A 982027-nucleotide genomic window follows, 5' to 3' on the forward strand; every position below is an offset into this window, starting at 1 on the left:
ATCCAGCGACGGCCACAGCAAGGGCAACAGCGACGGCCACGGCGAGGGCGACCGCGAGGGTATTCAGGGGTATCCAGCGACGGCGACAGCGCGGGTATGAGGGTATTCAACGCCTAGGGATATCGAAAGTTAGTAGATTGTATGAATAGCTTCACCTTACCACCTGCGATTAGCGGTGAGAAATAGCGGTCAAGATGGGGGTCGGCAGAAAATAGTGAATCTCCTTTTGTATGGGAAAGACAGTGTAAAGAACGATTCCTGCGTTACAGAGCGGTCCCTAGGGCGGTCTAGAATATGCATAATTGTGCACTTGCCCAGTGATCACTATTGTCCGCCGTACACGTGGGGCAGCGACCCAATCGGAGCGGGGCAGCGCATCTAAAATTTGTCCAGAGATGCGCTGGGCCGCGGGGCTTCGTCAACTTTCCTCCATCTCCAAGCCCTTCATAAGAATTGAGTCTGCGAAACAATTGGCGCGCAGAATGACTGCTCTTCCCACCACCTACGATGGTTCGTTTCTCCCGTGAGCCGGTGCTCAACACTCTCTTCTCACTTCTCCCTTGACCCCACTTTCGGGCAAAGCTGACAGTCGCAAACCGTACAGGGCCCGTCCCAATTGCTGTCATCGGTGGCACTGGCCTTCGTGAGCTCCCTGGTTTCACCCAGGTTGCTTCGCTGAACGTCTCGACCCCTTGGGGCGAGCCTTCCTCCCCGATCACTATCCTGCACCACCAATGCAAGCACAACAACAAGACCGTCGCCGTTGCCTTCCTCAGCCGACACGGCCTGCATCACCAGATCGCGCCACATGAGGTGCCGGCCCGTGCCAATATCGCTGCTCTGCGCTCCATTGGTGTCCGCAGCATCATTGCTTTCTCCGCCGTCGGCAGTCTCCAGGAGGCCATCAAGCCGCGTGACTTCGTTGTCCCCGATCAGATCATTGACCGCACCAAGGGTGTGCGCCCATGGACCTACTTCGAGGGTGGTGTTGTTGCCCACGTTCCCTTCGGCGATCCCTTCGACGAGGGTATCGCCAAGGTCGTTCGGGAATGCGGACACAGCCTCGAGGGTGATGGTGTCGTCCTGCACGACCGAGGCACCATTATCTGCATGGGTACGTGACTGATCCCGCGAAACGAATCATCATCGAAGACCAATTTTCCGCTAACGCCTTTCTTTGATCTGTATTAGAGGGCCCTCAGTTCTCCACTCGCGCCGAGAGCAACATGTACCGCTCCTGGGGCGGTAGTGTGATCAATATGTCCGTCCTCCCCGAGGCCAAGCTGGCCCGCGAGGCCGAGATCGCCTACCAGATGATCTGTATGTCCACCGACTACGACTGCTGGCACAACTCCGCCGATGTCACCGTCGAGCTGGTTATGGCCAACATGAAGTCCAACGCCGACAACGCCCGCCGCTTCGTGACTGCCGTCCTCGACGCGCTGGCCGCCGATGAACACGCTGACCTCGTCTCGGCTAAGCACCTGGCGGGCTCCGTCAAGTTTGGTGTCAGCACTCCCCAGACACAGTGGAGCCCAGAGGCCAAGAAGAAGCTGGACTGGCTGTTCCCTGGCTACTTTTAAGACTTGAACTGGGTTTGACGCACATACATTACATGACGCATTTTGATATATAGATATATAGGGAATAGATAAGACGACCTGACGAATGTCAATATCATCATGACCTTTCTGCGGCATACTATGCACTGTTAATTAAAATGGGCACCACTGTAGTATCAGGAAGGGGTTGTGGTCCCCAGAGGGTTCCAACACCACATCGGAGAACGAGCATAGAAAGTCGTAGAAACAGAGACGTTGGGTCGCTCTTAAATATCAAGATGAAAATTTGGACCAGGACGTATGGACCAATACATGGTAAATGTTGTTTGGCCATGTCTTGGAACACGATGTTTGCGGTATGCCATGTTCCGGCAAGGCAATCATCGTCTCATCCGCGGTAAAGTTGCTCTCTGTGCCCGCTCCCGCCTTCGCTGTTGTTTCGCTGGGCTTCATGAAGCAGTATGCTCTATCTTTGAACATGACAAGACGACTGCATGACAATTTCGAGGGCAGGGCCTTCCCACGCTGTTCTTAAGTTCACGCGCAGTGGAAAGCGCATACAAAATGTCGCGTTTCATAATTCTCCATACTATGCAAAGTGGGTACCACCTGAGAATGCGGAACCCAGTCATCCGGGCGTTATTGCTACCTGAACTTGTCTCAATGGACTACTATGAGGGATCGACAGATGGGCAGGTGCATGGCTGCTTCGCCTTTCTCAACAAAAGAAATGACCCTGCCGCAGCGCTTTCAACCTGGATCACTCAGTGTAACTTACCCAACTGTCTGCAACTACTCTCTAGCTTGAACACGGATAATGGGAACAGCGTTTAAAGACTCTTATGCCATCCTCTGTGATACAGAAATACATTCACCTGCTTCTATTGGCTTAGATTCTTTCCGGTATCTACAGCAACAGCCTCGTCAATCTTAGTCAACATGAAGTCATTGTTGTCATACCTGCGCTTCTACAATCAAAAAACGTCATCCTTCACATATAAGCGCCATGGCTGACAGAACCAATGTGTTCATTCCGGGATCTTGACTTCTTCACCCTACTCATCATCACCGACGAAGACCCGAATGGGCATCCAGGAGTCCCCCACGACTTTAGTTCGAGTTCTGATCCCGTTTAGATCCTCCATTTGCTCATCCGTCAAACACCATCCATCCAATTGATAGTTTGAGTCGATTCGAGCTGGTGTCACACTCTTAGGAATCACGCTGGTACCACGTTGTAGTCCCCACATCAAGCTAAATCCAGTTAGCATATATGAGGCAGATACAACCGGGATCCTAGCACTTACACTATTTGTGCCGGTGTCTTTCCCTCTTTTTTTGCTATCTGTAGGACGGTCGGGTCCTCCATTAAACTGGTGTGAGCGTTGATGGCCGATGCTGTATGCCCACCCAGGCAGGAGTATGCGGTGCAATGGATTCCTTTGGACTTGCAGTACTCCAGCAGTTTGGGTCTATATTTTGATCAGAAGTGATGTTTTCGCATTTCTGGAAACTCACTTACGATGGATTGTGAGGATGGAGCTGCGAACGGAAGTCTTTGTTAGCGAAATTCGAAGGTAGGGGAAGGCCCTAGAATATGTACCTCGATTTGATTAACCGCTGGGACAACCTTGCAAGATGGGTCACTGAGAAGCTTCTCGAGGTGGGAAACCTGGAAATTTGAGACACCGATAGTCTTGACCTTGCCAGTTTCAAGGAGGCTCTGCATGTCTTGCCTACAGCGTGTTAGCGATTGGAATAAGAGTTAACATCGCCCCATGTGTACCATGTCTTGACAAAGTCCCAGTCTTTGAGATGCTTAGTTCTATCTTCTGGGTCTGTCGAGCAAGGGAAATGAACCAAGAATAGATCAATGTAATCCACGCCCAGGTCTTTGAGGGATGATTCAAGCCCCTCGCGCGCTCGGTGGTGCCAATGGTTATCCAACTTGGTCGTGAGCCAAATCTGCTCTCTCGGCACTCCAGAGGCCCGAATACCCTCTCCGACCTGTCTCTCGTTGCCATAATTCAACGCCGTGTCAATGTGCCGGTAACCGTGCTGCAAAGCGTACTTCACCGCTTCTCGGGTGTTATTGTCGGTTGACTGCCATGTCCCAAGCCCAATGGCCGGGATATGGGCGCCGTTATTCAGCTGGTACGTATACGACGTGAAATTGAGATTGCCCATGGTAAAATAATGTGTTGTACAACAGGCCAGGGGCTGTTCCTTGGCTGATAAGGGCGTGTATTTGTGTGGCAAAAGTATCGTGAGATCGGCAATTCCGAGAATGTGAACCCAATTACTGCTCGTAGTTGGCCGATCGTGACATGAGGGGGTCATGCAAGTTCCTCGGCCAAATTGCTTTCTTCAATTCCATTGCTAATCATGCGAGTGTCTACCCCCACACCCCAGTCACAGTGGAGGTGATCGATACGCGATCCGGGTTAGTGCGTCGGACCAAGTTGTGGGGCTGATAGGCGAACGTCTTTGTGATCGGTTAACTCAATAATAGAAAGCATGAGAGCCCGAGCCCGTGAGGGGGACAACAACATCAATGATCCCCGCCCTGGAGCAACAGGCAATGATAAGCCGCAGAATATGTAAGACGAGGTTGCACCCCGCGGTCTCTCGCGCCCCATAGCTCTCCGCCGAACATTACCACATCTTAGCACTACACAATGGGTTGGTCCTGGCCTGAGATCAAGGAGAAGCTTCAATGGTGCGTGTCTAGCGGGACTGCATGACTTACTCCCATCCCGAGCGTTCTAATATGTTTATAGCCCAAAGGACGAGGACGCTCAGTATGAGAACACCACCTGGTGTAATCGTGATTTGATTCCGATTCCCCCAGACCGACGAACTTATGGAGTCTTGTCCTATTTTGGTAACAAGATGCTCGTGTCCGATCGCCGCAGTGACCCACTAATCCATTTTTTAGGGTACTGGACTGTGTCGGGGTCCTGCATCTCCGCGTGGTCGACGGGCAGCACGCTGCTCGCCTTCGGGCTAAGCCCCCAACAGGCGATTGCGGTCGTCGTAGGTACACATATGCTCCTTTCTTTTGGTTTATGCTGAACCATTGGTTAGGTAGTTGGTGGTGTTCTTGCCGGCCTCCTCGCCGTCGCGTGTGGGTGGATGGGGGAGAATCACCATATCGGGTTTACTGTGGCGAGTCGGTTTTCTTGGGGGATGCGAGGATCATATTGTCAGTCTGATGCGCGTTGGGGGGTCTGCGTGGGGGAGTGACTATTGCTAACCCCGAGATTTCCAGTTCCGGTCGTGTTACGCGTCTTCGTTGCTTGTATGTGGTTTGGAATGCAGGCGTTCTGGGGCGGCCAGGCGACCAGCGTCATGATCGGAGCTATCATTCCAGGTAAGCCTCAAGCCTGCGGACGGTCTTGATACCTTACTAACTGCGAAAGGGTTTGCCCATATGCCTAATTACTTCGCCGCTGGTTCTCATCTCCAAACAAAAGACTTTATTGGCCTCGTGATCTGGATGTGTGCGTTCATTCCTGGTCTACTGATTCGTCCCGAAAAGCTACAGATCCCGTTTGTGATTTGCTTTACCTTTTTCTGTGGCTCCTGCTTTGGGATACTCATTTGGTATGTCTTGAGATAATTAGAGCTTACAATTCGCATTGCTAACGAGAGGCTAAAATCAGGGCGGTCTCTCAGGCACATGGACCAGGAAAGATGTTCCACGAGCCTGCCACAGCTCCTAATGTCGGATGGGCATTTATGTTTGGCATTACGGCTATTCTTGGATCATGGGGCTCTGGCACTCTCGGTCAGTCAGATTGGACTCGTTATGCGAAACGGAGGTTTGCGCCGACACTCTCCCAGCTCGTCGCTTCTCCATTAACTATTGGGGCAACGGCCACCATTGGCATCGTCGTGACTAGCGCAGCGCGTGATGTGATGGGTGGTGAAATTGAATGGAACCCCATTTACCTACTAGCCGAAATTCAAGAATATTACCATTCGAGTCCCGGCGTCCGCGCTGGGGTATTCTTTGCCAGTATTGGCATGGTCTTCTCTCAATTCTCGGTATGTCTAGCGAGAGACTAGAACCACGTGGCTGACAAGACTGACGAAGGGATAGATCTCGGTTGTATTAAACTCCGTATCCTGTGGCATGGACATGGCCGGGTTGTGGCCCAGATACATTAATATCAGACGTGGGGCATACATCATGGCTTGCATTGGCATTGCAACACAGTATGTCTCATGGCAATGGCATTGTTGAGGCAGTATATTAACTTGCATTCGTTAGACCATGGCAGCTACTATCCACTGCAGAGAAATTCCTTTCCGTCCTGAGTGGATTCGGCGTCTTTATGGCACCAGCAACGTGAGTGTACCCGCAATCAGCCTTTTGGGGGTTATCTAATAGGACGAAAAACAGGGGCATTTTGCTCGCAGACTACCACATTGTGCGGCATTATAAGCTGAGACTCGGTGATTTGTACACTGGGGACAGTTCGTCCATTTACTGGTTCTCAAATGGCGTGAACTGGAGGGCATTCGTTGCGTTCTTAGCAGGGATGTGGCCACTTCTTCGTACGGAACCCCCTCCTGCTCCCATATCTCATAATGTCAACTAATGCCTTTATACTTTATATAGCGGGGATGGTTGCAACAGTCAACTCTTACTCTGGAGGCCCATGGACTGGTTGGGTCCGTCTATACAACTTAACCTTCCTAGTTGGCCTTGCCTTGAGCTTTTCTGTGTTCTGGGCACTGAGTCGCTGTTTCCCACCGACTGGCCTCGGGCTAGAGTCTTCTTTCACTGGGGAGGAGGTCATCTATGGGGTTCCAAAGTCCGATGTTGACAATGAGAATGAGACCCAGCGTACGGACAAGAAGACTATAGCTGCTAGTCTCGTCTGAAGCTTTAACATTTGTCTCATAGGCAGATGATACCGTATTCTTGTTTCTCTTTAAATGAAGGTTTACTACAACGGGGACCCATTAATTATTGTCCGGATACTATGCTTTGGATTGCTACCTTGTATGAGCAAGTTTGATTCCGATCAGCATTTTTGTACCTGTTTCGCTAGAATGCGTAAGTGTAAATCGCATACATATGGCCAATTTCAAAATAGACGATCTTCTTGTTTTGACCGATGTTGAGGCGGGCCCCGCGACAGCGGCGCCTTGACTCTGGTTGCTTTCGTAGTGTACTTGGCAGGGATCTTCCCTTCATCCTCTCCTCTTATCTCACCATTGCCGAGCCGTGGTCTCGCTTCTCCACATGCAACGTCTGCTTCACTGCATTTCGGCCTGATAAATCATATGTCCCCTGACAATATGGAACGCCTGTCTCAAAGGAAACGAACGTTTAAGATACGAACCAAGTTTGGCAGTGCCCGGCCGTGGAGAAGCCGCAAGAGCCGACCGTGTGATACGTGTCGCCGGAGGAAGACAGCGTGCATTATAGAATCCACCCCACCGTGTAGGTCCCTGCTCGACTCACAGAACGATGTCAATTCAGTAGAATGCTCATATCTCCAAAGGCAGGTTTTGCCGAACCAAAGGGCTGATCTGTAGATCGGCCGAGGATGACACAGAGCCAGTGCAACCCGATGCGACAGCTGGCAGCAGCCGCCAGGGACAGCAGTCCGCACGGAACTTGTCCTCCACGGCCGACGGGACGAGTAGCTCCTCTTTAAATCTGGGGGCTACAAGTTCCCCGGCAAATTCATCTTCCTCATGGGCGAGGCCGCTTTCGGGCGAGTTGCTGTCACCCCTGAACCACTCCACTGAGGCTGAGCGGTGGCTAACACAGGGAACATCGCCAACCGCACCTTCAGCAGGGCCACTTGGCTCCACGGATGAAGAGCCGTTACTCTTATATACCCTAGAAGATAACAAGAATCGCACCGCCCACAGCATGGGCCTTTGCGCTGAGCAGGACACAGACTTGCTTGCTTCTTTTCGGTCCGTGATCATGAACGAGACCGATGGAGTCAGTGCCGATGTCATTCAGATAAGTGCCGGGAATCCTGCCTATAAGATACCTCCAGTACACTTTAATGTGCTGCATGATGAGTTCCAACCCGCCGACGATGTCGCCAAAACCCGGGCCTCGGAGAACATTGAAGCAATGGTATCCCCGCATGGCCCAATCCTTGTTCGGCTCTTTTTCAAACATGTCCATCCGGTATACTGTGTTGTGTCAAAAGCTAGGTTCCTGCAAGCTTATGCGACTGAAAAACTTCAAATTCCTGCCTCGTTGCGCGGGGCTATCTACGGGCTGGGGTCAATGTTCTGGCAGCAGCACCCTGATGCACCACGGCCCTTGCAGTTTGATCTGCACGATCTATTTGAAGAGGCACATTCATCTCTACAGAGGGAATTCCATGCTCCAAATCTTTGGAAGTTGCAAGCCTGTCTACTACTTCTGTATGAAAGACCAGCGGACAACGCTACCATTGAAACACCACGAACGTGGATTTTCTCTTCTCATGCCGTTGCATGCGCCCAGATGATTGGACTGCACCGAGACCCAGGATCCTGGCAGATATGTCCCTGGGAGAAGAAAGTTAGGAAGAAATTATGGTGGGCAACTTACATGGCGGACATCTGGTCCTCCGTCTGTCATGGCAATCCACCTCTAATCTACCCAGCCTCATTTACGACATCTAAACCAAGTATCGAAGATTTGGCATTTGATGAAGATATCCCGAAAGAGTTAGCTCATATGGTGGACGATTCCAGCACATCTGTTGATATTTCCACCACTGCACGCTTTCTCCAAATGGTCGAACTGAGTCAGATCTTACATGATCTAATTGATTCTTACTAGTAAGTTGGCTCAACCTTGTAGAAGAACTGGCGACTGACGATCATTGTTAGCCTGGATGCTGGCTATGAGAAAAGCATGGCGGATCCGGCGGACCGGGAATCTAGATTATTGGAAGTCAAAAAGAGGCTGGAGAACTGGGCCGCCATGGCTCCCCAATGCGTGACCATGCGCTGCGCCGAGGAATCCCTGGCCTTCAGAAATAATGGTACCGTGCCAATCCGCCCTCCGAAATGCTGATTCCTAACAACTGAATACTTTCCAGCGCCATTGCAGCTGGCATTCTTCGCCACACAGGCTTTACTCTTCCGGGCGTTAATGAGCCCTGCCAAGCCGACCTCTAAAAATGACCCTGATTCCTCGCTTCGCCGCTATTTTGCACAGGCTGTTGGTGAATTCCAAAGGTTTACTCTCTTCATGGACGAGATAACTCTCGCATGTTTGCATTCTTTCTGGGGTGGACGTAAGTCACTTCTGGTCATGATCTGAAGCAGAGCACTGACTCAAGCCTCACTAGATGCCCGTTCTCAATTTACCCTATGTGGTAACTTTTTGATATACCTATTCCTGCTCGCTTCCACGCCTGAGCAAGTTCACGCAACCTTCCAACTATTAGAAAAATTCCATGGATCACTCCAGCGGCTGAGAGAGTGGGCTTACGATGATGCCTCCCTGGCTCTTGTCCGGCCTGTTGCATTACGAATTGATTCCTTCTTCATTCACGCAGCGCGTAGAATGAGAACTGGGATGGGCCCACGATCACTTCCAGGACCACTATGATACCGTTATTTTGAAGCCGTTTCTCACTCTATTTGGGCATCCTATGGTCTATCTACTCTACCTTAAGTGAAGAAAACTCTGTAGCACCCCTACCACCACTTCCACCAAACACCTCAATCACACTCCGAGGTTTGGTGTATCTTCCGATCGGGGTATACTTAACCTCGTCAAAGCCCATCGACCCTGGTCCTCCCAGCTCCATTCCTCTCTTGGTATCTGTCCAGCGTGGGGAGGCAGCAATCGCGATGATGACCACCTTGAGACCGTATTTGTACTCGGGAGTCCCCAGTCCAGACCCCGTCTCCGCATCGATCACAGCAATAAGATCCGGCACTGATGCCACTATCCTAGACTCTCCGTTGACTACCGCTTCCACAAGGGCATTCTCATTCTTGAACGGAACCTTCATCACTGCCTTGGTTCCGTCATGCAGTGTTCCATCCACGTCAAGAACCCCATACGTATGACCCGTCTTGAGAACTCGCTCCACACTGGTGATTTTGCCCTGGCCGAGAATCGCCGCAGTGTCGGAACCACCAACCGCATCGATGATGCGCTGAGCCTTATCGGCCATATTCTTCTCCAACGCCACGGCTCGGCCAATCCACCAAGCTAACGAGACCGTATTCGTGACTGCTTGTTCCCGCACTGTCGACGCGAGCTTCGGCGGTCCAGCACTTCCCGCGCGGCAGCCCATCTCCACACAGGAGGCTCGCAGGATTTTATCAACCAGTCTATCCGTACGAGATGCTGTCATGGTGATAAACGATCCATCTCCACTTGCAATTGTTGTCGGTACGAGCGCATCACCGTTGGGTGACCCATACACGTTGGGCGTAACCTGCCATATTGTCGGGTAGGCGCGGCCCATGTAGTCGGCATCCACGCAGAGGGCTCCCAAATACGCCGAGACGCTCAGGTTGACGACGCCGTTGCCACCTCCGATTTCCAAAGCAACGAACCCAGATACCGGTGGGCTGCGTGTCACTCGCATCAGTTCTTCGTGTGCCTTGAGACACTCATTATTTTCCAGGCGTTCCATGCTGACTTCGGGGCTGCCCATGCAGCCGGTCCAGCCCACCAATGCCTCATCCGGCAGATATTCGGGTGCGACAACCCTGACGATACCGGGGTTGTCCCGAATCATGGCCATTGTCTTGAGATACTCCTGGTAAGGATCTCCACCGCCTCCACAGCCCAGGATCTTACACCCTTCGGCGATAAATGCCAGATCGGTGGGCGAGATGATCCATTGATGGTCTTTTATCTCCGGACGGTAGGCCTGGAGATCCAATTTCTCGGGTTCCGCTTGGCTCCCACGCAGGTTCGGACTCGGAGTGGTCTCTTGTCCGTGATTTTCGAGGTCATATAAAGCAACCCCCTCGCTTGCTGATCGGGTTGGAGTCGCTGCTTGCTGGGCGACGATGTCTAATTGCCCCACCGCTTTAATGATGATTCGAGCTTTGGCGTCGACATATTGGATCGGCAGCATAGTAATCTCGGCAATTTCAATTGTGTCTGGCTTTGCTCCGCTCTCAATCGCCTTGTTGATGGCTAGCTTTGACACTGCATCCTGGGCTTGTTTGAGGCTTTGATTGGACGTATCCACGACGGTGTCAATGACCCCCGATACTCGTGAGATCGCAGCCCCGACGGCGTTGGCGACTTCACCTCCCTTGACAGTCCTCACCATGCGCACACCGGCCAGAGGCTGGTCTGTTTTGATGATGGGTGCACCACCCCCGACGATCAAGACGTCGATATCGCCTTTCTGAATCTTAGTTCGGTCGACGAGCTCTTCGATTTTCTTTCTCATGACCGCTTGAGCCTTTGCCACCACTCCAGGTGTGATATCTGCCAGGTTTCCGGGATTGCCCATGCCTTTGAAAGGGCCGTGCTCGGTCGGCGAATAGATTTCCGATGCCGCAACAATGTCGGTAGAAGTGAGATACTCGCCTCCAAATAGCCTTGCTTTCTCAAGGAGCTCGAGCGCCACACTGTCTGGGCCGACAGACATATGGCCATCTTCCTGTTGACGGATGATCGAACCACCACCCAATCCAATGCTCTCCACGGCCGGAAGAGCAAAGTTTGTGCGAACGCCGCCAACAAGACTCATGACGGAGCTCATCTGCGGCATGCCATTTGGTAGTAGCAATCCACTATCCGAGGTTGTTCCTCCGATATCGATCACTGCGAGGGCCTCCGTTCTCTGGCCATGTTGGCGACCATCTGCTTCGGCGGCAGCACGCCAGAGAAGCTCTCCACCGCGGATTGAGTTTGTCGGGCCGGAATTGAAGGTGCGGATCGGAAGTTCAACTGCTTCGGACGCACTGAGGACACTACCGTCGTTTTGCGTCAGGTAAAGTGTATAATTATTTCCCTGGAAGATGTCCTCCATCGCCTTTTGAAACCCAAATATAGTTCTCTCTGCCAGCGGTCGCAAGGTCGCATTGAGAATCGCAGCATTCTCACGAGCAAGAAACCCCAGCCCCGAGATCTCGTGTGACATGGTGATGCGTGCCTTGAGCTCCGATCCAGCATGTTTCGCCATGCTGGACAAGATAATATCCTTGGCCTGACTTTCTTGGAGGTGGGATAGGGGCGCATACATCCCCGAAATCACCACGTTGAGAATGTTGTTCTTCACCAACTCTTCCGCCACCCGCTCAATCTCCTGCCGGTCCAATGCGCTGATCTCCCCTCCAGAGATCTGATATCCCCCATGACAGAAGTAGTTCTGCGACGATTCGACGCACGCCCGTAGGTCTGCAGGGAAGTCGACAAAGGGCGGGATTCCTCGGCCGAAGCCTTCCTCGGGGCCTCCACACAGCCGTACCACCGCGACGCGTCGCAGCAACGGCGAGCGCTGCACGACAGCATTCACGAAATGAGTCGTGCCGACGATTACACAGCTAATGGAAGCCAAGGAAACATTTGATGTGCCGATGACAGCTTTGATGGCATTGGTGATGCCGGTAGTGACATCGGGCGTGGTTGGTGCTTTGTGTGACGCAACAATAGAGACAGGGTCGAGGGAGATGAGAACCGCGTCGGTGTTCGTTCCTATCAGCTCATCCTCTTAGCTTCCGCTGTTCTACTATTTTTCGTCTTCAAACTTACCTCCCACATCGACTCCAATGCGATATGTTGGGTTGATGCTGGCCATGATTGTATGCGGTTAGGTATCCCGAAACTTCTATATCTTAGCTACATCATCGACAAGCCTTGACAACGGTTATATTCGAAATGTCTCAATGTCTCCAAGGTCTGACCAAAGCGGGGTACAAGCTAGTTGAGAGTAATAGAAAGTTCCCCGATCGCGATAGGCGATCGGCAAAGTAGCGGCACAACGCCTATCCCGTTTGAGAAGGTCGCAACGAAAGCCCTCGGGGCGCCCTTGCTGGAACATAAAAGACTTGACAACAACCTTCTCGTAATCACCGAGATCATCTTTTCCTTGATATTAGCCTTGGCTCATACACCATGGTGGCACTTGCTATCGACAACCTCAGCATCCCAATTATTGACTTGGAGCCAGCACGAACCGGGACTCCCGAACAGGCTGCCCAGGTCGCGCAAGACGTTTATCAGGCTTTCAAAAAGGTTGGCTTCGTCTATATTAAGAACCATGGGGTTCCGCAGGACCTTTTAGACCAAGCTTTTGCATGGGTACGTGTCTGCATAGTGAATATGGGAGTACTGCGATGAATGCCCTAACCCTAGAGATGTAGAGCGCCAAATTCTTCGCTCTACCTCAGAGTGAGAAGAACAAAGCTCCCCATCCGCCCGAGGGCTGGTACCACCGGGGCTATTCGGGGGTGGGCCGCGAGAAAGTCATTCAAATGGTCTTTGATAAAGATGGCATCGCCGAGAAGCGCAAGACACCGGATGTCAAAGAGTCCTTTGAATTGGGCAACGAGAATGACGAGCGAATGCCGAATATCTGGATTCCCGATGAGACGCTCCCCGGCTTCCGCCAATTCTTTACCATGTTCTTCGAGACTTGCTATAGTGTTGAGCAATTGCTCTTGCGAATAATTGCCGTGGGCATGGGTCTGGATGAAGACTACTTCGTGAAGTATCACCAGAACAAAACCAATCAATGCCGATTGCTGCATTACCCGGCCGTAGAAGAGGAACTGCTCCGACTAGGAAAAGCCGAGCGCATTGCCGCGCACTCTGACTTTGGAACCATGACAATTCTGATCCAAGACGAAGTCGGGGGTCTTGAAGTCGAGGATATCCACGAGAAGGGAAAATTCAACCCAGCGCCTTATATCCCGGGGACGGCTGTGGTGAATATTGGAGATCTCCTTATGCGTTGGAGCAACGATGAGCTCAGGTCGACCCTGCATCGGGTGCGTGCTCCACCACTGGTCGATTCCGATGATGCCTCGAAGGGCCGTATGACGCGCCCGCGATACTCAATTCCGTACTTTATCACCCCCGATCGAGAGCAAATCATTGACTGTCTGCCGGGTTGCTATGGACCGGATCGGCCCAAGAAGTATGAACCGGTCAAAAGTCGGGATTATATTGCTATGCGCATGAATGCCACATATTGACAGCGGAATGACGAGAGGCTCTAAGAAAAGGGCGCGGCACTTCTATTCATTCAATGGAAACTTCGATTCATTCAAAGGAAAACATGACTGCCCGGTGAACACTGGAGGTGCTGTCGGGTAAACAAGCCACGAATAATATCCCAAATAACTGACCGGCTACCTAGTTTCGACAACATCCACGACCATAATATAAGTTGTCATGAACAATCAATATGCCTTTTCATTTTGCCAAGTCATGAAGCTTCCCAAACTCAGCAGAGAGATGTATATTAAAACTGAGTCCTAGGTACTTTGTGTCCTATGAACAAAGTACACCCGAATCAATGCTACTGACCTCGCTACCGAACGAGCCTACAAACTAGAATGTTAGTTGAACGTAATATATGTGTAGGGAACCAAGCTTCTGGTAGAAAGGAGGGCCGTGGATACTCTGAAACCCGGCAATGATCATGGGATTGGCTTACAGAAGAGGCAGACTCAAACTCGGCCGCGTCCTGAGGCCGTGCGTCGCTAAAATTACGCTACTTGAGGAAGTTTTTCCTTCAATAGGGGTATATCGGTCGTAAGGCATTGATCTCTAGGTCATTATGAAGGGTCGAGAGGGGCCACGAAGACCGTAGAAACATGCTTTGATATTAAGTATACAATGCTCCAACACGAACCCTCCAGTGAGATCACCAAATCTTCTTCGCCACCATCTCGTACCGATGGACATGATCTATCTTCAAATCTTTGTCTTTGTTCTTGTCCTTCTCCTCCTTCTCCTTCACACGCCGCAGACCCTCCGGGTCATCGCCATAGATCCACCTGCGTTTTTCATCACCAACCTCGACCATACCCCACCCGCCGGCGCGTCGGCTCCCTTCAACACTGAAGTCGTTTTTTCGAGCCGAGCTTTCATTGGGAGGGGGGTGAGAGGATGATGGCTTGCGCGTTTCAGTCTCCAGACCCTGCATTTTCTTGTAGCGGGAGCGGGCGAAGGCTAGCAGGCTCATTCCCAGAAGAAGTTTGAGAATCAAAAGAACAATGTATCCGGTCAATAACAGAATGACTGTGAAGATCTGTACAGACTGCGCAGGTGATGGCATCGTATTGTCCACGAGGGTACTGAGAAAGGCACTGACATGGGCGACGGACGCGGGAATGATAGTACGCAAGGTCAAAGGGGGCATCGATGGGAGTGGTGCGGGGGCGTAATGATTGTGGATCGATGACAAGGATGTTGACTGCATTGCCGTGGAAGACGGATGCTGAGGAAGCAGGGAGGCCAGGAACATCTGATACGTCTGCACGGAGACACGAATGAAAAGACAGGACAGTGGGATGACCGGAAGACCCAAGCGACGAGTGAGGTTTTGCTCCCCAAAGGCGTTGGTATAGTAATCCTTGGCCAGTACATCGAGATACCGGCCGTACAAAGCAGGCCGGTAGTTGTTGAACTTGTTGATATACGCGTGCTTCAGCCAGTCCACAAGCATCTCAGATCCCAGGACAACCAGAAACGGCCCCAGTACCTGGCCAAGGGTCGGGAGGAAGGAGTTGACACTGCTGACGGAGGATAGAAGTGATGAAGGGAAGAAGGTAAAAGACTGGGGTAGGATCGATGATGCGGTCCGCGGGGGAGTGGACAAGGGCGTGCTATTGGTGATGGTAGAAGACTGGCCAGAAAAGCCAGACCCTAGCCCGAGGTCACCGATGAAGCTGAATGCGCCCGTTTCGACAATATTGCGCGAGGCGATTATGGTGAGCATGAGCCACAGTTGAAACCTCTCCACGACATCCGCGCATGTGAGTTGGAATAAGTTTTCTTTCTCGAATTTGCGGAAGACGGTAGATTTGATCTCAACGAACTGATTGGATAGTAAAAGTGTCATAAGGGCATTGGAATACGAGTTCACAGCCACGTTGAGTGTCATGACCTGGGAGAAGAGTGAGGTTGCATGCGCCACAGTGTAGACAAGTGCCGCCAAGAACAGTCCAAATGGACGTAAAATTTTGCTCCTTCCATCTGGGCGGCGCTCGAGAGCTTCCCGTGAGAAAAGGCACTCGAGAACATCCTGCCCAATAGCAGCCAAAAGTCGATCAAGCACTTCAAGCACGTTGTAAATGACATACAACTTAATAGCAGCCTGTCCACGAATCCAATGGTACATTCGGCTGGCATCGATGTACATCAAAGCCCAGCAAGTCGCAACCATGAGTAGGCCCGTCAAAATGTCTGCTTTATCGTTTGGAAGCAACGTCGATGGTATCGACTTCTTCCTGCGGTGATGCCGGCGAGATTCCGACGCACGGTGTCTCCTTTTTGATGGCTCAGAGCTCCGATGTCTGGGTTCTCGTTCTATTGGCGTCGCATCTTGCCCAGTAGAAGATCCATTGGGCAAGCGAGGTGTCGCATCAGGCTCACTTTCGCGTCTTTCACCATGATTCCTCCTCCTCTGCCATACTCGCCCAACGCCAGTGACAACGAATTTCCAAAGAGACCAGAACTCAGCATTCAAGTTCTTCGCCCAAGATTCGAAGAGGATATAAACCGCTTTCACGAAGCGTAGGGGAAGAATGGTGAAGGAGTAGAGCCATGAGTCGAGACAGGCAAGAGAGCCAAAGCCTAGCACCTGTTCGAGTGCGCCAGGGAGTATCAGAAAATTCATCAACCTTTCAATCTTCGCGCTCGATGATTCATACGGAAAATCGTTGGTCGATGGCCGATGAATATACAGCGGTGATGGGCGGCCAGACGCAAGCTCAAGCTGGAGATAAGTAGGTATCGAGACTGGGGGAATGGGAATAGAAGGCGGCATTGGGGATGACATTGGGGATTCGATGATTGGAGGAGACGCTGCCAGATGGCTTTTCAGATCACGATCCGGGGCGTTTCTATCGTGCTTTGAGCGTGAAGCCCACGTTTGCGCCAACCGTTCATCATTCGGCGGAGCGACGGATTGCCGAGAAAGACCAGGGGTCGAAAAGGTTCGAGACGTGTGCGGTCGATTGCGAACTGGGCCATTGTTACCGGATCGTGGAAGAGCCAGGCTTGCAGGCAAAGACGATTCATCCAGAGTAAAGTCCTTAGCAGGCCTCTTTAACGGATCATCTAGCGGAGATGCCTCGCTAAGCGATTGTATAATAGACTCTCGGATCTCTGGGCGAAGTGTTCTAGTCGAATGGGGGATATCCGATACTACCCTTCGCTCGGATTTTGTATCTTGTGCCACTGCGCGGTAGGGAATCGACTCGGGTGAGGATGTAAGCTTCTGAATTTTCTCAGGTGACAACTTCAGGATCCGCTCCTTCTCGTCGGCGGGTCTTTGAGACACGTCTCCAGCAAGTTCGGCCAGAGCGGCTTTCACTTTGGGTCCTTCTAGAACAGACGCTCGGCCGTTCTTGTTTGCATCGTCTGCCGAAAGTTCGACCAAGATACCAAGGCCATGCCCATTGGTGACGTCTCCATTCGTAGCCCGTTCCTCAGAGCCACCGTTCAGACTCTCCTCGCCATGTTCGGTTGTTCGGTCATGAGCGACGGCTGGGCTCTCACTGACGTCCGTATCAGAGGGCGTCAATATCCCAGAGACGTTGTGATCTTCCTCGTTGAAATGAGACGCTCCACCACTTCCAGTATCCTCCATTTTCTCATGTCCATTGAGCTTCCACTCCTCGCTTGGAGTAGCTCCGCTACTCTCCGCCGCAGGGCTCATCTTCGCCGCTTCTTCAAGAGCCGCCGGTGACAAGCAAATATCCTTTCGGGTCTGTTGGCACTCAGGCCGTCGTTCATATTACCGCGTCAAGGACTGCTATTGTTTGCATTCTTGGATTTGACTCCGGCGTCAAAGACCGCTGAAGGTGGTCACGGTATGTTGCTAGCCGAAGGGGCGGTGAGATGAGAACGCCGACAATGGTACCTATGTATCGATGCAAAGGTTTCGCGCTCATCCAACGTACGTTTTTAGCTGGAGAAGACGTTCAAGGTCAGGGACATGGCAATCGTGTAACCGGGGAAATTGAGCTGCAGCTGGGGAAGATAAGGGAGATTATCTGGCAAGTCGGTGAGGTAGTCGTTATTAATGCCTCAGGCATTTATGCTTATCATCACATGACAGCCGCAGAAGGAGTATAAGATTCTGGAGATATTGATTGGCAAGAACTCATAAAATCAAGCGTAGACTCGCAAAACAACTCTTTACATTCACAGTCTACGAGCTCTATCAGACTACACTACGGCTCAACATATATAAATCAAAAACATTTCATTCAGATCCAAAGAAATCGATACTAGCTCAGACAGCCGGATTCAACAGAAGGGGTATGATAGGGAGATATGATAAGGGTATGTACAACATCACATTATTCAATACAGAGATTGGCTCGCCGATCGCTGTTTATGAGGGGTTGGATATTGACAACCCGAGCATGAATTGAAAAAGCCGGTCATCATTGGATTGCAGAAGAAAGGGCCAGCTATCCTGCAGTCTGTCATAACAAGGTTTGAAGCAACCCTCGTAAGGGGGGAAAATTGAATCGCGAATCAATCCAACGGTCTCCGCGTAGGAAGCACCTTAGTATTGATCTGTATTTGCACGATTGAAGCCGTAACCCGCAGGTGGACCGGGGCGGTTCATTGCTGAGGGGGACGCCGTATTGGCGCGTGTGAAGGGCTGGTAGCCAGATGGACCAGGGGGTCTTTGCATGCGAGGTTGTGATGTTTGGGAGGACATTGGAGGATGGTTGGGGTTGAATGGCGCGTACCCGCTCTGGGAGCCAGCTGGACTGTCGGGGGTGAAGGGTGTGTAGTTTCGCGGTGGGGGTCCCATTTGTCCGTCTGGTTCGCGGCCCGCCATACTGCGATAGCTCGCTGGAGTCATTGACCGACCTGGTGGAGGACGGGGTGTCGCACCGGTGCTGGCTGGTGTATATGACCTGTCCTGTGGAGGGCGGGGTGTCGCACCGGTGCTGGCTGGTGTATATGACCTATCCTGTGGAGAATGGGGTGTCGCACCGGTGCTGGCTGGAGTCATTGACCGACCTGGTGGAGGACCGGCTCTCGCACCGGTGCTGGCTGGTGTATATGATCTATCCTGGTATCCGTCTTGGGGCGGATAGCCTGGCTGTGGGTAAGACGGTGCCACCCTCTGGTTGTAGGGGGTCTCAGAACCCATCTCGTATTCATCATCTTCCGGTGCACCATAGTAACCCGCAGGAGGTCCATAAGGATCATAGGGAGCGGTCGGGGCGGCGGGCGCGGCGGGGGTATGTGAACGACCGATGTAGTCGCTGGAAGGCGCCATGCTGGGCGTATTCGATCGAGCATAGGGATCAACTGCAGGGCTGAACGGGCGGTATGGCTGAGCACCGGAATCGGTCAGGCTGCGCATTCCAGGTCCCGGGCTGTTGCGACCAGCTTCATTGGCGAACGGCGGCGGCCCAGGCGTACGGCGCGAGTGGGCTGTGTCTGTCCTCGAGGGAGGCATAGTTGCAGGAAGAGGCGGAACAGGAGGCATCGGTGAGGTTTGGCGATCCAGAGGGCTATATCCCATCATAGCCGCATTACCAGTCAACGAGGCCGACTCAGACATGGCAGATGACTGGGTGGTCGTTCGAGTGAGTGACGGTTTGCTGTCAAAATCAAGATTCGGCAGGGTCGGGTTTTTCTCCATCGCAGTGGAGTTTGATCGCGTATAAGGAGGTAAAGTAGTTTCGGTGGTACTGCGCGACAAAGTAGTCACTACAGGGCTCTTGTCCATGTCGACAGAAGGTAGGGAGGGCAAGGTTGGTTTTGCGTCCGCACCTCCCAGGCTAGGCTGTGTCGGTGCGCGATCCTGTAATTTGAAGCCTGATGCGAGAGCCTTGTTGACCTTCTTCCGGACAATGAGCGTCAGTCGGCTGCTAATCTTACGACGGCAGTACACCTTGAGTGTGCCATCCTCAGAAGGAATATGATGGTAAAGGAATATGAGGTAGAGGATGACTGCTGACGCCAGTTTCAAAACTGACAGGACCCAGATAACTAGGGTAAACAGCATACCGAACAAGACCACGGCCTGCAGGTTGTTATCCTCTGCGAGAATCTTGACGTTGTTGAAAAATTGCAGAATATCTGAGCTGCCATCGTCCTTAGCCGCATTTTTACCTCCTGGGAGAAGGTCGGCCTGCATGACAGAATACAGCGTAATGGCATTGAGGACTTGACGTGGTCCATCGGCGAAGATCGTGTTCATCCAGGACTGAAAGGAGAAATATGCGTATAAAGCCACATACTCAGCCCCCTTCTTACTCTTTGTCAATTCAGCAAAGACCAAGAACCGCCTCCAGCCGTGCCCTTCCTTGGTGAAAACACGGAAACACTGAACGCGAACCGCCAGAGGGTCCAAATAGCTCCGGGCGATGCTACCGGAGCGCATCGCGCGAATTGCAAGCATCCACCGATAGATGAGAAGGGTGAAAGAGACAAGGATACAGACAGCGAAGATCCAACGAGAAATCTTGAACGGAATGGCGGGTTCGACGCGGCCGGCCCAGCGAGAGAAAGCCAGCAAATTGACGGCGGTGAAGGTGTCGACGCTATAGACAGAAATTGAAACAAGTAAGAACACCCAGAGGAAGAAGTAGGAGACAGGCGTCCAGCAGGAGTCGGACTTGAAGTCATGGAGATTCTAAAACAAGATTAGTTAGTATGAGAAGCCACCCTTTCCGGGGTTACCAGCATCCGTATTATATACGCACCACATAGTCCCATTTCTCCTCCATTCGAACCGCTCCTTTTTCACGATCACCACTGCACCCCATTATGCTGCTGGTTCTGGGCCTGCCAGGTAGCGATGGAGTGCAATTGAACGAGTGTACGGATTTAGCGACGAGTGTGGACTTCCACGGACCAGCCGAGGGAAGTCACGATCAGGTTAAACGAGTCAGGTGCAGAGTCTGAGGGATAGACTGGACGACACAGCAGGTGTCAAGAGTGGCCGAGGGTCGGTTGTTTTAATCGCGTGACTGGCGCATAACTATGAGCGGCGGGGGGTGTTAGGGGGCTGGCGAGAAGTCGAGGGGCCGAATTGAAAGATCGCCCAGGCAGGCCACAACAGGACAACGAAGCACAGCGATCGTGTTTCAGAAAAGCATTCAGCGTGTTTCTCAACCGAGACAATGTACGAATACGCAAGCAGACCGTGGGCGATCTGAATGCCAAGCGCGTGAGGGTTGGATCGCCTTGTTATCCGAGCGCCAAGAAAGGGGGTGGATGGAACAAGACCCAAGGATCGGATTGCGGAGAATGAACGCGTCGTGCGTCACTGAGGTTGGGAGTGAATGAGTGAATGAGTGCACTCGCAACAGGCGAGGGCAAGAATGAAAGAGTGAATAGTGGGTGGGTTGAGGGCGTGAGTGGAGGGAGAGTTAAAGATTGAAAGGGGGAGGAGGAAGATGAAACGCGATCCCGCCAAGTTCGAGTGGAGTGCCAACGCGGGAACCTACAACGAACCCTTTTAGGGCTGATGGCCAGGCACGCTTTGTTTCCCTTTCCATTCTCCCTTTTTGATTGGCACTGCTATTCTTGTCATGAAACTATCACCTCCTGCAGACTCAGGCGCCTATGGCTGCCCGCGTTTCTACAACGTCGCGCAACGAGGCCTTCACCCAACACAAGTCCCCTGCGTTCCATACGGAACCCTGCGACATCGGCCTCGTTTCTCCACTGTCCCGCTTTTTGAACCTCTGAGACACATACAATGGGGCATCCCTCAGGCGCTTTCAGACAGCAGCCAGTCAGTGCGTGTTTTCGCGATTTGGGGTCCCTGGCCCTAAGCGCCGATTGTCTTCGGCGCTTCCGCGCTGCAGCCTGGCAGCTATGAGGCAGGCAGGGAGGTCTTCTAACCGCCCGCCCAGTTGTGTGACAATCTGCCCACGCAGCCGGATTCTCATAGCTATCCTATTTGTGGCTGAAGGGCGCATTAGATCTATTGGGGAATTACGTGGCCGGTCTATCTCTACTTGCCGGTATGTATACAACGCTGCGGTCGCAACAAAAGTGGGGTTATATACGGATAGATATCGGGACCCAACCCCGACATCACACCCAATGGACTGTCTCGAGGCAAGAATGGGTGATGAGAGCGGAGGACCGCCCAATTGACTTCTCAGGTCAATCCGATGCTGTGTGTAGTCTTGCGACCACAGTAAAACCTCCATATAATGACCCTCTTTTTGGCAAATTCCCCCTTGCAACGAACTCACAGCTGGTTAAAAGTCAATTTCTCACCTACATAACGAATATCCTCCGTAGTACATAATTTGTTCCTTTTCCCCCTAAGGTTTGCCAGATCCAGGGGATTATTCGGCGATGACCCCACCATGCCTACCAAGAAGAGATTAGTGTGACCGAGATGGAGCTATCGATTACATCATCCGAAGCTGCTTATCTCCCTCCTACCGTGAACAGCAAAATACACCTGATTTAGCCTATATTAGGCGTCATCGACAAGATCAAATGAATATTAAGGGTGGAGGTTCGGAATTGCCAGCAGGGCGATATTCGGGGTATTGTACGGGAGAAAGTAGGGAAAAGTCATACAGCGAATTTCTGGGCATACAGTACGTCCCGAAACTGGTGCATCAACCTACACTCTTCGAGAGATTCTTTTGCGGAATATCAAGATTCCCGTATCAGTCTCAGTACTATGACTTACCCTTATTAAAATACGTGATTTGTCTCGTAACTGTATTGGCAATGCCAACAAGCCAAGCACCAGGGCTGTAATCTACCTCGAGAATCTGGCGAGCTGTCACTTTCCACTGCCACTCCCATCCAAGAGACAGTCTGGGGGCTTACTCGGCACCTGACAGCAAATACTGACTTGCACTACTTGCGTCCCTGCAGATTACTCATGAACCTGCCTAGCATAATACTCAGCCTGTCTACCACGTCTTTCTCTACTTGACGTTCTGTAGCATCATTGGAGGAAGCTAACACACACCATGTTATCAGACTCCTCAGCGGCATCTTCTGCCTTGGGGGGATGACTTACACTCCTTTCAACGATGATGATACATACTTACCGACCCAAACTGCGTGATGTCTGGGAACGGACTCCCTCGTATGCCCCCACCCCGGTTACCCAGCCGCGAATGGACACCATCAGTAATCTGCCCTTCCGACCCCGAGGACATAGTTGGTGAATGTGCACCTTCCTTGCATCAATATCCTTCCGACCGGCTGAGTTTTGATCCTGTGGTTGAACGTACAGATAGAAGTGCTTGGGGTAAACAATCTCTAGGCCGTGCCCACTACAGTACCATATCCTTTAAATCGCGGCGCTTCGGGTGGGTGTTTCCTCTTGCGTCTTTAGGTGGCTCTCCCTCTCCTGATGAGGTTCATCTCTAAGCATTCTGATTTTCTCTTGTAGCGGTTGGAATTTATGGCTAACGGCTTTCCGGGGCTCTTCAAAAGCGTTATCCTGATTATTCGTGAGACAGAAGGTTTTGTGAGGAACTGGCACAGTACCAAAGCAGCCGGCTCTTCGCTTCGGTCCTTTGGCGTTCGCGCGATGGCGTCGAATCCGCCTCATCATCGACTGTTACGGTGTGGGTGGGCAGAAAGGCGCAGATACTTCTGCACTGATTGAGCGGCTATTGCAGGCTTGTCGTTGGCTGGGTTCAGTTGATTGTATTTCTTGCTTATGCCCCGTCACCCACATTCCCCGTGCTCCTAGGACAACCCTACGGCAGCCATATCGAACGACAGAACCTGCTTCAGACTGCGGAAAGACAAATTAAAACAGGGCCATCGAGCTTTATCTGTCGTTTGCGCTGACGCCGATTCTCTACGAAACCTTGCGACGCGCTGGGCTGTCCAAAAATACGCCCTAGAACTCGTGATGAATTTGAGATAGCGATCATCTGCGCTCTTCCTCTGGAAGCCGATGCAGTGGAAGCTCTATTTAATGAACACTACGATACACTGGGCTAAATATATCGCAAGCAACCTGGGGATGCTAACAGTTACATAACAGGAAGGATCAGTCAGCACAATATCGTCCTGTGCTATATACTAGGAATAGGAAAAGGGAGCGGTGCAAGTGTCACTTTAAGTTTGCGAGTTAGCTACACCGGAATCAGTCTCGCTCTAGTTGTCGGAATCTGTTAGGGGGTCCCCTTCCTATCTAGAGGTTCCACAATCGTTCTAGGAGACGTTATTATCAGCGACAGCGTTATTGAATATAATTTCGGCAGATAATATCCTGATGGATTTTGACGCAAGAGTGATCTAAAAAATACGCTTAGACGACCTAATCGAGAGATTCGAACCTTTCTCGCCGGCCTTAAGATACGCAAAATACGAAATAAAGTATAAGAGCAAATCTCTCAATATCTTGAAGAGCTTTAAAAGCACGCACAGAGCGAGTAGCATTATCTAGGTATCATGGAAGATGTGCTATTCGAAACCTCTTACCGCTATAAGCATCATCAGCGACCCCCGACTATTAATTGCCTTTGTACCCACTTCACGCCCAGCGTAGATAAGGTTTGTAACAAGGCATTGACGAGCGATTACCGGGAACTTAGATGCGGAGGAAAGCCAATCCGTCGCGACCGGTTGAGTGTAGATAACCCAAGCCCTATTGTGTATATTGGCACAATTGCATCTGCTGATACTATAATGAAATCCGGTGAGCATCGCGACAAACTAGCCGAAAAGGAAGGGATTATCGGACTTGAGATGGAAGGAGCTGGGATCTGGGACAACATACCCTGCGTTATTATCAAAGGAGTTTGCGACTACGCGGATAGCCATAAGAACAAGATATGGCAAGATTATGCTGCTGCAACGGCTGCTTCTTGTACCAAAACCTTTCTGGACTATTGGCTACCTATAAATAAAGAAAGCCGGTGAGTTCGGCTACAATGATACCACTTTAATCAAAGTTATGAAGATAATGATAACTAATCATATTTCCGTAGCTAGATCTAACTGGCTTCTGCCTGAGCAAAGTACAGACCTAAAAGACCTTAAAGTCTCTATCGATGATCTTAGTGCGCGGTCTCGTGCCGCTGCTTTATTAATTCTGTATGATTCTAGGATGTTAAAGAGAGATCTACATGCTAATATCTTTACGTAGATTCACTTTTCTCTATTGTCGAGAAGTGCTCCTAACAATTAATACTCGATTAGCCAAGGCTATAAGCCCCTAGTCTGAACGACTAGCATTTCTTGAAGATGCCCATTTAAGACGCTTTACAATTCCTCTTGACACCATCAATTCTTGGAAGGTATGAAATATCCCGCAAACCTTCTACTTATGCAAAGCGTGGTTATCTAACAAAAAGGTTCATAGATTTTCGATCTCATACTTGAGCACAACTTTGACAATATGCCAGGCTACCAAAAGGTGAAAAGGGGAAGCTACCTACTTGAGGACTGGATCACGCGCAAAGAACTCAAGCGCACCAGTCCATTCAATGTGTGCTTCAGACCGGGGAGACAAGTTCTTATGAGCATGCGCTTTTATCATACTCGGCATGAAAAATCTAGTTGTCCCTCTTGTCACGCGGTCAATCCAGAATGGGGACGCTCCGATGTGTGCTGGTACGACCTTCGGAAATAATATTCCTTGCATTCAGATCTGTCTAACTGGTGCGACAGTTCCATTTGTGGCATGCAGTATCGCAGGATAATAGAAGTACTTGAAGAGGACGAAGAGCCACCTTCAGTTCGTTCTAGCACCGGGCCTAAGATTCCTGCCGAAGCTGTTCCTGCAGATGAGGATATTACCGAGTTTAAAAGGATTCAAATAGTGGCCCCACGCGATTTCACGCGGCCTTTTGATAAGAAGCGCAGTTCGAGGATTTCGAACCTTGCCAGGCACTTTGAACAATTAAGCCGCAAGTTTGAAAAGGACCGACAACGTGAAAGACGAGCACGAGCTGCACGGGGCTCTTATTCACGCGCATTCCCCCTTCCATCCTCAAAGCCAATTGTTGAGGTCTACCGGAACGTGAAAGAGGCTGTTGAAGAACGCTAACCACCTGTAGACGGGGATAACTCTCTTCCGGCACCTCCAAAGCGTACTTCAGAGGAAGCCGGACGAAAAGAGTGACGATCCCATGAGCCAAAGAGAGCACGAGGATCTGCAAAAAAGTCTCCATCGCAGGTTGCTCCCTCTTGCGAACTTGTCATACAAAGGTGCAAATAGCGTTACGTCTCCTGGCACACTCACTGGAACAGAAGCAAGCGAATACATGTTTGTAATTAATGTGTAATCTATGTAAGAAGCAATACTCCTCTAATTGACAGGGGTTACTCCGGAAAACTCCTAAACTAGACTAGCATATTTTAGCGCTGGGTCAAGAGAATCTCTCGAAGAGTGTAGGAGGGTGCGCCGGTTTCGAGACGCTTTGTAATTTAATTGTTGACTATGCTCATAGTTAGCTTGGTATCCTTAGTCAGGCGCTTGGTCAAATAGCCCGCGTCCCTTCCTAGTTTGCGACGGGTAGATCTCAAAGCATGATCATTCATCTATCTCTCAGTTTCTTCGGATATTGCGAATAAAAAGAATTAACGAAGTAACCTCTTGTAAATAATAGTTTGTTGTAGAAAGGATTTACTGTACTTTTAACAAAGTGATGCGATGACTTCAACCCCGTTGTTCCCCAGAGAAACCCCCGCGGGGTTTCCCAGTAAGTAACCGGTGACAGAGAACAGCTCGCATTTGGCGTAATTAGCCTCCTCGCGGACTTTTTTGCAACCGAAACAAACCGCGGTTGAGAGATATCCAGACATGCTCGATGTCTCCGAAGAATTTAGAGTCGCCATTGGCCCTTCCTGACCCTAATGGTGACGTCGACTAGTGGCAAGTCGGGAATGAGAAGCCGTACTAAAGCTGCGTGCATTTATAAGCCGGTGGAGTTCCCCAAAAGTATGCGGTAAGTAGTTGGAGTCCAACGGCACTTAGAAATCAAGTCTCATCATACTGCAACCCGCATCCGTGGAAGCATTGCCCACTTTCCTCGTCGGGGTTTGCTCACTGCGTACAGTTCGACTATTTAAGTGGGCGAGGTAGCATTCGCCGCCGAATTTCTTTATCTTTTTTCTCTCATTGCTATTCCCACCCTTTCTAGTCAACCTTCTCTCGTAACTATGGCCCAAACGAACGGCCCAGATATCGAAAACAAACCCGCAGAGGGCATCTCCTACTTCACCCCCGCTCAAGTCCCTCCTGCGGGGTCTGCCGCAATCCCGCAATCCGACGGGTCGCAGCCCCCAAAGCTCTTCCAGCCATTTAAAGTGCGGGGAGTGACGTTCCACAACCGCATCGGAGTGAGTTTGAGTCACTGACAGATATCTGGACTATGGGACATTTTTGCTAATTAAATTTAATACGGCAAACAGCTTTCTCCGCTCTGCCAATACAGCGCCGACGATGGACACATGACCGACTGGCACATGGCCCATTTGGGCGGCATTGCCCAGCGTGGGCCTGGTTTCCTGATGGTCGAGGCGACTGCAGTGCAACCCGAGGGTCGCATTACACCCCAGGACCACGGGCTCTGGAAAGACTCGCAGATCGAGCCCCTCCGCCGGGTGGTCGAGTTCGTGCACAGCCAGAACCAGGTTATTGGTGTCCAGCTGGCACATGCAGGCCGCAAAGCGAGCACCGTGGCGCCCTGGCTGAGCATGGGCGATACGGCGACTGAGCGGGTCGGTGGATGGCCGGACAATGTCAAGGGACCCTCGAATATTCCATTCAGTGACAAATTTCCCACCCCAAAAGCTATGACGACGGCCGATATCGAGGCGTTCAAGAAAGCCTGGGTGTCCGCTCTGAAGCGCGCTCTCAAGGCAGGCGTGGACTTTGTGGAGATTCACAATGCCCACGGCTACCTGCTTATGAGCTTCCTGTCCCCTGCGACGAACAAGCGCACCGACGAGTACGGCGGCAGCTTCGAGAACCGCATCCGCTTGTCTCTGGAAATCGCCCAGTTGACTCGTGAGAACGTGCCCAAGGATATGCCCGTATTCTTGCGCGTCTCAGCCACTGACTGGCTCGAGGAAGTCATGCCTGACGAGCCCAGCTGGCGGGTTGAAGATACAGTCCGTTTCGCAAAGGCCCTCGCCGAGAGCGGCAACGTCGATGTGCTGGACATCAGTAGCGGAGGCAACCACCAGAAGCAGCATATTCACGCGAAGGCAGGATTCCAGGCGCAGTTCGCCATCGAGGTCAAGAAGGCGGTTGGAGATCAGCTGATGGTTGGCTCGGTTGGCATGATCAACGATGGCCACTTGGCCAACTGTCTCTTGGAGAACAGTAATTTGGACTTTGTCCTTGTCGGTCGCGGGTTCCAGAAGAACCCGGGCCTTGTGTGGACTTGGGCAGAGGAGCTCGATGTGGAAATTTCCATGGCGAACCAGATTCGCTGGGGCTTCAGCAGCCGGGGTGGTGGTGTTTACCTGAAGAAGAGGCAGGACAAGATGTAAAGACGTCACTCGTTGGCGTCTAGATTTAGATCGTAAGAGATGACTGCGAATGATAATGCATGACGGTACGAGCAAAAACACGGGAGAACTCACCCTTCCGTCTTTGACCACCTAAACTTTCGTCGAAAAATGAGAGTTGAATGTATGGCAATCATCGGTTTTCGGCGCATCTATCTAACCGAGTGTATACGAGGTTTTAAAGCGTCCAAGCGAGCCCGGAGTTGAACCAACCCGCGTCCCTAACGCCGAAATTCCTCCTACCCCAAAGAACGGAGTATAGGAATGCGGGTGAACAGAATGACAGGCCATAAATACATTGGCGCTCCCTTCATATTTCTGGAAATTCCTCGTGTTGGCTCGATTCAATCAACATGGTCAACCTAACCGACGTCCAGTCGTCTAATGCGCAAATCCCCACAGCCCTCCCACCAGGCCTCGTCGCAGTCTTCGTCGGTGCGACGAATGGCATCGGGGAGATATCTCTCAAGGAGTTCGCGCGACATGCGCGCCAGCCCCGCGCCTACTTTGTCGGTCGTTCACAGGAAGCCGGCGACCGGATTGCAGCCGAGTGTCACAAGTTGAACTCGGAGGGCCAGTTCGTGTTTATCAAGGCAGATGTCAGTCTGCTTAAATCCGTCGACGATGTCTGTCGCGAGATTCAAAGCAAAGAGAAAACGATCAACCTCCTGTTTTTGACCTGTGGGTCGGCGCTAGCACATTTTGGTCCGTATATACCTCCCTGCGCAGGGGAGCCGGGCACCTCTACGCTTGTGATATTAACATCGGGCCCATTTCAGACACGAGTGAAGGCCTCCATATTTTCATGGCACTGGCATACTACGCCCGTACCCGCTTCATCCTCAATCTTCTGCCACTGCTCCGCCAGGCCCCTAACCTCCGACGGGTCGTCACTGTCCTGGCAGCCGGCCACGAGGGCCCGATCTATGCAGACGACTTCCAGAGTCGCAATGTCCCTCTCCACGGCATACGGGGACACAGCGTCTCCATGACGGACCTGATGCTCGAGCACATCGCCGAGCAAGCCCCCGGAGTCAGCTTTGTACACGACTACCCAGGCGCCGTGAAATCAGGCTTCGGTCGGGAAACCAACGGCTTGTTGATGAAGGTCGCCGTCACGATCTTCAAGATTATCGGCCCCCTGGTCTACATCCCGACTCGGGAATCTGGGGAAAGGCATCTATTCTTTGCGACTAGCGCGCGGTATCCCCCGCGGTCGGGTGCCGGGGCGGAGGGCGTGGCTGTGGGGGGCGATGTCGCTGTGTCTGGTGGGACAGATGGGAAGATTGGAAGTGGTGTTTACGCGGTCAATTGGACTGGTGAGAGCGCTGGGCCGAAATCCCTGAAGGTGTTGGTGAAAATGCGCGATGAGGGTATGGTTCAGCGATTGTGGGAGCACACGCTAACGGAGTTCAAGCGGGTCACGGGGTCAGAGAGCTTCAATAGTTGAGGATGGGCGATGAATTGTATGATTGTTTGATTGCAGGATTGTACTTCGTACTAACAAGAGTGATGCTGCCTATACAATAGGTCATGGCTCAGAGTATGGCGTGGGATCTACTTAGTTACTTGCAACGTGTTCCACCCAAGGCCCGTGCAAAGAGCACGGTCGGTGTTCGGAAATCCATCTTGTGGTGGGCATGCCCCCTAATGCGGTAGTAGCATAGCGAGGCTAAGCTCCTTAGTAATCATAATAATAATCATAACAATAATGCAAGGATGGGAGTGGCGCTACGACGCGACAAGCCGACGGTTGGACCCGCCCGGTCGAATCGGGTATCCGTTGCGAGGTGGAGGAATTCCGTTTGATGGCGCATTGAAATATGGGTGCCTCCACATGTCACTGAATGTGGGAAAGTATTTCATATATTTACTTTCGCGTGGCGCTGGCAGATCCAATCTAATTAAAGGACGTCAGATCGAGCCTGACGCCAGTGTTCGTGTTGGTAAGATCGCAATCGCTGCCTGTCAGACACTCGAGGTCCCGCCGAGGCGCAGTCAACCTGAGAGCGCATTCCATTTGAACCAGGTGTCCTTCCATGTACACTTCCCCAACTCCTGGGACTCAATTTATTTCTCACCCTTTACATATCTCAAGGGTATTTGAATTCCTGTATTTCGGTTGGTCTCTAGGGATCTGTTTCTGACGACTACGACGTCAATACGTCAATATTTTCGCCCTCAAGCGTTGTTGAGATTTTGTGATACTAAGAGGGGCCCGTATTGACATCTGCCAGGAGTGGGCCTTTGCATATCGTGAACCAGGCTCCTGCAGCAACCTGGTTCGCCCAACCGTCACCATGGGGGTTCTAAACGACAATCTCAGTGTACTCTATGTGTGCGTGGCTGCGGCGACGTTCCTGAAGCCTGAATTTGCCATCTATGGTTCAAGGATCGCAACGATGGTGATTTCATTTGTGATCATCGCCGCATGGAAGGTGATCTATCAGCTAGTGCTGTATCCTGCAGTTTTCACCCCGCTCAAGCACATCCAGACCCCATCGGTAAGCTAGGATTTCTCCTATTGGACTAATCTCGGGCTAATATCACCCAGGGGCGACACTGGTTAACTGGTAACACCGAGTCATTCTTTCTCGAAACCCCCTATACACAGATGCGGGAATGGACCGCAAAAATGCCAAATGAAGGCCTTGTGCGATACTACATTGTCGGGAACCTGGAGCGAGTTCTTTTGACCAACCCCAAAGCATTGAGCGAATTGCTGGTCACCAAGGTCTATGACTTCGAAAAGCCTAAGACCGTGCGGCAGAGCTTGCGCCGTATTGTTGGAGATGGTATCTTGCTTGCGGAGGGAGATGATCACAAGGTAAGTTTCATGTGCAATCCATGCCATATCGTGTGCCTACTAAGATAAACAACTCAGCTGCAACGGAAGAATCTGATGCCTGCCTTTGCCTATCGCCACATCAAGGACCTCTATCCGATCTTCTGGTCCAAGAGTGTGGAGATGGTCAAGCTGATCCAGCAGGATCTGGAACAGAGACAGGCTAGCGGAGATGAAGGCAATATCATCACAGTCCGTACCTGGGCTAGTCGGGCTACGCTGGACATTATTGGCGTGGCGGGCATGGACCACGACTTTGACTCGCTGCGCGACCCCTCCAATCGACTCAACCAATCTTACCAACAGATTTTCACGTCACCAAGCGTTGCTACTAAAATGCTGTTTATCCTGGGAATGATGATGGGAGACCTGACTCTCCTACAGAAGATGCCCACGCAACGCAACAAAGACATTGAAGAGGGCGGCGGTGTCATTCGGGATGTTGCCCGACAAATGATTCGGCTGAAAAAGGACAAAATGAAGGATCCTAACACACAAACCGGTGTCGACATTATCTCCGTCGCCATGTGCAGTGGTGTTCTGGACGAAGAGAACTTGGTTGATCAATTGATGACCTTCCTGGGCGCCGGCCACGAAACCACCGCCACGGCGATGCAATGGGCCGTCTACGCACTCTGCAAAAACCCCGAGGTCCAGACCAAACTGCGCGAAGAGATCCGCGCGAATCTTCCACCCATTTCATCTGAGAACCAAGGTCCAATCGAGGCCACCACGATCGACAACCTGCCCTATCTCCACGCCGTCTGCAATGAAATCCTCCGCTTCCACCCGTCGGTCCCAGGCACCGTTCGTACGGCCGTCAAGGATACGTCACTTGTAGGCAAACCCATTCCTAAAGGCACGACTCTTATCATCTCTCCTGAAGTCTTGAATCACATGGAGGAGCTGTGGGGTCCGGACGCAGACAAGTTCAACCCGGAGCGATTCATGGGCCCCGGCATGGCAAATACTGGCGGCGCTAATAGCAACTACGCGTTCTTAACTTTCATCCACGGCCCGCGCAGCTGTATTGGTCAAGGCTTTGCGAAAGCAGAGCTTGCCTGTTTGCTTGCTGCGACTGTTGGCCGTTTTCATATGGAGTTACAATATCCCGATCGCAAGTTGGAACTTCGAGAGGGCGCGACGGTTGCGCCGAAGGATGGTGTTCTGGCTAAGTTTACGCCATTGGAGGGATGGTAGAGAACCTATGGTCTTTGATCATTCTCTTTATTTGTCTTATCAAGATGTAAGTATCTTATTGCTGGTGGCATCCGTCTCGTTCGAACATGGATCTTTTGCTCTTCGAGCGAAGGACTTTTCGTGTACTATACATGGCTTTCCCCTTCTCTCATCAGTCAATTATGACACATACATAACTCGATGGTACCTTTTCTACGTCGTAGCTCATGAAACGTTGATTGCTTGATTGATTGCTCCAAAGACAGATTATTTCCAGCGGTTTTATTCTACATTCGAAGGTCTAATTTCTAAGATTTCTGCACCACTGGGGATTCTTCAATTAGAATTGCAATCAAATTTCGGCTGAGAATAATGCTGGATTATGAAACAAAAAACAAAAATCAGGCTTGATAGTGTAATTTGGGGAAGCAGTCCTAATCAGCCGAGATGGTATAAACAGAGGTGACGGTGGAATAGCCACGATTTAGCGTTGTCTTAAGTCGACAGAATTGTGGTCTTTTTACCTGGTCGTAGCGAACGGAATCTAGCGCTTCCCCACTTTATGCTCTGACCGCCGTCTTAGACCGCCTTTTATATCAGTATGTGTGCTATATATGTCAACGCGTTTTGGATCAATTTTCGCGATTTTCTTATTCAATATTGCCTCCTATGCGTGGGAAAAGGGTTCTAAAGCTTGACTACCTTACCAGATCTAGAACCTGTAAACTACAAAGTGCCAATGTTTTCGCTCGGAGGTTTCTGCAGGCAGTATTAAAAAGTGGGTCCTGGGCCGAAGTACCCAAGGTCAAATACTCATGCAACCACTGTATATTGTATACTTAATTTTTCACTATCTTTATTTCTTATTTTTTTTTTCATGCCGATAGCTATTGATAAGACTTGCCAATACTATATATTATTTTAAGAGAAATCCAAAGGCAATATTGTTACGGTATCGAAAAGTACAGTCGCTGAACTGTATATATATTGCAAATGGTTAAGTTTACAATTGTGCGCTACTATATGTATCGGTCCTGAGGATGTCAACCTTGAAGGTTGACATAGTGGTCTTTTTGGCTAATGGGAACAATCATGTGACTCAGGAATGATCTGTTACATATATATATATCCCAATCTCTCGTTAAATGATTAAATTTCTTAAAACTCCTTAAATTGGTGTTAGCACCATAGTACTAAGCAGGTCTGATAACAAATATCTCGTAGATTGGGATGATCTAGGAGACTAGGCCACGCAACCCGTGCGGGGTTACGATCTATAATAGTGGACGATGTGTCTTATCGCATTGCCTCGCTTAACTAGCCATATGATCCTATAAGTAGGAGGTTTAGGCTGGAAGGATTATAGTTAGATAGAGGGCATACCGGACTCTTGGTCAGCCATGGAATAAATGACAATCGATGCAATCTACGAGCAGATCACACAAGCTGGCTTAGGTTGCACAATTATCAAGAGGGATATTAAGGACGCTTTCCGAATAGTCCCTGTTGCCGAGGACAACCAGCATCTCCTTACCTTCTAGTGGAACAATTCCACTTACGTCGAATGCTGCCTCCCCTTTGGCCTCGCTAGGGCCCTATTTCTCTTTAACCTCTTCGCGAGGCTCTCTATTTGATACTCTAATGCCTCCTTCTGGTATTCTATCAATCATTACCTAGAAGACTTCATCGCAATTACTCGGTCTCCCTCAGTGTCCGCCCCTACGGGTCCCTTTGACGAGGTTTATAACGGAGTCACCGACTACTTACGTATCCCCCGCAATACTATCAAGGACCAGTAAGGGACTTGCGTTACAATCTTGGGTATCTAGATCGACTCTATTGCAATAGAAGCTCGCCTATCACCAGACAAGTTGTGCCGCGCTATATTAGACGCCGCAGCTGCCCTGAACGTAGCGAGTCTCTCCCTAAAGCAAACAGAGCGTCTTATAGGCTCATTAGCCTTCTATTCAAGAGTTGTCCGGCTTGGGAGAACAAGGCTACAGTCTCTATATACGTTCCAAGCCGCCTTCCTACGTGGGAGGAGCGCGCGCCGCCGTATCTCCTACGAGGTACGTAACGATTTGGAATAGTAGAGGGACTCCTTATCTCTCTTCAACGGCGTACTCCTAATTAACCCCTGCCGCCGCTCTATTACGTATCTCTACACAGATGCCTCCAACACAGGCCAGGGGCTTTTCTTCTTCTCATCTAAGTCTATATCAGGCTGCTGGCTGGCCCATTATCACTAGCTTCATCTAAGCAATGCTGCATCACTGGCCCTTGCCCAAGTCGCACAAGATTCAACCCCTTCACGAAAGTACAAGTCAGAAAACCGATCTCGCGTATTATTATCACAAAACTATCCGTAGGCCTAGCTTCACTCCCGTTATAGCCCCTAGAGATAACTACGAACCTTCTAGACGACTTGAATTCGCAACCGCCTACTAGGTAGCATTTACTAGGTTCCTCTACCTCGGAGAATTTACCCAGAAGACAGAAGACCTCAACACACGCTCTATCTTCTCAGCTATAAAGCTTACGCGCTCCGACGTTAGATTCTCGTCCTTACTGGATTATAAGCAACTCACACTCAAACAGAGTAAGACGTACCACCGCCACGAAGGAATATAGATTATTCTCGCAAAAACAGGAGATAAAGCGTGCCTAGTAGACGCGCTTTAGAAGCTACTACTACTCGACCCTAAAGAGCCCGATACCCCGTTATTCTCCTTCTACCAAAAACTATTTAGCCGCAACCATTTCCTCTCTACCTTGTCCACTAAGCTAAGAGCACTTGGTATTTAGACAGACGGCTACTAGGGCCATAGATTTCGGAAGGGTACGGCTCAACATACGCACAACAATAGGGTCCTCAACGACCAGATCCAGGTGCTCGGTAGATAGACCTCGGAGGCATTCAGGGTGTATTTCACCACGAACACGTCAGTTCTATACAAGCTCAATCACCAGTATCAGACGGGCTCGCCCGCTCCGCTATCCCTACTGCTTCCTCCACTGTCCCCTCTACCATCCTAGTTTAGCCTAGGTCATTTGGGCCTTCTCTGACGCTACAGTCTAATGTGTTTACGCATAAGACCGCAGCGACAGGTGACCAATTACGGCCAAACTGTACACGTTCCTGTTCCCATCTTGACTGCGAGAGGTCACCAATAAATGTTTTTTTTCTGCTATTTTTCTCTTCTCCTGCCGTTGAAAATAACATTCAGATCTTTATTTAGTTAAAAGGGCAAGTACATACCATACTCGGGGCTAGCGAATCTCATAAATTAAATCCCTATGGCTTCCATGCTAAACACAAAGAAAAATACACTCGATGGCAACAAATTAGCTGTTTGTGGGGAGTGACGACTCTATGGGTTGGATCCTACGAAGTATTTCACGCTGAATGAAACCTCCCTACCAATCCCCAAAATCTCTGCTAGCACAATCATGAACAATCGAAATCCTCCCTTGTGATGCCAGATCGATCACACATCCCCCGAAAGATACCCCCGTCGCACTCCCACAGCCGCAATGGCGGATCCGCCTCCGCAATCTGGCCCTGGTCCATCACGACAATCCGATCACACGAAAGGACGGTGTGCAGCCGATGCGCAATGCAAATCAGAGTCCTTCCCTGGAACCACATAGCGATATTTTGTTGAATACGACGATCCGTAGCCAGATCCACTGACGACGTAGCCTCGTCCAAGACGGTAATGCGCGAGTTTCGTACCAGAGCCCGTGCAAACGCTAGCAGTTGTCGCTGTCCGATTGAGAAATTCCGGCCGTCATCTTCAACGACCGTGTCTAGCTTTAGGGCTGCTGGTTTGCTGTGTGGGCCGTCTTTTTCTTCCCCCTCTACTTCTTCGTTTCCTTCATCCCCTGCTAGGTAGACTTTTCTCAATGCAGACCATAATTCCAGATCCGTGTGTTCATTAAACGGATCGATATTCGACCGCACCGTGCCCCGGAAAAGCGTTGGATCCTGGGGAATGATCGCAAGGCGAGAACGGAGGGAATCTAGCGGGACGGTCGTGATGTCAACGTCGTCTATCTTGATCGTACCCACTGCCAATTCGGTAATGCGGAACAGTGCCGATAAGATGCTTGATTTCCCCGCGCCGGTGCGACCAACAATCCCAATGCGCTCTCCACTACGGACCTCGAGGTTCAGGCCACGTAGTGCGAGCGGAAGACCTGGGCGATATCGCATGTGCACGTTTGAGAACGTGATAGTCCCATTTTGCGGCCAGGTGGGAGAAAGCTGGCTGAGTGTGCCCTGCTGGCCGCACGCGTCTTCCTTTTCCTCCGTCTCCAACTGAGTAGCGTACGAATGTAGTCTCTCGGTAGCGTTCATGTGATTCTCTACCTCTGCAAGCTGGCGAACGGTAAACTGCAGGGTCTGCACAATCATCAATATGTATGCGAGGACCAAACCCGCGATGCTGGGCGAGACACTGAATCGAGAGGTTACGACCAGGATGCCCGTCACGAATACCATCGCAGTTCCCACGGCATTGAGTCGGACACTGAGCCAGCGCTGGTTGGCCATGGTGAGGAAGTACGTGCCGTCCATTTCGTCGATAGCTGTGTTGATACGAAGGCTAAATTGCTTCTGCAGCCCGTATGCTCTGATACAGGCTGCACCGGAGATGGCTTCAATGAATTGGGCGAAAACGTGTGATCGGAGGATGGAATCATGTCGCTTGATATCACGGGCCGAGGCGCGGTAGTAGTTTGCGGCAAGGAGGAAGAGAATGAGCAGCGGGAAGAGGGCGATGGCGAACTGTGAAGTGGTTAGAAGAACAGACTCCTACGCCCTGGCTCCAGGGAAGGGAAACGTACATAGTGGTAAAATAAAATGATGAGTATAATGACTGAGATGATGGTCGTGATCGTCACAGCGAACGTCCGCAGGCCTTCTGTCAACTCATTGTCCATGACCTGGATATCCTTCGACAGACGATTCATAATACGTCCGATAGGGGTCGTATCGAAGAAGGTTATTGGCGCCCTGATGACTCTATCCACGGCACGCTGGAGGATCAGCTTACTTGCATCTGTGCCCGCCTTAGCCAGCATCAAGGCGAATGTGTACATGAACAAGACCTGGGCCCCGCCGAGGCCTGCGTAGATGCCGATATACTGCCCATTGGAAAGATCCCACTTGCTGGAGGTCCAATAAGCCAGCCATAGATTCGTCGTGATTGTCGCGCCGCCCGTGGCCAGAAGGCTGAGGGTTAAGATCAGCATGTATATGAAACTGGAGCGGGGCCCGGAGGCTAAGATATAGGCTTTCCAGACGCTCCAGCTAACCGAGTTGATCTCCCGTCCTTCCTTTTGCATGATTGCCTTTCCAGTCCGAGGGGTCTTCTTCGAAGTCTTTTCCGTATACCCCTCGCCCATTGTGTCACTTTGCTTTGTCTCCTCTCTCTCCTGCGCCATCCCGGACATGAGCTGGTGGAAGATGTAATTATCCCGGATCAAATTGTCGAAAGTATCAAAAGCCTGAATACGCCCGTCATCGAGCAGGACAATCCTATCGCAGCGACTTGCAACTTGTAGTTGATGTGTCGCTAGAATCCTGCATTTCCCCCGCAACAGGCCGCAGATTACACGATCCATAATATGACGACCAACATGGGCATCAACAGCGGAAAGCGGATCATCCAGCAGGATTATGTCTGTGTTCGAGTAGACCGCACGCGCAATGTCTAGGCGCTGCTTCTGGCCGCCTGACAAGGTGATGCCTCGTTCCCCGACCTCCGTTTCGTCACCTGCGGGCAGCATCTCGAAATCTGTTTTCAAAGCACACGCGTCCACGACGTCGTTATACCACTTTTCATCGTACGCCTTGCCGAACAAGATGTTGTTTTTGATAGAGGTACTCTGAATCCAGGCCTGCTGTGGGCAGAATGCTGTGCTGGACCTGATTCGGGCCTCGCCTGTTGTTAACCGCATCTCCCCGGCCAGGGCTGATAGAAGGGATGACTTGCCGGATCCTACCGAGCCGATGACTGCTATCAGCTCGTTCGGCTTGATGGAGAGGGTGAGTTTTGCCAGCTTATAGGGCTCCGGCTCGCCTTTCTCATCCCTAGCTTGACTCTTTTGCGATTTTGACCACGGATGCTGTGTATTTCCACCTTGCTCTTCAGACGACACCTTTTCCCAGGTAAAGGACACATTCTCCAAACGGATAGCCTGGTCCATCCCTTCGTCAAACTTCACATCCTCCCTCCGCTCTTCCGCCTGCAGGAAATCCTGAATGCGATGAATCGCTGTCCATGCATCTGTCACCTGGCTAATGACCTGTGGCAAGAGATTTAGTGGATTCCTCAGCCCATTGAACAGCGCCACAGAGGAGAAAATACGAGATGGTGTAAGCGCATGCCCGGACAGCGAATACGTGATAAATGACAGCATCGACGCGAACACGGGCAGCGAGAGCGAGACACAGAGAATGGCGTTCCGAATTGCCAGAAGTAGCCGGATCTCCTTAATCTCACGACCACGGATTTCCGTTAGACGGGACAGGAAACTGGATTCCCAGCCAAGAAATTTGACAATACGGATGTTTTCCAGGAGTTCCTGGGAGAGGGATACGCGCTGGTCGGCGAGCTTGTTGATAGTTTTGCGGCGCTTTACGAGAGAGCGGATGGAGTAGGCCAAGAGGGGGGTGCCGATGACGAGCAGGGCGTAACCGGACAGAGCGCTGTACCCGATATTGATCGCGAGAATGACCAACGTGAGAATTATGGTAAGTGGGGCAGTCCATAGAATATGAAGCATGCCCGACGCGATATTGATGCGGTCGATGTCGACACTGAGCAGCGTCAGAATCCTGCCATTGGTCCACCTGCTCTTCGCACGCCCAGATAGCTTCAGTGCCTTGTTGAAGATCACGCTCGTCAACACAGCCTTCGCTTGCCCACCAACAATCATCCCCTTATACATGAAATGGTTATTCCCCAGGCTCTGGAGAACCTGCATGCAGGTTATTCCGATGACGATGCCGATGCCCCGCCCGATGCCCGGGCCTGGCAGGCCACTATGTTTGGCATTGTAGACATCCGAAGCAAAGGAGATCAGATACCGTGTGGCCAGGGGAGTGAGAACGGAGATGATGGCACTGATGAGCTGGCAGATGCCGCCGACCCAAATTTCGTATTTAAAGGTCTCGTACAGGGAGATGAGGAGGAGGTTCCGATGCTCATTCTGGTTTCTCTCTCCCTGTTCCAATTGTCGGCGGTACGCGTCTTGGAAACGTTCGACGAGCCGGGCAGTGGCTCGATCTGGATTAACCTTCCAGATATCTTGCTGCTCGATAGGACGTAAGTATCCGACCTTCATGTCAGCCCGTGTCAGCTTGCTCTTTCTTTCCAAGAACTCAGATTGTCATTGTAGGTGGTGAAAACTGACATGCATCAAAGAAGCAATCCACTGGAAGCTAATGATACTAAAAATCCCCGCGCCATATTCAGGGCAGACAGACCGCTCCTCGGGAATGGGAGGGATCTTCTGCAGCCGGAGGGGGTTCAGCCACCAGGACCATTTGCGTTGGAGCCGCGAGTCGATGAGGTCGCCGATTTTTTTCTGGGGCTTGCTTTTTGAATACACCGCGCTAGAATCCAAGGGTGAGATTAAGTTACTAGGTGGCTTTTCCTCCGGGTGTGGGCTGGTCGCTGCCGCGACGCGCGTGGGCGAGTGCGTCGCCATCTCTCACTGGGAGTGAAACTGGGAAACGAGGTAATCTGAGGTATATTAAACGAGGGGGCAGGCCATGAGGGATTATGTGTGTGTGTATGAAAAGACGCTGCACAATCTGTACAGTGCGTTTCTGGAGTCGAGCGGAGGAAGATGAAATGGCCATGACACAAAATTTGTGAAAGGGGTTACCTTTTAGCTGGTTAACCTTCCGTGGCAGGGACCGAAACTCCGCTCGGGCGTGAACGCCACGGAACGGGTGGATGGGGCCTGAATTATAGAAAACGTAAGGTACGTATAGGCACGTAGCATGTAAAAAATAACGAAGGTACGTAGGATTGATTCGCCTGTAATAACAGACCCTCCACCTCCCCATCCGTTTAGTCTCAACTATGGCACCAATCTGCATGCTAGCCTTGACCATGCGATGGTTCTGCTCCGAGCCGTCCGGGTGGGGAGGATCTTGGACCAAAACATAAGGTGGATAACCATTTGCATGTGGATGTAATGGGATTTGATGGTTCTAAAGACGCCCAAATACCAGACCGTGCCTAACTCTTACATCTACAGTTGATCGCAGGGCTCTGATGCTTCCTAGCATGCACAACCGGAATCGGTTATAGAAGTAATTATAGACATAAAAGCAATAATGTGTTAGATGGGAAGGACGTCCAAGGTATGCAAAAGCTCATTTCAGTGATGCCCTTACATGGCAGCTGCCCTTCCACAGTGCCTACTCCCTCTCGCGAATATTAATCATCAACGGAGGCTTCTCCCAGACCAAATACGTTTTCTGTGTCGTAGACCAGGTGTCTGACTTATCCACAAGCTCAAGGTCAAACTTCCAGAGGATATGAGCTAGAATCAGTCTCATCTCGGCGTACGCCATACTATCGAGCCAGGCAAGAGTTACTATACTGACATCAATAGGGGGAAGGAGCGATAACCCCTTGCACTCACCTTTTCCCGATGCAATTCCGGGGGCCGTACGAGAAAGGCTGAATGGAGGTCCTGTTATCATTGGCGAATGGCGAATCCGCAGAAACATCTAGCCAACGCTCAGGAATGAACGACTTCGCCTGCTGAAAGTTCCATTCCATGGAGCCTGCCGAGAGCTGGTGGACGCCGACAGCGATCTAAATCGTATGGAGCAATCAGCCAAGGGAAGTTTAATCAAATCAAGACTTAATACACCACCTACCCCTCCTGGAACCCATTTACCATCAATCTCCTCGCCCTTGCCAGGCACGAACCGCGGCAGGGAAGACGGCGAAGGAGGGTACAATCGTAGCCCTTCCTCGATTACAGCGCCTAGGTATCGCAGCTGGCCCGTCGCCACCATGGTCATGTCCTCTTCCTTCTGAAAGGCGGACCGGATCTCGTCAACGAGACGACGGTAGACCGGAGGGTTGCGAAGCAGGAGGAACGTCATACCCGACAGCGCTGCAGCGGAGGTCCGACTGCCCGCAACGATAAACGCGGATGCCATGATGACGAGCTCCAGGTTCGACAGTTTCTCCGATTTGTTGTCTAAGATGTAGCTCATGAAGTCCTTGCGGTCCTCCTTGAGCTGGAGTCTTCTCCGGATTTTCTCCCCGCACAGTTCGATGTGCTTCTGCCGCGCCTGGAGCATGTATTTCGGCGCGATCCACGCGATCCAGTGGTAGAGCCCGTAGTAGACGGTGAATTGGAGCCAGACGATAGACTTTGCGCGTAACCCCAGGACTGCCAGCCAGGGGCTGTCGGCATTATCTGAGCCATTGCCCGAATGTATTAGCCTTCGCGCCAAGGCATCACCTACAGACAGACATACCGAGAGAGAGAGGGAAGGAGCGATGGATGGACCTACCCAGACAGCCCGCCGCCTCTCCAAAGGCCAGATCACTCACGATATCGAATGTCGTAAAACTGTACCATCGCACCATGTCCTGCGGTCCACTTTTACACACTCTGCTCAACTGGGCCGTCAACTTCCCCGCATACAGCTGGAAGAAGCTCTCCTGCTCGCGGAGTGCTCTCTCCGAGAATGCCGGCAAAATCGCCCTTCGCAGCTGCGCGTGCTTTTCTTGATGTGCAGTCACGATGCCTCTCACCCCCATTCTCGATGGCGGAACGATGCCCCGTCCATCAAGGCACTTGACAAACTCTGGGCTGCGCTGCCCGTAGATTTTCTTCCCGGCGGTACCGGTCGTGTAGGAGAGTTCATCGGGCGCGATGCGAATCACTGGCCCGTACTGCTCGTGGAAATCGCGGATAGTCCAGGCGATGTCGCCGCGAAGACTGGTCCAGATCCACGGAAGGCGAGTGAGAGCCCAGAGTTTGGGGCCAGGGTATGCGGAAAGTGGGTGGAAAAAGAGACTGTAGAGTGTCCATATAATCCAATACAGACAGACCTGCAAAGGGGAGTTAGAATGTATACGGACATAAACATGTTGGGGGGGGGAGACGCCATCGCGGCGAAGAGAACTTGACCTACAGAGCAGAGCAACCCCAGAGCAATGCTCGCTGGTGTCAGGACAGCATATGATAGCGGCGGAATATTCGCCATCTCGCGAAGGCACGGTGGCAAGAGGATTGAAAGGAGCAAGGGCTTCGGGATCCGGGATCAATGCATGAGTTATGGGCATAATTTGGTTTATGAGAACCTTCTCGCAGGCCTGAAAGGGCCACTTGTCAGGGCTCGATCAACCATCTGACATTCCTGTGGAAACGTACTACGGCTTGTTTTCAGGTGGCCTGTAACACATACGGGAAAACGCTAGCGTGGAGGTAATTTTCAATTTGCAATTCACTCAATAAGGTACCTCTCCTGCGGGTCTACTTCGGGTGGAACTCTCGGATAGTTTCTCCGAAGCTTATTCTCTAAAGCTTATCCACCCACGTGGAGGAGGCGCATGGTGCCACTGGGCGAAACAAGGGTGCTGTGCCTTGCGGGGCGTAGGGGTAAATCCAGCGATCAGGACTGCATACACTATACCTTGTTTGGGTCAGCGGCACAGAGCCTCGCTGGGAGATAATTGGGGCGGTGAATATGATTGATCAACTGATCACTAAACGCTACTGTTACTCGTGTGACCATATTGTCCATCTGCCTGTTCCATTTTATTTTGTCAAAGTGTGAAGGATCAATCCAAGCCCAGAAAAAAAAAAAAAAACCGGATACCGCTGCCTGGAAAATGAGGTCTAGGATATTCTCAGAAAACAATCCCCTTTCAAAGGTCCACGTGCGCATACAACCACCAAGCTCCAATCCCCACAGCCACCCCCGCCGCAGGCCAAAATATCTTCCCTATCACCCACTTCACCAACCGGATTTTCCCTCCCAGCAACAGCCGATCCGAGACATCATTCCCCTTGTTCGCATAAGGAAACGGCTGATTCGGGACTGGCCTCCCCAGGAACTTGCAGAGAGGCTCCCATCCATCTTTTGGCTCCCACTCTAGTAGGTTATCGTTGGGGACGATTTCCCGGATGTGCGCGTAGTGCTTCGTATAGCCTTCTCGTAGCTTGTCACGACTACGCCAGTCGCCGCCACTCCAGTCGTGGAGTACAAGGTAAAAGAGTTCCGAGAGGGCGTTTAGGGCCTGTGAGATCAATCCGATATTCAGCCCAAGAACTACCATGTCAAGCAATCCACGATGCCTCTTCACGTGAGGGAGGGCATTACCGGATCAAATACCGCTGCAACCCTGAACCCCTTATTCTCCAACACACGGTGATACGTCCGGAAGATCGAATCGAGCCATTTCTCTGGATCCCGGTTTGTGAGAATAACCTTGGCTTCTGGATATGTTGCCAACAGCTCATTGGAGAAGTTGACACAAGGGGCATCTGTCACGGCGTTGTACCGCCGGAGAAGTGTGCGAAATTCCGCTGCGTCGTAGCGCTTCCCGCTGTTGTAGAGCTTCGCGATGAGGGCTTCACGCCAGCACCAGAGGTGTCGTTCCGAAACGTTTTGTGGACAGCCACCGATTTCTTTGAAGTGGTAGGTGTTGTATCCGAGGATCTTCAGGGCCGCCCACATGGCTGGAAGATGTTAGATACCGAGCGAAACGGAGCATAGGAGGCCAACCAGACACATAGTCGCAGTGCGGGACAGTCCTAAACAGAGGACTTTCATTTCTTGTGGCGCAGTGTCCTCTGCTGGGATCTTGTCGATCCATCGCGCTGAGGCGGACAAGGCGGTGGGCTCTATGACTGACATCTCTGTTCGTGTCGTAGAGTTTTTTTTTTTCTGCTAATGATTTGCAGTGTGTCTCTCCAAGTCTACATATATGTGAATGGTCTCAAAAAAGTACTAGAAACAAGAACACATATGGGAGAATGCAGGTCGCAAACCTGAGACTTCCAATCACATCCAAAGGAATAACTTTAGGTCCAGGAGACAGGGAGGAAGCGATAAGAGAGTCAGGCCAGGCCCAACAGCGCCGAATCAGAAAGAAAGTTGAGACTAATGCGCAAGATCCACTTAACTGGCTGCTCCGCTCAGTGGCGGAGGTGACGGAATTCGAGGACGGGGCGTGTACTGTATGCAGATTCAGTGTAATACTGCAGTGATACTGGTACACAATAACGAGTGTATCTGTAGATCTCACACGCCAGGGATATCCGTTCAGACCTGCAAACATCTGGGAAGTCGAAACATGGCCAATACGCTTTCCTAAACGAGGCACGCAGCGTTGCTCGGTGCCCCATTGTTCTTAGTCGTTGTGCGAGTATATGGTGTATTCTGCGCAGACGTTTGATTACTTCGAAGAGGAGATTGAGGCATTCCCCTTCTCTCTCAGACTGATTCTACCATGTTTTCCAGCAGCTTGACGTATATACTCGTCACTCGAGTGCTTCCGTTGCTATTGCTTGTTCGCATCAGTCACGGCTTCCTACGACGATGGCGGCAGCAGCACAAGGCTGGACAACTCGGATGCAAGCCCATACCACTTGAACCAACACGATGGCCGTTCGGAATTGACGTTCTGCTACGCCTGCTGGAGGCAGATCGCCAGGAGCGGACACCAGATTTCATCGTTGAGCGATACAACGCAATGGGCCCTCGGTATACCTGGCGAACGCGGATGCTGGGCAGCGAGCACTACACCACAGCCGACCCCAAAAACATCCAGGCGATCTTAGCAACACAATTCAACGATTTTGGGATGGGACAAGCTCGCAGTCGGGGGCTGAAGACCGTCCTTGGCCGCAGTATTTTCGCCGTCGATGGACCGGAGTGGCATAGCGCGCGCGAGGTCGTCCGACCAATCTTTTCGCGTGAGCAGGTCTCCGATCTCTCTTTGTTGGAACGACATCTGCAGCGCATGCTGCTATGCATGCCTGGCGAACCGGATGGCTGGACAAGACCCGTCAGCCTGGCGTCCCTCATTCCGTGCCTGACCATCGATTCGGCCACGGAACTCTTCCTGGGGAAAAGTTCAGATTCACTCCTGGTCCGTCTGCGAGAGGAGCAGCACCATCAGCAGAAAGACTTCCACTGGGCCTTCGAGCGGGTGCAGGAATTGCTCAGTAAACGCCTGCGGCTCCGGAATTTGTACTGGCTCTATGGGACCCGGGAGATCAAAGAATGCGTCAACATCCTCCACGAATTCTGCGACCAGGCAATCGCAGATGCAGGACAAGCCGACCAAGGAAACAAGAAGCGTTACGACCTCCTCGAGGCCCTGATCTCGCGATCTCCAAACCCAAGCGAAGTCCGCGACCATGTTCTGGGCCTCCTCGCCGCGGGCCGAGACACGACAGCCTCCCTTCTCAGCTGGGTCTTCTACTGTCTTATCCGCCATCCGGCCATCTTCGACAAACTCCGTCGGGTCATCCTCGACACCTTTGGCCCCTACCATGAGAACCAGGTTACCATCACCTTTGAGCGTCTCAAGAGCTGCACCTACCTCCAGCACGTCCTGTGTGAGACCCTCCGCCTCCACTCCGTTGTCCCGTTCAACAGCCGCCGTGCACTACGCGATACGACTCTCCCCAGTGGTGGTGGACCAGACGGTACAGCTCCGGTTTTCATCCCCGCTGGACAGGAAGTGAACTTCAGCACTCATGTCCTGCATCGCCGTCACGATATATGGGGGCCCGACGCGGACGACTTCATCCCGGAGCGGTGGGAGGGCAAGCGACCGGGCTGGACGTACGTCCCGTTCAACGGAGGGCCCAGGATATGCATTGGACAGCAGTTCGCGCTGACGGAGGCAGGGTATGTGATCTCACGGATGCTCCAGCGGTTTGACAGGATCCAGGGGCTGGATGTTGATCCCACGAGGGATTGGCATCATTTCACGATTATCTGCAGTCCGGGCCCCGGCCACGAGAGCGTCAAGGCGAGATTGCGGATTGCGCGGGATGATTGATCGGAGCCCTGGGACCAGCCGCCCGACAAATAGCCCAACCTGGGCAGGACCGAATGGAATATTTCAAAGATCTTCCTCTGCGCGGCCTACAGTGTACTCCGTACATGGCATCGAGATTGTTCAGGTCGGAGACAGCATGGTCAGTCTTCGAGGTAGCGTAACCTCGAAAACAAACCAGTTTTGTTTTCTTTCTTTTTTCCTCCTACATATTAAAATAGTTTCTGGTGTCTGCTGCGGTAGGTAGGTAGACGCTTAACGGCCTGGTTACAGAATGTCTGCAATAACGGGATAGTGCAGGTGTCCGAATACTAGACCAAGACCGAGGAACAGATTGTCGGCGGCAAGGTTGTACCTACGAAAGAAAACAAGTGACCTAGTCAGCCTCGAGCCCTGAACATATATCATGTAGATAAAGCTACAGATTCCACACAAAAATGCTCGCATACAAGTCGGCACGAATTAAAGCCATAGCTGCATTCCCGAGGTCGCTATCAGGAACTCATAAGTTTGATACGTGGTGGAAATATATATTGAATTTTCCTTGAATGTTGGATGATACTGTAGAAAGCCCCGGGTGTGGTCAATAATCTATAGGTCCCTGGATTATCTACTCCGTACCTACAAACCATCTTATCGTGACAAAGTTGTGGTCCCAGGACCTCTTACGGCCTCAGGCAGGCCACCGGCGGTGATACAATGATCCGGACGGCCCCCTGGCCGTCCGGCTAACTAGTTACAGGCATCGTGTTACACAAGCATCGTCTGAAGTAACGTAATCCACGACCGGGCCGGACACACGGTCGGGCCCGACACTATCTTCAAAAACGCGTCTTTCTCACTGCCTATCTTCTTCAACAACCAACCATGCCACCAAAACGCGCTGAATCTCGTTCAAAATTGATTGAACAGGAGGGCAGGATACTATTGGCCCTCTAGGCTATTCAAAAAGGCCAATTTCGATCGATTCGCGCAGCAGCTAGGCAATTCGATATACCCAATTTAACGCTAGCCGACCGCGCTAAGGGTGTGTTACCCAGCGTGGATATACGCGCCAACGGACATAAACTAACCCAATTGGAAGAGGATTCGTTTACTGAATAGATACTCTCTATAGATTCACGTGGAGCAGCGCCTAGACCCTCTACTATGCGAGAAATGGCTAATATTCTATTAGCTACGCGTAGAATAGACTGTCCGCCTACCGTCGGCCTAAATTGGTCATCAAGCTTTATGAAACGACGCGATAAGCTTCGTACACGCTTCTTAAGACGCTACGACTACCAACGCGCCCTAAACGAAGACCCAAAATCGATATAAGCTTGGTTTACGACTGTCTAACGTATTGTTGATGAGAACGGAATCTAACCGGAGGATATCTACAACTTTAATAAGACTAGCTTCGCTATAGGTCTTATATCTATACAAAAGGTGGTTATAAGGGCTGAGTATTATAGTCGGCGATCAATTTTATAACCGGGGAACCGCGAATAGGTAATAGTAATCGAAGCAATCTACGCTAATAGCTATTCGCTTCCGCTATGCGTTATATTTAAAGGCAAAATCTTTATCGCCTCTTAGTTTGATAATCTTCTAAACGACTAGCGATTCGAGGTCTCGCTAAATAGGTAGACTACCGATAAGATTGGCCTTCGCTAGCTATAAAAGCTTTTTATTCTAGCGATAACGATATATACGAAAGGGAAATATCGATTATTGATTCTTAATAGCTATAGTAGCTATCTTATACCTTAATTCGATCGAATCTGCGAAGAAAATAATATTATACTACTTTATATATCTCCGTATTTATTATATCTTTTACAACCACTTGATATTAGGTGTTTTGCTATACTAAAACGCGTATATAGCCGCTTCGTAAGCGATCTAGCTCGCGTTATATATAACTATATCGGTAAACTCGACTTTCTTGCAGATTACCCTCGGGTGCGTACAGAGGCCTTTTAACCACATGTTCTTTAAAATGCCTTCATAGCTATTAGTCTTTATCTAATTGACGCCGATTGGGTACTTTCGAAGCTTAATATCTTACTCCGAACGCTATTACTACCGAATAGCCGGCTAATTAGTAGATCTAGCCAATTTACCCTAAAAACGCCTAAGACTATTATTCAACTATAGAAGCAAGCTTCGATGCTTAAGGATCTACTTAAGCAACGGTTCCATAGCCCTCTAAGCCTATCAAAAACCATGCTAGATCAGATCATCCAAGGCCACTATATATCGCTTCATCACATAGCGCTATTAGCGTAAGAAAACGCTGATCTACGCGTAGCGAATGAGAAAAAACGCCATAAACGCGTACGATCAAATCGGCAGATACCACACGAAGGTGGCCTATCGGTTAAAGAGGGCCTACAGCTAGTTCAGCAGCTAAATCAGCCAGTTGAAGCTGATCGGGTCGTATCGCATAAGCAGGCCGATGAGGCTATTCAACCAGCTCGGCCAGCCAAAAGGGCTCCACCAAGGTGTAGTGGGTGTGGGGGAATTGGCCATCAGATCAATTGTTGTAAAAATCGCTAGATATAGATGAATTGATACGTTTTGGTTGATATATCTTCATTCGAAATTTGATGATCAGAGATAGTGTGTCCGGCCCGGTCGTGGATTACGTTATTTAGTTAGATAAGAGTCCTTCCCACGTCGGGAAGGACAATCAATTATTCTGTTCTGATCTCTCAAAGTCTGAAAATGGGAGTCATGTGAGGTGCACCTTTCTGGAGGCCACCTGTGAATCTAGCTTTGCTTAGCAAGAAACTGGATATTCGTACGAGCAATACCTTGCGTATCTGAATGCTCGTGGCGGTCTGCGAACTATGAATGCGAAATGCGAATACGCGAAATACGAAATACAAGTGCGAACCCGGAACGAAGGGGAATGTCTCAAAATCCGGGATGCGGTCCAACGGTGCCCCAAAACCCACTTTTAGGCTTTTTTTCAAATTCAGGGGTTTAGCGTGCCGGTTTTTGGGTATGTACCTATTACTTTAAAGTTACTAAAACCGTTTTAAGAAAAGAGTTAAACTCTTTCTGAAAAGAGCTAAAAACCTTAAAACTTCACGCTACCATGGTTCATCGGTGAATCAGTGATCACTACCCCTGAGACCGTCCATTCTCCAGCGTATGTGGCGCTGTTGGACTAAGCAGCAAGCGGCGAGACTGAAACATTGCAGGGGGATCGTCCTGTTGGCACACGTGGGGGATCGGTGAGTGATTTACTGTGGTTTAGTATGCGACATAAGCGTTGCACTTGATACACGTGGCAGCGCACGTATTAGCTATGTAGTAGGGAAGACCCGCTTAGGCTGCGAAGGACCTCAAGAGTTTTGGACAACATCACGTTACATTATCGGTTCGAATATGTGCTGTAACCGTGGCACACCCACCCACAACGCTTCCAGTCAGATGTGGAACTGCCCATCTGTTTTTCCGAAAATAGAAAGAAGTGTGGTTTAAAACGATACTTGTTGCAAACCGGTCTAGGTTTCTGCAAACTCTGAAAGGTTCCATACAAAAGCTAATAAAAGAACTTAACTATAGGCCGACAAGAATGACAAGTCAGCTGTGACTGTAAGTAGCCCGCTATAAAAATTCTATTCAACTAGTATAAGTTATGCGAGATTTATACTCGATAAGGTTGCGACTTGTCCTGCCCACACGCGAGCGGGGTCGGGTTCCTGAGATCTTTTGACCCCTTCGCACCGCCTGCCCAAGTCTACCTGTATGCACTCATATCTACAAACCGCCGAACTATGCACGGACTAGAATATAATTATAGGTCATGTAGGTCGGAATTGCATACAGGTGGCTGAGCATGCATTCAGTCAAAAGGCTGGTACCAAGAAAACAATCCGTCAGGATCATATCGCTGCTTCAACTCCCGCAGTCTCTGTAGCCTCCACGGGTCATACCCGTAGAGTGCCTCCACTGGGTCCGCTTTCATCGTCGTATTTCCATAATTCACATACTGCTGCAACCGCCCATATCCCGAGGTTTCTATGAAGGCAAGCTTCCACTTCTCTAGCCATGCTTCGAAGATCTCACTATCCTGGGTACTCTTGGGCGTGGCCGTGATCATCCTATCAACGATTAGTCGCTCCCACTTCTCTCCAATATGGATTTGCAGATGCTTTTAGGTTTGAGAGTGTTAAACGACGCTTACAAGTGATGATTGGTCCCATGCCGCCACGGAAAGGCCGTCGCGTCCTCCTCAATAGCCCTCGTCTGGTGATGTGGCAGACTCTCGAACATTGTTCCAAACCAGCCTTTTCCCGCAAAGCGCTCATTCATCTCCTTGACGGACTCAAAAAAGGCCTTTGTCGTTACCAGATCAAAGGATTTCACGCTAACGGCACTCATCATTTTGTTTGGAGCCAGTTTCCAGACCTCCGGTTTGCTGAGCAGCTTGTTTTGGGCACCATAGGTGATCCAGGGCAGCTCGTCCCAAGTGGCGGTAACATTGGTGGAGCGGACGGGATTGAGGTTCGAGAAGTGAGCGACCCAGGGCATAGAGTCGCGTTCGGGGCCAGAGTAGACAAGGTTGACGAGGATTAGATGCTGCGTATATGGTATACCAGTTAAAAAATCGTAAAAGCGTCCGGAACGTCACTACGTGAGGACGGTAAATGGAGAGGGGAGACACTGCACATACCGACTCTCCACCCGACTCGCGCTTCCACACTACAAAGATCGCCAGCTCCGGCGGCATCACAGCATGTACCTTGTTCAAGACTCGGAAGACCTCCTCACATTGTTCCAGTCGATACTCCAGATCCCAAGAGTAATGGATCCCTAAATTAGTCTGTGGATAGACGTGGAACGTCGCCTCCAGCGCAATACCAAAGTTATGTCCCGCCCCACGAAGCCCCCAAAAGAGATCCGAATTTGAGGAATCGGAAACCGTGACGATAGACCCGTTGCCTAGGAGTAGCTTACAAGACACGAGCTTATCATTCAGATAGCCGTATTTCCCTTGCAGTCTGCCCAGACCGGCCCCGAATGCGACGCCGATTACGCCTGTTGTTGGACAGGAGCCAACGGCTGCCTATGTGGTTATTATCTCATTGTCTGGGGTTGTGTTGGCTAGAGTGGAAGATACGACCAACTTACTCACTTCCATCCCGAGGCCATGCACGTATCGTGTGAAGTCATCCATGATCGTACCCCCGCCAACGGTGACCAGGCGCTGTTCGGCATTGAAAGTCATATGCTTTAGAGGGCGCATGTCGATCACGATGCCATTTCGAAGTCGCCTCATGCTCGTTGTGACGCAGTGATGCCCGGAGCGCGGGGCAAATGGGATCCCCTTCTCTCGCGCAAAATTAACGGTGCGGACGACGTCATCTTCGAATGCGGGACGGACGGCAAGCAAATAGGTCTACGAGAAAGGGGAGAACAGTCAGCCGTTGATATATTATCTGGTATATATATATGGCTATTACTATACCGGACGACCGTACTCGGTGAATCGTAGATTGACGCTCTCAAACTCCTGGGATGGCGGTAGTGCAACCACAGCTCCTGGGGAGAGAAGAGAAGATAGCTCGGACTGAATGGAGTTTTGGAAAGAGCGTATGTCTTTATCATCTAGCGTGAAATCTGTCATACTGGATGGCCAGAACTATTGCGGTAATTTCTTTTTAGAAGAGGAGATGGGAAGAAGTTGTGGACGCACGCAAGATAGTGAATATCTTTTAAGACTACTGACGCGTCAGACCCCTTTCCCCGCCCTCTGCCTCGTCTGGCTGCATGCATCAATCGATAGGCTACCGCTGCAACCCGGAACTTCGCGTTTCTCGATGCCGCGAAGTTGACAGTCAGAAATAGGGAAATCGAGAGAGGAAAGTATCTGCGGCATGCATGCCTACCTGTGGGGCGCTGAAACAAGCTTACTTCGCGATGGGGGCGTTTAGGTGACCTACTCTGCGAAAGGCCGACAGAAGGATATGAATCAAGCGATTCAAGTCTGCATGAGTGCGCACCTCTAACACGTGCGGATGAGGCTTCTTGCTATTCCACGGCTCGCGACCTTTTGCTCTCCCACTTGTCTCAGATTCCTGTAAGAGATGGATGAGCCTTATTCGCCTGTCGATCATGCAGGATTGCTCGGGAAATCAGCAGGATCCATTAGGTTTGTTTAAGGTTCGGCAGCGGTCAGCCTCCGCTACAAAAAACTGGAAATTATCTCTCCATACTGGTAAATTTCAAATAATTGTAATTTTCAATCGATGGTAATTTCAACCGGTGGGCTAGCTTCGCTTTTAAGTGGGCCTACCAGTTAGATGCTTATCTTCTGAAGTCCCTGGGCCCTTTGAGACATTGAAAGCCCATCTATGCCATGAGATGCCACGAGGAACCTCAATTAGCCCTTCGATACAGGCATCTCGCTTGACTGCCAATAACCGCCTAATGTCTGCAGCGGACTATGTGTAACGGAAAGGCTTTTTCCCGAGTCTGTCTAGATACACAGCATAATACCAATGGAGGATTGATGTCCCCGTTGGAGGACTAGACACCGGAGCAAAAGGTTCAGCGCTGAGACCATTTCCGCATCTTTCGCTAGTGAATGGGCCCCTAGGGTCGGAAATTCAGATTCGTACGCGTTGATGGTTCCTGAAACGTAATTGGATCGTCGTCATTTCCCATATATGGGGAAACTTACAGCTTGAGTTGGCGAATATTTGATAACACAGTGGGACCTACGACTGTCAAAACAGCACCAATTGAACCTAGATATCGAGATCAGTACGAACCCAGTTTCTGCCGTGTTCGTTTCTGAGGGATCTCGACAAATTCTGTATCAGTATCGGTGGATGGGTCTGTAGGGGATGAAATAAAAAAGGTATATATACTTTGCTATAGTCGGTGCACCTTATAACGTATTACAGAAGGAGTTCCAGTCGGAACAAGTAGAGCCATCTCGTTTCATAATACCCTTTTTTCTACCCACTCAGCCGGCCTGCCAGCCTCCTCGTTACCGTCAAAATGCCGGGCAAGCTCCTAGATACGTCACCAACGACCCCGTCCATGCCTATAGCCATCGTCGGCCTCGCCCTCCGTGGGCCAGGTGACAGTTCAAACTCGGAACGCTTCTGGCAGATGTTGACGGCTGGCCATTCAGCGCGGTGCGAAGTCCCCAAGGACCGATACAATGTCGACGGCTTCTACCACCCAGACTCCGACCGACTGGGCAGCATCCAGCAACGACATGCTCATTTCATGAAGACGGACTTCAAGGCATTTGATGCGCCGTTCTTTTCTATCACGCCCAAGGAAGCCAAGGCCATGGATCCTACACATCGCATGTTGCTGGAAGTTACATATGAGGGATTTGAGAATGGTTAGTTCCGCATATTCTCCCGTGGTCTATTAGACGGCATGCACGGAGGGTCAGGGATATAGGTATACTGACGTGCGGTTGGTGCTTAGCCGGCTTGACATTGGACGCGGTGAAGGGTTCCAAGACCTCGTGTTATATTGGCACCTTTACCGGAGACTTTGAAGAGTTACAGGTGAGAGACAATGAGGGGCCGAGTATGTACCATGCCACCGGACTATCATCGTCGCTGGCGTCCAACCGGCTGTCGTGGTTCTACGACTTGAAAGGACCCAGTATGACGATCGATACCGCCTGTTCTTCCAGTTTGACAGCGTTCCACCTCGCCTGTCAGAGTTTGAGAACCGGGGAGGCGACTATGGTGAGCGACTTCTACAGATCTTTGTTGGGGTTGAGAATACACCCGCTGACTTATTACGTAGAGCGTGGTCGGCGGTGCAAATCTCATGTTCGGCCCTGACATGAGCATCCTGCTCGGTGCGGCGAAGATCCTCTCGGCGGATGGCAAGTCACAAATGTGGGATGCTAAAGCAAACGGCTTCTCCCGAGGAGAAGGAATTGGCGTCACGATCCTCAAACCTCTGGACGCCGCGCTGAGGGACGGTGATACGGTCCGAGCGGTGGTGCTCGCATCCGCTGCCAACCAAGACGGCCGGACGCCTGGGATTAGCCTGCCGAATGCCGACGCCCAGGAGGAGCTGATCCGGACCGCATATGCTCAGGCCGGGGTCGATCCGGTAGAAACGGGCTATGTGGAGGCTCACGGAACGGGAACTCAGGCGGGCGATCCGCTGGAGGCCCGCGCGATCATCAACAGCATTGGATCTGGGCGCACATCAGATCTCTATGTTGGGTCGGTGAAGACAAACATCGGCCACCTGGAGGGCGCGGCGGGTGTGGCGGGCGTCATCAAGGCAGCCCTGGTGGTGGAGCGAGGGTTGATTCCTCAAAATCTTTGGTATGGTCTCACGAAACGCACCGTTTTCCTGAGGGGTTGGTTGGCATTGACATGTGACATAATAGGTTCGAGACTCTGAATCCCCAGATCTCTCTCCCGGATCGGGTGAAGATCCCCCAGCAGCTGACGGAATGGCCATCGGAGGGTCCTCGACGAGCAAGCATTAATTCCTTCGGGTTCGGTGGCGCCAATGCCCATGTCATTCTCGAGGATGCAGCCCATTACCTCAGCCGACAGGGACTGAATGGCAGACACACGACGACGCTTCTTCCTCGAGCCTCCAATGATACCGCTAATGGGCAGGCCACGGGCCATATGACAGAGAATGTGAATGGAGGCATCAGCAAGCAGTCCAATGGTGACCATGGGGTGAACCTGGCGGACTCAAAACCCAGCCTCTTCGTCATTTCAGCCCAAGACCAGGATGGAGTCCAGCGCTCGGTGAAACAGCTACAAGAATACCTCGAAGAGGAGCGCGACGAGAAAGATCCCCGCTTCATCTCGAACCTCGCCTACACTCTGGCCTCTCACCGGTCGATAATGCCTTGGAAGACATACGCGATCGCGTCCGATGCGATTGCCCTCAACGGCGCACTTGGGGAAGTACCCGCCGCAGTGCGTTCGTCTGACTCCCAGACTCCCACGGCTGCGTTTATCTTCACCGGCCAAGGTGCGCAGTGGTTTGCCATGGGTAAAGACCTGGTTACATTTGATGTTTACAAGGACAGTCTGGCCGACGCAGAGCGTATCTTGCAATCACTCGGTTGCCAGTGGAGCTTGCAGGAAGAATTGAACAAGACCAAGGAGACATCCCGCCTGCACCTAGCCGAGCTCAGTCAGCCTGTGTGCACCGCTCTCCAGGTGGCGCTCGTTGACCTCTTGCGATACTGGGATGTGCGCCCCTCTGCGGTGATCGGTCATTCTAGTGGTGAGATCGCGGCGGCATATTGCATCGGAGCCATCTCAAAGGAGACAGCAATCCGGATAGCCTGGCTACGAGGGAAATACGCTACGTCCGTCGCGCAGGCGAGGGATATCGATGGCACCATGATGGCGGTCAACGCTGATGGAGAGTCGATTCGTTCCGAGCTCACGGGCCTCAACGGGACAGCCGTAGTATCGTGCCTCAATAGTCCCAACGCCTGCACTGTCTCCGGAGATGTGAAAACACTGCAGGAACTGGAAGAGGTTCTGAAGGTGAAGGGGATTGCGGCCAAGAGGCTGGAGGTGCAGGTCGCCTACCATTCCCCCCACATGAACCTCATCCGGCAAGAGTACGAGGCCGCGTTGAGGGACGGATGGATGACTCAGAGCGGTGCCGAAGAACTAAGCATAGAAATGTTCTCGTCCGTAACAGGCTGCCTGATCACGCCTGCAGAACTGGATCCATCATACTGGGGAGAGAATCTCGTGTCACCAGTGAACTTCGTTGGAGCCGTTGGGTCGCTGCTCAACCATTCTACAGACACAAAGCGGCAACATGACCGCACGGCATTTACCAGCATCTTCATTGAGGTTGGCCCACACTCTGCGCTGAGATCGTACCTCCTGGATATCTTCAAGGCCCAGGACAAGTTTGTCAATCTCTCCTACGTCACTGTCCTCCGCCGCAACTACCCAGGCACTCGCACCATCCTGGACGCCATGGGCCAGCTCCACGTCAAGGGACTCCCTTTCAACCTGAATAAGGTGAATGGTGTCGGTCCCAAGGCACAGATGCTGGTAGATCTTCCCCCGTACCCATTCAACCACTCGCTCACGTTCTGGGAGGAGTCCTACCTCAGCCGCGACTACCGTCTGCGTGAACATGCTCGGAAGGACTTGCTCGGTTATCGCGTCCCAGGAACTTCGGACCCAACTTGGAGAAACTTTCTGCGCTGTTCAGAGAATCCGTGGATCCGTGAGCACCAGGTTCAAGGCAATATCCTCTATCCTGGGGCTGGAATGCTCGTCATGGCCATCGAGGCAGCTCACGAGCTCGCCGACCCGAACGACAAGATCGTTGGGTATGAGCTGCGCGATGTTTCCATTGTAGCCGCGCTTCGTGTTCCGGACGATGACAAAGGCGTTGAAACCATGGTGCAGTTTCATCCTCGCCGGACAGGGACCAAGGCGGAGCCATCGTCGACCCTGAACGAATTTACAGTCTCAACTCCTTCCGAGGACGGAAAGACATGGACAACCCACTGCAGAGGATTGATTTCTGTGACATACCAGTCTCAATTGAGTCCCGCTATGCGGCGAGAGCTGGAGCTGGAGGACAAACGATACCGCACATCCTTCCAGGCAGCGAAGAAGCAATGCTCCCGACCCGCAAGAAGCTTCCTTTACGACAACGTCGAGACAATCGGCATGAATTATGGCAAGATTTTTCGCAATATCACCGACCTGTATGCAGGTGATCAGACCAGCTACGGAGTAATCACAATCCCCGACACCAAGGCCACCATGCCGCAGAACTTTGAGTACCCCTGCATCATTCACCCCGTCACGTTGGACTCCATCCTACACCTACTATTCCCCTCCATCGCGGGCTCAGAGCAGTCTCTCCAGGAAGCGGTGGTGCCGTTCTCGTTCGACCGGATCTTCGTTAACGCTGATATTCCATCTGCACCTGGAACAGAACTCCACGGGTACACCGCTGCCCAGAAGACGAGCTACACGACCTGGATGAGCACTATCGCTGTGTCAACGGAGGGATGGTCCACACCACTGATTCTGATTGAAGGCCTGGGCCTGGCGTCTCTAGGCGCAAGTGAAACTGCTCAAGGTCCGTCAGAAACCAGGGCAGGGTGCTTTGACATGATCTGGCACGAGGACCCGGAGTTCCTGACACCTACACATGTCAAGGAGTTGATCTACAAACGAACCACTCCTAACAACGACGACGAGTCTGTTTTAGACAAGTTAGAGTTTGTCTGTCTCGTTTACATTCACCACATCCTGGACTGGTTCCAATCTAACAAGGGAGTGGATTTCGTGCCCCAGTCAGGTTTCTTCAGACTCTACTATGAATGGATGCAGGATATCATCCAGCAATTCCCCCCATTGCCCACCCCTGTCGCCAGTCTAAACGCAGCAATCCAGGAGGCGCGAGATAGCTGCATTCTGTCCAAGTCGGGGGATATCACAGTACAGATGGTGGACCGCATCGGACAGAATTTGGAAAGGATCTTCACGCAAGAGATTGAGCCGTTGCAGGTGATGCTCGAAGGCGACCTCCTTTACGATTTTTAGTAAGTCATTCCCTACTGAGTGCTGTACAGGTTGAGCTCTAACCCAGATTGCCAACAGCCGTGGTGCTTTCGGAACGAGCTTTAACACCAACGTCGCCGAGTACGTCGGTCTGATCGCTGACAAATCCCCCGGTCTTCGAATCCTAGAAATCGGTGCCGGAACTGGGGGTACAACCTACCATGTCCTCGAAAGACTGCGAAATCCCGATGGGACAAGCAAGGCGCGAAACTATACCTTCACCGACATTAGTCCTGGTTTCCTGGCAAAAGCCGCGGAACGGTTCTCCGAGGACACAGCAATCCTAGAATTTTCGGCGCTGAATATTGAAGAGAATCCCCTGGCGCAGGGGTTTCAGACCGAGTCGTTTGACCTGATCGTGTGTGCAAATGTCCTGCACGCCACGCGGTCGATACAGGAGACTTTGGCCCACTGCCGCTGGCTCCTAAAGCCGGAAGGGAAGCTCGTACTATCAGAGGTGACGATCAAGCGGATTTTCTCAGGATTCATCATGGGACCGTTGCCGGGGTGGTGGCTCGGAGAGGACGATGGCCGCAAGGGGGGTCCTCTTCTCAATGCCGAGGAGTGGGATCTGGCCTTGAAACAGGCGGGTTTCTCCGGCGTTGATCTGGATGTCCGAGGAGACTGTGACACCTCTTTAGAACCAGTTTCTTTGCTCGCCTCAACAAAGACATCTGGCCGGCCTAATCCATCGCAGGCATTTGCGATTATCAAACCATCTGGGGATCCATCGAACAAGCTCGCAGCACATATTGAGACCGCTTTCCAGTACCTCAAATCGGAGGTTTCCGTTTTCGACTGGACTTCGGTGACTGAGTTTGATATCAAAGGCAAATACTGTGTATGCCTGTCCGAGTGGGCGAAGCCTCTGTTATCAACGATCAGCGACGAAGACTGGAACAAGTTCCGTACGTTAGTCTCGACGGCCAGTGGCGCACTGTGGGTGACGGGTGGAGCGGCAATGGAGTGTTCTCACCCGCATGGTAGTCTGATGGTTGGGTTGTCCCGAGCAATCCGCAACGAGAACTCTAACTGCTTGCTCGCAACCTTGGATATCGACCCACAGGACTCTACGGTTGATCTTGCAAATTCTGCCTTGGCGATTCGCAATGTCGCCGTCCGCCATAGTTACGGTGATTTGGTTGACCATGAGTTTGCTGCACGTGGACAGACCGTCTACATCCCTCGCGTGGAAAGGGCGCCTCAGCTGGACTCTCGCGTACGGCTGTACCAGTCCAAGGGTGAGCCCGAAGAGATCAACTTCGTCACATGCCAGCGCCCGTTGAAGCTGACCATCAAATGCCCCGGTCTTCTGGATTCATTCTTGTTCGAGGAAGACATGGAGTATTATGAGGCTCTACCCGAGGACTGGGTGGAGATCCAGGTGAAGGCCGTGGGACTGAATTTCAAAGATGTGCTGGTCGCTTTGGGCAACCTGAACGAGAACAAGCTTGGCGTCGATGTCAGCGGAGTGGTGACGCGCGTGGGATCCGCCGTATCCAGCATCAGCGTTGGCGATCGTGTCATGACATCTTCGTGCAACACGTTTGCGACATTCGTCCGGTTCCCCATGCAGGGTGTCATTCCAATCCCAGACGATATGAGCTTTGAAGATGCCGCTTCTATGCCACTGATCTTCCTGACGGCTTACTATGCCCTAGTCACCGTCGGTGGACTGCAGCGAGGCGAGACGGTCTTGATCCATGCTGCTGCTGGTGGTGTCGGGCAAGCTGCAATTGCCGTCGCCCAGCACATCGGAGCTGAAATCTACGCTACAGTTGGCTCCCCAGAGAAAAGACAGCTCCTCATCGACCAGTATTGTATTCCAGATGACAACATCTTCAGCAGCCGTGATACGAGCTTTGCAAAAGGAGTTATGAGAGCGACAAATGGATTGGGCGTTGGTCAGTATAGTCATTATAATATTTGCTGGGGGAAAAATCGACACTAACAGGAATTGACGGATAGATGTCGTCCTGAATTCTTTAGCCGGCGAGGCACTTCGCCTCTCCTGGCACTGTCTTGCCAAGTTCGGGCGTTTCTTGGAAATTGGTAGGTGATGGTTCGTCCTACAACGCCAGAGTGGGTTCTGACTGTAACACAGGAAAAGCGGATCTCTTTGCAAACACAGGGCTAGACATGTTGCCTTTCCTCGAGGTGAGATCTTCTTTATATTCACGGATTCAGACCCTTCCGCTCACACGATGACAGAACAAGAGCTACTGTGGTGTCAACCTGATCGACTTCGAGAACAATCCAACACCTCGTGCCGTCGCTCTCTTCCAGAGTGTCGCAGGGCTGATCAAGGATCGTGTCATCAAGCCGGTGAAGCCGGTCCAAGTCTTTTCGTTCTCGTAATACCCCTCTTCTCACAAGTGGTATTCGTATCTTTGAAGGATAGCTAATTCTTCATGTGCAGTGAAATTGAAAAAGCCTTCCGTTACATGCAAACCGGCAAACATATGGGCAAAATCGTGGTGCGTGTCGATGAAAATGACCTCGTCCCTGCCATCCCGCTCGTACCAGAAGCACGGATTACCCCTGAAGCCACATATATCCTCGCCGGCGGTCTCGGCGGTATCTGCCGGGAGATCAGTCGCTGGCTAGCGGAGAAGGGTGCGAAGCATCTCGTTTTCCTTTCCCGGTCTGCAGCGACGGGTGACGCAAATATGGCATTTATGAAGAATCTTCGTGAGACGTATGGAGTGAACGCGATTGCGTTTGATTGCGATGTAGCAGATCGGGCTTCCCTGGAGCGTGCTCTTGATGGGTGTAAAGAGCAAGGTCTCCCACCAGTGCGTGGTTGTGTGACAGGAGCAATGGTGCTCAGGGTAAGTGTTCTTGCTTTGCTTTTTACTGTATCCTTTCTCAAATATTGACTGGGATGCACGCAGGATACCCTGTTTGACGGCATGACCATCGACCACCTCCGCACGACCGTTGGACCCAAAGTACACGGAACGTGGAATTTGCACGACATGCTTCCCAAGGACCTGGATTTCTTCGTCATGCTAAGTTCACTGGCTGGTGTTATGGGTTCGTACACTCTCCCTCCCCCGGCCCTCCCACTAAAACAACACTCTAATCATTGGTATAGGTCATCGCGGTCAAGGCAACTACGGCGCGGGTAATATTTTCCAGGACTACTTCGCCAGTTTCCGGCGCAGCCAGGGCTTGCGTGCGATGACGATCGATATTGGGTACCTCCTCAGTGTTGGGTTTGTCGCGGAACATGACGAATACGTGGATCATGTCAAGAGTATGGGTCTGAAAGTAATGCAAAACAGCGACCTCCATGCCCTCATGTCCATCGCCATGGAGGACACCCCTGCGCATCCCGCACAAGTGATGTGCGGACTTCCAACGAACGAGTATTCTGAGGCATGGTACTGGATTCAAGACGGGAAATTTGCCTCGCTACTGAATACTGCCCAGGGCGGCAATACCGCAATGGGGTCCTCGATCTCGTTAGGCGTAGAACTCGCCCGTATGACAGAAATTACAGCCGCCGTGGATCTTATTTGTGAGAGTTTGGTGGAGAAGCTGGCGAAGCTTATGATGGTACCGATGGTGGACAGTAAGTTTGCTCTGTTTGATGTTGCTTGTGACTCCATTATGTTCATGACTAATGAGGTGACTTATTTACATAGTTGACCCCGGAAAACCACTGAGTGCGTACGGTGTTGACAGTCTAGTTGCCGTGGAGGTGAGGAATTGGATCGCCAAGGAGATTCAGGTAGAGTTGAGCGTGTTTGATATTATGGCTCTTGTGCCAATGAGGCAGCTCGCTGCGGATCTAGCGGCGAAGACCAAGCTGCTATCACGGGAGGGGATCATGTAGTTATTGAGCGTAAGGCTTCATAGGCCACGATGGTGCGTGGTACGCTCGCTTTGTTGGAGGTGGTGGGACACAACGGATCAGGTACTCACTGGACATTGCCGCGTACGACTTGCGCCAGAAAGAATTTCAGAAGTCATTGGAGACTAGATGCGTCCGATTTAGCGTTCAGATTGGGAGTTTCGTTTTTCTAAGAAATATGCTCCTGTCTGTGGCAGACAAGGCCAGGCTCTAGATGAACAAAAGAATATTCCGGCGGAGTAAGGTTGAGGGGTGGGGAGTGAGGTTAGCGATACTAAACGAGGCGGGGTTCCAGGTGGGGCGTGCAGACGCTCGTCGACAGAATGGGCAAGGAGTTCCCAAGCTGCCTCATAATCTGCCAACTTGGAATGGCGATTGTGTGGCTATGCGCAAGTGCCAAGAGACCGAATGATTTATATAGATCAAGGAGATGTCATTGTTATTCTTCAAATTTTAGCTAGGAGGCTGAGTGCGGCAGTCCCGCGATGGAGGATTCTCACCTTTGCCCTTGTCTATTAGGCACTAACCCCGGTTGCGCGACCATGAAGCGGCACTCACCATTCTCACTTCTCCTCACCCAGGTGACACCCACCAGTTATACTTGGATTGTGTTGCCGAAAAGCAAAGTGTATATGAATATATCAAAGTCCCTTCCTAACACATACGACCATAGAGTGTGCAGAGCAGGGATTCCCGTCCGTGAGCGGGACTCAGGCTTAGCTATAATTCTTCTGAGTCCCACTGGGCTTTTCCTGAATCCTGCTCAGCAGGAACCCGTTTTCACCACAAAGACCATCTTTCAGCAAGAACTTTTCCCCATCATTATAAGAATATCACCAATAAAGCGCAAAACCCGATCACGATTTGCTAAACCACTGGAGACAAATTTTTCCCTGTCACGGAGAAGAAGAAGGAAAGCAAGGCATATAGACTGCCAGCCGGAAGAACTGATATTAGGCGAATTCAACTCAAAGAGCAGACCACGTTTATCGGTTCGCGAGCGGAACCTCCATCGTTCATCAACCCGCAATCGTAATTCCCAGAAGGATTTAGGAACAATCCACCCAAAAGCTGCTAGCATATTGGATGCATTTTGGACGTCGGACTCCTCATAGTTCACAGGACACACAAGTTGAGCAATCATGATTCTGAGTTCCAATGGTAAGCCAGTGAAGTCGGAAGTGCTGTTGCTTTTAATATCTTTGGCAAGTTCGATTGCACTCTGAATTTCAGAAACAATCCATAGGCTGTGGCAAAGGTTATAACCATAGATGCGGGGCCCTTCTAAATTTCGAGTGTCTTCATCAGTGTGTAGCGGAAAACGGTCGTCCTTCACTCCCCATGATTTATGCTTGTACCAGTACTTCCGAGAAACCCGAACGAACTTTTGCAATTCAGTTTGGTTGAACGGAGCTCCTAAGATTTGGTTAAGAAGTGCCCAACAGTGAGCATGGATAACATGTCCGAGTGGTTCCCCACTAAAGCATCCCGGCTGCCTGGTGATGCTTGCAGGGAGGAATCGAGTAAACGTGGCACTGTCGTATCGCAGCTTCCTGCCTTTGCTACCGATTCGCACGATGTTAATATCCTTTGGCATATAAAGAGCCTCGTCAAGGCGCCAAGAATCCACGCAATTTATTCCCGTAAGGCAGTATTTCGAGGTAGGCGGAAACCTAACGACTGTATTTCCCTTTGTATTAGAACGAAAACTTAGTACTTGCGGGATGCCGTACCAGCTCGAAAGAAATTTGAGGACAGTGTGGGTAATTCGGAGAGGTGCATAGCTTCGACCTCCTTTGATGACACCATGATATTTCTTTTTTTGAACGAGAGTTCATATGTTTCCTCCATCGATTGTCTCTTCGTAAATAACTTGCTACGGACTTCATCCGGTGTTCGAGTTGCACACCGCATAAGAGGCATGTGGGTGGGGTCTGGATCGGAATACCAGCTAGGTGTCATAGCGGACAACAAGATATAGTTGCATGGGCCTGCTCGTGTGAAGTTCCCGAGTGTGATAAGAACAGCGTAGGATCTTGATGCTGGAAAACTTGGAGTTTTATTATTACGTATAGTATGACGGAATGTCGATCAGTTGATTTATCAAACCATATAAGACTACTATCCTTCCTTTGATTGGTTTTTCCCTGGCTCATATTCTATCGTGTTGCTAATCATGACCTCACTCACTTGAGTGTTGACAAACTCGTAGATTTCTACTCAATTTTCTGTAGTAGAAGCGGGTCTATCTAGATAATCAATTCCACTGTGCTTTTAGCAACATAAGAAAAGGAGTCTAACTACGGACGCTATATGATTTCGTCTACCGTCACTGTATTCACTTAAAGAATACCCCATGGAACAGCCTGCGGGAGAATATTTTTAGTATGATATAGAGCCGGAGTTTCTGATGGGATAAACTGGTAGGACATCTTCCAGCTTCAGTCCCTGACAAATTCGACGTGTCTATCTCATTTCTGGAGATCTAGGCCCGGCCTCTGAAGCGAAACGAGGAATTTGCTGGCTTTTCTGTGGTTGGCGCACGACTGGTATTATGGGGAATATGACTAGCGAGCTCAGGCGGGTTGGGGGGTTTGCCGATCTTGCGGAGGCGCAGCGTAGCCGCTAAGCACGGAGAATTGCCATGTCATAGAAGTCCAACGCAGGGGGCCCTGGGAAGAGGACTGATAGAACCACGTACCGAGATGCATGGGACAAGTTATTCTAACCTCTTAATGGTAATAACCTAGCCTAAATACATAGTTCATCCGATATGGTGTAGTGGCTAACATCGCCGTCTCTCACACGGCAGCCGGGGGTTCGATTCCCCCTATCGGAGATATCTTTTTGGGTTTTTTGTCTCTATCTACCACTTGCCTCATTTGTTTTAAAATATATATTCATTTAGTTCAATCTTTCTTCCCCCTCGAGAGTTAGGGATTTGTAGGCGTAGCTGCATAGCAACCTTCGTGGTGAGGGGGAGGGAAACCTCCCCAAGGCTCTCCTGCGGCAGCCAAAAGAAAGGCACAGATTCTTCACTACATTACCCATAATGGTTAAGTATTGCATGTGACCTGGGATTCTCTAGTGGTGCTTATCGCCTTATGGTAAGTCACGGTCGAGGGTGGACAGTACCCCTGATACTATAAATATTTGATCTCAAAAATTTTCTGAAAAGACTATATATATTCATCGGCTGATAGATTCTAGCGGTCCTTTCATCCACAGGATCGAGTGCCCAGCACACCCGGAAAAAGTAAATCCTACCTAATACCCCATACCTAGGTACTAGGTAGACATTGAAAAAAGTCAAGCCAGCATCTAAGCTTGCCAAAAGAGGGTCTAATGATTGAACTTCATTCGAATAGGAAGGATCCTCTAAATATAGGCTTGGTTGCTGTAAATCAACTTAACAAGCAATGCTGGAGATCCATGAATCAATGCCATATAGGTGCCAGATACCTAGGTACCCAGGGTGTACTGGTGCTAAAGCGTCTGATGTAGAGCGGCTTTTGAAACCATTTCATCTTGATGAGTGCTGGGCGCACTTGACTCAATCTGTTTATACTCCTCTCGAAAGACCATGATCTTCTCGATGTCCTTTCCATCCCCATCCTCCTCAACCCAAGCGCGCCACATCCCACCACAATTGAAGTCAAAAACGATACTGCCACAACGGAGCTTCCGTGTCGCAGCACCAAGACACCCTGTATCAACATTGATCCCAATAAACCCACCTTCGCCCTCACCCGTGACTCCCCATCGCGGTCCAGCCGATCGTTGTAGTTCACCACCTGGGCCTGCGATAGTATGAATGGCAGTGTAGAGAGAATTATCTCGATATTTGGCTAGCGCGGCGACTGAATGTGCAGCAGCGAGGCGAAGGAACGAATCGCCATTCCCAGTTCCGGAGATGGCAATGGCCCTCTTCGCGAGTACTGGATTTCGACCTACGGCGCAATACTTGAGATGGACCTCTCCGGTACATGTCTTCTCCGGTGCCTGGACCAACACACTCGCCTGTGTTGGATGGCATGGGAGAGAGGAATAAGCTGGAGGATCAGAACTTCTGAGATCTGGAGCTAGGCAGCTCTTTAGGCTATCCTTCAATTCCGCTAGCGAGTAATGCACATCGGCCGCAATATCAACCACAGCACCATTTATGTAGTCCACGGCGCGGGTGAGTATACCGTCGGTTCTGGGCAACACCACGGGAGGACCAGTCTTGGGAGTGAGAGGGGATCGCCGGGGAGTCACATCCCACGACTCAGCCCAGAACCCGGCGCCTAGAGTCGGAGTATCTCCAATGCGACCTGGGAGTTTGTTTGTCTTGCCCCCAGTGCTGGTTGCAACGGCCAAATTGCCCCATTGGTCTAGACAGACACAGCCAACAGTGCCCTGACTCAGTGAGACAGGTTCTTCCTTTCCTTCCAGTCCACGACGATGTTCGTCCCAGCGACGTTGTGTCCAGAACCATTCATCAGGCTTGAATTCAAGACCCCACTCACGAGCAAGTGTCTCCACGTGAGGCCCAGCAAGTTGGGGGTGCATGCTACCCCCGTCGTTATTCGGCTTCCCATCGGGTGTATAGCCGGTACGTAGGAGGGATTCGCGCGCGAGCTGAATAGGGTGTCGTACATTCCTCACGCCCATCACGGCTGCCGCCTGTTTCATTTCGCCAGGTCGGCTCTCGTCGGGTTCTTGTACGGTCGTGACCATCACAGAAGCTTCCATTTCGATTGTGCCCGCGGTGGTGAACACACTGCCACGTCCGCAATTGAAGAGCTCGTCATCTTCCATCAGGGATACGGCATGTACGGCGGCATCGAGGGCAGAAGCACCCCCCTTGAGGAGCGCATGAGTCGAGCGGAGGCAGGATTGGAGGGATGCGTGGTACTTGGCGTACAGAGTTGGAGGTAGCTTGTCACGTTGAAGGTTGCCTGCACCTCCGTGGAGGATCAGTGTCGGCTTGAAAGTTGCCGGGGTTTCGGACATGTCGATTGCTCAGGGAGATGGGTGGAAGGTGAAGGTGGGGGAGAAGGAGGAGCATTCGGGGTGCGGGGAAAGATAACGGAGAAGACGCCAAAGTTCGCACTGCGCAGTCCGAGCTCTGCGCTAATTTGGATCACATCGCATTCTTCGATGGGAGAAAATTGCTCTGCAAAGCTTATCAGATGTAGCAACAGTACCACTGAGACTGGCATTCGTCATCTCGACGGAAGAACCAATATGAGAAATCGTGGCTGGAGACCCAATATATGCAAAAAAGTGCGTATTATGCCTGCTACCAATGCGTTAATGTACAAGAATCCCCCACGTCCCCATCCGAACGCTTTTTGCAGCAATGAGCAGAGAAATTCTTTTGTGAGGGCCTTTTGGCCACAAGAAAAGAAACCACACGCCGGTCCTGGGAACCAGCCAAAGGATGAGCCCGCCGTCCACAAAATACAATGCTCCGATGACAAGGGCCGCGGAAAGGCGGTATAAAAAGCGTAATCGAAAAAAGAAAAAACAGAGCAGGAACCTCTATGCCATGTCGTTTAAGAATGATGACCAAACCGAACACCTGAGAAGGGAGATTCAACGTGGGAGGAGTTTATGAAGACAGAGATCGAAGGTGGGTTGTCGGCCACCAGAGTAATGGATCGATCGTGAGAATGGTTGGTAGGGGGAATTTAAGCAAAGGCCTTCTGCTCGGAGGGAGGGGGAGGAGGAAGCTAAATTGGAACCGTGTTAGCGAATCCGTAAGCCATGATCACTGCGGAAAAGGTGCACCTACTTCGAGCTTGGTGTTATCGGCCATCATACGCTGGAAACCGATACCAACACCCTCAATGACACCCAGGAAGACAGCGCACATGATGGCAGAGTTGCGAGCAGCCTTGACACCACCACGCACAGCCAGAGAACCACCAGTAAAGAAACCAGCGATAACTGGAAATCTGTTAGCATGGAACCCTGCAGTTATCAGGGACACAGGGTAACGTACTGCTGTTCCAGGGATCTTCCGTCTTGCGGATACCCTTGATGGCGCAATCGAATGTAGAGAACTAGAACTCTGTTAGAATGCAATGCTGCAACTATCGACCGTGTTCCGGCCACTCACCATGCCACCCCAAACACCGAAGTTACCACCAAGCACGGGCGCGCGAGCCTTGATGGCAGTCAGAGCACCTATCCGGCGCTCACCGTAGGGGCTGTTACGGAAGCCCTTGACACCGTGCCAGACGGCACCACCGATAGCACCCATGCAGAAAGCACCGCCAAAGTCACTCAGGGCGACCCAGGGGCAGGGATCTCTCGAGTGATCCATTATGTGTAAGGTTGGAGGAAGAGGAGGAAGGTCGGATGAGAGGGCGTTCCGAGGTCGAGGATGGACGGAAGAGGTATCGCAATCGACGAGGAGGCTGGATCAGGAGAAGTTCCTGAGATGGAGAGTAGTTAAAGGAGGCCTCGCGATCGACAGAGAGGAGGATGGATGGCAACAGCCCAGGGCGAGAGACAGAACTGGCGATGAAGCGATAAGGTCGGGGGTGCGGGTGGATGACTTTTTCTTCGGTTTGCTTGACCGGGGGAACGTGACCTCACGTGACGATAAAACCCGGTCGCCACCGAACAATCGGGAGCTTCAGGAGCTGGACCGGCGTTGCTGGCAGGGAATTGGCTTCCTCATCCGGGGGAGGCAAGAGAAATTTCCGGGCCAGCCAGGATGACATCTTCGTGATCGGTGGCAGTGCCACCAGAGTTTTTTTGAGTTTGTACTTTGGCCACAGGTGTTAGTGGTGTTTAAGGGGCTATCTCGTCGGTCTCTAGATAGAAGTGGACCCTGCGACCGGTCGCTGGGCATTTCTAAACAATGTTCCCTTAAGAGCGACCGCTTGCTTGGCAAAAGAATGTATATCTCTACTTGTAGGTCGAGTTTCTTCCGGGAAATCATGAACTGATCTGTATTATGATGCTAATGTGGTTTTTTCTTCTTTCTTATCTCTCTTTTCAAATGTAATGAACGAGAAATCGACACGTAGATGCTTCGATCCATGGCAAGTAGAAGACACAAAGCTAAGAAATGTATTGAGGGTCCGGTCCCCCATGTAATAAATGCTAATCAGTACCAAAAACATATGCAGGAAGAAAATTTCCAAATGCCCAATTTTTAATATTGCGAAACCCGGATCCATCAAACCAGATTTCCACGCAGCTCCTGCTCGCGCTCAATGGCCTCGAAGAGCGACTTGAAATTCCCAGCACCAAAGCCGGAGAAGTTGTGTCGCTGAATGATCTCAATAAAAACGGTGGGGCGATCCATCAGGTGCTATCGTTACAGGTCAGCTAATCAGACTCTTTTCTTCTGCTTCTATAGATGTGCCGGGGACTCCACATACCTTGGTGAAAAGCTGGAGAAGGTATCCACCCTCATCAAAGTCAATCAAGATATCCAAGCTGCGAATAGTCTCAAAGTCCTCCTCAAGGACCAGTCCAGACTGCTTCAGACGCGTCCGCATGTCCGTGTAATATGTCTCTGGAACCTTGATGAACTCCACTCCGCGCGCCTTCAAGTTGGTAATGGCGCTGATGATATCGTCCGTCAGCAGCGCAATATGCTGCACACCGGCGCCGTCGTAGAAGTCCACGTATTCCTCAATCTGGGACTGCTTTTTGCCCTTGGCGGGCTCGTTGATGGGCATTTTGACTACTTCGTTGGGCGAGGCCATGACGATACTCTTCAGAGCAGAGAATTCACTGGTCAAGTCAGCTTAACAGTTCCAAACCCTTTGGCAAAGGAAATCAAACATGTTGACTCACGTGCAAATTTGACTGTCGTCAACAGACCAGAAACGGTGGAACCCAAGGGCCTTCTCGTAGCTGCATACTCGTCAGTAATCTCGAACTTTATGCTTTTGCCGCAGCCAGAAGAGCAGAGTAAGCTTACTATTCGCAAATTTTATCCATATCATTCCAATCCTGATTGCCAACGCAGTGATCAATCCGCTTGAGTTGAACACTAGGCAAGAACTTGGACACAGGATCCTCGTGCCCCGCCTCGAGACGGTATCCAGGCAAGAATGCACCGTGGTACTGGCCTCGCTCAATGAGGGTATGTGTCGTCTCACCGTAAGTCTGAATAGTAGCGACTTTGACCTTTCCACCTTCATCCTCGAGAATGCGAGGCTTGGAGACAGCCTTGGCGCCGTTCTTCACGGCAGCGAAGTAAACCGCATCGACGTCATCCACTTCGAATGAGACATCCTTCACGGCGTCGCCGTGCTGCTCAAGGTGGGCATGAATATCGTGCAGCTGTGCTTGCTCCTCAGGGCTGAAACGGTCGAGCTGGTTCAGGGAGCGAAGAGGCGAGGTCAGAATGAAGGTGATATCGCCATTGCGAATGACGTGAGAGCAGAGGCTGCGGCTTCCAGTCTCAAGGCCACGGTAGGCGATGCGCTTGAAACCCATACGGGTGATGTAGTAAGTGGCCGCCTGCTTGGCGTTGCCGACATACCAATGAACATGGTCGTAGCCGCGGTAGCTGGCGATGGAGGCTTCGCCGTTGGCCGAGGGCGGCGGGCTGGTAGAGATAGCTGAAGGAGCCATTTGAGTTTGCGTACTCTCGTCCGGGGCTCTTTATTTTCTGCCTCTGGGTATAGAAAGCTCTGGTGTTGTAGTGTAGTTGTAGAAAGAAGGCGAGGAGAAGGACTTATGGTTGATGTGAAGGATACGCTTAGAGATGAGAGACGCCCTGATTCTGGTCTTATACCGCCCCCATCACCTTTCAGAGCGCCTCTATTAACCGCAGCGGATATCTCTAGAGTTCCATCGTCATCAGTGGCTCTTTCGTGTGGAGCCTTGAGAGTGCCGAGCGCGCTGAGCTGGCTCCGTTCCTGCGCCAGCCTGAAATATCCGCCAACAGCCGGGCGGAGTCGTGCCGCTTGGTACCATCGCCGCTGGGGAGCTTCGGTCTACTATGAATGTTTCATTGGGCTTCTTCTCTTCAATAATATTTTTCAATCATCACAGCTTTGGGTTGAAGTCAAATATTTCACTTTCTATCTCACATTGTGACCTTCTTGACTCCGCGAGACGTCAACGACACCTATCCTGAGTTCATACATAGCCGTCAGAAATCAATACAGGTATCATGACAACCATCGCGCAAGCACGTCCTTCGTTGACGACAAACGATGCCGCTGTCCTTCAAGCACTATTTGATGCTGAATCCTCACCTTCATCCGGCATCACCGTTGACTCATCGCTTCCCTCCTGGCCGGCAACCGTAAATATCTCCGAAGCCGACCTCAGCACTCTGAGGAGCCAGGAGACGGAAATCATTCACAGGCTTCAAGCGAGCGAGTCCCCAAGTCAAGAGACAATACAGGAGGCCCTCGAAGCACTGAACTCTCTTTTGGAGCGATACCCAACCTACCCCTCCGCATACGCCAACCGCGCTCAGACATTACGCCTCCTTGTCGACCCTAAATACAACGAGAATCCCCATGAAAATACCGAATCCATTGCAGATGATTCGCTTTTTACTCCACAGGCAGCGCATCTATCATCCAAGATCTTTGCGGACCTAGGCGAAGCCATCACGCTTGCCACACCAGCCTCGCCCGCAGACCCAGTCTCCACGGTGCAGGCACGATTATTAGCCGATACGCACACACACCGAGGCTACCTACTGTTGAAAGCAGCTCGAGTCAAGAAGACTCGCTCTGACCAGGAAACAGAACCAGTTGGACCGGAGCGTCTGCGTGGGCTTAGCGCTGATCAGCTGGAGGAGATGGCGAGTCGAGATTTCTTCTTTGGTGGTCGGTATGGAAACAAAGTTGCACAGCAGCTCGCTGTGCAGACAAATCCGTACGCGAAGATGTGCGGGGCGATTGTGAAGGAGGCGATGAGGAAGGAAATGGAGGGTTGAATGTACTTGATACTTGGTGAATAATAACAACGGCTCTTTTGGAAACACATTATACAGTATTCCTTTGGATCAAGTTGAATTGCAAGCAAAGAATTCTGAGGTCAATTCAGTTTTCACTTTTGAATGTGGAAGATTCACATCTCGGGTGATTTAGGTCTCGTCGATTCGTTTTCATGCCATGCCAAGCCAAGCCGCTATTTACACATACAGATCGCTATTTTCCACCAGAAGATCTACTATTTCCATCTACACCTTATTGGGGTTCTTGAAGTGGCGCTTCAGAGGCTCCCAGCTGTGGCGGTTGTACTCCTCTTGTACCTTCTCGCAGGTCTTCAGTCCCCATTCCGAGACACCAACCATGAGAGAACTAAGCGAATGATTAGCGCAGGGAAGGTAAAGATCTTGCGAGTGTAGATATACCTCTCAAACATAAATGCCATGCTGCCCTCGCCAACCTTGCTGGGCTTTAACTGAGCATTGCTAGCACCCTCGAAGGCATTCGAGTCCGGACCGTGAGCACTCATCACGTTGTGCAAACTGGCACCGGCGGGCTGGAAGCCACCTCCGGTCTTCGCGTCGTAGCCACCACAGATCAGGCCCATGAACTCAGACATGGTGTTGCGGTGGTACCACGGAGGCCGGAAGGTGTCCTCGGCAACCAGCCAGCGAGGAGGGAAAATAACAAAGTCGGCAATGGCAGTGCCAACGTGATCCGAGGGACCGGTCAGGACGGTGTAGATGGAGGGGTCGGGGTGATCATATGAAACAGACCCAATGGTGTTGAAGCGGCCCAAATCGTACTTGTATGGATAGTAGTTGCCATGCCAGGCGACGACGTCGAAAGGGGTGTGATCCTGGAGGGCCGAGAATAGGGTGTTGTTGAACTTGCTGAACAGCTTGTACTCGGTGGGCTCCTCCTCGTCGTCAAAAGCAGCGACGGGAGCTTGGAAATCCCGAACGTTAGCCAAGCAGTTGGATCCAATGGGACCCAACTCGGGCAGCTGGTAGTGGCCTTGGTACAGCTCGCAAATGTAGCCTCGTACTGGACCGTCCGGGAGAGTCACACGGTATCTACCAATGTCAGCCACGAACTATACTCAGTGGCAGAGGGGACTTACCGAACACCACGGGGGATGACGGCAATCTCATTCGGGCGCAAGATAATGCGACCCAGCTCAGTCTGAATGTCCAGAACTCCATGCTGAGGCACAATCAGGAAGTCTCCGTCGGCGGAGTAGAAGGCTTCCTTGCCCATGTCTTTGCCGGCCGCGTAGAGCAGGATCCCGAGGCCCTGCTTCAGGGTGGGGTCTCCCGAGCCAGCCACCAGGTGCAGGCCATGGACCCAATCCACCTTCTCGTCCAAGTCGAAGGGGTTCCACCGCAGCTGATTGGGGATGTGATGCAGCTTGTGGGTTTCGGTGGTCATGCGAGTGTGATAGGAATCGGCATCTTCCGCGATGAACTGCTCGTGGGCCGCGGCGGGCAGGATGCGGTAGACCCACGTCTGCTTGTTCTCATGGCGGGGTGCAGTGAAGGCCGTACCGGACAGCTTCTCGGCGTAGAGGCCATAGGGAGCCTTCTGCGGCGAGTTCTGGCCGATCGGGAGAGCTCCCTGGATGGCTTCGGACCTATCCCGCTGTCAGACCTGAGATATCATCAATCACTGTCTATCCGAGGGGGATGTACTCGTGGTAGGAGTCGAAGCCGGTCTGGTAAGTATAAGGATCGGGGTGAGAGAAGTTGGTGACGGGCATGGTGGAGGGTGGTTGGGAAGGGGGCAGAAGCGAAGCAGTCGAAGGAAAGCACGACGGGCGTCTCTTTGTATATTCAGCGCGATCGAGGGAAGAACACAGAGTCGACACCCGAGGACGTTCGTGCATTTGCATCACGTCCACCCAAAGGCCATCCCCCCACGTCACCGCGGTACTTCCAAACGGATACCCGCGATTATCCCCGCCCTTCCTTCCGCGGTCCTGTTGCCGGTTGGAGGCGGTACCCCAGACCAGGACGGACGAATTCCGCGGTACCAGAAGCCCCGTGCAAGATCAGGAGCGTCAACGGTTAAGTTGGCCGGCTGGCATTCTCTGTTCATCTTTCATTCGTGTCATCGATTGTGCCGTGCATTTCATCATGGCTTCCTGGTTCCAGATTCCCAAGAACTCGCCGTTCTCGCTGGCCAACATTCCGTTCGGCATCATCTCAGTCCAATCCGCCTCGCGAGTGCCCGCCATTGCGATCGGTGACCATGCGTTGAACTTGAATGCCTTCGCCTCGTCGGGAGGGTTTTCGCAATTGCCCGCAATTCAGCAGCATTTGCATGTCTTCAACCAGCCAACTCTCAATGCATTCGCTGCGTTGGGCCGGCCCGTACACCGGCAGGTGCGCGAGTACTTGCAAAACGTCTTCCGCGCCGACACCCAGTTCCCCCAGGTGCTCAAGGACAATGCGGCGCTGCAGAAGTCCGCGCTTGTGCCGCTCTCCCAGGTGACCAACCACGTCCCCATGCAGATTGGCGACTACACCGACTTCTACGCTGGGTTGAACCACGCCTACAACGTTGGAGTACTTTTCCGCGGGCCGGAGAATGCGCTGCAGCCCAACTACAAGCACCTGCCAGTGGCTTACCACGGCCGTGCCTCGTCGGTCGTTCCATCCGGGACTCCCTTGCACCGTCCCAACGGCCAGATCCTGGCCAACCCCGCTGCCAATCCCAAGCTTCCCACCTTCTCACCGTGCAAGAAACTAGATATCGAGCTGGAGCTGGCTTGCTTCATTAGCAAGCCCAATGACCTCGGCAAGCCCGTCTCCATCGATGAGGCGGAAGATCACATCTTCGGTCTGGTACTTATGAACGACTGGTCCGCCCGCGATATCCAGGCATGGGAGTACGTCCCTCTGGGTCCCTTCAATGCCAAGAACTTTGGTACTACCATCACCCCCTGGGTGGTCCTGATGGATGCTCTGGAGCCTTTCCGTGCAGCTGGTCTGGAGCCCGGTAACCGCGACTCTCTCCTCCCCTATCTGCGCGAGAAGCGCGCTGAGAACGCCTATGAGATCCCGCTCGAGGTTGAGATCACCAACCAGGGCGGCCAACCTACCGTGATCTCTCACAGCAACGCTAGAAATTTGCTCTACTCCTTCCCCCAGATGGTTGCCCACCACACCATCACCGGCTGTAACCTGAAAACTGGTGACCTGCTTGGCTCTGGTACCATCTCTGGCACTGAGCCTCAGACGGAGGGCAGTCTTCTGGAGCAGACCAACGGCAAGAACCCCCTCAAGCTTGCCGATGGCTCAGAGCGTCTGTTCCTCGAGGACGGCGACACTGTCGTCCTGCGCGGCATTGCTGGCACAGAAGGCAACTATGTCGGCTTTGGCGACTGTGTTGGTACCATCCTACCCCCCGTCTCGCTGTAATAGGGCTGCTCCACAAACAAGGAAAGGAAAGGATCTTGATGAAGTTTCACGGATGTTTTGATGACCTTGCTATTTGGGCACGTTCCATAGTCACTAGAGAGCTCGCAATGGCATGCATGAATATTCCGGCGATCGATCTACCGGAACAACAATCAACTAGGATCTAGGTTTGAACCCACAAAGACCGTAATCATTACTGTTCTCTCCCCCATTTTCCGGCGTATCTCTTTCATCTCCCACTGCCGCATGATAGAATAGTTGCAACCTACTCGTGCTTCGCCCGAAGCTCGTCCGGAGTATCAGGTTGTGTCTGCCAATGGCCCTTCTGCACCGCCTCTTCCCTCTCCATATTCTGCACGATTCCATTAGTCACCGGGAACGCAGTCATGTCGACGCCGACCCGCTCAGCACCCCACACCGCAGGAATGAGACAAATATCCGCAAGGGTGATCTGGTCGCCGACGCTGAACTGGCCCGCAGAACCAGCGACGATAGTCTCGTACGCGTGCAAGCCATCCTCAATGAGGTCCTTGGACCAGGCCGCTCGGTCCATGCCCAGCGAAGCCACGCGCTTGAGGATGCGCAGGTTCGTGACGGGCTGGATGTCGCAGCCGATGATGTTTGCCAGGGTGCGCACGAGCGCGCGGGTCTCGGGATCAGACGGGAGCAGGCGCGGTCCTTTGTTTGGAAAGGCCTCGTCGAGGTACTCGAGGGCTGCGAGGGACTGGGTGATTGTCACTGGAGCGCCCGTGTCGCGCTGGATGACGAGGGCTGGGACGGTGCCAGAGGGGTTGATGGCGCGGTGGGCGGGCGAGGATTGCTCATCGCGCAGAAGGTTGACGACGATGGGATTGAACGGGATATCCTTGAGGTACAGCGCGATGCGGAGGCGCGCTGCGCAAGAGGAGCGGAAGTATGTGTAGAGCGTCACGGCGTCGGACATTTGGACGGCGGTAAAAAGTGAGGCCTGTTCAACTGGGCTGGGGCCACTTGAAACGAGGTTGAGATTGAAGGGACATCCGAGCGACCTCCTACTACAGCTTTGCTGGTCTGCTCTCATTTACCATGCTGTGATGCCACGGACCTCGACGGTTGCATCGCGTGCAACCAAACAGTCGACGGCGCGGAAATTCCGCATTTCCCAGCCGTTGCTTTCCGCCCGTGGAGACGTGGAGACAGGGTGGATCACGGCACAGCATGCGGAGTATGGGGGGACACAGTTACATCATATCGTTTGTGGAGTCACGAGAATTGGGTCGGGCCGATGGAATTAGGTTATCTCAATCGAGAGAGATCAAAGCGTTCATCGTCACAGTCAGCACGGCTGGACTGACGAGGCTCATTTTGTTCCCCAGCTTGCTATATCCAGCGGAACAATTTGAGAACGGAAAGCAATTGAATGTAAGATAGAAAGCTATATAACCGAGACTGTGAGGCTGGCATCTCACAGCTAGCCCATCGCGAATTGGCGTTCATCGTGGTTACCGAGCTAAGGTGAGCTATTTGCTCAACAGCTCGTTTAGCAGTATAAAGTCAGTTCACAGCACGGCTACCTCAGTTTAGAAAAATTTCGGTACGCTGTATACGCTGTCTAGAATCCTCTCTGGCAAACCTCAAAAAGAGTATTGTGCGCCTAGGATTTCTGGGGATCGTCTGCGCCCACAGATTGGATTACCCCCGTTGCCTCGTGAGTCGCCAACTGGTCCCAGCTTAGATCCGCTCAGATCTATTAGTTCCAAGGACCAGTCATTCTCCACCATTTATTGGTACGTGCAATTCTGAACGTCAGCCGTGCAATCAATGCGTCTCGAAGCTAAACAAAACAAGGATAGTCAAGCCCCGTCGGCGTCGCGCTTGCTTCGCTTAACTTTGTGCCATCAACGGTGACTTCTATACCCAGAAGGTAATCTGCATGAAACAGAAGCTTACGCCTCATTCGATTCGTTGAATCAGATTCAAGGCATCCCAGTGGCCCGCATTGGAGCAGCTGTAGACCTCTTGATCAAGTAGACCTTGAAGGTTGCTTTCCTCAGGATTACTCCTCAGAGCATTGAATACCTTCAAGCATGACGCCAAGACTGTTTGAGCTTCATGCGACGTGAAATGCTTTCGCAAAATGTTAAAAGAAACTCTAGGCTGCAGACTATTAACTCGACCTCTGCGGACTATTCACTCGAACCCTTGCAGACGATTCGATCTCGGTCTCGATCAAGAGAGCAAGGCGATCAGATTTCTCTTGGAGGACTACCCACTCTCCGCTGAAGCTGCGATGTTCATGGGTGTTTCCCTTGAGAATTTTACCATCAAGGAATGAAGCTCTTCCAAGCCTGTGTTGCCGCCTACATCTGTCTCACATCCAATGTTCCACTGCCCCATCTACCCCCGAGGTATCGATACCGATTCCGAGCTAATTAGCTATTGGTATGACCTAGTTGTCTTTAATACCAGCAGAATGGCCCAAGAGACTTGCAGAGACCTGGAGCACACTGGGTATGGGATGGCGTCTATTGCGCACGTAGCCGAGCGGTCACGAATTCACGGGACAGACTTGGACAACACAACGACTGGCACTCGACTCCAGGCAGGCAAGGCCTGGACTTTCACGCTCCGCTCCTAGAGATGGAATATACTCCCTCATAGGTATATAGTAGGTCTCTTGATTAGAGGTTATCCGCTACAACCAGAGTTGCCTTCTACGCCCTTGTCACTCGCCTAGGTTATACTAACTTGTCCTGTGCCAAAAAAACAGAATGGGCTATGTCCCTTCGGCCAGCGAAGAGCGATGGACTATTTATGGTTTATGAGAAGTTAGCCCATGCCATAACCCTATATATATCTTGTAACCCAAATAAAGCTTGTTTTACTGGTTCTAAGACGTCGGTTATTTCATTCGGCTTGGTCGCGGAAACAATGAGGACTTCGTAGGTTAACGAGAAAACAAATAGCGTGGACCCTAGGGATCTGTCGTTTCCAGATTAGGATTGCTTGAGCGCGGCTGAGCTGTGGCTCGATGGAAAACCCCATGGCACGAGAGCAGGGGGGATTGTCCACCCCATTGTGTTTATCCTGTGGAATTGTAGACACCCGTGGCACTGCCGTTGCAGGAACAACCAAACTAAAAGCAACACGTTTGACGGCCACCAGATGAGAGCCAACTACCTCACTGGATCTCGCGATGACTTGGCCTCTTCAGGAGCTCGGTGGTATACGAGGCCGACTCCCAAAGCAGCCCCCCGGCTAGCAGCGGCAATTCAGTTTTCGCCCCGTCACTCCTCCCTTTCTCCAAACATCCACTCGCTCCCCCACTGAAAATACGGATTGCTAATTCCGCCTGATTCATCCGGCCTCGGTCGACTTGCAGTCGCGGAAGCTTGACGATGGATGGGGCCAGGCCATCCCGCCCCGACCGGCCGTATCAGCGCACCTACAAGGCATGCATCCCTTGTCGGCAACGCAAGGCAAAGTGCGACCTGGGGACGGGCCCAGACGGGTTACCGATCGGCCCACCATGTGCGCGATGCCGCAGGGAGATGCGAGAATGCGTGTTTCCCGAGAAACGAGCCTGGGAGAGGTCCCGCAAGCGTGGTAGGAGCCCCCATCACTGCCTACTCGCATTTCCTAAACAGCCTGGTCTAGCGCGATCACTCGAGGATGATGAGAACGACATCTCGCCGGAGTCGGAACATTTACCAAGTTCTGGTGTCTCGTCCGATGGGGCCAGGCGACAATTCACGCATGTCCGGGAGCCTGTCCAGTACCAGGAGTCGACAAGTCCCTTTCAACAGGGATGGACTCTTGCGCGACCCCATGCATCCCAACATGATGACCATCGTGCTCAGATTGGCATGAGCCCCCAGCACGCCGCACGTGGTAGCATGCATGCACATAGTTCCTCAGCCCACGCATATCAAGAAAATCAGCACCCGTCCAATTCCGCCTTGGCGAGCTCGATGATGCGGACAGTCGTCGCCAGTGGAAATGATGCTTTGAATATCTTGTTCGAGGCGGCCACGGCCGGCCAGGAGGACCATGCCCCGAGCGATGATAGTCCTCCTCGGGGAACGGGATCAAAATCGGGAGGCTCGAATACTCACCCGCGAGTCACACCGAGGAAGTTTGAGAGCCCATCCGCCTTTGAGACAGTGCCACGAATAATACGACCTGTCGAGATTGTGGATGCGTCACCCGAAACATTGCATATTTGGGAAGCATGTCGTTTTGTCAAGATGGGCTGGTTTTCTGCCAGGGAGGCGGTTACTTTCATCGACCTGTAAGTCCAGCGACTCGAGCACTATGTGATGAAGGGTTCGGTTCCCTGCTGACGGAGCACAGGTTCTATAAGAACATGTCCTGCTTGTCGCCGATCTTGACGGACTTTTATGCCAATCATCAGAATCACCTCCTGTTGATCTCACGAGAGCCGGTGTTGTGTTCCACTATTCTGATGATCTCGTCTCGCTATCACGTCCTTCCTGGAGCAGGTGGCGAGTCGAGGAACTTCTTCATTCATCATCGACTTTGGCAGCACTGCCAACAATTGACCATGCGGCTTATTTTCGGGCAAGAGAAATCCACCAAGTCTAAAATCCGAAGTCTCGGAACAGTCGAGGCTCTCTTGCTGATGGCTGAATGGCATCCACGCTCTCTCCATTTCCCTCCCGAAACGGACGGCTGGGATGATGATCTCATCTCTTTGGGCCCAAACCCTTCTGGAGGAAAATCTGACCCCAGTGATACATCGGCTGATCGGTGGATAGAGGACATGATTGAGCCTTCCCGAAGGTCCGATCAGATGTCTTGGATGCTCCTAGGATGCGCCCTCTCCCTGGCCCACGAACTGGGTATCTTTGAGACCGAGGGAATCGATCTTCCGGGTGAGGATCAACAATGGAGGGAACAAATCACCCTTCGCCGACAGCGAGTGCAGCGTCTACTATATGTTTATATCAACCAACTCGCGTGGCGCATTGGGTGCATGTCCCCGATTCCCCAGTCGCTCAACCACGCAGTGCTCGGCGGACGCAAGCCTCGGGGGTTAAGCCAGCCTGGCAGTACCTGGTTGATCTTCATGGACTCGTGGATTGAACTGACCAAGCTTGCGCAATCCGTGACCGACATGTTCTTTCCATCTGCCAAGTTTGCTCGCCAGCAGCTACACAGTGGTCGCTACGTTGGCCTCCTGGAGCATTTCAGACCTCTACTCAACCAGTGGAAAGACAAGTATCTCCAGCCACATAATCTCGACACGGCGTTCTACAACGATCTCTTCATCGAGTACCACTTTGTGCGAGTGTACACCCACTCAGTCGGAATGCAAGCAGTTGTCGAACGCGCAGTCGCAGACGCCGACCTGAACAACTTTGACGAGGTGCGGCCGATGACCATCGACCCCACCGACTACGAATATATCCAAGAGGTGATTGACGGCTGCTGTCAGATCCTCCAAAAGGTCACCCACCTCGCCGAGGTCGGTGCCTTACGATTCTCGCCAGTCCGGATTGTCCTGCGCATTACCAGCGCCTCGATCTTCTTGATGAAAGCACTCAGTCTGGGTACCCGTCAGGCTACGCTGCGAGAGTCGCTAGAAGTACTCGAGAAGAGCATCAGTGCACTCAAGTCCACTGCCCTAGACGACGTCCACCTCAGCAATCGCTACGCTACCCTGCTGGACATGCATGTCTCGCGCTTGCGGCGAAACCTGCTCGCATCTTCCAGAACCATGAAAATGAATAACAGTCGAGCTGCCACGCGCCGGTCATCAATGGGCCCTCCGTCCTGGCCGGACAATGGCGACTGCTCCAATTCCAATTCCATGAATACCCCCATGCCCCAGGATCTAACGTCCGATCTGGGCTTCATGCCATCCTTGAAGGACATGGCGGACGACTGGCTGTCATTGCCATTTGACCCTTCAATGGCGCCATTTGGAATGGGTACCAGCGGCCAGTTTCCGATGTATGAAGGAGGCGGATTAGATTTTATCTGGAATCTTCCCTCATAGATGTTGATATCTTATGTAAATAATTAAATCACGAGGGACCTACAAGAACCCATAAATCATTCCTGTAGACGGGTACTAGAACATATTGATATATTCCTGCTACATATGGGATCTTGGTTCGCGAGTAGAAGCTGCCCTAACTATGCAGCTTAGTATTTTTTGCAATTATATTTGTACACCCTTGAGGCCTAAATACTAGATAGTAATGCAACATGCACAAAGCTCTAACTCTATTTTTTCTTCGAGCTCGATCCACCAGGCACGGTCCCTCCTCGGCGCTTGTACTTTCGCGGATCTACTATTTGTCAAAAGAGGAGTACTATGCGATAGGGGGACTGAACATACCTTTACGACTCATGAGAGCCCGATTTCTCGTTCCCTTGCCACCTTCCCAGAATCCACTACCAGTCTTGCCGGTGAGCACTGCCCTGCAAATTCCGCAGCTCTCTGGTCTGTAGAGTTGCTCTCGGGAGCAGAAACCACTATCTTGTGTTAGCTCTCTTTCCAAGGGTTGGAATGGCATTGAAATCGGGATGCACGTACCAAATCATCCGGTTGGCATGTTCATTAGGATGATCCGTCTCGATATCATGGCACCTGGAAGATTGAATAGATTAGCATGGCGTCCCACAAAACATCTCACTCCAAAGCCTCCGATCAAAACACATACTTATCGCACGGAAACACCTTTGCACAACAACTAAACCGGAACCAGCGATAACTCTTCCCATAGTGCTGGCACCGGCCTCGGCGAGGAAGTTCCTGTCCCGCAACGATACCGAGGACCTCCCGGGGCCTCTTCTTCAACGGAAGCGCCGCACGGGAGGAGGCCGCCGCGGTACCTACGACCAAGAATTTGACCTCGGGCATCTTGAAGACCATTTTTCGGTGGCAATGCCGACAGATTGCCATGGCACTTTCGCCACGAACGGCAGATACACCGGGGGCGTGGTAGGTAGTTGAGCAGTCGGAGCAGGTTGGGATGAAGTTACTGTATTCAGATCAGCCAAAGAACGTAGTGCAGTCTATGGGCGAGAGGTGGAACGCACCTTGGAAGAAGATCCAGCACCGTGCAGCCGTCCAGGTCCAAGTATCCAGCACGGTTAGCATGCGAATGCATCAACAGTTTCCGGAACCCGATGCTCATAGAGTTGGCGCACTTCTTGCACGACTCGGTTTTCGGCGTGGCCTTGGGATCGGTGATCTGCGGCACGTTCTTGATATCCATCGGCTCCTTGCATCGCTCGCATTTTATCGTGATGGCGAGGTGCATGACTTCTAGCAACTCAATGCCGTAGAGCTCCAGGAATGGGAATGAGAGGGCGATGCCCCGGCCGGGGGTATCCACCACTGCGGGAACGGGTGCGCCTCCGTCATCCTCGTCCTCGATGTCTTCTTCGGAATCCTCCTCGTAGCTGGATTCATCTGTAATATCGCTGTCGCTGCGGTGTTCGGGGACGGACCACTCGGGGGGACGGGGGATGACATGCAAATGAGGCTTGTCTCCAGCGCTTCCAAGAGGTCTACCTTCCTCGGGCTGTTGCGCAGGGGTGTCTTCGTCTAAATGGAGGTGTTCGTGCTGAGCCTGCTCGGCCACCTCGGGAAGGGGAGTCTTGGCAAAGTTATGCAAATTGTTGGCCAGATAGTTGATCTGCGATACTAGGTTCGTCTGCACATTCTTCTCAAACCATTGCGCAAACCCGGCTTCCACGGATCTTGCTTCCGGGCAGTCCACCCCCTGCATGTCAACGGAGCTGTGCTCCAGTGGGTAGAGCTGAGGCACCGAAAGCTTTAATGTTTTGACGGCTTGAAGCGACCTCGGTAGACGGTCCGGCTTGCTAGGCTGAATTGGGACGATGAAGGAAGTTTCCGTCCGTTTTTGGAACAGTGGCAGTCTCCCGAGACGAGCTTCAAGCTGCTTCGTCTCCATTGACCTTCGCTTCTCAGCTTGGGCCTTTTGCTCGGAGGTGTAGACTGGCGATGCAACAGGCGCCTTTCTTGCTGATATCTGCACAGCAGTGGCAGGCGCGCTGGGCATTGGCCGAGGAATCACGGGTGGAACTGAGCTTGTCTGGCGTTGTGCCGGTTGTGGATTCCCAACGCCGTCGCCCAGGTTTGCCACAAACTTCAGCGTGGGGCCTCTTTCCAGGGTGGTCAGCAGTCGCTCGAGCTGTCTGTCCAGACTATTCACCCAATTGAGCAAAGTCCCTCGGGCATTAGTCCGAATGGCGAAGTCAACAATGTCATCAAACCCCCTGGAAACATTGGCCTGGAAAGCAGATTCCATTTCAGAATTAGTCACTGTAAGCGTTGGCCGTCCCTTTCCAGGGTATGAGTTTGGGACATGCAGGACACATTGCAAAGCGTCCAATTCGAAAGGAAAATCAGGATCGGAGGGAACCAGCCCGAATGACAGAGTTAATCCATTCTCATCACTCTGCTCTTGTGGACGAAAGCGTCGCCGCAACTGATTGATCTGGAATTCTCTCGGGTCATTTATCTCTACCTTTGAGACTGGTCTTGGCGTCTGGGCGACTTGAGAGGTTGCGACGGCCTGCTTCGAGCCATTTCCACTAATCGTCAAGCCCCGAATCGCAGTATCTGCACTGTGGTCTAAAGCCTCGGCATTCTCAGCCGAGGGCGATGGCTGGCTCGATGCAGTCTTCCGCTGCTCAATGGCAGTTATATCGTGATTGTAGGGGCATTCCGCACCAGCACGGCAGCCTAGACCGACGTTAGCATCAAGCTTGCTGGATCATCCATGTGGCATAGACAAGTAGCCGAGGTCAACACGTCCACACGCAATATCACACACATGTCCCAACATGGCGTTTGACCTGAATCATGGGCCATCACGCCTCATCAGGCCCCATCGCTGGACACGCGATATCTGCGATATCCCTTCCACAGACACACGTGCACGCCCAAAGAGAGGCGTGCTCGAGGACCGCGTGCGTAAACATTGCACCCGACACCAAGGCCAAAGGCAACAATGACTCCAACCTAAAACAACATGGACTCTCCCCGGATACGTACCCTTCCTGGTCGCGACATAACGACATTTGCCCCGTTTCTTGGGCACTGATTGGCGTGCCACATTCGCCTCCTGCGAGGGTGCAACGCCATGCGTCGACGCCGGGCCTGCCAACTCATCACCAGCGACGGGCGACTGGAGTTCGGTGCCTGCGCAAAGTCTCGGGGTGAGCGTGTGATCAAAAAGGTTGCGGGCCGTTGGGATCCGCCTCGGGCATTGGGGGATGGTGGCCCTGAGCGCCGGCGAGGGCAGAGCCACCTGCAGGGTTGGTGGCAGGTCGGTGGCGAGTGCATTCCATCGGTGAATGTGTGCATAGACAGTGGGGGCTCAAACTACGGGCAGGGCGCGACCCGTGTTTCATTCTGGGAGGGCGGCCGTGGTCGAGGCCAATAGAGATGGGGCTGTCACTCACGCTGGACTTGGAGCTCTGGGCCCGCTGGGCTGTCAGTTGACCAGGTCTCCATGGCGAGATTGGTTCTGTCGGGCCAGTTGCGGGAGTTGGACTAGCTGGACGATTTTTGGGGGTGGGCGGCGATGGCCGGTGGACGAGGTGACGTTTGAGTTGCCAACGCAGAGATCGGGTGACTGCCCGGAGATCGACAGGACCAGATCTGCGGTGCGCGGTTCTGGATAAGCCACAGCGCGGAAATCCCGGGACGAGGGGAAAGATTTGGCCAAGGGGGGTGAGAAAGTACGAGGCGGGACAGGTAGGAGGGCCGTACGGCACGATTGAACTGCCGTTCTGTGGTATGGTTGCAGTCTGAAGTTTTGGGATGTAGTTATAGATGTTGACATCCGGGCGGTGCCAAGACCGCAGGGAATTTTGGATCTCACCGCGGGGTGAAGTGGGCCATGATTCAATCTGACTCACGATCGCTTCCATCATTTCCTCAGCGTATTGAGAAGGAGTGGTCGGTGACTCACAGTGGACGTGGGATACGACATGAGAGTGTCCATGGGAGCAGAATACCTTACTGTAGTTATGTCTAATGTGTAAATGTAATCTTCAAATTATGTCGACCTGTTCCATTCATGTCCTGCACGTCAGAATCCGACCGGGGCCTGGCTCCATCAAGATAGTTATGCACAACACAGCGCTTCACACTTGCATGCGTAGTACCCTCCTAGTATTAAATACTCGCACCTCCTGCCCATTCTCTCTCTAGCATCACCACACGAACCTTACGTGCGCCAACCTTCCTAATATATAGTCAGTAGTTCCATGCTGACCGACACGTACCCAGCCCGAACCAGATCGCCCAGTGATCTTCATAAAAGCATTCAAATCCAGCAATCACATCTCCACCAGGCCACACGATCCTTCCCCATCTCCATCCTTCGGCAGCCAGTCTGCGGGTTACGCGGAGAAGGTGAGGGGTACGGATTCCAGTCGAGAACAGCGCGCCACCTTACCTACACACCCGGCTGTCGCGGTTATGAGTTTACCCGTGTCTGCAACATCCACCAGAATGGCGAGGTGGCGATTCACAGTTCCTAGGAATTTGACAGAGGCGATAGGTGCTCCTGGGTGACCAATAATAATTATATATGCAGTATACAGTGTTCATGCAGGGGCCGTGAAAGCCAAGCACACGGCATACTTCTCTGGGTACTCCGGGGGCGAGTCTGGTAGATACTGTACACTGCCGAAAGTACCCCGTCTTTCCTTTACCATTTGGGGGAGCACCCTCTGGCAGAGTTTCCCTGAGTAATAAAGAGAAAAGGTTAGAGTAATTCAGTCGGGTAAGACAGTTAATTTAAGTTAATGTTAAGAATCCCACCGCTTTGTAATCGGAAGATGACGAGCCCTCCAGTTTCGCACTGATATTCCTCCTGGAGAAGGCCGGGTTTACCGCGCTTAAAGGATCAGCTTCCACGCCGCGGACAAGGGTCAGGCTGATTTGGAGGAACGGAGTGAAAGCGTTTGCGCCATTGATCAGAGCAAATCGTGTCGGCCACGCTGCCTCTTGATCCCAGTCGATCCCCTGTCGGTGGCTTTGATAGACTCTGCTAGTTGCAGCGGTCGGGATCCCAGTCCCGGGGGAGGCTAGTAGTCCTTGCCCCCAGCGCCGTTTCTAACGGTTGGAGAGGGTGATACTTTCCGTGTCCCCCGTACAGCTATGCTCTCTCCATCTATTTTCCGGGCGGATCCAGCGTCAAAATGGACCATGGTGTCGCGCAAAGCTCGTTGCTTCTTTTTCCATCGCGTCAGGTGTCCCCGGGCAGGCTTGAACAATGGGCGTTGTGGAGGTGACCGGGTATCGATGGCTCCACCGTGTAATACCAGAATGCCGTTAGCGGTATGTTACACGTCCAAATTAGGAAGATCAGGTTATATGCGGTTGGAACTAATCCCAGATAGGACTAGCGCATATATACCGTCGAAACCACCCAACCGGATCGCCCTTCCAGAACCCTTCCAGAACACCCTTGGGCCGCATGCAAAGACCATGGGATGGTTTTGCCGGCCGACCATGGGGAATGCTGAAGCAGACACAAACTCAAGCATTGCAGATGGTCGTTTTCAGGCATATCGCCGGTGCGAACAGAACTTGCTTGAATCTCCTAGATCTGGAGATTTCATGACCATGTACATGTCCCCCGCACGCACAGCGGCAGTGGAGTGGGCAATCTCGGACGCGGCGATTCGTCGGAGGACAGCGCTCCCCGATGGCGATGCACGTGAGGGCCCACGAGGAGAATTGACTGAGCCAATCCCGGCCCACGCAATTCATGTCGCGGCCATCGACCGAATTGGTGGGAGGAAATAGTGGAAGGCGTTGCGCCGCGGCGCTCTGTCCACCTCTGTCCACCGCCCCCGCCCCCCAACGACTTTTGGAGTAAGTGGAATCCGGCTTAGGCTGCCAATCCCGGTGCCCAAATTCTCGGCATACCACAGCGTCGGCAGAGTCGGGGTTGGGAGAGAGGTTGATATATCGCATGAAAAAAATGGGTGATTTGTCTAGATTCATTAGTCGCCGCCGCAACTCTCCCCGGTAGGCGACGGGAATATCGTGGATGATGGCGAACGACCCCAAAAGCGGATTCAAAGAGAAAATATCAGGCGGATACGCCCGGGAGTGAGTACGGAGGTAGACGTCGAGAGCCTTGAGGGATTTCCAGCTGTACCATAGACCAGGGTCAACTGATTTTAATCTCTGAGTAGTTCTCGAGCCTAATTGACCGAAAGGGAAGCCACACCAATCGCTACTCGGTTGATCGCTCCGCTGGTGGAGGAGGACCCAGTACGCGGAGCTTGTCTGGCAAGCCACGCACCGCGGATTCTAGGATGCAAGACATCCACGACACAAATGCACAGTTCCTGAAAGGCTTCAGGGCTCGGTCCAGGGAGAGTGCATGTCCAGCACACTTGCGTGACACCCCCGGACCAACCACTCCCGAGCTTTCCCGAACGTTACCGCCAGTTCAATATCAAAGCCAGCCCTGCAGCTGCCCGGAAATGCATCGGCTTGCCGAGCCCTGCAATGCACAAATTATCTCATCCCGCCCACAGCGAACAGGAGGCTAGCCTCCGGAGCAACTTTGCAAGCCCACTTTCCGCGCTGTCATGGCCTTTCGCCGTCTCCCGTGGGGATCTAGCACCCAACACGGTGGGCGTCGGAACCACTGTGCGCTCCTGACTCCAATACCCGCCCCGAAGGAGAAACTACGGAGTACCAAAACATGTCAGTGACCGTTCCATACCGGTGAAACGCGCGAGGGAGGCTCGCCGAATCACCGCTTCGGTGTGATGGACCCACACGCCTCCACATGGCAGACCAGGAGAGCTGAGATCGCGGCTTGTCACAGCCGTGCTGTGGGTTTCCGTGTCGGGGATCATTTTTAAGATCACTACCTGCTATAGGAGGCTTAGCTTAGTCTGGAGGTGGCTGGAAAGGGCCATTTCAAGGACATCAATGATAGTCGCCAGCGGGTCAGCACCGCTGCGGCAAGAGTCTCCATGTTCAGTTCGATTCACTTCTATTAACACCCTGCGCCCAAATAGTGGACTACTGACACACATTATGGTAGTCTGGGTGCCAACCGTGTTCGCGGCACCCAGAGCCCTGGCTCCCCGTCTCCAGCTGTGAGCCCATGAAGGGCTTTTTCCGGGTGACGCCCCACGAAAGTCGGGGGTGGTCGGAGGCAGCAGTCCAGTCAGCTCGGACTGGAGAAGAGGAGGCTCGGGGAAAGCCAGCGTCGGGCGTTTTAGGAGCCTAAGTGTGGGGAACTCTTGACTTTTCGTACGCTCTGGAGCTTTGGGGTCCACTTTGTTTGGACCGGTCCATTGCTTCCCATGCTGAGGTACCAAGTGAAGGGGCTAGTCCGGTTCAGGATGGGATGCAACATTAGGACAAAGCTCCCGCGCGAGTGCTACGTCATGGGGGGCCGTTTTGGCGGAGGGACGGAGAATGGAAGTAAAGTATCATCAACGAGGCGTTTCCTTGGGTGAACTGAAACCGTCGAGGGGGCGACAGCATAGTTGGTGCGGATTGAAGGGCATGCGAAAGAGGAATCTCTTCCCTGTTCCCCGGAGTCATGTGCACCCCGTGATCCACTCGACCACCTGACCGAGGCCGGAAAGCATGACATCAAAGATGCAGTTCTCGTTATGGTACCCCGTACTTCGTACCACGAGTCGAGTCCTCCCTCCGTTAATCCGACAGCTGGTACTTACATACGACGTACCTGACGGGCCGTGTTCTAGAAGAACCCGGCAAAGATGTCCCCGTGGCTCGCGATATGATGAAAGCCGTGCATCATGACTTGTCATGATGAGGCTACACCGGGAATGCACCTCCTGTTCCCTAATATGGTTCCCTCAGCCCTGGTACGGTACATAGCCACTAAGCTCACTCCCTACCTCCTTCCCAGGTTATGCAGTGCTCTTTGATCCCCCCCCCCCTAACCAAAGTAGCCAACGCGCTCATATGCACCGAGTCTGGCAGGCCCGGCCAGAGCAGCAGCGACACCGCTGCAGAGCTACCATTTCCAAGGTCGTCGCAAGCACCCAGACAGGACTGAGCGCTTATCTCGTCGAGTCGCACTGGAGCCACCACCACCATCTCGATCCCGGGCCTGCTCTGGCGCAGGAGCTAATGTAGAGCAGATGTCATGACTTCGCATGTGAAGCGACCAGTGCTCACCAACGGTGGGCATGGGCAGGGATCCTGGCTTCTGGACTCGAGACTCGAGACTCTAGACTCTGGAACTGGACTCTAGACTCTGAACTCTGGACTCTAGACTCTCGACTCGAGACCCTGGGCTTTCCTGGCTTGACTGGGATGAGTTGCTCTTGCAGCTCTTGCATATGCCCAAATAGTAATCTCACAGTCGTTCGATTAAATCGAATCTCTCCCGTAGGCTAAAACAACTCGACCGGAATATCCGCGCATGCTGCCCCGGCCCACGTACTTTCGTCCAGCCCAGTGGCTCATCCCAGAACAAAGCGATCGGGGCCTAGTCCTCGATGGGCTTATTCGGCCTCTCTCTGTGTTCCTTTTTCCTTTTATTTCATCTTTACCACCTGACACCCGCCCGCCCCCCTTTCAGGCGCCGGCCCTGATTTTTAGCCCTAGCTTGAGCACGGAGGTGTGCCGCACGGAGGACGTGCAGAGTACGGAGTACAGAGTACACACTCACACTATTAGCAGATCGGAGATCTGAGCTCCTCAAGTCCCACCATGAAACGCAAGTCGCTACCCACCTAGGCAGGTAGTATAACTCGGGCGGCCCCGATCGAGCACAATCATACCCAGCTATCGCCGTATCTGGTGCCGCTAACTACCAATAACGGTCTACCCCTCGACTCTTGACTCCCCCTAATTCCCACTCACCATGAACCATTCCCCAACCTCCTGCTCAGAACGGTTTCCCAACATAGTCACAACATAGTCACAACATAGTCACATAGTCACATAGTCAGGAAATGATGACTCTCGAGCCACAGGCTGATCCATCTATCTACTGTATCTATCTATCCGTCAAACAGGTAATCACCCCCCCCCCCCCCCCCATCCCCCCTTCCACATCTCTTACGTGTCAGCGCCACCAAATCCGCCGCAGACCTGGAAACCCTTTCCACATGATAGTTATACAGCGTCGGCAGGGGCAGGGATGCCAGCCCTGGGAAACCTTCTACGGACCTCTGGGACCCCCGGGGCCCCGGCTCTGCTGCACCGAACTTCCTTCCGGCGGAGTCCAGAGTCCAGACCGCTAATTCACCGATGCGTGGCGCCAGCCATCATCTGGGTTTCTACATGTGTGCGCTTCAGTGCGCACTTTTCAGCTCGACTCGGGCTCTGGTCGACTTACACTGTACTCGACTACTCTGGAAAGAGGGGGCAAGGGATGAAGGGGGCAGATACGAGAGGTGAATGCACGAGAAAACCAGATTAAGTGATAATTGGCTTTTTTTTCTTCTTTCATTGCCAGTGCTTTTTTTTTTTTTAAGATGCGCTCGGGGAAAATTCATGAGTTGCATAGCGTACATGGAACAGGGGGTTGGGTGGTTCCCCGGGGGTTGCAAGTGGGCAGGAGAAGTGCAAGTTTCCAGCAGCGCACCACCAGGGAGCCAGAACAAACAGCACAGCATGTGGTATCTGGTATCGCAGAGAAAAGAAAGGAAACGAAACAAAACCCCCGTTCCTGTTCCCAGGGAGGTAGCCATGAGTGAGATGCACATTATCTGCAAGCCATCTATTGTCGGTGGCGAGAGGCTGCAGGGTGAGACAGCGCTGATGGAGAGAACCCATTTTTTGGAGAAATTTTTGGATGCAAGAGACGGAACCGTCTTTGGGAGAGAATAGGATTAAGAGTCCGTGTTTCATCAACCGTTTCGAGCGCCCGAAAGGAGGAAGGAAGAACTGGTAAAACTGGGATATGGGATATCGAGCTGTACATGAATATTATGATCGTAAGGGACACGAGAGACCTCCGGCTGGGTAGGATGGTCCAGAAAAAGAATCCAGGTCGGGACAACGCCCAGTGGGGATGTGGTTGCGAGAGAACACCCCGAAACCCTAGAACCGATGAGACCTCCCCCACCCACGACAGTTGAGAGAAACAAAAAAACCAAATCCATAGAATGCGCCTGGATGCAATGCATGATCATAATCGTAGAAGAGGAATGACTGGCTCTGTCGCGAGACAAATCATCAAGTGGTGAGAGGTGGCGGACAAGTCCGAAGAGAGCGGATTGGGTTCATGGTGCGATCACCATCCCTTGACGTGGTACTCCCATGGTCCGTAGTCCGTGGCGTAGTTAGTCCAAGAGCCGTTCTTCGCAAAGTCCTTGTCCCGCGCTGGGTTACCGGCCTGGTTGTCACCGGCGGTGGAAGGGCCCGCGGCGCCCGGAGTCCGATGTGGTCCCTTCGGTCCCGGGTACTCCTGTAGGTTCTTCACGTCGTGTGCGGTGTGGCGACGCTTGAGGAAAGCATTGGCCGTCGCGCTTTTCTGTTGACGCTCCCAGAGCAGGTGTCGGCGGAGGGACTCGGTCAACTCGGTCGCAAGCATGTTGCGGCGGGTGGTGCGCGGCGAATGAGCAACGGATTGTGGCGGCGGCGGCTTCATAACGATGGGCTTCGATCGAGGCACATCCGGACCGCGCATAGTCAGACTCTCTTCGTCGTTCTCGGGAGGCGAGGCGGGGATGGAGGGGCCATTGGGTGATGTCAAACGGGACCGTTGGAGCGCAGGACTGGACCGGAATGCGTTTCCTTGCATCCGACCCGGCTGGTGCATCATCATGGTCAGAAGCGATCGCCGTGACACCAAGTTGGGTCGCGAATCAACGCGCTGGAAGAGCTCCGGTCGCTCGTCCACGCTGGATTTGCCGCTCTCAGTCACCGAGTCCTCCCAGTCGGAATCCTCATCGTCTTCAATGGCGCTCTCGGAGACCTCATCGTCCGTTTCGATGGCGTCCTCGTCAGAGCGGAGTGGGCTTTTCGACGGTCGGATCGTAGCTACGTGGTCGCTGAAGGAGGCCACCTTCTTGGATGGGCTTGGATTGCTGCCGGCCGGCTTCAACCCGCCAGCACTTGTATTGGCCGGGGGAGCCTTGGGGCCCATGCGATCTTCGAAAGAGCTTTCATCGTCATCACCAGAAGATCCGCCCAAGGTGAACATGCCACCCTTCTTCTTAAGAGGCGATGGCTTAAGCTGTTGGAGGGTGGCACCAGAGGGGCTTGGGTCGGCCGCCAATTTGGTGTGCGACCGGAAGGAAGATGAAATGAGCGATGGTGAGAATCCGCGAACGATGCTGGGCGAATTGATTGGGTCAGATCGAGTGGAGAGAACTCCCGAGGAAGAGACGCTAGTATCCGATGCGGTGACGTTGGCCGAGTCGCTCTCGTTGCCTTCAGGCGCCGTAGTCGAGCAAGACTCGGTCGATTCATGGGGTTCGGGTGTGGGTCGAGGGAAGGTAGGAACCCGGCGAGCAGTAGAGACGGAGGGGGAGTGGGAGTCGGGGTCGAGGGCCGGGGGGTGATATCAACGACAGGAGCAGCAGGCTCAACCATGGAGGTCAAAGGCGCCAACTGCTTCCTCTCTCTGATGTTCAGGACCATGCGCTCCAGGTCTAGCGAGGTGATGTGCCTCTCCTTGCCACGGCCCAGGCTGGCCAGAGAGTCCTCACGGACCACAGCAGGTCGGTAATCTGATAATTGAGGTCGCTTGATGTGTGCTTCGATGCGCTCGGCCTGGTCGGACGCGGCCGACTCAACACTGCCGGAGAGCTCCGGAAGATCAGCCGCCTCCGATCGGAGCTTCGGCAGGACGGAGGTGTCATTTGAGCTTTCGGGCTCGACACAGAAGGTTTCGCGAGTCCAAAGACGCCAACTCAGGTTCTCCAGTCGTCGGCCTTGGTCCATGTAGTCGGCACATTTGGAGAATACTGCCCAATCGGTTCAGTCAGCCTCTAGTCTCGAATCACCACCAATGCATGCACATCCCGGACAGCATGACTTACCCATCCACATTCCATGAAGAGACTGTGCATTTGCGGTATCCACCTTGTGGATATTGTCCGCGTCCACCGTCAAAACCGGTGTTGTCAACGGCATGGTAACGGCGCCACAATTACAGATTGGGAGAGCGATCGAGCGACGTCAAGATGGTGTTTCCGGGGTCGCCGTCTTCCCCGAGAGTGGTCGTACGGCGTGTGGAATCGTAGGCGAGGGTTCTCGAGAATCTGCGGTCAGGAAGAAAGCCTTGAATATTCGAGTCCAGGCCCTGCAGAGTGATGTACAGAGTCGATCAATCGGGACTCTAGCACCGCAGCAGCAATCGAATGCTAAAACACTGGATACAGCGGGTCGCGAGTGAAGCGAGTGAAGGATGAGCGAGAGAAATCGAAGTTTTTCGCCGGCCGTGGATTCGTCAAAATTCCGTCAGGGCGCCACCGAATCAAGAAGCCGAGATCTAGAGCTGGAGGGTGCGGCGAGAGAAGATCGGGGGTGCGGAACGCGTTGTAAGAGGGATTGACGCGTTTCCCAGCGTTGAAAAGATGGCGACGGGGGTGAGGAGTGAGGTCCAAGGACGGAAGGATGGGGTGGAGGGAAAGAGAGAGGAGGAGATGGGAAGAGGCAGTCGGAACGATAATAAGGATGACGGGGGCGGCAGTGAGTGGAGTGGGTATGAAAAGCACGGAGAGGGGGACATGGTATTATTAAAAAAAAAAAAAAAAAGAAAAATCAGAAAATCGAAAAAAGGGAATTAAAGGCTGAAAAATGAATTAAATTGGTATGGAGGTGACAATACATCAATACAAGGGGAGGAGAAACCACCCAAAACCACCAGAATAAAAATAATCCCAAAAATTCCAGTGGCCCAGCAGGGCCCAAGACCGCAAAAGGCCGATGCCGGTGAAGAAAACTCAGTCGCATCACGGGGCCTTATTCTTTACGCAATACGGTACACCGTCATCGGTCGTCCCCCGGTATCTCCCCTCTCCCACTTTCCTCTCCTGACGTCCGCCCCCCCACCAGCAGTACGAAATGAGTGAAATGGTGGGCTTTGGGCCCGGAAAGTACGGTAACCACGCTGTTTCCGGGTCTGCTCGGTGCTCTACACTACCCGAAGATGGGCAACCCTACAGTACAGTCAACATATTATGTACCAGGCCTGTACTGTAGTAACCATGAAGGGGGCGTTCAAAGGGCCTGGGAAAAGAAAAGTCCATGGGAACCGGTGACCGGTCCGGGCAAAATACATCAGCGATGGAAAAAATAAATGAAATCAAATTGCCTAGGATATTCCGAGATTAGTACTCCTAGATAGGATTGTTCTGCTTTGTCTAGCATGCAATGTACTGGTCGAAAACAACCAGAAGGTGACTGGCGTTCTGGACTCCTCGCCCAAACCCTCACACGCCACCGGCTTGTCGTTTGCACATTACTCTCGCCACTCTAGCCATTTACAGGGGGGTGACTATGACCATAACCATCACTATGACTACGCTGATGATTATGATCCTGATCCTGCCCTTGCTCCTGATCCTAGCCACAGCCTGGCCTACTGACTGATGAACTGTCGCACCACCGATCATTGGTCGCCCAAGTAACCCTCCCAGTCCGGCTGACTCGCCTCATCGTGGGAGGTAGGGTAACTAACTACTCCATACCTCTCTCAGAATAGGGTCAGTCCGTAAGATATCCCCCGTCGCGGTTAAACTATTTCCGTCACGGCCGGGGGGCTGTTTCTGGGGGTGGCGAGTATGTGGGAGGGACCCCCCAAGCAGAGATCGCCTTGGCCGTTCCCCAAGATCTCTCCAAGCCACGTTTGGTCACAGATTCCCCGACGGCCCCCGGCCGTCCTCTGGACTTGGCTGCTTCCAGGTGAACAGCCGATAGTTCTCAGCTGGAGGAGGGGAGAGGGCGAAACGTTCAGCCCCAAGTTTTCGTCTGGCTATAGTTACGCAGTATACGGAGTAGCCAACTTATACTGACGACTGACTTGGAAGACGTGGCGATGAATGATCATAATTGTTATCTGCTAATTGGCACGAACTAGGCGGATGCTAAATTTTGCCAAATAGGGTTTTTGTTAGGGGTGTTTTGGCCCCGGGGGGGGGAGAGAATGCCGGCTGAAATGCGACCCCCATCTCGCCCGCACCCAGCGATTATCCGGCAGGAAGGGGGCGGTCGATCGATTTGATTCCTAACCCGGCTGCATACCGGGGAACCTATACGCTACTTCCGTCGATCGCCCTCACCTCTCCTTTGGGGGAGGGTATCTTCAGCCTACCACGTCAGTATGAATGATGGTCATCCCTAATGCAAAGTAATGTGCGAATCGTGGAATATGACCCGATGCTTCCTCGAACAGGCATCAGGTGGGATGGGAGAATGGAGAGAGGAAGAGCCCGCCACGCTAGCATCACCCCAGGGCGGGCTCGACTCCGCAGGCAATCCTTTACCGCCCCTTCGCCTTCACAGTCCTTATCGTCCGAGGGGCCACATCCTGGCCGACTCGTTGGCCTCCAACAGGAACACGACAGTCCAAGTGTCACAGCCGGTCACGAGCCTGCCAACTGGCGAGGGTTAATTTGTTACACAATTTCCTTTTTCTCATTTGCTTGGAGGATCAGCACGCGGGCAAGATCACCAAGGCCACGGCAGAAGGGCCTTGGAGACGGAGTCCTTGCCAGCCCCTTCACGGGGCCAACCCAGTAGTCCAGTAGTTGAGGATGTGCGAGCATCGTCGTCGCGTCAAACCTTCCATTGCCCTGGCTTACTCCGGACTGGCGGAAGGCATCAGGGGACGTGTCGGACCCTCGAAGGGAAAACCCCTTTCCCTCTCAGCGTCTAAACCCGCGGACTGGGGCCTACAGGGCACTCGGCCGGACGGAGTCGCACAAGAGGCACGTTTCAAACATCATGTGATATCCCTAGAAATGAGCGGCCTCGAACATGTGGAGGATCATCTGTGTTTTGCTTGACGCCACTTAAGTTGATCATCTGGGGATTTCCGGTGGGGCGTCAGGCAAGCTTGTGCGGGGGACGTGAAAAACCTCCTCACAGTCTGTCCAGGAAATGGCCCCGGCTCCACCTGGTCCCGGCACACTGGGCTGCTGGCCCGTTTGAGGTCATTTAACGTGGCCGGCGAAACGGAGCAAAGGCTGGCGAACCGCCGGTGCCAATATGTCGTGAGGTATCATTTCGTCTGCCATCTCCCCGACCCAATTCGCGGGGAATCCACTCTTCCCTGCGTAGACGTGGTATGACACGAGTCTTGATATCACCTACAGGGATGCAAAGCAGTTCATCCGGGCTGCAGGGCTGTCAAGCTGCTGACCACTGTTGACGGTCATCTTTTCGGCACCTCCCCCTTTGCAACCCCCCCCCCCCATCTTGATGACCTCAGAACAGGCTGCGAGAGCTGCTCGACCGAGTTCAGCATGAACTTTGATGTCTTAGTCTCACCGTGCCTACAGTTCGGGGGGTACCAGATGATGGCAATCTGGCAATCTGAAGCGGTGGGAGAGGCCGGTACATGGGGAGAATCCACCCAGATTCCAAGAGGCTGCCAATAATGCTCTCCCAGCGTCGTGAGGTCATCTCCGCGACACTATTCTGGCATTTCCTTTCTGACTGGTTACTTCGTTTGGGGTTCAATTTACGGGGGAAGACGTCAACCGTCTCCCGTCCCGCTAAAATCGACATCCATGGCTCGCTCCCCCGGCGGAAGATATCGATGCCGAGGTTCGACTAGGAACGGGAGAATGCTTGCCGAGGCGAGGTTGGACGCGTACGGCATCCAGTACCAACCATGGGACGTAGCAGATGAAAGGTAGACAAGAGCCGCCACCACTGCCGGGGCAGCCATGCGCAGAACCGAGGCGTGGATCAGGAGATGGGGCAGAGGGACAGCTGACTGCGCCTCCAGGAAATCGCCGAGGAGCGCGCTTCGGGCGATCACGCCAGCTTGGACGGGACGGAGTACGGAGTACTGCAGCGGAAGGTCCCCGTGTCTTAAGCCAGTCCCAGTCAAGAACGCGGCCATCGGTGTATTCCCGGCAAGTCACGGCGATCCACCGGGGAGAGGGGCGGAGTGGAGTCGAGAGTCCGACGAGTGAACTGTGGCGAGGTCACAAGCACTCATCACATGACATATGGAGCAGGCACTCGGCAGGGATCGTCTCGTGTTTCTCACGGGCTCCAGTTTTGGAATCCGAGCTATTGGGGCCTATGAGTGAACGGACGCGCCTCCCAGCGGTACTGCATATCGTGTACGGAGGACACCGTACGGTATATAGTATGTACGTTTGGACGTTATGGGCGGAGCGGCTGTGATGGCAGTTACCTGTCGGCTCCAATAATGTGGACGCAGTGGGCCATCCTGTCAGCTGGCCCGGCCAATTTGATATTCCCCAGAATTCGGGGCTCAGGGGCCGGCTGTGCAGCATTAGGCCATTCCGATTGTGATACAGGGTCGGGTGAGATCCTCCTATCCGTTGGGATGCCGGAGAACCTCCAGTTTGAGCCATGTGCAGTGACTGGATGGGACGCCCTCTTCGCGACGCTGGAGAGTCGCCGATCACCAAACCCTGCTGTTTATTATCCTTGAAGTATGTGGCTGGCGTCAACTGAATACCTTCCAGCGTGGTCTCCACTTTGATAGGGCGCTGGGAGCCCTTTCAAAAGGTCCGGGGATATCACTCCGCGAGACATCATGTCGGAGCCAGCGGGCGCTTCCCTTCCACACCCCAACTCCGCGAACTGACATCCGTCCAAAGTGACCGGCGAGCCGCTGATAAAAGTCAATACCTGCATCTCCGACCAAACAGGAGTTGGTTCAGGTGTTGATGTGATGTAAAGGAAGGCACGAAAGGAAAAAAAAAAAAAAAAAGCAAAGATGAAACTGGTCGCACGGTTGTTGTCTCGTGTTTTTGTTTTGTCCAGTAGATAGATTGGATGGACAGAGAAACGAGTCCTCGATGTATACAGTTCTCAGCGAGGAACGACGCGCCCTGGGATAATCGCTTGGGTATCAGCTCGAGAAGAGATGGCAAATCACATTCCACGTAGCCGCCCTATTTTCGGCCCGTCTCCCCCGGACTTGGACCATGTGCAGGCAAACAAACAAACAAAGGACGAGCAGAGGGGTATTTTTGCATAACTGTGCAGCACTCCCAGTATCGTGGGGCTCGCTGATTTGTTTACTCAAGGGATGCGGGGAGGGCGGGACGAGAATCCGGACATAGTTTCTAGACGGTCAGGTGAGCCGATCTGGGGAGCCGATCTGGGCCTTCATGCCAGCTCCTTGGGAAATCCGATCGGGCCACTGTCGCCCTTGACCGACTCTGCATCGGCTGGGTCTATGGTCTACTACATCCATTCGGACAGACGGAATCGATCTGTCGGCGACCAAGGTCCATGTGATATCGATTTTCTGCTTTGTTTTGCCAAAGGGCTAGACGTCGAGGGGCCTCTGCTACGTCGACACTGGGTGATTGCAGTGTATCTCGTGAAGCGGGGACTCGCTGAAACGAAGATGGGGAGCAGTTGATGTTCCCAGGCTTGCAGAAGGCTTTTACTTATATCCCGATCTAGTTATGTGCGTGGCCAGGGATGAGATGCAGTTGGCATGCCCAATTGACGAGAGGTAACCTGACATCCATCACGCTCAACTGCGATATTCCTGTGTTATTAGCATTATAGCCATGATCAGCCCTGCACGTCAGTATGGCCGACATCCCTTGCGCTTCGAGCCCAGCTGTGTAGACACATGCAGGACTCGACGTTGGAGCTGGTGACGGCTTCACAACCTCGATCCTTCAGTCCAAGCAATTCAGAACCAGTCAATCCGGGGCATACCTGTAGGAAGTCTGATCGTACGCGGAGACTGGATCTTTTATCCCCTCCCTTGTTTCGGATGCGGGCGCTAATCTTCCGTCCCCTTTCCTGCTGCAGATCAAGTCTTCGGGTATCTGGGAGCCCTAGCATGCCTCTCTTGTCCTGCTCCGATGCTGTAGGTCTACAGTAGAATGCACGTTAGACAAACGTCCTCCTCTCGCTACTTTGTTCGGGGTCTGTTTGCTGCGCTTTTATATGACTTCTCCCCCGCGTCAGTGTCGATTATTTGTGTTTGATGCGAGCGCATCAACCTAATGGCGTTGGTGGTAGGATATTGAATACAATTTTGGAATTACTTTACACTCTGGTATGTTCGAGCAGAACAAAGAAGAAGAAAAAGTAGATTTTGGTTGCCTCGGTGATTCTACCCTATGGAGTATCGTAGTCATATCTTCCCAAGTTACTGATCTACTCCGGGACTTTGGACTCTTTGTGTTGACTCACAATCGGATCAATTTACCAAAGTCCAGCCACCGGAATGGAGAAACGGGCCAATTGCCCCCGGGGCAGCTTGGGGTGATTCTGATTCCGACATGACAAACACCGAAACCAAGGCCCCAACTCGGAGCCTATGAATTAAGAGTCTGACTTAGAAGATCCGGGACTGAAGATCGGCCTTTGCGCTTTCTGAAGGTCCGGTTCGAGCCCAAGCCGCGTAGACTGATGCATCAAAGCCAGGCTCGCCATTAACGCCGCGAGACAACAGAGCATGGCCTGTGTTGGGCCATGTGCAGCGGTCGGCGGGGGCGGCTATCTTCTGACAGGTCGCGTTGCTTTTTTTCCCTCGCATTGGACGGCTGCAGCGGCTGGCGATCAAAGACATTGCGAAACCTACGCGATTCGCCCTCTTGCGGTGTGCTCGTGGCTGATCGGGCTTGCGCTTACTGTGTGATGGGGCGTCACTGTTGGCTGATCGCGACATGGCCGGTCCGGGTCATGAGGCTTCCCAGGGTGGATCGATCTAGACCAGTCACCCCTGGGGCCCCGTGTAGCCCCAATTTCGGGACGGGAAGACGGTGATAGAGCGAAGGTGGGCGCCACAATGGCGTTGATTGCCCTGCCCCTTTGGCTTGTGGGTGTTGGATACAGCCGGAGCGCGTGGACGCCCCAGGATCAATGGTTGCCTGGGAGTTTCTTTGAGGAGGCGGCTAAAGTATCTGGACGGGAAGGATTGGAAGGATTAGAGGAATAATGGTTTGAACATTCTGTGTCAATTTCCCGCCAACCACCGGGCGAGAGGCGGGTCAGGGGGCCATCCTACGCTGTGAACGGCTGATGGCTTGCTGCCTCGATATATTAGTTCTATATTTCTATGGGGCTACTGGAATACTCGGCAATCCTGCCGTAGGTACCAGAGGGTAAGAGATTAGCAAAAATGACTCTCTGGCGTTTCAGTTGATACGTGGAATATCCTTACCATCAAACCATGAGTACTAAAAGTCTATGGCTGGATATTTTGCTTAATTGGAGCAGATGTTCAATCTGAATCTTGCCAGTAGCGGGGCCAACGATGCGGGGGGGAAAGCATAGCCCTCGAAGAACCGCGACTCCAGGCCACGTCCGACTAGCGGATTCTCCCACATAGCCTGTCAGTCCACAGGCAGGATTCTGTCATATCCGTTTGACACAAAGAGTAATCACAACGCAAAATTCAGCCTTCTGTTCCAAATGGAAGGAGTACAGTTAGAAACTACGATTACATCCCTACCCGGTCGTCTAGGCTACCGTAAAAGTTATAGCTAAGGCGACCGGGTATCTACCGGTGAGACTGCAGCAAGAGACCTCTAACAGGTCGTGATAGCGATCTGAATATCGAGCAATCACTGAGGCGGCGACATGTAAATGGTGGACAGGTTCCTCGCTGTCGTGTGACGGGCCCAACAATATCCCGAAGAAGCGGTATAGAGAGCGCTGGTGACCCCCGAAACCTCCGCAGTGGCCATGAAGCGCCTAGAAAGATCAGAAAGAATGGTCGCATAATTTTGGCAAGACGTATCGTCACGAGTAAGGAAGAAGACACCCCGCCACCAACAGACTGCAGCCACGTCAATCGGCCTTGTCCATGTGAGCAGGGCGGGTTGCGGGCTGCGCCAACAATGAGGCTGATGACCGAAAGGGCCCCCTTTGTACACCGAGCAATATTGGTTGTCGTTAGATAACGAACACCACTTTTCGCTGAAATTACGTCTTTATTTTTAGCCTCTCGTGGCTGCAACTGCGCTTTTCTTTCTGTCTCACCCTGGTGTTGAGTTTACATGCCATCAGGTCATCTGAACCGTGGTTTGTGTGCCCCAGCGAAAGGGCAAAGGGCCTCTAGCTTAGCGCGGCTAAATGCTGATTACCCGAGGGGCCATGAATAGAACAGAAATGCAGAGGAGAAATGAAGAACCTCCAAACCAATACAGGGATCGAGTTTGAAATGTTAGATGTTGAAATGCACACTGCAGGGGCCATACTGCCTTGCTGCATTGATCTAGAACTACCAGCGTCATACATTAATTTATCCTAGACCAGCCGCAAACACACCGGGACACCGAGTCTCACGGATTTCAATCTCTCCCCCATTTCCGAAAAGCTCACCAGATCAGATGTGCGGGCTGTCAGTGCTTGTCACACCGCAGTGATCGGTTTGCATTTGGACCGGATGCCGGAGCTTCAATCCACACCATTCTCAATCCAAATACTGAAGCTGACGTTCTCCCCGAGGTGGCGCCTGACGACTGCATCTATACATTCTTTCCAAGCGGGCCTCCTACAGGTCGAGTGCATCACATTGAATGATTTGCACTTGCGGGTACGGAATACTCTGATGGGCTGCAGATGGTGTATAGATTGAGATGCAGCGTGAGAGTTGGTCGTCCCGTGGACAAGGTAAGGCCGCCCCCATGCCCAAGGAGTGTCTTCTCATCTCGTAAATGTTCTGCAGGAGGTATTTTCAGACTGCTACCTAACATAACCATGTGCCTCAAGATACGAGATGAGATTACGAGATTACACTTACCCTCATATGTCTCGGCCCCAAAGGCTTTTGGGGCTAAACGGCCGAAGATCAGCCGATCACCCCGAAAATAAATCTAGAATTATCTATGAATCAAATACCTATTCAATACCTATTCAGTGCATAGAATTCTGACCCGACAGATCGATCACCCTGATAGATCGATTTTTGAGAAAATAGAGCCAACCTTCCACTTCTCCTGGGCTAGCCCACCAAATAAGGAAGGCATCAGAATGTAGTCGGGCCGGGCAGGGTATCACAGCGCGTGGAAATGTGACCCTAGTTCCCCGCGACTCGTGGTTCACAGAATTCAAAACTTTGCGATCCACAGCGGCTCGACTAGGGCCGAGACAGGCGCGGGCTTCTCTAGGTCTTTCTCATTTCTTTTCCTCGGGATATTTTCACAGCAGGTGAAAAGTGATATGAAGAGGTTAGTAGAATACAGAGGTTCGTTGGGGAGGCGAGCTTAGAATTGGAAAGTAGCTCTTACTCCTGCTATCTTCCTTGAAGGGGCTAGAGGATTGTTGGGATTGAATGGGAGAATGCGATTCGAGAGCCTCCCATGTCAAACTGGCTGGAGATTGCTCACACTGATGTTGTGATTTGGCCTTGCTGGTCAACAGACATAAATTTATGGTTATATTGTTCTGTCCTGTTCCCTAGACACCTAGAGGCCCAACCTTAACGACACGATTTATCACCTCAGATAACACTATGTAAGATAGTCAAGCTTCGGAGAGCGACACGCGGGATTACTGGAGAATAGCCTCTCTGATGCTGCCTCGGGCAAGCAGCAGGCCCCCCTTTGAAGCGATGGTTTTTGCTATCTTTAATTTCTTTCTTTGCAGGTGATCCCTACGGGGTCCAAGATTGACAAAGATGACGGCTAAAGGTGTAGCAGGGGAGATCTGGGAAATAAAAGAATCGTGGACTCAAGCTCGAAGTCCTGGAAATACTTTTTTGGCAAGTGGGGGAGCTAACTCAAGTTTCAAGAGCATTCGATCTACACCCTCGTATCGGAGTAGCACAGCAGCAGCAACAAAGCTCTCACGAGACCACCAGGTTACGTACTCGATTCTCAAATATGCACTGTGAAAAGAAGAACCTAGTGATCTCTAGGGCCGACCGAGGCAGAATAAACAGAGGCATAAGCAGGATTGGGAATGTTGAGATTTTCGTGCTCTCTTCCTCGGCTCTGTGTTGGGTGACCCTTGTGAACGCAGCTGCACGGCCATCGATTTCTGCCGACGGAGAATGGTCAAGCGGTATGCCTCGTGCACGAAATCCATGCATCTGGAGGCCGGAGCACAAGGCTTTCCCCTTGGTATTTTATCATATGCAGATCACGGGAGTGAAACGAGCCGGGACTTCGATCTGCCAAACTTTCATAGTTGGGATGATCCTCGGTACCTAAGTCTACAAACTGGTTAGAGATCGGGTTATGCATCTACCTGACGGTTCCGGGGAAGCATGTGCATTAATGAATCTTTGGTCGACACCAGGATTTGACCAACCTCTGATGCTTGGATTGCTATTACAGGCAAGATCTTGGAACGCATACCCGGTGCTTAATATGGCTAGGGATAGTGATAGGGATAGAGCTGGACGAAATTGCGGAACAATAAGATGAGAGATCGTAAATCCTTTTCTCATTGCAACTCAAAATATTCTATGTAAGGGACCATGTTTTACATAGGAGTCCAACCAGGATCATCAGAATTCTTTTCAGCCGACGCACCGGACCAGGTACTCCAGTGCCGTCTATAGGGCATTAAAAGTATGTGCGGGTAACCTAGAACTCGGCATCGTCATCGCCAGAGATGATAACGTTGTTGATCTAGATAGATGTTAGTTCATGCCTTAGATCTAATCGAGCAGGCAGAAAATCGAACCTTGAGAACCATGCGGCAAAGCTGGGTAGCGAGCAGAAGCTGCTGGCGCTTGCCAATGAGGGGGTCAATGGCAAAGTGCTCGCGCATGTCTAGACCGTTTAGATTAGTTTAGGAACATCAAGATCGTGCATGAGCGTAGGGTTGCTCACCGTTGCTGCCAGTCAGCATGCAGTCGACACCAAGGCGAGTGTTCTTCTCCTTGACCTGGCGCGACTTGATGGAAGCCAGGGTCTCGATAGGGCTCAGACCAGAGTTTTCGGCGAGAGCCAAAGGCACTGCATCCAGTGCATCGGCGAAGGCACGCATAGCGTACTGCTCAATACCAGGGCTCTGTAGAGAGGAAAGATAAGTATCTTGAAAGCAATGTCTACGATTGAGACAGGACGAACCTTGACAGCGGCATCCTCCACGGCCAGAGAGCAGGCAATCTCGGCAGCACCGCCACCATACACCACACGGTTATCGCGGACCAAGTTGCGGACGACACACAGAGCATCGTGTAGTGACCGCTTAGCCTCGTCGATGATCTGCGAACCAGGTTAGTGAGAGGCCAGCACCTAATAGATCAAACAGAAAATGCATGCATACCATCTTGTTGCTTCCACGGATGAAGACGGTGACGGCGCGGCTGTTCGCGCACTCCTCAATAACCAGCATCTTTTCTCTTGTGGTACCAAAGGTCATCTCACGCACACGGCCAGCGGTACCCAGCTTCTCGGCGGTCAAATCCTCGAAACGCGGTACAATGCGACCGTTTGTGGCAATAGCAATCAGCTCAATCTCGGGACCACCAACCCACCGAACAGCGGGCAGCTTGTTCTGGAGGAGCAAGTGATTGGCTTCATCGTCGAAACCCCATTGACAGATGACCAGGTTGGCACCCGAGTCCTTAAGCTTCTGAATCATCTCAGCGAACTTCTCGTGCTCGTAGTCCTGAAGCTTCTTGAACTCCTCAACGGAGGTGATATCGAGCTTGTGCTTGGTCTTGGGCTTCGGGGGTTCGAAGGGGCAGGTCAGGATAGCGAGCTTGGCGTCCAAAACCTCATCGGGCATCTGAGGGTGAGAGAAATCTTTGTCGACAATAACTCCCTTCACAAGCAGAGAGTCCTCGAGCGCACCGCCGACCTTGCCATCCACCTTGATCAACTCGAAGTCAACATCCTTGCGCTGCAGATCTGCCACTGAGAGCACAGCATCCACCGCGATCTTGGCGAATTGGTCGTGAGACTTGGACACACTGGAATCCGGAGTTAGATGAAGCAAACCAAAGGGCGGGGGATATCTGGATCATACATCTTGCTGCCCAGACTAGTCTTGGCAACCTTGAGCAGGTTACTGGTATCTTCGAGTGAGAAGGGGATTTCGTCACTGATCTTGTCCAGCTCCGCAATGGCAATCTCGCAGGCCTGGTCGTAGCCATCAGCTATCCGAATGGGGTGGATGCCCTTGTCAATCAAATCCGCCGCTTGCTCCAGCATGGCGGCAGCCAAAACCACGACACCCGTTGTTCCATCACCAATTTCCTCATCCTGTGACTTCGACAGCTCAACGAGCAGCTTGGCAACGTTGTTGGTAATTTCCATCTGTTATTCGCCCGCGCATTAGTGTTTGTCCGGCCCGTGGTTGATCGATCGAAGGCCAGAAAAGGGGGGGGGGCGAACCTGGCCGAGAATGGTTGCGCCATCATTGGTGACTGTGATATCGCCGTCCGGGGAGATGAGAATCTTGTCCAAGCCACGCGGACCCTGTTATAGTCATTTAGATATAATTGCAATCAATGATTCTCGAGAAACATACCAGAGAAGTCTTGACAATTTTGGCCACCGTCTTGGCGGCGACAATGTGAGCCTTCACGGCCTCCGTGCCATGCTGTCTCTTCTTTCTTCCTTGGCTGTATAGTGAAGGGTCCGTCGGTCAGTTTCACGTTCTCACGCCTTTAAAAGGCTCAATATTGTAGCGGCGAAGCGGAGCGGGACGGTGTGTCGGTGAACGTACTCGCGAACAACAATAAACGGACGGCCATGCTCATCCTTCAACACCGAAGCTGTCCCTGAGTGTCAGTTGCTGTACACAGGAATCGACTGAGAACGCATTTGGCTGTTGTTCACCTTGAGAAAGATCAAGCTCTATCGAAGTCCAAGGACACGGTCAGTCACAGATACGGGGTTCAATGAGGGGCTCCTGGGGGAGAGACGAGATTGTACGTACGCATCGCCATCTTCACGGTGGTCTACCACCTGGCAGGAGATCAGAATACCAACTGGAAAAATTGGAAAACAGGAAGAGAGAAGCGAACACAGTTGGCAAGGTCCTTTTCCACAACAGCGATGCGGAGGGGTGCAGCTCTGGGGCTCGCAGCAAATTAAATTCTGGCCCCCCAAAGCGGTATAGCGTTGCCCTTCCGCCTTTCCAGCTTCCCGCGCCTCCCCCAAACCTCCGGCCGCGGGCCAGCTCGCGATCTTCGATCTACGATTAACAGTGTTGCTTGCCTGAACGCGACTGTCTGAGGTGAACACCTCCCACCGCCAAGCTGTTCTCCCGACTGCTTAGTCTCGCATCGCCATTCCGCACCAATATGCCGCGTAAGTAAACGCGCCGTGTTGATCCCCTGTTGCGCACGCGCCTGAGCTGATCAGTCCATACTTAGCTCCCGTCGAAGACATGTCCGACGAGGAGACAGGCGACATCCCTTTTGGCCAGAATAATGGTGCCGCTAAGGACACCGAAGAGTCGGATCAAGAGAAGGACGAGGACGAAGCGGACGAGGAAGAGGAACAAGATCCAGACATGTATATTGTGCACACCAAGGACTTTTTGGGGATTAATTGATCTGATATATTCTAGTTACATCGTCGAGAAGATCAATGAGCATGTCTGGCTAGGTAATGTGAGTTGATTTGCTCTTGCAATCTATGTTGTTTGCCTGGATGCGCTACTTACCCCGCATGCAGGGGACTCTTTCGCTGCTGGTGAAGTGGAAGGGCTGGGAAAAACCCGAAGACCTTACCTGGGAACCCGAGGCCGAATTGAAGTATGTATCTCGCAGAATCGGGGGTGTGGTGCTACTCGGTCACTGACGCTTGCTTGTAGGAAGGGTGCCAATATTGCTCTACAGGAATACTACAAATCAATTGGCGGACGTCCAAAGAACCCACCAAAGGCCGCGCCGAAGGCTGGACCAGGACGCAAACGCAAGTCGCTGGGCGAGACGAAGGCGAACTCTACTCCTGAATCCACTGAACCCAAGAGGCGACGGAAGTCTGAGGCTCTCACGAGCGAGGAGCCGCCCGCGGAGACAGCTGCGGAGAGCGAGGAAGACGATTTGAGCTGGACTCCTAAGTCCAAGGACTGGGATAACCAAATCGATAAGATTGACACTATCATCCGGGACCAGGAGAGTGGCAATCTATTCGCATTCCTCCTTTGGAACAATGGGAGGCGCTCACGAGTCGCAATTAGCCTCTGCTACGATAGGTGCCCTCGGAAGGTCAGTTCATCCGCCCGGTAGACTCATGTGAGAGAAAGACTAAATATTTGATGGTAGATGCTTGCCTTCTACGAGCAACATCTGTAAGCTCCATCCAGTCCACCCCATAACCGATTACAAATGCTAACTTTTGTCCAGGGTCTTCAAGGATGGCTGAGCGTGCCACATCGATTATCAGCTCGTATAGAGCGACAAAGCCTGCGCGGGGCTTGTGGACCGACTTTTTTTGTTTTTCAACAGGAAGTGGTGAATATCATTCTATTTGTGGAGCTCATAGGAGTTTGGATGTTTTTTTTTGTCTTCTTTCTATCTCTGCGCCGGGCTCATAATGTAAGATAGGGAGAGCGAAGGTCAATGGATATCCTTGGTTTCTGTTTTGTTCGGACGGAGAACCCGCGATGCGAGCACCATGCCATTCAATGGCCCCTGATACCTGCAAGCTGATGTCTTGTGTTTTGTCTTTATTTTTCGGTGCGCTTTGAGATATTACCTCCAGTTCGCAAGCGAACTAATCTCAGGTAATCTAAGCAGCATGTCGCTAGAACAAGCCCCTTTCTCGGGCCAAGCTGAGATATTCCCATCTTGCCTTGAATAGTCTGTCTCCGTGCTTCTTGAGTACTCGCTCGATGCCGTGTGAATCTCCTCCCTCCAAGCATCGATCATCTTCCTCCGTCCAGACTCCACGCATGTCATCGGGGACTGGATTGCCAGCAAGTAAGATTTCCAACAACTTTTTGGCCAAAGGTGGTTCCATGCTCGTAAAGCGCAGTGCGTCCAAGACTTTAGATAAGTCCGCACCTCCTGCCACTTGTGTGGCGACCCAGCTGTCTATGTTGGGGTATTCCTCCGAGCTGCTATCGTCGTCATCATCACCATCATCATCCTCATCTTCTGGTTCTGGGCTTGATGGAAAGTATGGCAACTCGATGAATAACGGATCTACCATTTCCCTGGGAATCTCGTTCGTTTGCGCGGCGCTGTTGCTTTGTGCTTGTCTTGTGTGTTCTTGAGGGGGTGCGGGCTCAGGATTAGCCTTGGACGCATCTGTACGTGGGCCAAGGGCAGTCCGGGTCGGTGGTTTGGGTGATTGTGAGGTAGATTCGAGTGTCTGACTGGGCTCGCTTCGTGCGGCAGAAGCAGGTCGTTCCGGTGCGTACACCAGTTTCTTTTTGCGGGGGAACCCGCCCTAGGGGTACGGGGGGATGATTCAGGAGGTGGCCCGCGTTTCCTATTGGGCTCTGCTGGCGTACTGGGCGGCAGCCTGGGCCTTGGATTAGACGGTGCAGGAGTTACAGCTGAAGTTGGAGATTCCACAGGGGTAAGAGGAGCCGGTGGCGGTGGTTCTCTCCGTGGCACTGCCTCAGAGCTCCCATACACCAAATCAGGTCTCGGGATGCCACCCCCAGGACGTGGCTTCCCACTAAGAACTTTCAAATATCGATTCCGCCATGACTGCCAGGTATGGTGGGGGAACTGTAAATCTGGGTCAGTCCATCATGGGGCATGAGGGTTTCCACGTTTCAAGAATTCGAAGAGGAAATAATTACCCGCTCGGCCAGAGCCTGATAGATTTGATTGCCATGAGTTGGCGCACCTGCCTCTTGCTCCCAAGGATAGAGCCAGTCAAAAACAATTTGATCATCTTTCAAGGTATAGCTTCTTCTGGTGCTTTTCTGGGGAATATTGGACGCGCCCATCGGACGGGGCGCAGATGCACCAACCCGATGGGACTCCGGATCTTCTAGCCTTCCACGACGAATAGACTGCTCCACATACTGGTAAGATAGTCTGCAGAGAAAGTTAGTAGACCGTTCACTCTCCAAAGCGATCAAGGCTGGAGCATACGCATTGGCAGGGTGGGTAATATTCTTCTTCATATGATCCACCAGAATGACATCAGCATCCTTCTCCAGCAAAACAACACTGCCACCATGTTGCTAGAGAAATGTCAGCCCTGCTGCCCAAGCATTGAAGTGTTTCTGGAGAGGGCCAAACCTCGATCTTGTCCTTCAGCTGTGTTCGTTGAGGAATTGCCCGGGACATGAAAAATCGCGCCCCTTTGAAAAGGCTGGATGGATCCCTCACTGTCCCTTGCTCTGCCATTCTCAGAAAGGCATGAAACCAGGTGAAGGGGAAAGCCGCTTTTGTGTAGGTCGTTAGTTATGCATAGGGTGCACTCTGTCTTTGTGACGCGTTATCACGTGTCTATGTGTTGCGGGCGACGTTTTGTTGTTGCTCGCAGATCAGGCTTTTGGATGGGGATAAGAAGCAACCGGCTTTTCAAAAGACCCTGGTGCCAGTCTGAAACCCCACGAAGAATTGAGACGCTGCGCCAGCCGATACACAGGCAAACAGCAAGTCGGCGCGTTTAGTCGGGATGGGTTGGCGACACGTGACCGTGTCCATGGTCAGCCCGCGGCGAGCGCTGACCAGTCAACAACTTTAAGGGAGGCAGGGCCACGGACTTGGAACATGGAACTCGCCTTTCAGACGTGAGAACTTGTTCTGCGGCTATCACAGTCCCCTCGACCCGAAAGGCGGAGGCAACGGGGTCCTTTGTCCACCTGTCAACATGGGGGTCCTCCGCACGGTTGCTCTTGTTATCTTGGGCATCTCTACCTTCACTTTCATTGCCCTTTTTGGCCGGCTACCCGCCTTTAGGTGAGATATCTCTCAATATTGCCGGACTTAAGCTAAAAAAAACCAAGGAAAACACCCATTGCCTTTCTATATCGGCTGTTATGGGTCTATCTTCCTAATGGGATCGCCTACCTCGACTCGCATCTGCTGGGTGGCTGGCTGGTCAGAGCGTGGAGCCGGTCTGGCAGATATGTCTTGCATGAAAATCATCCTCTGGTTCTTGTAAGTCCTGCATAAGTTCTTTCCCAAACGTCCTGCTCTAACACCGGCCAGATCTTCTTCGTGGGCTTGCTTGCGGTTGGGGAGTGTGTCTTTCTACCGGCTGCATGGCCTCGGATGTCTAGTACTCACCATTTCTGCGTCCCTGGAGTTGTCATTTTACCATACATCTTTCTATACCAGTGTGTGGTAACCAAGTCCTTCGTCACCTCCGATAACCATGAAAAAGAGATGAAACGGTATCCGTATGACTACGTTCTCTTCCACCCAGGCCATCGTTGTCGCACCTGCAATTTTGTCAAGCCAGCACGCAGTAAGCATTGCAGCTTCTGCCAGGCCTGTGTATCCCGACATGACCACCACTGCGTGTGGTTGATGAATTGCGTCGGGGCCAATAATTACGTTTACTTCCTATCGCTGCTTCTCTCTGTGTCGGTACTATTGATCTATGGTACCTTACTTGGATACTCGCTTCTCTGTCAGACTTTGCGACACTTCATTCCACTGGACATCCAGGCAGCCATGAAAGGGTGGACGATGTACTTCCACGTCTGGTCGATTGTCCTCACTAGGGACCCGAAGATTGGCACAGTCACATTACTGATGCTCATGACAGCACCGCTGGCGGCTGCGTTTCTGGCTTATCATACGTACCTCATCTGGGCGGGTATGACGACGAATGAGAGTGCCAAGTGGTCTGACTGGAAGGAAGATATCGCGGACGGATTGGTTTTTAAGGGCAAACGGAGTCAGATCCCAGGCGCCCCTGCACACGTCGACCTTGGTGATCAACCGTGGCCAGTGCAAACCGATCAGATCCTGGTCACTGATAGTGGGCCTCCATTGGAAGGCTGTCTTCTTGAGGACACCTCCAACCGAGTTCATTACCGTGGTGACGCAAATAAACCAAGGACAGTTGACCCGCGATGGACAGAACTTCACAACATGAGTGATCTTGACAACATCTATGACCTAGGGTTTCGAAAAAACCTCATAGATGCCTTCGGCCTACCAGTCCGAGAGAAAGTTTGTACATAGTCGGCCTTCCTCATAGAAGGCGAACACGTATTAGTTTCCATACTTTGGAAAGTGTATAGCCAAACTTGGACTAGAACCTGCATTCATATATGCTCACATATCGTTTCTGAAGATAAATTATCTTTCTAAATGCTAGCCCATGCGACAAATCTTAGTCCCGACCAATAACCCCGAAGGAAGCTCAAGTGTCACTTGCGTTCCTGGCGTGAAGACCTTCCTAATCGAGCAGGGTACAGAGTCTATGTAAAGCAGGCGGTGGAGTGCGGGCGGTGACAGAAATGTCCGTAAAACCTCATTTTGCCCGCCGCCATTTCTCATTTCATCCCACCGCAAGTTCGCGACTTGTGTTTACTTTTGCCAACGGTATTTGCCGCGAAAATGGCGGACCAAAAGCCGCTATGCACACCGGCGGAACTCATGCTGAAGGTGATTCTGGCCGGAACGTTGAGCCACTATGAGACCCGCGGGATGATCGACGACAAGCGTCTGGAGCACATGCTAGCCTCTGGAAAGCAAATCCTCTACAAGACGCACCAGGAAAGTGAGGTTCGGTAAGTAATAGCCCCGATGATGGAAACCATGACTCCAATATGCTCATGTTATTCAATGGTAGACACAACTTGGGCATGTCCCCCGACATCTGGGTTGGCCTCACAGACGTGCTTACCAAGGCGATTCCGGTTCTCGAGTCGCAGTCTTTCGCGTGGAAGAGTCCCAGAGCAGCACTTGAACACTCATCATCAAACCTCATCGCCTACAACTATTTTTCGTTGGTGAAAGACATCGAGCGCCTCAATGACCTGTGCACCATTGCGCGGAATCTGCTAGCGACCACAAAGAAGGCACAGAACCTGGCTGCTGAGAAGGGCTTCGATCAGCGAATTCTCGCACTAATCGACACCTGTGTGCGGGTGACCGCAAGAGGATTTGATGGCGAAACGAACCCACGAAACGAGGAGCGCTGGCAGAAGGTTGTGAACCTGTATAAGCGCCTTCTCATAACCTGCCTCCAATACCTCCACAACTTCATCATGCACAATGAACACCGAAAGATGGTTCTCTGGCTGGATCTTTTCGGCTACCATTCCACGGCTGACACGAACATCATCCAGCCCAAAGAGCCTCTGGACTCCACGGCGCGAATTGAAGGGGTTGCGCCAATTGTGAAGATCGGAGAGCGCGTTATCAATCCTCCCATCCGAGCGCTGTATGACCAGACCGCTGAAGATCTGCTGTTAGAGACCATCGCAAAGTTCCCACGAGAGCCCTCCACAATTAAGGAGGAAGCTGCAATGCTACTTCTGGCGAATATCAAGGATCACATGGAGAAGATCCTGGGGCGAGATTTGACCGATATCCAGGAGATGGGCCGCGACCCCGAGCAGGTCAAATACATCCGAGCTGCTTTGACTTCCATCCTAGGCGCCAAGGTTGACGGATGGTCCGATCTTCAGGACAGGGCCCGTGAATTGCCTCCTGCTCTGCCTGAGGAGGAGGAACACGAGGTCACTAAGAAGAAGACGATCCTCACAATTGACCGTAGCTTGACTGCTGGCTTCCCACGCCTGTGCTGGGCTGACCTACCTGAAGTCAACGATTATTCAGTAGATGCACAGGTGACAGAGGATGATACTAGCATGCCTCGATCATCCCAGTCCGCAGCTGAGACCCTACAGGAAGCTAAGGACGAATTGATGGCTCGGCTGCAAGATTCTTCCCATCTCGGTGACGATGGTGCCGATTACGATCACGGCGATGCAGGAACTGTGGGTGAAGATGATGCGCACAGCTTGGAGGGACATGCGGACGGAAGTGTTGATGGGGATGAAGAAGAGGATGACGATGATATTGACCGAGGCGATGACGGTGGGGACGTGGACGATGATGAGGATGACGATGACTACCGTGGTCGCCCTGGCGATCAGCAGCGCGGCCTACTGACCGACATTCCTCTCGTCCTGGGCCCTGCTGAAATTGAAGCCTTGCCCATGATTGTGCAAGCAGGCATCGTGGATAGCTTTGGATTGAAGGGCGGCGAGCGAAATGGATCGCGCAACATGCAAGCCCTGAGATGCCACATTCTTCTCACACAGGAGACTGGCCGCAACCTGCTCCGTGAGCTCCTGATCTTCATTGCTGCGTGGGACCTTCCCGACGATGAGCTCTACTTCAAGATGATGGTTCAGATCATGGAGGCTGTTCTCCGTAACGGCCTGATGTCCCACGCATACTCTGATTTTGGTCAGCCCAAGGACATCATTTCCCCAGCCCAGGCTGTGGTGATCAAAATCCTGACGAACATCTTCCGTGCCAAGTACTCCCCAGCCTCTGTTACTGGCTCCATACAGGCCAATGCTCCGCGAATCCCATCACCCCTTAGCCGCGTGGACATTCTTACAGTGCGATACATCTTCACAATCTTCCGTGGGAACATTATCCCGGAAACTTGCGCTCTTATCTACCTCCAGGGCCAGATCCGCGCCGAGCGGGCTTTGCCAGAGGACTTCCCACTCAACCTGTGGGACATGGAGCGCGTCTACGAGGGCGTGTACCAATTCCTTGAGTTTTTCGCTGTGCTCACAGAGAACAATGACTGGAAGAACCTCCTGGTGAAGTGGGAGATCGTCTACGACCTGGTCACCCTCATCAAGGAGCTGGAAGCTAGCATCCCCAAGGGCCAGCTGAGCTCCCTTTCCTTTGGTTCTGTTCCTCCGCCGCCCCCTCCGCCTCGTAGCACCTCTCCTAGCGACCCCTCCAAGCCTGCGTCACCTACGCCCGTGGCTGTTGAGCGTCCCTATGACCCTAGCGATCCTGCAGACCCTCTTGACAGCGGTGCAGGCAGTGTGGACTCCCGCCCTGATTCTCCCCCCATCACGGAGGATCCCTCCGAATTTGAGTGGCGCAATCTCAAGAAGCTTGTCGTTCTGGTACTATCCTCGCTGGTCTGGAAGTGCCCCGACGTCCAGGAGCAGATCCGTCGCTATGGTGGCGTAGAAGCCATCTTAAGCTGTACTGCTTTTGACAGTCATAATCCTTACATCAAGGAGCATGCTGTGATGTGTCTGAAGTTCCTGCTGGAGGGCAATCGCGAAAACCAGCGTCTGGTCGAGGAGCTTGAGGCTCGAGAGGTGGTCAAGGATGACGGTGGCGTGCTGGAACGGAGTGGTTATGAAGCTATGATTGACCAGGCGGGCAAGCTCGCTATCCGGACTAAGGAGACTTCTCCATGTTCCTCTTCATGATTTCCTACGCCATTTAACGTGAAATGAGTGCATAGCGCATAGCGCACAGCAGCCAACTTGCTATTTGCTAGAGTGTAATCTACAATGAAATATTCGATTTGACACACTTCTCGCGTACGGACATCTGTTTATGAATACTAAATCAAGAATTTTCTTTCTGCTAGAAATAAAATATCCGATCAAGCTATGCCAATGCCGAACGGGCGCATCTTGGAGCCCCGTAAGCTTATGTAGAGACCAACAAGCATCTATTGGAGTATGTAATCTTCATAGACGTATAACGTATGCGCTCATCTCTCCTCGTAAATGCATCATAATTCATATGTAAACACCAACCAGGCCGAACTCCACTGCGTCAGGGGCCATTCATCCATACATGCCATCCCACTCATCCTCATCGTCCTCCTCAACAAGCTTCTTACGCGCTTCAGCCTTCTCCCTCAGCTGCTTGGCGAAGTCGGTCCGGTCCAGAGGGCAAGTTCCGCGCAGCCGGAGCCAGGGACGCACGCATTCCAAGTCAAACAGGTGGGTGGGGTGGCAGGGCAGCTGGACCACGAGCGGATACTCGTCTTCCAGGAACGGGTTATTGCAAATGGGACAGGTCTGGGATGCGTCCAAGGACGATTTCGGGACACGGTCGAGCACTGTTCATCATGAGGGATTCGATTAGCATTGTCCAGCACATCTTAGGAGAAACCAGTTGTTATACGTGGGGCGCGCGATACGCTGGAGAGGCTACTTACTGTCGCAGAATTCCTCGCTAACTCCCTCGACCTCCCGGGGAGGCGTATCAGCATCGCTGAGGAGTGTCTGAATCATCTGGGTCAAGAGATCGTCGCCAATAGGCTGGCTGTCACCGGTGTTGCCAGCCTCGTCTTCCTGAGCCCCTGTAGCTCCGGACTCGCGGCGCATGACCTCGAAAGCTTCCGCAAGTGAGTAGAAGGCGGCGCTCACATCACCCGGTACGGGAACTGCATGGGGACGGTGGTCGGGCGCCGGGGTGATCTCAGAGAGGGTTGCGAAGAAGGTGGATAGATCGGGGCGGCGACGACGCTGGGTGGAGTTTGCGGTGGCCGGGTCGGTGGTATTGTGCTCAACTTGAGAGAAATGAAAAACGTAGTTAGCTAGAGGTTCGGTACATTATGCTAATCCTTAGCGAGTACGTACTCTCGTATGTCGACATCGTGGTGGGTTTTCGTGAGTTCGGCGGGGGTCGAATCGGAGGTGACGGTGAAGGAAAGGACGAGAAGAGATGGTGCGGGGAGACCCCCTTTCGCTGTCTGTGCCACCCGGTTGTTTGCTTGGTCGCACACTGGAGTATTGATGACAGACCGATGGGGAAGAGCTGCGCAATTGAGGAGGGAATGAAGGAGGGGGTGTGCGGTGGATTGAAATAGCCGGCGCAGAGATGATCGGAGGCAGCAGAGCGATAACGCGGCGCGGGGAATGGTTGGGCCGTGCGTCAGTATACTAGAAGCTTGCTTTGCGATGACTCTGTTGCTTCGTTCTTCCCTATTACTTTTATCAGGATACAAACACAACAAAATTTATTCGGCTTGGTTATCTTCAGTTCGTGGGCTTGCGTGAATTGCTCTCTGGTATTTTCATTCTCCTTCACTCTATATATCGTGGTCGCTACCCTCTTTCGTACCCATTTGGAATTGTATATATCCAGCTTCCCCATCATCTTAACTGTCACTATTGAGATCCTAAAAAGTACAATTTCTCACCAAGTACGATTGACGTCAGCTCACGTTAATTTTGATCTTCATTTTGGGAATCGATCTGTGTCTGTCACCCAGCTTGGAACATAAATATCACGAATATCTTTATGTCCAGACTGGAGATGTCGTACTGTAATGGATAGAGCATGGTGCTCGCGTTGGTCGAAGAAAATACTTGGAGCAATCTCGCTAGAGAAACGGTTCATTTCTCATGATATGATACGGTCAGTTTTGTATATGAACCAGGTCGAGGGGCGATCAATGCGGATGGAACACAGTGCCAGTGGGTGCGGAACCGTGGCCACCGGAGCGTCGTAGGATGGAAGATGCACTCGGAAGAATACAACCAAAGTCGATTAGCGGAAATTACCTATGTTTAAAGTTAGAAGTTTATCCACGGGAACAATGATATTTTATTCTCCGATTCTTATGGTGGCTTCTCCCAGACCCGTCCTTCAGCCATAGATCGGAGAGTGGCCAAACGTGAGATAACGGTTTTCTTATATTTTCTTATATTTCACCGGTACAAGAAAGCTTCGAAAGGAAAAGCCGTTTTTGGTTCCGGAGGAGGCCTGAGAAGTGTAAATATGATGAATGATTCGAGAAGCGGGCAAGTCTCGGCCATGTATTTCGACAAACCTGTTATCCCGTTTGTGAGGACCAAAATCGGACTGGTCATTCCAGGTCGATGTTGTGGTGAGTGATGCAGCAATCCTCGAGATTTGGGGCGATATCGTAATGTCAAGCACTTTGAAGGGGGCGAACCTGGCCTGCGTCTGGTGCTACCGAGCTCTGCGTTGGAAACTTGAAGAGCTGCGTCCAAATCCCGTGCGATGAATTTTTCTTTTCTCACTTGATCTGGCTTTTCGCACCTGGTGCCCCTGCCAATGTTGATCTTATTCCGATATATGCCAATCCGCTCTCCAAATCTTGGACCTCAGCTTCTTTTGCTGTCCCGAATCAAAAGAAACCACCCAAAATAAGTTCCAGGCTTTGTTTATATTGATTTATTCCTGAGGATCTAGGCTATTTACGAACGTTGGGTGACTTTGCCATTTGAACTGGCTTTTTAGCAGCTGCGTCATAAGCGGCTGCATTTAAAGTCGACACTTCCATCGGTTCTTCGTTAGCCAGATTATCTGCCGCGAATGATATCGGCTGTTTAAATAAGGCGAAGGATCAGGAAAAAATCAAAAGGTTTCCTCAACCTCAGAGGAACCATGATTGCCGTCGTCACAATTCCCTGCAAAAACCTAGCACCGCCAAGGCTGTACGACCCTATCAGCTTGTTTGTGTCAGGATTCTGAGAGTTGGCATAGAAAGTTGATTATTTGAAGAAGCTAGGTGATAAAAAGTTCGCGACTATGTACAGGTTTTCATACCACGCGCAACGAGATATACGGCACCTCCGTAAAGTTCTCCGGCATGGTGTACGTGACATTGTAGAAGATGAATTCGTTGACCGTCTGATCCACGTCAAACAAAATGCTGAAGTTTCCAACAGCATTGGTTTTAACCTTCAAGTTCAAGCCGGGCAGACCTTCCAACCCAGTTATATCGATGTCACCGCGGACATCCAGACCACTGACAAGGAAATTGAATGACACAGGCCCATCCGATGATGTGGTGTTGGGGTATGAGATATCGAGTGCTTTGGGCGAGGCCACAGCATGAATGGATGACTCGGTCACCCAGTGTGTGATACAGCCAATCTGGTAATCATCAATTGCCCACTGAACGACCGCGGGGCTGAATTGGCTAGGATTGATGCTAGGTCCACCGACAACGTCCTCGGCCAAGGTCTCAGCACCGATGATCACGTCTTCAGACAGCCATGCTGTCACGTTCCGCGGGTATGTATCATGGGGAGGAGAATAGGCCTGGGCCGAGTAGGAGTGCTCGCCCGGGAACTTGATCAGGTTTGCCTTCGAGGCCGGGGACAAGTACTTGAGCATCTCGGGCATCGCAAGAGCAAACAGAGGGTAGAATGCGAAGTCTTCTTGATGATACATGCCGGATAGTGACTTGGGCATCGGTGTGAGCTCACGGCCAACAGCACCCCAAATGACGGGTGCAACAAGAGAAGCATATTGCTTCATGTTGTATCCATAGGACCGATCCCAGGGACCAACTATGTTCTGGAGTTTGGCGTTATATAACTGAGCCAGCTCATCCCACGTCGCGGTCAGGACCTCGGGCGCGTATTTCTTCAACAAACTGTCCTGGGTGGCATATTGGCCCCACAGCGCCAAAGCCCACATTGCAACGCCGCCGTAGGTGGGGGAGTTGAATTCCGAAAGAGTGCGGTGCATGCTCCAGAGGTCATAGAACTCTTGAGCAAAGGTCTCACCGGACCGAGTCAGGTTCGCGTCATTCATTCGTGCACCAACCCAGTTCTGAAGGATAGTCCGCATCAACCACGGATTCGAGTAGCACGGGTAGAGATTGTCGTCGTCGACGCCCCCGACACGATAGAGATCTCCCTTGGCCGCGACGAGAAGTGAGTTCTCGACTTTGGTCACCGTCGCAGCCGGAAGCAGGTGGTCGTAGTCGTTCAGAGCTACGAGCCAGGCGCAGCCCACAAAGTCTCGAATGTTCGGGTCCCACTATCAGTCTCGCGTTAGTGCAGTTCTTTTTACGAGGACGGGGTCAGGCACATACCGAGCTGTAAGGTCCGTCATTGGGATATACGGAAGTGCCAGGTTCGGGCTCCGCCGCTGCTTGCTGATAGTCTCCATACCACTGCTTCGAGGGATCGAGGTACTGGGCTCCAATGACATTGTCGAAGATACGAACGGCCCGCGCAACATCCCCCGGCCCATTCCGGGCTAGGAGTTGTGTCGCATACCAGGCGGTATGCCGACTATCGTGTCGGCCGCGATTGCCCGAAGATGCAATCAGGTATCCTGCGTTTTCGTCCCAAAACCCATCATTCCACTCAATGGCCGTAGTAAACATGTCATCGGCATATGTCGATTTACCGGGATTATGTTGCCCGTTGAAGGGTACCGCAGAGGCAATACCACTTAGATGGGCAACATTTAGCCCTAGCAGGGCAATAGAGAGCTTCATGGTGGCGAGCTCAGTGGCACTCTAGTAAAGTCTGAGTCGGACGTAGATTTCCCAGTTCAAAGCAGGAGGGAATTTAATGATTAGGAATGGCTCCACATGCCCAATTGATGATCACAGGCTTCCCCTGGGGTACAATGGCTGTATTTAAGTAAACCCCAAAATTGAGTGGGAGAGGCCCCGGAGAAAGCCCGGAAGCTTTGATGGTGCCTACGGACGATTTTCCGTCTTCGCCGGGAGTGAAGATAGCCGGCCCTGACAAGGCAGATAAAAGAAACCTTAGATGACTGACGCAAGCCCGATCCAATTTATTCAGAGCCACTGATAATGCCATCAAGTCCTCCGTTATCTTGTTTACAACCACTATAGAACGGAGGGAGCTTATCACGAAAGACCGCCTTCACCGGTTTCCCCGGTTTCGCCGATGCTCCCCCCCTTTCCAGATCGAACGAGCTGCCACGGCTCGTGGCGCTCTTCACCCCACTTTAGATTTTGCGGAACCGTGAATTTGGGCCCAGAAAGCTTCTGCGATTGGATCGATAAGAATTTCCACCTATTGCACAAACGTTAGTCGTGGAGAACTAGTGTACCCCGCATCTTCACCCGGCTCACTTTGTGGGGAGGCTGAATACCCTCCCTCTTGCGCTTCAAACTCGCAATTGTGTCAAATCTTGGCTCTCAATTAGTCGACCCGTTCTAGGATGTCTCCATCTCAGGATATATTTGCCAATCTGTCTGGTTCGGGAACTCCAACAGGCGACAGCAACTAAGCCGACTCGAGTCCCAAGTGTTCGGTAGCTAGACGGGGGTTTAGTCTTGGAATTCAACGAAATAACTGGGTATTGTATTCCTGGAAATAGCTGTCCAGGGCGAGAAGCTTGAGGAATACGGAATTTGGAACCAGGAAGTCAGGCAAACTTCTTCGATCCAGCCTGGAGGTATGATGCTGATCTTCAGGGGTTCTTTCGTTGTAGAAAAAGTCCGCAAGGGCGACGGGTGCCATCCACGACGTCATTGGTCCGATCCTCGGGAAAGTAGCCTACACTTAAAAACAGCCGACCAATTCTGATGTCGATAACAAATGATGATGTGGTAAGCCAAAACAATAAGCCTGAGGGCTAGAACGTTCCAAGCCACAACTCCCCGGATTAATAATGGCCCACCCTGGGGATATCTGACGACCCTCATCGCCTCCGCTGTCTCATCGCACGTAAGTCTCTCGATTATAATCCAGATCAGCTTCTATGATGGTATCCATTCTGGCCGGAGCCATACCCTGGCATGATGGAGAGGACAAGATGCATCGGTTACTCCGGGTACCTGAGCAAGATAACCCGACTGCACCATACCTGACTGTAGGTGCCCAGGCGTTGGTGCAGAGCTGCCCTCTTGTTGCAGTAGGGACGGTGGACTCAGAAGGGCGACCGTGGTCGTCTTTATGGGGCGGCCAAGCAGGCTTCGCAGGCCCAGTTGCCCAGTCAATGATTGGACTTCGGGCACAGGTTGACGGCAAATACGACCCGGTGGTACAAGCGCTTCTTGGCCATCCTCACGTCAAGGAAGCAGACGAACTCTTCTCAAGGAATACCGGAAACATGGTATCGGCGCTAGCGATTGATCTGGAGAGCCGTCGTCGAGTGAAGCTATTCGGGCGGATGGTCGGCGGATCACTGGATGGTGGCGACATGGGAGAAGCACAGCTCGTTGTCAAGATCGAGGAGAGCATGGGAAACTGCCCCAAATACCTGAACAGAAAGCACATTGTACCGGAGCGGCCATCACCCAAGCTGATATCAGAATCAGCCCAGCTTCACCCCGCAGCCCTTGACTTGCTATCTCGTGCGGACACCATATTTGTGTCCTCTTCACATGGAACAGCCAGTATGGACACGAATATTCGCGGCGGGCCACCAGGATTTGTCCGGGTTGAAGCCAATGAAGCCAATGGTGCAGTTCTTGTATATCCTGAGTACTCCGGGAACCGGCTCTACCAGACACTGGGAAACCTGCAGACTACGCCTTTAGCTGGCTACGTTATCCCAGACTTTGAGACCGGTGACGTCCTATACATCACTGGCCACGCAGAAGTGCTTGTCGGCAGAGAGGCAGCGGCCGTTTTGCCTCGCTCGAACCTCGCCATTCGAGTTATAGTCGCCCAGGCGATCTTTGTTAAGAATGGGCTGGCATTTAGGGGTCAACCCGGCGAGCCCTCACCATATAACCCAGTCGTGCGGTATCTCACGTCAGAGAAGAACGTCCCTGGCACAGCACCAGAGCCCAATAACGCGAGCACGATGGTCCGATTGATGGACAAAGAATATATCACCCCGAGCATCATCCGATTCCGATTTCGGAGCACCAGCTCGAACCCAGTTTCATGGGCTCCGGGCCAATATGCCACCCTCTCCTTCCAAGACGAGCTTGATATGGGGTACAGTCACATGCGAGACGACGATCCTACAAGCCTTAATGATGACTTTATCCGGACCTTCACAGTGTCTTCCTATCCTGGTCGGAACATGCCAGTTAACGAATTCGAACTGATGGTCCGCCGGCACGGTAATGTCACCAACCACCTTTTTCGAATAAGCGAGCGGGCCGGGCTGGAAGTGCCCCTGAAGGGTTTCGGGGGCAGCTTTCGATTGCCAACCGATGGCAAAGCCATTGTGCCTTATATTGCGGGCGGAATCGGCATTACACCGTTGCTAGGCCAATTAGCGGACCTGGAGATTGCTCGACTCAGGCTCTTCTGGTCTGTCTCGATACGGGATATCGGGTTGGTCCAGGATACCTTCCAGCGCTGGCCAGAGCTGCCTGTGTCCACGACTCTATTTCTCACCGGTCCTGCTTTGGCCGCAGCAGATCCCAATCAAACTATATGGAGCACCGTACAGTCATCTGGGGCTCGAGTTGAGCAACGCCGCATGCAGGCAGGGGACCTTGATTTGAAATTAGCAGACACTTGGTACCTGTGTTCTGGGGTGGAGTTAAAGCGCAATGTTCTGAATTGGTTGGTGGGAAAGGTGGTTGTTTATGAGGATTTCAACTATTAGTTGCCACCAGGACGTTGCTAGGCTGGATGTTAAGTGACTTCTACTTGACTGACTAGGGTCCAGCGATGGGGTGATCATGGCTGCTACCCGAAAGCATAGCTTCGGCTGTTGGTGCTCACGACAGACTTACTTAATTTCTTGCATTATCATACTTTTATTATCAATGACTTCGTGATCAACCATTTACTGAAACACATGAACAGTGTTAAGAAGACTATTAGCGAAACGCTGCCCCTCGACTCTGCTCTAGACAACGCAAACACTCGTGCCGCAGGCGATAAAAATAGCCGTGACCCACGCCCCAAACGTGTCAAGTGGAGCGCCGATCGCCTTATGCTGTGTTTACGGCCTGATAACCTGAGAACCTCATCCAAATAATCCCCGGACATTCCTCCTCCTTCACCTCCCCCTTGCGACCGTCCACGACAGTCACAAACATCACATCATGCGGTCGCGAGCCTCCGTTAAGCCGTCCGACTACCCGGCGCTGCCATTTCACAGCATCCGCTTTGTGACGTTCCTGTCGTCCCTCGTGGTCGCTATCATCCTGGCCGTGTTTACCTACCATCTCCATGCCGACGGGTACAAGTTACCATTTGCCTTCCTGATTGTAGGCACACCCCCTTCCACCACAATTAAGACGTAGCAAGAACGCAATCACCCCCTTTGATAGCAGCAGATGCTAATAGATACTCTGACTACCAGCTCCTCGTCGCCTCCTTTCTCTCTATACTCAATATCATCCTGACCGCCGTCGCCAACTGCGCCTGCGGGCTCTCCGCTAAGCTCTCCATCGTGCTCAACGCCCTCCTGCTGATCCTCTGGCTTCTCTCCCTCGCCCTACTCAGCTACAACATGTCCGGTACCATCCTCACAAAGTGCACGACCGAGTACTGGGCCACGTCCACCGGCATCTCGGTCTGCCGCTCGTACAAGGCCCTCTTTGCATTCACCGCCGTGGGGGTCGCCGGCTACATCGCAGCGATCTGGTTGGATATCATTGTGCGGCGCCGCCAGACCCGTCTCGGCGCCTATAATCCTATGGGTAGCACGGCAGCCGTGGGCGAAGACCCCTGGGATGTGAAGCTTGCCGATCGGCGCGACTCGGTCTCGAATGCGAACTACGATGCTGTGTCGCATCCGATGTCTGGGGCTGCCAATGGCCCGTACTCGCACTCCCTAGAGCATGGGCATGCGGGTGAGGCGGCGCAGTATTATGATTCGGCGCCCGCGGCGAGTGGTCGGCGCGCTCCTCGAGTGCGCTTCAGCCACGGCGGGTATCAGCACCCGGCTGAGCAGACGGGCTATGATCCTGCTGCATATCGCTGATTTGAGCAGGTTTAATCTCCTTTTCTATGTCTTCCCCTTGCGTATTGAATTTGCGCCCTTGAAAGATTGTTGTTCAGCGGCGTCTTATGATGGCTTTCCTATTCCCCATTTTGGTTGCACTTTTGAGGATCGGTGCTGCACCGGATCGGTTCAAATTGACATTGACATTGACTGCATGGGCATGGGCATAGCGGCGTTACGTGGGATGTTCCTTTGATTATATGACATGAGGAGTGTTTGGGATAGGCGATAGATAGTTTAGATTTCTCTCTAACGACTCTTCAATGTGCCCTGTAGCATTCTAGCGTTGAGCAAGAGGGGCGCGAACAATCAAATAAGCATCCCAATGGCGAAGAAAACAGTTTATGACGCTCGATATTGACAAAGAGGGGGCTGGTATTTTTGAAACAAAATCAATGACCAAGGCGGCGGGCATTTACATGATAACCTCGTTGGCGACGTCCTAAAAGAGGAGATATTGGATCAGTAAACGGTAAAACAAAAAGGTAGGAGTGGATGTAACTCACCCGCTTGAGCTCCTTATACGGCAAGCAGACACAGTTCTGCACGCGGACCTCGTCACCAACGCCGCACTCCTTGCCGAGAATCGTGATGCTCTGCACCTTGACGCCCTGCTTGATGATGCTGGTGGAGTGGCTGCTGATGGGGATTGGGGTGCCTTCCACACGGGCCCAGGCACCGACGCGACTGCTCCAGCCGATGATCGAGTGCATCACACAGGCGTCGTGGCGGATCTCAGAGTCCTCGAGCACAATGGAATCCTTAATACGGGCACCGGCACCAACCACGACGCGGGCACCAATAGAGACATTGGGACCGAGCTTGGCGGTGGGGTCGACAGTAGCCGTGGGGTGGATAAAGACCGGGGGCACGATGGTGGCGGAGGGAGGCATGAGCTCCTCGGACTGGGCCTGGAACGCCTTCTGGAGGTAGAGCGCGTTGGCAGGGACAGCGGAGCCAGCAGACTTGATCTGTCGCCAGAAATCCTTAGTTTCGTGGACGAAGAAGCGGTTGCTGTCGGCCAGGTCGGAGAGAATGTCCTGCTCGAGGCGGAGGACCTCGCTCCTCTCGGACTCATCGTCATCTCCAGCGACAAAGGACGATTCGAGGTTATCGGAGGAGGGGTAGGAGAGGAGGCGGGGGCGGGTGGTGCGACGCTTGATGGCACTGCGGATGGCGGGAAAGATGCACTCGGTGGCGAACAGGTAGACACCACAGTTGATGAGGTTGGAAATATGCGATTCGGGCTTCTCGACGTAGTGCAGCACACGCTTGGTGTGCGAATCGGACACAATGCAGCCAAAGTTGGTCGCAGCGTCATTTCCTACCCGTGTACCCAGGATCACGGCCTCCGCATCCTTCTCCTCGAACAGGCGCAGCATCTCGACCAGTGGGAATGAGCAGCAGACATCCGCGTTCAGCACCAGCAAGCGCTCGGGCTTGCCCTTCAGGATCGCATCGCGGAAGTGGTACAATCCGCCTGCGGTGCCCAGCGCTGTGTACTCCCGCAGGTACTGGATGCGGAACTGGGGGAATTCCTTCGCAGCATCCTTGATGAAATCCCGGAAGACCGTCTCATCGTAGTATCCGACCAGAATAACCTCGCGCACGTCGTTGACCTTGGCGATCGCCTTCAGGCAGTGGTGGATGATAGGGTGGCCGGCGACTTCGAACAGGGGCTAGATGCGGGGGGCATCCCGGTTAGAATGGTTTCTTGCACGTCGCGGCGCATGGAATAGGATGGAAGAATAACACGTACCTTGGGCACATCAAGCGACAATGGGCGGAAGCGAGTACCTCTGGAAGGACCTCCGACCTGGCGACCTGGTCAGTTTGTGTACAGTTCGGTTGGGCGATCGCTGCGTCACTTACCAGGATCACAGCCTTGGTAGAGGACTGGTTGGGGTGTTCCCGCAATGGCAATTGGAGCATGGTGAAGTGTGTGAGAGAGAATCAGGGGCTGCGAACAAGAGCAACGGACTCGAGAAAACAAAAGGTGGCCAGAATCAACGTCGAGAGCTTCGGGCGCCAAGACGACGCTTGCGGTGGGGGGCTCACCTGACGCGGTGGGAATTGGGAACGTAGAAACGTGGGCAAGGAGTATACCCGTTAAAGGGGGAAAACTAAATCCTGCAAAATCTGCCGACAACAATTCGTCGGAGGGTGGGCTTCAACATGGTAATTACTGTATAATTTCCATTCGGATCTACCACAATTAGAACGTTCTGAGCCGAGATCAAAGGCCCCTACTTTGATAACTAAGAACTTGTGATTTGCGATAACTCTGCACCAAAACAGAAGTTCTAAACACAGGTCTTCTGACCAAGGGAAGGCAGCAACGTAATATCTGGATAAAACATGTCGCTGATTAGCTCGCCTTGTCCTCATACTGCTCATGGCAGACTATCAGAGTAGAGTAAGGACGCTCTGTTCTAAATCCGCTCATAACTGTCCATTGCAGAAATCGAAAGGCCTTTTTCTCTTTGTGGACAAGCGCCAATATCAGGCATCTTGTGCCCAATGGTATAGAAGCTTGACCGTCCGATATTTGGACGACATCCTAATTGAAATAAGTGCGCGGAATCTCCTCCATTACTACTATTTTGAATCTTGGAGTACAGATAAACGACGGCCATTCCTTTCTATTTCGAGCACTTTGCAGATAAAGATGGCGTTTACAAAGCGGGCATTCACGCCATTAAGAGATGTCACTCCATTCTGATTCTCTACCAACAACCCAGTCCTTTATTGCGTTGATCTCCAGTCTAACGCAACACTCTCTCCCTTATCCATCCTGATGGTCTATTGCCCAGCCAGATCAAGCTTTCAGTGTTCGAATAGCCAAAGCCGCGGGTGATACCTCAGTCTTCGCGAAATCGGATACACTCAACAGTTGGCCACTCAAAATCCGACCAAGATGCGTCCGTCCAATCTCCTGGCAGTCTTTCCTCATCTGCGACATGAGGATTGAGAGGAACTTGAGGGGGCTTTGATGGAAAGTCGATTTAGCCCCCACGCCACGTTGCTCGATGAAACCATCTGCGGCAACAAGAAGATCATCCGGGGTTTTCACGGACGCCACACCAAGAAATTCACAAAGTTGCTGGTACTCAACATATGATCTGAGATACAATTGCCCGGAAAACAGATTTAGCTGTATTCGAAGAATCTCGGGGACACTGATATTTCGAGCATAGTCGGGCACATTGTACAATCTGAGATGATCCAGCGAAGCAAACCCTCGATTCTGACGTGGCCTATATGCGTGAAGTGTAACACTCCCCGATTTCCGTATCTCTGAAATCAGGAAATTGGCCTCATAGGGGCTGATAATCATCATGACAGTCACAGTATCTTCATCCGAAGGGTGCACACTTTTGCTAGTAGACAAGATCCACCTCACGGGTCGTTGGAAAGAATCCGCGAAGTTTTTCACTCCCGCAGTCACTTTAACGGTAGTAGCATAGTCCTTTGTGACGAGTAAATCAGACGGGAACTGAGTCACGTCCAGGAACGCAGATGCCGACGTATTTTTTAGCACCTGAAATGCTGGAGTGAAAGCGTCCGAAGATTTCTCGAGGATCCCAGTCATAACAAAAGAACGCAGATGTGGATGAATTCGGTGCGTCTCTGGTACGGCTTCTGGTGGTCTCTGGATCTGGCGCTCACATTCAATTTCCGGTGCGAGCTCGCGTTCTTGCTCCTCTTGAAGCGTGGACGAAGCGAAATCCAGGGTTTCAAATTCACGACAACGATCCACTATGAGCTGCAAATTTGGACTTTCCCCCGAGACAGTATCATTTCTTAAGCTTTGTTGGTAGCCAGGTCGATATCGGTGCTCAAGAGTCTGGCTTTCTGGTTCAAGAAAGGCTTGAGCTTGGCTTGAGCTCATTGTGGCCGGTTTTTTGTTGCGACTGCTCGGCCATAATTCCTTCTGACGCTCAAAACGCGTCCCTTGGACGGCCCACAAAGGCATACTTCGGCGGGTGTCAGCCCAAGTTTCAGAGACTGCCCAAGTGATGACGTCCGAAACCTCGATTTCTGTCTCATTTTTTTTATCACTCAGGGATAGAATCTTGCGGTTGATTTCATCGGGGATGCAAAAAACCACAGATTGGCCTCGGCCCAATTTTCTCATCCTCATGCACGCTATGAAATTCGTCAACTCTGGGTCATTGTCAGATTAAACGTTATTCCAGATCTTACCTTGGACTAACTTGTCCTTCGTGATATGAGGCCCAAGCGTGACCGCCGCGCGATAGGTGACTGGAAGTTTCAAGTCAATCCCACGCGTGTGTGCTTCATCAAGGAAAACAAAACATGCTTGCAATTGACGTGCAAAAGGTGAGGTTTGCAGAGGTTCCACACGCTCCTTTCTATCAAGCACGCAGATCACGTCTTGATCGTTAACAAACACGACAGCTTGTATTGGACCTTGTTTTGGAATCGATTCCAGCCAGCGTGCTGCGACCTCTTCATTACTGAGCTCCAGAATTTGGGCACCCACGTCGAGGATAACCTGAGCTGGAGGACTCAAGTTCATCACCACATCCAACAGGTGCTCGGCGTCTGTCTTGATTGGCTCTTCTTGGCGAGTTATGAAAGCAACTGAGTTTTCCGGCCGTAACAGATATTCAAGCACCAGAGCGTTTGTGTGGTTCTGCTTGGGAAGGTCTAGCTGCTTGATGCTCAACGGTAAAGTTTTTCGCGAATCGTTCGTCCCGCTGAAACCGACCGTGGGGGTTGTCTTGATTTCTCCAATGTCCCAGCCAGACGCGGATAACTTCTCAGGAAACTCTTTCATTTCTCTGGGGAAAACGAATTTGTGAAGGAAGTAATCGATGGCGGTCTTAGAAAACCGAAGTGCCGGGAAAATATGCTCTATACAGTGAATCCGGTCATCGAGGTTCAAGCCTACCAATTGATGATACTCGTGGGGAAGCATTGGCGCGTTGTCTACCCACGTTTGGTACTCTGTATCGGCTTGATCCGATTTAACAAGGTCATTGAAGGCGAGAAAAAGATCTTCGTCGGCGAGTCCAGCATAATAGTAGTTCAAGCAAGTGAAGAGAACGACGACATCGGGGTGGCTGAACTCGGACCGGAGCGAAGGATTGTCCTTGGCGCGATACGGCACACAAAGCTTTGTCGGGGGGACTCTCTTCTCGTCAGGCCCGTAATTGACGCGCCAACGCTTTTCACCCAAACAAAACGCCAACACACCTCCTGCGAATAGACCACGTAGCAGAAGAAGTGGACTCCGAGTGGTCTCTGTCCAGAACCCGGTGGGACTGTCATCTTCCACAGTAGCAATTTCATCGGCTGTCAGATCCGGTTTCAGCATGTAGGTACGCACAGCTTCTCTGACCTTCAGAGGTTGTCGAGAGATCGGCAGATGATCAATCCCACTATCACATATGTGCGTTGTCATGAGATCGAATAGCCGTTCTTCCGCATCACGGTGAAGCAAGCGTATCCTAGGGAAACCACCAACTTTCTGCTCATCCACTTCGATCGAACGAGGAAACTCTCTCTTGACAGCGGAAGCAAGTTGACACAGGAAGCCCAACAACTGTTGGATCAAAGTCCACCGCTGCGGGCTGAGTTCAATGGGGCGCTGGGCTCCCATGGTGTATATCAGCTCGAATTTGACGTTGAAGTTTTCGTCGCTTTCGTCCACGACATCGCGGGAGTATGTCTCAAATAACTGTAACGTCTGAATCAATGATTGACCCAGGGTAGGCTTTCCAACAATGAAACTTTCAAGGCACATCAACTTCAAAGATAGAACATGCTCTGGCTGGACGAGCAGAACTCCGCCCTGCAGCATGCACTCTGTACACATGCGTCCAATCTCATCTGCTTCAGCCTGCTCAAGTTTGAGAGACCGTGAAATAGGCATGTGATACACCTGCCGATTTAAGAGGCCACCGAGCTTTGAGACCAGCATCTCAAACATCTGCCGGGACTGCGGCTTGGCCACAATTATCCGGACCAGGCACAACCCATTCGCAAGTCTGGTGGCAGTGACAGGCACAATGACGGATGACTTCCCCTCACCCATGTTCAACTGCATGACAACATTCTCCACTGGATTACTCATGCGTTCAGTAATGTCTTGCTGAACCTCCCGAATCAAAATCCCACTTTCAACTTCCAACAGAAGTGTTTCTGGGAATTCGAAAGGATCCCAGTTTGTGTGGCCTGGATTACGAAGCTCTTTTGACAAGTCATCGTGGTGCCCGATCAGACCAACCAGTCGTTTCGCCCACTGGAACTTCGTGATTGCACACGCGTGTGCGACAAAGCACCTTTTCCATTCAGTCTGTAACTGATTCCATCGATGGCGCGATAATTGCTCCAGAAAAAGACCCGGTGAAAATCTTGGGCATTGTTTGATCTCCACAACCGCACCAATGACTTTCGCTCTGAAGCGGCTGTTTGGACTTGTTTGATCGGTCGTTCGAATATGACACATTTGTGAGACAATCGATGTGAACACCGTGCCGGAAAATTCCTGGCATCGAGAGAGATAGATACGAAGGTGCTGCTCCTGGTCCTTGGTGTCCAGTTGTATTTCTCCTTGGGCATGTTCCAAGGAGGCAGCACTGCTTTGCAGCTGTTCAACATACCATCTCTCGTGATTTGATCTAGCCTGTAGGCTCAAATTCTCGACCAAACTTAGTAGGTCGGCGGGTAGTTCTTTCTTCGGCGATGAACTATCGGGAATTCGGGGCAATTGTGGTCCTTCTATATCGATGTATGGAGAGAACTCAACGAAGTCATCGAACGAAAGGAATCCTGAATTCCGTTGTGGGACGAGATGTGTGCGGCTCGGGGTGAGATACTGTAATTGCTCCTTACTCGGGACATCTTGGGAGAAAATTAGAGCCGCGAGATCGTTGACATATTGTCGAAGCTCTTTATTGTCGTACCAAGCCCTGAATGCCTTGCGAACTCTAGTCATAAATTCCTGCACATCAATATACTCGTCGATCTTCGGATCTGTCTCGGAAAAAGGCATTGAAGGTGATCGGGTTGGCCACTGACTCTCCAAATGGAGTAGTATCTGTGCGCAAACTTTCTTCCGATTGATGTCCAAGGCGTTCTTCCTCCGTAAATTGAAGAATTTGAAGGTTTCGTGGGCAGTAGGTTCAAGTAGCCCCTCCGGAGTCTGCGGTAGCTCTCGGTGCGTGTTTCCAACCAAAGCACGGGTTTTGACGGTGTCCATCGCAAAACCAGCGCTTGGTTTAAACTTTAGGCAGTTTGGAGGAGATATCGATGTCAACTCAGGTATCACACGGAGAGATGCGATGGTCTCCAAGACAACCATATCAGTAGTTTCTGAAAACGCCATAGTTGAGAGCCAGATCATAAGCTTGAATTTATCAAGACGATGGTCGCGAGAGGTGACAAGACCATGGATGCGGCACCAGTTTACCGCAACGAAATCACTCCAATTCATCACCCACTCGGCGCCATATCCTATCTTAGCAAGATCAAAGTGAGCCTCGGGGCCATGTATCGCATCGGGTTTTGAAAGGAAGTTCCAGAGATGGGCAGTCAATTGCTCCGTGGGATGCCGCTGAATATAAGGGACTTCATTGTAGAGCATCTTGCACAAAGAGAATACCCGGCAAGCCCCCGGAGATGCACGGGAACTGTCTAGGCCTTTGTAGAGTTGATCATGTCCCGACGTGTGAGCCTCCGCGCCGTAACCCGTCACTCGGAATGAAGAGTTCCGTATATTGTCGCGCTTCAAAAGATCCCGTTGCATATGGGGCAGCGGATAGGATTTTTGATTTCCACCGTAAAAGAAACTTGTGCGGCGATCTTGATCGAATATCTTTTCAACCTCCTCGAAGAAGCCATTGTGTTGGGAGAGGGAACCGAGTCCACTGCGCCAACAAACCTCTTGCATTACTCTTTCGTTGGCAGGGTAATATTTTCTCTCTGGAGTTATTGATGCAATTCGACCAAGAAGGTGTATGTGCCCTTGTTGAAGTTGATCAAAGGACCGGATCGAAGCTGAACGAAGGATAGAGAGGGCTTGCTCCGTCCCCGTCTTCTTGGTGAGAGGGTCGGCAAGGCAGAACGAAGTGAGTGCGTGCAAGTAAGCCAGGAAAAGCTTGCTCTGAAGACTCCCGTCGTCAACGAGCCAGCCGAGCTGATCATCAACTGTATATGCATGAAGCCTGGTGTCAAGCTGCCACTCGATCTTCACGTCCACATGGTCATTGGCTTTCGTCCACCATAGATGTCCTTCGGGAATCAAGACCACTTGGTCTTCAGTGTTGTGGTTTGTCAGGAGGAGTTTGTTGTGAAGCCCAGTCAAACAGCGTAATAATTGATTGCTGTTCACTGACATGCCGGGGTATTGTCGAGATTGAACCGCAGAACATTGGGATTGGAGACTGAATTCCAAACGAAGGCGTGGCAGCTCGATTGTCAGAGATTCGGAATCCTTGCCAAAAATGCAATGCAACTTTGAAACCTTTTCAATAGGTTCGAAGATATTAGACATCAAATTTGCCGTGTGGCTTTTCATGTTGACCAGGTAACTTCCTTGCTTCTCCAGGTACCATTCTTCCTTCGGGGAGTTCCTTCGCAAAACCCAGCTCTGACTTGAGGACAGCCATGGATTGCTTGCAGGCCTGAATTCCACTTGATCTTCGTTGACTGCATACCAGTGCACACAATCTTCAACAAAAGCATCGGGGAAGAATCCTGCAAAGAGTCTGGACGGCACAAATTCCCAAATGGCCGTACCACTCATTGCCTTTACAGACAAGTTGAAGTCGCTGGAACCACGTTCTCTTTGTTTTCCCAGATGTACGACGTGGCCCATGTGTTCTTTCTGACAAGAGAATTGCATTCCAGGCGAGCTGCTCGGCATGACTTCCAAGTGCGATGTTCCAAAAAGCCTGCGATAGGTCTTATGGCATTGATAATCCGAAGGCAAACGAGCAAGGGGAAGGCCATCGACAAGAAATTCGCCTGTTAGCAGGTTATAATGCACCGCCATGACCTCTTCAGCCAACCCGGGGTTAAAATGGGTCATTAGCCAGTAACCAGCTTCATCTGACGCCTTTGACCATTGGGATTCGGCGCGGTATGCGGCCCATGATTCTTGAATAGCCTGGTTCAGGCCTGGATTTTGTTGATGAATCACTTCCTCCGCCAGAAGTGAGTGGCAACGATAGCTCAAAACTTCCCAGCGATGATACAAAATTTGGGACAATGGAGTCGTGTCAAGTGACAACGAAGTCCGCTCATTCCAGATTATCATACAGCACTGCACAAAAATGGCAAGATCGGATGGCGCCGAGAACATGGGTTTCAGGTCCTCCGCATTGAAGGTTTCCGCACAAACCAGTGCAACATGAGCGTTTTTTAAGCTCAAGCAGGTTCTTTGAGTATCATCCGTGGCTTTGCTGACTTTCTCCCTTATGATAATGATCCAGCTCAATGCTGTCTGGCGGAAGACTTTCAGGTGATGCACACACAAATTCTGGATGTGTTTTGAAGATGAAAGAGAGAAAACTCTCAACACCAGAGAGATGAGGCTACTGAGCCCATGCGTCATCTCCCAGTTCTCTCGAATTCGTTCACCAGCCTCCTGGATACGTTCTAGCAAAGTAGCCGCGAATACGGGATCCTCCACAACTGCATGGCCTTGTCTCTGAAATGTTCCAAGCTGCGAGGGACCCGCCTGATTGATAGCTTGACAGAAGAAAATCTCTGTTTCTGGTTTTTTGAAATCCACTGAAGGCGCTGACAATTCCAGAAGAATATTTTGCCATTGAATCTCAAGCCCTAAAGGGAGCTGTGCCAAAGCCCTGTACTCCTCCAGTGGCATGTGGGTGGGAGCTGCAAACTGCGATGCGATGACGGTATTTGGAGATAATCCATTCGGTGCTTTGGGTGGCCGAAACAAGAATTGCTGTAGGGATGAGCTTTGCTTTGGCAGCCGGTATGTACACAGTGTTGTGGTCTTAAGGCTTGTTTTGACATCTGCTAGAAAACAACCAACGGTGTTGTCAAAGTATTGGAAATCAAGTCCATTGTTGAGACAAATGTCGGACTCGGTCACATGCACTATCGGTTTTTCCTTGCGGTGAGTCCTCTCGTGAGGCTTATTTTGTGAAAGAAGCCCGATACGTTGCTTTTGCCCAACGGGAGTGGCGAAAGCAGACAGACCGCGATATTTGAATAGACGGTGCTCAGCTCTGGGGCGCTGCTGAGTAGTATACTCAATACCCAAAACGTCCAATAGGAAAAAGAGCGTTGTATCTCGCCAACTTTGGAAGGGTTCAACAAGTTTTAGCTCAAAGACCGTGGATTTAGCTTTCAGATGGTTGGCCGACAAAGGCCATTCGTGAATGCCTATTTTGATGGACTCGGCTTGAGTTTTATATGAGCACCGTGCACATGAATGACTATGTCGAGATTCTCGGAATCCGAACTGATGATCCACGATGACTTCATTGTATTGACACTCAGTCTTCCGTTCTAGATCCTTCAGGTGGCGATACCTTTTCTGCTTCTCCTGGAGCTCGCTCATCTTCTGCGCTCTCTCACGGTCGGCGTGCTCTTTGATTCTTTCGTACAGATGCCGATGCTCCTCTGACTTGTCAAAGTATCTGACCGAGAAGCATGTCGGCTTCCCGAAATCACGAAATATACCCGGCCCTCGACTTTGAACAGCTGTCTGGCGTTGCCGGAGATACGCCTCCCCCTGAGCTAATCTGAGCATTTGTGACTTGAATGGCAGCAAAAGGGGCTGAAAACAATCAACCGGGACGCATGGGTCGTATTCGCTCAACATCTCGTGTGCGAGAATTGCAGATTTATCGCAAGCAATCCACAGCTCCAGAAGTGTAAGGAACATGACAGATGAAGCCTCTGGATTGCTCTTGTAGAGTAACGATGCGGCATGATAATAATCAGTTATCAAGCGGCCGAGTTGACGGCAGGTAAGTTGCTCCCGCTCGTGATGTTCCATCCACGCATCAAGGTGCAACGCAACCCATTCTTCAAAGGCAGCAAGGTTGTAGGCTTGATTATCACTACCGCTGGAATCGGGGCTCGTGGGCAAATTCGACGATGGGTATTTGAGAAGCTGCGGTTGTGGTTGGAAAGCGATCGCAGTAGAGCGGCTAGATTCTCGATTCCTAAATCCTTCGATATATTGGTCAAGTTTGGGGAATGCGCAGTGGGCATCCAGATTAAAATCCAAATCCGCCAATGACAACATGTCATGGTTGCACTGGTTCTTATCCATGATATCAGTCCACCGATTTTCGACCGTGTGTGTTGCTTGGCTCAAAATCCGCTGAATTGATGGGAACCAGCCTGGCTCTTCCGGCAGCTCGAGCTTTAGCAGTCGGCGCGCTATCTTAGCATTCATTAGATAGATTTCCTCGCTAGACATTGTCTTCAATGATGCTTGAAGGAGGGAGCCCATGAAATAGACCATGAATTGTTTGTATAATCTGTTGGTCCATTCTTCCCCAGATAGCCTTCGAAAGACCAGTTGAAGGCTCACTCGGATGAACAGCCACAAAGCTGACCTCCGCCAAGGGGATCGGCTGTCATGCCACATCACCTCTTCACGGGTCTTTTTTTGGATTTGCAATGTGTCAATGCCAGAGCAACGAGGATGCAGAGCTGCCATGAGGAACTCCGTCACCATTTTAGGATGCGTAGTGTCTCTATCTTCGTCATGCGTCTGCTTAGCCTTTGTGACTATTGGCTTGGTACCGGGAACTGATTGATGGCTCATTCTTGCAAGAGTCTCGGCAAGTGTTTTCTGCAGACCAGGCTCATTGAAAGTATCCAGATCCATAGCAATCGCTGGGCCAGGGAAGGTTCGTATGAGACGACCCATGGTTGTTATCACGGGCTCATTGCGAGGAGATAGTTCGAAGGTCTCCACATGTACCGCATCTTTGTACCGACTGAAGAGTATTCCTGCATTCTGCTCGCGGATATGGACAGGCAGGAAGCCACCTAAGACTTGGTGAGACATCATGCCATTTTGATTTTCAACGCATGCTTACCCTTCTCATCCAGGCTTCCAAATGCATCGAAAAGCTCATTTTCGGTCGCATCGCCGTGAAGTCCGCAAATGCTCTTCAGGCGAAGAGTCATCGTAGTGATGGCGTCAAGAGTATCAGCGCTCTTGTTCGCGGAAAGACGACTGAAATCACGAAGAGCTCCGATGACGTGCTCAAGAAGAAGTTGTTCATGCTCGGGCTCGTAATCGTCCGATTGAGGAAGTTTTGGAGGGAGAAATACGTGATGAAATAAAAAAAGACTCTCCTCGCGGGTCAAGATTCTGGGAGAATGAGGTATCGTCATCGTGTTTGGAGAAGGGGGTTTCCCGAAGGTTGACTTGCTGTAGAAGATCGTTCGTATGAAGAAGGTTGTTTTGATAGGTTGAGGTTGATCATCTTCAAAGTCAACGGAATGACTACTGCATTTATAACAAACAGTGTTTGCTCGACACCTCCCACACCCGCGTCATCCTTACAATGTACAATGCAAGCTAAGAATGTGGACCCTTAGGCACGTCTTCTTTACTTGCCCCTTTCAGGATTGGACTAGGTACTTTCTGTAACGGTCACATGATATGGAAGGCTCCGATGTGGAAGATTCCAATAACGGCTCTTTCGAATATTGCTTGATGGCTTGCTGCATGAGTTAGTCCGCCCCTGCATGAAATTGGATGGTCTCCCACGTGAGGTTGGATGTCCTCCTGCATGAGGTTGGATAGCCTCCTGCATGAGGTTGGATAGCCTCCCGCATGAAGTTGGAGGGCCTCCCGCATGAGGTTGGATGGCCCCCCACATGGCTGGTCAACCTCTGCATGAGATGGAGTTGCATCATCCATGGGCTTACGCAGTGGGTCCTGCAATCCCTGCGTTGGCAGTGGTACAAGGATACGTATTTTTGGTAACCGATAACAGCCTCTCGCAGACCGCCTCTGAGGCTCTGCGACTGGTCTCCCACACGCCAAATCACAAACAAATCGTGATCCTGACAAAATAATCTTGCACAGACTAGCATATTCTATGCATTTATAAGCTTCATACCTCCCACGTTTCTACGGCCTTGTTCAGCTCGACGATATCACATTGCGAGATATCTACTTCAATGTTCCACCACGATGCCAGATCGCCTGAAATCGGCACTTTCCTACCTCAATTCGGTGTAGAGCCTAAGAAGGTCGGTCTGCCAAGGCTCAATCCTTACCACAGACTTCTCAGTAGGTTCTACGAACCATTAGTCCTTTTGCGAGTCCTTGGACAAAGCGGTGGAGACCCCACGCCGAGGCCTACCGATCTAGACGCAGCCCAAGCAACTCGTCGAAAGTTTCTGCGAAACCTTTCTTTTGTTTGCGATTATGACAGAGGAGGTACAACGTGTACGGCAGTCGGACTTGAAGATCACAAGACATGCTATATATTTTGGGTTGCGTCTAACAGAGGAAAAGATGAAATAACCGAATTCTTGAAGGCGGCCCTTGGCTGTCTGCGAAATATCGAACTTTTGCCAAAGGCAGAACTCGTGGACAAAGCAGCAGATTTCTCAAAACGCTGCGTTGAATTCGCAACCAAGCGAATTGAGAAAGAAAAGAACTGCTTGTTTGCGGCGGTGCATGGCTGCCTCCAAAGGCTCCTCCATCAGAATACAAACAGAGGTATTTGTCTCATACCTGCAACGCATACTGGGCGGTGTCTAAACTCCTGGTAGCCAAAATACTGAGCGAGTGGCTTGCCTCACTTCTAAGCTATGATGATAATTATCAACTTTGTCTATTCGCCTACGAGACCCGGCAATCAGAATACCTTTCTCAGCTGCAAATTCAGTCTGCAGAAGAGGCGAGGGTATTTCACCCTGAAAGGGAGTTGGAATGTTTTGCCTCTGCTAGACACCTTTTGGGGCGACTCGGCCATCATATTCGAGCTTCTGAGGAACTTTTTGGGGATGCGACAAGTGTCAATTACATACTTCAGACTTTTGAGGTTTGCGCCATCGGCTCGATGTCATGTGTGCGTCCACCAGCCCCTGACGCACAGACACATCTCAAAGGCTTTCTCAACCGAATGTTACGAAAAGATTGCAACGAGAGGCTTGAAATTGAGAATGGCCTCTGGAAACTCAATTCCATCAAAAACATTTTCGCAAGCTTTACGACCAAATACGCACGAATAAAGCCACGAATTCACGCGGAGGTGCAAGTCCTTGAGTACTTTTACAACAATCAAATGGCATTTGCGGGGAATGACCGGTATATTGCTTGCAGCAAGCCGGCTTGTCTATGTTGCGAATTGTATTTCAAATACCATCCGGCTCGCATGGTGGTTCCTGAATCGCATCGAAATATCTGGACAAATTGGGGGCTTCCTGCCGTGGAGAATTTTTCGAAGGCGATTCCTGCAGGCAGACAACAGTTGGACATTCTGAACAAAATAATCCACGAGCTCCGCGAGATGGTCATCAAACAAGCCCTTGGACATTCTCCAGCCGGGAACTGGCATCCCGATTCGAGAACAGGGATTACGGAACCTCATTACTCTGGCCAAAGCCAAATGCCTTGCAACCTCTTTGAAAGGAAGCCATTTTACTTATCCGTCGGGGCTTCCTTTGGCCAGCAAGACCAAAAGTCAGAAAGCGATACTGAGCAAAGATTAGTTGACTTTGAGGAATTGGGAAATGTGGATGAGGACTCTGATTTTGACGATGGAGGTGTTCCAATCTATACTTGAATCATTTTACAGAGTTGCGTTTACAAATTGTTCTGCTCTTGATGTCGATACAGTAAGTGAGCTGCAGTATTTTATGTCGAAATGGAAAACGGCCGATGGATTAAGAATGCTGCCTATAGTGCATTCTTGGACTAGCGGTTACATTGCCTAGCTTTGTGCGACAGTTTACCATCCTTTGACGGCCAAAGACGAGTCCAACCCTTTGAAAGCATGCTTATTAAATTCACTGTTCACCGTCTCTCGTGCAGATGGCATTCTTTACGTGCTTTCCAAGATTGTCTTCTCTTGTAAATGACACACCGCATCGCTTGCATTCAAATCCATCAACCATTCCTCGATTATTTCGAGGCCTTGGCTTATGCCAAGTTTCAACATGCCGACGAATATCCATCTGCCCAGCCGCACGGTGATCACACCAGGTAAATGGACATTTGACTGGCTTCTCATGTTGCCGAATATGCTTTCTGATGGAAATCAGCTATCACAGTGAGTGAATTGAAGAGGCAAGTCTTTTACCTCAGAAGGCCTAGCTTCTCATATCCCTTCTTTGATTTGCATCCTTGATAGGGGCAATGATACATTCCATCAGAAGAAACCACAATGTAGTCAAGTGAAGGCATTTCGGCTTCTTCAAACTCTGCCACTCGTGGTTCCCTAGTTGATGGTACTGAAACACTTGCTTCCTCAATTCCCTCTGCATTGGCAGCCGCAGCAGGTGCCATACCCTGAATAAAATCTCCGAACGTTTCCAACTCATCAGGAAGCTCGCCTGAAGCAGCACTCTAAAGAGGCTGGCCTTCGGTATATACTTCAGGAGGTAGGAAGTTATCCAGTGAAGTTTCATTCAGAAGATCGAAATTGTTATTCCACCACTGAGGAGAATCAAGGGTCGTGTCCGAATGAGGTGCAGCACCTCCTTCAGCACTGAAAACCATTGGGAAGTCAGTCGTTTCAAAATGATCAAAATGACAAGCTGGCACAGTCGGCAAATCAACAAGAGTATCCCAAATCGACCCTTCATCATCCTGGTCCTCATCCTCGCCTGAAAGTCCGACTTCCATGGTCGTCGATTGAAGTGCAGATGAAGACTCAACGAAGAACTCATGGTAGGACCGTCGGAATTTATACTAAAGCCGGACCTCCCTGGCTTAAGCTTCATCATGTCCGCATACACGGAAGTGGTAAACCACATGCAAAGTAGCAACTTTGGCGCTTGCAGCCAGTTTGGCAGAGGTATTTTTGTAACGACGACGGCGCACGCCAATCAGGTTCTACTATGCTTATCTTGTCTGACTCGTCATCTTTCAACACCGAATGAAAAGATCGTACTCAATCGGCGATATTCAAGTTTTACCTACAGATACCCATTACGTGGGCTCAAAATCTTCCCAGAACCACCTTGCTTAGCCGATACTAAAGCTAGATTTCTGGCATGTCGGTGTGTGCCGCTTGTCCGAAATGATGTAAATAACGTATTTGATCTAGCTATTCAGTGATAGCATCCTCATGCATTCTACCAAAAAAGGTGTGATCGAGGAATTGATATTCTGCAGGTGAGCTGGCAAATCCCCAAATGTGAGCCCGATACGGACTGCATCCAGAGGCCCTAAAAGCGACCAACCAAGCTTGTCCACACTTTTTCACTACTTCACCGCTTGTTTTATCGGCTTATCAGTCTCAAGCCATCGAGATGAGTCTTCAATGAGCGGCGCCGTGTTGATCGGTCATCCGCAGCCACCAAACTATGCTAGCTGATCCGCGCTGATTATACCTCTTTGGCCATATGATGCGAGATTACGTGGCACTCAGTTAAGCCAAGGAAGCTGGGTAATATAAAATGCACCTGTAATGGGCTTTTGTCGGTGAAGCAGAATTGACCGTAGCCACTGACCAAAGCCATCTTCTCACCAGCTGGCCAATCTGTGCTGACAAGAGTCCAACTCGGTTACAGCGCATGCCCCAGTATGAGCCATATCTGACGCCATTATACATAAGTAACTCATTCAATCTTACTTCTTTTGTTGGAAATCCCACACTGAAATAGCTACCCAAGCCCTACACTAAGCCTGCCAATTGTCTGAACTTTTAGGGTCGAGCCCAAATCTCAACTAATAGAGACGTCCAACCAATCTCTCACAATTAAAATACACTCAAGTTGCTCATCTGCTTGAATGCATTGCTATGGCTACTTTGCAAGATCCAAGTAGCCCCGATGCTCAAATTGGTGGGTTTTCTCTCCTGTCACATTCGACATAAATACTTCTCTCACGCCGCTCACAGATCAACTCGTGGGAAGATTGATGTTCCGAGCGAACGTCACAGCTCTCCTTTCCCAATCAACCCGATTTCCTAGCTTGCTGGTTAGTTGCCTTATCTTTCAGCCCAAATAACAATACTTTCCTAAAGACTAAATGAGTAGAAGCTGGATACTAGTCATTTTATAAAGACATATGACTACACCACAGCAATACAGAATCTGCAAGCAAGGGATATTGTTTCATTGGACAATACTCGAACAGAGCCGCAGACAGCTGTCTTTCAGATCCTTGGTTTTACATATCGCTCACGCACGGTACCGGAGGCATATGCTCTGATGTGGAGCCTACTATGCTCTGGTCACGGAGGACGCCACATGGAGACTTTTAGGGACACAATGACTCCCTTTACTGCCGACCACCCAAGTTTCTGGCCACATCGGACAGAGCACACGACTGGAGCAGGGTCACAATCTGATTTTCACAATGGCGACGATCTACCAAAGTACACGTCTATATTGTTCGAAAAGGGACAAGAATACGGCAAGGTGCCTGAACGTACAAGTTCAGTGCTCAGCATAGATCCTCCGCTGTTTAGAGTGACGATTCGCTTTAGAGGCGTTAGTGGGTTAGGAACTGGGCGGAATAAGAAAGTCGCTGGCCATTTGGCTGCAAAGGATATTTGCCATCAGCTGGGATTCGCAACTTAAATGTAGCGGCGGAAATTTTCGGATCATTTTTAGTGCCACAAATTGCATCACTATATTGCATACCTTGCTATGAGATGATGACATAGAACGGTTCGCAATCTGGGGATATTATCCCTACTGTATATCATGGTAGCAGGTCGACAGTAAAGTAATCTACTTACCTCTGTACGCGAGGTAAATCAAAGATCCACCTTAAATCGTCGCGTGGGCGGTTAAATTGTCAGCATCTAAACTCTAGGGTGGGCAATACGCCTTTCCCAGTCATTCCGTCGCGGTCGATTTCCAAACCGGCCAACCTAACTATTCTACCCGAAAGAAGAACCCAACTCTAAATATTTCCTGGAGATTCACTATCAAGAAAGGCAGACAGTCTCACCCTGTCACAAGAGTGTTGTGGTTACAGTATCTTGCAACAATTGTTTGATTAAGTCCTAATACACATATGTATCTTGTTACCCAGTATTACGCCAAAGCCAGTTCAACGCGAACAAGCATAGCCTCCGTTTGAACAGAAGACCAGAGCAGTCAAAATTTAGAAGATTTGGTCAGCAATATTCTGGACACCGTGACCGAATTGGGAGAAAAAGCCTTCGTGCTCCGATCGCTGTTCTGATCGCTGCTCCAATCGCTGCTCCGATCGCTGCTCTGGTAGCGGCTCTGATCGCTGCTCAATTTTTCCAGGCGCCGGTTGTCCAGACATGTCCCGAAGAAGCTGCAGAGATGGCGTGAAAAAGTAATCTCCGCCATTGGCCTGGATAAAGGGAAGGAAGCTGGTAGTGGTGTTCTGACCTTTGCCGTCGACCAGACTCGTGGTCAAAATTTTGTGTTTCTCTTTTTGGGGGTTCTTGACGAGTTGTCCTATAATGGCATCCTGGCCCGGGTTCGTCCCGCCAGTGTAGCGGGTCTTTCCGGGCGGGAATGTATCCATATTGATCCAACCTTGAGAAATAGTGAGTCAGTGCTCGATTCCAATTACCCATGTGAATGATCACTTACTCCTTTTCAGAAATTGAAACCCATTGGAGATACTGGATTGGTAGCAGGTGAACAACAGACCGCGGTCGCGTTCGGTCTTGGTCTCATTGACACCTACTTCCGGTCCATAGGGGATACCACGGCGCATGATATCATTCATATCTCTGTTGCTGACAAGGCTTCGGGGCTTGACCTTGCGCATGTGTGAAGCAAATGGACAGTTGGTGTGGCTTGTCGGGGAATAGTCAAACTCGTTTAGCCTTGCATCCTCTGTACAGTCGTCCTGGGGATGAAGCTCAACCGGGGCACCTGTAATTTGTCTCAGTATCTGAAAACGCAGAGCTGACTACCAGGTTGCAGCTTACCACTCTTCCAACGTCCCAGCAGTCGTGCTCCTAACTGCCCTTCATTGAGATGGAGTTTGGGGGCTTCGGATTTCAGGTAGCTGCCGTTGTAGAGTCAGATCACCGTCTCGAAGATGCGAAGGAAACCACAGGACGTACTCGTTGAACTCGGGCACAAGTTGTCGGAGCTTACGGATAACAAGATAGCTGCCATCCTTGGCCCAGCCGGGGTGCTGGAATTTTTCTTCATTGTTCAACTCTCCATCGTGTCCAATCAAAATGATGCTATATTATTTGTTAGCGTACCAGCGCCATCATCCTCAAGCCTAAGCTTCAACATACCCTGGACGAGTGAGATATTGGTAATTTCCATCTCCTTTTTGGGGCGGATTATCGAAGCCCTTGAGTTTAGGCTGCGAAATGGCATCCAGGAAACCAAAGCTGTGATGGGGTTAGGTTGAACACTTAACGTCGACCCAGAACCGGAAGACTTACTGCTCATGCCCTTTATGAGCCCCAGGCCTCTCTCTCCCATCCAAGGTAAGAAGGTGCCTGATTCCTTGCTTCGAGCTCAGGTATTTGTAGGCCAGCTCCGACACCGTGTCCTTGACCATCGATTCGGTGCCGCACACCAGCAGAACGCCATCGACGCCGCCTTGCTTGTCCTCTCCTACTTTGAACTCGTCAATCCAGTCCTCGGCCCTATCTCGGCCCTCATTCACCATATCAGCCTCCATGCCCTTGAGGAATGGATCATCCCTGAATCCGCTCTTGGACAGCTACACGCAAAGTGACGGGTTAGCCTGGTGAACCGATGCTGTGAAAGCAGACCCTTAGGGTTACTTACCTTGTCCATGCCCTTGTTGCTGAAAGCTATATTCACTCCAGCCAACTCATGATCTCTGTCCGACGCCGACGCTTTAGCCTGATGTATGGCCTTTTTGTCGTTCAGAGCATCCGCTGCGGACGTAATCACTTCATCCGCCAGCTTTCGGAGACTTGGTTTAAAGGCATCGGGATCGTGAATCTGAAAGAACCAAAATTCCTGGTATCTTTTCGACAAACCAGGCCTAGAAGCAAGTTAGTGTGGAAATTAGGAGTGAAAAAGCGAACTGGAAACTCACCAAATATCTCCTTGGATGTTCTCAAAATTGGGAGTGTCAGACATTTTTCACTATGAAGTCTCCCTGGGTGTAAGTCAAAGATGTGGCCGAGACTAGGTTTAGAAGATAGTAGTGCAGCCTCACGTCGTGCTTCCTCAAATCGCCCTTTATAGCCTACTGGGCTGTAGCTGGTGCGACCGGCTCCCAGTGTGACCTCACTGTTAGTCGGCAAATCACAATGTACTTCTCGTCTATGGGTGAGCTGATCAGATGCGACTGTGGAGACTGGCCGCTTGCTTCCGCTCATCATAATCATAACTGCTTGCGGAAAGGTTTGAGGCTCATCGTACACTGCAGGTCTTAGGCATCGGGCCCCTAGTACTCTGTGGAGAGCCTATCCAAAAGGCCTAGCACCTCATTCTGTATAAACCAGACAACCTAAGACTGCAACTCCGGGCTCATGGTGACGACATGAAGTTGAGATGAGCGAGTCAGTTACGATAAGGGCACTTCCTCCCCATGAACATAGCCGTGGCTGTGAAATTTAGAAATTTCCCGGACAAGTATGGCCCAATGCAATACTACATGAATTGCATTCGTGGTATCATGGTGGGGCATGATGTCTATGTGGTGAGCAGTACTCCTTCTCCAGGAGCCTGTTGCGGTCTGGTCTGGTCTGAGAATGCGGTCCCAGTTGCATGATTTTCCATTTCCATCCATAATGGCACATACCGCTAGGGCTTAATTGCAATTACTCTTGGCTCCGTCGCCATTTCATGGCCCTGTAGACTTATTTATTGGGTTTCTTTAGGCTGGCCGCTGACAGTCTTTGAATCTTTGAAGGTGAGATGCCTCCCTGGCCAGCAGTGAGTAACCAGACTGCTCTGGCAGTGGATGACGCACACTTACCCCACGGAACTGGTGGTGAAAAAGGAAGTAGGAGAATACTTCCGCACTTGAACCATGTACTTTTGACATGCAGCATTGCTTGCGGGCTAGACCTAGATGAGGAGTGATCCCCATCGCCGCGATGTTGCATAATGTGCGCTCTAGTCGATTCTGCAGAAGTCACACACGTATGCATTCTTGTTGCCGTTAAGAATTCACTGAAAGTAAGCAGTCTGGGTCGTGAGACCACCTACTATAGATGAAACCTCCAAATGGTGTTGGGCGTCCCCAGAGAGGCCTGTGCCTCCTTGCCGAGATGGTAAAGGGTTCGTTCCGAGGCCCGGAATGTGACGGAAATTTTCGGCACACATTCCCTGCAGCACCAATGGCCTCATGTGCTTTATGCTACGACCAATGCCTCATACGGGAGTCAGGGTGGAGACATGGCCGCGCTAGGGATGAATCAGGTTTTGGGGCTGCTTTTGGGCGGGTGGCGGGCGGGCTGCGCCGGCCCGCTGAACTTAGCGTAGACTTCATTCAACTCTGCCGTTTAGCCGCATTCCGGCCTCCCTGTCTTAGCCAATACTCTCTCTACCCTCTTCTATCAACAATGCTCCCATCCCTCCCCATTCGATCCAGGCTGTTAGTTGTGATTCAGCCTAGCCGAACAATCCCCCCCAGGCCACAATATGTTCACCAAGATCCCTCCGGAGGACCTGTGCAGGAAAATCTCCTATACCTTTTACGATCCAGGCGATCCACATGGGATCCTCACCCGGCTTTTCCCCAGCATTCCTGAGGTCAGAATCTGTGTCACGTTTCTTTATCCAGAATTGGGTGACATAGGAGAGATGACTATTCCTCGACCACATTCTACACCCCCTGCTGAAGAGGGCAGCTGAATGTTTGTTCTGTTGCCCACGACATAAAATGTCGTGAGCCGATCCATTCCAACGATGCTCTGACATGGCCCTACGGCTACGACCCTTGCGCCACGAGCTATGTTCGCCTCGTTCCCCCACAAAGTCTGGCCTGCTGCGCTGACAATGCTGGTGGACTGTGAAAATGTCAACGGGCTCGGCAGCATTGCACACGGAAGTTTTAAAAGCATTGGGCGCTGCACTGGATTGATCTGGGGCTCTCATTGCATCCATTGATATCGTCCGTCTGAGCGTATGCCTGGCTTGTGCGGCCGTACACCCGCCGCTCCAATCTCAAGATGAAAATTCATTGGCGTGCAGCCGCGCTTCTGCTGGGGACGGCGAGGGCGAATGATGTTATGCAGCTCGAGTCCCTTTACCGCGAAGGAACGACACCCGACACTGCTCCGATTGGCGGCCGCGAAGTTTTGACCCTCGCGCAGCCTCTTCCGCAAGGCCAGCCGATCCCACGTGCTGAATGGTTCGTTCGATGTTCCACAATTAGCAGTGGCGACGATTGCGACCAAGCCATCGATGACACAACCGAGACATTCTGGAAGAGCGCGGACAGCAGTACCACACAAAGTATTACCATCTATTTAGGAATGCAGGAACGTGCCGTGAGCGGGTTGACCATGGTACCCAGACAGGATCAAAACGCAAGTCTTATTTTGGAACATCAAATACTCCTCAGTACCGATGGCGACAACTGGAACGAGGTCGCTTATGGAACCTGGTGGCCAGATCAGGCCCAGAAGCTCTCGGCTTTTCAGCCCCAAAAGGCCAACTACGTGCGACTGTCCGCCCCGGCCTCAAATGGCATTGCCATTGCAGATCTTCAGATCTATGAAAGCGAGTTTATCCCTCCAAACGCAGCCCTAGGTGCTTGGGGCCCGACCATTGATTTACCCCTGGTTCCCGTGGCTGCAGCCGTCGATCCGATTTCTGGTGCGGTGGTGACTTGGTCCGCCTGGGGCCATGATATCTTTACCGGCAGCCTCGGTGGTGAGACGCAGACAGCCACTTGGAATTCCCGAGATCATTCCGTGACCCAGAGAGATGTTGAAAATACGCACCACGACATGTTCTGTCCTGGGATCTCGACCGACGCGGATGGGAAGATTGTCGTCACTGGCGGAACCGATGCCAGCCAGACCAGTATTTACAACACCAGTGGCGCTGCTTGGTTCGAGGGAATGCCCATGAATATCGAACGTGGCTACCAGGCATCGACAACCCTGTCGGATGGGCGCATCTTTGTCATCGGGGGCTCGTTCAGCGGCGGAGTTGGTGGTACGAACGGGGAGCGCGTCGAAACGACGAACGCGGATAACGCCAGCGGCAAGGACGGGGAGGTCTACGATCCAATATCCGACGAGTGGACCGAGATTTCTGGCGCAAAGGCCTCAGCGATGCTCACCGACGACAACCGAACCTACCGGCAGGATAACCATGGCTGGTTATTCGCTTGGACCAACGGCTCGGTGTTCCAGGCGGGCCCCAGCAAAGCAATGAACTGGTACGGCACGGCAGACAGTGGCAGCACCACTCCTGCCGGAAGCCGCACAGGGGATGAAGACGCCATGTGCGGCAACGCGGTCATGTATGACACGGGCAAGATTCTCACCTTTGGTGGATCTCCCTGGTACGAAACGCGCAATGCGACCACAAATGCTGCCATCATCACAATTGACAAACCCGACCAGAACCCATCTGTCCAGCAGGCGGGGAATGGAATGTTCTACCAGCGCACCTTCCATTCGTCCGTCGTTCTTCCAGACGGCTCAGTGTTTGTTCATGGCGGCCAGGATGTTGGACTTCCTTTCAATGAGAGTGGGGCTCATCTGACTCCAGAGCGCTTCATTCCCAATGCCACAGATCCTCAGGGAGGCACCTGGATCGAGCAGCAGAAGAACAGTGTTGTCCGTGTCTATCACAGCCTCGCACTGCTGCTTCAGGATGGCACGGTATTTACAGGCGGCGGTGGCCTGTGCGGAAATTGCTCTGCCAACCACTTTGACGGCCAAATCTACACGCCGCCTTACCTGCTGAAGGCCGATGGAACTCCTCAGACAGCACGTCCTGTGATCAAGAGCGTGACGCAAACCGCGGTCAAACCGGGCGATACTGTCGAGGTCACCACTGAGGATGCCGTCGACACGCAAGCGTCGATAATCCGCTACGGGTCCGCGACACACACGGTGAACACTGACCAGCGACGCATTGGCGTTCAATTGAGTACAAATGGGTCTAACCAATACACGTTCCAAATTCCTGATCAAGCAGGCATTGCCCAACCCGGGTACTATATGCTCTTTGTCCTCAAGGATGGAGTCCCTAGTCATTCAGTGAATGTTCATGTGTCTCCTTAAAAATCATATGTGATGGAAATCAATGTGATGGATTTGACGGCTGTTGAGGCTACACACGTGGTAATAAACCTGCGGCCGCGGGCTGGTTCATTTGGAGTGGATCGAGGATCGGGTATCTTTAATTCTTGGTCTCCCTGTCCAGTACTGTACTTCTGTGGGAAATAATAAGGCTGGTTCTAACATGGTATGTTTCATTTTTTTTTCTGTTCTCTTCTAGGTTCTGAAAATTATAATAGCAGCTATTTGATTCGAACTACATACACTGGTAGCGGGCTCTGCCTCTCCTCATCTAGCAGAGAGCGTCCTAGTTGGTGGGCGGGAACCCATCAAGCTTTGATATCCCCAATTGCCTTAATCCGAAAGGCATCGGTTTATGAGCACAGCGTCTAACTCATTCTCTAGTCCAGAGTCTCTCTCTGCGCGCTCATGTAATTTGCTGCAGAAACAGGGTTACGACCATAAATATCAAGGCCTAGATACGGCCCTGGATAATGCTCTCCTGGCCGACGCATATAGCCTCAATGATGGATTCACTGAACCCCGGGTGATCGACCCCTGGGCGTCAGATCTTGGCTTGCCACATCGTAAACGCATCGGCGACTTGGGCACCAGACTCAACCTCGGTCTTGTAGTCTGGCCATGCTTGGAGTGGTCCGATGAACATTTCTGGTCTTAAGGCGTCTAAACTAGTGGTATAAGGACCTTGCAGCCTTTCTGGAAGACTGTTGTTGATAGCTTGGGCGGCTGGGACTGATTTCTCCACCAGCAGCCATAAATAAAGAAAAATACTCTCACGATAAAATACTGGACTCAATGGAGCGTGCTACAAGACATCTGCAGATTGATCCTTGTCGTCGTTACCGGGAGGGCCGAGCTGCGTCGGCGGAGGTCAGTCTAGATTTTGAACTGCTCGGCACTTTACTGAGCGTATCACTTCTGCGAAGCCTGTTCTTCTGTTCATGATAAGACAACAATATTTACATGTCGCCTCTGTGCCCCAACCTGGGCTGCTTCTTGGCTTCTCAGTATATTACTCTGTCCACTCGCAGTGTTCGGGTGCCCACCCTTCGTCATAATTCCATCAATAAAGTGATCAGTCAAACATAGTCTCCATCCCACTCCTCAACAGGCGGGAAACTATCTGCCAGAGGGCTATCTGAAACGGCCATTGTAGCCTCCTCAACTTCCTCCTGGTGATAGATCGAATCGATCCATTCCTGGGCCTTCCTCAGCTTTGCACGGTCTCTAGTCAGGGTACTGCGCCGTAGCTGGCGTTCCGGATCCTCGGCCATTAACTCCATGCAACGTTCCGCCGCTAGCATATAGTCAGTAAAAATAAAGTCATCTTATAGCGAGGTGGATTGGCACTCACAATTTGCGTCTAATTTGATGTTGATAACGTGAATCAGTTCATCCCGACACTTGCAGAAAAGCTTCGCGTGGGCAGATTGACACATCAGGTCCAGGAATCTCGAGCTTGCAATCTCATAATAGCCGCGCGAACTCTAGTGGATCCTTTAGCAATCTTCTATCAAACTTGTGGCAAAGTGACTGACCGCCATCATCTCGACTTCCTGAGAATAGGCATCGGGACTCAGGTGATCCTTTATGACCTTCACGATGTTCCCTTCATCGTTCGGATCATGTCCCCCACGCCGTAGGTATGCCTTGGCTCGGGAGCGGCTGCGCCCAGTCACCAAGAGTTGGTGATGGTTCTCTTGGGCCTTCTTGTGCTGGGCCTGGGCCATCGTGAACGGCACTTCCTGCTCAATTCGATAATGAGCCATGGAATAGGCAAGGTAGTCCGTGCGTAATTGAAGGAGAAAGTCATTTATGATGTTCCTGAGCTCTCGGTACAGACCTGTCTGGCGATACTGAGCGATCACCTCATCAAGGTTCATCATCAGAACCTTCGCTACCAGGCCATGTGCAGTCATGACGAATGTGCTGGTCAGGGAATCCCAATGGGTTACGCTCTGGCGATTGAGCATTTCAATTGCACTGGGGTCAATGTGATTGGGTATTCCAGCACGGTGCGATTCTTCCTTGATGCCCCGGATTTCTTCCAGGGTAAATTTGCGCCCCGGTCCCATCCATTTATTGAAAACTTCCATAAAATAGACCTTGCTGGTAGGCAACAGTTGAGAATCCGGAGTTTCAGCATCTGCTCCTGGAGCCTTTCGCTTAAAGCGAGGTGGAGAAGGTATAACGAGCATATCGGAATCAGAGTTAAGGCGTTCCGTATGCATCTCGTAATCAGAGATGGCGGTTGTAATCAACGTTGGCCTGGTGATTGCCAAAGCCTTTTGGAAATCCATGGCAAGATGATTCCAAAACTTCTGGAGCATGTTACCCGAGCCGTGGCCCAAGCCTCCATCAAAAATGCCGCGGAATCTCAAACCAAGTGTGGTGACCTTCTCAGTAAGGATCCTTTGGAAGTTTTCGCTAGGAGGATCCGGCAAGGTAGCCAGCTCTCGATCTATGCGATCAGCCTTCTCGTTAATTTTGTCGATGATTGATGGCAGAGACTTCTGAATTTGATTCATAAGTATTGTTGAGAGGGCCGTCTGGAGCCGTCGAACGCCGAAACGGTTCTGGTATTTTGAAACGATCCAGAATGGGTCAGAGAAGAAGGCCTCTTCTTCCTCTCTTGCCTGTGCGTGTTCCACTGTCGGATCTTGGTTGTTGCGCACAACAAAGTATCCATGACCCAGCTGGAACTTCTGTCCTTCCAGTATTTCCTTCCATTGGTCGAAGGATTCCATTTGAGAGATTCGATCGGGCTTTGTCAACACGCCCAGGGTGCGCTCTTTGGCAGACTTGATATCGCGAATCAGTCTAGCGGCACTAGAGTTGGTCGCGTCGTCCGTCATAGTCAAAGTCAGAATGACAATGCAGTTCTCCTGAGAGACATATTGCTTGACCAAATTCTCAACAAGACCAACGAGGTATTTCTCGTCATCATGCTCCGTTTGACTGATTACCCCGGGCAGATCATAGAAAGATAGTGCCGGAAACCCAGGCGCAGAGATGTCCAAGCGAACAACATTTGGCGAGAACTTCGCCGAGGTTGTCTCATCAGCGCCCTGGTTTCTGCCAGGAACATAATCCTGTGCATCTCTCAATGGGTTTAGAACCGCAATCTGGGCCCATTTGATGGCGTCCTGAACCTTTGACTTGTCGGTTAAGGTAATGAACACCTCCTCGTCCTGACCTCCGCTGGGTCTCCAGGGGCCAAGAGGCTCAGCCTTCTTGGGGAGATTCCGCAGCTGCTTGCTGGGGTCGAACCAGTATCGACGAGACAAATAGACGACACAATTCCAGGAATCGCCTGGCTCGCTCTCGGAGAGGTTGATCTCCATTGGGCATCGTGTGCAAGTGCCTGCACTTCGCGGGACCTTGATCTCAGAGATGCCTTCAATCAGAGAGCTTTTACCAGTACTCTGGTCACCGACAACACAAATCTTTGGGAGGGTGATTTTGTTATCCTCGATACCCAGATGACTGAGCTCTTGGATCTTCTTGACCAAATCCTTCATGTCCATGGTCAAAATATCAAAGCTACTTGTCATTGCTGACACTCCCTCCTTCAAGGCACCTGTTTGCTGTTAGTATCTGCTGCAGTCATCTCAGCAAGGAAGGTCCTACCTTCGTCCTTGGGCTTCATCTTCGTCGGCTGATGAGACGACATTGTTGGCCGGGTCGTTTTCAAATGTTTGTTCTTTCAGATCCTGACAGGAGTCGATCAAGACTCAGCGGCATTTAGAAGGGCCAATAGTTATGGGCAGAGAGAACAGAGTTGAGGGGGGTTGTGGTGAGAGTCAGGAAGGTGCCAGGGAAGTGAGACGAGGCAACAAGATGTTCAAATTGCCGACCACCACCAAACCTGATTCAAGAAGGAGATGATGTCTGGCCAAAAATATCATGAGCGCGAGAAGGTGGAAAAAGGCTGAGATGGAGGAGGAGGGGGGGGAGGGAAGAGGGGGAAGTTGAGGAGTGAAACGAAGTGAAAGAGGTGAAGGAAGAAAGGAGTGTGGGAAGGTGGTCAGAAAACCGTAGGCGTCAAAATCCTGAGTCTCACCTAACTGGGGAGACTTAGTCTCTCTGAGTCCTCTCTTCAGCTGTTCCAACTTAGTCGGTCCCCCTCATTACTGATCAAAGAGGAAAGACTTGATCTCTCAAGCTTCCATCTGGGCCCTCAACCCTCTTGTGAGTCAAAGAAATATGGTGATGGATTTCGGTGGAGTTTCAGATAGCTGCCCCCAAGGCCAATTTCGGAGGTTGCCAGCTTGCGCTCGTGTTGATGCTCCATGCCGGTCAACTCAACAAGAAGTGCAACGAAACAGACGGGTCTTCCATCACGCTGCACCTTCGCGATGAAGTATCCATTGGCCACAGCAAACAGAAGATGGGATACGGTTCTATAAATAGGCATTCCTGAACTCCCCAAGAGTGTGCCTGGGGAACGATTGCTTCACATACGATGCGACCAACGGCCCGAGTCAGACTCGTTTCCCATGTTTGAACGCAATCCAAATCGCCACTGGCGCTGTCAACGGAGACCGGAAGTCAACCCAACTTACTGCTCTAGCCTGGTCAAGCTGATTCTGATAGGGAATATTCCCAACCATGTACCATACTCGCGCATCCAACCTTTCTCTCGAGTCGACCTCAATCCTGAAGGACGCCCATCACAAGCAGACTGGTGTCAGAGGGGTCGTCTGCGCCATCCGCAAACTCCAGAAATCCATCCTCGCTGAGCAATTTAGCATCCGACAGTTCATGAGCGACACCGTCATATTCGCCTATAAACGCTTGAACCTGGGGATGCCACTCCCCGAGAGGGCCAACTACACCAAGCGATCTACGTAGCCATTTCTAGTGCGCTAGCTTGAATGATGCAACTCAAGCCCCTATATAGAATATCGCCCAAAGCCAACAGCACCGGGACGGACTATCGATCCCAGATGACAGATCAGAATACCAGAAGCTTTCGTAAATGGAACATCACATATTAGAGCCCCAGCCACTGCATACTTCTTTTGTAGGCTCGGAACGCCTCAATGACACTAAATGTGGCCAAACTATGGGCATGAGAACCGCTAGACCAAATGCTCCATAAGCCACATGTTTAATCTATACAGCCATTTCCAGTTCGACATTCATGGATGGGTAACTTCATGTGCTGCACGGAGTATGTTTATGCTGCTAATACTACCAAAAACGGTATAGCGTGGCAGAGCCCCAATATGGTGCCCTAAGCCCTATTTCCAGATTAAGAACAACTATGCGCGGGGGAAATTACGGCCCATTGACGGCTTCAACTAGGCGCAACGGCCAGGACTGGAAAGGCCCTAGGAGCATTCAAGTGAGGGCTCTTTACTAAGAAGTTCTTCGCTAAGGCTAATCACCATGGCCATGATAGATGAGTCACTCGGCCGTGGCGGGGGAGGGCGCTGTCTTCTCGACTCGGCCCAATCGGGTAAACCCCGCCATGGTTCCCGCCCAAAATTTCGCGCGCCCCTCCGTCCCTCATCCCACCATCCACTTTGATCCCTTCTCTGCAAGCAGACAACATGGCGGATCAGAACGCTGTCAAGGAGGTTGAGGCCTCCATGGCCAATCTCCAGCTTGATTCAGTCACTGGCGAAATGGTTTCCAAGTCAGAGCTGAAGAAGCGCCTCAAGCTCAGGGAGAAGGAGGCCAAGAAGAAGGAGAAGGAGGCCGCTGCTCCCCCCAAGGCCCAGAAGAAGGTGTCCGCTGAGGAGGAGGAGGCGAACCTGACTCCTAACGTGAGTAACTAAACCCCCGACATGTGCCGGCTTTCAATGTCCACACAAGCCGCTGCGCCGTATCTTGCGCGCCTTTTTTCGATCTCCAAACTAATCGATACTCCAACTCTTGCAGCAATACTTCGAGATCCGTAGCAAGAAGATCCAGAAGCTTATCGAATCTAAGAATCCCGACCCCTACCCCCACAAGTTCCAGGTCACCAATGATCTGCGCGAGTTCCTGAAGGAGTATGACGGCCTCAAGAAGGGCGAGCAGAAGCCCGATACTCCCGTTCGGATTGCCGGCCGCATCTATACCAAGCGCACCTCCGGCCCTAAGCTTATCTTCTACGATGTTCGAGCCGAGGGCAAGAAGGTCCAGGTGATGTGCCAGGCTCAGAACGCCGCTGGCAGCGTGCCATTCGAGGAGCAACACGAGCATCTCCGGAGAGGTGATATTGTCGGCATTGTCGGCTTCCCCGGTCGCACGTCTCCCAAGAACCGAGATGATGGTGAACTGTCTATCTTCGCCACCGAGGTCATTCTCTTGGCCCCGTGCTTGCACGCCATTCCCTCCGAGCACTACGGCTTCCAGGACAAGGAGCTGCGTTTCCGCCAGCGCTACCTGGATCTGATCATGAACGACAGCAGCCGTGAGATTTTCCGTACTCGTGCCAAGATTGTCAGTTATATCCGCAGCTTCTTGGACAGCCGTGACTTCACCGAGGTCGAGACTCCCATGATGAATCAGATTGCCGGTGGAGCGACCGCCAAGCCATTCAAGACCTACCACAACGACTTGTCAATGGATATGTTCATGCGTATTGCCCCAGAGCTTTACCTGAAGATGCTTATCGTCGGTGGTCTCGAGCGTGTTTATGAAATGGGCCGCCAGTTCCGCAACGAGGGCATTGACCTTACTCACAACCCGGAATTCACCACTTGCGAGTTCTACTGGGCTTACGCTGATTATGCGGACGTCCTCCAGATGACGGAGGAGATGGTCTCCGGTCTGGTCAAGCATGTGACTGGTGGCTACGAGACTAAGTTCACGACCCAGTCTGGCGAGGAGTACAATATCAACTGGAAGGCTCCTTGGCGCCGAATTGAGATGATCCCTGGCTTGGAAGAAGCCACCGGTGAAACCTTCCCTCCTGGAGACCAGCTCCACACCGCTGAGACTGGCGAATTCCTCAAGCGGGTGCTCAAGAAGATGAACGTGGACTGCTCGCCGCCATTGACCAACGCCCGCATGCTGGACAAGCTGGTTGGCGAGTTCCTTGAAAGCACCTGCATTAACCCGACCTTTATCATGGGTCACCCGGAGATGATGTCGCCTCTGGCCAAGTATCACCGCAGTAAGCCTGGTCTGTGCGAACGTTTCGAAGCCTTCGTTGCCACAAAGGAGATTTGTAGGTTTCTCTATTCCTTGTTTTTCTCTCCTCTATGCTAACTTCATCCTCCAGGCAACGCATACACTGAGCTTAACTCATCCTTCACTCAGCGCGAGCGATTTGAGGAGCAAGCACGCCAAAAGGAGCAGGGTGACGATGAGGCTCAGCTCGTTGACGAGAACTTCTGCACTGCCCTTGAATACGGATTGCCCCCTACTGGTGGCTGGGGCATGGGTATTGACCGCCTTGTCATGTTCCTCACCAACAACTACAGTATCAAGGAGGTGCTGGCCTTCCCCATGATGAAGGAAGACAAGACTTCGGAGCATGGCAAGCCCACTGTGGACGGCGCTAGCAGCCAGCCCCAGCCCGAGGATGGCAATCGTATGTTGTTAGTTTCTTGCAATTTCCATGAGCCGGTCTCACTAACCTTGAACCTACAGCCAACAAATAATTGAAACGAACCCCGCAAAGCTAGAACGTTGTCATATCCTTGAGTAGATGTGGACTCTCCGGAAATGTTATTTGATGGATGTTTCGTGATGGTTGCATGGCATTTCCAATGTCTTTCAGGAGAAATGCATCAGATAGAAAAAGATAGGTCTTACAAAATATACCAGTCATGTCTAAACATTTGTTTAAAGAGAGTCTTTTGCAACCGTGCAAGATTGGAGTAATTGGTCATGCACTGGCCGGCCTGTGCTGAGACAACAGAGGAGGTATATATAGGGTCATGGAGAGGCCGAAAACCTAGGCATTCGAGGGATAACGAGAGTATGCTTGCTTGATGGAGGTTCACGGCAGTTTCCAGAGCCCGCGTTTGCCTTTCTTCACTTCTGTTCCAGCATAAAGAGGAGACAACCCATCTTTCGACCTCCCTTAGGTTTCCCTTTCCAAAATCTTTTTGTTCCTAACCGTGACATTCATCTCTTCAAAACTTGCAACAATATCCAGTCTTCCCACCTGGATTCTTTCTATCAACATGGATTACAGAAACAATCTATTCCCCGATCTGTCGGACACTGAACGACATCGTTCCTCAGGCTCGCCGGGGCAGCCTTATGAGGCAACCAACTTTGAAGCTGGGAATCCAACTGAGATGGTCATCAATAAAGATCCTGGTACTGCAGGGCCATCTATCGACATGCATGAACACCTTCCCACCGTGGATCCAGCTTTCCAACCACAGGGTCCGGAAAATAATGTCTGTTAACTTCCTCCTTGATGGTTTGATGTCGATACCTTCGAGGTTCCCTGTCAGCTAACTTAGACTGTCGAGGCCAATAAACTTCTGCGGCCCTTTGTTCGTGCTAACGATAGCGTTTGTCTTTCTATCAGGTCTCTGGGCTGTTAGGTCTACTAACATGGTGGTTCGACAGGAGCCATGGTATCCACCAAATCAACGAACCAGCCCCCCTCCACCGGAGAGAAAGGCAACCAGCTTGACAGAACCATTGGCCCTACTTTACAGAGAAGTGTGCCCATATATCCCCAAGAAGAAGCCATGCCCCCGATCATGCTGATCGCCATCGCAATCAGGACCGGTCACCCGGCCGTCTGCTGAACCCGAGGACACCGATCACACGCAGCAGACCTCGCCTCCCACCAGCACCCCCACGGGAACTCGGACGGTGAAACTGCCAATTCGACTACGTGTGCGCGCGCGTCCGCTGGAGAATAATGTGAAGGACGTACACTTCAACGAGCTATCTGCTCACACCGCAAAGTGTGATTTATGCGACAGACGCAATACAGACGGTATGGTGCGATGCTCATGCGGTTGGCAATGTTGCCGTCGATGCCTCATAGAACGAAGCGGAGACTGTTCGCATCCCTCGGCTTCAGAATTCCATGTACCAGTGGACGGGGTCCGCGTACTCATGTCGGTTACCAGTCCAACCACGCCTACCTCCAACGCAGATGTCACGAATACCGGATCGGATGCCAGTCCCGAAGAGGCGGCGGTGTCGGTTCTCCTCAATCTCAAGAATTCCCCTGGAAACGCCTGTGAGAACGCCGATGGCGGTGGACAATGGCCTGGTGCAAATCGGCGTTTTGCGAACAGCTTCGAGAATGGTGTTGAGCCGGAGGGTGATACGGAGATACTGCCCGATGATGACACTGAAGAGGAGGCGAATCTGCCTGAGAACCTCGTGAACGTTCGGCGAAACCCGTCACGCAGGGCGAGACCTACGGATATGAAGGAGTAAGGGCATGGTCAAAGTGAAACAATCTTTCTGAATGCAGTGAGGTGGGAGAGAAGGAATACTCAGCACAATTTGAATAGCTAAAAATTGGAATTTGTTTTTTTATTTGCGTTGATGATAAGTTCATATATTTTTACAATGCGTAGACAATGGTACTTATACAAAAGATCTATGGGCCAAGCCATGGGTCTGAAGAGGAATGGAGATGGTATCGAAGCACCAAGGCTATAGATCGCAAAAGTCCGCCTTGGTCAACATATTCGTACAACTGGCTGCGATGGTGTTCTTCACAGCCGCGTCGCGGCCGAGGCAGTGGAGCTTGAAATCTGCTGGCCACGAGCCTTGGCAGCCATCTGCAGAAGCTTGGCTGTGCGCGAGGGGTGCCAGATACGGCTACCCAGCACGAGAACCCAGGTGAGGAGGAACAAGCTACCAGCTTGGTGGGCAGAAGCCAGCGGCGTGGGAACAAGATAGAGCAGAGTGGAGATACCAAGGCCAACCTGCAAGCAGGCAAAGCCCACAACACCGTGCATACCCTTGCGAGCAGCAGGCGGCAGAATGCGCTTCAAGGTCGGCGAGCGGCGGGAGTAGGCCCACAAAGCCATGATCGAGGTGAAGGTAGTCATGGCGAGGATGCGGTGGTCGAGTTGGACAAGCGAGGGGTTCTCAAGCATGTTGCGCCACCACAGGTCAGAGCGATCCTCATGACGAGAGTAACGCGCATCCCAAAGCTCAGAGCTAGGGGGCGCAAGACCGTTGCCCATGTAGGGGAACTCGTTATAGATAAGACCGGCATCAAGACCAGCAACAAGGCCACCAGACATGACAGTAGTGAAAACCAGTAGAGCAAGACCAGCAACCGAGCGGCGGAAGATCGCAAGGCGAGGGTCACGGAGAGCATCGAGCTGCTTCAAGCCAGAAGCAGCATCCTTCATCAGTCGGTGGGAGCGCAGAATAGCAAGGCCATTCCAGAACATGGCAACATAGCAAGTAAAGGCAGCACCCAAGTGAGCAGTAAGACGGTACTGGCTCACACGGGGGTGACTACCAGGTGCGAAAAGGTCATCCTTCAAACCAGACTTGACCATCCACCAGCCTAAGAAGCCTTGGAAACCAATCAGACCAGCAATACCAGCCAGACGCCAGGCCATGGGCGTCGAGACCTTTTTCCGGGCGACGAAGTAAACAGCAGGCAGGACGAACGAGAGGCCTACGAATCGGCCCCAGAGACGGTGAATCCATTCCATGTAGTAGATCGACTTAAATTCAGAGATGTTCATGTTGGGATTTAGGAGCTGGAACTCGGGAGATGCGCGATACTTCGCAAACTCGGACTCCCAGTCCTCGGCGTTCATGGGAGGCACGGAACCAGTAACAGGTCGCCATTCGGTGATACTCAATCTGTCCACAAGAAAGGTTCCGTTAGCTTCTGGGGTTCAATCTCTTTTCCAAAGTAATCAACAGTATGAACGAACCCAGATTCCGTCAAACGGGTCAGACCGCCGAAGACGACAATACCAAACACACTCGCTGCGCTGCCCAGAAGCCAGTATGCAACGGACTTGTCGCTGATCTTGGGGAAGCTCGACTTGGCTTTGGCGGCGCTCTCCTCGGCTACAGCAGCCACTGCTGGTGCAGCCACGGACCGTCGCAGGCTCGAGGTGAAGAACTGGCGGTTCTTATCGGTGAAAAGGAGCGAGCGGGTCGTGCTGGGCTTGGGAGACGGGATTGCGGCGAAGCGACGCACGGATTTGGCGGCGAAGCCTTGGTTCCGGAGGCATTGTCGGCAGGTAAAGAGGTCTTTGGATAGACGAGGTGCAATGCTCCGCCATGCCGGCAGAGAAGGACCCGAGAATGCCATGGTGACCGCTGGGTGGGAGCAGACGCTCTTGGGGAAAGAAAAAGAGGAGCCCTTCCATTTCGCGGATCGTAAGACACCGCGCGGGATGCCGAGCACCAATCAGCGGCCGGGGATTTGCTGGAGTATAACAACAGCAACGCAGACAGCGCGATGGAGAACCGAATGCGAAGAATAGTATGCCAAAGAATAATGGCACATCTCGGGCTTTTCTACTCAACCGAAGACATACTAATTACGAGTGGCGACGAGTGCTGTTGTGAGTGCCTGAGGCAGCGACATCATCTTGGGACCACAGCTCCTCCGAGCATCGATCCGCTCTTTACGCATCTGCGTCTACCGCACTGCTTTACGTTCACGGTACAGCGATGTCGTATGCTGTCGAATCCAAGAAGCGGAAGTTCCATCGTGTCTTGGAGTCGATCTCCAAGCCCCTTGCGACCGACAATGCCTCGAAGACATCCAGCGCTGGGCCCGCCAGTACGACCCAGGACCGCATTCCGGCCAACCTCTCGATCAAGAAGGTCCGGCTAAACAACAACGATTCATCTGACCTAACATCTGTGCGCAACTCGATCCTGAAAAACCCTCGACCTGCCAACCGAGCCGCCTCCTCTTCCTCGACTACGCGCCCGACTTTCGTCCCTTGGGATCGCGAGCGGTTCCTTGAGCGCCTCGAGACCTTTCGTCGCGTCGACCGCTGGACTCCCAAACCTGCCCCGATCAACGAAGTACAGTGGGCTAAGCGCGGGTGGATCTGTGCCGATGTGATGCGAGTCAGCTGCATCAGTGGCTGTGGCGGCTCGGTAGTGGTAAAACTTCCTGATGAGATCGATGAGCTTGATGGATATGATCCGGAGAAGGTTCAAGAGCGACAGGAAGTCCGTATGTTGACACTTCATATGAGTGGATTTGGATTTGATCGCCGCCATGCTAATGAACTTAAAAAATAGGCGCCAAGTTGGTGGAGGAATACGAGAGGTTGATCAGAGAAGGACATGGCGAAAACTGCCCATGGAGGAACAGAGGCTGTGATGGTATGGCTTGCAGTTCTCAGGGAAAAGCTTTTTCTTACAATTTCGCAGCTACGATTCAACACCTTCCATTGACAAATCCGGATGCAGCCCTCTCGGGTCTCCGCACTCGCTACTTCCACCTGGCTAAGATGGGCGACAAACTACCCGCCGATGATTGCATACAAACCCCAGATGGCTTCGATATTGATAACCTCATCAAATCCCTACCCGAGGACTGGTTCAGAGCGTCCAATGAAGCTTCAGAGACAACCAACTCACATACTAAAGCGAACGGTAAGAACGAAGAAGCGGGCCCACAACCAGCAGCAGAGTCGCCGCAGGCTATCAACCAGGCAGCACTTGCGATGTCCTTCTTCGGCTGGGATTCCACAGTCGACGGGTCTGCTGACCTGGTTGGGTGCAGAGCGTGTTTCCGCCGCCTCGGTCTGTGGATGTACAAGCCAAAAGAAAACGGAGATGTTTCTGTTTATACATCCCTAGATGTGGCCGCTGAGCACATGGACTACTGTCCATGGGTTGATCGACTAGCCCAGAGCGGAACCGGCAAACCGAATGAAAAGACAATCAACTTGCGAAATGGCTGGGAAATAGTCGCCGAAGCTGTCAAGGTGAAGCATCGCCGACGGATACGGTCTGTTGCGTCGGTGGACACCCTTCGCGCCGAACCAAGCACGCCCCTTGCGGAGACACCAAGCGATGCGGGTGCAGAGAACGAAGAAACGAAGAAGGCCGTTGAGCGTGAGTGGTGGGCCAAGATCCGACGCATGAGGCAGGTCTTGTCCCACAAGTCACCGCGGCGCAAGCCTGTGCTCCCTAAGTGATTGCCTTCTAATGTCTATTATCATTCTCCATGTCTCATAGGACCTTTCTTATCATTTGCAAGGCGTTGCGGATATTCTGGGCATACTTTTCGGTCTATGTTTTACATCACGTCGATTTTAGCCTCTCACATTCTTAAATCAGCTCCCTTTAACCCGCTTGATCGGCCGTCCTAGTTTTGACACCAGTACCATATACTCTTCGAGCTGACCCCATCCGTTTCAGGATACTTAACTTGTAGTCATTCCACCTCATGAAGCCTTTAGTGCCGGAGACTCTTGCTATTACATATTCTATCGTATCTCTTCAGTTTCATGCACCCTTTCCACTTCCCTTGTTCCCCCATCCCTCGCCAGCAGCTGCCACAACGTCTGCCCAGTATCCAGGCCGTTATACATCTGCTCTACATTTTTTGCTCTTTTGCAATATCAACTAGGACATACGCTCCAGCATTTGTCCTGATACACATATACGCCTCCACGACATCTTCTCTTCCACATCATTTACATTCGCTGTATCAATTCTGCAACATCTGCGCGATATCTACTATGCAATTTCCACTGCACATCTTACAGTACAATACTACCTACTGCCACACCGCACTTTACGACCAATCCAATCCCAACTTCTGCTTCATCTTTATCTCCTTTGCCAGGTCGCCCTGATACTGCATTCTCATCCAACAATTGCCGGTGATCACGGAAACCACCACACCTCTTTGATCACCTCTGATATACTCAACTCTCACATTCTCTGCAGCAAGCTCTCCAATTTATCCCGACTTCCTCAATCTACCGCGATCTACTTTCCCTTCATCTGCTCAGTGTCTGCTACGACAGTACCGGCTTCATATTTGAACTCTTCTATTCTCTACTGTCCATCATCTGCTACGCATCCGAAATTTCCGTTCTTGGAAATCTATCCTCACTTCAAGGTCCCGATGGAGGAGCAAAGCACAAACCCGATAGAAAACGATATGTCAACGAGCATCTAGCAAGATATTGTGGTGTCTCCTATGACCACAGAGCAAGAGTTCGCTACAATGGAAATCGAGCCCCGCGTTTCTCCGTTCAGCATCTACGATAGCACTACTCCTGACGCCGTCGTGCGTGCCGATAGTGCCGCCCAAGTTGCCTTCACCGAGGATACTTCTGCTCAGGGGCCGGTCGTCATAGAGGGCGTTCGTGTCACGCCAGACATTATTACCATTACAGAGGCTTGGGTTACGAAAACCGCACCAACTATGCATGATAATCCCGTCACACAAAACACTTCGCTCACAGAGTTCAAGATTGCCTGGAATGCTGCCATCACCAATTCGGCAGACAACCTTCCTGTCACGAAGAACGCACCCATCACAGATCCTGAGGACACCCAGGATACTCTGACTACCGATGATGCTGCCATTCAGAATGACAAAGTCATCGGCGAAGATTTTGTGCAGGCTAGGCCCCCCAAGGCCGATGCTGTGGCCCCTGATACGGGCCCTATTGACTCCAATTCTCCCGAACGTGAGCTGAGTACCTCCACTGCCATAGGTAAACAGCCTTTAAAGCGATTGACAGCAGCTCCGGATACCCAAAGCCTTCCAGGTCAGACCGACATATTGAACGACGCTCAGATTGCAGATCTCTGCTCCCTGCCTCCCAGGATTCGTCAGCTCTATTCCCTTTACTTCAATCATCATGGAGTTATTCGCACTGAATATCTCAAGAACCTCTTCGAAAGGCTTCCGAGCGGTGAGCTGCGTCACCCTGAGGATATTCTCAGATCGTGCGTGCCCAAGTGGAAAACACGCCTAGAGAACTTTGAACGCCAAAATTCTTCTCAGTTGGCTACTGGCCAGACTAACGAGACACAGGGGACACTTATCCCTGCCAAGCGCGGCATTGAGAACACCACTTCTCCAAAGGAGGGCAAAAAGCCAGCTGCATCAAAGGGTACACCAGGAGTGTTATCTACTGGTTCTCGGAAACCTGGGGCTAGTCCTTCAGCTGGCCGTCTCTCGCTTACTCTTTCCGGCCCTTCGGGTAGCCGTCGCACTGCTCTCACCATGGGCCCTCCTCCACCTGGCGCTCTTTCTACTCAGAATTCCAGTGCCCTTTCTGCAAGTCACCCTGGATCACATCCTCGGGATACTTCCAACCTTGCTCTTGAAAATAATCAGGAGATCAAAAGTGGATCCAATGAAGGACACGGCATCAACCAGTGTGAGGCTCCTGTCATGGACTTTCTCTCACCCAACTTCGAAAGATATCCCGGCCACTTCACGCACAAATGTCAGGCTGGTGGTATCCAGCTACTAGAATTGGACAATCTCTCGCGGTTCATCAAATGGCTCACAGGTGAAGTCCACCAACTAGACTACTTCATCCTCAGTGCTGCACAGCTTTCACACGACCGCCACTACCTGGGTTGCTTACGAGATGTCTGGGATCGCCTGGTATATTTACGGGATGCATGCATGGAAATGGAGGCGCAACTCAAAGACCGCATGGACTCGAAGAATTGACATGAGATGGGCGCAAAGTTCGGCCGGAATCTTTGCAAGAAGGCATAGTGGGTGGTTTAAGTCTTGTTATATTGCTTCTTCTTCTTCTTATTCTTCTTGCGGATTTGAATTTGGAATTAATTGAGAAGATTGATGGGAACGCGACTGAATCATCCACATCTAGGTACACATGTTGATGGTTCAATGAGCGCATTGCTTACTTGGTTTTTCTAGCCCATATCTATCTCCGTATTTATATAGTTTGGCCCTGCACTCTATTTCCCAATACGAAAACCCCATAATTAAGAATGTGCTGTAGATTGTCGAGACGACCAGTAATCTTGATCAGGATTCCAGCGATATCGACGCTGAACTTCATGCTGTACTGGGTTCATGGCCCATCGCCGACTCCTCACATGCGGACGCAGGCCCATTGGAGCTTTTGATTACGGCAGCTGTGGCCAAGACCCACCCAGCAGCGGAGCTCCCTTCTTCCACCACAGTCACATTCAAGAAACCCTTTTCAATCTCCAATCTAAAAGAGTGTCAGGTCGAGGACCAAGGTCTGCCACATTTCTGATCGATCACTTCTACTACTCTTTCCCCTGTTTGTTTCTTACAATCTCGACTTTTTCGGATATTAATCGACACCCACTGCAAACCCGGCTTCCCGAAGAAGACCGCGCCTTTCGCTTTTGATTCACTGGCGACGGACAGTTTCTGAGCAGAATGGAATCTTCACCGAGCTCAGGACCTCCCAAGCCTCCTACTCCGACCTCTACCGCCGAGGCAGACAAGAACGGCGCAATCCGTTCGCCCGGCTCTGCGGCGGTGCAAAATGGATCTCCCGACGACAGGAAGCGCAAGCCCAACGAAAATGATACCCCGGCAGCTGATCAACAGTATCAGTATGGCCCAGCGGCCAAGCGAAAGCGAATGCAGGAGCGACACCAGGCACGGAAGCGTGGCCGCACACCCCCCCCATCCGTCTTCTCCCGACGCAACCGTTCCCGCAGCCCTAGCAATGCCACACCACGCGGCGACCACTCGAGACGCTCTCGATCTCCTCTGCCGCCTCGATCACCCGAGCCCGAGGAGCAACCAAAGCAGCGCAAGCGGCCTGGCGGCGGAGCGCGAGCGGGCCTGCTGAGCAGCGAGCAACTGCGGCGGCGACAGGAGGAGCGCCAGCGCGCAATGGAGGAGGATGCACTGCGGACATCACGAGACCGTGGTGTGTCCGACGTCGTGCGGCAGCACTACAACGCGGTCCCCGAGCGTGGCCGCGAGTGGCGCAAGACCGAGAGCAAGATCAAGGGGTTGCGCAGCTTCAACAATTGGATCAAGAGCACGCTGATCCAGAAGTTCTCTCCTGATGAGGAATTTACTGCTCGGTTCAACGATAGCAAGGACTGGGCTGATGATAGCATTGGCCCGCCCCCCAATGAGGAGAAGCAGCTGCTGGTGCTGGATTTGGGATGCGGCAAGGGCGGCGACCTGGGCAAGTGGCAGCTTGCGCCGCAGAGGGTTGAGCTGTACGTTGGACTTGACCCGGCCAATATCTCCATTGAGCAGGCGCGGGATCGGTATGGCCAGATGCGGTCTCGTGGTGGGCGGGGCCGCCGGCCGGGTCCGCCTCTCTTCCATGCGGAGTTCTCGACCAAGGACTGCTTCGGTGAGTCGCTGGCTGATGTGGACATCATCCAGCGCGTTGGATTTGATCCCAATGCCGGACCCGGTGGCTCTCTGATGGCGTCGCGATGGGGCGGTGGTGGCTTCGACGTTGTGACGTCCATGTTTGCCATCCACTATGCCTTCGAGAGCGAGGAGAAAACCCGTCAGATGCTCAGCAACGTTGCTGGCTGCTTGAAGAAGGGCGGCCGCTTCATTGGCGTGTGCCCGAACTCGGACGTGATCACCAGCAAAGTGAGTACGTTCCACCAGAAGCGGAAGGAGCGCGAGGCCGCCAAGCCTGCTGAGCCTGAAGGGCCCGAGGATGGTGAAGTCCAAGAGGAGGAGCGTTGTGGATGGGGCAACGATATCTACAGCGTTCGGTTCCCGGGGGATACCCCCGAAAGTGGCGTCTTCCGCCCGCCATTCGGATGGAAGTATACCTATTATATGTCGGAGGCGGTTGAGGGAGTGCCTGAATACGTTGTTCCTTGGGAAGCATTCCGAGCGTAAGCCATCCATTGGGTGTGATTTGGTTGTCCATATCGCTGACTCTCGTCTAGTTTGACCGAGGATTACAATCTGGAGCTACAGTACCGCAAGCCGTTCTTGGAGATATGGGAGGATGAGAAGAATGACCGCGAGCTGGGCCCGCTGAGCGAGCGCATGGGGGTGAGGGATCGGAATACTGGTGAATTGCTGATGACGGAGGAGGAGAAGGACGCAGTCAGTATGTGCTTTTTCTCGATGATTCGAGACCGTTGCTTGTTGCTAACCCTCCTCCAGGTTTCTATCATGCATTCTGTTTCTACAAGGTCTAAACTTGCATTCTTTATCTCTATTGCATGTACATACTGTTCAACAGAAATTATAGAAAGACCTTTGTGGGAAAACAATATAGCGAACATTGCCATGGGCGAACCTGCCGTCCGAAGCGATAAGCTTATCGGGGCACTGTAACCTAATCGGGACTAGTGTGGTCGCGTCGCGTTTAGGATTTCCAGTGCTTGGTCTATCGGCATTCAACAGCTGTGACCTACCGATTTTCATCCCTCTAACGCTTCGCCCTGAGGAATATTCTGGACGTCCCTCGCACAGCACTCTTCATATAAAATCCCATCACACTCCTGCCGGGATGCTCTCCGCAACCCCGGCGCGTCGGCGCACCTCTTTGGCCCAAAGCCGCCCTCCGCCGAGTGCACGCTCGCGAGCCACCCCGCGAGCCACCGACGCCGCAGAAGCGCCCGAACTACCACCCTACGAGGCCCCCGAGGCTCCTCTCACAGCGGACACCCACCGCCAGCTTCGCTCGCTCCTCCAATCGCAATATCTCCGCGTCACCACGAGCAACCTCCAACACGCAGCCGAGAAACTCACCGACTCAGCCGGCGAAGTCAACGAGCGGCTTAGCGATGCCCGACTACGATACGAACGGCTGAAAGAGCGACGGCGCACGTCCGAAGAAGATACCCAGGAACCAGACGGGGATGATGATAATGAGGAGTACCAGCGTCTTGCCGAGCAGGAGAGGCGAGTGGATGCTGTGACAGGCCGGATGGAGGAGAAGATTCGCCAGCTCATTGATGGCGAGACGCAATTGCATGCACTGACAGAGAAATTGGCGGAAATTGATCGAGAGGAAGGAGATGCACAGAATGCTGCGCTGGGCGCGCGACAAACTCGGGGTCCGCGACGCCTGCGACGGCGGGGCGACGAGGATGAGGATGAGGATGGGGAAGACGAAGAAGACGAGGATTATGAGGCTACGCCCGTGCGAGAATTTCGAGAGCGCAACGCGCAGAATCCTCCTAGCCGGAGACTGGACGACTCGCTGGTCGAGGGGCAAGATCAGTGGAAGGAGCTGTCGTTGACGGAGAGGTACGCTACGATCTCCTTGGTTACGTGGGCTTTTGCTCTTTCATGAGGAGCCGTCTAGGCTAACCGACGCGATGCAGGTATGCCGGACACAACACCTACATCGGATTCTACCGCATCGTGCATGACTCCAAGTTCCCGGGCGACGAGGTCCCGCCCCTCCCCCTCTCTACTACGTGGTTCTCGCATCTAGAAGACCATGTCGCCTCTGGCAGCCCGTCAAACCGCCGCACTCGTACCCGCACCCACACCCAGCGGCAACCCTCACCTGCGGACTCGGATGACATCGCGATTGAGCGCGAGCGCATCTCGCTCCACTGCCCGGTCACCCTGCTGCGGTTCCGCGACCCGGTCACCAGCACCAAATGCCCGCACAGCTTTGAGCGCGACGCCATCATGGACATGATCGCACGCTCTCGACCCATGCCCGGTGGTCCGCGCCGTGCGAAGGCTGTCAAGTGCCCTGTCTGCTCGATCCTACTGACCGCGGACGACCTGCCCCGCGACGCGGCTCTGCTGCGGCGGGTGCGGCGGGCGGAGGAGCTGGAGGCGCGGCGGGCGGAGGATGGGGAACTGGAGGATGATGGGCAGCGGCAAGGAGACCGGGTAACGCTGGCGAGCGACGCTTTGGATGCTGATGAGGATGCGATGGATGTGGATGTGCCGACTGAGAGGCCGATTAAGTCGGAGCCGGTGCGGGTTAAGGCGGAGCGGAGGCAGACTATGGAGCTAGGGAGTGATGAGGATGAGGATGAGGATGAGGAAGAGGAGGAAGAGGAGGAGGAGGATAGCGAGTAATGAGATAGAAGCATCATCACAATCTTAATGATCCGCAATCCAGATTGCGATCGTCTTCAGACGATCGAGACCACATGGAGCCGATAAGGCGATAGGGCCAGTGGGGTTGATAAGAGACCGATCAGGCGCGGCCGCTGAGTGGTGGAGATAAGATGCTTTGCCGGGCCGCGAGAGAATTGCAGTGCATTGAGGAAAGGCGGGGGATGTGTAAGATATGTTGACCGTGTTCCGATCATCGTCCAGTGCTGTGAGTCCCGTGTTACCATCACCCTCATTGTCAACCGGCGAACCCTCACCTCACATGTCTCAGCGTGTCACGACTGTTCTGATAGCAAACCACCCCGCTAACCCCAGACGGGCTAAATCAGACCCGCCCCGACGACTCCCCCACACCGTCTAGACTCGATGCATCACTAGCCCCGCGCCAATCCACCCCCCCTCCCCAATCTTTCCAATCTCTCCCCCAATTACTCGTCCCAGCGGTTTCTCCTCTGCCCTAATCGGGGCTTAGTCTGCCTCGGCAGCCAATGGCCCGCCATCCCTGCCCCCTGGCCGGCGCTGATGGCTTCAGCAGCTGCTCGGGATCAGCCACCATAGGACACCATGCAACGACAATACGGCAGGGTCACATAACCTGGTTTCCCTGTCACCTCTCGCTTCTCCAACGCTCGACAAAGAGGGAGGCAAGGAGATACCACATCGTTTAGCCCGTCACGCGACTAATGTACCCTCCTCTTTGTGCGAGTCCCGTCGCATTGCCATCAGCTTCATGAGTTCCCTTTTCTCCCTCGCGTCGGCCGATGCCATGTTCCATCTCCCCAGGTGTAACTCTGCTATCAGAGCGGCCCCTTTCCCCCCTCTTCCCCCCAAATCAGTCCCAGCTCGTCGTGCTGTGGCCAGCGCTGGCCATCAGAGCCCCCGCAAAACCAGACCTTCCCTGAACTGGGTCCTTTCACATTGGGCTCCACTTGCCAATGGCTGACTGGTGCGGTTCGCGGCTCGCCGCTGGAAGCTGAGGCGATTCGGGGGCCTGATGCTACCTTGCCTCGTGGTAGCATCCTGGTGATTCTAGTGCTGCTTGGACTGCTCATGATTCGGACCGGCTGTTCATACTGGACAGCTCCCAATTAGTCGTAGTCATCCGTCTCAGCTAGCCTACCTGCTTTTTTTCTCACTCTCACGATCTTTTTAATCCCACGCTCCTCGCTCATCTCCTCCTCCCCTCTGTGTCTGTTCCCCACACACACGCGCGCCCTCTCTCCGATCAACCACCCCCCAACTCCACCCTCCCTCTCACTGCTCTCGATCGCGGTCCACCTGCCTCACAACCCCCTCCCCGGGTTTCCTCCTGCCCATCGTTCGTCATGGCAGAGATCGAACCCAAGGCCCCGACCACGCAGGTCGGCACCGAAACCACCTCCTTTACCGACGAGATCCCCCGCCCGCGAGGATGGATGTACAAGCGCATCGGCGTTGGCAAGTACAATCTCGGCTGGTACGCCTCTCCCAAGTTCCAGCTGGGCATGGTCGCCTTCGTCTGCTTCATGTGTCCCGGCATGTTCAATGCGCTTAGTGGGCTGGGCGGCGGCGGCAAGGCCGATGCGAAGTTGGCCGATGATATGGTCAGTGAACCCCCTTTTAGATGCTGAACGCTGTAATGTGGTCGCGTGCGCTGGACCCCCGAGTCGCGACTAATTAAGCTGTCCGGATAGAATACCGCTCTCTACAGTACCTTCGCCGTCGTGGGTTTCTTCGCCGGCACGTTCGTCAACCGTCTGGGCGTGCGCGCCGCGCTTTCCTTCGGAGGCATTGGCTACTGCCTCTACGCGATTTCCCTCCTTGTCTCGGTCCACAAGTATGTCCCTGGATTTAACATTTTCGCTGGCGCATTGCTCGGAGTGTGCGCCGGTCTGCTGTGGGCTGCGCAGGGCACCATTATGATGTCCTACCCCCCCGAGCAGTCCAAGGGCCGCTACTTTTCCTGGTTCTGGGGTATCTTCAACGTCGGCGCCTGTATTGGCAGTCTGGTCAGTGCTGAACATTGCTCCCCGTGCGGAGTCTCCCGCACGCATCTTGCGCCGCAGGGGGCGGGAGTGCCAAACTTGGGGCTAATATTCATTTTCCTCCTTAGATCCCGCTCGGCGAGAACATTCACGTCAAGACCAACAGCACCGTCGGCGACGGCACCTACATCGCCTTCATTGTGCTCATGTTCTTCGGCGCTTGCCTGGGCCTGTTCATCTGCGATGCCGACAAGATTATCCGTGACGACGGCTCCAAGGTCATTCTGATGAAGAGCCCCAGCTGGTCCACGGAGATCTACGGTCTGTGGGAGACCATCAAGGCAGAGCCCTTCATCGTCCTGCTCTTCCCCATGTTCTGGTCCTCCAACTGGTTCTACACCTACCAGCAGAACGGCATCAACGGCGCCTACTTCGACACCCGCACCAAGGCCCTGAACGGTTTCTTGTACTGGTTCGCTCAGATCGTGGCGGCCGTCATTATTGGTCCCCTGTTGGACTCCAACCGCGTGCGCCGTAGCGTCCGCGCCAAGATCGCTTTCGGCGTCTTGTTCACCCTCACCATGGTGATTTGGGGCGGTGGCTATGCCTGGCAGAAGCACTACACCCGCGCGGATGTCAGCCAGGATGCTGTCGACGCGGGCACATTCACTCCATGGGACTGGACGACCAAGGGTTACCTGGGACCCATGTTCCTGTACTTCTTCTACGGCATGTACGACGCTGTCTGGCAGGGTGTTGTCTACTGGTACGTTTTGTCATCACGATCACTATAGTTTTCCCCGCCTCCCCCCAACAACAACACAGACTAGGTAACGCTAACATCGATTCGGACAGGTTCATGGGCGCCCTCGGCAACTCCGGCCGCCGCCTGGCCAACCTAGCCGGTTTCTACAAGGGCCTGCAGTCCGCCGGTGCCGCCGTGATGTGGTCCCTCGACAGCAAGAAGACTCCCTTCATGAACGAGCTTGCCTCCAACTGGGGCATCCTGTCCGGCTCCCTCATCATCGCCCTCCCCATCGTCTTCATGCGCATCAAGGATACCGTCCCGTTGGAGGATGACCTGGTCGGCACGGGCGAGACTATCGAAGATGTCCTCCCGGCAGAGGCGATTGCCGAGAAGCGCGCCGCCGGAGAGATCTAGGTTCGCTTCTGTCTGGGGGCTGGCCCCGGCGGATCGTACATCATGCATCATGCGCTTTCACGAATGAGATCTCTAGCGGACTTGACGGCTTTGATGGGGCCGTTGAGGAGGCCCTTTGCGGCAGTAATGCAATGACTCGATACGGGTTGTTAGGCGTGATGCTTTTTTCCCCCCCCCTTTTTATTTTAATTCGCGAGATGCATATTTTATCTCCAACATACCCAGTTTTTCGATGAATGAAAAGCAGTCATGAATCTTTTATGTTCTTTTAAACCGAATACCCTCTGTGTACCTACCCCTTAACGTGTGCTGTATTCGCCCGCGGGATTTCCCCCTTCCCCCCTTGTTGGTGCTGAAGGAATCACGGCTCTAAGTTTTCCTCCTTTTCCGCCTACTGTAATACATCCTCTATCGGTCTGCGCTGTGCTTGTGGAACCTGTGCGGCACAACGGTGGCACAGCTTCTACCACCCGTAAGCAGGAGAGACCACCGTAAACCCGGCAATCAGGATGGGGATGGGCACATGTGATGTGGCGTGGAGGGAAACCGTCGCCAGCAGGAGGAGCCCGAAACATGCACAGCATGGCGAACAGTCCCAGCCTCGGACTCGGTCCTCGCGAGTTGGGATTAGGTTTCTAGAACGGGAAAATAAAATAGATTAGGTTCGTCAGGGAATACTGTGCTGAGTCCATGAATTGGAATAGTATTGATATTGTCCCTAACACGAGCGAACAACGGACATACATGGAGGACAGCTGAAACCGGACCACGGCGAACAAGACAAGGCAGCACTAGACAATTGGTTTTGGGGGGGGAAGGGGTATTTCGCTTGTCGAGAAAAGAAAAGTGACGTGACACGACGCAGAGACAAAGAGAATAACGTCGGTAATTCAATTGCGCGGTCCTCGAACTCGATCCGTTGCTTCGCTCACTCATCGCTTTCCTTTCCCGCGGAGACGGAGAACGCCGGAGGACCAGACCTACAACGCGGGCTGTGCGACGCAAACCGCACCTCCTAGCAGGTCACCGGAGAATGGCGCATACTCCGAAGGAGCATGACGATGATAATGGTGCTAATGACGGAGAAACAGAGCAAACTCGGAAAGTGCCGAGAATGTTGTCTTGGTTGAGAAAGACCCAACAGAATCCACCCCGGTCGTGGTCAGTGCGCTGTCAGCAGAATCGGGAAATCGGACGGAATGCAGAGTGAATGCCTGCTATTTTCAGGGCCCGGCTCGTACTCCTGATCGGGGTTGGGCTATACGGGGACAAAGGATAGCTGGGTCAGAGAATGAGATGATCAAAGGGAACCATAATCTGTTTTGTTGGGGATTCCTGTTGCGCGAATCGAAAGAAGTGCACCGGTATGCGAGATTGGTAACAGAACAAAAAATTGAACATGGCAGCACTTCGAACAGGGCGGTATATCTTTCAGCGAGAAATACTCAACCCTCCAGAGACACATCTATTTCGTGATGAGGTTGAGATAATCAGCCACAATAAGGGTGACCATCCTGTCGATCCGGTCCAGTCAGTCAGCGTTCAGAGTGGGTCCAATAGTAGAAGAAAAGAAAGGAAATAAGTGGGGGCAAACTAACGCATGAGGAGCGATCCGCACATAGTACGTCCCAAAGCCCCGGTAAAAGCGCAACCATCCCTCATCCTTGACCACCTTGCGCGCGCAGTCCAGGACCCCCTTGTACGGCACCTTGCCCGTGGCCGGATCCTTCTGCTGCTTCTGCAGCCGCGTCTTGATAAAGTCGAATGGCAACGAGAGGAAGCTCGCGAAGAAGCCCGCGATCGCAGACGCCGCGAACGTCGTGGTCTGCGGCGACAGGCTCGTGTGCTGCTTTAGCTGCGCCTTGCTTTCCGCAAAGAACGTCAGCTGTCCCACGTTCAGCGCCATCGCGCGAATCACCGTGGGCAGCGCGCCGGCCCAGAGGGCCGTCAGGCCTTCCTGTTTCGGGATGCGGGTCAGCGCGTCGAAGACGGAGCGGTAGTTTGCGCGCTTCTCGGGGGGCTTGAGGCCGTCTGATTGCATGCGCACCAGGGCCAGGTCGGCGGGGTTGCCGATCATGGCGGCGATGCCACCGGCGGACAGGCCGGCGACAGCGCGCTCGGCGAAGGTCACTTTACGCTGTTGCTGGTCCGCTCGCGCGTTCAGGCGCTGCATGAGGGTGTCGAAGAAGCCCAGGCGCGCGGTGGTATAGACAGCCTGACGGAGAAGGCCAGCAGACAGGCCGGTGTAGAGGTCGAGGACTTTGCCGGAGGCGATGATCTCCTTGGTAATGCCCAGGGCGGAGGGCTTAGGGCCAGTGCGGGCGCCTTCGCCGGCTAGCTGCAGGCGCACCTTCACCATGTCGACGGGCTGAATCACGCTGGTGGCGGTCATGCCGGCGAGGCCACCGTTGATAAACGGGAGCGCGGCGCGCATGTAGGGGTGGTGCAGGATGGTCGAGGTGGTTTGCGCCGGGTGCTCGATGGCGGCCTTGGTGCTTTGTTGGGCGGAGACCGCCGCTTCGTGGGCGGACTCCTTGACCGGATTGGATGCCATGGTCGTGAGGGTTATGCAGAATAACCACACCAGATCTGGAGGAGAGGTGTTAGCTGGGGGTTAATGCGTGGTGGTGCTGCACTAGTGGCGTGGAGGGAAGAGAGATATGTAGACGTCGAGGTCGCAAGAACGGACGTGCATGACTGAGAGCGGGTAGAAGTACCACTGACCGAGGGAAGGTTCACGGCACACTCACCAGGCAGGGACTGAGATACAGACAGCGGAAGTTTCTTTCTCCTGGCTGTGAGCACGTTTTCTTTGGCGGGTTTAGAAGCCACGGCGTGACTGGACCGGACCAAGGACGCTTACCGATGACGTACCGCGATCGATACAATAGTTGAAGTGATGAAGCGATAGAGAGCGTAGCTAACAGACGAACGAGACGAGAAAAGGGATGAGGGGAGAGAAAAAGACAGGAGACGGAAGGTGCGGGGGGATCGTCCAGTCACCCGGTCATACACAAGGTCTTGGAAGGGCCGGCGGAGAGTGGCAGGTGGAAGTATCGGTACGGAAGTTGGAGTAGCACTGCGCGCCGAGCTAGAAGTAGAGTACTCCGGTGTCCGGACGCGGGGGTGCTGCTTGTCTATATAATGCTCTACCGGCTATCGCAGTCGTCAGAGCTGCTAGCTTGGTCAGCCGCCAGCTACCGTATGCTATCGCAGGATCCTGCTTTTGAGGATGAGGACCGAGAACAACCGAAGCTGAGTTCCGAGGCCTCGCTGGATCCGAGACTGACCCCTTTGACCGATCGTTTGCCGTGAAATGGGGTGCCTGGACCCTCAGCTACTCTAAGCTGAGTCTGAGTGGGACACGAGAATCAATAGGACAGTCCCGGGCCTAGGCTAACCCAGCATGACTGGAGCTCAGCGAAAATCCTAGTGGCATCCCCACTCGAGCGCGATGAGGTGGACCAATTGCGTTGATCAGATGCAGCGCTGCAGAGACGAGAATAACTGGCTGGACGCGAACGTCTCGCGGGTGAAATGCGGGGATGGAAGCTTGATGTCACGAGTCTTTCCCAGCAGACGCTCTTCTCAGCGGAAGATCCCTCTTAACAGCAGCAGCCGATCTCCTCCTCCTCCTCCTCCTTCTCCTCCTCCATCATCTGCCTTCCACACGCTCGCGCATTGCTAGCCCTTGCGTCCAGACGTCGCGCAACCATGCTTCTCGGCTCCACGTCATGGAGCCCGTGCTCCAGACTTGCGACGCATTAGTGGCACGAGCTAAACTCGGAACCCCACTGCGCCCCGCTAAGCCTCTTTCGGGGCCCAACGAGAACTGCTCGGGACTCCGCTCAACGGGCCTCTGTGCTCCTGTCCGAGGGAAACCACCCACACTAGAAGCATAACAGAAGAGCGGAGATCACGCGTGGCGCCTATGGAGACTCGGTACACTGAACAACGACTCCTGCAACCGTCCTGACACAGACTCGCCTACGGAGTACTTCCCTCCGGACGGGGCAGGATCTGGGCGGCACGGACACACCGGATGATCTATGTCGGCTATTCCATCTCTCCCTCTACAATATTTTCCCGCTGCCGCTCTCGGGACCGTATCCGAGAAACAGGCCCTGAAGCCACCATACAGACTGAGGATGCTAGCCAGATTGCCCAGGCACTACTAACAATGCCTCTCTGGGCACGGCAAGTGCCGAGGGCCCCCTGGAATCCTCCGAGCGCCCTCTTCAGCCCGCCGTCTGTTCGAAGATGACCGGCATTTCTGTTGATGGAAGGCACTGCATCAAGATGCCGTGATGTTTCAAGCCACCCGCGGATGGACTCAACTAAGATCCCAACGAGTAGAAGCGGGGCCATTGGAGCGCATACCTCGCGAGGAATGGGCCACTGCAGCCTGTCAGATGATGATGATGCTTGAGGAATGCCTTTCCTGGTGATTGTCTACATCCACCGGCCGAGGCCTAAGGTGTATACACCTATACCCCATCCTGGACCCCGATGTGCCTCGTAAATCAGGTAATCCTTCGCCGACGGTATCCGCCCATATCAGAACCGCAGTTGCTGCTGGGGTTGGCAACTATGGCCGTCGCGGAGGGCCATACACTGATCTGCAGGACCGGCAATGCACCCCAACCAAACATCCCGCCAGTCTAGCGAACCCAATTGAGTAATTGAGTACATACTCAACAAGCGCCCAAAACAGAGCCAACGCCAAAAAGCGGAATCCACCCGCCCCAACCCCTAGTCCCCCTTTGCTCGTCTCAGCATCCGCCGAAAGGGTTCTCCGGCATTTCGGAGAGCGTAGTCTGGCAGTTCCGACCTGGCCTCGGCACGTAGGGTCGGGAGCAGAGGGTATACCGGCGGCCACATGGGCCCGAGCATCTTCGGCGGGCGTAGAGCGGGTGTTATTGGTGGGAGGGTGGGGATGCCTCGGCCATGGTGGTAGATGGGGTGGGTTGGAAGAACTATACCTCGACATGGATGACTTTTAAAGCCACCGAAACAACCACATCAATCAAGTTATGAAACGAGTTATACATGGCCTTTTTTCTGTCCCCAGACGACTATGCATAAAGCTTCGTCGACCAGGGCCTCTCATCCCTCGGTGCATGGCACGCAGCACTGATAGCAGCACTAAAAGGCCCCGCCAGTGTGAGGTTCTGCCACTGATAGTACAGGAGTACAGGGGTCCATTGCTACCGGGGGCGCCTAGAACAACCATCCGTGCGCCGAATTAATTTCTTTCTGAGTTGGTATCATCCGGCCAAAATCCGGTATAACTATCTGATATGCCGGACTGATAGCCGGAAGGCGTCAAGATGGCATTGTTACCGCCTCCTCAACCGACGCGCAAAGTCCGCCAACATAACTGCCCTGCCCATCGCTCCAAGATCGAGGCAAGGTCTTTCAAACCTTCCGAAATCATCGTTCTATATAGTGTTACCTAACAAAAAAAAGGGGGGGGGGGGGGGGGAAGAACTCACCTTAGTGTTTGTTGTTGATGTTGGCAATGTTGATTCACGAAAGGAAAGACGAAAAGAGACTAGTGTCAAATTAAACAGTCTGTTAGGTATCGTACCGTCCATGATTATATCAGTTTAGTTGCTTAGGAGATAGGGGTCAACATAAGTTCAGAAGAAAAATGCAATCTACTCCGTTGTTATGTAGATACTTAGTGACTAGGACAACAAACGAGCTTATACAGCGGCGGCACCCCGATCGGGAAAATCGCGACCGCGACCTAAAATATAGTCTATATAGCTATAGTAGATTATTTATCGTGACTTGAAACCTATTTTTGAAACGCCCGCTATTGTCACCCCACTTAGATATTGTACCTATCTCTATCACCTCAACGACCGCCTCCCGAAATAGCGCTAGTATCCACTCTACTAGAGGGACCTTTATCTATAAATATCGACTTCCTCGTTTCGAATAGTCGTCTACGATACTCGAACTACAGTAGGACTATAACAATCCATATATAGCAATTCACAGGTCCTTGGTTTACGAGCTAAGTTACTTCTTGGTATAGTTTTGTAACCCTATGGTCTTCGGCTTAGTAGCGACTACCTATTGCTAGATAGAGTTGAAGCCAGCGCTAAGTCGGTTAATCGACATACCTGTGCCAATAACAGGCCTTGTATCTACAAGGCTCAGACTAGCCCTCGGGGCGGTCGCGGCCATTGGCTGGGGGCGAGATGCTCCGAAGGGCCCGATCGGGCGCAGGATCAGACTTGCTACGCATGAGCTTACCATGTACTCCGTTCTTAGTATACAATCTCACGGACAAGTCGCTCGCGAGTGCAACGAGCGCTTTTGTCGCGAAATCAACCGCTCGAAATACCCCCGGGTAATGTCCGAGGCAAACTGGTGCCAGGTCAAATTGCTGGGTACATTAGATGGAGTCGCAAAGCATTGTTCCAGGGCCGGCGTCGTCAAGTTCATGACGTCGAGGCTGATGTCGCTCGGCCCCGATGGCGATGCTATACTCGGTGGTTCCAAAGACAAGAAGACCATCGAATTGTACCAGCCGACATGAAAATCAGTACAAAGCCTCAGCCACATAGGATCCGGAGCATATACAGTCAAAACTCGCTATAACGAATCAATTATTTCACGCATGTAAATCGTTATAACCAGGGATTCGCTATATCAAACTACCCCCTATTATACATCAAAATAGCCTCGAATATCGCTCTGATGCCTATTATTGACCTCCTTTCTCTGCATATCCATCTCATCTTGCCGCAGGCGCCTAATATATGCAGTATCAGGCATTTCCTGCTGCTCATGAAACGATATCAGCCCTCGGAGCACGCGGAGTGCATCAGATAATTTAATCAACGGCTGTGTCTTAATATCCTGCCTAATATCTTCCTCATCAATATCGTCTATCTTCGGCCCCTGGATCTGTGACAAAACTAGCTCATCAATAGTATCGTATGTGTTATCAATATCTTCACCCACTGGATTTAGAAATTGGCTGATATCTATCACATTACGAATTAGAAGACGCTGAATATCCCCCAATATCTCTAAGCGTACTACAACGATATTAGTATTCACTTAGTCTGTCGATTTGTATAGACCTTTGCGAAAGCAGTTGGTGATAACCGAAGTAGTTATATTAAATTCCTATACCTTAATAGCCCAGCGAAGGGCTTTCAAGATATCTATAGTTGCTAGGGGATCTCTTCTAGCTTTATATTCCCAAAGTATATAGCGAACCTATTCCTTACGCTAATAGATCTTCTAAGTATTAATAATCCCTTAATCCAGCGGTTAATATTTACTCGTAGTATTCGGTAGAAGCTAGATAATCAAGGTATTTTATAATAGGACGTAAGATCTTTTAATTTGATTCACTACGGCTTTATGAGCGGAGAAATTATCTATTAAAAGAACGACTTTCCGGCTACTCATCCGCTTATCAACTAATATAGCTACTCGCTTATAATATCGGTAGTTATCTAAGCCGTACGATTATATCGCTAGTAGATATCGAGGGCTCGGAGATTAACCTAGGCAGCTTAGAACGCTCGCGGCTTTATAGCTCGTCCGATTACCCACAGTAGTAATTTCTCAGATCCATCGGCGTTAGTGCAGAACTTAATAGTAATACGCGCCTTCTCCTTCCGCCGACCAGGTAAAGAACGCGTAGAGAGGCTTCGATTAGTTATAAGCTTCTAAAACAGTCCAGTTTCATTACAGTTAAAGATATCCCGAGGCTGAAAACTTAAGAGAGCCTGTCAGATAGTATCTATCTCTTCCTCAGCGCTCGCTGCGCTCGCAAGCTCGCTATATTACTTATAGCTTTTGATACTACGGCGTTGCTAGAAGCCCCCTAGCCAACTATTGCTAAATATAGGCATCTCCTAGTCTTTGTATTCTACCAGATTCCTCCAAAAGAACTGTGCTTTCTCGCGGACTGTAGCACTAGTGATAGTGATATGTTGTTCGGCGCGTTATATCTACTCTAGTAGCGCATCTTCGAGCGCTAGCCAGTGCTCACTACGGTAACGTTACTGAGCTAGCCGTCGCTAGTGTTGTTCATCAAGGAAGGTATATCGCTTCGAGAGGATTTCGGAGACGGAGGAAAGGGCAATCGGTCGTTGGAAGGTGGTTTTAAACCAGTTACCAATAGCAATATTGGTCAGTGAAGGATGATCTCGCTTGTAGGCTCGCAGCGCCTTTTTCTGTTCGATAGAGATAGCTGAGCGTGATGGGGGAGGCATTTCGCTGGTTCGACAGAGATATTAGCCAATAGAAACGATGAAATAGCTGAGTAATCACCTGGGTATAACAGATATTGGGTAAAATTAGGTCGAATTCGCTATAGGGGGGATATTCGCTATATATATGGCAATTTGAATTTTTACCGGCGATGTGGGTCGTTATAGCCAGGAATTCGCTACAGCCAGGTTCGTTATACGAAGGATTGACTGTACAGTAAATGGAATGGCGTAGCCGTCATCATAAGAATAAGCCATAATGCGAGTCGATACCGACCAATGGCACGCTAATTCCGAATACTCGCACACCCGATGTCAAGCCATTGCCGCGGCGTATGGAACTCGTCGATATCCGGTCGAGTCAGAGCGACCAGTGTCTGCATGTAGTAGTTGCTTGCCGCGAGGATGCACGTACTCAGGACATCAATGATCAACCGGAGCGGAATGGACCATCACTTGGCTCGTGCGCAGCCACCCAGTAGATAACCACTTCCAGTGGGATATTCCTGCCTATACCAGCCGCAACGACGATGAAGACCAGGTTGATCAGGAGCATCATAGCCGACGCCTTGGCACATAGATACACGCCCTTAATCCAGCGGCGCTGTGATGGCTTGAATGATGTGCCATCTCTCTGTCTTTTCAGAGGCCATCTCGCTGCTTAATGCGCGCTCCTCGAGGAGCATATTAGCTTCATCAGCTTCCGACTTCTGCCTGGCTGGCGACTGCCTTGGTTTAGTCTTTCGTGACATGGACGACAAAGGCGCTCTTTTATCGCCAATATTCATTGATTCTGTCTCATCGTGTCAATTGTTTGAGACACCATGGTATCCCTTTGGTAAAAAGAAGGCTTGGATGCGTGAGACTGCGGGATCCCTCGAAGGCTGTAGGACCGCTTCGTTTTCCGACATAGGCTCCGACGTCGACCTGCTCTCGAGAAGTTATGCTCGAGAGCTCCGAAACCCCATTGATCGGGAATGGAAGGGTCGGCTTGAGATCGAGTTCGCTGATGGAGCCACAACCTGGACTAGTGGAGTAGTGCGAAACGTGTCGTGGGAAGTCTACCGCGACTTTCATGTGGATGATTTCTGCGTTGCCGTCGTGCTGGATAACGATCATATCTTTGGCATGTCTGTTTTCTTGACCCTTGCAAAGTATGTCTTCAATTTCAACATGGAAGAGGAGATACTCCAGCTCTGCAAGGCCCCGTCTGATGGGTCGATACGGATGGGACTTGGAACTTTTCTAGAAGATGATTTCAATAATTAGTGAGTTACAAGTGAACGTCAACACTGCTAACTGAAAGTCTATCAAGTCTTACAATGGTTTGATGGCAGTGAAACACGAGACACTTCGGGCCAGAAAAGAATCAAAGGGAGTTGGCAAGACGAGATCAGATTCGCGGCCAGATACCGGCCCTGCCGGAGGCTCAAGGTAGAAGAAACGAAAGGCACGGAGGAATATGTTGGACTTCTCGTGTGTTCGTTGAAACAGATATACCCACTTTAACAGCTTGTAGTGTCAAATGAGCTGTATATGCAAAAGCAGCGGATCTACGAAGCACTTGACAATTTTCATAAGATATCTGATTTCATTGGCTATTCTTAGGATAATCCATCGAGAAACTCCACTTCAGCCGATCGTCAAACATGTCCATCAAGATAGGTAAGGACAAAATAGAAAAAAGATAAAAAAGAAAATAGACGGAGGCGGAAAAAAAAAGGAAGAGAAAAAGAAAACCCATATCGGGAGAACAAGTGGGGGAATAAATCCTCACGCTCGTCCCGACCCAAGCGCAAGGGCGAAGATCCATAGAAAATAGATCATCAGGACCAAAGCAAACGCAGCACGCCATGCAAATGACTTAATGTCTGAAACAAGGAAAACAACATGCCAATTTTGTAAACATCCATCGGACCAACCCAGGCCCAAGCATCTACTGCTTGGTTTGGGGAGCGGCCGCCAGAACCTCGGGGGTGGCCTCGTCAGAGTACTTCTTGAAGTTCTCGTTGAAGAGGTTGCCCAGCTTGTTGACCTCGTCAGAGAAGGAGGTGGAAGCGGTCCAGCTGTTCTTGGGGTTGAGGAGCTCGTTGGGGACACCGGGGCAGGCCTTGGGGACGGGCAGGTTGAAGACATCGTAGATCTCGTACTCGGCGTTGGCGAGTTCGCCAGAGTGGATGGCGTCCAGGATAGCACGGGTGTACTTGAGAGGGCAGCGCTTGCCGCCGGTGGTAGCACCGGCGCCGACCCAACCGGTGTTGAGCAGCCAGGCGTTGGCCTTGTGCTCCTTGATCTTCTCGGCGAGCATGGAGGCGTAGCGCATGGGGTGCAGGGCCAGGAAGGGCTGGGCAAAGCAAGAGGAGAAGGTGGCCTGGGGCTCGGTGACACCGTCCTCGGTACCAGCCATCTTGGAGGTGTAACCCGAAATGAAGTGGAACATGGTCTGCTCGGGAGTGAGCTTGGAGATGGGGGGCAGGACACCACGGGCGTCGCAGGTGAGCAGAATGATGTTGGTGGGGTGGTTGTCGCTCACGCAGGGAATCTTGGCGTTCTCGATGTACTCGATGGGGTAGGCGCAGCGGGTGTTCTCGGTGAGGGAGCAGTCATCGTAGTCGACAACACGGGAGATAGGGTCGAACACAACGTTCTCGAGGACGGAGCCGAAACGGATGGCGTTGAAAATATCGGGCTCCTTCTCGGCGGAGAGACCAATGCACTTGGCGTAGCAGCCACCCTCGATGTTGAAGACACCCTTGTCGGTCCAGCAGTGCTCATCGTCACCGATCAGCTTACGCTTGGGGTCGGCGGACAGGGTGGTCTTGCCGGTACCGGACAGACCGAAGAAGACGGTGACATCGCCCTTCTCACCCTCGTTGGCCGAAGAGTGAAGGGTCAGGACGTTGTGCTTGACGGGCATCTCGTAGAAGAGGACGGTGAAGACACCCTTCTTCATCTCGCCGGCGTACTCAGTACCCAGGATGATCATCTCCTTCTCGGCGAAGTTGATGGCCACGGAGGTGGCGGAGGTCATACCCTCAGTGAAGCGGTTGGCGGGGAACGAACCAGCGTTGTAGATGACATAGTCGGGGTGGAAGTGCTCGAGCTCCTCCCGAGTAGGGCGGATCAGCATGTTGCGCATGAACAGGGCGTGGTAGGCGCGAGCGCAGACAACGCGAACGCTGATGCGGTAGCGCTCGTCCCAGCCGGCATAGCCATCGATGACATAGATGCGGTTACGGGTGTTCAGGTAGTCGACAGCACGCTCACGGTTGATGCGCCAGACCTGCAGGGTGCATTGTTAGTAAATGACGTCATGCATGTGAGAGCCTCGGTCCGGTGGGGAAGTGGCGACTGAGCCGAGCAATGCGGGAAAGTGCGAGGGGTAAGAGGGTTGGTGATGCGCCGAAGAGGGACTTGATAGTATCTCCATCAAGACATCCTCGGCGAAAAGGAATGCACCAAGCAGACTGCCAGAAAAGCTTGACCCCCAGACTGCACGTGCCAGGCATTCTGAGTGGAGCCAGGATCGGCCGCATCTGCAAGGGCCCTTCACCATGCAGACCAGGCAAATATGCAATGCGACGAGACAACCAAAAAATCACGCATAGCGGGAAAAAGTGCAACTGCAACTTACATCAGGAGTCATGGGCTTGTTGACGGGTCCCCACCAGATCTGGTCTTCGGAGGACTCCTCCTTGACAATACGCTTGTCGGAGGGGGAACGGCCAGTCTTCGCGCCCGAGTAAGCGCTCAGAGCACCGCTGGAAGTGATGGCAGTGCCGGTCTCGTAGACGAGGGCATCCTCATAGAGGGCAGGGACAGAGGGGTTGGCAATCTGTTACACGGAGCGGTTAGTGACTGTGAAAAGCACTTCGCCAACGACCATGTTGAGTCTCAAGCGTAAGGACAGGGAAGGATCTTCCTTACAATAGCGACCCGGTCATAGTCAATGTGCGCAGTCTCGTGGAGCTCCTCCTCCAGCTCGGTGTGACTCTTGACAGGCCTGTATAGACGAGCAGAAGGTTAGCGACGAGGTCAGATGGGGCCGACGAGGTGGGGGGCGGCCAAGAGAAAAACAAAGTGGAGCGACGTACAGGACACCGCCAGGGTGCAGCGCAGTGCGATTCACAGATGCGGCAACCATGTTTCTGAGTGAAGTGGAATGGTAGTTATTGTTGCGTTGTTTCGCAAGTTGCTGTTGAAAGAAATCCGCAGCCAAAGGACCTGGGGAGGCCGGGCGCTCAGGGGGTATATAATCCTTTCCAGCAGGGGCCATCGTCTCGTTAGACACTTGGTATGAAGGAGGTTTCTCCACAGTTCCACGGGTGATGTCGGGGCTGAACGCCGAGCTGAAGCGGCGGATGCGGCGATGGAGGGCGGTTGCCGTGGATTGTCAGAGCCTAATGCTTGGGGAGGCGCAGGTCCGACTTGTCCCGAACGGCGGTAGGGCGAGTGTGGACACGAATTGGAGCCGGAAGGGGAGAGCGTTCGGGTAAAACAAGGAGGGGGAAATGGTAGAGCCAGTAAGAAGTAAGGGCGTATGCGTAGTCCAGGCCCTAGAAAAGACGCAGGTTGCGAACAGCTATGGAGGGGTGGTCGTGGTAATGGTGCGATTGGAGTTGGGTGGCGGTAGCGAGAAAAGATCATGCTTTTTATCCCCAACTACAAAGCCCAGACTATAGAGTCCCGCTGTCTACCTAGGTTCAACGAATCTTGTACTGGTCAATCATCTTGTGCATTGCCGAAGTCTGTCTGGCTGCAAAACCAAGCTACGGACGAGAGGAAGAGAGGAATGACGCGCGATGACTTCACCAGTGGTATACCTCCATACATCCTTCGACCGTCCCGGCTTTCGACCTGCCATCGACGGGGCTAAACCCGAGTGAGAAAATCGCGGGGGATTATGTCAGCGTCGATCCCGTGGTCACCTGGGTTTTTCGAGCCAATCGGCCGTCTTTGGCCGCTCAAGGCCCTTGAATTTTCTCGGCTTCCCTCGCCCCGAGTATTCGTATCGGAAGGCCGTGGAGAAGGAGGCCCAGCGACGAAAACCCCCGTCTTCCCGAATGACGACAAGGACCCGGCTGCGCAGGTCGGAACCTATGCTGGGAACAGCAGGATCATCCGCCCGCACGCCCCCCAATTACTCCAATAACGGCGTTTACCAGCCGAGGCTGATGCATCTGCGACATCGATCGCGGCGCAGCCGGCCAATCACAAGCCCCACATTTCCACCTTTTCCGCCTCTCAAGGATGGTCGGGTGGGCAGAAGACATTGCCGCTGGGTCCTGTCCCTTGTTTTCGCCGCCTGCACGATAATCGCAAATTCCCGGGCGGTGCCATAGTGCAATGAGATCGAGGCACCGAAGGGCCGCGGGCCGATAGGTGGTACCTGGTTCCCCGCCAGCTCGGAGTATACGATCCATACAAATCCCTTCAAGCTCATGCATATTACGTGCCATATTCGGTCTCGGCCCAAATAGTTTCTGGTTTCATGCCCAAGGAAAGAAATCCCTCAAGTGACGGAGGAATGGAAACAAGCGGTCTGCAAATGCTGAAACCCATCTGGAATTCCCGTTGCGCCTGTCCTGGATTCACCCGGTCGCTCTGCTACGGAGGGGACCACTCGGCCCCCGTGCGGGATGAGTGTGGCTTTGCTCCGTCCAGCATTCACAATCCCAGCAAACCCCAGATCCTCTTTGCCGATGGTTAGCGGCGGATCCCGACCCGGCTGCGGCCTCGGGCAGACGAGACCTCGAATTTCTTGCCTGTGCAGCTGCTGTGTCCATTTTTCACTTGGGGCATGCAGATGCCAGTGGAACCGATCGTCGTCGCCCTTGTTTTTTGCGCGATTTGTTTCATTTGCTTACGGAGGTTCTATTCCTGGCATTCAGCTGATCAAGTGTGACTCGTTTGTAAAATTTCTGCACTTGCGCGTGACTCGGTTGCTGGATAGTTAGTTTGTTAGTGTGTTGGTTACGAGCCTGGCGGAGTCTGGACCATACCTTTTTTAGGCTCGGCTTGGGATTCACAATGCGCTCGCTGGCGTTTCCCTCAGGCCCAATGGAGCAAGGGCGGGTGGAGAAGGGGTTCGCCCCTGGCCCTCCGCAAAATGGCAGTCACTCCGGAGAACGTGGTCCTCTCCTATCGCCTCGGATTGTCTTCAATTGTACTACTCATAGGACCGCGACTTGTCTCTATAGGATCCGACGACGAACATCGTTTCGGTCTCTTTCGCACCCGGTTATTTCCTCGTCATCTCGGTTCCCGGATCAACTTCCGGGTCAACATTCATCAACATGAAGCCTCGTGCGCCGTCCGTCGGCACCCCGCCTGCGGCATCGCTCTAGTATCGGTTGCCAATCACGTCGGTCTCTCCAACTTCCTAATTCACCCGTGATATGGTTCTTGCTTTCCATTCGCATCTCAACCTATTAGACGGCCGGGCTGCCCAACTAGCACGGGCGGTTTCGAAACGGCCTGGGCCGAAATGCGGAATAGGGCACAACTGATCGTCTGGCCTCCTAATTTCCCCGAGGTCAACCCCCCTTCAGAGCGAGCCTCACGTCATCGCACTTCCGCGCCGGCGTATTCCTAATGGTCGGCAGTCTAGGTCGGCCCCCCCAATATCCGATATGCACCCCCTCCCCCTCAAGAGGTATATATTACGATAAGAAGGTGCCTCGACTCGCTCGGGAATACCCCAAGGGCTCCTGGGCCTCCGAGGCAGATTCTCTTGGCGTCTTGGCTGTCCGGGGAAGCTGTCGCGTGGCTCGCAGATGCGGGGTAGAGCGTGGAGGGGATTCCTCTACCGAGTTACGTGCAGCCAGCCCAGTGGCATCGTGACCTGATGGCCGGATGTTGTGGGCCAGCGCATTGTCTCATCGGCTACATGCTAATCTGCTGAGTAGAAACGGCGGCCATTATTACCGGGGACCCGCGCGCTATTCTTCTTGGACGACAAGGACTGCGTCCTGGTTTATTCGTAAACACTACCAACCTAAATTTATGATCTACACAAACAATGCTACATAACATACTCCGTAGAGCCGACAAATTTCATTCCGTAATGGGGTCAAACGGGACCTCCCCACCTCTCAAACTGAACTTGATCCCACCCCGCACCTACCTACTCCATACCCCGACTTCCGGATATGAGGAAAAGGGATCGTATATATTAATAGGTAGGTATAGTCACGGAGTTCTGGGAAAGCGCGGAGAGGGAAGCCAATTTTTTTGGTATAATCTCCAAATGAGAGAACTATATATATTCGCATGTTATCCACCCGTTGCTGACGTGAAGATAGCCACACTAAGCCCACCCCGACACCTTGGACGGCAAGAATGACAACATACACCACTATATGCGTTCTTAGGCTGAAGAGTAGATCTAAACCTACCCGGAGGTCACCAAAAGCCCAACGCGCAGGAAGCAAAAGGTGCTTTACGAAGACTGGAGCATGTTAGCCTCAGCATTTGGCCATTTTTGATAGTTGGATAGCTAAAACTCACCCTCGGCAGGTTTACCGGTAGCTCAAGTACAAGATGAAAGCAATATTATACTTGCAAGTTCGGAATCGCACTAGGGTAAATACATCCCCGAACGGGCGGGAGTCAATACGAACCTAAGAACCCCCCTCTCGGAGAGAAACACATCTTCTACTGTCTTGTTGAGCTCATCGTCATAACACATGGAATTCAAGACTGAATACAAAAGACGAGGGGGGCCTGGCTATAGAATACTTCTATTCTAGCCAATATTAGTATGAACCGCCCTAAACTCCGCTTATAAGCTGAATCGACCGTCAGTGGGAGGACTCTTCTTTTGCATGTGCATCTTTATCTGCTGGAGTCTTCAATGACTCACAACTGTGTCTCCAGTAATCAACGTCTCCTGAGTATCGCCAGCAGTTTTGCACCTATTGCACCGGACCTCAAGTGGACTAGTGCCAGCCAACTCGCAAAGGTGAGTGGTCAAAGTCGCCCCACTCCAAAGTTTATGCTCGCTTCGAACTGCCCTCCATCAGGAAATGACATCAGAAATCAGTGCGTGGGCTGGACCCAAATGAATATTAGTGTCAAAAAGAGTAGAATGAACTTCACTTTGTACTAACCAACCATCTAGCCCCGCCAACAATTCTATCCGTCCTTCGCGGGACTCCTAATCGCGTGTTTGGTTTGGTTGCAATATTTTCGCCTCTCGGAGTTGGGCCGGCCGAGGAGTGGTCTGCCCGCTTGATTAAAAATCCGCCTCATAGGAGACAATCCAACGAGGCCTCCGCCAACGTTACATTCTAACCTGCCTTCCTGGTTGTTCTGATGTCCACATTACCTCCAAGGCTAGGAGACAGGATGGAAGCCAAACTTCTACCACATTGACACTCCATCAACGGACCCAAGGATACCTCAGAAGCGACTGATTTATTCTCAGCGAGGACTGTGCCGTCGCACCTGAGCAGCTTTTCTATCAAGACAATAGCAGTATCCAGATCTGATACTTTCTGGGCACATGGGACCTTTTCCAAAATCTCTGCCTCTGTCAATCATTACTTGACTTTGTCATGAACTCCAGAGCAAAAAAGACTGACCGGGAGACAAGAACACGATCTCGCCAAGGCTGCGCGCCCTGTCGCCAGAGCAAGGTGAAATGCGACGAGCAAAAGCCAGTTTGCACCAGATGCTGGCAGAAGGATCTGCCTTGTTCCAAAGATGAAATAAGACTCAAGTGGGAGTCTGATTTCCAAGACCGCGGAATCGCGTTTGGCAGATCTGGCATTTGGAGCAAATCCCATGAAAAAAGTCGGACCCGAAAAGAAACTGCCGGATCGCCTCGGTTTCCACCAGAGGGGACGACATGGCTGGAAACACCCGAGATTCAATCCTGGGCCTTTGTCAGTAGCGACATAGCCTTAGTCCGACGCCTCTATGACGAAGAGGAAAACCATATTGAACCACGTCTTTTGCGGGCCTGCGAAAGGGGAATGCACGCCTATAAGCAGGACGTAATATCTCAGGGACCTCACTTATCCTTTCTGTTACCTGCCTCATTCCGATCTCCAGGGTTCGCAGAATTTGGAACCCCGAACATACAGCCATCTCTCTCCCTATTTCCGTCCTTTAAGGAACTAGGAAACCCGGTATTATTCGACTATTATATCAATCAAATCTGTCCACGGACAGCCCCCAGCCCTACCTCGCAGTCTCCCTTCGCATCTATCATTCTTCCATATTGTCTTTCCGCAACCGCAACGGTCCTAAAAGCGATCCAGGCAGTGGCGGCCTGCCATTGGTCCCAATACGACGCACGATACAGCAGACTTGGCCTGCAACTGAAGTCTAGAGTTCTGTTCGAATTGAGGAAACAACTAACCACCCAACCACATTCTCTTGTCTCAGAGGACCCAGAAGTCTTGGTAATCGTGATGCTGTTGTGTCTCTTTGAAATTGTGGATCATTGTGATTGGCAGTGGATATTGCATCTTCAAGGCGCGAAAGACATCATTCGCCTTCGAAGACGGCAACGACAATTGCCAACCAGCCCCTCATCTAGCCAACAGCAAGATTCAGTTTCCACGTTTGTGGAGCTTTTTTTGCCTTCCAGGATGTTATGGGACGCACAGCCTGTGCAAAGGCAGACCTGTTCGGAGCTAGCTACTGGGATGAAAAAGATACGGTTATCAACGGATGGATGGGCTGCAGCCCGGCCCTCGTCTCTATATTATTCGCGGTCATGGACCTCAGCCGTTCACGACACCTCATGGCCTCGGATTCGGACAGGATGACTTTCGGTATCAAGGCTTCTGCTTTAAACAGCAGGCTTCAAGGCCTCACTCAACAGCTCAACACCAACGTCGAAGACGCAACCCTTGAGCGAATCGCTGCGCTCAAGAAGCTCGCTTGCCATGTCTACCTTCACTGCGCATTGCATGATGGCAGACCGACTGATTTCATGATTAAGACTCATGTACGAGAAATCCTCAAAGGGATCCTCGATCTTATCGAGCAGAACTCAGCCTCTCATGTCATTTGGCCCCTGTTTGTGGCGGCCGTAGAGTTGGATCCACTTGACTATGAGCTTTGGTCTGACCCAGACACGGGAGCGGTTACCGATGGGAGAAAACTTGTGTTGGATCTACTCGCCAGGATAGCCAAAGTCAGTGTCTCCAGTGTTTCTCGGACACGTTCGGTCATTGAGCAAGTGTGGCAAACCCGGGACTTCCATCTGTCCAAGGCTGCTGGGTCGATTCGAACGCCGTTCCATAGTTTGAATGACTGGGAACAAAATGTCGTGCCACTGAGCGATGCTCTGAGCTTAGTATGAACCTCTTGCTTAATATACACTCGAAAGACTGTCAAGTCTTCGAAATTGGCATGAATTTATTCGAGAGATATCTGATTGTAAACATGCATTGGTAGATATAATCTGCTGATTGCGTTGTTAGCATCGAGAAACCTAGACTGTCATGGTCTTGACTATTAATAAAAGCTATCAAAGACGTTACCAAAATAAGTAAGATATTGTGATGCAAATTTCAAACTCTTCGAGATGTGCAAGGAAGCCTTTTATGTGCCCAAACAAACAGGTTCAAGCCCGCAATCATCTACCATAGAATAATGCCATCCTTAGTAGCACCCTCATCCCTCCATTTATTCAGCTTCCCTTTCACCTGCTCCGCTGCAAACTGAGCATAGCCTGGTCCAGGGGGAGGATCATTGGGGCCAGGCTTCCTGTTCGGATCGCCAGTAATCCAAGCCACAGGGTGGACATTACTTCCATCGCTTGCCTTGCGAAACTGTTCCACTTCTGTTATATCATATCCTCGCCCAAAAATGACGGCACGCGCGGTCTTGCTGTAATTCTGCGTGCCCACGCCACTCTCATCAGCGGACTGAGGCTTCTGGCCCGACAGAAGGCGAGGAATGTCACTCAAGCAAGCCTCGTTCGTCGTAATGAAATGAACAACTTATCCATTGGTCATGATTAGACTGGTCGTGACAACCTTTGCATACGCTGCCATTGGTGGAGAAATACCTTCATATTCAGGAAGCAATAGCTCTGCCACAGGCTTCCCTACCTCGGCACGTCTGCCACATAGCACCACCGGCAGTGGATTCGGCAGCGAAGCCATAGTTGATAGTTAAATAAAGATAGACGAGTTGAAGCTCTTGAAGACGTGGTGCAGAAAGTTGAAGCTTGTTTCGGGCAGTTTTGCTTTCCCCGCCACCACCCCGCTATTTATAATCTGACGCAAAGTTCGGCCCCCAGTTTCACCCTATTGATAATCCAATGTCAGATCCAGGCTAGAAGCTCATAGTCAACAGACCAAATGATGTTAGTGCTGACTGTTCCTCTCTCGGGGATTCGTACGTCCTCGGCCTATGGCCACCATGACTTCTGTCATCCAAGGGCTCATATATTTGGAAGCAGCCTCTTGGCGTGCGAAAATACGAGAGCTACTAGACCCAGTTGAGGGATTCTTGGGTTGTCCATCCTATCGATGCATACCCTGTTTGCTGAATAAGGCGGTGATGATCGACAAAGGTGATGCTAGTACGGGCAGTCTATTCGGATCGTTGATATGTATCTTGGAGGGCCTAGAGTCAAACCAAGGCGCAAGCAGCCTAAGTCATCGCTCATTCGGTTCAAAGAAAGACAGTTAATTGTACAAAATAAGGTAAACCGGTCCAGCCAAATGTTCAGTGGCGATGATTATGATGACTGATAACGGATATTCCCATAACACCAGACTTCGAGGACAACAGGATAGTCATGTTTGTTGTATCTTAATTCGGGAGTCAGCTCCCAACCCGTACCGTGGATCTCTCAGCAGTTTGCAGTATAAGTTCGACATACGTCCTCTGTGACGACCTAGCGCTTGCCCCATTCCTGGACAAAAATACTTTCAATAGATTTGATAGTTGAGAGTTGAGGAACGGCTCCAGGCACAATTTCCTGATCTTAGTCTCCCAAACAAATTTTCCCACGGATCTACATCCGCGCCTGTTGATCAACACCCCAGCCCGATTGCCATAACCCCAAACAGTCACAAGCATCCCGGCCCCATCGAAAGCCATCGATCACCACTTCATTGTCGCATCATATGAATGAAAACCCTATGCTCATCATGATCGTCAAACCACACCATGTCGCAACCTGAAAAACTACAGGATAGAAAGTATCTAGATGACCACCTACTACGTCATCCCATACCTGGACTCACACACTTCCTCACATCGTAACCCATTCATATCTGGCATCTTTATCACGACATCTCACCAGTCTATGCATGCTCCCAATCGCAAGACAATAGATGACTACACCCACGCCCATCCCATCTCGAGACGACCTGGCCAAAACGGCAAGCCGATACCGCCTCTTGTCCGGTGTGATATCCTGGCTGGACCGGTATTTATCCTGGCCGCTTCCCTCGCGCGCAGCACTCGAGCTAGCCATCCCAGCCACAGTCAGCAAGTCCCCCGGGTATATCCAGCTATACTTCTTCACAGCATCGGGGTCTCTAGACTCGCCCGGCGAAGACGAGGAGCAGCCGCGCGCAAAGCAGCCCGTGCTAATCAACTTTCACGGCGGCGGCTTCTCCATCGGACATCCTCTCGATGACGCACGCTGGGTCGCAGCTGTCCTGCAGGCACAACCTGACGCAGTCGTGGTGAGCGTCGGCTACAGGCTTGCGCCCGAACACCCATACCCCGTGCCCATGGAAGACGGTGTCGATGCCGTGCTCTGGCTCTGGCAACGCGCGGCGCAGTACCACCTCGACAGACGGCGTTTCGCGCTGAGCGGCGACAGCGCCGGCGGCAATCTGTGCCTGGCGATCCCGCTGCGGCTTCACGAGGAGCTCCGAAAAAGATATCAGCACCAGGGCGAAAGTCCAGATATCAAACTCGCCGGTCTGATCGCGTTCTACCCTAGCACGGACTGGTCACGCAGCCGGCTCGAGCGCGACGCGACGAATCCGATTGCGCCGCAGAAATCGATGATCACGCCGGCTGTGTTCAAGTTCTTTGATGACGCATACTTGCTGCCGGAGAACTTGCCTAGGAAGACGGGCACGGGGGAGATCGATATGTCGCATCCGTACATGTCACCGGGCTTGGCTCCGGATCATCTGATTTTGGCTTCGTATCCGCCATATGTTGCCATCTACACCTGTGGATGGGACCAGCTACTGGTGGAAGGGAATGAGTTCCGGGAGCGGCTGCGGAAGCTGGAGGGGAAGGGGCGGTTGGTGCATGTTGGGGGGATGGTTATTGAGAATGTGATCCATGGATTTGACAAGAAGCCTTCCTTTTTCTTGGGAAATGGGCGGAGGGATACAATGTATGGGGATGCGGTGCGGCAGCTGGAGATGATGTGGAAAGAGGAGCCTCCGAGGGGTTTTGTTCTTGGTGACAGCGCACGATAGACTCAGTAATGGTAACCGCAGTTGCCGGGCCATGTGGTTCTTTTCGTAGCACCGTAGAGAGTGATATATTGTCCGACGTTGCAGTACACAAACCCAGTGTGTACTCAGTTCCTACCCAACACGCCCACGGCTTATCGCCAAAGCGGGGCTGACGAGGCGGGGTAAACAACGACTTATTTTCTCCCCTCCTCGCTGACCTTTTTCCTATCGATCACTCGTCCTTCTCTCTGCGCTATTCTCATTCCATTCTTCAACCCACTTTCAGGTGCGAGACAGTCTCTGATATTCTGCCATCAGCGAGAATAGGTCTCCGTGCTAAAACCCCCCTCCCAGATTAACCCTCTCAACATCATGTCTGGACACGCCAGTTGCCCCAAGTGCAGTGCTACTATCTCTGGTAGCAGCAAGAACTGTGGCTCGTGTGGCGCGGTTCGTTCGCTTCTGATTCCATCAAGGTCCTCTTCCACTAACACGCTGCAGACCTGCCCCGTTTAGCCCGCTTGATGGCATCGTGTCGTGCTCTTGTGGGATGACGGTGGAGCGGGAGGATGACAGAGTACAGGCTGGCCAGTATTATCTAAGGAGGGAGAAGGATTCGTTGGAATTTAGGCTATGAGATACCCGGTGCTAGGTGCACGTTATGGCAGGGAGAATGAAATCTATTTCATCATAACAACCCCCACATATTCAGCGTATCCAGGAAGACAGAATGAGGTTTGCAATATGCTCAAAGTACAAGCGAGCATCTAGACATTGTCCGAAAATAAAGCAGCAGAAGGAAAAGAAAAGGAGAATACAGGTTTGTTCATGAATGCAATCGAGGATATATAAACGGCAAAGAGGCGCCACGGCAGAGCTGAGGGATATTACAAGATCCCTCGCCCGAAATTGTTACTGTCTTTCTTCTGCCAAGATGGGAGCACACAGTTCTCCCTACCAGCGGGCTGGGCTCGACATACCCGTGGCTCCAGCGGACCCTGGCGGTGGTGATGGCTCCGTCACATACGTATTGTTGGGGCCGTTTAGGCGGTCTTGCGCCACTGCGACCACACGCCGATCAGCGAGCTGAGGGTACCGGCAAGACCGACCAGGCCGTCGTCAAGCTGGGCGAGGCCCAGAGCGGAGATGGGCACGGTCAGATCGCAGAGGTCGGAGATGAGCTGTATCCGGGCGGCGGCGCGCTCCCTGTAACCACACGATTAGCACCAACACTCCGTCCAACAAGAAACAACAGTGCCAGAACAGCCCTGCCACTGAGGGTAAGATAGTTCAAACATACTTCTCAATCTTCTTCGCCTCAACAACACCCTCGCCCTCTTTCCGATCCACAGTCTTCTCCTTCTCCTGCAGCCGGAACAGAGTATACACGCCTGCAACTGCACTGCACACCAGTCCCGCCGCCCATGCACGGTAAGCCCCGTCCTGCAGGCGCTTTGCGCTCGCCAGCTTGCGGTACCCGATGGCGTCGACGACAGTCACCGTGTCGAGGGTCAGGTAGCCGGCGTAGCCGAGCTGGCGGCCGACGGCGAGGTAACGCAGGACCGGGTCGACGGGGTTCTTGTTATCGAGGGCGACGGAGGCGGCTTTCAGGTGCTCCGCAAACTTGCCGATGCGCATGATCTTGCGAGTCGTGCCGAACTGCTTTTTGACCGCATTGTAGGAGTCGATGGCGGACTGGGGTTTGTTCGTACGGTATAGGTACCAGGCGTAGAAGCGGGAAAAGTACTGGAGTGTGCGGAGGAGCTTATCACGACCGACTGTGCGCAGATAGGGGAGATTAGCGGGATGGTTTGGGATGCGTCCGGTTTTGAGACTGAGGATGGGGATGGGGTAGGCCAATCTGGGGTAAGTGGTTGGGCATCATGTCATGGCCTCCGCCCCAAACCACCTGGTTCATCTTCGGAAGGCTGAGGATCACGGTGCCGGGTGATGCTGTTAAGAAATACGTACCAGTAGTTGCGACAAAGCGCAGCCAGTGCGCCAGGGCCGGGTGGTAGACGAGAGCGTCGGCGACCATGATTCCTTCAATTCCCAATCACGCGTGGTGTGTATCCGGGGTAGCTTCGGCGGGATCCGAAGTTAGTCGAGAATGTGGAGAGAACGCCGAATCCAATCGAATGTGGGGGAGTACCAGCGATTTAAAGGGGGAGGATGGATGGAGATGGTTGCCGGTGACGGTGGTAGGAGTCGGGAATTGACCGGCGTCTGGAGCCGCGGACGGTCAACCTCGGCTGAACGGACTGGGTGGAGCTCTCCCCGGAGTGTCTCCGTATGGAAATTACCCTCCGGCTGGGGCTCACAGCGCCAATATTCTTTCATGTGAAATGCTTGAATTTCTCTATTTTATTCCCGGACTTCCATTTTTCATCATTTTGGTCTGGTTGTCTGTGTTATTTGGCTGTATCCTGATTGGATCCAATCCCTCCTTCCCCGTCCCGGCCGATTTTCGTCACGCCAGCCTGCGTTCAGGCCTCCGACACTCTCATGATGGGCGCCGAGCGACCCTCCAAGCTAAAAATCTCATAAGAAGCATTGCATACAGTTCTCTCATGGACGTTATTACCAGCCACGCCCATCAACTATTAAGGCGGGCTATCAATAAAAGCAAAAGGGAAAAAAGCATCGGAATTGCGCGGGAATTGCACCCCCGAATCAGATCACCGGCAGATCAGCACGGTAAATGCTCGCCATCTTGGTTCATATGTTGCTGGGGCCATCAGGTTCTTCTCATTCATGTCGCAAAGGGGGCTTCTCACGGGACCGTCTTTGGATCGTCGCAGGGCCTGGTCCAATCTCACACGGGTGTACTGCCCGCATGTTGCCGCCTTGGGAGTCGGATCGACAGAAGTCGCATCATCGGAATACATTAATGGGTTGCTATGGCTGGATATGGTAGAAAGGATGGCGCACACGGGATGTCGACATACGTTGCTGGCGAGGGCCAGGTGCGATAACTGCTTACTCCAGGTCACGGCGGGTGGTGATTTGGCCCCGGTTACCCATGGTCGAGGTATCGTAGCCGTTCTGAGAGAGGTACTCGCGGAAGCGGGTGTCCTCGTTAGTGATCGTATGCTATGGCGGAGGGTTAGCTGCGAGCTCTCAGGCGGCAGGTTAGAGTCGAGACAAACCTGGGTGATCTGCGGGAGCAGGAAGAACGCTAGGAAAGCACTGAAGATGCACAGGGCGCTGGAAACGAAGAACGGATCCTGACCCGCGCGAACCTCGTTCGGGGCGTTCTTCTGAACAATTGGGAGAACGTAGGTGCCCACGAAAGCGCCGATCTTGCCGACGGCCGCAGCATACGAATAGTATTGGCCACGGATGGCAGTGGCGCTGGTCTTGGCGGCACACAGGCCGAGATTATCGCCAGGGCCAAACTCACCCAGAGCCAGGAAGATACTATATCATGTTAGAAAGGTAACAAACAAGTAGAAAAATTGCAGATGGCTAAAGCATACCCGTAGACCACGACGAAGCCGGCCACGTTCTCGGAGGTTGCAAGCCACTTGTAGCATCCCGACATGATGAAGCCGACAATGCCTTGGAGGAGAACTCCGATGGCAAGCGTTTTGCGAGGGCCGATCCAGTCACTCACAAATGCTCCGAGCAGAGAACCAGGAAGGTAGAACAGGTAAATCAGGGTGGTCCAGCCGAATGTCTGCCACATAGGTGCATCATCGCCAGTAATGATGGAGATCGTTGCTGAGGAGTACAGACCGAAGGAGTAGGATGAAAAGTCGTAGATGAACCAGATCAGAGAGACAACGGCTAGTCGGAACCAGTAGAACCTAAAAGCCGAATCAGTATGGCATTGACATCCCCATCGATCCACTACCAGCACTCACTTGATGATCAACCAAATCGGGAACTTGTGCATGCGCTCACGGTTGAACTCCTCGGGCTCATTCACCTTGAGTCGAAGGTAGAGGAGACTCAAGGGCGGGATAATACCCAAGCCCAGCGACACGCGCCAAACCGCGCGCAGATGATCCTCCGTGAAAATCAGCAGGAGGATCATAGGAACCAAGGCCGAGAGAACGAAGGCGAAGTCGATCTGGAAGTTGGTGAACATGATAAACCAGCGGTTGCGGTGTCCCTCCTTGAGTTCGCCCGTGTTCTCCGCCGCCGCGACAGAGCCGGCAGGGTACTCGCCTCCGATACCGATGCCGATGAAGAAACGGTACGCGGTCAGGGCGGCGAACATGCCGTACTGACTCCCACCTGCGCCATAGGAACCCGCACACAGGGCAGCAAAGATGAACAGAATGATGGTGGAGATCATCAGCGACCACTTGCGCGACCAGTGATCACTGGTATAGCCGAAAATCAACATGCCAACGACCGTACCCGCAAAGGCAATGGCTGAAACATTCTGGCTAGCCGGGGAGTTGGCGTAGGTGTCTGGGTAAAGCTTCTTCAGTATGGTATTGACTTGACCGATGACCTAACACAATATGGGTTAATCTGACGTTCTGCAGATCGCAAGGTGATGTGGGACGAGGTAAAATTGCGCAAGTCGCGTCTGGCAGCGTTAAACAGGATAAAGGGCAAAGTACACATACCCCATTCAGGTAGCCGTCAGAAAACAGACCAGCACCGCAGGCGATGGTGGGCCAGGTTCGCTCCCAACGCCCCTTCTGCAGCTCATCCAGCGGCGGGACGTCGAGGGCGGCCTCGTCCGTCGGGGCAGCGCCCTTCTCCTCCGAAAAGGCGTGCAGCTCGGGGTGGGCACTCATGGTGAATGACTGGCGGTAGTAACGAGAAGTTGGTGAGTGGTGATCCAGCGTGCAATTTCAGGAGAGCGATGAGGGGGCGGGGAAGTAAGGAGCTTATATCTACCCTCGGGGCGCGAAGGACGATCGCGTGGTTACGAAAGCAGGACGAGGATACTGTCTGACCCGCTGGCAACACAGAAAGGATCAAGACGCAGAGTGAGAAGCAGGTCTGAGCAAAGAAGAGACGAGCAGAGACCAAAGAAAAAAAATAAACAAGCAGCAGGCCGAACTATGGGGGGCAGATGTCCTGCCTAACCGGGAATCGCAAGTCGAAGCAGGCTTTTGGTACCTTCAGATACCTCGTGCCAGCCATTCAGCGAGGCACCACGTACTAGCAAAGTAACGGGGTAACATGCAGACGCCGACACTCATTCGCGGTGGAGCCCCAAGGGCCCGCCGAATCTCCATCTGGTTAAGCATTCGGCCTCTAAGAATTTGTGGCCTATCAAAAGCCGTCTTTCTATCATGGCCATCCACCGGCGCACCGAATCCCCGTAGTGGCGGCTTGGTGGCTCAAGCCTGGGATTTGTGGGAGTGGTGTGTCTGCATGTTCGGCACGCGGATGATCTGATAACGGCAGCGCGACACACAAGCCACGACAATGCGATCGAAGTCAAGCGCAGCCAGCTTTCCCTCGTAGGCCCCATGTTAGCTGCTGCCATCCAACGAAGTGAGGCACGTGCGGGCCATTCGATCGGGGGGAGGCTCCACTTGCTTCGGTGGAGGCCGGGGGGCTGCAGGGGAGGTCGGAGACCACTTGTGTCCGTGAGGTTACAGAGCTATGTAGCTTCGAATCCAGGACAAGTGGGTAGGGAAAGAAAGGGAATCTCGTGCCTCAAGGTGGTCAGCAGTGGCCGGAAAGTTCTAATGCGTGGAATTGCGGACTCCTCCCTGAGCAGGCAGGGGATGTCGTTGGCACGAACCCAGCCCTATGGAAATTAGACTGGCAGGCATCATCTCAGGAACAAAATCAGTGGCGTCGGTTCTTCAAAGCAACAGTGGGCGGTTGCCTAATTCCCATGGGTACTATTTTCATACTGTTATAATCTAGAACGGCTAATAAGAGATAAAGGAAAGTCGGCATCTGCATGGGATCATACAGTCTGAGTACGCGACCTCTTCCAGGTCGGCAGTCAAGGCGTGGGAATGGGATCGACCTGGTTCGGAGGAATGTGCATCGTCTGTATATGAGGGCGATCACGAGTCATGCTCATGCAGAATCACCTCGATTAGAGATGCAACAATGGAGTAAGCCAGGTAAACTTAACTTGACTGGCCATCAAGTAAATATCCAGCGCCGGTATGTATCGAAAATGGTGCCTTGGGTATCAGGCCTTCAACAAACACATCCCGGCCAAGGCACCGGGCGCGGAGAAACATTCCGCCAGCTGAGCTTGGGACCAGCTACGTGATGCATCGCCGGCCATCCAACAATCCCATCCAACGCCTCCCCCCCGCCTTCTCCCAGATATCCTCCATCCTCGTCAAGCTCTACACCCCATCAGTCCCCATCCTCAACCATGGGGTCTGATCCGCAGTACATCAAGTACCCCGACCTCCTCCTCGCCCAACATGTCTTCAATATCTCCAACCCTGCATGCGTCCCATCCACCCGCCAGGCCTCACTGAAGAAGCTGCAAGATGCTATCGCCGAGCGCAAAATGGCGCCGTTCTACCGCCATTTGGCCCACCCGGTCGAGGGCATCCTCAACAACTCCGGCGAGGGCGTGACGCAACACCCGCACCCGCACAGCGCAGGGTCTTCGAAGCCGCTCATCACCTCCAACATGCTCGCCTCGCGAACGCCGTCCAAGATCGACTTCCCGTGGGATGAGCAGCTCTACCAGTCCCTGGTGGAGGATAACAAGAAGGAGCTGGAGGGCATCCAGAAGGAGGAGGATGAAGCAGAAGAGGCCGCGGGCGAAACTGAGGTACAGGCTGCACGGGGAAAACGGGCAGAGTTCTGGGCTCGCGTGGGAGACAAGGTAAGAATCAGAAACCAGACTGGCTGGATTGCGTGGATATGGTATGTCTGACTACCCGTCGTTTGTATAGGACAAATCCATCGAGTCACACGAAGCCCTCCTCGACAAGATCGGTTTCCTCGGTACCAAGATCGACCTGGTGCTCGCAATGATCCGCATTGGACTCTTCTTTGGTGATCGTCTGTTCGTCAAAAAGACCATCGAGCGGGCAGAGGCTCTGGTGGAGAGCGGTGGAGACTGGGACCGGAGGAATCGCCTCAAGGCCTACAAGGGCTTACACCTACTCACTTGCCGCTCATATGCTCTCGCAGCTCCTCTCCTCCTCGACAGCCTGTCTACATTCACCAGCTACGAACTCTGCAGCTACTCCTCGTTGGTGATCTACTCGGTGCTTGCGGGATCCTTGTCCCTCAAGCGCGTAGACTTCAAGGCCAAGGTGGTGGACGCGCCCGAGATCAAGGCAATCCTGGGTGCCGGAGAGGATCAGTTGGCCGCGCTGTCCGGCGAGATCTCCTCAGGTCCTGGTGCTCAGGACGAGGTAATGAAGGATGAGACGGTATCGAAGTCGACCCCCACTGGTGGAGCCACCACTGTCATCAACCTGACCACCCTGGCCACGGGTTCCACTGCCCAGGCCGAGAATGAAGCCCCTGTGGACTTCTCCCCTCTGGCCAATTTGGTCACCAGTTTGTATAACGGTAACTACCGCACGTTCTTCGTGGCCCTGGCAGCTGTGGAGGACCACTTCTTGACACAGGACCGGTACCTGCATGAGCACCGGGCCTGGTTCGTCCGGGAGATGCGGCTACGCGCTTACCAGCAACTCCTCCAGAGCTACCGGGTGGTGGGTCTGACCAGCATGGCGAATGACTTTGGAGTGACGGTGGATTTCTTGGACCGGTATGTACTTCCCTGGCGACGGTTATTCTCGGGGTGCCATTACCTAACGTGCGCCATTTTAGGGACTTGGCGAAGTTCATCTCCAGCAACCGCATTGCATGCACCATTGACCGGGTCAACGGCATTATCGAGACCAACCGGCCCGATGACAAGAACAAGCAGTACTCGGATGTCGTCAAGCACGGTGATGCTCTGATCACCAAGCTCCAGAAGTACGGACAGGCCGTCCGCCTCCGGGGCAGCGAGCGCAGCTAAGCGGGTCTATTGGTGTATTTGGAAGGTGTCCGTTTTAGAGATGACTCGGTGATACCACCATCCGTCCAGGTTCGAACGCAGAAATACTATCTAGCATGTCCCAACCGTGTTTCTTTTAGAATTATGACCCGATCAGCCATTTCTTGCCATGATACCGCCTTCAATGGAGATTGTATCCTATCCTCCAATGCGTTCCTAGGGCCGTAAAGTAGAGTCTCCCCCCGCACGTCGGGCGGCTCCGGAGTGACGATAGGGCGTGGCCGCAGCTCAACTTCATCGGGCAACCGGAGGCTTCCCGAGGGGAAGATCGACCCTGCTACTGCGCCCGCGAGGGACTAAGCACACAGAGCCTACATCATACACGCTGCACTCCTATTCGTCTATTATTCTTGTTGCAGCCCTACTGCCACCCCCTTTAGCAACCTTCTAAACTGTAGATAATCGCGCGCACACTCTCTCGCGTCCGCTCGTCTCCGCATTGTCTCCCAGTCTATTGCGGGGAAGGCAATGCTGAGTCACAGTCTCACCGCCCAATGGGCCCTGGACTTTTTTCCCTCCCTTCAATCCGCCGTGAACAAGACCGAAAGGCACCAGCCAACAAGGATTTGGAGATCAATTCAAGATCGTCACTTGTGCCGCAATGTCCTGGCAATTAAGGCTCGCCTCTAGCGTGCGGGCATCTCCGCGGGCGTTCGTGACCCGGCCGAATGGAGGACCCCTACTACGCCCGACTACACGCGGCGTTGCGGGGGACATCTCCGCTGGATCAGGTACGTGGGATGATTTGCGTTTATATATAGACGGGGCCTTGGTCTCACCTTCCCCTCAAGCGCGGTTCCCGCTGCTCTCGTATGGTCACATCGTATTGCTTCTTTCCATGCTGAATCACTTCACCGGCCCACACCTTCCTCGCCGTCAAAAGCGCCCTACTTCCCTGCCACTGCTCCTACTTTTCGCTTCTGTTTCAACCTCGCTCACTCTGATTTACCTACTCCAATCCTATATCACTAACATTGACCCCTCGGGTCACTTCAGTGCCCTCCATGACTCAAACCAGCGTCGCGTATGCCAAGCGCACCCTATCCACCACCCAGGCAAAATGTCTCAGCGTCGATAATATGAACCCCTCCATCAAGGCGGCCAAGTACGCCGTGCGCGGTGAGCTCGCTGTCAAGGCTGAGAAGTACCGCCAGCGTCTGGCCGAAGGCGACAAGTCGTTGCCCTTCGACAGCGTCATCTTCGCCAATATCGGCAACCCCCAGCAACTCGACCAGAAGCCCATCACCTTCTTCCGCCAGGTCCTCAGTCTCGTCGAGAACCCGCTGCTGCTGGAGAACCCCGAGGCCCTCAAGAACTCCTTCGGATATAAGCAGGATGTGATCGACCGGGCCCACACCTTGCTCGCCAATGTGCAGAGTGTCGGCGCCTACAGTCACAGCCAGGGTGCTCTGGGCATCCGGAACAGCGTCGCCAAGTTCATTGAGGAGCGCGATGGCTTCCCCGCCGACCCCCAGGACCTGTTCCTGACTGCTGGTGCCTCGTCTGGTGTCAGTACCCTGCTCAATGTCATCTGCAACGACTCCAATGCCGGCGTACTGGTTCCTATCCCGCAGTACCCGCTGTACACCGCGACCCTGGCGCTTCTGAATGCGCAGTGCGTGCCCTACCTTCTGGAGGAGCAGAAGGCGTGGGGTACCGACGTCAGCGCCATCACCCAGTCCATCAAGGACGCCAAGGCCGCTGGCACCAACGTCCGCGCCGTTGTGGTCATCAACCCCGGTAACCCAACTGGTGCCTCGCTGAGCACCGACGACATTAAGAAGGTCATCGATGTTGCTGCCGAGGAGAAGCTGGTCGTCATGGCCGACGAGGTCTACCAGACCAACGTCTTCGAGGGCGAGTTCGTTTCCTTCAAGAAGCGCCTCCGTCAGCTCCAGCAGGAGCAGCCCGGCAAGTATGACGCCGTGGAGCTGGTTTCCTTCCACAGCACCTCCAAGGGCATGATCGGCGAGTGCGGCCACCGCGGTGGCTACTTCGAGTTGGTCGGCTTCGACCCTCTGGTCCAAGAACAGATCTACAAGCTCGTCAGCATCGGTCTGTGCCCGCCGGTCGTTGCACAGTGCCTCCTCGAGACTATGGTCAACCCCCCTCGCCCTGGCGAGCCCAGCCACGAGCTGTATGAGAAGGAGTACAACGGTATCCGGGATGGTCTGCACAAGCGCGCCTTCGCTCTGTATGATGCCTTCCAGCGCATGGAGGGTGTCGAGTGCCAGAAGCCCCAGGTTAGTCCTCAATCAAGTTCTCCCTTTCCTAAATGACCATTGACTGATCGTACCCAGGGTGCCATGTACCTCTTCCCCACCATCAACCTCCCCACCAAGGCCATTGAAGCCGCCACGGCTGAGGGCCGCGCCGCCGACGAGTTTTACTGCCTGCGCATGCTCGATGCCACCGGTGTCTGCGCCGTCCCTGGCTCCGGCTTCGGCCAGAAGGAGGGCACGTTCCACTTCCGCACGACCTTCCTCGCTCCCGGCACCGACTGGGTTGAGCGCATCGTCAAGTTCCACGCGGAGTTCCTGGACAAGTACCGGTGAGGGGGAGTATGCCAAGCAAGAGAAGAATAAACTGACGAGCGATGCGCAATGCTAGATGACTGTGCTCCTGCTTTTTTGCCTTGTCTTTATCTCCCTCTTTCTGCCTTTGCATCATGCCATTATGTGAAACGAGTCTCTGATGGGCCCTGCTGGTTCTTTTTGACCTTCTCTCTCTTGGTGCGGGACGCTGCGATGGTCCAGGCTTTTGTGATACCATACCTATAGACTACAATCATCGATTCATTGTTATGTGCTGCATTCCTTGGGGTCTGGCGATGTCTAGTGGAAATAGTTCATCGTGATAGTGGGCTTGTACATTACACTCCCTTTTTGAGAACCCTAGGGTACTTTCCTAAGGGTTGCATAGTTAAGATCCTACCTAGGTAGGCAGTAAATATGGTCATTATCGCGCTCTTGACTGATTTCTAGGTATTAGATGTCAAAAGTATATTTTTTCTTTGTATCACTAAGTGATCTCAGAAGAATATATAACAAGGCCCGTCTGGACTGACCTGCAGGTTTGATATCAAGACCCTAACAAGTATGCAGTAGAACTTCCATTTGGAGAATTTCGAGTTGGAGAGTTCGCTTACCCTTGTAATAGACAAAGGATTTTCACCATTCGATCATGGACAAAGAATAAGAGAGGTTGAATTGCTAAATCCATTGATAGTGATATGTGAGCCTGAGAAAACTGGCAAACATAAATACAAAGATGACTTAGTTAACTTATTCTTGATATTCTGAAAATTAGGTAATTTCTACTCATAGAAATCACATTGAAGCTCCACATGATCGGCATGGGGATGGCAAAAGATGCTGGAGGCGAGCGCACGATCTACGATCGCTATGGCCACACCGAGCTGTGTTCCTTGAACGCCGAAATATGTTTACTGGTATAGTCACCGTAGGGACGGTGACACCTGGTATGCTACAGTGAGGTGCCGACCGATCCGAGTCGGTCGTAAGATTGTACATTCGAGAACGTCACTTCCAATGGGCAGCTATGTGAACTTCCGAGAAACACGCCAGGTGTGTTGCATATCCCTTGCGTTGACCGTGAATTTCGGCCCTCAGCTACAACTTTGGCAAACTTGTGGGAGCGAAATCATAGGTCGGTGGTATGTCAGACAGCTGTCGAAGGTTAAGTCTTAGCGTACCCATCATCGGGTCCCAGGGTGCTGGAAATGTATCTACAGTGCATCTACATGGAATCTATCCAATATTCATTATCGTAGAACGAACGCTGAATCTAGGAAGGAATCACTAAACAGTGTATCTTCAAATCATTCTGCCAAGCCACCAAATGGCCACGTCAAGCCCTCCCCCATCCACCCCCATTTCAGTGACAGGGACACCCCTGTACACCGAGAGATCGTGCAGAGCTAAGCATTAGCCAAGACCATGCAGACGAGGCTTGACTCGCGAGGCACCGACGCAGAGCGAAGGTAGCTGCAGCGTCCGCACAGCGTGTACTTTGGCCGGCTTCGGTATGCGGTGCCTTGTACAGGACCGGCATGTGCGATGAAGCAACCAGATGGTCGGCGGGTTGATCCGGCGGCTGGGCAAAAGGCTTAGCTTGTGGTATGTATGCAGCGCACGAGCGTTGTTTTGGCGGGTGTTCAGCTGGCATGGACGGATTGGTCATTAATTCATCCATACCGACGGTCATGAAGGGCTAAGAAGTTGTCTGTCGCGGACTTGATCTGTCTAGCTTCGGTAATGTTGATGGCCCGCGGGTGCTCACCGCTACTTGTTTCTCGGAAACGAGGCACGTGGGCACATATCCGGTTTCTTTACGTGGTATACTTCGTACAATGTATAGTTAGCAGACTCAGAGACAAAAACCCCTTTCTATGGCTGATGTTTTCCACGGCACGACGAGTAGTATGGCTAGCCATGACCCGCAGGGGACCAATCACGAAGCACGACAAAATAGGGAAAGAACCAAACTCCTAAAGGAAAGGCCGCAAAATAGCCACCTCCTTTGCGATCGAACCCCGATCTACCGCACGCACGGCCAGCATTGTACTTGCCAGTAGGTATAGGCAGCAACTGGAGCCAGTGGCATTGGCCGTCTGAGATCGGGCTTTGACTTTCCTCGCCTGCAAGCCGCGCAAAACCTGCTTGCCCTGCGCTGATCTGGGAATCCCGGGGTTGCTCCCACTCGGCATGTTTCCTCACCGCTACACCCGCTGTGAAACGCATGACTTGAAGCTGACTGCGCTTCGTGGGCTCGGGTGCGCGGTGTGCAGATTAGGTATTGCCGGTGAATATTTTTCGAAGGTGGCTGGCTGCGTACACGCTGGGGAGGTATGAAGAGCCATGTCACGTATTTCGCAGTGGCTCTTTGTATTGACCAGTTGAGTTTACAATGGGGAAAGCCATGCTGTATTCAATGTGGCCAGGTAGTTCATTTGGAGGGGGGAAAGCAACATAGGATCTAAATATTGGCATTTGAAACGCGCAAAGCAGTGGGAGTAGGCCATGTACATGTACCGAGCACGTATATCCAAATCGCAGAATCCCTCTAGATTGAAATGCTATCGTGAGAAGATCTAGACTGGCTAGCAAAACAAGTGGACAATAGTAAATAAAATAGGACAGGCATTTATCATCATCTCTCATCAAGGTCATGAAGACGGTGTGGAGGTGGTGGTAAGTACGGACGGCAGATCCCCAGGGAGGAAGAGGGAAATCGAACTAGCATTGCCAAAAGAGTGAATCAACGATGCGCTATTGCGTCCACGACTGGCGGAAGTAGTCCTCGTCCAAGGGCGGGGTGGACGTCGTGTCGAAGAGCCCGGCGGGCCAGATGGGGACCGAGTCAGGCGCCTGCGACATGGAGAAGACATCCTGGGCGGGGGTCGGTTTCGCGTCGATGCCCATGCTGGCCTGCAGTTGATGCTCGAGCGCAGCGGTCGACTCATTGGCAGACTTAAGGAAGTCATCGATGTTGATCGACCCCAGGTCATTCGACGACAGGAGCTGCGCTTGGGGTAGACCGACCAATGAGGAGGCAGAGCTGACGCGGAGGTGGTCCATGTCCGACGCTTCGCTCACACTGTGGAGGTCATGCATGTCATTGGCAGCATGTCCCAGACCCGGCAGCGGCCCGAACTCGTCAACCTCGGAGATGTCACCCGATGACGACGGCGGGGGCAGGCCCGAGGGATACGACTGGTAATCGAAGCTGGCGTAGGACGGCGTTTGCGTGCTAGTGGAAGCAGGAACATCCGAGTATAGCGGGAAGCTTGACCAGTCGACCGATGGAGCACCCGCGCCGGTCGATCCCAGAGGCACATCCGAGTCCGGGGATGTGAAGTAAGGGTCATGGTACGGATCTTGGAAGGCCATGCAGGCAATAGGCGAGTTGGTGGTTGTAGTCGGGAAGGTGGTAAAGGTCGAGACATCGAGAGGCGGAGGAACACTAGTGATAATTTGCTCCAAGGGAAACTTGTCCATAGTGGCTGGGGTAGACGTCGGATTGGAGGTAGCGTCTGTTGGCGTATCCATTGCGGCAGTCACCGGGAGGGCAGGAGCTGTGAATTTGTCCAGGAATGCTTGATCGAGAGAAGTCGCAGTCACAACAGCCTCCGCGCCGGCAGCAGGGGCGCTGTTGGGGGAACCATGCTGCGACCCAGGTTGCGACTGGGGGTGGGGATCCATCGAGAGGCTTAGAGGTTCTTGGACAAAAGCGGACGCGGTCAACGGAAGATGGTCCACAGACCGGCGAGGCATGTCGGAGGGGTGGTGGATGGTATGTGATCGTGGGATTGTGTACGGCAATCCGCACTTGTGGGCCATGTCGTTATGCTTGTGGGCGGGTTTATGGTGACCGTCGCGGAAGATTGTCAGCGTCGACTCAGACTTCGTCGACGTGAGGTGGGGTTTCCGGGGAAGTTCGGCAGGAACGGACGGCTGGGACGGGGGCAGCCCCGTCTCCGGCACAGGATCTAGATGCGTTTCCTTTTTCAGCGCACAGGTACAGCGCTGGCCATGACTGCAGCCACAGCGGTGAAGGGAGTCCTCTGTAAATTCAGATCAGAACGGGGGAACTGAGTACACCAGCGCCATAACATTATATGCTCACGCTTGAGATCTCGCTTGTCACCATGGCAGTCGGACGGGTCGGATTTCTTTTTCTTGTCGCCACAGTCGCACTTGACGTGGGTTGTCCGAGACTTGCGTAGGCCGCGGCAGTGGGTACATTGCGAGACTGGGCGGCCTTTTTTGTTGATGTGGGTCAAAGGGCGGTCTATCGCGGAGCAGAGGTCACGTTAGTTGAGTGGCTTCCAAAGGAGTCTATTTTGGGGAATTCGAGGCAATTGCGCAACACGAGATGAAGGGGAAAGGGGCGAGGGTGACATACCGCTGTGGTGACAGCTGCTGACCCGGTGACCCCGGACGCAAGCTTCACAGGCCCACTTCTCACCATCAATGAGCATCGCTGTGGTTACTGAGAGGGACACATGCGATGAATCGCGGAATGGTTATAAAATGGGTGAAATGGTAGATTGAAGTCGAAAGAACCGGTCGCAATGCGGACCGGAGAGCCGTCAAGGCGGGGGGTATATTTCAGCCGCTTCGTCGAGAGACGGCGAATTGAACAGAATGAACAAAAGGGTATCTTGGGCGAAAGGGTGTCCCAATGCGCGGAAGTCCACTGAACGCCGTTCCAGCAGTATACAGGGGGTAATGATGGTATCTTATTTTGCACAACTGGAGTCGATATATCGCGGACTCTGGGGCAAGGTCGAAACCGAAAGACAAAAGAAGTAATTCCAAAGGGTATCGAAATGTCGGGAGATCGAGGAGATCGAGGAGATCGAGAGGAGGTCAAGGAAGAGGGGGGGTGCAAGGAGGGAAAAAGAGGAGCGAACTCGAGGGGGACCAAGCCTACGCACCGTTTGGCGCCGGCCGTGAGACAGGACACCAAGTACCGGTAGTGGCGGCCAAGATAGAAAGCGATCGATATAAGGAGCTTGAAGGAACACCCTATGCGGGAAGAAGAAGAAGGGAGGGAGACGGAAGGGTTTAAGGACGGTAACGAGTGGGATTTTCATTGCGCTCCTGGTCGCTGCCGTCCGCCGCAGCGAGGTACAAAGGCACACCTGACAAGACCAGTACTGTGTTACGGTAATCAGGTAATTATCGAATTATGTAAGGACATCGGCATCGAACCCCCAGTCTGACTTGTTGAGTTTTCCTCTTATATCATCCTGCAGCCGCACTTCCCTGGTGGTTCCGGGCATTCTCGTGGCCGCCGTGCCCGGCAGTTGGCCTGGTTCCTGTCGTGGATTGCGACCTACAGTAGGTTCTGACGCCGGTATCCCTTTGTACTCCCCCTTTCTTCGGGCCAGCGAAGCCACGGAGTACCGTACCCACCATGGTCGAGTCCAGGACGAGGCCAGTCTCCACCAGGAACCAAGCCTCGTACAGCTCTGGTTAGGGTTTCGTGCTGATTACGATCGACTCCCACAGTCAGAGCAGAAGCCTAGTTGCTCGGAGCAGCCAGCATGAGAGGCATCCGATCATTGTTCTATCTCCTCAGTCGCCGGTGGCTCCCGACGGATTCATGGGTTCATCGGTACATCGCATCCATCCACTGCCTCGTCGAGCCGACGCGCATAGCGACGGGAGCCGCCTTACGTGGCAACACGAACAAAATTCCCGAGGACTCCGCCTGCTACCAGCCTCCCATGACGGAAATGCAAAGCATGGGAACCAAACTCGAAAGCATGGTCCCGTCCCGCACCGTACATACTCTTACCTTCACTAGAATCCTATAGACAAGGCTACAATGCAAAAAGACCGTTCTCAGTACTCCCGGGCGTCGAAGGTTGGGGCAGCTCTCCCTCGGCGGAGCACCGGAGCACGGTCTTTTTCCCTGCACGAACGAGAACCCCACCTGCAAAATGGATCTCGCTAGTAAAATCTGGGGCCGCACATCCCAAGCCTTGACACCTGGCCCCTTGAGAAGTGCAGAGCCGGGCACTAAGTGTCGCGCGATTGTCGTCTCTGCGCTTGGTTCTCACCGATCACCCGGGTGCTTCGGGGGTCCCGTTTGGGGATGTTTCAGTGAGCCTGGTTGAGAGGAATGGCGACCTCCACGATATTTTCAGGTACCAGCTCGTCCGATCGAAGAAGTTTCCACGATCCCTGCAAGGCGCACCTCCGATGTGCACATCATTGGTCAAATAACACAACTCCTGACCTTGGCGCTGTCAGCAAATGGCAGGGGCTCAGTGAGCATGTTCCGGTAACTGCTGCGCAACAGAAGCCATAATCAGACCCTTCTACGAGCCACCAGTCGCTGGTGGTTGCAGGCGAGCAGCAGGATAACTTACAGTGCCGTACGGTACCGCATGTTATAGCGCCGTTCGACGTGGCCTCATGGCGTCACCGTTCCTGCTTCGGGCGGGCTGCAGAGGGGTTGGCGCCCGGCCAGCGGGTGAGCCCTGATCTGCGCATGCAACAATGCGTTCTGCCGCCCAATCGCAGCCCGCCTGGATGTGGAATCCGGTTACAGAACCGTACAAGCACGAGGACGGACACGGCTTGCGGCAAGCGTCTCGGTGGATCGCTGAACCGCTGAACCGCTGAACTGCTACGACAAAATACGCTCGGGGATCAACCTGACAAATGGCGTTAGAGCCATCGGGCAATTAAGAAAGTCAATTTGGGTGGTGCAATATTCAGACCATGAGTCGAGTCCAAACACACCACAACCGTCCAGTGACGGTAAACTAACCACTGAAACCTGCTACTTTTGACGCCAGTCTAAGCGCTCTTCGTACTAAACTCGTAGCCATGTATTAATCACGTGATACGATCGAACCTGCTTTTCATCCAGTGCTGCTCATTGGGTTTCCCGCACAGTCTACTTTCAAGCTGCCCAATGTGAATGAAAATGCGGTTGGACTAATCCCGACAATATAAGCTGATATAAACCACCTTACGAGAGCAACGTGGGGTGGATGAAGGTCCCGTTCGATGGTGTGATGGTTGTTCCTTGGTATTACTTGCGTGACGCGGGTTGGGAGCACGAGTATCGTCGTCCGCCCAGGGTTGCTTTTGACCGCTAGTCGACTTAATAACGCTTTGGGGTGGTATGGGAGATGACAGTCGTTTCTCCAGACCAGACCTTATCAAGCTTGAAGACGCGGAATCAATCCACGAGTTGGGCATGCTTGTCAGTTTTGTCTGGAGGTGCCCAGACGCTTCGATCAGAGACGTACCTGTGGAGGGGATAAGGTGAAGACGGGAATATGATAGATCGCGCATCATATCGCTCACTGTGTTACGGCCTCCTCCCATCGACTCTGAGAGCCTAACTTAAGTATTCAAAATCCCCCTTAAATTTCCCTATTTATAGTTCGCAGGATAAGCAGACTGATACCTGACCGGCTTGAGTATAAATTCGGCTGTGTCCTTATTCGCGTTCGGTATAGTCTTCATTCACATACTGTCAGAAAACTGGACATGCCAGGTATTGTATTTCAAGGTTGCCTTGCCACAGACAACTGTGGCAGGTCGAAGTCTATAACCTGAATATATCCCTATGACACGGCTATAACATTCCCCAAGTCCAGCCCGAGCCATTCAGTCTGTTGCTAACTACCTCTTCGTCCCCCTCGAATAGGCAGGCGGCGGCTCATCCTGCCCTAACGACGGCACATTCTCCGAACCAACCACGTGAGCCTTTGCTTCCCTCGTTCGACGGTAATACCTCAGCCCAAAGAAGCCCAGGAACCCCAACAGTGCGACGGCAGCCGGGACGCCAATCCCAATTCCCACCTTAGCATTTTTGCTCAGTGAATGGTCCCTCGGCAGGTTGAGAGAATCAATTATTATAGGAACAATACTGGACTCGGATGCCTTGAAGCGAATCTGGATCCCGGTCGCGGTGATGGCTCGCACTGTCGTGACGACGGAGAGCGTGGCATCTGAGTAGGTGATCGTCGGCGCGCTGTTGAACGTCTTTCCGCAGTAGTCTCGCCCGTTGCAGTCGAAGCCACTGGATGTACATCCATTCTGTTAATTTCAAACTGTGGGAATTGAGAATGGATCATGGTTCACTCACGTTGGGCAGCAGATAACCGTGGTTTCGTCCCGCTGCGTGGTCGTCGGCAGCGTGCACGATTTGTATCCCACTGGACACACACCGGGACTAAAGTACATATTGTAACGCCATCCTTCTGGACAGCACTCATCGCCGAACGGGCCTGCGCATCCTTGGATTAGATCGGGTCGTCCGTATAGTAGTTCGGTGTGCGGGGTGGCGCATGATGCGGGCGGCGTGAAGGTGGTTGTGAGTGGTCCGGCATTGGTTTTGGTTGTGTCGAGGCGATTGGCGTAGGAAGTATCGTAGATATACCCAAAAGCTTTAGTGGAGATACTCGATAAACCTATGGCGCCGAGAAGGGATTTTCTTGATGTCGGAATCTTCATTCTGTCCGACGTCGTGTATATTCCCCGGCCACAGAAAGAGGATGCAATCTGAAAGCAGTATGTGGATTCTCCGAGGCGGCAAAAATGTTGGAATCTGTTCCTCTGTATCTGCAACTAGTCGCACTTCAATACTTATACCATCTCACAGACTTACCCATCGCGTCGTTGCGCGACGATCGCCACCAAGCGCCATGGCGCCAAGATCAGCCTTGTCCACTTCTCGTATTCAGACCTAATTTTGTCCCTGAATCTCTCGGAGATTGATTGCTATAGGCTCGGGGTCGAAGTCAGGGCACCAGTGTCCGGTCATCGCCCTGCTGCGAACGATCGTGGAGACGGGGTCAAGCTCGAAGAGGCTCTATTCTGCGATGCGTGGGCGTTTGCGCCAAGATGCGTGGTGCCCAGAGGTAGACCCTGCATGAGCCATGTGTTAACTATTTTCTCTTTTCAACCTCGCTAGTTAGCGTTAGCATTAATCAATTATAGCAGACTTAGCAGATGAGGCTTACCTCAACTTAGAGAGACGTCGGATAGCAAAGGCGGGCGGTATTACTTCAGAGCGACTTTTAAATAGACTTACTCCCCGTTCTCCTGTTACGTGGTGCCTGCTGGTCACTATGAGTAAGTGCGGAAAGGATATAGTTACCTTAGTTGTAATGAGGTAAAACTACTATAGGTGCTGAGACGGCTGATTTTGACCCTGTTGGCACAGACTCAATCCCAAAACTATCTCGCAACCATACCATTGCTATGCTAAGCCTTACACGGGCCCTGTTGAGTATCTTGTAGGAAGTGCCAGAGTGCGCGCCAAGTAAGTCAGTCACCAAGTGTTGCCACGAAGTGAGCTCCCAGTCAATGAGAAGGTACAGCACATCAATCATATTCCCTCCGATAGATACCATTGAGCATCCACAGTGGGCCCTATCCGACAGCGAACAGATAACCCAATTCCAAAGCATGACCAATAATGGCAAGGAGACCACGACCAGCGTTACAGCCCCAGCGGTGGTGGTGACCGGGCCGAACAGCGATCTCAACATCCTGATGATACCAAATCTCCAGAACAGGCTAAAAGTTATGGCGCGTCATCCACACTGCTATCTCAAGCGAAGCTCTACCTGTTCGCCAATGACATTCCTGAGGAACATCGCGTCAAGCCAGGATAAACTGGTTCAGAACATGGTCGAGGAACTGAAGTTCATCCGAGTTCTCACCAAGGCGCTTGCTGAAAGCGAGGAGGTCAAGGCGATCGTTAACTCCCTCAAGATTGCGGGTACACGGCCGAAGCCCTCGCTTTGGTGTCAGATGTCGGTGTGTCCCCCCTGGCCCTCTCCTCATACTAGCCAATGCATCCTTTGGAGTGATGCATGACCTCCACTCCGTCTTTTACATGTAATATCTAGCATTACTCACCAAGTGCCTTGACCAGGGCAAATACATACAATGAGAGTGTCTCCCAATGGCCAAACCCATCGGCCATGCTTTCAATAAAGGCTGGTTCGGCCAGCAACCAAAAGGTTCTCCAGTCTGCCTTTGATCAGGTGACAAATGCAAAGCTTCACGTGGAATGCTGCGACGATGACTATAGCAAGGCCCTAGCGATCGACAAGTCCTTCGTCACCGAGCTGGCCAAAAAGTTCTGCGAGGGGAGTCCAAACAAGAAGAGTGCAAATATTTCGTAAAGACGCGTTAATTAACGTTAGTCGGAGGCTCACGATCGGACAAACCCGTCCCCGTCCGGAGAAGGGGGAAATAGTATTAATCCGCTGGAACACGCAGAAACAAAAGGCCGTCCTCCGCGCGATCATCCCGAGCATACAACTATACCAAGAAAGTAAAAACAAAATGATCGAGTGCCGCAGACAGGAAATCCAAGTTGTTCCAACTGGTGTTGCTCAAGGCGGCGGCGCTAAGCCCCTGCCAAATTCCCCGCGAAAAATTAGCCTGTAGAAAAAACCTTGCCTCCGCTGGCCCAGCGCGTCCTTCCCACCTCTCCTCCATCTCCCGGAAGCTCGCTTTTCCCCCAACCCATCACTTTTCGTGTGTTTCTGGGCTTAATTTCACACGATGAACTCCCGAGAGCAGTCTGATATGCCTCCGGCGCCCTCCTATCCATCTCCCAACAGCGCGCAGATGGCCCAGGGCGCCATGCCGTACTACAGCAACCGCCAGCTCACCACAGACGAACTCCTTTCCGCGGAACTGTCGCGCGAGGCCTCTGGCCCTGGCCTGGGCGATGGATCGAGCAATGGTGTCCATCATGGCCAAGGAATGGTGTTGGGCTCATCGAATGCCGGCGACATGGGTCGTCCCTCGTCCGAGGACCAGCACCAGCATCAGCACATGCTGCAGTTCCCCCCAAGCCAGCAGGTGGGCGTTGACCCAAATCACGACTTGAGCTATGGGGAACAGAGTGCGCGTAAGCGTTCGAAGATTTCCAGGGCCTGTGACGAATGCCGGCGCAAGAAGGTACGTCGTAAATACCGCCCTCCTCGCGTCAAACGAGACGCGCTGGTTCCTGCAGCTAACATTGTTACTCCCCACGAATAGGTCCGATGTGATGCAAGCTCGGAAACCGGCCTCGAGACATGCTCGAACTGTCGTCGCCTGGGAGTTGTATGTCAATTCAGTCGCGTGCCCATGAAGCGCGGACCCAGCAAAGGGTAGGTGGACACGCGCCATCGCATCATAACAATCGAGATTGACGAGAATATGTAGTTATATAAAGGAACTCGCCGAACGATTGCATACCCTCGAAAGCCAGATGCAACCAGGCATCGTCCAGCCCGACGTTCCCTACCAGTCCATGAACGAGGTGAATCTCTCCCGAGGCTACCAAGACTTCACTTCGCCCGTGGATCCAGGCTCTGCCAATCGCAAGCGAACCTACTCTGTTTTCGAAGGTCTCCCAAGTTCTTCCTTCGCCCAGCCCTCTTTCAACGGCCGCGGATCGCAGAATGCCTTCGATACCTCGGACGCAACAGCCGACCCATATAACCCGACGATCGCGAGCGGCGGCGCGTCCAGGCCTGGCAACCTCTTCTGGAACCCGACTGGCAACGAGCAGGACCTGCCGAGCGGCCTGGAGATGACGGACCTGCCCAGACACGAGGGCGATGATGATATAACGCCTGTCAACCTTGACGAGGGCGCTTTGGATGCGTACTACCAGAAGGTCCACACTCTTTTGCCTATCCTGCCGCACACCAGGGAGCGGACATTGGAACTGCTCCACCAGTGCAGTCGTGAAACCCAGGAGATCTTTTGCTACGCGCTATATACGGTTACCCGGACTGACTTGTCGCGTGTCGCGGGCAACTTTGAAAAAGTCACGTCATTTGACAATGCCCAAGACCTTCTCCTATACCACACCCGCCAGCCATTGATTGTCCACTCTACCGCGGTCAACCTCATTTGGCTGCAGACTCTGATCCTGATGATCATTGACTGCGACACGCGTGGCCCCGATAATTTTGTCCTCAAGGATGGCATTCCGAAGCACACCTTGGTCCAGGCTGCCAGCAAGCTGGGCTATGACCTGGCCAAGAGTCAGGGCCAGCTAAGGAACAAGCGGGTTACGGATCCGGATGTTGACTCGGATTCTAACCTCACTCGTCGTAACTGGGTCTCATTCATTATCCTGGCTCGCTGGTACGCTATTAGTGTGGCCGATGCGACTGTCATCGGAGGACAAGAGATTGGCGGCCGTGAAGATGAGCGAGTCGTTGGCCAGATTACTACTGGGGTCGCTTGTAAGTTGAACTGCTTTCCGGGTTACATGCACATAGAATAAATTGCTAATACGGCACTCTAGCCTACTCAACCTTCCTCTCCGAGATGGTCACCCTCGCCACCGTTGAGCACAACGTCTGCCAAACCAACACCGGCCTCGGTCGCATGGTCGGCGCCAACCTCGTCGCCTCGCTTGAGCGCCTCGCCGAGATGGAGGATGTCTTCAAGGTGCAAGAGCTGCCCGAGAGCACCACCCGCCCGCTTTTCGAAAGCCTCCAAGCCCAGCTCTACTGGACCGTCCGCCTCCTGATCAAGCGCCACGTCTTCGTCTATAGCCCCTACGAGATCATCTACTGTGCCCAAGAGGTAATCAACGAGCTGCACAGAGCAACCCTGCAAAACCGCCTACCGACACCCTTCGATCTGCATAGCCTGGCCCTCGCCTCAATGACTCTCCTTGAGGCCACCGTCCTCCCTGAACACGGCGACGACTGCTGGAGCTCGCTGGAGAAGGTCGAAGATATCCTTGACCACCGCTCAAAGCGTGCGATCGAGGCGACCGAGTTCGACAATATCTTCGGCACACCCGGTTGGGACGCCAAGATCCGTGTCTTCCTCGAGTGGCGCCGCGCGAAGTCCCAAGAGTCCCTGCTCCATGAGGCCGCCGGCGTGGGCAAGGTTGGCGCGGGCGGCCAGCCCCCCGTCATGGGGCCGAATGAGCAGCGCTCCCTCCAGCATCTAGCCGATCTGGCTGTTGGAGCTGAGGGCTCTGTTGGCCAGAATGCGTCGACACCACCTCCTGGGCTGTCTGCCGATCACGGCGAGACGTCGCCGAACCTTGCGCCGCAACTGGCGCAGGGGGTGGCGGGACTGGTCGTGTTGTGGTGGACTTCACCATGCTCACAAAGGAGGGTTATCTGAACGTGTTCTCGGGGTTGATCTATCGCCGGAATCGCTAAGATGCTCTCGCTGCCTGAGTGGTCGCTCTCGCTCTCTCTCTCCGCTCTGGTTTCTTTCCCATTGCCAGTTTGACCCTGGAGACGGGGCTGTTCAGCAATTTACCTCTCCCTCGTGTGGCTTTCCCAATTTTATATATCCCGCCTCCCCACTTGATGCTTTTTCCTTTTCATATTTATTATGGGTAGTGGATTGCCGACAAATTTTAATTATCTTATTCTAGCATGTGTTCTCGTCGCGTGTTCTGCTTCGCCGCATGGCGATGACCAGGTTGCTTTTGCTCTCTTATAAGGTTGTAACCTACCGATCAGTGTAGCTCAATTTCTCCAATCAAATTATTTCAATTGGCCATACAAGATATATTAATTGACTAAAGTCTCGGGACATATGGTATATGCCTGCTGGAAACAGAACGCAGATGTCCAACAGAGTAGAAGACATCTTGGTAACAAATATAGATAGCATCATAGCCCCAGTCAGAAAATAAAATGGATGCTCGCATCTCAACATCATTGCTTCACTCCAAATGCGAAACGCCTCCACGTCCCCTCAACATCCTGACACAAGGTCATGAAATTATCGTCTTCAATCAACTCACACATCCAGTTCTCGAGGAAAGTGACACGCTCCGGGGTTGGCGAGTTCACGTACAGCGATAACTGCTCCTCAACAGAGACAGGGATTGATTGTGCTGCATGCCGTACCTGGGTGGTCTGCTTGTTGTTGAAGATGTTGATCTGGGGACTCTCAGTAGACTCAATGGCCACCGAAGACCCAGACACTGGCTGTTGTGTTGTCGTGTTTGACTCGGGATAAGGCTGGGTAGCCTGCAATTGTGGAGATAGGTAAGTTGAGTGGGTTTCCTCTGGATAAGGCTGTGTCTGGATCAGTTGCTGGGACGGGGGGTTGGACATGAATGAATCATGTCGATCAAGCGCATTGGACTCTGCAAATGAGGATTCGGGGACAAGCTGCTGGCTGGACCTTCGACTGGACGTGTCCGCTCGAGACATTTTAGATTTGAGCGTTGTAAATGGCAAGTCTCGCTTTGGGGGTAGCATCTGGTTGAGTTCTTGATCGTGGTAGACAGGCGCGGTGGAGAGACGTGATGGGGCCTCCTGGGTGCCCTTGTTCCCTGCTTGTGCTATAAGTGCGCGAGGACTATCTCTAGGCAAGGACTCGGGGCCGGCGCTTGTATCTTGGAACGTCGATGGAACCTGGCTAGCACCGGAGACAGGAAGATGAACATTGTTTGAGGAGGATGACGGAGAATTGGAGACTACTAGAAATAAGGATAAGTAGGCCAGTCTCACTGACGCGGAGAATGTCTTGCGTACTTTTCTCGAAGCCAGACACGGTTCGTGTCATGGGATACAAAGGCACTGGTGCATTGCTCTCCGGTGTGATCACAGCCCCTGTACCTCGTGAGGGGACATTTGCCATGTGGACCGTAGGTACTGACGCCCAAGATGCGGAAGAGGGTGGCCGATGCAAGGCCTGCATGGCGCCCTCCGTCAAAGGGCAGTCAATACCGCTGAGCATGGATAGGGTTGTGTAGTAGTCACACTCATGAGCGAACTTGATCTGAAATCGACGTATCTGTATTGAGCACAAAGATGGTGCATCAGAAGATGTTCCACAATGCTCTGGATGTAATGAACCAACATGGGTGTCAGTCTGCAAATACTTGATCGCGAGACATGGTAGTTTCACCACAACAGCAAAGGGTGGTTTGGGCAATGAACCATTCTGGAATGCATGAGCCTGGTCTCTGGTTCCGCGGACGTAATGGGCGAGATCGATTCGTTCCTGCGCCCATTGTCAGCGCATCTGGAGCTTTGATTTACTAATCTGAAAGGGAACATACCAGAGTTCTGCGTTTATGGACCACCTTCATGATCAAGCTTGGTGGGCTCACTGCAATACCAGCGTGCTTTTCCAGTTCACAGAATAGATCATCATTCCCATTAACGTGGGTCCAGACAAAGGGACCGCTGTGATTGATGAGGGTGGTCGTGTGTGAGAACTTAGAGAGTGGAAAGAGCATCCGAGGGGCTTGATCCGGAGGCTGTTGCATGACTAGTTACCTGAAGTGAACCGCAGGATCAAACGAGAGAGAATGGCTGGTTGCAGAGGCTGCTAGGTTTGAGCGGCTGATCAAAGAGGGCATAAGGAGAGAGAAGGATGGAGGTGGAGGGGGAGGCGGAGGGGAGGAGAAGGGAAGTGCAGCTGATGGCAATCCTGATCACTCGCTGGCCCTCACACAAGATAGGTGCTCTACACATAGCATACATGGACAACGATACAAGAGGACCTCTGACGGCGATGAAATCAGAAAGCAAAGGACCAGAAGAAGGATTCAACAAGGTCAAATATTGTTCCCGGAAGAGGGGGAGGCTAAAGTGGAGGATCTCCCCGGTTTTTGTACGGCCAGGATATATAGACCTAGTATGAGGGATATTACTTTGGAGGCAGGTTCGATTCATTAAATGTTGTTCGCACGACACCATCACGATCCAGTCACACAAGGCCGCTTGCCAGTCTTGCAATTTTTGAATACCAAAAATCAATAATGACACTATATCTCCTTTTGATATCTTTCCATCTTAGAGTGTGAGGCTCGCCAGCGAGGGGACGATGCGTGTTCAACTCCGGCACGAAGTGAATCTTATCCGTTCATATATCCCGCCTCTGCTCTGTGTGACACTGTTGGAAACCATCCAATAGCACGTCCATTCAGGGCTTCTAAGTCAAAGATACCACCACCTCTACCTCTCAGACCAAAAGCATTTGATGTTTTTCAATGTCAATGCCAGGAGAGCTGCCGTGTGATATTTTACTGATATAGAAGTGCAACTGAAAGGGGAGGGGGGTTCAGATTCAGTGAGCCTGGGTAGCAAAGGAACTAACTTTTCGGCAGGCAGTTGAGGTGTTACTCGGACAGCTTTTTCGTTATTCGTCTATTCCCAGTACTAATAATATGAACAATGGTCGCAAATTTTTCAAAGCTATGGCACGATATCAAAACGGGGGTGCTTTCGTTTCATTTCAAGACTTTGCCGCGGAGCTTCAAAATTATCACAATTCTTACAACGACCCTATTCACCATTCTAATTTCATTACAACTCCCGTCTCTAATTGCGCACGAGAGACAGGCTGGGTCCCCTCTACAAAGTGGCTGTTCCAGGGCCAATCTGCGTATCTAGTATCGTCGACAATGACTGTTCAGTAGCATGCTTGTGTAGTTGAGGTTGATTCCCGAGGCACGATAATCAGCCCAGCAGGGTATAGCGCTAAAGGGCATGACGGCCACGGAACAACTATCCTCCGGCAACGCGCCTGGAGAAAGCGCGGACTTTTGGCTGATCAGTCCCATTGATCGCAAAGCCCAGTTCTTCTCATTGCCCTCCAGGGCTGCATACAAGGCATTGACGGCTATCCACCCCGTGGCATCGGTCGCCTGAGTCTGTCAAATCTCCCCCCTTCACGACCCGCCTTGAACCCCTGCTGCCTTGCCATCACTGCAGCTTCGTGTTCTAAGAGTTCGGCCTCGCGCATCCTTCCAAGCCTTTGCCCTCAAACGCGTCCGACGATTCCGCCAAGTCGCAACCCACTTGCGGGAATCGAGGGACCGAATCGTGGATCATTGAATATTATCCGACGATCGATTTAGCGCATACACAGAAGGAGGACGGTTTAGAAACTGCCTCCCTGCAATCCAGCTTCGAGGGGGCGATCCTATCCCGCGCAAACCCAGCTCCAAGGGCGACAATCCACGTTCGACCACCTTTCCTGGATGCCCATCGCTTGGTGACAGGATGTCGGCATCTACACCCCAAAGGACCTCTCTGCGTCGTAAGGTTTTCTCCACCGAACGGGGCTGGACCGTACTAACATTGTTCCAGAGGGCCTACGCCAGGCCCCAAAGGTCAACCAACCCTTCATCCCGGACACAACGTCTGGTCGCCGCTCGCATCATCAGAGCTTCACATCTCCACAGCCATCGATGTCCCCCCATGCAACCCTCAACCCGGCAGCTAACCCCCAGAGCGCCTCTTTCGCAGTCGAAAGTTGGGATGGGAAGGTCCAGACACAGCTCCCGATGTCTACGCGCGAAGTACCAACCCCAGGCAACCGACCCGCTCTGTTCGCCAGTCTTTATGACCGCACCAAATTTGCCAAGCCACCCGATTTCTATGACCCGTACTTTCCATTGAGATTCTTGGAAGTCCCTCGCAGTGAGTTGCACCCCTTTCGCACACAGGATGAAATTGACGTACTAAATCGGACATCAACCCGCAGCGGACCACATTTACAAGCGTGCCCATTATGGTCTCCAATCTGGCATTCCTGACGAAGTCGACTTTGCTTTATACCATCTGGTTCAAATTTCCAACCAGCGTTGGGATAAGTTTAAATTCGAGGGGTTCCCATTACTTGCCGAGTCTCTCATGCAGAAAGCTTTAGACATCACCTATCTTTGTACTGGAGTGCGTTGGGAGTTCGACTATGATCCTCGACAACGATCCGATCGCGTCAATGTGTTGAATTCAATCCATGGAACTCGGAATATCTTCGACAAGATCCGGAAAATCCCTACAAACATCCCGACAGATACACTTGAGACAACAGAGTTCAACCACACGCTCCGAAATATCAAGGAGGCGACTCTCGTGTTGAGGAATATGGTATTGCTGAAGGAGAACGCCTTTTATGTGTCACGTTATGCCAGCGGCCTCCTCAGAGACTTCCTGGTCATTATGATGAATGCGCCAAACCAACCGCGTCTGAATGAAATCAAGAATGATGCACTTGATATTGCTGAAGAAGTCACCAAGTTCATGAGGACCGACCCCCAGGATCCACTTTGGATTTCGTTGGTCAACTGCCTCGATTCACCTGATCGTGCACATATCGTGAGGGCTCTCTGGGCTTTGACTCACTTCTCCACCGAGTTGAATGAGGCAGACGCGAACAGGGCCATGGAGAGCTTATCCAAACCCACTTTACAACAATTGTACTACCACACACTTCTGGATCTCGACAAGGACATTCTGAGTGGTGCGCTGGATTTCTGGTACCAATATACGCTCAGTCACGACAACATCGAGACTTTGATGGATGTCATCAACTTCCCGATTGTCTTTGTACCACGTATGGTCGCCCTTCTCACCTACGAGGCCCGTCCGATGAAGAAGGAAACGGTTCTGCAGGAAGAAAAGATTGCACCACCACCATCCGACATTCCCCGTGTGCCCCCTGAGCTCTTGGAGAAATTGATGGAGCTTTCAGAACCGGAGCGTAGCTCGCAATGGCTGCGGTGCTGCTTTGTTGAAGATGCGGACTGCGAGATCACGCAGATTGCGCTGTGGCAAGCCTACCAAAGCCGTTTTGCCGACCCGCGAGTCCCTGGCGGAGGTGTTCTTCCCGCTGCAGAATTCATCAAAAATGTCAGCAACACATTCACGAACGCGCAGGCTCAGGTGATTAACGGTCCGGGCACGGCGACCAAATTCATCATCAAGGGAATTCGACCCTTGGAGACCGCCTACACGTTCGATGCCTTTCCGTACCTATACTGCAAGTGGGCAGATAACTCGAAGCCCTCTCAGACGTGCCAGCGCGCATTTACCTCGCCCGCCGATCTCCGCAATCACGTCTTTGCGGACCACATGAACCTGGAAGCCGCGGACACTCCTGGCGAATTCAAGATGGAAGGAGCTGAGACACCCATCCACACCTGCCAGTGGGATGGCTGCACGCGGTTCCGCGCTTCCGGCCCCAGCACTAACACGGCGATGGTTGCTGGCCACGTCTCTTCTCATTTGCCCGAAGACCGCCCTGCTGACGCTGAGCCTCCGAGCACCAAGCGTGCTATTCTCCAGGAAAGAATTGTGCGCAAGTGGTTCTACATGGACACCCCGGTGAATGACAAGGGTGAGCCTATCGGGGTCGCTTACAAGGCTGCCCTGGTCCTGCGTAACATCGCTAGAGGTCTCCCCCAGCGGGTCGCTACGAAATACGGTGGCGTGTCATGGAAGAAGGCATGCTTCTTAAGCCAACGTCCCAAGATCGTGGAGGTTTGGGACCGGAACCGTGCTCTCCGCAAGGAGCTGACTGAGCTTATCATGGTCATGGAGAAGGAGGATGACTACTGATCCCATGTCCTTTCCATGTCCCCCTCGGTTCTTCCCCTTCCTTTTCCGCGCATTTGTCTTGTACAATTAATACCCTGTTCGCCTAATCGCTCCATATCGCCTCGATGATCACCCGATCACGAGAGTTACAAGAGGCCCGCGCTAGTGAGACGGTTATTTCCCATCACCTTATCTGGTCTTCATTTGATCAGCCAGCCTTGCACGCAAAAAGTACGGCGGAGTTTTTCCTACGGGATTCGGGGTCAGCGATCTTTTTATCTTTCTGGCGTCTCTGGTTGAGGAAGATAGAAACGGGACCCCCAGTGTTTGTGCCCTGTCGTCGGTGGTTGTTGGAGTTTCTCTCGGTGTCTTTGATGCTTTGTCCGTCTATTTCGTTTGATGTCTTCTTCCATGAACGATGTATGTATACCATAGGTATGGAGTAGGGGAGGTTCTGGTCTTGAGAGGCCCGGCAATTCTGTTCAACATTTTTTTCTCTATTATCGATTATCTCATAGCAGTTGCACACAATTACTGTGTGCGTAACTTCTGTAAATTCCGTCGTAACCGTAATGATCCACAGTGTGATTGCAGATTGTTTGGCGGGACCGTCGAGCGTTTGGAGACTTACAGGAGGACATTTTCCCAGCTCTGCTTTGCTTCATATTAATCTATCACGAGCCGAGACTAGGCCCTTGAATAGCTCCAGCCCACAATCACCACCGGACAAAACGGGCTCAGTTACGTTGAAACTTGTCTTGCAGCTTGGGAGCATTTTCTACGTCCTCCATTATCAATTTCACATTCAATACTAACGAGACTCGAATTGTGAAGGACGGAAACCGGGACCAATCTCGGGGCACTTGGCAAAGCACCGTGGATACTCATATGGCAAATGCGTGAAGGAGTGGAGGCGAAATTGATAGAAGGTTGTGGTATCTTCAATTAAGCTAATCTACTTCGCAGCCTGGAAGGATCGTCGTACGAACAAGACAATATACATTTGCTAACTTTGCGCGTCCGCAATCAACCGCGCCAAAACCTGCATTGCGTCCTCCGCCCGCTCTGCAGGGACGTAAATGTGGTCGTGATAATATCCGCTCACAACGTTCGTGCTAATTTGGTGATCCTTGAGGCGATTTGTGATTGCTGCAATCAGCCCGATCGCCTCTAGGCTCGAGTGCACCGTCAGCGAGATCTTCTTGCATGGGAAAACCCCGTCCAGGCCGTGCGATGCAGCAAGGTCCTCAGTCGTCACGATCGTGGTGCCCTCCTCTTCCTGGACGATGAGTGCCGGCTGGAGGGTTGCCAATGGGAGGGAGTGCAGGGCCTTGGTTGTGGTGATAAACACGTAGACTGCGGGGTCCAGAGTAGGCTCCATTGTTGCAAGGAGCACAGAGAGGTTTTGTTCGCCTGGTGCCATTGTGGCCGAATGTGATGATGTGACTGAACTTGTGGCTGAATTTTGCGAGGATGGGAAGAGGTGCAAGGTGATGGTGGTTGAGTGGGCGGGTCGTTCAAGTACAGGCGCGGTGAAAGAAAATCCGAGGCGAAGCGGATGTCGCCCGCAGGGCGCGCACCACCACCGCAATTGAAAGATTTGGAAAAATAAATTAAAATCAAGACGGAAAAATGATAAAAATAACATGAAAATAAAAAGACAACATATTGTTGTGAAACTAACTATTTCCAGCGGTGATGCAGCTCACATCAAAACCGTACTGATAGGTACAGATTTACAACTATGGTCGTCAAATGTACATCCTGAGCAGAGACAAGTCGAAAACGGATCAAATCAAAGACTCTAGTAGTCCCCAGTCGGCATGCCAACGAATGGAACATGCTGTCCATGGAAACCAAAAGCAACAGCCCTCTTGACATTCGCTCGGCCAAGCTCACTCAAGTCGCGGGCGTCAAGACACAGCAGGTAACTGTTGCCCGCCAGGCCGTCAAGCACAACACTGAGAAGAACACCATCATCTTCGTCTATGCCGTCGGGGTTAGCAACGAAGATCGCCTCACCGGGAGAGTGGCCATGATGCGCCCACAGACGGGTCTCTTGCGTCTCGCAGTCGAACTTCAGAATACCGTCGGTCAAAGTTGCCTCCCCACGGAAAGTTGTCGAATACACGTATCGGTGCTTCTGCGTGACGATCTTGGGGTTCATAGTAGGCAGCTCGGGGGAGAATGACTTGCAGGCAGACCATTCCACGGTAGCTTTGAGAATATCAGAGTTGGGAGACGATGGGAGTCCGGGAAGACGGAAGCGGGTAATAGTCGAACACAGGGCATCGCCTCTCTTCGCGGCAAACTCTTTCGCACTAGACCGCGAGGAAACTATGTTGTCGTACAAGAGAGAGGAGATGAACTCGGTGTTATCCATCCGCACCAAGTCCGCGACAATATCCGTTTTGGTAGGGTCTTCCTTCGAGGGCTCCTGCCAAGAGTTGATAGTGTGGAAGCAGAAGAAGGCGGGGCTTTCATAAGTTGCAACCAAGCCCTTTCCGTGCTTGCGGTCCACGACATACCAAGTTGCCGGCTTCGAAGGATCCGTCGGCAGAATCGCGTCCATAAAAGACTGGTCGGCAAGCGCTATCGGGTTAACATGGGAGTTCCACACACAGAGCAGGACATAGTCCTCAGTGATGAGCAGGGAGTGAAGATAGGCGGGTATTCCAGGGAAAGTAGCGAGGATTGTGGTCTTCCCAGTTGACGCAGAGACACCAAATACGCGGTATGTGCAGGTGGATCCCAGTTCGAGATTGAAGTTGAACATGTCGCCAGTCCTGGGATCCGATCGAGGATGGGATGCCGCCAAGCGACCGATCAAGTCGGGATGAAGAGATTCCTGCGTAGCAAGACCAATTGGCTCTAGAGTCTCCGGGTCCAACTTTTTGAAGCCGCTGTAGTCAGTTTTCGCGTACAGGGTGCGAATACCCTGAGATGTTCCCCAGCGCTCTGTTGACTGTCCATCTGGTTGAACATCAAGACCGGGCATGTTGACCGACAGAGTGACGCCGATGTTCTTGAAGGAGGGGCCGCTGGGGGGAATATAGTCACTTTGGACTTTATTGAACACGGTCTTGCATGGATCGCGTTTCTGACCGAAGCTCAGCCCGCCGAGGGACCCGGTCTTCCGTACATGCTCGATCAGCTCATCGGTTGAGTAACGAGAGTTGTACAAGACGCGGGGTGGTTCAGATTCGCCCGAATCCAGGATCTGGAAGCGGTGCGTTTGGCTGAATCCATCAAACCAGTGGGAGACTTGGAATGTCTGGCCTCCTTCGGTTTCGACGTGGCTTTTTCCGGGTCCAGTGCGGTATAAAGTCCCAGCAGCATACGCAGGAATCCTTCCTGTCACGGAAAGCTCCACTGGAGTGCGTTCCTCGTATTCCGGGTCGAACTGGGGCTGCGTTAGGACGGCGGAAACGGTGGCCAAGGCTGGGATCGGAATGACTTACACCCTTCGCATTTGGCCAGTTATTCCAGTGCTCCTCGGTGTTTTGAGAATCACTAGTCACAGCCGGAGCGGATGCCTCGATGATCGTGGCCATGTTCTTCAAGGTATCGTGTTCTGAGTGGCGGAGATGGCTGAGGTTCGGAACGGTTGGGAAGTGGCACAAGCAGGCCCCCAGTTTCTTTTATAGCCCAGGCTCATTTCCACAAAGATTGAATTGGCTGCGTTGAGCCACTCAGAAGCCCATCATAGCGAGCCATCCTCGGTTCTTTGGCAAAGGCGTTGGATTAAGGCGATGGAAGTGGGGGAATCGCGACGGCCATAGAGAGGATCGGCGGTGGAGCGACGGCGCAACTCTGCCACCTTTCACCATCCCCAGCATTTTCACGGACGCCACCCCGACACCGATTCCGTCTGCCGTGATGTTCATGAGCGCAGCTGACGCGCGTCTGAAAACCCCATGCGCCTTCCCTTCCCCCCTCGTCTGACGTCTTACGGCTGCGAAGCTGCGGGGGACTAGCGACGCCGACGCCGACGCCGAAAAGCCTCTGACGGGATTCATCCACTTCCGATAACATCATTCACCAACATTTCTCCGGGTCGCACGCTTAAGGAGCTCTTATTTGGACCCCCATCGGACTCGGGGCGAATCACGGTGGCGCATTAGCAATCCCGGGCCTCGTCGTCTGCTTTCTCGCCTGCTATTCCTCGAAACGGGTTAGCAGGCCGACAGGCGGGCATGGTCCACCCACCGCCCTCACGCGCCGAGACGGAGGGAAAACAGTGGATATGTGATCAATGCACGTCCACCTTCGGACGTCTGGATCACTTGAAACGCCATTCTGCTACACGTATGTTTATGCACCCATCGTCCGCATGCGCTTCAGCGGCTGAGTTTGCCCCCACAGACAATACCCGGAGAAGCCATGCCTGCCATTTCTGCGGTGCGGTATTCAGCCGAGGGTAGGTATCGACATCTTTCTTTCTAGGCATGCCCTAATCTATGTACCAAGGGACGTGTTGCGACGACATTGGAAATCGTGCAAGACCCGACGGGAAAATGGCATCGAGATCCCCAAGGGCCACCGAGGGGGGAAGCATAAACGTGCCTGCGACAGCTGTGCCAGCCTAAGAAAGGCTTGTAACGAGGGGAATCCCTGTTCTGAGTGCAGCCATCGTGGGCGACCCTGTACTTATCGACGACTCTACGAGGATGTTGGTGTCCCAGCGTCAAATTCTCAAACCAACGCAGCGAACGATTCTGTGACACCCGAGCCCCAGCGACCTGAAGTAGATATCAACGACCCAGACGGACCATCCTGGGATCTTGGTCCTCAGAATTTCTACCCTTCAAGGGAAGCTGGGAGGATTGTCTATGCCCGGAACAGCTTTGGTCTATTGCCTCGTGGGATGCAGGGAAATACTCGCATGCTCTAAATGATGTGCGCTCTCCGTCGGTCGATAAATATTCCTATTCAAGCCTCTTGGAGTCCGCTGAAAAGAGTATGGGATGCTTACAAATTGGAAATGGCACAGACAGTGACACACAATAAAGTACTATGGCATCCAAGGGCTATCAGGTGCACACAGACATGTCCACGGCGGCGATCTATATGATCACTGGAACGATCGGCGTTGCCACGAATACCGTGGACCCTGGATATATGAGTGCTGTGCCGGAGTGCCAGCCCGTGCCCGAGTATTGTGGCCTATTACCGTGGGCTAGAAGGATGGCCGACCAAGTGATGGAAGATTCTTGGTTACATCTTGAGCAAGGGGATGCGGTAGTCCGACGCTGAAGTCTCTGCGTATTGCGAATTAAGAATTGCACAACATGATAACACTATATCTATCCCAGTCGTATGAGATACAATTATATGATCCTTCACGATCTCTGCAACAGAACCTTACCATCCGTGTCGAGTACCTGTGCCAGCTCTTTGAGTCCCGTATGATCGCGCGTTGTTGTCATGCGATGGCACCACGCAATCCTTTTCGCTTCTCCGTCCTCACTCGGTTCAAAGAGGAACTCACCACCCACCCGTTTGGAATCACCTCCCTTGGTGGCAAGCCCGCTGGTAAAGTGCTTGAACCCTTGCACGAGGGACTCTGAGACAATTCGCACCATACTCTTGCGGAAGTACTCGGGGCGCGGTCCGAGAGCGTACGTCATGGACATTCCCAAGTCGTCATATAGTGTGTTTGCTGGGTCAGCATAAATTGGGAATGTACAGCCTGTCTCCTTAGCGTAGAAGTCGATCAGGCCGGGATCCCCGCAGCCGATAATGGCGAACGACGTGGGTACAGGTAGTTGCCGCAACTCGTCGGGCCGGATTGCCTCTGAGATTGCTCGAATGTATTCTTGACAGCTCTTTGGGGTTCAGATAAAGTTAATAACACTGTAACAGCCTCAAACAAGTTTTCTATCGTTGCTGACGGGCGTGTAGTAGGACCGGACCTCCGCATGTATCAAGAAGAATCACCCCCGAGAGAAGCTTACCCCACAGAAGAAATGGCGAATGAAAATCACCAATACGCGGCCAGTTGAATCGGGCCCATCATAGATGCTCTGGAAAGTGTGTTTTTCACCCTTGCTATCGAACACCATATAGTCCTCAACTTTGCGAATTGCATCTGTAGATGGCGGCTTATCATTTGACGGCACTTCGGCGCTCTTGGCATCAGCGACCTTGACATCGTCTGCAACCGGGCGTGCTTCCGTTGGGACATTTGAGTCCGCACTGGACGCCATCGGTGGCGTCGAAATAGAGACGGGGTTTGCGTCGCTGGTCATGATGCTCAACAGCGTGCTGCTACTTCATCAGCAGCGGCAGAGTGGGGAGAGGAGGATGACGGGGCGGCCAAAGAGCCAAAACAGTCGGGCGCTCGGGCCCAGTTCTCGGTGCCCCTGCTTTTACACGCATGCTAAGCGGAGAAGCAGTATACAGCTGTTCACCGTTGCGACAGTTGAGAAACAATATTTATGGTGCTCCGAATTCTATAGATCTAACTTTGCTTTCCCTCAATTTCACTCGCCACACCCTACCGCTCGCGCGTCGCACGGTGCATCTCACGGCCTTACCGGCCGAGCATTCGCTTCGGATTTCCACCATTCACAACAATCCAGGCCACCGCCGTAATGGTACAGTAGATAACATCCCAGCTAACACTGCTCACTGCTGGATGCTCATATATCACGCTGGGCAAACGCAGAGCCAATGTACCGACTGACTCAACGCCGATATCTTTCCCCATATCTTGCAAGACGAGGAATGTGGAGTGAGCTTGCACAAGAACGCAAGCCATCGTGTACCACTGGAAGAAGGTAACATATCTCTGCGTAGTTCCCTCTTCACTCGATCCCTGGCCGCGAGCCTTTGTGCTCGAGGAGCGGCCCGGGCGCAAAATGGCAGGAACGAACAGCAGAAGATGGGGCACCAGCAAGATCAGCATAAAGTACCTCGTATGAGCCACCGTGGGGACCAAAACAGTGCTAATCAGCGAGATGGCAACCGGTAACACTTCGGCGTACAGAGGCGGGGACCATGCCGCAAGAGACTCTGGCCAGTCGTTCTGGATTTTCTTCTTGCTGTCAGTGGGTCGCGGTTGTTGCGACACCAGGATGGTCGCAATAAATAAGTTCTGAGCGAACGAAATAGCGACGATCTGGCCCAGGAGCATATACGTCCAGACATGGGGGATGCGATACCGCCGAGCTATGAGCGAGGATCAATTAGTCGTGAAGCTGAGATAACCGAAAGATGATCTACCCACCCATAATACCGAGGAAGACACTCCATCCTGTCGTCCACAGGAATATTTGGCCGCTCCACCAGAAGCGGGCGGGCGTCTCGATGACGGTCTCCCAGGCTTCGCGGAACAGCTTCGCGTTTTGCAACCAAAGTTCCAATCTGGCGAAAGAGGACATCTCTAGATCAGCAAGATCAGCTAGAGATTGCTCTGCTTCCCAATTGCGATAGGAATGGGCAAAAAACGCAAACATGTAGTACCATGTTGCACCGAGGCTCAGGGCCGCCAGAGCCGCGAAAACGAGGAAGTGTGCGCGTCGTTGAGGATGGGCCCAGTCCTTTCCCTTCTGTCGTGCCTGATACCGAACAACGATGGCTCGACAGGCATTGAGAGCAAGAGAGCCAGCGAGGATGAGGTAGCTGGCTAGAATAGGGAGAGATCGATAACTGAGCTGAGGCGGCTGGCCAGCCGGAGGCGTGGAGGCGCTGAAAGTAGACATGTCGCTTCCACAGACTCTTTACGGCATTGAAGAAGGATTTTGGGGTGGTTCGCTTCTGTTGTCGGCTCGGCAGCCTCTGCTGTGGACTTGATGAGAATGTTGCGGTCCATGCACGAGCGGCTCTCGAGCTCCCAGCCTCCCGCTCTCGCCAAGAAACGCGGTTGCGGGTTGAGTCCTTGCCGTCGGAGCTTATGGCTGAGCATTAATACTAAAACACAGAACCGATTGGACTTGATATTTCCGATAATCCTTCCCTCGCTAGTATTCTTCGTGTGTTTCGCTACATTGTTAGTGAAGATCCTTCCGCTCTTGCAGCGAGATGACGGCTACCGGGTAGCCAAGGTGCGCCGATCTAATCAACTATATAGGTAGTGGTTAGCTCGGACATCGACTACCGAATGCGTTCACTGATTCAATTTGATGTACATAATCCCTAGCAAAATTCATAACACTGAATTCTATACGGACTTAATCGTGCTGAATAGTGCTAGCCAACGACGAAAGCAACAGGCCTTGTCGCGACAGCCCTTCCGTCCTCTACTTGTGCAGCCGCTCCCTTGCCAACCTTTTAGTCATAGCACGAAACAGGGCCCTAATCAAGCCCTGCAAGAATAATGACATGAAAGCATTCGCCCTCAAAACCCCGGACAGTAAGCACCAAGAATGATGCGGGGCTGGCATATGACGTTATGTGCTTCGGGGATCTTCGCATTGCTCCCGGCTGATTGGAGAACTTTCCACTGCGACCCCATGGGGGCTACATGCACACTGTGTGGGAGTGGCGATGAACTTGTTCAAAACCTACCAGCCCTACAAACATAAATAGCGTCACAAGGAATGCGTAGGATATATATCCAGATCCTGCAACCAAATCGGAACAAGTCTTGAGAAAGTGATCATACTTCCATGAAATGTACGTGCGCCGGGACCCGTCAAGGAAGATAACTCTAGTACACCGTCAACCCAAAACCAACGCCCAACCCACCAGGGGAATTGCGGAAAGCCTATGAGAATAGAACCCGCCGTGGCTGTGATCAACCGCGGTGGATCTACGAAAGCTACATAAATTGCAAAATCGGGTCCAGTCGGTTCGGTATTCCATCCCTAGTCGACAACCCATATGGCTCTCACATTGCCAACATCCCACCTGGCCACCATGTCTTACAGTCAATTCCACATCACCGAAGAATCCTGGGGCCACCACTACCGCGTGGTTACTACCGACGGCGCCGGCAGTACGCACCACTTCTTCCTCGAGAACTCGCCGTTCGACCGGAGTCGGCCAGATTTCCGCATGCACGAGGGACCCGATGCAAACGGGCCTGTCGTCGGGTTGTCCTGCTACAGGCGTTTCTCACAGGATTGTCGTGTCGTGTTAGTCGAGAACGAGGAAGACGCTGAAAAGAGCGAGTGGGTGACTTTGGCCAAGAAGGGACACATCTCGCCGGCCTATTCGTTTCAAGCGCCTCTGCACGGGGAAATGGGCACTTTCTGGTGGAAGAAGACGCGGTCGATGGGAACCCATGCGACGCCCCTTGGGAATATGAAGCTGGTAGATGAGAAGAGCGATGCCGTTCTTGCGGTGTTCTCGTCGGATTCGTATGCGTTGGTGCCGGGCCGGCTCGATATGTGTGGCGAGTACGGCGAGACGTTTGATCGGATGGCGCTGCTCACGGGGGTCTCGGTGAGGGAGAAGCAACGGCGGGCACAGGGCAGGCCGATGAGGCATGGGATGGACTATACGTTTACTGCTGGGGTGGCAGGAGGTGGGATGAGCGGGGGTTGTTGAGAAGTATGATCACAAGAATGGAGATGGGATGTTCGATTATAAATTATGATCAAAGTCTCGCGGGCGATGATCGCAGAGCACAAGAGCATATAAACTGATGGTAGTAAACCTGCCCAAGAAAAATCCTCCAATCCACAAGCCTCCGCCGTCCAGCCAGATAAGACTCCGTGCAATCATCCTAAGGGTATCGGGGTAAAAACATGCAATCCACGCTATCATATACATCGCCCATGAAGTTCTCAAAATTAAGCCAAGCGTGGTTGTCGGCCTGTAGCGGGAGTCCGGTGTTATCGAAGTCCATTTGGTCCCAAACATTTGGCCACGGTTCCAGTGTGAAGGTCGAAGATGCCATGGTAATGGCAGGATTAAATTGCTGGCCAGCAGCAATATTCGGCGCTTCCAGACTTAGTGTGAAAGCGTCCGCAGGATATGTCGGCGTCTCGGCTTGACGGTTGAATTTCGCAACGATAGGTGAGCCAGGGGGAGCGCTCCGTTTCTCCATCCCGGGCAGCCCGCCTCGCGTGGTCTGGCGGATTGTCTCGCTGGGGGATTCGCTGCCTAGCAGTTGCTTCCTGTGCGCTCGTGCCTGAGTCATGAGCTTCTGCAGAGGCTTCCACAACATCCCGTGCTGCGAGTCTGCAATGACGAAACTGGATTGGTAGTACACTTGTTCTACCACCGGCCAGTGCTTGGCGATAGTTGCCGGGTCTCTGCAAACGCAAAGCTCGGCCAGGGCGACTGCCAGTCCATGCCAGGGAACCCACAAGGAGCCAAACCACATCCACGGCGCCATCGCAGGGTCACTGGCAGTCTGCATGAGTTTTTGCAGATTATCCGCGGCCAGGCTGAGGAGCACGTCACCCGTGACAGGCGGCGGGATCCAGTTTCGGCTTCGTTGAATTGGCCGAACACACCCAAGTTGCAGCCACCCAAAGATGGTAAGGGCGAGACGCGACACGTAGAGGTGGTAAGAAGAGAGTTCAGGTCTGCATCCTGCCAAAAGAGTATTGGCAGTTTCTCGGAAATTCCCGAGGACTTCTTGGCGCTTCTGCGATGACCTGACGGTAGGCTCAATGAAATCGGTAAAGCCGATGGTTCTAGCAACAGACTGGGCTGCCGCGAGAATGGATGTCTGCGTCATGTCGGTGAAAGTGCCCTCTGGATGTTCTTCGAACGGCACGTCCATGCCATGCCAGATATCCTCATCGTTGATGTTTGCCGGCAGAATATGATCTAGCCAAGCAGATTGCATCATCGGTTCGGATGCTCGGTCGAGAGAAGCGGCCAAGTCGAGAACTCCGATAGCCTGCCATGTACGTCGTCGTAGTTGCTGCTCGAAGGGACTGACTTGAAATGGCGGGACCGGCATGTGGAGACACAAGGCTTGGCCTACTCGGAGGGCCATAGAGAGCATGGTCCACACCCGTCGGCTTTGATCTTGGCTGCGGGCAGCAAGCTAATCACAATCAGTCTCAAATTTCAAGGATCAAGCACCTCGCTTCAGCTTACCAGTGAAAGTACATAGGCCTGCAAAACTGCCAATTCGTTGGTAGTCACAAAATCTGCCCTCGACAGGGCAGCATCTGTTTCCTTTTGAAGATCGGCTGTAACAGCCTTCTTGTCCATGCCAAATAACAACTGGCACTGTGGATCGTCAATGGTGCAGACAGCCGCATAGTAAACAGCTAATGCGAGGGTATTGGGGACATGGTGGTCGGGTTCATAGTCAAGATAGGGCTGCTCGTCCCGAAGAAAGGCCCGAAGCGTAGGTCGATGTAGGATTTTGAAGACCGGATCGACATTGCGCAGGTAGATCTCGCAAAGTTGTCGCCTTGTCTGAAGCGGGATGCTAAGTCCCTTGTAAGATTGAGGCGAATTGGACATGCTCTCTGAGCTTTCTGAGCCGACAAAGGAAGCTCCAAAGCCTGGCTGGCTCCTGATCTCCTCTTCATTTTCCAAGCGGTCATCCAAAACTGTACGAAGTTCTTGGGTCTAAAGCACAAGTCAATAAATTGGGCTTCCTGGGCGGGTGCACAGCATAAAGGACCCAAAGCCAGCAACACCAGAATTGGACTCGATCATAAAGAGCTTACCTGCTGCATGATATCTTCCCAAAACGAACTAGCCATGTAAGTTGTCGACCGGCGCGGCCGGTGCGGCAAGACAAAGGTGTTTTGCTGTGAATCCTGCTCTTGCCACGTCTCGACATCGGCCGTCTTAATCTCGAAGCTGTGCTCATTGTTCGTGGCCGCTGATTGCAGCGGCTCCGGGTGGGGCTCGGCATCACGCTCGGCGGCGACCTGTCTCAATAGCTGTTCCAGCTTCGCCACTCGGTCCGCCAGCTCCTTGTCTGAGCCATGCGCCCGCTCGGGGGCCGTTCTGGTGCGCCCCCGGGGCAGACGGGCTCGCTCCACGGGAACGCAGACGAAGCCCAGACGCACGCAGCTGGTGCAAGGACTCAGTTTGTCGCATTTGACTTTGCGCTGGCGACATGCTTCGCAACTGAGCCGGACGCGCGGAGCAGACGACCGAGACTGCGCAGCAGCTGCAATAGCCGCAGCAGCAGCAGGAGCCCCAGTGGCAGCCGTGCCCTCCGTTCGTTCAGGCCTGGTTGCGGGGTCAGCCCGGTCCTCCATCCTGACACATCCACAGCGCAGCTAGTGGTGTGGATGTGAAAGAGATGCAGCTGGAATGGAGATGACTCGTGTGTTTAAGCCAAAGTAATTCGAGTGCTGGCAGCTCAAGGCCCCCGCTGCAAAGCTTCTAGGGTGCAGCCGCGGCGAGAGTCGAGAGGGCCAGGCCGCCGCCCAAGGTTGCCCGTCTTGGCGCATTTGGGGTCCGGCCTTATTGGCCGCGCTTGTCAGTCTTCGACCGAGTGGCCTGGCCGGCTTCCCGCGCCGCGCCCATTGGAGGGTTTGGCTTGAGCAGGCACAAGCTCGTGGAGAGTGAATAGAAAGCTGATTCAACACAGCTAAATGAAAGCTATGGCTGATATTCTAGGAGTCGCTAGTAGAGCATCACCAGCACATGTTCCTTGCTACCCATTAGGAAACACGTCGCCACCAATTAGATAGACTGGGAATGGGAACCATCAAATATAGTGGATTCTAACGCATCTGCTAAATTTAACCCAAGATCTTCAACCCGCCCTTGGTCTTCCCGGGTTTCTTTACTCCGTCCTGCTTCACTTTCAGCCCCACTCCACGGCCGCCGCCGCCATTGCTCTTCTTCTGATTCTTGTTATTCGAGACCGGGCGCACCTCGGTGTTGGCTCGCCGCAATAGGATGGGATGCGATCCGATGTACTTGCCCTGCATCTCACGAGCAGCTTTAAAATAATCATCACCATCGCTGAAGCTGATAAATCCATATCCTTTGCTTTTCTGTGTCCGCTTCTCACGAATCACGCGCGCCTTTTGTACAGAGGAGTAACGCGCAAATGCCTTCAGCAACGAATCGTCGGTCACCTCGCCCGCAAGGTTACCCACAAAGAGCCGGAAATGGGCTGGGTCCCATTCCAAAAGAGTTGAATCGGTCCAGTTCTGGCCACCGCCCGACCGGACGACAGTTGCCTGTGACTCTGGTTGGGGAATCGGGGTGGGGGTGCCGACGGCCGATGGTGTCACGGCGTTCGAGCCCTGCAGTTTCCCGGTCTCTTCAGTGGGGTTGGCGTACGCGCTTTGCCATTGCGCGATCTGGGCTTCGGTCTCCGGGTCCATGCTGGAGTTCGGTCCATTCCGAGGGCCGTGAGGTTGATTTGGTGTGGAGCCAAACGGGTTCTGGATCTGCGGGACGCCCGCGCCATAGTAGGAGGGCCCGCTTTGATAAGACTGAGGCTGAGGTTGTTGGTAGTAATTTCCATAGCCAGGCGCAGGTGACGCATACCCGGCAGACGAAACCGGAGGTGCCACTATCGTCGGGTTGGTGCGAAAGGGATGCGGCTGTGGCTGCGGCTGGGTGGATGCTACGGCGCGCGGCTGGAACGCCGTAAAGGCGCTATAGCCCGATGGCTTGGAAGCATTATTCGAGGGAGGTGGTCGAGGAGGGAGAGAGGTGGGAGTCTGTTTGAGACCTGGAGGTGGCGGGTAGGACATGATGAACGGGGAAGTCCGCGAGAAGAGGCTGAGCTATTGTGCAGAGCAGCAGCTGCAACGTACCTTCAGGACCGGAGCGAAAATGCAACCAAATGAGCTCACACTAAACAAGCTCCCTCTGAGCTGACTGTGGGAAGGGAGAATGGGAGGGTGGCGTTGTAGACCGAGGAGTGGTTATGTGTCGCGAAGGGAGGTGAAGACTTGAAAAAGCCTATGGCGTTGAAAGAAAGCCTGGCAGAATTGCGGCGTGCTGACCGCCCGGAACATGTGGTCCACTTGATGGCGGAGGGGGGACCAATTCCAAGAGCTTCAAGGGAGAACTATACGATTCCTTGCAATATTTATGAGTATTGCGGCGACTTTCAAAGATAAGGGCCTACCTTGAGTGCTTAATCATTTGGAATCTACTTCTCAGCACTTGAAGGGGGTCTTGACAATGCACTATAGAGACGGTTTATCCATTTCGGGGGTTCGTGTGGTTATCGGACGATCGACAGGTGCGTAGACGCTCGCTGTGGGCCACCGTAGTGGCCGTGACCACGGTGTTGACTCAGCGATGATGCAATGGTCTGACTACGCTGCCGTTGAAAGGAAGAAGCAACCCCCACCCTAGGCCGCAAACAGCTTAGTGCGGGCGAGGCCGGATGGGGGTGGGAGGTCGGCAAGTGAAGAAGTTTCTCCGTGCAATCTACGCCAGAACAGTTCACCGATGCGTGGATATGCTCGTGGCTGTGGGATACATGGAAACCTTTCCGGAAATTGAGCTTCATATTAGTTGCGGTGTTTCTACACGGGCATCCGAACTAGCATCATATCCCAGAAGCTATAGCTAAGCCAAGTTGCCCTGGCAGTACTATACAGGAAGGTGCCGTCTCTATGAAATCACTACCCCTCCATGCCCCGCGCCTCAGCACCGTGATTTGCGGGCATGTTCCCAACAAGTCTTATGTCACCCATTGAATGCCCTGGGATAGCAGTCAGTGCGACGGTAACTGTAGGAACCAGGTCGGGCCGGATACTGCCTTTTCATAATGCGTTCTGCCTCCGAGAGCAGAAGCCGAGTGGGATGACCCTCTTCACCGGAGGACTCTACTCCTGTACCGAATACTTCCATACTTGGCGCTCACCGGAGTCAGCACCTCGGAGTACCTGGAACGGCTCAATTTACCCGCCCAATCCGAAGTACCTACCTATGAGAACCCAGTATTATTGACTGTACTGCCTGTCATCCGTACCTCCCGTAATATTCTAGGAGTCGCTCCCCCCGCCGGCCTGTCCCACCATTATGACGGAAGAGTTGCTCCGTCAGCCGGTTGGGCTCGGACATCTTCTCTCCCCTCCCTCCTTCTTCATCCCTCCATCTCTCTCCTTCAAACTGTAGAGCTTCCTACAGCAATCCCTCCAATCTTGAATTCTATACCGTCATCATGGCTGACCAAGCTGTGTAAGTCCTCTCTCCCTCCTTCCTTCACCATCCCCTCCCCCCACACTATCACAACCAATGCTCTCCCCAAAAAGTCCCAACGGCTTGACCTCACGGGAAACTGTTGGCGTGGGGTCTTCAATGCTGGTTTCCGGGCAGTGCAGCCATGCGTGGATCAATTACGGTTGATTCGGATGTACTGCGTCGCCAGCAGGGGAAAAAGAGGACGATGGAGCTCACGAACGCGAGTACCTTGGGTTCGCGCGGGTTTCACGAGTCACCGTCCTCAGCATTGCTTCATGATTCGCGTTTTCCCAGCTATTGACCAGAAAAACCGGCCGCTGACAATAGTGCCCGTCTCGCCGGCATTAATGTCGGCGCTCCGGCGCACCCTGCTCCCAGTGCTGATTTCGGCCTCATCGGTCTGGCTGTCATGGGCCAGAACCTGATCCTCAACGTTGCCGATCACGGTTTTACTGTCTGCGCCTACAACCGCACAACCTCCAAGGTTGACCGTTTCCTGAGCAATGAGGCTAAGGGTGAGCATCCTTCCCGAGAGATTTTTCCCTTGATCCGCAGGCGCGGATCCATCCACTAACTCATCCCGTTAGGCAAGTCCATCGTCGGCGCTCACTCCATCGAGGAGTTCTGCTCCAAGCTCAAGCGCCCCCGTCGCATCATGCTCCTCGTCATGGCCGGCAAGCCTGTCGATGACTTCATCGAGTCCCTCCTCCCCTTCCTTGAGAAGGGCGATATCATCATTGACGGTGGTAACTCCCATTTCCCCGACAGCAACCGCCGCACTCGCTATCTCCAGGAGAAGGGCATCAGCTTCGTCGGCAGCGGTGTCTCGGGTGGCGAGGAAGGTGCTCGCTACGGCCCCTCCCTCATGCCCGGTGGTAACGAGGCCGCCTGGCCTCACATTAAGGAGATCTTCCAGAGCATCGCCGCCAAGAGCGACGGCGAGGCCTGCTGCGACTGGGTCGGTGATGAGGGTGCCGGCCACTACGTCAAGATGGTCCACAACGGTATTGAGTACGGTGACATGCAGCTGATTTGCGAGGTAAGCTTTCTATCTGATCGAGCCCTAGCGCCAAGCGGGGGGATGAAGGGGTAGTACTCCGGTTTTCGTGTACTGATTGAACTATCAATCAGGCCTACGACATTATGAAGCGTGGTCTCGGCATGTCCTGCAAGGAGATTGGTGATGTTTTCGCCAAATGGAACACCGGTGTCCTCGACTCTTTCCTCATCGAGATCACCCGCGATGTTCTCTACTATAACGACAACGACGGCACCCCCCTCGTCGAGAAGATCCTCGACAAGGCTGGCCAGAAAGGTACCGGCAAGTGGACCGCCATCAATGCCCTGGACCTCGGCATGCCTGTCACCCTGATCGGTGAGGCTGTCTTCGCCCGCTGCCTGTCTTCCCTCAAGGATGAGCGTGGCCGTGCTAGCAAGATCCTGGGTGGCCCCACCCCCAACTTCACCGGGGACCGGGCCGCCTTCATTGATGACCTTGAGCAGGCTCTGTACGCCTCCAAGATCATCTCCTACGCCCAGGGCTTCATGCTCATCCAGGATGCTGCTAAGGAGTATGGCTGGAAGCTCAACAAGCCCTCTATTGCCCTCATGTGGCGCGGTGGCTGCATTATCCGCTCCGTTTTCCTCAAGGACATCACCAACGCCTACCGAAACAACCCCGACCTCGAGAACCTGCTGTTCGATGACTTCTTCACCAAGGCCATTCACCACGCCCAGGATGGCTGGCGCAACGTTGTCAGCAAGTCCGCTCTGTGGGGTATCCCTCTGCCCGCCTTCACCACTGCCCTCAGCTTCTACGACGGCTACCGCACCAAGGACCTGCCCGCCAACCTGCTGCAGGCCCAGCGTGACTACTTTGGTGCTCACACCTTCCGCATCAAGCCCGAGTTCGCCAACGAGAACTTCCCCGAGGGCAAGGATATCCACGTCAACTGGACCGGCCGTGGCGGTGATGTGTCTGCCTCGACCTATGTCGCATAAGCGCCCAGGTCGGAGATAGAAGGGTAAAAAATTGGGTTCAATGTATTTAGATGCCACCAACGGAGCGTAACGAATTATTCTCATATCTTCCTGGGTAGAAGACCGTAGAAGAGAAGCGGTGGCACATCAAAGACTGTAGAGGAGTCTAGGAGAAGAGGAGTGACTGCCTGAATGCCTGGAGTATGAGGTGACTAGTCTAACTTAATCATCGCCGTGGATACCGCTAAACCAGATCGGGAAGTCCGAGCAACGTCGCTCCTGCCAGCTTATCGGGCCTCTCCCCTCTCCTTCCTCCAAACATTTCCGGGGACGTGGTGCTTCTCTCTCCTCTCCTTCCTTCCTCCCACCCTTCATTCAACCTCTTTCCTTCGCTTCTCCACCTGAAGTCCGAGCAATTGGGAAGCGCCCTTTCTGCCTGAGGACAGTTGGGACTTCGTTCCTATACACAGGTGGCCCCGAAGTCAAGCTCCTGGCGGAACCGGTCGCGATCAATTGAGACCTTTTGGCTTCCAATGTTCTAAGGATATCCGTTTGGACTTAACAAGCATCCTTGGCTCTCCTTCACGAGCGTTCGGGGGCCGACTATCGACGTGTGAATCACACCGCCCGGAGTCATCCCACGCTGCATGGCGGAGAATAAGCGCCAGAGTTCCGGTGCGAAAGGATCTCAAGCTTCCGCTGGCACTGCGACTGCGTCCGGAATGGCGGCGAACATGGTGCCCTTGGAGGCTGCGTTGAGCGGCGCAATCGGTGCTCGGTGAGTGTGCCCCTCCTTTACCATTCATTCATTGCGTTCACTCAACTGTGTGCTTACCATGCCTGTGCTTTGGTAGTGTCCGCATCACAACCGCTACGCCAAACGCCTCCACCTTTGAGGGTCTACTTTTCACTGCGTGCCCTATCACCAACCTAGTCGCGATCAACACATCCCCCTCTCCACCGGCCGGAGATGCTAAGCAGGCACAGAGCGGCGACTACCACGTCATTCCGGTATCCCGCATCCAATCGTTCCAACTGCTCGCTCTTCCTTCATCAAATTCCTCCGAGTCCCCTTCCTTCACCGATGCGCACCCTCCGATCCAGGCGCTTGATACCCGTGCGCTGAAGGCACGCGAGGCCAAGGCCATCGGTGAGGCGATGGATCGCGAGGCGCGTCGTGGAAAGGGTGTCACTCGCGAGGCTCAGGATATCTTCGATGCTTTCAGCCGGACCATGCCTGCTCGTTGGAATGGACAAAACATCGTGGTTGCGGATGCCGTGGCAATTGCCCCTCCCTACCGGGTCGACGATTGCCGTTCATTGGTAGAGGGCGACACGGCTGCGCTTGCTCGAGTGCGCAAGGTGGTAAGTAGACACAGCTCCTATTGAGATGTGGAGCACTATCAGTACTAACTAGTCACCCCGATTGTAGCTCGAGATGGAGCGCAAAAAGATCGAGCTTCGCAACGCGAGCGCAACCATCGGATCGACCAGCACTTTCGCCCGCAACGCAGGCGACCAGCGGAAAGGCGGATAAAGGTCTGCTCTGATACTCCCCACTTTCGAATGGCGGGACTCGAAAATATGATACAATGTGTCTGGTCTGGTTTATCGAACGGTGTTGGCTGACGCGGCGTCGCCTGTCATCAAGCGTTCGATACACACTTCATGGGGATACCCTCGGTGATGAGGGAGATTTGTAGGTCGCAATGAGACCAACATGGTAGATGGGTGCCTCCTCGATGTTGCTTGTCAGGTGTTTCGAGGAATTTAACCAAGAACTACGCATTGATTCCCTAGATCCAACTTTGTATGGTCACGGTGGCTTTGCGTGGCTGGTGGGCGGGACCTTTTTGCCGAATGCAAATGCATGAGCAGAGATGCTTGCAGTATGTTGCGGGTTCGGTATAGTCTGGACTCTGCGATACTCTGACTGGGCTTCTTTCTTTCTCGGTGGGTCTATCGTGCCTTGCCGAAGATAAAATGGATAGGAATACAGGGCAATTGCTTCAAGCCTACAAATATCTCCGGGATTTCTACTCCGTGCATTCTTAGACCGAGGAACATGGTCCTGGATATGTACACATACCGTCAATTGTCGTAACTCCAACTCGAGATGCACAAATTTCATCCACATAACTATGGGCATGCCCAAATAGCAAAATGCACGCCTAATGCAAACATATCAATAGTCACGTAATCTCAAATTACATCCATCCCTTCCGCTCTCACTTCTCCCACCGATCTTCCAGGCACAACCTCGCAAACTGTTCCCACAAATCCCTCCAGCCCAGAAAGTGACACCGTGCCAGTGCCAGTGCCAGCACCAGCTTCGGGTGTTGATGACATCGCGACCCCAGAGGAAGCCGCCATAGACACGCCCGGCATCACTAGGACCTGGGATCCCAGCTCAATCCACTCGACGGACGTCACGAGCCCAAAAGTAATCGTGACGTTCTCCTTGAACATCTCGGCAGATGTCCCCGGGTCAGCAACCGAGGATCCGGACACTACCTTGCTGATATCGGTGGCAGACAAGCGCCGCTGAACAGGCGTGTTCATACCATTCGTGCCATTCGTGCCATTCGTATGCCTGGCAGTTGCATCTTTCTCCTGCGTAGGCGAAGGTGATGACGGCGCGTCACCGTCGAAGCTGAAAAACTCGGGCTCTGTGGGAGACGGTGAGGGGGACGCTGGTTCGTCGCCCGTGCCCGCGAGCGCCATACATACCACACGAACGGTCGTTCTGATATTGGCAATGTAGGCGATCGCGTTCCCACCCAGGAGAAGAGGCGGCGAATTAGGGGCTGAGAATTCCGACGCGGGGAACGTTGCTGTGAAGCCGGTGTGGAATGGTAACGGCAAAGTTGACGGGAGAGGCGATGGGAGCGGAGTGCTTGGAGGCAGAGAGGTGTGCAGGTCCGTTAGCACCATGCCTTTCCGTATACGGCTGAGTCGAGGTAACCGGCCGTCATCCGACGATGCGAGCAGCTCGATGCCTATTGTCCCAACTTGGTCTTCCTTCAGGCGACGTACCGGGAGCCGGAGGTCTCGTACACTGACGACGCGGACGCGCTGCCATTTCACTTGTGTGGAGGCGTCTTTGCCGGAAAGGACGCCGAGCGATAAGGACGTTGGGAACTCGCCTGATTGACCTGGCCCGCCGCTACGAGAGAGCAGGCTCAGCGGTGCAGGGTCAGTCCCAGTCTCCGCAGAAGTGTCGACCAATATTGGACCAATGGTCATCTCGTCGCCAACGGAGATGCTGCCGTGGCGAACTAGACCGCATAGAACCATGCCGCGGCTGGCGCGGCCATCCTTCTCGGTGGATACGGAGTAGACTTTGGACGGCGGGATGGCGAAGACCTCATCCACGTCGAATATTATTGTAGGGCAGTGAGTTCGGCCAACTGACTGCGGGATGTGCAGTTTCCTTTGCGGTGGTCTTGCAGGAATAGGCAGGTGTCGAAGGAATGCGTGCAGCTTGCCTATACCCGTGCCATCAACCGCGCTGGAGAGGACAATGGGCACTATGCGAAGCCAATTACCGCCGGCCGCTGCGATGATCTTTTGCACTTCATTGCTGTCGGAAACGCTGATCTGTTGTAGATCAAGTACTTTATCTCCTGCTGGCGAAGCAGGAAGCATTGCCGGTTTGCGGCCAGCTGTCTTAAGCGCAGACAAGACCTTGGCTAGATTCTCACGCAAGCCTCCACGAGAGGCTACATCGAGTTTGGTGATGACAATCAGAATATGCGTTTCCAGCTTTAAACAAAGATCCAGATAAGCCAAGCATCGATCGATTTCCGCAGCATGCTCAGGGACCGCCTCGGCCTCGGCAGCCTCGTCGCCGCAGTTGGCGGGAATGCAGAGCATAACATAGTGTGGAGCCCAGCCGACCAGACCTCGCAAGGTGGATTTCAGGTATCGGACCGAACCTGGTAGGTCCGATGCGAAGGCTAGACGACCCCCACGCGACGCGGCATGAATGTCATCCCACGCCGCCACGTTTCCAGATGCGTAATTGACCACCGTGGGAGGCACGTTATCTGCATACCCGATCAACTCTTGGGCCACTGAGCTGGTGATGCCGGATGAAATCTCATGGCGGTGTTTAAGCAGGCTTAGTCGACTCTTTCCTCTGCCGTTATCAAGTGATGAAGACGTCAAAGTACCCAGCAGGGAAGACTTTCCCGAAGTACTGGGTCCGGTTATAGATATCCGTATTTGCTCTGTGTGGGAAGAGTCTTCCTCTGCATCCGACTCGGCTCCAGGGTCCACATTGAAACAATCAGCGGTATTCCGCCTTGTACGGGTAGGAGATAGGTTGTAAAAGTCCAAGTCCGGAGAGACTAGAGCTTCCGCAACCCAAAGGCTCTCTCTTTGGCATTTGCTCGGGTTAGGAAGTACGACAGGTGAGTCCTCGGCCCACTCGCATTTGCCGACGATAACCCGGCGCAGAATCTCGACCTTGCAACCAAGACTGGCAGCCATGGCTTGCAGATTGGTCACACTCTCATCGAGCTCATCTTCGGTGAGGCCGACGAAAGTGCCATCGTCGGCGACTCCAATCTCATACAGAGCTCCCTGGCTCTCTTCCAGACCTGGAAGTAGACGAGCAGGTTTCGAGGGCACACCTAACTGAGGGTTAGCTTCGGGGAGCACAGGTACGACTAGGCTCGCCGTGGTAGACGAGTGGAAGGGCGACGACTGCTGCAGGCGCCATAGCAGCTGCGTGGTCAGTCCCTGCAGCCGTTGCTGGCGGCTCTGCGTCGACTTGGCCTGCATGGGCCGCGGGGTTGCATCCTGGGCCGGAGATACCGAGTACGAGGCCAGGGTCGAGTTCACACGGGAGTGGTACGAGCCTGCGACTACATTCCCTGTCGACATGGAGAGGTAGGGCCGTCGCGGGCGGAGCAGCAGATGCAGCTTGTACTCAGTGGGGCCCTCCTGGGGCTCTGGCTCTAGCTTGGTGATGCCATAGTCGGACAGCAAGTCAGGGTCGGCGCGGTCCAGCGCAGAAGTCGATCGTGTACGGATCGCCAGTCCGATCTTGCTGGTCGGGTTGACTTGAGGCGTGGATGATCCCGACGTTGACCAGGGCGACGAAACCCGGGGCGGGTCAGGATCATAGGTGAAGATGGATGCCATGGATTAGGCCGATGCTTCGATGAAATTTCACACTGGTAACAGGGGTATTCGGTATGACGAAGATTTCCAGCAAAGACGTAGTGTAAAAGCAATAGAGACAGAAGCAGGCATTCTTGCGCCAACGGGGATGGTTATGATTGTTGAGGTCGTTCCGGTTTGGAGGGCGACAGACAGCTGGGGTTGAGTCACAAGTGGGTGGCAGCTGCCTGAGGCCTGAGGCATCACGCGGGTCTTTCCCCGCGCAGTGGATTAATTTCCTATGGACACTATTTGCTGCAAATCTATGTGCAGAAAAGAAAATGAAAAAACAAAACTTGGGCGTTGAATGTACAAGAAGAAAGGAAAAACCGCCGTCTCCAGCATATATGTGTCCTCCAACACTCGTTATTCTGTCGATGATTCTCGCCCTGGACCCTTACACTTGCCCTGTGCCACGTGGATGTTTCGCGCCGTCGTACGGGTGAACACCGCTCCGCAGACGGGGCACTCTGCCTTCGCGACGACTCCGGACTTCTCACGTTGGTGTCGCAGCAGATTGCTGAATGTTGAGAACTCGCGACCGTTGCAGCCGTGGTCCCAGCATTGTGGCCGAGGTCGCGAACTGAGCACGCGCAGGGGGCGTTCTTTGGAATCCCCTGTCGCTATTGAGTCGGGGGAGGAGAATACAGGTTCGGCGACCATCGATGAGGCTTGCAAGCTCATAGAGGACGGATGAGTGGATCTGATGACCATGGTTAGCAGCTTCACTGAGAGGCTTCATTGCGATTGGCTCACGGAATTGGAGGTGCTTCGGGGAGGTAGTAGGCGGGTTGGTTCATCATATAGGGGGGAGAACTGCAGATATGTCAGCGACTTGAGCTTCAAGATTCCGCACCATGTCTGTGATCGGCCCTGTCAAACTCACGAGGTCATAAGAGATTGGTCAGGTAAAGCAGCAGGGTTTGGCTGAGGGTGAAATGGACGAGCCATTGACAGCGCCGGTGGACTAGAAAGCAAATTGTTAGTGATAGGTCCCGACAAGCTTCAGTCCAGAGAGGTCTTTCCACCTTCGAGATTGCTGAAGTCGAGCGGAGCCCCCGTGCGCTCCAGGTAAGTATGAAGGCGGTGCCGACGCGTCTTGGTGATAGCTAGGTAATGACCCGCTTGGCTGACCATTATAACCGACAGGAAATCCTGATGATGGGTATGGTTGCGAAGGCGGGAACTGCTGGTTCATATGGCCAGGTGGCGACTGCAGCGGTTGAAATGGGCGGTTACCCCAAATATAAGCTGCTGCATCGTTAGTAACCACTTTTTGCCATTGAAAGGGACTCTTCTTACGATTGTTGTTTGGCTGCATCGGGCCCGCGAAGTATGCGCCTGAAGCTACTGACATAGGGTATGATGTGATCCCAAGACCTCTGCGGGGAAAAGGTCAGATATACCGCATTCTTATCAAGAGAGGACCGCCAATCAATATCAAGAAGAAAGGATGAGCACTCACTGAGGATTTTCGTCCGTCAACTGCTCTTCACAATTGACACTGTCGAAAAATTGCTCGGATTCGTGACCCGAGAGTGGCGTATCCAGGTCGAGAATGGTACCAGTAAGGCTGACGCTCGAATTCAAGGAAAGGGTCGAACTATGTGACTGGAGTGAAGACGGAAATGCTCGCTTGGACTGCGAGTCGTTTTCTAGGCTTTGCACAGGGCTATGAAAGGGCCAAGAGGCGTCCGAGCAAGGGAAAGCGCCTTGTAGTTGGAAGCCCGGCGCGTGTACTGAGTCAAACACCGAGGAGAGAAGGTCAACGTCTGGAAACGGGCCTGGGGCTGGAAGCAGATTGGATTGGCACCTGTGATGAGAAGGTGAATAGTGTGAGCTTGAATCCCCGCGCGACATCTCCGATTTGACTTTTTAGGCCATGGACCTGACTGGCCCACGACTTCGCTCAAACAGCAGGGGGCCGGAGGGGCCAGAAAGCATAGGGTAAGGGGCGGCAATTGCCCAAGAAAAAAGGTGGAAAGGCAAACATACAGTTCAGTCTCTCAAAAAGTGACGGGTGCGATATTGGCAGATCCGAGGGTTTTTGTTCCTGCGGATGGCAATCGGGCTACGCGACGGGCGCAAGAAGTTTCTTAAAGAATTCTTCGAACTGTCGAGCAGGGCGTTCGTGTACCCAGAAGTAGTCCCCGCAATTCCTGGGATCGAGAGCCCGGCGTCGGGTACGGAGTAATAAGGTATGGACACTGGGTACTGCGTACAGAGAGATAATGACCCACCAAAGGCAGGGCCACAATCGGGCTTCTAGAACTTAGACTTGCAACGCCAATGGTGGTGTGGATACGGAGTAGTTCGCGGGCAACTCAGGAGTTCTCCGAGTAGATGGGAGGGCAGGTCGTCTGAAACACACTTGTGCTGGCGACGTCTACTCATTAACCCTTTTGATCGTTGCGTTCTGCCACGGCGGGTAATGCTGTAATCACTTCCTATCTCATATGACGCAGGCGAGAAAAGGGCGGCCGTAACATTCCTATAATCTTCGACAAGTGGGCCGAAATTGCTCTATCATCGCGAGTCGGGACTGGTGCTGTCTTAAATTTTGACCCCACAACTGACACTGGATCCTCGGTTTTCAGACCAAAAGCCTATATGGGAGAAAAAGCTCAGTAAAAGGGGATGTCTGGTCTGGGGCCAGGGCGTGTATTGATCCTGAACGGCGTAGGGAGCTTTCAAGTCCGGGCAGAGTGGGTTTTAGCCCCATCAAGGAAAACGGGGCAGGGAGGATGATTGGGGGCCATGACGCTGCCTCGTGTGTGGCTGGCAGGCAGTTGAACAGAAAACTTAGTCTCCATCGAGTCAGGCCGCCATTCGATGCGCCGATCCAGGAAAATAATTAAATTGGAAAAAGAAAAAAAAGTCTGACGGGGTCGTTTCCGGCCTTTTTCAATCTTGGGTCGTTTCTTTTCGGCCCCCACGGACGAGCCGTTGGATAAATGAAGTCCCCATCATCAGTTGCAGGCGAAGCCTGGAACCTGGAAAGAGCATAGTCTGAAGCAGAAAGCGATGTTGGTGGGCGCTCGAGAAAATTACATTCTCGAGAAGGAAAGACCGTATTGGGGCTGGCAATTGGCTGGAGTATACGAGTATAAATGAATCAACAGATGACGGTGAACCAGGGGGAGGTTCAACCTAGCCTTCCTTGGTGGCTTCGACTGCTGGACCTGAAAGACCCTATCTGGCTGGTGGCAGGTTCGCAGCTTTAGCCTTCTCCGGGTCAGCCACGATTGGTCTTTGATTGGTCTTTCGTACTCGGTATAGCGGGCCATGTCGTTGTCGCACCCACTAGTCTAACGCCCTGGGTGGGACCGGGTTCACAAGCAATCATTTGGTGGATAGCGAGCCAAGAATCGGCAGATAAAGCCATTATGGCTAATAGGCATGGTGTCAACCCGAGGGCAGGGATTTCATAGCGCCATGTCGTCGCCAATTCGCCATTAAGCCACTTAAGCCCGTTGAGCGAGTACCCCCGTGGCCGCTGCGCACCGGTTGGCTCCGCGAGACCAATCACGGATCGACACTCCACACTCAGAACTTCCGGGATCCGCATTTCGGCCATGTGCCCAGGGGCCATGTGTTTTTGCATCCAGGTGCATTGCAAAACTCACGCTCCTAAGGGGGTGCTGGCTCTGGTTGGATCGCCCATGAGCAGGTTCGTCCCGGTTTATGCAGAGTCAATCGGCCTGATGCACATTGCGCACAATGGACGGTGTGACTCGGCTCTCCGCCCTCGTATACTCTAGTATGCGTTGCAAAGCCTGCGGCGATTTGATTCGGTTCAAAAGTGCACGCGGCGAGCCACTGATGGCGGTCAAGACTTGCCGATATTTCACGCCAGCCTGGGTCCAGTTGGTGCATCGCAAGAGCAAGCGGCCGTCGTGAGTCACCCGCTCGCCGACACGTTCGATGAAAATGGCTTGACTGTGTCACCGATATAAAGGGGGCCCCTAGTTGTAAGATCGAGGGCGCTTCGGCCATGCGTGCGTGCAAGCAGGGATGTGTCTGAGCAGGGACCGGCCGGCTAGCGATATGACGATTCATTCGTTGGGAGTTTGCGGTCAGCGGGGTTGTGTAGGAAGGCAGATCGACTGCGGCGTTGCTACTTGCTTGGCTAGTGTATTGTTAATGTACGGATTCTAACTCGCTGAAAATCCAATCGCCAAAACTACCGGCGGCATTTCTACAATCACACAAGCTTGCTGCCGGGCTGGAGAGCGATCTTAGGCTCGGGCCCCACTGCCGAGGATCTCCGTAAATATTTTACTTGTCCATAAGTGGTGGGCGTACTCCGTATTCCGTATTGATAGAGCACCGCCCGCCTCTAAGCTGCCATCAGTATATACGTTTATTCAAATCGAGTCCGGTCAACAATCGTTTGTCGCGGCGCCGGCATCGACAAAAGCCATCGCTAGATTGAGATCCAGTGTTGAATGATTCACCGTTCGAGTTTAATCTGATCAACAAGCAGGAATCACAGTTACCGGAGCAGACAGAGGGAGCTGATGTTGCAGCGTCGCCAGTTGGCCCTGCCAGTTGGCACCTGCCAGGAGTATCACGTGGCCACTTCTGAATGCAGGTCACATGACACCAGCCAACTCTGCACTGTCATCCGACGGCATCATCCACCGCGATTGCACACGGTCATTCACCACCAACCTTGTTAAGTGCTGGGACCCGATTTCGAAATATCAGTAAAGTCCTGCGCCTGCAGCTGAAGCATCTACCATGAAGCTCGTCCGGTAAGTCGCCTTACCGAGAGGGCGCGATCAGCTACCGGCTGCGACACGCGCCTTCTTAGGGTTGGAAATATCTTTTTGGAGATCCCAACTGACCTACCATCCAGGTTTCTGATGAAATGCGCCAATGAGACGGTGACAATTGAGCTCAAGAATGGTAAGTTCAGCCGCTCAATCTCTTCTCTCCTCGATATCCAACTCCCGCGATTCCTGGGCGGGCCACGATTTCCAGACCAAGCCTCAGTTCTGACGCTAATCAAAACCCATGCAGGCACAATCCTCCACGGTACCATCACATCGGTCTCCCCGCAGATGAACACTTCCCTCCGCACCGTTAAGATGACACCCAAGGGCCGTGACACCGTGTCGCTTGATACCATCAACATCCGTGGCTCCACGATCCGTTATTATATTCTCCCCGACAGCTTACCGCTTGATACTCTCCTCGTGGACGACACCCCTAAGCCGAAGAACAAGGCTCGCAAGGAAGCAGACCGCGGCCGCGGGGGCCGCGGCGGTCCCCGTGGTCGCGGCGGCCGTGGTGGTGGCCGTGGTCGCGGGCGGGGGCGAGGCTTCTAGTTCATTTCCTGTTTTCTTTCTTTCTGAGAGTACAGATCGGCGTTTTTCTGTCTTCATAACATTCGGTTTCTTTTTCATTATGCATGATTATGGGATCTACCATCCGTTGTTACCCCGGGGCCTTTATCAATATTGGAGGGTGAAAGAAAAAAGCAAGGCCGTTTTTTCTCTCTTTGATTCTCTGGCTTGTGCTCGCCAAGTCTTCCTTGTTTAGATCGGGATGTCTACGGGCGAAAGTTGCGGCGGTGAGGAGTTTGCTGGATCCTGACGACTTGGAATAATGCAGATGGACAGCAATGGTCGAAAGATGCATGAGAAACTCAAGTCTCTCCATGCGAGCTGCTAGTGGCGTTTTGAGTGTCAACCCACCGAGGCCAGGTTATGCGTTTTAGCTCCCTCTCATGTCCAATCAATGATCTCTTCGACTCTAATCCATCACCTGACTGTGGTACCATCACACGTGACGGCATGCATTCAGCGTGCAGCTTGCCCTAATCTACTGGATACGTACGCTTGTGGGGACGTGACAACTACTTCTCTCGAATATGAGCTTCCGGTCCCCTATTTCAGGAAGGATTCTACCCCTGCTTAGTTGCGCCATGTGTGGCACTCATCCTAGTAGACCGTCGAGAGATCAATAAGTGAGATTCCCAGCCCCCAGGAGATCGACGGCAATTCCCAGGGAACCTACACTATGATAGGTATCTCCTGGACCTGAAACCTCCCAGCAACACATTCGTACTTGGCCCCCATTTACTCATGTACACTAGCGGGTCAATTGGCTCCTGGTACGCCCAATTTTGCCCTCTGCCCCCCCATAACCCGAAGCGCTGGGATCCTCCCCCCGGTCGATGCGGGCGATGGGTATGAAATCAACCAACCTGTTCGCCCCAGAGAGCCCAATGAACTATCATCTGGGCTGCGCCATGTAATCGAGTACGCCCCATTGGATATCCGATGTCTGTGCAACTGGATGCGTCTGCTACATCGTAGAGACAAAGATGGGGACAATGAGCCGGTGCTGTCTACCAGGTCCTTTGGCCGTCCAAACGGGCGAACGGAGGCGATTTAGGTTGTTTACATAGCTGATGATCCACTCTTGAACCCTGCGCCGAACGCATTGACGCCCAGGGGCGGTAGAGCAGGGGTTCACCTCTGTTACCGCAAGTGGAATATGGCCTGCGTATCTTTTGCGGCGAATACGCAATTATTGCTTTGCCAGGAGCTTACATTAATCGTTTCCCCCCCACCGGAATGCATATTCTTGCTTACTCGCGCAATTTGGATGCAGAGGGGTCCCATTCTATAAAACTATAGATACAATAACAGGATGCTGTGGAATTGGGTGTTTCAGGCTCCTAACACTGACTAGTAAAAAGCATGTGCCCAGAAAAAGCCCTGCATTCAAACCTCAGGGAGCGAACGAGAACTTGCTGCCTCGATATCCCCACGGGAGCCCCTCGCTCGGATACACCGATGGCCCCCCGGGCGGAAGAATCCAGGATTGGGGGCTCCGGCTTTCGGCCTTGGAATTCGCCATAGGAACAAGACGGTGAGTCATAATTAATCACTCTATACTCTTAAATTTGACAAGTTACCTTCAATCGTTTTATCTAAGTTGGGTATGCCATTCTCTTGGCCCAATTCCCATCGCAAACCTTGTCCATTCGGGTTCCAGAGCCAAGCCAAGGTCCAGATTAGGCGTTGGCGCGGTTTCAAGGCTTGAATTCACAGACCGATACTACCTATGTGCCTTGTTGGCTTGAACAACCGGGTAATTATCTAAGGCCGCCAGTTCGGGACAAACATTCATTAACTATCACCTGGTAAGTATCACAAGGCTAATACCCGCTCGAGGCAACCGAAATAGTTCGCTAACCAGTTGTCCGAGGTCTGTCATAGAATTACCACCGCTTGGTGTAAGTGTAAGTATCCACCCACTTCCTTTCTTCCAGGGCTTCGCTCCGCATAAGGAACTGACGTGACAGCCTTGCCCCTAGGCAGCAAGTTAGGTCATTAGAACAACCACTGTGAATATGCGTTTGTTAGGATAGCCAAGACTCCTTAGTATTCACTAATCACTGGCTGATTCGTGTAATCACCCTTGAGTTATTCAAGATCATGTATCAAACAAGGGCCGTTGGGGTTTGGATCCCCGCATCAATGAAGTGGAGCTTTTGGCTAGGAATGGGCGATTTCCAATCGATTATGAACCCCGAAATACTGTGCCCTACCGTTGAGATGACTTCAGACCGAATAAGGCATGTTTCGAATGCTGCGCCCTGGGTTTCTGCTGACGTGTAAATTGCTCTTCCGCAAACCTTATATGAGTAAAGCCCCCGTGGATTGGTCAATTCGTCCCACCTTTTTCACCTCTCGTCCACATATCTCAGTAATTTTCATCTTGCCGAATGGAAAGTCTAGAGCCAGTGGGTATTATTACCACGCGTATCTGCTGACATGCAGAACATGCTGTGGCGGGCCGCTTGTGGCTCTGTTCAATAATACTGGTTATCACATTATGTCTATGTAGCTGCCTGGGGTTTCGTTCTCTCACTCTTGAAATTTTGAAAATGGAATAGCCTTGGGCTTCTAATCTGGGGCCGTTTGTCTCCCAAAAGGACGCGTCTTAGGAGTCATGTCCAGCCGAGCTAGAGCAGTAGACGGACGTCTCGATACAAAACTTACGCTACCTGCAACTAAATCTACGACATAGGTGATGCCAAAAGCCCCAAGTCCACCCCATGCGGGGGCGACGCTAGCCATGCCACGTAGCCTGAGCAAGTTCATGAACACTAACTTGATGTTTGATGCACCCTGGTTTGCCCGAGGGGCCCACAATTACCGAGGATGAAGGGGGCCGTGGACAGGAAATGGAACGTGTCAAGATTATATCAGAGCGGTGGTCAAACAAAATTAGCTATGTCATTGACATCGATCAATGATGTGTGCATAGTGCTTACTGGAGCAGTCGATCCGGGCATATATCCCTCCACATACTTGCCCAGAGAGCCTACCTGCACTGGGTAACCCACGCGGTATTATGTCAGATTTACTGATTTTGAAAGAAATACACAGTTGTTAATATAAATAGGGAAACAAGTGTATCAAGCCCCATGGAGAACCCGTAATGTTGACAGCCAATACCATGCGGAAGTCATCTTAGACTGCTGCGCCCTGCTATACGTTACAAGGGTCATCGGCTACACTAGACCAACGGGCTCACTGAGAAAAGAGAAATAACTAGGGTAATGAAGAACAAACGGAATTAGCCCGTTTCATGCTGCTATGGTTGGAATTGTCAGATTGGATGCCTTTGTCGGGCACCGCAGGATGCTGAAGGGACATCTGCGCGAAGTGCGTTATACATAAAACAGGAGTGATTTCGGGCTTCCGGTCCTTGGATTCTTGGACCCTTGGGGCCGTCCTTGGATAGTCCGAAAGCAAGAAATGAAAAGATGAATTTCTCGGTGATGCAATGGAGGCCTGTAGATCCGCCTCTGCCCTGTGCTCTGCATTTCGGGCGAGTTTAGCTTGAACTATTGCCCTGAATCCATAGTAGCCATTACGCCCATCTCTTTACGCTATTCTTTTATTCCTCGATTCGGATCACTTAGGTTCAGACACTGTTATACCTTGGATGGTTTATAGTTAGTGAGCCTGCGTATCCAAAGACATTAGTCATGCAGCATCTGCGTTGCCATCCAAATTCTCGCAGGTATACAAATAATATATCGTATAGAAATTCCAATACATGCTAATGTGGTCTCAAAGACCTTAAAATATTTATCTTCTTCTAAGAATTTTCCTGCCTCCATATGCGAACAATGACTAATTTCTCCCACCCTGCCTGCATACCACTCGACCCAACAGTCTCAGCGTTCCAACCACCCCAGGCGCGAATCCGCTCCTTCACCTCATCAGGCCGGTTCTGTTTGCAAAGAAGCACATAAGCCACTCCACGATCAGACAGAATGCCGGGTATAGCGTCAAGTAACCGGTTCGTCGTCTCCATACCATCTGCGCCGCCCGCATACGTCAGCGACAAGAAGTAGGAGTCGCTCTCAAACTTGGCAGAACGAGACACGGATAGTGACATTGTAGGATCATTCTCTGATGCTGTTGGCAGACGAGGCAGCTCCTCTGTTGGAACGTAAGGAGGGTTGAAAAGAAGGACGTCTACGCTTCCCGGGCGCAGCGCCGTGCAGAGATCACTTGTGATAGAAGAGATGTGGACCGTCTGCAGATTCGGGCTGGTGGTGGTGTCTGTGGCCGAAGATTCTGGCTTCTGTTGCTCGGTCTTGATAGCCGTTGAAACGGTTTCTGTAGTTGCTATACAAGCATTCCTGTTCACGTCTATTCCCAACGTGAGGATATCCTTTCGTCCGAAGATTTGTTCCGAATGCGCTGCTGCAAAAGCTAGCACCACGCCGGATCCCGTGCCAGCCTCCACGATTAATGGTACGGAGTTGGATGAAGAATCTGATGATGTGCTGTTATTTTTCTGAAATCGTCCAGACAGCCACTTAGACTCTGAGGCTGAAGCGAGCGTGTCGAGGAAGAGATACGAGTCCTCGGCAGGCTCATAGATGGTGTCGAAGGAAACATGCGAGGTGTCTGGTGTGGGCAACATCTTGCCAATGAGGTCTGAAGTTTCAGATGATTCGAATCTCTCTTGCTGCTGCAATGTTTCTTTTCGGGAAACACAGGCCAGTCGCTGCTTGTAATGTGCCTTTTGACCCTAGTGCGGCTCAGATCAAGTTTTCGATCTGTCTCGGAACTCAATACAAATAAGACAAGTGGCGATATTTTTCAATCCAAACGTTCCAATAGAGGCATAGACTGTCGTTGACTGGCATCAAAGCTGTAGGGTCGCCAACACGGAAAAGCTCAAAGCGCTCCAATCAGCCCGACCCCACCGATTCGCTCCGCCGACTCGCCGCCTTCCGTCTCCAAAAAGTTCCCCAGGAAATTATGTCATTTCTGCCTCCGTGAACCTCGGCGAACCCAGCAACCATGCGCCTCACCCACCGTCTGCTCATGGCCACGCCGGCCTCAATTGGCTCCAAATCCAGCCTCAGTGAAGCTCTCGCTCTCCTCCCCCCGCTACAGCTCTACCGCCGCATCCTTCGCGTCCATCGCAAGCTCGACCCGGAGATGCGCGTCTTGGGCGATTCGTACGTGAAGAAGGAGTTTCGGGCGCATCGGACGGCGGAGAACCCATTGCATATTGTACGTTTCGATCGATTATGCCTGGGCCTGGACGGGGAATCAAGGGAGAGCGAGAAGAGCCGGAGGCGGCCTTGCAGGACTGCGACTAACGTCGACAATTGCAGATCGGATTCTTGACAGAGTGGCAACTATATGCGCAGAAGCTGGAGGGTGAAAACTGGGCTGGAGAGAAACTTGATAAGTCTAAACTGGACAAGCTGAGTGGTACGGTCGTTTGTGACCATCGGGCGGTTCGGAAGTGGCTAACATCGCACTCGCTCCAGACCAACAAATCGGGCAGCTCTTTGAGCTGATGCAGGCCATTCGAAATGACGGAGGCGAGGGTGAGGGTGAGGGTGAGAAGCAATAAGCAACTGAAACAAAGATGTTCGGCTTTGAGTTATGGAGTTTGAGTTGTTATGAGTTATGGATAGCGCCTCATGTTAGAGTCACGAGGGTATATGCCCCCTTCCGGCCTAAACACTGCGGAACCATTGCCCTTAGATTTATTGCTGGAGTGATACCTAGTAGTTCGGGGACTATTGGTCCTATGCTGCATTGACTTTTCGAGAACTCCGAGAGAGCCATTGGGAGATGCGGGCACTTCTCGATGCGGGCGCGGCTTCCGCTGTATATATATATTTACAAAATTAAAGCCGCTTCAACTGGAATTACCACAATCTGGAGCCCGGTACCTTCCAAGAAATTTGGACCAACATGTCCTCCTACCTCTCCATTTAATCACAAGGTGACCGCAAAATCATCTGTACACGTTTGCCTCTACTCACTTATCTACTCGCCCCTGGAGGCAACCTTAGGTAAGTCTGATTTCGACGAGTAGCCCCGGTAGTGATAGACCAGGGGGCACGCTTAAATAGGTGTGAAGCGGCAAGTGGGATGCGTTGAAATCGGTCTCATAAATCAGAAGAGCAGGATATTTGACATTCATATGGGCGCGCTTGAGACTGACTAACTGGAGGATATCGTCCTTAGTCCAGGGATCATTTCTTGCCAGTGTCTTGATATTCGTTAGATCATTCATTTCAAATAGGAACTCGAGAATGTTCCATATAATATTTTCCAGTAGATGCACCATCTGCATTTAGGTCAATGGTATGGATCCTAAGCAGCTTGAGCGATTCGCTTTGCTCCTGTAGCGAGGTGTATGAGTATCTCCTCGCCTAAAGTAGAAACAGTTGTATGCGAAGGCGCCAATGAAATTGTATTCGTCTCCCATTCCACCGGGATCCATTTCGAAAAGATTAGTGACACATGTATATGCGAAAGATATGAATGCCCAATAATAGGCGCATGGGCACAAAGATTCAAGTTCTGATAGTCTGACTTCTAAGAGGAAAACCAGCCACCGCATCCATTCGATCAAAGACTGGGATCATGGATAGTGCGATGATATGAGCAAGAGCATGCTGAGCTAGGAGCGTGTATCTCATGAACTGAGCCGTCGGTGGTAAACTGGCCTCAAAAAAAAGCGTCCGGGGGAGTCGAAAGTTTTTCGAAATCACCGCCATGAGAAATCATGCGTAGGCAACATTGCATTGCTTGCGTAAAGGGATATTTTGGAGCATGAGTCATCATCGATGTTCAAAAGTAAATTCATTTACCCAGCGGCACAGCCCTAAGATCAATAGTATTAAACCTAAAATGAGATCAAAAACCAGGTGCTTTGATGAAGGGTCTGTAGTTGGGATTGAGCAAAGTGAAAGTGTGTCGCTTAAAACTTCCACGTGCGCCTTCCTTTCGTGACCTTGAACGACTTTCCAGAGCAGGGTACGAAACTGCTGAACGTCGCAAGTTATATAAGGTGACTGCCCCTATCCCAGTCATAAGCTTACCAGGGATGCCCTTATCTACCCGAGACCGAAGAACACTGCACGACTGACACCAATCACGACTCGCAAATTCGTTATGTAATCTCAAACTCGGAGCGCGGGCCCGAGGGTCGGTGGGGAAAAGCCCGATTTTATACATCCGCGCCCTTCCCTTGACAATCGTCCCATTTGATATAAAATAGTACCCCCGAGCCCCAATTGCTCATTAAGAATCTTCCAACTCTCCTTCTCAAGACAAGCAGAAGGGAAAGAAAACACAAGTATACATCCACAATGCCTGCCATCCTGGAGGACCCCTCCTCCCGCAATGTCCCACCTACAGCCCACACCACCGCTGCACCCTCGCTAACCCAGCGACACACGACTCTACCCAAGGCGTCGGGGGTGGGCATGACTCTGTACCCCATTGCAGCGGGCCCGGCAAGTCTTCCGTGGGAACTGGTCAAGTTTCTGCACGCTGAATTCAGCGCTGAAATCGAGCGTGGCAGTACATATCCCATGGAGCAGCCGCTGGGGCTGGAGCAGTTTGCTGATTACTGGTTTGGCACGTTTGCGGTCGTGGCTGTTCTTGATGAAGAGGGTGATTCTGCCCCTGGTGGCGGGCTGAAGGAGGGTCGGGATTGGGCGAAGGTCTGTCTGGGGACATTCTATATCAAGCCAAATTACCCCGGTAAGTGCGCTCGATCGGGGTCGAGATTGAAAGCCGCACTTGGAATACATACTGATTGCCGCAGGCCGCTGCTCTCACATCTGCAATGCGGGGTTCCTTACTACCACCGCTGCGCGTGGCAAGGGGGTCGGGCAGCAAATGGGCGAGGCCTATCTGGAGTTCGCCCCGAAGCTGGTATGATTAGCCAACATGAGTGGGACGGTGTTTGCCGGCGCTAATCTGTAGACACAGGGTTACAAGTACTCCGTCTTCAACCTGGTTTTCGCCAACAATCCGGCTTCTATCCGCATCTGGGAGAGACTTGGATTCAGCGTGATCGGACGGGTTCCCAAGGCGGCGCGCCTCGCTAACAGCGAGGAGCTGGTAGACGCGTTGATCTTCGGACGTGAATTGGGGAATTAGGCGGCGTCATTTCAATCGCGCTGTAAATGGGAAATAGATGGGGTATTGGGATAGACATAGAAGACGGACATCTGTCGTCTACATGAATGTTGACAAGATGTGTTATACGAAGAAAGTTGTACGGATTTGGTCGTCTATAATTCGAGTTAACTTCTATAACCGAGGACAACAGGAATAAAACTACAGGGGATGATATTTACATCGATAGAAGAGAAGAAAAGCGGGATGGAAAAGCAGAAACCGCGAGTATAAAGCCCGAAGATAACACAAGAGTAAGAGGAAATCCAACGCTTAGACCATACCATGCAACAATGGGGATATCACGCAAAACCTAACCCTCAAGATCATCGCGCCATGCCCGCCTGCCAGCAAGTCTAGGAACTGGTAGGGGCGGGGCGCAATGCACAAGTGCAATAAACATAAGACAATGGGATAGAATAAGAGAAGAGGATGGGCGGAGGATGATTGGTAGAGAGGTCAGAGGTAAGTAGGTAGGTAGGTAGGTAGATGAGCAAGGCGACCGGAGGTGAGATGAAAGGAATAAGAGGCAGGAGGACGGGAGGAAGGGGGACGAAGCGGCGATTTATGGTCTCCACGGCGGTCGCGCATCGAGCTTCTTCTGCACGGCTGTTTTTTCTTTCTCGGGTCGCTTCGGCAAGGGAAGGAGACTGGTACGTCGGCTGCTAGAATGACCGAGGGCTGTACCCGGGCGCGCGGGTTTGCTGGGGCTCTCCGTTAAATCCTGCCCTTGGTATTGGGAGGAGAAACTGCGGCTGAAAGATGAGCCCATGCCGGCGAAGCTCTGTCGGCTGCGAGGAGTAGCAGACATGCCAGATGGTCTGCGGAGACGACTATAAGGTGGAGGGTCGAGCAGAGAAGATCGGGCGGGTGTGGGAGATGAGATGTTGCGGACTGGACTGCGAGATGAGGACGCCAATCGGGTTGACAGACGGCTGAGCGACCGGCCAGGACTGGCGGCTGGGGAAGCAGACATATCTCGACGGAACGGAACAGTCGACGACGGACGGTTATACACCGGGGTAGAGCCCTTCCGTTGAGTGCCTGGGGTGGTCGTGCTCAGATACTTATAGCCCGAATCCACATCATTCAGGTTGGTGCTATTGGTCCAGCGAGGTCGATTGGGTATCGTAGACGGCTGTGGTACACGAGAGGCCTTCCGCGTTGCCGGCGTGGGAGTAATAGGCGCCGTTGGTTTGGGGATGGAAGACTTGCGCCCAGTCAAGGTTGAGGTCACCTGGGGCAGACCAGATAACCGGCGGACCTTGGACATGGCCGAGCGCGCCGTAGAACTACCGACTGAGCTTTCACGGCGGCTTGAGCTACCCATAGGTGTCTTGTATCCACTGCCGCTGAGAATGACTGAGGAAGCAGGTGAGCTGCCGGGTGTATCGATAGCACTGCCGGTAGCCGGGCTGTCCATCGTGACGATACTGGAGATGGAGTCGCGCAGTTGCTGACCTCTCACGATCTGCACATCCTCGAGAGAGGCATCCATCACCCTGAGACTAGCTTTGAGGGCATCTGTCCGCGAAGTCATGTCGGACAGAAGTCGCAGCACCTCACCGTTCACGGTCAGTCGGTCATTGACACCCTTCTGGATGATGGAGATAACCCGCTCGATGGCCGGCACATAGTGCATCTTTTTCGCCTCGTAATTCTCGATCCGCTTGGTCAGGCTGCCAGGGTTATGCACTTGCGCGTTCGACTCTAGCCCTTCCTGCAACTTGGAAATACTCCGTTCAACCGAGTCAAACATCTTCTGTGCCTGGCTGCCCGCGTTGCGGAATACTATAATCCACTTGTCCTCGCCCAGCTCCTTTCGCAACGCTTCGGCATCTCCCTCGAGAACCTTATAGCTCTTCTCCAGACGACTTCGTCGGTCATCGAGCTCCTCACAGGCACTTGGGAAGAGACGATCTGCCCGCGATTGGAACATCGACAGTCGCATGGGCAAGAAATCCAAAGATGCCCGGAGCGGCTGCATACGGGCAAACAGGGCCATGAGATTGGAGTGGCTGGAGTCGTCTTGCGGTGTCTTGATGATCGGCGTGCCGGATGCTGTTGCCAGGATGGGGCCGATGTTCAGGCGATTATTGGCAGGAGACCGTCCCTTGGTGGGAGACTCCTCCACGATAGTCTCGAGCTCGTTGATATCAAGACCACTGCTGGAATCGCCATTATCCATCAGACTCTGGTGTCGCTTCTCCTCCATCTCAAAAATCATCCCGCTCAGGTTATCAATCTCCATGCCGACATCACCCAACACATTCGACCATAACTCCTCCCATTCCATCGCTAGTTCCACCTGCTCCTTCACCCCACGCAGTTTGCTCTTAATCTGAGCCCAATTCTGCAGGATGCTTTCCATCTGGCTCACAATTGTCTTCAAGTTCTCGGCATCCACGTTGGCGATATCGTCTCGAAGCTGCACATTCTCGATTGCCTTCACGTAGACATTGACCAAGGACTCAAAGCGGGTTATAGCCTTATCCACCCCTTCAAGACCCTCTCGCCCACCAGCCGCAGCCCATTCCACGTCATCCTCGGAGTCGAGACCACTGAGCACATCGGACGCCTTCCTAATCCAAATCTGGATCTGTTCCGCCGCACCGTTCAATGCCCGAACCGCGGCAAGGGCGGTGGAGATGTTCGCTATACTGGTTTCGAGTGCTGCTGGCTGTGGCAGAGGGATCGACGTGAGCTGAGACAGCTGGTTGCTGAAAGAGGCACGGGAGAAGGAGTATATTGATTCGGCGCGCTGCAACCCCATCGGATTGAAGTACGACTGTGAGTTAGAGGACGAGGAGAGCGCGTAGGCGGGCGGGGAATCCTTGAGTGGGCGCACAGGCACGGCCTCCACGGACCGCTCCTCGCTGCGTTTTGTGTCATCGACATATTTCTCGAAGTCGGTCCGCGTATCCTGGGCCTTGTCATTGGGGAGTGCTTCTGGTTCAGGGTCTGCGCGCAGCTGCGCGGGCCCGGGCTCCGCAGCAGACATGGATGTCGCCGGGGGTGGGCTGCTCGGTGTGTCAGGGACCGACACCGGGGGGTGAACAGCGGCCAGAACGGGCGGTTCTGTGCTGTCGACGACCGTGTCGGCGTAGTTTGACCCTTGAGTGTGCGCCTCGATAATCTCCTGGAGGAGTTCGTGGCTAGGGAGGTCGCGAGTGTTGGACGCACTCCGTGTCAAGTGGTGCGCTTGTAGGGTCGGGGATGGGGGTATTGGGCCACTCCACGCCTGGCCGCGCCTCTCAACCTTGATCGACAGGTCTTGGTGCTGGCTATCAAGCACCTTCAGGTGTTCTTCCGGGATCCGACCGACGTTGTTGGGGTTGCGGGGTGCGCTGTTCGCCTTGTTGGTCCCGTCGAGCAGCTTCACGCGGGCCGCGAGGGCGGGCGACAGGCGGCGGAAGATGCTCGGTTTGGCGGTATTTTTCTCGGCGCTGGATGGCTCTGTGGGAGGAAGGTCGTCGTCCGGGCCGCTGTGGTTGCTGCTGCCAATACTCCAGAGAGACGACTTGGGTTTCAAGCGGCGGAGAGGGGAGGGTCCGCGTTCATTTGGCGAGCTGGCGGCCGCGGGGGGCGGAGGGGAGGCGGACGTAACGGACACGCTGGCAGACGGTGCGATGTCACTCGCGGAGGCAGTTGGGCCGTCGACTGTGGCATGCATGGGTGCACCGTGGAGATGGCCGGTTCAAAGGGACAGGAGAAAGGTGAACGTTTCAGGCAGGGATGGACAAGGAATGTTTGTCGTTCGGGAACGTATCCCAATGATAAGAGATGGAGGACAGTTTTCCGCCTTCTCTCGGTAGCGGTCGATGGGTCAGGAGCTGGACACTGAAGGCTACATGACCAGGTTGGTGCACAGCTGAAGATTAAGGAGGATTGTCGCAGGGTGCCGTTAAATACTGGGTCGCAGTGGCGTGAGACAGAAGGGATGGACGATTAGGCATTGACTGCAGAAAAAGGGTACTTGGAGCTCCGCCTGGGCGACTCTGCCGGAGCAAGTACCCCCTCGGGTTTGGAGTCGATGTACTCAAGGGATCGGCACTGGTCGATCATAGGAAATAATCGGCCATACTTCGTCGCCAGCAGCGGCGTGATTACACTACTCTGTCATTTTCGGATGCTTAATGCTTACTGCCCTGGAGTGATTTCCATCTCCACGCCAATCAATCTAGCTCTCCGGACAACCCACATCTCAGAAAGGAGCCGGCATTTCAAGGGGCGCTCGGATCAGCGACCATGTGCCCTAGCGTCGCAAGAAACCGGCATTCACGGAATCACTGCGCGGTATGAGGCAGGGTTATACTCCGTCCGCCATCTCGCTATTAGCTAGAGCAGATCCAGCTCGGAGTCAACAACCAGGAACCGTCCACGGAACCGGGGCACGGGGACACCTTCATCCACGGGTTGCCAATGAGTGCAGCACACAATTTGTCAATGCTTGCGCATGGATGCAGGTCTCCACTCCTGCTCCTGCGAGAGGCTGGTCTCCAAGGACAAAGACGTCTAGACTATTAAAAGAAACAAAGGGAAATAATCCGTTTCTTTCACTGGGGGATATGATGACGCCATGTTCATCATCTCTTTCACTAGAACAATATGCATCGCGATTCCGAACTAAACCCACAAGCGGAGAAGAAAACCCAACACCAGACGCGGAGATGGGCAGAAACGGTCGGAGCCAATTCAGGGGTATCTAGCCAAGTGCCGTTGGAAATCAAGAACAATCATAGAAGAAAAAAAACCCAAAAAAATGAAGAAAGCCAAAAATAACAGGAAGGGCCGAAATGCACAGGGAACTCTTCATCCGCTTCAAATCAGTCCGGCACTCGGGGGCCGCCCCGGATTGGCCTCCATCCAATCCCGCACCAGCTCCTCGCGCACCGTCTTGCACCAGGCCAGCATCGCCGCGTCGAATTGTCTCCAGGCGACGTCGCTGGTGCCCTGGACTACCCCCATGACATCCACCTGCTGCCGCATCTCCCACCGCAACTCGGCAGCTTTGAGCCAGAACCGCAGGTTCTCCGCCTGCCGGTAGGGTTTGGCGATGTCCTGGTGGAAAGCCTTAATCTCACCGAAGTGGCGCTTCGACTTCTTGACCGCGATGTTGTGTAATTGGACCAGGATGCGGCCATCCACGAAACGCTCCAGGAACGGAGTGGGGAGCGAGTCGAGGGGTGCATCGTCGATGGCAGTCCATTCGGGCAGGGTGTGGCCGCCGGGCATGAGACTGCGGAGGAAAGACTCCTCGCGGGCTCGCTCCCGTCCGGCCCAGTCGCCCCGGGCCCAGTCCCAGTTCTCTCGCTCTTGCGCCTCCAGAACCTCCAGCGCCTTCTCCCGCACAAGCATCGAGCGGACGCCCGATATCCATCCCTGAATCACCTTGCGCTCTTCGTCCCGGAGGCCGCAAGCGAAGTGCCGCGCAGCCCAGCGCTTCAACACATCGAGCACATGGAACAGGTCCTTGCGAATATCGCGCTCCTTCTTAATTGCATCCAGGCGCTCTGGTTGTGGGTGGGCAGTGTAGTAGATCTTGGCGGCTCGGATGGCCATTGTCACATCATCCAGAATGCACATTCCTTGTGCCTCCTCTTTTGTCTGCGGGATTGGTGCCACGCGCGCTGCATCGTCGTCTAGACTCTCAGGGATATCCCCCGGTGAAAGACTGGCGCGTAATGGTGCACGGGGCGGGGGCTCCACGCCATTTTCAATCGCCTCGATATTACTTTCCGCCCGATCCAGGGCGACCTGCAGATCGCGGCGCAAAGAGATCAGATCTGGTGGGGGAGGAACGTGGTGTGTCTTGATGCTGTATGTACTGACGGTGGGGGGCAGCATAACCTCCCCGTCCTCCTCCTCGATATTGTCATCGTACCCCGCCGAGTCGGCCAGATCCGTCGGGCTGGCCACCAAATCCTCCATATGCTGCTCGTTCGGGGTGATCAGCACCCGTGGGAGATTGTCCCTGCCCTTCTTCTTGAACTCCTTGCCGCGGCCAGTCTTCCCCTCCAATAGGCCCGTGCGGGCAAAATAGTACTGTAGGTGGGCAATGCTGCCCAGACTCATGACACTGTCGCGGTGCCGGGCTGAGTCCGCGAATTCGGCCCCACAGGCGCGGACGTATCCATGGCGGCGAGACGAGGTCGAGATCGTCGAGCGGGCGTCGGTTGAGGTCGCGGACGAGGCGGAGTGGGAGGAGACGGAGGAGAAGGTGCGGTCCGGAGAGGAGTATGAGGAAATGGCCGGCGTGGCGGGAACAGACGGTGATGGCGATGACGCCCGGACGGGCACCGACGTGACTTGGTCGATGGACTGAGGCTCCTCCATGACTCTGTGGCGAGAGATTCTGAAACCGAACCTGTTGTCGCACCAGCACCCAGGTCAACGGTCAACGGTCAACCGTTCGATCGACGATCGCGGGAGAGTACACGCGATCTGTGGAATGTAGTCGCTGTGGACTATGAGGGTGACAGGTTCAGATGAATTCCAGAAAGAAGGCAAGAGCAAGTTCAAGCCCTGCTTTCTCGGTCGGATGGCCAACGGCGGAAGAGACCAGATTGAATGGAGGTTTAATGAGACGTGCAGGATCGACGGCCGAGAATCTTCTTTAGGCCAAAAGGGGTGTCGACGACTAACGGTAGTTAGTTTAATTAGGCACACGGGGGGTCGAGGGGGCCAAGGGTGAAAGGGGGAAAGCGGGTCGGACGGTACAGCACACAGACGGAAAATATTAATGAAGAGACTCTCAAATCCATTTCCCTTTAATCTGTAACCGTAGCCGGAAAGGCGGTTGTCCAGTCTAAACAGAATCCCCTGGATCTTTTTCACCATCTGAAGTATACACCCGCTACCCCCAAGAAGTATACGCCACTACTCGAAAGGACCAGACGAACCTGTTGCTGAATTGCCCGGTCGGGTTTAGCTCCGCGCCCCGCGTTCCGCGTCCCAACCGAAGGCACGAAACGGTCGGCGCATGGATGATTCCATTAGTGAACTAGTTGGTTCCATGCTGATTTGACGATAATCCATGAATCTAAGTCTAGAGAGAAGAGGTTGCATATGCCCCGGCCAACACCGTACCACCCCCCAAAAAAGGAAACGCAAAACACAACCACAACCACAACCACAACCACGTTTTATGGGCATCTAAAAGATGTCCTTCCGCTCCCAACCCGTCTGCTTCAGATTCTCGATACCCTTGCTCGGATGACTCTTGCTCGGGTCCCGGTACTGTGTCTGATAGGGATTGGGATCGACCTCCTGGTTGAGGTTGCCCAGTGTATGATTGACCTCGCGGTGCTTGGCCTCGTCGGCGCGGATGTAGAGCAGCAGGTCGCGCATAGTGCGCTGGTTCTCAGGCATCTGCCAGTATTGTACGGCGATCGCGGGTGCCTTGAGCTCATTCCATTCAGGCAATTGGCCATTCTCAAGATCCTTGATGGCCCGTGTGTAGGTGAGCACCGCCTCTTCTTCCAGATAGCCTACGAATCGGTGGCAGATGCGTGGGGAAACAAGGTAGGCCAGGAAGAAGCCGTTGAAGAAGACGCCCTGGGCGCCGAGAACCATGAGGCGCATGAACCAGCCCGGCTCAGCCAGTTTGAGGAGGGTTAGCAAGTGCATGCGCTCGTTGAATGCTTCTTCCAGGAGGGTTTCGATCCTAAAAGTACAGTTCTCAGTACATAACTATCGAGACTGTGGATTCGGCTCGGTGGGCACATACCATCCATTATCGCGCTTCATCCGTCGCAAGCTGCGCAGATGTCGCAGCATACCGCCAACCATGCCAGGCACACCCGCTACACTCTCCAAAAAGATGAACCGGGCCAGCCATTTTTTACCTGTCATCTTGAATTTCTCCGACGTCTCCTGTCCCGGCTCGGGGTGTTTGTATCCCGTCGCAAAGTCCATACCCCATCGAAAGACACGGACTGTGCCCAGGGCGATCCAATCAGACCAATTGGTGGCTTCGCGGTGTGCAATCTTCACGCTCTCCATCTGAGACTCGGTGTATCTGTGTATCTTTAGGTAAGCTCGTATCCGATATTGGCATGCGGGGATCTCTGCTTACACCGGGTGCACCCATGCCGACGTCACCTCTTTCACACCTGGGGTGGTGGGAGGTGGGAAGTATTCTTTGATCTGGGATCTGGGCGTTGAGGAGATAAATCGCTTGGAGGTGTAGGTGAATGGTGAGGAGCGGTTTCTGGCGAGACTGGAGGTGTTGAAGGTCGTGACTGCGACTCCGGAGTATGTCCTTACGGCCAGATGGAGAAAGGTCTGTGGTCGTGCAGCAACCCACAAGGGCGCTGTCGTCGAGAGTGTTGATAGCGAAGTCATTTTTGATAAGCCACAATGACTATCGACCGTGCAGTTGATGTTCGATGCTGGGTAGTCTTACTTCGGTGGTTGTTGTTTGAAGTATCTTGAAGATGAGCGGAAGGCTAAGATCTCAGGCAGCGTCTGTATCACATTTTATACTTCCAGAGACATGTGGCGTCTCACCCCCGATTTAATACGAAACCCGAGCAAATCCCATAAAAAATAAAAATAAAAAGGGTAAACCCGATCCACAGCGTCCCCGACAGCATGAGCCTTGGAAGGACCGCGGCTGTGCCTGGCAACAATGACGCTGGTGCTTATTGGCGGGCTATACGAAGGCGGCGATCGCCCTGTTGTAAGGACGATACCGCACCTCCCCCCACTTGGCCGGTGCCCGCTCTGCGGCTCCGATGACAGGCCATCGGATCCGACAGCTGGTGAGCGTGCCCTCTGTGAAACGTTCACGAACAAGAAGCAGCATCAACAAGCTTCCCATTATCTATGTGGCCGCTGTTCAATTATGGCCCTGATACGCACCCGTCATCCGATTACCGTCAGGCAGACCCTTTGGATACGCAGGTGACCTCGGGAAGAGTCGGGATTTGGCGCGCGGTTCAGCGTGGTCGCCCCGTCCGTCAGGCACTGAGTCATGGCCTCCCGAGAAAATATCGGGCTCAAGAGAACGGTCACTGCTTACGGGATCTTGATTTTTTTTGGGATGGATCTCACCGGTGGCAGATTGGGCAATGCCTTTTTCTTTTCGCTCGGTCACGAGGTAGGGAAGTAAGATGTGCGCGTCCGGTACTTGCCGATATCTTGCTCATTGTCTCTCATGGTGGGGATCCGAAGTAATGGATCCGGTATAGTTGCAATTATAAAGGCTTCCATGGGTCTCTCTATTCTAACTATTTGCGCGAAAGAAACCCCTGTACGCTTATGTCAACTTCTGTAACTGTCATAATCAGATAGCGTGGAAGGCCAAGGCCAAAATAAAATCATTATTGTTAACATAAGGTATTATCGAAGAACGAAGGTATCAAGGCCCCAACTTGAACCTTTGCCTTCACTAAAGAATACCAATCAAGCCCCCTGGTGAAACATCGAGTCCGCCGTCCGCATCACAAGAAACCGGTCCTCGCCATCTACCAACTCCATCTCTCGCTTCTCCAGTTTCACAACGTGGGCCATACGTGGTCCCTTATCAATCTGTTGTAGTAGCTTCTGCACGGTTTCTCCATCGCCCTGGACTTCACCCTCAACCTGCACAGTTGATTACGAGCAGAATCAGCACTAGAGCGGAAAGGCCCGCTCAGAATTCACTTACTTTTCCGCAGGTGGTGTTTCGAACCCAGCCTCGCAGCCCATGGCTTGTTGCGCACTTTTGGGTGAAGTCGCTATGGCGTAGCAAGGGTGGTCACCGTTAGCTCACTACTTGAACAAGATATGATGTCATAAGCCGGTGTGGGTGATGGAGTGCTTACCGGAAGCCGACTCCTGGAGGTGGACGTTAGTATAAAATTCCCATGGATTTTATTATCCAAGTAAGGACGATGGAGGCTGAGGTGGTGCTGCTAGGTGCATGAGCTTACCTTGCACGCTACCGTGGACCTTGAACGCGATCTAGAAACAGTCAGTTCTGCGGGGAAAAGTCATGCTGTGATGGCAACAAAAAGTTCGATGGCGATGCCAAGAAGGAGATTTTGAGAGAATTGGAATTCATGAATACATACCCTCTTGCTAGACATGTTGGGATGTGTTTGTGATGTTAATTGTGGAGTGGCGGATGGGTGGTGAGGAAGATGCCATGTTTCGTGGGGCAAAGCGCAGTGTGCTGATCTAATCTACTTCTACGCCGCGCCTAGGCAATGCAGGAACCATACCATCTCATTTTCTGATCTTGATACTCCTCAATGTCCTTGAATTTATTCTAAAAAGGTCGATGTACTTGACCGACACGTTTTTGAAAGGTGGATTACAACGAAGAAATTCAATCTATGTCATACATAGTACGGTGGAAGTGTACAGGATTGATGATGAATTTGAGTGAGTTCCACATTATTTGCAGTCGGTGCCTTGAAGCGCATGGCTTTTGAAGAAACAGGCAAAGAACATATCAAATCATATCAATAGTGCAAATAGGCGCAGGAAGAGAAACACACAGTCGAAAGAAATCAATCATCGACATCGCGAGGTTCATGATCCCTCCAATACTGCTCATACTCCTCTGGCGTCTGCCCGGGGACAGTCTCATAGCGAGTAAGGGGAGCCAAAGGAATACCAAGCTGCTCGTACTTATCCAGCCGTTTCTTGGTAATCTCGCGACTCTTGTTAATACTGTAGATTTTGATGCGATGCGCCGAGGAGGTGACATGCAGGCCCCAGTTCCATGCCGCGCGGACATTGAGAGGCTGCGTATTGAGCGAGTTGTCCCAGCATCTGCAGACAACCTCGATCCAACCCTCTACATCACATGGTAGATCGTATTCCCACGTTCGCCAAGTCCAACGACCCTTCTTAGACAGTTTCTCGGGGGGCACATCGTACCAGGTGAAACCTCCATCAGCGGACAGCTCGACTCGTTCGGGCCATCGACCTCCGCCCGAGTAGGCCCAACCCTTGCACTTGATCTTACCCATGTGCATAACAGCCTGCTTGGTCCAGGGCGACATGATAGCTGAGCTGACAGGCATCTCTTGAATCTGAATGCCGTCCGTCGGGCGCTGGTTGAACTTGCCAACCTGCTGGTTGAAGTACAGATACTCCCTGGCCTGGACTGGAGCGTGAGAGGGTTCCGCAATGGCCTTGATGCGATACAGCCACTTGACGCTTCGAGCACCGATGTATCCTAGAACGACGACCCGCAATGGGTAGCCGTGAATCTTGGGCAAGGGCTCACCGTTCATCTCCCAGGCCAGAATGACCTCGTTGGCCTTGACCTTGGACCATGGAACACTGACAACGTAGTTGCCCACCTCGAGGTCCTTGACATAGGTTTCGGCGCCATAGAGCTCAAGGTGCTTGGCGGGCTTGATCAGGCCACCACAGTCTTTGATCAGCTTCTTCAAGCTGATGCCCACATAGCGGGCGGTTCCAATGGCACCCTCGGCCCACGGGGCCTGAGGTACTTCGTCACCCTGACCACCGTATAGAGCGATCTGTTCGATCCGGCGGGTACCCGAGCACTGGATGGTGACAGTCTTCTCCATGCGGGGAAATCTGGACTCATCCATAAGATCGCTGAGGGAGTATGATTTGGGGTGTTGCACTAGTCCATCCAGCGACAGGTCCCACTTATCTTTGTCGATGATCGGGATGCCTCCATGGTTACGCACGAAGTGGAGTGGGTTCGGAGTGATCACCTTGGAGGTGACCAGTCGCTTTGGGGGCTCTCCATTGTAGGGGAACTGCAGAAGGTGCAGCATATCGGCATGCTTCTCACGAAGCACCGTGCGCCAGGAGTCGTCAGGGACAGTGGTGAGCTCTCCACCAAGAGCTGTATGCCACGCCTTGAAGTCATCGCCAGGAAGGACGGGGTTGGTGCCGGGGATGGGACCGAACATAAAGTCAGGGCATGCCGGGAAGGTCTGCGCAGTGAGGATCTTGTGGGCCTTGGCCTTTTTCTCCGGGTAGTTTTCCCACTCGACATATCTACCACGCCAAATCGTAATTCGTCAGCGACGGTGGTTGAGGTTATCCAACCTCGCCTAGGATAGCATACCCTTTCCAGCCCACTCGCTCTCGAGTGAAGAGCTTCTCGCGCTTGCCCACCGACCGAATGGCTTCTTCATCCTTGATGATCTTGGGAGGCGGTGGAGGATACAGATTGATAGTATCACTCCCGGTTTGATCAAGGATGGGCAACTTGTGGCCCGCCATGCCCTGCTCAATCTTCCACTCATCGGGACGGTTGGTGGTGTCCAATTCCACGCTGATCTCCATGGTAAATGAAGAATTGACAAGAAGTCACTAGATAGGGACCGGTTCAATCAAAACAATGAAGGCAATGAAGGGGTGAATGATGCGGAAAAGAAAGTTGGCTCAACAGACTGCTCCATACTTTAAATAGCTCGAGTGACACCCATGTGGTTTCCAATGCCGGCGATCGGCCGTGAGACATTCCACAACCCCCCTTCCTTGGCTTGATAGCATTGCGTCCTAGGAACCCCCCCGCGAAGATAGTTCTGAACCAATTACGCATCCAGGACATTCCGTCGGATACATTCATCTGGTGGCCCGGCTAAACTAATCAAAGGTTGTGATGACCTCACGACTCGTCACGCTGACTCTATATCAGTGGCGCGCAGCTACCCCCAGTGAGCAATCACATTGTGATCCTGCTTTTCCATGGCGATTGAATTCACATCATGGACTTCGGAGCTTCCAGACTTGAACCGAAGCTCAGATTTGGGAAGAGTCTGATAAGACATGCATCCAATGATATTTTGCCATTAAACTAGAGTGAGGTGATCGAGCCAGCATCATCCGTGAGGTTTGGAAAATCCAAACGTTGTGGTAGGTTTGACCAACTCCGGTGTAATTCCTTGCCAGGCTCAACATGACAGCAGAGCCACTTACTTGAAGTGGCATGATTGCAGTTAAACGAAGAGTATGAGGGACGATGGAAAGTCAAATACAAGCTTCTCGCCTTCGTCCATCGGGGTTGAGTGCGACTCCCAGCCCACTTCTGGCACCTTTGGTGTCCGTGCTCTGAAGCGGGACTCTCCCGGAATGCAGGGAGAGGGTCCCACATTGCCTGAGGTGGCAAACACTGCGTAAGACAGACACATCTGCTTTCCATCGGATGAATAGTACTTCCGAATGTAGACATTAAAACGGCTTTCAGTCCAGTCGCTCTTGTTTCTGATTTCGAAGAGTATAGGGCATCTGATCTGGGCGGGGCTAGGACGCCCGTCTTACCCCCTCTAAAAGCCTCACATCCAAGGGTTTAGGTCACGGCCCCTTCGATCGGCACGGGAAACACCCTAGGACCCACGAGGGCCGATTGATCTTGTAACCGCTCACCGACAGGTCGCAGTGAGGGGTCGATTCGTCTGGTTCAAAACCATTGTATAATACGCGACCCTGATGATAGGGCTGGACGATGGATGACAAGCACACACAACTTGGAAGTTTGCATATACTGAATTTCTTCTAACCGGATAGTATGACTCCAGGGCCAAGCTTCAGGGAAGCCATGCTATTCTAGGCAAATAGCCTTGATCCTTCACGGCACTCTCACTAGAGTTTAATTCAAACCTAACATAAACTGCCCGGAAATTAGTGAGTGGTACGACGACCATCATAGAGATCCCCGTCCAATTCCATTTCGTTAAATTCAAATACTACGCCATGATCATAGCGCTTATCAAATGCAATCGCTGCCAATTGGGACTCAAATGAGGGGCTTTGTAGAATTCACGAGCTCACACGCAGAGATGCAGGGATAATACTACCCACTGCTCATCGGCCTAATGCTCACTCGACAGAATCATCCGCCTAGTTTAGTCCCATACAGGGTACTTAGAGACTTGCTTACGTGGGTCTGGCGAGGGCGGGAGAAGCCTTCCGTTCTAACATTCCCCGATCCAGGGAACACTGACATCTAGATCTCCAACATCCAGCCCGCACCGTCTGTCGGTGAATTCTGGCCGCATGCCGCAATAGCCGACTTTTGATCTTGTACGAGTAATATCTCGTTCATTTATCCTTGGAACTAAAGGCTCATCCGCGTCCTATTGGTGAGAACACGAGCGCGTGCATGCAGCTCCGAACCATCCAAAGTCAAAATAGAAGGTCTCCGCACCATGCACGGTTCGCTAAAAATCCGTTTCCCTACGCCAGAAAGAGTCATGGACTGCTGCATTTCCCCGCTTAGCACCTGAGTACATAAGACTGGAGGTTCCCTGACTTCGTAGCTGCATCCTCGGATAGGATCCAAACCGGGGCGTTTCTAATTTAGAGCAAACAAACATCATGATGCTTTTTACCCTCCTCGCAGCTTCTTTCCTCCCTCTGGCAGATTTTGTCAGCGCAGAAAGAGTCCTGGGAGCTTATGTTTTCCAGCGCCACGGAGACCGGACGGCCAAAGCCTTTCCACCCACCCAGTTGACCGATCTCGGCTACGCGGAAGAGTATTTGACTGGCAGCTTTTTCAACAAGCGCTATATTCTGTCCGGCTCGGAGTATCACATCGAGGGAATTAGTTCTAGCGTCGTCAACTTAGCCCAAATTACCGCTAGCGCTCCACAGGACCATGTCATCCAGAATTCTGGCCAAGCTTTTCTCCAGGGACTTTACCCGGCTGTCGGTTCAGCTGCAAATGAGACTTTGCGCAATGGATCGACGATTTACTCCCCTTTTAGCGGCTACCAACTGATTCCTATGTCGGATGTGCAGTCTGGAAGCGGCAGTGAAGACAACACATGGCTCCCAAAGTACCTCTACCTGCAACAAGGCAGAGGTCAGCAGCAATGACTATTACTATTCGAGTTCATACCAGCAATTGCTGTCCTCCACAAGCAAACTATATCAGTCTCTCACACCTAACGTCAACGGCGCCATCTCGTCGAGCCAGCTGAGTTTCAAGAATGCATACACCATCTGGGACTTGTTACACGTGGCCACGATCCACAATTCTTCTGCCAACTTGCCATCCAATCAAATCATGCAAGAGCTCCTTGTCTTGGCCAACAATCACGAGTTCAACCTCGCATACAACAGCTCTGAGCCCATTCGTGCAGTGACGGGCATGACACTAGCCGGTGAAGTGCTAGCCGCTCTGAACCAGACGATTACGTCTGGTGGCAAGTCCAAAATGAGCATCCAATTTGGCGCTTATGCAACATTCCTATCTTACTTCGGACTCGCCGGTCTCAGCACCAATGCGAATTTCGCTGGAATGCCCGACTACGCTTCCTCGATGGTATGGGAGCTCGTCACAAATGCAACTGGCACGGGGATTCCCTCCCAATTGGAAATTTCCGTACGCTTCCTATTCCACAACGGTACAAGCATCGCGGGCTCAACGCAACTGCAAAGCTATCCGCTCTTCGGGCAATCCGCGGTAGAGATCCCATGGATGCAGTTCGTTAACTCCACAAACAAGTTTGCAATCACCTCTCAGCAGCAATGGTGCCAGGCTTGTGGAAATACCACTGGTATCTGCGACTCTAGCTCTGACGCTAGCACAAGTGCCTCCTCGACTGGATCGTCGACCGCGGGAATGAGTCTTGCAGTTGCCGGCGTCATTGGAGCTATGGTTACCTTGGGTGTTCTTGCAGGACTGACTGCACTAATAATTCTGGCATTTAACCTCCGGCTCGTGCGCAAGAGTACACTTGCTGCTATTAGTCGAGGTTCTGAAGCTTCTATCGTGCCCCTTCCCGCCAAGGCCACTTCCGCCTAATGATGTCGGGTACGAAACGGAAGCATATTTGATGTTCTCTTATTTGCTAGCTGTACCTTATTTGATCTCTATACCAATGACAGTCTGGCTTGTGGTTAACCCATTTTACGTCACCTCTTTTGAGTTGCTATTTTGTTGTCGGAAAATGCCGCGAGGAAGATAGGAACTTTCTTCTATTTCCTGCCTCTTATCGTAAAATCTTGCATGAACCTCCGATCATAAAGACATTGCTTATCGGCCGTGTGCGGTATGACTGCAAATCAGTATTAATGTCGTTCGTTTATTCATTTGAAATGGTCTGCATAATCGAACATTCTCGACAATATCACAGGTTAAAAAGTAAAATTACATATAAACGCCTCAAGGGCAATTCCAATAGAAGAAAACTACTACACAATACTTATATGGATTGTAACAATCCCTGAACTTTTAGCAATGGGTGCATTTTCACCGGATCGAATCCTCTACTTTGGACTATTACCTTTGACAGCTGACCTTCAGATTATGGTATTGATCACGATCTAGGTAGACTGGCTCCAAGAATTTTTAAGTGGAGCTCATTTTTCTAAGAGGCAGCATGGGTAGTGCACCCCTATATGTAAGCTGATAGATTTCATGAAGATGAGTAGTTATAGATCGATGTGCTATTCGCGGGAGGTGATTGGCTCGGGCCACCCTCCAGTTGGCACTGCCTCGGCCCCTGAGTAAACATCATCCCCAAATTCCTTGGTTCCCGAATCACCCTCACCTCGACTAGCCCTCGCTGCGCCATGCCCCTGCTATAAAATGCCTGCCTTTCTTTCCTGGCTCCGGCGCATCTATTCGCTAGACACCCTTGACACTCGCTTCACTTCCTCTGCCAGCACCCCGGCCAACGCTGCCGCTGACACGCGACCTCCCTCCGCGAAAGATGCCCGCGCCAATGCCATCGCCCAGAGCGCGCCGGCACCGCTCTGGCGCACGCCCGAGTTCTTCATCTACTACCTTTTCTTCATTACGCTCGTTCCATTGATGTTCAAGACCGTGGTGGATGCCTCGAAGGGTGAGTAGATGCTTGTCGGGGACATTGCGGGAGCACAGGGCGAGAGATGCTGACTGCAGATCCTCAAGATACTCACCCTATCTACTCTACCTACTCCCACCTCCTGTCACCGGGCTGGATTCCTGGCCGTCTAGTGGTGAGTTCTCAGACTTGTTCACCCGTAGACTCTGAGGCAGGTCTAGCTAACATCCACTGCGTCGATGACGGCAGGACAACTCCGATACCCAGTATGCGAGTTTCCGCGACAATATCCCCTATCTAATCTTGCTCCTGATTGCCCATCCTATCGTCCGCCGATTATACCAGCATTTTGGGAGCCGTTCAAGCCCTGAAACCAAGCGCGTCCACCCTTCCGCGGCCGCCGCTGGAGATGCGCAGCTGGAGCAGCGCATGCGCTTTGACTTCGGGTTTGGGCTAGTCTTCGTTACTGCGCTCCACGGCATCTCCGCGCTTAAAGTGCTGCTGATCTTGTTCATCAACTACAAAATTGGCAAGAACCTTCCCCGGTCCTACGTACCCGCGGTAACATGGACATTCAATATTTGCATCTTGTTTGCCAATGAAGTATGCGGAGGCTACCAGTTCGAAGCGATTGCAACAATTTTGGCGCCAGGATCAGCATTATCGGGGGAGAGGCACACCTGGCTTGTCGAGTGGGCAAAGAGCCTGGATGACTTGGGTGGTATCATGCCGCGATGGGAAGTTCTCTTCAAGGTCACCGTGTTGCGTTTGATCAGCTTCAACATGGACTACTATTGGAGCGGGGACTATCCTGCGGCGAGCCCAATTGAAGTAAGTCGCTTTATTCAAGTCGATATATAACTTCCGTCGCCTGAAATGAGCATGACTGACCGAGTTTTACAAGAAGAAACAACTCGACCCCGCCTCCCTGTCTGACCGAGACCGAGTGAAGATTCCCGCCGAATCGGCTGCATTCAGTATGCGTAACTATATTGCCTATGTGCTCTACTCGCCATTGTATCTGGCCGGCCCCATCTTGACCTTTAACGACTATGTCTCACAGCAGCGATACAAAGCGCCGTCCGTGACAAGCACTCGCACCATCCTTTATGGAATCCGTTTCCTCCTCAGCCTGCTCTGCATGGAGCTTATCCTCCACTACATCTACGCTGTAGCAATCTCCAAAGCCTCGCCTGATTGGTCTCTCTTCACCCCGGGCCAACTCAGCATGCTGGCTTTCTTCAATCTCCACATCATCTGGTTGAAGCTGCTCATTCCCTGGCGCTTCTTCCGTCTTTGGGCCCTTATCGATGGCATTGACCCGCCGGAGAACATGGTCCGCTGCATGTCAAACAACTATTCTGCCCTCGCTTTTTGGCGTGGCTGGCACCGATCTTACAATCGATGGATTGTCCGATACATCTACGTTCCTCTTGGTGGAGGCGGCGGCGGACGGCGTCCCGCCGGGGCAAAGTCATCTTCATCACCGCCATCATCAGGCCTCGGTGCCAAGTTCCAAAAAATCCGTAACTTTTTGCTGGTGTTCACTTTCGTCGCGCTTTGGCATGATATCAACCTGCGTCTTTTGATGTGGGGCTGGCTCATCACGCTCTTCGTTTTGCCTGAAGTCGTGGCTGGTATGCTCTTCCCTGCGAGTCGCTGGCGCTCGCGCCCGACGACGTACCGCGTCCTAAGTGGCATTGGGTCTGTGGGTAATGTCCTCATGATGATGATCGCCAACCTGGTCGGCTTTGCTCTTGGGTTGGATGGATTGAAGGATCTGCTTACAAGCCTGACGGGATCTTACTCAGGCGTTGCTTACATGGTCTCGTGTTGCGTGGTGCTGTTCGTGGGAGTGCAGGTCATGTTTGAGATACGCGAGGATGAGCTGCGTGCTGGTATCAACCTGAAGTGTTGAGCGAAAGTGGTATTTCTTAGATTTGCCCACTCAACAGGCTCAATGGGATCCTACTCTATAGTCGAGCCCGAAAACAGAACATTTATGAAGTTTGCGCATTACCTATTGTACAGTCGCCTTTGCCTTCATATTCATAAAGTCATGAAAGAGAAGATAGGGATAAATAACTCCCTCTTCCTGATAGTATACAGACAAGCCCCTCCAACTCTCATCCTAGAAGAAGGCACCACACCTTGAATCCTCGTGAACTTTATAACATTCAAGGCCACAAGTGCGCAAATGACAGCTCTTGCACCGAATCTTGCCCCAGTATCCACACATACAGCAGAAAGCGCGCGGCAGTTGTGTCGAAATCGGTGGTCCCGCGCGCGACGCATTATAGGACAAAGCTGGCTCTGCCAAAAGACGCTGCATGATGCGGTCTGAAGGCATAGTTGGAGCGTATGAGCGCAGGAGGGGATCGTCGTCGTGTTCGGTCTTGATGAGCTTGTGTTTCCGCTCGGAAGTAGGCTCTTCCGCTTCGGCATCCGTAGTGTCGGGTTGTGAGGGTGCGGGCGTAGGGGTAGAGGTAGTAGCTACAGTCAATGTGCGCTTCTTGCGTGCGGCCGCATTAGATGCTGGCGTCAAGCTCCGCCGCGCTGCCTGGGCCGCTACCGCAGCTTTTGCTCTCGATGGTACCGCAGGGCCAGCGGCTGCTCCCCCCTGCGGTACACTCAAACCGCCACCCCCAGCAGCGATAGCAGCCTCCTCATCATCGAGGTGATTCCGGAATGTCTTCTGCGATACGAGAATGCGGCGCACGTTCGAGGTCGTTTTCGTGCGCGAGACGCGTGCGCCAGCCTCTTTGGCCGGCTTTGCGGGTACGGGTATTTGCACGTCGCGCTGGTTCTCACGATCTAGCTCGGCGAGGTGGCGGACGATGGCATTCGCGCGCCGTGAAGAGATGTCCCCGCCTTTGCCGGCATGGTGGATTCCGCGTTTGCGGCCTAGTGCAGGGGCCATGGCTGCTTTCGCAGGGTCAAACCCCCGGTCTGCGACATAGGTGTAGCCCGGGGTGGCATGAGACGAGGAGTTTGCAAGAAGTTCGACACGGAACATGATCCCCTGTAGAATATGAAGGAAGGTGCAGGGTGAGTGCTTGAGGAAGAAGACGAGGGCGTGAGCCTGTGATTTGGATGGCCCGACGATAAGGCGGTGTTTGTCTAGTTTGCATTGACCCAACAGCTCTCCGGCTAAGCTGTCATAACATGGGGGAGATGCGAATGATGAAGGAGCAGCATGGCTCCGAAAAATCATTGGAAAATCTAATGAGAATAAAAGGGACTTGCAGAAACTGATATATTCCAGGTAGTTGTACATCTCAAGATCAAATCGATTCGCAGCGAAACCAATGCAAAAGAAGACATTCCCAACGCCAGAAACCATGAGTACAGACGTAGACGGATAAAAGATACAAGGAAGAATAGCTTATTTCTTCTTCAGTTGATCAACTCGAGCCTCCAGCTCCGTTATATATGACTGAAGCTTGATCGTAGCTTGCTGAAGTGCCTGTGCCAACAAGACCGTCCTCTTCCGGGCACACCGGAGAGGAAAAGGTCATGCAATCAGCCGCTGAAAATATAATGTTTAGCAATAAATAGCTGTTAGACGTACAGAAATGTCGTCATTCAGCATCTCGTTGGAAACGCGGTAATCTCCAAGCACATAGTAGTAGACGGACGCGCTGGCAACTACGGCGCCAGTTAGGAAGCCGAAGACTCTGTTTGACGTCAGAAGAGACCGCAATACAAGACAATAGCAGAGAACAAGATGCATATAGGAGCAAAGCCAAACAAGAGAAAGAAAAAAAACAAGACATACCCTCCTCGGAAAGCTCCCACTGGCTTGCGCGCAGGCAACGGGGCGGCTTCCCAGCGGGCGCGGGAGACGGAGAAAGGTCGGGCGACGACGCGTCCGCGGAGAGGGAGAAATAGCTTTGTGCGCACAGTCATCGTGACTTGGTATCTAAAATCATCAGAGAGAGTTGGTTAAGATTCGAAGCATGTGTAGCTCTTACGTTCTGAGCTTGACGGTGGCGAGCAAGCAGTTGGAGGAATGTGACGTTGACAGGCGGGAAATCCGGCGTCCCGGCGGTGGCGTTGGGAACAAAAGCTTCTATACACTGCGTGGCCGAATATTCATAGAAACATTTTGATTCGTATTTAGTACCCCCATCTCTGTTTTCCATATTATTATTCAATGACCCACATAGTGAACATATCCTTTTCAACGCTTTCTCCCATTTTGTTTTGCAAAATATTATCTTATTTTTCATGTCTAAACTCATCAAAATGTTCTGGGCCCGATTTAGAAAGACTTTCTTCTGAGCTGACCAGCGCGGCATGGTAAATCCCTTCTGCCATTTATGACATTTAATCCTTACACTTATGACATACGGTCTTTTATAAATAATTTGGCTAGGGTACAGCTCGATCGTTTACTACAGCATAACACTGGGCACATAGCAACAGAATAACCCGCACAACAGTGGGAAGTGGATGTATTTCAGAGTAAAACTACATGAATGAGTAAGTGAAAGCCGCTATAAGCTACACCTAGCTATACAAAAAAATCATTCCATTGGGGTTAGTTCGCCATCGTGCTCTCGTTGAACAGGTCTGCCAATAGGTCATCCCGGCACACCCCTAGATCCGCGCTCTCCATGCCATAAGTACTCTCAAACACATAGATACTTAATCTGTCAAAGAACGGTCGCAGGACCCGCTCGACAATCTCGTCCTTCGCTGTTTCTCGGATCTGGTCCGAGATGAGCCATGGGCGTTTAAGGCCACCGCGTGACGCAGGCTCTGTGGCATCCACATGCATGGCAGGGGAGAACACACTACGGGGGCCAAAGCTCTGTGATACCTCATCGGCTAGAGCGACCGGTTCCCAGCGGTTGGGAGGGTAAACTGCATCGATCGTGTCCGTCACGAAGAGCCATTCCATGAGCTGGAAGTCGTCCGGAGCAATCACCAAAAGAATATCGAGCAGCTTGGAAGCCTGAAGCAATGAATAGGCGTTGTAGAGCTCAGACTGCGAGTTTCGGGGGATTGCTGCGACTGCTCCTTGCAGCTCGGCGTTGATTAATGGCCAGAACGGTGCGATGGCCGTGGCAGAGGTCTTGAGCGCTACGGCGCGAAGAACCATGAAGATTTCCGCCCGTGTTGCAGACGACGGCGAAGTTGAATTAGTCGCGGCTAGAAGGTCTTCAATTCTTTGTAGCAAGGCTGGTAGCTCGGCCACAAAGTAGTCGTCATTTGCAGAAAGGATCAACAAGGCAATACGACGAAGGTTGAGTTGCGCTTTGCGATCCGCTTCCAATCGCGCAGCAGAAGCTCCCACGCCAAACATGATTCCTGCTGTGCTAGGAGGTGGAAGACGACCTAATAGTTCCGACAATCGATCTTTGTCTGCAAGAGTCCACTGTCGCAAAAGTGCCATCCAGTAGTTCTTGATCAGATCCAAGTGGAGTCCGAAGAAGCGCGTGTCATTAAAAGCATCGGAGATGTCTTTTTTCCACAGCTTTGCCGCTGTGGGTACTTTAACCATTTGCTGTAGAAGCACCATGACGTTGCGGTTGAGGTTGTTGGGGAACAAGCGGGAGCGAATTAGCGGGCCAACAACATTGGTTGACACAGCACCGATGGCAGTGTTGATACGATCGGAGTCGCCTAAGGTGGTAAGGAATGATGGCATGGAGACCGCCAGAATGCTCAGCATATCGTCAGGGCCGGTATGAGACACTGCAGTCCGATCATACTCCAGGGAGGATCTCGCCAGGAGACCAGAATCTTGGTTCAGTCCGAGGGGTTTGCTGGTGAAGACGGCCGTGAGCAGTCGCAAAACAACGTCCTATAAAGAGAAGAGTCAATTATGAACACTTAATCAATCCAACCGGGCGTGTATAACGTACCCCGAGTTCCTTGCGCATACGTCGATCTTCGCCAAAAGTCGTGTTCTCCAACTTCGCGCCCAAGATAGCCGCAAATTCGATCAGACGGGGAAGGATTTGACGGTGAGGGAAAGGATTGCTGAGAACATCGCGCAAGAATGTTGTACAGTCGGTCCAGATTTCGTCGAGAACATCATCATCCAAAGAGCGTGCATAAGCAACCAGAAAACTGGCAAGCTCAGACTCAGACAGGCTGGAGGTCAATGAAGACTTGCGGTTGTGATCTAACGCGGCCGGATTTGTACGCGTGTAAATCGCATTGAAGACGGCCGGTATAGTGATCTTGGGACTTGATCCATCAAGGGTATGCAAAAGATTAAAGATGAGCGATGCAGTCTCCTTGTCTGACTTAGTCCAGAGCTCGACCAGCGTCTCTAGACATTCGAGGGCCTCGGCAGTGAAAAAGTGCTCTAGAATCCTCCGCGATCTGTTTCGCATGCGCAGCGAAGTGTATTGGAAAGACGCCACCGACTCAGAGTCAGGGGGAGTCTCGCCTCTATCCCCTGCTCCCCAGGCCCAAATGGAAAAGCAAAGGCGAACAGCATCCTGGAAGCAGAGTAGGACGGTCAATCGGTCATTGGCGGTATTAGATCGGCCTTGGCTGCCATCTGAATTGAAGACCCCTGATACCATGTTACCAAAAAAGCCCTGTGGTTGATCTGGACTCTTGGCTGCGGGGGCGTTTGACTCCTCTACGAGAAGCCGCTCGTGAGCATTGGCGATACATGTTTCCATACCAGTGAGCAGAGCGATAGTAACATGCTCGGAGCGGTCTTGAGGCCAATCTTCAGTTTGCTGGAATGCAAGCTGAAGTCTCCCAAATGATGCTCTGATCTCCCTGCAGAAGCATTCCACAAGCATTAGGAGAATCTGGAAGATCGTATGGGAGTAGAGTGGAAGCACGTCGCAAAGCAGGCCAATCCACTTGTCCACAATCTCTCGGGATTTTGCGGAGCTTATTCCTTTGAGAAGACAATCCAGGAGCCGCTCCGGCGGTCGTGGAAGCTGAGGCATCGATGGCGCCCTGTCTGCCTTGTCACTGGTGAAAGACAAAATCGAAGGGCTCGTCAGACGTTCACGAGAAGGGGCTCGCTGATGCTTCGGCCGAGGAGGAGGCGGTGGTAGATAGGCTTGAGCAAATCGTACCTTGAGAACCGCCAGAAGCGCATCAATGAGGGCACCCTGAACTGCAATGCTACCGCCTTCGTTCGCTGCAAGCAGAAGACGATCCACCAGAAAGTCATCGATGCCGGACTCGACCAAGTCCTCAGCACCGGGGCCCAAGATAAGTTGCCGCATAAGATAAAGAGCCTCCTTTTGCAGCCTTTCTCCTTCGGGATTGACCTGCGTAGTGTCCGGGGCTTGATCGCTAATGATTCGAAGGGAAGCCTCAAATATTGTGGCATGAAGGCTTTTCACGCTGGAATTATCCTCCGAATTAGCTGCATCCGGCCGCTTCTCCATCTGGCCCAACGTATGCGTAAGGATTGTAATCCAGCCGGGGTGAGAAAGGGTGGATATGATATTCGAAGCCGTTCGCAATAAGTAGATGCATTCCTTGTGGTCGTTTGGAGAGATCGCCTGATTGTCATCGTCGCCGGGGATATCACGCTCAAATAGTTCCTCGAGCTTGGAAACAACAACATGGAAAACCCTAGAGCAATGTCAGCTTACAGGGCTCCACGAACCGCTCTGTTGGATTATTTACCTATGAATGGACGGTAAGTCTTGAAGCCACTGTTGAACGTTGTGAGAAACATCCCCGGGCTCCTGTGAAAGAAGATCGAGAACGATAAACAGCGGGCGCTCGAGCATCGAGCACTGGTAGGAGAACGGAGTCCCTCCAACATCCACTACTTGCTTGGGAGGCTGTTCATGCGCGCCGTGATGGCTATGATTCCACAGGACATAGAACTTTTCGGCTTGCTCTTCCGACGAGAGATGGCACGAGCCTGCTCCAGGCACGCTGACCATTAAGGATGTAATGGATGCCTCCACAAGGTGGTCCGCCCAAGAAATCGAATGCAGCGACCACAGACAACGTACAGCCTCGACATGAAACTTCGGGCTCAATGGCGATAGATATTGCCACAGATTTTGAACTAGACTCGGGATGAGTTCACATGCATCTGAATAGCTGATGTAGAAACCAGGGCTTTGAATGAAAAAGAGGTTGGTGACTACAGAGGCAATGGTTGAAATGGTTGCAAAAGAGGCCGTTGTAGAATCGCCATTTTTTCTGGCCAGTCTTTTCGAGATTGCTTCATAGAATCGCCTGTCTCGAAGGACGCGTGACTTGGGAAGTTTCTGAAGCAACGTCACCAGGACATTGAGTTTCTTATGAAGGGATGAGGTGCTATCATCGCCTTGCAGAGAGTGAACAGATAGTTCATGGGCTTCTCGAATGATCATCTCGCCAATTTGTTTTGGGGCAAATGGCAGAGGAGGAAGCTCAAGGCTGTTCTTGCTGCTTTCGTAGAAATAGTGAACCTTTTTCACAATTTCACTATTTCGGGCCTTTGCATCGGCGCCGGTAGATTTCTCGGAGCCTGTCTTTCTCGAGAATGCTCGCTCAGTAAGCAACGGTGTTAAAGACTTGAGCACTTTATGCAGTGCATCAGATACGAGCTGTCTGTTCGCACTAGTTTCTGACGGTGGCGCTTTCAGAGAGGATAGTTCACCCATCTTGAAAAGCAATGACAGTGTCAAAAGAGGAACATGAATCTGGATCATGTCTTCTTCCCGCACATTGAAGTTCTCGAGAATGAACTCTGCGAGGCTTAGGCTGTGCAAAACTTGGTTATTATCGTTGTCAACATCTGTCAGGCTGAAGTCAATCAGGCCCAAAAGTTCCGCAAAGATGACACTGCTTTCCACGCCATCGAAGAAAGCACTGGCACTTCGAAAAACTTCTTCGAAGTGGTTTTTGGGTGCCTGCTTTTCGAATTCTTGGACGCTATTCATAATTGGAAGGAAGACGGCTGGCACGATGTATCCGCCAATCTCCCAGCGATCCATCAAGGATAGTGCAGTTCGGAAGGGTCTTGTCCTTTCCGACGGAGCTTTAGGCGCCTGCTTGATCATGTTGAGAAGACCATTGACCAAGGGCCGCAAGCCAACCTGGCTGAAATATTGGGATTGCGAAAGCTCCTTGCCATCAGCAGATGCTGGTCGAGCTCTTTCCGAGAACTTCTGCCCGTCCAGAGAGGGTCGCTCATTTGCAGGCTCCGGCCCCAAGAACCACGCCCATAATCGGCGATTCAGGCTCATATCTCGTCGAGTGACCACGCCAACTGCAGCGACAATTAAGGTTTGCAGATCGCTGTCAGCAATCCGAGATTGCAAAATAGGAGAATTCAGAGGTAGGTGGGTAACCAAGAGATCAAGGAAGTTTCTCTGCACCAGAACTTGTTCGTCAGAGAGACCGGACGCAAAACAACGAACCAATAGGCCTGGTTCAGGTGAAATTACGGAATCGGCTGCCGCAAACATCTCAGGCGGAATGTTCTTCGTGTCGTTGCTATCCGCGGTGCTCGGTCGACGATCAGCGATGCCCAACCTTGGGAGATATCTGTTCAAGTACGCGAGGACGCCGAGCCGTCGGCTCGAATTCGTGATTGAAGCCAGAAAGAGGCATTGCCAGAAGTATTGACCAGAAGCCGCAGACTCGGACGTTCGCTGGGTCTCCAGATGGCCAGATGCATCCCTAAGTTTGTTGATTATTCGGAGAGTTGGCTCGAAGTCATCGCTTGTCTCCTCCTCCAACCCTGGAAGCAAGGCCAGCAGGATTGCTTTCATGGCAGGGCGAATGGCCCATGGTTCCAGATCAACAATGTATCCCTCCACCAGAGATAAGAACAGCGGTCGAACGGTGAGCGAAGCGAAGGTCAGGGTCGGGGCAAGGCCAGGCAGGTACAATGGTAGGTCGTGCGATAATCCCTCGAGCTAGATGTGACACCAAACTATCAGTCACCACATTTCGCGTCTGCTTCGCGTTTTGAAATACCTTGATTAGCCCGAATATGTACGTATAAACTTCAAGTGCCTTCTGATGGACGCCCGACGGCAATGATGGATTCAAGCATTGGGCCAGTCGTTTCGAGACCAAGGCCTTATGCGGGACGACTGGTTGGTCGAGAGGGTGGGATTGGAGCGCCTGGTCAATAGTCAGTTATATGACCTCTTGCGATCTCGCGCTTGCACTCACCTTTAGTAGGCGACTGAGAAAGGAGATATAATCGGCCCATTCTTGTAAGGCGTTATCGAACAGTGACAACGCTCGCTCGACGCTCGACGCATAGCGGCGGTAATTCTTGTCTTTTTTGAGGGACCCTGCATTCACCAGAAGTATTTAAACATGAGATTCTGTTAAATCGAAGCTTTGCTTGGGGGTTACAGACCTTCCTTTCCTTGTAGCCGTGGACGCGTCAGGGAGCTTTCGGAGCTTGCGGGGGAGCTCGACCTCACAAAGGCACTAGGATCAAGGCTCATGGTGCCAATGACGGACGGTGTATTGATGCAAGATTTGCAGTGTGCACTCCGTCATATTTAGGACATTGAGAGCAACCCTGGTGGAAGGGGAAGTTGGTGTCCGATGACTAGGGTCGAAAGGGCCACGCAGGCGGCCACATTGATGTTTTGTCCGCCTTGCGAGCTTCTCCGACTCGCCGATCGACGTCAGCGTTTACCAACTCCGCATGACAACAGGCCAGCCAGCACACTCCGTGGTTCGGCTTTCGCAATTTTGACGATGCGTAACTTATGATTCAATGCCCCGCGCCCAGCGATCGCGTCCAGAAGCGCACGCCCATTGCGGGGATGACTACACTACTACCAGACCCTCAGAGCGATGAGCCCCTCGACGAGAACTTGACGCCCTGGTCAGCTTCCAGCCCTCCCCATGGCGAGTCCCGGGATCGCAGTCCCAGTCCAGAGGGTCCGCGGCCACCTTTGCCTCCGCGCCCGAACACCTTAAGCTTGTTAAACGACGAGACGGCATCGCGAACCGCGAATTTACAATGTGAGGCGACAACAGCCGTTTCTCGAGGGGAGATTGGTACGCAGTCACCGGAAGCCGCAGGTAGTGTCTATTCGACACTGGCAGTGCGTGGCTTGTCTCGAGGGCTCAAGGCGAGGGCCAGCCTTAGCCATTTAGCTAGTCCGAGAGGCAGCGAGGCCGGAGACTCGGCGAGCATTCGAAGTTCAATCCAGAACAGTGATCCTGGAGATGTCGAAGCCCTGTTCAAGGACTTCGTGGCGACAGCGCCTGTAGATCAGCCGGGTACCGCAAGCTTGCTTCACTTTCCCGAATTCCCCGCCGATGATGTGGACGATGACGAGTTTATGGGCGAGTTTGAGCCGGTCGGTGAACTAGATGAAGATGCTGGCAATGAAGAGTTGCTCCTTCAGCGGTGGAAGTCAAGGCAGAAACACTACATGATTCTTTCGGCCGCTGGCAAGCCGATTTGGACGCGGCACGGCGACGGAGGGTTGATTTCAACCTATGTCGGGGTCGTTCAGACCATCATATCGTTCTATGAAGATTCGAACGACCATCTCCGTAGCTTCACAGCTGGGGATACTAAATTTGTCATTATGACTCGAGGGCCCCTACATCTCGTCGCCATCAGCCGCATGATGGAGAGTGATGACCAGCTGCGGCTCCAGCTAGAAGCTTTTTACATGCAGATCCTATCCACTTTGACGCTGCCTTCCCTCGCTCATCTCTTTTCCGTGCGGCCATCTACCGATTTGAAGCGACCGTTGCAAGGCTCAGAAACTCTCTTGTCGTCATTGGCAGACAGTTTTACCCGCGGATCACCATCTACTTTGCTATCTGCTTTGGAATGTCTCAAGCTACGCAAAGTACATCGCCAATCGATTAACAATGCACTTTTGAAATCCAAAGCCAGCAGTCTGCTCTATGGATTGGTGGTTGCAGGTGGGCGACTCGTGAGTGTTGTACGGCCAAAGAAACACTCGCTCCACCCGGGTGATCTACAGCTTCTCTTCAACATGGTATTCGAGGCCGATGGCGTCAAGGCTGGAGGCGGAGAAAGTTGGATCCCCGTCTGTCTACCTGGTTTCAACAGCAGTGGCTACCTATATATGTATGTCAGCTTCCTCGATCTCCGAGGCGACATCGACGAGAATGAGGACATTTCGAAAGACGAGTCAGTTGCCATTGTCCTCATCAGTCCGGACAAGGAAAGCTTCTTCGAGATGCAAGGAATGCGTCATTCGTTTGTGGAAGTAAGTGCCTTTCGGTCGTAGGAGTGTGAATGAAGACTAATACATAGTTATAGCAAATGGAGAAGAATGGCAGTCTTAAGGTGATCGCTTCTGCAATTGACCAGGGTCGGCCGGCAACCACGGACATTGTGCCCGGGACGGTGCTGCACCATTTTTTGTATAAGTCCCGGCCGAACGTTCAATTTACCATGTCGTCTTACTCTCCTGAGTTCACTTCGATCTCTCGCCGGCGAAGGTCAACACCTGTCTTCGTTCCCTTTATCCGACCTATGTTCTAACCTTTTTTCAGATTGATGTCTGTGTACAATAACATTCACTCCAGCGTCCACGCCAAGAACACCCATGTCAAGGTACACCACTGCGTATCACGGTCAGCAAGTTCATTTGCATGGGTGACCCCGGTCTTTGAGTTATACTGCGTTGCTGAGCCGAACGCGAACCGAAACGCGCTGGTGCAAAGCGCCAGCAAGGTCGCTCAGTGGGTACAACAAGAGGAAGAAAGACTATTCATCATTGGTGGTGCCGTACGTATCATCTGACTTGCCGTCATTATTGAATGGAAACTAATAGCGGCCTCAGGTTTTTTAAAACCCCGAGCGCCCAGTTCTGTTCGACTGAGAGAGAGAGATGCGATGGTTCGGGATACTTTGTACATAGCTTCTTACAATCATACCCAATGCCAAGCCATAGATTCGTGTCCTGTTCTGTCTTTCTAGACTCCATCCTCCCCATTGCACCTCATAAATTCGACCAAAATTTTGCTTGAAAGGGAAACACGATGTATGCTTTTGCAGCTAAGGAGATCACGCAGAAGATCCAGGTCGTCAATCAAGAGAGTCATCTCGAAGGTTCAACAGCTGGCGCATAACTTCGCCCGACTTGCTGCGCAGGGCATCGTGGTACATAGTGTTGGTGATGAACTGCTTCGTACCCTTGATTTTGGCGGCTGTGTTTGAGGCCAGATCAAAGTGCACATACATGTCGTCAATATATGTGGCAGCATAGACAGGCACTTCATTCTTGGCCAATTGGGCCTTGTCATACAAGTCAGGCCAGTCGCTGGTGGTAGCGAGAATCTCAGCTACCTCCCGGATCTGCTTGAGCTCAGTGTACGACTCGAACATATCTTTGAAGACCTATATATTGCAATGTGTCAGGAGCGCTTGGCATGATAGTTATGTGATATAAGATGGATATTTTCGTACCATCTCCCCAGTGAAGTAAATCTCCGGTTGGGAGTCAGTGATTTGAAATCGAGGGTATTCGGCCCTCAGTCTATCTGCCGCCCAAAGCGAGGGTTTGCTGCGGTCAAATGATCAGCAACTAACATCTGATGGATTCACAAAATTGGCATCATTCACCCTTGGCAATAGATTGCCTCGTGCAAGACGGCGTAGATAATGTTCTTGTCCATTCCGCCATTGCTATCAATAATAGCAAGCGTTGGAACGGTGAGGGAACCAAAGATCTCCAAGTCGTTCCAGACTCGTACAACAATTTCTAAGGCGGAGGTAAGTAAGATCTCCCTTCGCATGATGCCCATTAGGGAATATACATACCATGCAGAGAATCGATACCGCCTGGTCGGAATTAGAACTAATTCCAATACGCTCAACAGATAGGACTTACCATGGAAGCCGAAGACGATTCCAAGTTGCTGAAAACGGGCTGGTGTCAGCCAGCCTGAGGGCAATGCGACCTGGTTTGCTGCCAGGTACTGCATGATCTTCTTAACGCGCTCAGCATCCTCCGGGAATTTGGCATAGTATGCCTCATTTCTCTCCACAACCTTCTCTGCTCGCGTGTCAATGAATGCCACACGCGTTTGATGAACAGAAGTACCTACCATACGTCCGTTCATAAACAGGGACTGGATCGTTGACAAGAGGTGGCAATCCACCACAGAGAAAAGCTTCCCGCAGACCCTCGGGACTTAAATTAGATGACAAAAATCAGCATGCAGCTCGAGAACGCAAATTTTGATTGGAGATTAGAACGAAGGCGACGCACAATTTGGACAGATAAGTGGCAGCACAGAAGCCGCCAAAGCTCTGGCCGATAATGCTCCATTTGCGCTGATCCTCGGGATAATCCAGAGTCAAAAGTTTCCGGATGGCCTCACAATCGCGGACAATGTTGTCAGCGCGGAATTTCTGGAGGTACTCGGCCTGCCTGATTGCGTCCCCCTGACGAGCAAGAGTTCCCGCAGTGATGGTAGAGCTCAGGCCGGTGCCGCGCTGGTCTAGGAAGAGGACCTATCTAATATATTAGGGGGAAAAATTCCTAAAATGAAGCACAACCGCTTAACTGGGTCGGAATCGAGGATCACAAACTTGATACCCCTTGCTGAGGGCTGGTTCAACCAAGCCGTAATTCTGCGGGGCACCACATCCAAAGCCCGGTCCCCCCTGGAGGTAGACCAGCCAGGGCAGCTTGGACTCTTCTTTAGTGGGCTCAACTGGCTTATTCAGTCGGGAGACGCTGCGGGCAAATAGTCTCAATGTGCCATCGCTGGGCTTGCTGTAGTCGATTGGGACATCGAAAAACAGCTCCGCCACGTGGAGCTTTCCTAAAATGCGGTCAATTCCCTTTATTTCAGTAGACCCCAACCGGACAATAACACAGATACCCACCTGGCACATTGTGGAATCGCCGATCGATCAGCTTCGCGGCCATTGGTGCGAATCCTCGAAGTAGCTTACATGCAAAAGAGTGTTGAGTTTGAAAGTTCGAGAGGGCAGAACTGCGGAGAAGCAGTGCCGCACCACTCGACCCGCTTGACTCCCGCTTGACTCCCGCTTGACTCCTGCGATAGCGATAACCTCGCGCCTGGACTCAATCCTCCCGTCGTTCCAGTGACAACGTGCTTAGCGCCTGACGTGACTAATTAATGCATTTGACAGCCTTTCGACCCAGCAGATAAAAATTAAGCCGAGCTCCACCACCCCTCTTTCCGGAAAGTCCTGCCGAAGTTACCATCCTAGAGGATTCCGTCGCAGACCCCGGCCGGCCTATAAATTGAACTGAAGCCCGTCATTTCAGCCAAAGGTATATCAGCCATGCATGAACAAATTTTGCAAGATCTGTGGAAAGTCGCTCAAGGAAAATGGGAATCCGGTGTCCTCCCAAGCGCGGAGAGCTTGGCTCGGGCGCGGGCTTCTCTCCCCACGACGCTTCCAGCGACCGGCGCGAGCCTCGAGTCCATCCAGCGACATATTCTTGATGACATTGTCCCAGGATTTAATGGAGGCAGTATAAGCCCTAACTACTACGGCTTCATCACTGGTGGTGTCACCCCAGCTGCACTATTCGCGGACAATGTTGTTTCTGCCTATGATCAAAACGTTCAAGTGCATCTCCCAAGCCACTCCATCGTTACAGAGGTCGAGTTCAACGCATTAGGTCTCCTCGCAGATCTCTTCCGACTGGATCGTTCCACCTGGCAGAATGGTACCTTCACCACCGGTGCAACCGCAAGCAATGTCCTCGGTTTGGCTTGTGGGCGTGAATGGATTCTTCGCAAAGCAGCAGAACGAAAGGGAGTTCAAGTGAGCAGTGTTGGGGAGTCCGGCTTGTTTGAAGTATTGCACGAACTAGGTCTTTCTGGAGTCCAGGTGCTATCAACCCTGCCGCATTCATCCCTGGTGAAAGCCGCCGGTGTTCTAGGCATTGGTCGTGCCAATGTACGCAGCATTTGTCGTGCCCATAATATGCTCCATTTTGATCTTGAGCTGCTAGAAAAAGAGCTGGCAAGAACAGACAAAGTCACCATTGTGGCTGTCTCCTGTGGAGAGGTCAACACTGGCCGCTTTGCAACCACCAAGGAGGATATGACGCGGATTCGCCAGCTTTGTGACAAATACGGGGCATGGCTTCATGCAGACGGTGCTTTTGGCATCTTCGGTCGTATCTTGGATGATGATCCGGAGTTTGCAACAGTCAAGACAGGGTCTGATGGGATTGAACTGGCAGACTCTATTACTGGTGACGGCCACAAGCTTCTCAATGTGCCCTATGACTGCGGGTTTTTCTTCTGTCGACACCCAGACTTGGCAGCTCAGGTCTTCCAGAATGCCAACGCGGCCTATTTAACACCAGGTCCCTCAGAGGGACCTCCGATTCCATCACCTCTGAATGTTGGAATCGAAAACTCTCGCCGTTTCAGGGCCTTGCCAGTATACGCCTCTCTGCTTTCGTACGGGAGAGATGGGTATAGAGAGATGTTACAGCGCCAGATCCGCCTCGCTCGATGCATTAACGAATGGATCTATGACCACCCGGAGTATACAGCATTGCCGGAACCAACATCCAAATCAGATCTAATAGACCAGACTTTCATGGGTGTTTTATTCCGTGCCAAAGATGCCCAGTTGAATTGCAAGCTAGCAAAGAAGATCAATGATACTTCAAGGATCTTTGTGTCTGGCACGAGCTGGGACGGCGCGCCCGCTTGTCGAATTGCCATCTCAAACTGGAGAGTTGATGTGGAAAGGGATCTAGAGCTTGTGACTGGGGTTTTGGCCGAGGTATCTGAGCTTCAAGATTAAGACTAAATTTTACTGATGGGTGGATATATAAGGCTTCCATTAGTATTATCTTTCTTTTCTAGTTGTCTCGTAGTAGAATAATATTTACAGTAATATTAATAATAAAATTAACTTTGAATCGAAATTAGCCCTTTTCTCGAGAGTTCAAATATGTCTTTCTTTAATCTTTGTTATATTATAGCTTATATAATCTAATATAGCTATATTAGTATAAATTTCTTCTTAATATATAGGATTAACTCAGAGCGAGATAGATGCGCAGATGAAACAGGAAATGCAGAAGAGTCGCGGTCGTAAGCCAAGTACAGAAACGAAGCAACGGCGCTGTGTCGTCTGCGGCGAGCCAGGACACAACGCTAGACTTGTCAGATAGTAGAGGAGATGTCTGAGGAAATTTTGATTCGATTGATTTAATAGATCTAAACGTTGTGGTTGATTTGCTACCGGAGAAGGTTGCCGGATCGCGGCCAAGTGGCCAGCTTGCTTATCTGGCCACCTCACTTATCAAGTACGCTATCCCTAGTTAGCCTACTCTAATAGCCCAGCGCTCACTCAGGGAATCTCCTATCTCTGCCAGGTGGCCGATGTAATTCACGTATCTCTCATACCATTAGTTGCCTCTCATACTAGACAAACCCGATTTTTCACGCTTTGACAGACTTGTAACGATCGCTCACGTTAATAACCCATATGTGGTTACCTCCATAAAGGTCCCCGTACCTCGCAATCCAAGTGTATGGTACTGAAAAATGGCATATAAACAGCTTCTTCCAGTCTGGAAGGTTCCATGCAAACAGGCTAAACAGTCAAGGCTAAAGAAATGACAAAAATGGGAGTCTCCCAAATTTTGCGGGCAAATAATCAGCCATCATGCCGCGGATAAAGCTCAATTTTATCACAGGAAACGCACACAAGCTCGCCGAGGTGCAGGCGATACTTGGCAGTACGGTCGAGGTAAAGAGCCAAACAGTCGACGTCCCTGAGATTCAAGGGCCTATAGAAGATATTGCGAAGGAAAAAGCCAGGCGCGCCTCCGCAGCAGTAAGCAACATACCCACAGATTCCCATCAAGGAAGCATGGCTTATAAGTCAAGTAGATCAATGGCCCTGCTTTGACTGAAGACACGGCGCTAGAATTTCACGCGCTTAATGGACTTCCCGGGCCCTACATGTGATTAATCCCTACATCTTTGTCTTTCTGTTCGCAAGCTCATATAAACTAGCAAAGAATTCTTCAACGCATTAGGCAATGAAGGCTTGAACAGAATGCTGGATGGCTTCAATGACAGAACGGCCGAATCGGTGTGTACGCTTGCCTTCTGCAGCAAACCTGGGGCCGAGCCTATAATCTTTCAGGGAAGGACTAAGGTAAGAAAACAAGTCATGACGACGTTCATTCAAAGCATCTAATTTCATCGTGAAGGGCGTTATCGTGCGGCCAAGAGGCCCGGCAAACTTTGGTAAGTAATTTCCAGACTTCAGATCTAGGAAAGTTCATTCTGATACATAAAAATTGTAGCCTACGACCCGATCTTTGAGGTTGGAGCAAAGACATATGCCGAAATGGAGAAGGAAGAGAAGGTAACGCATCCCAGTTATTATTCGTGATTACTGCCTTGCACCGAACAAAAGTGATATAAAAGATAATATTCATACTAAGTTTACTAGAACCGGATCTCTGATCGATACAAGGCCCTGGTAAAGTTCCAGCAGTGGCTGATCGAGAACCACCAACAGCAGGTGTAAGGAAGTGATACCTAAGGACTATAAGATATATAGATTATTAAAAATCCTTATCATTTCATAGTAATCCTCTTTATATTAGAACTTTAGCTAGTATAATAACTAACGTATAATCTCGGGATAAAGAGGGTATTTAATATAAATACTCATGTGAAGCAATATCCACGTATGTACAGCAAACGTCATCTAATGGAAGTAATTCAAGAGGATGAATTTTTTTTTAATGAAAAATCACCGACGGCGACCCGCTCCACCCATGTTCTCAGTGCGGTCATTCATGCTAACCACCTCTCCAATGCCTGCCGCTTCTTGCTCATCCTCCAGCGCCATGATCTCCTCGCGGCTATCCCACCATTTCTCTTCCGCGATATCGAATGCAGCCTTTCGCAACTCCTTAACAGTCTTGCCCTCGGCCTGACCCTTCAGCCTCAACGCTTCGAGTAGTATATTCTGCCAGTCTTCTGAGGTTCGAGTGAAGAACTCCCGCAAACTCTCGAAGGGGCGGGGCTGTGGGCGCGTGTCATCCACAGGGTGCTCTGCTTCTTGCTCCTCAACTTCAAGCTGCTCCATGCCCTGAGTGACTGAAGGCACGGTTACTTCGGTGGGAGCGAGCGAAGGAGTATCCAGAGACATGGCATCACCTTCCTCCTCTTCCATTTCCTCATCTTCCTCTTCCTCTTCATCTTCGTCCATCTCTTCATCGCTTTCGGCCTCATCCAGAAGATTCCAATTTTCGGGCTCAGTGTAGAAAATCTCCTTAACACCGTCGAGCTTGACCAGGTCAATAGAGTACATGTCATTGAACGTGAATTCCCGGTCACCCTTCTCAAATGTGCCACCGTAAATGAAAAGAGTGTCGTCTTGCACTGCAAGTTGAGCATTAAATCTCCTGTGCGGCATCTCAAAGCGGACAATCGCGGGCTTAGCAGGTTCGATAGATTCCTCGGTCTTAGGCGTACTCGATTGCATGAAATCATCATCGTCGTCATCAGAATCGCGGATCCCTTGCTTAGTTTCCAATGCCTTCAGATTCTTCAAAAGTTCTTCCTCGTCTGCTTTGCCACGGTTGCGAGACTTGCTTGCCTGGTTTGCTTGCTGCTTCTTGCCTGGTACCCGCGGGCGACGAAGACTCAATGGGAAGAAACGGTTGCGGTCAGTGGTCCAAGCAAATAACGTGTCGAAAAATTCACTGTCGATACCCTCCTCTGTCAATTCGACATCATGCACTCCACCAAACATGATGCCTCGTCCTTTGTGGTACGCCATGGTGGTGCCCACACGAGGTGGGTTAGGTGTATTGGCGGGCTTCTTTCTTCGTTCCCAGCGGATGATTGGGCCTGCCGAGGCCGCTGAATTAGATTCAGGGGGTGTGATTCTCAGGAACCAGGTGTCTTGGTGGACCATGGGCCGCAGAGCCATTTTCTGAGGGCCGCCTTTGCCTTGCTTGCCGCCGGCACTGCCTGTAGACTTCACTCGCGAGTAGCCACCGTAAATCACGGCACCAGTCTCATGAGGTAAGAATGAAAATGAGGAACGAGGGTCAGGCTTCTGCGAGGCCGTTGTCAGGACGGGGTTGAACCAGGTATACTTCGAGCAGTCGTAGATCCACAAGTCCTGCAAATACTTGGTCTGCTGAGAAGTATCTTGGAAGCCACCGAAGAGAACGATGTAGTTCTATGTTTCAAATTAGATTTGACACTCAGGGTTCCCATATTTTCAGCACGCATACCTTGTAGTAGGTCATTCGGTGGCCGCTTCTTGCAGGAGGGCCTTTGCCCTTGGTTTCGAGACGAGTCCATTCCCTTGTGGCAGGGTCCAGATGCCAGAAGTCATTATAGTGGTAGAATGTGCCCTGCTTTGGTGACGAAAATTCTCCTACTCACTGTTAGATCCGTCTTGCAGAAACTAAATGTTGTGTGGGCACCCATGAACTCACCTCCGAACAAGTACACGCCTCCTGCGTTGCCTCCGCGACACCAAGCATGCCCACTTCGAGGCAACGGGCTGTTAGGACTCGTTACCTCCCTCCATTCGCCTCGATCGATCAAATAAACGAAGAGATTGTTGAAAAATGTCGCATGGGTCCCATCGAAGTACTCTCCGCCGAAAAGCAGAACTTCGTTCCGGTTAGATGGGGATGCAAGTACTGTAGCAGATGATCTGGGTGCTGGAGGGCCTGAAGGCACCTCGGTAACCTTCAGGAACTTCGCTTGCTCCTCGGCGTACTGGGCGAGGATGGCATCCAGGTCCGCATCCTCGGCGTCGCTATCCACATCCTTGCCCTTCGCTTTAGACCTTTTCTCCTTTTGCGCTGTCTTCTTAGTTTGTTTGGCCGCTACACGCTCTTTGTGCTCGGCGGACTTCTTGTTTTTCTTGGCCATGGTGAATCGTGGCTCTTTGCATGGATTTTTTGGACGCTGCAAGATTCTGGCCCGCGGGGCATAAAAAAGCTTTTCCCCACATACACTTATCTAGGTGGGATGATCATTGACTACGACTACAAACCCCAACACGGTTAATATAAATACAAGATCTGCATATTCATCGATATGTAGTTTTATTCATTAACCTATTATCATAATTTATCTCGATTCCAGATTCAATTGCAAGCGTAATGGAGGTCGTGGGCAAGCATCGACGCCGCTTATCAGTGGCCCTGACCGCTCACGTGAAGGACGCGTCGAAGGGCTCGCGACGGCGCGATGCGTCGACAATGAAAGGACAACGACAACAACCAAAGGCCATGAGCGCCATACGCCCCCATGACGAAGAATAATCTCGCCGTGCACCTCAAATGGCTACTGAAGCAAGGCCCGTCCCTGTACCCGACGTTGTCTGCCGATATTTTCCCGATTGAACGCGGCAGTCGCGTCTCTCAACAACCTACTCCACCATCTGACGAAACCGAGCTATTGGACGACATTTTGGAGCGTGCAGATGATGTGACAGACGAGAATATGGCAAGACTCATGCTTGCCCCCTCTTCGGAGAGCAAGCCCCGACTGCTAAGTCGGGGCAACACACGGCCACCGAGTTCACCTGTCACTGTCAAAAAGCCGTCTTCGTTAACAAGTGTGATTCAAGGTATGCAGCCAATATAAGGGTGAACCATAGGGTCTGGGCCTGACGTCGACTTCACACGAGCAGACTCGTTCCTTGAACCGCCGCAATCATCCTTCAAGAGTGTCCGACCGAGGGCCACTCCTCAACGATCAGACCGTAAACCTGACATGTCCCTGTTCGGTGCGATCGAATCCATTGATCTGACTGGAGAGCCTGATCGATTCTTCCCGTCGTCTTCAACCACCGATCTTGGAGAACCGCGACGCCTTTGGACCGAGGATGCTGCATCGCGCCAATGGCCCAATGAGAAACGAGGAAAGAAACGGACAAGTGATGAATATACGTCGGATCTTCTGTCGCCTTCGAAACATGCGACCAAAGTACGAACACCTTCGAAAGCAAGCAGACTCTCCATTTCTGAAGACACTATACCGGAGCTCTCTCAAATAATGAGTCGACCCAACAAGGTAAACCCCCCGAACAGAGCAAAACATGACAAACCCGAGTCTCCTGATCTTCCACGAAGCAACCGAAAAAGGATTATTGCGGATTCCGATGAAGAAGATGTATTCGACGACAGTTGGCTTCATGATGACGATATGATCATTGATGCCAATACAGGGTTGTATCCAAAGCTTCCCCCACTGAGCCCAACAGAAAAAGGGAAGGATGTGCTCGAGCCTGCTGCTGGCTGCCCATCTCAGGTGCCAGCTTCCAGAAATGTGTTGCCACCGCCAGCGCACAAAGAGAAGAAATCGACATACAAGCCATCAAGACCCCCACAGCCTTCTCCGGAGCCAAAGATGCCAAGTTCGCAAGCCAAGGATGAAAATATTCTGAAGTTCACGTCTCTTCCCGCAGACTTCCTTGGAAAGGCGGTTTTGCGACTGAAGACGACCCTTCAGAAGAACGCTGAGATTGTTTACGAACAGGCAATGGAGGGTCGACCGGCACCGGAACTCATTGCCGCAAACAAAGACCTTGTCGCTCAAATACAGGCGATTGAATTATTGCAAACGCATAAGGGATCACACAGCGAGTGTGTAGCTCGCAAGGAAAGCCTGAAGCGGGACGTTATGTGCGTTATATCCCAAGGCCTAGATCCAACAACTCTGCCGGAACTCGCACAAAGCCGAGTGGCTGAGGCGGAGCTGGAACAGATAGAATCCAAGATACGCGAAATTCTCCCCCGAGCCAATATCTTCGCTATGGCAGCCGAGCTTGGATTGGATGATCCAGGTGCACCAGCAAACAATCTGAACCCGGAACCAATGCGAGCCTCTTTACACAGACAACAATCCGAAGACTGTGCCCCCGTGCGAGAAGTATCACCACCTGTCTATCGAAACCCCCAACCGTCTGAGGCAAAGGAAAACTCGTGGATGCCTGACCAGAGCAGCCAGACCCGTCACAAAGAACCCTTTCTTTCGCGAAATATGGGTTCGCCTGTGATGGACTTCGACGAATTCGATTGGAATGCTAGCGACGAGGAGATGCTGGAGGTGGCTGGAAGTTTTGACAATGAACCCCAGGCTCCTGTTCGGGAGCAAACCCAGAGTCGCAAAGTCTTCGCAGAGACATCAGGAAACACTCCTCGCAAGCCTATGCCTGCTCCGAAGAAGTCACCTGGCCGCAGCACCTTCTGGTCCAACCATGCATGGTCTCAGGAGGTGAGAACTGTCCTCAAAGATAGGTTTCATCTGCGCGGCTTCCGCCCAAATCAACTGGAGGCCATTGACGCAACCCTTGGTGGGAAAGACACCTTCATCCTGATGCCGACTGGAGGTGGAAAGTCTTTGTGTTATCAGCTTCCCTCTATCGTGACAAGTGGCCGTACCCATGGCGTGACACTTGTGGTATCACCGCTATTGAGCTTGATGCAAGATCAGGTGGACCATCTGCGAAAGTTGAATATCAACGCCTTCTTGATGAACGGAGACTCGGATAAGGCTGAACGGTCGTGGATTCTCGGTCAATTGTCTAACGGAGACGGAGAAGGCCTGGAGCTGTTGTACATCACACCTGAGATGATCAACAAGAACCAAACTTTGGTGAGGGCTCTCGAAAAACTTCACGGTCGAAACAAGCTCGCGCGACTGGTCATTGACGAGGCACACTGTGTCAGCCAGTGGGGGCATGACTTCCGGCCAGATTACAAAGAACTGGGTGAAGTCCGAGCAAAGCTACCAGGTGTGCCCGTTATGGCTCTGACTGCTACAGCTACAGAAAATGTGAAAGTGGATGTGATACATAATCTAAAGATGAGTGGATGCGAGGTATTCTTGCAATCCTTCAACCGGCCGAACCTGACCTACGAGGTGCGGCCTAAAGGGAAGAACGATGAAGTACTCGCCAGCATCGCCGAGACGATCATAAATTCTTACCGAAACCAGTGTGGGATTGTTTACTGTCTGTCACGGAAGACATGTGAGAAAGTTGCAGAAGATCTTCGAAAAAAGTACAGACTCAAGGCCCAGCATTACCACGCAGGAATGAAGTCGGATGAGAAGGCTAAGGTGCAAAATCTCTGGCAAAAGGGCAGTTGCCATGTTATTGTCGCCACCATTGCTTTTGGAATGGGCATCGATAAGCCTGATGTACGTTTCGTTATTCATCACAGCATCCCAAAGAGTCTCGAAGGATACTACCAGGAGACTGGACGCGCTGGCCGAGATGGCAAACGTTCTGGCTGTTATCTTTACTACGGTTACAAGGACGCAGCTACCCTCAAGCGTATGATTGACGAAGGCGATGGCAATTACGAGCAAAAAGCCCGCCAAAAACATATGCTTCGCAATGTTGTCCAATTTTGTGAAAATCGCAGTGACTGCAGACGTGTGCAAGTTCTCGCCTATTTCAATGAATACTTCCGTCGCGAGGACTGTGGTAATTCCTGTGACAATTGCAAGTCAGATCTGGTTTTTGAAGTGCATGACTTCTCACAGCATGCTGCCTGGGTCATTAATATTGTCCGGCATTTCCAGAACCAACCGGGTGAAAAGGGCGAAAAGGGTGAAAAAGTGACTGTGCTCCACTGCGTGGATATCCTTCGTGGGGACTTGAAAAGGGCCAAGTCTGCCTCGCACAAGCAATTACCATGGTACGGAAAGGGGTCTGATCTTGATCGAAGGGAAGCAGAGCGACTTTTCTATCGGCTATTGGGAGAGGACGCCCTCGCGGAAGACAACGTCATCAATGGGAAGGACTTCGCAGTTCAGTATATCAAACTCGGCCGGCGTGCCACGGAATTCGAAACCGGTCAGCGCCAGATGAAATTACAAGTGCGCGTGTCTCCCAATGGCAAAGGCAAGGCAGTAGCACGGCCGACACAGAAGACAAAGTCCGGCAGCCAGGCTTACCCCCAATCCACAATGGTGTCGTCCCCTGTTCAGTCCGCTAAGGATCGCCGCCAGGCACGATCTCAGCAGCGGAGCATGCGCGTCGACCACTCCTCGGACGACGAAGACAGCGATGGCTTTGAGCGCATTCGAGTGGCGGGTAGATCGCGGAATGAGAACACTCGTGAAGTGGGACCTCCCATCACGGCTGATCAAAAGATGGAACGATTGGACCATCTCCACCGTGCTGTGGTAGAGGACTTCGAGGTAACAGCGAAGAGGTATCTCCAAGAGGTAAGTAACCCTGTCTATCCTACGCAGAGTTTCGCGATGCTCACGTACACTTCCATGCAGATCGTTGTAGAGAAAGGCCTTCGGTCCCAGCCGTTCCCTGATCACATCCTGCGGGATATGGCCATTTCTTTCCCCAAGAGTAAGTACTACCCAAGCTAGGCTCCCACGGGCATTGGACTTGGTCCTAATTTCTGTATAGCTCCCTCGGAACTTTCTGCTATTCCCGGCATCGACCCAGACAAGGTTACACGATATGGTCGCCAGATCTTAAGGCTGGTAGATAATGCAAGACGACGCTACCACGAATTGAAGGAAGAGGCGGAGAGTAATGGCATTGTTCCGGATCCCAACCATCACAATGTCATCAATCTCAGCAGCAGCGACGAGTACAGCGATGACGACCTTTTTGTTGACCAGGAGACTAATCTTGACCTGGACTACCCCATTGATATCCCTGCCGATAACATCACCAGCCGCTATTTCCCTCCCGCCCCATCGCCCGGCTTTGATCCTGAAGATGATTTTGAGTCTGGCCCAGCAGCGTCGAGCTCGAAGGGTCGCAAGCGCCCATACACCAAGCGACCTCGACGAAAGAACGGCAGTTCCACAGGCACTTGGAAAGGGAAAGGCGCTCGACCAAAGGCCAAAACCGGCAGTGAACGCGCCCCCAGCAGGTCTTCTGCTGCACCTCGAAGGACCACCAAATCCAAACCCCCTAAATCCACGATTGGAATGATGCCTGTGTAGAGGATGTTGTTTTAGTCCGCAAAGTTTCACGATTGGGCGTTTTGTATGCATGGAGCATCTACAGGCGTTTTCTATTTCCTCCACTACGGTTCCGGGGCTGTGACTACCCACGGGCTGAAGCATGGACTCTCATTTTCTTCTGAAGGATTACGCCAGATTAGGATATAAGTAGACATAATAACCATATTCTATGTTAAGAGTTTCATAGGCCGCACTCCTTAGTCGCCCAACGATCGACCAAAATCGATTAGCCGTAGGCGTCGTGCGTCCCTTGGGTGAAATTGGGCCACCCTGGCTCGCACAAGAAACCGGGAGACGGCCGAATCTCGTTTCAAATCGACATATGAGGTCCCGGCTTCTAGCAAAGCATTGAGTAGATTGTGTACTTCCGCTGCGGCAGCTTCTCGCTTGTTTGCGGGGTTCGAGCCATCTGTGCTGCGACGAAGCATTTGATCAATTCGCTGCTGGTTTCCATCCTCTTGCTCAGCGGGCTCCTTCGGCTTCTTTGGCTTCCCATGAGCTGTATATCCCGCCTTCAGCGTCGTGTCAGACACCTCTAGAGCATCGCCAACCGTGGGACCACCTAGATCCTCGGCCGCGAGCATTGGTGCCAGTGTCTCATCAATGAATCTATCCAGAAGCTCCTTGAGCTCCTCAGATGCCCGGTCCATGCCCTTGTTCTTGTTCTTTTGTTCCCGAACAACCTCTCGGGCTACTTGGGAGGGCGTCTGCTCTTGCTTTCGTGCGTTGGCATTGCGAATCCGTTGGATTCGCTCGCGAAGGCCTGTGGAAATTGCGCGGGAGTCACGCAAGTTGGCCTCTTCTATGCGGAGACGCTCGCGATCGGCAGATAGCGTGTCTGCAGTTACCAAGACTGACATCTTGCCATCCTTGATGAGCTGCGAGGTTTCTTCGGTTGCGATAAGCGAGGGTAAGACAGAGTCTACTGTTGGCAAGTCATCCTCGATCTGCAACAGAGAGTCGTACGCCTTCTTGGCGCACCGTGCTCGGGAAACGCGGGCCCAAGGGTCGTTGTCATTGTCCCAAAGGTCATGGGAGCGAATTTCCCGAAGCTAAAGACCGCCTGAAGATCAGCTAACATTGATCAACGCTCCGTCGGGAAGCAGCGCGTACTTTTTCCAACTCCTCCTCTTGTCGTCGGACTTGCTCCTGAAGCTGTTGCAAGGTCCCATCCAGGCGTCGTGCATAGGCATGCAGGGCCGTTGCACTAAGCGGCTCTTTCGCGGACTCGTTCTCCGCAGTCTGCCGGTTCTGGACGAATTTCTGAATCTTCTGCACGGTGTCCTCAGAGACCTCCATATTTGTCTTTGGGCATGCCCGTGTTTCTCGAATGACCAATGGAGGTGTGTGACTTGAGCAGACGTCAACGTGCCAAACAGCCGCGTCGCGTTGATAGCACGTGATGTGCCAGTTGGGTTTAGCGGGGAACCTCCCGACTTCGTCTCGTCTCTTTCCTCTCGGCTCGTCACCCTCAACTTCTCTCACCTCTTCCTCCCGCGCCTTCTTTCGGTTACTCCTCCCCTTCCATCCCAGCGTGCCCTTTCGTTCTCCTTCTAGCATTCCTCTATCCCGCGATTAGTCGCCTGGAGGTAGCTGTGGTTCAGGTTGCGCATTCCCTGGTTTCCTACTTTGGACCCTCTCCCTACCCGTCGCATCCAACACCGACACCCTCCACCTCCCTTCCATCCTCTTCGCTTTTTCCTCTCGAGCGATCCCCGGTAGCACATCCCGTGAAGCATTTCTTGCTCTTCAACTGAAGGGCCCCATCACCATTGATCTGCACTTGCTCTCGGCACCAACACCGTCTCTTTCTCCACTTCCAGCCTCTCCACAGCACCAGATTCCCCCCCGTCGATCGCCAAGCACCAGCACCTTCTGTGGGAACCTCTGGTGTACATAGACGATCATAAAAGAAGAAAGCAGATTTCATTCTTGACATCCCGACTCCTTTCACGTAAGTGAAGACAGAACAGCACAGTGGTTACCATGTCGGCCTCTCCATCCAACCTGCAATCAACGAAGCGTCCTCTCGAGGACCCCTCCTCTCCCTCGGGCCCCAACGATCAGCCGGAGGCCAAGCGTCCGGCCCTGGACAAAGTAGCACGCAGTGACGCTGAGGCCGAGACCGACGTGTCGACCAACCAGATCCCAGCCGTGGAAACCTCCAAGGACACCCAGGGCGACACTGTCGTCCCCGATGCTCCCAATGGCAAGAGTCATCCCGAGACTCAGCCGATTCAGTCGACCGCTTCGCACGGCGAGCGGGCTGGTTCCCAGTCCGACACCCACGCCCCTCAGGACGAGTCGAGCTGGATCCATATCCGTGCCGTGATCTCCAGCCCGGAGGCTGCTACAGTCATTGGAAAGGGAGGTGAGAACGTGTCCCAGATTCGTCGTATGGCCGGTGCCAAGTGTACTGTCAGCGACTATTCCCGGGGTGCCGTCGAGCGGATCCTGACCGTGAGCGGCGCCCAGGACGCGGTAGCCAAGGTAGGTCTATTTGTTGTCTAGTTGTGGACCAAGGAACCCTAAGAAGCTAACCCATGTAGGCCTTCGGTCTCATCATCCGTACCCTGAACAATGAGCCCATCGATGCCCCTTCTACTGCCCAGTCCAAGACGTACCCTCTGCGTTTGCTAATCCCCCACATTCTCATCGGCTCCATCATCGGCAAGGGTGGTAGCCGTATTCGTGAGATCCAGGAGGCGTCCGGCGCGCGACTGAATGCTTCCGATACCTGCCTGCCTCTGTCGACTGAGCGCTCGCTGGTGATTCTTGGAGTCGCGGATGCTGTGCACATCGCGACCTATTATGTTGCCGTGACCCTGGTGGAACAGCTGACTGAGCGTTTTGGCGGCCCTGCAGCCTCGGCGTATGCCACCCGCAGTGGTGGACCCGCTGGTGCCGTTCCTGGCGGCATGCAAGTTGTCCCATACGTGCCCCAGCCCGCCGGTGGCCAGTACGGTCACCCGGACACCTTCAAGCGCAACCACCCCCACCCCAACCGTGGCCAGCCTGGAGCTTATGGCGTTCCCTACCTTCAGGGCCAGGCCCCCGCCCCCGTTGCCCAGCCCGCCATGCCTTATGGTGCTACACCGCACACTCCCTACGCCGGTGCTGCCCCTCACCAACCTAACCCCTACGTCGGCGGTCCCCAGGCTCCTGCCGGCCGCGGTGCTCCCACTGCCCCGGCTCCTGTGGGTGGCGCTATGCCTGGCCAGCCACTGACCCAGCAGATCTTCATCCCCAACGATATGGTTGGAGCCATAATCGGCAAAGGTGGTGCCAAGATCAACGAAATACGCCACCTGAGCGGTAGTGTTATCAAGATCAATGAACCTCAGGAAAACAGCAACGAGCGTCTGGTGACGATTACTGGTACCCAGGAATGCAACCAGATGGCCCTGTATATGCTTTACTCGCGCCTCGGTTAGTGACCTTCCATTAACAGAGAACAAAGGTACCATATATGATTCTAACTTCAATTTACAGAAAGCGAGAAGCACCGCGTTTAAGTTCAACAACCTCTTTTATCTTGGGAGCCCTACCGGCGTCGCGCCCCAAAAGTCCACGGTGGTTTACGATGATTCTGTTCTTGTTTCCAATCTCACACGGGTGTTTCTTTTATTTTCTTGTTGTATCTTATTTGAGGCGCGTGCCCGATCCCTGCCTCATAATAACCAATCCACCCATTCTCTTCCACCTCTTTACCACCCTCATCCCTAGCAGTAGCCCACAGCCCAGCTTCTACATTTTCCTCTTCCCTCCAAGTAACCATCAGTCTCAAAATCTGGCAAAGCAGAACAGCATTCAATTTCAAGAAAATACCCGTTGCCTTGCCCTCCTGTTTTCCTTAATATTACCGCCACCTAAAGTTTCTGGAAGCTAACATGCTTCATCTCCAACCCAGGCACAGGCGGAAGCATCTTCTCCCGGATCGGGGCGATGGCTGCGACAAACTGCTCAGTTTCCTTCGCTTTCTTATGTGCCTCCACGCTCTCCCAGCCCACGGCCAGAAAGTGCATCATCGCTTGCCCGCTCGGGCTTTTTGCATGCTGCACCACACTTGGTCGGTCGACGTGGCCCATCGCCCAGGACCGCGGTCCCGCTGCCTGCGGCAGCTGCTCAACCAGTGCCGTACGGAAGTTGATCAGGTCAGCGTTCAATCGCCGGGTCTCAAACACTGACATATTGCTGGGGAAAGGCAGGGAACATAGCTCGGTCACCGGGTTCTTGGTCAAGGTGTCGGTGCTAGAAATGGGCGGGTTGAGGGTGGTATAGAGTACTGTTGGAGGCTGGAGGGTTTCGGCGAGGAACGGTTCAAGATGTGCAACGGTGGTTGAGCTGCGGGCATCCGTCCAGTCTGATAGACGTTGGTCAGGAGCTATTTCGAGGCATAGAATTACGAATTGGAGACTAAAAAGTGCTGAGCTCACCGATCACCCACACAAGCGTATCCTCATCCTCCACCGTGCGTCCCCAGGCGGAGCTGTGGTGACCGCTCTGTTGCTTGGTGGCGCGGAAGACCCTCAGCAGCGCCTCGCCCTGCTCGTTGGCGGGGTCTTCAGGCTTGACCCCGGGCTTCACCTTGAAAAAAAGAAATTCGCTGATATTTTGCGACATGATGAAGTATGTAGGGGGAAAGAGAGGCAAGTACCGAAAGAGTGTTGGTTTTACGATGTTGTACGATGCGCCAGACCAATCGAATCAATCGGATGTCAGGATTGATGTCACCGCGGAATGATGTCAGTATCCGCTCTCTCTTCATTAAATCCGAAGGAAACACAGAAACACATAAAAAGCGAAGAAACTATGTACATCTCCGTGGGTGCCAGAATGTTTAGCTCCCGGTCCGATTAAACCACGCCTGGGACATAAAAAATATGAAATTCAAAAAAGTAATGTCCGGATGCCAATTCGGGGAACGTCATCCAGTGCTTGTTGTTTTCCCCGCGTAAAACTAAGTGGTCCGACCGACTAGAGATCGTCCACCCCGCGCACCTTAACTTCTTTCTTCTCAATCGCATCCTTCAAACTACCGATCAGATGCTTCCGACGTTGAGTCTTCGCCTTCCACTGAGAGTTGTCTTCGCGGTTGACTAGAGGCGCGACGATATCGACACTGCGCAAACGGCTGTGCTTTGCGGAGCCGTTGATGCTGGCCCGGAAGTTGACGCCGCGAGAAGCAGACTCGGGGGTGTGGTATGCACTGCCGTCAATAGAGCCGCGTGAGCCCGGGGTAGCAGGGAAACGGCTGATATTCTTGCGAGGAGTTGTAAAGGGCGAGCCTTCGCGGCTGGCGGGGCCAGAGGAAGACGTGTCGAGCCCGAGCTTCCGCAGTTGAGCCTCCAGAACGTCAATATCGCTGCTCTTGTTCTCGGCCATGCTCATCATAGTGGCAATGGTCGACGCGACGGCTTCCACAGTAGGTCTTTTCCGAGAACTGTTGCCACTTCCATCGGGGTGCGGAATGTCAGAAATCTTGGCCCGGAGCATCGAGACTCCCTGCTCGAGTTCGGCCATTTTAACCTGGAGACCAGTGAATGTGGCCCGGAGGTCATGCTGGACAGTAGCTTGTTCAGCAGAGAGCGGGGCCGAAAGAATAGCCCCAGTGTCAGTCAGCGCATCGAGGGTCTTGCGAATACTAGCAAATTGAGTGCGCAGCATGACGATATCCTTAGTGAGCAGCTCTCTGCATTGGTCCAGCTTTTCCTCAACACCTTGAACACGCCGTTCGTTAAGAGAACGGCTAATAGCGGCGACGACATCTTCGAAGTTGTCGATATCCTGGAAGAATGCCTCCTCGTCCAGAACACTTGCAGGCTCGTCACTGTTCAAAATGCGCACCCACTTCTCCGCCGTTGAGGTTTGGGTAGGTTGCTGGAAAAGAAGGTACGAGTCGAGCGATCGGGCATTAATACCTAGAGTATCCACCATAGAGTTGATGTCGCGGTACAGTCGTTCAATCATACCGGGGATACCCGGCTTGGCCGTCTCTCCGGTGTAGTTTTGATGGGGTAGGAATGGATCCAGTGTAGCAACAGGCTCGACCGGGAGAGTAAGATCAGCGCGAAGTCTCTCATCCTCGTCATCATCGGACAGAGCAAGAGCTTCTTCCTCTTCCCGGCGCTGAGCGGCCGCCTCGGCGCGGGCCTGCTCCTGCCGGACAGCGTCACTAGCCTTCCTGATCTGTCCCTCACGCTGAGCAATCTGTGTCAGCGAAGCCTTCCGTGAAGCCAGGGCACTTCCAGCCTCGCGGTTCCCTGTCCTTTTAGAGAAAATTCCGCTCTTGTGCGAGCTGATACGAGTGGGACTGGGTGACCGGTAAGGTTCACGGCCAGATTTGGCGGCAGATCGTGGAGGTGGGAGCAGAGGCTGCTTGGGAATTTCACCAAATAGCGGCCGAGGAGGCTGACTTTGATTTTGTTTCGGTGCAGCCTGTGAATTTCCACGGAAGAATCCACCCGTAGAGCTCTTGTCTGATAACCCACCGAAGGAAGTTCCCGCCGAGAACTTGGGACTTGGGATGTTAGTCTCATCATGCGTAATCTCCTCGCCGCTATCGCTGAAATCAGACTCGTCGGCATCCTGAGACTCTATATCTGAGCCATTGGGAATAGGCACGGCCTCTTCTGCAGGCTCGGCTTGAGCCTTGAAAGTAGTCGGGTCAGGAGGTAAGGGCGCCTCTTCGGGAGCTGGTGGAGGTGGACTCTCAGACTTCTTGGCTTTGGTCACAAAATCTGGCGGGAGGGGTGCATCGTCAAACTTGGGAGAATGCTTCTTCTCCCAAACGAAGTCTGAGGGGAGCGTTGCGTCTTCAATTGAGCTTTTGGAGACATTAGAGGAAGCCGAAGTGTCACCGGGTGCGTAACTAGCTCTGCTGGTAGGGTCAGGAGGCAATGGTGCCTCGATTGGAGGGAAGGTAGGAGAAGTAACAGACTGCTCCTTTTTCGGTGTGGCGGTTTTATCCGAAGGTGCTGAAAGCGGGCTTGTGACCTGGTTCTGAGAGGAGGTCTGGGGAGGATGCTGGGTTGAAGTAGAAGAAGTGGAGCCAAAGAATGAGAAGCTTGAGCTCGACTTGTTTGTCTCCAGAGCAGGCGGTTTGGCGGTTTGTGTGCCGAACAAGGATGGAGCTTGAGCCGCAGGTTTGCTAGGGGCGCCAAAGATTGAGAATGGCTCGCTCGTTGGTGGCTGTTCAGTAGTAGTCGTGTTCACCGCATCCTCCATCGACTCTGCCGGGGGACTGAGCTTGCTCGGTGAAGCAATCGAGTCGCCAAATCCACCAAAAGAGAGCGTTCCCGAGGAAGATTCATCAGATTTAGGCATGTCATTTCCAGCTGTTCCATCAGCCTTGAAAGAAGAACCAAGAACAAAGCCACCAGAAGAACCAGGCCCAAATGGATTCTTCACTGTATCAGACTTTGCAGGAGCGAAAGCAGTTTCATTTTGAGGCCTGGCTCCGAAAGGAGAGGGCGCGGATGCCTTTGAGAAGGCGTTGTCTTCTGAAGGCTTCCCGAAAGGCGACTCTCCCGAAGGCTTCCCGAAGGGCGACCCTGTTGAAGGCTTCCCAAATGGTGACTCTGCTGAAGGCTTCCCGAATGGCGAGTCTCCCGGCTTGGCTGCCGCGAAACTAGCAAACCCACTTCCTCCACCTCCTCCAGAGAAAGAGCTAAACCCACCACCAGAGGCACCAGGTCCAGAAACTAGAAGACTCTTGCCCGAATTACCGTCCGGATGACTAGGCTGTCCAAAAGCTGCCCGCGAACTCGCGTCGCCTAATCCGGTCGTGCCGAATTGGGGTTGCTGTCCGGGGGTGTTGGTCTGTGAGAATGCCGCGCCAGGCTGAGAGGGAGTTCCGAAAGAAGGTTTCCCAAAGGCTGGAGCCGCACCACCGCCAAGACCAGAAGGGCTTCCGAATGATGGGGCAGACGGCTTTCCAAATGCCGTTGCTCCCATCGTGGACGGACTGCCAAAGGTGGCACCGCCTGATGGGGCAGAGCCACCGGATGGTTTGCCAAAAGCAGATCCGCCAAACGGAGAGGGGCTGCCAAACGAAGACTGACCAAACGCAGGCTGTTGTTGGACGGGTGCTGGGGCAGGAGGTGCAGGGGTGGGTTGAGACGGCGTCTGTGACATCTGGTCGCCTGAGGCTAGACATGCTAGACCAGAGTAAGGGATCTTCTGGCGAATCGACTCGGTGTAGATAACCCACCAAGAGGATAGGATACCATCATTATTCAGGAGAAGCAGTCCCGGTAGAGGGGTTGAGCTCTCCTGGATATCCTCACCCGGAATAGGTGAAAGAACATTCTCGCCACAGGATAGATCAGGAGCCAGGCCAATCACCGAGGTTTCGTCCCCTGATTCCTTCAGTGGAATGGATGCTCTTTTGGTATCATCATTGACATTGGCGGTCGTAAATTGGCCGGCAAGGGCGTTTGATGTGTCCTCCCTGTCTAGTGTTTGTTCAGCTCGAACAACGAGACCAACATCGGCAGAAGCAGTTGAAGCGACCATCAACACATCCTTTAGGTGTGGCTTATAGTCTCGCAACCGCACGATGAACTGATGTGCTGGCGCACGCTTCATCATAAACCCAATTGTCGAGCAGATTTCGGGCAACTTCTGGATCAAGAAAGGGGCCTGTTTGCGTCGCGTGATAATGTAATAGGAAGACGCTGGAATTCCCATGTCATCCTCAGGGATATTTGGGGTATAGACCGTGAAGAAGACGTCGTTCTCCAGCCATGCGATAGAAGACACTAGAGAGTATTAGCAATAGAACGTAAGTGGTGCCGAAAAAGAGAATGTTTGCGCACCATGACACTCCCCTTCTAAATCAGAGGGGCGAGGGATATGATCCTTCTTCGTTCCATCTGGGGTCATCTGCTCTGCAGTTCCGTCCGCCATTCCAGCCACGAGCTGCTTGCCTTTGTTACTCCATGCGACACAGCTAACGGCATTTCGGAGAATAGGACCGTTGGCGCCGGAAACCAGGCTTCCAGCCTTCAGATCGGCGACTATAAGTTCACCATTGGTAGTGACGAAGGCAACAAAAGTCGAGTTGGGGTCTGGGTTGGGGACAAGAGCCCGAATCGATACACCGTTTGTCGGAACCGATAAGGCAGGCTGCGCATTGCCCTGCAGGAGACTGTCTGTCTGGAAAACCGAGATTTGTGAACCGTTCTCTGTTGCGAGAATCAACGCATCGTCACTCGCGGTAAAGGCCACATGTGTTGGGCGCGCAGGAAGGGGAATTGTTGCTTGCGGTTGGAAGGGCTTGGTTTTGACTTTATCTTCTCCGGTAGGAGCCTCAATAGCTTTCCTGACGGATTCGGTAGTTGCGACAACTAGAGCATCGGGGCCAGCACCAACAACGATGCCCTTGCTTTGTGCGACAGCTAGGAGTGAGGTGTTCGGGGAGGGAAGAGCATCTTCGGGCCAAGGGGTGGGGAGGAAGCGGACGTTGGCATCACCGGAGATACCTCTGAAGCCAATATCCTAAATTTGACGTTAGGAAAAGGGATCGTATAAAGACGCGACAGCGCTGGCGGGGGCCACATACATCAGTCAGGACCTCTGAGAGCTCTGGCCCAAGCTCCGCTGGCGCGCTCCCTCCGGCGGGGGCGGACGACCCGAAGCTGAAGGCCATTCTGAGACGGTCGATGTCGACGGAAACTGAACGAGAATGGCCGCTTAGAGGTGAGCTGGACTTGGGCGCATTGAGCGATGGGGAGCTCGGCGGCGTTGGAGAGAAGGAGCGTCGTTGGAGTGCTTGCGGACTCCGGTTGAATAGGGTGAGGGTACGCGTGAAAATCTTGACACAGCTCCTCCTCGTATAGAGAAGGCGCAGTTACGCGAAGGTAGAGACCCGGTGCGGATCGGTGGTGAAAGAACCGAGGAGAAGCAGTTGTGAGGTTTGGGCTATCGGAAAATGCCACAGGCAAAAACACCAAGTTGCGGCCTTGAATGCCTGGCGGCTAAGGCGTCCACAAACAGGCTGCGGGAGCTTCGTCACTCCAAGCAGCTCACGCTCGACTTCACCTCTCCCATCAGCTTGCTCCTCACCTCCGCCACCTCTCTACGCCAGGTCTCTCCCTTCTTCTGCCTTCAGTCTGATTACAGCACTCCTGCCTTTTGCTCTTTGCTTCGGTTGTGCACCCTCCGCGTTGCCAAGATGCCGGGCTTCGACTTCTCCAACTACAACCGCAACGCGGCTCTTCACGCCAGGGGCGTTCCCCTTCCCAAAGCCACCAGCACTGGTACGACAATTGTTGGTTGCATCTATGATAATGGCGTTGTGGTATGATTCCCCAAGATTCAAAGGCTTTGGATCCCGCGCAACCAAGGAGACGCTGACTTTGTCGGTGATTGCAGATCGCAGCAGATACCAGAGCAACCAGCGGCCCTATAGTAGCAGACAAGGTACGAACACAGCAGACTGGGAAACCCAGTTCCCTGGAGCTTTATCAGAGACTCACAGATGCCGGGAATAGAACTGCGAGAAGCTACACTACATCGCACCCAAGATCTGGTGTGCCGGCGCCGGTACAGCCGCAGACACCGAATTCACCACCGCCCTGATCAGCTCGAATGTTGAACTGCACTCCCTATCGACTGGCCGCGATCCCCGAGTGATTACGTGCATGACTATGCTCAAGCAACACCTCTTCCGATACCAGGGCCACATTGGAGCGTACCTTGTGGTGGCAGGCGTGGACCCGACCGGCGTTGGACTGTACACTGTGCACGCGCACGGCTCGACAGACAAGCTGCCATACGTGACGATGGGGTCTGGTTCACTGGCAGCCATGTCGGTGTTCGAGTCGATGTGGCAGCCTGACCTGGACAAGGAGGGTGCCATTGCCTTGTGCTCCGAAGCCATCAAGGCTGGTATCTTCAACGATCTGGGCTCTGGTAGCAATGTCGACGTGTGTGTCATCGAAAAGGACAAGCCTACTCAGCTTCTCCGCAATTACGAAAGGCCCAACGAGCGTGGACAAAAAGAGCGCAACTACCGCTTCCCTCGCGGCACAACTGCTTGGTTGAACCAGAAGGTTATCAGCAAGGAGGATATGAAGAAACTTGTCACCATTGAAACCATGTCTGGGGACGACAATCTGACTGTCGGGGAGAAGATGGAGGTTGACGCTTAGGGTGTGCGCGGGTCAGGAATGGATTGAGGCGCATGCTAGTGGTCTTTTTTGAGGTGATTCAATATACACTTGGACCTGTGTCTCATTCTTGTACCATTGTATTCGGATCGGCATACGATACTTGGGGCTTTCGCTACAACTGGAAGTATAGAGCCATCACAGAAATCAATCAGTAACCAGATACAACTTCCCCTAATAATGCCTAGGTTTCCCTTGGGATCCTAAGGCAGTTAGGGGTCCTAACAAACACCCAAGTTGGTCGAGTAGGATAACGAACCCTTTTACCGGACGGTATTTGAAGGCTGAGCAAAGCAAAATGACCATACACGAGGCTAGACATGTATTGGTCTCGCAGACGCCCGCACTCGATCTGCTTGCCCGTAAAAAGGCGAATTCTGTGCCGGCCTGCGCGGCGGTAACGACGATTCAAAGGAGGCAACCGATTCTTCCTGCTTACCAGTACCCCAGGCTCCCACCACAATGAGTCGACATTGAGGCAAGTTTGAAGCAGGCTGATGCCGGCATCATAGTCTATGAATTTCTTCGTTATTGCACGTAACTCCATTGTTATTATCACATTTCATGGTAAGGGTATCTCTACGGTACAGCTATTCTAGGTAATCAATATGAAGGATCAACGAGTAAATTCTCCGAGGCTAGATGTCATCTCGCTGACCAGGTTTACCTTGCCCAATCTGCGCTGGGGCTCTCAATTGTCTGGCGACCTCGCGCCCTTCAAATTTGCTGACAATCCAGACGATGTACTCGTACTGCGTAGGCGAGACACGACGCCCCTCACGGCGATACCGCACAACACCAGCATGGTACATGGCCTGAACCAAAGACGGGTATACAGGCCCACCATGTCTGCGCAGATAGTCGTAGAGATGGTGGATAAGATGGAAAGACCGAGAAGCGGTCAGATTATGGCAGCAGGAGATGGCGACAGCCAGTTGGTGAATAAAGTCAACAGCAGCATGAGGATCAGGGCACTGACTATCCCGAGGCTCTGCGTGATAGCGCACAAGGGCCTTCTCGTCAGGGTGAGGTGGAGGCATCCAAGCTTTGTTAAGGCAAAGCTTAAAGGGCGTGTGATTGCGGAGGAGTCTCAGAACAGACCAGATGCTCTTGGAGTCTCCTGCTCTAGCAAAATGTAGACATTCTTCCACGGATTCAGGGCTGGTGAGGTCCACGCGGCGGAACATATGCTCAAATGTGCCGTAGAAGAGAGTTCGGATCCCATGATAAGTTGATGGGTCCGCCCAGGCATCTGCCAAGGAAGTCTGCGAAGTTTCCAGTCTCTCGAGTGTCCTGCGGGTGTTCTTTGTGGTGAGTTTTCTCAACTTAACATTCACCGCAAGTAGAAGAAGGCTGTTGTGTGGGAGATTCAAGCTCTGAATACCACGCGTCAGATCCGACAAGAAAGATCCGTCTGTACTCTTGGTGCATGTTTCGTAAAGGCCGAACAAGAAGTAGATCGGTTGATCAGTAGGCCGGGGACTTTGATAGTACATGGGACCTAGGGACCGGCTCAAGGCTCGCAAAGCCCATAGGCGAAGAATGATTTGTTGTTGAACGGGCAAGATCAATGGGGCCTGCCTCGCATCTGGAGGGCTGTCGTTGTAAGCAAGTGGCATGTCCAGCCATGCCTGCGAGTTTGCGATTGTCGATATGTTTGACACGTGTAACAGGCAATCTCGCCATCTCTCCAGTAGTTGGTTTCGTCTTTGGGTTTGTGTGGCAGACAGAGCCAAAGACTCGGTAACGTCGATGATGCATTTAGTTGCACAATCTGCGTGGAGCAGGCTCAACATTTGGTGTGCATATGACAGAGACCTGGTCTTTTCAGCCTCGTTTATAGGTTCCAGCTGCGCCATGATCAAGGCCGAGGGCCAGCGACTATCAGAGGTCGCATCATGAGTAGCCACAACAATTTCCTCCGCAAAACGAAAGCAGCGTAGGCTTAGAAGCTCAGCGAGCCAAGCATCCACAAGCTCTTTGTCCAAGTCGTGATAACCGAGAATGTTGCAGCGCCCGATGGCTTTCCACATGGCCCGATAATGCTTCAGCAATGCTTTCGGATCCCATTCTCTGAGGGTTTTGTTACGTTCAACAAGGATCCCTGGCAGGGCCTTGACAATCAGACAGAGCTCCTCCGTAGGAACCAATCCCAATTCGAGGCCCCGAGAGACTGAATTGAGCACGGCGGTTCGGTTGGCTCGCTTTGCTTTCGCTTGTACAAACTTCACGGCAGCGAGATAATTCCCAGAGCCTCGGGTGTTCAAAAATGGGTCATCTAAGAATTGAATCGATTGCTTCAGGTCCGTAGCGGAGCGCCCGAGCAATTTGTTGAAGATCTGCCGGCTGTGCTCCGGTTCCCGTTGCAGGTCAATCCTCAAATGGCGCGCGAAGTCCCTTGCATCTTCAATACCCCAATCACCCCGTTCCAAAAATTCATGGAGTAGTTCAGCTCGGGAGGTGGATTTTGACTCGTAGGAAGAAGGGTCGGGGTGGTGAGAGACGGATGCGTCGGCAGGTTCGGAATTGTGGTCATAGAAAGGCAAGGAAGCGTCCGAAGCGCTGAGTGCGTAGCTGCTCGAGGCTTTTCGAGAATTAAAATCTGATTTGTGCCGAGATCTGGTCTTGCTTGAACGTACCTTGAGTATCCAGCTGCGCCCTCTGCCACGGGTGGTCGGTCCACTTCATGTGCTCCCTTCCATTGCGTCCAAAGAGACATGCGATATCTTCTGCCGACCCTGCACCAAATCCCGCAAGCGCCGTATTCCTCCGCCTGGCTAAGCGCCTCCGTGCTTCCAAAGGTCCGGGAACACAGCTGCCATGGCGACGCTGCCCGTTCGCAAAGCGACGGAAGGTTGCCGCGAGTAAGTCATCGCTGATCCAGTGGTGATCGAGACTTGGAGCAGCCGGGTGCTTCAGCGCATTCCGGTAGGCATGCCTACCAAAAGACATGGCTCTATTTATGACATGGGCGAGCCAATTGCCGGCGATGAAAATGATTGAGATGGGTCGGAAGCGTCGACAACTTTTGACAAGTTGGGGATTCTTGGTGTAGGATGACTAATCCCCGGGCTTGGCGAATGCATGGTTGTCATTTCTGTACCGCCATTAAAGAGAGTGACGACCATGCTCTGAATTATTTGTTATTTTAAAATATCTCTCTGATGTATTTTCATGATGCGTCGAGTATTTACACAACTTCATCGTTTTGGATACTCATGTGCAGGCCACTGCCCCATGCCCACCGACATCTGGTTCAGTCCCTATTTTGGAACTCCAGTAAAACACATAAAAAGAAACAAAGACTAGAAAAGTGGATCAGCAATCCACAAGAAGACAAAAGTCAGTCAAATATGATGATGATGATGATAATAGAATACAGCCATACGCCAATGTAATGCATGCAAGAAGTCTTCGGCCAATGGCACGTCATGCGAATCATCTTAGCCAAGACATCATCAAACGGTGTAGAGAGCGTAGCAAGGTCGTCAATGGAAGAACGTTGTGTTCACTTCCTGGAAATTAATTCCAGATATCTATTCATTGGGTAGCGGTTTTCGGCCGGTAACCACGAAGAAATTCATGTAGGCATGCACACTCCTGTTCTGCACGCTTTTTCTCACATCGGCGAGGAAGACTTCGATCTCGGGTTTCGACCAACCCAGTGCGAGGAAAGGTTTATAGGACCAACCGGCCAACGCTTCGAGCCAATTGCTCTCGCTCCATTTCCCAATGTCTTTCAACTTCTTGTCGGATGGCCAGGTGTTTGTCGGAACTTTGAACACCCGCTGTTCAACATCAACAAACCCAACTTCCTTCATCCACCGCTCAATTTGAGGCGCGATCCGGAACTGTCTTGAAGGCTCAGTTTCCTGGCTTGCGCGCATGTTCAGGTCGAACCAGTCGTGCATGGCATATGCACTGTACCCGTCGGGGTTTTCAGGCGGCATGGTGCCATCGTCACATTTTGGCTTTGGGTCCATCTCGTGGCATTCGATGTATGCCCCTGGTTTGAGATATTTAAATGCCTGGCGTAATAGGCGCTTGAAAGACTTCATGGCACCCGTCATGTTTCCGATGTGTATGAAATCAAAATGGCCCGTGTCCCACAGCCATTCATCCTCAGTTGCATCGTCAACGAGAAAGTGAACGTTTTCAGGGACCTCGGTTGGTTGGACTGGAGAAAGATCCGTGCCTATGATTGTAGCGTTTGGGAATATGGGCGCTGCAGAACCAGAAAAAAACAATGAGCTCGGGCACATGACACACGTCTATATTGGGCTGCAGAAAATCATACCCATGTCTATGGGCCAGATACCAGAGCCAGTACCGATATCAAGTATTTGTTTGGGGGCGTCGAGCGGGACATGGTATAACTTGCCACCCATGACCAGTTTGAACATGTGATGTTGCATGTCCAGACGATCCAGCTCTTGTTCATCATTCGGGTATGGATAAGCTACTCAGGAAATCAGACAAATGCAGTCAGTGGTGGTCGCATAGACCACTCAACATACCTCCTTCATGGTACTTGTGGTACCGTCTGCCGTTCTCCACGGGATAGTCCGTTACACTGTCAGTCAGCGACTGCGTGTCACTGTCATCACAGCGTTAGTATGGCACGGAAATTGTAATTTTGAAGGGCCACGGTGACTATTACCATTCGCCTTTTGGTTCCTGCATAGATCCGGGTTAGCAGCCAATTTAGGTGAAAGTAGAGGTACAATAGCATGGACATAAGTCTACAACGTCCACCAGGTCACGGCGAGGAGATATCGCCACAATCATATAGTGGACGGTAGGAGCAGAATGATGGAACGCGGGCTTACAGGAGATTTAGTACACATCCTGGCACCCTGGATCTCTATCCAGTGGGAGCCACAGAAAAAGAGTGGGACGAATAGTATGAAGGGCTTTCAAACGGCAACTAGGAATACGTTGCAGTCGAAGGCTTTTCAGGGGGACTGTAGAAAAAGCGGTTAAATCTTCGGTTTTCCAATCAACTAGGAGGGTGTTGCGGGTGTAGGGCCCACGATGGCGAGGAGCTAGTACTTAGTGGATGTACGAGTTGGCCAGCAAGTTTGGCGATACTCCATTTTATGTCACACACCGAGTTGAATTGCCCACACGAACGGTGGGCACGCAAGAGCAGGATTTGGGGGGGCGAGGGAGGAATTCTCAGTTCCGTCCTCGTTGAGCCCGACAGCTTGGGTTAAGTTATAATTTGGCAGGGCGGGAAGATGATCCGGACAACTATAAATCAATCGCTGGTGAGCTGCTGGTGCTGGGATCGACATTGGAAATGCCGTGAAAAGCAGGGCCCGCAGGGGGGGGGGAAAGTGGAGTACAAATGCGCGCATGGATGGGGGACAAAGTTGAGCCAGACTATACGAGAGGTCCAGGGACGCCAGAGGGTCCGGCGTGGAGGATTGGCGGGGAGAAGGCCCCGAGCCGACCAGAGTAGGGCGTTACGGGCGGGCCATCATGGAATAATTGCAGTTACCAGCGCCGAACACACAGGGAGAGCTGGGTTGTTCTAGGACCAAGATGAGAGTGCAGGTGGCACAGCCCGAGTCCGGTCAAATTTCGCTTCTCAGGAGATGATTCTGCTTTCTAGGCTTTGGGGTTTCGAATTTCCGATTTTTGAATTTTGCCCAGAGGGTGGGATTCACTTTGGATCTTCGGAGGAGCTGAAATACGCAATACCGACTGTATACTACCAATACTGCTACTGTACATGTACCGAGTCCCTCGTATGTGCATAGGGTACAGGAGAAACCGCACATCCATTGTGTTCCCTGTCGGGCACATGGTGCGAACACGATCGATCCGAGTCGTAGCAACTGTCAGATCGAACTCAGAGACTCCCTCCAGCCGCCTGGAGTAGGAAGCACTTACACAGGAGATCACTTGGCCCCCCATCTAATCGCTGGGCGCTGAGAACCACCCGGCCGGCGGGCGTCCCAGGGCCTCGGTGTCGGGGGCTTCCCGGGCCAGGTATACCAAGGTATGGAGTAAGTCTGTCAGAGAAAAAAAACCGCCCCACTACCAAACTCTCCTGGAGACTGTCTCCGCTAAGCTATTCGGCGGTCCTCTTCCTCGGGTACGGAGTACAGACCCTGGGTTGGCCAAGGGGGTTGAGGATAACTTTCCTCTTCTTTTCGTGCAAGAAATGACCCCAAGGGCGGTGCTGCAGGCCCACGGCCAATAGGCACCGGTACCATTTCGCTGGGAATTTGGCAACCAGCCCAGCCTGGGGCCGCTTCCTCCTACGTGCTGGAACTGGAACTCGCCACTTTTTGACCAGAAAAAGAAAATCCTCATTCTCAAACACCTATGTGCATCGTACTCTGCAAGGCCATCCCGGTGGCGATTAATCCCCGACTATCCGTCGAGTGGGAAAGGCAGCACCGAAGCGGAGGGACGATGAGACCGACTTATTATCTCATTAGTGTGTAATGTTACATGGCCTAGGTGGGCATGTGCCTCTTCAGTCAACTATCAATGCCTTTTGGCTTGCTATGCTAGTTCGTGTGACTGGACGCCACAATACTCCTCTGATGAGCCACTGGCCGCGAATGCTCAGCTCCGCAACGATTGGAGGAGAGACGCTATGGAGAACTATCAGCGACTTCCATACAAGAGGCGGCCACAGTACTTTGCGAGTCATACATGACATGACAGCCTCGTTACTACAGTATGTACCCTAGGCCTCATGCCAAGAATCCGCTTCTCACTTCTTTTTTCTTCGCGTGTCATCCCAAACGAAGATGATCCTGGGGGTCTTGCGAGGAAAGATACCGCCCGTCAAACCCCCCGTCCGCCGAACCCCGTACCTCAACACGAATCCGGCCTTGCTAGTTGGGTATGGCCCCGGATAGGACGTGGGATATGAATTTAATTTAGATTTTTACCCCTCCGGAAGAACAGCTAGTCCTTCGCCTGACTGGGAACTAAATGCGAGACTCCTGCCGCTTTCAGGTCTAGCGGTGGACAAGTCGATATGTCAGAAGTAGCGTCTCCTGCAATGTGGGAGTCTGGATATCTGGGCTTCTCCTATTCCTTCTTCCTCCGGTCGCAATTGGCTAATCCCGAATGCTCCTGCAGTTCTTGTCTATGCTGTTAAGTGCAACCCAGCAAAGTGTATCACCATAGCAAAGCTCCCAGTAACAGAAATCAAGTCCATGGTGAAGCCGGCGCCCGGGCCACGTAGGGCAGAAAGGAGGGGTTCCATGGCTGGAATCTGGAACATGCATCGCGGAATACGCGAAATACTCCGGCGATCCGTGTGGTCCTCCGGCCCTGCACATCTTCCTTGCCCTTACGACACACAGACTGACTCACCATAGCCCAAACATGAATCAGCCATAGCAGTCAGGGCAGCCCACTTGTTTTGCACCCAGGCGTCACTTTTGATTCACTTAATTCGCTTGATTCCATGTCCTAATTCAAACGCAATCAAACTATTACTGCATTTCTCCCACGCGGCAAAACTTCGGGTTGAATGTCAGGCAGCCAGGCGGCCTCGCGTGGGCGCGCAGTGATTGGCAGAAGCCAGAAGTCGCGCCTTTCCCACACCCGCGTCGCAATCTCGGTCCTGGCTGAACTATGGCGGTAGTACCACTCAACAGGCATTATTACAGTATGAAAATACATCTAGCAGCATAGGGGTGGTGGCAGTTGTACTCGGAGTACCCCGAGTTCAAAGTACGAAATAATCATCACCAATCATGTAGACAAGGAGAACCAAACAACCGGGTAAAGTCAGGGCCAAAAAGGAGCCGTGCAGAAGGTCAGGGCCGTGATTGCGGCCCTGCACGAGCATGGAACCCTGCAAACTCCCCAAAATAAACCCCTAGCGACCATGGTGCTGGGATCCCGGATCCCGTTCATAGGGAACCCGGGGGCTTTATTAGCAACTGGACGAGTCAAAACAATCCACCCCGACCCGACTGCTGGGAAAGTCTCGGGTCCCAAGGGGTCGGTAACGCCAGCGCAGGAGCCAAAATTTGGAGAACGGGGGTCCCGAGGGACTGGTCCTGTATGCCCTTCTGGGTATGCTTTGTTTTGTTTGGCTTACGTCGGCTACCAGCAACATATCGGGGTCGTCCGATATGACTGCGATTATTTATTTGGCTTGGGATGCAAGGTTCCTTATTTGGAATTGCAATGGCGCGCCTGCTATAGCTGACACCCACTAGGGTGAGTTTCCGCCCCGGTGGAGACGGTTGTGTTTGTGCTGATGACCTCGCTAGGGGAGCCTATCCAACCTTTCGCTGCGGGTTTTTGGTTTTCGATGGAGCTCTCGGATGGAGAATCCGCTTTGGCTACGGGCCGGGTGGGCCTGGGTGTTTTCTGTTTACTCCGTACATTCCCCCGGTCAAAGGTCAAGTGTTATTTCGTACGGTTGTACCCGTTACTGTACTTTGTTACGGGAGTACTTATCGACCAAGAGTTGATTGATTGTCGGGGTACCTCGCGAAATTTATGGCTCCCTACCCTACAAGACCTAGGCTTCGTGAGAACCGAATTCCAAATTCACATTACACCGACGGCCACGGCTCTGGCGATCAGATAATACCCTGCAAATTTCCTCAAGGGGATGCGGCGAACGAGGGTCCAACTTAGCAGACGATGGCGTCAGCAAGAAAGCAGGTTGCATCGGACCAGGCCCGGTGCGAATGTAGCGCGAAGCACCCCGAGCAACCTGTACGTACATTAGCCTTATCTGACGTTTCCCCCAATTGTACTCCGTACTCTGTACTTACAAAGAATTAACCACCCGCCGTATACTCGTACCTCCTACCGAATTTTTGAAACTCCGAGAATATCACCCATCTGGCCGAATATGCAGGTCATACGGAGTACTTGGTGGCTCGTCCTCAATTACTCCGCAGTCAATGCTCCGTACACTCTCATTCAAATCCATTCAAAAGGAAGGCTACGTGGCTTACACCCAAAGGATGCATAATTCCGGTGGCAGGATAGACCGCTCCTGTGACAAATACTGCTTTCTCCACAAAGTAACCCGCCATTGGGTGAGAACTAGTCTCGTCCACTACAAATGCTACCAGGCACATGAAGAAGAGGAGTTCGGATAATTTCAGCACACGCATGAACAACAGTTTGCTTACTTACATCGTGGTATGAAGAAAACCATACAGTTGATGGAGGCTGTGGAGGCTGAGGGCGATCAGCTGGAGATTCGTCCTCCCAGGCGGAGCATTCTAGCTGTCTCGGCTGTCAGCACGTTCCAACCAAAGTAATGGAACAGACGATCACCCAGCGCTAAATGGTGGCGGAGGGGCTCGTCACCAGCGAAACAAAGCGGTAGAAAGAATTATCATTGAAAGAACTTAGCGGTATTATTTGGAATTGTCGACGGTGCGGAACTCTATCACAAACGGCGCTCCTCCCAAGTGGAGGCGTCCGCCAATCGGCGCGCCGCGTTGTCAGGGATGCATAAATGACACGGGCCGCTCGCTGTCAATTGCGAGAGAGCGGGCGCGTCTACCAAAGTATATAACTCTTTTGGTCAGCTAATGACATCTGTTCCTTGTCACTTTCCAGGTCAGCACAGGAAACACGTCCGAGCGAGCTCCGCTAAGAGGGTTGGGACGGAGGGGCTATGGGCGGCTCTCCAGTGTGTTGGGAACCAATGATGATGACGATGATGAGAGAAGAGATATGATTTGTCATTGTTTGCCTCGATATATCGAATGGCCCGGATGATTTGAAGCAAGCTTCGGATCATCTTATCTGTTCCATCGTTTTCTCCACTAGGAATGAACTGAGCAAGCAAGGCCCACAAACTACACATCATCTTTACCCATCCTAGCCATCAGTCGGATGGAAGTTTTCGATTACTGAAAGAACAGCAGATCAGGAAACAGACAGGATTCTCTCCACTGACGCTACTGTACCCTCAATCGGTTGCACCTTGTCGGTTCTGCCAGATAGTATGAGAATCAGCGCGGCCCGGGTATCGGAGCATCAGATAGTATATCCATACCTAGTTTGAATTCGAATATCTGTTTGGACTCGAACTATCCCTTGCTGGTGGGTGAGGGTGTGGGCAAGTCCAATCAACTGGACAACTTGATCCCATGGACCTTCTGTTATTAATCGCATGAGTAAGTCCTTTTGCACATTGTTCGTAACACAAATGACTCAAACAAGGGGCCTAGATTCCGAAGGGGCCTATGCACCTGTGGCTTGCTTCAACGCAGCAGCTTCAAGTATCATAGGCCTTCCGTAAGAATTTGTCAGATGGCATCGACTGGGATACGCACCAATTGTTGTTCCAGTAGCATGCATGACAAATTTCAGGCCCGATTCTCCCATGAGGCGCTGGATATCTGCGATTTGTTGGGCAAATGACGGGCTCGAAGATCCAATCTGGAAAGAGCTGGTTAGACGAGGGATTGCGAATTCTGCCTGAAGGAATTATACCGGAACCAGAGAGAAGTCTGCTGTGCACCGTGAAGGAGTCACTAGAGCTGCAGGAGCGAAAGACATCATCGCAGGCGTTAGTTGCAGTTTTCCGACTTCTCTTGGAAAACTTGAAGCTTGATCGATTCGATATTCCTGCTGAGTTTGAGTGCTCATATTTCTGAATGAGCCAATCATTATGACGTTCCACTGTGATCATCTAGTGTGCTATTGTAAGCGGAAATTGACTCGCCGAGCTCTCGTCGTAGCACCGCGGAACTCTGGGGGAGGCTCGCAGCCATGGCGGTAAGCAATGATTGACTTATGTCTGTACCAGAAATACCCTCCTATCAGTTCTCAATAGCCATGAAGGTAAGGTTCCGATAATCCAATTCCGGGCCTAGTAGGTATGCGAGGTACCCGATTTTAGCTGACAGAAGGTCAAACAAAATTTTACAATCTCTATATGGACTTTTGATTCCTACATCGTACCACTAGAAGTTATGAATCGTTAGAGACTAGGTATCCAGGTGGGAACATTTTGTCATGCCATTCGCTATTCCTTTAAAGATGAAGGAACCTCTGACCTAAGTTCTCTTTATGGCTTGAGGTAATTTCCATCTTGGTAAATTAGTATAATTGGACACCTGCAAAAGCTGGAAGAAATATCGACCTGCCAATATTGCTACCTGGAAGACAGCAGAAAGCTTGTTATAGGCGGCTTGCGCTTGAGCCTGCTCTGTAGTCGCTTCGCGCACTTCCTGGCCGTAAACAACAGCTTTTTGAAGGAACTCGTCTGGGTCTTGTTTATCATAAACGTCGAACAGCGTGTACTCAAGCTTATTGTAGAGGTGGCGAGCTTCGGTGACAGACATACTGAATGGTTCACGCAAAGCATCATACCATGCGTCCATGGTCGAGGCATGAATGAAGGACGATCGTTCCGTGTCGGAAACGCTCTGCTCGCATCAGATCGCGGCCTTGCCTAAGAAGCACGGGGCGAAGCGGTGCGTCATAGAGGACAATCGGATGTTGACTTCGGCGAGTTTCGTGGCGCGAATGAAGCTATGCATATTGCGATACACACGTAGCTTATCACTTCACACTCATCGAACTCTCACTGCACTACATAATCATGGCACCAAGAGCTCCAAAAACTCCAAGCGCTCAGAGGGCTCGCGCTCCACGCTCGGCAGGCCTCACTGCACGGAATGAATCAAGCGACACCCAAAAGAAATCGTGAACCTTGGCGCCACAGCTAACGCTGTCGACGATCCGACCGCGTATGCGCTCATCACCTCGCACAAACGCAAGCAGTGCTCTGATAGTGTTAAGGACTTCGAAGATAACGGTATTATCCATGCGAAGCGACCGGCTCGTGGCAAAGGCGTCGCGATCGAGGTAAGTCATTGTGCGCCCGATATATATATCGGAGTTAACCCATAGATAGCGCTGGTAACAGCGGTCCCAGGGAGTAGATGCAACGACCACCTCTGTATGCATGCCTAGATATAGATTTTCTCCTGTTTGTCCCCTTCCCTGAACATGGTATTCAGCCAATACACATTGATTTGGCAAAATTTGTAGTGCAACAAATCCTCCAAGTGACCTTGTTGACACCCCACCTAATTAGAACACGGCCGGATAAACCCGGACTCCGCTATGACGCACCAGACCCCAATCGGCACCTATCAGCGCTAAGATCGAACTCTTTCAAACTCACAACATGAGATATTAAGAGCATTTGACTCGTTATTTGGCTGAAGGGTCCTGTGGCTGTATAGTGAGCTTTATAGGGCTTTCCTGAATTCAAAAGACGCGTCGCTTGCGACGCGTAAAGCCCTTGGTGCATCACCATTTTGATGCACCACCCAGCACAACCCAGCACTACATGGCACGCCAGACCCCAGCTCGCCCTCCGCGGGACAGGGCAGCTCGTGGCCATCCGCCAAGGTGCGAGACTACGCGGGAAAGTCATCTCCCAGAGGTATACCAGGAGATGTTGGATGAAGCTGAAGCTCGTGACCCTGGACAATTTCGGTCAGATCGACCGATCAAAAGGCGCAGAGTCGGAGAAACAAGGTCCACCCAGACAAGAGCTATCCCGCTTGAATCCTCGCCACTGGAATATGGCAACAGGGCCCCGCCTACAAACGAAGATACCACTCAGAATGTACAGACTGTTTATGATTTAACCACATCTGATGAGTCGGAGGTTGAGTGGGAAGATGTGGATGTTGTACCATCTACTCAAGGGCATCGTGGTGCAGCCCTCACACCCCAGGATAAAGATGAGACATTGCAGATTATCCTGGACCGAGAACCAGAGACCCGCAAAAAGACAGTCCCGAGAAGAAAGCCGGTCACGGCGGCCGAGAAAAAAATTGCGATTAGATGCTCACAAGGCACACCTTCTTTGTCTGCTGGCTCATGTCCATCTACGCAACCGATGGTGCAATGATGATGAGACACAGGTATGTGTTGTTAACCTGAATTCTTTCTAAGCTTCTAATGTGTAAGCAGCGTTTCCTGAAAAGGATGCTACCAAGAAAGATTATTGCTCTTTTGAACCCTGATGAAGATAAACCACAATTCACTAAATCTACTACTTTTATCGATGGTCTTAATCAAGCTGGCGATATCTTCAATCGAAGGTTTCGTGTTACTAAACCGGGCCTGAAGCGCGCCCATTGGGCTGAAGATCAACAACAGTTAAAGCAGAGGATGGTAAGCCTGGCCGCACACGCCTTCTGGCCGAGAGATTCTGATAATCAAACAGGACTCTATAATGGCAGATGCTGAAATCTTTTTGTCCCAAGAAGATTTTCAGTCCCAAGCAAAGATCATGCAGGGTTCTCGCGATTTTGGAGCCCAGCTGTTCTGTGCTTTGTTGCGCTCCGCCGCCGTAGATGCGAGACTAGTATGTTCTCTTCAACCGCTACCGTTCTCAGGCACCACCAAGGACATGACAACCCCCAAAATGGCCCCACAGTACATCTTCATTTCTTCTGATGACCATGAAACATCTACCGATGAGCGTCAGAATTCATCAGGGGATTCGCCGGCTCCATCAAGGACGCGACGGCTTGGGCGACCGGAATTCACTTCGCGTCCCGCTCAAGCATCCGTGCGCTTAGGTATGTGACTCCGGCCCTGTGAGCATTCTCGATTTTCTTTGCAACGGCTAAACTTCAAAGGTTCTCGACCAGTACCTCGAGAATCCACATACCCAGTATTTTGGGTAGAAGCCTTCAACGACGCGGTGCAGAAATGGATCCCCATCGATCCCTTGGTGACCAAGTCTCTGGCAAAGCCATATAGATTCGAACCCCCGGCGAGTGACCCGTACAATAACATGAGTTATGTGGTCGCTTTTGAGGATGATGCGTCTGTGAGAGATGTTACTCGACGCTACGCCAAGGCTTTCAATGCAAAGACCCGCAAGTCTCGAGTGGAAACTACACGGAATGGGGAAAAATGGTGGAACGATGCACTGATCGCATATGAAAAGCCATTCCTTGAAGATCGAGATGAGGCCGAGGTAAGCGAATTGACTTCCAAGTCTGCGGCCGAGCCTATGCCACGCAACATCCAGGATTTCAAAGATCATCCGGTCTATGCACTTGAGAGACACTTGCGCCGGAATGAGGTTATCTTTCCTAAACGTGTCATTGGACATGTCGGCTTGAGCAAGAATACCTCGAAGAATGACAACCTTGACTCGGTCTACCGTCGTTCTGATGTACACACTGTGCGCAGCGCTGCCAAATGGTATCGTTTGGGTCGGGATGTTAAGGTAGGCGAGCAGCCTCTCAAACATGTTCCTGCGAAAAGACCCAAAAGCGGTTTCGCCAGCGACGAAGATGACAACGAGTCCGAGGAAACTGCTCTCTATGCGGAGTATCAGACTGAAATATACCGGCCGCCACCTGTGGTTCAAGGAAGAATTCCGAAAAATACTTATGGGAATCTGGATGTCTATGTGCCAAGTATGGTTCCTTCTGGAGCAGTACATATCAAACATCCTGAGGCAGCTCGATCCGCACGAATCCTAGGTATTGATTACGCAGATGCGGTCACCGGTTTTGAGTTTCGTGGACGGAGGGGAACTGCAGTCTTTGGTGGGATTGTAATTGCTCAGGAATACCAGGAAGCTCTCGAGGAGGTTCTGAGAGGTATCGCCGCAGAAAGACACCAAGCTGCAGTCGAAACAAAATCTGCAGAAACTCTTCGACTCTGGAGACTTTTCCTTGTCAAGCTGAGGATTGCCGAAAGGGTCAAGGCCTATGCAGCCGCTGATGAAAGGACGGACGATGTCTATGAGCCAGAGATGGATATAGATCATGCAGAAGAAAGTGGAGGGGGATTTCTTCCCGAGGAGGGTGGGGGATTTATACCAGAAGGCCATGAGGGAGTTCTTCCGGATGGTGGCGATGGTTTTACTTCTGAAGAGAGAGCATCCACCGCTGCGCGTGAGGGGGGAGGTTTCATCCCTGACAAGCCTGACGAGGACGGAGGCTTCCTTCATGATAAATACACAGACAACCATCCAGCTCCGCTTGCTCAGCCATCAACTTCGGCTCAATCTCATTCAAACTCGCAAAAGGTCAATAGACCGAAACTCTCCAACACTCCTCGCTATGAATTGATCGTGGTGCCGAAAACATCTGAATCTATATCCGAGGAACCACCGCCCGGCGACAAGCCCGAGACTGTTGAAAGCTTGGATTTGAAGGAGCTCGAGGGGTCATCTGTGATGGCACCCATCGCTGTCGATTCGTCAACCAACGGCGACTCAAAATATGCTAGTGTGGACATCCCTTCCCGCCCACCTTCTCCCCCACAGGCCTACCAGGCCGCTCCACCAGCTCCGGATGTTGATAGTGACATCGAGAAAGGGTCTCTGCTATCCGAGGATCCGGAAGATGAAGACGCAATTCCGGAGTGGCTCATGTGATAAGACTTTATCTACTTTATCCATAGAACAAAGACGAAATGGACTGTATTCGAGTCATCAAGGAAAATCGCTTCTTACACTTGGGAGGAACTCCTCATGCCTCTTTCCCAAGAAGTTTACAAAAGTATGCCGAGCGCATAAGATACAAAACATCACAATCAATGATTTGGAAATGAAACACCCCTCGTAAGCAAAATAGGCAACACTGCCCTAGGACAAACTTGAATAGATCAATCTAAATCCGTCACGTGGGCGTGCGCAGACGGGCGACGCGTCGACGCGGTACGCCTCAGGCAGCAGTTTCCAAACGTCATGGTCCCGATCCGTGGCTCTTGTCAAGCTTATTCTGCGTGTGCTCATATATTCTCAGTGGAAGCTGCGATGAAACACCACCAGAGGCCCGATAAAGCGTCAGAAACACCCCGCGATCAATATCGAACCCCGAAGCGACCCAGTGCCCAGCCATTATCCAGTTCCTCGAAAAGTACCACATCGAAGCGCAAAGCGTCTCCGAGATTGTCACTATCTGGGCGGCCGTGGAAACGAACTTCCCTACCAAATTCATCTCGAGAACAGTCTACACTTACTCAGATCGACTTTGTGACCCAGACCCCATGCTCGAACCACGACGAGCTCGACTACATCGATGAAAATGGGGTGGGTGGAAAAGCACTCGGAGCAGCCGAATCTGTGCACATAGGCGACGAGTCTGGTGACGATTCCGACTACCGACTACCTCCGCAAGTCCGATCAGGCTTTCCAAACCTCGAGATTAAAGACGACCACACAAAAAGGCGAAGAAGGAGCGCCGAGGTTCCTCGAGTGCCCGAGCGAGGCAGTATCCTTAAGAAGAGCCAAAAGCCTAGGCCGAGCAATGGCAGAGGGAAACGAAAGTCTACCGACAAACCACCGCCAAAGCGCGATAAGACCCTTACACAAATGGACTTCGTGCGGCGCTATATCACAATCGATGATGATGACGATAATAACGTGAACATGAAATATTTACAGCCGGCTCCTCAGAAAGTCTCAGGAGAGGGTGGTCAGCAGGCAGAAACGGCAGGAAACCAGGGAATCAAGACTCAGCTCCCCTCGACCTCTACAAAACGCACGCGCGGGGTCGTTGAAGAAGAAATAGACCTATCCACGGGCGAGCTGATATCTCAGCCGGGTGAAACGCAAAATACCAGCAAACAACATGACACCCAAGATCCTCCCAAATCCGATATTCCAATCACGCCGCGAAAACCGAGGAGGCTTGAAATTCCGTCTTCGCAGTCACCAGAAAGTCCAGGGCTGGCAATAATCACATCATCTCAGTTTCGGAGTGCAACACATTCGCCGCAGAAAACTATGCGATCAAACATTGCACATCCTGATAATTGCATCAAGAAAGAATCTCCAAGTTCATTAGGGGCCGCCGACGGCTCCCTAGATCAAGATCGCTCAATTCAGGACAAGCCCCCAACACCAAATCTACCTACCGGGCACGATTTTCTTAACCGACAACCATCGCTATCCACAGGCAATGCGACTTCCCGCGCACTGTTTGCAGCAATAGTATCCCAGGAACTGCCGCCAAGAGAGGATGAACCCCAACCTGAGCGTACTCAACGCGAAAGAATCGTAGTTTACGAAACAGATGCGGAAACAGACAATGACGAATTTGAGGATGACAGTGAGAATGAACCGGGTACTCCATCTCGACCATGTGCCCCGCTGGGCGATTCAAATGAGGCTCAAATCAGACCGCAATCGCCGAGTGATGACTCTCAATATCTTCCTCTGCCGGGCCCTCAATCTTACGACGACCCAGACTCTGCACATACCTCCGAGGCTCCGATGTCAGATGCATCGTTGTTCTATCAAAGAGTGCAGCCGGCAACTCAATTCCCACATGAACCCATTCCCACTTTGAACACACAAAAACTCTCCGAGCTATTCCCCAACGAAGGGAGCACACAACATCCTCGACGAGGAACCGCAAACCATATTCCAAAACATCCTGTTCTGTCTTCCCAGACTCAACCGCAAAGCCAAGAAACGGATCAGATTGAACTCGTGCCCGAGTCATCCCCTGCTCGGGACCAGGAGAACAGTGTGGATGCTGGAGGGGCTGGCTTTCAGCGACCTCAGCCCCTTGGGTCAGTGGTCCAGGTCGAGTCATCTCAACCAGTTGACCGTGGTCACAATGGCGGGGGAGTATCATCGCGCAGTCACCTTCTGACTTCCAGCGTGATGGAGAGTATTCCCCTCCCCAATTTCTGGATGGGGAGCCAGGACAGTGTAGGGGAGCCTTATAGTCTCCCTGAACGGTGATATACCTAGATACCCCTGAGCTTATGTATCTGAATTAGCGACAATCTTTTGATTTTTTCTCTCTTGCAATTCAACTATATGTGGTTTATTGGTACGTAGTTTGACGTACAGTTTTTTAGATTTCGGGTCAAGCACGGGATGAGCGGGGGCGGTCGGGCCGCCGACCAACGCGGAGGTGCAACCTCCATTAATGTTTCGGTTTGGGACTTGCTTTCCTCTCCGTCCACCTCACCATGGATTTCGCGTACGACCATATACAGGAAGAGATCCTCACCTCGAACAAGGACGAGGCTTCTTCTGAATCGAATAATGAGAGGTCCAACAGCAACCTCAACACCGAGCTCCAAGAAACCTTCCGCGCCTTTTCCGCTAGTCCGTGGGGTACCCGAATCGGAGGACTCTGGGACAATGTACGCAAGCAGGGAGAAAGCTACTACGAAGGAGCTCAAAAGGAATACACTGCTGCTAGCGAGGAAGCAGTGAAGGGGTTCTCGGACCTGCGGGACAGCATTGTTGATCGCACAAAGGGGCTGTCTCTCAGCACAGTCGGGCTCACAGGTGGCAATGAAGGACAAAAGGATGGAGGTACTACACCCACAGCTGCAACAGAAGGAGAGTCCAAGGAACAATCGCAGGAAGCTGGTGCTAGCGGAGAGGGTTTTATTTCACGCTTCAAGGCTGAAGCCGCCCGGCGATTCAAGGAAATCGAGAAGGCCGAAGAGGCCGCCGACGAAGCAATCATGCGGTTTGGCCTGAATATTAGCCAGAAGCTGCGCGAGGCTGTGAGCATTGTTCCACCGGAGACTGATGATTCTGGCAAGCTTCTCTTCGAGAGTAAGGACGCCGACGGCAAGCGAGTCATTCATGCGACTCGGTTCGAGGCCCAGCTCCACGTCATCCACTCCAACCTGGACAGTTTCACCATAGACCCTGTTAGCGACAAGTTTCCCGAGTTTAAGGAGAATTTCAACGTCGAAAGCAAAACCGATGAAATCGCCACCGATTTGCAGAAGTACCCCGAGCTGCGATCGGCCATGGAGAAGCTTGTCCCGGAGCAGGTGGAGTATGCAGAGTTCTGGACTCGTTACTATTTCCTTCGTCTCGTCATTGAGACGGAGGAGAAGAAACGCAAGGAGCTTCTGAAAGGTACGTTAGATCATTGACCAGTTACTTTGTATGTCGTGCCGCGTACACTAACTCTCGCTCTTACCTACAGGCGCTAATGCTGAAGATGAAGAAGAAGTTGGCTGGGATGATGACTCCGGGACCGAGTCCGAATCCCCCTCCACTCCCCAGGTTCGCGCTGGCAATCAGAATCTCGCCGCCAAGGATATTCGGAAGGCTGAGCCTCGCCGATCCAATGACCAGCACTCCCAGGCTGACAGTGAATCAAGCTACGATGTCGTGAGCGGGACTGCCAGCCGGACTCCTGGGAGCCCCAAAGAGAAGAGCCCGACTACCCACGCCAAGGCGGTTGACAGTGATGAGGATTGGGAATAATCTTCTATGCCCAAGACCTTAGGCAAGAACTTATGAATTAAGTCCTCTTAAGCGTGTTCCCAGGGTCAAATGTTGTTTCTCCAAGGCGAAAAATGGCCTTTTGCCCTGGTTGTGATATTTGCGTCGCTTATTTTGCCGGAGTTGGGCCGTTACTGCTGGTTCATTGGCGTTGTTAGGACTCTTATATCCTCATTCCCGGATTCTTTATGTTTTCGTATCTTGGCTTCAGCGATCGATGCCCTGTATTGCCTTTTCCACCTGTGCCTATCTGTTTGTACTCAAACCTGCACATGATTCGCTCTATTCACATACCATTCTGCTGACATTAAGTGTACTCATTGTGTCTTACTTTGTTTGATCGCGCCTATAAAGTTTGATCTCTCGTTGATTCTTATTGCTGCTGTTACTTAGTCGGGTAGCCACAAGTCTCTTCAATGGACCGTCCTGTCGTCCTCGGACATAATCATACAAGCTCACGACGATCCCATACTTCAATCTAACGTTCCAGATCCAGCATCTTCCTTCGGGACATGACCAGCCTTCTTCGCCAATGGTGAGCTGTGCCTCGAGCTCGCGTCATCTATATATGCAGGTGTTACACCTCTCAAACCGCTTGGGCGCATCGCAGGTGAGCCCCTACGCTGTGGTGTCTCTGGCGTGTTGTCGCGGGAACGTAGCTGGAAACCTCGAGACCCTCCCCCGGGTGAGTAGAGCTCATCATCTTCTCGTGGGTAGGCTGAAGGACTACCAGGTCCCCATCCGTACTGATAGTCCTCCCCGCGGTGCTTGACCGGGCTCTCATCATAGGGATCCCATCCCACGCGACGACGTGCTTCAGAACGCAGACGCTGGCGATGTTGCTCGTCGCCACCGGCACCAGTCGAAGATGATTCTTCAAGGAAGAAGTTAAGAAGTTCATCACTGATTGAAAGATGAGACTGCTGTTGGAATTGTTGGAGGGAGGTAAGACGGAGGAGGGTCTCGAGTAGCGAGAGCGATGTGCGGATATGTTCAAATAATGGATTGGAAACTGTGGTCGTGGCTGGGGCGGGGTTTGATGATGTCGTTGCGTGAGAGATATAGTGGCGGCCCCCGGGAGAGGGTGATTGGGATGGTGAATGCTTTTCGTCTTTCAGGGACAACTTCGCCATCAGATTCTGATCAATGGAGCTTTCTAGCGTTGGCTCTGCTTCGGACTCGGTGTCTGAATCCTCGTCTTCATTGTAGACCTCCAATGCGATCCATTCTGGGTCTAACCCAGAAGGTAGTCGCCATTCTTCAGGAATTGATTCTTCATGCAAATAATTGAAATTGGGCTGTTCCGAGGAGCTGCCACCATTCAACTGTGCATCCAGCTGCTCTTGTTCTTCATCTACCAATCCCCCTTCTTCTGTTTCCGAGGCAAAGTTATTCTCGACATCCTCACGTTCCATCATACGACGAGGTGGTAGAGCATTCAAATCTCTCTTGAGTAAAAGGACGGGGTTGTTCGTCTCCCCTTCAGTGCTGATGTTGAGAATCCTGCCTGTGTCGGCGTAGAAGATTTTGGAGATTTGATGAATCGGGAGAATCTCTCTGATACCGGCCGTAGCAACCCCCTCAAAGCTGTGAGGCTGAGGCTCATTGTCCTCAAATGTGTGGATTCTCCCATCGTCTATGTCCTCAATGATCAAGACTTGATAAGCATATTCGTCAACACCTGGCGGCGCTGGAAACTGTGATGACTTTGTTTGATCCTCTGATGAGTAGAGATTCATTGGAACGCGTCGAAGTTTCAGTCTTGCCTTGTGCATAACCTCTTTCCATGTTGCCTCACGAATGGATTCCTCATCATGGAGACGGAGGTGGCTGGCGAAGAGCATGTACATCGAAAGCGTAAATGTCGGCCCAATTTGGACCGCCTGAGACTCTAGGGTTTGCAACATCGAATATTGAGTGTCGCCAGCCGTAAGGAAAGTGCTGGCTTGTAAGAGTCGCGATGGCGACACTGTCGATGGCAAATTTGTGGATAATTTGGCCCCAGAGGTGGTGATTGCCAGGTTCATGAGCGGAACAGCATCCTCGATACGGGCAAGTAAGTTTTTGATGTCTTTGATGATAAACTTAATTTCCGCCTCGTTCTTCGGTCGCTCTTTTGAGGACTTCGAGCCTTTTCGCATAGCTTCTTCAGACGCCGCGGCTTTTGCCAATCTTTGACCGAGGGCCTGAATATCCCATCTTAGGGATTTGGTAAGGGCGACCGCGGATTCGAGAGATGTGTTCCCACGAGCAGCACTACATATAATTGTCAGCCACTGGGCGTACATAGCTAATTTCAATCCTTCCAAGTGACTCACATGAGTTCAATCATATCAATTGACGGAGAGATAACCTGCGTTGCACATCAGTCAAAAGCCAACGCGTCGAGGATCGATGATCACACAGACCTGGATCTTGCTTTCAAGGCGCTGTTGCAAGGATAGGAGTTCTTCACGGTCCTCGCCATCGACATTCTGATTAACAAAAGAGATGTCAGCAAACTTCCGCTCTGTATGTGGCCGCCAGAACAGACTGGGCATACCTTGAGCAAGCGCGATGATTGGCGCATGGCATAGGTTGCCGTGATAGCAATTCCCGAGCTATATAGATTTCTCAGCCCTCTTTCATGTCATTCGAGAATTTTCGAACTTACCGAATGGCATAGTTCATCGCCTGCTGGGTCAGCTGCTCGTTATAGATGCCATTAGCGGACTGCCACACAGTTTATCAGGTCGATGGTATCAGCATACACGTGTCAAGAGGACCTCCATTTTGAAACAGCGTTCGCTTGAATACTTCAGACCACGTCAACTCGATTCGGCTGGTAAGGGCCCCTGAGGAACAAGCATGGAGGGGCTTATCGATAACCGTGTCGTGCCCAACGATTAGAGAGTCACAAAGTGGAGCCCAATCCCAACGATGAATTGCACGCCACCAGGAACGCGACACAGATAAACCATAGACTGTCCAGGCATCCAGCTGATTAGAAAAAATATCCCATCCGTCAAGAAGAGGACGAGAAATCTGACCTCCGGTCACTTTGCATATCAAACACGTGACACCATCGCGGGGTGCTGACTCAGCGGTGCAAAATCAAAAACGCAGGGCCCCTCATTGTTTAACCTCCACCCTCGACTCTCGTGTCGCTTGCACCGTGTCCTTGATTGCGTCTCGGAATCTTTCTCACGATGTCGAACCAGACTCCCGAATCTTGGGAGGATGAGCTCTCCCGGCAGGCGGAGGGTGTCAACCTAAACGCGCAAGGCCGCCCTCAAGGTCAGGCGCCTTCGTTCCAACCTGGTGCGGCGAGCTTCCAGCCTGGCGCTGCCTCCTTCACCCCTGGTGCCTCTTCCTTTGTACCTGGACAGCAATATCAGAACTACGGCGGTGGCCAGCAGTATGGCCAGTACGGTCAGCAAGCATACGGTTACCCACAACAGGGCTATGGCCAATACGGCGCATATAACCAGCAGCCCGGTGGTTACAACCAGTACTATAACCAGCAGCCCGGTGGCTTCCAGCAGCAGCAGCAGCAGCAGCAGCAGCAGCCCCGTCAGAATGCGCCCGTTGCTCCTCAACAACCTGCCCAGTCTGCCCCCAAGTCCGCCTCGAATACCTCCGCCGCCCCTCCCAAGGCAAAGGTTCTGTCCATCGGCGCCACCTCCTCCAGCGCTGCTCCCAAGACCAAGGTGCTCTCGATCGGAACCCCTACCCCCGCCCCCGTACCCTCCCCCCGCTCAGACCTCGTCGGATTCCACGAGCAAGGGTGACTCGATGGGCACTGCGGCTGCCGATGCTGGCGCCAAGGTGACCGCTGCCAAGGCAATTGAGAAAACCGAGAAGAAGGCCGACGCAAAGACCGCTTCTAGCGGCCAATCTTCCCCCACCGCCTCTGGTCGCTCCAGTCCCGGTCGCTCCAGCCCTGCTCGTGGTGAAGTAGCCAAGGCAGCTCGTGCTGCTGATGCTGTGGCCAAGCAGCAGGCGGCTGATGTCGATGAGGCAACCCTGAAAGAAATCTATGGTGAGAGGCGAGAGCATATCAACGTCGTGTTCATTGGCCACGTTGACGCTGGCAAGTCCACCCTGGGTGGTTCTTTGCTGTACTGCACTGGCATGGTGGATGACCGGACTCTGGACAAGTACAAGAAAGAGGCCAAGGAGGCGGGTCGTGAGACCTGGTACCTGTCATGGGCTCTGGATTTGACCAACGAGGAGCGTGCGAAGGGTAAGACTGTTGAAGTCGGCCGTGCATTCTTCAAGGTGACTATCCCCCATCCGGATGGCCCCATTGAACGACAGTTCTCCATTCTCGATGCACCCGGTCACAAGTCCTACGTTCCTCATATGATTGGAGGTGCATCTCAGGCCGACCTGGGCTGTCTCGTTATCTCTGCCCGTAAGGGTGAGTACGAAACTGGCTTCGAGAAGGGTGGTCAGACCCGTGAGCATGCTCTTCTTGCCCGTAACACTGGTGTCCAGAAGCTGGTCCTCGTCGTTAACAAAATGGACGATCCAACTGTCGAATGGAGCAAGGCTCGTTTCGACGAATGCACCGTCAAGGTCATTAAATTCTTGGAGGCTCTCGGCTACAAGAAGAGCGACATCTTCTGCATGCCTATATCGGCTCAACGCACTATCGGCATCAAGGATAGGGTGCCTAAAGACCTCGCTCCTTGGTATGACGGTCCGTCTCTTCTTGAGTTCCTGACGGACTTCAAGCTTCCTGAGCGTAAGATCAATGCTCCTTTCATGATGCCTATCAGCGCCAAGTACCGAGACATGGGTACCATGGCCGAGGGCCGTATTGAGTCAGGTGTCATCAAGAAGAACGGCACTTATATCATGATGCCCAACAGCACCGAGGTCCAGATTTCTGCTCTCTATGGCGAGACCGAAGATGAAATTCCGAATGCTACCTGCGGTGACCAGGTTCGTCTGCGTCTGCGTGGCGTGGAAGAAGAGGATTTCTTCCCCGGTTTCGTACTCTGCTCGCCTAAGCGCCCTGTCCACTGTGTGTCTGCCTTCGAGGCCAAGATTCGTATTCTAGATCTCAAGAGTATTCTCACTGCCGGTTTCAACTGTGTCATGCACGTTCACTCCGCCATTGAGGAGGTTACTTTCGCCGCTCTCCTGCACAAGCTCGAGCCTGGTACCGGCCGCAAGAGCAAGCGCCCGCCCCCTTTCGCGAACAAGGGCCAGACAATTATTGCCCGTCTCGAGGTCACCAGCACTGCTGGCGCAGTCTGCGTCGAACGTTTCGAAGACTATCAGCAATTGGGACGTTTCACCTTGAGAGACCAGGTATGTTTACTCTTTGTTCATCATTTCTTGCTGGACCATTCAATTTTCTAACAGACGTATGTAATCTAGGGCCAAACCATTGCTATTGGTATGATCACCAAGCTTATTCAGTCCGAAAATGGAGAGTAAATCGTGGCTGCTTGGAAAAAATATAGCGGAATGTGCATATTGCCATGATGCGGGAACGAACATCTAAAGAGGATACCAGCACCGAGTCTATGGTCGTTTCTCAAACTCTCATGCAAATCTGCCAGGTTTGAGCAGAGCCTCTGAACAAGGAGTTTTGATGGGCAGAGGTCGGGCGATGATATACCCAAAAGCGTCCGCTTCAACTTGACGATTATGAACCTGTTTACCCCTCCCATATAGACATTTTTGCTGTCCTTCTATTCACGAAAGCGGTCAAACTTGCAGTGCCGTACGTATATTCCCGTAATACTATTTTCTACCTTGGAGTGTAGCGTAGTAAGCTTGCATTCCCATCTGCATCAAATTGTCTAAGTATGTAAAGCAGACGAATCCATGTGCTATATCCACTCACCCCCACTAGAGGAGCCATAAAACAGAAGCAACATTATGAAAGAGAATCTGCCCTCGGGGCTGTTTTTTCTGTTTACCGCTTCTTCTTCACCATAGTGAATCCGTCCTCATCCACCTCTGGCTCAGCTTTCTCGCGAGGCGCCCGAACCAGAGCAGGGGCCTCTCCCATCTCGACATCCTCGCCCTCGGAGTCGTCCTCCTCACCATCAGTCTCCTGATCCTCGTCCCGCGCGTCAACCTCCTTGAACATGCTCGTCGCCGTAGACTTCTGCTGGCTCTTCTTCTGCCAGGTCTCCCACAACTCTTGGATAGCGCCGAACTCTCCCTGTGTTGTCTGTTCCCTGAATTCCATAATCTGAACCGCCACGTTTCCAGCGCTCTCGTCGTCCACAACTACATCGAACTCGTCGTTCATAACCTGGATCAAGACATCCTCCAGATCCTCAGCGTCGGTTTCGGGTCGGTCACTCAGCATTTCAGAGATGGCGCCACAGAGCCAGTCGCGCTTGTCGCTAGAAGTGGGACCACCCCAATTTGACTGGACAGCTAATGTGAGAGCAGGCCAGCTGTTCAGGGCAAGTGTAATGCCCAGGTCGAGGTATGAGGCGGCGTCCGTGGCCGGAGCAGCGGTTGTTGATTGCGCATCCATTGGGAAATGCGGCCAATCGTTACCCCGCGGAGTTGGTGGGGAGATAGAGTAAAAATCGAAAGCGAGGCAAGCTGACCAGAGCTATCAAAGAGACAGCTACAGAATATCAGATGAAGGGATCGTTGCGGAATATCGAAATGGAAATTTTGGTCAATCGAAGGGGGAATGTAAAACCAGTATCACGCTCATCTCGTGCGCCAATTGACCAAAATTTTTTGGATTCCGCGATTAGATATGATAAGCCTGGTCATGTGACCCTATCAACTACTCAGTCTGTTAGCGGAGGCCGTCTCTCATTTATCAATTAGTCATCAATTGGATGGATTGAGTTGGAATTTGCCGGGTTCCAGCTGAGCGATACTCAGAAAAAGTTGAACAGTACTCAGAAGAATTATGACTAATCGTGAGTACTGCTCAGCTTCCACACCTGAGCGATACTCAGGATTTTCTAGGTCGTATAAATGAAAGTAATTCACTATAATAAAAGGCATAGAATATAAAGAATATTCGCAAAAGCCTCAAACAGGGGTAAATAAAGATTTTCTTCCGCTAAAAAGGATTATATGTAGTAATATAAAATCCTGAGTATCGCTCAGCTGGGTGCCCGGAATTTGAGCTCCAAATTAGATTGGAGGCAACAGAAAGGCAAAAAGTCTAAAAAGTTATCTCCGATAGGGGGAATCGAACCCCCCGGCTGCCGTGTGAGAGACGGCGATGTTAGCCACTACACCATATCGGATGCGCTATGAATTTAGTTCTAATTATTACTACTAATATTCTAACACAACTTGTTCCATGCATCTCGGACGTGGTTCTATAAAGAACCCCCCTCAACGCGTCGCACCCTTTGGCTTGTCGATGTTTTTCGCCCGCCCGCTTCTCAGCTCGCCTCTGCCAGTGAGGTATTTTTCTTATTGATCCGGATCACCGAGTTCCGCTCACCCCCGCTCACCCCCCTCATGTTCCTTGTTCCACTGCGCCCCCTGCGAATCCGTCACCTCAAATGTCAACCGGCTGGTCCATTATGGAACTTCCGCGCAAACGAGATGCGTTCCCCCTACTCTCTCTGGACGATCACCTTTGCACAGTGGGGCTCCAAATCTGCCTCGAGGACGCATAGGTCGAGTCAGAGCCTTGCTCGGCTTGGCTGATAGCGCTCACGCTGTCTTGGAACCGAGGACGACCGCGAACTGCTCAGCTTATTTGACGACCAGACTGTCTCGGCCGTGATTCGCGTCGGCTAGTGGTTCCGGAGTTTGCATGAGTTTACGAGACGACCTGATTGACACTCCGTCCTTTCGCGATGATCGCAAGATTTCACGACGGCTATATCGAGACTCCACGACGGTCTCTTGTATCTGATCGTGGAAACCACAAGGCGACGCTTTGTACCGCCTGCAAATATCCGAGGAGCGACGAAGATTATTGGATCGAGCCCCAATCCCCCATATTCCTCTCCTACCCGAGCTATTACGGGGGACGCCAATGCTCCTGAAGGGTTTGCCAGCATCCCTCGTCCCGGGTGTCTCAAATGCGCATATGGCATTGTTGGCTGCATGGGAATGGATCGATTGGTATATGAGAACAGATGAAAGGACGACCCAGGTTCCAATTCGTTGAAAACACTGTTGGACCACTTGATGTTGGCTCACTGCGTTTCGTCTTCTCTACTGGGCGATAGAACGACTGGCAAACAGACCTCACTCGGCCTCGGGAACTACCTGCTTGAGTAGACGGTGCGTAGACATGCAGCTCTCCGGAAATAACAACGTATCTACACCGCCTCTGTCCCCCAGTGCACCTTGTCCTAACGATGGGCCACCGAGAGCTAAGCAATCCCAGGAGCTGTGCATAAGCTCCAAATCACGCACGAATCCTGTTACTCAGGCATCCCCCGATGCCCGACAAGAACCAGTTCACCTGCTCAGGGAGCAAGGGTAGACACTGAAACCAAACTGGCACAGGAACGCGGGAAACGGCTACCAATTTCCCGCCCCAAGGCTTATGATTTGACTTCGCTTTAGTGGAGGATAGGTGAGTTGAATCAGGTTAGGTCTGATAGCACCATAGAGATTACAGAAGCCTCCCCACTTTCCTGTTGAGGTATGATATGCCGTCTGAGAACAGCATTGTGTCGTCAACAAGTCCCATAACCACCAACGTACGAGGGGTGGTAAAGGCACAGCGGGCATTGTTTTATAATCCTTAATGTGATCTATTCCAATTGATTGTTCACCTGTGATGAAGAATCTTCCATTTTATGATATTGTATGCTGATGCCTGACGGCCCCGGGCGAAGTTGTCCGTGCGTCCACTTGTCACTTCGCGGCAATGTATGCAGCTGAGCGGATCCTCTTCAAATCCCGAGCGGTAGAGTAGTCGAGTGTTTGGACGCGCTAAATTATTGAGTGCCCACGATCTATGCCGATCCATGCGGCCCGGACGAAGACGGACCCTGAATCCCTAATTTCCACACCCCCTGGAGCAATCTCTCAGCCTCATCCTTTCCTTTTCTTCCTCTGGGGGCCAAGGAAGAAATCCGGTTAAACCGCTGTTTTCCTCTATGCTCTCTCATGCAAATATGAGCACCTGGTAAGCCATTTCCCTTGCTTTGATCCTGGTAGACACTGCAGCTAACCGTTCCATAGAACTACCACTCCCACAATCCAGCCCATGAATGCGTGCCCAACATGACCTCCGCGCGCGATAACCTCGGCCCCCTAATAACCCCTTTCACCCGCCCTTCGACCTGCGCCTATGTTGCTCTGGGTTGTTCCACATGCTCCGAGGCCTGGCAAGCGCAAACATGCAGCGATAATGGAGGCGAGGGTGATGCCCAGGATGACCCTGACTGCTGGCCCCCGCGCATCAATGGAAACCTTTTGACAAGTGTCCCCTTCATGGGCGGTGGGTTTTATTCACCAGGCATCTCGTGCCCAGTCGGATATATATCTGCATGCTCGGCGACAGGAGAAGGACATACAGGCTATTCGTTTCAATATGCTTTGCTAGTGAGTGAGACTGCTGTAGGGTGTTGTCCAAGGTATCGACCACGAAAACCCCAGACTACCACATGGAGAATGAGAGACTAATCTTCAACAGTGGTTACACCTGTGGCTACGTACCGTATGGCAATGCTAGTGCCCAGACCTGCGTCTCTGAAGTCTCTACTGGGGAATTCTCTGCAATACAATGCTACGGTTCAACAAGCGTCTTGACCCAGCAGACTATACCCGCTACTGTTGCTGCGTCTGAGACTGTCACCACGTCCTACACGACACCAAATGTCATTGTGCAGACCATGACAATCAAAGCCCCTCTTTTTCAGATCATCCACCAATCCACCGACCTGCCAAAATCCATGTCAACTATATCAACAACGCAGACGTCACAGCCAGGCACTTCCTTGTCGACCGGCGCGAAAGCCGGAATTGGTGTTGGTGCTGCCGCAGGAGGTCTGATCCTCATCGGAGCCGCCCTGTTCCTGCTTTATTGGAGACGAAAAAGGGATCAACGGCTATTTAACCCGGTCGCTGATGAGCCCCATGATCTAGCAGATGAACCCCATGAACTAGCAACAGATACATCCAAGGCGGAACTTCCCGGTCATGCAATTCCAGTAGAGGTGGATGCATTGAAGGCTCGCCTGCCGCCTGCTGAGCTTGGTTGAACCGGTTGGAAACTTATGTTTACAACGGAGAGTCGATTTGTATAGCTTCCTACGCGTGGCCCGCACATATTTTATCTGGAAACACATTTGTGTTAAATACCCGCAGCATGTCTGCAAGTACAATCAAATATTAATAATCTGGAATTTTGATGATCTCTGATATGGATCCTTTGAATATCTGAATAGCAGAAGCCGTTTCTCGGCCCTAAAACCCCAATAGTAGAGTGTAAGGCAACAGGCCAGACCAATTCCTAACAGACAGTATCCTGAATCAACTCGATTCTCCTTCTCAATTATCCTGCTAGCTACGGGACTATTGTTATTAAACTAAAAGTCATCATATCTTAGCTATCGTGGTTGTATCACAGCGACAAGCCCCAGATCTCTCCCCACCGCAATCTCCCGCGCAGGCTATTGGGGCCCCATGATCCAGAATTTGCTTCTTATACTTATTGGCCTGGCCGAACAGATACATGCATGTATCTACCTACGGTACGCTGCAAGGGACCAATGGCTCCCACATTGCATGCAATATATCATCGCACGTTACTTCGGTTGCTCAGCATATGCAGTTGCAGTGAAGTAATATTTTTCCCCTCCCACCTAACAGGGGAAGGATCCCCATACTCAAGCGCACCAGACAGACCCCTGTTAAATATACCGCCATGGTCCCCCGTAAACTGAGGCCATCCTATTGATTTTCGTTCCCCGCGTTGTCTGCTCACAATGGTAAAATTGCTTGAGACACTCGGCCTTGCTGCCATTTCTACTTTCCTGCTGCAGGGTCAATATCTAGGAGTGAACGCCCAAGGAGTTTCCAAGCGGGGATGGACTCGGCGGTGCTCGCTTTAGGCAAGGATCGGGTGGTGGTAGATGTGGACGTGGACGTGGTCGCTGTTGCTGCTTGGACGCTGAACCCGAGGAACCGCCGCCAGCAGTTGAGTGCAATCCCCAGTGTGACACTCAACGTCCCATTTTGAAATGGGATTGAACTCTCCTTCTAAAAATATCTAGGTCCCTCTGCCCACCAACAGGTCCTCAGTGCAATGGTCGAAAATTCAAACAATTCTGTGGTATTCGTATGCGTCCCTCAAATTAATTTAATACCCTGACAGGCTGTGTTTGCTGACTCCAGCAGACGTCGCAACGGACACGCTTCGTGAATTCGCTGTTTCAAGCTATCAGGAGTGCTTCCAGCCCTGAATTGACGATTCTCAATGCAAGTCTCTGGATTATATGAATAACTATTGCTGGCTGAAGGAGCAGGGAGTGGACCCGCCTCTTAAGATAATGCCAAACAATCAGGATATTAGCATCATTTTCCTCCCTTGAATACCAGACCGGCTTGGGACTGCCCTCTGAGACTTATTCAGTCATCTCGGCCATATCTTCCACTACGACTATTTCCAAGGTTTACCAAGGCCTAGGCGGTCATTTATCTTGTTAGATAAGATCTTTCGTATTTCGATTCGTGTCTATCTCTGATACTCCGCGGAAAAATAAAAGCTCATTTCAAGGTGAACAGACTAAACCAAGGTCTATGACGAGGTATGAAAATAGGATATTGGAATTGAAATGATGGAACCCTCTTCCCCCCTTGGAAGGGGGGCCTGCAGCATGGTGTATCATTGGCTATTTCCACTTTGTCTTGTCTTACTTCTTAGAGAGGAGACAGTGCAGCATAGACCTAGCTGGACTCGCGAGCACCCGCTCGCAGGTGGGGCCGGACGATCCGCGGAGACTCGGAGGGGCAATACTCAAAAAGTTAGCCCTGTAGATCCCTAATGCGGGCCAACTATCCGTAAAGTACGGGGCTATCGTAGGGTAATACCACTAGTCTTTTCTAATGTAGTAGCTCCGCCGCGACAATGCCACTATCTCTGATTTCAAACGCAACATACTTGTTGATCTTTCACAGTCACCCTATTTTATCCGATATCGGCTTGCCTGTTGAAGCGGTTGAGTTTGCAGCGTTTGAAAAGTTCGCGTAGCCCTTACCCTTCAACGCCTTGTGCGTGTACGTAGACCGTCAACCATAGAATACAAATGCCGTATTTTCCGAAGGGGACGGACCTGAGCGGGCCAAATAGCGATTCATTAACCATTGTCCTAAAACTCAGGTGGACTTATTTTAAAAGGCCAGTGCGACGTGCATCAATAACCTAGAAAAACCCCTCTCATCGACATGTTGTTGAAAATCAATTCAGGCAGTATAACATAAATAGTACAATTTTGTGTCCTTATCGCCTCGGTCATCTAGATGATGCCCAGGTGAAGGTGGCCCGAATGGCCGGCTAGAAGTCTAGAGTTAAACTTTCTTCATAAGTGATCTTTAGCAGAAAGTTTTCTCTTGCGCCACATTGGATGCCTTTGACGTAATACTGATATCTTGAAGCACAATAACGTAGCTAAGTATTTTTCCTTTCGCAGGACTTTGTACCTCACTGAGAGATGGACTACGTCCGTGCAGCCGCAATTTCACAACTAGGTTGAGTTGTCCTTGGAGGCGATGCAGGATACTCAGCGGAGACGAAGAATCAATTAATTTAACTAACAAAAGAGTAAAGTGGGTTCTCGATGAATCGGCCCATTCTTGATGGTACGTTACTCCTCAAAATATTTCGACACATTCCCAGACGACCGCAACCTACCCGGAGAAGCAGTGTCTAGGTTTTGCCTGACGATCAATGTCAGAGATACGCTCGAAGAACAAGATCCAAGATCCCCTGCACAAGATGGAAGTCAGAATAATTAGCGCCAACATTGGTCCCTGTTTTTTAATGACCGACCCGGACATCGAAGATATCGATGACTTCATGAACGAGCACATAAACTCCGCCATCCGAGACCCTTGATCCGGGGGAAGGGGAAGGGGCAATTTAGCTGGTCGCACTGTCCAGATCGGGATATGCAGCTCACATAATCGGACGGTTCGTGTAGTAACCATCATCTTATTGGGAAACCAACTCCGTTTTCGCGACCGGATGCCATCGGACTTAAGCAGATCGTCGGCACAGCCGTCTTCCGAGCCCCGACGGTCATGGTCTCTCTGATGCTATGATGTTTGACGTCATTGCTGCACATCCTGAATTACTGTCATGTTCTCTTCCACCTCAATATTAACCAGCTTCGTCTCTTTCTCTGATCACCTTGAGTACATCGGACTTGCAATTCCGGAACCAACTTGTCACTCACAAACCATCCTTCGGGAGCACGCGACAGTGTATCGCGAATGGTGTTTTAGAGTTGCGATATTGCCATTGTCGCAGTCGCAGAAGTCAACATGAATCAAAATCAGTCCGTCGATAGCGAAACAACTTTAGGAGTCCGACAAAATGCAAGCCCCTCATCCGAATCTATTCCCGCCAGTGCCAGTTCAGCTTCCCGGTCGAACGCGTCAGAGAATTTTGCTCCAATACAAAGTGCAACTTCCAGGGGACCCGATGGATATAGCGAAGGCGAAAATTTGAATGATGCGCAGCTCGCTAAGACTTTATCTCAACGACGCAGCTATGCTTCTGGTCATGAGGGCGAAGAATGGGCGCAGATCGAGCGACTTATCTCGCGTATGTTCGGACACGAGCGGAAGGCTAATTCAGAAGAAGAGAAGACTCGACACGCTGGAGTCGTGTGGAAAAATCTCACAGTGAAGGGCTTGGGCCTGGGGGCAGCTCTCCAACCCACCAATGGGGATATATTTCTTGGCCTACCAAGACTTATCAAGAGACGGTTGACCCGCGGGAGGAAAGGTGCTGGAGCTGGTAAGCCAGAGATACGGACTATCTTAAACGATTTCACGGTATAAATCACCCATTAACATGTCGTCACATATCTCTCTGACTGTTCATTAAAGGGTTGCGTGCGCCCTGGCGAGATGCTCCTTGTTCTAGGCCGGCCCGGGTCAGGATGTTCAACCTTCCTGAAAGCGATTGGAAACCAAAGATATGGCTATGAAAGCATCGATGGGGATGTGAGATACGGAGGAACCGATTCTGTGACTATGGAGAAAAACTATCGCTCAGAAGGTGTGTGCCGCCGAGTTCTCATGGAACGCGTTGCTAACATGAATAGTCTCCTACAACCCCGAGGACGATCTTCACTATGCCACGTTGACTGTGAGAGATACTTTGCTGTTTGCTCTTAAGACCCGAACTCCGGATCAGCAGTCGCGTATTCCTGGAGAAAGTCGAAAGGATTACCAGCAGACATTTCTTACCGCAATCGCCAAGCTGTTCTGGATAGAGCATGCGCTGGGAACCAGAATTGGAAATGAGCTGATACGTGGAATTTCCGGCGGGTAAGAGAACCGGTACTCCAATCTCCGTCGACTTCACTAACAAATTTCGATATCTAGAGAGAAAAAGCGCGTGTCAATTGGTGAAGCAATGGTGACGAAAGCTAGTACGCAGTGTTGGGATAATTCGACCAGGGGTCTTGATGCAAGCACAGCACTCGAGTACGTCCAGAGCTTGAGAAGTCTTACCAACACGGCCCATGTATCAACACTGGTAGCACTCTATCAAGCCTCCGAGAATCTCTTCAATCTGTTCGATAAGGTGATTCTCATAGAAGATGGAAAGTGCGCGTTCTTCGGTCGTTCTGAGGATGCGAAGGCCTACTTTGAAAATTTGGGTTTCGAGTGTCCGTCACGATGGACAACCCCCGATTTCTTGACATCAGTCAGTGATACCAACGCAAGGAAAGTTAAGCCAGGATGGGAAGATCGAATCCCGCGAACTGCCGATGAGTTTCAGGTAGCCTATCGACAAAGTGATGTTTTCAAAGCGACGCTCACGGACATCGAAAAATTTGAGGGTGAGATAGAAGCCGAAGAGCATGAGAAAGAAGCTGCCAGGAGCAAAATGCCCAAGAGGAATTATACTGTTCCTTTCTGGAAACAGGTGGCAATCCTTACCCACCGACAGTTTCTAGTTATGTTCGGTGATAGGGCCGCTCTGGCTGGGAAATGGGGAGTCGTCGTTTTCCAGTCTCTCATTGTAGGGAGCTTGTTCTACAATCTTCCTGATACAAGGTCCGTATTTGCCTGCATGCTTCGGCAATTTTTATCTGACTGATGAACCCGGCCAGCTCTGGAGTCTTCACACGAGGAGGTGTCATGTTTTTTGTCCTTTTGTTCAACGCTCTACTCGCGATGGCTGAACTCACAGCTGCATTTGAAAGCCGACCTATTCTGATGAAACACAAAAGCTTGTTAGCACAACTCAAACCAAATATGCAAGCGACACAACTGACTCATTCAGCTCTTTCTACCGACCGGCGGCATACGCTCTGGCGCAAGTCGTCGTGGACGTCCCTTTGGTATTTATCCAAGTGGTGCTGTTTGACATTATCGTATACTTGTATGCCCTCTTTAAGGTACGCTTTTTTGACCAAGCTAATCGATGCCTTCAGTATGTCGAACCTTGCACGGACAGCTTCACAATTTTTCATCAACCTGCTCTTCATTTTCATACTTACGATGACCATGTATTCTTTCTTCCGTGCACTCGGAGCTCTGTGCGCGTCATTGGATATTGGTAAGAGAGAAGCGACTATTGAAACTTTCAGATATATTTTTACTAAGTTTGTTCAAGCTACTCGGCTTACTGGAGTTGCAATCCAAGCACTCGTTGTTTACACTGGTAAGAAGGACCACTTCCCTTTTTTAGCAGCTTTCCCATTAACTTCACCATTACAGGATACCTGATTCCTCCATGGAAGATGCATCCATGGCTGAAGTGGCTTATTTGGATTAATCCGGTTCAATACGCATTCGAGGCGTTGATGGCCAATGAGTTCCATAACCTTGGGATAAAATGTGAACCGCCGTATATTGTCCCTGACGGGCCGAACACGTCCTCGTCTCACCAAAGCTGCGCGATTCAAGGTAGCAGCCCGGACACACTGATTGTACAAGGATCGGACTATATCAAAACCGCCTACACTTACTCTCGGTCCCACCTGTGGCGAAATTTCGGTATCATCATAGGTTGGTTCCTCTTTTTCGTCTCTTTGACCATGCTTGGAATGGAAATCCAAAAGCCCAACAAGGGCGGAAGCTCTGTCACGGTGTTCAAGAGGGGCGAGGCACCGAAAGCAATTCAAGAAGCAATAGAACACACTGGACCACCAGCGGATATAGAGTCGACCGAGAAAGGTGGTTCGGCTTCTGACATGAAGGATGGAGAGGCCAATCGAAAGGTTCAGCATATCGCGGAAAACACATCAATCTTCACATGGCAGAACGTGAATTATACCATTCCTTACAAAGGCGGACAGCGGAAGTTACTACAGGATGTTCATGGTTACGTCAAGCCTGGTCGACTCACGGCGTTGATGGGTGCATCTGGTGCAGGGTGGGTCTATTGCAGTTATCGATATGTTAACAACACAACGATCAGTTGCTAATTTATTCCTAGAAAAACTACGCTTCTCAATGCACTAGCCCAGCGAATCAACTTCGGCGTCATTAACGGGACCTTTCTGGTCGATGGAAGGTCAGTAGCAGATTATCATTTACCAATAAGCTCACGCTGATTTGAAGTTTGCAGACCCCTTCCAAGAAGCTTCCAGAGAGCGACCGGGTTTGCCGAGCAGATGGACATACATGAACCCACAGCCACGGTCCGCGAGTCTTTACGATTTTCGGCCCTTTTGCGACAGCCAAAAGAGGTTCCCTTGCAAGAAAAGTATGATTATTGCGAGAAAGTCATTGATCTTTTGGAGATGCGTCCAATTGCCGGCGCTACCGTGGGATCTGGTAATTCAGGGTTGAACCAAGAACAGCGGAAGCGCCTCACCATTGCAGTAGAGCTGGCTAGTAAACCAGAGTTATTGCTCTTCCTGGACGAGCCAACTTCTGGCCTCGACTCACTAGCGGCGTTCAATATTGTCCGTTTCCTCCGGCGATTAGCCGATGCGGGTCAGGCAGTTCTCTGTACCATTCATCAACCGTCTGCCGTTCTATTCGAACAATTTGACGAACTGCTTCTGCTCCAGAGTGGAGGACGGGTCGTATATAACGGTGATCTTGGGCACGATTCCAAGACAATGATTGATTACTTCGAGCGCAATGGGGGGAAGAAATGCTCGCCAAGTGCGAATCCGGCGGAGGTCTGTCTCTTAAATCTCCGCGTGTTTTGTTTATTCACTCTAACATACAGCCTCAGTATATGCTTGAAGTGATTGGTGCCGGAAACCCCGAGTACAAAGGGCAGGACTGGGGAAATGTGTGGGCCGATTCCCCTGAATCCACACAACTTTCCGAGGAACTGGAGAACATCATCAGTTCTCGTCGCAACACGCCGCAGGATGAGGCAACCAAAGACGACCGTGAATTTGCTATGCCGCTGTACGTTCAGATAGCTGCAGTGACGAAGCGTGCCTTCGTGGCTTACTGGAGGCTTCCTGATTATATTCTTGTGAGTTGTTTAATTGCTGCGGATTGCTAATACATACTAATATTTTTATCTCGCAGGGCAAATTCATGCTCCACATCTTCACGGGCCTATTCAATACCTTTACATTCTGGCATCTTGGCAACAGCTACATTGACATGCAATCAAGGCTCTTCTCCATTTTTATGACTCTGACCATTTCACCACCTTTGATTCAACAACTGCAGCCACGCTACCTGCATTTTCGAGGGATCTACGAGTCACGCGAGTCTAACTCTAAGATATACTCGTGGGTTGCATTTGTAGTAAGCACGATTCTACCAGAACTGCCGTATTCCATCGTTGCTGGATCAATCTATTTCAATTGCTGGTAAGAAAGTTCTGAAGTCTCGATAAATTCAGCTGGCTTACAATATTCAGGTACTGGGGAGTATGGTTTCCCCGCAACTCCTTCAGCTCAGGTTACGCCTGGATGCTTCTGATGGTCTTTGAATGCTATTACATTGGATTTGGACAGTTCATCGCGGCTTTTGCGCCGAACGAACTGTTCGCATCATTGCTCATTCCTTCCTTCTTTACCTTTGTCGTTTCCTTCTGCGGCGTCGTTGTTCCGTATGCTGCTCTGCCACACTTTTGGCAATCGTGGATGTACTGGCTCACTCCATTCCACTACCTGTTGGAGGGATTTTTGGGCGTTTTTACCCATCAAGTTCCCGTTCGCTGCGTTGAACGAGAAGAGGCTCATTTTAGTCCACCGCCTGGCTTAACTTGCCAAGAATATGCCGGTCCATATGCGCAAAAATCCGGTGGCTATGTCCGAGATGCTGCTAATGGTCTATGTGCCTTCTGCCAATACTCCACAGGAGATCAGTTTGTGAGTCACTGCATTTGTATTCAAGCTTATCCATCAGATGAAGACTTATACTGACCAAAATCCAAGGCCGCCAGTTTCAACGTCTTCTACTCTCATAAGTGGAGAAATTACGTGAGTCCTTTTATACTGTCCTTCGCTCTTACACAGTCTGATGCATCTTTGACAGGGGATCTTTTGGGCTTTTGTCATCTTCAACTTTGCCGTTGTTTTCCTGTTTTCCTGGATGTATCTTCATGGTGCTCGTGATCTAAAGCGTTGGCTCAGTGAGCGCAAGACAAGGAAGGGCAAAAATGTCCCAGTTTGAGATGCACACTATACGTCCCCTGTGAGCAGCTATGAAGTCGCAGGATCTTGCAGTGAGCCATGGGAGTATCTAGACAAGGTATCATTTGGCAGGACTTAATTGCATTCTGGCGGGAACCTACCTAGATATATGCGTTCATGGGTATTGTTTACGCTTTTTTCGGATGTATATAATTATACGGATGGAGGCGAACTATAAGTAAACAAATTGTAATATGGTACGACGATTGCCTCTGAAGCTTCTACTCACCCTGAGAATACCCTGGCCCCGTCTAGTTGTTCGCCAAGCTTTTCTTGAGCTCCTCGAGTAGCGGAATACGTCCGAATCATGTTTCTGGGGGCGTGTGGACTTGCCATTCAGTTTGGGATCAATCAATTCATCCAACATTATTCTTATTCTAGACATATTTTTAGTAGATTTCTGAATCGCAATGGCACATTCTTCACAGAACCTTGAGCTGGTCTCAGTTGGGTCACACTAGGGCCTTTGACTGGATATGATCCCATCTAGAGACCAGAGACGTAAAAACGGGAGTTATTGAACATTTCCTTTGGGAGGAGCATCGTGTGCATGACTCGACACTCATTGTACCAATTTATCTTTTAGACCTTTCACCACTGGGGAGTTTGCTAGTTGCCTTTTCCCGACTGTATACAGCCCCTTCCCTCGTGCGGGTGTCTCCGCGCCGAAGCTTGGCATCTCTCCTCGGATCTTCGCTCACCACCTCTCGCCCCAATTCCTGCTCCCAATCATCCGCGCGTGCGAGGTGCGCTCCTCCTTGCCATGATTGCATGAGCTTCGGAATTCTGTATCCGTTTGTCCGCCACACAGCTTTCTTATCCTCATCCTGCCTCTACCTTTCCCGTCTTGCCGACCATGAAGGAAGAAACCCTCAGAGAGACAACGGAGGAGTCGCATGGCGATGATCAACACGACCAACAGTCGGCCTCCAAATCGGCCGCAAACCTGGCCGCCAAGGATCGGAAATGCCAGTACTGCAACCAGGCGTTCACCTCCTCGTCTTTGGGTCGCCATCTGGACCAGTTCCTCTTCAAGAAGAAGCCCGATGGGGTCCACAATGTTGAGGAGATTCGGCGCATCCGCAGCGGCATCACTCGTCGACAGGCCCGCACAACCTCCGGCAAGCGCGAGGGTAGCCCCGATCAAACTCGGAAAAGAGGACCGTCTGAATCCTTTGCCGCTGGGGATTCGGCTTCAAAATCTCGCGAAGCGCCTGTGCGCATGATGTTCAACACTCCGACCTGGCACGCAACCGGCGTGATCAATGACATACCCAACCCAAGCCGGACCCTGGACGGACCTCGGATTGCACCAGCTCAATCGCGATCGGGGTCGTTGCAGCTGCCGGACTACACGACCCGAGGAGCCACTGCGAATAATCCAGATACAATGAAAGCACTGGAGCTGGCATTGCGCGAAGTGCTAGATAACATCAAGGCAGCAACGTTCGCATCCTCTCGACCCCTACCTACTTTATTCTCTAATGCTGACCATCAAATCCAAGTTCCCGCTTCCGACCACGTCTATCGCCATTCGATTTCGATATCCAAACCCAGACATTCCCCTCCCTCTGCCTGCAGCTTCTCCCTCCACCTCCGAGCCTGTTCGCGTCACATCCCTTCTCCTCTCCCACGTCATTTCCACTCCAACCTCCTGGCGGGGAACACCTCGACATTGTTCGTCAAGCGCTTCGTTCCAAAATCTCACAATGGCAATCTGATCAAATCGCTGGGGACGCAGCATCTCGGCCAGGGCATATCGGGGGTAGTCTCGATCATTCAATGATTTATCGGACGGCACAACAGCATGAAGAACTGGGCCTCCGGCACCTCGAGCTAGCTTTCAACCATTGGAATACGCTTCCTCATGAAACTCGCCGCGAGGCGTGGCAGCTTGAGATCACGCGTGGGTTCGCCCGCGAAGTTGAGAAGCGTAAGTCTGTGGACGAGCAGCTTGCCCGGGTGCAGCAAGAAGCGAACCAGCTCCGCGCTCAAGTTGAACGCCTGGGCTCGTGCCAGTGGCCACGTGAGTTTGCTCTCTTTCCACCTGACACGCTCCCTCTCTCCCGAGACGTGGCGCGTGAATTAGACTCCAAGGGGAGCCAGATTTGCCCCGATTCGTCGCGATGGGACTATGACAATGTGGTCGCCAAATGGAAGCGTGTTGTTATGCATGATAAGAGCATGGGCCGCAGTGGAGTGGGCTATAACTCGACCGCAAGCCCCTTGATGGAATCCGATAACCCTCCGCAACGACACAGCCCAGACATCCGTCCTCCGCGGCCGGGTGAGGATACCTCGTCTCATCCGAACCGCTTGCGACCCTTGCAGAACGCTGTTGCGATGAGTCCCGATCCTGCAACCGCATCTACCCCAGCGTCGTCAACCCACTACGCCTCGCCTTATTCTCACGCTGAACCCCGCAGCCCACCGAGCGGCGGCGTACCGGGTCAGCAGGCTAAGCGTCCGCGGCTGATGAACGGATCCGAAGGCCTCCTGACTGCTGAGCCAGCGGCAACTAAACCCGCTGGTCCTAGTCCCTGGCCATCATCCACTCCTATTCTATCGAACTTGGCTGCACCGTCCGGCCAGACGCCTCCGCCTTCTTCTCGCGGTTGATCCATCTTTTGTTTAACTGAGAGGGGCTTGGCTCAGTTGGACAATTCTGTGGACTTTTTCATTATTATTAATTGATCCATGTCGGTCTCCGCTGCAAGTAAATAAATACCCATTGTATAGTTCATGTACACTTGATGGCACCCGCATCCAGGATTTCAGCTGATATTTTTGATACCATCGCCATTCTTTGAGCTATTATTGATGCTTGTCAAATATAGAAATCGAGCGAAACAAAATTGGTAGATTGACCGGCACCTAAGACTAGTCGAAGAATATTTATCGTTTCCATCTCAACTGAGCTATTACTTCGCTCCAACAGCCCTGGAAATCTCCTCACCGAGATACTCGGTTAGTGTCAGGATCTTCTCTTCTTGCAGCCTCCGTCCCACAAATTGAACTCCCACCGGGGCGCCATCGTAGGTATCGGCATCATCTGCGCTTCAGTCAGCTAAGTCGAGTGATCGGCCACGAAAGATTACTTACAATTCCACTCGATATGCTCCTCTAGAGCTGCAGATGGGTTTGTTGGGCGAACATCGATAGTCTTATCGGCAAAAGTGACTGGAATAGATACGCTGGGATAATCCAGTACATTGACGAAGCCAGTGTAACCCACAGCGCCGAACTGATTGGGAATTATGGCAGCATGTGGAGCGATTGGACAGAAGATTCCGTCAACAGGGCGGCCAGTGCCTGTGAGTTCCGCTGTGCTGTTCCAGTAGTCCAAGTATTGCTTCTGATACTCGCGCTTGGCGACATTGAGCTCTGCCAGCTGGCTGACAGACAGCTCTATGCCGTCCTCGACGATGAGGACCTGTGATGCTTTCGGCTCACCCGACAGACCAAAGTGATGTTTTATATCTACGCCGCCGTCCATGAAGAATGTTTTAAACTGGTGAATATTAGAAAGCTTTCAAGTTGCCATCTGCGGGGATCAAGAAAGTGTCTCGATAACTTACAAGTAGCTGGTCAGCGGTAGTATGGGATGGTGGATTCCAGGGAATCACTCGGTGCCCCATTTTCTGTAAGGCCTGTTCGACAAGCTTCAATCCACGAGCAATGGGTGGGTGAACGCGATCGACGCCATTCCAGTGCATGATAGCGAATGCAAGAGTCGAGTTGCCGGCCTTGGCCTGCTCAATCAAAGAGCGTGTTTCCTCGACGATTGCATCTCGCCACGGCAGCTCGAGCACAAGTGGATCATGGTACCATGGCTGTTGACTGAGTACAGCCTTGAACAGCAACGTCAGAGAACGAGCTGTAGGCGCAAGTGGCCCAATAACAGACAAGACAGTACTTTGTCCATCCATCGAGTTGGCAGCACCCTCATAGGGCATTCTTCCAGATGACGGACGCAGTCCATAGAGATGGTTGAATCCAGCAGGGATACGGATACTTCCTCCAATATCAGTCCCAAATCCAGCAGGCGACCCACGCAAAGCCATCAATGCTCCTTCGCCGCCGGAACTGCCGCCAGAGGACAAGAGGCGATTTTTCGGATTCCAGGTATAGCCAATGATATTGTTCACAGTTTCACCGGCCATCAACGTAGTCGGCACACTGGTCTTGCAATAAAGGACAGCACCGAGATTGCGCAGCTCTCGCACCAGCTCGCTTTCTTTTGTCCCAAAGCGCGGGTCTTCCTTTTCGCCTTGGAAGGTGCCGATCCAACCGACATACCCCATAGTAGTATCAATGCCCTTGATATGGAATTGATCTTTCAGACTAACGGGGAGGCCGTGTAGTGGACCAACGGCCTTCTTGTGCTCTGCAAAGTACGCATCGAGCTTTTTCGCATCTTCAATGGCTGCGTCGAAGAAAACCTCATGCAAACAACTGACCTGAGGAAATGTTAGCCATGTGTAGCTTGAGTCCGCTGAACATCAGTGGCTTACTAGCTGATGAGCGAGAGCAGCGCGGTGACAGAACGCTTCTGTAACTTCAACAGCAGACCAGCGACCGGTAGTTGTCTGTGCAGCGATGTCAACCGCATCGGATTCTGTGATTTCAATCTCGCGCTTGCTTAGGAACTGCTGGATATAGCTTCCGGTAACATCGCGCACCTCCGTAGCGGAAGGAACGGGAGTTGCCAGTCGCCATTTCTCAGGGATAGCATCCAGAATAGACTGGCGTTTAGCTTCGGCTTGGGCGCGCCAGGTCGAATTGGAGGCCATGGTGGGTTTATTGAAGAGTAGACAGTAGGTGAATGGGAAATTGTATAAATGTGCCGTGTACCTTGGTTATCGGTCGGCTCAGTCGGCTCAGATGATAAGACCGATAAGCCGAAGTTCCCCTCAACCCCCATTTTTGATTATTGAACCTACGAGATTACTGGTCACCTCCCTGTTTTACAGTCGGCTCAGTCCCTGACGTGATAATAAGTCCAATAAGCAAAGGGGCCCCTCAACCCATTTTTTACTTTCCCTAATCAGGTCTAGTGGAGTAAATACCCCTCGTTCGTGTTTGCGAATTATTCTAATCTACAGCACTTCGTAACTAATTCTCAGCTTCACTACTATAGCTACACTGGCCGTTCATTAGTGTTTGAAAAACAGTATTTCCGCCCACGAGCAGAAACATAAGTGGGGCATGTAGCAGGTTCAAAAATTGACTATAACTACTCCGTACAGGTTCCTCCTTATCTGATCGACCGGCCCTCTACTCTGCAAGCAGATACCGTAACGGCCGCGGAGACGTTGGTCGGTAACTCCCTAGCTCTCTTTTCTGCCATTTCCTTTTGTTTGTGTTATTGTCCTTTTTGTTCTGTTGCACTACTATCTTCTTCGATCTGGTAGTAGCGCCGCTAATCTCGGTGCGGGTAGCTTCGCATGCGCACTGTGCTGGCCACCGGAAGGCGCAAATCCCCACACAGCACCTATATCTAAGAAAGCTCCATCGAGAATAAGATGATTGATTGATTGATGCACGATCAACGTTCATCAATAAACCCTGATAGCTGACTTAATCGACTCTAAAGGTGTATGATGGAGCCCTTCGACTGTATATCCATACTCTGACCCCAATGAAGCCCTTTAAGGATATAAGCAGCGATACCTCCAACCCACGATGGCTTCTGGAGTGAGTCACAGGCCGCAACGGGGTCAAGCGCAATGCCCGTGGTAAATGTAGCTAGGTATACAGGGCCGAAGCAGTACCCTGAGCAACATCAATGGTGTGAGGTAGCAGTGCAAGTAGCACGTTTCTCAGATCGTGAAGCAGAGCCACACGCCTCTTCATGGAGCAGCACTGATCATCTGCCGCACATTCAGGTTGATCCGTTTCCCGGACATCCATTCTTTCCACATCTGATAGGGCGCAGGTGCAGGGCCGGACGCATCGTCTACAAGCGATGGCCAGTCTGCGAGCCAGTTGGGGCAGGTGGCTGGCAAGATCTTTGGCACGCCATGCCAGGCAAACCGCGACGTACCATTCATGTACACAGCATCGCCCGACCGGAGCCGAATGATCTCTGCGCCATTCCCATCATCATGGCTAATCAGAAATAGACCATCGCAGCCAAAGCTCACACTGATGAGGCCTATGTCACACTCTTCACTTACGTCTCGATGCGCGCTGAGAGTATCTCCGGCAGAGTATAGATTCAGGATCGCTGCTTGGGCATCCGTGTCCGGGAATGCGGCCTTTAACAGCTTCGCAACGTCCTGTGGGAAGGGTGGCGGGGCTTCGGATGGGTACCTTTTGGCGGTCCAATCGTACTGACCACCCAGTGTAACCCAGCGTAACTTCTTTTCCAAGACGCTCTGGATGCTGAGAGGTTTATGCATCTGGGAGTCCTTCGGCTGCAGTAGCCTCATTGGGTCATCTGCGAAGAATGATTGCGGGGCATCCGGATTTTGCGACCTTCCGGGATATGTGACGTCGTAATGAAGGTGGAGATTGGTCTTGTGCTCGGGATTAGGGAGATCTCGATGGAGTAGACGAGATAGCAATTCGACCTGGACGGTAGGCGGGAATAGGGAGGGAATCATCAAGAGGCCTGTCCGGAGGTTAGGTAGATGTTCATTTATCCTGCTGGGTCAGTCAAAAGGTAAATGAGGCAAGTCGAAGCTAACCGGAAACTGCATTGTGGGTGAAAACCGGTATATTCTCTGCCAAAGGAGCATGCTCTTGGTCCGAGGCGTGCCCTCCGCGAATGAAATCATCGAATGCAAGCCGGAGATTTTGACTGGACATATACTGCGAGATAGTGATGCTCTCGGGAAGCTGGTCCGGGTCGATCCGCTGCAGGTCGAGAATTCCGGGGTCATTGTCGATGTCCGACAAGGGAAGTTTGGTATACTTCTTGTAACATTGCCGGACAGCCTCTGGCGGGCGATCATGAGCATTGAGGCCTCTGATCTGGGCCATGACGAAGATATGTTCGCTGGAGAGGATCGACGCTACGAGCACAAGGTACGCGCTCACCGCCTTTCGGCGGCGCGGGGGCTTGTTTGTTTTTGTGGCCTCCCCACCATGCAATTCCGGCTGCGAATATCTTCCAAATCGACAAACCGACAAAGTCCTGGTGTGGAGACCTGGGGCTAACGATTGAAGCTATTTCAAAATTCAGCGTCCACACACGGGTCCGTCTCACTGGCTCTCTCCCCTCGTGTTCCTCCTTGCTTCCTACTCTTTCCTTCTCCCCCGTCCCCCCAATCTGCTTGTCATCCCCGTTTCCACGGCCCCCAACACTCTGCTAATACGACTGAGAGCAGACCAGACTCAGCAGCGGAATTAGCCATGGAAAACTACCAGAAGATTGAGAAAATCGGTGAAGGTTGGTGTTCTTGACACGGGTTGGTTGAACTAGGTGCCCAGGACTTCTCAGCTCACGCGTCGATGCTCCCTAGGAACGTACGGTGTCGTCTACAAGGCTCGGGAACTGAATCACCCCAACCGTATCGTTGCTCTGAAAAAGATCCGTCTTGAGGCCGAAGATGAGGGTGTTCCCAGCACGGCCATCCGCGAGATTTCCCTCCTCAAGGAAATGCAGGACCCCAACATCGTCCAATTGCTCAACATCGTTCACGCCGACGGTCACAAGCTCTACCTTGTCTGTGAATTCCTCGACCTCGACCTGAAGAAATACATGGAGGCTCTGCCGGTCAGCGAAGGCGGTCGTGGCAAGGCTCTTCCCGATGGGACCATGATGGGCGCCAACCTGGGCCTGGGCGAGGCCATGGTGAAGAAGTTTATGGCACAGCTGGTCGAGGGCATTCGCTATTGTCACAGCCACCGCATTTTGCACCGTGATCTCAAGCCACAGAACCTGCTTATCAACCGTGATGGTAACCTGAAGCTGGCTGATTTCGGTTTGGCAAGAGCTTTTGGTGTCCCGCTTCGGACTTACACTCACGAGGTACGTACCCAGTATTGATCTGCATCAATGGGCTCGGTGGTACTAAAGACTGTCTCCTAGGTCGTCACGCTGTGGTATCGATCCCCGGAAATTCTGCTCGGTGGTCGCCAGTACTCCACTGGAGTCGACATGTGGTCCGTCGGCGCCATTTTCGCCGAGATGTGCACACGCAAGCCACTCTTTCCCGGGGACTCTGAGATTGACGAGATTTTCAAGATCTTCCGGTACGTCCTTGCTTGTGGACTGAGCTAGTGCATGACTCTAATACCTTCTTCACCTTTAGCGTCCTCGGTACCCCGGACGAAGAGGAATGGCCAGGTGTCACCTCGTTCCCTGACTACAAGGCTACTTTTCCCAAGTGGAAGCGCCCCGATGCCCCCATCGTCCCCGGTCTCGAGGAAAATGGCCTTGCGCTACTAGAGGCTCTTCTTGAATACGATCCGGCCCACCGGCTGTCCGCTAAGCAGGCCTGCTTGCACCCATACTTCCAGAACGGCAGCTCCTTTTACTCGGGCCGCACTGTCGGCGCGCGCAACGGTTATCACTAAAAGACGATCTGCTCCCTGATTTACTCGTGTCACCTTATTGACGTCGAAGTGATCGCACGCACGCTGACGCCCCCGGACCTGTGATGTTTTTCCTTCCTGTTTCTTCCTTTCATTTTATCTGGCGTTCGAGGGCGGGTGATTAGGTTGGTGGGTTTCCTCTATTATCAAGTGCTTTTAGTCAAATACATGGCGTACATACCCCTTTCGGTGGAACAGTTTTGATTCCAAATTCTTCCTTGGGTACTCCCGTGGAGACCTGGTGAATGGAAATTAGTCTCAGCCGATGTCAGCTCCATTTCAGGTGCAGCAGCCAGTGGGAACGGCAGTGTTACACCGTAGCTCGGACTGCAAAGCCATAAGAAGTCATCTTCAGCCACGGTTGACCCGCCAATGGGACGGCGTAGGTGCAAAGAGCCCAGCTCGTGTCAGAGCTGAATGTGAGCCCCACACAACGGACAGAGCGGATACGGAGCAGACCTGACATCCAGGGCTTGTTTATTCTTGGAAACGCGGACCCAGCAGGTACTCACCGTGCATATGCTGGAAACCATTCAATGCCGGATTTCTGCAGAAGGCGTCTCCCCCTATTATGGGCCATTGGGGGCCGTTTTTTCCCCTTCTTTGAGGGGACATCCCAAGCTGAAGGGGGCGGTTTGGGGGCCTCGATGGGCTGGTCAGCGCGCCTGTTCATTCGCGGCCCACCCGAGTCTAACGCACGCACCTGCAGCCTTACGGCGAACACCTGAGGGCCGATGATGAATCCCGCGAATCCGGAGGCTGCTGGCTGATAGGCGCGGCCGTGGCAGCGTGAGGCCGTGCAAAGCGGGACAAGAATGGGGAATGGGGCGAAATGGAGCGAGTCTTGGACTTTTGGAGTCATACTTATTTAGAGCGAGCGCCGCTCATTTTGACCCGTTCGATGTGATCATCGTCGGCGCATGTTGGTCAGTGCAGGTATAGCGAAAGAAACTCGCCGCCCCGCCCAGAGTCTCGGTCAATTTTCTTCCTTCCCTCCGTCTAGCTGTATAGGCATCTCTATTTAGAAACCAAAGTGGGGTACTCACAATGGAATTCGACGACGAGATGGGCTTCGGCAGCTCGGCCCCTCCGGCGTCGTCGCGCTCGAACAGTCGGGCGCCCCGCGCCCGGTGCCAGGCCCCGCAGGAATCGGTCAAACAGTTCTGGGAACAGTTCAACACCAAGTACCCCGGGAAAGTGTATACGGTGTTACCAGATAACCCATATGCACGCACGCGGGCCAAGCGCGTTCCCAACGGAGTGATTCAGGGCCACGCGGCTGTCAAGTCGTACGAGCAGGCGCGGCGAGAGTGCCAAATCTCGGTCGAGCGCATCGTTAAGGAGTGCCAGCGGGTCAATCAAAAGTATACTGACCCGCACTTTGATATTGAGCTGGATCTCAAGTCTAATCGGAGACACTACCTCGATGAGCTGGACAAAGTCAATGATATCATGAAGCCTCGGGGCGTGAAAAGAGTGACGGTATGTTGAGATGATTACCATTGGGTGGGAGAGTAATGGAATCGCTGATTGGGTTGTTAGGAGATTTTTGAGAACCCCCATTTCTATGTCAATGGGCCCACAGCGTCGGACGTGCGCCAGGGGTACGATGGCGACTGCTGGCTGATGGCAGCGCTGTGTACAATGGGCAACAAGGCCGGGCTGATCGAGAAGATCTGTGTCGCCCGGGATGAGACGGTTGGCATCTATGGGTTTGTCTTTTATCGCGGTATGTGGAAAACTCCATAGAGAGACTGCGTCTCAGTCTGACTGACAGGGCGTGCTAGACGGCGAGTGGCAGCAATGTATCGTGGATGATAAGCTGTATCTGCGTGCGGCCGACTATGACGAGTCCAACGAGGAGCGAATGACTTGGGATCTCATCAACCGCACCGACACCGAAGAAGAGTACCGCCGCGTATGGCAAACAGGCTCACGGGCACTGTACTTTGCCCAGTGCGTGGATCCGAATGAGACGTGGCTGCCCCTGCTCGAAAAGGCATTCGCCAAGGCCCATGGCGACTATACCGCGATTGAAGGCGGGTTTGTCGGTGAAGCCATTGAGGATTTGACTGGAGGCGTCACCTCTGAGGTTCTGTCCAGCAATATTCTTGACAAGAACCGCTTTTGGACGGAGGAGCTGATGAAGGTCAATGAGGAGTTCCTGTTTGGCTGTGGCACAGGTCTCTTCTCGAACTGGTTGGATGTTCGATCTCCGCCGCGCGACCGTAAGGGGATTTCGGAGAATCATTCGTACTCGATCATGGAGGCGAGAGAGGTGAAGGGGAAGCGTCTGCTTCGGCTGAGAAACCCGTGGGGAAAGAAAGAATGGCACGGTGCGTGGGGTGACGGGTCGAAAGAGTGGACGGCGGAGTGGATGGACTTGCTCGGACACAAGTTTGGGGATGATGGATTCTTCTGGATTTCATACGAAGACCTCCTCAAGAAGTACCAGCACTTCGACCGGACTCGTCTCTTCGGAAACGAGTGGACCATCACGCAGCAGTGGACCACCCTGAACGTTCCCTGGTCGGCCGATTATCACAGCACCAAGTTTGTCATGAACGTGACCCAAGCCGGGCCAACCGTCATCGTCCTTTCCCAGGTATATACTCCTGACGCCGCGTTGCCCTATGTCTATTATACCCATGATACTAACCGACACAGCTTGACAACCGCTACTTTAAAGGACTCGCAGGCGAATATAGCTTCGTGCTCAAGTTCCGGGTGCAGAAAGATGGCGAGGAAGACTACATGGTGCGCAGCCATAGCAGCCATTTCATGGCCCGGTCCGTGAACGCCGAGATCAATCTTGAACCAGGCCGCTACCAGGTCTTGATGAAGATCACCGCTTACCGACACGAGGACATGGAGTCAACCGAGGAGACTGTGCGGCGTCTGGCCTCGACCCACCGCGAGAAGCTTGTGCAAGTCGGATTATCCTATGATCTAGCCCATGCCAAGGGCCTAGTTGCCGAAACGGATCAAGAGCGGTATGACGCGGAGAGACGCAAAGGGATTGAATGGAAGAAGCTCCGTGATGAGACCAAGCGCAAGCTGCAGAAAGAATGGATTCGAGAGCGCAAGATGGGCGCTCGGCAGCAGCGCCAGGCTGCACGTCACCCACGCAGGATGACCAACGGCGCATCTCCCGAGCGAGGTCCCATTCCTGGGCAGATCCTGGCAGAGAACAAGGCAACTCAATCCCCGACGGAAGTTGGGAGCATCTCCAGTGACACCAGTGACCGTAAGTCCACTAACAACGGCTCGGTCCCGACGATCCAGTTCAACGGACTTCATGCACGACCTGCAAGTCGTTCGGGGCACCGGGGAACCGAGTCTCCTCGCCCAAGCCTGAACACACGCCTTGCCAACGACAGCCTGGACATGAGTGATTTGGAACTGCTTGATGGTTTCGAATTCGACAGTGACTTGGACATGCCGCTCGAGGAGCCGAAGAACCGGCCTCCGTTCTCTGATATGGACAGCCCTGCCGAGGATCCCTGGAACGCGGTCTGTGTGGTTGGAATGCGTGTCTACTCCAGGGATTCGAAGCTGAGCCTCCAAGTAATGCACCCAAGGCCAGAGGATGACACCGAGGCTCCCCTGGACCGGGATGATCCTGCGGCGTCGGCCACCCTTGAGAAGTCCTTTTGGAGTACCCACATCTCGCCGTGATCTGAGCGGCGGGTACTTCTACTGATACACGGGTCGGAAGCCAAGAAATCTAGAGATTGAACACCAGCGCTGGCTGTATGTAACTATATTTAGCTCTACAGATTATTTACAGGCGTTTCTTATTCTTAAGTGGGATTGACTTCTGTTCACAATTTTTCTGTTTGAAAACCTATATGATAGCATTCGCAGTTGACTGCATCTACAACAACATTTTTGATTTGCTGTTAGAAAAAGAAAGATTCGAAAAAACCTAGGTTTGAGCATTTTATAGTGGTAACTGACATTCAACGTTTAAACCAGCAGCATAACATATCTCCTACATCCTTCGGCCGCAGCTATTTAACTCGGGGGTGGGGGGTGCCGCCAAGCCTCGGCCTTGCATCTCGCCCACCCGCAACATCACAACTTGACAAACAACCATGCCATCACCTCCATCGGCGCTATGCGCTTGATGCACCAGTCGCGCCGTCTGGTCCTTCCTAGGTCCAGAAATTTGGGCTTCTTATATGCTGCCTATTATCATGTACGGTTCATCTCGAAATCATCCAAATGGGTCGACGACTCTTTCTGTCTTCCCGTTGGAGGCAATGGAGCTGTATCATTAAGGTGGGAATAATCCTACGATCTCATTGATATGCCTTATTGTGTGATATCCGAGACTAAGTATGTTACAGTGTGACACGGCCTGCGCCATCAAGTTTGCCCGTCCAGAGCCAATCGCGCGCTCCAGGGCCAAATGTTATTCTCTACCTACCTGCAGGTACCATGTTTCAAGGACGCGCGGGGGCTGTACAGCGAGGTGGAGGCTCTGATGTTCAAGTTGCTGCACGTGAGAGGAAAATCGACACTGCAGATTTTACTGGACTGTCACCCCAGCATGCCTTGGCCACCATGACTTCCGCGACAGTTGTGACGGTCAACTATCGCCTAGGCGAGGTAGCGGACGCGGTCAGTTGGGATGAAGAAGCCGCCCCAAATACCCCCGAAAAACTTCCATTATCTGCTCCAGAACCACCCACAAAAGGGGCTCAATCATCGTACTTCACATACCCAACCCCAATCCACGATACCCTCGCGGCATTCGACTGGATCCAGACTCACCTCCAACCCGCCCAACTAGGAGTCGTCGGCACTCACATCGGCGGTTCCCTAGCTATCATGCTCGCCCTAACAGAAGCACAATCTGTGAAAGCCGTCGCTGCCATCGACCCAATCTGTGACTGGCCAGGACTCGACGAGTACTGCACCCCCGAGCCAATCGGCCTTACCGAAAGCGCCGGCGCAACGATAACCAGCCAAAGCCCAGCACGGCTTATAAAGCCCAAACGCTCCTCCAAGAAAGGGGCTTCCCGCGCCACAGCACCCCCAGACCTTGTCTCCCTCCTCCGTGCCCGCGAAGCACTCTTCGCATCCCCTGAGCGCTACTTCGACGCCTTCGCCTCGCCGATCCTGTTCCTCCGCTCTGCGGGCTGCGACGTACCCCGAGCTTTCCCGCAGTACCTGACAGGCCCGGAGTACCCGGTGCCTGTGCTGAAGCGTACCCCGAAAGTCACGGCTGCGGAGCAGCACGATGCGCCGGATGGGTCCCTCTGGAACCGGGATATCTACCCTGCCGCTGACGCGGAGGACGCTGACCTGGGCGAGGTGACTGTTGTTCGGCGCCGGAAGGCGCTGTCGCGGTGGCCACCGTTTGGGCTGGATTATGGGTCTGGTGGGGGTAGTTGGTCGGGGGGTGGAACTGGGGTGCAGAGGTTGCAAGTTACGTTGCCGTGGGTGAGGATTTTTGCCGAGGGAGAGACTGTTCTTGCGGACCAGGGGGGAGGAGATGGTGTCTGTTTTGCGGCGGGCGTGTGTCTTTGGGAGGGAGAAGGGCTTTGGCGAGCGGAGAGTCACTTTTGAGCGAGTGACGGGGAATGAGCCTTCGGGGAAGGAGGTGGGAGGTTGGATTGGGGGTATTTTTGCTGGGTCAATCCGGGACGACTGACCGAAGATAGGATAATGTACTATAGTCTCATTCAATAGATATACATGTTGCGTTCGATCTGTGCACTGTGCCAGAAGATAAAGGTGCTACTTGACCCGAATAAGGTGATAGCCAGAGGTCGTAACCTTCCAAAAGACATGTCCCACAATATACTTGAAGTATCCACAAATAAAAGAAAATGGAAGACCAGAAAGTGCTATCCAAAATAGGGTTTGATAGGCTAATCCATCTAACGCCAGCGCTCTCCCGTAGTATAGTGGCCCGCAGCCTCACATCCCCGAATTCTGATTGGGCGGACTCCACCAACCCTCGATATCGCCCAGATCTGCAAGCATGCCCGGGTCACCGGGGAACTGGGGTGGCGGGATCGCGCCCATGGGATGGCTCAGGTTCCCATTTACATGGCTTGCAGGGAGGAGGTTCAGGTCTGTGCTGCGAATCCACTCGAGCTCGCCCGATTGCGCTGGTGGTGCAGGGGAGGGGTGTTGTGGAAATGACTGTTGCTGATGAGAGGAGGGTTGCTGGGAAGAAAGGTAGGGTTGGTTGGCTGCAATGGAGCTGGAGGGGTTGTGTCGTGTGCGTACGTGTGCACTCTCATCCACGAGACGAGATTTCTTGCGTGATGCATCGGATCCATGTCCGTTGCGTGGTGTTTGTACGGATGATAGGTGCTGCGACGACATCGACAGCAGATTCGCGCTACTATTCTGCCGCTTTGCAGCCGGCCCCGTGCGCCGCATATGTGCCTGCCAGCGCCGCTGGAGAGTAACGAGGTAATCGCGCGTGCGCTTCGCATTCTCAAACGACTGGCCTAGCTCATCGAGTGCGCGGAAGCAGAGATTTAGATACGCGACCATCTCTGCATTACGCGGGTGTGCCGTGCTCGTTTCGCCGGGTTTGGACGGCATGAGTGGGGAGCTGGTGACCGTGACGAAGAGCAGCATCAGGGCGGCGCTGAAGATAATTGCCACAACCTGATTGTTCATACGCCGGAAGGTATAATGCTTCTCATATATGTGCAGAAGACGGGCCACAGCAGTAGCGGAATCCACGCACATGCGGCGCGCATGGTGGTAGCCTGGTCCTTGCCGTGGGCTGCGCGGCTGGATGTAGCTCTTGGAGACCCAGGGGCGGTGGAAGAAGATGATTATTTGGTGATATTGCATGTGAAGGATGAGGAGGTGCGGGAGCTTTGGTGTGGAGTCGTCGTTTAGGTCGATCTCGAGCGTTGAAGGTAAATTAGCTTTCCAGGCGAATAGATCCTCGGTTACCTGGAAGCATAGTCTTTGCAGGTCATGTCGAGAGATGTCCGAGCAGCCGTACAAGATATGTCCAACGGGAGAGACCATCTCCCATAAAATAACAAACTGCCGGCTGATTAGCTCGGTGGGGATCTTCACTCCTTCCTCCAGGACCTTGGAGGTGGATTGAAGCCCGTACGGGTGCCAGACCCCTTCTTTTTCCGCACTAAGGGTGGATGCAGGTTTGGGCACACTGACATCTCCAGCATTCATCCGGAACGGACGTCCCAGATAAAATCCCCAGAAATGATCGGCAACATAGCTTCCCCAAAACGCTGCCCGCCGAACATCTGCTTCGTGGGGACTCATGTCGCCTTGGTTAACATAAGACGTCATGTCTAGGTGCAATCCCAGATCGAAGGCAAGTCGCATCGACATGCCACTATATAACCAGCCTCGGGCATCACGATTAGATGCTCCTTCATGGCAGCTCATAAGAACCAGGGCCTGGACAGTCGCGACACAAGGCGTATCGAGTTCAATCTCTAACAAAGCCTTGGCTCTGTCGGCGAAGAATTCGGCTAGAGACTTTGGAAACGTGATGAATGTCGGATGATACCGTGCTTCAAAGGCACTGCCAATCGCGCACATGGCGTTTGTGAGGACCTCCGAATAGAAAGGGGTGTCGTCGTATTCGTTCCGCCATTTTGATCGAGCGGTCATGTACATCTCCTTGTCGACAACATAGATGCTCGGATTCTGCCATGTAAAGTAGAGCTCAACGAGGTGATCTTCCAGAGCCTGATCAACCGGCTGACCCACGCGGAGGTGGTTGAGGATATCCTGGCCATCGTGACGCACGGTGCGCGCATCGGGTCGCTGCCGCTGCTGGGTCGCCGACACATCGACCAAATTTAGGTTAGATGTAGCTCCGTAAAATCGTAAATGACCATCTCCGGCAATTTTCAGCGTGCCGATGCGATGAGACAGTTGCTCAATCACGGCACTTTCTGCCTCGTTTTCTTCACCGCTGTCCGATTCATGGTCTCGATCGTGCGGCACCTGGCTCAGCAGCACACCGGGCTGTTGGGCCAAGTCCATGCCAAGCTGGAAATTGTCTGGGCTCAGCCCCGTGCTGACTGGCAACCCCGGCCCTCCGTTGATATTGGCATAGATCGAGTCCAGGCTCTCAGCCGTCGGCAGCGTGAAGCCCCAGTGAACAAAACTTTGATTATCTGGCGCCCCTCGCACCACCCCAAACGGGCTCCAAGGCTCCACGGATGACAGTTGCTGACTGGGCATGATGCCTTGCGCAGGCACGGCATCACTTGTGGCGGTTTCAACGGTGGGCTGGGACTGGCCATCTGGAGATGTGATTGACGAGCTCTGGGCCGCAGATGGGTCCAGAACGACGGGTGCCTTCGTATGGGAGGCCAGCTTCTGGTCATCCCCAGAAGAAGTTGTGTTTCTGGTGATACCACGCGGGATTTGTAGGGTATCCAGAACCCTGTTCATGCCCGCCTCGTCATCCGGTTTCATCGGCGGGGGCTGCAGCCCCTGATCTTGAATGAATTGAACTAGCTGGTCAATTCTCGCAGAGAATAGCTCCGTGGCAGCTCGAAGTGACACCCTATTGTTGGGGTTAGCCGACCAGGCGTTCCATCTTTCCATTGGCGGGATGCCGAGTCTCGCCAGTAGCGGGCCGAGAGCAGTTTCGCGTCGGATTATGTATTGTAAATGCAATTTTTCCAGAGTATACTCACTTGCGCTTATCATCTCCATGCTGATACTTGCAGTCTCTTCGTTTCCGCTGGCAGTTTTGGCAGTGGGGCGTCGACCCATCACACTGGAGGAAGCCGATGAGAATGTGTTTCACTGCCGACCCCCGCAGGGAGAGAGGAAGTACATACTCTGATCTTGCTTTCGCGACACGGCACGCAGGCCGTCGTGACGTGCTTCCGAGGCGCCTTCTTCGCCTTCTCTGGCTCTGGTGACATGATGTCCAGCCGTTTCTGAAAACCCCCAGAAGCTTTACGTCAGAACCCGGTGCAGTGATGCGACGTTATGAGTCGGGCGTGGGGGTGTTGCTCGAATTGCGGCAGTCAGATTGCGCGGCCCTGCAAAGTCGGAGCAGCAGGTCTAGTCATCCCACCTCAGCATGGACTGATGCAGCCATGGTCTTTATATGCAGGGATCTAATATCGAATCGATCCGAGGACGACAGGTGCGAGTTTGGGCTGGCGAAAATGTTCGTCTGGGGTGGGGAGAGGGAAAGGGTCCACATGGGCCCGCCTATGAGGGGAACAAGAATAAGCTGGTGCCCCATCCCTGTCGGGGTGGAGATTGGGCCTTGCGCTTCACGAGAAACGGCTTGGATTTCGATCCTCCACGACTAGACCACTACATCCATGTCTGTATGTACATTATTTTTGGTTTTCATTTTACGCGCCGTCTACCAGTTGGAGGTGCGCTTGATCCGCTCATTCTGGATCACCTCGATCCAGTACCCATCGGGATCCAAGACGAAAGCAATGTTGTTCATGCGACCATCGGTCAGACGCTTCTTAAATGGGACGTTCAGAGAGTCGAAGCGGTCGCACGACGCCTGAAGATCATCGACCGTGATACCTATGGGAAAAAAGGGCCAATATTAGGGACGGGTCAAACAGCACCGACGTGCCACGATGGAACTCACAGATATGGCCGAATCCTTGCGGCTCCGTGTTACCGTTGTGGTAGACGGGGCCCTCCTGCTTCTCCGTACCGTAGTTCCAAGTCAGCTCCAGGAGGCCCTCCCACTCGGCGACGCCGTTCTTCGCACCCTCTTGGATCTTGGGGTTCGAGTTGGGGTATCCGAGGAAGTACAGGTTGAACTTGGCGTCGGGGTTCTCGACGGTTCGGACGAGCGTCATGCCCATCGACTCCTGGTAGAACTTGAGGCTGGTCTCGGCATCCTTGACACGCAGCATGGTGTGGTTGAGACGATAGGAGCCCGGGTCGGTGGTGGTGGACAGATCCTCGTCGGCGCGGCGGATGATCTCAACCCAGTACCCATCGGGATCCTTGGCAAAGGCAATGTGTCGCATCCGACCTTCGGTCAGCTTCTTCTGGAAGGAGTACCCGGCGTCCTCGATGCGCTTGCAAGCGGCCTCGATGTTGTCCACGGAGATGGCGATGTGGCCAAAACCGCGGTAGGGGTCGGTGTTGCCATTGGCCACACTGTAGTTAGGATCATCTTCGGTGCCGTAGTTGTGGCAAAGTTCCAGCACAGCATTGCGATCGGTGAAGTGGCGGTCCCCTCCCTGGAGCGAGGCGGGGCCGGCGTAGGCGAGGAAGTAGTTGCAGAACTTCCATTCGGGGAAGTCAAGTTTGTAGATTTCGGTCAGGCCGAGAAACTTGTAGTACTCCAATGATCGCTTGGGGTCCTTGACCCGCAGCATCGTGTCTGAAGGATCATCACTGTCAGTTCAATGGTGGTGGGCGGGGAATAACAGGAGGAGGAGGGGAATGACGAACGGTTGAGTTTATAGGTAGAGGGATCGGTAGCCATGGCGGCGAAGGATCGTGCGGCTGGGAACTCATGGTTAGCGATTGTGTCGGGTCAGGATCGGGCTGCATTTACCAGGAAGACGAGCGGATGGAGTGAGGGTCTTTGAAAAGAGACGTGGAAGGCGGGCCAACATCGTTGAGAGCTTTAAGAGGGGGCTTTTGTCAGCGTGAGGGGAACTGCCCAGGCGGTGGGGGCGCGAGTACGGAGTCGATGGACTACGTCAGGTTCGGACCAACCTCGGGATTTGGGGACCTGAAAACCCTAGCTAACAGGGATGTGACGGACTCATGTATTTCGAGCAGATCTTCTCAACCCCTCCAACTCCCTCCAGAAAGTCTTTAAACCCAAATTGTGAATCAACCCGTTTCCAAAGTTCCAAAACAATCCCTCACCATCCCACGGACCTGATTTCATGACCTATAGCATCCCCGAGGCCCTTCGGTCTTTATATGCAGTAAATCGTTTGGTGCCTACCATAATGATGATTGTTCCATCACAGTCTCCAGTCCTGTTTAGCTCGGTCCAAGAGGAATAACTATCTTTCGAGTATGACGGGGCGCATGACATCGAACTAGTCCAGGTACGACACAGTACGACAGTACAACAGTACAGTGGACTCGACGGAGAGCACTACAGTATGTACTGCTGTACCATACCATTCTTCGAGGAGATCAGATACGAGAAGATGCTCCGAAATCCGTAAATCATGGGAGAGCATATTATGATTGGATCACCATCTGACCCCCAGATGCGACGATCCCCGTCTACTGCCGAGTCCAGCATTTGCTGACAGTTCCACACGGCGCGGCTCCGGCGCGAATCTCGCGGATCGCTTTAATGCCCTGCAACCATTCACCATTCGCCATTTACCATTCATCCCTCCTTGCTCAAACTCTCCCATCTCTCTCCACCTTCACCTCCACCTCCACCTCCACCTCCACCTCCATCTCCACTTCCACCGTGTCCCCGTCCTCTTCGCACAGGCCAGGTTCGTCTGATTTCCTTGTGCCCTTCCATTTGCCCTCTCCCACACACCCTCTATTAGACCCTGGCAACCCACCTCCGGCTGATCGTCCCCTGCCATGGGCCTAGCCCCCGTGAGAGCTGGTCCTGGGCCTAGCAGTGCTCGAGTGCCCCGAGTGGCCCAACGGCGTCGGACCGTCGCTGCCTTGTGGGACGGTCTAGCGCACCGGCCTTTCCTTTCTTTTTCCCAATTCCTGCACACCCGCGCTTAGCACTGCCAGATCCTCACGCGTGCTGCTTCCTAATCCAGGCTTCCTCCTTCCTGCCTGCCCCCCAATCAGAAGCTCTCTTTTGCACACGTTGCCCTCCCCATACTGCCCCCTGCTCGTGTTCTGCACGATGTTCGTGGCGCCTCATCCGCGGAGCCTCGTGCGATCGCATGACTGCAGTACCACTTGGGCCGCTGTCACCACCCGACCCATGCACCTTTAAATACTACTTCCTCCCTCCAAACCTGCTCTTGTCGCCCCCGGGCGTACCTGGAACGATCGTGACTTGCCATCTCGGCCGGACAAACTGTCACCTTGACGTTGAAGTCCCCAGATTCCGAGACGCCCTTCTTCCCACCTGTGTCCCCGTGTCAGCTATGAAAATATTGCCCTCGTGTCTGCTGCTCGATCTCGGTGGGAAAGAAAAAGACGCGACTGGCTTCCCCGTGCACACCTGTCTTGCCGGCCAGGGGTCTAAAGATGGCTGAATTCGAACCGTTCCCAGTGTCCCTCGACTACTTCGCCGCGAAACCCGAACCCGCGCCCCACTCCGACGCCCCGTTCCTCCCGTACTGGGCCCGCTGTCGCGCGCAGTGCGCCCAGAACCTGCTCGACTACTCCGACGAACCCATCGAATACGATCACGACGACGAGGACTATCGCGATAACTGCTTCTTCTTCCCCGAAGACTGCTCGTGGACTCCGCCTAAGGACTGGGTCGTGGAGGCGCACTGCCAATCGCTCAAGAAGGCCCCGGAGATCCAGCACGCAGAGACCCCGGCTGGCCAAGACATCGCCGACGACACGATGATTCCCGGTTTACCTGATATCAAGATGCTGGACTCGGAGGCGCTGGGTGACCTGCTGGAAGATAATCTCTCCCCGCCGGAGATCACAACGATGATGTAGAGTTTCCCCCTCCCCCTCCCTCCCCCGCCCCTTGCCCTCCCCCCCTCTGGATTTTTTGCACTGGTGGAATATGGGCTCATCATTCTCTTCTCACAGCGTGTTCGCTACCAACGGCGCTGTATTTGCCTACGCTTCCTCCCTCTCCTCTCGCCAGCTGCGTAACCTCAGCTCGACCTACGGTGCCGCATACACCTGCTACGCCAAGACTGCTTCAAGCGGAAACCTCACCGGAGTCAATCCAGCGAGCCACCCGTCGTCCTACGTGACAGCCCAATCGATGTCGCTGGGTGACGTGGGATCGATCGTGTTCGAGCTGGATGACTCAGTGGCCGTGGTGACCCGGATCGCGGACAAAGTCCTCCTGGCCGCTGTGGGCCCTTCCGGTCTCGACGCCACGGCAAATGGCGCAGTCCCCGACCACCTCGCGCTTGACGGCCCGTGTGACGCAACAGCAAGTAATGGAGTCATGTTGGATGAGTCACAAGGCGACGACCTGCGCACAGCACCCGGCGCACCCCCATCTCCGAATCCACCCGTGCGCAACGGCAGCCTCGAGGCCCAACACGAGATCGACCGGAGTGCCGACCTCTCCCGACTAGCTAGTCTGAACCTCTCTGCTTCCCCTTCTGTGCTACTGGCCCTGGAATCGAAATGTGCGGCTCTGGGCCGGTTTTTGGGAGAAAAATTGAATGATTTGGAGAGCCCGGAGGATTTTTGAATTTCGAGGACGTGTTGTTACTAGCGACCCATGTTGATTTGGCAGCGCTGATTTTCCGTGTTGGGTGGTATGTTGGACTTAGCTCTGTCAAGAGCCACTGTCTACTCTAAGTGTATTAAATGCATGAACTCATGACAATCCGAAAAACAACTTGACTGGCTGATTCTGCATCCAATCGCATTCACGCAATTGATGTGTGTTAGTTCAGGAATGTAGAAAGAAATGTAGAAAAGAGTTGTCTCCCTCCCCTCTTGAATTGTCCTCCCAGGCTTGTTCCAATGGCCCCTCGGATATCATCCGAGGAAGTGACACTCTACCGAGCTTGAGGAAATCAAACCGGGGAGCTGCAAGATGTCATGTGCAAAGCGTGATGTTTGCTAAGATCACGCCTAGATCTCTCGTTCAGTGATACAAACGCCCAGATATTCCCAAAAACACTTTCCAAGTCTACTTCTATTTCAAATTGAAAAATTATTGCGACATTTGATTAATCTATCAAACCATCCGGAAGACCACGCCGTGATGATCAAGCCAGGGTGAAGAATTCGGTTTCTGCTGAGGAACAGTAAAAGTTCAGCCAGTGCCTAGTCAGTGACTATAAAAGAGGTCACCTGGCAAGAGTTATGCTACCGAGGATTTAAGGGCTCTACAACACGCTAGCCTCGACCAAGCTAACGGGTCTAACGAAGCTGCGAAAGGGGGTACAATATAAAATACTTAGGCCATTGGCGAGATGTCCTTGATTGACCTACCTACGCCGAGATACATCGACGACTGCTGCTGTTGCGAGACCTTTCCGGCCCAGCAGCTTCCCTTTGGGGGAGCTAGATACCCGAGCGCAATTATCAGGGAGTTTCACCAGAGTTCCCCCTCAGTTCACGAGCGGCCACTAAATAGAACCGTCCTGGCATTTCGCAACCGCTTTTCAATATCTAGCGAGGGAAGACTGCGATATGACCCGGTTCCATGTATGTCAACCCGAAGTCTAAAAAAAGCAGGTAGATTCATCAAAACAAAGATATTTGCAGTATATTAGCCAAACATATATAAATCAAGAGAAGTACGACCAAAACCCAATCGAAATGTGGGAAGCTCTGACTGCTAGGGACGACGAGGGGTTCTCTCATGAGTCCAGCAAAACGGTGCAGAACATAACGAATCGAGGATAATCGAGAAGAAACTGAATCTAAATATATTGCGGAAATCCAGTGCGTATGTGGTGGATGCCCCAAGCAGCAAAGCATAGCGAAGACCAGCAGCGCTCATGGAGAGGGGAGCAGTCAAACATAATCAATCGACTCGTCTCACAACTTGTCTGCCGCGGAGCCACCAGGCGATGTGTGAAAGTGGCTTGCCGTGCTGGCAGTGCGGCTCAAGCCTGCTGTCGGACTGGCGGCGGCATGGTCCTTAGCATCAATGGCCTTGTCGGCGGCCGGGGCCGGGGCCGTCGCCGTGGATGAACTGGCTACGGCGGCCGATTTCTCATTTTCGGCGTAGACTGGGGGCTGGTTCTGCGAGGTGCTGCCATCGGGGCTCGTGGCGGTCGGGCTGGTGGCACCGGCCGAGGCCGGGGTCGGGGCACGGGTGCAATCCTTGATGACGGTCCACCACTTCTCGGCGTCTCTGGCGCTGTGCGCCTTGAAGCTCAACTCGGTGGTTGTGTGGAAGGCGTTGCCGACCTTGCCGCTAGACACGTCCTTGCCCTTGACGTTGAACTTGACGCCGTCGATGGCACCGACCACGCAGTCGGGCAGATACAGCGACAGCTCCGGGGTGGGGTCCTTGCGGAAGTCGTCGGTGTCCTTGAACTCGTGCAGGTAGCGTGCGGGCGTCACGACGTAGTAGCCCGTGCTGTAGCCCTTGATCATGGCGCGTGAGCGGCGCTCCAGGGAGCCCTCGATCAGAGGCTGGGTGGACCGGTGGTCCATGTTCGGGAAAGTAATGCTGGCGAACGAGCGCGGCGGCGAATCAGGGTTCACTAGGGTGGCGTCGTTGCTCACGCAGAAGTTCATCCACTCGAAGTCTGGTGGGATGCGCTGGGCAGTGCCCAGGATATCGGCGTACATGGCCCGCTGGCGGTCCAGCTGGCCGCCCATGAGCTGGAAGAACTGCTCAAGAGCGCCCTGAATGGTTTGCAGGACATGGGCTTCGAACTGCGCGAACGAGTTCTGAACTGCCAAGATGTCATTGCGGTGGTTGTTCTCCTCGGTGACCTGCTTGTTGAGGCGGTAGTTGATGCCACGTTTGAGGATGTAAGGGTCGTGCTGCTGCTCGATCTTGTTGCCCGCGGCAGCACCGTGTGAGGCGGAATGATGGCCCAGAAGCTCAATGTGCTTCTGGGTCAGCTGTCGGGCCTTCTCGACGGCCTTGGCGCCCTTGACGGCCCCGGATTGGAGCTCCTTCGACTTGTTCTTGATTTCCTTGTGTAGGCGCTCCAGAGTGGGAAGCACGCTGCCCTTCAGGTTCTGTTCGGACTCGAGATGCATGTTGACCATTCCCTAGTTTCAAAAGTTATGAATGACCTGTCGAATCCGGGTCTGAGGTATATTCATTCCAAGCATACCTGCGAGTTGTTCCGCATATTCTCGAACAGACCGGTTATACCACCATCGCTGGCGCTGAAGTGGTGGCTCTCTTTCAGCGGCTCGCTCACAGTCTATTTCCAAGACCATGTTCAGTGATTGTCCCCCCACATGCGTGGTCCGCGATAAGCTCACCTTCAAGATCTTCTCATGATCCTTCGACTGAGACTTGGCCACCTTAGCCGTCACGGAGACATAGTCCTCGAGGTTCCCACACATGTGCTTCCATGCTCGCAAACGCTCCAGCAGGAGATTGGTGGTCTAGTCAAGACAAGCGGTGTCAGCCATAGTTGCCCTTCGCGGGGTATCGACCCCTCCGCAATTCGCTCGGTCGTTATCCCGCGTAGGAAACCGGGTATCAGACACACACCTCACTGCTATCGGTCTGAGGGATTGCCTCGTCGTCGCTCATAGACGTCCGGCGGGTTAAGCTGCTGCTCATCGTCGCTGACCGCTGCGGGAGCTTGTGCTCCGCGGGAGTCGACATGACGGTTAGCGGGTGGTCGTCGAGACGCCGGGGAAAGGTGACAAGAGTCGTATAAGCTGGAGGAGAGGAGGCCCAACAGTTGGCAGCAATTCAAAAACTGGACGTCGTCTAGTCCCGTTCACCAGAGCCGTGGGGAGTTAGGAAGGACGGAGAAGCCAGGATGCGGGATCGGTAGCCTCGGAGATGAGTTGTGGCACCTGTGTGGCTGAGAGCAGAAGCCCGGATCGTAGTGCAAGCGCTAGTCTGTGGATGGACTAGTTGGGGGTAGACCGCACCTCTTGAGCGTCGCAGACGGGTGAGTGGGGTCGTTTGGATTGTGGTGAGGGGCTTGGAAGGTGGGATGTCCGCGCATTCTTAACCCTGCGATCGGCGAAAAACGCCGATGAGGTCACTTCCTGCAAGTATGGCTTGTCCGGCCCAACATTTGAGTCAAGGCTGCGATGACGATGCAGATCGAAAACTGTAAATCATAGGGCGTCATTCAGCCTTTCAGAGCTCAGTTTATTTTGTGCCTGTGTTTCCCCGTGTTGTCGACCATAGTTTTAGCTCTACGCGCTAGTACCGCGAACCAAGTACTTGGGGCTGGACGCCACCCTTGGTGGAGCCCACCCGGAGACTCGAAAGCGGATCGGAAGGTTGCACAGTTCACAATGGAATTGACCGGGCGCAGCAGGCGATCGATCAACAGTAACCTGCCCGATCTGACTCGATACGACTGCGTTCTGGTACAGGAAAAGAAGAATCGGTGGGTGAAAACCCAAAATATTGCTCCGTAATAGGGAATTTAGGTAGACGTGGAATTAAAGTACATGCGTCTCAACCAAAACACCATGCGTGCTTCATGCTGCGGGAATCTGGTTCTCGCGTTCAGCTGGTTCATATTTCCGTAAGAAAGCGAAATGATCATGTCTGTCTATGAAGATGGCCCATCCTGTCTATGACATGCGAACGCCGAGGGAAAGAAAAAAACAAGAGCTGGGTATAACCACTGCCAAGGAAGATCTGTGAAAGAGAGCGAGGGCCCCCAACGGAACAAGATACACTTCAAGCATGGTCGCAGAAGTGTCTAGTCCAAGGAATGAGAAGAGGTAAATGATGATGAGAGGGATGTCGTGTCCAGCACTGACACATGGGAATTTTGGAGGGGCGGATAGGAAGATGGAGAGCGGGGGAAAGATGGGGAAAGGAGAGGTAGAAGATGTCGTCCGGGTGATCTTCATCCTCTAGCGCGGGCTTGTACTAATCGGAGCCTGCGTTCGGCATCGTCAGCATTGCTGCCGGGCGCGGGGAAGGATCCGGGGCGATTAACCTCCAAGAGTTGGGAGATTCCGTTCATGCGGCCACTGCGCAGGTAAGCCTGCTCCGGAGACTGAAGCACCGGCGGCGGGGGCAGGTCACTTGCAATGACCGCGTTGTAGTCGGGGAGGTTCGAGTCACAAGGACCCACAGCGGCACGCACCGCGGTCGAGTAGCTGGGTACTCGACTCAGCGTCTCAACTTCCGCATACTGAGGGTGGAAGGGCGTTGCCATGCCGGAGGGGATTCGCTCGTGGTCCACCTCATCAGAAGCTCGGGAAAGCACGGGGCTGCCAGGAGTGTGTGGACTGTGTGAGTTGGAGCCGGAAGAGGGCCCGAAGTAATCTCCGAAATGAACATTCAGCTGTCGGGAGTTGGGGGTGCTCTCGGTGGGCGAGTCATGAGACTGGTCGCCGGGGGATGGTTGACCGAAACGGCTTGCATTCAGTGTTGAGAGACGGCTGTGCAGTGCTGAGGCTGAGATATCGGTGGTGGTGAGAGCGTTCATCGAAGCAAGGTTTTCGGCCGAGATGTTGCGGCTGAGAGGGCCGAATGGTGTTCCAGGGCCACCGCTGCCGGGGCCTGGGGTGCGGTAGCCACTCGGGTCGAGCTCGCTATATAGTTGATCGAATTGGTGCTCGCTGTAAAGAGGAGGAGCCTGGTGGGCGACTTCGTCCGCTTCTCGCCGAGCAGCTGCGGGGGGTTGGTCGCGAAGGTTGTTGTTCTCGTCAATGGGAATGTTCGGGGAGATGAAAATGGAGACGGGAAGTGTAGCGCGCAGCTGAGAATCGCAAGAGTTAGCTCGGAACCAAGCAGGCGGTAGCATTTCCACCCCACTCACCTCACTGATATGGCCGTCGGGGTTGTGCAGTTGGATGCGGAACTTCAGTTTATGGCGAATTTTGATGCCCTTGGTGTCGGTATCCTGGAGGCACCGGGTCAAAGTTTGTGGCATATCGAGATAGCGCATGAACTGGTATCCCTCGGCCGCCTCGTCGATAATGTCCAGATTATCTCCATCCACTTGATGATCGTCGGTTAAAATGGTCCGGGTGGTTTTGTACGTGTTCCGGATGGAGTCGGGATCTTCCGGGTTGAGTGTCAGGTCGTGGCTTTCGATCAGTTGTGACGTAATCTGGCCGATGTGCAGCCCCTTGAGCAGCGGGACCAATTTGAAATCGACCCGAATGGAGGTGCCGAAGATGACTGCCTTGGTCGGAGTGCTGATCGAGTATTCAATCTTGTTCGGCCAAATGTTGTCCACCGACTGTGAGCATCTTGTTAGCATCGTTCTCGCGGGCCCGGACCGGCGCCGATCGCCCACTTACCATCGCGTGGGACAGCTCCAGAGCGCTGGGATCGAGGGTGCGGATAATCCGCAGGGGTTTCCGTGCGACAATATCCTTAGCGTACTTGCGCCCGATCTCGGCTTTGAAGCGGTACATGACCCAGGTCTCCGATAACCCCTCCACGCTCTCGGGCATGGAACCCTCCAGGACCACGTCGAATGGGTACTCGTAGTTGCCTGCCGCCAGAATTTCGGTCTTGCTCTTGCCCGGGTCGCGGAATCGCCATGTCTTGTCGTAAAAGACTCGTTCTCTCCACGACTTGCGGCCGCCGGCGGTCGAACTGGAAGGGAGGTGCCAGCTGCAGGAACCAACTCGTTAGATTCTTGGTTTTCTTTCCGGTCGCATCATACTTCGGGATCACATACCAGACTCGCGACATGCCGGTGAGCTGTAGTCGAATGTGCTTGATGGTGAGGGGTTCTGACAGGCACAGCACCAGAGTGCCTTTTAGGTGAGCGCTGGCCGCCTCATGTTCGCCGCCGCGAAAAACGATATACTCATCGTTCAACCTGGGACTGGTCAGCGTAAATGTCCGCGCGCCGGCGTGACGCGGGTTACTACTTACCGAATATCGAAGTACTTGGCATTGCTTGCGCTCCCGGCGCCACTAAAGAAGCTGAGCGCCATTTTGAGTTATTGCCCACCGCTGCGATCGGGCGGCGATGAATCACCGAAGGGAAGGACCGTATGTGCACGGGAGGGTGAGGCAAAAGGGAAGCAGAATGTCGCAGTTTAGGAGTGTGAGAGGGCAAAAAATCCAGCAGCGGAAAAAAAAATAAACCACCGGGTCAGGCTATGACAAGAGTCGGATTTTGGTTTATCGCGCTGATCTACCGGGAAAATGTCCAGAATGGCTGTCTGGTCCGACTGAACGGGTCCCACTGCGAAGTGGAGTGCCGTTTCCGGATACAACTGTGGGTGGCGATAGGACCGGAGGTGCAGCGAGGCCGTTGACTAAGCCACAAAGATAAGGGAGGATCGAAAAAGTTCTGTCGGAGTACGGAGTACGCAGTCCAGGATGGACAAAGAAAAGGCGAGGGAAGATAAAGAAAGACAAGATAAAGTCAGCGTGAGACGGGGTTTGGGGATTGACGTTGATCTGGCACAATGACTTTTACGTCAGCTTACTGATGGCATCATATGAAGGCCTGCAGCATGTGCCTCATATAGTTATACGTTCAACTACTTCATGCTCTACCTCTACTGTACTTGCGCTGGTACATACAAAGTACAGGATACCTGTCCGTGAAACAGTCTTCCCTCAGCCCACCCTTCACTTTTCAGCCCGACGGGGCCTTCATTTATCCATAATCCATATCATCCCATCACGCCATCCCTCGGGATCGCCGCTGCCGCACAGTCCCTCGATCGATCCTGTTCGACGATCCCTCTGCACAACATCCAGGTTACACAGCACAATCACCTTTGCCTCGGAGCTTTGCCTGCACTTCATTCCAGGATGTGATGCAGCCTGCCACCAGTCACGGTATCTTGCATGGTCTATATAGACTTCTGGCTGCAGGACCCCCCTGGCCCTACGTTCGTGCGACCCGGCCTGCAGCTAGTCGGGTAAGCTCGGCATCATGCACGCCCTGACGCGCAGAGGCTAGGCGTGGCCAAGGCCCATGCGGATCGCCAGCAGTAGTACCACAAAGCCACAGGGGCCGGGACGATAACCCTACATGAGCTGCCGCATTCACTCTGCAGAAGAGACTCTTGTGGACGATGTAGTAACTCCCATGCACCCTTGTTCGGAGCTTCTGGTCAACTCTGCACTCCTCTGCTCTCCTCTGCTCTCCTTTCCTGCAGACCATCATCAAAGTGCCTGAAAAGCATATGGACCTTCCCGCCCATGCGAGCCTGCCATGCCATCCAGCACCTCCGTTAACTACCGCAGTAATGACAGGCCTAGCCTATCACTTCAGCTCTCCACTCCCGATCATTTCCCCTTCGGAACGATCCGTCTACTAACTACTCCGTACGTGTACTCCGACTCCACCCCTAGCCCTAGACCTTGACGGGTCCCTGAGCGTTTCGTGCTAAGGGTCAGACCGGGCATAGCCTGGGCGCGTAGCTGATCTGCCCAAAAGGCCCACTGTGCAGATGTCAAAACTACTCACCGGCCATGCCAAAACACCACGCCCAGCGTGGTCCTTGGGCTATGGCATGACGATTCGCTAGCCCTGACGTGAGTGGTGTCCAGGAACCATGGCCAGATGGACCACGGCCATGCCCACGAGAGATAAGGTCTCGGGCACTGTATGGATCCCTCTTGCTTGTCAGGGCTTGGCTTGCATTTAAGCGGGCTGGATTGAACGGGCCAATGGCCCGCTGGAGGTGGTTTGTGCGACCGAGATCAATGCCGCGTCACAGATTGGATGCCACTACGGAGTAGGCAATGCGGCCCTGGCCTTGTGGACGGGCTTGGCTCGGGCTGTCTGCCGGCCACGGGCGCGGTCGGGATGCCTCCGCCTGTAGGCTCGGGCATTCCCGCGTCACCGGAATCCCGACTTCATCCCGGTTTTTCTGCCCGACGACACGCCTCCGTGTCGCCCTGCTCCTGGCTGTGCATCGCGTGGGTGTTTCAGGATGTCGCGCACTACCCGAGCTTCTACAGAATAGGAGACTAGGGAAATACCAACCATAGCCATCATCTGGTTTTCGCCATCACCGACATTAGTTGCTTCGAGAACAAAGCAAGTACGTAGTCCATGACATTGACGGAGTAGACACGGCTAAATGGCAAATGTACTCGCCAGTAGATCACCGATCAGCCCCATTGCCTGCTAACCATATTGACAAATGCTGTCCAGTTTTCAAGGTCCTCGTCAGGGTTTTCCTGCCCGGCCCCACTACGGAGTAGATCATTGACGTGAGCTTTTTCCTGGGTCGGAACTTTCTCGTGGAGCGCGCCCCTGCCCTTTGGAGCGGCTTTTCTAGCGCCCGGTGTGAGGCCGTTCCAGAACCAGGCCCAGTTTCCAGTGGGGCAGATATTATCACATCATCCGAGTCATCGAAGTCAAAATTGTGGGCACCCTCGATAGCGGGAATCGATTTAACTCCTCGACCTTGCAAGATCCGGCAACCTGTACTCTGTACTCCGTAAATATCTCGGTACCCTCCCCAAAAGGACCACCTGGACAGCCCAAATGACGCCTTGGTGGCAAGTCCTCTTCGAAGCACCCAACAGCCCGCACCGGAAGCCCCACGAGCAGCGCAGGGCAAATTGCAGCTCCGACACAGAAAGCCGCCTGGATTGGCTAGCCTTATCAGCTCGGTTGATATCTTCCGAGCTGACCTGGCAGATAATGAGGCTGGGCTGAGCCCGCCAAGCCGGTGGGGGTCCGCAGCGTTCGCGCCAGTCGCCGCCCAGGGATGCGGCACGCTCGACCTGTGTGGATCAGATCGCGACCCACCGCGGGCAAGCATGAGGCAAGACTGACGCAGAGCTTTGCGGTGAATTTTCGCTGTCCCTGAAACGAACTAGGTAACTTTGGCGGTGCACTAGCTTGGATTCTTGAGATAATTGCTTGAATGTTCCATCCGATGATCGACGGCAAATATTTTGAGAGATGGAGTAACCGCCGAGCTCAGGTGGGACCCGGCCTGCCAAGGGGGGATAAGAACTTTTGCGCTGTCAGCGGCGCCAGCCGTGCCATGCGACCGAACCATATGGGACAGATTTTGAGGGGCCTTCGGTCGGGCTGATGGCGTGAAATTCCTTTTCTGTACAGGTAGCGTGGAAGAGCGGAGACTCGCATTTGACGGCAGCGCGAAGATGTATAAAACAGGGTTTCTGGGGCCCTCCCAAGCCACACCAGACACAGCACAAACACCAGTATATTTGGTAAACATGGACAACCGAAGCTACTCCAAACGGAAGACAGATATCAACCACCAAATCTAGATTGTCGAATGGGGGTGAGGCAATGGACCATTCCTGGTGGCCCACGCTACCAACAAAACAATTCTCTCATGCTCCAGCCTGGAACCCAGACACATTGACCTGATCAAGCACATAACTTTCCACAGTTATCGTCCTGACAGCTTCATTTATGCGGATAAGCAAGACTTACAGCTGAAACGCCTGGAATCAGCCGGTGACAAGGCCATATCGAGGATATACTCCGAGCAAACTGCGACCTCCCGGATGAAGATGATAAGCATACCTTGTGCACATTGGCCTCTTAGCTCGTTCATTGGGCCGGTGATTGCTCTGTCTTCAGGAGGCTCGAGGGTCATGTTGCGCAGTTCAACTGTACCGCGAACGAATTTCCAAAGGACAAGAGACCAATGCAGAATCGGGAGTTGCGCCGCCTCAAAGTCCAGATTCGAACGCACATACTGCTAGACCATGTGCGAGGTATGATTCGTGGGCAGAGCTCAGCCTGATGATCTGGATGTAGCTGTCGGAGAGGGTCTCGACCATTCGGGCCATAAGTTCTTATCGTCCCAGGCATCATCCCACTGTTTCGATGGCATGGCTGACGGCACACTCTTTGTCTGACTGGCTGCTGACGTTGCTCGAAACTCAGGCTCAAGGTGTTCGCTGCCTGCTTCATGCAGCTTGGGCTTGTCGCTCACTGCGTACTCTGGAATTGGTGGTAGATGACCGTGGAACATGGCCATGCCACCATGACCGTGCGAACGTGTGAATTGAGCTATCAGGAACAAGAGGACTGTAGCTATGGCCGCGCCAGCCAGTAAGGCTTGATAATGCAGGGATGGCATCATGATGACTGGCCAGTGCCAAAGCCAGATCAATGGGGCGCGAGAGATAGGACCAGTGGGCCCGATGACCCAAATGCCTGGGCAAGATTGGCAGCGCGTGTGTGTTCTTGGAGGTAAGCGGAAGGCGAGGTCCGGATAGGAGAAGACGACGAACTACCCGCAGTCATGTGAAATTGTCACCTCCGTATTAATCGTGGTCTCCAATTTACCCCATAGATGATATCCTTGACGGACTTTTCCGCTTCGAGCAATTTGTACGACTTTCCTCGAAGACCCTGGTCCGCCGAATCTGGAGCTGGCATTCCAATGGAACTGTTGCCGAAAATGGCATTCCCGGGCTTGTGATGATGCCAAACCCGATCAAATCCTGGGAATGCCGAGCGAACAAGTGCGGCATAGCATAAATTGAGATATCACATGCACCCTCTCGAATGACTTGGCGCGGGTCGAGAACTCGCATGGTGCTTGGCGGAGATCTAGACTTGCCGCTATCTTCTCGAACATCTAACCACACTGAACATGGCTGGTCACCAGACGAACACTTTCACCCCCAAGTGAAAAAACGTTGTTGGACGAATATATTAGGCCCAGGAACAATGTGGGCAATAGTTATGTTGACATATCAAAATTAATAACACAAGAATCGAAGCAGCCTGAGAGCAAAGTATAAGATGCAAACACAAGCTATTTCCTTCGCAAACAGAGATAATCCCACTCGGTGATTTTGCACAAGTCGTTAACGCGTCAATCTAGTGATTGAAAGACAAAATATTGACAGATTGTTCAAGTTTGATCCGCCTTGCTGAAACTCTAGGCTCATCTCATGGTGTGATGGCCCAACGGTGATCAAATCCAGGCTGGGAGAGGAAGACAAGGGCTAGGAGTGTTGAAGTACGCCGGTAAATATGGCTTGGCATGGCTGAAATATCGAGGTATCGGAGCGCATCTCGGACCAGCGAGAGCGTTCAAGGTTGGACAGCACGTAAATTTAGGAGCGGCAATGCGGAGGCGACCCAGGTAACCAGTTCAAGATCATAGGACGCGCGGCCCTTCAAAAGATCCAGCCGAGAATGATGTAGATGAGAAGGCCGGCTCCGATGCAAATACCGGCAACCTTCAGCACTGCGACAGTGTCGCCTTGCCTGGCCATCCTTGTCAGGCGGGAGGCGCTGCCTTTGAGGTTCGTCGAGAGGGAGGAGAAGACTTCGTTCTGTGCAAGAAGTGTATGTCAGCCACGGTGAAAAGAAAATAAACTAGTCTCGAATGCCCAGGGACGCCCTTCTTAGCTCGTATGCTCATCCATCGAGACGTACCGAGTGGTCGATCGTATCTTGATCGCGCGCGTTGTCATGGATGTCAATGGTCACCGATCGGAGAGCGGAGACCTTGGATGAGAGGCCGTTAAGAAGCGCATTATTCTGCCTAGACTTTGAGCATTAGCAATCGGTGCTTCAGTGACCAGTCGGCTCGAGAAAGGTAGATCGAGGGGGCGTTTAGCTGGAGGGAGCCACCCGACAGTGCTAGGTGAGCGGGAGGAGAGGGAAACATACTGCTCGCGTTCATAAGCATCACTCATCTTGGGTGGTTTGAAGGGAAAGCCGCTTGTGTCTTGTAGGTGGTTTGAGAAGTTGGGTGTTAGTTAGGAGAAGGGACGTCGACGCCTGGTGGTGGCTCAAGACGAGGAGCGGCCAATGTGACAGGTCATGTGACCCACTTTGGCCTCGGCCGGAGTGGAGTCTTGAACTTGAACGTTCTTCAATTGTCTCTCTTGCCATGCAATGGCCAATCATCTCTATTACTAAGATTGGAGTGGGAGAGCAGCCATCTGCTGGAGAGAAGCAGGGAAAGATAAGATAAGATCAATGACCTCAAAGGAATGGAACTGAGTCAGACGTAGATCAGCGGGGTCACGTCTCGATGGCGGTTCACGACCCGAGTGGTCAACAGCTATTCGCATTGATTCCACGATGAAAGATGCGAATCTGCCATCGTATCATGTATCATATACAACAGTCGCGCGTAATTGGCCATTCAGTCTGTCCCGACTTCATCGAAAAAGGCTGGAAATTCTAGAACCATTCTTTGGACATGACGAGCCCCGCGGTCTATGATCCTTTCCATCGATCACTATGGGCCGAGAACTTTCTTAAGTGGGATTCACTAGACAATGATCTCCGTTTGTAATCATGCATTCCATCTTAACTCCAAGGTATTCGGCTACGACCATGATGTCTCCGATCCTACACGGTGGAAGAATCCAGAGTTGGCGACCAAGGCCAGGTTGCTCGTGCATTCTGGTCGGGAGGCCGCCAATATATGGGTGAGATAGTAGCCATGACCGATATCTACAAGTGGATGAGCATCTTGTTAAGTGAATTTGAGTTTGGGGTCCCAGAAACGCAGGAAAAAGGCAGGGCTCGGAGGAATGGGTTTATGGGCGAGATTCAGGAGTTCATAAGCATGGGAATCAGTGATCTAGCCATGCCTTTTATGGTGCATGTCCATCAGCGAACGAGAGAGCATTCTTGATTACACAAGGTTGCTGGGGAGCATAGGTAAGCAGTGTAAGTGGAAATAGCTTGAAATGCCCTGCTGTTTGGCTTCAGTATTGTAACTCGGGATGATCTCAACAATTTTCTACGTTGAAGTGGGAGTTGACACGGCTGAATGTGGCTCCTACAACAACCACGTAAACTGCACTGCTTACTTGAAGATGGGTCAGTTGAAAATATCTAGTATGTAGGGAATGTGGCTCATAAATCTATTTACAGTTTGGCCTTTTCCATTGTAGTGAGCTTTCTCAAAGGGGGACCAGCCCGACTTCCATCGCCTTTCATGCTATACGCACTGGAGGCACCACGAGGTGCCGGTTGGAGTCTCCACTTCTGTCGTAGTTCCTCAGGTGCTTTGTTCTCAAAGCAGTCGGCAATATATTTGCCCAAGACAGGGAGGAATTTGAATCCGCTGAGAAACGTGTTAGTGTGGCATCACCAGCGGGTGGAAGAGATGAAGAGATTGAAACACTTGCGGAGAAGCAACTTACTGGCCTGCTCCTCCCGTAGCCACAAAAAGACCCTGTAGTGTGGGATGGTGGTCGATAATGAAATCGCCTTTAGGAGTGTCCGTATACCAGCATAAACGGCGGTTCAGCCACGGCCGGTCGGCGAACTCCGGGAAGAACTGACGCAGACCCTTCCGCAGATCCTCATCAGCATCCTCGGGCAGATATCCAGTCTCTGAGTTGCTGCTGTCGAACTTTGGCGACGAGATGGTGCGGCTCGCACCGCCATCCTGCACCGTCACCTCATTGGCATATCCGTACCCGTGACGGGCAACCTTCAAAATGTTGCTGCCAGGCGTCGGAGGAAACACGAAGACACCAGTCGACATGTTGATCATGACGGGTGTGTTATCCAGAGAACGCGCTTCATCTTGAGTGAGTTGAATGAAGCCAACCGGCTGCCCAGAAGATGATGCGGCATGTGCAACGTCCAAAAGTCGGTTCGTCCATGCTCCAGTGCTCAGGATGACCTGAGAAGCACGAAGAGAGCTTCCATTCGCAAGATTGACCCCCACAACCCTAGAGCCTTCCCGAACAAGAGATACCACACTTCCGCGAGGCCCGCTGATGATCGAGATGCCTGCCACACTGCACCGAGCGGCCAGCTTTTGAATGCTTCCAGCAGCGTCGGCCCAGCCACCCCTCCGGTTGAGATATCCACTCATGCCACCCAAGTTAGACTGGATATTCGGATACGACTTTTTCAGCATCACCCCATCCTCTAGATCCTCAACCGTACCGCCGTTGGCCCGCACAGTCGCCGCAGACTTCGAAATCCAGTCATTGTTGGGTGTCTCCGACAAGAGCGCAAAGCCTGATTCGTAATATTGATCCTTGTACTCGGTCTTCCATCCCTGATATGCCTCATAGGCCATTTGACAATAGACGGGATCGGCATAATCAATTCGAATAATCCGTGAGATATCCACGCTGCTTCCATCGACAGCTGGAGGATTGTACCGGTCCAAAACGGTGACATCGCTATAGCCGCGACGCTTAAGTTCCAAGGCGGTGCTGAGGCCGAAGACACCAGCGCCAACAATAATGATCGAGTTGCTCGTTGAAGCAGACATTTTTCACAGTGATATGATGACTTCGAGCTTGACAGGGGGTCACATTCTTCAAAAAAGATCCATGGCGGCGGGGTGGGGCGGGTGTTAAAACGTATGGAACCTCACGGTAAATGTGGGCACCTACTGTAACGCGCCATATCCGAATTTATATGGGGCTGATTACTTGACATTCTGGGATAATCGTTCTGCCGAGGTATTGATCAGCTGATAAGCCCAGTTAGCCCTAGGCGCCCCTCCCTGTCTATTATAAGCCCCCTTCTCTCTCAGCAAGCTGATGGCGGACCACAACTCCTCAGATTAAAGGTATCTTTTTATAGCAGAGAAGGCAGGGGATCATGCAGTAGCACGCAACCGAAATACAACCTTCGAGGAATTCATGCGCAATTGCCACAATGAAATCCCCCTCCACACCAAAGTCACGCAACATTCACCGCTGGAGGTGGAGCTAGTATCTCAAAGGACCTTTATCTTTGAGCCTAATCAAACAAGTAGGCGTTGATAGAGCATCAAGGCTCGCCCGGTGAGACTTGAAGGCTTTGAGTACTGAGTCAGTAAATGCTTGCCAGTCACTCTCCATTCTAATTTCGGATTGGCTTCCCCTCGACACCAGCAGATTGAAATTCCCGTGCAATGGTCCCTCGCTGCTCAGTTCCGTGGTCTAGTCGCGTCCTTCAATATCGCATCTTTCAATATCGCATCTTTCAATATCGCGTCGTTCAACATAACACATCTGTCTCTGGGGAGTGTTCAAGGGGACACTGGGGTCTCACGGTTCCTGCCGAAGTCTACCCCTTTCACTAAAGCGTATCGTCAAATCTCGAGAATGGCTACTCTCATGCCCCGCGGATACCGCTCTTCTACCGAATTCTGCTTGGACAACGAACAAAACGACGCCATTATTCGAACCACCGCTTACCACCGTAAAGACTACTGTCTGTCCGTGATCTGGTACTCGCATCGCGAACACAACGATTTTCATCCGTCAATAGCAACACCCTTCCAGCGGACTTCAAGTATTGGACTTGGCTCCCTCGACCGGCTATCCCTCGAGCTCTTGTTTGACACCTTATACCGTCTGGATATGCATTCTTTATTCAAATTTCGACAGATAAATCTCAGGTCGAGACAGATGGTAGACTCTCTCAACCAGTATCATAGGGCAGTCTCCCATGGGCTGAACCTTTTCTGCGCCTTAATACGAACACGAATTGCCGTCGACATCACTCTACTCGACTTTGATAAGGCATTATGTACCAAGGCATGCACTCTTTGCGGCGAATTCGGCGCATTTATATCCATACTAGCCTGGAAACGATACTGTTTTAAATGCCTCCAGGAGTCTCCGGAAACCCAAGTGCGGACTCTCGCCTCAGTCCGAAAGCAATTACACATGACCAAAGCCGAATTAGGCCAACTGAGGTCATTCAAGTCCTTGCCTGGAATATACTCAATGAATGAATCTGTACAAAAGTCCCGCATTACGATCGTTTCTCTTCATCAGGCTACTTTAGCTTGCAGACGGCAATCGCACGCACTCCCTCAAGTTCAACCGGGGAGCTTTGACCAAAATCAAAAATTCAACTTCATGGGGTCATGTGCACTCCCTTATTATGATAAACAAATTGGCAGAGTTGAACGCGGAATCTCACATGTGCCGGGTGTCAACTTCCTATTGAAAAAGATATTATCGGCACCAGGGGCACAAAATGGGGGTACGAGGCTCGAGACAAAGTTCATGCGGAAGACGGCTTTCTGGACTGCATTCGGTGGTGTGAACAGGCACAGCTCCTATGGAGATCGAGTGGCGAAGGAAAAGTCCAGCCACCCGAGCTACCTGTGTCTGCTCGGACAGGAGGCTACTTTCGAAGAAGAGAATGATGGTCATATACTGTCCATTTGCTAATACATTGCAGCCACACTACCGAGCAGTGACGAAGGAGAACCCAGAAGCGGATCTATTCTAGCCATCCCAACCTACAATACAGCTCGACCTCACATGCAGTGGATTATTCTTCCATAATCCGCCCCATTTGATCCGTAAATTTCACCTCCGCGTCTGGCTTGACCAGGTGCCTCGAGCAGTAATTGTTCGAGTTTTTACCAAATACCTTCCTGACTGGATGGCATCTGACGTTCGTTCCGCGGCGCTCGTCGCATTGTTCAAACTCCATCTTCTTCTTGCAACCACAGGTTTCCTGAAAGCCCAAGAGCATGGTGACACAGGCACAATTCACGACGGCGATAATGTCGAACTTCACTTATAAGAGTAACCGTAAACAATGCTTACACTTAGAAAAGTGGGTGCCTGGAGTTGCTTGATGTCGCTGACCATATTAGCGTATGTAGGCTCGTGCTTGGATATATTGATGACGATGTCTATTTTCGGACGTTGTACCCCGCCCACTTTCCTCTATCTCATGAATGAAGACCTGCCTCGGGAATTCTACCACTTCTCTGTGGTTGACGCTCTCAAATAATTTGTCAGCAGCCATGCTGTACGGACCAAAGCTCCACTGGAGCTAGGATAAAATTATCTCCCGAGGGCCAATTAACCTCTCTGTCCAGAGCTAGACAAACTCATCTTTAGGTAGTCAGGAGAGGTAGGTAGTCAGGAGAAATCTGTATGTTGTGTGGACTGCATTTCTTGTGTGCTTTATCTGCACCGCCAGTCGATTATATTGACTACTCAAGACTCCTTGGGTGGACTCAGGCTGTAAGTGCAGCCTGGATACCCTGTTTGGGCAAAGTTCTACTGCTGGTTGACACGCTGGTCGAAGCATTGTTACAACCGATATAGGCCACTATTCTTTCGATAAATAATATCCATGCGCAAGAGATTGGGTCTACTGTGTTGTTTCCTATCCTTGCAGTCTTGAGTTCTTTCTATTCTTGAATAGTACGATGATTGCCGGTCTCTCCATAATTCCCAAAGGCAGTCGCTGGCTCTGCCTGTGGGCTACCATACAAGTGACACCCACTCTCCAGTAACATAGATCAATAGTGAAATTTCCCCTCGTATTTGATGCATCCACAACTTAATGGTTAAAGTTGCCCATTGTATCATTTTAGTCTAGATTATGGTCCACAGATTTATGCATGTAACCTGAATCAAAATATCAGTTCGACACCTTGGAGTTTTCTTTTCGCATTAGCAGATCAGGTCCACATGTTCGCGACTTCTGTGAGTCAGGTAGGCAACGACTCAAATCTCACTTGTCTTCCCCGTTCCATCTCTTTCTCCTTCACATCACCACTTTTACATCAACACCCTTCATTCAAAAAACTTATCGGGTTGTTTACCACCCTGAAAGCTCCCCTCTTTGAGCTTTTTGGAATCATCTGAGCCAGAGGATTTCGGAGAGGCTCATTCTCACTGCATTACCACTACGCAATCTACTCCTCTCCGCGGTTGCGAGTCCTCTCACTGTCACCAGGCAAGAAATCACACTGTGGCACTTCTCCTGATATCCAACACTCACTTTGATCCGAGAGGATCATTCCCACTTCCTCCTCATTGCGCAAAACACTCCTCTCTACGTTTAAGAATTCTCCCGCTTTCACCAGGCAAGTAATCCCACCGTGGCATATCTCCTGATATTCCAACTCTCACATTCAGTTGAAACCCTCATTCATCCATGCACACTATTACAAGCCCTCTCTCCCTCTCCAGCTTGATCCTCACCACTGAAGCTCACTTTGTTAAGCTTGTTGAAGCCATCAGCACATTAAGCCACGCAAGAGACACACTTTCCCACAGAACGCATCGTCGAAACTCGTCCGAGGCACCTGGCTGACTTGAGAGACAGACCATCCTGAGACCAAGAGAACAATGGCCTCCACTGCCAGCAAGAGCCCTGAGGCGGGCAAAGCTAGCCAGGTAAGCTATCAGGCCCACATCCCATGCTATATTTCTCCAAAGAAGCATGCGTTAACGCATGTTGAAGGCCGACCCACCTCTTCTGGTTCCCGTCGCGGCTAGCCGGTTACCTCGGCTTTGACTGCACCAGCCAGCTGCGAGCCTTTCTGCTGACATGGCCCGTCCTTGATGCTGTGGTGACGGTTCACCAGAACACAATAACTTATTTGAACTGAGTGATGGAGCTGATTCACATGCATGGGAGCTGTCACCCGGTCAAATTGAACACGATGTTCTGCGGAATCATTTTTCCCATCTTGCGAATATCGGCTTCAGGCTTAAGCAGCGACCTGGCAATGGCTCGCTGGGTGGCTGCACTAATTTGACCGGGCGAAGGCTCAAGTCAAAAAGGAATTCCACAACAAATAATCCTCAGCAATATCCATATCACCATCATCTTCTCTGGGCTCGTAATCAGGGTCAAGGTGTGCTGATCGTAGTTGTTCCTTCCTCCTTATCCGATTGAGCATACTGTCCTGGAATATGCGAGTAGCGAAAAAGAAACGCAGTGCAGCTATCCAGGAATCCAACACGGACGAACCCACTAGTTCAGGCTCCCGCCACTCGTATATTTCAGGACAGTATACTTAATCGGATAAGGGGGAAGGAATAACTACGACCAGCAGACCTTGACCCTAATTACGAGCCTAGAGAAGATGATAGCGATATAGATATTACTAAGGATTATTTACAGACTAAGTATATAGGCTTTATGCACCTAATATCTAATAACTATATTAAGATTTAGCAGACGATTAAGAAGGAGTTAGCTCGGGCAGAGGGGTTTGCCGAAGAGAAATAGCCTAAAGAAGTAATAATACCGATCTTTACCAGTACCTTCTTATTAGGAAGCCTTCTATATTTTAGATAGATAGACTTTCCTGTGTCTAGAAACTTAACGCCGTATATATAGTTATACAGTAGACGTAAAGGACGATACTATAGCTCTAACGTATCTAATAGCCTTACGTCTGCTCTATAACCGTATATACGGCGTCGAGATTCTAGATATAGGAAAGTCTATCTATCTGAAATATAGAAGGCTTCCTAATAAGAAGGTACTAGTAAAGATCGGTATTATTATACTTTTAGGCTATTTCTTTTCGGTAAACCCTCTACCCGAGCTAACTCCTTTTAATCGTCTGCTAAATCTTAATATAGTTATTAGATGTTAGGTATATAAAGCCTATATACTTAGTCTATAAATAATCCTTAGTAATATCTATATCGCTGTTATCTTCTCTAGGCTCGTAATCAGGGTTAAGGTATGCTAGTCGTAGTTATTCCTTCCTCCTTATCCGATTAAGTATACTATCCTGGAATATACGAGTAGCGAAAAAGAAACGTAGTATAGCTATCTAGGAATCTAATACGGACGAACCTACTGGTTTAGGCTCCCGCTACTTGTATATTTTAGGATAGTATGCTTAATCGGATAAGGGGGAAGGAATAACTACGACTAGCAGACCTTGACCCTGATTACGAGCCTAGAGAAGATGACAGCGATATAGATATTACTGAGGATTATATACAGACTGAGTATATAGGCTTTATACACCCAACATCTAATAACTATGTTGAGATTTAGCAGACGATTGAGAAGGAGTTAGCTCGGGCAGAGGGGTTTGCCGAAGAGAAACAGCCTGAAGAAGTAACAACACCGATCTTTGCCAGCACCTTCTTGTTGGGAAGCCTTCTATATTTCAGATGGATGGACTTTCCTGTGTCTAGAAACTTGACGCCGTGTACACGGTTATACAGCAGACGTAAGGGACGATACTATAGCTCCAACGTGTCTGATGGCCTTACGTCTGCTCTACAACCGCGTACACGGCGTCGAGATTCTAGACACAGGAAAGTCCATCCATCTGCAATATAGAAGGCTTCCCAACAAGAAGATGCTGGCAAAGATTGGTGTGGTTGCTTCTTCTTAAGGAGATTCGTCGGGTGAAGAAGGTTCTCCAGGCCTTGGAGATCTGAGTGGTCTCGGATTGAACTCCGTTCATTAACATGATTCAGCATTTTTTAATGTTTTCTGCCATTGCAGATTTTACCAAGCGCCTTACTATTGATTTTCAGTTCAATATTCTTACCCAGCTCAGACTTTTTACGTTGAATGGCAATGTCCTTTATTCTTTAGTTTCAAATGACCATTCAAGTTTACTCCATTTCCCTCTCTTCGTATTTACCATGCAAAATCCAGTTCCAGAATGAGTAACCGAGGTCATAACAATCAAGAAAATCTCGAGGTTGATAACAACAATATGTGCCTATTATGACGAACAAACAATATCGTACAATAGCATGCAGCCGTAATTTCTTGCAAGTAGATTACACTTTAGCAGTAAGAGACAAGTTGTGAAACTCAGTTGTGACTCTCAAGATACCTCTCGACTAGAAACCTGCAAAGAAGACACCGTGCTGAATGACTTGGAGTCGGTAGTCTTTGAGTGAGGATATGTCGGCGTCAGATCAATATCGCTCTCTGGATCCCGACAGTATGTCCCGGTGACAGTCTCGTCCGCCATGCTTGCTGGAACTGAAGCACTAGGCTTTGGCACAACTGACGGGTTGAGAGCATAGTCCGAAACAGTCGCCAGAGCACTTTCAGCTGGAGAGTCCTTGGCAGATATGGCAGAACGCCGGATTGTCCGAATTCCGGTTTTCAACTCCTCATCCAGGATATCCACATAATCATATGCCGCGTCGCCAGCAATAACCAATCTCTCGTATGAGTCCAATCCTCCCAGTTTCCACTCGGGCAGGGGTTTGAGACAACCCCCAATGTCGTATTCAAAGAACGGGTTGCCCTCCTTATCCACCACCTTCCGGCGTTCATACTTGACCTTCGGGTTAATTGGCTTGTATAACGGATGGGAGGGGTCCTTTTGGTTCATCTCCTCAAACCACTTGACTCTAAAATTCACCACGGGGTGGATGTACTCGCAAGTATCGCCAAGGGAGTTCCCGAATTCCTTGGCATATTCGCCCGGTGTGCGTCTCTTCTGTCCGTTGAGCCAGTACATCATGGTGAAGCTGTCTGTCATATGGCCTGTCCCCCAGCCATAGGTCCGGAGCCGTGCTTGGGTAGCCTGTTTATGCGTTCTGGAAGGATGCCTAATTGCGGATGCTGTGGCTTTTGTCGTGGCCCACATCCACTTTGCCCAAGACTTCGCATTTTCCGCCGCAATGGTGGTGTCCGCCTTCATGATATTCATGTTGAGCATTTCGACATGTCGTTCACGATCATCCTGTTCCGCAGAAACAATCCGCTCGTTGACCGATACATAGCCCTTGATTTGATCCAGCATCCACGCGAAAGTGATGTTGGACATGTTTTCCATATCACCTTCGTCTTTCAAGGTGTCATTCGAACCTCCACCGATATTGATGTGGTATCCGGGCATCCAGACTTGCCGCAAAACTGGGTGCAATTCCAATCTGTTCTGGTATTTCACTCGCTTGCGGGTGGCCCTATTCCAGGCTCTTGCGGCCTGGTTGACTTCTCGGGCTGCTGAATTGACATCCTCGTCGGTGGCTGTTCCTCCGGCCTTGAGGTCCATGGCCTGCTGCAAGATCTCCCAGTAGAGCTTTTCCGCCCGGTCCTCGTCGCGTATTCGAGCTTCCACCTCTTCCCTCGTAGCCGTCTTCTTGTCAAGATACCAAAGAGTCGGTGTAAATGCCTGTCGCCTCTCATCTAACGCTAAACACTGGAAAGCGTTTTTGATATCTGGGCAAGCTCGTGATTAGCTGTGTGTATGGGAGGCGATATCACGACGGTGGAAAAAGCATCAAGTCTTACTATGCGATAGGCCAACGTTGTGCCATCCTTGGGAGGAGGGGAGCTTAATGCCTAGCACTTCTGGCATTCCCAGTGCACCCACGGTGTCATAGACACCCACCACTTCCACCTCGCGGGACCCCTCCTGAGCCCAGTCGCCCTGGGGAGGCTTCTCATAGACAAACTCTCGATGGTCCTGGTCGCCGGCGCCTTGATGTTCATCGGCCTTGCCCCACATCCAGTCGAACCATAGATCACTGCGGTGGAACCGCTTTCCATGCTTGACCTTTTTGTAGACCGCCCACAGATCCGGAAACTTGTTGAGATCGCTCTTTTGACATATCCCAATGTCGGAGATGAGTCCAGCAATGGTCCTAGCGGTGTAAGCCCCTCTCGAAAACCCAAAGCACATGATTTTGTCGCCGGGATTGTAGTTGAGGACGGCAAAATTGTAGGCTTCAATGACGTTCGTTTCCATCCCTACTCCGGTCGCTCCTTCAATGGCATCACCCAGGGCAAGCGCAGTTGTACCAACTCCAGAATCGTACCAGACAACCTGCTGCCATTGATTACCATCTTTGTCGGTTCCAACCGGATTCAACGTGCGGCACAGTCGGGTGACATTGGATGGGACGTTTTTCTCTCCTGAAACAGCAGACTGCCATGTGCCATCACAACAGATGATGATGCGTTTCCGCACAGGAGTAAGCTTCGTATCTGACCTTTGGTGAAGAGGGTCATCACCGCGGCGCTCACAGAGATCCACTGCACCCATTGTTAAGAAAGGCCGAGCAAGCGTCACCAAAATGACTGGCAAAAAATACGAAATAAAAGGGTCCGCCAGGTTTTATTTATGTACTCTTTCCCTGCATGCTGGGTTCTCGGCTAGGCTGACTTCGTCGCGTTGATCCATCCCATTACCAGACCGTCTGCATGAACCGACAGGACGCTTATCCACTTTCAGCACGCTCGGACGAACCCCTACTCCACCCGTCGAGGCAGGTTAGGACACTTGGCCGAGTGAGAATCATTCAGCTACCCCGCCATTTCCGCTTATTGTTCAGCCCCTACATAATACGATAGTGGCGCGCCTGGGGCCTCAGCTGAACCTGCACCAATAACCAATCGCGATGCGCATTTGCCACGGATGGAAACCATCCGTCTATCATTGGTGCAACCTCCGCATGAGCTTCCTCATGCTTGCCCACGGACACACAGTGGGGTTGCACAAGACTGACTATTGCGAGGTCCACACCCACATAGAAAATCCGATCGGCAAAGTGGGAAACATCTGAAGCCACTTGTCATGATCTAGCCGTCTAGACGGGGCGTCAGGCTGACAGCCTTCAACTGGGCCTAGCGGGTGGCTGGGGCTGAGAGTGTAAAATAGACGTCAGATATAGTATTCAATGCAGCAGTGATCAATGGTTGTAACACCCTCCTACGCGTGCAGAATATTGGGGAAAGGGTAGCTAAAGAGGTCAGGAGAGCAATTAATGCGACATTAGAGCAAGAAAAGCAGGCTGGAATTATATTCTAAGAGATCAAGTTCGAAGTATGGACTTTTGGAACGACTATGCACCGACAACTGACACAGGTACTGCTTGTCTATTCATAGAAGTGGTGCGATTCTTCTCGCCCTAGTACACTTTGTGCAAATGGTTTATGGACCGTAACTCCGTTACATAAATTGGGTGGTCCAGGCTCGGGATACACCGTCTCCCGTCATCGCGAGAGTTGTGTGATTGTGGCGGAGATACTGGATTGGTCACAACTATCTCGCTATTGAGGTTTAGATCAGGCCTCCAATAGCTCGGACTGGGGGCGCTTTTTAGGGTTTCACTTCCCAGGCAGGAGAGTGGCTGATCTTGACGGCTTGGTGCATTTCGACCGTAAGACATACTTCCATTCAACAGCCAACGGAACAGCGGACGAAGCGTGATGAGGCTACCTGCCGTGTTTTCGAGACCACTTATAAGGACCGACCATATAGCAATTTGGTATATGTTGCCTGGAAGAAATTAGTCTTCTCTCTTCCTCAGAGTAGGCCGCCAGTAACTCACGTCAGAGATCAGCACCCACATAATAATAAGGAATGGGAGCCTGATGATCACAGCAATGCTAGCACTGGTGGATAATAGCCTCCTTTTCGTACATAGGGCCTTAACTGAGAATTCCTCCAACCATAATTGGGGTCCTGTGGTTCATTTGTAAATCCAAAATGGCCCAAGCAGTCGCTAAATTTCGACACATAACAGAATCAACGCCAGGGTGTAGGTTAACTACGACAATCTCCTCTAATTGGAGGGGAAACAAAGGAAGAACAAGAATGCGTCCCAATTCTAGACCTGAGAAGCGGACAGAACATTCTCTTTATTCGGCTGGAACGACTTCACATTCGAGGCAGTTCCCTCGGCAAAGCTACCGTCTTTGCAGATAGGCCACTCCTCGGATCTCAGCCAGTACTTGTCATAGGAGACTTCCCCCTTCATCATTCCCTGAAAATCAAATGGGTCGATAGAAGTCTTCCACGAACCCCGCCGATCATTCCAGCCAGGTCCCATCCGCTCAATGCGACCATCAAGTCCAAGATAGCGTGTCTTTTCGCGAGCCAGGTAGCGGCCGGGGTGCAGTATATTCATCCAAAATGTGAAAATCAACATGGGTCCCAGCTCGAAGGCAAACAGGTACCACTCATTGCTCAGGATGGGCCCGCAAGTTTCGGTGCAGCCGAGGTTGTCGAACATCTCAAAAGTCTCGACAGCGCGGAAGATACAGCGTATTAGAACCAATGTCGAAGTTCCGTATAGTGTCAGGCAGAGGATGGTCACATTGCGAGGGACTATTCCTGCTTTGGCGGCCCTGGTATGAACCATCGCCACAATCGCGATCACCAGGCTTTCGACGACTGCCTGTAAGATAAGACCAACGGCAATCAGGACACCGCCACTTTTATATTTGTCCAGGTCGTCTCCTGCACCGGCGTTCTTTGCTGCGCCTGCTACGGTGATACCTTCGACAGCAGCACCGGCATAGATGAACACGAGAAGGACACGATTGGGGTTGAACACGGCGTGCATTGGGAGGTAGCTCATCAGTCGACCAACAATATTGTAGGCAGCGGCGGAGTAAACGGGTGGAGCCAGATAGATGAAGATAGCTTGGGCGATGTAGAGGTTCTTATTTGCCGGGTGATAGCTGCTGAAGCATCTGAGGATCCAGCCTATCGTGAAGAGTAAGCCGCCCCAAAATGCCCAGAAGGTGATTTTCCAAAAGCGATATCGGCTGCGAGATAGTCAGTGTGCAAGTTTAAAGATCTTTGTATGTGATTTCAAACCCTACAAGTTTTGCCAAGTGTGAGCAACCAAGCTCAGAAACACGATTCCGGCGAAAACCGCGGGGAGTGCATGGCTCGGGTCATATTTATAGTAGTTGACTACCTCATCGTCAGAACTCATTTTATCGGCTTCGGTCGTCCTTGGAGAATGAGTCGATGATTCTAAATGGAAAACTGACATCTTAAATACCATTTGCCTTGGCGTTCCCTAGCACAAGGTCAACTGCTCGCAAACCAAGCGCTCCAAACATCCAAGTCCAGTAAATGATCACCAGCCCTGCGCCTTCAAAAGCTGCACCTTAAGCCTCACGAACCACAAGAGCCCAATTTGCTGGAGTGTGGCCCCATAGCCTCCTGAAATGCTAATCAACTCGCCCCGGAGAGCCCGAATTAGCCCCAAACAATTATCTCCGCATACATCAAGATGAGCCAATCATCGGAAGCTCTGCTGGGCCAGCGGCACATGCGACCCCATGCGGTTAGATCGAATGCCGAGCCTCCTACGAAGATGACGCCGATGGCTGTGTCTTCAGCCCGAAATTCTTCGAATATCCTCACCACGACGGTTGATAGCGTTCCGTCGGACTCAAAATGGACAGGCTCGCGTCATATTAAGCTGCATTCTGACGATTTTGCTCCTGGCTTCCTTCCACGCCTACTTGCTGCGATTGCGACTAGGTACATCGGTTCGCTTTACCTCACACAGACGTGCATTCCAGGGTCTAGCGCCCACTAGAGAGACCAGACATGCCTGGGGTTCCATCCGGAAAAGCTTGCGAGGCATGCCGGAAACAGAAGAAGAAGGTACTTTCATGCAGCAAACTCAATTTATAGTCCTGCGAAATTGACCCGGTTGATACAGTGCGACGAGAAACAGCCGGCCTGTGGAAGATGTCTCCGCTTGAAGATACCATGTGTAGGCTCTGGCCAGCAACGCTTCAAATTCCAAGAGGATAAGCGGTTCACTAAGCAAATCCGAAGAGATCATAAGGATGCAGTTATGCCTACTATCAGTAAATCTAATGCTTCATCATCCGATGGCACGCCTTCGCCTCCTGGCGGCGGCCACGTCCTGTTCATCCATGCAAAGCCGAGCAATGGCATCACATTATTGGCAGCCGCCTTTACCCAAGCCATCAAACGCTCCACTGATATCCGCTACAATCTCTGGTGGAGCTTCGGCTTGTTCCTCGAGGATGTTCCGCGCCGATTGGGCACTAACGAGGCGCTCGACCGCGCCGTCGATGCCGTTACTAGCGCCCATGCGGATTTCTGTACCCGCCGGCAGGGATCAGTGCAGTCATTGACTAAGTACTCGGCCGCGCTGCGCACCCTGCGGGTCTACCTGGACGATCGGGTCCATGCGCAGGAGACGGATACTCTGGCCGCGGTAATGATCCTGCTTATCTGTCAGACAATGTTGGGGCAGGGTAACCAGTGCTGGTCTGGACATGCGGAAGGGGCGACACAGATTCTGAAAGCACGGAAGGAGTTCGGACCCCGAAATGAATTTGAGGCGAAGATATATTTGTCTTTGCGGGGCAGTGTGGTATGTCTCTACTTTTTTGCAATATCCCTAGGTGGAAATTTCTATTACCATGGGCCTTCAGTCTGGGTTCGGTGCTAATAATATCATAGCTATTTGAAGGACTCTTTAACGAAAGAATTCAGCTCACGCAGGAGGAATGGGATTCTCTTATCGTGAATAAATACGATGGAGGAAACCCCGAGGGTCGGATGCTCTTAAACCTCTCTCGGGCTCCGTCCATCCTGCGTCGTGCCAGGCTCTTTGCCCGAACCGCATCCGACCCAAGCGGCGTACAGGATGAGCTCTGGGCCGTCTATCAGGCCTGTATGATCAATCTGGACCAACTCAAGGAATCTAGCATAAAGAAAGACCTTTCTGTCGCGACTGCGATGCCCAGACCGGACCGAGCATGGGTAGAGCGATTGCTGCTCATACACTACGATCGCATATACGGCATTGGTCTTGTGATCACGTTATTCTTCAACTGCATGCTACAAGCGCTGGGGTTACATAACGATGCGGTGCAGTCTGATGCCTGCTACTTTACTGAGGAGATCCTCATGCTTGCGGAGACATCGGAGCTTCTTCGGCCCGTTGGCTCGGGCTATCTTATTATCTGTCTCACCACTGCGTGGGCTGCGACGAAAGATCCAGAACAGCGAGCTAGAGCTATGATGTGGTTGCATGATTATCACAGTGACTTCAATTTCCGACAGTTGGATTATTTGCAGAAGGAGCTCGAGTGGACCGCGGGGCATCTAAACTTAGCGGATTCATTTCAGATGCATCGTGATTTAGAGTACCCGCGCGGCTCTTTGATATAGAGGGAGCAATTCTGTACAAGGGATACCAAATTCAGAGGTCCACGAGAACTGGGATCTATCTACAGTAGTTTTGAACTCGCTTCCATGGCAAGGAATGTATTGATGTACGGGTTCTACCGCCGACATACTAGGGGAGCTTGACTCCGATGGCACAGGGGTTAGAACCCCTGGTATTAATAAACCTTTATCCAGTGAAACTGATTGCAGGAATTATGATTAATGCAATGCGAAAGGAATCGTTGCTCGGTGGTATGAAGAAGGTAATGATTTAGTTTGAAGGGGAAAAAAGATACAGAAACAGTCCTCGCTGTATGGACTCAACGAAGAACCAAAGAGGAGTCAGAAGACAACCAACACAGGGCGAAACGAAAGTAAAAAAAGAAAGGAAAAAAAAGAAAACAAGTCAAAAGCAAACCCCAGACGCTATGCGAAAAGAGAAATCAGACCATGTGTGTGAACAAACTATATGGCAATGCACAGGCCAGCGCCGCAAAGACCAGAGCACAGAGATCGGGAGAGGCCAAACAGGATAAGAGGAAAAAGGACGAAAGTAAGGGCATCACCATGGGTTCCAAGCCCGGTGGAATGATGCGGATCAAAGCAGATATGTGTAAAGACATGGGACCACCACTAACAGATGAATGTTGCCGTTAGTGTGGTATGGGATGCATGGACACCACGAGAACGAAAAGGAACGGGATGGTGGGAAGAAAAGGCTTGTGTACAGGTTCTAAGAACAACCAGGACAAACAAACGTGAGGGTATCTCCGTGCGGTAGCAGAGAATGAGACTAATGAACGCAGAAAGACACGCAAAACAGCTTGAAAATGGAAAAATGAGTGAGGACGCCGGCTCCTGATTCACCACATATCATCGTCATCGTCGTCATCCAGCTGGACGTCGTCGCCAAAGGACGAGTGTCCGTACTGGTAGTGGCCCGAGTCGTAAGCGTGGCCATTTTCGTAGCCGTGCTTACTGTTTCCCCCCTGGGCCTGGTAGTGATCGTGCGGATCGTCGTCGTAGTCGTACATGGATGGGTCATCGTATGCGCTGTCCCCGTACTGTTGTTGTTGCTGCTGCTGCTGCTGCTCCTGCGCCTACCAGAGCCGTTAGTCAGTCGGTTCTTCATCAGAAAGCGAAATCTCTACATACTTCTTGGTATCGCTGGTATTGAAGGTACTCATCTGGCTGGTCCCGAGATTTGGATGACCTCTGTGAACCAGAAGACGCCACCGTCATCTGGGGGTGCATCTGCTGCACCTTCTCCAGGTATGAGTACATGAAATTGCTCAGCAACACCTGGGAGTATAGAGCTCGGCGGGGATTGGCAAGCTTAATGTGGGCCATGCGATAGATGGCTCGTTCTTCCAGTATAGAAAATCGAGTCCACGGAAAATCGACATCGGCCCGCAGCTCCCGCATTGGAGGGTCAGGAGACAGGTTCCGGGACGAGTTCTTTCGGTGGTGGCCTTCTCCGCTGTGCTTCTTCCGGCCACCGCCAAAGATCGAAGAGAAGATGCCATCCTTTTCTTTCTTAGACTCGCCAGAAGCTCGCCGGACACCATCTTTCCGCCGCTCTTCCTCCAGCTTTGGATCGAGGCGGTCCAGAATGAGGCTTTCCCGGCCCTTGGGAGTGCTGTCCATAGACGACTGCAACACGTCCATTCGCGCATTGTTGTGAGATTTATCGGGATGCTTTGATTTTGTCTTTTTCGAGTCGCTGTCCTTCTCCTTTTTCTTGTCCTTCTCCTCACTTCCCAGCAGCCAGTGCCAGCTGGACTTACGGCCTTCAGTATCCTTCTTTGACTTCTTGCCTTCGGATTTCCGCTCCTCGGGCATTGTTGGGATGAACGAAAGACTGTCGGTCCGGGTGCTGTTACCGGGTATCATCTGGGGTTGGCTGGCAAAGTCATCGAGTGTGGTCGTACTGTCTTTCCCGGACTGGCGATTCATCAAGGATCGCTTGCTAGGTGTCGAATCGTGGGACGGAGATATCTTGCCGGAGAAGGTCGAGGGCATATCTCGGTCCGGTGCCCGGGCGGGTTGAGAACTTGAGCTGGGTGGTGTACGGTTGTTATCCGGGGGAGGAGTTTCGACAATCGCAGGGACTTGTTGTTCAGTTGGAGGAATAATCAATGTGGACCGACCGTTCGAGCTGATGCGGGAATGCCATTGTCGTCCATGGGACCCTGCATTGCTTCCGGTTGAATCAGATCGCTCAAAAGATGCATCAGACGGATGAGAAGATGACAATTCTTCTTGCTGCTCGGCTTCTGGGTTATCAAGAATTGGATCGAAGGTTGAACTAGCCATCGAGCCTGGCGTATAGGCCGTGCTGCGGGACGAAGTAGACGGAGACCGGACTGCTCGACCTGTTGCTGCAGAGGTAGAATCGGTGGACACGCGAGTTGTTCCAAGTATTGGCTGATCGTCGAAGGAGACAACCGCAGGCGGTCCTGTGTGGGTAGATTCCGAAAGCGCTCTTCCAACCCGTTTCGAATATGGCACCTTCTCGCCCTTTTTCAAGCTCCCCTTCTTGTATTGTGTCCGAGTCGAGCGTCGTAGGCTGTGGCCCGGTGGTGCGGGCGGTAAGATCGGCTTATCCTCACTGGCAGCAATGCTCGCATTCTGCATCCCTCTCACTAATGAATCCTTGCTCTCCGGCTTTGAATCGTCCACGAGTGTCTCCAGCTCCTGCAAGTTCGGACTCAACATCCCATCCCTTCGACTCGATTGCGAACGCTGGCATTCCAAACGATCCGCGCCATCTTTATAGCCGGAGGAATCGTCGATCTGCTTGGACAGCATCGATCGCTTTCGGCGGAGCCCGCTCCCCGATCCCTGTCGCTCGGGCCCAAGGGACGAATAGTCGCCCGATTTGCGTTTGATGACATCGGCTTTGCTCTCAAGAAATGACTTGAACTCCTTCGGTGCCAGCTCCGGATGCAAGCTTGCAGGAACCCAGAATAACCGTGACGCATCGTTCTCATCGGCCGAGGGTGAGGGGGTAGGGACGGAATCGAAAAGTTGCTGCCAAATGAGGGGAGATCCGGATCACCTGTCGCCGCAACGTCCATCGACATGCGCCGAATCGCAGCTAGGTTGTTCAGCTCCTGGACCACCGCAGCAGGATCTGACTCATAATCGATATCGTTGAGAGGAAAGGAAGACGTGGCGGTTTCGGAAGGCGATCGCGTCGAATCGGGGGACCCAGTATCGCTGTCTCGGTCAAACGACCATTGGCCTACGAGAGGCGGCCGTAAGTGCCCATTGGTCTGCTTCGGTTGCCCATCGACTGGCGAGATTGGCGAACGTGGTGGAGGTGTCGAGGGGGAGAGAGAGGAGTCGGAACCAGCGGCATGGCGCGGGATGGTTGTTATCGCCTCGCCGAGGGGTGATGCTATATAACTGAGACGCCTGGGGTCATTGCGATCATAGTCATCGTCGTACATATGCCCGATGGCCTCAGTCACATGGTGGCTAGGGTCGCTAATCGACAGATGGGGTGCATGGCCTCTCCGCGTTGTGTGTCCTCCGCCAGCCTCAGGGGCGCTCGTGGAAGCCTAGCCGATAAGAAAATTGTGAGCATGAGTCAACTCGCGTGATTTCTAGCCCTTTTGTGTCAATGCAACCAATCTCGCGGCACCGTGGCGTCGGTAAGGCCCCTTCGAGACCGAGGGAGACAGCCCAGGCAGGGGATCATAGAAGCCGGACTCGGGTAAAACCAGCCAGCAAGGGAGGTGAAACTTATTGAGGACACGCACCTGCATGGGAACCAGCTATACAGGAACCAAAAGAGCCCAAAATAACCCTGAAGACCAAAGGGCGGGCACAGCCAGGAGGGAGGGGAGGAGGGGGGGGGATCAATGTACCACCTGGGGAAGAGGATGAACGATCATCGAAGCGGGGGACACAGAAAGAAAGAATCGGGGGCTATCCGGTAGCTACGGTGTTCGAGCTGTCATTTGTGGGACGATGGAGGAGGAGCCAGATGCAGCGCGGGTGAGGGAGCAAATGCAAAAGGCGAGACGAAGAAGTGCCCAGGTTGTTGTTGGTCGGAGGGTTTGGGAGTTTTGGAGAATTGGCGGGCGGAGAGCGCGGGCTTTCTTTCGGTCGCAAGCACCTGACATCCACGCTCAGCAGTTATCTACTTCTACCTTCCCTCCAACTTACGAACGCGCATGATGAACGCCTTATTTGAGCGCACGAGGAACTCGGTGCCTGGACTGCACTAGGCTTGGCCGTGGACTCTGCTGGCTACAGCCTACACGGTCAGAAGACGGGAGAGCCTGGCCGGACCATGGACTCCATGGACTCCATGGGGTCTGGCTGCGTCTCCATGGCCGATCGCGACCCTGTTTTTCCTTGTTTGGCGGTGTCTGGTTGGAGGACACCGACGATCTACGACCCTCTTTCTTTGTAGATAATTGGACTTCCTCCCACTGCCATCAACAATCAACCTCTTGTCTTCGCCAGTTTTACTCGGCTTTTGTTTTCTCCCTCACATTCACCCATGGCCCATCTTCCCGCTCGCACACGATCGGCCATCGACGGTGGTCTACCCCGGTTCAGATTTTAAACCTCCTGGGACTGAAGTATACAAGTACGACCGTCCAGGCGGCAGGCATTGGCATCATAGTTTTTTTTATTCTCAATTCGTCGCACGGGCATCCTACAGGTCAAGGCTTACGGCTTCGCCTCCTTCTTACTTTCTCGACTTTGCGTTCAGCCCCATTGCCATGCATCATTGATCTTGAGATTTAACTCGGGAACGGGGCCAGATCTACAGGCACACCTACGCATGAAAAACCCTCCTCGATCACCCCCTTCCGGCCGGGGGACAAGGGCCCTGTGACTCTCAGGCGCCGTCTTGATGTTCCGTCCCCAATCGCGCAGGGATATGATATCTGTAGTATCACTTGACTACCGCCAGTGGGAAAAGTTTAGGCAGCGGTTATGCAGGTGTTGGCGTAAGCCAGCCCTGTCCCGAGCGCGGATGGTGGTAAGAAAAGCTATTAGATTTCGCTGCGCCTGAGCTGAAGAGATCAGGCTAGCTGGTTTAGAGCTGAACGTAGATAATCGGCAAATAAAAGGTTATTTCCATTCGAATATGATAGAGAAGATGGACAGGCATGAGGCCTCTAAGCTTAAGAACGTGCGCTGACGGGAGGCTCCGCTGCGCGCAAAACCACGCCTGAAAAACCAACCCGAAAACCTTACCAGATCCTAGGAATGCCCCCCCCCCGGCGCAGAGAGGGGCTAGGCATGAGAATGAGAAAACTCCAGCGCTCAAGAGGATGAAGCGAATACAGGACCACAAAGAAGACGATGACACAGATCCAACGCCCAAATATATTCAAGCCAACCAGTCAAGCTCTGTATGTTCAGGAAGAGGGGGGAATCAAATAGGTGCTGCCGACCACCTATACACGTATAGAGCAGACTACTCAGGGAGAAAAAAATCTTAAGAAGAGGCATCAACGTAATTGCTGGGAGACCAGATTAGCCCAAGTCGCGAGAATCTTTGGAGCGCTGCACTTACCTGGGGAAAATGCCGACGCGATCGCCGATCCGGCCAGTCCACCAATCCTCCGCTTTCTCTGTGCGCTTCAAAATCGTGATAATCTCACCTTTCTTGAATCCTAGGTCACCGTCTTGGTCCGCATCGAAGGTATAGAGTGCAATCGCTTGGTCCTGCCGCAGCGCCGCACCCTGGCCCGTCCGTTGCCCGAAGACCGGCTTGGGAGCAGTCGGGCGGGAAGGACGGCGGTCCGAGTAGCTGTAGTCCTCGTCGAACGGCGCGGTATTGCTCCGGCTGCGTCCATAGTCACCATATGAGTCATTCATGGGAGCACGAGTTGTCGCGGAGCGGGTCAGGCCCCCCGCGGGCCTGTCATATACATCATCGTCCCAGGAGGTAGTGGCGCGGCGCGGCTTGTCACGGTATTCGTAGCCACCAGTATCATCAACGGTGCTCGAACGGCTGCGATTGCTGCGTGTGCCCTGGCCATAGGCCTCGCCTTTCCGTCCCTCCCAGACGACATCGTCGTGGCTATCATCATAGACGGGCATGTCATTGTACATCGCGTCGCCGTTCGCGCGTGCAGTTCCTTGAAAGGCGCGGGAATTGAGGACATGCATCAGCGCATCAGTTGACGGCGGCGGTCGCACGCTACCGGTCAGAAGCTGGCTTGCGCTGACACGGCTGCGATACATCTTCTCGTTGGCATCCTTGCGCTCCACAAGCATGCTACCCTCCAAACTGACACCAGCGAAGAGACCCTTGGTCTTCGAGTACGAGAAGACCGCAGCGACTCCACGGGTGCTAGCCGCGCCGGCGGCTTCGGCGTTGCGGCCGACTGGTCCTGCGGCAAGCGAGACGTTACCGCCCAGGGTAAGTGTTCCAAACTGCGAGAATGCGCGCACGGCGGAGGCGTCGTTGAGAATGAAGACGAAGTCTGTCAGCTCGAACCCAATCTGTCCACCAACACCAGCGCCAGCGGTCACAATCGCCGAGGGGGCCGACCAGGAGCCATCAGCGAGACGGGCGACGACGATACCGGAACCAAATCGACCAGAACCGATGAATCCAGCTTTGAGAACTGTGAGAATGGCGAGGCCCTAGAAGAGTCCAGTGTCAGCAGGGATTCAGCCTCCGAATTACCCCGCGATGGTAGCATCTTCTCACCTTCGCATTAGCCAGAATTTCTGGCGGAATGATCTTGTCGGGACCGAAAGCCTGCCTGGGGTCCACGAAAGAGGTCAAAATCTTGGCCGCCTTCTTGCATTCACCTGTTCACATGGGTTGCGGATTAGCCGGACATGCCGCGAGGCATTTGCGGGGAAGTGGGCAAGGGAGATTAGGCGGGCACGTACTGCTCAAAGACGACGGCAGCGGGTTATGAATCCCCAGCGGCATCTTAGCGGTGGGCGACGAAGGGGGTATATGAGCAGGGACTCAAGGGAGAGGGAGGTTGGACGGGGAGGAGGCTGTTAATCAGACTCCCAAGGTCGGGCAGGTTAGTCAGTAGACGGGGCGGGTGTGGGCCTGATGGCGGGCGACGCGGAACAGCGGCTCGTAGAGCAGAACGACCTGCAGTTCGTCGGCTTCCGTGCTCCCAACAGTGAGTACGAGGGATCTTTCGTTTAGGCTGGGGGATTGGTATTCCTGATCGTCATTGGAGCTGTCATTGATAGCACCGCGATCCGACTCCGAAGCTGTTCGCCGCCGCTCACGTACTGTGGCGCAGCAGCGTACCGCCTCGCTGTTAAGTGCTAGCCAACCCGATGCCAAGAAAATATCCAAATGCCCAGAAGGGCAGGAAAGACAACATCTCACAGGCTGTTCAGGGCAAGACTGCCGCTTCTCATGCATACTTGTAGGGGCCGTCATATCAACCTTCGCAGTCTGGGTAGGGTTACACTACGTCTGCGTCGAAGGCGATCAAAAAGAATATTTGTTGATTCACACATGCCGTCTCGCCTGGACCCTACAGCCTCGGTTTTGGTCTCAGTCGCATTGTGGTGGTCCATACTGTCATTTGATACTTCTGTCCCTAGGTTCCACTCGCATACCTTTCATGGTTTCCATGGCTTCTGGTCTACTTCGACAACAACCTTGCATCTAGCGCGATGCGGTTCTTGAGTGAATTACGCTATCCACCTCGGGGCCATTATCGACATATATATCTTAGATACCTAGTAGTAAAACCTCCTAATACAGTGATATCGTGATATCCAGATACTGGAAACATAAGAGTTGAGTTATGCCATTTACCAAAAGAAAAGAGAAGCTACGGAAGCAACTTAGAGAAACTTAGAGACAATAGGATGAGGTCATGGGGAAACCGAGGCTAGCACCGAACGCGCCGCGGATCCACAAGTCGGCTTGGCATCGGCCATGCGCGACCCCATTCCCGTTATCGCATCGCCGTCCCTGACACTCTCGGAAACCGCGGATTGTTGGCGCCACGGCCATGCTGAGAGTATAGTGGCTGTTAAGTTTTATTCGACTTGCAGATGGCAACAGGTAAGGGGGAAGTCATTGTTTGAAGACCCATCTCGTGCTAAATACACTCAGTTCGGATCTGCGTCTGTGGTGACGAGGGCACTGGCAAGTCCAGCCTCATCACCTCGCTGGTGAAAGGCGTCTTTGTCACGAACAAAATCCAGCCTGTCCTCCCCCAGATTACCATCCCCCCTACGATCGGAACACCCGAGAATGTCACTACAACCACCGTCGTCGACACCTCGGCACTGCCGCAGGAGCGGAGCAACCTGGCGCGCGAGATCCGGAAGTCCAATGTCATTCTCCTGGTTTACTCCGATCACTATAGTTACGAGCGCGTCGCGTTGTTCTGGCTGCCCTACTTCCGCTCGCTAGGAGTTAACGTCCCGGTCGTGCTATGCGCGAACAAGTCGGACCTGGCGGCGGATCACAGCGAGGCGCAGGTCATCGAGGAGGAGATGCTACCGCTGATGTCGGAGTTCAAGGAGATCGACTCGTGCATTCGGACAAGTGCTCGCGAACATCGCAACGTCAACGAGGCGTTCTTTGTCTGCCAAAAAGCCGTCACTCATCCGATCGCGCCCCTGTTTGATTCCAAGGAGGCCGCCCTGAAACCCGCCGCCGTCGTAGCGTTACAACGCATCTTCTACCTTAGCGATAAAGACCGAGATGGATACCTGTCAGACAAAGAGATCAAGGACTTCCAGACACGCTGCTTCGGAAAGCCACTGAGCGAGGAGGATCTGGCACACATCAAGGACGTTATTCAAAAGGGTTACCCAGAGTCTGTGAATGAATCTGGAATCGACTGCCAAGGATTTATCCATTTGAACAAGCTTTACGCGGAGAAGGGCCGTCATGAGACGGTATGGATTATTCTGCGCGCGTTCCAATACACCGACAACCTTTCACTGCAAGAGAGCTTCGTCCACCCCCGATTCGAAGTCCCACCGTTCGCGTCTGCCGAGCTCTCTCCCGAAGGATACCGCTTTTTTGTGAATCTTTTCCTGCTGTCGGATAAGGATAACGACGGAGGTCTGAACGATGCAGAGTTGGCATCCTTGTTTGCCCCTACTCCGGGTCTCCCTCCCTCATGGGCTGATGGCTCATTCCCATCTTCAACCGTCCGCAATGAAGCCGGCCATGTCACCCTTCAGGGGTGGCTGGCTCAATGGAGCATGACGACTTTCATGTCCCCGAAAACCACGCTAGAATACTTGGCCTACCTGGGCTTCGAGTCCTCCGACCGAAGCAATCCCTCGATTACAGCTGCACTGAAGATGACAAGACCTCGCAAGCGCCGGCGGCGTCCTGGGCGGGTTGGACGAAATGTTGTTCAATGTCATGTTCTTGGAGCGCCTGGCTCAGGGAAGTCGGCATTGCTTGATGCCCTCCTCTCACGCGGTTTCAGCACCACATACCACCCCACCATCCAGCCCCGTACAGCCGTGAATACAGTCGAGCTCCCTGGCGGCAAACAGTGCTACCTGATCATGGATGAGCTGGGCGAATTAGAGCCCGCTCTTCTCGAGAACCAAACAAAACTGCTGGACCAGTGCGATGTCATCGCGTACACATACGACTCCTCTGATCCCGACTCCTTTGCATATATCCCTGCCCTCCGGGCCAAATACCCGCATCTAGAGGAGCTTCCTAGTGTCTTCATTGCCCTCAAGGCGGATTTGGACCGAACGACCCAGCGGGCGGAGCACCAGCCCCACGAATACACAGCCATGCTCAACATGCCCAGCCCTCCCCTCCACGTGAGCGTCACTTGGAATTCAATCCAGGAGGTATTTGTCCATATTGCAGAAGCTGCCATGGAACCCAGCACTGCGTTCCCCCGCAGTGAAGAAGATGTCGAAGGCAAATGGATGGCGTGGGGCATCGCATTTGGGGCGGTAGTCTGCGCCGGCGCCGCTGCGGTGATGATTTGGCGACGAGTTAGTGGCAGCGGACCATAAAATGACTTTGGATTAGATAGTACTGTTTGAATAATACCCCATTGAATGTTCAATGTTCCATTTCTTATCATGATCATGTATGAGTTATAGTTGGGGATGTCCTGTCGATGCCAAGCTCGGCTCGCCCGGAGTTAGCCCGGGCCCCCGCCAGGCACAAGACTTCTCCGCTCTGAACCTACCCCGGACATCGCCTCGCTGATCCCAACACCTCCCCTCCTGCTGCTCGACCTCCGATCCTCTCCCACAACCCTCCGTCTGCCTGACGGCCATCTGTACATAACTGTACTCTCATCGAGTGCCACCAATCCCTCTCGATCTTTTGTGGACTGCCACCGACGTCCTCCCGGCGTGACAAGCGCACCGGTTTTCTCCACCTCCAGGGGTACCTTCCACCCCCATTCGCATCCTTTCCCGCGGCTCGAATAGACGCGATATTGGGCTCTTTTTGTAAACCGATTTGGCTGCATCTGCAACGAAAGGGTATTGGCCTAGTCTTATTCCCTGTCGGAAGGCAACGGAACTGCCTGTCTTGTGTCACCCCGCTTCATCTTGGTCAGAATCGAAAGTAGGACTCAACCAACCTATAACCATGTTGTAAGACATCCTTTTCTTTGAATTCTCCCTTGGTTTCTACAGCAGCCAGCCGTCTCCTTGGAGCTACCCCGAATACGTCTTTTCAGAGCTCTACCCTACGCATCATCCTACATCGGATGTTGGAGCACGCAATCGTTGGGGGCGCTTTGAAATGAGCCTTTTCGAGGCGCTGCTGTGATAACTCAATAAAGGACCTCTCGACTGACTGACTCGATCACCAGCGTCCTACCGCCCCCTCCTCCTCGTTACACCATCCCTGTCGCTTATGCGGCGGGGGCTGCGAATGGCATGGCAGTCCCGGTTGTCGAAACGAACAACATAATCACCCACCCGGAGGGTGGATGCCCGCTGCAAGTTGGAGAGGGTATGTGCTCACGACGGTTTGGCGTCCGCCGATTGCCCCATTAGACGCCACCGCTTGCAGCTTAGTCGAGCCATGTTGCTAATCTTAATGTTGCGATAGGTACTTACATACTCAAAGACGATCTTCTGCTGGCAACACCACCTCCGCATCCATCGGAAGCGCCTATTATCAATCCGAATCCCTTGGCCACAGTCCCGTCACCTCCAACCGCTGGCGTCAAGGTTTCCTTAGTTAGCCTCGACCCGCGCAAGAAGCCCCCAACGTTTCTCAAGACAGCGGTAACGGCTCCGCCATTTGGGGATGGAAACGCAGCTCTTGCAGCTCCAGCTCCTCCGGCAAAGGATGCTAACAAGAGACGAAAACCGAAGAACAATATTATCAAAAGCAGCTCTTCCTTCGTTTCCAGAGTGATCACCCACGAGACCTCCGCTAAGCGCCTCAATGATCGCGACCCGAATGGCGTCTTCGCTTTTGCTAATATCAACCGAGCCTTTCAGTGGCTCGATCTCAACTCAACACAGAAGGAGGAGCATCTTACCAAAGTGCTCTTTACTAAGGCGCACATGCTTTGCCACGATATCAATGAGTCGACCAAGACCTCGTCCCATCTGGATATTGTGATGGGCTCCTCTGCTGGGGATATTATTTGGTACGAGCCCATGTCGCAAAAGTATGCCCGCATCAACAAGAATGGTGTCATCAACAATTCCCCCGTCACACACATCAAGTGGCTGCCCGGCTCAGAGAATCTTTTCCTTGCATCACATGCCAATGGTGTTCTGGTGGTCTATGATAAGGAGAAGGAGGATGCGTTGTTTACTCCCGAACCTGCTGGTCATCCCGAGAAGAATCGTACCAGACTGCCTCTCGAAATCCTGAAGTCGGTCAACTCGAAGAACCAGAAAACTAACCCAGTATCGCTGTGGAAACTCGCGAATCAGAAAGTCTCACACTTTTCGTTCTCCCCAGACCAGAGGCATTTGGCCGTGGTTCTCGAGGATGGGTCCCTTCGTCTAATGGATTACCTTAAGGAAGAGTAAGCGCAATTGCTGGCTTGAACCTTAGTATTACCTGCTAATCGAATACTCAGAGTTTTGGACATCTTCCGTAGTTACTATGGCGGCTTGATCTGCGTCTGCTGGTCTCCCGATGGCAAGTACATCGTGACTGGCGGCCAGGACGACCTTGTCACGATCTGGTCCTTCCCCGAGCGCAAGATCGTCGCAAGGTGCCAGGGCCACAACTCCTGGGTCTCTGCGGTTGCCTTTGATCCATGGCGCTGTGACCAGAAGACCTACCGGTTTGGCAGTGTTGGGGACGACTGCCGCCTGCTGCTGTGGGATTTCAGCGTTGGAATGTTGCACAGGCCTCGAGCTGTAGGTTTCCATTTCAAAGATTGTGTATTGCGCCTCTCTAATGGATTGAACAGCACCATCAGACTACCGCTCGTCATCGGTCCAGCCTCATTGTGCCGGGTACGCAAACATCGAACCGCCACCGAGCGGACAGTGGCGGTAATCGGCTGCGATCAGACTCGGATAGAACTGAGAAATTCGATGGAGACTTGGACCCGATGGCTAGTCACCCGGTTGAGCCCCGGGCACGGACTGCCCTGCTTCCCCCAATCATGGTGAGCTATCCCTCCAGAGTCGTAATTCTGTTTTCAATCTAATGATACATCTAGTCCAAAATCGTGGGTGAAGACCCTACCTGCTGGCTTGGCTTCCAGAAGGATTGCATCATGACATCTTCCCTTGAGGGTATGTATTGATTCATACGGATCCTGCTAGCCCATACTGATCTTTCAATCGCAGGCCACATCCGAACCTGGGAACGACCAAACGACAGTGTCGTCTAGCATGACCATCGCGTCGGACGAGAGCACGACGGTACATCGCGGGCTTGATGTGGTCCAAGCTGATCTCCCACCTTTTGATGGCTGTTATCAGCGTGCGAGTGGAATGTTTTTTTATTTCCGTTTTCCAGATACCCAGTTAATCACCCAAAGCCAGCCCCATGATTTTTTATAGTCTGAAGGAGGATTTATATCCGTATCATTGCATTATACGTAGACTAGATCACAGCTTCGATGCTCCCAACCCTTCGACATCAAATTCAGTCGTGCACAACAAGAATGTGTCGCGAAGTGCCTATATTGGTCAGCAAAGCTCCATTGCAGTAAAAGAAGGCAGTTCAGATTGACCACTCACCGACAATCGATACTTCTCATTGATGGCCTGATAATCCTCCCCCGCTAACATATCACAAAAGTGGTGAATAGACGGATAATGCACAATGGAAATCTCATTCCACCATTCCTGATGCGGCCTGCCCCGATGCCCTCTGGAATCCTCCAGCTGCCCCTCGCCCGGCGGCACCACATTGCCCACCAACTTGGCGTCCCCGCCGCGTTTTCCTGCAACAGGAATGAAGGCCTGCCCGTACTGGTAGTAGCTCTTCCTCCCGTCAGGAACTTGAAAATGCAGTAGGTTCAGCATGGTGACAGGCCCGGTGTGTGTCTTGGAGAGCTCAGTCATGAACTGGAGGAGTTCGGGGGAGACTTCGAGGTTTTGGGACGTTTCTTTGCTTCCCTCACGGAGTACTTTATCGAGGGAGCCGGTCAATGGAATCTCGGATGCATTTTGCTTGAGGGTTTGGTCACGGGATGAGTAGGTGGATAGTAGTTTTGAGGGGACGCCGGTGGTTAACTTATACTCGTTTGTGACTGCGTGGCGGAGCGTGGGTGGGATTGGGTCCTGGTTGGGGGTCTGGCTGCATAGAAGGAGGACAAGGAGATCCCACTGGTTTGTGGCAAGGGGATTCTTGTCCAGCGTCGTTGGATGGATCACGACATGTCGTGGACGCGAGGCCACGATGACTTGAGTGTTGGGTGATTGCTTGAGTTGCTGCAGGAAGGATTGAGGGTCGGTTGATTTGGTGAGGGAGAGGAGATGAAGAGTGGCTAGGGGCATCGTGGATGTTATACTTGTATGTTGAGAACAGAGGCTAGGGAGCGCGGGGTTGAAAAGGCAAGTGTTCCTCCGGGGACCCTGCTTTCTATAAGTGAGGAGTTGAGTTCATAGCGGAGAAGGTGGATCGGCGATGTGCCGAGGTCCACTCCCCGCGTATCTCATTGGCTGCGGGCACTACAAGATATAGAGGTGGTATGAACACGTCAATTCAATGTGGCAAACAAAGGAATTTGAAACAGGGAAAATTATCTTCTTAAACGTTTTTCCTTTGCTGTTGACTAGAAACTCTCCAGGAACCAGGTGGTTTAAATAGGGAACCCTTCTCAGCATGAAGCGCTCATTTTCTGCCCGGCCGTGCTGCTAGATGTGTCAGGGAAATTATGGGGACAGGTATCTAAGTGACTCTCATCGAACGACAGATGAAGAAGCTGTCACAAATTTGAATCACCATGCAGTTCAACTGGCGGCAGCTCATGTCCATGTTCGAGTACGAAAGCGCATCACTGAAGAAGGGGTCGAAGTCTGATTGCGCAGTGAATGGATGCTGTGGATGTTGTGGTCACGACCCTAAAGCTGCACGATCTAACAGATACGATGTAATTATCATGCAAGGGCAAGGGATATGGTGTCCAGTTTTATCTAAGATGAAGACGACCAGAACCGATTGATATCCAATATTTGTCGTCAACCACCACATAGGCAAGCTGTGATCTTTTTTAGAAACTGCGCCAAGACGCTAAAAAGGCCGATGACGACGACTTTTTGGTCCAGAATAGCCGGAAGTTAATCCGAATCAAAAGATTGAGAGCCAATTCCAGTCCGACCATCATGGAGGCGCCGGATAGAACACATGCGTGTCAAGCCAGACAGGACCATTTCCGAGTGGCAATCAGACAAGGATCCACAGTCGTGAGGGTGCAACCTAGGCCACCGATGAAGGCATTTAATTATCACCAAGTCGGTTTCCAATCAACACCATTCCGATGTCGCACAGAGGACCTCGATCGATTCGCGATATGGAGAAGCTAACCTGGAACCAATCTATTTCCCCTATGACGTTGATAAAGCATTTACAACAAAAAGTTTTCAAGTTCATATCTTCATGCCGCGGTAATGAATTATATGACTTGTTGGCGATAAAGCTCTCGTATTGCCTGAGCGTGAACGTCGGGTTGGAAATGCAGTTGGGCTCGGCCATTCGCCTTGTCCTACCCTCCTACCCAATTCCATAGCTGTCACCCGAGATCATGTGTAGGGAATCCAACTGTTCCGAGGTGCTAGGATTCCCTGAGATGCACTCTCTGACATTGGGGCATTCCCATGTCCAACGTTTGCTTTGAATCTCTCAATTTGTCCCGTGGGTGCTAAACCAAGTGTTTTGCTTTTTCTTCATGCTTGAGGCTATATATATTCGGAACCTAAAGTCTATGTTATCCAAAGCCTGTTTTAAAGATGAGCAGTGTATTTGAGTTTGTTGTTGGCAGCTGGCAGTAACGACAATCATACCTGCGTAACGACTTTCTCTCTTAGTTAAAAGCGGACTGACCAGTGGTCATCCTAAATCGGCCCCAGCGGCGATCCTAGGCCAAAGTACCTCGGCCAGTGGCCTGCGTGCTTGAGGCATGAGGATTCAGTAGAGTCCTTTCACTTGACATACAGATAGGTGCTGGAAAGGAACTGTGACGCGCGGTCAGTTGGAATCATACAGGTTGTGCAGCACAAATTCGCCCTTTCAGTTCAGGCCAAGAATAGATTCTTGTAAGCTACAGCATTCACAACATTTGCTTCAACAAGTGCTCACTACGATACGCCGTAGACCGGCACCGGTGCCTAGTGTAATACCGCCCCTGCCATATAGGCTCTTGTACTCCGTTGAAGCTGGAAGCACAAGATATGACGCGTTGTGGCATCACAAGTACCCTGGTCTGGCGATGAAGGTTGCTATGAAATTGGATGAAGGTTTTGAAAGGAATATCAGCGCTGATATAAAGGCTGTGAAATTGCCCGTCAGTCATCCCTCCCTTGGTTTCTTTTCTCTCACCCCAAAGAACCCCCCTCTTCTAAGTTTCTTGATTCCCAGGTCGAAGGGTAGATATTCGCGTATATTTCTAGTACCTTAGTTTCCACTCATTATTATCTGTCATTGATTCAGCTAATCACAATGCGTGTTGTTTTTCTATTCTTCTTGGTGGCTTTCACTGTCACAACTACAGGTATGGCGCAAAGCATATGCGGCAGAGACTGAGCCTAATGAACAGTTCTTCCCAGCCATTCTGGTCACCTATCCGCCAAAAGGCGCAAAGGTTGATTGGAGCCAGCCTGTCATCATCAAATGGCGGTCGGTGGAGTTAGTTTGCCTGCTATCGACAGCACACGCCCCCCCACCTACCCCAACTTCCCTTTGAGACGATGGGAATGTTAATAACCGAAGCTAGGACTGACCCCACCACTTTTGACCTCTACGTAGTCAACCAGGCTGTTAATCCTAGTGTCTCGACATTGGTAGCTTCCGATGTGGAAACATCCAAGGGTTCCTATACTATCAAAGCCAATCATAAGGATTTGACTTCGTCTGACACTGGGTAGGATGGACATTTCTCTGCACTGGAACATAGTAACTCCGACTAACAGGTTCAAAACAGAGGTGGCTATCAAATTGATCTCAAGTCGAGTAGCGGCGATGGTATTCTAGCCCAGTCGCAGCAGTTTCAAGTGACTGATGGAAAGGCTGAATTTTCTTCAGCCTCCAGCTCTGGTAAGGAAACCAGTACTGCTAGTGAATCTCTATCTACCTCTACTATGTCGACTTCTATGCTTTCTACATCCGTGGAGGCATCGACTGCTGCCAGTACACCTTCAACGTCTGCTTCCTTGACTTCTTCTTCGACTGCTTCTTCCACTCCTGCGACTACTGCTCACTCCTCCACCAGTGCGTCTTCCCATACCACTTCTTATTCATCTACCACTACACCTAATTCTACTTCTACCTCATCTTCTATGATGTCTTCTTATACCAGTGCGTCTACCCCCATCCATTCTTCTTCTTCCTTTCATACTACTTCTACCCCATCGGCCATATCAATCTTTAGTACTTGCACCACAATTACCACGTCACAACCTACTCCAACCCCTTCCACTACTACTTCCTCAAACCCCATCTCGAGTACTTCCACATATTCAAACACGGCCCCTTTATGCCATTCACATAATACCCATACAAATACTCATTCATCTACGTCTTCAGCCCCCACATCTATGTCTACGTCGACGTCTGCTTCTACATCTACCTCTACATCGTCGACATCATCAACATCTCATTCTACCACTACTCATACTCCTACCTCTACATCACATTCCACTACGAAGATTCATACCAAAGCCCATACTTCCACTTCTTCTTCTACAAGCACCAGTACTCCTGGTCAGTATATGGTGCCACTTCTAGTCTTCCAAGATTTTCCGATTCTGCTTTGCTTACCGACGCCTGTAAATGTCCGAGACTAACTCCGTTCTCTACAGAGACGACTTCCACGACTACAGAGACCACCACGTCCACCACCAAGCACACAAAGACCATGGAAACCACTTCTACCCCTTCGGCTTCTACGACCTCCAATGCCGCCGGCTTGCTCATGCCTCCCGACCAGGCCGGCAGCCTGCTTCTCGGTCTTGCCATTCTACTTCTTTGAGATTGTCCAAACAGCCTACTTACGACGATATCTATGTTTGAGCTGCAGGTGGTTTAAAATATATGCGATATTAACATGTTTCACCTGGCCTGCGATAGGACGAGGTGGAAGGGTACAGTTCTAATTCGGGTGTACTTCCATTATGACCGGGCTTGATAATTTGTGTTTTATGAATTTGGACCTCGATAGGTCCCTGCAACAATCATATGCATGCCCTTCGCTGTGTGATTCGTGAACTCTAGTCTAATAGCCCAGACATTGCTATCAATGGACAATTATTGGGTGGGATCTCTCGCAAATAATATGTCAGCTTCAAGGGCTTTCCGTTACTGCCAATTATACGTATTTCTACACATATCCTTGGTCCGAGTATTATAGCAAAACCATGGAGTCCTAATCCTGCATGGACCTGCAGCAAGTACATAGCCGTAAGGCGGTGGGGCGAGGGGACTCCGCATCGCCGGCAGAAAAGGGGCAGCGGGCAGCCCCAGTTATGTCATCTTTCCAAATTGTCAAGCGGCCTTTGCGCGCCGCACAGTCTGTGTTCCACAGCCCTTCTCGAAGGATTTGTCCCTTTCTATCCCTTGTTTGATAAAAGGTTGTCTTGTGCCACTGTTTTTACGTTGGTCACGCCCATTTCGGGTTGAGGAAGGCGTATCGTACCCCGCGTCATCCCGCAGAACGCGTGCGTGTCGCCATGGCGGATTGCAGCGACGATCTGAGAGATGTACGTCTGTGCCGGGGGTAATAGTCCCTTTAATCTCTTGCCTACTGACACGTCTGATCTCGGCAGGAGCTCGAGAACCAGTATTGTCCGCCAGTGGACTCTGCCTTGTTTGCTGCAATTGTCACCGACTTTGACCTTGGGAACCCTCACCAGGTCAGATCATTGCGCGAGACACTGGATTCGATCAAGGAGCTTGCGATGCAGCAAGAAAATCTTCCTTTCGATCCTTCGGGCACCGCCAATCATCACCTGGATGTCGCCGACTTGGGAGCAAACTCATCTGCGCGCACATCAAGTCCAGGCCAAGACACACTCCCCACCAACACAGATAGCACTAGCCAGGCATCACACCTTCTTGCGGATGAGAATAACACGAAAGGCTCAAATCTTCAAAATCCTTCACGCACAGCATACACGGTTGCGGCCGATGGGTCCATTCAACTTGTCGGGGGCAGCGATGAAGACAAGGTGAATATGTTGGTGGAGATGTTCCCAGATCTTTCCTCGTTCAATATCGAGCAGAGTTTGAAAAAGAGCGGTGGGGACATCGATAAGTCGATGGACATCCTGCTAAACTTGTCTTTCTTTGATCAAGCACAGACGGACGAAGATTGTGTCGTCATCCCTAAAGGACTTGATGGGTTCCTGGATGGAAATCCCGACATTGGCCGCCAGAAGGGACGAAAGAAAAAGCGCAACAAGAACCATAAGGTCGCATTTGGACCGGCATCTTCTTCTGAAGATGCACCTGTCACGAATCTGTGGGAGACAGGAAAGACTGATGTGGAGTTTATTTGCTCGCGTACTCCTGACCTTTCCCGACACAGAGTCGCATCCGCATATACTGCCAACAATAGGTCTCTGTCTGCAACGATAAAGGCCTTGGCTGTCGAGGATGCGCCGAAGGATGTTGGCGAGATTGAAGATGATCCCGTTGTGCAGTCGCAGATGATCGAACTTGCCGGCGATTACCCTAACCTTCCCCAAACTACCCTTGTTGGTTTGCTTCGAATCACACGTAATATGATCTCCGCCGCAAACGAGCTGGCAGCTGAGATGATTCGTCATCCATCCGCTGTCTCGGTATCTGAATTAGTCAAAATCACCGTTCCAAAACTCAATCTCGACGACGAGGCCGCTGTTGTGGATACCCGAGGTCGCGCTAAAGAGAATGTCCGCAGCACACTCGATTATGAAGATGAACAAGTAGTTGCAAATACTTATTTCGCGGCAAGATCTGTTGCAAACATGCAAGCAGCACAGGCCGCCAGGAAGGCCAAGTCTGACCCCTTGTATGGAGGTGCTTCGCAATACTACCGCGAAGTTGCGCAGCAGCAGCGTGAGCTTGCAATGCAGCATCTCTCTGCAGCCTCTGAGCGGCTTGTGGATCGACAATCCTCGAATGGGGACCTCGATCTGCACGGTTGTCAGGTCCCTCACGCGATTCGCATCTCGCGGGAGCGTGTTGATGCCTGGTGGGACGGGCTAGGAGACACCAAGTACGTGCGCGGCGGCGGCAAGCATGTGCACGGCGGCTTCAAGATTATCACTGGCGTGGGGCTTCACAGTCGAGATGGCACCTCCCGCCTTGGCCCTGCCGTGAGCAAGGCTCTGATTAGCGACGGCTGGCGCGTGGAGATTGGCCGAGGTTTCTTGACGGTCATCGGTGTGGATCGTCGGTGGAAATAAAAGGCTTGATTTCAGCCAGTCTTTTGTTACGACTTGGATCCGCATGTCCCATTGCAAAGAAAACAGAGAGACCAGGACCCATAACGACCTCCATAATGAGCACGGATCTTTTCGGCTTGTTGGCGTCATGGGGGAATAGGGTCGATGTTGATCAAATTGTCGTGACATATTAGAGTGGGAGAACAAGGTTGCTATTGCTGGGCTTGCAGGCGACGCATCAGCACATCACGCCTGTTCGCATTTGATGGTGTGAGACAGCCTCAACTCCGCCAATAGCATAGGCGAGGCTACTCGGTGATCACATGTATGAGAAATGATCTTATGCTGCATGGAAGATGAGGCCGTGGGCTCGTCTTCTCTTTTCGATTATCTGCATCTTCGTTTCCTCGCATTTTCAAATTGCCTTGGCCATATCCCGGCCAGAAGATGCTGGAATTTGTCAGGGACGAGACGACTGGACATATTAGTGGGTAGTGGAAGGTGCTTTTGTTAGGTTTTGGGGATTTCTTTTACCCATGTGGCTGCATTCACGATTGATACCCTGCATCGGCGGAGTTTTCATGATTTTGGTCTATAGGCATCAAATATCTTCTACATTTCCTTTATTCCGCGCTTTTTCATTCTGAATATCGTATACAAGGCCATTCAGCTGAATTGACTGTTATGACTGTAAAGATTCCGTGCACTATCAAATTCCTCCAATCTCTATGCAGCGCTTCTGTATCGATTTTGGAAGGGCAGCTCCAATCAGTTCCCCGCATGATGACGTAAAGGGCCGGGATCCGATGGGTCCCATAAGATTGAACTTCGACCCCTCCAGTCCGCAGAAGCTGCATATATTCCACAGATAATTCTAGTCTCCTTCATGCGCTCCCAGGCAGTCCGTGCAATCAACTCTCTCAGGCACCGCGTCCTCGCTCACTCTACATTCTCCCTCCGCCCCCATTCAACTTCCGCGCGCAGAGGTCCTCGGCTAACACCAGGGGCCAAAGCACTGAGAGCGGCACCGACTATCCCGTTCTTCGGCGCTCTCTTTAGTTCGAAGAGCAACAGTGACGAGTTGTCTGGAAATATGTCATACCCCGACCAGCGAAGCGATGACCAGTGGAGGGCTGTTCTGAGTCCCGGTTAGTCTCCTACGGCCCTCCCCAACCGACTCTGCATCTCTGAGTCCAGCTAATGAAGTTGAGTAAAGAGCAGTTCCGAATTCTTCGTGAAAAGGGTACCGAGGCCCCCGGCACGGGCGAATATGATTCCCATTACCCGTCGAAGGGTGTGTACACCTGCGCGGGCTGCAATGCGCCGCTCTATACGGCCGAGCACAAGTTCAAATCTGGCTGTGGCTGGCCCGCTTACTTCGATTCTATTCCGGGGGCCGTCAAGAGGCATGTGGACAACACTTTCGGCATGAAGCGGACCGAGATTGTTTGCAACAACTGTGGCGGCCACCTTGGCCATGTCTTCGAGGGAGAAGGATACCCGACGCCCACTGATGAGCGACACTGCGTGAACAGCGTCAGCCTGCGCTTCACCGAGGATGAGGCGGCTGCAGGAAAGGGGCCACATGAAAAGGCCAAGGCGTAATCGGGTGCAGATAATAAACAATATTTAAAGTGTTCTAGAAAACGAAACGGGGAAGGCCGTTATGCGCGGACCAGGGGCATGGCTGGTTAGAGATTTGCTCGACGGTCCAACCACGTCGTAAGGTCAGGTAATCTAATGCATTGGCAGTAATTAGGGTTGCATGTCCCTTGTCGTACTTTGCAGAAAGCCACCTCGTGGCTGAATTCCCTTGGGTTCCTCTCAATTTACATCGAACTGCGTGGCTGGCAGTCACCGGCCGCCGTAGGCACCGGAAGCCTTAGGCCGCATTGCCGACCGCCACCTGAGCATGCGAGAGAAGTCACCCATTGTTTCTCCTTTCCCACTCTCTCACTTCCCTCGTGTCGACCGATCCGAAATATGTCTCGACGCGCTACGCCGGGCCAGGCGGCTCAGAATCAGCAGACCATCAAAAGTCTGCTGAAACTCGAGAATAACAAGATATGTGCCGATTGTAAACGCAACAAGCGTGAGTGTCCCTTCTCCCCTCCGAGATACCGCTCCGCCCGCGCGGCGCCGAGTCGCCCTTTCTTGAGTTTCCTTGTACTGACATTCCAATCTTTCAGATCCACGATGGGCGTCCTGGAACTTGGGTATTTTCATTTGTATTCGTTGTTCGGGCATTCACCGTGGCATGGGTACACACATCAGTCGGGTTAAGTCCGTTGATCTTGATGCCTGGACCGATGAACAACTACAAAGTGTTCTGAGATGGGGCAATGGGAGAGCGAACAAGTTCGTCACAAGGAATTGAGTATGTCGGATTCGTGCTAAAGATGTATAGGTACTGGGAGGCCAAGTTGGCACCTGGGCACGTTCCCTCGGAAGCGTAAGTGGATTGTGGCGATAGTACCGTTGATGGTAATGTACTAATGCCCCATGCGAACAGGAAGATCGAGAACTTCATTCGAACCAAGTACGAAGCCAAACGCTGGGTGATGGATGGAGGAATGCCCGAACCCTCGACCTTGGACGATGGAGATGACGACGTGGTGAGTGATGGAACAGAAAGCGATATGATATGAATAGCACACACTGACTTACTAGCCTCTTGCGGTGGTTCAGGAAAAGGCGAAGATTGAACGTTCCGCATCCCAGCGAGTCGCCGCCCCCAGCCAACCCCAGGCACAACGTCAACAAGCCCCAATCGACCTGTTCGGTGACGATATGATTTCTGCCCCACCCCGTCCTAGCACGACCGAGCCTACACCTCGCGCCCCTCCCAGACAAGCTCAGTCTGTGCAGCCAAAGGCTCAGAAGCCGGGTGATTCATTGCTCGGTCTCGACTTCTTTGGCAGCACCCAACCCTCGGCCGGCAGCCGGCCTACGAGCACTGCGTCTACACCCGCTGCTCCCAGCGGTATGTCTCGACCGGATCTGAAGCAATCGATCCTGTCGCTGTACTCAAAGCCCCAACCGGCTCCGCCCCAGCATGGGCGGACCACCTCTTTTGGAGACTTGGCCTCCCCGACACCTCACTCTACCACTTCGTCGAACATGGGTGGCCTCACTGATGCGTTCAGCGGGCTGAGCTTTCCCTCTATAACCTCCCCCCCGCTCTCCAAGCCCACCGAGAAGCCATCTCCATTTGCTGGTCTGACCAACTTCTCGCATACGAAGTCGACTCCGGCGGCTCCCAGGGTCACCTCGCCGTCTAGCTCGGCCAGCGGTGATCTTTTCGATAGCTTGACCTCACCCACCATGTCTGCACACAAGCCCCAATCGCGGAACGCTTCTATTTCGAGTGGACAGGACTTTGGCTTTGGTGGCTTTACCTCCCCGACCACCAAGCCTGCAAAGCCTAACCCTCCGTCTTCATCTCTCTCGAACGACTTGTTCGGCCTCTCTTCCCCGCCTCTTGCTCCTGCAGCACGTGCGGCACCTCCCAAGCCCACTGTTTCTTCCCCTCAGCTAGATATGAGCTCTGCATTTAACCTCTCCAGTCCTCCCATCCAGCGTTCAGCGCCCGCCAAGCCTGTCGTGCCAGTCGCAGCAGCTGCCGCCACCGGCGTTATGTCTTCCAGCATGGATCCCTGGGGCGGCAATGCCTGGAACACCCCCGACTCTGTGACTGAGCCTGCACCTGCGCCACGCGTACCATCTACATCTAACATGATGAAGGTCCCTGATACCTTGACCGCCAATGATATCGGGACTGGCTGGGGCGCACCACCCAACCCTACCCCTACTGTAGCAGCGGACGAGGATTTTGGCGGCTGGACTAGCGCCGCCCCCGTCTCCTCCGGAACCACTGCAACCACGACCTCCAAGCCGGCTGGCGGGTTTGGTGGAGCTGATGATCTCTTCTCGAATGTGTGGGAATAAAGCGACCATCTTCTTGGTGAATTGAGACATGAGATATTAATTTGTGACCGCGCCTGTACTGCCCAGCATCGGTGGTAGTTCTATGTATTGGATGTTGCACATACGGTGTTGTTACTCGCTGACTTTGCTTGCCCTTGGTACCCTTTGAATTCCCCCTTGTCTTAGCATGCATGTTTCCACTACTTCTCTTGTTACTAGATGCAAAAACGGGCTTCTCTCTCTCTCTCCTTTTTGTGTGTGTGATGTGGCCATTGACATGTATACGTCCTTATGTACGCTTACGATGAATATGCATGAGACCTCATCGGGATATCTGAGGCACTCTATATTGAATATTGACAGTTAAGACTATAAACAGTGGACCAAGCTGACCATCACATTAGCATCATTGATGTAGATGGAATTCATTTGGCCACAGCCCCCAGATCATATTGATCGGAGTCGAAGTCTTGCTATCATGGCGCGAGATAGGTAACGGCGCCGATACATTCGGATGGCCTTGCTAATAATGGTATGATTGACCAAATTTATGTAATTACCATATTTGCTTAATTGTTGAATTCACTGTTTGTGAAAATTTTCTGTATTGTAGCTAGAGGCCCGAGGTGGCATGTACAGGGCTAATGATATCAACAGAAGTGGGTGCCCAGTCAAGTTTGCACAGGGGTGTCAAAAATTGGTCCACCTGGCAACTTCCACCGAGAGTACCCCTTCCCCATAAAGTCCATTAGAAGAGACATAAAGAAATAATAAAGGAAGAGAAAGTAAAAAGTGAAGGCAAGAAGGGGATATCAACATGAAAAACGACTCAAATGAACGACCATACAAAAGCAACATGTGGATCATAAAGCAGCATTAGAAGTCATGCTTATGCACGAGATCATTCGTGCTTCCTGTGTCATCATCCGCCACTGGATGTGAGGAAGACTCCTGTGTGACAAAAGTCGTGACCTTGATGCCGGCGAGGGGGGCCTGGGCGTTGTGCCGTTTATCATAGCTGCGGAAGGACGACTCCGAGGGCGAAAGTTTGTCAAGATCGTAGTCATGGTCAGCATCGCGGCCGCCGATGATGGATGCTTGCATTTGAGTGTTGGTGGCTGTGAGATGGCTGCGGCCTGTGCGTGATGGGCGGGTCGTTCTGCTGTGGTAGCCGTTGCTGCCGGTGGAGAAGACGTGGGGGAGTAGTCGAGAGAGGAATGCGCGTGTACTGGGGAGGGACGCGCAGATGATGGCAACATTGCATTCGACAGCGGACCAGGCGGCAGCGCCAACATTGTCATCTACATGGGTGTTTTGATTAGATCACGTTTCTGGGATAGGCTGGTACTTTGAAAGCAAGACTCACAGGTTGGGTCGGTAGAGTTGGCAATCACGAGCAGACTCTGAAGACGCAGGATACTAGTAATCAACACACTGTAGTCCATGGTTAGTTTGTGATTTCCGGTCCAAGAACATCGCTGCAAAAACATACAATCCACCCAGCGCGAAGACACCCATCAAGGCGAACTTTTGTCTCTTCGGCAGCTGCAGAGACTTGAGCACCGGCATGGGGTAAATCAGAATCATGACATCCGTCAAGATGTGGATGGCGGAGTTCGAGAACCACAACGCCTTTTTGTCGAAACAAAAACCGGGCACAGATGGATCCCAGAACTTGGCGAGAGGTACGCAGGTGGCCCAAGCGGTGACAACTGTCCATGTTCCGTATACAGCGAGCAAACCGATCAGGAGGTTACAGGCGAGGCGCATTCGCGGCGTTGAAAAGACTCGTTGGTATTGCAGAAGAATCGACATCTTGGTAGCGATCAGACTAGTTTGGTACATTGGGATCGATATCCAGAAGTACTGGATGTGGACCAAACTAGTCAGCTACTGCGTCGATTTTCGGATGAGGCTCTGCTCTGAAGTGAACTTACGATCATCTGCGCCTTGTAGACTGCTGCTGGGATGAGGATGTAATGTTCACCCATGGCGTGGAAGACCTCTAATCAGGCGTTAGAAAATGACATGATCAAACATGAGTTTGCCAACGTACCCCCAATAAACATCCCGAAGAAGACCCATGAGAATGCCTGGAGCCGATATGAGTCAATTGGTTCATGGAGATAGTGGCCAGTCTGAAAGTCTTACCAGGGCGATACAGATAGCATAGTCATCCGCCCCCATTTGCTTCACCATGAAGGCTCTAGTATAAATCCGAACCAGCACCAAGAGCGTCGCCAGGGTTGTAAAGACGGCGCTGACGGCCAGGGCCGAGCGGCCACGAGTGGTGGAGTGTGTAGTCATTGTTGCATGTAGACGGTAAAGACTGTGGTTGAGCCTGGACAGCAGAACTGAGAATCCAGGTTGAGGAAATACCAAGATCGAGCCAGCGCCACTACCTTTAATATCCATAACAATCCCTGTCCGGGGCCACGGCACACAAGCGCAATCGTAGGGGATGGCTTGCCGGCCCCTCTTTGAGTGTCACTGAATGAGGCAAGTGATGCAGATCTTTCGATTGGAAAAGCACACCGAAGCAGACTAGCTGGTGTGTAGGGGGATCCATTTTCGTAGCCACTGAGCAGCCACCGAGGGGGTTTCGCATATAAGCTTAGGGACAAGAACAGGGCTATTGGAAACTCAGGAGAGATTAGTGGTTTTGCATGATGGACATTGATCTTGGCAGGATGGTCCGCGAGTGTATGAAAACTTAGACGACCCCGTTTTCGACCAAACCACGCAGGGAAAACTCCCGACAGAGTTCGGTTATCGCAGCGCGGCGTGGGATCTACCAAGAATACCGGTGATGATCAGGTGGCCCGCGTCAGAGGCCTACCAGTCGTGAGTTTTTGCCTCTACAATCAGAGGTTCTGGACTGTCGGCGCCGGGCAATACCCATGGATGATGCCGTTTGAGCGGCGGATATGAGCCGCGAGGGGCGTGCATGGTTCGCTCTAGATCCACAAGGGGAAAACATGCGGGCCCGATGCGGTGCGGAGCTGCGGGTGCACGAGGATGTTGGAGTAAGTAGAAATGGCAATTGCCAATGGAGTCCAGGTTGGAGTGGAGACTCTGGAAGGTACGCGATGCGCTTCGTCTTCTGCTGCCGCACTGACATCTCGTACCGTCGCTGGTACCCTCATCGATCCATGGAATGTCCGCGCCCTAGTGCGAGCATAATTATCCCACTGGCTGCCATTAACACACACCGACCATGCTGAGGGCTTTAGGATTGTGTTTGGTGTTTACTGCTGGCCGGGGAATCCCATTCACCGTATGATCACGGAGACATCATTTTTCCCCTAAGGCGGGATCAGCCGTCCGATGTCCAGAGCAGGATCGATTCGCAGCATTGGTGGGCTCACTAGCGTAATCCCGGGATCGGGTTTCGAGGGAAGTCCCCGAAACCGCGTACCCCATTTCCAGACGCGGGTAAAGCGACCATCGGGCAAGCTAGCGGCGTTAGCTCGAGTTCCAATTTGTGCTCGCTTGACAGTGGCGAACGCCCATTGTGTCCGGAACCACGGGAACAATGCCCTACCCTGCACGGAGACGTCTTTTCCGCCCGCAACCCCATCTTGGGGATTCGGGTGGCTGCCAATAGGTTTCAATAGCGCAGTAACTCCGGGTTGGTGGCTGAGGGCGTAAATAAACATCTGCGCCAGGTGCCTTGACTTTTTGTATGACTTGCAGGCCGCCCAGGCCGCCCAGGCTGCCCAGGCCTAGGCGCCACGAGAGTGCCAGACATGACCGAGAATCCCGTCTGCAGGAGTGCTTTCATGTTGTGGCCTTGTCATGTCATCTTTTTCCCCGGGCGACCGGGAATTTGGCGCTGACAGCCGGTGTGCCCTTACAGCAACACCGCAACAACCCCGTTGTCGCGCCATTGTGTCGATCACCACCAGGTCTCCTGCGGGCCCTGCGTTCCGCCTGTCCAAACGATGCGCACAAGTCTTCCAGACGGGATGTCCATGCTGGACTCCATGATGGCAATGCAGTCGGGAGCCCCCGAGCCCCCGAGCCCTCGAGTCCCGTTTACCGTTTGATTGACGGATCATCGTTCAGAGCGCGCGCCGGGATCGCACGAGGGTTGACGGGCTTCCTTGGCTCTGACTCTGGCTGGCATGGCGATCCCGGAGTCCGCTCATCTTGAGTAAAGATCTGCATGAGTTGGGTCTCCACTGTTGCTGGACCATTTCAGTGGCACTGCCTTTGGCGATAGGAGCCGAAGAAAAGGGAGGTTCGGCGATCGCTCGGAAAGCGTGGGAAACCGTGGAGAATGCAGCCACTTGGAAGGAGCGGGTGGGACTACCATGCCCCCATTCGTAGGGCAGGCGCAGACTGAGTTTGAGTGATTTGATCATTTGATGAACACGGCCCTGGGACTTGAGCGGGACTTGAGCCGTGCAGGCGCACTAATGGTGGGAGATTAGGCATCGATTCTTCCATGCGGCTTGCCCATCTTTACTTATACTGTCCGTAACGGGGGCCGCGCACTATTGCATTTTGAGTTCGGTTCCTGGGCCCTTCCAGCCAGCTGATTGAGCGTCAAAATGGCGTATCCGAGGTCGTAAAAGTGGTTCTACAGTACATACATGTTCATATGCCAATACCATAGTTTCTAACATGAATCGTAGGAGTCTGCGCATCCGTTACACTTCATTATATGGAAACCCCTCACATCAAATGTGTCTCAAAAATACAAGCGCATCTCCGGCCCGAACAGTATCACCTGGCTGGACGAGTACTTTCTCAATCTTGAACGATTGATCAAGACCATCCCTCTGGTCCCCATTATAGGAGACGGCGACTTCCATTTTCATTGCCTCAAGGATGGCCACAACCTTCGTAGAGCAGATCACACTGCCATCGGAAACGTTCACCTTCCACACGTTTGCATCGAGAGGAGCATACAATGTCAGAATGTCAGGGTCTGGCGGTCTTCGGTTAATATTTTCAAGTGCTGAATCAGTGGCGAGATCTTGAGCTCACCTTCTCTCAGGAGTTCAATTTCATCAGCAGGAACGTGATTCTGCGCTTTCTCGGCCATCCACCTGTCCATTGATTCCTTTTCCATGGCTAACATTTTCACCTGCGAAGTGGCTTGGCGAGACTTGAATGCCGCTACTTCGTCTCTAGTTTGCTGAAGCAGACGATTGTGGGCGCTCATATCGAAAATGACATCTTCGTACTGGAAATTATAACGACCAGACCGGAAACGCGCCAAATCACGCTCCAATTCTTCCTTCTCGACTCGGTAGAAGGTAATTTGGTCGAAGTCACGGAACAGACCGGGTTGACTCGGTGAGAAATCGGGTTTGACTCCCAGTTGGTCGAAGCAGGGAATGGTTTGGCCCGTCATCTGATATCCCCCAGGGGAATCAACGGGGTAGATGCTGTGGAAAATTAGAATTAGCATGTTAACTCGATCGTCCCCTTTCGCAGTATGGGAGAATGCTTACTTCATGCATGAACCACCCCAGCTGACACTTCCTTCTGGGGTGTACACGCGACTAGGGTTCTGCTTGGGACATGTCAACCGATAGCGGGGATCGACGGGGAGACAGATTGTATCGCCACAGAAGAACCCGACACAAATAGCCATGAATTCGACCGAAAGAAAAATATCCACTAATTCATCATACGTAATGCCATTGATATTGGCCACGAAGTCCATGTTGTTCGGCAAGAATGGAGCATGTGGTCTCTGAGTCTCCATGTATCGCTTGACAGCTTCCTCCTGAGCCGGGCTTTCGAAGCAGATGGGAAGACGAAACTTTCGGCTTGGGACGTTGGAATTGCTGAGATCGCCGATCGTTTTTTGTAACGATACCAAAAGTCTGACAAGGTTATCCTGGGAGAGCTTTAGACCATCGTAGTGGATTACGAGTGCTTGAATGGGCCAGTCATTAGTTCAAGTCCAGTATGATCGAGCCTGAAGGGGAAACGCACAATTGCAGCATCCGGTGGTCTTGTACACAGCGCCTCTCAAGCCTTCGTCAGACTCTTGCGATTTCTTGAGGGCTTGGTCCAATGCCGTGACTCGGCAGCGATGATTGAGATCAAATTTTCCATCGCCAAACTCGACCAACAAGAACTCATCCCCTCCCTGCCAGTGGCGGTTTAGAAATTGATGGGCACAGTAACCTGGACTATCTCTTACCTGTCTAAATGTCATAGGAATTCCGGATTCACCCAGATCGGTGGAGTAAATCAACGCCTTTCCCCAGTTTCCAGAAACAGTTGATTCTGGCAAGGTGGAATTGGAGATTGGCTCGACGCTATCAATATCGCATTGGCCGGCTACAATTGCTGAGACACTTTCCAAAAACCGTTCCAACTCAGCTCGAGCACGAAGCGCATCTTTCAGTGATACCCTGCGGTATTGAATAGTGTCGCCAGATTTCAGTTGACCCATACGCCATAGACTGGCTTTCACAATCGTCGTGGAGGAAATGAAGCCACCAAGATCAGGGGCGTCCACGGGGAAGATGCAGGGACTGAAATGGTCAGTTGAGTAAGTGGATTAATGTCAAGGCATTTGGAACCAGGACTTGCCTGTCTCCCGTCCAGTTCAGCGTTCCGTTCGGGTACCCATATTCAATAACGTTGCTAGGGTGCTGTCCACCCTCACCTCCATCTTCCCTTGCCCATCTGGGAGCAGGTCCAACAAGGCGAATGCCACCTCTCGTGGCATTATGCGAAACATCCCTGTTATGAAGCAATTAGTAGTGTCCCATGATGCATTCTTCACTCTTGCTACGGGAATGTCATACCAGACGGTGTTATAGATCATGTCGATATCTTCGGATACGATATACCCTTCATCGAATGGCCCAACCATGGCATCAATGTCCCAGTGACGGGAGTATACGGGGCGCAAATGGGCGGGCAATGAGATCTCCAGCTCTCCCGCAACTCCGTCGAGCTTCGAAATGGCCAACATATCACCCGGGGCGAGCGATCTTCCTTGATACCCACCAATTCCAAGTAGAGGGGAGGTTGACTTTGACCCAAAGTATGGGGCACTGCATATATAATTAGTTCTAGAGCCAAGAAGAAATATTCAGTCGTAACTTACATTGCCGGAAAGCCTCCACGAACAGCGAGATATGCTACGAGCAAGTTAGCAGATTAAACCCGGAATAGAGAGAATATCCTACATCGACACCCTCCGGATCCATTCAGTTTTCCGATTGATAAGGTTTGACCAGCTTTGACATAGAGTCGCGTCCACATTGGGACGTCCGTACCGTCGAGTGACATGTCCATTGGAGCACCACAGACAGATATGCAAGCAGGGGCTAGAAAACGTAGCTCCGGCCCTTTCAATGTGATCTCTAGGCCTTCGGTGTTGGGAGGGTTCCCAGCCAAGATGTTGGCAACTGCAAGCAAGATATATTGTCAGAACTCCATGCAGACAGCACAGCACATAACGTAGGTCATGGGTATACCTTGAAATGCCAAAGGATCCTGGTATCCAGATGTAAGCGGATGAATTGGTTCAAGTCTCAGGGGTTCCAGCTTACCATTGGCCCTGCTTGTGGAATTCCCCGCCCCGCTGTTGGGCGTCCTGGATAGTCTTGTACTGTTGTATACACCCCTGGTGATATGACATCGATCGCAGCCGGCGTGAACTCAAAATCGGTTAAGAAGTTGGTCAATGTATGTCCTGCGCGGAATTTACTGGAGTTAATGATGGCGTGCAAAAAGTCCAAATTTGTCGGCGGTCCACAGATGGTTGAGTGCGACAAGACATCTCCCAATCTTTCAATAGCCGCTGTCCGGTTGGAATCATGTACCATGACCTTTGCGATCATAGGGTCTAAAGTGGTCACGTCAGTTCATGTCTTCAGATCACATCTTTAATTAAGCGACAGACCGTAATATGTGGAAATTCGAGTTCCAGTAACGACCCACGTGTCAATTCGAGTGCCGCTCATCTCCCTCCATCCAACATGTTGAAGCAATCCAGGAGAGGGAGCATAGTTTCTCGCAGGGTTCTCTGCGTATACACGAGCTTCAATTGCACAGCCCGAAGGCTTGTCTGGTTGCAAAGTTTCCAGATAGCCCTTGTCCAGACCTCCGAGACCGCACAACTCCCGGTCGGCTTGTTGAAGCATAAGCTGTACAATATCAACCCCGTAACAGAGCTCGGTGATACCGTGCTCGACTTGAAGACGAGTGTTCATCTCCAAGAAAAAGAAATCTCCCGATGTGTCATCGACTAGGTACTCGACTGTGCCTGCAGATCCATAGCGAATAGATTTGGCTAAAGCAACCGCCGCAGAGGTGAGCCTTTCACGAAGACCTGATTCTCGTCAGCCAAAGGTGCTAACGCAATCCAATAGAAAATTGGTAACCGACCTGGGTGGTTTTCCACGAACGGGCTGGGGCACTCTTCAACGACCTTTTGATGGCGGCGTTGAATTGAGCACTCTCGCTCTCCGATATGAATTGCATCTCCTAGGCCATTACCAAAAACCTGAACCTCGATATGATGACTCTCAGGATAGTAACGCTCCATGAAAACGCCCGCATTTTTGAACAACGTTTCTCCTCGGGAGCGAACTTGCGTCCAAGACTCTCGGACCTCTTCCACTGATTTGCATATCATCAATCCCATACCACCACCGCCACCGGTGGCTTTCAGCATGATCTATAACAAGTCGAATTAGTAGGCATTGGCAGCTGATAAGAGAATGGCAGGGAGTAGTACTGGATATCCTAATTCGTTCGCCACTTCCACTGCCTCGTCCTCTGTAACGAGCAGTCCCTGTGTCCCGGGAACAATTGGAACGCCAGCTGCCACAGCGATCTCCCGTGCTCGATGCTTCAGCCCGAAAGCTTCAATGGCTTCGGACTTTGGGCCCACGAAAACCATCCCGGCATTGGCGACAGCTTGGGCAAATTCCACATTCTCCGACAGAAAGCCATAGCCCGGGATGATGGCATCAACTTGATGGGCACGCGCGATTTCTATGATTTCATTCCTATTTGATTTATCTTTGTCTCAGTTTCATAAACCAAGCCTTTTGACACTACCGAGGAACAAACCCGTTGATGTATGCGGTAGAATCATCGCCCGGTAGTAGGATCGCTTCATCTGCCGCCAGAACATGTTGTGACGTTGCGTCGGCGGCCGTGTAGATTGAAATTGTACGGACGCATAGCTCTCTATTGGAGAGTAAGTGTCAGTTTGGCTGCTTCGATAAGCGATGGACCTCTTTCTTACTTGGCTGTTTTGATGATACGAACGGCGATTTCACCGCGATTTGCGATCAGCAAAGTCTTCAATTTCTCCATTGCGACGGCGTTGTATCAAACTCCGGGGACTTGCAAATAGATATTAGTATATCCAAGTTTTATTCGGCCGGGGTTCATCCCCAGATAAGCTTATCACGAGACCAAAAGGGGAAGTTCCGAGCGTTGGGGTAATTGGCATCCGACTGGCCGGAAAACACCGCTTACCTCGGGGATTAATAAAGAGCTTGGATATCCCCGGCTCGGATCCTTTAGCATATCTCTTTGCCTTCCATGTCGTCTCCTGCGGAAAAACACCGACGAGTGTACCAGGTATGTGGGGCTTGACCCCTCAATCCCCCCCCCCGGCGTTATTCTGGCGATCCTCTGACAATGGACGCAGGCTTGTGAGCCTTGCAGGGAGAAAAAGGTGCGCTGCGAGCTGGGATCTGTCGATTGCCCCAGTAAACCACCCTGTGCGCGATGCCGCAGAGAGAGCAAAGAATGTTTCTTTGCCGCATCGAGGATAAGAAAGAATGCGTCCACAAAGCGAAAAGCACAATCACCTCTTGTGCCAGAGCCCATCCGATCTCAACCTGCGACTTCTTTCCCCGATGCGGCACGTTTGTATAACAGCAATCTAACTCCTGGATTACAAGAAGAGGAGGGCCAGAAGTTTCCGGACAATGGACGAGCTGCGACAGCTTTGCTTGAGGGTCACCCCCGAACCTACCATGATGCGTTGACATTGCTATCGAAGGCTTGTGAGCACAGTGAGGCTCAAAAGGGGACGATTGATGGCTTACCCTTGACCAACCGTCCTCCAAGCGTCAGACCGCATCCGAGTGACTCACCTCTAGGCAGTCATACCGATACCAACATCAACACCAACGAAGGCACCGATGAGGCCCTCTGCGCCTGGTCAAACCTACGTTTTGTCCGTGGTGGGCTTTTCACGGCAGAGGAGGCGCTGGATATGGTTGATCATTTTTACAACTTCCAGTCTGCCTTCTCGCCTGTTGTGCCGGAATATTATCGATGCCATTCCCAGCACGCGATGCTGATCGAGGAGGAGCCCGTGTTAACCATCGTCATATTGATGATTGGGTCGCGATACCGAAAGTGGTCAGGACCGGCTGCGGTCGCGCGCTCCTATATTGTTCATGATCGAATTTGGAGATATCTACAGGGGATGCTTTCGCGATTGTTTTGGTCGGAAGACCTGTTCGTGGGGGAATTTCCTTCTCTAAAAGGGCCGCGACCGGCATATACGGACAGTTGGTCGCATGGGTTCCGCACGTTAGGAACGTGCGAAGCATTATTGTTGTTGCTGGATTGGCATCCTCGGGCCCTCCACTTTCCGCCCCCGGATGAGGATATGTCGTCAATCGTGATTCCAGAGCCAAAGAGACTGCACAAGAGGGATTGTGCCACTGGGTATTACGGTCCTGGGTCCGGACATGACTGGCTCGCTCGATCAGATCGCCTATGCCACTCCATGCTCTCCACCGTTTTGATGCTGGCAACCGAGATGGGGATTTTCTGCGAAGATAGATCCTTCTGGCAAGGAGATGAAATTGGCCATGACCATCTGAAGCTCGCTCGTGACCAAGAGAGACTTCACCGCATACGGTGCTTGATATGGGTTTACGCGACACAGCAACCGGGTCGGCCAGGTATACACACTCTCAGCAGACAGGCCCCATGCGATCCTTTTGAAAGATTCAGGCTGACAAAAAACCTGAATTACTGTAGGACGAAGAAATCCGACACAATGCACTCCCAAACCAAGCCCCAGCATTAAGAATGATGATGCAACGGAATGCTGGATGCGCGTCGCAACTATTATGAAGAATGCAAACGACCTTCTCTTTGTGTCGCCGAGGTATACAGGGGAAATTATCCGCAATGGAGAGTACCTTCAGATTGTTCGCGGTCTTGAGCCACTTCTGAACCAATCGCTTATTGAGTTCGATTATGCCAAGTGTAAGTATCAACCATGGAATTGTGTGAATCAACGCTCATTTGAGTCTAGTGGCGAAGCAGACGCGATATATCTTGACCATTGAGTATGAGTATGCCCAAGTCTGCGTCTTCGGTCTTGCTTTGCAAGCTGCAATCAATCGAAATTGCGGTGACAATACAAGTAGCAGACTAGAGAGCTGTTCACGAGGTGCTTCCACAGAAGAGGAGAAGCATCTCAGAGTAACTGTTAGGGCCGCTCGGACTGTACTACGAACTGTGCTTGACGATCTACTTCCACATGGGAGCTTAACCTATATTCCCGTTCGATCATACTCAAGGATTCTCGGAGCGATTTTAATTCTTCTCAAAGTAAGTGACTTCGTCTTCTTCAATTGTCCGGTCTTTTATATTTGATTTATTGTGCTAAACTGTGGAATTAGTGCTGCGCGGCCAGAATCAGCGACGTCAACATACCCATGTCCCTTGATCTAGTTCGGCGAGTTGCTGTTGGCCTTCGTGACTCTGCAATTGATGATACACACCTGAGTACGCGCTGGGGCAATCTTCTCGAAAACCTCGCTAGTCGACTGCAGACGCGCCTAACCCAGCGAAGCACTCCGAAAACGTGTAACGTCAGACTCCCAACGTCAGCAGCCCTGTCAAACCATAACGCAGACGCCTCTCAGGTTTCTAATGAAATACATCGATCGACCATACATGATGACCCTCAAGGTATACAGGCTAGAGCTTATCTTGAAGACAACGATATCTTGGATCTCAACCGGTCGAGTTCAGATGCTAACCAGGACCCGCAATCTGATGCCTGGTCGACGTGGTGGGACGATCAATTTTCTCAGGTAAACCTCAATTACATGCCTTGGTTTCCAACTCTGGGGCTCGTGGGTGGAAGTGATCCCCTCTTCTTCAGCGACGCTGCTGATGGTCTTTTTGAAAGCGCTGGACCGGCCCATTGAACATTGATTTGGCATAGCTAGGGAAAATATATGGCTGCTTGTATATAAAAAACCACACCAAATTAGTCAGCTTTACACTCGTCCTGATTCCATGTATATTCTTCTTTTTCCACCGTAAGACAAGAAGCCACTGTGTCTTTGATCGGGTGCTTTTGCACACCCGTTTCTAGCATCTTCAAAGGCCAGAACAAAAGTGTGTTTGATTGCATGTGAACCTCGTGTGACATTCATTGCTTCCACAACGCAGATCTTTGTAGGTCGTAAACGGAAAACAAATTACATGTGGGTTAATTGAGTCGGCACCGGATAATGCAGGAAAGCGGCTTGATTCCGAGCCGACCCCAAAAAGTGGACTCTACGAGTCAAGTAAATAGATAAGATAATCTGCAAGAGCATGACCTTTTAATCTGACCAACTTGATTTACATTGTTCCTGAAATATTCACTATCTTATTCACTTCCGGACGATTTGACCCAAAGCCGATTACCTAATTGAAGGACTTCCCGAGCGAACCTTGGAATGTCTCACTTGTAACTTCCATCACTCATCACGATCGAGCGACAGTTTCCAAGCACCATTATGGGACCTATCAAGCACAAAGCCCTGATCAACGTTGATCTGGGAGAGGGGTTTGGTAATTGGACCATCACTTCAGATGAAGACTTGCTTCCATTTATTGATCATGCCAATATTGCGTGTGGTTTCCATGCTTCGTATGTCCTCTCTCTTTACTCTGTCCGACCCTCAGAATCGCGACAGCCAATCGGTCGCTGGAGCTGTTACGCGAATTCACATCGAAAGCATGATGGCGTTTTACTCACCCATTTTCCTTTAGGGACCCCCTCATCATGATGGAAACCGTTCGCAGCTGCAAGCAACACGGCGTGAAAATCGGAGCACACCCCGGCCTACCAGATCTCCAGGGCTTTGGCCGTCGTGAAATGAAACTATCCTTAGATGAACTTACTGCAATCACTGTTTATCAAGTTGGAGCACTCAAGGGTTTCTTAGACCGGGAGGAAGTTCCCCTTCACCATGTCAAGCCCCACGGGATGCTCTATGGTATGTGCTGCAGAGACTATGAGACTTCGATGGCCGTCTTCAAGGGCATCCCTAAGAATGTCAAGGTGTTTGGGCTTCCGGGTACTTGTATGGAACAGGCCGCCAAAGATTTAGGACTCGAGTTCGTCGCGGAGCTTTATGCGGATGTCAAGTACAACGCCGATGCTTCTCTCCTAATCGAGCGCAAGAAGGAGTAAGTCATTCCCTTCATCTTCTTGTTCTTACTCCTGGGTCTAATGTTGTCTCTGTTTTCACTGTTGCAGGGCTTGGGATCTTGCCGAGGTCCGAAGACGCGTGACACAGCAGATGGAAACATGCACTGCTTCTGCAATCGATGGATCAACCTGTGAACTGCCCGTCAAGGACCATCCCATCTCCATATGTTGTCATTCCGACGTTCCTGGGTGCCTGGAGTTGGTGAAGGAGACACGAGCCGCTGTCGACAAATTCAACAAGGCCTACTTCCCCAACAAGTAGATAAATAGAGAAATGAACCTATTTTGGTCCTTGCAGGATTGAAAGAACTTGTGATAATTAAATTGGGATTTTCTTCTGCTGTCATCCTGTTGCGGGCTCCTTACCTCAGTGACGACAAGCCAACTGGTCTAAATCATTGGAGCTTCATAGTACTATCCCACGTTGTTTATGACCCCCACTTACCCCAACTGCAAATGACCCCAAATACTCCACAATGTTGATTGGCCACAAGTCGGATACCGGGGAAAGATTAGTTGGAGTCGAACCGAGAAATGGGGAAATCCGACTGGACAGCTCTGTCTCCGCATCTTATCAATTAATATCAAAGTGACTCGAATCCAGTAGCCAACTCTAGCTTCCACCAACGAGATCCCGAGATCCATATTCAGGGTGATAACGTCAGGAAATGGAATTAGATCGGCCACGCGTTGCGGGGTATCACTTGGCAACTTTCGCTCCCAACAATATGGTCAAAACCCTGTTAGATTTCAACCCCCACAGCCGCTATCGGTCGGATGGTTTATTCTTATCCTTCTCCGGCCGTGTATGATAAGCCATTTTAAGAACTCTATGTGATTAATTGGACGCTGAAGTTATAACGGAGTTGGAGAAGTCAGATAAGACACACGTATTAAAAGAGTCGATTTCTTTGTTTTTCTATGCGTTTGGCATCCTAAGCAAAAAAAAATTCAGACTAGAGGATTCTGGCAATATATTTTGGTATGCACCAAGATTATATATGTCCGGTCTACAAAATCACTAATTCCTCCAAAATAGGGTTCAAATCAAATCACGATTTTGACCGAGGGTCTATAAAGTTGGACTCTGGTGATACCATCGAAACGAACTCCCGCAGCAAGATACCTATAGGTATAGGGACTGAGTATCTCGAAAAGCTGCACTACCTCCGCCTATCAGCAAATATGCACGATCCTCTTCCCATCCCCGGAACGGTCCAGCAGGTGGATGTAGACCACACCCTGCGCCTGAGACATAATAAAGAGCAACAAGATATCGTCCTGATTCCTCTCCCAAGTTCTCATCCCGATGACCCTCTCAATTGGTCCCGCTATCGCAAATTGCTCAGCAGCACCTGTCAAATGGCCTGGTGCTTCTTCGCGGCCGCCCTCATCAGCGGTCTGTCATCCTCCTATCTCCTGATCTCCCAGGACACGGGTATTTCCGTGGCAGATCTCAGCACAGGAAATGGCCTCATGTATCTCTTCATGGGCTGGGGCACTTTGTTGACCCAAAACCTTGCGCAGGACTTTGGTCGTCGGCCGGTCCTGTTGGTTGGCATGCTGGGGTCATCGCTGTTGCAGATCTGGTCTGCGTATATAACTTCGGTGGGTGAATGGTACGCCAATCGAATTCTTCTTGGCATTTTTGTTTCACCTCAAGAAGCCTTGATCGAGCTCTGTATTGCGGATATCCACTTTGCCCATGATCGAGGTTTCCACATGGGTATTTACAACTGGACTTTGTGGTGCGGTGCTTTCCTGTCACCGATCGCTGGTGGCTTTGTTGCTGAGAGGTTTGGCTGGAGATGGATCCAATATATCCTGGCCATTATCTGTCTCTGCTTCACAGTTGCAACGTTCTTCTGCTTTGAAGAGACGATGTTCTTCCGCCAAGTGAATATTCAGGAACCGATATTTTCCACTCCCAAAGACAGTAGCACTCTGGAGTCTTCGCGATACACCGACGGCAAAATTGAATCCGAATCCAAAAAGCCAGACAGTCCAGGGGTTGCTCCTGTCGACTCTGAAGAGAGTTACCCAATCAAAACATACGCGCAGAAGCTGAAATTGTGGGGATTAAGATATCCTTCTCAGCCCTTCAACTTCTCTCGGTCAATCATTCTTTCCTTCCGACTTTTATGCTTCCCCACGAATATCTTTTCCGGCCTTCTGGTGGGAAGTATTCTCGCCTGGTACAATGTTTTGGGAGGCTCCTTGGCGGAAGTTCTGGGCGGTGCCCCCTACAACTTTACCACGGAGGAGATTGGTCTTACCTACTTCGCAAGTGTGATAGGAGTCTCGATTGGATGCTACTTCAGCGGCTGGCTGAGTGATATCCTTGCCATCAGGCTGGCTAGAAGAAGACATGGTATTAAGGAACCCGAAGACCGTCTCTGGATGTTTTTGATTCCACTCCTCGCTCATCCTCTAGGTTGCCTTCTTTATGGCGTTGGGGCGAGCCACCATATTCCATGGATTGGAGTGGTCATCGGAATAGCCTTCATCTGCATCACTCTCCCGATGGGATCTGGCCTAGCCATTACCTATATCATTGACAGTCAAAAGGAGCTAGCTGGAGAGTCGATTGTGACTGTTATTCTGATCCGTAACACAATTGGTGGGTCACAATGCCTTCTCAGATCAAACAATTCTTCTTTAAAGAGCTAACAATACTTTGCTAGGTTTTGCTTTTGCATATGCAGTCAATCCCATGATTACCAACATGGGGCTGCAGAATACCTTTATTCTGATTGCAGTGCTGGGGGTAGTTTTCTGGAGTGGTTGTTTGCTATGGATTAAAATTGGGAAAGCGGCTCGGACATCCATTGCCAAATCCTACTGGAATCTGGTTGAAAGCCACGGACTTACTGCTCACTGACCCTACTTTGGGATATGTTTGGGGAGTGCAGAATATCATCTCTTGATTTTCTGTATAAAGTGGCATAATGTACATTCATTTTTTAATTTGAACTTGACAATAGAACACACGTGGTCCTTAATTCTTAGAGGCAGGCCGTTCCCGTTACCTTTGAGTCGTCTTGCACCCTTTATCATGAAAGCTCGTCTTCCGTTCCCCTCTTGACATCTTCCGGCTATCACATCACACTTGACATCTCGCAAGTCTAAGTATGGTACCACCTCCCACACCTAACCACATTATTTGATGTCGCATTGCTTTCTATCCCTATAAAGCTGATAAGGCCTACACGTTCGATCACATTCGACGTTATTCAAGCGGAGAGAGCATTTTGAAGTCTCCAAATCTTTGTCGTAGGCCTGTAGAGCTTCTAGGGAGGATGAAGTGCCGCTTTGATCGCCTCGTGAGCTCCTACAGATCAGACAAATCCCAGTCGGACGGGAATAACGGGCGAAGTAATTCTATCGGACGTGGATTGTAAAGGGCAGGAGCACGCTAAACTGCATTCCGTAATTCACGGTCACTGGAGACCACGGAGTGTAGTTAGTAAAGAAGTCAGATCATCTGTTGCGCGAGGCGCGATGCGGCTCTCTAGCCCCACCCTTCCCAGTTCGACATGCTCGTGAGCTCTCCACTAGCCCCTCGCCATGTAGACTCTGAAGCGCTCCACAAAAGGAGGCGTCTTTCAAGCAGAGCGGTGTTGCCAATCATGGTGCATCTCCGGCCCAGCATCCGCCCCCAAGCGGTTAGCGCCCAACGCCACGCCACGCCCCGCCCGACCAGACTCCGTTCAGCTTCCCCAGCCACCTCGATAAATAAAACACATGGCTGGGAGGATCAGGTTTTCCTTAAAACCCTTCACATTCCAACAGGTGTAATATTTTTTCCTTCCCATACTCCTGTTCTTGAGCAGCTCTACCCTAGCTGCCGGAACTTCTATCGCAAAGGGGTGGTGCATTGAACAAACTTTTGCGAACCTCACCGCCGCTTGTATACTTGGAAGTATACAGCCCCACCTACGCCAACAGAGTGCCAACGAAGCAACAACAAAAGCTTTTGAGCTCAGCTCTGCCATTTCCTACCAATCACAATTGCTTGCCCTCCACCTCATCGGGCAGCGAAGCGATCGAACTTGTTCTCATAATACCGACCGCCGTGCACCGCGTCGGTCTCTTTCCTCGCTGCGTCTTTCCAACCCTCCCCAAACGTACCGGCCGACGACCCTCGCGGGACTTCCCTTGTCAAGATGGTGCAACGCAACATCACCATCGCGATAATCATCATTGTGCTCTTCATCCTCCTCGCCCTCGTCGCTCTCACGATCTACGCCATGCAGAACCGTCTCGGTCCCTTCGGAGTCAAGCGAGCTGTCGATGAGGAGAGTGATGGCGGCGGATAATGACCGCCGTCAATCCAATTTGTCGCTGGCGTCAATCGCATGCGCCCCTTAGCCTTGACTCCACGAATCCCATACAATTTGGAGAACCCGATCAGAAAAAAAGACACGATACCCCTTTACCCTCACGACTTCCGACTGCTACAGCGACGAGCTTGATTCGAGCGTCTCCTTTCCACGGTCCCTGCGCATGCATTTTGTACAATTTGCAGACATATTTCTGTGCTTTAAGGCGTTGATGGATACATATGCTTCCTTTGTTTTCTTTTATTTTCTCGGCTGTACTTTTCACGAAGATTTTCCGATGGACATGGTCTGCCTGGTATATTTCTGCGGCCATGGGACGAGATACATGATTTTATATGATGAATGGAACTGGCAGGTCCGATAGATGGGCCCTGCTGATACCTGAAACCAGACATATCCGGTAGAATGATGTAGCTTTGAGAATCGCTGGGATACTCCCTGGGCTTGATCGACGGTGGGCGGGGTTGGGCCACCCGATGCTCATCAACAAAATATGCATCACTGACGAGCCGTTATGGCAAAAGGAAGCCAAACGTAAACTAGTAACGAATCGAATTCGTAGCCTACCACAAAAGAAAGAACGTAAAGTAAGGAATCTCGATAAAGGGGTTGAAGCCAGAAGACGACTCTATACTATGGATGCCATGCCACTCCCGTCCACGAAAATCGAAGCCATGCCGCCAATGGTATCTTCCCTAATCCTGAACAAGAAACGCATAAAATGCACCCATGCTGTTCACGCTTCTTATACCATACAACCTGAAACACCGCTAAACAAAACGAGCAATAAAGGATTCGTCTCCGCGCTTAGAAAACATAACTCAGGAGCTCCTGGGCTCGCAGAGCCGTCACGATATGCCAGGGCAGCGTGTTGCCCTGGACACTGCGCATGCCCCGTGCTCGAGCAAGACATGCCAAGTCCCGATACATAGACAAGGTATCCTTGAGAACATTCTCGTGAGACACGGAAGGGCGCTGCGAGAATAGAAGGTTAACGGTAATTGAGAAGACGCCCTCGCTGTCGGTCGCGCCCTTGCGCCGAAGCAGATACCCGCTAGCCAGAGCGGGGCGCAGTTCGGTGACATGGGGAGAGGTGTTGAGGCGGTGTGAGAGGACGACTGCCCAAGAATCGTCGTAGATATCGGTGAGAACGGCCTCAGAGTCGGGTTCAAGAGACGGTTCGGTAGGTGTGGGCGCATTGTAGACTGCGCTTGGGGTTGGAGCATTGCCAGCTTGCTCGGGAGAGGCAATGCTGACACTTGGGTTGGGTGTTGAGACAGGGGTAGATGAGAAGTGAGGGTTGACAACGCCTGTGCTCATCGGGGAAGCAGGAGTGTTGAGGGTGAGATCGGGGAGAGTGTTAACGGTCACAATGGTCAGCTCCAAGGATCCCGGTCGCATCTTGTTTTGTTGCTCAGCTAGATTGGTCCATCCTGTTATAAGTTAGAGACAGCAAATCGCCTATAAAATGGTGTCTTCGTAGCTTACCGTCAACCTCATCCGGATCCATCGGCTCGGTATTGACGAGCACAACCTTCCACCGAGTTTCAAACTTATCCATGATGTGCTTCGTGGTAGCCCAAATCTCATTGCGCACTTCAGCAATCGTCCTGGCAGAGCCTCTGTTACGATAGCGAAGACAATAGGACATGGTCGTCTGGAGGCATCCTGTTCCATCGGACCACGCTGCGGACACCCAGCGCTGGTCAGCGCTTTTGGAGCACGCGATATGGAGACTTCGCCCATCTTGCAATGGTGATCCCTTCTCGGGGGCAAGCCGGAAGTTGATGTTCTTGGGTAGGTTTTCAGCTAGCAGGATCGCCGGAGCACAGAGTAGAGGGTTGGTATCGGCGTCCTTTAGGCGACAGCGGCTATAGACTTCAAGAGCCAGATTCAGATATTCAGTCTGAGTTGGCACAACTATAGACTCCTCTGACATGATGAAATCCATCGGAATAATCTGCAGAGCAACCTCATTGACCTGCTTGGTCTGTCGACAGTCGGCATCGGTAACCAGTTGTTGGAAAAGATTCCAGAAAGCCGCACAAATGTCCGCCAGGGCTGCTGCATGAGGGAAGGGGTTTATGATATAGACAACACAAGTATTCGTGCTGGGTATAGCAGATTGCGACAGGTTGGAACCTAATTCCTCACACAGCCTCAGGAGGGACTGCATCATGGAAGCGTAGCCTGACAACTCCGAGGCCCATTCCTTCAGACCTCGGTTGAATCCTGACGATTGGTTCCCTCGGGCGTGAGTACCGAAGTTGCAGCTTTGATAGGAAAGGCCAAATCGATCCAGGAATGCGTCCGCTGCTTTCCCAGCAGCTTGAGGATGAATACAGTAAGCCGAGATGTCTTTGGTTCCATGAGCCGGCTCCAAACCAAACGTCTCCCAGAAAGACATGGCAGGCGGAAGAGTCTCCAAATATTCCTTGCCACGACGAACCCGTAGATGCGGCGCAGGCAATTTTGAAATAGTGCCTCTCACCGAGTCCTTGGTGGGCTGCTGCGAAGAGTTTTGTACCACGTCTTCTTGCAACGACATGTATCCTTTGAGATCGAGCTTTTCGATGTGACCCAAGAAGGTTGCATCTTCGAGACATTCCCGGAATGACGTGCCCTCACTTTCAAGAGCAAATAATCCAATCTGTCCACCCAGTGGATGATCCAGTGATGACTGTGTAATTTGATCGACAAGTAATTGAGCGATGGGAATCTGTTCTTCACGCCGAAGAAGGATGGGGAGTTGTTGAATTTGAAGAGCCGAGAAGTAACCAGGAAAACTCCAATCGGAGAAGCTGGCAAGAAAGTTGCCCAGAAATGTGGTGTTCTCGACTTTGCTTCCCGCGCTCCCATCGGGGGCAGCTGGGGATTTGGCTGGAGACGCAGCGGATTGAATGTCCGATTCAGAAGGAGCACGCTTTCTCTTCAATTGAGGGGGTACAGCCGGGGTTGACGCATGTTCCGAAGGAATCTCATCAGGGTCTTCATCTTCATCGCTGCTGCAGGCACTGGAACCCGAGGACTCTCGGTAGCGGCTGTCTATGACAGCCTGCATTGCATTGTTACCACCAGACTTATTGCTGGCAGAATTCACAATTCGACCACGATGCGGCAAGCCGACGGTTGGAATCGCATCCAAGTCTTTCGCTGAAGGTTCTGTCGTACTCCCGGGAGAGAACCAAAACTTTCCTGTCGCCCCATACTTTTGATTCCAGTCTCCCAGCTTCCTGCCGAAAGTGACAGCTTGGTAATGACCCTGTTGATGATCCCCTTCACTGTATCTGCGATCCCCTGCCCGAGAGCTTGAGGAAAGAATCTTTTTAATCTCCACAGGACTTAGCGGAGGACTGATGGTTTGGCTGGCAGGGCGTGGAGAGGGCCGCAGGGGCTTTTCCCATTCCATCGGACCATCGGCTGGTTCGGGATCCGGCTTGATTTGAGGAGGAGGAGGAGGTTCTTCCAGCTTGGGGACTTCTTCAGCTTTGGTGGCTTCTGGTGAAGCAATGGCAGCAGGTATTTTATCACCCAAACCGACTTCTTCCTCACACTGTGTACTTTCCATTGTAGCCTGTGGCGTTTCATGAGCCTGGTCAACCTGCATATCATCATTCATGTCGTCGAGATCTGGATCGTCAAAGAAGCTGAAGTCCGCATCGGTGATTCCCTTGGTTCCGAAGTCTTTGTCATTCATCTCGCCAAAGAGATCTTCATCGTCGCTTGCATCATATCGCCCCGTACCTATACAAATTTGCGGGGAGAGTTCGGTTTTTGGAAGGGGTTTGATTTCCTGAGGCACAGAGGGAGAGAGAAAATCGTTGTCCTCAGGAAAAATATCGGATGGATTTAGATTATTGATTCCAATTGCCGCAGCTCCGTCGGGTGGAGTAGGGTAGACCAAGTTGGTATGTTGGAGGTCTGGATATTGCGCCATTCGAGAGAGGCTCTCAATATGTTCCCCGTTATCCACCCTCGGCGAGCGCATGTCCTCATCTTTGAGTTGCGCTTCCTCAAATGCTCGAGTGTTTGGGGGATTTTGGTTGGGTTTCAGTTGACTGACATCTGGGGACCACTGCTCCGCGAATTCGAGTGGGTCAGGAAGAAGAGTCTTGGGCCAAGAAGACCGTATCGACGCAACAGCCCTCCTAAAGCAGAATCTTGCAGGCCAAAGCATGCGTTTTAGCGGAAGTGCAGATTGGGGCTCGTCATTTTGGCGCCATGCATCTCCAGCGAGTCTTGCAAAGAAGGGTTCCCAAACCTCCACCTCAACCCAGGGTTCCTCGTCGATTGAATCAATCTGCAATCCGAAATTGGCTAACCATTGCACAACGTCCCATTTCCATTGTGTCCTTTTCGCAGTGGTATCTGCCGAGCTAGGAAAGCCAGGTGAAGGGACTGTCGGCGGTTCGATATTCGCCGTGACGAGTCTTGCGATAGCTCCATTGGGACATAGCCAGAGATCAGTCCCTGGTTGCACTCGGAAAATATCTGATATATCGTCATGAGGGCTAAATAATCGTATAATGCCAGCCTGGGGGATTGTCTGTGTCGAGACGGTCAAAGTACCCGGCGCATTCAGTTGAACACTTAGTGTTGTCAGGCTAGGTGTAGAGAACAAGCTCTCATTATCGATTCTCGGACTTTCATATCCAGTCTTGTCCACTGCAGTAAAGAGGCTTCGCGATCCAATGGGTAGAGCGCCATAGTTTCGAACCAGATGGAGACTTAAAGCACCGGTGACTGCTGAGACGAAGGCGGCGTATATGGCAGCTGAACTACTGTATCCATCAGATCGCCGCGCAGAGGGTTGAGATTGCTGCGGCCTTTGTGATGGTGCAGGTTGAGATCCTTGTTGATTCTGGGTCTCCGACGAGAGGCCCTTTATCAAATCTTGGCATGCGATACTTCCCGATGCCGAGACTGCTGGGGGAATTAGCAAAATGTATACCAATCATGGTTCTATATGAGTGAGTAGCCTGCCTTTGAGGGTGGTTGTATCCACAAAGATCTTCGTGGTTTCGATGTCTCCATCTGTGACATACACGGGCCCCAAACTCTCGAAGGTTGGGGTAGGTGAGAACACCCACAAGCCTAGCCGCCTTGGGCATGATGCTAAACAGGCTATATTTCTCAATCGAGCCTCTAGATGCTTGAGACGGCCGAGATGTTTCAATATCGTATAGCCATTGGCAGGCCCTTCCTGGGGATGAGTTGTGATGCCAGACTCCTCCGTGTAGATTCGCCAGTAGATGGTGGAGAAGCCATCCTAGAGTCTCCGATCAGCTGCCTGCCGTGCATTTCAGGCTAAGATGCTTACAATTAGATGTATGTTGGTGGTGGCGCCTCCGGGAAAGTCCATGATTCAACGGTCGCGGACAGCCCCGGGAAGCAGGCACGAATAGAGAGAGGGTGAATCGAGGCTTATTCGAGGAGTCATTTCCAGTTGTGAGATGCTCCGCAGCAAGTACCCTAGACGCACAGCAGCAGGGGCAACCCCATCAGGTGTAGATGACCTTCGTAGAGATCATAGACAGATGCGACAACGGGTGAATCTCATCGCAAATGCCGGACAGCGCTGTGCAGCGCAATTCCGGGGGAAGTTCGAGGGACGCTCGGGCCAATCACCGGGATCCGCACGAATGTGTCACGTGGCCCCTATCGCTATCTTTTTTTTATCGCCGCGTATTTTTTTCTACGCCGCCGATTCAAGTCCGAGTTCAAAGCTATTTAACGTTCCCTCAAGACACAGCTCGAGGTTGTGAGTACGCTGAGTGTCTGCTCACCTCGCCGCCATGAAGCTGTCAAATCAGTCTGAGGTACCGGTCTACACCATCTCGGGCTCCAACACTGCCCGACCTTTGCCGGAATGGCTTGCCAGACGCCGTAAGCGCAGCTTGAAGGACGACCCCGAGTATGCGAACCGTATCGAATTGCTGCAAGACTTTGAGTTCGAGGAGGCCAGCCAGTGCGTGCGTGTCAGCGAAGATGGTGAATGGGTCATGAGCACAGGTACGACGACGATGAAATAGCGACTGTCACTATCACGGCTCAACTCACAAATTTTCTACCAGGAACGTACAAGCCCCAAATCCATGTCCACCAATTGTCTCAGCTTTCTCTGTCTTGGGCGCGGCACACGGTTGCCCTTAATACAACATTCCTGCTTCTCTCTTCCGACTACTCCAAATCCCTCCATCTTCAGTCCGACCGTTCTCTTGAATTCCACACCCCGCAAGGATGCCACTACACCACTCGACTCCCACGATATGGACGCGATCTTATCTTCGATCGCCAGTCGACGGAGGCGCTGGTTCCTTCTGTCGGTGTCAACCAGGATGGCATGGGTGAGGTCTTCCGGTTGAACTTGGAGCTGGGGCGATATATGCGCAGCTTTGAAATAGACGTCGGAGGAGATGACTTCACATCTGCTGGAGGAGGTACCTTGCAAGGAGGTATTAACACTGGTTCGATCAACACGGGCGCTATTGCGGAGGACAGTCACAATCTGCTTGCGTTTGGAACATCGATAGGAACCGTGGAGCTGTGGGATCCTAGGGCCAAGGGCCGGGCGGGCATTCTTCTGCCACCCACGCAGTCCGTGGCCGACGAGGTGCGGTCTGAAATTACCGCATTGGAGTTCCACCGCTCAGGATTGACGCTGGGCGCCGGCTCGTCCAACGGCCTGATTCACCTCTACGATCTCCGATCTCCGGTACCTTTCCTGAAGAAGGACCAAGGATACGGGTTCCCTATCCACACCCTCAAGTTCCTCCAGCCGTCAACTGAGACGCGTGAGGCGACTTTGGACCCAAAGATTATGTCTGCTGATAAGAGGATTATCAAGATCTGGGACCCTCGTGACGGTAGTCCTTGGACTTCCGTAGAGCCAGCGGTAGATATCAACTCGGTGGCCTGGTGCAAGGATAGTGGCATGCTGCTCACAGCCAACGAAGGCCGACAGCAGCACTCATTCTTCATCCCGCAGCTCGGCCCCGCACCAAAATGGTGCTCGTTCTTGGACAACCTGGTCGAGGAGATGGCCGAGGACCCGAACGACCCGAACGCATTTACCAGCGCACAGGCTGGCTCTGTCTACGACAACTACAAGTTCTTGACCGTACCTCAGCTGCGCACACTCAACCTGGAGCATCTTATTGGCCGCACCAACCTCTTGCGACCATACATGCACGGTTACTTCGTTGCTCAGCGTCTGTATGAGGAGGCGAGATTGATCACCAACCCGTACATCTGGGAGGAAGAGCGCGCCAAGCAGGTCAAGCAGAAGATTGACAAGGAGCGCGAGAGCCGAATCCGTGGCAAGAAGAAGGCCGCCGTCAAGATCAACAAGAAGTTGGCCGAGAAGCTTCTCAATGCAGAGGAGAAGAACGAGCGCCGGAGGGCTAAGCAGGTGCTGGAGCGTGGTGGCGATGCCGACATGGTTGATGCACCTGCTGCCGAGACCGACAAGAAGGGCGTCCTGGGCGACAACCGTTTCAACAAGCTGTTCGAGGATGCTGACTTTGCTGTTGATGAGAATTCCTTCGAGTTCAAGCTCATCAACCCTAGCACGATTCCTGACGCCCCCGAGCGCAAGGAACGTGGTCTGACCGCCGTTGAGCAAGAGGCCGTGGATGATGTTCCCCGCTCCAGCGATGACGATTCAGACTCCGATAATGAACCCGAGAGGCCCGTGAGAGAGAAGGCCCCCAAGAAGATTTCTTCCACCGACTACAAGCGCACGAAGCGACCCCCGCCGCGCATGCAGGTCTCGTCTTCGACACGCACGAGCTCCACCCGGGATAGGTCCTTCGGCTCTCGTGCGCAGAACATGAAGACCAGGCAAAGGCCATCTCGCCAGAGCGGTGTCGTTGGTGAGCACGAAGTGAGCTTCATGCCGGCTTCCAAGTCGAAGAAGCAAAAGCCGGAGGTCCAATACGATAAGACCGAGTACCGGGCGAAGGATCGCCGCAGTGCCTCGAACAACGCGTTCCGTAAGATGTGATTTGGTGGGTTTGACCACGGTGGCGTTAGAAAAGGATCGATTCGGATTGACGGGCCTGATATTCGGGCTTGATATGTGTATTCTTATCATGGTTATGTTGCATGACGGTGTCACCTTCAGCATTTAGAGCCTTTTTTTGTTATATACCTCAACAAGCACCCAAAAGTAATTCTTTTTCACACAACATCCGAAGCATTTAAATAGCCTCTACGCTGGACGTACTTTATAGCTTTAATTTGCCAGCAGTAGCACGCGCTGGTGACGCAGAGGAAGTCGGGAAAACGAGCGAGAGAAACGTAGTGGATTGTCGTGGATTCAGCATATCGAGAATCTCGTCTGAAGGAAGGAAAGGATCACAATACAGAAGGTGCGAGGCATCACATGAGCGAGACCTGGAACATGCCAATGAGGACGGCATTGGCTCTTCCATTCTGAGCATAGAGCATGGTCGATCCACCTTCGCCGGGGCTTGTAGATTGGACTTTGACGCAAAACAATCGTCCGACAATACCAGTCTAGACTGTCCAATTACCTGAAGGGTATCTGCGTGTAGATAAATTTGAATTGAACTGAATTTGTCTGCTCTATGGAGTAGATATGCGCAAAGACGAAGTAAAAACCACGTACATCCAAGATGGCAAGATCTGAAGGCGCATGTCACGTTATCATAAGAGAAACAAATATTGAATATGGCCACATGGCCAAAGCAACCAGCAGAAGGATCGGCCCTTGAGAAAAACGGACATCAATTCGTATCGATCAGGCAAAGTCCGGCAAAGATTGCCCAATCAGAACAAGAGTTCTCAAAGGAAACAAAAGGGAAGGAATAAACGACAATATGGAGGGATGAGCAACAACCGCACCCGATCTCTATGCACAAAAACAAAACAAAACTGCTTGAGATAACGGAAAGTCCAGTCTATAGAGCAGCCAAATCAAGCGCATGTAGATGGCAATAGTATGAGAAAGATGGAGATGGAATGTTTTAGAATAATTAGGAAAGGAACTTGAAGCAAACCATCCAACAGTCAACAAAACGTAAAATAAAAACAGCCGCGGGGGTATGTCGCATGAACGGGAACAGATCGGACGATTAAATATCAACTCCAACATATCTGACCTCACCTTATCTCACCTCTCTACCAACCACCCGGAAGCCCAGCTCCCCGCCGCCCACTGCCACGCCGCGAGCTCCCGCTCGAGTCCGCGCCGCCGTGGTTACCATGGCGGTTTTCCTCGAGGCTGCGCCGTGAGGCACCGAAATCGCTCATGGCAAACAGCAGCGGCTCATCGTCCTCGAATTGAGGCTGCGAGGGCGGCGCGCGGCTAGTGCCAGGACGCTGGGCTGAGCCGCGGCGGATCTCGAGCGTCGAGTTACCACTGTTGCTGCCGCTGGCGTTGCCGTCACGATCGTCACGTTCAATGAGGTGCGGCGGGATGTTCGCGCCCCGGGCGAGGCTGCTCGATGCAGAGCTCAGCGAATGACCGCCTGAGAAGCCTCGGCCCCGTGAGCTGGCGAAGCGCGGCTGGTAGACGTTCGACGAGGATGACGCAGCCGAGGGTCCCGTGATGGTTTGCCCGCGGCTGGGAGTGCCGCTGGTGGCGGCGGAGGGTTCCTCTGATGGCAGGCGTTCTGTCAGAGCTTCGGAGTCGGGGTTCTCGTATTCGGGCTGCTGCTGTAGCGGGCCAGGGGTCTCGGCACCGAGGCTCATGCTTCGTAAAATGAAGGGGAACATTTCCTCCTCGTCGCTGATTTGCGGCCGCCGGTGCTGTGCGGCAGAACTCGAGCGCCGGTATGCGGGTGAAAACACCCGCGGAGATGTCGGGATATCTATGGCGCCGGCCGTCGAAGGGCCGGGTTGGGGGTTTTCGAGGCTTGGGTTCTCTTCCAAGGGTGAGTCGTGCCCCACATGTGTTACTCGACGTTCGCGCTCGGTGGATATATCGTCCGCAACGCTGTTGGAGCTTAAGCGTGATCGGATGGCTGGTGTGTGTGGCGTATGGGGAGAGATAGGCTTTCCGGGAGACGAGGCGGTGGAAACAGAGGTGCCGGCCACCATGGGCGGCACACCGGACAGCTGCTTGCTTGAGGAGGTTGACGAGCGATGCAAGTGCATAGACGACGACATCGACTCCGAAAGCGCAGCATTAGAATCTCGCATGCGCTGGAAGCGTGCGAGGGCTGCCGAAGTCGCTGTAGGCCGCCGTTGGCCAGGATCAAGCGACGAAGAGCTGGACGGATTCATCAGATCCTTTTTCGTGTCCAGCAGTTTCAAGAACTCGGATATATTCTCATCATCTGCGTGGATAGACTCGGCGCTCGTCCCGGTGGCTTCTGCGAGCAGGCCAGAGCCCGGCTGCACATTAGACGAGGTGGCACTGGCTCTACCACTCGAGGTATCATCCTCGATTCTGTTCGTTCCGCCAGAGGATGGTCGGCCCCGGCGGTGACTGAAGGAACTGCTATAGCGAGTGAGAGGGGCAGGTTTAGGAGAAGCGGAAGTCGACGAGGAGATAGCTTGCTCAGACGCAAGAGCGGCCGGTTTGCGAGCAGCAGCGGCTGTCGAAGGGGGCGGCATAAAGCGCGAGTCGGCAGAAGTTCCAGTATAAACGCGCGCGGCTGCAGTACGCGGAGATACACCAAGAGGCGTTTCTACCAATGCGGGGGATGCGGACAGTGGAGGGGCTTTGAACGCTTGGAAGGAGATGGAGGGGCGACGAGGGGAGTTTGATACTGATACGCTTTCACTCGCCAGCTGCGCTGCACGCCCGGTAGGTGCAATTCGTGCCGATGGTAGAAGTTTCTTTGATGGCGAATCTGACGGAGATGAAGATTCGATGCCGGTATCTCTCACGGCACGCAAAGCAGAGATGGGGCTTGTTCCACCTGTTGGGCCAACCTGGTGAAAAGTTGACAGACTCCCGTAGGCGCGAGAACGATCGGGGTTCTCCACCGTCCTCCGCTCCACGGGCACCGATCCAACTTCATGGTTCAGGCGATGGGCGTCCTCTGACGGCAGCGAGGGACGGAAGATATCATCGTCGGCACCCATAAAGCGCGAGCTCAACAGGGCTTCTGAATCGTCCACGCGAAAGTCGCAGTTCGTCCGGTAGGTGACTTGCACGCTAAACGGACCGGCCGGGGACTCAGTAGTCCCAAAGCGGTACGTGTCCACCGTCTTTCCATTTCCCTCATAAAGCGGAAGCGTCAAGCGATCCTGCGGCGTTAGAAGGCGATCACTGCGAGCACTGCTCGGATCAACCACGCGGTATTGGAGCTGCAAAGCAGGACTGCTCCGCACCTTGGTGTTGCGCCGCGAGAACTTCCATGCCGGCAGGAACTTGGAATATGTGAACAGGGACCGGAAGAGGATGATGCTCTTCTTATAGACGGTTGGCAGCATGGATCCCAGCTCCGCAGTAGGCTTACTGGTGGCCTCTCCCAACTCGATCCTCCACCGCTCCAGGATGATCTCGTCTGCGCCTAACTGGTATGGAGTTGCGTCCACGCCGCGCGAACCGGCCATCGAGTCTTGTACATCCCAGCGCTTCCCATTGTCATCCAGAATCACCAGACTCTGGTTATTTGTGAGCCCCGTGGCATCCAGATAGGTCTCGATGACCAGGGGCGGGGGTCTGTTGGTGGTGGCATCACAGGTCCGCCAGGTCCACAGTTGTTCCCGGAGGACATCGGTATCTTCTAGCTCGACGTTGAACTGTTTCATCCGAGCCAGTATGTCAGTATCTGAGCTTAATGGAAGGGTTACAGGAGACCGATGTGGTCGTCACCTACCCAGCGGTTCACTTTCGGCACATCGGAGGCCTTAGCATATGAGGGAGGGAGCTCGACACGCGAATGAAGGATGATCAGGGCGGCCTTGGTGTGGTAATTCTGCCATGAAACGAGAAGAAAGCTGTCAGTCTACGCTGGCTTTAGGCAAGATGCGCTCCCCCACCCGACACATACCGAGATAATCTGGTTCAACTTCGTCATGGCCTCTTTTCCCGGCGGCCCAGGGTCCCTCTGGGCTTCCGACGCCTGTTCTGCACCAGCATCGATGCCTAAACCTTTGGCAGGGTGGGATCTGCCGTCGGTACTGGGGGACGGCGGGACGGAGTCGGCGTCCTTGCGGTCATCCCGGGCAGATGCGGGTTTGGCGGTTATCTTGGGCGCCGGCGATGGGACAGCCGGCGACCGGGGGTGCTGATGCATGATGGAAGACTATCCGATCGTCGGGCAGGGACGAAGTGTGAGGAACCGACGGCAGCAGAGGTTACCCCGACCAACGGGGCCGGAGCGCGAGTGCTATCGGCGGCGGCGGAGGGTGTTATCAGGAGTGCAACGAGACAGCGGTGGAGCTGGTGCCGCAGGCCATGCTCATGCTAACAGGGCACAGCTTCACGCAAAAGAAAGAGCCCAGCCCACTCCAGGCACAGTGCAGGGTAGACTCAAGCACGAACAGTTTATGGGCAAGGGAGCAGGCTGCGCGCATCGTTTGGCCGGCCGAGGGGACTGGAGATTGCGGACCTTCGGAGCCTATAATGGAGCTTCTCCGCATCGACAACAGCGGCGTCTGGGGTTCACAGCGTAGGCGCGTTGTGGGACCTACGGGATTCGGAAGGCCATGGTAGGAATTTCCAGTGGGTCGAGATGGGATATGTCTATGAGGTATAAGGGAAGGGGGTGGAGAAGGTGGATGCAGAAGAAGGGGAGGAGAGGCTTTCGGCCTGCCTCGTCTGTGACGCACACCCGGTGACTCGACTGGTCTCGAATGGTCAAGTCAGCCTGGAACGCCACACCACAGCTGATCAGAACACAGAACACAGAACACAGAACCGCCGGGGGAAACTACACGTTATTTCTTTCCTTTTTCTGCCTTGCAACTTGCAGGGAGAACAGCAAAGGGCGAACGGACAAGCTGCAGCCTGTCCATGGCCGCCTGTGGGTTTAGTACCCGGTCGCAACACGCCTCCTTTGCCAGGACAGATAAGAAGCCGCTGATCACGCCCCCTCCCAGCGGCGTGACCGAGCGCGCGCCATGTCGCGAGCCGAATTATTGGAGCGGTGACTCCGGACAGGGTGACTGATGGCTGAGGGCGGATAGCTGATGGCTGAGGGCGGAGGGGCATAGTTCATACGTAGTACATCACTTGTTCACCGTGCACCGTTCACCGTGCATACTACGGGGATTCGGGGGTCTTCCCCTGTTGTCGTGCTTTTTTGCCCGTAGTTAGGATGACGGCTGGTCTCGGTCTCGACCGCCACGGCTGCCTAACGATGATTCCATCCGCACGAGGGAATTCGATACGCCATCATGGCATAAGTGTCAAACAGAATGGCGGGGCCTGGGATGTGGTGTCCCGTGCTGGGCAGAACTGCCAGAGAAGGCCGCCGCACGCACCGCAGAGCCGCGAAATGACGCAAGCAAGCACGGAATGGGGCTCATCGAAGTTTAATTGTCCGTTCAGACCGGCCCAGATCCCATACGAACTACTGGAGCATGTTGATCATCGTTGACCATGCAGTAATGAGGAAGGCAGCCAAGCACATACACATTAGAAGCTTATATTTCCTATATTCCCCTGCGATATATTCCCCAAATGATATATTCCGCAAATAGCCACCGCATGCACCAGGTTCCTACCTTCCTCCCACCATTACCAGTTGGTAGGTTCGACGATACACCTTCCAGTATGACCGCATTCTCATTCGGTCACAACATCCGTGAGCACCTCCAGGTTCTGCTCGACATTCGAATCCCGCTTCCCCAGATGAGCAAGCACCTGAATCAGGTTGACCAGGATCGGCTCCAGATCAACCCCCAAGGCCAGAGGGTTGAGAAGATTGTCAAGCTCAGTATTCTTCGTGCAGCCGCTCGCCGTCGTTCCGGCGAAGGCGGCCTTGACAAAGTCAATCACGTCCGGCAGAGCAATCATCTCCGTCGTCGCGTGGCCGCCGTTTGCAAACGAGGTGAATTTCACGCTGGCCCCGTTGTGGCACCACGAATCGACCATCAGCGACGCGTTGGAGTAAGGGATGACCTCGTCTTGTGTCGCATGGTAGACAAAGACCGGCGCCGTGGGGGTCTCCGTCTTGTTGACGCCCAGCATGTTCTTGCTCATGACCGATCGAATGGTCGGTTCGTAGAACATACGGTCGCCCAGGGTCTGGAAATCGGTCGACAACACGGAGAGATCGGAGTAGGTGAGCAATTCTTCGACGCCACAGGTGGTCCGGGCCGTGTCCAGTATCTTACGGCCTTTGTCGGTCAAGATGCGGTTGAGGATGGGGGTGAGCTTGGCACCGTAGGCGCTGGGCATTGACATGCCGACAATCGCAGGGAGCATGAACCCGCTGAAGGGGGTGTCGTCACTGAAGGACAAGGTGCCCGTGAGATTGGCAGGGGTGCCACCCTGGATCCAACCTTTGATATCCAACTCGGGGGCATAAGTGGGATGCAGAGAAGCGGCCCAACCGGTAGCAATAGCACCACCCGAGTACCCCAGCCCAACAATCATGGGTTCGACACTGGACAGGCCCAGCGTCTTGAAGTTAGACACGGCTCGCATGCTGTCCAGCACACCCATTCCTGCCAAGTGACCCGCTCCAAAGGCTGCTTCGGGCCCTTCATAGTCGGGCGAGACGGTAATGTAGCCCAATTGCAAGTACATCTGGAGAATCAACTGCTCCGCCGAGGAAATGATATCGGCCTGCTCGGCACCCAGCCGGTAATTGTAGCTAGGGTTGCAGATTGTCGCCGAGCTATCGTAGGCCGTGTGGAAGGAGACAAAACGATCCGTCTTGGGGAACGAAGGTACAAAAATGGTGGTCACCGTGGCAATGGCAGAGCCATTGATGGCCGTCGTGCGGTACAACAACTGGTACGCCGTCACCGGGTCTTCAATGAAGCCCAGGAAGGCGGTGCTGACGTTACGCTGCCGCAGAATGGCCCCGGGTGCCTTGGACTCGAAGCCAGCAGGGGGTTGATAGAACGGATCTTCACTTGGAACGGGAATGGAGCGCGGTAACGTCCGCATCGCACCTGGCCGAGCAGAAACGACTGCCAGCATGAGGGCCATAAAGGCCATCATGACAACGCGCGCCGACGAATGAAGGAAGGCGGCCATAGTGAGTAGGAGCTTCTAAGCTGGACGGCTGGGGCCTGGTATTTGGGTCAGACTCGGAAGATTCCCACAACATCCAGGAACAGGCCGGAGGGGAAAGCCATAAATATGCCCCTTTATACTCCATTCCGTGAATATGATGTCCAGGATTCGACCGAGGCAGCCCAGCCCTATTTTTGGGGGCGGTGATCCCCATTTCCCCTGAAGATCGTTCCTGCGGCAGTCAGCCAGAGACCACCAGTTCATGGCCACGATGTTCTCATCGCGGAGCCTTAGGAGTCCCGAGCAGGGTGTCTTCTGGACGACCAACATCTTCCGACCAAAATCTTCCGGCTAACATCTTCCCATGCATCAGGCGTCGCCGGTGACCCCTTTGCCTGATCAGATTCTGCAGTGAGTGCGCCTTAGGGATTACTAGAGAGAAATCACTGGGAGAAATCCTTTGAAACATCCGCGCTGATCCCACGCACCCGATGTTTTCCCATGGTTGGGATCGACGCCTTAGGGCACCGTATTTCCTACTCCGGGGTGGGGTCTTCGGAGATAAAGTCAACGATGGGACGTGCGATGCTAGCTTTCGAGGTAATTGATGCGCCGGTGAGAAGAATCCTTCCTTATACTGACATGTGCGTGGTACGTACCCCTGGGTAGGTTTGAGTTCTGGCGGGGTGGTTAGGCTCGGCCGGGAATAAACTTAGGGTTAGACAGGCTTCGTATTCATAGCGTATCCGGATCGTGCCCGCACCACAACCTTAACCATACAATTAAGAGAGATGGATCGCCGGGTATAGCAAGCCGTTGACGAGACATCCTAGGTTATTCTCACATGTTCCTGATTTCTACTTCCATTTGTTGACCGATTGAGCCTAGTTATACTCCGTGGCTGACCATGGCTCAATCACCCCCTTTATTCAGACTACCATCATGTATCTCCCGCCCGAGAGGGCCCCACCCACCCGAATGGCCCACCCACAACACATAATAGATCTCATAAAATATAACTTAAGATCTTAACAATGATTGATTTATACTTGATTCTTTGTATACTAGCGTTTCTTAGTGAGAAATGTGCCAATTTTAATCTAAGGTTAATTACATTTCTGCTTTCTAACTGCCCCACAGATAGATTCATGTAGCGACCTGATGTCTCCGTATATATCTCTAAAACGTCCTAAGTAATTATTGAACTCGTTAGTTTGTAGGTTATGTTGTGAGGATCTATAGGCAGTAATAAGGCTATACACCAAAAGGCTGTTGTTGAAATATACTGTTGTATTTTTATCGCGTTTACTTTGTGTTTTGGGCTGGGCCACTCGGGCGGGAGATACTGTATGTTGATTTACGGTTAGAACCTACTGTACAGTACAGTATGTATAATCCGAGGACTCGAATGGGACTGAAATTTGAGCACACTAGCTACAAATCGTGCAGACATTGTGGCATCACGCACGCTCACACTCTCTGATTTGTGTTCCTCTGGATCGGCCCAGTTTGCTATAGTATCTCCTAATTGTATATTTTAGCCTCAAGGCCGGGGATAATCTCGAGGGTCTTTTCTCCGTAAGTGTATTTTCCATCCTTGGAGACTTTGACATCCTCGTGGCGTCGCTGCTGTTGGGTCTGTCGCGCCTTGACCCACTGCTCCGTGGTGAGATGCTGACCGAGCTCGGTGAAGACGTTCTGCGTCAGCCCAAGCCGGTTGAGCAGCGGACTGTTCTTTATAGGATTAAGGATGACATGGTTATTGGGGCTAGATATAGAAGCGGTTAGTCAAGGGGCTGTGTAGGCCAAGGTATGTGTATGTATCATGTCCAATGCCGAGCACTCACCGAGCAAAATATAGAACGCCCAACCGATCGACATGTGCCTGGTCTGCAGGCGGCGTGTGCACACGGTGGATGCTAGACTTAATCAATCCACCCGTGAGCGCGGTGAGGGCATCGCAGGTGTTAATTGTAATAGTCCCATCTTGCGGGCGCACCCACTTCCAGTCGCCATCAGAGTTGAGGATCTGTAAGGCAGCCACAGGCTGACGGAACAACAGTGTCACCGATCCCAAGTCAGTATGTCCAGGGCTATAAAGACCGCCGACCTTCTCGTTTTCTGCGGCACTACGGGCCGCATAATGCATGTAGCGCAGATGGTCCTCGCCCTTGATATCGTACTTGTGATCGCGGACAAGCTGATCCTCATCGGGGAGTTCGAGAAGAATTGCGAAGAGGCGTAGTAGCTTTTCTACTACTTCAGTATGGCATTTCTGTATTTTGGCGAAATTTAGCATCTAGAAGGCTCACGTTCAATCTCAATTTGGGCACGTATACGCACGCGGCTAAATGCCTCGATCTCAGCAATATTGTCTGAAAGAACGGGAGGCTGCTGTCGCTCATGATATCCATCAAATTTGGGAATGTTATACACCTGCACATTATCCTTGACACCATCCCCGAGGCTGATTCCGAGTAAGCGTGGATGTTGTTTTTTGGGTGTGCTTGTCTTACATGCGGTGGCCAGCAGGTCTGTATCCGTTATACTCGCCGCGAGCAAGGTCATCTGCATTATGATACTTGAGCTTCTCCTCGAGCGGTAAAGCATAAAATTCACGGCCTAGAGCGAACTGGCGGTCCACGTCTTCTTGGCTAATGTTGAAGTTCTTAACGTAGAAGAACCCTATTGGAATTTGCTAGTCAATAGTTGGGTAAGAGGCTGAGCGACTCGTCAGGATTTACTGACCAACATGTCGCACAGCATGATCTAGCTGCTTCACAAGTTTTTCCTTGCCACCAGGTTGCTCGTACGTGCCAAGGTCAAGAGTAATAAGCTCCGCCCAGTCCACTGGTTCGGGTTAGCAAGCAGTAGATCGCACACTGGCACATTAACTATAGGCCAACTCACGATTCTCCTTTGTCACAGGGACATGGTCGTATCTGTCAAGAATTTTCCCCGGCATCTTGATGTTTATTTAGTGGGTTGTTGCCTTGCAGTGGTGGTGGTTATGCTTCGACTTGGGACGGTTGAGCATTACCCACCCCTCATGAGCAAATGCGGCGATGCACCATATATATACCGGACTAGAATCCCGGCATCAAAGCCGAGACCAACCCCGCACGTTTTGACATATGGTGATGATTGGTAAACAAAGCACGTCATAAGTATGTCGCATGAGTCGTGCGCTAACGGCTCTTCTTCGGTGGCCAAACCAGGAGTTTGCGCACGCCATACTTCGTCAACATCTCGCAGTCAACGACTTGAGGAAGTGCTTGTCTGCACCCACCGCTTAGCATCCTGGGGCGCCCATCTCGTCCTGTGTGCTTTGATTTGTTCTGCTAAAGGACTGGGAGGCTTCTTCTGGACGAATGAGATGGCTAACGCGATGGCTAACGCGATGGTGTCACTGGGTGCAGGAATTGCAATGATGTCCACGAATGATCTGGGGCTCTGAAACGCGACGGGGTCCGGGAGAATATGCTATATAATAACCAGACCATTGTTCTAAACTTTATTAATTTTGTTGACAGTGTAAAGTTTCATAGACACTGGGTGGGCGGTGTTTTGTGAGCTATGTCTGAAGCGAAGCCAAAGCCTGGGAACTCCGTTCTAGGGGTCTTCAAAGAGATCTTCAATTGGTACCCATCTGCCTATTCGTCGGAAGAGAGAAAGTAAGCGGGTTTCCTACCCCCTGGGTCTTGTATAAGATGCTAAAATTCTCAGGCTGCTATTCAAACTAGACGTATCTATCCTGGGCTTTGCCAGCTTGTGCTGTTAGTCTGATCCTTGCTTCCAAGATGAGTTTGACCACTAACGGGCCCTAGTTTTTGTGAAATATCTGGGTAAGCCTCTTTGTCACCTGCTTTACGAGGATTAAAAAAAACTGAAATTAGTACCCAGATCAGACGAATATCAGCAATGCCTACGTCAGTGGCCTGAAAGAAGACTTCGGCCTGTACGGGAATGAGCTGAACTACTTCAATGTCTGCTATTTCACAGCCTATGTCATTTTTCAGGTCCCCGGATTGCTACTGATGTCGCGACCAAAACTGTACGTACAAATAGTTACTCACCAGCATGAGAAACTGACTAATAAATCTAGGGCGCGATGGCTGCTACCCGGACTTGAGGTTCTGTGGGGAATATGCACGTTCGCTCAGAGCCGTGTCACCAGTGTCAACCAGCTTTACGCACTTCGTTTCCTGGTCGGCATGCTGGAAGCGCCTGTGTTCGCCGGAACACATTTCATTCTAGGTAAGCGCAGTATGAGTCGCAGAATAAGAATCATACTAACCACGAGACTAAAGGATCATGGTATTCTGGTCCAGAGCTTTTCAAGCGAGCCGGCGCATGGTTCATCTGCAATCCATTAGGGACGATGGTCAGTGGCTATCTGCAGGCGGCCGCCTATACCAATTTGTCCGGTGTTGGTGGCATGCCGGGCTGGAGGTGGCTGTTTATTATTGACGGCATATTCACTATCCCGGTGGCCCTGGTTGGCTTTGTTATTTTCCCGGGAATTCCAGATTCGCCACGACCTTTCTATCTGACGGAAAATGATATTGCATTGGCCAAGGAGAGAACTCGCAAGGCCAAAATCCGTCGGCCGGGAAAGTTAGATCTTGGTGTGTTCAAGCGCAGTCTGAAGCGCTGGCATATCTGGGTTTTCATTACATGCTATGCGTAAGTGCAAACTTGACCTATTCTGTGTGCATGACCGGTAGCAAAGGCCCTGGGAATTGATATTTGGGCTTGTTCTTAGATGCATGATCATTTCTTCCTATCCCATGGCTTACATGAATTTGTGGCTCAAGGCTGAAGGATATTCGGTCACCAAGATCAACCAACTGCCAACAATTACGTACGCGATCACTATTGTTGCCTCGTGGCTCGGATCCACCCTTGCGGCTATCTATCCTGAATGGCTGATTTTCACTGTTGCATCGGCATGTTGCCTTTTTTCCGCGATCTGCATGATTATATGGAACATTCCAACTGGATTAAAGTGAGTGAACATGCGCTTTACACATGAACCATCACTGCGGAACGCTATGCTAACACCTGTCGCATAGATTCGTAGCGTGGTATCTGTTCGGTGTTTCCGGCTGCCTAAGCCCCATTTTATACTCTACGGTCAATACGATCGTCAAGGATGACTCTGAGGAGCGAGCACTGATTCTGGTATATCCAATGTCTACTATCATGCCCTTTGATAGACAACACTGACTCTGGTAGGGATCTATGATGACATTTGGATACTCCTTCAATATCTGGGTCCCGCTTCTGCTATTCCCTACTGCAGGCCCATATGGTGCCCCAAGATGGAAGAAAGGCTGGCCTGTGGCCTTTGTGTTCTACTTCCTCTTATGGGCAGGATTTATTGTTGCCATTATCTTCCATCGCCGGTATGTATATCGCTGGGGATGTAGGAGCTATCTTATACTAATTACCTAATATTCCAGTGAAGCAAGAAAAGCAGCTGCTGTGGCCGCTCAGGAGAGCACGGAAGAGGAGGTGGAAACCATCATTGTTGATCGGGACGCGGATGGCAAGCTGTGACAAAGCATTAGTTTGACCGAGAAGGCCCGAGTTGCATCAGCCCGCGTGGGGTCAGGAGACGGATTGAGCGGAGGTGCCATGCTGTTTAAAGAAATCACTTTTCAACACACTGGTAGCTCATTCTAAAAGACAAATTCAGATTCGACCACCAGGCCGTCCTCGCCCCTGTGTAACTGTAGCTATCTAGATAGATCCTAATATCGTTTATGAACTCCTCGGAGATGTACGGATGAAATGAACAGACTAAAATTGCGCTCACTTGGCATTGTATTCCCTTCTATTATTTATCTACTCTCACTACAGATAGCTATGCTGCGGCAACGGCGGACAGAGGGGCATTTCTGTTGGGAGTGTGGGGGATGCAACGAGGAGCCGGGGAAAGCAAGTCCTCCTGTAGATCGAGGAATGTCACGCAGGAAGGGCAGAGGCCGGATGCCAACGAGTCAGCTTTTGCAACTCTGCAACGGTGCAACAACCAGCAGCAGTTCCCCTTTCCCCCACGGGCTCGACCAGCTTGGAGCCGATCGTCAGCTTCGTCGCCTGTCGTCGGGGGGCATGGAGGGACGTGCGGCCCGCCATTGGCCAGGCGGCCGGAGGGCCCGCGATCCATGGGTCAAGCATGACGATAGAGAAATGCGGCTGCGATCCCCTCGACCTTTTCGATATCCTCCATCGGCTCGACCAACTCGGCAAGCTGCACGCCGCCAGCTCTGCTCCATCGCGCGCTTCATCCCCCTCCTCCCCCTCCTCGTCGCGACCCGAGTCTTCCCGCAGGCATCTCGCACATAAGGACAAGTCATCGCCACCGCGCGCGCGCCCCGCAAAACCCACACTCGAATTTGTGTTACCGCGCGTTTGCTGGGAATCCCATCGGAATCGCACCGGTCGACTGCCTGAGGACGCGTCAATCCATCTCGAATCGAATATCCCCCTTTCCCCTTCGACTCCAGAATCCTCTTATCACCCAGCTCCCCCGTCGCAGTCAACCCGGTTGTGGTGACGGCGACGCTCTGGCGCGGGCTTGATAAGAGATTCTGCGATCCGACCACTCCGGGCACATGAGTAGCAAGCTTTGGGAATTTTTCATTCACGATGATGTGGAGAGCTTCCAGCGGTACCTGGCGAACGCCACGTTTGCGGGACTGCGAGCTTCAGGAGCATCCGGAGCAGCGGCCGCTGCCACGACGGCGAATTTGTCGACCAAGACTGGAAGTCCCGGGTCAATGATCGCCTCATCCCCCAATCCTATGAAACAGAGAAAAGCCTCGGCCGCATCACCAGGGACCTCCGCACCGGATCGCCTGACCTTCGCGCGGGGCAGTGCGACCTTGTCGCGCGCTGATGTAAATGCTCGCGATCACTTCGGCAGGACCCTGCTTCACCATATTGCCTCTTCGCCGAAACCGACGGCCTCTAGCTTTGCGCGCGCGCTGCTTGAAATCCCGTTTCTAGATATTTATGCCCAGGACTGGGAGAGTGGGTGGACGGCATTGCACCGAGCACTGTACGCTGGAAATGCCACCATTGCTCGGGCCCTGATGGGACGGGACACGCGGGATATGTCGGATTTCAGCAAACTGGGGCACACAAGTCAGATTGGAAGTCTGATCAAGATTAAAGACCGCGAGGGCTACAGTCCGTTCGATGTCTATGGATCCACCATTACATCCCGCGATATCAAGCAGATGATCTCGTCGGTAAGATGGCCTGGATCCACAGTCCTCGATTTGGAGGGCAGCGATACTGCCTCGAATTTCGGATCGAATAATGGAGAAGATGGTGAGGATAGCGTATACCCTGCACGAGGTGTTTTGAAACCGCGAACAGATTTTTCTGCGGATGAGGTCTTTACTCTCGGCAGCAATAAGAATCTAAATCTGGGACTCGGAGACCAAGATGATCGACAGTTCCCGGAGCGGATTGTGCTGAAGCGCCCCAATCATCTTCTCGACCGATTCTATCGTGAATATGAGCAGCACATGGAGAAGTTGGGTCTGGGGGACCTCATCGACCACAGCAACTCCAATGAACTGCCCACTCTCATCACGAACAAGCCAATCAAGTTCCAAAATGTGGTCATGTCGAAATTGCACACCGCCATAATCACGGATGATCCTGAGGCTAATCTGTTTATGTGCGGATTCGGACCCGGTGGCCGTCTTGGAACTGGTGATGAATCTACGCGGTTCAGCTTTGTCTGTATCGAGACAGGCGGGTTGGCAGGCAGGAAGGTCGTGTCTGTTGCCCTTGGCCAAGATCACAGTCTGGCGATCACTGAATTTGGGGAAATCTTCAGCTGGGGAAGCAATAAATATGGCCAGCTTGGATACAGTCTGCCCAGAACAAGCAACAAGAACGATGTGCCTATACAATCAACTCCGCGACAAATCTTCAATCCCTTCAAGAAAGAAACAATCATTGGAGCCGCAACTTCTTCCATCCACTCGGTTGTTTTCAGCAACTCGGGTCTCTATACATTTGGCAAGAACGAGGGCCAATTAGGGTTGGTTGACTCAGACGCCCGGTCACTTGAAGTGCAGACCACACCGCGACGAGTCGGTGCTTCTCTATTCAAGTGCCCTATTCAGATGGTATCTGCCATTGACCGTGCCACAGCTGTACTCCTGCAGAACCATGAGGTCTGGGTCTTCTCACAGTATGGCTATTCAAAACTTTCGTTCCCGCTGGAGGCCAGTTCGAGGTTTATACGGGATAGTTTCATGGCGACAAGATACGACACATCAGTGAATCATGTCGTGAAGCTTGCGTGTGGCGGAAACACAATTTGTGCATTGTCTAGTTCCGGGGATGTCTTCACAGTTCATGTCAACAAGTGTGAAGATCCATCGGCTCAGACATCTACAACAAACCCTGCCAAGATCCGCAACTCACTAGCCGCTCCTGAGAGAGCGTGGTCTGTCAAAAAGTCACATATGGCTGCCCGCGATGTTGACGTCGGTCAAGACGGATCGATCATCATTTGCACTACCTCTGGATCGGCCTGGAGAAAGGAGAAGCGAACGAAGAATAAGGAAGGTGGCTCCAAGGACTACAAGTTCGCTCGAATTCCGGGTTTGTCCAGGGCAGTGGCCGTACGCAGTAACGCATTCGGAGCATATGCGGTGGCCCAGCGCGACTGTGACGTGACCAAAGAACAGATTCAAATTGATCGAAGTACTCTTTGGGATGATCTCCTGGCCCTCTCCCCATTCATGACCCCTGGGCTTGAGGATGTGGAGGCAGTCTTGGAGGGGGATATTACAGATGAAGTAATGCCGCTCTCTTCTGCAACTGCCATCAAAAAATCCATGCTGCTCTCCTCGGACATCGAGAGTCAATATCTGTCTGCTTGCTCCAAAGGAACGGTTTGGGTTACTAGCTCCCTCTGCGATGCACGCATTCCAGTCCACGAGTTCCTTCTAGCTGGTCGAAGTTCGATTCTTCGGAAGGCGCTGCAAGAGTTCCGGGAGTCGTACTACGCTTCCGTGCCCAATGTCCTTGATATTGAGTATGGCAAAGATGGAATCACTCAAATTCGACTCCTCGGTGTTGATTTCCTGACGGTGATGAATGTGGTCTTCTTCTTGTACACTGATGGTATTCTCGACGTCTGGCATCAGGCCAGGAGCTCTGCTCAAAATGCGGCCCGGTACCGCCAAGTGCGCCTCGAGATCATGAAGGTCGCTACACATCTTGGTCTGCCTACGCTGGAACGTGCCGCGAGACTAATGGTTGAGCCCCAAAAGAGTCTGAAGACCGACATGGCACATGCGATCAATTGTCCTTCATTTTTTGATGATGCCGACGTCGTTGTCGAATTGAACGGTGACGCTGTCAAAGTACACAGCCAAGTGGTGTGTCAACGATGCCCCTTCTTTGATGCTTTGTTCTATGGCCGCTCTGGTGGCGGCTGGGTCGCGTCGCGTCGAGCGAACCCTTCAGACAGAGTGCATGTCGACCTCAAGCACATAGATCGGTCGACATTCGACATTGTCCTGCAGTATTTGTATACTGATACTGAAGAGCAACTATTCGACCAAGTTCGGACCCAGACCCTCGATGATCTTATCGACTTGCTTCTGGATGTCATGTACGTGGCCAACGAGTTGATGATCGACAGATTGTCGCAGATCTGTCAAAAGATGCTGGGCCAATTTGTCCACACTCGCAACATTTCCTATCTTCTCAACTCGGCCGCTCCTATCTATGTCTCTGAGTTCAAAGAGGCTTCCCTGGAGTACATCTGTCTAAACCTCGAAGCCATGCTTGCCAACCGGTACCTTGAAGATCTAGACGAGAACCTTCTGAGAATGCTTGACATGGTCTGCCACGAGAACCAACTAGCTTGTTTCCCGATCTCGCGTGGGCGCAACTCAGAAGACTACGTGTTTGAGAAATACCCTGAGATCGTTAGCTTGATTGAGATGGACAAGCAGCGACGCATTGATGCAATGGCACTGCAATCTCGTCTCAGTGAAGTCGAATCATATGACTTCCGACCACGACCACCTGGAAATGACAGAATCAACGCATTGCCATCAGTGCGCAAGGCCAAGGGCAGCTTCTCAAGGGATACTGCAAGCTCTGTCAGTAGTCCACTGCTGAAACCGAGACAATCCACTGCCGACCTCATGTTCCAGATGGACGAAGAGGCTACTCTTATACCCGGTGATTCTATCAAGGGTAAAACCGTGATGCGTGGGGCTGCCAATGAAAATCGGTCTTATCCCGACTCTCCCGCTCTGGGGGCAAGTAATCCAGAAGCAGAGTCTCTTTGCGACCGAAGCTTCTTGGATGAACAGATGTCCTCTCCGCGGGATGTTTTGCTTTCGCAGTCTCCAACTGAAATACGAGCAATCGCAATGCACCGGAAGCGAGCTATGGCTTCGCCCCTCGATTCAGGACCTGTACCATGGGGTTTCCCTGTCATCTCAAATAGCAAGAAAGACCTTAAAGATATCATGGGCGAAACTTCACAGCCCCGTGTGTCCAATCTCACCCTAGGAATGGAGGACCGACGGGAAAGCAACGGCAACTTCAACGCCAAACTGTCCCAAAAGGAGCGGAAGAAGATGCAGCAACAGCAGATGCAGGAGAAACTCGCCGCACAGCACAAGGCGAAAGATGGACCGAAGAATCCCTGGCAGTTGCCACCGCCAACAATCCCAACGACTCCTGGTAAAGACCCTCTGCCTGGCCAGAATTGTCCCAGTACACCGCCCTCTGAGCCCTCCAAGGCTGCTCAAAGGCCCGCAATGACTCTCCGGCAAACCGTTGCTGGAACGCCTCCTCCTCGATCAATGCCGATGGCCACGCCGGTGCACTCCCAGAGCTGCAGCGTTTCGGACAATATACAACCCCCTTCCTTCTCCAAGCCTTCTTCCTCAGCCCTTTCAAGTACTCCCTCCGCTCAGACTGTTCCAAAGACATCGCCACAACCTGCAATTCAGTCTATCCGTCATATCCCTCGTCCAGATCCACATATGCGGTCTCCGTCCGGTGGCTCGCTCTCTCTCGCAACTATCCTGCTACAACAACAATCCGAGAAGGATGAGATCCGCGAGGCCGCAACTGCTAAGCACAATCTGGAAGAGATCCAAGCTGAGCAGGAGTTCCAGCAATGGTGGGACCAGGAGAGCAAGCGTGTGCAGGGTCTTCTTGATCCCGAGCCCAGTCCGCAGCGTGGCGGGAAAGGCGGGCGTGGTGGAAAACTGTCAACCGTAACTGGAAGCTCGCGCAAGCGGGGAGGCAACAAAAGTGCCAGCCCTGACGGTGCTGGCACGCAAGGCCAGAAGCAAACTGTCCCAGGACAAGCACCTACTACATCAAAAAAGAATGTGAATGGATCGGCCTCGGCTCATGTTCAAGGCAATCCTTCTGGGAACCACACTTCTGGTGCGGGAGCTGGGAAGAATACCCGCCGTGGGGGACATGGAAGCCAGCGTGGCAAGGGAAGAGACCGTTCATAGACAAACCTACCCCGGATAGTTCACCCTCACCCCATTTACCTTTCTTTGGTTTGGCCTTTGTCGTGGACTACTACTGTTCTAGTCCTTGACTCGGCCCGCATTCGGGATCTAACCTTTTTAATTCCTTGATCTCAACTCAAACCTGTTCAAATTCGATTGTGAATACCTCTCCTTTCAGTTACCTTTGTTACATTCAGATCTTTATATACGTGATCTTCATGGGCGATTTAGAATTCTGCTGGGCAAGCTGGCGTTTCGGTGCTATATAACCATGAACATACACATGCAAGAGTTGTTAGGTAGTGAATACCTTGTTTCTGATAACCTACAATAAACCCGGGTTGGCCCTTGTTCTCCATGAAATTCAAGGCAAGTGAACTTTTAGCCCCCTAATAGCACTCCGCCACTTTCCACAACCAGTCACACGCCAGGCTTCGAAGGATGTCAAGGCAAATTTTCACAATATCGGATGATATGCCCTTCTCCTTTTCCGCCGGTACAAAATGTCTTCGACATGAGGCTATCAGAGATATGGATCTGAGTCAGGGCACACAAAATTCCCAGATTTATCAAATGAACAGTTATATTATTGCGGTAGTAATTGTTTTTGATCGGACGTATTCAGAGAAAGCAAAAATCTTAGCTTGACCGTACAGGACACTTATCGACGTTCCCACCGAACCGTCGCGTGCGGCATTGGTCGTGAAAAAAGAGACTATGAAAGACACGAGCGGTTAGTATAATTCACACAAGCCTTGGAGCTAATCATCTTGATATCATACCGAGTAATCTGTCTCTGGCACACCCTCCCGATCCTCCGGGTTGTAAAATCGGAAGTTTCGTACAAGCGTCGCAACAATGATATCGAGGTTCAGATAGGCAAACTTCTCGCCAATGCAACGGTGTCTTCCCGCGCCAAAGGGTAAATAGGGACTACGCGTGCCCTTTGACACAGCGCCATATCCATAATCCACGGTATCTGTCTCGTCCTCAGCTTCCATGCGAGTCTCCCACCGGTGCGGATCCCAAGTCATGGCGTTACGAAAGTAGCGCTCATCACGGGCTGTTACACCTGGTGATGAGAGAAGGTTGTGCGTGGTTGGCACAACGTAAGATGTTCCAGGAATAGGCATCGGGTTCTTGACCTTGCGCATGAGGGTATGGATGGACGAGTGGATACGCAGCGTCTCTTTGATGACGTTGTGGAGCAATGGCAGTTTATCAAGATCACTGTGCTTGAGAGGAGGGAGACCCGCACCCAAAGCGCCGGTCTGCTCGTTGTATAGTTTCTCTGTCATCTCAGGCTCGGAGGCGAGACGGTGCATGATCCAGCAGCTGATCGCAGACGACGAGTGCTGTCCGGCCATAAGCAAAGTAATCATCATGTGCGCAATCTCCTTGTCTGGAATAGGGGTTCCATCACGGTATACGCAGCGCATCAGGTTCCCGATCATATCCTTAGCTTGGGATTGATCGGATGTACTCGCCATGCGTCTCTTGTGGATGATATCCAGATAAATCTCGCGCATGCGAGCATGAGCCAGATCTCGCTTGCGGTTATGCGGGAGCGGCGCCCAAGGAAGCATGAAGTTGATAGGCGAGAAGCCCAGGTCCAGGTCGTGGTAGAGGTCGGCAAACTCCGAGGTAAGCTTTGCACGAACTTCGTCGCCCTGAAGGGTGCGACCGGCTGTGAAGATGGTGATCTCTGCCATTACGGCACCAAGGTCAATCGTTCCGGATTTACCTTTGAATTTGCCGGACTTTTTGATGTATTGATTGACTTCTTCTTCGATCAGGGGTACGTAGGACTCTAGGGCTTCTTGGCTGAGGCCGAACTTGATGAACTGGTAGGAAAATATGGATTAGAGTAATTCCACATATCTCGGACAGGAGACTGTTGGGGGTAAATAAATGAATACCTTCTTCTGCTCTATGAGCTTAGAATTCGGACAATCATAGACAACATCCGATCCGAAGACGGGCGTGGTCAGCTTCCCGTAAACCTCTTCGGCATTAACGTCCTTCAGCTTCCCGTTCAGGATAAATTCATTACCATCTGTACCAAGGTAGACCGTGGTCTTCTTGCCCAGCAGTATGAAGGTAAAGATGTCACCGTGCTAGATTGACATCAGTACTTCGAATCCTCCCTCTGCCGGGTACTAGTGAGTTTCCTCAGACATGAACATACCTTCTGTCGACACGAGAAGAAGAACCGGTAGGGATCCATGCCATAGCTAATCGTACTGCCCACGATGGGAAACCAATGAAATACCACAGGGGGCTCATTTTTGTTGTAGAAAAACAGCTGATTGACGACATTGAGGACGACCGAGGTCAAGACAAGTGCAATACCATAACCTGAGATTCTCAGGATTTGGCCGATGACCAGCTGAGCTAATAAATCCATAGTGTTCCAATGATTCTTGTGGTGTTTGATGGAAGTCAATAACCGAAGAGTATAGTTGAACAAAAGGGTCAATCAGAAAGCGAGTATTAATCATCTGAGGGCTGGGGGTCACGCCATGGTCGATCCCCCGGAAGGCCGCGCTGCCGGCTGAGTACCGAGCGCAACCAAATAGTTTAATGGATAGTCCTCATGGGCTCTGCCCAATAGGCGTAGGCCCAATAGGTTGAAGAGCATTCCAGTTCATCCACTTTTATTTGATCGTTGTCGTGGTTCACTCGGTCTTTTCAGATATCTGGATTCCAGGCGGCCCCGAGCATAAACTTCAGCGAAAAAGCAAAGAGCAAATAATCATCCCTCCATAGATCAAAAAGATATAACGGCATGTGGCTAGAATTACTACAAACAATTCTTTTGTAAGTTTGAGATTAAATTAGCATATGAATCTCTAGAAAGATAGCTATGTCCATGCACACACGGAAGGAAGATCAGGAAAACCATGTTCAGTCTGATCAGAAAGTAAAGATGCCACCAGCGCCGGGGAATTGCACAACAAATGGTAAAGTCATAAACGTAAACGCAGGAGGCAATGGAAAATCATAGTCAGCCAGAAGTGGCCACTTCGCGAGTCTCCCACATACGGCGAAGCATCATATCGGTCTCGTTCACGGCCGGGAAGTCATCCGAAGAATGGTCGCCGGTCAAGCCATGTGCGGCTTCGTCGGAGGTAGATAGAATGCGGTGGGATGGGTGGGGGGATTTAGCTGCCTGGGCAGTGTCGGCGGATTCGCTGTGAGTAATTGGGTCTTCGGAAACCGAGGAGTGGGGATCAGGCAACTGCGACTTCGACTCGGAGCTCGAGCCCAGCCGACTGGGGCGACTTTCTTGTTGGAGAAGAGGTAATGATGGCGCGGACTTAACTGGCCTGCCCATCGCTGACGCTTGCTCGGCGCTAACCGCGCGGGCTTTGGATGCTCGGGCCACAGCACGTAGTCGGTGGAAGCTGTCAGCCGTAGGGGACTGGAAACGACGTGCCACCATTAATTCCAGCGAGGTCTTCTCGTAGGCCTTGCGAACATGGCGCGCTTCGGTATCGTGACCCGGCACTCCGACCCGACCGCCGCCATTCATGCCTCTTCCTCCATCAAAGGTGTTCGAGCCAGCACGTGAGTGGCCGCCGGCAATGAAGGCAGGATCGATAGTCGACGGTGACGCAGTCGAGGACACGCCATGCGAGTCGGGCGGGGAGTTATTCAGAGTAGCCGTGCGTTGAAGCCAAAGCTTCTGCTGGGTTCGCGAGGGTAGATCTGCACCTCGAGGCCGAGCCGGAGACGCCGTAGATTTGCCACTGCTACGGTTGGGAGATGGGGGTGTTTGCGGATGGTAGTGGGGGAGGAACGAGGATGGGGTGTTCGGATCTGAGTCTGTTCGTGAAGATGACTGAACCCCGGCCTTGTTGCTCATGATGAATCTTGAGACCCCACCTTCCATTGAGGATGAAGTAGCTTGAGGTTGACTGCCGGGTATCTGGGCCAGCCCGAGATTAGAGGTAGAGAAAGTGCGTTGAGCACCGTCCTGGGCGCCCGTCAGGCTGAACGAGGCATTGCGCGACGTGGAATCCGATGGTTTAGCCATCGCGGAAATGGAAGACATGGCAGGCGGTGCCTTGGCGGAGTGCGAGGGGCTCAGGAGGCGAGTAGCGATATCACCTTGTTCACCCTGGTAGTTGGGGACTTGTGTCTCGTCTGAGTTGTCCTCCACCTCGTCGTCGTCCTCGTCGTCGTCGTACTCCTGTTCAGCGTCTTCGCGTCCAAATCTTTTCGTAATAGAATCAGGCAGACTGGTGGCGCGTGGCATTTGCGGGTAGGGACGTTTCACAAATGTAAGGGGATCAACCAGGACCTGATTGTTCTCCGCGCTTTGGTTGGAGGGTACAACCGAGTTGCGCCGCGTACTTTCAGGTGATTGCGTGGTATCTTCCCACTCCGCGTCGTCGTTCTCATCGTCACCCAATTCAAACCCAACTGATTTCTTCTTTCCCGCGTGGGAGTGCGGCCGTTCGGTGACCAACGCTTTCTTCCCTATGGCCGATGTATTCCGTCGTAACACAGGTGTGGAGTAGTTCCTCTTCATCGAATGGTCCTTCGGGTGATCGTCCACGGCACCGTCCCAGCGCACATGTGTGTGGCCCTTGGGACTGCCGATAGGAGTGGCGGGAGCTGACTTTTTACGCTGATGGTGTCGGCCAGTGGTCTCGGGGCCCAGTTGGAAGCGCTGGAGTTTGTTCAGGTTCTTTCCGAATGAGGGGTTGCGGTGGTGATTGCGTCCACCACCCACGACGTGGGCACGGAACGGCTTATGTTGCACGGTGGTCTTGGAGGAATGAGACTGCGACAGCTCGCTGGGGTTGGCGCTGGTCCGCGTGATAACCGCATGTGAGGATACAGCGCGGCGGCCCAGACCGGGGCGCTTGACAGGGGAGGAGGTGTTGGTCGGCATGGCGGCAAAAGCTCCCCAAAGAACGGGTAAATCAGCGATGTACCGGGGGCATGGAAGGGGATTGGCCGAGGCAGAGAGCAGGTATCACGGCAGCTGGGACGTGCAGGCGAAAAAGCAACAAGAACGCAATAGTTCGAATGCAGGGAGGCGTTCACACCGCCCCGCTCGAGCCCAGAGGTTGCAGAAACAACCGTCGGCGATGAGGTGAAGATTGGGGACCGAGAAGACACTTGGAAGAGCTGGGGAAGCTGGACGGAGAGGGACGGAGGAGGATGGAAGTGTAAGTCGATCTCGCTGTCTCCGGCGATTGGGGCCGAGTCGGGTAATATTCCGAGTCGGGTAATATTACGGTACGGGCTCTCACTCACCCGGTCCGTGTGGGGAAGTTTTGAGTTTGCGTTTACAAACTTGCAACCAGGAGGCCCGCGTTGAAGCTATCGTAAGCAATTACTCTAGCACTAGCAGTATAGTAGATACATTCTGCAGAAAAAAAGAGACTCAGGTATCATCAAGTACACAGGCGGCCAAAAATAGAAAAAGGGGCAGATCGAACGCCGTTGGAGAAATGCAACTACACTACAGCTCAATCAAGCTTTCTTCCACCGGTCGGGTTGGTTGGTGAGATGCGGGGACTTGCCCTTGGCTGGCATCCGGGTATGCGTCCGGTTGGCCTGCAGCCATTGGCGGATACCCCGACGGTACTGTGTTGGGCTGCTGTGGCTGATAATAGTAGGATTGAGGCGGCGGCCCAGTCGGCTGCTGGTGAAGCGCAGGACCAGCTGGAGGCACAGTCGAGTAGGTAGGCGATTGCACATGCGTCGGCGAGTGCGGTTCAGGAGCACTAGGGACTAGACCAATAGGCGGTGCATTCGCCTGATACTGCGAATCCCGACGCACAGTTGAGGGAGGGTGGTATGCGGGTTCGGAGAATTGCGGTTGGGAGAGATCCTGCCCGGGCTGAGGCGCGTAGTACTGAGGTACACCACCCGCGCCGGGAGCAACATGGTTATTGGGGATGGCATTGCTCTGCGGCGGAGGTGATCCCAAGGAGGGATACGGATTCTGGCCCCAGTTATTATTGTATGGCTCTCCGGCCGGGGAGGCAAGGTGTGCCTGTTGTTGGTAGGCGGGGCTTGTGACTCCACTAGGAGGTGCATCATGGCCATTGCTATGAATTTGCTGGGAGGCATATGTCGATGCACGAGGAGTGTCGGATGTGTTCGCATAGTAATAGTTTTCAGCGCCAGACTTCGCATCGAGTGCTTGTGATGGCACACCGGATATACTCGGGTACTGAGGAGCACCTGGAACTGCTCCATAGCCAAGTGTCTGCTGAGAATAGGCACTGGATAGTCGCTCCTCTAGCATTCTATCATAATAACGGACAACTGTTGATAGCTTAGAATGAAGATCAAGGAGTGTATCTAGTATGGTTAGCTTTGCCAAGCCAAAGTATGAGCGGGTCCCGAAGTCTCGACTTACCGTGCTTGCTCATAGTCTCTCCATAGCTCCGGGCCAATTTAGGCCGAAGCGCGCCGATACTCTCATAAAGCTCCTGAATTTGGGGTTCCCTAAGGATGGTTCCTGGGGGCTGGTGCTGAAGTCGATCGACCAGAGTAGAAAAGAGGTGGATGTTCTCCGCCTCCACAGCGCTGAGCTCGTACGGGTTCTTCGGCAATGTAGTTGGAGTGCTGGATGAATCGTGGAAAGTGGCAGTCGGCGGGACATTGCTCTTCAATGCAGCCGCGTGCTTCTGCTTGTGTTCTTCCATATCCCGGAGGGAGGCTTCAATTGCAGCCTTGAGGTCGGCATCTTCCTCCTCGACATTCGCAGGACCAGGAGCCGGGGTCGGCTTCGCTTGTTCATGAACATTGCCGGTCTGTGGCACAAATCCGGTCGGACCTCTTCCTTCTGCTTCCTCGAGACTCATCTGCAACGCCCGGCGAAGGTCATCATCGAAGCTAGTGTCTGCTTTGGCACTCCGAGGCTCTATAGAGCCGGACTTGGTGATAGAGCTATTCTTGAACGCAGAGCGATCTGAGAGACCGGCCGACGTAAATGGCTTTGAGGTCAGTTTGGTATAACACCCATCGTCGACTCTAACAGGCTGAAGGATGCCGAGATGCGGAAGAGGGAGGGTTTTGCTGGAACATTGTTGGTCGAAGACATTGCCACAGTTTCGACAGTGGTGCTTCCTGTTCATGAAGCTAAAGGCGGTGCGGCATCGCATGCAGACATCTGAATCAATCCACTCTGGTGGCTAAGGAGGGGTATTAGCCTCACTCTCTCTTTGTCGCTTCTCTCGCCTTCACGAACAGAAGTCGGGACGCGCCAAACTTACTGCATTGCTTTCCAACATAGTACCGCTCATCACTGTCTTCGGCGGGAACTGAAATCCTTCGTTTTGCAGCTTGCGATAGGTTTCCCCCACGTACATCAGATCCATCCGACCTTGAGCAGCCATGGCCCAATTCTGAATGAGCTCCAAGACCTTGCGCTGAACATCCGGATTCAACGGGGCACCTTCAGACTTCAATAGCGACACCAGATTGTCCATAAATTCACGGGATGCGATCTCGGCCAGGAAGTGGGTGCCTCCGTTCTTGACACATGTATCGGTCAACTAGGAGATAAGTGGATTTATCAGCATGAATGATTCAATGTTGGTCCAGAAAATACCAAGCACAAACCTTCAATGTTGCTAGCTGAATATTGGGATTCCGGTTCTCTAATCGACGCTTTAAGGACCGCATGGCATCTTTGGGCTGGACGCTCTTCGATCGGACCATATCAGAGATCTCCAGATTGAGGGCAATGTCCTCCCTATAGATTCGGTCAGTCCTCCATCTTTAGCAAGTCCAGACAAGCCGCAGATCGGCGTCCAAAATCTATTAGGCAGCAGGTGCCGATCGATGGGTGACAGACAACGTACAGCGAGGAAGCGGTCGCCCGCTCGATCTGCTCATCGAGCGGCGACGTTGAAGAGAACCAGCTGGCCATGATGAAGAGGTGAAAGCAGCACGCAATGAACGCGCGCGATCTTCAAAGAGAAAGGTATGGCACGGGCAAAGCAAGAGCGCGCAGAGTGAATCAAGGATGAGATGGAGCTCCAGGCAGCCCGCCATCGTAGTGACTAAGCTCCCTGGCGTCATAGGCGCGGGGCGGTGAGAAGCGTATTGTCACCCACTTGTACCCCAGATCCGCTGTGGTTCCTGGATCGCTGGACTTGCGTTCATCCTCTCGTTATTGTTGGTGCCTTGAGTGTCGCCTTCCACTTTCATTCGACTCCCAAACCATGCGCTAAGATCCTATCCTACGCTCGCTGCCTCGACCATGCCCCCTGATGCGGCGGCTTTACCATCTCCACCAGACATACCACCGTGGAAGGACGGCCTGCGTCCTTACTCGGTGGGGGCAAACATGCATTCCAACGGCCAGGTCAGCAGATCAGGCTCAGAACAGAATGGCACCCTGCCAGTATCACCACCCAGATTCCCCAATATCAAGGATCTGCAGGATCAGGCCGCTTTGTTGAAGGTGGATGAGAGCACGCCGGTTAGTATGGATCAAGACCATCGCGCGGATGACACCTGGCTCATATGAGACTTCCTAGATCGACGTCCTACTACGAGCCGCTGCCGAGGCTTTCGAACAAGCAAAGATCCTTGCGGACGGTGACGATTCTGATAAGGCCTATGTACAGTACTTGCGCGCCTCGGAGATCACCGTCAACCTCATCCCTCATCACGCTGATTATCGGAATATCCAAACCCAAAGCCCTGAATTGTACAAGGAGTTTGCGGCTCTGATGATGGTAAGCTCTTTCAAACCAGCGGATTTGGTCCCATATTCGCACTTGGCAATGCGTGTCTGGCAGTATCTACCAGATCACATGTACGAAAGTTAACCCCACTATTTGAACATAGGCGGTACGAACCAAGCAAGCAACGATGGATGCGATCAAGAGGGAAATCATTGAAGACAACTTGAACAGCAATGCACAGCCGACGGGGTTCCTCGCCTCTACCTCTCTGTCAGCCTCGAGCCCTCAGAGGGGCCGTGAGTATAGCGCGCCCCCGAGCAACTCCCTGAGAATGCCGAGTCCAACTCAGTTCCAGCGGATACCTGACCCTCAGGCACAGCCAAAGCGGTTCTCGAATCCTGCAGAGGACATGCTCGCACAGCGTTTTGCGCGACTAAAATCCTCGCAGGCTCGTGATGAGTCCATATCGAGCGCGGCAACATCCACCGGACAATCCATTCCGGGATCTGCTGGCCAGTTCTCTGCCTACACTGATGATACCCCAGCGACAAGCTATGGTACCCCTTATGGATCGCCGTCAAAGCGCCCTCTGGGGCCTCGCAGTATGGGAGCCTCTAGCCATGTCCCTTCTGTTCCCCCGAAGCTCCCGCTTAAAACTTTTATGCCTCGTGCCCCCGACCCGGCCTATAGTCCGATCTACACAGTACCCTCGCAACTGCCGCCCAATCCTCCACGAACCTCGACCGAGAGTACACGATCGTTTAACCAGCGATATTCACAATTCACCGACTCCCCTCGTGGCAGTCCTAGTCGCGGCGTCGAGGATAATCCATACAGATCGCGAACCCCGAATGGAGTCAATTCTGCCGGCGAAACACGGAGCAACTCTCCCGAATTGCCCTACAGCACTTACATTACAGTTCAGAGTTTGATGGATTTCTTGCGAAAGTTCAATGTCTTATTGATAGACGTTCGGGCCCGGAGTCAGTATGACGATGGTCATATCTACGCCAAGTCGATCATTTGCATTGAACCGGTTATCCTGAAGGAGAATATGTCTGCCGAGGAGCTCGAGGAACGTCTCGTGGTGTCTCCTGAGCATGAGCAGACTTTGTTCGAGCGGCGCAACGAATTCGATGTTGTGGTCTATTATGATCAACAAACGGCCTCGGTGAGCTATCTCGCGGGTTCTCCTGTGGGAACATCGGCACCGCACTTGCGCGCTCTTCACGATACCCTATATGAATTCAACGAGTATAAGCCATTGAAAGCTGGACGGCCGCCAGCTCTGCTCATTGGTGGATTGGATGCATGGATCGATCTTCTTGGGCAGCAATCACTTGCTACCTCTTCGACTGCAGCAATCATGGGATCACTGCAGACTAAGAGGCCTGCTCCTAGGCCTGGTCGGCCGCTTGGCCGGGTTCCCACCATGGCGAGTGCCAATTCCAGCCTGGAAGTCCGCAAGAGGAGATTGCGCGAGTTCACGCCGCTGAATTCGGAGGAGCTCTCTGCGTGGTTGGAGAGGTCAAAGAATGAAGAAATTGACACGAGCCACTATCTCGAAGAGGAATCTTTGACGGAAGAGCCACAGGAGGAGGACCAACCGGAGCCTCCGACTCCATTTGTGCATTCTTACGAAGCCTTTTTGCGCCGCTTCCCGGAGCCGCATCACGTCCAACAGTCTATGATGCATGCGGAGGCTCGGCCACCTCCTGCCCCCAACTACGCTGCTTCTACCCCCGTGGCTCCCTCACGACCACCTCCTGCAGTTCCTCGCCCCAGCTATAGCGGTGTTTCCGATGGTCGACATACCCAGCCCCACCTAGAGCGACAGAACTCAGCGAATCGTGCTGCCTTGTACACCTCGAACTCGTACCTTAACCGCCTTAAGCTTCCTCGAACGGGACTGCATAATTTCGGAGTGACATGTTACATGAATTCGACTATCCAATGTCTCAGTGCGACTGTCATGATGAGCAAGTTCTTCATCGACGATCGGTTCCGATACTGGGTACAAAAGAATTGGAAGGGCTCACAAGGCGTGATGCCTGGGCTATTTGCTAATCTGATTCGCTCCCTTTGGAAGGGCGACGTGGAAGTTATCATGCCGACCTCGTTCCGCAACTTCTGCGGTCGCTTGAATCGGGAATGGGCTATCGATCGACAACAGGATGCGAAGGAATTTTTCGATTTTGTTGTGGACTGTCTACACGAAGATCTTAACATCAACTGGCAGCGCAATCCCCTGCGGCCCTTGACTTTCTCCCAGGAAATGCAGCGCGAGCGGATGCCTGTCCAGAAGGTGTCCGAAATCGAATGGAACCGCTACTGCCACCGGGAAGAGTCTTTCATCTCATCGCTGTTTGCTGGACAGCACGCCAGCCGGCTGAAATGCACCACATGCCGCCAGACCTCCACCACCTACGAAGCGTTCTACAGCATCAGTGTCGAGATCCCACCCACGGGTACTGGCGACATCTACCAATGTCTCCAGAGCTACTGCCACGAGGAGATGCTGAGCGGCGAGGAAGTCTGGAAATGCCCGTACTGCAAGTGCAACCGCATTGCCACGAAGCAGATTATCATCACGCGGGCCCCGCAGATCCTCGTCGTCCACTTCAAGCGCTTCTCCGCGTCCAAGACGCAAAGCGCGCGCAAGATCCACACCCCGATTGAATTCCCGCTCCACGGGCTCCGCATGGATGACTTCGTCGTTCCCTACCCGACCTCCGGCCCGCCGCCCGAGTCCAGCGCCCCCACCATCATGGGTGCCACCACGCCCCCGTTCACGTACGATGCCTTCGGCGTGCTGCGGCACATCGGATCTTCCATGAGCAGCGGGCATTATATCTCGCTGGTGCGCGACGCGGAGCGGCAGTGCTGGCGCAAGTTTGATGACGAGCGAACGACGGATTTCAACCCGCGGGACCTCCGGGGGCGCGAGCGGTTGCAGAATGAGCAAGCGTACATTGTTTTTTATGAGCGAGTTCCAGCGAAATGAGCGTTCTGTTTTAGCCTCGGCCTTTTCTGTCCCGACATTTCCCCTTCCCATGCTCCCTTTTGGGGATCCTGTTTATTCGTCTTTGGGACCCTTTGGTCTCTTCTCCTTGTTTTGCATGTCACGATAGTCACGATTGGATAGAGATGGCGCTGGGGCGTCGTCCTGGGACATATCTGTATGTACTCGCATTCGGGTCGTGCTGAAATGCATCGTGCCCTCTGGTCTATGACCCGCGGCCAGAAGTGCCAACATCGATGTCTCTCTACGTCCTGACTAATGTCTCAGTAAAGTGCCTCGTTCGCTTCACATGCCTTACTAGAGTAGTATAGTGGGATCGATGGATTTATGCAGATGGGGCTAGCTTTATGCGTTTGACGTAGACTCCACTGCCGATTGATAATTAAATCGCACAGTTGTTGCGATGGAACGACCGTGAGAAATGGTTACACAGACCGAGCGGGTCGTCCGAACTTCACGGATGCACAAAAAGACGGTGAAGAATGCAATAAGGGGACAGGTCCATAAAGATTTAGCGGACTTGGGTCTATGGCCCTAGGGAAGCTACGTATAATTATCCGGCACCGGTTGCAGTAATGTGTAACTCAGGAGTGGACGGAGTATAGCATCCGCGATCAGACAAAATTATGCGTCGGATGAGGGATCAGGGGGGTTTATGCGGAAGACGGGCAGATTGGCGAGGGTGAGATTCCAGGCCAAAATCCACGGGCGGGGCGTGTACTCTGTACAATGGAACCACAGAAGCGCGAGGGAGTTGGCATGCGGAGTCCGTGGGATGGCCTGAAGGGTACGGAGTCCATAGCGGGTCCCGGGGGCATTACCCGAGCCACGGTGGACCGAGGGTAGGGGATGGGCTGTGAAGGCTGGCACTTGAAGGAACCAGCATGTATCACTGCGAGAGTGCCGCAGAGGGGCAGGTCATCTCCCGACACGAGGGCCGGATTCCGAAAGTCGGCATTGGTCAGAGATACAGTAGAACATAGGAAGTAAGGATAGGATTCCTGAGGATTGTGAGGCTGATCTATGCACTCGGATTCCTTCGAATTACGCTATGGCAGCCTGCCTCTCAAGCCACTCACTATGCACTATCCATATGCGCATCCTTTTCACACCCTCGTGCCCCTGTGGCAGCAGATGCGGGCCAGAGGGCGGAGGCAAGGGGAGGCCAACTCCTCGTCTGCTTCATATGCGAGGCCAATAAGCAGACGCTGATAGGCCCGGGCATCGGATCATATTGACTTGGCTCGTCGTGTGCACTGGGGGCATTCTGCCGGGGCCAGGTCTGCGCCAGCGAGCCAGTCAAGCCAGCAGATAACCCAAGCCCCTCGCCCATCGTCCATGGCCCCGGGTACCGGGTTCTAGTCGCCTCACCGGGTGGCATTCACGGCAGGGGAAAGGAGGTTGAGTCGGGTCCGCCCGGTTAGTAATCCACGTCCCAGCTTCGACCCGCTTGGGCGGAGTGACCGCCTTCTGCCGTCGCGGCCCCAGTCGCAAGGCCCCGTCCAGGTACATGTCAACTCAACGCTCAACCCTCTTCCCTCTTTCTCCTCGTCTCTTCCGTCCGTGCTAGCATTCATTCTTGCACATACGTCTCGTGCTCTGTCTCTTTTTTTCCCCTGTGAGTATCCCCTCCTGCGGTTCCTCCCTTTCCACCAAGGCCGTGTTGTGGCCGTCGGACTCCTTATCGGGCTTTTTTTCGCTGCCTCCGACAGAGAGATTTCCCTCTTCTGCCCGCCGCCGGACACTGACTACGTGGCGTGAAATCGATGCGGCGTCACTTTCTTCGAAAGCCTTGCCCATGCGGACCCGGGACACCTGGCTAACTCTTCCTGCGAATGGCGCTGCTCTAGGTCTTTCTTCCTAGCCCACCATCACCATGTCGGATTCCAAGCAATTTACCCTCCAGGAGGTCACCACCCACAACACCAAGAAGGACCTGTACATGGTCATCCACGACAAGGTCTACGATGTCACCAGCTTCGTCGATGAGCACCCGTACGTGTTTCTGTCCCCCTAACCGTTGCTTGAGCCAATACGGGTCGGCCGCTGCGACACCGCGTCCCCCCCTATCGCAACACCCTCGTGCCAACTGGCCGATCCGGGCCGGATCTCTCCTCCCGGGCCTTTCTATGTTCGTGAACATTGCTAGAATCCAAATTGCTAACAACTCCTCCACAGCGGTGGTGAGGAAGTCCTCCTTGACGTCGGTGGCCAGGACGGCTCCGAGGCCTTCGAGGACGTCGGCCACTCCGATGAGGCCCGCGAGATCCTCGATGGCCTGCTCGTCGGCACCGTGAAGCGCATGGTAAGATGGTCCAATCATTTTCTTTTCTGCATCTCATGCTGTGGCTTACACTGCTCCAGCCCGGCGATCCTGCCCCCAAAGCCCAGGCCTCCACCGGCTCCTCGTCCGCCTCCTCCTCTTCCTCTTCCGGCAACTTCGGCGTTGGCCTCTACGCCGTCATTCTCATCGGTGGTGCTATCGCATACGGTGCCTACAACTACCTCCAGGCTCAGCAGCAGCAGCAGTAAGTTGCCCACGCCCAAGTGGGGTGTGCGCAACTGGGGCTGAGGAGAGTGAGTGGGGGGGGGAAGGTGTTTACGAGCAAAGAAAAAAAGTTGGAGAACAGTGTCCCGGCAACAGAAACTCCCGCCGAGAGACCTCCGTGAGGGGAAGCGCTGCGACCAACAGAGCACAGTCTGCCGGGATGGGGAGATAGGAGAGTGGGGTCACACTCCTCTGGGCTATCGTCAAGGGTCCAATTGTTTCGGGTTCCCGGGGTTTCTACTATTTTTTTTTTGTACCTGTGATTGGGGCAGATTCTTTGATTTTTCGTTTTCCATGGATAACTGCTGTCCCGCTGGCTTGCGTTCTCTGCAGTCGCTTTAGATTGGGTGCAACCATCTCGTTCTCCTTGCTTGGCTGGGACGGTCTGGACTCCACGGTCCCGTTGGAGGCGGTAAGATATGGAAGCTTCTAGGGGCCTGGAAGCACTACGCACTTGCGATTTAGCCCGGGCGGGATTCTTTGCTGTTTTAGGCGTGGATTTCCGTTGTGGGGGAAGGTCTGCACGATTCAGTGTGGGGTAAGGGAGGGGGGAGGTAGATGCTGTTCTTTTGGATTTGACGCATATATTAATAGATCGAGATGGAATATTTTTTATTCGATGGTTCCGAGTATATGACAGAAGTATGAGATACGGGGTGGAATAGCGCAAGATTCTTAAAGTAAATACGGGTGTTGAATGCGCTGTTCAGGCGGGTCAGCAGAGGGGGCTATATCAAGTCGGCCCTTGCTTGATGCAAGACGACGCTGAAATCAACCCCCCACTCTATCCGGAATCACCATTCTATCAAACAATAATCCGATCAAAATCTTCGGTAGGGTCTATATCCCACAACAACATAACTTGTCTATTACCAAAAACTCCATACAATACATGATAATCCAAATCCAGTCTGAAGGTATCTAGTTAATCCACCCCTTAGGTCCAGCCCAGTTGCCCTTCACCATAGCATTGTAGTACACCCACGGGAAGAAGTCCTTCTTCAGGTGGTAGAACGCTCGGCGCGGCGTCGCCTGGTCGATGCCAAACCAGTCCCCGAACGTCTCCTTCGGCTCGCCACCGTACTTGAACTCGGCCAGCAGCACCTTGCCATACTCCGTCAGCAGCGGGCAAGACGTGTACCCATCGTAGATCGCATCGGGCTCCTTGCCCTCCATTGCCTGCAGCAGGTTGCGCACGATAACCGGCGACTGCGAGGTCACCGCGGCCGCCGTCTTGGACGTAGGCAGGGACGAGGCGTCGCCCGCAGACCAGACGTTGCCGAACTTCTTGTGGCGAGCAGTGCCGTCGTCGACGTCAACGAAGCCCGCCTCGTTCGCAAGCGCGCTGTTCTTCACGAACGCGGGCGCGCCCATCTTCGGCGTGACGTGCAGCAGATCGAACTGCTTGGTGACCTGCTCCTGGCCATCAGGTCTCGCAAAGGTGGCCGTGTTGCCGTCCACGGCAACCAGGTCGTGCTGGAAGAGCGCGTTCACGCCGCGCTCCTGCTGCATGGCCGTCAGCGCCTTGTTGTACTTGGGCACGCCGAACATGACCGGCATGCCGGTTGCGAAGTCGATCTTGATCGGGGAGCCGGCCACGTCGGCGGGATCGTACAGACCGGCGCGCTTCCAGTGGTCCAGCGCCAGCCACATGATCTTCTGTGGGGCGCCGGCGCACTTGATCGCGCCGGCGGGCTGGGTGAAGATGGCGTTGCCCTGCTCCAGCTTCTGGATCGTGCCGAACACCTTGCTGACGGAGTCGTAGCCGTAGATGGAGGACACCGGTGCGGCCGGGTCGGCCAGCGCCTGCGGCAGGCCCTTGATGGCGCCCCAGTTCAGGGCCAGCCCCGGCGCCACAATCAGCTGCTCGTAGCTGAGGTTGTCGCCGTTGCCAAGCGTGACGAAGTTCTTCTCCGGCGAGAACGTGGCGACGCTGTCGCTGTACAGCTTCAGCTTGGGGTCGACCAGCTCCTTCATTGGCCGCCGCAGCTCCTCCTTGGTCTTGAGGCCGCCGCCCACCAGCGTCCAGCCTGGTTGGTAGTGGTGCCACTCGGCCGGGTCGACGATCGCGATCTCGTCCTGCGTGAACTTGCCGGTCAGTAGCAACTGGTGGCTGATCGCCATGCCGGCAGTTCCGCCGCCGACCACGACGACCTTGTGGGCGCGGCCTGCGGCGTTGACGGGCGACGCTGTTGCGAAGTTTCGGATGCTTGGCATGGCGTGCGCGGTGCGGCCGGCCGCACGGGCTGCCGATGATATTTGACGGCCGTACATACTAAACTCGCTTTTTTTAGGATGTTTCTTTGTTTTTGTTCCGATGGAACGTCGGGAATTTGACTGGATTGAAATCAAGAAGAAAGAGAGGAATTGTCGAAGCCAGCTATTATGAGGTGGAATGAGCATCTCGTCTCGGCCGTGATCGACCGCCCCGTAAGTTTACGATACGCCACGCTTACGGGCTCCACTGCTTGCGGCCTACAGGGCAACGTCCGGGGATTAAGCCCGCTACAGTAAAAGGGCTACAGAACATGACTGGGAAGCTTAAAAGATGTCTCATGCTCTACCCGGCACATATTGTAATTAGTGTAATCAGTCGGCGACTCGCGGGCAATCGGCGACCAGGGGGCAAAAAGCCCGAGCCATGCCTGCTTTCGCAGCTGTTCATATATACGTGGTCCCGTGCCCTCTGGGAAGTATGTCTGGTTCCCATTCATCGTCTTGGACTTGGGACTTCATCAATCATGAAATCCCTTCGGGCCCACATTTCAAGTCGCCCGCCCGGTGTAGCGGGCCTGCAATTAAATCCAGGCATCGCGTTCGTGCCGTTCATCCCGGGTATCCAGCACGCCAGTCCACGAGGCCCGCTAGGCAATAGGGCCACATACGGAACTCAAGGTCCTCGAAAAGCACTATTTCCTTACAGCCCGCACTCAACGGTTTCAACACATTGCACAGGCTATCCTCTCCACCAGGACCTAGGCAAGCGGTCAGGTCGCGCGCCATACAGCACCAACGTCACCGCAACACACGAACCAAAGATCCACCATGTGTTCGAAGCCAAGACCGGCACATGGCAGTACATCGTCGCAGATCCAGCAACAAGGACTGCCGTAATCATTGATCCGGTCTTGGACTACGATGCAGCCACACAGACCATCACAACCGGCTCCGCTGATGCCTTACTCGCCCTTGTCCAGGCAAACGGGTACCGGGTGGAGAGAATCCTCGAAACACACGCCCATGCAGACCACTTGACTGCTTCGTCGTACCTCCAAAAGCAACTCGTGCAAAGACAAGGCTTCCGGCCTCCCATTGGCATTGGCAAACGCATCGCGCAAGTACAAAGGCTATTTAGCCAGCGGTACGGGCTAGCGAAGGATGAATGGCTCGGTGTCTTCGACAAGCTCTTTGAAGACGACGAGACCTTTCGTGTGGGCGAATTGACCGCGAAAGTAATCCATCTTCCCGGCCATACCCCCGACCACTTAGGTTATCAGGTTGGAGGTAAGTCACTGCCACGCTCCCCCAGATGGTCCTTATTCACTCTCCCCCACAGACAACGTCTTTTGCGGCGACTCCCTCTTCCACGCAGACATCGGCACCGCACGCTGCGACTTTCCCGGCGGCGATGCAACGCACCTCTTTCAATCTGGTCGCAAGCTGCTAGATCTCGATGACCATGTGAAGATCTGGCCGGGCCACGACTACCCGCCCGAGGGCCGGGATCCCGTACCCTGGATGAGCGTGCGTGATCAGAAAGAGCAGAATAAGCACCTGAGCGATGTCGTGACCGAGGAAGAGTTCGTGAAGATGCGGACGGAGCGAGATCGGCATTTGAACGCGCCGAGGCTGCTTCATCCGTCGCTGCAGATGAACATCCGGGCTGGGCGGCTGCCGAGGGAGGAGTCGGGACACCGGATGCTTCGGTTACCTTTGAAGTTGAACGGTTTGAACTGGTAAGAGGTGGTCGGCCGAGGAAGACCGATCCTGCTTTCTTTGGCCTGGTCAATTTGGCGTTCTGGTGTTTATATCGCTCGGCTTGTTGCATACGTCTACATTCCCTATTGTCGAATTCGTTTTAAGTTGCACTGGCACCATTCATAGCTCTATCGAGTATACAAACATGCCAAATTCACCTCAAATTTACCTCCAGCCCACACATGCGGCCCGTTATGATTGTATTTGGACACTGAAAGAGCGACAGTAACAATACTGTATAGCCCCGATGGTGCAATCCATCTCTCGCCCGAGTAACCATCTCTCGCCCGAGCGACCCGTTCTCGTCCGAGTCGCGCCCCTATGCCCGAGAGAGTCATACGGGAAGTCGCCAAAATGTTTGTACGGCCTCGGAAGAATTCAAGGAGAAGAATAGAGCAGTTCCGGAGCTTCAGATGACTTGTTTTTATACCAAATGCAGGCCCTGAGATCGAGGGGATCATGCAGGCCTGTGGGTCCTGCGCGGCCAATCAACGGCGGCCGGAGCGTATTTGCTGGGTGATGAAACGTCATGGGCGTAGCTCCGCCAGGAACGCTTCGGTTTTACCGCGATTTGAGCCAAACTCAAGGGATATGAGGAGAAAGGAAAAAGAATGGATCTATCGGGGCCAGTGCGTAAGCCCCACATCAATCGGCGTTCCAGGGCCCCTCGGGGCCGGGGCAGGGCTGGCTTATAGTTCGGCAGACACGGAGAGATCTACGGGCATCAACAAGCCCAAGGCCACAGCCGCCGTTCCCCCCCCCCCCTCCCATTTCCAGTCCGAAGTCCCGCCGTGACTGGCTGTCCAGGATCTACTCCGTACAGTTTCTGTAGATCCGAGTGGCTCTTTCTCTCATTCTCTCATCCGCTGCTAACATCGATCATTTCTTGGGACATGACCGCCTTCTTCCGGCGCCTGCTGCCCGCGCGCATCCCCAACACGGGCTCTCAACAGCGCGACCACCACGCCAACGAGCGCACATTCCTGTCATGGACCCGAGCTGGCCTCGGCTTTGCAGCGATGGCCCTCGCATTGGACCGACTCGATGCCATCGATCGAGTGCTCTCCTCGACGCGGGGACTCGGGGGATTCATCCCGCCTGATAGGCACGGCGTACCCTCCCAGCAGCCAGAAGCCCCACCCCAACCCGCAAAGGAAGCAAGCAAGAGTGCAAGTACCCCGACCATTCCACCAAGCACAGTCAACCGGGCCATGTTCGCGAATGCTGTTTCTGCATCTCGGCTCTGCCAATTGCTGGGGCTGTGGTCGCTGGGCTACGGGTTTCTTCCGGTATTGGGCTATGAGGCAGTATCTGCTGAAGGGACAGTTTGTTCCTGCTTTTTGGGGACCGGTTCTCATGACGGCGGGTAGTTTCGGGGCGTTCATCGTGCTGGGGCTCCAAATGGATCGGCGACATCCGCATCATGAAAGAGGCTAGAGTCTTACCTTTGGGTACGAGTCGCCGGTTTCCCTTGCATGTAGAACTGCTCAAGCGAAACCACACTTCCGTTCTGAGAGTACACTGTAAAATAGATCGGAGGGGGCACAGCTGGGGACATCGAAATCGGCATCCTCCCTCGAAGATTAGGACGGTGGAAATGTTGTTCAGACACAATCCTATATCAGATTGAAGAGATATAAGACTCTGAGGACCATCAGGGGATTCGACAGAGGGGTATCTCCTTTTCTCCGCGACAACGGCGCGCTCTTATATTGACGCCAAGGCTGAACTTAGATTCTCCTGTGGGATCAGTCTACATTTCTACATGTAGTACATGTAGACAGGGGTCATTTTGATGAGATTATCGGAGCCTGACAGCATCAGAGAAAATTAGACAGCACTCTGCGGGGAGAGACCATAGAGAATGAACCCTGGCTGTCTCAAACCTAAGATGGCAGTTCTAGGGTTCACTAGCGAATCTCGAGTTCTGTCTTTCATGGTTGCTTGGTGCAAGGCCTCCGAGCCTCTAATAGGTTTTAGCTTCATTAGGACAGGGCAGGTAGAAAATAATGTCTCCCCAGGCCTGGATCTATGCGAACAAGAACCAAAAAAAAATAGATATTCCGTTAAGAGAAGAGAACCATTCTTTTAGTATAAGAAAGGGAGAAGCACTAAATACCATGGTAATATAAGAAATAGAAAAAAAGAAAAACAAGTCAGAAAAAAGTAAACACAAGGATTCCCCGCACCCACAGCCAGACAGGGAAAAGGAAATAGAAAACAGGAATGGTGTATATATCTGGTGCAAATATGTCCTGTCGATCTTCATTCTCAACGTCGTTCATTTCGCCTCACGGATATGTTCGCAAAAAAAAAAACAGGAGAATCAACTATTCCGTACCGTACCACCTGCTGCTGTTCACCGAGCAGATCCGTTGAGCCCGTTCTGAACAGCTTCCAGGATCATGTCCCGGGCCTCCTCCAGGCCGGCGGCGCTGCCGCGGATCTCGATAGCCTCGCCTTGCGCCTGGTTCTTGGGCACGTTGATGCGGCAGCCGGTCTTCTTGCGGATCGTGTTGATCTGGCTACCACCCTGGCCGACAACAAAGCGGTATGTCTTCGGGTCCGGCAGGATCAGGTAGCCGGTAGCAGACTGCTGAGTGGCCGAGCTGATGGCCTTTTCAATGGCCGCACGGGCCTTGGCGACGTTCTCGGGCGAGCCCGTGAGAACCCACGGGAAGGGGGTGGTATCGGCATCAGCAGTGGCGCCGGTGTCAACGACCTTCCAGGAGTGGGCGTCGGTGGCGGCACTGGGGTCATCGGTGATCAGGGGTAGGGATGCGCCATTGGCGCCGCTGCGGGTCTCTTCAGTGGCAGGGTTGGCGGGGACGGACTGACCGGCGTGGTCGACGGTAACCTGGTGATCGTTGCGCAGGCGGCGGAAGAAAGCGCCGTTGTCGGCCACGGCATGGTGCAGGTTGCGTGGAATCTCGACGGTCTCAGCGTGTTGCTCCTTCAGCATGCCCTTGACGTGCTCCTTCGCCTCGGCAACGGCGGTGCTGGGGCCCTTGAGCTTGATGTCGGTGCGGCCGGACCCCTGCTTGGGGATATCCAGGGTGACGTTGAACTTGGACTCGATGCCACGGCGTGTCTCACCACCACGACCGATCAGCATACGATGCTGAGCGGTGGGGACATCCAGGGTCTCGGACACTTGGTCCTCGCGCTCCTTGACGAATTCCTCGATGGCAGCGATGATGTTGTCCACGATCTTGCCGTTGCCCTCAAGGCGAATGGTAGACTCGGTGCTGTCGGGACGGGGGAAACGGACCATGCGAGCGGCACTGCCGTCGTTTGGACCTCCAGCGTCAACGACGATCTTGCGGATGTTGGCACCTATTATTGATAGTTAGCAAGGATACCTGGAATGAGTCGGTTTAGCAATCGAGACATACCGCCCCCACCAATAAGAGCCTTGTGGTACTTCTTGTCGACGTCGATAGACTTGGTGACCGTCGCATCAAACTCAGTGGCACGCTGCTGCAAGATCTTTTTAGCCTCATCAACCTGCTGCTTAGTGCCCTTGACCCGAATCTGCACACGGCCCGAAGCATCAGGGGCATCGTTCGCGCTGGGAACATCGATCTGGGCACCGGTGTCCGCGCGAAGCTTATCCATCTCACGACCACGCTGACCAATGAGCGATGCAACCTGGCTCTGGGCAACAGAGATAGTAGCAGCGTGAGAGTGGTCAATGACCCACTGGAGCAAACTCATAATCTCATCTCGAGCCTGATCAGCACCCTTGCTGGGTCCCTTCACCAGGACCTCATCGGCGGCCTGCTGGGGACGACCGGGCCGAGTAGCACCAGCATCACTGCTAGACTCGGTAACGGACTGGTCATCCGCAGAGACAGCAGCACGAGGGAACTGCACGCGAACCGAGTACCGGTCCTGGAGGCGGTTGACCTGGTTGCCACGCTGACCAATCAGCTCGCGGTGGTATTGGGCAGGGATCTTCAGAATATGAGTACTCTCATCCTCCAGTTTCTTGCCCATGCTGATGATGCGCATGCGGGCAGCATCAGCCTTAGCCTTGGGCCCCTTAACCTCAACCTTGCCATTCTCAACCTTAATATCAACATCGAACTCCTCGCGAAGCTTATTGATGTTCTCGCCGCGCTTGCCGATCAGGAAGTTGGCGTACTTCTGGGGAAAGTCGAAGGAAGTGGTGTATCCGCGCTCCAAATCGTCCTTCTCCTGCTCCACGACAAAGGTATCGAGCTTAGAAGCGAGGTCCGCCACCAAGCTCGAGGGGCCGCGGAGCGAGACCTCACACTTCCCACCCTTGGCGTCACCAACAAGAGCGCGGACAGGGATGCTGTCCTCGCCCACGGCGTCCTGCTCACGAAGGATAAACTTACGAGTCTTCTCGAGGTACTTGGCAGGGACGGAGACAGACTTTGCAACGATGTCCTGCTGGTTGCCAAGGGTAGATAGCAGATACTCCTGGGCCTCTTGCAGCGATTGCTCAAACGCGGCAACCTCGGCGGGAGAGGGACGCTGCCGGGGGACCTCAAAGTTGGAGGCAGTAGCAGACGGGCCCTCGTAGACAAGGACGACATCGGGGCTGTTGACATCGTCGGGAATCATCAGGTGGACACCATAGTCACCCTGCAGCTTGGAGGCACCCCGGGAGCGCAAGTACGGGTGGAAGTACGGGTCTACGGAGACGTGACGAAGGCGCGACGGAGGGTGGGCATGGACCAGGTTCATGATATCGGAACGAGCACGGATAGTGTTCTTGCCATCACGGGAGTAGACCTCCCAGGTGACGGGTCCATCAACGCTCGGGGGTAGAGCAATGCGGGCATCATATGCCGACTCAAGCTGCTTGATGATCTGGCGGCGGCGAAGATATTGGGTCAGAGCGCGGGCGTGCACGTTCGAACCAGCGGGGGCACTGGGGTGCTGTCGGGACAGGTCAATGCTCGCCATCTGCATGCTAGTAGCGAGATCCATCGCGTGGTTGACACCGGCCTCAATCTGGTCCAGGGGACCAGTGATGGTAAGGAACTCGCTCTCGTCGGAAGCAGGGGGCAGGATGATGCCACATCCAGTCTGCGCAAGGAACTGGTGCAAAGCATCAGCCTCGTTTCCGAGGATGAATTGGTGCTGGCCGCGGTTGATAGCCAGCTGGCGAATAGCCAGCTTGCGCTGCAGATCAGCGGCCATGCGTTCAATCTCAGCACGAGCATCCTGTGCCGCAGCCCGCTCTCCGGAGATGAGAATGTGCTTGTCGGCGCAGGGCACAAACTGCACCTGGCCAGGGTTGGCTTCCTGAGGAGGCGGCTGGCCGGACCAGGTGTCGTAGCGGGGCACATGAACCTGCGCCTTGGTACGCTCCTCGATTTCGCGCAATTGCGCATCGTGTGCACCAGCAATGAAGGGGAAGAACTCCGGAGGGATTGTCTTCAAGCGCAAGCTCATGTTTGAGCCACGCTCCTTGACAATCGCCTCGATCTCCCGTCGCGCCATCTCCGCAGCCACCGCATCACCCTCAATCAAGACATCAATGGTATCATGGTCATCGTCTTCGGTGGGGGCCGAGTTGTCGTTCGTGCGGGGAACGTGCACACGGGCACCGGTGCGGGCTTGGATATCTTGAACAACAGTACCCTGACGGCCAATGATGTGGGCTCGCGCAGAGGTAGGAATGGGGATGCGGACAGATTGCTATTCGAGTAGAGAAAAAAGTTAGAGATACGAATTCAAGCCTTGCGAATTCTGCTCGACGCACCTTGGACCCAACCTGCTGTGCAACTTCCTTGAGCGCCTGGCGGACTGCATCCACCGAACCTTTTCCTTCGAAGATGATCGAGCCACCAGGGCCATCGCGCATATCAACAGTGGCCTTAGATCTCCGAGAGATGTCGCGCAGGATATCTCGGAGGGGCTTCTTCAGTTGCCCGCGCGGCTGCATCTGGGATGGGGCCAGCCGAAGCTGCTCCATGTGCTTTCCTGGGAGAGACATGACCCGGGGGACATCTGTTGTACTAATGTCAGTATCCGTTCAATATATCACACATTTCTGGGCTACAATCACATACCCATTGGCTGGGCCGGGCGGCCATTGGCAACACTCGCCGCCGCAGAGGGCTTTTTAGCACCCCATGTAGCCGCCGCAGGAGCAGCGGGCTTGGGTCCGCTACCGAGCGCCGGGAACAGCTCCTCCGATTGTACGTCAAAGGCTGGGGCCTTCTTTGGGGCGGGTTTTGACACGGGCGACGGAGCCGCGGTCTCGGCGGGGGTCAACGATTCCGAGGCGGGGGCGAGAATGGGAGCCAGGGGTTGGCTGTTCGCGGTCGACGAGGGAGGAGGGTGCTTGAGGTCCTCCTCATCCACAACTTCCTCAACCGTGGGCTTGTGGGTCTCGTCGCGGGCGTGTTGCTCCTCCAGCATGGCGGCGAGGGACTTAGAGGCGCCGCCATTGGCAGCAGTCGATAATTCAGCGGCCATTATAAACAGGAGAGAATTGAGTGCTGAACGATGAAGGGAAAAATGGCAGAATGGTGATGGGGCTGTGCAAAAAAAGCTGCCTACAACCAAAGCTAGCCTGTATTAGTATGGCTATGGCAGCATGCACCGACTGGGCTGGCCGGAGGAAGCCAGCAAGCCAGGTGGAATGGAATGGTACTCACGGGCTCAATGATACCCTTTCGGATTGAAGATGGCGAGGAATCCGAGGCCCAGATTATCAACTTGGCTGAGGGCAATTCCCCGGGAAGATTGGAGGGGAGGGGGGGAGGAAGGGCGGTATCCGGAAATATATGGGAAATCTGGACTGGCCAAGCACCCAGTAGAAATATACAGCCCGAGGGCAGGACCCCAAAAGGACGGGAGGAGAGGGAGGGAAAAGAGAAGCGGAGGTGAGGTGGAGGTGGAGGTGGAGGTGAAAGGTGGAAGGTCAAGTCGAGAGATCCCCAGAAGTACACAAAGTAATAGAAAAGGCCAGTTCGAGGCTCCGGGGAAGTTTTCTCCGAGTCCGATGGGAACAGCCACGCCAAGGTCCACTTCCACCACACCCGACGGACAATTGATGGACTATAATTTACAACCAATGAATTAAAGGCTTGAAGACTTGAAGGCTTGAAATATTCATTGACTTCTTTGACAGGGTCACTCAGGCTTCACAGCAGTGGATGTGACACCTCTCCCCCACGGGCAGGGTCCGTCGCTGGTTCCCCCAACCCGTCCGGCCGCCTCGGCTAGGTTTCTCTCCACCGCAACCACGAACAGCTGCAATTGAGGGCCAATTCTTTGGGATGAGGGCACAATTTAGTCGGTCGCTCCGTGCAAGTGTCCCGATTCCCGTGGGCGACTGCTGGCGCTTAGACGTCGTACCACGTGCCCGCCTCGCACGCAGGAGGCAATGGCGTTCAACCTTCTTGGCAGCTACATGCGCCGGTCCAGATTGGCACCAGGGTATCAAGTCAGTGTTTGTATGGGGCATTGATCATCTTGCGACTGACACATGTCCCGAAGAAGGGTCAATCTCGGAGGACCAAAGAAAACAACTATATCCACCAGCACAGACGCACCGGCCAAGTGTGGCAAAGCGGCAACGCCTCGTGCCAGATTGCAATGCAACACCCTCAGAGGGCCCAAAGCCGCAAACAATCCGAACCAGAGCAATCTTACTAACGTGAATTACCTCTAGTTACTTGGCAGTGGCCCGTTTCTACAAATGCCTTCCAATCAGCACGCCAGCCAGCAAAAGGAGACAATCAAGATCGAAATGCCGAATCAGCAGGGCTCGGCCACTGCCGACCCCACCTGATTAGGAAGAATTTTCGTCGGACCGCCAAAACCTTAACCCAAAATGCAAGCTGATCCTTGCCAGTTGGTCGTGTGAAGAACTTTATTGCTCCGTACATCTATTATAGAGCCTCTAGATACAGTCCGAGGGAAAGTGCAATTTCTAGAATTCTGCCACTCTACTCCTGCAGCTCATCCACAATTGGAAAGAATAAAAAAGCCTTTGTATAGTCCCCCGACAAGACGGCCCACCCACCCACTAACAGAATGGGGACAACTCGAGGTGAAAAATTGGCCGACCAGAGGGACTGCTATTGAGACCGTTAGCCCCAGGTTTCTGCTCCTCGCGTGTGGAGAAAAAAAATAATTGTCATTATTTTCTTCCCTCCAACGACTTCCCCCCTCCCCAACACACAGCAGTCCCAACTCCCCGCGACGCGACTGACAAGCACCGCACGCGAGCCGTCGCAACCATGAGCACCACCGAGGACATGGAGAAAAAATTGCAGCCCGAGCCGGCCGTCTCGCCAATCGACGATCCGGAGTCCGTCGAGAAGCAGAAGGTGCGCGGCTTCTTTGCGACAATCCGATACTACGAGGAGTTCCTGGATCGCAAACTAGGCATCGAGTCGAATAGTCTGGATCGCGTGCTCCCCGAGAATCGCGATTCGCCGAGCTCCGTGGTGATGGCGCTTATGTGGGCGTCGGCGACGATGAATATCAGCTGTTTTAGCACGGGGTTTCTAGGGAATGAATTCGGATTGTCTCTTGGGCAGACCATCCCCATTGTGATCTTTGCGACGCTGTTGGGTGCTGCTGTGACGGTGCGCATACAATTTTCTCCCCGTTTTCGCGCTCATAAATTCCGCAAGGGATATTGTTGCGGTGTCTAGCTGGATGAAGGGCTTACTCTTTTTTTTTCTTTTGTTGATTAGGGCTGGTGCGCTACCATGGGCCCTGGGACTGGTCTGCGCCAGGTCGCCATCTCCAGATACTCGCTCGGTTTCTACCCATCGTCTATCATCGCCCTGCTGAACGTTATCGAACAACTGGGCTGGGCCTCCGTCAACTGTATCACCGGCGGGCTTGCGCTCAGCGCCGTCTCGAACGGACACGTTTCTGTCGCAGTCGGTGTTGTGATCGTCGCCTGCATCAGTCTGCTGTTCAGCTTCGTCGGTCTACGTGGCGTCCTGCTGTACGAGAAGTACGCATGGATTCTGTTCTTCATTATCTTCATGATCATTTACGGCGAGGCTGCCCACCGTGCGAACCTCTCCGCGCCAGCCACAGTCACGGGCATGACCAGGTCGGGCAACGTGCTGAGTCTGATTAGTGTTGTGTATGGGTCTAGCGCGTCGTGGAGCTCAATTGTGTCCGACTTCTATGTGCATTACCCCGTGGACACGCCCAAGATCAAGGTGTTTTTGTACACCACTTTTGGCATCACGATCCCTACGTGCATTGGCATGTTGCTTGGTGCGTGTATCAGCTCGGCGCTGGGCACGAATCCGGAGTGGGCTACTGCGTATGAAAGTGGCATTGGTGAGATCTTGAAGACGATCATCTATCCGAGCGGATTCGCCAAGCTCCTGCTTGTTCTGCTGGTCTTGTCTGGAAGTATGTTTCGCTGCAACCCCCTTCTTCCATCCTGTGTATGTGTACTAATTCTCTCTCGCAGTCGGTGTCAACTGCATCGCCATCTACTCCGGCGCCCTTTCCGCACAACTCTTCGCTCCCTCATTCGCTAAAGTACCTCGCATCGCCTGGTCCATCGTCGTCTTCGGCGGCATCTTAGCCATTGGCATCGCTGGCCGCGACCACCTGCTGGACGTGCTGGAGAACTTCCTCTCGCTGCTCGGGTACTGGAACACGTCCTTCTTCGCGATCCTTTTCATTGAGCACTACTACTTCCGCAATGGCAGCCTGGCTAACTACGACCTCGATGCCTGGAATACCCCGTCCAAAATGCCTGTCGGGTATGCCGGGCTCACGGCATTCCTGTGCGGTGCGGCGGGATGGATCATCGGCATGGTGGAGACTTACTATGTCGGAGTGCTCGCGGCCAAGATCGGCGCCGACGGGGGTGACATTGCCAACGAGCTGGCGCTTGTCTTCACGTCCGTCTCGTATCTCCCCCTTCGGGTGCTGGAACTCAAGTACGTGGGGCGATGAGTGGGATCGCGGAGGGATGGCGGAGGGATGGCATGCGTGCCAAGCATTCTCTTTTAACCAAATACCCAGGGGTCATCGGGTCGGAACATTTTTATCTACTCTTGTGGCGTTTAAGTTTCATACGGCGGCATCATTCATAGATACAGGGCAGGATACGATATTGTACAAAACTTAGGATATAGAATAGCCACGAAGAAACGAGCGCTCTATTATGATCTTTATATATAACAGTGAGATCGTAGATGGATAAGAGTGATCGTGCATTAGCATTAGCCGAGCCGACCTAGGAGAGTCACAACCCTACCTAGGCAGACCCAAAACTCCCCCTTGACCCGGGCCACATTAGGTATTGGAATTAGTATGCAGAATCTGTCAGGCAAGCACGCCGCGCAGACGGCCTACCATGCATGGGTATCGAACAAACAAGTGCTCTGCGGTACTCGGAAAGGGCAAGGATAAAAGCCTAACCATTGCCACAGGGAAGAGAATGAAACGCAGGCTGACGCCGGCCTCGGGGCGGCGCCCACTCCCCACGCGACCCATATATATATAGAAACGTCGCAAAATCACAGTGCATATAAACACATGCTTGAATTAGACGGCCTTGACCACCGGCCAGCCGCTCGAGAAGTCCAGCTCATTCCAGCCGTACAGGTAGCCATCGATACCATTGCCGCCGGCCTGTTTCGCCGCGAGCGAGTAGTAGTGGTAGTACAGCACCGGACCGAGGTACTTATCGTTCAGAACACCCCTGTTGCAGCCGTTAGATTGGATTTGCCCGGGGGGTTGCATCAGATTGGGGCGTGGGGGGTCCACTTACTGTCCGCCAGGAGCGTAGACCTGGTCGTGGCTAGCGAGGATAATCGTGCCGCCAGACTCGAGGCAAGACCTGCCAGACTCGTCCACCTGGATTGCGGCATGTTAGTGTGCACCCCGTGATTTGCGTGCTCCGCTCGCAGATTCACTTACGAAGCCTCCGAGTCCACTCGATGAGCGGCACACATGCACACGGTACTCCTCGCCCTGGGCGGGGTACGTAGCCGTGTAGGAGCCCGCGATGCCGCCGCTGAAAAAGAGGTAGTAGTAGCTGCCGTGTTGGTACAGGAATGAGCCCTCAACGCGGTGGTTCAGGCTGCCGTTGTACGCGATCTGGTGCGGCGTGTTCGAGCCCACCTGCAGCGGGCTCTCGAGCGCAACCTGGTAGATGTCCTGCCAGTAGGAGCCGAATTGCAGGTACTGCTTGCCGCCGATGGTGATCCAGTTGGGGTCAATGCGGTTGTAGGCGCTGTTGGCGGGGATGCCAACGATGCCGTGGTCCGTCCAGGAACCGGGCTCCATGGTCGTGGAGGTGGCAACGCCGATTTGAGAGGTCTGCGTGCCCAGCTTGGAGAGCACGTAGTACATGTAGTATGTACCACCCTGGTAATGCACATCAGGGGCCTAGAGATGGAATGTTAGTGGTGCAAAAGGGGTTGGCCAGAACTAGCGCTAGGGCTGGTTCGTCGTAGAGCTGGTTGTGCATACCCAAATGTCGCTGCTGTCCGCACCGGCGAGAACAATCTTTGAACCACCTGGCAGAGCCTTGCCCACATCCGTCCATGGGCCCGTCAGCGAGCTGGAGGTCATGGTATTGACACCAGTGCCCGTCGAGAAACGGAAGTACTTGCCGTCGGACTCACGCTGGATCATGGAAGGATCATGAGTCCAGCAGTCCCCCGTACAAGGCCCCCGCGCCGGGTAGGCGCTTGCCAATGCTATAAACAGACTAAATAATATGGCAAGCATGATGGCGGTAGTCTAAACGAAAGAGGGGGCTAGGAAAAAATTGTCGAAACGGGCCGCTATACTTCTAGAAGAAAAAGCCTCGAATGGAGGGGAGGGGAAGGCCAGTTATTTATGTTGGCTTTTGCTTATTCCCCCCTCTCTCGGGCGTTCCGAACTCATGGCATAGGCAAGGTCATGCAGATGTCGTCTTTGCAGGTGCGACTTTCACCTTGGGAAGCAAAGGAAGGTCGTGGGACCAACCAGGGCACCCCAAACACAGCTCCATTCCTTGGACATACCCACCCTATGAATGTAAGGCACATGTCAGTAGTTAGGCCTACCCCCCGACGTGGCTCGGGCACCACGGCACAGTAGGGATAGTGCCGAAGGCAAAGGTAGAACTAAGAGGGCCGAGACAAAGACGACAGGGCCAAGGAGAGGAAAGGGTGCGATGGCGGTGGATCATCGACGCTCTAATTTGCAAACAGGCCCGCTCTGCTGCCTGGGGACAGCTCTCTCTACACCGTCGAAGTGGTCCGAGAGTCATATTCAGACACTAATGTAGGTCGTCAACTTAGTCACCCGTTATTGAAGGCTCGAGCATGTCTTTTTCCGTCGATTATTGTATGAGAGATCAGATGGGCTATGCGGCGCTATCCCTTTTGTGATGTCTCGCATCAGGCTTGCAGCCCCCCACATGGAAGCAGACGAGCACAAGTTATTCTTTCGACGCGAGAGGAGGCGCTCCACTGCACTCAGGTCCGACTCGAGATCGAGATGTTGGGTGACCCTACTTCGTAGCAGACAGGGGGTGCCGTGCATGATTTGCAACCTGGAAGTGCGCGGCGCATGGGCCCACATTCTCCCCTGCGGGAAAAACGAAACCTAGGAGCTGTCGCTGGTCGGCAAGGGGATTTTCAGCGGGTTGCACTATTGATTTGCTTTTGGATTGACCATGTTTCCTTTCATTTGTTTTCTTGTGTGTCGGTGAGATGCGAATCTACTTCAACTGTTCGATATAATTTGTATTCTCGCCACTTGCCCATCGTAGTGCATTTCTCATTTGCACTGCCAATCCTCCTCAAAAGCCCGCCCCTCGGACTCGGGCATTTCCTGGCTTTGTGTGGGTTCAACTGGGACACTTCTGCCCCCCCCATCAGCAGTGTTTGGCGCTGGGGACAGGCCAAGAGTGCTCCGCCCAGTCCGGGGAGGCTGATGATCGGCCCCATGTGGACCCATCCCCGGCACTGGGCCACCAATGAACTTGGCCGCGGGAGCTCCTGCGATCGCCAGCTGAACAGTGCTCGGCCGCAAGAGCCGGTCCTGGCCATCACTAGGATCGCGTTGAGCACCTTTGGTTGAGGGTGGGGAAGGGGGGAGCCTCCTCGCGATAGTACAGACGGGATTCCCGGGCTCGCCATCGGTTAAATGAGCCGTATCATAAGCCGCGAGAAGGGCGCGATAAGGACGCGAGACGAAGGGAGCAAGATACCCTTCCTTCGCAGGATCGGATGGGCTGTGAGACCGACAAACAGCAGGGCTCTGAAAAGGGCGCCCACTTCCGAGGAGCTGAAAGGCCTGCATCTGTCCCGCCCTAGCGAGCCTGACGCCCTGGAAACCGGCGTGGCAGCGTTGCTGGCCGGCTGTTGTTGGGACGTGGGGAACGTCGGTAAAACCTGCCAGCCGACGGCCGACCTTGGCTATCGTCATGCAGCAGGCAGGCCGGTCAGGCGCGCATCGCTCGTTGGTTGGAGCGCAGCTCCATGTTCGTCGGCCATTATCGCGCGAATGGTGGGGAAAGTTACGAGTTGGCACGATGTGGAGAAGCGGCGCAGTTAGGGCTGGGGCCAGCGAATATCAAATTCCCCTCGGCGGCCAGGTTTCCCCGCAGCCTTATTATGACTCTCAGTACTCTCGCGAGGACTATCCTTGGGCCTCATCGCTCGTCGTGCATGACTGCATGAATGCGCTCATCGGGCTGGACTGCCAACTCGACACTCATGGCGTGCTCGGTTCGTCGACGTCGTCCAAAGAGAAGTGCCGCTGGCCCTACTCTCCCCCACTCTCACGAACCGCTAACCACAACCAGGCTAACTTTTATTCCCCTTTCCCTAAAATGGAGGGTGTGATGATGCTCAAGTGGGATCTGACATCAGACGGTCGGCTGGCGAGGAAGAAATGCAACCTGGGTTGAATATAGTGAGCCCGGATCACTCGGTTCGGGACACGGGGTAGTGCCGCAGGCTCTCAGTGATTCCACTCGGGCGGTTTTAATTTTGGCGGACAGCCAGCGACCGCCCCAGACTAGTGAGTATCTTGTAGCCATATTCCGAACCATGGAGCGTGGTGTTCGTGAGACACTCATTTTTGCTCCGATATCCTCGCGATCGGCTGCTGCAGGCACCGCGTCCACATTGACGACACATTCCTTACATTTAAGCTTGTTTTGAAATAATTCGTCTTCATCCGTGATGACGCGGCAGGGGCGCTCGCAGGGCTTTTCCATCGAACCTTGATTTCGCCGCAGCCAATGGTGCCTCCGAGGTGTCCGTATACCTTCCCGGTTACAGTTCCAACAAACCTGGTCGACAAGATAAGGGAAGCGAGTGCGAAGAGTCATTCGGATTTGACCGTTGAATTATGCTAGAATTGTGTCACACGAGAACCTCGGTACCAGTCCGGATGTACCTGATCCCAGATCCCAGATCCCAGATCGATATACATATGTATATCATTTCGGGTGGACCCCATCTCCACGAACAATCACGCAATCCAAATCCCACCTTTCTGTTGACTGCGTCATTTCGAAATCTCGATTATCTCATATCGCGTACCGCGTCTCTAGTTCTAGAACAGCGTGCCGTGGACGCTCTGATTCAGCTGTGCTGCGAAGAGCTTATTCTCGTTCATAATGAACATGCGACCGTTGCGCCCGAACGCGAAGTTTGCCGTGCCGTCCTGGACGAGAATCTTGCCCAGCAGCACTCCCCCAGCGGACCACACGTTGACGCCGTCCTTGCAGCCCGCGTACACGTTGCCCTCCTGGTCCACTTTGATGCCATCGGGAATCCCGTCGCCGGGCATCGCGAAGACGCGGCGGTTGGTCAAGAACGGCTGCCCATGGATAGTGGCCACATCGAACGCATAGCTAGTGAATTGCATGAGCAAATGATACTCCTGGGGGCGAGCGGCGTGTACGACCGGGGCAAGGGAGGTGTCTCCAAACTCACATCGTAGCGGGCTGCAGCATGTCTACTGACCCATCGCCCACTGTCTCCGCAGTATCGGTGATGTACAACGTCTTCTCATCGGGCGCGAACGAGATGCCGTTCGGTCGGCCGAAGCCGTCCGCGACCACGCGCACGTCCTTCGTCGCCGGGTCATAGCGGTACACCTGGTTCGGCAGCTTTGGTTGCGGGCGGAAGCCCTGCTTCCAGCCGTAGATCGGGTCCGTGAACCAGAACGAGCCGTCGCTGGCCACGACCACGTCGTTGAGGGAGTTGAACTGGCGGCCGTAGTAGTTACCAATCAGCAGCTCGGACTGGTAAGGCGCCGTGCCGGACATTTGGAAGAGGCCGCCCGTCTCGTTGAGGGTGCCCTGTCCCGCCCATAGGATGCCGTCGCCGTGGTTCACCCCGCCGTTAGGCATGGGGATCGTGGTGTTGATGATCTCGGCTGTGACGGGGTGCGCACTCACGTTCACCCTGGACACTTTGATGGTCGACTGGTTGGTGACGGGGTCGGTGAAGACGTTGCTTGACATGAACAGCGAGTCCGAGGAAGGGAGGTACACGCTCGCCTCGTGGGCGAAAGGGAAAGCATCGTTTTCGAGGAGGAGCTCCAACTTCGGTGCGGAGCCGAGAATGCGCAGGAAATCGTTGTTGTAGACGCTGAAATTGGAAGAGATGATGCGGGCGTTCGCCTGCAGGCTAACGGGGGAGATGCCGGACACCATGACTCCTCAATTGCTCGATTGCGTCGATGAAATTCTTCAGGGGAAAATCTGGGGCCAGTGGATTCTTAATTTCGTTTTGTTGCAGATGGAAAACGTGTGGGAGGGAGCTTGTGGCGCTAATAAGGAATGTCAGGCGAATCCATTCGAAGCACAGTCAATTGCGGTGGATATAGTTTTCCGGCGACTGCTGAGAACTGCTTGGATCGGCGGCGAGCCAAGATGCGCCACGGGAATTTGCCCGAGAATTTGCCATGGAACGTTGTCAGCCCGGAAGGAATGAGGCTGCGGGGATCCTGGTTCGGTCAGGAGGATCGTTGCCGAAAACTCCTGTTCGATTCGGGACGAGAGGTTCTCGTGGGGAACTCCATGTTCCAATGGAGCCAGGGGGAAAACATCTCAAGGAAACGGTGCAGAATCGGCCTTGGCGCAACTAAGACAACACGCAATAAACACGCGCGAGCCTCGATCCAGATCCAGGTGCTGTCAACTCGGGGAGTTGACAGTTTGATCACCAACACAACCGACGTTACGGGCTGAAAGTCCGATCGCTCACTCTTAGCGGCCTGGACATCCGAACGCCTGGTTTACCTGGTACCCTGGTAGCGTGGCTAGGCCCCCCTGACCACATCTAGGTCGATGTTGAGTCCCATGCAAGACAATCACGAGCCGGACGCGTGGCCATGGGCCTGGAAGCAAGCTGACAGGTCGGCACGCTTATCAGTGCCAGAACGCGCAGCTGCCGATCTTCTAAGCGTACTGTACTCGTACTCTGTACCGTGCTGTACCGTATACTTAGTTCCTTCGACAGCACAGATCAGGGCCAGAGTCTGAGGAGGAGACTAGCTCGGACTGGTCCTCGAAAGCCCACGCCAGGTGATCTTTTGATCCGATGGTGCATGCTGCAAACGATGGCACGAGATCCTGAAACCTTGGGTCTCTGGTAGTGAGATAGTGCCACTAGCCGGACAATGGATGGCATTGAACCACAAAGACGCATTTGCGCCTTCGTCAAAGGGGTGAATAGCTTTCATGATGTAGTTGTAGTTGTCCGGCTGCTCCACATGGCTGGCAGTCTCGAAAGCCAGCACAGCTTTCAAGGCTGGGTGGGTGAGCATCTCAACACTCACGATGGATTCCTCGAGAAAGCCTTCCAAGGGATGTAGTCGGGTAATATGAGACTTCGAAAGTGGCACATATTGGGACTATGATTCAGGTTGCTCACAACCTGGCCAGGTACGTTGACCTGTTGAGTACTACGCAGAAGAGTTCCCACCATAAAATCAACTCCACATCTCACTTAGAAAGCCAGCAGATGAGGAGGAGGAGGAGGAGGAGGAGGAGGAGGAGGAGGAAGTAAAGCTCAGGGGTGGGAATGGGGAAGAAGAGCAAGAGAGACAGAGGTGAGATAAAGCAATCTTTAGAAGCGAGGCAGGGGTGGTCGCTCTCGGGCTCGCTGAGGAAACAAAACTAAGCGCGTCCACAAAAGCTCCCCTCGGCGAAGGAGCAAGCGCTGAGGGTTATGTGCTCAGCCAGTTATCCAGAGGAACATGCCGAGAGGCTGGATGTCCAAAAGACAAACCCAGTGGACAAGTGGTGTTAGCCTCTCTTCCGAGTATAGTGCCTATCTACAACAGGTACAACTTCACTTCCGATAAAGGCCACGATACATGAATCATTGATAGAAGGCCCACACAAGCAGTAAATTGCTGCAACGTATCTCATTATTCAAAGAAGAAGAAAACTCTATATCAAGGACGTGAACGTCTACCAGCATCCGGTTAGTGAGGACAGCTACCACGCTCTAACCTACGCCCAATCATATTAGTCGGCACAGCAGCCTTCACACCCTGTGAGGATCCCAATCGCATCTGTTCAGTAAAAGATTCCAACGGGCCATCAGGGCCATGGGGCTTGCTGAAGAACGTCACTGCATAGGTGGGTATTTCTCCTGGCGGCGTGGCCTGCGCAGCCACGAGAAAGTCGCGGATCCGGACGTGCTCTGGAGGTAACCAGTCATCTCCTGGCCGAACACCTAGTGGTAAGCCGCACTCCGCTTCCTCGATTTCCATGATGCGCGTGAAGATGGCATGATAGTGCCCAGCCTCGAAGAGCCACTCACGCTTCGGAATCCGTTGCAGCAGATCAAGGCCCTGACGGCGCAGTCGAGGCCAGCGGCATTTCCACGCCACGGCATGCAGCGGAAAGATCATGCCGAAGTCCAAATTGATCGTGCGAGACAGGTCATCCGGGAAGCGGACTCGATCCGAGATAATGGCATCGGCGGACCGAATCAAATCCTCGTACTCGGCACGGTGCGCATCCCACTCGCACTCAGCCTCGGCCTCGTACGCTCTGACGCCGAACTTGGTCGCCAGCCGGATGATGCTGATGACGTCGGCCACCTGCTGCTCCTTCCTGTCCCAGGTATGTTTCTGCCGCCGGATCAGTTCGTCGACGTTGGCCTGCCATCGCTCAAGATTCCGCTGCACGGATTGGGAAAGCACGACGGCGTCAATGTCTGTGAGCGGTCGGTGGATGCGTCCGTCGTCTAGGCCGTCGCAGATGCACGTCGCGTCCGTGATCATATCGATGAGCCCGATGCGGGCCTCGGCCAGGGTCTCGAAGCGGGTGGCGAGGAGAAGCACGCCGCGCTCGTCTACTGGATTCAAAAGGAATTTACTGCGGCTTCCGCCGGCGCACTCAACCGCGTTGATGTTGAACAAGCTGAGCAGTGGGGCGATCTCGGTCTCCATGAAGTGCGACTCGAAGGATGTATACCTGCGGCCCCAGGCTGTGATAGGGCCGCCATGTTTGGCGCGCCAAGCTTGAAGCAGGTTGATGCCAGCTGTGATATGGGTCGCAGCGGCGGCGACGTTTCCCTGGAAGATCTCGAAGCAGGTGAAGAGAACGTTGGTTGTGGCTATTACAGGAGATGCATTGGGTCCGGCGACGACCTTGTTGATGATCGTGCGGATGGATCGATTATACAGCTGGATGTGGACATTGGGCGGGGAGTTTCCTTTGCTGGCCCACTTTCCTGTCGCTGTGCTCTCGTGCAGAATGCCGATGGCCGCAATAGCCTGGCGGATGGCCGGTTCGGCGAGACTCAGCTGCAGTACGCTGCCCTGGAAGAACGCGCCCCCGAAGTAGCCGGCCAGCTGCGGTGCCGTCTTGACGAAAAAGAATTCCAGTGCGTGCGGTTCTCGAGTATCGTCGATGGCTGGCGCAGGGGCCAACGCTCTGAAGAGGGCGGTTGATTTGGGCGTCCCGTAGCCGTCACAGATTCGCCCAGTGCGGGTGCACCTACCAAGGCCGAAGATTAGAAGAACGAGCCCAGAATGATATCGGCTGGGACGGCAAAAGAGATAGAGAGAAGAGAAGAGGTTAATATACCGGGCGCATGTTGGTTTTGCTTCGTCGCATTTCACTCGTCGAGCTCTGGACGGAGTTGGGTCCGGCGTTCAGAAAGTAATTGCAAATTGACCAGGCGCTATCACGGGCAAACAACTAACTTGCAGGTGGTGCAACCGGTGCGCACCTTGGGCTTACTGGCACGCTTCTGCTTGGAGCTCGGTGCGAGTGCAGAGAGGGCTTGGTCCTCGAGAGCCATCTCGGGCTCCCCTGGGCGGTCTGGAGAGTGACCGAAAAAGAGTCGAACTATCGGTATAGCTTGTCACACGAATGGAAGACCTTTGCGAAGGGGCAGGCTCTTGGGGCTGATATGCCGCGGCGAAGTATGGGGGCGAAAATCACGGGCGGTCGGAATTAGTCAAATTAGTCAAATTAGTCAATTAGTCAAGAAGTCAATGAGTTGATTCGTGGATTCGATGATTAGACCAGTTGGTAGGGCGACCTGCCGAGTATGCAGGAGAAAGGCTAGTAACGAGGCGGTGCACGTTCCTGCAGAAGACAGTTGGGGTGGTGTGCACGGAGTCCTCCGTACTATGCTTTAGCAGAGGTGGGAGACCCGTTGACGGATCAAAAGGTACAGATGATAGGATAGCTCTGTTCCCATATATGGTGTAGTCCTATAATCTCCGGATAGTGTGGTGGAAGCAACCCACTTCTATTCCTGTCCCGCGTATGGTCAATGCCCAGCGCCTAGTGTCCACTTGCTGCCCACTTGGGGCCCGTCCGTCCACTTGGGTGAAATGAGGAAATGAGCGGCCGGGGGGTCGAAAATCTAGAATGCGCCGAAGAAACCAACAGGGACAGAATGCAGTCAGGTATGGTGGTGAGGGTACTATACTGCTTATCCTACGGAGTACTCCCAGTGATAAAACAAAATGACTGGGAAGACCGGACAGAAAACGAATGGTGCTATCAACCGTTTCGGATCTATCACCCTTTGCTCTCGAATCACGACAGAGTAACCCTAGTTATCGTCCTGCCAAACCTGCCAAACCTGCCAGACCTCCTCCCCTCGTCGGGTCCCCGCGTCATTGCCCGTTCAAAAACCCAGCCACTGGCCACCAAGCCAGGCCCTCCTTTTCGCTCCGCTCTCCACGTGCCAATTGGACAGCCCGGGCTTTTTGGCTTCCCCCTTCTTCTCATCCTTCTCATCATTCCAGAACTCGATCCTCTCCCCAGCATCGTCATCTCTCATCAGAGCATTGATTGTACCCCGGGGAGAAAAATTACTGCCGGGCCTATTCCACCACCGCCTCCCGACCGTGTCTTCACGACCAGCCACTCTGGCAATCTCTGGTCGCAAAAGGCATCCCGAATTGGCCTTGGAAATTTCTCCTGAACCCCTCCTCGGCCCAATTCCAATCCTGTCTTAGAGACAGCACATCGGCCTGCCCGCCATGAGTTCAGAAAGTAATTTCTCGCTGAAATTCCGGCGCCCGTCCAGCAAACTGCACAAGGACCCCCCTAGTTTCAGCTCGCGCATTCTTCGGAGTCATCAAAGCACGACCGCACTCAAGCGTCACCCCTCCGCTCCCGTCTACCCGCGTTCCTCCCCCAGTGGCAGTCGCGAGCATGTCCGCTCGCGCTCCAACGCGGCCTTCGGTTCCTCAAACTCCTCGCTCGAACAGCATAGTCAGCATAGTGGCGGTCCCTCGCCCGTCCACGACGAGGGGCCCTCGTCCTACTTCCCCAGTTTCAGCACCTCGCGCTCTCGGACTCGCAGCTCCAACCGCTTCTCCTATAACGATCAAAGTTCGGATGACTTGAATAACTCCTTTGAGACGCGGGGCATGCTCAGTGCGCTCGACGAGAATAGCGCCGAGCCTGACCATCAACCGCAGGCGTACCAGCAGCAGCAGCAGCAACAGCCGCCACCCTTGCACTCCCATCACACCAGTCCCGACCCGCGCGGCCGCCAAATCCTCCGACAGTCGGCCAGCTTCACCGCCCTTCCCAATCGCATGGATTCCTTCGCGCATCGCGAGACCGAACGGTCTCATCATTCAAAGCGCTATTCCGATGAAGGCAATCATGGTAATGCGGGCCCGGCCCCTCTGCGGACGGGGAGAAGCAAAAAGGCCAGCTTCTCCAGTTTCGTCAATAGCATGCTGGGCTCGCCCCGCAACATCAAGATTTCGGCTCCGGAGAATCCGGTGCACGTCACGCACGTAGGATATGATAACCAGACCGGCCAATTCACCGGTCTGCCCAAGGAATGGCAGCGATTGCTGCAGGAGAACGGTATCTCAAAGAAGGAACAGGAGGAGCATCCACAGACAATGATGGACATTATGCGGTTCTATGAAAAGAATACGCGCGGAGATGACGATGAGGTGTGGCACAAGTTCGATAACGCATACAAGGGCAGCACGACGACCCCGGCCACCGGGACATCACCGCCCGGAAGCCCACGATTCCCGCAAAATCACGAAAGCAGTTTCGAAAACCCCCGTTCGCCGCCTCCGATTCCTCGTGGTCCTCCCGCGGCATCGCCCGCGGCTGCCATATCTCCCCCTTTAGGTAGTCTGGTTCCGCACCGTGCGCCTCCCAAGCCACCGACGGGCATGACACCGGCTCGTCCGCCTCCGCAACCCCCCGTGTCACAGTCTTATGGCGGTGCGACGCAACAACGACCTATGCAGGATTCATATGGCGCATCATTTGGTGCACCACTCATCCCCGAGGCCGCCCCCGTGGCCACCGGCTCGCCCAAGCCCAGTCGCTCCAACTCCCGTAATGGCGCCTCTGCGCCCAAGCACAATGTTATCGCCTCCCCCACCCAATACCAGCAACACCAGGAGCAGGTCATGGCAGCTGCCCAGCAGGCAATCGCCTCTAAGCAGCTGGATCGGAGTACCAGCCAACGCACACAGCAACAACCACCCCCACCCCCACCCTTGGCCACGAACCTGGGCCCTTCGTCAACGGATCCATCTCCTGCTTCTGCCTCTCCGAGCACACGGGCTCCCCCAGCCGCTCGCCCGCGGCAGCGCCAGCAGCGCCAGAGCACTGTGATGGATGTTCGACAACGCCTGCTCCAAATCTGCCATCCCGGCGACCCAACTCAAATATATTACAACCTGAACAAGATCGGCCAGGGTGCCTCTGGTGGCGTCTACACTGCGTATGAGACTGGCACCAACAATTGCGTCGCCATCAAGCAGATGAACCTCGATCTCCAGCCTAAAAAGGATCTGATCATCAACGAAATTCTTGTGATGAAGGATAGCAAGCACAAGAACATCGTCAATTTCCTGGAGAGCTTTTTGCACGGGCTGGATTTGTGGGTTGTCATGGAGTATATGGAAGGTGGGAGCCTTACAGACGTGGTCACTTTCAACATTATGAGTGAAGGGCAGATTGCAGCTGTTTGCCGCGAGGTAGGTTTTCAGTCGTCCGACTACTATATGATATAACCGACTTGCTAACAGCTCTCCTAGACTCTGAGTGGTCTCCAGCATCTGCACTCGAAGGGCGTCATTCATCGTGATATCAAATCTGATAACATCCTGCTTTCGTTGGAGGGTAATATCAAGCTGAGTACGTTCATCGTTTCCTTGATGTATGATTTAGGCGTAACGATGCTAATTCAATGCAGCCGATTTCGGTTTCTGTGCCCAGATCAACGACTCGCAACATAAGCGAAACACCATGGTCGGCACCCCGTACTGGATGGCGCCCGAGGTGGTTACTCGCAAGGAGTACGGCCGCAAGGTCGACATCTGGAGTTTGGGTATCATGGCTATCGAGATGATTGAAGGCGAGCCGCCTTATTTGACTGAATCGCCACTTCGGGCTCTGTACCTGATCGCCACCAACGGAACCCCCAACATCAAGGATGAGCACCAGCTGTCGCACATCTTCCGCGACTTCCTCTACTTGGCCCTGAAGGTTGACCCAGAGAAGCGAGCGTCGGCCCACGACTTGCTGAAGGTATGATGCTCATACTCTTTTTCTCTTGTTTTGTAGTCAATTTACTAACGTCTTCCGCAGCATCCCTTCATGGGCCTATGCTCTCCACTTACACACCTCGCCCCTCTGGTGAAGGCTGCCCGCATCAGCCGCGCCCAAGAGAAAGCGCAGAAAGGCGGCGCTTAATCTCCCGATTCTCCCCTGCCTTCAATGTTAATGTTTCGGTTTTTTATTTCATTCCCGTCCTCTGATTCATCCCCTTCCCGTCTCGTTCAGATACCCCATCACTCCCGATGTTACTTCTTCTAGATTCCGGCATGTCAACATATTCGCATCACCATGTCGTTGGAGTCAGTCCCGTTTCTGTACCGATATATCCATTATACTCCCATCCAACCATTTCCATCATTCCATTGCGTTTCTTGACGAATATTCTTCCCCGCGATGAAAAGAACGATCTACTTGATCTCACGGCCTGTCTTTGATGGCCCGCCCCCGGTCCTGGCCTTCCAGGACTGGGCCGGGCTTCCTTGTTTCCCAGTCTATCTATCCTATCCCTATCTTGTTTTTATACTCCTCCCTCCCCTTGTCCCCTTGGGTGTTTGTGTCTGTAGCATTGTGTAGTTCCCCCCACCCCTACCTACATCTCTCCAATTTTGATGTGCTCTCGAGTGCTGGTCGGGGCGTGGCTTAAGTATCTCGCACACTGCTTCTCTGCCGCCTGCTCATTATATTACTGTGGTAACACTGTACCGATTCGGGCTTAGAATGTGCACATTTCGCATTCGACGTTGAGGGTTTGCAAGAAGGTCTTCGACCGTGCTGGTGCTGGATATTTGTGATAGCACATTCCTTCCACTTTTCGATGATATATTAATCAGATAGACTTTTACTAGATGGTTTTCTGGATAATGTGGTCTACCTCTTGTTACTTTGTCATTTAGGTATATTGAGCCATTGGCTATCTCTAATCTAAAGCTGTCACGGCATCGGAAAGAGCATACAGACGGTATAATACTGTAGCTTGCGGGTGGACTAGGTGGATATATATTTTCTGAGCCACAGCGGGATCCGACAAATCAGAACGAGAAGAAAGCCGGAGCCTACATATGACAGACCTCATGATCGCAAATTGAGCGAACTCAGGTCGGCATTTGGGTCACGAAGATTTGCGAAATCTTCAAGGCAGACACCATTCTTCCTATCTTTGAGCTAAGAATATCCGACACAGGTCCGAGCTTGGCCAAAGCTCCCCGTTCCACCGTCGTCATCGCCTCTGCTGACTCAGGCTTTCCGCCCGGACACAACACGCAGCTGGTAGGCTTCCCTGATCATCGCCTGCAGTGAACTCCCGTTCGTCAAGAACAAGCGCAGCAGGTACCTTGGAACGCCCACTTCCAATCTCGCTTCCTCATCCCCCACCATCCAGCCTCTTTTACCAGCAGTGTTGGCCAAACTCCCAGCCACAGCCGCACCCTGGTCCCCCAATCCGCTCCCCGCATTTAGTGTTGGAACACGACTCCTACGATCCACGTGGTCCCTGATACTCGGTGTCCTTGGAGAGCCTGGCTCTGGTTGCTTGAGCCGACGACGCGCCTGGAGTTTCGCTGGTGCCGGTGTGACTGAGCTATCTGGTCAAGGCCGACTTCCCCGATTATCGAACCCTCCACTGCACCACCTGTTGCTGTTCGGTCTCTGGAGGAGATACAGTCGCAATGTTTCGCGCACAGCAAAGTGCATTTGACGATGCCGTCGGTGAGTTTTGGTGCGCTAGGTCTTTGGTGTGGGTCCTGCGTTGCTGGTCGCAAGTAGCATTACATGGTGGAGCTGTGGTGGAGAGCGACGGACCTGTTTACTTTCGGATTATGCATTATTTCTAACACTGCATGTCTATTTACAGCCAAGGCGACGGATGAGAATCTGACCTCCGAGAATTGGGAATACATTCTGGTGCGTCTTTCCGAGCAGCGGGATACCTTGCGGTCGAGGCGGCTTGGGATCCTGGGAGCTGACTTGACTGTATGGTGTGATGTAGGATGTCTGTGATAAGGTCTCTGTGGAAGAATCAGGGTATGTGGTTCAGGGTTCACACTGGGAGCCGAGTTGTATACTTCTGCGAGGGAACTGCGCTGATCATTATATTGGCTGAACAGCGCGAAAGAGGCGGTTGCTGCCATGATCAAGAGGTTGGCTCATAGGAATGCCAACGTGCAGCTTTACACTTTGGAGGTTCGTCTTTCATATCCGGAGCGTGTTAAAGGGTAAATAGTCGTTTGTTGTCGGTGTTTACTGACTCGGATTCTAGCTCGGCAATTCCCTATCGCAAAATTGCGGCCCCAAGATTCATCGCGAGCTGGCCTCGAGGAGCTTTACCGATGCGCTTCTGCGTCTGGCAGCTGATCGCGTAAGCAGATTGAATACCTTATCGTGAGAGTAATGGTTGACAAGATTGACATGTCTTAGAACACACACCAACAAGTCAAATCCAAGATCCTTGAACGGATGCAGGATTGGACGGAGATGTTCGCGTCGAACCCGGATTTTGGGATTATGGAGCAAGCATATATGAAATTGAAGACTCAGAGTCTGTAACCTTTTTAGCAGGACTTCGCCTTGAATTTTGGCTAATCGTTTCTAGATCCCAACCTGCAGCCCCCGTCCAAGCCTGTTAAGAGCGCAATGACCGATATTGATCGACAAAAGGAGGACGAGGAGTTGCAGATGGCACTTGCCCTCTCGATCAAGGATAAGAACCCGCCACTAGGTTCCGTGCCCCAAGCCGAGTCATCCGCAGCGGCCGCTGCATCTGCTGCGTCTGCGTCCACTCCAGCCCCAGCCAGCCAGGCCGAGCCTGCGGTTTCTCAGCCTGTTCCCTCGGGCACCTCTGCAGCTACTGTGTCGCGCGTTAGAGCGTTGTTCGACTTCCAGCCCTCGGAACCCGGAGAGCTTCAGTTTAGGAAGGGCGATATAATTGCGGTCTTGGAATCAGTCTACAAGGATTGGTGGAAGGGTTCCCTACGTGGTCAGACCGGCATCTTCCCTCTCAACTATGTGGAGAAGCTCCCCGACCCGACTGTAGAAGAACTGCAGCGAGAGGCCCTGATGGAAGGAGAGGTCTTTGGCCAGATCAAGAACGTTGAAAAACTTCTGACACTGCTGGGCACCCGAACCTCAGACTTGAATGTCCAGGAGAACGAGGAAATTACTACCCTTTATCATTCCACGCTCGCCATTCGACCCAAGCTGATTGAACTAATTGGAAAGTACTCACAGAAGAAGGGTAAGTATCGTGTATCTCCTGCGATCTACAAATGCTGATTGTGGCCTAGATGAGTTCACCCAACTCAACGAGAAGTTCATCAAGGCACGCCGGGATTACGAGTCACTGCTGGAGGCCTCGATGGCGCACCCAGCACAACCACAGTATGGACGCCCTGGCCAGCCGCAGTACGGATATCCTGGTGCCGCTCCCGTTGGATATACGCAAGGCCTTCCTCAAGCTGCTCCTCAGCCTGATCAGCGATACTTTAGTCCTCGACTCCAAGGTGTGTACCACGTAAACTACCGGTGGAACAATTGCTCATTGGACTCCTAGAAACCACAGCTCCGCAGTCGCAGCCCAACGCATACTACGGTGCGGAGCAGACGATACCATACCGGCCTGCGTCTCACTCCCCCGATCCTCGCGCTCAGTACGCAGGGGGAGCACAACCGCTGCACCAGCAGCAGATCCCGCAGCAGCCCCCTCAAGCTGACCCCTACCAGCCTGTGCACCACCGTCCTCAGTCTACATATGACTCCCCGCAAGAACTCGGAACGTCCGTTTATGACTCGCCAGTGGAACACCCAGCTGCTGCTAATCAACGTCCCCCTTACCCGCCTACCGGCCAAGCACCACCGACTGCCCACCAGCAATTCCAACAGCAGCAACAGCAGCCGCAGCAGGACTACTCCCCCTCTGTCTATTCAAGTGACGACACCGCTCAGCCGCCCTCAGCCTCTGGAATGCATCAGCAACCCCCGCATCAGTTCCCTCCCCAGCAGCACCAGGCGCAGCAAGCCCCCTACCCGACCTCCCCACCCCATCAACAAGCCCCACCCTCGCACCAACCACCCCCCGCCCCCGGCGCCGCGCCTCAGCCCACCCAGTACACTGCCTTCAAACCAGCGCCATCAGCACCCACCACCGGGGAATACCAGGCATACCAGCCCTCGCAGGCTGGCGTGCCTGCGTCGAACCCTGCTTCGTTCTACAGATAAGCTGTGTCACGAGTTCTCAGATTTAGCAGCCGGTGGATGATACCAAGGGAGACTTGGAGGCGTCTTTTCCTTCGACGGCTGATTTATGCACTGGGTTTCCCCCCTGTCTTACTTGTTTCCTTGCTGGGCCTTTCTGTTGTATTTAGCCGATTGATGACAGCCGGCCAAGTTGCATGCCAGTACATATGCTTTTTATACCTTGGGATCCTTAGTAATGGGATTACCCTGTGATGTTTGAAGCTCTTTGATTATGGAAGCTGCTTGCTGTATTCGTAAATTGTGGGTTTATTGAGTTGACCGTTATTCTTGCACATTTATGACGATATTCACACGATGCCCTGATCGACGTCGTAAATCCATTTGGTCAGACTTGAGTGCTCTCACTTTTCCATTTTCAGCGCAATTTGCTCGGTATAATCACCGTATAGTGTCCTTTTAATTCCATTTCTTTCTCAGCTCATACTTCCAGCGCCTACCGGTCAATAGTCACGTGACCATCTCGACACCTCAGTCCTGCGGCGGTCTCCAGGCGAACGACAACAAGCAACGTCAGGCCACGGCGGACTTCTCCTTCGAGTTTGCACTGGGGCAGGGTCAAAGCTGCCGCTGCAACTCAATACCTCATTCAACTCTCTAATTATACGCGCTATATTTCGCCGGCGCTCGACTCGACAGGCTCCTGATAGCTTCCCCGCAATCACGTCCCCTCGCAGACGATGCTCGGACTCGGTCTTTTCTCATCAGGGTGAAGGTCGCAGATCCCGAGCCAGCATACAAACCGCAATCCAGGCGCCAAAGGATTGCGTAATCTGGGCGAGGTCGCCCAGATTAGCCTGCCGTTGCAATGGAGGCCGACTGGGATGAGCTGTCGCGTATCCCGATGCCACCACCGAGTGCGCATGGGATGCCTACGATTGCGACGACATTGGCATTTGACGATGTTATGGAACTTCTGTGGACGGGAAATGAATATGTAGGTCTTTTTTGCGCGATATGGAAGGAAAGGACAATGGGCTGATGGAAACTTGTTTTCGTTTCTTTAGGGTAGAGTCTCGTCTTTCTACGGACCCGATCTGCAGCGGTATACTTCTGTCCGCGCACACCCTGTATCCGAGGGCATGGTGCGGCAGATTATCTTTCACGAACGCGGGGTTATATCCTTGTCCTCGCAGAGCGTGCATATGATTACCCGGCGTGGCTTGACCCAATGGCATCTTACGCACGAGGAGATGGTCGACCTTCGCTGCATGAGCTTCACGGCGCAGACGAATCGGATCCTTGTGGCGGGCTGTCAGCGATCCATGTTCACAATCGACATTGACAAGGGCACGATCGTGGACAAGTTGCATACCGATTCTAATTATACCCTCATGAAGAAGAGCCGGTATCTCTGCGCGGCGACCGACACGGGCTCTGTGAACGCGCTTAGTTTGGCGGACTTCAAAGTTGTCAAGTCGTGGAAGGCGCATGGCACTGCTGTCAATGATATGGACGCGCGGAATGACTTGCTGGTTACCTGTGGCTTTTCGGTTCGCCATCTCGGGTCGCCGATCGTGGATCCGTTGGCCAATGTATACGACCTGAAGACGCTATCGCCGTTACCTCCTATCCCATTTCATGCTGGTGCAGCATATGTGCGGATGCACCCGAAACTGCATACGACGAGTTTCGTGGCTTCGCAGACCGGCCAGCTCCAGGTGGTGGATCTGATGAACCCGAACGCGATCAATTTGCGACAAGCTAATGTTTCGCTTATGATGGGACTTGAAATTTCATCGTCGGGAGAGGCACTCGCCATTAATGATGCGGAATGCTCCATTCATCTTTGGGGCTCGCCTTCCAAGGTCCACTTCAACGAAATGAGCAAGGAGATCGAGTTCGCGGATGTACCTACCCGGCCACCACCAATCGACTGGTCTCCCGAAACACCCTTGAACATGATCGGAATGCCCTATTACCACGATCGTCTCTACTCAGCATGGCCCAGTCATCTCGTGTTTGAAGTTGGCAGCCCACCGGTTCAACTGGATCAGTCTCTGCTCCCATATCTACGCCCGGCTGAGGTTGGGCACGGAGCACCGAATCCAAGAAAGACGCGGCGATATCAGGTCGAGAACACGCGTGCGCTAGCTGCAGCCGAACCCGCTCTCATTGCGCCCAAGTTCCTGAGTGAGAAAGCTCGGGATCAGAGCAAGTCAGACTCAAAGGGCTTTGTTAGCGATGTAGCTGAGGCATTGGCGGGTGCAAAGATCAACGGCGAGAGTGACGACGACCCTCTTCTTAAGTACAGCAACGTCGAGATCAAGTATAGCCGATTCGGCGTGGACGATTTCGACTTCCGATTCTATAACCAGACCGCATTCTCCGGGCTTGAAACCCACATTGCGAACTCCTTCACCAACGCCCTCCTCCAGCTCTTCAAATTTGTTCCTCTGTTCCGAAACCTCGCCCTGACCCATGCAGCTGGTTCCTGTATCTTCGAACACTGTCTCCTGTGCGAACTGGGTTACCTGTTTGACATGTTGGAGAAAGCGAATGGCCAGAACTGCCAGGCGACCAACCTGTTGAAAACGTTCAGCAGTTTCCGCGAGGCTTCTAACTTGGGCCTTCTAGAAGAGAACCTCACCAACAAATCCCTTTCGACTGCGATCCAAGCCGTGAACCGCTTTTTCCTGACGCAAATCGCGCACGACTTCCGTATGATTCAACCGAGCTCTGAAGAACTGGACCAGCGCCTTGCCACTATTGCCTCTGAATCCATTCGCTGTATGTTCTGCCAAAATGAGACTGTGCGCCCGGGCAATTCCCTTGCCAACGAGCTGCTTTATCCGAACTTGGACATCAAGCACGCACGCCGTAACCCGGCGTTCCGTTTCTCCAGCATCCTGCGTGCGAGTATCGAGCGTGAAACGCAGAACCGGGGATGGTGCAACTATTGTCGACGCTACCAGCAAGTGATGATTCGGAAAACTGTTCACCGGATGCCTCTTATCCTTGTACTCAATGCGGCTTTGACAAACCCCATTTGTCGTCGCCTGTGGGCTATTCCCGGGTGGTTGCCTGATGCAGTCGGTGTGGTTGTAGATAACGGGCAAGTGATGTGTTATGAGGGCGAGGATCTTCGCTTACACGAGCAAAACAATACACCCGGCCTCGTGGTATACGACCTGGTTGGTCTGGTGTCTGAAATTGATATTCCTGAGCACCAAAAGCCGCATCTGGTGTCGTTCATCAATGTTTCTATCTCGGCGCAGGAAGCTCAAGAACAGAGCAACAAATGGCACCTGTTTAATGATTTCCTGGTTACCGAGGTGGATGCCGATGAAGCCCTCCGCTTCACACAGCCTTGGAAGCAGCCTTGTGTGTTAGCTTTCCAGGTGAGGAATGCGCGCCATGGGGTCGATGACTCGTGGAAGGATTGCCTTGATACCACTCTGCTCTTCCGCGAGTGGTCTTTGAAGTAAGTATTTGATCCGAAGTCCCAGAGTGGAACTCCTGTCCGGAATATGTGCTAATCATCGGATGCAGTGGTGGTCACCATGTGGAGTCATGTCGCACCCTGACGGAGGAAGAGAAGCCCCAACCCGGCACGCCTTTGGCCCTCGATACTGAATTTGTGGACCTTGAAAAGGCCGAGATTGACGTCAAAGCGGACGGATCACAGGAGATCGTGCGGCCGAACAAGAGTGGCCTTGCCCGAGTTTCCGTTCTGCGTGGCTCGGGTGTCGACGAGGGTGTGCCGTTTATTGACGACTATATTACCATTCGTGAACCGATCGTCGACTATGTCACCCAGTACTCCGGTATCAAACCCGGTGATCTCGACCCGCGGACCAGTGAGCATAATCTGGTTCCACTGAAGGTAGCATACAAGAAGCTCTGGCTCCTGCTGAACCTTGGGTGTGTCTTTGTGGGCCATGGCCTGGCCTCGGACTTCCGCAAAATCAACATCCAGGTGCCCAAGTCCCAGACCGTGGACACACAATACCTCTTCTTTCACCCAAGCAAGAACCGCCGTCTCAGTCTACGATATCTCGCTTGGGCTGTGTTCAAAGAGTACATCCAAGAAGAACCAACCTCCGACGTAGTCCACGGCCACGACTCTATCGAAGATGCCCGCATGGCGATGCGCCTGTGGAAGAAGTTCCAAGAATACGAAGACGCAGGCATCGTCGCCCAGATGCTGGAGGAGATCTTCCGCGAAGGATCTAAACTGGGCTTCCGGCCCCCTCCCAAGAACGGCGGAACAGCAGTTGTCCTCTCCCGGCCCGGCACTGCTGTCACCCTGCAGAACAGCGGTCGCAATACACCCAGCACCCCCGAGGCATCTGGAGCTGCAACTGCATCTGCGGCAACATCCGCGCCAGTGAATACGGCCACACCGACACCGGCCCCTACTAGCGCCCCTACTACTCCTCGTCAGGCTTTCCGGCGATCAATCGCCTTGACCCCCAGCAATGGCAGTTTCTCCGGCCCTGGTGCCGGCGATTTTTTTGGCGGCAGTCCGCTGCGATGAATCTGTCCACCTGTTTCTTCGTTTCGTTGGATTTGGAAGCCGGTTGGGAGTCCTTTGTTGTTTAACACTTTTTTGGCGATGACCCTGATGGCACAGAGCATGATCTTTGGAACGGCATGGACGCTGGGGCTTAGTTACCTCACGGATGCAATAGCAAATATATACAGTTACACTTTGACTCTTCCCACTTCGCAGTCGCCAATACGAGTATACGTCGTCTAGATAGTACTGTAGACGGATGGTGGCATATCTCCATTGGGGTCCTACGGGTAGTTAGCGTACGCTTGACATATTGCGGGAGCCTCCGCAACGCCGGTGGGGAATGGACGTGGAGCTCAGAATCGCTTCCACCCAACACAAACCCTCCGGCTCCTGCTGTGCGCTCGACTGCACCTCCCCTACTGGGATTTTGTCTCAGGAACTAACATCTTCTTATCGATCATTTATTCTTGCCATCCCCTCCAATTGTCTCACTCATCTCACTTCCCGCAGCATTGACAACAGCCCCTCCCCTCCCCACCAAAGGGCGAATACCCCTCTCGCTTCCCTACCCACCCCGCGACAACCCCCAATGTCGAGACACCGCGTCAAGAATGTCGGGTATGACGACGATGACTACGAGGACGATGATGGCTACGGCTCGCCTGATCCTGAGGAGCAGGAGACCCTGCAGCAGTGTACCGCGGCGGTCCTGGAGCAGCTCCGCGCGGGGGAGCCATCGGTAACGGCGACAAAGGAAGAGATCCAGGAAGCGCTATGGCATTACTATAACGATGTGGAAAAGTCAGCAAATTATCTGAGAGGTATGAATTTTTCACTGTTCGTTTCCTCTGCCAGGGTAGCCGGGTGTTGGTGATGCAAGGATGCTTTGCTATGACTCAGTGGATGGAGGCTAATGCTGGAAATTTCGTGTGCGCAGGCAAGAAGGAGAAGGAGATTAAGAAGCAGAAAGCTCCTACTATGCAGAAGGCCAAGGGACAAGCTGGTGAGTTGCATAATCTCGTCTCTTTGTTCATCGAGGTGTCGTGGCTGGGCTCGGGGGGAATACTTTGCACGCTTCCCACTGGTGACTCTTGATGTGGGCGAATTATTCAAGGTGTGTAGTCAAGGTCCCCAGTGGTTATATGCCTTTTCAATCGATCAGCAAGACTTCAAGACTGACGCCGCCTGGAGGTTTCGACATTGTTCTAACAGGTCTCCCAGTGCCAGGATATCCAGCGCCTCTACCTGCTATATCGCACTTTTCGGCTGCCGATTTCTTTCGCGACTGTCCCTGGCTTAATGTTCCCGCCCACCGCAAGGCTGATATACTGGTCGAGCCCCTCTATCCGCGAATTGGCCTGCTAGGAGGCGCGCCAGAAGCCGGCGGCAAGGTCTCCAAACTCGCTGCTTTGGCTGCAGCGCGCAAGAAGAAAGAAGGCGAAAAGGCAGCTGCAACACCGGAAGCACCATCAACGCCACGGCCTGACAGCTCGGCGGCTTCATCACCAAAGCCACCGGGGACGCCACTATCTCTTAGTGAAAGGCTTGCTGCCAGCAAGTTGTCGAGGCCGTCTGATACAAATGGTTCTTTGCGACGACTGGGTAAACTGGAGCCGTCTGTCTCGACACCAGGTAGACCGGAGCCAGCGCCTGGGCCGAGCAAACCCGCTCCACTACCTATACCAGAACCAGTCAAGTCAGAAGAGGACGAGCCAAAGGACGAGCCAGAACCCCAACAGCCAACCCCTAATATACGCGCTTCCCCATCCACTTTTGCCAGCGCTATTGTAGGCAACGCAGCAGGGCCGACGATGGCGGAGCCCAGCCACCTCAACTCGAACGGCGTTGATTTGCTTCAGATCTACGGCCAGGACCATGCTGAACCTTTTGACTTTGCAGCCCCCAGTCCCGATGACGTGGTATTGAATGCGCAGAACACAGCAAAAGGTTTGGCGATCCGCAGAAAGGGTTAGAAGCCAGTCGCCTAATAACGTGTAGGTCTCAAATCTAAACAGGCTGCTTCTAAAGCAGCGAGTGGCCAAAAGGGCCAGGCCGATGTGGCTGGTGGCATGAAGGATCTCTCTGTGGAGGAGAAGGTCACCGTTAAGAGCAAAAACCTGGATGTTCTTGCGGAGTACAACAAGTCTAGGCGAAAGAAGTCGGCTAATTTTGTGGTGATTGGTGAGTTTACTTCTTCCAGTGAGGATGGAAATGGGGCTGACAGGAAGTAGGGCATGTCGATGCTGGAAAGAGTACACTTATGGGCCGGTTGTTGGCAGATCAAGGAGCGATTGATCAGCGTACATTGGACAAGTATCGGAAAGAGGCCGAGCGAATTGGGAAGGGCTCTTTTGCCCTTGCCTGGGTTTTGGATCAGGGTTCGGAGGAGCGTGCACGAGGTGTCACCATTGACATTGCGACTAACAAGTTCGAGACGGAGAACACCGCCTTTACAATCGTTGATGCACCAGGCCACCGTGACTTCGTGCCGAATATGATTGCCGGTGCCAGTCAAGCTGACTTTGCGGTGCTGGTTATCGATTCCAGCGTGGGTAAATTCGAATCCGGCTTGAAGGGCCAGACCAAAGAGCACGCCCTTCTGGTCCGCAGCATGGGGGTCCAGAAGATCATTGTGGCCGTGAACAAGATGGATACGGTGCAGTGGGACAAGGAGCGGTTCGAGGAGATCGAACAGCAGATTTCATCGTTCTTGACGACGGCAGGTTTCCAAGCCAAGAACATTTCCTTCGTGCCCTGCTCGGGCGTGCTTGGAGACAACATCACCCGGCGCAGCGACGACCCGCAGGCTACATGGTACACCGGCCGGACGTTGATTGAGGAGCTGGAAACCTCGGAGCCATACACGCACGCGCTCGACAAGCCGTTGCGTATGACTATTGGAGATGTGTTCCGTGGCGGTGTTCAGAACCCCATTTCGATATCTGGCCGCCTAGATTCTGGTAGCCTGCAAATGGGCGACCAGATTCTCACCTTGCCTAGTGGCGAGACGGCCTTGATCCGCAGTGTGGACGTGGACGGCGAACCCAGTGACTGGGCGGTTGCGGGCCAGAACGTGGTGCTCAACTTGGCCAACATCGACCCAGTGCATCTGCGTTCCGGTGACGTTATCTGCCGCGCTTCAGCACCAATCAAAACCATCACGAGTTTCACGGCTAAAGTTCTTGCCTTTGAGCACTTAATGCCCATGCAGGTGGATGTGCACCGCGGCCGCCTCCATGTGCCCGGCCGGATCAGTAAGCTGGTGGCTTCGTTGGACAAGGCCTCGGGCACCGCGCTCAAGAAGCGGCCCAAGATTGTGGGCCCCGGGACTGTGGCGCGTGTGGTGGTGGAGATGGACCAGGCTGTGCCTCTGGAGGCGCCTACTCGGATAGTCTTGCGTGCCGGGGGAGCAACGGTGGCGGCTGGGCTATTGGAGTAGGGAAACTTGCCCGAGAGATATCTCGAGGAATTCTCCTTATCCGCCCCAATGGCCTTTTTATGATTTAGATACGAACATAGAAATTCAGAAAAGACGAGAGCATTCCTGCGCTGGCCCCTACTGTAGTGCCTTACACATACTTTGGAGACCCTGCACTCTGGGGCTCCGTATGTAGATCCCTCTGGTCCAGTTTCTCGGCCTCATGCTTTAGGGTCGGCGGGAACTTCCAGTCCTGGCATGAGCGGAAGCGCATCCCACAGAATACTATTACGTCAAACGGTGCAGTGGTATCCTCATATGTCGTACAGGCCACTTGGCCAGTCGTTCTACTACCAGTCCTGTTGATACGTGGCTCCCAAACTATGAGTAACTAGTTCAGATGACCCCCAAATTGGGGCAAAACGCTTAGCTGCTTCTAGCAACTTCGACACCGCTGGCGGCTCCTCATTGGCTGAGCACGCGCGCCTTCCCTGGCGAGGGATCCATTGCGCTTACCCGATTTCGATTAGCCTAACACTCAGAGGGCAGGCGGTCGCCACATGAATAAAGTTGGGCCCTGGCGAAAGCTGACTCAGCCCCTGTCGCACCCCTTCTGGCCAATCAGCACGCGAGGAGTGACCTCTGGGAAAAGGCCAGCATGGCCGCTGCGCGAAGCCGGTCCCTGCGTCTCCATACAAGAGGGCCTTTCGTCTTCTTCTCCCTCTTCCCTTCTTCCATCACCTTGCCCTTCGGGTATCTCCCGCCTATCCACCTATCTCGAGGGTTTAAAAGAGTTCGACACTCCTTGACTTCCGCGCGACTCACCTTCCCACGCGCCTGAAGCCTTTCGACTTCGTTTCTTTTCTTGATACCCTCGAGAGGATCGATTTTCTCTTGAACGCCTCTCCCTTCCCTCGTCATATATTTTTCACCATGGCGCGACTAGCAAGCCGCGACGGTGCGTCCAAGGGTTTTACCTGGACCACCGTCTTCTACCTTCTTCTGGTCCTGATTGCCCCCATGGCACTGTTTGGCACCACCGCCCACGCGGAGGAGGACAACTCGCCTGAGAACTATGGCACCGTCATCGGTATCGATTTGGGTACCACCTACAGGTTCGTGGAAGATTGATTTTGGTTATGTGGAGCAATTGGACGCGTTTGACTAATGGCATCTCCAGTTGTGTTGGTGTTATGCAGAACGGCAAGGTCGAGATTCTCGCCAACGATCAAGGAAACCGTATTACTCCCTCTTACGTGGCTTTCACTGATGAGGAGCGCCTCGTCGGTGATGCCGCTAAGAACCAATACGCCTCCAACCCCACCCGGACAGTCTTTGATATCAAGTGAGTTTTTGCCAGCGTGGCCGGTTCTTCCCGACAGGTCTAACTGAAGCGATATCCGACTAACATGACTTGTATAGGCGATTGATTGGTCGCAAGTTCGACGATAAGGACATCCAGAAGGACGCCAAGCACTTCCCCTTCAAGGTGGTCAACAAGGATGGCAAGCCCATGGTCAAGGTCGAAGTGAACAAGACCCCCAAGACCTTCACCCCTGAGCAGATTTCCGCCATGATTCTGGAGAAGATGAAGGATGTTGCTGAGAGCTACCTCGGCAAGACTGTTACCCACGCCGTTGTTACCGTCCCCGCCTACTTCAACGACGCCCAGCGTCAGGCTACCAAGGATGCCGGTACCATCGCTGGCCTCAATGTCCTCCGTGTTGTCAACGAGCCCACCGCCGCCGCTATCGCCTACGGTCTGGACAAGACCGGTGACGAGCGCCAGGTCATTGTCTACGATCTGGGTGGTGGTACTTTCGATGTCTCTCTTCTGTCGATCGATAACGGCGTCTTCGAGGTCCTGGCTACCGCTGGTGACACCCACCTTGGCGGTGAGGACTTTGACCACCGTGTCATGGATTACTTCGTCAAGCTCTACAACAAGAAGAACGACGTTGATGTCCGTAAGGACCTCAAGTCCATGGGTAAGCTGAAGCGCGAGGTGGAGAAGGCCAAGCGTACTCTGTCTTCCCAGATGTCCACCCGCATCGAAATTGAGGCTTTCCACAACGGCAACGACTTCTCCGAGACCCTGACTCGCGCTAAGTTCGAGGAGCTGAACATCGATCTGTTCAAGAAGACCCTCAAGCCCGTTGAGCAGGTGCTTAAGGATGCTAAGGTCAAGAAGTCCGAGGTTGACGATATTGTTCTGGTCGGTGGTTCCACCCGTATTCCTAAGGTCCAGGCTCTCCTCGAGGAGTACTTCGGTGGCAAGAAGGCCAGCAAGGGTATCAACCCTGACGAGGCTGTGGCTTTCGGTGCCGCCGTTCAGGCCGGTGTTCTCGGTGGCGATGAGCACTTGACCGAGGTCGTTCTCATGGATGTCAACCCCTTGACTCTCGGTATCGAGACCACTGGCGGCGTGATGACCAAGCTCATCCCTCGCAACTCCGTTATCCCCACCCGCAAGTCGCAGATTTTCTCGACCGCCGCCGACAACCAGCCCACCGTGTTGATCCAGGTGTTCGAGGGTGAGCGCTCGATGACCAAGGACAACAACCTGCTCGGCAAGTTCGAGCTGACCGGCATTCCCCCCGCGCCTCGCGGTGTCCCCCAGATCGAGGTTGCCTTCGACCTCGATGCCAACGGTATCCTGAAGGTTAGCGCCAGCGACAAGGGCACCGGCAAGGCTGAGTCTATCACTATCACCAATGACAAGGGCCGTCTCTCCCAGGAGGAGATTGACCGCATGGTTGCCGAGGCCGAGGAGTTCGCCGAGGAGGACAAGGCCATGAAGGCCAAGATCGAGGCCCGCAACGGGCTGGAGAACTACGCCTTCTCCCTGAAGGCCCAGGCTAACGACGAGAACGGCCTGGGTGGCCAGATCGACGAGGACGACAAGCAGACCATCCTGGACGCCGTCAAGGAGGCCGTCGACTGGCTCGAGGACAACGCTGCCACTGCTACCGCCGAGGACTTCGAGGAGCAGAAGGAGCAGCTGTCCAGCGTCGCCTACCCCATCACCAGCAAGCTGTATGGCTCTGGTGCTCCTCCCGAGGACGACGAGCCGATGGACCACGACGAACTGTAAAATTATCTTTTCAGGCATTACCCATGGAGTTTTCTTTATCTTTCTGTTTGCTTTTTTTTGTGTGTGTGTGTTTCTAGTCCTAAAGGATTGCGCGGGCGAAATCCCCCGTCGCTGGAGCCTGGCTTTTTGAGTGTGACCGGCTCCCAAATACCATGATACCTTCTGCATACACCTAGTTCTTCCGTTCTTTACTCTCAGATTCGTACTATCGTCTTTTCAGCTAAGCTACTCTCGACCCTCAGTATCCTCCTCATTATCAGATATAGTCCTCACAGTCTTAATGCCCCTCTGCAATCACCTGCTTAATCGTCTCCGCCACCACGGCATGGTCATCCTCCTGCTTCAACCCACTAACCACAACCACCGCAACAACACCTTCAACGCCACGCACTCGAATCGGGAATCCACCTCCATGAATGGCAAATTCATCCGCCACCGCCCCGCCATTCGCACTTGCCAGCGCAAATTTCCTCACAAAGGCGCCCTCAATCTCATTCGCGGTCGCGCCCACCTTCAGCCCCGACACCGTCTTCATGCGCATCGCCCAGCTCGACACGCCCCACCGCAGCACGGTGTTGCGCTTGCGCCGCACCCAGATCTCGTTGTCGGGGACCGTGCCCTTTTCCGTCGCGCACTGGAAGACGACGTGTAGCGGACTGGTGCCGGTTGTCGCGGTTGCGAGGGCAATGGAGATGAGTGCGGGCCTGCGCTGGCTCGCTGGCAGGGAGAGGAGGCGGGTTCGCAGGGCGGTGCCGAGGGTCCAGGCTGTTTCGGAGGTGAACGTGCGGAAGGTGTAGTCGTCGCTGGTTTCTTGGGCGATGAGGACCGCGGGCTGGAGTGGAGGATGTTAGTCTATGACCGTTGCTTTGCTGCTGGGGCATTGGGAGGGTGTAGATGGACGTACGTCGGTGCTGGGTGCGGAGAGGGCCATTTTGTATGAATTGTAGGCGTGTGTAGAGAGACGTATGTTGCAGAGAGGAAGAGGGGACCTCATGGAAACATGGTCGATAAAAGATTCCAGATGGTGTGGGTTGCGGGATGCTTCGATGACGTCGGAGTCATCGGAAGTAGGCTGGACCTTCCTTCGCTCGGAGGATGTGGAGCCGCCTGGACCGTGGCTAGCAGCGGACAGGCTTTCCTCGCCATCTGTGGAAATGCAAGAGTGTATGGCTTATGGTATCGCGAACGCTACCTGCTGAATGTATTTGCAACGCCCCTGCCATGCAGGTGGTCGAGTTCTTCCGTTTGATACACCGGTGCTGATTGTCGCCTTGAACACGTTGAACTAAAACTAATCGAATTGAATAACATGGAGGGTTTACCAATTCTCATGCGACTGTTTCCCGCAGAGCTGTTCCGACCAGCAAATGAATCCGTAAACTACTGCACTTTGATTCCATATCTGCTATGAGTGATGCTCAATTTGGTGTAGTTTCTGTGTCATCAAAATTCATCTTCTGCTTCCGACAGGCCCCGCGTCTAAAAGGAACTCTTGGGAGCGAGCAACTGGTCCAACATGATTGACTGAGCACACACACCCTGGAAAGGTCATAGAACGTTTCGTCGACTTAGCAGCCATTAGGGAAATGTCGCGAATCGGATAGCATCGTTCTAGATCTTCAACCAGGGCAGATGTGGAGAATTTGGGGATTTCGCAGGCCGACTAACAAGAATCCCTCTATCATTTGCGGGGATGCCCCACTGATACGACGTCGCATCTGCTTTAGCACGGGCCATTGGATGTGCGCTCTGTCCTTGTATTGCACATCTGTCATCGCCCTGGCTTGGTCACAAAAGGACTAGGCCGCTTGAATTGGTCAACGAACGAGCTATCGATCATGGCGAACAGAGTTTCTAGCTTATTACCTTGGGAGATCAATGGGATATTTAATTAGGTAAATTTGATAAACTAACTATGTCTATATTCAAGGACTAAGTACGCCTCATTTCTGGATGGCACTTAAGCCCTCCCTAGGTCTTCCATTAAGCACCTATCTAGCGGTAATATATGCCCTTCGTAGGTTCCTCCATTCTGATGATAGGTCTGGCAGCTTCTCCTAGTAAATATTCACGTTCAGAATGTAAAGGGACCCGAGCTTTGCGCCTATAAGATGCGCTACGACTAATCAAACCCACTTTCTACGCTTAGAACTAGCCATACGCTTGACCTATGAGCTTAGAAATAAACGGAATACGTCGACTTGATTTTGAATAAATACCCTACTGATTTATGCGTGACAGATCCTGTGGTCTTGTTAGTATGAGTTGCCTTGTTTGATGTGGCCTTTAAATGTGTTTTGGTGTATTCTGTTTTCGTCTCGTGGAGACAAAATTGACTTCTAAGAGCGGGTTCAGAAGAGTACTTGCCATATCTCTATCCTCTTTCTACAAGATTGAATCTACTATACTTGGCTCTCGTAAACGTCTGATTTTTCAATTGAATTGGAATTAATGGTCGGCTTTGGAGTATGCATATGCTCCGCTGGATCATTACTATCGGCAGTCCTAGAATTTGTTTCCAGGCCGATCATCGACTCTATAGTACCGCTATATCGCGAGGAACCCCGGAAAAGGTTCTTGTAGGCTCTAGAGAACTACACTCGGTTCTCGGATTTGGTAGCATAAATTCTAGTGGTAGTGGTATACAATACTCCCGCAACGTCGGCATTCTATATAGAAGTAATATCATTGGAGTCCTACCTACGTAGGCGAACCAATATAGATACGTTGTACGTTTTGAAGGTCCGGGTAAAGGCGAAAACTGGACTGTTGTGGTCTGGAATAAATTTGGGCCCGATGGTATAATAGGAGGTTGGTATGGAAAGGACTTCTCTCTGAGTTCTCGCTTAGTAGGGTGACGATGCGTATCGTATTTTCTCTTACCGCAGATAACGCCCAAGTCGTCGCCGCAGACTGGTTCGAATCGACTTTTGCTGCTGACCCCCGGTGCCAGTTAGACGTTAGTCTAGGAAAGATATCGTATAGGAGTGCTCTAGCATAGCGGTAGCCGGGATGAACTTACCGCAGATACTACTTACTCCGAAGCTTATCCTTGTAGCTAGTGTGATAGTTTATATGGGTTGCATTAGCTCGGCATGAAGTAATCTGCTAACTTAGGAGGGCCGCCGGCGTCCGAACCTAAGTAGTTGTCGAAATCTGTCGATTTCTAGCTTATCACTAGTAACTGATTGGTTGCTAGAGGATCTGTTTTTGTGTATACTTTAGGAAATAAATTTGGATTTTCCGGGAACCCACAAGTCCTAGGTCGATTAACGAGGACACCTCAACGAATGCTATTGTATATAGTCTCTCATAGTTATAGATCCCTATCAAAACTAGATATATTAAATACACCCTATTACTCCCTATCTTGTATATTACTAGATTACTACGCTCTATACTTATCTATATATTACACTACCTACTTAGTTGATATACACCCTGGCCCCTATATAATTATTAAAATAGCTACTGTATTTTAAATATAGAGTACACAAAACTCAATGCTAATTAGGTATAAGGTCCACAACCGTCGGGAGACCGAGGGGGAAAGTGTAATCTAATAATCACAACATATCACCAACGCTTAGACCTCGGCAAGGGCCACAAGGGACTAGACTAGACTAGGGAGCGGACCGCACCATAGGGGACCGTGATGTGGTCTTAACTACTTTCGCAAAAGACCAAAGACTAGATAGTTTAGTCTCGGTCCTAAAACTAAGGACTAGACCCAGTCCTTGCCGAGGTCTAATAACGCTATCGCTAAGAGCCACCCGTAACTCACGATGAGGGACGAAGGTATAAGATACAAACATTTAATATTCGAGGTAGATATACTTCGAGCTACTAGCGTGGTTTCTCTATCGTAATCGCGCAATGTAGACCAGTAAAACCCTCTACGGGTAGAGAGTTCTAATCAGGCGACGCCGAATCAACTACAGGAAAAGTTATATATATCATAAGCGAACCTGCTCCTCTTAGGTTCGACGAATACTCGCAATAGATGCACCACCCACAACATACGACCAATTGCTGTACGTCAATTTGACCCACGACCATTTGATAAAGCAGGTAATCAAAGCAGCAAAATGTCCCTACCGCAGCCTCTTCCCCGTGTCCCAACCGCGGAAGAAATTGTTCCAGCTATGCACGGGATCATCAACCAATTCAATAGTGTTCGCGACCAAATCCTCAAAACCACTACCCCCTCCATTGCAACCTTCAGCAATACCATGTTTCCCATAGCGCATGTCGAAAATGCCACCCAGGGCGAGCTAGGCATGATTTACATGCTTCAGTATGGATCTCCATCTCTTGCGACACAGGAAGCTTTCAACGAGGCCCGGAAGCTATATCTGGAAGCCTTGGCGTTGTGGATGGCGGATGAATCCTTTTTTAAACTCCTTCGGGCGGCAAAAGAGAAGCCAGAGTTTCATATGCTGGACCCGGAATCACAGCATTTGCTGGAGAAGGAGCTGCTAAAGCATAAGCATATCGGACATGGGATCCTGGAGCCTGATGAATTGGAAGAGTACCTGAAGAGACGGACGGAGATTGCGGAGTTGGAGAAGACGTTTAACCAGAATCTGTCAATGGAAAACGGTGGCGTCTGCTTTACGCTGGAGGAACTGGATGGTGTTCCGGGCGACGAGTTGGCGAAGTGGCCAGATGGTCAAGAGGTAATGAATGAAAAGCACGAGAAGAAAAGATTTGTGCCTTTCGCCAATGGAGGGACGAGTGCTGTCCTAACCTATGCCCATCTCCCCGAAACCCGGAAGAAAATGTTCTTGGCAGACAATTTGAAGTTGAAAGGGAACAAGCCCATATTTGAAGAGATTGTTTAGCGTCGTGCGAAACAGGCGCATTCCCTCAAATATCCTACTCATGCGGAATTTAGGATTGAGAATCGAATGGCGAACACCACAGACTGGGTGAAAAGTTTCCTGAGTCAACTGGAGGCGACTCTTTGTCCGCGTGGCCGAGATGAGATTGCAGTCTTGCAGCATCGGCGGCTCGAAGATATGCAGCTGAGAAGAATTCAGCCAGTGGGAGATGGATTTCCTCCATGGGATAAACAATACTACGACCGGCTTGTGAAACAAGAATTTGACATTGACCATCTGAAGATTTCAGAGTTCTTCCCGTTGGAGCGAATTGCAACAGGCATGTTGGGTATTTTTGCCTCTCTGCTTGGTCTTCGATTTGACCCCATCCCAGCAGAGAATCTGACTGCGGGTGTAATTTGGCACGATACTGTGCAAGTGTACTCAGTATGGGACGCAAGTGACGACAGATTTATTGGCTACCTCTATCTCGACTTATTATGGCGCAAGTACAAGTACCGCGAAAACCAGTGTGTCAATATCCAATGTGTACGTATTTACACGCCCGCCTTTATATCTCGCTTCGCTGTTGCTAAGTATGTCAATGCAGGGCTATACACGGCCAGATGGAAGCAGACAATGTCCGTCGACGATTCTGATGTGTTCGTTCCCGACTTCAACTCCCACGAGCTGCGCCTTGCTAAAGCATAACCAAGTTGTGACTCTCTTCCACGGCAAGTTCACACCACCCAGTCATTCGAACATATCTAACACCAAATAATAAAGAGATGGGGCATGGTATACATGACCTATTAGCCAAGTCTAAATATGTTCGCTTTCATGGGTATAGACTACCACCTGACTTTGGTGAGATGCCTAGCATTCTACTCGAGAACTGGTGCTGGATGAAAGATATTCTACGGGGACTCAGCTGCCATTACACCACTCTTCATGAGAGTTATTTGGTGGATTGGCGGAATCGGCACCCCGGCTCGCCCGACCCATTCAAGAAAATTCCGGAGGATTTGCTAGACAACCTCATCAAACATCGGTACTTTAATACGGGCCTCTACTATTTACATCAGCTGTATGTTGGTCTTGCTATTGTTCCCATGCGTCCGGGTACTAATATTCCACACAAGAAGCGTATCTATCTTCGATCTACAGATACACACTCTCAGCACAAACCAGGAAATTGCCGATCTCGATGTTGGGAAGCTATGGTATGATCTCCGCGAAGAGCTAGAGGGAATGGATTTTTCGGAATGCAGAAATGGATTTGAGTTTGCGACGTTCAGTCATTTGATGGCTGGCTACGACGTTTGTTACTATGCTTACTTGTGGTATGTTTGCCCTTTCCCTAGCTGCTTATTATTTTAACAGACTGACCAAAGAAGTTGCACGGCTATGGCCCAGGATTTGTTCCTTTCTACCTTTTCTCACGACCCTTGTAATATGGACACTTGGGCTAGCTATCGCCGCGGAATTTTGGAGTATGGTGGAAGTCAGCAGAACTTACTACAGATGTTGGAAAACTTTCTGGGACGTCCTCCAAACATGTATGTCATTGTGCAAGGCTTCTTGACACGGTCAGAAAGTCAGGAGTAGTTTGGGAGAGCGTGGGATGTGGAGGATGAGACAGTACTGTTTCACTATCGGCTGTCTAATTCGTTCATTAGAGATTCGTTCTATACTGTCACAAAGTTTCTATACTAATCCTATGGTGAATAATGGTGATTTCGAATAATGACAAATCATGCTAGGATATTGGTAAAGTTAAGTGGATGTCAATATGGCTTTATTCAATCAAAATCCGTGGCGTTCATTAAATTTTAGTTTTCTAGAATAATTAACTAGTTATCGCTCACCGACTTTCATTTTGCCTGTTAAATAACATTGACATGGTGCCCAACAAAAATGCCTTCCTTACTTTGATCGTCCTGCACACTTTGTCGTACCCGCTTTCTGGTGAATTCCGAGTACCCAAAATGTTCGCGGATTATTGATGCCTGCTTACTACGAATGCGACGGCTACTTTGACAAGCCCAATATAATCTTTTGAGCTACCAAGGATGTTAGATGCTCCATGAGCGCCTGCGTCCAAGGCTACTTTCTATCAGATAGTGTTTGGTAGAGAATCTTCCAGCAAAAGATGAATGAATCCGAACTGTTTACGATGAATCGTCCACCCGCATAAGGTATTCTATTTGAAGCGGGCACGATTGGTTACCGCAAAGGCTTTGGATTGAACGAATTCGCGAATCCACCGGACCTGGTTGTTCTCGAGCTTTTCCTTTGACCAGACGGTTCGGCCTGTGATGTGATCAGGCATCGACTCGAAAGGTGTCAAGAGATCATATTGAGGCTCCATCTGGCCGGAACTCAGGTCGAGTCCATGGCCCCAGACTGGTTCCGACCCGGTCCTTGTCACCGAAGACATGATGGTCAGAAGGATATCAGACGCGCGAACTTTCGATTTGCGGAGCAGAGCGGTGGTGATTCCATGGAAGAGACTCTCTGAGCAGCTTCCGCGGGGATTCGATGCATTTAGTCATTCGTTGAAACGCGTGCAATGCAGTTCCACTGCATTTGTCGGGGTCCCTACCGATGTCGTTGCGGGTTGGTGTTGATTGGTCACCGCGGAATCCGCACGAGAACTTCCGCTTGCTGATTGCGCGGGGTTGGCGCAAGATCTGGCGAGGCTGGACACGACTGTGATAGTCGTGCATTCTGTGTGAAGCATTGTGCATCGCCTCGCCGTCTTATTGGCCCTGGGCGCTCCAAGTTCGAGTATGCCCAGCCCGCCCACGCATCAGCACCCTCCCACATCACGACTGTGCAGCCCACGGCCATTTCCTCGCTGTTACAGCTTGTGAGACCAAGTGGGCAGCTCAGACAAAAGCATGGAGATACCCTTCACCCTTCAGCAGATCGCGCAACTAAGCCGGCGGTCGTTCTTTCCCGTGCGCGTTGAGAACGACAGTGCCATCTTCCAGATAAGCTCGGATACCGAAATCAGAGTTGCAACGAATGGAGTCAACCCAAGCATTTGTGTCCAGTGCCAGGGGCCGAACTCCGACTACCAGCACTCTTTGGGCATGCCAATGAGTTTACTTTTTCGAGCTGGGCTTATGCTTGATGAGTCGCCCTATGGTCGCCTCTGGCTTATCAATCTAGATCTACGCGGTCGATGCGCGACGTGTCGGTCCATGTTCTACAATGCCTTCGTTGCAATCAGCTATAGGTGCCAGCCACCACCGACGAGAATCAACCAGTGGTTTTGGAATGAAGGAAATACTATGTTCAAGGCGCTCCTGATGAGCTCGACCAACCCATTCCTTCAAGAATTTCTGTTGTCTGGCAACTGGAGCACAGGTACGTCACCGCACCATCCAGTGGCCCCTCCAACTCTGGGTTATGGCTGAGTTTATGTGGTGGAGATCCGTACAACCAGGATCAGGATTGGGGCGCTCCCTTTGTCTGGATCGACACTTGTAATGCCACGAGAAGCGAGACAGAACTCCAGCTGGGACACGAAGAGAGAAACGAAGCGGCCAAACATCCCAACTTGCCCTACGAGAGCTGTGAATCGCTGTGGGTTTTTGACGACTGGAACTTTTTCCAACTCACCGACCTCGACGCCTATACCAAAGACTACGCTGCGGCTGTTGCTCCGGACATGATGAAACCGATCAGCGTGTTCAACAGCCACTGGTGTCTCAATGAGATTCTGTTGGCCAGGGGGCGAGGCAAGCGCATCATGTACCGGAGTCCAGACGAGCTGGTGCCTCTTTCTGATAGTTTGACGGACGAGGAGCTAATAGCACGAGCAGAGAAGGCGCGGCAGATAATGCGGTAGATTATGCTGGCCCCTTCCTGATGGCACTGACCAGTGCCGGTTGACGAAGACACTACGGGATGCTGGCCAGCACCTGTTGATAGCATCTATCTCCCCTCTCTCTGATCCAGGCATCAAGATGTCCTTTCACATCATGAGGCTGTTGCATACTCTGGAAGCTTGCGTCCGTTGCAAGATTGATTGCTTCACTTGAAGACCAAAACATTAATTCTTCTCCCTTTCCCCATTCATACGAGAGCCCGACCTGTCTATTTATCATAAATATCGGCCCTATCTACTTATGAAGATACGGTCTATAACTCTATGTTGGTTAGGGAAGCCTAAGGGCTATAAAGGTTGATATCCTATAATAAGCTATGATGAAACCCTAACAAGCCTCCTGCTTAGATCTAACCCGGGGTAGGTCATGAGGAGGTACACAGCTTAGAGCGAGAAGGTCTAAGAGCTAGAATATTAAGAACCTTAATATTCTCTCCTTCCTCGACAGGGTCGTTTAAAGCCTCTGGGTACTTCGATAAATGCTAAGGGACCGGAGCTACTGAGTATTCCTTGATCAATACTAACCACCTTTACCGCCACAAGATACCAACTTAATATGTTAGACGTATGAGCCTCCGAGCCGATATTTAATAATCGAGTATATAGGGCTGTTCGCGCCTCGATACTATCTCAAGGATCTAGTTGCATAAATTCAATTCCCTGCCACCAGGCACATAGCTCGAGTTACCCGCACGCGGTTTTTCCCGGCGATGTAGAGTCTGTGAAGCAGGCGAAAACGGCGCCGGGATATCATCTTTCGTAGGTTTTGGACACGGAGATCTTGGTTACGTGATCCGAGAATGTTCAATACTCACCGCGAGGGCTTTCTCGATTTTCACTATTAGTATATCTTGAAGGAAATCCAGCGGATAGTGCTGCCACAAACAGAATCCGTTTACATTCACAACTCACTTATTTTCGATAAATAAGTCTTAGCCCTAGGAACAGAGAAGCAAATCACTAAATTGTGACCGTATTCCTAGATTTGTCAAATCAAATCCACACGCCGTCATTCTGCCGGACATCAGAACTACAGGGCTTTTCTCGAGCAGGTCGTAGGGGAATACACGAACAAAGGCCTACAGTGGAGACGATTCGGGGGTTTTTAGGAAATTCGCCACTAGCATAAAGAGAGAAAGAAACTTTGAAAAAAGGTGCATACTACAGTTAGTCATCCTGTCCGTTGAAATTCTATTTGTTAGGTAGAGGGTTGCAACCCACTGAGTTTACCCATATATTGTGGTTCCATCAGATTTCTGTCATCTTCGTGTATGCCCAAGGCAATCGCAGCCAACTTAGCATATCGCTACCGCCGACACTACACAAAGAACCGTGATAATATCCTATACTCATCGCTAACCTGCCCACCCCACTTTAGCATCTTTTGTACCATTTCCGCTTCTGCTTGTAATATGCCCCCGTGTTGACGCAGGAAGCACAGGGGTACGGCAAATTTTGTTTATTCGGCCCGATGGCCTCACCAATGATAGTACTGCAGAAGTACCAGCACCCAGTCTTTGCCGTGTGAGAGAAGTAGTGATTGGAATGGCCGCATAGGTAGTGCGCCGTACCTAGGACCCGTATGCACATAGCGGCCCTCGCGTTATATGTTCCACGAGGGCGGAGGCTGATGTGGGTCTTGTAGCGGTACGAGGTGCGAATCTGAGGTCCTGGACCGATTGTTGAATGACAGGCTTAGCGATAAAGAATAGCAATGCAAGAGTCCTTGGTAGGCGAAAAGAGAACGGGCGATGTTAACATGATACCACGAGGGAGGGCGGCCTTTATAATTTCTTTCATGTGGCTAAGATATGAGGCTCATCTATGACCAAAATGAATAAATCACTGCGGCCAAGTGTGGCGATGACCCAGCATACTTTCCAGTCCAACCGCCCACTCTTGGCACTGCCACTATAAGGGTAAGGCCCTTATAGTGATTGGTTTTTGAAGACGCTGGCCAGCGTAGAGCCACCTTCTTCGTATTGGGAGGCGTGCCAGGAAGTCGCTTGGGACTACATGACAGGTGGCTCAAAAAGTGAGGCAAACTACCCCTGTTTAGTGCGGCCTTGGTGTAAGCATTCAGCTCACCCCGCCCTAAAGAAGACCAGCCGTTTATCAACCACATCTACCTTAATACCACTAAAGCCAAGGCAAGACTTGCGAGCCGCGTGCTATATTAAGCCCCACACCAATCTAACATAATTTGTTACCTCATTCTTTCCATTGGCTCAGAATCAATGATGATCTTGGTAACATGACAGCAGCAAGGATCCCGATTAGGCATGTGGGGCCCTTCTTGGTCGTCGCCCAGGTGCATCGTGACCAACAACCCTCCACGACAATACAATACATGCTACAACAGTTTGGAAAGAACTGCCGTAAGCAGATGGTGAAACTGATTTCGATCCATCCTGTATGGATGACGTGCACAGCAAGTTTATGAGGGCCTAATACGTGGTGTGCTACGGCAAGTGGCTGGACAATTTAGTGTCGATACGGTGCCCTATGAATCCAAGGCGCTTTAATATCGAGGGCTCGATCTTTTAAAGTTTAAGCCGCGCTCCAAGTAGGATTCTGCCGCAATATTTTGGTTCTTTGGTGCTTTCTCTGATCTCATGGTTTACAAATTGACAACCTTAACTTGTAGCGATTGGTCGAACAGAGAATTATCTAGCATGAATGAAACCCCCCAGCTCCCCAAGTAATATGCGCTTCGTCTTGTCTCTTTACCAGACTTGGCCTCGTGACTCAGTGCGCCAAGTTTATCTAAGTTAACAAGTCCAACTGTTAGTCATGGGATCTACATGAACTTCTTTTCTACCCCCACCTCCAAGGTTTGACCCAACATGTTTGAAGCTGACTGCTTGAATTCAATAGCTGGCTAGATCGTCGTGTGCATAGCCGTTATTGAGTGCATCTACGAGGCGGGTTTGGCGTTTTGCTTTACAGATTAAATTTCAACGCAAACGCGCTTGATTGGACTAGATGTGAACCAGTCAATTTTACACATACTACTGTAGGTCTTGGCAGATGAAAAACAAGGCAAGCTAGTGCATCCACCAAATGGGATGGTTGTCTTCGACCTAATCTTTCGACCTGCTCAGCTTCAGGGCTGCAGTCCCTACATTGCCTTGCTTTGCAAGCAGTTTAGCGCCTCTATGAGGCGTCTGCACGATGCTGTATATGGTGAGAGGCCGTCTGCTAGATTAAGCCCCGTGGGGTTAATTTTAGTAGTTTGGGGGCTCTATTTATGCACTAACATTTTTTACCAGGGTTGGCTGTAGGACAAAAGTAAAATGAGATGAGGCGGAGTTACATGACCTACTAGGTGTAATTCCGTACGGCTGCAAAGGCACCGAGCTAGGTACTTTGATATTTAAATCCTGGGAAGCCCAACGGCTAGCCACTACCTTTGATTTATGCAGTAACTCCATAATGAGTTACAGGAATAGTATTGAGGTGAGCTGCCTAGCCGGTACGGTGGTAGCAAACGAGAACGATGCTCTCCTACAATCTGTCAATGCGACCGACCACGCCATATCGATGCTATTAATAACCGTCACGGACGAGGGCCAGGCCGGACAGGGGATGTCGAAGAACGGTCTCCGAACAAGAGACCCTCCTATGATGTAGACGAACTCTGTCTTACATACGCAAGCAAGAAACTCCTAGGTCAATATATTCCCGAAATCAACGATGAGCACGTGCAGTCGAACAGACCAAATCGGTGTCCAGCAGCAATTCTAACGACCAGGCGCAGTTCTGGAATGAACGAATGACAGCAAGCGCTTCACCTCACCTTCTGCCTTCAATCTTCCAATCGCTTCGCCATTGGTCAAGGCCCTTTTGGCTGATGAGGCTGGAAACGAACAACTCACTCCGACCCCGGTCAGGAGAGAATTTTGCGTATTTGCTTTTTCTTCTGCCTGATTCTAGACCGCAAACTCTGGTGCTGTTGATTGCAACTTTTCTATCCCGTGTGTTTTGTTTGCAGCTCATCATCAGCTTCTCAAATCCCGCGTTGACGGCGCTAGCTGTTGGTTGTGCTTCCAGGAATGGCCTTGTAAATCACTCAAGAGTGATTTTCTCGCTCGTCGCCTCAACTCGGTACACACGGAGAAACCCCAGTGCTGAGGGCATCTTAATCATGGACGATCCCTGCGTATTCAGGGATGCATTTGGATCGACCTTTCAAAAGACACTTTCGAGAAAACAGCATGAGATGAATGGTATAAAGCCTAGTAAGATCTAGTTACAATATATATTGCCGGCGGTTGCTGCAAATTGATAAAATAAACCGAGCCAGCTGTGAATCTGCCAGCGCTGGGGTTTCGCTGGAGGCTGCCCTTTCCCCCGTAGACGAGATAGTAGCCTGACAGGACCAAAGCTGCAGGACTGCCCTTCTCTTCAGCAATTCTTTCATCTCAAAAGGTTGTGAGAAGTGAGGCTCGAAGCAACTGATGTGGCGCCAGCCTGCCCGCGTCGCCCTGCTGCTCAAACAGTTAGAATTGAACAGTTGGGTACAATCAACGGTACATTACCCTGTAAGTCAATATCGCTGGCCTGAACCGTCAGCAGGCGAGCTGGAGCCATGATGAGAATTTCTGCTGTCTTGCTCCGAAGAATGGAATCCAGCATAGGATCCTGCGCTAAGAACGGCAGAAGTTTCTGATACAACGCATGAAGGAAGTCAGGAGGCCCTAACTCAAAATGAGTTTGATAACTAGGTAATGAGAGTAGAATGGTATCTGCTAGGGAATTTGCTACTTCAAAGCATTTCAACAGCTAAAGGAAATTTGTTCATCAGATTGTGCTGTCAGTAACCGTTTAGAGTTGTTCTTACCTGATCCCGTCCTAGCGGCAGCAAATCCTCTTCGGTAAATAATCTTAAGGATTGAAGGAGATTATGTCCAACCTTGGCAGGGAATCCAAACGTCATGGCATCCGTGGATGATGCCGAAGATAGCAAGCCAAGAGATAAAGCCTCCTGCCAGACGATTGTCCTCATCCATTCACGCGTGATATGACAATCTGCCGTCCGAGTGGAGATGGTGTCTGCTATTTCTAGAGAGAGCAAAGATAATTTGCTCTCCGTTTCAACCAAGTTTGTGATGAGGCCAGCTTTAGTTGTGCATTTCCGGTGTCTGGAGATCTCGTCGAAAGCAATGAACAACTTCACTAGATCAACGAGACCCCGGACATGAATATCGGCAGGAGTGCCCTGCTCGAAGAATTTGAGTGACGGCGTTTCTCTATAGGACGGAGAGAGCCCCAGATGAAGAGCGTATCCTCTATCTGAACATTAATGAGAACACTGAGTAGATCACCGCAATAGGTAACTGACCTCTCTGAAACCCATAACAATGGAAAAATAAGATACTTATTTGCGACGAAATCATCCTGGGGGAGATAGTTAAGGGCCAGTGTTGAGATCGACAATTCTTCATCAAGGCCCAGAGTTTGCGCCCTTCTGATTGCCTCCTGAATGTACATCATCGCCAACGAGCATTGGTTCATCTTCGCATGGTAGACATGCAGGAAAAACGAGACCAGGATACTGCTCAAATCAACATTCTCCTCGTAGATTCTGCACCGGCTTCGAATAGACAAACAGGCTTGAGCCATTCCCGTGCTGTCCACTGTTGCAGTGCCGTCCTTTACTGGGGCAAGATGCAACTGAGCCATTGTTGCGGCAGAGAGTGCTGTCGCAAGACAGGCCAATTTTGCGGTATCATGCTCTATCGTTTCGGGCTCAATATCATCAAGACCTTCTAGCAGCGCACCTGCATTGACAACTGGCCAAACACTATAGGAATGCTGTTGATAGAGATGCACAATAGGGCTGAGAATAGCTTTCGATATGCGCCGAGATGTACAGGCTGTTTCAGGGAATGTGGTCGACTCCGCGTGAAGGATGGGCAGGTCATTTTGCTGAGCTCCTTGTTGATCACCTATATAGCCTGGGATAATCGGCCACGAATCAAGATTAAGATCCAGATCCTGGTCCTTCCTGGCCATCCGTCGCGTCTTGGGCCCTCGCTTACGGACAGGCTTCAGATAGGTACAAGGGACTCGCTTGACAGCATTGCGGCAGGTACCGCAGGGCCAGGCGCCATTGCACTTGACCTTGCGCAAAATACACGCATCACAAGCTCGCTTTGGGGGCATGAGTTTTGTGTCACGGTGTTCGCCGTAAAGTAGCATGCTAGCTCTAATTGCGGGGAAGGAGGGAAAGCTGGACTTTGGCGCGGGGTAGTCTAGCCGTACGATCCTTGACCCTGGTTATCACCGTGGTTTATGCAGATCGGCCCGTACCTTCCAAGTGGGTCGTTCAACAGTACACAATTGATGAGTATATTCTCCAAGATACCATCCGGCACCTTTTTCGGAACTGTTTCAATCCCAGGAATGTCCATGTGGATGGCTTGCTGGTTGAAATGGACTGCAGATTCAGAGACCGAGATTGTCTTAAGATAGAGGCAGGAGGCAATCGCCGCCAGTTCTGCAGCCGTTGAGGGATGCGGGACAGGGCTCACCACATTTTGAAATGCTAATGATATGCTGCTTAGTAGGCTCATCGCCACAGTCACCGATCCCACATATCACAAGCGGTTCATGGATCTTTCCCGCGGTTAAAGATTGAAAGAATTCTTCCAAAGCTATGTCGGGCGTTGGAGGTAGGGGGAAGAGAAAATCGTGGGGTGCTAAGCTGGGACTATCTTTATTGCACAAGTCGTACCTAATCCAGAACAGGCGCATCAAATGTCAGAGCTTCATGGCCGTTGGAATACGGTAATTTGACAGAGTGAAGACAAGAAGGGCTACCCAATGCATGTAGTATTTGTATCTAGTGGCTCAAGTCCTGTCTTACAAGATTGACAGTCCCTTCGACTCTGAAACCACGGCCAGAATAGAGGTATTGTCTATCATAGGATCAACCTGAAGATTTGATTGTAGATGAAAAATCCACCGGCTTGTCCAGGGATAGGATCCAGAAGGAAAGTCGCCGTGAAATTCATGGGCTTATCAAACTCGTTGTCGATCTATTTCGCTCACGACCAGGCATCAGTTGTTATCGACCATGGTCTGAGAAATGGGCTGCTTACAACTAGAGTTCCAGTAACTCCCACCAGTACATTGTTGTTACTAGAGGGCGCGGGATCGATCGAAGTGACTTGAGTCTTCACAGTACTCAACTCTGGTTTCTAAAGATATTGTGAAAGTCAGACATGAATGATTTATTACGCAACCACTTCCATGGTGGGAAACTCACCTTCAATTGTGCTATGATGTTTGACGCGCCTTGGACGTTATTACCTTCCCAAACTAACATTGACTCCGGACGCTATTCTAAAGTCAGTGGCTTCATAGATTCTGTAATCCCTTCTTATCTTGCAGAGTAATCCTTATACAGGACCTACATAGAAGGGGGCCAGGTTGTCCCTTGCTTCATAATTATCGAACGTTTTATAGTAGTGACTAACAAATGCATCTAGACAAGAGTTAACAATGATCAGACAGATAAAGATAGTGATGCGAGGGTGATTGGAAGTGGATGGAAGGGGAGAATATAGGGCTGCATACGAGCAATTCCACTAAAATCCATTTTGACTGGACGTAAAACAAGTTAGCAAAGCTGACTTAGATGTTGGGTAGTCGGCTAGCTGCATTTCGAGGTTCGCAAGACGTACAAATGTGACTCTCAGAGTAAACGTGGTTGAAAGGTGTGTGAAAATGGGAAGAACGTAGGTAAGAATCAGTTATATATGTACCTGGGAGAGGCACTTCCCCCTCCCCCTCCCCACTATCTTACTACCGATGTATCTATTGCAAATATGTTGGCACTCATGGGGCTGCATCAGGGCCCATACTATGGAACCCGCATGTTTTGACCGCTGTTTCGTCTCATGCAAGAAATTGACCACGATCTCTGTGTGAGAACATGTTGCTTAGTACCTAAATGTTCGATGAGTCGGCTATTGTTGATACTTTTACCCCCCTCTACGGTGTGTGTAACCATCTGCGTCTGATTTAGCGGTAGATGATACCCGTCATGCATGAATGCGTGGCTTAGGTACTGTGCCTCCGAGCCCCCTGTCCACTCATACCACCGAACCACCATGTCAGCAGGATACTTGCAGATCGGGCATCGCTTCTCATTATTTTTCCTTTCACGCCCTGGTCTCGACCCTGGTCGGCACAAGATCCAGAGGTTCTCGCTGAAGAGGAAATAGCTTCGACGAGCTATCATAGGCCCCGTTTGACTCCAACCCTGTGTTTAATGATACGCAGTATCAGAGGTCTGGACTTGCGATAATAGGATTAGATAATATACAATCCTATAGCCCCTGTATTATATCGTGGTTTCCTTATTTTCGTTCATTTTCTTCGTTCTTCTGTTTTTCTTTTGGGTTGATACGAGGGTAAACATGGCACAAAACAGATAGACCGGATTAGTGGCCGATCAATATCTTATTGCAGCTAGCCGGATCGGCTGGATATGCGGACTGGCCAAAAAGGGCTCAGAACCGAAACTCTTTTTGCTCCACTGCATTTGTACTAAATTTCGGCGCCACTTCACCATAGGTTGCACTACAGTATTGCAGGAAGCTTGGCCGTAATGCGCCTACACCAACCCGTTGTCCAGCCAGCTGCCAGAGACTACTAGACGCACGACTTCTCACCCATGGGTCATTACCTTCCCCCCCTTGTCTTTTCTTTTGGTGGAACTAGAAGGCCCGCAGCTTACAGACAGGTCTCCAACAGACAATCAATCTCCTAGGAACGAGGAGACTGACGGTCCCAATGCCTCAGCATCCCCAGAACTTCATCTAAAAATAATTTCGTCCACTCACTAAGCAGAGGGGTGAGCAGGGGTGAGTAGGAAGAAATTTCTTTACCTATAGTATATCAACGCCCCCTCAGTCACATTCCACCACCCCTCCCAAAAATAGCGCCGAGGCTCCCTCTATCTAGCTTGAGATAATTGGTGATCTAATACTTAGCGAAACACTGACTACGTCGCAGCTAGCCGAGGCCGCGAAGTCTAGCGCGCGTTCAATCATCAAGATTCACAACAATCTTTGCCAGTTCAGAAAAGTTGGCGCACCACTAAGTCACGTAGACCGGCGACGAAGTATGACGCCTCCAATGATACAAACCTTATGTGATTTCCGTTAGGTGTGACGCCATTGCAGGTATCCAAGGTCCATCGTGACCAGCCATACCAGATCCTGCCTACATAGTGGGCTACCATTCCGACATGCGACATAGCAACGAAAGGACGCGGATTCATTATTTGAAACCCTTCGCAACGAACTCGCGTTGCCTGAAAGCTATCGGACTGAACTTCAACAAGAACTCAGATGATGATCAGAATGTCGAGCTGAACCCGTTTCATCATTATATCACCATCACTCTGCAATTTTCAGCACCACACGACCCGCAATATCGCCCTTCTCCATCTCCTCATATACCTGCGGCAACTCTCTGAATGATCGAACTTGGATGACAGGCTTCACGACGCCTCGGCGAACCAAATCAACTGCCTCCATGCATTCCTTCAACGAACCAACCAAATTTCCCGTAATTCTTAGTCCTTTGATTACAATTGTGCAGATGGGCGTCTCGAGACAAGGACGGCCGGGAGGAATTCCAACGCAGCTCAAACTGCCTCCAATACGTAGCATTTCGCAAGCATGGGCAAAGGCCTTCGCGCTACCCGCTGTGACAACCGCAGCATGGGCCCCCAGGCCAGTAATTTCGTGCACCTTTTTCACGGGGTCCTCAACGGCAAAGTCGATAAACTCTTGAGCGCCAAGCCCAAGAGTAAACTCCCGCTTTCCCGGGCCGGTGTCCACGCCAATAACCAAAGCCCCCTGTGCCCTAGCATATTGTACTATCAAACATTTATCAGCTTGCATCCTCATATTCATTACACCGTAGGCGAAGAATCCATACCTGCCAAGTGCCCAAGTCCACCCCCGGCGCCAACGACGACTAACCAGTTCCCCGGACGAATATTGGCATTCAGAACCGCCTATGAAATGTCAGATACAATCAGCACACCCGCACACACTTTCAATCCATTCCTCATGAGTAAGTACCTTATATGCGGTCAATCCCGCACAAAGCACAGGACCCATTACCATCGGATCAACGTCATCCGGCAAGAGAGTCAGATAGTCCGCGTCCAAGGCAATATACTCCTGAAAACTACCATCTTCGTGATGCAAGTGATTCGTGCTTTGTACACAATATTGTTCAGTGCCTGCGAGACAGAATTCGCATCGCCGACAGATGCGACTCGAGAATCGAATGCCGACAAGTCCGCCGACTTTGATGCCTGCGCTATGCGTGATGTCAGGGCCAAGACCCACGATCCGGCCGATACCTTCGTGGCCACCGACGTGTGGAAGCTTGATATCGGTAATTGGGTTACCATCTGATCCCGCCGCTGTGCCGGCCCTAGTGTGGAGGTCTTTCGGTGTCATAGTGTTAAATCTGCAACCTTTGACTTGTAACCCCGATGGCATAGGTGTAGCACGTACCACTCTGGCAGACACCGGTATAGAGAACTTTAGCGAGAACTTCATTGCGTTTGGGAACAGGGACCGGGTAGTCTGTTTTGAACTCGACGTTACCGCCAAGACTGTTCACCAGTGCGACAGTTTGTGTTTGGGGAATATGGATGGGCTCCATGTTTGATCTGGGAGAGAGACTCAAGGGAAATAGCCCGCGAGAAATTGGTCGACGAGGCAGTGAAGAATGTGGATGTACGCGGACCTATTTATGTGAGCCGTGCCAAACCACGGAATATATATTTCTTTGCTCTAGCGAAGTCCAAGTCCCACAGTTGACTTGACTATTCAATCGGATCTGTTGGGGAAGGGGGTTGGTCATCATTGTGTGGGATGCATGTACTTTAGACCAACGAGTCGAGGCCTTCCACATATCTCTTTGTCTTCATTTAGAACGCTGTTCTGATCAGCAGATCCTAGCTCAGGTTGTGAGTGCGGGGTTTCGTAGAGCTTGAAAGGGCCATGCACACTGGTTCCTCGAACGGGTGCACGGTTTCGGAGAAATACCCGATCTCTCCGGGCATTCAGGAGTCATTTGGCAATATACCGCGCGCGCGATTATGGTGCCGACTATGGTCATGTACAGAGCGGGTTCCCTTTATTTCTCCGAGCCATTTCTCCGGTTAGGCGGAAGCGCTGGTGGCAAAACCCGTCATCTGCATAGTCGCAGAAACCTTCCTATCTAGTGAGCGGGGAAGCTTCTATATCTAACGATTTGCGACGGTACTGGCTGAGAGTGAAGCAACTGGCATGGCCGTGTTCTATTCTGGTACTCACTATCTAGTGCTTCCGTTGAGATAAAGTCGCCAACCGTGACTGCCCGATGAAAAGGCTGCTTCAAGGCATCTCAAGACTTGCTTGGCATTTTCAACGGGAGAGACATAGTCCCGACGGCGTGTCACAAACAGCTCCACCGCGATTGGGATGTTTGTCTCCTCGAGACTACCGGTCTTGATCTGAGTGACACCCGGCATTGATTCCGGCTGTGAATAGAGACTGGTTCCACATTCTGCTGCGATCAGTTTCTCGAGTGAATGCATGGTGAGAAGTAACATGGACTTACCTCCACAAAAGAACAGTCGATGCTCCTTGCCAGACGCGTCTCCAATTCGGGCCCAGCTTTTGGGCACTCCCTTGGTGACTGAGAAGTTCGCAGTCGGAACTGCCACATTAGATGAGAATGCACTTCCGCCCCATTTTTGGCAGCCTCTGCAATGACAGAGTGCCGTCAAGGCTGGTTCTCCTGAGATTTGAACACGTCAATATCAAGATCCTCTGGCATTGAGACAGGGAAGATGGCCTACCAGAGTATTGGAAAGACACGTTGCCACAGGCACAATTTCCAGAACCAGGCATCTTAGATTTTGAATATCTGAGGCTTTGTTGGATGAAGAAGTGGTTTGTGTAAAAAAGGATGGTTTCATGGGGAGAATTTATCGACTTTGTAGTTCTGCAGTTCCAATTATTCCGCATTCTCGGGGTTGAAGACGGATCAATTGATTCCAAAGCACTCCTAGTCCATGCAAGTCACTAGATGTCCATGAGGAATCACTTTGGCTTGAGATCGTGGCACTGCCCCATGCTTTGGAATCATTTGGCTCTGACAGGGCCCACCGCTTCTACTGGGCAGCCGGAACACCGGAAAACACACCCCTGGGAACAAATAGCCTAATGGACAAGAAAAGGATGACGTGCCGATTGAAGCGGGGTTTTTTTTGCTTTTTGCTATTATTTCGTGCTATACACGCGATCTCGAATGGACTAGCCTGCGAAATGCATATGTGGTTGTGAACGAAGCTATTCTTCGTACATCTCAGATCATTCGTGGAATTTAGATTCTTCACCAAAAACAGTCTCCAAGAGTTCTTCAAAAATCTCTTCCTCCATCAGTGCCCCAAACCTGTGAGTGTCTTGTCAGAGAGATGCACATAAGAAAACTAGAGAGACAGACGACAACATGAAAATCATCACAGTGCATCTGAGGCACGGTCGAACTTACCCGTAACATTTTATGTATGGTATCATCGCAGATCTCAACGTCTCTAGTCTCGTATCCAGGATACGTGTAATGTCTAGACGACTGATTATGCGATTCCATGCCTGTACAGGGGTGATGTAACCATCTAGCCCAAGACAGCCAGAGAGCTCGAATAGCTTTTCGAGCTGGCGAGCGGGGACTTCCCATACAGTATGGTCATGCAGATCTTGTGGAGCCCCCGAGAGCAATATCCCTTGCATCGACATTGCATGTCCAGATGGTTCCTCGGTGTCTGGAGCGCGTGTGTGAGACAGACAAGGCCGTTCCAGCCTGCGACGTTAGTATTTGCAGTGATCGGGGTAGAGTGAGGCTACTCACGAAAGAACAAAATCGACGCCGATTTGTGCAAGATTAACACCTTTAGGATAGTTTGTTTGATCCCTAGATCATCTGGTAAGAGGACATTATCGTGAGTAAGTGCTTCAACTTTGCCATACCTCATTTCCAGTGATTGCTTTTGGGGCGCCGTTGACTGGCTAGGTAGAGAACTTGAATCCACAATGGCATGGGTATCCAGCCCAGGAAAATTATCGTTCGGGGGGATAGGCTGACTTGGCCACTGCGCGTAGTCTGGCAGTTTGACCTGTAGACACTGGTGATGGCCACCATTGCTAATAAAGGTTACCTCGGCTAATGAGGGTTCTTGCAGTGGTATTCCTGGGGGAATCGGTATCGAATGGCGTGCCATGATTTCTCGGAGGATCTCATTTTCAAAGTGGAGATTCTGCAGTTCATCATCCGTCGTAAACAAGTCATATAGCCGGTGAAGCTCATCTTCAAGCATACGGCAGCGATTCTCTTTGCGCTCGCGATGCCTCCTGAAATGATTTAGTACGATCCGAGCAACTTCGGTGACTTTGACCCACTTCTGTGCCTGTCGCACCTGTTCGCGTCGCCTATCATAGCTGGCTTGAGCGGCGGAGGCATCACTAGGTACTTGCCCATGATCACTCTGGGCGTCATCCTGGAGGGGCTCTGCCATTGGTACAAAGGGAGATCCAATGGCGTAAAGGGTGGATAATGTGTGAGGAACCTTGGGAGAAGACTTGTGTTGAATAAGTGGCTGTCAAACTTCTGCGCTGGATGTGCCCGTCAGTCTTGTCGTGAATGCGCCACTCGCCAGCGAGGAGTCGGTAGAGACCGGTTTACTCTGTCAGTTTCGCACCGAGTCCAGTGACAGGATAGAATATTCGTTGACTTCCATGTCATGTGTGCGACTCAATCAATCCAATAAACCAACCATGGATACAGCCCTCTTCCAGCCGAGGCATCGTGGCCCTTAACTGAGGGGACAGCGGCAGGACCGGACTCCAGCCGCCACTTTTCCACGTAAGTTGTGAGGCCCAGCCACGTAGTCTTTCATTGGCTGTCATGGATGTGGACGTGGAATCTTTGAAGTCGTTTTGTCCAATGATATTTGCTCAATGGACAAAGGTGGGGCAGGGGACGGAATGATTCCAAACCCCCGTGGATCTTTGAGTGTCCAGGGAACTAATACTAGGCACTCTATGGAATCAATGGAGTCGCGCTGGATCGTTTCCCACAGACCAGAATAAGGGGTTCGCTTGCGAACGAAAAACTTTCTTGGATTTCCTTTCCGAGGTAGCTCGCGTAGATATATTTATATCTTCATTTCACAAAAGGCAACTGTCTGCATATGTTCAGCTATTTCCATTCTTCTACGTTCGTGGTCCTGCATACAAACCTACAACCTACCTACCTCCCACTCTTTACATCACAAACACGGATCATCCCAAGACTACAGCAAGTACACAACCTAGGATCAAAAACATGTCAGCAACGACAATTCTTGACACCATTGGAAACACTCCGATTCTCGAGCTTCGTCATGTAGCTCCTCGCAACGGTGGCCGCATCTTGCTGAAAATTGAAAGCCAAAACCCAACGGGAAGCATGAAAGATCGGATGGCCTTGGCAATGATTTCCGCCGCCGAGGCAGACGGACGTCTCAAACCTGGTGGCGCTGTGGTCGAATACACCGGTGGCAGCACAGGCGTGTCACTAGCACTGATCTGCTCCGTGAAGAATCACCCACTCCATCTCGTGACATCCGACGCATTCTCAAAGGAAAAGCTTGATCATATGAGGCTGCTTGGCGCCAACTTGACCATCTTGCAGAGCGACAATGGCAGGCAGACGGAGAAGCTCACGAAGGATATGATCATTGAGGCGCATCGCATCGCCGAGGAGACGGGGGCGTATATCACGGCGCAGATGGACAATACAGACCAAATGCAGGCGTACACGAAGCTTGCGGAAGAGATCTGGGAGCAGACGGGTGGTCGGGTCGATGGGTTTGTGCAAAGCGTGGGGTCATCTGCTTCGTTTCGTGGTACGTCAGAGGCGCTCAGAAAGTGGAAAGCAAGCATCACTTGTGTGGCGGTTGAGCCTGCGGAGTCGGCTGTTTTGTCGGGGGGTTCATCGGGCTCGCATGGCATTGATGGCACTGGCGCCGGCTATATAGTGCCGCTATGGTATGATGGCGTCGCTGATCAGATCGAGAAAGTGTCTACTGCCGAGGCGAGGGCGATGGCATTCCGGCTGGCTAGAGAGGAAGGCCTTTTCTGTGGTACTTCGACTGGAGCCAATGTCACGGCAGCACTGCGCCTGGCAGAGCGTCTCGGGCCATCTGCAATTGTTGTCACGATTATGTGCGATACGGGCATGAAGTACTTGAAGTCGTTTTCTCAGGAGGGTTAATAATTAAATGCAGAGCAGCTCAGAGCATATGCGTTTTAGATCATGACCCACATATTGCTCCCTGGATCCCCTTGCCAACGTATTTCATCTTCTAATCATATCATCGGCAATCACAACACACCATAACGCCACGCTGGACATGTTCGTAGCTCAGAGTATGTACAAGAATTCAAAGACACCACAATCAAGAACTGTCCCTTGATTTATCCTATACGGTATCCTTTAGCACCACCCGAGGTATGGAGAAAGACTTGTTGTTCTGCACCAGCTGATGCGTAACAACGCCACCAGGTGCAGCCTCGATATCCTCAATCTGTTGAGCGCCTCGACGCGGGGATCGAGCTGTGTTGGGGTTCGTGAGAAGTATTTCGCCACTGGCTTGTTTTCGGAGCCAGTAAGCGCGCATCCGATCAAGCGCGGTCTTGAAATCATCAAGGATAACTGTGTCGCAAAGGCACTTGAAGATAAACGAAAGCTAGGGCACCGAAAAAAACATCAGTCAGACTTTCCATAAAAGCGACATTGGCGTGTCGCCTAGAGGAAAGTGATCAAGAGAGCAAGTACGAATGAGAGATGCATACCTTCCAGAATGGCTCAATGCCCTGAGGGAGTGAGTCGCTAAAGGCATTCAAGACACTACAAGTGTCTACAACGATGAAAGCGATTGAGAGGCACATCGAGGCCAACATCAACCCAAATCGCGGGCTAACAAAAACCAGCTCCCAGAGTCCAAAGTTATATTCGCGTTTGATCGTGTAGAATAGGGAAATAGTCGTGAAAACCCACCACGGGTCTCTGAAAGCAGTTAGTAGTGAAGGAGAGGTAATTTCAGCTGATTGCACCAAGTAAAGACGACTGGAAGGCAAATGAGGTGAGGTCTCACCTGAAGATCGGCTCAAGCGGGCGGGTCGTATTGAAAATAGTGTTGATGTTATTGAAGTAGGTGAAATTGGCATAGATCTCGACGATCCAATATGGCCAGCAAAGAACAACAGTGACAATATAGAACAGCGAGACTCGACGAGACAGGAACGGTTTGTTCTTCATCCAAGCAATCACATTGTGCAATGCCCAGGAGACGTTGAGACCGATCGCCGTGACCGACAGGTACCAGCCATAGGCGGGCTCATGCAGGAAAATAAAGGTACCATGGCCCATAGCGAGGATCAACTGTGGATCAATATTAGCCTCAAGGTCACGAAGAGCAGATTCATGCAGGTACGGCGTGCCGCAAGTCCTGTATACGTCTGTTTGATCCGGGGTCAATGGGATGTACTTACTTCGGCCAGGATGAGCTTGTGCAGGAGGATGTGCTTCTTCATGTTCGAGATGGTGATAGCCGCCATGATGAGCAAGCTACCAATCATCAGTCCCTGGCCCCACGCCTCCAAGACCAGGCCGTCTCCAGAAGGCCGACCAGTGCTCTCAGACATAGCGAGTTTCGTTCATGGCACAGCGGGCAGGGAGAAGGGACGTGGCGATAACAGTCGACAGCGTCGGAAAATACAGGGTGACTGGATAGGGAGCGAATTTCGCGACGGTGAGCTACGAGAGGAAAGAATAAAAGGAAAAGAGAAGTTCATCGGCTGTCAAAATGTGCCGTCTTATTTGGGTGTCGCACATACGCACCCGTTAGAGTTCGCTGTTCTGAGGGCAAAAATGCCCGAGGCTCGTCTTGCTTAAAGCAGCCTGGCGTGGCTAAAAGTGACTTTTACGCAACAGCTCGGACCAGGCGACCCATCGATGCCAAGTGTATGCAAAGTGATGTAAAAAAGAGCGAGACCAGGCCTGTTTTTGCTGAAAGATGGGACGAGGGCGTGCCTTATGGTGGCAGCTGCTGACCGCAAGCAGAATAAAACCTGCACCCTCCCCTCTTCGGTTGATATCCTTGGCACTTAGGGGCTGTATGGTGACTGCCTTTGGTGACTGGTTCATCTTACAGGCGAAGTGCGTTGAGTGCGTTCTAATTTGATATACGTTACGTGGGAGCTGGTAGGGGGGGGGGGATTCGTAGCGTCGCTTTCGAGAGAGATTCGCTGTTACCTTGGGAATCATAGTTCAGTCGGCTTACCTTTGGCGGTTGTCAATTCATCCGAGGGTTCTCTTGAATGGAATGGGGCCGACAGGCGAAAGGAGTCATGTCGAATAAAAGGAAACGAGAATGTGAATAGGGTATAGTCCGGTCCAGGTCAGGGCTTGGGAGCCAATGCTCAATGGCACGGCCCCCGCCGGTATGAAACATTCTATAGGCTGGCGACCAATCTGTCGCGTGCTCCGGGCCAGAGCCAAGGGTTTTCTAACAGTTAGCCAGGGCAGCCTGCCATTCACAACGATGAAGGACCGGGCCTGTGGAGGGGCCGTGTTGGTGGCGTCGACTAAGGAGCTAAGACTAGGTTCGGCTTGCGGGGCTTTTCTTGAAAATCGCTCAAGTGAACATGCAAACATGCTAGAGCAGCAGAGGGCGATAACGGTACTAAAGAAGAGAATGAAGAAGCGGTTATGAATTGCATTACTTGAACGTACTTGTTTATACTCTGCTGTAACACACGGAGAGGGGATGTTCCTGGGAGCCGGCCCGGTTGATGATAATTTGGGGGTGGCTGCCCAGGGGCTGTCTCCGCTATTTCCCCGTTAGCGCGGGGCCGAAACCCGGGGAACCACGCCAATCCCCACGAGAGTCGCAGGAATAGCGTTGGTCGATGCCGTTACGGGACTTAGTGTCTCGTGATTGTGGAGTATAGGCAGGAACCAATTTAGTACGTGAGGGGCATGGTCGCGGTATCTGCGTAAATTATTGTGTAGAGACGGGTTGATGGATATCGGAGCACCTAGTGTCCACGTTCCATTCAGCCCGATAAATGGGTGAAAAATGCTGCTCGATTTACGATCATCCCTTCACCTATTTTGAGACCGGCTCGGTATGTTCTTCGTGAACGGCGCTCTCTACATGCTTCTGCTCCTTCGGCTTCCCCCCGAAGACCTCCTGCATCTCTTCCAGCGAGTGTTGCGACGTCTGTGCAAGTCAGTCAGTACGGACTTAACGAGACCACACGAGACACATACCTCTTTGAGGACTATCCAGGAGTATACGATGATCGCGTAGTTGAAGATAGCGAACATCAAGAACATGCGCCAACCAATGTTGTTAATCGCATGCGGCGTGACCTGCGACATCATGAAATTAAAGAGCCACTGCGAGGCAGCGCCAATAGTCACGCCCAGCTCTCGAGTACGGCTGGAGAAGATCTCGCCGACGTACAGCCAGGGAAGCGGGCCCCATGACATGTTGTAACTGAAGGCCTCAGCATAGGTCATGATGATACAGGCGATACCCGCCGAGGTCGGTCCGGAGGAAGTGGAATTGGCATTAGCCGGGTGAGTGGCTAGGATGCAGGCAATGATGAGCATGAACGAGCCCATGGCAAAGGCTCCTGCCATGAATGGCACCCGACGGCCAATGCGATCCAGCACGAACAGCTGGAAGATGCTGACGCCACAAACCTTGACGACGCCGAAGAATCCGGTCACCAGCTTCGCGGAACTGCCAGCCCCAACAGCGCTGAAGATCTGTGTCGCATAGTACGCCAGCGAGGTGTTACCCGTAAGCTGGGCCGAGAGCTGGATGGTGACAGCAATGAAGAGCCGGTAACGGTTCATGGGAAGGAGCAACTCTTTGAAGGTAAGATTTTCCTTAATGCGCGCCTCTTCCTCAATCCCAGCCAGAATCTCATCGAATTCTTTCTGGAGCTCGTCTGTCTCTTCACCTCCACGCACCCATTTGAGTGACTCACGCGCCTGGTCAATCTTGCCTCTCGCAGCGAGCCAACGCGCGCTCTCTTTGACCGTGCACATGCCGACGAGTAGCAGTGTCGATCCGAGAAGTTGCAGTCCCAGCGCTGTCTGCCACTGGTTGGTACCCGGCGACTGATCCTTATCGACCGCATACGTCACCCAATAGGCAATCATGACTCCTGTCGCAAAGAAGAGCTGGAAGCAAGCACCCAGTCGGCCACGAATCTCCTTCGGTGACATCTCAGCTGAATACATGGGGATCAGCACCGTGGCGGCACCGATCCCCAATCCCGCAATCACGCGTCCGGCATAGAATGTGCCCAGACTGCCCGAGTTGATGACCTGCAAGATTGTGCCGAGTGTGAATACGAGCGAACTGATAATCAAACCAGTGCGACGACCGAAGAACTTGGCAATGGGAGAGACTAAAAAACAGCCGAAGAAGGCACCGGCCTGGAGAATAGAGACCGCGTTGGAGTTGACATTGGTTTTTTGCGCTTTGGTATAGCCAAAATCTTTTTGGAAGGATTCAAGGGATAGGACACCACCTATTCAGAATCAGCAAGTCAGCATATGGCGTTCAAAAAGGGCGATCCAGCTCGTGGGCTGACGCACTGACGACACCAGTGTCGAACGCGAAGGCAAACGAGCCCATGCAGCTAGCCGAGACCAGGTAGGCTGCGCGAAAGAGCCCGAGCTTGCGACCCATGGTGGTGTTACACCTATGGCCAAAGGTATGACTTGAGCAGGAGCGAAGGAACGTTCAGCTAGAGGCGTAGCAGGAAGCTGAGTCGCACGAGCTCGCCTCTTCACAGACGGAGGTATCCAGTTCGAAGCCCCACGAACCCGAGGAGCCAGCACAGCTAATATGAGGGATGGGTGAAAAATCCCGGGGAAGGTAAACTACGGAAAAAGAGGTGACGGCTATGGTAGGACCTTTATGGCTCGCCGATCATCTGAGAGTATTAGGTGACAAACCGCATGGATCACGTAGGCCCCTGCCACGTAGTAGCGCCAGTGCGAGTTCGCGCTCAGCTTGGGGCCAGGCAAGCTATCAGCCACGCGAGAGCCGATCGGCTCGCAACCGAGTCCGATGCAGCGCACATGCCCGTCATTGGCGGTCGGCGAATAGCTTAGAGCTTAGGGGAGGGGTTTGGGCAGCGGAAGTTTGGATTCTGATTTGCCGGGGATCAGTGCCATTGCGGTGCTAGGACGAGTCAAGTAAGCGATGAACATATGATGGGGATAAGCGCAAGGGGGGTCAAGCTGCTGCGGTAGATGGCTTGGCCTGTGGTCTGAGACCTGCATCCCTATTGATAGAAATGGTGCTTGGTTAGATGCCGAGTGATGGGGTTGGATCGCTCGGACCAGGCAGAGTGGCGGCATTGCTTGAGATCGGAGTGGATCCAGCCATTGCACGTCCTCCGGGGAGATGCGGTGGCTGTGGTATGTGTTTGCTTCTTTGCTGTGTTTCGTCCAGGACTGTGGGTGTGGAGAGAGGCGGCCCCGGCAGAGGATGACCATCCCCGGATTTGCGCCACGGCGGGGTCTTGCACCGTGGGAGGCTTACCTTTTTTTGAGCTAGTATACAACAATGATCTAAAATGGCGACCTTGCGGATTCGTTGTATTTTCCTAACCCAACACCCGAGATATTGCCTACATAGGGCAGAGTGCCATTCGGAGCAATTCTTGCAATCTCTCGAGGAACCCAGCCCATCATTGTATAATTTTTCGGACTAAAAAGTCCCTGACCATCTTTAATTCCAATCCAATCTCAATTGACAGCAAGAACTCTACCTGTCTTGATTGCGATATTCCTCTTTTGATGTGACAGTTACCTTAAGCAGGGAGCAAATGCCACAGCGTCGATTCTGCGGGGTTCTCGAATTTGAACTGGATCGACAATTTGACTTCCCCTGCAACTGCTGAGAAGATGTGATTCCGCCTGATGATGACTGCACTGATATAAAAGTATAGATTTCTCTGTGTACTTGATAGTATCTGCCGATTCCCACAAGTACATTGCTGTACTCCATCACCCAATATTTCTGTTCAATACCATCATGCGATCGCCTGGGCCATAGTATAGCGCATATATCAATCAGTTTGTATATCAGTCACCTGATCAGTGAATGGGAGATGTGGAAGGCTGCGACAAATCTCACATTCCTTAGAAGGCCCGGTCTGATATGACCACAAATGATTCAGTTATTAAGCAGATGACAACCTGGTTTCTTCACACCGTTGCCAGTTGGTATCCACCAGGCTTATCCATCCCCATCATCTATCCACTATTAATCCGGCGACGATCCCCAACGGCCAGACCGACCAGCCGGACTCGACACGGGCATGACCCGGGGCAGGCAGCATCCTTCACGGATCGGATTTGACTGGAATCAGACGCTACACACAGCGGCCGTCAATTCTTGACCTTCCACAGTCGCTTTCTCTGTCATGGCTGGGGCCGATCGCTACCCAGCTTTCGCTCAGGGGCGACATTCGGCTTCCGGGGGATTCCAGCGGTTCCCAAGGTTCAGCGCCGGTGGCACCCACCACTTGCCATCTGCAGTCAACCCCTGCTCCACCGCGCTGGCAGATCGGCAGAACCGCAATTGCGGCGGGTAGAGGGCGCTCTTGGCAATTATTTCCTCTCCGACGTACCACGCAGGCGATTCCCGCGTGGAGTACGGCGTAGATATCAGCCATGCGAAACTCCCTGCCAAGACCGACCGGCCGGCTGATCACTCGCCTTAGGGTCAAGGGTGTCCCTGATGCCGCGCCTTGGTTGGATCCGGCCTCGAAACTTAGTGGTCACTTGTTTATTCTCTAACTAAACAATACCAAGCTGACCCTTGTTACCCGCGGAGGAATATGGCCTCCATCACCCCTGTCCTGTCTGCAGGTGAAACGTCCGTTCGGCGCTGTCCCCGCATGTCGCGGGGACCATTGTTCCAATGCCTCCAATTTGCAGATAGAGGAAGAGCTTGGCTGGTCGGTCCACCCAATGACGGCGGCCAAGGCCGGGTTTCCAGATTTCCGGAGTGTTGTCTTTGCGTGTAACGAGAAGGCCGGGAGACGATCATGCCGGATACGCAGTTGGTTGGACCATAGCCCGATTCCAACCCACACACCATCGCCTGTGGTACGGCAATGATCTTCTGCGGGTTCGGTTTTTCCCTCACGGATCTGGCGGACGGCTGAAGAAGGCTCTTGACCCGACTTTCTTTAAAACCAAGTCGCCCGTCTGGAGTTACCGGGTGTTCTGGAAGAGCCTACCTCACCTTTGCAGTTCTGACTGCCGTCATTCTTTTTTTTAAAATCGGGAATTCGTCCATTTCGTTCATTTAGGTTTATATCCCTCGCTTTTTTGGATTTATTTATTTATTTGTTTTTGTTGGCATTGTGAAGTCTCCGCAATCATGGCTCCGTGGTGGTATACCGCTAGCAGCACTCTGCTGCTGTCGTCGCTCAGCGCCGCGGCCTGGCCCTACTCGACTTATAGTTCGATGGACTTCCAGCCGCCGCAGCTGCAGGTGAACAGAACTGGAACCACCGAACCTGGTTATATCTTCCTTGGCCCTCGTGGGGGCGTCCAACCTGCCGGTCAGGCGGCGCTCATCTACGACGACGAGGGTAACCTGGTCTACGAGGGCCCCGACGAGGTAACCGCCAACTTCCGTGTCCAACAGCTGAACGGTGAAGATGTGATCACCTTCTGGGCCGGTGAAATGAGTGACCTGGGCTACGGTTACGGCGCTGTCCACATCCTCGACAATAGCTACAAGGAGATCCACACCGTCACCTTGACTGGTGCCTTCGTGACTCCGGACTCCTCAAGCAAAGACTCATACATTGACCTACATGAGAGCTACATCACCCCCGACAATACCTTGCTGGTGACTGCCTACAACCTGACCCAGCACGACCTAACCTCCCTCGGCGGCAACTCGTCGGAGTGGATGCTTGACAGCCACTTCTACGAGATCGATATCGCCACCAACCAAATTCTCTATTCCTGGAGCGCCCTCGACCACGAGGACCAAATCCCGCTGACCAGCTCGCATCAGAAACTGGGCGGCGATGTCGGCTCGCAGGAGAAGCCCTATGACGCCTACCACATCAATGCTATCGCCACCACCAACAACGGCTACCTCGTGTCTCTGCGCCACATGTGGTCTGGCTACTACCTGTTCCCCAATGGCACCATCGCATGGCAGATCAGCGGCGAGAATGGCGGCGATTTTGCACAGGTTGGCAACGCCAACTTCAGCTGGCAGCACGATATGCGCGTGTACAATGAGACCGACGAGGGGCTCGTCCTCAATCTGTTCAACAACGCCAACACCCCGACCGAAACTGAGGCCCCTACCACTGGCGTTAGCCTGGCAATTGACCTAGTCAACAAGAAGGTGACGGGCCTGCGCTCACTGACGGACCCGAGCGACCCCATTCACTCTGTCAGTCAGGGCAGCTACCAGCTGCTGAACGAGGTCAACGGCCACGTGCTCATGGACTACGGCTCCATCTCCAAGGTCAAGGAGTACGACGGTGATGGCAATGTCGTGCTTAGCGCGCAATTCGGCGAGGACAATGCTGTCGCGTCATACCGCGGCTACCGCTGCCAGTGGAGCGCCGTTCCCTTCTGGAAGCCCTCTTTGATTGTTACCAAAACTAGCGAAGGAGCTACAGTGTACATGAGTTGGAACGGTGCCACCGATTACGACAACTGGGTTGTCTACTCGGCTGCCACTACGGACTCGGCGAACAACCAGCAGATCAGCGCTGCGAACCGTACGGGCTTTGAGACCACTGTGAACATTACCAGCCCGCCCACAAACTATATCCAGGTCGCTGCTTTCCAGGGTACTAAGGTTCTTGGTACTTCTGAGATTGTCTCCTTCTAATCTAGGTGCTTTTGACTCTGCACCTACTTGGACATTGGGATACCTTTTGTCCAATTTTCTACTGTTTGATTATCTGCGAAATCTTCCCTGAAGATGCGTTCGGTATCTATATCCGACATACCAGTTTTCTTTCTGTACATATTTTTTTTTTATAATCGAAGACGTAAATATCATCTTGACCTTTTTGCATACTGCCCTGATAGGAGGCGTTTCTAGCAAGACCCAATCTACAGTGCCGTAGCGATCAGAGTGGGTATACAATGCAGGATGCCAATTTCTACCTGAACCAGAAGGTACTGAAACACGGGGTATGCCCTTTGAGACGCCATGGCCCATCAATCTAGCTCGCGGGGTGCGCTCTTCACATCTGATCACGTTTCAGAGTCTCCGCTGTAGGCTGATAGAAGAGACCATGAGGCCGAAGTGTTCTTTTGTGTGTGTATAGACTAGACCAGCACAAGGCAGGAGGATCTAAACACATGTGAAACCAATGATGACCCATACTAGCACAGAGATAGTAACTCCTGACTGTGTTCATTTGAGCATGAAATATCCACGCGTTTTGGGTGCCGTGCGGGTATGGTAGTCCTTGCTTCAATTGTGGACGTTTCAAGTGGATGTAAGCGAGTCTGGCCGATCTTCATCAATGCGTCCGTGTGGGAGTGAGTATCTTTTCCTGGAAAATGGGGGGACCCCCGTGTTTTATGGACATGAACCGGCCTAATTTCTTCCGGCTTGTCTTGATTTAAGGATAGTACTGCATTTACGCCACTGCATTTACTCCACGAGAACCTCACAAAGTCTAATCTCTAAAGTCACACTGTCATCTCAGAAAGACAGGAGCAAGATTCCCTGTTGTCAGGAGCCCGCATTCCACAGATGCAAGGCCCGAGACTTTGGGTGGTTGGAGAAAGCCACGCCACATCCGGGCCCTTGCGTCCGCGGTTTGATGGCAATCCCTATCGGTTGAAGTCTAGACCACGGGCCATTTGAGCCATTCAAGTTTGCTGAAAATGCTCTGTGGTCCGATGTTTATTTCAACCATTGACATTACGCTGCGTCTGCATGGGTTCTTCATGCGCCTAAAGCGATAATGGAAGAGTTTCGGCAAGAACGAGGCCCGCGAAGACTTACTCTTGGGCTCAAAGGCTGCCCTTGTATAATCACCGCGCCTCCTATTAATTCGTGAGGATTTCTTGAAAAAGCCCTATCATTCTTTCTCCGAATGATAGAGGGGTTTGTGGTAAGCCAGCCTCCAGCCGGTGCGCAGTCAGTCCGGTGTGACTGTATTCGTGCATGAGACAACGCAACAGCAACTTTGCATCTTCCTCTGAATGTGCCAATTTGATGGCACGGTAGAGGATTGTGATGAAGATTGCAAAATTCCGATAATATTCCCGGTGATGGATAAAGGACTCTCGGCATATGAGAGCCCTCGGGCATAGGTGGAGGTGGCTGACATGGCTTGAAGAGAGACAAAGGGTTCAAATTGACCCAAAAGGAATATTCAAACTTCTCGAGTCATCATAGGTCTTCTATTCGAAACTGGTCCGGCTTGATCAACTTGACGATCAGTTTAGAGCAAAGGTTCGGGCCTTCAGCGAGTGATGATTTTTAAGGCGAAGGTCGTTGTCGAGTGAGAGGCGGACTAGCTTATTTCTTTCTTATACGCCGTCTTCAATCTGATACTTCACGCGTCCTGATCTTGCCCGACCCATATACTTGAACATCCCCCGAACGCGGTTTTCGGAGCATTACTTACCCAAGCCACATTCTACTGTGCCACCTTTGTCGCCAAAAATATCCGAATCGGTCAAACCACGCAGAATCCGGCAAAATTCGCCCGTTCACATTCCTGTTACTGACAATCCTGGAATCGAGGGGGCAATCCTGACAACCACATTTCAATCTTCTGCGCCAGACTGTATGTTTCTGCAAGTAATAGGCCGCGATGAGGTACAGTAACACTCTATCGTATTTCTATCCCCAAGGATGGGACTATGGCACCTTGGTGGAGATATGGTGTGGTACAGGTGTACGCCCTGGATTGCACACCATCCGTACATTATTTAGGGGACGCCTTCATGGTTCAGGAACGGATGAGTAGATGTGCACATGGAACGCGATACCCTTCGCCACGTGGATGTTTGAATCCCCACATATTCAAGACGTAGAAGGTCTTTTCTACCGAGGAATTCTGATCGGGAGAGATATCTGTGGCTTGTGCATTTGGATGCGTGGCTGGTCAATCATTGCCATTGAGGTATAAAGCTTAGTGGGTTCCGAATGTGACGGATATCGCATACCCTAATCTCCAAGTATAGCAGAACAAACCGTCTACGAGTGTCACTATGACGATTTATACCGCTCTTTCTATCTTTCTTCTCGCCGGCCTGGCCATCTCTCAACCTACCGTGCTCAGCAAGAACGACGGAATCCCATACGGGGCGTTCCCCTCGTCCGCTTCATCTGCCAGTCTTCCAAGCGCGACACCCATTACATCCTCCAATGCCCACCTCGGCCGTGCCGTGGTTGTCAACCATTGCCAAACGCCAGTCTACATCTGGTCTGTCGGCTCGACTGTCCGATCTCCGGCGACCGTCCGTCCAGGAAACCGCCACTCTGAAACCTTCCGCCATGATGCTGCCACCGGGGGCATCGCACTTAAAATCAGCACTGTCAGCGATGGTCTCTACACGAGTGCGCCACTAACTATATTCGCGTATAACCTCAATGGCCAACAAGTGTGGTACGATCTGTCAGATGTATTTGGGGATCCATTCAAGGGTCATTCTGTTGTGGTATCGCCGGCCGAACCTGAGCTTAGCTGGGCAAATGGAGTCCCGCCATCTGGAAGCCACGTTCGGGTATCAGATGCGTCAACAGATTTGGTGTTGACGCTTTGCTAGAAAGAAGAACGAATTGGGAGATTGACGTGCACAAGGACGTAATGGAAGGGGCTGAAGTGGATTATGGCGCAGATTGTATACAGCTCACGCTGATGCGGGACATACACGGATGATAGTAACGTTAGCTTACCAATTGACAATATATTACACTCTCAATCTTGCAAGCAATCCCATGTAAGCGCTAGATGCATCCTGTTCGAACCTATTCGAACCTCTCCAATTTGGAGGCGAGCTTTGGGGTTCCCCGGGCTGATGTCATGCAACACCGGGACCTCGGCTGTTCTCCATCCCCGTGGGAGGCGCACCCCCGCAACAGTTCGGTAAAGCAGCCATAGCGGCTGTCAAAGACAAAGTTCGTTAATTGCGAGAATCCGTGATCTAGATCCACTCTAGTGAAACCCCCCAAAGACTCCACTGAGCTCATCTCGCAAGCTACTAAGCACTGCAGGCCCCAAATATCGGCCAGAAGGCCGACTCGGCGCAACCCACGAATTCCCCGCATTTCTCCCTTTCTCCGAACGCAGAATTCCACACCGCGTCCAGTTCCTTTATCTACCTCTCCTTCCATCTCACCCCCGTCAAATCATACTATCGGCAGCAAATATGGCCGCTCCAGCAGTTCGAGTGGCCCGAACGGCCGCCACCCGCGCGCGCAGCCTCCTGGCTACTGTGCAATATACACACCCGCCCAACTGTCCCTGCCACTCCAACCCCAACCACCACCATCACCACAAGACCCCATCGCTGATGAACCACGTCCGCCGGCACTTGGCTACGCCGACGGATCCCGCGCGCGAGAAGGAGTATGCCTTCGAGATGGCGGCGTCGAGTATCCGGTTTGGCCCTGGTTCAACGAAAGAGGTCGGCATGGACTTTAAGAACATGGGCGCGAAGCGCGTGTGCATCGTCACCGATCCCAATGTTGCCAAGCTGGATGCGATGAAGCAGGCCGTGGAGGGGTTGAGTCGCGAGGGCATTGAGTTTACTATCTTTGACAAGGTTCGCATTGAACCGAAGGATAGCTCCGTCAAGGAGGCTATTGCGTTTGCGAAGCCGTATAACCCGGACGCCTTTCTAGCCGTTGGTCGGTTCAGCTGCACCATATAGATCTATATCGATCGCGATCATTACTAACACACATTCTCTTAGGTGGTGGATCCGTCATCGACACCGCCAAGCTCATGAACCTATACACCGTCTACCCAGAGGCTGACTTCTTGGACTTCGTCAATGCCCCGCTGGGCAAGGGTCTGCCCGTCGCCAGACCCCTGCGCCCTTTAGTCGCCGTGCCGACCACAGCAGGCACGGGCTCCGAGACAACTGGCACCGCCATCTTCGACCTCGTCTCCAAGAAGGCCAAGACAGGCATTGCCCACCGCAATCTCAAGCCAACCCTGGGCATCTGCGACCCTCTCAACACCCGCACCATGCCATCCGCCGTACACGCCTCGTCCGGCCTCGACGTGCTCTGCCACTCGCTCGAGTCCTGGACCGCAATCCCCTATAACGAGCGCACGCCCCGTCCAACAAACCCCATCAACCGCCCCGCCTACCAAGGCGCCAACCCCATCTCCGACATCTTCTCCCTCCAAGCTCTCCGCAGCACGGTCAAGTACCTACCGCGCGCAGTGCGCGATCCTGATGACCACGAAGCACAGTCAAACATGCTGCTGGCCGCCACGCTAGCCGGCGTGGGCTTCGGCAACGCAGGCGTCCACCTGTGCCACGGCATGAGCTACCCCATCTCCAGCCAAAACCCGGGGTACAAGCACGCCGGCTACGAGGTCGACCACCCAATCATCCCGCACGGCGTGTCGGTGGCCGTCACCGCGCCGGCCGTGTTCCGGTTCACCGCGGCGTCGAATCCAGACCGCCACCTTGCGGCAGCGGAGGCGTTTGGCGTGGATATCTCGAACGTGAAGCGTGAAAGCGCAGGCGAGGTGCTGGGTGATGCGATTGCGGACTTCCTTGTCAAGTTGGGGGATCAGCCGCGGGGGTTGAAGGATTTGGGCTTCAAGGCAGCGGATGTGGATGGGCTTGTTGAAGGAACGATTCCGCAAAAGCGGGTTTTGATGCTTGCGCCCAATTTGAGCGAGGAGTTGGAGGCTGAGAAGGGGGAATTGAGGAAGTTGTTGGAAGAGTCGATGGAGTACTAGGTTTTGGATTGATTGATTGGGGTTGGTGTGGACACCTTGAACGTGGGGGTGTGGTATTTGAGGATGATGGCATCCATTCATGTTGCATAGGTATATCATTGCGTTGCAATATATCGCACGGCGCCGAAGAAAGTGGATATCTCAAAATTCAATTTGCACCGATGGCCATGTTGGTACCTAACCACGGCGACGCAGACAGGAATAGACAATTGTTGAATAATCGGATCCTAGAGATCGGCTCGGATGGAGCGAATATGTGTAAGAGCAAGGGTAAGTCTTAGGTAAAGGGTCTAGGATCTGGAAATGGTTCATGTAGAGGGTCATAAGCAAAAAATCCATCAACGGGCGGACGAAGCCTCGGGCGAGCTCTCCTCCTCAACGTAGCCCCCCGCTTGGCTATCCTCATGGATGATCCTCGTACCAAGCATACCCATGGATGAGGCTACACGGTCCAGCCAGATCACTGCTCGTGGGTCATTTCGATCCGAAGTCTGCGACGGGCCGCGCCCAAGCTCAGAGTAGATCCGTAATGGTAGGGGGGATGTCTTTGAGCTGGTGGATGGGGGCGATGGGGAGCCTTCGCTGCCTTCGCTGGGTGGTGTCCCTGCGACTGACTCTGGGGAAAGATCTTCGATGACGCGACAGCGGAGCTGGTCTTCAAGACGCTCACATAGCTGGCGCAGAGTCTCTTGTATGTCCTCCGCGCCGCGGAAGAGGAGTGAAGGTCCCGTTTCGGGGAAGATCTCGGGAACAGGACCGACGAATGTGCCTGGGCGGCGGATGATGCCCTGTTGGCGTTGGCCATGGGCAGCGATACAGAAGCGCAGTTCTGTACTGAGGGTCTGTAGTTTTGAAGAGGTTTCGTGGATGCGGTGCATGAGGCCCTCGCTGATATCCCGCTTTGCATCTACCTGGCCTGACAGGATATCTCGCGCCTCGCTAATATACCGCGGGCATTTGGCGATTTCCATGAAAACCTTGTCAGAGATGAATGCATAGGCGGACCATTCCCCGGGCTTTTGGGCATCCTCTGCCATGATCCGCAGTGCATACTGCTGCCACTCTTCTTGATCCAGGAAGCAGGGCTTGCCTTGGTACACGGCAGTGGCAAGATGGAACCCTCGAAACGCGATCCAGCACGACCGGCCAAAGCCCGACTCGTGCAGCGCAGGGCCTCGGCTCTCCATAAGTCGTCTGACCGCGTCCGAGTGCACAACCCATGCATCCGGGCTCGTCTGGGCGTACATCTCGTAGACACTCAGCATCATCGTGGTGCAGACCATATTATCCGATAAGGCCTGGTCATTTTTCGACAGAGCGCGAACTACCTCACCCAGTGAAATTCCATACATGCGCCGACTCGTGCGCAGCAGCGCCGGATCCTGCGTCAAATGCGCCAGGTACACCGAGCTCAGGCAGCAAATGGCGGCATCAAGGAACGCATTCTGTCCAAAATTCAACACAATATACTCCGTAAAGCCCGGATCACTGCCCGCCCGAAAGGCATTATGGAAGTACAGCGTCGGAAACGACGCGCTGATAAAATCCAAGAACAGCTGCGGCTGCGCCGCTGGAAGGTCTTGCGCACCAGCGACGGTGACACGCTCTCGTCCAAGGTGACCGTCGACGAGTGCCGGCGCATCAGAGCGATGGCATTGTCGCGCACGACGACCGCCGCGCCGGTGGCCTCCTCGACCGTTTTCCTCCGCGCGGGCGTGGCCGTGCTGGCCGTGCTGGCCGTGCTGGGGGTGCTTGGGGTGCTGGGCCCCGTCGAGGCACCCCGGCCTCTGCCGCGGGGGGCGGAGCGATGGCGGCGCTTGAGACTCGGGCCTTCGTCCTGGAAGCGAAAGGTGCGGCGGTACCCTGGACAGGTACGGCCGTAGCGCTGGCACTGGGAGCATTCGGGGACTGCTTCGTCGCACTGGCATTGGCCCCGCCCGTCAGCAGTGGTCGCCTCTGGGAACCAGGGAATCGGGGGTACATGCGAACATGCTGGCCACCAGACCGTCTCGACTCACCTTGATGTGTCTCTCGCGACAAAGGGTACAGCCAGTACTGTGCGGGACCCCCACCATGATGCGCGTCAGGACTCAGTCAATCGCTCATGGCGCTCACGCAGGAGGGGGTGGGACATTTATCGCATCGCCAGCACCACGACACCCTTCGCGTCTTTAAATAGAGCGCCTGCGGGAGTGCCGAGCTAGCTGGTAGCTGGCCCTGGTGCAAATCTCGTCCCTTCGGGGCGGACAGGATAAAAAATAGCACCGATCTGAACAGCTTGCAAGATCGCGAGCTGAAGAGCGCGGACTCGAGGGTCGCGACAAAAATAACCACAAAGTGAGAGGCGGGGACGTTGGGGAAGATCAGTCTAAGTCTAGTAAGCGTAGATTCGGATTGCAAGAGGCTAAATCACAACGTGCCACTGCTGAGGAAGGCCGGGGTGCCAGCCGACAGGGCCCTGTGGAGATGAGGCCCTAGTCCAGACAACGCGCGGATTGGTCCCACCGTCAGCCGTCGGGGCAGTCGCTCGCCGATTAGTGCTGTACCTAGCAGTAGTGGATGCCCCGATGTATCGCTCGGGGGGTCGGTCGTGTTTCAGCAGGACAGGACCAGCCAGTCGAAACCTCACCTAGGGTCATGTCGAGGCTCGAGAAACTTCGAGATTTGGCCCCAATAGATGCAGCCGGACTTGGCCAAGAATACGGGAGATTAGCGCGATCGTCTCCTTCTGGGGCACGTTCTATTTTGGGCGCGGAATCCGCTGCGGGACACGAGATGAACATGATCAAGGCCTATCGGACTACCGAACTATCGCCGGGTATATGATGAGAAGAGGATTGGATGACGAATGGCATGAAGTATTTCGGTGAAGCCAAGCCCGCAGTTGGCAATGCTAAAATAAGCACGAAGGAACGAAACTACTAAATCCCGACGACTAACTGGGAACGGAAGTTCTCCCTCTGACTCTAACTAGGATTTTAGCTATAAGATAACACCCTGTTGGCCGCCTTGAACCCTTAGGGCCTGATACGGTTCGCTTGGATGGGTTGGCGCAGATTCTTGTGGGAAGTATAGCCTGCCCACCCCAGGTGTTTAGTCGGCTGCAGTGGGTATCGAGATGATTCTTCAGACATCCAACTCTGCGTCCCACATATCGTCAGGCTCTAACTAAGTCATCAACCCCAAAGAAACCACCTCCCCCTTGCTGGTAGCGAAGCTGAGGCCGAAAACCGCAGGCGAGTCTCCAATCAACTGCGCCGCTGCTTACCCCGCGTTTTATGTCGCCACAGGGTGACGAACTGGTTGGCTCCGGGCTCGAAGTAGCTCCATTGGGAACACAATGGGTACTTCTGCAGTTGCATGTCCGGTTGTGATTGGGTCTGCCGCTGTTCGGTGCTCGGCCAGAACAACTGCGAGATCGCTGCGATCAATGGGATCGCGGGGCGCGCCTGCCGCAGAGGAGGAAACAATGCCTCCCTTCTCTCTTCTAATCTGCTCAAGGCGCTGACTTTTTTGTGTCTGCCTTTACATACCCTGTCTCCAGTTGCAATTAATACGCCCCAAGGAGATTCAAATTGGAATCGCTGAATCATTGGACTCTCTCTCGCACACACTACTTCCCACTATGCCTCTCCTCAAAGAAGCTCCTCCGAAGGTGCTTGTGCCCGAGAAGCTCTCCCCCGATGGCCTGGCTCTACTGCGGAGCTCGCTTGATGTGGATGAGCGCAAGGGTCTCAGTCCAGAGGAGCTGCTGAAGATCATTCCCAACTACGATGCACTTCTCATTCGCTCCGAGACCAAAGTCACCGCCGCTGTCTTGCAGGCAGCTCGCCGCTTGAAGGTGGTTGCTCGTGCCGGGGTGGGGGTGGACAATGTCGGTACGTGCTCTTCCAGGGCATTCGGTGCATAGCAAGAACTGCCGCTTATCTCGGCTACTATAGACGTCGATACCGCTACAAAGCTGGGCATCGTCGTGGTCAACTCACCCTCGGGCAACATCGGTGCCGCAGCAGAACATACCATCGCATTGATGATGGCTATGGCACGAAAGATCCCCGAAGGCTGTGCCAGCCTCAAGGACGGGAAATGGGAACGTAGCAAGTTTGTCGGCGTGGAGGTCAAGGGCAAGGTTCTGGGAATCATTGGGCTAGGAAAGGGTATGTCGCCTCAACACGAACTAGGATGTTGCGTTCTGACAGATGTTCCCAGTGGGGCTAACAGTGGCTCGCCTGGCCAAAGGCCTCGGTATGGCAGTCAATGCATTGGACCCCTACGCATCGCCGGCGGTGGCATCGTCGGCGTCCGTGACCCTCGTCGCGTCCCTGCCAGAGCTGCTGGCCTCTGCCGACTTCCTCACCATCCACACTCCCTTGATTGCATCGACACGTGGAATGATTGGGGATGCTGAATTGGCCCAGATGAAGGCCGGATCTCGTATACTGAACGTTGCTCGGGGTGGCACAATCGACGAAGCCGCTTTGCTAGCGTCACTGGAGTCTGGCCATCTGGCAGGCGCTGCTGTCGATGTGTTTACTTCCGAACCACCAGCTGCTGACTCCACCGCTGCAAAGTTGATCGCCCACCCAAGAGCAGTGGTGACACCACATCTCGGTGCATCTACCGTGGAAGCCCAGGAGAATGTTTCTGTGGATGTATGTGAGCAGGTACTGGATATCCTGAAGGGATCACTGCCCCGAAGTGCAGTCAATGCACCTCTCATTCTTCCAGAAGAGTATCACAAACTGCAACCCTTTGTGCGCCTGGTCGAGAAAATTGGCAGTCTGTATACCCAACATTATGCGGCCCTCCCTGGGGGATCCATGACTCGAAACACTTTCGATCTCATCTACCAAGGCGAAGTTGCCAGCATCAACAACACAAAGCCCCTGTTTGCTGCCCTCATCAAGGGCCTTTTGGCGCCTATCAGCGGCTCCGAGGGGATCAACATCAATATCGTCAACGCTGAGCTCGTTGCTCGCGAGCGTGGAATTTTCGTCAACGAGCAGCACTCCCGCGATCCAGCGGACACTTCATCTTATTCGTCGCTGGTCACTCTGGTCGCACGCCCGCCATCGCGAGCCTCCTCGCGTGCTCGTGGCCCCGCTGATTCATCCGGCCCTGTCCCTCCAGGACAGCCACCGCGAATCATCTCCGGTACTTGCTCCGGTGACCAGCCACTGATTACCCGCTTGGGCCGATTCGAAGCTTCCTTCGAGCCCGAAGGCACGCTTCTCATCTGCGAGAACTACGACTCCCCCGGCAAGATCGGCGTCGTGGGCAGCATCCTTGGCCAAGAAGGGGTGAATATCAACTTCATGACCGTTGCCCCGGTCTCGCCCAAGCTGGCGACCGGCGGTGAGCTGGCCGATGTCATTCCTAGCAAAGACGGCAGCGCGGACGTCGGAGTCAAAGAGGTTGCACCTGGCTTGAAGGAGGCACTTATGATCCTCGGGGTTGATCGAGCAGTGCCACCGCAGGTTACTGAGGGCTTGGTGAAGGAGGGTGGTGTTCTAAGTGCATGTGCTGTTACGCTGTGAGATCTTGGGATTGGTGTTGGGGTGTGGTGTTTCAGAGGGTAGGAGAGGTGCTCAACGCCGCATTCTGCTTTTAGTTTTGTGTCTCTGCCTTTCAACTACGGTAGTCCCACGCATTGGAGCTTTATTAGGGTTATGATAGCAATACAGATTATGATTATGATATGCCACAGGGTCTTGTTGATCATAGCACTGCTTACGATAATGACAGTACGTTTAAATATCTTCCCGTCATTCATGAACAAGAGAAACATTTCGATTCACCATCATCTATGCAATGAACCAAGAGAAAACCAAGGACCAGCCCTAATGCAACCAAAAACACCACAACCCATGCTCCACGGTAAGAAACAAAAAGCAGGAGAGAAAAAAAGAGCCTGCAGGGTAACGATGCTCTCAAGAACGCCAGGGTATCGCAACGCAAAACAAGAATATCACATCAAAACATCGAACTCCGTTTTTTATCCAGCTTCGTCCGCTGCCCACTCTCCTCCTTGCTCCGGCGGAACCCAAAGAAACCGCTCTTCTTCGGCTGTATCTGCTGGGGGGCTGGCCTCGGACCCGGTGCCAGCGCTCCACTGCCTGCCGGCGCAGGATAGAATCCCACGGTTGACTGGGGCCGCACCTGCTGCAGCTGCGGCCGCGGCCGCGGCTGCGCGAGATGCATCGTCGACTGTGCGCGAGGGTCTAGACGGCCGGCGGAGCCGTGCATGTACGGGCTGTTGGCGAAGGTGGGGACTGGTGTGCCGGACGGGTGCTGCGGGCGTGAGTGCCGGGGTGGTTGACCGAGTGGGAGGTGTGAGTGGGACTGTGAGTAGGACTGCGAGTGTTGGTGCGAGGACGGGCGGGAAGGCCCTGTGTGTCGGGGTGGGAGGTTGGGGCGGGAGGCTGGGGAAGGGGTGGGCTTCGCAGATGCACCGACGCGAACCTGTTGCTCTTCGCGGCCGTAGAGCTGTTGGAGGCGTTGTGTTTCGGCGTTGACTGCGGATTCCCGCTGGCGGCGGGTTTTGTCACGGGCGCGCTGCTCGGCTGCGAGGAGCTCTTGCGTGCGCCGGGCTTCCTGCTTGGCCCGCTCATCCTGGCGCTGGCGCGCTTGGGGTGCTGGGGATGGGGTCTGCGGGATTGTGAGGCGTGGTGGGGATGGTTTGCCGGTTTGCACGGCGGTTGCGGATTGGGGTTGGGTTCCTGGGCTGTTACGGACTGGCGGGGCGGTCTGCTGTGGTCTGGGGGTGCCGATGGGGGGTGCGCCGCCGACGATGTGGAAGGCTTCCTTCGCGGGGCCGAGGAAGATATCGCGGATGGCCACTGCTGCGAGCAAGAGCACCACCTCCAGGCCCTTGAAGTCCTCCATCTCCACGCGGTATAGATTGGGCTCGTACAGTGTCAGCTCGCGCAGGCTCTGGAACAGCGCCACAGTGATATCCGGCTCGCGAGTCTTGGTTCGAGTATCCGGGATTGTCGAGGATTTACCGTGCAACAAGCACGATAGGTCCTTGGATAGCTTTCCATCCTTGCGCCAACTAAACCGCAGTTTCGGCGTCACATCCGCAGCAGCGGGGTCGCTCTGTGTCCGATCTAGGGTTGACGAAGATGGCACCCTAAATGTGCGCTGCGGCATCTCGAATTCCCACCGTGCTGGCTTGTTCCATGACTTCGGTTGGTGTGTGATCACGATCTGCTGGTCCGGGTTGTAGAGCTGGATGGAGAATGTGGTTGGGAGAATGGGCTCCGGCAGAGGTGTGGCGCCGCCATTTGCCCGAATCGTGTCGGCTGACAGGCTCGGCTGGGTCCATTCAGGGATCACGGCGACCTCACCGTACACGATGTCTGGCACGTAGGGGTCGTAGAGGGCGACCCCGTAGCGATTTCGGGACGTGGGCAGGTTCGGGTCCAGGAAGCGCAGATTGTAGGCGGGTTCCGGGTCGTTGCCATATTGTCGATGGTATATCGTACTCTGTTGACTGCCCTGCAGGGTGTTCTTGAGGAAGAACGCTGGTCACGGGTCAGCGGTCGGTGCAGCAGACAGACTCAAGCGGGGTGCAATGACGTCGTCGGGAACAGACAGGGGCCGCGATACAGACCCAGGGAACGCGGCGAACTTACTCGGCAGGTTTTCATCAATCATGTTCGGCCCGTCCACTGAATTCTGGATGGAAAGACGGGGGTTTGCTGGAGTTATAGTGAAGGGGACCGGGACGGGGAGGTGCAGAGCTGCCAGTCTGCCCTGCGCCACGGGATGCGATCGGCGGCTAAAAATAGGGTGTCCTTCCGCTCGACGGCTATTTGCGCCCTTGGAAAAGGAAAAGCTTACGGGAGGCACCAAGATTCCGGCTCCACCTTCCCGGCTATGCAAGGCCTTCTCTACGGAGTATATCTGATGTTGTCTGTCCCCAGTGGTGACGCGGACTGGGCTAGTTTGCAGGTACCCGGAATTCCGCTGCCTACAATGCGCTCTCGATTGCAATCTAGCTCCACATTGGCACGCTAACCTACCAAGCTCTGTTCGAAGCGGCTAGTTTACTCGCTAGACTTGTGGTTGCCACGCAAGGAAGCCCTGGGGTCAACCGATCCGCGAGCAATATTCGACAATTCGAGTCAGCATCCAGCGTAGACAGAGGGTATACTGGTAGCTTACCCGTGTTTGGGGGGTCCCCAGCCACCATCCTCCATACGATTCCCCCGCGCCTCCACCATGTAGACGGCGTGAGAATGATCAATCGACAAAGATGGGTTCTTCTAGTTTCATCAGCCACCACAGGGGCAAGCATAGTGACTTACCTGCATGCTGTTTCCGTTCGGTGGGGCCCTACTAGCGCAATTAGCTTGGAAGGTTGGGGGACTAGACTGACCTTGCCGAATGGATTAAAGTGCGCTAGCTTCCCGATATCGCTCTTGGGTTAGGTGTCTATCTAGATTTCCCGGAGAGCCGAGAATATGTCAGCCTACGACCGTGGGGAGAAGATTCTTACCTGGAGGGCCATCCAATCGGGAGCGGTTTCAACCAGCGTTTCATGGGACAAAGTCTTGGGACACCTAATGCTTGTTAGTGGATCCCCATCTATGGGCTTGACAGGAGAAGAGTGATCAGAATAGAGCTTAGCTGCGTTTTGTTTTGATGAAGACCAAAGAAGTCGACAATCCACCCGAAGTCTAGGATATCCGTGTCTGTGTTAGAAGCAGCTATCAGTAACAGTGCCCGATGAAGGAGGAACCCACCCGATACCTAGACGTGGATTCGGGACAAGTGACGAAGTGGCGGCGAGACCAGCATATTCACGTTGGTTCTTCTACATGGTAGGAGAGATGCTCAAAGACATATGGTTGGGTATCCGCTCGCAAGCGAGCCGCTCCCCCACAGAGAGGGTTTGTCCGTCGATCTATTTGCTGGTTGCTGATTGATTTTTGGAATCTACTTCAAGGGAACTGACCGGCATTATATAGCCACCCGGGGCAGAATGATTCACAGCGAGACGCTTTCGGCAAAGAATATCGTCGTTCAAATCCTCGTCGAGTCTGTATCGGATTATCTCGAGATCAGCAAGGAAACGCATTGTGAACCCCATTCTCTGAAAGACGCCGCGGGATATTCGAAACGAGAGACAAGCCGGACCGGAAGAACAGTCTTGTAGACCGTTGTTCGATTGTTGGTCCTGAGACGGCTGTTTAAAAGCGATAATAATAGACCAGGGACACTCAGAGCCGTACAAAGAGAGACAAGAAATTCAATCATTCGTAGTTGTTAACTTTTGTTCTATTTGAATCCCACCAATCAATCGAGGATCTATTTCTATCTCGATCCATCTCTGTCCATGTACGTGACAATGCAATCCCGCAAAAGAAACAATGCCAATGTTCAATGTGATCCAATGCACCACAGCCCGTGTAGATGATATGGTCCGCAGGCCCTATATCCGGACACCGTTGACCTCTTTTCCTTCGGGCACCTTGGCGGCATCCCGCTCCTCCGTGCTCATTTGCAGACCCTGATCATCCCAGCCCTGGGTGCCGAGCTTGTACAATGTCTTCTGCTGCTCGCGGTCAGGGCCAGGACCAACCTTGCCACGCCGTTTCCGAGACTCGAGTGTCTCGACAAGACTGGCGTTGTCGCCATCCACCGCAGCGCCCTCCAGATCGTCGCTGTGCGCCTCATCAGAGAACGTGTAGGTCCGGTACTCGGTGTTGGTCCAGCCGGTGCCTGCAGATAACGGTGGTCAGTCATGATCCCTTAAGCACGCGACCACAGTCGCCGTGTTACGTACCCTGGTACTGGCTGCTGTCCTCCCAGTCCTCGGTGAAGTAGTGCAGGAACCCGCCGTGGGTGACGAGAACAATTTCCTTTTCGGGCCGAGCTTTCAACCAGCGCCGCGCAGCACGCGCGCGCTCCTTGAGAGCATGGTTGGTCGGCGCATAGCGGCCGTTCTAATTCGTACGTACCCGGTTAGCGATGTGGCGTTTTAGAGTCTCGCCGCCGAGATAGCGACACACCTTGGTATTCCACCCATCATGCACCAGTTGCAGGTCAACGGGCTTCCCCGCAAACTCCTCCTGCAGAGCCTGTGGCTCACTTCCGGTATCGCAGGGCACATCGGACGTCTCCTGGGTGTCCGGCAGGGCAATCAGCTTCATGTCTGGGTGGGACTCGAAGACAGGCCCGAAGCTCTCAAGGGCCGTGTAGATGGTGCGGCGAAGAGGCGATGCAGTCACCAGGTCGACCTGGGCGTGGAGAGGGAAAGTCTCGCGCAGCTTGGCGCATTGCTCGTGGCCGAGGTCGGTGAGGAGGGGATCGGGGACGACGTGGTTGGCGGTGCAAAGGTTGTGGACGCCCTGGCAGGATCCATGGTTAATTCAATTGCTCGTAGAAAAAGATATCGCGAGTACATTCGTCCACCGGCAGCATACACCTGCGATAGACGAGAAAGATGAAGAAGTTTTGGGAAGTTTTGGTGCCGGAACCTTGCATATTGATCATGGAGAGGTATGGACTCCTGACGTACCTGGGCGTGGCGAACGGCGTGGATGATGGGCGCCATGGCTGATTGTGAATTGGAAGCAAATTGAAATGACGGCTGATAGAGAATGCTGTCAGCCCTGTCGCACGAAGCTTCAATCGCAAGGACCCTGCAGTGACTCTTATCGGGAAACGTGGGGCAGCGGGAAGTTGGGCGAGTACGGGGCGCGCACAAGAATCAGCGCAGAGAGGGCAGAATGCCTACCGAGAGTAGAATGACAAGTCCAGCTGTTCAGGACGCACCTAGCGAAGGTAATTGAACAGGCGGATTCAGGAAGAAGAATAGGCAGGGGCAGCGCAGCAGTTGCGAAGAGTCAGAGTCGGAGGGTACCACTCCGCCTCTGCATATTTGGGTGGTCGCCACTTTCCCTCACGGCGAACCACACGGCCAAGCTGGGGCCGCTGGAAATCTACCCCCGTCTGATTCGCTTGGTTGGTATTTGACCCCCACGTGGTTTTTGCAAGGTTTTTTATCTCAGCTAGGATTAGCAAAGTTCGCCGAGGATTGTGAAGTGATATGGACTACGATGTTCCCTATATTTGGGTGGCCTGCACCTATTGCACTCGTTGATGGTCATCATGCTTTTGTTCATTCCTGTGAGGGGGGAAAATATATGTAGACCGAAGAAATGGGTATGCATAGATCAATACCGTTCTCCAAACAAATCACTCTTACGCAACACCAAATCCTCGTGCGTTTTCAAGTGCCTTGTCCAGCTTCTCGGCCAGTGCATCCTTGGACGAGTACTCGGGCAGCAGGAGACGGCCGAAGCACGTCAGACTGGTCGGAAGGCGCTAAGAACAAGATTAGTACAATTGTCAAGACATTTTCAGCAGAAGGTTGATTGCTTACCAGGTCTCCAACGCCATTTTTCTGGATCACGAACATAATACTCGGGATACCGTTGACGGGAATCCGGTCACTGGCTGTGACGAATTCCAGGAGCTGCGCCTTTTTCTCCGACGGATACTGCTGCACCACGCCCCAGAAGTCGCGGATGAGACGATGATCGGGCCCGAATCCACCCTCGTATCGAGCGTGGTTCTCGAGTTCCTTGACGTCAATCTCTTGAAGTCCTTCAACGACAGTCTTAAGTGCCTCTGGAGTGAAGACTGACAGGGCTGATCGATCGAGACATGTGTGAAAGCCCCGAAGGAACGCCTCAAACTGTAGTCGAATCGACTTGTCAGTAAGCCAAAAGATATAATCTTTGACAAACTGGGTGCGATTCTGATTCGTCACAAGGGGTGCCTCATCAGCAGGAGGTGTGGGTGATTGAAGAGGCAGAGACTGCATGAACTTTGCGGCCTCGCCCGAGGCAGAAGGGCTGAGTGGATCGGCCGCTTCACCCGCCATGGGTGATGGAGGGCTAACCGTTGCTAGATCACGGTAATGAGAACCGTCAGGCCACGCTGCAACTGCTTCCAAAGGACATCCACTCGGCGCTCGGGTGGTAGGCCACGCTTCGTCGCGACCGACCTTTTGCATGTCAACTGTCTCCACGCTGCCTACAGATTCGAAGCTGAATTCGTAGGTACGCATAAAAATGTCGCTCACATCGCCATCCTTCCAAGTGAGAAGTGAGTCAAGACCCTGAGTGAGTTCCGGCCATCCATCGCGGATATGGTCAAGATGCTTCACCTTGAGTCCCAGCAGCTTGCGGTAGAACGCAACCGGGAAGTTGATCGGGAGTGTGAGACCATTGTACACGGCGATAGACATCAAAAGCCCGAGAAGCTCAAACTTGTAGAGCGGTTCCCAAGAGCAAGGCCGGAACCAGGAGATACGATGCCGGCTATCCATGGTGAACATGCCGTAGGATGGGTCGAGAGCTTCGGCCATGAGCACCCGGAAGAATTCTTGCTGAACACCGCCGTGATCCAACCCTTCCTCTCCTTCATCCATACCCATCTGAACCTTGAGTGGCCGCATAAGCTCCCGCCTTTCTCGCCGCCAGAGCTGATTCAGAGCATCCGTCAGAACACTGTCTCGCCGGACGACAAGAACAAGAAACGTCGACATTGAAATTTTCATGCGCGCTAAGAGTGCCGCGTCATCCAGGACCGAAATGCTGCCAAAGGCAGTTTGAGTGACATGTCGCGTGGTGGTCATAGCTGCCTCGTAGTATTTAGACATTGCCGAGTAGTTGAGGGCTCTGAAATATATGACCAGGAAAGACGGGGGGAAGAGGAAAGAGTATGATAGGAGGTGAATCGTGCGGTTGTTTGATACATTTCCCACCCAGGAAACTGGCATCTCGAGAGGATCCAGTCGCTCTGCGAGGATGGGAGTCTGGAAGTCCTCAGGGAAAAGGCCCAGCCGATTTCGTTCCTTGTACATCAAAGCCAAGATCTGTATTGCGCCTCCGGCGGCACTGCTGCGAGCCATCTCTGGATTGCCATCCCATTCTCGGAGGAAGAGCGTTCTGAGCCATTCCACGATGAGAGGGATGGGGCCAGTAGAATAAGTGGATGTACTGTCGATCTCCGAGTCTTTGAGAGGTTGGTGTTCGCTAAGATGGTCCACAATACGATCAAGCACATTCAGCCGTCGTTGCTTGGGTAGGTCAAGGCTATAGACTTGACGAGCTTTGGATATCTCGTGATAAGCGAGCCTGGCGGTAAGAGCACGGACAAGACGATTGATTAGGCGAAGGCCTAGTTCATGTTCTAGACGATCGGTCGCTTCCACGGCTTGCTGAGCATACTCGGGCGATAGTTTTTCCATATCGGCAGAAGAGGCAACTGTACCAGCAGCACGCATACGAAGAATACCACGCCAGGTGCCAACATCAAGATCTGGGACCGAGCTAATCAAAACAAAGAAGGTGATGGTGGCAATATAAGCGGCATCTGCGTCAGACAAGGGGTCTTCGCTGGGAGATTCGGAAAGTCGCCGTACGACCGGAGCAACGCTGGCAATTGTGGAATTGCGGGATGAACGGCGAGAAGGTCGGCTAGACGCAGTAAACTCGTCCGGAGGCACGAAGAGCTTATCCAGGGCACTCCATAGACTGTGCAACGCAATGTCCCAGGGGCAGATGGTAAAAAGGCGCTGCAGGGATTCTCGAAGTTTTGGAATATCCAGTCGTTTGTTAATATTGTTGGTTGCTGTGCCCAGCTCCAGTGTATCTTTTCCAAAAGAACGTAAAATCTGCCTGGTACTGCTGAAGACGAAATAGACGCTTTGGGCAACGAAAGGAAAGACCTGACGCTGGCGAGGGGTTGCAAACCTCCAGTCCGGGTTGTCAAAGCTACCCATAGATTGGATGCGGTCGAGTTCTTCTCGCCAGTTCTCTGCATCTTCCTCGGACGCAATCATGATCTGGCTAAGGCCATTAATAATATCTGGAGTGAAATGCGTCACAGACTGGGCCAGTGGCGTCACATCTGCCGTACGACGCATGGAACTCGATTTTGGTTTGCGATTTGTTGGGGTATCGACATCAATATCCGGTTGAGGAGGCGGCAATTGAGGATTTCCTGGGCTTGCGGAGATAGCAGCCTGACCCAAAAGCTTTTCGCTGTCCCAAGAAACACGTCGCTGATTCTTAGACCGCTCTTTGGGACGTGTGCTGTCTATATCCCCTGACCTTCCGCGATGCTTTTGCGCGCGATGTTTCAACGCGGGCGGGGAAGGCATGCTGGCAAACTCATTTGGAGCAAGATGCGAGTTGATTGACAACTTGCGGTTCTTATATTCGGGACATTTCTTTTCCTCCAAGCTAGACCGCGGTGACTGCCGCCAGTGATCCACTTCAGTGATAGAAAGTCGCTTCACGTGCTGGTTTTGAAATTTTAGCTCCACTGCAGAGGCTTGGGTTCCAGAAGTTCGTGATGAAGGGGTGCGTGGCGGAGGGTTTTGGGCATGCGAAGGAGTGGATTGGCTGCCATTTAGTTTCGTTTTATCTTTTTCTATGTCTTGTCGTTTCCCGGGGTTCGTTGCCTCAATGCTTTCTGGATGTGTTTCTGGCTGTTTCCTCGACGGCAAAGGTTCGGTTGTCCGTCGTAGTGGCAGCCATTCAACCATGCGTAGAGATAATGTATCGAAAAGGTTTTGAGTAAAGGATTTCGGATCTTTGAGTGGTTGTTCCGCAGTATAGTTAAGGTCCTGAAAGTTGTAGGTACTCGGGTGTACATCCTGGGCAGCCGGGCGTCCAGCATCACCCGGAGCAGCCAATTCACCTGTTTGGACAGCACTCGCTCCTGTGTGGAAATCGGGACCATCGGTTTGAGCATGCTGGGGTTGGGAAACGTTGCCTTTTTCCGCCGCAGTCGCAGCCGCAGCCTGCACCTGAAAGGCACGAGATCGTTGGAGGGAGATACGATGATAATCATGGATTGTCAACTCAGACGAGTACCTCGGGTTGTTGCAACAAAGTCCACTCTCAGCATCCTCCTGACTGGCGAGGTAGCAGGCGAGGGTTCGCGCGCTGAGTTCTGTGTACCGACGATACGGGCCTTCGCTTACTCTTCGGCGTCGACTGGCGCAGGTTGGAGTCCGACATCCCGGGTCATCACACCCATGGAGTAACTGGTTTTTGTACCTATTGTTGAGTATTGAATTAGCATCATGACACCGGGGGGAGGAAGGTCCATCAGCCACGTCAATACTCGGCGCTACCGAGCACATACCTTCGCACTAGCACATTAAATCGCCGCCGACGTTCATCCCGATACCACGGTAAGACCCTTGATGAATCTGAAAGCTCAATAGTGTTCTGGACAACGACTTCGGGCGCATTTGGTGGTATCTTGGACCGAGAGTATTGAGGGCGTTCGCCGCCGCCGCCCGGCTGCGCGATGTCCGGATTGTCGAGAGAAGCTCCGCGGAGCCTGGTCATCGTGTAAAAGGTCGTCGCATAGCCAGGCTAAAGGAGATCACAAATAGCTCGACGGATCTTCAGGACCTGATAATGACTACCGGTCAAAGATGCATGCTGCGAGAGTAGAGGCTCAGCTCACCTGATATCATCGGTCCTTCCACCTGAGGCATCACAAAGCGGATCCACCTTTGTCCGGGTATCACGTGCAGGATAAGGCGGTATGGTTTCGCATATTTACCCAATGAGGCTTAGCGCAGTCCTATGAGGAAAAGCGCCATCTTTCCATTCTGTGCGGTTCGTTTGATAAGCGTTGCTTGCAAATCAAATCCCAAGTTCTATCAAATACATTTTATTTTCCCTTTACTTGACGACTACCTGATAGCGTCGGCGATTTATCTACTGTTGTCCCCGGCTTCACAGCATTTTTTCCGGGTCCGCCTCTTGAACCAAGCGAAAAATCGACTTGCGAAACGGAACTTTCATCATACCCCGCCAGCGATAAAAACTTCGCTCCACACTTACTTTTTCACATCAAGTGTCGACCCGATCTTTCGACTCTCCACGATATTTGGCGACAAACATCAACATGTCGACCACCACCCAGCAGGCTAGCAGCTCTGCTGCCAACCTTCCCTACACTTGCAACACCTGTCTCGTTGCCTTCCACCGCAGCGATGCGCAGAGAGATCATATGCGAAAGGACTGGCAGTAAGTGGGGATTTCATAAATCAAATACTACTGCGACACTGACTGAAACTAATATTTACAGCTTGTACAACATGAAGCGCCGTATCGCCTCTCTTCCGCCAGTGTCCCTCGAAGTATTTAGCGAGAAGGTCCTTGTCGCCAAAGCAAACTCAAGCGAGGCAGCCGCCAAAGCCTCTTTTGAGAAGACCTGCCACCCCTGCCAGAAGACTTTCTTCAGCGAAAACTCATACCAGAACCACATCAAGAGCTCCAAGCACAAGCAGCGCGAAGCTCGCCTGAAGAAGGAGGGTGACGATGCGTCGGTTCTAAGCTCCGCGTTCTCTATGGGAGAGCCGGTCAGCAAATCCAACGAGAACGATGTTGCCAAGGTGACAGATAGTATGAAGGCTGCCACTATTCAGGAAGAGGATGAGGATGAGGAGATGCAAAACGACAAGACCGAGTACTCGGTATCCCGGTGCCTCTTCTGCTTGGCCGACTCCGCCGATGCGCAGGCCAATGTCGAGCATATGTACAAAGCTCATGGCATGTTTGTCCCCGAACAGAATTACTTGATTGACCTCGACGGCCTCATCCACTATCTGTACCGCAAGATCACTGAGAACCACGAATGCCTCTACTGCCACGCAATCCGAAACAACGCAGAGGGAGCTCGCACCCACATGCGCGACAAGGGTCACTGCATGATCGCTTTTGAAGCTGAGGAGGAGCAAATTGAAATTGGCCAGTATTACGACTTCCGCAGCACCTACTCTGATGGAGAGGATGATGACGAGGATGAGGATATGGCCGATGCCGGTGGCGTCAAGGTGAAGGGCTCGGACGGAGACGACGATGGATGGGAGACTGATGCATCATCTGTTGACGATGATGAAGTCGATTCGCACCGGAAAGCACCTCTCATCTACCAAGACGAGTATGAACTCCATCTCCCGTCCGGCAAGAGTGTTGGTCACCGTTCGCTCGCCAAATACTATCGCCAGAACCTGCACAGCTACCCTACCGCCGACGAACGAGCTGTTCGCCAACTGGCTATTGAGAACGGAGAGATTCAAGAGGAGGACAAGCCCCGTGGTCGCAATCAAAACCGCGCCCTCATCTCTCGTGCCAATGGCGGTACAGGCATGATCGGTGCCACGGATCACCAGAAACAGACTGTTTTGACTTCGGAGCGCCGCGAACGGACTCGCGCACTTCGTTCCGAAAACCGGTACCACGCCCGCCTCGAGAGACAAAACAACCACCAGAAGCACTTCCGCGATCCCCTTCTCCAGTGATCGTTGCAACTGCTATGCCCTTCTCAACGGCCAGCACGACCGCTCTTGAAGCCAATTTTGGTCCGCTTGACAAACACCTTGCCTCACTGGACTTCAAGCATCCAGCGACCAGCTCCCGCAGTGACCGGCCACCCCCCCAGCGCCGGTTATATCATCTGATCTCTTGTGATGCCGAACATGATATCGCCGATGAGGTCCTCTTTTCCCGCGCAGGTTAGCTTCGCCTTCTTCTTCATCGGAGGTTTTCAACCCGCACGTTTTTATCGTGGCCTCCTAATCCCCGTCTCCGAACTCTGTATCTTACGACGGGATATACGTGCAATATCTGTTGATGATTTGAATTTTTCATGTTGTGGAAGCATGTCTAGACGTCTGCATACTCGTGGCGCATTGATGAATTTTTCGGTTTGGTGATTGTTTTACAGGAAAAGCATGTGTTTAGTCTTGATATTCCAATTTGATTCTTACTCCGTCATCATTCTTTACCTTGTGTACACTTGCAACTCCCATTTAGAAAGGGGTGGACAGTCTATAGGAAGCTGGGGAGATAATTCTTTCTGCTCTGCGAGGACCGACACCGAATTCGGTTAGCGAAATTCTGTCGCCTTAAGAATAACTTAAACCTAGTGAATGTTCATGTATGGCAATATTATTGCTCACGTGTCCTACAAACCTAGACAGTGCTACAGACAAGTTAATATCTGACAGTCTCCTAACATCCAGCACTACGCCGGATTTTAGAATAGATATTGGTCATCCGTCAACCATGTCGATTTTGAGTGTCCCCTATAGCCTGAAATTAGCTCTCTGGAATTCAAGTCAATAGCTGAAGAGTATTTATATAAGCTATCAAAGAAAATACTCTTAATTTGAGTCGGTGCGCCTGAAAAATGACATGGAAATCGGCCGGTAGTACAAGAACGTGCATATTTCGGGAGGCAATTCTGGCATCTGGGTGGTCTCTTGACAGCAAACCACCCTCGCCAGCTAGCAGCTTCCGACCCGCCGCCGTGGGGGGGGTATAGCCTATTCTGCACTCGCCATGATAAATTGTAACACGACCTACTCTAATTTTCTACAATCTCGAAGAGTTAAGGAATGTGCCTGAAAATAATGCAACGTATCGAGTGAGCGTGAGCATCGCTTCGCTTGGACGGTGCATTCTGGAAATGAAGACAGTGAAAACCCGAGAACTGCATCTAAGATAGATCTTGGCAAGAATGTTGAACAAATTGAGACCTGAGCCCACAGAAACCAATTTAAAAGCCATGTGCAGGGTATGAAAGACACACTGTGGCAAACATAGAAACAATAAATGTTAAGGAAGCAGATATACAAATAATGTGCCGGCTTGAATACCAGCGGCAAATGAAAAGTAAAAAATTATAAGAAAGTTTCAAAACGAAAACGAAGGAATCGACGTGCAGGCGACCCAGCGCAACATTAGAGCCCGAAAGGAATACACGAGGCTTTGGGCTGCCCGGTGAGATCAATTTGTATTTAAAAAGGCGGTTTGTGTTTTGTACACCTAGTCATGAGTTAGCACATCCTTCAGTGGAAAGAAATGGATTGATATAGGCTGACCTTTTTCGGCTCGGTATTGCCGCAGATGAACTAGAGGGGAATTGATCTTCTGCAGCCTAGTCTCCAGGATTTTCGGTTGAAGTGGATATTTGTTTTGGCGAAACCTTCCTTTTCTCTCTCCTACTTTTTTTCGCTTCGAAGAAGAGAGGAATCAATTCTCTATAGCTTCGCCTCTAGGGAATTAGGCGACCGAAAGTTTATTTGGCGAGCTTTCATTCGATCTGTTTGATTCAAAGATGAATAGAGGGACTCTGCAGCTTCGTCTCCAACTTTTCGATTGCTGGATATTATGTGGGCGAGAGCTCGATCTGTTGTCATCTTCATTTTGTTCCTCTTGTTTTTGGTTTCTTCTTCATTGCATGACTGGCTGTGGGATGGAACTGTCGTCTTTCCTACGAATTCTGGATCAATGAATTTCGAAGGAACAGTGGGGTCTCATATTTGAGCCGGAGGAGCCTGAAAAGGGAGATTGCGTATTCTGCACCAGTGTCGCCTCCCGGAGATCGAGGGCCGTTCATCTGTTGGGGCGACAAGTGGGTTTACTTTCGCGTTTTGGCTTCATTCCAAAGAGAAGTTGATCCTCCGTCGCCTCACCTCCGGTAAACGGTAACAGTGCACCAGCTATTTGTGTCGGCGGATCCTGGTTGCTCTAGGTTTACTGCAGAAGGGGTCGATCCTCTGCAGCGCCATCAGCACCTGTTGACTTGTGATGATTGCCATGCTTCTTTTTGCGTCGACGTTTCTTGGCATGGGATTGAGACTCATGCGCTGAATAATGCGGGCCGGTTGTATCTGTAGTACTGTCTTTATGGAGAGAGGGGAGGAGCTTCCAGTTTTACGAGAAGGTGTTCGAGCCTCGCCTTCAGAAGAACTGCTGCAATTGGCGTGGAGGACGACTTTTCGGATGCCGTTCACGTCCACGATTTGTTCTGTAATGCTGCCGCTGCGAGTTGGTCCACGAAGGTGGTAGACAAACTCAGCAGACTTGGAATCCGTTGATCTGATGCTTCCTGTGGCGCTGCTGCTCTTGCTCTTGCTAGTAGAGGCGGAACGGGTGAGATCCTCGCGCTCTTCACGAACAGCTTCAGGAATGGAGACCTGCGGAAGGTCCTTATACTGTTGGGCATTTGTGCTCTTGGTGACATTGTCATGGGAGGAAATAGTGCCATATCCAAGTTTCAAAGCATGAGCTCCATCTTTGGCGTCCGCCCCGGAGCTAACGAGGCCTGCTCCGATTCCACCTTGAAAGCCAGCTAAAGTGATTAGACGCTGGGAGTCAGATATACTTTGCCCGGATTCGAAGTCAGTTTGAGCAGATAGAGAGGGTGAGGCTCCGCTGTGCTTGATTTTCACTGCACTATAGCGAGTGGAACGTGGCCGACTCGCGAGATTTGACGGACCAAGGTGTTTCAAATGTTCTCGAATCTCATCTGTGGCGCCTCTTTGGGTAATCCAGGCATCTGTGGGGTTTGAAGAACTATCGGCATTCTGTTTGCGGAGTTGGAAACGAGGAGGAGGAGCTTCGACAGAGCTGCGTCGGCGCATGAGGTCGTAAGAACTTCTTCGAGCGGAGGACGGTGTCTCCCTATCCAAGTCGATCAGCTCTCCATCTACAAGAGAGCCCGCCGTGGGTGGCTCTTCGACAATTTTTCCCTTGGGAACTCGGCTTTTGGGTGCGGGTGCCATGCGACGAATCGCTTTGTGGACGTCAATAAAGACGTCAGATTCGTCAATAATCTCTCTGTTCTCATAGTCAGTAACTTCTCAGACAAAAAGGACCAGCCAGGATGAGGTGCAACCTACTCTCCGATCAATTCTTCAATAACATCTTCAAGGGTGACCACACCGAGGGCCCCCCGATCCTCGCTTGGATACTCAGAAACAAGCACCATATGCGATTTTCCTTCTTGAAAGAAGTTGACTATGTCAAGACAACTAGTTTCGGGACGTGTCTCTGGCAGGGTGGCCAACGCAAATTCACGGACACGTTTGCAATCTTCAGGGTCGTAGGTGATAAGCATCTTCACAAGAAGCATGCCCACAAAGTTCTTGGGGTTGTCGGGTGCGTGGATGGGAATGCGAGAATAACCTTGGGACAAAATCAAGTCCATGGTTCTTTCGTCGAGGACAGTGTCGGCAGACATGGTGAATACATCTTCCATCGGCGTCATAATACTGCCCACAGATTTCTCTTTCAAATCGAGTACAGCACTGATGATTGTGACTTCATCGGAGTTGAGTTGTTCTCCAGCCTCGCCTAGGGTCTTGTGCAGGGTGACGAGGGTTTTCAATCCGGCTTTCTTGTAAATGGTGCCGTGGTCTTCGCCGAGCAGCTTGTCGAGCAGCTTGGCGACTGGCCAGGCCACTGGGGACATGACGTACATGAGAATCAGCACACAAGGTGCCATCCATGCCCCAATAGGTAGACCGTAACGGACACAGATCGATTGAGGGACGATCTCCCCGAAAATCACAATCAAGGCTGTACTTCCAAGGACCGCTGGCCATCCACCGCCGAGGGTCCGATCCAACACGATGGGCAAGGTCTCATTCGTGATCACGTTGCTGAGAAGTAAAGTGACGAGGACCCAGTGCTTTCCCCGCTTGAGCAGATTCAAGACACTGCCCGCATTCTTTTTCTCAGAAGCCTCGCCGGAGGTCTGGATCACTTGTAGATAAACTTCATCTTGACCCATCAATGCAATTGTAAGTCCCGCGAACGCCCCGCCGCTCAACACGAGGGCTGCGCTAATACCCAAGTACAGCCATAAACTCGGGTCGTCGGCTTCTTTCGGGGGTTCGGAGTCGCGGTGTGGCGAGATGTGGGAGAGCGATAGCGTGGGTGCGGCTGCCGCCAGCGGAAGGTGAGAGAATAGGAGGAATATGAGTTTAGCCAGACTCAGCACGATGGGCCGAGCGGCGAGAACACGCATGGCAGTTGGCGCCATCGTCATCGGGAATCGTCACCGCGAGAGTGTCGTCAACAGGGTATTTCTATCCCTCAAAGTTCCCGACAGGGGGAGGGGGGCGCGCTCCACGATCGTAGAAAGAGGGGTCACAGTCGGGACATTGCTGAACTCAAGCTGGTGGTGATCTCCCGCGGCTGGGTGAGAAGGTCGGCGATAGGCGTCAAAGATTTCACGAAAGGAGAGGAAGGGAGGTGCCGTGAGGTCCGCAAGAAAAAACGCGCTGGAAAAGGGTGGATCTGGCGACACCACCATGGGCGTATTGATGCGCAAGGTGATCGAGACGGGGCTGAATTAGGTTTCGAGTGAGAAGGCTGACGAATCGCAGGGGTTGAAACCCGTGCGGCATCGACACCTGGAGGGTTGGGCTCGCAACCCGCTCCACCGTGGGTCCCGTACTCGGCAATGGCCGGGCAATCGCAGCGATCCGCCAGAGATAATCTCGGCGTTTTCTTTGTTGCAGTTCCTCAAAACTACAGTGGCGTTCCATAGGGCTTCGATTAACCGGTGATGACATAATATTCTGCCCGTCAAACAACTCCATTATGCTTGCATCACGCGCTCAATAGATGGCTTTCTAAGTTTGTAGATTAAGCTTGGTTCATATTCCAATTGGACTTCTTAAGAATAATGATCTTAGTTCACTTTCATAGCGGTTTCTTGACCTGTAAACTTTCCTCTGGGAGCGGAAGACTAGGCGGTAGACCAATGGGAGTCGAAAACGTAAGAAAATCCACTGTACTCCTCCCAATAGGCTGCGTGCTGTACTGGCCGTGCTGGCCATGCTGGGTGCTAAGTTAACGTTAATGGTGTCGGAGCTTTGTCATCACTGGGAATAATACTCGGTCCAAACACCTCGGCCTGGCGCGAGGATCCTGCCGATAGGGTTCTTTCCTCCGGGCCCGCCAGCGGAGTTATCGAACGAATCTCTCGCAGATCAGCTGGAAACCTTTCTGGGGGTCCAAGTCTCAAGGACGACACATCAAAAATGCTCAGGGGGCCCTCAGCAGGAATATTGAACCCACGGTTCGAGCCTTCTGTAAGACGAATCGCGTCTCCCCGAGCTATCGTCGGTACTCCTTTCCCAGACACACGACGCAAGCCAGGTCCGTGACCTGAGAGTGCCCCCCTCCAGCTGCTCCAACTGCCCATGCAGCGTATCAACTACCGATATCAGCATGCAGGTCTCGAGCATGCTGGCGTGGTTGCCAGTCCTGGCCCCTGTCTCAATCTGGGCACCTGGATGCTCATGCGCGACTTCCATGGCCTCCAGCCGTTCAATGTCGTTCAGAGCGGCCCGGTAGGATGCCCGGGGGTTGTCGTTATCAGGCATGGGCATATCGTTTTCCAGGTTGGGATAATCGCCCCGCCCATGGCAAAGGAGAAATGTATGGACACGACGGTTGTCGGCAGACTCCTCTCGGAGCATCCCGCACTCATCAGTTACGGTTTGGACGGTTACTTTGAGCTCGGCAACCTTGGTCTGAGCCGCTGCAAGCTGGCGTCTAGATTGACACTGGTCGTCCAGTCCTCTCTCTCTCGGGCCTGGAGAAATCGCGGCCGGTGTATACCGCGGACTTCCATCGGGACTCCCTTTGCGACGTGGCTGCGTGATACGCCATTTGGCGAGCGCTTCAGGGAGGTCAAGTCCCGGCCCTGTGCGTGGCTGATCAAATTGGAGTTGCCTAAGTTCTTATCGACCGCCTCCTTTAAATTCTTCTCCAGGACGGCGGCGGTAGCCTCAAGGGCATCCTGCTTCCTCAACCTGTTGCACTGGACTAGGGCGGCGGGGGATCGTCATCGGGGTCACCTCTAGAACACCCGACAGTGTGCCTTCGTTGTCGGTGTTATTATCGTTGCTGATCATATTATTAGCCTGAGGTCAGTCATCTCATCAGGGGGTGTATCAACCAATCTCTCTGTGGCTAGAGAGGGGGCGAACGCAGGCATGTTCTCTAGGGGTGTCACGACTGCGGAGGCTCCGACCGCGATTGACGCGATCACAGTCACCAGCAGCCGCCAAGGGCCCCAGAGGATGGCCCCATGACTCTCACTGTGGGGAAGATGAGATAGTTCAACAGATTCATTGCTAGAGCTGTTGGCGAAAGGGGATATAAGAACGTCAGGAACGTTCAGCGCGCGGAACGAACTCCATCACGCTACCGAAGTAGTGGGATTGCGGCAAAACTGAAGCTTTTTGCAGATGTGGGAAACGTTGAGGGACGAAGAATGTCGTGGACGTGTCTGGGGTTCGAGTGTTATATTTTCATCGAGAGGCCGCGTCCTCACTTCGCCTCATTTCACCTCATTTCACCCAAAGGTATTTTTTCTTAAGAAATTAGATCAGTACAATTAGTGGTGCCCACCATTCTTCAATCTATCAAAATCATTAGGATTTCGTTGAATCTAGTGGTGCGTTGCAGCTGAGAAGCCTCCTGATTCCCCAGAACCCTCCTGTAATTGAGTCGCTCGATCACTGTGAAGCTTTACCATCACTGAATTTGCTTGTTCATGTAGTGAATCATGATGTTAAATATCGGCTTCGGGCTTCGTGGCAGCAGCCCCCGAGCTTATTACGTTCATCATAATTTGATCGTTGTGAATCGGGTAGACTGTGGACTCTTGGCCTGCATATACGCTCTAGTGGTGACTGGTGCTGGGCGAAAGTCTGGAGCTCCACAGTCTTATGGCGGTGATGAGCCGCTAGGTTTCTTGGTAATATTCGAAGAAACTGCGAGGTATATGAATGATGAGGCATTGGATTCAACCGAACTAAAATGTTGGAAGCGCTGGTCAGCTGAACAAGCCGCCTGAGTAAGGATAACCGGCTCTGAGTGCAACATTTCTGCTTGTCTTTAGAATCCTCCTGTGTACTACCTGTGCGGATATGCTTCTGCCTCGTTGGCTGCCTCGTCGGAGTCTTCGTCGTGATTGAGTGTGGTCGTCGTCCTCGTCCGTGGGGCCATCCTCATGTGATTCGGTGACTCGGTGAGTCGGTGATTCGATGCCGCTATCCTCCCTTACAGTGGTAGCAAACCCGAAGGGGATTTATTCCTCGGTGATGGGGACCTTCGCCGTGCTACGCCCGATCAACTTACTGTGCGGCGCCGAGCCAAGTGCCAATAGTCATGGTCCACGATACATGTTGTGGTGCATGTGACTAGTGATGTACTAGCTAGCTACTTGCCGCCATCCGGCTACATTTTAGAGGCTCAAGAGCTTATGACACAATCACAGACACTTGATAGTATGGTGGAAGTAAAGAGTTCACGCTATGAGAAAATAGGCTTTCTGGACATCCCATGTGCTTGCATATGTTAATGTCGATCGCCCAAGCGGATAATGTGGGCCAATCACCTCTAGTGCTTTCCCGATCTTGCGCAGGACGGCTTTCCCAATTTTAGCCCTCTCTGCAACGTCGCTGCACTTACCAGGATTACGAGGAAGCGCGGCCGAGAGGAATATCCATTCCTCGTCAGTCAAGGCTTATAGTCATAGGGTGTGCTGTCGTGATAATACTTTGATGTTTTCACAGCTCAATATACTATGATCATATTTGAATAACAGTTTCCTTTGAGTATCTATTATGTATCAATCAATTAAAACTACGATTCGATTCATGTTTTGAGCTAATTTGGGTCGTGGTTGACTTTCCATGTGGTCCGAGCGTGGTTCATCGAGGTGTTAAGCTTTCTTGGGCCGCGTGGGGACATGCCCCCGGTGGGACGGCATGCCGTGGAACTGGTCACGTCAAGACTGAAGAATCGGGTCTTCGCAATGGCCCAACAAAGATAAATAAAACAATACTCAGAATCCTTTCGCTAGAGTATGGAGAAGATGCCATTTCGCATTGTTCCGGGCCTCTAAGCGTATAAGATCATGGCTACCTACAGCACGTAGACTGTAAGTTGCCACTCGGGCATACCCGGTTCTCTTTCCAGCGACCATTACCAGCTCGAGTTGGTAGCCGATCATTGTTTGACGACTAGTTAACATTTTTGCTATTGTCTCATATCGCATGGGGGCATCAACGGAGTTCAAGGATCAAAATATATATCTGTCACCTTGTACGTAGGTAAGCCTGTTAGGTTGTCGTTCGGAGGTCTACCGAGGTACCTGGGCACACTGAGCCCTCTAGACAATAAGAGACCCAGAAAGGATACACCCAAAAATGGTTAAGACGGATGACAGTTGTTATTTATGATCTTTGGTTCTAGTGGACATCTTTAAGCTCTGGTGCATTATCAGTGAAATTGTGTGGGAGGACGATCTGGTCTAAGGTGTTCTTTCGAAGTGTATCACCTCAGTATTCTAAGGTCTGCTTGATGGCATCGTAGATCCCTGTTGGAGAAGATGCTTAGCTTGAAGAGACTCTAAGCAGGTGTCGGTCAATATGCTTACTGGCAACATCGGGCAGAACAAACTGCTCATAAGTCAAGCCTGTGTGTGTGCTCCAACCGGCAACTCGTTTGACCGGGGCTTCCAACCGAAGGAAGGCGCCTTCTTGTAGTGTCGCAGCGACCTCGGCACCAACACCATAGTTGACCATACTTTCGTGGACGACAACGGCTCGTCCCGTCTTGCGGACGCTCTCAAGGACAGTCTGGCGGTCCCAAGGATAGATCGTCCGGAGGTCAATCAACTCGATGTTGACACCCTTCATAGTCTTTTCGATCGCAGAAATGGCAGAGGAGCAGAGGTAGAGTGGATGACCATAGGAGATGATCGTCAGGTCCTTGCCCGGCTTGATCACCTCCGCCTTGCTCAGGGGTATTGTGTAGTATTCGTTAGGGACGTGCTCCACAGCAGCTCTGTAGAGAATCTTGGGCTCCATAAATATCACCGGGTCATTGTGTTCGAAGATGGAGGATAGGAGGAGACCCTTGGCCTGGGATGGGGACCGCGGTATTACCACTCGGACGCCGGGTATGTGTGCAAAGAGTGACTCCGGGGATTGTGAGTGGTATCTGTGCAATTAATAGGTCAGAATATGTTCACCGCAAGGTAAAGTCGGGGGTACTGCATCCGAACATACAGTGCGCCATGTCCCACTGCACCACAGGGCATCCGAATCACCAAGCCGCCTACATTGCCCCCGGTACCGCCTTCCCTGTAGCGAAACTTTGCCGCTTCATTGACGATCTGATCAAATGCGGGAAACACGTAGTCAGCAAACTGGATCTCTGCGACGGGCTTCATGCCCTCGGCTGCTGCACCAATAGCAAAGCCGGCAATTCCTTGCTCGGTCAAGGGTGTATTGAAAACTCGGTCCGAGCCAAACTCTGTCTGTAGATCCATCGAGCACCGAAAGACCCCGCCGAATGCGACGTCCTCGCCGAATAGCATGACCTTGTCCGAAGTCGAAAGAGCCGTCCGCAGGGCAGAGTTGATGGATTGGAACAGGTTCAGCCTTTTGCTGGTAGCTGCTGCGGGAAAGTCGGGAATGCTAGATAGGGAGGAGGGCGTGTGATGTAGGAGCGGCGTAGACTTATAGTCAATGGGCAAGTTGAGCTTCGCCGCAGGCGACGGAGCCGCTGAATAGCATCGGCGGGAAACTCGAGGGATCAGAGTCCGCGACGATCGAGGTGACACCATCTTTCAAAGGCGTATGAGGGACGCGGTGTACCGGCGAGCAGAGGCATGAAGAAGACCCTCCCAGGACTCTGACTCTCGCTTTATAAATGGAATTCCTCCTGTCGGCCCTTTCTGGGGAGATTGCGGGGATGCGACGCCGCGAATAACCGCGGGTGCAAACAAGCCAAACGCGGCGCGGAGGTATGACGGATGAGCAATTGTTGCCCGTTGGATCAGTGCGGGCGCCGGTCCATGGGGCTCTGGTTGCTACTGCAGCAAACCCAGGAACGCTCAGACGGTTCCCATAATTATGATGGGATTAAAAGTTCTATCTTATAGTGAGTAATGTATGGAGTAGCCTGCCCTATGAATCCCTGTACGCTTACGTTCTCAATCATCGTTATTAGTCATGATCGAGGATCCCGCGGGAACCCATATAGTCATCTCTATTGTTTGTATAGAATCGCCCTCGTGAGCCATTGCTCGGGCCAGCAAGCATAGCTAGGGTGGATACCGATTAAGCCGGCAAGATGCATTCGGTAGCTTGTGGAATCAATCGAAAAGCCATCAGCTCAACGATCGCTCCTTCCACTTTTCCGCCGGAGAATGCGGTGAGGTCGTCTTATCAGGGCTTATCATCTCCCACCCGGTGTCGGCGCCAAGAAGTGTGACTCGCCCGGCCCGCACCAAAACCCGCCTTTTTTTCGGGTGACTCAATTCCTTCGACCTTCAACTCAGTACTTTCCCATCTTTTTCAAGTTCTGTTCCTAAATATCTCATTCCACTCACAATGTCCAAGGGCAAGGTATGTTGACTCATTGCATCTGTTGCTGCTGCGATTCCCATTGTCTACCCTTAGACCGCTACTTCATCCCACTTTCCACACCTCTAGTTACCGCGTTGCGCGACCGAACTGACCCATTGCTTTCACAGGTTTGTCTGGCCTACTCCGGTGGCCTCGATACTAGCTGCATTCGTACGACATGACCCCATAATGGCTTCGCACAATGGTAGTCGCTGATACTCGATTCTAGTCAAGTACCTGATTGAGGAGGGCTATGAGGTCGTCTGCTTCAGTAGGTCACACGCGCTAACGTGAGCAATGCGCCCCAGGAAAAGATGCTAATATTATATGCAGTGGCCGATGTTGGCCAGGAGGAGGACTTCGAGGCTGCTCGGGAGAAGGCCCTGAAGATCGGTGCCCTCAAGTGCGAGATTATCGACATCCGCCGCGAGTTCATTGAGGAGCTCTGCTTCCCCGCCATTGCTTGCAATGCCGTCTACGAGAACGTGTACCTTCTCGGTATGCTTATACCATTTTTGCTTGGCCTAACTAGAGCTCTCCTTTGCTGACCCAAGTTCCTAGGTACCTCCCTGGCTCGTCCCGTCATCGCCCGTGCCCAGATTGAGGTCGCCCAGGTACGTTTTACATCCATTGCCTCCACAATTTCGTACATGGTTTCTGAACTTGCGGTTATTTCTAGCGCGAGGGCTGCTTCGCCGTCTCCCACGGCTGCACCGGCAAGGGCAACGACCAAGTCCGCTTCGAACTCGCCTTCTACGCCCTCCAGCCCAACATCAAGGTCATTGCCCCATGGCGCGACCCCGTCTTCTACGAGCGCTTCGTCGGCCGTAACGATCTCCTCGCCTACGCCGCCGAGAAGGGTATCCCCGTCTCCTCCACCAAGTCCAAGCCCTGGAGTATGGATGAGAACCTGGCCCACTGCTCCTACGAGGCCGGTATCCTGGAGGACCCCAACATCACCCCCCGGCCGATATGTGGAAGTTGACCCAGGACCCTCTGACTGCTCCCGACCAGCCTGAGGACTTCACCCTCACCTTCGAGAAGGGTGTTCCCGTCAAGCTTGAGTACACTGAGAAGGGCCAGCAGAAGACTGTCACCGACTCCGTTGACCTCTTCCTGACTGCGAACGCTATTGCCCGCCGCAACGGTGTTGGCCGTATCGATATCGTGGGTTATCTCAAGCGTCTATAACGTCCTTTGGACAAGTTTGCTAAATAGTCACCCAGGTCGAGAACCGTTTCATCGGTATCAAGTCTCGTGGCTGCTACGAGACTCCCGGTCTTACCTGCCTGCGCGCTGCCCACATGTAAGCTTCCCTGCATACCATATTGCTTCACGACCCCCACTGACTCTTCATAGCGACCTTGAGGGTCTTGTGATGGACCGTGAGGTCCGTGCCCTGCGTGACTCTTTCGTCACCTTCAACTACTCCAAGCTCCTCTACAACGGCATGTACTTCTCCCCCGAGCGTGAGTTCCTGGAGGCCTCCATCACCGCCTCCCAGAAGTCTGTCAACGGTGTCGTCCGCTGCCGTGCCTACAAGGGCACCGTTTCCGTCCTCGGCCGCTACTCCGAGACTGAGAAGCTCTACGACATGACCGAGTCCTCCATGGACGAGATCGGTGACTTCTCGCCCGCCGAGACCACCGGCTTCATCAACGTGTCTGCCATCCGTCTCAAGAAGTACGGCCAGATGAAGGCTGCCGCTGGTGAGAAGCTGTAATTTCTCTCGCCTTGAGAATTCTGGAGCCATATGCTGCGCGTCACTGGCCTTCCATGAGGCAAAAATGCTGGGATTTTAGTTTTACATGTTTACCACGCCTGATGTATACTGGAATGGGTCCCCGGTCCGAATGATTGTATAATGAAATAGAAAAGTCACAATTGCGGGATTGCCATGTTTTCGCTGTTCGTTGAGTAGGCTAATGATCTATATCTGGTGGCCGTCGATGCTAGTATGTACGATTTCTCCGGTGCATATGTACCAGGACTCAAGAGGTCCAGTAGTCGCGAGATAAAAAGCCAAGAACACCTCTCATGCGTCCCGTCGAGGGCCGAGCATGATCTATCAAGCGGTGCACAATGGTGCTTGATGTTGAATATAGTGGGTGCGTAATGTATGCACACTACAAGTTAGCGTTGAACTTCAACCCGGCGCTGGCTTCTGATTAAAATGAATTAGCAATTCGATCAAGCAACACTTAGAGGCGCGAGTCATACCATTCCACGTATCCAAGGCCGCCTTTTCTGCATCCCACCCCCACAGAATCCGCTGAGTCTCGCGGTCAGACCATTTGTCTGGGTTTGAGCCCGTCGTCGATGCCCGGAACTGCTCATCACGGACCATTTGTTCAGGACCATCCGGCAAGTGCAATGTGATGCGATTCTCGGATCCAGATTGCTGCACCGTCTCCGCACGCTGCTTCCGCGATTTCTCATACACCCGCAACGCGTGTGGGACATCCCGCCGGGATGAGATGGTCGACAACAGCACTCCAAGCGCGGCAGCATCTTCGACGGCTTGCGCCGCCCCTTGAGCCACGTATGGGCTGTGGGTGGTTAGCGGTGCGCAAAAAACAAGGCTCATGGTGGGACGTACAGCATCGGGTGACACGCATCGCCAATCAAGGCTACCGATCCCCGAACCCAAGTCTTCAGCGGGCGATGCAGACACAACTTCCACTCCAGCACTTCATCATCCTCCACCAGATTAATCAGCTTCCTGACCCTCGGTTCCCACCCATCATAATTATCGACCATCGCTTGCTTGGAGCCCCTCGTCGTCCAGGACTCTTCGACTTCATGCCGGTCCGGATGCAGCAGGACAACATTGTACAGCTGGTGATTGCGCACGGGATACGCGATGATGTGGCGACCCGGGCCTAACCAACGAGTCGCCTGTGGCTCGTCGATGAGCGCTTTTAACTCCGGATCCTTCATCATTACGCTGCGTGGCAGCATGATCCGGTATGCGGCATCGCCAGTCGCGATGGCTTGGAGTGATGGGTCCCCCAGCAGGTGTCCGCGAATGGTGGATTTGATGCCGTCGGCACCGACCACGACGTCACCGCGGACAACTGTGCCCGCGGCCAGTGTGACAGATGCTGGGCTAAATTCCACACCTGTGACTAGCGAGTTCACGCGCAGCTCCACGTTAGGCAGCGCCAGGGCCTTTTCAATTAGTGCGTTGTGCAGGTCTGCACGGTGGATGACCGTCTGCTGCCCGAAAGTCTTGTTCACCGGCATGGAGGCGAGGAGTTTGCCGTCTTCCCATCGCCGGACGTGGATGTGCTCCAGGGCGACATCCTGGGCGTGAATCACATCCGCAACGCCCCATCCTGATCAGGGGTTAGTTTCTTAATCATGCTTGAGAGTAAGGAAAGCCACTCACGTTCCAACATTCTTAGCATATTGGGGGAGACTTGGATGCCAGCTCCAACCTCCATTAGCTATACGGCTCTAGGTTAGCAGTGCTCATAATCCGCATATGAGATGGACCACGCCACATACTTTTGGGGCAGCCTCGAGGATCGCGACCCGATGGCCTTTTAATCCCAGTGTCAAAGCCGCAGCTATGCCGCCAATACCTGTTGATGGTCAATTGAGTTCTTGTTTTGGGACTGGGGCAGTTCGATGCGTTGCTGACAACACATACCGGCCCTGTTCAGGGTTAGCATGCGGCACTTCACCTCCAAAAGTCCAATCAAACTCACCCGACGATAATCACATCGAGAGGAACATTGGCCCGTGGCACCTCCATGACGAAGAAGTCGAACCGCAGCAACGATGTAAAATAAGCCAGGAAGCCGCCAATGCCAGAACAGAAGGGTGTGTCGGACGGAGGAAGTCCACCACTTCGCGGGACCAGTTCGGGCTAGACTAGCACGCCAGTGGCTATTTCAGAAAATTGGCCCCGAGCTCAGTTGTCCGACGGTTTGCCGTTCCCACCCGTGCCACAGGCACACGATGCCCCAGCAGGACTGCAGCTTCCATCTGTCTTACGACCATATTACCCCTTGGAGTGTGGACACGCTGATCGTCCATTCGAGGACCCTCTTGTTTCTCCACAGGCCGGGGAATGCATGGCGGAATGCCATGCTTTGGTCCTACGACTGTGCTGTCCACGATGTCCCGGGCATCGGCGTTGAATCGGGCAGGCGCCAACCGGACGGCACTTGGCGGCTCCGGGCGGGGCTAACCGCCGTTGACCACGGCCTTGGCTCCGGCATGAGCAATGCACATTCACGAGTACGCCGGACTACTCTTACACTTAAACTCGGGCCACACTCTCGAGAAAGGAGGGCATATGTCTGACAATTCTGAGCAAATTCCTGCTTGGTGGCGTGCTTTCGGACCGGAAGTCCTTGAGTCGCCGCTCGGCAACAATGGCGACCAGGGCGTCTCCACAGCCCGCCCCTGGATATTTTCCTCCGATTGCCCTTTGCTTGGGAAACATCTCTCCGGCTCTTTCTGCACTCTTCATCTGCCGAGCCCGGCGCAGATAGAGCCAGTACCTCTGTATTGCCTACTTCACCCCCGACGTGCGTCGTCTCCTGCGCTGCCTCTTTGCGCCCGCAGACTCGCAACCTCGTTGCGCCCCCTTCCTCTCCCCGGCTTCGATCCGGGGATGCATTCTAGCCTATTATCGCGGCAAATGCGGGGATCAATCATTGCCGATTGCTTGCTGGGATGCCCTGTCCGGTGCTAAGACAATCTAGTTCGTCCTTGGCGTGGCACTAACTGCTGCATTAGCATTAGTCGCGCAGGTTAGATATGTATGCCCGTCACACAGGATTGCAAGCTACGCGGATTTAGAAATGTCCGGTCGTCCGACCTGATGGTGAAGCGGTCACTAAGTACGGAGCACAGGGCGCTCTTTAATTTTCTCCGCAGTGATTCCGCGTTGGCTCCACTCGCTCCTTCTTTCAGGCCATCGCCCTCCCCTTTCTCGCAAGGCAAGTCTGAACAGGTGTCAACTTATACGATGGATAGCGAACGCTGAGCACTCACGTTCCGGGCATCCATTTAATTGTGATGGGTCTTCATCTGGAGTAATGGCGTCATCTGGCGCTGCGCATGCCGTACCGCACTGCACAGACTCCACAGTCCTCTGTCCTGACCCACAAGCATGAACCTCCTCCCCGGCGCCGAACCCGGCTGCTTTGGAACACTGTAATTGCCGGAGTATAGGAGAAGGCCCGGGAAGCCTAGAAGCGATGGCCGGAGGCCGGAAATTCTTCTGCATTGCTCGTCATGTAGGTAGCTGGCTAGGACCTCATAGTCCTCGCTTCACGGATCACGAACAGACCCATCACAATTTCTCCGTGGCGTAATATGTGCTCATGCGGTATTTAGTCTCACCGTTGTAACGAGACAAGTCCTGCAGAGCCTGCCGACCCTCCCTCTCAATGGCCGCCCGGATCTCCGGACTGCGAGGAGTAATCCGGCATTCAAACGGATTGGGGCGCATGTTGAGGCCATTGCTGGACGCGAAGTGCGGGCCCGGCCCCAACGATCAGCACAAAGATCCATCGATTGTTGAGGTCCCTTGAAGCGGGGAACAACTTACGTGAAATCAAATATGTCAACCGGGATCTCATTGCCCTGCTCATCGAGCGCCTTCTCGATCCTGAACCCCCAAAGCAGCCGTGCGATCGTGATGAAAGTCCCCTGCTCCGCCAATCCCTGCCCGCTGCACACCCGGCGCCCCCATCCAAAGGTCATATACCCCTTCTCGCCAGGGAAGGGCCGGTGATGGGGACTCCCCTTGAGATAGCGATCTGGATTGAAGCGGTCCGGCTCGGGGAACTCTCGTTCATGGTGGTGGATGGCCCAAACGTTGCCCTGGACCCAGGTCCCGCGCGGGATCAGCCATCCCTAGATCCATCACTCTTATTAGTATCTGAACCCTCGAATCTCCAGCCGAAGCGCGTAACGCCTTAGCCGGCACGGGACGGTGCTGGGCCTCCTACCTTATAATGATCGTCTTTGATCGGCGCGTGCGGCTGCCCGCCGATGATGGCGACGGATCTCCACCGCAGCACTTCCTTCACGAACGCTTTCACGTACAGCAGGTCCGGCTCGTCCTGGAACGTCGGGCTCCGGTGTGGTCCCACGACTTGGTCGAGCTCTGCCCAGGCTTTGGGGAGGGCGTCGGGGAATGCGCAGCAGGCGAGGACGAAAGTGACCAGTGTGGAGCTGGAGGTGTCACTGCCTGCACCGAAGAGGTTGCCGGAGAGCGAGGAGATTTCCATACGAGAGAGGTTGTGCTTTGGGCCTTCTTCGAAGAGCTTCTTTGCGTAACACTGGTCTGTCGTGGGGTTCTGCGCGGCTTCTTCCGCCAGCGCGTAGAAGAATGGTCGACCTCGTCCTTGTCCTTTTCCGAGACCCTGTTTCCATGGTGCCATCCAGTTGGGAAACCGTGCGAGGACTACTCTCCGTTAGCTTTTGCTCCTGACCAATCAATTCTGATGTGTGTTCGCAGGGCGCTTCACTCACCAGGAAACGACTCCATGAGCATCGGGAACGTCTTCCCAGGAACATTCAACTCGGCGGCACGCTGCATGACCGCAATCACCTCCGTGATCAGAGGATCCGTGAACCTCGCAACCCGCCTCCCAAATCCAATAATGGACACCACACTCGTGGCATATCGCTCAAAGTGCTTCACATACTCCTTCGGCTGATCCAACAGATCCAACGCAACCACCTTACTCTCGTCATTTTGGAAGCCGCGGTACGTTCGCACCTGCTGCAGACCCACTCCCATATGCGTCAGTTTCCTGTGCAGCCGCCATCGATCTCCGTAGTACATATTGACTAGATTCGACTGGCCTGCGCCGAGCTCGCTGAAGACCACCATGCGTGGGCGCGAGGCGTATATGGCGGCCCGTTTGTCGAGCAGCTCGCTGGCGACCCAGGCATCGCAGATCCAGATCGTGGGGCGCCGGCCGGTCCAGAATGTTATCATGGGGGACTGGTACTGTTTTGCGAGTTCCTCAAAGTAGATCCAGGGTTTGCTAGGGGGCAGCAGATGCGTGTTTCCCACTATGGGCAGTGGAAGTGGCCCAGGTGGCTACATGGCTAATTAGAACATGTTCTGTGTGCGTTCTTGTCAACTCATACCATCTTGAAGTGCAAATAGAGCATGTAGCCATAGTCTATCACGACAAACAATCCCAAAGCTATTACCACAGCCGGTAATACCGTTGCCATGTTGAAATTGCTCCATCCTGTAAGCGTGTGCATGTGCTGGGTTGAAATAAGAGCTACTAGCTCCTCGGCCTTTTCAGTAATCATATTCGGGGGGCTCCGCGCTTGTTGGAAAAGGATGGAAAATAGTACGTTCAGCAAGGTCGAGGACGGTCTCAGGTGCTGCGTTATCCCTGCCCTACATATAGTAACCAGTTGACCAGTCCTAACAGGAATCTCGCTAGTATCATCGATGACCTTTGCTCGGTGTGTTAGGGCTGACCCCGCCATCGGGTTGATAAAGCCGAGATGGGTCCCAATACCAGCGGGGCAGGAGGATCTAGACGGCTTCGCAATGTCGATGAAACATCCTGTTCAGCTGGACAGAGGCCCCACATGACCAGATACCACCCACAACCTGCTGCATCATGTTTCCTGATACGCCTTCTGGGGTAATCCGTCTGCATCGACAGCCACCACTTCCTCGAGTCGAGTGGGGCCCGCCGCCCCGGACTGTACTGTACCTTGCGGGGTGTGCGGGGAGACTCCCGTGGCCAGCATCTAGTTGACTACGCCTTGGGGCCGATCTATTCCCCCAGCCTGGATAAAGAGGCTAGCGGAATCGTATCTCTCTCGAACAAGGCTCTTGAACGAGGACTCGAAAGTCAGGGATGGCCCATGGCCGCTTCCCCTCACGAGTTTCTCGGCACAGGAGGCGTGCTTCTGGTGCCGGGCTGCCGAGTGTATATGTAGGAGGTATTCAGGGATAAGGTTAATGTTTGATTCCCTCTCCGGGGACAGGGCAACCACTGGCATTATCATTTGGTGAATTGTTCCTAGGGCTTATTGGCCCTGCTCCACCATGGCGGATAACAGTCTATCGTCGACAACGCTCTGGCAGAATCGGAAATGCCTTTTTCTCTGCTGCCTCGTTTCCATGGCCAATATGCAGTACGGATTCGATCTCGCAGCCGTGGGCTCGTTGCAGGCCATGCCCGGCTTTCTCAAAGTATTCGGGTACCCAACACCGCAGAGTGAAACCGGATATGCCATTGACGTGCGTCTTCCGAACTGTGTACATCCCCGCAAAGCACCAGAGCTAAACTAACCAATCGGAACATCGCACAGAGTACGGTGCAACAACTCATCACCTCCCTCTTAACGCTGGGCTCATTCGTCTCGTCTCTCGTGGCGGGGGCATTTTCGACTTATCTTGGTCGCCGGCCGGCCTTGTGGCTTGCCTGCGTGGTGAACGCAGTAGCATGCGGCATTCAAATTGGGACGTCGACCCCAGGAGTGCTGTACCTGGGCCGACTGCTGCTCGGCTTTGCGAACGGGTTCCTGGTGACATTCTCGAATATCTACACGGCGGAAGTGGCTCCGGCACATATGCGCGGAGTGATGGTCGCTCTGTTCGCATATTGGGTGAATATCGGGAGTATTATGGGCGCGGTGGTGGATAACAAGACGAAGGAACGCCTGGATGCATTGTCGTATCGCATCCCGCTGGCCTGTCTGTATATCGTGCCGACGCTGCTCTTCCTCGCCTTGTTTTTTGTGCCCGAGAGTCCGCGGTGGCTGCTGCACCGAGGGAAAGAGCAGGCTGCGCGGAAGGCACTTGAACAACTCCGCGGCGCGAGCTATGCGACGATCATCGCGCCGTCCAGCGGTAGTGACAGCGGAGAAGGAGAAGAGAATGGCTGTGTGGACGGCATGAGTGTCAGGCCGACGTTACTGGAGATCGAATGGGCAGAAATGATCAAGGGAGTGGAAGAAGAAAGGCGCGAACAGGGCAACGTCGCTGCGCTGGACATGTTCCGAGGCAGGTCTTCCGAAAGTCCACCTCCGGTCTATGCCATGACGACCTCAATATCCATCTGACACAGTTCCAGGCACCGACCTCCGCCGCACCATACTATGCTACTGCATGATAGGCTGCCAAACCGCCTCAGGCGTCTGGTTCCTCATCGGCTACCAGACCTACTTCTTCACCGTAAGCGGCATCACGAAAGCCTTCGAGTTCTCCATCATGAACACCTGCTTCGGCTTCCTCGGCGTCAACGTCGGCATGTACGCCATCCGCGAGCTCCTCGGCCGCCGCGCCATTCTCATGCTTGGCGCAGTAGCCTGCGGCCTATGCCAGATGGCCAGCGCCATCGCGGCGACCGTGAGTCCCAATACGCTGCCGACGGGCCAGACACTCGTTGCATTCACGGCGCTGTTCATGTTCTTTTATAACGGCTGCGTGGGCGCGGCGAGTTATCCCGTTGCGACAGAGCTGGTGAGCTCGAGGCTGCGTGCTTGGACGGTGGGAACAGCGACCTCGTTGGGGTATCTGCTGGCGTGGCTGGTGAACTTCTGTACGCCATATTTCATCAATCCCGAGCATTTGAACTGGGTGAGTCGGAGAATTTTGCTGTTGCACCGTTGATTCTAATGATGCGGTTTAGGGCGCGAGGTATGGGTATATCTGGGCGGCGTCGAATCTGGCCTGCGTCGTTTTCTTCTACTTCTTCATGCCCGAAATGAAGGGCCGATCGCTGGAAGAACTGGACGAGATCTTCGTTGCTCGAGTGCCGGCTCGCAAGTTCGACTCGTACCAGACTGTGATTCGGGCGGCAGCGACAATCGCTGCTGTTAATGCCAAAGGCGAGAGCCAGCATACGGGGAAAGTCTAGGTTTTCTTTCCTGTGGCGATTGTCTTGACTTATTCATGGGACTCGAGCAAAGATTGGAATAATGCCGAAGACGGCGGGTTCATTTGTATGTAGAGAAAGGAAAAGAACGAAATTGACCAGGCGCCGTGGGTAATGATAGATTTGGAAAACCATGCTAATCTGACGCCGGAACATGCTTGCATAAACTCAACTTCATGACGGAAAATCTCAAAATCTTTTCAAAAGTACAAAAATTGGAAAATAAGGCCAGGATGAATGGGTGAAAGTCATGTCGTTGTTGTTAGAGCTGGGTGGCGGATGAGGTGTATCCAAGTATTGCGCTCCGCTGAAAATGTACAGGGTGAGCTGGAAGTATGTACGTATGTACAAGCCAGCTCGCATATCGTATCCATGATGCGCACTGCGGATAACATAAGGGTTCGTTTCGCGTAGGAGTCTGAATCTGGTGCAGACGGGGATTGTGTTTCTGTCGACCGGGTGGTGGATTAGGGGGTGAACATGAGGCGCAGGCGGCTCGGGCCCTTCTTCTTTTTCTTCTCCGTGGGCCGCTTCTCCTTCTCGGAAATGTGCGTGTCAGCCTTGGAGGCGGCTCTGCTCGGTGTTTGACTGGGTGCACGGCTGGGAGCCTTTGTCGGTGCCTTGGAGGATCGCCCGAAGAAGCCAGACGGGGCCTTGGAGCTGGTGTCCGGCTCTCTCTTGGAGCGCCCAGTTCGGGACTCGGCACTGGTGGGTGCACGAGAGGTGCGCGAGCGGTGTGATCGCCGCGACGATGCGACAGAGCCGTCATCAAATCTGAAGCGCGGGTCTCTTTCTGCCCGGGCCGTGGACACGTCGATGCCTGACATGGCTGCAGCCCTGGGTGTGATGAACTCGCCGTCGACAGAGGTGCCAACGCTTTCAGCTTCCACGTCGGCCACGCCGCGACGCCACATCTCGACTCGGCTCTCGGATTCCATGTTCAATTCCATCATGTCGTCCATTTCGGTCGACTCTTCCACTTCCACTTCGGCTGTGTTGCCGGACTGGATCTTCTTGATGATCTTGTAGCCGCCGAACATGACGATGGTCACCCCAAGGCCAACGCCGGCGGCAATGAGGAACTGTGGGCAGGCGAGAAGGGCGAAGACAGTCGGGGCAGCGGACTTGAAGGCGGAAAGGGCCGCGGGGCCCATCTTGCTGGCCAGGTTGCTGATTTCAGCCAGGGTGAGGGCGACGGCAGCCATGGCATCAGGATTCTTCTGCAGATGAGATATGGTGGCGGTTGCGCTGTGTTGGACACAGTGGGCTTCTTCTAATAGCCACTGTGCACGGCTCACAAGCCCATCCAGCTGCTTTTGGTCGTCGACGCCAGGCTCCGGCGGGCTGTATCTCGACAGGGCCGTGGGATGGGCATCGCCGTAAGCCAGGTCCATGTCGATATGGGCATCTGACTTAGATCGGGCAGTTACTGGGCGAGTGGGCTCTCGGACGGAGAGTGCATGGTGAGTATGACGCCGGGGAAGGCCCTCGCCCGATCCATAGTAAGACTCGGGCCGCCCCGTCGCGGAATGTAAATCCTGTTCATAGCGCGAGGGAGGCCGGTGGGGATGCTGGCTGCGACTCGTGTGATGCCGCGACTTGCTGCGGTGACTGCGTCGAGAGCCTATTGACGGCGAGTCATCGATCTGGTAGGTGGCCAGGGCCTGCAGGGCCTGCTGCTCCGCAATCTTGGCATTGCGCTCCGAACTGAAATGCGACTTGCGTTCCTTGTAGGCTGCCTTGGCTTGGCTGAAGACCCCGAACAGGTGTTTACTCTGGGATCGGTATTAGAGGACTGGAGCTTCCTTTGGCAAAGGGTGAGGGGATATATAATCAGGGATTTGCATCTGGGCCGGGGCGCTTACCGTGCTGACGACCTTGCCGGACTTGTCAATCACGGCGATCGTCTGGCCGAGCGGCGCCATCGCTAGCGATAGTCGTAGACGACTGGGAGTGTAGGAAGATCACTCATCAGAGAGTTTGCGATCGACCGCAGGACGAGGAGCGGTGCGATGAGCTAGTAAAGGTTGTTCTTCTCGAAGTCGGGGTCCTGACGGGGCAAGATGCTCAATAGTGGATGAGATGTATAGAGTGGCTGGAACAAAAGCAAGGGTGCTTCCAGGGGGCAGCTGCAGGCACAGTCTTAAAAGAAAAAGAGGGAAGAGGGAAAAAAGCAGACCAGGCCGAATGCCCAAGATGATCAATCGGAGGGGTGAGAATTAAATCCCCAGATAGCAAGATCAGCGGGCGGACTCGGGAGGTGTGAGCAACACGAGGAAAGAGGGAATAGGAGACTGGTCTTTGAAGGAGAAATAAGGAAAATAAGGGAGAATGATGCGGGACGGAGATGCAGGAGGCTGGGTACAATGGCATCAACGTGCAGCGGAGGTGCAGCAGTTGGGCAGAGCAGCGAACGAGGGCTTGCAGGGAAGATTCTTTAGGGCGAAGTGACCCAGAGGGCAGAGCGGTTGGGTTGCCAGTGATGCGAAGGCACCAGCAAATCAAGTCTCGGCAGGGCTCGATTGGAAGCTCACATCACTCTGATTCCCCGTCATCAGCCATTCAGGGTGTTGGGCGCGAAAAAGTCGGAGAGGATTGGTGGGGAAAGAAAGGGAAGTAGGTGAGTTTGTTGGCCACGGGTGATTAGCTGGTCGAGGTACAGCATGTTCAGCCAGCGGCTACTCCGAAGTTCGCGGGTGAGAGATAGAAACGATCACTACGGAGTACAACGATTCGGAGTACGGAGCACGTCACGAGGCCAGAATCTGATATTCACAGATCTGAAGGGGACGAGGCTAGAACCCAGTCCCGAGAATAGAGTCAACTCACACTAACACAGCAACCCACAGCTCCGCCCGGTTCGCAGGGCAAAGAGGCGGTGACCCACGGTTTGTGATTGGTGGAGTTGCGTCACCGCCACTGTGGCTGGTGACTCTCGTGGGAGAGCTATCTTTAGCACCAGCCACATGCCTGGGATGGTGTGGCGGTGCAGCCTTGGTGTGCTCGGCGCGACCAGCAAGAGACGTGTACTCTCCAAGGTACTCCTGATCACTGCCGGAGATCCTGCAGGATTCATTGGAAGGCCGAGGTCGGCAGAAACCAAAAAGAAAGGAGGTATTCCAATCCAGACCTGGAGGTCGGATGGTATCATCACGGCTGTGCCACTACTACTTCCAGCGTGAGAATCCGTCCGACTCTGTTCCCATCAAGCCGTCTTGGCGTCAAGAGGGCAGCTGCAGGACGAGAAACCGGCAACCGAGTAGGACATGGTTTAGGTGTTCCGTAAGTATCCACGTACTCACGACGAAGACCCTATGACTACCACCGCCATCAGGGGCCCAGCCGCAGCCCAATTCCATCCTTCTTATCTCCCGGAGAGCTCCTTGTCCGTCGAGCAGTCGGTGTATCTTTCCGACATTTTCCTTTTCCCAGGACTCTCTTCTGTAGACAATGCCCGAAAGCGAGTCCTTCCTCCTAAACCAACCTACTCAACACGATGGCCATTCTAAGTGATCATCACGCCCAGCCCCCGCTAGCCCGACTCCTCTGGGAGCCTAGGTGCGTGACACATTTCTTAATTAGAACCCAATCTACCCCGGCAGTGGCCGATCGGATCCTCATTCTCCAGCAGCGCGACCGGATAGAGGGAGATGGGCGGCGAGGAGCATGCGACCGTATGCAGTTCAAGGCACTGTATACGGAGTATTCGGCTTCTAAACCATATTGATCATCCCGGCCGGATCCTGTAGTAACTGGCAAGTGGACGCTGACTGGTATTGACCCCCTTAGGCCCGCCGGTTGCCCGAACCACACGAAATATGCTATGGGTGGTGAGTCGAATCCAGGATCGATGGTGCAATGTTGTGGTGGTCGCTCTGTTTTTTTCTTGTTCCCGTTCCCGTTCCCGCACCGCCACTCTGATGATTCATTTCTGTCCGCTTGGAAACTCGCGTTCCTCACCACCCCGGACTGATTCGCGCTGCCCCAGTATGGTGTGCAATTGAACCAGACTGGACAAGTGTTGTGGAATTAGCTGAACCATTCAGCGCGGGAACACCATCTCCTATTTTGTTTGCTTTTGTTTGATTTTCTATTCTTTTTTCCATCCAGTTACAGGGTCGAAAAGGAGCCCCCTAGCTAACGGTTCTTCCCGCAATGGACACAGTGGACTCGGGGGCCACCTCGGAGGTAGAGGACCAGTCGAAGACCTGGGGCTCTGATGCTCGCACGATCATCTCGCATGTAGTGGACGATGCCAGCAGCGCCCATCCGCAGAGCGACTGTGGTATCGGCCACCGGGTGCTGGCGAGCCGCTCGGTCCTGGCCTTGGTCATTGACGAGGAGTGTGTTTTTGCGGGTTTGCAGGGTGGAGACATTGTGGTAAGTTGGACGGAATGGGTCCCTCCAATTCTAATAGCTTTCCTTCCCCTAGAAAGGTTCCATCGATACAGTCTGACTCATTGCCTAGGCCTGGTCCCTTGCGACATACGACCTGGTTCTATCCGTGCATGCCCACGAGGAGAGCGTTCTAGGCCTCTACCTGTCTGAAGATGGCAGTTTGCTCTTCTCCAGTGGCGGGGATTCCGTTATCAACGTGAGTGCATTGATTTTCCAACAAGTAATCATGGGACGAAAGTAATCGAACGACACAGGTATGGTCAACGAGGACTTTTGAACGGCTGTACTCGATCTACTCCCACCATGACGTGGGCGACATCTTCTCGGTGGTTTATTCATCGAGTAACCAGACCATCTACTGCGGTGCTCAGAACACCAGTATCCAAGTAAGATGCCGGGTCTCTATCCGTTGGACTGATATCTAACCCTTCCGCAGTGGTGCGACCTGTCGGAAGAAGGGTCGCTGAACCAAACATCGGCGGCTCACCCGTCCAAGCGGACCCATCGCTTCTTCGACTCACGAGGCCCAGATGGGACCCGCGCACCGCGCTGGTCCGACGGCGCCCACTCCATGTCAGAGGGTGGCAAAGCCCTGACCTTCAAGCGGGACCGCCACAATCTTTTCGCCCACCATGGCTATGTCTATTCAATGCTACTTGTGAAGGGTTTGATTGAATCGGCACCCTCCGAGGAGGCCCTGTTGACTGGCGCCGGAGATGGCGTAGTTAAGTTATGGCGTCTTGGCCAAGAACCCGGCGCCGCGCCGACGCAAATTGCCAAATTGCAGAACGGAGACCCGGTGCTCTCGATCGCGGTCGAAGGATCGCTCCTCTACTGTGGCCTTGCGGGTGGCGCCCTCAATATCTGGAACCTCGACTCCCATCAACTTGTCAAGCGGATCGCGCAGCACACTGGGGACTTGTGGGCGGTCCATGTTATCCAGGGGGTTGCTATCTGTGGTGATTCGACTGGAACAGTCAAGGTATGCAAGAGTGGACATGTCAACCAAATGATCTGGCTGTTGCTGACAGCTCTAGAAATTCAACTCCCGGTTTGAAGAAGTCGGCGGTTGGGTTGCCCATGAGGGCACCATGCTCGCTTCCGCTGCCGGCCGCGTCAAGGATCGACAAATCTACGCCACCGGTGGAAATGACAACAGTGTCGGGATTTGGGACCTGACAGAGTTCTTCCTTGGCCAGGAGGAGCTACCTCCCATCAGCAATGGTACGCCATCATTTTTTCCTTTTTTTTCCTTTTTTCCTCTTTTCTTTTATCTTTGATTTTTTTTTTTACGTGTACCGCTTTACTAATGTACCTGCAGATGAAATGGTGAATGCTCTTGCCAAATTTGTCTCTTTCAAGACCATCTCCGCAAGCCCCAAATTCACAGGAGAATGCAACCAAGGTGCTGCATTCCTTCGTCGGCACTGCAACTACCTTGGCGCTAAGACCAAGCTCTTAACGACGGGCGACGATACCAACCCCATCGTCTATGCCCGATTCAACGCTACATCGCCTGATAAGGTTGAGAAGACGATCCTCTTCTATGGCCATTATGATATAGTTGGGGCCGATACGAACCGAGTCAAATGGAAATCTGACCCGTACCAACTCACTTCGATCAATGGATTCCTGTATGGTCGTGGTGTGTCAGATAACAAGGGTCCCATCTTGGCCTCTCTCTACGCCGCGGCAGACCTTGCCCGCACAAAGTCACTTCGCTGCAATGTCGTGTTTCTCATCGAAGGCGAAGAAGAGTCTGGCTCTCAGGGCTTCCATCAGACCGTGCGAGAGCACAAGGCCCAGATCGGACCCGTGGACTGGATTCTGTTGGCGAACAGCTACTGGCTGGATGACTATAACCCCTGCTTGACTTATGGGCTGCGCGGTGTAGTTCATGCCAACTTGGTAGTGACCAGTGAGCACCCTGATCTCCATAGTGGTATTGATGGCAGTGCGCTGCTGGATGAACCCGTCAAGGATCTTTCGATCCTGGTGTCTACCTTGGTCGGACGCAAGGGCAAGATCAACCTGCCTGGCTTCCATGACCCGGTCCGGCCCCTGACAGAGGCCGAGCAGAAGCGATTCGAGGCGATTGCCGATGTCTTGCTACCTCAGCACCCCGAGATCCCCGACAGCCAAGCCCTGATCAAGTCGCTGATGTACCGTTGGCGCGAGCCATCGCTTACCGTCCACTCGATGGAAGTGCCCGGCAGCAGGAGCGGCACGACCACCATTGCCCGCCGGGCCAAAGCAAGCGTCTCCATCCGCATTGTCCCGGATCAACAGGCCGACGAGGTCGCCGCCAACCTGACAGCCTTTGCGCAGGAGCAATTCGATCTCCTCGAATCCCAGAACGAACTCACCGTGGAAATCACCGGAAAATCCGATGCCTGGCTCGGAGACCCGGAGAACGAGATTTTCGCCACGCTCTCCGAGGCCATCACCGCCGCATGGACCCGCGACCAGCAGACCTCGAAATACCAGTATCCCGCTCCCCAACCCAGCACCGGCCGCACCACCCCGACTCCCACACCCGCTGGCCCCGCCAGCCAACTCCTGCGCAAAGACTCCTCCGACAGTCTCGCCTCCCACGTCGATCGGGTCATCACGTCCACAACCACCTCCTCCGGGGGCAGAGCGGCCGCCCGCAAGCGCGCTGCCCAAGGCACCGCGCCCGTCCCGACCTCCTCCACCCTCGCCAAGTCCGCTTCCACACCCTCCGACGACTCTACCACCCTCCCCATTCGAGCCAAACCAGACCAGCAGCCATCCTCGACCGCCAAACCCGACGCCCTCGCCTCTGCGGCACCCGTGCACCCCATTTTCATCCGTGAGGGTGGCTCCATCCCGACCATCCGCTTCCTGGAGAAGGAGTTCTCGGCGCCCGCGGCGAATCTACCCTGTGGGCAGGCTAGTGATAATGCCCATTTGGATAATGAGCGTATGCGGGTTGAGAATCTGTATAAGAGTCGGGAGATATTCCGGTATGTGTTTGCGCACTTGGTTGATAAGACGTGAACACCAGTCCTTGTCGTCTCTGTCCAAAGTTGGTGGAGTGGGGTTCGGAATTTAGCATTTGGCAAATTGGCGTGGTGCTCGGTATCTTTTGCTGTTTTGCGCTTGCTGGGCTTGGGCTTCGGCCTCGGCTTGCAGCTCGCGGCTTTTGTGTAAAGTATAACGTATCCCCTGCATATGATACATCGCGTCGGGTTATTGGTGAAGAAGCTATGGTTGGTCGGGTGTGCTTTCGGAGCGGGGGTTTCGCTATTGACAATGGAATTGTTCGCGATGCGGGTCCTTCCTTTTGTCTGTAGGATGCATGATCTGTGGTGCTGACTGATCCTTCACGGACATCCTCTGCCAGTTTCCGACCTATGAAATTAGAAATTAGATTATGTTCGACCACGGAGCGCCACTTTGCGGCTTCCCCGGGCAGGCGTGCTGCACGCTTCCCCTCTTGGTTTCCCCGCACGAGGTTCACCTCCCGGTGGACGTGGACAACACGATCCACACGCTGCCTCTGCCGTCAAGATTCCCGACTGCCTGGTACGCTGTTTCATATGGACAGTTCTGGGAGCAATCCTCTGATCCTGAGAGTGTTTGTGAGGCCGATTCCGTGCGCCGACGCCCGTCGTTTCTGGTGGCTTCGGGCATGGCCCGACATCGACAACGCGCAGCACATTTGGTGACTGGGAGTGCGATGAAGAGCAGTTCAGCAAGGCAACCCAGTCAGGTTAGGCAAGTCGGCCAACACACACGCTTGGAGTGGAGTCGGCGTTCTTCAGGGCTCGCGCTCTGGCCAATTGACCCATTCGCAACCGCGAACTGCATATCATCGGCCCTTCCCAGAGGGGCCGGATCATGGCCTTGTTGTGATCTGTTCCACCTGCATCAATCAGAAACCCGATATCCATTCCTGATGAGTGTTTGGCAGACTGCCTTGTCTGGGAACATGGTGGTGAGAGCGTTAGCGAAAGTATAACATGCCACAACAAACCACTTCAACCTCCCAATCTCTTCTTCCCATTCACTTCCCGTTTCCTCCTTCCACGGGTTCCCCTCCTTTCCCATACACTTTGTCACTCCCGCGGACAACGCCAGTCGAAACAATGGGTGATTGCGGACCGGATGACCCCTATTTTCTAGGCCGGGATGAGGCCGAGACCGAACGGTATGTGTATGCTTCTTTCCCTGGTTGGGAGCCATTTGCAAGACCCCAATGCCACACCGTCGTGAGCCCGCCCCCCCCACGACACCACCGTTTCCTTCCCCCTTTACGCTAGTCACAAATTGGCGTGAATCCTGCTGGCTGGCTTATCTATCAGCACCTTTCACGACTCCCACTGCCCCTCCATGACACCGTGGCGGGCGGAGCTCCGGTTGCCTTCCCTTAGGTTATGGGCCCTGCAGGGGTCCCGACACTATGGCATCCAATCTGCAGCCGCGCCCACTTGGTGCACGCGGTTCCCCCCTCGCACTCGGCCTGACAGCGCTGATCCTGGTGCTAATCATGTTTCCAGGCTCAATCAGCAGCATCGCTTTTTGCTTGCCATCTCGGGCGGCGAATTGATTCACCCTTCCATTCCGAAGGAGACAATTTCTGCGGTCGCGGATATCGGCGCCGGCACTGGGTACGTTGATGGCTCGGCACGCTCCAACTTCTGGCAATGCTTGCAGGAGCCTGGAGTGGCATCTGATGTGGAATGGATGCGAAGATGCACCGAACATCCCACTGCTCGGAGATTTCTGCTGTGTGATGCACCAACTGACAGCCATCGCAGGGTCTGGCTAGCGGATCTCGCCACCATCCTCCCGAATACACCACTCGACCTACACGGCTTCGACATTTCCGCGGCACAGTATCCTCCGGACAGCGTAATTGTAGTTCCCGGAAAAGCACGAATTCCGCTTGCCGTCCACGATGCCTTGGTCCCATACCCGCCCGAGCACCTCGGGCGCTATGATCTCGTACACATCCGGCTTCTGACAGCCGGTCTGAAAAAAGGCGACTTTCCGGTCGTATTAAGGAATGCGCGAAGTCTACTGAGTATGCGCAACCCTGCATATCCCCAACCAGTGGAGAGTGTTTGAAGGACACATGCTGATTGTGCTCCACAGAGCCAAATGGCTACATCCAATGGGAAGAAGTCGACACCACCACATTCTGCACCAACCAGGAGCCTGAACTCCCTGCAATCACGACAATGCGTAACACGCTCATCGACGCGATGCTCAAACTCGGTCTCTGGCCATACGCACCCCCCACCGTCTACGAGGAAATATGCGCAGGAGGCTTCCACAAGATCTACCGGGAAACCTACACGACCGAAGGCAAGGAGGACTTGCGCACGATCGCGCCCAAGTGGGTGGCTGGTGTGATGCGGGCGCTTGTACCGTCATCCATGGTCGTGCTAGGGCAAGCCGAGAATGACGAGGATGCGAAGACCCAAGTAGAAACCCTGATTGCCGAGTTTGAGGAGCACTGCAAGTCGGCACTTGCGCTGGCTAGCTTTGGCGTTACGGCGGCGCAGCGGTGCGAGTGATTTCAGAAGATAGTGCCGACACTCTGTCGAATTGAGCGGTTGCAAATGATCGTGTTGGCTGCCGCACGCTTGCTTTTTCCCAACTCTCCCACAACCGAAATAGGAAATTAGTTTTTCATGGCTCTTGCCCAACAAATGCAAAGCTGTATCAACTCACAGGGCTATGGCTATGAGAGATTCCATTGGTGCCCGTCAGGACGTCAGCAAGGACCATGCTGCACTCTCCTTCCTAGCCTACACAAGAAACAGAGAAGGGCAATTTCACGGGGTTTGCTATGCTCTACAGCTGATCTCCTTCCGCTCATAGCCGTTTCCCCGGAAAGACCTACTGGCCCACAAGCCCTCCACATCCCGTAAACTATCAGTGATGTAATGATCAGTATCTTTTACCGGCTGTCTATACGCGTAAGCGCAACTATTTCCATCAGGGACTGTCCTGGGTCTGTACAAGGAAAGAGACAATTGCTTATTTTCCAATGCGTCCATTGATCAGGTTGGGGGATCCCACCCTTTGACAGCGGACCTTTAGCTCCTGTCCACCAGTAAATACTTTGGAAAGAGCTGACATTTACATGCACCTCGGCCTCGCCTTCAATTTCTTCCTTGGAAATAGCAGATCGACTCAAACCTGGATCCAAGCCGGACTTATCACTAAATTCGTCAAAATCATCCCATCCACATAGCTCTAGTCCAGCCTTTGTGGGATTCACCGCTGCCATGCTTCCTGCATATCCATATCCTGCTAGCAACACGCCCGCCACTATCACTGGCTCCCGAGTCACTAGAACAACAGTTTCTTCGGTCCGATCTGCCGCTGGTTGTGTAGTTCTCGATGCATTCCTCATTACTTAGGCATTCGAAGGTACCGCTGAGGATGCTGGAGCACAGAAGGGTGGTGTTCCAAGCAAGTCCTTCCTCGGGCCAGCAGGCTTGCTCTTCATGAAGGGATGTCGGAGATGAATTTGAGACAGAATCTAGCGCACCAAATGCTGGGTAAGAGTTGGTATGGCATTGAGAGAGATGTAAATGACGGTTGAACCTGATGTGCTAGGTCAACCTCATATGGCTGCAACGGATCTGTGCAGTTCAGCTGAACTGACATCATCTGCATTATTGTGGGAGTCTCGCCGTTCTGATCATTGTGGCCGGTATTAATACCAGTGTACCTGATTCCAAAAGACAGGGTGCCCTGCAAACCCGCAGAGGGCATGGCCGGGCCAGCTGTTTTGGGAGAAAACCCATGTCGCGGCCACGTAATGTCAATCGTAGCTAAGCTTTCTCGTGATCCTGAGCTTTGCGCTGCTCTCCTGATCCATTTCCGAGAAAGCTACCAACTATACTCCGCAAGGAACGGCTCCCACAATTTGACCACTCAGGGCGGATTGAAAAAGGACGCTTATGGTAAGTGTGCGAGATCATCGTGAACTAGGATCAGCCTGGACTCTGCTAGAAGAAACTTCAAAGTGAACAACAGCGTTAGAGATACGTGCGACATTTTCACTCCTGGCGCGGTCACATCTCGGTCCGTTATACTCGGTGACTTGGTTCACCAGGACGAGGACCTCGAGGTCAACAGAAATGCCACGGGATTATTGTTTATCTAACGGAATTTCGGTTCATAGGCTCTGTTCACAGCTTCCACTGGATAGTGAAGATGAGAAAACAATGTTCGATGGCTTCTATTTACACACCAAATCGTGAAGCAGATGAGTCCAACATTAATTCACCACTAATACAAAGTCCCCACAACGCCGTTGCTAAGCCCATCAAAGGGGCCTGTAATGTCTGCGGCCGTAGAAAGAGAACACGAATTATAAATCAATCCCCTCTTGGATCTCAGCGTTGGGGTCTCCCTATGCCGGGCGACCTGGTTTCTCTTGGAGGTGATCTTGCTCGATCGGGCTGCTGGGAACGTCTTCACCACCATGATCATTCTTCCAAGACCCAGCGTAGTGATGCTCAACGAGATACGGCCCCCGGTCTGTCGGCCACCCGCCTTGCATGGCGGCAAAAGCAGCATTGGGAAGGACGAGCACATCATGCAGAAGAACGGGCTCGTGCAGGTTCGATATATTCGGCCATCCTACAGGCTCCCCGAGTTCGGCAGATACACTGCGCAGGATTGCACGCGTCATCGCCTGCGGGCCCGTGACATCCACCACATCGCTGATTGTCTTCATCGTCAGTCCGGAGATGATCGTGTTAGCCTTCTCGGCCTCATCCTCCAGCGTATCCATGATGTATTCAATAGCCGCAGCGATGTGGCTTGTTTTCGGCTTCGCCATGACCGTCCAGCTGGCGAACTGGCTCCCGTCGAACTCAAGGCCAACCACGACATTGGCCCTGTTCCGGAATTGAGGGGGGATCCATGACTCGATGGGTTTGTGGCAAGTCACGTCGAGGTCGCTCCAGACGCCGCCGTCGGCGTAGAGGATCAATTGCCGAAGGAAGTCGGCTCTGAGAATCGGGACTTGCAGGTCTTGGTAGGTGTCGAGGATGTCGGGGAATTTGGCGTATTGGTCGCGCACGTATTGATCGGCACTCCCGTCGGTGAAGACCTCGTGCCGGAGGTTGGGGTTGTGCTTTTGCCATGATTTGATATTATTCTGGGAGTTTTCATCGATGCCGTGCGGGCCGGCTTTCTGCCATAGCTTCGACGGGAAATGGGACCGAACCAGCTCGTGGTAGGGTTTGACGGGGAGATAATATGCTTGGGTTGGCTTAGAAGGCGAAGGCGAAGGCGAAGGCGAAGGCGAAGGCAAAGGTGAAGGTGAAGGTAAAGGTGAAATGAGTGTGATGCCTTCACGGGGGGATGATTGCTCCAACACTGGCGAGGAAGGAGTGGAGTCGGTGTCGTGGGGACACGGGCATGTACCGTATGCGAGAGTCAGGCTCGGCACCGAGGCCTTCAGGCTTGAAGAAAACCAGAGAAGAGATGCGATGCATAACAGCAACAGAGCCAATAGATAGTACGACGAGCGCGCCATGTTGGGCAATAATATGCGCCCCCCTGGGTAGAGGAGGGGGCTTGGAATGAAGGGATGGCCGTAAGGGAAGAGATATCTGGCCGACCAGGAGAAAGAAGATGCCTCAGTTCTCGACAGCCTCAGCTTCTCTTGGTCATTGCTTTTGGAAGCTGTGAATGGCCACTTGCCCGAAAGTGTCGCTCTGAGTGGTCAGTTCCAGAGTCCTCGGCGTCAATGGAGCGGCTACGCCCTGCAGATTCTGTCAGCCTGGGTGTACTGATCCTCAGGATCCATGGCAAAGATTCGTATTTAGAATTTGGCGAGTGCATGAAAGAACAGCGTCGTCAAATATATGAGATGGATGGTGGTGTACATACCGATGAGCACCGTTTGGACGAAAACGGCGGAGATGGATGCAACACATTGTGACTATTGCGACCTGGAACTAATCACATTTGCAGTATGGGCTTAGTCGGCAGAGTGTGATGGAAATAGCAGAGTTGGCCGGACAAAGATAGGGGTCGATCCACTTACGCCTTCGGCGGTGGGTCGTGTACAGCTGAAGTTCGGGTACGAGGATTCGAAGTTATGGAGGATCTAAGTTTGCGCACATTCCCCCCGTAAGGCTATAGCACGGAGTCAGTCAGCGTGGATAGACTTGAACTATTTGACGAAACTCATAAATTTCATGCTGACTGAATCTGGTCCTTACGCTACAGGGGGGAATGGTGTCGTCGACTGCGAAGGAAATGTGACCTATGGATGCGTCGGCGGTTCTACAGCCAATGATCCCCGTGCGATGTCTGAGACCCTTACGACGGCGCTCAGCCACTCGTAAAGTGGATGGGCCATTGGACCCCTGTGGATCGAAATATTGACTCGTATTGGGATTGATTGAAAGCTTGAATTCGCCAATCAGTTCGAAAGAGGAAGTTGTTTATCTCGTGTTCTTATTGGACACGTGTCCAGATCGCTCCTGCAGACAAGGGATCATTACTATTACTATCTATCCGTCCCATAAACCTGATCAACCCAGTCTGGTCAACAAACCGCTCCACCTTTTATTCTGTGGATGCAATTGAATTCCAAATGCGAACTAGCTGGACCCAAGCGAGAGCTCATTGCCCAAACCGGCTAGGGCAATTGCGTGATCGCTGAGATAATCCCCCGCGATGATGTAGCCGGTCTCCCAGCACAAACCTCCGGGGGAAACAACCTCCAATTCACATTCGACATGGCTGCTATGATCGCGTCCCAGATGGCTTTCCGGGCCTTCAGAGCTGCCCCGAAGGCTGCACCCTGGGCCAGTCTCTCTGCCCAGCTGCCTCGGGCTCAGCCTGCCTTCCGCCGGTTCTTCGCGGCTCCCACCCAGGAGCAGCCGCGGCTGCGCCTGGGCTCGACTGGTATGTCTGGATGGAATCGTATTAACCGTTGTGCTTTAATTACATGCTAACAAGAATGGATGATAGCCCCCAATTTCACGGCACTGACCACCAAGGGCGAGATTGATTTCCACGAGTTTATTGGCGACAGCTGGACCATCCTCTTCTCCCACCCGGCCGACTTCACCCCCGTCTGCACCACCGAGCTGGGTGCTTTTGCGAAGCTGAAGGATGAATTTGAGAAGCGCGGTGTGAAGATGATTGGCCTGGTTAGTCGAACGTTGCTTTGCGCGATTGTGGTTCCGATCTAACATGGGCCCTTCTCCGCTAGAGCGCAAATGACCTCGGGTCCCACGGCGAGTGGATCAAGGACATCAACGAGGTCTCCTCTACCGAAGTGCAATTTCCCATCATCGCGGATGCCGACCGCAAGGTCGCCTATCTGTACGACATGATTGACCAACAGGACTTGGATAACATCGACCAGAAGGGCATCGCCTTCACGATCCGGTCCGTTTTCATCATCGACCCGAGCAAGAAGATCCGCCTGACCATGATGTACCCTGCCTCGACCGGCCGCAACTCTGCCGAGGTCCTCCGTGTGATTGACTCCCTCCAGACTGGCGATAAGAAGGGCGTTACGACCCCGATCGACTGGCAGGTCGGCGACGATGTCATTGTGCCTCCCTCCGTCTCCACCGCGGATGCGAAGAAGAAGTTCGGCGAGGTTCGCGAGGTTAAGCCCTACCTGCGTTACACTAAGATCTAAAGGCCGATCTGTAAGATGAATTAGCACATGTAAATCAATTTTAGAGAAATCGACTATGGTTCCGCAAATAACATTGTCCAGAAATGTGGGTCTGGCGGCCGTGATTGTCTTGCAACCCGCACCCAACGGGTTTCTTGCTGGATGGGGTAAACCCGGGGTAAATCTCTGGGGCATACCGAGTATTGCATCTGAGACATGCGGAAGCCTGCTGCGTCAGGTCTGCACGCTTGTTGCCCACTCCTGCCCAGCTTGCGGGGGTTACCCCTGGTGGGCGCCCTTGAACGGAAGTGATAGGCCGCGCTGCGCGGGTCGCTCATAGTGCTTGCTGTCTGCCGTCAACACCTGCGCCAGCTTGACGCGGCCTGATGCCGAAGCGAGTGCTGATTTCCACCTATGGCAACTTTGAATTATGGTTATCCGTCCTTGGCTTTGCAAGCGTATTCACCACGGACGATGTCGCCGAGGACGATCCAATCCAATGAGCAGAGATCGTCTGCAGAATACTCCGGTATGGCACGTGGATATCACGATGGGGGTTCCCCCTCCTTTTCTCGAGGGATAAAGGGAGTCGCCCTTGAAATCACACCTCGATATCTTCATCTGGATCATCTTGCTTTCCCTGCCCTAAGCCGCACACGGCGGGTTGGTCGTTGCAACTGGTCTACCGTGACCCGTACCCCATATCTTGCTGGACGCCATGGCTCCTTGGACGCGGCTGGCACTTGTGCCTCTTCTTGCGCAGGCTGTGACCGCAACTCCGGTGCCAGATGCAGCATCCGAGGACGCTGTGCAACTGGACCAGCGTGACTCGGTCCCCGAAGGGTATGAGTCTCCACCATACTATCCCACGCCTTATGGCGGTTGGGCATCCGACTGGGCTGAGGCCTACGAGAAGGCACAGCAGGTAGTTGAGAACATGACCCTCGCGGAAAAAGTGAACTTGACAACCGGCACGGGTATCTTTATGGGCCCTTGTGTTGGCCAGACGGGAAGCGCGCCTCGATTTGGGATCCCGAATCTGTGTTTACAAGACTCGCCACTGGGAATCCGGAACACGGATCATAACACCGCGTTTCCGGCTGGAATCACGGTGGGTGCAACCTTCAATAAGGATCTGATGTACGCTCGGGGCGTTGGCATTGGCCAAGAAGCTCGTGGGAAGGGAGTCAACATCCAGTTGGGTCCCGCTGTTGGACCCCTTGGGCGCAAGCCGCGTGGAGGCCGTATCTGGGAGGGCTTTGGTGCAGACCCATCTCTGCAGGCAATTGGTGGCGCGCAGACTATCAAGGGCATGCAGAGTACTGGTACTATTGCAACAATCAAGCACTTCATCGGCAACGAGCAGGAGATGTATCGAATGAGCAGTGTGCTCTCAAAGGGCTATTCGTCCAATATTGATGATCGCACACTGCATGAGCTTTATCTTTGGCCCTTCGCTGAGGGTGTTCGTGCTGGAGTCGGGTCTCTCATGACTGCGTATAATGATGTAGGTTTCAGTGTTTTTGTGGACTTGCGACATTGGACTAATCGCATTTTAGGTCAATGGCTCGGCATGCAGCCAGAACAGCAAGCTCATCAACGGCATCTTAAAGGATGAGCTGGGGTTCCAGGGATTTGTCATGACCGACTGGCTGGGGCACTACACTGGCGTCGGAGCTGCCCTATCCGGACTTGACATGAGTATGCCTGGCGATGGAGCCGTACCATTGTTTGGCGACAGCTACTGGGGTTCTGAGCTGTCACGGTCTATCCTTAATGGCAGTGTTCCGGTCCCAAGACTCAATGATATGGTAGGTGGACATTATACTTCGAAATTCAGTGAACTCATAGTTCTATTCTGGGCCCATGTTAACAGAAACCATAGGTAACTCGTATCGTGGCTACGTGGTACAAAATGGACCAGGATGCAGATTATCCTTTGCCTAACTTCTCGACCAACACTGAAGATGAAACCGGCCCTCTTTACCCAGGTGCTTTGTTCTCCCCCTCGGGAGTCGTCAATCAATATGTCAATGTGCAGGGTGATCATAACATCACTGCACGTGCTGTCGCTCGCGAGGCCGTAACCTTGCTGAAGAACGAAGACAACATCCTTCCTCTTCAAAAGAATGACTCCTTAAAGATCTTCGGCACTGACGCAGGTGGCAACTCTGATGGACTGAACTCGTGCAGCGACCAGGGCTGCGACAAGGGTGTCCTTACCATGGGCTGGGGCAGCGGCACCGCCCGGCTGCCTTATCTCATCACTCCCCAGCAAGGGATCGCAAACGTGACTAATAATGCGGAGTTCTACATCACAGACTCATTTCCGTCTGATGTGACGGCGTCTGCGAATGATATCGCGGTTGTCTTTATTAACGCTGACTCGGGCGAGAACTATATCACCGTTGAGGGCAACCCTGGAGACCGTACCGACGCTGGGCTGTATGCCTGGCATAACGGCGACGAGCTGGTAAAGGCGGCAGCAGCGAAGTTCTCCAATGTCGTTGTGGTGGTTCATACCGTTGGCCCTATCCTGATGGAAGAATGGATCGATCTCGAATCTGTCAAAGGCGTGCTTGTTGCGCACCTTCCCGGCCAGGAAGCTGGCAATTCTCTCGCGGATGTTCTCTTTGGCGACTACAGCCCCAGCGGCCATATGCCATACACCATTCCTCGCAGCGAGTCTGATTACCCGGACAGCGTAAGCATTATCGATCAGCCTTTCGGCCAAATCCAGGATACCTATACCGAGGGTCTATACGTGGATTACCGGCATTTCATAAACGCCAACATCACTCCCCGTTATCCGTTTGGTCACGGCCTTTCTTACACTACCTTTAATTTCTCGAATCCTTCCATGTCCGTGGTGACAGCGCTCGATACCGCCTACCCTGCTGCTGCACCCGCGAGAGGGGCCACGCCAGTATATAACGATTCTATCCCAGCAGCCTCAGAGGTTGCCTGGTCCTCGACCACGTTCACCCGTATCTGGCGCTACCTGTACCCTTACCTTGACAACCCCGAATCTATTACGGCGTCGGACGACTACCCTTATCCGGACGGGTATACGACGACCCCGCATGCGGAGCCACGTGCCGGTGGTGGCCAGGGTGGAAACCCTGCCCTTTTCGACACGGCATTCTCCGTCCAGGTCAATGTTAAGAACACCGGCTCGCGGCCCGGCAAGGCTGTCGCCCAGTTGTATGTTGAATTGCCTTCTAGCTTGGGCCTTGACACGCCATCGCTGCAACTGCGGCAGTTTGAAAAGACCACGACGCTTGTCCCCAACCAATCCGAGACGTTGACACTCGAAATCACGCGGAAGGATGTGAGCGTCTGGGACGTCGATGCACAGGACTGGAAAGCGCCCGTCAATGGCCAGGGCATCAAGCTCTGGGTTGGTAACAGCGTGGCTGACCTTCCAATTCTCTGTGTTGTTGGTGGAGACTGTTCCTTCCAGTGAACATTTTACACATTCTTTGTCCTCATTCTGTTTCTTTCTTGTTCTGTATATCTCACAATTTTTTCCCGGTACTGTCTTATGCTGAATACTGCCAGTACTCGACCACTGCCTTCTTCTCTCTCTCTTTGGATTGTGTATATACCAGAGCTCGCAGCATATAATTTTGTTTGTTATTTCCTTGCTCAAAAATAGAGAAAAAAAAGCAGGAACACTATGCTCAGATGGCAACAGGCTGTATATCCTGAACGACTGTCCTCTTTTCCTGGTTAAGTCCAGTCACTGTCTCCACATGCTCCTTGTTCAAGCGGGCCTTCAAAATAAAGGCTGAAAGGAAAAGACCAACGGCAGACATGCAGGTATACAAAATCCACATATTCCTCAGGCTCCACGCAAAAGCCTCTTTCACTGCTAAAAGCTGCGTCGTGTTCCTGATTTGGCCAATGTACTCAATATTCGCGGCCGCAGAGTTGCCCGTCATACGGTCAGCCAAGCTCTCCGACATACCTGTTGCCAACAGGCTAGGCTTCATCTTGCCCATACTGTTCTGGAAAACAACACCGCCAAGAACGATCGACGAGGCGGTGGCCATGTTGCGAATGAAGCCCAGGGTGGCTGTCGCTGTCGCTGTGTCATCTTGGGAAACCATAGCTTGGATGGCAATGATGGGTGTTTGGAAGAGGAAGCCGGCGCCAATGCCGCTGAGGAGCTGGTACCCAACAATCTCTCCCAGCGAGGAGTCCACGTCAAGGTGGATGTACAGCCCGTTCCCAATTGTCATCAGGAGCATACCGATCCAGATCAGTTCCAGGTATCTACCGGTCCTGTGGATGATTGCACCAGTGGCAATGCCCGAGAAGGCCTCGGCGAGAGGGAGCGGGAGAATCAAAACACCCGACCGCATAGGAGATGCTAGCTTCACGGATTGCAGGTAGAGAGGCATATAATATTCGCCCGCAATGAAAACCTATGAATCGATTAGTCAAGGTCGGCATTTTTGCTCCAAGGCACTCACGAATCCATGCGCAAAGGTTACGCCCAGAATGGCAACGTTAGATAGCCGGGAGAAGAGATTGAGGGGCATCAGGGGATATTTCGCAAGTCGCTTCTCACTGTAGATAAAGAGCAGAGAGCAAAACGAGCCGAAAATGATCAGGCAAATGACTTGAGGTGAGCTCCAGGCAAATGTTTCTCCACCAAAATCAAGCCCAAGGAGAAGCATCAATGTGAGGCCGAGAATAGACAGGCTGCCAAACCAATCAATGGCTCTGACACCGTCCATGATTTTAGTCTTGGGGTTGTGCACATCCAAGAAGAACAGCAAGAGGATGAAGGTCAACCCGGAGACAGGTACATTAATCCAAAAGTTCCACCTCCAGGAGACATACTGCGAGAAAGCGCCACCCATCAGCGGCCCAATCCCACCGGCAAAAGCCCACATGAACTCCATCAGTCCAAGGTAGAGGCTTCGGTGTCTACAAACATATTAGTGTCAGCCCAAGGATTTACCGCGGACAAATATCATACCGAACACTGAAAAGATCCGAGATGATGATCGTGATGAGCTGCAGCAGTCCACCACCAGCAATACCCTGCAACGCACGACCAGCAATCAACATCTCCATATTGACTGCAACCGCGCAGAGTATGGAACTGAGGAAGAACCAGGCCACAGCAATCAGCAGGATCAATTTACGGCCCCAGATATCCGAGAGCTTGGCCCAGATGCAAGCACCGGCCGCATTGGCCAGCAAGTAAGCACCGCCGATCCAGGTATAACCCGCCGCAGAGTGCAACTTGGCTGCGATTGTCGGGATAGCCGTCGCCAGAATGGTCTGGTCTAGCGCAGCAACAAGCATTGCCAGCTACATTCCTGTCTTAGAAGCATGAAGCAAAACAGATCGGGATTTCGGGGTTTTTCTTACGGAGAGTGCAGTCATGATGGCGACAATGCGAAGCTTGCCCCGGGCTGCGGGAGACGCCTCGATCACTTCCATGTCAGCGGCCATTCTTCCCCCTCACAAGAGCTGTTTCTGCTCAATCCCAAGGAATTCGCCTTTGTCATGTACTGAAGCTGTCAGAGATTGCGGGGGCCCTGAAAATATTTTGCTGGGCCCCAGACCCGGCTGCGTGGTTCCTATCGGAGTCAAGTGGGGCCCGGAAGACGCCGCGGCATCGAATCAGCCGGATGGACTATACGATCGAGGTCTAGCCGACGCTGGGCATGAGTCACTCCCTTTTCTGATCGATATTATTGAGACTAGCAGGGTTATGAGAATGCAACCTTGCGACCTTCCTAGCCGCCTAAAGAACGTATGAGTTGGGAATCGCAGGACCGTAGAGCCATCTCCGAATACTTTCTCACGCGCTAATGCAGGGAACGATGGTTGGGAAGGCGAAAAGATCAAGGAATCAAACATCGAGGTGCATAGCAAAGCCTAGATTACCCTGTAAGTGTGATACGATATCATGCCAGTGGCGCGGGAAGGCTACGAAACGATGAGCCTTGGGCAATTTTATAAGATCTTCGTAATTACCGGATACATAGGGAAATATGGAACTGAGGGGAGAATATCGGATGGGTGGCTAACTTTTGTTGATGAAGGAATTGGGGGGAAAGTGGGAATGCACTCAGAGTGTGGAGAGACCGGGTGAGATATTCGCGGGGTAAGAAGGTACCTATTTTACAAGATCAAAATAGCGTCATGATAGAGGTGCTGGAAAAGTGTGTTTCGTGTGTAAGCCATCATGTCCCATTTCATTACCGTTATTTAAACAGGCCATATAGGCCATCCATGATCTACGAGGCTTAGACACGCTCCAGTATCACTATTAAAACGTGCGGTGTCCGTAATGATTCCCAATTTGGACAACATGATTAATCATTTCGGCCATCCACTCCGAAGAAAATGCCCACTTTCAATGCATTGTACAATTGTACCACAAGAACCACAGAATTGATCAAATTGTTGATGAAAGGGAGACAATTGCCGGTGCCAATTGTACCAGCCTCCAAATAATTAGCCTTATAGGACGTGGTGGTGTTGTTAGGTTAGGCCGGCTTTTCCTTTATGGTTCAGCCGGTAATTAAGAAAAAAGTGAAAAGATGAGACTTGGTACTATGTTACGTGCTAGTAAGGAGATTAAAGAATTTGAAGATTAACTTGTAAATCTCAACGAAGGTATCAAGACTGAGAGAGAAGAAGACGAGAGAGAAGTATCTACCTGGAGTTCTCTCCTGAACACCTTCTTGCCAGATCGGGCAGCCTTGCCTCCTACGGCCATGCCTGATGTCTGAGGCTAACGCAATTCAAATCGCATAAATATCTCATGCCGTCACATCGTGCTCTTTGTTTGCAAAGAAGGTCATATTGACCAGAGCTAGTAGAAGAGATAGAACCATATACGTATTGGATGATGTAGGGCAAGAAGAATAGCATTTAGACGTCCTGGATTGCTTTATAGCTCTGATGCGTGATCTTGATCTGTTCTCGTGTGGTGCGGCATTGACATCTGAGAGTCCCAGCGTTTCTCATGAAAATCAAACTTCTCATGTTCATACTGCCTTGCATCCGGCCCAGTCCAAAACCCATGGTCTCTGAGGAGCTTTGCTGCACCGAATTCAGCATTACTTTCCGCCAATTTGATCGCTCGAATGTACTGGCGACGGCCACGTCCCTCAATTGATGCACCTTCATTCAGAAGAAGCTGTAGCATCTCAATGCGGCCGTGTTCCGCAGCGCCCTCCAACGCTGTTCTGCCATATCGCAAGGATTTTCCTGCGTCGACATCTGCTCCCTTTGCAAGCAGTTTGCGAGCAATACCGATATATCCTTTGATTGCAGCGAATTGGAGCGCTGTTCCGCCCCAAAATTCAGCCGCGTCCTGATTAGGATCTGCTCCAGCATCCAATAGCATGTCCACTATTTGAGCACTTCCCTCTTCCACCGCGTCTTGTAATGCCGTTTTTCCATGGTAAGACGAGGCTGGTCGGTTGATGTTTACCCCTGCGTCAAGAAGAACCTTTACTATGTGCCTGTTTCTGGTCTGCACTGCAGTGGAGAGGATTGTTTGTTCTTTGCCATTTGGCATCCGCAAGACGCTCCATTCTATATCAGCACCGAGAGCAATAAAATGCCTTGTTAGAAAGATATCCTGCTTTTCAACCGCGAGCCAAAGTGGCGGATACGCGTTACGCTCTATCTCGACCCCCTGATTCACATCCGCACCCGAACTCAATAAATCCTCTACCCGGGCTTTACGCTTGTAATACAGGGCTGTGGTGAGCGCTCGTCCTTTCTCAACGGCAGTCCATGTTCGGGCATGTAGAAGAGTCCTGAATAACCCACCATCGCGGCAAGTGACTGCTATCTCTAGGATAGAACCGAGCATTGTGTAGTCGATTGTTCCATGCAGCTGGTACAGGAAAATACCGTCCGACCTGCTGTCGGCAACGACTTTGCCTCCGGGGTCAAGATCAATTTCCAAAAAGCGCCGCACAACCATGGGATCATACTGCAAAGCCCTCCCGAAGGCATTTGGGACAGCACAAGGCTGCCGTGACAAATTGTCCAACAACAGTTGTAGAATTCCAGAATTTTTCGGATGGAATTGATCCTGATCGACTGCCCTTGTCAGTTCAAGGTCTCCGATGCTTGCTCCTCGTTCAATCAAAATCTTTGCAAATGAAAGTCTCTCTGGAAAATCCAAGAAGCCAATTGCAGCTTCAAGTGGAGATGTGCAGACCCTAAAAAGATGCAAATGCCACCCAGGCCATCTTTTCGAAAAGCGAGGCCGCTCCTTAGAAGACTTTGCCGTCATAGCAAACGGCTTAAGACCGACATTTTTGGGCTGCTTGTCAACGTTACGATCGAGCAAATATTGGACAAGACCATCATCTTTTCTCCAAGATTTATTGATGATGGCGGACACGAGTATCGGTTGACCATAGCGATGGAAGATTTCAGGCAGCAGTCCAAGCTGTTCCAAGTATATTGCAGTTTTCAAGTTTCCAATTTGAATCAGTCTTTGCCCAGTATTTGTCGCTCCGGCTTGAAGAAGAGATTCTATCATTTCACAATGCCCACCTGCGATGGCTGCGCCGAGGATGGTGTCTGGAGCCTCGCGGTAAATTTCATCCTTCCTTGCGCCCCAACTCAATAGAGAAATTGCAGTGTCAAGATTGTTCATCGCGACATTCTCATACAGAATGGAAGTATAGTAATCCTCCATCTGAGTCGGCTCTACTCCGGCTCCGTGGGAGATGAGAAGCCTGGAAAGTTCGAGATCATCTCTCTCAAGAGCTCGCTGCACGAGGGTCATTCCTTGGATTCCATCACCAGTAGAGACATCTGCACCCGCGGATAACAGACGTCGTGTTAGATTGGTGGCGCCATATCCAACCGATAAAACGATTGGGGGGATATACCGATCTGATGCTTCTTGGTGGTTGATATTTGGATGAGCTTCCAAGAGAAGATCGATTATGTCGTCGTTACCTTCCCTGATCGCGAGTCCAAGTGTTGTTGACGTGAAAAAGCCATTTTCGCTGAACCTCACACCATCGATCGCGTCAACATCTGCGCCTAAGCCAAGCAGATACTTTGTCAGAGAAGCATCGTTTCGGTATACAGCAAGTCCGAGGATTGAAAAGGCGCCTGAGGCCCGTTTGTTGATATCGGGGTCAACATCAAGGAGCACCGAGAGAAGGTCGGGAGCTCCCGTTTCAATCGCGGCCCCTAGTGCCTTTCCTGATATAGGAATATTTCGAGCCAGAAAAGTTTTGACCAGCTCAATATTTCTTGAGCGGATTGCTTTGCAAAACGCCCCTTCCATCACTTCGGTATCCTTGAGCCCAGAGCCATAGGAGAAGAACAAGTTGCACATGTCAAGGGCTGCTCGGGGGTCTCTGAAGCTGGAAACCAGTATCAAAGGTGGCATAAGTAATCCCTCATGGAAAATCGGGGTATCAGGGCTCATTCCAGCTTCCAAAGCCATGCGAACCGTTCTTATATCCTGAGATCTCACCGCGCTCGCAAAAAGCTTGTGCGATATGGCATGTGCTGTTGCTCCGGGGAGGGACAGTAGATATTCGAGGTTGCTGACGGTATCCAGGCCGGATAGATAGAATATTGCCATGATCGTTTGATCTTCCTTGCTGATTCTGGGCTCTCCTAGCTTCCCATCATCCGAGTATCCATCCAAGGAGATATTTGACCGTGAACACTCATCAGGCTCACCGATTTCAAATCCGTTGGAAAGCAGGAAAAGAGCCACTTGTAAGCGCTCCACAGCATCACTGCCACCTCTGAGGCTACAAAGACGTTCGGCTAGGTGAAGGTTTTGACCTTCGTTTTGTTCGGGCATTATTGAACTCAGAGCTGCTGCTACTCTCGAGATATTGCGTCCAGTGCGCAGCACTTTGGCATGGTTTCCGATCATAAGTGAACCGAGAGAATTGATGAGACCGCGTTCAATAACTTTGGAAGGTAGCTCTTCTTCTTGAACCCCTGGAAGATGACCCAGTGAAATAGATGAGTTGCCTACATCAAGTTAGTGATCAACAATCTCAACAAGTATAATGTTGAGTCTTACTATGGCCATTTTGTAACCTGCTCAGCGCAATATTGGAGAAAATGAACCATGGGAGATTCGGTGGCCATGTAATCTGCAAGATCGACGGACCAGGAGAGCAGACAATAAGTCCTTCAGGGGTTGGGGATAATGATTCTATATTGTGTCAATCATCTATGTTGAGCATACATGACATCTGCGCAGGCTCACCTCGACGATACTTGTCAATCTCTCTCTGAAAACCCTGTCGATGAATCTCAAACTGCACGGTTTTTTGAGGGTAATAGACCCCATCGAACCAAACTTCGAGGTTCTGTCCTTCTGCTGCCCTCTTTTGCATTTCTCGGTTGACGTGTCTCCACTTGATAGCGCCCATGCGATATTTCTTGAACCCCCATTTCTTAAGCCTTGCCGTGTATTGATTTTTCCTGCATGATATAAGAAATTGACCGATCTTAGTCCACAGAGGCATGGGAGTCCATACGTTTTGCGAAATCCGCGTGTTTTTTCCATGAACTGCAAGACCGCTTCTAGCTTTTTGTTCTCTCTGAGGTAAAGGCGCTTGATCTCAGCTTTATGAACCTCCCATTCTGCGTCTGCCATGGTGTCATTTAGCAATGGGACTCTATCAACGGCAGAGTTGAGGAGCAGAGGAACTGAAGAGCGCAGCCGGAGCTGAGTCAAATATTTACGTTGGCACAGTTTAAGTATTTATTCGCATGCGGGCTATGGCGGAGCTGAGGCTCAGCGAGGTATTCGGGGGCTGTAAACCCCTGATTTCCACGTCATCACCGCCACATTACTTAGCAAAACTGACTCGTTACCTACACAAGCACACCCAGTGTGAGGCCCAGGAATATCTAGTTCCTGATTGGATATAATCAAAATTTGGTGAGCCGAGGATGCGCCCGCCCACCTTATTTAGCATGATCGGGTTCATGGGTGGGTGCTAGGGCCCTGTGTGATTGGCTGATATCCAATTTTGGGGTCCACTATGCTGATCGGCGCGGCCGGCGCCAAACCTAGTTCTGCAAAACGGATCTCCGTATGTGCTTCTTTACTCAAGAGCGGGATGTTGATGGAATACGCCGATTGGCCCCTATCCAAATTTGCGATGGAACTGACGTGAAATATTGGACTTTATCAAAATTTGCGATGGGAGGCAAGAAACGTTCACTGACAAGAACATATCTCGGATGGTCTACTGAGGTAGATGAACTGTTCGACCAGGTCACCAACGCCATGATAGCGTTGTATATAAGTGCCCTTTCCGTTCATTCAAGCTCTTCATTCCTTTTTTCTCAAAGCCATAACGCTCTCCAGCTTCAAATTCGTTTCTTTCTAATTATCTCCTTGTCCTCTCCTTGTCCTTAACCCGGCTCAATAGCTTGATCATGTCGTGGGCTTCGTTCGATGTCGATAGCTGTGTGCCCGGACTCTGGACACAAGATCCAGATCAACTGGTTGGATGGCTCTCAGACTCCACAAAAACTCTTGTTCAGCAATCGCTCTTCCCGATATATGAAGGACGGGGCATTCCATCCCCCAATCATTTATTGTACAACCATTCCGTCCAGCGTACCTCAGTACCGCCTCTCTTTTATTATTATACAATGGCCCCAGTCACCTTTCAGGCCGACACGGGAACCTCTGGCGCGATAACGAATGACATTTTATCGGAGTGTTATCAATATGATGGCAAACCCATCCAAAACGGTGACCACCGTCCAAGGGTGGACCATCCCCCAGTGCACACCTATATCGATCAGAGCGGTTGGACATATCAAATGCAGATACCGCAAGTCCAAAATATTTCTTCCAATGATATTAAACCTTGGTATTGTCTGCTTCTTTTGTCGTCCTTAGCAGCTCCGACTGACAATTTAACAGTATCAGATGTCTGTGGAAAGGCTGCAAATACACTGGCGAATTCACAAACGAAGCCTCACTCAAGCGACATATTGAAACACAGCATGTAGCTCCAGGAACATATCGATGCCCAATCTCTAAGTGCCACAAATCATTCAACCGGAAGGATAACCAGGAGGAGCATCTGCGTCGGAAGCATCACACATATCGTTGAGATTTCAGACATTTGAGCTTGTCATCTCAAAAGACTCTCCTTCACAACGGGATTTTGTTTCTGTTTTTCAATTTGGAAGAGGACTTTTTACATTGCTTTCTATCCTATGATAAAGTTCCTTCCTGGGTAGACATCGTCATAACCCTAAAACCCCCAGAAGTAGGTGCAAATAATACAAAGTAGAGTAAACTCGTGACTGCACAATTTACAGTATGCGATCTTCATCTGTATTTTGAAGTATTTTTTGGTATATACATCACATCTACATTTTCTACGTAGAGTCTGACAATAATATTTAGAATTGAGGAATAAATAAGTCTTAATCTAAGTAGGGATTGTGAGGTCCAACTGAATTCGAAAACTACTGTATAGGCCAACTGGCTGGTCACTACTCGGCGTGACACCGGTCCAAGTGTCACAATTTCATCAGGGCCAACGCTACCAGATACTGCCAGCATATGCCCAAGACGGTATCATTCTATCTCGTATTTCCAAAGGTGAAACCGATGCGGCGTTCATTGAATTGTTTATTGAGCAGCTTCTACAACATTATGGGAGGTGGCCGGAGCCAAAATCCATGCTTGTTATGGACAACGCATATTTTTACCATTCCACAAGGCCCAGTTTTAGCGGTGTGAGAATCTGGCATGATGATGAAAGTTCACCGCCGTTTTTGATAACTGTGCGCCCGCTATACATGAGATTATACATGTCCGTTTTCCAGATCGGGAAGTCAGACAGATGCATCCACGATTGACGTCATGCATTCTTCAAAGCCACATTTCAAGGACAGAAATAATCTGGGGTCTGAGGGGGATGTCGATTGCTAAATTTTATCCTAGCAGATCATTTCCCCACCCCCAAAGGAACCGATCATCAATTGAAGCGGCCAGCTACGTAGGGAGTCCGCGGAACACGAGCACACAAAGGACAGACCAGGGAAATGAAGTCCGGCTCGGCCTCCAACAAGGTGGTGTTATACTGGCATCGGACTGATCTGCGACTTCACGACTCCCCAGCACTCCACGCTGCGTTGGCCTTGAACCCGTCTGTGTTCATCCCGATCTGGACCTGGGATCCTCACTACGTCTACCGGTCCCGAGTTGGCCCCAACCGATGGAGGTTTCTCTTGGAGTGCCAGAGCGACTTATCCCACTCATACTCCCAGCTCAATTCCAAGCAGAAGCTGTGGGTCGTGCGGGAAGCACCGCTGACCGTCCTTCCAAAGCTCTGGAAGCAATGGGACATCACCCATCTCGTGTTCGAGAAGGATACGGACTCCTACGCACGCGACCGCGATGACGCCGTCCTGCGTCTGGCCCACGAAGCTGGGGTTGAGGTGATTGTGAAAATGGGACGAAATCTGTTCGACCCAGATGAGTTGGTGAGGAAGAATGGCGGCAAGCCGACGATGAGCATAAGCCAAGTCGAAAAGGCCGCTGGACAGATCAATCATGCGCAGCCAGACCAGCCGTGGGACACGCCGAAGAGCATCCCCCACCCATGGGAGCAAGACAAGATGGACCTCGGAAGCATGGAACATGAGATTGCAGAGCCCACGCCCGACCTTAATTCAAATCATCGCATTGCCAAAGATACACAATACAGCCTCATCATGGGCCCCAAGAACGACTTTGCCGTGCCGACAATGGAGGAAATCGGCATCGATTCCTCTCTGGCGATCAGTCCCCATCGGGGCGGCGAGTCCGTGGCCTTGACGATGCTGAGCAACTACATCCAAGACGATGAATACATCGGCACATTCGAGAAGCCCAAGACCTCCCCCGCCGCCTTCGAGCCCCAGTCCACGACTCTGCTCTCTCCGCACCTGCACTTCGGCACACTCTCAGTTCGGAAATTCTGGTGGGACGTCCAAGGCGATCTGAACAAGCGCAAGCAAGAAAAGAAGCCCAACGCAACCATCCCCACAAATCTGCTCGGCCAATTACTCTTCCGCGACATGTACTTTGCCGCCCAAGCCGCGGTCGGCGAACCATTCTCGCGAACATACGGCAACAAAGCCGTCCGCTTCATCGACTGGCACTTACAATCGGAGCCCCAGCAAGGCGCAGACAACGTGCTGCCCGCGCGCGCGTACGAAATCGACTCTGCCGAGGCGGAGGAATGGTTCCAACGGTGGAAGACAGGCCGAACCGGCTTCCCTTGGATCGACGCGCTGATGCGCCAGTTGAAACAAGAAGGTTGGATCCACCACCTCGGCCGGCACAGCGTGGCGTGTTTTTTGACCCGCGGCGGGTGCTACGTGAGCTGGGAACGGGGCGCGGAGGTGTTTGAGGAACTGTTGATCGACCGTAAGGCTAGCCCTAACCCCTTCCCCGGCCTCTTCCCCTTCCCGTCCCCGGTTGGAGTCGGGTTGCGTTGGCGTTAGTGCCGTACGGCACGCGTCATGCGCCGCGAAGCTGCGAAGCCGTCACTGATACTGACACGAAAATAGATGAGACGGCCTGTAATGTGGGGAATTGGATGTGGCTGTCGTGCACCGCCTTCTTTTCCCAGTTCTACCGCTGCTACTCTCCTGTTGCCTTTGGGAAGAAGTGGGACCCGAGTGGCGAGTTTGTTCGCCGCTATGTGCCCGAGCTGGCGAGGTTTGATAAAAAGTTCATCTATGAGCCTTGGAAGGCGCCGATCGCCGATCAGAAAAAGTGGGGGTGTAGGGTTACAAATGACGACAGCGCCGGGGACGGACAGGTGTATCCGAAGCCGATGTTTGATTTCGATGAGCGGAGGCAGGTTTGCATGGATCGGATGAAGAACGCGTATGATGTGGGATTACATGGGGCTGACGAGCAGGTCTTGAATGGGTCTTGGAGGCAGCTGTTTGGGGAGGATGGGGACGACCATCAGGGGCCAAAGGCAAAAAAGCAGAAGACCCTGGAGGGAGATTGAACAACAAGAAACGCGATCGGTTTCTTTTTTTCTCTTTTCTTTTCGGGGTAATGATTGGTAGTTTGGGGGTCTCATTAAATCCGATAGAAAAAGCTATTAGTGAGCGTATGGACTCGTAATGCATTATATACATGGAACACCTAGAAGAAGAACGAGTAGACAAAAATCAAAATAGAGGCAACCGTGGCAACCGTGTACTCCAATTCGAACCAGGCGGCTTGCCCGCCAAATGCAATCTTCTTGCTCTTCTTCGTCGGGTGCGCAACGCCGGTCTTCGGGTCCCGGGTCAACAGCTCCTCTCGCTCCGGCATCGATGGCGGGTCGATGGCGTAGGAGACCGGCGTCCACAGCGAAGTGCAGATGAAGAGGAAGGTCAGGGGAGGCCAGAAGGCGTGGGTGATCAGGCAGATCACCACCCCTTTGAAGCCGCTCTCCGTCGCGAAGCAGCGGTAAGTGGAGATGACCACCGCGACGAGGGTCACGTAGACGAAGGCGAAGTGGAAGAGGGCCATGAAATTGAACAGGATGACGCGCATGCGGACGAACATGTTCTTCCGCTGCTTGGGGTCCCGCTCGTTCAGGGCAGAGCCCAGCGAGCCGGTCGGCTTGAAGGCCTGGGTCTGGCCGCCGAGCCACGTGGGAAGCATGAAGGACCGGACAATGCACAGGGCAATGTACGGCGACATCCAGAGCTGGTAGCGAGAGCCTCGCTGGCCGGTGTGGTAGCCGGCGGGAATGAACAGCGCGAACTCACACAACCGGTTGGCGATAGTCGTTGCGAAGCAGGACCAGATCAGCCAATGCAGCTGGTCCTGGTTCGCGTAGGCGACGAGCTGCTTACCCCACAGCAGGATGACCGGAATGGCAAACAGCGACGCCGTGAGGAGAAGCGTGTACAGACTGAGCGTCGCATACAAGAAACCGGAGAAGCGCTGGGCGACAGTCATCTTACGCACGGCATCGCCCCACAGACAGAACTTCAGCTTGAAGGCCGTGTCGACGGTTCCAATCGCCCAGCGAGTCCGCTGCTTGAGATGGCCACCATAGTCTTCGGGCACAGTACCAAATTGCAGCGGCTCGTGGATGTACGCGGTCTTCCACCCCTTGCCCAGCATCAGGGTTGACGTCGCAACATCCTCCGCCAGCGAGCCCAGGGGGAAGTTACCGATCTGATCGAGAGCCTCGCGGCGCACCACGTAGCCCGAGCCGGTACACCAAGCCACACCGAGCGCGTCCTTGATCGGCTCAATCACATGGACGAAAAAGTCTAGACTCTGTGCGAGAGGGTCGGACGCAGGGGTATTGTAGAAAAGCTGGGGAGGGCACGCAAGGGCCATCTTGGGATCCACCAACAAGTGGGGGATGATCGCCCGCAGCCACTGTTGCTCGGGGATCTGCGACTGGTTAGATTCCAGGGAAACACATGGCTGGCTGATCCTTGACGGCGAAACAAAAAAATCGCAACCAAAGGGGGGTGGTATTGTGGTGACTTACCATATCCGCGTCCAGGGCCGCCATGAACTGGCCGGCTCCACCGGGTAACGCAAGCGTCTGGTCCAGGCCATAGTTGAGATTACCGGCCTTGAAGTGGTGCGGCTTGCCAGGAATTTTCTCGCGGGCCATGTAATACAGGTTGGGGTGGGTGATCGCCAGGTTGTTGACGGATTCTTCCAGGGAAGCCGACCTGCCGTCGTCCAGGACGATCACTCGAAACCGGTCGAATGGGTAGTCTTGATCAATCGCCCCGCGGACTGTGTCCAAGACCACGTCGTCTTCTTCCCCGCAACAGGTGACGAAGACATCCACCGTGGGGCAGTCGTCTCCGGTCAAGCGCAGCTTGGGCCGACCGCGCTTTTTCAAGGCCATCATGGTCCAGCAGTTGTGCATCAGGGAGGGAATCATGACCGCAATCTCAATGGCAACGAACACCCAGGCGCCAGCATAGCTGACGCCCGCCGCGTTCTGGGCCGAGATGATACAGTAGATGCGCAGACCTAGATAGAACAGGTACAGAGAAGTATTGGCGAACGTGAGAAGCGGGGTGAACTTGAACACCCATCGCTTCCAGCCCTTCCAGATATCGATGTCATCGCGTTCACTGATGCGAGCAATCGACCCGGACTGGATCCAATCCTTCGAGAATCCCGGGGAGGCTGGAGTGGTCACGAGAGGCGCAAGACCGAGACTGGCGGAGCTTTGGACCTGAGAATGGTGGTACTGATGGTTGAGACCGACCTCGGTTAGACGCTGACTTTCTATATACTGGTCGAAGAATGAGGACAAAAGGGAGGTCACCTACCAAGGTCGGGGAGGCCGAGCGCGAGTCATAAGGAGTATTCACAAAGGAGTCGGGACCATAGGAGGTGCGAGGCGTCGGCAGAAGCCCGGGAGAGGAAGTGTAGTCCGGGGGATTTTGTCCCAGTCCTGGCCGGTACGGAATCACCGCCGGCCGCGGCGATGGCTGTTCTTGGAAGTGAAAGTCGAAGTTGTGTCCCTGGTGATCATGTCCCTGGTGATCATAGCTGGTCGGGCTGCGATAGGCCCTGGGGCCATTCAACTCAACCATTTCCTCGGGTTCCTCATGCGCGTACGGGTTGGTGGCATACGGCTCGGCATAGTGAGCCGCATAGGGTTGTCCGCCGTGCTGTCCGTTCATCTTGAAACCCTAGGCAGCGTTCGCAAGATGGGACTCGGGTGCGGCTGCGGCTCAAACGAAAGAGGTGGCGTAGATAGGAGGCAGAGAGGTAGGGGAAAAAAATGAAATTGAAGGTCGAAATGGACAGTAGATGGAGAAGCGAACCGAACGATTGCCCCAGCCCTCACGTTTTCAAACGAGTGTGATCAGCCCCAGAGCTGCAAGGTGCGAGAGGTATGGGATGGCGAAGGTAAGGTGAAGGTGGACAAGCGAAGGTGGACAAAGGCTGGGGAAAGAAAGCAAAGTCGAGGACGAGTGGATGGAGCGGAGGCGGGAGGAGGAGGGAGGCTTAGCCACTCTCGCACTACTGCAAGTTTGCAAGTTCGCCGTACCACGAAGGACCAGGGACCAACTACTACGGGTTGCCATGCTTATCGCTCGGCTCCATAGTGGGCGATCTGGTCTCAGGTTGAGGATGGCTGAGTGGCTGTTCTAGCCTGGTTATCCGGCCGCTTTGGGGGGGCCAGCGGCCGGGGGCGACTCAGCCAATCCGCAGCCTCGGTGAGACCTCGTCATTGGCTGGTCATGCACGTCGGACGTCTCCAGTACGTGTGATGAGTGCAATTTGCCCCGAATGTGAGCGCCAAGCACATAGATCCCCACCGGACAACCCAACCCACACAGCTGCGTTGGGGGGGGAATCGCAAACGTAGGCGGTGGTCATAGGGGTGCAACTATAGAAGGGACCTGGGCTGTGTGGGAAACATGGATGGCGATGCCTTTGTTGCAGCCACTTCCGCTTGCGTCATCATGGCCGGCCACTCACATCACACCGCAATTGCGCCGTCGGAATATGGTTGGTCCCTTGGTCCCTCGATGGCCCGCATGGATGGAAACGGTCGACGAAAATTTCGGTGTGCCAGAGTTTTCCGCACCCCACTGCTTAAATTTAGAATCTCCCAGGCACAGCCGCGGGCCGGGTCCGGTTCCTGAGTCGTGGGGGCTCCGATTGTTTTGTTGGGAGCCGTGAGGAGGCGTGGGAGGAGGAGGAAGAGGCGTGAGCCAGTGTGGCCAACGCGCTCCTCTCGATGATCGCCCTCACCCCAAGTTAGTGCAGGTGCATCTGACTGGTCAAGTCTCAAGCAAAGGTGGTACCGCGCAGGGGACTAGCAAAGCAGTGTGGCGTGCCACTAATCAGGCACAAGCGTCGGATCCGACCGTAGTACCTGCCGCTAAACCGCTTCCGGATGGGCCGTGGGCCGCTTGATCGCTGGTTCGGCGGCGACTCGCGCGATTGGCGTTGTGTGGCCTGCGGGCGGGACTCGCCTGATAACCGTCTGGGAGGTGGTTGGTGGTGTGGTCTCCGTTGCAGTCTGCTGAGGCGCCCTCGCGCTGGCGCTGGTTTCCTCCATCTACACCTCCACACGGCATCCGCTCCGCGCGACCTCGCGACCCCTACCATCCTCACCACACTCGTTTTCTTCGCTTCTGTTTGCTCCTGGTTTTCTTGGGTTTTGGCTCCGACACTCGCTCACATCCACATCATGGCATTGCGGTTACTCGTCAACACCGGCCTGTTGGCGATCCCGATCGGGGGCTCCATTGGCACCCTACTGGGGATTGATGCCCACCGATCGGCCACCGGGCAAGCGCCGCTCTTCACGAGCGGGGGCTCCAATACAAGCACTGGCGGCGATAGCACTGGCGGCGGCTCCCGCAGTAGTGGCAGCGCGACGAAGAACAGTGTTTACTGCGAAACATCCTGGGGTATCTCCCCACCGTCGGATGGTCTACTCTATACACGTGAGTTCACCAGATCTTTTCCTCCCGCCGAATGGCACCGTCCGGCACCCGACCTCCCTGGGTCTCTCTAGGAGGATATCCCCCGTCCCTCCTCGGGCGGATTGAAAACTAACGCCTGTGCTAGTGAACCCCAACCAGTGGGGTGTGACAGATTCGAGCTCGGGGGCCCTATGCATGAATGTGAGTGCATGAGACGATTTGACTCTCGAGTTCGCAACTAACGGGAAGGTCCGCGCCAAGATCACAACGTTCAAGAATGAAACGTATTCCACCAAGACCACCGCCCCGGAGTTCTCCGTCACCTGGCAATATGACCCCGGCCCCGAAACCGCGCCCGTCCACGCCTATCCCAACATCATGGTGGACGATGTCTTGCCGGTGGAGTTGGGCAACATGAGCCAAGTCAATATCGATGTTCACTGGACCTATGGCGTGGGCAACACCGCCGCATCCTCCACCGATATATCGGCCCTCACAGCCGAAGACCTCCAGACCAACGTTGCGATCGATATGTTCTTTGACACTGACAAAGCAATCGCCCAGAACAGCACCCAGGCGAAGTACGAGGTCATGGTCTGGTTTTTGGAATTCGGTGCCTCCGCCCAACCCATCGGTCTCAATGACGGCGTTGTGACGACAAGGACCTTGAACGGGGTACTTTTGTGAGTCGAGTCGATCCCACGCCTGGATTGCAATGCACGTTATTAACATTTCTCGTCTAGCAAACTCTACACCGGCACAAAAACGGTGACGGGTAATCCGACGCAGAATGTTCTGTCGTGGGTCGCCTCTGAACCGCAGGAGACGTTCACGGGTGACATCTACCCCCTCATCACCGATCTCTACACCCTGACGGGCGACGTCTACCCATCCGCTTCGGACTACATGGGCATCTTCCAGTTCGGTAGCGAGGCGTTCTCGGTCAACAACAATGTGACCTTCTCAGTACCGAAACTCTCCATCGACATCCAGACATAAGCCCTCGGAATCCTGTACATACATATCTTATATTCCTAATCCTGTGCAATAGTTTACGACTCATCAAGCCATGACAATCATACATCTTATATGCATTACCTTTGATTCCATCCCGTCCACTCGCGGCCAGTTGTCCTCTCACTCAAGACCAATCCCTCCCTCACCAGGCAGGTGCCGACCAGGTTGGTTCACCGGCTAGAAAGGTTGCGTCGATCGGGAGGTCATATCATGCATAGTCAACTGCTGGAGGACGGTCGCATAAACACCAGTGCCAATTTCAGATCTGTTAAGAGTCTTGCTGCTTACCCATCGGCGAGGATCCTCCCGGTGGCTTCTATACACCGCTCCGGACGATGCTGCTGTCCACCACATGGACTTTGCAGCACAGCCTCGCCCCGCAAGGGATAAAAAGCATTTTTGAAGCATCTCCCTTCGATTTATAATGCCACAACAGCTTTGACGGCTTGGAGTGCCCATCCTTGCTCATCCACTCTTCTCCATGGCCAGAAATGGGACGGCAACGCCCCCCTTTTTACCGTCTCCCCGAGGAGATCATGATGACGAATCGTGGACGCGATTATTTGTTGGCAAAAAGCCGCAAAGGATTAATTGAAAAAGAATAATGCAGTCCTTCCGCCTGGCACATTCCCGATTCGCCCATTTAGCCCCAACGTAGACATTCCTTTCCAATGTTCAAGTCACCAGGCAATCCGGGAACACGGCGACACCCTCCAAACCAAGCAACGTCTCGACAGTAGCCCCGTTCGCGAGATACGTCATCTTCGAGCCATTCCAATCTTGCTTGAGAATGACGCATGAACAGACCCGCGGGATCATAATCCTGCGGAAGCTTCGTGCATGCACAACGGAAGCAGACAGGCGGGAAATGCGGCTGGGACATACAGCTGCGATGCACCGGGAAGCCTTGCTTGAAAAATATGCACTCGACAGAATGCATTTTTCCCAAGCAGGCATTGAGCCTGAATCTTAGCTGCATCGAGCATGAGCCGACAAGATCGGAAAGCTTATCGACACAGGAGATCTCCGGGACCGCCGGTGGACAGGATTCTCTCCGGCAGGCCCGGCCCCCCGTTGTCACGGTACAAGTCGGCTGGCATCAGAATCGACGACCATGAGCATGAGAATATCCATTCATCTCTGACCTGCCCCACGAAACTGCCACGCCCGTCGACCACGCACTCCTCATGACTGCGGTCGGCGGTGTCCGTCGAAGTTCTCCGAAGATCAAAACTCGGGAAGTGAGATGTCTTGTCGGCTACGAATTCAGCTTCAAGGATGGCCCTCGATTAGTACATATCGCTCTCAGCATTGTAGAAAATCTCCAGTGGATTCCCAGGAAATCTGGATCCAAGATGATAGTTCGTGAGCACAGTCAAGGTCGAAAATGAAGGTCGGATACACATAAATAACGAACAGGACGATATAGCCCGGAAGGCTGGCGGGAAAGCATCAACGCTCCTGTTTGAGAAGTGCCAGGACACCCTCGTGGATCAGAACCAGGCCCAAAGGCAGAATGGGTTCGTCGGCTGCTGAGAGGGCACTGGAGATTGAAATCAAAATTGGAAGGTGTGGTGTAACGATGAGGGCGACAGTGAGGACGACAGTAAACTACATACTGCGTGATATTTATGATGTTGGGTATGTTGGAGCAAAAGCCATCGCTGTTTGAAGCACCTAATGGATGCCAAGACCTCATCTATCGGAGGTCCTGCCCGTCCTGCCAACTTGTCGTCCCAATACCTATTCTATCCATATACCGCTACCGTGACAATCTGACTGCGGGAGTACCTAAGATTGTCCTTGAACCTTTTTAGTCTATGAGTATCGTCACGTGAAGAGGAGCAGCTTCCGATGTCATCCCACTGCCTGTTATATCCCGCAACATAACCCGCGCAATATATATATAGTCCCTGAGACTCATCAAACATAACTATCTTTGTCACATCCTTCATCGCAGATACGCTTTCCCCCTTCTTCTGAGGCAGCCAGGATTCCCTTCTCAAGGCGCAGTATCACAGAGAAGACATCGCATCTACAATGGAGCGTCCTCGGGCATATCGTCTGTCAGTGTTCCCGCACTCGCTGGATGCGAAGGAAGACGGGGGCAACCCCACCACGATCTTCCTCGATGCCGACAACCTCAGTTCAGGGCAGATGCAAGCTCTGACCAAAGAAGGCGGCCATGAGTGTGGTTTTGTGTTACGCGGGAGAGCCGGAGTCGAAAACCCCTCCAATTTCACCATGAGGTATTGGGTGCCGAACCACGAGATGGAAATGTGTGGCCACGCAACGGTCGGTGCAGTATGGATCATGGACCAGCTGGGGTTACTTCCTCCGGATGGAAGAATCCTCATTTCGACCAAGTCTGGTGAAGTTGAGGCACGAGTAGATCGTGAAGGTGGATCGGGATCGGAAACACGGGTTTTTGTATCACAGCCTGCAGGTGCCGTGGAAGACCTACCCGACAATCGTGTCCTCGAAACTCTATCCTCTTTGGGAATCACTCCGGATGAGCTCGCGCCGGGCTATAAGATCCAGAACGGTTGCACCTCTCGAATGAAAACATTGATTCCCTTGAAGAACCACAATATCCTCGACAGACTGAGGCTCGATCCAGACGCGGTCCTCGAAGTATGTGAAAAGATTCACTCTACTGGGCTCTATCCTTACGCTGTTATCAACGCTGAGGATCAAGTCGTCGAAGCACGACAGTTTCCAAAATCTGCTGGCTATGCCGAGGATCCTGCGACTGGTATAGCGGCAGCCGCGCTGGCTTTTGGCCTCCTGCGCAATGGTATGTTGCCTATTCAGACGACTAGACCTCTCTTCGTGAGGCAAGGATGGTTTATGGGAAAGCCGTCCGAAATTCACGTACTGTTCAGGCTGAGGCAAGGCAATGTTGAAGGCTGCTGGATTTCTGGGAAAGTCAAATGGATGCGAAGCGATAAACACAATGACGAATAAATAAGCCCTCATATAGGTGTATATCATTTTTCACGCTAGACATCATCGCCATAACCAATTCCAACTGACAAATCTCATGTAACTTTGCTGACCCCGATATTCAAGGTGGTAGGATATATCTCACGGTGCTATCAAAATGTCCGGTGGCTGGGCAAATAGGCGAGCTTGCCGGCTAGATAAGTTTGTGCTCAAGATTCCAATGATGTCGATCTACATTCCAATATAGTCAGCTACGACGCCTCGTGGTTAAAATCTACGATGAATGAGACTACTCGCAGGTCTCACAAATTCCCTCTAAGACCAGCCCTTGATGATTCATATCTTGCTAGGGTCGATGGTCACGGGATGCAGGTGCTTTGTTCGGCCACCGTTGCAGGTTCCGGCCGAAGGCGGAGGCCGGGTAATTCTATCCGCATTCTTCGCCCTTGGTGCGCGTACCGGAGAGACAGCTCCGAGAGATAAAAATGGAAGTCAAAGCTCCCCACTTTTGCATTCCGCTGCTTACTGGTCTCTTTGTGAGCCAAAAGGCTCCCCCATACTTGTGAGTTCACCAATGACATTAGCGGCCCCGCGGCGTGGCAAAGCCTGGTCGATGGGGTATGGCTTACGAGGTCATCTAGCGATATGAACATTCAATCCTATCCGGCTGTAGGCTCCTTTCTTCCGATAGGTTGACTCACACTATCTTATGCCAAAGTAGGGTTGGGATGGAGGAAGCGATATGTCATTACAGCTTCCCGTATGGCGTGCACATTTGAATGTGTTACAAAACTACCTGTTATAGATAGCGGATGCACATAAAACGATCGATAACCGGTCTAATATTATATTCCTAGGATCGTGGCCAACAACCTTAGCATAGGACTTATCTTTGAAGATGATACCGACTGGAATGTAACTATTAAAAGTCAACTCAAACTGTTCGCGCGTGGTGTACGCGTTATGCAAGTGACCAAAACACCACCACACCCCCCCTTACGGCGATTAATTAGGACATCGTCTGGCTAGGAGTGGGTCGCTCGAGAATTAAAGATGCACATTGCGTCTCTGTGACTCCAATGACCCAACTGAGTGTCGGCAGGGCTATCTAACTTCCTATCCAGAGGTGACCTTGCATAGCTCGAGGGACATGACTAGGGGATTTTCTTCCATGTATATATTTATTAGAGTGTGACGAGACATTCACAAACATATAGTAGCACGATTTACGAGCATGAGCATTGAACTGGAATTTGTCCTGAAACTGATATAAGAACACAATGATGAAATTTCAGGGAAAAAGAAACAGTGCCTACCTACAGCACAGGAAAGTGGTCATCGTGAAGCTGCCGATGGGCCATCATCATGGATATTCGCTAGTCTAGACTTACTGTTCTTGAGTTGGCTTTTATACTATTCGCCGACCAGATCCCGCAAATCTTTAACTATAACCGAGAAGCTTCGGTGCAAGATCTAGTTAAATATAACTACAGGGGAGTATACATCTCTTGCTGCGCCTTTCACGCCAGCCCAACAGTGATCGCTTTCATATATACCTGTTGGAGATAATGGCATTGTTGTATTCATAGGTGGGGACGTTCCTTCGATTAAGGATGGAATAAACGCTACCATAACCCCGGTAAGACCTCGCGATAATACATGGCCGTTTTTTCCTTTCTAATCATCGACTCGGAATGCGTGGGATTATGTTCAAATATGTGACATACCTGCAGACACATGGGATAACTAACCTACGACGGGCGCTATCTCGTCCCGGACGCAGTTTTGTGCTTCTGTCCAACACAATGAATCGTCGGCCTCGTATGAGATCTACATTCTCGGAGCGGCGGATTTTAAGTCTCAAAAGACAATTTTGGATACGTAAGTGCCCCCATGAGTCTTTTGTCAGTAGTTTATTCCCAGGCTAATAAATTGATAATTAGTAAATATCTATCAATACCATCCTTCAAGTGGTTCTCTGCGGCCTCTCTAGACGATGCGCGTATGTCACTTACACGGGCTACGGTTGGACGCTAGATCTTTGGAGTCGGTGTGGGGGGCGGGGGACTTGCTTGGGTAGATGGTGAAGGAGTAGGCTGTTATGATATGCCTGTATTTATATATGATGCACAACCTGAACTACACAATCGTCATTTGAAGTTAGTATTGCCTCTTCAAACCCCTGATAACCAGAAGCTACGATTTTCCCCTGCCTTCCTTGTCGTCACATTCCCTCTCTTCCTCTACGAGCAGAGCCCCATATCCCTCATCATGGGCTGATCCTGCTCTTGAAGAGCTCTTCGTCTCCACCAACACAACAAGCAATTCTAGCTCTTCTTTGAGAGAGAGCAATACATCTCATCCGGTAAACAAAGGCGCTATCGCTGGTGGGGTTGTCGGCGGTGTCATGATTGCGGTTCTTATTACCACACTCATTTTGTACTTGGTTTTGAGGCATAGGCGAGATGCACAAGGAAATCCAGAAAATGCCGTGGAGGCTTTAAGTTAGGCCCTGAGGTAGGGGAACTTGCAGCCGGAGGGGTACGGGCAGAGCTGGACTCGCAGAGATACATGAGTGCAGAGGTACAGGGAAGTCAAAAATAAGGCATGAATTACAGTAGATCTGGAATAATAAAAATTGGCTTACCCATTTTTGTAAGATCTCATTCTATTGATTGCAAAAATGTTGAATCATGCAGGGAGAAAGAGAAAGACGACGGTGACGACCACCGGAACGATCAGTACTTACGAAAGGCACGTTGTTTGCCACTTTAAATGTAATGATAGGAAAGCTCTATGGAGAAGTTCCGCCATTACTATACGTGGGTTTATAGGACAAATCTCGTCTGGCACCTACCGCTCCTATCCGCCTAATCTTAGCCGCGCCGTTTAGTTTTGGCGTCCGTCACTTAACCTTTTACCCCTTCTTTGGACCCTGCTGAACGCATAATTTTAAGTTGAGCAACCGTATAGACCAATCATTTTTGCATTCTGCGGGAGCTTACGCGCCTGGATGCTAGTCTAGCCACGGTAATTTACACAGCGGGATTAAATACGGTCTGATAAGCTTTTTCCCATATCTCTCACTGCCATCGGTTTCAGAATGAAGCAACCGTGTTAATTATACTTGACAAAATTACCTCCTCACGGATTGTGTCGATTGCACGTCAACCCGATAAGGTAAGACTGGAATGTCACGATGCAATTCCACCGATAAATCCGAGGCTTTGCAGTAGCTTTAAGAACGGTGAGATCTACAGAATGCAGATCTGAAGGCTTTTTCCAGAGCGACCGCTAGACTTGGGCTTCCTCTATAAGAAAAATTACACAGATATTAACGATGTATGTAGATCAACAGGTCAGCCTCTCTGAGAGATTGCCAGGGCCGTGGATAAAGGGTGGGTACTAAATGAGTGGGAGCTAGGAGTTTCCGACACCGTGCGGTGTGGAGGTGCTCGAAGTTCAATCTGTAAGGCCACAGTCATTACTCAATGGTTTGACTAAGATAATCTTAGTGGACACAAAACTTGAGATTTAGGTCCTTGCTAATACTTCAAACAAGGGTCGCCAATCTCTTACTGTACGATCGCCGGCTCAACTCGCCGTGGGGCCGCAATGTACAGGGTTTGGGGAGAACTATGGGGAGGGAAAGAAAGGCTTAGATTAGGCGGATACGAGCAGCCCAATCACCTCAGCTGGATCGGCTAGTGCGCAATGAGAACGCAGCCAGTGCGCATCAAGGGTGACTCTGTACAGTGTACAGAGAGGTCGGGAAGGAATTTCCGCTCTTTCTCTGCCACCGTACTTATCTCGCCTTCCGACCTCAGTCACGCGTAGCAACTCGTCCCCATTCATGGCGATCGCTAGATTCATGTTTGAGCTTTCGAATAGTATAATAACTGCAGTTGTACAGAGTCCGTAATGTCATAATCCATATCTAGCCGAGTCCTGAATTTTTTTGAACCAGTCAAGGGATCTTTGCCAATCATACACGTGAATCTGAGTGCATGCGTATGCGGATCCAGCATATCAAAGAACACGAGTAGTGATCTCAAATTTCGCTACTTAAAATACATTCTTACTGAGTTGTGCCGTCCTGGCCTTTAGATGGGTTGCGTCATCGGACCAGGCTGCCGAGCTGGTCACCCTTCTTTTAGAACTGCTGAAAATCCGTTTAGCGCTGGCACCGCGGTCGTGAGCTTAGCAAAGGCTGGAAGCTAGCTCAGTCCTTGCATATTACGAACTCTAACAAGCTTGGTCAATGCCCTTCCGGTTAAATCTCTTGAAGTGATTCGTTCATTCGAGATTTCACCCTACATTCCTGTCTGTGCAGTGAGAAGGCGTGACCCTAGTTAGCAGGATCGGCACGAGTCAAGTCATGAAGAATGTAGAGAGCTTACAATTATCCGATTAAATGTCCGCTTAGCTTTAAAATAAAATAAAGCCCGCCTGACACCTGCAAGTAGCTAGAGCTCTGGCAGGAGCTGTCGAGCCACAACATGTCACCATTTTCGAAAGCTGACGATGGATTGCGAAGCTTGAATATAGGTATTGCTTTGATGCTAGCTGCATCTGCTACTTCAGGGTACAACGCCAGCCAGATCAATAGCTTGCTTGTGCTTCCAGAATGTCAGTATTCCTTGCCATGCCAGGAGCCCAGAACGAGCGAACACTGACATGGATAAAAGTTACGAAATTTCTAAGCGGTCTTAATTCCAATGCCACCGGTCTCATCATCGCAGCCGTCTCTCTTGGAGCCTTCCTTTCCTTCATTCCCGCCTCTTATGTCGCCGATAGACTGGGTCGCCGACTATGCGTTAGCATGGGAGCCACACTCTGTATAATTGCGGCTATATTGCAATTTGCGTTTGAGCACCACTGGGTATATTTTGGTGCCCGTGTTGCTATGGGCGCCGGCGTTGGCTTCTCCCAAACTGCAGCACCGTTGTTGATCGCGGAAACAGCTCACCCGAGCCAAAGGCGAACTCTCACTGGCCTATATAATGCTGTCTGGTTTTGCGGGTCCATTACAGCAGCAGCTATCACATTTTCTACATTATCCATGAAGAACAGCTGGTCGTGGAGAGTACCATGCCTGCTGCAAATACTATTTCCGTCTTTGCAACTAGTGGCACTTTCCATTATTCCGGAGAGTCCAAGATGGCTTGTGTCAAAAAACCGGAAAGGGGAAGCACTCGCTATGCTCACGCGATATCATGCCAACGGAAATATGCACAACAAGTTGGTGCAAGATGAATACGATCAAATCTGTGCCAGCATTAATGCCGAAACGGACCAGAAGTCGGCCTCGCAATGGAGCGCCTTCTTTAAATCTAAAGGGGATATGCACCGCCTTACCATTTGCATTCTTTTAGGGTTTATGCAGGAATGGACTGGCAATGGTAAGAACCTCATTTTCAATTCTTGTTGATGCAACGTTAATCTCTAACTTTGTTCCCTGTCAATAGGTGTCACCTCATACTACCTGCCTCCAATTTTGGGATCTGTCGGCATAAATGCTGCAACCCACCAGGCTGCTGTCAACATTAGCCTTCAAGTTTGGAATCTGATATTTGCCGTGGCAGGAGCCAGCACCTCGGATAAATATGGACGTCGAGTTCTGTGGCTATGTGCGACAACACTGATGATAATCTTCCTGTCGACAGCAACTGTCATGGCTGGTCTCTTCGCGGAAGTCCATATTCTGGAGGCAGGGATTACAGTGGTTCCAATGCTGTTCCTGTTCTGCGCAGCTTACGATTTTGCCTACATGCCACTCTTCATTGCATACCCAGCGGAAATCCTGCCTTTCCAGCTTCGCGCCAAGGGCCTTGCCGTCACTCTGACAACAGACTCTCTGGCCTGCTTCTTCAACCAGTATGTGAACCCAGTGGCATTTTCAGCGCTTCGATGGAGATACTTTAGTATCTACGTAGGCTGTCTTGTTATTGTCCTGGGCCTGGTTTACCTCTTCTTCCCGGAAACCCAAGGAAGGTCCTTGGAAGAGGTCGCACGGATATTTGAAAGCAATAAGATTGACGACTCGGAAGGAGTACTGAGCGACACAGATGGGTCCAAGGATTCATCTTTTGCTATTAAGTATGAAGAATAGAGCATTCTCGGACATGGATTCACAGTACCCTTGTTTTCGACCTGTTCAGCATCAGCGTCTGCGTTCATTGTCTTTGTCTGCTCTCACATCTACTTTATGGTCTCTAATCTCTGTTTGTTATTTGCTCCACTCAATACACGGCCATTTGTCCTAACCTTGTCCTCAACCCTCAGCAGAATGACAATATAAGAAGTTTACCATGTACAGTGAAGACCTTTATTTCCGCTCCCGGCTAACTTTGCCTCACGTAGGGTTTGGTGCGCTAATCCGCCATCATGTAGCCTCCCCTTCCGTTTCCACGATATAAAAGTCCCGCGATCGCACTGTTCGACTTCCACTTCTCCGTCCTTTGCCTCCATCCTCTCTATCCTCTACTCGTTCTTGCGCCCCTGGGATTTCGTCCGCCCAATCAGCCTCGCCGTCTCCTCGCTTTCCTCTTCTTTTCGGTCTTGAACTGGGGCACGATTATCCTCCGTTAACAACGCTTTAACGCGTCGAAACACAACCTCGGGAACGCCAACCCTCAATGCTCTATAAACGGACGAGTCTCCATCACAACGACAAAGAAACCACCAATCGCTCAGGATTTACATTCGAAAACGCGACACATCTTGCGAACCACACATTTAACCTGTATTCGAGCGGACAATCAGTTCAAGGTGACGCGCCTCTGACGCGTCAGTTTGTTATAACAACGCCTCAATGGCCTCAAGTTAGCACCGATCCAGAACACATCAACGAGCAAGCCACAAACACTGCCGCTGCCACGATTACAGCCGAGTTTGAAAAGAAATTCGAGATATCGCAGAGTAAGCCGCAAGGTTGAAACTTCCAACATGCAACTCCCCAGACTTCAACAGCCAAGAGCCCCATGTCTAACCTGGATAACCACTTCATTGGAAGAAAAGAAAATATACTTGATTTGCCGAATATTTACAGAAAGAAAGGCCAATTTCTATCAAGCAGATGCGAATTAGCTGGCATCATGGCTTCGCATTCCTTTATTGTACAGTGATTTGATGGCCACATTCGTGAGCTCTTTGAATCTCTCAAATTCAATAAAGACATCCTCAGAATGCCAGTCGCCCGCCTTAGCGGAAGGAGTATTTGATGCATGGCTACTGAAGTATTCATGGCCTCGAAGTGCAGCAACGTTACGGAACCCCTTATGATTGAGACCGGGCGGCAAAATCTCCACCATGACTGAACCAGGGGGCAGGAATATACCATGAGTAAGACCGGCACCGTGGACGCCAGCGAGGATGTCCGTATTTTGAATAATCTCCAACTGCTCTTTGTAGGACATTGAAGCAAAGTCAATGGACTGGACTTCGATGAGAGGGAAGTCTTCTTGAAGCCGCGCCAAGTACTCCTCCATGTCGATAAGTCTTCGTCCGGAAACTCGGTTGATAAAATTGAATGTGATTTTCTCACTTTGTCGTGGCCTGGTGTCATGCATACCGTAGAGGGCCAGAACACGATTGGCGAAGGCCTTCAACGTTGCTGAATTTTCGCAAGAGTTGATTTCCCAGTCCCCCTGCCACAAGGTATTGCTTCCACCGGAGAGTGGGATGATAGTATTTTCAATGGTCATGTTTCCTGAGATATCCTTGAGGCGGACGACTCCTTTCTTTGCGTAAAGTGACCACATGTCGAAATATGGCCCATCCGGCTTATCATCGAGAATGACCAACTGAGTGTTCGCTGCGTCACGCACAGGAATATAGTGTGCAGAATTCTTGTTCGACGGCTGGCCCATTTGCAGTACATCCATGGTCAGCATCATGGAGAATATCTCCATCAACGAGTGCCAGTGGTTAGTGGCACCCTCTCGCTTGACCAGAATGCTGTAGTTTGGGGTTTCTTGTGGTGAACCTCGGGTTTCATCGTCAAGGTTAACCCACCCATTGAACACCACACCAGGGCCGGTATCATACATATATCTATGAAAATGATCGGGATATGGATAATCTGGGCCGGAGTCGGACTTTTTGTGCTGATGTAGATCGCATTCTAGATGGAATTTCCCATCCTCTGGATCGAACTTGGCACCTTTTCCAAAACAGAATGAATCCCATCGATCCACAGTCTTTGAATGAAAGCAAGTCAGCGCGGACGATCCATTGCAGTACTGCGTCGCCGAATCACGAAGATTTTCGAGGTATGTCGTTCCAAATCGCTCTGCACAGAAGCGTTGTTCTTCGGGAATACCGGTGTATTCAGCCGGAAGATGGGGCACTGGCTTTCCTTCGGCAGAGATAGTTGCTTCTGTCTCCAGACGCCCATAAGTGGGTAGCAATGGATAATAATAGGCGAGCAGGATCAGCGAAATCAACACAGAGGACGCAAGAAGCAGTGAAGCACGTCTGTGACCGAAGCTGCTAAGGCTTATCAATGGCATTTTCAGTATCTCTCAAGAGTGAGGGGGCACTCAAGAGCGAGTCCGCAAAGCAAGAGGTTCCCGCACAGCAACAGGGACCTGAAGAAAGTGGAATCACTAGGCTGGCGGCTGGAGTTGGCCCCTAATCCCCTCCAGCCTAGCCTCTGCCAGATGCGGGCTAGCCGAGCAGACTCCATGTGTGGTGGGCGATTCCTGATCCTTTCTTGACCACAGGGTGTAGGCGAGTGGATCGAGGCTGTGTGTGTTCTGCGCGGCCCAATCCTGCAAGCCCGTAGAGCCACCAAAATGGCAAGATCAGTTAGGCTTCATTAGTGCTGGCGCCAATATTTTAGCCTGACGCCTGGGGCTGGGACTGGTGTGGTAAGAAGCTTGATTGGCTCCGAAGGCGGGAAGACCCGGTGTTGCGGGCCATCACGATTAGTCGCTTCTCTACGATTAACTAGTCACTTCTTATGCGAGACTACACGTGACGCAGTCTCTTAGTTAGCGGTTCGCAAGACTTAGCCTTAGAAGAATCCAAGAGCTTTACGATCAGATCACACATCACAGGGCGCAAATGCAGATCCCGTTTGGATCTGGCCTCCCACACGTGGACCCTCCTTATTAGTGCTCAGACACGGAATATGGTACTCCGTAACTATGAGTTATACAAAATTACAAATCATGAAATTGCTGTAGCGTGTTGGGGCCATTCTCCTAGATTTCGGCCCCGAAATGCCCGACCCATTTTCTCAATCACCGAGAGAGTACAGTAGCACTGGAGGTTCCAGTTCTGGATCCACGAGCCTAGGGCCACGACAGTGAGAACCAGACTCAGCGTTATCCAATGTGAATAATGATAGTTCCTGCCGTGATCGATATTGGAGAGCATTATTCTCGGGTGGGACGGCCCGGAGAGAGGGTGGGGGACGTTCCAGTAATACAGAAGCGCAAATCAGCCCCTTAGCGGGTCCCAATTAGGACTTGGCCCCGGCAAAGCGGGTTTATATTACCTCATACAAGTTCTGGTGCTTCTTTTGCCTCCTGCACCTCAAATCCTGCAGAAAAGCAATACATTCGACTGGCTCATAAAGTTTTGGCCCTCCTCATGGACCCCAAATATGCCAAGAACTCACAGGGGCTTACATGACTTGGCTGAAGCCTGTGAGATTAGGCGGTAGGGAATCGTTATCCAAAGCCACGTTTTAGGAGATGCCATAGATAGACAGTATGCCTTGGGAGGTGTTGATTGCTATGAGGGCCGCACTGCACTGTGTGCCGTTGTCGACCAGCGAGGAAAGCATGCTTGGCGCTAACAAGGTCTCGCATCGCACAACTTGATGCCCAAGCGCAGAAATGGAGGTACAGTATTTAAACGATGGACAGGTCAAAACGGAGCGCGAGTGCCCTTTACATGGGCTTATGCACGCACTTGAATGAAGAGTCAAGTGCGGGATTCGTGGCCCGAGACTAATCACCTAGCGTGGACTCGCTACGGTGTAGTGCCTTCACGAAAGCTGGCTATGTCGTAGGTTTGGACGATCCCCATATTGAGTCAAGGTATTTTCTTTGAGCCGCCCTCCTCTTCCCTCTTTGTCCGCTCGTGACTGCATTCAGCGAGTCCCACGGGGCGCCTCCAGCTTATACTTCAGTTACATCCTACCATCCAAACCCCTTCACTTTATATTCAACTTGCGATCTGAGACGTTCACTACGAACGCACTATGAATAATAGCGTTGGGGTTGGCATTCCCAGCGTCCTCCTTGTTCTAGGCCACTGGCTCTTTTTCAATGCGAGAATCACTCAACCGCTGTCACCGCTTATTTTGACCTGGTCTGACAAGAGTTATGGCCCAGATGGTCCATGGCAAGCTGTCTCTGTGAAGATAGGCACGCCATCACAGACTGTTGCACTGTATCCCGTTGGAACTTGGTCCTGTGCCATTCTTCTGTCGACTATCTGCGCCAATCTGAGCGAAACCACAACGTGGTATGCAAGCAATGCTGGCTTATACGATCGAAATGCTTCGATGAGTGCAGGACCAGATGCCGTTGATTCCAAATCATACAAAGCACTCGACGATCTCGCAACTCCGGGCATGGCTGGAAGAAGTGTCTTCTACGATGATTTTGATATCGGTGGCCTCATCATCCCTAATGTCAGCATGACTGGGATATATGATGGCTATCAAACATACCCGAATGGTCGGAATTATCCGATAGAGGTCGGAACCTTATCATTTGGAGCCCCAACTTTGACTCACCAATGGGGCTACACTATGATGATGGTGGCTAGCTACCTGTACACTTCGAACGACACTCCATCTTATTCCTACGGAATGCATATTGGATCAGCAGCTCTTGGAATCCCTGGCTCGGCTGTACTAGGCGGATACGACAAAAATCGGATCGCGGGAGAGGTGTCAGCCCAGCCCTTTGCGCCCTTCGACTCCACTAATCCAGGCGGGGACTTAATAATTGGGCTGTTCGATATTGGAGTCGGTGTTGCGTCGGGAGGATCCCCTTGGAGCTTCAACGAGAAATCAGGACTTTTGTCTCAATCGAACTCGAGTTTGATGGCCCCTGTTACGGTGCAACTGGCTCCCATAAAGCCCTATATGTACCTCGCACCAAGCACATGTGATGCAATTACATCATTGCTACCTGCGACATTTGACTCGGATCTTGGTCTCTATCTCTGGAAGACAGACAGCGATCAGTACCGCTCGGTTCAGTCGCCTGCTTACCTATCATTCACTTTCGAAAAGGACAGCACGAACAGCAAAAACATAACCATCAAAGTGCCGTTTGCCCTTCTGAATCTTCCATTACAAGCACCTCTGGTCAATGAAGACACCCCCTACTTTCCTTGCTTCCCGACCGACGGCCCCTATTACCTTGGACGCGCCTTTCTTCAAGCAGCCTTTGTTGGCGAGAATTATGGTACGGGAGATGGATCTGGAACGTGGTTCTTGGCTCAAGCACCCGGTCCGGGTCTGGTTGATATTTCAACTTCGACAACCATCGCAGTCGGGGATTCCACGATCCCGGCCACAGACAATTCGTGGGAGGTTAGCTGGAGCTCTCACTGGACAGAGCTATCGTCTTCTCAAACAGGCAATATCACCGCATCTAATTCCAATTCAACCTCAACTTCGCCTTCCTCTTCCGGGCTTTCCCAGGGTGCCAAAACCGGCATTGGTGTTGGAGTTGGTCTCGGGGCAGCAATTGTGGTGTGTGCTCTCGCTTGGGCGCTTAATATGCGCCGTCGTCGCAAGGACGAGAAGGATTCAGGAGACCCAAGCAGCACGTCCTCTCCCGGAGGAACTTCGAGTGGCTACTGGCAGCCTGTTGCCCAAGAAATGGCCAGGAGCGACGATCACAGCAATCTTCATGAGGCCCCTATAATGCCAGCGAAACAGGACCAACACTACGAACTCTCTTAATGGATATTATGCAGCTTCATGCGATTAATTTTCGCTAATATTTCTTTGTATTTTCATTTGGTGAAGATCTAATAGTGTACAAATAACAATATCGAAACCAACTAGGTCACTTTTGAACCAGGTGTTAATCTAGTCCAGAGAAGGAAGCATCGCCTGATTGGCGCAAAAGGCGCCCATTCATCGTCCCACTATACTACGGAACAGGGGGTTATAGGCAACTTTAAACATGTGAAACAGGAAAGGTTCTCAGCCCGTGGCTTATGTGTAAGTGAAGTCGATATTTATGATTTTCTTTCTCAGATTAGTTTGCCTATTCAGCCAGCAAATGTAATATAATACATCTCAGATGCACGACTAATAAATATGTTGCCAACGAGCAGGTGATGAAAATGCATTTTATTTTTGCACATTGCTAAGCCTTTATGGTATCCGATGGTGCTATTTCCCATATGAGACGGAGACGGGCCAAGTTGGGTGATAAGCCGTGCATTTCATTTTCTTGGCCTCGTATTCCTCATTTTAGACCCCGTACTAAGACGTCTTGGCATGTTGGGTGATAAGCTGTGCATCTCATGGCGTCGTATTCCTCATTTTAAACCTCGTATTAAGATGTCTTGGTAAGTTGGTGAGACGTTGTTCCTATTGTTAACCCACCAGTATCAATGCAGGCACGAAAAAGTGGCTCTCCCTATAAACTTATTTAGGAATTGACGACCCCCTCAATGATGTAAGTTTATCTAGAATGATAGTTTGTGTCTCCATTATGCACAATCTACCCCTTCATCTTCTCTTCGCTTTTACAGTAGCACAGCCATCCGCCGCATGGCTTCTCACGTACTATGCCACCGAGACAGTCTTACCTCTGTTGGGGGGAGGCTCAACAACCACTCTCACTCCAGTTGTGACAACTGCTCCACTCACTGTCACGCCAAAATCAACGTCTACTGATTACTCCACCGACTATGTGCAAGCATTCGAACTGAGTAATAGAATAATCAATGTCACAACGGAATATCTTGTCTTACCAAACGTTACCGGCCTCCCTGTTTCCGCATTTTATATCTTCGCACCGCCAAAGGAAACCCAAACCGCGAGTCCGACCATTATCACCAATTATTATGTCCCGGTTACCCTCAGCAATCCTACATCATGCACCAAGACAAAGTTCACCTACACTGATTCGATTACGGTTGCGCTACCCGATAGCCTGACCGCGCAGGCAACCGATTCAAGTCTTGCAACGTACGTCACGACCTATGTGTCAACAATCAGTACCAACCTGGGCGGCCAGGCTGTGACCACATCACGATGTGATGTGTATCTTAACGACAAAGCCGTCCCCTCAGTTACAATCTTCAGCAATGCTTATCTCACCGAATGTGTTGACCCTCGACGCTCTACCTGCAGTGTAGGAGAGAACCAGAAGGCTACGGGCTCAGGAGGCTGCAACGGTGTATATCCGCCAACTAGTACTGGAGCTTCGGATAGTACGTCTACATCTACTGCTGAAGCATCAGCAAAAACGGGTGGCGCTTCAGGTGGGGGGATATCGAGAGGCAAATTATGTCTATACAGTTTCCTCGTCAGTGTCTGGGTTGGGCTGAGTTAGCATCACCTTATTTTTCCTTTCACCTTTCATAGTTGTTAAACTTGCAGATGCTCACCTGCCATTTCGCACTATTCGTTGAATTTGGAGGTTTTGACTTTCGATGCTTAACATGTTCGAGATGATGAAATCGGAATCAATTGCTGTCTACTTTTTTTGGGGCAAATCAAGCCAAACTCTTGATAACAATCAAGAGCAGTCATTTTCTCCCCACTCTGTGCCAAACTCGAGAACAAGATGCTCCCTGTCCTTTAACATGAGTCCGCTGGTAAATCGTCATTAAGTGTGAAGTCGGCCTTTTTATTCTATACTATACGACCTCGATTTATTCCACCGCTCGCATTGGCAGGGCGTCCACTTTCCCCCGCACACATAGCAGGAATGATATCCGCAGCGGCAACTAATAACCAAGCGTGTATGTGTCATTATAGAGTATGGAGGTGCTGAAACTTACCCACGTTTTACGATGAAGCCGGCGGCGAGCTCAATGATATGATATGATATAAAGAACCACACCGTTGCCATTATCTTGGCTTTTGCAAGCTCCAAGTCCTCATCCTTTCCTCCAATCTGTACCCTGGTGACCAGTGTTCTTGCAATGAGTGCAGTTTTCAATGCCACATATTTTGCAGGTACCCAAATTGCTCTCAATTTGCACCGAGTGGATGTAGGCCATGTTGAATCTGAACAACACGTCTTGTCCAAGTCATCAAGCTCAATCTGTTCCCTTCTATGATTTCACGGTCCATTCAGATACCCTCGATCCAAATACGCAGACGGAAAGCGGGATTCGTCAAGCAGAGCATGCCTAAACAACTGAATCAGGTAAACCTGCTAATACCTATGTGAGCAAACTGTTTTCACAAAATCAAGGTGATTAAGCATCTCATCGCAAGCCTCGCACCTACGTTCGATCTGTGTGGGCCAGCTATGAGCAACTCATGTCGGTAGGCTCTGTTTGTTGCGCGATTCATACTCCCAAGACTTGGAGGTTCAAGTATTAAAATATTTTGGATATCTGAGTGACAAGTATGTTTCTGACAGTGGTATGCCTCACTTCTCGTATATCTCGGCCATGCATCATGTTGGCAAAGAAAATAATTTAGATTCCAGGCCACAACTATGTGATGTCCTGTCCTTTCTTGCTAGAGAGAGGTAGCTCTCTGCGCGCACAGGAGGCAAAGAGGAGTGAAAGGAACCTTGTGGGTTGAGCTATCAAGGAATTGCTGGATGTATGTCTGCTTGGGGTTAAGGGGAGAAAAGAGAGAGACGCAGGACTGGGAACTCCCAAAGAGGATTTCTTAAATCTTGAATAATAAATAAACTTAAATAAATAATGGGAAGATCACGGGAGCTTCCATCACTTCCAGTTGTGGTGTGTGTAAGAGAGCTATTCAAAGCACATTCTGAGATTATGAATATGGCTCTTCCGTAGACGAGTCACTTTTCAACAAATGATATCTCTCCCTGCAAGAGCTGTAACTAAGTGCAATCAGAAACTAAATGGGAATACTTTCCAGAATACTTGGCATTGCGTAACCGCCCGGCAGGCCCGGCGGACGAAAAGCCGTATTTCCGGCCGTACACAAGTCGGTGTTGAAAATTGCCCCGTGGGTAAATGCTTGCAGCGGACAGGAAGGCGGGACTCTCGCTGCCACGGCATAATCTTGATCTAAACAGTCATACCACATCAAATAAGTGTGGCGGATATCCAATACATAGCTTATTGATCCTGCAAAGAACAATAGTCGGGATTCGGCATAAAGAGCTTGGCGAAAGGTTGTTTCCACATATCAAGCCGGACATGTTTGCATTGCCCGGAGTTAGAATTGGATTTGTGCTGCAATGTCACTTTATCTCCGGAATAAGTAGTGCCACGTGATTCAACAGTCTGGTTGGATTATAAATGGACCCTCATACCTCATTTTGGACCCTAAATCAGTCCTTATTGCTTGCAGTCTTTACAGCATCCTCACGAAGGAAAAGTTACATCATGGCCCCCAAGTACACAAACAAGCTCGTCAACCAACGAGTGTTGGTTTTTGGAGGCACCTCTGGCATTGGCTTCGCTGTTGCTGAAGCCGCCTTCGAGCACGGTGCTCATTTGGTAATTTCGAGTTCTAATCAGTCAAAGCTCGATAAGACCGTTGCTCGCCTGAAGGAGGCCTACCCTGCGGAATTCGAAAAGCAAACCATCACCACCCACGTCTGCGATCTCTCTGATACCGCAAACCTCGATGCCAACCTCGAAAAGCTGTTCCAAGCTGCTACTGACGGCGGTGCTGTTAAGCTCAATCACATCGCCACAACTGCCGGCGACGCTCTGAATCTTCCCAAACTCGCTGAGCTCTCACCCGATGCCATCTACGGCGGCATGGCCGTCCGCTATGTGGCGCCGGCCATGATGGCCAAGTTCATTCCAAAATACATGGAAAACTCGCCATCCAGTTCTTTCACCCTCACCGGTGGTTTGCGTGGCCAGAAACCTTACCCCGGATGGACCATGGCCACGGCCACCTGCTGCGCAATCGACGGGCTTGTCCGCGGCCTGGCTCTGGACCTCAAGCCTGTGCGTGTGAATGTAGTTCACCCGGGCGCAGTCAACACCGAGTTGTTCAGAATGTTCCCTAAAGAAAAACTGGATGGCATGCTGAAGATGTTCCAGGATGCTTCGACCACCGGGACTGTTGGCAAGCCGGAGGATCTGGCGGAGAGCTATATCTACCTCATGAAGGATCACTTCGTCACGGGCAGCACCATCGAGTCGAACGGTGGCGCAGCATTGAAATAAGCCGTCAAAATCATTAGCAATTAAGTCCGAATGCTGAAAGAAAATCAACTGATCTGTCTTAATGATTTAACTAATTCTGATTGATTCAATCTATTTGAGAAATAGAGAATGCGGCACCATTTTAGTGGGGCAGCAGCAACTTCTTAACTAAGCCGGACCTTGGAAGGGATGAGTAAGCCTCAATTACTCCGTAGGCCCGTTAAGTCCGACCGCGACGCCAAGCTTTGACACTTTCGCCGCCGAGACACTGGAGTTGGCTGGCTCTCAACAGCTTCTGCAGGCTCACCATACGCCCTCAAGTAGGGCGCCGCTTCTCTCCCTGAAATTTGCAGCATTATCTGGGTCGTTAGCGTCCGCGTCGTCCAAAATGCAGGGGTTTAGTAAGTCCGCGCCCCACGATGAGTTGCGCAGAAAGGGCTGACATGTTCGCTAGATATGGGACGGTTCGTTGCAGAGCACCCAAAACATATCAAGATCCAGTCTCACTGACAATACGTATAGCTATGTCCCCCCGGACCAAGAAGGCGTCACCTCCGCGAACAAGCTAGCGGGCAAACACCCCCTCGGCGCCCGCGCACGCCACCTCCACACGACTGGGGCCCTCATAGTCCGGTTCGAGATGCCCTTCGCAGTATGGTGCACAACCTGCAAACCGAATGAGACCATCATTGGACAAGGCGTCCGCTTCAATGCGGAGAAGAAGAAAATCGGCAACTACTACTCCACCCCAATTTACAGCTTTCGTATGAAGCACACCACGTGTGGTGGCTGGATTGAGATTCGAACAGATCCCCAAAACACCGCTTACGTGGTTGTCGAAGGCGGGAGAAAACGAGACACCGGGGAGGATAAGGAGCTGCAGCCGGGGGAGATTATTATTCGCAGGCAGGACCCTGCGGAGAAAGACCCGTTTGCGAAGCTCGAGGGGAAGGCCGAAGATAAGCGCCGTGCGCAGACGGAGACGAGTCGCATTTTGGAGTTGCAGGAGCGGCAGAGTCGGGATTGGGATGATCCTTATGAGAATTCGAAACGGCTGCGGCGCACGTTTCGCGCTGAGCGGAAGGGGCTGGAGAGGTTGGAGGCAAATCGCGAGGCTTTGAAGGACAAAATGAGTCTTGGCTTTGATCTTGTCGATGAGACGGAGGAGGATCGCCAGCGGGCTGGCATGGTGGATTTTGGTGACGGTCAGTCCTCAGCTGGAGCGGAGGCTGCGCGTGCAACTCGCACCCGACCCATGTTCGAGACAAACGACTCAAGCAGCTCCCCCGGAAATGAGAAACACGACAAGCATAAACGCAAGTCTAGGCGAACTAGAACAGCGGATCTAGTTGCGCAGCGCAAGGCGTCTTTGCGCAATGAGCTGACGGGGAACACGCGCGCTGCGGTGGATCCTTTCTTGAATGATGTTGGAGATGAGCAGGAGATCTGGAAGCCAGGCGTCAAGAGGAAGAAGCCTTCATCTACAACATTGACATCTCGGACAGGCCCAGAGAGTCCAGCAAGGGCCACCGAGATCAACGACTCCAGGGACTCAAAAGTTGTTTCGGCTGCATGCGAAGCGCAAATTGAAAATGATGTCAAGAAACCACCTGGTGTGTCAGCAGCACCGGCGCTAGTGGGCTACGATTCTGATACGGAGTAACATCTATACTTCCTGCACATTGTATTATTACTTTGATACCCCGGACGGCGTTTGAGTCTCTTCTCAGATCTCATGAAGATATGCAAGCCTGCATGTTTATTGCAAGTCATATTGTATTGGATTACATTGGTTCTGATGTACATCGGGTATCATTTGCCCAGTAGCCTGTTTTCGGTTTCATTTTGCCCAAGGGGCTTTTGTAAGCCCACCATCACCTGGTGGGGGCGGAGGAGCTTGTGTATTCGCCCAGGGAGCTCTGGTAGAAGCAACTGAGCCTGGGGGCAAGCGCGAAGTATCAGGGATGGTTGAGGGTGCCCCTGGTGCGCCAGAATGTCTTCCGGTCGCCCATGGCGCTGTCGTGGATCCCACAGGGGGAGGTGCGCGATTGCCGGCTCCAGCTGTAGCCCAAGGAGCTTTACTGCCGGGATCCATGCTTGGGCGTGCACTGGAAGAGGATGGCGGGCCCGCATCTGGTACAACAGGCCGGCCCTGTGGACCGGTGGTCGTGTGGACAGTCGTAGGAGGTGCGGCTGCGTTAGGATCACGTTCAAAGCTGAAGAGAGAACCAAATGGGAAATGCTGCACGACGGGGAACTTGGACAAAACCTCTGCGTTATACATTTTGATCATGCCCTGGAAAGCAAGTCGTCGTCGTTGTCAGCCATCTCGTCGCAAATAGAGATCAAAGCAGGTGCAAGCAGTGCGACTCACTTTGTTGATTTTACCCCAGCCAGCTCGAATACCAGAGATATCATAAAGCATTGGGCTGTGCTCCCAAAAAGGGCCTTTCTTCACATCGTAGATGAACCCAATTGCTGAGAAATAAAGATTCGTTTTCCTTTCGCGTTCCACGACAGTTGGCTTAACAACTGCGCCTGTGTCAGGTGCGTCAGGCAGCGAACCTTCTTCTGGCGTAAGGTCGGCGACATCAATAGCCGGGGATAACTGAGCGGAGCCGAAGATAAATGGAACGAAGGAATGGTCGTCAAGGCCCCAAACGCCGTGGGAGCCTGCAGGTTCAAGTGTGTATGTTTTAATAAGGAGTCTCACAAGCTCCAGATATCTAGGCAGCGGTTAGAAGATGCGAGGGCCTTTGGCTATGCATAGATTATCTCACGGTTCGATCACTCCAAGAACGAGAGCTCTCTCCTCGACCCCAAAATCGGACTCGGGAAACCCGTTGAGTTTCCAAATTGCACCAAGGAAGGCTAAGAAGCTCAATTCATGCCCAGTACCATAGTCCAATCTCTGCCCGCTACCCCAGCTGCCGAGGAAGTATGCTCTGAGCTCCGCCTCTGCGGTGACTCCTTCCCCGGTTGGCGAGCGTTTGTCCAAGAGTTCCGCGGGCAAGCACTCTCTCAGCAAACTAGATGCTCGGCTTTCCAAGACCTCATGCCATTTCCGAAAGCTGATGTTTCCAAATCTCCTTGGTCCCGTGTCCGGCGGAACCTCCTGTACGATATCTTCAATCTTCGAAAGCAATCGTTGTAGCTGGCGGACAGGCGCAGAGAATTGTACGGCATCAGTGCCCAAGGGCCAGGTTTGCACGGTACCATCGGGGAGTTTCGCAGGGAACATGGCGCGATTTAGCTGCAATATGAAAGTCACAATGTCCGAGTAGGCTTTTGAGGCGAGGAAAGCCGATACATCTTGCGACTCCTGGATCTTCTTCCTAGGATCGATGAATATGTGTGGTTCCTCAGAATTCAACACCGCCAGTATGCGAATAGACCTGCCGTCCGGATTCATCTTGGCTGATTCGGGTGGACGAGTTAGTTTAGAGAACCGAGGGAGAGATGTGCGGCCGAGCGCGGGTGGAGGGGAAGGAAAGGCGGGATGACGATGTGCGGGCGGCAGATCTCCACTGGAGCTTCTGTTCAGCTGCTCTCCACCCGATCAGATGGCCATCGCCTTGGCCCCCGCCAGTGACAACGCTTTGCTTCCTGCGGGGATGGCGCCCTCTAGAAAGCGGAAGATGCGCAACTCCACCGTTGATTCTGTGGACATCTTCAATCAAATTAGTGGATCTAACGCGCGACCGAGCAGACATACCACTCAGGGCGCGTCACGCCGAGCTCAAAATACGCGTAGCTCAGATATCTACGAGATCCCCCGGACGCCGACACCCGAAAGACGAAATACCATCCCCCCTCAAAACGAAGATCTCCCGTCTGGACGACTTGTGACGGGACTTCAAAGCCGTAGGATCTACCTTACAACGCCCGAAACTCGGCCTGTGCTTGAAACCCAGCCCCTCACATCGTCATCTTCCGATCGTGAGCAAGGGGACGAATCCTCACAAGCGAGCGGTCACCATAATGGCGAAGAGGATCTCGCACAGAGTGTTTGGAATACGGGTCCGGACCAGGAGGAAGCTCTTGAGGATGACCCGCTACCCAACGGCGTGCATATCTTCGAGTCAGATGATCCCCCTGATCAATCCAGCGACGAGGCTGTCAGCCTCCAAGACGAACCAACTTCATATCAGGAAGGACACAAATCAGAGGACCTTGAGGTTGTGATATATAATCAACATGGCGATCATCAGACAAATGGTCACGCCGAGGATGATGGTCAAGACGGGCCGCATGCCTTTGAAATCGGAGATGAAAGCGAAGAGGGCGGCGACGAGGAAGACGGAGATTTGAACGAAGATTCCGAAGGCGAATTACAACGGGCCCGACAACTTGCGGAGGTTGACTCGGTATCCCTTCGTCCTGATGGAACTCTCGACGAACCTCCCGATGAACAATCTCCCGAAGAATTACCAATTTACGTTCGGCCTCCTAGAAATGAACACCTACAGGACCTGAGCCGGTGGATGGCCCAGGAGATAGAACGATCTCCCCTTGCCGAGTTGTGGAACATTCTTCGCCGCGAGAAACGGTCCTTGCGAAAGGTTGCGATAAGACCCACACCGGCATACCTCCGAGGAGCCAGTCTAGAGCTCACAGAACTGCGACAACTCTACTATGAAATGATCGAGTCCCTAACCCTGTCTAGAGAAACCCAGAGGGAACTGAGAAATCTTCGTGAGGCCATCCGTACAGAATCCACCCGAGTCTTCGAGTACGCTGCCGAGGAGGTCCCAGAGGAAACCAACGAAGGTAGTTGGATGCTGGATCAATTTGAGGCGCATGTGTGCTGCCATCTCATCACCCTGGTCATGTTTGGCTTTCGAGCTTACAGGACGTTGGGCCAACCAGCGTATGACCAGTTTGAAAATATACTGGAGCTGCTGCTGTGGTGCTGCACTCAAATCTCCAACTACGCGCAAACCACGTATCTGAGGAGTACGAAGGCGAGAACGCGGGTTCTTCGCTTGCCATTGAAGCGCATCATGAAGGCCCTGGAGTCAGGCCAATTGGCTGCGGGAAGAGCTACAGGAAGCAACAATCAATCACAGGCCACACCTGGTGACTCAATCTGGACTCAGAGTAGCATGTTGTTGACTCAGGAGGGGATTACTTCCACACCAGTTGATATACCACCGTTGCCACGGCCATGGACCCGTTATGAAGAGGATGCCCTCCGTGCTGGTTTACGGCAATTTTCTGGTAGGCCGCTCCTTGTTTCAACCCTGACAAAGCCAATCTGATGGAACAGCCGGACATGACAATCGCATTTCCTTGATCTTGGGCCGTTATGGCCATCGACTCCAGCGGCGAACCTATCGGGATCTGGAAGCCAAAGTGGAGGAGATGACCCGTTTTGAAATTGACTTCTAGGCCTTGGGGCCGGGATAATGGCTTTGTGGTGATTTTTTTGCATCTCTTACTGCATTATACCTTTTTCGTTCCGATGAAATTTAACGACCTTTTCATGACCCTTTCCCTCGGCTGTTTCCCCTGCACCGCCGTGTGGCTGGCCCCGTTCGGGTCGGCCGGTTCGGGCTGGTGAACCGTGGATGCGGTTGTTTTGGTCAACAAAAGGGGCCACGCGTGTGGGATCTTCTTCAGCGGCCGGTTCCATGGCCATCAAGACGCACCAAAACGCGAGCCCTCGCATAAAGAATGAAGAATGGCAAAATCTCGGAGTACATTCTTGATGATGCTGCTGCATCAGCTGAACCCGGGGGTCAAAGTTTAATAGATACGATCGGCACAGTCGTTGGGCACCGTCTTTGGGGGAGAAGGCGCGGCCACGTATTTGATGGAGATAAATCCCACGTCAATGAGACAAAATAGAAAGTAGAAGACCAAAACTCTTTCCATCTCGCTCGTGGGATTGGATATCGGCGGGTCCCTGAAGTCGACTTGCTGTGAGGCAAGCGTGCATGGAGCAGCGACGATCTCCCCCTCCTCCATCGACACCGCTTTTACTTTTCCCGCTTTCTCCTTTTCCCTTCCCTCTCGAACCCTTTTGCGCCGTTCGCGACTCTTGTTAATTTTCTCTTCTGGTGGTCCTCTGGTCGGTTGTCAGCCCTTCAACTGAGAATCGGCCGTGTCATATCCGTCGAACGAAGCCCCTGAAGCTTTCAGAGCGAATCTACACGCGCCGCGTGAGTACCGTGCTTTCCCCCAACCTACACAGCTGGCCACGCAGCTCCCGGGGCCTTGTTCTATTCAAAGGAGCTATTATCCTGTTGGCCGTGGCTATATTGATGCCCCTGGGGAAACAATGGCTGCTGGTTGCCGGGCTTGTCAATCCCTGGTCGGACCACGTTCCGGCGCTTCAGTCACAGGACTATAGCTTCGGGATGCATTGCATAAACCTGTTGCCATGCTGCGACGGGGGCCAGAAGAATACATTCAATGTTGCTATTGCAATACTCTGCTTTGTTTGAATTGTATCGGTCAGAAGCTAACCAGACTGGTGTTGTGCCTAGGCCCCTTTTCGGTAGATCTTAGCCGCCTACGCACATTACCTCGGCTTAACCCAACACGCTCCCTACAATAATCATATCAATTGACTATTATGGCGTCGACCGAAGAACCTGTTCCTCTTTCCTCCGATGTGGACATCGAGAACGCACCTCCAGTGACCCCAGTGGACTCGACTGTGCTGTCTGGAAGCGAGGACATCAGCAAATCCAGCCCCGAGGCATCCAAAGAAAACGCTCCAGTATCCTCGGCCAAGACCAGCACTGCGACTGCAACTAAGCGTCCAGTGTCGAGCTCTACAACTGCTACCAAACGCCCCACCTCGTCCTCTGCTGCATCGAAGACGGCAACCTCGACCACGCGAACGAGCACTGCTTCCAGCACGTTAAACAAGCCGCCTACTCGGCCCACGACTGGTACCACTGCTACGCGCAGACCACTGAGCACGTCGACTACTGCTTCCCATCGATCTCGCCCGTCGATCAGTAGCTCTGCGGACGAGAAGCCTCGGTCTATTGCCAGCTCTGGAGATGAGAAGCATGGCATCTCGGGGACCGCCAAGCGCATGTCGATGGCTGGTACCACCTCCACACGGGCCCCATTGAAGTCATCCTCTACTATTGACCGTCGATCGAGCGTCGCTGGCTCAGCACTGGAGAGGAAGCCTGCGTCATCGACGACAGCCCGCACTGCCACCTCCACCTCCACCTCCACGAGCAAACCCGTAGGCAAGCTGACATCTTCGACAACGCCCAGTACCCGCGTCACTCCTTCATCCACTGCGACTCGAACCGCGACCCGTCCGATTTCCTCTACTCCATCCACTCGGACTGCGACCTCGTCGGCAACTGATCCGAAAAGGCGGCTGAGCATTGTGCCCGGTGCCACTGCACGAAGCTCTGAGAGCGCCGAGAAGCTCCAAGCTCTGCATATGAAGCTTTCAGAAAGTGAAGAGACCATCGCCAGTCTCAAGGCTGAGCTTGAAACAGTCAATGACAAGCTGAGCCAGCTTTCTGGAGCAGGAGAGGACGGTGCTAAGGATAGCGATGCAACTGAGTCGGTTCGTGCGGAGCACGCTGCTGAACTGGAGAAGTTGACTTTGGCTCATGCCGAGGAGCTTCAGTCTCTGCAAACACGGTTAGAGGAGGCTGAGACTCAGCGCAAGGGTCTTGAAGAGAAGTCTCAGAAGGAGCTTGAGGAGGCTAGGCAATCTGTTAATGACCAAGGCGATGACAAGACCGCTGCTGCTCTTGATGAGCTGAAGGCGACTCACAAGACTCAATTGGAGAGCCTCGAAAAGGACCTGGGAGAGCACAGGGCTGCCTCTGCCGCATTTGAGGAGCAGATCGACACTCTGAAGAAGACAATCGAGTCCCAGAAGACTACTCTTGAAGAAGAGAAGGCTCTGGCGCTTGACGTTCTTGAGCGAGAACTGCAGGGACAAAACCAAGTGTTGAGTGAACTCAAAGCTGAGCTCCAGAAACTCTCCGATGCCAAAGATCAAGAGATCAGCGCCGAGAAGGAGGCCATGAAGGACATGCAGAGTCAGATTGCTTCCCTAGAAGCCAAGCTTGCCGAAGCTGAGTCTGCCACTCAACAAACCTCAGAGCAGACTGCCAGCACTCTTGCCGAAAAGGAGAAAGAGATCACCGACCTCAAACAGGCCCGCGGGAAGCTTCAAGAAGAGCTTGACGCGTTGCAAAACGGTGCTGTCACTGAGCATGATGCTAAAATGAAGGACATGGTGTCCACCCACGAAGCTGCTGTTGCGAGCCTGAGGGCTGAGCACGATGATGCGTTGAGCTCCCTGTCTGCCTCCCATGCGGAAGAGCTCGCTGCTGTCAAGGCCGCTGCCGAATTGACGGCCTCCGAACACTCTCAGCAACTCCAGGAGCTTCGCGATTCGCTGGATTCTGCCAAGTCGGCAGCCCAGGAGGATCATGGTCATGCCATCTCCGAACTCAGGTCAGCTCATGAGATCGAGCTCAAGTCCCTGCAGGAGAAACTTGAGGCCTCTGAGAAGGCCCTCGATGAAACTCGTCACGCCTTGGAGGAGGGTAAAGCCTCTGCTCAGGAGGACGCTGTCCACGAGATTGACGCTCTTCATCACAAGGTTGAGTCGCTGGAAACCCAACTGTCGACCGGAACAACTGAGATTAAGGCCCTGCAGCAGGCGATACAAAGCAAGCAGGCCGAGGCCGAGGAACTGTACCACAGTCTGAAGAACCTCGAGGCCCAGTTCAAGTCCAAGAACGATCAGCAAGATAACCTAATTAAGGAGCAGGACACCAAGCTGAAGGCTTTGGAAGAGAAGGCTGCTGAAGCTAGCCGTCTCCTCGAAGAGCACCAGTCTCAGGGAGCTACTACTTCCGAGAAGCACGCCAAGGATCTTGAGACCCTGAAGGCTGCACACGCCTCTGAGCTTGAGCGCGTTCAGCAGGAAGCTTCTGTTTCTCACGCCAGTGCATTGAGCGAACTTCAACAGAAGCACGATGAGTTGCTTGCCAAGAATCGCGATTTGGAGTTGGGCCATGCTTCCCGGGTTGAATCGCTGGAGGCTGAGCTGAAGTCGACTCTGGAACGCCATGCTGCAGAGATCGCTACTCACACCGAGTCTCGGGAACTGCAGTCCTCTGAGCTGCAGAAACAATTCGAGCAGACCAAGGCTAAGCTGCGGGCCGAAGTCGAGGCTTTGCAGGCCTCCGGCGCGGCTGACAAAGAGTCCCATGCGAAGGAGGTCGCTCAACTCCAAAAGGGTTTCGAAGAAACCAAGGCCAAGTTCCAGGCCGAGCTTGAGGCTTTCCGGGTTTCCAAGGCGGCCGATGCTGATGCTGAGCACGGTAAGGCCATTGAGGAGCTTCTGACTCTTCAGGAGGCAAAGATTTCGGGTCTGAGGGAGGAACTTGAGGCATCCAACAAGACCAAGCTCGAGGACCTCCAAAAGTCCCACGAGACCGCCCTTGCGGCCGTTAATGAGCAGCTCTCAAAGGCGAATGCTGCTGCCCAGGATACATCTGTCCTCGATGGTTTGAAAGTCACAATTGCTGAGCTTGAGCAGAAGCTGGCCAGCGCCGTAGAGGCTCACGTTGCGGTACAAGAATCAGCAACCACTGCTTCTCGGGAGCTCCAAGACAAGCACACCGCAGAGCTTTCCAAGATCCAGGCTGAGCACGCGGCGCTTTCGGACAAGCATCAGGCGGCAGTCATCCAGGTGGAGGAGCTTCGGAAGTCTGCCACTGCCGCTGCTAGCGGTAGCCAGTCTCAATTGGGGTCCATCCAAAAAGAGCTTGCTCTGTCCAAGGAGGAGATTGACTCGTTGAAGGCAAAGCACACCGCCACCTGCCAGCAGTTGGAGGAAATGCGGGTTTACAACAAGACCATTGAGGAGAGGCTCGCAGCTGGCGAGCAAGACTTCAACGACCAGATCGACAAGAACATGCAGCTTCTTAACCAACTCGGCGATGTCGACAATAAGGTTTCCGCCAGCCGCAAACGTGTACGGGAGCTCGAGGCTGAGTTGGCTGCTCTGAAAGCCGACAACGAGAAGAGCATCTCGTCCGGTCTGGACGCAAGCCGATGGGCGTCGGCAGAGGAGGGCAGCGAGACAGCTGAAGAGGGAGGTCCAGCCGCAGCGGAAGGTGAGGACCTCGGTTCATCCATTGAGGGAACGGTGGGAGATCCCCGTTTGAAGTCCTACTCCTCAGAGTTGCCCAATTTCCATCCATTTACATGAAGATGAGGCCAAACATATTTTTCCATACAAAAACTAATCGCAATCGTCCGTAGATGGCAAGCATTCAGGAGCAGCTTAAGCACATCCGCTCCGCGAACGATGAGTGGTACGGTGAGCACCGCAGGTTAGTCCCCGAACGAACTAGATCCTATACCCCCTTGCGTTTCGGAGAATTTATGATAACCCTTGCAATGCAGGCTAATCGGCGAACTGGCTCAGCTATCCCGCCGGGCTACCCCGAATCCCCCGAGCGTCTCATCAACCCCTCATCCTGAAACTACAGCATCGGCGTCCGAGTCGGAAAGTAGCCGTGGTCGGCCTGAGGAGGTCCCTGCAGCTCGGTAGAGACTTAATTTACCGGTCTTGGCGGCTTTCGGCGCGCCGTCCCTTGCTTGTGCTTCGGGTGTCGCATGATTTTCTTTGTTGGATCCTGTTTCGCTCGTTTCGTGTCGTTGCTTCGTTCGCTGTATGTAATAGGACCCAGGATACCCTGCTCTTCTTTTTATGCCGGATTCATCTGGTATGTTCATGTTTAATACGTTCTATTGTTTAATTCCACCACTTGGTCTGTCTGCCTTTGGTTAGACTGGTTGTCTGTGTATACGTTCAAATGGTTGATTGTCCAGATATACAAGATTGTAGTAGCATGTCATCAAGAGTTGTAGTATTTTCACCCTCCTGCTAGTCAATGATGCTCCTTTCAAGCAGCTTTTTATTGCGTCGCAAGTCATTACAGCTTCAGACTGTCGATGTGGTGGTGCCTCGGCGGTCATATGAATGGCCCGATTCGACTCGGTCCAACTTCCCCCCTGCTCACTATCTACACGAAGCATAAAATTCAGTGTGCTGACTCGTAGCGGAGATTACCGGCCGCATCATGTTGCTCATCCCAAGAAGTCAGATCAGCCTTCGGAACCTTGACGATTCTATGTGTGATAGCTCCATCATCAAACTTGACAATGGTCTGTCTGTGCTCGTATCCTCTCCACCGAGGAATCAAATTGATCCAGAAGTAATAGTAGATAGCACAGATCGAAAGGCTGGTCACAGTGTCAGTCTCAGAAGTTATGGAATAGATTAAGCCGATGTGAAGAATACTCACAGTCCAATACTCACGACCAGATAGGTCCCATACCAGAAGCTAACATCTCCGCCATCTGCGCCTCCAGTCGGTGGGTACCAAGGTGCAACAAGCATATACGCATTGGCTAAGAGGGTAAATCCAATCGCGACAGCCCATGCTTTGAAATCGGGTGGCGGTAAATTGAGTGCCTTGCGGCGCTGTCGAAGAACCAAAAGTCCAATAGCTATCAAGAAGTTGAAGATGTTGGAGGGATAGACGGCGAGGTCGACAACTATGAAAATTTCGTGAGTAAGCTGGTATTCTACAGATATTTGGTATGGCAGGAGCTCGAACCGAAATTAAAGGCATCTCCGGCAGGTGGTCCGATGATCATGATAACTGTCAGTGACCATTGGATGGTGTAGGGGCCCAACGGGGTTCCAAAGGGTTTTGTCGATGTCCAAAATTTGGGCCATGGAAGAAGACCTTGTCTACAAGAAATGGTCAGCTCGTTCGCCTTCTTGATTGAGTTTAGGTAGGTAACAATGACAGTGGAAAAGCAGGCTAGCTCTTACCTTCCTGTTTCTCGAAGCATCCGAGAGTAATTTATCATGACAGCAATCAAATTTCCGAAGGCACTGATGACAATAAGGACACTCAATGCCCGAGCAGCTTTAGCGGTGCCGAAAACCTTTTCGAAGAAGAGACTAGCCGCGATTTGTTTAGAGGCCATAATTTCTTCCCTCGAAGCAACGGAGAAATATGCGACATTGACTAGAATATATAGTATTGTGACGATGATAAGTGAGAGGGGAGCAGTCCAACGGAGCTTTTTCACGGGGTTCTAGGTACATTGATATTGTTATTATCACACTGAAAACAAGACTGAAAGGGTAGGTTATCAAACCTTGATTTCATTTGCAAGACCAAAGACGTTTTGGTAGCCAGCGTAGGAGAAAATCAGCTTGATCATGGCGTTTGTGGCGCCATAGGCGCTCGCTTCTGATGAGCCTTCCCAGGCATTTCGCCAGTTGATCTTAGGGTCTTCCACTTTGGTATGTCCGCCCAGGACAACCAATCCAATAATGGAAATTCTGCATCAAATGGTGTAAGCATGTGGTGTAATCTATTGCGAGGCTAAATCGTACAGCACCAACGTCAAGATCTTGACAATTCCAAACCAAACGACGAATCTCAACGACCATTTTGTATTTGAGCCGACCACTGTGACTTTCAGCTAGTTGAACTTTCGTAAGCTTTGTGTTCGTTACCAACCAATCAATGCAAGCGTATATGCCGCGACGGCAACTCCTTTCAATTGCCAGGTCGTGTAGGATATTCCACCGATTGCGAAGACATACTCTGCGAGTACTACCGCATTGCTGCTTGCAAACGAGAAAATGACATGCTTCATCGCAAAGACTGTCGGGAAGAAGTACTTCGGCTTCAGGTATGCTTGTTCGAGGTAGACAACTTCGGATCCTGATCGACTGGGAAAGTAGGCCGTGTACTCCAGATATATAGCCTGACTACTCTGTGCAATCAAATATCCAATAAACCAATAGATCATGGAAAGTCCCACAGAGCCGACTCCCTTCAGGATAGTGGCCGCTTGAGGTATAGTTCAGCATAGGGAATTGTATCAGGAATATGAATGACAAGCTCCACTCACGAGTTGAGAAAATCCCCGTCCCCACCATTTGATTGATGTTTAAACAAAACCCCACCAAAATATCTACCGAGTAGCCCAGGGGCGAAGCTGCTTCGACAGGTGCGCCGCTTGCATCTTGGTAAGTCACGGTCGAAGAGTTCAAACCCTCGGCTGCCGTGAATTGCAGATTCCTTTCTCGAATTGCATAGTCGTCTGACTCTGAAGTTGGCCGAGATGCCGTCTTCGCTGTTTTCCCTTTGTCTTCCCAGGACGCCATGTTTATCGGAATAAACCACAATGTAGTTTTTGTGCAACTTTACTTCAAAGAACGCTCATGGGGGATGGGGGGGCAAATATTGCTTGCTGGTGCCGAGGGGTGCTCGTAGGTGGTTTCACATTCAACAGAAATACTGTCAGGTTAAATAAATGAATTTCTTTCGTTCGAGACTCAAATAATTCGATGGCTTTGCTTCATCGCCAGACATAAGCACGTCATATGGGGCAAGAACAGAACAATCACTCGCGTAGTTAGGAACACGATGCGCTACCTCCGCCAATTAACGTACGCCATAGGCTGATAGGCAATGCCATGCATGGCGATATCTGATCCCACAATTCTATCATGACGGCTGCATCAACTCCACAATTACCGGCCACGAGAGTGGGACTTGCTCGGCCTTTCAAGTAGACTTAAACAGAAATGGGACTCCGACGATCCTCACGTCCCTCGGGTTACACCCCAACCCCCCTCAATTCGTCATTCGAGCCAGAAGCATGCTCATCAGCTAACAAATAATGCAACAACCATTAGTCGCGCAAGTGTCTTTGGTTCACAAGGTGTCTGCAGAAATTCATTTATCTATCGTACTCCTCGTCATCGGCGGCAACCTATTGGTTTGAGCCAATAAAGGGCTCCACGCGCTTGGAATATCTGGTCAGTCAATCTCGTCTAACAGCCTTTGCAATCTATCATTCATTAACGTACAATACGGAGCTAGGAAAATAAGTTAATCCTGTGATTGGACCGTGTGTCCCCGTCCATTCAATTATCCTGTCTTATTTAATATCTTTTGCTTCAAAGTTTGTTTCAAGTGTCACCCTAGATTGAAGTTCCGCCCCTTCCATCATGCTCACGGATCTTCAGCGTCTTAATATCAACCCCAGACAGGGTTCGAACCTAGAGATTACTCATTTAGCATTGTCACCACGGTATTGGTGATCGAAAAGTCTTACATTGACAGCCATGATGTGTCGCTGCTCTGGAGCCTCAGCTTTTCCGTACACACTGGTTCCGCAGTTTGTGCAGAAATAATGGGGGTAGTTCTTGGTTCCAAAGCGGTACTCCTAACATACATGGTTAGTGCCAGATCCGAAAGTTTCTTTTCGCCTCAGCGGACCTTTACTGCATCGTCAGCGTGGTGGAAAGTGACATCGGCTGTCTTGGGGTAAATCATCAGATAGCCGTTCAGGTGACAGATAGAGCCTAGAAGCAAATATGCATTTCAGTGTCTGAAGAGTTTCACAAATGTATTCTCCGTTGACAGTGCTCCATACAATTGCACTCCATTACTTCCTGCTCCGATACTGGTGGTGATATTTGCACCGTGAACTTGACCTGTCCACAGTGGCAACTACCATCATAGCTTTCTGAGTTCGCCATCCTGTCCGACCGATCAAGGCTGAGTTGATTGCTTGAAATAATGGAAATCGTTGATGAGTCTGACTTTGCTGGTTTGTTGGGACGGCCTCTCTTATTGAATTCAAGGGTGGCGCGAGCTTCCTCGTATTCGCGGGGTGGATGACCAGTCCTTCCCTCAGCCGTTGAGACCTCGCCAAATTGTACCAATTAAATAGGAGCTCGTAGCTGGTCGTTTGCGTTCAACATGACAGACATGCGATCCAATCAGATACTATGGGGACACTTGCTGCCCAGTCCAGCCAACCATGCCGAGATAGTCGTTCTATCGCTTGGCCTTCGCATCTACTGCTGCCAAGTCGTCTGACTCAGCCTACTGAGCTTTGGCGATCAAGTTGAGCTGCTGCCACATTGAATGCTCCCATGAAGAGGTTCGAATCCAAGCACGATCTCACGGTAGTGCCAGCCCATCACTGTTTGGGTCTGAGAAGTGCTTTTCGCGCCTTTTAAACTAAGAATTAAAGTCGGTGCATACTCGAATCTTCAAAGTGATACAAAAGATATCAGGACATTGCTGTCTTTTCAGATATCCTAAAATGATATAACATTTAGATCAAATCGCAATAGCCTATATGTTGATGTCCAGGTTTTATTTTCCCTAAACTCAAAGCTCCATCTCTACATGAAAACAAGCGTTTGATAACATAATAAATGCACAGCTTGATGTAGCATGATGATTGAACGCGATCACAATTGCTGCTATAGTCTCGCATTCCTCGGTACTGATCATTGTGAACCACCTAGAAGAATGCAGTGGCATCCACATCGTTTTCTCCAAGGCTTCCCAGGTTCCAATTGGTCTCCACAGTCTTCAACAGACTATAGTGATTATATGCGGTGCCGTCCGTGGTACCAACCTTCGCGCTTGAGACCGCGCCACCCAAAAGGACAGCATAAACTTGGTTCGTCCCGGTGGTCAACCCCTCGTCAAATGTAAGGATTATCAAGGTGCGATCAGTGTTGAAGCTCTCGTTGGAGAGCAGAGGGGTCAAAAAGTTACGAGACCAAGTTCCAGCTGTGGCGAGCGAACTATCATGGCCATCGTTGGCTAGAAGTCACATGGAATCAGTACAAGTCCCAAAGAATCTAGACAAGAGAAGAGAGAAACACATACTCATGTTGGGTGTGATGAACATCCATTGAGGCAGCTTGTTGTTGTCTAGGTCTTCATAGAACATGGTGAAGTTCTTCGATTTAGCAAGACGGTCGGTATTCGATGTAACCGAGTTGTAGCTCATCAGGGGGCTTGGAAACAGTTTGTTAGTCACTTTGTGCTCTCACACAATTTTGGTGTTGGGAGGTTCACTTGTGCTTTCGCATGTAGTCATTTGCACCGGTTTTTTGGTTGACATAATTTGCCTCGAAGCCAGAATAAGGCATATCCTCTTGATACAAACTCCAGCTGACGCCAGCGTCTTCCAGGAGATCAACAATTGTCTTGGTGCTCGAAGAGATATAGTGCGTATTGTCGTCAGCGATCCCGAAGGTACTACCACCAACAGCGGCCACATAGTTAGGCTGCGACCCCACGTGAGCAAGAAGGGATAATCCACAAAGCTTGGGTCATCTTACCTGAGAGGGATGGGTGATGGCAAAATAATTTGTGAGTGTTATGCCTAGAGACGCAAGATAGGCGAGATTTGCTAAATTTGAGGTTAGCAATATGCATTATATTTGAATCCCATGACATTATTCACTCACTGTTCTTGATGGCCGCACTATAATTTTCGTTCTCTAGCCAAATTTGAACAAAGCGATCGAAAGTTAAACCGGCAACGCTTGATGTAGGGGATAGAGTTAGCGCGGTGGCAGCTGCCTTGGCTACAGCAGCCGTTCCAGTAGAAGTATATTGCGACTGGGCGTAAACCCCTGATGCCAGCGCAAAAAGCGCAGTAGTTCGTGAGAAAATCATGGTACCGAAAGGGGTGGTGATAGTGAAGAATAGGATAGAGCTGGAAGATACAATATAGTCTGTGGCTACATTTCCCTACCTATTTATACTCATCGAAACCGGTAGCATTGAATTCAAATGCTATAATTCTTCCTACGACGCTTCTCACTTCGCGTTGCTATTCAACTAACCAAAGATGCAAGTGAGGTAGTATCATCGCAATATCAATTTATCGTGTTAAATACCGACAATCGACCACGTGTAGCGGCAGAGTGTGTAGCACTAAACCTCACTAGGGACTTGCATAACGCCACTTTTCAAAGTAGAGTTCTCCTAGCACGAGGTATTCTATACAATGACCAACAAACGAAAGGACGGGGTTGTCTATATTATTAATAATGCTATATCAAAAAACCATATCACCTTGCTAATGATATCAGTAGTCGGAGTGCGAAGTGAGATTTGGCAATTATTTGGTACAGGGTCAAGCGGGGGCACGGGGTTTCCGGAGCATGGTGGGGATATCTGCAAGACCATAGAAGCTTTTAGCCTCTTCGTATTACAGAGTAACATCGGGGCTAATTCCCGCGCATGCGCGCAATTCGTACAGTGGCTAGGGCGCACGTGTACCAAGGACTTGTGTTTTTGATCTTCTTCACATTGTCAGGCTAACGATGTACCGTGGAATCTTGACATGTTGGCAATCTGCAGAACGCCTATGGAAGTGCCTTAAGCAGATTCCACTGCACCAAGAAAGTCAAAACCCACGATACGTCAATAAAACGTTACTTATCACCCAGCATGTGGGTTAACGTACCTGACAAGGGTCTGGTTAACGATAGCGCAATTCAGGATGCTGATTAACCTCCGTATGGATCCTCATGTGACCGACGGTTTACTTTCTTCACGAAAATCATTAAAAGCATTTTGAACTCACAGATAAGATCATTTGCCTTGACTTCCACCCCATCGAGGTTGGCGGGGTCACTCACTTTCTTTTGTCGATCGACTGTTAGTACTTGTTACGTTCTTACTTTGGCTCGCTAGTTCTTCGATCACGTAATCATTTGAAAGCTTGGTTTCGCTCCCAATTTAGTCTTTATTAAGATATTTATTGCGATAGTGACTAGTTAATTATAGAGTCTGTATTAGCAGCCACTATCCCATTGGACCCAGTGCAGTGAGGCTCACTATACTCTACCCTAACTCCTTAACTATAGTATCTAGTAGGTGAATCGCACGGCATTCCTGGTTCCCTCATATCCGTGATCCTTGTCCACTTGATTGGTTATAGGCGCCCGATCTTGCTGGGCAGGAAAGGAGGGGGCCCTGGAGTTAGCTCCGGAGGGGAGCCACTTCTGGCGTCGTTTGGTCGAGAGTGGAAACGGGTGGAACAATCGTTGAACTCAAACAGCAATATTAGGACCATAACATAATGGACTAATAGTGCTGGGTGGGTGTAGGTGTAAAGAAGCTCTTCTTGTCAGGGTAGAAGCTGTCGATCAGGTAAGGATGGCACAATGGAACCAAGAGTAGGTCTTCATTCGAACACAGGTTTTGATTCTTGAGGAAAGGAAAATAGATACAATGTGCGTGCGCCCTGTTATCCCTTCTATTGGATCATCTAACCTGCGAGGATTGATGCCCAATCTACGGGGCCTGCGCTTGATCTTCCACATGGGGTCTTGTAGAGGAAATCCTGTAAAGTGGAATAGTGGGGGGTTTAGCGGCGGCTCGCCCTCTAAAGGTACGGGTGGAAAGACGGCCGTTTCCGACGCTAGGAGCTGTTATTTTGGGCACCGATTTCATAGGTCCTCAGATTCTATATGTAAATCCTTGCTGGAGGAGACTGTCACGCCAGCGGCATTCTGGCACCTTTGATGACAGTTGTGGGGTGGTCTGCGCAGGGCTATGGCTTCGCTCGATGGGCGCCTCTCCACAGCTTGACTGCACTTGTGAAATTGGGAGTGGTTCTAGATTCTTGCTCTGATCTGTCGCCCAGGTGTGTTCGTTCATCTCCATCCTCATATCGAATATCCTCTTTGGACCAGGTGGACCGGATAATGTGAAATCCTCGCAAAATGCAGCATAGGACTGGCGCACACGCATTTCCCGCTCTCTCTCGAGGTCTGGCTCCGGCCTCGGCTCATTGATGATCTCTTCAATCGGGTGAACCGACGTCTCACGCCCCTTGACCAAAGAGTAGGTTCCTAAATCTGTGTGAGATTTGTCGAGAGCATCCCTCTCCATTTCCGCCATTTCCGCTTCTGTCGCCTTGTTCAGCTTATTGAGATTCTTCTCGCTGAGCTCGTTTCCCCGGGCGGTGGTGGTCAATGATGGGCGTGATATTCTCTTGGATACCCATCGTGTGATGGATGTCACGGTGTTTCGTCGGCGAAGTTGACGAGGAGGTGAATGGTTGGATTGATGGGCTGTAGAGAATGAGGTGATTGTGTTGGAATGGACAGATGCATTGTCGCTAGTAGGAAGTAGTTCAGGCATCTTGTGAGATTTGTTCTCAGATGGCAGGAATGAAAAGGACAGCAACGGAGCGGAAGGCTAGAAGTAGCCCATGCCACTCTTATAAATGTTGAAACGGGAAGACCAAAATTCAGCTGTTGAATTTAACGTCGACCATGCACCCGACACGCTTGGTTCAAGTCAGTGAGACCGCAACGCTTTCGAAACACGTTCGAGAAGGAAGACCTACCCTCATACGGCGTACTTGCGCGGGAAGGGTGTTCAAGCACGCCGAGCGCCAACGGCTCGAAAGACAGAGAACCCATTTACAAGACATATGGGGTCGAACCGCAGGATTTATCAAGTTTAGCATGGGACCCTGCTTCAGGTGACCCAAGGCGGTGGCTTGCCTGGGTTTGCGATCACAGGCTCCATGAGCATTCCCCTCTTGACCGTTTCTATCCTCGGGGACTTCCACTGCAGCAAGCCACCTGCACGATACCACTAGGGCCCGGGCGTACAGAGATTGGCGCTGGTTCGCAAAAGAACCGGGAAACGCTGACACGAGAACAGCTGCTTACACGGCTACTACATGTGGACCCTCTGCTTCCGATGCCTTGGATCTGCTTATCCTGAGCAATGAGGATTTAGAGACGAACTGTGGTAGCGGGAGGCCCTGCGATGGGACCGCACGGCTGCAGGAGGTCTTATCGTGCGCTGAGACACTTCACAGGGAGTGAGACACATGGGCCGCCCGCCAAACCACCACCCACGAAGCCGGGCTGAGAAATGACTCGTGTGAGACAAGTTCATCCAATGCGAACATGAGGCTAACGCATCCTATTCTGTCAGGTCTGATGGGGCTTGCTGCTGCCAAGAGCGCAGTTTTCTTGAATGATCTACACCGCGGGCTAGACGTGCGATGCCGGGTAGAGGCAGATCTGGACAACCTCGTGGGGGGTTCAGATGCAGGCCGCCATAGGCGGTTGAGAAATATATGGGATATCATTATACAGTAAAGTTACAGGCCCAGTAATATATTCAGCCAGACATGCCATCTCTGCCGAGGCCCCAGCGGCCAACCTCGCGCATGGCTGCGTCGCGACCTTCAACCAATCGGCCATCGGCGTTGGAGGGGTTATGTTCGCCCAAAACACCTGCTACGCACTGCCAGCCAGTGCGGCCACCTCCCCAGCGGAGAACCTCGTTCTTATACCGCTCACCAGCGGCGCGGTCGACGGAGCCCTTTCCAGAGAGGAAAACATCCTGCCAGATCTTGTTGGCGATAGCCCGGTCAAAGATATAGCTGTAGTAGGTGGCGCCATAGCCATACAAATGGCCGAAAAAGCCTTGCCAGGACGTCCGGGGCTCGATGCCATCCGGGTCTGGCAGGCTGGAATACTGGTTAAACACCTTGTGATAGATGTCGGTAGTGTCAATGCCGCGGACTGCCTGGTCGCAGGGAATCGAGTGGTAGGCTTGGTCCACGAGAGCCATCAGGATCTGTGTCTCGTTTTCCACGGCCCCATATATTGAGCCGTGTGCAGTGCGATCCTGCTCCATGCTGCGCATCATGCTTTCAGACAGGGGCTCATCAGTCTTCCAGTGCCGCGCATAGAGAGAAAGAACTTCCGGTGCAGTAGCAAAGCTCTCCATCAGCACCGAAGGAAGCTCAGCAAAGTCGGTCGAGCATCGAGTGCCGGAAATGGACTGAAGTGGAGTCTGTCCCAGTATGGAGTGAACAGCATGGCCCATCTCATGAAACAGTGTGCGCACGCTTTGCTCGCTCAAGAGCGTCGGCCGACCAGAACCATTTGCGACAGGTTCCTGGAAATCGCACACGAGAGCGATGGTGGGCAGTTGGCGTAAAGTCTTTGTCCGTGGGTCTACCGCGGTGGCCATGCCATCGTTCGGGTGAGCAGACTGGTCCATCGAGGCGCATTCCGCAACCTCTTCAGCAGATATCTCACGCGAGCAGCGCAGGGTGAAATGAGCAGGGTTAGGGTGTTTGCCAGGTCGCGAGAACAGATCACAGTAGACCACTGCGATGTGCTGCTCCGACTCATTCACGACATCCAACCGGCGGACATCCGCGTGCCAGGTCTCACCAGGAGAAGCCTCCTGCGGGACGAGCCGTACGCCGTAGAGACGATCAAAAAGTCGGGAAAGACCTTGCATGACTGTACCCAGAGAGAAGAACTCGGGCACGGCGCTCAACTCGCGAGATCGTCGAGCCTGCGAATACTCCATCACGCGCTTATGCACGTAGTATGCATGGTCCCATGGCTGTAGCGAGCTTCCCTTCATTTGCTGCAGTTGGGCCAGCTCTTCGCTGACGGGTCCCCGATTGCTCGAGATCAGCGATGTCAGGAAGTTGGAGACCGCCTCTGGTGTCTTGGCCATCTTATCGCTCAAAGCCATATCGGCGAAGCTGTTGTAGCCGGAAAGTTGCGCCAGCTCTGATCTCTTCATCAAAAGCTTCTCTAGCCGGTGGATTTGGCGAGAGCTAGAGGTTCGAGTGGCGAGATATACCTCTTTCCGCACAGACTCATCTCGGACAGATTGTAGCACAAGCCGGGGGATGATTCCCATGGTTGGTACGGGCGCTTTATTATTCCACTTTTTAATTCGTTGGACCATCAATGGGTCCAGTCCCTGGAGGCTATTCGCGCTGAAAACCACCTGGGATTTGGCTGGCTCTGCGCCGCCGAAGAAATCGGAGCCGACCTGGCTGACATCATTGGACAAATTCACAAATCTCTGCCTATCACTCGGTGGCATATGAATCGCCGAGTTTGTGAAGTCCTTCATGAGAATCTGTGCCACGATTGTCTCCGCCTCGGTCCAGTGTGAAGTAACCATGGGATTCGCGACAGCCTTGCTCAGCTGGTCATGAAGGCCCGTAGTCGTATTCAGGACATTCATGTATTCGAACATCAGCGCGTACGCCTGCGTCGCTGCTTCTTGGATTCGTGGATCGGGATGCATCGTTCGAATGAAGTCGGAGAGGTCAATCACGCGACATAGGAGGTCGCTCAGCCGGTCGAGATTCCGTGCCAAACTCCGATACTCGTCCAGAGTGGAAGCTTGCAGCACCTTGGCCACAATCGCCTGGCATTTCTGCAGCGAAACGTTGGCAAAGGCCCTGAAGCCATCTGGACTGGTCAAGTATTGGTTCTGAACCAACCCAGCCCTTTTGGGAGCCGCGCTGCGCTGGTGGGAGAACTCTCTCCAGAATGGCTGCGAATCGAAGACACGGCGTAACGTCTCATCATCGGCATTCTTCCTGGGTGCGCAATTATCCGCTGGAACATAGTCGGCGTGGGATCTGGGAGCTGGTGAGGCGGCGCTTTCGAAGGCTCGTGATTGCCCCCGGAAAAGACATTTACGGCACGTCCAGGAGCGGCGCCCGACAGGGCGGAGCATGGTAGGATTTGTATAGACAGTAGAAAATAAATTCAAAACACGAACAGCCGCTGATGTACAGAAACCGCAAGGAAACCAGAGCAGGGAAATGAGTAGTTGACAGAAGGAGTTGCGGGCAATGACGGAGTTTTCTTGCGTTCCGCCGAACCGAATAATTCCCGTCTTGGCTTCGACCCAACTTTGCTTCATCCTCACCCATCACCCTCTGCTTCCTCACCCCACACCCCCAGGATGTCATTCCGGCCGATGTTGAAGCAGGTATGTTCGGCCACCTATGATTGCATCTGGTTATTACTGCTGCAATTGACCTGTCAATGGCGTACTGACTTGTTGCTAGCGGGCTGTGGCTCCGATCGCAGCCACCCTCCTCGCAGGAGGCATGGCCCTGTACCCCAAGCAGACTGCTTTCGCCGAGGAGCCTCGCGAGGTTAGACCACCTGAACCTGTTCTTTCTTGATATTTCGGTTCGCGAATAGATGTTTCTGACACACGACTGCTTGCCCAATACAGCGGAAACCCATCTACGACGACTTTCCATCTGACATCCCGGAACCCTCCAAGCCCGCGCCCCCAGCTCCCAAGGCGATCTCTCTGCCCACATCGCAATCTTCCTCTTCCTCGCCCACTCCGACAGACATCCTGACCGCTCAGATCCGGCAAGCCCGGCTTTTCCTTTACTCCCACTCCCTCGCCGCCGAGAACAGCTTCAACGCCTTCCTGTCCCGTGCCCTGCACATCGAGAATGCGTTCACCAACACCGTTGCATCGCTCGCGCCTTCCCCCGAGTCTGGTGAGCGCCTGACCCCCGGCGGTATCTACGTGGTCGTGTCCGCCATGGCCGGCTCCATCGTGTCACGTAACCGCGGCATCTTCCTCCGCACCCTGTCGCCAATCACTTTCGGTACCGTGGCTGCTTTCACTCTCCTCCCTGTAACGATGCAAAACGTGTCGGATCTCGCTTGGGAGTATGAGAAGAAGTTCCCAGCGGTTGCCGAGAAGCACTTGGCTGTTCGAGAGCGGGCGGAACACATCTGGTACACCGCTATTGCGCACAGCGGGATGACCCGCCAGATGATGGAGGATAAGATTGGTGAGGCTCGGAAGAAGCTCGAGGAGATGGTGAGCAAAGGTCACTAGTTTTTTTTTGCTTGGTTTGATTCCGTCCACCCTGGGTGGTCTGGGGGAGTTTCATCTTTTGCATGTGTACGCTTAGAGCTCGTAGATCCGATGATATAATCCGGACGTCCCCTTTGTTTAAAAAACATTTGTTGGTTCCAAATTATCTGCTTTGGTGTGGGTTGTAGGTGATGCTGTTGCGCTGAAGGAAGTATTGTTGGTATAAGGGTAAAATTCATCATAATCTACATCAAACCCAGTGCCGACGCACATGATATCATTGTTCTTCTTGTGCTGGCCCTGGTTCTCCCTCAACAGCCTCCAATGACTCTGTTCTTAGATCTGTTGCTGGAGCCGGGCTGCCCGACATGGTGGGGGAGACGCCAAGTTTAGGAGGAGGTGGCAGAGCGGTTCCCTTCCGTGAAGGCGCAAAGTCTTGCTCCCGGCTCTTCTGTTCACCTTCGGCAAAGTAATCATCAAATGCTTTGCTGGGGGATACTCCCTGCCGCGGCTTTGCACTCCGACGGCTCGCAGGCGATGTGCCAGTTGGGGGGGAGGTCACTCTCGTCTGAGCCGCAAGAGGAGGTGGTGATGCCATGTTTGCTGGAACCAAATAGTTCCCAGAAGATCCAATTATTGCCGAGGGGCCGTTAGGATTTCGCGTTGCCGTAGAGCTGCCATCCTCGCCCGTTTCAAAGACAACCTCGCCCGGTCCTTCCACCTCCTCACCCAGCCCAACCGGTAGTCGATGCAATGCCCCATATCCTAGCTCGGCACCAAGGGCACCTTCGCCACCCCATCCTCTAGTTGGAACAAGCTCGACCTCCCGTACAACGTCAAATTCACTGTTGTATACCCATAGAACGAGGGTGCGATCAAGATGGTCCTCCACCAACTCCCCGAGAGCAGATTCCCCGCGTAATGTCCCACTCGGCGTTCCGATGATATAGTCTGAATGTGGGAGCAGCCCTGCACGGTAAGCCGGGCTCAGAGGCGACGGCGTCCCAAGGACATGCCAGATGTGCTGGGTGGAGGAAAGGGGGGCAAGTTGTAAGGTCAGGCCGAGGGAGGGGTTTGCTGCTGGTACAGGGACTGTGACGCTATGCGTTCGCTGACCCTATATAGAAGGTGGGAAGTATTAACATTTATTCCCTTGGTGGCATATTGGAAAGCTTCAAAGTACCTTGGCGCTCCAAATTTCCAATGTTAAGCTAGAGCCGGCGCAATTGCGCACTTCTGTCGCAAAGAGGCTTGGGTCTGGATCTTCCTGCACATACGTATCAGCTACCGCCCCACCTTATTGTCAGAGATCTCTGAGAACATACAATAGGATGTCCGTTAATTCCCACGATAAAATCAAACCACGGCTCCAAGGGCAGCTCGGCGTCTTTGTTGCGGAGAACTTGGAATCCAAAGGCGTTATCGCTCGGCCCGTTTCGAGGCTGCTGGACGGGCTCACCATCCAGCCGACCAATGAATCGATTGAGCGCGCCGAACATCACGTCCTAATCTGCCTTTCGGTGGGGTCGAGCTCAAGAAGAAGCGGGATATCGAGGCTAATAGTCGGGGGAGCTACGCGGGCATGCGAGCTGGCCAGATATTAATGCAAACGATGCAAACAACCCTATCTTTATCGGCTGGCGCATGTTATCGAAGACTTGCGATTTGTATCGCCACAGGACTTTACGACATGGCAGATACAGACGTGGCACCGCCTGAGGTGCATCATTACAATAGTATTGAGGAAGTCCCCTGGGATATTCAAAAGTGACTTTCCTCCGCATCTTGTCTAAGCGAACCGCAGTGCTGACTAGCCACTTAGTTATTGGGCCCAACGGCACCGCATCTTCTCCCAGTACGACGATGGAGTATGGTTGACAGATGATGCGTGGTTTGGAGTCACGCCTGAACCGGTCGCCAAGTATGTGCCTTTCATATACCTCTGATCTCAAACTAGTATAGAGCTTACATTCTGAACAGCAAGATAGCAGCACATCTGGCGGAGACTGCTCCCGCTGGGCGCTGTATCTTGGTTGATTGCTTTGCTGGCGCCGGGGGCAATACCATCGCTTTCGCAAAGTCTGGCAAATGGAAGCGCGTTTATGCTATCGAAAAAGACCCGGCTGTTCTCCAATGCGCCCAACATAACGCCAAGATTTACGGTGTTGATAATAAGATCACCTGGTTTGAAGGCGACTGCTTCCAGATCTTGAAGAATCAACTTAAAGACCTCGCACCTTACAGTGTCATTTTTGCAAGCCCTCCTTGGGGCGGTAAGCGCATCGTTGACGTAGATTGTGAGAATTCTTGCTGACATGATGTGTACTAGGTCCGGGCTATCGCTCTGATGAGGTATTCAATTTGCGGACCATGGAGCCATACTCGCTTGAAACTCTCTACAAGGAGTACTCACTCTTTACTCCTCACATGGCTCTATACCTGCCTAGGACGTCGAATGTGAAACAATTGGCGAAATTTGTGCCTGAGGGTCGCAAGGCAGAGGTGATGCACTATTGCATGGACGGCCACAGTAAGGCGCTGTGTATTTTCTATGGTGACTTGACTGTACAACAATAGGTAAATGATAGGTAGACTACTTCTTTTTCACACGAATCACAACGAAGAAACTCATGAAATGAACAATAGAGACGTCGTGCTCCCACTGCCATACGTAGGTCAACAAGTGGGTATTAAGCTGATTGCCTAATTGGGGTTAGTGCCATTGCGGCTTTTGCGTGTCACTCGCCGCGCTCTTCAGTCTTCCGTCCCGCGCACCTGGCGACACTCCTCACCACCCCACCCCTTCGTTTTGATCGCGTTGGCTAGGCAGATATTCTATCCTCGTTGGTGAGCAGGATAGACTACCCGATGCGCGCGACTTAATATCGTCTTGTTGCCTGCCCGCTCGGCCTACGTCAACAGCCTGCACCAGCCTCTGGCGTCCTAATCCGCTCAGTTGACCTTGACCCCCGAGCGACCACGTCCTCATCATCCTTTCGCTTCTCTTTACACCGGTCTTTTCCTCATCACCAATCAATCATGCCTCACGCGACGCAGAACTCGGCCTCAGCGGCCCCGGAAGACTCGGAATTCGACAATGTGATGCGCCAGCTGAATAACTACGAAGGTGGCCCAGAATTTGACTTCTTAACGCGAGATCTGGATGTCGGTGAGAAAGCAGATGATGCGGTCGACTACGAAGACTTTGAAGATGATGAACTCCCTGAGGAAGAAGAGACTGACGTACCTCCACGACTCCCCGGGAACGAGACATCGCAAGACCCTTTCGCGGACCTAGGTGCAGATGATGCTGGACTTTTTGGACCGGGCGACGACATATTTGGAGGTACTGGCGAAGATGCACAGACTCAGGATGACAATCTCGACGACTTGTTTGGCGAAGGGCCCTTTTCGCCTCCACCTGCTGGTCAGGTGGATGATACCCAGGGTCTCTTCGAAGATGAGGAAACATCATTTACAACTCAGCCTGTCGAGCTACCGCCTATTCCTTCCGTATCAGAGCCCCATGATCAGTTTATGCAAGTGGACGATGATGATTTCTTGGATGATGCTAGTGTACTTTCGGAGGAAATGGATGAAGCAACTCTGCGCGCGTGGAAACTCCAACAACAGCTGTTTGCGATGTCGGGCAAGGGAGGTCCCGAACATCTGCCTGCGCCCCCGGAAAACCACGAGGACCTTCTACACTCCTTGTTCCCCAGCTTCGACCGTAACACTCTTCCGCGTTGGCTGGAGCTCATCCCACACAAGAAGGCGTTTTACCTTGGAAAACAGCCACTCAAGGTCCCCAAACCGGTCCTTCCTACGAAAGTCAACATCGAACTGGCCCCCGACCAAGAACGTGTGTTCAGAACAGGTCAGCCGAATAAGCGCGGCCTGGACCAGGAGTCGTTAGGCATTGTGATGATCACCGAAACCGCCCAAGAGGAAGAAGAGGATGCAAAGGAAGACTTCGAAATGGGTGACGTTGATGCGGATGAGATGCTCCCCGGAGGATTTTCCATGCAAGACCTTCGAACTATCTGCGTTGACTGGGATGTTAAGGATGAGGACCTTTCTGCAACAGAGGAGCCAAGTCCGCCTGCCCCAAGAGAGTCCGCCGATCTTTTCGACGACGAGGAGGCGGATTGGTTGGTGGACGATAACCAACCTTCAAAGAAGCGCAAGACCGGTCCGACTTCCATGGACGTGATCGCTCTATCTCATACCGATATTCCACTCTTAGATGACCCCGAGCAGGCTGTTTCTCAGATCGCGAAGAAGGTCACTATCGATATGAACGACCCCAATATTCTGGTTGAAGAGTTAAGGTCAGAGGCGACACTCCCCAAGCCGAAACAGGCTGTCCCCCGGGGCAGGGAAGAGGTTGACACAAATCTTACTCGCCGGCTCACTCAACGATACAATATCTCGAATGACCAGGCATACGACATGCTGAAGCAAAATCACCAAAATAAGATTCGGAGTACCCTTGGAAACGTCACTCTTGAGCATGCTTTGCCTGCCCTGCGCTTGCAGTGGCCTTACTACAAGACGGAGCTGCAAAAGGCCGAAGCCCGATCTTTCCACAGGCCTGCCTTGAGTTTCCGGGTTGGTCAAACCTCGTGGTTCAAGAACCCTGCACATGTCAAGCGCAAACATCTTAAGGGCAAGGATGCCAAGTCTCTTTATGAGTCGACCAAGTCGCTGTCGATGGCTGATAATTCCAATGTACTGTTGGTGGAGTACTCCGAGGAGGTTCCTATGGTGCTCTCCAACTTCGGCATGTGCAATCGCTTCATCAATTATTACCGAAGAAAAAACCCAGATGATCCCACTCGCCCCAAAGCTGAGATTGGTGAAACGGCCGTCTTGTTGCCGCAGGATAAGAGTCCATTCTCCATTTTCGGGCATGTTGACCCGGGTGAGATTGTCCCCGCAGTCTCGAACTCGATGTACAGGGCGCCGTTGTTCCCACACCAGGCCAAGTCGACAGACTTCTTGGTCATTCGCAGCACCACTGGCTCTGGAGGAATGAGTTACTATCTGCGCAACATTGAAAACCTCTTTGTTGCCGGTCAGCAGTTTCCTGCCGTTGATATCCCCGGTCCACACTCGCGCAAAGTTACCACCGTGGCCAAAAACCGCATGAAGATGCTTGTCTACCGACTTCTCAAGAAGAGTGCTGACGAACGACTCGCGATCTCTGATGTCACGGCCCACATTCCTGGCACCACCGATATGCAAAATCGGCAGAAAGTCAAGGATTTCCTGCAGCATGACAAGGATACCAAGTATTGGAAACCGCTGGATCCCGTCCTCCCAGATCAAGAAACCATTCGGTCATGGGTTCAGCCAGAGGATGTATGTCTGCTAGAGTCTATGCAGGTCGGCCAGCAACATCTTCACGACACCGGTTTCGGCAATGACGCGGAGAACGGCGGTGAGAACGAGGAGGACGAGGAAAGCGAGAGCTTCGAACAGCTGATGGCTCCCTGGAAGGCTACCCGCAACTTCTTGCTAGCTTCGCAGGGCAAGGCCATGTTGAAGCTTCATGGCGAGGGCGATCCCACTGGTCGTGGTGAAGGCTTCAGCTTTATTAAGACATCAATGAAGGGTGGCTTCAAGGCGATCGGTGAGAGTGTTGAAGATAAACTGGACGCACAGCGTCTTAAGGAGCTCGGTGGCCACAGTTATAACGTTGCACGCCAACAAAAATCATATGAGACGTCTATCCGGCGAATCTGGGATTCGCAAAAGGCAAGTTTGTCTTCTACTGTCGAACATTCAGACGATGAGAGCGATGTCGATCAAGGAGAGGTGGAAGAGTTTAACAAACCGACTCCGCGATCTGAAGCTCCGACACCGGCTCCCACCAGGCGATACGACGATGAGACAACCAGTCAATTCAGCAGAATGAGCTTTGCGAGCCAGAAAGGCAAGGTACTGCGTATCACCCGCCAGTACAAGGCTTCCAATGGCGCGATCATGGAGAAAGAACAACTTGTCTGGGACCCGCGAGTCATCAGACACTATATCCAGCACCGCCACCGCTCCGAAGCCCTCACCACTAAGCTGGAATCCCTTCAACCAACCGGTGACCCCGAGGTCGATGCTCGCAACCGCAAGTTGATCGAGGCCGAGCTAAGTCGTCTGAACCGGAACAAGGAGCGCCGCTTTGCTCGCGAGAAGCAGAAGGGTATTTCTCGTGCGGGCGACTCGCCCGCCGATGGCAAACCCGCCGGAACTCAGCGCAAGTGTGCCAACTGTGGCCAGGTCGGACACATTAAGACAAACAAGAAACTTTGCCCTCTTCTCAACGGCACCATGAAGCCAGAGGATCGGATCACCGACTCGGCGTTCTCCATGAGCGCTCCTGTTCTCTAAATCGCTTTCTCTTCAAAACTCCCAGGTCCCTTCTGCGGAATCTCCCCTTCTTCACGTGGCCCCACCCTGCCTTTCAATATGATACCCATGCCATGACTTCACTATCATCGGGATTTCTGTTTTTGTCCGCTTTTGTCCGCTTTTTCAACTCGTCCCTAAGACTGGCACTACTTGATTCTGCACGTTGAGTTGTTGATTTCCTTTCTAATATGTTGGCCAGCATGGTCTGACCTCAAGGCATGTAGTATACGATGCCTTTTCTGTTCTTGTACATAATCATTAAAATACAGAAATATCAACAAAGTCATCCGTATGGGAACCCCATATGTCTAATTCATTTGGTTGTGAACGATGAGCAGCGAAGTCCTCAACCAAGGTCTATAGTTTCCCTTCATACCATTACTACGCTGGCGCCAACTTAGAGGAACTGACAGAATAGGGTCTCTGAAGTCTTTGTTCGTAGCATTGTAAGAGCATATAAAAATGAACAGCACCCTCGCATTCATGCAGGCTTTCCAAGCACGGCTTAGCTCCAGTATACGACGCATCGTGTAAGGGAAAGGTTCGGGGTATGAATAGGCGAATCAAGGAAAGTCGTGTTCTCCGGGGTCAGAGGCTATAGTCGAATCTTTTCCACCAACAGAAAGGGCTCCCGCCAGCATCCTGCCCCATCGCTCTCACTGCACATACAAATCTGTCAGTGCCCCCCTGGCGAATGGCTGTCGTCCTCGCTCGGGACTGAGGGCCATAGCCGGCCCCTTTGGTCGTCGGTACGTATATCCCAAGAAGGCCCCTCTTTTGCGCATCTCCAAGGCTACTCTGCCGGCTTTCTTATCTCGCAAGATCTTGTCACGCGGTCGGTTTCTTTCCCTTTTCTTCTTCCTCTCGACTCCCTGTTCGGGGGCGTCGGGGTAGACTGGGCAAATGCCATCGCCACCTAGCACCAGCGGCTCGATGGGACGAGCATTAGGAGAATAGACTGGATTCTCAGCAGGCCCAGCTTCTCGTTCGGCTTGTGTATTTTCGTCAGATTCTTCCTCGGTGTCACTGTTCTCATATCGCTTCTCGATATTGTCGATTTCCTTCCAGTCGTCGAAGTACCGAGTATCTTCACAATGCTTGACTCTGGGAATGAGGGGCGGCTGGGTTAGATGGAGCTTATTCCACTGAATCCCTCTGAAGAAAGGGTGAACCTTGATGTCAGCTGCATCATCAGGGTATACCCAATAGCTGTTGATCTTCCGGTATCGTGGATGCATCGAGTATAAGAACTGGTCTGAGACAGGGCGTCCAATCAACATGTCGTTGGCGTGGTACTTCTGCGAGCACAGTCGGAATTCACGCTCTTGAAGAATTCGTGCGATTAGATCAATGGCGTCTTGCGACACAAGTTTATCCGTCGGTGTTTCTCTCGGAAATTGCAGGGTTCTCGAGTGTTGCTAGAAGAGCACGTTGTTAGATTCGAGCTCGAACATCGCGGGGGGTTTTCATTAACGCTTACCAAAACCCTTATTTTGGTGCTGCGGCGGCTCTCGCAAGCAAAAGGGGTAAACCCATACAGACACTGAGTGTGTGAGACGGTAATATCCTTCACATAGGACCTTTGGGCTTCACTCACCTCGTAGAGAATAATGCCCAAGCTCCACCAGTCGCATCTCCCATCATACATCTCGCCCCGAATCACCTCTGGTGCCATGTATTGACTGGTCCCAACCACACTCTTTGCAAACCGCCGTCTTTCTTTGATGTTGCGCCGTTCGAGAAGATCCGTTGACGGTACTTGATGGTCGGGAAGGTCATTTGGCCCTTGGGACGGCATATCAGAGTTCGGCTCTTTCTTCGCTTCGGCAGTTTGGGCTTGATCTTCGGCATCACCTGCGATGGCAATACCTAGTCTCTCCAAAAGGGAATAACGGTGGTTATTATAATACGTTTGGTCGTAAGACCAATGTCCATTGAAAGCCAACCCAAAGTCAGAGATTTTCAAGTGTCCAGATGCCGAGATGAGGAAATTGTCCGGCTTGACGTCGCGATGAATCCAACAAAGACGATGGGCTTCTTCGATGCACAGAACCATCTCAGCAATATAAAACCTTGTCCATTCTTCACGCAAAACAGCCTTGCGGATCAGCAGGCCGAGAAAATCCCCGCCAACCATGTAGTCCATGACGAGATATAAGTAACTGTCATCCTGGAAGCTGGAGATCAATGGAACGATCCAGCGAGACTTTTCAGACGCAACGAGGAAGTCTCTCTCCGCTCGAATGTGACCCTCTTGGCAGTTGCGGATCATCTCAGATTTCTTGATAACTTTCATGGCATAGACTTCTTTGTCCTCGCCTGCCATGAACCTGCGTCGCCTTTGCATGGTGTCAACAATTGTAGATCTTATGATTTCAAGATGTCTGCGTTTTGTGCTGGAGATACGCGCATCGCGCGTCGAGGGTTCATCCTCGGTCTCAATTCTTTTGTTGCTCTCTCTTTCGCGTACCAAATACACCACGCCAAAGCTGCCTTTTCCTAAAGCCTTGATGACTTCATAGCCAGCAAGCGAGACCATGGTATTCACTCGAGTGGACTTGAAACAAGTCTTGAGAATTCGACACTGACGTAGATATTCATTCTCCTGTAGAGCCCAGTTGCGTCGAGTTGCTATCTGCTCTTTGGGACCAAGCTGGAACGCATAGATGTGCTGTTCTAGTTCATGCTGGCGCTGCACGCGTGAATCTACATTCTCGAAAATGGAGTTGAAACAGAGTTCGAGATATATCTTTGCGACAGATGCAGCTTCTACCGTCATGATCGACGAAGCAATGATGGGCGACCTGCTGTCTGATTCAGAAATTGGACTCAGAACACGGTCTGACGGGGCGGGCCATTCCGTCGCCTCGGTTTTGTATTTCTCTAACGAAGGTGATGGCTCCCCAGATGTCACTGGTGTCGAAGTTGTGGAGCATCCGATCGGAGAAATGCCACTGCTCGGCGTGGTCAAAGGATCCGAGCTGTTATTGGCTTCATCTCCTTGCTTGCTGGAACTCCTCGATATTGGAGATTCCAAAAAGAGAACACTAGGTCTCGGGCGCAGATGGGTACGACGAACAACCGTTGGCTGCCCAAATGTCAACGAAAGCCTTTGGGAAACTCGGTCCACCAGTCTCGAGTTTGACGCAGTTTGCGGCTCGACAGTAATGCTGGGACGACCATCATCGTCTTCAACCCGGTACTGCTGGGTATCCTCCCCGTCAGCTTGAGCATCAATCCTGCGAACCGGAGATTGGCAATTTGGCAGACTGGTGACCAGATTCTCTGTCATATCTAGCGGTGCATTGCCAGGATAATTGGCAATCGGAGACCGAGTGACCGGGGAGCAACCATCAGATATATAGATAGGGGCATCTTGCTCAGCAATGGGGACTGGTTGCACCGGGTGGTCTCGCGTAGGGCTGTGTGTTTCGTCGCACGACGTAGTCTCAACGCTTGTCTTGTTGCCTGTAATCCCTAGTCAGTATCATACAGAGGTGAAGAGTCCCATAGACGTACTGTTGGAAGAGGTCCGCAGCCCGAGTAATAATAGAAACTTGGAGCCGCTTCGTGTCAATCGAACTCGAAATCGATCTCTGCTGCCCCATCCGATGGATTCGGGGGACACAGGACTGTCTGATACTGCAGAATCTGCTGGAGAGGGGTATTGCTTGCCGCGGTGTGAAGTGACTTTGTTCGGAATCCAAAGATTGAAAACACTTCGTCGACGTGGTATTTTCTTTCCATAAGGGACTGTCATCGTGTGATATGCTGAGTCTACTTCGCTCGGCGGGGATCAAGGAACGGTGGTCATCGATGGCGTAAACATCCGCGCTGGGCCATTAACGATAGGATGCGATCGCCGATTGGAATCAAGTGTTCGGAGGACTACGAGTCCAGACTTTGGACATAAACCGCGGCCAAGAATGCGGAAGGCGAAACAACCTGTGGCATCTCGAACGGCAAGCGCCATCGAGGACCACTCGTTCGTCCCAGCCTAACGAAAGTTTCCGCTGTGAAAACATCTGGAAAGATACAAGGTACAACATTATATGAGAGAGAGAGAGAGAGAGAGAGAGAGATGTGAATGCCAGACGGCTAAATGGATTCAAGTACAAGGGAACACATTCAAATTACAGAACAAAATCGGTCACTTTTTCCATGCAGGGCGGATTCGAATCCTTCGTGATAGCCCCATCCCCGCCGCAGCAGGAGAGGCGTATAAAGGACAAACAAGCCGGATATCACGGAAATCATGCAATAAGACCGGTAAACCCATCAAACAAACACCTTTGCGAAACAGCAACACATACAGAATAAATTAGACGGGCGTTTACTTGATCTCCAACAGCTTGACGTCGAAGATCAGCTTGGAGTTGGCGGGGATGCCGGGGAGCGCCTTCTTGCCGTAGGCGAGGTGAGAGGGAATGGTGATGCGACGCTCACCACCGGGGGCCATGCCAGCGATACCGATGTCCCAGCCCTTGATGACCTCGCCCTTGCCAAGCTTGAAGGAGAAAGGCTTGCCCTTCTTGTTGGAGTCGAAGACCTTGCCATCCTCGAGCTTGCCGATGTAGCGCATAGCGACAGTGTTGCCGCTCTTGGCAGCAACACCCTTGCCGAGCTTCTTATCGTCAATCGTCACGCCCTTGACCTCCTTCACGCCGAGGGTGCCAGTGGGCTTGTCACCATTGGGGGTAGGACCCTGCTCCAGGTTCTTGGCGAACTGGACCTTCTTGTCAGCCTTGGCCTCCTTCTTGTCAGCCTTAGCCTCCTTCTTGGGCTCAACCGGGGCGGCATCGCCGTTATTCTTCTTCAGCTTCTTCTGCTGGGCCTTGGTCAGAGCAGGCTCCTCCTTGGTAGCCTTTCCCTTGGCTCCCTTGGCCATCATGTCGTCGAGGCTCTCCTCCTCAGCAGCACGCTTCTTGCCCTTGCCCTTGGCCTCAACCAGCTTGGGAGCCTCTTCCTCGCTGTCGACCTCGGTGATACGGGGATCATCCATACCATCCAGCTCGTCGCTCTCGTCACCATTCATGGCCATCAGCTCATCCATGTCGAGCTCATCCTCGTCGGGAGAGAGGTCATAGTCGTCCTCGTCCTCCTCATCCTCATCGTAAGGCTCGCGGCCCTCGTCGATGCCAATGACGTAGTTACCAGTCAGGAAAACGGTCTGGTTACCAGTGTTCTTGAAGAAGACAGGTTCACCCTCGCAGACAGTGATGTCAAGAGGCTGCTGGCAGTTCTGTGGCAATTGTTAGGATTATTGTAAAAGTTTGGGGAGAGTCTCGGATCAATATCAACGCTTACCTTGTCGGCGAACAGGGTGCAGATAACGTTCTCGTCAAGGTCCAGACCCTCTTCGGACTCGTCATCCTCCTCGTCATCATCATCACCGGTGAGGGGACTCTTGCCCTTGATGAGTTTGGAGATGGCAGCCTTCAGATCGAAACCGCCCTCCTCCTCCTCCTCGTCGTCCTCATCATCCTCCTCCATGGCCTCCTCGAGTTCCTTCTGGGCGGCGGCCTGCTTGAGCTTGCGGGCCTTCTCCTTGTCGCTGGGTCCACCGTTGACTTCCTCATCATCAGAGTCTTCCTCCTCATCGTAGTCCTCCTCGTCACTGTAGTCCTCATCGTCGGAATCGCAGCACATGTCGAGACCGGGAGGAGGGCGAACAATCTTCAAGATGGCGCGCGCAGGCTTGCTGGAGTCGCCATCTTCGAACTCAGGCTCCTCATCGGGGTCAATAGCAGCCATGCTCACACGGAACTGGAATCGCAACAGTCAGCCTGGGTTTTGGATTGCATTGTGAGTTCTGATACTGACCGAGGCAGCGGCGTTGGGCACAGCGGGCACCATGGCGCCGGCAGGAACCCGGAGGGCATAGACAGCAACCGGTTGGACGGCAGACATGTTTGAAGGATTGATTGAAAAATGAAAATGCAAATCAAACAATGAAATGAAGAGGGAAGTAGAGAGGGAAATGAACCACCGAAGAAAAACGGGCGTGGATGAGAAGAAAAGATGCGACCCGCAACTGGCAGCAACAGAGATCGCCCGGAGCTCTGCTTTTTTTTAAAATTTAGTTTTTTTCTGCCCGGCGGTTTAGCCCAATGACATTACATTAAACGCTCACACCGCTTCTGCATTGGCTTCCACTGACCGTTCCATTCACCGCCCTGTCTCACCTGCTTTCTGCCGGTGACGCGTGATTCTCTCGTGGCGTGAAGCTGGTGTGAGGCATCGACTTGACGACTTGACTGTTCTGGCTGCACGGACGGCTGTGGTGGTCCTGCTGGCCCAGCATGGGCTCCCGTCTTGATGCATCATCTAGCGCTGTACGTAAACGCATTGAAAGTCGTATGTGCTGCTCCTGGCCGGCTTTCGTTGGACCTACGTTCTAATCCGAAACCTGTGTATAGATGATTTCCAAGATGAGGCGGGCGAAGAGTATGAAGCTTCCAGCTTCGGTGGCTTCGGCGACTATATGCGACGCAAAAAGATCAAGCTACAAAACCTAGATGCAGAAATTCGTGCCTCATCCGGCGATTTTCCACCAATATTCCGCGGAGTCGTCGCGCATATCAACGGCTACACGCAGCCTTCCCTACAAGATCTCCACCGCCTCATTGTCAGCCATGGTGGTGGGTTCCTGCAGTATTTAGATAGCAAGACGCTCGCTACCCATATAATTGCGAGTTCTTTGACCCCGAAGAAGCGGGAGGAGTTCCGACGATACCGTATCGTGAAACCTGCATGGGTTACAGAAAGCATCAAAGCTGGGCGATTGTTGCCTTGGGATGAATTTCGTGTCGTGGACGAGGGCCAAACTCAGAAGGTTCTCAGGTTTGATGATGGGCGATTTACCAGTCAAACGAATAGCCCTCAGGTTGGCTACCGAGACCAGTCCAGCACCAGCTGGTACAACGCCCAGCTCAACGGTGTAAGAACAGCTGATAGAAGCTCCGTCGTCTCCGCAGGTGCGCTTAGCGCACCATCCAAGCCACCGCAGGTACCGCAAATACGGCAAGTAACTCCCAACTTGTCATCTCAGCCATCTCAATCGGACTATGGAGACATCCCTAGCTTCGCTGTTCTGGAAGAGGATGCCGCAATAAAAGCTCCCCTAGAGCAGCACAAAGCAAGCGCCCCAGTCATGCCCCCGGCATCAGTCGTCGATGGCCCATTTGGCGATACGGGCAGCCATATACCTGGAAATATACCTCAACAGCCGCAGGACACAACTCACATCTCCCCACCTTCTGATCAAACAAGTCCTCCGTTTCCTCACATGACCTCTGAGGAGTACAATGCACAGCTCTTGTCGGATCCTCGGATGAGAAAGTCAAGCGTGGTCAATCCTGATTTTCTTCAACAATACTACCGAGAGTCTCGGCTCCATCATTTGTCAACATGGAAAAGTGAGTTGAAGGCCCAACTTCAAGCCGCCACCAGCGAAAAGTCCAGCTCCCGCGTCCCTCAAAAGCGGCCTGCTCCAAGGGCCAGGAGATACATTCTCCATGTTGACTTTGACTCATTCTTTGCTGCTGTTTCTATTCTCAAACATCCCGAGCTTCGCGAGAAGCCCGTTGCCATTGCCCACGGTTCAGGGTCTGGCTCGGAGATCGCAAGCTGTAACTACGTCGCACGTGCCCATGGGGTCAAAAATGGCATGTGGATGAAGGGTGCTATGCAGGCATGCCCAGAGCTTCAGGTATTACCTTACGACTTTCCTGCCTACGAAGATGCCAGTCGAAAGTTTTACAGCTCAGTCCTCTCCATTGATGGGGTTGTTCAAAGCGTGAGCATTGATGAAGCTCTGATTGACGTTACCAATCAATGCTTGGAAGCCGGTGGATCGGATGGGATCACTATCTCAGAAGGATCCATCTACCGCGAGCAAGCTAAAGCTGACGAGATAGCGCAGGGTCTACGTGACTCGATTAAGGAGAAGACTGGGTGCGCGGTCTCTGTGGGGATCGGTGGCAACATTTTGCTTGCCAAAGTGGCATTGCGAAAGGCAAAGCCAGCCGGACAATTTCATCTCAAGCCGGATGCCGTTTTGGATTTCATTGGAAACCTCACCGTTCAAGATTTGCCGGGCGTTGGATACAGTCTTGGTACCAAATTAGAGGAGCTTGGAGTCAAATATGTCAAGGACGTTAGGGAGCTCACCAAAGAGAGGTTAAGCTCCTGTCTCGGGCCGAAGACCGGGACGAAGATTTGGGAATACGCCCGAGGTCTGGACAAAACAGAGGTTGGCAACGAAGTTGTTAGGAAATCGGTTTCGGCAGAGGTCAATTGGGGGATCCGATTTGTCAACCAAGATCAAGCAGATGACTTTGTCAGATCTCTCTGCGATGAATTGACTCGGAGACTGGTTGACAACCTGGTCAAGGGCAAGCAACTCACGCTCAAGGTCATGCGGAGATCCATGGATGCGCCGCTAGAACCAGTCAAGCATCTCGGCCATGGCAAATGCGATGTCTTTAATAAAAGCGTCGTTATTGGCGTAGCCACGAATGCGTCCGATATCTTGGGCAAAGAAGCCGTCTCTATGCTGAGGAGTTTCAACTTTTCTCCGGGTGATCTGAGAGGCCTTGGAGTCCAAATGACCAAGCTTGAACCGCTGAAACCGAGACCTTCGGAAAATCTTGAAAGCAGCCAGCGGCAACTCAACTTCCAAAAATCTCCGTCGCACAAGAAGGTTGTCGCAAATGTCGATCCTGATGAACTGGAAAGTCCTCGCAAAGGCGATACTACCCGTATACAATGTGACCCGGTACTCAGCAATAGTGCACACAAGCCGCTGAACATTTCCGGGTCACAGTTCATTTTGCCCACCCAAGCGGATCCGAAGGTTATCTCCGAACTCCCAGGAAACATCAGGTCAAGGCTCGTGGCTCAGGCCAACCCTCGACATGACTCGCCGCGCTCCGGCTCCCCTTGTCCACCTCCACGGCGTACACCGGCGCCTTCTGCTGCAGCTCCGCTGCCTCCTCAATCTCAATTGGACCCTGAGACTTTGGCTGCATTACCTGAGGATGTTCGTAACGAAGTCCTTGGATATTACAATCAGCAGCCCACTCGGCCTGATCTCCCAGCAGCTCCTTCGGCCCCTTCAGCGCCTATCTCGCGCCCTTCATCATCATCTGGGCCCCTGAAACTGAAAAGACCAACCTCACCACCAAAGAAAAGGCGTGGTCGTCCTCCGAAAACAGTATCAGGTGGCAATAAGAACCTAACACTGTCGAATTATGCATTCCCGCGGCCTGCAACCCCCTCTGCATACATCCCAAGTCTGACCAATCGAGACTCTGTATCACGCCAACAATCTCCAGCAGCCGAGGGAGAGCCGGAAATCTCTGCTGAATTTTTGGCGGCACTTCCCGAAGACATTCGCGAAGAGGTTCTTGAAGAGCAAAAGCGCGCGCGCCTCCAGCGAGCCCGTGCAGCCGCTGCGACCGCATCTAGGCCAACATCTCAGCCTCAAGCATCTGTTCCCCCGCCACCACAACCTCCTCCAGTCGAGAAAACATTACTTCTTCCTCCTCTCCCCCAGCGGCCCGTGTTCACATCCCGGCGGCTATCAAGCCTACCGGATCTGCGAGATGCAGTAGGTGCCTGGCATTCTACTTTCGCATCTGATGGTCCTTATGGTGAAGACGTCGAGGTACTTTGTACGTACCTCCGGCGTGTCATTGCCGAGGAGAAGGATATTGACAAGGCAGTATCTGTGGTGCGTTGGCTTATGTGGTTGGTCGGTGAGCATTCACTTCAGCGGGGATCGGTGGAGAACCCAAGCCCCCCGTCTGGGCAGAGTGGGCAACAGGGTGTCGTGACTTGGACGGATGCGATCGAGATAATGCAGCGCGGTGTACAGGCTGCATTAGAAGCGAGAGACCTTCCGCCAGTGGATTTTGACTAGCTTTTGTGTATAATCAAGTGATTACGATGCAATGAATGACGATATGCCCTTTCCTTATAAACAAAGACGATTGGTTTGACATGAGTCTGTACCTTGTCTCGAGGGTTCATGGCATCCCACAGGGCTATACATACCCGGGTACTGCTTTGATGCGCTTCCGATGCTTGTGGTGCAGATGGTTTTCTCTTTTCCCCTGTGGAGAAGCTCTCAGGGATTTTGGTAACTTATAGGCAGATCGTTTCTTGATTTGTTGGTATTTCCATACTTGGTGTCACCTAATATGTTGCCGGACGGAAGAATATAAATTTAACAGCATGTGGGTCTCATCACACAGTATATATCTCTAACTGGAAACAATTAGCTCGAATTACTGTTATTTCAGCCTAGCTAGAAGTCCATGAGCCACCTATCATCCCAACTGTACCGAATTTCGGAGATATAGGTATGTGCTGATAATCGGGAATCTTCGCATGAATTCAAAGTAGAATCACGTTTCTGAAGCTAGATTTGAAGGCAATTCATATATACCTGGGCTTGTGGTTTAGTGGTATAATACTCCCTTAGCATGGGAGTGGTCCGGGGTTCGATTCCCCGCGAGTCCAGATCTTTTTTACTTCGACCAAGTTCTTCCCGGGTGCGATAAGTTGGATATGGGATGGGCCCCGTCACCTGGTGGGTGGAATGGCAGATTTTTTGCGTCGGACGTAATGGGCAATCTCGCAAAATACAGTCGCACCAATTGATTCCACAGCACGTTCCACCGCCCATTCTTACCGCCTACCGAATCTGCCATAAACGCGTAGCTACATTAATATGATAGATCAATAGTAACGTCAACAATAACATTAATAACGCGTCTGAAAACAAGGGATATATAAGGTTTTCCCCCCCCATTTTATCATCCATACACTATATCTTACACATACACACACGCGCGCACACACACAAACATACACATCCATCATGGGTGCAGGTGAAGAACTTTCACCGTCAACACGCTCGCGTATCTGCAGCCTTCGAAATTCAGCCAATTTCTCCTACAAGCGTATTAACGACGAGTTTCCACATATACCGCGCTCTACAATTGTCAGCACGTGTCGAAGGGAGGCTATTCGTGGCAAGGAAAATACATCCCTCAAGCGCTCCGGTCGGCCACAGAAGCTAAGCGATTTCGAACGAGATCTAATATACGACGCCATTCAATCGAATCCTAGCATCAGTTATGATACTTTGCTTGATCTTGTTAATGATAAGATTAGCCGCGAAACGCTTCGAAAGCTTTTGAAAGATTTTGGCCTACGAAAATGGCAATCTAAACCCTGCGGAAAACCTCTGGGCGTTGCTAAAAGACAAGCTTCTAAAAATGTTTCCTGAACTATATCATGTGCCTAATGATGAAGGACGCGCTGGTATCTACTATTAGTTGCGCAGACTGCGTGGTCTGGCATAGATCACGAGACCTTACAGAGACTGTCCGAGAGTATGCCTACCTAGAGGCGTGTGCAGGCCATTGTTGAGGCGGAAGGCTGGTATATTAAATACGCAGAAATGCGTATATTTTGGTATGGCTATTATGGCTGCTATGACAACTTTTGCCGGCAGAAAATGAAGTTTACATTGGGGGGCGGGGGGCTGTGGAAACATATTGGTAGCGACTGTAGATACCGCTCAATACTTCCTTAGCATGGCAAAGGGTCCAGTTCACTTTCAAACTCATACCCGGCACACATCCATCACGCTTCTTGCCCTCGTAAGCCTAGTCTCTTCATGCAATGCGCCGCCTTTCGTTTTCTTCGCGCTTCAGTCTGATACGTTGTATACGCTCCGAGGGCCAGGCCGCTTCCTGGTAAAAATCACCTTATTGAGCTAACATATCATACCTCTCCAAAGCTTGGAGCACTATTTGATGGGAATCATGTGGTCACAGTTCTTCCCACCGGGCCAATGCTCACAGAAGCCAATCTACGTAGTCACACAAGGCAGGGTCTTGATAGTTACCGGTGGCTATTCAAGCGTGGGGCTAGATATGCAGGCTCGGGTATATCATTTTCAGGATGAAAGTGGCTAGTGATAATGTCCAGTTTAACTAGCAGCCCGCTCATAGAAATGGTGTTGTCCGAGGCACACAAAGTAAGATGTGTTATGTAGCAACCGTGCAGTAAGTATACAGGAAATTAGATCCTTAATGACAGCAGATACTAGGAAGAAGTTACACATAGAAGACACGTGCAGCGTGGAAAACCTTAAATATATAGCCAAGTGGTGTATATAGGTTACTTGCATTTCTCGTCCATTCAGAACAGTTGAATTTACAAACCAGCTAGCCCTGCATGAAAATCGTAATCCGTAAACCTTGCATGGAAAAGACCGAGGCTGTTACACTACAGAGCGCCTCTAGAAGTCAACTGAGGACTGGTCATTTGCAAAGCTCGACAAAGCCTGTAAATGAATCAGTAAAGAGAAACAACGAAGAGCGAGAGAATGTAAAGAGCTATACACATACCCAGGAATCGAGTTGAGCCCACCAAATGGAGCCTTCGAGGTTCTCAAGCAGCCCCGCATCCTCCGCAGTATTGATGGGCGGGCCCAGGTCGGTTGGTGGCAGGATATTCGACATTGGGTGGAAATCCAGATTCGGAGGAACAAAGGATACTGTGCGGTCCACATGATTTGGCGTCATCGTTTTCTGCTCAGGAAGCGGATCATCATTGTGTATGACCGGGATCTGTCCTATGCTAATCTGCTGGTCTGAGCCTATGTGCCGATGGACTTCCTTCCTGAGCTCCCCAAGAATGATACTGTACCGTCTGCTGGGACAGTTCTTCCGCGTAGCTTCCGCAAGGTGTTGCTGACAGGTCTCTGCAAGCAAAAACAACGAATGCAGTTTATCGGCGTCAGCAGGACTCCCTGCCGTTGGGCTTGGTGCTGTGGCCTGGCGGTGCTGCTGGATTATGTGGATGTAGACCACTAGGATGGCGCAGAATGTCACGTAGTGGGTGAACCAGAATGATTGAATAAAGATATTCTGCTGCGCGAGATCATCGATGAGGGTCATGGTATCCTCAGCCGCTGCGATGCATTTTTGCACGTGAGCGCTGACCATTGGGTGTGGCTCTTTTGGTGGGCGACTGAGGTCAGTGAAATCGTTGAGGAGGAACGAGCGAGTGACGTGGATCATTGCGTGTGAATAGGCCAGTTGGAGGACTTGGCTTTGTCTACAGAGGGGCGGTATCAGGCTGGATGGTCGAACGCTGTTGAAGAGAGGTGGTACGCTTTCTTTCCATCTTTCCAAGTCAGAAGTGAGGCGGACGGCTGTTTCGAGTGGAGAGTCGCGGGAAAGAGGATTGATACTATATAGTTGCCGAGATATCTCGCCTAGTATTCCACCGAGGCTGTGGCAGGTGTTAGTAGACCGGAGATCGCCGGACTGCATAGTCAACGTAAGAATGACGAACCGGTAATGTAGAACAGATGCAATCATCATGCTGTCTGTGGATCCCATTCGCCGTGCTGGGTCTTCCTCCAGTAGGTCCTCGTCATTCATCTCGTCCGGGAACTCCTGATCAATATCCTCGTCATGAAGCAGCCGGGGCCGACCGAACATGATACTGAGATATTTGTCCAAAGTATATGCGCTCCAAAATATACGCTTCCGCAATTCTAACTCCAGGTAAGAACATCCGTTCTTGGATAGCTTTACGGGACATTTCCGGTGTAATCCCAGAGCTGTCACAACCTGCAAGGCCGTTCCAAAGGAATACCAGCACTCGTTAGCTCGTGATGACGACAAAAGGTACAGGCATTGGATCAGCCGAGCTTGAATCGTTTCCAAGCGTGGAGGTCCTGACTCCAGAGAAGCCATATACTTCGATGCCGCATACCATCGCTCACTCTGGCTGGGACCGTTCGTGGGCTGCTGCTCCTGGCATAGTGTGCTGACCGCAAAGATCATCAGAACGATAGCCGTCCTGGCCACCATGATACCCACTGGCAGATTCGATATCGAGATATTGTTCTCATAGATTTGCTTGACCCAATTCTCGACGCTTCCGCGATGCAAGAAGCGATAGGTCACCATCGAGAAGTCAAAGTAGATTGCGATCAGCTCCATCGCGGTCTCCAGGGACGGCAGAAGAAAGTCTACATCCTGGGGGTGCGAGTAAGGCTTATCGCCAAACATGAACACAGCTGTGTTGGCGGAAGACTCATTGCAATTTTGCAATGCCTTGGGAATCTGCACTTTCTCATCCTGGTGCAATCTGCTCCAAACGCGATTGATGAACGAGACCCCAGACGCAGGCCCGATGTAGTTGCCCTCGAAGTCAGTCGACCCCGGCTCAGGCGAATTGCGCGATGACACGGGGTGGCGCTGGCTCGTATATCCAGTATGGCTGCTGACGGCATCTTTACCTGTCCCAGCGGCCGTACTGCCACGCGAACGCGATCTCTTGGACACACCACCAGCCTCGGAAGCATGACGCCCAGTAGCCGTGGTAGTAGGATCCGCTGGACCTGGCGATGCAGGAAGGGGGTCCGGAGGGAGGCCTCTGGAGTAGGCTGCATGGTATCTACATGAAAGCGACAGCCGCGTGCACCTCGTACACGGGAGGGTGCCGGTGCACCTAGTCTTTTTCACCTTGCACGAGTCACAAGCTCGAGTAATTTTCTGGCGCACAGCATCAGTTTTGTTGGAGGCAGAGGGCTGCTGCAGCGGGCCACCAGATAGCTTCCTCTTGCGCCTGGGGGCCGGCGGGAGTGTGTGCGTTTCCACCGGAGCAGCGGCCGCCTCCTCGAGCATTCCAGGCCCGACAGATGCTTGCGTGGCGGGCCAAGTCACGCTAGTAGCAGTCACCATTCCGGGATCTGCGATGGGCTAGAGCTTCCAAGAGGCACATGAGAACTTTCATTTGGGGGATCCAGATGCAAGCGGTGTGCCGAGGGTCGACTGCACGCATACGACGGGGGGTGGAGGAGAATAATGCGGGAGGAAACTGTAGTGAAAGGCTAGCAGGAGTAGGGACATGGATTAGTCTTTTTCCCCTCGGCGAGTTTCCGCCGCGGGGGAGGCTTCACCTGATCTCCCCGGATTTTGGACTGCATTCTGAACGTAAAGGCGAGAGGTCGCCACTTGGATGCGATCCCTTTGTTTAGCTAGTCTGACAAAGAAGGATGGGATAAGCCCTTTGTCCCGGCTAGTTGCTGCCCCTCGAGCATGAACAGGTTACCTTTGAGTGATCAGCACTGCAGAAGCGAGGTGATGCGAGTCGCCGAGCCCAGGTACCACTGCATGGGCCGCCATCACACCTGGCGCGAGCGCTGCCACCACACGGGGCCCAAAACTATTGGACAAGATTCTGCCCACGGTTTACCTGTTCACCTGTTCACCTGTTCACCTGTTCATCTGTCCTACAGTGCTACGGTGCTGCCCAGGGACTAGGGAAGATTGACTAGCTCGAATCCAGGTATGCGCGACGATTGGATTGTCTCCGAGGAGAATGCTTTTTAGAGCTTATTATAGTCGGTCGTATATCACGATCAAGAATGATATAAATCGACCGGCCCAGACTGGCTGACGCACCCTTCCGTTGCATCGAAGAATCAAAATCCCTCCCAATACTTCCTATCTGTCGCGGTCGGACACTTGAAGCTGCACGGTTGTAGATTGGGATTGTCTGCCCGGCTTCGAAGATTCAGCAACAAGCTTGCTCCAGCCAAAGTCCAACGCAAAGTGAGTCTTCAGCCCATGCACAAATACCATGCGATCATCCGTGCCGATAAATCTGACACAGAGTCCAATGCTGATGCCGAAGTAATAGGTAATAGCGGTGCAAGACAAATCCCCACCCTTTCTCGGTAGGCAGTCGATATTTCGTCATCAGAATGGTTCCCGTCGTTCTGCCCCTTCGAGACTCCATTTGATCATCGTGATGGGCAACAGGATTCAGCGGGTCAATCATATTCGGACACCGTCGTAAATCGCGCCGCCTCGTCCAGTCGGCATAATGAAAGTCGGACAAATGGGGCCAAAGGACGCATCCCTGCCAGCACCGTCATAGAGGTGAGCTGGGCTTGACTGAGTTTCCATCAGTGAACATCATGTGAGCTCGCTGCATCGAGGATGAAGGGTCGTAGGGTTCCACAGGGGTCTGGGGCGTATGTCATCTGGCCACGCGGCAAGACAGCCCCAATGTTTCATATAAGTAATGGTAGGAATAACAGAAATACAGGACTAGGGTAGTCAGAGAGACATGTATAGTGCCTAGGGGTCATTGGCTTCGAGATCCCACCAGGAAGGCTTGTGGTGCAGCTCATTTTTGATGGACCCGTCAGCCTCGTGTGGGGTGGGAAAGGACTGGCCCGACAGCCGACGGTTCTTCAGGATGGGATTGACCCATCGCACACGGAAGGAAAAGAACAAGAACAAAGAAAAGCAAAGGCTCATTATCAAGATGAAGAGGACAAAGCTAGCAAATCAAGGAAGAAAGATAAGAAATACCAACCACACATGTCCAATCTGGGAGTTGATGGATGAAATGTTCGAGGCGCAGGATCATGTCGTAGATAGCTGATCGTGTAGCAACCGAAAAGAACAAAGATCAAAGAGCAATGTGTAAAGATCAAAGATCACGGGCCAAAAAGAATCCCACGTCACTCCAGTAGTAATGCAACAGGTCATCCCAGCACGGCTATGGCTGGCAATCCGGGATCCCATGACGCTATCGGGAATCAAAAAAGTTGCCCATGTTATTCGGATCAATATCGCTGCCAGCGTGATGGTGATGATGATGGTGATGAGGATGATGATGGCCTTGCTGTCCGTATTCGGGGTGCTGAGCCAAGAGAGATACTAGGACGGCCTGTAGCTCCTCCTGCGATGCGCCAGATCGGATGACATTGCAGAAATGCTGTATAGCCGCGGTATTGTAGTTTCCCAGGAATCTCAGGATCTGCTGGAGGAATTCCTGCGTGGTCGCGAGCTCTTCCTGTGTCCGGCGCGCGTTCGCCTTGCGACGCCTGTCGGCCTGTTCGTCAAAGGCACACTCGCGGCCATGGGCATCGCATTCCGAGCATTTGGGTGGTCCTGTACACTATTTGCGGTGCGAAGGGAATGGTTAGAAACTCTCACAGGTCCGAGCTGATTGCACTGAACAAAGGGAGAGGGGAAAAGGAGGAAAACCAGTGGGACCACAAGGAGAAAAGGATGGTGGATTGAACTGGGTGGTGATGGTCATTACCCTCGTTCGACGTTTCTGGCACTCTTTACAAGCGGTCGACGCTCTTTTCATCCGGCCGTCCTCCGAAGGCCCGCTGCCACCGAGGGGCGGTTGGCCTCCTGCCCCGCCGGGAGGCATAGTCCGGGGAGCAATGGGCCTGAAGGACCGGCCAATGTCGCCCATCGCGGAGAGCGGAAGGGAAGGGGTCGAGGAGGAGGGGAGAGTGGGAGAGGGGCAAAGGCGAAAGGGGGGGAAAAAAGAAAAAAAAAAAAAAAGAAAAGAAAAAAAAAAGAAGACCGAATTAGGGCAACAAAGAGGAGCAGAAAGAACGAGAAGCAGCCAGGCGAGACAAGACTCTATCAGGCAAGGCGACCATCGAGCAACATACAGTGTTTCCCACGTGGAATCATATCATCTGATGGGCCCGCAGAGCAGTTCCCGATGGAAAGGAAGGAAATAGAGCCGAGTAGAAAAATGAGATAGGGCCCCAGGAAACACAGATCCAAGTCCTACGGAGAATCAGGAGGGGGCGGTTTCCACCGAAGCCCCGAGGAATTATGAATTATTTGCTGCACCCAGTTGAGGCGCACAGTCCCGGTTGACAGCCCAAAGGGTGAAGTAGGTGGAGGGCGGAAAAGGGAGGGGGTGAAGGGTCAGTAATGGCGAAAACTGAGTGGGCAAAAGGGAAAGAAAGCAAGATCAAGACACTGCGTGTGTGGCGGACGAAGAGTGGATCTTGCTATTTGATCAAGCTGACATTCTCCCTGCAGGAAGAAGAGAGGGAGCTAGGGGACGAATAGAAGGACGGCCTAAGACTCGACTCCTGAGGGAGGAAAATATGGAAATCCCATTACACAGTATTAGTGCGAATGGAGGGGTTACTCTCCTCCGTACTCGAGTTACTCGACCGCTCCAGCTGCGACCAAAACAAGCGGAACAGACGACACAACGGAACTTCAATGGAGATCAATGACCAGTCTGACTTAAGACCCATACGATCCCCGGGTTGAGGATCCCCGTCAATACGCCATCGACCGTGGTCGACCGCGGTCGACCGCGCTGTCGGCAACTAGCGCCCAGGGACATGAACGATCCTGCCCCGGTCTTGTCTGGTCGCATCAATCGCAACGTCTCGGTTCGAGGGCGCCACTCCATACCGACCATTGTCCAAAACGGGAGTCTCTATTCGACGCAAGCTAGGAAGGGGCCGGGCGCTCGACGATCGAACGGCCATGGGCCGCGATTGGGCCCGTCGGGAGTTGGATGGGATTTTGCCATCCAACCAACAGCTTCGAGAAGCACCCCCGGGCCAAGCGCAAAGTGCAAGACGGCCATTCATGCCAACCGCAATCGGTGGTGCCACGGGGCGTCGCCGCATCCACAGACCCTACCCGTGCTCTATACTGCTTTGGTATTGTTTCCCCGGAGCCTCTGTGACTAGTTCAGAAGCCCGTCCCAGCGCCTCGGTTCAGGCTGATGGGGCCTCTGAATGTGCCTGGGCCGTGTCCGTGAACGACGCGAGGATTCGAGCGGATTCGAGCCGCGGACTTGGAGCATACACCATCAGTGCGTCTGTGGCTGGACATCGCCACTACCGCCTGTAATCTTAGTGATCGTATACGCCTCGGACTCCGCCTGCCCGGGTTCGTTCCCTGCCCGCGCGCAAGAATTGCAAGTTGAAGCTACCAGGGCGACCGACGGAGTGGGGACGGGGTCATGACATGTTGAGGTGGGCATTGGTTCATAGCTTCGGGACTTTTTCCCGACGAGATAGGACCAGGTGCTAAGCCTAGTCCTGTGGGCGTCATCTGTTTTCTTGGCCCTCTTTACATGGGGTGTGGTTGAGACGATCGGGGCGAACCAGCAATTCGGGTGCTGATCATTGGTTGATCTGGATAAGTCAACCGGGTTGGTTCCAGGGTTGCTACGGTTTGTAGGGCAGAACTTTCCGGTTAGGGCTTACGGCTTTGTCCCGTGGTGAACTTGTGGCTGGTTTCAAGAGCCCCGATCCCAACAGTCGACTGTGGGTATGGCTCCCTCTCCAGTTCCTTCGGAGGACCGAATGCCGCAAGGATATGATGTTGTCGACTACGTTCATCTCCATACCAGAGCCACAGGGGCTCATACCTCACCTCAGATAAGCTGTTGGCGATCTGCATTCCATTCAATCAAAGAGTAAACCGAGATAAACCGAGAGCATGGCTACTGCCCAAGAGGGTATAGTCTGGTCGTGAAGAAAATCATCTGCATACCCCAGCGCAAGGCACCGGAGCATTCGTCGTTATGCTGGGACCATATTCGGGCCCCCTCCCACATCCAACCGCCACTGGAACATCACAGCGTCAGGCCGCAGACTGGTAAGGGCAATCTCCACCAAAGCGAAGCGCCCGGCCCCGACTCCACTGTGGCTGTCCCGCCACTCCACGGGTCGACGTGGTAGAATCCCGAGATTCCGCGTCTGAACGTGTAAGAAAATCGTCCGAGACCGTGAATTGTGTGTTTGCGACGGTCATGCGAGCAGAGGCGAAGGCGAGCAGGAGAACACAGACCTGTCTAGACTTCGTGTTGTGGGCGTTCGATGCCCGCGTTTCGACTGTCCCTGGTTGAGCGGAAGTTTTTCGCCGCCGCCATCGGACGAATGATGCGCAAAGACCGAGAGGGGCTGGCGAGATCCGCCACCGCTGGCGCATTGCCCTGCTGGCCTATGGTCACTCTCCTGGCACCAATAATGCACGGTGTTGCAGGCGAAAGGGTGGAAATGTGATACAGACGACCCATTCCCCACGCCTGCTACGGGCTAATAACGGCATGGACACCAAAGTTGTCTGCGTGGCGCTGTTGCGGTGACAAGCTCCCTTGATTCCCCATGGTCGGCTGATTTGCCTAGTTGATCGAAGTATGTACTGTATATTATATACGGTATGATGTTCGTGTGGTCTTGGATGTCATGCTCAAGCGGCATCCAATAGAGCATGTGCATATTGCCCCCAATCGCACTTCTGGCTGGGAGAGTGCATGATAATCGGGAAACATGTTCAGCCGTGTATAATGATAGTTAACTAAATGACGACCTTTTCAATGCGACCAGTTCAGACTCCCGATTGGGAACATCCTCAACCTCCTCAAAGATGTCGTTGTACTTACCTTTCATCCGTCTGACCTACTACGATATTTACCACTATTATTACTCGGGGTTATTGCCAGCCCTGCCCACGGCCCAAGAACCCCACCTAACAAACTTGGCAGTTCCCAGACGCACTGCCCAAGTACAACAAACGGCCTGCATATGTGGATCCAACGCCGAGGGTCGTAATTGGTGTCGGCGAGGGACTCCATCTTTTTTCCACATCCCAATCTCAAATCATATGCAGATGTGGAGATGAAGTCGACCGTGAGTATCTACCTATCTGGCTCACTTCTCTGCCCAGCACGGGCTCCCTAGGTGGTAGGAGTAGAATCAACCGTTGAAAATGACAATAAGAAAAAAAAAGAGAATATGAATCTAAAAGGAAATGGCCCGTAAGGCACGAACAGGTGGGCCCTCAACCCTAAACAGGACAGAGACTCTCACTGCGCAAACTATGGACCATGCGTGACCAACAGGGACGGCCCAGTTCTACAGGCTCAGCAAAATCTGAAATGCCTCGGGTGCGGCGCTGCGGTCCGTTTGACATTCTCCCCGCTGATCGCGGGAGAAATATTCCCTGTTCGCGATGATTTGCTTGTGAGATGTCGAGCAGCTCCTGCTGCAGATGATTTTCCCTATTATCCCTCCTCATCATACTTTGCACATACAGTACTGCTGCCCCTTGAGAGTTTTACTATTCTAGGACCATCGAAACCAGACCGAGCTGCTGGGTCGCTAGGCTGAACCTGACTCGGATCGGCGTTGCGGCGTCTGCAACGTCAGAGAGGAACTGTCACAACCCGAGCCTCTCTCCTCTCCGACTAGTTAGACGATCGGTCCTGATGCGACAATTCCTGCCTTTCCATGCTAGGGTTTGGTGAGCAGAAAGTTATCTTGTGGGAGCGCGTTGTTGTTTGCTCTCGACAGTTGCCCAGAATGGGTTATAGGCTGGGTGCATTCTCCGGTCGATCCCGGCCTGGTCAAGGTGGATGGTGGAATATACAGCCCCCGACTGCGTAACTACGCGATTTGCGTTTCCTGCCAAGTAGGGCACTACGGAGAATGATCCCACTTTGTGCTGTGTAGGTGAGACGTCCGTCTCATAATACTCTAATCTCGTATACTATACTTTTAACTTGCCCATCTCGATCTCGCTAAACTACAGCCACGTGTCCGGCGCTGATCCCACTTTCGCCTAGTGGAACTAACTTCTAGAAATGACACTTCCTTGCCTAGCACGTAAGGAAGTTCCCCGGGTTGTTCATTTAGACCGCCTGTCTCATACTTGCCCACAACGGGAGAGGAAGTTTAGTGCGAGCTACCGTAAGTGCAAAGAGCGGGGCATGTTCGTTCCGCCATAACGCCGCCTCCTCCTGGTATCCACCCGTTTTTCCAAGGCTGACCGTTGATAGGATACGCCTTGCCGACGATGTTCGCCTCCTGCCAGATGGCACAAGGAGCGGTCAGATCGAACTGCGGTCTGCCTTGGAACAAAGGGAGCCAGACTATCTCCGTAATTGAGCCGTAATTGAGTCGTGCTACGCCGGGGACTTCGCTAATGCCGAAGCAAGTGGGCGCGAACATCTCACCAAGCCACCGGGCACCAAAAACGGGCCTGCACTGTTCCTTTGTCAATCCATTGGTTTGCATGGAGCGATTACCCATTGGCCCGAAAACCCGTCTCCCTGGTCGTCAAGATATACGGTTTCGGCATCACGCATCTGCACTACTCCTTCCTCCCGTGCGGCGTATGCAATATGCCAGACCGAAAATCACTAGCTGACGGGATTAATGTCTCCGTACGCTCCTCGACAACACCTGCAGCCATACTGCATACCATTCTTTCGGGAGAACGCCCAAATGCCTAATCCATAGCCCTAGGCCTAGTATATCTTAGAACACCCGGAATTGCGCGGCGCTCCGGTGCCACACCGAGGTCGGACTGGGGACACTTTCAACGTTCAGCCTATAGAATTTCCGTACAGAATCGTGAGTTTGAGCAAGCGGAGCTAGAGCAGGTACTACTCAATAAGCACATTGACAACTAGGCCTCAGGTAATCCGCCAACTCGCAATTCATCTTTTCAACCACCCGCTCCCTAAGGAGCGCGTATGCCGGTGCTGCTTATTTGGGTATCGAGCGACAGGGGTGTTCTGGCCCCCAACCGTTGATCTTAGCCCAGATCAAGCATAGCGTGCATAGCTCTGCAGAAGCGCCTCTCTGTGCGATCCACCTGCTACGGGTGCCATGCACATAAAGTAACCGGGGTAGGTACGAGCAGTAATCAACGCACGAGACACTAGGACTGCTCGGGTACTAACTATTCGCGGTTTCGAACCTAGGTTCAAGAACCAACAGGGGCGGCTACATCGATCATTGAGAAGGATGGAAGAATGGCTGTGTGAGGGGGGCACGGAAAGGGCTGGTAAGATATCGATCGGTCCTGTTCGACTGTGGCATTCTAGCTAAAGTTGAGTGAGGTATCACACCGGGATTCAGGGAATTTACTAGGTGGTAGAGGCGAGAAGGACATGAAAAAGGGGGTATTGAACATCCTGAATAAAAAGACTAAAATAAACAGAGAAAAGCAAAGGTAATATGTACGTGAAGTCAGGCTACTGAAAGTTGTCACAGAAGGGATATGGAAACTGTGCGGTGAAAGGAAGAAGAAACAGAAAAGAGAAAAAAGGCCGTGTCTCATCCAGACAGGAAACAAGTCTTGGGATATAACAATGCATCCAAAAATGCAAGGCTGCCCGAGATCAAATCCCGTCGGTCAACGAGTGGGACCGTTATCTTAGTAGATCGGACGCCCCTCATCCCAGCGGCTGGACTGCCTGTTACTCGTCACAGGTACATCCTTGCTGGCAGCACTCATGTGATGATCCGCATCGACATTGGTCGAGGGAGAAGGCAGGGAAAACCGTGCACTGTCACGGCGGGGACTGCTGCCAAGCTCACCGGGACTACCGTTAGTGGCGTTGACACTGCCAATGCCGCCAATCCATTCCCAGCAGCGGGCGACATCGCCGCTGCGGCCCTCGCGGACGGCCGCACGCACATTAGCATTCTCCTCCACGACACGCCGGACACGGTGCCACAGCTCCTCGCGCCGCTTGCCGTGCAATTCGGAGCGCAGGACATCGTCGCGAAGCTGGCCGATAGGGATGTAAGGCTCTCTGGCGCCACCGCGGCTATGTAGCGCAGCTTGAGTCGCAAGACGGTCGAGGGTTGTAGCGACCAGCTCCGGCACACGGGCGATATCAGAACGACGGGCAAGAACCCGAGCACGGGCATAAACCAGAGCACATGCTGCCAGAACTAGAAGTGAAAGAGGGAGTCGATACGCGAGGAGAGCGAGTCGGACGTAACGGCGGGAGGCGCAGCTGAGTGGGAGTCGGGCAGTGGATGTTGAGCTGAGGACGAGGACAGCGGAAGGTCTGTGATGACAAGGGCGCCTCTGTTAGTTCCGGTACACAGTGTCAGAACCAAGACCTTTGTAAAAGAGTGGCCGCGGGATATGGAAACCCGGAACAGTAGTAGCCAAGGAGACATGAAAAATCCGTGAAGAGGGCTGAAACTTACTTCTTGGTGTTGCTCACGACTTCTTCCTTTTCAATAATCTCGCCAATGGCACCCTTCCAGAGGTCATCGAACTCTGTGTCACTGAGACCCTTGCGTCGCTTCTTCGCAACTTCTTCCTTCAACTCAGCCTCAGGAATTTCGGGGGATGCGACTTTGCCATCCTCGTTCAATTGGCCACACTCCCATCTTGCCCTTCGCTCACGAAGCTCCTCGACAGCCTTGTCCGCAACAGCCTTGACACGGCGTGCCTTCTCGCTGTCCGGTTCACAGGTTGGCGGAAGAGGCACCAGACCACCTAAAGCCAGAGGGTGAGGCTTGAGAATGAAATCATGCTCACAACGAGCTTCAAAGTCGGGATAGCAGAACGCATGGGATGGGCAGGGCTCGCATCGAGGCTCCAGGACGTTAGCCCACTCTGGCACGTTGGTTTCAGCCAGGGACCAGGTGGGCTTTCCAAGGCCGCAGTAACCAATTTCAATTTTCTCCTTGCGCCACCAGGCACCGAACCCGCCAAGAACCGAGAGAATAATGAACCAGGAAGCAATTATACTCATCGAGCCCTGCTTCTTGGGTCGCTTTCGAACCTGCGTAAGCGGTGCATATTGTTCAGTCTCTAGAGCGAGCTGATCCTCTGGAGTAAATTCCTCGCCAGCACTTAATTCGCTCTCATCTTCTTCAGATTCCTCCTCAGGCTCCTCCTCGGTAGGCCTGAGGCGAGACGCAAAATCGAACGACTCCCTTGAGGGCGCGCTATAGCCATCTTCTTGTTTGACGTTAATAGGGGTGGTTGATTTCCGAGACCGCAAGCTGTTTCTCAAAGCAGGACTCTCTGTAGATAGTCGTCCGCCGCTCTTCCGCTTTCCATCATAACTGGACGTTCGGCGGCTCACAACTTCTGAAGGACTGCCGCTCTGGAAGGGGTTGTCATCCGTGAAGACGGTGTCATCCCTAGGCTCGGTCTTGACAGACGGTGTGTATTCATCGACTTCGGTCGACGGCAAAAGCGAGCTGCGCCGCAGCTTCCGCACAGTTGACTTGCGGGGCGAAGCACCCACAGCAGCAACCGGAGTCGCAGTTGAGTCATCGCCAGTTTCTGTATCCGAGGCACGTGGGTGCTTGCCCACTGATCGCGCAGCGGTCTTCCGCTTCGTCGTAGCAGGTGTAGCCGGAGCGAAGCCTCCATCAGTTTCTATGGTCGACGCACGGCCGCTCCGCCGCGATGTCCCTCGTCTGGTTCCGGTTGTCGATGGAGTGGGTGGCAGGGGTAATGAGTCGCGGTCGTCTTCGTCCCCGGCGACAGAGTTCTCTCTACTCATATCTGTGATACCTGCACTTGTCCTCCTCACCCTCTCGCGGTCTCGCAGGAGTTTCCTCGCCCGCGGAAGGACTTCGTCCTCCAGAATGCGGATCAGTTGCGCCTTTTTGGCGGAGGCCGGATAGGACACATCGTGATTGACCAGGATGGAGCGAAGGCGAGGCACAGTGAGGGAATTCAAATCGAAATCCGGTTGTAGGTAATCCAGTTCGTCCGCCATGGTGTGCTGTGTGGGGGTGGTAGCGCGACGGGTACGATGTCTAGTCCGTTAAGGCTCAAGTCGCCAACACACGCAGTCTCTGACCGATACGGTCACCGCAGCTGAGCGATAGGATGCAAGAATGGTGACACGACGCGAAAGGGTCCAGTCAGGACTTTAAGACGCGGAAAAGGCAAGCCACCGATCGCTCCGTTTTTGGAACTTGGCCTGGGGTTGTGAGGGGAGCAGGGGCGGGCAAAAACCGATGTGGATGTTTGTTCACTTGTCAGTCAAACCCGAGGCGGTTGGTCGGGTCCGTAGCCAGGGCAACAGGTGGGGCAGATCAAAATGACACGATAGCCCTACTATTGTACTGACAAAACAGAGTTCGGCATCAAGGTTGAGGAAAAGAGGTAGCTGAGAAAGATAAACGCGACGCTACGAAAGAGGGAGCAAGGATGAATAAAGAAGTCATACGATGACGTACCATAAAAAACAAAATCCACACGTGACTTATTTGCCACCCGAGGCTTTCCCTATCAGGTAAACAGCTATACTCCAGTAATTACTCCATGCTGAAAGATGGATAGAACCCAATAGTAAAATAATGTATTCACAGCCCATGCCAAATTCACACCAAGTAACTGGGCATCGAAAATACGTAAAAGCAAATCCAAAAGTAGTATCAAGAATATCCACCGTGGCTCCATGCCCCTAATGCTGCGTAAAAATCAGTCTGAAGACTTCCCACCCTGTGAGACGCCGCACACAAAAAATGAGATGTTGAAATGAAAGTTGAGCAAGAATAAATAGGTGTGAAAGGCGTGATTAGAGTGATCGTAGAGTGATCAAAATATGTAATATATGTATGCGCAGCAGACCAGATCAATGGTTGTTGCGGTGAAGGTCGAAGGAGCGAGGTGTATCCGCAGAACGGGACAAATTGAGGGATGAGGATGAGGCGGAGGTGGCGGTGCTGTTTGCACTCGGAGTTGAGTGCGTGTCAATGCCACTATAATTGGGGGCCGGTGGTCCGCCGGGGATGCCTGCAGCCCCAACGGCCATCTGCTCTTTGAGGGCGCGGTACTCTGCAAGTTGCGTCGCCAGTTGTTGAAAAATCTCGCCAATGGGAACGGCGTAATCCTCAAGCCGATCGCCAGACTTGAAGGGCCGCATCAAGTTGCGTACAGAGAGGGTGTTGATGGTTACCTGGGAAGTGCGTCAATTCAGCAAGTCAAGTAGAAGATCAAAACATTAAAAGTTTACCTCGATGCGAGTGACCTGCTGGTCAATCAAGCTAATCACAGTCGAATCATTCAACTCGCCTCCGTGATTCTTGACCATATTGAACAGTGCAACATTCGGCTCCCTAAGCCGTGGCTCTGCCGGGTTCTCCAGAGCGCCGCAAAGCCGCTCTAAGCGGAGAGTGACCTCCCATAGACGCCAGATATCATCGGTGTCCACGTTCAGCTTGGACTGCTTCTCTATGGTCGCTGGCCCTTGGCCTTCTGACTTCTGCTGATTTTCTTCCAAGCTTGTCAAGCGACCTGCCAACGAGTGAGGATAGACGAGGTACAGGGGTTCTGGGTTCTCCAGTCCCTTCAACTTCCGCTCGCCCTGATCCTTGATCACGAAACCTTGGCTATTCAGCTGGTTCAACTCGCGGCGGATATTTTGACCAAGGCTATCGACTCGCGGATGACTGTCACTTGAGCTAGTCGATGCCGAGCGTTCAGAATCAGCGAAGATTTCGAGATTGCGCTGGATATCGCTCATGAAGTCTGACGATACGAAGATCTGTCCTCCGTCGGCGACGGCAGAAATTCGGGAGGCTCGATTCACCATGGGGCCGAAGTAATCCATGCGGTTGGTGACGGGGTCTTTCTCGCAAACGGGTTCACCCCAGTGGCCACCCATGCGAACAGATAGACCACGAGATATAATATTACCCTCCATATCGGACGTGACTGCGCACTGCGGTTGGTCCAGAATTTCCGTAGGCCACTCGGCTTCCAGAAGACTGTTCTGGCAGTTGAAGCACCAAAGCAAGGCGGCAGTTGTGGTCGAAAAGGCAACCATGAAAGCGTCACCTTCAGTCTTGACCTCATAACCACCGATGATTCCGAGTTGTCGTCGCAGAATATCATTGTGAATTGAGATGGCTGAGCGCATGGCATCTGGACACATCTCCCACAAACCAGTCGATTTTTTTATATCAGTGAAGATAATAGCCAGTTCGCCCGTCGGAGCATCGACATAGTCGAAACGCGCAAGGCGAGTGTCACCTGGCATATCACGAGGCCTGCGCCGAATCTTGGTTGAGGGGACGATTCCGTCATCAGGGAATGCAGAGCGTTCTAGGTTCATGCTAGGACGCGGCCATTTCTTCTGCCGGCGTTGAAGCTCACTGACACCAAGGATCATGACCATCAACTTGTTTGTTGCCCCAAAGGCGATAGCCAGATCTCGGAGCTTTTGGGCTCCAAGCATAAGGTTCGGATACACGTCTCTAGCGACATCGACGACCAGCTCGGGGGCCACGTACTCCCATAGCTCTTTCGATCCCAATATGATCATTTCGTCTTGCTCAGTCAAGGTTGTGTGTAGAGTGAAAGGAGCGGCAATAACGGAAGGCATCATGGGGAAATGCCCAAAGCACCTCGAAACCGTGAGGATATCGTTGAGCTTACCATTGCGAGATACAAATCCGCCAGCAGCACGGATACGTGCCCGTTCACTAGCTTCAGCAGGATCATGAACTCGTGTCAACGGGCGCGATGAACCATCTTGCTTGACGAGAATGGCCTGCGCATTGCCAACATTGGCCGCATACAGATCCATATTGTTCAAGTACAGCACCGTAGCGACGCCACCAGACTGAATATCGTCCTGGTTGAGCTGCTTCGAGGCAGATCCGCGATGATACTGGCGTAGCTCGCGATCATCAATCGATCGATACGCAGACCCAGCCATATTCTTGTTTAGGGCTAAGAATGCGCGTCTCAGGGCATCGAGCGGTGTTTCATCCCGATCTGGCTGACGCTGAAGCTTCCTAAGCTCGGACGAGAAGGTCGGAGTGAAGTTCTCGTGAAGGTATTTTGCAACGCGTGAGCCACCACTGGACAGGGTTGACCCGTCGAACATACCGAGTAATGTCTCCACGTTATCGGGCTTCAACCGGGGGACAATCATGTCAATGATGGATAGATGCTCAGTACGACCGAGAGTGTCCGCCATTCCGTAGGCAAGTGAGCCAGCCAAAGAGGCCGAAGTCCTCACACGGCGGTCCTCGTTTTCATCAGGGATAGTAGGGATTGTCAAGGTCACATCCATCAATCCCAACACTCGGAGATGAGTGAGAGACGTGAAGTCAGTCAGATCAGTGCCATTCCCACCCTGCTGACCAATAGTTGCAATATTGGGCTTGATCTCCAGACGCTTGTTGCCTGAGAAGTTGAGGTACTTCAGGCTTCGATTCCAGTTCCAGTTCCAATCATAGGGCCAATTGGAGATGTTGTACTTCAACGCGTTGCTTCCAACATCAAGAATGGCCAGCTTGCTGACCTTGCAAAGCTCCGCGGGCAGCACTTGAAATCGGTTCGCATTAATATGAAGAACCTTGAGGTTGCTTCCTTCTTCCAAATCATCGGATGGAAGTGAGGTGAGTTCATTGCCGGACAGGTAGAGCTCGGAAATCAAAGGCCATCGCTTGAGGACACCCTGTGGCAGCTCTGTTAACTCATTGTACGAGAGATTGACGATACGAAGCTCAGGAAGGCGGGCCAGCTCGCGGAAGATGTCATCATCCAACTGGTTATCAGCAAGGTATAGGTTTCGAAGAGACCCCGCAAAACTCGAGGTCGTTGCATGCTGCGAGATATTCGAATCCTTCCGAGAGCCGTTGCTTGTATCAGTGGCAGTTCGTGATGCTGTGGAAACCTTTCTTCCTCCAGTTTGACCGATGGATGGAGTGTTCGACGGGTTTCGATATGAGCCATTTGGAGATGAACCAGATCCCACAGCACCCCCCGAGGGCTGACTATGACTAGGTCGACGGAAGTCGACTTCGTCTAGGGGACCTAGCTCCTCATAGTTTGGAGTTCCGCTCAGAGCTGGAGTTGTCACAGGAGTGGTGGTCGGTTCACCAGGGACTAAGGGCTGAGGGGCACCATGTTTCGGGAAGGTGGTTAAGAGATTTGTGGAAACATTCAGTGTCTCCAGCTTGGCGCAGTGCCAGATCTCATTTGGCAGCGCCTTCAAGTTGCACTCACGAGCGTTGAACTCCTTGAGCTCCGCCAGGCACCCGATACTGGCAGGTAAAGACCCGAGCGGATTCTTGATGATGCTGAAATGTTCTAGTCGACGCAATTTGCCAATCTGGGCTGAGATCGAGGTTAAATGGTTCTTGTCGAGGATAAGCTTGGAGACATTGGGTAAGTTCTCAAACATAGCATCACGGAATTGCGACAGTTTCGCAGAGGCAAGGTTGAGAGAGCTCAAAGTTGGCATAGGGGCATCGATGTCAAACTGCGTCAGCGGGCAGTGATCCATATGCAAGCTGCGCAGCTTCGGGAACGCCCCACGGAACCGGGAGATGAGGTTATGGCCAAAGAAAACCTGCTCCAAACGAGGAAGCCGGGACAGATTATCAATACTAGTGATCGCATTAAAGCGTCCGTCAATCTCCTTCAGGTTCACCAGATCCCGGAAGGTCTCGTCAAGCGACCCGCTGATGTTGTTGTTGGTCATCCAAAGGCGCTCGAGCGTAGCCAGTCGACCAATATTATGGATCTCCTCGACGCTATTGAAGCTGATATCGAGGTCGACCAAGCTCCGCAGCTTACACAAGAACTCAGGGAAGACCTTGAAGCTGTTTGAAGACATATTCAAGCTTCGGAGATATTTGAAGTTCCCAAAGTAGCTTGGGAGTTTGGTCAGCTGATTGTTCGCCATCTTAATACTGACTAGGCCAGCGAGTCGGTCAAGCTGCGCGTGTTCCAGCTCCTCCAAGAAATTGTTGGAAATGTCCAAGTAAGTCAAGCGACTAGCCAAGCTAAAGCTAGCTGGAAGATGCCGGGCCTCATTGCCGATGAATTTGATTTCCCGTAAGTTGATGCAGCTCTGGATGAAATCCTTTGGCACATCGAGAGACAAATTCCTGGACAGGTTCAACGAAATGATCTCCGAGGATTTCTTGTACAGAGTAATCGGAATGGTGACCAAGCTTCGGCCCTGGAGATCCACGTGGCTGAACTTTGACATCTTGCTAAAGCCGGGATCGCCCTCCAGACTGGTATAACCGCTGAGCTTTGTCGGCAAGAAGATAAAGCGACAGAGGTAGCTGTGGTCCTCACGACCGATGTCCTCTATGCGATCCTTCTCTGTGTAGCCAACTTGTTCCAAAAGTTGTTTCTGCATGAGGATCGGCCGCTCATTGTGGTCAAGCTGTCGCGATAGGTCATTCCTCCGCAGCACGATTTCATAGTTGTTGAGATGATCTTGTAAAAAGGATTTGCGGCCCAGCATGTACAAGATCTCCGCAACGGTCGCGTTCACACCAGCCGAAAGGGTTGCAAATGTTCCGTCTATGCGGAAAACGCGGATGAAATAGGAAGCACTGGAGGGTTGCGGTGCGGCTTCCACAACAGGGTCATTTTGCTTCTTGACTGCCCAGCTGTCCGGAGCGGACCAGGTGTCGATGCCACCCGCTTGTTCAGACCTGGTCGAATCCTCACGCGGGGTGATTGTACTGTCAGCGACGGCTTTTATGTGACTGGGAGAAGCTGCGCGAACAATGTCGCCAAGATCTTTCAAGTTGGTATCGAGCTTGAAGACATGACCTTCATCGCGAGTTGTATCCTCTCTTGAGGAGTGGGGGTCTCCGCCGATGGGGAGCCGCCGGTTGAATTTGCGCTTTGCAGTGTCCCTCTTTCGGTCTGAATCTGCTGAATCCACACGAGCAGAACTTCCTTCAAAACTTGGCTGCCGGCGCAGAGGATGATCGTGCTTTGACCTTTCATGCGGCTTGTGTGACCCCGGCAACAAGTGTCGTACTCTAGTAAGAAGACCTCGCTTATCTTGCGGAGCTCCCGGAGAATTCTGACCGTGATCACGGTAGATAGCGCTTTGCACGCTGGGAGTCGGACTGGTTGAACGGCCACCAAGGGTGCTGGACGAGCTCATAGCAGTGGAGGAATTGAGGTAGTGTTCATTGAAGGGCTTCAGTCCGACAGAGAAGTCATCCCGCCCACCTGAGGGACGAGATTGATATCCGGCCAGATCGCCTGCAAGTGTTGGCTTTTCTTCTTTACTCCGAGAATGGCGGTGCCCGTTGGCTGCTCTTCGACTTGAATCTCTGTGTGTACCACGGGGTAGACCCGCGGCAGAAACGAGACGCTTACCATCAGGGCCGATGGGCAGCTGTCGTATGGGAGCCTCCCCATACTGTGAAATATCGTGCACGTTTTGATATAACCACGGAGTGACTTCACTTGAAGGTGCGGGGGTTTCCGCTCGCGGTCGCGACGGCCGTTGCGATGCTTCTGAACCATCCGAGTTTGCTCTTTCTCGAGCTTTGACTTTGTCAATTGGGCCCCCACGCCTGCTGGGTGGGTTCTGTTGGGCATCTTCATCGGGTTCATCGGGGATAGGCCACTCATCACTAGCCGAGGCCCTGGATTTCTTCTTCCAGAGCTTTGCACCTGTGCTTGACTTTGACCCTTGGCTACTCGTCATGCTCGCGGCGGAAGGCCTGCGATTGTCCCCATTCCAGTCCAGATCGGCCGGCTCACTAGAGAACGTCCGTCCAGTAGCTGGGCGAAACGTCGTCGATGCAGGTGAAGCTTCATATTCGGAGGCGGAGTTGAAAAAGGTTCCGGGTCCTTCAGAGTTGGCTGTTGTGACCCACGGAGCGATCGAGTCGAGCTCTTCAGGGCTGGGGCGAGATGGGTTAATGGGAGGGGGCCGCGGGCTAGGAGTAATTGATCGGGCGGGATCATCACCAGCTCCAAGAAGTGCCAGGGCCTTCCGATGATTGCTGAAACCGGAGCCTTTGCGTTCTTCGGTGGGGGAAATTTCTGGGGAGCTCCATGTCCACCCCCAGTCGATTCCCGGAGCGTTGGAGGACCCAGGCCTGCAGTGATTTGATTTAGCACCTATTTGTTTGTCGTGATGCTCACTTCGCTGCACGGGGCGCAAAATAGCGCATGTGATTCCTGGCAGGGAGAGAGGAGGGGGTTCTTACTTGTCCATGATTAGGCTTCCAGGGAAAGGGTCGGCATTGCGACCGTCCGAGGATGAGTTATTCTGCTCCCGGTGCGACTTCTCGATGTCCCTGATTGTTTCTTGTGATTTCCAGCTGCTGTTTGAGCTTTCTGAACCCTGCCGGTCGGGTAGCTCGTGCTCTCGCACGGGCATGGCTGGTCCCAGATTCCGCCGTATCTCCCCGTGAAGAACTTGATCAAACCGCGGCCAGCTGCGTTTTCTAGGTGTCGGGAGGCTTCAGTGTGGCTCACCATCAATAAATATGGTGTAAGTCGGATGCGCCGGAAGAAAAGGGGAGCTGGCGAGGTGCGGTGACGGATTTGCAGTGGCGGATGCTCGCGTCACGATGCGGAGCTCGGAGCCGGAGACGTCGAGGCAATCCGTCGAACTGAAGATGGGGTAAGTGCTGATTGATTCCAATCGAAGGTCTTCAAAGCACGATTCTGTGATATGGGAGATCTCATCGACGGGCGGGGCGTTAGGATACGGATCCCGGAGGAGGAGGGCGCGTCTGAAAAGCCAAGGCGGGGGGCGGGCGCAAATGTCAGGCGTCGTGATGGAGAGGGAGAGGGAGAGAGCGAGCGAGTGTGTGTGCCCCTAGAACATGTCCTGGGAGGAGAGCGATCGTGTTTCAAGATGAACGGTGCAGATGGTCGGTGAGGGGATCAGAGCCGGCGTCATTCGAAGCAGGTACCAGGTGGGCGTGCGAAGAAGAGGGGGAGGGGGTGGAGAGGTGGGTGGGAGTCGTGAGTCGTGATAGCACAGCGAAGGAGAGAGAAACGCCTGCGATGGACTGGACGTGGACGTGTTGAGATGAGGGTGTGGTGGTGGTCGGTGGGTTAGGGGATGATGAGAAGAAGAGCTGAAGAGGGATGAGCGCGAAGGGACGAGGATGAGGCTCTTGCGCTAGAGAGCTTCAGTGGGAACGTGATTGGTTGTAAGGAAGTTCCGTCTCACTGAGACCGTAATTCGTCGATGCATCTGCTGCAGCAGGAGATCGATCCGTTGCAGTATTCTGCCATTCGCCGACAGGACTGGGACATGGGGGGTTGTGTCTGGGGGATGTGGTCCGTGAGGCTGTCCGTGCTTGACGGGAGTTCGGTGGAGCTCGGGAAGTCGTTTTTGCGTGGCTGCGGTTGGTATGGTAAGGTTGGTGTCATTGTACCCGTGGATGACAGGTATCGTGGTCAGGCGCGCCTTCGAGCAGGATCGAGCTCGCTCGTAAGTTATATACTAGCTATAGCTAGCTATATCTTCGGCACACTGTTGCGCGATACTTTCCTCGCGACTGAGCCTCCCAGGTCCGTCTCCTTTTCCAGACCGGACCTTCGGTAGATAGTTCACTAGTTCACTAGTTCAGCCACAACCCTGTCAGTTCACTCGGTTGGCCAGTGGAGCTGGAGAATCATATCTGACATGGTTATCATGGCCCTTTCTTGTCCAATGTCCAGACTCGAGGGACTTAGAATTTGTCGTAGGTTTGATGGTTCAGAGAACCACTACCTCCCGCCAAAGGGAGCAAAGCTGCCGTTAACCAACTCTTGCGCATACCTACTATGGGGCTGACTACATCATGTCGGTCAACACACCTACGTACCGAATGAAGTCTTCCACTTCTTGGATTTCCCTTCCGCTTTAGCGCTCATCCCGCGACGTTTTGCTCGCCCGTAGAATTGAATACAGCTCTGACCGATCTGACCACGGCAGATAAGAGCACTAACTTCCTCAGTGGCCATCATTCAAACTAATCGGATCCATTTATTGATTCCTCTCATTCGCTTATACTTTAGGCCTGAACGGCGAGGTAACCCATCCCAATAAACCGCTCTCTACTAGCTCTCTTCATATGAGAGACTACTGAGCCTACCCCTAGGTCTCCCACCAAAAATGTCAGAAATCGAATCGTAACCGCTCACCTGCGTGGTATCTAATCAGTTGGGATTGTTGCCTGACTGACCTTAGTGCATCTTAAGAGTACTGCTCCAAGGTCTTCCCCAATCCTACGATCATCTCGGTTCATGATAGCACAATTGTTCTATATAGGATGTTGTGATTCCGAGATGTTACTATAGGTTATACGTATGGCGTACGGTAAAATCAGGTTCTTGAGACCCCGCTGGAAAAGAGGTGAAGAGTACGGCTTCCATTCTAATTTGGTACCAAGGGATTTAAATTCTGAATAAAAGTTTTCTCCAAATCGATGAAATATGACGGCTTCGGCATGAAAGTACCTCTCTACTGATGAGTGGTCCAGCTTTCTGCCGGCAAGGTTGAGGACCACTTTTCTAAAAACATCAAATCACGCTCTCGCAAATAGTTCTTTAGGACCGGTCGCACAAAATCCATGATAAATCAATATATTGATGGCAGCTATCCCACCACTATGCGTAGCAAAGGCATCAATCGCGGAGTAGATCACTATGCGAATTTCTCATTTTACGAGTTCCTGGAACTTCATGAGAATGCTGCTCAAAAAGCACGCAGTACCACAGAAACTGGAGTCAAAGCGACGGTAGGGTATAGACCAAAGACCAAAGACAGAATAGTTCATCTCTATCGAATTACAGAGCAGCCAGGATATATTCTCAATGAATTGGAAGATTCGGGCGTATTTCCTAGGCTACTATCTACCAAGGATGAAGATCTCAGCGGCGTCCTTGAGCCATCTGCCTAGCCTTGAAATAGGCCTAGGTAGGTAGGTGGTAAAGAATTCCGGCAGCAACTAGGTAGGCCATATTTAAATGAACGATAGCCTGTAGATGATCGTCCTCTATTCTATGATACACTGCCATATCTGGCAGCGGAAGTGACACTAACCATGTGGCACGTCTGATCTCCAATAGCATCGACATTGCGATCGATCCGATTGGAATCGGGCCCAACCATATTGCGACGGGTGGACCAAGACATCGGAGTGTGCTGTCTCATGGCTAGACTTGTCTCGCCAAGGTCTTGTACTTCTTGGCTGTATATATGGTGAGATGCCACGAGGTCGGACATCACGTCCTTGCGTCTCAACTACATCTCAACCTGATCATCTATTTTATATTTAGATTAGGCACCGATGAGCATCAAGGCCAGGGAAGTCTATCTGAAGCAAAATTTTCATCATCTGCCCAGATCTTGGGTAGCTAGCTGGGCCGCTCAGTGGCTGATGATGATGCAGAAGGAAATCGAGGGGCTGGGGTGGATGCTCCATACTGCCGCCCGACAAGACGTGTTCCCCGCCACCTTCTTTTTGCTGTTGCTGAGAAAACTCTCCGTGATGCGAGGATGAAATAGGAAAGATATGGAGTTAGGTAAAGTGCATCGCCATTTGAGGACAACCATGAACGCTCTGATTTTGATCGGAGGAACACTAGACACTGTTGTGATTTGGCCGGTGTCGGCCTGGGGACATGAACAATGCACAACGTGGCGAAGCTCACCCCCCGGCAGCCCGCTAATTGGACGGATGACAGCCGCGGGACCCATGGATCTGCGCGCAAAAGGGTAGCCTCGAAATGCCAAAGACGGAAGCTGCGATGGACGTAATGGAGGTGGCTGGCAGGGGCCGCCCGTATAAATCATGGCCTGCCAAGATCGCACCTGCTGGTATTAGTAGCTGGCGGTAGTTATCATTTCTCTTTCTTCCTCCTCATCCTTTCCAGCTTCACATTCACAGTTTCCCTCTGCTCACCCCGATCGACGTCAGTACCTGGGTCGGTTATCTATACTTGGTACATCGAATTTTTAATCTCACAGTCGATTCCCGCGAAGACATCGCCCACCATGAAGTTGGCTCTGGGTACGGCCCTGGGCCTGCTTTGCTCGTCTGCCCTGGTGATGGCGCAGACTTACACCGACTGCAACCCGCTCGAGAAAAGTGAGTCCATAGGATTAAGGCGTGAACGTCAGTATACAGCTAACCAGTACACAGCTTGTCCTGCAGACCCCGCGCTTGGGAAGTCTGACCAGACCTTTGACTTCACCTCGGGCTCATCCTCGCAATTCGCTGCCACAGGAGCCGTCACATACGATAGTACCAACGGTGCGACCTTTACAATCTCCAAGAAAGGCGATGGGCCCTTGATCCAGTCCGGCTGGTACATCATGTTCGGCAAGGTAGAATACACCATCAAGGCTGCATCGGGAACGGGCATTGTCAGCAGTGCCGTGCTGCAGTCGGACGACCTGGACGAGATCGACTGGGAATGGCTGGGAGGCAATAATGCCCAGGTGCAGACCAACTACTTCGGCAAAGGAGACACCAGCAGTTACAACCGTGGCGCCTATCATGACAACCCGGGCAATCACGACGGCTTCCATACTTATTCGGTCGACTGGACGAGCTCCCAGATTGTCTGGGCCATCGACGGCCAGACGGTCCGTGTCCTCACCCCCTCCACTGCCGACAGCAACCAGTACCCGCAGACACCGATGATGATCAAGGTCGGTGTGTGGGCTGGTGGTGACCCAGACAATGCCCAGGGAACAATCGGTGAGTTTGCATCTGAAATCAGAACAACACAGTCGTGGTGCTAACATTTCTGTAGACTGGGCGGGTGGCGTGACCGACTACAGTCAGGGTCCATTCAACATGTACCTCAAGTCGATGACCGTGACCGACTATTCGACCGGAAACTCGTACAGCTATGGCGACAAATCCGGTTCGTGGGAGTCCATCACTGCCGATGGGGGCAAGGTCAATGGCAACAGTGCCAATGAGCCTACATCTACCGCATCTGCTCCCACTATCACCGCAACGGTGGATAGTGTCCCTATCCCTTGGAGCGGAACTCACAGAGAGACGTCCAGTTTTGTCACCCCCGACGTCTGGCCTTGGGTTGCCACAGGCTCGCCAACGGCTTCCACTGGTCTCTCCAGTGGTTGGGAATCTGCCTCTCGCCAGATTCAACCTCCCGGCCGGGGTTCAGTGAGTGAGCTCTACCCTGCTCCTACCAACCCATCTCTAGTATCAACCACTAAGAACGGAACCCCCATGTCACAGTCTATCTCCCCATTTACATCAGCACCCTTGGCTTCCTCGTCGGCTGCCTCTTCCCGCTCTGGGCTTAAAACGCCTGACAAGAACGCGACCCGAGTCGCAAGCAGCACTTCTGCAAGCATGAGCACCACGACTAGGCACAGACAAATTACCGATGAGGCTGACACGACGATGATGAGTGCACCTACTGCTACGGTGAATTCCTCTCCTGGTGTTGCCGCTTCGGATGTTGCCCCTTCGGTTGGCAGTGGGTTCAGCCTGTACCAGGTCCCTGCTGTGCTTAGCACTGTCTGTTTTCTGCTCGGCGGTATCTTTGCTGTGCTCTGAAAAGACGATTTTGATGGCATTGTCAAACTGTATTATTATTCATGATGGGATGAACCCGGCACGGCGTTACGACATACTTTTACTCGACCCCCAGCGCAAATGTTGCTGCATGCGCAATGGTTTGTTTTATGGCTCACCATGACAGAGGGGCTGCTGCATATTGGCGCTTATGATCCTTTGAGCTTTTCCTTTGGGTTTATACTTTTATTGTTCCGATGCATACATATGGTAGACTTGATAGCAGTCCTGTCCGGTGGTGTGAAATGGCCCGGTTTTGTACGCCTTCCTTAACCCTTCCTTGGCAGCGTTGATAGATAGTTCATGAATTACACGGGCCTTGGTGCAGAGATTCAAGCATAATTAGAGCCAATGAACAAACATTTCTTGAATAGCTCGATCCGTAGATAGATATAAGGCATTTCCAATTCGGTTAATCTGTGGACGGCAGGAAGCTCGGGCGATCAAATCAGACATTGTGAGCGAGGTTTCAGAAGACCTGTGCGGCAATCGATTTGGATGATGTGAGCTGTATGATAACTTCCCCGCTAGCTTCATACTTTATTAGGATTCGAACTCTTCCCTGGAGAGGCCCGCAGGGTATAGTAGTATCGTTGGCCACTAAGCTCGGGGGCAATCTAACGTCATGTTGATCCACCGGCCACACTTCCGGCGGCAACAGAATTCAGCACAACACCTCGATCTGAACCTAACAGTAACGCCAATGTTAACGTCAAGACACCCGTTAAATTGACTGATTGCGCAGCTTGATAATCTCTCTACCCAATATTTGCGGAAGAGTCCCACAATATCCAACATGCCCGAGGGCAAGAAGCCCAATCCCGAGTATGGGACGCGCAAGTCTGGTGAGCCCGGCACCAGAGACTTCCGCATCCACATTGTCATGGGAGACGAGCTAGTATCGCCCTGGCACGGGATACCTATATCTCCTCCCGATAATGATCTACACGTTATCAATATGGTGCTGTTGATTCCGAGGTGGAGTAGTGTCAGAATGGAGGTAAGTCTCGAGATTTCGGGAGGTGGGCTACCAACGAGCAGAATGAAGTTTATTGTCTTGTGCCCAGACGCGCTCTCAAAGTGTTTTGCTGATTGTACAATACATCCACAGCTTGCGAAAGACGAGTTCCTGACCCCAATACGCCAGTCTGTTATTGAGAACCACTTAGAGTACATTCCGAATGTCTTTCCGTACAAAGGGTATCCCTGCAACCACGGGGCGATCCCACAAGTGAGCTCCTAAGCCCTTATAATCCTGGCGGAATTCAATGATAACCTCAGTGTTAGACATTGCAGGACCCTGACCTCCTAGATCCCGATACCCACATCCCCGGAGACTCTGACCCTCTCGATATATGCGAGCTAGCGGGCATGGTCGATCAAACGGGAACGGTGAAACAAGTTAAAGTGCTGGGGGCATTTGCCGTTTTACAAGAAGGGGTGACTGACTGGAAAATCCTTGTTGTGGACGTTAAAAACCCGTTGTCTGAGAGATTAGATGATATTGAGGACATCGAGCCTAATGTGCCGGGGTACCTGGATGCAATGCAGGAGTGGTTCCGGTTCTACAAGGTACCCAAGGGAGGTGAAGAGAATACAATTGCTCTGAATGGAGATGTGGAAGGGAAAGAGTGAGTGGCTGTCTTCTACATTCCTGCTGTCTCGTGGAGAACATCTTCCTGAGGTTGTGGCACTGCCCTATGTTTAGTTTCGCACTATCCCTGATTGCAAGGTGTCATGAGAGCTGGAAAAATATGCCCACAGGCCACAACATGGAAGGGAAAGTGTCCTGGTTAGTGATATTCGCACAGAACCCGAGCGCCCATAATAATAAAGCAAGAGGGAACATCCCCAGCGAGGACTATACTCTCATCCAGAGACTCAACGAAGACCTCGGCAATGGAGTCAAGTTCAGCGACCAGAGCCAAGCAGAGAGTTATGTTATCACTTCTGCCACCTCCACTGGCCACCACGGCGATCCTACCCAGATGACGGCCCCAGTCTCAGCACAATGGAAGTCTCATGCTACTCCGAATCAAACTCTGCAGTCAGAAACGCCCATGATGAACCACCACATCCCCAGCAAACATTGCTCGCGTCAGGTGCCAGTCAAAGCCTTCGCCCCTCCGCAGCAGCCCTACTTATACACTTGACCTAACATGCAGCCCAAATTGCGAGTCAGCATGACACGCAAATGCGAGCGGAGGAACGCGGGTCCTTTAGGTACTACAGAATTACGTAGAGATGAGCCTTGCTAGGTAGGGTATTCTGCTATGGGTATGGGAGAGGTGCTGGCGGGCCGCCTCCATGACTAGCTGGACGTCATGGTTGATACCAGGTGGCGGTTCAGCACGGAGTTCTTGTGGTCTAAGGGACGATGTCATCGAGGTAACTATGCGAACAAGGGGGGTATTTTTTGTTTTTTGCATAGAGGCTATTGTTGGTGACTGAGTTCTCGTGACATCGTACATATCCCACGTTTGAAAACTCTTTGTATGACTCTGAGGGGGCGAGTGGAATCAGTCGACCAAACAACAATAATTTTATTGTCTCGTGGATAGTGGTCTTTTCTCGTACATAGTGATCTTGGTAATCAAACAGGGCTGGGAAAAACTACTTGCTTTCGGCTCAGGGGATGGAACAACCGTTTGATTCCCATCCAGGGTGTGTTGACCGGGCTGTCCGGCCCAGTATACAGAAAGACATCGTAGACCCACCCGCCAAATGTACAACCCAGAAAGGGAGCAACCATTGGTACCTAGTTGAAGAAGTGAGTGAGAAAAAGACGACACACTCTTCGCGTGATAATGGACCACGTACCCAAAAATAATAATTGCCAGCTGCCCAAACTTCGTGTCCATAGCCCAGCATATAGGACGTGAGGCGCGGGCCAAAGTCTCTTGCCGGATTGATTGCGTATCCCGTCTCCCAGCCAAAGCAAGCGCCAATTCCGAAGATCACGAAGAAGAGTACGAGGGGAGTAAGAGGGCCAGCCCCCAGGTTGCCATCATCCTTCAGCGCAAAGATCATAAACATCAGAATAGCGCTCGCCAGGAATTCCGAGAAAAATTGACCGGTCTTCGTCATGAAGTCCGCTGGATAGGTACAGAAGATGCCCGCCGTTGCGGTAGCTGAATACCCCGGGACGGAGCGAATATCTGCTCCGCCTTCGTACACATCAATGGCGGATTTGTAGTTGCCGTAGACGATGGCCGCACCACACATCGCACCGAGGAGCTGCGCCAGCATGTAGACTGGAAACCGGCGCCAGGGAAACCCGCGGTAGACGCAGTTCGCGAATGTCACTGCCGGGTTGATATGGCCTCCCGAGGAACCGCTCACATACACCCCCAGCATGACACCCAGTCTGATAGACGGCTATTGTTAGAGAGTGACATGAAACTGCGCAAGTCGACTCACCCCCAGCCCCACGAGATTGACTGATAGTCACCCTTCTGCCCATGACTGAGCAGCACCTGCGCGACGACCCCATCACCGAAGAGAATCAAGATCATCGTGCCGAAGAACTCGGAAAAGGCATCACGCCCACACGCCCGGATCTTGTACCAAAGCAACGAGTCCCCAGGCGCGCTATCAAGCGCCGAAGCCACCTCACGAAGAGAAGTCTCATGCTTACTCCCCAGGTACAGAGAGGCACACCCGCTATCCTGACATCCAGGCGACCCTCTCTCTTCGTGAGCCGTCGACATCAGCTCGAGAGTAGCTTCAGTGCTGGAACCCATTCGCGCTCGACGGGTATGAAAGAAGATATTAAAAACAAAAAGATTCCACTCAGCAATGTATCAGACCAGCAACAGGAAGGGCAATGAGGCCCCTACAGCGCGATCGTCCAGCGATATATCAGAGCGGCAACCAGTTCACACCGTGTAACCCTTGCCGCCAAACTTTGCTCGCGGACTTCTCGCAAATCGGCTCTATTGGACAATGCAGGGTCTTCGGAGATGTCGTCTCTATCCTCCTCCCACGCCCGCGTGAATGTGCAGGGAAGGGGGTTGACCGGCTGATGCCGAGGTGTCGTGCAGACTAGACAATGGTAGGTACAGGCTCGGGGCGGGGGCAGTCATGCAGTTCTAATTCCAGAGAAACCAGGTGGGAGCTACAGGCCCCTTTTTACAGTCTTCCTCTCGCCGTCCTAGAAGGACTTCGATTTTCTGACAGTACAGATTCTCCCCACGTCTAATGGGTGCGTTTGTACGAACGGCCGTTTGACCGGGAACTCCCGGCCAATTTCTGATTCCTGCCAGAACAGGGTCGGTTCAGAGAGTCATTGCCTTTGCGATAGACACAGAATATCGTCTCTGAGAACCTGAGGAGGCCAAGTATGGTGTGGTGAGACCGCTCATTGCGCGGTATTCCCAGGGGTTCCACAGACGGCACCTCTTCCTGGTCGCTGGGACAAGAAAGCCAGGACCAGGAGGAGGTGGGGTGCACAGAGAAGCTTCTATTGCTTCTGTTACCCACCGTCAACACTAGGGGCCCGAAGACCATGCAGACGCAATTGCAATTTCTAGAAGTTCGAACCGAGCGGCAGGCTGGAAGCTTTCGCAATGCGAGCGAGGAAGTTGGAAAGAAGACGGGGCTTGGGGGTTTGAGAGCTTCACCGTCTTCACGGTACTAATGCCGCCGGTGACCGTAGCCGGGCCAGACCATGCCCGCCGACTGTTGGTGGTCCTGGACAGGACGTAGCCATGTCCGTGTGAAGGAGCGCGGTGATGGGTGGCATCTTCTTTTCATGCCCTTGTTTCCGCGTGATGATGACACGCTGTTGCCCAACCGTGAGGCTGTGCGACCATTCTCCCTATCTCCATACTCCCCTTAATCCCCCTCTTCTACCATAGTACCCATGTAGGGTCGCATCACGACGAGGATGGACCCGGGATGACATGACATACATGACATCGGTGGGACGCAGTATTGCCCTTGTCCTCCCCGAGAAGCCAGGAGTCGGTCGGTGATCGCCTATCTCACCGACAGGACCAAAACCGGCGAGCCAGGCCGGGACGTGCAGTCCAGATGGTGATGTTGGTTGACTCGCAGGCTTGCAGGTTTGTAGTCTGGGCTGGGTCGGCTGAGGGTGACAGTTTGGGTTAGGTGGTAGGCTGGGTGCGTGGATAGAGTGAATGATGATGTTGGGCTGGTGGTGCCAGTGATACCAGTGCTGCAGACAGACATCATATCGCAGAGTGGAGTGGCTGGGGCTCCACCGCTGGGCGATGAGAGGGTCAAAGAGGAAAGTGGAACCAGTTCAACTTCGTCAGTGCAGCCGAGTCGCCAGCCTCGTCCCCGCAATCTCTCCGGCATGAATTTGTTCGCTGGGCCGTCAGTCCAAGGGCAGTGCATTTGTTGGGAAATAGCTTTACCGGATCACCAAGAGAGAGAAATGCGACGTAGTGACCACCAGAATGGCGGTGGCCGCTGCATTTCTCCCTCCGTTTCTCCATTCGTGAGGCCGGGTTATCCCCCGGAAAGATCGTCGCGTGGAGTGGAGTGTTCATCTCATGTACGGCGATCCCCCGTTCCTTGTCGGTTGGACCGACTGCACTATGCGAGATGCGCAGGTAGCAGGAAGCATGAAGGATGAACCGTATCGCAACCTCCTCGAGTCTGCGCTCCTCGGAGCTGGTCACACCGAGTCCGCAGGGCCCCTGCTCTCTTAGTCTCTTAGTCTGGTCGCTTGGTCGCTTGGGGCCCCTGCTCACTGGGCAATCTGGCAGGCTGCTCTCCCACCAACAGTAGGCTGCGCCGCCAGTCCACGGAGCTCAGGACCCCGCGCGCGGGAAGACTGTGTGACCGGCCCTGTGGATGTTATTTAAGAGCCCTTTTCTCTCCCCTGGCCAGGCTATCGATCTCGCTATCTTACGCGCGATGTGGTCTGTTCCTTCCACTTGATACCCTGCGCATGATCCCGTGCATTTGCATTCGTCCTTAGGAGCGTGTTTCGCTTCTCCTCCCCATCCACCTCAAACATGCACCCCGCAGAGAGGTTCGTCGGATCAATCGACCAGGGCACGACCAGCACCCGCTTCCTGATCTTCAATCGCGACGGAGAACCAGTCGCATCCAACCAGGTGGAGTTCCGCCAGATCTACCCGCACCCAGGGTAAGTCCCGCCCCGGAGAACCAGACCAGGCCGAGACTCATTGCGCAACGTAATCAACCAGCTGGCACGAGCACGACCCCCTCGAACTCGTCACCTCCGTGGAAACCTGCATCGAAACCGCCGTGCGCGATTTCGAAGCCCAAGGCCATGCCCGCACCAGCATCGCCTGCGTCGGCATCACCAACCAGCGCGAAACAACCGTTGTCTGGGACCACGAGACGGGGGAACCGCTCCACAATGCCATTGTCTGGACCGACACACGCTCACAGACCATCGTCACCGAGCTGAAGCAGCGCCCCGGGGCTGCGGCCCTCCAGTCCCTCTGCGGCCTCCCGCTATCGACCTACTCGTCCGCGACAAAGCTGCTCTGGATGCTAGCCCATGTCCCGAAAGTGAAGGCTGCATTCGACCGCGGCACGCTGGCGTTTGGGACCGTCGATGCCTGGCTGGTGTACCGTTTGAACGGCGGTGCCGCGGCCAACGTGTTTGTCTCGGATTCGACAAACGCCTCGCGCACCATGTTTGTCAACCTCGAGTCGTTGGCGTACGACGATACTCTGCTCGATTTCTTCGGCATCAAGGGCAAGGTCCACCTGCCGCGCATCGTGCCCTCGAGTGACCCGCGTGCTTACGGCACGATTGCGAGCGGGGCCCTGGCGGAGATCCCGATTACGGGATGTCTGGGGGATCAGTCGTCGGCGCTGGTGGGGCAGAAGGGGTTCTCACCGGGGATGGCGAAGAATACCTATGGGACAGGGTGCTTCTTGCTGTATAATGTGGGCGAGAAGCCTGTCATTTCGAAGCATGGTCTGTTGGCGACGGTTGCGTATGACTTTGGCGGGAAGCCGGTTTATGCGCTGGAGGGGAATATCGCCGTGGCGGGGTCTGGGGTCAAGTTCTTGCAAAACAATTTGGATTTCTTCCAGGATTCGACGGAGGTGAATGACCTGGCATTGTCGGTGGAGGATAACGGTGGTTGTATCTTTGTGACCGCTTTCAGTGGGCTGTTTGCTCCTTACTGGATTGACGACGCTAAGGGGACTCTTTGTAAGTTTCATCAATGTGCCTATATTCTATCTGCAATATCTGATGCATTCATCGACAGTTGGCATAACCCAGTATACGCAGAAAGGCCATATTGCGCGTGCAACGCTTGAAGCCGCCTGCTTCCAGACCAAAGCCATTCTTGACGCAATGGAGAAAGACAGCGGCAAAGCCCTCTCCGAGCTAGCAGTCGACGGGGGTATGAGTAACTCAGACCTGGCCATGCAGGTGAGGAAACTACTCACTACTATACCCCGAACTAAAACGATGAGGGAGTGCAAAAAAGACTGATAACCTGGACGTCTAGACACAAGCTGATCTCATTTCCATCCCCGTCTACCGTCCCCAGATGCGTGAAACCACCGCCCTAGGCGCCGCAATCGCCGCCGGCCTTGCCGTCGGCATATGGCGCAACTTCGCCGAGCTACGAGACATCAATCGCGCTGGCGGCGCCGTCTTCGAGCCCCAAGCGACCCGCGAAGAAAGCGCAGCCAAATTTGGTGAATGGGAGAAGGCTGTCCGAATGAGCAGGGGCTGGGTTGGATCGGACAATACCAAAAACCACGAGACGAAGTCCGAACCCCCCGAACCCAAGACGAACGGAACGCCTGCAGCACCAATAGAGAAGCGTGATGTTACTGTCCCCCGGGCGGCGCCTAGACAGAGCCAATCTCCTCGAGTATCGGAGCTCGTTACGAGCGGCAGTCTCGGTGCGACATTGAATATCACGACGCGGACGCTGACTAGTGATGCGGAACTTCCGCCGGCAAAGACGCCGGTTATTAGTATCTCTGGGGATTTGAACGATGCTGATGAGGAGGATCTGTTCTTGGAGTTGAGAAAGGTGGAGATTCTGCAGAAGCTTAAGAAGCTACGAAAGCTGAAGTTGAGCTATTATTAGATCTGGAGAGGTTGCCTTTGGCTCTGGATATGAATATCGTGATGGGTTTGAATCTAGCGGGCTGGGGATTTCTGGGTAGTCTTGAATAGCAGAAGGTCTAGGCGCTGGCTCTCGTATATCAGTATTAAATATCCACTGTATTAGCGATTCCTTCTTCTATGTCAATTCTAGGCTAGAGTGACATTCTGAGACAGTAGCGAGTGTTCCGTTGATGCGGTCGCCTAGAGTAGACCTAGGCACTTCGTATCGCGTAGCTGCTGCAGGGATAGAAAAAAGATAGCCATTCTTATAGGATCCTACTTCGGGAAATATATACCTAGTAGTCCCAGGAAATGGGTCACCACCTTCACTCTTTCAATGTTTCTCGAACCCTGGAGCAAATCAGAGCGCTCAGCTGATCATCAGCAAGTGGATCAGACTTGCTCACTAATCAGATCACGGCGCTCAGAGAAATGCTTGGGTCTACTTAGTGAACATAAGCGGCGAGGGTCCAATCACTAAAAGGAAATGAAAGCCAAGACCTGGCATAGGAAATCAAGTCGGTAGGCGTCAAATGGTGAGGATAGGTCTTTGATGGAAGTGGTCCATTTCGACAGGAATCCTTGGTATTTCAGTATCTGCAGGATGATTAATCAAGCTATTTGATGCTAGCCAGCTCAGACATTGCGTTTGTCTTATATACATTACAACATGTGCTGGTCCCAACTTAGGGTAGAAGTGGAGTAGTTAGTTCCAAGGTGAAAGAAAACAATCGAGACCACCAGCCATCCCGTCCCATCTCAGCATACCTCCCACAACAGGAAATATATACTCGGCAACAATGCCACTTACTTCGTACCAGCCGTTTTGAATTCCTCCCCGTCCTTGACAAACACACAATTAAACTCCGCCCCAGGGCTCATCGTAACCTCTAACCGCAACACAGGATCCTTCACGCAATCCTCCCCGCTGACCGGGAGCGCAACGATTCGTTCATAAGCCTGCAGAATCCGAATAATCGTATACCCCATCTCAATCGTAGCAAACTGCTGCCCAATACAGATCCGCGGGCCACCATTGAACGGAATGAAGTGCCAGGGCCGCGGCTGCCACCCTTCCATCCAGCGTTCAGGAATCCACTGCTGCGGATCAAAAAAGTGCTTCGAGTCTGGCCCATCGTACAAATCCGGATCCCGCTGCATGAGCAGCGTCGAGTAAATGATGCGCGTGTTGGCGCGCACGCCGACGGGCGACATACCGTCGGGCCCCCCACCGCGCGGGAGTGTGGTGTCTTTCAGCGAGTAGCGCACGTTGAAGGGGACGACGGGGTAGAAGCGCATGGTTTCATTGATGACAGCGTTGAGGTACTTCATGGCCTTGAGGTCGTCGTAGGTGGGTTTCTGGCCGGCTGCGCCGACGCCGAGGCGCTCACGGATCTCGGCACGCAGTTTGGTGACGACTTCTGGGTGCCGTGCGAGCTCGAAGAGGCAGAATGAAAGCGTGCCGGCGGTTGTGTCGCGGCCAGCGAGGAGGACGGCTACGAGTTGGTCCCGCAGTACTTGGGGGTCGCGCGTGAAGCGGGCGAGGGCGTGGAGGAAGGTCTCGCGCTTGGAGAGCTTCTGGTCTAGTTCGGCGGAGGACATGGATAGTACGGTTTGGATGTACGGCTGCAGGAAGCTGTCCATGATCTTCAGGTTGCGACGGAACTCGGTGCGTGACATGACGAAGTTGAAGACTCTGTTTATCGTTAGAAGAGGATCCATTAGGTTTCTCTGTTTCCAATGGGATCGAACACTAGCATCACACAAGATCGAGCCACTTACCCAAAGCGGAAAAGCTCTGCCTGGCGCTGTTGCACATATCTGAAGGCCTCTGCGAACCCTGTCGCTGGGTTCTCTAGGCTGTCTGTCCCCTGGCCGAGCAGGTAGTCTGTTGCGGCATCGAGGGTATACCGGAAGAATAGCGAGCCTACGTCGACCACCTTGCTGCCATGTGGGCTCCCACCGAGAAGAGGGATCAGCTTTTGCACATGCTTCTCGAAGATCTCGGTGTCGACCAGCCGCTCGCGCGCGAACATGGGGCGAATGAGCTGGCGCGAGCGTGACCATAGTTCTCCATCGGTAGCGAAGATGCTGTCGCCTAGGAACTCTTTCCACTCGCGGTGGAACGGCTCTCCCTTGCCGTAGTCCGCGAACTGTCCCGTGAGCAGCGCTTTGATGTTCTCGGTGTCCTTGGTGAGAACCAAACGGGTGGAGATGCCGGCGTCAAGCTCGGCAGTCTTGCAGTTATGTCGTCCACTGGCGGCGAGGATGGTTTCATTCCAAAATTCGATATCCTCGTGCTTGAGGTTAGCTAGGTGGCTCTTATACATGAAGTCGAGCGCTACCGATCGTTAGACATGCACTGCAGCCGACATCTATGTCCGATTGATTATCTGGGATTGACCCTACCATAAGGAAGACGGAATTTGACCTTGGGAGCGCGGACACCGAGGCGCGCGATCTGCACAGATGCTTGGAACTTGCGGAACACGCAGAAGAGCGTGAAACTACCCAGAAACCACAGGAATGCCCGGATGGGCGTCATCCCGACCAGAATTTCTTCAATCATGATGGCGGCCGATGGCTGTTTGAATGATCGAGTCGTGAATATCGGTGGCTAGAATTTGGCGAGGTCGCAGGGCCAATCGTCTTAATATGAGAACGTGGGGTTCGGTCGGACTATGCAACCAACACATGGCACACTAACGAGGTCGATGGGGGCCGTCCACTTCTGCCGTCGCATGTCGGACGCTGCGGTAGGATCGAAGATCCTCTCAGCCGGCTATGCAAGTACTGAGAGGGCCGCGCCTCCGCCAGACCCTACATATGCAAAGTTCATGGGCTCCCAACCTTCAGGGCTACGGATTGGACCATCGATATGGATCCGTTCATCGACCGGGGGGCACAGTGGCCCCGGTTCCCCAGAAACTTCGACGGCGCGCCCTATGACCGCGCGTTGATCCTCTCGGCGCGGGGGAACCGGCGTGGCTGCTTCGAGACATTCTTGCGAGGTGCTTGCGAGCCCCGCTTGGTGTCCATCATGCCACCTGTGCACTATCATCACCTTATTCTTGTTCTGCCTCCACATCTTAGTCTGGGTTGGTCTACATCTGAATTGTGGACTCGCCATTGTTGCGCAGTGGAGCACCCCATTCCGGCAGATCCTCCTCGCCATTTGCAAAATTCGGAAATGCTGGGGATAGCTTGGACAATCCGGGGAATAATCGTCATGCCCCAAAACCACCTCGGCTAGACCCGGTTTCATATGATTCCGACGTGGAGCTCGGCAATTGTTCGTCCCGCCAAGAGTTACGGTGTTAGTATGCCGTCACGACCCTTGGGCTATGAAAGAGCACTTGACATTGCCCCTTGTTCTATTTTGGGGGGCGCTAGGGTTCTTGGAAACCCCGTATAACCTGGCTCAGTGTCGAAAATCTTAACATTACTTGCCTGCCAAGCTGGCAGCCACTCGAGGATGTGGGTGAAGGCTATTCATGGAGTATGTCTGCCACGCATATCTGGCCACCGACTGGTTTTGAATCCATCCGATCCATCTTATTATCAAGCCAGTGTTTATTATAATGTCTCATCGTACTCTACAGGCTCGGCGAATGTTGTCTAGTAAACTTTTTACTCCGATCGGATTTGGGCGACGAGCTGATTGATAAGAGCACGGAGTAGGCACCTTGTAGGTCTGCGAAAGTAGAAAATGACGAATCTGCAAGTCGTAATAAAGGTGCATCTACTGCCTGGCACGGCTGCACGCGCGCGGAGAGTTTACGTGCGCTGAGAATTCCACCAGTTGAAGCCACACTGTCTATTTACCCCTTAGCAACCGCAGATCCCTTAAGTATGCTGGCTGTCTCAAGGATTCAGGAACAGCTCAGGTAGCCAGTGTAGAAGTTAGAAACCATGAAATAGCGCAGGACATTTTCTAGGTCTATAAAACCGGTTGATGAAATCCTACGAAAGATACAGGTTTAGCAGCAACCAAAGCGAGGGAATAGTCTGATTTGAGAGGCAGACGTATTAGGCCGACAGAGAACCACCGAACTTGGACAGAAGTATAGATGTAGAACTACAAACTAGAAACCAATAGCACGAAAGCAGTCACAATGAGAGTGGCTCCTGTTATAGGATGCATCAACTCCATACCTCTGAATACCGCACGCTTAGATCTTTGAATGTGGAAATCCTTTTTCTTTTAAGTTTAGAAAAGAAAAAGCATACGAGGCACTAGGTGGCAAGGCAGAAGTACCTGTCAAACATACTAGTTTTGTGATGAGTCTGTGTCCGGAAACTTCAATCTAAGGCATTGTTTGCATGCGCCAAAGCAAGGGTTAGTTGCCGTCTGGAACATGAATTGTACCTTATAAACATGACGGTCTGCTACTGTGGAAAGAAAATTCTTTGAGATCTGGTTTCAAGTGCAAAGCAATGACTTCAGCCTATTTCAGGGAACTTCCATCACAATGTCAGGGCCAAAAGCGAAGATTGCCCAAGCAACGTCTCGTTCAGCTTCCCAGTACACCTGGATGTTCGAACTTATGTGGTACCAACAGCATTTACATCGGCTTCTTCACATGAGTCTTTTAGGCCCAATAATTTTCATCCATTTAGCAGCTCCATATGTCCTCCCTAGGCAAAATACAATCATCTTGGCTATCGCTTGGGGTATTATAGGAGGCTTCAGCATTACGATTGGTCAGTCGACTACTGCACCCGGAGACTTTCCCCGCCATGGAAAGATGTGGCTAATGCGACCGTAGGATATCATCGACTTTGGGCTCATCGGTCCTTCTCCGCTTGCATTGGTGTCCGGATTATGCTTGCCATTGTTGGCGCTGCCCAGAACCAATGGCCCATTCTATGGTGGGTGAAACATCATCGGGCCCATCATATGTATACGGACACAGATCAAGATCCATACAACGCTAAACGAGGGCTGCTATTCTCCCACATTGGTTGGCTACTCGGACTCAATGAAGCCATATGGGGTCCAGTCGACTTGTCAGATCTCAGGGAGGATCCAGTGGTTATTTGGCAAGACCGATTATATTGGCCTATTGTCATCGCGGCCGGCATTCTTCTTCCTGGGATGGTTGCGCATTACGGCTGGGACGACTGGAAAGGTGGAATGTTATATGCGGGTCTATATCGGATCATCGTGACGCAGCATATTACTTTCTTGATCAACTCAGTGGCTCACGCATCCTGGGCTGGGACTCAACCCTACTCTTCAAGCACAACCGCACGGAATGTTCCCCTTCTCGCCGTTATCACACTTGGGGAAGCCAACCACAACTTTCATCACACATTCCCGACCGATTACCGGAATGGAGTCAGTTGGACAGAGCCAGACTTCTCGCGATGGATTATCTGGCTATGGGGGAAACTTGGGTTGGCGACTGACCTAAAAAGTGCCACCCCTCTTCAGATAGAACAAGCTCGTCTGACCCAGCGGAAAACAAGGAAGGAACGCCAAGGTGGTCAAAAGGCGAAGACTCGGGCTTTGTCCAAGCTGCCGCAGATTAGCTGGGAAGAATACATGACGCAGTCTGAGGATGGCAACTTCCTGGTCGCCATAAATGGGATTATTTACGACGTGGCAACCTTTATGAACGATCACCCCGGAGGTCGCGATCTAATCCAGCAATCCCTTGGGAAAGATGCGACCGTTTTATATTACGGAAGTCACCTACATTCTCCACAGGCTGAGGATATTCTGCAGAGTCTACAAGTGTTAAGATTGGAAGACCCCTGTCGCTGAATTTTTCTTTGTTTCCAGACCTGCTCCCCAGACTTAGTCGTCCCACGTTGACATGCTGCATGTAGCCGATTGAATGGCAGTTGCTGCTTCATGGAACTTGGCTATGCACACATAGAGTTAATCAGCGAACTTCCTGACATCAAAGCAGCATCATTGGTCTAGTGGTAGAATTCGTCGTTGCCATCGACGAGGCCCGTGTTCGATTCACGGATGATGCACAGCAATTATCTTTTTCTTTTTTGTCCCTTCCCCCGGGTTCCTAGGCCACCATTCGGGTATCAGGCACAAATAATTAATCAATTAATCTATCCATCCATCCATCATGAATTTGAGTTCCAAGTTTAGTGTGTATTGGAATACCTCTAGGCAAATTACTCAGGTTGATTGACGAGTGATGCTTCGAAAACTAACTTCATTGCATAGGCCGGGCTTCTACCATCTCATGCGCTAGATTCAAGACCTGACGGAATATTTCAGAATTAGTGCAGCCATAGTCAGAGAGACAACGCCGTGAACAGTGCCTGCTGTCGCGATGTCAACAAGGCCAAGCTCTACTCCTAGATTGCGCTTCAACCATGCTCGAGCTTCCACGGCCACCAGCGAGTCTACCGAGATTTCTCCCATTGCGGCCCAGTCTTCATTTTTGACCGCCACCGTATAGGGCCCCATCAGAAGTGCCATTTCCCTGGTGATAAGATCAACCGTTTCGGCAAGCTTCAGAATCTCGGGATCTTCATCCACTGAGCGGAGAAGGCTTTTGATAGTGCTGTCCTCTATCAGTCGTGATTCGAGGCGGGCGACTTTTACTGCTGGGTCGTGACGGTAACGGGCGTCTTTACATCGGACGTCATTGGAAGCCTGGGCCCACAGAAGACCCAAGCCAATCGAAAGATGATGCTCGTCAAGGAATTTTGACCGAGCCCCGTCGACCACTCGGGGCGGACACAGAACCAACTGCATGGCTGACAGGAGATGGATCTCTCGTAGCGGAATAAAGCTCTTGGATCGCATCACCTCCAAGAGCTCTGGGCGCTGACTAACATAGCCAATGTCAGTGATCCAACCAATATCAAGAACAGAGGCGGGAAGCCCAAGAGACTGGCGGTAACGGGCAAAGGCGCCGAGGAAGGTATTGGCTGCCGTATAGTTCGCTTGCCCAGCAGATCCAGCCGCAGCCGCGACAGAGCTGAACATGACGAAAAAATCGAGGCTGCTGGACTGCAAGACCTTGTGCAAATTCCACACCCCCTCCACTTTAGGCCGGAGTGCTTCTGTCCACTGCTCATGGGTCATGCTGAAGAATGGGGAGTCCTGGAATTCATGTCAAATAAGTTCAGCCCTTTCCGATGGGTGTCCATTAGAGATTTATGCTTACCTTCATGAGCATTGCCATGTGTATCATCCCCTTTATAGGCCTGCAGCTGGCAGCGACTGCTCTCTTGGCATCGGCGAAATTGGCAACATCACCCTGGATCAAAAGAGAATGACACCCCTGGAGCTCTAGATTATCAATAAATTGGCGATCATGATCTCCAGCCCCGGCGTTACGTGAAAGGAAGACCAGGTATTTGGCCCCTTTTTCGACCATCCATTGCGCCACTGCACGACCAAGACCTCCTAGTCCACCGATGAGGAGATAGGCGCCATCACTGCAGAAAGCGATATGGGTCGGGGCCTTGGACATTGGAAGGTGTGAGGTCTCTTCTGGGATTTGAACGACTATCTTCCCCATGTGTTTCCCGTCCTGCATATACTTAAACGCCTCAGTGATTCTATCACCTGCGAAGGTATGCATGGGCTGAATGGGCGCGATGGATTTCTTGGCCAAGAGGGCGGAAACTTGATTCAAGCACCTGTTCGTCCATTCTGTCAACAAATAACCGCAATCTTTACTTGTAAGATAGTTGGACCAACTCACGCTCGCACAACTTGGGGTCGTGATTTGGCAAGTGAGAGAATATCAACTCCCACAAAGGACCTGTTGGCAAGGAATCGATCCATGGGCAACATAGCATGGCCCATCAAGTCTCGCTTGCCAATTTCCACCATCATGCCCCCTTCTGCCACGCATTCCCATGATGCCAGCAACAGTTCTCCGGCTAGTGAGTTTAGGACGAGATCAACACCTCGCCCACGGGTTCGTTTCAGCAAATTGGGGGCGAAGGATGTACTACGAGAATCGAAAATGTGTTCTTTTCGAATTCCAAACGTGTCGGTAAGATACCGTGCTTTTTCTTTGTTGCCGACCGTAGCGAAAATCTGTGCCGATCAGAAAATATTGCTCCAAACTGACGAGACGACGGAATTCATAACTCCTTTTTGTCCAACTCACCTCTACACCGAGCATCTGGCACAGCATGATGGACGCAATCCCCACTCCTCCAGCAGCGGAGTGAATCAATACAGACTATTATGATCAGCAAGCAATATGACGGATGCAAGCTGGAAATTTCATACCTGATCCTTCTGGAGTCGTCCAACGTTCAGTAGACAATACGCTGCAGTCGTGTATGCACACCCAATGGTAGCCGCTTGGTCCAAGGAGAGTTCAGCAGGTATCGCAACGACTAAGGGCCCTGGAACAACAATGCGAGTACTGAACGCCGGCGTGGCAAGGAACATCACTCTATCCCCTTCGCGGAGATGTTCGACATCGCATCCGACGCGCCGAACCACCCCGCTGCCCTCCAGACCGATCTCATTCTTAGCTTTTAGCATCCCCAAGGTCACCATCAAGTCCTAGTCCTCAACATCAGCTTTGAGTCATTCCTTATTGGCAAGTGTGCTGTGGCTAACCCGGAAGTTGAGGCCCACGAATTTCACATCGACCTCTACCTCATCCGCGCCAAGAGCGGGGAGGGTATGTTCGATCCATCTCAGAGAATCCAGAATCCCCGGTTGCTCCACCGTGAGCGTTTTGGAGGCCTCTGGTGAAGCATCCTCGAGCAAGTTTTTCGAAAGGTCACTCCAATGGTACCTTGGAATATGAACCACACCTTGTTGGACGGAATACTCATGGTCAACTGTTTTGTCACGGTAAACGCGCTGTTGCTGAAACTTCTGGTAGATCTCAACAAGACTATCTTCTGCAAGCTGGTCGAAGTCCTCCACCTCCACCGTGGCGAAGTCCATTTCGTATTCTGTGCGCATTGTTCGCGCGAAGCCCAAGGTCAGTCCGTAACGGGGATCAGAACAACGCATCTGAATACTGCGGGTGACCCATAATAAGCGGGTTGATTCACAAGACGAGAGATACTGCTGAAGTTGTGTAAGTTGATAGTTTGTGAGGGAGTATAAGAACGGCTCTTCCAGATCGAGAAGAGAAATCACGTCTTGATTGGCGGGCGGTGGTTCTGAAATGGTGCACCAACGGACGGAGAAACCGAAGGTCTCTATTCTGTTGGCAAAATTAGTTGCCCATCGGTTCTTCTCTGGGTGAGAGAGAATGTTCACGACGCTTTTTTTGGCGTCCTGTGACAGCGGTGGGAGAGAAGCTACTATGGAGGTCATGTATATCTCTGTTTCACCTGCTGCCGCCTGGATACCTTCAAACCCAGCTGCTCGTAACTCCGCAGTCCAACGCTCCACCGAAATATATGGTGCGTCAGCACGATTATCGCTCTCACCTATCCACCATCCAGGAAGAACCCCCTATGACCATTAGTACTATAGTTATTGCGCGGGCTGGCAAGGAAGGAATGTATACCATTATATAGTCGATAGGTTGGGCCTCTGTAAATGAGTTAGTTTCCATTGTTTCTGCATCTTCGTTTTGTTTACCACTCACCAGAGCAGATTTCTTCGATCAGTACACGACCACCGGGCTTGAGCAGGGATTTGACGTTTTTTAAAGATTCTTGGATACTGGAAGTTGCATGGAGAACCTATCAATGTTAGCGGTCTGCTCCTAAAGTTCCCTAAAGTTCCCTAAAGTTCCCTAAAGTTCTCTTTAACCAACACACATTCGACGCAACCACTAGATCAAATCCTTCATGCTCGATCTGCTGGCTCTCTGGGGCCTGACTGATATCCAACACCGCAAATTCAATCGCATCATGTTCTTTAAATCTCTCTTTGGCCGATGGAAAGAAAGCCGAAGAAATATCAGTGAAGAGATATCGCGAATACTGGCGGTTGCAGCCATTAGGATGGAAGCATTTCAGTGCCCTTGCAGTCGTTGCTCCAGTGCCTGCTCCAATCTCGACAATCTTGAGGTCCGGTTGGCTGTGTCCTAAAAGTTCTAGAAATCCTTCGTAGTTTCTGCTGTCTCCAGTATTGTAGAGCCTGGACAAGGCCTGATTTTCCATCATCAAACCTAATGGCTGACATTTTCCTCGTACGATGTCGACGCAATTTTCCAGAACAACAAGGGACAGCTCCGCAAAATGTTTGCTTAGTGGCATGGCTTCATCAATTTGCCACTTGAGTGCTGCCAGAATTCTGCTCCAATCATTTCTGGGCACTTCTAGGAATGATCTGTCTTCTGGAGAGAGCGCAGAATTGAGACTGTCTAAGATTGCGGCAGACTTTGTGATCATCCATTGCTGGTATTTGTGCAGATGCTCCGAGGCGGGCTCCAAAGAAGCTATGCGTCTTGCAGTCTCGATTATGCACATGTCGAAAAGCTGTTGTCTTGGCCCATATGGTTCGTTGGCGATGGCTACAGCTGGTTCTGGAGGCGATAGAACATGCCCCTCCGGTAACAGATCCACATCAGGAGCCCACACAAGGTTAGAGCACAGTTGATCTCCACCTTGCGAGAGGCCCTCGTCGAACCCTATAAACTCGACACCATCAATTTTCACTGTGACTTCGCTTCCCCATTGTGCAGTCGCGGACCCAGAAGTCACACCTAGAGGGGTTTCGGTTGCGGTCGCTTCAAGAAACAGGTCCGGTCCTGTCTTGCCGACAAAGACTTCATGAATATAAACAGGGAATCCAACTGATTCACACTTCCGGGAAAGGCCGTTGGACATGGCAACTGCTACGAGCTGCAAGCACTGATCGATTGTAGGAGCATCGACTTCATACCCAATTTCCTCTATCTCCAGGTTGGCCGTCGCTGATAGCTGTATCGGATGAGCCGATATATTCTGGAGCAGTCTAAACCGTGGCCCATACTCAAGACCGCGTGCCTTCAAATTGTCATACCAAAGCTGGGGCGTTACGGCTCGCGGCAGACCCCTGATATCTTGCGAGGCGGGTGAAGAGGCTTCACTTCGTACCTCTCCGGTGCAATGCTTCACCCATGAACCTCGCCGAAAGCTTGCAACGGAGAATTCATACCACCCAGACCCTAGCTCTTCAGTTGGTCGGACTAGCCGAAAGTTAGACAAGACTTCTGCTTTCTCACGATCATCGAGTGTCAATGCTTTGTTCATGCGGAGGCGTCTCAGACAATATTTGGAACACCCGGTGATCTGCCGAATGGCCTCACCCGCCATCACGATATATCCTGCGCAAGGAAACACAGTCGAGCCCCCGATTTGATGGTCCCAGAGCCAAGGGACGTCGTCAATGTGAAGCATATTCCTCCACGATGGCTCAAATGGTGTCGATTCGACGACTCGGGAACCCAAGAGCTCGTGGTGTGCATGTTTGCGGAATCTCCACTCCCGTGTAATCCGGCTCTCAGACCATTCTGCCTTTCCAATTTCCCAGGGATAGGGATCAAAATCAGTGAGAACATGCCCATGACCGTTGATAGCGGCAAGGTCAATGGGAAGGCCGGCGAGAAATAGCTCACCAACAGCCGTAAGAAGAGACAATTCCTGCTCCTGCCCCCGGATGAGGCATGAAGCATAGGACACTTCCTTTTCTGCGTCACCCAATGACTGGAATATGTCCCTCAGAGGTGCCGCAAGAGCAGAATGTGGACCAATTTCCAAAAAGAATGGCTTTATATTGTCCTGCATAACGAACTCAGCAGCGCCCCGGAACAGGACCGGTGACACCAGGTTCTGGATCCAGTATTGAGAGTCAAGCTGTTTCGGGTTCGAGATCTTTTGCCCTGTCATACTGGAAAACATTGGAATCATTGTGTGCTTAGTCGTGATGTAGGATCGAATGTGGGTCTCATATGCCTTCCCAATTGAAACCATGGATTCTACCGTAAAGTTAGCTTTTCAATTGCGCTGTTGTAGAAATTTAACTGGCCCATATTACCGGAATGATATGCTCTGTTAACACGCAGCAGTCTACACAGCGCATCTGGGTGATCTGATTTGATTTTTTCCATCACTTCTTCGACTTGGCGTGACTCCCCAGACAGGGTAACGCTATTAGGACTGTTTTCGCAAGCGATCACCACGGCTTTTCGTAAATAAGATGCTACTTGCCTTCGACCGAGGCCAATAGCTGCCATCGCTCCAATCTTGCCCAATTCGTCTACTAGCAATCCACGGTAGTAGCTCAGAGCGATAGCAGACTCGGCTGTAATTGCACCCGCGGCATATGCAGCCGCAATCTCACCACTCGAATGACCAATAACTGAATCAGGTTTGACACCCCAGTTTGCGAGAAGATTTACCACTGTAATCTGCAACGCACAGCAAACAGTCTGCGAAATCTGGGGCATATTGATGCGATCACTGTCGGCACTGGCAAGCACTTCTATAAGGTTCTTCAGTAAGCCATTGTTTGAGATTTCGGGCTTGTTTATTCGCAGTAAATTCACCTTCTATACTCCACGAAGGCCGCCTTTCTATGCTTTGTAAGACGCTGTCTAGGAAGCGTACATCCTCCCGCAAGCTTTGGAAGCAGTTCATCAAACCTCTACCCATCCCGGCCCACTGGGCGCCTTGGCCCGTGAAAACGAATGTTAATTCAGGGATGCGGCCGGCAATCCCGCGTTTAGTGCTCATTATGCTGGAGCCTCTACCGGCAGGCTTGATTAAAAAGCGCCTGTGGGAAAGATGTTCACGGCGAGTGCCTAGGGTATACCCTAGATCGCCAAGGCGGGTCGGATGCAACTTCATGTACTTTAGCAGACTCTCTTCTCGACGCAGCAGCGCCTCCTGGCTCTTTGCAGATATAACAAGCAGCAGAGGCTTTGATTGGTTGACCTCATCTTCAGTTGCAGCCGTGGAATATAATGGGGAAAAGGAGTCGAGAATTACCTAGGCTTTCGTCAATGAACCGTGCATCTTCGAGAATTAGGGATGGAATACTCACATGCGCGTTTGTACCTCCAATTCCAAAATTACTGACACTGATCCTCTCCTTTCGATTCTTGGGCCATGCAGTAAGTGTTTTAGGGACATGCAGATGTCCATCTTTCCAAGGGACTAGAGTCTCTATTAGCAACACGCACTGGGAATTAATCAATCAATACACACTCCGTGGATTTGGTTGATGGAAGTGGATGTTGGGCGGTATTAGCCTGTTCTCCAGGGAAAGTACTGCTTTTATGAGGCTTGTGAGCCCAGATGCCCCTTCAGAATGGCCAACGTTGGCTTTAGCCTGGTATTCTAGTCAGAACTTCGAGCTCATCTAAGTGCAAGGATGCATGGAAAAACCAACAGAGCCAATATATACTCCATCTAGAAAGGTCTTGGCGATCGCCGAGCACTCGATTGGATCGCCTGCTAGTGTTCCAGTACCGTGGCACTCAACGAAGGCAGTCTGTGAGAGATCACTAATGAATGCCCGCTTGTATGCGTCCCTAATAAGAGCTTCTTGAGCCTCTGCAGATGGTGTAGTAATTCCGGGGCTTCGACCATCGCAATTGACCGTGCTAGAGCGGATGACAGCTCGAACTGGGTCACCATCTCTGATGGCATCATCCAGCAGTTTGATACAAACTGCATTGACAGCCTCTCCCCTTCCATATCCATCTGCGGAGGCATCGAAGCACTTGGAAGTTCCCGAGGGTGAGAAAACACTAAGTCCTGACCCATGCATTGCGACAGTGGGCGTGAGGATCAGATTAGATCCCGCAACAATGGCCGCAGAGCAACTTCGCAAAATTAGAGCCTGGCAGGCTTGATTCAAGGCTACCATGGATGAAGAACATCCAGTCTCAATTGTCATACTGTTTTTCCCTTAGCGAAAACGCGATTTTGTTTATATCACAGACCATTCTCACCTGGGACCATTGAAATGGAATTCATAGGAGATGACATTTGCCAGTGAAAACTTTCCGTGTCCAATCATATGGAAGTTGTGTGCATTTTGGGAATCCCTGAACTCGATCTCTTCCCAATCTCCTCCATACGTGCCGACAAAGCAGCCGATGGGCTTTCCACGCCAGTCAACCTGCCCACCATTCTCAAGGCAGTCCCATACCACATGCAGAAGCATCTTTTGCTGGGGATCCATTCGAGAAGGCTGCAGCCCCTCCATGTCAAAGAATGATGTATCCACTGTCTCCAAATCCTCTTGAAGGTAATAACCATGCCGCATTCTTACTGAATGCGCTCCGGACTCTGAAAAAAATCCTTCCTCATTATACCGTGAATCGGGGACGATGCACCTCCCATCACGTCCTTCACTCAGTAGCTGCCAGAAATCTGCAGCAGATCGCACGCCTCCTGGCAACCGCATTGCCATCCCTATAATTGCAATTGAAGGTGGTGCATCTTCTCCAGCTGGGCCAGAGATATCGCGGCTCATGTCGATAGCGTGGGTAAAAATGCTGAAAGGTCCGTCTGTAACGGGTGAAGTAATTGAAATCTATTTGTCGCCGGAGGAAAAAGGTATCAAAAGGCCTTTTTCTACTTTTATTTTTATTTTTTCTACTTTTTTATTTTCTGAGAGAACCCGGTTCCAGTCAAAATACCCATCCGAAGTCTGTTTCGCGCAAGGGGTAATTGTGTCCGAACGGCAAAAGAAACTACAGACGTGCATAAACTATTGGCCCCGTCAAGATCCGATAGTTTGGTGGTTTGCACGACCTGTCAATTAAACGAATGTCAGTGTCCACTTCGCGGAAGCTCACAATTAGCCCATCGGTATTTCAGGTCATCTCTGTGTCCTAAGATGGAAGGCTCGTCCGTGCGCAATGCCAGAATTGTGACTCGATGCACTATGCAAGGCCCGTTGCCGCCATCATGCCACTGCTGGTAAAATATGCGCAAATCTTCAACTAGAAGACCGAAATAGCACGCAGGGATAACGAGGGATTAGAAGAACCCCGCAGTCATTTTGCCATGCTTCTACAGCACTGCGGAGAATTTGTTTCAAGTATTTATTCTGCTTTGATGTTGGCTGCGGACCGATCCAAATGGCGGCACACTATCTCGACCTCATTATTTCTGTGATTTGGATGGTTGTACCATTTGGTATCTATGGGTTTGGTCTCTTGTTCTACGAGTATCTTGTGGACTCTGCTCGCTTGCGATATGGATGTTGCGGGCTCAGTATTCTCTACTCTTTGTACTCTGTACAGCATCCAGACGCAAGCCCGCTTTTCAACTATATGACGGGATTTATGTCGGTCTATCACCCAGTGCGGGCCGTAGAACTTCTCGTCGTCTCCAATCCACTGTCCATGCGGCGCCTGAGAAAGGTGGGCAGTTTCTACAGCTGGGAGTCTTTCCCACCACCTTGTACCCTTCGTCGCATTTTTTGCATCATCGACATCGTCTCAAATCCCCGCTCCATTGGCTGGAGTCACGGGTCCATACGCCATCTCCCTCCTGTGAGCCACATCATTGATGTGCAGGGTGATCGTCGCTCCTGGAAACGGGTCAGTCACTGGCAGCCCAGCCGTTGGTCCTTTCTCTGGACCCAAGCACGACGGATGCTACTTGCATATCTGTGGTTCGATTTCTATCTCATGTTGTTTGTTCATGATAATGGCATTTCTGTGGAGAGGATCATTGAGAGTGCTGCAGAGAGGCTTGAAGCGCATCCAACCGTGACGGTAACCCAAACAATATGCAGCTGGATAGGACGCGTCGCGCGTATCGTCAGCGCTCAATTTTTCCTTGACGGGTCTCACGCATTTTTCTCTTTCGTTGCCGTCGGCATTATCTCAAGTATCTCCCATGATATTGCTGGAGAAACATGGACACATCCGAGTCTATTCGGAGGTTTCCGATTGTCTACTCCTAACTTGAAAGGTGAGTGTTTAATTAAAGGAAGTTGAAGGATCAGGCTAATCGGGCCTTGGTTACAGACTTCTGGGCCAACTGGTGGCATGATGTACTTCGACGTCCAATGTGGTCTGTCGCCCAGTGGCTGATGCCTTCTAACAGCTCCAACAAAGCACATATTTGGGTTGTTTTTGCAATAACCGCTGCTTCACATGGTATGGCATCATTTACATCCTCTCGGCGTGTCATACCTGCATCGAGGGTATTTGTCGCCTATTGCCTTCAGCCGATAGCAACAATCTATCAGAAGGCAAACGCCAAGTGGCTTTTATCTCAAGGGAATCAAACCGTAATGGCTAGGCCGTTCATACTCTGGCTTGTTGAGGTGATATCGTCAATTACCTGGCTTATTTTTATACTTCCTTGGCAGTTGGATGACCCTGGCCAAGTGGCTTTTTTTGCATCCTTCCAGCTACCCTGCAGTGTATGGGGCGCAAGGAGCACCAGGTAGCCTAACATCATGCTACACTTTGTCGCCTGCCAAGCGGGACATACTATGTACCCCTGTCCTGATCTGTTTTATGCTATGGCAACCCACACTTCTTCGAACCACAATATATCCGTTGACTCTCTTCCATATACAGTACAATGTGACCTCTCTCCATCTCTGCATCTGCTCTGTCGATGGCTGCGGCGAAGTCACTGTGCCACAAACTCGTCCATGGACATGAGCAAGATGTTGCCCTGCACCACCACACCCATAGAGGTGCATAAGATAGATCCACGTCTCGCTTACAGTTTTGGTGAGGAAGACAGCACCTTGTGTTCTTCGACTCGGATTCCACTGTACCTCGCAAGAACCGTACCAGAGGTTCTAACATATTGTATTAAATAATTGATTTCCCATATGAAGAGGTCTCCTCGTAAGATAAACACTATATGCTCTGTCCTTGTGTGACAAGGTAGCAAATCTTGTGCCTTGAACTAGGAGATACACTTTTCAATAATCGGCTACGAATCGGAAGTCTACAGTAATTTTTGTATTGTAACCACCGCGTCGCTGGCTGTTAAGAATTAGCTACATAGAAAAACCACCGATCAGTTTGCCGAAGAAATTTACTTTTTAGACCATTGTTGCAGTGATCGAAATTCATCCACGCTGGTTAATCACGTCCATACTCGTTTAAGTAGCAATAGTGACTGCGCCACCTGGTGTCTCGCTGATCTGGCTTCCGATGCCTCTTTCCAGCACCAGCACCATTACGATTCCTCAGTGGACGACTTTTGTCAGGTACTCAAATCTGACAACCCTGACCAGCACCCTCACGGATGCTTCGACCTCGACCTACCCCTGGTATTAACTCCGTGTCGATCCCTACGGTCATCGCCATCCCTCCTGGTAAGTTTGTCTGTAAGACCGGTCGAATTGAGAGGTATACATACTGATAACACAATGCCCGGGACGATGGGCCTCTTTAAGGGTGATTGGAGGCACCACTGCTATCATAGATCCAACCATAGCCACTAATCTCAATTCTACTCAGTGATCAAAATGCGGCGAGGAGTGAGCACTAAAACGGAAAGGGAAAGTCAAGCATTGCCAGACATTTCCGGTGCATATGCACCGTAAGGTAGAATATTCTAGTCTGGTCTAATGTTGGAAAGTAACACATTATTCATGCCCCTTTTGTCAGAATGCCGCCTTCTGGTAATTGCGACCACTGCGTGAAATATGTCTTGATCAGCTCAAACATGGTCTTGCACTTAAGAATGTCCGGTCGATCCGCCAAAGCTCTATGGAGATTCTCAGTTCCATGTATCACCATGCCGCCCTGTTTATTATTCCACCAAATAGATCCTTCTGCTAGCCTCTCGGCAACAATCGGAGCAATACCACTTAGACGATGGCCCATAACCTGCGACATTAGCCTCACCCATTCGGACAGCTCCACAGCGTGAAGGGGCGGGGTGGTCAATTGACTGAGCATTTTGAACGTCGTTGAAAGGTCGATATTTTGGCTTTGGTCCGGATGAATTAGGTTATAAGCTTGGCCGAGATTCCTGTTCGACATCGATATGTGCAATGCGGCTGAACATACAAAATCGACCGGAACAAAACAGTTTCGTTGAGCCGGGGGGATTGGGTATGAGCCCAAACTGATACACGTAGACATGAGGCGATTGATAGCATCATCTGCATTTCCAATTCCAGTCACACTGTGCCCCAGAACAAAGCCAGCCCGATGGATCGCGAGTGGAAATCCGTTCGAGATAGCATCCCACGCGATGCATTCCCCAACGTACTTGCTGAGCGAGTAGCCAGTATGGTGCTGCAGTGAGCCAGAGCCCGCCACTGGCCTCTCATTTTCGGACACGTATGTTTGACCGCTTAAGAACCCAGATGGGCCATATGCTGCCATGCCAGAAAAGTAATGAACGGGTTTGAGACGATGGGTATTGGCAAAGTTGAGGACGTTGGTGAGACCCAGAACATTGGTGTCTCTGTGTGTGGAGTAAGGGAGGGTGTAGTTGACGAGCGCCCCCAGATGGAAGATGGCACTGCATTCTGTAGATAGGCGAGTGAACTCAGTGCCTTGCAGACCAAGGCCTTGCTGTGTAATATCTCCTGTAACGGCCTGAATCTTGTCCCAGGAATCCATTGGAATCTGAAGCTTGCTAAATGCCGTTTCAAGTCGCCTTATTGCCGCTGTAGTAGAGGCAGCGCGAACCAAGCAGGTGACCGTGTTGACTTCGGGCAATGATACCAACATTGACAATAGGAATGTGCCCACAAAGCCTGTCGCGCCTATTAACAGTACATGCCCTTCTGTGTCAGTATACCACTCTGGAACTGGCTGTGAAATTGGTCGGATACTCCGTCCTAGCACTGTATCTTGCAAAAACTGAACGTTTTCTCCATCTGATGGGCGACTGCTATCCACTTCGGAAGACTCCGTGTTATTTGCTTGGTACTTGGCACGGAGAGCCTGCACGGTGACGTTTCCGAGACCTCCAATTGTTTGGGCGTTAGAAATCTCCACGATGGGCAACTCGAGACCCAGGTGGCGTCGGTACCAGCTTCTGATCTCGATCATAGCTAAGGACTCGATCACGATATTGAAGACCTCGCTTTCATCCATATCCTCGATTTTGACTAGATGAGAGCCAATTTCCATTCCGATGATTTTGGTAATTCGTTCCTTGGTAGCAGGGTCGTCCAGTATCTCGGGATTACTTTTGACAGCCTCCATCAGCTCCTTAAGATCTCCATCGATCCCAGATGCGCCTGCCTCGTTTGCAGAAACAATATTTGACCAGAGGCTGTAGCGCGCATCCCGAGTCCAAGGAGGCACAACACCCGAGGTGGATAAGGGCTTCGTTGTTCCAAGTCCCACCGCTACCTGACCCGGTCGACAGATTGCCAATTCTAAAGTCTGGAGCAGCTCGCGCTCCTCAACTGTTTGCATAGACGCCGATTTAGCTCGTTGGATGAGCTTCGGCGCATTCTCGTATGCGAATCCTGCATCGTTCATCAATCCGAGGTCGATCACACTTGCCACAAGGCCCTGCCCCAGACGATATTGAACAAAAGCATCGAGAAAGGCATTTGCTGCCGCGTAATTTGACTGGCCAGCATTTCCACAGAGGCCAGCCAGAGAGCCAAAGCATACAAAAAAGTCCAGCTTGCAGTCGGCAACGGCATTGTGCAAATTCCATGTCCCTTGGACTTTAGACACCAGGACCGAGATCCATTCGTCATACGTTATTTTAGAAAGTAGTTGGTCCTATTATCTTTATTAGCTTGTTCGTGCATATAACAGGGGCCACCTTTACCCTTAACACCATGGGCATGTGTATCACACCCGCAATCCGCCTCTTACAGGCCGAAACTGTGCGTCGAACATCCTCCAAGTTGGCCACATTTCCGGCTATAGCTGTCACAGAACAGTTTTGACTCCGAAGTTCTTTCATGTAAGATAGAGACTCTGGAGAATCGCTTGCTGATCGACTGAGAAAGACTAGGTCTCGGGCTCCCTTCTCTACTAGCCAGGTCGCGACCGTACGTCCCAACCCTCCCAACCCGCCAACAATAAGAATAGAGGCATCGGAGGGGAGAGAAATGAAGGTTGAACTATGGCAGACAGGCAGATCTGAGGGATTTTCGGGCATCCTCATTACAATTTTGCCCATATGGTTGCCTGTCTGCATGAAGCGAAACGCTTGATCGACGTTCACTGCATCGAAAATGGTGAGCGGTCGAATAGGCTTGACCTTGCCTTCTCTCAGGAGGTTCATGCTTTCCTGCATCATGCTATATTCCCGGCAGAATTAGCGGAGGAGCAACATCGTGCCTATAGTTTCCAAACCAGATCACTTACCTTCGGTACTGACCAATGTCTTCATCCATGATCTGTTTTGCATCGACTCCTGTGAACGATCTATTTCCCGCAAAGACCTCCATATCTAACTGGCCGTAACCCAAAATATCACGCTTTCCGAGCTCGATCATTCTTCCAAACTTGGCAACGCACCGCCAAGAAAGGTGCAGAAGCTCGCCCGACAGGGAATTGAGAACAATGTCCACTCCGCGATTTTGGGTTTGCTCCATCACACCCTGCAAAAAAGAGGAATCGCGTGAGCTGAATATATGATCCCGAGGAATGCCAAATGTGTCTATGAGATGCTGAACCTTTTGGTCATTCCCAACCGTGGCAAAGATCTGGCTTGTTGATTAGCTTCTGATATCTCTTGGAAGACTGGACCACGCCAATTTACCTCAGCTCCTAGCATCTGACACACTTGAATGGCTGCGATTCCGACGCCGCCACATGCACAGTGTACCAAGACCGACTGGCCTTGCCGCAGGTTGCCGATGTGGACGAGTGAGAGGAGGACAGTGCTGTAGACACATGCTACGGTGGCCGCATCATCCAATGACATTCCATCGGGAACAGGAAAGCAACGCTCGCCCGCGATTACCTTGCGAGTGCACAGAAGCCCATCGCCGGCGACAATGACGGCATCACCAACACTGAAATCTTTCACCGATGATCCCACTCGGCGGATGACACCGCTGGCTTCAACGCCAAATTCACTCCTATCACCAACGACACCCAGAGCAACCATCATATCCTGAGTTTTTCTGGTCAGCAAGTAGCTTTCTTGTACGTTTTTCAAAGCCACCACTTACTCGAAAGTTCAGGCCCACGTACTTCATATCAACCTCAACCTCATGATCTTGCATTGGACGGAAAGGCTGTTCTAGCCAGGCAAGCGAGTTCAATAGTCCATAGGAGCTAATGTCAAGGACCTTATTGTCGCAGTTCTTAGGTTTCGCGGCGGACAACTCCTGCCTAGCACTGGCCCAGTGGGCTCTGCCAACGTGAAGCTTGCCTTGCTCTAATGCAAATTCGCGGTCTGGATCCAGCAGTAAACAGGCTCTCTGCCGATTAATATGCTCCAGAACGCGAATGACGGCGTTCACTGAAGTATCGTCGAAATTATCCAGCTCGAGGGTGGAAAAGTCGGGCGTCACCTCGTGTCTGATTGTCCGAATAACTCCCAAAGCCAAGCCAAATCGGGCATCATTGCATGACATTTGCGAGCTCTCGGTAATCCAGAGAACATGGGAATCTGTGATGTGGCTAACGAATTGCTGAAACTGAGCAAATCTTTCTGTGGAGATGTTGTCGAAAAACGCACCCTCCAAGTCAATGACGGATATCACATCCATTTCTGGAGGTGGCCGTTGTCCTAAGGCGAACCACGTTACAGAGTGTCCTTTCGTAGCTAGCTCGTCTGCCACCTTTTGAGCCCAGACCGGGGCAGTGGTCAAATAGAGAAACGCAATTTCTCTTAAAGGGGTGATCGGAGGATATGGCCGTGATACAATCGCCGTGCCGACATGGTATAACGATGAGTCGTTCACAGTCAACATGTCAATTTCATCAAAACCGTTATCTTGGACCTCAGTCTTCCATTGCTCGGAGGAAATTGAAGGCTTGCTGCAGTTCATATTTTGCTGTGCCCACCACTCTGGGAAAACACCCATAACAAACGTTACCAGCGGGTTGGTCGAGAAGGTTCCTTGGTAAAATAGCCGTCCGCCAGGTGCAAGTAGTGTATATAGATTTTTCAATGAGGGGGACATAGGCATGTCTGCATCAAATGCCTCGGAAGCGACGATCAAGTCATAGCTCTCGGGCTCCAAGCCCTGTTCAATGGGATCGCGAGCGATCTCAAGCAGCATGTAATCGATATCGGGAGCCCATGTGAGTTTCCCTTTTGCATTGGAGATGCATTCTTCCGACTTGTCGGTGACTGTGTACCTCGAATACATGGGAGTACCGTCCTTTGACGTCAGACCACACAGAGCTTGGATAGCTGCAAATCCATTGCCTACCCCAACCGCAAGCACTCGTATCATCGGGTTAGAATGACCAAGAAGAGAGAAAAAGTCTCTACAGCCTGCGTTGGCTGCCAGTGACTGGTACAAACATAACAGGCTTTCTTTTTCATCACCCACATCTTCTGAGGTAATGTTTCCTTCAACAAGATCGACTGAAAGCGCTGCAACCTTTCGTGCTAGGCTCAACACGGCAGACAGTTCAGGGGTATCCCTCTCCATTTCCTTGATGGCCTCAAGTAGATGATCATCTTGACAAAGAGCGTTCTTGCAGTTATCAACATTCTCCCTTGAGTCCGCCTGCAAACAGATCCATCGTTGATATTCTTCCAAGTGAGGATTGTTTGGCTGCAGTGACCGAATATTTGCCGCAGTCTCCATGATTATGGATCTCAAGACCACTTCCATGAGCTGTGATGAGCGGCCGTTCAACAAACGAGGCAGCAATTCCTCGCTTAATGAGATCAGATCGATGTGTGGTTTCCAGTCCAAGCTGGCAATCATGTAATCACTTCCCTCTGCTCCATCTGACTCTTCAACTGCAAAAAGCATTCCATTTTCCATTGAGAGGATTACCTTGTCATCTGATACCATTGTTGCATTGCCAACGATCGAGTCGCTGGCAGGATTGCAGGACGCATCGATGTGCATTGTGCCTTGGCCCGGGCCGATGTATATGCTTTCAATCGCCACGGGCATGCAAAGCTTTGTCAAATAACGAGACACTCCGCGTGTCATTGCAACGCCAAGCATCTGAAGATTTTGGTCGATTATTATCGGATGGAGAGCATATGTACTGGATTTTCCTGCATCCTTCTCATTGCTATATTGGACACGGGCACCTGCCTGGGGGCTGCAGGGATTGGCAGAAATATTCTCCAGTCTTCGGAACTCAGGGCCAAAGTTAAGGCCGTGTTTTTTCATCGTCTCGTACCAAGCGTTTGAAGAGACCATCCGCGGATAGGAAATGCATTTGTGAGGTTGGTGCTGCTTCACCGCGCCCGCTCTGATTTTTCCACTGCAGTGTTTTTTCCATGACCCGCTCTGGTATGCCGTGATGGTAAAATCGTACCAGGCAGAATCGGCAGTAACAGTAAGCTTTGCCGGACGAAGGCTGGTCACTAGCTCTGCAGCTTCAGAATCTTGCAGCAGGAGGGGTGTCTTTAACGTCAGGTTATGAATAGTGTATTCGTCCGATCCCGTCGTCTGTCGAATTGCCTCGCCGGCCATGGCGATGTACCCGGCGCAGGGGAAAACGAGCTCTTTTCCGATCATGTGATCCCATAGCCAGGGCACGTGTCCCACGAAGAGAACCCTCCTCCACGAAGGCTCTATATCTGTGGATTCCAGAGACCGAGGACCTAAAAGCTCATGGTGAGGCTCGTTAGGGGCTCTCCATTCTCGGACCAGCCTAGTTACGCTGAAAGAACTTTCCTCGTGTAACCAAGAGTAAGCCGGAAGATCAGTCAGAACTGAATTGCCTGTTGTGCCGTTGATCACTGATAGGTCAACAGACGCGCCGTTTGTATGAAGTCGCCCAGCAGTAGTGAGAAGAGCCTTCCATTGCGGCTGGCCACGAACAAGAGTTGGAAAATACTTTGAAGCCTGATCATCGTCGTGTTTCCGCAGGATCTGACGCAATGGGCTTAAAAGAGTTGAGTGGGGCCCGATCTCGACAAAAATCGTTGGCGAGTGTGTATCTCGAAGCAATCGTTGGACGGCTCCGTTGAACAACACCGTGGATTGCAGATTCTCTCGCCAATATTCTGCATTCAGGATCAATGGATCAGATATGACGCCTTCTGTCACGGTTGAATAGAGTGGTATCATGGCGCCATTATGAGACATGAATGGTATCATCAACTTCTCGTAAATTGTCCCCGCATCCTTCATGCTCTCTATCGAAATGTCAGACGCATGCTTCTCAAGCGGAAGAAGGGGACCACACTACCGGAATGATATGCAACAGAGACCTTGAGTCGTTTCAAAAATGTATCCGGATCATCTACCTGAATCTGATTCAGGCCCTGGTCCAGCGCATCCACATTCCCAGAGAGTGTTACGCTCTGTGGACTGTTGTCACACGCCACGGTCAGACCACTAAGCAAGTACTTTCGAACTTTCTCAATGGCGAGGCCAACCGCGGCCATGCCACCGGGCTTCACAGTCGACTCACTGATGGCCTTGCCTCCGGAAGTAGGATATGGCAATGGCCACTCTAGCATTGATTGCACCAGAGGCATAGGCTGCCGCAATTTCACCACTAGAATGTCCAATGACTGAAGCCGGTCGAATGCCCCATTCTGCGAGAAGGTCGACCAGTGCAATTTGGACTGCTGTTGAGAGCGGCTGTGCAAATTCGGGGTTCTGGATCCTGCTTGATTCATCGTCTTTCAAGAGCTCTTCTGGAGTCGCCGTTAAGTCATTATCTGAGCTTGTCTTTGGGATGGTATATTGGGAGTTACCTTCTAAGTTCCAGGAAGGAGGATTCGTGAATCTAGACAACTCGTGATCCAGGGCTTTAATACTGCTCAGAAAGCGAGTAGATGCCGACATCAACTCCTTCCCCATACCCGCCCATTGTGCACCTTGGCCAGTGAAGACAAAGGTGATACTGGACGGTACGTCACGCGCCCTTTCAAAGTCCGACAACTCGCCATCTTGGTCCATAATCGCGAACGCTCGATGCGCCAGATGCTCCCTTCTAGTGCCCAACGTATATGCCAGGTCATTCACTGAACATGGAATCCGCGCAGTGTATTGCGTCAACTCACCAATGGCCTTTTGCAAAGATTTTGTGCTCTTGGCAGACAGGACCAAGACTCGAGCGCCTGTTGGAGGGGATGCTTGCTCCGTGTTGGTTTGGGACATTGACGAAAAAGACTCCAAGATTACCTGAATAAAGTGAGTAAGCATAACGGCAATTATTCAATACGCCCGCGACAGGAGACTCGCACATGCGCATTCGTTCCGCCTATCCCAAAGGAATTCACGCTGACTCGTTCACATCGATCCTCAGGCCAAGGGGTTGGCTCTAGTGGCACTTTTAGGCCTGCCTCCTGAAACGGAACTTTCAAGTAAAACTTTCAGTGAGTAGTAGTTATACGAGGTCAGTCAGTAGAATCAACTTACTGTTTGGATTTGGGCTTGAGAAGTGCACATTTGGGGGAATTATCCTCTTCTCTAGGGCGAGGGCAGACTTGATGATGCTAGTTAATCCTGACGCACCCTCTGAGTGTCCAACATTTGGTTTCACCTAGCACATCCTTAGCAAATTGGCAGATAAGCAACATCTGGATCGACAAACCGCCCCAATATGGATACCGTCTGGGAATACTTTAGCAACAACCGATGTTTCTGCCGTATCGCCAGCAATGGTTCCAGTTCCATGACATTCAAAAAAGCCTGTCTTGGATATATCCTCAATTCCAGCCTTTCGGTATGCACGGCGAATAAGGCGCTCTTGGGCCTCTGAGCCGGGCGTTGTGATACTTGGTGTCTTTCCATCACAGTTGACAGCGGTGGATCGAATCACGGCGCGGATAGGGTCACCCTGTCGCAGAGCTTCCGATAAAGGCTTAATGTAGATAGCGTTGATCGCTTCTCCTCTACCATAGCCATCAGCGGTGGCATCAAATGTCTTACATCTTCCATCGGGTGATAAAATCATGTTGTCTGAAATAGACATGGTCATGGTGGGCGTCAAGATAATGTTCGATCCAGCGACAATGGCGGAGGCACATTCACCACTATACAATGCCTGACAGGCCTCATGTAACGCGACCATAGACGACGAGCAAGCCGTTCGATATGTGATGCTGCCGGTTATATGAGAATCCAGATCATTTATGGTGTCTTAATCGGTATCGCTCACCTGGGTCCTCGTAAATCATATTCATACGACACGCGATTGGAAAGCGCAAAGTCTCCGGCGCTTACGACGTGAAATCGATCAATGTGCTGCGTATCCTTGCTGGACATCTCCAACCAATCTTCACCAAAAACACCAACATAGCATCCGATGCTCTCTCCACGCCAGTTTGTCTGGCCGCCAGACTCCATACACTCCCATACAACCTCCAGAAGGAGTCTCTGCTGTGGGTCCAGTTTTGCTGCTTCAGTCTTGCTCATGGAAAAGAACGACCGGTCGATGTGGCCGATATCTTCCTCCAAGAAATACCCATGCCGAGTTTTGACTGTGCCCGGTCGAATGGCATCGTAAAATGCATCCGCGTCGTATCTGGTTTCTGGAACCTTGCAGTGTCCATCCTTTTTGTTGATCAACATCTCCCAGAACTTTTCCACCGTGTTTACCCCTCCGGGGAGTCGCACAGCCATGCTAACGATTGCAACCGGAAATGGGACCTCCTGAGCGCTCACTTGCCCGCATGCATTTTGGAACGATTCACTTGACGATGCATGAATTCTTGCGGCTGCAGAATCGATAGAAACTTTTGGCCGTGCTGATACATCGGGAACGGGGTAAGGTGGAATAGGCGGCATCTCGGACAATTTTCAGTCAGGCTATAGGTTGACCGGGACGGGGATTCAAACAGTATGGAAGTAGAGTCATGATAAAAAAAAGGATTTAAAGGGAATATCTAGAATTAAAATATGCATCGGATAATTGGACCAGCAAAAACATCGCTTGACACACATCTAAACGGTCCTCAACGGGCAGTCATCTTCTCCAGCCAACATCACATCGGCCCACAATGGGTGATGTGTAATTTTTTAGGATAGTCCAAGAATCTGCAATTATTGACACGTCTTCATCCAAGGTTTCGTGGGAATGGAAATCATCCAGGGCTAGCTTTGACAGCTTGTCAAGTGGGCCGTGGGTTTAGAACAGCCAGGTTGAGCAATCAGGTTCTATTGGCAAGATAGACACATCTTTAAATTTTTCACTGTGGCTCTAGAGCATCTATGCTCGGAAGATCTTCAGTCGTCATGCAGGGGGAAAGCCCCTTGCATGTGGCACCCCTAGTTCGATAGCAGCTGTATTTCCCGCATCAATAAATCTGCTGCTCATCTGAGTTGCAGAGCGCTAGGCTTGGAAAGGTCTAGGCTCGCCTTAATTTCCTGTGATAGCTAGGTATATCTAGGATGGCCGGCTCAAGTATAGGGCCAAACTAGTTCGCTGCTGTCAATGGTCCAGCGACAGACTAGCGAATCCTAAGACCTGCCACTGCTGCAATAACAAGCCGCCTAAATCCTAAATCCTCCTGCCAAAAACAAAAGTCTCTCCTTTTTGTAAATATTGGCATGTTAGATTTTTAGTACCGTAGTATATAACAGTCTATTGAATTGACTTTTCCGTAAGACTCATCCCCTTATTACTTCTCAATTGCTCAATCCGATTTCCCATCATCATCTCCACGATGTGTCTACTGAGCACTTTGGTCACTCTCGCGTCTCCGTTTTTAGCGGTCTCCGCTGCATTCTCAGTGCAGGCAAACAATGTCCTTACCAGCATCTCTGCTATCTCCGAGATCGTGCAAGCGAATGAAGATGCCATAACGCGCTATCAGGGCGGCACAATGGCCGCTATCCTTATGGGGCGTAAAGCTACGATCCTTGGCATGCTCTGAGAGAGGCTCATGCCAATCTCACTGACACTAAATTCTCTCCGAAGGAATCTGAAGAATTGTCCGCCAATTTACCTCCCTGAACCAAGCTTTTATGAATTTGTTGGATTTATATAAAGAAAAGGCTTATGCTCTCTAAAATCTAAATACAGTTTACAAGTGATCTAATCTTCAATCTTGACTAGGCTTCCCTGCTAAATCAGGCTGTTGTAAGCTTTCTTGTTCGGATTATTATGCAGGCCTTGTTCCGAGAGGCAGATGACTATTCTGCCGCGCTTCAACTGCTGATGCCTGATAAATGCATCGCTCCCATGAAGCAGATAACTATTGATCATAAAGCTGCCTGGAATGAGGCGTTCGAAGCGTATGATCCTACGCGCAACTCAGAGCCAACCCAGCAATGGAGAACAGCGTTGTCTGTATTTTCGCCAGCTCTGTCCTATCTTATTGGAGAAAATGTAATCTCCGGATTTCTACCTGAAGCGAAACAGATCCTGTGGAGTGCGAAGATTAACTTCTATCCTCAGCCGGCTTGGCTTACGCTTGTGTGTGTCACTGTGTGTGTGTGTGTGTGTGTGTGTGTGCTATACTTGTCATGATGGAATATGTCGAAAACTGCAAAGCTCGAGGTCGGACATGAAAGACGGGCGAAAAGGGATATCGGCCATTAGCTTTTTGATTTAATCAAGACGGCATCCAGCATCCAGCATCTATGAAGATAACTCACGTATAATATGAACTGCTGTCTAGCTGTATTTGCTGTCTATCTCCCCTTATTAAGATAGGGATGATGATGAAAATGAGTTTCGCGGCATTTATAGCGCATTTAAAACTCACAAAAAAAGATGATAAGATCCTTTATGAGGAGTTCGATGCCGCTCTCCCGGCCTTTACAGGACTTAGGAGTATATATTCTAGCAAAATGAAAGGTATGTACGGGTTCAAATTGAGAGGCAAACACGTCGGGCGGACAGAAATCATCGACAGCGTTCAAAGATAAGATTACAAGAAGGATATTGATTGTATAAACCCGTTAGTTATGGCTTCAGACGTGATGAACCATTGTTGCCGCGAAGTTACAAAGAGAGGGGTGAGTATATTCTCCATCCAACAAGGCAGATATACAGGCAGAAATAGGAACCATTCCTTTTTGGGAAGTGTTATGTTTGGTCTGTTTGCATACATAATCACATGACCAGCCTCGTCGCATTTTCGACCGCCTGATGAAGCTCTCGTTGTCGCGTCAACTTCACCTACCCAGCTCTCGCTTGCTGCCTGATCAGACTCTGGTGAACCAATTTTGATCTTCGCCCTTTAACGAACGCTTATTTAATTGTGCGCTCAACTGATTGCCTCGCGCCAAACCGATTTGCGAAGCGCTTTTGTTCGGGTGGCGCAACGAACCGTCTATCTTACGTTTCTCGAAGTCTGTCACTTGAATCTATCGCCTCTCACAACTCCCTATCCAAAATGCTCCCAACAATTACTCAAGACTCACCGCTTGCGGCTGCGGTCGCCAACGTTGTTCGCCCAAAACTGGTGGAAATGGGCTGGAGCACGGACGACGGCCAGGAGTCTGCTCTCATTGAATACATTGTCCTGATGCTTGTTAACGGCAAGACTCAAGAACAACTAGCAACTGAGCTGTCTAACGATTTCCTGGGTCTGGAGGAAGGTGATACACAAGCACTTGAGTTTTCCAGGTGGCTTTTTGGACAAGTTGAGATCCTCGACCACCAAATGAATGGAGGTGCAGCGGCAGCGAACGACTCTTCCACCCAGCAAGTGCCGTCTGCTATCGGCCAGGATTTCGCTCAGCAAGGGAACGGACTTGATGCAGAGATGGGCGATGCGGTTGATTCTATGTGAGTTTGCCATTCCTTTTTAAGGGTGATTTTTGTTCACTGACCATTGTCTTTGATAGCCCCACTGGACCCAAGGCGATGCGCAACGGCCGACAGGGTGGCCGAGGACGAATGCTGAACCATATCAACCGCAACATGGACCGCGCAGGCGATGGAGCACTTCATCGTGTCCGCGGACAACAAGGAAATGCGCGCATCGGAGGCCAGGGCCAAACCCAAATGAAGGGTGGCCGAGGTCGTGGAGGTCGACACATGGGTGGAACGGGAATGTACGGCAACATGAATGCGGGCATGCAGATGAGCCCCGAGAATCAAATGCAGATTATGTCCATGCTGGAAGAGCAGGCACGGATGATGTCTCAACTCATGCCTGGCTTCGTTCCTCCAGCCGTCAACCCGGCCTTCCAGAATGGTGGCCAGCAGGGCCGTTCACTTTTCGACCGTGTCGAGCACCAGGGCCGACGTGGTGGACGTTTCCAGGGGCGCGGAGGATCCCAACAGCGAAATAAGGGTGGGGACGCCGCTGATGTCGACATGGACACCGGAATGGACGGCGAGCAGGATGAAAGCAATACCGACAGCATTTGCCGCTTCAACCTCCGCTGCACTCGCAAAGACTGCCCATTTGCCCACCAGTCTCCCGTGGCCCCTGAAGGTACATCTATCGATGTAGCAGATGTCTGTTCATTCGGTGCCGCTTGCAAGAATCGGAAGTGCACTGGTCGCCACCCGTCTCCAGCCGTCAAGTCTGCCCACCAAGCCGAAGAGATGTGCAGGTTCTTCCCGAACTGCACTAATCTACACTGTCACTTCAAGCATCCCAGTATGCCACTCTGCCGTAATGGCGCCGACTGCACGACTGAGGGTTGCAAATTTACCCATGTTCAAATCGCCTGCAAATTCAACCCCTGCATGAACCCCAGCTGCACATACAAGCACGCTGAAGGTCAGCGCGGATCTTTCGGCGATAAGGTCTGGACCTCCAAACAAACAAGCGAGCGCAAGTTCGTTGAGGATGCAGACGCGACGGAGGAACTCATCAAGCCTGAGACGGCGGACGGTTCGCAAAGCCAGGAGCTTACCGCGTGACTACGCCTGAATTGATGGGTGTCAAAACGATCTAACTGCGAGAGAGAGAGAGAGAGTGCTCCTCGATGGAGTAATATTGTACACAATCTGATCCGTGATGATGAATGGTGATTAGGAAGGGCGTTCATACTTTATGCATTTGCTTGTTTGAGCAGGACGTTGGGGTCCTAATTTCTGCCTGTACATAGATATCCCCTGATATTCATGAAAAGAAGGACGCGAGCGCAAAAAATTTCGCTTCGCACGACATTTCCAGATCTTTTTTCATGAATTTTTGTGAAGACCGTAGAACCGTATGACATCTAAGGTGCCCAGCGGATGCCGGGGGTTGGAGTGGCTTAAGTAAGTCGTGGCGCGGACTCCCCCGGGACTTTTGAGATCGCCGCATTTCCACAACACCTTGCAGCCCCATTGTCTTTCTGTTGAGATGAGGCTACTGTGCGCCTCTAATGGACTTCGATCCACTCACAGGGCGTTAGTTTCCGCAACCCGGTACCAACAACGCGCCTACAATGCCGCCGTGATCGGCGCCGGCATCACTGGCCTAACGGCCGCCTGGCAGCTAGCTCAAGACCCCACATGCTCCAAGGTCACGCTGTATGAGAAGTCAGCACGCCTGGGTGGTTGGCTCGAGTCTGAGACGATTCCAGTCGACGGTGGAGATGTGGTCTTCGAGTATGGCCCGCGCACCTTAAGAAGTGCCATGCCGGCATCGCTGCCGCTGCTCTATTTGGTACTTGTGCTCCGGGGGCCGTCCTACCTCGCGAATTGGAAGTGCTGATATTGTCCCTGTCTATAAGGTCTCAAGCCTAGGGCTATTCAACGAACTTATCACTACCTCCAGGCGAAGCCCCGCGGCGTTGAATCGTTACATCTACTACCCGGATCACCTAGTCCGGCTGCCCACGCCAGACCCAGGTCTCTCAATCACCGAAAATATCCAGAATATTTACAAGGCCGTTATGAATGAACCACTATTTGAAGGATTGGTGCCAGGTATCCTCCTTGAGCATTCCAAACCCGCGCGACCGCCAGAGCTATGGGGTGGGGATGAGTCCGTCGCTCAATTCATTTCTCGGCGATTCAATCACAAAGTTGCGGACAATCTGGTTTCAGCAGTGATGCACGGCATCTATGCTGGTGACATTGATCGATTGAGTGCGCAAATGCTCTTGGGTGGAATCCGCAATCTTGAAGATGGCGGCGTCCTCTACAGTCTACTGATGAACTCAATGATGGGCAAGAAGACAAGGCTAATGGACGATTTCCTGGCCGTGGACGCAATCTCCAAAACACCGGAATCTTTAGATCGCTCCGAGGATATTTTCAATGTGGTCAAGAAGGCTAGCACCTTTACCTTCAAGCGAGGAACACAGCAGCTTGTCGAGAGCTTAGTTGACGCGTTGAACACATCTAACAAAGTCGATATCATTATCAACGCAAATATCAAATCCATGGATCGGCCGGAGAATCCTGGCCACAAAATAAAGGTAAATTTTAACCACCACTCCCTTATATCAAGCTAACCATAGCTATAATTAATCTAGATCGATTCCGAAGCAAATGGCGTCCAATCCTACGACAATGTCATCGCTGCGGTTCCTGCGCCGGCTTTGGCCCATATTATGGACCCTACGGCCCGCTTCACCATGGAAGAAGTTGTGGATCAAGTGGGCAGGACTTACTACCTCGACGTGCAGAATCACTCCAAGCCCGTCACAGACACTCTTGCGAGTCTTCAGCTGCATAGCAGCGCGTCAACCGTAATGGTCGTCAATTTGTATTACCAGAATCCCAACCTTCTGCCCGTCGAGGGCTTTGGATACTTAATCCCGCGCTCTATCCCATTCGAGCAAAATCCTGAATGTGGTCTGGGCGTTATCTTTGCCTCAACATCCAGCGTTGGCCAGGCTGCCATGGCTCCATATGAAACCGTGTCGCAAGATTCGGCCCCTGGCACGAAGATCACGATCATGTTCGGTGGCCATTACTGGGACGGGTGGAAAAAGGAGGATTATCCAGACCACAAAACCGCCGTGCGCATGGCTCAAACCATGCTGGAGAGACATATCGGCATCACAGATACCCCGGCAGTCGCCCGGAGCCGTTTGCAAGAAAACGCTATTCCGCAGTACAGACCGGACCACCTCACAAACATGTACAAGCTGTCATTAGCCGCCAAGGAGGAATACCACGGCCGGCTTGTCCTTGCTGGCAACTCGTATAATGGTGTCGGCGTGGGCGACTGTGTCCGACAGGGGATTCTCGCTGCTACTTATGGCGTTGGTCGACATGAGCTCCAAGCTGGTCCTGGTGATTGGTGCCCCTGGAAGGACTGGGATTATCGGAGATGGGACTTAAGAGGTGGCATTCCTACTGCGCCCGTGCGGCTGTTCGAGTCCAGTGTTTGAACTAGTCACGATCATTCATCCTTCACCCAACCTTCGCCTTGGATGCCCGGTTCTCTTTCATGATCAGTTTTTTCTCTAGCGGGGTCAGGATTTACTTGGTCATATTGTACATTAAAAATGATTGTAACATAAGTGTGCATTGAAATCTAGACGCTAAATGTAGAACCTCAGGGATAAGAGACGCATACTCCGCACGTCGGATTTTCAAGGCACGGTTTGTCTAAGAAAATCCACGGCATGATACCAACAAAGATCCTTTTCTTCCATCTCTAACGATTTAATGCAAAGATCGAGCTGAGCGACATTGTCTGCTTTTTAAGCAAGCAATGTGGGTCATGCGTGGAGGCATTGCCTTTTGTCGTATGGTGACCGTGGGTTAAGGCTGACAAAACTGCATGGCACATCATAGTGCAGGCATCTTGGTAGGATTGAGTGGCGGGATCACCATAGATAGGTGTGGGATGGGATGGCGCCGCCAACCTGCTGGCGGTCCATCGAGGTGTTCTTGTTTGACAGCATCTTTATTGATTGAGGGATGGTTGGCTTGCGCAACATATTCTCGTGTTGGCAAAAATCATAGACGATAGATAATTCAGGCCTTCTCCTGACTAGCTTCTTCCTTCTTGTCACCGTTAGAGTCAAATCCGAGCGACTCCAATTGGCGGACCAGCTCGGGGATTTTGATGAGCTTTTCGAGCTGCTCGGGTAGCAGGACCTCGCCCTCATTCCTCTTGTCGCGCAAGTCCCGGGCCTGTCTCAATTTCTTCTTGAGGTTGCGAGCCTTCTTTTCCTTCTCGGCTTCGAGATCGACATGGTCCTCGCCGAGCTGCTCATTCTTCTGTGTGGCCGGAGTGCGCCAGTTGTCGGAGTCAGCTCCCTTTTTCTCAGAAGTGGCCTCGGAGCCCTCGGCCTCCTTGGCCTTGCGCTTAGCCTCCCTGCGCTTAGCGTTCTTGTTGCTGCTGGCTGTGCTGGCCGCCTGAGCGGACTTGTCGTCTTCGCTGCTCATGGGTTCCGCACCCGGCACCCCACCTTTTCCACGGGTTTTCCACGCTGCGGCCGCACGGTTCTTGTAGAGCTCGACATCCTCTGGGGGTTTATATCCCGGTCGCACGCGGATTTCTCGACGCTTGGAGCCGTCAGCACGAAGTGAAGAAGGAATGTAGCGTTCGCCGGTCGTGGCGTCGGTCGTAATGCCGGCAGAGGAGATGTTGGAGGACATGGTGATTGATGGACGATCGAGGGTGAGGAAGGGTAGAGCGAGGATTTTAGAAATTATACAGTCGCGCGACGGACAGGCTCGAGACACGAGCCCCCGTCGAAACAACCAAAACCGAAGTCGGCAGGAGCGAACAAGTGCAATTGCACAGTAAAATACTTGCGGGAGGTAGTTCACGAGTGATGGGCAAATGGGAGGGAGGCCCGGAGTGTTGCGGGCGGCCAATCAGCGAGCCGGGAATTCCCGTGCTTTTCGTCCTCGCGAACTTCGACCTTCCACTTCCAACCTCGTCTCGTTCTGCCTCTTGTCCTCGACTCAACCTCCCACTCCTCCGTCACAATGGCCGGCGTATGTCCTTCTTCCCCTGCCGAAAGGCGCTCTGCGCTTTGCGCTCCGCAAATTGAGGTTCCTGACTGACTTCGTTCGCATCACAGCTCTCCAACGTTATCTACCAGCACGTCTTCCCACCCCGATCTGACGGTCACAATTGCTCGCCTAGAGTCTAACCGTGGACCTTTTTGCCGATTTTAGGTCCATCATCCGCAGGAATGCTGTCTTCCTGACCACCATCTTCGCCGGTGCCTTCGCTTTCGAGCTGTGCGTTACATTCAGATCGCCTCTTCTTGTTGTATAAAAGCCCTGTCCTAATCTCTTGAAATAGTACCTTCGACACCGTCTCCAACAAGGTCTGGGACACCTGGAACGCTGGCGTATGTTGTCTTGATCCTATCCCTCTCCCCCGTCTCCCGAATCGCACCGGTGAACGCTCGGTCACGAATCCAAGCGGAGCTCTTGCTAACTGCTCTCCTTCACTTACAGCGTCAATGGAAGGACATTAAGCCCCGCTACCTGGTTCAGGAGGAGGAGGAGGAGTAAAGGAGCCGGAGAGCTCTCGGTTGCGACGGTATAGATCTACCGTGATTAAGGGGGCTTAGTGATGGAAAAGCGGAGGATAGGACTCGCTATCACCCTGTTATTTTACTCCATCCAGCTGCGGGATTGTACGCGATAGAATTCGGAAATCTGTATTTGACACGATCATTAATTTTCCCTTGTTGACGTGAAGGTGGTGGTGGATGACGATGATGCCGGAGCCTGGATCGCAGTGGCGTTTCAGCGAGACCGCTCCGCCGATGTCATAGCGAAAAATGCTCGATCGTCGACATCGGCAACTCCTTCTCCTTAGAATTGTACCTTCCTGTCCTCTCTTCTTCATTCTAGACCCCTTAAATTGATCTTATCTCTTTCATCTGTCAGTCTATATCCGTGACGTGCTTGACCTGGCCCGATCTGCCTGTATCGACCTCATCGATCCACAACTCGCCTGTCTCTCCTCCCCCCACTACGGTCTTCTGTTAATAAGAAGTGAACGCAATATCTCAACAACTCAACCCACGCTGGGATTTGAAGCTGATCGAGATCGCCGAACTCTCTTTCCCGACTGCATACCTCTCACGGATTTGATACGCTTGCTCCTCCTGATTCTGACTACCTCGAACTCCGTTCAACGCGCCAACGGGCTCTCCGTCCCTCACACGCTTGCGATAGCCGAGCGGCACCCTGTCCTCTGCCTGCGACCGACGCTCAAGCCATGCACATGCTCGCGGAATGTGAGAGAATCCTCGGCGATGGACTTTTACGATTGCCTTCGCAGCACAACTACCGCTATGGGCCGCAGGCGGAACGGGACTTGCTAGAGCTTCTCTTCCGGTCGCTTGTGGGGCATAACGAGGGGCTCATACAGCACCTGTTCCCGGATGGCGCGCCCACAGGATCATGGAAACTGGCCGAAGCTCAAGGTGCTCGCGAAGGAGCCGAGTATAGCGAGGCGGCGCGAGGCAAGCGATGCGGGCACATATTCCGTGCGGGAGAGGCGACCTACCGCTGCGTAACCTGTGCCGCTGATGATACATGTGTTCTGTGCAGCCGGTGCTTCGACTCGTCGGATCACACGGGGCATCAGTATCAGATTTCGCTGTCGTCCGGTAACTGTGGTTGCTGCGACTGCGGGGATGATGAGGCATGGCGACTCCCGCTTTTCTGCGCGATACACACCGATAGCGGCAATGTGAAGGGCAAAGAACGGGCGGAGCGCGAGCTCCCAGCGGAGTTGGTAGCTACGATTCGATTGACCATCTCCCGTGTTCTGGACTACTTCTGTGATGTCATTTCCTGCTCGCCGGAGAACTTGCGGCTGGCCAAAACTATTGAAGGCATTAAACAAGACGAGGAAGCGTCTCGATTGCGCCCAGATTGGTATGGTGCGGGTGACCAGGAGGAAGAAGAGCCCGAGTTCGCTCTTATGCTGTGGAATGACGAAAAGCATACCATTCGCGATGTGGCTCATCAAGTCACACGTGCCTGTCGCGAGCGAGACAGCTTCGGTGTTGCACGAGCGCATGAAACCAACGACATTGGTCGAAGTGTGATCAAATATTCAAAGGATCTGCAACGGCTGCTGGCAGTGTCTAAAATCATCGAGGAGATCAAGGTTACAGTCTCGGTGCGGTCTGCTCGCGACACATTCCGTGAGCAAATGTGCGGCGCGATAGTCGAATGGCTGGCAGACATTGCTGGTTGCAGTATTCTGGAGGACAACGAAATCTTCCGCCAGATCATTTGTGAAGAGCTGCTCAGCCCATGGCAGAAGGGAAGCGGCGCTTATAACGCGGATATCGGTATGAGAGGCATTGATGACCACCAAGAGACGGAGAACCAACTTTCCGGTCGCACTATCATGCTCACTCTGCCTCCGCACGGTCAGATAGTCCTCGCGACCGCTGACGAGGACGAGGACGAAGACGTGGACGACGGCAATGAGCAGGATGATGATGAAGACTACGTCGAAGCGCACGATGATGCGGATGACGAAGATGATGATATGGAACTGGAACTCGCCCGGCTTCAAGCTGAAGCTGACGGAGACGACGACGAAGTAATGGACTTGGGCAACGACGAAGAACTTGCACTAGCTGAGCGCATTTTGGCCGGACTAACTCGCGCACATCCCATAGCTCCTCGGCCAGCGCCACAAAATACGGAGGAACAGCCTGCTCACCATGATCAGTCCGATATGGCGTCGTCTCGTGAGGCTGACAGCCAGCCATCCGCATCCAACAGTTATGTCTCTATCCCGAAGACCCCGTCGGGTGTGATCCGACCGCCACCGGCCAGAACCGAGGGCCATTGGCAAGTGCGGCCTCCCATACCCGCCGCTGGTGAAACGGTCGCGCCTTATGAAGACTTGTGGCAGCGTACCCGCCTAGACTGGCTGGTACTCTTTGACTTGAGGCTTTGGAAGAAGACTCGCACGGATCTGCGGGATCTTTATATCAGCACTGTGGTCAATGTACCTCAATTCAAGCGTATTATGGGTCTGCGGCTCTCCGCGTTGTATACCGCTCTGGCTCAACTATATCTGATTGCCGACCGAGAACCAGACCACTCAATTGTCAACCTCTCACTCCAACTTCTGACAACGCCTTCCATTACTGAAGAGATCGTTCTTCGGGGAAATTTCCTCACCAAGGTGATGGCTATCCTCTATACATTCTTGACGACAAGGCAGGTCGGCGAACCTCAAGCTGTCAACCCGAATGCCACACTAGCGTTTGATGCCGGTTCGGTGACAAACCGGCGTCTTTACCATTTCTTCCTTGATCTGCGATACCTCCTCCAGTCCGAATATGTACAACATCGCGTACGGACTGAAGAACAGTATTTGCCCCAATTCCTAGACCTCGTGAAGCTTTCGCAGGGTATTTGTCCCAACGTGCGCGCGGTTGGTGAGCACGTTGAATACGAGACAGATGCTTGGATCAGTGCATCGATCCTTATGCGAGAAATCAACCGTCTTTGTCGACAATTCTGCGAATCCTTCCGGAATCCGGAGATTGACAATGGCCAGAACCTGTTGCGGGCAATCAAGACCACCACCATCACCGCAATCATTCATTCAGCAGGCGTGGAGCGAAAGCGTTTCGATCAGGCAGAGATCAGGGAGGAAGTTAAATTCAAGACGCTTCCTCCATTTGATTTCGAAGTTGGTTCCTCTGGGCAGATTCCATGCCACCGTGTGGTTGAGTTTGTTGTTGAGAAGGGATCAATCAGTTTTCACCATGCACTTCACTATACCTTGTCATGGCTGATCGAATGCGGTCGTGGAGTGAGCAGCGAAGTCATGCGGACTGTCCTCTTCGAAGCCGCTGAGAGTGCTCGTGAAGAGCTTCACGCTACTAAGGTCGCCAACAATAAGCAGATTGACGACAACCTTCTCGCTCTTGGTCCAGAAGATCTGCTATTGACCATGTTTGATTACCCTCTGAGAGTCTGTGCCTGGCTTGCTCAGATGAAGGCTGGCATGTGGGTTCGCAATGGTCTAAGCCTTCGCCACCAGATGTCACAGTACCGCGGTGTGTCCTCCCGGGACTTTGCCTACTACCGTGACATATTCCTTTTGCAGACAGCCTTGGTGACCTGTGATCCCAGCAGAGTCCTTGCATCTATTGCTCATCGATTCGGCATGGTTGATTGGATGTCTCGAAACTACATGCCTCGTACTGGCTACGAGGATTCTCAGATTGTCGATGTTGCCGAGGAATTCGTCCACCTTCTGGTCATTTTGCTGACGGATCGCACCTCCTTGACCGCTATCGATGACAGCACCCACCTTACCAAGGAAAACATAAGCCGTGATATTGCCCATGTCCTGTGTTTCAAGCCGCTATCTTTCTCCGACCTGTCCACCCGTCTGAGTGACAAGCTGCTTGACTCGGATATGTTCCAAGATGTGCTTGAAGAAGTCGCAAACTTCCGTCCACCGGAGGGCCTAAGCGACTCCGGAACATTTGAGCTGAAGTCTGAGTATCTTGACCTTGTGGATCCGTATAGCGCACACTACACCAAGAACCAACGAGATGAGGCAGAAAACATCTACAAGGAATGGATGGCCAAGAAGACGGGCAAGAAGGCATCTGACATTGTCTTTGAACCGAAGCTTCGATCCATTAGCTCTGGTGTTTTCTCTGATCTGCCACGTTTCACGGGAACTATGCTTTTCTCGCAACTTGTCCACCAATGCCTGGAGTACGTCATCTCGTTCAAGGAATGCACTCCTGCCATCCCGCCAACGCGTGTGGAGACTTTCCTTCAAGTCATTCTGCACCTCGTCCTCGCTGCAGTGCTGGAAGACAACTCTGAAGATGGCAACATGGAGATGGAGCAAAGCCAGTCATTCAACTTGCATGCCTTGTCAAAGGCTAGAGAGATCAAAGCGGGCAACTTGACCATTGTTGGTCTCCTGGAAAGGATCTCCATAACTAACGAGTTTTCTTCATGCGGTCCTAAGATACGTCACATACTCAAGCGGCTGTGGCAGAAGCGCCCCCAGACCTACACTTCGGCAACTGCTTCCCTCAGGTTCCCGTTCGATCGTATTGATACAAATTCACCCGCAATCGACCTGGACAATGAGAAGGAGATTAAGAAGAAGCAAGCATTAGAGAGACAAGCACGGGTGATGGCTCAGTTCCAGCAGCAACAACAAAACTTCCTGAACAGCCAGGGAGATATTGACTGGGGCGAGGAGGACTTCAGCGATCTCGACTCGGAGACTGAAGCTGCCCCTGAGACCAAGCTCTGGAAGTATCCTAGCGGAACATGCATTCTGTGCCAGGAAGAGACCAGCGATTCGAGGCTCTACGGTACATTTGCTTTAATTCAAGATAGCACCATCCTGCGACAAACCGACATCAGAGACCCTGACAGGATCCGCGAGGCACTCAGAACACCCACGAGTTTGGATAGGTCTTCTGCGGATATTCGTCCCTTTGGAGTCGCTGGAGAAAACCGAACAACCATTCGCCGACTTGACTCCTCTGGGGGTGAGGTCATCAGCGAAAAGGTTGGGCTTAGCAAGGGCTTCAACCCGAAGAGCACCCTGCGTGGACCTGTGACGACTGGCTGCGGTCACATCATGCATTACTCGTGCTTTGATGTCTACTACACAGCAACGCAAAGACGGCATAGTCAACAGATTGCTCGGCACCATCCTGAGAATATGACGCTCAAGGAATTTGTGTGTCCACTGTGCAAAGCCCTGGGCAATGCATTCTTGCCAATCACCTGGAAGGGCAAGGAGGAGTCGTACCCTGGTGCACTGCACACTGCCACGTCGTTTGATGAGTGGATGGCTACTGGACTCAAAAACGCTCTGAATCAGTCGCAGAACTTCCCCGTTCTCATGATTGAGAAGGAGAAGGCGTACCAGCAGCCATATTCTGACATGTTTGTCGATTACCTCTCTAAGACGCTGGTGCCACCACTCTCCTCCAAGGTCGGGCAGCTTATGACCTCCTTGCCGTCGTCAACTGGAGCCTCTCACTTTATGTCATCTGCACCACGGATGGCCATGCCAGGCCTTTTCCCTACCGGCGAAGAGATGTCACCATCAAGTCCGCTGCAGCAGGTGTCGACTCCCTCGGATAGCCCCATGTCAGAGCTTCTCCAGATCTACAAGCGTCTTAAAAAGACCATCAAGATGAATCACATCAACTCTATCTTCAACAATAGCCCGGATACGATGGTCAATGATGATTTGGTGCATACCGACTCCCTGATCCGAAGCTTCGGTTTCAGTATCGCCTCTGTCGAAATCGCTCAGCGTGGCATTGAGTCAGAGCCGGGATCGACTCTGCTGGACAAGATTCCACCCCTGACCTTGACCCATCTTCGCGTCTTGGCAGAGACAGCATTAACTTACGCAGCTGTGGGATGCGTACACTCAAGCAACAACCCAAAAAGCCGGCCCACGCACGAGTTCCAGGAAATGCACCGGCAGAAGATATGCCAGTTACTTGTTGGGCATCCTTGCTTGAGCGGCACACCACTATTAAACGATGTTAGGAACATCGAACCGCTGCTCGCTGTGGATACCTTTGTGTTCCTGGCAGAAAGCTCGCTTTCTCTGCTGCCTGTTCTCCACATCGATGTGCGCCACTTGATCCAAATGTGCTATGTGGCCGAGATTGTTAAAGTTGCTGTCACCTTCATCCTCTGGCCTTTGGGTCTGAAGGAAGAACTTGCACATGAAGAAGAGGACGACTTTGCTGATTCTGAGCTTTCCAATGAGCGATATAGTGTCACGAAGCACTTCTTTGACTCTATCGTTGGGGAACTCAAGGCCAATTCCGTTGGACGCGCAGAAGGCTCCTCGTTCCCTGCTGAGAGCGGCTACGTGAAGGATGGAGAAGAGTCTGCTACTCCGAAAATCATCATCTCCTTACGACGCCTTGTTTCCAGCTACGCTCACACGTTCCTGCGCAAGGTTGTCATCCTCCTCCACGTGCAGCATGGCGTTGAGTTCCCAAATACGGGCTTCACAGATGTCGGTGCGCCGGAACTAGATCGACTTACTAAGGTTCTCCACCTACCTTCACTTGATGAGATTTTCACGTCCGTAAATCCTGCACGGAAAACCAACAGCCCCTTCGATGCCGTCATCTCCGGATGGATCTTCCACTGGAACGCTTCACGCTCGGGTATTCGGTTCGAAGATCACCGATTGTGGCCTAGCCTCCCACACCCGGCTATCTTCGAGCTCGTCGGTCTGCCCAAGTACTTTGACAGCTTGATTGAGGAGGCCAACCGGCGTCGCTGCCCAAATTCAAAGAAGGAGCTGAGCGACCCGAGTATCTGTCTCTTCTGCGGGGACATCTTCTGCTCGCAGGCAGTGTGCTGCATGCACAACAAGCTGGGCGGCTGCAACCAGCATCTCCAAAAGTAAGACCCACTCCCGCCTCAGTAATCTATCGGGCAATGCTAACAACAATCTCTCAATAGGTGCGGCAAGAACATCGGCCTCTTCATCAACATTCGCAAATGCACCGTGCTCTACCTACACAACCATAACGGCTCCTGGCATTACGCGCCTTACCTCGACCGTCACGGCGAAGTCGACCCCGGCCTGCGCCGCAACCGTCAACTGATCCTGAACCAGAAGCGGTACGACCGACTCCTGCGCGATGTGTGGCTGTCGCATTCGATTCCCGCCACCATCAGCCGCAAGCTCGAATCCGAAATCAACAACGGCGGATGGGAAACGATTTAATGAACGACATTGATAAGAAGCTGAATTGTTTGCGTTTGCTGCACTAGATGAATCATTTATTGAGCCGGATGGGCGTGTGCATTTCTGTCCGAGGTTTGCTTGCTTTTTACTCCTGCTTTAGTCCATCATCTCTTCTTGTACTTCTTTGGGGTCGATGTATATCGACCTTAATTTCATTATCAGTCCGGTCTATTGATTTCAATACCATCATTCCACTCGCTTTAGCATGATCCAGCAATTCGTAGGGCTTACTGGTTCAAAGCTACCGATAACTCCCTATAACAAAAACAAACTTCATTCGCCACCCCGAGGGGGAGGAGTCCAACGGTCTAGGTGGCTTGGAATGATACACGATTCCATGTGAGCGCGATGGGAACAACATACGACCATGCACCAGGCCTGGTTTGAATGGAATATCTCCTTAGAATGACTGTAATCCGGACTGGGTATCTTGATCTTTTGGACGAACCTTTGATAGCGCGATAAGGGTTACCTTATCGAGCGCCAAGACGGACCTGCTTGATCTCAACCTTTTGACGTCGACAGCTGCAATTCCTAAGCCCAAATCGCAGCCATGAACAACGAGCAGTTCCGGCGACTACTTGCCGATAATTCGTCGACCTCCAACTCCAGAGATAAGCCTGGAGCATCGGCGCGCAATGCAGCATCTGGCGGCGCTACCCCCGCGGTGCTGGGCTCGCGAATGCGCTCGAGCATCCCCATGACCCCGTACGTCTCTAATACCTTTGACTTGTGAGACGGTTGATACTGACTCTCTGTTCCTATATAGGCGCTCTGTGACCGGTGTAGATTTTGCTCGACAGCTTGCAGAGCAACGCCAAGATGGCGGTCAACGTCCTGCAAAGCGATTCAAATCCTCCGCCGCGCCGAAAGGCACCAAACTGCCCACAGGGTACCAAGACCGTGCCTCGCTTCGCAATTCGTCGGAAGCTGAAAACGAGGATGACCTGCAAAAACGGATCAAAGCACTCGAGGAGATGGTGAAATTAGGCCAGATTGATCAGGCGACCTTCGACAAGCTCTGCGCAGAGCTCGGTGTTGGCGGTGACACGGGAAGCACACATATGATAAAGGGTCTGGACTGGGAACTTCTGAGGCGAATCCGGGCTGGTGAGGATGTCTCGAAATCGGCCGAGAAGCCAGCTCCGCCCGCAACAGCAGAGGCCCTTGTTGCGGAGGAGGATCCCGATGAGGAGTTCGAGCGGCTGATGGAGGAGAAGGGCCAGGAAGAGGTCAAAACAGCACCCAAAGAGCATAAGGAGAAAAAGAAGGGAACAATGGCACCACCTCCGCCACGGCCAAGGACACGCGATGAGATCCTCAAGGAATTGAAGGCTAGTCGAGCTGCGGCTGCGACTGCAGCCGCCCCGAAGCCCGAGTCAACACTGAGCTCCAAGTTCAAGAAGCTTGGTGATGGCAAGCCCCAGAAGAAGCGTTTTATCGAGGCAGATGAGTATGGCCGCCGCCGAGAGGTGCTGCTCATCACGGATGCTGATGGCAACACGAAGCGGAAGGTGCGCTGGCTCGACAAGCCAAACGAGCCGCGTGGCACTCCTTCTCTGCCCATGCCCGACAAGGATGCTAAACCTCTTGGTATGGAGATCCCAGCTGAGTTTGCTGCCCGGGCTGCAGCCAGTGCTCTGCAAGAAGACGACGACGACGACATCTTTTCTGGCGTTGGGGCCGACTACGACCCCCTCGCCGGCATAGAACAAGAGGACGACTCCTCATCTGATGAAGAGGGTGAGAAGACGGACAAGCCTTCCGAAGAGCGTGGTCCAGCTCCCGCCTTCGAAGGGGACCATAAGCCAAGTGAAGGCTCTGAAGCTCAACCCGCCAGATCACGCAATTATTTCGCAACCGGGACATCCTCCAGTGCTCCCGAAGAACCCGAGGACCGCTCTAATCCTCTCACAAAGGATCCCACAATCCTGGCTGCTCTTAAACGAGCTGCAGCTCTCCGGCAAACCTCTCCTTCGGAGGACTCTGGCGAGTCTGCAGAGGCCGCTCTGCGGCACAAGAAGTTCCTCGAGGAAGCTCGGCGGCGCGACGCCATGGATGCTGCAGATATGGACATGGGCTTCGGCAGTAGCCGCATTGAGGACGGCGAGGATGAGGAAGGCGTCTTGCTGGAGTTTGAGGGCAAGCAGCACGGTGCGACTAAGCGGAAACGTGGGCCCAAGAAGAAGAAGGGTGATAAAAACAGTGCAGATGATGTGATGCGTGTGCTTGATGGGCGTAAGAAGAAGGATGCTGAGTAGCATGGTTGAAGCCATCTGTGTCTCTGCTTGTCTTTTCATCCGCTCTGTATTACGGGTGCGATTTCTGCACTGGATCTACGCGATGTCCTTCTCCGCGAGTCTGTCTTCGAGCCACTAGATACCCTTTAGTCCCTTCTATATCGCTTAAATCATAGTGTTGACTCTAGCATCCGAGTTCACAGACTGTGACGTGTCAAGCCCCTGTCAACCACTAGTGCGGCTCACAGGGCGCTGCTTGATGCCATTCCCATGAACCAATTACTATAGTTCCGCTCCGCCAACGATATTTCGCGCTGGCTGGTCGTTTTGGGCACCTTCTCTACAAAGCCGTAATACTAAGTCTAAGAACAGCGCATTCCCCTGATGCTGTCAGTATTCTCCCCCACCAGACCACCGCGGCCGCCTGCTTGGGAATAGTACCGGGTTCACTGCTTGCGCGACTTCCTAATCGGGAAGGAACTATGCCTCATTTCACTTCACCTTCCCACTGGAAAAACATAAATACCTTTCTCCCCCAAGCCCACCCACTTCTTGTCGGATATCTGCATGCCTTATCCATCTGTCCATTATGGCCTGACTTCTCTCCTCACAGCTCTCTTTCTTTCATGATTACAGGTCACATCGCTGGGCTGGACTGTGTTCTGCTTCTTGGTGGGTTGGCCGGTCTTGTTGGAGTCAGGGCGTCTGGATTTCCTCACCTTTTTTGCTGACGCAGTGACACGTTTCTGTCGTCTGCTTGCGAAGGTTTCCGCGGCTATATCCTCTTGACATCTCTGGCATTTCATGCCATTCAGTTCTTTGTCTTCCAGGTAAGATGGCCGGTCACTCGTGGGTTGGCAGGAGGGAAGAGGGACGTCTGGGTTTCCTTACTCAGCTTTGCTGACGTAGATGTATCATCTACCAGGTCTCTGCCGGTTCTGTTGTGCATCTTCTGATACGCAGCCTCTCTCTCCCTCTCTTGCCTTTCAGCTCGTTCCTTTCTGGTGAGTCGGTCCGTCTTGATCGGGGGCAAGATGACCGACATCCTTCCTAGCAAATGCTGAGGAGAGACCTCGTTATCTTCCTAGTTGTCTAACTCCGTGCACACTCGAGCTTCTCGCATATCTGATGCCTATAGATCTGATCCATAATCCCGAAATCATTATTTAGGGGGGTGCGGTCCTGCGTTGCTCAGGGTGGGACCAAGGTCAAAGACAACTTGTGTCACTCTTAAGTTTTGTGTGGAAGCTTCATGGACTCGAAGTCGTTGCGGGTGTTGAGAAATTCAAGGGTGCTTTGTCGGTGGGATCCGTCCATTGCATGCAACTCAGCAAGAGAGATCGTATGGTCCGTGCGTCATCGCCGTCTATCAAGATGCGCCCATACTGCTCAGATGACATCAACTTCCAACTCCGCCATCAAGTCTATAGACTCCTGCGGATGGGCGCACAGTGGCCGTGGAGGCCCTTTCGATCCTCCTTGACCTTCCTCAGCAAATTCCCAAGGTACTCTACTCATCCGAACGCAGCCATGACTGGAGGCAAACGGCACGCGCCAAAACACCAGCAGAAGGAGCAGCAGAGGCCGCGAAGGCAACGGCCTGAGAAACGTCCTCAGCTGACTCATTTCCTATGTTTACCACTTGTCAACTCTACATCGCTTCCGCAGCTCGAAGCGTCGATTGCGGCGTTCAAAACTGCTTACCCGCCAGTCCCATTCGCGGACTTCAGACACAGCCAGCATCAGACACCGGAGCAAGATGCCTCACATGCATTCATCCCGGAAGGCGCTGTGCGGCCCGTCGGGACCCTGCATCTTACTTTAGGAGTTATGAGTCTCACAAACAAAGAACGACTCGACGAGGCACTTGCGTTCTTCAAAGCACTCGACCTGGTGAGCTTGATGCGGGAGGCGGAGCGAGTGGCCGATGAAGCACGACAAGAGCGTGACCTCAAACCCTCTTCTAGATTTATTCCAGATTCTGCGGACTCATCCCTCCAATTGAACTCTGACGCTGGCTCAACAGAGGCCACGCGACCGTTTTCTGTTTCTTTGGAATCCTTGCATGCTTTGCCGAGGGCGAAAGCTGCAACGGTTTTGCACGCTTCTCCGGTTGACCCCACGGGCCGATTATACCCGTTTTGTCTAATGTTACGTGACAAGTTTATCGAGGCTGGCTTTATGCAAGCCGAATCAAAAAACGGACTGCCTGGGGAGAAGGGAGTACAGACTGTCCCTGATATCCAGGAGAAAACAAGAGCCTCGAGCTGTGAAGACTTGGTTGGTGATGACAGGGCCCTGCTTGACGAGCTGCCAAAGCCACTCTCAGAAACTGAGGGTGTTGCTGCTCCAAATAATCAAGATCCCTACGCTGCTGCTCTGGCTCGCAAGCCAAGACCACGTCCTCTCCTCCTGCATGCAACACTCGTGAATACAATCTACGTCCGTGGCCGGCGCAAAATTGAGTCTAGCGACACGACGAAATCCACCAAGAAGGGGAAGAATACGCCGAAGCGGCTTGAGTTCGATGCACGGGATCTCCTGGCCAGATACCGGGACTACTATGTTGATGAGGCACGGCGGACAACGCGCGTTAGCACCGCTACTCAACCTGGGATCTCAACTGAATCTCCCTCGCTTTCTAGGTTGGTCTCGGAGGAGCACGAGGTTGGACCCCAGCGCAAGAACGCAACTGCAACGTCTCGATCTCAATACCCCTTTGTCTGGGCGCACGAGATCCCACTTGATTCGGTCTGTATTTGTGAAATGGGAGCGAAAAAGCTCGATATTGGCGGCCCTGAGGATCAGGGGTGGAACGCACGTTTGGGTGAGAAATATACTGTTATCGCAGAACGAAGTCTTGATTCCTCACCGCGGCCGTCACCCACGGGAAAGGAGAGCGAAAAAGTATGGATGGAGGTGTGAAGTTGAATAAGCGCTTACGGGAGAGAATACTTCTAAAATGCTAGATATGCCCCTTTCTCTGAAGGACATAGTTCATTACGAGTATTCATAGCTACACTTGGTTGCTAAATCAGAGGAATGGCAGGGGTATTATATTCCAAGCCAGCTTGGAATTTCCAAACTGCAACCACGCGCTGGCTGCAATTCAGCAAGGGGGTTTGCTCATCAAGAAACTCCGTCTTTCGAAGGTCACCACGCGGTCCCAAACTCATGATACACAGCATGGCTGGCTAGACTTGGTGTTCTTTGATGTCTAACACATTCCTTTCAGGCAACACTTCTGAAAGTGGCTTAAGGCCGGACGAAGGGGCCGATGGCCACCTTTCTTGTAGTGGAGATATATGGAAGACAATGACGATCCTCTGATGAGGGGCCGCTGTGTCCCAACAAGGTTGTAGGGCAGCCTTCCGAGTGGCCGATCGATCTATAATCACAGCCCTTATCTTGGCTGATCACCTCAGGCGGCTCATGATAGTTTCCATACCACGCTCGACAGACAGCTCCGCGGCCTTGGCCTTGATAGAGCTGACCATACTGCGCTCAAAGTCATCCCGAGTCCGGAGCACGGCCTCCACCCAAGACAGCTGAAGATCCCAGTACTCGTTCTTGAACGCCTCGTAGACGTTCACAAGAGCTTGACCCTTCTCAGCCTCAAGCAGGCGGACAAGCCAGTCAACCAATCGCCACTTCTGCTTGATGGTAGATTCAAACGAATCCTCATATTTCTTGAAGAAGTCAAACACGGTGAGAACGTCATCCTTGAACTTCTCTGTGAAGGGGTCGACCTGGCGGCGGAACTTGACACCTTTGTTACGGACGGACGACAGGTACCGTACGAGCAGCTCGTCTGATAGTTCTTCGACCAAAATTTCGACGAGAGAAGGGTGCAAAACGGGGCCGTAGTCGACCAGATAATCCTCGAAAGTGGTGGTAATTCGTTTGATGGCGAACTCGCCATACCATCTGGACGTGAAGAGGTCTGTGAGGACAGAGCTGAGATCCACGGTGAAAACGACGTCCACAAAGAGTGCTAGACAATGGGTGCTCAGGTCGACATAGCCATCACGCAAAGCCTCTAACTCGGATGCTGCCCGGGTCGCCATGTATTTTGGTGTCACAAAAGGCTCGATGTCGGCCTTGAATCTGGTCAAGTAGCCCGTCTGGCCGGTCTCCTCATTGTCGTCGATGCAGGCAATCTGGTCATTGGCCACGCCGACCAGCCAGTCCTGCAGCAGTTGCACTCCCTCATTGTCGCCGCCAGGGGCCTTAGCTTTGTTGCATTCGTCGTCGATAAGTGCCTGCCAGGCACTCTGTCGGCCCTTCAGGGCTCGGAACATGGCATCGATGACACCCTCGACGACGTCAGCTCTTTCTGATTGCCCGGCGGCCTGAACTTGCTCGTGGAGCATACGCCACATATCTGCCTGTGTTTTGGTGCGGAAGTAGCCATCTGCATTGGTATCCAGCGAGTCCGCTTGCCGCTCCACAAGTCCTCTCTTGTCTGTTTCGAAAATGCGGTCCATCCACTCCTCCACGGCGTTGATGATAACACTCTGCCACTGTCGCACCAGCTCCGGCTCGCGGTCATCCAAAAGGTTAGGCTGGAGCTCGCCAGGGGTCCAACCCAGCTTCTTCATTTTCTTGTAGTATTTTTCGCTCCAGTGAATTATCTTCAGGAGGTTGTCTGCTGGAACCTCGGGGTCGTCGATGAATTCGACAAGGAAATCGTGCATCATGCGGTGGTAGATATCAGTGTATGTCTTGTAGATTTTCCACTTCTTCGGCATCAGAGCCTGCATGCCCTGCTGAACTGTGAAGAGATCATTGAAAAACCAACGGAAGCTCTTCTCCATATGGTCCGGATCCTCGAGAAATTCGTCTTTGGTATTGTTGAACTGGTTCTGCGCGTAGAACTCGATCGCCTGGAGGAATTTGTTCTTGTATCCCCGAACAGTCTTAGGGCCGATATTCATAGACTTGAAGCGGCTCGCCAGGTCCTTGTGATCCTTCTGGGCTTCCTGTAGGGCTTTGACGGTGTCATCGTTCTTCTCCTCATTCATTACAACCACCGCCAATCGAACCACCATGCTCCTGTTGTCTTCCTGGACCAACGGGATCAGGTTCATACACGCAGTGCCAAGATGGTCATCAAACCAATCAATCACCGAGTCCAGTCCTTGGAAGTACTCTATGAGGGTCTCCTCACTGCTCGTGTCGTGCGATTTGTGAATTTGGTCCATAGCTTCATCACGGAAGTCTCGTAACCGGGAGATCTGCATATGGGCCTTGAGGAGATTTGGTTGGTTCTCCAGATCATCGTCATCCTCCCTCAGCAAGTCTTCCACCTCCTGAATATCCGCACTGAAATTTTCGAGACCCTTCTTCATGAGTAGTGTGGCATCAAAATGCCGTTGAATCCGGGCCAGTTTGTCGATCTGGGCGAAGTCCTCCACGCTCTCCTGCGACTCGGCGCATAGTTTGTCGATGCCTTGTAATTCATCCTTGGTCTTGGAGACTTGTCGCTGGCCCTCGGTGAGAATACCAATGCTGCGCTGCACTGCCTCAAGCTGTTCACGAAGCCCCTCGCGGAGCCGGGAGTCGACAGCAGCCTTTTTCCGCTGGTACTCTGCTTTGAGGCCATTGATCTTGTCGAGGTCCTCGGGATGACGCAGGATATCCTCCAACCGCGGCATAACCACCGTTCCATCGGTGTTTGTGTTTTGCGCCATGTTCGATAGGGCCCTTATCGGCTGAGGAATAGTCGTTGTAGATACAGTCAATGGTGGGAAGCACCCGCCAGGCTAGCTCGACTGTTGGATACGTGGTCTGGATTGTGCTGTGGGCGTAGGCCAGGAAGCCCGGAAGGAGTCGATATGGTGCGACGCTTCAACCGGATTGAGGGGTCATGCCCGGACAACACACTGCATAGGCGTGAGCTGCAATCGAGGGTCCACCCGCGTTCCAGAGCTGCGGAGCTGTCGCCTTGACGATGCCGGCAGAATATCCCCACGTGACCCACCGCTCTTGATTTTGCGAAACAGTCGCGCATTCGCGTTTCAATAGACACAAACGGCCTTCGACGCAGATTCCCGCAGATATTCCCTCGTGGAGCCCCAATTACCATACATTCATACTTGAATCACCTCGGGTGCTCCAACTACACAGTCGAACTTCCGGACCTCCCCGATCCACGAGGACCGACCCAAATTCTACGAAGCACCTCCGGCGGATCAGAGGCATATTTCCTCCCTCCAAAACGAGATCAATTCGAACTACTCACCCCCTTCAATCGTCCGTCTTCGCCTTTTCAAAATGAGCTACTTCCGCATTACCCTCCTCCGCTCCGCAATCGGTCTCCCGCGCCGATCAACAGACGTCCTGAAGGCCCTTGGTCTCAAGAAGCGCATGAGCATCGTCTTCCACCCCGTGTCTCCGTCCATCGCTGGTCAAATCATGAAGGTCAAGGAGATTGTCTCCGTCCAAGAGGTGGATCGGGCGCTTACAAAGCAAGAAGTGCGTCTTGAGCGGAAACCTGATCCGGGATATTATATTGAGAAGAGTGGGGTGGCGGAGCGCAATGAGTTAAGCGGGCAGTAAGAGAGGAATTGAAGGATTGCTATCTTCGTCACGTACTTCTTGCATACTGCTTGATGTTAGCTGGGTGTGGTGGTTTCTCGATACGGATTCTGCGATGTGTCGTGAGCACCGTTGAGCCCTTTTCTTGTGTTTTGTCTTGATTATTTTGCATGGAGCGGGCTTCTTTTATGTCATGTACTCTATCTGTTGTCCACCTATCTTCTGACGGGTCTTCTTTACCCTCAACTGTACTATACGGGATGCCATTACAAATTTACTCATATTTGAGAGAAATGGCCGGAGCTAATGTGCAATTTGAATTAATCCGATGGTAATGAGGTAATGATAGACTCGCTAAACGTTTTTTCTAGCGTCGATAGGAAAGGCACGAGCAAAGACACCGCAAAACGCCAAGGCACCCCGACGAGTCGAAGCCAGCTAGAAGGTGGGTATGTGAAGCCGGTAAACGCAATCGCCGATGGTGTACACTAAACAGGAAATTTCTTGTTCTGACAAGGGGGCTTAGGCTTTGTACAGGGTATCAAGGAAGCCCTCGGCCAGACGGCTGACAATGCTCTTGTCAGGGATGCTGCCGGCAACACCGTACAGAGCGGAGGTGTCGCCGCGCTGCAGAATGTACGCCTTTCCTTGTCGGCGGCGCTCCTCAGCCTTCTCCAGCTCTTTCTCGATGCACTCGACCACGTCGTTGATAAGCTGGTCGACAGCTTTGGCGGTGGGGATAGTGAAAGCGCAGTGCAGGGCGGCAGGCGACTGCAAGGCATTAAGGTGCCAGCCCTTGGCGGAGAGGTCATCGGCAATGTCGTAGATATCAATTGCGCCATTCTTGCTGCGGAATGCGACGACACTGACCATTGGGTTACCCACAACTGCCATGTGCAATGAGATCACAGGGTGTCCGCGGACAGCAGAGTCGAACTTGCGTGCAGCATTAACAATCTCGGTGCAGCTGTTGATGTATCCGGTCTCGCCCACGCTCATCAGGCTAGCCCAGCACCCGGCGATCAGGGCACCAGGGCGCGAGCCAGCCACGGAGGGAGAGGCGTAAACACCGCCGGACCAGTCGGGGTAGATGAAGTACTGGTTGCTGCGGTAGGCCTTGTTGCGGTAGAGCAAGACCGAGTTGCCCTTGGGCGCGAAACCGTATTTGTGAGTGTCCACACTGATGCTGGTGACGCCGGGTTGGCGGAAATCGAAGCCACCCTCCTCCTCGTACGGCGAAGGGAAGCCAGCTTTCTTAAGGAGAGCGACGACGAAAGATCCCAAACAGCAGTCCACGTGGAGTGGAATCTTATACTTCGTAGCAAGACGCGACAGGGCTGGAATATCGTCGACGATACCGTGGGGGAAATTTGGTGCCGAGCCCACGAGGAGGACGGTATTGGGGTTGATCAGACGACGAACAGCGTTAACATCGACCTTGAACTCAGGCTCAGGGCAAGGCACCCGGTGCAGCTTGATCTTGAAGTAGTTGCAAGCTTTGATGAATGCCGCGTGGGCGGTATCCGGGATAATCCTGCGAAATGTCAGCAAATGCATATTTCAGCGCTCGAAAGAATATCCGAGCTTACATCTCAGGCTCCGTCACTCCTCGCTCCAAAAATGCTTTTTGCCGGGCGGCCAAACAGGCCATGAGAATGGACTCGGTACCGCCGCTGGTAGTGACACCAGCGCCCTCCGTGGGAGCATTGAACAGAGCCAAAACCTGCGGGAGTGTTTTAGTCAAACGGTTCCAAGGCAGTCACAACATATAGCGCAGAGAACATCATACCATAGCAACCACCTCAGCTTCCATCTTCCGAACACCAGGGAAAACATCAGGGTGGATCGGGTTCGCGACGCCGAACTGACCGAAGGCCTCGGCCTGCAGCTTCAGCAAATCCTCGCCACCGTGATAGACAGCACCACTGACACGGCCATCCTCCCATCGGGTATGCTCCAGCCGAGCGAGCCTATTGAGTTCCTCGCGGATCTGGTCCGAAGACCAGCCTTCTGTCGGCAGAGTGAGATAACGTTTCACATCGGGACCGCTCTGGACAAGCTTGTTCTCGAGGCTTGCGATCGCAGTAGAGACTTGCTTCTCGACCTGGCCGCGCACGCCGGGAGCACGCAGGAAGATGGAGTAGCAGAAGAGACGGGCGGCTATGTAGACATTGCGAATGCTTCCGAACAGGCCGTAGCCCCGGAGCGAGTAGAAGGTCTTGCGCGTGTATCGGAGGATGAACAGTATAAATACGATGTTGCGGATCCTGGAAACATCGAGCGTCGGTGGTCAGCGGGCGATCGTTGTTCGGCGTCGCGGGGAATAAGCAGGTGCCCTCCGGTCGGGAAGGATATACTTACAGGTCCAAATTCAGTGCGGACAAATGCGCGCTGGAGGCCCGGCCGTAGCCCATTAGCTTGTTCTGCAGGGCGACAGGGAGCGCCGAGGAACTCATGGTGCCCAAGAGGTACGCTCTGGGAGTAATGATGCAAAGGGCGCTGGGGAACTTGGCGCAGAGGTGGACGTTAAGTAACGTCCGGACCGCCCGCGGGCCCCGTTGGCCAGTCGCAGTCTAGCGCCTTCCAAGCCGAGGTTCGGCTCGAAGTTGGCCACATGAAGAATGGATGGACGCAGGCGCAACGAGAGAAACGGGCCGCATAGCCTGTTTACAACTGCGTTTTTCGTTCTTAATAAAATGAGCTCCTAAATACAAGAAGCACGAGTGGAGTATGTCTTAAATCGAGTTGTTGTAATTGCTACAGCCCAACCAGGCTTCGACGCTTATATACAGAGTAGAGGACTCTCTCCAAGCACCCCACTAGTCCAGTCGTTCTTTTTTTTGAACGGACTCCAGATGAGAAAAAAAAAAAAAAAACAAAGAAAACAAACCAAAGACTTTTCAATACCTGACAAAAGGAAAAGTCCCAAACGCATCAATCACATCAAATCATCAGAGATCCTCCTGCATCTTGATTCTACTTGCGGGGTATACCGCAGAAGAGACGCGGGGATATTCTGGCGAGCAAAGAAGCACGCTTATCGAACACAGACAATGGACACCACTTAAGCGGAAAGGCCATTCTCCTGAGCCTCGACGGCAATCTCCTTCTCCTTGGCCACAAACTGGGCATGCTCCTCGGCGGTCAGGTCCAGCAGAGGCTTGTCCTCACCCGACTTAAGGTTGCGGGCAAAGGCACGGATGATGGAGTCGGCATCATCGACGGCAATGGGGCGGATATCGGCCAGAGCCTTGATCTTGGCAGTGCACTCCTTGCACTGGGCGTCAGTAAGATCGATCTTGAGCTGCTGGCAACGCGACTTGATCGCGTTCCAGCCAGTCAGGCGAGAGGCGAAGTGGACGTAGCGGGTCATGCCGAAGTCGGCAGGGTTGATGATCTCATAAGTGCTGGGGTTATTGAGGATGGCCTTGGCGTGGATACCAGCCTTGTGGGTGAAGGCACAGAAACCGGTGATGTAATTGTTGAAGGGGATGTTGACCTGAACGGCCTCGGCGACGAGGTCCTCGATGTCCTTGAGCTTCTCCAGCTTATACTTGCTCTTAACGTATTCGGGGTCGGCAACCATCATGCGGGCCATCAGACCACCGAGGGGGTGATGCCGTTGCGCTCACCAATACCAAGGACGGAGGTATCAATGTGAGTGGCACCGGCCTCCAGGGCACAGTAGGCGTTGGCGATGGCGCAGCCAGTGTCGTTGTGGAAGTGAGTCTCAATGTCGCAGCCGACGACGCCACGCAGCACGCGGACAAGCTCGTAGACTTGACGAGGGGAAGCGCAACCGACGGTGTCAGCGATACCAACACGCTGGACGCCGACCTTGTCGACGGCAGAGTAGATGGAAAGCAGGTCGACGAGATCCGAGCGGAAGGAGTCCTCGCTGGAGAAACGGATCTCAATGCCCTTGGACTTGACAAACTGGATAACTTCGATAGCGGTGTTCTTGATGTAGGTCATGTCCTTGCCGTGAGAGTGCTCACGGAGGTAGGAAGAGGTGCCAATGACGACATCGCTTCAGTACAAAGTCAGAAACCAATCCGGCAATTTCGAGGGAGAAAGCAAAAGCGTATGTGGGGTGACTCACACTCCGTCAACACCGGTCTCAACGGCAACACGAGCATCGTCCATGTGGCAGCGAATGTGAGTAAGAATCTGTGAAACAATTAGATCCTGTATGTCTAACCAAAATCATGCGATTTTGGCCACACTGTCGTTCAAACGTACCTTGGCCTTCAGACCAAGCTTGCAAATGGCCTCGCAGTCAGCACGAGACTGCTCGGAAGCGCACGGGCTGGTAAGCTCGATCTACCACCACCAAAAAGATTAGTTATGTGTTCAAGAGATCGTTTCGGTCTAGAATTTTTGTCGATGACTCACGTAGTCCACACCAAAGTCATCGAGAGCCCTGGCGATCTCGATCTTCTTCTCGGTGTCGAAGAAAGCGTTGGCGAACTGCTCGCCCTCACGCAGAGTGCTCTCAATGATCTTGAAGCGGGAGACATTGCTCAGGAAGTCGGTAACACCGACATTGTGGCCGTAGGGGTTGCGGGAGGCGGAAGGGTGAGGGTTCTGGCGGGTCTCGATACCCGTGTAGCCGGCGAAATCAGCTGCAAAATGTCGAGTTAGCATGACGAGCTGCGTAAATAAACTCTCCAGAATGGAGTCATACCACCATTGGTACCGTTGGCACCGTTAGCTTGCCCATTGGGCTCAGTGTCGGCACCAGGACACATTGTGCGTAGAGTGCGTAGATGGTGGGGTGGTGATAGGTGGAGGGGTCGGGATGTTGCGGGGTGCTTCGAGGAGAAGGCCGGGGGTTTTCAGAGGCAGGATACAAGACGAATGGACGAGCACAGCAAGTCCACGGTCAAACAAGTAATATTTAAGTCTCGGAAATCTGGAAGGGAGCGGAAGCCAGGAAGAGTCATAAAGAGTGGAGTGGGCGGTGTGGTTCTCTTTGCGTAGTAATCGTCCTTCACTCGCTCGGCGGCAAAAAAACGAAAAATTTCGCCTTTTGGGGGTGGGGAAGTGACCGGAGTCGCTCACTGGCCGCCCTGCCCGCGGATTGTACTCCATACGGACACACGACCTTTTCCTAGGACCGCCTCCTATGGCTCAATTGAAGAGTTCACTCATTTATTCTCACCGACATAGATCCTACACACCCTTCGTCTTTGCATTAGACGAAGTTGTGTACATCCGATATCCAGTTGTGGCGTAGAGATTTAGTATGCCCGTTCTGCCCTCTTTCTTAGCCCTTGTCCATGCGGGAACCGACATCGGCCAGGGCGGGGTCTGACTCAAGGTACTGAGGTATTCAGGCCGCTGCTTGTGCCCAAGCGGACGTCATCGGTGGGCAGAGTAGTGCACGCTCTAGTCTCCTCCGATTGATAATCTTTTGACAGTGCATCACTTACCCAATTTCTCGCCCCCTCGCCAAGTGATAAAGTGCTACCGAGCTGGGCCGCTGTAGTCATACTCCCCGTGTCCTCGCTCTCCACCCCCACATCGAGCACCAGCAACGAATTCTGTCCGTGAATTCTTATTCCGTGCTTATTAACACCTAAATATTTAGGTCTTTACACGTTTATGGTATATGAAAGGTTTAGTCCTTGATTGAATTCGTTGGGCTCTTGTGGACCCGCTGAAAGACTGCTCCTTTCTCGCGTGCTTTAAGTATACCGTACGACTTCGTCTCATATCCTCCCACAACCCCCCCCTCCATAGCCCGTCGCATGCCAAGCTAGGTTCTCCTATGTTCAGACGACAGAGCGACTATTATCCTCGCTTAGGGCACCTTTCAACCGTAGGGTTGATATCCTGGTCCCCAAATATTGGAAGCACAACATCGATAAGAAAACCTCAACAACGCCCAAGCTGGCTCTATTTGGCAGGCGACTTTCTCCGCGTGCATAGCGTCTTAAGAAGCGTTTTATTAAGGATACTACGATACACTATGCTAAATTGTTGCTGAGTGCATAACACAACCGTTTCATCCCCTTTCCCAGCCTCTCGGGGTAGCAATCGTCAATGTTCCTCCTCATGATGTGATCGTTCCGGTCACTGGCTTGACATTGCAGTGCCTTACATTGGAGAGGTACTTTCTTCTCTGGTAGCTTCCTCGATCGAGGCGAAGCTTTCCGTTCGAGCATTTAGGGGTTGGAGGACCGCAGACATTGGCCGAGCAGGGGAAGCTGGACGGTGGTAGGGAGGCGGAGTGGATGGTGCGGTAGGATGGCAGAGATAGACTGTCTCGGCAGCGAGTCGATTTTCGCCAGTACATGCAGCAGCTTGAGTGCCCAATGAAGGTGGTACCATCCGGTCAAACCAACGACCATGCGTACAAAGCACAGAATGAAGATGGGCGGCGAATCATCGAGTTCAATCCAGTCCGTATTACTTACTATTTGGTTTGTCCAGGGGTTTGCAGTTAACTTGGCAAACCTCGTGCCGTCCGATCTCTATGAGATTACTTTGGCACATACTGTCGCTCAGCGTGCGGGATAGGAGACAGCCTAAGGTAGTTTCTACATCTTTTCCATACCAGATATACGTCAGAGCATTCATCGCTTGGAATGTCTTCATTCAGATCTTGATTCATCATTACCAGGGACAATCGTGTCAACTCCCAGCCACAGGCTAGGCTCGCGGCAAGAACTGCGAGGCCAAATGAACAGCATGGCTACGAGAATAACCGCAGTCGTCTGCTTGGACACACGGGAATGAGCGGTATCCATGTTGCTGAATGGTCTTCAGATGAAATCAGTGATGGGATGGACGATGATGCAAGACGAACCCGTCGATGTCTACTCACTTCATGTCAAACCAGATGCTGATCTGGCGACAATATCTTCCTCTTCTGTATTGCCCTATGTCCAAACACAATCACCCGTCTGCCCCTCGGCTTCAAAGATACCCAACCCCCATATGTGACATGTTCTGCTTATCTCGCCAAGACATGCTGGCATTACAACAGGGGCCACTTGGAAAGACCACGCTCTGAGCACCGATCAGATATAAGCCATACAGCTGGTATATAGATGCTGGCGGGTCTGTGGAGGAAGTAGGTAGAAGCCTCGGATGGATTCTAGAAAGCTGCACATCATATTTAGACTAGGTGGAGAAAGGCGCAGGAGCTATGGCAGTTACGGCTTCCTACAACTAAAGGTATTGTTCTATACATGAGTGGCTTTCGAGTCCAGACCTACCCCGGTCACAGGCCGTGGGTACTAGCCCTTTCGTAATCAACCATGCCAAACAAACATGAATTGCAGCGGTGCGGAGTGCGTGTCATGGCGTGCGGCTGCTGAGGGTGGATCGGATCCCCCCGCGTGTCAATTGCGCGGCTGTGGTTGGCCCGGGCGCTCAGGCCAGCTGTCGTCCTTCTGGCTTGACACGACCGACTGCTTTCCCTCCTTATCCCCCGGGTGCCGTTCAATTGTTCTTCCTTTGTGCCAACCATAAGGTGAGTTTCCAGATCTCCCGGTGATATTTTCCATCATCACTTGTGCCTGTGTCTGTTTTTCCCTCCGCCAATCCCAGCTTACCCTCCCGCGCGTCACAGACTCAAGATGCGTTTCACCTCGCTCATCACCCTCCTCCCTGCCCTTGCTCTGGCACAGGAGCAGGTGCCCCTCGCCGACCGTGTGCAGGGCTGGTTCAACAAGGCCAAGGGGCTCGTCCCGACGGCCGTCCCGGTTGATCCCATCCAAAAGATGGCCGAGAAGGTCTCCGAGAAGAGCGTCACTCCGGTGACCATGCAGAACTGGCAGTCCCTCCTGACTCCCGCCGAGGAGGCCCAGGACTGGTACGTTTTCGTGACCGGCGGCAACAAGACTTGCTTCGGCCGCTGCGAGGACGCCGAGAAGGCGTTCAAGGTACGTTGGCGCGGGCGCCCCTGACATCATGTGTAACCGTCGCGGACGTGTGCTGATCACATCAACCTCTCTAGGAATCTGTTCTTCTCTTCGCCGCCGACCCTACCTCCCCCAACCTTGGCCTGCTGAACTGCGAGGAGGAGCGCGTTCTCTGCTCGACTTGGTCCGCCGGTCCCCCCACCGTCTACTACTTCCAGGTTCCTCAGGCCCAGGCTGAGGGCTCTGAGCGCCTGCCCACTCCTCTCCACATTGTCTACATGAACAGCACCACCGTCACCCCCGAGGAGCTCTACGAGGTCCACTCCAAGAAGAACTTCGAGAAGGTTGACGCCTACGAGGGCGCTCTGCACCCCACCGATGGCTGGCTCGCCCAGTACAACCTGAATGTTCCTCTGGGCTACGCCATCTATGCCATTGGCGCCATCCCCAGCTGGATGTTCATGATTGGTATCAGTTTCTTCAGCCGCACTTTCATGTAAGTTGAAATTCGTCGAGCCGACGCGTGTACAGCTGTCACCCATGCTAACCACTGTCGCAATTTAGGAGCCGCCGTATGGGTAACGTTGGTACTGAGCCTGCTCGTCGTCCTGCCCCAGCTGGAAGTGCAAACTAGAGGCTTTCTTTCGCGAATATACCATGCTTCCTTATTTTTGGGTTGTAAATAGTGGGCGGTAGGCTTTCGATGGAACCAATGCATCGGGTGAGCCTGTTCCCCTTTCTGGAGCGGTTCGGAGGGAGCTACTGTCTCCTGGTCTATGGCTTTGCTGGCTCCTATAGGTGTTTTAATCAACTTGATCGGAATTCAAAACATGGGCAGACCCTAATAAAATTGAAAGTTGGTCCTCAACGTGGTCATCGCAAATGAGCTGTCCCCATGCAGACCTGTTCTGAGGATGACGGTGGGTTTTCACGGATTTATTTTCACATGGAATTAGTTGCAAGAAAAGTAATAATGTGTGATTGAGGTGTTCCTCATCGTGGACTATCATCTATCCTAGTTCAAGCCTAGTAGGTACGGAACCCTAGGGAGGTTGTGAAGGAATGAAATGCATGACAGAGAAACTTGTGTGTAAACATGACTATATATTTTGGGCGGCGCACCAGGCTCCACGCCCACTATCATGCCAACCATATTTACATTCTAGTGATTGTAGTAGGACATTTTCAATCTCAGTAGCCTTTTACATTGTTTCAATACCAGAATGCAGTATCATCCGCATAGGTTGAGGCAATAGCTCACGAATGTGTAATCACAGTAAGGCGTGAGGCCGCCAAGCGCCACCGTGGAACCGCGCTGCCAAATTATCGCCGCAGCACCACCGAACCTTGTCCAATTCGCTCCAACATCCCCTTCCATCTCACAGACCAAGATGGCGGCCCCTTTAGATCGCTTCCCTCCCACGACAGCCGCGTACGTGATCGCGACGGCCATTATCGCCGGCATCACGGGATATTTCATCGGCCAAGGTGCCTCGCTGGGCCTGTTCAGAGAGAAGCAGGGCTGGCCCAACGGCTACGATGTCAAGGTCCACAAGGACTCCTCCGACGAGGAGGAGGACAACGAAGACTCCGAGGACTACGAAAGCGACTCGGAGGAAGAAGGCAATGGCGAAGAGCTGTCCAACTTCAAGGACAACGCCGAGGAAGTGAAGCTGGTGCTGGTTGTGCGGACGGACTTGGGCATGACCAAGGGTATGTGCTCGTCCACGAAAGAGATTGAAATTCAAGCCTTCACGGTGAACCAGCAGCACTAACTGAGTATTCTTGCTTTCTCTACAGGCAAAATTGCCGCCCAGTGCTCCCACGCTACCCTCGCCTGCTACAAATATTTCCTCGCGCACTCGCCTGACTCCCCCATTCTGCGCCGCTGGGAGCGCGGTGGCCAGGCAAAGATTGCGCTGCAGATCAAGGCTGAGGACGAGCTGCTGCTGCTTCAGGCCCAGGCTATGAGCCTCGGGCTCTGCGCGCGCGTTATTCAGGACGCTGGGCGCACTCAGATCGCGAGTGGCAGCCGCACGGTGCTGGGCGTCTTGGGACCAAAGAGCGTTGTCGACGGTGTGACTGGTCACTTGAAGCTGCTGTAAACTACAGAAACATCATACTATACATACATACCCTCTAGGCGATAGGCAATGACGATCATGATGTTGATGATAAGCTGTGCGAGCCGCGATCCGCGATCCAGTTCAACTAGAAAGTGACTTAGGTGTAGATTCTGCCGACGCGGGCAACCTAATAGGATGTTCACGTCTGGCACATGAGAACTCTGCATGCGAATGAGAGCTTTTTCACGACGAAAATCTGCCCAAGTACCCAACACGTTCTGAGAGTGGCTGTCTTTAGCTGCCCGTCTACAAGCGTAAAAATTCTACAGTATGTAGCTAGAAAATAGGTATGTTGGCTGGTCATGGTTTATCCCTAACCTCACTGGCCAACGGCCAATCGGCAAAGAGAAATGGAATATGACGCCGTCCGCAACCTGGCTCTCAAGCCGAGCTCACCAGAGGGAGCTCAAGACCCGAGGAAACCCGGCGCAAACATTTGATCTGAGATCTGTCGACAGGAACGCGTAAATTCGCCATACACGTGGAAGATGGATGGCTCCATGGTCGTCGATCTGCCCAGCTCTCAACCGAAACACAGAGAGACCAGGCAAGCTGGTTCTCCGTGAACAGGAGTGCTGGACACAGATCCGTGGTTGTAAGAAGAGAAGTGAAGGAGCGGCGGCAGAACTTTCTTATTTATCGTCTGAGAAATTTGTGGAACTAGTCTATATTGGGTATAGTGCATAAGAGTTAGATCACATGATGATACCTGGGTTCCGTTATCAGGGTCGACGGACGGGTCACGGTCTTTCTCTCGAAGAGCTCGGATCCCGCCCTTACATTTCTTTTTTGTTTTTTGTTGCCGTGCTCGCCCACACCGTCAATATGGCGGACGCTCTTTCCATCGAGCAGAATAACAAAATTCGAGTAGCCCTTGGGCTCAAGCCACTCCCCGTCCCCGGAGCAAACGCCGACGACGCCACCGGTCCGCAGTTCAAGGACGACGCGAGCGGATCCGACTCCGACGATGACCCTGCAAGCACTCTAGAGACACGACAAGCGCAAGGCTACGACAACTGGAAGAAACTTCAGGATGACGCCGATGCAAAGCGGAGACGGGAGGAGAAGAATGCCGCGATCAAGAGAGCGCGTGATATCGCTCAGAGAAATCTGAAGCTGCAAGGCGCCACACTTGGAGATGATGATGGCGCAGATCTGGATACCAAGGCATGGCTGATGCAGTCCAAGAAACGCACCAAGAAGGTGGAGAAGGAGCGGGCGCGCAAACTTGCCGAGGAACTGGCAGAGCGAGAGCGCGAGGCAGCTGCTCAATACACCGCCGAAGACTTGGCTGGAATTAAGGTCGGACATGCGATCGGCGATTTTGCGGGAGGCGAAGACCATATTCTTACCTTGAAGGATGCGGCGGTGGATGACGAGGAAGAAGGCGATGAACTCCAAGACATTACCCTGGTCGAGAAGGACAAGACTGCGGAGAAACTCGAGCTCAAGAAGCGGAAGCCCGTCTACGACCCTAATGCCGAGAATCAGGGAATTCTTGCACAATACGACGAAGAGATTGAAGGCAAGAAGCGAAAGAGATTTACGCTGGATGCTAAAGGCTCGACCGAGGAGGAAAGACAAGCTAAGCGACAAGGAGTTTCAGAGGGCTTGAAGAGAGGTGTCATCAGCCTTGATTTGGAACCGGAAGTCCACACATCCGATTATATGGACATCAGCGAGGTCAAGATCAAGAAGCCCAAAAAGAAGAAGAACAAGACGACAAAGCAAAGAGCTGTGATGGATGACGAGGATCTCTTCCCTACGACTGAATCCACGGGTACACCGAATGGATCATCGATGGACATCGATTCCACGAATGGAATTTCGGCTCCAGCCCCTCGGAAGCCGATTAACGAAGACGTTTCCTTTGTGGACGATGACGACCTTCAAGCCTCGCTTGCACTGCAGCGACGCGCTGCATTCAAGAAGCGCAAGAAGCTGCGCCCGGAAGACCTCGCTCGCCAGCTTCGTGAAGAGGAGTCTCAAACGCCCATGGAGACGGACACCCCGGAAGAGGGTGCAGAGGAACCTGGTCTCGTTATTGATGAGACCTCTGAATTTGTCTCCAACCTACAAAAGCCAACCCTCCCCGAGCGGGAGGAACGCCGAACTGCGACTCCAGCTGAAGAGACTGGTGTTCAGCCCGAACCCGAAGCGGAACCTGAGGATGTGAACATGGAGCGGAGCTACAATGATATTGAGGATGGGGAGGATCTTAAAGAACGTCTCAAGCGCGAAGAATCCAGCCGGGCTCCACAAGAGCTTACTGGCACTGGCTTGGAAGAAGAATCTACTCTGGACCAAGGTCTTGGAGCTACACTTTCGATGCTGCGGCAGCGCGGCTTGGTCAAGGAAACCGACAGCAGCAGCTCGAACTCTCTGTTACGCGATCGCCAGCGCTTCCTGCAGGACAAGCTGAATCGTGAGGCCGACGCGGAGCGGCGTGCTCGGATGCAGCGTGAGCGCGACCGTGCATCCGGCAAGCTGGACCGCATGTCCGCCCGGGAGCGCGAAGAATACGCACGCTGGGAGAACAAGCAGCGCGATCAGCAAGAAGCCCGCCAGGTGGCAGAGATTTTCAACCGCGAGTACAAGCCCGACGTGCAGCTCAAGTATACAGACGAATACGGGCGCTCGATGAACCAGAAGGAGGCGTTCAAGCATCTCAGCCACCAGTTCCACGGCAAGGGCAGCGGCAAGATGAAGACCGAGAAGCGACTGAAGAAGATCGAAGAGGAGAAGAAGCGCGAGGCGATGAGCGCCTTGGACAGCAGTCAGCACACGGGCATGAACAATGCTATGGGCCAACAGGCGCGCAAGAACCGACAGGCCGGCGTTCGCCTGGGCTGAAGACCTGCAGCTCGGGCGCGGCCTCAGGACCCTCTGTTTTCCAAGTTGATTGTATGTATAGAGCAGCGACATGTCCACTTCACGATATTATTCCCCACCCCCTTTACTAGTTCTACTGCATCAACAATTTTATGGATGCCACTCGCCTATCTCTGTCATGGTCCTCCCGAATCTCCGCCAACCACGTAATTGAAGGCTGAGGTGTCGGTCGGGGGTCTCCAGCGCCGGTCGATCAGACAACGCCTCCTCCAGCTGTCTCTCCGCGTGTGGGGTTGCCTCGCTCCCGGCTAATTTCCTCCCTCTATTTTACCGAGTCGTGTGCCCTGGCACCCTGCCCCTGGTCATCAAACAATGGAGGTCATATCCAGATATGGCCTCCTAGGATGGATGAAACCCTCGAAATCCTGAATCTCCCGGGTGAATAGCTTGTTCTTGGCTCTTGCCCACGCGAAACTCGGACTTACCCCAACTGTGCGTGAGGGGAAAATATTGCGCGAGTGGAGCTGCCCAATCTTATTCAGCTCACCGGGGAATGGGCTTCCGGCTTCATGCAATGTCGGGGAGAGCAGGGCGAGATTGGAGATATTGTGCTGTGTTCGTCTACAGTAGCGGTGTATACTAGAGAAGCTAGTTGTGAGAGGAGAGAGACAATTTATTCACTCTATTCTTGGCCCAGATGCCAATCATCAGAACCATCAGAACCAATACCAAAACTATGTTCAAACAACAAAGTAACCTAATAGCGCAACAAATCATACAAGCAGAACCCCTAGCAATCCCGATGACGAGGCCGCAGGATGCGCCCTGCTGCGGAGGCCACAGCCAATCCGACCGGGTCGCAACCGTCGCCGTACCGTCGCCGGGCGGTGAAGTAGATGGTACTTCGGAACGTGCGGTACCCCACACTATGGCTGAAGTACCCGGTACCGCTATCACATGAGTCAGGCCTAAACACCGCAGCATCTCCGATCTTTTTCTTCTCCGGCTTTTCCCTTTCCACTTCATATCCCTAGCTCCTAGACCTGCAGTCTATCGTCCTTCTTCGCTCCATTCTCCGCGATCCCCTGCTATCTCACCATGCTCTCCACTCTGCGTGTGGCCAGCCGGTCGGCTGTCGCCCGCGATGCGAACATGCGCACCGTCGTCATTGGTGCCAGACACGCCTCGGCCTGGTCCAACGTGCCTCAGGGTCCTCCTGTAAGCTTCAATCAATGGATGTGACTGGAGTCGAAGCATGGGAATGCAATTTTGAAGACCAATGCTGATGCGCGTTGTGCGTGACAGGATGCCATTCTCGGTATCACCGAGGCTTTCAAGGCCGACTCCTTCAAGGAGAAGATCAACCTGGGTGTCGGCGCTTACCGTGAGTTCTTCCATTGATGGAGAAATTGAGAAAGTAGAATATGGAAAGAGTGCATCGGTCGCTAATTGGGATATTTTGGGGCTTTCAGGTGACGACAAGGGCAAGCCTTACGTCCTGCCTTCCGTCCGCGAGGCTGAGGACAAGGTCGTTGCTTCCCGCTTCGACAAGGAATACGCCGGCATCACCGGTGTCCCTGCCTTCACCAAGGCCGCTGCTGAGCTGGCCTACGGCGCCGACTCCTCCGCTCTGACCGAGGACCGCCTCGTCATCACCCAGACCATCTCTGGCACCGGTGCCCTGCGTATCGGCGGTGCTTTCCTCCAGCGCTTCTACCCCCACGCGAAGAAGGTCTACCTTCCCAACCCTAGCTGGGCCAACCACAATGCCGTCTTTAAGGACGCCGGCCTCGAGGTCGAGAAGTACCGCTACTACAACAAGGACACCATTGGCCTGGACTTCGAGGGCCTGATCGCCGATATCAAGGCCGCCCCCAACAACAGCATCATCCTGCTGCACGCTTGCGCTCACAACCCTACCGGTGTGGATCCTACTCAGGAGCAGTGGCGCCAGATCAGCGATGTCATGAAGGAGAAGGGCCACTTCGCCTTCTTCGACATGGCCTACCAGGGCTTCGCCAGCGGCAACGCTGACCAGGATGCCTTCGCTCCCCGCCACTTCGTCAAAGAGGGCCACAACATTGCTCTTTGCCAGAGCTTCGCCAAGAACATGGTGCGTTCGGGTTTGCTCCGCGAGTAGTTGGTCGGTCGTACAGGGGGTCAATTGGCTAATCAGAGTTCCGCAGGGTCTCTACGGCGAGCGTGTCGGTGCCTTCTCCCTTGTCTGCGAGAACACCGAGGAGAAGAAGCGCGTCGAGTCGCAGATCAAGATTCTGATCCGCCCCTTCTACTCCAACCCACCCATCCACGGTGCCCGCGTCGCCTCCACCATCATGAACGACCCTAAGCTGAACCAGCAGTGGCTCGGCGAGGTCAAGGGTATGGCTGACCGCATCATTGAGATGCGCTCCCTGCTCCGCAAGAACCTCGAGCAGCTCGGCAGCAAGCACGACTGGTCCCACATCACCAGCCAGATTGGCATGTTCGCCTACACTGGCCTGACGCCTGAGCAGATGGATGTTCTTGCCAAGGAGGTAAGCTCTTTTACTCCCCAATCGCTTCTGTCTGGCTTTAATCGCAGCAACTAAATCTGTCGACAGCACTCCGTCTACGCTACCAAGGACGGCCGTATCTCCGTGGCTGGTATTACCTCCGGCAACGTCAAGCGTCTGGCCGAGTCCATCTTCAAGATCACTGGTTAAACAGGGAATAGACGCGACGGAAAAACAAAAAGGTAAAATAAATTGGATATAGGGCAACTCAAGGGGGGAAACCGAAAGCAAAGCGGGCTCGTGCGGAGAGGAGGATCTTTTTTTGGGTGGCTTCTTTCTCGCGGCCCTTGTACTGATATCTAATGTCTCTGTGTGTTATATTTAGCATGGCTCGGCTTAAGTCCATCTCAATGGGGATTTTGGATCGATTATTCATTTAGCTGCTCTAGTGAAGGTGTAAATGCGTGGCGCATCATGGGTTTCCAATCTACCTCTGTAAGCTAGGCCTGTTTCCAGAACTGCCACCAGCTATTGGAAGCTCCCTCCTGGCTGGCATTTTTGCGCTGCTCCAACTTCTTAATCCCTTCGTCCACCACGGCGACAACCTCCCGATCTCCAGACCCGCGAGCCTTCTCTAGGATGGTCTGAGGATCAAGCTGCCCGCTAAACTCGGCCTTCTCAAAAAACAGCCGCAGCACATCCACGCGCCGCATCCGAACCGCCGCTCCAAAAACAATGATACCCACCACGGCTCCCCGAGCTAGCATCTTCTTCATAATCTCCAGCGGTACCCATCCAGATTCGATGGCCGGAAGCAGAGCACCGCAGCCTCCTAGTGCCCCTTCATCCGGAGCAGCTCCATGGTCGAGCAGATAGTCTAGCAGCGCAACCTGGTCTGAGCTCGCTGGTGTAGACGGCGATTGCGGGCCTCGGCAGGCTTCTGTTAGGAATGTGCGTAGCGGGTCGAACTCGAAGTTGACTATGCCGGGCGAGTGGCGGTAGAGCAGGGCCAGGATTTCCAGACTTGGGTTATTGATGATTCCTTGGACGATTGTGCCGCAGCTGATATCGCCTTTCGAGTAGATCGAGAGGATGAATGATATTACCGGGACGTGGGCATGGGCGATGGCTGCGGTCACTAGTTCGTGGGTTGGGGGTGGGCTATCCTCGGGGCTATCACTCGGGCCCTGCCAGCGGACCTGTGTGCCTGGCTTGATGTTCTGGGACTGGAAGAGTTGCTGAAGTGCTGGGAGGTCGCCTGCTTCGCAGGCTTTCAGCATGCGGTTCGCGATGGTCGGTTCGGACATGCTGAATAGTCTAGTCTCACGATTTGAATGTCTCGTTCCTGGAAGGTGTTTGCATATTATTGACCTGAATGATAGCAAAACCGGACGTGATTCGCGATGGTTCTGGGGCGAGACGTCAATTGTCGGAGCGGCAGGAAGAGCTGATGTGCTGATGTCGAAAGATGGAGTGATAACTTACCGCTAGCAAGTGGTAGGTCACGTTGGAGGCCACATTTGCTGCGTTGTATATAATTCTGGATCAGTTATGAACTCTGGCTTTGTAACAGCTGAGTATCAGCCCACTGGGCACGGCCGGTCGCACGAGCCATGGGGTTGTCTCCACAGCGTTACTATTTTCTTCCTTGCTTCAATCTTTTCATCCTGGTTTGATTCCGCTTGATCTTGTTCGTCCTGGATGCATACTAGGGTATACTGTGCGTATCCAGCTTGTTACGGCAGCTTACAATAAGGCATCTGATTTGTCTGGGATGAGAATTTATTCTAGTCATCTCAACCGCACTATTACCTGTAGATGTGAAACATGCATTTTGAACCCTAATCGGCATTTCGCAAGGCTTAGCCCCCACGTCTATCATTCTCTGAAAAGGGGCTCCGTGGCGCAGATATCACCTTTTGAGGCATTGGCAGGGGCCATTTCCAAGCCTCTGGTGTCAGAAGACTATGTAGCGGAAAGTGAACGATCCTTTTGATTACGGCCGGCTCATCAGGGTCAGCTTCGCCATCCTCACTATAGAGCCCATTAATGAAAGCTTCACATGGATGATTGCTTCCTCTTGAGTGGCCAGCCTTCATGTTAACAAACAGACAATAACGGAGCTGCAATTTTCAACCTTCGATGTATCATGAAGGGCTTGTCCAAATCTCATCGAATCATACAAGGCGAGCTTTGACTGCGTTTCATTCCCGGCAGACCAACACCTTTGCAAGTATAACGTGAATGAATCTCTTAGCTAGTCCATTCGATAGATCTCTAAGGTTGTGCAGTCCTGCTTCCCCAAATCGGTTGCAAGGATCTGTTTGATGAACATGAACCTAACTCGAAGCAGCAGGATATACAGTCAGATTTTGGTATGTTTTTTGGCCCGCAAGTGGGTACTAAGCAAGATGTTAACAAAACTGACACCGAAAACAGTAGGCGTATCGTTTATTTTAAGGGGCAACGCTGGTATAAGATGAGAAATGGTACCTAGTGTGATCCAAAGCATTAGCTTACCAGTTCCAATTTGATCGAGCAGTGTGCGAACCAGCCCGAACTCTGAGAGACCATGCTTTCCAAGGCTTTTCTTGCAGTACTTCTGACACTGGGAGGCCATCTTGCGCCAGCCCTAGCATGCTTTTCCGCACCTCGCGACTCCGATGATACCACCCCCGCCAGCAGACCGGCCAGTGTCTGGGCCAGATGCAAAACCAGACCCGCACAATGGGCCTGCGCCGCCGAAAGCGTCTCTTTCCCCACCGTGGAGTGCCTTGTTGCCGATATGAAGACCTGCGGCACTGTAAGTACTGGCCCTTCCGTCTTCTACTCCTTTGGCGCAACCACAGTCCAAGTCCGAACAGGCTTCCGCGACAAGCTCAAACCGGTGCGGTGTGATGTGGAACGACGCCCTGGACGAGCAGTACGTGGATGAGGTCCTGCAAGCCCGGTTTATGGACTTTAGACTGGATCTACCCAACCGACTCATAGTCTATACGGCGAGGTACGCCGAGGCCCTTGCAATGGTGGCTTCTGGAGAGGTGTTCTTTGCTGTGAAGAGCTTTGATGGGGAGGGTGGTGGACAAGGTGCCTATCAACTTCCCCTGCAGGGTGCGGCAAATGTGTGGAGATCCTACGAGTTTCCGACCCTGCAGCGCAATAGCGCTGTTACCAAAGTTACGAGCATCGACATCTCCAACAATAACCATAAGAGTGTAGATTGGCAGCCCAATAAGGGTTTGGAGGAATTGCCTGCGAGTACTGCGAGCTCGCTTGTGCCTCCTGCTCCAGCTACTTGTAACGCTAAGTTCAAGAGAGACAGCTCGGCGTGTGTGGTGCCCACTCTGTGCTCTGAAGAATGTGAGGATGAGGATTAGTTGCAAGGCATACATTGTTTCCCCACTCCCTTTTAACAAAAGGTTACTAATGAGTCGGGGTAGAGGGATCTGTGGACTAAATTGCTGCCAGCGTTGTGGTCGAAGTGTAGAGGGGGTATGAGGGAGAGTGTTCGGAGCGTGGCAATTAAATGGAAACTATTGCAATTGCGGATGACCAATACTACCTAATTGCCTCGATTTAATCTGGAATCCTCGTCATTAGACCAAACGGTAGATTGGGAAGCTCCAGAAATTGGGGGGACACGAAAGCGAACTCATTGAGCTCTATCAATCCCTTGATAATGGCTGTAGCCTTATCCAACACTCCTTCAAACCTGGATACCTCATTCGTGGGGCCTACAACCAAATATACACGCCCTATGCATCTGTTAGATCAACCCCGGCAACTCGGTCTCCCGCACTGTATCAGCCTTGCATGGCAGAGTCCACAGCGTTCACAACGCCAGAAACCTCGTCAATCATACTGACCCCAGCAAGCATCTGACCGAGAGCAATAAAGACATCGGAGTCGACCTAGTTCCCAGAATAGTCTCGATCAAGAGGCTGAGTCAATTCTACCATCACAAGTTTATCACCGGATTTCAGCAATTGATGGAGTTGGTTCAACGTCATGGCGATATACTTCACTGGAGAAAGGGTAACTATTTGTGCAATGGAGCAGCCTACTAAAGACAAGCGGTGGCGAGATCGGGTTTCCTCGCACTGGTCCGATCTCACTTACACTCGCACTGACGTGGACTCTCCACGGAGATACCTGCCATGGAGGATCTGCTTTTCTGTGAAAAAAAAGGACGTAAGGTCCCCCTTTCCAGATATGTGACATGACTAACATGCGATTATGGATATCATCAACGGGTGGACAAAGGTCCTGGACCCAGGAATGGGGATATCACAGCTAGAGGTCGACGAGACCTTGCATACACAAAAGGTCCATGATGCCTTGGAGCGCCTTTTGGAATTCGGAGACTGGAGATAATTGGAGCTCGTCTGCATATGAATGTAAGCCAACAGCCAGCTCCACTTATAAACCCCGGATAATAAATCACGCAACAGGAAGGGAAACTAGAATACCATCTTCCTCCAAAGTACAACCGCGATCGACTAGAGTACATCTTCACCACTGCTCACCATGCAACGACCATGGCCTCGCAGCAGGCATACATCGGGAATGCAACAATCCCTGCAGTCACAGTCACAGTCACAGACTTCCAAGCACATAAACTCCAAGGAACCCCCCAGCGCAACCGCATCCAAAGTTCGCCGCACACGAGCGAGCAGCGCGTCGCGAAACAAGTTTTCGCCATGTCCCCATTACGAAAGAAGACGCTCAATGAAACCGGAGATCTACCGCTAACTGGTGCCGCGTGCCAGGTTTCCATTACATGTACGAACTGGCAGCGGGCCTGGTTCTTCGAGCTTGATTTCTCGGCGGCAAGGGCGGATATCGCGCAGGCAGGGTCAGGGTCGAGGTTAGGGTCAGGGTACGGTAAACTGACGTATATTAATGCAGCCCAACGCCGCTCGGGTCCCACGTTGCCCGCAATCTGGTTACTGTGACTGGACGAGATGGTGTGGGGAGTTGGTGGGTGCAGATTCTTACGTGGGAGGGTGCATGGGTGAGAATTAAGGAGATTGTACGTGATGAGTTTGAGGGTATCAAATTGTTGTGAAGGTAGGGTCAACTGGGGTTGGTGGGATGTAGTAAAAAAAAAAGAAAGAAGAAAAACGTGATGTGCGAACCATATGCAATAAGAAAACCATGTGTCCAGTCCGATTCATTCCATATTCCCCCGCCCAAAACACCAGTAGCACCATGTTAATAGTATCCGAATATTGCATTGCATGTACATAGAAATTGGCTGATAATACGACCCAATTGTTGAAATATCAAATCAAAGGCCCAGCCCCATGATCCCGCCCATGTTCAGGTCGGATCCGCCAGCGGACGGGATCGACGGGCAGATACAGCCTGGTGGCGCATTAGCTGGGGTGTAGGACAAGCCCGAGGGGGAGGCGCGGGGGGTGCGGCCCATGACGCGGGCGATGATGGCTGCCGGGGATGCGGTGGCGCCTTCTCGGGCATGGAGGAGGCCGAAGCGCAAGAAGACCTCGGAGATTGTGACGAGGATGGAGATGACGATGAGGACGATGATGATCCAGGTTTGATCTATGGCTATGTCAGTATATTGGCGAGGGCTAAGTTACGCGATGAGAAACGTACGAGAAGTCCGGTTATCGGCAATCGAGTCGGACAGGATCTCGGCGAGATCCAGGAACACGCGGCAGCGCTCGTTGAGGACTTGGATACGCGGCTTGATCTCGAGATACTCGCGAACGGCGATGTACAGCGGGTACAGGTTTGGTTCGCTCTCCCAGAAGAAGTTCGGGACGTCCAGCATATTAGATGCTGCGGATTGAACAATCAGCAAGAGACGCACGCGCTAGCAAAAAAGGCATACCCAAATAGGGAGTTAACTTACAGAGATTGACTTCCACTCTGCTCTTAAACAGACGACCCAAAATGCGGAAGACTTCCTCACGCTTCATACCCAGTTTCCCGGTCATAGCCAGTCTGCGCGGGACATCCTTTGCATCTGCCATCTGGCGGGCCATAACCTCCTCGAAGAAGCACAGCTTCGTGCTCTGAGAAATGCCATGACTAATAGCCAGCTTGATCATATGGTCACCACTGCGGAGCGTGATCATATCGTTGTAAACACGAGGCCGAGATATCTCAGTCGAATACTCGAAATGGAACTCTTCCGTTTCAAAGTCCTCTTCGTGGAGAGGCATCGTAGCAAGCGGGATGGGCGTGCCAGTCGCCGAGGACGTGGCGAACGCTAGATCCGCCAGGAGATCTTTCTCCTGCCGCTCCGTGAAATTCCAGAAGACTACCACGCCGTAGCTGAAGACGAACATCTCGGCGACATTGTAGAGAGTTCGCGCCGGTGTTTCGGGCCTCAAGGAAGGTGAGGTCGACTGTGGCGGGGAAGCGCTTTCTCGCGGCCGAGCGTGGCCATCATCGGAGCTGTGTCGGCGGCGTCGTGGGGCCAGTTCGGGGCTTCCTTGAGCCGGTTCGACGGCCGGCTGAGCCGTGCTGTGCGGATTACCGCTATCTTCGGCGCCAATAGCATGTTCCTGCTCCTCATGAATGCGACCATCCTCCTCTGAGATCCGGTCAAGGAAGCCCTCCCGATGCTCCTCCCGGGAGCGGGAGGAGCCACGGTCATCCTCATGCTGCGGCGACGCCTCAGGATGATGCTCATCCTCATGTCGGCCATGCCCACCAACCGAATGCTCCTCCGCCTCGCCCATGTAATCCTCGTGATGGTCGCGCAGCTCATTCCGCTCGATCTCCTCATCAAGCAAAGATTTTCCGCCGGGGAATTTCAACACAGGACTACTGCACAGACGATACCCCTCGTGGCCGGGCAGAAGAGGCAGGTGGTATGCCGTGTACAAACAATCGTCATAAAGCTTCGTCCTTGCACCATGCGTTTCCTTCACAAACGCCGCCACAGACCCCATCTTGTACCCCTGCGCCGTACAATAAGCCGTTACCCGCGCAAGCTTCTCCGTCCGCCGGGCCTTAGGCAACCGCTCAGCATAGCTCTTCGCGCGCTCCGGCCCAACACGCCTCTTCCTCAGCAGCTCCTCATTCGCCAACAAAGGCGCAGCATCATTATCAACCCCAAAGTCGCCACTGAGCTTCTTCTGCGCCAGCAATTGCTGCCGGATCGCCTCAGGATCAGTATGTCTATCCCGCGCCAGCCGCTGCACAAGCTCCTCATCCACGAGATCGCGCTCGCCGCTGCCTTCCTCGTCTTCCTCTTCGCCCTCATCCGGCTCGCCAACACCGCCGGTATCAGGCAGTAGCACCAGCTTCTCGCTGACCTTGGTCGTGCGCGGAGGCAGCCGCGGCTGCGCCGCAAGCCGGCCACCCTTGCTTGATGCACTGGCCGCAGCGCCCGCACTGCTTCCGACTGCACTACCGATCAAGCCGCCCGTGGCCGACGCAAGACGGCGCGACCGCGACGCCGGCCCTGGATTCCGCTGCTGCATGGACGGGACATCGGAGGCATACTGGAGGATGTTGTCGACGGTGATAAAGCGGGTGGCAGGGGACCGGCGGCGGCGGGGCGCCGACGCAGGCTGCTGATCGCGGGAATCTGTGACCTAAGGACGGCGCGTGCCTTTATGTCAGTACATATGTGTGTAGTTGTATGGGGGGGGGGGGGGGGTGGGTTTGCAGGCAATGCGGCAAATAGTTTGCTTTTGCTTTTGCTTTTGCTTTAGCTTTGAGCACGGCGGGCGGGCGTAGCTTACCAGGACGGTCGGGCTGCGCTGGTTGGTACCCCGTCCGCGGGCAGGGGGCGTCATTGTCACGCTCCGTCGCTGGACTTCCAATTGCTGGAGAGCGTGGGTGGACAGGCGTGGTGTGGAGGTGTGGGTGGGATTGATTGACTTGCTGGACTTTGCTCGACTCTCCGGGAGAATGGACTTTCCCAAGTTCCCGCTGGCGCTACGCCTGTTGCGGAATAGTTGGGCCACTAGTGTTGACGTAATTTGATACTGCTAGTGTATTGTGACAGAAATCTTTCAGTGATGGGTCCCGTGATGTGCCACGTGTTTTATGAGCCAATCGTGTGGCATCGGCGCGGCGAACCAAAGATTCGCGGATCCGGGGTAAGCTGTTGTTGGGATCTACTGGATCTACGAGACACAAAGGTAAAATGGCTTGGTAGGCATACTTCATTGAATCATCCTATCGATCGATCCTAAATTCTTGGGTACTTGTTGCTTAAAATGAAAGCAGAAATGCAAATGTCTATGCCACAGATCACGGTGAAATGTGTTTGAAGGGGGGGGGGGGGGAAAGGCACAAGATGAGAAACCAGGCAGGGAATCGTAGAAACAATTGGGGTTTCCAAGAGAAACAAAACAAAACAAAAAAAGCATAAGCCTCAAAAACGCCGAGCTGTCGATCTGTCGAGTACCTGGGCAGGCACCTACTGTAGATGATTGTGCCGAGATGTATCGGCACAAGAGTAGGTACCTAATGTAAGATTCATTTTTCGCTGTTGGGGGGTGAGAAACAAGTGTCGTCGTCACCATGCAGAAATGCGAGGGGGAGATGAAAAGAAAAAGATGCAAAGCCCAAAAAGTTACTGATGAAGGCCACCACGGAGTTGTCGATCTTCTTCCCAGATCTCATTCTTCATCCGCTTTAGTCGCGAGTGCTGTCGCTGCAAACGTTCCAAATCCTCCGCGGGAGGGTTGGCTTGGCCCGCTAGGGTGTCATGCAAGGAGCGGTATTTGGCGTAATACTGCTTGAACTTCTGCGACTTATCCCATAGCTGGCGCCGAGCAAGCTCCTGGCTCATGGGTGGAGAAGCGCTGCCCGTGCTGCCTCCGCTCGAGGTGCTGACCGCTCGGCGCCGCTTGTGGTCGAGGTTGCCCGTCGTCGCACGTGCGCCCGTGGGGGTCGGGACTGCCAGGCGGTCGGGCTCCGCCTTGCGCTTCAAGGGGTTGGCGGCAGCGGGGGCGGCCTTGCTCACACCATTGGCTGATCCTGTGGGCTTCAAAGGACGGACAGCGGGGGCAGTGGTCTTGTTGGCTCGGGCAAGTTGGGAAATAAGCGGAGAGGATGAAGATGAGCTGGAAGACTGGTTCTGGCTGTCGGAGCGGCTACGACTGGTCGCATCGGAGACATTGGTCGGAGGCGAAGACCCGAGGGGAGAGGGCTTCTGTGGTGAGGTGGATGGTCGAGCGGAGGGGGGTCGCTTGGAAGCTGCCTTGGTAGGTTCGAATTTGGGCGTGGGTGCGTCGGCCTTGGGGACCTTCGGTGTAGGGGCCGCAGGAGATTTCTCTTTGGGGACAGGTTTGGCCGGGGGCTGTGTCCTTCTCGGCAGGACAACCTTGGTTTGTTTGGGGACAGAGGACGGTGCCGGAGCCGGAGCCGGAGATGGAGCTCGTGCAGAGGGTGGGGAGGCATCCATATCATCGCCGGAGTCATCTGAATCATGAACGAACTCCGCCGACTTGTACTTGGTCTCGATCGCCTTTGCGGGAGGTCTGCCGGCTGCCTTCTTGGTGATCCGACCGGTCAAGGTGCTGTTGGTATTCTTGTTCTTCGGGCCTCGCTTGGTGGTGTCCGTCTCCGCTCGTGCCTTGGCGGGTGCATTCGAGGTCTTGGGAGCTACAGCAGAGCCCGCAGCCCGATCCGTCTCGTTGCCCGTGGTATCACCCTCCTTGCGCTCCTCGGTGCCGTCCACTCCCATCCGGGGGGCTGCGGCCTTCTTGGACAGTCCATTCTGGAGGTTGAGCTTCGATAAGCACTTTCCCTTGCCTCGTTCCTCCCTGGGCAGCAGAGTCTGCCACAGCTTGTCGGTCCGAGACAGGCGCATGCGATCAAAGGCAGAAATCGCCTTGTCAATGGCTGCCTGTCGGTCGTCCTGAGTCGGGTAGGGAAACTTCCACACATCGAGGTCCTTGTAGAACTTGTCCTTGAGGTCGAATTTCTCCCGGTCAATTCGATTCTCGGTACCGTATTTCTGGACGAGGACGATGCAATCTTCAATCGTGGAGCGGGTTTGGCGAGCCAGGAACTTAGCCGAGACGGGACGAATGGCGAGGAGGTGGATGAAGGGGGTCTTGAGAGCCTGCAGGCGGGCGTGGTTCTTGGCCAGCGAGGATGGCGCCGAGGTCGGGGTCAGGACGGGGGGGGAGACTTGGGGGGCCCCAAGGTCGGACTGGAGGTCACCGATCGACTGGGGCCCGTCCGGAGCAATCGGTCCTTCTCCAGATCTGCCTTGGTCTTCGGGCCACAACGATTCGATTTGCCCGCATTGGCAGCACGCAGAGTCCTCAATTCATCGGGGTGCTGAATCATGTGGGTTTTCTTGGACTCCTTCCCTCGCTCGAAGGCATTCAGGCTTTCCTCCAAGTTGGCCAGTGCCTGGTCGGTGGCTGCAGTCGCTTGCTTGGCCTTTTCGATTTCCAGGCTGTGGCTCATGACCCCCGTAAAGTAGAGGTTTCGCTTGTCGGCGGAGGTGCGGTAGATCTCAGCCCGGTGAGTTTCGGGGTAGGCATGGACAGATTGGGTCTTGTTGCCAAAGTGAAGGGTGGGATGTTTCCCCAGGCGGACTTTGGCTGTCGAGTCGTATGATCGGAGGCTTGAGATGAGCTCATCGAGGGTGCTTTGGACGAGGTTCAGCCGCATGATCTGAGCCGGTTTGGCGGCTGTGTCGCCGGACTGATCTCCGGGGCGGAGAGACAGCCCGTTCGCGGGAATATCCAGGCCGGTCATGGTGAGGTGAGGGTTGCCAGGCAAGTACGGGAGAGAGATTAGGAAGGGGGAAGGAGGGTCGACGTTGTGAGGTGAAGAGGGCAGGGTGAGGCGCTGCAGGTCAGGCGGCCAACTGCACGGGGAAGTGAGGCAACACCGGCATCAGATCGAGTAATCGAAGAGAAAGCCGGAGAGTGGCGACGGGAGTGGAGGGAGAGGAGAGGAGAGGATAGAGAGGAGAATATGGAGAATGGAGAATAGAGAATGGAGAAGCAGAGGAAAGAGTGTGGTGGAAAAGTTTGAGAAGAGAGGTCAGAGAGAGAAGAAGAAGGAATGAGGAGAGGGCGAGCAGGGCGAAGCGGAGAGTGGGGAGAGGAGCTGACGGGCGTTTCCTTGGGTACACTCGTAAATTACAGGGGACTCCCGCCTTTCTTTTTCGGGTTCCTTCAGCGTTCCTTCAGCGGTCTGGTGGATGGGGCTATTCGCAGCCTTTCCTGTAGTCAGTCTTAGTCTTGTTTAAGTCGGTTCTTCTTTTTTGGGTCGGCAGCAGCATTATTCTTAGTCCAGCTAGCCCATGATCCTTAGTCCCCATTTTCTGACAATTTATTGCATTTGGCCCCCGTCTTCCTGGCAACCGCATTGTGAAGGACTCGGGCTGACCTCCGGAAGATCGATCCGGCTTGTCTCAGGGCTTGTCCCGGGCTCCATTAAAACCAGTATCAGTCGCATACCACACCACTGCCCGGGAACGGGCAGCAGAACAAAGAGAGGTTGGAACGGACTATAATTCTATGATTATATTTCTTTAGTCCTTGTAACTAGAGAGTCCCCCTGTTGCTTTTCCCTGTGTTCTTTCGGAGTCCAGGTGGTAACGCTGTACGGAGTACACGACCCTGTGCCACCCGGGGACTGCAACGCGAACTAAGCGCAGCCGACCACTAACGCCATACGATACCGCGAAACAATCCAATACGAGGTCACTCTACTGTAGAGGGAGGAACCCCGAGAAACTAGAAAAAAAAAAAAGCCTCGATCACTCCTCGGCTCCGACAGGACGTACTCAAGCCAGAATGGTAGGATACCCTCTGCCTCGTGGTAGACCCGAGTCGTGTGAGGAGAAGCTGTCTTCATCCGCGGGCGCAAATGGGGCTCCCAAGTCCAGCCCGGGCACAAACCCCCTCCCGCCGGAGTCTCCAAAGGTAAGAAGAAACGGGTGTGGCCGGAGCGTTTCCTGGGCAGCATGGGACGACGATTGATTTCCGAACGAACTCTGCCCACCTATTAGCGACCTCGTCACTGTCAGATTGGCCAGGCCGGGACCTACCGAAGTATCCGCTCGCTGGACCCAGGTCGAGGGTCGAGGTCGGTCGTTCCAAGTTCCAAGTTTCAAGGTCCCCTCCTGTCTGGCCGGGCCATTATCCTGGCATGGGACATACCAAGTCCAACAGGATCATCCATCGGTCCTGGACTCGTCGGTGACGGCCGATCACCCGCCGGACCCCCATTGATCCCGGAAGAATGTGCGCTCTGGATTTCCGCCCCTCGTTCATGCACCGCAGGCATGGATCCCGAGGCGTACAACAGGGCCGGGGTCGATGTGGCTAGGGTTCCCTCGCAGGTTCGCATGTACCTGCGACGTACCCCTTCTACATGACGCAGTCGCTGGCATTATTCTCCCTTTTTTTTCTTTCCCGACTTCTGGTCCGGGGACTACAGGGTAGTCAACTACAGTGCCGGAAAAGGCGGTAAATTTCCCGTCATGCCACTGAAGACCAAGGCCCAGCTGCCTCGCGCCCAGGCGTAGGGCAAGGAGCTGGCCGTTGAAGGAATGGGCCCACCCGTCCGCTGATGATGGTTCACCCGTGCTTTGAGCCTGTGGAGAAGGAAGTATTTCCGAATATCATTCAGGACTCCTCCGGGGGCCGCCCAGAAGGTAAGCGAGTTGGCGTACATCCCGTCGGAGTATACAGACGAGCAGGGCAAAGGGCAAATCGCACGCAAATCTGCCGGTAATCGCGTTACAGACTGTAGTTCCGGAGTGGCCATACCGTAGGGGAAGGGGATGGATCACAGACCCTCTTCTCACCACAGGCAAGATCTTTCGTCCTCTGCCAACGAGACACAACCCAGCTCGCCCCTACCCAGGTCGCTGATTGGGGGCGGCCCCGTCGCACGGCCGCATGGACGGAGTTCATGCGCATGCCCAATACGCCGTGGGCCCAATAAGCCGTCGCGCTCCGGACCTTCTGACAGGGCGGTTTCGGCTGCCATTCCGTCGCAAAGGGCCCAGTCGATCAGCTCGATCCAATCCCGTCGATTCATGGAGCTTGAGGCGGATTACAGGGAAGATCGGGATCGATGAAGGGTAGTCGCAGAATGCTCTCTTAGGTTTCCTACTCATGCTGTCCCTACTCCTCAGCCAGGGCCCAACGCCCAATCCACTCAATCCACCCAGCTGCAGCCCAGCCGGGCCGAGAGGGGGAGGGCAGGAGGGCAGACATGCTGGGCGTGGACTCCCCTTGCTGCAGAGTCCGCCCCAGTAAACTCGGCCGCCCGCTACGCCACCAGTCGCTAGTCAGAGTCCTGCGATGCCGTAGTGCCCTGATAGTTTTGGGGTCCTCCCTCCGTGCTACATATTAATAACGAGTCCTAGGCCTGCAGTGCGTTGTCAGACCGCCAAACCCGGACCCTGGATCACCAGGATCACCAGGATCACTACTGTACCACCAAATATCCTGGTCCTGTCTCCCCCCACGCGGACTTTCCTCTCCGCCCAGGATATAACCTTGGCGACAACAGCGGTCCACCGTTCCCCCCGCTTCAGACGAGCTAATTCCTGGATCGGTGGGGGCCGTCAAAGCTACCGGCCGGGCTTGGCGTGACCGCAATACGAGAGTATGGCGCCATGACTCCAAGATCCGCCAGACACGACCAGTTCAAATAGCAGTATAGACAATGGCTCACGGGCTTGACCTTGACCATTGACCTCGCACCACAAGAAGATCACGATCTGCAATTTCGCGGTCCTCCCTCGCCGTACGACCATCGACCATCGACAAACACGCAGCACGCAACCCGCAAACCACCATGTCCCAGCCCACCCAAAACGACATCGCCAAACACCTCCGCGCCCTCCACAAACCAGGCCACCCCCTCATCCTCACCAATGTCTATGACGCCAGCACCGCCACCATCATCGCCTCGCTCCCGGCTGCCCAAGCCATCGCGACCGCCTCCTACGCCGTCGCATCCACCCTCGGCGTGCCGGACGCCGACCTCAGCAAATCACAAAACCTCGCTGCACTACAGCGCATCGTCTCCGCCGCGAACGCCGTCAACCCGTCCCTCCCCGTCACCGTCGACCTGCAGGACGGGTACGGTGATCACGCCGCCCTCGCGTCCACCATCCGAGAGGCCATCGCGCTCGGCGCGGTGGGCTGTAACCTCGAAGACGCGGATAGTACGGGCAGACTGTATCCGCTGGCAGAAGCGGTTGCGCGCGTGAAGACGGTCGTGGACGCCGCCGCGGCGGCGGGGGTTCCGGATTTCGTGCTGAATGCGCGGACGGATGTGCTCTTCCAGGCTGGGGCGAGTATCGACGATGCAGTGGCTCGGGGGAGGGCGTTTTTGGGCGCGGGGGCGTGCACGGTGTTCGTTTGGGGGGGGGCCGCGGGGCCGCGGGGTGTCGAGCGAGGAGATTCGGCGGTTGGTGCGCGAGTTGGGGGGCATGGTGAATGTGAAGTGGAGTTGTGGCGAGGGCTTCTTGGGGGTGCAGGAGATCCGCCAGCTCGGCGTGGCGAGGGTGAGTGTCGGGCCGGAGCTGTGGAAGTGTGCGATGAGGGCGTTTAAGGAGCAGGCGGAGCGGTTGCTGGCGTAGACTTCCCACTCCGTACTGTAGGCGCCATGGGGACTGGGACCGAGCCGATAGGCTTGGGTTCTAATTCTACTTCGTACTTCTAGGAGAGAGAGGTAGGAAGGTAGGAATCCGATCCTCATGCGAAAGCGGAGTCGATATGCCCGACTCCATCCGCGATAGCAAGAGCATCTACGAAGATGGAAACCAAGCGGAATGGATACAGATCTGAATTCATCTCTTCATGCGGCACAGGATGGAGGCGTCGGGGTCGGACTCTGGCGCGTACAGATGCCATTCACACACTTGCGATCGCTATAGCAACAGTTCTCGTCCGCCAGACAGGGCCCATTGTCCTCCTGGCAATTGGGCCATCTCTCGTCCGTCGGCCGGCACTTGCTCGCAGCACAGTACCCTGAGCAGCAATTGCCGATCGTGCCATCCGGCAGGTAACAACCGGCTCGGCACCGTCAACAGAGGCGGAATGAGCGGGGACGGAGAGGAAAGCTTACCGTAGACAGCCAGACAGGTGGCCGTCGGCACACAGGTTGTCACGGTCGTGGCAGTCGGTGTCGTGAAGGTGACCGTAGTGCAGGTTTCGGTGCCCACGCAGGCATCAGCGGTGCCGCATCCTGCAGCTGTGCCAGAGGAGGGGCCCCTGGAGTTAGCGGTATTGGGGTGAGATATAGATCTATAGAGAGGAACATACAAGAAAGCGCGATATGGGAAACGAAGAGGATCACGGAGAAGTACATGGTCACTTTACTTCCACTGCCCGGACTCGATAGTATGAGTATCCACTTCCTGGTGGAGAATAGATATAGATATGCGTCCTCACTCTAATTGCATACACTAACGTCGTGCTACGAATATATATCATATCCAACCCGTCTCCCCTCTCCCCTCTCCCCTCTCCCCTCTCCCCTCTCCCCTCTGCTCTCTGCCCTCTGCCCAGACATCCCGAGTCATTTGAGATTTGAGACAAGCGACCAAGAACAGATGACCAAATACGAAGCTCCAACAGTATGTTCACTGTGACTATGACCCCGTTCACTCTTCATGATTTCCGTTTGCGGGGAAACGTCACGGAAGCAAAACTGCGGTCAAGAGCTGTCCGCCACTCGAATACGAGCAGCCAAGAACGAACCAGCCAAGCGCCAGTCTGCAATTGGTATGCATTTGAGACATCTCAGTTGCATGTCTCGGCTTCAATCATTCCTCGGCTCTTCGCTTATTGCAGGCTGTTGGCGAGAGTGCGAATGGTGTTCGATTAGGGGGTGAGTCGGGTTACGTCGGGAGAGTGGGGTGCTGCCGCTCGCAGGATTCCAGGATATACTTACTACAGTACTATATACTGTACTACTCCGTATAACTATGTACTACTCCGTATGTACAGCCTACTCGGTAGCCTAATGACGACCTGCGAGAACTCCGATCAATCTACATTCCCCCTAGAAATAAAACATCCCACACCATTACTCCAGCGCTAACAGGGCACCAGGGTTTAGGGCTGAGACGGATGTTTCAAAAGGACCTGGGCGCCTGATGCAGCCAGGCCGTGATGGTGCAGGCACCAAGCCCAAACGCAGGGTCCTTAGCCACACAAATCCGAGCTGCTGCCGAATACGAGTCGTGTCCGAATCTTGCAGAGCCAACAGGGTAGATCCAACGGGGTGAACTCGACGAGTTCCTTCTCACCCTAGTGCCTGTCGCGTTCCATTACGGCCAGTAGAAGTAGTCTAATTACAGCATGTATTATGGAGGGGAGGGCAGATTGGAGTACCTCCTAACAGCACGCTTATGCGCGGCGTGCTGCATGCTTTATCGTTGTATCTACTTGATAGATCTACGGAATCGTACACTGAAGCAGGATGGATATAAAAGAATAGCGGGTCTATTAACACACATATCGTACAGAAATGGGATTGCCAGACATCGACCACACTCACAAATTGGTATTCGATGTGAGAACAAAAACACAGCAGAAGGAATCACAGTCAAGAGAGAAGCAAAACGATACAAAAACACAGATATTAAGAGGAGAATGTATATGAAACACAAGAAACGAAGGGAAAGGGGATATAGCCCAGAAAACAGAGAAAGCGACAGGAGGTATGCAAAGAGACTAGAAAGGAAACAACGAGGAATAAAAATCAGCAGCAAAGAAAAAAAAGACCAATCAAAATGAAACCCAGATACCAACCAGACACCGCACACAATGGGTCTTTCCCAATCAAAGAACCCCGGTTTCCCTGTTCCCAAATCCAGTACAATGCTAGCCCATAAAAACCCTCAGTCCGGCGCTCTATCTATGCTGTTTCCTCATCTGGTCGTGTCTCGGTAAAGCCAGGTCATCCGCACGCAAGCAATCAAACAAAAGAGATGGATGGGGAAATGTGAAGGCGGTGGGATGACAGCTTGATCAACAAAAAAGCAAACAATGAAATAATTTCCCCGATCAGACTCCAGAGGGGGAATTTTTTTTTTGGATCCCTCGGTATAGGTATAGATACAAACAAAGGAATAATTAAAGAAAAAGATGCAGTCACGTAGTAGTAGCACAGGGAGATAAAACGAAGAACGTTGGAAAGGTGTTTACTTTCCATGGGAATCGAGGGGGACGATGCAATGAAACAATGTCAACAAAGGAAAAACGGTGGATGGATGATAGATGCGAGGAAAAACATAAGAAAAGTTGTGACCTCCCGACAAGTGACCCGCATCATACCGGGGTCGACCAACTGTGATCACCCATTCGGGGCTTGGTCTCATAGTTCTCTGGCTCGGTGCTCGTGGGTCGGCGGATGGTGGAGTTGGGGAAGTACATGTGGGGAGGCATCGAGCTCGGGTACGCCGGGCCAGTGGGCTCAGGATAGGCGAAGTCGTTGGCCGATCCAGGCGAAGGCATGCCGGCGTGAGATGGAGAGGCCCATCCAAGGCTAGTCATGTGGGGACTGCCACTGACGCTGTTGGGTCGGTGGTCGCTGTTCGCCGGGGGCTCAAGCGGCTGCGGAGGAGCATAAGGGTGCGACGTCATCGAAGGCCGAGCATGGGGCGCGCTGCCAAAGCTCGAGAGTGACGGAGAAGTAGCCGTGGGCGAGGCACGAGGGCTTCCTTGGGGGAAGTCGCCTCGGACGTGAGGTGGAATGGGCCCATTTCCCATGTAGTAATCGCCGGCAGAGCGGTGCATCGTCAGCGGAGGAAGATCACCACCCGGCGACATGGATGCGTGCTGAGCAGGAGATGGAGTTGAGCGGATCGAAGCATGATCTGAGAACATGCCCTCCGGGCCACGTCCCCGTTCCTTGTTTTGGCGCAGATTGGCCTCCGTCTCTGCAGCCGCCTCCTCAATGGTCCCAGTGTGGTGGTTTTGGTGACGGGTCAAAGTGGTGCGGCGCGTGAATGTCTTCTGGCAATTGGCGTAGGGGCACTTGTAGGGTCGCTTTCCGGAGTGAATACGGCGGTGTCGAGCGAGTGATGACGAATCGCTGAAGGGCTATATTGGAGGAATGATCAGGATGGATGATTTCAAAACCACAGGGAAAATCTTCGGAGAGGTGTAACACACCTTGCCGCATCGCTCACACATGTGAGGTTTCTCTCCAGTGTGTACACGCGAGTGTACTGTCAACGCCGACCGCTGGATGAACTGCTTTCCACAGCCAGGCCAGTCACAGGCATGAGGTCGGATCCCGGTATGAATTCGCTCTACAGAAAACCCCCAAGTTAGTTACCCGAAAAGGCCGTCCGCGCCAGCCCGACAAGGACACAATTACACATACCATGTCGTGCGAGATCGCTGCGTCGAGCAAATCCCTTATTACAGGTCCCGCAGTGGAAGGTCTTCGGCGGCGCGTCGACAAGAGTCCTGCCGGAAGGAGCAGATGCTTGCTGCATCTGAGCTTCACCAGCATATCCACCAGGGACGTAGCCCATGTTCCGAGGGGTCGCGCCCGGGGGTTGCCCGTAGTAAAAGGACTCGGCAAGCCCTTGGTCCATGGGGACGACTGGAGGGTGAGGAGGGTATGCGTTGACAGGGTTGTCCGAAGCACCTGGCTCGGACTTCATGGTTGGCGGTTGGTTCAACTGTGAATTTTGCAGGTATTGCTGGTGTAATTGTGCTTCTGCAGCGGCGGCTGCAGCGGCAGAGTTCTTTCGGTTCAAGATGGTCGTGAAGTCCATGACCCGACCCAGCGAGTAAGCGAAAGGACCGAAGTCAAGGAAAGCTCAAAGGAAGCCTCCTGTCCTGCCTGAACCGTAATGACACGGTCTGCGCCTGGTAATTTGACTCTGCGGCGAAGAATGGAGCCGGTATTCAATCCCATGCACTGGAATGCAAGGTTGCGCCAAAAAGTGTCCCTCAAAAAATTACGGAGCCAGACGGTGAAGCTAACCCTTGGGAGAATGACCCGGGGCAGGAGAGATGGCACAGCTCGTATGATCCCTTCTCGCTCTGTCTTGGATCCTGACCGAGTTTGGACTTGGCCTGCGGGAATCGTGTTGCGGCAGTCGGACGCGCTTTTCGGTGATGGATCTCCGAACTTTCGGCAAGGCCAAGATCAGAATACAGGTCCCTTAATCGTGACAGGGACAAGGTATAGGAGGTGTATGGTCCGTGGAGGCGACCAGTTATAACCGGAAGGCGTAATAGGTGGTCGGGGTCGTCGTGAGGGAGAGAGTAGATAGGAAGAGGCAGTAAATCCTAAAAAGGTCACGGCGAATTAACTCGAGGTGTTCAAAAACAAAATGTATTGGAGCTCCCTTCTACAGCTCCGCCCATCTGTCCCTCAAAAGTTGAGCGCAGGCCCGGTGTCTTTGTTTTCCGGTGGTTCGCAGCCTCGCCATGAAAGGGGAAGGTAGGCACGGACGCCCGAGGATCGATGCAGATGAAGACAAAGACAAACAGCCGGTGTGCAATGTAGATTCCGAGCCAGGCGCGTTTCGGAGGGAGCAGTCGGGCGTTGAAAAAAAAAGTGTAGTCGGCCGGGCAGCAGCATCACAACTTGGAAAATCGCAGGGTGCGCAGGTCACAGAGACTAGAGGGTACCAACCTTTCGCAGAAGCCAGACAACCAAGGCGCAATAATCGGAGGGAGGCCTGTGTCGGTGCCGGCGGAGAAGCGCTGGTTGACAGAGGGAGGGTGGAAGAAGTCGGGACGTCAAGGGAAGGGGACGCGAGAGACCAAGGCAGCCGGGAGTCCTGAGTCGATGGGCGGAGCAGGAGCGCGGAAAGGAGAGTCGTGTCGGAGGTCGAGAATGGAGGAAGGGGGGTGTGGGGGTTGGTGGTTGGAAGAGGCGAAAGGAAATCAGGGGACGAGGGCGAGGGAGGGGAGACGAGATGATGGTTGAATTATTTAGGTGTGGTAGGTGCCACTGCGACAGCAGCATACATCATTATTTACATGGCTTGGGACTTCGTGGTGGTCCCCCCTGTGGGAGTTGTTCTGGAAATGGTTTCCTTACGATGATCTGAGCTATTTTAATGATTTTGATTTTCCTGCTGATTTTCTTTTAATTCGATGACATGTTTGGGTCTTTCGCGTCTTATTTTTGGTTTTTTCTTTTGATATGCCGACTGTCTGCCTAATTGCCAACAGCCTGATTATGCTCTTCCGTCCCAATCATCCCAAAATATTCAACAAATCAAAATCAAAATCAACATGAGCCGAAGAATATGGCAATAATAGGAGAAAATCAGAAAATCAGGATGACGCTGCACAACCTCCTATTTCCTGCCCCTGGTAACCAAAACCTCCCCCCAAAAAATAACCGCACTAAGTGTCTTAAGGCTTCGCCCATCCCTGCATCGTCAGTCCAACAGTCCTGCGTACTTGGTCTAGTTTCTCCTAGTCGGCCCCAGCGAAGAGCGCTAGAAGGAAAACAGGCCGCACCAGAAGGCCGCCGTCAGCAAGCGGGCTCCACAACGTGCGTTTCCCCCCGTCCCTGCGGCCGCGCGACGAGTGGATACGAGATAGCGACGCCGATCTGAATCACAGAATAATCGCCCTTTTTTTAGTTTGCCTTCTCTAGGCCCGCCAAACCCAACTGGGGTATTGGGCGAGAGAGCTAGTCAAGGATCCCTGCCATTGGCAAGTCTTCACGGCCTCCTCGACTCCTATACTCGGGGTCTTGGCCATTTGATGCAGGTCCACGGAGTCCTCACTACCTAAATCCCGAGGTGACTATACGGAGAACATAACACCACTAGCCTAGGGGTGAAACGAGTGCAGAGTAAACTTTCCGGCGAGGGGGCGCGACAATTGACGCAAGTAGAGTCTACTCGAGTACAATAGGCCCGGTTTTTCTGGACTAACTCAACTCATGTAACTACTGTATGAAGGGGACGATGTGATCGGGCAGATGTGGACCCCCCTTTACGCCCGCTCGTCCAGCTTTCCCCCGTTCGTGCTTGAAACAGCCCGTCCGCGCACTGCCGGTGCTCCCCGGGCTGTCAAAAGTCACATGTGGCAGCTAGGGCTACCATTCTCTATGCATCTCCGTCCGTACGTTCGGTATTATGTTACAGTACTAGTAGTAAAAAGGAAGAAGAACCAGGGATTTTGCTGGACTCTGGAGTACTAACTACTAACTATGATGACCTGCCTGTTTCTCTCGGGACGGTGCGCCATGAGTGACTCACATGGTAAGAATGCGGAGGATGCCATGACGAGAGGTCATTCCGGCAAATCTCTGTCTGCGAATCGCAGCAGATCATCTCGATGGGAACCGAGCCGAGCAAGCCCTGTGGATTGGCCGCTAACTTTCGGGAGGGAGGGGATGTGCCTCACCATCGCGATAGTCGGTTCCCACTACTCCATACGGAGTATGCTAGCGGATACGGATGGCGGAAACTACTGTAATTCGGTGTTTGCTTTCCTTCTAGAAAGCTTCCTAAACCCAACCCCAAAGACAGGACGCATACTGCGCCCAGCACGTGTCGATGATCATGAAACTGTGCAACGGTTTCCCCATTCCCCGTTCCCCATTCCCCTGCCTCTTCACCCTGCACCCTGCACCCTGCACCTTACACCCTGCATCCTCCGCTTCTCCAGAGAGATGACTCTATCCCAGCCGTGTTATTTTCGTGATGATCTCCCAAAAAATAATAAGACATCGAGTGGGGCTTTGGTCTGCGTCGGTAATTACACCCCCATCTCGTCCATCTGGCCCCCCTTTTCCCACCCTTCCCACCGCGCTAGAAGGGCCATTCAGCCTCCAGGGCGAGGAAACCCCGCCACACAGACGGCACGGCACATTGATCGCTCCGGATTGGTTGTGCCAAACCTTCTCCTGGGCTTCTGGTTGCCTTCCAGAAGGGTTCTGGAGGCCTGTCGAAGCAAAAAATCGCCGTTGGCCTCCATTCGGGACGGTGCGCCAGGGTCCGAGCCCTACTACTCCTCCCGGGCCTTCCCCTGGCAGCGTACTGGCCCGGAGGCATATATCACTCAGATCTAGTCCGAGGCTGTGCACTTGTTGACGAGTGCAGTACCTGGCCTAGTGCCCAACGGCTGCCCAGGAAAAATCCGGTATATGTCTGAAAATGCTAAAGGGGGGGGGGGGGGGAGTTTATAGGGCAGGAACTAGAATAGGACCGGACACACGGAGTTGTTGGGCCGTCCGATCCTGGTCGATTGGCCCAGCCTCTTCTCCTGGTTTCTCCTCGTGGTCGCGATCTGCCCTTCTCCTCCAGTCGCCGTCCATCCTCGCATCCGTCCTCACCACACCCCTGACCACCCGTAGACCAGTTGCGACGACACTACGACCCCTCCCCTCCCCCCTGCTGTCACCCTCCCGTGCTCAGACAGCCTTCTTTTTGGGATCAGCGCGGAGTTGCGGAAACTGTCATTCCCAAGGAGCTCCAGGCACCCTGCTTTGGGGCCGGCACGTCGCGGAAGACCCCATGTACCGGGTCTCAAATTTCGAGTCAGCCAATGATCATCACATAATATTGGATTTTATCATTTCCTAGCACTTAATTGCAAGCATCGTCGGTGGTTCCTAATGGACGAAATGGAGGGCTCGGGAGTAGCCTTCATTCGCCGCCGAGCACGAGGCGATGCCCACATGGTTGTGGCTGAGACGTGTCTGGGTGTATCAAGTCCACGCTAGTCTCCATAACCATTGCTATTAGTAGGACAAGGGACTCGCGTACGGATGAAGCGTATCCCCCCCTAGTTCAGCGCCGCGGCCCCTTTCCGCTCAATCATGATCCCAGCGCCGCGGATTTCCTATCATTAGGAAAGTCGCATTGCGTGGCTGGCTCCTGCCAGCCACGGTGGCCAGGGAACCGCAACACTACAGCCGGAACACGTCAGGGCCGAACGCCCAGCGCTAAGACCAACAATGGCCCTGGCATGATGTCACTGGGGAAATCGCGCACTGGCCCACGCGGTTCCTCAGACTATGGACCCATCGACATTAATAGTTCGGATCGATCAACCCTTCATTTCAATAGTGGACGTAATTGAAAGCGCGCCTTGCAAGGTCCTCGGGAACGCGAGATTTTCAGGGATCTGAGCCCGCGCATCGCGTTTATCAGATAATTAGATGATCAGAAAAAGCAAAGATGCGGGAAAAAGCAAGACTCCCTTGCATTCGGTTATCTACGCGACTCATTTTTGGTCGCCTCGGGCGTCTGAGCTTTAAAACTCAACTGCCGTACCGGGCCTGGAGATCAAACATGGTCAATTCTCAGGTGGGTAACCACTTCCAATTCGGCCAAACAAAGTATGCCACAGCAGGAATATGTTCCCACTTGTGTTGTGATATTTGATCACAAGGTTCTTTAATCTTTTTAATTTTGGAAGACACGTTCCAAAATGAGACATCGCAGTGGACAGACAGTGGATACACCATCCAAGCATGCGTAGTATCGCTCTGGACTTCGCAGATGTGGTGACTGTAACCTTGTAGGCCGCTTACGGTTGGACAGGGTTATCGCCTGTTAGAAGGCTGCTTTGTTTTGGATATGACCACCTAGCGGTCAAATTCATGAGATAACCGAGGCAAGTGTGCTCGGGGTCGTGGGGGTAGAGCGGATTCTTCCATCTGCTGGCATTGATTGTCCAGTCTGCCTGAATTGACCCGTGCTGGGCAAATCTCGATGCCTCGGATATCCCCGCGTAACCCGTAGTGTAAAATATGCACTAGCCATAACATACGGAATCAGTGGTTCCACAAACCTAGCTTACGATAAGTACAATGGATAGATAGATCTGAACCTAGCACATTGTTAAGCGGATAAGGATGCATTACTTGTGCAATATCATATATTGTCCTCTAGAACGTTGCCCCCACTTGATGAGGGGTGAGTATATGAAAGATTCAGCAAGCGAAACTCCTATTCTACCAGATAGCCAATAACTCGTGACGCCCGTCGCTCCTATAATTCTCTTCATTGCCCTTGTCTCTCTCATCTTACTCAAAATCCATTATATCAACAAGGATACCATAGCCTGGCCAATCGGATCTAGGTCGCCATGATTTCCCTTCACCTTGAAACTCGTCTAGGCCCATCCTGCCGATGCGGAGAATAGCATGGAAACTGTGCGCCACGCGACCCGTAATCGGAACACAGTGCGGTCCGCGAATGCTAGAATCTGGCAAATCTGGAAGAACCCCCTGAACGTCGTTGATTTTCTTTTCAAGGTCCATGATAGCAGAGTGGTTTGGCTTGGAAAACCCCTCTGCTGGCATGGAGCTTGAAACGAAAATCAACGACGTTCAGCGTCTCTACCAACACGGATTGGACATAATAAACAACGATCTATTCGATGGGGATATACGGCATCAAGGTAGGAGCATGGTGGGCCACTACCCGCAGCATTTGCATGCCATGAACAATACTCGATACCCAGGTTGTGAAGATTTGGTGTTAGTAAAAAACAACATAATGGTAGCCTCAGCCCGCACCTAAGTAATGTTCGATATCCTTGAGAGGGATACTTTTGACGCGAGTGAAGACCAACTCTTGTGCTGTTGCGAACTTTGGGGTCATGATTGAAGAAGAGCCATCGTTGTTTCTCAATAGCAATCAAAAAATGGGAACAGTCTTAACGCCGTATGACTTCTCCATCTGATGGGCGTCAGCGTGATATCTCACGAGAAGGGTGAGCGACAAAAGCTCGCTTAAGCGAAGACATTTGTGAGTGTAAAAAGCTTCGTGCAGGAGATATAAAGAAGAGCGGAAGCAAGTGAGGCCTTATAGGAGTTAGATGGTATTACCGGATAACGGGAGGTTCCATGTTGCCTCACATAATTAACTCCTATGCATAGCATCGTTTCCCCAATAAAGTGACAAGAGAGAGAGAGAGAGAGAGAGAGAGACAGGGAGAGAAAGAGACAGGGAGAGAAAGAGACAGGGAGAGAAAGAGACAGGGAGAGAAAGAGACAGGGAGAGAAAGAGACAGGGAGAGAAAGAGACAGGGAGAGAAAGAGACAGGGAGAGAAAGAGACAGGGAGAGAAAGAGACAGGGAGAGAAAGAGACAGAGAGAGAGTTGAAGCCACGCGCGCTAGTTGCTTTGTTATGAAGGAGCCGGCTGGAAGAACCGGGTGCATTCAACGAAACAAGTAGAGTGAAGAATGGAAGAAACTACGGGGGAGAGTTCGCTATTATGTAGAGAGCTTCCATGCAAACGGGCCCAATTAGGTTAGTCAGGTCAGTCGCTCCATCAGTCACACGTCCCTCCGGTGATCTCCAAGTCCATCGTCTGTCATGCGTCACAGCCTTTATCTGAGGAGTATTAAAGCGGAAGTTACACCATGAAGGAATAGACGTATTACTTATCTGGATTGAAGAGATAAACCACGAGAAGAATTAGCCATCGTGTTGCATAGGGGTTACGTTGCTGAAAGTACTACCAAGTTATCTACCCAGAAAGCTTGCAGATGAGATGAGACGCAATTCCAGAGAGAAAAAGCGCCATATATTCCATGTCACATTAAAAGTGAATCGTCCCTAGGCATTATAACAATGTAGACATAAAGGTGTATCACCGATCTATAAACAAGAAAATGCAAGGTGCCCATGACCAGTACGCCAGACTGATGAGAAGAAAAAAGGGGTGAGGCAAGCTGCCCAAATACAAAAGCCATGGCCCTGCCCGCCGACCCTATATATGAGGGGCGGGGGAGAGCATATGCAAGAGACAATCGCAGCAAAACATCCAAGATCGCAAGCATACAATATCCCGATCCCATCATCCAGGTTTACCGCTTTCGCCATGACAGCTCTAGAATCTGGTCGCCATCCCTCTTGTCGCGCTTGATGTACCACTGGGTGACACGGCCGTTCTCCTCAAGGACAGAGTCCTCCAAAAGATAGCTGATCTTTTCATCATCCTTGCGGCGGAGCGGACCCAGCTCGTGCAGGTAGGATTCTTCTGTGGCGCCGTTGTGTGGCTCCCACGTCATTTCCATGGTGACGTCGTTTGCCTCCGGAGGGAAGCTGTACTGGACGACCGAGAAGCCATTGGTCAGGAACCAACCGTCGCTAGACTGCCACTGCCGCAGTAGACATGTGTCGCCACACAGTGCTGAGATCACGCTGAGCTTGGGCATGTCTGCGTGGAACCAGGACTTCCAGTGGTGCACGGAGAGCGGAGGTTCGCGACCGGACTCGAAGAAGCCCGAGGCGTCTTCCATCAGGTCGAGTTGGCGCAGGCGGTGATCCACAGTCAATCGGGTCGTAGTATATTGATAAACGCAGTTGGCGATGCGGCGGTCGCCAGTATAAGTCATTTGCTCACACTGGTCATATACGGTGGCTAGATCGGACAACAGCGGCCGCGACAGGAAAACGCCAGCGCCTCCAAACGCGATCATGCCGAACACAGCGATCTGCGGGATACCCTCCGACAGGCCGCCAATATACATGGGCTGGGTGTGGTCGTACTCGCCTAATGCCTTCACTAGCGCAGCCATGGAGAGGAAGAATGTGTCGTCGTCAATGATGCACCCCCATCGTGTCTGTTCACGCATGTTCTCCTCCAACAGAGCAACGAGCGCAAAGTACCGGTGCAGGTAGTCATCCTCGGACTCGGTGATGAACAGGTTGATCCCGAGATAGTCTGCCTTGGCCTTGAGGTAGGCAATGCCCGCCTTCGTCTTTGACTCATCCGGCTCTATCAGTGCGAAGACGCGTGTGCGGGTGTATCCAGCCCAGTGTGCAAACTGATCCAGCGATTCGTTCAATCGGGACACCGAGGTTGCCACACCAAAGTCAATGTGAGAGGCGTCGGCCATCTTGGGGGGTTTGGGAGCCACGACGGCGAGAGGCATCGGGATGGTGCAACCATCTTGTGGCTCGCCGAGCTCATTTGTGTGACTGGACCCTCGAACCTTGACGTCCAGCAGTGGCTGATCAATCCGTTGTTTTATAGGCAGCGGATCCTCCGTGAAGTCCACCACGATTTCTCGGCGGGTGTACTGGGCCAATTTGCGGACGCCGAGGCGGAGCAGCATGTCGGTATCTGGGTCGCATTTCACTTTGGAGGAGATCGTGACGTTGGAGTGTGTGCGCATCGGGGCGACAATACTGTGCTTCGCGGACGAGGGCCAGAGCAGGGCGGCAAAACCCGCAATGGCGATGAATGCAACCACGAATCGCACCATTTTCTTCCATGCCCATGAGGCCGGAATGGGCCCTTCCCGACCCTTGAACAGCATTTTGAGGGCGTGTATCGTGGGGATTGTCTCTCGTTCCGCGGCGTGAGGGTGGTTTGTTTGGCACCTAGACTCGGACTAGGGAAAGATTGGGGCAAAGTCACCGGGCAAGCATCCGCATTGCGGAGACGTGGAAGTCGATAGTCTCGAACAGGGTCCCTGGACCGGAGGAGACGCGGCGCCGAGGAGGGAGGGAGACGGTATATATTCGCTTGGCAGGCGCAGGGCTGAAAAAGAATGTCAAAAACCCAAGAACGAGGGAGCAGGGGAGTGAAATCCGCTCAGGACCAAGGCCGGCAAACGAGAGACGGGAAAACGAGGGACGATCATGGTTCCATGGGACTCGACGAGGCAAGACCCATCTGTCCTAAGGGGCAACCTTAGGGACACTTTTGGCGCGGTCGGGACCTGCGACAATGACGTAGCCATCCCGTGGCCCTTTGTTTCTCGCATCTCGCGGCTTTGTGACTTCTCTTGACTACTCTTTGAGATCCCCGCCACGGCCATTCACTCGGCCTCCGTTCCCTTTGAAGGCACAGTCTACATGTGAGTTATGCGCGCTGGACTGTTGCTCCTCCAGCATCGCGCTCCCCCAAACCCTGCCTGTGCGAAAGCGCCAAGACCACGGAGTCAACACTCCCCACTGCGACTGGCTGTCACTCGCTGGCCCCGCCGTCGCGCCGCTCCACGTCCGCGCGTCACTCGACACTGCCTCGGTGGACCGTCCGTGGGCTCCAGGGGTCCGGAGACTAGACCCAAATGGCACAGTCGCTCAACTCCCTGGGCACTGGAGTCAAAGAAGACGCTTCGCCAGGGACCATCTATCCCCGCACGGACCACTCTACACAAACTTCCTTTCCAGCAAATATCCTCCTTCAGATGAACTCTTCGGACTGTTGATAATCACCGCGGACCCTCTTTTAACAACCTTGTTGTCGATCCACCCCTGTCGATGAGCCCCACCGGCACAGCCAGTAGCCTTTCAGGTGACCGACTAACCGGGGGCCCCCGGCTAATGCCAGCCGGTGTCCCTGTAGCCGCTAGATCCATCGCAAAGCGAATTGGCCTCCAGGGTCCAGCCGGGGACCGCAACCGCCTAGTGCTTGTTATCTATCGGGTGACCCTGGGATAATCAAGCATTGAGTCCCCAACCTCCCTTCGGGCCCAATTGCAGCCCCCAAGGGAAATGGCAGCCCCCACTATGCCCCGTCTGATTCAGGGGATTTGGGGGCGCTTAATAAATACTGACGCTGGGCAAGGCGCAGACATTTACAAATCCCTACAGAGTCGTCCACATCGGATGCCTTATTAATATTAGTTGTACCAGCTGTTAACGCGTTTTCGTTACCATCTCTGCAGAAGCAGATCACAGCACTGGATTCCAGCGCTCAGCAAATCACATTCCTGCATGGTTCCCTCTTGCTGACCCTAGATGAGCTGGAGTTTGTCAACCACACTTTTGCCGCTCCGTCTCCTCCCTTCCCTCCAGCGATTGATGTATTTCAGAGGAGAATAGATGGCGCAGTAGACAAGTTCGGCTACTCCTGTGCAGACGTTGCTGTCGTGTTCCTATAGCTACGCACGTCGTTAGATAATTGGTAGGTAGAGATTGATTTCCGAACGCAAATGGCTTAGCCCTGGAGTGATACCTGGACTACCAGAGCCGTAATTGAAGTATCATAGCAAAGATATTCGTGTACGACGTCTGGGCTATAGCCCCCAAGATCACTGCTTGCTAAGCACTCTGAAATAGTCAAACAGCCTAGGACTATATTTGGTAATATGTAATTAGACTCATTCGCGGCTAAATTAGATATTCAACGAGCAGTGGCAGAGATCTGCCTCATCAGAGGTTGCATCCCTTGCAAGAGTTTTTGAGTGTAAGTGCCGCGGGCCCAGCAAGGTCTTGCAGCAAAAATTGGATGTAGATATTTCTGGTAGGTGAGATGCTGCATGTCTTGGGTGCTCTGCTACCTTCAATTCAGCTCTGTTCAAGACGTTGTTTCAACGGGTTAACGATCGTGGTTTAAGTCAGATCTAGCTTATCATGTGACACAATCTACCGGAAGACACAGCCAAGAAAGCATGGTATGTAAACATAAACGGGTAAGTAGTTAACTAGTTTTGTTAACTTACTATATACAACAACAAAACCTAAAAAGGTGGAACAAGTCCCCCAAAAAAGTACACCAAAACATAACCAGACTGCATCAAGTCGGGGTATCATAGTCTGTCGAAGACCCTGCAACCAGGCATAAAGGAAGGAAAGAACAAAGACACCAACGCCTTTTGGGCCATCCCTTGTTGCAGGTGGACGGACACGTGAGGAATGATGATGACGGCGATAATGACGAGGTAAAAGCAGAAGGCAAGGACGGACAAAAACGCACGCTATGAGGGAGTGAAAGCCGAAAGAAAAGCCAATGCCAATAAAGGAACAAGAACCACCCATATGTACAGGATATACAGCCGTTCCAAACAAAGAAACGGAGAGACGAGGAGGAGACGGGGAAAAAAAAGCAATGACAAACACAATCACTTCAGCTGGCCCTTGCGAATCGAGCCAAACCCTCTGCTGAAGAGCTCGTGGATCTCGACCGAGCGGCGCGGCGCGCACGACTCGGTCGGAGACATAGGCTCCGCGTGTCCCGCATCGGCAGCTACAACAGATGCACTGCGGTCGACGGCCTCGCTGCCACTGTGACTAGCAGTCGCGCTGACACTCGTGTAGCCCTCCATCTCAGTCTCGTGCGCAATAGGCTTTGAGTCACTCATGACGCGCGGCCGCGAGAGGAGTTCCTGGACATGACGCTCGCGGGCGTCCATCTCGGCGAGTTCGGCGGCTTCACGGGCAAGCTCGAAGGAGGATTTCTTTGTGCCGTGGTCCCAGCCCTGCTGCAGCTCGGCGGCGGCGGCTTCCTCAAAGCGTTTACGGATGTCCAGATCCTGCTCGTACTCTTGGAAGATGTCGACGTCTGTGGGGAAGAAGAGGGCGCGGAGGGTGGAGACGGTGAGTTCAAAGAGGAGGACTGCGGCAACGGAGATCAGGAGGACCAGCCAGAAGAGCAGGTTGTCGCCAGTGTGGTGAAGGAAGTTGCCTGGTACGGCGTAGACGCCTTTGCCGGAGGACATCTTGTACCGTTCCGAGAGGATGATGTCCCATAGGAACCAGCCACCGACGGAAATGATGATCACGGCTAAGGAGAGGTAGGTCTTATTGTACACTTCCAGGAGCTGGAGCTTGATGTTGATGGCTATGATGCACGCGGAGAAGGTGAGGAGGCCTAGAGCGAAGGTGTCGGTGTCGGTGAAGTTGATCTTGACCATGCCAAAGAGGCCATACATCGTGAAGAAGATGATCATTGCTTCGCAAGTTGCCATGAATGTCCAGCCGAGATAGAGGCGAATATTGAATCCGCCGTTCTGCTGGCCCCTGGTGTAGAGCTCTGGTACGGCGAGGAGAGTCGACGCGGAGAGGTCCTTGGTGAAGATACCCAGGAAGATGACAGCCAACGAGGTGAAAAGGGTGTTGAACATGCTCAGACTCCACGGCTCGTAGAGCGAGGTGCCGGTGTACCCGTTCCAGCGCTGGTACAGCGCCTGCGTCAGGTAGAAGAGCATTTCCTTCCAGAAAGTGCCGAGCGTGTACTTGCAGACGCGCATGTAGTTCCAGCGACCGTGGACGAGAAGCAACTTCAGCAGGAAGCGGAACTGCGCGATTGAGTAATCCGAGATCCGGGCGGCCTGGAGACCTTCTTTGCCGGTGATACCAATGCCGACGTGGGCTTCCTGGATCATGGCGATGTCGTTGGCGCCGTCGCCAATAGCCAGGGTGATAGAGTCGTTGACGTGTTTGCGGATGGTCTTAACGAGGAAGGCCTTTTGTTTAGGGCTGGCACGGCAGCAGATGACCGAGTCGACGCGGATAGCGAGCTGGAAGAATTGTTCACGGACCACATCATCTGCCTCAATCTCCGACAGAGTCTGACCATCAACAACAACCACAGAGTGCGCCACCTTCTTGTGGGTGAGATCTGCGGTCAGTTGGACAATGGTCTGCTCGACATCGCCGTTCTCATGGTCCAGAATCGTCAAGGTCGAATACTCCTTAACCAGACGGCAGGAATGTCCAACATTAATAGCAGTCTCACGCTTGTCACCAGTAAGCATCCATAACTTGATGTTCGCACGGCGCAGCTTGTCAATAGCCTCGGGAACGCCCTTCTGCAGCTTGTCCTCGATAGCAGTGGCACCGGTCAGCTCAAGCTGGGTTTCAAGCTCCTCGCCAACCTGCTCAATCTTCTGCTGGCGATCGACAAGGCTAGTGCAAGCATCATGATACGCAGCCTTCCAGCTCTTGTAGGTAGTCTCGTCCAAGAACCGATGTCCGTAGAGAAGAGTGCGCAGTCCATCGGTGGCAAAGTCGTTCAGGTGTTGGAAGCAGCGCTCGAAAATCGCCGCCTCGTTCACTACAAGGGCCTCCTCTACAAGGTCCTCGTCCTCGTCGCCGTTGGCGGAGCTGCCGGAGTCTGAGATCGCGGTTGAGGTGCGTCCCATCTGGACAGAAGACCGAGGGCTGTAGTAAGCGCTGTCATCTTCGCGATTCAAGATACCGCCATCAGTCTCGCGGTCGCGCAGCCAGACATCGATACTGTCCCGCAGAGTGGAGACGTGGTGACCGGACACCGAGGAGCGACGGCGGGTGAAGCTGGGCCGGCTTAGGCTGTTGCGGACGCCGCTATCCCTCCGGCTCTGATATTCGCTGTTGCGACGAATGACCTGGTTAGCCTCGGCGGCCTTGCGTTTGCTGACGCGGCGTTCGATCTCGGTGGCCTTCTCATGGGCCAGCTCCGCTTTCTTGAGCAGACGCATAAGCGTGGTGTCGGCGCCCTTGCAGAAGAGGCAGATGCGCTGATCGGGCATACGCACAACAACCGACATGCGCTTCCGGGCACTCGAAAATTCAATTACATCCATGACCTCGTATGTCTCGTCGACGGCAGACCCCTCGGTGCCATTGGAATACGTGCGAATAGTCAAGGAATTCGACTGTCGGTCCATGACCAGATACCCGAGTTCCTGCGCCGCCATGACCAGTGCTAATTCGTCGGGCGAAGCAGCCTGGAAAGACAAATGGCCGTTCTTATCCTCTTCAGGAATACAAGTATGGCAAAGAGCCATAGCCAGAATCAACAGCTTAGCCTTTCTCGCAAACACGGTGTAGGGCTTGCGCTGGATATACTCCAACATCTCCGTAGTCCGGCAAGGAGCCGATCGAGCATACCGTCGCAATTGATCCGCCCCAGCCGAAACATTTGACAGCCTGGCAGCGCCCATACGGGCCTCCGAGACATTCGACTTCCGACTAACAGCCTTCTTCCCCTTCAGATTCCGCTTCTTGTGAATGAGCTTCTCGCCTTCGCGGGCAGCTTCCTCCTGGAGATCGTGATCGTGCAGCCATGCGGTACCGGCAACACTCATTTTCCGGAAGCGCATTGAATTGTTCGTCAAGGTGCCGGTCTTGTCGGAGAAAATGTAGCTGACTTGGCCAAGCTCTTCGTTGATGGTGGAGGTACGTGCCTCGAGGGGAGTGTTGGTTTCCGGGTCGTACATGTCGATATCGTTCAGCAGGAGCATTTGTGCGACCTTGACGATCTCCATGCTAACATAGAGCGAGATGGGGATCATGGTGTTAAACATGATGAGGAAGGAGGTGAAGATAGGGCCGTACGAGACGTTGGCGTCGGTCAAATACCAGGAGTCACGCTCCACACCTTGGAACCAGTACTTGTAGGCGAGGGTGCAGGCAACGGCCAGGGTGACCACGAGGAGGACGATCAGCATCACGACACGGTTGACCTTGGCTTGCAGGGAGGGTTTCTTGATGCGAGGATTCTTGTTGGCATTCATGCGGATCTTGCACTCTTCGCCGGTGTAGATCACCATGCCGATGGCGCGATCGGTGTTGCGGAGAATACTGCCGCGGTAGACAATCTCATTGTTGGTGAGGGGCAGCTTCTCCTGGGCATTGACGGTGACGTGGCCGTCGAACTTGTAGAGATCAAGATTCGGGTCCTCGACGACGAAATGCAGCGCATTGCTGATGATATCATCCACGGTGGAGCACACCTTAGCCACAGGCTGGCAGGGCTGCTTGTTTTTCAGGTTGGTCTCTCCATCGAGTGCCATGGTTTCAATGTAAGCGACCCCGTTGGGTCCATTGGCATGGAGCAAGGCGAAATCAGCGGGAACAGGCTGGTCGCGCTCAAGTTTGATTACATCTCCAACACGGATATCCTGCCACTTGATCTCAACCCAGTCATGGATAGAAACACCGGCCATAATTGTTGCACCGTCTGTGACAGGTCTTTGACCAGGACGAAGCACCCAGGCATACCGGTTGTTCTCTTCCTTGTCCAAGCGATACCGGCGCCAATCATCAAACCCTTCCTTGCCCATGGAGATACCAACGAAAATCAAAAGCGGGATCAGAGTCGTGAACGTTCCCGTCGTACTCAGACCGGGAATCATCTGCAAGATCGCCACAACCAAGAAGTAAAAGTTGGCCAATTTGGTAAACTGTGCGAACAGCTGTCGAGGGAAGAAACTCCAGAAGCTGTAGCGGCTCGACCGAATCCAATTGGCACAATACGCCTTCCCAGTGCGCTCATCAACGAGCGTCTCCACGAGTGACGGGTTCAGGTCGATGTGCCGGCCGTCCTTGGTCGGTGGAATGTCCTTGATGCGCAAGATAAATTTCCGGACCGCGGTCTTAACGGTTTCCACGCGGGCGACAATCACGGCCGTGGCCGCCTTCTTCTTCGTCCAGTTATTTTGCGCGAACGACATGTAATAATCCTTGAGGGGTCGATCGGAACCGGATGAGGGGTATGTCGAGGCTTCTTCCTTGGTAGATTCATATTCGAGTGTCGCCGTCGGCGCGACTGCTAACTCATTATTCTCCTCCACGGGGCTGGGCGCATCTACGGCATTGAATGCGGCCGCACCATGTCCAGGGTGCATCGGGCCCTTGACCTCGCCCAATTCCAGCGCCGAGAGGTCATCCTGGTCCTCCGACTGCGTTTGAATAGTCTTGGTGAAGATACTGCGGCGAAGCGAGTAGCCGCGGTTTCGCGATCGCGAGCGACCACCAGCGGAGTCTGGGCTCGTCGGGGAGATCGGGGAGAGAGTCGCGCCCTGCGCGGCATTGGGGGGCGAGAGAGGGGAGGTCGGCGAGTGAGCAGGGTGGCGGGCCGACGGCGGTGCCAGCCCGGTATCGATAGTGAGGCCCCGCGAGCTGGGACGCCGGTCGGCAGTCGTCGACTGGCTCTGGGGTTGCTCGTCGGCGGGTTGGTCGAGGTCGGTCGAAAATCGAACGTGGTACTGCTGCGAGGTGCGGCGACCAGCGTCGGACATGGTGCGCGACGAAACGAGGGACGGCCGGCGCATGACGTCGGGCAGGTTCTGTGCTTGCGACGAATCCTGCGACGGGCTCGTGCCGTCGGAGGGCTGGTCGTCATGGTTAGACATGACGAAGGCTGTCTTTGCACTCGAAGATGATGCCTGGCGCGGGACACACCCGGACGATCACTTTTTTCTTCTTCCCTCTTTTTGTTCCGGTCGCCTGAGATCCGGGTGTCGGTTATATCTCTTCTAGACTGGAATGAGGGGATCGATCGCGCTAGAGGTCGGAGGAGTCGCACTCATGCTTTTTCCTCAACACATCGGCCTTGATAGTGACGTATGATCGCAGGGTGCAGTGAAGGTCGATTGATCGAGGGTCGCAAAACGAAGGTTCGACTCGACGTAAGGATGAGGGTGATCAGAAGAAGGACGCAATCGAGGGTGTGCTCAGGAGTCTCCGACCGCAGCTAAAGCGTCCTTGAGGGCAATGGCGCAAACAGACGAGCCGGAAGAAAGAGTGTACAGTCGGAAGGAAATTAATTGTTGACAGAGCGCTGGAGGAGGCAAAGTAAGACCGGATGCGGCAAAGACCCGGAGCCGTCGACCAGTCTCACTTTTTGCAGTCTTTGTGACTCCGCAGCCTCTGGTTGGAAGGCAACAGACGATACAGCATAGAATCTCCTGAGCCACAGGAATTAAATTGGAGAAGTGAAGGATGACAGGCCTGTCAGAGGTGGAGGGTGGTTGACTTTGATCGAGTGGAGCCCCCAACGCGCAATCAGGGTTGCGTCCAGACTTGCCTCGCCGTGACGTTCTCCAGTCTAATACTAGGGACCAGGCACCCGTTCCCAAAGACTGCCAGGTGCGAGGGGTCTTGCAGAGCCATTGTCTCGCCATCTCTGGTCTTGAGCATAGCCCCGTCCACGTACACCCCCTAAGAACCCCCGAGCCAACCAAGATCTGTCCGTTCCTGTAGCCCATCCATGGAAACGGCAGCAAACCCAGCTGCAGGCGGAACTCGCCCCGATAGCCGCAGCCGGTCATTGGGCCAACCACACGGCCACCCCAGCGTGCGTGGCCCTCCAACGTTTAAATCTGCTAAGAATATCGCTAACAGACATACTTGGGATACTTTACGCTTCTGCCTGGGACATGCATTGGTGGTGGCAACCTCGGTTCTGTACCTTCCGACCGTGCCCCTGGAGCCCACCCTCGCTATCTACTCCGTATCCTCTACCGTACACACGACTCCGTCCATCCTCTATGTAGCAGGCGTCTCGCCCCTCTCGCGCAGGCGTACTCTCAGGCCTCCCCTAAGCGAACTGGTGGGCTGGTAGGGTGCACCTCCCGTCGTTGTCCGGCTTGGGCCCTTGGCACAACAGCCGATCCCTCCCAGTCCAGGCGGCCGGCAGATGGGGGCACAGATTATTATATGAGCACACATGGCGAGCACTGACGCTGACAAGGGTTAGGGGGCCATATCGCGACGGGATCGCGACGGGCACCACCTATCATCATGGGCCACCAAGCGCCAAGAGGGGCCATGCGACGCGATTGCCGGTCCGGGCTAACATCGGAGTTGCACCGCCTCGTCGGCTCAACGCATGGCAAATAGATACACAGTCGGAACACGCAGAGTTCATGAATTGCCATTCTATCCTATCCTGTCCGGTCCTATCCTAAAACCGTCCATCCTATACCGTCCGATGGTCTCACACGCATGCAAATCCGACACCCTCTCAGCCTCAGAAATAAAAATAAAAATAAGAATAAAAATAAGAATGGTGGAGACACATGGGGAAAAAACCTATGTCAGGACTAAATATTTCTGGAAATCATGAGTGCAGGGAACATGCCAAGAGTCAAATCAAAGCCGCACGGGAAAAGTGGCCCATGACGTCATACCGAGGTCCCTTTAGTAGCGACGCGGCGGCGGCGGATAGCCTCCTGGGCCGCTGGGCGATGGCCCACCGTATCCATAGGGCGGTTGGGCCTGGCCATAGCCAGGCGCGCCTCGGTTGCCTGGGTATGGCGGCTGCTGCGGCTGCTGCTGCTGCGGAGGGTAGCCGGGCTGCTGGCTGTACGAGCTGGGGGGATAGCCGGCCGGGGGTGCATTGTATGGTGCGCCCTGCTGAGCAGGCGGCTGGCCGTAGCCGCCGCCGTATGAGCCTTGCGGAGGGGGGCCTCCGGGCGCGGGGCCTCCTGTACTGCGTGCAGCTGCTCTCTCGTCTTTGGAGTCGTAGGAACGGTCGATGGAGCCCAGCATGAGTTTGGCACACTGCGGAAATTTGGTTAGTCCTGGAACAATGTATGCCGCGATATGTGGAAAACGAACCCAGGCCTCCCGAGAGAAATTCACTCTTGGAAATTTCCGTGCCATTTCATCCTGCTCGAGCTCGAAGTCTACAATCACACGGTCAGTCAAAGTCCGGTTAAGCAGGGTTTTAGCAGCCTTGTGCGACTTACTTGAGGTGCAGTCAATCAGGTGTCCAATCTCAGGGTCTTCATCCAGGTCGGCCAGGAAATCCCGAGCACGCAGGTCATTGCCGACCTGCGAGAATTGGAAAGAGGCAGCACCGGCGCCATACCCAGAGCGCTGAACCTCTCCCACGGCATGGATGATGGTATCGCGTACAGCGCTGCGATTCTCGCCGGCAGGTTGACCGTCGGTGATCGTGATAACAAGCACGGGCTTAGAAAGGCGGCCAGCACGAGCCGGCCCTACGATCAGCTTGTCCACAACCTTCTCCCTTAAACCGGTACCAAGCGGAGTCAAGCCCGAGAAACGAACACGGGACACGAGATCGTTGACATCATTCGGGTTTTTGATGCCATGGCCTTCCTCAATGGAGTTCATGAATCGCACCTCGATGCCATCCCGGTCGAAAGATGATGACACAGTGGCGACAATGCTCAGAATTTGTCGGAGTTGTTCCTTCCGCAGTCCACGCTCTTCGAACTCGATTGAGCCGCTGTCGTCCACATAGAGAACGATGTCGAAGAGCGCGAGCTTCATTAGATCAGTAGCCACTTCCATAGGCAGCTCCAGCTCTTGCACGATTCCCTGTAGCCGAGCTGGGGCTTCATTGGCAAGGAACTGCACTAGACGTTCCAGTTCCTGCGATCCCGGGGGATAGAATTTCTGAAGCTGATTCTCCTGGATGGCGGCATCTAAAACCCTTCGATACGCATCGACCTGCTGTGGTGCGGCGGGCGCACCACCGGGGGGCCGTATTGACCACCGGGCGGGCCATATTGACCACCGGGAGGTCCAGGTGAAGGCCCAGGGCGTCCCTGGGCGGAGTAGTGCCCAGTTTGAGGGGGGCCACCCAGGCCACCCTGGGGCGCACTTTGGGGCGGGTAAGGTGCCTGGTTATAGGTCTACCCGTCAGCTATCCGTTCAGATCCGAAACAAATTGCACAAAACTCTATCAATCATAACAGGAACGAGCGCGAGATGACAAGGCAAGGCATGGGGCTCATCTGTACATAGGAAGGCTGCTGTCCGGGATAAGGTGATTGCTGTCCGGGATAGGGAGGCTGTTGTCCAGGGTACGGCGACTGTTGACCGCTGCCAGGGTATGGTGGCTGCTGTCCAGGGTATGGCGATCCCGAAGATCCATATGGCTGGCCTTGAGGCGGCGGCGGCGCTGGACGTGCATAACCCTGTTGCTGAGGAGCCTGTGCGGGGTAGGGTGATGGCTGCTGCGGAGGAGGCCTAGAATAGGGCGCCCCGGCCGGGGAGGGTGCGTTGTAAGGCTGGTAGGATTGAGCTGGTGAGCCGCCGTACGGAGGATTGCCTTGTTGGTAGTAGGGGCCCGACATGTTGGTGGTTGTTGTTTTGGGTAGTCTGTGGGTTGTCCCGGAGAGCGCTAGAGAGGGCTCCGTGGAAGACAGGATGGAGGGGTAGAAGGGTGGGGAAGAGAAAAACGAGACGGGCAGATACGAAGAACGAGGAGAGTGGCAAGTGAAAGCGATCAGAGAAGGCCGCTTACCGATCCCTGGGCAGGCGGCCCCGGATAAGCCTGGTACTGCGGAGGTTGCTGCTGCTGCTGCTTCTCAACCGTCAACTTCTTGCTTTGGTCGGACGAAATGACGTCGGGTCGGTCGACAGCGCTGAAGGAGCTGAAGGACAGGTGATCGGACTTACGTATCCACCAGGCCGCAGTGCTGCAGGCGGAGGAGGGCCTCCAGTATAGCCTGATGGCGGAGCACCGCCATACGTGCCAGAGTTGCCCGTGTTGGACAGCATCGTCTGCTGATTCTGCTGGGCAGCGGCGAGCTTTTCGGCGAACTATCTCGAGCAGAAAGTTAGTCAGTTTGCTTGCGGGTGGGGGCGGAATAGCGAGGCAATGTGGCACTTACACCCATGTTGAAGAAGGCAGAAGAGGTAAGAGAGAAAGACAGAGAAGGCTGCCAAACGGGCTGGAACAGTCATACAAAAATCAGAGATGACGCGAGCTGCTGGAGCGGCACCACTCCCAATTCGGGTATCGCAGAGTCTTACTCCAATGGGCCGCCGCCAATCCAGCCAGGCTGGGGCGAACGGTGGGGTACACAGCCCAGCCTCGGATGCACCGCGAACATACACAACGGCTGGAGATGTACACTTGATAGGTAACTGTTTTGCATCCATGGTTCTTGATTATAGGTATCCTATCCAGCAGAAAGTAGAACTATGGGCAAATCTGATGTGCTCTGGGTTGGATCTACTCATATATGGAATGTGCGTCATGATTCCAGTATTGACATTCCTAGGTAGTGAAGCGGTACGGACTCAATCAGGTAGATAATAAGTAACTAACGCACCCAGCATCTAGTCTCTTACTATCGATACATAGCCACGCGATGGCCGCTTCCAAGGAAATACCAGAAAATAGAGAAAGCGGCTTCTTTGCATCTAGTGCTTTGATAAGTATGCAGACAATTCTCTTCACTACGACCTCCGAGGTAGCTTCAAGGCGCTAAAGGGACTTAAGAGCAGCTAAAATAAAGGAGACAGCAAGAAACCAAAGCAGTAACCGTTCGAATACACGTGGAGTCATCTGCGATCAAAAAAGAGAAAGGATGCAGAGGCACCAGGCCTTGACCCTAAGGGCCCCAAAATTCCCGTGGCCAATCTTCGGCAAATAACTCATGAGATGGAAGTTCTTACAGCAGGTTTAGTCAGGATAGACAACACTGCATGGTCTTTCCCGAGACTCTTTGCTGCTCTCAGGAAAGGAGTCAAGCCATAGTGATCTTGGGAATGTGGATTGGCGCCTCGATCAAGAAGAGCTTGAACCATATCTGAAAACCCCTCCCAGGGCCATCTGGTCTCCCAGTGCTCATTTCCAAACAATCTACTATCCACGGCATAGGAGAGTGGAGTTCGGCCTTGATTGTCCTTGGACGTAGCGTCGGCGCCCTTTTCCAGCATCATTTGAACCAAAGAGCAGTCAGGCCACTCGGCGGCGTAAGATAATGGAGACCTGCTATCCTCATCCTCACTGTTAATGTCGGCGCCGTGGCCAAGCAGAAATCGAATAATCTTCGGTACCCCCATATCGTCGCTCGTATATGTGCGAGGATGCGAGTCTTCCATGGACCCGATGGCAGTTGTAATTGCATGAAGCAATGGAGTCCGGCCACGTCTGCATCTGCTCTCTATCTCCACCATTCCTGTTTCGAGGAGGAACCGCCCAAAACCCAAGCGAGGATAGCAGAAAGGCAGAGAACTTGGACTAAAAGTGACTGCATGCATCAGTGGACACATGTTGTCCTTGTCTTCAATGCTTGGATCAGCATGATACTCTTCGACAAGCATCTTAACGGTAGCCTGTTGCGTGTACCTCGTAGCCAAAGACAGTGCCGTTCTGCCGTTGGGATCCTTGCCATTCACGTCCACCCCATCAACGGCGAGAAGCCTTCTCAGCACCTCATTCCGCCCGCTGCTTGCTGCAGAGTACATTGCCTCCTGAGCCTGTAACATCTTTTGGCTCGGATGCATCCTATCAAGGAGCAAGTTGACGAGAGGCAGCTTTCCATTTCGTGCGGCAATTGAAACGAGGTTCCCTATTATACCTTCATGTTGTACTTCGGCTCCCCACTCAAGCAGAAGCCCGGCCATACTTTCGTGGTCATTTCGGACTGCATATGCCAATGGTGTATCTCCCGTCCGATCGGGGGCATCCACATTAGCCCTGGCCCTCAGCAAAATCTCGCCAATATCCCTGTCGCCTACTCTCGCCGCTTGGTGCAAGGGGCCCGCCCTTGAAAAACTGTCTGTGGGCTCAATTGCGGCCCCATGCTCTAGAAACAATTGAACAAGTTCTGCAGGACCGCCATCCGCTGCGAAAAACAGAGTATATTCTCCTCGGCTATTCTTTGATTCAACATGCCCACCCAACCCTTTCTCGATCAATGTTTTAGCCACTTTGGTGAGTCTAAAGATAGCTGCAAGATGGAGGCCTTGCCAGTCTGATCTCCGCATCAGCTTAAGCCAAAAGTTCTTGGGAGTAAATGTGTAGAACTGAAGATCGAGCACCTGAGCGCAAGCATTCACTTTCGCGGGATTAGCAAGAAGTCACAAGACAAGATCCATCTTAACCTCTTGCTGTCGGACATGATGTCCCCAATTCTGGGCTGAGTAGACAAACAAAGGATTTTCATCGATGCGGGCCTTGAAATCTTTGGGCTCAGGTACTGAACCGTCCGCAAAAACATCAAAGCAGAGATATTGAATGCATTTTGCTCCAATTTCTCTATGCGCATCTGGGAAATGGCGCATTCGGTGTCGGTCGAAATATTCCTGTGCTGTATAGTGGACGAGCCTGACAACATCACTCTGCTCATCCACAGTAACAAGGCCTGCACAGACAGAAACTAAATCTTCTATGTCGGGGAGGTTTTCTTCATCAATATGAGGCTGGTCATCTTCAATAGCGAGAGCATGCCGTAGCTCAAGCGTCGTCAATGGCCGTGCTGCAAAGGAAACCCAAGAAATAACATTGAAGGCCTTTTGTCTTTCCCAGCGCTTCTCACTCTCTATTCGATAAATTGCTTCTGAATATGCGTCATCCAGTTCAGTTGGCAAAACCTTCAGACACTCTCGGATCTCTTTGGCCGATGCTCTCCCCTGCAGGGATTCAATCTGTAGTCGGGCGAGGAGAAACCTAACGAGTGGTCAGTGGTTACAGCATTCAAGCACGCGTGGGTGTCTGTTGACGAACATTCCGTTCGCTGCCTCTGAAATTGTTGTAATGATTTCTTCCTGTAGGTCCTTTCTTTTTGGACAATTCGAGGCAGAGCTTCCATTTGTCCCCTCAGAAACTTTCCAACATCTTCCACATCTGCATAAATCCTGAGATGTAAGCTCTCTTGGAACATCTCCGAGATGCTCATAATATCTCTAGATGTCGCGAACATGCCGACATTATGCATTCTTTGTAGAGTAAATATCTCGGCGAGAAGCCTGTTCAGAGATCCAGCGGGAAGTTGACTTTCATCCAATGCATCCAAGACAATAAAAACCCTTGGAAAGGCACGAACCGCAGACTCTAGAGTGCTGAGAAGGCTCAGTGCTGTCGGCCGAGTGGTCCCTGTCTTGTTCTCTTTGTAGAGCCTGTCTGACACTGGGAAGATGTTTGGATTTTGTTCGACTAGTTGATGTAGCATCATAGCGAGTATTTCGTCCTGCGTTGTCTTCTCGCGAAAATTGAAATAGCAGAATGCAATACCGACACCGCACTTGGAGGCTCTGTCCTGAAGCTCTTCTATCACGATCGATGTCAGAAATGTCTTTCCGGCACCTGGCAGACCTGGACAAAACAAAGTCTGCTGGCCTGGAACAGTACTGCAGTCCTGATTTATCCATCGCTTGAATTTGTCGTCTTTTAAGAGCCAGTTCCCTGTGCCCTGCTGAACATGGGAGATAAAGTCGGCCTGTTTGTTTGCATGGTTGGTTGGGGAAAGCCAATGAAGAACCTCTTGTCGCCTCTTGTCTTCTTCATGCTGAACTAGCTGGGTGACACCCCGCTGAGTTATATCCCACTGCTCTTTCCCTGCTTCTAATTTTTTGCTAGTTTCACTTTAGCTCCCTGTTGAAGACATTGAGGGTCTGGTCTTACATCTGAATTCCATTAAGCAATAGACCAAATGCAGCAGTAATCCCAGCAAGTCGTGGTCGGAACGCGTCGATTTCAGCCTGATCCCATTCTAGCCTTTTCACAACTTGCTGAAATTTTTGTTTCCATTTATGTGTACGCGGCTCATTCGGCGTTAGGTCCTGAAAGCTTTCCAGAATTTTGTTGAGATCCTTCAGAATATCCCGGCAGTGTTGGGAGGTGTCATTCAGTGTTTGTTTCTGTTGATCCGACAGGCTTTTCTCGGGCTCGATATCCTCGATGTCTCGTAATACATTTGACAGGCACTTGACACTATCAAATATTCAACCAAGAGGTTAAAACCTCGTTAGAATAGGCCACTACTCACTCATCAGATATAGCTTTGAACTGGCTCGGGGCATCTATAAATCTCTTTCGCGTCTCTTTTGCAAGCTGCAAAATGGCCAAGAAATCGCCGATACTAAAACCAAAAGCTGCCATCTTCCCTTTGGAAAAGCTCGCTCCATTGATAAGTGAAAAAGGGGGAATTGGGCAGCTGATCTCTTAGGAAGATGAGCAATGTGGACTACGGTGAAGTGGGGTTTCTACCGAAGCCCCTCAGAGCTGTGACTTCTCCTGCATAGCCGCCCAGATGCCGTGATAGGAAATAGTTTGTCCATGTCTTGTGGGATTCGGTGGCGTAGCAAACACTAAAATTAGAAACAAAATTAATTTGCGCCTGGAGTCATTCCGTAGAGTAATTAAATGGGTCTGAGGAAGCTAGAGAGTCATCGAAAGGAAAGAGAGTGGGATAAAGACATTCAAGATTAATGGACGCTTGAATGAACCATATAATTGATCCGTCAAGCAAAGGCAAAGACAATCGACACAACACGGCCCAATTCCTTGGAATGAAGGATTCGACACGGATTTCATTAACCCCTCAAAGATACAAACAATTACCTTCTCGAACCTTGCCGCTGATAAACTTGTTCAGCCTCCACAGGACAGGGTCGCATAGCGGGGATTAGGGATGGGACCCAATCCAAGGCTACATTTCGGTATTTCCACGAACGTGGCGAAGCAGGACTGTTGTTCGGTGGCATTGCCCTCCTTTTTGCCCGCTTTGGAACTTTACTATGGCCCCTCCCGCCCGATGATACACGGCCGAAGAGTGGAACGAATGTTCTGTAGGCATCACGACCTGATGATCTTTAAAATCAAACCGTGGAATGAAAAGCTATCCTTCTACTGCTATATCTTGAAATTTGATAATTTGCGGTCGCAAATTCTCTCAATATCATGATGCACTCTACATGTTTGTCCATATTTGTATTTACTAGTTCCTACTGCACCTATAATGGTGAATGGTGGCATGGACTATAGGGTACGCACAAGAATAGGGTGTAGAGTGAGACGCTCGTTTCGCGTAGTGACTATGATTTTTATAAAGCTGAAAGGAAGAATTTTGGCAACATTGCACGATCACGCTATCAAAGGAGTTGTAACGTGTCAGGACTACATCAATTTTTCGAAGCTCATAGGTTGCTGTACCTACCGTCCATCGGTACCTTAATGTATAGCTATAGCTCGAGGGCCACTCGCTCTACCACGATGCTTAGGTTGCAGAGCTTGGTGTGAACTGCCTGGGTCCAACATACACTATATATTATATTATACATATTATCTCTCTCTAGGGTTATATTTTCCTGTCTCGCCATTGTCCCTACCCCTATTGCCACGACAGACCGACATTTCGTCCTCTTCTTAACCCCCTTAGTAATGCCTGCCCCCACTACCACCCCTCCATCCACTAGAAGCCCGGCATGCGTAGTATAGCTCCGCAGCACCTGAAGCAGGCGCTCGTGGATAGCTCTGGCGCCCCAATCTCCCCGATCCCCCCAGATCGGCGTCACGACCCATGGGTTCCAGTCTGGGGAAACGGTTCGACCCAAACAAAAATTCCTAGCTGTCACAGGGCCGACCGGCCCACCAGTCAATTCCGTCCCCTGGGCCGCTGGGCGCGATCGGCGACGGGAGCCGCTGATGTCACCCAAAGCTGGCATGCGCTGCGTGGAAATGACCAGCTGAACGGTGAATCATTGGGATCGGCACTTGAAAAAGTCAGGCCTACTTCTATCAATTGCAGCGTCGTTTCCGCTATCAACCTCTTCTTCGACACGAAACCTTAGTCTCACATCCCATCGCCCTATCAGAAACGAAGCTCTCTCTCTTTTGTTCAAACTCAAACATTTCCATACACGTCCCCCTTGGTCGCCACATCACCTCTCGGACAAAGGGTGATCCCTTCTGCCCCGGTATCTCCCAGTCAAGGCGATCAAGTCCCTCCTCATACCTCCTAACGCGATCAACCCATCTCAAACCGCCTGCATGTCTACCCCTGTCATACGCATCGGGATCCTGGGTGCCACCCACGCCGCCGAATCCATCTATCTGCCAATATTAGCCTCTCTCCATACACACTACCATCTCACCATCCTCCACACCACCAGTGACGATGTCGCAACCGACAGCCAGAAGCAATTCGGCCTCGCCAACACCACCACAGTCGCCGACGAGATCATCAACCACCCTGACGTCGACCTAGTCATCAACCTCCTCCCCTTCGACCAACATGAGCAATATACCCTGGCCGCGTTGGAAGCCGGCAAGCACGTCATGGTGGAAGTCCCACTCAGCCTGAGCATCCACGGCCTTCGTCGAATCCGCGATGCACGAAAGAAGGGCATGGCCGCGCGATCGCATCGACCGCACAACACCGGCCCCAAGGTCTTCGTCGGCTGCGCGCGTCGCTACGCACCCTGCTTCACAGACATATTCAAGAAAGAGCTCGCCAGCCTGGGGCGCGTGTACTACGCACGCTGCCGCAACATTGCAGGCCCGTTGACCAGGCCCGCAGTTCAGAAGAATAATGACAGCGGCATCGGATACACCCGTGGAGCCAATGTGGGGAACGGCACAAACGGCAGCATCGCCCGTCCACAGCGCCACGCCCTGCTTGCCGAGATCTTCGGCTCAGACGAAGACCTCACTTGCGATCGCGAGGCCTTTTGTCGATTCCTCGGCACGCTGGGCTGCCATGATTTCTCGCTGATGCGTGAATCACTCGGCTTTCCCGGCGCAGTCTCCAACGTGTCTATCATCGAGCCTTTTTACTCTGCCATGTTCCACTACACTGACGACTTTGGCACTCGTGACGGGCACCCTTTCACACTAGTGTACGAGGCGGGCATTGACGCTGTTCCCCGCTGCGACGCGCATTTGACGGTCTATGGCGCGAAAAAGACGCTCAGTGTAGAGTATGACTTATCCTGCCTTAGTGAGGCCGAGAAGGATGTTGCGGTGCGCGTTGTTGTTGAGGAGGCCAACGTTGAGACTGGGGATGTGGACGTTGAGATGCTGAGCAGCGGCAGCGAAACGATCAATGGCAGTGCCAACGGCGATGGCAACGGTGACAGCGCCGCGAACAGAAACGGTCCCCTCCGCCCTCGAGTTAAAAGAACTGAGTTTGTGAGTACTGCCAGAGAAACATTCGAGCAGGAGTTCTTGGCGATGCACGCGTACCTTGTCGGCGACCGCGGTGATAGCCAAGTTGAGGCGAAAACTACTGCGGAGGATGCTCTGGATGATCTTAAGCTCATGCATATGATCTTCGAGCACTATGATCGGCAGTGCGGGACGATCCGGACGCCGCTTGGTTAAAAGGGCCGGGGGACGAGCGCCGATTGCAAGTGATTTATTATATACTCCATCCGAGATTGGACCTACGAGTTATCTTCGAGCTAGGTGATCTGTTTTTGTGCCAAAAGTGGGAACTAATGCTGCAAGCGGGAACCTATAATGCATTTTCACTACGTCTTCTAGATTTGGAGCCCCTTTAGCTGTTCAATCTGACGTGAATCGATCATTGAAGATCCGAAGAAATGAGTGGACTATTGCCGGACTGGAAGATGCAATATGAGTATACGCCCGCACCTTGGGCAGCAAGAGTCTTTCCGGATTTTCATCTATGCATCGAAATAATATACCGCTCTCCACGTCACCAAGTGGGTGTCTGGCCAGACACTACCGGCAGCACACCACTACCGCTTGCCCTTCTTCTTAGTCTTCTTCGAGCTACTGCCACCTCCACCGCCAGTCTTTTGCTGCGACTGTGCAGTGGACTCTTCTGCCTTCTCACTGACAGGGCCACCTTGGGTACGGTCCGCGGCACGCTGCTTGTTCTTCTTGCCCTTGGGCCGATAAGAAGATCTGTCGCGCAGCGGCAGCCAGCGCTCAGGGTCGGCTTTCTTCTCTGGGTCATAATCCTTGGGAAGGCGGGACTTGCGCACGCGCTTCGCGGCACGGCCTTCTTTGTCAGATGCAGTGCGCTTACGAGCTCCAGCAAACGCGGCGGCAGCGGCAGCGGCCGACGAGGCCGATGGCATGATACCGGCGGACTCTAGGGCAGAGACGTCAATGTCGGCTACGAGATCGCCAACATCGGGGAGACTGTCGAGCTTCGACTCCACCTGCGAATAGTCCAGGGTTGCTTGAGACGCGACATAGCCGGCCATGGCAACACGGTCGCTGGGATCTTGCTGGCATAGGGTCTTGAACAGATCCCCTGCAGTCGCCAGATCGGCCCGGTCATCGGAGTGGAGGAGGGAGGTAGCGGCGGCGCGGAGGAGAGATGCGGGTGGCTGGGGCTTCTTGCTCCAGTACGCGGCGGCCTGTGCCAGGGCGGAGCGAATCTGGAGCTTCCGCCCCTCGAGCTGGTACAGTGAGATGAGGGCGCTCAGCAGGCCTGGGTTGAAGCGAGCGTCCTGATCCGCCTCGGAGATTGACTCCTCCAGAGTGTGGAGCGTTCGCTCCATGGCGGTGATGGCAGAAGTGGTGTTGCCCTCGTTAACGTAGAGCTGAACCACGGTTAAGAGCAGGCCTAGATCCTTAGGTCGCCGCTCAAGGAGCGGGAGAATGTGTTTCAGAGCTTTCTGTCCGGTTTGACCTTGCGCTTGCGCCGCAGCATTGTACACGGAGAGGAGGTTAGTGCTGGCTGCTGTAGAGGGGCAAGGGCTTTTCGACAGCGCCTTGTTCGTTGATCGAATTATGCCATCGAATTTCTGAACGAGGAGGTCTGCGGCGTGTGAGTTGCCCACTAAAGCATTTTCCTGGAAGGCGAATAGACGGTCATTGTTGACGGCATCCGGTGTTTCGTGGAGGGCCTTGTACAGAATAAAAGGGTTGATGTTGGTCTGGCGAGCCAGGACCATGTTGTTGCGAGCGATCTTCTTTGTGGACAGTTCGGAAATACTGAAAGAGAACGAGAAGAGAACAGAGTTAGCCCCTTGTCACAGTTCATCAAGGCATGTTAAGACAGCAAATAGCTACTCACTCTTCCACGGAGATCTCCTTCAGTAAGGATTCGGCCTGCTCCGTCTTGCCCAGCCGAATCAGGACATACAGATACTGTACTGCAATCGGTAGCAACTCGGCGGCCCGATCCTCAGGCGTAAGTTCCTCTGATGTTTGGCAGATATCTATAGAAGATTGTCAGATGGACTCCGCAATACGCAAGGGAATGGGTGATGCTCACTCTTTGCACGGTTAAGAAGCACTTCGCCTTGAGCAAGCCCGCCCTTGGCAATATTCAAACACGCGGCATTGTATGCTGTCTCAAAAGATTCCAGATCCTCCCTTGAAGGCCGATCATGGCGAACATATTCCGGCTCTCCACTCCACTGTAGCTGCGCATCTGTAGCCCACGAGTTGATAGCCAGGTCGTTCTCTTCGTGCGAAAAATTGTCCTGGGCCAACTGCTCATATAGATCTGCGGCGTGGCTAAATTGCTCAGCTCGGTAGCTCTAATCAGAGTGAGAAATATTAGCATATTAGCGCAAACACGAGGCTCAGATAATGGAAATTGCTCATCATACCACTTGGGCCTCCAAATGGCGGGCGCCTCTCCCGGGGCCGCATTGCGTGACAGCATTTCGAGCCTCCTCAATCTTCCCACACTTGTACAGCGCATATGCATATTCCAGCCCGGCACTCTTCTGCAGCGCATCGCCTCCGGCCTCGAATACTCGCAATGCATCGTCGTATCGATCGAGTTTTAACAGGGCGATCGCCTTGATGTGCTGGACTTGTTGATCGTTCTTGGATTTGGTAAGGGTCTCGTTACAGGACTGGAGAACCTCCTCATGGTCGTCAATCGTAGCTCGCTGCAGGAGCGAGCTCAGCGACTGCGCAACCATGGCGGGGTTGCGTGAAGAATGTTAGAGGAACCGGGAGCTTGCGACCGATGACTCAAAGTTGACGGGTGGGACGTGCGCTAGAATGGTCTCGCTGTCGAGCAATTGACGCAGCAAAGACCTTTTGACGAGACAGCGGTGATATCTATCTCCACCGGAAGACCAGCGTGTGCGGGAAAATGGTCTTTCCCCATCAGGCAATACTGCGCTGAGTGGCCTTTTACCCCACCGTATTGAATCACGTGATAGTATTCAACTTGCCCATATCGTCCCAGGAGCTGGTATGCACAAATAAAAATCATCATTTAATGCCGGGATTAGTGTCTAGACACTCTGACGACCATCCACACGAACCCAAAATGCTATCCACTGCCAATTGGTCCAAATGTCCGTAAGCGCTAGATGCTAGAGATTGACCCGCTCACCTTTTGTTGACATCCTTGGTTTATGTCCAGCATTAAATGGCCACATCTTGTCCGTCTTTCTACCGTAATGTCTTGGTGAGACCTGCCTGGCGAGACCTGTCTTGTGGGGAGATTATTGCCAGCGAAAGAATTATCGACCACAAGGAAACCGAGCCGCATCAATAAAGAATTATTTATACAATTCCGAAACGGATGACGTGGTTCACCAGTTGCTCAACAAACTTAGCTAAACATGAGCCCTTTGTTTGCTGTCTCGTACATTTTCTGGACCGTATCTTGGGGATTGAACTGCCCGTTACGAGATTGTTCTTTGTCGGCGGTTACCTGTAGATAGTTATGTCAGCACATGAAGGGATAACTTACCGCTAGCAACTGATTGGTTGCTGATGGGCCCACATTCGTTTAGTATTTCATATGTAATTAGGGAGCTGAGCTGCAATGCAGCCATTATCACAGCTGAGTGACGAGACACATCGAATAGCGGTGTGGCTCATGGGGTTATTTTAGCAGCGCTTTCGGCCCTGTTTTTCTGTTGATTCAATCAATTCTATTTATACAAATTGGTTCCGCTTGATCTTATTGGTTATCTCTGCATACTAGGCTATATAGTATTAGCTTGCTGTGACAGTTATGAGCCCGATAGCCCGTTGATATCACTAAGAAAGATACGTATCAATACGCCTGGATCTTTCTGTCAACGTAAGCTTCCTGAATCAGCCCTGTATAGCTATCTAGCGGTGGTTCGATCAACACCGAAGGACTGCAGGACCCGCTTAAAGACCCTGTAAATCAGCCTGATTTATATACGAAGATGCCGACTTCTGAGATAACTTAAGCGTTAAATGTAATCCCCTAGGACTAACGGCTCCGGTCGGAGGCTTAGTGGAGAGTATAGATCAGCTATATAGAATCAGCAGCGATAGCTATAAAGGTATAGGGGTATATTAACCCTAAGCTAACAGACGATAAGGTCAAACAGCCACCTACTAAACTAAGGGACACCTTCCCTCGGCCGAATAAAATTAACAGCGAGGTTAATAACCCGATAAAGCTCTCCGATACCGAATACCTTCGTTATACCCGTCTCGTTATACTAGTTAAAGAGGAGAGAGCGTTCTACTACGCTATTCAAAAGAACCTCGCCGACATAAACGCCTATATCCTTAAGATAACCTATCCTAAAAAGCGTAGTATCCTAGCCGACAAGAGAACTATAAGAGAGAAGATAGTTAGATTAGTATAGGAATTTAAGCTAAAGGGGGCTACTAGGGTATAAGGCCTCAGAAACGCATAGAAACAGTAAGTAACTACTCTATTTAGTAAGGCCTCGGTGTCGATAGCTAAATAGCTAACAGACTAGTTAAATCTATATAATAAAGTGTATATAGCGAAAGTACCTAATATCTAGCGTTATTCCTACGTCACCGAGTACCTTAGGGACGCTTTCGCCATTAGAGACTTCCTCTAGGTTATCCCTAGCTAGGATAGCTAGTTCAGTAATCAATATAGGGCTCTGCTAGATAAGAAGGAGAAGCTAAAGTTCTAGGATATCATCTCGGAATACAGGACTTACCGAGAAGTACAAAACTAGGACAAGAAGGGCTATTTAGGTACTATAGCCTTCGTAGCGACGCTATACGGGCATTAACAGCCTGATTAAGGGCAGTCCTTATCATTATCGAATTCGAAGAAGCTACGCTATATATATAGTAGTCTAAAGTATTACTAGAAAGACTACTTCTATATTAACGCTTCTAAGAGGCCTTAGGGATAGTAGTAATATAAAACCTCTCGTAAGAGAGTCGAGGACGGTATTAAGAAGCTAAGCCTCGCTAAATAGTAAGAAATTACTAAACTAATAAGTACCGAAGTCTCGTTATTATCTAGGAAGGCTAGCTAGATAGCTTAGCTAGCTATTACCGATAGAGATGATAGCTTTAATAATCTACTAACCGAATCCGTGAGCTTCTTTACCTTCGATATTACCCTAGCCGTGTATAACGCCGCTATATCTCTTCCGCTCGAAAATAGCTAGATTATTGACTCGGGAGCTAATATCTATATTTGTAACCGTCTCGATCGTTTCGTAGGAGGTATAAAGGAAGAACGCCGTATAGTTACACTCGGTAGTGGTAAAATCGCTGCTTATAGGAAGGGTACTGCCAAAGTTATTATTGAAGACCCTACCGGTAAGATTATATAGGTAATCTTACTAGATATGTAGTATGTCCTAGGCTTTAAAACTAATATCCTATTAGTGTTAGAAATTAGTAAGAACGGCTTCTTCTTTAATAGCCGCTTCCCGGCTATTACTAAGGACGATAAACTAGTAGCTATATATAGTAGGAAGTTTAGACTCTACCTCCTAGAGTATTACTAGGGTAATAAACGTGTCCCGACAGTTAAAGGCCCCCTAGTAGCCTTTCCTATACTTAAAACCTCTTAGAAACTACTTATATCCGTCGCTTTACCGTAGATTTAGCACCGGAGGCTTAGGTATATATATAACCGACGTATTAAGACCCTCGTAAAGATGGTTAACGGTATAATAATTAAGGGAGACTTTAAGGATAACGCTTAGTGTAACCCTAAACGATATAAGACCTATTAGCTAGCGAAAGTAAAGAAGTAGATCTCTCGGAGGTTAGTAGTAAGAATAAAGACCTTCGGTAAGTTTAGAAAGCTTCATTTTGACCTGTTATAGCTAGAGGAAGCTTATAACGGTTATAAATAGGTCTCTCACCTATTTATCGAAGGTATTCGCCTCTATATAGCCTAGACACACGAGAAGAAGAGTGGTTATATCGATGCTATTATTAGCTTTATTACTATCTATCGAAATTAGCTTAGTATAGATATTAGGGTCTTTAAAAGCGACAATAAATAGACCCTAGGCCTTACCTTCCGCCTATACTGCGAGAGAGAGGGTATTTTAATCGAATTCAGCGTCGTAGGAATACCTAAATAGAATAGCTTCATCGAGAGAGCAGGGGGTGTTATTATCCTTATCGCTAGAGCTCTTATTATCGATATAGGCTTACCGAAGAAGCTTTAGCTAGAAGTAGTGAATATAGCGGTCTATTTAATTAATAGAGCGCCTACGATACTACCTAACGGCTAAGAGATTATCCTATAGATTAAGGCTATTCGGAAACCTTACTACTAGAATAAACTACGCCTTAACCTTTCAAACCTCCGGGTGTATAGCTGTAGAGCGTATATACGCCGTTAAGGGATTCCCTAGAAAGATAAGATAGCGCCGTACGTAGAGATAGGGTATTTAGTCGGTTATATTACCTCGAATATCTAGAGAGTATAGCTACTATATCTTAATATAGTTAGAGTAGTTAGGGATATTATATTTAACAAGAACGTCCGATTTAACCTATAGGAAATAGAGAGACTACCGCTAATCGATATCCTCGAGACGATACTATAGACGGTAGGACATAACGCTACAGAAATGCCTATTACCGACGATGAGGGCCTTGAGATAACCCTTACGATACTAGAAAGGCAGCTAGAATTGCTAGAAAGGTAAGAAGAACGGAGGGAAGTAGAGCAGAGCTCTACGAAAGAATCTATATTAAATTCCCTAGTTCTAATAATAATAATACTATCGCCGACGCCCTCCCGTTAACCGATAGTGTTAGAGAGGTTATTAGAAGTCCTAGGAAGCTTTCTAATAGAGCTAATGCTACTCTTAACCTCTCTAATAATACTAGAAACCTTAAACCGCCTCGAAGCTAAAGAGGTAAGAGGGTAAGGGCCTAATAAGTAGCTCCTCGGAGAGCTTAGATAGGTATTAGAACCACCGGAAGTATTAGATCTACTACCGCTAGGATACCGTAAGTATAGATCTCTTATACTAAGAGACATTAATACGTCGCTTTCGGAGAGTAATATTATCGAGGGTAAATATATATATAGGAGGGCTTATTTCGTATTAGTAAACGATCTAGAGGACTATTATAAAGGTATTCTGTTAGCGTTTTCTATAGAGATAAGCTCGCCACAGACCTACTAACGTCCTTACCGAGACGACCTACTACTAGAGCCGAAGAACTAGGCAGAGATAATACGTCACCCGTATAAAGAGGGCTTCGTAGTAGTAGCCTTATAGGAAGTTAAAATACTAGAGAGAAAGGGCACCTATAAGGAAGTCAACCGACCGATAGATAGAGGTATTTAGGTCTTACCGTTAACGTAGGTGTTTATATACAAATTCGATAGCGACGGCCTATTAATTAAATATAAAGCGAGGATATACGTAAGGGGAGACCTCTAGAAGATATTAATAGATAAGAAATATTCAGCGACACTAGCCGTTCGCACTACTAGAGCTATCTTCGCCCTCGCCGCTATATTTAACCTCGATACCGCTTAATACGACGCTATTAACGTATTCCTTAATAGTTAGATTAATAAGGAAGTGTATATAGAACTGTCTCCTAGCCTCTACCCTCCGGGACGAAGACTAAGGTGCTAGAAGCTCTTAAGAGCGCTGTACGGCCTACGGAAATCACCGAGGCTCTAGTAGTAGGAAGTATTAAGAGTCCTAACAGCTTTAGGCTTTAAGGTTATTTATAAGGATATTTACCTGTTTACCGCCGACGGGATCATTATTATCTTCTACGTCGACGATATCCTTATCTTTAACTATCCTTTAATACGTTAAGAGGCTACGAATATAGCTAAAAGCCTTAAAGAGACCTAGGAGCTTCGCTCGATAGGCGAAGCGTAGTAGTTTCTAGGCATCCGTATCGTGAGAGATCGTCAGCAGGGTAAATTATAGCTATATCAAGATGCCTATATCTCTACGATAGCGTATAAATACTATTTAACTACCGAAAGACACCTTAAAGTTCCTCCTGTTAATATTACTAACCTCGAAGCTTATAGTAGAACGGCTACCGACGAGCGAAGGTATAAGTTCTCTGCTAAGGTCGGTTCCGTATAGTATACTACGACTATTACCCGGCTAGACGCAGCGAAGGCTATCTTATATCTCGCTTAGTTCCTATCGAACCCTTCCCCTAATCACGTTAACGCTATTAACTAGGTCATCGCTTACCTCTATCACACATAGATAAGGGCAGTCTGCTATCGGAAGCTACCTAATTCAGACCCGACGACCGTTTAGTTCTTTAGTAATATATTATATAGGGATAATAATAACCGGAGGAGCTTATCTAGATATATCTATTTAATATACGGAGGGCCGGTAGATTAGAAGGCTACGAAGCAGAAGACTATAACAACGAGTACTACTAAGGCTAAATTACTAGTAATATCAGACGCTAGCAAGTCTCTATATATATAGAATCGTCTGTTCGCGGCTATTATGTTCGTTCCTAGTCACCCTATTATCCTATAATATAATAACTAGCAGACTATCAACCTTTTAACGGGCGAATTACCTCAGCTACGCATAAAGCTCCGATATATTAATATCTACTAGCACTAGCTGCGACAGGAGGTTCAAGCCGAACGTATACCGGTGTAGTAGGTCAAAACGTCGGAGATAGTGGCTGACGGTCTTACGAAGCTATTACCTCGCTAGAAGTACGTCGAATTCGTTAGATAGCTAGGGATGGAAGATATTAGACGGCTATTAGAAGGTGAAATCAATGCCTAAGGACGTCAGATAAAATAGTGTAGTAAATTGCCCACAGCCATTTTGCTAAAGGGGTGTGTCAGCACATAAAGGGATAACTTACCGCTAGCAACTGATTGGTTGCTGATAGGCCTACATTCGTTTAGTATTTCATATGTAATTAGGGAGCTGAGCTGTAATACAGCTATTATCACAGCTGAGTGACGAGACACATCGAATAGCGGTGTGGCTCATGGGGTTATTTTAGCAGCGCTTTCGGCCCTGTTTTTCTGTTGATTCAATCAATTCTATTCATACAAATTGGTTCCGCTTGATCTCATTGGTTATCTCTGCATACTAGGCTATACAGTATCAGCTTGCTGTGACAAGTTATCAAGGCTCGCACCCCTTCGTCCTTGCTCTTACGTCTGGCTGCGTCTTTTTTTACACCTACATGTTCAGCGCTCAACTACAATTACTTTGATCTGGACAGTTGATCAGGTTAGGTTCAAAAATTCATTCCAGTTGCTCATATTATTGGCAGAAACGATGCCGAAACTCCCCGATAAAGAAAAGAACCGCTTACCTTTGGCCTTGGGGGGAATTTGATGAATGAAGAAAATTTCAACTTACAAAAGAAATGACCACTGACCTTAAATCACCATCAATCTGTCCCGCAATACTCACAGCCGCATTCAATGGTTCCAAATATATTATCCCACACGGTTGCGAGATGGGGCCCAAGGTATGTTGGAGACGTTACGACTCTATGGTTCATCTCGCGCGCGGCGTCCCGCATCCGCCGGACCTCGTCGTCGACCTGCTTGCGGTAGTGCAGCCGACCGATACTGACAGCTAGCATGCTCATTACTTCCGCAAGCTCAGCGCGGTGGTAGTACAAGGGCGGGGTGTCCAACTCTCGGATCAATGTCACCATGTGCTCCCTGATGCAGTCGACCTTGGTCCGGAAGCAGGCTGTCAAGCCCTCGCGGTCGTTATCAGACATAATCCAGGAGCTCCAGATCTCGAATGTCAGCGTTGTGAACTCATCGAACTCATTCAGGAGCTGCGCGACCCGGGTGGACATGATGCGGCTGATACCTGGATCCCCAATGAGATTCATGTTCCAGCGCACCAGCTTGTCGCACATTTCCTTCCGCATGCGGAGGAAACGGTCGATGTTGTTTTCTGGTGGAGATGGACGGTTGGTATTGGAGGACATCTTGGTGGATGTTGTTGATGGGTTCCTTCTTACCTAATTCCAAAGAAGCTTGGTGTTTCAAACGAGAACTGGAAGATAGCAGTTATGTGGTTGCCAGTATGGATTTGGAGAGTCTACCAGGAGAGGGCGTTTAGGTCATATTTATAGGCGAGGCCTGATGGGATCTCTTGATCCAATATTCTTTGTTAGCAGGAGCTGAACGAAAACAATTCTTCTGAACAAAGAAACTTCTTGGACTGTTCTTTCTTCGTTGTATACAGAAGGCATGAATGAGCAACGGCTAGCAATGGGCTTTGTTTCCAGCAACTGCAGAGGTAGCCGGGCTTTACACCTAGAATCTGAGGATATGTGAAACCGACGCTGAAAAGATAGCTTCTGGCGCCAGAAGCGGTGCCATTTCCACGCGTATCTCTGGACGGCAGGCCGTCGCTGGACCGCCGGTCGCCCTGTACCAATCCTCCCTCAGGGCATAGTTCGGCAATCAGCAATCTTTGGCGAAGATCCCACGCCCAAGTCTGTGTGCATCTCCAACACGACTCACATGGCCCAGGCCGAAGACACGTGCGACGAGCTCGCCGAGGAGTACTTCACTGCCTCCGCCGCCATTTCCTACGCCAATCCTACCATAGTCGTCGACTGGCAAAGCTGTTCCCCGGCAAGGATCCCCGTATGCGGCTTAGCCGTGACAAACAATACGCTGTCCACGACGCCGACAATTGCCGGCAGCTCGAGAACAACTACATACTCCCACCCGGTGCCATACGTCAGTACAATCAATTCGTGGTGGTTGAAATATAGAGGATTCAACATTCAACATCTAGTATGGTGTTTTGGGGTGGCCAGGACGACCGGGTGGCTACGTTAATTACATAGGCTACAGTCACATCCTGGCCATTTGTCGATCCAACTAACCCTTTTTTGGACCCCGACAATATTCCAGTCATTTCTTGATCCATCTAGCCTTTATTTGGAGCCCGATAATCCTTCGGCCACCTTGAGAATATATAAGGCATAGCTATCCTGTTGAAAGCTGGCTGAAGGAAAACCACACCTGAAGACTGAGAGCAGCTCTCTGTCAGATCTGCCTGCCATGGCTCCAAAGTACACCGAGGCCAGCATTATTGAAAAACAAATCAGTTTCTCAGTTGTAAAAATCACATTCTTAGGGCTCTATCGATATGCGACCACAATCGATGCTGTGCTTCTTTTTATTTGTGCGGTCTCAGCCATTCTCGCTGGTGCTTGCCAGCCCGCACCAACTGTAAGCCCTTTTTTTCTCTTCTTGCATTTTTGGGGCGGGTTTTATTAACAGTGGACAGCTAGTATTTAGTCGCATTGCCTATATTTTTGTTCAAACCGAAGGCACAACAGGGCATCAAGACTCTTCTAGCGCAGTTGATCATTACACCCTGCTCTTTCTCTACATTGCCATCGGCTCATTCGTCACACAGTATGTATCCACCACTGGATTCATCTACCTTGGCGCAAAGATTACGCGGCGCATAAAAGAGCACTGCATGGAATCTATCTTAACGCAAAATGTTGCGCTGTTTGACGAGCGAGGCGCGGGGGAGATTGCTACTCAGCTTACCTCTGATGCCCACCTAATCCAGGAAGGCCTGTCGCAAAAGCTTGCTCTCACCCTCAGCGCAGTTGGGACTCTGGGTGCGACATTTATCATTGCATTCACTGTACAGTGGAAGATTACGTTTATGCTTATTTGGTGCATTGTCGTGGGTGTGATCCTCTTGCTTGGAGGCAACAAGATCGCTGCACGCTACAGCGGGAAAGCGTTGGAGGCATACTCGGCGGGCGGATCTCTGGCTGAGGAAGCCCTCAGTGCCATCCGATATACAACAGCCCTGGGCATGCAAAGAGATATCCTGGACCGGTATAGCACGCAGATTAAATCCGCTGAGAAGCATGGTTTCCGCCTAAAGAGCTTCATGGGTGCAATGGTCGGCTTTGCCGTCGGGATTGGGTATGTCAATGTTGCGTTGGCCTTTTGGCAAGGCTCTCGATACTTGTCATTCGGAAGTGCTACCTTTACCGCAGTTGTGACCATCACACTGGCAATCAAGTCTGCTGCTTTTTCAGTCCTTGGAGTGGGGGCTAATGCAGGCGCCTTCGTGTCAGCAGTTGCTGCAGGAGGGCGCGTCTTTAGCCTGATCGACCGCATCTCTCCAATTGACTCATCTTCCGCAGACGGCCTTGTGATTAGTGATGATATTGTTGGCCAAATCGAATTCCGGGATGTGAAGCATATATATCCATCTCGACCAAGCGTCGTGGTCGCAGACAATCTGACCCTGACATTTCGACCTGGACAGATGACTGCCGTCGTTGGCTCGTCTGGAGCCGGGAAAAGCACAATCGGACATCTTCTCGAGCGGTTTTACGATCCTGTCGCCGGTCAGATATTGCTGGACAACCTTGATATCCGCGATATTAATCTCAAGTCCCTCCGCCAAAATATTCGTCTGGTCGATCAAGAGCCCAGCCTTTTCAACACGACAGTGGTGGAGAATATTGCATACGGCCTGGTCGGCACAAAGTTTGAAAGTCATACGCCGGAAAAGAAACAACAAATGATTGAGAATGCGGCACGACTAGCCTGCGCCCACGACTTTATTATGCAACTGCCAGATGGATACCTTACTCGCGTTGGAGCTAGAGGATCAAAGCTATCTGGCGGTCAGAAGCAGAGGATTGCCATTGCTCGAGCACTTATTGGGCAACCGAAGATTCTTATCCTGGACGAAGCGACCTCGGCATTAGACACTACAACGGAGATTCAAGTCCAAAATACACTGAAGGCAGTTAGAAGTACCTGCACTACAATTATTATTGCACACAGACTGTCCACTATTCAAGGGGCAGATAACATCATCGTGCTGGACGGTGGGAGAATTGTTGAGCAGGGTAAACATGACCACCTCATGCAACTTCAGGGAAACTATTTCCTCCTGGTAGAGGCCCAAACTCACAGGGACAGCGCTGGAAATACTATTGATGCAAAGGTCGAAGCTGATCTCACTGAAAAAAGACTCTCCATTAGCAAAGCGTTGGATACACAGCTTGCTTTGGATGGTGAGCTGCCAGCTAGCTGGTTGAAGACCTCCCCAGATGACCTGATCGATAAATCGAACGGGGACTCATCTCTCGCTCTGGCTCGATTTGTTGCTTCTCTGAATTTAAAGGAGCTACCTATTATCTCGCTCGGGTTGGTTTGCTCGATCATTGCTGGATTCGAAGAGCCAATTTCCGCCATCTTGTTTGGGAAGGCTATTACAGCCATCGCTTTACCACCCAGTGAGGGCAGCCTCCTTCGCCGCCGTGCAGGGCTCTGGTCGCTCATGTTCTTGGTCCTGGCTCTAGTGGAATGTTTGGTATTCATTATTCAGGGAGTTGCCTTTGCCTACTGCTCCGAACGCCTTGTATACCGGGCACGCTATCGCGCTCTGGAGGCAATTCTCCGGCAGGAAATCTCTTTTTTTGAAAAGGAAGAAAACAGCATCGGGGCCTTGACATCCCTTCTCTCGGTTGAGTCTACTAATCTGGCGGGGATTAGTGGAGCGACATTGGGGACGATACTGATTGCAATTTCCACACTGGTCACCGCGTTTGTCGTGGGTTGTGCCTTTGGATGGAAACTGGCCCTTGTCTGCTCTTCAGTCATACCGGTCCTTGTTGGTAGCGGGTTCTATGGTGTCTGGCTCGTCGCAAGGCTACAAGAACAAACTGATAGGGTTAGTAAAGAGACTGCTGCATACGCGACCGAGACAGTGACCTCTATCCAAACTGTCTTTGCTTTCACGAGAGAGCAGGATGTGCTGGCGTATTTTAAACAGGTGCTTGCGATCTCCGAGCGTGCTGGCCTCAAAACCAATTTGAAAACCTCGGCGCTCTATGCCCTATCTCAGTCACTCCTCTACGCCTGTATGGGGCTCGGATTCTGGTTTGGTGGCAGGCTGATCCTTTGGCGTGAATATTCAACTTTTCAGTTCGTCACGGTCTATTCGTCTATCACCATGGGTGCCTTCTCTGCTGGCCTCGTCTTCTCATTTGCCCCTGATATCGGCAAAGCCAAGAAGTCCGCTCAGGATTTCAAGAGGCTCTTCGATCGAAAATCCAAGATCGATCCACTAAATTCCAGTGGATACAGCGTTGGAAATGTCCAAGGGAGAATTGAATTTCGAAACGTTTCTTTTCGGTATCCATCTCGGCCCGACTTGGTCTTGGATGGTGTCTCATTTACCATTGAACCTGGACAACATGTCGCGCTTGTTGGCGAAACAGGAAGTGGTAAAAGTACCATTATTTCTCTTCTCGAAAGATTCTACGACCCGACGCACGGAGAAATCTTGGTGGACGGCCAGCCGATCACCACCCTGAATGTGAAAGAGTATCGACAAGCCCTGGGCCTAGTTATTCAAGAGCCAAGCCTGTATGACGGCACGATCAGGGAGAATTTACTTCTTGGACTCAATCCGGAAGCCACTTCTGATGAAATGATTGCATCTGCTTGCAAAACCGCAAATATCTACGACTTCATCCTATCTCTTCCGTAAGTGATCTCAATCCCTGTCCTCATGAGTGCGCCAGTCAGTCACGTATTATTAGGTTATTCTAACCCATGAATTCTTCTAGGGACGGATTTTCTACCACAGTAGGCAATCGTGGCAGCCAACTGAGCGGCGGGCAGAAGCAGAGACTCGCGCTGGCTCGTGCCCTGGTGCAGCGGCCCGCCATTCTGTTACTGGATGAGGCCACCTCAGCGGTCGACGCGAAGTCCGAGAAGCTCATTCAGGAGGCGTTAGACAGCGCGTCTGAATGTCGTACCGCTCTTACAATTGCCCATCGTCTGAGCACTGTGAGAAATGCGGATGTCATCTACGTACTGGATCAAGGCCGAATCATCGAGGCAGGTTCGCATGATGAACTCGTCGCTCGACGAGGGAAGTATTTTCACTTATACACTCGAGGTGGGGAATAGAAAGAAGGGCCTACTAAACTTGAGTAAAACAATTGATATATCAAAATAAATATAGACTATGATTAGAAATTAAGTAGCGGCTATAGCTCTTCTTCTTAAGCGGGGCGTAAATGCTAATACTACGGATATCTTTAGCGATATAGTACTTATTTATACCTCGATGGTAGGTACTTTAACAGCTATATAGTTACTTCTCAACCTAAATATACAATAAGCTCGCCATAGAGTACTCTATTGCCTCCGCGCTATTTCCTACACCAATCCTACTATAGTTGTTAACTATTTAAAGGTATTCCCTAGTAAGGTTTCCTATATATTACTTAGCTATAATAAATAATACGCTATCTAAGACGCTGATAATTGCCGGTAGCTCGAGAATAACTATATACTCCTACCTAGTACTATACGTTAGTATAACTATAGCTTAATACGGAATACACAAACCTATAGCCTACCCGCGATATACTTAGTAGCGCTGTCTTCCTTTCTCCTTAAGGTAGTAATAGCAACGTGACTAGTAATAGCGTGAGGACTAAACCCTATAGTAGCGGGCATGTCGAGGGCGGCCTAGCAGCGCATACAAGCTTCACTGTTGTAAATACCAAAATTTGAATCTAGTCGGATATTTCCACGAAGCTTTTTTCATATAAATTTTTAACAACAAGAATAAGGTGTACACTTAAAAGGAGACATAATTAAGTAGATATAAACCTCCAGCCGCAGAGTAACGGGCATTGGCTTGGCCCTCAGCCAGTTGATGTAGATTTCTAATTCAGTTATACCTCTACCTGTCGAAATATGTGGAGTGGTAACTTACCACTAAGAACGGGCTTATTCATCAAGCGCCTAGGTTTCTTATATTTTTATATGTAATACTAGCTTACAGAGAAACTCAGGCTTTGTAATAGCCGAGTATCGGCCGCACGGACAGAAATACGTCCGTACAGCCAGGGGATAGCTATTTAACAGGCAATCCCCCTAATTTTCTATCATCATCAATCTGATCAATTATCTCTCGTCCTATTAGATATCTTTTATACTAGCCCATACAGAATCAGCCTATTCTATCAGTTATAAGCCCGAGTGTACACTAAAGTATCAAGATATAATCAACGAAGACCGTTACTCTATATCTTAATAGTAAGAGCCTTCCTACCGCCGAATACCCCTAAACGACTATATAAAATCCTAGAAGAGATTAATAAGGACTTAGACCAGAGGAGATACCGTTAGGATTACGGTAAAAGATATATATAAAGATATCTAATAAGACTAAATCTTAAGTAATTTAACCTATCCTATAGGACTAGCGGTTAAGGACGAAGGCCTAGTAGAGGGTCTAGATTAGTTACTTTAAAACTAAAGCTATCAAAAAGACCTTTAGGAGTATCTTAACCCTATAAAGATAGATATAGAGATTAAAAAGCTTCTAAAGAAGGCTCCCCTACCGCCGGTTAGTAAGATTAATAAGAATATAATAGACAAAGTTAACCTTACCGATAATAAATACAAGAAGTATATATATATTCTTAATAGATATAACCGTAAAGAGGCTAAATAAGTAAAGACTACCTAAGCCGTTAATAGGTTTAGTAATACTATATCCTATTTATTAGCCGTAGAGTACTATTATATACTTATAGACGTTATCTCTACTTATAAGAAGCTAGTAAAGCTAAGATAGGAGTTCGTATAGAAGGAAGTTAACCGTATAGAAGATCTCCGAAGATAGTAGTATTAAATACTAATATATCTATCTAATAATATATCTATTAATAAGTAGTTAACTACCTAGATATCTCTATACGAAAAAGCTAAAACTACGGGTATACTAGATATCTTATATAGTCTAACGCCTACTAAATTCGCTATTAGAGACTTCCTTAGAGCTATCTAGATCTAGGATAATCTCTTCTACTTAACCTAGAGTAATAGGTTAGAGATAGAGAATCCTACCTTTAGTAAGGTTATATCTATATACTATATATAATAAAGTCTACTAGAGCGTTTAGGAAAAGAAAGGGCTAGAAAGCTAGCTATATTAATACTAGATAGCTAACCGAAGGTAATACCTAAATAAAGAAACACTAAGGGTTAGTAAGATACTAAAAATTATTAGAAAGATAAGAAAAGGACCCCCTATATATATAGCAGAAACTATCCCTAGAGATTCTACTATTATATTATCGAAAGTATTAGGCTAGATTACTAGAAGCTATAAACCGAGATAGAAGAACTAGTCGTAAAGGCTATTAAGAAGCTTAGTAAATTCGACTAAGAGAAGATCGCGAAGATTAAAGAGGATAGAGGCACTACCTAGGCTACTACCTAGCTAGTAGTAACCGAAGAGATATAGGGATCGATTAGGAGAGTAGCTATATATATAATTAATATATCCTATTAGGTTAACTATATAGCTAAGAGATATCCCCTTAAAGACTCTTAGATACTAGACTTAAGAGCGAATATCTATATATATAACTACTAAGAGAGCTTTAAAAACCTTACTAAGGAAGAATTTACTATTAAAACCGGTAATAGTAACTCTATTATTAAGGATAAAAGAATAGCTATCCTCCGGTTAATAGACCTAAAGATAGGTAAAAAATAAGAGGTAGTAATAGAAGCGCTATATATACCTAATTTCTATACGAATCTACTATCCCTCGGCTATATTAGTAAGAAAGGCTTCGAATTCTATAGTAGAATCCCTACTATTATTAAGAATAAAACGCCTATTAGAGTATTAGAAAAGAGATATAACCTCTATATCGTAAGAAATACCTAAGATAGATAGAAACTACCTAAGAGCACTCCTCTAGCGATAGTAATAGATTATCCTAGGTATAGCTAAAAACCCTTTATATCTATTACTATACCGAAGCGATAGTATTAACGACTCGCCTATATATATAATTAATAGATTAAGAGGCTCTCTAAGATAGTCGATAGTATCGAGATTAAGGGAGATACTATAGATAATATAGAGTATAATCCTAAGAGATATAAGGTCTATCAACGTAATATAGCTAAGTCTTAGCAAGCAGTAAGGCTGCGTAGGAAGTTATATTAGGATAGTTAATATAGGTAGGTGTGATATAATAAAGATACTTAGAAGGGGAAGAAAAGATATAAAGGAAGCTTAGTTCAATTATTATTTGGCTAGGGATTTGATGGATATTTATATCTGATTCTGGTTGCCACTGGTTGTCACCAGTTGCATAGTATTGGTTGCTATTGTATGGTTATGATATAGCTTATGATATCGTTATGATATAGGTGGCTGCTATGTAGTAGCTTATGATATCGTTATGATATAGGTAGCTGCTATGTAGTAGCAGGAGGTAAATTCATGATAAGATTTCTGGCCGAGATATCTGGCCGAGATATCTAGCCGTTTTGACCACATCAAATATATCTTATAGGTAGGCCCTTGTAGGCCCTATATCTTAGAAGATAGTATATAAATACTTTATCTAATAAAATATTAGGAAGATTAAGTTCTATTAAGTTTTTATATCTTAGATAGGTACTAGCTTAATAGTGATTATTTAGAGATTATAAAATATATTATAGTGCTAAAGACTTATATTTATATAGACTATAAGATAGTAAATCTTATTTAAGATATAAGATATCTTATATTTTTAGTACTATATATTTACTTAGACTAATCTTATCTATTTCTCTATTTATTTTATCTTAGCTAAGTTATTTAGTAATACTATCTTAATATAGCTAAGAAGCTAGTTAAGACTAAGCTAGATAATATAAATAAGATATAGAATTCGGATAATAATAATACTATCTAATAGAGCTTACTAGAGAGAGTTAACTAAAGTCTTATTATTAGATATATTATCTATTATTAACCTAAATATTTAGGCTTTAAGATTATACTCTATAAGTATTTCGAGAAGAATATTACTTAGATTTATCTTAGTATATATACTATAAAAAGGTCTAAAACTAAGTAGTACTTTATAATATATCTAATTAAGATTAATAAAATAATCTATAATAGCTATAAATGCCTATTAAAATAGAGATATCTAGTAATTAAGTATAATTAATATCTTTATACTATCTAGTAGTATCTAAAAGATACTTTTTTATTAGTTTTTAACTAGGCTCCCTAGTTAGCGATAGATTATATTAGTAAAAAAGATTATTAGGGCTAATAGGATAGACTAGGCCTAGGAAATAAGATACTAGAACGCTAGATATTTAATAAAATAAAAAAAACTAATTAAGTATAAAAAATTATAATAGATCTTCTTCCTAAGCTTCTTATAAGAAAGGTTTATCGGCTATAGTTTCTTCCTAAGATTAATAGCTAGAATATATTAGTAAGAATTAGTTTAAAGATATAAAGACTTAGGAATATATCTCTCTTTTTAAAAGTTATATAATCTCGTCTTTTTTCTATTATTTATTTTATAAATATCTAGCTATTTTTAGATATTTCTATATTATTAATATACTATAATACTATATCTTATTTACTATTTTAAGATTAATAGTATAAGAATACTTAAGAATAGCTCTATAATATTAATATATAACTTTTAATATACTATCTATACTCTAAGTAATCTAATAGTAGCTTTTCTAAATCTCTATATAGTAGATTAAATCCTAATTAATCTTACTTTTTACCTTAAAATTAGTCTATGATTACTAATCTATTTATTTATTATATATTATTTTATTATAAAGAATAAATATCTTTCTTCGGTTAGGTCTAATATAGGCTAAGTAAAAGGGAATAATTAGTAAGTTATTTAGTTAGAAGAAGTTAGAGTCGAAGGGTTTAATTATATAGTAGCTACTAGATAGGGTTACTAGGTAGTTTAATATAGTAAGATAGCTAAGATTATCTAGATTACTATTATAAAGAGAGAATATAAAGTTAGACTACTAGTTTTATAATATAATAAATTAGCTTAGATATAATATAAAGGAGAAAGAGAGAATAGAGAATATATAGTATACTTAGAAGGTAAAATTAATAAATATAATAGATCGATTTAGAAGAGGATATACTCGCGATCGATTAGTTAGACTACCCTATTTTTATATATATTTATCCTAATAACCTAGTAATAACCTAATAACTTAGCGATAACCTAACGATAACCTAGCGATAACCTAATAACCTAGTAATAATCTAGTAATAACCTAATAATAACCTAGTAATAACCTAATAATAACCTAATTCCTACCCTAACTCCTTCTTTTATCCTTAAAAATTTTTTATCTAACTATACCTATAGTTATAGTTTAGCTTTAAAAGTCCTAATACTACTAGACTAAAGACCTTATAATTTATATAACCTTAATAGCTACTAATCTACTATAGGTTTAAAAGGTTTAAAGTAATAATAATAGGATTATATAGGTTATATAAAGTCTAGATAATTAGACTAATATTATATATTATATATTAATATATATATCTATATAGTTATATCCTAAATTCTAATAGCCGGTAGAAATATAGTAAGGAAATTAATAGTCTTTATATAGTAGATAGCCTAATTTCTAATAGCCGCTAGAAATATAGTAGGGATATTAATAGTCTCTAAGTAGTAGATAGCCTAAATTCTAATAGCTACTAAAATATAATAGGGATATTAATAGTCTTTAGTAGTAGATAGCCTAAATTCCGATAGCTATTAGAAATATAGTAGGGATATTAATAGTCTCTATATAGTAGATAGCCTAATTTCTAATAACTATTAGAAATATAGTATTAGATCCTATATAATTAATAGTAATAAATTATAATAGCTATTAGAGAAATAGTACTATAGCCTAAATACTTATTTATCGTACTAGTTTAAGGTATTAGCTAGAACTAATATAAAAAATAGTATTTTATTTTAATAATTAAGTAGCTTTATAACTAGAGTTATATAAAAAGTTAGGTCGAATTAGGTCGTATTAGGTTTTGCTAGGGCCCTAGTATTAGGTCCGGGTTAGGTCCGGGTTAGTGAAGTTCGACCCGGACTGTAACGATTTTACTACTTGTCAGGGTAGAAGGCCTATCGATCAGGTAAAGAATCGATGGCGAATAGATAATGAAACAATTATGATACAGTTCAGCCGTTCTTCTTTTCAAAGACTGAATCTTGCCGATTCAGATTGAAAGAAAACGGGACACTCTCTTTTATTAGGGAATAACGATACCGAGTGATGATAAAGAATGATATAACCACTTTTAATATCAACGCTTCCCCATATCAGACTAATACATAATCCTTCATAATTTATTCCCCCTCTAATAGTAGCTGTCCTCAGCTACAATAGAGAAATAGGGATGTTTCACTTCCGATTTGTATAAGCAACAGACTTATGATGATAGTGTTAGTTATAAAGTCTATTTTACTTTCACAATTCCGTAGGCCAAAGTTCCTGCCACTGATCCTTAATTAAATTAGCTAGGAACCGTAGCCCCGGGGTAGAGAGAAGTAAGAAAGAGAAGGAAAAGAATACAGCTAAGGCTATTTATAGTTTTTCCTTTTAGAGTCGTTGTCCTTTTAAGACCGTTTTATTATAATAGGGATAATTAGTAGCGAGAGGTATATTAATAGAGAATTTTAGTTAATTTAGGTATATTTTATGTCCGAAAGTGGATATAAGTAAAGGGTACCTAAGGTTAATTAGTGTTAATATTAATTCCTTTATTATCGAGTTCTATTAGGTTTCCTATTTTCGATTAATAAGAGAAGGCGAGTAATTACTAGGAATCGAGGGGTATTTCGACATTTTCTTTTATCAGAAAATAAGGGTTTTAGCGTACTTTTACGCGACAGGAGTTTCTAATTAGGCCGGAAGTTTCTATTCTAGTTATAGTTCGTTACTATTTATAATTTTTTAAATTATATATATATAATAGACCGGTAGTGATTTACCGATAAATCAGATATATTTCTAGTTCGTATAATAAAGAATTCTACGAACTAATATACGTCTCCGATAATATAGGTTTTATAGGTAACGATACGATTTATCTCTTTTCGGCCGTTTTATCTTTTCTCGGCGTTAATTATAAAACCCTTAGGTTTTTCCTTCTAGCGAAATTTTCTTCTTCGCTCGTTAATACCCCCTCTCTAACTACTATCTTTCTATAGTAGTTAGTTACCTTTCTACTCTCTTTCTATTAACCTTTCTATACCTTTTTAGCTAAGATACCTAAAAAGGCTACGGCTAGTCTAAAACTACGTACTACTAAGGTAGTTTTGCCTATATTACTATAGTATATAGGTTATTTCCGTGTTACCTTTATATAGTAGGACGGTACTAAACCCTTAGTAATTTAGTGCCGAATGATCTATCCTGCTTCGAAGTCTTACGAGCACTATTATAAGAATTATAGAATCTGTGAGGTAGTATAGAATCTCTTGTATATCTCTATTAATTAGATTTTGCTAATTATATAAAGATCCTAGGTAGTATAACTAGAGACCGACTAGATTTTACTAGGCTTCTCGAGTTTATTAAGGAGTTTTAGGCCTCTTATTAAGATAGTATCGTTATTAATACTCCCCCGAATTACGATCCCTTGATAGGTACCTATCCGTTAGCATTTCTGAGGTATATCATTTAGGCTATGTAATACCTTTATAATAGCTTTAATACCCTAGTTTCTGCGCATCGGCGCGAATATAAATTTAAAAGCTAAAAGGTAGCTAATAATATATATAATTATCTTCTTTTCTATAAGGTTTCTCTAATAATTTAATAGAAAACCTTGGTTAATTATAACTAGTACTTGATTTCCCGATAGATTACTATTTTTCCGTTAGCTCGCCTTTTTATAGGCGCTTCTTAAAAGGATATCGAGGCCTATAAGGATTCGATTTACCGCCGAATCGGCCCTACGGACGATAGATATAGTATATAGGTAGCTTATAAGAAGATATTCTTTAACGGTATTCGTAACGCCGTTAAGGATTATCTTCCGTAGGAGCTACCTATTAGCTAGGCGGCCTTAGATATAGAAATATAGGTAACTAGCTAGTTATACCGTATTAATAATAACTAGCCTATTCTATATCTAACCTATTAAAATTTAATATAGATACTATAGGGTTTCGGGGTTTTTTCGTAGCTAGTTCGAAGGATATTTCTAAATTTTAATATATCTAATAACTTTTATGGCTAATAGCTAATTAAAATCTAATCGATAAGAATTAAGTAGAGAATAGCTAGCTTTTTACTACTATTTCGGAATAAGATAAAGATTTCTTGATTTTTTTGCGGAATGTAGAGACTATAGATTTTGCATTATCTATGTCTTCCTTAGGTACCTATTAGTTATACTCTAAGGGCTATTCTTTCTACTTAATAAGGAAGTATGATTTACTATATAATCGTTTCTCTTCCTTAATTTCTTTAACTTCCTATTTATTATTATCTTCTAGGTTAGGTATTAGTAGTGATTTATGACTATTTCGGTCCTATTACTCTATCTATAGTTCAAGACGGGATATATAGAATATATTATAAAGTCTTAAGTATTAAGCTAGTAACGTAAGACGATACGCTTATTTTCTAATAGCGTTTAAGACCCGAAACGGCCTAATGAATTTTAGAATAAGCTTTCGAGAGGACGTTTTAAGCTTAAGATTCTTAGTAGATAATCGAATAAGATCTTTACGTTTTAACGTTAATAGGGTATAATAGGTATTAAAGTGTTTCGCCTAAGTATTAGTAGCTTTTCGCTACCGATCCTTTAGATCTTTACGAAGCTTTTCTAGCTTCTAAATACGGTCTAATGCCGCTAGGACCTCCTTTAAAATAGATTCGTCCTCGAATCGTAAGTAAAAATCTAGCGAATAGCTATATATTATTTTAAAAGGAGACTTTCCTAAAGTTATATTAATAGCGTTATTACTAGCGAATTCGGCTATTTATAGTAATTTTAGCTATAATAACTATTTATCGCTAGCGAAGTAACGAAGATAGTGTTCTAAAATTTAATTTATCCGTTCCGTTTAGCTATTAGTTTACGGGTAAAACGCTGTTAAAAGTCTTAGTTTTATATAGGATAGATAATATATCTTACCCTAAAACTTACTAGTGAATATCGGACCCCTGTCCGATATAATTCTATCTAGAGGTCCGAACTTAAGTTCGATCTTATTATAGAATAATTTAGTAAGATCTACTGCGGTTATTAGGGACGAAATAGGGAAGAAACGGGCTATTTTTATAAGTCTATCTATAATAACTAAGATTAAATCTATAATCTTTTCTTTAAAAATTATTTCTAGAAGACTAGTAATAAAATCTATAGTGATTTTACTCTATAGACGGCTAGGAATCGGTAGTAATTCTAGCTTATTATATAGTCGGTACCTCGGCGCCGCTATCCCTTAGTATATTAGATATACTTTAATATATTTAGCGACGTCTCGCTAAAGATTTATCTAATAAAACTTCCGACGTAATAGCGTTTCGGTTCTGTTTCGGCTAAAATAGCCTACTAATAGATCTTTATAGTAAAGGCTTAATAGCCTATACCTTAAATTTTCCCCCGTAGGGATATATAGGCGATTTTTAAAACGGAGTAATCCCTCGGGATTAACTATCTAACCCTTTCGCCTTATTTTCTCTTATAAAATAGTAGCTACTCGGCGGTAATACTCCTTATCTTCGGCCTAAATACGCTAAATTAGGTAACGAAGATCGGTATTAGCCTTAGCTAGATATATATTCTTGTCTCGGTATATATTTTGTACCGATTTAAGAGGGATTCTTTAGGCGTAACCTAGTTCTTCCTATATAGCCTAGCTAACTGTAGACCTACTTAGGTTATTCTATTAATCAGATAGAACATCTTTAGATAACGTATTATCTTCTAATACTAGCTAGGATTTATTAGCTAAATAGCCTTATAGAGTTATATCTTATAATTCTATATCTACCGATTACTTTAGTAGTGTTTCGGTAACTAAACGGTTCCGAATCGGGAGTAATAGATCTAAGCTCTTAATTTCTTTAAGGGCTAGATTTGTTTTTCTAGATAATCTATCTATAGGGTTTATCTTACCTAATCTGTGTTTAATTATAAAATTAAACGGAGATAAAAATATATACTAACAAGCTTGTCTCCCTGTTAATTTAGTTTAGTGTATAAATCCTTATAGATTCTAATGATCTAATAATACTTCGATAGGATATAAAGAACCTTCGAAATAGTGTCGCTAGTGTTTAAATAACGAAATAATAGCGAATAGCTCTTAATCCGGTATCGAATAATATAATTTAGCTCTATTGAATTTTCTTGACTAAAAGGCGATAGGGTAATAGCGCTTATCTTAGCTTTCCTAAGATAGAATTCTAGATATATTATAATCTAATGTATCTATTTCTAGCCTAATCGGTTTTATTAGATTAAAATATCGTAATAATGACGCTGATTGAAATATAGCGATTAGGCGTCGAAACGCTATTTTTTCGTAGATATTTAATTTAACTAGACTAGGTTTTCTCCCGTTTTTACTACCCTTTAGTAAATCTATTAAAGGTAGTGCGATAAGGGAGTAATATAGGATAAATCGACGGTAGAAGTTATAAAATCTAAGAAACACTTAGATATTATGAAACGTATTAGGAAGTTCCTACGATTTAATAACGTCTACCCGTTATTTATCTATCGAAACATCTTCGCGTCCGATGATAAAACTAAGGAATTCTACTTTATTTTAATAGAAGGTATATTTCGAAGGTTTTATAAAAAGCTCTGCCTAACGTATCCGTTCTAAGACTTGATGGATATACTTAGTATAAGACTCTCGATCTTTGGAGAAGATTAAGATATTATTAAGATACGCTATATAAATAACATCGAGAAGGCCCCGAAGCGCTATATATATATAACTTTGAAATATAGTAGGTATATTAGTTAGGCTAAAAGGTATAACTAAATACTTAAAATAGCTATATCGAGTACGAAACGCTATTTTCTATTTATCTCTAGGGCGGATACGAATACGATAATAAGCGTCTTTTATATCGATTTTACTAAAGTATTAAGCTCCAGAAATCCTATCTAGGATTTCCGAAATAAGAGGTAAAGGATACCGATTCTTTACTAAAACCTTATTAAGACCGCGATAGTCTATATATAATCTTAGGCTACTATCCTTTTTTAGGATAAAGAGAACTAGTGCTCTAGTAGGGCTCTTAGAGGGACGGATTCGCCCTAGTTTTAGGTTTTCATCGATATAGTTTCGTAATACTTCTAGTTCTCGAAGGGAAAGTGGATAAATTAGTCTATACGGCGGGACTGCTCTATTTTTAATTAGAATTAAATAGTCGGTTAATTTATAAGGAGGAAGGATATTTATATTTTCTACGGTAAAAACGTCTTTAAATCGGTATAGTTCCGGTAGTATTTTAGTATAGATATCGTCCGTTTCTTCTTCTTAATCTCCTAGAAGCTAGATTTCTTCTAGGGTTTTTATAACTACGAATATAGTTATATAATTTCGATATAATTTTATAAATTTTCGGGGGTAGAGATTAATAATTTCTTCGTTTTTAAACTACTACTAGTAATTCGTTAGTAAAAGGTATACATTTAGTTCTCGAAGTGTAGTTATTAATAAAAGGATAGGACTTCCTTCTAAGCGAGGGTCTCGATTAATAGCTACGTAAGATCTTTTAAAAGTTTTAGTAGTTCCTCGACTATTAGTAATAGTAATAGGAACTTTCTAAATACTATATAAAGGTATATTTCGCCGGTTAATCGCTTCTAGTATCGGTACTGAAAGTTTTACCTATTATAATTAATATTATCGAATAAATTACTAACTTACGATATTATATTCTACACTAGTATCTAGGTCTATATAAGTTTCGATATTATTTCGGACCTAAATCGGTATATATAATCGTGTAACTATCCCTACTTAGGGAATTTAAGTTAAAGGTATAGGGTTTAATTTAACTCGGAATTATTTCCCTCTTAATCCGAGTATATTTCGAGTAATTAGATTTTAGAAGAATTCTACTTAGGATATCTATTAGTAAGGTAAGAGTTACTTTAATAAATATAGTAAACTAAACATTTACTATTTCTTCCGATAGGGTTTCGGCTATCTTTCGGTTTTAAATCGGAGGGGTTTCTATCTTAGTTATTTTAGTTCGATCCTCTACGATTAGATAATCTAGATCCTCCTTTTATTCTTTTTAAAGATCGATTCGAAGAATTACCTCGATTCGAAGAATTACCTCGATTCGGTGAAGTTTTATTAGCTTTTCGTTTCCGATCTACGTAAAATATTTCCTAAAAATAGGTTATAATAGCGATTATTTCTTTACGAGTTTTCGGTAACTGTTAACGGTATTTTAATATTTTTTAGCGTAATAGGTTACTAAGCTTAGTAAAGAAGTTTAGGCTTAGTTCGCTTTTATCGAGTTTTAGAAAGTGAGATTCTAAGGTATCGAGTTTATTATAGAACTCTCTTAGATCTTAGTCGGTTCGGTGTCGTATCGTTTTATATTTAATTTTTATATCTATCTTAAGGGTAAGGGCGTTTTAGATAAGGGTAATCGTCTATTCTTTAAATTAGTTCTAAGAATTTTTAACGTTTCGCTATTTAATCGAACCCTTTCCTTTAGTATATCGGTACTATTTTTATCTATACGATTAGTCTATATAGATAATTACTTCAAGAATACGTTTATTATCAGTCTTAAAACGCTTTAGAGAGATCTTAAAGGTATACTCTATATTATTTAACTAGTCTTATCGTTATTATATAGTAAACTTATAGGTAAAGACTAGAATATTCTTGATTTTGATATTACTTCTTCCTTTATTAGAGGAAGGAGGACTTTTCGGTAATAATTCGCGACCGTCTAACTCTCGGACTTATGTTCGAAGATTTTAGAGTCTTTCTTTTAATCTTTTTTATTATTTAAGCAAATTGATTCGAGATCGAATCTATCTTATTTCTTTATTAATTCGATCAATATCCGAACCTATAGTTTCTTCGGATAACTCTAGGCTAATTATAGTGATATTACTAGTTTTACTAATAGGTTCTGACGCTAGATTTTCGCGATTATTCTGCCTAGCACTTTATCGGATTACCGGTCGGAGGTTCGATAATAGTAGAGCTATCTTTTCTTTAGGTAATCGAAGAAGAAGATTCAGAAATTATAACGATTTTACTACTTGTCAGGGTAGAAGGCCTATCGATCAGGTAAAGAATCGATGGCGAATAGATAATGAAACAATTGTGATACAGTTCAGCCGTTCTTCTTTTCAAAGACTGAATCTTGCCGATTTAGATTGAAAGAAAACGGGACACTCTCTTTTATTAGGGAATAACGATACCGAGTGATGATAAAGAATGACATAACCACTTTTAATATCAACGCTTCCCCATATCAGACCAATACGTAATCCTTCACACGGACCTAGTCTAGGTTGGGTTCTGGGTCGAGATCTTCGACCCAAGTTGGGTTTTACGGAAGTCTACTAATAGGGCCTATTTATATAAGCCCTCTATAAGATAGTTACTAGAGCCTCTATAGTTTCTTCCTTCTTCACCTTTATTATTTCGTGAATGTACCTAGTTACTTTTCCAGTTAGCTCTTTCCATAATCGTAACACTTACCAGAGTCGCGGACTATATTAAAGTCGAGATTAGATTCGTCGTAGATTAGTAAGAAGCTCCGACGATTATACAGTCTTTTTATTTTTATTAATAACTCAAAGATCTATCTTATTTATCAAATAGCAAGGGAATTCCTTATCGCAGAGACTGTTTCTATTACTATTAATTCTGTATACCTATAGAGCCTCCGTAAAGCTAAGGATTAAATAGGTTCTATTTATTTACGATACCTATTAATAGAAGATTTAGAAAAGGACGAAGAGCCCTCTGATACTCGAGCTTTCTTAGAATATTCCGTAGTATATTAGCCGGATTATGTACGAATGATGGCTTTGAATTCCGGGCTACGAATCATCTATCGACTGTATTAATTATATAATATAAGGGCAAAATTATAGTTACTGTGGTTTCTAATTTTTTAGAAGGTATTTAGGCTATACTATAGGACGCCTACGCTAAATACTTTATATATAGCAGCCTTTAATAGTTAGAAGTAGGAGGTTAAATATCTACTTAAGGTAGATGAAAATAATATGAATATCGCGGATGGTATATTAATATACCCTATTATATAGGCGTTATTGAATAGATATAGTACGGTAGTACAGATACTGCTCGATAAAGGAGCTGATGTTAACGCCTAGGGTAGGGATTACGGAAATACGCTCTAGGCTACTTATTCTATAGGATATAATAAGATCGTATAGATGCTACTCGATAGGGAAGCTAATATTAACGCCTAGGGTAGGCTTCTCGGAAATACGCTCTAGGCTGCTTATTCTAGAGGATATAACAAGATCGTATAGATACTGCTCGACAGGGAAGCTAATATTAACACTAAGGGTGGTCGATACAGAAATACGCTCTAGGCTGCTTATTATAGAGGATACAACAAGATCGTATAGATACTACTCGACAGGGAAGCTGATATCAACTCCTAGGGTGGGCTATACGGAAATGCGCTACAGGCTGCTTGTTCTGGAGGACACGACAAGATCGTATAGATGCTGCAGAAGCGTCGAGCCGATCAATTGACATTGTCTTCCCCTTTTCCTAAAAGGCTCAAGTCGGCGTGAGACCGAACGGACATATCCTAAGATACCTTGAATTGTACATCTTTATTCTCCTGATTTATTCTCAACTCTGTCTTGCATTACGCTCTACCTATTCCCCGTTATGTATTCTTGGCAGTATTCCGGGACCATGGGGGACCACGGTCCGGTCCCAACTGTATTGAAAAAAGACCAAGGACCGGACCACGCTGAGGTCTATGGATCCCTCACGGCCTTGCCGGCTGGATTTAGTTCGGGGCCGTCGGAATTAGCGCCGTGAGATTTCAGGTGCGGTGACACTTTTCACTACGAACGGATCGTGCGTTGGAATAGGAGATTGCCGTCGTGCCCAAATCATAGGCTATAAAACATGTTGCATTGTGTTGGGTGTGATCATTTTGCACCGCATGCGGCATTATGTCATTTTGACTATAGGAGAAGTACGAGAACTGGGCCGATCAGTAGTTAACTAGTTAGTTAACGTAAGTTAAACAAGAAAATATTGTTGACTGTCGAAATATGGCCTTCACCAGTATCATTCAGCTAGCTACTAACCTGTTTTGATTAGCTCCTTGGCACATTTCCCCCTATTTCTATACGCGCAGCTTAGCTTTCTACAATACACACTCTCTGGCTTCATTGGCCTACACGTTACTAGGCGATACAATTCTTCCGCATTCTGTCATTGACTAAGAACACTTTGCCCCCGTAGCCGACAATGATCACGTGTCCCGTATTTTTTGGGGGACGATTAAGCCAGCATCGGACCTAAATCGGCGTCACGTGTAGGAATTACATAGCCATGCCCAAATAAAATATTAATCTCGTCCCCACTATGCCCAGGGGTGGGACCAATGCGGCGAGTGGGTGACGTACACTTTAACCGATGTGTATCTGAAAGGGACGGTGTTGGTGAATATTCCACCTCATCTCGCAGAATGGCAAATGAATAAAAAATGGCCAATGTAGTCGCGGGACGTAAGCAAGATACGAAAGCCGTGGCTCGGGCCGGGCGCGGGGATCTAGTGCCATCTGGGTTTAGTTGGACGCCAAATGTCATCGGGGCAGCTCGAAGGATCTGATCACCTGAGACAGGCGGGTCTATGTACATATACCCATGTACACCTATGATCGCGAGAGTTCCTCCAATACGACGGAGTTGCATTACCACTTTCATTACCATGACTAGTCTATTATCACAGAGAAAATGAATGAACTAGTATTCTTGCTAGTATCCGTATTACACAACATTGCCTTTTGAACCTAGGTGTGTATACACTGTGCAGCAGGGGGCCAAAATGTAGGAATGATGGTCGAAGCCCTGGAAAGTCTTCCGTGTAGGGTATCCAATATTTAGAGTTTCATTAGATTTAATTCTTTTAGCATTCGAAAGAAAAATCGCGTGGTGTTCCGACTGCCGGGAGATGACCCTCAGTAAAGGGGTTTAACTGGAGATCACCGAAGTCCTCAATCCAGTTAGCAATACTGCTAATAGGGTTACATTGTTGGCACACAACGGGGGCCGCTAACTAACCGAACATGTTAGTGCATACACGTAGTTCTTGCTAAGCTTTTGTCCGACGGCTTGACTGCGGCCAAGAGGGACTGATATTTTTTTCTTATTTTTGGTCATCCCCTAAACTTGCCTAGAGGGGCTACGAAATTCGTAACTCATTTAATATCAACAAAATACCATTTATTTTCTAAAGGGACCTGAATCATGACTTCAGCGTTGGGAGGGGCACTCAGCCGACTATGGAGGCCCCGGGGGACTATGCTTTTTAGGCATCTCCGAGCTCACTGGCAGAGGCACTAGAATCTCGGAATTCATTGAATATGAACCAGAGCCCCTAAAATCCCTCAAGACCCTAGTCACTTGATGGGCCCTACTAAAGATGTCGAGATGGAAAATGACGGTATAGACTAAGCATGTTGCCCATGGTGCATTTTTAGTCTAGCGGTTATTTTGCCCAATTTCTGAGCGACCGAAGATTCAATCAAACGAAGGGCACTAAGAAAGGGTCGAGCGTTGTAGAGGGTAGGCCTCGAAATGGTCCAACTCAGGTTCCAAAGGTTGGAACCTCGAACCTGACCCTGAGGTTCTCAGGTTTGTCACGGTGCGAGACCCGCAGGTCCTGGTCTGCGGATGCTTATCGGAAGTCCGGATAAAGAAGATCCTTTGGTCAGGTGACCTAAACTCTGTATTTCTGCTAGCCCGATGTTGATCTTGTTGTAGCTCTTCGAGCTACGTCTCGTCTATAATTCTGAGATAGCCGGACTGTAGTAATCCGTTCTGTCGATTCCTAATACAATCCCGTCCCGCACCCTGATGTTACGCACAGCCGACTGGTCGCAGTTAGTAGGCAAAATGATACGTTACTGAATGTTGTTAAACGGGACAATTTGTCATTTAATACAGGGCATACAGGGCAGACCGTCCGTGTGTGTACAGTGGCGTTCCATTAGTTTGAAACCCCGTTTTTGACCGCCTAACTTTCTGCCACATTTTCTGCTAGTTAAAACCTCGTATTCTACACCAAACACTACTACATAGAGGCATTTTTAGTGTCTACTGTAAATAGCTTTAAATAGCTTTAAATAACATAAAACAATAGAGGAATATACGTATACTGAGTGTGTTGTAGCGCGGTCAGGAGCGGTCAGCCGAATGTAGTGGGCGGTAGGTAAAGGCGGTCAAGAACGGAGTTTGAAACTAATGGAACGCCACTGTATGCGCCCTGTGAGTCGTCATCGCCGCGTACCTGTACGCTGCATGCATTAGGATGGAGACAGGACATATACAGACCCCTGTCAAAATTGTTGCGCAGTTACGGGCGCAAATCTCAAGCTACCTGGGAGGGATGAAGCGAGCCGGTTGGATAAAGATAGTACTGACACAGATAGGGAAAAAAGAGGGGATCAGCTGAACCGTTCCCTTCCTTTTCTTCTTCGCAATCTCCACATAGGGAAAGGGATAAAAATGTACTGATGGACGGGTTCTACGAACTGGTCTGCGCATACTTGGTGTGAAACTTGTCGTCCCGCCGTTCGATGTGTAGCACGGCTCGGTACGACATGAATCCTGCAAAGCGATCCCGTTTGACTTCTGAGGAGGTAGGCTACTTAATAGACGTCCGAATGTGGTTCTAGCATCTCCGTTATTAAAAAGTTCTAGGTCGTATCTGACACCTCAGACACTCAGACTCTTTCAAAGGACCACCACATAGGTACGGCGCCAACAATTCCCAATCTACATGCTGACCTAGGCTGACAATTTATCCTTGACGTCAAAGTCTGCGATCCATGTCGCATAAAAAAGATTCGTTGCGGGAGGGAGCGTCCCCACTGCTTCAACTGCACGCGCCTCGGCCAAGAATGCTCGTTGTCTGGTCAAGGTAAAAAGCCTAACCAAACACTTGCCCTGTAAGTACATCCGTTGACGTGGTTGCCGGAATTGAGAGCCCCGAGAGCATGTAAATGCCCGTTTTACTTACGGACCTTAAAGGCAGAAGGACATCAGTGAGCTCAGCAATCGCTTCGACAGAGTCGAGGGCGCCATAGCCACTATTCAGAGACTACTAGAGGACATGGACCTTAGGCCGTCGTCGGCCACCAGCTGTTCACACTCTCCATGTCGACCGAACACGGCTTTGGAGTCTTCGCACAGAGCAGACTCTGACTTCAAGCCAAACTCACTAGAGATATCGTCGAATACCATGGGACTGCGCCACCGAGTATACCTCGCCAAAGATCGCACCGAGAGATTAATGGGACCAACCTCGCTGAGAGCCTTGGCCCTTGATGTTAAGGAGAACGTTCTCGACGGACTACGCAATGACGTGTCCAGGACACTCGAGGCTATCTCTGCGTCGAGGAAATTGGTCCAGCTCATGGACTCTTGGGATCAGCCAACGAAACTCTTAGCCGACGGCCAGCCAGTCAAACCGCCCCAGTCTATTCTGGAGGCCATGATGAGTTGCTACTTTGAGTCTTTCAACCCAATACTCCCGCTATGGACTCGCGAAGGGTTTAATAAGCTCGCTTCCTCGTGTGAAGCTCAGCAACACCCTGGGCTGAAACGGGTCTACGCTGTCAGTGCCAGCAACATGATTCTCCTGACATTGACCACCAAATCGCTCCAGGCAGAGTCTGAGAGACGCTCACGCTCGCGTTCTCCAAATTGTAATGCTTCATCGCCCATGGAAGGTGATTTCTCAAGAACGTTCGTGACGAATGCTCGGCGCGCCATTAATAACCTCGAGCTACTGGTTCATCCGCGCATCGAAAATATTCAAGCACTTTTGTCTTTGGTTTTTTAAACCGAGAGCTGCATCATGATCGGACTGGCTAACGGGACCCTGCAGTGTCGAGTTGCGCAGCTGCATCTAACGGATGATATGGTGCGACTCACGTTTAGCTTGGCTGTTTACTTGGCGCGGTCCATCGGACTAGATCACTCAAAGCCCCCGGAACAGCAGCCTGGCTCCGAGTTGGGAGCAGAAAAGAGGAATATCCTCCATTGCCTGAGTGTATTGGAGAGAACCACTTGCTGGACCACCGGATCCCATCCTTGTCAGTCACCGGCTGAGTCTTTAATAATAGGGACTGCCCCAGCCATGGGCTTGATGACAGCTAATTCAGGGGCTACCGGGTGTCATGGGTTAGAGCTGTCCAGGATCGAAGAAAAAGTCTTTAGCCTTCTATACTCACGCGATCCTCGAACAAAAGATGTCCGCACATTCCAGCGCGGTGTCAGCACCATCAGACAAGAGCTCGAGAGGTGGCGCGGGCAACAACGCATCGATTCTGGAGGAGTTCAGGAGCGAGGCAAGTCAATTGGGGATGCGGATAGCACAAAACTCGCACGAGCCATTTCGTTCCACTATATAAGCATCTTGGCAGCCATGCCGACTGCCTGCGACTATGTGGATCAGGACAGCATCACCAACCAGTCCCGAGCCTGCCTAGGGCTCCTGGCTCGGTATGCCTCAAACGCAACTGGGCCGGAGAGATACACAGTTCTGTTGTGGTAGGATATAAACCATTTCTATGATAGAGGACCCTGAGATTGAGAGACGTATCGGCTAATCAGTGGAATTTGACCCCCACAGGTTGCTTACGTCTTACCCACCAGTAGCCTTCCTCCAGCTCTTCCGCCATATCGTAACCAGAGAGGGCATTGCTGAGGCGGAAGACTTGCATCTACTACAGTCATTCTTGAAATTGGTCGCCGCAGCATCAGACATGTCCGCGCCAGAATCGTACCTCGCGAGACTCCATTGTTTCGTCAAACTCTTGACTGACTTTGCCGTTTCGCTTGCTCGGGGGGACTCAGAGGCACGTACAGTCAGTATGCAGGACCAATGGTACGAGAGTACGTGTGAGTGAGGTGTTGCCACGATGCTTGAATATTGTCTAATGGTATGTAGGGGAGCAAATTGATGCAGTTAATGTGCCTGGTGATGCGGGTGGCATGGCCAGCACAACAATTGGCTCGTTGGACACCATACATCAGTGCCATCTCGGGGAAATCTACGCGGACTCGAAGCTCTCTAACGTACCAGATGCTGGCGGCGACTTGTTTGTGGATGTGAGCCAACTGGAGAGCAGAGTGAACCACGGGGACCTCTTTGGCTCGGACTTGTTCTAGACGAAGATCTTTCTGCAATACAATTCTATAGAGCTAAACCCATTCAAGTGGACCGCTTAATACTATCATTGTCAGTTTTGGACCGTCTTCAACCGCAACCGCAGACCCTTGGCAGGCTTTATCGTTATGGCACCAGCAGGCACCACCTCCGCCTCATCCATGTCCAGTGTCCAGGAGAAGCGGAGCGCCATGGCCGCCAGCAGGCACCTCAGCTCGGCCTTTGCAAAGTTCTGCCCGATGCAGCTCCGGGGACCGTGCAAGAAGGTCATGAAGTCGTAGTTGCTACTGGCCTTGTCTGACTGGCCGTTCTCGATCCAGCGCTCTGGCTTGAATGTTTCGGCGCTGGCTCCCCAGACGTGCTTGGATCTGTTTATTACCCAAGGGGAGACGAGGATCTCCGTGCCCTGGGGGATGTACTGCTCTCCGAGACGGGTGTCGCGAATGGCCACGCGAATGGTGACTGGGACGCTGGGATACAGGCGCAGGGTTTCATTGAGGACGGCATTTAAGAATGGTAGGCGCTCCAAGATGCTACCAATATCGGCGTTGTCGGGACCTAGCTGTGCTCCTGCCAAAGCAGCTTGAATCTCTCGTCGAAGGGTTTCTTGTCGCGCTTGATCAACAGCCAGCAGATAGCACGACCAAGTCAGTGCCGGCGCAGTTGTGTCGTGTCTATCAAGTGAATGAAACAGTTAGCCAACGTGTTTGATACGATGGGACGGGTGATATGGACCAGTGTCGATGTAAACAAACTGAACGTACCCTGCTGCCAAGAACGTCAACAGTTGATCAGACTGCTCTTCAACAGAGAAATTGTCAGTCTGGATCAGCACCGACAAGATGTCAAAGTTGTCCTGCTCCTGCTTCCGAATACCCTCCATCTTAGACTCAATCAGCTGCTTGCACGTCGCCCGCAGAGACGTCGTCCTCGACCTGAACAGGTCGTTCATCTTCCACGGCAGCATTCGCACCATGGGGAACGAGAACCACGCCGCCAGCAGGATGTACAGGATCTTCTCAACGCTCGGCTCAAAGATGGCCTCGTAGTCGTCCGCGATCTGGTCATGTCCGTTTTGGAGCACGTTGAAGTCGCGGCCCAGACCGGCGATGCCGATGATGTCGAGGGTGACCTTGTTGGCCCAGTCGGCCATGTCTGTTGTGATTTCGGGATTCCCGCCATGCAATCCGGCGGCCGATTCGATTTCATCTGTGCATAGGAGAGCCTTCTTCCACATCATTGGGTATAGATCTTTGATGTGGCGGAATCCGAACGCAGGCAGGGTGTTTTTACGGAGAAACTTGTGTTGGTCTCCCTCAACGACGACGAGCCCGTTTCCCAGATCTCGCGGAGGAAGTTGCGGGTGTTCTCAGCCTTTGTGAAGTCATATGATCGATGCACCAGTAGATCTGCCAGTAGAGACGGGGCCGTCACCAGCAGGCGAGTAGTTGTGAGTTCTCGGACGGCCAAAATGCCATTGTTCGGAGTGTCGTAAAACAGGTCGGAGAGAGCTTCCCCTTGCGTCTTTGTGAATCGCCGGTAAATTATTCGGGCCCGCCACCACTGCAACGTATTCAGGAATGAGCGTCATGGGTGGTGTGGTAGTGGCCACCTACCTTTGGTCGAGGGATATGCCGCAGTGGGCTGATGAACGAGGGATATACCACGTCGAAATACGCAAATAGGATCACATAGTTCAGCGCAAAAACCGCCAATATTGTTGCGACTGTACTCGAGACGTTGCATGGCTGCCACTGCAGCTTTGGGAATGGCCCGCCTGGATAGAGGTTAGTGATGGCGTACGCCTCGAGACCGGAAGGCCGCGGTGCCCAGGAGGCTCAAGATAGAAGAACCCATGATGCAACGAAATATAGACCCTTTGCAGAGAGCTCTCATGGAAGGTGGACTAATGAGAAACAGCAGACGTTTTAGTTACCTACAGAACCTACCTTCGCGGAGTAGCCGCCACCAGCCGACAGAAAGCAGGTCCGGATTCCGGAACCCGCACTGCTATAGTCCCCGACACACGGGTTCCGTGTCACGGAAACCTAGAACAGGCAGGAAAGTCGGGAAAATGTCAAATTCGGCAATTCAAATACATCTCAATTGTCAAGGCCGGTATATAAAAGCGCTTTTACTCCTGTTAAGCCCTCGCGGCGGCATTAAGAGCTCCTCTGCGAACACAACCCGGCAACACTCGAACTCTGGGATCACCCAGCCCTACATATAAAGCAAAATGGCTGCTTCCATGCTGTCTCACTGGCTGCAGACTCAGAAACAGAGTCAGTCCAGCGCAGATCGGGCAGCTTCCTCCGTCTTTTACCGCAACCTCGAGGACGTCCTCAACAGCCGCCGCGCAAAGCAGAGCCTCTACACCTTTCGCAAGCGTGGCGGGGAGATTGACTTCTCCTCCAACGACTTCCTTTCCCTCGCTACCACGGGAGAGCTGCGGAACGCCCTGTTCGAGGAGCTCGCTCAGCACCCCGACTTCGAGATTGGGAGCAAAGGCCCTCGCCTGTTTGACGGGAACAACGACTACATCGAGCAGGTGGAGAGGGAGATTGCCGAGTTCCATGGCGCCGAGTCGGCCATTATCGTCAACTCTGGGTTCGAAGGCAATGTGGCCATCTTCGAGGCCATTCCAAGGCAGGGAGACGCCATTGTCTACGACGCGTTGGTGCACGCGAGTACCCACGTTGGCATGGCCAAGGCCAAGGCAGAGCTGCGACTCCCCTTCCGCCACAACGACCTAGAGTCGTTCAGGAACACGCTCACGGTAGTCCGTGATTCTCAGCAGCTCATCCGGGACGGCGAGCGGTGCGTTCTCATTGCCGTCGAGTCCATCTACAGCATGGACGGCGACGTCGCGCCGCTGGTCGAGCTCATCCAGATCGCCAAGGAGCTCTTCCCTGTCGGAAACGCACAGTTCATCGTCGACGAGGCGCATGCGACGGGCATTTTGGGCCCCAAGGGCGAGGGGCTGGTTACCCAGCTTGGTCTGGAGAAGGAGATTGCGGTGCGCATGTACACGTTTGGAAAGACGATGGCTTCCACCGGCGGTAGGTTCCTCTATACTCACCTTTGGACGGGCATTAGAGCTAACAATTGTTGACAGCCGCGATTTTGGGAAGCGAGACCATCAAGCTGATGCTGATCAACAATGCGCGGTCTCTCATCTTCACCACCGCCCCGTCATTTGTGACGCTGGCCACGATTCGTGCCTCATACAAGCTCATTGCATCCGAGAATGCCAGCGAGGTTCGTTGCATGCTCTTCCACGCAGCTCATCTTTTGCCGTAGCCTGCTGACAGTGCGCCGTGTAGTCTCGATCCCACATCCAGAACCTCGTAACGCACTTCTTCAAGCTCATCACGGCGGACCCTGCCATACAGCAAGCCCTGGCGACAGGCATCATCAGGCTGCCGGTCTACAACGGGTGGGAGTCGCGCCCGTTCCAGACGCAGATCTGCCCTGTCGTAACTCGGGCTAACACTAGGTACAACTTCTTCCTCATCTTCCACCTGCAGCTAGCCAAGTTCTGCGCGTTCCCCATCGACTTCCCCGTAGTGCCCAAGGGCCAAAGCCGCGTCAGGCTGTGCTTTCACGCCACCAATACCATGGCCGAGGTGGACGGGCTGGTGCGCGCCATGTCGACGTGGTCGCAGGAGATGCTGGATATTGAGAGCGGGAAGTCAAAGATGCCGGTGCCGAGCGCGACGGCCAAGGTCTACGCATTCATGGCAATGGAGGGCGAAAATGGCGCCAACGGTACAAACGGTGTCAACTGCCACAATGGCACCAAGGGTACTAGTGGAACCAAGGGTGTCAAGGGTGTTAACAACCATGACGGCCATAATGACACTAATGGTCATGATGGAACCAACGGCACCAATGGCCGCAAGGTATCCGCGGATAGCAATGGCCATCCAATTTCAGATGAAGTACAGGTTGTAGCGGACCAACGCGGGATCACGACAGCGTTACACTAAAGAGTACACACGTGGTATGTATATGAAGGAAAACACTCGGCAGTCTCAGGGTGAAACTCAACTCTCTACTGTCCCTCAAATAGTTTCCCCAAATATCATTCACGTTTAACACTTCCGTTATAAAATTACCCCAAGATAGAGTCCTCCCAGGATACTAGCTGCGGTAGAAGGAGTGTCCTATAATTAGCGAACCGCTCGCTGCATTTATGCAGTGGTATGAGCCACGGCTCACCAAAAAACCTTCATATTATCATGCTATTCACATTTTCCTCACAAATCTCTAAGTCTATCCATTCAATGAGGAAAACGAGGATGAGCACGTGATGGAGAAGAGATTTATTGGGACCTGCTGTCCTGACATGATGACCATGCTGGGCGCGACAGCCGGGTTCCGTGTCCCCGACCAGGCCTACAACGCGGAGCAGCCGCTGCCACAAGCCAGTTCTAGTTCTTTCACTCAATTTGTAGACATTATAAGCCATCTATCGACAGAACACAACGTGTGCGCCAACAGCAAGTACAGAGATGTTGGCCATTACGCCTGCGCAGTGGGCAGCGCTCACCCCCGCCTTGAGTTACATCATTTCCACTATCATCTTCGAGGCGCTAGACGCGCTCGGCATCTTGGCAAAGTACCGCATTCTGCCCATCGAAAGCGAATCTAAGGCGAACAGAGTTTCACGGAGCGTCGTCCTGCAGCACGTCGTGATATACCACATCGTTTTAACGGCTGGGGCTTTGGCCTTTGCTGAACTGTTGCCTCCCCGGTTGAGTGTGAGGGCTGCCTCGGCTCACGCTTATTCTGGCAGTCATTGTTTGCATCACTCATCAAAGGGAGCGATGCGACAACCTTGACACTCTCTTGGGCGGCTAGATTGACCTGGCTCGCGGGCCGGCAGTTCCTGGCCCTGGCCATCACGGACACATGGGTATTTTGGTGGCATTACCTCACGCACAAGAATACCTGGCTGTACCGTAAGTGGCGTCTAGGCCTTCGAGGTTTTAGGGTTATTATCGTATGTACTAATCATTAATTGACAATTGATTCAGGAAACATCCATGCGGTCCACCACCGACTGTACGTGCCGTTCTCGTACGGCGCGCTGTACAACCACTGGGCAGACAGCCTATTTGGCGACAACATCGCGGGGCTCCTCGGTATTTCACTGACCAACATGACGGCCGCCGAGCAGACCTTCTTCCTCGCCTTGGCGACGTTTAAAATTGTCGAGGATCACGCTGCCTACCAATTGCCATGGAGTCCCTTCACGATCCTCGGGCGTTTCACGGGTTGTTCGCCCACCTATCACAACATCCACCACCAGAGTTGGGGTATCAAGGTGAGCTGGGCGCTCGTGTCCTGGGATATCCTTAGCGGTGCTGACGTGCAGGTGTAGACGAACTATTCCCCATACTTTACCTGGTGGGATCGTATCATGGGCACGACCTATAAAGGTGAACGGGCCCTGCAGGGCCCGAACATATCGAGCGGCGCAGTGCCACGCAAGAGCGAACACCGGAGCGAGGCAGATTTAGCTACTGGTGTAGAGAGGTCTAATGGTACCACTAAGACCAGAGGGCGAGCTTGACTATGTCTCTTATACATCATCTAGGTTTAGAATAATCAATCCAAATCCAACCCCAACCTCTAGGATGGTAATCAGATTGACGATCTATGGCGTCTCAAACTGCTGTCTACCCAACTCCTCCTTCTGAATACTCAACTCCTCAGTAAACAGCGAAGTCAAACAGCCCAGCATACCAAAGCCCGCCATGGCGTAGAATATGACCCGAAAAGCCGACAAATAGGCATGCACCACAGGGACTATGGGCACCTGGGACGGGTCCAGCGTCCTCAACTGCGGTATAAACCTAATGGCCTCGTTGGCATCCCGCAGTACGACTAACGAATCCGGCAGGGCAACGGCGGCAATCTTGCGCTGGAACACGCTACTGAATATCGTAGAGCTGACAGCCAACCCGATGAGGCCGCCAAGAAGGCGGGAGAACATCAGGAGCCCGATTGCTAACCCGGTATCATCAACGTGCGGAACGCTTGCCTGCAGAGGAAGATGAAGGACCCGGAGAAGTGCTCCTATTCCCCCGCCGCAGATGACAGGAACACCGTAAGCCATGCCCGCACCGGAGGAATCGCTCATGACGGCGAGAAGACCAGCCCCCACTGTGATGAGAACCCAGGACAACCAGACGACCCAGCGATACGAGCGCATAAGGCCGACCGCCGTCACCGAGAACCCGGCAGTGAGAACGCTGGCAATGCTCGTCGGAAGCAACGTCAGGGCGGATTGGACGAGGGTCTTGCGCAGGGCAGCCTGGTAGAAGAAGGGCAGATACTGCATGAGGCTGAACAGCATCATGCCATGCAGAAAGGCCCCTAGGAGAGTCGCCGACGCGGTCCTGCCAAAGAGGCGATGCGGCATTATGGGCATTTCGGGCCTCGCCTCGTAGAAGGCAAAGGCGCCGAGGAGCAAGACGCCAATGAGCAGAGGGAGAATCGTCCGCCATGAGCTCCACATGTATAGCGTGCCTGCCCAACTTAGAGGCAGCACGAAAGTTATGCAGCCAATGGAAAAGAGCAGCATGCCGGTCCAATCGAGCTGTCGTGTCTTTTCTAACAGTGACGATTCAAGACGCCTTAGGTGAAGGAAAAAGAGGACGAGGGGGTAACCAACACCGAGAAAAGGTAGGTTTACCCACCCAATCCATCTCCAGCTCACGTATTGGCTAAAAATGGCACCAACAGATGGGCCCAGGATGCTTCCCGCAGCAGTAGGTATAGCCATAATGCCCAAGTAAACCGCACAATCCTTCAACGTGGTCATATCGGCGACAATAATCTCGCCGAGGACATCCAATCCGCCGCCACCAAAGCCTTGGAGTACTCTGCCAGCGATGATGCCCGCCATGCTGTGGGCGAGCGCGAAAACGACAGACCCCACGGCGAAGAAGACAAAGGCCACTTGGAGCAGAGGCTTGCGGCCGTAAATGTCTGAGAGACTCGTGTAGAGAGGCTGCGTGATGACGACCGCCAGTAGGAAGGAGATGCCGGCCCAAAAGGACTGCAGGGTCGTGCCGTGAAGCTGGTCAGCAATAGACTAGTCGAGCAGGGGGTCAGTATCAGTCTAAACGAATGGCGATTGAAAGTTCGTGGCGAAGTCTTACCGGGATAGCGACGGCGAGAGAGGTGGCATCGAGGGAAAAGACAAAGACGATGATGTTGATGGCGAAGAAAGCGAGATAGAAGGCCAGGGGTTTCTTAGTCTTACTCTTTGGTTGCTCGACACCCGAAGACTCAATTATTGCCTGCCCTTCCTGCTTGGGACCGGCAGCAGTATCATCCAGCGATTCGAACGGGGAACTGGCGTCCTTGACGCGTACATTCTGCTCGCGTCCCGGCTTTTTTTGGGCCATTGTAGCCATTGTTCAACAGTGATCCAAGACAGAGGAGACCGGAGAGGGGCGAGCAGTATTCTCCCGTCCGCAGATTTCTCTCCTGTCACTTGGTTCTTGAAACAAGCAGGTTGCGCATGTGTGTGAGAGTTACAGCGGACCAATGCCCACAGTCTGGACTCTGGCTCGGTTTGCTGGTATGGCCCGCCCAACAACACGGGTTCCGTGCTCCGAAATGACGGGGCCGGGGGCCGGGGGCCGCGCCCAGCGGCAGCAACGGCCTTGCAGCGAGCGTATACACGATCCTAGTGAAACTTGCAGACAAAAAGCAACCAATAAGGTGAAATCAATTGACTAGCTCGGCAAAAGATGAGCCTGCGATGACAGTATAGTGGCCGGCCGAGCGGCGGTGCTGTCAATTGCGGAAGTCGCCAACATAGGCGTCTTTTTGACAGCACCGTGCAATGATAGAGGCCCTTGCACAATAATCACGCAGTTTCAAACCCATATTGATGGTGCAATGGGCTGGTTTGGCAAAAGCCATATGCCCGTCGACGGACTGGTGAGTTATCCTGCGTTAGAGCAGTGACTTCAACACTCTGTCTTCGTGCTGACTGTTGGGCCAGACCGTCCTCTTGACGGGAGCGTCTGAAGGTACGGGTCGTAGTGCAGCGTGCCAGCTCTCCGCCAAAGGCGCAAACATTTGCATCGTCGCCCGGAGCCTTGAGAAACTTGAGGATGCGCTGGTCGAGATCAAGGTGAGCGCAGATACCAACACGCCAGGGTTAAGATGAGAGAAACTGACAGCTGTACTTTGGCAGGCCGCAGCCAAGCATCCCAGCTCTCAACGCTTCTTCTATATATCCGCCGACGTCAGCGAGCCCAACTACGCGGCTGGAGTCGTCGCCTCGGTCGCGGCCTGGAACGGCGGACACCCGCCCGACATCGTGTGGTGCGTAGCCGGGCTCTCGACGCCGATGCTGTGGACCGACGAGGGCTCGCTCGAGGCCGCCCGGCGCAACATGGACGTCAACTACTTTGGCACGGCCGAGATGTCGCGGGCCATCCTGCGCGAGTGGTTTTCGCCAGAACAGAAAGGCGGCCGGAACAAGCAGCCCAAGCACTTCATCATGACGGCGTCCGTCCTGGGGCTCTTCGGCCTGGTGGGATATGCACCTTACACGCCGAGCAAGTGGGCGCTCCGGGGGCTCGCGGACACATTGGCTATGGAGGTGAAGCTCTACCTGGACAATCCAGTCAAGATCCACGTCGTGTGCCCGGCCACGATCACGACGGCCGGGTTCGAGGCCGAGAACCGCACCAAGCACGCCGTGTCGCTAGAGATGGAGGAGCATGATAAGCCGCAGACGGCGCAGGAGGTGGCGCGCAAGGCGATTCAAGGGCTGGAGGGCGGCCAGTACCTGGTGACAACGTCCTTCTTGGGGCACCTGATGCGCTGGGGAGCTGTTGGCGGCTCGCCGAGGAATAATTGGGTTGTTGACACAATCATGGGCTGGTTCATGCCAGTTGTGTATTTTTTCGTGCTAAGGGGGCTGAATGGCCAGGTCGAGGAGTGGGCGAAGAAGCACGGCAGTCCAGCTATGTAGGAGTGAGGTTTACACCCTCTCACTATAGTAATCTAGACAGATAAGCATATAACTGGTAGTAGTACTACTGTACTACAAATACAAGCGTCTTCATTTAAGAATACTTTAATGAGATAATATGTTAATCCAAAGACCATGAATAGCCGTTTTATTAAAAATGAGGACAGTATCAGCGTGCACTGATATGTCCTCTTAGCCGGGCTCGATAGGTATGAGGGGAAGCAGTTTATTTCGACCTAAACCAGAGCGTTAGGACAACATCCAACATACCGGGTTGTTTAGCAAATCATAGCTGGTGGAATTTGCAGCAGGCTAATCGTGATATCACCGTATATCTGCGCGTCCAGTTCCAGGCGGACCTTGGCGTGAAGGTCCAGTCTAATCTTGATCTTGAGCGAGCTGTCGTCGCCCTCCTTCGGCGACAGGCTGGGCAGCTTCATCTCGCCGGCATTGGCCAGAGCCTGGTCGGCGGCACCGTGATATCTCCAGTGTGCAGTCTACCGACCACTCCTCGTTTTGAGAGTTATCAGATATCGGATCAGATGACTTTGTTAGTTGCAAACCCAGTAGGATGATAGGATATATCTACTAATCGATATGATGAATAACAATAATATTTACATGATAGCGCCTCTTGCATAGAACCATGCCTTCGCAGCATCGATACCAACTATGGTGACCATGAGCATCCGAGCAAAGATATCTACATCATCTGGACGGGCCTCCTCTAGGGCTACCGTAAAATCGATATCTCGGATAACAAAATGCTCTTTCTCCGCCCATGCCACTGCGAAGTCAAACGCACTTTGAGAGTTCCATAGATGTGCTGACATGTACCAGGCATGCTTAAGCCCAAGCTTCCCATCACAGTGCACGGGAATATCTCCTTGTAGCACTTTAGATATCTGAATGAAATAGAAGGTGAGTAGGACGGTTCGTCGTGCCGACTCCTGCAAGATCCACCATTCCCAAAATTGAATGATCGGGTCCATCGCTATAGGAAGCAGGTCGTTAGACTCCGAAGATTCAGGAAAATATAGGTGATCAAAAAGTGCGACAACTGTAGATTCCAATGTTCCCCAAAGAGCACTGGCGGTTGCATGCGAGCGAATATCACCAGCAAATAATCGCATTATTTGATAGAGAATTAGAGCGTGTGTGCGAGCGAGAAGTTCCAAAAGGTCTGTCGGCTGTGGAGATGATAAAAGTTCTTGAACTCGTGCGTCAAATAATGACATTATAAGGGGGGTATTGGTTTCATTTTTGGACATGTATAAAGAGCAGCAAGCATAAGCATCTATAAATGAGGCTAGTTAGAATCGGAGAGGTGCTCATCGGGTGTCGTCTGGGAACAGACTTGCCTTGCATCACTCGTGGCATACACTTCTTATAGAGCTGTGGATGGCACCACGGGGTTTGATTTTCGAGGACCATCATGCTGGGTGCTTTCTTCATAATATCAATTGCAAATTGAAGACGCGAAGCGACGATTTCCGAGAGCGGCCTCAAGGGTTTTGTTTTCGGCATGACCAATTCCAAGTTTGCTGAGGCGGGTAGCTCCCAAGAAGACTTCATATGTATGTTGGCTGGTATACAGTTGGAGCAATTCAGATCAATAGGCACTGACTCCATGATGTCGGAGAAGTTCGGTTGAGAAAATATATAATCATAAGTAGTAATTGGGGGTGCCACAGCGAGATTTGGCCAAGGAGCTTCTGGAAAGCCCGTTAACGGTGGTATCTCGAGAGCAAATGCCCCATTGGCTGCTGGCTGCCTCCCTCGATAGATGCAGGACACCCCCCGTGCGGCGCATCGAGAGCAGGAGGGAAAGGCCAGATCACAACGTCGTTTCGCACACTTGCATGATTCACAGGCCTTCGATCGCGGCGGAGCTGCGGTGTTCCGCGCCATGATCATTTGTTGAAAAAGAGTTTCCACTTGCGAATGAACAGATGCAGAGAAAGAACAGGGCCAAGCTCGTCGAAGTGGGGTCTTTTTTCAGTCGTCAGCGGAGTTCCGCCACGCTAACGCTAGCTGGCCAATCGGCATGGACTGGGCGGTGGACGCTTTGACGGACAACCGCAGTGTACAACTAGACTAGACTGGAATCAACTTAAGAGTGCCAGAAAAGCATATAAGAAGATGGGAGACCTACCGTCGACTTTGGAACAAGGACTATCTACAGTCATTACTACTCATATTCAAAACTCCATCCTCGACTCGGATTCGAATACCATGTCTCCTCCCATCGTTTTTGTTTGTGGAGCCACAGGTAATCAAGGAGGCGCCCTCATTCAGCATGTCCTCGAACATGGAGTCAAAGTCCACGCCATTACCCGGGATCTCACCTCTCCCGCCGCTCTAAATCTGCAATCTCAAGGTGTCTCTCTCATGGAAGGCGATTTTGACAACCAAGAAAGCCTGAGAAAAAGCATGTCCGGCTGCACAACGCTTTTCCTGAATGCATCGCCCAACCTCAAAAGGCTCCCAGCGGAGGCCGAGCACGCCAAGCAAGTTCTTGCCATCGCTAAAGAAGTCAATATTCAGCATATCGTCTACACTAGTGCTCTTGGGACCAACAACCCTGAAGGGCTCAAGAACTGGGACCCCCGCAGCTTGATCGGTACAGCTGTTTTGGGGAAGCAAGTCATCGAGAAAGAAGTTCGAAATGGAGGGTTCCAAACTTGGACTATTCTGCGGCCCGGAAACTTCATGACCAATTTCTTGTACCCTTTTGTCTCCATGTACCAGGGTCTTGTCGACAAGGGAATATTTACGACTGCCTTCACACGGGAGACAATCCTGCCTATGGTCGACCCCAACGATATTGGCAAATTTGCTGCGGCGGTGGTGCTTGACCCTGTCAAGTTCAATCAGAAGGAAATCGAAATTGCATCTCAGATGATGGGGATCGAAGCAGTGATGAGTGATTTATCCCAAGCTGCGAGAAAGGACTTGCAGGTGATCTTTCTTTCAGAACAAGAAATTATGGAAAAAGTTCCACAAGATCTTTTCATTCATGGTCAGCTTATTATGCGCGATATGGCACAGTTTGTTGATATGGAGAAGGTGAAGGAGTGGAACATTGAGTTGGGCACTTTCCCGCAGTTCTTGCGGCGAGAGAAGGAACGCATCGAGAAAACTTATTCGTGAATGACCTCAATGGCTGTCACTTTTCATACAGGCCATCAAAGAATATGAGATGCTGATACCTGGGCATAAACATGTTCTTTTATAGTTGAAATTGTGATGCCGCAAATCTTGATCAATGTCTACTTTCTGTATCTAGTCTGGTTACCTGCAAGCCCTAACTATATCCATCGTATGTTAGGCTTGTAGGTAGGCTTAGTTACCTACCTGTGCATCACTTCCTGGAGCCTAGCATAACTAGTTACATGAGATTTTCATATAATAATCTGTACCCCATCGCTGCTTTGAATCTGCACGTTTCGTAAAAGTATTAAGTGCCCGGCGCTGCGAGCATTAATGCCCCCTGAGATACCCGAGACGGAAACTTCCGTTGTCATATCTGTATCATCACTTGTAGTCTGGATGCCCATTGCCAAATTCTTTAGCGAGATTTCTTTGCTCCTCTAACACGAAGACTTCGATAGATGGACATGGTAGCGCAACCAATCTGTTATACCATCAAATAATGCCATCCGGGTCGCTCAAACACTAAGTCAATTGGCAAAAGCTCAATCGCTGCGGTACCTGGCCACGTGTCTTAGTCAACCGCCAGACTGAAGTTGCCATCATTAGTGATGATGAAATAACGGGATTGAATGTAACAAATTCGAAAGAGCAACATTTGAATATTTTTCGGGGGATACGGGAATGCAGGTACTTAGCAGTTAACAGCTCTCTGTCCTGAATACATCTAAGAGAGCTGCTTGATACCTCAGGCCGCAGAGCTGAACATCTCTCATTCCTTCATATACCCATTTTGTAGATGAATTTGGGAGATTTAGCAAGCTTGGCTCCGGACACAGATGAATACATGTATCCATCATCGAGATGAGTCTAGCACTAGCGCCCCGCCACAGGAATGCCTCCCATGGTTGCGTTGAGGCCAAGCCAGTAGTGGATGCTGAATTTGTGGCTTGACTGGACGAAACATATAAGCTGCTCTCGTCGCTCTCATTTTCCTGGGGCTGTGAAATTTGGCCTGAGGCTTCTGCGGCTGATGCGCCCACGCCTATCCGAGCGATCTGCTGACGACTTTGCCTCCTGCCGTGAGCTTCAGTTACCGGGTGTCTTGGGCAATGATCCTATTCTTGGGATTGTCAGCTGTGGTCAGTGACACCGTTGCATGCGAACGGTGGGACCTTGAATATCAAGCCATAACGAGCCAAGAGACCTGAAATGTTTTAGTTGCTCCTACCAGTTAGAAACTAGGGGCTAAGAATCGGCTAATAATCAGCAAGTACCTCACAGCTGAGTGAGCTTGACTGGTCACTTGAGAACTTTTAACAGCATGCGACGGGTTGAGCCTCAGCCATCACGTTGCAGTAGTCGCAACATGAGTGTCCGGGTGGCCTCGGCGCCCGTGGGCGAAATCCAGTAAGCATTGATGAGCGCAGCTCAAGCTTCAACTGGTGGCATGCTGGCTCAGAGGCGTTGCCACCAGCCTTGATGTTCGGCAACTGATATCCACCCCAGCACAAAGATCCCCCTGCTTTGAACGAATCGAGCTGGGTCCAAAAAAGAAATCGCCATCCTAGCGTGCGGATTCAATAAATGGATCCAGGGGAGTTTGCGGCGACCGCCAATAGGACCTGATTGGGCAAAGTGGAAGGGAGGCTCCACATCTGCTGAAGATCGTTGCCGTTGAAGGTGAACCACCTACAGATCTCAGTAAGCTGTGGTTGAGACTTGGCCAATGAGCCATGGTTACCTTGAAACCGACAACGCTTTTCAAAAAAAATCAAGTTACTTGGGTAGCTGGAGAAGTTCCGGGGGATAAATAGCGGGCCATCGCCTCAATGCTGTTTTGATTCTATAACATACAAAATTGTACATTGCCTCATACAATAGTGCACATTTCCTATCTATTCTAATTAATCCAACAATATGCTGTCTATCATTTCCCTTGCCATGTTCGCCGGTGTTGCTCTGGCCCAGAGCGCTCAAATCGGACTTCCTACTGCCGGTCAGAAGCTCGCCAGCGGCAGCAAGGTGACTGTCCAGGTTCAGCGTCCTGTATGTGATCTTCCTTCTCTTCACAAAAGAAGTGAAAGGAAAAGACAAGAATATTAACATTCGCCTAGAATAGCCTCACCGGATCCACGGAAATGGCTGTTGCCATCGGCATCTCCTCCTGCGCATCTCAGGCTTGCAATCCCGCGGATGAAGTCATGGGCAGCATACTCTATAATGGGCCATTCAAGCCTGTGTACCATGAAACCTCACGGCCGCCCTATCAGAACTTTACTGTCAGCCTTCCTTCCGGCTTTGCTCCTGGTAATGCTCAGATTAATGTTGCGCATGCTACCTTGATCGGGGTAAGTCGGACTGTTGTAACTATGTATTGACTTCCAATAAGCTAACCTTAACATAAGGCTGGACCATTCCCTTTCTTAGAAGCACTGAACCAAACTGTGGTTGTTCTCTAAAAGCATACTACTCAATCGTCGCCGCGATCTTATTCATCAACGCATTTGATCTTGATATAACATTTCTTTATGCTGGACAGATCACATTTGGATTTAGACTTTATCCTGTATCATTTTTTTGATCGGCAATCGAGCTCGCAGAATACACATTCCTTCACTCCATTATCTAGCGGCCCAAATTTCTTGCATCGGCCCTTCCTTCCCGTATATGGGGTCATGGACAGGAACTGGTACCAGTTCACACTTCCGGCGCTTCTTTTCAGTATCCTCGGGTGAATCCAGCGCATACTCCATATCATACGGCTCATCAATTGAATTTTGATCATTCTATGATATTCAGTGAGTAAGATTAGTGTGTGCATAATATCCGCGAGGGACTAACTAGTAAATAGAACCCAAGGATTTCGTATCCGCCCTCGGTATCGGTTACAAAATGTGTAACACCAGCCTAGGCCTCATGAGCGTAAAGCTTGATCTCTCTTCTTTGAGGCTAGCTCACAGGAAACACAAACACATCTCCAGCATGTGCAGTGAACTTGACTCCGACCATATTTCCATCACTATCAGCCTCAGGATCGAGTGGCGACTTCCCAAGGAGATAGGAGCCACTCCCATGCAAGACAGTGTAGGCTTCATGCGTGACTGAGTGGTAATGGGGAGTGGCCGCTAGTCTTTCTGTCGAGATCTTCCAGTGACCTCCCTTCGGCCACTCAGTTGTCTCCACGGCTTCTAGAGCACCCTCGATGGTCATGCTTATTAATGCATTTCTGTATACGATGACAGGAAGCTTTGAGTTAGGAGAATGCCTCGTCGGTGGAACATCCAAGGTCTCTGCAGGTACTCTATTAATGATCGTCATGAGTGTTTTTAGCTCGGAAAGTGTCCAAGTCTCAAAGCACCGAAAAGGAAATATAAGGTATCTGGCGAGGTAAACACAAAAGAATGCATTGCGGGGCTGCTTCGATTAAGTTAAATGAAGGCAAAGAAGCGGGGGTGGCGGGAATCGCTTCTTCGGTCGGGCTATCTCAAAAAGGCACTGTCTGACGTAGAACCTCGCGGGTATGCGGAGATAACCCTTAATCCGCAATTTTCCCGAAAGGCAACCGGGAGGCCTTCCGACAGCCGGTCACTTGACAAATACTAAGACGAAGTGTGAACCACCAGTTAATGTATATACCTGAGGCTCATGACGCCCCACTGTGGAATTGGAACTATATCCACCTGGAAGAGGTGCAGTATTCAAACGTCCGTGACTGCAAAGTACAATTCGCGAATGGATAATTGAAGAGCCGAGTTTCTGGCCTTCCGGAGAGATGGTCCTATCCTTGGCAGAAGAAATACTTCACGAACAATGCAGTGTATCGATACAGTGTTTGGGTTGGGTCCACTGAAACTGGTTCAACGGAGGATCTGGGTCGGAACAGGGTAAAATATCACACGACGCAGATCTAATGCACGACTATCGTTGGAATGAAATCCTAATACCCAAGGACTGGCCTCCCTCATCTGCAATTCACTGTCTTAAGTTCCTTGGATATGAGCCTCCTACTCTGTAAGCATTTCAGACCAAGCTACGACGTGGCTTAAAAAAGAAGCAAATCTTGCGTCTGGCGTGATAAAGCGGAGACATAGCACTCTTCAGTCGCCTGACAAAGTAATAGCAGAGATCAAAAGTGACGTGTCAGCCAGGGCATAGACAGTCTCGTGATTCCCGTGGACGATGATCGACTATCATAACCTCTTCTGGGGCATTTGCTCCACCTTTGTGCATACGAGGGGCTCGGTTCAGCTCCACCACAGGGCACAAGATTTCGAAAGTAATCCATCCCACACCAAGAGACCACCATATATAACAGCAGAGAAATTCCGTAGAGCATGGCATAGTGATTATATCGTGACGCAAGCATTATCCCCCTGGAAAGGATCCATAACCGTTCAACCGTTCAGCCAGCCTTCCATCTTCAGTTGAATTCGAAGCCTCGTCTCCCGTCGCGAGAACAAAAGAGCGTGTCAATGATTGCATGATCTTCAGATATGGAGCAAACAGTGAAGTCTTTGAGAATACTCGTTACTGGGGTGAGTTTACCGTTGTTGCCACTCTCATGGTAAATCCTACTCATTACTGACCAAAATATCAAGGGTGCCGGCTTTTTAGGATCCAATTTGATCGAGTATCTCCTTGCGCAAGGACACGAGGTGGTCGGTATTGATAATTTCGAAAATGTATCGCCGCAAAATTTGGATTACGTCGCAGATCATCCGAGATTTAATTTCGTGAAGTAGATCGTCCATTTTGCACTTTTTGATTTGCGGTTACTAATGACCGATTACTGGCTTTCAGGCATGACATACAGTCTCCTCTGGATTTTGTAGGGGAAATCGACCAGATTTATAACCTGGCATGTCCAGCAAGTCCAATTCAGTATCAAAAGAATCCCGTGTCGACCTTGAGAACATGCTTTATTGGTGTGGACAATCTTTTGAATCTTGCACAGTCCAGAGGCATTCGAATTCTTCACACTAGTACATCCGGTACGTATGGATATTATCGGTGATAGGCTCGATCATCCTGTCGCTAACGGAGTTCTTGTACACCAGAGGTCTACGGCGACCCTCATATTAACCCACAGCCTGAGAGTTATTGGGGAAACGTTAATCCATTCGGTCCCCGATCTTGCTATGATGAAGGAAAGCGAGTGGCAGAGGCACTCTGTTACGCCTACCGAGAGCAGCACGGCATCGATATTCGAATTGCCCGTATATTCAATACGTACGGGCCGCGTATGAGTAGCAGCGATGGTCGAGTAGTTTCGAGTTTCATTGCTGCTGCGTTGGAGGGCAAGGAGTTAGAAATCACTGGCGACGGCACATCCACTCGATCCTTCCAATACGTCACGGACTGTGTCGAGGGACTCGTTGCGCTCATGAACAGCGACTACAATAACGGGCCTATGAACATTGGCAATGATGAAGAGTTTACGATCCAACAGCTTGCTGAAATTGTCGTGGAGCTTGTTGTGGAGATGACGGGGAAGCCCAAGGTCACAATCGTTCATCGTCCTCCAGTTGTAGACGACCCAACAGTGCGACGGCCGCAAATCACGTTAGCACGGGAAACACTTCGTTGGAGGCCAACTGTTCAACTGCGAGAGGGATTGCGCAAGACAATCCAGTGGCACATAGAGCAGGGAGGTATTTCCAGAGCGAAATAAGCGTGTGGGCCCAATCATTGATCAGACATCAAGGGATCAGGGAGTGCTTTCCAAGTGCACATCAAAGGCAATCTCGACCCATTCCAAGCGGAGTTTCTATCGGTACAACGTTTGCCCACTCGGACTTTACGGCCAATCCGATGCAGTTAGTTTTGACTTCAGTCCGGTTTATCTCTAGAATGCGGAGAGCGCACTTGAACACTTATCATGTTGCCTTTAAAGGAATGGCGAAAACCGTCTTATCACCCCGCCCGATTTGCGCGGAACCTTGTGCTGTGTGGGTCCGACAAAGTTTTCCTCTTCGGGTTTAGCTTCTTGACTGATAAGCCGAGTTCGAATGTCCATATTCATCGGCTTCGTGTTGTATTGTTCTATTTTCATTATTCAATGGGGAGAGTTTTAGTTTTTGAGTTTGCAGACTCCTTGAGTATATAATTCGGTCTTCCCTCCTCCCAATCCAAGACCTTGTTCTTACCTAGACTCCAGTCGTCTTGAGTAAAGGCCCAAATTCAAGCCATTTCCCATTCACCTGACTTTTCCGTTCCCCTAACCTGCCATATACCATGGGAGACTACAAGCCAGATGCAGTTATTTCCCCGGTACCGGCAACGATCGGAGATCCGACGCAGAAGGATACTCCTCAAAACCACAGTTCCGTTCTTTATCATCAGCTTCGTCAGAAGCCACTCAACATAGTTGGAGGCCGGGGAAGTTACCTTGTAACCGATTCAGGTCAAGAAATCCTCGATGCGACCTGCGGTGCCGCTGTTGCCTGTCTGGGCTACGGTGACAGCCGTGTGCATGAAGCTATTATGGAGCAGTTGCAGAAAGTGCCTTACTGTTACTCTCTCTACTTCACTAATAGCGCGGCCGAAGAGCTTTCCCAAATTCTGGTGGACTCAACAGGAGGAAAGTTGTCTCGTGCCTTCATTGTGAGCTCAGGTGAATTACAGCAATTCGGTCTTGATTGATCACTATAACTAATGTTCGCCATCACCTACACTAGGAACCGAGGCAGTGGAGGCTTCTCTCAAGATGGCAGTGCAATATTACATGGAGCTCCCTGTTCCACAGCCACAGCGATGTAATTTCATTGCACGCAAGCAGTCATACCACGGCAATACCCTTGGGTCGCTCTCTGTGGGTCACCATGTGGGACGCAGGGCGCTCTATGAGAAGGTCTTGGCGAAGAATGTCCACCACGTGTCGCAGTGTTATCCTTACCGCGAAATGAAAGATGGGGAAACGGTTGAAGCCTACGTTGCCAGACTTGCTCAAGAATTAGAGGATAAGTTTCAGCAGCTGGGTCCAGATACTGTGTGTGCATTCGTAGCAGAGACAATGACTGGCACTGTGAGTATAGTTGCACCTATGATCGAGATGCACTCACTGATCTGGTCGAAATAGACATTGGGATGTGTACCTCCTCTTCCAGGGTACTTGAAAGCCATGAAAGAAGTCTGCGAGAGACACGGCGCCTTATTGATATTAGATGAGGTGATGTGTGGCATCGGTCGATCGGGCACCCTCCATGCATGGGAGCAAGAAGGTGTAGTTCCTGACCTGCAGACCATGGCTAAAGGCCTTGGGGCTGGCTACGCTCCAATTGCCGCCCTTCTCGTGAATCAGCATGTTGTAGACACTTTGACGCGAGGCACGGGGGCTTTCTCTCATAGCCAGACCTATCAGGGTCACCCTGTCTCATGTGCTGCAGCCTGCAGGGTCCAAAAAATTATTCAAGAGGACAACTTGCTCGTCAATGTTCGCGAAATGGGCGAATATCTCGGTCAGCTTCTCCATGAAACATTTGAAGCCAATCCTCACGTTGGGGACATTCGTGGAAGAGGGCTGTTCTGGGCAGTAAGTTATATCTTTCGATAATGTGCGATGACTATTGACAATATTTTAGCTTGAGTTCGTACAAAATAAGGAAACAAAAGAGCCTTACCCTCCATCTGAGGCTATCGCTTGGACAGTTCACAAAACTGGTCTCAAGCCAGAATATTCCATCTCGTTGATGCCCGGAAATGGTGGTATAGATGGTATCAGTGGCGATCATATTTGCCTTGCACCCCCGTATAACAGCACCAGGGCCGAGATCGAGATGATCGTTGACCGCGCCTCTCGGGTTATTCAGGAAGTGCTGGGATGAAGATTATTTGGATTATTTTCCACATTTCTCTAACTATTCTACTTTACGAGTGGTACATAGTCTCATAATGGGAGAAGCTAGATATAAACATTTCCTTTCATTCCATTCACTTGATGGAGAGCTACCGGGGGCCAAAATCCAAAACCGATGGCATAGCCCATGTTCTGAAAACCTGTACCCTGGAGCGTAAATTGGATAGTGCTACTTCAAGCACCGGGAATTGGTTTGCGCAAGCTCGCTCGGTTTGAATTCTCTACTTCGCAGAAAAAACTAGAAATATTCGAAACATAGTCTTTTAGCCGCCCTGACGACCATAGTCGGAAGCCTAGTTTCGCAGGTTTTTACTCGCCCCTGTTGACCGAGTAGATGGATCCAAAGGCAAAACTGAATGAAGCAGACTCGTCGAACGAGAAAGATGGCTTCCAAATTGTTGATGTACGACAGAAGCAGACTGAATTACCAGTTGGGGCGCTGGTATTCAGCCGACACGGGCGACATTACCGCATTTTTTGAATGGAATATTTCCCGGCGGATAGTGCACCGGCGTTCTGAACAGTCTTCGTTCAAGAATGAACTTCGAAGCAAACTCAACCTGGGCTCGGAAAAGTCCTTTCACCGTGAACTCCCTAAGTCTCACTATCCATTCGTGCCATTCGAAAGTAAGAGATTCTCAAAGCTCGGAGCGGATGCGGCACTATATACACTGACATGAAATTTTATGGGGTTTGTATATATATGCGGAGGTGAATTCGACGCAATTTGGCAGATTAAATATACCTTTCGACAAGTATTTATGTCCAGCGGGAGCCTTGCACGGACAGGATTAAAAGAATCAACATGGCAGATAAAGCCGTGGTTAAGTTGATGAACGGGTGCTCGACATGGCTGGTGAAATTTAAACAGTCGCAATGTCTCGATAACGACAGTTGTGCCATGTTCTCTAATGTAACTTCGTGATGGTAATCAGCAATATTGTTTGCTCTATAACTTATAACCGAAGAGCTTCATGCTGATAGGTGACATCATTGGCCATCCTTACCACTTTTTAGATGCGAATAAGCTAAGCAATGGCCCCTCTTCTCTCCGGTACAATGAAGGCAGCAAGGGAGGATTAGGAAAATTGAAATCAGTGTCCTTGCATCTGCTGCCTAGATGTTTCCATCTGCTCATTTGTCGTTGTTGAGGTTCATTCCTCCTCGTCAATCGTATGTCTTTTCATCGTGGCTTTTAGGCAAGACATACATATAGAACCTCTTCATTCATATTAGCGATCGGCATAAAAGATTTCTCTTCTCCTGACTTCATGTATATTTTACAGGAACTGGTCCTCATTACTGTGAGGTCGCTATAAATGAGAACCAGACCTATGGAAGTCTGCTAGGGAAGCCTGCTAGGGAAGTCTGTGGTAATTCAGTGGACCCATTTGACTGTTATTTCTACTATGTGAGAAAAATTAAGGTTCTGCATCGCTGTGTATTGAACAAATTGGAATGTCTGATAGAAACTAGAAAAATTCCTTCATGATTGTACATTCCAGTATTGGGAGGAGGAAAAATGTCATCACATGGGCAGCGGCAGAACTCTGAGTTTCGGCCTTGGATATCCATCCATTTACAGCTCCTCAGAGTATGATTATATGATGATATTTCACATTACTATCATTTTTCTGTGGCGAATAAGCTAAATAGAGGGGAATTCTTCTCTCCCGGAGGTGATGTGCCCAACGAACGCAGAGAAAGATGACCCGGGAGTTTTCCACCAAACTAAAATGGAGAATAGCATTATTCACAACATGAGTAAGTATTGATTACTATTTCATACAGGTCGCCCATAAATTCTTCTCTCCAAGGAGGAAACGCAAGTGCCCTCGTTCGATTGGATAGCTCTGTATCATGTGATCTGATTGTCGTGTTAAGCGGGGCAATATTGGTGACGCTGGTGAGCTAACCTTCTCATGGCAATCATCAGGTGCGTTCGTGGTCATCAGTACAGTGTGACTGGGTAACTACTTTCCAGGGATGCCCCCGGAGGAGCGAAATTCGCGATCGCGGACTGGTTGGTATTCGAACTCACCTGGGCTTATAATTTGCAGATGCTAATTCTATGGGCTACAGGCTGTCTCGAGTGTCGCAAGAAGCATAACAAATGCGACGAGAAGCGGCCTGTCTGTTCCTTTTGTTCACGACGAGATTTTGACTGCCAGTACCCCTCTGGGCTGAAATGGGTGCGTCAACAGCAACCGTTGCTGTCGAGACATCGGGCCCGGCGTAGAAACAATGCTAGCCACAGAGACGGCGGGGGGCTACTTAGCAGGCTCCCATCGCTCTTCGTAAACGATCTCTTTCAATCTGATGAGGACAGGCTTGCATGGGAATATTGTACGTTCTTACTAACCTCAGAGTCTTCTATTAAAGCAAGCTAACGGGGGAACCGTCCTAGATATGAGGCTCGTATCACCAAATGTCCCAGCCCTCGATGGCCCAAATAATCCCTACCGGCAGCTGTCTTTCATCGCTCTATCATCTCCGGTCCTACTTGATACCATTGTGTGCATAGCCACGGAGCACATGCTCAACTTTGGCTTAGGTGATGTGTCGACGGCAGCACAGCACCAGCAGAGAATGCTCAGGACCATTGGCCAGAGCCTCCGGCTGATTGAATCAGGACGTACCTGTGAAACAGGAGTAATTGCAACAACAAACCATTCTGACCACGAGGCACTTTTCGCCGCTGTCATCCTTCAAGGCGTCGTAGTGGCCCAGTCGGCCGATGGAGTTCTAGAACCTCACGTTCGATGTGCCGCATTCCTCATGGAGACTCTACATCATTTTCGCCGCGTGCCACATAATGCACTTGGGCGAATGACAGTGCAACGATTTGCCATGGTCGACGTGATGCTTGCCATCTCCCGGCAACGGCGTCCCTTGTCGCCCAAGGATTTTGTGCTGCATCTGCCAGATGCTGAGCAATGGGACAAGACGGAGCCGTCGTTTCACGAGATGACCGGTTGTCCTCAGCCGCTGATGTGCTTCCTAGTGCGTATCTCGCATCTTGCATGCGATGTGGACGATCGATTGGAATGTTATGCGCCCGTTGGTGATATTCTCAGCCAGGGGTACAGCCTTGAGAACGAGCTCCGTGCATGGGGCTCTCATTATCCTGGGGCTATCCTGGAGGGCTGTGTGCGCGCGCCTCTAGACATCCTTACTGAGTGCTTCTACTGGACTGCGCACCTCCTACTGGCGCGTCGCGTGTTTCGAGATAACACTCGGTCTTCACGGGTGCAACACCTGGCACGCACGTGTTTTGAACTCATGGACCAATTAACTACTGGCTGCGGTCCAGACTCGTCTCTACCACAGCCCTTTTACCTCGCTGCTCGAGAAGCAATCACTTGCGAGGATCGGGCGTGGGTACGGCAGAAGCACGAGTCCATGACCAACTACTATCGTGAACAGCAGCGCAACATGGCAATGCAAATGACGGAAAGGCTTTGGGAGATTGAGGACCAACAGAATAATGGTTTAACAACCGATGCAGATGGACAGATTAAGTCGCTAGACCGAAGGTCTTGTTTGTTCATTTTCTGATCCTGTGTTGTGATGTATCTAAATATAGATATCTCGGGGCTGGCGAAGTAGAACCTACAATGACTTGCTCATGCGGAGGTGACGAGAAGCATGAAGCTTGAAGCTTGAATCGATTTCATGGTAACCTGCACACACGCGTTGTATTCATCTTCAGCCAACAGCAACCCACCTGTACGACTCGTACGAAATGGTGTGTGCACGATGCACGACTCTCGTGGGGATGCCGATGGAGACACGAGCGAAGCCAGCACTAGTCCTAGTTAGGCAGTCGACCAGAAGCAGGGACTTCAATAGGCAAACTGAATCCACTCGTATCGCCTGCTCGGAAATGTGGGTTCGCTGCCCCCAATTGGGATCCTTGCGCCTGTTTGTAGTGGCACCGGTTCTGGCTTCTATCTTCCCTTTCGTCCTCTCGGATTCCTAGCCAGTATCTACCTCCCTAACTTTTACCGATAGCATCAGGCAAGTCAACAAGTCTCGGCAGTCGTCAATCCATTGCCGTTCGAAACATCGGATGCCACGGAAGACGGCGCACGGAGTCAGGAGTGTGACGTGCGCTGCAGGCAGGGAACCCAATCCACCTTGTCCTGACCGGCTCGGTTCGATCGGGCCAATGGGGCACTGCGCAGAAGCGCACGGAACATTTTCCAGACTGGGGTTCAGACTGGCCAGGCCAGTCTAGCAGGTTACCCTGAATTTGCAACCCGGGACTGAGCCTGTGCAACACGGACCGTGTTGGTTTGGAACGACCTGTCATTTGCAACCGCCCAGCCAATCATAACTATTCCTGGGGCGGGTACCTGAATGTTGTTGCGCTCTGTCCGCAGGCTCAGGGCATTGTGGACCAGAGCCTGTCTGTACGCTCATTGGCCTGCACCCACTGAATCAGCCCCTGGAACCGTGGGAGTCCACCAGTGGCGCCCACCGGAGCCGTGGCTTAGATGTTCGCGAATCAGGGGCAGGCGGTTTCCCGAGGGTCCAAGAAAAGCTCTGCACAATGCGCACTGCACTGCTACGGCAGGAATACAATGGGCCCGGAGTGGGGGAAGATGCTGTTTACTGCTACTCCGTGCAGCCAGTACTCCGTACACCTCGTCAGGCAGGCAGGAAACCTGCCATTGCACCTGTCATGAGCAGGGGAGCAAAACCGACGTGTCGACGGTCACGAGCGCCCAGTGTTTCAAATCCCCGCGGATCTCACGTGGAAGTTGCCGTTCGGCGGCACTTGGTGACGATCAGGCGGTTGCTGGTGGTCGCGACAATGTGCATGAGATCGGGAGGGCGGGCCAGGCTATGGAGTAGAATCGGGGGTTTTTTTCTCTGGTTCACGGAGCGCCACGGTGGCTGTCGCACCAGCTGGACGGCGAGTTACCCTTTAGGCGTCCCCTGGATAGTGGTACAGTGGTCGCGACCATTGTGGGACATGTTCCTTTTCTGTGCGATCCGCAGCCCCAAGCACCGAGTCGAGCAAGGAGAGTACATGCGAAACCCCTCTTCTGGCGGAGAGGCTTAGACTCCAATGGGCATGGCTCCGTTCGTCGCAATGCGGATTGGGAGTATGCAGGCCAACGCAGGGGCCAAAACAAAATCAAGTCGGAGACACGCAGGCCGCGTAGCCGGGCTGGGAGCGAGCGACATCCGGGAGATCTGGGTTCGAGGTCGGGTTCATCGCAGCCCTGGAGAGATTAGGGGAGGCCCATAGTCAGGACTAGCCGGGAGCAACTAGTGATGAGGCTAGACATTTGAGGCCCGGGGTGTTTGGACGGTCGGAAGCGATGCGGGCCCCACGAGGTGCCAATAGTAGCAGCAGCTAGAACCGCCGGACAATGTTGCTGGCCAACTGGAGAAGGCGGTTCTGTCGTTGGGCGGGTTCTCCCCATCCTGCGTAGTCAGCATCTCCTGATCCGCTCCTCCTCCACCTGACGGCTCGCGACTCTCTTCCCTTCTCCTTCTGTCTTCGTGTGTGTCTTCATTCCCTTTTTCTCTACCCCCCTCCCCATTCGTTTCTTTTGAACTGCCAGGTTGCTCGTTTCACTCTTTCACGACGACCGTACCGCTCCTTCTGCCCACTCTTTCAATTCCTAGGACGGTTCCCCTCCGAATCACCCCCCGAAGCCGACCGTACCACCTGTTGATCGATTCAACTCGGGTATTGCGATTCCACCATCATCGACCTTTTCCAGTCATCTCGGACTCGATCGATCGATCCAGGGGGTTATTGATTGCCCTTCTATTTGAGCTGCATAGGCCAGCCTTTTTTTATACCTTCCTTTCCCCCGGGACGCCTCTGCGACGCGCCCTGCCCACCCAACCACCCCCGTTTCTGACGAGGACATCATCTAATCGAACGCGATTCGATCCGATCTCCCCCCGCCAGTGCGCTTTCATTCATTTGATCTATCCTCTCGCGCTTGACGCTGCTTCGAGAGAATAGGATTTCGAAGACTATCCTGTCATTTTCTGTACCCGCATCTCTACTTGTCGGCCGGATCGTCACGCATCGACTTCTCTTTTGAAGAAGCGTATCCGCAAAAAAGCATTTCAACTTCCCTTCTCATACACCGCCGGTGCTTCAAAGGTCACATTTCGCCGAAGATGTCGTCTTTGGACACTATTGCAAGCATGTCTTCGTTGACAGAAACAACCGACTCCTCCATGGGCGCAGGCACCGCCACCACGGCTTCGTCTTCGCCTCCCGCCTCCACCCCTTCCCCTTCGACTTCGAGTGCCACGACGGCCCATTCGAGTAGCGCTGCGACACGCCGGCCGCCCCGCAAGAGCACTTTGACGCAGCAGCAGAAGAACAACAAACGCCAACGGGCAACCCAGGATCAACTTGTGACCCTCGAAGTCGAATTCAACAAGAACCCCACGCCGACTGCTGCGACCCGGGAGCGCATCGCTTCGGACATCAACATGACTGAGCGATCTGTACAAATCTGGTTCCAGAATCGGTAAGTTTGAACCCCTCTGGCGTGGTTTGGGGGCGTTAGTGTGAGTGTTTCATTATACTGACTTCGGATAGTCGCGCCAAAATCAAGATGCTCGCCAAGAAGAGCATTGAAACTGGTGAGGGCTGCGATTCTATCCCAGAGTCAATGCGCCACTATCTTGCGATGCAATTCGACCCCAGCAAACCTGGAACCCGTGATCCTTTTGGACGCGCAGCAGGATATGGAGCTCCTGGCATGTACGCGAACGAGGTCAACCCGTCTGGCAAAGTCGGTATGTACACATGAGATTGCAGATTATTTTCATACAAGCTAGTTCGCTGACAAACATAGCAGTCATTTCGCATTTCACCTGCCGCTCTCTGACGATCGGTAGCTGGCGGCGCATCGGTCAGAATGCCATGGATCTTGTGGTTTTTTACTCTCCCGACAAGGCCAGCATGACATATTATATCAACAATGATTCTGCCGGCTACAAGATCGAGTACCCCTTCGCCTATATCAAGAACATCACCCTGGAAAGTGGAGATCCGAATCCTGGGCCAGGCGGCGCCCCGCCCCGACCTGGCGGTCTGGTGGTGGAACTTAACCGTCCTCCGCTATTCTACATGGATTCCTCCAACTCCGGAGGCTTCTACCAGTGTGGCGATTTCACTGAGGAGCAACAAGCAAGCCAGATCATGGTCCACCATTTGGGAGGCCATCCTAAGGTCTTGAGTGTCCAGCTGGCGAAGCTTGTATCCCTGGAATCCTTCCAGAATCGTCTGGCCTACAACAATAACAGCTTTGCTGTACCCGCCGCCCCTGCTGCTATGTCGCCTCCCTTCATCCAACGTCCTGCTTCTCAGCCCAACCACTTTCCTCCTGCTGCCTATATGAACCTCTACCATGACCACAACCACTTGGGCTTTCACACGCAAGCTGTGCGCGGACACAAGCGGCAACGAAGTCGCTCTGTGCCCGCACCGATTGATATCTCGGCGCTGCAGGCACCCATGCCCATGCACTCGTTCCATCATATGCCTCAGAGCCCGGCTCCATTCAACCACAACGAGTCTGGCATTTATGCGCCGGTTCCCCAGTCAGCACATGCTCTCCCTACGGATCTTCGCATCGATACAGAAAGCTATGGCCTTGACTTCCGGACCAACCCCATGTCTGCAACGACTACAGCATCGCCATCTGATTTTGCCAGCCCGTCAATGTTCAGCAGCGCAGCCCAGGGCGAATCTACTCCAGTTGCTAGCATGGCTCCTCAGTTCAACATTCCATTTACTGCAGGACCTGCCGACACCTCGACGGTCGGATCGCATGCGGCGTCGCCCTACTCTGGCGTTAGTCCTGCTGACCCTATGATTGCCAATCACTCCCCTCCTCTGTCCAACATGTCTCACGCCTCGTCAGATATGTATGGTTTCGCGCACGATCAGCAGTCCGGCTTCGTCGAGGATGGGCTTTCGATGAACGAGATGTTCCCCAAGCATAACGTAAATTATGCTGTCTCGCACGACGCTCCTAGCTTCGAGCTACCGATGCATGGCATGTCTGGCCACGCGTCTCCGGCGCTAGGCGACTACTCCCATGGGATGGCCAACCTTGACGAGATCAACTCACATGGCCTGCCCTCTGGGTCCTGAGTGTCTTGATACTCAGGGAGTGATCCTCTTTTCCTTGCTTTTTTTGATGTTTCACGGCCTTGGGAGTGCGTGCGGCGCTTGTGTTGATGGATTATTGATTCCATCTCGGAGGATTCCTTGTTGCCCGGCTCCTGAGCCGTCGCTGTTCCCGCTCGAGGGATGTGCGGGCTCCCGCTGGACAACTTCGTGTCTCGCTGGCGAAGGCCGGGAAAGCAAATCCGATTTGGCTAGTTGCTGTTTCTGTTGATTGCGTGACGTATATCCCTTCTTTGTTGTGTGTTTTTATTAATACCCTTTCGATTCTGGGGCCGGTCCTGAAGCGTTTTGCTGCCTTTGTTATCATTTTGTTTCTGATTTCTTCTCATCCTCTATGGACTTCCCGGATGTTCCGGTTGAATCCTGATTACTTCTTTGATCTTCTTTTTCTTACCCTGACCTGCGATCTGCATTTTCGCCTTTTCGATTTGCTGGTCAGGGGTGCTTTTTTACGTGGTTATGCCAAACAGACCGACATTTGGACGGCGAGTCCTTGCCCCCTGAATATCATTTTCTTTTCTTTTTCTATTAGTCCTGAGTTTTTGGTTTTGATCGAGGGCAATGGATTCAGACGGATACATCATGTCTGAGTCTCACATCTTCCCTCGTGGTCACGATGGCCTTTCTCCTCATCCTTGGATTTGGAACCGACCTTTCCGCGCGCTCTGGTCCTGTTGGCACCTGTTTGGGTGTGGATATGGAAGCAGCGTTTCTTCTAGTTGCTCTTGCGCAGGGCTGAGACATTCTTTGCGCAAGACAGGGCCCTGAAGCCAGAGGATGGGTGCTTGTGTTGACGGTAAACGAGCGTGGGAGGCGGGAGGCTGACGCTAGACTTCGAATCGAATTCTTTTTGTGCCATCCAAGTTTCAGTCAATTGAGATACTTCCGCTGTGCCGTCGCTCGGCTGTGGTATAGAGTAGAGTCGAAACAATGTATCGTACAAGGGGATATCATCCCACCACGATGCAAGCAAAAGATAATCGTAATGTACAGCCCTCGACTCGCTCCCAAGTCCCTAATTGCCTCCCAGTTTTCCATCATTGACCTCATTGCTCATCACTCCTCCCACCCCTTCGGCGCCGGCGCCGTAAACCCTCTCTTCTCCCGTAGATATTTTTCAATCCAAACCTCCATCTTCTCCAAAATATTCCTCTCCGGCTTCCCCTCCTCACCGGGCTCGAACACACCCTCTTTACACCAAACACTCCACGATCCCATCATCCCCGCCATAAGGACATCTGTTCCCAAGCGATCCCCCACAACCGCAATCTCATTCGGCGACTGGATCACTTTGCGCTCGCGGAACCACTGCACCACCTCGTCTCCGCAGAAAGGCTTCTTCTCCGTGTCGGCCGGCAACCGGAACACCGGGATGCGCAGGTGCGCGAGTTGGTCTTCTAGCTCGCGCACCTCGCCGTCGAAGTTCGGGTGGCTGCCGGCTCGATTGGATACGATAAGAATCGAGTGTGGGTTCGTGGCGTGGTAGAAGGGCGACGTAGGGGAGTTGCGGAGTTCGGCCAGCTTAGTGAGGATTTGCGGTGGGAAGGTGGTGGTTTTTGGTGGGCAGAGGGTGTTGTCTTTGTCTAGGACGAGCGCGCAGATTTTAGGTATCCGCGGCGTCCTGGGCTTCTCGGGGGAGGTCAGCTGGGGGGTTCCAGCGGGCCCTTTGCCCGCTGCACCAACTAGATGCGGGCCTAAGTCCTCGGGGAGGTGCGTGAATGTCGGGATGGTTAGGTGTGGGAGGAACTGAGAGGGTTGTTTGAGGAGGGTCTGCACGGCGTGGTTGAAGCCGCGCAGGTTGGAATTTGGGGATCCGGCCATAGCAAACAGTAGGTACCAAATGATCCCCGAGAGTGCAGTTTCGATCGTATCGTCCTTGGCGTTATCCCGGGGTGCGCGATGGTTTGCGCGAGTTGCAAAAGTTGCGGTGGTTCTGGATTTCCCCGACGTTCTTGGCCCAAAGCGGAAAGGAGGAGCTTAGCCGCAAAACTCGCTGTCTCGCGACCTCCGCCATCCTCCCATCACCGCTTGTCCCACCCACCACCCAACTCCGCCCTGCTCGACATCTTCCCGGTTTCTACGCGAACGAGCATCCTCGTGTGATCGCCATTGATATATTCTGCTCGCTTTCTCGAATCGAACACCCTCCCTTATCGCACATTTCACCGTCGAAATGGGCAAGCTCACCAGCACGATCGGCATCCCGATCAAGCTCCTGAACGAAGCGCAGGTGCGTGATGAATCCCTGATAGCTGGTTAATCTTCTATGGATATTGGATATGAAGGAACAGGAGCCAGGGAGAGACTTGGTTGGATTGCGCGGGCAGACCGCTAACTTCGTCCTTGCAGGGCCATGTCGTGACGCTTGAGATCACATCTGGTGTTGTCTACCGGGGGAAGCTGCTGGAAGGTATGTTCAATATGGCGCTTCTCTACCATAGATCGAAGCCTGGAATTGGGCGCTCTACAAGAACGCCCGAGTTGGCTCGCGTCAACATAGCAGTTGGATTGTTCGCTGACCTTATTCTTCTTTAAATAGCCGAGGACAACATGAACGTCCAACTTAAGGATATCACCGTCACCGCTCGCGATGGTCGTGTCTCGCATCTTGATCAGGTTTATATTCGCGGAAGCCACGTGCGATTCTTCATCGTGCCGGACATGCTGAGGTATGCGAAATCCGGACATATGCCCACTATGCTGCCCTGTCATCGACTCGAGCCGTGATATCCTGGCCGACCACTTGCTAATCCATACATTTTTTCTACAGGAACGCCCCCATGTTCCGCTCACGAGGCCAGCGTGGACGCGGTGTCGGTCTGGCGCGTGGTAAGGCCACCGTGCAGCGTGCACGGGGCCAGCGGAGGGGTTGAGTGTGGTACGTGGGACTGGACGAGAGCGCAATTTATGGCCTGGCAGATTCTACCTCGTGGTTGGCGTTCGTCATTTGTGTTTTTTTCTTTGGTTTCTTTACAGGGGAAATTTCTCGGGCTTCTTCTCGTCTTGCTGGGCTTCAGAGAAATTCAGCCCCAGGTTATCCTTTCCCCCCACCCCTCCTGGCCAGGAATGAAAACCCGGTACAAATCTGGGACTTGGCTGTTCTCGGGAGGCTGGCTTTGGATTATGGAGCCGGGGAGCTGGGCCGAGTTTGTATCGGAAGGAGGGCCTTGCACCCATTGCCTGAATTTCTAGCGAATGGGTTCAAAAATAGATCACAATGCCAATGGATTCAAATGAGCAGATGTACACAATAAGGACGCGTCCTGTTCCCTGTATAGATGATCTGCAGTGACAGGTTAAGTTTGGATAGCGATTGCGTATCAGCCACCACGCATCTCCGCAACTTTTTCTGGCGATGCGGGGACAAAGTTCCCTGCCCACACACCACATCTTGTCCTCGTAAACACCGTGTACCCATGTACCACAGCGAAACTCACCAAGAGGAACCAGCGCTCTGTGGACATTGTCTCTAGCCAATAGCCACCACCCCGCAATATCTCACCATGACCTCCACATCCTCCGCCGCAACGCCCGCGGACCCCTCCAAGCAGGCAGCCAAACACATCGCCAACCCACGGCGCCTACTCATTCTCACCCCAACCTCGCAATCGCTCTTCATCATCCCGCCTTTCCTCCACTCTCTCACTGGCGTACCCGTCGTCGACCCTCCACAGCACGAGACCACTCCAGATCCTCAATCCCAAACCCCGCCAACCACCTCCCATAACCCCCCTTCACCACTCGCCGCGCCAGCGCCCATAACCACAACCTCGTTCGCCGGGTATACCACGCATAGCCCGCTCCGTCTAGATACGAAATACTACTCCGCGGAGGTCCCAGTATGGGTTGACGAGATACCACTCTCAACCAAGACATCCCAAGCTACAGCAGACACACCTAGCCAGGGCCAATGGTGCACAGAGTTCCTCGGCGAGGAAGCAGAGATCGTGCGCGATGCCGTGGGCGCTCTAGTCGTCTGCGTGCGTAATCCGGAGCAGACCGCTGCCCCCGGCGCACAGGCAGACGACCCCGCGCAGCGCGCTGACGTTTGCGTGGTGCGGGATCTGCTGCGCGATATCGGGGCTGTCAAGAGCTGCATTGATGAGGAGCGGGGTGGGATGAGCGATGTGCCTGGAGTGTTCGTTTTGGTGGGTAGTCGCAATGATGCTGCGCGGGCAGCTGCACCATCTACGTCGCAGGAGGAGGACGCGGGATTAGACTTGGGCGTTGACGATGCGGATTTGGGAGACAGTGCTGGGGATGTGCCGTTCTCGGTGGGTTGGTGGGAGGACCAGTTGTTTGATATGGGTCTATTTGGGTGGGAGGTAGTTGAGTGGGATCCGACGGAGCAGGGTGCTGAGAAGACGCGGAATAAGTTTGGAGGTAAGACAATCGCTAACCTATCACCGTTTGCTTTTTTTTTCCGGTCTTAGATGATCTGTTGTTTGGTGGGGAACTCATTCGAGAAACAGAATACGAAGGCATGCCGCGCATCCAAGAAGTCCTGGAGACGCACGACTGGAGCGCATCCAGTGGGTTGCATGATGCCGACGACGCAGGCCTCGATTTTAGTGACGATCTTGAGGAAGAGCTTCTTGGATTCGGCAGGTCGTCGCACACGCGCGGCTTCGGGCACGAGGTTCAAGAACTTGAGCGCGAGATGCTTGGTCTGCGCATGGCTATTGAGCGCGGTGGTGGTGACGGCGATGAGAGTAACGGCGAGGAGAGTGGCGGGGATGAAGGAGACGAGGAGCTCAAAGTTGAGTCTATTGAGACGCTCATGATGCGGATGCAGGCCGTACGAGGTATGTTGGGGGTCGGTAGTGCATCATTAAGTGTACAGATGCTGATAGCGCTCCAGATATGGGCTCGGACCTACCCGAGGGGGAACGCAGGAAGTTTGCTGCAAAGGCCGTGTCGGATATTATGCGGGAATTATAGGCTATATACTCTGTGTTGGTCGCGGTGGGTCGGTTTTGGTATATTCATAGACTGGGGACATATTCTTGTTGTTGCTTCAATGGTAGGTACCTCTGCATTGTCACCCGGGAATTTAAGCTTCGCCAAGAATCACCTCGTATAGAGTAAATGGCGCCACCGTTCTTGGAGTACAGCTTGTTTATTAGCTACACGGGCGTTATCCCTAACAGTTTACGAGTGCGTCTAATCTAACTACATTCAATGCTCATTAGTTGAATTTCTCGTTTGTATTTTCGGATCGATTGACCCTGGATCTAGTTTTATACACGATACAATTACAAAGATTTTGGAACCCGAAAGATGCCCATTCACCAAGCTTCTTAGAAAACTGCCCCCGGCATCGTCCCACTGCCAGAAAGCCCCATTGCACGGAAAAGCCCAGTAAACCACTTAATCCGCGCGCCTCTTGCCTCGAAGCACCTTACGGCGCTGGGCGATCATGTGCGTGTACAGGACGTAGGAGCCTAGAGAGAATTAGTCACGAACGTACTTTCTGATATTCAAAATATCCAGTCGAGGCCAGACATACCAGGCACATAGATCACAAGCACAGCAATCAGGAAGTACCGATAGAGCGGGTTCAGCTCGCCCGCAGGGCCCAGCGCCTTGAAAATGAGCGTGCACTCGCTGGAGATACCAATCGGGTAGAGCACGTAGAAAGTGTTATACCTACAGCCACCAACATCAGCAACGCCCCAGAGTGAAATCACAAACTGCACCCGGGACAATCTTGTATTCGCGTCAACTTACCTCAACCAGGTCCACCACGCCGGCACACTGCCGCCAGAAAGCGTAATAGCGAAGAACCCGTACCGAATCACCTCGGTAATGCCCCAGGCCGCGACGCACCCCATATACGCATAATCGCCCGCCTGCGCTCCCTTCGCGCCAACAATCTCTCCGCCAAACGGCGCCAAAATCCCCCACACTACCAGCAGACGTGACGCAACTTGCATAGCAGTTGTGATGAAAGGTGCGCGCACGAGCCGCACCAGGCTGTGCACGACCTCCAAGAGGGCGAGGGACTGCGTCGCGAGCAGGAGCGGGTTGAAGGTTTGGTTGAAAACTGTGGGGAGGCTGTTGGATGCTAGGGCAGCAGGGAGCAGGCTTGCAGTATAAGCAATGCAGGTGCCCCAGGCGAGGAGATTGGCGGTGTTGTACGTGAAAAGGTAGCCGCGTGTGAGGCCGGACGGCCCTGACGGGCGTGGGGTGGTGGTTTTGGTTGCCGGCATGATGGTGTGAGTTGTGAGTCGTGAGAACTGAATTGAGGCAGCTCTGGACTTGCAGTGTCGGTGGAAGCGTCAATCGCTGCACGAATTGACTGGTAGAGAGGAGACGGTGGTGAGGGCAGGTGCGCTGGGAAATGTTGGGCCTGGTTGAGCTCGAAAAAGGGACCTCGGCTGTGATTACATAAGAATTCCAGAAGATCCCTCGAAACTGTGGGGATGGACGTTTCTGGGGTTGTTCCTGTAGTTAGCCCGTTCCTTCCGGGTCGACTCGGTTTAGTCAGTCTACCATTAGGGCGATTCAGCTGTCAGATCTGGCATCTGGCATCTGTCATTCTGGCATCTACTATTACTCAGGTTCTGCTCCCCCTAAACCAGAACCCGTGTAGGTGCTTTCGCGCCCGACGTTTCCTCCCGCTCCATCTATACAGCGCTTCCTGCATGTCGGCGTCAGTTTTGGCTTAACGCTATTCTCCTCTGCACCCAGGCTTCACAATAGCGGCCATTCTGATTTGGCCCTCTTGACTGCCACCGGAAATCTTAGTGTGTTCGGCTGGGCCGCTCGTAACCAAACGGAAGGCTTCCCCCCCGAAACCAACAGCGGCTACTCCAGTCGGCGCTAACTTTCAGTGCACAAGCCTATCGACCCTGCCTCATCACGCCTGGTGTGTACCATCCGGCTGCACGATCTAGTCCCCAGGGCCACTAGGGTTGCCGGCATCGGGGCCGCCCTTGGCGCCTGTCACACCCGTATGAGTCGAACAAGCATGGGTGGGTCTGGGGAGAGGCAGTCGCTTGGCGAAAACGGGGGAGTTAAGTGCACAGCCGTGGTGTTGATGGCTTTGACTGGGTATAAGCATGGCGCCACGGGCTGGCCAAGTCAGTCACTAGCCCGATTCTGTCGTGAGTCGTACCCTACCCTCTTACCACTTGGTATTGGGCCGTGATGTGTCGTGTTCGCGGAGAACAGCGCACTTTTGCGGACGGCGGCTCTGGGATCTGCCCTGTTCGGCGGCAACAGTGTTAAGTCCGTATAGACATCCGTATAAACAGGACAAGTGGAGGAACGGACTCCGTGGCACAATGGGAACTCGACCGAGTCCGACGAGATTGAAAAGTCGTCAGTTGCTCAAAAAGAGCACAGGAAGAAATTTAGAGTCCCCCAGCCCGCAGCGGTGTATAGAGACAGTACGGCGTTGGTCAAATCTCACCTCGCACACCCCCTCCGATGGTTTTCCTCGTCCTGCGTCGCATGGGGACTATGCACCCTGACATCATGGACCCAACCGATGATGTCGCATTGCATGTTAGTTCGTGACTAGGGCGGCCTACTGGCTCGATGCGAGCGGCCGGGTACATTACCGGGAATGTAATGGGTAATCGGTGAACTTGGGTGGAGGATAGCGCTCGAAGTATAAGGGTATCCGCGACGTGCACAATATCATACTACGCCAACTCGGCTCTCTCTAAGATCTGAGCCAAGAGCGGGCTCGGCATTTCCGTTCTTCCCTTAGAAGGCCGCGTGGTATTATGGGGCATCCACCGATACTGTACATACTGTACGGAGGTGCATTTCAAAAGTTCGGCGTCGCGCACCGACCACCATATTTACCACTAGTCATATCGAACAGACGAATACACACAGTAACGTCGAACTACCCCTAATAATATTATTTTCTATCTTCCCATAGCCACCTACCTACCACCAACCGACCGACCGACCGACCGACCGACCTACCTACCTACCTACCTACCTACCTACCTACCTACCTACCTGCCTACCTACCTACCAACCTACGAGCTATTCAAAATATGCCAAAACAGCCAGATATCGCCACAAGAGCAACCGTGGTTGCTTTAAAGGCTTACACTAGCAAATCTTCGCATGAGATTGCTACGATTACCAATCTATCTATCTCAGCTGTCAACAAGATCTACGCACGCGCAATCGAGCGAGGCTTTGAGGTTAATCATAATAATATTCAAGATGCTTTTGTACAAGACGCCCAACGTACTGGCCGGCCAACTAAGCAAGACCAACCAACAACGACGACTATCCTATCTAAGGTGCGTCTGGATCGTTATGGCCGAGAGAAATCTTGTGCTGATCTTGCTGGTGAGCTTAGCAAGGAAGGAATCATTATCTCTGCTGCTACTATTTGGCGTATCCTCAAGAACGCCGGCCTACGCAAGACGAAGCCAACTCGGAAGCCTGGGTTGACGAAGAAGATGAAAGCTGATCGGCTTGCTTGGTGTCTTGAACACCAAGCTTGGACACTTGATGATTGGAAGAATGTGATTTGGTCCGATGAAACTTCGGTTATTCTACTACATCGACGTGGTAGCTATCGAGTTTGGCGTTCTAAGGATGAAGCTTTTGTTCGATCTTGTATTCGTGAGCGTTGGAAAGGCGCTTGTGAATTCATGTTTTGGGGCTGCTTTACCTATGATAAAAAAGGCCCTTATCATTGTTGGAAACCTGAAACTGCGCAAGAGAAACGTGAATCTGAGCAAGAGATTGAGCAATTAAATTGCGAGATTGAGCCTATTTTAAAAGCTGATTGGGAGCTTGAAACGCAGATGCGTCGTGTGAATCTTCGACGACAACCTGCTGGTAAAAGGCCTATATGGAAATTTAACCAGAAAACTGGCAAGCTTGGTCGTGGTCGTAAGGGTGGAATTGATTGGTATCGATATCAAAAACTGATTTTGATACCAAAGCTATTACCTTTTGCAAAGGAATGCGCTATTCAACGGCCGAATACGCTTGTTCAAGAGGATAAAGCACCGGCACATAGCCACTATATCCAACAACGTGTTTTTGATGCAGCTAAGGTTAATCGGCTAATTTGGTGTGGCAATTCGCCTGATCTAAATCCAATTGAGCCTGCCTGGCCTTGGTTGAAACGTGTTACAACCAAGAAAGGCGCACCAAAGAGTAGGCAGGAGGCCTATATTGCTTGGCAAGCTGCATGGCGAGAGATGCCGCAGGAGAAGATCCAGCGTTGGATTGAGCGTATCCCTACGCATATCAAAAAGATCATCGAATTAGATGGTGGTAACGAATATAAAGAGGGTAGGCTATAGGCAATACAATACAATACAATATAATCTAGCTAAAAATCGCCTAGTGTAGTAGGTGGTGGTCGGTGCGCGACGCCGAACTTTTGAAATGCACCTCCGTACATGTACACAATTCTGCCAAACGGCATGATACAGTCGACGTACGGCAATACATACTATACACTATATTCCGTATGAACCATACTTTAATAGGCAAATGACATCAGAGGCTGAGCCAGCCGGCCACCTGCTCCGCTGTGATGTCATAGCGGCCATTTCCCACGCTGATTGGCGGTCCGAACTGGGGGCCAACCACCTCACAAAAACAGGCGACGTCCATGAAAAGCACAAATGCGCCTACCTGCTATATAAACAAAACAGATGGCTTCCACTGCGCGCGAAGTCGGCCCTCGTTTCTGGCAATTGGGGTCATCCAGAATAACTGCACCGCCGGATTGAGTGATTAAAGTATCACCCAGCCGCCATGTGGGGTCTCAAGCTCAGACAGCCGCGGCCGAAAGCAAAGGTCCTCTTTTTTTTTCGCACCCTTACATCGTCATCGGTGACAGCATAATCGCTCGCGTCTGGTCTGGTCTGGTCTGAGCCCGCTGACCGGACCCCCTAACTTTCCCCCTCCCTGACCGGAACCCTTTCCCAAGAACGAGTTGTGGGAGAGTCGCAGCTGATCGCACCGGACGTCAGAAGAACCGAATCCATGCAACATGACACCGGGCCCGGAGTGGCGGGTGAAAAGGGGGGTGGCCGGACAGTGGATTTGGCCCTGCGCTTGCGATGCGCGCTGGTGGTCCGCGGTCCTTGAAGGGCCCAGACCGGCCGTCGCACTGGGTCCGACCTGCTCTGTTTCCCCTGGTTGCGGTCCACGGCTTTCTTTGACCAGGCCCGATCTTGCTTGGGGGCACTGCGCGGGCTATCTCCCCTCCGGGGTCTGCGGCTACTGAGAGATCCCGAATCTCACTCGTGGGAGGGTTGGGAAGGGGGCGTTTAGGGGAATGCGTGGCATCGCACCTTGTTCTTTCCCTATCTTTCGTGATAGCCAATGCTGTATTCCCCTTATCCTGCTGATGCTGGAACCAAGTGGAGATGACCACGCCGTCGGTGTTGAACTTGGAGTGCAGTCTCGCGCAGAAACCCTGCCCGCAGATGGAGACCAGTGGTACCATGTACGACTGGGAGGTTGGGCGACGATGGCTCGGGGGCACAAGGATAATCACGAGACATGACGTGCACAGCGCGGGGATCGACGTCTCGATGATGTCGTTTTGCGGCGCTGGCACCCCTCCCTTTGCTCTTCCCCTGGTCGGATAGACCTTGCTGGCCCGGTCCTTCGTAGGGTTAGATCCGTCGCGTTCTGTCTAGGTAGCTGGGAACGCGGTCGGCTAGACTGTAGGAGGGTGCTCTACAGGGCCCCCTCCTGTCATTTTCGGCCCATTTATTGTGAGAACCCCCCATACTAGAGTCCAGAATATACCTTTTGGTACATGTACAGTGGTCACATCGAATCCACTGTTGAACGGTCGTGAGGGAGGGGAGCCGATGATCTCACGCCCGTGCTTGGCTCGCGGTGGAGCGCAGGCCCGGGGGTCTGTCCAAATCTCCACTGCTTGCGCACAGTGGCCGGAGTCCGGGTGACCATGTTCCATGAGGCTGGGCAAGGGGCAGGCCAATCTAAACAGGCCTAATGGGGTGCATGTGGCCGGGAGTCGAGGAGAGCAAGGGTAGAATACCTGCCTGTTTTGTGAAGGGAGACGGTGCCAGTAGCGCGGTCCAGACCAGGATGATAACTTAATCTGCCTGATCTCTTTGGGACTTTCTTGTACAGTTCATATCGGAACAACAAAAAAATAGAATTCTAGAGATTCGAGGGTTCTAGACTTCTGGGGTTCCGGATATCTGTGAGGATATTTCTATTGTATAGGAGGGATGCTGGGTCGGCGTGAAGAGGCGGGCCAGTATTGTGGGTTTTGCTTTTTTCTAATAAGTCGTCATCTTCCCCGACTCCGAACAACCAAAACAATCCAGAGTCGACGAGTAGCGCGATAAGCCCGTCTCGTGCCAAATTTGGCCTTCCCGATGAGAATGAGAAGGATAGATTCAAAACATTAAAATGGAATGGACTAGAGCAGCTAGCGCGACCTGCCATGCTAACTATGTCGTGCGAAAGCTGCCGTGCGGCTGTCAGAATATTGGTTCATCGGAGACCGTTACCCGTAGTTACCAGTTACCAGCATTTACCAAGCGTACACGTACCAGTTTACCGGTTTACGAATTTACCAGCTCTCCTCCACTGGTTCCTTCCGCGATTAATTAGTTACCCGTTACCCACCACTAACCACCACCTTCTCCGCCTCTCGCTAACTTCCCTCAATCTTCTCTTTTCTTCGGCTCGTAACTTTGATTTCTCTCCTTCCCGCGCGCGACCGCCTGTGATATTGCTCCTTCCTCGCACTGGGTTGGTTCCCACGCGCTTCTTTAACTCTTCAACATTAATTTTAAAAAAATTTACCAAAAGGTGGGATGAACCAGACAGCTCCCCTTTGCCCAATTATCCGAGCCTACCGGCAGTGATTATTCTGCCCCTCCTTTTTCTTTCCCATCCCCCAATCTAGCCAGGGGATATAACTCCCTCTACTTACACGCCATACCCGATTGAACGGCCCGTGGTTCTAATTGGTGTTTTCTCATTTTTCTGCTCTTTTCTCTCCTCGTGTTGGCCAGGGTGGGACTCGACCCTAGTAGCTGCAGCTGGTGTGTGCTTCAAGCCCCGCCGTGACGGCGCTCGAGTATATGCGGCGCGTGTGAATGGGCTAACTGCGGTCCTAGTCCTAGGACTTTTTTTTCCTTTTTTCGTTTCTTTTGGCTTGTTCAGACCGAGTCAGGGCTGGCCGTGCTGTTCACCTGGGCTCGACTCTCCACATCTGCCAATTTACCTTTACCTACCTGGCGCTGCCCTGCCTTGCCCCTCTGATCTCTCTCAGATTCTCTCTGATCTCTCTGTTTTCTCCCCTCAACCCTGTCCTGTCCCCGTCCTGTCACCCTCGCTCGGCTTGCGGTATCGCACAGTAAGCTGCCCTTGTTCTTACTTACCGCTCTGCTCCCCCCCTCCCTTGTCCGCGTCCACATTCCTCGTGTGCGCTGCATCCTGTTTGGCCCGCTTCCCAATACCCGCTTCTTCAGCCCTTCAGCCACCGCGGAACAAAAGCCTGCCTTGGACTTGACGTGAAATTGTGGCGGTCACCCATCCCTGACAGGCTCTGCTTGTGGCCTAGACCTGAGACCACAGAACCTCATCGGTGCTGGCGCCCTGTCTTCAGACATCAAGTCTCTTGTTCTCGCCCATCTCCCGCTACCTAGCCATCAAGCCCACCGTTTGTAATATACATCCCCTTGGCTATGTAAGACTGCATGCCCTGATGGCATATGTGTTGGCCCCTCAGGAACGACAGACTGCCTATCATCCCGTGGTGTCAGCATCACAGTTCACTCTGCTTTTGATCATGATTCGCATTCGCATTCACAAAATATGATGTATACAAGAAACACTGGCTGACTGGGATGTATACTGCAGATCCGTTCGTCCTCGATCTTGGATTTCTAGATCGGGCAGCCGCAGTTGATCCAACCACCGTTGACGATCCACGTGGTAGGAAAGGTTGATCCGACTACCCCTCTGGGAGGCCCGTCTCTCTCTCTCCCTCATTCTCTCCGCATCACCAGACATGGCACCAGCCAACAAGAAGGAGCCCGTGAGTACTTCTATGACATAACATTCCCTGGTTCTTCGAGAGCTTGCAGACTGACCTGTATCAACAACCCCAGTCGGGCCCGCCTAAGCTCTCCGATGTCAAGGAACTCATCGATGAGAGCACATTCGAGCAGATCCTAGAGATGGACGACGACGATGACCGCGATTTCAGCAAAGGCATAGTATACGGCTTCTTTGACCAGGCTAAGAGCACTTTCATCAACATCCAGACCGCGCTGTAAGTAGTAGGCTATCCCCCCACGCCAAAAAAAACAAACAAACAACACATGGCTTCATCCCAACCGAAGCAGCCAAAGCAATCAGAGCAAGCTCTAACCACCCGCACAGTGAGAAGAAGGACCTCAAGGAGCTCTCTTCCCTCGGACACTTTCTCAAGGGCTCCTCCGCCACACTGGGCCTTAACCATGTCCGGGACGGCTGCGAAAAGATCCAGCACTTCGGCAACGGGCTCGACGAGAACGGCTCCGGCAAAGAATCCGAGGATGTGTGCCTCAAGAACATAGAGAAGACTCTCAAGGAGGTTGAGGTCGAGTACGCCAAAGTCGAGAAGTTCCTGCGCCTCTTCTACGGCGAGGAAGTCAAGGACGAGCCCGAGCCCGAGCCCGAGGCCCCGGCCGCCCCCAAGGAAGAAAAGCCGCCCTCCGCCGATAAGGCGTCCACGACCAAGGAGGCCGACACTCAGGGAAAGCCCAAGGCAGACGACTCGAAGAAATAAGTGGGTTACAGAGGGTGGCTTGCTTTTTTCTTTCGTTTCGTTTCATTTACTCTATATTGAAATTCCCCCCACTTTTTTTTTTAGCGACGGATGGAGCATAGCAAATGGCCCTTTACCCTTTTTTTCCCCCACCAATCCCTTTCATTCTTCCCCTCCACCCGTGCCTCTTGATTTTATTCTGTCGTTGTTGGCTTCTGGTTTCTTGACGTACATACCAAACCCCTCCCCCGCCGCAGATTCCCTGAGCAGGGCTGAGCACTTGTGCTGATGGATGGGTGAGAGGGAGGGACGAAGGGACGGGAGGATGTGGTTTCTGATCTGGTGTCGTATCGGTTTCAGTATCTATCAAAGCAGATCACAGGTCCCGATCTTACCCTCAAGTCCTGTCTGTTTGTGGGCGCAGGCGGGATATTCGCGATAGTGGATTCCCCTCCGCCAAGGGGTCAGAAGGAAGAGTAGCCTCGAATATCGAGATACCGAATCCGAGAGCTCCTCCTGGATATGTTGCTTGCAATGCTTGTGGATCAGTATACGCCGGGAAAGGAGAAGACGACGATGGATAGAAACGAGCAGAGGCGAGAAGAGAAGAGAAGAGAATGAAGACGAGCAGGGCGAGAGCCGCGCACCTGCCCTACACACTGTGTGCTTGCTTCGCTTTGCTTTCGTCTGTATGAGTCAGGCCTCTTCACATAAAATCTTCTGCATGCATGCGTACCTTACTCTCATGGTATGCCGTGAAGCACCACCATCATAAGCTAAGCCCGGACGTAGGACTGCACAGGCCCGCCCCAGGGTATACACTACGTAGTATAGTATACTGTACTAAAGATGCACCTCCCACCAGCCTGATCCACTACCCCCATGCATCTGCGTTGGCCATTGGCGCCCTCAAAGCTTCCTTCCAGCCACTTGCGTGGGACTAGACACTGTGGATAAGCTTGTATCGACTGCCCCGGTCTGGGGTGGCGCATGCTGTGGATCGACATAAACATGGCGGATAAGTCGAGGTTGATCGACCGGTCGATCATAGGCATTAGTAGCGTTGACCTGATTGTTGTGTAGGATGGATGGGTCCATGTGTTTGTTTAGTTGTCATTGGCTTATCGTGATGTACTTCCTGTCTACATAGCTCTAAGCAAGTGCTTCATTCTCCCGCGGTGTCCTCTCTCAATTACCCACTTTGAAATGTCCACTCACAATCATCAATAGTATAGCTCACCGATCAATTGTCAACGTGTCAATTTTTCCCCGACTGTGGTATGCTATTATTCCTCATGCCGCTCGAGCCCCATCACAACGAACAACAAACGCCAGCAGCACCCAGCCTCCTCCCCAACAACCTCTCTTCCTTCCCTCGAGTGTATTGACAAGCGATAATTCACAGCTGGCAGGCCGGTGTTGTCACCTTTACCCACCTTCCGAGGAATCCTGCAGGCTTATCCACCTTTGCATCCGGGGCTGCAGGACGGCTAGGGGGATTGCAAACGGGCTTAGGGCGAACGGTCCGCGGAAACCTGCATCTTCGAGTTGGTTGTTGATGGCGGCCGTGCGACAAGCACCTATCAGGGGCCTGGGGGGGGGGGGGGGGGGGGGGGGGGGAAGGGAAATCCAGGACAATCCCCTCCTCTTTGTACTTTTGCCCCCCCTTTCTTCTCGAGAATACCCAGTTGTAAAGAAAATGAGCCGGGAAGACGCCTAACCTCATTCGTAAACCCACTACCATCCGCAGCTTTCTCTCCCAAGCCCAAACTTTCTACCTATACTTGGATCCCCTTCTTTTGCCTATGAAGCTCACAACATTCAAGATCAACACGACTCTGCAGACCAAGCCAAAGGTTACACCAGCCACGGTAGCCCGCAGAATCAGAAACCACGGGGCGCGCAAATAAGGTGCCTCGACGCATTCTCGCCTCGTGCACTTCCAGGTAACATCCGCATCCTTGCGAGAGCAACCAACAGCCCCAAAGCAGACCAGCCAGCAACAAAAAGCTCCGACAGATGCAGCATGAGATAAGCCGGGATGGGGACAGGAGACACCTGCGTCTGCGTTACCAATGCAACGGTCCCCCCTTATCCTTCCCTTCCCCCTGCCTATTCCCTCCCAAATTGAATCCAGTTCAAGCCAGCCCAGCCCAGCCGAACTGAGCCGCGCTGCCCTTCCTTCAATCCTATCCCATCCCATCTTATTGCTTTTCATTTGCCCGGCTATTCCAACTGACTTTAGAACATATGGAGCCTTGTGTTTCCAGAATAGGGAGCGGAAGAACCTGAAACGCGTCTGTTGCACGCTGGACCCGGGATTTGATGACAGATATATAGATCGGGATGATGTAGACAGATCTGGATTAGTCTCCAGCGCCTATACAACTACCACATTATTTGATTTGTCGGATAAGTGTGGTTTAATGAGGGTACCTATGTTAGCCTTTTGAGTGGAGGGTCGAGGTATATACCTGTGTACATACCTGGGTGTGGCTTCCTGCCAGTCCGTCCGTTTGTATCTTCCCTCGTCCTCGGAAGGGTGAAGGTGTAGCATAGGTACGCACGGGGCGGAGAAGTCGACATCAAGTCGAGACGGCCCCTTATTCCAAATCTACGGCTTATTTTTTTTATTCTTTGTTTTATTATCCCCCGCTCTTTTTCTCCCCGCAATCAGCGCATGTACGCTTTGACAGGATGCAAGACTGTTGCCGCGGGTGCTCTTCCGGTGCAGATGCAAGCAGGCTGGCCGTTTTCTTTATCCTGAGATTGCATTATTGGGCACAGGGCTGGAAGGCGGCTTGGTAGGTTGCACGGCATGGCCAACGAGTTCTTTTCTTTTGCTGCGGATGCGGGATAGGGCCGGGTCTTGTCTTTTTTTGGGAGTAATTGTCAACAATTTGGGATGTGATGCTGATGTGATGGGCTAGACGGTAGATGAATGTTTGGACGTCAGCTTAAGTATGCAGTTTGGATTTTACTGATTCTCCACCGTGACGAGCGGGTCTCAAGTATACGGGTCACGTCGAGGGAGATAATAGCGCTGTAGGTAGTTATCCACCTAAGGCTGCTTGCTAGCCACTATTCCACGGTTACGAACATGTTTCAAAGCCTCGGGCTAAGCATAGGCCTGTTCCCCGCTTCGACTATGCCTTCCGTCTCGAAAAGCCTAGATTATCAAATAAGCCTATACAAACCGATGTCCGAGCCCCCCACCTGCTACATGCACATCTACATAAACCACCCGTCTGTCTGTCTCGGATAGTATACTCGAGCTCGGGGGGCCTCCCTTGAGGTCCGTCAGCGCTCCGCTGTCTAGGACGCTCAGTCGTCGAGCCCAGCTTGCTTGCCTCGCGTACCCATCTTTGCGGGCTCCAACCGCGAGTCTCGCCATACCTTCAACAAGGGCGAAAGTGTACTACCACACTCTTGTCTCGCGTAAACCATCTACCTCGTTTGCTCACCCGACGCCTCCATCCCATCCCCCTTACATGCACTGTTTTCAGGTCTTGGGCTTGACAGTCCAGAGTTAGCAAGGCATCTCTGAATCATATCCTGGCCTATCTAGGTGATACCACCACAGCACACGAAGCAATTTCCCTCCCCTCTACCCGGGCCGAGTTAAGATTTGACCTAGTCCGGGGTTGGATGTCAACGGGTGTGAGTTGAAGAATAGGCACATTGTCCCACTCAGCCGCAACGCAGCCAAAAATCTTGCAGATGCACCAGCGCGTATAGGTCCTGGGGAAATTCAAATTCTTTGAAACCAGGAAATACGGAGAGCGAGGGCAAGTTCCTAGCCCTTTCTTATTCTATTTTATTTTTCTCCTACCAACCAATTTTTGGCATGATTTCTTTTGGATTATTCCTCTTTTCTCTCTTATTCTGTTGGCTCCGCTCGGGTAGGTATACCACCTCCCCGTCAGGCTTCGGGTTTCGGTGTCTCATGCGTCCTACGAACAGAGCATGCGATAGACTTGAATCATTGTTTCTTGTCCTCTGCCTCGACTCCAATCCCTGCGGGGCTCGAGGCGTCCCTTACCCACCGCGTCGATTGCGCTTTGCCTGCTTGCCTGGCTTTTCGTCCGAGGTCGTTCGCTGTCCCCTGTCTCAACCCGCCGTCAGGAAGTATCTGATTGCATCGAGGCGAGCCCTTGGATTGGGCAACGGCTCTGTGCAAGTTGGGGACACTACCGAACGTTGAGAAGAAGTGCCGCGAGCAAAACTCGATTTCCATATAAAGCTTTAGCCTTTTCCTTTGCATGTTCGGATACGGATTTCTCGGCGCAAGCAGCATCTTCTTTCTGCTTTTTAGTTCGACTTGACTTGTTCTTTGGTCTTTAAAGAGTGTGATACTTGTCTCTCGTCGGTTCTATACAACCAATACTTGGTTACCTAGCACAGCATCACCTTGCACAAGCTCACCCCCTAATTCCTACCAAATTTGCCCGAATAATCGGATCAAGTCATAATCATGACACCCGTCGGCCCACGAGTCTCGAAGGAGGAATTCATGCACGCCCTGGGCCTGAGCCCGCATGATCCACAGCATGAACAGTATTACCGCGCCATGCGGGTAAGTAGTCCCCCAAACCCCCGTCATCTCAAATGTACATCTATCCCCAACCTTGGCCCTGAAAGCCACTCTCCGCCAAACAATGAAAAAGCTGGAAAAAGCCAACGCAATCTAGGATGAAGCGATCATGGTCTACAACCGCATGAACCAAGATACTTCCCACCTCCTCGACAGCGTGCGCGCCGATCCCACCACCCGCCCCCCATTCTTCTGGCACCATATCCGACCAGACCACCAGCGCTGGGCAATCATGGAGATCTGGCGCAACGCAGCCCCCCTCACGCGCCCATTGTTCGACCACGGCGGCACTAATGGCGAATACGGACCCAACTGGGTCGCTGGGTGGTTGCTGTACAGCGTGTTCCGCTCGCGTGATGTGCGCAATAATCGGAATCGGCGGAAGGGGGAGAGTAACGTGGCTGTGCCTGATTCTGGTAAGACTTTCGCGCTAGGGATATGGGCTTTCGCGTGTATTACTGGGCTAATTTGTTGGGTTTGCTGGGTGTGCTAGACAAGCGGGCTAAGCAGGTGGAAGAGACGGCGTCGCCGAAGAAAGGATACTATGATCCTGTGCGGAATGGGACGCTCTAGGGTCCTTTGGGTTCTGTAATTTGGTTTAATTGTTTGTTTGTGACCTCGATGGGCATATGATCTGTTTCTCTATTATTTGCATATTTTCTCCGAGATATGAAGCGTTCGCCGGTGTAACAGACCCGAAGGAAACTATGGACAGTGTAGTAGGTAATGAGAGGAATGCAAAGGACGCAGGCGCTGTGAGACTTGGTATCGAAGACACAAATGAACCAAAATGATACCCACCGCGAAAGCCCCCTTCTCTTCAGTCGTCATCCGCGCCGTCTTTATCGCCGCGGCTCTTTTTCTCACCTTCCTTGTTTCGGTGGGACTTCAGGGCCTGAGTAACTCGCTCGTCTTGCTCTTCGACGCGCTCGTCCCATTCAGCATCATACTCAGCTGCAATGCTTTTGATTTCCCGCCGTAGAGCCTTCCCCTCGTCGATGAGAGATTCCCATAATTGCAGATCGACGTTGTGAAGCTGGTAGAGCTTTCGCTGGCGGGCACTGACGGTGAAGTCGAGCGCGGATTTGTACGAAATCTCCCGATTGTGGTATAGGAACCATAGATAACCGCCCATCAGGGTAGACAAACTGACCAGGTATGTCACCGGCTCCATCGTGTCCCAGCCCAAATCGGTTTCGAAGGTTAATTTGTACACTGTAAACCACCATGTAGCGAGGATTCCAAAGCCTCCAATAGCGACACGCTGTGCTCCGCGAAGAGCCATCACATCACATTCATGCTTGACCTCGGCAATTCCCTGGATCTGCCGTGAGAGCTTCCGCAGCCTCATGCGCAAGAAGTATGTGCGCTCGTTGAACGATGGCACAGTAATTCTGATCTGACCCAGTCCCGCTGGTGCGCCTTCGATGGTGACAATGAACTCACGGGTACGAGCAGCATCTCGGAGGAAATCCCCAACCTCGGTAGCCTGAGACCACCGCACGAATCGCTCGGGCTCTCCATTCAGGGGGTCGAGACTAGAGTCTGTCTTCCGGGGATAGCTGTATGTCTCCGCGTCCTCTTCTCGCGATCGTCGCCGTCGCTCAATTGGTGCGCCACCCCCGGACTTTTGGCCGTTTTCTTGGCCATGGGTGTCATTGTAGATTGCATCCATGTCGATGTCATCTTCGATCTTCTTTCTAGGCTTGATCGCGTTGTCTTCGTGTTGAAGGGCAATGAAAGATATGGCTGGTGGGCGCTTCTCGCATTCACCATCAATAGGCGGCAACTCTGACTGTATTAAGCGCTCTATGTATGACAGAGGCTGTTGGGGATGAACTAGGAGAGCAATGGGTTCGACGCCTGCTCGCAATGTCAGTCACATGAAGGTCATTGGTGCTGCATTCAGGACTAAATCACCCTTGTCATGACCCTGGTCCGTCGTGGTCAGTGGAATGATCAATTTGAAAAGTCGCGACGGCGTCGTCAACATTTTTCCTAAAATAGCCTGTTAATGCCCATAATATTTCTTAGGAGAATCCTCCCACTCTTACCTTTGGTCATGTCCTCTGACCACTTTTCTGACTGCGTTTTCGGTGGTGGGTTCTTTTTGCCCTCCTCATCTAATACCTGCCGCCGAGGCCGGTCATGTTGCTCATCAACCCTGGTTTCAAGTTTTTCTTTTTCCATCCTTTCCTCCGTCTGTTCGTTGTCGCCGATTTTCTCAATGTAGTTGGCCCTTCGGAAAGCCCGCTCCTGGCTTTGCCCAGCGAGGGCTCGCGGGGCAGTGAACAGATAAGAACTATGCGAAGCTCTTGTCCCGGTTCCTTTTCCGGATAGCAAATTTATTCGCTGTCCTGATATCCCCTGTCGGCAGTTGCTCAGCGCAATTGACACCGATCTCGCGGATAGCGAGCGTGCTCTACCACCAAGCCACCATAGTTGACGTCTCGCCGACGAGATGGAGGGTGAACAGCTCCGCGTTGCTGGCAGCATGTTTCACAGTATGTTCCCGTCTATTCCTCACTCGGTATGGTCCGTTAGGCGTCAATTCGGGGTGTTGAAGCTTGAATTCATAGTTCAAGGAAGGGGAACGGAAGGAGGTAAGGCAGCACGCGCCCAAGTTGTGAGCATGACGCAGAGGCGTTGCGCAGGAATTGTGGAGAAAACTGGAGAGTATACGACTGGCCCCAGTCAGCACAGTGGGCTTGTCGACAACAAGCGAGGGCGATCCAGGAACATCGGCCATTGCCAACAGCTGGCCTTCGTCTCATTGCCTTGGCCAAGTGCTGATCTGGTGACGTCAGTGCGGCACTGGGATATGTGGCTGTGCTATGACCGGATGTGGCTGGATAAGGTTTTGGTACTTGCTCGATTCCCACTCTTGGTGAATCAGCCATTCTTGGTAACTTATTTAACTAACTAGTTAGGTAGTAAGTTAGTTACCACAAATTTAATCGAGCTACTGAGAGTCTGAACTATCTAATGAGCTATGGTTAGCCTAATCCCACTCCCAGCTATAAACGAGCCCTTTAAATGAAGGGAGCGAACACAGCCTTTACATGCCTTCAAATCTAATCGGTGTTCTTTACGTTAAGGGCGATCTTTGCCCTACTCTGTCTCTGGCTGAGTGTCAGAAATGACAGAACACTCGGCAAGCCTCTGAGCGGGCTTGATCTAATACGTTCGTTGAGCCGGCTAGACACGAGAGCTTAGTCAAGGCCGGAGGTGTTGCTTACCTAGGGGTGGGTATTTATGGCAATTCACTAAGAATATCTGCAGTGCCCAAGATTCTATGAAGTAGGGTTCGGAGCTTGTGCGTGATGCTGCTGATTGGTCTAGTTTTGGCTCCTCTCCACGTTGAGTCGATACACTTCGACCAAGATGCTGTTGGCAAAAGTGGAACGAACAAGAGGTCATTCTCCAATATAAAGAAACTTTCAGAGTCATTCAATTAGATAGCGTTCTGGCAAAATCCCGGCGCTTTTCCGGGTTCCAAATACGCAATGGGGGAATTTCACTAGCATCCGCAAGGGCTACCCGGGTAATGATGATTCATAATAAGTGCTCGCAAGCAACTTTTGGAAGCGGCAATGCCTGCAGAGGTTATGATGGCAACCCTTGACTAAGCTCATGAACTTCTAGAATTGTCATACGTCGGGGGCCTGATGGCCATGCATAGAGCCGATGGGTTGCTGCTTACAGGGTGGTAATAAGAACAACCCTCAAATAGTTGAAAATCTAGCCCGACTCAGTCGTATCGTAGATAACTTTGAAGAAACGGGTGTTTCATTTCTTTTTTTTGAGAGACCAGTCTCCCAAAATGGCATGCAAGACGCTGACTATAGGGCTGCCTAGTGCATTGTGGGGCTAAATATTTCAAAGTAAGATTTAGTGCAAATGTAAGCCTCCCGCCGGATCTAAGCTTTGAAATTTGGAGGATCTTTCGCGATGGTTGCTCTTTTGGGTTAGTGTAAATCTAAAACATCTTACTTCAGTATTAGTTGCGAAACACTTTCAGATAGCGCTCTGAACTCTGGTCCAACATATATAACGCTCCACTGCAGAACCCTTCACAATCAGTTCAGAATCCAGAGACAGCCAAACCCTCGGAGACTTCGAGAATCCGTCCCTAAACCATGGCGTTTAAATCCGTTGCAGCCATCTTTCTCTGTCTATTTTCAGCTTGCGGTCACGCAAGTGCTCTTCATAAACAGCATGCCATTGTGGACATAGAAAATCGTGTTCGCTTTCACGGATCATCGGCCAGCAATATCGAGTCGTTCATTAACATACGCTTCGGTCAGAATACCGGTGGCAGTAATCGTTTTGCGGCACCCAAGCCCTACAGCTATCCGTATGGCTCAGTGGTAAATGCCACTCAGCCAGGTGCAGCTTGCCCACAGCAGAAGGTTCCTATCCAGGGGCTTGCAGTTTTTGACAATGTAACCCACATCTCAGAAGATTGTCTAACTCTACGTGTCGATCGACCAGCCAACACATCAAGGACATCCAAGCTTCCTGTCATGGTATACATCTATGGCGGCGGAGATTCCATCGGCCAGATTTATGATCCAATCTACGAGCCAGGGTCCTTGATCTCCAACGCCGTTCAACAGGGCTTCCCTGTAATGTATGTGGCTATGAACTACCGAGTCGGTGTATTTGGCTTTGCTGCATCCCCAGCTTTGAACGCAACGGGCTCTCTTAATGCGGGCCTCCTTGACCAGCGACTCGGTCTCTCTTGGGTGCAGCAGCACATATCAGCTTTCGGTGGAGACCCTGATAATGTCACTATCTTTGGAGAAAGTGATGGTGCTACTGGAGTCGGCCTTCAGATCACCGCCTATGGCGGAGATATACCGAAGACCCCATTCAAAAGGGCTATCATGCAATCAGGCAGCGCCTCTGCAGACTCAGGCACTGCTAGCAACATATCAGCAGTACATACGAGTGAGCTGATAAAGAAAATCAACTGCACATCCTCCAGCAGCGAGGCCGAGTTTGCTTGCCTGCGGGAACTGCCGCTTGACAGACTGCTGTCAGCTGCGGTTGAATACGAGTTTAGCGTTAGCAATTTTGGGTTTGATGTCTTTGAGCCGACATCTCCGTCGACCTTTATTCCTGACAGCCCTTCAACGCTATTGACAACTGGTCGATTCGCTCACGACATTGACATTATTGCTGGCTGGACTGAAGACGATCAGTCTTTCTTTGCACCATCCACACTCAACTCAACCACGGATCTTGTCCAGTTCATTTACTCCCAGTTTCCAGCCTTTTCGAAGAGAAACGTCCAGAGAGTTCTTTCTCTATACTCTGTTACATCCTTCTCGGACATGTCCTCAGAGAACATTTCAGCCCAGTACTTCCGTGCAAGCCGAATGCTTCGAGACGCCCAATATGCTTGCCCAAGTCTGCATATGGTGCAAATGAATCATAAATACTCCGACGGGAAGACTTCGAACTATCTCTACGTCTTGAACCAGACCCTATTTTCTCCGCTATTTGCCGAGATGGGGACCTCTTACCTCGGTATCTCACATTTCAGTGATATTCCCTATGTCTTTAATCTGGCGAAGACCAGATACTCTTTCCTGGCTTCGCCATCGGACATAAAGTTGTCCACGGAAATGAGTAGTAGCTGGGCTTCCTTCGCTGCATTTGGAGATCCATCTCGAAGACATGGGACAATAACTAACTGGGATGACGCCATGGATCAAATTTCACTGGGTCAATACAACCTTCGAGTAGTTGGTGGTCCAAACGAAGGCCTCAAAGCCATTGGGCATGACAAGGATTCCTATGAAGAACTGGCTAAAAGATGCGACTTTTGGAGCTCTGCCGAGGTACTTCGAGAAATGGCAGTGTAATGGATAGAGTTATAAACTCCTGCGGCCTCTTCTACTGATATGAAGAAGGCTTCGAGGTCATCTTATTCAACTCATTTTGTGCATATACTGTGAATCCAACTCTGTCTATTCTTTCAGACGAATGAAGTCTTAGCATTTTTACTCCTGATCATTTCGAGACTATCCCTCGACACTAGACATATCTTCCGGTAATATCCTATCAATCTCACAATGGTCACGAATTCTTCACTCATCCTAATGCACTATATAATCTCCACAAGCGACATAATTGCCTACATCTGATTGTGGGAGTCACGCCACAGGACAGGCTAACTCCAGCCCTCGCGCTGATGCTGTGTTCCTTTCCTTCTACGCTGTGATCCTTTTTTCTCCCCTTCTGCTGTTAAATGATATTCTTACCCACCACAGTTGGCCTTGATCCGTTTGCTTCCTTTATTTCCCCTGCGCGTACGATATGGCACTCTCTCTCGCTGTGAAAGTCAACTTCATTTCGCTATTGCATGTGCAAAGAGTCATCTTGAACATCTCGACTCCTTTCTGTAAAACAGCATCTGTAGCGGCAGCAGTTAGGAGGGTTAATCAGTCGCGATACACTGACCTGCGCCCGATCTCGTTAGAACTCAGCCTTGCACCCGATTACGGTTCCTTTTACCCACGGGGTGGGCTCGCATTGGAGTATTTGGAAGTCTCGATAAAAGTTCAGGCAAGTGGGCAAATTTGTCACTTCGCCTCTTGAGGATCCAGGGTGCTAATTTACCGCTAGACGTTACTGACTTTCCCCTGGGCTTATACGATGATTATGGAGGACGAGGACTACTGGGAAGCCTTGTCAAAAACTCAGATTATAGGGATACGAGATCTTGACGCCGGCCATTGGCCCTGGGTGTGAACCTGGGAATGAGTCTCCAACTACAGCCTCCTCGTCCAACCAAAGACAGCTACGCATCAGCCAAAATACAACGATATTTTAATCTCCGCAGCTTCAGTTTACATAGGGGAGATGTCTAGTTGTGATTGGAAATCCATTTGCACACCTTCCAGCTTCGGCCGGTATGATCCAGTGTACTGTCAGAGGCACAAGAATATTATCCAACTTCGGGAGCGACCACTGATTGAAAGTTTTGCTACGGCAGCGATGGGGGATAAAACCTGTTCAGGCCATTCATTTTGGGGGCAACGGCTTGAAATCGGGATCTCCATGATAGTTGAATGGCTCGAAATTCCCGAGTTTCTTGACAATGGTGTCGATATCAAAGTAGCGGAATGATTCGAGATCAAGTTTTTCCACAACGGAAGTGGTGGTGAGACAGTTGACGAGATATCTTGACTTTGGACATGGTACGACGGTAAATGGGATGGAGATCTCGTATCTCGAATCACATTCATCATTCAAATGCATCACGTGTCTTAGTACATATCTTTCATTCCTTAACATGAGCATGATGATCCTCTCATACGTGACGCCATAACAAGGGTGACCTGTGCCACCAATGGCATGGATCGAAAGATACGCTCCACTAGGTAGCTTGGTGGGGAATTCCTGACATGCTTCTTGTTAAAAAGCAAATATAGGTAATTCCTTTTTTCTTCAGTGGGGGATTCGGCATAAGCGCCAGCACGACCCTGATTGGTGCGGCAGGCATTGATATATCTGAGAGTAAGATACTCCCGCGACATCTTAAGGTTAAGATGAACCCACCCACTCAATCTCGGAAATAAGTCAGCCACTGACCACCGGTTATTTTCCATCGCGAAGGCAACAATATGGAATATTGATCCCAACCCACCATCTCTATGGACCATTAGCCCGGATCCAGTCGTTGTGGGCCGCAAAGAACAGTCATGATAAAGAGTCATAATGAGCATTCGTAACCCAACAGAGCCGCAGCTTTTCCATCTATCAAGAGCAGAGTTCCATGCTTCAAAGAAATGCAGAGTATGCAAAGAGCTATCGTCATAAGTCATAACATCGTAAACCAACCCCACATCCCCACCATTTCCTTCCTCATCCGAGTCGAAAGGAATCCCCGATCTTGCCCCCACACTCCTCTAAGAAGCAGGCCGGCTCGCAGTGAACCATCACATCACATTTCCCGCCTCGCATAACCAAGCTCCTCGGATGCAGGAACATAGACTACCTCGCTGCCATGCTCCATCCTCATCATCCGCTCCGGACTACTGCCCCCGCTCCAGCTGCCCCCCTGCTGCTGACGGAGGTATCCGTGTCATCATCGCGGCTAGCCTTGCGCCCCGTGCCGATAGCAACTGGGATTCCCTGCACGACGCCGCCGTGGTCGTGACCTGCCGGGTACATGCCGTCATTGACGGAGAAATTGCGGCAAATCAGGTATGCGCGCATAGCGGCACTTTCGCGGGCGAGCACTTCCGACTTGTAAATAGTATCTGTTTGGTACTCCCGGTTGTGCACGCGGACCACGCAGGTGTAGCCTGATGTGGTGGCGTATGCTTCGTACGAAGGCTCTGGCCAGCGGCGGCGCCGGCAGAGGCCTGGAGAAAAATGTTAGACGGTTATTTCTTTGATCTTGGTTTTCTGATTGGCTTGGAGGGGGCAAATCAGGGGGGAAGAAAGAGCGGCCATTGGAATTGGCAAGTGGAACGGCCGTTTGCCTCGATTCCGACGTGCCTGGCTCGGGGCAGGACAATGCAATGCGCGATGGGAAACAAGGTACAATGTCGCGCAGAGGCTAGCCACGTACTTGCCAGATAAAGGATATAGTACATCTCAGCGCGATGGGATCGGACTGGATGCCCAAGTGAAAGCAGAAACGGAAGGCAGATCGGGAAGCGGCGTTGCCCACTGTCGACTTCGCAACGAAAAAAAATGAGGCGGCTACCCCGACAGCATTGAATGGATTGGTTGTCGGCGCGACGGGTAGCGGGTAGGGCTGAGGCTGAGCTGCTGGCCGATGCAGCTACACAAGAGACCTAGGCCTAGGTATGCGGATAGTGATGCCCAACGTCGTCGACTGCTCTCATAGACGGGGCCGACAACGCCGCCGACCCTAAACTCGGGCGTGTTGGGGGATCTGTTGTTTGCTGGCAAGGCGAGGCTAGCGTGAAATGCCTGGTGCCTTTGTGTTGCGTGGGAGGAGAGGGGCAAGTTCTAGACACGACTGACACAACCAACGCGGCTGGTTTCTAGGGTTTGGTTAGGCGTTAATGGAGAAAGCGAGGGAGGCGCGAGGGTAGAAGATGAAAGAGAACGAGGACTAAAGAACTAAAGAACTAAAGGCCTCGAAGGAGACATTGGAAGATGCCACGCCACACATATACACACATACAAAAGACACAGTGCCCCGTACCACCAAAGCAGAAAAGAAAATTGGGTAAATTAAAATGGAAATCCCAAAAAATTGGAATAAGATCCACTGAGACGGGAGAAGGCCGGATGGCGGCTGCCTCCAAGCTATACTTGATTACTTTCTATGGAAACAGGTGGGGCATTGCAATGCATTGATCCAGAAGAATCATACTATGAGTTGTCCACAGTGTACCTTCTACCGGTCCAGCAGCAGGCCAAGTACGGAGCATCCTAGGTTCAGGCCTAGGAGGGGGAATGGGCAATGGGGAATGGACGGCTGCAATTACGACAGCGCACAAAGAGTTAAAATTAAAAATAAAAATAAATAAGAGTTGTACCTAGCGTAAGTTTGTAAGAAACAGGAACAGAAACAGCCACAAAAACATTTTGTTTTCGTGGAAGGATCGGATATGGTCGTCTCAGCTGGCGCAGAAACCTGAAGAGGGAAAAGATAGGACGGACAACAGTCCATACCCTACAGGACCAGGGCCAGAGAACACCACACATCGCAATCCCAGCAAAGTAAAGTTTTTAAATTTCGAAATTTCAGTATTGCGCCAATTCCGAAACCTACCGTTAGAAAACTCTCGGGGGACGAGGTATGAGTGTGGGTATGGGTCCGGGTATACGCGACAGCCAGCAGGATGGAAAACTGGGTCGTATTGGATGTACATGAAACGCAACGCCTCGACAGCGAAGCAAAGAGCAACATACAGTAGCCCGAGAGACAGGGCAGTTGATGCCACGGATGCACGGGACCGCAATGTCCACCCCTGGGTCGCGAGACTCGAGGCAAAAAGCCCGCAATTGCCTCTTGACGTCTCTCAAGACAAAGTGCTGTTCTGCTTGGTTCTGTTTTCTGCGTGTTTCCGGCGGATTATTTTTAAGCCCGGTACTGATGCGCTGGCATGGCTGCTTGCCAGTAGAATCAAGCCGAATGGAGGGACACACCTCCGGGGCCCGGTCCTGGGTCCTGGTCCTTGGGGGGAAAGAGCCCCGGGGGGTTAGGGTACCCCCGCCCGCAATTCGCCGATCCAGAAAACTGACCAGGCCGCGGAGACTAGACCGAGAGGCACAGTGGAGTGCTCGATAGGCCTGGTACCTAGCGGGCGACAGGCGAGGAGGGGGGCGAGAGAGACGAGAGGGGCATTGACAACTAACAGCTGGCTAGCTTAGCTCCGGCTGCTGCAATCGCTTGCAGAATCAGACTTCAATGGAGCTAGATCATGCCCGGCCTCCGGATGGGGCCCAGCGAGAAGAGAGCCTAGCTCACGACGGTAGCCCTGGAAAGTGGGTTTGCATCATCACCGTCGGCCGATCGCAATGGCCGGTTTTGAGTTTCGCGCTGGGTCCATTACTTTCTCTTTCGTGCCCCGCAGTAGACGCAGCAGCTGTTCAATGAAAAGCAGACAGGAATGATGGTCCTCCTTTGCCGCTGCTGGATCTTTTCCCGGAGGCGCGCTGCAGGAATCCACCGGCGAGCTGCAATGATTGGCGCCAAGCGGGGCTAGGGCCGTTCATGTTGTGCAGAACGCGTTTGGGACGGGTGGGCTCTGGAGGCACAAGGGAGCCATGGCCGAAGACAGTTGGCGACGAGGGACAACTCTGATCCTCCGAAGGCGAAATGGATCTGATTGATGCGGGAGGAGGGATGATGATGCACGCACCCCCGCGCAATCGGTATGGCCGTCTGTAATAGGCCCGACGCTCAAGGGTAGACCCCTCCTTTCTGGCCAGGCCGGAACAATTTGAAGTGGCAGTTCCATGCCAAAGTTACTCGACAGGCGTCGGACGCAGTGATGAGTTGGCAACATGTGCGGTGGGGAGGGCGTTGATTTATCTGCGCCCCGTGTTGCCGGGCATTGACGAGGACGTTTGCCGGAAAGGGTCACCTGCAGCGAGACGGGGCCGGTCTGTCCGCGCGATGGCAAACAATCGAGGGATCGTCACTGCGATGGCGGTAGAATGAGTTCTGGAGGAGGATGGTGATCTCGGATATTCAACTCACTGCAGTGTAATAACTAACTAGTGCTGCTACGGAGATACGCCGTACCGAGAAACTCTCGCGGCCTAGGCTCGTAGTCGAGAGAGTCTACATGGCTGGACGGCAACAATAGGGACGGAGTCCTATTTCCATAGTAATCCGGAGGTATTCTTCTAGTAACAGTCGCTTGCGAGCTTACAAGATACAGCACAAGACACCGGTGACGAATTGGCCCCTAGCTCGTTCTCACCCGAGCAGAGTCTCGGAGTCCGACGTTGCACTCGCGTCCATCGGCAGACTCTTTCAGCCGCCCTGACCGAAGTGCTCCCTTGCGTCTTCGCACGCTCCCAAGTTCGGCTCGCTATGCATTGGGCCAATTCATCCGCGTGGCTCCCACGGGAAACCCCCGAAAGAGTCTCTGGGCCCCAATGAGAGACCAACGAGATGGCCATGCGATGACATAGCCCCCAGTAATAGAAGTGACAGGTCCCACAGGCCCTCCCAAGAAAGCCAGGTTCATCCCATGCTCGAGTCCTGCATGTCAGATATCGTTCAGAGCCTCTGGTCATCTAGAGCCCGTCCCTTCCCTTCGCTGGCATGGAGAACCTGGGATGCACGAGTCTACCGCCCTGAGGTCCTGGGCTTTCGTTTCACTACCGTCCGTTCAACTCTTGCGGGGATACCATCGGCTGCCGTGGCGTTTCACTCTTGGTTTCCTCCAGATGACACTCCATCGGCTTACATCCCTCTCTGTCCGTTAGGTCGCAATGGGCTGGCCTTCACACCAGACCCGCATGTTCGCGGCCGCCTGGTGCGGGATGACATAGAGCGGGTGAAAGGCGACTAGACAGTCGCTCTTCTCGTACACGTTGTCGTCTGAACGTACAGGCGACGACTGCCAGGAGAACGCCGAGGCAAAGTTCTCGCTGGACGAGGGACTCAAGTCCGTGCGATAGTGGTAGTGTTGCGTTGCGCTCAAGCCTGTCAGAACGTAGCAGGTGTGATAAGAATCCGCATGCCTGGGTCCCACGGTTAGTGACAGCTGCACAGGCAAGACAATCCCTCGCAGCAGGATGGGGCGGGAGCAGCAGCTACTTACTTGCCCGGTTTGTCTCGAAGCCCGCCCCTGGGGTTTTGACAGCATCCGAGGATATATCGGTCCAGTCCCTCGCGACTGAAAAGATTTCCGACTGTTGTTTGGGGAGCACCAGGCGATTGTGGCTTCCCATCCAAAGCAGACTGCAGCAGGGGCCAGCACCCACCGACCCAATGGCTGTAGCAACCGTCGACTAACTTGTTCGTTCGGCCGGAAAAGCCACCCTCAGGGGCATACTGCCGAGCAGACAGCCATGACAGCAGCAGGGGTACATTCATGTGCCTTCAAACGCAGTCAGTGTGACAGGCTCCCAGCGTGAATACCTCGGGATGATCCGGCATCTTTCATACCTGGGAATGGTCTCTTCAGGTGGTCCCAGAATAGACAAACAAGCGAGTGCACAGAAGGCATATGCTCCATGCGCCTCGACCCCGGGACTCCCGGAGATGCCACCCTCGAAGGATTGACCTGGGAAGTACAACGAGATCTGTTAGCAAGCTACTGGTACCACCAAAAGGAAATAGAAATTAGGACCATACAGCGTGACAGATATTCTGCCAGTCCGTCCGTCAGAGTCTCGAGACCTACTGCTCGGGCTTTCTCTGCATCAGGCGGCAGAGTCAGGGGCAGATCGAGGAGTGAGATAATAGTTGCCGCGCAGTATGCACCGCTGTATGACGGCAGAGATTAGAGACCCAGATCTCGCATTTCCTCGGGGGGACATTGGAATAATCTCATGATATGTGCTGACTTACCGCACGTCTTCTTCCCCGCCTTCCGTGACACTGAAGCCTCCATCTGCTTGCTTTAATCGGCCCAACCAGCGCCACCTAGCAAGGACCTTGGTCAGACGCGCTAAACGAAGATCCTGTTTGGCGTAGAGGAACAACTCACATCGCTTGGCGATCGATCAATGCAAAGGAGTCCTCGCCCCCAACTAAGGCGAGTGCGAGAACGGCCGCATAGCTTCCGGCAAGGTGTGATATTTGGCCATGCCCGCCACCGAAGCCGCCGGTGGGGTTCTGCATGGGACGAAGTGTTCCCAGCACCCTGCGAGTAAGCGAAAAAAAAAATCAAAGTTAGTCTGTTTGCTCTCTATGAATATGAATGCATCAATAGCATGAGCACCTGTTCTCATATCATGCCGGTGATAGGTTGGCCCGAGGTCCCCGAGGAAGCCGCGGTGCATGGCAGAGTCTACTCCTGGCGGCAACAGTCGACCGACGGACCAGCCTCCAGAGGGGCCAGTAATAAAAAAAAAATAAACCAAAAAACAAATAAAAAACCACCGAGTTGAGATGATACACTTAAACAGGCAAATAATTTTTGATCGTAAAGAAGCAAAGAGAGAGGGCATATCAGATCGGATATCGAGCGATGGGATCATAATAGTATAAGCGCACACACTTACCGCTCACGAAAGCGCGTCGGGTCCTCGCCCAACAGCGTCAAGCCAGCCAGCGCCCAGTAAACCATCCATGGGCGACTGGCATCCATGGCGACAAAGCCGGCGGGGTAATCTTCCAGGGAATCGTAGAGGTAGGCGACATGATCGTCACGCTGGAGCGCAGGCACGCCGCATGCATTGAAGGGGCCCTTTTGACTGGTATGGAGGCCCTTGAGGAACGGCAGGCATTTCTCCAGGGTTGCGTCCTGCAGATCAGTCGTCTCCGTCACGAGCGGGTCGCGGATGAGAGGCGGCTGCGTGAATAAGGCTGGGATCCCCGGCCGGGGCTCGTCTTGGCTGGCCATCCCGGAGGATTTGCCCTTGGGTCTCGGAGAAGAAGGTTGGGTCTCCCCCGGGCGCTTCTGCTGGGGCCTCTGCTGGGACCTCTGCTGGTGCGGCGCGGTGGCGAGCGGCGTCGATATGATTTTCTGCTGGGGCGGTGGGTTGGCGCTGGCAGCGGCTGGGAAGCGAACTTTGCGTCGGGGTCGCCCTGCGATGATGGGTGGCATGGACGGCCGCCTTCTTTATGGTACTGGTAGAGACGGCGATCGACTGCGATGAAAGAAGGCAAGGCCTCATTCACGTCGAGTCCATTGTCCTGGCGCTGGGTCGGGGGCAGATGCGGGTATTGTTCGCGCCGCAATGAATGAGCCAAAGATGGACGTTGCGATTGTTCTCTCCCCACTTTCCATTTTGGTGGGACCCAAACCACTTCTCATCCCCAATCATTCCCAATCACTCCCAATCATTCATAATCATTCATAATCCTTCATCAACCCAAATCCAAGTATCTGCGGGCGCAGTGCAAATGCTTTGTGGCTCCCCCATGATGTGCATTACTCCGTTTCTCTATTCCTCCTCTATTGGGGTGCTGTTTCAGATGGAAATGCGCTCTCCCAAACGGGGCTAGTGCGCCAGTCGGTCCAGTCAACACAAAGAAGAACCAAACGGGCGGTTTTGGCCGTTCTCGTGGCGACAGCCTGCATCATGCTCTGACAGCGTACAGAGGGGCTATTGAATCCTCCGCGCCTGCATGTCAGAGAGGCAAAGCAAGACGGAGAGCTCCCCCACTTTCGTCTCAACCAGTCTTCATCAGTCTCCGCCTGCTCTCGCGCCAGGCCACGATGTACTGTGATGTGATCCATCCACCGGGTTTGTCTGCACGCGACGGTGGCTGGTGAGCTGTGCATGTTCATCTATCATCTCCTCCTCCTGCTCATTCCTGCTCATCGTGCAGAGTGGCTTGTCGCTCTCCCTCCCTTGCTGCTGGCTGCATGTGCACCCAAGCCCTAAGCCTCCGTGCGAAGAAAGGGTCTTTGGCACTGGGTTGGATCTGTCACGTCCTGTTTCCTGGGGAATCCTAGGCTCTTGGGCTGGGAACAGAGTTCCCCATCCAAGGATTTTCGCTTTGCACAGGAGATGCCGCGCATCCAAGCCAGCGATGGGCCACTTGACGAGCGATTGGCTATGGCCACCAACAGGATCCATGCCCCCTCGCGAGTTCACTGCATGGTCAGCCCCCACCACGGCCATGAGCGTCTGCTGGGCCAGGGTTTGGTCTGGCAAGATACGAAGGACGTGGCACAGTGATTGGTTCCGATTAGGAAGGACCTATCCTGGCTCCTCATGGCATCACGATCGGGTGTCAGATCGTCCCCGAGCACGGTCCTTCGGTGGTTAGCAGTGTTGGAGAACACGCTATTGCCACGCTCGCACAGATTCCCTCTTCTCGGCCTCTGTTTCCTTCACTCTATCTGCTTTCCTTCTTCCTGCCTGGGCTCCACTGATCTCCCGTCCCGTGTATCTCGCCCATGGATGTCTGCTCGGGTCCCACGGTCCTCAATATTGAGACTAGACTGGGCACTATGGGCAATAGAACTCCAGAGCGTGAGAATTCCCACGGTCGACGCAATAACCCTAGATAGAAGGGGCCAAAGGTGGTGGTGAACACCATAAGCATAATCACAAGCATAAGAACGATAAAAACAAGAATCTGAGCATCTTATCACCTCGGAACCGGAACAGGCTGCCCAGTCCGCATTCTTTGATTCAATTACCCCGTTTCTCTTTCCTTTTTTTTCTCCTACATCGCTGCCCGTAATAATGCACGGAGATCATGGGACTTGCGATCGCGCGAGACTTCCGAGGCGCACTAAACCCGAAGTGAGCAGAGTCACCACGAGAGATGGAGACGCTCGCGAGATTCGAGGAATGGCAGGCGTGGCGTGGCAGTAGCCGCTGGGTATACTCCTCCACTGCTCCCACCACGGCCCCAGCCTTTCCAGTCCCCACCGTGCACCGTCGGCCACTTCCAAGTGCACTAACCTCCCCTAGCGCATCTTGCGCTCACCGCTGCTTTGTCCCCCCCACCGCCTCACTCGCCGTCAGTCGCCCCATGGCTGTGTGTGACTTTCGGCCTCTCTGAAGAAGGCCTTTTCATCCAGGCTGGCCCTTTCCCTTCTGCTCCCCTCCCTTCAACGACCGTTCATACCACGTTCCGTGGTCTACTAAAAACACAATAACGACGCCATGTCAAATGTCGATCTACCGAGCGATGGCCTCATCGTCGACTACGATTCAAGAGGCTATCTCCCGCAATCATGGCCCGTGGCGGTCGACCAGAACCCTCCGCGCTCCGAGAACACCCATGACCTCTCACCTCTCCAAACCAGCGGTCACCCACTGGAACAGTCGGTGGCCCAGGATCCCAACCTGATGGTCGACTGGCACTTCCACCAACACCTTCAACAGACCCCTCACCAGCACCCCCAATTACCATACTCGCCCGAGGACCCGTCGTCAGCACCCCAGTTCACCACCGCCAGCTACGGCATGGCTATCCAGTCGTCCCCAGTGGATCTCATGTCGGCCGGCCCGCAAGGCCAAATGAGTGCTGGTCTCCTCGATGGTTCCTACCATCTACCACTCTCGGCTCCCGTCGACATGGTGCCCTTCACCTATCACGACTTCCAGGCAGATTTGATGACATTCAGTGGACTGCCCGAGGTTCCGTATGGCGCCCCACATCCACTTCTGGAGAGCAGTTCCCCGACAGACACCTATCTGGAGGTCCGTTCCCTGTCCAGTAGCGACAACGGCTGGAGCACAGTGGATCACCGCCGCTCGCTGGACTTTGGGTTTCCCGAGCAAGGTATCTTCGTCAACCCTACCCAGACCCTGCACGACCGCAGTCTCTCAGAATCATCCTACTCGACGTCTTACGGCAGCTTCGTCGACATTGCCCACCCGATCGGTTCTCCAGGTTCGGACGGAAACATGGATCTCCCGTACCATAACCCCAGTGCTGCGTTGAGCCTGGCTACCTCGCCCACCAGTACCTCTATGGTCCGTCGCGTAACGGAGGAGCAATCTTCTTCCCCTGGTGCTGGTTCTCGATCCCCGTCAGCTGTCAGCCCCAGTGCCATGGTCCGCCCAATCCCAGTCCCCATCAAGAAGTCAACATCGCCCTCCCGGTCATCTGGCTCTCACTCTTCAGCCTCACCCCCGAGCAGGAAACCATCCCGCAAGAGCCCCATTGCGGCCAAGACGTCCGAGACCAAGGTTCGCAAGCAGTCTCAAACCGGCAAGCCCGAGACCGAGAAGCGTGTCGGCAAACGAAAGGGTCCTCTCAAGCCCGACCAGCGTAAGCAGGCCAGCGAGATCCGGAAGTTGCGTGCCTGCCTGCGTTGCAAATTCCTCAAGAAGACTTGCGATAAGGGCGAACCCTGTGCCGGCTGCCAGCCATCGCACGCCCGCTTATGGCAGGTGCCGTGCACTCGCATTGACATCAAAGAGATTGGGTATTTCATGAAGGACTGGAAGGCGGACTATGAGCGACATATCTCGATGGGATTCTCGGTCGGGAATATCAAGGGGTTTTCGGACCAGGAGCGCACGCTGTACATCACCCACGGGTATGGGCAGATCCTGCCCATTGCCGCGCGCGAGGTCTTTGTCCGGGACGAGCAGTGCTTCACCATTGACTGGGTCGAGTCGATGCACCGCGAGCCGACGGAGTACGAGGTCGAGACCGCTAAGCTCTCCGCTGGCATGGAGGGTATCTCGCATGCCATGCTGTCAGACTACCTGGACCGCCATATCGATGGTAACGGCACCTTTGAGAAGTTCGTGGATGACTACTTCGAGGGCACGCCGTTCTTGACCCAGATGCTCAAGACTGCCTTCCGGTACTACTACCGCACTAAGCTGCCCGTGATCCGCAAGGCCCTCAAGCTGATTATTGCCTACAACTTGACCCTACATGTCACTATGGTCGAGGGGCTGGGTGATGAGGGCGGCTTCCTGGGCCGGATCAACGAGCCGGGCTCCAAGTTCCGCGGCAAGACCATGGCCCCGGTGATGATCAACTTCCAAATCAAGTGCGCTATGGCGAGTATGTGGCGCGAGCTGCAGAAGGATGTGCTAGAGGAGCTGTCGGCACTGTACTCCAGCGTGTATAGCGGTGATAAGTTGAAAAACTGGCCCACCATCTTCGTGCTGGCCTCGATTCTGTTGGCCGTCTGGGAGGAGATGCAGTTTGACTGCCATTACCGGACGCCCGACCAGGCCGCCGTCGATAAATTCTGCAATGACATGGAAACGACCCCCGTCGGTGTCATCGTCGGTTTGTTCCAGGCTATCTCGCAGAAGCTGCCCCCCTTCACCGAGTGGGACTCGCAGAAGCACCACCAGCTGCTGTACTCCAACCCTGATGTGTGCAATACGATGACCGAAGTGCGCCAACACGTTGAGCAGCACGGTAAGAACCCCATCCACATGCCGAAATGCCACTTCATCCACAGACCGGCAATGCTAACTCCACTCCCAGAGAGCTACTTGCGCGGCCGCACCGGCACCAAGTTCAACCGCGGGGACTTTGACTGCCTGTCGAACAAATTCGTGTCCCGCCTCGTGATCCGTGCCAACTAGAGACGACACTCCCAACCCCCGAAACCATGCGTATGCGCATGATGAACGAACGATGAATGTTTTCCACGATGACTGCTTTGCTTTGCCAACAGCGAGTTTTCAGCCCAATGATTATTGCGTATTTCCAGCCCTGGCGCCTCCCATGACCTGGATGACTCAAACTACTCCCAAAATTACGCTAGTCGTGATCGATGCGCGAGCGCGTCGTCCCGCTCTTTTAACGATTTGTCTATCTACAATCCGATCTGTTTTATCCCCGCTCCTAGTGAGTCGGTTGCTTACTAGCCTGTGTGTGTTGTGCCTTTTGTGTTTTGCATTGTGGTTCCTGGGGACCGCCCTTCATTTCATTTTCTATTTTTTCCCTTGCTTCCTTTTTCCTTTTCTGTCCAGTTGTGATTTTTACTGCCCCTTGATTTTGACATGTCTTTGTGGTATACCTTTCTCGCATAGCTTCCATCGATGAACGAGGATCACGAACGTTATGAACCGTGTACGGCCGACTGTGTGTTGTGTGTTTCCGATTATTGTGGCAGCAGGCCGGGGCCGTCCCCCACCCCAACAGTATTCTATATCATGTAGGTACTGTCGGATGGAATGGGCCCGGTACTGTAAAAGCAAGGCCGCAGACAGCGCGACTGTGTGTCGCATTCTTTGTGCTTAATCTTCTCGCATGTTTTGTTCTTCTTTTTTTGGATCCGGAGTGCCGAGGGAAACGGCGTCCGACAAGGGTGGAATTCTCCGTCTTGCCTCAGCGGGATCGTGTCTATATATCTATTTCACACCCTTTTTTTAACTCTATCCCAATACTGAACGCTGGCGATCACTCGTACCGGTGTTGAAACTTGCCAATTTGAGCCGAGGGCCCTGGATGCGGTGTAGACGCGTTGAACTCGCAAGGTACTTACCGAAGTGTATCCGGTCAATAGCGGTGTTGATCGTTGCCGCATTCGGCACTTGATAGCCATACTGCCGATGCCGGAACGAGCATCACCTGATCCTATTGGGTCACATGACCTTATCTAAGTATAGAATACACGGGGGCGGTGCTAATGCACAGTGCACCGCCTTGTACCCGATACATCCCGGCTGCACTGCATCCATACAATTGTATACTTGATGGCGCTAGCGGGCTCCATTCAGGTGATCGCGGGTCCACCCCCTCTTTTTGCGACACCCTCCCACGTCATCGTTGCTCCAGCCATCCGCCCATGGGCTGACACCAGTATCGCAGAAAGATACGGACTCCCGGGGCAAAGGGCGGCACAAATCTTTCCACATACTCCCTCCATAAGTTTAGCCAGCCATCAAGGTTTTTCCTTAGCGCAGGAACCAGACCAGTTGCAGTAACCAGTTTTCGCCCACTGGTGGCGTCAACGGCCTGTTCCTACCAGTCGTAATCCGTTGCCCGAACCCGAGCCAGTCGCCGTATCTAGGCATCCTTGACTCATCCGGTACCCGGCATATTCCCGTCTTCCCTAAGGTTCCAAGCGTCGCGCCAGCCCCTTCTTCTTTCTAGCAGTTTCGCATGTCACGCCCGTTTTCTGACTAAGGCGCTTCGCCCCCTCTCCATCGCTACTTAAACCTCACCCCCTCTTCTGCCTCGCCCCCTCTCTCTCTCCTTCTCCCTCCCTCAACCTCTTCGCGATCTTCCGCGTCTTGCCTTTCTCATCTCCAATCACTACGCCATTAAACCTACCATCATCGTTGAACCGCTCTCATCATGCAGATCTTCGTGAAAACCCGTGAGTTCCCCTTGCGTTTTTCTCTCCCCATTCTGAAGGGTTGAGTCGCCGATCCCTGGTCGCGCTCGCCTATCGCCACCTGACCGCCTCTTCTAACGCTTTCTTGTTTTTGCAGTTACCGGCAAGACTATCACCCTCGAGGTTGAGTCTTCTGATACCATCGATAATGTCAAGTCGAAGATTCAGGATAAGGAGGGCATCCCGCCCGACCAGCAGCGCCTGATCTTCGCTGGCAAGCAGCTGGAGGATGGCCGTACCCTCTCTGACTATAACATCCAGAAGGAGTCCACCCTCCATTTGGTTCTGCGCCTCCGTGGTGGCATGCAGATCTGTACGTCTCTTCCTTTCCCCCTCACTTTCTACCCGCGCCACCGGCTTTGGAGACGTTGGTTTTATGGAAACCCGTTTGCTAACTCGCCACAAGTCGTCAAGACTCTGACTGGCAAGACCATTACCCTCGAGGTTGAGTCTTCCGATACCATCGATAATGTCAAGTCGAAGATTCAGGACAAGGAGGGCATCCCGCCCGACCAGCAGCGCCTGATCTTCGCTGGCAAGCAGCTGGAGGATGGCCGCACCCTCTCCGACTACAACATTCAAAAGGAATCCACCCTGCACTTGGTTCTGCGTCTCCGTGGTGGTATGCAGATCTTTGTTAAGACCCTCACTGGCAAGACCATTACCCTGGAGGTGGAGTCTTCGGACACTATCGACAATGTGAAGAGCAAGATCCAAGATAAGGAGGGCATCCCGCCCGACCAACAGCGCCTGATCTTCGCTGGCAAGCAGCTTGAGGACGGCCGCACACTCTCTGACTACAATATCCAGAAGGAATCCACTCTTCACTTGGTGCTCCGCCTGCGTGGTGGTATGCAGATCTTCGTGAAGACCCTGACCGGCAAGACTATCACCCTGGAGGTTGAGTCGTCGGACACCATCGACAATGTCAAGTCTAAGATTCAAGATAAGGAGGGCATTCCCCCTGACCAGCAGCGTCTGATCTTCGCTGGTAAGCAGCTCGAAGACGGTCGGACCCTGTCGGATTACAACATCCAGAAGGAGTCTACCCTCCACCTGGTGCTGCGTCTTCGTGGTGGCCAATAGGGGGATGCTTCGCTTCGCTCCTTTCTCCTTCTACCTAACGATTCTTCGACTGCGATGGGTTCTCCATGACCTGCATGGCGTTTGGTCGGCTTCGAAGCTGAGGCTTCTTTTGTTTCTTTTTTACTACGGTTCAACGGGCATCTTCTATTATCTATGAATTGAAATTGGCTCCATTGCCGTTCTTCACTAGCTTTATGTTTAACTTGTAATCTTTGTAGAATCTGTCGCTGACGGCGTTCCCGTAACTACTCGCGCGCTATCGCCCTCAAGAAAGCGCCAGTTTGCCACGCCTGTGGCTACAGAAAAAAATCGGGCTCAACCGGCTGAGCCGATCAGGGGACACGGTGTTTTTGCCTCTTTCGCCACCCATCCCGTACCTCAACCTCGGGCAGTAGTTAGTAAAGACATTGGTTTACTAAATAATAACTAGTTAAAATTAGTTATTCGGGGTGCTTATGTCATCCCCTATCGCTGGTGTTGGGAACTTGCATCTGGGAACCTTCGAATCGAGGGCTCTCCACACCACCATGTGAGCCGTCGCCCGGGATGCCCGCATACTTCTACCACCTGAGCTTCGAAGTCCTGCGCAGCTCTCAACCATCCAAATCCACGGCCGCCGACTTGTCGCTGGCCCTAGAGTCCGCATGGGAAGCTCTGCTCCCGTTCCAGAAGCGGTCCCGGCCTTCGAGCTCAAGTCCCTCCTCCAGCAGTGGCAATCCAGATAATCTACGTACCCAGTCGCACACTCCAGTCCGAGAATTTACTCTTAACCGACGGCCTAAACACGCTCCTGCCGCTTCCTCGTCCGACTCTTCACCGCACCACGCCTCAACGCATCCCTCTTCGCTCCCCGCCGCGCACCCCTCAATCTCCCCAAACAGTCCCACCGACCTCGAAAACGACGTCCGCGCCGGCCCCATTCTCATCGAGTGCATCGACATGGTGGCACCAGACGACGGGCCCGGCAAACAGGCCCAAAAGCGCAGCGGCAGTGCCCCCGCCGCAGGCACCGCAGACAATCTCGTAGCTGCGGGCATTGGCACTGATATCCTAGGCGGCCTGCGCACGAAGGGCCGGTATATTCCGCTGGACCAGGCAGTTGGCGACAGCATCTGGGGCATCGTGCATCTATACCGCGATGTGCAGGAGACGCCGTACCTTGCTGGGAGCGACGACGATTATCCAACCTACCTGAAAGGCTCGGCGGCCGCGGCGCGGCGCCCGAGCGAGCAACAGCAGCAGGCCGGGGGCGTGGTACAAGCTGGCGGGGCGAGTCGCGCGCACTCTCACACTCGCGGGAAGGGCTCTGCAGATTTGGGGGCGTACCCGTTTCCTGTTACGGCGGCGCCGGGGTCGGGTCGGGAGGAGGATGCGTGCTCGACGCTTTGTATCTTGGCTGTGCCGAGTTATTTATCGCCGTCGGACTTTCTGGGATTTGTCGGTGAGAAGACTATGGATGATGTGAGCCATTTCCGGATGATACGGACGCCGCGCGCGAATCGGTATATGGTTTTGATGAAGTTTCGAAGTGGGAGGAAGGCGACGGTGTGGCAGAAAGAGTGGAATGGAAAGGTTTTCAACAGTATGGAGGTATGTCGTCCGGACTGGACTCTATTGACGAGAGGAGTGTATTGGAATGGCGTGGTGTCTTGTTGCTAACTTCCTTCCCAGCCTGAAACGTGCCATGTGGTATTCGTGAAGTCGGTCGAGATCCAGATTGTCGAGCCTGATTCATCATCTACTGAACTCGGGGCGCTTTCACCAACTCATAAACACCCAGTGGCATCTGCTGGCCAGGCCACACTCTCCACAAAACCCCTCGCACCACCCACGCCAGCCCTAATCGAACTTCCTACTTGCCCAGTCTGTCTTGAACGGATGGATGAAACAACAGGTCTGCTCACAATCATCTGCCAACACGTTTTCCACTGCACATGTCTCCAAAAATGGAAGGGCAGCGGCTGCCCTGTTTGTCGATACACGCAAGATGACTTCCGCAAGGGCCTCGTAGCCCCAGACGCCGACGAAGAGCCCACCGAGTGCAGCATCTGCCACTCGGAGCTAAACCTCTGGGCTTGCCTAATTTGCGGTAGTTTAGGCTGCGGCCGGTACGATGGTGCCCACGCCTTCGACCACTGGAAACAGACTGCCCACGCCTTCGCCATGGACCTCAACTCCCAACGCGTCTGGGACTATGTCGGCGATGCATACGTGCACCGCATTATTCAGAGTAAAACGGACGGCAAGCTTGTCGAGCTCCCAGCAGCCGACCACTCGGCGCTCGACCCGCCTGACTGGGCCGACGCCGTGCCCCGCGAGAAACTCGAAAATATGAGCGTCGAGTACACCCATCTGCTCACCTCTCAGCTGGAAAGCCAGCGCGCCTACTTCGAGGAGATTGTCGAGCGCGCTGCCGACAAGGCGTCGCAGGCTAGTGCTGCGGCTGCGGCCGCAGAACAAGCCGCCACCACGGCGACGGCCCGTCTCGCGGAGCTGCAGGCGGAATACTCTGCGCTCTCGTCCGAGTCTCTCCCCGGCATGGAGCGCGATCGTGAACGGCTCGAGAAGCGCGCCGAGAAATTCGAGACTCTGGCACGCCGCCTGGAGAAAGATTATCGCGAGGAAAAAACTATAAATACCAGTCTGATGGAGAGGCTGGAGCACATGTCTGCTGAGAGGGCGGCGCTGAAGGACGAAGTTGAGGCTTTGAAAGCGCAGGTTGGGGATTTGCAGGAGCAGAATCGCGATCTTACCTTCTTTATTAGTGGAAGTCAGAAGTTGCAGGGCGCTGGAGAGGATGTTGAGCAGGGGACTGTCAGTGTGCCGGAGCCGCCGGCGGAGACGGCGAAAAAGAAGAGGAATCGGGGGAAGGGGAGGAAGTAGGCGAGAAGATCAGTGGGTGGAGTAATAAGAGCATTGGGTTGCATTGTATGAGTATTAATGATTGAATGATAATTATCTAGCTGGCTACCTATGACTTGCATATGTTTCTACCCAGCTCTCCACCGCTGCAATAAAGATATAGGTAGAGGTAGTCGGGGGTATTTTAAACAATATATGAAGACCGCTGTAATTGACATCGAAATGACGGCCAGATGATTTCCTTATGGCCTCCTTCTCGCCTCTTAAAAGGCCTTGTACTAGATACTATTCTGTGGTCCATGTGTTGTTACTAAAAGCCGGTGTGATGTCACCGGGGAAAGGGGTACTACTGGGCAATCTTGAATGCGACAAGCCATGTGGACAGTACCAATTCCAAAGTTATTGCTCAGCTCTTGATAGAATACGGTGCTGATGGATTCGGCGGCCAGGGTAGAAAGCACCCATATTTTGGAAGAAATCAGGATATGAGCATTCCATCCACACATGTATCTAAGCAAACGTCTATTTATACAACCCAAGCAGCTTATTCTTACAATCCCGCAAATGGAATCTCCGTATACCAAGCAATCAAAGACCCTTCTTCACAGCCCAGAAATAATTGCCCCAACTCTCCGAGCCTGGTACCATCTTCCATCCGAGTCCGGGGACGTAAATGGTCCCCATGCACTTCCACCTCATGCCCTCCAGAGCACTCGGGCCGCCACGGGTCACTCCCGTGTCTGCAGCTCGCATCAGACCCTCCTGCGCCCATGCATGCAGCTCCGGCGGGTTAACAAACTTGCTCCATTCGTGCGTGCCGCGCGGAACGACACCAATGGGCCAGGGTGCTTCGGCGATAACCTGGTTAAGTAGGAAGGAAGGGAAGGTGCGGGAGATAGTGGAGCCGACGAGCCAGCCGCCGGGCTTGAGGGCGCGAAGGCAGTTGGAGAGGAAGGCTTGGGGCGTTGTGGTTGTTGGGTCGATATGCTCGATGACCTCGAATAGTGTCACCATGTCGAATTGGGGGTGTGCTGTGGTCGCGGACAGTGTAGAGTCGGAGGACGGGGACGAAGATGCGAGCACGTCTTCTAGCGTGGTGTTCAGGTACTTGAACTTTCCGCTGCGCAGGTGCGCGTTCACAGTGGGATCCATTCGGGCGTGCTCGCGGGCGATTTGAATGAGCGTCGTCGACGGATCGATTGCTGTCATTGAGGCTGCGCGCGTGGCTGTCGGCGCTGGTGCGGAGGGGTCTAGTGGGATCGTGCGCGCGAGCGATTCTGCGAAGATTCCGCCGCCGCAGCCAATATCCATGTAATGTAAATTTGCGGCGCTCGAGGCATTTGGAGATTGGGAGTCAGTGGAAGGTGGAGGGCTCTCAGCCAGGCAGGATGCGATGAACTCGTGGCGGAGGGGGTTCATCAGGTGCAGGATGCGGGATGGGCCCATTGGGTCCCACCAGGAGCTCGCGAGGGCGGAGAAGTGCGACAGCTCATCAGGAGAGACGGAAGATGTAGAGTGCTTGCGGATGGTGGCAGTTCTGCAGGAGACGGCGGGGAGAAGAGGGGAGATGTGGAGTTGGCACGATGGTCGCGTTGCTGTTGGCGCCGTGCGGAGGGTGCGGAGGGCGCGGAGAGGGATGGATTGGGGGCGAATGGATGCCATATTGCAATTCAAGAAGAGCTACCTCCTTAGAGTTGAGATCATAAATGTATAGGCTCTTGACCAAGGTTTGGGTTGCTCGGTTGAGCTCTGCGAAATCACGTCTCTAAGGACAAGGCTACAGTATATGCCAGTTAGCTGGGCAATCTTCCAATAAGATATCCAATATCTGCGAATTCAACATACTCTTGAGGTCAGCACATTATTCCAGTGGCTGTCAAGTCAATTGCAGGCGGGGACGAAGAAAGTTGGAGCTATCCGTGTTCGACTTGGAGAAACTCCGACGACCGAGACAAACATGCCAAGCCAAGACCGTTTGACGGAACGATCCCAAGCAACACAACACCATCCCCTGCATTTGGAAATATCCCTACGTAGCCATTTCAATCCAAGACATGAGTCTATGTATTCACAAAGGCAGTACTGTACTTTGCAAATCTCTATCATATCCCGGTATCTTCCAGTCCCCGTTTCATCACCGGATGTGTACAACGCATCGCAACATAAAGAGTCCGATCTATATAGCTGTAACTAAACGCCTATGTGGTATCATCAATTCAAACCCGACCAAAAGTCCCGAAGTCCAGGGAAACACAGAATTTCCAAAGTGATTCAAGGTAAGAGACAGTCTTCAAATCCCAGCTCAGCTCCCTGCGAAACGGCCGAGAGGTGAGGAGGGACTTGCTCAGCCTGGTGGTCTCCTTCCACGCGGCTCTCATGCGGATCCCGGCAGGCAGCTAACAAATCCCAGTTCTGCTCACCAGCCCATTGACCAGGCACAGTGGTACTAAGTGCCGGCAGGAAATTGCCGATAGTGATGGTGCAATCCAGGCCCAGTACAGCCTTGCAGCGTTCCAAGAGGGCAGGGAAGAGGTACGATGGCGAGCCTCGGATCTGCGACAAGGTGTGCAGTATACCCCAGAGGAGCTCCCGAGGATCAATTGTCCATTCTGCAAGCCGATGGACAGATTTCGAGCCAAGGGACCGAGTGACATCGGCGACCGACGAGCCCATGTCGAAGAGTTTTTGCTCCTAAAATCATCAGCGGATCATTACCACATGGTGGGTTCAGGGCCAACCTACCATTCCAATGCCATGAGCATCCACCGCACCTTGTGATGCTGATCCGATCACACCCATCACAGCCTTGCCTACTAATACTGGCAGGTGGAATGGCAGTACCCCTTCGTCCCGGGCACCGGGTTGTGTCGCATGGCTCATAGATAATTTCCACATCATCGCCTGCAGCCACTGCTGTGTGATGAGGATGTCGACTTGCTGGATCTCCAGGACCCCATCGAGTGTGATCGGTTTGCATAGGCTAGACTGTATGGCAGATGTGGGCGGCCTGTCCAAGAGTCCGTCGCCGCCACCAGCAGAGACCCAATCATAGAGGCTCGCCGTGAGCTTTTCAAAAATCCCGATCAAGTTGATGAAGCCGTATGCTAAGATGGGGTCCTCAGAGCAGAGGACCTGTGGCTTGTGGATGGAACTTCGGAGCATGACTGGCTTAGCTTGCTGGAGAGCATACCCTCTGTTTTTCTTTCAGTCAGGGAAGAGGAACTGGGAAAAGGATATCGGAATGTCTGACCTTTCTGTGATAAAGAGCAACCAGAAAACTCGCCGCCTCTCTTCCGCTTCCTCCACATTGAACTCCACATACGTGGATTCTCGATGCAGGCCCAAAGTGAATGCCATGGAGGTGGCTTGGCACAGATAAAACCAGGCATGGCTTTGCTTGTCAAGGTTCCCATATGAGGCGAACAAGAAGAACGAGGTTAGAAGGGCCTCGATGCTAATATCTTCCACGATGTCGCATTCCCGCTGTGCCCGCACCGCCTCAGACAAAAGCTTCTCTCCCGACACTAGGGAGTGGCCATCGCCTAAGCTCTGTAGACGAGCCGGATCCGGGACTGGGGTATCTCCATCTAACTTCAGCTGAATGTGTGTAGCCGCACATAGTGAAGCCAAAAAGGCGTATCTCTGCGGAGGGAGCCGTTCTGGTTGCTGACTATCCAGACGTAGCTGGTCTCCACGCACGACGGGCATGATCGGGAACAAGTATTTCAAGTAGACGTTGACATGTGCCAGGAGAATTTGCGGCGAGAGGCGGCGTGCATGCGGAAGAGCCCAGCTTTGGCCACGGATCGATTCGATCGTCGAGTCCGTCGAGTCTGGCGACGATACTAGCTCTGGCGGCGGCAGTTGGGAGAGTGTATCTGAGAAATCATGCGGCACATACTGCGCATCGTTCACCGCGAAGGCTGGTGATGTTGGCGAACTCAGTCTATAAGGCGATGGATCGGCAAACCCGTCTTTGTCGGCATAGAGTTGCTCTTGCGTCGCCTCGTTGCGGGCCGATAGCGGATGTATGGGGGCCAGAGGATAGAGTGTCCGAAACTTCGGTCCCTTGCGACATAGGACGTCGCTATAGGAGCAAGATAGAAGCAGGCGCTGGCATTTATCGCAGGGTAGCTCGCGCGAGCATTTAATCTTGCGTCGGCGACAATTGTCACATGCCTGTTTGGAGGATGCTTTGGACGGCGAAGCTAGATCCATGTTACTTGCTGGCTGGCGGGCCAGGAAGGAAAGACGCGATGCAGATCAGGGCAATGGTGCAGCAGGTTGCATATTAGGTGAAGCAGTTCCCCGAACAAGAATGAATTGCACGGAAGGCAAGTAGTTGAGAAAGGACCAAATTTAAAAGCCAAAATAAAAAACGAGCATCTGGGGAAGCGCGGGGCCACCATCCAAACCCCGCAAAGGTCCCTGCACGGCGAGGCACTGATTCTCGTGGCTTTCTATAGCCTCCTCCTTCACCTCCACCTCCACCTCCACCTCCTGCGGTGCTGACTGGTGATGCTTGAGGGCTAGCCTGCACCACGTCAGATTTGTGCCTGACGTCTACATACGGCCCTTCCCTACGGAGTACACTCATCCTGGAGGAACTAACGCTTCCGGGGATTTACTCGGTTCCTACTGGCCTAGATGGGGTTAAGTTCACTCTATCCCCAATTGACACGAGCGGCCCGAGTTGGATCTTTCCAGAACCACCATCCTACTCGTCCAGGACTAGGACTAATGCATACGATGCTCACGTCGCCGGCACCTAAGCGAAGACCCATCAGATCGCCGGTCCATCAGTGAGCGCCTTGCCAAGCAGGGACGACGTAAGACCTGATCCCAGCCCGGCCGAGCAAATGAGCTAATAGGGTCGAGCAGGCTGCCAGGCACTCGGCTGCACGACAGAACCCTCGAAGCCACCGAGAACAAGGTATCCAGGGCACATTTGGGAGAGTTTGGGCGGGGCCATGCGCGATTTTCTCAACTGGATTCAATCCCAGCTAATCCAGTTAATCCCGGCCGCAGTAGCGCGTACCACCCAGTTACCACCTAGGCCACGATGAGCCCGCGTCTCCGCAGTCTTCAACGGGTGGCTCCTCTGAATTTCTGGGTTGCTGCGTGCGCTCGGAGCCTGTCAGTCCAGCCGACCCAATCGTGTCGAGCATCCGGACGCTGGAGGCTTCCTGTCTGCTTTCCAGTCAAGTTGTGGGCTAAGATGCCGAGATTGCACTTCCTCGGGAAGCCGAAGAGGAGTTGAACAGACACTTCCACAGCACCACTGGGTCAGTCCACCTGTCGGCACTAGTTGGTGGGACTCACGTCGGCAAGTCCCGCGCAACAACTGCTCAAGTCCCGGTCAACGTTGACGGACCAGCAAGCCCCCGAGGTTCCTGCGAGCGCAATCCCCCAGAAACTCTCGGGGTTGGACGGCCCCGGATTGCCTCATCGTACTAGCATTTCATCATTGGCATCGCCGGGGCCCTTCATTTCGGTGCCGCTAGAATGAAAACACTCACCGGTCAGGACCCTGCTTGGGCTGAGCCCTACCCCTGGGCTAGATACTACTTCGGATTATGAATCACCATGTGAATATGACCAACATTAAATTTTATTCTTGATTTCATGTCCTCTGGGTTCTCCGCTTTCCCCGGGTTTTGCTTCCACCAGTGTTTCATTCCGTCCCGCCCGTGGCATGGCTGTGGTGCCACACATTTACGGACACCACTAAATATTCTTCCCTCACACCAGAAATGCACCATTCAATGAGGATGTCATAATTGACTAAGATCCCGAAAGCCCTGGATCCCTTGCGAACTATGATCGTTATGCTCTTCGACCAGAAAGAGGACCCTCTTTTATACAACCTGCCATTGCACCAGGGCGGGCTCGGGCAATTATCGGGCGACTGGCCAATCACACTCACCCAGCCGCAACGCACTCCAGAGTGGAGTGAGTAAACCTCCATACTTCACAGAGACCGACTATGGGTCTAAGAAATTCAAGCAATGCTCCAGCCGCATTTTCTCGGCACGCAAAATACGCCGGTTCCGTCTAGCGCGCCCATCTAGCCCGTCTAGCCCTGGTTCTGCCCTCGTACAGGCACGCAAGGGCAATAATGACGATCCCATCCCCGCAATTGGCAGTGCGGTCGCTCAGGCCAGCTGCAACCCCGCAAAAGCATTCGCGCACCCGCGCCGTAGGAATGCTGGCTCGACGCTACGCGCAGCTAGGATTCCACTATGCCCCCGCTGTGCGCGGACATTCAACGGAAATTTTACGCCATCTCATTGAAGCGCTCCATCGAAGGGTTATACTCGGGGAATCCGGATGCTGGTGTTTGTGTCGCGCTGCAGTACCACGATCGATGCCGGTGGATTGCTTTGTTGACCCCATCGCACACTATATATAAACAGGACCGGTGCGAGACGGACTGCGACGCGGGAGAGACCTGAATCCCAGTCTTGAATTTGACCCAGAGCGCAGCGCGACCTTCCTCTACGATATCTTCGCGGTGGAACAATCGGTCGCGATGGTTAATCTTACGAGCCTTGTGGCTAGCGCCTGGCTGCTGCCAGCTGTTTACGGCGCCACGCAGACTTCAAGTGCAGCCTATTCACAGACCACTCTGCCTGCAGGCGTAGATGTTGGGGCGAACCTCATCGCCAATATCGATGATCCCGAGGCTATCAATGCGCAGTCTGCTTGCCCTGGCTATCGGGCATCGAATGTCCAGAATACTTCCCGTGGATGGACGGCGACCTTGACATTGGCTGGAAAATCATGCAATGCATACGGAACGGATGTGGAGTCGCTGAATTTCTCGCTCGAGTATCTGTCGTCCACGCGTGTTAACATTTACATCACTCCGACCCATGTGGATTCCTCGAACGCATCTTGGTATCAGCTTTCCGAAGATATTGTGCCGCGGCCCAAGGCCGACAGCCGGGCATCTTCCAAAGATAGTCATTTCGAGGTCTCTTGGTCCAATGAGCCTACTTTCGGCTTCAAAGTGGTCCGCAAGGCTACTGGCGATGTTCTCTTTGACACCACAGGCTCCAAGCTGGTGTATGAGAATCAATTCATCGAGTTTGTCACAACTCTTCCCAATGACTACAACCTGTATGGACTTGGCGAGCACATTCAGCAGCTACGTCTGCTGAAGAACTCGACCTTCACTTTCTATGCTGCGGATACAGCCGATCCAGTCGATCTGTGAGTTATACTGGGAACTGTCTCAACCGCAACACGATTTCTCTGGCCAGAACTGACCGTTCAATCACCATAGCAATACGTACGGATCCCACTCGTTCTACCTGGATACACGCTACTACGAAGTCAATGCCAAAGGCTCGCACACTCTAGTCGCAACTGATAAGGCCGATGCCTCCAAGGACTATGTGTCTTACTCACACGGTGTTTTCTTGCGTAATGCCCACGGGCAGGAAATTCTCACTGGGACTGAAAACCTCACATGGCGTACTCTAGGTGGCAGCATTGACTTGACCATCTATGCGGGCCCAACGCAGGCGGAGGTAACCAAGGACTACCAGATTAGCACCATTGGACTGCCCGCAATGCAGCAGTACTTCACCTTTGGATACCACCAGTGCCGCTGGGGGTACGCTAACTGGTCTGAAGTGGAGGATGTCGTTGCTAATTTCGAAAAGTTCGGGATTCCTTTGGAGAACATGTGGTAGGTTCATGCCGAGCAACCAGCTCAATGCGGAAAGGACCCACCTAATGTGTCACTAGGAACGACATTGACTACATGCATGGCTACCGTGATTTCGACAACGACCAGAACCGTTATTCTTATGAAGATGGTGCAGTGTTCTTGAACAAGCTGCATAAGAGTGGCCGTCACTATATCCCTATTGTTGACTCTGCTCTTTACATCCCGGATCCCAACAACAAATCCGATGCGTGAGTCCACTATGATCCTCAGCTAAGACAGATCTACTCACAGTGATCCAGGTACGATATATATACACGTGGTGCAGAGGCGGATGTCTTCTTGAAGAACCCCGACGGAAGCACCTACATTGGCGCTGTTTGGCCTGGGTATACCGTCTTCCCTGACTGGCACCACCCCAAGGCCGGCGACTTCTGGGCGAACGAGCTTCTGACCTGGCACAAGAAAGTTGCCTTTGACGGTATCTGGATTGATATGAGCGAAGTCTCTTCCTTCTGTGTCGGAAGCTGCGGGTCCGGAAAGATTAGCCAGAACCCAGTTCACCCTCCATTCTCGCTGCCCGGGGAGCCTGGCAACGTCATTTACGATTACCCGGAAGGCTTCAATATTACGAACTCTACAGAGGCTGCATCAGCGTTCGCGGCTTCCGCGAGTCAAGCTTCCGCGGCTGCGAGCACTGCCGAATCTTCTAGTACCACTCCTTACCTGCGCACCACCCCGACTCCAGGAATTCGCGACATCAACCATCCCCCATACGTGATCAACCACGCTCAAACTGGTCATGATCTTGCTGTGCATGCTGTTTCTCCGAACGCAACTCACTCTGATGGTGTCCAGGAGTATGACGTGCACAGTCTTTTCGGCCACTCCATCCTTCGTGCGACCTACAATGGTCTCCGAGAGGTCTTCCCTGAGAAGCGTCCATTCATCATTGGCCGCTCGACCTTTGCGGGCTCAGGCAAATGGGCCGGTCATTGGGGCGGTGATAACTTCTCCAAGTGGGCATACATGTTCTGGTCTATCCCTCAGGCTCTTCAGTTCTCGCTCTTTGGTATTCCCATGTTTGGCGTAGACACGTGCGGGTTTAATGGAAACACCGACGAGGAGCTGTGCAACCGGTGGATGCAACTGTCGGCCTTCTTCCCCTTCTATCGCAACCACAATGAGCTCTCTGCCCTTGACCAGGAACCATACCGGTGGGCCTCCGTCATCGATGCCTCCAAGTCCGCCATGAAGATCCGTTACGCCATCCTGCCGTACATCTACACCCTGTTCCACGAAGCACACACCACCGGGTCGACGGTGATGCGCGCTTTGACTTGGGAGTTCCCGAACGATCCCTCCCTAGCTGCCGTGGACACACAATTCCTCCTCGGGCCCTCGATTATGGTCGTCCCCGTCCTTGAGCCGCAGGTGGACACCGTCAAGGGTGTGTTCCCGGGCGTTAAGGAGGGCGAGGTCTGGTATGACTGGTACACCCAAACCGCCGTCGACGCGAAGCCACACGTTAACACGACCATCCCCGCTCCACTGGGTCACATCCCCGTGTTTGTGCGCGGCGACACCGTGCTCCCCATGCAGGAGCCCGCCTTGACCACCCGCGATGCGCGTAAAACTCCGTGGACCCTCATTGCTGCCCTCAGCGAGACGGGGACTGCCTCTGGCAATCTGTACCTTGACGACGGGGAAAGCATCGAGCCCAACTCTACGCTGACCGTCACCTTCAAGGCCAGCAAGTCCAGCCTCAGCGCCCAGCCCAGTGGAAACTGGAAAGAGAAGAACCCGCTTGGCAATGTGAATGTGCTGGGCGTGGCTCATAAGCCGGGAGCCGTGACTCTCAACGGCAAGACCGTCCCGGCCGCGTCTGTTCAGTACAATACTACTTCGCACGTCTTGTCAGTCACTGATCTACAAGACCTGACATCGAATGGAGCCTTTGCGAATAGCTGGGTCCTGAAGTGGTAGAAGGCCACGCGCGAGGAGTGTGGCATGGTGGTGATGGCTGGTCCCGCTTAATTTGCTTGGTCGCTTTGTATAGAGAATCTTCCTCAGTGCGATGCCAGATATTATGACAAGCCATGTCGTCGGGGCTGCGGATTCCGCCCGTTGACTTCGCATTGTGAAAAGATGTGAATGCACACTTCATATACTACTTGAATTCCAGGCTATTTCTAGCTTCAGGAATACGAAGTGTGAATGCAAGCAGTGTGTCGGTCCCATTTCCAAAACGCCCGTTCAAAGGCCCACGATCCCGATCCACTATGTTCGCAAGGCAGTTTCAGACCGAATAACGAGAGGTCGCCGCAATCCGAAGCCCGGGCTCTTTGATAAGTAGATGATTTTATGTCTAAGACCTATGACCTGTGGCCTGAATACTCCTATCGTTCATATTCCAAATTTTTTTTGCTTGCTCTTGGAACTTGCAACCAAGTAGCATGTATCTTCACCCATATAATGCTATGGCCGATGGCTGATACATCCGAACCCTCTTCGGCAACCAAAACAGGGGCCGTCGAAGCTTGGATAGATCAATTCTAGAAGTAGTAAACACTCTCTCCTTCAATAGAACGGCTCCTCCCCCGTAATACCATCATCGTCTCCTGTCACCTGGCAAGTAGTTATACAAATTCTTTCTCAGCCAGCCCCCGGCGGAACGCCATCAGCAAAGCGATCGACCACAGCCCCTAACTCCCGCCGCTCACCAATCACCTCCCCTCCCGCCCCCGTTGCAACCCAGCGCGACCCTAGAAATTTAAGGTCCTCGCGTTCCTAGACGCTGATTGCCCCGACCCCTGCCCGACCGACGATCCTATCAGTGCCTAGGACTGTGATTGCAGGCATGTCATGGCACTCACCCCCTTGTTGCATGTACTAGCGGCGCCCCCTGGTCCCCCCGTCCGCTGTGGTATTGCAGCGCAGTGCACTCTGGTTTAAGTGCACTCCATAGGGGCACCCATCGGAGTCCTGTACTGCGTCTGGAAACCTGACCCCGGACTGGGAGAATAGATCGGGATCTGGACGAATTGGATCGTGGCACTGGGCTGGGTGCAGTTGATTCGGTTCAGGAGGCGCCCTACGATCGACTTACTTTTCTTGCTGCTTTGAGAGAAAGGGTCCTTCCTTTTAGAGGGTTGGTCGGGTTCCCCCTCTTCTTTCGTCTTGGGTAGTTGGCTATTTTGTTGGTTGCTGTTTCTTGCACCAATCCGTTGCACTGACGTTACTGGGGACGGACATTCACTGGAGATTGTATGACGATCGCTTCTGACCGTCTTGCTTTCTGCAGCTGTGCATTTGTGTTTACCGGTACGGGGGAATCCGGGGTTTCATTCCTGGGGTATGGGGAAATTGACAGTGGCTTCGTCTAGGATTCTTCTAGTAAACGACTAGGGAGGAAGCCAGGACCGGCCTGATTGATATAAAACGGCGCAGTCCTCTACTCCGGCTTCATCGAGATCTTCCTCTGTCGCATAGGAACATGGTGTCTCTCTGGCGCAATTCATTTCTTGCAGGCTTGGTCGGCTCAGCCATTGCCGCGACTCCGGCTCAATGGCGCTCGCAGTCAATCTACTTCATGCTCACCGATCGGTTTGCAAGGACGGATGGCTCAACGACTGCTACTTGCGATACCAGCGATAGAGTAAGATCTATCATGGTTTCTAGAAAGAGGACTCTCGGCTGATTCATTCTACCTAGGTATATTGCGGTGGTACCTGGCAGGGTATCATCAACAAAGTAACTCCACTTCTATCTCATGTATTTGATATCCAGCCTAACCGCTCTTATAGCTGGATTACATCCAGGGAATGGGATTTACCGCCATCTGGATTACTCCTGTCACGGGCCAACTGACCCAGGATACCGGGGATGGCACATCATATCATGGATACTGGCAACAAGACATGTAAGTTGCCGCGACGAGAAATGTTCTGTCGCGTTGAACTCATCTAACTAAGCACTAGATACGCTTTGAATTCAAACTATGGCACAGCGGATGATCTCAAGTCGCTGGCTTCAGCTCTCCATGACCGCGGCATGTACCTCATGGTGGATGTTGTGGCTAATCATATGGTATGTTCCAGCTTCGACGATGATTGGAAGTACAAATACTAATGAATCAAACCAGGGCTATAATGGTGCTGGTAATACCGTCGACTACAGTGTTTTTGACCCCTTCAACTCGCCGGACGATTTTCACTCCTACTGCGAGGTCACGGACTACAGCAACCAGTCGAACGTGGAAGATTGCTGGCTTGGAGACACCACCGTCTCTCTGCCTGATCTCAACACCGAGTCAGAGAGTGTCCAAACCAAGTGGTACAGCTGGGTTGGCTCCTTAGTTTCCAACTATTCGAGTAAGCTATGGATTCCTATCCAAGCCTTGGGATGATCTTGCAGCTGACCATGGTACCAAAGTTGACGGGTTGCGCGTGGATACCGTCAAGCATGTTCAAAAAGACTTCTGGCCTGGCTACAACAAGGCCGCAGGTGTCTATTGTGTGGGTGAAGTCTTCGACGGCGACGCGGACTACACTTGCCCCTACCAGGAGGTTATCGATGGCGTGCTGAACTACCCAATGTGAGATCCGCTCATTTCCTGGTCGCTCGAATCGCGATGTATCTAACTGAATAGGTACTATCCGCTGCTCCGAGCCTTTCAATCCACCAGTGGAAGCATGAGCGATCTCTATAATATGATCAACACGGTGAAATCCACCTGCTCCGATTCGACTCTTCTCGGCACCTTCACGGAGAACCATGATAATCCTCGGTTTGCGTCGTATGTCTAACCCCCGCTGGAGCATGGAGCATGGAGCATGGAGCATGGAGAAGTCACCAGCTATTAACTTATCTCAGATACACCAATGACATGTCCCTGGCCAAGAACGCCGCGGCCTTCACCATCATGGCCGACGGCATTCCGATCATCTACGCCGGCCAAGAACAGCACTACAGCGGCGGCAGCGATACCGCAAACCGCGAAGCGGTCTGGCTTTCCGGCTACAGCACTGACAGCGAGTTGTATCAACTCATCGCCAAAGCGAACGCCATCCGGTCTCATGCCTTCAGCCAGAGCGGTGACTATAGTATGTACAAAAACTATCCGATCTACCAAGATGGGACCACCCTGGCTATGCGCAAGGGATACGATGGCACACAGACGATTACCATTCTTTCGAATCTGGGGGCAAGTGGAAGCCAGTATACGCTCTCGTTAGGTAATACCGGCTATGGGGCTGGGACGGTTCTGACGGAGATCATTACCTGTGCAAGTGTTACTGTTGATAGTAGTGGCAATGTGCCTGTACCGATGGCGAGTGGGGAGCCAAGAATCTTGTATCCTACTTCGGAGATGAAGGGGTCGAGCATTTGTTCTTGAGTGGTGTTTAGTGTTTAGTGTTTCTTCGTTGTCGAAAGTCCTTTTGCGCGGCAATTTTTCCTCCAATCACATCACTATGCTCTCTACTAAGGTTGTGTGAGGAATATCATCGGAAAGAATAGGAAGATGGCGTACGACTTGTGTGCCTCGTGTGATCAGTACGGAACTTGGGTCTTGTCACTGCAGATATCGTATCCCGATGGATTTTCCGAGGTAAATACTGTGCGTATATTTTGAACCGCTCCTCAGATAATAAAAAAAAATATGCACGTTGAAGCAACTAGAAAGCCTGAATCATAACCCGATTCGCCGTAACTCATTATCCCAAATCCTACGAATATTAACTACCGCCAGAAGGCCCAGAGTCCCAGACTGTTGAAAAACCCTCTCACAAATCATGAAGCGCCCGCGGCACCAGGCTCGGCATTGCACCACCAAGGACTGGTGTGGGATGCTGTTGAAACATAGTAGGCGCGGAGAATGCCGGTTGCGCGGGTACATAGCCAGTCGGGATGAGCTGGTCAAAGCACGCATACCCATCAACGAGAGGCTCCATGCCCGACGCAGGGATGAGTTGCGTCAGGTCGATGCTCTCTGTTCGAGGGTGTGACGGCACTGCAAATATAGAGTTCTTAAGAACATCTGCGCCCGGGGAGGCATGGTCTGCGCTGGCTGCTTCGGAATACCGACGCTGGACCTCCCCGACAATACAGGCAATCCGGTACGCCAAGTGGTCGCTGCTTGGAGCGAGGTGGAGCAGGAAGGCCCGCACCTGATCAATCTGTGGATCCGAGGGATTGTAATCGCACAGGGTGAGAGCGGCATAGCCGAGGATGTAATATACGTTGTCGATTAATCCGGGGGCCGCTGAAAAGCGGGTCTGGAGTGAGCGAGAGATGATCAGGCGCGCGTCGCTGCATATTTCAGGAACCAGCTTGTCCGAATCCGGTTGAAGCCGCGCGGCAGTTCTGTGGAGAAGCAACTGGCAGAACCAGGTGCTGAGCTCGAGGGTGGATTGGCCTTCATTCGCTGTTGGGACCGTTAGCAAAACTTAGACGTGAAACCTTCCAGGAAGAGATTCACTTACTAATAAGATGTGACCATTCCATTTTCCATCGTTCAATCTCGTCGTACTCACCCTCGGCGAAGCGGAGACGCTGAAGATTGCTCTGAATCTTGAGAGCAATACGGTATAGTTTGATTTCTGCGACAATTCTCCCATCCTCCGAAGTGGCTCTGGGGTGCTCTAGGATCCAGGCACAGTAGTCAAGATGGTGCTGCTGAACATTCACGGCACGGCCGTAACCGAGAGCAGAGCTGTGTCCTTGTTAGCCGGAGGAAGAGATGCATCCGAAAGGGAACATACTGCAGATGTGTGAGGCAGAAGGTATTCCAGAGACGCATCTGACAGAGCGTCTCATCGGTCACAACATTTTTGTTAGGTAAATTATTGAATAGACGGAAAGAAATTAAGGCATGGTTGATTGAGATCCCGCTCAGTAACCAGCCATCCATGAATCCCTCTTTATGCCCCGAAGTAGGGTAGAGACAGAGCAATGCTAATGCTTGAAGCAAGTCAATTGTCAATGGAGACCTTCTCCAGAGGGTCTTGGTGACACCATGCTGCACTTGAAGTGAGATCTCATGAATCGTATTGGCGGGCATGCCTGGCAGATATCGAGAAGCCAGCAGGCAAGCCGTATTGAAAAGGAGGGTATCTGATCTCTGGATGCTGGAAGAGAGATCAAGAGAGACCCAAGGACTATAATATTCCCCGAAGCTGTGAAGGCAATTAGCGATCATGGACAGGTTTGGGTTAGCGGGTCGAGGGGGGGGGAGGGGGCGGATAGCCCTTACAGTTCGATCAGTTTCAGAGAAAGCTTCGCATCTATAATTCCCTGGGAAACAACGTCGCCCAAGAGGTCTGCTTCGGAAGAAAACTGGTCTCGGAAGTATTCAATTTGCAGATCCCGGATGAACTGAACCGGTTTTAGAGTGAATGATGGCGACCATTTATCCAGATGTGCCTCATCCACACTTCGCCCAGCCTGGGAGTGCGGGCTGTCGGAAATGGTAGATGGCTGGTTGACCATCTGACGCATCAGATGGATCATCTCGCCCATGCCGCGTTCCAGGGAGACCAGTCGCTCTTCAATGGAAGGAATGGTCATGTTCGCATCCGACCAGGTCGACGCATTATCCTGAAATCGATCCTGTGTTTCTGGCAATTCACAATCGAGTCTGATAAGCATTGGGTCAGCTTGTAGATCCCCATGATGTATGGTGGGTCGGGGTCGGGGTCGGGGTCGGGGTCGGTATGCAGGGCTCGGCACTCTGGACGAGTCCGGGGAATCCAGGAACGAGCGATGGCACAGTCGTGAAGCGAACCAGCACAAGACACGAGCACGAACCTCAGAGAAAGACAGCGGCGACAAGCATGCCCCCGGGGATCCACATCGCACCGGGTTTTCAGCTTGCGGCATGTATTGCACGCCGTCATCGAGCGGCGGATCCGCCCTCGGGGGCGGGGGTCGTGGCCGACGGAGTCCATTCGGTGGCCATCGTCCGTCGCAGCAATACTTTTCGTCTCCCAGGACGTGGTGCTAATGGCAGGCCCCGTTCGCGTCATAGCTTTGGAAAGCGAGTGTTCATTGAAGGGTGGGCACCATGAGGCAAGCGAGGATCGTAAACAAAGACCGGGCAGTACTCGGAGACGGAGTAGCAGAAATGAGGGGGGGAGAAAGGCGAAAGGCGAAAGGCGAAAGGCGAAAGGCGAAAGGATCAGCAATTGGACCCTTCGGAGCCAAGTTTGACGGCGATGGCGATCATTAAATCGTTGAACGTCCGGGTGGAGAAGGAGAGCTAGAGGCTTTTGCGATAGCAGACCGTGTGGGCGTAGCCAATTGCGACAAGCGCCCGGTGATTGACGATATCGACTCCGCCAAAGTGCGCAGGTACGTATCCACTTTGTGGCGGACCTGGGGTAAAGCACCAAGGGCATCCACCAATCTGGAGGCTCGGCACAGCTTCTAGAAAGGTAGGAGGACCGGGTTGCGCTGCATGCGAGACTTCGCGAGCCCGAGAGGGGGTGCGCATTGGCTCGGTCACCCTGCGATGCCCGTGGTGAGCCGTCTAGAAACGACGGACGGGAGGGGGTCGAGTAGCACCATGCTGAATCGGTCGTGTCGTGAGAACTCTCGCCAGGGTTGAGTGGGATGGGTTCTGGATGTGTTGGGCTAGTTTAATTTTAGTTGGTGGATTTAGGCAAGTGTTGTCCACGGGTCCTAGTGTCGGTTGGGACTAGTTGGGCCAGTTGGCCGAATAGGCCTTATCGCGGATCCTCAGCCTCTTTTTGCTTTTCCCGCTTGCCACTCTTATCTAGATTCCTTCTGGACGGTTCTTTTTTCAGGGGCGGGGAACTCCGACAGGGCCTGTCTACGTAGCGGAAATTGCGACGGATGCTCGTTTTCCAGGGGGGAAAAAAGGACCTATCGCGTAATTATTCGGTTAATTCTTATTCCATCCTCGTGCATAGTGATGCAAAGTGGGGTTGATATCATATCATGGTGAAGCTGGGAGCTATTTACGTGGATAGGATCGGGAGGAGCTCGCAAGCATGTGCAACGGTGGCTCACCCTTCTGGTTGGTCCCGTGGCCGTGCCAGGCTAATCGGGCATTGGTCCGAGGGGGGCGCAAGCAATGCGACTCTGTAACTTTCTCCTCCCGGTTAACGCCGGATCTCTGCCGGCTCCTGCATGACCCCCTGCTAGCCTTATCCTTTAGCGAGCTGCTGGAGAATCCCGCGGCGCAACAATTGAACACCTATCCACGCCCAACGTGACGGTCTTGTCCAACGTCCGACTTCCCCGTCGCGTCCTGTCCGCGTCAAAATCAACCCTCAACCCTATATGTGGCAACTCGTCTCGCACTGGTCCGTCTCGGGGCTGGGCTAGATCAGACCCGTCCACCCCCAGAATCAGCCCACGCCAAAGCTAGGGATCTCGTGGATCGCCGGATCATCCACCGAGCTCGCTTGTCTATACCAAACGCCCAACCCCCATTTATCGCAAAGTCTCTTTTCAAATCCCGCGCCGCTGAGTGGTGCTGGCGCAAGACAAGTGTTGAGCCATCATCCGAGGTTCGTTTGGCTTCTCCACCATGGACTCCACTTTATCCCAGAGGTAATGTTATAATTTCTGCAGACAGATTAGTGCCTTCCACTTCAGGGAGTAGCGTGCGGTCGGTTCGAACGCGGGAGCGCGAATAAAAAGAAGCGGTCAAACCCTCCGAGCCCTCGTCCCCCAAAGCCCACGGTATGCCGATGGCTTATCTGGGTTTCCTGTTTTTTTGGCCTATTTCTGGGCGCTTCCGGGGGATTGTCCAGCCCGCCTGGACGGGGAAAGGGAGGTGTGACCCCGTCAAAAAATAAATAGCCCATTGGCATGCATCGGACGGAGACAATCCGGTCATGAAGGATCGAAGGTGCATTCGTACTGTGGCGGCGATTGTTACCCCATATTCCATTTCAAACCACTATGGCTCCCCCCGCATCACACATGAAAGGGTGATCGAATCGACTGGCCATGGTCGCGCCAAGGATGAATGCCATGGCTTGAGTGATGTCAAGCAATGCCCAGGGACCCTGATATTGCGCCCCGCGGCTCCTTTGTGCCTTTGAAGAATTGGCTTCCCGCTGCAGCCTACACGCACGGTCCACTCCCCGAAACGGTGGATACGAGGTCCGGAACTCTGAGCCTCGGAGAATCATCTGTTGTCAGGTGGGACCGGAAGTTCACAAGAGCGTTGGAACATTGGGCAACGTTCCAGGATTCTTACCGCAGGGCGACGCGCTTATGCAGCCAGCACTTTAGAACCCGCACAATGTTACAGCCAAGCTTTAGTCCAGGCTGATCGGACCAAGACCTGCGCTGATCCCAGGGTCCTTTCCAATCATGATCTCCATGGAGTCACAACCCGCCGTTTGTTGGATGAGGTTATATGCTTAGGCCGTGCCATTGGCAGGATAAGATAGTACTCTATTATACTCCAATCCCGGTCATCGACCTTGGGTTTGGGAGCCGAACGTGCAGGGGTATTCACTGCACGTCCGTCCACCTCCCGTCAGGTGGCGACACTTCATAATTGCTAACATATTTCCCAAAATGCTCCAGGATAAGTCGCCCCGCATCGCCGTCATAGGGAAGCGATTCACTTACTAAATGATAAGGGAATTGGGTGAGGGGCGGGCCCAGCCGGCTTATATTTTAAATGTCTCAAAGATAAGAACTGATGGCCGTTACGCCACTTTTGGGTTGGTTCCCGACGGGGTTCCCTGACCCCAGGCCAAATACTAACACGCCTAGAGTGATCATCATATCCATGGCAATATCACCATATGGGACTGTAGCTACTCAGATATTATTCTAAATCTTATGATGCCGCCTTAATTTCCAATCATGACTACTGCAATTTTGATCCGCAAACTCCAAAGCGGGGCTGTATGAACTAACCAGGGACGATGCTGGCTACACTACTGTGTAATAAAGTGATAGTAAGACAAATGTTTCAGGAATGAATTCTTGTAAGCTCAAGTAACACTGTGTATTAACCTCATCTAATCTTCCAGCTCCATAGAGAGACGTTCGTGACATACTCTCCTTTACCGGGTAAATGAAGCGGTTGGCGCCGGAAGCCCAGGGACTGATGTAGTATTTTCCATTCTTGATCTCCAGACCGGATCTACTGTTGCATTTTGTTCGCTGCGGTAAGTGGTGAGCCGACCAAGTGCTGTCAGCTACCGTCCTCTCAGGCTGCCAGGATTCTGGATGAAGAGTGATCTATCGCCTATCACCTGCATTTTTGGATTTAGACCGGACCTTCTTCAAAGGCTTCTGACAGCGCCCCTTGAGCACGACGTAACGCTGGAGACTGTGCGATGAATAACCGCTTCAAACAATGGTCTGCACCACTCACTCCCAAAGCCTTCGAAAAGTTGGAAAGGATCTGCTCATCCAGCATCATGGCCACTGTCGGATCGTCGTACGGGACATATTCGCTGAAACATATAAAATCAAGCGTGATGGTGTTGACGGCCCCTTCCTCTCCACCTTTTTCTAAGGTGCCTGATCATCTCGGTAGACAACATATCCCTCCAAAGAACAACGGTTTGGAATATTGCGCCGCGTGAAGGAAGCTTTCGTGGAGAAGATCCGTTCACGCAGATGTGCTGGAAAGCGTAAAGTAGAATAGCTCCCTGTCGAGGGCTTATTTGGCGTGCCTGGTAGAGCTTTTCAACCAGGAGATGATGTTCGATCGGTGAGGTTACCCAGAGCTGAAACCAGAACGTAGTATGTAGGTAGAGCTTGTTCGCATAACATGCTACCCATAAGACCCTCTGGAATATGCAGGCTGTCTCCTCCAAGGCCGGTCAATAAGACCATCAGAAGCCTTGCAGCGCGGGAGTTGTCGAAGAAAGCAACGTTGATAGCGTGTGAAAAGGCCGCGTATGACCGAGTAACTCAAAGATTCCGGAATATCAACCCGATTCAAGATAACCTCGTTCCTACTTCCTTCGTGAGAGCAGGCGCCAACGACCTCCATCCTGCACCAACCACTTGCACCAACTCCTATCTGTTTTTCTCATAGTACAGAGCAAGGTAATCTTTCGAAGATCATAGGCTGGGAGTTTATACTGAGCACACAGGGGCAAGCTCCTCTTTGCAGTGTGGCAAAACACACGGTGCCGTTCTTTCGAATACGAGTCACTCTTGTACAAGATAGAAGCAACGAGTACTTCTCGCATAGAACCAGGAGATACCATCCCGGTGGGTTGACAATAAGAGCCAGTAAGCGAGTGATTCAGGGCCGGCAGTTTTCATACTGGTAGCTGCTAGATATTTCCGTTGATTACCACGAAACTCCAAGGTAGCCCAGCCAGCAAAGCTAGAGGGATATCACTCAATCGGTCAGCATTTGTCTCTTGGGCATTGTAGGGACACAAGGCAAGACTTTGTAAGCTCTAACCTCACACAAGACGTGCGCGTTGGGTTCATGGAGAATTGGTCTCTTATCGTAAAGTGTTTGGCAGCAGAAGACGAACCAAGTCGGCAGTCCATTGCCAGCAATGTAGCCTAATTCAAGATCTTCTAGAAGCACATAGTGGTAAAATAGAAGAGTCTTTTCAGCGAAAGACTAGTTTCTCGAAACCTAACTTCAGCATACCAGGATGTGGCAGAACATGAACTCTCCACAGCGGTGCCCGGATGCTATCTGCCTGCATAGACACTCTTCGAAGCAATACATACGATCACCAGAAAAGGCCAGGTAGTTTTTTCCTTGCAGGTCTTTTGAAACCCTAATCAACAGCCGTCTCTTACCGAAGTGTCAGCTAAGCATCGTTGGAAAATATAGATCTAATGCTCTTGATGCCGACTTTGCGTTTCAGGCCCCAACACAGTCTGTTCAAGAAAGCTAATCCGAACCGGAAATCCACTAAAAGTCACATCTTTCTAGAAATATGTCAGATATCACGTTAGCCGCCGGTGTTTGAGAAGAACCCTGTAGCCGGTTCCATGATCAGCAGCATGCTGTGTCGGCTTTCAATTTGTGAACTCTGCAGGGACAACGGGAACTACAGACATGAGCCGTCCCTATTTTGGGAAGCGCTGGGGATGTGTAACCCTACGGTGCCGACGGAATGCGGTCAAGAGGGAAATCATTAGCTACTACAATGTGCATATGATATGCTCCAAAACTTGATTTTGTGTTGTCTTTTCTTGAGTCCTTACATCGCCTGTTTCGGGGTCGTATACAACTTCAAATGTCGGTGGGGTAGGAATCGCTCTCCAGGAAAGACACCAAGATACCCTGATACGTCATGTTCCACCACCACCGTGAAGCTGCAGTCAAGCTCGTGCGACTACTCCGTACTTGGATTAAAGATGCAGCTATACGCGACTGCCCCGCAATGCACTCAGCAACATTCTTCAGAAATGCAGCCAAGCCAAGTATCGGGAAGATTCTTGCTTCGTCAATCGCTTACATGAGAGAGATCAGCTTTGTTTCCAACTGGTCATGATGCCGGTGCGAGATACAGTAGCTCCCATGCTGACCGAGATTGGCAGCCCCAGCTAATCCGGTACCTTACGTAGCGCAGTGCAGCAGAGCCCATACAGCACACAACTGAGGCACCCCCGGCAGCTAAACTCGAAACGGGAAATCCCCGTGTGCTTAAGACCCTCTCCGCATTGTAAATTGAGAATAGCACTAACGAATGGATCTAATGGATCGAAGCGGATTCACTACGATCCTTCGGTCAGAGATTCCAGAAGCACATGCGCCACCCGGAATGCGCCGTGCCCATGCAGACTCTGCAAAAGACTACTCGACACTATTGATTTCGGCTACGTGTAGAACGGTGGGTCCGCGTCGATCCTGGCCTTAAAAAAAATTCCTGACTCAAAACAAAAGCCGAAACCACGAACCCTAAAATTCAATAGTGCAATCCAACGCCTCTCCCTGAACCGTCGTTCTCGACAGATGCACACGCGGTAGCGCCGTGACTATCACCACAATGGTACATCAATGCCGCACCCGATGCCTACGCCCCGATGAGAAGTACCATACGGAGTGACTGTATGAGGAAGGAGACCGTTAATGCTCGAGTCATGGTTGCATTGCAATCACACTGATTGCACGGATCGACACCCCAAATAGGACATGATACGGAGTGCAGGCCGGAGAAGGCGGAGGGGGACCCCTGCAAGGTGTTCGCGACATATCATGTTTTCTCCGTGTACTCCGTCGCCACAAAAGGGAAAGCTCGCAGCAGGCGCGGCGCTCATTGGCCTATACCTAACTCACCGACGAACTCCCCTCACGAACTCCCCATCGATCGGCGCGATCGGCGTGGGCGGCCCACGGCACTGACATGAGACAGCTCACGTTCGGCCAGGTGACAGGCCCAACAACACACATACTATCCTCTCAGCACCTGGGAAGAAACGCAGTCCGTCGCCTTGGCCGATTCGCCCGTGACGCTCCCTCGCAGACATGCAGCGGCTGTGACACCCCATCGTGCGCGACGACATCATGGCCTAGACTCACCGCCATGTGATGCATCGGACAGGTAGGGTGTCCATCCCATGCGTTGGTGGCCCTCGGGCGCAGGGCTGGGGAAGACAGGGGGCTGGTTGGATGGTTGTATACTTCCGTTCTGCATAATTCGGGTGCCACGATCGTGCTGCGCGCTAGGATTCTTGTCCCTAGGGGCGATCGGGATTACCTATGGTCCTCGGGGTCAGGCTTCGTGATGCAGACGTGCATAACCGCGCCCGATGCGATGCTGGGCACCCGCTAGCGGGTCAGTATTTGTGCTCTGTACGGAGTAACTCTACAGACTACAGAGAATACAGATTTGGTACCTTTGCTTCCACCAGCCACATGTACGCATCTCTTTCCTTTGCTTTTCGTCCTGGAAGCATGCAAGCGCGCACTGGACGCACATAATTGGCACCCTAGAGTCCGTCTCCAACTCGGAGATCATCCATAGGATGCTTTCTTGGACCGCCAATATGTGTTCTTAATGATCCTCCTGGTCGGCATTCAGTCCGGAGTCCGCGATCGATTTGCATATGCTTTTTGGTCCCATCGGACATATTGATCCAAAAGCAGACCGTCGAGCATTTTCAATATCCCCACATTTTTTTTTACTTCTTTCATGGTCTCCTTCCTTTTCCCTCTATTAGGGCCGCAGCCACAATCTCGCCCCGTGTGAGGTTGTCTCGGGTAAAGGGTGGGCAAAAGAATCGAAATGAAAGTGTGGCTCGGCGTATCACCGTCGAGAACGGGCCCATCCATCGAGTCTCCAAAATTCCAGAAGAACTTGGATAGCACGCCATTCAGGGGGCGCCAGCTAAGCTAACTCATTCCCCAGAGGGCCCGAGGTTTCTCCTTATGGCAGCGGATCAGCTTCAAAGGTTTTTGAATATCCGGAGGCTTCACGTGTCTGGGCTCAACCCTGGGCCTGGGCTGGGGCGGGCTCAACTTGCGGAGCCAGAAAAGCACAAATCGGTCGCGAGAGCAGCCTGGCCGCCTAAACTTTAACCCCCGTGTTGACGTCGTACCGTCCCATATGCCGCCTGTCATCCCAAGGGCCGCGGAGATGACATCTCCAAGGAGCCGATCCATCCGATCACGGGCACAAACTGTGTCCGTCTGGCGCATACCACGGTAGAGCATCTGCAATCTCCCTTTGCGTAATAGCACCGGGTGGGGACGCGGGTTAGAGTTGACCGCCGGGTCTGTGTCCAAGAACATCGGTAGAGGGTTTCCGTCCGCTTAACCGCGCGGACGAACCGAAGTTTAAGCGCTGTCAAAAGGGGTAGCCATCCCGAGGGAGAGGGTGGGAGACGACGTCATGTGTCGGGGCCCATCAATCGGGCGAATCTCGATTGAATTTTGATTTTTCGAGCGGACATCTATGGGTCCTGTGGGTCCACGAATGGCAGGTCAAGTGGATTGGATGGGTGGAGGAAAAAGTGGACGGAAAACTCCAATATTGAGAGTTGAGGTAGAGCCCCGGGAGACGATTAGAGACATGAATCCATGGCCTGAAAAATACTGCGATCCCAATATTGAGACGACCTTATGCCACGGCTGATCCTGAAGTTTGTTCGGGAAAAAAGGCTCGCTGATAGGACCGCCACGACGACAGAGAGTTAGGGCGTGTTAGGGGGCATGGGTGGTCGGCGGGCAAGTATTTCCCGACCAAGCCCACTCCATTAAGAACAATGCAATTCGGGGGTTCAGTGATCTCGACTTGGGCAGTCACAAGTTGACGACTCAGGGAAATAAATACATCGAGCGCCCTATAGCCGAGAAACAAGAGCGTATCCAGTGCTCAGGTCGAGGGGGACCGCGAAGATCGCCGGGTTGGCTCAAAAAGGGTGATCCCCTGTGTCCATTAGTCGTAAGGCATGATCCACGTTTCCCGTCATGCGTGCAATAATACGGGATCGCCAAGTGGTCCAGAGTGGGGGACGTGAGGTGTATTCTATCATCCCCCAATGTCTGAGGGAACGAAACTGCTCATGAGGGTCTGGGGAGAGTTCGTGTTTCGTCCGTCAAACTGGTATGGGATATTGCGCCCCTCCTCCGCGCTCCAAACTCATAAATGATATGAAACATGACATGAAAGAGCGGGTTTGTGCCATGTGGAGTTTGGTTTATATTGTAACGAATAGAAAAGTAAAAAATAAAATAAAAAATAAAAGGCCAATCAAATAACACCGGGTAATGCAGAGTAATTTCGCCGGTTCGGAGGCCCTGGCCCACGATACAAGGCACACGATGCGTGAGATGCAATGCGATGCGACAAGCGCCCAGTGCAGTGCGACCACTTCAAGATAAGGTGAAAATGTGACAAGAATGTTATCCGATAATATGATTTCCCGTACCGTAAAAGTCCCAACCCTTTTTCCCGTTCACAAGCCCGCTTGGTACATAAATCCAGAGTAAAAATAGGGTATCAAAAACAGGAGATCTGAGGGAACCGGACCCTCCTCCTTGCCTGTGCACATAGCAGGGGGAGATCCTGTAAAACAAGAACATAAATGAAGCAATCTGAAACATAATGGGGGAAAATGACATAGGAGAAAGGAAAAATGAGGAATGAAAAAAAGCCCAATGCCAGTCTATCCACCTTAGCCATATACCAAACCCCATGACGCGTTAAAAAAAAAAAGCAATTAATAAGGGATGGAAGAAAACTCTCCCGGTCGTAAACCGAATGAACGCTGACGCTGTGATGCCGTATAAGGTTTGAAGATAGGGCGATCAAATAAGAAAATCCAGGCCGTAATCGATGAAGTCGTAAACTGATGCCGGTGCTCTCCATGCCATCAAGGCGGGGAGGCTGTTGCGCAGGCGTTGTAGAGCCCATGCAACCAAAACAAATAAGTACTTCTAGATTCGATCAAGAGTCTAATGGCGAGGAGATGGCATAGGCTCTTGGTCCACGTCGCTAAACGGAGAGTGCCTGGAAGAATCGTCACCTCCGCTTCGCATCTGGTTCCGCAGAGCAGGAAGCTGCCGTCGCCGGGCGTTAATGAACCAATTGCTGATCTGTATCCGAATGATCAGTATTCCTCACCACACCCAGTTGTAGGTATGAAAGCGATCTTACCTGGCTGATGGACAGGCCAGTCCGAGTCATGAACATCTGCTTATCCTCCTCACTGGGGTACGGGTGATCCAGATGCTCATGGAACCAGGCGCGCAAAATATCCGTCACTGGCTTAGGCAGGTTACCCCGTCGGCGCTTCGTCTTAGGATCAATCGGGTCGCCCATAATGCCGAAATTGGCCTGCTGCGGGTGCGTCATCATTCCGGGCGACATCTGGTCCGCGTCGCCCTGGTACGGCATCCCCGGGTGCCCATATGGCGGCTGGGCATGCATCACAGGAGCTCCGTACGTCTCCGCACTCCGTCGGTCTCCCATCAGTCCTGGCATGGGGCTTGGTTGGCCGGGACGGTATTCCTGTACGAAGGGGTCGGACCGCGGGGCAGCCATTCTGTTGTCTGGGTATCCTTTCCGGTCTGACATCGATTGGAGGTCCCGAATCGGCGGGAGGATTGGGCTAGGGCCTCGCGAAGCATTATCACCGAGTCTCATAGATAGATGATCGCCCATTGGCCGGGGCGGGTGCTCGCCGGGGCGGGTTGTGTATTCGCGGGGGTGCTCGCCGTACGGCATTTTCGAGGACGCACTTGAGTAGCCGGGAATAGATCGGGGGTCGGCTGCCATCTCGTGTCCGGATGGAGGGCGCTCCTGCAATTGGTGGCGGGAGCTATAGTGTGAAGTGGAAGAGTCGATCTCATCGTGGAGGTGCGGCGGAAGGAGCTATCAGCCAAAGTGTACGTTAGCGGGCTGCCAGAATAGCGGCCTAGCGCATCACTGCAAAATTCCGGGCTCACCTCGCGAAATGATGGAAGCGTTTGAGGGGGACCGGCCGAGGCCCTGCTTGCATACGAAATGGCCATGTCGGTATCTTCGTCCAGCTCACGGGATTGTGACATAGACGAAGCTGATAGCGCGGGGGAGGGGATGAGAAGTAGATATTAATTCGATGCGGGACACAGAACAGCCAAACTATATGAGGCGCAGGTTTGCGGTTAGAAGTCCGAGATGGCAGTATAGATCGTCAACGTCGCTGTATAGGTCGAGTTTCTTCCACGAAACCTATCCCAAACTTCGTCAAGGTGGAATGAAGGAGGGCGGGAAGGCGTGAGGGGAGATCGGGAAGGAGGGTGGAAGAAGGAGGCAGGGGGGTATGAGGCAGTCGGAGTGTAAAGTGGATAGGATGGGGCGAAGCTGAGAGGCACTCACCGTGGGAAACTAGGCTGATTTTACGTTGACATCGCAGTCGCAGAGCGAAAGGCCAAGATTATGCAAGGTTGGGGAATGAGGGCGAGACGAGGGGACTGCGGATTTGGGGACTCCAAATAATGCAGGGCCCTTGTACATTTCATTTAATTTTAAAATAAAAATATTAACTAAAATATTAATTAAAAAAGACATGTTCCGACGCAAGACCCAGCTGTTACATGTCCATGGAAAAGCAAGAACAGGGGGGGGGGGGGTCCCAGAAAAATGACGATCGTGGGCACGAGTGGGTACTGGGAGCCACAAACTACGGAGCCCTGGTGGTGCTCCGTGTCCTCGAGGCATGCAGAGCGGAGAAGAGGGGTGCAAATCAAGAACCCGATGGAGCGTCCTTAAGGTTGTCCTTGACAGATAGCGCCAAGGATCTCTTCTGGTTCCTGTCAACCTGGGAATCGTCCGTCGTGCTAGCGCCAGGATCTATCAGGTGGCGGGCCTTCAGGAACTCCTGTCCCCCCCCCCGGTCCCGCGCTATTGATCTCTTTTTTTGGCACATTTCTTTTTTTGGCATTCAATGTATTATTCCTTCGGGGTTTGAGGGAGATGCTTTCAGATCGGACGGTTTCCTAGAGAACCACCTACTATTCACAAACCAAAAAAAAATGTGTAAACTACTAAAATAGGTGATGGTTCTGAGGATGTTTCCTTTTGGACTCAAAATAATCCACGGGCGGAACCTGGGATTACATTGTTTGGCGCCCGTATAGGTAGGTTGGCGTCATGGTGGTGACGAGGACAGAGAAAGGCAAGCATATGAAGATCCCCTTCTCAAGCCGCGGCATAAGAGATTCGATCTCATAAAAGGAAATACAATTTTGAGAAATGATTTCGAAAAAGGTAACCGGTAAGGTCCGAAAGGAAGTTGCTTACCAAGGCATGGAAAAGGACAAAAATACTAGGCGTCTCCGACGAATGTCATTGACGCATACCGCGAAAGTTGGAAAAAAGCGGAGAGCAGCAGCAGGCAGGAGGGGATGCCGGCAGTAACAGCCGCAGCGGCGCCGGGCATTGGGCGTGAATGGGTCAGGCAGGGAAGGAGAGCAGGGGGTGGCAGAAAGGGAAGGAGAGAGCCCCGTAAAGAAAAGTGGAGAGCGGCATTCTGCCATTCACGATGTACCTGAGTCGGCTGAAGTTAATTAATCCAAATACTAGAGTCGACCCAGACAGACATGGATTGCTTTTTTAGTGGGAACCACAATTCCGCACAAGCGGAGAAAGAAGGGGGGGGGGGGGGGGGGGGGGGGAAGGAGGGACTTTTTACGCGTACGCCGGTCCGAGCAGGTTCACGATCAGCCTCGATTTCTTGTTCGGCCGCGATGCGATTGAATGGAACAGCGCCTCGTAAAAAAGTCAAACTAATCAAATCACCGATGTGGGAGGTGGATCGCCAACCCAGAAAGCGGTCTCCAAATCCAAGGGAAAGATCGCCGGGCAAGCCCCCTCGCTGGGCCCGGGGTTCCACATTGCAGGTTGTGACAGAAGGGCCATGGCGGGTTGCGACTGGCTACCAGTTTGATCGCGAGGCGTCCCGAGGAGCTTATCCCGGATGGTGGGTTTGAAGGGTTAAGAAGTCCCAGAGCCCGGATAGGACGATTGAACCATGGACCATCCATGCTAGTGAACTAGCCTCGGATTGGAGAGGGGACAGGACAGGGAGCTAGCGCGCAAGCATGCGCGTTGGTGGAAACCCGCGAGAGCGCGATCTGGAGCCTAGAGAGTCTGGGTTTCCTTGACTTCAGCATCGCAAAAGTGCCAGGGCTGGAGGAGAGGAAGAGTAGTTGGGAGAGACTGGACATGGACACGACTCGATCCCAGCCGCGAGCCTCTCTGATCGGTGAACTCGGAGATCGATCGACCGGCGAAAGCAAAGGGCGAGGGGCCTTCGGAGGTGGGATCCGTGGTGTGGTGGGCTTGGCACATCGATGCCTAGGACAGGGATGGGCAGATCGCCTAGGGGTTCATCAATGATCTCCACTTCCTTCCAGATGAGCCACCCAGCCTGTGGCGTAGGAGGAGTCCGGATCCACGCTGCGGTCGCGCTCCGTACGTCAGATCACCCACACGGAGAATCCGCACGGCTCCATCCATGACGCGCCGGGCTGTCTTTTTCGCCGTATTTCCCCAACTCGGCCTCGCTTGAAGACGATAGTGTCGGGGGCGTGGCTGGCCACATTGTGAGCTGAACGAGCCGGTGAGATGATTTGCGGGGCTATTGGTTGCTGAGAAAGGAGATCTCGGTGTCCAAGGATCTCATGCATATGATATCTCACGTAGCCTCCTCCTCGCTCCTAGTTGGCTGAGTTTGCTGGAGGTGGAAGGTGGATGTGGAAGTGATATGGTTCGTGGTTGGGGGTGGGGGGAGAGCGTGTTTGGTGGTTGAGTGGGAAAAAAGCAAGACTGACGTGGAGGAGGGCCCGGGATTTGATTAACCTCGACTTTCCATGAGACTGCCTACACACATACTCGGCTACTCGTTCTAGCGTCACTTGCTTTTTTCTCCTCGTTTCGCCCCTGGCCCGCTTCGATCACCATGCTATGGCATGCGGCTCGCGTATCGCGTACATCTGCCTTCCGTGCGTTGGCGCGGTTCAGCTCTTGAAACTAACTGACTAGCCCCCATTCCGGCCACGCCAAACCACGTCGAGGTGGATCCTTTCGGTTTCGGGTGGTACACCTTTTGACGGGCCATATTTCCGTCCCGGAGTCCCTATGTGAATTGACCGGGAGATGAGCATAAGGCCGTCCTGAGGGGGATCCCGGCAGTCTACGGAGCGGGCACATCATAATGGCGCAGCAGGAGGGTCCCCGCCTCTCAGGCTGAAGGAGAATGCCATCGGAGATCATCCTGAGTGGGGCCTCGCACGATGCACAGCTGGACACTAATGATGTCCGGTCTACATGCAGGCTAGGACGAATCCATCGCACCCCAGGGCACTGCGACCCACGAGTCAACCTTGGCTCCAATCACGCCCAAGAGTCAAAACCACCGGGGGTACCCACTTGCCTTGCTAGGCATTGAACCGCGAGCTGTCTACTCGTCCCCTCTCAACTCCGAAACATTGGCGACGTTCCTGGCTCTTGGGCCCTTATGGTGCCGCGAAGATTCAAGCTGGAGTTGTTGATACCCAGTATACGGAGTAGCTATACGGAGTAGCTATACGGAGTAGCTATACGGAGTAGCTGTACGGAGTATACATCCACACGGACATTCTATTAATAGTTCATCCATACAGGGCCGATGGAGAGGCTAACTGCCGGCCTTTAGTAGCAGCCTTGGTTTCGCGATGGTTTGGAAGTTAAAGCGACCCTGTCACGTTCATCAATGTGACACCTATCACCTCCCGCGGGAGGATGCCATGACACTAACGTTCAGTTTTTGTTCAGCTCCTGACTTTCGAGAGTAAGCACGGTCTCTCGGGCCAATCCTCGGCCGCTCTCCGCACGACATACTCGCATCCCGGCGCTATAGCCTCGCTAAATGTGATTCTAAGTTCAAAGTGGCCCCTTCAGAACATGTCTGTCTACGCTAAACAAGGCAGTCAACCCCGACGCTTGAACAACTCAGTTTTTTCGCTCGCATCACACATGCGAAATAAACCAGCGGCAAGCAGTGGCTAGGATTTGTCTGCGACTACCCATCCGAACCAATCTGCCCCCCTTTCTACGGGCATGATCCTGTTGTATTTTCCTGGTCGGAACTGGAGCAAATGCCATTATGAAATTCCCGATCCAGCCTCGTGGAGGATCTGGATCGGGCCTCTTCGTGATTCGCCCATCGCTCAAGGGCGATAGATCCAAAAAGGCAGCAGATCTAGGTCGTGTGGAATTTGCGGTCAACCATCCCCTTACTCAAGATTCGCTACATTTATCTGATTTCATCTTTCTGCTGATCTTTTCTTTTGCGTTATGTGATATTACTACCGGCCAAGGCAAGGATGGATACAGAATATCCAATCTTGGGTAAAGGAAAGAAAGAGAGGGGTGAAATAGGCCAGCTAAAATCAACCCAAGTCGTTCTCGCCACCACGGTAGGGGCCGAAGGAACTACTCCACCAATAGATAGATCCCGTCACCCCCTGCCACCCCCCAAGCACGGCAAAAAGAAAAATCCCAAAAATAATTGGAATGCTGGCGGGATCGTCCTCACACGCCCTGTCATTCGCAAGATCCGAGATCGTGCATAAATTAGAGCAGGGATGCAGATCATCGGATCTTGCACCAGGGATGTACGCGGTCCATGATGGGCCGGGGAGGTCGCCTGTCGGGGGGCCCGGGGAATGGACGGAGGAATTACGCCGTAGCCACGGGAATATGTAGCGCAATGCGCCATGCAGGAATTTGTCATCATGCAACCCAGCTGTCCCGGTAGTCGGTAGCTGGCTATGGGCGATCGCAGTTCTCCTCATGTTGGGCCCAAGACCGGGAAATAAGGTTCTCTCCCTGCCGGGATAGAGCGGGCGCAGGCGCCCGCCATCCCCCCTTGTCAAAATGACGGTCCTGTCATTATTCACTTGCGGTCAATCCGGTCGATCTTACATGGGTCCGGGGGTCAGGCCAGGCCTTTCTGGCGAAGACGGGCCTTCCTATTCCGATTTGTCGAACTATGGAGTCGTCCGCCCAACCCCAGCATCATACTCGATTGGAAAATTTTTGATTAAGAGTATCGCCGGCTTTCAGTAGTGTGCCGCAACACCCAATCTCTGAGTTTCTCTAGTCTGTGGATGTGATTTTCCTTTTAGTGAGGCCAGATTGAAATCTAGGCTGGATCGATCGGTCGCCCTGCACATATCAGTTTGGAATGTGAGGAGTGGCGCCGCCCACGCACGGCACCCAGTGAGATGCAAGGAAAATCCGCTGTCGGACAAGTAGGCATTCGTCTGTCGCCCGGCGCCTGTCACCTTTGCGTTGGATCTAAGGCGTACCCAACTTCCTGGGTTCTGGGAAAATTGACATCTTACCGGTCTGCCCAAATAAGCCTTCTTTGTCGGTTGTACACACGAACCCCATGTTTTAGGTCCACAAACAACTCTACTGTACGTTCTGAAAGTCTATATAGACATCGGTAGCTGCCGAGGCTGTGATAGATCAAGGAGTGGCTCTCAGGCT

At 52.1% G+C, this 982027-nt stretch overlaps 320 protein-coding genes across 320 annotated transcripts; 160 read left to right on the plus strand and 160 right to left on the minus strand.

Moving 5' to 3' along the window:
• Window positions 1–395: 395 nt before the first annotated feature.
• Window positions 396–1583, plus strand: N7482_004237 (S-methyl-5-thioadenosine phosphorylase; the record flags this gene model as incomplete). The annotated part of the gene is made up of 3 exons (XM_056686362.1): window positions 396–510; window positions 605–1114; window positions 1192–1583. 3 exons carry the CDS (start codon window positions 396–398, stop codon window positions 1581–1583), a joined length of 1017 nt encoding a protein of 338 aa, XP_056545104.1.
• Window positions 1584–2617: 1034 nt separating this feature from the next.
• N7482_004238 (NADP-dependent oxidoreductase domain-containing protein) lies at window positions 2618–3749 on the minus strand (the record flags this gene model as incomplete). The annotated part of the gene is made up of 5 exons (XM_056686363.1): window positions 2618–2816; window positions 2870–3034; window positions 3085–3104; window positions 3166–3298; window positions 3349–3749. The coding sequence occupies 5 exons, from the start codon at window positions 3747–3749 to the stop codon at window positions 2618–2620; spliced, it is 918 nt and encodes a 305-aa protein (XP_056545105.1).
• Window positions 3750–4240: 491 nt separating this feature from the next.
• Window positions 4241–8859, plus strand: N7482_004239 (uncharacterized protein; the record flags this gene model as incomplete). The annotated part of the gene is made up of 13 exons (XM_056686364.1): window positions 4241–4281; window positions 4343–4598; window positions 4650–4689; window positions 4834–4935; window positions 4985–5168; window positions 5228–5612; window positions 5668–5783; window positions 5839–5916; window positions 5971–6125; window positions 6271–6417; window positions 7142–8372; window positions 8424–8578; window positions 8636–8859. 13 exons carry the CDS (start codon window positions 4241–4243, stop codon window positions 8857–8859), a joined length of 3114 nt encoding a protein of 1037 aa, XP_056545106.1.
• A 343-nt stretch (window positions 8860–9202) lies between these two features.
• Window positions 9203–12319, minus strand: N7482_004240 (hydantoinase/oxoprolinase family protein; the record flags this gene model as incomplete). Its single annotated transcript, XM_056686365.1, has 2 exons — window positions 9203–12216; window positions 12274–12319. The coding sequence occupies 2 exons, from the start codon at window positions 12317–12319 to the stop codon at window positions 9203–9205; spliced, it is 3060 nt and encodes a 1019-aa protein (XP_056545107.1).
• Window positions 12320–12636: 317 nt separating this feature from the next.
• N7482_004241 (isopenicillin N synthase family dioxygenase) lies at window positions 12637–13718 on the plus strand (the record flags this gene model as incomplete). The annotated part of the gene is made up of 2 exons (XM_056686366.1): window positions 12637–12822; window positions 12885–13718. 2 exons carry the CDS (start codon window positions 12637–12639, stop codon window positions 13716–13718), a joined length of 1020 nt encoding a protein of 339 aa, XP_056545108.1.
• Window positions 13719–14392: 674 nt separating this feature from the next.
• Window positions 14393–17413, minus strand: N7482_004242 (TAPT1 family protein; the record flags this gene model as incomplete). Its single annotated transcript, XM_056686367.1, has 1 exon — window positions 14393–17413. The coding sequence occupies one exon, from the start codon at window positions 17411–17413 to the stop codon at window positions 14393–14395; it is 3021 nt and encodes a 1006-aa protein (XP_056545109.1).
• Window positions 17414–18271: 858 nt separating this feature from the next.
• On the minus strand, window positions 18272–20498 carry N7482_004243 (uncharacterized protein; the record flags this gene model as incomplete). Its single annotated transcript, XM_056686368.1, has 2 exons — window positions 18272–20365; window positions 20436–20498. The coding sequence occupies 2 exons, from the start codon at window positions 20496–20498 to the stop codon at window positions 18272–18274; spliced, it is 2157 nt and encodes a 718-aa protein (XP_056545110.1).
• Window positions 20499–25075: 4577 nt separating this feature from the next.
• N7482_004244 (uncharacterized protein) lies at window positions 25076–25726 on the plus strand (the record flags this gene model as incomplete). Its single annotated transcript, XM_056686369.1, has 2 exons — window positions 25076–25290; window positions 25348–25726. 2 exons carry the CDS (start codon window positions 25076–25078, stop codon window positions 25724–25726), a joined length of 594 nt encoding a protein of 197 aa, XP_056545111.1.
• A 1115-nt stretch (window positions 25727–26841) lies between these two features.
• Window positions 26842–28179, plus strand: N7482_004245 (NADH:flavin oxidoreductase/NADH oxidase; the record flags this gene model as incomplete). Its single annotated transcript, XM_056686370.1, has 2 exons — window positions 26842–27021; window positions 27094–28179. 2 exons carry the CDS (start codon window positions 26842–26844, stop codon window positions 28177–28179), a joined length of 1266 nt encoding a protein of 421 aa, XP_056545112.1.
• Window positions 28180–28550: 371 nt separating this feature from the next.
• Window positions 28551–29647, plus strand: N7482_004246 (Short-chain dehydrogenase/reductase SDR; the record flags this gene model as incomplete). Its single annotated transcript, XM_056686371.1, has 2 exons — window positions 28551–28902; window positions 28977–29647. 2 exons carry the CDS (start codon window positions 28551–28553, stop codon window positions 29645–29647), a joined length of 1023 nt encoding a protein of 340 aa, XP_056545113.1.
• Window positions 29648–30497: 850 nt separating this feature from the next.
• Window positions 30498–32242, plus strand: N7482_004247 (cytochrome P450; the record flags this gene model as incomplete). The annotated part of the gene is made up of 3 exons (XM_056686372.1): window positions 30498–30701; window positions 30752–31024; window positions 31082–32242. 3 exons carry the CDS (start codon window positions 30498–30500, stop codon window positions 32240–32242), a joined length of 1638 nt encoding a protein of 545 aa, XP_056545114.1.
• A 3427-nt stretch (window positions 32243–35669) lies between these two features.
• On the minus strand, window positions 35670–39940 carry N7482_004248 (2-alkenal reductase; the record flags this gene model as incomplete). Its single annotated transcript, XM_056686373.1, has 3 exons — window positions 35670–37010; window positions 37070–39568; window positions 39644–39940. 3 exons carry the CDS (start codon window positions 39938–39940, stop codon window positions 35670–35672), a joined length of 4137 nt encoding a protein of 1378 aa, XP_056545115.1.
• A 721-nt stretch (window positions 39941–40661) lies between these two features.
• On the minus strand, window positions 40662–42476 carry N7482_004249 (cytochrome P450; the record flags this gene model as incomplete). Its single annotated transcript, XM_056686374.1, has 5 exons — window positions 40662–40818; window positions 40889–41064; window positions 41130–41680; window positions 41742–42321; window positions 42405–42476. The coding sequence occupies 5 exons, from the start codon at window positions 42474–42476 to the stop codon at window positions 40662–40664; spliced, it is 1536 nt and encodes a 511-aa protein (XP_056545116.1).
• A 664-nt stretch (window positions 42477–43140) lies between these two features.
• Window positions 43141–44132, minus strand: N7482_004250 (sulfotransferase family protein; the record flags this gene model as incomplete). The annotated part of the gene is given in 3 exon segments (XM_056686375.1): window positions 43141–43512; window positions 43596–43954; window positions 43973–44132. The coding sequence occupies 3 exon segments, from the start codon at window positions 44130–44132 to the stop codon at window positions 43141–43143; spliced, it is 891 nt and encodes a 296-aa protein (XP_056545117.1).
• A 595-nt stretch (window positions 44133–44727) lies between these two features.
• On the plus strand, window positions 44728–46290 carry N7482_004251 (cytochrome P450; the record flags this gene model as incomplete). The annotated part of the gene is made up of 1 exon (XM_056686376.1): window positions 44728–46290. One exon carries the CDS (start codon window positions 44728–44730, stop codon window positions 46288–46290), a length of 1563 nt encoding a protein of 520 aa, XP_056545118.1.
• A 3838-nt stretch (window positions 46291–50128) lies between these two features.
• Window positions 50129–51913, minus strand: N7482_004252 (FAD-binding oxidoreductase; the record flags this gene model as incomplete). The annotated part of the gene is made up of 5 exons (XM_056686377.1): window positions 50129–50387; window positions 50471–50865; window positions 50960–51348; window positions 51418–51685; window positions 51755–51913. 5 exons carry the CDS (start codon window positions 51911–51913, stop codon window positions 50129–50131), a joined length of 1470 nt encoding a protein of 489 aa, XP_056545119.1.
• A 1379-nt stretch (window positions 51914–53292) lies between these two features.
• Window positions 53293–61698, plus strand: N7482_004253 (type I polyketide synthase; the record flags this gene model as incomplete). Its single annotated transcript, XM_056686378.1, has 12 exons — window positions 53293–53647; window positions 53737–54005; window positions 54067–54602; window positions 54668–57838; window positions 57897–59761; window positions 59826–59909; window positions 59962–60014; window positions 60069–60211; window positions 60277–60688; window positions 60752–60893; window positions 60955–61434; window positions 61508–61698. 12 exons carry the CDS (start codon window positions 53293–53295, stop codon window positions 61696–61698), a joined length of 7701 nt encoding a protein of 2566 aa, XP_056545120.1.
• A 3504-nt stretch (window positions 61699–65202) lies between these two features.
• On the minus strand, window positions 65203–66711 carry N7482_004254 (isoaspartyl peptidase/L-asparaginase; the record flags this gene model as incomplete). The annotated part of the gene is made up of 1 exon (XM_056686379.1): window positions 65203–66711. The coding sequence occupies one exon, from the start codon at window positions 66709–66711 to the stop codon at window positions 65203–65205; it is 1509 nt and encodes a 502-aa protein (XP_056545121.1).
• Window positions 66712–67391: 680 nt separating this feature from the next.
• Window positions 67392–68029, minus strand: N7482_004255 (protein transporter TIM17; the record flags this gene model as incomplete). The annotated part of the gene is made up of 4 exons (XM_056686380.1): window positions 67392–67433; window positions 67496–67650; window positions 67706–67766; window positions 67823–68029. 4 exons carry the CDS (start codon window positions 68027–68029, stop codon window positions 67392–67394), a joined length of 465 nt encoding a protein of 154 aa, XP_056545122.1.
• An 864-nt stretch (window positions 68030–68893) lies between these two features.
• On the minus strand, window positions 68894–70305 carry N7482_004256 (4-hydroxyphenylpyruvate dioxygenase family protein; the record flags this gene model as incomplete). Its single annotated transcript, XM_056686381.1, has 4 exons — window positions 68894–69028; window positions 69099–69456; window positions 69520–69579; window positions 69647–70305. The coding sequence occupies 4 exons, from the start codon at window positions 70303–70305 to the stop codon at window positions 68894–68896; spliced, it is 1212 nt and encodes a 403-aa protein (XP_056545123.1).
• A 544-nt stretch (window positions 70306–70849) lies between these two features.
• On the plus strand, window positions 70850–71629 carry hmgX (the record flags this gene model as incomplete). Its single annotated transcript, XM_056686382.1, has 1 exon — window positions 70850–71629. One exon carries the CDS (start codon window positions 70850–70852, stop codon window positions 71627–71629), a length of 780 nt encoding a protein of 259 aa, XP_056545124.1.
• Window positions 71630–71875: 246 nt separating this feature from the next.
• hmgA (putative homogentisate 1,2-dioxygenase (HmgA)) lies at window positions 71876–73383 on the minus strand (the record flags this gene model as incomplete). The annotated part of the gene is made up of 4 exons (XM_056686383.1): window positions 71876–71996; window positions 72050–72700; window positions 72748–73257; window positions 73316–73383. The coding sequence occupies 4 exons, from the start codon at window positions 73381–73383 to the stop codon at window positions 71876–71878; spliced, it is 1350 nt and encodes a 449-aa protein (XP_056545125.1).
• Window positions 73384–73759: 376 nt separating this feature from the next.
• On the plus strand, window positions 73760–75046 carry fahA (fumarylacetoacetate hydrolase FahA; the record flags this gene model as incomplete). The annotated part of the gene is made up of 1 exon (XM_056686384.1): window positions 73760–75046. The coding sequence occupies one exon, from the start codon at window positions 73760–73762 to the stop codon at window positions 75044–75046; it is 1287 nt and encodes a 428-aa protein (XP_056545126.1).
• A 265-nt stretch (window positions 75047–75311) lies between these two features.
• Window positions 75312–75989, minus strand: maiA (maleylacetoacetate isomerase MaiA; the record flags this gene model as incomplete). Its single annotated transcript, XM_056686385.1, has 1 exon — window positions 75312–75989. The coding sequence occupies one exon, from the start codon at window positions 75987–75989 to the stop codon at window positions 75312–75314; it is 678 nt and encodes a 225-aa protein (XP_056545127.1).
• A 2434-nt stretch (window positions 75990–78423) lies between these two features.
• Window positions 78424–81047, plus strand: N7482_004261 (uncharacterized protein; the record flags this gene model as incomplete). The annotated part of the gene is made up of 2 exons (XM_056686386.1): window positions 78424–79316; window positions 79379–81047. The coding sequence occupies 2 exons, from the start codon at window positions 78424–78426 to the stop codon at window positions 81045–81047; spliced, it is 2562 nt and encodes an 853-aa protein (XP_056545128.1).
• Window positions 81048–81277: 230 nt separating this feature from the next.
• On the minus strand, window positions 81278–84967 carry N7482_004262 (uncharacterized protein; the record flags this gene model as incomplete). Its single annotated transcript, XM_056686387.1, has 7 exons — window positions 81278–81342; window positions 81393–81529; window positions 81591–81644; window positions 81718–82038; window positions 82097–83771; window positions 84084–84339; window positions 84494–84967. The coding sequence occupies 7 exons, from the start codon at window positions 84965–84967 to the stop codon at window positions 81278–81280; spliced, it is 2982 nt and encodes a 993-aa protein (XP_056545129.1).
• A 1402-nt stretch (window positions 84968–86369) lies between these two features.
• Window positions 86370–86852, plus strand: N7482_004263 (uncharacterized protein; the record flags this gene model as incomplete). Its single annotated transcript, XM_056686388.1, has 2 exons — window positions 86370–86381; window positions 86505–86852. The coding sequence occupies 2 exons, from the start codon at window positions 86370–86372 to the stop codon at window positions 86850–86852; spliced, it is 360 nt and encodes a 119-aa protein (XP_056545130.1).
• Window positions 86853–88843: 1991 nt separating this feature from the next.
• N7482_004264 (uncharacterized protein) lies at window positions 88844–89186 on the plus strand (the record flags this gene model as incomplete). The annotated part of the gene is made up of 2 exons (XM_056686389.1): window positions 88844–88917; window positions 89000–89186. 2 exons carry the CDS (start codon window positions 88844–88846, stop codon window positions 89184–89186), a joined length of 261 nt encoding a protein of 86 aa, XP_056545131.1.
• A 2110-nt stretch (window positions 89187–91296) lies between these two features.
• On the minus strand, window positions 91297–93143 carry N7482_004265 (uncharacterized protein; the record flags this gene model as incomplete). The annotated part of the gene is made up of 3 exons (XM_056686390.1): window positions 91297–92463; window positions 92577–92974; window positions 93050–93143. 3 exons carry the CDS (start codon window positions 93141–93143, stop codon window positions 91297–91299), a joined length of 1659 nt encoding a protein of 552 aa, XP_056545132.1.
• Window positions 93144–96711: 3568 nt separating this feature from the next.
• N7482_004266 (uncharacterized protein) lies at window positions 96712–97083 on the minus strand (the record flags this gene model as incomplete). Its single annotated transcript, XM_056686391.1, has 1 exon — window positions 96712–97083. The coding sequence occupies one exon, from the start codon at window positions 97081–97083 to the stop codon at window positions 96712–96714; it is 372 nt and encodes a 123-aa protein (XP_056545133.1).
• A 6643-nt stretch (window positions 97084–103726) lies between these two features.
• On the minus strand, window positions 103727–106044 carry N7482_004267 (chaperonin-containing T-complex subunit CCT5; the record flags this gene model as incomplete). Its single annotated transcript, XM_056686392.1, has 11 exons — window positions 103727–103771; window positions 103827–103915; window positions 103976–104156; window positions 104216–104353; window positions 104415–105063; window positions 105120–105409; window positions 105488–105571; window positions 105624–105717; window positions 105759–105870; window positions 105935–105952; window positions 106035–106044. 11 exons carry the CDS (start codon window positions 106042–106044, stop codon window positions 103727–103729), a joined length of 1710 nt encoding a protein of 569 aa, XP_056545134.1.
• Window positions 106045–106401: 357 nt separating this feature from the next.
• N7482_004268 (chromo domain-containing protein) lies at window positions 106402–107470 on the plus strand (the record flags this gene model as incomplete). The annotated part of the gene is made up of 7 exons (XM_056686393.1): window positions 106402–106408; window positions 106474–106615; window positions 106671–106713; window positions 106778–106857; window positions 106917–107313; window positions 107371–107396; window positions 107452–107470. 7 exons carry the CDS (start codon window positions 106402–106404, stop codon window positions 107468–107470), a joined length of 714 nt encoding a protein of 237 aa, XP_056545135.1.
• A 381-nt stretch (window positions 107471–107851) lies between these two features.
• On the minus strand, window positions 107852–109416 carry N7482_004269 (putative transcription factor Rap1; the record flags this gene model as incomplete). The annotated part of the gene is made up of 4 exons (XM_056686394.1): window positions 107852–108499; window positions 108861–109101; window positions 109159–109250; window positions 109309–109416. 4 exons carry the CDS (start codon window positions 109414–109416, stop codon window positions 107852–107854), a joined length of 1089 nt encoding a protein of 362 aa, XP_056545136.1.
• Window positions 109417–109885: 469 nt separating this feature from the next.
• On the plus strand, window positions 109886–114452 carry N7482_004270 (uncharacterized protein; the record flags this gene model as incomplete). Its single annotated transcript, XM_056686395.1, has 5 exons — window positions 109886–109974; window positions 110022–110175; window positions 110227–111198; window positions 111604–111761; window positions 111824–114452. 5 exons carry the CDS (start codon window positions 109886–109888, stop codon window positions 114450–114452), a joined length of 4002 nt encoding a protein of 1333 aa, XP_056545137.1.
• A 366-nt stretch (window positions 114453–114818) lies between these two features.
• On the minus strand, window positions 114819–115635 carry N7482_004271 (uncharacterized protein; the record flags this gene model as incomplete). Its single annotated transcript, XM_056686396.1, has 3 exons — window positions 114819–115096; window positions 115196–115549; window positions 115620–115635. 3 exons carry the CDS (start codon window positions 115633–115635, stop codon window positions 114819–114821), a joined length of 648 nt encoding a protein of 215 aa, XP_056545138.1.
• Window positions 115636–117552: 1917 nt separating this feature from the next.
• Window positions 117553–119248, minus strand: N7482_004272 (uncharacterized protein; the record flags this gene model as incomplete). The annotated part of the gene is made up of 2 exons (XM_056686397.1): window positions 117553–118782; window positions 118838–119248. The coding sequence occupies 2 exons, from the start codon at window positions 119246–119248 to the stop codon at window positions 117553–117555; spliced, it is 1641 nt and encodes a 546-aa protein (XP_056545139.1).
• A 1244-nt stretch (window positions 119249–120492) lies between these two features.
• N7482_004273 (putative oxidoreductase, FAD-binding) lies at window positions 120493–122298 on the plus strand (the record flags this gene model as incomplete). The annotated part of the gene is made up of 1 exon (XM_056686398.1): window positions 120493–122298. The coding sequence occupies one exon, from the start codon at window positions 120493–120495 to the stop codon at window positions 122296–122298; it is 1806 nt and encodes a 601-aa protein (XP_056545140.1).
• A 445-nt stretch (window positions 122299–122743) lies between these two features.
• On the plus strand, window positions 122744–123627 carry N7482_004274 (uncharacterized protein; the record flags this gene model as incomplete). The annotated part of the gene is made up of 2 exons (XM_056686399.1): window positions 122744–122908; window positions 123004–123627. 2 exons carry the CDS (start codon window positions 122744–122746, stop codon window positions 123625–123627), a joined length of 789 nt encoding a protein of 262 aa, XP_056545141.1.
• A 436-nt stretch (window positions 123628–124063) lies between these two features.
• N7482_004275 (mannose-1-phosphate guanylyltransferase) lies at window positions 124064–125580 on the minus strand (the record flags this gene model as incomplete). The annotated part of the gene is made up of 4 exons (XM_056686400.1): window positions 124064–124090; window positions 124155–125327; window positions 125408–125464; window positions 125521–125580. The coding sequence occupies 4 exons, from the start codon at window positions 125578–125580 to the stop codon at window positions 124064–124066; spliced, it is 1317 nt and encodes a 438-aa protein (XP_056545142.1).
• Window positions 125581–126466: 886 nt separating this feature from the next.
• On the minus strand, window positions 126467–130126 carry N7482_004276 (DUF3638 and DUF3645 domain-containing protein; the record flags this gene model as incomplete). Its single annotated transcript, XM_056686401.1, has 2 exons — window positions 126467–127815; window positions 127855–130126. The coding sequence occupies 2 exons, from the start codon at window positions 130124–130126 to the stop codon at window positions 126467–126469; spliced, it is 3621 nt and encodes a 1206-aa protein (XP_056545143.1).
• Window positions 130127–130430: 304 nt separating this feature from the next.
• On the minus strand, window positions 130431–136011 carry N7482_004277 (uncharacterized protein; the record flags this gene model as incomplete). The annotated part of the gene is made up of 3 exons (XM_056686402.1): window positions 130431–130449; window positions 130497–135660; window positions 135711–136011. 3 exons carry the CDS (start codon window positions 136009–136011, stop codon window positions 130431–130433), a joined length of 5484 nt encoding a protein of 1827 aa, XP_056545144.1.
• Window positions 136012–137759: 1748 nt separating this feature from the next.
• Window positions 137760–138422, plus strand: N7482_004278 (nucleic acid/nucleotide deaminase domain-containing protein; the record flags this gene model as incomplete). The annotated part of the gene is made up of 1 exon (XM_056686403.1): window positions 137760–138422. One exon carries the CDS (start codon window positions 137760–137762, stop codon window positions 138420–138422), a length of 663 nt encoding a protein of 220 aa, XP_056545145.1.
• A 512-nt stretch (window positions 138423–138934) lies between these two features.
• N7482_004279 (uncharacterized protein) lies at window positions 138935–139483 on the minus strand (the record flags this gene model as incomplete). The annotated part of the gene is made up of 2 exons (XM_056686404.1): window positions 138935–139204; window positions 139232–139483. 2 exons carry the CDS (start codon window positions 139481–139483, stop codon window positions 138935–138937), a joined length of 522 nt encoding a protein of 173 aa, XP_056545146.1.
• Window positions 139484–141919: 2436 nt separating this feature from the next.
• Window positions 141920–143874, minus strand: N7482_004280 (Dyp-type peroxidase; the record flags this gene model as incomplete). Its single annotated transcript, XM_056686405.1, has 8 exons — window positions 141920–142326; window positions 142384–142671; window positions 142728–142807; window positions 142866–142991; window positions 143049–143147; window positions 143202–143485; window positions 143554–143776; window positions 143831–143874. The coding sequence occupies 8 exons, from the start codon at window positions 143872–143874 to the stop codon at window positions 141920–141922; spliced, it is 1551 nt and encodes a 516-aa protein (XP_056545147.1).
• Window positions 143875–145916: 2042 nt separating this feature from the next.
• N7482_004281 (putative galactose oxidase) lies at window positions 145917–147989 on the plus strand (the record flags this gene model as incomplete). Its single annotated transcript, XM_056686406.1, has 1 exon — window positions 145917–147989. The coding sequence occupies one exon, from the start codon at window positions 145917–145919 to the stop codon at window positions 147987–147989; it is 2073 nt and encodes a 690-aa protein (XP_056545148.1).
• A 1097-nt stretch (window positions 147990–149086) lies between these two features.
• On the minus strand, window positions 149087–151561 carry N7482_004282 (putative dynamin GTPase; the record flags this gene model as incomplete). Its single annotated transcript, XM_056686407.1, has 3 exons — window positions 149087–149304; window positions 149362–149494; window positions 149546–151561. 3 exons carry the CDS (start codon window positions 151559–151561, stop codon window positions 149087–149089), a joined length of 2367 nt encoding a protein of 788 aa, XP_056545149.1.
• A 1057-nt stretch (window positions 151562–152618) lies between these two features.
• On the plus strand, window positions 152619–152861 carry N7482_004283 (uncharacterized protein; the record flags this gene model as incomplete). Its single annotated transcript, XM_056686408.1, has 1 exon — window positions 152619–152861. One exon carries the CDS (start codon window positions 152619–152621, stop codon window positions 152859–152861), a length of 243 nt encoding a protein of 80 aa, XP_056545150.1.
• Window positions 152862–153565: 704 nt separating this feature from the next.
• N7482_004284 (lysine--tRNA ligase KRS1) lies at window positions 153566–155612 on the plus strand (the record flags this gene model as incomplete). Its single annotated transcript, XM_056686409.1, has 3 exons — window positions 153566–153781; window positions 153897–155172; window positions 155227–155612. 3 exons carry the CDS (start codon window positions 153566–153568, stop codon window positions 155610–155612), a joined length of 1878 nt encoding a protein of 625 aa, XP_056545151.1.
• Window positions 155613–156136: 524 nt separating this feature from the next.
• On the plus strand, window positions 156137–157364 carry N7482_004285 (uncharacterized protein; the record flags this gene model as incomplete). Its single annotated transcript, XM_056686410.1, has 3 exons — window positions 156137–156344; window positions 156694–156912; window positions 157000–157364. The coding sequence occupies 3 exons, from the start codon at window positions 156137–156139 to the stop codon at window positions 157362–157364; spliced, it is 792 nt and encodes a 263-aa protein (XP_056545152.1).
• Window positions 157365–157648: 284 nt separating this feature from the next.
• Window positions 157649–159222, minus strand: cox15 (cytochrome c oxidase assembly protein cox15; the record flags this gene model as incomplete). Its single annotated transcript, XM_056686411.1, has 2 exons — window positions 157649–158762; window positions 158837–159222. 2 exons carry the CDS (start codon window positions 159220–159222, stop codon window positions 157649–157651), a joined length of 1500 nt encoding a protein of 499 aa, XP_056545153.1.
• Window positions 159223–159587: 365 nt separating this feature from the next.
• N7482_004287 (uncharacterized protein) lies at window positions 159588–161077 on the plus strand (the record flags this gene model as incomplete). Its single annotated transcript, XM_056686412.1, has 3 exons — window positions 159588–160104; window positions 160173–160256; window positions 160305–161077. The coding sequence occupies 3 exons, from the start codon at window positions 159588–159590 to the stop codon at window positions 161075–161077; spliced, it is 1374 nt and encodes a 457-aa protein (XP_056545154.1).
• A 1040-nt stretch (window positions 161078–162117) lies between these two features.
• N7482_004288 (uncharacterized protein) lies at window positions 162118–163587 on the plus strand (the record flags this gene model as incomplete). The annotated part of the gene is made up of 1 exon (XM_056686413.1): window positions 162118–163587. The coding sequence occupies one exon, from the start codon at window positions 162118–162120 to the stop codon at window positions 163585–163587; it is 1470 nt and encodes a 489-aa protein (XP_056545155.1).
• A 708-nt stretch (window positions 163588–164295) lies between these two features.
• abd1 (mRNA (guanine-N7)-methyltransferase) lies at window positions 164296–166055 on the plus strand (the record flags this gene model as incomplete). Its single annotated transcript, XM_056686414.1, has 3 exons — window positions 164296–165743; window positions 165798–165964; window positions 166021–166055. 3 exons carry the CDS (start codon window positions 164296–164298, stop codon window positions 166053–166055), a joined length of 1650 nt encoding a protein of 549 aa, XP_056545156.1.
• Window positions 166056–166369: 314 nt separating this feature from the next.
• On the plus strand, window positions 166370–167907 carry N7482_004290 (SUMO ligase MMS21; the record flags this gene model as incomplete). Its single annotated transcript, XM_056686415.1, has 2 exons — window positions 166370–167112; window positions 167190–167907. The coding sequence occupies 2 exons, from the start codon at window positions 166370–166372 to the stop codon at window positions 167905–167907; spliced, it is 1461 nt and encodes a 486-aa protein (XP_056545157.1).
• Window positions 167908–169271: 1364 nt separating this feature from the next.
• On the plus strand, window positions 169272–171072 carry N7482_004291 (DUF895 domain membrane protein; the record flags this gene model as incomplete). Its single annotated transcript, XM_056686416.1, has 4 exons — window positions 169272–169529; window positions 169620–169934; window positions 170039–170676; window positions 170766–171072. The coding sequence occupies 4 exons, from the start codon at window positions 169272–169274 to the stop codon at window positions 171070–171072; spliced, it is 1518 nt and encodes a 505-aa protein (XP_056545158.1).
• A 1465-nt stretch (window positions 171073–172537) lies between these two features.
• On the minus strand, window positions 172538–173626 carry N7482_004292 (putative mitochondrial dicarboxylate carrier protein; the record flags this gene model as incomplete). The annotated part of the gene is made up of 2 exons (XM_056686417.1): window positions 172538–172586; window positions 172671–173626. The coding sequence occupies 2 exons, from the start codon at window positions 173624–173626 to the stop codon at window positions 172538–172540; spliced, it is 1005 nt and encodes a 334-aa protein (XP_056545159.1).
• Window positions 173627–177439: 3813 nt separating this feature from the next.
• N7482_004293 (uncharacterized protein) lies at window positions 177440–177625 on the plus strand (the record flags this gene model as incomplete). Its single annotated transcript, XM_056686418.1, has 1 exon — window positions 177440–177625. One exon carries the CDS (start codon window positions 177440–177442, stop codon window positions 177623–177625), a length of 186 nt encoding a protein of 61 aa, XP_056545160.1.
• A 2443-nt stretch (window positions 177626–180068) lies between these two features.
• Window positions 180069–180587, plus strand: N7482_004294 (retropepsin-like aspartic protease; the record flags this gene model as incomplete). Its single annotated transcript, XM_056686419.1, has 1 exon — window positions 180069–180587. One exon carries the CDS (start codon window positions 180069–180071, stop codon window positions 180585–180587), a length of 519 nt encoding a protein of 172 aa, XP_056545161.1.
• Window positions 180588–181254: 667 nt separating this feature from the next.
• On the minus strand, window positions 181255–183594 carry acuF (phosphoenolpyruvate carboxykinase PCK1; the record flags this gene model as incomplete). Its single annotated transcript, XM_056686420.1, has 4 exons — window positions 181255–182601; window positions 182953–183153; window positions 183246–183321; window positions 183413–183594. 4 exons carry the CDS (start codon window positions 183592–183594, stop codon window positions 181255–181257), a joined length of 1806 nt encoding a protein of 601 aa, XP_056545162.1.
• A 5451-nt stretch (window positions 183595–189045) lies between these two features.
• On the plus strand, window positions 189046–189636 carry N7482_004296 (uncharacterized protein; the record flags this gene model as incomplete). Its single annotated transcript, XM_056686421.1, has 1 exon — window positions 189046–189636. One exon carries the CDS (start codon window positions 189046–189048, stop codon window positions 189634–189636), a length of 591 nt encoding a protein of 196 aa, XP_056545163.1.
• Window positions 189637–189916: 280 nt separating this feature from the next.
• On the minus strand, window positions 189917–190444 carry N7482_004297 (uncharacterized protein; the record flags this gene model as incomplete). Its single annotated transcript, XM_056686422.1, has 2 exons — window positions 189917–190278; window positions 190348–190444. 2 exons carry the CDS (start codon window positions 190442–190444, stop codon window positions 189917–189919), a joined length of 459 nt encoding a protein of 152 aa, XP_056545164.1.
• A 1182-nt stretch (window positions 190445–191626) lies between these two features.
• Window positions 191627–192739, plus strand: N7482_004298 (alpha/beta hydrolase; the record flags this gene model as incomplete). The annotated part of the gene is made up of 1 exon (XM_056686423.1): window positions 191627–192739. The coding sequence occupies one exon, from the start codon at window positions 191627–191629 to the stop codon at window positions 192737–192739; it is 1113 nt and encodes a 370-aa protein (XP_056545165.1).
• A 1022-nt stretch (window positions 192740–193761) lies between these two features.
• N7482_004299 (PEX11 family protein) lies at window positions 193762–194756 on the minus strand (the record flags this gene model as incomplete). Its single annotated transcript, XM_056686424.1, has 3 exons — window positions 193762–193924; window positions 194019–194496; window positions 194690–194756. 3 exons carry the CDS (start codon window positions 194754–194756, stop codon window positions 193762–193764), a joined length of 708 nt encoding a protein of 235 aa, XP_056545166.1.
• A 941-nt stretch (window positions 194757–195697) lies between these two features.
• On the minus strand, window positions 195698–197475 carry N7482_004300 (putative MFS phospholipid transporter (Git1); the record flags this gene model as incomplete). The annotated part of the gene is made up of 5 exons (XM_056686425.1): window positions 195698–195811; window positions 195868–196138; window positions 196198–196527; window positions 196585–197183; window positions 197302–197475. The coding sequence occupies 5 exons, from the start codon at window positions 197473–197475 to the stop codon at window positions 195698–195700; spliced, it is 1488 nt and encodes a 495-aa protein (XP_056545167.1).
• A 1559-nt stretch (window positions 197476–199034) lies between these two features.
• On the plus strand, window positions 199035–200654 carry N7482_004301 (proteasome regulatory particle lid subunit RPN7; the record flags this gene model as incomplete). The annotated part of the gene is made up of 3 exons (XM_056686426.1): window positions 199035–199499; window positions 199570–200399; window positions 200462–200654. 3 exons carry the CDS (start codon window positions 199035–199037, stop codon window positions 200652–200654), a joined length of 1488 nt encoding a protein of 495 aa, XP_056545168.1.
• A 640-nt stretch (window positions 200655–201294) lies between these two features.
• Window positions 201295–203248, plus strand: N7482_004302 (putative alanine aminotransferase; the record flags this gene model as incomplete). The annotated part of the gene is made up of 3 exons (XM_056686427.1): window positions 201295–201424; window positions 201690–202936; window positions 202994–203248. 3 exons carry the CDS (start codon window positions 201295–201297, stop codon window positions 203246–203248), a joined length of 1632 nt encoding a protein of 543 aa, XP_056545169.1.
• Window positions 203249–205984: 2736 nt separating this feature from the next.
• On the minus strand, window positions 205985–207696 carry N7482_004303 (copper fist DNA-binding domain-containing protein; the record flags this gene model as incomplete). The annotated part of the gene is made up of 3 exons (XM_056686428.1): window positions 205985–207279; window positions 207342–207506; window positions 207621–207696. The coding sequence occupies 3 exons, from the start codon at window positions 207694–207696 to the stop codon at window positions 205985–205987; spliced, it is 1536 nt and encodes a 511-aa protein (XP_056545170.1).
• A 3172-nt stretch (window positions 207697–210868) lies between these two features.
• Window positions 210869–211860, minus strand: N7482_004304 (uncharacterized protein; the record flags this gene model as incomplete). Its single annotated transcript, XM_056686429.1, has 3 exons — window positions 210869–211268; window positions 211335–211659; window positions 211857–211860. The coding sequence occupies 3 exons, from the start codon at window positions 211858–211860 to the stop codon at window positions 210869–210871; spliced, it is 729 nt and encodes a 242-aa protein (XP_056545171.1).
• A 799-nt stretch (window positions 211861–212659) lies between these two features.
• N7482_004305 (uncharacterized protein) lies at window positions 212660–213384 on the plus strand (the record flags this gene model as incomplete). The annotated part of the gene is made up of 2 exons (XM_056686430.1): window positions 212660–213013; window positions 213196–213384. The coding sequence occupies 2 exons, from the start codon at window positions 212660–212662 to the stop codon at window positions 213382–213384; spliced, it is 543 nt and encodes a 180-aa protein (XP_056545172.1).
• A 385-nt stretch (window positions 213385–213769) lies between these two features.
• N7482_004306 (putative C6 finger domain protein) lies at window positions 213770–216355 on the plus strand (the record flags this gene model as incomplete). The annotated part of the gene is made up of 4 exons (XM_056686431.1): window positions 213770–214171; window positions 214253–214365; window positions 214421–215454; window positions 215517–216355. 4 exons carry the CDS (start codon window positions 213770–213772, stop codon window positions 216353–216355), a joined length of 2388 nt encoding a protein of 795 aa, XP_056545173.1.
• A 545-nt stretch (window positions 216356–216900) lies between these two features.
• Window positions 216901–218468, minus strand: N7482_004307 (uncharacterized protein; the record flags this gene model as incomplete). The annotated part of the gene is made up of 3 exons (XM_056686432.1): window positions 216901–217673; window positions 217729–218200; window positions 218259–218468. The coding sequence occupies 3 exons, from the start codon at window positions 218466–218468 to the stop codon at window positions 216901–216903; spliced, it is 1455 nt and encodes a 484-aa protein (XP_056545174.1).
• Window positions 218469–220209: 1741 nt separating this feature from the next.
• Window positions 220210–222549, plus strand: N7482_004308 (putative chromatin remodeling complex subunit (Rsc9); the record flags this gene model as incomplete). Its single annotated transcript, XM_056686433.1, has 3 exons — window positions 220210–220246; window positions 220297–220629; window positions 220694–222549. The coding sequence occupies 3 exons, from the start codon at window positions 220210–220212 to the stop codon at window positions 222547–222549; spliced, it is 2226 nt and encodes a 741-aa protein (XP_056545175.1).
• A 985-nt stretch (window positions 222550–223534) lies between these two features.
• On the minus strand, window positions 223535–223951 carry N7482_004309 (ACT domain-containing protein; the record flags this gene model as incomplete). The annotated part of the gene is made up of 1 exon (XM_056686434.1): window positions 223535–223951. The coding sequence occupies one exon, from the start codon at window positions 223949–223951 to the stop codon at window positions 223535–223537; it is 417 nt and encodes a 138-aa protein (XP_056545176.1).
• A 381-nt stretch (window positions 223952–224332) lies between these two features.
• On the minus strand, window positions 224333–226082 carry N7482_004310 (carotenoid oxygenase family protein; the record flags this gene model as incomplete). Its single annotated transcript, XM_056686435.1, has 2 exons — window positions 224333–225931; window positions 225990–226082. 2 exons carry the CDS (start codon window positions 226080–226082, stop codon window positions 224333–224335), a joined length of 1692 nt encoding a protein of 563 aa, XP_056545177.1.
• A 1788-nt stretch (window positions 226083–227870) lies between these two features.
• Window positions 227871–228779, minus strand: N7482_004311 (peroxiredoxin-like family protein; the record flags this gene model as incomplete). Its single annotated transcript, XM_056686436.1, has 2 exons — window positions 227871–228323; window positions 228486–228779. 2 exons carry the CDS (start codon window positions 228777–228779, stop codon window positions 227871–227873), a joined length of 747 nt encoding a protein of 248 aa, XP_056545178.1.
• Window positions 228780–229063: 284 nt separating this feature from the next.
• On the minus strand, window positions 229064–230234 carry N7482_004312 (uncharacterized protein; the record flags this gene model as incomplete). Its single annotated transcript, XM_056686437.1, has 2 exons — window positions 229064–229701; window positions 229760–230234. The coding sequence occupies 2 exons, from the start codon at window positions 230232–230234 to the stop codon at window positions 229064–229066; spliced, it is 1113 nt and encodes a 370-aa protein (XP_056545179.1).
• Window positions 230235–231354: 1120 nt separating this feature from the next.
• Window positions 231355–232023, plus strand: N7482_004313 (uncharacterized protein; the record flags this gene model as incomplete). The annotated part of the gene is made up of 1 exon (XM_056686438.1): window positions 231355–232023. One exon carries the CDS (start codon window positions 231355–231357, stop codon window positions 232021–232023), a length of 669 nt encoding a protein of 222 aa, XP_056545180.1.
• A 178-nt stretch (window positions 232024–232201) lies between these two features.
• Window positions 232202–234659, minus strand: N7482_004314 (putative C6 transcription factor; the record flags this gene model as incomplete). Its single annotated transcript, XM_056686439.1, has 3 exons — window positions 232202–233479; window positions 233533–234015; window positions 234117–234659. The coding sequence occupies 3 exons, from the start codon at window positions 234657–234659 to the stop codon at window positions 232202–232204; spliced, it is 2304 nt and encodes a 767-aa protein (XP_056545181.1).
• Window positions 234660–235148: 489 nt separating this feature from the next.
• On the minus strand, window positions 235149–236117 carry N7482_004315 (RNP domain protein; the record flags this gene model as incomplete). Its single annotated transcript, XM_056686440.1, has 1 exon — window positions 235149–236117. The coding sequence occupies one exon, from the start codon at window positions 236115–236117 to the stop codon at window positions 235149–235151; it is 969 nt and encodes a 322-aa protein (XP_056545182.1).
• A 1427-nt stretch (window positions 236118–237544) lies between these two features.
• On the plus strand, window positions 237545–239565 carry N7482_004316 (NADP(+)-dependent, decarboxylating phosphogluconate dehydrogenase; the record flags this gene model as incomplete). Its single annotated transcript, XM_056686441.1, has 4 exons — window positions 237545–237561; window positions 237892–238079; window positions 238152–238603; window positions 238696–239565. 4 exons carry the CDS (start codon window positions 237545–237547, stop codon window positions 239563–239565), a joined length of 1527 nt encoding a protein of 508 aa, XP_056545183.1.
• Window positions 239566–240191: 626 nt separating this feature from the next.
• N7482_004317 (anticodon-binding domain-containing protein) lies at window positions 240192–241081 on the plus strand (the record flags this gene model as incomplete). The annotated part of the gene is made up of 3 exons (XM_056686442.1): window positions 240192–240322; window positions 240399–240909; window positions 240977–241081. The coding sequence occupies 3 exons, from the start codon at window positions 240192–240194 to the stop codon at window positions 241079–241081; spliced, it is 747 nt and encodes a 248-aa protein (XP_056545184.1).
• A 665-nt stretch (window positions 241082–241746) lies between these two features.
• On the minus strand, window positions 241747–244695 carry N7482_004318 (uncharacterized protein; the record flags this gene model as incomplete). Its single annotated transcript, XM_056686443.1, has 1 exon — window positions 241747–244695. The coding sequence occupies one exon, from the start codon at window positions 244693–244695 to the stop codon at window positions 241747–241749; it is 2949 nt and encodes a 982-aa protein (XP_056545185.1).
• Window positions 244696–245079: 384 nt separating this feature from the next.
• Window positions 245080–246573, minus strand: N7482_004319 (uncharacterized protein; the record flags this gene model as incomplete). Its single annotated transcript, XM_056686444.1, has 6 exons — window positions 245080–245416; window positions 245470–245529; window positions 245600–245680; window positions 245742–245964; window positions 246016–246095; window positions 246179–246573. The coding sequence occupies 6 exons, from the start codon at window positions 246571–246573 to the stop codon at window positions 245080–245082; spliced, it is 1176 nt and encodes a 391-aa protein (XP_056545186.1).
• Window positions 246574–249456: 2883 nt separating this feature from the next.
• N7482_004320 (mRNA splicing protein SMD1) lies at window positions 249457–250046 on the plus strand (the record flags this gene model as incomplete). Its single annotated transcript, XM_056686445.1, has 2 exons — window positions 249457–249470; window positions 249575–250046. The coding sequence occupies 2 exons, from the start codon at window positions 249457–249459 to the stop codon at window positions 250044–250046; spliced, it is 486 nt and encodes a 161-aa protein (XP_056545187.1).
• A 3796-nt stretch (window positions 250047–253842) lies between these two features.
• N7482_004321 (S-adenosylmethionine-dependent methyltransferase) lies at window positions 253843–254679 on the minus strand (the record flags this gene model as incomplete). The annotated part of the gene is made up of 1 exon (XM_056686446.1): window positions 253843–254679. The coding sequence occupies one exon, from the start codon at window positions 254677–254679 to the stop codon at window positions 253843–253845; it is 837 nt and encodes a 278-aa protein (XP_056545188.1).
• A 383-nt stretch (window positions 254680–255062) lies between these two features.
• On the plus strand, window positions 255063–255627 carry N7482_004322 (succinate dehydrogenase assembly factor 3; the record flags this gene model as incomplete). Its single annotated transcript, XM_056686447.1, has 3 exons — window positions 255063–255278; window positions 255383–255482; window positions 255542–255627. 3 exons carry the CDS (start codon window positions 255063–255065, stop codon window positions 255625–255627), a joined length of 402 nt encoding a protein of 133 aa, XP_056545189.1.
• A 1753-nt stretch (window positions 255628–257380) lies between these two features.
• Window positions 257381–258179, plus strand: N7482_004323 (GNAT family N-acetyltransferase; the record flags this gene model as incomplete). Its single annotated transcript, XM_056686448.1, has 3 exons — window positions 257381–257777; window positions 257842–257951; window positions 258009–258179. The coding sequence occupies 3 exons, from the start codon at window positions 257381–257383 to the stop codon at window positions 258177–258179; spliced, it is 678 nt and encodes a 225-aa protein (XP_056545190.1).
• A 583-nt stretch (window positions 258180–258762) lies between these two features.
• Window positions 258763–261870, minus strand: N7482_004324 (KAR9 family protein; the record flags this gene model as incomplete). Its single annotated transcript, XM_056686449.1, has 1 exon — window positions 258763–261870. One exon carries the CDS (start codon window positions 261868–261870, stop codon window positions 258763–258765), a length of 3108 nt encoding a protein of 1035 aa, XP_056545191.1.
• A 1148-nt stretch (window positions 261871–263018) lies between these two features.
• On the minus strand, window positions 263019–264533 carry N7482_004325 (uncharacterized protein; the record flags this gene model as incomplete). Its single annotated transcript, XM_056686450.1, has 1 exon — window positions 263019–264533. One exon carries the CDS (start codon window positions 264531–264533, stop codon window positions 263019–263021), a length of 1515 nt encoding a protein of 504 aa, XP_056545192.1.
• An 819-nt stretch (window positions 264534–265352) lies between these two features.
• On the minus strand, window positions 265353–266543 carry N7482_004326 (alternative oxidase; the record flags this gene model as incomplete). Its single annotated transcript, XM_056686451.1, has 3 exons — window positions 265353–265863; window positions 265927–266217; window positions 266275–266543. The coding sequence occupies 3 exons, from the start codon at window positions 266541–266543 to the stop codon at window positions 265353–265355; spliced, it is 1071 nt and encodes a 356-aa protein (XP_056545193.1).
• A 1062-nt stretch (window positions 266544–267605) lies between these two features.
• N7482_004327 (acylphosphatase) lies at window positions 267606–268270 on the minus strand (the record flags this gene model as incomplete). Its single annotated transcript, XM_056686452.1, has 5 exons — window positions 267606–267785; window positions 267850–267919; window positions 268007–268019; window positions 268115–268145; window positions 268256–268270. 5 exons carry the CDS (start codon window positions 268268–268270, stop codon window positions 267606–267608), a joined length of 309 nt encoding a protein of 102 aa, XP_056545194.1.
• Window positions 268271–268696: 426 nt separating this feature from the next.
• On the minus strand, window positions 268697–270464 carry N7482_004328 (sulfite oxidase; the record flags this gene model as incomplete). Its single annotated transcript, XM_056686453.1, has 2 exons — window positions 268697–270173; window positions 270244–270464. The coding sequence occupies 2 exons, from the start codon at window positions 270462–270464 to the stop codon at window positions 268697–268699; spliced, it is 1698 nt and encodes a 565-aa protein (XP_056545195.1).
• A 2034-nt stretch (window positions 270465–272498) lies between these two features.
• N7482_004329 (uncharacterized protein) lies at window positions 272499–273930 on the plus strand (the record flags this gene model as incomplete). The annotated part of the gene is made up of 2 exons (XM_056686454.1): window positions 272499–272920; window positions 272961–273930. 2 exons carry the CDS (start codon window positions 272499–272501, stop codon window positions 273928–273930), a joined length of 1392 nt encoding a protein of 463 aa, XP_056545196.1.
• Window positions 273931–274716: 786 nt separating this feature from the next.
• Window positions 274717–276851, plus strand: N7482_004330 (putative glycerol:H+ symporter (Gup1); the record flags this gene model as incomplete). Its single annotated transcript, XM_056686455.1, has 4 exons — window positions 274717–274972; window positions 275041–275108; window positions 275183–275764; window positions 275838–276851. 4 exons carry the CDS (start codon window positions 274717–274719, stop codon window positions 276849–276851), a joined length of 1920 nt encoding a protein of 639 aa, XP_056545197.1.
• A 213-nt stretch (window positions 276852–277064) lies between these two features.
• Window positions 277065–277949, minus strand: N7482_004331 (putative HIT finger domain protein; the record flags this gene model as incomplete). Its single annotated transcript, XM_056686456.1, has 1 exon — window positions 277065–277949. The coding sequence occupies one exon, from the start codon at window positions 277947–277949 to the stop codon at window positions 277065–277067; it is 885 nt and encodes a 294-aa protein (XP_056545198.1).
• A 1527-nt stretch (window positions 277950–279476) lies between these two features.
• On the minus strand, window positions 279477–285336 carry N7482_004332 (dopey family protein; the record flags this gene model as incomplete). The annotated part of the gene is made up of 6 exons (XM_056686457.1): window positions 279477–280745; window positions 280807–282499; window positions 282554–284790; window positions 284852–285001; window positions 285053–285177; window positions 285246–285336. The coding sequence occupies 6 exons, from the start codon at window positions 285334–285336 to the stop codon at window positions 279477–279479; spliced, it is 5565 nt and encodes a 1854-aa protein (XP_056545199.1).
• A 270-nt stretch (window positions 285337–285606) lies between these two features.
• N7482_004333 (guanine nucleotide exchange factor MON1) lies at window positions 285607–287636 on the plus strand (the record flags this gene model as incomplete). The annotated part of the gene is made up of 3 exons (XM_056686458.1): window positions 285607–287097; window positions 287151–287332; window positions 287387–287636. The coding sequence occupies 3 exons, from the start codon at window positions 285607–285609 to the stop codon at window positions 287634–287636; spliced, it is 1923 nt and encodes a 640-aa protein (XP_056545200.1).
• A 285-nt stretch (window positions 287637–287921) lies between these two features.
• On the minus strand, window positions 287922–289773 carry N7482_004334 (proline iminopeptidase; the record flags this gene model as incomplete). The annotated part of the gene is made up of 9 exons (XM_056686459.1): window positions 287922–288233; window positions 288303–288399; window positions 288459–288597; window positions 288657–288677; window positions 288727–288891; window positions 288944–289029; window positions 289108–289352; window positions 289431–289666; window positions 289731–289773. 9 exons carry the CDS (start codon window positions 289771–289773, stop codon window positions 287922–287924), a joined length of 1344 nt encoding a protein of 447 aa, XP_056545201.1.
• A 383-nt stretch (window positions 289774–290156) lies between these two features.
• N7482_004335 (pyridoxal phosphate-dependent decarboxylase family protein) lies at window positions 290157–291644 on the plus strand (the record flags this gene model as incomplete). Its single annotated transcript, XM_056686460.1, has 1 exon — window positions 290157–291644. The coding sequence occupies one exon, from the start codon at window positions 290157–290159 to the stop codon at window positions 291642–291644; it is 1488 nt and encodes a 495-aa protein (XP_056545202.1).
• An 870-nt stretch (window positions 291645–292514) lies between these two features.
• Window positions 292515–293390, plus strand: N7482_004336 (non-canonical purine NTP pyrophosphatase; the record flags this gene model as incomplete). The annotated part of the gene is made up of 6 exons (XM_056686461.1): window positions 292515–292685; window positions 292742–292815; window positions 292868–293012; window positions 293068–293104; window positions 293164–293225; window positions 293313–293390. The coding sequence occupies 6 exons, from the start codon at window positions 292515–292517 to the stop codon at window positions 293388–293390; spliced, it is 567 nt and encodes a 188-aa protein (XP_056545203.1).
• A 228-nt stretch (window positions 293391–293618) lies between these two features.
• On the minus strand, window positions 293619–295768 carry N7482_004337 (putative Kelch repeats protein; the record flags this gene model as incomplete). Its single annotated transcript, XM_056686462.1, has 3 exons — window positions 293619–295061; window positions 295117–295262; window positions 295324–295768. 3 exons carry the CDS (start codon window positions 295766–295768, stop codon window positions 293619–293621), a joined length of 2034 nt encoding a protein of 677 aa, XP_056545204.1.
• Window positions 295769–296149: 381 nt separating this feature from the next.
• Window positions 296150–300829, plus strand: N7482_004338 (uncharacterized protein; the record flags this gene model as incomplete). Its single annotated transcript, XM_056686463.1, has 4 exons — window positions 296150–296471; window positions 296535–300082; window positions 300143–300221; window positions 300282–300829. The coding sequence occupies 4 exons, from the start codon at window positions 296150–296152 to the stop codon at window positions 300827–300829; spliced, it is 4497 nt and encodes a 1498-aa protein (XP_056545205.1).
• A 218-nt stretch (window positions 300830–301047) lies between these two features.
• N7482_004339 (uncharacterized protein) lies at window positions 301048–302149 on the minus strand (the record flags this gene model as incomplete). The annotated part of the gene is made up of 2 exons (XM_056686464.1): window positions 301048–301902; window positions 301964–302149. The coding sequence occupies 2 exons, from the start codon at window positions 302147–302149 to the stop codon at window positions 301048–301050; spliced, it is 1041 nt and encodes a 346-aa protein (XP_056545206.1).
• A 687-nt stretch (window positions 302150–302836) lies between these two features.
• N7482_004340 (telomere maintenance protein PBP2) lies at window positions 302837–304365 on the plus strand (the record flags this gene model as incomplete). Its single annotated transcript, XM_056686465.1, has 3 exons — window positions 302837–303340; window positions 303400–304279; window positions 304343–304365. 3 exons carry the CDS (start codon window positions 302837–302839, stop codon window positions 304363–304365), a joined length of 1407 nt encoding a protein of 468 aa, XP_056545207.1.
• A 354-nt stretch (window positions 304366–304719) lies between these two features.
• On the minus strand, window positions 304720–305473 carry N7482_004341 (uncharacterized protein; the record flags this gene model as incomplete). Its single annotated transcript, XM_056686466.1, has 2 exons — window positions 304720–305234; window positions 305287–305473. The coding sequence occupies 2 exons, from the start codon at window positions 305471–305473 to the stop codon at window positions 304720–304722; spliced, it is 702 nt and encodes a 233-aa protein (XP_056545208.1).
• A 354-nt stretch (window positions 305474–305827) lies between these two features.
• Window positions 305828–310502, minus strand: N7482_004342 (FG-nucleoporin NUP159; the record flags this gene model as incomplete). Its single annotated transcript, XM_056686467.1, has 3 exons — window positions 305828–309612; window positions 309670–310351; window positions 310416–310502. The coding sequence occupies 3 exons, from the start codon at window positions 310500–310502 to the stop codon at window positions 305828–305830; spliced, it is 4554 nt and encodes a 1517-aa protein (XP_056545209.1).
• Window positions 310503–310784: 282 nt separating this feature from the next.
• pup1 (proteasome core particle subunit beta 2) lies at window positions 310785–312006 on the plus strand (the record flags this gene model as incomplete). Its single annotated transcript, XM_056686468.1, has 3 exons — window positions 310785–311153; window positions 311228–311275; window positions 311347–312006. 3 exons carry the CDS (start codon window positions 310785–310787, stop codon window positions 312004–312006), a joined length of 1077 nt encoding a protein of 358 aa, XP_056545210.1.
• Window positions 312007–312662: 656 nt separating this feature from the next.
• On the minus strand, window positions 312663–314976 carry N7482_004344 (uncharacterized protein; the record flags this gene model as incomplete). The annotated part of the gene is made up of 2 exons (XM_056686469.1): window positions 312663–314626; window positions 314664–314976. 2 exons carry the CDS (start codon window positions 314974–314976, stop codon window positions 312663–312665), a joined length of 2277 nt encoding a protein of 758 aa, XP_056545211.1.
• A 584-nt stretch (window positions 314977–315560) lies between these two features.
• Window positions 315561–316812, minus strand: N7482_004345 (class I SAM-dependent methyltransferase; the record flags this gene model as incomplete). Its single annotated transcript, XM_056686470.1, has 5 exons — window positions 315561–316249; window positions 316322–316483; window positions 316542–316621; window positions 316685–316701; window positions 316771–316812. The coding sequence occupies 5 exons, from the start codon at window positions 316810–316812 to the stop codon at window positions 315561–315563; spliced, it is 990 nt and encodes a 329-aa protein (XP_056545212.1).
• Window positions 316813–321906: 5094 nt separating this feature from the next.
• N7482_004346 (thiamine-binding protein) lies at window positions 321907–322675 on the minus strand (the record flags this gene model as incomplete). Its single annotated transcript, XM_056686471.1, is given in 4 exon segments — window positions 321907–321973; window positions 322037–322139; window positions 322317–322457; window positions 322477–322675. The coding sequence occupies 4 exon segments, from the start codon at window positions 322673–322675 to the stop codon at window positions 321907–321909; spliced, it is 510 nt and encodes a 169-aa protein (XP_056545213.1).
• A 130-nt stretch (window positions 322676–322805) lies between these two features.
• N7482_004347 (uncharacterized protein) lies at window positions 322806–323865 on the minus strand (the record flags this gene model as incomplete). The annotated part of the gene is made up of 3 exons (XM_056686472.1): window positions 322806–322949; window positions 323145–323414; window positions 323659–323865. 3 exons carry the CDS (start codon window positions 323863–323865, stop codon window positions 322806–322808), a joined length of 621 nt encoding a protein of 206 aa, XP_056545214.1.
• A 481-nt stretch (window positions 323866–324346) lies between these two features.
• N7482_004348 (uncharacterized protein) lies at window positions 324347–327412 on the plus strand (the record flags this gene model as incomplete). Its single annotated transcript, XM_056686473.1, has 4 exons — window positions 324347–324817; window positions 324979–325182; window positions 325235–325592; window positions 325653–327412. 4 exons carry the CDS (start codon window positions 324347–324349, stop codon window positions 327410–327412), a joined length of 2793 nt encoding a protein of 930 aa, XP_056545215.1.
• Window positions 327413–327793: 381 nt separating this feature from the next.
• N7482_004349 (uncharacterized protein) lies at window positions 327794–329731 on the plus strand (the record flags this gene model as incomplete). Its single annotated transcript, XM_056686474.1, has 1 exon — window positions 327794–329731. The coding sequence occupies one exon, from the start codon at window positions 327794–327796 to the stop codon at window positions 329729–329731; it is 1938 nt and encodes a 645-aa protein (XP_056545216.1).
• A 233-nt stretch (window positions 329732–329964) lies between these two features.
• N7482_004350 (BSD domain-containing protein) lies at window positions 329965–331231 on the plus strand (the record flags this gene model as incomplete). The annotated part of the gene is made up of 2 exons (XM_056686475.1): window positions 329965–330877; window positions 330948–331231. 2 exons carry the CDS (start codon window positions 329965–329967, stop codon window positions 331229–331231), a joined length of 1197 nt encoding a protein of 398 aa, XP_056545217.1.
• A 491-nt stretch (window positions 331232–331722) lies between these two features.
• Window positions 331723–334020, minus strand: N7482_004351 (RanGTP-binding protein; the record flags this gene model as incomplete). Its single annotated transcript, XM_056686476.1, has 6 exons — window positions 331723–333505; window positions 333568–333602; window positions 333658–333723; window positions 333792–333849; window positions 333903–333961; window positions 334000–334020. The coding sequence occupies 6 exons, from the start codon at window positions 334018–334020 to the stop codon at window positions 331723–331725; spliced, it is 2022 nt and encodes a 673-aa protein (XP_056545218.1).
• A 417-nt stretch (window positions 334021–334437) lies between these two features.
• On the plus strand, window positions 334438–336679 carry N7482_004352 (translation termination factor GTPase eRF3; the record flags this gene model as incomplete). The annotated part of the gene is given in 3 exon segments (XM_056686477.1): window positions 334438–334971; window positions 334991–336550; window positions 336620–336679. The coding sequence occupies 3 exon segments, from the start codon at window positions 334438–334440 to the stop codon at window positions 336677–336679; spliced, it is 2154 nt and encodes a 717-aa protein (XP_056545219.1).
• Window positions 336680–337163: 484 nt separating this feature from the next.
• On the minus strand, window positions 337164–337739 carry N7482_004353 (pre-rRNA-processing TSR2 family protein; the record flags this gene model as incomplete). The annotated part of the gene is made up of 1 exon (XM_056686478.1): window positions 337164–337739. The coding sequence occupies one exon, from the start codon at window positions 337737–337739 to the stop codon at window positions 337164–337166; it is 576 nt and encodes a 191-aa protein (XP_056545220.1).
• A 3073-nt stretch (window positions 337740–340812) lies between these two features.
• Window positions 340813–341409, plus strand: N7482_004354 (uncharacterized protein; the record flags this gene model as incomplete). The annotated part of the gene is made up of 1 exon (XM_056686479.1): window positions 340813–341409. The coding sequence occupies one exon, from the start codon at window positions 340813–340815 to the stop codon at window positions 341407–341409; it is 597 nt and encodes a 198-aa protein (XP_056545221.1).
• Window positions 341410–344692: 3283 nt separating this feature from the next.
• N7482_004355 (putative ABC transporter) lies at window positions 344693–349984 on the plus strand (the record flags this gene model as incomplete). Its single annotated transcript, XM_056686480.1, has 16 exons — window positions 344693–345208; window positions 345263–345434; window positions 345481–345706; window positions 345764–346441; window positions 346498–346620; window positions 346671–346769; window positions 346822–346946; window positions 347004–347051; window positions 347108–347765; window positions 347829–347906; window positions 347961–348522; window positions 348579–348830; window positions 348887–349176; window positions 349227–349680; window positions 349747–349791; window positions 349847–349984. The coding sequence occupies 16 exons, from the start codon at window positions 344693–344695 to the stop codon at window positions 349982–349984; spliced, it is 4464 nt and encodes a 1487-aa protein (XP_056545222.1).
• Window positions 349985–350860: 876 nt separating this feature from the next.
• Window positions 350861–352623, plus strand: N7482_004356 (uncharacterized protein; the record flags this gene model as incomplete). Its single annotated transcript, XM_056686481.1, has 2 exons — window positions 350861–351450; window positions 351510–352623. The coding sequence occupies 2 exons, from the start codon at window positions 350861–350863 to the stop codon at window positions 352621–352623; spliced, it is 1704 nt and encodes a 567-aa protein (XP_056545223.1).
• Window positions 352624–352925: 302 nt separating this feature from the next.
• gmdA (putative general amidase GmdA) lies at window positions 352926–354797 on the minus strand (the record flags this gene model as incomplete). Its single annotated transcript, XM_056686482.1, has 4 exons — window positions 352926–353056; window positions 353107–353515; window positions 353583–354464; window positions 354519–354797. 4 exons carry the CDS (start codon window positions 354795–354797, stop codon window positions 352926–352928), a joined length of 1701 nt encoding a protein of 566 aa, XP_056545224.1.
• A 1059-nt stretch (window positions 354798–355856) lies between these two features.
• On the minus strand, window positions 355857–356991 carry alkB (oxidoreductase, 2OG-Fe(II) oxygenase family; the record flags this gene model as incomplete). Its single annotated transcript, XM_056686483.1, has 2 exons — window positions 355857–356620; window positions 356697–356991. The coding sequence occupies 2 exons, from the start codon at window positions 356989–356991 to the stop codon at window positions 355857–355859; spliced, it is 1059 nt and encodes a 352-aa protein (XP_056545225.1).
• A 372-nt stretch (window positions 356992–357363) lies between these two features.
• nimX (cyclin-dependent serine/threonine-protein kinase CDC28) lies at window positions 357364–358530 on the plus strand (the record flags this gene model as incomplete). The annotated part of the gene is made up of 4 exons (XM_056686484.1): window positions 357364–357400; window positions 357474–357982; window positions 358043–358206; window positions 358266–358530. 4 exons carry the CDS (start codon window positions 357364–357366, stop codon window positions 358528–358530), a joined length of 975 nt encoding a protein of 324 aa, XP_056545226.1.
• Window positions 358531–359595: 1065 nt separating this feature from the next.
• On the plus strand, window positions 359596–362226 carry N7482_004360 (uncharacterized protein; the record flags this gene model as incomplete). Its single annotated transcript, XM_056686485.1, has 4 exons — window positions 359596–360030; window positions 360091–360277; window positions 360336–361153; window positions 361216–362226. The coding sequence occupies 4 exons, from the start codon at window positions 359596–359598 to the stop codon at window positions 362224–362226; spliced, it is 2451 nt and encodes an 816-aa protein (XP_056545227.1).
• A 442-nt stretch (window positions 362227–362668) lies between these two features.
• N7482_004361 (uncharacterized protein) lies at window positions 362669–364210 on the plus strand (the record flags this gene model as incomplete). Its single annotated transcript, XM_056686486.1, has 3 exons — window positions 362669–362832; window positions 362901–364074; window positions 364097–364210. The coding sequence occupies 3 exons, from the start codon at window positions 362669–362671 to the stop codon at window positions 364208–364210; spliced, it is 1452 nt and encodes a 483-aa protein (XP_056545228.1).
• Window positions 364211–364479: 269 nt separating this feature from the next.
• Window positions 364480–366990, minus strand: N7482_004362 (transcription factor domain-containing protein; the record flags this gene model as incomplete). The annotated part of the gene is made up of 1 exon (XM_056686487.1): window positions 364480–366990. The coding sequence occupies one exon, from the start codon at window positions 366988–366990 to the stop codon at window positions 364480–364482; it is 2511 nt and encodes an 836-aa protein (XP_056545229.1).
• A 913-nt stretch (window positions 366991–367903) lies between these two features.
• N7482_004363 (lactoylglutathione lyase GLO1) lies at window positions 367904–368891 on the minus strand (the record flags this gene model as incomplete). Its single annotated transcript, XM_056686488.1, has 2 exons — window positions 367904–368079; window positions 368147–368891. 2 exons carry the CDS (start codon window positions 368889–368891, stop codon window positions 367904–367906), a joined length of 921 nt encoding a protein of 306 aa, XP_056545230.1.
• A 1813-nt stretch (window positions 368892–370704) lies between these two features.
• Window positions 370705–371860, plus strand: N7482_004364 (uncharacterized protein; the record flags this gene model as incomplete). The annotated part of the gene is made up of 2 exons (XM_056686489.1): window positions 370705–371138; window positions 371239–371860. Coding segments are annotated over 2 exons (1056 nt in total), but the record flags the coding sequence as incomplete, so codon positions are not given.
• A 1304-nt stretch (window positions 371861–373164) lies between these two features.
• N7482_004365 (PH domain protein) lies at window positions 373165–374929 on the minus strand (the record flags this gene model as incomplete). The annotated part of the gene is made up of 4 exons (XM_056686490.1): window positions 373165–374358; window positions 374424–374516; window positions 374578–374703; window positions 374813–374929. 4 exons carry the CDS (start codon window positions 374927–374929, stop codon window positions 373165–373167), a joined length of 1530 nt encoding a protein of 509 aa, XP_056545232.1.
• Window positions 374930–376145: 1216 nt separating this feature from the next.
• On the minus strand, window positions 376146–378201 carry N7482_004366 (arrestin family protein; the record flags this gene model as incomplete). Its single annotated transcript, XM_056686491.1, has 5 exons — window positions 376146–377006; window positions 377067–377492; window positions 377554–377872; window positions 377940–378083; window positions 378140–378201. The coding sequence occupies 5 exons, from the start codon at window positions 378199–378201 to the stop codon at window positions 376146–376148; spliced, it is 1812 nt and encodes a 603-aa protein (XP_056545233.1).
• Window positions 378202–381957: 3756 nt separating this feature from the next.
• N7482_004367 (uncharacterized protein) lies at window positions 381958–382607 on the minus strand (the record flags this gene model as incomplete). The annotated part of the gene is made up of 2 exons (XM_056686492.1): window positions 381958–382458; window positions 382515–382607. The coding sequence occupies 2 exons, from the start codon at window positions 382605–382607 to the stop codon at window positions 381958–381960; spliced, it is 594 nt and encodes a 197-aa protein (XP_056545234.1).
• Window positions 382608–383356: 749 nt separating this feature from the next.
• N7482_004368 (SNARE domain- containing protein) lies at window positions 383357–383881 on the minus strand (the record flags this gene model as incomplete). The annotated part of the gene is made up of 3 exons (XM_056686493.1): window positions 383357–383515; window positions 383619–383727; window positions 383856–383881. The coding sequence occupies 3 exons, from the start codon at window positions 383879–383881 to the stop codon at window positions 383357–383359; spliced, it is 294 nt and encodes a 97-aa protein (XP_056545235.1).
• A 1189-nt stretch (window positions 383882–385070) lies between these two features.
• On the minus strand, window positions 385071–386439 carry N7482_004369 (NAD(P)/FAD-dependent oxidoreductase; the record flags this gene model as incomplete). Its single annotated transcript, XM_056686494.1, has 2 exons — window positions 385071–385269; window positions 385349–386439. 2 exons carry the CDS (start codon window positions 386437–386439, stop codon window positions 385071–385073), a joined length of 1290 nt encoding a protein of 429 aa, XP_056545236.1.
• A 6294-nt stretch (window positions 386440–392733) lies between these two features.
• N7482_004370 (T6SS phospholipase effector Tle1-like catalytic domain-containing protein) lies at window positions 392734–394911 on the minus strand (the record flags this gene model as incomplete). The annotated part of the gene is made up of 2 exons (XM_056686495.1): window positions 392734–394085; window positions 394158–394911. 2 exons carry the CDS (start codon window positions 394909–394911, stop codon window positions 392734–392736), a joined length of 2106 nt encoding a protein of 701 aa, XP_056545237.1.
• An 865-nt stretch (window positions 394912–395776) lies between these two features.
• N7482_004371 (uncharacterized protein) lies at window positions 395777–396220 on the minus strand (the record flags this gene model as incomplete). The annotated part of the gene is made up of 2 exons (XM_056686496.1): window positions 395777–396147; window positions 396196–396220. 2 exons carry the CDS (start codon window positions 396218–396220, stop codon window positions 395777–395779), a joined length of 396 nt encoding a protein of 131 aa, XP_056545238.1.
• A 258-nt stretch (window positions 396221–396478) lies between these two features.
• Window positions 396479–397594, minus strand: N7482_004372 (uncharacterized protein; the record flags this gene model as incomplete). The annotated part of the gene is made up of 2 exons (XM_056686497.1): window positions 396479–397421; window positions 397479–397594. The coding sequence occupies 2 exons, from the start codon at window positions 397592–397594 to the stop codon at window positions 396479–396481; spliced, it is 1059 nt and encodes a 352-aa protein (XP_056545239.1).
• A 626-nt stretch (window positions 397595–398220) lies between these two features.
• Window positions 398221–399825, plus strand: N7482_004373 (Zn(II)2Cys6 transcription factor domain-containing protein; the record flags this gene model as incomplete). Its single annotated transcript, XM_056686498.1, has 3 exons — window positions 398221–398277; window positions 398336–399022; window positions 399112–399825. 3 exons carry the CDS (start codon window positions 398221–398223, stop codon window positions 399823–399825), a joined length of 1458 nt encoding a protein of 485 aa, XP_056545240.1.
• An 860-nt stretch (window positions 399826–400685) lies between these two features.
• N7482_004374 (putative telomere silencing protein Zds1) lies at window positions 400686–403595 on the minus strand (the record flags this gene model as incomplete). Its single annotated transcript, XM_056686499.1, has 4 exons — window positions 400686–400922; window positions 400978–402855; window positions 402897–403388; window positions 403458–403595. 4 exons carry the CDS (start codon window positions 403593–403595, stop codon window positions 400686–400688), a joined length of 2745 nt encoding a protein of 914 aa, XP_056545241.1.
• A 1694-nt stretch (window positions 403596–405289) lies between these two features.
• On the minus strand, window positions 405290–406744 carry N7482_004375 (SYLF and SH3 domain-containing protein; the record flags this gene model as incomplete). Its single annotated transcript, XM_056686500.1, has 4 exons — window positions 405290–405314; window positions 405368–406446; window positions 406514–406617; window positions 406702–406744. The coding sequence occupies 4 exons, from the start codon at window positions 406742–406744 to the stop codon at window positions 405290–405292; spliced, it is 1251 nt and encodes a 416-aa protein (XP_056545242.1).
• Window positions 406745–407844: 1100 nt separating this feature from the next.
• gem1 (ERMES complex Ca(2+)-binding regulatory GTPase GEM1) lies at window positions 407845–409797 on the plus strand (the record flags this gene model as incomplete). The annotated part of the gene is made up of 2 exons (XM_056686501.1): window positions 407845–407854; window positions 407906–409797. The coding sequence occupies 2 exons, from the start codon at window positions 407845–407847 to the stop codon at window positions 409795–409797; spliced, it is 1902 nt and encodes a 633-aa protein (XP_056545243.1).
• A 745-nt stretch (window positions 409798–410542) lies between these two features.
• N7482_004377 (WD40 repeat domain-containing protein) lies at window positions 410543–412613 on the plus strand (the record flags this gene model as incomplete). The annotated part of the gene is made up of 7 exons (XM_056686502.1): window positions 410543–410565; window positions 410613–410755; window positions 410855–411791; window positions 411846–412131; window positions 412185–412385; window positions 412440–412515; window positions 412570–412613. 7 exons carry the CDS (start codon window positions 410543–410545, stop codon window positions 412611–412613), a joined length of 1710 nt encoding a protein of 569 aa, XP_056545244.1.
• Window positions 412614–412833: 220 nt separating this feature from the next.
• N7482_004378 (uncharacterized protein) lies at window positions 412834–413727 on the minus strand (the record flags this gene model as incomplete). Its single annotated transcript, XM_056686503.1, has 2 exons — window positions 412834–412905; window positions 412966–413727. The coding sequence occupies 2 exons, from the start codon at window positions 413725–413727 to the stop codon at window positions 412834–412836; spliced, it is 834 nt and encodes a 277-aa protein (XP_056545245.1).
• A 2161-nt stretch (window positions 413728–415888) lies between these two features.
• Window positions 415889–417416, plus strand: N7482_004379 (GPI anchored serine-threonine rich family protein; the record flags this gene model as incomplete). The annotated part of the gene is made up of 7 exons (XM_056686504.1): window positions 415889–415940; window positions 415996–416074; window positions 416163–416309; window positions 416370–416482; window positions 416560–416656; window positions 416972–417159; window positions 417247–417416. 7 exons carry the CDS (start codon window positions 415889–415891, stop codon window positions 417414–417416), a joined length of 846 nt encoding a protein of 281 aa, XP_056545246.1.
• A 697-nt stretch (window positions 417417–418113) lies between these two features.
• Window positions 418114–419832, plus strand: N7482_004380 (uncharacterized protein; the record flags this gene model as incomplete). Its single annotated transcript, XM_056686505.1, has 2 exons — window positions 418114–418143; window positions 418210–419832. 2 exons carry the CDS (start codon window positions 418114–418116, stop codon window positions 419830–419832), a joined length of 1653 nt encoding a protein of 550 aa, XP_056545247.1.
• Window positions 419833–420697: 865 nt separating this feature from the next.
• N7482_004381 (peptide-methionine (R)-S-oxide reductase) lies at window positions 420698–421416 on the plus strand (the record flags this gene model as incomplete). Its single annotated transcript, XM_056686506.1, has 2 exons — window positions 420698–420959; window positions 421028–421416. 2 exons carry the CDS (start codon window positions 420698–420700, stop codon window positions 421414–421416), a joined length of 651 nt encoding a protein of 216 aa, XP_056545248.1.
• Window positions 421417–421794: 378 nt separating this feature from the next.
• Window positions 421795–423759, plus strand: N7482_004382 (uncharacterized protein; the record flags this gene model as incomplete). Its single annotated transcript, XM_056686507.1, has 5 exons — window positions 421795–421903; window positions 422001–422169; window positions 422219–422263; window positions 422324–422426; window positions 422482–423759. The coding sequence occupies 5 exons, from the start codon at window positions 421795–421797 to the stop codon at window positions 423757–423759; spliced, it is 1704 nt and encodes a 567-aa protein (XP_056545249.1).
• Window positions 423760–424614: 855 nt separating this feature from the next.
• N7482_004383 (putative integral membrane protein) lies at window positions 424615–426045 on the minus strand (the record flags this gene model as incomplete). Its single annotated transcript, XM_056686508.1, has 6 exons — window positions 424615–425039; window positions 425105–425172; window positions 425231–425604; window positions 425676–425743; window positions 425795–425831; window positions 425890–426045. The coding sequence occupies 6 exons, from the start codon at window positions 426043–426045 to the stop codon at window positions 424615–424617; spliced, it is 1128 nt and encodes a 375-aa protein (XP_056545250.1).
• A 2378-nt stretch (window positions 426046–428423) lies between these two features.
• Window positions 428424–433047, minus strand: N7482_004384 (bifunctional urea carboxylase/allophanate hydrolase; the record flags this gene model as incomplete). Its single annotated transcript, XM_056686509.1, has 16 exons — window positions 428424–428674; window positions 428734–429137; window positions 429204–429633; window positions 429694–429850; window positions 429905–430241; window positions 430300–430452; window positions 430518–430769; window positions 430823–430856; window positions 430995–431126; window positions 431196–431214; window positions 431271–431566; window positions 431624–432052; window positions 432109–432400; window positions 432461–432734; window positions 432799–432918; window positions 432977–433047. 16 exons carry the CDS (start codon window positions 433045–433047, stop codon window positions 428424–428426), a joined length of 3651 nt encoding a protein of 1216 aa, XP_056545251.1.
• Window positions 433048–433278: 231 nt separating this feature from the next.
• On the plus strand, window positions 433279–435923 carry N7482_004385 (Zn(II)2Cys6 transcription factor domain-containing protein; the record flags this gene model as incomplete). The annotated part of the gene is made up of 5 exons (XM_056686510.1): window positions 433279–433317; window positions 433388–434660; window positions 434740–434970; window positions 435020–435318; window positions 435390–435923. The coding sequence occupies 5 exons, from the start codon at window positions 433279–433281 to the stop codon at window positions 435921–435923; spliced, it is 2376 nt and encodes a 791-aa protein (XP_056545252.1).
• A 558-nt stretch (window positions 435924–436481) lies between these two features.
• On the plus strand, window positions 436482–437462 carry N7482_004386 (uncharacterized protein; the record flags this gene model as incomplete). The annotated part of the gene is made up of 3 exons (XM_056686511.1): window positions 436482–436636; window positions 436759–437178; window positions 437249–437462. Coding segments are annotated over 3 exons (789 nt in total), but the record flags the coding sequence as incomplete, so codon positions are not given.
• Window positions 437463–438385: 923 nt separating this feature from the next.
• Window positions 438386–440081, plus strand: N7482_004387 (uncharacterized protein; the record flags this gene model as incomplete). Its single annotated transcript, XM_056686512.1, has 2 exons — window positions 438386–439820; window positions 439885–440081. 2 exons carry the CDS (start codon window positions 438386–438388, stop codon window positions 440079–440081), a joined length of 1632 nt encoding a protein of 543 aa, XP_056545254.1.
• Window positions 440082–442350: 2269 nt separating this feature from the next.
• N7482_004388 (uncharacterized protein) lies at window positions 442351–446905 on the minus strand (the record flags this gene model as incomplete). The annotated part of the gene is made up of 4 exons (XM_056686513.1): window positions 442351–442976; window positions 443032–446466; window positions 446527–446812; window positions 446864–446905. 4 exons carry the CDS (start codon window positions 446903–446905, stop codon window positions 442351–442353), a joined length of 4389 nt encoding a protein of 1462 aa, XP_056545255.1.
• Window positions 446906–447338: 433 nt separating this feature from the next.
• On the plus strand, window positions 447339–449548 carry N7482_004389 (WD repeat NOL10/ENP2 family protein; the record flags this gene model as incomplete). The annotated part of the gene is made up of 2 exons (XM_056686514.1): window positions 447339–447555; window positions 447618–449548. 2 exons carry the CDS (start codon window positions 447339–447341, stop codon window positions 449546–449548), a joined length of 2148 nt encoding a protein of 715 aa, XP_056545256.1.
• Window positions 449549–450687: 1139 nt separating this feature from the next.
• On the minus strand, window positions 450688–453761 carry N7482_004390 (uncharacterized protein; the record flags this gene model as incomplete). The annotated part of the gene is made up of 3 exons (XM_056686515.1): window positions 450688–453264; window positions 453342–453440; window positions 453516–453761. The coding sequence occupies 3 exons, from the start codon at window positions 453759–453761 to the stop codon at window positions 450688–450690; spliced, it is 2922 nt and encodes a 973-aa protein (XP_056545257.1).
• Window positions 453762–455254: 1493 nt separating this feature from the next.
• Window positions 455255–456676, minus strand: N7482_004391 (uncharacterized protein; the record flags this gene model as incomplete). The annotated part of the gene is made up of 1 exon (XM_056686516.1): window positions 455255–456676. One exon carries the CDS (start codon window positions 456674–456676, stop codon window positions 455255–455257), a length of 1422 nt encoding a protein of 473 aa, XP_056545258.1.
• Window positions 456677–458179: 1503 nt separating this feature from the next.
• N7482_004392 (uncharacterized protein) lies at window positions 458180–459620 on the minus strand (the record flags this gene model as incomplete). Its single annotated transcript, XM_056686517.1, has 6 exons — window positions 458180–458423; window positions 458503–458930; window positions 458999–459122; window positions 459172–459340; window positions 459404–459505; window positions 459566–459620. The coding sequence occupies 6 exons, from the start codon at window positions 459618–459620 to the stop codon at window positions 458180–458182; spliced, it is 1122 nt and encodes a 373-aa protein (XP_056545259.1).
• Window positions 459621–460231: 611 nt separating this feature from the next.
• Window positions 460232–462217, plus strand: N7482_004393 (uncharacterized protein; the record flags this gene model as incomplete). The annotated part of the gene is made up of 10 exons (XM_056686518.1): window positions 460232–460329; window positions 460382–460431; window positions 460483–460500; window positions 460559–460709; window positions 460761–460912; window positions 460966–461341; window positions 461421–461663; window positions 461731–461839; window positions 461894–462063; window positions 462121–462217. 10 exons carry the CDS (start codon window positions 460232–460234, stop codon window positions 462215–462217), a joined length of 1464 nt encoding a protein of 487 aa, XP_056545260.1.
• Window positions 462218–462836: 619 nt separating this feature from the next.
• N7482_004394 (uncharacterized protein) lies at window positions 462837–463217 on the plus strand (the record flags this gene model as incomplete). Its single annotated transcript, XM_056686519.1, has 1 exon — window positions 462837–463217. One exon carries the CDS (start codon window positions 462837–462839, stop codon window positions 463215–463217), a length of 381 nt encoding a protein of 126 aa, XP_056545261.1.
• Window positions 463218–463275: 58 nt separating this feature from the next.
• N7482_004395 (BTB domain and ankyrin repeat protein) lies at window positions 463276–468186 on the plus strand (the record flags this gene model as incomplete). The annotated part of the gene is made up of 1 exon (XM_056686520.1): window positions 463276–468186. One exon carries the CDS (start codon window positions 463276–463278, stop codon window positions 468184–468186), a length of 4911 nt encoding a protein of 1636 aa, XP_056545262.1.
• A 661-nt stretch (window positions 468187–468847) lies between these two features.
• On the minus strand, window positions 468848–470593 carry N7482_004396 (cytochrome P450; the record flags this gene model as incomplete). Its single annotated transcript, XM_056686521.1, has 4 exons — window positions 468848–468901; window positions 468969–470030; window positions 470106–470303; window positions 470375–470593. 4 exons carry the CDS (start codon window positions 470591–470593, stop codon window positions 468848–468850), a joined length of 1533 nt encoding a protein of 510 aa, XP_056545263.1.
• Window positions 470594–471193: 600 nt separating this feature from the next.
• N7482_004397 (uncharacterized protein) lies at window positions 471194–473089 on the minus strand (the record flags this gene model as incomplete). The annotated part of the gene is made up of 1 exon (XM_056686522.1): window positions 471194–473089. One exon carries the CDS (start codon window positions 473087–473089, stop codon window positions 471194–471196), a length of 1896 nt encoding a protein of 631 aa, XP_056545264.1.
• Window positions 473090–473665: 576 nt separating this feature from the next.
• vps27 (ESCRT-0 subunit protein VPS27) lies at window positions 473666–476089 on the minus strand (the record flags this gene model as incomplete). The annotated part of the gene is made up of 5 exons (XM_056686523.1): window positions 473666–474513; window positions 474572–475349; window positions 475431–475712; window positions 475780–475912; window positions 476022–476089. The coding sequence occupies 5 exons, from the start codon at window positions 476087–476089 to the stop codon at window positions 473666–473668; spliced, it is 2109 nt and encodes a 702-aa protein (XP_056545265.1).
• Window positions 476090–476422: 333 nt separating this feature from the next.
• On the plus strand, window positions 476423–479856 carry N7482_004399 (putative ubiquitin C-terminal hydrolase; the record flags this gene model as incomplete). Its single annotated transcript, XM_056686524.1, has 3 exons — window positions 476423–476644; window positions 476703–476903; window positions 477016–479856. 3 exons carry the CDS (start codon window positions 476423–476425, stop codon window positions 479854–479856), a joined length of 3264 nt encoding a protein of 1087 aa, XP_056545266.1.
• Window positions 479857–480498: 642 nt separating this feature from the next.
• N7482_004400 (uncharacterized protein) lies at window positions 480499–481255 on the minus strand (the record flags this gene model as incomplete). Its single annotated transcript, XM_056686525.1, has 2 exons — window positions 480499–480766; window positions 480954–481255. 2 exons carry the CDS (start codon window positions 481253–481255, stop codon window positions 480499–480501), a joined length of 570 nt encoding a protein of 189 aa, XP_056545267.1.
• Window positions 481256–481750: 495 nt separating this feature from the next.
• N7482_004401 (cytochrome b5-like heme/steroid binding domain-containing protein) lies at window positions 481751–482406 on the plus strand (the record flags this gene model as incomplete). Its single annotated transcript, XM_056686526.1, has 3 exons — window positions 481751–481869; window positions 482053–482179; window positions 482239–482406. The coding sequence occupies 3 exons, from the start codon at window positions 481751–481753 to the stop codon at window positions 482404–482406; spliced, it is 414 nt and encodes a 137-aa protein (XP_056545268.1).
• Window positions 482407–483343: 937 nt separating this feature from the next.
• Window positions 483344–484696, minus strand: N7482_004402 (NAD(P)/FAD-dependent oxidoreductase; the record flags this gene model as incomplete). The annotated part of the gene is made up of 1 exon (XM_056686527.1): window positions 483344–484696. One exon carries the CDS (start codon window positions 484694–484696, stop codon window positions 483344–483346), a length of 1353 nt encoding a protein of 450 aa, XP_056545269.1.
• Window positions 484697–485163: 467 nt separating this feature from the next.
• On the plus strand, window positions 485164–486382 carry N7482_004403 (MBL fold metallo-hydrolase; the record flags this gene model as incomplete). Its single annotated transcript, XM_056686528.1, has 2 exons — window positions 485164–485926; window positions 485979–486382. The coding sequence occupies 2 exons, from the start codon at window positions 485164–485166 to the stop codon at window positions 486380–486382; spliced, it is 1167 nt and encodes a 388-aa protein (XP_056545270.1).
• Window positions 486383–487293: 911 nt separating this feature from the next.
• Window positions 487294–487770, plus strand: N7482_004404 (uncharacterized protein; the record flags this gene model as incomplete). Its single annotated transcript, XM_056686529.1, has 1 exon — window positions 487294–487770. The coding sequence occupies one exon, from the start codon at window positions 487294–487296 to the stop codon at window positions 487768–487770; it is 477 nt and encodes a 158-aa protein (XP_056545271.1).
• A 989-nt stretch (window positions 487771–488759) lies between these two features.
• N7482_004405 (putative RNA binding effector protein Scp160) lies at window positions 488760–492859 on the minus strand (the record flags this gene model as incomplete). The annotated part of the gene is made up of 4 exons (XM_056686530.1): window positions 488760–489736; window positions 489796–492076; window positions 492141–492388; window positions 492451–492859. 4 exons carry the CDS (start codon window positions 492857–492859, stop codon window positions 488760–488762), a joined length of 3915 nt encoding a protein of 1304 aa, XP_056545272.1.
• Window positions 492860–494631: 1772 nt separating this feature from the next.
• Window positions 494632–496330, plus strand: N7482_004406 (putative nucleoside transporter; the record flags this gene model as incomplete). Its single annotated transcript, XM_056686531.1, has 3 exons — window positions 494632–494982; window positions 495094–495775; window positions 495837–496330. 3 exons carry the CDS (start codon window positions 494632–494634, stop codon window positions 496328–496330), a joined length of 1527 nt encoding a protein of 508 aa, XP_056545273.1.
• A 594-nt stretch (window positions 496331–496924) lies between these two features.
• On the minus strand, window positions 496925–498115 carry N7482_004407 (arabinan endo-1-5-alpha-L-arabinosidase C; the record flags this gene model as incomplete). Its single annotated transcript, XM_056686532.1, has 4 exons — window positions 496925–497081; window positions 497151–497236; window positions 497300–497770; window positions 497855–498115. 4 exons carry the CDS (start codon window positions 498113–498115, stop codon window positions 496925–496927), a joined length of 975 nt encoding a protein of 324 aa, XP_056545274.1.
• Window positions 498116–499153: 1038 nt separating this feature from the next.
• On the minus strand, window positions 499154–499804 carry N7482_004408 (uncharacterized protein; the record flags this gene model as incomplete). Its single annotated transcript, XM_056686533.1, has 1 exon — window positions 499154–499804. One exon carries the CDS (start codon window positions 499802–499804, stop codon window positions 499154–499156), a length of 651 nt encoding a protein of 216 aa, XP_056545275.1.
• Window positions 499803–500288, plus strand: N7482_004409 (uncharacterized protein; the record flags this gene model as incomplete). The annotated part of the gene is made up of 1 exon (XM_056686534.1): window positions 499803–500288. One exon carries the CDS (start codon window positions 499803–499805, stop codon window positions 500286–500288), a length of 486 nt encoding a protein of 161 aa, XP_056545276.1.
• A 653-nt stretch (window positions 500289–500941) lies between these two features.
• On the minus strand, window positions 500942–502049 carry N7482_004410 (SMP-30/gluconolactonase/LRE family protein; the record flags this gene model as incomplete). The annotated part of the gene is made up of 2 exons (XM_056686535.1): window positions 500942–501242; window positions 501325–502049. 2 exons carry the CDS (start codon window positions 502047–502049, stop codon window positions 500942–500944), a joined length of 1026 nt encoding a protein of 341 aa, XP_056545277.1.
• Window positions 502050–503827: 1778 nt separating this feature from the next.
• N7482_004411 (uncharacterized protein) lies at window positions 503828–505659 on the minus strand (the record flags this gene model as incomplete). Its single annotated transcript, XM_056686536.1, has 2 exons — window positions 503828–505352; window positions 505562–505659. The coding sequence occupies 2 exons, from the start codon at window positions 505657–505659 to the stop codon at window positions 503828–503830; spliced, it is 1623 nt and encodes a 540-aa protein (XP_056545278.1).
• A 1198-nt stretch (window positions 505660–506857) lies between these two features.
• pakA (mitogen-activated protein kinase kinase kinase kinase STE20) lies at window positions 506858–509558 on the plus strand (the record flags this gene model as incomplete). Its single annotated transcript, XM_056686537.1, has 4 exons — window positions 506858–508840; window positions 508901–509000; window positions 509059–509393; window positions 509454–509558. 4 exons carry the CDS (start codon window positions 506858–506860, stop codon window positions 509556–509558), a joined length of 2523 nt encoding a protein of 840 aa, XP_056545279.1.
• Window positions 509559–511087: 1529 nt separating this feature from the next.
• N7482_004413 (ESCRT-0 subunit protein HSE1) lies at window positions 511088–513632 on the plus strand (the record flags this gene model as incomplete). Its single annotated transcript, XM_056686538.1, has 9 exons — window positions 511088–511127; window positions 511273–511322; window positions 511408–511442; window positions 511526–511601; window positions 511678–511776; window positions 511836–511956; window positions 512011–512652; window positions 512702–512917; window positions 512968–513632. The coding sequence occupies 9 exons, from the start codon at window positions 511088–511090 to the stop codon at window positions 513630–513632; spliced, it is 1944 nt and encodes a 647-aa protein (XP_056545280.1).
• Window positions 513633–514476: 844 nt separating this feature from the next.
• On the plus strand, window positions 514477–518148 carry pan2n2 (poly(A)-specific ribonuclease; the record flags this gene model as incomplete). The annotated part of the gene is made up of 3 exons (XM_056686539.1): window positions 514477–514605; window positions 514676–517092; window positions 517161–518148. 3 exons carry the CDS (start codon window positions 514477–514479, stop codon window positions 518146–518148), a joined length of 3534 nt encoding a protein of 1177 aa, XP_056545281.1.
• A 571-nt stretch (window positions 518149–518719) lies between these two features.
• On the plus strand, window positions 518720–521569 carry N7482_004415 (putative translation elongation factor EF-1 subunit; the record flags this gene model as incomplete). The annotated part of the gene is made up of 5 exons (XM_056686540.1): window positions 518720–518951; window positions 519068–519133; window positions 519343–520077; window positions 520129–520311; window positions 520362–521569. 5 exons carry the CDS (start codon window positions 518720–518722, stop codon window positions 521567–521569), a joined length of 2424 nt encoding a protein of 807 aa, XP_056545282.1.
• Window positions 521570–522481: 912 nt separating this feature from the next.
• On the plus strand, window positions 522482–524642 carry bipA (Hsp70 family ATPase KAR2; the record flags this gene model as incomplete). Its single annotated transcript, XM_056686541.1, has 3 exons — window positions 522482–522663; window positions 522729–522893; window positions 522971–524642. 3 exons carry the CDS (start codon window positions 522482–522484, stop codon window positions 524640–524642), a joined length of 2019 nt encoding a protein of 672 aa, XP_056545283.1.
• A 277-nt stretch (window positions 524643–524919) lies between these two features.
• On the minus strand, window positions 524920–525573 carry N7482_004417 (DUF967 domain protein; the record flags this gene model as incomplete). The annotated part of the gene is made up of 2 exons (XM_056686542.1): window positions 524920–525474; window positions 525547–525573. 2 exons carry the CDS (start codon window positions 525571–525573, stop codon window positions 524920–524922), a joined length of 582 nt encoding a protein of 193 aa, XP_056545284.1.
• Window positions 525574–528730: 3157 nt separating this feature from the next.
• Window positions 528731–529486, plus strand: N7482_004418 (uncharacterized protein; the record flags this gene model as incomplete). Its single annotated transcript, XM_056686543.1, has 1 exon — window positions 528731–529486. One exon carries the CDS (start codon window positions 528731–528733, stop codon window positions 529484–529486), a length of 756 nt encoding a protein of 251 aa, XP_056545285.1.
• A 66-nt stretch (window positions 529487–529552) lies between these two features.
• On the plus strand, window positions 529553–530176 carry N7482_004419 (Peptidase M3A/M3B; the record flags this gene model as incomplete). The annotated part of the gene is made up of 1 exon (XM_056686544.1): window positions 529553–530176. The coding sequence occupies one exon, from the start codon at window positions 529553–529555 to the stop codon at window positions 530174–530176; it is 624 nt and encodes a 207-aa protein (XP_056545286.1).
• A 77-nt stretch (window positions 530177–530253) lies between these two features.
• On the plus strand, window positions 530254–531073 carry N7482_004420 (uncharacterized protein; the record flags this gene model as incomplete). Its single annotated transcript, XM_056686545.1, has 3 exons — window positions 530254–530552; window positions 530611–530785; window positions 530849–531073. The coding sequence occupies 3 exons, from the start codon at window positions 530254–530256 to the stop codon at window positions 531071–531073; spliced, it is 699 nt and encodes a 232-aa protein (XP_056545287.1).
• A 595-nt stretch (window positions 531074–531668) lies between these two features.
• N7482_004421 (uncharacterized protein) lies at window positions 531669–532194 on the minus strand (the record flags this gene model as incomplete). The annotated part of the gene is made up of 2 exons (XM_056686546.1): window positions 531669–531982; window positions 532071–532194. The coding sequence occupies 2 exons, from the start codon at window positions 532192–532194 to the stop codon at window positions 531669–531671; spliced, it is 438 nt and encodes a 145-aa protein (XP_056545288.1).
• A 174-nt stretch (window positions 532195–532368) lies between these two features.
• On the plus strand, window positions 532369–533324 carry N7482_004422 (uncharacterized protein; the record flags this gene model as incomplete). The annotated part of the gene is made up of 2 exons (XM_056686547.1): window positions 532369–532840; window positions 532906–533324. 2 exons carry the CDS (start codon window positions 532369–532371, stop codon window positions 533322–533324), a joined length of 891 nt encoding a protein of 296 aa, XP_056545289.1.
• A 4458-nt stretch (window positions 533325–537782) lies between these two features.
• On the minus strand, window positions 537783–539779 carry N7482_004423 (putative C6 transcription factor; the record flags this gene model as incomplete). The annotated part of the gene is made up of 5 exons (XM_056686548.1): window positions 537783–537853; window positions 537905–538148; window positions 538207–538654; window positions 538708–539634; window positions 539679–539779. 5 exons carry the CDS (start codon window positions 539777–539779, stop codon window positions 537783–537785), a joined length of 1791 nt encoding a protein of 596 aa, XP_056545290.1.
• Window positions 539780–542776: 2997 nt separating this feature from the next.
• N7482_004424 (zinc-dependent alcohol dehydrogenase) lies at window positions 542777–544064 on the minus strand (the record flags this gene model as incomplete). The annotated part of the gene is made up of 4 exons (XM_056686549.1): window positions 542777–543261; window positions 543324–543402; window positions 543470–543843; window positions 543914–544064. The coding sequence occupies 4 exons, from the start codon at window positions 544062–544064 to the stop codon at window positions 542777–542779; spliced, it is 1089 nt and encodes a 362-aa protein (XP_056545291.1).
• A 655-nt stretch (window positions 544065–544719) lies between these two features.
• On the minus strand, window positions 544720–544983 carry N7482_004425 (uncharacterized protein; the record flags this gene model as incomplete). Its single annotated transcript, XM_056686550.1, has 1 exon — window positions 544720–544983. One exon carries the CDS (start codon window positions 544981–544983, stop codon window positions 544720–544722), a length of 264 nt encoding a protein of 87 aa, XP_056545292.1.
• A 778-nt stretch (window positions 544984–545761) lies between these two features.
• On the minus strand, window positions 545762–546963 carry N7482_004426 (bZIP transcription factor; the record flags this gene model as incomplete). Its single annotated transcript, XM_056686551.1, has 4 exons — window positions 545762–545843; window positions 545943–546251; window positions 546300–546362; window positions 546419–546963. 4 exons carry the CDS (start codon window positions 546961–546963, stop codon window positions 545762–545764), a joined length of 999 nt encoding a protein of 332 aa, XP_056545293.1.
• Window positions 546964–547772: 809 nt separating this feature from the next.
• Window positions 547773–548702, plus strand: N7482_004427 (PLP-dependent cysteine synthase family protein; the record flags this gene model as incomplete). Its single annotated transcript, XM_056686552.1, has 1 exon — window positions 547773–548702. The coding sequence occupies one exon, from the start codon at window positions 547773–547775 to the stop codon at window positions 548700–548702; it is 930 nt and encodes a 309-aa protein (XP_056545294.1).
• Window positions 548703–548910: 208 nt separating this feature from the next.
• N7482_004428 (uncharacterized protein) lies at window positions 548911–550135 on the minus strand (the record flags this gene model as incomplete). The annotated part of the gene is made up of 4 exons (XM_056686553.1): window positions 548911–549177; window positions 549284–549497; window positions 549586–549872; window positions 549983–550135. The coding sequence occupies 4 exons, from the start codon at window positions 550133–550135 to the stop codon at window positions 548911–548913; spliced, it is 921 nt and encodes a 306-aa protein (XP_056545295.1).
• A 1466-nt stretch (window positions 550136–551601) lies between these two features.
• N7482_004429 (uncharacterized protein) lies at window positions 551602–553203 on the minus strand (the record flags this gene model as incomplete). Its single annotated transcript, XM_056686554.1, has 3 exons — window positions 551602–551715; window positions 551766–553042; window positions 553110–553203. 3 exons carry the CDS (start codon window positions 553201–553203, stop codon window positions 551602–551604), a joined length of 1485 nt encoding a protein of 494 aa, XP_056545296.1.
• A 2712-nt stretch (window positions 553204–555915) lies between these two features.
• N7482_004430 (arylsulfotransferase family protein) lies at window positions 555916–557400 on the plus strand (the record flags this gene model as incomplete). The annotated part of the gene is made up of 1 exon (XM_056686555.1): window positions 555916–557400. The coding sequence occupies one exon, from the start codon at window positions 555916–555918 to the stop codon at window positions 557398–557400; it is 1485 nt and encodes a 494-aa protein (XP_056545297.1).
• Window positions 557401–559751: 2351 nt separating this feature from the next.
• On the plus strand, window positions 559752–560309 carry N7482_004431 (Bys1 family protein; the record flags this gene model as incomplete). The annotated part of the gene is made up of 1 exon (XM_056686556.1): window positions 559752–560309. The coding sequence occupies one exon, from the start codon at window positions 559752–559754 to the stop codon at window positions 560307–560309; it is 558 nt and encodes a 185-aa protein (XP_056545298.1).
• Window positions 560310–560912: 603 nt separating this feature from the next.
• N7482_004432 (hydroxyacid-oxoacid transhydrogenase) lies at window positions 560913–562465 on the plus strand (the record flags this gene model as incomplete). The annotated part of the gene is made up of 2 exons (XM_056686557.1): window positions 560913–561393; window positions 561459–562465. The coding sequence occupies 2 exons, from the start codon at window positions 560913–560915 to the stop codon at window positions 562463–562465; spliced, it is 1488 nt and encodes a 495-aa protein (XP_056545299.1).
• A 338-nt stretch (window positions 562466–562803) lies between these two features.
• N7482_004433 (Zn(II)2Cys6 transcription factor domain-containing protein) lies at window positions 562804–564540 on the minus strand (the record flags this gene model as incomplete). The annotated part of the gene is made up of 3 exons (XM_056686558.1): window positions 562804–564027; window positions 564054–564419; window positions 564484–564540. 3 exons carry the CDS (start codon window positions 564538–564540, stop codon window positions 562804–562806), a joined length of 1647 nt encoding a protein of 548 aa, XP_056545300.1.
• Window positions 564541–566090: 1550 nt separating this feature from the next.
• Window positions 566091–568002, plus strand: N7482_004434 (uncharacterized protein; the record flags this gene model as incomplete). The annotated part of the gene is made up of 3 exons (XM_056686559.1): window positions 566091–566343; window positions 566407–566622; window positions 566675–568002. The coding sequence occupies 3 exons, from the start codon at window positions 566091–566093 to the stop codon at window positions 568000–568002; spliced, it is 1797 nt and encodes a 598-aa protein (XP_056545301.1).
• Window positions 568003–568438: 436 nt separating this feature from the next.
• On the minus strand, window positions 568439–570124 carry N7482_004435 (uncharacterized protein; the record flags this gene model as incomplete). The annotated part of the gene is made up of 2 exons (XM_056686560.1): window positions 568439–569991; window positions 570103–570124. 2 exons carry the CDS (start codon window positions 570122–570124, stop codon window positions 568439–568441), a joined length of 1575 nt encoding a protein of 524 aa, XP_056545302.1.
• Window positions 570125–571904: 1780 nt separating this feature from the next.
• N7482_004436 (uncharacterized protein) lies at window positions 571905–573029 on the minus strand (the record flags this gene model as incomplete). The annotated part of the gene is made up of 4 exons (XM_056686561.1): window positions 571905–572194; window positions 572259–572418; window positions 572485–572823; window positions 572994–573029. The coding sequence occupies 4 exons, from the start codon at window positions 573027–573029 to the stop codon at window positions 571905–571907; spliced, it is 825 nt and encodes a 274-aa protein (XP_056545303.1).
• Window positions 573030–573679: 650 nt separating this feature from the next.
• On the minus strand, window positions 573680–577851 carry N7482_004437 (HECT domain protein; the record flags this gene model as incomplete). Its single annotated transcript, XM_056686562.1, has 3 exons — window positions 573680–573802; window positions 573861–577554; window positions 577643–577851. The coding sequence occupies 3 exons, from the start codon at window positions 577849–577851 to the stop codon at window positions 573680–573682; spliced, it is 4026 nt and encodes a 1341-aa protein (XP_056545304.1).
• Window positions 577852–578419: 568 nt separating this feature from the next.
• On the plus strand, window positions 578420–579818 carry N7482_004438 (putative C2H2 finger domain protein; the record flags this gene model as incomplete). Its single annotated transcript, XM_056686563.1, has 2 exons — window positions 578420–578541; window positions 578603–579818. The coding sequence occupies 2 exons, from the start codon at window positions 578420–578422 to the stop codon at window positions 579816–579818; spliced, it is 1338 nt and encodes a 445-aa protein (XP_056545305.1).
• Window positions 579819–582057: 2239 nt separating this feature from the next.
• Window positions 582058–584350, minus strand: N7482_004439 (putative DUF21 and CBS domain protein (Mam3); the record flags this gene model as incomplete). The annotated part of the gene is made up of 3 exons (XM_056686564.1): window positions 582058–582194; window positions 582242–583143; window positions 583206–584350. The coding sequence occupies 3 exons, from the start codon at window positions 584348–584350 to the stop codon at window positions 582058–582060; spliced, it is 2184 nt and encodes a 727-aa protein (XP_056545306.1).
• Window positions 584351–585518: 1168 nt separating this feature from the next.
• On the plus strand, window positions 585519–586184 carry N7482_004440 (uncharacterized protein; the record flags this gene model as incomplete). The annotated part of the gene is made up of 1 exon (XM_056686565.1): window positions 585519–586184. One exon carries the CDS (start codon window positions 585519–585521, stop codon window positions 586182–586184), a length of 666 nt encoding a protein of 221 aa, XP_056545307.1.
• A 2487-nt stretch (window positions 586185–588671) lies between these two features.
• N7482_004441 (2-oxoisovalerate dehydrogenase subunit beta) lies at window positions 588672–589963 on the minus strand (the record flags this gene model as incomplete). The annotated part of the gene is made up of 3 exons (XM_056686566.1): window positions 588672–588709; window positions 588770–589335; window positions 589404–589963. The coding sequence occupies 3 exons, from the start codon at window positions 589961–589963 to the stop codon at window positions 588672–588674; spliced, it is 1164 nt and encodes a 387-aa protein (XP_056545308.1).
• Window positions 589964–590732: 769 nt separating this feature from the next.
• On the plus strand, window positions 590733–592470 carry N7482_004442 (argininosuccinate synthase; the record flags this gene model as incomplete). Its single annotated transcript, XM_056686567.1, has 9 exons — window positions 590733–590747; window positions 590876–590918; window positions 590977–591018; window positions 591081–591245; window positions 591309–591361; window positions 591427–591643; window positions 591694–591914; window positions 591974–592053; window positions 592107–592470. 9 exons carry the CDS (start codon window positions 590733–590735, stop codon window positions 592468–592470), a joined length of 1200 nt encoding a protein of 399 aa, XP_056545309.1.
• Window positions 592471–592873: 403 nt separating this feature from the next.
• On the minus strand, window positions 592874–594844 carry N7482_004443 (putative salicylate hydroxylase; the record flags this gene model as incomplete). The annotated part of the gene is made up of 8 exons (XM_056686568.1): window positions 592874–592911; window positions 592968–593296; window positions 593347–594085; window positions 594139–594196; window positions 594258–594334; window positions 594403–594407; window positions 594461–594621; window positions 594761–594844. The coding sequence occupies 8 exons, from the start codon at window positions 594842–594844 to the stop codon at window positions 592874–592876; spliced, it is 1491 nt and encodes a 496-aa protein (XP_056545310.1).
• A 1214-nt stretch (window positions 594845–596058) lies between these two features.
• On the minus strand, window positions 596059–597962 carry N7482_004444 (cytochrome P450; the record flags this gene model as incomplete). The annotated part of the gene is made up of 5 exons (XM_056686569.1): window positions 596059–596230; window positions 596317–596624; window positions 596720–597177; window positions 597246–597822; window positions 597873–597962. 5 exons carry the CDS (start codon window positions 597960–597962, stop codon window positions 596059–596061), a joined length of 1605 nt encoding a protein of 534 aa, XP_056545311.1.
• A 922-nt stretch (window positions 597963–598884) lies between these two features.
• Window positions 598885–600616, plus strand: N7482_004445 (uncharacterized protein; the record flags this gene model as incomplete). The annotated part of the gene is made up of 4 exons (XM_056686570.1): window positions 598885–598995; window positions 599067–599775; window positions 599831–600336; window positions 600389–600616. The coding sequence occupies 4 exons, from the start codon at window positions 598885–598887 to the stop codon at window positions 600614–600616; spliced, it is 1554 nt and encodes a 517-aa protein (XP_056545312.1).
• A 485-nt stretch (window positions 600617–601101) lies between these two features.
• Window positions 601102–602559, minus strand: N7482_004446 (uncharacterized protein; the record flags this gene model as incomplete). The annotated part of the gene is made up of 2 exons (XM_056686571.1): window positions 601102–602409; window positions 602500–602559. The coding sequence occupies 2 exons, from the start codon at window positions 602557–602559 to the stop codon at window positions 601102–601104; spliced, it is 1368 nt and encodes a 455-aa protein (XP_056545313.1).
• Window positions 602560–604789: 2230 nt separating this feature from the next.
• On the plus strand, window positions 604790–608053 carry N7482_004447 (glutamine amidotransferase subunit DUG2; the record flags this gene model as incomplete). The annotated part of the gene is made up of 6 exons (XM_056686572.1): window positions 604790–605014; window positions 605103–605228; window positions 605287–605418; window positions 605469–606014; window positions 606070–606256; window positions 606354–608053. The coding sequence occupies 6 exons, from the start codon at window positions 604790–604792 to the stop codon at window positions 608051–608053; spliced, it is 2916 nt and encodes a 971-aa protein (XP_056545314.1).
• A 1091-nt stretch (window positions 608054–609144) lies between these two features.
• N7482_004448 (putative LaeA-like methyltransferase) lies at window positions 609145–610578 on the plus strand (the record flags this gene model as incomplete). The annotated part of the gene is made up of 4 exons (XM_056686573.1): window positions 609145–609206; window positions 609556–609666; window positions 609817–610082; window positions 610154–610578. 4 exons carry the CDS (start codon window positions 609145–609147, stop codon window positions 610576–610578), a joined length of 864 nt encoding a protein of 287 aa, XP_056545315.1.
• Window positions 610579–612431: 1853 nt separating this feature from the next.
• Window positions 612432–613565, minus strand: N7482_004449 (glycosyltransferase family 32 protein; the record flags this gene model as incomplete). Its single annotated transcript, XM_056686574.1, has 1 exon — window positions 612432–613565. One exon carries the CDS (start codon window positions 613563–613565, stop codon window positions 612432–612434), a length of 1134 nt encoding a protein of 377 aa, XP_056545316.1.
• A 1213-nt stretch (window positions 613566–614778) lies between these two features.
• N7482_004450 (peroxiredoxin) lies at window positions 614779–615695 on the plus strand (the record flags this gene model as incomplete). Its single annotated transcript, XM_056686575.1, has 3 exons — window positions 614779–614947; window positions 615014–615195; window positions 615258–615695. 3 exons carry the CDS (start codon window positions 614779–614781, stop codon window positions 615693–615695), a joined length of 789 nt encoding a protein of 262 aa, XP_056545317.1.
• Window positions 615696–616392: 697 nt separating this feature from the next.
• N7482_004451 (beta-glucosidase) lies at window positions 616393–619140 on the plus strand (the record flags this gene model as incomplete). Its single annotated transcript, XM_056686576.1, has 3 exons — window positions 616393–617181; window positions 617234–617485; window positions 617560–619140. 3 exons carry the CDS (start codon window positions 616393–616395, stop codon window positions 619138–619140), a joined length of 2622 nt encoding a protein of 873 aa, XP_056545318.1.
• Window positions 619141–619357: 217 nt separating this feature from the next.
• On the minus strand, window positions 619358–621146 carry N7482_004452 (MDR family MFS transporter; the record flags this gene model as incomplete). The annotated part of the gene is made up of 4 exons (XM_056686577.1): window positions 619358–620104; window positions 620153–620612; window positions 620665–621002; window positions 621063–621146. The coding sequence occupies 4 exons, from the start codon at window positions 621144–621146 to the stop codon at window positions 619358–619360; spliced, it is 1629 nt and encodes a 542-aa protein (XP_056545319.1).
• Window positions 621147–622596: 1450 nt separating this feature from the next.
• N7482_004453 (ankyrin) lies at window positions 622597–626313 on the minus strand (the record flags this gene model as incomplete). The annotated part of the gene is made up of 4 exons (XM_056686578.1): window positions 622597–625679; window positions 625732–625866; window positions 625921–626138; window positions 626195–626313. The coding sequence occupies 4 exons, from the start codon at window positions 626311–626313 to the stop codon at window positions 622597–622599; spliced, it is 3555 nt and encodes a 1184-aa protein (XP_056545320.1).
• A 2423-nt stretch (window positions 626314–628736) lies between these two features.
• Window positions 628737–630700, plus strand: N7482_004454 (uncharacterized protein; the record flags this gene model as incomplete). Its single annotated transcript, XM_056686579.1, has 2 exons — window positions 628737–630105; window positions 630249–630700. The coding sequence occupies 2 exons, from the start codon at window positions 628737–628739 to the stop codon at window positions 630698–630700; spliced, it is 1821 nt and encodes a 606-aa protein (XP_056545321.1).
• Window positions 630701–630840: 140 nt separating this feature from the next.
• On the minus strand, window positions 630841–633356 carry N7482_004455 (glycosyltransferase family 2 protein; the record flags this gene model as incomplete). The annotated part of the gene is made up of 3 exons (XM_056686580.1): window positions 630841–632094; window positions 632195–632947; window positions 633000–633356. The coding sequence occupies 3 exons, from the start codon at window positions 633354–633356 to the stop codon at window positions 630841–630843; spliced, it is 2364 nt and encodes a 787-aa protein (XP_056545322.1).
• Window positions 633357–634879: 1523 nt separating this feature from the next.
• On the plus strand, window positions 634880–636116 carry N7482_004456 (glycoside hydrolase family 12 protein; the record flags this gene model as incomplete). The annotated part of the gene is made up of 4 exons (XM_056686581.1): window positions 634880–635138; window positions 635263–635318; window positions 635349–635800; window positions 635861–636116. 4 exons carry the CDS (start codon window positions 634880–634882, stop codon window positions 636114–636116), a joined length of 1023 nt encoding a protein of 340 aa, XP_056545323.1.
• Window positions 636117–638174: 2058 nt separating this feature from the next.
• N7482_004457 (PhzF family phenazine biosynthesis protein) lies at window positions 638175–639101 on the plus strand (the record flags this gene model as incomplete). Its single annotated transcript, XM_056686582.1, has 1 exon — window positions 638175–639101. The coding sequence occupies one exon, from the start codon at window positions 638175–638177 to the stop codon at window positions 639099–639101; it is 927 nt and encodes a 308-aa protein (XP_056545324.1).
• A 4478-nt stretch (window positions 639102–643579) lies between these two features.
• On the plus strand, window positions 643580–645192 carry N7482_004458 (uncharacterized protein; the record flags this gene model as incomplete). The annotated part of the gene is made up of 3 exons (XM_056686583.1): window positions 643580–643709; window positions 643769–644482; window positions 644549–645192. 3 exons carry the CDS (start codon window positions 643580–643582, stop codon window positions 645190–645192), a joined length of 1488 nt encoding a protein of 495 aa, XP_056545325.1.
• A 973-nt stretch (window positions 645193–646165) lies between these two features.
• N7482_004459 (DUF563 domain protein) lies at window positions 646166–647593 on the minus strand (the record flags this gene model as incomplete). The annotated part of the gene is made up of 1 exon (XM_056686584.1): window positions 646166–647593. The coding sequence occupies one exon, from the start codon at window positions 647591–647593 to the stop codon at window positions 646166–646168; it is 1428 nt and encodes a 475-aa protein (XP_056545326.1).
• Window positions 647594–649296: 1703 nt separating this feature from the next.
• N7482_004460 (uncharacterized protein) lies at window positions 649297–651018 on the plus strand (the record flags this gene model as incomplete). Its single annotated transcript, XM_056686585.1, has 1 exon — window positions 649297–651018. One exon carries the CDS (start codon window positions 649297–649299, stop codon window positions 651016–651018), a length of 1722 nt encoding a protein of 573 aa, XP_056545327.1.
• A 763-nt stretch (window positions 651019–651781) lies between these two features.
• Window positions 651782–652627, plus strand: N7482_004461 (uncharacterized protein; the record flags this gene model as incomplete). Its single annotated transcript, XM_056686586.1, has 1 exon — window positions 651782–652627. The coding sequence occupies one exon, from the start codon at window positions 651782–651784 to the stop codon at window positions 652625–652627; it is 846 nt and encodes a 281-aa protein (XP_056545328.1).
• A 1990-nt stretch (window positions 652628–654617) lies between these two features.
• N7482_004462 (uncharacterized protein) lies at window positions 654618–655415 on the plus strand (the record flags this gene model as incomplete). Its single annotated transcript, XM_056686587.1, has 1 exon — window positions 654618–655415. The coding sequence occupies one exon, from the start codon at window positions 654618–654620 to the stop codon at window positions 655413–655415; it is 798 nt and encodes a 265-aa protein (XP_056545329.1).
• A 367-nt stretch (window positions 655416–655782) lies between these two features.
• On the plus strand, window positions 655783–657057 carry N7482_004463 (Saf4/Yju2 family protein; the record flags this gene model as incomplete). The annotated part of the gene is made up of 3 exons (XM_056686588.1): window positions 655783–655795; window positions 655849–655858; window positions 655917–657057. 3 exons carry the CDS (start codon window positions 655783–655785, stop codon window positions 657055–657057), a joined length of 1164 nt encoding a protein of 387 aa, XP_056545330.1.
• Window positions 657058–657234: 177 nt separating this feature from the next.
• N7482_004464 (serine/threonine-protein phosphatase 2A activator) lies at window positions 657235–658806 on the minus strand (the record flags this gene model as incomplete). The annotated part of the gene is made up of 3 exons (XM_056686589.1): window positions 657235–657690; window positions 657769–658120; window positions 658175–658806. 3 exons carry the CDS (start codon window positions 658804–658806, stop codon window positions 657235–657237), a joined length of 1440 nt encoding a protein of 479 aa, XP_056545331.1.
• Window positions 658807–658957: 151 nt separating this feature from the next.
• N7482_004465 (uncharacterized protein) lies at window positions 658958–660785 on the plus strand (the record flags this gene model as incomplete). Its single annotated transcript, XM_056686590.1, has 2 exons — window positions 658958–660614; window positions 660664–660785. The coding sequence occupies 2 exons, from the start codon at window positions 658958–658960 to the stop codon at window positions 660783–660785; spliced, it is 1779 nt and encodes a 592-aa protein (XP_056545332.1).
• A 1189-nt stretch (window positions 660786–661974) lies between these two features.
• N7482_004466 (M protein repeat protein) lies at window positions 661975–665958 on the plus strand (the record flags this gene model as incomplete). Its single annotated transcript, XM_056686591.1, has 3 exons — window positions 661975–665550; window positions 665667–665737; window positions 665811–665958. 3 exons carry the CDS (start codon window positions 661975–661977, stop codon window positions 665956–665958), a joined length of 3795 nt encoding a protein of 1264 aa, XP_056545333.1.
• A 493-nt stretch (window positions 665959–666451) lies between these two features.
• On the minus strand, window positions 666452–668604 carry N7482_004467 (uncharacterized protein; the record flags this gene model as incomplete). Its single annotated transcript, XM_056686592.1, has 8 exons — window positions 666452–666653; window positions 666716–666968; window positions 667031–667167; window positions 667252–667520; window positions 667584–667770; window positions 667825–667900; window positions 667952–668287; window positions 668349–668604. 8 exons carry the CDS (start codon window positions 668602–668604, stop codon window positions 666452–666454), a joined length of 1716 nt encoding a protein of 571 aa, XP_056545334.1.
• An 822-nt stretch (window positions 668605–669426) lies between these two features.
• N7482_004468 (uncharacterized protein) lies at window positions 669427–669781 on the minus strand (the record flags this gene model as incomplete). The annotated part of the gene is made up of 3 exons (XM_056686593.1): window positions 669427–669504; window positions 669561–669671; window positions 669725–669781. The coding sequence occupies 3 exons, from the start codon at window positions 669779–669781 to the stop codon at window positions 669427–669429; spliced, it is 246 nt and encodes an 81-aa protein (XP_056545335.1).
• Window positions 669782–670763: 982 nt separating this feature from the next.
• Window positions 670764–671935, minus strand: N7482_004469 (uncharacterized protein; the record flags this gene model as incomplete). Its single annotated transcript, XM_056686594.1, has 5 exons — window positions 670764–671071; window positions 671138–671268; window positions 671330–671541; window positions 671596–671666; window positions 671725–671935. The coding sequence occupies 5 exons, from the start codon at window positions 671933–671935 to the stop codon at window positions 670764–670766; spliced, it is 933 nt and encodes a 310-aa protein (XP_056545336.1).
• Window positions 671936–673823: 1888 nt separating this feature from the next.
• N7482_004470 (uncharacterized protein) lies at window positions 673824–674416 on the minus strand (the record flags this gene model as incomplete). The annotated part of the gene is made up of 2 exons (XM_056686595.1): window positions 673824–673954; window positions 674020–674416. The coding sequence occupies 2 exons, from the start codon at window positions 674414–674416 to the stop codon at window positions 673824–673826; spliced, it is 528 nt and encodes a 175-aa protein (XP_056545337.1).
• A 999-nt stretch (window positions 674417–675415) lies between these two features.
• N7482_004471 (mitochondrial intermediate peptidase) lies at window positions 675416–677800 on the minus strand (the record flags this gene model as incomplete). The annotated part of the gene is made up of 1 exon (XM_056686596.1): window positions 675416–677800. One exon carries the CDS (start codon window positions 677798–677800, stop codon window positions 675416–675418), a length of 2385 nt encoding a protein of 794 aa, XP_056545338.1.
• A 231-nt stretch (window positions 677801–678031) lies between these two features.
• N7482_004472 (MICOS complex subunit MIC26/MIC27) lies at window positions 678032–678937 on the plus strand (the record flags this gene model as incomplete). The annotated part of the gene is made up of 3 exons (XM_056686597.1): window positions 678032–678058; window positions 678138–678227; window positions 678311–678937. The coding sequence occupies 3 exons, from the start codon at window positions 678032–678034 to the stop codon at window positions 678935–678937; spliced, it is 744 nt and encodes a 247-aa protein (XP_056545339.1).
• A 256-nt stretch (window positions 678938–679193) lies between these two features.
• Window positions 679194–680415, minus strand: N7482_004473 (uncharacterized protein; the record flags this gene model as incomplete). The annotated part of the gene is made up of 3 exons (XM_056686598.1): window positions 679194–680033; window positions 680100–680183; window positions 680242–680415. The coding sequence occupies 3 exons, from the start codon at window positions 680413–680415 to the stop codon at window positions 679194–679196; spliced, it is 1098 nt and encodes a 365-aa protein (XP_056545340.1).
• A 191-nt stretch (window positions 680416–680606) lies between these two features.
• N7482_004474 (RNA methyltransferase) lies at window positions 680607–681493 on the plus strand (the record flags this gene model as incomplete). Its single annotated transcript, XM_056686599.1, has 4 exons — window positions 680607–680683; window positions 680739–680837; window positions 680897–681189; window positions 681246–681493. The coding sequence occupies 4 exons, from the start codon at window positions 680607–680609 to the stop codon at window positions 681491–681493; spliced, it is 717 nt and encodes a 238-aa protein (XP_056545341.1).
• Window positions 681494–681955: 462 nt separating this feature from the next.
• N7482_004475 (DUF3591 domain-containing protein) lies at window positions 681956–685303 on the plus strand (the record flags this gene model as incomplete). Its single annotated transcript, XM_056686600.1, has 1 exon — window positions 681956–685303. One exon carries the CDS (start codon window positions 681956–681958, stop codon window positions 685301–685303), a length of 3348 nt encoding a protein of 1115 aa, XP_056545342.1.
• A 677-nt stretch (window positions 685304–685980) lies between these two features.
• N7482_004476 (uncharacterized protein) lies at window positions 685981–689084 on the minus strand (the record flags this gene model as incomplete). Its single annotated transcript, XM_056686601.1, has 3 exons — window positions 685981–686742; window positions 686805–688792; window positions 688844–689084. The coding sequence occupies 3 exons, from the start codon at window positions 689082–689084 to the stop codon at window positions 685981–685983; spliced, it is 2991 nt and encodes a 996-aa protein (XP_056545343.1).
• A 573-nt stretch (window positions 689085–689657) lies between these two features.
• N7482_004477 (FKBP-type peptidyl-prolyl cis-trans isomerase) lies at window positions 689658–691234 on the minus strand (the record flags this gene model as incomplete). The annotated part of the gene is made up of 3 exons (XM_056686602.1): window positions 689658–690566; window positions 690632–691090; window positions 691148–691234. 3 exons carry the CDS (start codon window positions 691232–691234, stop codon window positions 689658–689660), a joined length of 1455 nt encoding a protein of 484 aa, XP_056545344.1.
• Window positions 691235–691626: 392 nt separating this feature from the next.
• Window positions 691627–695249, plus strand: N7482_004478 (putative DNA damage repair protein Mus42; the record flags this gene model as incomplete). Its single annotated transcript, XM_056686603.1, has 2 exons — window positions 691627–691681; window positions 691744–695249. 2 exons carry the CDS (start codon window positions 691627–691629, stop codon window positions 695247–695249), a joined length of 3561 nt encoding a protein of 1186 aa, XP_056545345.1.
• A 2491-nt stretch (window positions 695250–697740) lies between these two features.
• On the minus strand, window positions 697741–700104 carry N7482_004479 (Zn(II)2Cys6 transcription factor; the record flags this gene model as incomplete). The annotated part of the gene is made up of 1 exon (XM_056686604.1): window positions 697741–700104. One exon carries the CDS (start codon window positions 700102–700104, stop codon window positions 697741–697743), a length of 2364 nt encoding a protein of 787 aa, XP_056545346.1.
• A 1861-nt stretch (window positions 700105–701965) lies between these two features.
• N7482_004480 (Zn(II)2Cys6 transcription factor domain-containing protein) lies at window positions 701966–702646 on the minus strand (the record flags this gene model as incomplete). The annotated part of the gene is made up of 2 exons (XM_056686605.1): window positions 701966–702337; window positions 702485–702646. 2 exons carry the CDS (start codon window positions 702644–702646, stop codon window positions 701966–701968), a joined length of 534 nt encoding a protein of 177 aa, XP_056545347.1.
• Window positions 702647–708387: 5741 nt separating this feature from the next.
• Window positions 708388–710710, minus strand: N7482_004481 (putative sister chromatid separation protein (Src1); the record flags this gene model as incomplete). Its single annotated transcript, XM_056686606.1, has 2 exons — window positions 708388–709030; window positions 709176–710710. The coding sequence occupies 2 exons, from the start codon at window positions 710708–710710 to the stop codon at window positions 708388–708390; spliced, it is 2178 nt and encodes a 725-aa protein (XP_056545348.1).
• An 864-nt stretch (window positions 710711–711574) lies between these two features.
• Window positions 711575–718105, minus strand: acyA (adenylate cyclase acyA; the record flags this gene model as incomplete). The annotated part of the gene is made up of 3 exons (XM_056686607.1): window positions 711575–711898; window positions 711956–717821; window positions 717933–718105. 3 exons carry the CDS (start codon window positions 718103–718105, stop codon window positions 711575–711577), a joined length of 6363 nt encoding a protein of 2120 aa, XP_056545349.1.
• A 3618-nt stretch (window positions 718106–721723) lies between these two features.
• Window positions 721724–723266, plus strand: N7482_004483 (glycoside hydrolase family 16 protein; the record flags this gene model as incomplete). Its single annotated transcript, XM_056686608.1, has 2 exons — window positions 721724–722432; window positions 722488–723266. 2 exons carry the CDS (start codon window positions 721724–721726, stop codon window positions 723264–723266), a joined length of 1488 nt encoding a protein of 495 aa, XP_056545350.1.
• An 814-nt stretch (window positions 723267–724080) lies between these two features.
• Window positions 724081–725437, plus strand: N7482_004484 (putative inorganic diphosphatase; the record flags this gene model as incomplete). The annotated part of the gene is made up of 4 exons (XM_056686609.1): window positions 724081–724284; window positions 724396–724515; window positions 724572–724915; window positions 724993–725437. The coding sequence occupies 4 exons, from the start codon at window positions 724081–724083 to the stop codon at window positions 725435–725437; spliced, it is 1113 nt and encodes a 370-aa protein (XP_056545351.1).
• Window positions 725438–725877: 440 nt separating this feature from the next.
• Window positions 725878–727027, minus strand: N7482_004485 (MIP/aquaporin family protein; the record flags this gene model as incomplete). Its single annotated transcript, XM_056686610.1, has 3 exons — window positions 725878–726042; window positions 726105–726651; window positions 726705–727027. 3 exons carry the CDS (start codon window positions 727025–727027, stop codon window positions 725878–725880), a joined length of 1035 nt encoding a protein of 344 aa, XP_056545352.1.
• Window positions 727028–729271: 2244 nt separating this feature from the next.
• On the plus strand, window positions 729272–731350 carry N7482_004486 (glycerol kinase; the record flags this gene model as incomplete). The annotated part of the gene is made up of 4 exons (XM_056686611.1): window positions 729272–729405; window positions 729467–730452; window positions 730511–730677; window positions 730757–731350. The coding sequence occupies 4 exons, from the start codon at window positions 729272–729274 to the stop codon at window positions 731348–731350; spliced, it is 1881 nt and encodes a 626-aa protein (XP_056545353.1).
• Window positions 731351–732177: 827 nt separating this feature from the next.
• Window positions 732178–733939, minus strand: N7482_004487 (cytochrome P450; the record flags this gene model as incomplete). The annotated part of the gene is made up of 3 exons (XM_056686612.1): window positions 732178–733066; window positions 733153–733711; window positions 733780–733939. The coding sequence occupies 3 exons, from the start codon at window positions 733937–733939 to the stop codon at window positions 732178–732180; spliced, it is 1608 nt and encodes a 535-aa protein (XP_056545354.1).
• Window positions 733940–736270: 2331 nt separating this feature from the next.
• Window positions 736271–737140, plus strand: N7482_004488 (uncharacterized protein; the record flags this gene model as incomplete). Its single annotated transcript, XM_056686613.1, has 1 exon — window positions 736271–737140. One exon carries the CDS (start codon window positions 736271–736273, stop codon window positions 737138–737140), a length of 870 nt encoding a protein of 289 aa, XP_056545355.1.
• A 453-nt stretch (window positions 737141–737593) lies between these two features.
• On the minus strand, window positions 737594–745543 carry N7482_004489 (uncharacterized protein; the record flags this gene model as incomplete). The annotated part of the gene is made up of 15 exons (XM_056686614.1): window positions 737594–738451; window positions 738516–738993; window positions 739059–739399; window positions 739473–739547; window positions 739598–739879; window positions 739937–740791; window positions 740847–740872; window positions 740928–741024; window positions 741103–743246; window positions 743306–743752; window positions 743817–744258; window positions 744314–744426; window positions 744478–744601; window positions 744662–745172; window positions 745227–745543. 15 exons carry the CDS (start codon window positions 745541–745543, stop codon window positions 737594–737596), a joined length of 7110 nt encoding a protein of 2369 aa, XP_056545356.1.
• Window positions 745544–748853: 3310 nt separating this feature from the next.
• Window positions 748854–758086, minus strand: N7482_004490 (uncharacterized protein; the record flags this gene model as incomplete). The annotated part of the gene is made up of 13 exons (XM_056686615.1): window positions 748854–750962; window positions 751012–751106; window positions 751242–751489; window positions 751557–751897; window positions 751954–752310; window positions 752369–755481; window positions 755535–755656; window positions 755760–755988; window positions 756049–756478; window positions 756541–756653; window positions 756716–756839; window positions 756891–757401; window positions 757458–758086. 13 exons carry the CDS (start codon window positions 758084–758086, stop codon window positions 748854–748856), a joined length of 8421 nt encoding a protein of 2806 aa, XP_056545357.1.
• An 878-nt stretch (window positions 758087–758964) lies between these two features.
• N7482_004491 (uncharacterized protein) lies at window positions 758965–759174 on the plus strand (the record flags this gene model as incomplete). Its single annotated transcript, XM_056686616.1, has 1 exon — window positions 758965–759174. The coding sequence occupies one exon, from the start codon at window positions 758965–758967 to the stop codon at window positions 759172–759174; it is 210 nt and encodes a 69-aa protein (XP_056545358.1).
• A 1467-nt stretch (window positions 759175–760641) lies between these two features.
• Window positions 760642–762125, plus strand: N7482_004492 (mRNA-binding protein NAB2; the record flags this gene model as incomplete). The annotated part of the gene is made up of 2 exons (XM_056686617.1): window positions 760642–761036; window positions 761096–762125. 2 exons carry the CDS (start codon window positions 760642–760644, stop codon window positions 762123–762125), a joined length of 1425 nt encoding a protein of 474 aa, XP_056545359.1.
• A 427-nt stretch (window positions 762126–762552) lies between these two features.
• Window positions 762553–764536, plus strand: hem14 (oxygen-dependent protoporphyrinogen oxidase; the record flags this gene model as incomplete). The annotated part of the gene is made up of 3 exons (XM_056686618.1): window positions 762553–762858; window positions 762926–763615; window positions 763673–764536. 3 exons carry the CDS (start codon window positions 762553–762555, stop codon window positions 764534–764536), a joined length of 1860 nt encoding a protein of 619 aa, XP_056545360.1.
• A 592-nt stretch (window positions 764537–765128) lies between these two features.
• Window positions 765129–765755, minus strand: N7482_004494 (putative RNA binding protein Pym; the record flags this gene model as incomplete). Its single annotated transcript, XM_056686619.1, has 1 exon — window positions 765129–765755. The coding sequence occupies one exon, from the start codon at window positions 765753–765755 to the stop codon at window positions 765129–765131; it is 627 nt and encodes a 208-aa protein (XP_056545361.1).
• A 336-nt stretch (window positions 765756–766091) lies between these two features.
• N7482_004495 (cytochrome b-c1 complex subunit 9) lies at window positions 766092–766628 on the plus strand (the record flags this gene model as incomplete). Its single annotated transcript, XM_056686620.1, has 4 exons — window positions 766092–766100; window positions 766252–766349; window positions 766414–766462; window positions 766572–766628. 4 exons carry the CDS (start codon window positions 766092–766094, stop codon window positions 766626–766628), a joined length of 213 nt encoding a protein of 70 aa, XP_056545362.1.
• A 715-nt stretch (window positions 766629–767343) lies between these two features.
• N7482_004496 (putative ubiquitin-protein ligase E3 component (UBR1)) lies at window positions 767344–773859 on the plus strand (the record flags this gene model as incomplete). Its single annotated transcript, XM_056686621.1, has 2 exons — window positions 767344–773531; window positions 773592–773859. 2 exons carry the CDS (start codon window positions 767344–767346, stop codon window positions 773857–773859), a joined length of 6456 nt encoding a protein of 2151 aa, XP_056545363.1.
• Window positions 773860–774433: 574 nt separating this feature from the next.
• On the plus strand, window positions 774434–776141 carry N7482_004497 (uncharacterized protein; the record flags this gene model as incomplete). The annotated part of the gene is made up of 2 exons (XM_056686622.1): window positions 774434–774588; window positions 774650–776141. 2 exons carry the CDS (start codon window positions 774434–774436, stop codon window positions 776139–776141), a joined length of 1647 nt encoding a protein of 548 aa, XP_056545364.1.
• Window positions 776142–777650: 1509 nt separating this feature from the next.
• Window positions 777651–779045, plus strand: N7482_004498 (uncharacterized protein; the record flags this gene model as incomplete). The annotated part of the gene is made up of 1 exon (XM_056686623.1): window positions 777651–779045. The coding sequence occupies one exon, from the start codon at window positions 777651–777653 to the stop codon at window positions 779043–779045; it is 1395 nt and encodes a 464-aa protein (XP_056545365.1).
• Window positions 779046–779536: 491 nt separating this feature from the next.
• On the minus strand, window positions 779537–781813 carry N7482_004499 (SNARE-binding exocyst subunit SEC6; the record flags this gene model as incomplete). The annotated part of the gene is made up of 1 exon (XM_056686624.1): window positions 779537–781813. The coding sequence occupies one exon, from the start codon at window positions 781811–781813 to the stop codon at window positions 779537–779539; it is 2277 nt and encodes a 758-aa protein (XP_056545366.1).
• Window positions 781814–782396: 583 nt separating this feature from the next.
• N7482_004500 (mitochondrial 54S ribosomal protein uL30m) lies at window positions 782397–782681 on the plus strand (the record flags this gene model as incomplete). The annotated part of the gene is made up of 1 exon (XM_056686625.1): window positions 782397–782681. One exon carries the CDS (start codon window positions 782397–782399, stop codon window positions 782679–782681), a length of 285 nt encoding a protein of 94 aa, XP_056545367.1.
• A 501-nt stretch (window positions 782682–783182) lies between these two features.
• N7482_004501 (sphinganine-1-phosphate aldolase DPL1) lies at window positions 783183–785116 on the minus strand (the record flags this gene model as incomplete). Its single annotated transcript, XM_056686626.1, has 4 exons — window positions 783183–784194; window positions 784250–784383; window positions 784450–784927; window positions 785022–785116. 4 exons carry the CDS (start codon window positions 785114–785116, stop codon window positions 783183–783185), a joined length of 1719 nt encoding a protein of 572 aa, XP_056545368.1.
• Window positions 785117–785724: 608 nt separating this feature from the next.
• On the minus strand, window positions 785725–787411 carry hcsA (homocitrate synthase; the record flags this gene model as incomplete). Its single annotated transcript, XM_056686627.1, has 6 exons — window positions 785725–786219; window positions 786264–786690; window positions 786763–786830; window positions 786903–786983; window positions 787056–787285; window positions 787348–787411. 6 exons carry the CDS (start codon window positions 787409–787411, stop codon window positions 785725–785727), a joined length of 1365 nt encoding a protein of 454 aa, XP_056545369.1.
• A 2838-nt stretch (window positions 787412–790249) lies between these two features.
• N7482_004503 (uncharacterized protein) lies at window positions 790250–791168 on the plus strand (the record flags this gene model as incomplete). The annotated part of the gene is made up of 3 exons (XM_056686628.1): window positions 790250–790555; window positions 790630–791030; window positions 791099–791168. 3 exons carry the CDS (start codon window positions 790250–790252, stop codon window positions 791166–791168), a joined length of 777 nt encoding a protein of 258 aa, XP_056545370.1.
• A 757-nt stretch (window positions 791169–791925) lies between these two features.
• On the plus strand, window positions 791926–792639 carry N7482_004504 (aminoacyl-tRNA hydrolase PTH2; the record flags this gene model as incomplete). Its single annotated transcript, XM_056686629.1, has 2 exons — window positions 791926–792247; window positions 792335–792639. The coding sequence occupies 2 exons, from the start codon at window positions 791926–791928 to the stop codon at window positions 792637–792639; spliced, it is 627 nt and encodes a 208-aa protein (XP_056545371.1).
• An 846-nt stretch (window positions 792640–793485) lies between these two features.
• On the plus strand, window positions 793486–795513 carry N7482_004505 (U4/U6-U5 snRNP complex subunit SNU66; the record flags this gene model as incomplete). Its single annotated transcript, XM_056686630.1, has 1 exon — window positions 793486–795513. The coding sequence occupies one exon, from the start codon at window positions 793486–793488 to the stop codon at window positions 795511–795513; it is 2028 nt and encodes a 675-aa protein (XP_056545372.1).
• Window positions 795514–796590: 1077 nt separating this feature from the next.
• Window positions 796591–798194, plus strand: N7482_004506 (aspartate aminotransferase; the record flags this gene model as incomplete). Its single annotated transcript, XM_056686631.1, has 5 exons — window positions 796591–796710; window positions 796798–796876; window positions 796965–797605; window positions 797679–798026; window positions 798093–798194. 5 exons carry the CDS (start codon window positions 796591–796593, stop codon window positions 798192–798194), a joined length of 1290 nt encoding a protein of 429 aa, XP_056545373.1.
• A 290-nt stretch (window positions 798195–798484) lies between these two features.
• N7482_004507 (uncharacterized protein) lies at window positions 798485–799291 on the minus strand (the record flags this gene model as incomplete). The annotated part of the gene is made up of 1 exon (XM_056686632.1): window positions 798485–799291. One exon carries the CDS (start codon window positions 799289–799291, stop codon window positions 798485–798487), a length of 807 nt encoding a protein of 268 aa, XP_056545374.1.
• Window positions 799292–800881: 1590 nt separating this feature from the next.
• On the plus strand, window positions 800882–801361 carry N7482_004508 (uncharacterized protein; the record flags this gene model as incomplete). Its single annotated transcript, XM_056686633.1, has 1 exon — window positions 800882–801361. The coding sequence occupies one exon, from the start codon at window positions 800882–800884 to the stop codon at window positions 801359–801361; it is 480 nt and encodes a 159-aa protein (XP_056545375.1).
• Window positions 801362–802375: 1014 nt separating this feature from the next.
• N7482_004509 (uncharacterized protein) lies at window positions 802376–803052 on the plus strand (the record flags this gene model as incomplete). Its single annotated transcript, XM_056686634.1, has 3 exons — window positions 802376–802381; window positions 802436–802839; window positions 802893–803052. 3 exons carry the CDS (start codon window positions 802376–802378, stop codon window positions 803050–803052), a joined length of 570 nt encoding a protein of 189 aa, XP_056545376.1.
• A 222-nt stretch (window positions 803053–803274) lies between these two features.
• N7482_004510 (RMD1 family protein) lies at window positions 803275–805762 on the minus strand (the record flags this gene model as incomplete). Its single annotated transcript, XM_056686635.1, has 4 exons — window positions 803275–803549; window positions 803604–803789; window positions 803863–805558; window positions 805709–805762. 4 exons carry the CDS (start codon window positions 805760–805762, stop codon window positions 803275–803277), a joined length of 2211 nt encoding a protein of 736 aa, XP_056545377.1.
• A 785-nt stretch (window positions 805763–806547) lies between these two features.
• On the minus strand, window positions 806548–808691 carry N7482_004511 (uncharacterized protein; the record flags this gene model as incomplete). Its single annotated transcript, XM_056686636.1, is given in 2 exon segments — window positions 806548–808134; window positions 808146–808691. 2 exon segments carry the CDS (start codon window positions 808689–808691, stop codon window positions 806548–806550), a joined length of 2133 nt encoding a protein of 710 aa, XP_056545378.1.
• Window positions 808692–809740: 1049 nt separating this feature from the next.
• On the plus strand, window positions 809741–810324 carry N7482_004512 (uncharacterized protein; the record flags this gene model as incomplete). Its single annotated transcript, XM_056686637.1, has 2 exons — window positions 809741–809869; window positions 809956–810324. The coding sequence occupies 2 exons, from the start codon at window positions 809741–809743 to the stop codon at window positions 810322–810324; spliced, it is 498 nt and encodes a 165-aa protein (XP_056545379.1).
• Window positions 810325–811757: 1433 nt separating this feature from the next.
• N7482_004513 (isocitrate lyase/PEP mutase family protein) lies at window positions 811758–812519 on the plus strand (the record flags this gene model as incomplete). The annotated part of the gene is made up of 1 exon (XM_056686638.1): window positions 811758–812519. The coding sequence occupies one exon, from the start codon at window positions 811758–811760 to the stop codon at window positions 812517–812519; it is 762 nt and encodes a 253-aa protein (XP_056545380.1).
• A 2726-nt stretch (window positions 812520–815245) lies between these two features.
• N7482_004514 (putative C2H2 finger domain protein) lies at window positions 815246–816705 on the minus strand (the record flags this gene model as incomplete). The annotated part of the gene is made up of 3 exons (XM_056686639.1): window positions 815246–816019; window positions 816092–816231; window positions 816306–816705. The coding sequence occupies 3 exons, from the start codon at window positions 816703–816705 to the stop codon at window positions 815246–815248; spliced, it is 1314 nt and encodes a 437-aa protein (XP_056545381.1).
• Window positions 816706–823731: 7026 nt separating this feature from the next.
• N7482_004515 (glycosyltransferase family 31 protein) lies at window positions 823732–825189 on the minus strand (the record flags this gene model as incomplete). Its single annotated transcript, XM_056686640.1, has 1 exon — window positions 823732–825189. The coding sequence occupies one exon, from the start codon at window positions 825187–825189 to the stop codon at window positions 823732–823734; it is 1458 nt and encodes a 485-aa protein (XP_056545382.1).
• Window positions 825190–827721: 2532 nt separating this feature from the next.
• On the minus strand, window positions 827722–832716 carry N7482_004516 (aminophospholipid-translocating P4-type ATPase DNF3; the record flags this gene model as incomplete). The annotated part of the gene is made up of 1 exon (XM_056686641.1): window positions 827722–832716. One exon carries the CDS (start codon window positions 832714–832716, stop codon window positions 827722–827724), a length of 4995 nt encoding a protein of 1664 aa, XP_056545383.1.
• Window positions 832717–834505: 1789 nt separating this feature from the next.
• On the minus strand, window positions 834506–836961 carry rfeF (uncharacterized protein; the record flags this gene model as incomplete). The annotated part of the gene is made up of 4 exons (XM_056686642.1): window positions 834506–835687; window positions 836586–836663; window positions 836741–836884; window positions 836956–836961. 4 exons carry the CDS (start codon window positions 836959–836961, stop codon window positions 834506–834508), a joined length of 1410 nt encoding a protein of 469 aa, XP_056545384.1.
• A 2194-nt stretch (window positions 836962–839155) lies between these two features.
• Window positions 839156–841175, minus strand: N7482_004518 (uncharacterized protein; the record flags this gene model as incomplete). The annotated part of the gene is made up of 4 exons (XM_056686643.1): window positions 839156–839744; window positions 839798–840649; window positions 840699–841007; window positions 841063–841175. The coding sequence occupies 4 exons, from the start codon at window positions 841173–841175 to the stop codon at window positions 839156–839158; spliced, it is 1863 nt and encodes a 620-aa protein (XP_056545385.1).
• A 1890-nt stretch (window positions 841176–843065) lies between these two features.
• On the plus strand, window positions 843066–844397 carry N7482_004519 (Gfo/Idh/MocA family protein; the record flags this gene model as incomplete). Its single annotated transcript, XM_056686644.1, has 1 exon — window positions 843066–844397. One exon carries the CDS (start codon window positions 843066–843068, stop codon window positions 844395–844397), a length of 1332 nt encoding a protein of 443 aa, XP_056545386.1.
• A 380-nt stretch (window positions 844398–844777) lies between these two features.
• On the minus strand, window positions 844778–846931 carry N7482_004520 (signal recognition particle subunit SRP72; the record flags this gene model as incomplete). Its single annotated transcript, XM_056686645.1, has 4 exons — window positions 844778–845987; window positions 846070–846214; window positions 846271–846538; window positions 846611–846931. 4 exons carry the CDS (start codon window positions 846929–846931, stop codon window positions 844778–844780), a joined length of 1944 nt encoding a protein of 647 aa, XP_056545387.1.
• A 6682-nt stretch (window positions 846932–853613) lies between these two features.
• N7482_004521 (uncharacterized protein) lies at window positions 853614–854171 on the minus strand (the record flags this gene model as incomplete). Its single annotated transcript, XM_056686646.1, has 1 exon — window positions 853614–854171. The coding sequence occupies one exon, from the start codon at window positions 854169–854171 to the stop codon at window positions 853614–853616; it is 558 nt and encodes a 185-aa protein (XP_056545388.1).
• Window positions 854172–855261: 1090 nt separating this feature from the next.
• Window positions 855262–860515, plus strand: N7482_004522 (ABC transporter ATP-binding protein; the record flags this gene model as incomplete). Its single annotated transcript, XM_056686647.1, has 4 exons — window positions 855262–855432; window positions 855491–858738; window positions 858822–859099; window positions 860472–860515. 4 exons carry the CDS (start codon window positions 855262–855264, stop codon window positions 860513–860515), a joined length of 3741 nt encoding a protein of 1246 aa, XP_056545389.1.
• A 17060-nt stretch (window positions 860516–877575) lies between these two features.
• On the plus strand, window positions 877576–879509 carry N7482_004523 (transcription factor sphG; the record flags this gene model as incomplete). Its single annotated transcript, XM_056686648.1, has 5 exons — window positions 877576–878169; window positions 878224–878431; window positions 878501–878840; window positions 878971–879233; window positions 879289–879509. The coding sequence occupies 5 exons, from the start codon at window positions 877576–877578 to the stop codon at window positions 879507–879509; spliced, it is 1626 nt and encodes a 541-aa protein (XP_056545390.1).
• Window positions 879510–879580: 71 nt separating this feature from the next.
• On the minus strand, window positions 879581–881364 carry N7482_004524 (cytochrome P450; the record flags this gene model as incomplete). Its single annotated transcript, XM_056686649.1, has 5 exons — window positions 879581–880181; window positions 880272–880735; window positions 880801–881070; window positions 881124–881261; window positions 881311–881364. The coding sequence occupies 5 exons, from the start codon at window positions 881362–881364 to the stop codon at window positions 879581–879583; spliced, it is 1527 nt and encodes a 508-aa protein (XP_056545391.1).
• A 379-nt stretch (window positions 881365–881743) lies between these two features.
• On the plus strand, window positions 881744–883496 carry N7482_004525 (aminoacyl transferase sphA; the record flags this gene model as incomplete). The annotated part of the gene is made up of 3 exons (XM_056686650.1): window positions 881744–882566; window positions 882623–882765; window positions 882831–883496. 3 exons carry the CDS (start codon window positions 881744–881746, stop codon window positions 883494–883496), a joined length of 1632 nt encoding a protein of 543 aa, XP_056545392.1.
• Window positions 883497–884021: 525 nt separating this feature from the next.
• On the plus strand, window positions 884022–884893 carry N7482_004526 (sterol desaturase family protein; the record flags this gene model as incomplete). Its single annotated transcript, XM_056686651.1, has 3 exons — window positions 884022–884270; window positions 884396–884471; window positions 884547–884893. The coding sequence occupies 3 exons, from the start codon at window positions 884022–884024 to the stop codon at window positions 884891–884893; spliced, it is 672 nt and encodes a 223-aa protein (XP_056545393.1).
• A 276-nt stretch (window positions 884894–885169) lies between these two features.
• Window positions 885170–886937, minus strand: N7482_004527 (MFS-type transporter sphD; the record flags this gene model as incomplete). Its single annotated transcript, XM_056686652.1, has 2 exons — window positions 885170–886612; window positions 886680–886937. The coding sequence occupies 2 exons, from the start codon at window positions 886935–886937 to the stop codon at window positions 885170–885172; spliced, it is 1701 nt and encodes a 566-aa protein (XP_056545394.1).
• A 490-nt stretch (window positions 886938–887427) lies between these two features.
• Window positions 887428–888514, plus strand: N7482_004528 (SDR family oxidoreductase; the record flags this gene model as incomplete). The annotated part of the gene is made up of 3 exons (XM_056686653.1): window positions 887428–887469; window positions 887534–887665; window positions 887729–888514. 3 exons carry the CDS (start codon window positions 887428–887430, stop codon window positions 888512–888514), a joined length of 960 nt encoding a protein of 319 aa, XP_056545395.1.
• Window positions 888515–888792: 278 nt separating this feature from the next.
• N7482_004529 (uncharacterized protein) lies at window positions 888793–889647 on the minus strand (the record flags this gene model as incomplete). The annotated part of the gene is made up of 2 exons (XM_056686654.1): window positions 888793–888997; window positions 889136–889647. 2 exons carry the CDS (start codon window positions 889645–889647, stop codon window positions 888793–888795), a joined length of 717 nt encoding a protein of 238 aa, XP_056545396.1.
• A 1102-nt stretch (window positions 889648–890749) lies between these two features.
• Window positions 890750–891667, plus strand: N7482_004530 (NmrA/HSCARG family protein; the record flags this gene model as incomplete). Its single annotated transcript, XM_056686655.1, has 1 exon — window positions 890750–891667. One exon carries the CDS (start codon window positions 890750–890752, stop codon window positions 891665–891667), a length of 918 nt encoding a protein of 305 aa, XP_056545397.1.
• A 1920-nt stretch (window positions 891668–893587) lies between these two features.
• Window positions 893588–894129, plus strand: N7482_004531 (uncharacterized protein; the record flags this gene model as incomplete). The annotated part of the gene is made up of 3 exons (XM_056686656.1): window positions 893588–893716; window positions 893785–894018; window positions 894076–894129. The coding sequence occupies 3 exons, from the start codon at window positions 893588–893590 to the stop codon at window positions 894127–894129; spliced, it is 417 nt and encodes a 138-aa protein (XP_056545398.1).
• A 162-nt stretch (window positions 894130–894291) lies between these two features.
• Window positions 894292–894880, minus strand: N7482_004532 (uncharacterized protein; the record flags this gene model as incomplete). The annotated part of the gene is made up of 3 exons (XM_056686657.1): window positions 894292–894456; window positions 894512–894577; window positions 894629–894880. The coding sequence occupies 3 exons, from the start codon at window positions 894878–894880 to the stop codon at window positions 894292–894294; spliced, it is 483 nt and encodes a 160-aa protein (XP_056545399.1).
• Window positions 894881–896163: 1283 nt separating this feature from the next.
• On the plus strand, window positions 896164–897341 carry N7482_004533 (UDP-glucuronic acid decarboxylase family protein; the record flags this gene model as incomplete). Its single annotated transcript, XM_056686658.1, has 4 exons — window positions 896164–896205; window positions 896269–896408; window positions 896471–896661; window positions 896728–897341. The coding sequence occupies 4 exons, from the start codon at window positions 896164–896166 to the stop codon at window positions 897339–897341; spliced, it is 987 nt and encodes a 328-aa protein (XP_056545400.1).
• Window positions 897342–897904: 563 nt separating this feature from the next.
• On the plus strand, window positions 897905–899493 carry N7482_004534 (uncharacterized protein; the record flags this gene model as incomplete). Its single annotated transcript, XM_056686659.1, has 4 exons — window positions 897905–898283; window positions 898348–898694; window positions 898749–899201; window positions 899251–899493. 4 exons carry the CDS (start codon window positions 897905–897907, stop codon window positions 899491–899493), a joined length of 1422 nt encoding a protein of 473 aa, XP_056545401.1.
• A 1768-nt stretch (window positions 899494–901261) lies between these two features.
• Window positions 901262–903083, plus strand: N7482_004535 (Zn(II)2Cys6 transcription factor; the record flags this gene model as incomplete). The annotated part of the gene is made up of 4 exons (XM_056686660.1): window positions 901262–901289; window positions 901510–901548; window positions 901608–901871; window positions 901933–903083. The coding sequence occupies 4 exons, from the start codon at window positions 901262–901264 to the stop codon at window positions 903081–903083; spliced, it is 1482 nt and encodes a 493-aa protein (XP_056545402.1).
• A 2595-nt stretch (window positions 903084–905678) lies between these two features.
• On the plus strand, window positions 905679–907671 carry N7482_004536 (homeobox domain-containing protein; the record flags this gene model as incomplete). Its single annotated transcript, XM_056686661.1, has 3 exons — window positions 905679–906037; window positions 906109–906308; window positions 906371–907671. 3 exons carry the CDS (start codon window positions 905679–905681, stop codon window positions 907669–907671), a joined length of 1860 nt encoding a protein of 619 aa, XP_056545403.1.
• Window positions 907672–908763: 1092 nt separating this feature from the next.
• On the minus strand, window positions 908764–909528 carry N7482_004537 (phosphatidylglycerophosphatase; the record flags this gene model as incomplete). Its single annotated transcript, XM_056686662.1, has 1 exon — window positions 908764–909528. The coding sequence occupies one exon, from the start codon at window positions 909526–909528 to the stop codon at window positions 908764–908766; it is 765 nt and encodes a 254-aa protein (XP_056545404.1).
• Window positions 909529–909880: 352 nt separating this feature from the next.
• Window positions 909881–910580, plus strand: N7482_004538 (putative small nuclear ribonucleoprotein SmD3; the record flags this gene model as incomplete). The annotated part of the gene is made up of 4 exons (XM_056686663.1): window positions 909881–909937; window positions 910057–910117; window positions 910247–910376; window positions 910478–910580. 4 exons carry the CDS (start codon window positions 909881–909883, stop codon window positions 910578–910580), a joined length of 351 nt encoding a protein of 116 aa, XP_056545405.1.
• A 630-nt stretch (window positions 910581–911210) lies between these two features.
• Window positions 911211–912648, plus strand: N7482_004539 (adaptin-binding domain-containing protein; the record flags this gene model as incomplete). Its single annotated transcript, XM_056686664.1, has 3 exons — window positions 911211–912090; window positions 912141–912512; window positions 912569–912648. 3 exons carry the CDS (start codon window positions 911211–911213, stop codon window positions 912646–912648), a joined length of 1332 nt encoding a protein of 443 aa, XP_056545406.1.
• A 429-nt stretch (window positions 912649–913077) lies between these two features.
• On the minus strand, window positions 913078–913919 carry N7482_004540 (protein tyrosine phosphatase-like domain-containing protein; the record flags this gene model as incomplete). The annotated part of the gene is made up of 3 exons (XM_056686665.1): window positions 913078–913151; window positions 913217–913356; window positions 913438–913919. The coding sequence occupies 3 exons, from the start codon at window positions 913917–913919 to the stop codon at window positions 913078–913080; spliced, it is 696 nt and encodes a 231-aa protein (XP_056545407.1).
• A 1806-nt stretch (window positions 913920–915725) lies between these two features.
• On the plus strand, window positions 915726–917000 carry N7482_004541 (uncharacterized protein; the record flags this gene model as incomplete). Its single annotated transcript, XM_056686666.1, has 1 exon — window positions 915726–917000. The coding sequence occupies one exon, from the start codon at window positions 915726–915728 to the stop codon at window positions 916998–917000; it is 1275 nt and encodes a 424-aa protein (XP_056545408.1).
• A 674-nt stretch (window positions 917001–917674) lies between these two features.
• N7482_004542 (uncharacterized protein) lies at window positions 917675–918637 on the minus strand (the record flags this gene model as incomplete). Its single annotated transcript, XM_056686667.1, has 2 exons — window positions 917675–918319; window positions 918482–918637. The coding sequence occupies 2 exons, from the start codon at window positions 918635–918637 to the stop codon at window positions 917675–917677; spliced, it is 801 nt and encodes a 266-aa protein (XP_056545409.1).
• Window positions 918638–920713: 2076 nt separating this feature from the next.
• N7482_004543 (Hpt domain-containing protein) lies at window positions 920714–921475 on the plus strand (the record flags this gene model as incomplete). Its single annotated transcript, XM_056686668.1, has 3 exons — window positions 920714–920740; window positions 920781–920977; window positions 921088–921475. 3 exons carry the CDS (start codon window positions 920714–920716, stop codon window positions 921473–921475), a joined length of 612 nt encoding a protein of 203 aa, XP_056545410.1.
• A 4453-nt stretch (window positions 921476–925928) lies between these two features.
• Window positions 925929–926621, plus strand: N7482_004544 (uncharacterized protein; the record flags this gene model as incomplete). Its single annotated transcript, XM_056686669.1, has 3 exons — window positions 925929–926030; window positions 926146–926464; window positions 926542–926621. 3 exons carry the CDS (start codon window positions 925929–925931, stop codon window positions 926619–926621), a joined length of 501 nt encoding a protein of 166 aa, XP_056545411.1.
• A 247-nt stretch (window positions 926622–926868) lies between these two features.
• On the minus strand, window positions 926869–928797 carry N7482_004545 (uncharacterized protein; the record flags this gene model as incomplete). The annotated part of the gene is made up of 4 exons (XM_056686670.1): window positions 926869–927911; window positions 927969–928046; window positions 928103–928415; window positions 928486–928797. The coding sequence occupies 4 exons, from the start codon at window positions 928795–928797 to the stop codon at window positions 926869–926871; spliced, it is 1746 nt and encodes a 581-aa protein (XP_056545412.1).
• Window positions 928798–930187: 1390 nt separating this feature from the next.
• On the plus strand, window positions 930188–931921 carry N7482_004546 (carboxylesterase; the record flags this gene model as incomplete). Its single annotated transcript, XM_056686671.1, has 1 exon — window positions 930188–931921. The coding sequence occupies one exon, from the start codon at window positions 930188–930190 to the stop codon at window positions 931919–931921; it is 1734 nt and encodes a 577-aa protein (XP_056545413.1).
• Window positions 931922–934082: 2161 nt separating this feature from the next.
• Window positions 934083–934663, minus strand: N7482_004547 (uncharacterized protein; the record flags this gene model as incomplete). Its single annotated transcript, XM_056686672.1, has 2 exons — window positions 934083–934429; window positions 934639–934663. 2 exons carry the CDS (start codon window positions 934661–934663, stop codon window positions 934083–934085), a joined length of 372 nt encoding a protein of 123 aa, XP_056545414.1.
• A 3321-nt stretch (window positions 934664–937984) lies between these two features.
• On the minus strand, window positions 937985–940279 carry N7482_004548 (CAAX farnesyltransferase subunit beta RAM1; the record flags this gene model as incomplete). The annotated part of the gene is made up of 7 exons (XM_056686673.1): window positions 937985–938246; window positions 938327–938605; window positions 938674–938791; window positions 938863–938993; window positions 939079–939153; window positions 939218–939373; window positions 939735–940279. 7 exons carry the CDS (start codon window positions 940277–940279, stop codon window positions 937985–937987), a joined length of 1566 nt encoding a protein of 521 aa, XP_056545415.1.
• A 2020-nt stretch (window positions 940280–942299) lies between these two features.
• N7482_004549 (Zn(II)2Cys6 transcription factor domain-containing protein) lies at window positions 942300–944699 on the plus strand (the record flags this gene model as incomplete). Its single annotated transcript, XM_056686674.1, has 1 exon — window positions 942300–944699. One exon carries the CDS (start codon window positions 942300–942302, stop codon window positions 944697–944699), a length of 2400 nt encoding a protein of 799 aa, XP_056545416.1.
• Window positions 944700–948091: 3392 nt separating this feature from the next.
• Window positions 948092–950428, plus strand: N7482_004550 (putative RING and UBP finger domain protein; the record flags this gene model as incomplete). Its single annotated transcript, XM_056686675.1, has 2 exons — window positions 948092–949135; window positions 949217–950428. 2 exons carry the CDS (start codon window positions 948092–948094, stop codon window positions 950426–950428), a joined length of 2256 nt encoding a protein of 751 aa, XP_056545417.1.
• Window positions 950429–950995: 567 nt separating this feature from the next.
• On the minus strand, window positions 950996–952069 carry N7482_004551 (3-demethylubiquinone-9 3-methyltransferase; the record flags this gene model as incomplete). Its single annotated transcript, XM_056686676.1, has 1 exon — window positions 950996–952069. The coding sequence occupies one exon, from the start codon at window positions 952067–952069 to the stop codon at window positions 950996–950998; it is 1074 nt and encodes a 357-aa protein (XP_056545418.1).
• A 609-nt stretch (window positions 952070–952678) lies between these two features.
• N7482_004552 (putative C6 transcription factor (AmyR)) lies at window positions 952679–954625 on the minus strand (the record flags this gene model as incomplete). Its single annotated transcript, XM_056686677.1, has 3 exons — window positions 952679–953098; window positions 953150–953600; window positions 953658–954625. The coding sequence occupies 3 exons, from the start codon at window positions 954623–954625 to the stop codon at window positions 952679–952681; spliced, it is 1839 nt and encodes a 612-aa protein (XP_056545419.1).
• Window positions 954626–956939: 2314 nt separating this feature from the next.
• On the plus strand, window positions 956940–960068 carry N7482_004553 (glycoside hydrolase family 31 protein; the record flags this gene model as incomplete). The annotated part of the gene is made up of 4 exons (XM_056686678.1): window positions 956940–957622; window positions 957696–958103; window positions 958163–958333; window positions 958385–960068. The coding sequence occupies 4 exons, from the start codon at window positions 956940–956942 to the stop codon at window positions 960066–960068; spliced, it is 2946 nt and encodes a 981-aa protein (XP_056545420.1).
• A 1510-nt stretch (window positions 960069–961578) lies between these two features.
• N7482_004554 (alpha-amylase) lies at window positions 961579–963480 on the plus strand (the record flags this gene model as incomplete). The annotated part of the gene is made up of 8 exons (XM_056686679.1): window positions 961579–961740; window positions 961797–961835; window positions 961889–962004; window positions 962063–962171; window positions 962227–962455; window positions 962517–962679; window positions 962734–962880; window positions 962958–963480. 8 exons carry the CDS (start codon window positions 961579–961581, stop codon window positions 963478–963480), a joined length of 1488 nt encoding a protein of 495 aa, XP_056545421.1.
• A 388-nt stretch (window positions 963481–963868) lies between these two features.
• Window positions 963869–966109, minus strand: N7482_004555 (Zn(II)2Cys6 transcription factor domain-containing protein; the record flags this gene model as incomplete). The annotated part of the gene is made up of 5 exons (XM_056686680.1): window positions 963869–964478; window positions 964615–964797; window positions 964847–965260; window positions 965338–965814; window positions 965892–966109. The coding sequence occupies 5 exons, from the start codon at window positions 966107–966109 to the stop codon at window positions 963869–963871; spliced, it is 1902 nt and encodes a 633-aa protein (XP_056545422.1).
• Window positions 966110–975462: 9353 nt separating this feature from the next.
• On the minus strand, window positions 975463–976557 carry N7482_004556 (homeobox domain-containing protein; the record flags this gene model as incomplete). The annotated part of the gene is made up of 3 exons (XM_056686681.1): window positions 975463–975603; window positions 975665–976381; window positions 976456–976557. 3 exons carry the CDS (start codon window positions 976555–976557, stop codon window positions 975463–975465), a joined length of 960 nt encoding a protein of 319 aa, XP_056545423.1.
• Window positions 976558–982027: the final 5470 nt, after the last annotated feature.

The sequence above is a fragment of the Penicillium canariense genome, assembly GCF_028826845.1.
Source record: "Penicillium canariense strain IBT 26290 chromosome Unknown utg000002l_segment0_segment0, whole genome shotgun sequence".
In the NCBI taxonomy this organism is placed as follows: Eukaryota; Fungi; Ascomycota; class Eurotiomycetes; order Eurotiales; family Aspergillaceae; genus Penicillium; species Penicillium canariense.